Below are 1,125,338 nucleotides of genomic sequence, written 5' to 3' on the forward strand. Positions count from 1 at the left end.
CTCCCAGAGCTTATTCAAACTCATGTCCACTGAGTCGGTGATGCCATCCGAACATCTCATTCTTCTGTCGGCCCCTTCTTCTTTCACCTTCAGTCTTTCCCAGCATCAGGGTCTTTTCAAATGAGTCAGTTCTTCCCATCAGGTAGCCAAAGTATTAGAATTTCAGCTTCAGCATCAGTACTTCCAAAAAATATTCAGGACTTATTTCCTTTAGGATTGACTGGTTAGGTCTCCTTGCTGTCCAAGGGACTCTCAAGAGTCTTCTCTAACACCACAGTTCAAAAGCATCAATTCTTTGGCGCTCAGCTTTCTTTATAGTACAACTCTCACATTCATACATGACTACTGGAAAGACCATAGCTTTGACTAGACAGACCTTTGTTGGCAAAGTAATGTATAGTACATGGGGTCGCAAAGAGTTGGACATGACTGAGTGACTTAGACTTCACTTTACTCCTCAACCCAGAGCAGACCCCTTCCAGCCCCTGTGGCTAATGTGCCCAACAGAGCTATCAGCTGTTGGCACTTATCTTGAATCAATCAGTGGGGTGTTGAAAAGCATCCATCAGGATGCTCACATATATAAGTTTGGGGTTACTAAACTATGTAGTTGGGGTTTCCCAGGTGGCGTAGTGGTAGAATTTGCCTACGAGTGCTGGTGACACAGGAGACATGGGTTTGTTCCCTGGGATGGGAAGATCCCCTGGAGGAGGAAATGGCAACCCACTCCAGTATTCTTGCCTGGAGAATCCCATCGACAGAGGACACTGGCAGGCTTACAGTCCGTGGGGTCGCAAAGAGTAGGACATGACTGAGCAACTGAGCATGCACTCACAAACAATATAGTTACTAGTAGTCATCGTTAATCAACTATCCGGTTTACATTAAGCACGTAGCCAAGCATTTCACATGCATTGTTTTTGTTCTTATTTATTTATTTTTGGCTGCGCTGGGTCTCTTGCTTTTGCTCAGGCTTTCTCTAGTTGTGGTGGCTGGGAGCTACTCTTCATTTCCATGGGCAGGCTCCTCATCCCGGTTGCTTCTTTTGCTGTAGAGCACAGGTTCTGGGGCACGTTGACTTCACCAGCGTGCGGACTCAGTAATTGTGGCGCATGGGCTTAGTTACTCCATGGCATGTGGAATCTTCCTGGACCAGGGATGAAGCCCATGTCTCCTGCACTGGCAGGCACATTCCTATCCACTCCACCAGGGAAGTCCTTGGATGCATTATTTAGCAAACATCCATGCACAGTAATTAAGAGCCTACAGTGTAGAAACCACTGAACTGGGTGCAGAAGACAAAATAAGACAGATGCAGGCCCTGCCTATATCAGAAAGTATTTTTGCTTACAAAATATTCACTACAACTTTCTTCCTCAGCATAGACTGTGCAAAATATCACTCTTTCAGGCTTCCTTGCAGCTTAGAGTTGTAAGCAACCCAATTATGGCCAAGCTCCAGAATGGTAAGTTTGCTTTCCCACTAAAGTGAGTCAGATATGGCTAGCTTCATCCCTTTTCCTTTCTTCCAGCTTTGTTTTGGATGTGATGGCTGGAGCTGCAGCCACCCATGAAGTAAAGCCCAAGAGAGCCAAAGGGACATCATGATATTGTTGAGCCTCTGAAATATTACCAGTAGCCACTTCTTTTTTAGATGAGGAAGGTGGATCTCTATTTGTTTAAGCCGTTATTAGTCAGATTTCCTGTTAGTTCTTGCTGAATGCACTCAAAAATAAATGCAGTTGCTTTGATGACATTTGTAATCTACCTAACCAACTTATTTCACAATAATTATTTAATTGGCACTGTGACAAGTGCTATAAAGGAGAATTATAGGGCACTAGGAGCATGTAACGGGTCTGTCCAATTCCAAAGTCTATGCTCTCTGAGCTGGGTATAAGCCAGTTCCTGCCGCTTAACTAGTTGCATAACTTTGAGCAAATTACTTAACCTGTCTAAGCCTTAATTACTTCTGTAATCTGGGAAATGGGGAATATAATACTATCTCTCATAATACTATTTTGAGGATTAAGTGATAAAATACATGTAAAGTAGTTTGTAAGTTCCTGGCATATAGTAAGCATAATTATTAAGTAAGCATTATTATATTATAGTTTTATATTATGTATCACATATATGTTAATACTACATACTAGTATTCTTAGTACGTAGAATTCTGAAATTCCCACTCTCTGGTATAGAAACCCTGTATAACCCACTCCCTTGAGGGTAGATAGAGCTTTTATATAATAGTATAGATTCTGGGCAGAAAACTATATTGACAAAGGTAGGAATGAATAAGGAGTAAATTGAGTAAAATTTCTTATCATATGTAGAAACGATACAAAATGTTGATTCCTTTTTGAATTCAAAAATAAGAGAAATATATTTTAAAGGGTATTAAAAATTTAAACATATCCTTGGGAGAATTAATAACAAGATGTCTACATTCTAAATCACAAAAAAGTGGGCAAAAATTTATTTATATTTTCAAAAAAACCCAAAACATTATGAAAAGAAGGAAAACATTAGAAATGATCATATCAAACAAGATGATATGAGACCAATAAATGTAAACATATTAAACATGGCTATTGAGAGGTTAAAAGTCCAAAGATAGAGTTAAAATTTGAAATTCAAACTAAACCCTAGCACACAAAGTTGGCAGATCTGTCTTTCTTCTCTTTGGCACTGATGCTTGTGCATTTTCTGCTACATAATGCTGTTTATCTAAATATGTTAATGAAATTAAATTCTTTACATTTCAGATTTTAAGTTCATTTTACCTATATATGTAAATAATATGTGCTAATTAAATAGTATAATACTTCTTTTATTGTTGAGGGAGTGAATGGGTTTCCTACAAACAGATCCATTGTGTATATAATACACAAAAATACAAAAATTTTTAAAAATACAAAAATTGTTTTTAAGTACTTGAAATTGATGAGATATTGCTCCTGTTATTATATCACCTAGTATGGTGAAAGGAAGGTTATCAAGGTGAGACTGCCCTAATCAGGCAAGTTCTTTTTTTTTTTTTTGGCCATGTGGCATATAGGATCTTAGTTCCCTGACCAGGCATTGAACCCACCCCACCCTTCGTTGGAAGCATACAGTCTTAACCACTGGAGCACCAGGCAAGTACCTGGCAAGTTCTTCAAAAGCAATTTTCTCCAGATCATAGGAATCTGAGAAAGAAGTCAGAGATGAGCTCCTGATGGCTTGAAAGGAACAACAACCGTGCTGTGAACTACCTGGAGGGGCCATGTGGCAGGGACCTGCAGACAGGCTCCAGGAACTCCGAATGGACCTGCCCTAAAACCAGCAAGAAAACAAGAACCTCAGTCTGCAGCAGTAAGGAAATGCTTTCTATTAACAACTCGGGAGCTTGAAAGAGGGGACCATGAACCTTAGATGAGATGGGAGCCCCAGCCAACACACTGATTTCAGCCTGGAGAGACCCTGAGCAGACAACTCACCTAAGCATGACCTACAGATCTGTGAGATCATAACTTTCTCTTGTTTTATGGCACTAAGTTTATGGTAATTTGTTATACAGCTATAACAATGAATATTATTATTATATTTTTGTGGAAAGATATATTGCACAATGTATTGCATCAGGGTGAAGTCCAAGATGCTTTATCAAAGAGATCCAGAAATACAGTGGATTAGAAAATACCAGCATTTATTTCCCTCACACATGGAGGTCCTGAAGTGGGCAGTGCAGTCCAGGCTGGCTTTCCTCTGCACATCTACTCAGGTACTCATGTCTCTCCCATTTTGTTACCCCTGCAACCACACTGGTCCCCAAAAGAGTCCTGATTTCAGCTGCATGGTCAAAGATGGGTCCTGGGCAGACTGGGAGGAGTGAGAGAGGTCAGGTCCAGAACACCAGTTTCAATCTAAGTGAATGATGCAGGAGTCGTACTCAGCACTTCCACTCACATTCCATGTTGGAGAACTGAGTCCTATGGCCACAAACTCATAATCCACACATTCACAAACTTGGCCTCTGGTCTCAAAGGATAGAGGGAAATGCAGTCTTAGGGTGGGAAGGGGACATGCTCAGGAGAGGAGAATGGATCTGTGTTAACAATGAGCAGTTTGTACCGCAAATCTTATAAAATAATAGTAATCCCTGTGCTATACCACCAGATTACTCTCCAGCCTTGCTTTCCTGTTGAGCTCTTTCTTTTGATCACTTTGGTGAGGGTCACATTGAATTGCAGCAGTGACAACTCACAGTTTTACTTTGCTGAGTCACTCATTCATGAGGCAATGTTGACCTCTGCCTGGAAGAGCAGTTACATTAACATCAACTGAACTGCTCACAGCTAATTACTGCAATTCATAATCAAGTGTACTCTTCTTAGTGTTTTGTGAACAGATACAAATATGTTCTAGTCAATGGTTTTATCCACCTACCCATCCTCACCTGTGATCTGGCAGGAAGAAGGGGAATGATGGAAAAGCAGGAGGCAGAGCCCTCCTTACACACAGCCCCGCATTTCCCTACCCTTCATCTGGCTCCCCCTTTGGAGGATTTTAGGAAAAGGCACTATACAGAATATGGGCCATTTTCCAGTTACTTAGTCAGTGAGCTAACCGAGCTGTGCATTGCTGGGCTGCACTGTATTTGTGGCAAGAAAAGCCATAAAGGAAGCTTCAGGTTTTGGGGGTTATTTTTGAGGATTAGGTTGATTAAACTACTATACCCCAGACTTCCCCGGTGGTTCAGTGGTTAAGAATCCTCCTGCCAATGCAGGGGACATGGGTTCGATCCCTGGTCTGAGAAGATTCCACATGCCTTGGAGCAACTAAGCCTGTGTGCCACAACAAGACAAACCCCTCCAATGAGAAGCCCTTGCGCTGCAATGAAGAGTAGTGCCCACTCACGGCAACTAGAGAAAACCCATGTGCAGCGAGGAAGACTCAGCACAGCCAAAAATAAAACTGAAGAAAGGAAAAAGGCTGTGCCCCTTTGCTGAGACTCCCCCAGGGACTTGCAGATGGGTGTTTTACAAAGATATGGAGAGAATAAATCTCTTTATTTATTAATGAGAGTAGAATGGAGAGTCATTCAATAAATGTGAGTGATGTCAATCATAGTATATACATGCAAAGCTATCCATTTTAAGGGAAAAAAGAAACATTTCTCGCATATTTTCAGAATTCCTGTCACAGAATCTTATTGATTGCTTATTTCCTTTCATCTAAAGGTAGAGCCCAGTGTCAAGGATATTTTTTAAAATATCATGTATTTTGCCAACTGTATATAACTTGTTATTTCATCCACAGGACTTGTTTCTAATGCTCTTTTCCCTGGGCTGTAAGTTGATGATACTGCCAGGCTTTGAGAAAAAGTCTGTCTTCTGACAGAATTGCTATCAAGTAGCAAAAGCAAAAGTTCTCAGATTCTAAAAGCATCTTTTATGAAGGAACTCAAAGCATCTTTCCAATTGATAAGCCTCTTTTCTTGTTCTGTTCTACACTCCCACAGCAAACAAGACACTTTGTTATTAGCAATATTTAGTTAATGTTTTCCTGCCAAGAATTTTTCTTGCCTTCTTTCTTTTTGTTGCACCACGAGGCTTGTGGCATCTTACTTCCCCAACCAGGGATTGAACCTGGGCTCTTGGGAGTGAGACTGCAGAGTCCCACCACTGGACTGACAGGGAATTACCCAAAGAGTATTTCTTAAGTAGCAGAATTCATTTTACTTTCAGTCAACCCATCTCAACCAATGGTTCAGTTCTCCCTATGCTAAATTCAATTTCTGCAGAGGCAGAAAGCTGGTCTTTGTAACTGGCTAGGCTTATGTAAGAAAGGAGATCATGAGCCTTTGGAATGGCTCAAAGTGTGGTTCATATACTGACCAGACAACCTAGGAAGGATGGGATCTAATCCAGGATAAGGAAGAACTAAGGAATGTGACTCTCCAATTGCTGTCTCCTTCCCAGCATTTCTTAATTCCAAGGACAAGGGATGGATCTGTGCTTTATTAAAATAATAGGCAATCATTCAGGTGTGGAGCATGACTGCCAACAGTGTTAGCTCTCTATCTGATCAGGTACATACAAAGAAATAACTTTCTTCTCTAAATTTCTAAAAATATAAGTTCTAGGTACCAGTACAGAAGGAATACTCATTCCCATTATGGTTTGAGATTCTTTTTTTTTCTAGACCTCTGATGAGCTGTTGAGGTAGGTCTAATAAACATTAAACAAACTAGCAATATTTTGAATCTGCTTCAGTTCAGTTCAGTCGCTCAGTCATGTCCAACTCTCTGCAACCCCATGAATCGCAGCACGCCAGGCCTTCCTGTCCATCACCAACTCCCAGAGTTCACTCAGACTCATGTCCATCGAGTTGGTGATGCCATCCAGCCATCTCATCCTCGGTTGTCCCCTTCTCCTCCTGCCCCCAATCCCTCCCAGCATGAAAGTCTTTTCCAATGAGTCAACTCTTCGATGAGGTGGCCAAAGTACTGGAGCTTCAGCTGCAGCATTATTCCTTCCAAAGAACACCCAGGGCTGATCTCCTTCAGAATGGACTGGTTGGATCTCCTTGCAGTCCAGGGGACTCTCAAGAGTCTTCTCCAACACCACAGTTCAAAAGCATCGATTCTTTGGTGCTCAGCCTTCTTCACAGTCCAACTCTCACATCCAAACATGACCACAGGAAAAACCATAGCCTTGACTAGACAGACCTTAGTCGGCAAAGCAATGTCTCTGCTTTTGAATATGCTATCTAGGTTGGTCATAACTTTTCTTCCAAGGAGTAAGCGTCTTTTAATTTCATGGCTGCAGTCACCATCTGCAGTGATTTTGGAGCCCCCAAAAATAAAGTCTGACACTGTTTCCACTGTTTCCCCATCTATTTCTCATGAAGTGTTGGGACTGGATGCCATGATCTTCGTTTTCTGAATGTTGAGCTTTAAGCCAGCTTTTTCACTCTCCTCTTTCACTTTCCTCAAGAGGCTTTTTACTTCCTCTTCACTTTCTGCCATAAGGGTGGTGTCATTTGCATATCTGAGGTTATTGTTATTTCTCCCAGCAGTCTTGATTCCAGCTTGTGTTTTTTCCAGTCCAGCATTTCTGTAAATTTTACAGCACTTCAGATCTTTTATCTTAGATGTTCCTTGTGGGAATTTCATGTCTTTTATCTCAAATATTCCTCACAGCAGTTCATGGGATTAATAAGAGTTCTATCTTTGGGCATTTGCTGTGTGCTCACTCACTGATTAGGTTCTATTCTCAGCCCCATTTTACAGATCAGGCTTATAGAGGCTGAGATTCCCGGGTTTACATAGTGATACGTGACCGAATCAGCAATGAGAATCAAGGCTCACCACACTTCCTTGGCTCCATGGCATTTAGAATATAAATGACCAGCTACAAGTAGCATTGAATCTGAGACCTGTTTGTCCTTTTCCCTCTTTTTCTTGCATTCTGCGGGTGTGGGGGCCTCTGGTACTTTAGGCTCCAGACAATATTCCCGCTTAGATCCCCTGTGGCTGTGGTTTCCTCCACAGTGGTTGCTCAGGAATCAACCTTTTCTCTCAGGTCAAGCTCAGTATTTGAAAACTTTAATTTCCTTCAAGTTGACATTTTGCCGTTTCATAGTCTCAAGCCTCCTGCAGTTTGTAAAGGAGCGATTTCAGACATCTACTCCCCACAGCTCGGAGAACAATTCATTTCAGTCTTGGGACATTGCCCAGAATTCAAGAAAACTAGATGATCCTTTCAGGCTGGTTTTTCATTTCCCTTATTGTCAAAAGCTCTGTCTACAGACACAAACTACTAGGTAAGTGGTGGGAAAAAAACAGTGTTCAAGATAAGAGCCTTTACTTGGTATTTTGGGTTGGAAAAACAAAAAGTCCAGATAATTGATGAGTTTATTTATTCATCTGAATATTGGGGATCATGTATACATTGGAAAATACATTCTATAAGGATGTATTACCATTTAAAGAATGGTAGTATGAACCCACCCAATTTAATCATAGTACAATCTGTTCAATGGATCTAAAATCAGTGCAGTGAGTCTAGGAAAAAGAAAAATGCTAACTGTTCCAGAGAAAGACTTAAAAAAATAAATGTTAGGGAAGGTTCTATAATGCTCTTTTGGTAACCAAAAAATATTCATAACGTGGAGAGAACAAATACAGTAGAAATGTCACCAGTGACTTAGCTTGAAATGAACAAAATTATAGCATTCTCCTGGGGACTCATTCTTGATGGGATGGCTATTGATCAAAAACAGTCTTGAAAAAGTGATAAAGAGACTCTGAGGTTGAACATTTTTTTCCCCTGTTCCTTAAAATCTGCATATTTACTATTGGTCACTTTTTTAAAACTCAGCCAAAATTTAGAGTTGTCAGCAGCTAACCTCATAAGACATTTAAAATTAAATTCAATAACAAAATTCTATTAATATATTAAACATCATTCAGGTAAGTATAAAAACCCATTGCTCCAAGTCAGTAACAACTCTAGAGATTGTTCTAATGAAAAGTAAGTGTCAGAGTTAAACATTATTTGCAAATTAACAGTTTTTTTTAATGTCATAAATTTATTAGCAAAGGTGCTGGCCATCTTTAACATACTTGGTAGAGATGACATGGAAGGAAGAAAGGAGCTGGCATTTAGTGATCCAGAGCTATATATGAGGAATAATATTAAAAAGCATAAAACCTTTATATAGACAAGCAAAAATTTTGCAGTATATCAGTTGCACACCATAGCAGTCGATAGATGTCCACACACCACAGCCCACCCAAAGCAGAGCCATCCCTCAACCTGGGCTTCTCACTTAAGTATTACAATATGTGAGGGAAATAAACTCCTCATACATTACAACGTTACATCATTCTTTAATCCTCCATAATTTTGGATCTCCTTGGAAAAGTAAGTCTTGGACTTTACTTGACACAGTGTTCCAGCTAATTGCTTTAGAATGACACCCTTGCCCCAGCCCAAAGGAATTCATTTTTTAAAATATATGTATCACTTAGGCTACTTGCTTCTTGGAAATCCAATCAATTGGCAATGTTGAGAATTATAGACTAGCTAGAAAAACAAAAAGTCCTTTGGACAAGATCACAATCAGCAAGAAACTACCTCCCAGTTCCCTTACTTCTGTGATGATGGGATGGGCAACTGGGAAGAGTCTGGGCAAGGTACTATAATATTTTGACTCATAAAATTTTTGCAAAATCAACTCGTTCCCAGTCAAGTTTGGACAGGTCAAGTACCTGACTTTCTTGGTATGGGGATGCCATGTGCTAATAAAACCTCCCAAGATTCTGCTGCCTCTCAGTGTATCTTGTTTCCATTTATCCCAGGACCCCAAGTGACACAAAAAAAAGTTTAAAAAAAAGGATGAGTGGGGTTCCTGGTGACTTTAATAGTATATTTTATGGCCCATTTTAAATTTCATTTTCATAACAACCCTTCAAGGTAGATAGTACCCTGTTCATTTTACAGACAATAATGCACTGCGAAAGGACAGGAAACTTGCCAGAAGCCAGTGAGGTGGGAAAGCATAAAGCAGGATTTAACGCAGGTGAGTCTGCCTCTAGAGTCCTAAGCATTCCCATCGACTCTTCCCTCTGTGCCAGGTCGGCTCTCTTCCACGGCCCCCTAAGTACATGCATGTGTGCTAAGTCATTTCAGGAGACTTCTTTGCAGCTTCTTTCGCTTCTTTACGACCCTATGTAAGGGCTTGGCATTTAACAAGGGGTTGTGTGGGATACAGAGACAAGAACTGCACCAAGTGGCTAGAACAAGAGATGCTTGTTAGAGGACTCTTCCACGTACCCAGTCAGTTCAATGAGCTGGGAGGCAGAGAATGCAGCAGAAAAAGGGTAGATCTTGAACTCAGATTGTAGAGCTCAGATCAGGGTTTGGATTTCATCGCCACCATCACTGAACGGTATCTACTTCCTGGAATTAGTGTGGTTACATGTGATGTCATATTCCTAAGAGATGCATAATCATTGCACCACAGCCTCTCTGCTATCCACTGCATCTCCTCCTCTCTCCTGGCAGAGTTTTGTATGTTCCTGACCCTGGAGCTCCTCCTGCACGTTTGAGTATACAGCAGGGGACTCTGAGTCCTCTTTCCCAGTCCTGCCAGGCCTGAGAAGTCTTGTGGTGGCATCTTATTCCCAACCTACCTAGCTTTCATTCTCATTTTTAGCCAGGATTAGAACTAAACTTGTCATGGTTTGAACTTCTTGATGTCGATGGTAGACTCCCTAGAAATCTCCAATTCCTTTGTTCTCAGTGTCCTCTAATCCTAGCTCCTTCAGCGGCAGCTTACTCACCCCTCCCAGTGCCAGCACAGAACTGCCAGCATGCCCTGTGGCTGTGGTTCCTCCAAGGTCCCGGGAACATTTTCTGAGCTGCACCTGGCATTGAAGGGGACTTGGATCTGCACGAATCGCCTTCAGCCTGAAACTCCATACCCCTCTCCAGAGTGGTGAGGACAAAGCAGAGATTCTCCAAAACCACGAGATAAACCTGCCGCTTTCCTGGTGAACGCCTTTCTTCCCACCTCCTGTCATTCAGTGTCTACATTTCAAAAGACAATACCATATTTTCTGAGGTTTTCTGGGAAGAAAGAGAGAAGAAGGTGGGCTGAGAGTATCCCTCCACTCCTACAGAATAGATTCCATTTTGATAAGGTATAATTTCTAGAACAACTTCTTTCTCGACAGTAGAGCTCTTTTTGCATTTGCAGAGAAATGTATTAGTTACTGAATCTTTCACCACTTTGTATTATGATACATTTACAACATATTCAAAAGTGTATGAATTGTATAATGAGCAACCATGTAGTCATCACCAGCTTCAACAATCGTCAATTCATGGCCAGTCTTCTTTCATTCATATCCCATTCCACATCTCCCATCCCCTAGATTATTTTATACAAATTCAGTTCAAGTTAAATCATTTTATCCCTGAATATTTTATTTATTTCTCTATTTTTAATCTCACATTCAGTTCTTTAATGTGCATTTAAGTTTGGTAAAATATATGCTTTTTTATTCCTAGTATTTGAAGAGAATTTTAAAATTTTTATTTATTTAATTGGTAGAAGATTAAATCAGTAAATAATACATATTATTATTAATCTGTAAATAATACATATTTATTAAATAATTACCATATTATATAATACAGTAATATTATATATAACATGTTTATTACATAATTAATTATATTATAACTATATTACTTACATGATTAATATTATATTTATTACATAATATAATATATATTTATCACATAATATAATATATGTTGATTACATAATTATATACATAATTTTATAGCCCATAATATATATCCCTTCCCTCCTGAGCTTCCCTCCCCTTCCCCCATCCCACCCCTCTAGGTCAGCATAAAACAACAGGTTGGGCTGCTTGTGTTGTTTCCCAGCTTCCTAGTAACTGTCTATTTTACGCATGGCAGTGTATACTGTCAGTGTTACTTTCTCAGCTTCTCCCACCCTCATCTTGCTTTGCTGTGTCCACAAGTCTATTCTCTACTATTAATAGTAGTACCATTTTTCTCAGTACCATTTTTCTAGATTCCACATATATGTGCTAATATATAATATTTGTTTTTCCTCTTTCTGACCTACTTTATATAAGAGGCTCTAATTTCATCCACCTCACTACAACTGACTCAAATTCGGAGTCAGCTGGCTGAGTAACATTCCATTACATAAATGTACTGCAACTACTTTGGCCACTCATCTGCTGATGGACATCTAGGTTGCTTCCATGTCCTGGCTATTGCAAATAGTGCTGCAATGAACACTGGAGCACATGGTCTTTTAGAATTGTGGTTTTCTCAGAGTATACGCCCGGTAGTGGGATTGTTGGGTCGTATGGTAGATTTATTCCCAGTTTTTGAAGCAATCTCCATACTGTTTTCCATAATGGCTGTATCATTTTTACATTCCCACCAACAGTGCAGGAGGGTTCCCTTTTCCACACATCCTCTGCAGCATTTATTGTTTGTAGATTTTTTGATGATGGTCATTCTGACTGGTGTGAGGTGATACCTCACTATAATTTTGATTTGCATTTCTTTAATAATGAGCAACATTGGGCAACTTTTCATGTGTTTGTTGGCAATCTGTATGTCTTCTTTGGAGAAATGTCTGTTTAGGTCTTCTGCCCACTTTTTCATGAATATTTTCGATCTTTTAAAAATATGGATTCTTTCTTTAAGAAATAATTACATTTATTAAACCTAGAAATTAATCATAATTCCCTAATATTATCAAATTCCTAGTCTTCAGATTTCTTTGATTATTTGGCCTAAGAGATCATTTGTTTACAATGCTTTGTTTAAATCAGGAGCCAATATTGCACATACATTATTGCATTAATGTATACAGGAGGCTATATTACACATTAATATGTCTCTAAAGTTCCTTGGAATATACATATATCTTTTCCTTTTTTTTTCTTGCAATTTGTTGAAGAAAGATATTTTGCCCTGTAGAATTTCCCACGTTCTGAATTTTGCTGTCTTCCTGCAATATCTGTCTCCTGTTTTTTCCTATAAAATTGAGAGATCTAGAAACCTTGATAAGAATTGCATTCAATTTTTTATGAGTATTTTACAGTTAGTGTTGTATAACTTTTTGCATCACACGAGGAGGCACAGAGTGTATAATTGATTCCCTTTTGTATTGTTAAACTGGATCAGTGGGTTCTGTTATAATCAGCTTAAGAAATTTTTTATGTAAACTTCTCCATTAGTTTTCCACCTGTGGGTTTAGATGTATACAGTAGCAATTGATGATCATTGCCCAGATTCTTGATTTCATTAAGGATCACAAAGTGGTGATATTTAAATTCTAGTGTCCCTTCTGCATTTATTAACTGCAATTCATTAAAACAAACAAATGAACTTGACTTCATCAACTCTGGTTTCTGTGAGCTAACCATGGTTCTTTTAGTAAAAGGATGCTAAGAGCACGATAAATGCTTGATTCTGTCTCCCTCCTTTTAGTTACCAGTTTACAAAGATGACTAATGAGTATTTTTAGGTATCATTATAAACTTGGGTATCTGTAACACATTCAATACATTTACATATAGCTAACATTCTTTAGACTATAAATATGGGTATGTAATTACAGACACTAGAAAGGCAAGGGCTATATGCTAATCTAAATTGGGAAATTATGAAGGTATTAATAGATAAAGGACAGAAATTTAATCAAGTTACAAAAAGCGATCAACTGTAAAAACAATCCTAAAAGATTTTTCTCCAGCAAGTAAGGAGACAGGGAGGATGGAAAGTCCAGGAGTGATGGGGAGACTAAGGAGAGGGCAGAGCCAGTGAGTTAGCATTGGGGGTGGGGTTGGAGTGAGGATTGGACTTTGAATCTGAACTAAAGAAGAAGAGCTGGGAGCCCAGGAGGAAGGTTTGAGTAAACCTGGGAGCAAAGGGAGGAATGCGAGGAGGAAACCCAGCAGGGAGGCTTGAGCAACAGCTTTTGAATGAGAGTCAGTCAGGAGTTAGACTAGAGCAACCTGATATAAGTAGCTGTGCATCTGCTCACTGGCTGATCACAAAGGAGCTAAGATGTGCTCACTTATGCTGTTGTGAAGTCTTGCTGAGCACGTGTTACACCTCAGAGGTAATAACAAGAGGAAGGGAGCACAAGCAGAGGAAAGAAAGAAAGGAAAAAGACTTAGGTTCAATAATATAATTCTCACAGCAGAAATCTTTCTATTGTTCCCTTTTCTCATACAGCAACCCAAAGACACTAGGAAAATTCTATAGAGCAGTGGTCCCCAAACTTTTCAGCCCTAGGGCCCGGTTTCGTGGAAGACAATTTTTGCATGGACTGGGCAGGGGGATGGTTTCGGGATGATTCAAGCATGTTATGTTTATTAGGCCTTTTATTTCTATTATTTTTACATCAGCTCCACCTCAGATCATCAGGAATTAGATCCCAGAGTTTGGGGACCCCTGCAAGATTGTTGCAGACCTGTGTTATGTCAAGAGGAAGCCATAGTTGACACAAATATTTTCATATTCTGCTTTAAGCTAGTATAAAAATGAATGTCACAACAAATCTGATAAAGATTTTTGCCATTAATTTTAAGGAAAGGTATAATAAAATCTTCAGAGATTACAGTGTAGGAAAGGCTCTTAAAGGTCATATAGTTGTAGTCCTAAATGAGAATAAGACAAAAGTCTCATTCCATTAGAAAATGTTGACCTTTAGATGAACTAATTCAACAGAGGACTAAACTCTTGCCTCCTGGGCATGGATGTAATAACAGCTTTATGAACGTGTTTTAATAATAAAAAGTAACAAACAAAACAAATATACCTCACAATCAATGTAAATTTTTATGACAAGAAATATTCTCACAGTTTTGAAATTGTAGACTGCCTGTTTGATTTCCCTTTTAGAATTAGTAGTTTCAAACCACCTATAAAAGATCAACATTGAGACTAGAATTTAGAATAAATATGGAAGTATTTTGAACTGAAATATGAAATCAAACATGTGGATTTGGGGAAAATTATATTTTGCTGATAGTTTCCTTTTTATTGACCATAGCTTCATTGATCTACCCCTAACAAGAAAAGAGAAATTTTATGTTTTTAAAAGATGGTTATCTTTGCTCCTTATTTTATCCTTCCTTTTATTTAAATATAATATTAAGATCTCTGAAAAACAGAAGATTACCAGACAGTCTATTTTCACTTAAGATGTTGTGAGCATTTCTAACATGTCTTATGACAATATGGTCATGGGCTTAACCTTAGCCTGTTTTTCTTAATTTTTAGCTGCTAAATGAAGCACCCTTTCCAAAAATGCTTACAAAAAGTGACATTTAATATTTAAAAGCATAGCTTGACTTTTGAAAGTATTTTCACTTTCTTACAAAGTAAATCCTCAATGTGAACACAGTATTTTAGGGAAAGTTCAAACATGAAGTTGGAGCTCACTCTTCACCAACATTCCTCCCTAAATATGCAATCTATTTTTCTTTAAGGAAAGGTAAGCAATATATGTAAGCATAAATCTGAAAATAAGTGTTTAAACACAACACACATTATTTAAAAGAACATATTTGATTCAGGATGGGGAACACATGTACACCCATGGTGGATTCATGTCAATGTATGGCAAAACCAATACAGTATTGTGAAATAAAAAAATAAATAAATAAAACCGAAGAAAAGAACATATTTGAAAAACTGTTTTAATGGATATTTCGCAAGGCAATACTATCACTTCAAATTGTGTGTGTGTATGTATATGTGTGTATATCTTATGTATGTGACCAACCATTACAGTATTATGGAGTATTATTTTGAGAATAGAAGTGAAGAATTCCATAGCTATTCTCTAAAAAATTTGGTGTTACCCTCCTCTTCCCTACAATAGTTTTCAAATATAATTTTAATTATGCTGTGCAGACACTTATGAGCTTAAATGAACCAAATGCTGTCCTTGCACTGAGTGTCAGAAGACTAATCCACAAATATCCGATGTTCTATTCAAACAGTAGTAAGAAATTCTGAATGCCTCATTGTTCTTATTTTAACAGAAATCACAATGTATTTCACATGGATATTAAAACCTCAAGCACCAATAATTTTAAAGTAGTTTTCCCATCTAAATAAGATATGATTTGTTTAGATATGAAATATTTTAAATCAGATTTGACATATCTATAGAAGGTATTGCAACAAAATAGTTACATGAATTCCATCAGCCAGGATTGAAAACATGTCTTATTGTAGTCAGGCTTCTTCTGAAGTCCTGAGTTACTCTGTATCCACTTCCCATCTCCCAACACTGTCTTTACCAAAGGAGGTAGTATTCGTAACTCTTGACTGTTACATTATTTGTCAAAGTAAAAATGGTATGGAAAAATTGACCCGACTTAGATAAGAATTATCGATTCCTTCAAACTGCCCACCCCTGTTTACTTTTGTTGAGTGAAGCAAAATATATAGACAAAAATAGAGTAAGTTATATATGTGTGTGTGTGTTGTGTTCCAGAAAGATTACTTTAAACCAGAGTTAAGTTTAGCGATTTTACAGAAAACAGCTGTATGTTTCTCCATGGATCAGTGATAGTCTCGTTTTTGACCTCTTGCAGCACAACTCAAATAATAAAAAATTCAAGTTAGACTTGCCATTCATTCCAAAGTAAAACTGACTTTCAGATCCTTATCAGAACAAAAAAACTCAGTAAACAAACTTTTGAACCATGAAACAAATAACTCCCAGGTGGTACCTCCTAGAGTCAGGCAATTCTAGCCTTCATTCTGGAATACAGAAAATGTTCCCATAGAAGCAAGCCTGTGTCAGCGTCTCAGTTCTATAATCCCCTCTGCCTCTTCATCTTAGGAGTAGGGTAAACCCCTCTCCCAATATTTGTCATTGTTTTGAGGTAGTCATAATCACTTTTAAATAGATACTGCATGTCATCATGTAGCAGTGTTGAGTCTGAGGGATGTATAAGGAAGAGGTGCAAAGGAACTATGTTTCTGCTGCCTACCTGACTGCTTTGGTTCGGCTGCACATAGAAACCCCAACAGGCTAAGAGCATCACCTTCTCCCAACTTGTTTATCTATGCTAGTTAGGTCTCTGTCCAGTACGAAGGACTTAGCTGATACACAAAACATGGAAAGGGTCTACCCCTTTTAGTCTGAATCCACTGCCCCAGTAGGACAGGTCTGCATATGGCCCACTGCAAAGTTTAAACGGTGCTCTATAAGCTTGTTTCCCTTGTGGCTCAGCTGGTAAAGCATCTCCCTGCAATGCGGGAGACTTGGGTTCAGTCCCTGGGTTGGGAAGATCCCCTGGGGAAGGGAAATTCTATCCACTCCAGTATTCTGGCCTGGAGAATTCCATGGATTATATAGTCCCTGGGGCTGCAAAGAGCTGGACACAACTGAGCGACTTTCACTTTCACTATCAGCTTATACAATGAAGAAATTAAAATTAAGAAATGCAAAACTGAATAGGCTACTATTTCACAGCAACTTCTGCCTTGATTTCATTAGTTACATTAGTTGATCCCTACATATAATTGTTTTGAGGCTTTGGAAGACTAAGGACTATGTTGCATGATTGTTTTACATGTAATTTCATAATCATCTGTACCAAAACTGAGCTTTTAAATAAATAGTACAGAAATTCACAAGTTAGTCTTATCTCTCTAACAAAGAGGTATATCTTATAAAGGAAAAAAAAAAAGGAATCAGATTTCTTTTGTATTCATAAAGCAACTGTCCCAGCACTGAATACCCTGTAGACATATGGTTCCTTGATTATAACTTATTTGTTAAACTGTTCCATGGTAGCTCTCTCTATAACTGCAGTGTTTAAAACCTTTAAATTACGGAAGTGAATTCTAGTAGAATATCATCTAATTAAAAAATTAGTGACAGCTAACTTATAGGGTACTTATTATATTCCCCAAAGTATAAGTACTATTACTAGCCCTGTTTTACAGCAGAAAAACAGAGTCTCGATAAGATTGCTCAAGTTTGCATAGATAGTATGTGATGGAACTGGATTCCACTGCAGTTCTGTTGGATTCTATCCTGTTGACTATTGTGTTACTCTTTCTACCATATTTACACATTTAATATGAACTCGCTGTTCTTAAATTTCTATTTTTCATCTCTAAGTTTTTCCAATTAAAAAAAAAAAAAGATGACTTGTTATAGGAAAGAATTTCAAATGGGACTGGTGTGAGGTAGCTCTTGGTTGTCCTTGATTCCTTAAGTTTATCTGCCCACCCATGAGGGTTACTGTGTTTTCCATCTTTGCCACTGTCTGCACTTTGAAGGAGCCTGAGAGTATGAAGACTTCTTACTCATCAGTGCCTTCAGAGTGGAGCAAGGGAGAGCAGGTTGATGATTTTCCCCCTGATGTGGGTTCTGGCAAATACCAATGATTTTTATCCGATTAGAAGTCAGGCAGTCTACTGATATTGCTATCAGAATTGAAATCAACTCCAAAGCTGCAAAAACAAAACAAAACCAAACCTCTAGAGCTGGGGGAAAAACACTTCTCAGGAAAGTTGTAATGTTGTAGTGAATATATTTTGCCCTTTTTGCTGCAGACTGGATGTTTTCTTTAAAGAGCTGCTTGGAAACAGTAGTCTCAGAATTGTGACGGATGGGGTTAGTCTCTGGAGTGGCCCTTCAGCATCAGCTGTCTCCGCGTCTCCTAGTTGGGCAGTGTCTCCCTGCCTGGTGTCCAGGGACCCTCTCCACCTTTTCACAGGAAGTCTGCCTTCCAAAGGCCATCTCCCCATCTGGTTTCTTCTGTCTCCATAATATCCAGGCAATTTCTACTTGCCAAGCTGCTTGCTAGTTGGTCAAAATGCAAAAAATCAATCTCTGATTATGTCACGATGTTATTAAGTTAATATTTTACATACCTCAGGTATGTTTTAATGTGAACTTCACAGAGATCATGCCACCTTGACCCAAAGGTTCTCTTTCTAGGAGTGGGAAGTGCAATCTCAGTAAGAGAAGAAAGAGAAACACCACAGTGGTCTCAGAGTCTGTAGGATTAAACTCAGAGGCAGAAAAAAAAAAAAATTACTGCTCAGAAAAGAGCATTGGTTGGTCCTTATGTTAAATGATTGGGATTACTGAACAGATCAGGTGGGAAAACCATAACAACACAAAGCTCTTGACCCCAATCTATACTGTGGTTAACAGTTTTCCCCTTTTAGAGAGTATATGCTATAATGAGTCTTTTGAAAAGATTTTTTTCCTTTTTGATGTCTTAAAAAATCTATAACAGTAGTATAAACATGAATGAGAAATTCTTACTCTTGGTGTAGTAGATAAAGTTTAATAAATTATATTCTCATGAGCAACCATTGAAACAATAAAAATTGCTAGCCTTCTACTATGACAGAAAACCTTCCTCTGAGCAAGTTGTTCAAACACGTTCAGAGATGCTTATCATGGGGACAAATAAGAGGATAGATTGGCTCTGGAGAAGGCAGGGATTAGTCACTCACAAGTGGACAGTGTAAAGACCAGGTAGAGGGCTATACACCAGACGGACAACCATGAGATGAACAGGCACCCTGGTTTCATTTGGATGGGCACTTATTTCTTAATGAATTAATGATTTCCCACAGACTTTATTAATAAAACTGCCAAAGAAAGAAGTTTAGAATACAGTTTAATAAAGGGTATTTGAAGAGTTTTCTATTCATGGTATATTCCCTAGGGATTATTGATTTCCCAATAGTGAAAACAATGGTTAACTCAATTGGGTAAAGTATGAAACTATAAATAAGTGAATACTGAACATGAAGTGAAGTGAAGTGAAAGTCTCTCAGTCATGTCCAGCTCTTTGTGACTCCATGGACTACATAAGTCCATTGGAATTCTCCAGGCCAGAATACTGGAGTGGGTAGCCTTTCCCTTCTCCAGGGAATACTGAACATGTCAAGTATCAAATGCTAATGTAATGAGAACACATGTTATGCAATTACTTGATTATCTCAAAATACTTGGTCTAGGGTAAAGTCTTACTAGGCAGCCACCTTGGTGTTCAAGTATCCAACATAACCAATATGACCAACATAACCAATATACTACCTATAGGGGTACTTTATTCGCTAAGTGCTTCCGAGATAAGGCGGATGCTAGCAAGTATCTTATCACTAAACACACTCTTACGAGTTCCCTTCCACATCACACGCTGCCACGGTCCACTGTGGACAGGACTGTGAAGAAGCATGGTGAATTGGAAGTGACTTCAGGAAGGAAAGGGCCAGTCTGAGGCTTGAGGAGTTTAGAAGCATCACTGAATATTCAAACAGGAAAGTATCATTTTCTTTCTGGAACAGAGACGGTAGAAGTAGATAAATGTAGAAGTACCTATTCTTAAAATCCTCAACCTGTTCAGTATTTGCAAAAACAAAGTAAGGCTCACTTTCCCCCTCCTACCTTCAGGATTATTGGTATGTATATCAGAGAGAACCTATTTCAAAGATGAAATAAACTAAAGACAAATTACATGGTGATATTCCCCTTACCAGTCCTTTTTTGTCTCTGAGTCTAGTTTAATCTTACAGCATGAGCTCCTAAGCTCTTACCTGTAGCATCAGCCAGTATCCAATTCATTGCTCATTATTTCTACAAACCATGATATTTTTCTCCAAAATGCATATAAACACAATACAGAATATTTGAAGTATTTTCCATTGCCCCTATCATGTAAGCCCGATTAAAAATTTCTTGTTAAAATTCATTACAAAGTGCAGAGACCTATATGAATATTTCTGGTGTTTTATATTGTGCCCTTAATATTTTTTTGGAAATAGCCAGCAAAGAATAGATTAGAAAATGCAGTGATTCATTTCTCAGACTTCATTATTCTGGCTTCACAATGTGCGACACAATGAAATGACTGACTAAGGACTTTGAATACAAGTAAATATAGAAGCTTTATGTAAATACGCTTGTCGAATCAGGAGAAAAGAAGAAAAAACTCCAAGGAGTTGCTTATGCTTTCTTTCATCTAAAGCGTCATTTTCTCGGTACATCAGATAACATATTGATTTCAGTGTGGTTCAATTCTCAATTTTCCATAAACCATAAAAACCTTAATGACTTCTCCAAATCTCGTGAGAAACAATCAATTAATTTTCCCAGTAGTTCAACTCTGTCAAAATTAAAGTGCTATTTTAATGAATTTTTCAGACATTTAGGATCTACACAGCAGCAGCTTAATGCCTAAAGCCTTTCTTTTACCATTGTGAGAAAAGTTTAAATATATACCGATTAAATAGAGAGTTCAAATGCTTTAACCTTTGTTATAGACATGAAAATGCAAGTCACTTTACATGGTTTTCTAGGATTTAACCTCATGCTGAATCAACAGCTCCACAGCTCCAAAGAGAACTGTTGCAGAATCATCCATAATATAATAGTCAAATGCATCAGCTACAACCCTTGTGACACCATTCCTCTGTGTTGTGAGTTGAAGAATAACCAAAGGGCTTTCTGGTTTTTCCCCCATAAGTCTCATATCTCACCTAAAATTCCCACTGCTAACACTACCTCTTTGAGATGAGGCAATCTTTTTTTTTATTGAAGTATAGTTGATTAACAATATTGTGTTGGTTTCAGCTATACAGAAAAATGATTTGATTATGTATGTATATATTTATACTCTTTTTCATTCTTTTACACTACAACAGTTTATTATTATATACTGAATACAGTTCCCTGTGCTAAACAGTAAATCCTTGTTGTTTTTGTATTTTATGTATAGTAGTGTTTATCTATTAATTTCGTACTCCAATTTATCCCTTCCCTCTTTCTCTTTGGTAACCATAACTTTGTTTTCTATATCTGTGAGTCTGTTTCTCTGTTGTAAATAAGTTCATTTGTGTCATTTTGCTTGGATTCCACATATAAATGATATCATATAATATTTGTCTTTCTTTGACTGACTTCCCTTCGTATGATATTCTCCAGGTCTGTCCCCATGTTACTGAAATAAGGCATTCTTTAAAAGGCCCCAGGAAAAATTCCTAGAAGGGAAAAAGGATAGGAAACCAGGATGCTTTCATTTGCACAGTAGTGACTGATAGTACGTTAGCACATTAGCATGGATTTGTTTATCAGATTTGTCAATTGTGAGTTAGAAAGCAGAGCTCACAATTGAGACAGGTGTAGTCTGGAGATGGTAGAGAGGAGGTGAGGAGGTCTGTGTTTTGAAGTGACAATATGGAAGTCTCCAGGGATAAAAAGAATAGTGATGGAAAAGTGGATGCTGAGAAAGATCAGAATTTCAAAAGTTAGGGGCAGCCTCAGAGCAGAATTTCTTTCAGGCTGCTCTGAATATGACTAGGAAGAATAAAACACTAGTTATTGAAAGTGTGAGATGAGTTTAAGATAGAACTAATGAACAAAATGATAGTCTTGTTGAAGTTTCACTAGCAGCGTGTCGACTGTACTTTGTGGAATTACAAGTTCAGTGGTGCTGCTGGCTTGATAAAATTCACTTTGCTTTGGGGCTGAGAAGATCAGCTGTGGTCCTGAGCGGATGCCATCATGGCGTTTCACGTAGGGGTAGTTCTGTTTTCATTCTGGTTTTGGTTTAGTCTTCTGCTTTGTTGTTTCTGGCTTCGTTTGGATTATCATGTAATAATGTTCATTTAATAACAGTGAACTGAGAGGAGCTGTTTTGAAACATCGTTATCTTCTTTATACTTTTCTCTTTTCACAAGGAGCACAAGGAGGAGATACTTCTCTCACACACAACAGTTCCACAGACTGATTTGCAATTTGCTACTTCTCATTAGACCTCAAGGTGGCTGTGGACAGTCCCACTTTTTGGTGCTCACCTAGCCTACTGCTCCTTCAGAATCTAAAACGCTTCCTTTGTCTGCCGTTTAATCATCTGTAAGCATTTCCAGAGTAAAGGCCCTTTCTGAAGTCCCCTAGGGCTGACTGCAAGTACAGGGCTTGGGTAGCTTCTAGGTCAAGCTCTGGGACTTCTTGCTCCTTCACTTCCAGAAAGCAGGCTGGTATTTCTTCTTGGAAACTGAACTGCTTCATGGTTTCTGCTGCTGCTGCTGCTGCTGCGTCACTTCAGTTGTGTCCGACTCTGTGTGACCCCATAGACGGCAGCCACGGTCTCTAGGAGGAAGCTGTTGTCATTCTGAGCTAAGTGCAGTTACGTCTACCCCGGCCTTCATTTCCAGTCACGCTGTTTCTTAAAGGTTAGGCTACTTTGTGGGTGGGCAAAAGGGAGGGCTGATTTTCATTCCGGGCATAAATAAAAATCAGGAGGCAACCCAGTCACCAAGCACAAGAAAGAAAATCACGTCATAAATCTCGGAAGTTATTTTCCATTTACATAACCAGTAGCAAATATCACTTGCAGGGCTTAAATAATGTAAATATAAACTAGGAGCGACTCTATCCATGGATCTTAATGAAACACCGTATATAATAAGCATGAAATAAAAAGGCTCATTGAACAGATTTTTAAAAGTCAAAGAGAATATAAACAAATGCTCATACATGCATAATACATATGTGTCAGGCACTTTGCATTCAACACTGAGACTAAAATTTTCAGGTTGTAAAAATAAATAAGCTTACAAATCCCTGAGGGGCTTTTTTTTTTTTTTTTAATGTCTTTTGGTACATCAGACAGAAACTGGTCTGAGGTTGGTGTTCCTGGGGATTTCAGTAGATTGGCTGGTCTGGACCCCACAGCTAGTGGAGAGACGGCTGCTGCTTAGCGATGAGTTAAAGGAGAGCTCGATTTGCCTTCACAAAATGCCTTGTTCGTGTTCTTTGCTAGGATTCACTGTAATTATGATATAATCTATTTGTTTCATTCTGGATGTTCACTCCCTGTTACTTTGAAGTTGGTGAGTGAGCATTATTGCGTATTTCTTACACATGAGAATAGGAAAATTCTAGAAAACTCAAACTGTTTGTAAATGGCTAGGCTGGCAGAAGAGAAAATGAAACCCAAACTTCTCAAATTCAGTTTTTTGGCTTAGTTACTACAGAATTGCTGATAGATATTCCAATTCCAGAGTAACTGGAAAAAAAATTTTGTCTCCAACAATTTGCTTTCATCATTGTTTTTTAAAATAGTATTTACTAATATTACCCTATTTAAAATATAATATTGCCCTTTAGAAAAAAATAAAAAAGTATAAAAAGAGAATAAAACTCATAGATTAATGCCAATATCCAGAGAGAACATATTTTGACACAGCTTGTCTCCTCTAAAAATGCTGGATTTACACTATATGTAAGTATTATTTTTCATTAATTTAGTAGGTCACACCTATTATAAGGACATCTATTTTATGTACTATTAAGGAACAAGAGAAATTGCTGATAATGTGATGCAATGCTTAATGATTTAGGATTATTATTTTATATTTGTTGAAAAAATCCTCTAGACATAGGTTTCTTTCAAATATTTTGAGCTTACGTGAATGAAAATAAGTGAAATTGATTGGCTAGGTATTCTAAAACTTTTTAATATTCAAACATCAACTCATGATTCACCCTGTGAGTCAGACTTTTTAATATTTGTATTTTTTTATACAGTTATCTTCTGTTTCTGCTAGGCTATTGGTGATGCAGCATTTTTTGGAAACTGTTCTATTGTTTCTAGAACATGCCTTTAAGTTGGTATCCCCAGCTGTAAGTTTTAATATACATTTACAAGCAATGAAACTTTAAGAAACACAATGATCCTAGATATGTAAAAATACAAAAAAACTCTGCATCTTAAAGGGTTTCCCTGTGGGCTCAATGATAAAGAATCTGCCTGCCAATGCAGGAGACACAAGAGACATGGGTTTAATCCCTGGGTTAGGAAGATTCCCTGGAATATGAAGTGGCAACCCACTCCAGTATTCTTGCCAGGAAGATTCCATGGACAGAGGAGCCTCCCAAGTTACAGCCCATGAGGTTGCAAAGAGTTAGACATGAATGAGCAACTGAGCACACACATGCTTCTTAGAATCTATAAAATATGGTATATGTAACCTTCTTTTTTGCTGAACTTTATATCATTAGAACTTATTGCTACCTTTCAAATTAATGATCTTTTTTAAAAAAAATTAATGATATTTAAGAGCTATACAGCATTCAATATAATTATGTAAACAATTCCTTATTATTGCACATTCAGGACCTCTTTGATTTTTTTGCCATCATAAATTAAAATATGATAAACATCTTTGAGTGTAAACCTTTGTCCACATCTTTGATAATTTCCTTAAGACGGAGTTCTAAGTTTGCCTAACAAGGCAAAATGATATGCAGTTTGCACTTCCTATACATTGTCAAATTACTTTCTAAAATGACTGTATCAGTCTGTACACTAACTACTAGACTATGCAGGCACACACTGTTTGCTAACCACTGCTATTCTCTATTCACCAGAGTATGTACAAGTTAAAGCTTGCCTCTTGATCAACCTACACTTTCCTTACATTTCTTTTATTTTTATCTATCACCTGCCAGCATGATAAATAATTTCTTTCTCGTTTTGGTATTTACTCCTTTCCTCAGTTCAGTTCAGTTGTTCAGTCATGTCCAACTCTTTGTGACCCCATGGACTGAAGCACACCAGGCTTCCCTGTCCATCATCAGCTCCTGGAGCTAGCTCAAACTTATGTCCATCGTGTCGGTGATGCCATCCAACCATCTCATCCTCCATCAATCCCTGCTCCTCCTGCTTTCACTGTTTCCCAGCATCAAGGTCTTTTCCAATGAGTCAGTTCTCACATCAGGCGGCCAAAGTATTGGAGCTTCCGCTTCAGCATCAGTCTTTCCAATGAATATTCAGGAATGATTTCCTTTAGTATGGACTGGTTGGATCTCCATGCAGTCCAAGGGACTCTCAAGAGTTTTCTGCAACACCACAGTTCAAAAGCATCAATTCTTTGGCGTTCAGATTTCTTTATGGTCCAACTCTCACTCCTTTCCTAAGTCCATGAATTTTAACCAAGGGAGATCTTAGTTATCACTTACCCAAATTATACTAGATGTAGCTAGCTACCTTTTTTTTTTTTTTTAGCTAGCTACCTTAAATTTTCCTCTGCAGTTTCCTTAATCACCTCACTGCTCTAATTTTTTAGATACTCAGGGGGCTAAACCTGAATTTATTATTAGAAGATTTTTGTCATGAAGGTAGGACAAATCTATTTAATTTTCTTGATGAAATGCTTATTTATGTCTAGTCCTCCATTCGATTACATATGTTGGCTTTTTTCATAATAATAGTAAAAATAATAAAAATTCATTACTCTCCATTCTGACCTAAAAGGTTTTTTCTGGAAATATTGTCAAGCCTTATTGAAATAAGTAAAATTTCCATTACTGGCATATTTATGGTCCAGGTCTTCATGATCATTGGAGATTTATTTAGGAAATGAAAGCTATTTTTAATATTCATCCTTTCAGCAAACATCCATTGGGTGCACGTTACGAGGTGCAATATTTGATGCTTGCAGTAATGCCAAGAAGAATAAACCACATTTCTCACCCTATAATGATAATAACAATGGAAATTTATTAGATTCTTCCTTATGCCAAGTACAGGTCTAAATGCTTGACATGCAGTAACTCATTTAATCCATCCAACAATAATATGAGATTGGTTTTATTATTATCTTTATTTTATAGATAAGGAAACAAAGGCAGGGAGAAGAAAGTAATTACCAAGAACCACACAGATGGATTTGAACCTGGACTACTTTACTCCAGAATCCACTTGCCTAACATATACTTCCCTATAAAAACTTAGAGTACAATAAGATAGATTAGACTTATACAACATAACTTGCAAATAAACACTATTACCAGGAAAATATGATAGTACAAGGGGGTTGGGAACTCAGAGAAATCAAGATCCAAAGAAGAAGTAGAATATGAATGGACCTTGAAAGATATAAACAATATTGCTTTGAGTTGAAATGAAGATGCATAGTTACATGGTGGGTGGAAAGATAATAAACTCTAGGGCTCAATACCCCTGGGTTCAAATTATGTCCACAGCACATACTAGTTGTAAGGCAACTTCTCTTAGTCTCAGAAACGCAACGTGCTTTAGTTCTAATGAGCAAAGATATAAAAGTTTGGAAGCAGATGATATATTTAGTGAATGGAAGTGATGCAAAGAAGAGAGGGCTACTGGGGGCAGTTCAAGAAAGGAAGGAGGGGAGGAAGGGAAGAAAGGAAAGGAGAAAGGAAGGAAGGAAGGGCAAGCATATGTGGGGAGCAGTTGTGGCTGAAGACAAACTGAAATAGATATGAAGAATTGTTGGAAGACTTGAGACGGCAGAAAGAAAATAGGTCATTTTACTCAAAGGGAAACCACAAAGTTGGTAGCAGTATTATTTGGAGCAAAGAGAGGCTGAAGAAGTAAACGCGAAGGAGACTATGGGGATTGTCCAGATGAGCGATAATAATGGCAAGAATCAGGGCAATGTTTATGGAAAGGAAGGAGAGAGATCCAAGAATAATTTCAAAGGTAGATGTGAAAGAACTTGTTAACCAACTAGGATTTGGGACGGAGTCAAATGTTCCTCTGGTTTTCGCCCTACGGGCCTGAAATGATGATCATGCCTTTTTTCAGAGAGAAATTGGAATTAGTTTAGGAGTGAATCAGAACTGCAAACTTGGGTGTCAGCAGTATGGATGACTTTGTGAAAAGTTTGAATGCAAAGGGAAAGAGAAGATGGGAGTTTGAGTGTCATAATCCTAAAGCTAATTTAGGGAAGAAGAATCTCTTTTAAATCAGTGCTTTTCTTTAGCAAAACCAAAAGCTAATTCTATTCTGGAGTCTTCTCATTCTTTTCAGGGACCTTTATTCTCTTTTTGGATTAGACATTCCTGTGAGAACTTGATAGGAACTATAGATGTTATTGTATCCCCAAGTGTGTATGCGCCTGTGTGGCAAGGAGGTGTGGGAGGATGGACTCATAAACATACATACAAAAATTTACATACCATTTTAGAGAGTTCTTGTGCTTTTTGAAGCCTAGCCCACAAATCTCAAGAGTTTGCTTTCCATCACTTCTTTTGTAACCAATGTAATCCTATTTTTCCAACTACAATTAACTACATTTTAAGTACTGTGCTAAGTGTCTAAGTACCAGCTCATTTAATCCTCACCATCACGTTGCCATATAGGTATTACATTTCAAACATGCAGGAACACAGAGGTTAAATAAATTGCCCTGAGTTATAGAGCTATTATGTGGTAGAGGCAAGAGTTGAACCTAGATCTCTGTATTAGGTTTCTCCAGAGAAACAGAATCGTAGGGGGTATGTGTGTGTCTGTGTGTGTATGTATGTGGGTACGTGTGTGTGTTTCTGCGTCTGTGTACATGTATGTGTGTCCCTGTGGGTATATCTCTATATGTGTGTGTTTATAAAGAGATTTAGTCTAAGGATGTGGCTTATGTACTTAGGGAAGGTGACAAGTCCCAAGACGTGCCGTCAGCAAGTTGGTGACCCAGCAGAGCTGATGCTATAGTTCCAGTCTGAGTCCAAAGGCCTGAGGACCAGAAGAACCAATGATGGAATTCCTGTCCAAAGACTGGGAGGCTTGAGATTCAGATAGAGGTGAAGTTTCAGTCTGAGTCCAAGGACAGGAAAAATCTGATGTCCTACTTCAAAGAATGTCAGGTGGGAGGGAATTCTCTCTTACTCTGGGGATGGTCAGCCTTTTTGTCTATTCAGGCCTTCAGCTGATGAGATGAGGGCCATCTGCTTTACTCAGTCCATGGATTTAAACATTAACCTCATCCAAAACACACTCAGCCATACCTGAAATAATGTTTGACCAAATATCTGGGCATCCAGTAGTCTAGTCAAGGTGACACATAAGATTAACGACTAATAGTTCCGACCGCTGAGCCCCATAAGTGTGTTAGTCGGTCAGTTGTGGCCAACTTTTTGCGACCCCATGGACTGCATCCCACCAGGCGCCTGTGTCCATGAGATTTTCCAGGCAAGGATACTGGAGTGGGTTGCCATTTCCTTCTCCAGGTGATCTTCCCAACCCACGGACTGAACCCGAGTCTCCCGCACTGAAGGTAGATTCTTTACCGACTGAGCTACAAGGGAAGGCCATACTGTCATTTAAAAATACACTCTAAAGTTTTTCGTGAATGAACTTTGATTTGGCTTTCACGTGTGCCTTACTTAAATTACTCATGTTAGAGCTGCTGCTTCTTGCCCATTTCCCCTTTCCCCGTAACGTTCTCCTAATTGAAGATTTTAGAGTAAAACCCATTTGGATTCATTCTGTGTGCTTTCTGCCCTGTTTCTTTCCCTAGGAAGATAAACTAGCCAAGGAAGCTTCCTCTTTCATTTTAAGTGTTCAAAGAGGGTTTTGCAGCTAAAAGTGAGTTAACAACATCTAAAAGAATCCTCAGTACCCACTAGCAGCGCATAGCAGGTGTTAAAAGAGTTTTCAAATTCACTGCATGCAATAGAAAAGAATCGCTGCACTCTGGTAGCAGTATCGAAACGTTCAGGTGGCTGTTTAGCATGCAGCGTTTGTGTTCGTAAAAGTCAATGCACGATTAAAAAAATATATTGTGGCTGTTTTTAGGCCCTGGAGCCAATCCAAAATAACAGCTGGGGTTTTACATCTCCTGGGGGACTCCTCAAACTCATGAAATTCAGTCCCAAGAAGTCATAACACTCTGTTAGTGTGAAAGGCCCTCTGAGCAGGAGCCTGGAAGCTCAATTGTCAGAGTACAAGGGAGACAGAAGGGCAGCTGTGCACTCTCTCCGTCACACGCATTTCCAAATTTCTTTAATGAACTGAGTGCATCCACATAAGCTTGGAATGGTGATTAAGCAGTCGAAGTAAAGCCTTTGGCTTACAGGTTGTGTTTCTTTTCTACCAGGTGAGGGACGCACTAGTAGTGGGAGAACACGTCTCTTCACTTTACTTTGAAAATTGCCAACAGGAAAGTAGTGGATCAACTGAGGCCATGTTTAGGGATGTGTCTTATGGACTGTGAGTTCAACTGTGTACCAGTCAAGGTAAAACAATTAATTTAAATTCACCTTTGATTTCTGTAAACGCAGACTGCAAAGCTACTGAAAGTGTATAGATAACTTGGAAGAAATTATGTTCAGAAAAGGAGCAAAAATTCTTAATTTAAATGAGCTGATGTCTGGAAATAGGCAATGCAGTTGTACTGGGTTGGCCAAAAGGTTCGTTCATGTTTTCCCACAGTATCGTACAGAAAAATCCAAATAAACTTTATGGCCAACCCAAAGTTGTAGTTGAAGTCTGATTTTCAAATTTAGAAAAGGAGAAAAATTATATCTTATATCCTACTGGTTGGTAGCTATCTTTTCCATAAAGGTCCCAATAACACTGCAACTTCCTTGGGGTAGGTTTTTAAATATAATGCTTTGAATATGATGTGGCTTTGGGCAATGGAACCAAATATATCAGCCTCAAGTCTTAAATGATTTAGTGTTTGTTTGTTTGGTTTTTTTTTTGGTTTGAAATTACCAAGTGATTTCATAGTGCCAAGGCCTATTTTCCTTAGATAACACGCTGAAGGTAGCCCAAGTGAGGTTAAATGCCAGCATCATCTACCATCACTGACTGAGACATGACCATCACTGGCTCTGGAGATGCAAAGAGAAAAGCCCTACTTCCCCCAGCAGAGTTTACAGCCCAGCTGATGACTTAGATGTACATACAAAGATGATCCAAGGCACTGGATATTGTTGAATATAAGCTGAGACAATTAGTACTTTGAGGTTGGGGAAGATACGAATCCATTCTTAAAGAGCTTCTTTGCTAGTCTCAGTTGTATTATCTGTGAAGTAATATCTGATCCCTAAAACACAGGAAAATGTATAAATTTGATCTTCCATTACTAAATATCAATTCCCTCTTATATCTCTAGCTTTTAGCTCAGAGTCTAACACATAGCAGGAATTTTGTCTACCTCATTTAAAATACTATTATTTTAACAGTTGTGAGCTGGAACTCTCTAGCAACTGTAATCTATCACTCATCTTGGCAGGATAACCGCACCACTGATTGCAATATAAGAGTATGGTTTAGTCCCTACCTTATTGAGTATGTCTTCTGGAATTATGCTTGTTAGAGCAACCACATACATATAAAATGCTATATAACATGCAATTAAAACAAAAAGCAAGCATGCCAACGCTGTAGTCATTTCTATGTCGTCAAAACCTAAGTCTTTGCCTGTGTACAGACTTGCAGTTCTGGTTAGGGCTTTCCCTTTTGTTGTTTAGTTGCTAAGTCGTGTCCGACTCTTTGTGACCCTGTGGACTATCACCCACCAGGCTCCTCTGTCCACGGGATTTTTCAGGCAAGCATAGTGGAGTGGGTTGCCATTTCCTTCACCATTGTCTCTTTGGGAAAATCCATGACAAATGCTGTTATTCACATAAGACTGCTGAGATTCCATCTTGAAACAAGAGTAGGACAAGAGGAAACTACCCAAGGAATTTTGTTAATTTCAGGATGGAGAGTAGGTGGTTTAAGGGTGACAGGTGCAACATTCATATTGATTTTCCGGATTTTACTTCTCAAAGAGTCTGGAAGGAAGATTTGAGCAGCTCAGACAGGATTTCTACTGATAACCCCAGGGATGGTTTGACTCTGGTCTTCTTTAGCCCTTCAATTCCATTACTCATTGAGGTGCCTGGGCCTGGGCCTCTCCTTTGTTTAGGAGTGACAGCCACTTGTCTTTGGCAGCTTGGCAGTTTTGTAATGACAGACAGCCACCCAGCCAAGGGGCAGCAGCAGGAGCAAACATCCCAGCTTGATAAGACTGCTTATGCAGTGGCAGGGGAAAAACGATTCTATCTTTCTGTCTTTTGTGGTTATTACCTTCCTCTGGCTGTATTATTATGTCTCCGAGGAGAGAGAGAGAGAGAAGTCTGTTGAGAGCCAACGTCCTCAATTTGGGAGGACAAACTGCAGTTTCTTCAGAGGCCAAAATAAACTGCTCGGCAGAAAGAGTCTCAGCAGTGCAATGGTTGGTCTCTGACAACTACAAACCAGTAGTTATTGCCTCAGGGACCCCGAATTCTTCAGTTCCCATCAGACACTCAGGAGGTGAAGACTTAGGTGTTATCTAGCCAGAACCCCAGCCTCGGGGCAGATGGATGGCCTAACCCTGCAGGACAGACAATTGCCAAGTGGCATCAGAAAGACTGTCAGAAGCCCCTCCTAGCACTATCCTTTTGAAATCACAAGCCAGCGCCCCCAAGTCTGGGCAGAATCTTCCAGGCTCTATCGAAAAGCTGCCCCCTCCCCCCTAATTCATTCTTGCAAGGATATTCTATGAGCCTATGACAAGGGGAAGAAACTAATCGTAAAACCTGTTCATAAAATCCTTCTGATACTTAAGAGACTGCGATTAAATCTCCCGGCTTCATTTAAAACAAAAGAGGTTCTCTATTCATACCCTTCCCACCCAAGCTGAAAATGTATTCCGGGCCCGGCGCTGACCATCCGAAAGTTGTGATTTCTCTTAGTTGAGGGCAAAGTTAGCGAATCTGCAGCTGAAAAGTCTCAACTTGGGGGAGGGGGCGACAGCACGGGCGGGGGGAGAGCGGCGGGAGGAGGGACTAGAGGGAGAGACACTGCCCCCTACTTCAGCGAGGTCGTCGCTCGAGCCGGTGGAGCCGCCGGTTTGGGTTTTGGGAGGAGGAGCGGCGTGGGCTCGGCAGCCGCGGCTGGGCGCCGGCTCGGTACCTTGCAGGCCGGCCGCCCGGGGCGCGGAGGGTGTGAGCGCGCGCGCCCCCTCCGTGCCCGCTCGCCTCGCGCGCGTCTCGGGGGAGGCTCCGCCGCCAGGCGCCCGGGGAACCTGCAGCCTCAGTCCTGCCGCCCGCGGAGCTTTGTGCAGCGGCGGCGGCGACGGCGGCGGCGGCTCCGAATCCCACCTGCTGGCGGCGGAGAGACAAGGAAGGGGAAGAAGGAGGAGGAGGAGGGGACAGAGGCGACAGCGCGAGCCCACTCCCTCCGCCCGCGCCCACCTCCCAGGGGCTCTGCAGTCCCCGCTCTCGGCCTGCACGCGCCCCCGCCCCCGGCCCGGCCTCCCGGCCACACCGCGGCCACCGCGGCTGCAGCCCCTTCTGCCCGGCCCGGCCCGCCCGGCTCGGCCCCCGCCACCCGGAGCCGCCGGCGAGTTTGCGGCGAGCGCGGGGCGCGCGGCGCCGCCTCAATGCGCCCGGGAGCCGCCTCGGCGCCCCAGCCCTGCTGAACAGTCCCGAGAGCGCCGCGGCCAGCCGGGGAGGGCGAGCGGGGAGGCGCGGGGTGACTCGGCCGGCCCGGGAGACGGAGAGCGAGCGGGCGAGGAGGAGCGAGCCGAAGAGCAAGCGCCGGGAGCAGACACCATGCCGGGGTGGAAGAAGAATATCCCCATCTGCTTGCAGGCGGAAGAGCAGGAGAGAGGTGAGCGGGGCGATCGGGCCAGGAGGGCCGGGGAGGGGGTCTGGGCCGGGGGCCGCCCCGGTGCCTCCCTCTCCCCGGGCTCCCTCCCTCCTGTCCGCGGAGGACGGGGGAGGGGCGCCGCGCCCTCGTGGGCCGCGGGCGAGTCCGGGCTGAGGCTTGCGAACTCTATAGATTTTTTATGGGGAGGGGGGAGGGTGTGGAGTGGAGGGGGTAGGGGGAAGAGGGAAGAAAGAGGTGCTGCAACAGGGAACTTTTCGGTTGTGCCAAGATTTTCTTTCTGGAGAGGACTTGTGGGGACCCGGAGAGCGTCTCCTGGGCCCGCTCGCACGTGGAGCCCCGGGCGGCCGTCTGTGAGCTGGGTGCTGAGCAGGGAGGGGGGCGGTCCTGCGGTGCTTGAAGTGACTTCTCAAACTTTCCTCCTCGCTGCCGCGACCGCCTTGGCGGTGTCCCGGCCTGTGGCTGGGCTTTGATGGTACTGCCAAGCCCAAAGTTGCTGGGGAATTCAGCAAGGAGAGGAAGAAGAGCTTGGGGGCGGAAAGTGGGCGCTGCCGCATGCCTCCGCAGGGGAAGGGCGAGAGGGGGAAAGCTGCCCCCCAAGGCTAAGGGTCCGGGGCTGGCAGTGATACCTCGGAGATGAGAGTTATGCCCCAGCGCAATCCCAGCTGTCAAGTTTATACCGCAGGACTGCGGGCTTTTCATAATTGCTGTCTATTTTCTTCGTAAAAAGCGGCTCTCCGTGCCAGGTGGCCTGGAGACCTTTTGTGCTTCAGCCTGACAAGTGTACTGGGCACGTTGCTTTAAGTGGCTTGCGGCGGAGGAAAGTTGAAGGCCTTTGACCACCTTCAAGGCTCGGTTCTGTTGAGGTCATTTCAGTGTTTGGATTGTGCGGAGGTCGGCTGGGGAGTTCAGCTCGGTAACCTGGATATGATGTACTGAGTGCACCAGAATTTCCTCTAGCCCCCGGGGGCTAGAGGGGTGTGCGCCGCGGCTGTGTTAGCATCGAGCGGGAGGATGGCTGGCATGGTCCACAGGCTTTATTCCACGGCTCCTCTCACCCTGGCCTGCACTGCTTCGAGGAAAATGCTTTAGGATTGGAAGGGTTTCAGGATGCCGGGTCCGCAAGGGCTGTGCAGCCGTCAGTGCTGAGGTTAAATGAAACTGCTTGGGTGGGTGGGCGGGGAGAGCAGGTGGGAGTTGCGGTCTGGTGAGTGGAGGAGGCAGAGTGGTCAGTGGAGCTGAAGCTAGCTGAGTGATGAGTGGATATGGAGGGTGGTTTGGTTATTGGTTATGCCAAAAGTTTCAAGCTTTGGAAATAATGCCTACTACTGAAGAACGAATGTACGCTTTTCAGTTTTTCTCTAGGTGGCACAACCTGTCTTTGGTTTATATCCTATTTAATGACTCAGGGAATTCATCCCTTTTTAACCACTTCCTTTTTCGAGATTAGAGATGCATTCATTTTCCAGCATACATTCTGGTGGCCGAACTTACTGTTCATCCACTCAAAAAGACACCCCTGCTTTAGAAACACCTCTGCTTTTCCCCTTCGTGGATAGTATCTTAAAAGGTGCAAACAGTAGTACCAACAATTTATAACCAGCTAAAAGCACTAATGGAAGCCTTCTGTCAGGCATGGAGTGCCTGGGCTGTGAACTAAAAGTCAGGGCACTTGGTGTTAAATGTATCTGGCAGTGCTGCCAGCAAGGTTTATCAGAATGCTGAAATGGGTAGATTTTTGGATTGTGACAAAATGTACCTGTATGTCTTTTAGAAATAAACTTTGAAAGATGATCACCCTTGTCTGCTTGGTGGAGATAAGACTGAATTTCCTTCACAACATAACAATGGAAGTCAAACTGGATATTCTGCCTTATCTTCTCCAGTAGGGGAAAACAGGGACTGTTTGTTACTTGGTGTCTTTTTTCACTTGAAATGTTTATTACTTCTTGCATATATTATGTGATGCTTTTCTAATTACTATTGTTTTTGTTTGGTTGTGGCATTTCTTTTTGAGGTCCTGCTTCATTGAAAATGTGCAAATACGTGTGTTTTGTTTCTTTTAAAATCTCTCACCTGATGTTTGTGTTTCAGTTGTGTGTGTGTGCATGGGTGTGTGTGTATTTGAATGAGCTGAGCTGCCTACATGATTTCTAATGCAAATATCAGAGGACGTTGCTTGAGATGATCATATCCTTTTGAAAGAATTTTATTGTAAAATAATGAGCAGTTTTATATTTGAATTTGAAATCAGATTGTATTTAGCTTTTTTCTTTTTAAGTGATTCAAACAGTGTTGAGTTAGGTTCTTGTTAAATATAAACAGAAATATTAAACTGTCAGGTTGCTTTGGAAAATAATGAGCATGGAGGAAACAAATACATTTAAAATTTTGTCTGAGAATAACATTGACTAAAAAGTCGATTTCTAGAATCTTTAAATTCTTAGGTTAGTTGTGCTCATAGAACCATTATTCTTTCCTCATTTCCCCCGCCCCCAACTCCAATTTACATTTAAACATTCTAAAATCCATTATGGAGACTACTCTAGCATAACATTTTTTCCTGTAGATTTTATTTAGCTAAATCTCTTTCTGAAACTTAATGCAGATTAATACAGGCTGCTGGCTTCTTTAAGGACCACATACTTGAACATGTATTTTTTACCGTTATTCTTGAAAAAAATGCTAATCTCAATTCAGAGATTTAGGGAAACTGCCTCTTGGTATTGTCACATACAAAGAGAGGTTTGGCCAATCTCTTTAATTTCAAGCCATCCCTACACACCATTCATAACTTGGGTTCATCTTGAATGCCTCTGTCAAAATGATACTGAGTGAACTATTGCTACTGCATGCAGTGCTGAGCAGAGAAACTGTAACATATGGGTTGTTGCAGTAAATGCAGTCACTTCCAAAATGACATGTTAAGATTCACCCATGTATGGTAAAAATTCACCCACGTACTATTAAAATTCAAGACACATTTCTCTGTCCTCCCCCCGATTTTTCGCCTGAGCTGATAAACCCAATCCTTTAGGAAACTGCCTGATACACTTTGGGTAACTGTTTTAGGAGAGGAGAAATGATTCTGAAACCTGTTCTAGTGAATATTCCTTCCAATCAAATTAAATTAAAGTAATTTATTCTTTGTTTTAATCTACCTATTAGCTGATCGGCTGTAATAAGAATGAAGGAAAATCTCAATGTAAAGGAATAGGTGCCTCAGTAATTAATGAAGCCTTTCTTTCGCCTTGTAGCTTCCCTTCTGATTTGTGTGGATTTGGTTAGTAAGTGTGTGTGTGCATGTGTGCGTGCATGTGTGTGTGTGTATAACATTCTCCAGAGGAAAATGCATGCATTTGTATAGCTCCTTTCCCCCTTGCCTTTCCGTGCTTCTCTTAAATTTTGAAGGTCTACAAGTGAACCTGAGAACTTCTCTTTGAACATTTGTAGGAATGATTGTGTCTGGGGCTTTGCTTCTGTCTTGTCAGATGAGAGTATTTGGATCATTTTGGACATAAAGAATTAGTTTTTATAAAATATCCACGTGAAAGCACAGGGGGCTTTTGGGCTTAGGTAGTGTGCCTTTGTTACATCTTTGGTTTGTTTCACTTTCCATATCACAAGGAGATCTGGTGATCTAGATCTGGTGATCTAGAAAGCTGAGTGCTAAAGAACTGATGCTTTTGAACTGTGGTGTTGGAGAAGACTCTTGAGTGTCCCTTGGCCTGCAAGGTGGTCCAACCTGTTCATCCTAAAGGAGATCAGTCCTGGGTGTTCATGGGAAGGACTGATGGACTACCTACCCCACATAACCTGCTTAATAAAAAAGTCCAATTTGAAATTTGATTTTTTGATCAGGGAGTGGCATGGGCAAAAGAGAAGAAATCAAAATGTACAGAGAGTCTGCCATACATTGAGCATGTGTGTTTGACATTTGATGAGCATTATTTGGTACAGTCCTTATACATGCCAGTAAGGTGGGTATTATAACTTCCTCTGGAAGTGGGACAAATTAATGCCCAGAGAATGAAAAAATTTGCCTAAAGTGACAAAGCCAAGACTTCTGACATCAGTTTCTAAAAAGAAGATAATTTGAAAAAGAAATTGTTACATTTCCTAAGATACAGTTGTTAGCATTATATTAACATTATAATGTCTTATGGGGTTTTTGGACTGAATTGTAATAAACTGCCACCAAATATTTCATTAAGAATTCACAAGAAGAGTTTTATAGTTATATATACTGTGGAAAAGCTTCCAAACTATATTTTGGACTTTTGACAAACGGACTTTGCTAGATAGGTTTGCTAACTGTGACTGTAAGAATTGGCATGCCAACATATTTCTAAGTGGGATTATTTGATTAAACTTAAACTCATATAAATGAATGGCTTTCCCCCACAGGACTTGAAATATTACATAGTTTTCTTTTTTTTTCAGAGTGTTTGCCATGAAGGCAAGAATGAACAGGAATTAGGTACTTTTCCTAACTGATGAACTAGGAAACTCTTAATACTATATTGTTAATAACCACTGTGCATTTGCTAGTTTGCCAGCATTTTATTTAATTAAAGCCATCCATCTAAACTCTTAGTCTGGTATGTATCAGAAGGCCAAGTGGCCAAAGGGACTTCAGATAATGCTATGTTCTGTTGCAGCCTGTTTGGTTTTTCATGAAGAAAAAAGTAGCAAGTTAACTTGGCAAAGGATATTGAGAATTGAATATCATGAGTTTTAAAATGGTTGTATTAAATGCTGTGTGATGGCTGATGATTTAAGGCATTTAGGAATTGATCAGCTTATTTTCAGTTAAATTACAGTAGTAGTTTAGTAATACAAAATACAAGAAGAGTAGTAATACAAAGTAACACGTCTAACAGAGTATGCTGTTCAAACACAAGAGTAAAACCTGAGTTTAAACTTCATGTTTTATGTATACTATCATGTAAGAATCGAATCGCCAGTCTATGTCTGACGCAGGATACAGCATGCTTGGGGCTGGTGCATGGGGATGACCCTGAGAGATGTTATGGGGAGGGAGGTGGGAAGGGGGTTCATGTTTGGGAACGCATGTACGAATTAAAGATTTTAAAATTTAAAAAAAAAAAACTTCATGTTTTATCTTTTAAGAAAGTTTATTTCTTCTTAAATGGAAAGGTGTCCTAAATGTAAATATAAAAAGCTATTGGTACAAAATTCCGCATTCATGACATCTACTTGTTTAGACAGGTTAGTTGCCAAAGGGTGTTTTGTCAGTTTCATGGGAAAGTTAACGTTCTTTAAGTACCTCTGCTGATTAAAATGTTCCTGATTGAATTTCTTATTGCCTCTCAACAGTGATTAAACGCTAAGCACCAAATCAGTTATTGAGTAGAATATGGAGACAAGGCTAGTGTCCTAGATAGATCCCTTCGCCTCACCCAGCAAAGTGGTGGGGAACAAGATATTTGAAGTCAAACAGCAGTAAGTTTAAAGCTATTTCAGTGCCTCCTAGCTCTGTGATCTTTTAACTTCTCAAAGTTCCTTGTGTTCTCATGTTTAAAATGAAGACAGGTAACATCTACATCATGGGAGGAGTAAATGAAATTAACAAGAGTAGGTGAATTTCTGTCAGTTCCTTGTATATAATTCAAGGCTCAGTAATGGCATCCAGTATTATTTTTTTTATGATATCTTGGTATAGATCTGTAAACTTGACATCTCAAGGTGTCCTGATGATGAAATGATATGTTTTTATTCTCTAAAAACTTCATAAACCATTTATAAAGAGAGCCCAGTGTTTTGTAAAAAACTGTGCTAAAACCAGAGCTTTAAGAGGCCAAGGTCTTTGATATATTCTAGTCTGACCCTCATGAAAAAGAAGAAACTCTGGTATAGGGGCAAATGTGCCCAAGGCCACATATCATACATTTAGAAAACATTTATTGACATCTGACTTACATGATGGGTGCTGAGGATGAGAAGAATAATTGTTCCCATTGTCAAGGGGATTATTAAGTATAGTTACAGAGTCATGGATATGATAGCCTATCTCCTTCTGTACAGATTAATGCTAGGGGAGCAGAGAAGAGGGGTTGGATGTGCTGAGTGCAGGTGGGAAGAGTGAAGCTTCTTGGAATGCTCTCAAAGGCTGCGGCACAGATGAGATGGTAAAGGACTTGAAGGAAGGGGAAGAGTGCAGGTTAGGAGGGGAGGTGAGGACAGATATTTCAGGCAGGGGGCATAGTGTGTTCCAAGGCATTATGAGACAAAATATTCTAAGAACCACTACTGGTTTCTTTTTTTAAATTTAAATTTATTTATTTTAATTGGAGGCTAATTACTTTACAATATTGTATTGGTTTTGCCATACATCAACATGAATCCACCATGGTGTACACGTGTTCCCCATCCTGAGCCCCCCTCCCTCCTCCCTCCCCATACCATCCCTCTGGTTCATTCCAGTGCACCAGCCCCAAGCATCTTGTATCCTGCATCGAACCTGGACTGGTGATTCATTTCATATATGATATTGTACTTGTTTCAATGCCATTCTCCCAAATCATCCCACCCTCTCCCCACTACTGGTTTCTTAAGGGGCTGAAGTATAGAACATGAGCATGCATATGGACCGCAGAATAAGAATATGTATTTCATGACAAGGTGGGGAAACTGAGTTGGAGAAGATGAGACCAGAGATGGCCAGATTTGGAAGGTCTGTGTATGCCAGGTGGCAGAGTTCAGATTGTATCCAGCCAGGGATAAAAAGTTAATTGAAGGCTTTCCAACAGAGAAGTGAAAGGATCAGATTTGCATTTTAGAAAGGTCATCTAGGTAGCAAAGAGGAAAGATTAGGAAAAGGAGGGACTGGAGAGGTGGGAATCAGGTAGGAGGCCACTGCCCTGTTTGTTCCAGGCCATGCAGAGATTCTCAGAAGGAGGACTTGGTGAGCAGGTGAACGCAGGGACATGTAGAGGTCATAGGTCTCTGGTGGGAGGTAGTGATTAGATTCACAGTTGTGGCTTGAGACCCAGCATCTTGATACAAAGCCTGGTATTCCTTCCACAACATGTTGCCTTTCTTTACTCCCTCCTTTACAGTCTATGTAAAAGGAGGGGGAAAATATAAATCTAATCTGGTAGAATAACGTAAAAATAGAGGACCACCAAAGTGATTGGGTGCCAGGCTGGGTCATGATGATAGTTTAATATGCACTAGTTTTTCTTCTAATCATGTAAAATTCATATACTATATAATCCTAAAGGAAAAATAATTATTATTCTGCCCACTTATTTCCTAATACTGATCTGGAATTTAAAATGATTTTTTTAACCAAAAAAAGAGAAAAGTGGTAGTTATTATCTTACAGAATTGGATGAGGTTTTAAAAAATTATTATTTTCTAAAAATAACAAAATTCTCTGTGAATCAAGTTTAAAAATACTTCTAATACTGGACTGAAAATTAGGAAAGTGGATTAAAGTCCTCTCTTGGCCATGTTCTTATTTATCTGGGCTAGGCACAGACCGTGCCTCTGAACCTCCATTTCCTTATCTGAAAGTAGTGACGATTCTTGGCATACTGACTTCCTAAAATTGTTACGGTGTCAGAGCTATTATTACTACATGGTTATATTACAAAGGGAAGAAGTTGTTGAAAGACTGACATTCTTAATCACATCTATCAATTGGCCATTTCTGGATGGAGGCATTCTTTGCCTAAGTTCTGTTTCATAAACCGGAAACTTTCATTAAAGAAATCTTAATTCTTCAGTTCAGTTCAGTCACTCAGTTGTGTCTGACTCTTTGCAACCCTGTGAATCACAACACACCAGGCCTCCCTGTCCATCACCAACTCCTGGAGTTCACTCAATGTCCATCGAGCTGGTGATGCCATCCAGCCATCTGTTGTCCCCTTCTCCTCCTGCCCCCAGTCCCTCCCAGCATCAGGATCTTTTCCAATGAGTCAACTCTACACATGAGGTGGCCAAAGTATTGGAGTTTCAGCTTCAGTACCAGTCCTTCCACTGAACACCCAGGACTGATCTCCTTTAGGATGGACTGGTTGGATCTCCTTGCAGTCCAAGGGACTCTCAAGAGTCTTCTCCAACACCACAGTTCAAAAGCATCAATTCTTCAGCGCTCAGCCTTCTTCACAGTTCAACACTCACATCCATACATGACCACAGGAAAAACCATAGCCTTGACTAGATGGACCTTAGCCGGCAAAGTAAATGTCTTTGCTTTTGAATATACTATCTAGGTTGGTCATAACTTTTCTTCCAAGGAGTAAGCGTCTTTTAATTTTATGGCTGCAGTCACCATCTGCAGTGATTTTGGAGCCCCCCAAAATAAAGTCTGACACTATTTCCGCTGTTTCCCCATCTATTTCCCATGAAGTGATGGGACCAGATGCCATGATCTTCGTTTTCTGAATGTTGAGTTTTAAGCCAACATTTTCACTCTCGTCTTTCACTTTCATCAAGAGGCTTTTTAGTTCCTCTTCACTTTCTGCCATAAGGGTGGTGTCATCTGCATATCTGAGGTTATTGATATTTCTCTTAATTCTTAGTCTCCCAAAATGAAGTTCAACCCTGTTATGAAGTTCCTCCCTTAGGCTCCCATTTATAACAAAATAGCTCAAATGATGTAACTAAATTACAATACATGCTTACAGGCTGCATATTTCTTCCAAGCAGCCTCTTTCCCCACTGGGCTTGGAAATGTTTAGTGCAGATGCTGACTGCACCTTGCCACCACTCCCTATTCAATTTCTGCTGTTCTCCCATCCAGGCTTCTGACCTTAATGCAATGCCCAAGACCCCATTACTTCTCAAATTGAAATTGTGCGTGGAATCTTTTTAAGGAAGGGAAAATTCTTGCAGACCTCCACTGCAGATTTTATTTCTGTTACGTTACTTAAATATGTATTAATGTAAGACTACATGTAAACTCCTGATGCTTATAACTCTCATGCAACCACAAAACCCAAACAGATTTTACAAATGAAATATAAACAAAAACTACTGAAAAAATCAGTCTTTGAAATGACCATATATTTCATGCCATTTGATATTATTTGCCTGGAACAAAATTCCTTCTGGTGTATGAGTGTGGTACTTGCTGCTATGGAAAGCAGTATCATCACTTATTCTCTGGTTAAACTCCCATGGAACATTGGTCTTAATAGTCTGATGTCATCTGGTCTTTCTTGGGCATGAACACATCATTTTCTTATGAAGTCCTCCATTCTCATTGGTCTCTTTTGCGCCGTTGTGGTCCTAAATGCAAGCCCCAGTATTGGCAGTGCAGCTGGTGGTAGTATGAGGCTGATCTACAGTGAACTCATCTAACACGCTAGCCAGGCTAGCAATATGTGAACTGTGAGCTTCCAGATGTTCAGGCTGGTTTTTGAAAAGGCAGAGGAACCAAAGATCAAATTCCAACATCCGCTGGATCATGGAAAAAGCAAGAGAGTTCCAGAAAAACATCTATTTCTGCTTTATTGACTATGCCAAAGCCTTTGACTGTGTGAATCATCATAAACTGTGGAAAATTCTGAAAGAGATGGGAATACCAGACCACCTGACCTGCCTCTTGAGAAATCTGTATGCAGGTCAGGAAGCAACAGTTAGAACTGGACATGGAACAACAGACTGGTTCCAGATAGGAAAAGGAGTGCGTCAAGGCTGTATATTGTCACCCTGCTTATTTAACTTTTATGCAGAGTACATCATGAGAAACACTGGGCTGGAAGAAGCACAAGCTGGAATCAAGATTGCCAGGAGAAATATCAATAACCTCAGATATGCAGATGACACCACCCTTATGGCAGAAAGTGAACAACTAAAGAGCCTCTTGATGAAAGTGAAAGAGGAGAGTGAAAAAGTTGGCTTAAAGCTCAACTTTCAGAAAACTGAGATCATGGCATCCGGTCCCATCACTTCATGAGAAATAGATGGGGAAACAGTGGAAACAGTGTCAGACTTCATTTTTTTGGGCTCCAGAATCACTGCAGATGGTGATTGCAGCCATGAAATTAAAAGACACTTACTCCTTGGCAGGAAAGTTATGACCAACCTAGACAGCATATTAGAAAGTAGAGACGTCACTTTGCCAACAAGGGTCTGTCTAGTCAAGGCTATGGTTTTTCCAGTAGTCATGTATAGATGTGAGAGTTGGACTATAAAGAAAGCTGAGCACTGAAGAATTGATGCTTTTGAATTGTGGTGTTGGAGAAGATTCTTGAGAGTCCCTTGGACTGCAAGGAGATCCAACCAGTCCATCCTAAAGGAGATCAGTCCTGGGTATTCAGTGGAAGGACTGATACTGAAGCTGAAACTCCAATACTTTGGCCACCTGATGTGAAGAGCTGACTCATTTGAAAAGATTCTGATGCTGGGAAAGATTGAGGGCAGGAGGAGAAGGGGACAACAGAGGATCAGATGGTTGGATGGCATCACCGACTCAATGGACATGAGTTTGGGTAGATTCCAGGAGTTGGTGATGGACAGGGAGGCCTGGCGTGCTGCAGTTCATGTGGTTGCAGAGTTGAACATGACTGAGTGACTGAAGTGAACTGAACTGACATTAGTACCTCTGACTGCTCATGGTGAAGGGCTGGATTTCCCCCAGTCTATGTGGAACTAGACTGATTGCATCATATGAAACTCTACCTGAGTCTGTCCACATGGCATCCTGTTCAATAAGATGAGCCCATTCATCACAGACTTAGATGTTGGAGCAATGCCAAATTGCTGCAGGAGTTTCTAAGCACCTACCCTCATTTTTACTATTCATCTAACCGTGGAAGGGCAATAAGCAGTTTCCTGACTGGCACTGTGTAGATAGTACTGGTTTAGTACTGGTTTACTTTGAATAGTGCTGGTTTAGAATATGTTTATGTAGCTGGGGTTGGGAAGCAGAATTCTGAAAGGTGGATGTATGTACATGTGAAAATGGACTTACTATGATTTTTCCAGTAGTCATCTATGGATGTGAGAGTTAGACTATAAAGAAAGGTGAGTGCCAAAGAATTGATGAGTTTGCACTGTGGTGCTGGAGAAAACTCTTGAGAGTACCTTGGACTGCAAGGACATCCAACCAGTCCATTCTAAAAGAGACCAGTCCTGGGTGTTCATTGGAAGGACTGATGTTGAAGCTGCAACTCCAATACTTTGACCACCTGATGTGAAGAGCTGACTCATTTGAAAAGACCTTGATGCTGGGAAAGATTGAGGGCAGGAGGAGAAGGGGACGACAGAGGATAAGATGGTTGGATGGCATCACCAACTCAATGGACATGGGTTTGGGTGAATTCCGGGAGTTGGTGATGGACAGGGAGGCCTGGCATGCTGCGTTTCATGGGGTCGCAAAGAGTCGGACATGACTGAGTGACTGAACTGAACTAACAATGAAATGTAATTTATTTTCTGTAGCTGCTTTCACTTTGCCTTCAAGATCTCTTTCCTACTGAAGATGGAAAACACCTGACTTTTCCATTAAGAGTGCATTAGTCAGTCAGTTCAGTTCAGTCGCTCAGTCGTGTTCATCTCTTTGCGACCCCATGAATCGCAGCATGCCAGGCCTGTCTGTCCATCACCAACTCCCAGAGTTCACTCAAAGTCACATCCATCGAGTCGGTGATGCCATCCAGCCATCTCATCCTCTGTCGTCCCCTTCTCCTCCTGCCCCCAATCCCTCCCAACATCAGAGTCTTTTCCAATGAGTCAGCTCTTCCGTGAGGTGGCCAAAGTACTGGAGTTTCAGCTTCAGTATCATTCCCTCCAAAGAAATCCCAGGGCTGATCTCCTTTAGGATGGACTGGTTGGATCTCCTTGCAGTCCAAGGGACTCTCAAGAGTCTTCTCCAACACCACAGTTCAAAAGCATCAATGCTTCGGTGCTCGGCTTTCTTCACAGTCCAAGCCTCACATCCATACATGACCACTGGTAAAACCATACCTTCTCTCAGCCTACCTTGTACACAAACTTTTCTCACCTAATAGTTTTGTTAGAAATCTGCCCTTTGTATTTCATCAGCAAACATGTGAAAGTGAAAACTGACATATTTCTTCTCATGGCTGGCTGTGAAATTACAGTGTGCATTTTCTGTTAAATATTGATGTATTTTAAAGATTTACTTTGTATTTTGAATAAAAATCTTTAGAAAAGATCACTAGGTACAGTCAAGACTTTTTATATGAATTAGTGTTAGAATTAATAAATACATATGTTTTACTGGTAAAGTGTTCATTTCACAGTTAAACATAGCAGACAATATGAAAATTTTGTACTTTGACAGCATAAACTATTAGAATTTATATCTTTTTTTAGGTACAGTGCATCATTTTAGAAAAGGTTGGTAAATATAGCTTTCACCTTATCACATGAAAAGTAACAGCAAAAGAATAGAAATTAATGTAGGTAAACACTCAGATAATAATGTGATAGATATTAATTTGTGTATCCTGAATGTAACTTGTGAATAGTTCTCCTTGATACCCTTCTCTTGGCTAGGGTTTCTCTTGTTCCCAGTATTCAGAGGTTCCATTGAAAAAGACAGATGTGTGCACAGATGTCCTGAACTTTGATCATCATAAGGATGTCTACCTTGCCCTCTTCTCAAGGGTCAGCTTTGTTCATTAAAAGACAGTGGCATTTAAAATTAGACTCTCGGATGAATTCAAGCATTCCTTTTTAAATATATAATTTTCTGTGCTGGGCATATTTTCATTAAATGAGAACCTTAAACAAGGGAATATAAATTTGTTCTCTTGGTAACTATTTCACTGCTGCTAAGTCACTTGAGTCGTGTCCGACTCTGTGCGACGCCATAGACAGAAGCCCACCAGGCTCCGCCGTCCCTGGGATTCTCCAGGCAAGAACACTGAAGTGGGTTGCCATTTCCTTCTCCAATGCATGAAAGTGAAAAGTGAAAGGGAAGTTGTCGCTCAGTCGTGTCCAACTCTTAGCGACCCCATGGACTACAGCCTACCAGGCTCCTCCGTCCGTGGGATTTTCCAGGCAAGAGTACTGGAGTGGGTTGCCATTGCCTTCTCCAACTATTTCACTACCCGCTCCCCTCCCACCCACCCTGTTCATAATTTTATTTGAGAGAATGAAAATTTGCCAGGTTGGAATCAGACACCTATAGTGCCGCATCTTCTAAGAAGTAAGAAAGCACCTCATCTGGCTTCTTAGCGAATTTGAGTGCTGAGATATATCTCTGTCCCTGTCTATCTCTGTCTGTCTTACCCTGCCACCAAAAAGCAGTCCTAGTTTTTTCACCAACAGTCATGTAAAATTATCAAGTGTGATCTGGGCTCTGCCTTCAGTGAACTGCATTTACTCAAAATCCTTACCCTCTCAGCCTCTGTTGCTCATACTGTCAACAAAAAATGAAGGAGGGCAGTGTATTAGTCTGTTTGAGCTGCCATAACAAAACACCACAGGCCAGGAGGCTTAAAACACAGAAACGCATTTCCTTCGTTCTGGAGGCAACAAGTCCTTATCACGGTGTCAGCTTGGCCAGTTTCTGGTGAGAGCTCTCTTCTAGTGCCTCCGGTGGCTGCGTCCTCACTTGTGTGTGCTCATGTGGCCTTCCCTTCAAGTGGTGGCTCAGAGGTTAAAGTGCCTGCCTCCAATGCGAGAGACCCGGGTTCGATCCCTGGGTCGGGAAGATCCCCTGGAGAAGGAAATGGCAACCCACTCCAGTACTCTTGCCTGGAAAATCCCATGGACGGAGAAGCCTGGTAGGCTACAGTCCATGGGGTCGCAAAGAGTCGGACACGACTTCACTTTCACTTTAGCTTTCAAGTGAGAATATGGTCAGGGGGTTGGGGTGGAGAGAGTTCTCTACTGTTTCTTCCTTTAAGGACACTAACCCTGTTGGATCAGGGCCCCACTCTTACGATCTCGTTTACCGTTAGTGACTTCCTTGGGTGTCCTGTCTCCAGCTACAGTCACACTATGGGTAAGGGGTTTCAACACATTAATTGGCAGGGTTGGGCATGGGGAGGAGTCACAGACATTCAGTCCATAACAGGCAGGAACAGAAGATGACTCAGTGGTTCAGGCAGTGTTCCTATGAATTTCATCTTTAGGTGTCTGAAAACTGCTCTTTTTGAACAGAAGATGACACAGTCTGAGCTTCCCCTGTGCCCTCTCAGTTGGTGGCTGTTTTCTCCCACACACTCTTGGAGGAGGAGCAGAAGGTCCTCTTTGTCCTCCTTTGCTTCTTCCAGACCATTCCTCCCTCCTTTCTAAAAATCCTGAATTTTGATATCATGCTGTGAGACCACACAAAACCGTGGCTCCTCCTTGTTGCAGTCACTCTCTGTGGTCTTTGACCATAGTAACTCCAGGCTTACTATTACTTGTTCCAGCCCTACTTCTAGCATGCTTCTTGTGATTTCGGTATTCACATAAATTGTCCCTCGTGTTTCTTCGTTTTCAGCCCTGTATCCTCTCTTTCAATTGTGATGTCTGCCGCATGGCCATACCCTAGACTGGCACATCTCAAAGTGAGGTCCGGTGGCCTCTGGGGGTCCCTAGGATCCTTTCCGAGAGGCTGTTATTTCCGTAGCAATGCTTAGAGATTAGCTGCCTCTTGCACCCTCATGCTCTTGTGAGCGCTCAGTAGTTTTCAGAGGTTCCATGACATGTGATGAGCGTCTTCATTCTGGCGGCTAATGGAATGTGTACTTGTGTACTCTTATGTTTAAAAATACTCCCTTTTAATTTGAATTTGGTAAATATGAATAGACCTAACTCACATCACCCAAACTCACTAGTTCTTAAGACTGTTGTAAAGCCATCCTGAGACCAGCACATTTGAGGGCAGGGTTTTTTTTTTTTTTTTTTTTTAGTTAATTAACTATATAATTTATTTTTACTGAAGGATAATTGCTTTACAGAATTTTGTTGTTTTCTGCCAAACCTCAGCATGAATCAGCCATGGGTATACATATATCCCCTCCCTTTTGAACCTCCCTCCTATCTCCCTCCCCATCCTACCCCTCTAGGTTGATACAGAGCCCCTGTTTTGAGCAAATTCCCATTGGCTATCTATTTTACATATGATAATGTAAGTCTCCATGTTACTCTCTCCATACATCTCACCCTCTCCTCCCCTTTCCCCATGTCCATAAGTCTATTCTCTATGTCTGTTTCTCCATTGCTGCCCTGTAAATAAATTCTTCAAACCATTTTTCTAGGTTCCATATATGTGCGTTGCTGCTGCTGCTAAGTCTCTTTAGTCGTGTCCAACTCTGTGCGACCCCATAGACGGCAGCCCACTAGGTTCCTCTGTCCCTGGGATTCTCCAGGCAAGAACACTGGAGTGGGTTGCCATTTCCTTCTCCAATGCATGAAAGTGAAAAGTGAAAGTGAAGTCACTCAGTAGTGCCCGACTCCATCCATGGGATTTTCCAGGCAAGAGTATTGGAGTGGGGTGCCATTGCCTTCTCCTATGTGTGCGTTAGGACACGCTATTTATCTTTCTCTTTCTGACTCACTTCACTCTGTATAATAGGTTCTAGGTTCATCCACCTCATCAGAACTGACTCAAATGTGTTCCTTTTTATAATATTAATGAGTAATATTCCATTGTGTATATGTACCACGACTTCTTTATCCATTTGTCGGTGGACATCTAGGTTGCTTCCATGTTCTAGCTATTGTAAATAGTGCTTCAATGAAGAATGGGATACATGTGTCTTTTGAGGGCAGAGTTTTTTTTACTGTACCACCCCCAGCACACAGAAGAGTACTTGGCTCCCAGTAGGTGCTTAGTAAATACCTGTTGAATGAGTAGAGGTGCCAAGGCAGTGATACTGAGAAGGCAAGAGGAATGGTTTTCAGATGATGGAGTAGTTACGTTCCTATTTGCATTTTGCTTGCAGGTTTGTGTTTGAGCTTCATGCATTTTGATTCTAGGGGACGAGAACCAGGAAAAATTTCAGTACCGTAAGGTATTTCCTGGTGGCTCAGTAGTAAAGAATCCACAGAGGAGATGGGTTCGATCCATGGGTCGGGAAGATCCCCTGGAGAAGGAAATGACAGTCCACTCCAGTATTCTTGCATGGGAAGTCCCGTGGACCGAGGAGCCGGGTAGGCTAAGTCCATAGGATCACAAAAAAGTAGGATGTGACTTGGCGACTACAACAACAGCCATATCAGTCCCAGCCTCCCCTTTGGGGTTGAAGAAGAAAGAGGATGGCAGATGAGGAGAGAGAGTTTCCCTCCCATTACTGGCAATCTGTAAACTGGCTCTTGTAAAGTGCTCTTTAATGTCTTAAAGCTGTAAATATTTTTCTGCTAGAATATACCTCTGTTGATGATACAGTTGGTGTTGTAAAGCAGAAAAATGACAGAGTAACGTTTTCCAGTGAAAATCTTTTTCCTGATGTTCTAAAAGATGATTGTTGTGTCAGCAGCTCTGCCATAGTCATATTTGTGTCCATCCCCCCTACCATGGTGCAAGGCACTGTGTGGATATTTAACACTTGTAAAATGAATGAATAAGTCAGTTGGCATTGTGAGAAATCATGGCAGGAAAGGAATAAGTCTATTTGTCCTCCTCTCTCTAGAGGCAAACACCATGTTCAAGTCAAGGGTAGAGTGTTTTTTACCATCTGATGTTAGGACTTAGCATTGGATTGTATCATGCAATTGCTTTTAGTGAAAAAATATTTTTTGTTTTTGTATATGTGGCATTTGAAGAAGTTATGCCAAGGACAAGATGTTTTTAAAAGACAAGTCTGAGTAGTTTACATATTTCCTCATTTATACTGTTTTTTTCATTCTTGATTCTTAAAAGAGAACTGAAGACAGTATCTTTCAAATAACTTCCTTCCACCCCTAGATGAGTCCAGTTGGTTTTACCAAGTGTGCATTAACATGCCAGTAAAGATTAGTGTTTTTGCCCTATTTTTTCTAAGCCAATTCATTGTACTCTAATGGAGTAAAATAAAAAACAGCCTTTAATTGAATAATTTATTATGTCATTTGTTTTTTTTCTTAATGTGAAATACAGGAAGTAGTACTTAATCAATTTCCTTGTTTATTACTGAAACCAAAGGGCTGCATAGTTATATAGCAAACCTATTAGGGAATTTATATATATATATATATATTTAAGAAAATACAGTGTTATTATATAGCATCATTTTTTTTTCTGGTTGCACTGCACAGCATGCGGGGTCTTACCGTGCCCCCTGCAGTGGAAGTATGGAATCTTAACCACTGGACTGCCAGGGAAGTCCCTATATAATTCTAAGCTGTTTTCATAGGTACATGCACTGTTAACTATTAGTAATACAACATTTTTTCTTTAGGTATGATTGATTGCATGGAAGATAATCTCCAATTTCATCATGACCATAAATCATACCTACAGGAAGGAAACCGATTTAATGCAGTTGTTCCTCCCCACAAAGGACCTTTTTAGCAACTAATTTTCCTATGGAAACTGTCATTTGCTTGTGTATCAGTGATTCTTTATCCTCTCAAGATCTTACTTTATCTCTTTCTAAATTCCCAAGGTATTTGCTTGGTTTCCCTCCTCATGCTCCAGCATTAAAATATCAGAGTAATGATCAATTCTTTTCCTTCCTTATTATTATTATTTTTTGTACTGCCTGGCATGAAAAGTCTCAGGCATTCAGGAGTCACTTGTTGATGGACTAATCTAAATTGCTATACCTCCTGCAGACTATTTAACTCAAGTGAAAGTCACTCAGTTATGTCTGACTCTTTGCAACCCCATGGACTATACAGTTCATGAAATTCTCCAGGCCAGAATACTGGAGTGGGTAGCCTTTCCCTTCTCCAGGGGATCTTCCCAACCCAGGGATCTAACCCAGGTCTCCTGCATTGCAGGTGGATTCTTTACCAGCTGAGCCTCAATGGGAGCCCATTTAACTCAAGGGAGACACCTAAATGAATCAAAGGCCCCTCATGAGTTCGTTATCATGTCAGTTAGAGTTGGGGTATATGCAGTGGATGAGGAACAGTATTCAGTGATCAAAATTTTACTTTCTATAGTGGGAAAACAATTTAGGAAATGATTATACTGCAGGATAATTAGAGATTTTGGCTTTTAGAGTTAGAATTGAATTTGAATACTGACTCCTGCATTAACTGGTTCTTTGGTCTTAGACAAATTATTTGACATTTCAGTTTCTTCCTTTGTAAAAAGACCATAACAATATCTACTCTGCAGGGTTGTAGTAGATTTTAAGAATAGGTGTAAAATTGTGTTCATGCTAAGTCACTTCAGTCATGTCTGACTCTGTGTGACCCTATAAACTGTAGCTCACCAGGCTCTTCTACCCATGGGATTCTCCAGGCTAGAATACTGGAGTGGGTTGCCGTGCCTCCTCGAGGGGATTTCCTGACCCAGGGATCAAACTGCGTCTCTTATGTTTAAAAGTATGTGTCAGTAAAATCTAATGTATTAATCTAGTGTACTAATTATAAGATCACATACAAGACAAGTCCAGATTTTCTTGTAATTGTGGATGATTCATTTACCTGAGGATTGTTTTTCAAAGTGGGTTCCAGGATATTTGGAGATCCCTGTATCTCAAGAGGAGGACGGGGGTTATTCACAAATTTCTCTAAAATAAATATTTGGTAACAGCAACAATTGGTTAAAATATTTGAAAAAGTAATTATGAATATAACCTAGAAGGTCATCTAGACTAATTTGTATCAGACTTAAGGACCTGCAACTTGTTGTAGAATATACATATCTGGATGAAAGAACTGATTTTAAAACCACATGCCTCTGTTTATTTTATTGCTGATATGTGGTTTGGTTTGACATCAAGCTCTTGAATCACAATTTCCAGTTCTCTTCCTGTCAGTGACTTCATTTGAAGAATAGCTTTGTTCAGTTCAAGGCTTTCAAGATATATTAAACCAAGATAATAAACTAAATGTTCCGAATAAACTCTTATCCTTCAGTGTAGAGAACCTGCAAAGGTGTGATGATTTAGACTTTGTTTCAATGCTCCGGTTATATGGTTACAGAAAAACAAAGCAGAAACAGCAGAGTCACTCTCTGGCAAGGTTGTGGCCGACCTCACCTGGGAACTGAGGGATTGCTTTTGCCAGCCCAGACTTCTGCCACTGGGACCTTGCATTATTTACAGCCAAAGGAGCTGCCTGGCTTGCCGTTCCACTGACGCCTAGGTGTACCTCTTTGACCCCACACTGTTCATTGTCTAGCCTGGTTCCGAGTCTCCCAGGGGAACCCTGCCTGGTAGAACTTGATTTGTTGTCAAAGTACCCACTGATGGCTCCTTCTACTTGGTACTCTCTGTCCCATCACAACAGGTTCAAGGAAACTGCTGCCAGGGTACTAGTCCAAGTGGATGATACCCATCACTGAAATAAATCAGGAACATGGTGCTGGCTACAACCAAGCTTTCACATATAACTCCTTCTGCCATATCGGACAGATCATCAGGGGGAAAATTAAAAAAAAAAAATCCCTCTGCAGAGTGCATCGTCCTGCTCCTAGTGATGAGTGTTGAATAATCAGGCTGTCTTGGAAGCAAATGATTGGCATCCATAGGGATCCCACTTCATGTTGTGCAGCCCAGCTCTTGGTTGGGATTGACAAGACTGCCATATCCTTCTGTTGCATCTTCAGGCTCTCACTGCATCCCTGCTTCCTGTTTTTGGGTCCTGCTGCATGATTTTCCAGGGTGCTTCCATGTTTACTTTCTTTTTTTGACATTTAAAAAAACTTTTCCATGTTACCTTTTTTCTCATTCCATTACGCTGCCTGTGTCCTGACAACATCCGTCAGTGTCTCTTGCCTGGGTCTTTTCCAGTCATTGGTCTTTTTCTGCGTCCCCAGTATGTGCTTTCACTTTTCAGTTCCATGCATTGGAGAAGGAAATGACAACCCACTCCAGTGTTCTTGCCTGGAGAATCCCAGGGATGGCAGAGCCTGGTGGGCTGCCATCTCTGGGGTCGCAGAGTCGGACACGACTGAAGCGACTTAGCAGCAGCAGCAGCAGCCAGTATGTGCTTTGTCCAGGATCCTCCTGAATTCCAGGATACTGACTAGGACCCATTATTTCCCTGGTTCCCTCTTTTCTGTCTGTGTACCCTGGACAAACTCGACTCAGCTTCCTCTCTGTCTCCTTTGAGAATGAGTACCTGCAGAGTTTCTCTGAGGTTTTTTGTGCAGAAGTTCATTGTGTCTGTGGTATGTGGGTGAGCTGAGGAGGAGGGGTATAGCAATGTGAAGTGGTTGCCAAATTTATTTGCTCACAGGACTCGCTGTTAGAGGGTAATATAGTTCAGTGCACACTTAGAGAAATGCTACCCCCTAGACCAGCAGTGATATTTGGGGCTTGAAAAACTGTTAAGAGCAGGTATTAACTTCTCAGTAACAGAAGAGCATCTGTGTTTGATCTTGAACTTTCTTGATGTTTTCTTTGTAGTACTGTAGGGTCACTGTAATTAAAATCTTTCAATTCTGACATTTGGTTCCTGATTGCTCTAGTTTATCTAATTGAGCAAGCTCAGCATTTGTTGACGACCCATCACGTGTCGTAATATGCTGTGCTCCATGCCAGAAACACAAATATGAGTAAATAGGCCTGCTTTTGAAAAACAAATTATAGGGTAAAACAAATATTTTATAAAGGTGGTTCTATATCAGACCAATTATTACATATATATTTTTCATTTCAGACCTCAGACTTTTTTAAAAAACAGAGTTTTTCAATCCAAATAATAAAGGATTCCCTTCGGGTAGAGAAGGAATTTCTAAGCATGTTACAAAAAATAAGAAATAGAATTAAGTGCATAAAAATTTAATATTTCTATACATCGAAGCCTACCATAAACAAAATTAAAAGGCAAACTGTGCACTAGAAAGAACATTTTGCAACATAAAAGACAAAACTTTACTATTCTTGATAAAATAAGTACATAGTAGATTTTAATAAGTCATTGTTGGAAGAATGAGTGAGTGAATAAATGAGCAAATGAATTTAAAACCATAAGAAGAAAAACACTACAGTAGAAATATGAAAAAGATGTGAAGAGTTGGCACAGGACAAATCACCCCTGCAGATGTTCACACATGCATGCATGCGCGCGCGCGCGCACACACACACACACACACACACACACACATAAGTACAAATCCAAATATACAAAACTGGCAAAGAAATGGAAATTAAAACAGAAGAAGGTTTTAATTGATCCTTCATTAATTTGATAGTGAAAAGTAAAAGAAAAGTGAAAGTGAAGTTGCTCAGTTGTGTTCAGCTCTTTGCAACTCCATGGACTGTAGCTCACCAGGCTTCTCCGTCCGTAGGGTTTTCCAGGCAAGAGTACTGGAGTGGGTTGCCATTTGCTTTGCCAGGGGATCTTCCCCACCCAGGGATCGAACCCAGGTCTCCTGCATTGCTGGTAGACGCTTTACCCTCTGAGCCTCCAGGGAAGCCCTGTTAATTTGATAAGTAATTATTAAATACCTATTATTACCATACTGTTAAGTTGCTTTATAAATCGTATTATTTTATTTAATTTAGATAACGGTCCATAGAAAATAGTTATCCTCATTTACCAATGAACAAAGGGCTTAAAAACAAAGGGCAAAAAAACTGAGTCTCATAATTGGGGTTTTGGAGGCAAGGTTTGAACTCATGCCTATATGCCCTTGTAGTCCATGCTCTTAACCTACAATGGACTATTACAGGCATGAGTTAAAATACCTAATACCTACCATAGTGTTCTGTTAGCATTAAAAACACCATGAAGGGCATTTGATGGTATGGTAAGTTGTTTGTGAAATAGAGTTAAGTAAAAAAACAATTGCAAAACAGTATGCACACACTGTTTGTGCATATGTTCTTTTAAAAATGGAGAGCAAAATTTGGAAGGGTATACTAAAATGTGAACAGTGCTTATCTGTGACTTTCTGTTTATATTTTCTATATTTTTCTACAATATGTATATATTGTGTTATAAGCAACAATATTTTTACTTTTCAATTAAAATTATTTTAATTTTGTCAAATAGGCTGTGTGTATGTCTATGTGTGAACATGACAGATGTTTTGAAGTTTAGAGAAAAGGATTAACAGAACCAGCTTTGTCCAAAAGAAGACAGAAGAGGAAACACCAGGAAGCAGAAGACAGCTACTGGTGCAAGAAATGCAGAATGACTGAGTAAATTGTTAAATAATACGGCTAGGGCAGCTCAGAGAACAGGAAATACAAATGTTTAATACATATTTGGAGAAATAGTCAATACTGGTAAAGACAGTAGGATTACCACGAGATAACTTTTTACCTATTAGAGCAGGAAAGCCCTTTCAAACAGAGTGCTGAAATAGATACTCCAAAGGTACACCTTTGGAGAAAGCAATTTGATAATAGGTATCAGAAGACTTAAAATTGTTTATATAAGATTTGACCCAGTAATTCAACTTCTGGAATTTGATACCAAGTAAATAAATCCTGAAAACCTTTATGCAAAAAGATACATGGCATTACCCATAATAGTGAAAAATTCAGAGCAACCTGAGTATACAGAGCTAAAGTCATGTAGTTATAAATGGTAGGATAAATCATTTGATGATTGATTTATCTGATAAATAGCCAGCCAGTGCTTTGGTGCTGAGGGCACAGCAGTGAACAAAATCTTTTTGCCAAATGATTTTTAAAAAGAAGATTTCCATAACATGGGAAATGCTGACTTTTAAATGTTAGGCATAAAAAGTAAGATATTAAATTGTACATCTTTTGACATCAATTGTGTAAAAAATAAATAGAAAAAAGCTTAAAAGAAAGTGCATTAAAATATTAACAGTTATCTTGCAATTGGATTGTGGATTTTTTTCTTTATATTTTTCACTGTATTCTAGATTTTCTACAATAAAAATATATTGCTTTTTAAGTTAGAAAAATATACATAAACTTAATTGCCATTATTTATTATATGTTTGCAATATTGTCTTTAAATAGGAAAATAGGAATTTATGTCCAAGCTATGTTATGAATTTAATAGACCTAAATAAAACTATCAGAATTTGTGATTTTATTGAGCTCCTAAAACATCTTTGGTTTTACTGATATGGTTAAAAGCCTGTAAGATGCTACTTTCATTAAAATACTTCTGTAGTAAATAGTAATTGTGTATTGAATAGGTAAAAACTTACATTGAACAGATCAAAAAGTCCAACACAATGTCAATTTGATTAGGTAAATGCAAATTTAACAGGCTTGTAATTCTTTAGTCTTTTTATTTTGCATGCCATAGAGAGTGCAGTAATATAATTAAAATTCTGAAAATGGCTATTTAGGATAATGGTGTGTTTTATCTTTTTCCTCTTTTAAAGTAAGATGAGGGAATTTAAATTTCTACTCAGGCATTATTTCCTATAGTGAAGGATCCCACTACTGTGATTCTAAGTAAACTTTAATTATGTTCCATACTTACAGATTTATTTCATGTAATTCATTTGTGTTTTGAAATGTTTTAGAGTCCCTTAAGTTTAGGCATTGTTTTTATATTTTGTGCTTGAAAACTGGGTTTGAATTAAAAATAAAGATATTTTAAATTTAACTGAAAATTATGAATCAATATTATCAATGACAGCTTAAAATGTTGAGAAAGGTCAGGACATTCTGTATTTTGGTTGTATCAGAATTTATTATGACCTATGTAAATGCTTCATAAAATTTAAAACTCAGGGCTCAGAATTATTAAAACTAGCCTGAAATTCAGTTGTGTTAGAGTTAGTCATAGAGCAAAAAGCCAGGTTGCTGTTGTTATTTGGTCACTAATTTGTGTCCGGCTCTTTGCTACCCCATGGACTGCAGCATGCCAGGGCTAGTGAGCTGAAGCAGTGCCAAGAGTCTTGGGTAGACCAGAACCCCTGTGACTTGGATACTTGCTCTTTCACATGAGATTCCATCATGGAGGGGAGCGCCAAGGATGGAGGTCCTCTGTCTATACAGCCAACGCTCTCAGCACCATCCTGCACATGTTCCTGCCCCTTCCAGCAGGGCAGGAGGTGAAGACTTGCTGGCTTGGACTCGGAAGCTGAATTCAGGAAGCAGAGGTCCGTGAAGAGAGCCCAGGTTCTTCCCAGATTCATTAGATGATCAGGTAGCCGCTGCCCCTCTGCCTCCATCGCTTCTCTGCAGAATGTTCTCCTTCCCGGAGAGCTGAGTAAAGACAGCCTCACCGGTGGAGTGTGCTTGAGACATCAAAATGTGTATCCCAAAATTGGGGAAGTTAGTTGTGTGTGTTTCAGGCTCATGTTCCCTTTCTAAGGAGTCCACGCTTCAGGCTCGACCAGGGTATCCAGGCATCCCTCTCCTTGGCCCTGGCGCCGTTGCCAGCATCTGTCTGGTGTTGGTGATCCTGGGCAAAGCTCTCAGCCAGTGTGAAGTGTCATGTGTGAGCGCTGCCTCCAAACAGAGTGGTCTGGACTGGCCCACAGCCAGCATGGCCATTTTCCTCTGTCTTTTACTTAATGGAGCTACAACCGTGAGTTGTAACGTGAGGCTAATTCCTTAATGGCCTGGGAATTCTGTGGAGTCTCACACTGGCTTCTGTAGCTTTCTCCTCTCAGTGTAGAGTCTGGTCTCCCAGACCCCCACGCTGTGGGCAGGGGACTCCTTTTAACCTCAGGGAACTAAAACATCAGGACATGGCCTTCATGATGGCCCTTACAGGAAGGCTTCATCCTGTAACAGGCAGGCTGTGGGGATGGAAGAGTAACACAGCAGAAAGAACATTTTCCCAAGTAACACAGCCCTTCCTGTTAACTTATTTGTGTTCTAAGCAGAGTGTGATCTGGATTTTTCTGCTTCCTCAAAACTCAGCAAAAATTTATGTAGGACCTCTGTCTCTCTCTCTCTCCCTGCTCCCTTTCCTTATCCCCCTCTATCTCCCTAACACAGGATCCACACAATTTTGCTTGCTAATTAAAGGAAAAAAGAAATCTAATAAAAGGGTTCATGTTCCCCAGTGTAGACAGGTCTTGATTTTTTTCCTAAACAACATATTTTATTTACTTACATAGCTTTATAATTTTTTATTTTTCAGGTGCTAATTACTTTTTAAAATTTGAAAAATTGCTTTTTATTGGAGCATAGGTGATTTGCATTGTTGTGTTAATTTCTGCTGTACAGCAAAGTGAGTCAGGCCCCATGTCCTCTATGCTGTTTGATTTTTCCTCTGGATAGAGCTAAGGTAGGGTTGACAGCACAGACCCTAGAGATGGCGTGAAAAGTGAAAGTGAAAGTCGCTCAGTCCTGTCCAACTCTTTGCCACCCCATGGACTGTACAGTCCATGGAATTCTCCAGGCCAGAATACTGGAGTAGGTAGCTGTTCCCTTCTCCAGGGGACCTTCCCAACCCAGGGATCAAACCCAGGTCTCCTGCATTGCAGGTGGATTCTTTATGGCCTGCTTCCATCACATTCTGGCCCTGCCACCTATTGCTGTGTGGTCCCAGGCAAGTCTCTTATGCCTCTGTGACTCAGTTTGCTAGTGATTGAAGTGGAGATAATTACAATACCATCCTCTGGTTATGGTTAATAACCATCTGGGTGTTGTGAGGATTAAATGAGCTAACATATGTAAAACTCTCCGTGCATAAGAAGGGCTCAGTAAAAATTATGATGTTGGCCAGTTCAGACTCTCTTTCTGGATTAGTACATGGAAAAAGCATTTAAAAATAATGTCTTTAGGGCATGGATTGTGTTGTAGAATTCTTTGAGGGTTTTTAAAGAATGTAGAATAGTATAGAACATGACTCTGAATTAGAATCTGTTTAAATTCTCAAACAGAAACGTTGTGACAGTCACTAGAGGAGAATTAGAAGTAGCTGGTGTCAGCTTGAACACAGCAGAATGAGATAAAGAGCAATTGTGATACATAACACATCCTGGGAATCAACGGGAATTTTACAGTAATTATGATTATAACAGTTGTACTAAGTTTTCACAGGAGCTTTTTATTTCAAAGATTTTGAAGGGAAATGTACAGTCACTTAGTAAAAGCTATATGAAGAAAAAAAAAACAGTCATCACTTTAATTTTCTGCAGAAGGTGAATGTGAGCAAGAAAATAGTTGAGAGGTTTAATAATACCAGATCAATAAGGGGTAAATCCAAGCCGCTTAATTTTTGATTTACTTCTTTAGTATCTACAAATCCTTGTTCTCTCAAATGGGAGCAATTTACATGTGAAATTTAGGAGAAAAGTTCTTTAGGTTAAATCACTTAGGAGAATGTGGCATGGCTTCCTTCTGCAAAGATATATAACTGGTTGAAGAAATGCCCTTACTTGTTTCTCCTCCTCCAGTAGGACCCTCGTCCCTCCAGGAACAAACTGATGGAAATAGCTCTGGGGAGAAACTGAAAGCATCATTAAGCTTTTGTCTAAGCGTTAGTGTGTTTTTCTAGTTCTTTTAGAGTTGAATATTCAGAATTAATGGGAAAATCTCTTAAGATTAAAATTCATCGCTCTATTATAAAAGGTTGCTTACAGGGTCAGTCTTATTTGTGGGGTCTAAATAAGTTGCTTCAATTCAGTGGCTGAGAAATGCCTTTGAATTCCTTCCAAATGGCTTTTTAAAAAATCTATTCAGTTTGAAATTCCACATTAGATTTTCCCCCTTTTTTTAAACTTCGAGTTTTGTGTCTTCTGCATATGCAAATATCGCAGGCATGACTAAATATGTCCAACTTTACAGTAATCTATTAGTGAATTTATAAACTCTTTTCCAGATTATGGGGTTTTTGTTTGGCCTTACACAGTTCTGAGTAAAGACGGTGCACCGTGATTCTCTCTGTGGTTGTTGGGAGAAGAGGTAGGGAGTAAGGAGGTGACACTCTAATGGTGGTGGGTGCATAAAAGAAAATCAGGGTGGCTTGGAGGCCACATGTCACCTTCTTCATCCTTTTGCTGTGGGATACACCTTCTTTTTTGATCTTTGAGTAAACAAGCGGAAAAAAAAAAAACCCTCTAACTTTATGCCTCCACACTTTCCGCTGTATCTCTCTTAAGAGGGGCTGATTATTTTGCTCTTGACTAAGAACTTAGTCAAAACTCTCTCTTGTCCTTTGAGAAGAAAGAAGATATTTGGAGACCGGACCCTTACAGGTTTAGTGAAAGTGGGAGATTTTCAGATCTTCTAACATTCCCCTAGCAGATTTTAGGATTTTTTTCTAGTGTTTAGCCATCCCTCCCATCAGCGGGCTCCAGGAGATAATTCTGTGTAATAAAAATGAATATTTAATCCGTAGTCCTTAAAAGACTGGAAACCAAAAGAGGAATCTATGATGCGTTGGTTGTAGCAATGGCAGTAGACCCGCAAAGGCTCCCGGAGGACCACCCTCTCGGCGGCAGTCCCCGCACCTGCAGAGCCAGCCTTGGCCTCTGTCAGTGAACAGCGCACCTGCTAGCCTTTATCTCCCCACACTAGTGAGGCCATTTAAAACCAAGACAGCGGGCAGATGGCCCTGCCCTGGGATCCTTTGTCATTCCAAATTGTGCTGTCATGTGGACAAGTCCATTTGTCCCTCGAGAGGCTCTTCGCTGCCGGTTTCTTTGCAACTTGCCTGAAAGATGTGTTCTGTTCCTGTCCAGGCCATTCCTCTGAACACTGACTCTTTCCTTTTCACTCATATTTAAGAGTCTAACCCTTTGTCCTTTGCTCCGTCCCAGCTCCCGTTGCTTGGACTTCACTCGGATGCTCACGAATCCCAGTCATGATACACCCCCTGCCTGTCAGACTTCACTGTTCCAACCTGATGCCCCCCATAATTGTTCTTACCACTGAATTATTCTCAGCCCTGGCCTCCCAAGTGCTTGCAACCTGGCCTTCTCATAGAGTTATGTTTCTGATAATTGAAGAAACAAAGACATTTAAAGCCAAATACCAGGTAGGAGACTGGAAATTTAGGACACACAAACCATGAGAAACGAGCAAGGAAAGAAAGCAGATGCCTGGCAGAGAAATAAAAGTATTTATATCCTGTGAATTGAAATCGGACAAAATTATAGGGTTTGGAGATATCCTTTGCTGCTGCTGCTAAGTTGCTTCAGTCGTGTCCAACTCTGCGTGACCCCATGGACTGCAGCCTACCAGGCTCCTCCGTCCCTGGGATTTTCCAGGCAAGAGTACTGGAGTGGGTTGCCATTGCATTCTCCATGTCCTTTGACACTTTGCTAAAGAAAAAAATATGGAAAGAGATTGTGAACAATTCTGTACTGCAAAGACACGAAGCTGATTTATTTTATTACCTTTCATAGAAAAAGGGGTTTCATCTTATGATAGTTTTATGAGCAAAGCCCAGATCATGGAAGCATATGCCTATGAAATCAGTAATAAATGGATAATCATGTTGTTAACATCACTGTCATTTTTCTAGAAAGATGCAGGCATTGGATATGCTCTGAAGGAGCTTACAGTGTAACATAAATTCAACAATAAAACATATAAAATGATTAATTTACTAATTGCAGGTCTTACTTTGCTGTCACTTTTCTTCCTTAAAATTTCTTATAAAAATGAGACAGGCATATGAAAGTTGTTACGATTTATCTGCAATTCTTAGGAATGGGTCTGCACTGACATTTTGATACCAAATCATACTTGGATGCTAGGAGAATGTCTTTGAGACATTTACTTGGATATCTGGTTTTGCTGAGGATTATCCAGCCCTTTTTTGATTTGAAGAAGTTCAAGGTAATAAAGGGTTTCTTCCTTCCTATCTCCTTTGTAGTTGAAATTATAGGATAACCACCGTATTTGGTTGAATAGTGTAATAGTGATGATGACTATAAATAATTATGATAGTAATCATATCAGGGCTCTCCATATATGCATGATCCTGGAGAAGGGAAAGGCAACCCATTCAAATATTCTTGCCTAGAGAATTCCATGGACAGAAGAACCTGGTGGGCTACAGTCCATGGGGTCGCAAAGACTCAGACATGACTGAGCGACCAATACACGCATATATAGATGATGACAGAAGAGGGGGATGTTGGGGACTGGTGGGGAAGAGAGAGAAAGAGATACTGATATTTATTACGGAATTGTGTCATACGATTTTGGAGATTTTGCAAGTCCAGAATCTGGTGGTTAAGGCTAGTAAGCTGGAGGTTCAGTGAAGAGCTGCAGTTTGAGTCCAGAGGGAGTCTGCTGGCAGAATTCCCTCTTGCTGGGGAAGCTCAGTCTTTGTTCTGTTAAGGCCTTCAACTGTGTGAATGACACCCACGTACATTATGCAGGGGAAGGTGCTTTACTTAAAGTTCACCAATTTCAATTTTTTTTTTTCAGCCAAAAACCATCATCATGGAAACATTCAGAATGTTTGACCAAATATCTGGGCACCATGGCCAAGCCAAGTTGACACATAAAATTAACCATCATAGTAACCAGCCTTCACTGAACATATTTTGAATGCTAGTTCTTTCTGAGTATTATTTCAAGTCTCTTATTAACTCCATCATTGGGCATCTCCATTCCACAGTGGAGGATACCTTAGGGATGAAGTAGATAAGTTACCTATCCAGGAGCACATAGATAGTAAGTGGTTGGACTGGGACTCATGTTTCTTTTTAAAAGTTTAATGTTGTTTATATTTTTTGAACTTTTTATTTTATATTGGAGTAGAGTTTATTAACAATGTTGTGTTAGTTTCAGGTATCCAGCAAAGTGGTTCAGTTATATGTATACATGTGTCTGTATCTATTCTTTTTCAAGTTTTCTTCCCATTTAGGTTGTTACATAATATTGAACAGAGTTCCCTATTCTATACAGTAGGTTCTTGTTGGGTATCTATTTTAAATACGGCAGTGTGGACCTATCAATCCCAAACTCCCGAACCATCCCTCTGCCTCGCCCTTCCCCACTGGTGATCATAAGTCTGTGAGTCTGTTTCTGTTTTGTAAATAAATTCATTTGTATCTTTTTTTTTTTTTTAGATTCAAAATATAAGCAATGTCGTAGGACATTTCCTTCTCTGTGTGGCTTAGCTTCACTCAGTAGGGCAGTCTCTAGGTCTACCCATTTTGCTGCAAACGGCATTATTTCATTCTTTTTAATAGCTGAGTAATATAGCTCATTGGGTATTTGTGCCACTTCTTTATCCATTCATCTGTTAATGGACATTAGGTTGCTTCTCTGTCTTAACTATTGTAAACAGTGCTGCAATGAACGCTGCGGTGCATGTATCCTTTCGGACCTTGTATTTCTCCAGATATATGACCAAGAATGGGATTGCAGGGTCATACGGTAGCTCTATTTTCAGTATTTTTAAGGAACCTCCATACTGTTCTCCACAGTGACTGCACCAATTTACATTCCTACCAAGGTGGAGTGTGGAATTCATGTTTCTTATCTCTCTCTTTAAACCTGAAAAGGACAGATGGATAACAACTTCTGGGGTCCTATGAAAGGGACATCTAAACTGAGTTCCAAAACACTCTCTCTGAGAGCAAATAGTTTATTCATTTCCTGAGATTTTGATCAAAATAGAGATTTATGTCTTCATGGGACAGATCCTAGGACAGGGCTCAGAAAGATTCCCTTGAAAGTGAACTGACAGGCTAAGAAGCATAGTTTATAAATGGTGTGTTTTGTGTTTGAGGTTGAGGCAGAGTCTTTATCTAGTTGCGTGCACGCTCATTCGCTTCAGGTGTGTCTGACTTTGCCACCTGATGGAGTAGGCCACCAGGCTCCTTTGTCCGTGGGGATTCTCCGGGCAAGAATCATGGAGTGGGTCGCCATGCCCTCCTCCAGGGGATCTTCCTGCCCAGGGACACAAGCCATGTCTCCTGTGTTGCAAGTAGATTCTTTACCACTGAGCCACCAGGGAAGCCTTTCTCTGCTTACGTGGAGTCAAAGACTATTTCAGCTTGCTAGAGTGGGGTCTGACCATGCACTATTGATGCTCAAATAATACACTTTGCTGGAGAAGAATGCAGTGTGGGATGGCCTCTATGTGAGCTGCAATTACTCTGCAGTTATCTGGAACTTGGCTAATAACCAGGGAGTATGTAAAAGAGGCCCACAGATGCCATAAACATCATGGATTGTAACCATGAGTCAATCTGTTTGCTCTTACCAGAAACACTGGTTTCTAAGCTGAGGGCAGTGTAAGAGGCTGTCAGTTAGAAAGGAAGGAGGGGGGAGAAACCGTCCTGTGGGCAGACTGCTGAAGAGGAGTAAGAAAAAACAGCTGGTTGATTAAACTGTTGTTGTTCAGTCGCAAAATTGTGTCCGACTCTTTGTAACCCTATGGACTGCAGCAGGCCAGACTTCCCTGTCCTTCACTATCTCCTGGAGTTTGCTCAAATTCATGTCCATTGAGTCGGTGGTGCTGTCTAACCATCTCTACTTCTGCCTCCCCCTTCTCCTTTCGCCTTCAATCTTTCCTAGCATCAGGGTGTTTTCAAATGAGTTGACTCTTCGCATCAGGTGGCCACAGTATTGGAGCTTCAGCATCAGTCCTTCCAATGAATATTCAGGGTTGATTTCCTTTAGGATTGACTAGTTTGATCTCCTTGCTGTCCAAGGGACGCTCAAGAGTCTTTTCCAGCACCACAATTCGAAAGTATCAATTCTCCAGTGCTCTGCCTTCTTTATTGTCCAGCTTTCACATCCATATACGACTACTGGAAAAACCATAGCTTTGACTAGACAGACCTTTGTCAACAAAGTGATGTCTCTGCTTTTTAAAATGTTGTCTAGGTTTGTCATAGCTTTTATTCCAAGGAGTAAGCATCTTTTAATTTTATGGCTGCAGTCACCATCTGCAGTGATTTTGGAGTCCATGAAAGTAAAATCTGTTGTTTCCCCTTCTATTTGCCATGAAGTGATGGGACTGGATGACATGATCTTAGTTTTTTTTTTTTTTTAATGTTGACTAAACTGGGCAGAAGAGAAAAGCTTAATGAAAGCAAATATAAACCTAAAGCACACCACGACCAGATGTTATGCATATGTTAAAACTTCCTTTCACATCAAAGACATTTGACACCATATAGTAGTTGTCATTCATAATAAGTTGCCAGGAGTTCAAATCAGGTTTTGAGCACTTAGTTAAGAAGCCCTGAAAGTATGTAGTACACTCTAGAAGGATCCTCTGAAAAATTGGTAAGATTTTTTTTTCATACTTAGCCTTCATTTATTTGTAAAGAGATTTCTCCATAATGTTTCACACTCGTAGAGTTCTGAATATAGATATCTTTATGAAAAAATAATTATTATTGTGAGACTCTTTTGAATTCCTCCTGTTGGTCCAGAGCTAGTGTTGTAGTGCTTTTTTGGAAGTGGAGCTGTCAGCCTTAATTGACTTTTGACTAGCACCCATGTTGGCTGTAGTTTAAATAGAGTTAGAGAGCCCAGCTGTGCTGAATTCATTTCCAATGTTAGAACTCAAATTCCTTTGCCTGTGCAGCTAGCCTGACTGCCTTTTAACCTGTCTGAAACAAATTTATTTTCATTTTATATACTCATAATGGAAGAGTCACTATTTAGAATTTATTTTTTTATGTCCCTGTCTGGTAGAATGTGGCTTGTATAAAAGACCGAGAGCCTGTTTCCTTTTATCTAAACATGGTTCTCAAATGTCTGAAATAAGCCTGGTATTTAAGCAGTAATTGAATTCGAATGGTGTATCTACTGGCTGTGCTTTGGGGAACTACCACACAGTTAAAAATGTAAATTCCACCTGATTCAAGTATAAATCTTGTCTAACTCCTGATTTTCAGTAAGATTGTTTATAACTTTAAGTTTTCAAGACCTCTGCTTTTCATTTAAAAAGTGTTTTGGGAATAAGTGCTTAGAGTGTATATATGTGTCTCTGGCTTGTGGCTTTTTTATTGTTATCTGTGTATAGAGATTTGAGAATGAGTTTGATCATACGGCTGTGGAGCATAACAAGGCCTGAGGATCTGTTGGAGTATGAATTTGTAGTGAGTATATAGTTATATTACATTGAAGCACTGATTGATTATATTCTTAGTCAATATAAGTCAACATATAAGATAAAATGTTTATTTGTAGCAATCCAATTCTGAGAGGGAAAATGCCATCTTGATTTGTATAGAATTAGCCTTTGCTAAGAAGGAATGGGCAGTTGCTTGTATGGTGGATATTTTTGGAGTTTCTTCCTCCAACCTTCCCTTTCATCACCATATTTTGAAGTTAAATGTGAAATACCATGGTCTTTGAGAAAACACATTGTATACATTTATACTAACTTATCCCTCATTGTTTTCTGAAATAGGCTTGTGGAGCAGTAGCTCAAGGGTTGTTCAGTTCAGTTCAGTCACTCAGTCATGTCCGACTCTTTGCGACCCCATGAATCGCAGCACGCCAGGCCTCCTTGTCCATCACCAACTCCTGGAGTTCACTCAGACCCATGTCCATCAAGTCGGTGATGCCATGCAGCCATCTCATCCTTTGTCGTCCCCTTCTCCTCCTGCCCTCAATCCCTCCCAGCATCAGGGTCTTTTCCAATGAGTCAGCTCTTTGCATGAGGTGGCCAAAGTTTTGGAGTTTCAACTTTAGCATCAGTCCTTCCAAAGAACACGCAGGACTGATCTCCTATAGAATGGACTGGTTGGATCTCCTTGCAGTCCAAGGGACTCTCAAGAGTCTTCTCCAACAGCACGGTTCAAAACCATCAATTCTTTAGCGCTCAGCTTTCTTCATAGTCCAACTCTCACATTCATACATGACCACTGGAAAAACCATAGCCTTGACTAGATGGACCTTAGTCAGCAAAGTAATATCTCTGCTTTTCAATATGCTGTCTAGGTTGGTCATAACTTTCCTTCCAAGGAGTAAGTGTCTTTTAATTTCATGGCTGCAATCACCATCGGCAGTAATTTTAGAGCCCCCCAAAATAAAGTCTGACACTATTTCCGCTGTTTCCCCATCTATTTCCCATGAAGTGATGGGACCAGATGCCATGATCTTCGTTTTCTGAATGTTGAGCTTTAAGCCAACTTTTTCACTCTCCTCTTTCACTTTCATCCAAAGGGTTTTTAGTTTCTCTTCACTTTCTGCCATAAGGGTGGTGTCATCTGCATATCTGAGGTTATTTATATTTCTCCCGGCAATCTTGATTCTAGCTTGTGCTTCTTCCAGCCCAGCGTTTCTCCTGATGTACTCTGCATAAAAGTTAAATAAGCAGGGTGACAATATACAGCCTTGATGTACTCCTTTTCCTATTTGGAACCAGTGTGTTGTTTCATGTCCAGTTCTAACTGTTGCTTCCTGACCTGCATACAGATTTCTCAAGAGGCAGGTCAGGTGATCTGGTATTCCCATCTCTTTCAGAATTTTCCACAGTTTATGGTGATCCACACAGTCAAAGGCTTTGGCATAGTCAATAAAGCAGAAATAGATGTTTTTCTGGAACTCTCTTGCTTTTTCCCTGATCCAGCAGTTGTTGGCAATTTGATCTTTGATTCTTCTGCCTTTTCTAAAACCAGCTTGAACATTTGGAAGTTCACGGTTCACGTATTGCTGAAGCCTGGCTTGGAGAATTTTGAACATTCCTTTACTAGCGTGTGAGATGAGTGCAATTGTGCAGTAGTTTGAGCATTGTTTGGCATTGCCTTTCTTTGGGATGGGAATGAAAACTGACCTTTTCTAGTCCTGTGGCCACTGCTGAGTTTTCCAAATGTGGTGGCCTATTGAGTGCAGCGCTTTCACAGCATCATCTTTCAGGATTTGAAATAGCTCCACTGGAATTCCATCACCTCCACTAGCTTTGTTCATAGTGATGCTTTCTAAGGCCCACTTGACTTCACAATCCAGGATGTCTCGCTCTAGGTGAGTGATCACACCATCAGCTGTGCTTTCCTGGAGCAGCCGTGAAGAGATACCCCACGTCCAAAGTAAGAGAAACCCAAGTGAGACAGTAGGTATTGCGAGAGGGCATCAGAAGGCAGACACACTGAAACTATAATCTCAGAAAACTAGCCAATCTGATCACACGGACCACAGCCTTGTCTAACTCAATGAAACTAAGCCATGCCCTGTGGGGCCACCCAGGATGGGTGGGTCATGGTGGAGAAGTCTGACAGAATGTGGTCCACTGGAGAAGGGAATGGCGAACCACTTCAGTATTCTTGCCTTGAGAACCCCATGAACAGTATGAAAAGACAAAATGATAGGATACTGAAAGAGGAACTCCCCATGTTGATAGGTGCCCAATATGCTACTGGAGATCAGTGGAGAAATAACTCCAGAAAGAATGAAGGGATGGAGCCAAAGCAAAAACAATACCCAGTTATGGATGTAACTGGTGATAGAAGCAAGGTCTGATGCTGTAAAGAGCAATATTGCATAGGAACCTGGAATGTTAGGTCCATGAGTCAAGGCAAATTGGATGTGGTCAAACAGGAGATGGCAACAGTGAACATCGACATTTTAGGAATCAGTGATCTAAAATGGACTGGAATTGGCAAATTTAACTCAGATGACCATTATATCTACTACTGTAGGCAGGAATCCCTTAGAAGAAATGGAGTAGCCCTCATGGTCAACGAAAGAGTCCAAAATGCAGTATTTGGATGCAATCTCAAAAACAACAGAATGATCTCTGTTCATTTCCAAGGCAAATCATTCAATTAATCCAAGCCAATGCCCCAGCCAGTAACGCTGAAGAAGCTGAAGTTGAATGGTTCTCTGAAGACCTACAAGACCTTTTAGAACTAACACCCAAAAAAGATGTCCTTTTCATTACAGGGGACTGGAATGCAAAAGTAGGAAGTCAAGAAACACCTGGAGTAACAGGCAAATTCAGCCTTGGAGTACAAGGGTTGTTAGTAGATTCAAAAAGCTCAACTGGTGCCCTTAGTTTCAGCAATACTGTGGAAGTTGTCTGATGCTTTTATATTAATGTACATTGTGAAACTCTAAGGATAGAGTATATACTCTTTTAATAGTTAGAGGTGTTTATTCCAAGCCAGAGACACCCACTGGAATTAAATTGAAATGTGAGAGAGAATTTATTAAGAGGACTCAGAGATGTCTCGTGAAATATGATGGTGGGAATGGAGCCTGGATCACCAGAATGGGCTGGAAAACCTTCAGCGTTCTCTCTCATCCCTCTTTCTGTTTCTCTCAGTGACTCACCTCAATTTCTTCTCTTTCTCTGTTGTTAGCCTTCTGCAGTGAGTCTCCTCAGAAGTCCTTCTTTTGTAAATAATAACAATATAGAAAGCTCTTAAAATGTCATTGGTTTCTCCATCATTAGCTGGGTTAGTATTGGGTGGTCAGATAGCACTTAACAGATGTCAGAAGGCCAATGCAAAATGTATTGATGAGTTTGTTTGTCATCATCTTGAATATTTGAAGTTGATAAATAGCTTTTGTCAGTTTCAGTTTATTTAGTTTAGGTGTATAGCTTCAAGTAGCTTCAGTCATACTAAACCTCCGTCTGTTGAAAAGTTGCTTAAAGAAAAGTCTGTGTAGAGTTGTAGTTGATCTAATTTAGCAATCAGATCAAACTTGCTAGAGTCTACTTAATGTCCCATGGATAGACTGAATTATAAAATGAAATAAAATTCATAACTTAACCTTTGCTTGAGAATAAAAGGTTGAGTAAACATTTCTGGTCATCACCCATGCTAAATGCAATTATACTTCAATAGTTTAGCACCTAGATTTTTAGTCTTTTACATGTAAGGAAATGATAAATATTTAACTATTTTTGCTTGAAATGTGGCTCATTTTCTTTATGTCTGCTTTTGCTTTATATGAAGAACACCATAATTCCTCTTTGTCACAGTGCTATGAAGTTCCATTTATTCAGAATCCAAGAGCTTAAATAATCATATTTTCTTTCTGCTGCAGTGTATAGGGAGAATCAGTGTTCAAAATAATGCCCTTCAGGCACTACGAGAATTAGCTTCTAAATCTCCAAAGGAAGATTACATTATGTTGTTTATAGCACCAGTGTTAGAATATTTTATTCTCATTCATAGAACATTGGTACAGTACTCAATTTTGTGCTCATAGCACCCAAACCATCCTGGTTTACATACTTGCTATAAATGCTGTGGGATTTTCATGCCTCTGGAAATAGATATGATGTTTATTTAGTGTGTTTATGTCTTTGGAATCATATTTTTGTGAAATTTAGAAGGAGAATAGGGGCAGGAAGTGGTCAGGAGACAACTTGGAAACCTTGTGGAGAGCAGTTAAAGCTTCGGGATTTGAAGTGCTATGTAGAAAGGGTCTTAGAAGCATTGGATTGGAACGTTTAGTAATTTGGAGTTACAAGAAGGGAAGATTTTAGAGGCCAGTGATTTATGAAAAGGGGCTTCCCAGGTGGTGCTATTGGTAAAGAACCCGCCTTCCAATGCAGGTTAGACGTAAGAGACGAAGGTTTGATTCCTGGGTTGAGAAGATCCCCTGGAGAAGGGGATGGCAATTCATTCCAGTATCCTTGCCTGGAGAATCCCATGGATGAAGGAGCCTGGCAGGCTACCGTCCATAGGGTTGCACAGAGTTGGACATGGCTGAAGCGACTTAGCATGGCACAGATTTATGAAAGAACTTTAATTACGATGCCACAGATGAGAGTGCTGTGAAGGTACAAAAGTGCAACCATCTTTAGCCTCTGTTATTATGACTACTCCCTGAGGAGAACTTCAGGTAAGTAGGAGGGGACCCAATCAATTCTCACGATGGTGACTCTGACGGAAGCAAAACAATATAATGAATTGCAAAAGTTGGCTTCTAACTTTTTTGTCTGTGTCCAGGCTAGTTAATTAGACTTTGGACAAGTCATTTAATCAGCCTAAGCTTCCAGTTCCAATGGTGAAAAGATGGGATTGAACCTGACATCATCCAGTTGTCAATACGGAATGATTTTTATGAAAATTTTAGATAAAGAAAAGTTGTACTTATACCAACTCTCTTCACGATGTATTATAATCCATCTGTTTTTTAACTTATTATAGAATAATTGCTTTACACTTTTGTGTTAGTTTCTGCTGTGCAACTAAGTGACTCAGCTGTATGTTTACATATACCCTCTCCCTCTTGAGTCTCCCTCCCACCCCCTCCATCCCACCCCTCTAGGTCATCACAGAGCACTGAGCTGAGCTCCCTGTGTTATGCAAGTTCCCACTAACTCTCTGTTTGACACTTGGTAATGTATTTATGTCAAACCTCATCTCCCGATTCATCCCACCCTCCCCTTTGCCCACTGTGTCCACGTGTTTATTTTTATCCATTTATCTCTTTAGCAAAAAAAAAAAAAAAAAAAATTTTAAACCAAGTACGTGGAGAAACTGGGCAGTGTTCTAGTGAGAATATAGCACGTCCCCGGTCTCTTAGAACTTACGTTCTATGGGCAGGGAGGCACAGCACACACAAGTTAAAAAATCTGTATATATAACACATCAGAGAGGAGTGAGATATAGGCTAGTTACGGAAGAGAATTTCCAGGCTTCAAGCAGAATCTCATTATTTCCGCTCTCCTGTTTTCCTGATATTTTTTGATGTCCCCTCGGCAGCCTCACGTCCCCTTGCTAACCTCTCCACTCCACAGGATCACATTTTCCAGCAAATACACCACGAACACTTGTTTAGATGCCTCACCACTGGCAACCATGCAGCTGTGTTCATCATTGTCAGTCCTGATTTGTACGATGTTCCCATCCAGACTTACCTCAGGGTACATTTGCACATCTAATTACAACATTAAAACTATTAATAGCCCGATAAAATACGACTCAGACAAACGTCTAAGCAAACAGCTGGCTGTGCTATTGTGTCCTGAAGGACAGGCAGCTTCAGACTTTGTTCCCTAACTCGAGGGCCTGAATTCCAAACTGCTTGGTGAACACCCTGCTGAGGGGAAGCTTAGGCAGGAAGTATCTAATTCAAAGAGATGTCCAGAGATAAAAGAGTCTGCTTGAAACCGGAGCTTGTGGAACTGCATGGAAGAAAAGAGTGATCTTTCCTTTTATTCGGAGAAAGACTGTGAATAAATTTACATTAGACCAAAAGACAACAGAATATTGGTACAAGGTGTTAATAAAGTGCCCAACCATTTTACAGAACCCAGAAAGTTAATATCTAAGAGTTCTGAGGAAAGGCTGGTGGTGCTGGTTTAGTCATTAAGTCATGTTCAGCTCTTTGCAACCCCATGGACTGTGGTCCACCAGGCTCTTCTGTCTGTGGGATTTCCCAGGCAAAAATACTGGAGTGGGTTGCCATTTCCCTCTCCAGGGGATCTTCGCCATCCAGGAATTGAACCCTCATCTTCTGCCTTTGCAGGCACCTGGGAAGTTGCAGTGGGTGGGGAGTGGCAGGGGGTGGGGGGAGGCTAGGAATAATTGAATCAGGCTTTTTACATATTTGAAGGAATCATGCTGTTTCTTACTTGCAAGCAATGGCAGGCTCAATATTCCACAAGTGATTGAGGTTGTGCTTTTATTAAGAGAGAGAAAATTTGGTAAAATTGGTTTTATAATATCTTAGCCTTCCTACTAGCCAAACCAGTGAAGTGGAATATTTAGGAAATAGAAGTTAATCTTTCTTCCATGGTAAATCTGAGTGCAAGAGGCAGTCTGTGATCCTAACCCAGTGAGGGAGTAAGGAATCCTTCCTCTAGGATTGACCCACGTCCTTTGGCAGATTGTGTTTGCCCAGGTGGATTGAAGCTAATAATTAAACTCTTTTTTTGTTGTTGTAGTTTCTGAAACATTGACTGAAAAATATAGACCTCTAGGAAAACTTTTGGATTACAAGAGTTATCCCTTACTGGAATGTACTGTTGAAAGAGGTTTTATAATCTCTCCCTTAAAGCTTTTATTTAAAAAAAAATTATATATTCATCAGCCTTGATAGATTAGATATAATACTCCTGAGGGGGAAAGAATGGATTGATAGAAATCTCCAAGCTGCTTCTTACCTTCTGGCTCTATTAAGTGCTACCTTTTCAGACTCAGCGAGCATTTAGAAATGCGACACCACTGAGCTTGATATTTTCAAGTGTATTAATTTGTTTGAGGTAATTCTCACAAAGCAAAGGAGATATCATTGTTTCTGTTGTTGGCGTGAAGAAACCCAGGGTCCAGAATGTGAGTAAAGTTGTTCATTGAACACAGCACAGAAAGGAAGGGGTTGGGCAAGAGAGCTTGAAACCCTGGCTCTGGACCTGGATGCTGGCTTAGATGGCCCATTAATGAGCTCTGAGGTCTCAGCCCGTTTCTGGTCGTTTCTAGACTCTAGTTGCTTCATTGGTAGAATGAAAGGGTTAATGATGAGGGGATTTGGAGGAAGTTTCTCCTACCTCTGTAACACATGATCCTGGGGGAACTTGAGAGAGGTCAGTATTAAAGACCAGAATTTCATAAATACTGCGAGAGCACCTTCTTTAGGGCACAGAGATATATGTTAGATAATAATAGAGCTATTACTAATAGAGGTGTTATTCCTGGGCTGGGGATTGTGGTTATGGAACGCAGATAAAAACTGACATGTCTGTATGACCTGCTGGTCAGATGCACAGAGCGAGTGGAGGGGTGACATTGTCTCACAGACATCTCTTGATCTTCCTTATCTTCTTCTGCATCTGTTTTCCTATCCCAGATCCCTTACCATCCATCTCCTTTAAAATTTTCTGATCCTGAAACTTGCTATATTTGATTATAGCTATGAGTAAATAGGAGGCAAGGAAAGAAAAAAAAAATTATTCTTTAAAAAATGAGTTCTCAGCCTAGGGAAAATTGTCTAGGTCTGAGCTGTCCAACTTGGTGGCTGCTAATTGCAAACTCCTGTTAAGTAAACGAAATGTGACTAGTAATACATACTAGATTTTGAGGACTAGTAAGAAAAAAGAACATCAAATACTTCATTCATAATTAAAAATGTTGATTATGTGTTGAAATAATATTTTGAATATTTGGGGTGAAATAAAATATAAAACTAAAGCTAATTTAGTTTGTCTCTATTTTTTAATGTAGCTTCAGGGATATTTAAAATCATACAAGTAGCTTGTGTTTGTACCTTTCATTATTTATCTGTATCATAGTGCTGGTTGAGATGATTCTCAACCACAGGCAACTCCCTCCTCTCACTACCCCTTGCATCCTCCAAGGTACATTTGGCAATGTCCAGGGTTCTGTGTGATTATCACTGCATCTATGTGGATGGACGCTGGAGATGCTGCTGAATATCCTACAGTGCACAGGACAGTGTCCCTCTCCGCAACAAGAATTGTCTGGTCCAAAATGTCAAGAGTGCTGAGGTTGAGAACTCCTATATAGATAGTTCAGAAAGGAGAAGTAGCGGGGGAAAGATTGGGAGCTAAAATTGCTTATAGATTAATCTGATTTGAAATATTAGACTGAATAAATATTTCACAGCACTGAAGAATGACTTATTGTAGGTAAGATGAAGGAATTGGAGAGGGTTACTGAGCTACTGAACTGAATTGAACCGAGTGTTAAAGCAATAGGTTTTGTTAGTTATTTCAACCAATATTTATTGAGTGACTACAAATCTTTTTTTGGAACAAGATGAGGAAATAATAAACACACATATATAAACATATACAAATACTGAAATCTGAGTCTTTGCAAAGCTTCTGCAGAGAAAATAGAGATAAATAAAATACGATTCCTGCCTTCAAAAAGCCTGCAGGCTGGTAGGGGATGGCATGAGGAATGTACTGTCTTGTGAGCAGCATGTGATGTCAGAAGAGAGATGTGGGAAAAACAACAACAACAAGAAATGGATTTCAAAGGGAAATATACCAGTGTTGGTTGCAGAGATCAGGTAAAGGCTTCATGAGACTGTTCTGTTTGAAATATACCCACAATGGACAGGATAACATCCCACGGAGTTGATGGCAAGGCATACACAGCAGAGAATACACGTGGCCCAAGGCAAAGGGGAGTGTATTGGGGGAACATTCAGTAGTCAGGTTGACTTAAAATCCTAGTGGAAAGCAGTTAAAAAATGAAAGCCCCAAACAAAAGCAGTAAATAGAAACAAATTAAGACTGAAGTCATGTATAACAGATTGTTGTTGCTGTTTAGTCATGTCCGACTCTTTGCGACCCTGTGGACTGCAGGATGCCAGGCTTCCCTGTCCTTCACCATCTCCTGGAGCTTGCTCAAACTCATGTCCATTGAGCCATCCAACCATCTCTTCTTCTGTTATCCCCTTCTCCTCCTGCGTTCAATCTTTCCCAGCATCAGGGTCTTTTCTAATGAGTTGGCTCTTCCCATTAGGTGGCTAAAGTATTGGAGCTTCAGTTTCAGCATCAAGTGTCATTCTAATGAATATTCAGGGTTGATTTTCTTGACAAGGTGAAAAGAGAGATAAGACGCATAGAGACAAAGTGTCTAGGGTGAGGCAGTTGCCTGGAGGTTGGTAGATAAAGGAAAGGAAGGAATCAGAGATGATCCAGGGTTTTAAGCTTGGGTGTCTGTGGACATTAACAGGGATAGGCCAGGAGGATGGGTTGGTTTGGCAGGAATGGAAACATGATGAGTTCAAGGGAAGAGTAAGTATTCAGGTGGTAGAGAGCTTAAGGAAGGCCTTGGAAAGGAGATTTGAGGCCAAGACGGTAATAAGGACAAGAAATAGAGATTTGGGGGATCATCTCAGGAGAAGTCATCACTGAAGTTTTGAGAATGGAGAAGATGACTTGAGGAAGGTGGTATCCAGTGAGACGGCTAGGATACACCCTTAGGTGTGATGGTCTTTAGGTGAGGAAATGCAAAGTCAGGGAAGGAAGCAGAAGTTGAGGCAGAAGACACAAAGAGAATTCTGTATAGTTTAGCATCACAGAAGTTATCATAGAAGCTGAGAGGAGTTTGCCTTGGGAATGTTCCTCAGTGGTCAGCAGTACTAAATGCTGAGAATGAAGCTCAAACAATGTCAAGGAGAGTTGGATTTCACCATCCGAAGGCTGCTGGTAGCCTTCTCGTCTCTGTCGAAAGCAGATAGTAAGGAATGGGCAACCCTCTTCTAGGGGCCCAGACTGTCCGGGAGCTTCTGTTGGGAGAACAAGCAGGAACTTTGTGATGTTCTTCCTCTAGGGTCATTCATTCCTTCATAGATATTCATTGAGCACATACCTGCTTGTTTTCTCTACACAGGCTGAGTGATTGAAAGTGAAAGTGAAGTCGCTTAGTCCTGTCCGACTCTTTGCGACCCCGTGGACTGTAGCCCACAGGCTCCTCCGTCCATGGGATTCTCCAGGCAAGAATACTGGAGTGGGTTGCCATTTCCTTCTCCAGAGTGATTCAGTTAAGTTCAGTTCAGTCGCTCAGTCGTGTTCGACTCTTTGCGACCCCATGAATTGCAGCACGCCAGGCTTCCGTGTCCATCACCATCTCCCGGAGTTCACTCAGACTCACGTCCATCGAGTCAGTGATGCCATCCAGCCATCTCATCCTTGGTCGTCCCCTTCTCCTCCTGCCCCCAATCCCTCCCAGCATCAGAGTCTTTTTCCCGTGAGTCAACTCTTCTCATGAGGTGGCCAAAGTACTGGAGCTTCAGCTTTAGCATCATTCCTTCCAAAGAAATCCCAGGGTTGATCTCCTTTAGAATGGACTTGTTGGATCTCCTTGCAGTCCAAGGGACTCTCAAGAGTCTTCTCCAACACCACAGTTCAAAAGCATCAATCCTTCGGTGCTCAGCCTTCTTCACAGTCTAACTCTCACATCCATACATGACCACAGGAAAAACCATAGCCTTGACCAGACAGACCTTAGTCAGCAAAGTAATGTCTCTGCTTTTGAATATGCTATCTAGGTTGGTCATAACTTTTCTTCCAAGGAGCAAGTGTCTTTTAATTTCATGGCTGCAGTCACCATCTACAGTGATTTTGGAGCCCAAAAAAATAAAGTCTGACACTGTTTCCACTGTTTCCCCATCTATTTCCCATGAAGTGATGGGACCAGATGCCATGATCTTCGTCTTCTGAATATTGAGCTTTAAGCCAACTTTTTCACTCTCCTCTTTCACTTTCATCAAGAGGCTTTTTAGTTCCTCTTCACTTTCTGCCATAAGGGTGGTGTCATTTGCATATCTGAGGTTATTGATATTTCTCCCAGCAGTCTTGATTCCAGCTTGTGTTTCTTCTAGTCCAGCGTTTCTCATGATGTATTCTGCATAGAAGTGAAATAAGCAGGGTGACAATATACAGCCTTGACATACTCCTTTTCCTATTTGAAACCAGTCTGTTGTTCCATGTCCAGTTCTAACTGTTGCTTCCTGACCTGCATACAGATTTCTCAAGAGGCAGGTCAGGTGGTCTGGTATTCCCATCTCTTTCAGAATTTTCCACAGTTTATTGTGATCCACACAGTCAAAGGCTTTGACATAGTCAATAAAGCAGAAATAGATATTTTTCTGGAACTCTCTTGCTTTTTCCACGATCCAGCAGTTGTTGGCAATTTGATCTCTGATTCCTCTGCCTTTTCTAAAACCAGCTTGAACATCTGGAAGTTCACGGTTCACGTATTGCTGAAGCCTGGCTTGGAGAATTTTGAGCATTACTTTACTAGCGTGTGAGATGAGTGCAATTGTGCAGTAGTTTGAGCATTGTTTGGCATTGCCTTTCTTTGGGATGGGAATGAAAACTGACCTTTTCTAGTCCTGTGGCCACTGCTGAGTTTTCCAAATGTGCTGGCCTGTTGAGTGTAGCACTTTCACAGCATCATCTTTCAGGATTTGAAATAGCTCAACTGGAATTCTGTCACCTCCACTAGCTTTGTTCGTAGTGATGCTTTCTAAGGCCCACTTGCTTTCACAGTCCAGGATGTCTGGCTCTAGATGAGTGATCACACCATCATGATTATCTGGGTCGTGGAGATCTTTTTTGTACAGTTCTTCTGTGTATTGTTGCCACCTCTTCTTAATATCCTCTGCTTCTGTTAGGTCCAGACCATTTCTGTCCTTTATCGAGCCCATTTAGATGTGTCCAAAACAACTAAGCTGTAATCTCTACTGCTGCCTCCAACTCAGGACTCAAGAAAACGGAGCTAACAGGGCGACTGCTTGAAAACAAATGACAAATGATTTTTAGTGATTAGGCTCCTAAGTCCTAGAAGTGTGTTATGGTCTTTATTTCTTCTCTGTCAAAGCTCCAGCAGTCTTGAGCTGACATCCTAAACAAGGGGGATGTGAAAGTGTTAGTTTCTTAGTCGTGTCCAACTCTTTATGACCCCTGGGCTGTAGCCCGCTAGGCTCCTCTGTCCATGGAATTCTCTACGCAAGAATACTGGAATGGGTAGCCATTCAGGATCACATCTGATTCTACTTGCCTTTATGCATTTGGCCTAAGGAGTGTTTCTGGTAAAACACATGAAATGGAAATGATGGGTAGGGGTTTAAAATATGTAAGTAAACTCTTCCTGGCACTGATCACGTTTTCATAGTTAGAAGTAAAGTAATTTGAATTTTTTTACTTTATCTACTGTTTTTAAAAGATTTGGTGAAACTGGAGGTCTGACTGCTTCATTTTAATATTTCTTCCTTGGGGAGACTTGGGAAATAGCTGAACAGGTTTTTATGAATTAAAAAGAGAAAATAAGACTTTAAAGTACAGCTCCAAATTGGAAACTTTTGCCATTTGAATATTTTAAAAAAATGTTAAATGGTTATTTGTGTTCTTTTCTGTATGTTCCTCATTGCCTGCATTATGGTGCCACAAAGAGGTAGTGTTTTTCAATCTGGGCTGGGTGGGGGATGTATTTATATTAATATCTTACCTTAAGGTTTACGCCCCTGTGCGTATTGTGATTGATAACTTTTAGTTTGCTATAGCAATAATCTTTTGATGTTCTAAGAAAGGTTTATAGTAAGATTCTGGAAAAGGTTTTTTTTTTTTTTGGTATATTATTGTTACTGGAAATACATAAATGAAGACGTAACCAATTCACATTTGAAGAACATAAACACTTTAAAAAGACAAAAGGTATGGAAAAATACAAAAATAGAAACATGGTTGCTAGAAATTGCCTGCAGTATAAATAGTCGAGTTTTAGTCACCATTACTGACAGACGTCAGTACTGCTTTGGTGGAACTTTTATTTTGAAAATGGAAAAGTTAAAACAGTGTTATGTGGTTGCCAGAAGTTTGGCTTTGTAATAAAAATATATCAGCTTTACTTCTGAATTTGTCGGAGGTTCATTATTTGACCTTGGTTACGTTTTATGTAAATCTATTTAATATTTAAGGCCAAGATTTCATGTTTATAAAATGAGAATACCAATGAATCTCATTATAAACTTCCCAGAGATTGTCTATCTTGGGTGCTGCAATAAATAACAATCAGAAAAACTGGGAAAGTTCTATAGCCAATATTCCCCACAAATGGTATTGACTAATTATTTTAAAAATTGACTTGTAAAGTATTAGTTATATAAAATGTAAAAAGTGCACTTACTAGGAATGTAGTAAACAGTAAGGGTACTCCTGATCTTTGCTTTTGGGAAATATTATTATACTTCTTAAATTATTGACATTAAAAAATGATGTGGAGAAAAAGGGAGAGGAAGTCACAGCATTTAATCTTTTGAGTTAAAGATATTAGAGAGGTAGAAACTATTGAATGATGAGATCTCTTAGAAATTATTCATAAATGCCTGTCCACCAAGCTAGCTATATTCTATGTAAGCACAGATAATAGGGGTCTGGGTGATGTTTCCTTTTCCAGCAGTCTTTTCACAACACTTTCAACTTATATGAATATTGAAAATTGCTGACATAATTATGAGTGTCCATTTGATCCAAAATATGCTGGTGAAAAGACTACTAAAAATATCTATTTAAAAGTACTTCTGTTCAGATATGGTTCTTTAACTGAAATGTTCAGTTTTTAGAAGGCAACGTTTAAAATCTCTGGGTTTGGTGCTTGGTGTAAGCAGAGACTCCAGTTCTCCCCCAGAGTCCTAGCAGAGTGACTAGAAGGGTATAAGACGGGAAAATCTGCATTCACAAGAGGAAGCAGCCACGAGGAAGCATATAGTCCCTGTGGCAGAAAGTGAGGGATTTTGTGTTAGCATTTCCTTGATGCATCTGGATTGAAGGATACCCCAGAGCCTTTTCCTCTCACTGGATCCAGAAAATAGGCAAGTGACTGAGGGATGCAGCGTTTGGTGGTGAGGGCAGGGTGCAGGCTGGCTGGCGAGCCTATGAACGCAGCATCTGGAGACGGAAGTTGCCTCTGTGTGACTCCCCACATTACCCTTCTTCCGATTACTTCTACTCACTGGACTCCAGAGTCCTTTGAAGAGGGAGGTCTGTCGGGTGATCCCTTTGCGTAGTTGCCTCCAGGGATTTTATTGTATTTTAGGATCAAGGCAGACATCCAGAGCATGGGCCTCTCCTGCCTCGGGTCCACTATGCCTTCCATGCTGCAGCCACACTGACCTCATGGACACGTCTGGCTCTGGCTTGGAACTAATTCTACCCCCGGACATCTTCTTGCCCTCTTTCCTAGTTAATTCTTAATCATCCTTCAGGCCGTGGCTCCATCCTTATTTCCTTAGGGGTCGTCTGAGATCTGTGCTGTCATAGCATGCTGTGATTAGAATTGCACAGTCATTTTCATGATTATTTACTTAGTATTTATCTCCCCTGTTAGACTGTGAGCTCCACTTAAGAGTAGTGTCTGGCTGGGTGTACTATTGTATCTGTAGCAGTTAGGACAGCGCTTGGCATATATTAGATATTCAGTAAATATTTATGAAATAAGTGGATTGATGGATGGACTGATGGACAGTAGCATTTGGATTTCAGCAGCCACCTGCGATACACTTTTGACTTTAGCTTCCTAAACAGGCAGCTGCCACAAGCCAAGGACCAGGCAGGGTGACAGGATGTGGTGTGGCTGCCACATGAGACAGCAAAACCTGGGCGTGCATGCCCAGTCGTGCCTGACTCTTTACGACCCTATGAACCGTAACCCACCATGCTCCTCTGCCCATGGGATTTTGCCAGCAAGAATACTGGAGTGGGTTGCCATTCCCTTCTCCAGGGGATCTTCCCAAGCCAGGGGTCAAACCCGCATCTCCCGTGGTTCTTGCATTGCAGGTGGATTCTTTTTTTTTTTTTTTTTTTTACTGCTGAGCCACTGGGGAAGCCCCTGCCACATCAGGCAGAGGTTTTAGAAAATGGGGCATTTTCCAAAGAATAGGATCCACACTGGAGGCCCAGAGATGTACATTCTGGCTCCTTTACTGTTCCCCGGGGCTACTGGATATCCTTATCTGATAAAACAGTCTTCTTCCTCCTCTTCTGCTCTGGATCATTTTCTCCTCAGTCTAGATAAGGATATGTTTCTAAGAAAGATTTGGATGAGTTCAATTCAGTTCAGTCGCTCAGTTGTGTCTGACACCTTGTGACCCCATGGACTGCAGCACGCCAGGCTTCCCTGTCCATCACCAACTCCCGGAGCTTGCTCAAACTCATGTCCATTGAATCAGTGTTGGCATCCAACTATCTCATCCTCTGTCATCCCCTTTTCCTCCTGCCATCAATCTTTCCCAGCATCAGGGTCTTTTCCAGTGAGTCAGTTCTTCGCATCAGGTGGCCAAAGTATTGGAACTTCAACTTCAGCATCAGTCCTTCCAGGGAATATTCAGGGCTGATTTCCTTTAGGATTGACTGGTTGGATCTCCTTGCAGTCCAAGGGACTCAAGAGTCTCCAACACCATAGTTCAAAAGCATCAATTCTTTAGCACTCATCCTTCTTTATGGTCCAGCTCTCACATCTGTACGTGACTACTGGAAATCTGCAAGAAATTTTGCCAGAAAGCAGCTCAGTTCCTATGAGGAGATTATTTTATCAGAAAAATAAAAATGGAAATAAAAATGGACTCTATTAAAAGATTCTGTTATTCAAAAGAAAAGGATCACCATTTTCTCTAAGGCTTCAGAGGAATTGTTTCCTCTGTGATAGAGTGACCGTGAGACTTGAGACAATCTCAGCATACATGCTTTCCTGCTTTTAGCAACACTTGAGGGGATGTTGGTCGTATGAAATTACAGCAAGCTAAACAGGCCGTTAGGTGAAGGAAGGATTACAGAGAGCTGAAAGATGTAGGAGCCAGCGTCAAAGAAATAGTGACAAGAGCTAATGTTTACTGAGCACATACCAGGGGCTTGGCATTTTTCTAAGGGCAGATGTGTTTTAACTCATTTAATCTTCATAACAGCCCTATGAGGGATTTGCAGTTATTAACTCCATTTAGAAAACGTTTGTGGAGGAGTCAGCAGACAGTGGCACACTTAGAAATAGTCACAAAAGAGTCAAATGGGAAACAAACTTGAAACAAAAATCAAATATAAAAGGGATGAAAATGTGGAACATGTGAACTCTGGGGAAACTAGAGGTGGTTTTTACTTTGTTCTTGATACTTTTCAGTATTTTAAGCAGAAACTTTTAAAAAGACACTGTTTTTTGAACAAAGAGCATAGTTGTCAGAATGCATCAAAGGTTTTCAATAAATAATCTCCAGTAATTCAATGAAAATGAAATTGCACTAGAGAGAGTGTTTAGGGAGTTAGGCAAGAGTGAAGCAGCCCAGGTAGGAAGTAAACCTCCTAGTTGGGAAAGCAGACCAGAGATTCAGGCTGCTGAAGAATGGTGACTGTGCACTTTCACTCTTCCAACTGGAAAAAAAAAAAAAAAGGAAAAGAACAGCACTGGGTAGTTAAGAGTATTTTGAGAATTCAGATTAGAGTGCTGAGAAAGCACTGCTGTACACAATAATTAGAAGCTAGTTAATAATGTATGCTTATCATTTCAGTAATTTATTTTAATAGAATGTGCATAATTGCCTGAGTTATGTGTTCTTTCATTTATCCACACCTGGGATAAGGGTCAGGAAACTGACCCTTGCCATCATAACCCAAGATACCACCTGGTGGCAGGTATAGAAATTGCAAGTTAAACCCCTCAATTCAGTTCAGTTCAGTCGCTCAGTCGTGCCCTACTCTTTGCGACCCCATGAATCGCAGCACGCCAGGCCTCCCTGTCCATCACCATCTCCCGGAGTTCACTCAGACTCACGTCCATCGAGTCCGTGATGCCATCCAGCCATCTCATCCTCGGTCGTCCCCTTCTCCTCCTGCCCCCGATCCCTCCCAGCATCAGAGTCTTTTCCAATGAGTCAACTCTTCGCATGAAGTGGCCGAAGTATTGGAGTTTCAGCTTTAGCATCTTTCCTTCCAAAGAACACCCAGGGCTGATCTCCTTTAGAATGGACTGGTTGGATCTCCTTGCAGTCCAAGGGACTCTCAAGAGTCTTCTCCAACACCACAGTTCAAAACCATCAATTCTTCAGCTCTCAGCTTTCTTCACAGTCCAACTCTCACATCCATACACGACCACAGGAAAAACCATAGCCTTGACTAGAAGGACCTTTGTTGGCAAAGTAATGTCTCTGCTTTTGAATATGCTATCTAGGTTGGTCATAACTTAGGGAGAAGTAAACCTGAGCTAGTCCCTAGTGGAGAAGGCAATGGCAACCCACTCCAGTATTCTTGTCTGGAAAACACATGGACGGAGGAGCCTGGTGGGCAACAGTCCAAGGGATTGCAAAGAGTTGGACACAACTGATCAACTTCACTTCACTTCAGTCCCTAGTGGCTCAGACAGTAAAGAATCTGATTGCAATACAGGAGACCAGGATTCCATCCCTGGATCAGGAAGATTCCCCTGCAGAAGGGAATGGATATGTAGTCCAGTATTCTTGCCTGGAGAATTCCATAGACAGAGGCACCTGTCAAGCTGCAGTCCATGGAGTTGCAAAGAGTTGGACACAATTAAACAGCTAACACTTTCACTTTTTTCTTTCAGTTCCGCTTTAGAAATTCAAGTCCATGAATTGACTCTAAAGGTAATGAACATTGAAAAGTGCTAGAACTAGCTTTGTAATATACATTCATTTCTTCTAGCTCATATTTCTATAGAAATAGAAGGATAGATTGTAAGCTTGCCCAGAAGAAAAAAATAATTATAAATTAAATGAATATGGAATTTAGAATTCTTTACGTTCTCAGTTTCTTGTGGTAGTCTTCTGTTTTTTGAGTTGCAAAAATTTTTTCACAGGCTTTATTACTATTCTCTTTGCTTATTCTCATAGAAAGGGTTTTATGCTTTCTCATAGTCAAATAGAGATGGACTCATTCAGAAACTGGCACAGGTTCTCAACCACATCTTTTGGAGGAATCTCTTGGACTAAATTTAAGAAAAACATAGCAGTGAGCAAGATGCTATAATTTCTTTAAATTGAAACAAATGTTTGAATACTGTTGGTGGGAGAACCACTGACGAGGAATACTTATGACGAACATTATTGTGATGACCCTTTGGTTAAAAATGCATGCGTGTCAATCATTTTCTTCCTCTAATTGTACCAGGAATTAAGTAAAATTAAAGATGGGTGAGTGGCCATTTGTATTTCTGATGTTTTGTGAGTTCCTAGGACATACTAGAGATCCAAAAGATTTCATGAGTGAAGTGATGAGGGTCATAATACTTTTCCTCTCTACAATTTATAATTCAGACTGGGTGCTTGAGGCACACATAAGATGGTAAGAGTGTTTCAAATGGCGGTTTTATTATAGAGGGAGCCCGTGACTGACAAATAGGTCTGTGAATGGCAAAGGCCATGGGGAACAATGAACTGGTCGGTTTTATTTCGGATATGCTGCCTCTGCCAGAATGGCCCTCCTTACTCCTCCATGTCTCTTCCATTGCTCTGGTTTCAACACTCTCCCCTTGCTTTCCCAGTGGTTTTTGCTGTTTCTCCCCCGACTCACTGCAGCTGCAGGGCTAGTCTTTCTACTCTCCCCCTTGCTCATCGCAGTGTAGCCCCAGTCAGACGTCTTTTGAGACATTTTCCTCCTTAGGAGGAATCTTCACATATATCTTAGTCTCTTGGGCTATCACGGTTATGCCTCTTTGTTTTATCATTCTCTAGAATGGTGGAAAGTTAAGAAAGGCAATATGATGAGAGATGGGACGAAAACATTATTACGTTTGATGAGTCGTAACTACTTGTTCAGGGAGGATCCAGTGTTCTCCAAATGCAGATCTTCTCAAAAGGGCTTTTTGCTTTTTGCTTGCTTGCTCCCAGGAATCTGGGAGTTGAGAAATGGCTGTGAAGATTTGGTTTCCAACCATAGCTGAAAGGTGCTGAGGTTAACAGTGGAAAAGAAAGTCAGGGAGCTTGTCTATAATATCCTCATGAGAGTAAATAAAGAAGAAGGAAAAAGGAAAAATTAAAGGACGGAGAGCAAAGAGAAAGGAGAGAAAAGGTGAAAGAGGGATCTGACCTTGGGTCTCCATCGGGACAAAGTGGCCAGAGGCACCTTGCCCTCTGGTTTGATCTCAGACTCGCTTTCTGGCCCCTAGTCCACTGCTGGCAGGAGACTGATGGGAAGGGATGGGAGTGGAAGTTCTGGATTCCACTGCCTTAGATTTCTTCTCCCCAAACTGATACATAGACCCATTGTAATCTCAATCAAAATTCTGGCAGACATTTTGTGTGTGTGTGTGTGTGTGGAAATTGACAAACTGATTCTAAAATTCCTATGGACATGCAAAGGACGTAGAGTAGCCAAAAACAATTAGAATAATGAAAAAAAGTTATATGACTAGGTAACTGATTTCAGCATTTATTATAAAGCTACAGTAATCAAGGCAGTGTGGTATTGGTACCAAGACAGATGAATGAGTGGAACAGAATGGAAATCCAGAAATAGATTCACATGTACATGGACAATTCTTTTGGATGAAGATGCATAGGCAACTCCATGGAGAAAGGACTGTCTTCAACAAATGGTGCTAAAAAAAATTAGATATCCATATTTAAAATTTGTGCTTCAGTCTACATCTTTTTCTCCTTCCTGGCTGCACTTCAAGGCATCTGGGATCTTAGTTCCCTGACCAGGGTTCAAACCCATGTTCCCTGTAGAGCAAGCATGAATTCTTAAAAACTGGACCACTAAGGAAGGCCCTACATCTGATATCATAAAATATTAACACAAAGTGTGTCATAGGCCTAAATAGAAAACTTCAGAAAACATAGAAGAAATCCTTTGTGACTTTGGGTTAGGTAAACATTTCCTAGATACATCACCAAAAGCATAATCTAAAGACAAATAAATTGGACTTCCTTAGAATAAAAAGAAAATTTGCTCTCCAAAAGACACTGTTAGTAAATGAAAGACAAGCCACAGACTAAGAGGAAGTATTTATAAGGCATAATATATCTGATTTTGTATACAGAATCTAAAGAACTTTCAAAACTCACTAAGTAAACAAACCAGTTTTTAAAAATGGGTAAAGGATTCAAACACTCAGGCAAAGAAGATATATGGATGGCAATTTGGCACATAAAAACATGCTCAGCATAATTAGTCATTAGAGAAATGCAAATTAAAGCCACATTGAGATACCCATGCACATCTAATAGGTGAAAAATGAAAAGACTAACCATACAGGTGTTGGCACAGAAGTGGAGACACTGGGACTCTACTGCATGCTGATGGGCTCATAAGACGGTACAAACAGTGTGAAAAACAATTTGGCAATTTCTTAAAAGGTAAAATGTTACCTACCAAATCATCTAGTCATTCCACTTTTAGGTGTTTGTGCAAGAGAAATAAAAGCATGTATATATTTGAATACTTGAATATTCATATCAGCTTTATTTGTAATAGTAAAAAAAACCCCAAACAACACAAATATCGATCAACAGTAAATGGATAAACTGTATGCATACAGCGAACACTACTCAGCAATAACAAGAAATGAACTATGAATACATGCTACAACATGAATGAATCTCTAAAGAATTACCTCGGCTCTCAAAACATAGTGCATATATGCGTTCTCATTTATATTCAACGTGAGAAATAGAAAGGCAGATTGTTTTTTGTTTAGCAACAGGGAAATGGGATTCAGTGGGTAGAAGGGATTAACAGGAAAGTTGTGAGGAAATTTATAGGGGTGACGTTTATTATCATGATGGTGGTGATGATTCCTTGGATGTACACAGAAGTAAAAACTTATCAAATTATACATTTTAACTATATGCAGTTTATTGTATGTCCATTATACTTTGTTAGCCTCCTGATGGGTCAGTGGGTAAAGAATCCACCTATAGTGCAGGAGGCCCAGGAGACGTGGGTTTGATCCTTGGGTGGGGAAGATCCCTGGAGAAGGAAATGGCAACCCACTTCAGTATTCTTGTCTGAAAAATCCCATGGACAGAGGAAACTGGGATGGTATAGTCCAAAGGTTCGCAAAGAGTCAGACACAACTGAGCGACTAAGCACACATACAGTATACTTTAGTTGATAAAAGGAAAGCAAAAAGCACATTAAGTTTAATCCACCAGTGTGGATTTAGTCTTGATTTAAAAGTGCTTTTGAAAAGCTTCTGCTCCTAGGTTAATATTTTCTGATAGTTTCAGTTGATGATTCTTTTAGTGTCTGTGATATTTAAACATTGTTAGGCATTAAATGTTACCCATAAGGCTTCCCTGGTGGCTCAGATATTAAAGAATGTGCCCCACAGTGTGGGAGGCCTGAGTTTGATCCCTGGGTTGCGAAGATCCCCTGGAGAATAGAATGGCACCCCACTCCAGTATTCTTGCCTGGAGAATCCCCATGGACAGAAGAGCCTGGTGGGCTACAGTCCATGGGGTCACAGAGAGTCGGACACGAGTGAGTGACTGACTTAACTTATAGGTTTAAAAGGATAGAAACATTGGAAAACCAAAATTTCATCAGCCCATCGTGGAATAAACCAAGATTAATTATTAAATCCAGACTTTCTCCACGTGACATTGCAGAAAGTACACTAATGTTGTGGTAGGCTCTGTATTAGGGTAGAGAACTATTTTCTAGATTTATTCATTCTTCCTTCAAGTACTTCTGTATAAAGAGTCTTTTGTTTACTTGTGCAAAAAGAAGTTACCAAAAAAAGAACCAACCGCCAGAGGGGTTCATATTTTAATTGTAAGGTGAGAGTAAGGTACATAAGTAAATAGCAATTAAGATCACTGAGTATGAATTGAGATCAAGAGTATGGTGGTTGACATTTGTTTCCTGTAATACTTACCTTTTCAGGCATTGATTGAGAGCTCCAAATTTCTGCAGAAAATAATGACATTTTCTCACGTTTCAAGTCTCTACATTAATCTTTCATGTGCACACATTTTATCACGAACCACCTGTCTCTAGTTTGGTAATTACATCTGAGGATTATAGGAGAATTTATTCTGCATTTATCCTCCTTTTTAACATATCTACCAGAGACCTGACTTGATAAATCATTAATGCTGTTGCTGGCCTCGTCACCCTCTCTTGAAACGATAGCAGCGGCATTCAGTACTATTAGCATTTTTTCTAGACGTTACCTCTCCAGCTGTGAAGATTTTCCTTATGATTCATGGGACACTTGGAAACTGAAGGGACTTTCTGGAGAAGCACTTATCTTTTCTCCTGCTCTTATTTGGAGTGGCTTTGCAATGACCGTTTATCATGGTGTATGTCGTTAACATATTTCCCTTCCTTCCGTCGTATTTCAAAATTCTCCAGCACTGCAGCTCTGCGTTGTCAGGGCCAGAGGAGCCGCTGAGTGCCAGTGGCTGGCTCCCAGGACAACCTGGTGAGAAGGAAGTGTCTGTATTTACATCTTGTCATCACACTGGGGCCCCTGAGGTGCCCACCATGGTGGCTTGCACTGTGTAGCTGCTCACCAGATTCTCAGACAGTGCGCTTCTCTTGTAAATTATATACAAGTGTGATTCTGTGTGACAGGTATAGGCAGAATTTTTAGTAGGCAGTTGGCCTGTTGTGCCTGAAGCCTCATTTTTGAAATGGTTTCTCTGTCCCCAGTTCAGGACCCCTTTTTACCCCTTTTCAGGTTCACCAATTGTGTGCTCTGTTCTCCTTATTAAGGGGCCTCCCAGGTGGCTCAGTGGTAAAGAATCCACCTGGCAATGCAGGAGATGCAAGTGACGTTGGTTCGATTCCTGGGTTGGGAAGATCCCCTGAAGAGGGAAATGGCAACCCGCTCCAGTATTCTTGCCTGGGAAATCCCACAGACAGAGGAGTCTGGTGGCCTACCATCCGTCGGGTCACAAAGAGTTGGGCTCTACTGAGCATGCATGTGCACTCCTTATTAAAACCTGTTCTTAGGGAAAAAAACCCCTCTTACCAGCACCATTTAATGTGAGTGTCAGTCAACTTTCTTTTGATGCATTTGCATTTTAAACTCTTGTTTCTGAGTGTGGTGTGCAAGCTTTTCTATCCTTAGAAAGGTTTCGGGCTGGGGGAACAAGTAGCTGGGGGAGTCATGGGGAGGACAGCCTGCCTGGTGCAGCTGAAGTCATGCTCTAGATCAGTGGCTTTCTGTTTTCAGTCGCATATCTCTTTCTGCAGAAGCTCAGTGTATAAAATTAGTTTTGAAAAGGGCAACTGACTGACTGAGACAGGAATAGAGGGTTCAGAGGCCCATGTACACCCCACCCTTTTCCTCAGCTGCCCTGAGGCCCCACTGTGGACCTCCTAGAGTTTCCTGGGTCATGGTTTAAAAAGGAGTTTCACACTTCTGGCTTCCACCTAGTATGGGTACCTGACCCAAGAAGTAATATCCGAAATCACAACTTTTCTTGAACCCATCAGAGGGCTGAGGTTGCAGGGCAACAATCTGAAATTCACGAGGGAAGCAGCTCTCTCCCCTGCACCCCAGGAGAGACTGAATGAAGGCCTTGGCTTTTCTGTTGCAGAATCCAAGAGGGAGGAAGGCAGCACTGTCATGGAACAGGTCAGCTGAATTCAGCCAAAATTGTTCATTAATTGCTAAAGGCCAGATGTGGAATAGTGTGAGGATATGCATCCACTTGAAGGCTCTCCTCCACAGGCTTCACTGGGTGCTCATAGCAGACTGAAGCCAGGGCAGGAGACTGAGAAGGCCTCTTTAGTGGTGTGGGCCTGGAAGAGGAGGGAAAATGGTATTGGTGGTCTTCTACCCCTGGGGTAGGGACAGAATCCTTACTGAGAGTGTCCACCTCTGAGACACAGGGACACAGAGCTTTCCTAAGATCAAGGCTGGACAGGACAACACAGAATATGCACCTTGCTTAGCCAAGCTTAAATCCTCACGTTCTGCTGACTTACTGTTTCAAGTGTCTAGATTATCCATTGTCCTAAGTTGACTGTGTTTTCGTTTCCTGCCCCTGTCTTTGACTTTCTTGTTATCCTCCTCTAATAATATTCTCTTCCAAATCTGCATCCATTAAAATATAACCCATCCTTTAAGGTCTAGCCTAAATGCCACCACCTTCATGAAAAGGCCGATCATGTAATTTGTCATACAAATGAGGGCTTTTGAAGGTGGAAAAGGAAGCTAAGAGGACAAGTATAAACTAGGATTGTTCCTGACTAACTGGGACACATTACGTCTGTTCATGAGCCTCTCCCTGTTTTTTCCATTTGTGAATAATCTTTCCCTTCTGCTGAATTTGTTCATATCTTTGATGGAACACATTCTTCCTGGTATTTTGGGTGCAAATAACTGTCAACACTCTCTTAAATTGTAAATTCCTAGAAAGCAGATTCCTTGTCTTCTTTGCTTTTCTCAGAGCATTTAGCACAGAACTGTGCATATAGTAAGGACTCAATTGGGAACTGAAGACAAGAGTGGAAAACAGAAAAAACCAACACTAATATGCTTAGGTCCTAAACAGTGTCTTATGGAATTGACCAGCTGCCGTCTGATCTCGGTCCAAGTCATTCTACTTCCTTTCCTAACCTTTCATGTGACCCTGAGCAAGTGATTTAATATCTGAGCATCTGGGTTTCTTCGTCTCAAAAATGGGGAAAATTACACCTCTGCTGCATATTTTATGGGGATATTGTAAAGGCAAAGGACGTGAGGTATACAAAAGCACTTTAAAATATGACGCATGAAAGTGCCTCTGCAGATACAAGGCAGTATCATTATTTCATTTTGATTAGTTGTTTCCAACTGAGTAGTCCGGATAACCTCTTCATCAGTTGCTAACTTGTTCTTTTCAGTGGAAGTTTAGACATTAATTCCTTTTTTTTCCTCCCCCCAAAATTCTCTCTCTGGTTAAAATAAGGTGAAGAGGATAGCAGGTCAGGAGTAACCAGATGCAAGTCTCAAGCCAGCCATTTCTGTCTACTGCTGAGTGTGTGAGCAAGTCACTTAGTATCTTTGGATCGCCTTCTGAACTTTTAGAATGAGATAATACCTATTCTGCCCAAGAGGACAGTGTGAAGCTTCCATTAAGTGCTTATGAAAACCCCCCTGATGTAAGTATAAAGGGTCAGGCTATTAGTGACTATTTCAGAGTGCTCCTTTGTTCGGTGGCTTCTCGCCTTGTGTTTGGTTACCTGCCGGTCTGTTTATCCACCTACCTGCCAGCAATAGTTCTTTCTGTTCGCCTGTCTGTGCATCTGTGTCTCTGTCAGTCTGTCAGTTGCCTGTCAGTCATCCTTTCTATTGTAGTTCAGTCGTGTGTCTGTGTGAGTGTGTAAGTGAATTTCAGGTTATCCGCTGTTTTTGTCTCAGTGCTCTTCAAGTGTTTTGCAAGTGTTCGAAATTTCTTCTGTCTTCTTTAGAGGAAGGAACCATTTCAACCTAATTTCTGACATTTACACAAACACGAGCTATGAAGCAAAGTGCTGTTTCTCTTTCAAGGGGTGGTTTCATGTGCTTCTTAAAGAAATATATAGGCAATTGAAAGTACTGTGCTACAAATGGGACGAAGGACCTCTGACTTCCTAGTAACCCATAGTTACGTGGTTCTGGATTTGAGATGTTATTGTGCCCTTAAATCCTTGCTTCAGCCTCTGGAGAGGTCCATAGAAGCAGATCACAGCAACTGTGGTGCTGGTGGTAGGGCCAGCCAGGGCTGGGAGTGCTGGTAGCCAGAACGCGTCGTAATTAACCGTCAGGTCATTTCTGCTTCATGCTCTGTGCTAATGCCGCATTGTCTTTGCATCTCGTGTGGGGATGATGTTGCTTCTGAGGCCCAGCAGCATTTTCTGATTTTATGCCAACTGTTCTGCTGTCAGCTGCCAAGACTCCCCCTGAACCGTGAATCATGTATGCCTCCTCCTCTAGAAATCGAAGGGAAATCACTCTCTCGCCATCACAACATGGTTGCGGCCCTGAAGCCAAATTGTTTGCCCACGGCCTCCATCAAGGATTATTTGTTTCCTTCTCTGCAAGGCTTTGGGTATTTGACCTTCTAGTCAAGCCATGCATTCTCCCTCCCTCCTCACTCTCTCAATTTCAGATACCCAATGTGGAATTCCTGTCAGAAGTCTTTTCAGAGCAATTCTCCAAAGCTCTGCGGCCTGGCTGAATTCTAAGTATTCGCCAGACCCGAGCTGTGGTGAAGATGCCAGTCTGTCTGCTGTGAGCAAGATTGATTTTAGGGCATCTCTGAAGCTTTTTGTTTTATTCTACTCAGAGTCAAGAGAATGTCTCTTGAGGACAGTGAAATATGCCCTGGCACATTTCTCCTGAGCACATGTTTATATTTCAGCATGAAAGAGCCCCCTAAGCGTGCTAAGAATTTATCTAGCGAAGGTTGCAATTTCTCAAGTCCCTTGTAAAGTCATTACGGTTGATTTGACCTCTGGGATAATACACATCTGAACAGTGCAGGAGAATATCATGTACACATTTTTTGATCAGCGAACTCTACTTAAATATAATTACCGATGTGTATGAATGCATGTTTTTGTTCCTTTTTTCTCTCCCACGTAAGTAGGACCTGTAGCCTTCAAAAAGTCATAGCACCTTAGAAGGTGCTTGTTCAGTTACATAGTAGAGATTCTGTTATTCACCACTCTTAATGAGTCACCAGAAGAGGGGAGGTTTTATTTACTCTTAAAAATGTTAACCATCTTGTAAGGAAATCTTTCTAGAATGTTAAATACTTTTTAAACTTTTTAGACTAAAGAAACACACTAAGTGTAATTTGACAACTTTCTTTTGGATGATTCAGAGTCATTAATTACTGACTGCACCTTTTCCCAAAATGGTGTCAGCAGAATTGCATATTAATAGGTGTCTTTGAAAAGCAATGCTCTGTGATCAAATAAATTGGATATGTACTGGGTAAACAAAATTAATAAATTAATTTCTCTTTTTTTGAGGATTATTTGGAACCTGTACCATGTTCATGTATATTTTAACTCTCAAAGGAGAGTTAAAGAATGGAGCTTTTCTCAAATAGAGTGAACCAACCAGAGGACCCCTTTGCGTGAGACTGCTATAGTTCTTGAAGGAAATCTTTAGAACATTTAGGGAAAATGCTACTTTATTGTGATAAGCCTCTAGGACCATCGATAACATGGGGGCTTATTTGCCTCTCTATGAATGGCTCAAACTGCTGCTAAATCGTGATGTCCCTATTTTCTGTGCATTCTTTGTTTTTATTGTTTTTAGGTGTCACTGTGAGTGTTCTGTCCTCTCCTAAATGCTGGATGCTCTCCCCTCACCTCATATCAATTATGATTTGGGCATCCGTATAAGTGGTTATGGGGCTTCCTCGGCGGCTCAGCAGTGAAGAATCTGTTGCAGTGCAGGAGATGCGGGAGACGCAGGTTCGATCCCTGGATGGGGAAGATCCCTTGGAAGAGGAAATGACAACCTGCTCCAGTATTCTTGCCAGGAAAATCCCATGGACAGAGGAGCCTCGTGGGCTGCAGTCTATGCAGTCTATAGGGTCTCAGAGTTGGACATGACTGAGCGACAGCACACAGCTCGTAACTGGTTATTCAAACCAGAATACTTTCGGAAGGGAAAGGGAAGTCTGTATAGTTATACAGAGACAAAAGCTGTAAACTCTGGCTCCCCAGGGCGAACCAAGACTGTGATGACTAACACAAAATCAAAACAAACTAACTTAATTAAACAATAGAGGACTCTTATTGGCTCCTGAAACCGAAAAATTGCGGAGGCTGAGTTGGTGTCTGGTGTGGTTTGATCAGAGATCTGGCTTCATTTTCCTGCCTCCGGGTGTGTGATTTATCTTTGCAATGGCCTGCGTCATGGTGCAAAATAATTGCATTATTTTCAGGTTTTACGTCTGGTCATTCGTGTTGCACAGTTGGCCATCAGAAGAGCATCTTTGCTCAGAATTATTAGTAGAAATCCCAAGCTTTGTGCTGATAGAACAAACTTGTAAACCAGTCCCCAAGGAATTCTACGTGCTTCTTGGTTTGGATATGGTACAACCACGTGGAAGGGAAACGGGAAATTCTAGTACTACCATGGTTATCAGAGGATATCCCTGGAGGAAGGACTCAAATTGAATTAGATAGAGGGGATGGTACACATTGGATGCCAGATGGAATGGATGCTGGGCACACACATCTACTGTCTATCCCTCCTTAATTAATTCCCCAATTCTGTAAGAGATTTCATCATCAGATATTTAAGTTTATGATAATTTTTTGTAAAATAATCAGATGGACTCAGCAGGCCCAGGAATGTGTGTGAAGACTGGATTTGTCACATATATGTCTTTGGGCTGTCCAGTGGCTTTTTTGCTTTCTTCTTAATTCTCAGTTTTCTAGGAAGTTGAGGCCAAATAACTGAGCAGTAGATAGATGGAATAATTAAGAATTTGGTCAGTAAATTACTGAGAAGTTATTAGAATATATAAGGCTTCCTCAATGGCCTGGTGATAAAGAATCTGCCTGCAAAGTCGGAGATGCAAGAGATGTGGGTTCCATCCCTGGGTCAGGAAGATTTCCGGGAGAAGGAAGTGACAATCCATTCCAGTTTTCTTGCCAGGGAAATTGCATGGACAGAAGAGCCTGGCCATCTACAGTCTATAGAGTTGCAAAGAGTTGGACACAACTGAGCATGCTGATTGGACTACATCCCCTAATCATATTGTTTTTGATGTTTTATTACACACATAATATATTTTCATCTTTAAAAATATGGAAAAGATAGATAAGCTATTTGAAGGTAATAAAAAGCATTTGTAATCCCATTGCTCTGACTCAAAACCAAGAATAATTTTTGACATCCTTCTGCAACAAAAATGCCTCTTTTTATATATGCTTTTGTGTTTGGAAATGTGAAGTCTACTCTGACTTTGAAAATCAGAAAAAGCAATATTTATTCTGTGCCGCACCTGATATTTTCTTTGCCCAGCAAGTGTTACCCCAAATTACATGATGTGGTAATTTATAATGTTACCTGACTAATGCTTTAGCTACCTGTTTTCCTTTCTATGAAATGTAGATTGAAAAATAATAGGTTTTCTCACAAAGGTGAAAATGTTTCTCTTAGACATAAATTAGTTTCTGTTTACAAAACTGTTACATTTATTCAGCATATTTCAAAGGAAAATTGTTTTCCAAAATGATTGTTATGAGACACATTTCTTCATCATTCTATCGGAGTCCTGTAATGGATTTGATGCACATTTCTTTCTGGGAGGCTTATCTTTTGGTCCTAGTATATAGGGACATGCTGGGAATTGCATGCCTGCAAATACCAGGGTCTTGGGGAAGGGACACGGGAAGAGACTAGCATAGCCGGGCCAGGCAGTGCAGTTGTGATAAGAATACTCTCATGGCTCCTTCTGGCTCCTGGTTCTCCTCCTTCCCCTTTGCCTGACCATCTCTGAGTCTCAGCTTCCTCTCTGCAAAATGAGGATACTGCCACTCATACATAAATGGCTGTTCAGGATTTAGATAGATCGTGTCATGTTAAGTTCTCATCCCAAAGTAGGACATAGTTTCAGTTCAGGTTTCGATTCAGATAAGGAGGTGAAAGCAAGGAAAGGAAAATGACTGTTCTGCAAAGAGGCTGAGGATATGGGGGGTTAGCTAGTTTCTGAAGTCCCGAGGCCACAGTTGAGGGCATAGGAGGGTGGGGGTTGTGTGGTCATTGGCAGGGCAGAGAATGCCTGCTGAAGTCGCCGGGGAGATGATAGCTGTGGTGGTCTGCGTCATTAGTGGCTCCAGTGAACCCTGCCTCCCCGTGTCCTGTCCTTACATATTCTCCTTCTCTTGAATTTCTTTTTAAAGAGTCTTGTTGTTGTTACTGTTGTTTGGCCATGCCATGTGGCACATGGGATCTTAGTTCCCCGACCAGGGATCAAACCCGTGTCTCCTGCATTGGAAGCTTTGACTCAGCCGCTGGACTCTTCCCTTGATTTTGATCTGAGTCTGTGACTTGCTTTAACCGAGGAAATGTGGCCTTAGTGAGGCAGTGCCAGTTCTGGGACTAAGCTTTTACTCTTGTGAAAGCCCTAAGATACCATTAAAGAAATCTGGCTTTCTTGCTGGAGAGACTACCTGGAAAGGCCAAGTGGAGAGAGAACCCTTTACCCTCCATGGGGAGAAGGGAGAAAGATGGAAGGAGAGAAGCCCAGGTCATCTTAGCCGAGTCCAGTCCTCAGCCAGTCTGTCAGCTGAATGCAGCCGCCTGGAGACCATTAACAAGGTCCAGCTAAGCTTAGTCTAAACTGGACTATAATGAGAAAAAAGATTATCTTAGCCTCTAAGTTTCAGGGGAGTAGCAGGTAGCTGAAGTGGTATCTGAGTGAGTTAAAGTGAGAGTGTTAGCCGCTCAGTCATGTCCAACTTTTTGCGACCCCATGCTGTAGCCTGCCAGGCTCCTCTCCATGGGATTCTCCAGGCACGAATACTGGAATGGGTTGCCATGCTCTTCTCTGGGGGATCTTCCCAGAGAAAGATCAAACTGGGGTCTTCCTCAAGGCAGGCAGATTCCTTATTGTTTGAGCCACCATGGAAGCCCCGTTATTTGAGTACAGAGGCCTAAGTTTAGGAGGCAACTTAGGGAAAGTGGAGAATGTAAGGCACTTTGGTCGATTTGGTTTTGATGTTCCCCTAGAAGTAGGTGAGCCCAAGACATAACGGTATTCAGCTGTGGCCAGGACAAGAGGCTTAGGAGTGGTGGTATGGAGCCCACATTCCCATTTCTGCACTCAGCTCTTACTGATAGGTGAATTCTAATGAGAAGATGAACACACCACCGCTAGCCTGTTCTTCCAACGGTGTTTGGTCTGGCTAGTATCTTCATTCCTTCAGTCCTTACTCCTGTCTGGTTTTGAAACACCTTAACATTGTTAGCTCCTTCCCCAGGTATATTCCAGCTTGTCAATGGCTTTCTCAAATCTGGCACCCCTAACTGAAATCGTCAATTCCTAGTGTGGTTATAGCTTTCATAATAGAAAGGGATTGTTGCATTTTCTCGCTTTAGGCACTTCTTGTTTAAAATGTAATTTCAGATTGCTTTAACTTTTGGGGGAGGCTGTAATACTGTTAACTCATATCTAGCTTTAAGAACTGAAACACTTCTATCATTGTTATTTTTTTTCTTAACACTGATGGCTATTAGGTCAAATCCTATACTTGTGCAGTCAATTTTTTAACCTAGGAATGTAAAATTAAGTTTAATTTGCTGTGTTCTGGCTTATTCATGTAATCCACGGTCACCGTGTTGAGTCCTGTTTTTTTTCTTTTATATTACCTGTACTCTTAGCTTCACATAATCCACGAGTTTCAGTGTGTATGTGTATGCTTGTCTGTATTTTGTTATGGAAAAGGGAGGTTTGGAGATAGTGCTGCGGCATGCCCATGGAAGCTTTGTCTAGGTTGACACCAGACAATTGGAAAACAGTTTGAAGTGTTGGTTCAACATGCTTCCTTGCTTTACTTACGCCTCTCCTGTTAGTAAAAGCTCAATGGGGAGGTTATTTGAAAGTTGAAAGAGAAGTAGCTAGTGCCTGAGGGTATCAGGAGAACTTTTGAAATTCTTTTCCAAGTGGTAGATCTTGCTATTGGTCCCTCAACTAGAATTTCTTTAGAATGGATTCAAAGTTTAGAAGAAACTTTTTTAAAAGGGTGGCATTCGGTTATCCCCAATTCCAGATCCTGTTCTCTGGGTCCACATTCAGGATGTACAGCCATCTCAGAAGCCTTCGTTGAGTCCTGTGTCTGGCTTGACTGAGGATCAACAGATTGTCATCCATTTCAGTCATATGTTGAGAAGCCGTGAAGGACATTGACAGCATTGAGCAATCCATCTGTGGTCAGTTAATTCACAGGCAGAACCATTTTGGGGCCAACTATAATTGAGCATGAATCACAAGCTGTTTATGTGTCTAAAGAGTCTGTGTCATATAAAACCATTCTGAGAATGATGGTGGGTAAGAATACGCTCTTTGTGTGTTGAATTCCAATCCTCAATAATATAAAGTAGTGCTTTCTAGCTACACTGAATTTTAACAGCACCAAATACATACCACGTAGCTTTTAGAAGAGCTGTGTACCTGCCCTCCTGTCCAAGTTAAGTGAAAGATAAGCATCTTTGTCCATGTTTTTAACAAGGCAGGTGAATCCAGGGGCTAATTACTCTCAAAAAGAAAGCTAAACAATCCCCTTGGTCAAGTCTTCAGTAATTAGAGTTACAATACCAAACAAATTACTTTTTTTCTTGCTTCTCAAGGCAAACAGTTTCTAGCTAAGTCAGTCTAGGGACACAAGAGGATGCAGTTTTTAAAAATAGAAATCTTGATTAAAGTAGCCGGCTGCTAGGTAGTTCCTGCTCTTAAAATATTTCAGACCAAAATCACTGCTGTTTTATGTATAAAACTCTAGTGTCTCAACTGCTTAGACCGTTCAAACACAGACGAAATCTTAATGCAAAATGAATTCTTAAACCACATTTTATATCCTGTTTGCAAGTTTTCTTCTAGGCCACCTCTGTGTCAAGGTGGAATGATTCTTTTATTGGAGACAGGAAGGTGTCAGTTTCATTATCTTTTATAGCTATATGGCATTCACATATTTGTCAGTGAAAAATATAGATTTTTTCTTTTTTAGTTAATAAGGACAACCTGGCAGTTCAGAGAGTCTTCTAGAAGCTTTTATTATAATTAAGTGCAAAATACAACATCTGTAGTTTCTTAATTACTTACTATTTGAATCCTAGCTTGGCGCTAGCACTTTATGTATGTTATGTGTGTTATTTCAAACATAGCCCTGTGAAATCTGATGGTATTCTTTTTGTTTTACAGGGAAGAAAATTGAGGCTTAGGGATGTGAAGTAGCTTGTTTAAGGGTCACAGAGCTAGTAAGTTGCAGTGCTGGAGCTCAGGTCCCATCATCTCTACCTCCAGAGTCTGGGCTCCTAGCCACTGTGCTAAATTGCTGTTTTATCTGCTTGGATTGGATGTGTCTTTTATTGTGCGTGGGTGCTAAGTCACTTTAGTTGTGTCCAACTCCTCTGCAGTCCTATGGACTGAAGTCCGCCAGGCTCCTCTGTCCATGGGATTCTCCAGGCAAGAGCACTGGGTTGCCATGTCCTCCTCCAGGGGATCCAGGGATCAAACCCACATCTCTTGTGTCCTGCATTGGCAGGCTAATTCTTTACAATCTGAGCCACCAGGGAAGCCCATCTTTCATTGTACATTAAATCAAATTCGTTTTTGAAAGTAAGCAGGATGTAAATAGTATTGAGTGGCCTTCTGTTAAATGAATTCCTAGCCTTATTTTTGAAAGGCTTTAATGTAAGTCTTTATATGCAATATGGTGAATACATTTGGGACTTGCTTATCTAAACTCCACATTTCCCTCCCCCACCCCCCCCCCTCTCCAGAGATCTGGCTATTTCTGCAGATGTTCTTTTACTTTTATACAGTTTTCTACGTGTGAAGCTATATTCTGAGCCTTAACATGAGCATTAACGAGACAGTGTGCCTCATCCTCCCCTTTTTCTACCATATGTGAAGAGGCAGTGGATGTTGTCAGCATTTAGACTGGCAGTATCTTTTCAATGAATGTGGAAGAATTTGATGATATTCTGTCATTTGTCATATTATCCTACGTCACGGAAGCCTTTAATATAATTGATTCTTTCTGAAGCTGTATACGATGCAGATGTTTTATTCAAGAATTGTTATTTCTGCAGAAACTCTGTGGGCTCCTATTTCATTTTCCATGGCTGAATATACCATGATTTGACTTTTTCTTGTTTACCTTATCCTTATAGAGGCAGTGTTATTTCTGAGATGTTAATCCACATTGTAGGGCTGGGACATAGCTGTTTGTAAAACTTAATGATTGTTGACTACAGTTACATCCCCATGAGCTTATAGTATAGATTTCAAAGGCATTGATTGTGCAAGAAAATCCTATCTTTGGTTTACGTGGCAAAACTTCAATTATACTATGACCTTAATTTTCCTGTGGTGCCAGGGATGTTGGTGGGGAAGGCATCAAAAAGGAAAGATGTAACAGGAGCAACAAGGGGTATGAGTGAACACATCTGTCTAATAAGCTTTTAACTATTGCATATTTATGAAAATCATCACATGCCCAAGTCTGGACAACAATATTATCTTCGCTTGTCGCTGTTTTTAATTTTGCCTCACTCTTTTTTGGGGGAGAGAAGGGTACCTCTTTGTATTGCTTTTCTACTCAAATAAGAAGGGCTCCCTGGTGGCTGAGTGCTAAAGAATTCGCCAGCCAATGCAAGAGACATGGGTTCGATTCCTGGGTTGGGGAGATTCCCTCAAGTAGGGAATGGCTACCCACTCCAGTATTCTTTCCTGGAAAATTCCACGGACAGAGGAGATTGGCTGGCTGCATTCTATGGGGTCGAAAAGAGTTGGATATGACTGACCGAGCACCCACACTTGCATATAAGAAATGTAGTGGATTATTAAAAGTTATGAAAGAGGAAGATAGGTTGTTTCTTACTGGCCACACAAATTTTGCATATTACTTTTCTGAATAAATGCTGAATAGATTTCTTTTCTTCTCCCATATAAATCTTGTTGTTCTGCATTTGGGAGGATACAGGCATTCCTTGGAGCTGTTGTATGTTCAGTTCCAGACCCCCACAGTAAAATGGATATTGCAGTAGAGCTAGTCACGTGAATTTTTTTGGTTTCTCAGTGCATATAAAAGTTACACTATACTGTACTCTGTTAAGTGTGCAATAGCATTATGTCTAAAATAACAATGTATATGCCTTAGTTTAAAAGTACTTTATTGCTAAAAAATTTCAACCATCATCTGAGCCTTGGGAGATGGCATTATCTTTTTGCCTCCATGTTGATGACTGCTGACTGATGAGGGTGGTGGTTGCTGAAAATTTGGGTGGCTGTGGCAGTTTCTTAAAGAAGACAACAATGATATTTGCTGTGTTGATTGACTTGTTTTTTCACAAATGATTTCTCTGTAACATGCAATGCTGTTTGATTGTACTTTACCCATAGTAGAACTTTGAAAATTCGAGTCAATCCTCTCAAGCCCCGCCTCTGTTTTATTAGCTAAGTTTATGTATTACCCTAAATCTTTCGTTGTCATTTTAGCAATCTTCATAGCATCTTCACCAGGAGTAGATTCTATCCCAAGAAGCCACTGGCAACTCCTCATATGTTTTATCATGAGATTGCAGCATTGTAATCCCATCTTCAGACTCCGCTTCTAATTCTAGTTCTCTGTTTCCTCCATATGTGCAGCTGTTTCCTCCACTGAAGTCTTGAACCCCTCAGAGTCAACCATGAGGGCTGGAATCAACTTCACCCGAAGTCAAATGTTTATGCTGATATTTTTACCTCTTCCTATGAATCACAAATGTTCTTCATGGCACCTAGACTGGTGAATCCTTTCCAGAAGTTTTTCAATGGAATTTGCCCAGATCCACCAGAAGAATCACTGTCTGTGGCAGCCATATAGCCTTGTGGAATGCATTTCTTAAGACTTGAGAATTGAAGTTACTCCTTGATCCATGGGCTGCAGAATAGATGCTTTTTGTTAAAAGAGCTGAAAACAACATTAATCTCATTGTACATTCCCATCAGAGCTCTTGGGTGACCAGGTGCTTTGTCAATGTGCAGTTCTATTTTAGAAGAAATTTGTTCTTTCTGAGAAGTAGGTCTCAATAGTAGGCTTAAAATATTCATTAAATCATTTTGTAAACAGATGTGCCGTCATCCAGGCTTTGTTGTTTCATTTATAGAGCACAGGCAGAGTAGATTTAGCATAATTCTTAAGGACCCTAGGATTTTTCTCAGTGGTAAATGAGCATTGACTTCAAGTTAACGTCACCAGCTGCGTTAGCCCCTAACAAGAGAGTTAGCCTGTCCTGTGAAGCTTTGAAGCCAAGCATTGACTTCTCTTCTTTAGCTATAAAAGTCCTAGATGGCGTCTTCTTCCAATATAAGGCTGTTTTGTTTACATGGAAAATTTGTTGTTTACTGTAGCCACCTTTGTTACTTAACTCACATCTTCTGAAAAACCTCCTGCAGATTTTTGTATCTTGTTTTCGACTTATACATCAACACCTTGTACTTTGATGTTATGGAGACAGCTTTTTTCCCCCTCTTAAACCTGAGGAATCAGCCTCTGCCAGCTTCAGATTTTTCTTCATCAGCTTCCTCATTTCTCTTAGCCTTAGTAGAACTGAAAAGACTTAGGGCTTTGCTCTTGAATACGATTTGGCTTAAGGGAATGTTGGTGGCTGATTTGATCTTCTGTCCAGATCACTAAAACTTTCTCTAATCAGCACTGAGGCTGTTTTGCTTTCTTATCATCTATGTGTTCCCTGGAATAGCACTTTTCATTTCCTTCTTCAAGGGCTTTTCCTCTGCATTCATAAGCTAGCACAAGAGGCTGATTTTCTCAGCCCATGTCAGCATTTGACATGCTTTCCTCACTGAGCTTAACTGTGTCTAGCTTTTGATTTAAAGTGAAAGATATGTGACTCCTCCGTTCACTTGAATATTCAGAGGATGTTGCAGGGTTGTTAAATGGCCTTCCTTCAGGATTGTTGTGTCTCAGGGAACAGGGAGGCCTGAGGAGAGGGGGAGAGAAGGGGGAGTGGCTCACGGTGGAGCAGCCAGCACACACGTTTATCCGTTGTTTGCCATCTTATGTGGGCGTGATTTATGGTGCCCCCAAATAATTACAGGGGTGACATCCGAAATCACTGATCACATATCGCTGTAAAAATATCACCATGATGAAAAAGTTTGAAACACTGCAGGAGTCTCCAAAATGGGACAGAGACATAAAGTGAACAAACGTGTTGGAAAAATGGTGCCGGGAGACTGACCCAACAGGGTCGCCATAGACTTTCAGTTTGTAAGGAAAAGGCAATAGAGTGAAATGTAATGAAAGGAGGCGTGGTTTTATTTGCAAAGCAGTAGAGACACAGACACAGAGAACAAACGTGTGGATACCACGGGAGTAAGGAGCGGTGGGATGAGATTAGGATTGGCCTGTATCCACTGTTGGTACTCTGTACACAATAGACAGCTAATGAGAACTTCCTGTGTGGCCCAGAGAATACTCAGTGCTCTTTGGTGATCTAAATGGGAAGGAAATCCAAAAAAGAGGGGATATATGTATAAGTATAGCTGATTTACTTTGCTGTATCGTAGGAACTAACACTGCAATATAAAGCAAATATAGTCCAATAAAAATTAATTTTAAAAAACCCACAAAAAATAAACTGAGGCATGCTTGTAATTGTATTGAACACTGGTACAGAGTGTCCTATTGTCCTTCGTGTGTGTGTGTGTGTGTGTGTGTGAGAGAGAGAGAGAGACAAGAAGAAAATCATAATTGCTACCTAGTTAGTAATTTGAGGTGCTTTTTGCCTCCCCCCGGCCCCCCCATCCTTCAGCCTATCACAACCATGCTCTCCCTCCCATTATGGACATTAAAAGGAAGTTGTAAAGGTGAGCACTGATTGCTCATCCCTCACCCTAGCTCTGGATTCCTAGGAACTGGAGGAAACATTCCCCTTGCTTAAATTTGGATCTACAAACCAAGGCAATAGATTGTCTTCATGAAGTTTCTCATGGAAAATGGAAAAACAACACACACACACACACACACAGGCCCCTTTTGGTTTACTTGTTGCTTAGCTCTGCTGTGGACCAAATTATTTCCTCTCTTCCTCCCTCTGTCTTCAGGTTTGTGCCAGCCAGCAGCCTCTTCAATATACCTGAAAGACTCCTCAGATGAAGGCTGGCAGTGTAGCTTTTTTAAAAAGTTGGTGCCTACATGACTGAACACAGGCAGTGGTGGGAAAGTGATTTTTGACTTGCCTTTGGTGCTTGCATTTTTTCTGACTGTTTATAGGTGCCTTTTTCTATTTTTTTTCTCATGTTTATTTATGCTTAGTACATGAGTCGTTAGAAAACCGGGCACCGTTTTCCCCTTCAAAATGTATTAAAAGTGACACCGCTACTTAATCCTCACCTTTGGAAAGCCATGGAACTGGCCTGTGGATGTGAGGCTAGAAGTGAGGGGAGATGGAGCTTTAAAGTAGTCATTCCTCACCAGGCAGATTAGCTGTGTGGGTTCCTTTTCTGTACTTGGTCTGAGAAAGTTTTAGGAAATGTGACAAAAATCACTAAGTCTTTATTGTTGGTGCACTTAGCAATGACGCTACCTTTAGAATTTCCCTTCCTGTGTTGAAATGTCGATCTACCTGTGATAGATCAACACATTTACTAACTGTGTGGCCATGGGCAAGCTGCATAATCATTTTGTGTGGCGGTTTCCTTAACTGGGTTTACTCTTAAGTACCTAATCCCAGGGAGGCCGGAGGAGTATCTTCATCTGGGTGTTGTCTCGGGCAGTGGCAGGTGCTCTCGGGCAGTGGCAGGTGCTCAGTGAGCATTCAGAAAGAGAATTGTGCCATCAGACAGCAGCAGAAAGAGGGAATTCCATCTGGAGTTAGACTCAGCATTCGAATCTTCACTCTGCTATTTCTAGTCTTGGGATCATGACTTTATATGCTTGTCGGCTGCAAAGTTTCCATGCACATGGTACTTCCCTGGTAAGATTTTTGTGAGGACTTAAAGAAATCATCCAAGTTAGCACAGTGCCTGGATAATAGTAGTGTTAGTCGCTCAGTCGTGTCTGATTCTTTGTGACCCCATGGACTATAGCCGCCCAGGCTCCTCTGTCCATGGAATTCTCCAGGCAAGAATACTGGAGTGGGTTGCAATTTCCTTCTCCAGGGGATCTTTCCAACCCAGGGATCAAACCCAGGTCTCCTGCATTGCAGGCAGATTCGTTGACATCTGAGCCACCAGGGAAGCCCTGGCTAATAATAAGCACTCAGTAAAGTCAAGTAATATTATCATTGTTGTGAATTTCCGATAATTCCCTGACTGTCTTTGTATTTCAGGACTTTTCAGCTCATAGTGCTTGTGTTTTCAACATTATATTTATGAAGACCTTCTATCTGATGTTATCACCAGACTCTAACCTGAAAATTCAGATTAGATGTAGAAGAAGGGATGAAAACTTGGTATCTGAAATATCTGAGTATTTCTCTGAGGTGCCAACAGGGAAGAGAGAAGCAAGCCGTTAAGAATATTTCCCCCATCCTACTTACGAAAAGACTGCCTAGGTCAGATATTCATAAGGAAGTAAAACTTCTTACTTTCGTATTTCCTGCCCCCAGTGATGAAAATAAGTTGATATTTTATTTGTCTTCTTTTGAAGTTAATGCAGCAAGTCTAGCTTACAGCCTTTAAAAATGCTTCCATGGGTTCACTTGAAGATAATTTTCCCCCATTGCTTTGAATCCTGTGATAAGATATGAAATTCATCTCTCTTTCCAGTTACTCACATTTCAAATGTTTGTCCATAGGACTGTGACCTATCTTAGATAAAACTTGATCAAATTATTTATACTCTATCTTCATTGTTTTCTCAACACTGAATTTCCTTCCCAATTCTGTAATATTTTTATTCTTTCCCTTTAAACTTAAGAATTATTTATAGTAGGTTTTGATCTCATGCAATGCTCCACATTTAACTTGTGGGTTTTCATGTGGTGTCCCAGAAAGTATATTTTGTTTTCTCCCCTGTTCTTTCATTTCCATCCAAACCAGAGCATCCTGGGTGGATCACATTTCAACATATTATATTCTCTGTTTAGCCAGGCATATTAGTTTTGTAACAGTAGACCTTTGTCCTCTTCATGAAGTACCTTCTGAATAGGGTCCTTATCAAGTTCTGAGAGGTATAGTTTTGCCCACTGAACAATTTCTTAATTTAGTTCAACTCACTTTGCCATTCAGGTGATTTTCCAGATTAAGAATCTTGACCCTTTGAGCTGCTAAGTGCTAAAGGGTGACTTTTACAACTGGGGCTTGTTTAGTAAGAATGTAGTATCTCCAGTACACTATCTAATTGAAAGACAGCATGTAGCTGGCTAGTGCTTCTCAGCCAATTAAGACCGTTTCCATGTAGCACTGTGCTCATCTTGTAGTAGGTTGAATAATGGCCACCCCAAGACATCAAGTCCTACTTTTTGTGATTTGTAAATGCTACTCTGTTTCAACAGAGAGTTTGTGGATGTGATTAAGGATTTTGAGATGGGGAGATTACCCTGGATTATCCAGGTGAACTCTATTTGCCATCGTGACTGTCTTTATGACAGAGAGAGGAGGGCAGTCACATGGCGAGAAGATGTCATGAAGGTGGAGGCAGAGATTAGAATGATGCAGCCGGAAGTCCAGAAAGGTGGTTTTCCACTTATATTTTGCTTTCATGTTGCATGTATAGGATTGTAGCCCATTACCTTAGAGGGGGAAGAAGGCAGGTGCTGCCTTTCCAGACCTTCCAGACAACTGGCACGTCCTCCTAGGACACAGTACACAGAGAGGCTTACCATCTGCCAGTGCTCAGCCAGGGAGAGCAGAGAGCAAGTGGTGTGGAGAAACCAAGGTGCTGATGGGCAGGGTGGAGGCGTGAGTCAGGACTGACTCTCTCTTCCCCAGGCGTTCTTTCCTGAGAGTGAAAAGCCAACTGTAATTGATATAACCCTGATAGGGACAAAGGACTTTTTGCTTTAGAGATGGAGTTAAATGTTAAGGAAAAAGGAAAGAAAGCAAAGGCAAAAGAAACTAATTTTAAAAAAGGAAAGAAGAAAATCTGTTGCCCAGAGAAAAGGTTTGTCTGGGTTATCTTAAAAAGGATTGTGTGACTATCTAAAAATGAGATAAAACTACACATACTACATCCTGAATCATGAACCTAATTATTCATATAAGGCTATGCTAATAAAAGACAAGACTCTGATGCTGGGAGGGATTGGGGGCAGGAGGAGAAGGGGATGACAGAAGATGAGATGGCTGGATGGCATCACCGACTCGATGGATGTGAGTCTGAGTGAACTCCGCGAGTTGGTGATGGACAGGGAGGCCTGGCGTGCTGCGATTCATGGGGTCGCAAAGAGTCGGACACGACTGAGCGACTGAACTGAACTGAACTGAATAAAAGAAAACTATTTGTGTTGTTAAACCAATTGAGTGAGTGAGTAAAAGTTGCTCAGTCATGTCCGACTCTTTGCGACCCCATGGACTATACAGGCCATAGAATTCTCCAGGCCAGAGTACTGGAGTGTATAGCCTTGTATAGCCTTTCTCACTTCTCCGAGGGATCTTCCCCATCCAGGGGCTAAACCAGGGTCTCCTGCATTGCAGGTGGATTCTTTACCAACTGAGCTACCAGGGAAGCCTATTAGAGAGTTTTAATTTATTTTGGTATAGGAATTGATTTCTGAAAAATGTCAGTATCATCTCCTATTGAGCATCTTGGGTGACAGAGTCCTTGTGAGGTTGCAAGCTTAGGAGGTTTGCCAAATAAATGTGAAATAATGCACTCTACCAGGCTTCTCTGGTGTGCAGTGTTTACCAGTTATTCTACTGGTGTAGTCTATGGCAGTTTTTAATTTATCTTCTTTGTAATATTTGGGTCAGTGAATTTCAACATGAAGACTTGCTGATAAATGCTTTGCTTCAGGTTGTCTTCAACCTGACAGATTGTACAGTTTGCAAACACCATTTTGAGCAAGAAAAAAAAAAACAGTTGTGCTGCAGTTAATTTAAATAAGGAGGACTGGTTGCATTTATCCTTGCTCTAATGATAACTGAAAGTACTACATATAGTTCAATTGAATTTGAATCTGATACTGTTCATTTAATATGAAGGACTTAGGGTTTCTAGATTCTAAAACTCACATTTCTCTGTTGATTTATAACTTGCTACATATTTTTTCCAGGGTATTTTCCCCCGTCTCTTGTGCAGAGCTCTCTATCTTGGTTTGTAATCAGCTTTGTTTTACATCTGGGCAAACATATTCTCTCTCTCTCTCTCTCTGTCTCTCTCTCTCTCTTTAAATCCCATCATATGGCATATGGGATCTTAGTTCCCTGACCAGGGATCAAACCCTTGCCCCTTGCAGTGGAAGCATGGAGTCTTAACCAATGGACCACCAGGGAAGTCCCTGGGCAAACATACTCTTTATCCAGCTAGGATGTCATGCAAATGACTGTAGGGACAGAGGACCTACTAGGTGTGAGATATCTAGTTAGCTCATGGAATCTCTGCAGATGGAAATAGGATCCAGAATGGTTGGTTGCATGTGCTTGTGAGAAGTGAAGGGTTGGTTTGAAAGGGTCACACACCCCACAGCAGTTTATATGTATAGGAGGATGCAGGTAGGGTAATAGTGAGTGGAATCTTTGGGGATTCTGGGTGGCCTCTTGGCTCTGGTCTCTGCTTATCATTTAGGAATACAAGACCAGAATTGCTAGGCCTTCTTTTTCAAGAAAAAACCACAGAGCGAGTTTTTGGGTAATATTCTCATTATTAAGTTTGTGTGAGTAATTGATAATTCTTAAAAAAAAAAATCCCAAGGATCAAACTTTGTGGGTCAAACAAAGCCTGTCTGGGTCTGTGAGCCCGTGACCTCTTGTCAACACTGGTTGAATGGACTGATTGGAGTTCTCCAACCCCAGTCTTATAGAAAATACTTATTGCCTCACATCTGCTTCCTCTCTCTCCTCCATGACTTCAGATGTATTGTGATTATTTTTTCTTCTCTCTCTCACTCGTGGAGCCTGCGGAAGAGAATTTCGATAGCTCATCAGCCTTCAGTATAATTCATGTTGGGAAATACTGGTGGTGACTTGGCCCTTTTAAAGCAAAGAGCTGAGCTACAGCAAAATCTGAAGAGGTAATCAGAACTCATTTGAAATATCTCCAGTAGGAACAGAACAAGGATAAGCAAGAGGCAGAGAGATTGGATTAGCCGGAAAGCATCTCTACAGAGATGCATATGACATCAGTGTTAAATGAAGATGGTTCCAGAAATACAGAAAGTCTGACTTTTTATTCTTTAGGGTAGAGTTGCCCAATAAAATACAAAACAGCCAGTTAAATCGCAATTTCAGATAAAAAACAAATAATGTTTTAACATAAATATAGCCTCTGGAATATTTAAAAAGTATAAGTATACCCCAAGCATCATAATTATACTAAAATTTTTTGTTGTTTATATAAAATTCAAATTAAATTTGACATCTTGTTTTTGTGTTGTTTTTATTTGCTTAATCTTGAAACTGTATGTTACAAGCCTGGGTAAAATTCAGAGTCTAAGGCAGAATACCTAAAATTTATAAGCTGGAATATAGTGAAGAATTATAACAAGTTCTTTCAGTTGTATTTGAATTGATTGTCTAATGTTGAATTGTCCTTATGAACATGCTGACTTTTAAAATAGACTTTACTAGAACTGCTGCAGATACGGAGGCAGACCGATCTCTGTGTGTGCAGAGCTCTCATGGAAGTTCATAGGAAAATACAGTTCAGATTTTTGTTCGTAGTTGATCAAAGGCTCTCCAAAGGGATAACAATTTTAAGGAGGTGCTGGAAGTCAATAAAAATGATTAGACATATTAGCAGATACATAATAATGGAAAGTGATCAAAGTGATCATATTAGTAATGGCCAATATCTAATTCCTATTAACTGGACTAGCAAAGAAATAAAGACTTAGGGAAAATATTGCTAATTCCCATACATTTTATTTTCCATAGAAACATGGTATTCTTTTTTGTATGAAACTGCCACTAAGTATCGGATAATTGAATACGTATAGTATTCTTCTTGCCTTCTCCTGTTCACCTAATTTATTTATAAAATACTGTGGTATTTCTCTTTCTCTGGGGGAAAAAAGAAAAGTACAAGACAGAGTTGCCTTCCCCAAAGGTCCCAGGCTAGTTTGAAGGAACACTAAACTTGGGAAAAGGTAGAATAATACATGTAAATATATGTGCTGTCATGTAGCTTTCTGCACTGTGTGTTGTATGTAGCAAAGATTTTGACATCAAAAAGGAGAGAACTCTTTGAGTCTGAAAAATGTAATGGGAGGGAGGAAGAAAAGTTGGGGCATTGAAATTAAAATGGCATGAGAAAAGTTATGGGTGCAGGAAAGTACAGGGCAAACATTTAGGGGAGCGAGTATCTGGTATAGTACCTGTGATCAAACCTCTTATTATTAAGACATCTCTCAATGCAAACACAATTAAATATTGTGAGTAGATAGAGCCATCATTTATAATTATATCTTGATCTCTCAATATTTTTATCTTTGCTGTTTTTACTATGAATCCTTTTTTGCAGTTTTTTCTTTTAGCCTTCCCTTTTTGCCCCCATATATGCATTTATTATATAGAGAGCTCTGTATTACACTTTCTTTATTGGTGGTCAAGTCATCATTATCTTTGTAACCTTTATTCACTTCCTTAATCCGCTTATTCTTGAAAGAGAGTTTTGTTTTGTTTCTTGATGACTTGACTAAAATATTCATTCAACGAACAGACCAAAAAAGTGTATTTAGAGTATCTGTTGTAAGGAGGAGCCAGTGAAATATATTGGTTGAGAGCAAGGGCCATAGGGATAGCCTGCTTAGGTTTGACTCTAGCTTTAGCTCTTACTAGTTGTGTGCCCTTGGGCAACTTACACCACCTTCCTGGGTCTTAGTCTTCTGAGCTGTAAAATGAGACATTAATAGGATGTTCCTCAAGGCTGTGAAAATTGAATAAAATGACTCATACTCAGACCATGGCACAGTAATTACCATTACTTTATTATTTTTTGCTCCATTGCAGATGAGCGGTATGAACAAGGCAGACAAGGTCTGCCGTCTTAGAACAGTTTTTCCTACTGATGTATGTGTTATGAAGAAAACATCCCAATGTGATAGAAACTGTGGATGTAGGTGTGGGCAGCTTTGGAAAGGGTGGTCAGTGAGAGGCACCTTGAGGAGATGTCCTTTGAACTGAGACTGGAATGAGGGGAGCAGAGAAAAATGGGATTATAGCTGGAGGTTCTTAGGGTCCAGCCATCCTTTAATAAAAAGTTTTGTGCATGTTTTTATGCTGGTGGGCATGACCTCGTGGAGAGGAAGACTGATTGCTTCTGAGGAGAGAGGAAGAATGGCCCAAGTGCAGTCTCTGAAAGGTGCAAGAAACTGAGGTGCAGTCGAAGGGGCTGGTCTTTGTTAGAAGCTGGGGCTCCTCTTGATTTACAAATGCTCATGAACCTGACACAGGCGGGTTCATGTTCAGCTGCTTTATTTGCTCTTTGAGGAATGAGGTGAAGGTCTTTGGTTAAGAAGGAGCTGTGGGGATTGGAAAGTGAGAGATGGACAGGGAAGAGGATGAAGAAGTCAAGTTTGAAAGAAGACTGTGATTCATGTTGATGTATGGCAAAAACCACCACAATATTGTGAAGTAATTAGCCTCCAATTAAAATAAATTAATTAATTTAAAAAAAGAATGTGTGAAGTGCTACCATGTATAAATAGATAGCTGGCGAGAAGTTGCTGTATAACACAGGAAGCCCAGCATGGCAATCTGTGCTGACCTAGAGGGTTGGGATGGAGGGAGGGGAGGGAGGCTCAAGAAGGAGATGATATATATATAATTATGGCTGACTTGTGTTATTGTATGGCAGAAACCAACACAACATTGTAATCTTCCTTCAATTAAAAAAATGATATTGGGGAGAAAAAAGAAAGAATAATGTATGAAATGAAGTTCTCAGGGATAGGTAGTGGAAATTCAGCCAATTGAATTGAATCCCACAGTTCAATTCCATGTGGGATTTGTGGTCTGGAATTGTAAATGAGACTCGTCTGCAGGGTTGCATATGCAAGCATTTTTCTCAGAAAGGTACAGGGTAGTATATTTTCTGAGATTTGTATAGAACTAAAAAATATCTTCTCTACCCTTGAAACAGAAATTCCAACTTCCTTATACAATTACTTGGTTAAGAACTTTTATTTAAAACTCTGTGATCTAGCCTGTCCGATATAACTTTCTGCAGTGATGGAAATGGTATGTATCTGTGATGTCCAGTATAATAGCCAGTAACCATATATGGCTGTTGAACACTTGAAAAGTTACTAGTGCCACTGAGCAACTACATAAAAATGTTTGTTTTTTTTTTGCTTTCCCTTAATTTAAAGTACTATTCTGGATAGCACCATTGTAGAGATTACTCCACTGCTTTCTCCATTTATTATTGCAGAAGAGACTCCAAACTCTGTCTTGCTTTTAGAAGTATTGCAGTTTTATAAATGATGGATATGACTTCTAGATTCTTAAAAATAACTTTCTGAGCACATAGCAATTGCAACTCCTTTCCCAGGTTTTGAAAATTTTCTTTTAGCATCTTTTGGATGCTGTGATTAACAAAACACATACATTTAGGGATCATATACATCTGGATTTATATCCCAGCTGCACAGATTATATATGTGGCCTTTGGAAAATGGCTTAACCTTTCAGAATTATTTTCCTCCAAGAGAAAAATCAAGTCAAAATACAGGGTATGTTCCTTTTCCCTTCTCTGTTTAATTCCTTAATTCCTTTAAGAATATCTGTTATTCATAGGCAGGTTTTCTGATCAGACCCTCAGAATGGTTACCTGCAGACTCATCCTTTTCAGTTTCTTTTTTCCTTTTGAGTACTTTCTCAAGTCTGTTCTTCCTTCCATTTCCTGTTGTGTAAAGTCTGTTTTATGTTGTCTCTGGTGTGAATTAAATTTCTTCTGCTGTGCTTTTTCTTTTACTACCCACTTTTCTTATTCTGCCCATTCTTGTTTAACAGAGATGACATCTTGAATCTTAGTGTGAGCAATAAACAGTTATACTCTATGTACCGCATGGCTTGTTGTAAAAATACTCCAGAGGAGGATTTTGCATTAAATTCTTTGGCAGTGCCACTCTTGTACTGTAGATATTTTTTTTCAAAGGTTTCATTTAAAGCAAAACAATACAAAACAATGAAACCCTTCTTGAGTAAAGGCAGAAACTCCATTACTGGAGAACAGTCAAGATTTAAGGAGTACTTGTTTCTCTCTGTTAGTCTCTCTGTTCCAGGATTGCCAAGGTCTTCAGTTGGAAGCTGTTTGGCGAACTGTTAACCACAATTCATGAGATACGACATCAGTGCTGGTTCTTCTTCCTTTTAAGTGAAAAAGCTTTAGCAGGACTTGGTGGAAATGAAGGTTTTTCCCAGGTTTGGAATGAGATGTGAGAGGTAAACGAGGTGTAAGAACTTCTTTCAGTAGGTGGAATTTCATTTAAAGGGAGTGAGGTGAGAGATGTCCATACAATTCCAAAATACTCAGAGGAAAATGGAAACAGTGGGATATGGTTTTAGGTAAAGCTCTAATTTCACTCTGCTGTGTCTTCCAGGATGGGCCAGTCTCTATCAGCAACCAGTTCCTTTACCTCATGCCAATTTTTTTTTTTTCTGTGGTCCTGGGCAGGGATATCAGTGAGTTTGGTTTGGGCTCTGCTGTTCGTTCAAGTACCAAGTGAGCTGTTGGTGGAGTGAGGTAATGGTGGTGTGGAAGGGGTGATTCATTAGGTTCTTTCTAGAGACTCCAAGGCCATTAGGTAACCTCGAGGCAACCAGAGGGTCTGAGTCCCCCTGCTTTGGCTGAGGTGGTGGCTGGCCTCTAAAACCTCTGTATACAGTCAGATATCTCTCTTTCTTTTTTTATTGTGAGTTTTAGACCATTAATTCACATTTTTAACAGACTTAATGACGTCTACTTTACATACCCAATTCACTCATTTAACGTATACAATTCAATCTCTTTTAGTATATTCAGAGTTGTACAACCATTACTGGAGTCAATTTTTGAGCATTTCATTGCCCCCAAAGAAAACCCACACTCATTAATAGTCACTTTCTATCCCTGATCCTTCAACTACAAGCACTTGTACACAAATGTTTTGTTTTGGGTATATGTCTAGGAGTGAACTTGCTGTGTCACGTAATATCTCTATTATGCTTCTGTTGCATCTCCTAAGTTTTGGTATGTTGTATTTTCAATTTAATTTTATTTCAAAGTATTTTCTAATTTCCTTTGTGATTTCTTCTGTGATCCATTGGTTATTTGGAAGTGGTTTTTGATTTCCACATAGTTTTGAATTCTCCAGATTTCTTTCTTATCGATTTTTAGTTTCATGTGATTGCGGCCAGAAAGCATCCTTTGCATAATTTCAGTTCTTTTAAATATGTTTGTAGGTTTGTTTTATGGCCTATCCTATGGTCCATCCTGGAGAATATTCTTCGTGCGCTTGAGAAGAGTATGTATTCAACTGTTGCTGGGTGGAGTGTTCTATAGGTGTGTATTAGGTCTAGTTCATTTATAGTACATGTCTTATCTTAAACATTCATTGAATAGGCTTACCAAGCTGTTTAATTGGGACTTGTTGGTAATGTCTCTGAAAGAGCCAGCTGCCTGTTTGATCTCACTTTCTCCCTGAATTGACATATATCCAAACACACTGAAATTGAAATTGCATTAAAAAGTCAAACAAAAACAAAGATTTTTTTTCTTTAAAAAATCCATTAAAATTAGTATTCTAGCGGGCAGGTTTTAAACTTTCAGTGAGGGATGCAGTTTCTAAAAGCATCTTGCTTGTTCAGTTTCTGTTACTGAATTATCTTGAAATCAATAGAATTATTGCTTCTCTAAGAATTGTGCAGCACACTGACCAGATTCAGTTTTAGAAGAGATTTACAGGTTTTGCTGAACATGAACCCTGCCTTCCATCTCTGCCGTTGGTCCTGGGTATCTGCATTAGCAGACCACAGCCCTTAGTGAGGATGGGATTCAAGATTCAGCTGAGTGCTGTCAACACTATTAAGAAAACATGCCCACAATATTCTTGGGAATTTGAATATGGCTAAAAGCATCTCACTACTACCATGAAGTTTCTGTCTATTTAAAGCGTATTTTGGATGGGATCTGAATATGTGCTGTTTTGTGAAAGCATTTTCACTTTCATGAAACTGCTGAAATTGAGGCCAGGATCTCCCATTAGTGCTGGTAAACTGGAATCCAGATTGACATGGGCCCTGGCTGAATACACCCTAGAGAGTTAAAAAAAAAAAAAAGATCAGTTTGACAAATTCCAGTGTTTTCACTGATGTAGTTAATATTGATTAAAGTATACTTATTATCATTAAGTATCGTTTTAGGTAGAAGAAATTGTTCTGGCACAGCATTTATATCACCATTGAATATCTAACTGGCTGTATTTCAACATGGCTATTAATAAATCATTTGGTTTCACAATATGAATTTGTGACTATGTTGCCCTTTATTGAAACAGTCAGTTGTGCCCAAGCTGACTTTCTTTTTTTTCTGTACTCTCTCCAGAAATAATAATTTTCAGGAAATAAAGTATTTTGACTAATAATTTCATTTTTCACTTTGGCCCTTGATGTTATATACAGCTTCTTGCTTTTCCATCATCCAGGTATATGGAAGAAATATTTGTTTCCTCCATTATTCTCTTTAATTTGGAATTGAAGCCACATCTCTAATCATGACTAAACATTTTCTAGTGCACATTTCTATTTCTGAGCTTTTGGTGAGCCCTACGTGAAGTGGGAAGGATGCTGGGAAAATAGTGTGACATGAGAATAGCTCTACAGGGTGTGGTAAGGGTTACACGGGCTCATGGCTGCAAAGCACCTAGCGCAGTTCTTGGTGCGCAGAATAGTGTACAGCTGTTAGAGTCCTTTGCTTTCCGATTCTCCTTTCCAGTGGTTAATGAGCTTCTTCATGTTGATAGGCTTCTGTTACTCTATGTTTTCACACCTGGCCTAGAGCTGGAACCTAAGCATATAAGTATTTTATACATTACTTTTACACTTGTAACCACGTCTCCTCAGAACTTCAAAAACAGCTCCCATCTCCCTGGGTTTCTAACTTTTCAGAATCTGAGGCAGTATTTCTCTCAATCTTGCTATGGATCATGCCTTTACTAGTCAGGAGTAGGCATAATATAATGATTTTAGAACTAGCAGTAACACTTTCACTTATTTAATTTTATGAAATCTTATCAAACATCTGTGTACTTGCAGTTTTATCATTTTCCCTTGGAATTAGCAATTCCTTTAACATCGTTTATCCTTTTCTTCCCCGCCTCCCACATTGCCACAATCGATAGAGCTGATTGTATTTATTTCTCCAGTTGTAACTAAAATTCCATTAAAAAGGTTTTGGTGCTGTCAGCCAGATCATGCTGGAGCCAGGGATTCCATTTCCCACTGACAAACTAATACCTTCCATTATTTTTCTTCCTTGTATAGTGACAGAGTTTATTGTCATTCCAAAACCAATTTAAAGCTTAACTTTAGAAATGCTATATTTTAATCTGACCGTAATAAACTTAAAAAATAAATAAGTCTCTGAGTGTGAGATAAAGGTTTTCTGTATAATGATGATTAATAACCTATTTAGATGTATTCATCTGAGGAAGTGAGGATAATTTTGCTATCAGGCCATTTGTATTAGGGCACAAACAGATGGATCTTATTCTGAACCCTGATGGCAAACGGATCAGACACCCTTTAATTGCTTGGAAGAGATTTTTCATGGCTCTTTCCCAAGGACGCAGTGATCTTCAGTGTGACAGATCTCAGGTCTGATACTTTTCAACAAGGCAAAAAACCTGACCGCTTTCATTTGGTAAAAACTTCTCCTACTGTGCCGCAATTTGTCACTCAAGAGAAGAAGCTCTCCCTGGTGACTCAGATGTTAGAGAATCTGCCTGCAGTGCTGGAGATCTAGGTTCGAACCCTGGGTCAGGAAGATCCCTTGGAGAAGGGCGTGGCTACCCACTCCAGTACTCTTGCCTGGGAAATTCTGTGGACAGAGGAGCCTGGTGGGCTACAATCCAGGAGTCACGAAGAATCCAGACATGAATGAGTGACTACACCAATGAATAAGTTTGTATTTTAATTGTGAAACTGTGGCAAGTTTACATGCAAGAGTATCACATTAACACAGAAATTTAGAAATGTTAGAACACTGGTTGAAAATTGCTGTGACCCTTGGAAATGATGTCTTGAGAGTCCGGAATTTGTGATTCACATGACAGTCTTCTCCAGCCTCTTGTCTCTTTTGCTGTCTGTTCTATGGGACTGGCTATACCTTTTTTAGAAGACTGTTTTAAAGGTAGAATATAAAGCACTGGTTCATCATAAGTGTTCAGCAGGTGATAGTAATAATGGCTTTTAGTTTCTGGAAATATTTTTGAATGAAGGTTGTGGTCACCAGATACCTTGCCCATCCATTATTCGAGTTCATAAAATTGAGAAAATCTCAAAAAGTCAGCTCTTCCCTTATAAAATTTTCAAATCAGTCCTTTATTGAGAGTTAACCGATAAGCACTTAGCTTCTTAACTAACTGTTTCTCAAATAACTGGATCAATGAACAAACCATACACTATATCAGAATTTGGGACAGGAACCTAAAGTTCCCAAAGTGAAAGTGAAAGTATCAGTCAGTTGTATCGAAAAGTGAAAGTGAAAGTATCAGTCAGTTGTATCCTACTCTTTGCCACCCAATGGGCTATCGGCTACTAGCCTCCTCTGTCCATGGAATTCTCCAGGCAAGAATACTGGAGTGGGTTGCCATTTTCTTCTCCAGGGATCTTCCCTAGCCCAGGGCTCGAACCCAGGTCTCCTGCATTGCAGGCAGATTCTTTACCGTCTGAGTCACCAGGCAAGCCCCCCAAACATGGATCAAAAGTCAGGTAGTTGTCATTCAAACAGACAAGTTCTGGAACATCAGAGAGGTAGCCCCACACTGTGCATCTGGTGTGTGCCTAGTAAACATTGGTTGTATATTGGGCAGAGAACTAAGTGGCACCATTAGATTACAAGAAAGAGTTAATTAGCTCCACTATTCTACACCAGCAGAAAGATTATGGTGTGGACTCCTTTCTTAATTACTTATTGATTTGAAGAATTTGTGACTTAGAGGAGACTTAAGTTTATCTGTTTCCGATCTCTGCTTTTATAAATGAAGAAACAGAGGCCCTGGGGGTTAAATGACTTGGCCATAGGTCGCAACTTAGTGGCTGAGGTCGGCTTGGAAATCAGGGTGGATTTACTGAGAGCATAAAAGAAGAGAAAAAGCCCATCTTGTGGCCTTATACACTGCAGTGCCCTTGGCTGGCAATTCTGAAAGCAGAGGTGGCATCAAAACTGGCAGAGAAAAGGGGCAGTCTTCTAAAAAGAAGACTTTAAATGAAGAGAAAACCTCTTCCTTGCTCATTTTTGGTGGGGCCATCAAGAGCGTGAGTACTAAGCGTTGGGTCTACTCTGTGGCCTCTCAACCGTGTAAATGGAAAGTCAGCTTAATGTGCTTCAGGTAGAGCCCCTTTCCAGAAGGGGTGGGGATTCTTGTAGCTGGACCACAAGGACGACATATTGAGTTCACCTGGATAGATTTTCTATGTTGGCAGATATCAGTAATGAGGAGACACAGCCCTGCACTCCAGCTCTCTTCTCCAGACAGGAGAAGGTTAGCATCTACAATGGTTGAGACCTGTGAGTGGGGAGAATGAGTAGGCTGATAAGTGGGCAGAGGTCTAAAGGGCAAAGTCAGCCATCGAGAGAGGAAAAACTTGGATTCCCATCTCTAAGTGAAATGAATCTCCAGAATTACTACCATCTATCAATACCATTCATTCGTTCAACAAATACTGATTGAGTTGTTTCAGGTGCTGGAGGTATCACTGTGAACAAACCAACTCCCCTTGTCTTCATAGAATTTATATTCTGGCAAGAGGAGACAATAAGTCCTATGTCTCTCCTCTCCTACCTGCTCACCTTGAGATGCTACCTTCTGGGTTCTTATTCCTCACTCTTTTGTAGAAAACAGCCAGGAGTTCAGCTCTATTCCAGTTTATTTCACCTTCTTCTGACCCTGGTAAGCTTTATCCTGTTAAGCCAGAAAGCTCAAATACCCTTGCTGAACCCTTTATTTGCCTGGCAGACCCTAAATAGGGAAAACTCTTGTATGTCTCTTTGTATTTATAGGACGTCTCTGAGCTTCTTGGAATTTCCTTATGTCTCCATATCATTTTCAGATCTGAATTTTGTTAACATAAGTGTAACTCTGGATGTGGATTCAGAAGGAGTGCAGAAATCAAGATTTCCAATCGAGTTAAGTAACATATAAGATTGAGGTCAGACGGGGGAAGGGCATCTCAGGCTGGAGAACAGTATGTCTCAAGGGCAAAGCGATGATGAAGAGAAAAAGTAAGCAGCACATTTAAAAAGATGACCCTGAATTTTAGACACGAAAATGGCTGAGCACTTGTAATCAGAATGAAATCAGTAACTGCTGCTGATCATTGAGCAGAGGCGCAGGAATTAGTGTTGGAGTTGTTTTCTGTGTCCTCAGTGAAGGATCTCTAAATGGCATGCCATTTTGGTAAAGTGATCTGAGATTTTGATTTATGGTGTTTTTTAGGGCAGGATGAAATGTTTCAGAGGTAGTGGGTGTTACTTGAAAATGACGTTTTATCTTTGAAACCTGAGTGGCAGTATACATTCGTTCAGTTTAATGTGATAGAAAAATTCTAATCTTTCATGATACCAGTCCTGTTTCCTTTTTACCATTAGAAGAGTGATTTAACCTCAGATTAGGTTCCCAGAAGGTTGAAATTGGATCACATACCCTTAAGTTTTAAATGGAAATGTCTTGGAGCTTTATAGTAGGAAATTTAAGCAGTGAAAATTTATTTTAAAAATAACTTGTGAGGTATTTAATTAGGATGTTGTTGACATCACTTATTTAATTCATTTATTGTGTAGGTCTGTTTAGCTTTTGGAAAGCTGTAATTGCCTTGTTGTGACAGATGATATTTTCCAAAGATGGCTGCCACAATATATCTCCTGCCACCAGCTGGTCTTATAGTATGACTTTGGCACCCTTTCCATCGAGTGGTAGGGTCTGTGTCTTCTCGCTTTGAACTTGAGCTGAATTTACGATTGCCTTGACAAGTAGTTGGAAGTGATACCACGTGACTTCTGAAGCTAAGTCATAAACATGCCATGGGCTTCCACTTTCTTCTTTTGGCATGCTTACTCTTGGAATTCAGCCATCCTGAAGTAAGGAAATGTAAAGGTATGTTGGTTGACTGCCCAAGTTAAGGTGTTCTCTGATGACAGTGATCTACTGACTGAGTGAGTGGCTTTTCAGATGATTCAAGCATGCAGCCTCCTACCCCATTAGCCTTTCAGCTACCCCTGGTTGATATTGATTTGTGCATCAGAGACACTTGCTGCCCAGACTGTGGATTCATGAACAAAAATAAAATGGTTGTTGTAGTTTTAAGCCACTAAGTTTGGGGTGGTTTGAGATATTTTATTTCCCAGCATTAGATAATCAGAATACATGGTTAGCATACCCAAACTTAAGTCGTATTAGTCATATTACTACAAGATGGGTTGCTTACTTAGTTTACCCACACTAGAGAACAGTCTCTTGACTCCAGTAGCCAGATTAAGTCTGATCTAGTCAATCAGCCCTGGGATTTCTTTGGAAGGAATGATGCTAAAGCTGAAACTCCAGTACTTTGGCCACCATGGGAAGAGTTGACTCATTGGAAAAGACTCTGATGCTGGGAGGGATTGGGGGCAGGAGGAGAAGGGGACGACAGAGGATGAGATGGCTGGATGGCATCACTGACTCGATGGACGTGAGTCTGAGTGAACTCCGGGAGTTGGTGATGGACAGGGAGGCCTGGCGTGCTGCGATTTATGGGGTCGCAAAGAGACAGACATGACTGACTGACTGAACTGAACTGAGTCAATAGATAATAAAATTTGAATGTATTTTTTTAGTGCAATTTAGAGTGAGATTATTTACACAGCTCTTTCACCTCCTTGTTGTTGTTGTTCAGTTGCTAAGTTGTGTCTGACTCTTTGTGACCCTGTGGATTGGAGCATGCCAGGCTTCCCTGTCCTTCACCATCTCTCCGAGTTTGCTCATACTCATGTCCGTTGTACTGGTGATGCTATCCAGCCATCTTATTCTCTGTCACCTCCTTCTCCTCCCACCATCATCAGTCTTTCCCAGCATCAGGGTCTTTTCCAGTGAGTCAGTTCTTCCTATCAGATGGCCAAAGTATTGGAGCTTCACTTTCAGCATTAGTCCTTCCAATGAATATTCAGGGTTAATTTCCTTTAGGATTGACTGGTTGGATCTCCTTGCTATCCAAGGGACTCTCAAGAGTCTTCTCCAGCACCACATGTGGTTCAAAAGTATCAATCCTTCAGTACTTAAGCCTTCTTTAAAGTCCAGTTCTCAAATTCGTACATGACTATTGGAAAAACAATAGTACCTCCTAGTTTATGGAAAAGTGACTTAGTTTCTTCATCCATAAATTGGGGATGATACCAAAACATTTAACTCATAGAGATGTGAGGATTAAATGAATTGGTCCATTTAAAGCACTTAGAACAAAACTTGGCACACAGTAAGCACTCAATAAATGTTAGGTACTGTTAGCATCATTTTAATTCTGATGCTTTATGAACACAATTTGAGGATTCATTGAGAACAGTTGAACTCACTACATATTATGACTGTTTTATAGCTGTCTGCATGTTCTTAAGTGTGATACATTTTATATGCTACATAATGATTTTTTACATTGGTCCTAGCCCATTCCAGTGGTCTTCCCTGGGAAATCCCAGGGACACGGAGCGTGGTGGGCTGCCCTCTCTGGGGTTGCATAGAGTCAGACATGACTGAAGTGACTTAGCAGCAGTAGCAGTAGCAGTAGGTAAGGAGCCCTGATAAGAGTGGGGAGATAGAAATAATTTGAGTCCAAACTAAATTTTTCCTATGCTTTTGCATCTGCTGAGAAGTCTGCTTTTTGCTGTAGGCTCATTATAACTGTGTTTTCTTCCTCTTTGCTTATGGCCTTGAAATACAGTCCTTAAGTGCAGTCTTGATTTATCTGTGAATTTCTAAGTGTGACTTTGCTTCTCATGAGTTGGTTCTGCAAATTGCTGGCTGTGGTCATGTAATGCTGTAACTCTAGCCTGAACATCCCCATCTGTGTTTTCTTTGCTGTAATCGATGTCTTCTGTATGCTGCAAAGATAGAAGGTGGGTTTTAAATCTCCCTTGGTGGGAAGAAATGCTTCCTGTTTGGAGTCTGATTTGGAAATAGACACCCCATTGTGCAAAAACAAAGACACCAGGATACTTCCGGGTAGCATCCTTAAGTATACCCTGGATAGCAGTAGCCCAGGGCAATACTGTTTCATCATTTTGTGCGCAATATGCTGTCAGTTACATTGATGATACTGGCTGGTGATGTATTAAGTATCGAATTTAATTGGCTACTTATTGGGCTTATATTTCTGATTTTCTTGTGAACTGTTTTGGAAACGTAGAAACCACTTCATCAAAATTGTATATCACATATGGGAGAGCTTTAACACTTTATATTGGTTTTATTGTTGAGTTACATTAAATAAATTTTTATGATCCAATTATTAAAATAATTACCTACAGATTTATTTTCAAAAACAATAGTAAACTAAAAATACTGCTAAAAGTTAATTAATTAAACATATCTGTTTATTGTCAGTAATTTTATTCGTGGTCTTGACATTAAATGTTAATAATATTTTAGATTTTTTTCAAAAAATAGCAATAATGCTTTGTTTTTATTTTATGTTTTTTTTTGAGAACAAAGCACTTCAACGCACCTGTCTGGGTAGAAAGGGAGGCTGTCATTAACCTCCAATTTTATAGAGAGAATTGAACATCCAGCCAAAGCTGAAAATGATTAAATTAGTTAGAATTGCATTTCACTGTAAAGAACAGCACTCAAAGAATGTTTCTTTTTCTTTTGCCACAAAATGTCAAGAGGAAGGCATTCCAGTGTTGGTATGACAGCTCCATGATGCCTTAAGGGGCCTGGATCTTCCCTCTCTTCCTTCTCTACCTTTCTTAGCACGTAGGTTTTGTACTCATGATTACAAGATGATGGCTCCAATTTCTAAGGGACAAAGTCAAGTGTCAAAAACTCATGACTGCTGAGTTCATCCCTTTTTATCAGGGAAATAGTAGCTTTGCCTGTAGTCTCATTCCTTGGACTTCTCCTACATGTCATAGGTCATGTAACCTGTACCAACTTCAAAGAAATGGTGTTAGTTATCCGTCATTGCACAGAAAATTATCCTGTTTCAAAAGCTGAAATCACAGACATGTGTTATTGTTTCTGTGGGTCAGGATCTTGTCTTATTCTCTTAAAGCCATCCTTTGGGGCTGGGGCTTCATTTCGTGAAGACTCGACTCGGGGAGAAGCTACCTCTGAGCTCACGCACGTGGTTGTTACTGTCGTTTGTTGTTTAGTTAGTTGTGTCCAACTCTCTGAGACCCCATGGACTGTAACCACCAGGATCCTCTGTCCATGGGATTTTTCAGGCAAGAATGCCGATGTGGGGTTGCCCTTTCCTTCTCCAGGGGATCTCCCAGGAAGCAAACCTGTGTCTCCTGCATTGGCAGGAGGATTCTCTCCTACTGAGTCACCTGGATGGTTGGCGGGATTTAGTCCCTAATGAGTTGTGATCTGCTGGTCCCGGTTTTTCCCCAGCTGTTGCTCAGGGTTGCTCTGTTGCCTGCTATGAGATCCTTTCCACAGGTCAGGTCACAACATGGCAGTTGGCTTCCCTCAGAGAGAATAAGGGAGGAGAGAGGGTGGCCCCAAATGGAAACCCCAGTCCTTTCTTTACCTAATTTGGAAGTGACATCACTTTTGCTCTGTTCTACTTACTTAAAGTATCAGTAGGTCCAACCCACACTCAACGGGAGGGTCCAGACAAGCACTAAAGGGGGGAATCATTGGTTGTCATCTTAGAGGCCAAATACTTTTAGTTGGGATGTCACCATCACACACAAAGTCAGAAAGAGGTGGAGAAGGGCTGTCAGGTAGGCAGTTACCTGTTGCTACCACGTAGAAGCTGACAAAGAATATAGAGTTTGGAGATAGAAGGAAGTGGATTTGAGACCTAGAACTGCCATCTCTTAAATGAACCTTTGCCACCTATAAAGTAACATCTTTGACCTATTTCCTCAATAGTCACAGGATTATTGTCCTAGTTAAATAATATAGCATAAAAGTGTACTTTGTAAATTTTCAATGAATGGTAGCTCTTTTATTATTATATAGTGGAGCTGTAACTAGAATCCAGTTTTCCCAAAGGTAAAAGGAGTGCCTACCCCCAGAATAACACAGTGTAGCCCAGACATGCGAATTCTAAGACTGAGAGTTAGGAAACCTGAAATCTGGGCCCTTTACTTCCTTATTTGGAAGTTATCCTCTTTTTGAGTAGGCCATCTCACCATCTAGGCAAATGGAAAGGACTTCATATGGCAGAACAGAGTCCTTTCTGCAAATATGCTGTTAGAATATCTTTACCAATTGAAGTATGTGCTTCCTTTATCTTTGAAAAATTATAGTTTTTTTTTTTGTTTGTTCGTTTATCCTTTTAAATAGAGTCTTTATCTTCTTACCTCTAACCAAAGATGGATTATCTTAGGACCTTGCATCAAAGCTACATTTTTCTTTTCTGCTTTTTAACCTTAAATCTAAGTCACAGGTTTTGTAATAGGTAGTAACTGATTCTTGAGGGGAAATTCCTTTATGTCATTTTCAGTGAATTGAATAATCAATCTATGTCTAGAATTCAGCATATTATTATAGTCAAATCACTAGCCTACAACTATGGCCTTTATATATATATCCAGATATTCACTCAACAAATGTATTTTGAGGGCCTGCTTTATGCAAAACACCAAGAAGGTTGCTGTGGGAAAGACAAACCTAAAATGTGGCTTTGGCATCAAGGAATTTATGCAAAAAAGAAAGTAACACATGAATACAAACAATTGTAATGGAGGGTGGTTTCTGATAAACATCATAAGAAGTGCTAAATGTTAAGGGGATTTAGAGAGAGGACAGAACCACTTGCGGCTTGTGGATCTTTGGGAAAGCCACTCTAGTCAAGGCCAACTTCTGATTAAGTATTATAAACATTAAGCATGTGAAAGGAAGACATGCTGACATTGTCACCTTCTCTGTGTAAGTGCTTGGTTGACATAAATAGGAGCTTTGTTTACTATAATTCAATTGGAATAGAAGGCCTTTTACATCAAAATACTTAACCTCTCTGCCCTAGAAAACAGTAGGAAACAGCACATTTGAGGAAGAATTGAGCTCTGCTGTGTATGGGTCTTTTACATTGTCTAGTGGGGATTTGGCCAAAGCCCAAAACAGGGTAATGGAGAGCATGGCAGGAAGAATGGAGGAAGATGAAAGGTACCAAGCAGAAACAGTGGCCTGGATAAGCTGAATAGTCAAAACTTCATCAGTGCCAGAGACGCTATTGCATGCCGGCAAGGAAGTGTGCTGGAGTGGACTGCCACGCTTCTCAAACTGTGCTGCTCCTGCTTTCTAATTGTGTGACCCTGGGCAAGTGAACTCCTTCTGGTCTGAGTTCCCTCATTTATATAGTAAGGATAACAATATTTTTGTTTCATAGAGGAGGTAATGCGTATTAATTCTGAGAAGAGGGCCTGCCTAGTAACTACCCAGTGTACGTTAGTTATGATTGAAGTGTGGTGAATTTATAGAATGCTCATCACTCCCGTTCAAATAGAAGTACAAGATGATTTTTCTAAAGCAAACAGATGAACTATTTTTAGTATTCCATCTCATCAGAGAGAACTGAGAATTGAGCAAATCTAGTGGATTATACTAGATGGTGACTATCACTCAGCCTGCCTGTTGAGCTGCCACAACAGTGTACTGTAAGCTAGGTGCTTAAACAACATGAATTTATCCTCAGAGTTCAAGGTGGATTGAAAGTCCAAAATCAAGAGCCAAGAGGGCTGTTGTCCCTCTGAGATGCTAGGTGGCATCCTTTTTTGCCTTGTCCTAACTTCCCATGTTGCACTTCGATCCTTGTCTTTCTGGGCTTACTGCTGCCTGCCTCTGTATCCCGTGGAGATCTCTCCTGTGTCACTATTTTCACAGGGCTTTTTTCCTCTTATAAGGACACTTGTCATACTGGGTTAAGTGAAGTGAAGTGAAAGTTGCTCAGTCATGTCCAACTCTTTGCGACTCTTTGCGACCCCGTGGACTGTACAGTCCATGGAATTCTCTAGGCCAGAATACTGGAGTGGATAGCCTTTCCCTTCTCCAGGGAATCTTCCCTACCCAGGGGTCAAACGCAGGTCTCCTGCATTGCAGGTGGATTCTTTACCAACTGAGCCACAAGGGGAGCCCAAGAATACTGGAGTGGGTAGCCTGTACCTTCTCCAGGGGATCTTCCCAACCCAGGAATTGAACCTGGGTCTCCTGCCTTGTAGGCGATTCTTTACCAAATGAGCCATCAGGGCTTACCCTGATGACTTCACCTTAATTTGATTACATTTGCAAACACCCTATTTCCAAATAGGTCACATTTTAAATAAGATCACATTCACATTCATAGGTACAGGACCATATCCTCTGGGGAGATACAGTTAGCTGATAGCAGTACCTCTCAAGACTGAGATTTGAAACCTTTGGAGGCACTGCGAGATGTTTAGATGAGCTCGAGAAGACAGAAGCTGTAGAGCTCTAGCTGACCTTTACTGCTGGCTAGTGTGGGCTTTTGCCATGTAAACCATGTTATACTCCTGAGTCCACTCATTGAGTATCTTTCCACCTTCCCTAAATGTATGAATTCACACACACACACAAAGCAAAAATAATTCCAGAATTGCCCAGTGGTGATGGTACCTGCAAGATGACAAGTCATTATTTTGTTTTGCTCTTTTTATTGTTAATAGAAGAGAGGCTTTATGGTTTGGGAGATGTTGTGTGAATCCTCAGGCGGGGTCATGGGAATCAAAATATTTGAGATTTATTGCTGTTTAGGGAGAGCAGTGTATTTTCTCTTTAATTCTTGGGAAGAGTCACACATGGGATCCCAGCAGGTTTAGCAAATCATATATCCCGGGGCGACCACCCAGATGGTATAAAGCTCCTGACTTAGCACAGAGGGCGGAGGCGTGCTGTCCAAGGCACTGAGCCTGGCTGGCCTCTGCAGCTCAGGCTGTGGCCGTGTCATGGTCCACCACTTTGCCATTTGTCCCCGTGGATCCTGAAAGCTGCAGATAAAATTTTCAAAGGCTTAGCTACCTGTAATTTAAGAATGAACTTGGTTAGAAGTCAGATCAAGTAAGAGAAAATGAAAATGTCATTGCACAAGAGAAAAATGAACAAGCTGGTGGAAATGCAGCATTTTTTACAAGCATTTTTGTTTTTTCTTTAGTTGTTTTTGTTTGCTTTTTATCTTTGCTTTTGAGGCAGAGACTTCTCTTTTTGGCTTTAATCTAGTAGTCTTTAAAGTTTGAGGGGAAAAATAGAAAACAGCTGCTCTGAGACAGATGAAGGAAATGCTGCAGTGTGCACAAGGACACAGTATCTTATATGGTAGCATTGCCTCCTTAGGAAAATTAAGACCAGTTTGGAGCTGTTGACATGATTGCCCAAAGACAGAGGCTTATGGGGAAGAGAGGGATCAATTTCAGATTATACAGTCTAGAACAGGCAAATCAAAAGTACATAATTTTGATATACCTGCATTGATTTGATCTATAATCAAAATAGTTTATTTCTGTAGAAGTGCTTTTAAGTCAAACTTTAAAATATTTTAGAGTATGAAGTGAAGTGAAGTCACTCAGTCGTGTCCAACTCTTTGTGATCCCATGGACTGTAGTCTACCAGGCTTCTCTGTCCATGGGATTCTCCAGGCAAGAATATTGGAGTGGGTTGCCATTTCCTTCTCCAGGGGATCTTCCTGACCCAGGGATCAAACCCAGGTCTCCTGCATTTCAGGCAGACGCTTTACCCTCTGAGCCACCAGGGAAGCCCGTACTTTATTATTACTTTTTTCAGTGTAATGAAAAGAAGATCCTTTCTTGTATGTGTGAGTATGTACTCTACCTGATCAAAAAATCCTCCTAACACCACCCGCTCCTTGGATTGAATCTGTTTATTAACTCCTGCTGAGATAATTTCTGGATTTGGAATTAAAGTCTAAAATGGAACTCTTTATTAACAGAAGAGCCCCAACTCTGGAACTAACTATAGTGACTGAGGAAGGCGTTCATTAATGACTTATTTTAAAACATTGAGTGTTTGGGCTATTATTGTTACATGCAGCAACATAATTATGAGAAAAAAGAAACCAGATACAAAAATGTGTTTATTGGATAATTCCCACTATGTTCAAACATAGGCAAAAATAATCTCTGGTGTTAAAGGTCAGAATAGAGGTGAACTTTGGGGAGATATAGTGACTTGTAGTGAGCTCAGTAGGGGCTTCTTACCTTCCAGTAGTGCTCTGCTTCATAACCTGGGAATTGATGAGCTGAAGGATTCATTTTGTGAAAATTCATCGAGCTATATACTTAACCACTTGTGTTCTTTTCTGCTGTATTCCTTTTATATTTTATTTATTTAATTTTTTTAAATTTTTTGGCCACACCACGCAGCATGTGGGATCTTAGTTCCCAGACCATGGATTGAACCCTCGTGCTCTGCATTGGGAGTGTGGAGTCTTAACCACTGGACTGCCAGAGAAGTCCCTATTTTACATTTAAAAAAATTGTAAAGATATGTTAGAGAACTTAATGGATATTCAGAACTCTTAGAATAATTTTACCCTGAAAATTTTAGATTTTGTAGGCTTGCTGATATATCTTGATGAAAATTTGACCCAGTCTTGAACATGGCAGACTTAAGAATTCTAATGTCTATATTTTGTTTTTTCATAATTGCACCAAAATTGAGGAATCTTTCTCTGGGAGCTGCCTATTGATACACCTTGTAATTAGCAACCTGCTTCTGTTTCTGAAAAAGAAAGCAGTGTCAATTGGTACTTTCAATCATATAAGTGTGTTAAAATTAGCTACAATTTATATTCAGTGGGGTCAGAATTAGCTACCATTTATATTCAGTTCAGTACATAGAATTTGTTTTTCAAATTTCTTACTAGCTCCCAAGGTTCATAAACTTGAATGTATGTATGTGAGTTTTAAAAATCTAAGGACTGGACAAAAGAGAAAAACTAACAATATGGAGGTGGTACAGGAGAGTTCAAGAAAAGCAAGGGTAGGTGGAAATAATGAAGACACAAATCTTCAGATGTTCGTTTAAAAGCTAGAAAATGAAACATTCTCTTTTTTCTTGGCCAGATGTATGACAGATTCAGTGAGGCATTTGTATTTGACTCCTACTGATTTTGAATGGATTTAGCTGTTTAAACTGTAGAAAGAAGTAGTGATGGTGGTGTAAGGAGTTTAGGTTGTGTTTAAATATTGCTCATTTAAACTATTTTGGTCGGTGCTAGGTTAGGGATATGAAATAGAAAATATAATTTGTAATATACTGTAATTATAAGTCTTCCCATTAAGAACTTCTCCTACTTATTAATAATGTATTATCTAGTTGGAGAAACAAGGCATTTAGAGGTAAAGTGTTTAAATGATATGTATTGGATTGGCCAACAAGTTCTTTCAGGTTTTCCCATATGATGTTACAGAAAGTCTGAATGAACTTTTTGGCCAACTTAATATATGCGAGATAAACAGTGTAAATACATACATAGTAACAGTAGTTGACACTTAATGATTGTTTGTGTGCCAGTCAAGTGACAAAGACAAGTTTTCTAACAGAAAAATGGCAAAGGGCTAGACCCTAAGGCAACCTGTAAGGAAAGATTTACAAATGAGGAATATGCATATATTAATAGAAATAAATAAGTTCAGCATCCCTCATAACCAAAGATCGTAAATAATCATCTCTCAGATTGGCCACATTTAGAAAGAATGATAATAGCTGACATTAACACAATTTTAAGGAAACCTGGGGTGTCAATTGGTATAATCTTTCCAGTGGGAAATTGATCAGCCTGTATCAAAATTTACAATGTACATACTCTGTGACGGGGGGCAGATAGAGGCTTTGTAGAGCCTGAGGCTTGTACATTGGGAAAAGGGGAGAAGGAATCCTTAAAAAAAGGATTCTAAAGTTATGAATACAGCATTGCGTATGAAAGTAAACATTTAGTTTTAACAAGAAAGAAATCACAACTAATTTTTGTAAAGCTGGTGAATACCAAAACATCACAAAATTCATCACCAAGTGGCAGACTTGACTCAGTCTGATTCGTAGACTTAGCTTATGACAGCTTTGCTTGGACTGCCTCAGAATTCATCACCATATATGACTGTTGACTATTAAAACCCAAAAGGTATTTGCACCTTCTCGCCTCCTCTCCTGCTAGTGCCCTGATCTAAACCTCCATCTTGTCTCTCCTAGACCACTGAAATAGCTTCCTAACTGGTCTCTGTATTTCACCCTTGAATGGAATTTATGTGTTATGTTTATTAACATTTTTAGTAATGAGCTTCCTGACATTCTTCTATAATAATTTATTTCTCTATTATGTTGTTTACTCTTTGATTGTCTTTTCAGATGACAGTGGTTTTGTATTTTCTACAAAGGCATAGGAGAGATAATTAAGTCTTCTAGAATGGTAGATGAAAATGTCTTGTTATTAATAGTTAGGATGCATAGAATGTGGACATTCACATGCACACATGCATGCTGTTTGTAGTACTGCTATGGGTTTTTTGTACTAATGATTGATACACCATTATTGAGTATATTCTCAACAGGAAATTGCTTCTATTTAGCCTAGGCACTGAAAATGGAATCGAATATTTTGCTTTGATTTTAGATGCCTGATGATTGAAATAATTTTCTACAGATTAGCTCCTGGCGCTGTAACTTTCAAATCTTGTTCCTTCTCTTGTTATCCTTATACTTCTAGGCTTGACTAGAAGCATTCTCATCATGATATGTGACCTTTGGCCCTAGAGGATGAGTTGGAATGATGAGCAGTAGGCATATTCCTCGTTATTTCTTGTTTGGAATAGCTGTCACTAACTGTCTTTGGAGGTGACCTCAAAGTCCACATGTAAATACCAGTAAACAAAACTGAAATATAATTGCCAACTCAGTTTGCCCTTATTGGATTCTGAAAATGCCAGTGGCTACGAGATAGCCACTCAGTATAAGGGGCGACTTGGTGAAAGGGAAAGTGGGAAAGTTGAAAGCAACAGCAGTCATAACAGATGCAGTTCAAGTATCTTATATTTACAAATTTTACGTAAACGTATGGCCATGTGCATATATTTTGATGACCCTTCTCATGTCTTGGAAGAGGCTATAGCAAATGAGAGCCCCCGATGATTAAGTTTTATTAGGCACTTAATATATATGCCTTTCTTTATGACTAGCAATTGTACTTCCAAGAATTTATCCTAAGACAAGTGTGTAATAAAAATTAATAAGAGCAAACATTTGTTGAGTGCTTACCATGTGCCAGACACCCTGCTAAGTCTTCATTTTGATTTTTTTATAATGAGTATTTTGATTGTTTTGTAAGAAAAGCTGTATTTCTATTAAAAAAAATTCCAGAGAATAATGCCAGCTTAAATGAGGGTGTGAATTTAGACAATGTTGAAATTATGGTCATTTTTACATGCCTTTTCACTCCATCCTGTGTATGAACCTGTTCAGTAAATTTAAAAACTAATTTTTTACTGAATGCTAGTAAGGGCTCTATATATTCAAATCTCTGCCTTCATGAAGCTTACATTTTAGATGGGGAAGGTCTAGATAAATAAGTCAACAAATTCAAATGAATTACGTAAAATCCAGTGTACATTAGATACTTGTAAGTTTTAAGGAAAAATAATACAGGAGACAAGGAGATACAAATGCAGGTGTGTTAGGAGAAGGGATTGAGATTTAAATGGGTCACATAGTAGAAAAGGTGACATTTGAGTAAAGATCTGAGGGAATTAGGCAACTTTGTGGGTCGGAGTCAGGATTTTAGCTTTTTTTTTTTCTTTTTTTGAGTGTGAAGTATTTGAGGCATGACCTAAGTTTTAAATGTGTCTTTCTGGAGGGAACTCTACTCCATTCTCTATGGTTACCTAAATGGGAAGGGCATCCAAAAACAGAGGGGATACATGTATACGCATAGCTGATTCACCCTGCTGTACAGTAGAAACAATTAGTGGCTTCCCAGGTGGCGCTTGGAGAAGGAAATGGCAACCTACTCCCATATTCTTGCCTGAAGAATTCCATGAACAGAGAAGTCTGGTGGGCTACTGTCCACGGAGTCACGAAGAGTTGGCCATGACTGAATGACTTTCACTCAGGTGGCACTAGTGGTAAAGAATCTGCCTGCCCAAGCTGGAGACATAGAGACACAGGTTCCATCCCTGGGTGGGGAAGATTCCCTGGAGGAGGGCACAGCAGCCCACTCCAGTATTCTTGCCTGGAGAATTCCCATGGACAGAAGAGCCTGGCGGGCTACGGTCCATAGCGTCGCAAAAAATCAGACATGACTAAAGTGACTTAGCAGGTAGTCAGGCAAGCAGAAACTATTAGTAACATAACACTGTAAAGAAACTATACTCCAGTAAAAATTATAAAATAAAAATACCCCGTAAACAAACAAACAAAAAAGTGCTCTCCTTTCGTTGCTGTGTGGAGACTTGCACATGACTCTTCATGGTTGCAAACCCCTCATTAAAATTCTCCACTGATTTCGAGTGAACCCATCTTTACTGGAGAAATGTAAAAAAAAAAAGAATAACAGTATCTTTCTAGCTTTTGGGTTGAGAATAAAGAGAGGTCAAGAGTGGTATAGAGTGATGGGCTAGTGAACATTTTAGTGATATGATTGGGGAGTCATGGGCCTGTGGTCTAGGGAGGTAGTGTTGTAGGGGGTGAGAGGGTTCTGTGTTTGGTCTTTACTAGTTAAACAGACATCTGAGTGGAGGGTTCAAAGACAGTCACAGCAGAGTTCTTGAGTGCCAACTCCAGACTCCAGTGGTCAGACTGACTCCAGGTTCTGCCAGTCAAGATGATCTAGGGGGACTTTTGTGCATATATCATGATGATTTCTTTCTTTAGAACTAGAAAGACAAAAATAAACGTTCTAAAGTTTGTGTGGCAAGATCTAATTTCAAGGAGATAAATTGACATATTTCTTGCTCTGTATTCTAGTCAGCTGTTATAACCTTCCATGTAGACGTAAACATATAATGTTCCTAGAAATGGTGGCACTTAGTAGATGCTCAGTTATTTATTGAATGAATCAGGAATGAGGTCTCACCATAAATGTACCTTATATATGTGGTAAGATTGTATTTCAATTTATTTGACTAGATTATTGAATAAAAGCTGGGAAAATGGAAAAAAAATCTAATAAAACAAGAAGTAACCTTATAGATAATGTCAGGATGGGATTTTCTTTTTCACTTGTTCATTTAGAATTTTTATATTATAATCATTGCAATTGCTTATTTAACATTTTAAAAAGAGAGAGAAAGAAATGAAGAGAAGGGAGAAAGAAAGTATTCCCCCAAAGCCTGGAATCCAGGGAAACTGTGGACTTTTAATATTCAATATGCCAAAGGGTCTCCTTATATAATTTTAAAGCCAGGATTAAATTTGGATGTTAGTAAAGAGAAACTACAGCTGTTCAAATAGATGATGTACTTTTACTTGATACATACTTTTGGTAAGAAGCAATATCTACCTACAAAGTTATTTTAGTCTTATATTACATTTCATCTTTTATGAATGGCATTGGAATGGAATTGCTATTTAAGGTACAGAATAGCTTTCCTGGCGTTCTTCAAAAATAGGATAAATACTGGCATAGCTGTGATGTTTTGATTTAGACCAATAGAGGTCAGATTACTTTGACAGACTATAGGTCCTTTGATTTAGTAAGGTGAATTCATTCAGAATTCAGAAATCTTTTCAAAATACAACCTTCTATATGGAGGCAGCAGCATCTGAATCAAGGGAATTACAGGTGTCTTTAACAGACTGGAAGAAGGTTTTTAAAGTGTTTTCCTTTTTTAAAAAGTTGTCTCGTCAGTCAGAAATTTTAAAAGTATTCCAAGATTCTGAACGAGCTAGATGGTGTCTGTGTGGGTTTTTTTTTTTTTTTGTGGCAGGGGGAGGGGAGTGTTAAAGAATGCTTTTCTTAAAAAAGTACTTTAAACTGTAGTTCTCCTGAAAATAACATAGTTTTATATGACACATAGATTTATAAAAATTACATGTTACCATGTTTATAGAAGAAGAAAGATGGGCTGTGTTTTAGAAAGAAATTGAAGCAACTTTTGTGTGAAACCTTCTAGGTGGTATTTAAATAGAAGTAGGACTGGGCTGTAGAGGGGTCCTGAGGTTTGCTTTCCTCTCAAGCTCTTAAGAGTCTTGTGATATGTTTGAGCTACCTTTAATAGCATCATTGTGTCCCATTTTCTTATTTATCTTCCTCTCCTACCCCAGCCCCTGTTGAGGGGGTCAGGGATTTCTTTAAGAATCTGAAGGCAGCTAGGAAATTGTCCTATCAAAAATGCACTTGTATACATAAGAGATTTATATGTAAATTCAGGTGGTGTTTCATGGTTTTTGGAAACCATCTGTAGACCTTACCTGAGTGTGAGTGAATTAGAATGTGTCAGTAAGAACATGGGATGTTACTCAGCAGAAACTAGCACAGCATTGTAAAGCAATTATACTCCAGTTTAAAAAAAGAAGAGAGCATGGAGGCTACAAGATATGCCATGTGAACAATGGTTAGAGCACCTCAGGGTGATTAGAGAACGAAAACTCAGGAAACAAGCCAATAATGAACTATTATACATATTTGTGGAACTGTCAAGTGGAAGAAATAAGCTTATTCTGGAATGCTTTAAGGTAGGTAATCCAATACTATAGCTGCTGGCCACATGTGTCTATTTCAAATAAAATAAGAAAAAAATTCAGTTCTCCCATCATAGTGGCCACATTCCAAGTGCCCAGTGGCTACTGAATTGAGCAGATATAGAATATTTTATTATTGCAAAAAGTTCTTTTGGACACAACTGCTCCAGAGTTTTAAACTTTAAACAGAGTGGATTATGGAAAGGCAGATTTCACCTTATTATGAGCAAAAGCATTTGATCAATGTAACTGTCCAATGCTTGTTCTGTTGAGTTGGCTACCGCAAAGAGTAGTGAGCTTCCTGCATTGATGGACTTATCCAGAGACTGGACTCCTCCCTATTTGGATTGATGTGGAAGACATTCCCACAGAGAACTTCAGGGTATTTAAATGGGAAGAGCACTCAGTGAGTCAACATTTTTTTTGAAAACTAAGGATGAAGACGTACTCAGAGCCAAGTGATGTTGCCCAAGGGTCTGTGACTGTTCAGTGGCAGAACCTCGGTGTCTATATGAATGCTAGACAGCATTTTTTTTTCCTGTTCCACTCACTGTCTAAAGTTTTAATACAAGATTCTCATGGTTCTTGTTGAACAACATTTCTGAGTCTGGTGTCAGCCTGTTTTTCTGCTGTTCTTTCCTACTACTCCACAGCCAAGCTGTAGTGGAACACGTTATTGTGTTATATTGTGTTAGCTGCACTGGAACATGATATTCTCATTACTGCTCCAAGTCTTTCCTATAGCTGTGCCCTTTATCAAAGTGACACTTTTTCAGAACCTTAATGCTACGTATTTTCTATCTTCTGCTCAAGCCCCAGAATGCTTCAACTCACACAGTTCCTCTTCTTTGCTGAACTACCTTATTACAGTGTCCTCCAACATATAATCTGTATGCCTATTACCTTTTGTTTTGTCAGTGTGATTAGCTTCTTAAAGGCTGAGGTTACAGTTTTCATGTGTATATCCTTTTTCTGTCTTTCTTACTAGAATATAAATTTTGTGAAGTCAGGGACCATAGCTGTCATCTTCGTTACTCTATCCCTGCTGTCCAGCACATGGCCTAGCATCATAATAAATGCTTAATAAGTGTCATTGAATGAATGAATTTTTATCTTTCAAAGTCTCTGGTACTATACTAAGCTTGTTTTGAGTTCTCAGATACCTTCTGTTCTCTATAAAAATGAAATTTAAAATGTAAATATGAAAAGACAACATAAGGAGCTTGGAAGTCTTTGCTTCTATCCTTACAATGAACAAAACATGAACAAACTGAAAGTCAATGATTTTTCCCTTAGCCCCATCAGCAGTTGCAAGGCAAATACCACCGCAAAATTGGGAGCAGCAAGTACACCTGACAGTCACAGCTAAGCTTTGGTAGCCTGCAGCTGAAGCGGTGGGAGCCATCAACTGGAAAGTGAAGTCGCGCAGTTGTTCCGACTCTGTGCGACCCCATGGGCTGCAGCCCTCCAGGCTCCTCTGTCTGCGGGATTTTCCAAGCAATAGTACTGGAGTGGGTTGCCATTTCCTTTCTCCAGGGGATCTTCCTGACCCAGGGCTCGAACCCAGGTCTCCCACATTGTAGACAGACGCTTTACTGTCTAAGCCACCAGGGAAGTGGAGGAATTGCTTAAATAGTAGTTTTGCTGAATTATAGGAGCTAAATGTAGTTCAGCTTTACACTGAGAAATTCCTGGGCCTAACAGTTTTAGAGGGGATCTCACACTTGGATTTTGCCTCTAAAACCCTAATCAGGGTCTCATGGTGAAGAGTCAAGCAAGATACTTTGCTTTTTCTGGCAAGAGGAGGAGAAAAGTAACCACTGTGAAATACTCTCAGAATGTTCTCTGTAATAGAGGTCTACTCTCTAGGGGAAGTGACTTTAGCAGTCTTGTACCACCTAGGGAGAGGACATTTTCTGACTCAGGCCCTCCCTAGCTTTTCTCTATCACCTAAGGCAGGAAGGAAAAATCTAAGAAACACTGGTAAAGGTCACAGCACAGCAACACAAGCCTACCAGATGACTGAGATGTAATCATAAGATTCTAGACTGCTTCCCATTTCCATTCTATACTACTGCAGCCACAGGGTTCCCCTGTAATAACAATAGATGACAACTGAAAGAGCTGTGGGATGCAGACTGTACCCAAGGCGTGCTTCTTAGGAAAGCCCAAAGATAACAGGAAAGACAAACAAGGATACAGGAGAAATTTGAAGCTTCCGGCACCTATATCTACAACAAACAATAAACAAAGCCCAACTCCTGGCCAGCTTCATATAATACCTCACCCTGAAGTTCTGTTTACCTTAGTTCCTGTTATTCCATATATGATGCCTGGCTTTCAACAGAATATTCAAAATACGCTAAAAGAAAACACAGTCCAGAGAAAGCAAGCAAAGCATCAGAACCAGCCTCAGGCATGATGCAGGGTTTGGAATGATGAGACAAGAAATTTAAAATAACCATGATTCGTATGTTAAGGACTCTAGCAGAAAAGGTAGGTAACACACAGGACAAGTGCGAAATGTGTGTTAACAAGTGAAAATGTAAGAAAGAATCAAGAGGAAATGCCAGAAATCAGAAATGCAGTCACAGAAATCAGCAATACCTGTGATGGGCTCATCAGTAGACTGGACATGGCCTGGGAAAGTCTCAGTGAGTTTGGAGATAAGTCAGAAGAAGCTTCTCAAACTGAAAGGCAAAGGGAAAAGATAATGGAAAAAAAAAAAAGAACATTTAATGACAATTTCTGAAAGTGAAACCTTTGTGTAATTGGAATTTCACAAGGAGGAAAAAAAGTGGAACAATGGCAATATTTGAAGTAATAATGACTAATAACTTTCTAAAATTAAAGACAGACACCTAACCTCAAAAAGAGCCCAACAATCATCAAGTAATATAAATACCAAAAATCTATGGGACTTCCCTGGTAGTTCAGTGGTGAAGACTCTGCACTTCCGTAGCAGGGGGCATGTGGTCAAACCCTGGTAGGAAACTAAGATCCTGCTTGCTGATCATTGTGGCCAAAAAACTATAAAAAACTGAAAACAAAACCAAAAATCTATATACTTAGGTATATGATATTCAAACTGTAGGAAACGGAAACAAAGAGAAAACCTTGAAAGAAATCATAGGGGTGAGTTGAGTCAGGGGGAACCTTACCTATTAGAAGAATAAGAATTATAGAGGACTTCTTATCAGAAACCATGCCAGTGGAGTGAAATATTTAAAAGTATTGAAAGAAAAAAAAGTCAGTTTTAAATTCTATATCCAGAGAAATTGACCTTCAAAAGTAGAGGATAAATAAAGTCTTTCTCAGGCAACAAAACTGAGGAAATTTATTACCAGATGCCCAGCTCTTCATGAAAATAAGTTCTTCAGAAGAAAAGAAAAGAAAGTTTAGAAACTTGGATTTGCTTAAGGAAAATATGTCAGAGGAGAAGTAAATGAAGGTAAAAATAAAATATTTTTGTTTTCTAGTTGTTCTAAAAGAAAATTATTTGTTTAAATGCATACTGGTAATGATGTGTTTGATGATTACAGCATGTGGATAAATGAAATGAATGACCACAATATCCTAAGAGACAGAACGGATTAAATGGCAATATGGCTGGCTCTCAGTATCTGTGGATGCAGCACCCAAAGACATGGAGGGCCAACTGAACTACACCATTTTATATGAGGGACTTGAGCATGGATTTTGCATAGATGTCCTGGAACTAATCCCTTGTGGACACTGAGGGATAACTGTACTCTGTTATAAAGTATAAGCACTACACATGAAGTGGCACAATGTTGCTTGAAGCTGGTTTGGATTAGCTTGAAATGCATATTGCAAGTTCTAGGCAACCACTAGAAAGATTTTAAGAAGCATAATTGATATACTCATTGAGAAGATAAAATATCATATAAGATGCTCAATTAAAATAATAGAAGGCAGAATAAGGGGAAAAAAGGAAAACACGTAGAAAACAATTATAAACATAGTAGATATTGATCCAGCCATATAAAAAATAAATTTAAATATGAGTGGTTTAAATATATCTAGTAACCAATTAGATTATCAGTGGTGGCGGTTTAGTTGCTAAATTATGTCCAACTCTTGCAACACCGTGGACTGTAGCCCCCCAGGCTTCTCTGTCCATGGGACTCTCCAGGCAGGAATGCTGGAGTGGGTTGCTATTTCCTTCTCCAGGGGCTCTTCCTGACCCAGGGATAGAACTGGGGTCTCCTGCATTGCTGACGGATTCTTTACCAACTGAGCCACCACAGAAGCCAGAGTAGATTTTAAAAAATAAATGCTACTCTCTGTTGTCTACAAGGAACCCATTTTTAATAGAAAGCCTCAAGTTAAAGTAAAAGGATGGAGAAAGATATACTGTGTTAACACTAATCAGAAGAAAGAATTACTACCTTAATTTCAGACAGAGAAGACTTCAGTACCAAGAGAATTATATGGGATAAAGAAAGACATTCAAGAATGATAAAAGTGTTAATTCTCCAGGGAGACATAACAGTCTTAAACATCTGTGCACCTAATAACAGAGCATCAAATACATGAGACAAAAACTGATGGGACTGCAAAGAGAAATATAATAGATAATTCACTACTGTAGCTGAAGACCTCAGCAACCCTCTTTTAATAGTTGGTAGATCAAAGAGGCAAAAATTAGTAAGGCTATAGTTGACTCGAGTAGCACTCACAGTCAACTTAATCTAATTGTGGAGTACTCCATCCAACAAGAATAGAATCCATGTTCTTCTCAAGCTTGCATGGAGCATTCGCCAAAATGGATCACATTCTGAGCCATAAAGAATCTTAATGCATTAGAAATGTAGAAACCTTATGAAGTGTATAATGAGAATTAAACTAGGAATCAGCAATAGATATTTGAAAATCCCAACATATTTGGAGAGTAAACAATGCTCATAAATAACACCTGGATTGAATAATTCACTACATAAATTAAAAAATATTTTCAACAAACTGAAAGTGGAAATACAACTTGTCAAAATTTATAGGATGCAACAAAAGCAGTATTTAAAGAAAAAATTCAAAGTCTTAAGTGTATATATTAGAAAAGAAACAACAAAACAGCAAAGACATGTTTCAGTAGGTTGATGCATAAGCAAACGGTGGCATCAGTTCGGTTCAGTTCAGTTCAGTCACTCAGTCGTGTCCAGCCATGTAAAAAATAAGTAAATGGGAGAGAAGAGACTGTCTCATCTGCACAATTCCAAATATTGATGTTGTTACTTTGCCCTTGAGAAGGTGGGGCATAACTCTCCACTCCTTAAGTGAGTGCTGTGTGAAGTGACTTTGTTCTAAAAAGTACAATATGGAAAGGTAACTTTATAGTGGTTCTTTACAAATATACTTCAGCCAGGTGATCAAGATTGATAGCATCAGGCATAAGTGGTGTTGATATTATATATATACTCTTTATAGAATGTAATGAAAGTGGCATTTTACTTGTGTGGATTTCATCCCCACACCCCGCAAACCTAGTCTAATCATCAGACAAATCTGAACTGAAAGACAGCATACAAAAGTGAGTACTCTTAAAAACAAGAGAGATTGGGGCTTGCCTGGGGTCCAGTGGTTAAGAATCCATCTTCCGATGCAGGGAACACAAGTTCAATCCCTGATCATGGAACTAAGATCCCACATGCTCCAGGACAACTGAGCCCACTTTCCACAACTAGGAAGAAGCTTACACGCAGTAATGGAAAGATCTCGCCTACTGCAGCTAAGACCCGATGCAGCCAAAAATAAATAAATATATATATATTTTAAAAAAATAAATAAACAAGAAAAGTCTAAGAAATTGTTAGAGCCAAGAGGAACCTAAGGAAACATGACAACTAAACGAAATGTGTTATCTTGCATGGAATCCTGAAATAGAAAAGGATACTATTTAAAAACAAAGGAAATTTAGATAAAATAGGGAATTCAGTTACTGGCTGCAGTCACCATCTGCACTGATTTTGGAGCCCCAAAAAATAAAGTCAGCCACTGTTTCCACTGTTTCCCCATTTATTTGCCATGAAGTGATGGGACTGGATGCCATGATCTTAGTCTTCTGAATGTTGAGCTTTGAGCCAACTTTTTCACTCTCCTCTTTCACTTTCATCAAGAGGCTTTTTAGTTCCTCTTCACTTTCTGCCATAAGGGTGGTGTCATCTGCATATCTGAGGTTATTGATATTTCTCCTGGCAGTCTTGATTCCAGCTTGTGCTTCTTCCAGCCCAGCCTTTCTCATGATGTACTCTGCATATAAGTTAAATTAGCAGGGTGACAATATACAGCTTTAACATACTCCTTTTCCTATTTGGAACCAGTCTGTTGCTCCATGTCCAGTTCTAACTGTTTCCTCCTGACCTGCATACAGGTTTCTAAAGAGGCAAGTCAGGTGGTCTGGTATTCTCATCTCTTTCAGGATTTTCCACAATTTATTGTGATCCACACAGTCAAAGGCTTTGGCATAGTCCATACAGCAGAAATAGATGTTTTTCTGGACCTCTCTTGCTTTTTCAATGATCCAGCAGTTGTTGGCAATTTGATCTCTGGTTCCTCTGCCTTTTCTAAAACCAGCTTGAACATCAGTTACTAATAATGTATCCATATTGAAAGACTGAGGGCAGGAGGAGAAGGGGGTGACAGTGAATGGGATGGTTGGGTGGCATCACTGACTCAATGGATATGAGTTTGAACAAACTCCGGGAGGTAGTGAAGGACAGAGAAGCCTTGCCTGCTGCAGTACATGGGGTCGCAAAGAGCTGGATGGGACTTAGCCAGTGAACAGCAACAATTGTCATCAGTTACAGCAAATGCATGTGGAGGTTGTTAATAGTATCAGAAACACTGAGGTTATAGGAACTCACTGTACTATCTGCACAACTTTTCTGTAAGTCTAAAACTGTTCTAAAGCTACATTTTATTTAAAAAAATCACTTTTAGTATACTTACACTTTTCATTTGCAGAACTCTTCCCAAGGCCATTTGCTCCAGTTTCAAGAGTTTCTGCTGAGTAGAACTTTTGGTATTGTGTATATATAGTTTACATTCGGAATATAGCAATTCTTTTATTCCCTCTACTCCCCACAAACATTTGCAAGGACAATATTGTCTTTCAGCTGTGAAAATCCTGTGTCTTCCATGTATTTTTTCAATGATCATGTTATTCATTGTCATTTTACAACTTGCTCTTCAAGAACAAAACATGTCGAGTTACAAATGAAGGATAAAGTCCATCTCTTTCACCTACCCTTTATTTTATCATCACGTTATGGATGTGCCAATATGGAGAAGGCGTCACTTTGAGAGCAGAGGGCCTGGCAGAAGCTGTATTTTGCGAGGGTGTCATCCAAACTCGGGGGAGATCTGTTATTCAGAAGTCTTCCCCGGTTCATTCATGCATTAAGAGGATGAGCCTCTCCGCTTTCTCATCCTGATAGAGGAGAATGTTGCCATGACAGCTGTTAGGAGAGTGGAGATGCTCTAAAGAGCAGCCATAACGAGAAGAGAAAATAGCCTGGCTTCTTGGATCTCACTGATGATGCATGGAGAGCTTCCTTGGATTCTCAAAAGGTACCTTAAAAATCTGTTAGCTTTATTTAAGGCGTTGTACTTTAAAGACACACACAAATACATACACACAGTTCATTTTTCAGTAGCCTAAGCAGCAAGTAGAAGAATTAAACCTGAACCAAAACCATTTGTAGAGTCCTCCTCTTCCATCTTTAGGATATAGACCAGTCAATGCTAAAGGAAATCAACCCTGAATATTCACTGGAAGGACTGATGCTGAAGTTGAAGTTCCAATACATTGGCCACCCGATGTAAACAGTGGACTCAATGGAAAAGACCCTGATGCTGGGAAAGATTAAGGGCAGGAGGAGAAGGGGGCAACAGAGGATGAGATGGTTGGGTAGCATCACTGACTCAATGGACATGAGTTTGAGCAAACTCCGGGAGATGGTGAAGGACAGGGAACCATGGCGTGCTGCAGTCCATGGGGTTGCAAAGAGTTGGGCACGACTGAGTGAATGAACAATAACCAATCTAATGTAGTGAAGATTTAACAAAGTTTTTTTGTAAATGATTATTATAAAGGGAAAAGTTTTTCAAAAGGAGAAAATCTTTGATTAAAAGATCATTGCTTCTCAAAACCTGAGAAGAGGTTAAGGAATTATCTGGGAGCCAAATAGGACTTATTTCATTTGTCCCAGAGAGAAAAATATGTTATCTTCATCCAAAGACATTGAAAGAATATTTACTGATGAAAGGATATGGTGTCTGGGCATTTGCTTCACAATAGTGTGGGAGTGGGGATAGTGGTTACCACTATAGGAGAAACAATACTGGCTGTGAGTTGATTATGGAACAATGTTAGGGGCTGAATTGTATCCCCACCTCATTCATATGTTGAAGCACTAAGCCTCTGTACCTCACTATATCATTGCATTTAGAGATAGGACCTTCAAAGAAGTGATTAAGTTAAAATGAGGCCCTGCCAGTGGGTCCTACCCCGGTTTGACTGGTGGTCTATAAGATGAGGTTATTTGGACACACAGAGACATCTAGAAAGCACGTCATAGAGAAAAGAGCACGCGAGGACACAGGGAGAAGGCACCCAGCTCCAAGCCGAAGAAAGAGGTCAGAAAAAACACGCAAACAAACACAGCCACCAGCTTGATCTTGAACTTCCAGAACTGTGAGAAAGTACCTTTCTGTTGTTTATTCTGTTATGGCAGCCCTAATGAGCTGATACGCATACCAATCACATTATGGAGCACATGTCCTCTGCTTTCTGGGCACTTACAGATTAGATCGATGAGTAAAAGAGGGTTTCCCAGGTGGTACTAGTGGTAAAGAATCTGCTTGCTACTGCAGAAGACACAAAAGATGTGGGTTTGATCCCTGGGTCGGGAAGATACCCTGGAGGAGGGCATGGCAACCCACTCCAGTCTTCTTGCCTGGAGAATCCCATGGACAGAGGAGCCTGATGGGCTACAGTCCACTGGGTCACAAAGAGTTGGACACAACTGAGTTACTAACACGTATGTATACATAGGGTATGAGGCAGAAGAGGGGAATCCAGGGTTACTCCCAGGTTCCAGTCTTAGGCACTGAAAGAAGGCTAGGTCATGGCCTGAGGCAAGAAGCAGCATATTAAGAAAGGTAGACTTGGGGGTGAGCTGGAGGAACTGAGTTCAGTGATTGTTGTGTTTAGCTTGAGTTAGCAGAATGATATCTACGTGGAGATAATCTGCTTGGCTGTGTCTGTACAGGAGGGCTGTCTGGGCTGGATCTACAGTTAGGAACCCTCGAATCCAAGGTAAAACAACAGCCAGGGAAATGATGAAGTTATTCTAGAAAAGTATGTAGACACAGAAGGTAAGAACAAGGAGTATTGAGAGTGAAATGGAAATAGAGACTCAAAAGGGGGAGTGGGAAGGTTAGTGTGCTCCCCCAAAGTTCTGTGAATTCCTATTGTCTGGTTTTTATTCCTTTTAGAATTTTAAGAAGAATGTGTATTTTAAATTGTAGCTCTGAAGCTTACAATCTTGGTAAGTTACTTAACTACTTACTATCTTGTTCTTCATCTGTAAAATCAGCCCAATGATCATATCTGTCTCTATCATGGGTTTGTTGTGAGGAAGAGATGAAGTAGATATAACGTTTGTAATACATAGTGTGTACCCAATAACTGTTAACTCTTTATCATTGTTATTTTTAATTATTGTTGTATTTCTAGTTGGGGACATTAGTGCTTATGGCTCCCAAGATCAACCACAAGAGATGTCTCTAGATGTGGATTGTGGAGTGGGATGGAGCACTTCTTTATGTTATGCTTGTGCCTGTGTATGTGTGTGAGTAATTATTAAAATATACAGTATACATACTAATTACTATTTACAAGTTATAAACCAAATGGTATTAAATTCAAAGCAACACTTACTAAAATGCAAACTCCAGAATAAATTGTGTACCATTGACTAAACCTTATTTACTGTTTAATCAGAGTTTTACTGTTTTCTCATTTTTGTTTTCATATGGACTTTTGTATTAGTCCTTTAAATATTCCAAAGTCCCAGACTCATACACAGTTATTGGCTCATTAAAGTGTGTATTTGCATTTTTTTTTTAATCTGTTGTCTCCTTTAGCTGAGCTTTCCTGGTAGCTCAGCGATAAAGAATCTGCCTGCTAGTGCAGGAGATGTGGGTTTGATCCCTAGGTTGGGAAGATCCCCTGGAGAAAGGAATGGCAACCCATTCCAGTATTCTTGCCTGGGAAATCCCATGGACAGAGGAGCCTTGTGGGCTATAGTCCATGGGGTCAGACATACAAAGAGTCAGACATGACTGAGTAACTAAAAAACTCCCCCCAAATTCCTTTAACTGACATCTTGATGGCAAACCTTCCCAGTTCCTGATGGCAAAGAGCTGGGGTGCCCTGTTCTTCCTGCCTATTTTCTGCAGACAAGCTGCTTTCATTCTCTAATATCATGCTTTGGTCTAAATGGCATCATTTAGCTATAAGAAAAGCTCATTGCAAAGACCTTATGCTTGAGTTCACTGCAAAACGCTCCCCTCTGACTACCTTTTCCTCATCAGAAAAGTCCTCCCCACCTGGCCCACTTTTCCCATCTCAATTCCGTTCCCCTTTGAAGTCCAGTGTGGAAGTTTCTTTGCATAAAATTGTTTACGATAATACATTAATCCTGTTAGTAGGTTTCCATACATTTCAAAAAGTCACCACTCCTGAAGATTTCCTTTTATTATTAAAAATAGACTGTTTCCTCCTATGCTTGCATCACTATTATCATGGCTATGGCAAAAATACATGTTTTAATATCTAAGCGGGAAGAAGAAAACTGTGACTATAAATATATATACCATTTGAATGAGGCTGACCCCAAGGGTAGGTTCTCAGGCAGGACTGGCCTACTTATGGGTGACCTTTCTGCCTTGAAACATCATTTTTCATGATGTGAGGCTATTTTCTAAAAAGTTTGTACAGTGATTCTGCTTAAAAGTCATCCTTTTGAAATACATTAGGGTAAATGTCATTTTAAGAAATAGAAATATATTCATTCATTTTTTCATCACTCAGTCCATAATCAATTATTATCCTTAGGATGCCAGGCAGTAATGGTAGTTTCTTAGCACTTAGCAGTGGCTAGAGTGGGTGTGGGGTGGACTCTCATGAAGCTTATAATTCAGTGAGGGGCATGGACACTAGACAGGTCCTACACACGTGTTTAAGAACTCTCTGATAAACAAATGAGCTGAAAAATACTGGGATTAAAGGTATTCCCGGGAAAGGGGAAGTCAGCTGACATTTTTCCCAAACCTCCTAAACCCCCCAAGCTCAGGTCTTCTACAACTTGACTGTCAGCAGTATCAAAAGATATCACAGGCAAAACAGGCTTTTGTGGTTTTTCCTCCAACTTAACTACTTCTCATAACATTGTGGGAAGACGCATACAGAATTCCAAGTAACAGTCACTTGGAATGCTTCGTATCTGTAGGACCAGGCTTCCTTTTTTTCCCCATATAAAGTTATTCATCCTTTCTTTCTCCTACCCAAATTCCCTGCCTCCTTCACCCCTCCACCCCTGAAATAGTGATTATCCTGAGAAATAGAAAAATGTAGGAAGTTGACTAAGGCTGGGATTAATGAGAAGTGAGGCAAAATTCCATCTCTTTCTCTGTGTGTGCCTGTGTTGTGGCTTGTTGAATTATAGCAGAGGTTTGAAAATAGTTTAGGGGAGATTATAAAAAATATTCTCTGTATGAATAAGACTCTGCACCACTATATATAACAGTTCATTTTTCAGTATTGGCATTTAGCACTGGTGGTGTTCAGGGCACCGGATACCCCTGGAGTTCCTTCTGGTTGTGCGGCTGCCTTCCTCAGTCTCTATTCCTGACGCATCATGGTCTTCAGGGGGAGTTCCTAAAGCCCTCCTGTCATCACACTTTATGTCAAGGTTTCTCAGCCTGAACACCATTGAGATTTTGATTTGGCAGTCATTGCTGCGAAGGCCTGCCTTGTGCATTCGTTGCAGGCTGTCTAGCAGCATCCTAGGGTTGCATAGAGTCGGTCACGACTGAAGCGACTTAGCAGCAGCAGCAGCAGACCTCTCTTCACTCGGTACCTCCATTCATGACAACCAAACATATCTTCAGACATTTTCAAATATTTCCTGAGGGTCAAAATGATGCCCTTATCTCTGGTTTGTGCTCTTCCTAAGCAGTTCTGTCCACAGTCTTGTATTCTGTGATGGTCTACATGTTCATCCTGCTCATTGTACCGTCTCAGTTCAGACCTTGTTTCTGATCTCTAGTGACAACACATCTTCTTGGGTATCTCAGAGAGACTGCAAAGCTAAAAGTCCCAATACTGATCTTCTTACCATACTTCCTCTCTTGCTATTTTCTGTCTGATGAGGCTCTACCATCCACCCAGCTCCTTCATTCCGTTTCTAGTCAGTCACTAAGTGCCGGGTGATTGTGTATTCCAACTCCGCCCAGTTCCAGCTCCGTCTCTTCATATTTATCCTCCTTCCCACGCCAGCCCCTAGCCACTGCAAGTCACGCCACCATCATATATTGCCTGGACCACTGAAGGGCCTCAGTCCTGGGCTTCAGGGATTTCTACTGCCCTTCAATCCATGCTCTATGTCATTCAGAGGATCTTGCAAAACAATAAATTTGAACGAGTCACTTACACGTGCTTCCGTTTGCTTTAAGGTTAAGGATGCAAATCCTTAACAAGACCAGCTGGCCTGTGTGGCCTGACCCTGCCTGCCTTTCCTTCATTTCCTGAACATACCACAGATCTTCCCACATGGCATGCACGTGATCAGGACAGTTTTAGCCAGTTCCTCCTCACCCTACCATTGTAGCTAATCCCTAGGGACATATATTTTGTCTCTTCTCATTTGAAATTTCACTAATGCAACTATGAAGAAGATGGTTCATCAGATCCATTTTTGTGTGTGTGTGCATATTTCCTTTATCCAGAAAATTAGAGAAGTAATTTTATATTCTGTATGACATAGAGAATATCTATGTTATATCATTTTCTTAAAATGAGAAAAATATATTTATAAAAATATGAAACTACCATGAGAAATGAAGAGGAGATGGAATTAGGTATTATACATGTATACACATATATATATCTATTGAAAATTATCTTTAAATATGGTACTTTTTACATATCAATTTTTGGTGTATGTTTTCCTGTTTTTGTTGTTGTTGTTGTTAGACTGTATCAAGATATTTGAAAAATGCCCTGGCAAAAAGTGTACTATATCATAAAGATTCAAGAAGAGATAATTTGTGGCTACTGAGCCAGAAATGTGCATGAGTCATAAATTAAACCTGACAAACTTGTCATAAAATATAAGTTTTAATAGAAGCATAATATTTGCTTTCATGACTATGTCAGAATCAATAATACATCATCAGCTCTTTTTCACATTGGCTCATATAATGCAAAGATGTGAAAGCAAACACATTTTTAGTCCATGAGCAAAATTGTAATGTAAAATGCATTTTACAAAACAAAATTACAAAAATGTAAGTGTAGCTTAGGCCCCTCAAAAATCTATAAATTTGCTTAAATTATAGAATACAGAATATGGAAATTTATTGTTTAAAAGAAATTTGGCCATAAGCCAAATTAGAAGACAAATGACAAGCTGATAAAAGATAGTTAAATATATACATATATATGTATATATAAAACAGGTAAAGAGTTAATTTCTTTAATACACAAGCACTGTTAGATAACAATTTAAAAATCAATCCAACAGAAAAGTGGGCAAAGTACTTGAACAGAAAAAAAGTTTAAAAGGAAATTCAAATGGCAAATGTTTAAAACATTGCTCATCCTGGATAGGAATCATTTATAACTACAAAGAAAGTTCTGTCCATTAAATAGAAAGTGACAAAAAATAATGATAGATGTTAATACCTGGTGTTAGAGAGTATGGACCAATGAGCAGTCATTGTCTGCAGATCAGACTCTGGAAGCCTCCTTCACAATATGCCTCAAAAGCCTCAAACCCATAATTTCTAATTCTAGGAATTTATCCTAAAGAAATAATTAGTCCTGAGTATGCTGATTTTGATACCAGAAGGTTTATCCCAATTTTGTTTACAATATCAAAATGTATAGAAATAGTGCAAATATGGATGATTAGATGATAATACATTATGATTTATCCATAAAGTAGAATATGATGCCTTTCAGAAAAAGATCATTTAAAGTGTGTATTTACATAGGAAAATTACTCATGATGAATTTTTAGATCAAAATGCAGTACACACCTAGCACCCAAATCTTGATTCCCTTTTTAAAAAATGTTATTTATTTATTTATTTTTGGCCGTGCTGGGTTTTTGTTACTGTGTGGGCATTTCTCTGGTTGTGGTAAGCAGGGGCTCCTGTCCAATTGTGGTCTATGGGCTTCTTATTGCAGTGACTTCTCTCGTTATAGAGCATGGGGTCTAAGGCACCCAGGCTTCAGTAGTTGCCACTCCTGGACTCTAGAGCACAGGTCTCAGTAGTTGTGGTGCATGGGCTTAGTTGCTCCAAGGTATGTGGGATCTTCCTAAATCAGGGATTGAATCCATGTCTCCTGCATCGGCAGGCAGATTTTTTTTTTTTAAAACCATTGAGATATCAGGGAAGCCCCAGATCTTGGTTCTTAATACCATTTTCTAATGAAAGATATCCGGAGTCAATGGAGAAATAACTGATTCTAGGACTATTTCAGAAAATATACATAATGACCTTCTTGTTGTTGTTTAGTTGCTCAGTTATGTCCAACTCGTTGTGACACCATGGACTGCAGCACTCCAGGCTTCCCTGTCTTTCACTAACTCCCTAGAGTTTGCTCAAATTCGTGTCCATTGAATCAGTGATGCCATCCAACCATCTCATCCTCTGTCGTCCCCTTCTCCCCCTGCCTTCAATCTTTCTGAGTGTCAGGGTCTTTTCCAATGAGTCATCTCTTTGCATCAGATGGCCAAAGTATTGGAGCTTCAGCTTCAGCATTAGTCCTTCCAATGAATATTCAGAATTGACTTCCTTTAGGATTGACTGGTTTGATCTCCTTTCAGTTAATGGAGCTCTCAAAAGTCTTCTTCAGCACCATGGTTTGAAAGCATCAATTCTTCGGTGCTCAGCCTTTTTTATGGTTCAACTTTCACTTGACTACTGGAAAAACCATAGCTTTGACTCTATGGACCTTTGTCTGCAGAGTGATGTCTCTGCTTTTTAATATTCTGTCTAGGTTTGACATAGCTTTTCTTCCAAGGAGCAAATGTCTTTTAATTTCATGGCAGCAGTCACCATCCATGGTGATTTTGGAGCCCAAGAAAATAAAGTGTCACTGTTTCCATTTTTTCCCCATCTGACCTTGGATCATCTTATAGTGCCTGAAAGTAAGGAAGTGTTAAACTAACAAACTCACAGTGATGGACTATTTCAGAGGAACATGGGAACCAACTGAAAGAGCTCCTCGTGCCCAAAGCTGGTACGATTAGAGCAACAGAATAAAGTGTTGGATTATAATCCAAAGTATGAAATAAATATTCATGAGTATACACTAATATAAATAAATGAGTGAATAAATAAATGGAGAGCAAGAGATAAATGGTCCCTACAGAGAAATTCGAAGTAATTTACAAAGATATTCCACCCTCAGGGAGGTGAAATGAAGCACTCTACTCGTGAATGTAGCCTGCTAAAAGGGACTTCTTCCGAAGAACACATTATGGAAGAGGGCAGCATGCAAAAGGGTAACTGTACAGTGGAGGATTATGAGAACATTACCTCAGCCATGTGATCAAAGTAAATATCAATAGTGGTTAGTCAGGTTAATTGTATGCACCTTTGATATAATATGGTGAAATGACATTTTATATCCTCTGATCTTCCTTCTCCAAATTCCAAAGTGTTAGTCCCTCAGTTGTATCTGACTCTTTGCAACCCCATGGATTATAGCCCGCCAAGCTCGTCTGTCCATGGGGATTCTCCAGGCCAGAATACTGGAGTACGGTGTCATTCCCTTCTCCAGGGGATCTTTCCAACCCAGGGACCAAACCGAGGTCTCCTTTATCTCAGGCAGATTCTTTACCACCTGAGCCCTCTCCAAATCCCAAACCCCAGTCTAATCATGAGAAGAAAACACCAGACAGATCCCAATTTAGGGAAATTCTACAACAAATCTGACCAGGAGTCCTTAAAACTGTCAAGGTCATCAAAAATAAAGAACATCAAGGAAACTGTCACAGCCAAGGATGGATCAAGGAGAAATGATGACTCAGTGCAGTGTGTTAAACTGGATAGAGTTCTGGAACAGAAAAGGGACATTAGGTTAGAACTAAGGAAATCTTAATAGTATGGACTCTACCTAATAGTACATCAACATTGATGATTTAATTGTAATTACTAGAAGACTGAGATGAAGCTGTTGGCAGAGTCAGTTCCTTCCAGGGGCCATGAGGAAAGGATATGTATCAGGTCTCACCCACTGGCTTGCAGATGGCTGTCTTCTCTTTGCGTCTTCACATTGTCTTCCTTCTGTGCATATCTGTATTTAAATTTTCTCTTCTTGGAAGGACACAGGTTGTATTGGATCAGGGCCCACCCTAACGTCCTTGTTCTAGTTTTGCTACCTCTTTAAAGATCCTATTTCCAAACGTGGTTATTACAGTCTGAGATGCTGGGGGTTAGGGACTCAACATAGGAATTTGGGGGCACGTTGCAATTCATCTCATGATACCAGGTTTCTCACTGTCAGAGAGAGAAGAGAGCAGCAAAAGAGGAAGGCTAGAACAACCCTGTGGTGATAGATGAGGGCTGGATATGTCAGTGGGGACTCACGTTCACTTTAATATATATGCATATAGATGCAGAAATAAATAGTCATGTGTGGACACATGGTTAGTATGTGTGAACATATCGCATAGCTCATTCGCAGAGTTGCTAGAAGCTGTGACATCCCAGTAGCAACAAGCATGCCTATGACCAGTTAGTTTCTGAATACCATTGTTTAAGCAAAGGAGAGATGGCTAATCTTAGGACCGAGGCAAGAAACATATGATTAGTTAGGGAGAAAATTAAAGGAGAAAGAGGATATGTACATAGTCTCAAACTATCTCAACCACCCCAAGTACTTGTTAGTTACTGTGGTGGTTTTTACATATGTCCACAAACACCTTCATATGCCTCCCTCCAAGAGGTGGAGCTCAGTTCTCTGTCATTTGAATGTGGACTTAATGACTCACCTTCTAAAATTATGGAAAGAAAAAGTAGGAACTTTTCAGTGGCGAAACCAGCCGGACACCACCTTAACCAAGTGATCAGGTTCAACATCGCCAGTGGTAAGTCCTGTTGATATTTATATCCTCTATCACTGGTAGGATGAAATGGGAAGAGCATTTTACTTCTGTCGTGTTTTTCCTCCAAATCCATAACCCCAGTCTATTCATGGGGGGAAAAAGAAGATTCTCAGATTAAGGGACATTCTACAATGTGTTTGACTAATTTGTTTCAAAAGTGTCAAGGTCATGAAAAATAAGGAAAGACTAAAAAATTGTCACAGACCAAACATAATGACTAGATGCCACATGTTATCCTGGAGTGGAAAAGAACATTAGAGGAAAAACTGTTAAAATCTGAAACGGAAGGTTAGTTATTAGTACTCTATCAGTGTTAATTTCTTAGTTTTGAGAAATGTTAAGATGTTATCATTAGGAGAAGCTGCTTGAAGGGTATATGGGAATTCTTTATCCTGTCTTCAAAACTACTGTAAACCTAAAATTACTGTAAAAAAGTTACAAAATGTAGCATACATAATAGCATTGATTCACTCAAAAGTTGTTTATTAAGTACCTGATATGTGCCAGATATTCTTCTGTGTGCTGAGAATATTGCAATGAATCAGATATTATTCTTGCTCTTATAGAGTTTTTTTATTTTATTACCAATTGGTCCTTTTTTTAAAAAAAAACTGTACTTATAAATATAGAATATATACTATGGGCTTCCCTGGTAGCTCAGATGGTAAAGAATCTGCCTGCAATGCAGGAGACCTGGGTTTGATCCCTGGGTCAGGAAGGTTCCCTGGAACAGGAAATGGCAACCCACTCCAATATGCTTACCTGGAGAATCCCATGGACAGAGGAGCCTGGTGGGCTATAGTCCATGGGGTCGCAAAGAGTTGGACGTGACTGAGTGAGCAAGCACACGATATATACTATAATATGCATTTTGCTTTTAAAGTTTAATTTGATTATAAATGAAAACTTTTGGGTAAAGGTATTGTTGTTTGAAAGAAAAGGTGTATAATTTAGACCAGAATATGGAGATCTGGGGGCTTCCCTGGTGGCTCAGTGGTAAAGAATCTGCCTGCAGTGCAGGAGACTTGGGTTTGATCCCTGGATTGGGAACATCCACTGGAGAAGGGAATGGCAACTTACTTCAGTATTATTGCCTGGAGAATAACGGACAGAGGAGCCTGGTGGGCTACAATCCATAGGGTCACAAAGAGTCGGACATGCCTGAGTGACTAACACACACACACACACATAGGGATTTGGAAACAGGTCTTGCAGAGATTACCTCATTCCTTTAAATCAGTGGTTTTTGAAGTATGCTGCAGGAACCAACAGCATTAATGAGAGATTGTTAGAAGGGCAAATTCTCAGGCTGAACCCCAGTTTTGTTCAGTTGGAAACTCTGGTGATCAGGTTCAGCAATCTGTGTTTTTAACAAGTCCTCCAGGTAATTCTGCTTCTCCAAATCACAGTATCCATGCAAATAATAATGCTACCAGCCTCTGATAGTCTTATATATAATATGAGTGTGCAGTGCAAACCAATTTAGCAATTGCCTGGCATATTGTAAGTGGTTCAGTAAAAGGTACCAATAAATGCCAGTTATTGCACTCCTTCCCTCAGATGTCTACCCAGCTAACTCCCCTCCCTCCTCAGGGGCATTGCTTGAATGGCACTTTATCAAGGAGGCCCTCTTTATAACTGCAATATGCCTGTCTCTCTTGCCCTGCTGTCTGGAACTCCCAATCTCCTTTTCTCCCTGGTGTGCCCTTCCCCCACCCCTCATATCACTTATCACTGTCTCATCAATAATATAATTTGCACATTAATTATGTGTTCCTAAATGTATGTCTCCCCTGGCTAGACTGTAACTCCTCCAGGGCAGGGGATCTTTGTTTTCATGTATGGAGCCCAAGTGCTAAAATCAATGCCTGGCACATGGTAGGCATTTTAATATTTGTTTCCATAATGAATGGTTGATATGACTGCTTTATAAAGCAGGCTTCTAAGTGCTCTTCAAGCACTTTAGGTGTTCTGAATGTTTGATTTGACTTGTGAAATGCTTCCAATAATTAGATGGTGCTTTTGGCACTGGTTGATGATCTCTGTACCCCAAAGCCATCTGGAGAGCTGCTGGGGTTGAGGCAAGAATGGGGTTCCAGTCCCTTTGTATGCCCCAGTCATCCACCCTTCCCTTAGTGCTCTAGTCCCAAATAGTTAGATTCTGGGAGGAATTTCACTGACCACAGAATTGTGTATCTGAAAGAGTTTGAAGCTTGCTTCTCTGTACCATTAGGTTGGAATGAATTTGTTTTCCCAAATACAGCTGAAGACCGCAGCCATTTAACCTTGGTGAGAGTGGCAGATAAGAGCTGAGGATTGGTTCTTGGCAGAAGGAAGTGAGTAGATATGTCAAGAGGAAAGAATTAGGAGATGGAAGAGATGAGACTGGGGGGATTTAGATGGACCAGGCAGAAGTGGAGATCGTGGTGAATGAAGTAGGAGAGGTGATAAAGGCAAAGCCCATGTGAGGAATAGATGTGAAAATCCCGTAAGAGAAATGTGAACCCCATGCATCAAGTCAGCAGAGGATTCTGAGCGAGAGGTGTTGTGACAGCTGCAGACGAGATGGATTTTGACAATATTTTTTAACAGATTGGGCATGGGAAGAATCTACTGAGCAAGAGACCAGATCTTAAGTGTAAAGTTTTACTAGAGGATCCTCACTTCCTAGGTGGGAAGTGGCCTGTGCTTGTATATATATGTGTGTATGTATGTATCTGTGTATATGTTTGAATATTTATGTGTATGTTTTTACAAATGTGTATTTGTGTGTATGTTTCTGTGTATACATGTATGTGTGTGTTTGTATGTTTATATGTGTATGTACATGTGTATTTGTGTGTATGTATATATGTGTGTATTGTGTGTGGATGTGTGTGTTTGCATGTGAGACTCTCCCTTTTTGGTCTGTCATATAGTAGCTGGTACAGGATCACCCAGTGTTATTCACTTTTGTTTATTCTTTTTCTTGCCTTCCTATTTCCTTCTTACTTTCTCCCTAATATAGTACTGCCTTTTTAATCTGTCATCCTCGGGGAGAAAGGAGAGTCTTCCTAAGAAACCACTTATACCTGAGAGCATTAAGGTAGTGACAAAATCATGACTGTGCTTTAGTGATGGCACTTCCAAAACCCTGCTTCCTCTCTTGTTCTACTGAGCAGAATTTGTTTTCTTGATCTCAGGCTAACTGTTGCGAGCCTTATGATTTATGCCCCCAGACAATCAGGCTCACACTACCTCTCTGTTACTTTTCTTATCTAAACATGGGAATAAGGACATTATTACACAATTCAGATAGTGACTTTGAGGTTCGAATGAGATCATCTTTATGGAGCTTCCTCAGGGCCCGGTGCGGTTGTAAGTCCTGAGTGTATAACATGGCATGCAGTGACACCATCACCACGTTCCAACCCCTGACTAGTTCTTTCCCTCAGAGCCTTGACTCACATGGAACATATCTATTTGTTCACGCTGTGGTTTAGTGTTCAACACATGGTAGACACTTGATAAATATTGACAAAACAAATCAATGAATACATGATTATGTTGGATTTTTTTTTTAGATTAAAAGACATTCTCAAAAAATGCCATTTTCCATTTGTTGCTGGCTGGATGATTTCTTTGGAGATGTGGTACACTTTCTATGCTTTGCGAGCATCCCCCAGTATAATCTTACCTCTTCTGATTTGGGTTGCAGCTATGCTCAACCAGCTTTGGAATTTAAATTTCTATGTGTGGCAGAGTGGAGCTATGCAGAATATTTATAAAAGTCCTCATGCAACTCTGCTCATAAACTGGAATCACTTCGCAAGGGTGCACAATAAACTGAACTAAAAATGGCAGATGTTTACCCATCAGAATCATGTTCCTTTCTTTCTTTTAGGGCCTGGATCATGTATGCAGTTTATGAAATCACTCATCCAGCAGCAGAGAAAGAATGGCTTTAAGGAGATGTCAGATCAGATTGAATTGTGGTCGTGAAAGATGTTGACTATATTGAGTCAGAGAAATTTGAACTCCACTGAGATGAAATATTATGCTTGTATTAAAATGAGAAAGCAAATGTTTATCTGCCATTCCTATTGTTTTTAAGTCCTAGTTCACCATAGTGAAGGGCAAGAGGATGTGATTAATCACACACAAAAAAATGAACAGATTCTGGGGATGTTACTTATACTTCTGTTGTAAAAGGAGATCGTTGTTCATGCATTTATTGGGTCCTATTAATAGGCCATTGATAAATAATACTGTCTGTGATTTTCATTCATAATCTCAAGCTTTGAAACTCTCTACATTTATAAAAGAGAAAATCAGTGCTTTCTTGAGCACTGAGATCTCTGATGCCCTCGGTGTCTGAGATCTAAAGGACTCTTTCAGTCCTCATCTTACTGACTCTCTCAACAGCTTTCCACCCGACAGCCACTCCCTCTTTGAACTGCTCCTTCCTTTGACTTTGCCACATGGTTTTCCTTCCCACTTTCTGTCTGCTCTGCCCGCTGCTCATCCTCAAGGTTCAGCCGCAGTGCTTCTTTCCTCTTCTCTTTCCCTCTCTGTCCTTCCCTTTCCCTCTCATCTCTTCTCACTTCATGCTTTTTTTTCTAAATCATCTCGTCTGTGTCCCTATCTATCGTCAGTTACCTGCACTATGCTGTTGATTCCAAAGTCAAAACCCTCAGCCCGTGCCTTTTCTCTGAAGACCAGACCTCGCATCCAAACATCTCCCTTTGTGTCTAGGACATGTCCATGTCTCAGTGTAAAATCCTCTTCCACATCACCACTGCCCACCCAGGTCTCTAAACGAGAGATTCCTCCTAGGTATCCTGACTGCACTTCCCTTTGACTTACCCTTTCAAGTCTACTCCGTCACCTGTTTATTTCATCCTCTAAAAGCTTCACTTCACCATGAGAGCACCTGTCTTAACACTCTAGGCTAAGGCAGCAAAATCTTCCATATGGACTACAATAGGGATTGCTATTATAGACTGATCTCCAGACTGGTTTTCTCATATTCATTCTTGTTCATCACAGCTACTATCCATGCAACATTCATGTCGCAGCCAGAGTAATCATGTCAAAACAGAATGTTGATATCCCCTTGTTAAGATAAAAATCTTTAACATGACCACAATTTCCTGTGTGGACACCTACAACCTATGTCATAGATACTCCTCACTGTGGTTTCTGCCAAGCCACATCGTCATCTGTTCAGTTGCTGGAAATGCACCCTGCCGTCTCCTGCCACAGGACCTTTGTGCCTGCTGTTTCCTCTGCCTGGAATGTTCTTCTCCCTCCCCCAGCTTTTACTGTACAGGGCTGAATGTAGTTTACTGTTCACTCTCAAAATCTCAGTTGGAATACCATTTCCTCAGTGAAGTTAATGCCACTTAAATATTGTTAATATAAAAATCATTATATTTTAAAATTATTTATTGAAGTATAGTTGATTTATAATGTGTTAATTTCTGCTATACAGCCAGGTGACTCACTTTTACACATACATGCATTCTTTTTTATATTTTTTTTCCATTATGGTTTATTCCAGGATATTGGATATAATAGTTTCTCATGATATACAGTAAGGCTTTGTTGTTTATCCATTCTATTTATAATATCTTACATCTGCTAACCCCAGACTCTCAGGTCATCCATCCCCCACCTCTGTTCCCCTTTGGCAAATATGTTCTCTAGGTCTGAGTCTGTGTGCCCGCAGATTCTTTACCCACTGAGCCATCGGGGAAACCTTCTGTTTTGTAGATAGGTTCATTTGTGCCATGCTTTAGATTCCCCGTATGAGTGATGTCATATGGTATTTGTCTTTCTCTGACTTTATATGATAATCTCTCTATGTAGCACCTATGTTGCTACAAATGGCATTATATTGTTTTGCTTTTTTAGAATTGAGTAGTATTCCACTGTATGTCTGTAGCATATCTTTTTTATCCATGCATCTCTCAGTGCACATTTAGGTGGTTTCCATGTCTTGGCTGTTGTGAGTAGCGCTGCTATGAACATAGGGGTGCATGTATCTTTTTGAATTATAGTCTTGTGTGGGTATGTGCCCAAGAGTGGGATTGTTGGATCATACGGCAACTCTATTTTTAGTTTCTTGAGGAATTCCCATACTGTTTTCCATAGTGGCTGCCCCAATTTGCATTCCCATCAACAGTGTAGGAGGGTTCCCTTTTCTCCACATCCTCTCTAGCATTTATTTGTAGATATTTTAATGCTAACCATTCTGAACAGGGGCTTCCCAGGTGGCTCAATGGTAAAGAATCCACCTGTAAAAGCAGGAGATGCAGGTTCGATCCCTGGGTCGGGAAGATCTCCTAGAGGAGGAAATGGCAACACATTCCAGTATTCTTGCCTGGAAAATCCCATGGGCGGAGGAGCCTGGCAGGCTACATTCCCTGGGATTGCAGAGTCAGACATGAATGAGCACATACACATTCTGACTGGTGTGAGGTGACACCTTACTGTAGATTTGATTTACATTTCTTTAATAATTAATGATATTGAGCATCTTTTCTTTTGCTTATTGGCCATCTGTAAAAATAGTATTAAATTAGCATAAGATATACTATTATTTATATCATGATGTTAATAATTGATATTACTCAATTATAATGTATTAATTTATATATTTATGAAGGTGAGGCTTATGCATTACCCTTTTTCCACACGTCATAGCATTTAACAGCTTTTGTTATTGTTGTTTAGTCACTCAGTTGTGTCTGACTCTGTGACTCCATGGACTGTACACCATCAGGCTCCTCTGTCCGTGGGATTTCCTAGGCAAAAATACTGGGTGGGTTGCCATTTCCTTCTTCAGAGGATCTTCCCCACCTAGGATTCGAACTCATGTCTCCTGCATTGGCAGGCAGATTTTTTTTTTTTTTTAACCACTGAACTACCAGGGAAGTCCTTAAAGCTATACTTTTACCTTATTTGTGTGTTTACTTGCTTAATATTTGCTTATTATAAGCTCCATGACAGCAGTGACTATGGCTTTTTTTTTGTTCATAGTGTCCTTCCCTGGGTCTGTCATGGGGCCTGTATAAATTTTTCTTCATAAATGCAGGTTCCATGATTGAATGAAAGCCAGAGATACTCAGATATTTGCAACGTATTCTTTTAGGAGCCAATGTTATTAGTCTTCAATGTCAACATATTATCAACAGTTTCTTTAGTAGCATCTTCTTTCATCTTGCAGGATGAGCTCAGTGGCCAAGCTATACACTACTCACTGTTTCTGAGACATAGAATAAATGGCCATATGCTCATCTGTATTAAATTACGTATTAAATTATTAAAATATGTATTAAATTAAATACTTAAAAAATTTTATGGAGTATAGTTGCTTTACAATATTGTGTTAGTTTCTACTGTAAAGTGAATCAGATATATGTATACATATATCCCTTCCTCTTTAGATTTCCTTTCCATTTAGGTCACCACGGATCACTGAGTATGGTTCCCTGCGCTATACAGTAGTTCTTCCTCATAAATGTAATACAATTAGACATCAGCATGTCTTGGAACATTGTTTTTTCAATTTGGGCCACGAGCCAGCTTACCTCATGATTGGTATAGATATATGTGCACAAACATGACTGAAAACTCCAGAAGCCAGTATTTTCACTGGCTACATGCAGCATATTAATTTCTATTCTGTTCTTTTCTATTTTATACTTTTCTGTATTATTTATTGATTAATATGGGTTAGAACTAAATTGATTTCACAGTTAGAAAAGGGTTTTTTTTTGCCTAGAAAATATTTTTTTTCCTTTTTTTTTTAGTTTTTTATTTTTTTAATTTTAAAATCTTTAATTCTTACAGGCGTTTTTTTAAAGCTGTGACTTTTCATAGATATAAATGTTAAAATCAAGTAATAAATTAAGATTGGATAGACATTTTATTTCTGAGTCAAGAAAACTATTTTGACTAAAGAAAGGAAAATGTTTTTGAGGGTCTAAGACACAATCTCATTGAAAGTATATGAAAGTTAATATATCAAAATTTTTTTCCAGCAAGTACTGGGAAATATTAGTTTTGAGAACTATTGGCTGTTTTGAAAGTCCCTTTTCTTCGTATCTAAAGCTATGTAGTGCAGTAGGGATATTAAATTTGGTTTTGAGCCGCTGCATTAGCGGGGTCAGAAAGGTTTTGATAATGTTTTGATGAAACTTTGAATAGAGAAAGACAAACAGTAGGGAAGAAAAATGTAAAGGAAAGAGGAACTCTTGACGTCTGTTTATTTCATGGTCTTGGATTTGTACAGCCAACTTTTGCGGAGTAAAGCATGAAACACCAGGTTGGTGGGACCCACGGCTCATCGAAGTGAGGATGGTTAGTGTTAATACACTTTCCTGTCTAATGTTTAGAATAAGATATACAATTTGTCATTAAGATAGCTGAAATTTAATAAGACAAACATTCTTTCAGAAAAAGTTTTAAAAGAAAAGGATACATTTTCCATTCATCTTTAACTTTTATCAGTTCACTATGACCGTTAGCTGTTGGGCTTTCTAAGTTGTGTCTTAGCCATAGGTTTGCATTCACGTCACTTTCTGAGCTGATTGTACATAGACCTCTCATTTGACATCTCAGCCTAGTAGTTCAGAGTAAAACTGGAGGAAAATGGCTTTATGAGTCTTGCCCCAGGATGATCTGCTCATCTTTTTGGTTTCCTTCCTTCTTTGCCGAAAGTCTTAAGCTTTTTTTCTCCTGTAACTAGTACAGCTAGTTTAATATACATACTTTTTTCTAACAGCTTTTTATAATTAATAATTTAAAATGTGATATAGGGTACTTGAAATTATGTCTTAATATAATGTTCTTAAAGAGCCAAAACCCTCATATAAAACGTTTTCAACCAAATGTAAGCAATTGCTGTTTGATGTTTAAGCTAGTTTAATCAGATTAATTCGGTTTAAAAAAAAGGACAAACGATGCTGAACTGTAGGGGCAGCATTAATTTTCTTCTTACTCTTCCCTCCCTTTCAGGTCAGCTGTATGCTTCTAGTTTATGCTTTTAGCTGCAACACATCTTTAGTCATTTATTAGAGACATTCTGTAACACTGGCTAAAAATGGAAGTGAAAGTAAATGTAAAGTGAAGTCCTGTAGTTCTGACTTCCTGTCTTAGGAAGTTAGGAATTTGTCCTTTATGCAAATTGGAGGAAAGATAGAACCTGTATGAATGTTTTCCCTTTCTCTCCCTTTCTCTTCTTCCATTTGCTAATACATCCCTGGAAACTCAGCTCAGCCAAAGCCTCCATTTGAAGTCACCTTCATATCCCTAGGAAGTGAATCTCTCCTTACCTACCCTTCCCAGTATAGGGATTTGTTCATTAGTTTTACAGTAACTCATCTAGTCATATGTCTGTCTCCCCCTCTGAACTATATTCACCTTTAAGGCAGGTTCTATCACATATCCATCTTGGGCATCCTTCTGTATGACACTGTTTATAAGACAGTCCCTACCCAATAAGATTTGATGATTGAATAAGTTTCCATGTCACGAGTTCTTAAGTATAGTCATGCCCCAGATCATTGAGCTAAACAAAGTAGAGAAGAACAAGAGAAGAAAGAACAAACAGGTATCCAACAAACCCAGTGTCAGAGGAACTGACGAAATATTATTTAAGGACAGATTTAGACGTTCACTCTCCCCCAGAAGGATATATAATGGCCATTTAAAGTGTTAAAATACTTCTAATATCTGAGAAACATACATTCTATAAATCAGTCTTTTAGTGTGTGCCAAGTAATCAACATTAATCTACTCTCCATGTTCATCAGCTGAACCATACAGGTTTTCTGTTTTCATGAAAAATCACCTCATGATGCTGCCTTAGCCCCCTCCTCCTCTTTTCCCAGTAAATCAGACAGATTTCAAGCTATCACCCATGAAAAATTTATCTGTGACTAAAAAGATACATCTGTTATTTTAAAATTAATAAAAAAAGATCTATTTAATTCTCATGCCAGCTTAATTTCTAGCGTCTCTAAGAACAGGTTGGTAAGAGTAAAAAAATGAGACTTCTCCATACAAAAAAAAAATCACATTTAATGTAAACCTTTAAACCCTAGCCTTGGGAATAAGGAGCTTCCCAGGTGGTGCTAGTAGTAAAGAACCCACCTGCCAATGCAGGAGATGTAAGAGACGTGGGTTCGATCCCTGGGTTGGGAAGATCCCCTGGAGGAGGGTATGGCAACCCATTCCAGTATTCTTGCCTGGAGAAACCCCATGGACAGAGGAGCCTGGCAGGCTATAGTCTGTGGAGTTGCAGAGTCAGACACAACTGAAGTGACTTAGTACGCACCCATTTGGAAATAAGCACAGCATCTGATTTTTAGTTTTAAGGGTTTTGGGTTTTTTTTTTTTTGCTGTGATGAGAGGGGCTTGTATATCTTGATGTGATCTGATACTCTGGGGTGAACCCACTTTGAAGAAGAGTTTTACTGGCCATTCTTATATAACCAATGAGGTCCTGCATGACAGAGGAGTCAGGAAAGAGATACTATAGAAGAAGCTTCGCTTTCTACACTGAACCATTAAGGTGATTCTTTAATTTCAGCCACAAATGTTTCTTACAGAGCCTGTCACTGTGTTGTGTGAGTTTCTGTATTATACATGGTTATTGATTAGGTTGGTAAATTTAAGGAATCTTGTAGAAACATCTGATTTCAGGAGAAATCTCACTGGTAAGAAGATGCTGAGTAGTTGATGCTGAACAGTAGCTAAGACTTTGATTGTGATTCTTGTTCACAAAGCCTTGTCAATGATGTCGTGGGAGCGCCCATCAAATCAGAGCATCAATCCTTTCTATGCCTGAAGTCACCCATCTGTCACCTGCTCAAAAGAATACAAAAATTATTATCATGTTTACACACTAAACACATGAAGCATCGTGTGCCATATCAACTGTTTTCATCTCCTTCAAAATTTTCATTCTTTACATATTCTCTCCCACCAGCATTCAGGAGTAATCAGCAACAATCACCGTGATTAAGGGAAAACTATAGGGATGGAAATAAACGTCATCTTCTACAGTTTCACATTTATAATGTAAGCCTTGAGCATATCCTTACTGTGATGACAGGGGTCTGGGCAGGATGATTAATGTGAGACCATACCAGCCCTCGCTCAGTAGATCTTAGAGGAAATAGACTAGAATCTGTGGGAATAGCATGATTCATCACTCTACGTGGGCTGGAAGGGGACAGGTGAAAGTATTTGCTACCTACACCTTTGGCAGAAAGCTCTAGCCATTATGTTCCTAAAAGCACTCTGATGCACTTCTGCTCTTCTCAGGTGGAGGGGATGAGAACTTGTGTTAAAGCAGGGATGTTTAAAGGGACAGTATTAGCAATGCACAGAACAAGTATGAAATGCAAATTTCCAAACGATCCAAAACCAAGACCCTGGAGATGAGGCCCAGAAATCTGTTTTGCCAAGCTTTTTAGTTGATTTGGATACATGCTCAAGTTTGAGAATAACTGTATTAATGTATAAGATTATAATAAGTAATACACTTGTGATGTCCCTTTTGGAAGTCATGATATTATAATACAGCCTAGGCTAACTTTTGTTTAGAGTTGATGTCCATCATTTAGGGCACATATTTGAAGATATCTGTAATGGTAAAATGTCATTATTTAAAACCGTGACACTATGTAAGACTTTGTGATTATTTTTAAGGAAAGGCTCTCCACTGGGTTTGCATTTTTTAAAACTGGGTTATAAGAGGAGCATGGAGAGAACTGAATTGCTCTAAATAATAAGAGAGATTATGTAGAATTTTCTTGGGCAAGGTGGTAAATAGAGGGAGAGAGACAGGCGAGCAAAGAGTGAGAAATCTAAATAGAATGGCTCCATCAGAATTCTTGGAGGGAAGGAAGTAGAAAGACCTTTTCTCTCCCACCCGCCACACACAGTACGTAGATCAGAGTGCTCTAGATCAGAATCAGACTGCATGCTAAGGCTCAGAGTTGTACCCCTCCTTTGTCTTCATTGCTTCCAATGGGTAGACTGGCCCCTCTTTAGCAAAATGGCCCATTAAAAATGTAAAGTCTTGTGACTAAATGAATCACTTGATCAGTGTGAATTTCTAGCCTGTATGTCACACCTGCCTAAAAGGACATAGCCTTTTACATGGCTTAGACTTTTTAATGGTAGCCTCGAGGTCAAGCTCTCTGTCACACTCCACGTCTATCAAGGAGGAAACCAAGTCGGCCACAGTTCACACAATCATTGCACATGAGAGCAGAGAGGACCTTAGAGAATGCATTGTCTAACCTCTTGATCTAACAGATCGAAAGCCGGAAGGGTAAATGAGTCGCCTCTGCTAAAGAGCGTGCACGGTTTCACAGTACAAAAGCCTCTCAAGGTCCTTTCTATCAACCACATAGAGAAAGGCATCAGAAGGCCCCGCCACTGGCAGTCTGCACAGAAGAATCTGTAGTAAGGTAACATTGACTCCTAAAGAGCCTAGGAGCTGGAGTTATTGATCATCTCAGGGCATCAGGGAAATACTAGGGATGATAGCTTTTTAACAGTATCGGCTGACATGAGTCAAAGTGAACTTTTAAAAAATGATTAGCCTATGAGGATATTGGAGAAGGAAATGGCAACCCACTGCAGTATTCGTGCCTGGAGAATCCCATGGACAGAGGAGCCTGGCGGGCTACAGTCCAAGGAGTCACAAAGAGTTGGACACGACTGAGCAACTAGCGCACACGAGGATATTAGTCAGGATCCAGCTCTCTTCTTCAGATGGTACAAAGGGAACTTGAAGGCCAATATTGCAGCTATATGATTGTGTGTGTGTGTGTGTGTGTGTGTGTGTGTGTATACGGAATGAAATTCTTCCACTGATTTTGCAGATTTTTAGTTACACTACATTTTTAAGGGACCACTGAAGATCCTTTTTAATTCAAAACCCAAAACACACAAGCCAAAAGACCTTTTAAACATTTCACAGTCCAAAGATTAAGAAGATGGTGATATCTATCAAATGAAATTTCACAAGTGGGATAATCTGTAAATGCATTTTATAATGCTGCTTCCCTTTTACAAATTTAATCAGGGAGATGCTTGCTACCTTTTTTTCCTTTTGCTTTTATTATGAACTGAAGCAATTTCACAGAAAAGAAGACTATAGATAAATTAAATTCTAAATATTTGTAATGCTACCTTTTAGCATTACATAGACAATAAAGCATAGACAATAAAGATGCCTTTAGTGCTTACAATACTTAAATAGAGGGAATCAATTAGTGAATATTAGTTATGTTGCTAAATATACTGTGGTTCCTCATGTCACTCAGAGACCCTCCCATCAGAAAGTTCTTCCGTGGCAGTATTTCTCTCCCTTCCCTCTCCCTCAGCCTGGTACTTGTTCCCGGAAGCCACCAGCCTCCCCAGCTTGGCGCCTTTGTACATGCTGGGCCTCTTGCTGTGAAAACCCTAACTCCCTGTTCTCTGCCCCATTCCTTTCCTTGTGGGCTTTCCATGTGGCTCAGTTGGTAAGGAATACACCTATAATGCGGGAGACCTGGGTTCAATCCCTGGGTTGGGAAGATCCCCTGGAGAAGGGAAAGGCTACCCACTCCAGTATTCTGGCCTGGCAAATTCCGTGGATAGAATAGTCCATGGGGTCACAAAGAGTTGGACATGACTGACCTTCACTTCTTCCTTAGTCCCTGGTGGCTCAGACAGTAAAGTGTCTGCCTGCAGGAAACCTGGGTTCAGTCCCTGGGTTGGGAAGATCCCCTGGAGAAGGAAATGGCAACCCACTCCAGTATTCTTGCCTGGGAAATCCCATGGACAGAGGAGCCTGGTAGGCTTCAGTCCACGGTGCCGCAAAGAGTTGGATGTGACTGAGTGACTTCACTTTTAGGCAGCTGAGAAATAACGGAAAAACTGAAAGAAAGGAAAAAAAAAAAGACTGGGAAAAGAAAGAGAAATTACTTTCTTTGAAATTCTTACCCCATACCCTGGTGGCAGCCACTACTTGCTTGGAGGTCTTGGGTAAATTTCCCTGTGTCTTTGGGACTCAGTTTCCTTATCAAAAAATGATGATCACCATAGCACCTACTTCTGGTCATTGTGAGGACTAAGTAAGTTAATGCATGTAAATGCAAATCACTTGAAACTGTGCTTAGTACACAATAAGTGGCTCAGTGAAAGTTGTATGATAATAATAATACTATTAGCCTTTTTTAGGTTAGTACCAATTTTTCTGTGGGTAGTGCTTGTCATAGATCAAGGCATAGGACGTGACATGTAGTTGATATTCAGTAAATGTTTATTGTGTAGGTGATTGGATGATTCTCTCTTTGAATGTGAAAGATGAAGAGATATGATAACTGTTGATGCTGACAGAGAGAAATTATAAATAATCTTCCATGCAAGAGCACCACATATTTCAGGAATATCAATAATTCAGGATGAGCATAGTTATTGATACTGGTTGCCTTTTAATTGTGCATGGCTTCATTTGTCAGTCTATGCATGATTCCATTTTAAACACCTCAGGGGTATTAGGAAATGAAAATAGAAAGGTGGCAGGAGATGGGAAGGTAGAAATGAGCAAGGATTTTCTGACATCGTACCTTGATGGCACCCATAGCAGCACCTCATGGTAAAACCAGATGGGAGGAAGTAATGTTCAGCTTTTTTGTTTCGTTTTTTGGCTGCTCAGCATATGGGATCTTAGTTCGCCATCCAGGGATCGAACCTGTGCCTCTTGCATCAGAAACGGAATGAACCACTGAACCACCAGGGAAGTCCCAGCGGTGTTTAGTTTTGATATACAGAAAGTTCTAGAGGACACCCCCTTTGTGGAGAAGGGATTAGATTTATGCTGTGTGGCTCAGGGACAAAGGCTAAAAATAACTGGGGAGACGATTTAGATCACTGGTAGAGAGATTTCAGAAATGGCAACAGTGACCTTATGAAAAGAGTGAGTCATTGGAACTATTAAATAGAGAGCAAATAACCACATGTCAAGAATGTTATTGAGAGGATTCCTGTGTGGCCTGGGAAACTGAATAACTTCCATGGGGTTCCAACACTAAGTGTTTAAAGGAGAGCAAATAAATCAGTTGATGTGAGTTCTGGTCCACGTAGGCAGTGTGACCCTGGGCAAATCACTCACCATCTCTGAGCCTTCTCGCCCATATAGTTAGTTTAAAAATATCTACCTGCTCTAAATGACTTAAAAAAAAATTACATGAATTGATGTATGGCCTTGTAACATGCTGTTAAGGCATACTTGCTTTTTCTTCTTGCCATTTCCTGCACATTCATTAAGTGTTCTAATCACTGGAGACTGTGCTCAGCATTGTGATTTATTTTAATCAAATTGATTATTATTTTCCCTAGGAACTTTTTTGTGGAAATTATACTTACTCAAATTAAAAAAAAAAAGACTTTGCTATCAAAAAGTGAAAAGCTTTGCTCAATAAAAAATAAGTTTATATCTTATTTCTTTTTACAGATGACTTAAGGTAGGCTATTTTTCTGATAAAACACATCGTCTTAGGGTTATTTTAAGACGTAGTTCTTCTATTGAATTTTAGACTGTTGGAATTCAGTGAGTGAAGTTTATGAGCCTTTATTCATGCTGATAGGGAGATTCTCATCACAACTTTCTATAATTTGCTTTTCAACTTCGTAGAAACTGAATCAATAGTCTGTGATGGCCCTCATGATTTTCCTGCTCTTCAAGGACTATTCAATTAGCTTGGATTAATTTTGCTAGAAAATCCTTAAGCAGTTAATTTTTATAGAAATTAATAACAGTTTTATTTTAGAACCATGTTCTTTCATTTTAATACACAGGATGTGGTTGACCGCTTTCACTGATGCACTGATACCTTTAGGAGATGAATAGCTACTCTGCTGATTGATACAGTTTTGTCCTTCTTTTGAGGTAGATGGCCATGACCAGGTCTGAAGGGGCAGTGGAGTTTGTAGGAAAGAAGCATTGGAGAACTGACACTGAGCGCCTTCCTATGTAGCAGATTATTAATTTAATTTTCACACTGCTCTGGGTGTGAAGCATATGAGCTCCATTATCTTGGTGATAAAACTGAAATTCTGAGAAGTTGTTCACATTCCCAAGGTTCTAAATTTAGTAAGCCATAGAGATAAGATTTGGATCCAGTTTATTCAGATTCTAACACCCATTGGCTCTGCTCCATCATGGACTTGTTCTAACCACAGTGATTAGAGCCCCAGAGATGGTCAGTTCTTGCCCCAAACGCACATGTATGTGCGCCACCCCCACCCCACCCAATGCACACCAGTTGTTATCAAAGTTATCTTCACCTTGACTGTGGTACCTTTGACAATGAGAAGAACCAGAAAGGTCAACACAGGCTGATTTGTTTATGCTAAGGAGATTTTGCTGTTTCACATTACACCTTTTAAAAACTAACTGTACCAAACGTACTGTATTTTATTTTTTAAAAGTTAGGAAAATGAAAGAAATATTCTCTTTTGTAACCATCTGGCATCTTACGATAGTGAAAGCAGGTAGCAGTTGTGTGCATATTTTGTTTTATAGAAAGACTTCTAAAAATAATATTGCAGGATATAAGCTGGTGTTTTTAAATTTTTTTGAATGAAGGATAATTATAGTTTAAATGAGAAACAGTTGAGTACATTTGTAAACTATCAGTTATTTTCCTTTATATTTGTAAAAGTAGTATGGGAAAAACATTTTCCCCCCAATCAAAAGGTTTAATGTTTTTAAGTAAAAGAAGGCATGACCCTTTTGTTGCTAGAATTGAAACTGTGCTGAATGGACGCTTCCTACCACACATGACCCAATGGAAACAGCACACAGGCCTTAAGCTGTGTATATCTCACTGTCAGCTTTGACCCCAGGGCTTAGTTTACACACAATTATTCTGTTTGTCACGATTTGTATTGGAGTTGGACTTCACTGGTGGCTCAGATGGTAAAGAATCTGCCTGCAGTGCAGGAGACCTGGGTTCGATCCCTGGGTTGGGAAAACCCCCTGGAGGAAGAAATGGCAACCCCCTCCAGTATTATTGCCTGGAGAATACCCATGGACAGAGGAGCTTGGTGGGCTACAGTCCATGGGGTCACAAAGAATTGGACATGACTGAGCAACTAAGCACAGCACATATTGGAATTTATCTATTTTTATATTCTTGTTTATCCTACTAAACTGAGAACAATTTGTGGGCAGGAACGTACTCATTTTTAGATCTCTAGAGCCTAGGATGTGTTAAATCCTTAATAAATGCTTGCTGATTAACTGTATTATAGTTGGATGACTTATTCATCCACCTTGCTTTCCAAAAAGAAGTTGGGCTTAACTAAGGGAAATGCTGTCAGCTTTGGAATCAGCCTGGGGGTAGGTGAATGTCAAAGTCCCTACCTCTCTTGTGATTTAATTTACCAACCTGCCCCTGACACTTGAACTATACCTATTTTTCTTTTCTCTCTCTCTTTTTTTTTAAAAAAAAAAAAAAAAACTGAAATAGAATTGACACAGCACTGTGTAAGGCTGGGGCTTCCCTGGTGGCTCAGACTGTAAAGAATCTACCTGCAATGCAGGAAACTCAGGATCAGTCCCTGGGTTGGGAAGATCCCCCGCAGAGTGGGATAGAAACCCACTCCAGTATTCTTACCTGGAGAATTCCATGGGCAGAGGAGCCTGGCGGGCTACAGTCCATGGGATCGCAGAGTTGGGCGTGATTGAGCGGCTGAGTACACCTGCACACGCTGTGTAAGGGTAAAGTGTAAAGGGTGTTGATGTGATACATTTATATGTTGCAATATGATCCTTACCTTGGCACCAGGTAACACCTATGTTACATTCTATCACATCCTTTCTTTCAAGTAACCCTTTACTTCCTTCCTGATATTGAATATTGGCTTTCCCATGAAGACATTGCTTCTTTAGCAGACTTCTCTAATGATGGCTGTGCTTTCTTTCATTTCTCCAGATTCATCGGAATTGATACTAAACACTTAGAATCCTTCATATACCCCTCAGACACATCTAAACATGTCTGTAAGCGCTTCCAATAGAAATACAATGCTAGTCCCCAGATGTCATTGAAGATGTTCCTTTAGCCACATTAAGAAAATTAAAAGTATTAATTTTATTCATTTTAGTCTAATATATCCCCCAATTATCATTTTAACATGTATTAATAGCCAATATGAAAATTTTTAATGTTATGTATTCCATTTTAAAATTCATACTAAATCTTTGAAATCTGGTCTTCGTTTCACACATCCCAGTACATCTAAGTCCAGAGTAGTCACATTTCAAGGGCTTAATAACCTCTTGTGTCTAACAACTACTGTATGCGACATCTGGTTTCAAATATTGTTCCCCTGCAATTTCTCACCATTTCAAAGCCTTTCTCTTATATCACCTGATCTTCATTATCGTCTCTGTGACCAACAAGCACTTTTTGGAATTATGGTAGCATCAGGTGCTATCCAGTTTCCCCCTATTCCTTTTCCTGTCATCCATCCCGTGGTCCTACCATCTCTCAGTGGCTTAGCTCATCCCACCTCACTCATCACCATCTTCACTCCTTATATCTCTTAACCTGTGCAGTTCCTTTCTCTGAGCATTCTGTTGTAACCTATCATTGTACTTTGCCTCCTTTTTGAACTGTGGGGAAATCATTTTTACAGTTACTTCAGAAATAAGCCTGTGAATTACCAGCAAATACAATGGCCTCAAACCTATTTGTGAACTGTTGCTAATAATAGGGGGCTGCAGAGAAAATCATCCAGATGAAAAAGCAGTCCTTGTCTTCTCCCCCAAACTGAGGCCTAATGGCAACAGTGAGAGATAGGAAATAGCAGAAGCCACTACTGAGTCCAGCCCTTTCATTCTAAGGAGAATGAAAGGAGAAAATTGACACTCAGAGCAGTTATGTGACTTGTCCAAGAGCACAGAGCTATTAAATGACAGGTTTGATCCTGTACCCGGCTCCCCTGACTCTTGACCTGACATTTTTTTTTTTTTTTAATTCATGCTGAATCAACACAGTACTTGTGTAGTTACCATAGGAGAACAGTATCATAGCACCACTACCTCCTGGAGATTCCACAGGTCAAGGGCAGAGTTCCCAGCAAGGCTGCCTTCACTTCAGATGCCAGTTGCAAGTTCTGGGTTTCTCTGGGCCTCCTTGACTTATGATCAGCGGACTATAAATTCAGGGGTTCCTATAACCCCTTCAGGTTTGATGATTCACTAGAATGACCCACAGAACTGAGGAAAGCACTATTGTTTATAGTTACAGTTGTATTATAAAGGATACAAATCAGAGGGTCCCCTGGACTGCAAGGAGATCAAAGCAGTCAATCCTAAAGGAAATCAATCCTGAATATTCATTGGAAGAACTGATGCGGAAGCTGAAGCTCCAGTACTTTGGCCATCTGATGTGAAGAGCTGACTCATTGGAAAAGACCCTGATGCTGGGGAAGATTGAAGGAAAGAGGAGAAGGGGACAACAGAGCATGAGATGGTTGGATGGTATCACCGACTCGATGGATATGAGTTTGAGTAAGCTTGGAGAGTGGTGATGGACAGGGAGGCCTAGTGTGCTGCAGTCTATGGGGTCACAAAGAGTTGGACAGGACTGAACGACTGAACTAAACAAGCAGAACCAGCCAAATGAAGAGACTTACAGAGCAGGGTCCAGAGGGAGCTTTCAAGTGTTCTCTTCTTAGGATCAGGACAGTGCCTTCCAGACACATCAGTTTGTCCATCTACCAGAAATCTCACCAGAACCTTAGGTCCAGAGATTATATTGGGCTTTTTATTCCATAGGCATGGCTTACTGAATCATTGGCCATATGATTGGATTCAATCCTTAGCCCCACTTCCCTCCCCAGAGGTCAAGTTTTTTATCACAGGGCTTGAAGTCCCATCCTTGTAATCTCATGGATGGTCTTTCTAGCACTGCTGGCCTCCATCCCGAAACTAGGAGCCCACCTAGAGTTGCTTCATTAGCATAAATTCAGGCATGGCCTGAAATCTACTATGAATAACAAAGATACTCCTGTCACTTGGGTAGTTCTGAGTTTGGAAGCTCCCTTCCAGGAAATCAGGACAAAAGCATTCTTCATTATATATTGGAAAAGACTCTGATGCTGGAAAAGATTGAGGGCAGGAAGAGAAGGGGGCGACAGAGGATGAGATGGTTGGATGGCATCATCAACTCAATGGACATGAGTTTCAGCAAACTCCAGGAGATGATGAAGGACAGGGAAGCCTGGTGTGCTGCAGTCCATGGGGTTGCAAAGAGTCGGACACAATTGAGCGACTGAACAAAAATTATATAACATTCTTTATTATACATTATTGTACAACAGACAGAAATTCAAAACCTATTTCGCTTAGGAATTTTACTAAAAAGGTAGCTGGCCCCAAAATAAGAAAGTAGCAACTGAAAGAGGCAAAAAGAAAAAAAATAAAGCCTGCCTGGGAAGGGGATCTGCATAACCAAAGTGCAAGTTCATCTTTTTGTTAGAAGGGCAGCTGCTCAGGGTGGGAAAAAACCATGAATGAAAACGTGGCTAACTCCCATTTCTCATCCAGGCCCGTTCTGGAGGACATGGCATTGCAGATAGATTCAGATTGCTCAGGATAAGGTTGATGTCACTGGTTCCTTGCCTTGAGGGCTTTGGCAATTCCCTTTTCATTACCTCATAGGTGAAGGAAGATCTTTGCTAATGAGGTTCTTCCTGGTGTCTCCTGGGCAGAGGGTAAATCTCATAACAGATATTTGTTCAGTTGCTTACTGTGTTTCCTCTATCAACTTCCACGATCCCTGTAGGATTTTTCAAGTTTAAACAAGTGTTTACTTGGGTTTAATATCTAGTTAAAACCCAGAGCTTCATAAATAGACAGCTTGTGTTGAAAAAGAAGGAAAACATTGGGACCAAGTGAAGAAACATTCTTTAGTTTAGGGATCTTGATAATTTTATAAGTTTTTGTCACTTGCTGTTTTTCCTGTTAAAGAATTTTATTGAAGCGTGTTTTTAAATTCACTGAAGTGTTTATTGGGCAAATATGTCTTTTAGTATCTGGCATATGGAGGGCACTGTGCAAGACATAAGTTCACAAACATGACCAGGACTTCATCTCTCCATTTAGATCTGCTGCCAGATGATTATAATACAGTGTGGCAAGTTCAGTTAATACAGTTCTTTCTTGTGTACTCTGCCAGAGCAGAGAACTTTAAGGACTCCTGGGGAGCCCAGATATAAGGCTCAGAGACAGTTTCTTGGAGAAGACAGAGTCTGAACTAAGTATTCAAGGATGAAAAAGTGTTTGCCCCAGAAAGAATGTGGCCAAAGCCTATTCCAGGTGGCACGTAAAGCATGAGCAAGGGCTTTGGGGGTAAGATGGAGCATGCTTGTTATTGTGGACTCTAAAGTGAGTTGTATGAAGTGACCTGAAAAGATAAGAAGTGATCACACTTTATGCCACATTAAGGAGACTTTGGAGATCTTGTAAAAGACAAGATCAAAGCCGAGAAAGTACCCTTCAAAACAAGGTCCTCTCATATGAGCATACAATCTGCAAGAGAATATTTAGTACACTTTGGGAGAATGAGTAATGCTGCGGGGGGAGGGTTGGTGAGGTTAAGACTGGGAAAAAATAACCTCCATTAAAGGGAGCTTATGCAAGGGAGAACAACGTGCTATGGGGGGAAAAAAAGCCCACTGACTATCACACAAATCTGCTAAAATTTAGATGTAGGCTGTGGTTTAATACTGTGCACAGTAAAAGTTGCTGACTGACCTCACTTCAGTATTCAGATATTTCCAAAGCTAAGAAAGCAGATTTCACTGTGATGAAAGCATTGCTGCACTATCTTCGTAGATGGTGCATTTGTGTATCCATCCACTAAAATGTAAGCTCCATGTAAGTTCCATGAAGGCAGAGAACTTCTTCCTTATGTTTCCTTATGAGGTCCTCAGAGCCTGTTATAGCAGCTAGCCATAGTAGGCCTATTAACTTTTGAATTAATTTCTGTTAAAAGGACTGAATATGCAGAAACTAAGATGTACACCCTGGTTAAAATGTGTAGAAGAAGGAGTTAAATAATTGATGTTATGCATTTAGTAGGATAAATGAATTTCAAAATCAACAACATGCTAGGCTGATTTTATCCTCAGACTAGAGTTATGTGTGGGGAAAATGTCAGCAGTCATTTCCATATAATATGACAGAATTTATTTTTAGTTTAATTACGCACAAGTGAGCTCATCTTATACTGTAGATTTCTCTGGAGAATTAACATGTTGATGATCCCAAACTCCTCTACAGCTCCTCTGGGAAGAGGTACACTCTTGGTCATGCTTTCATATTGACATAAGACTTGGAAAAATGATGTCAGCCTCCATTTATGTTGACTGTACTTAAGAAAAAGGTTAGGTCAGATCATCGAAAGGTACTTTGCTATGGAAAGTTAGGCTCAGCTGACAAGCTCAGTATCCAGGAGAAAAATTAGATTAGAGGCTGAAAGATGTTATAGGAAAGATTCTTAATAAAAAAGGCAGTTGCCACCTATAAGAATAATGTCATCCCTAGGTGGGTTTACTGTCACTTAAGCACATTGATAACCTGTGAGTCTTTTCTCTCCCTCTGATTTTAGCCCCTTGAGCCTAATGCCTTGGATATTGTTTCTTAGTATATATGATCTTTATCCTTCTGCTCACATAACGAAGTTATTTGTTTGCTCCAGTCTTACAGCTGAAACATAGGAGTCCTCAAAAATTACTTGTATGAGTGCATCTCATTTTATTTTACTGTTTTTTTTTTTTTTTAGTATTGAAGTATGTATTTGATTTACAATGTTGTGCTAGTTTCAGGTATACAGCAAAGTGATTCAGTTATACATATATATGTTTTTTCAGGTTCTTTTCCCTTATTGGTTACTGCAAAATAGCAAGTATACTTCCCTGTGCTATATAGTAGCTCTTTGTTGGTTATCTATTTTAAATATAGTAGTGTGTATATGTTAATCCCAAACTCCTAATTTATCCCCCACTTTGCACTTTGGCAACCACAACTTTGTTTTCTACATCTGTGGGTCTATTTCTGTTTTGTATATACTTTCACTGGTTTTTTTTTTTTTAAGATTTCACATTTATGCATCATATGATATTGGTCTTTCTCTGTCTGGCTTACTTGAATGAATCCCTTTTTAGAAGTTAAAATAGTTAAGCAGTTGATGGATTGAGGATTCTTTTCCAGGGCAGGAATTAGTTCTTAGAGTGTATGAGTTTCCAATTTGCTACCTTTCTCAAATGACACATGAAGTAAAAGAGGCTAATAGATGGTTAGACTAATGGAGTGATTGCCTGCTGGTTTGTGCTTTTGCTGTTCCTGGATGGGTGGGATCTTCTTGGGGCTGTCTTTGGGGTTGTAGATCATAGCTGAGAGGCACAATACTCCTGGTTCTTGGATTCCAACGCCTTTACCAAATTTGCTGGTGGCCAAGATCCTTTGTGTTGTCACTTAGTCTTGCTGGATGGTGGTTGAAAAGCATAGCTCTTTGATGCTCTCAGAGTGTGAGAGATGAAAGGTAGTATTTAATGACTTTTCCTTACCTATAAAATGCATACATTTTAAACACTGTTCAAAGGAATTTCACTTTTTCTTCTGTTATAATCTTTGTGTTCAGTGAGTATGGTAATTTCTCGCCATCAAGTCATACAAGTTCAGTGTTCTATTTAGTTATAAGAAGCCTTCAGAATTTGGCAAGAAGCCTACAGAATAACCTGTAGTTGGTATTGGAGCCATGTAACAGTTCTACAAAATTCTAAAAAGAGAGGTCCCCAAATTCCATGGTATTTAGCAGAATTAAGGGAGAAATTATTGGATGCTGTGTTCGAAAAGTCACGGAGCTTTCCCTTATATACGTTTTACCTACTTTTCTCAGATTTCTAATTTCTGGAATTGCATTCTTTCCCCTCATCCCACTTGTGACCCTTTATTTTAAAAGTGTACTCGTGGCTCCTCTTATGTTTTCTAAACCTGAGCTAGTCTTCCCCAATGCAAAAAGGGCAATCACACCAATTATTTTTACTTAGAGATTTAAATAGTGCTCACAGATTTTAACATCTCTCCTACAACATTGAAATAGACACCTACTCCCTATTTCTCTCCTGTATTTCACTGTCAATCTTTCTCAGCAAGCATGCCCTGGTTTTCCTTTCTTCATCGTTTTATTCATTGCTTAATTACCTGCCAGAGTGATCCTCTTCATTATCCCTCTGAACAGTCCAAGGACGTTAGGACCTCCCGGTCATGCAGTATTCATTCTTTTTCCCTGATGCAATCGCTGACGCTGATGGTCACGTCTTCACAGTATTTCAGCTTTCCCTCTGCCTCAGGTCATCTCTGTGACATTACATGGCTGTCATTTAGCTCTTGGAATGCTGCTTCTCTCTCCCTCTCTTCCTCCGTCCTTAATTTTTGCAAATGGTAAGGTTCAGTTCTTGGTCTCTTGCTTTTATTCTTTTACTTTGTTTCCTGTGAAGAGGCTTAAATTCTGTTCCCGTCGCTTTCAGTATCCATGTGAAGGCAATCCATTTAGAAAGCAGCAGAGTGAAACACAGCGTAGAGGGGGCGGGAGGAAGAGTGCATTGCGTCTTAGGAAATATGTCACTGCATACACATTGGTGGTTGTGGCTTTTCCAGTTCTTCTCAAATCCATCATTTGATAAGAATTGGGAGTATATCCCACGTGGGTCCATTGGAACTAAATTAGGCTAGATTCTTGGAGCCAGGAGAGATCCAACACACCAAACCTCCCTTTGCTTTACATCCAGGATTAGACCTCTTCCCTGCCAGACAGAGATAGGGATAAGAGCTCTCTGAATAACCTGTTTGGTCAATATATGAATCTGACTAGACCTCCCCTCCTTCTAAGGATGAAAACAGGGGAACTTCTAAGTCTGGGCCCTACAGAATAACAGTGCAGGCTAAGCAGAAGAGGCATCAAGCTGAAGGATCAGAAGAAGAGAGTACTTCTGAGTATAATTTATTACAGGAAATAGCATGCTATTTTTAAATAACTTAGGCATCCTCATCAACTACAAAGAAACAGAAGCTCACTAACAGTGCAGAAAGCCCCAACGAAAGAATACTTTGAGGTAAAAAAGAGAACCTGGATGACAGGAGGAAAAGAACACATGGGGGGAAATCCAAATGAAATGACAGAATTAAAATTTGCATTGAAGTGTTTAAGGAACAGAATTGGCATAATGGAAAATACAGTTAGTCATGTGTAGGATAACCTTGACATGGTTTCTAGAACCAGAAAAAAATGCACTGAGATGAGAAAGGCAAAGGAGCAGGCGATGGGAGGGAAGGGCTAGAATCAAAGGTCCTCCTATGTTAGGGTCTGGGTGTATAAACATGAATAAGACAAGTTTCCTATTCTCCGTGTACTCACTAGCTAGTTGGGTAAATAGATCTAAGGGAGGCTTCCTGAAAGAAGTAAGATTTGGATTGTGCTTGGGCTTCCCTGGTGGTTCAGAGGTTAAAGCCTCTGCCTTCAATGCGGGAGACCTGGGTTCGATCCCTGGGTCGGGAAGATCCCCTGGAGAAGGAAATGGCAATCCACTCCAGTATTCTTGCCTGGAGAATCCCATGGACAGAGAAGCCTAGTAGGTTACAGTCCACGGGGTCGCAAAGAATCGAACACGACTGAGCGACTTCACCTCACCTTAGTATGGGTAATACTTGAAAAGCCAAAGACGAAGGAGGAAAGTTGTTGTAGGAGAGTGGCAGCTTGGAAAAAGAGAGAGGACAGCACAGGGTACTTATTTACAATTTAAAAGTATTTCTCAAACATCTTCTATGTGAAAACTCCCAATTCTGGTGTTAACAATACAGAAAAGGTCTGTTCTTTGTGGAGCTTATGTTCAAGAGGGAGGGAACCAGAAAGGGAACAAATACATATGTAATTTCATATTGTGATATGTTCTATGAAAGAACCAAATCAGGTTGATATGGTAGAGCATAGCTGGAGGTGGGAGGACTACTTTAGATAGGGTGGTCAGGGAAGGCTTCTTTTGTAAAATAGTAACATCTCAGCTGGGGCTTCCCGGGTGGCTCAGTGGTAAAGAATCCACCTGCCAATGCAGAAGACATAGGTTTGATCCCTGGGTCGGGAACATCCCCTGGAGAAGGAAATGGTCATCCACTTCAGTATGCTTGCCTGGGAAATCCCATGGACAGAGGAGCCTGGTGGACTACAGTCCATGGGGTCACAAAAGAGTCAGACATGACTTAGCAACTAAACAATAACAACAAGGTATGAGCTGAGATAGAGATGCTGGGAGGCACCCAGCCCCGGAGGGAGTGAGAAGAAAAAGCAGAGCAAGTGCAAAGTCACTGAGGTGGGCATTTCAGCATATGATCCACAGTCTCATGAATTCTGGAACACCTGTTGCTAAATTTCTAATTTATATTTGTTCTTATTTTCTTACAAAGATCAAAAGAAGCATTTGGCCTTGGAAGTTACAGTGAGCTTGAGTCTGTTTTCAGCTCTGCTAGTAATATCGTAAGACCTTTGATCAAGTTATTTAACCTCTCTTGGCCTCCGTTCTCTGATGTGTGACATGAGAGTAATGGCTGGGTAAACTTACCATCTGCCCGTGGGGATACACAGTGGTGTGTCAGTGAGGACAGCCTACAGACAGAGCAAAGACAGTGCTCATCTTGCTGGGCTATTAATCTCACTAAGGGGTTGGGAAAGACTATATGTGAATAATATTCTGCCCTAGAATACAAAATCCCTTTGCTTTTTAAAGATTAAAAAGTATCGAAGATATTCCACACTTTTGACAGGCCACTTTAGGCACGATTTCCATTCTCATAAACATTTCCCTTGTGGTTTTCAGTGGAAAAGTTTGAAAGGCATTCATCTAGACACTCTTGTAAAGTTTACTTCCACCTGTGATTCTATGACCATGATTCTTATAGAAGTTTTTCATCTTTGAGTTTTTTATTGTTAATTTTTTGCCTCTATGAATGAATGAATTATCCAATGAATATTGCTTTATGTTGCTTTTAACTTAAAGGAAGTCCTTTTCAATTCACAGAAGAAACTTTAAACGAAACATCAAGGGTATTAAATATCAAATTTTGACAGAGGGAAAAGAACCTTATAAATTATTAATAGTAAATGTTGTTTGGACTTTACAGCAATAAACATGGATTCTTCATTCTCTAGCTGGGTCTTGGAGCAGATATTCTGCCCTTCTGGTCAGAATTTAAATTTAAATGCATTCTTGTATTCTAAAAGCACATTTCTTTTCCCATAATGTGGAGTTCAACAAATAGCTTCCAGAGGATTTTATCAAGATACTTTTAACTATAGGCAACGAAAAACTCCACTTAAAATGCTGTAAATAATAAACAGATATATAATCACACTGGAAGCCAGAAGTTGGACAGTTCTGTCTTCATTTTTCTAATATCTCAGATCTACTCTGGTCTCCATGTCACCCTTTTTCTAAAAGCTAGCTCCCACCATGGTTACGAGATAATTGACGCCACTGGCAGCTGCTGCTGCTGCTAAGTCACCTCAGTCGTGTCCGACTCTGTGTGACCCCATAGATGGCAGCCCACCAGGCTCCCCCGACCCTGGGATTCTCCAGGCAAGAACACTGGAGTGGGTTGCCATTTCCTTCTCCAATGCATGAAAGTGAGAAGTGAAAGTGAAGTCGCCCAGTCCTGTCTGACTCTTAGCGACCCCATGGACTGCAGCCCACCAGGTTCCTTCATCCATGGGATTTTCCAGGCAAGAGTACTGGAGTGGGGTGCCATTGCAGCAGTTGTCCCTAATTATAGTGGAAGAAAGGACTACTTCTCTGGCCATAGACTAAAAATCATTTCCTTCGGTCTGACTGGTTGACTTAGGTATATGCTTACTTCTGAACCATCAACACCAAGGTCATTGAGATGACCACGGAAAGAGTACGTTGTCTAGACTCAGCCTTGGATCTGGGATAGGATCGGCTTCCTCTGAGAACTATGGGCCACATTGAGAGGGGGAGGCTTGAACTAAATCATGGCTCCATTAGGAAAGGGGAAGGGGAGGATGCGTACTAGAAGGCAACCACGCCTATGAGGCAGATGTCCACAGAAATGTCTGAAGATGTTTTGATAATGAGTGCTCATTTGTTCTTTACTGGTGGCAGCCACCTTCTTTGGAGTTAGCAATATCCTTGTGATCAGAAACAGAAATTTAGACCTTTCTAAATGAACGTTTTCATTTAGAAAGTATTTACGAGTTCCTACTGTTTTTCAAGAACTCAAAGCCGCAGGACAGTCACATAAATAAATAGTAATAGTGATGAGAATGGCCAAGAACATAGGGACACATCTTACTGATCTTACACACTTTTCATCAGTATCTGCTCACCTTACACACTTTTCATCAGCATCTGCTCAGTGATCAGTCTACAGCATGGTTACCCCACTGCTGTGTTCGCTGTGTGTGTCTGACACCCAACAGGCCACTTGACACATGCTAACCTTACTACACGCATTTATTGGAAGAAGTGTTCATTGGAACCAGAATCATTAACAATTTCTGAAAGGATCATGGCATAAAAGAGACATGTATAACAGAAGTCCAGTTATGGGGATGAATAGTTGAGGTTCTGTAAGGTAAGAAGTCTGAGGGGATAAACCAATTCTTTCTCCCCTGGAGGATATTAGCATATAGTGAGGGTCTTCTGATGTCAAGAAATCTCAGAGACTTTAACATAATGTAATGAGTTGGGTGATATCTATGCCTTAGAAGGATTTAAAAATTTTATTGAATGTGTACCATGTGTCTAAGTGCTGTGCTAAATATAAAACTATTATAAATATAAAATTTAGCACAGCACCTAACACATGGTACACACTCAATAAATAATGAGTGAATGAATGAATGAGCAAATAAATGGCGAGCCATCTAAACAGATTTACAGAAACATCATGATTGGATTAAATAGTTCATATCCAACTGTGCCTTCATGAATTTATTTTTTTCTTTGCTTTAGTGGTATGGTTTGTGATAATATTAGTGCTGTGTGATTTTAATGGCAAGCATATTTCTAATGGAAAAATGTAACCGAGTGAAATGCACTTTGACTCAATATTCCATGTTAAAAAAAAAGAATCGGTTATTCAGAGAACACAGGAAGAGACTTCACACCTAAAAGCATTGCCTTCTTATGTCTGAAAGTAGATAACCTCAAGGTCTACCAATCAAATATGCAAATGCACATCTAAAATCACGTAGAAGAGCTTGACAGTGTCTTTGGGAAGAACTTCAAAGACCATTTAATCAAACCCTCCCATCTTGCAGATGGAAAACATGGGACCAGACAAGCAGGGTGAGGACATGCGACTTCAGTGCTGGTAAGCGGGAGAGGCCGAACCCAAACTCAGGTTTCTCAACTGAACTTCAACCCTGTGAGGAAATAAAGGAGAACTGAGAGCAGCAGGCTTATTTTAAAAGTTTGATTTTAGGCAATAGCTTAGCTTGGAGCCATGGGGGTTCTTGCAAGTATTGAATAGGCCTTTATTTCACTAATGGGCCATTTGGAATAAGGAAAAAAAAAATTAAAGTAGCAATCTCCTTAGGTGGTGGAGAACATTGTTATGTGTAAAAGACTGAAGTTATTGTCAGAGGACTGGTAACACTGTATAACACTGAGAATTTTAAACAAAACCCCCTCGGTGACTCCTCCTGAAGTGCTTGGTGGGGTAATGACTTTGCTGACCTTGAGGAAGGGAGCATGCCTTTGAAATGCTGCTTTAGTCGCCTGTGTTAAGGAGTCTATCAGTTTACTTCTTAGAATACCTGTTATCATTGTTCCAATATTAAAGTGTCTAATACTTTTAGTCAGTTTATTCATTCATAATTCCTACCTTCATGCCGTCTATTCATATAGTTCAGAAAATTTCTCAGACAGATTTAACTATAATCCTATGGTTTTAGGACATCCAGGACATCCTTACCCTCTCTAATGACCCAGACAAATGAAACCTCAGTGTGTATTCGTTCACTCTACTTTGCGATATAAGAAGGACATCGCATTATACTTCCCACAGGCCATGCATACTTCCTTTTTCAAAATAATTATTTCCTGAGTGCCGTTCCTGACCAAACTGATGTTAAGTTTGGGTACTTTGGCTTTGGTGATCTGTCCTAAACCCATTTCATTGGTACTGTTACATTTTGTGTCACTTGAGGCATCACTGTGTTCGTGTAGATCTTTACTTAGCTTTTTTTTTTTTTTTAACATCTTTGCTTTTGTGTATGGGGTGGTGATTTAAAAATTCTTCTGGCATGGTTTCTTTGTTTCTTGAACTCATAGCATTCTGTGGATTTATTTACTTACCTTCTCAAGTGCCCCAAACCTGTTAGAAAAGTAAGAGTCTCACCATTTCTTTTAAAATAATGTCAGTTATAGTAGCATTTACTTATATTTTGAAGGGGAAACTTCTTATGTTGTTGTATTGACTTTTATACAGCTTCTCTTCTGAGCTGGCATCATTTGCTTTGTGGTATGTCTCAGCATTCTCTCAGTTCAATATGGTGGGTAGTTAGAAAAGGAAACAGGAGTCCTGAATGGCGGTGGCTAAAAGACAAAGAAGAGAAAAGCCCGCAAAAATAGAACAAAGGAAGGTCCGAGGACCAGAGTGAGGACCTCAGATAGAACAGACAACACTCCTGGCTAGCCCAGTTTACACAGGGCAGACCCAGGGGGAGGAAAAGACATGAAAAAGAGGAGCCAAATGGCCGGGGTTCTCTCTCTCTGGCTCTCTCTCCTGCGTGCTGGGGCGCTCTTCTCTTCCCGTCTTTGGGTCGACATGCCCTCACGCCTTGAGGATGGATTTTCCTGCTATTATATACATAAAATAGAGCTGTAACAAGGAGCTGTAACACTGATTTGCCTAAGAGCTATAACACGGTCTGTCCAAGACCCGACAGCTGTGACACGCCGAGGACTTTAATGTCCGTCATTCCACATCTTTGTTGTGATGACACAGAACCGAGGAGCGTACACTCGCCTGACAAATACGAGATACCTGTTTTCTCTTTTTAAATTGCTTTGTTTGACAAGAGGTGAACCTTGTTCACATAAATGCCCTATCAGTTTGTTTTTGACCGCACCACTAGGCACATGGGATCTTAGTTCCCTGACCAGTGATTGAACATAAGCCCTGCAGTGGGTACAGTGGGGACTCAGAGTCTTAACCATTGGATCGCCAGGAAAGTCCCAAGATCACTGTTCAAATCAGCCAAGCACATCTTCATACTGTCAGGCGAATATTTTCTCCTCGGTTCTATCTCCTCCAAACAAAAATTTGAGGCTACGGACATTAGAGCCCTCGGCGTGGCATAGCTCTCAGACAGACCGTGTTATAGCTCTCGGGTCTTGGACAGACCATGTTATAGCTCTCAGGTCTTGAACAGACCGTGTTATAGCTCTTAGACAGATCAATGTTACAGCTTCTTGTTACAGCTCTATTTTATTTAGAAAATAGCAGAAAAATCCATCCTTGAGGCGTGAGGGCATGTCAACCCAAAGACACGAAGAGAAGAGAGTGGGGCAGCATGCCAGCGCCCTGGAGAGAGAGAGAGACCCCTGGCCCTTTGGCTCCTCTTCTTGTATGTTTTTTCCTCCCCCTGGGCCTGCCCTGTGTAAATTGGGCTAGCCAAGAGTGTTTGTTCTACCTGAGGTCCTCACTCTGGTCCTTGGACCTTCCTTTGTTCTCTATTTTCACGGGCTTTTCCCTCCCATATCTTTTAGGCACCGCCATTCTGGACTCCTGTCTCCTATTTTAACTACCTAACAATACCAAGTCTGTCACCTAGAAAAAGGCAAAAAAAATCAGAAAATGTGATCGTCTCTGCTGGCTTATGGTGCACCTCTGGATAAATTACACAGACATATGTGTATAACTTTACCTGTAATACGGGCTTAATTTATTTTCCAGGGATTTCCCCTAGATTTTAAATGGAATTTGTTTTAATGGATAGTTCATTCAGCAAATGTTTATTATGTGCCTCCAGTTTATCAGGCTCTTTACCTTATGGTGACTATGACAGATAGACTTGATTACAGTAGGAACTAACGTTGTTTCAGTGCTTTCTAGGTTCCAGGCATCAGCATGCAAAACATTTATCTCCTTTAATCCTTTCAAAAGCTCATGAAGTACAGATACAATTGTTTCCATTTTATAGATGAGTTGAAGCTTAGGCAGGGTAAGGAATCTCCCCAAGGTTTCTCAGAGAGTGGACAGGGTTCCAACCTGGTCTTTTCTGCATCCAGAGTCTGGCCTCTTAACCCATACTGACTCAGGACTTCTGTGACACACACACACACACACACACACACACACACACAAAATCAGTGGCTCAACTGTTTCTATTATTTTGTTCCGTTCTTCTTAGGCCAGGCTTTCCATTTTCAAGGTCACCTCCATTCACAAGATAGCTGCTGGAGTTCTGGCCATCATGTCCACTTTCCAGAGAGCAGGAGGGAGAAAGATGAAGGCTGTCAACCCTTTGAACAGCATTTTCCAGAAGCCTGTCAATGACATTTGTTCAAATCTTTATATTTTCCTTCATAAAGGGAGTTTGGGAATTATAGATTTTTAAAAACTCAGTTACATTGCCACCCATAACAATATGGTAATCTGCTTTTAAAGAAAAACAAAGAAAAGAGGTATGTTGAGAACAATTGCAGTCTCTGCAACACTTTTCTATTCCCAAACCTTGTGTTGTACACCCAACATTTGGAAACTTGAGATGAAAATTAGACATCGGATAGGTACATTGTGAAATTCTCTCACAAGTTTAGAATGTAAATTGCTGCTATTGTTTTTTATTTTAATATGACACAGGGCCATGGAGTTCTGATTTTATAGAGGAGAAAAAAGGGCAAAAGAAATGGATGCTTCCTCCTTTTTTTCCCCCCAGTACAAGCTTAGCACTATGTACATTGTTCTAGGGTTACTGATGTATTCCAGAGGCAGGGAAACTGGGTATATTAAAAAAGTGGTTACTGCTGATTGTTCTGTGTATTTATTAATTGGTCTTTTACATTCTTTCCCAAAGAGAATTTCACAGTCCTTGGTTTTCCTTATAAACAGTTGGTTTCCAAATGAAATATAAACTAGCTACATCCTTTCTAAAAAGATAGGGGAAAGTAAACACTTTTGAAATGAACACAGTTTATTTATTTCAGGTTAATAATTTTCTGTACTTCTCTTCTTGGAAGCGTGGAGCCTGGTGGGCTGCCTTCTATGGGGTCGCACAGAGTCGGACGTGACTGAAGCAACTTAGCAGCAGCAGCAGCAGCAGCAGTTCTTGGAAGCAGTGGTCCTTTTTCTAATTCTCTTTTCTTTCAGATGGTAGGCAAGTGGAAAAATTAGCAGGAGCCTCTGTAGCTACTTGATAGTGACAGGGGAAGAAACTAAAGATAACCTGAAATCATAAGGACCTGTTGAAGAGAGCTGAGGAAAAAATAATACCTTTAGATCTCTAGAACTGATCCTTCAAATGTTGAAGTGCCCCCAGATTGAGCTTCTGGTCTCTCTGTCTAGTTTTAAGCAGGTTCAAATTGATAATTTGCATTTTCGGTCCTGGTTATCTCCTGCCCCAAAGGGGACAAACAAGTGATGGGGTGTGATTAGAGGTGGGAGTCACCCAGGGAGTCTGCAGTGTGGCCAGGTCAGTAGCACTGGGAGGTAGAAGTGCACAGGGCCTGGGGGTGAACACATAGGTGTAGGTAGGAATTAGAAATGAAGATGGGAAGGAATTACTCAGAAGCCTGGCTGGGAGGCAGCCCAGGTTCCTTCAGATGGTCTTTCTGGGATTGTCTTGTTCTTATGTATCAACGTGTCAATAACCACGGGCCCAGAGCCAGGAGCTAGGAGCAGTCCCCTTTGTCAGTCTTGTGTGTGAAGTCTTGCATGGGGCTTTAGGCAGCTGACACATCCTGGATTTATGGGAAATGGTTTTCCTGGATATTTTGCCTGTCTTTCAGGATGACATATCAGGTGGGAGGCTCTGGCAGTGTTTTCTTTGCTCTTATAAATGGTCGTATGAGCTGAAAGACTTCCGAACTCATCTCTCATTTCCCTCAGGGTGGCAAGTGATGTCTCATGATTGGTAGCGAAGCTGCACGTGTCACCTGCCTTTCATGGTAACATCAGGGCATCTCATTCCCCTCATTTCCTATCAGTCTGGGTGCTGGTGTTCAGAGGCTGGGTTGTGCCATACCAAATGAAAGGGGATGATAGGATGCATCCTCGCCCCAAGTAACAGTATGCCACAGTGCATTCTGAGGAGTCCTTTTGTGCCTTATGCCACATGAATGGAGCCCACTGTTGAATTCCCATTGTTTGATGATGGGACAGGGGTGTTGGAGAGGTGGAAACTGTTAAACCCAGAATAAGTGGGAGTCTCAGCAGGGGAGCAGGTAACCCTCATGGACACTGATAAGCTGTGAAGAGGCTATTCGTGCTCACCAATGAGTAAAATATTTATGAATTAATATAATTTTTTGCCCTAAAACCATGAAAATACTGAGTGATCAGTGATAGGGAGATGATTCTGATCTAGACACCAACAGGCCTTCTTAGTCTTTGAGTTTATTCCGTTGTTTCCCTAAAGGGACTTTTCACTCAGGACAAATTTTCTTGGTATCTCTGAGAGTCACCAGATGGTGCTGAGTGCCTTTTGAGCTTTGGGGACACGGATATAACATGTGCCTTGTTACCGTGTTAGTGGGTTTTTCTTGAGCTAATTCAGCTACTTGGGGGAGAGAGAGGTTTGGGTGTAATCAAGTGATCCTACTGTTGAGGGAGAAGGGCCAAGGGTGAATGCACAGGGGTGATGACAGTAGTGGGCTGGGAGACATGAAGCCGGGTAAACAGCAGAGTGGGGACACCAGAGAGGTGAAGAGTAAATTACTGACATCCTGCATTAATACAGATGGAGGAGAACATGCGTTGACAGTTCCAGGACAACTGAAACATTAATTTTAATCTAAGTCAAATAAAATTTGGCATTTTGGGGGCTTCCCTGGTGGTCCAGTGGTTAAGACTCTGAGCTCCCAATGCAGACGGCCTGGGTTTGATCCCTGGTAAGGGGACTAGATCCCATATGCTGCAGCAAAGATCCTGAGGGCTGCAACTGAGACCGGGTACAGCCAAATATATAAAAAGGAAATAAATTTTGAAAAAATTTTGGCATTTTGGGATAACTTAATTTTTTTCTTGCTTCATCCTAATTTTTGATAATCTTTATGGGCTTTATGAGTCGAATTGATTTATAATTGCCAAAATTGAATGTACAAGCAAATAACCCATTTATATAAAATTTCTTTATATATCTATAAAATATCATCTCCATTGGATTTATATTACTGATAATTGCTTGCTCATCTAATATTTCTGGTTAATTGACGTTATTTGAGTAAGTTTATGTAGTATCTCCAAGGTACAAATAAATATTTTCACCCAGAAATATTTTAGCTTTACCAAGGTAGATTTTACTTAAGGTGTTTTTGTATATAAGACTTAAAAAAATCTGTTAATAGTTCCTTAACACATCCAGTCTTTTTCCTTATTTTAATGTCTACTGCCTCCTCCATCCTCGTCTGGTGGAGAGGTATATCAATATTATGCACGGTGACACATATTTCTGGTTTACTTGCTGTCCTTATCCTCTCATTGGAATGAATAATTGAGGTAATTCTCTGAGGGTGAAATCAAGCCCCAGACCAAATTCTTGCTTCATTACACTGGTGTCATTGAGGTGCCTCCCTTGATATTATTAGGAAACAGACAACAGTCTATTACGTAAGCCAGAATGAAGGAGAATGAGGTAAGAAGTGTGGACAAGTTCCTGTGCAGTCTAGAAAAGAAAAGGGGCTTGCAGGGAGAAACTCTGCAGGTTTTCTCCAGCGCTGCCCAGAGGGCCGGCGTTCTGATTATTGTGAGTCATCCTGCTCTTTCCACAAAAATATGTCCCCAGGGTAGAGAGGGCTCCGCTACTCAGCTCAGCTTCCCTAAGGAACAGCATAATCTGTGCTCTCTTCTGTTCTCACCAGGCCAACTGCCAATTGCCAACTTGGCTTTCAAGTGAATACCCACCCCCACCCCCCCCAGCCCCCAGCCACCAGCAAAGACCCGTTCCATAGTGAGATGTCTCTAGTTCTTGGGTCAAACGATACCTTACACGTAAATAGTTGATGATTTAGGATTTAAATGGGTTTCTTTCTCATCAGATTCATGTGAATCCATTCCATTGTACACATTACAGCATGGGGGAACCAAACAAAGCTGCTTTTCTGAAACTGTAAAAAGTCAGATCATGAATCATAGTGATGACAGAGGTTCAGCCCCTAGTGAGCCTGAAGCTCAAATGACTGTGTGGCTTCACCCATTTATGAACTATTCATGATGGATGTTCAGTATTTGTGGTTCATTTTTTTGTATACATTGTGAGGTTGTTATAAGGCTCTAAAGGGTTAAATGATAAGATTCGGTGACATTTGTATTAATTTATTCATGTATTCTTACTCATTTTACATTTTTATAAAATGTCTTTACCTGATATCTTTAATGATATCCTGGAAGCTTGGGACAAGTTTCCAAATGAAGATTGGTATTTAAATCTAGGCTTAACACTTTCTTTTAGTTTGTCTTGAGGATATCACTACTTTATTGTGAGAGGCAGCTAACATAAATAATATGGAACTTTAAAAATATGAGAAAGGAAGGTTTTTCTGAATAATTTAGAATAACTGTTGTTTGGAAACATTGCAGTCCTCCAAAACTCCAAAATTTGGGAGAATTGGGGGAAAATATATCAATAATCTCAGATATGCAAATGACACCTCCCTTGTGGCAGAAAGTGAAGAAGAACTAAAGATCCTCTTGATGAAAGTGAAAGAGGAGAGTGAAAAAGTTGGCTTAAAGCTCAACATTCAGAAAACTAAGATCATGGCATCCGGACCCATCACTTCATGGCAAATAGGTGGGGAAACAGTGGAAACAGTAGCTGACTGTTTTTCTGGGCTCCAAAAATCACTGCAGATGGTGACTGCAGCCATGAAATTAAAAGGCTTACTCCTTGAAAGGAAAGTTATGACCAACCTAGACAGCATATTCAAAAGCAGAGACATTACTTTGCCAACAAAGGTCTGTCTAGTCAAGGCTATGGGTTTTCCAGTGGTCATGTATGGATGCGAGAGTTGGACGATAAAGAAAGCTGAGTGCTGAAGAATTGATGCTTTTGAACTGTGGTGTTGGAGAAGACTCTTGAGAGTCCTTTGGACTGCAAGGAGATCCAACCAGTCCATCCTAAAGGAGATCAGCCCTGGGTGCTCATTGGAAGGACTGATGTTGAAGTTGAAACTCCAATACTTTGGCCACCTGATGTGAAGAGCTGACTCATTTGAAAAGACCCTGATGCTGGGAAAGATTGAGGGCAGGAGGAGAAGGGGACAACAGAGGATGAGATGGTTGGATGGCATCACCGACTCGATAGACATGGGTTTGGGTGGACTCTGTGCTGCGGTTCATGGGGTTGCAAAGAGTCGGACACGACTGAGTGACTGAACTGAACTGAACAGAATAAAAGGTAGCATTCGTGGGACATCATTGTTTGGTCTGATGATTAATTTTATGTCAATTTGTATGGGTGACCATACAATTTGTATGGCCACCAGGGTGCCCAGATGTCTGGTCAAGCATGAATCTGGATGGTTCTGTGATGGTGTTTTGGCTTAGGTTAGCATTTAAATCCATAGACTGAGTAAAACAGACTGCCTTCCCTACTCTGGGTGGGCTGCATCAAATCAGTTGAGGGCCTGAATAGAAAAAATGGCCAATCCTCCCATGAGTATGAGTAAGAGAGAATTCGTCCTGCTTGACTGCCCTTGACATGGAAGGCGGGTTTTTCCTTTTCTTCAGGCTCAGACTGAGGGTGGAAACTTTGGATGTTCTTCCGGCATCTTGAGTCTGCTGGCCTTCTGGCCTGGAGCTGTACCCTTGATTCTCCTGGTTTTCAGGTCTTTGGGTTCAGACTAGAACTACACCATCAGCTCTCCAAGGTCTGCAGCTTGATGACTCACCTCAGGTCTTGTGACTAACAGTACAACTGTGTTAGCCAATTACTTGTCACAGGTTTTTTTTCTGTCTATAGAGGGGTCTGTCTGTCTGTGCACATCCTTTTTGTTTTGTTTCTCTGGAGAACCCTGACTAATACAGTTAAACTAAGTAGTTTTGATTCAGAGATATAAAGAGAGAGATGAGTAATTATTCTGAAAATTACAAACACCAGAGGGAACATTATATAAAATGACTTAATTGGTCCAGTTTAATGTTTCCTAGAATATCTGATTTAAGAAGAATTATTCTGAGAAAACAGGGGAAATTGAAATGATGTATTAAATGTGGCTCAGAACATTCTTTAAAATGTCTTGTGATTGAAATTAATGCAGTAAATTTCCCCTCTGGCAGATTTTAGGTGTTGGATAAATAATGATTAAAGCAGTGCACTTGGCATGTGATAAAGGAAATCATGTCTTTACCTTACGTTTATCAATTAATGTCATACTTTAATTATCATGAAAATATACAATTATAAACCCTGATTTATGCTCAATAGGCATCATGGCATAGTTTTACCATAAGCAATTAAGAGTAGATCCTATTTGATGATATTTTTTTACTCTCCTGTTACTCAACAGTTCTTTTCTGGAATAAGGAAAGTGCCTTCACAATATTGGGAAACTCTTTGCTTTGCAGGAGGTACTGTATTTGAAACCATGTGTTAGGATAGCATAGAGATTATTGATTACTGAGCTTTGTTGTTTTTTTATTGATCAGAATGGCAACTTGTGAGTGTGTCATGAATTAGGGCTATGCTGATAAAGTATAGAAAGGTTAAAAATAAGCATAAATAAAACAGGAGATGAACTCAAAAGTATTCTTTAAATATATGGGATGCAATTTGAAGATTATTGTAGACTCCCAGAAATCCCTCTCTACATTAAATTTTGTAAATCCTCTAGACATGTTTCATATCTCTTGAAAATAAATCTTGAAACTTGGAACATTTGTAAGGAAAATATACTTTCTAGCTTTAACCAAACAAACAAACCAAAGCCTATGCTGATGTATTTTATAAAGATATATTCCTAGCACTGTGTGCTATCTTCCTATCTTGTGCTGAACAGAGTTAATTTTAACACAGCAAGGGTGATATAAATTATCTCTTCACAATATCAGGCTTCCATGTAAAGTAAATACCATTTGATCCTAGGCCAAAGGGCATGTAGAAGAAACTCTATTTAATGTTAAGATTTTTTTCTTTACCCAAATCTTCATTTCCTAGATTTTCTTGACTTTTTTCTGATGGTGGCTCCCTTAACATTTTTGTAAAATGAAAGAAATAAAGATTTTTAAGCACTCTATTTTTTTTAAAAATCGCCTAAGAAACTTGTTGGAATGTGAGATTTTGAAGTATGTGTATTTTTGCCTGTTAAAAAACATAACACTTCTAATACTTTTTTGTTTGAAGGTGGGATATTTTAAACATGAAAGGCACTTTATAGTACACGGGCAGCTTCCAAGGGGGGTTGCTGGAAGGTGCTGAGACTGTTGTCTGTACAAAATCAGTACCTCCCAGGGGACGTGAGCTCTACATGCCTCGACCTGATTAGGTCTAAACTGTGTGTGGGTGGAGGGGAGTGTGAATACACAGATGCTGGCTCTCAAATTCTCCAAATAGGGACATCCCAGACCCTGAGAGGGCAGCCATACAGATATCCCTTTGTCATTTGTGGGGGTCATGTCCTAAAACATCACATAGGACACTTTGTCTTTTAGTTGTGAATTTAAAAGATCATTTCATTTACCATTTTCCTTTTTTATGAGGCTTTCTTATAACATGGTTTAATAGGTAGAGCGGGTACCCATTGTGTGCACATGCCTGGGGTGCCACGGTGTTCAGCCAAAGCTCAGTAGGTCCCCAACCACCTACCCTTCCTGCCTACCCTCAAGTATTTGCCAGGTGCCTTCTGGCAACATTGGTCCTTCGCAAAGGGCTTCTGCGGAAAGAGTGTTCTGTATCCTTCTTCACACTTTGCTCCCAGTTTTTGTTGTTTTTGCTTTTGGCCTTACCAGGGGACTTGTAGGATCTCAGTTCCCCTGACCAGGGATCAAACCGGCAGCCTTTGCATCGGAAGCACTGAGTCTTCAGCACTGGGTGGCCAGGGAATCCCTGCTTCCAGTTTTGATTGAGTGTTAATAGGTGCAGGACCACCGGAGGGTAGACGGGCTTAGACTTGGTCTCACCCTCCGTGCCAAGCCCAGCGTTTGGCCCACACCGTTAACTCGTCAGCTTTGTTTATGGAGCAGCAGGAAACAATCCTGAGGAAAAGTCAGGCTTGCAGCTTGCCTCGCTAGTTATCCAGCATACGAGACGTCAACCCCACCCTAATTCACCCCATTTAATATCTTCCTCATTCACTGAAAACCCCATACGAAGAAGCTTCCCGGTTGGGAGATCTCGGGCACCTGCCTGGTTGGCACACGGTGCCAGGATGAGAGCTCTATCCAGGCTGCTGTACTGTTTAATGCCCACCCACATCCCGGGCCTGCAGAGAACATGGGCTCTGTGTGATCTCACCCTTTTTCTGTCTCACTCCCCTTTGCCACAACAGACTTTTTGTTTTTCTTTCCAAGAGCTAGCTGTCTTCTTGTCTAGACAACCCCCCTCTTCCATCTCCAGATGGCTTTGTCTGGAAAATCCATACACTTTCTCACTAGAGCTCCTTCCTCGGGACGCACAGGCAATTAAGCTAGTCTGATTCTCAGGGTGTTACTCCAGTTAGTAAGCCTTTGCCAAATAAGTAAGATTTTGCCAAAAAGAAAATGACAGTATTTTTTCTCAATCAGTAAATTTCTTTAGGATGTTTATTCCTTACAGTGGCTAAGACAGTTTACTTGGAACATGTGAGGATGGGCATCTCAAAGGCAAGGTGCTGGTCTTGTTCCAATGGGACTTCATGTAGAGGGCCTGGAGTTTAGGAAATGAATTTCCCGAAGATGGGGTAAATTGGGAGATACAAACTGGGACATCCAGAGGCATGCTTTATGTCTCTCATAAAATAGGAAGGCTTGTTTTCTTTCTCAGCTTTAATCTGATTTTGATTTAGCTTTCTGATTAGATCCACCGTCAGCGCCCTGGTATTTGTTTTTCTCAAGCCAAGGTGCATGCAGCTTCCTCGGCTTTCAGGTCGTGGGGTCATGATCATTATGCAGTCTGCGAGCCACCAAACTTCTCATGGAGGAGAAGCTGGGCTGGGCAGCCCTCTCCAAGGGCAGTTTTTAATACAGACATGCCTTACACACTGTGATATGATATACCAACTGATCAACGATGCCGTAACAGATCCCAGGATTTTCTAATGATTGTCTTTTTTATTTAGATTCTGATTTATGCCTATGATACTGCTAATTGCTTTATGATGTTCTTTCTTGGGTAGAAGAAAAAGAGTAGCATAGAAACAAGTAGAACATGAGTTGCCAATCCTCTGTGGTTATTGTTGTTGTACCGGTAAAAGTTTTGATAATTGCTTGGTATATTAATGTCTACATCACAATTATTAGCAGAACAGCAGGAAAAATGATGCAAGTGTTATTTGCAAAAACATGATTTATACTCATTACAGTTTAAAAATCTGTAAGTTCTATGTGATTTGAAAAAACAAGACACTATTTTTTTATGTTTATTCTTCAATGTATACCTTTTGTTTAATCAACTTACCTGTAGAATAGCTTTGGGAAAATAACCTCACATTGAATCAATATATACTTTGAAATAGTAGTAACTATTCATTTTCTTCTGCATAAAATGACAAAATTTTGAGGTCTTGAAAATTGCAGTTTCTTGACCCATATGCCTATAAAATACTTTTATAAATACCATAGCAAAAATGCTATCATACTTTCAGTTTATTTTATCAGATTTGGTTTTGTCAAAAATATGTTGAGTTTTGGGAATATGTCATATGTGAACCTCATCTGTTGAATGTGGTGCAAAGAAAATAAAGGTCAAGAATTGTTTCTAGACATAATAAATTGAATCAATCAAAAGGAAAATGCCTGTTCAAGAATATTTATAACCTTTACCAGTATTGTTAAAAACAAACAAAGAAATCCCAAAAGAGCTAAGTAGTGAAGAAGGATTTAGCTTATCATGCCTGAAGCCAGCATTATTGATTATTTGCCTCCCACAGTCTTTGAGATAGATATCATAGATCAAATTAAAAGCACTTACAATCCCAGAATTTGCTATTTGCACAATGAGAAAAATGGTTAAAATTTAGAGAGAAAGAAAAGATCTCCTTATTTCTAATAGTGTCCTTCTGTAGTCCATAAACCATTCCTCATTGGTTAAACAGAGGTGGCAGTAATAATACCAGTCTCTTAGGATTGTTATGAGAATTTAATGACCTAACATGAGTGTACCATGACGTACAGCATGTAAGTCTTGGCTATTATCATTATCACACCCAGCCTGATGATGATTCTTCAAAACCAATATTTATCTTTCTTTCTTAAAATTGAAGTATAGTTGATTTATGTTATATTAATTTCTGTGGTACAGCAAAGTGATTCAGTTATACATTCTTCCTAATGTTATTTTCCATTATGGGCTATCTCTGGATACTGAATACAGTTCCCTGTGCTATACAGTAGGACCTTGTTGTTTATCCATTCTATGTATAATAGTTTGTGCCTGCTAACCCCAAACTCCCAATCCATCCCTCCTCCACCTTTCCAACCCTTGGCAACCGTAGGTCTGTTCTCTATGTCTGTTAGTCTGTCTCTGCTTCAAAACCAGTATTTAAATGCCTTTTTGATGACAAGAATGAAAAGAAATTATCTGCTTAGTAGACTAGATTTCAATATCAATTGATCTGTTGTTATTTAGTCTCTAAGTCGTGTCCAACTCTTTCACACCCTCATGGACTGTAGCCTGCCAGGCTCCTAGGTCTGTGGGATTTCCCAAGCAAGATTACTAGATGGGTTGCCATTTCCTTCTTCAGGGGACTTCCCAACCCAGGGATCGAACCAACGTCTCCTGTATTGTTGGGTGGGTTCTTTACCACTGAGCCACCAGGGGAGTTCATTCTCCATTAAAACACCCTCACTAAATGGCATTAATACTATGCCATCAGATTTTACACATCTATGTCACACATGAGATTATTGGGATTGTTTTCCGGCCTTTTACTGTGTATTTTTGTTGAAGATGTGGTATTACTAAGTGTTCCTTGTTTAAATTTCCTTGATTAATACATCTTGATAAACTCTGGAATTTAACAGTAAAAATGTTTGTTTTTTTCCTTAAAAAAAAAAATCCCTTGAATATTTGATCTTATCAGAAGCATCAAGTACAATTAAGTATTCTTTCATGTTTTCCTTTTTGCCCAGACTGCCAGAAAGATCAAAGTCAAATTTAATATACACCATAGTAATATCTACATATGCTTTTTATTTAAACAGGCCTATATACTACTTCAATTCCCTTGGAAGCAGGTGGCACTTAAATTTTATGTTAACAGTGAAAGATACTTCTTATGCAGCCTGTGTTCACAGAAAATTTATCTTCAAAACGTTTTAACTGATAAATTTTTTCATGGAGGTAAAGTTATGTGTGTGTTAGATTTCACACTGGCCTTCAAAGCTTAATTCATTAGCTAGCAAAATTATCATGCACAGAGATTGAAGTTAAAAAGAGAAAGAAATACCAAAATACTTTATAAAATTACATATGTAGAACAGTTTGGAATTTTTTTTTTAAGCATGGTGATTTTCTAAAGGTTTCAATAGTTAAAAAGTAATTAAAAATAAAAGTAAAATTTTAATGAAAAATAGATTCTGGCTATGAAATCTACAAAAGTAGGTAATATTACTTTCTTGTTTGTTGTAGATTGATCTTCCTAGATTACTTCCTGGTATAGGTTTATTTGGTGAAAATCCAAGACATAGTTATCTCAAGCAGCAGAACTCAGATGCTCATGAAGGCATTGATGGGAACTGTTGGTACTCTTATGTTCATTCTGCTTTTCAACAGCATATTGAGCTGTGCATTTTGATGATGGCCAATACCTTAAACGTGTCATGTGTTGTAACTTAACATCAGTAAACCATTTTAATGTATGTTCTTATATGTTTTTTGTCATGCTGTTCAGTTCAGTCGCTCAGCCGTGTAGATTTCCATTAATTTTGAATGTTAATTATTAAGAAAAATGAGCATTCACAGTCTGCAGTCACATTTTATTATGTCTAATTTCAGTTTACATATTTTTTCTTGTTCCATGATAGTACCAGGACCGCTCTTAAAGCTATCCCCCAAAAAACAAAGTTTTCACGTAGAGAAAAATGATTTCATCGAGTCCTCATTCTCCCCAAATTCTCTCCCTTTTTTTCACATGAAGCTATAATACAATTGGTATAAATGGAGCTGTATACCTAGAGAGCAGAGAGTCCAGAAAAGGGGGTGATGACTGAACTCGAATCTTTAAAGGCAATTTTGTGGAAAGGGTTAACAGACCCATCTATGTAGACTTAGAGATAGAACTAGAGCCGATGGATTGAAGCCACGGGAACATAGATTTCAACCTTAAAGCGGAAAATTGCTAATAATTACAAGTGGTAAAAATAGAATTGGCTACCTTGTAGAATTACCCACCACTGGATATATCTAAGCAGAGTTTCAAAGTCAATTTCCAAGCCAGTTTCCAGATGTTACAGCATCTGTTTAGTTTAATCTCAATGTCCCCTGTTTTCCCCCCTCATAGCACCCAGTCACATTCTGCCCCGATTTTTGCATCCTTTGTCTATCTTCCCATCTCCAGGAAGAACTTCTGGGGGACAGCAGTCATGTGTAACTTATTTTTATGTCTCCACGCCTTAGCACAGTGCCTGTCACAGAGATGCTCAACAGATGTTTGTTGAATGGATGAATGCATGAAGAGATGCAGTTTGAAATAAGATTTTTAAACTTTTTTTACAAGCTGCAGAACTGCTCCTTCAGGTTGAAGTCTGACATGTGAAAGAAATAAAAATGTTGCTGCTCTGGTTAAGTGGAGTTAGAGACCTAACAATCACTTAGTTCTTAAAGCATCTCTGAAGAATACAGTTTAAGAATCACTGATCTTGAAAGTTAAACTTCGAAGGTTTCTTTGGTTTACTTTTTGATCTCTAGGTCTTTGATTCTCAATCTCTTTATTTCAAGTTTAATGTCTTTCATTTTCACACCTTTTCTTTCCTTCAGAATATTTCCTGAGGTTAAAAGCCAGATGCTAAATAGGAGAGGCCTGAGTTAGTGTTTACCCTCAGACACAATTTCATAGGTTCTTGAGGTGGAAAGAATGTAAGATGCATTCCACAGTTCTTGCTGGAACATTTTTGCAATGGGCTTTTGGTTTTCATATGTCTTGGTTTCTCAGTGTTCTGGCTTCTGGCTCTGAGACTGGTTGAACTGGAAGTTTTATATGCCCATGTCATTACCAAAATATGAAATCACACTTGATATAAACCAGGAGAAGAAAGGAAAGGGAAGATCCAACCCTGAAGAGGGAAACAGGTGTCTGGATGGCCCTCCCTGCTTCCTCTTCAGGCAGAGAGAGAGTGAGAACTGGGGGTTAGGGCTGGTGATAGATCTGTCAGCAAACTGGCCAAGAAGACAGAGGAAACAAGGCCAGTGAATGGCAAGAAGAGGTGGGAGAGCTGGATCCTCGGCCTGAGTATTGCTTTCGAGCAAGAGAGATTCATAATTCAAGTGCTTCTTTGTTTGGAACTCCATGTTCTACCTGAATCAGTCATACTAGTAATAGTCCCCTTCAGCCTTGGCAGCGCATTGAAAGAGCGCTTTGGGGACCTCCCTGGTGGTCCAGTGGTTAAGACTTCACCTTCCGGAGAGGAGGTACGGGTTTGATCCCTAGTCAGAGAACTAAGATCCCATGTGCCTCACAGCCAGAAAAGCAAAATATAAAACAGAAGCAGTATTGTAACAAAGTCAATAAAGACTTTAAAAGCGGTCCACATTAAAATCATCTTTTTTGAAAAAAGAAGACTTATTAAATTGCTGGTGAGAGATTATGATTTGCTTGGGTGCTATGAGAAGTTGAAGTGGTGGAGATGAGATATTTTGGATGCTAGCTGTTTATGGAAAGTCTTTGATCCCATTTTCAGGAGATTTGACAGTTATGGAAATAGCTTAGAACCATTTTGTTATTTTTGGTCAGGTAACTAGAGATGGTAGTTTAAATTAGAACAGACAGTCTGGAGTAAAGAGAAAGAGAAGGTAGGGGAGGGGATAGAAAAAAACAAAGGGAGCCAAAAGATGTTTGGAAGAACACTTTAACCTTGTTCCCACACACTCTGTTGCCACCTCCACGATAGTAGTTCTCTCATGCAAGTATATTACTTGCATGATCCAAAAAATGCATTCAGTAGGCACTCAACATATCCTAAGTGGGTTTAAGAAAGGATGAAGTGAAAGAGTAGAGTGCGGAGACAGAACTGACTGCTGGCAACAAGGTCGAGGGCCATGTGAGCCCTCAACCTTAAATTGCCCATGTGAGCTGATGCTGAAACATCCCTGTTGAGCTGTTCTGTAAACACATTTTAGGTTGAAACCAGTTTTGCATATGGAACAGTTTTCAAAATCCTTATCAGTACTGAGCAGGTGAATGCCCCATTTGTTGAACCAACCTGGATTTAGCATTCACAGCAAGCTACGTGCCCCCCTCCCCCCCCCGTCATCTCTCTGTCCCCCAGCAGGTGACCTCCTCTCCAACTTCACAGAGGACACTGGAAGGGTGTGGCAGCTGGTGTGAGGTGTGGTGGCTGGTTTGAGAGAGGTCATTTGAAGTGGAGGTGAGGGAAGTAGCAGAAGCTAAGGCATCAGCGTGTACCGACAGGCGAAGTAGTCAAATAGAGAAAGGAATACGAACATGGACTGAGACAAGGAATGAAGGAAAGCAGATTAAAAGCATTAAGTTAGCAAAAAAAATTTTTTTAATAGAAACCCGTGGCCAGTATTAGCAAACAATTAAAAGAAAGGGAAATAGCAAAAATATCAAGGAATGTGCTAAAAAGGAAGAAGGGTGTTTGGTGCTGGGCTCTAAGTTAGCACCTGTGATGAATGACGTTTAAAGTTATCAACTCCATTGAGGGGCAGAGGCAGTCTTGCAGGTGCTACAGACTTCCTTTGGGTCCTCTTAAATCTGGGATTTGTTTTCAGGGCGGATTTTGGAGGGGCTGGTGTCCAAGCAGATATCTTGCATCTACTTCTCTCTTTTTTTTTTTTTTTTTCTTTTTCTTTTTTGGTTGTGCAGTGCAACACATGGGATCTGTTTCCCTGACCAGGGATTGACCCCAGCCCCCTGCATTGGGAGCATGGAGTCTTAGCCACTGGGCCACCAGAAAAGCCCCTGTCTACCTCTCTTAGACATACAATAAAGGTATCTTCATGGCTGAAAGTTACTGTCTTCACTACTCACCCAAGGACCCCTGCAGATGTGCAGACCTCTTTCAGTCAGACCCCTTCTTGGCTCACTCCTTCCCTTTGGTCTAGGAACATGGTGTCCTCCAGAAAAAATGCCTCTTCCACTGTTTATTCAGTGCCCTCTTATCTCATGCCTTTGCCTCTTAGGAAAACTCTCTGGGAGAGAGTTTTCAAGACAGAGCACTCTTTCTTCAGATCAAATTCCTCCTCAGCTTGTTTTAATACAGTGTCTTGTGCCTGTATATGACTATGCTGAAACCATTCTAACAAAGGTCACCCATGACAGCTAACCTGCTAAGGACCAGTTGACATGGATCCTTTCAATGTTCCTCCTGCCTTGAAACTCTCTGTTGTGCCTCCTTGAAGTCCTTTCCCTCTCTGATTTCAATGACTGAGATTTTCCTGGACTTTTTCTTCTTCTTTGGTTAGCCTTGCTTCTGATCATCACTGGCTTTTTGTCTGCCCACCATACCCTGTGTATCAGTCTCTGGATGCCTCCTGCCAACCTGTGTTCTGAACTCTTTTATCTGTCTCACGTTCTTGTGGGTTTTGATATTGGGTATCATCAGAATCTATATTTTTAGTCAAGATCAGGACATTTAGAAACCATAAACCCTGACATTTTCTATGTGATGCAATTCAAAATAATAACATTGCTGAGCTGTTAGAATAAGTTGAAGGAAGTTTAACAGAGTGCTTACAATGTCCCATGATGTTGATGCCTTTTTGGGAAAATAATAAATCTCTTTATTTTTCCCAAAATTTTCTTCTTACTTTTGTTACTCTGCTTTTGCTGATGCCCTAGTCTTTGCCATCTTGAAGGGTAATCCAACATTGTTCTTGACCCTCAGTGTCTCTTGATCCTTTGTATCTGCTAGACTTACATTGACTTGGCCTTTCTCCCTTCTCTGTTCACCAGCCATCCTCTTCCCAAATAGCTCTGAAAACAAAAAATTAATGGAGCTTTTTATTTTGTGTTTGATATAGCAGTCCCATTATCCTTTACTTTTCTACCTCTGTCTTCTCTTACTGCCTTATTTTTATTTGAAAATTCTCATCTCATATGTAACCAGCAGTTACTCTTCCCAGTCTCCTTGAGCGCCTCTTCTTCACACCACTACCTTCCATTGTGTGTGTCAGTGAAGCCACATTTGAAGTTACTGTACTTCCTCAACTCGTTTTAATTAAAATTACAAGTACTCCTGACTCCAGACATTTGCAGAGGCTATTGCCCCTTTTTGGAACACTCTTGTCCTCCCTTAACTGGCTACGGTCTGAATAGATCTCAGCTTACTGCCTGCCATTTCCTCTAGGGAATCTCCCCTTGCCCCTTAGATGAAGTGAAATCCATTTGCTGAATGGTCCCCATCCTCCTTCCCTCCACTTTGTAATTTCAATGCTCTTGTCATGATTCATTTAATACCTCAGAAAATGCAGAAGAGCAGAGACCATTTCTGTCTTGTTCAAGGCCATATTCACAATGCCGAAGAGTCTTCCCATTACTATATGTTGAGCTGAACAGATGAAATATAAATAATAAATCGGCAAAGTCCTACTTTATTTTTCCATACTAGGTCAAATGTCATCTTTCTATGAAGTCTCCCCACCCTCAGGCAAAAACATAGTTCCCTCAAACAATTTGTGCATTCCATTATGACTGTTCAGAAGTCAACTAACAGAACTGTCAACATCATGAAAGGCAAGGAAAGACCGAGAAATTGTTGTAGATTGCAGGAGACCAAAGAGACGTGATGATGAGCAAATGTAACCCGGGCTCCCCTCACAGAAGAGCACCAGTGGAAACACTGGTAAATTATAAATAAAGTGTGTCGGTTAATTCATAGTATTGTACCAAGGTCAATTCTTTTTTAATTTAAACCAAATAATTGGCATGAAGATTATATGGGATATTAACATTAGGGCAAGCTGGGTGAAAGGGATATTGAAATCATTTGTACAACTTTTAAGACTCTTCCCAAAGTCCAAAATTATTTCAAGATCATAAGTTAAAGTCAACTGGGAGCTTTCCATAAACAGAAAGTATGCCTTAATAGTTAGATCTTAGCCACTAACAGGGCCCAGCCTAGTAGGTGCTCAATAAACATCAAATGAATTTACCCTTGCTTCCCCCCACATTGGTTATTTGCAGTCTGTGTTTTCTCCTTGCCCTTCCTGCCTTACCTAGCAACAGCTTGGCGCCTTTAGGGAAGATCTGGTCCCAGAGTGCATGTGCTTGAGAGGCCAGCATCCTCAATTGTGGTGGCAGAGATACTCTACTACATACATTCTGTGTACTGGCAATTTGCTTCTGAAGGTAATAAATAAAATAATAATAAATTTATAAATACCCTATATATATAATAAATTAAAAATAAAAATAATAAATAATAAAATAAACCTTTATTACTGAAGGTAATAAAGAAGAATTGTATCACAGAAAAACAAACTAGAACGGGAAATCTGGTCTCCTTATAGCTTGATTTTTAAATTGTTTGTATTTTACCTTTGAAAATTGTTTCCATTTTTTTTTAAGTCTTTATTGAATTTGTTGCATTATTGCTTCTGTTTTATGTTTTGTTTTTTTTGGTGACGAGGCATGTGGGATCTTAGCTCCCAGAACGCGGACCCAACACACACTCGCCACTCAGGATGTAAGGTCTTAAACACTGGTCCACCAGGGAAGTCCTCTTTGTTTCTATATGAATGCCAAGATATTCCAGCCAGATTCCCCATTGAGAATCCTTTTCTTTTTCAGTGATTTAATTCAGTCTTATTTTATTTTACATGTTAAAGGCTGACCACTTTTTTTACTAACCACTAATCTCAAATTTTGTGTAGAAAAATGTCCCTCTAAAATGTCTTAAACATATAAAAGAATATCTTCATCCTAATACATTGTGATAGAAATCCAGAACCCTGTAGCTTTTAGGATAACTTGTAAAAGCTGAAAAAATAAGTTCTAAATCTCAGAAATTCTCTTAAGAAATTCCCTGACCATTTCTGAGTATTCTAAACTTAGTCCATCACTTTAGAATGGCTATACAGTAGCATGTATAGTTAATAAGAGCTATAATAAGACCCTCTAATCAGCTGACAATTTAAGAAAGACTTCTAAAGGTTGAATCCTTGATAGACATTTAGGGTCAGTGTGTGGTTGTTTTCCTCTGCTCATGAGACCTTTAACTTGCAATTATTTCCTACTAAAACACATTTCAACCTTAACTTCACTGTCATTTGCTTGCATAAACCATACACTACTAACAACAGGGTTCAGGTTGTCTTAGCAAAGAAGAGTCTCCCTTGCCTAGCATCCTCCCCTAGGGCTTCCTGCTTTGCTCAGCTACCTACCTGGGTATTTCTGTGGCATCTATCATTTCTGTATCTAAGCGTTCATATCTCACAAACACAAACATCCACAGACCTAAAGTGTGGAGCTTGGAGCAGAAGCTTCCTACAGAGAACATTTTTACAATTTAACAAGGCAGCTTTCCACACTTTTGTTCCTTTAGCATAAAAATGAATGGGGCCATTTCATCTAGAATTTGAAAGAAAAGAAGAAAAAGAGAGGGTCCAGTTTTCCTAGATAAGGCTATTTTGAAAGCATTTACTGAACACCTCAATGCTACACACTTTGTGAAGTATCACAACATGCTTCTGCAGGGTCAACATTTATGAAGACTCGATAACATTTGCTGTATCTGAGGACCTTAAGGGGGAGTTGACATTTCTCTAAGTGCACTGCAGGAGTGACCTAGCTCCTAAACTCCCTTTTGCTTTTCCATTAAAAAGATGAAAAATACTAATAGTACATTTTAACAAGTTTTCTAAATTTAAGGGTATGGGGCTCCATACACAAAGACCTAAATATATGGTGATGTCTCTAGTTAGGTATATTTTTAGGCACTATCTTAGGATAGAAATTTCCAGCATTTCATTACAGGTTCTTTAATTGTTTAATTAATAACATCAACCAGTTCTCACATCAGCTAGTTTTCCACCTTAGAGCCTTGCTTCTTATCATTAAAACTAATGCTGTCATGATTTCCATTTTTTCCCATGCTATTTTATATAACAGAATAAGAAGATATACTGAAATACTCAATTAAGCACTGCTGCTCACTTCAAGAGGGTATCACTGTTCAACTTAAGTGTTGGCCAGTAGGCAGGACCACCATGCAGTCATTTGAAGTATTTGTTCAGTAACTGGTGTGCAAAAGTCTGGGTTAGACAAAGGTTGAAGACATATCTGCAAAGATTATACCGCAGTGCCCTCTAGCCTATATAGCAGGAAGGAAAGTGTTTCCCCTCCCTGCTGTTCATTTCTGGAGCTACAATATTTAGCAACAGCTTTTTAGCTGTGGCCAGGCTCGATATATATGTAATATAAAGAGTATGAACCTTTCATTGAATACTCCCTCTGATGCATCATCAAGTCACTTTCTTGAAGAGCTGGTACCTCCCAGCAGAAGAAATATCCAGTTTCCTAAAGTGTTAACAGGTGCAGAGACAGCACCACTGTGTCAATCTTTGTTTCTTTGATTGGGTCAAGGGAGAGAATAGCTCCACTTCCCACCTCTCCTCCCTTCCCTCACTGAAAAGCAGCAATCCATAAATTATCCTTGAACATGGCAAAGGCAGGTGTCCTTGGTGTTATCTAATGATCCTTGATCCCAAACTCATTATTGTCTGTTACCATTCTCTCCCTTCATATTATTTTGGGAAAAAACAAAACAAAACTATAATTGTAAGCCTTCCTGTCTATGTTGATTTAAATTCAATTTTAAGGGAAAGATTTAGTATTTCCTTGAAGCTTTTTATTAGTTCTCTGTGGTTTTCTTCCCTGCCTTCACTTTAAGGTGCTCAAATGCTTAGTCATGTCTGACTCTCTGTGACCCCATGGACTGTAGCCCACCAGGCTCCTCTGTCCATGAAATTCTCCTGGCAAGAATACTGGAGTGGTTTGCCATTTCCTCCTCTAGGGGATCATCCCAACCCATGGATGGAACTGCATCTCTTAAGCTTCCTGTATTGGCAGGTGGATTTTTTACTAGTGCCACCTGGGAAGCCTCCCCTTCAATCTTGAAAAGCTAATTAAGTGAGGTCCACAATACATATTTTCTTTAGAGATTAAAAAAAGGTTTTTATCTTTAAAAATCTCCAAATTGCAGAAGTAGGTAAATAATAGGACATAATTTATTCTACTCTGTCACTAAGTAACCTTGGAAGTTTGCTAAAAAGGCAGTCTCTTTCCTGACTATAGAAAACATTTAATGGGAAAAAGAACTCCTGAGGTTTGCAGTACATAGACTTTTTAACTTAAAAAAATATACTGCTACACATTTACTCTCTGCCATAAAGTACTATAATGAATAATTAAAATAGAGCTAGAGTTGTCAAAATAAATGATAACTATGGATTGTGGTACGGGGCTCTTAATTTTTTTTCATGCTTTTTTTACGTGTTGATTTGCATAGCATAGTAATAGGCAAAGGGTTTCCCAGTCATTAAATGTGAATTAACAAGAAGAGATTTTAATGGGCATTTTGGCCTCGTTTCAGGCTTTAGTAACTTAATTCTGTACTCTCCTTCTGCATCGGCTCTAAAAACTAACTTATTTATTTGTACAAATAGTGTTTGAAGGTAAACAGATCAGAACTTCATGCTTGGAAAAATAACATGTAGCAATTAATTTTTCACATAGACGTGAAGCTTTCCCTAGTGCTCGATTCTGAGTGTTGAAGAAATGAGCAAGTTAGACAGAACATGTATCTTTACTGTTAAATAATTCAAAAGGCAGTAAAAACAGTATATTTTAGGATCTTTATATTTCATCATGATGTATACACTCTTAAAACAACAACAAAAATATTTCTATGTCTGTATCCAAAGATATTAAATGATTTCTAAGTGAATTTTCCCAGTGACTGTTCCTATTTCCTGTGTTAGGTGATTGGTACTGAAAATCCAGTTCACTCTCCTTCTTTCCCTGTGTCCCTTTTGCAACATTCCAAAACAGCCTTCCCTGGTGATTTCAGCCTTGAGCTCTAACTGAGCTCAAGAGAGCTCATTGAGAGCATGAACTCTTAGCCACTGGACCACCAGGGTGTTCCCTGACCTGAACTTTGAAGCTAATGCTCTTCCCATATCCCTGTACTTTCCTAGAACTCTTGCCTTATGCATCCCTCAGGCCAACTGTTTCTTCTGGGTCAGCACCCGGAAGCACTTCACATTGTGAAGGAGTGGATGTTTTTTATCCATGGCTTTACTAATACCCCACTCCAGTACTCTTGCCTGGAAAATCCTATGGACGGAGGAGCCTGGTAGGCTGCAGTCCATGGGGTCGCTAAGAGTCGGATACGACTGAGCGACTTCACTTTCACTTTTCCCTTTCATGCATTGGAGAAGGAAATGGCAACCCACTCCAGTGTTCTTGCCTGGAGAATCCCAGGGATGGGGGAGCCTGGTGGGCTGCCGTCTCTGGGGTCGCACAGAGTTGGACACGACTGAAGTGACTTAGCAGCAGCTACTAATACTGGTATCCTCATCTACCCTCACAGTGTATTACTGTGATCAAATTGTGCTAGACATGTGAGCCTAATTATTTTTTGTGACTGAAGTTAGAATGGATACTGGAGAAGGGAACGGCACCCCAGTATTCTTGCCTGGAGAATCTGATGGACAGAGGAGCCTGGCGGCTACAGTCCATGGGGTTGCAAAGAGTCGGACACGACTGAGCAACTAACACTAACAAAGAATCTCAGTGGCTGATTGTAAAGGTCAGGAGAGGTTTATCAAGTTTAGAGTAAGCCCCAGCTTTCTTGAGATAGCCGTGAGATCAGATGCTCTTAGTCTTTGCCATAAAAGCAATCTCTTAAATGTGTACCATCTTACATATATGAGACTATTCCATAAGTTGCCATGAAAGAAAGAAGTCCCCTGTCAAGCCATATAATCTGATCTTCTATTCAGAGAGCATGTTGACTATAGCCACAGGGTATCAGGAACCATAAGGATAACCTAGTGAAATATTTAGGGTCTCTCTCTCCACCAGATGTGTCCCACACATGGTTGAGCGAAGCCAGCCCTTTTGTAAGCAAGAGTGACAAGTCTTAGGCTCATTCCGCTTTCACTTCATCTTTTGTCTATCGCTTAAAATAACTAAGCTTTTTATTCTCTTCCCTCATCAAGCGAAATTGCAGATGTTTACTGGTTTCATTCTTGTGGTGAATTAACTCCCCCTCTAATAGATGGTTTTTGTTTTCAAAACAAAGCTCTGCATTCCAATTTGAATAGCTCCCTCTGACATGATCAAGTTCTGTTATTTTACTTATATAATCAAGATTTCCTTTCATTTCCAAGTTAAAAATACTCTGAAGAGATGTGAGTGATAAATTTCCATGCAGCTGAGTTAAATATCCTGATGTGTTTTCATCCCTGGGTTTCCACTGCTCTGGGAGAAATGTGAAATTCAGGGAAATGCTTTTAAATATGTATCGCTTAAGTCAAGAGGAGATGTGTTTTGTCTAGTTATCTTGTTACAAACTGATAGTTATCTACCCAGTATCTATTCTAACTTCACTCACAAAAAACCCTAGTTTTTTTCCTCCAACTGGCAATGTGCCTGGATTAAACACCTTTGTTTCCCAGAACCCCTTCGGTGGTTGGTGAGAATCAGCTGCATGGTTGGACTGGCTTTCAGGAAGGCTCTGTTAGGCAGACTGACTCAAGTGAGATGTATGACTATAAAGAAAGCTGAGCACCAAAGAACTGATGTTTTTGAACTGTGGTGTTGGAGAAGACTTGAGAGTCTCTTGGACTGCAAGGAGATCCAACCAATCAATCCTAAAGAAAATCAGTCATGAATATTCGTTGGAAGGACTGATGCTGAAGCTGAAGCTCCAATACTTTGGCCACCTGATGTGAAGAACTGACTCATTGGAAAAGACCCTGATGCTGGGAAAGATTGAAGGCAGGAGGAGAAAGGGACGACAGAGGATGAGATGGTTGGATGGCATCACCGACTCGATGCACATGAATTTGAGTAAGCTCCGGGAGTTGGTGATGGACAGGGAAGCCTAGTGTGCTGCAGTCCATGAGGTCGCAAAGAGTCGGACACGACTGAGCGACTGAACTGACTGACTTCTTGGTCCTCTTTCTGCTTGGAATGTAGTATCTGGAATTTCACAGCCACCTTGGACTTCCAAGATGAATGCCATGTAGAAATATAAGATTCAGGGTTTCTGTCAGTTTTGGAGCTTACATGGCAGTATATATCACCTATGTATTTAGGATCTTCCATTGGTATCCATGGGGCACTGGTGCCAGCACCTCACAGATACCAAAATCTGTGGATGCTCAAGTCCCATATATACAAGGATGCTCAGTTGGTTGAATACAAGGATGCAAAACCCGTGTGGATACGAAAGGCTGACTTTATTTTCCTTGTCTATATCGGAAGTAAATTTCTGACTTATTTAAGCTACATATTTGAGGTTCCTGTTATATGCAGACAAACCTGATCATACCCAATAGGTGTGATTTAACTTTCCCATGACTCTAATGTGGAACCATCGATTCCTACTTCACTTGTCTCTTCTCTTCTCCCAACTCTAACTCCCTCCTCTACGTATTACCAGCATTTAAGAGGACATTCTCAGACTGGAAGTGCCTGCCCTAAAATCACATGCGCAGATTGGTCTGGCTGGAAAATGTAATTGCAGCTATTTCTACTTCTTCCTTTGTTCTCCTTGGAACACAAGAGTTTTCAGAGGCCCAGGGACTTTTCACAGCAGCGCTCACAGTAGGTGTGGAATGGGCTGGACAGTACAGGGCAACTCTTTTGCACACACGAGCCAGTAACTTTTATAATCTAGCCTGCAGCACAGAATGCATTGCACCGAGTTAGAGCAGTGGGCCCCAACCTTTTTGGCACCAGGGACTGGTTTCATGGAAGACAATTTTTCCACAAGACTGGGGTCAGGGTGGGGATGATTTCAAGATGCTTCTCATCGAGAGCCTGTAGTCAAGATCCCTCGCATGTGCAGTTCACTGTAGGGTTTCCTCTCATATGAGAATCTAATGCTGACCTAACGGGAGGCAGAGCTCAGCAGCAATGCCAGCAATGGGGAGTGACTGTAAATACAGATGAAGCCTTGCTCGCGGTATGCTGCTCACCTCCTGCTGTGTGGCCCAGTTCCTAATTGGCATGGACCACTCCCTGGTCTGTGAACTGGCGGGTGGGGACTTGTGGGTTAGAGTCCCCCTGGGACAGGAACATAGCTTCTTTTCCATGATGTCTACAGGAGTAGATTCTTTCCTGCCAGCAACACTTTGCTGGGTGTGTCATGGACCAGTGAAGAAGAAATCTGCCTTTAAGCCTTCACCGAGGGGCAGGGGCCTCTAAATTCCTTCCTGCAACTTTCTGTGGGTTTGCTAATGTCAAGGAAAATAGAGGTCACATTCAGGCAAGGGTATATTAAAGGAGTGATCCACTGAGAAGAAAATAAAACCTTGAAGGACCATTATGGACATAAATTGGGAAGCTGGAGTGAGTTACTCCAAAGAGAGGTACAGGAATACAACCACAGAGAAACAAGATAACCTGCTACCTTTCTCTGCCACACGCCTCTGCTCAAAGGATGATGCTGTTACATGCATACTGTGCCCTGCCACTATCACCCTAAGCCACTGTCAGGATGCTGGGTGTTGAGGCCTTACATAAACGCCCCTGCTCAGCAACCCAACACCTACCAGCATGCTCTATTTCCCCTCTAGGCACCAGAGCATTTGGCATGCTTGTAGAGAGTAATTTCAAGGTAGATTGTAATTGCTGGTAATAAACACACCACATTGAGTACAAGCTGGACTAGGAAAGAGGGTCGTAACAAGAGATCTGTGATGATCATGGTTTGTAAGTTGATCTCGAATATCCTAACAAGATAAAGCTTTTATTAAAATTATGAATCAAATCTCATTCTTTCTCATATGAAGAAAAAACTGGGAAGGATTATTTCAGGTGTACTTGGCATAGGTTCTTCACTTTAGGAGGAGTGTGTGTGTTAGGAGGAGGGTGTGTGTATATAAATACACATACATACATGTATGTGTGTGTACGTGTATATATGCATGTATCATATACATTATATAGATATATAACATAATATCATTATATATTACTATATATGGATAGTGATATTATATAACATAATATCATTATATATTATCTGTTATATAGAGAGTATATATATCTTCCCTGGTGGCTCAGTGGTAAAGAATCCGCCTGCAGTGCAGGAGACACAGATTGTATCCCTGGAGAAGGAAATGGTAGTCTAGTCCTGTTTTCTTGCCTGGGAAATACCAGGGACAGTGGAGCCTGGTGGGCTATAGTCCATAGGGTTGCAAAAGAGTCATGACTGAGTGTCTAAACAGCAGCAATTGTGTGTGTGTGTATAATCGGCATATTGAGACAACTTTAAGGGCTTGGAATGAGTCCAGAGAAGAGCACATGCATTTATCAATAGGTAGGAAAATCGGGCCTTTAACGAAAGGTTAGAGGAGTTGGATGCATTTAGTCTGGAGGAGAGGCAATGTAATCATGATTAAAGAATTGTTATTAAGGAAGACATTGACCAACGTTCTCTCTCCCCGTCGAAGACATAAATAATAGGAATTGTGTAAACCTGAGGAGAAGAAAGGGGTTTAGATTAAATATTGGGAAACATTTCTTTAAAGTGAGCATCATTGAATAAAAAAATGTCACAAACTGTAACCAGTTATTGAGGAAGGCTGGGGAATCTGTGTCTTATGATATTAGTGTCATGCGCACAGCACAGGCTCTGAATTTGGAACTGATTTTGAACCTTAGTTCTTGCCTTAGTTTAACATGAGTCAAATTGTCTTTAAAATTCCTTCACTTTGTAGGATTTTCAGGGATTATGGAACGGTTAGCATTTGGACAAGCAGTTAGGTGATAAAGGTGATAAATAAACATGATTTACCCCCCTTAGCTTCCAAAATATTGTTTGTTTGAGATTTTACAGCACACGGCCTTGGCAGTATATTCTTGTCAGTATTGACGGTTTTCCTTTGCTTTGCAAAGGATTTGGCTTTTATAGAAAAATGAATCCTAGCATTTTGTGGCAGGTGATTATTATTACTGGGATTTACAAAGCCCTGACTGATGTGTGTGCATGTGTTTGGATTCACACCGATGTCACCAACAGAACAATATAAAAAGTATTTCAGGATCAAAGTCAAGAAAATGAGGTACTATAAGTCACAAAAAGAAATCACTGGTCTAGCACTATTCTGAGGCAGAGTATTAATTTCCCCTGTGTTGGTATAACTGGATCTGTTCACATTACCAGGTTTATTGTCACTTTGTCACCTCTTTGTGAAAACATCTGTATGGAGGCAACACTGCACAGTTTGATCTCAAATGCCATCTCCCGCTTGTGAGTGTGCTAGTCTCTGAGGCAAGTGTTCTGAAGCTGCTGGCCCACCTTGGCTGTATCGTGGTCTTAATCAAATTGAACGGAATGCATTTTTCTTACCTACATGGTATATAAACAGGTGCAGGTGTTAATCCAGTGTCAGCTTTCTGTATTGCCAGAGCTAATCAAGAAGAGGCAGAAATGCTACAAGCTGTTCTGCTTTGACCTTCACTTTTATAGACGGCTCCAAGAGTCTTAGGCTTTGATCCTAACTTTTCTTGCTAAATGGAGGGACATGATTCCTAGCTTTCAGGGCTGGAGTTTCCAGTGCTTTTGAGGAGCTCTTTCCTTCTTATTATTAAGGGAACAAACACATATTGAGTACCTTCTGGATACCTGCTTCTAATCTAAATACTTTACATGTGTTAGTTCATGACATCCTCCCACAACGCCATGAATTTAGTACCATTTATTATGTGAAGAAGGCTGAGCGCCGAAGAATTGATGCTTTTGAACTGTGGTGTTGGAGAGCCCCTTGAACTGCAAGGAGATCCAACCAGTCCATTCTGAAGGAGATCAGCCCTGGGATTTCTTTGGAAGGAATGATGCTAAAGCTGAAACTCCAGTACTTTGGCCACCTCATGCGAAGAGTTGACTCATTGGAAAAGACTCTGATGCTGGGAGGGATTGGGGCAGGAGGAAAAGGGGACGACAGAGGATGAGATGGCTGGATGGCATCACTGACTCGATGGACGTGAGTCTGAGTGGACTCCGGGAGTTGGTGATGGACAGGGAGGCCTGGTGTCCTGCGATTCATGGGATCGCAAAGAGTTGGACATGACTGAGCGACTGAACTGAATTGAACTGATTATCATTCACATGGTATAGGGAAAAAGTGGACACAGAGACTTATGAGTAGTAGACTCACTGTAGACTAGGAGGGTCTTGCAGCTGGCAAATGACTGAGTATTTGGATTCAGGCAAGCCAGCATGCGCTTGTGCACTAACCATCATTCTACCCTGCCTCTCAGTCTGAGCAGCTTCCTCTGCTGTGGAAGCAGGATTTAGGAAGGGTCTGGAAATTTCCTTGACACATCCTAATTATTGTTCCCTTATCTTGGACATGGTTTTTGAAATTGTGGAACCAGAAAACTGCCAAGCCATCTTCCTAATCCTTGTTTCATGACACTTAACTTAGAATGAAGAATTTGTTACAGCTGGTTAACTTGGAACTCTCTGGATTCTAAAAACAACTTCCTGACTTTCTCTCCAGTCTGCCAAAGCAGTTCTTTGTGGCAGAATTTTAACCCCTTTATGTCTTCCTTCCTATCACCTGGGCCCGATTTTATACCATGTGCTTGTGGGTACTCACTTGTATTCGACTCTTTGTGATCCCATGGACTGTATGTGGCCCACCATGCTCCCCTGTCCATGCACTTTTCCTGGCAAGAATACTGGAGTGTGGAGTGGGTTGCCATTTCCTACTCTAGGGAATCTTCCTGACCCAGGGATCAAATCCGTGTCTCCTGCATTGGCAGGTGAATTCTTTACCACTGTGCCACCTGGGAAGCCTGATCTTACACCACAGCCACCCACAGAAGATGTGGGGAGGTGTCTCCTCACATGCAGAAGCACATTGCAGGTGACAGCTAAGCTTCTTTGTTAGGATTCAAAAACACTGAGTTAAATCCTCTCTTCTACATCCCAGGGGGAACCCAGACCCGAGAAAGACTTTTTGTTTTTTCAGATAAATTCTCGTAGTCATTCTAGCTTTTTGAGCTTTGGTTCCCGTGGAAGGCTTGCTTGCCTTTGCTCTTTTCTTCCCTCTGCTTCATATCGACCTATACGTGACTTTTTCACCTCTAGATTTCCCTGCCAGTTACTCAGACAAGACATTTTTAGGTTTAACAGTCTACTGAAAGCTTGAGGCAGTGGGGGAAAGTGAGCAGTTACACCATCACAATGCAAATTAACTGGAATTGAATTTGTTTGTATATATTTACTTTTGTTTTATATTGGAGTGTACTTGATGTACAGTGTTGTGTTAATTTCAAGTATATAGCAAAATGATCAGTTATACATACACATATATTCTTTTTCAGATTCTTATCCCATATAGATTATTACAGAATATTGAGTAGATTTCCCTGTGCTATACAGTAAGTCCTTGTTGTTTATCTATCTTATATATGATAATGTGTGTATGCTAATCCCAATCTCCTAATTTATCCCTTCCCCCCAGGACTTTTCCGCTTTGGTAACCATACGTTTGTTTTCTCTCTCTGTGACTCTATTTCTGTTTCATAAATAAGTTTATTTGTATTATTTTCTTTAAGATTCCATATATAAGTGGTGCCGTATGATATTTGTCTCTGTCTGACTTGCTTCACTTAGTGTGACCATCTCTAGACCCACCCATGTTGCTGCAAGTAGCGTTACTTCATTCTTTTGTGTGGCTGAGTAACCTAGACTTGGCTTTAGACTTTCCTATTCCTAAATGTCCCTCATCCACTCCGGAAGAGAGAACATTCTCACAGGTCACTCTTGCCCACCCACGTGCCACTCCAGTTCTCTCTCCACTTCAAATTCAGTTTTTCTCACCTTTTATGCAGTGCCGTGTAGCACAGCCCACAGTTTGGCTCCATGCCTGCCTCTGTCTGTCTAAGGAGTCATTACTATCTCACCACGCAAAATGGCCATCCGCCTTTACCAGTGCAGCGGAACTGGCAGCGGCTTTGGAATTTCGGCCTTCCCTCTCTCTTCTCGGTCATGTCTCCTCACCTCTGTCTCATCTGTCCCATCCCTCACTTCTCCGTAAGTTCTGAAACTGCAAAAGATCAGAGGATAGCACATGGCTTTTTTCTCAAAGATATGAATTTTGGCTTTCCTGTTAGATGCCAGAAGTAGCTACAGTCAGTTTGAATTTCAATACATTTAATCTTTGGGCTAAACTAGTAACAAAGATGTATTAACATTAGAATTAAGACACTAGGAACAGCAGGATACTACAAGACGTGTATAACCTCCTTTTGTTCTGACAAATGAACATTCATATGAAATAAACCAGTAGCACACTGATATGAACCATGGGAGGTAGTGGCAGGTCTAGGCTACCTTTACCTTTAAGGACAAATCCTTGACTATGGCAGTCATTGGTAAGCAAGACTCATTTTTGCTTATCAGTGGTGCTCAGGGGAGCCTGCAGTGAGGGCTCAGGCAGAAGCAGAGAATTCAGACACAATAAGGCTGTGAGCATGCTGTCAGGCACCTGAATAACCCAAAGATGTGTCTGAAGAATATGGGAGTGTTGAATGTGGATGGACCTGATGGGCATCATGCTTAGTGAAACAAATCAGAGAAGATGAATGCTGTATGTTATCACATACAGTGAAATATGTGGAATCTAAAAAATAAAATAAAATAAGATAGTGACTACAGCAAAACTGAAACAGACTCACAGATAAACAGAATAAACTAGTGGTTTCCAGTGGAGGGAGGGGAGGAGGAAGGAGATAGTAGTAGGAGACTGAGGTACAGACTGTTTATATAGTACAGCACAGGAAAGATAGCTAGTATTTTATCCTAACTGTAAATGAAGTATAACCTTTAAAAATTGTAAATCACTGTGTTGTACACCTGAAACTTATGTATTTTTGTACATCAAGTATATCTCAATAAAAGATTTTTTTTTAGTCATCTAAGGTCATTCAAAACAAGAAGGGGTGTGCTTAGCAGTCTGTGGTCCGCGGGTAGATCATCTGGCAGATGGGGTGCATCATGGCTGCAGTGCCCTCTCAGCAGGCAGAATCAGCACAGCTGAGCCACATCAGGAAACCCTGTTTCTTCCCAGCAGAATCACAGCCACTGGCTGGAGGATGACAGCAAGACCCCAAGAAGGGTTGTGCTGGGCTTAGTTGCTTCAGTCGTGTCCGACTCTGTGTGACCCTATGGACTACAGCCTGCCAGGCTCCTCTGTCCATAAGTTTCTCCAGGCAAGAATATTAGAGTGGTTTGCCATGCCCTCCTCCAGAGGATCTTTCTGACCCAGGAATTGAACCCACATCTCTTATGTCTCTTGTATTGGCAGGCGGGTTCTTTCCCACTAACGCCACCTGGGAGGCACAAGGGAAGGGGCAGAGGGGTGCAATCACAGTGACTAGGGTTCCAAGTCCCAGAGGGAACCTAGGTTAATGGCCTGTATATCCAGGAAGATTCTAGAAATAAAAAGGTGTCTCAATACAATGCCTTGAAAATAGCCACTGGGAGGCCCCGTGGATGCTTCCTGCTTGTGCCCTGTGGAGGCAGATTGAGAGCACCGTTTAATTCTCAGGTCCGGGTCTGGATGGCAGTCTCTGTCTTCTGATCAAACTCTTGCCATTTTCAGAATTAGCCTAGGAATCAGGGCAGGGCTGGGCCTATGAGGACCTGGGAAGGCAAAGGCAGGGGAATGTAGCCCGGACCAGTGATCCTAGAGGCCTGCTCTGCACACCATGGGTATGAAGCACGTGGCCTCTCTCCTGGGTTGGTGGTCAGCTGGAAAGAGCATCTTCCTGTCTTCACAGTGAAAAAAATTTAAAAAAGCACTTCAAACCCCAAGCTCATGTTTTTCTAACTTGTTGGAGAGTTGGTTGCAGCTGACCCCACATCTAAGGAAACAGGTTGCTGCCAAAGAGACACGATGCAAACGCTGGCTTACCTGCAGCAGACACAGCGCAGTGCTGGGCGGTGATTTGACTATGGAAGAGTGAGAGGATGTGGAGGCCTTAGGGGCGGCAGTGGTGGGAGTGCACACTCTCTTAAGGGTTTTTCTCCATGAGCCTCAGTAGACACTCACAGAAAAGACTGGAGAAAGACTTTCAAGTGCTCTCTCTGAATAGACCTTCTGAAAAGAGATGGTCATGTTAAGTGAAGTAAGTTAGGCAGAGAAAGACACATCAATGTACTTTCTGTGTGGACTCTAAACAAATGCTATAAATGAACTTATTACAAAACAGAAGGCCTCAGAGACGTAGAAACAAACTCAGGTTACCAAAGAAAGGGGAGGGCAGGGGAGGGATAAATTAGGAGTTTGGGTTTGGCAGATACAAAATATTGTAAGTAGATCAGCAATAAGGACCTAGTGTATAGCACAGGGAACTATATTGAGTGCCTTGTAATAGTCTATAATGGAAAAGAATCTGGGGAAAAAAAAATTGCTTTGCCATACAACAGAAACTAATACAACATTGTAAATCAACTGTGCCTCAATTTTTTTTTTTTTTTAAAGAAAGCAACATGTTCTTTCTGGATAAAATAAAGGCCGGGCCTTGAGAATGAGCGAGGAAGGCACATGGACTTCTGAGGGACAAGTGGTCCAGGCAGAAGGCTCAAGTTAGAAGGAGCGTGGCTGATGAGACGAATAGAAAGGAGGCTCATGTGGCCGAGCAGAATGAGCAGTCAAGCCACAAGAAATGAGGTGAGAGAGGTAATAGGGACCAGATTCTGTAAGGTGTTTGAAAGGACTGAATGGACTTCGGCTTTTAACTGGAAAAGCCCCTGGAGGGTTTTGAACAAGAAATGATATAGCATGACGTTTCATTTAAAATGATCGTGAAAATAGCTTAGTGGTTCCCAATAAAGGTTGACATACACTTACCATTTAACCCTGCAATCACGCTTCTGGGTATTTATCTGAGAGAAGTGAGAACTTGAGTTTGCACAAAAACCTGTGCAGCTGCATAGCAGCTAAATTTTCACAGCAGAAAATGTTCATAGCAGCAAACTGGCAACAACCCAAATGTCCCTCAGTGCTCAGTGAGTGAATGGAAAACAAGCTTTGGTACATAGAGATAATGAAATACTACTCAAGAGGAAAAAGAAAGAACTGTTAAATACACACAACTTGGATGGAGCTTAAGGTTGTTATGCTAAGTCGCTTCAGTCATGTCTGACTCTACGACTCCATGGACTGTAGCCCACCAGGCTCCTCTGTCCATGGGATTCTCCAGGCAAGAATACTGGAGTGGGTTGCCATTTCCTCCTCCAGGGAATCCTCCCTACCCAGGGATCGAACCCTTGTCTCTTACATCTACCTGCACTGGCAGGTGGGTTCTTTACTACTAGCGCCACCTTATGCTGACTGATAAAAAGCTGAACTCAAAAGGTGTTATAGCCTATGATTCCATTGATATAACGTCTTCTAAATGGCAAAATGATAGTGACGGAGAATGGGTCGATGGTTGGGAGGCTGAGGATTGGGGAGGGTGTGATTGTGAAGGAGCAGCACAGGCTTTTTTTCTTATTGTGAAGGGAGAGTTCTGTATCCTGATTATAATGTGGTTGCACAAACTTATTTGTGTTATAATGTTTCACAGAACCAAACAGTTAAAAAAAAAAAGTGAATGCATGAAAAAATGTGGTGAAGAGCCTCATAAGGTCTATAGTTGAGTTAATGATACTGCACCCATGTCAGTGTTCCTTGCTTAATAATATACTCTGGGAAGATTGGGGGAAGGGAGACACAGAATCTCTTTTTATTATTTTTGAAACTTTGTTGTGAGTCTAAAATTATCTCCTAATACAGTTTAAAAAAGGATCTCCCTGGCAGTTACACTGAGGCAACACTGAGGGGGAAGGGATAAGATAGGAGACTATGGTGCCATCCAGGTGAACGATGATGGTGGCTGGGGCTGGGGTGGGGCCAGGCCAGGGAGCCTCTAGCTGTCGCTTCTGGGCTGTACAATAGCGTGACTTTCGGATGTGCCAGATGGCCAGGCTGTCACCACCCTGTCACCATCCCTCCTGTCTCTCCCGTCGTCTCTGGACCCAGTCTCTTGCTCATTGCTTGCCGTGATGCTGCTTTCTGCCATCTCAGCTGTCATTTGAGCTTCACAGTGGGCGTGCTGCCCCAGGGTCACTGCCGCTGCGTCCTTGTGCCAGAGTTGCCCGGGCCTTCACAGGTCCTTGCCATCTACTCTCTGAGCTGCATTTCCTCTGCCCTTCCAGTGAGGAAGGCAACCACCACCTGCCTCATGTGGTTTGAACTGGACTTCCCCGCAGTCTCCCACTGGACGTGTATCACGTTCTGCTTTTCCAAGTACTATTTTCTCAGGGAATGTGGAGGAATCTTCTCGGGAAGCTTCCAATTCCTTTTCCACATCAATGAGGAAGAGTTTGCTTTGGCATCTTTCCCAAAGGGATCTCCTCACTTCTTAGCTCTCTCTCAAGACACATTCTCATCTGAGATAAGGAAAGAAAATCTCTGTATCAGAGCATTGTCTGCGTGCTGATCCAGTTGATTCTTGGTGAGTTTCTCAGTCATGTCCAACTCTGCGACCCTATGGACTATAGCCCTTCAGGCTCCTCTATTCATGGGATTTCCCAGGCAAGAATATTGGAGTGGGTTGCCAAGCCCTTCTCCAGGGAATCTTCCTAACCCAGGGATCAAACCTCGATCTCCTGCATCGCAGGCAGATTCTCTTGCGCTGAGCCATGGGGGAATGGTATGTATTCTCACCCTCACTTGGGAGCACGGCTAGCTCTGTGACCTCTGGGGAAATACCAAAGTCACGTCATCCCAAGTTCCAGGCCCTGGGATGTGGGGGACTCAGCTGCCCCATTTCTGTTTTCGGCAGCCAACCCTTCAGGCAGCATCCTAACCTCAGCACACTGCCCCACACCCTTCCAGTGTATACTTCTGGTGGGAGATAAATCTCCCCTCATTGATTCCAGGCCACTGCCAGGCCCTCTACCTTCCCATCCTCCTAGAAGCATATGTGACTTTGTGATCACTCAGACAGGAACACTTTTCCAGGGCTGATAGCCCCGCCAGGTCCTTGATATGTAACATTTACATTAAGTCCTTGAGTGATTCTGGACCATTGATTCATAACTGCAGCCTATTTCTTAGTAAGGTGGTGAGAACCCCTGTATAAATTTTGAATCAATACGGCATTATCTCAAAAAAAAAAATGGTTGGAACTTTTGCCAGTTGCTTCCAAATGTAGAACTCAACCTTTATGGCGAAATATAAAAGCTTTACCATGCTTTGAGGTCCTCCTACTTTTATTGCATTAAAACAGACTTCTAGGCAGCTTATAATGATCATAAAACTGCTACTAGAAAACCAACTATATAATTTTTAGATCAACATGAAAATATAGCAACACTTTTCTTGTTTACTCTCTTCCCTTGAAATCCGCCTGCTCTCTGTGATGTTATTTAAGTCTCTAGGAAACACATCATAAAGTCATTGAACAACCACTGGTAATCCTGTAAGAGGCAAGACCCACAGCCGTAGTTTCAATTCCTGCATTGATGCAATTCTTTCTAGACATAGCACATCTGTTACCCTGTTACATTCCCTGCCCTCCTGCTAAGATTTATCTTTAGTCAGATAATTTTTTTGGGGGGGTCTTAAGATGGTTAACCCATTAACATGTATAATAAACTCATTTGTATTCCAGTTATAATCATCTGAATTATTTGCATTTAAAAATGCTTTCTCTCTGCCTGTGTTTCTGATTTTATAATCCCTGGTGCTCACTCTTGGTACAGAGCAGAGAGTGGTATTTCGTTACAGGTGTGTCACTTCTGAACCCGGTGTCATTTTTCTGTCACTTGGACCAACGAGGGCTTCTTCAACTGTCTTACATTCAGGATTCATCAGTGTTCATCTTCATCATCAGTGTTTTCTCGGACAGTTGGGGTTTTCTCAACCTAAATTATGCTTAAATTCAATTTCATCAAAAAATTTTAGTCTAATTTTATATTCAACAAACTTTAACTTTGAATGTTTTAAATCAGTTATTACAGCAGTATAAATTTGTGGATAAAATATTACGTTTGAGATAAACTGATCTGGATTGGAATCCTTGGTTTGCAGCCAAATGGCTATGCTTGTGAGCACTGTAAATTTTCTGAGCCTTGGTTTATCCATTTATGAAATGTATATAATAAATTTAAAGGCTGCATAAACCCTTAGTACCATGCATGGCATATAATAGGGACTTGACAAATGACAGTTATTATCATTGCTGTGGTCTTCCCAGGTGGTGCTAGTGGTAAAGAATCTGCCTTTAATGCAGGAGACATAAGAGACATGGATTTGATCCCTGGGTGGCGATGATCCCCTGGAGAAGGGCATGGCAACCCACTCTGGTATTCTTGCCCAGGAAATCCCATGGACAGAAGATCCTGGTGGGCTACAGTCCATAGGATCATGTCTATAATAGTATTGTTATATTATTACAAATGCAGTCCCAAGCTCAGTGATGTGAAATATGACAGGTTAGCACATTATGACACATGCTGATACATTATGACACATTCTCTACTCAGGAATATAGCCAAGGTGTCACAAATTAATGCTTTAAATGTTATACAGGTAGTATGAAATTACACTTAAGAAAATTAGCATGATCTCACGCTTATTAAAATTTGGAAGCCTACTAAATATATCTATTCTGATCAGAAGCTAAGGATATATTTTAGCTTCTGTCATTGACCATTTAGCGCAGTTTATAAGCATGTTTTTTACCTTTGTATTTTATTCAGAGTATAGCCATTTAACAATGTTGTGATAGTTTCAGATGCACATATAAGCATATTAAAAATTGAACATATACAGCAGATAATGTTCAGTATTGAATCACAGTTTTTCAAAAATCTGTGAAACAAACAAACAAGGATGCTTTGTGCATACAGACAGCTAGACATAATACAGTGGAGGAACAGTGGCAGGGTAGGAAGCAAGGTGCGGTACCGGAGTCTGCTGCCGGCTTTGTTCCCTGGGACAAATCATGTACCTTCTTGGAGTTTCACTTCTCTAGATCAGCTGTGTTTTCTAGCATTACTTCTTCATTAACGTCCCATTGTGGTTATGCATGCATGCTGTCTCTTCAGTCGTGTCTGACTCTGTGCAGCCCCATAGATGGCAGCCCACCAGGCTCCTCTGTCCACAGGATTCTCTGGGCAAGAACACTGGGGTGGGTTGCCATTTCCTTCTCCATGTGGTTATAGAGGAGCCCACTATTTTTTCAAATGTCTTTAAGCTTTGTAGGACATTGTATTCTTCAGGTCAAAACGTGGCTTCATTTATTTGAATGTGTCTTTTGAAGTCTGAAGAGAGCTAATCTGTTTTTCAGTAGTAAAACATCAGAGACTCACAAAATTTTTGTTCCTATTAGCAAAATAGGACCTTGGATATTGAATTTTGGTCCATGATTCTCAACCCTGACTGCACATTCTTGAATAGGTTTAAAATGTTTCAGTTCTTGAGCCCCACCTCTGACCAGTTGGATTAGAATCCTCAGGAGCAGGACTTGGTTAAATGCTCTCCAGAATCTAGATGATTCAAATGCACACAGAGGACAGAGAACTGCTGAGGTAGGCCTATCCTTATCTAAATTAAATTTCCTTCTAATTAAAGTAACATTTTGTTTCTTCTGATAGGGGGCCATCTGGGAATAAATATTAATATCTTCACATACTCTTGATTGGTAAAGAAATCTTCAGTTAAAGAGAGGTACTTTAACATGGGATGCACTGCTCTGTTGCTTTTAGTAAAATGAACTTTGAGATTCATTTTTAAAAGTTTATAAAATTTTAATAAAATTCATTTATAAAAGGTTTGTAAAGAAACTTTTAAAATCTTCATAATCATATCTTACCGTCAATTCCTTAAGAGATGTTTGTCTTAGAATAACAATATGTAAAACATGATAGTCCAGACACACTTTCAGAACATACGTCTTCGTCCATTTGGGTTGCTGTAACGAAAAACCATAGTCTGAATGGCTTATATAGAATACACATTCCTCTTGCAGCTCTGGAGGCTGGGAAGTCCAAGACCAAGATGCCAGCAGATTTGGTGTCTCATGACAACCATTTCTCATAGGTGGCTGTCTTCTCTCTGTCATGAAAGGGGCAAGGGAGCTGTCTGGACTCTCTTTTATAAAAGCACTAGAACCATTTATGAGGGTTCCATCCTCATCACCTAATCACCTTCCGCAGGCCCACCTTCTAATACTTTCACCTTTAGAATTAGGATTTCAACATATGGATTTGGGGAAGGATATAGACATTCAGTCTGTAACAATGCATATAGAATTTTCTAACTAGGTAAAAGGCAGCTAAATATTAGAAGTAAATCTCCTTGACTTCTAGAAAAAACAAATACCTGGATGAAGATACCCATAGTTTATTATTCTACCTTTAGAAATAATAATGCCACTAGCTAATATTAATGGGCTCCTGGTATTCCAGACAATATTCTGAGTGTTTTAGGTCAGGATTTCATTCAGTCCTCACAGCAATCCAGGAGACAGATACCGTCTCATTTTACCCATGAGAACATTGAGTTAGAATGAGCAACTTTACATTTATAATTACTTAAATATTGTCATTAGTAATTATAATTTGAATTCTAAGCCTTCTCAAACATTTCTGTGCCTTAGTAGTCCTTATTATGTCTAAGTACTGCTAGCACTTGAAATGCCAACCTTTATTAAAGTATGTTTTGCTCCTAAGGCAAAGCCAGAAGGCAAAGTCTTCAAAGCAGTTGAGTCTCCTAGGCCTACATGGTTAACAAAGCCTGAGAAACAAAGGGTAAGATCAAGTGGTTCACACATCACAATTTTAATTGTTTTGCTTCTCAATTCCCCAACTTTCAAGATGTGAAATTCATTTAACATCTAAGGAGTGATGCTTGGAGATCCTGAGCACTGGGGAGAAAGAACCCAGGGAACTTCTCATTCCAGCTCTCACTTAGGGGTGTGATCTTGCAAAGAAACTCTTTGAACCTGTTGAAACCTCCTGTTGTTCTATCCAATAGAGGAAGTGGAGTGGTAAGAGGAGTCATTAACAAAAGCAGCAACATTTGCCAGAGCCTCTTCACAGTATGGTTGGCACAATCAAATGAGATATCTGTTGGAGAGCACTTTTGGCTATATGATGGTATATAGATACTAGTTTTTCCTATTACTATTACCTTGTCATTATTGTTGCTATTATTGTCTTTTTATTTGTGCTTCTGTTTACCACCAACCAAAAATGGTCCCACCTTTCCAGAGTAGATGGAGGGTTGGGTGAATGAGTGCTCAAGATAGGAGCCAAGCTTAGGAGTCTGACCTCTTAAGATCATATGGAGAGCTTAAACTTTGGGACATGAAAGTAATTTTTATTGGGAAATCTCTTGGATTTACTTTCAAGAAAATAATTTTTGACTGAAGAGGGAGATGATATGGAGGGGTGGGGGGTGAGGTAGATTGTAAATAGGCTTGGGGAGGAAACAGAAATTGCAGAGTAGAAGCCACCCAGGATATATAGATCATCGTTAATTTATTCCTCCAAATGCACAGTTTTCCTTTTTTAAAACTAGTGATTTTGTTCTATTTGTTACATACATTTTTAGCTTGAAGGCCTCTGTTACATATGACTTAAAGATCATCCTTTCTTTAAAAACTATATTATATTAAGGCTTTTACCTAGTTATGGAGTTAATTCTCAGCTGATTTACCTACTAAGTGAGTATTTTCATTTGAGTTTGAAAGAATTCATGCTAAAGTATTAACAATACCTTGTGGTGCACTTAGGTTCTCTGATAAGAGGAGGCAGCAGACAAACTGTAACCCCTGCAAAAAATGTAACCGCATTTCCAATATCAGCTTCATTATAATTCAGGAAGTTCAGTTTTTAGGTATTATGTGATCTAAATTGGTGGTAGGCATGTGCACAGCACATATTGTGAAACACACACTGGAATTCTATTCCTCAGCCTTTTCCCCTTCTAGATTTCAGGTGCTTACATCATTAAGTGTGATTCTGCTTTCAAGGAAAAGAAAGCCTGGACTTCGGGGAGTTAGGAACAGCTGGGTTTGAATCCCAGTTTTGCCCCTAATCAGCTGTGTGACCTTGTACACGGTCGCTGACTTCTGTGAACCTTGGACTCTTCCATAAAACAGGGATGCTGTTGCCCGTGTCATCTCATGTAGTTGTTGTGAGGATCGAGTACAGAGTATATTATGATACCAGGTTGTAGAAGGTCTTCAGTACATATTAACTACACTGCTCCTCACCCCCTACCCCACAGTGCTTTTTCTACAATTTTTCCTACCATTCCTTACTTTAAAATGGAGAGTTTTTCTAGGATGGCAGGAGAAACTAACTTTTGCTCTTTGTTGGATCTTTTCATCATTAACTTTGAACAGAAAGATGCCATCAATTTAATTTCCCATAAGTTGGACATACGTGGGGATTTTATATCAAGAGTCACATACCATAACTTCAGTTTCCTCTAACTGTAGCACTGGTCTCCATTTCCTCATAATTTTGCCCATTTAAGGTAAGAAGGTCATTTTTAGGTGAACGCATTCTTCTTTCATGGAAAATCTTAGTCTTTCCGATTTCTTCTCCTTTTCTATCAGGCATCTGGGTATCAGAGTGCAGTGTGGACTCTGCAGCCTCCTGACCTTGGTGGAGGGGCAGCAGCTGGCTCCCCAGCTGTCCCCCGTTCTCCCTGCCTCCTCTGAGATGGCTCATCCTGCCTGATCTTTGGACATCAGCCCCTGCCATGCCTCTGCTCCTGATATGTCTCTGATCTGATCTTAGCACAATCAGTACCTGAAGCTCCTTCTCCTCTAACCTTGCCATCACTTTGGCTTTCTCCTCATGTTGTTTTCTCTCTGAGATTCCACCATACTTGCATGAAATCCTGGCTTTGGCCTACACACAGCTGTTGCTGCAAATTCTCTGTCACTGGCTACCCGGATGGGATAGCACATTGGCCCCCTGCTTAACCCCATCCCCTCCTGCCCCTCCATGAGCCTTTCAAGCGCCCATGGGAATTCTCAGCTCTCCTCCATGCCTTGCTGGTACCCACGGGGACTGGTATGGACGGAAGTGGGAGTGGCTAGTTCTGTCTGCCTGAATCTGGCATTTCTGCTCTGTTGCAGCCTTCTTGATTTGGCCCTGGAACCACTGGGAGTTTCAGTTGACCAGGGACCACAAGTGTCCTCTGCTTTTGGATGCTGAGTCTTTTTAAAGAGTTCCTGTCCAGTCTTCTGGGGTGTTGATCTCAGCAGGCAAAATCTACCAGACTCATTGTGGATTTTTATTCCAAGTCCTTCAAGCTAGCTTTGATATTTAAAGTATATCTTTGGAGTCCAGGGAAAGTACCTCCTTTAGGTACTAAAGGCAAAATCAGTGTTTTCATGACCTGTTTTAAAACAAGGCTACTTAAAATCTAAGATGGCAGTGGCTTCTTCTTATTGTCTGGGCCTGCTCTCTTCTTTAAGCAGTGAATGCCGCAGCTGAGTAAAGGACTTTGAAGTAATAAGAATTGCCAGGGATGATGCATATTTAGGATTATATTTCAAAATATTATTCTGTTACCTGAAAAAGTAATATTCTTTTATTTTCTATTTTGCATTTAGTTTCTTTATGCCTTGCTTTTCAGTCCAAGAAATTGTACATCAGATATTCATTGTACAGCCCTTGTATTCAAGACTAAGTTTTATCTTCATAAAACCTGAGACTTCTCTTTTTATAATCCATTTACAATTTTTGTCTCTTAAAGCTTTCGTTTCTTATAACTTCTACATTTCATGATTATTCATTTCCAATTGATGTCAACTCTGCTGAATAGTAATACTTTAAACTGCATTAACTTTCTTTCCTATTCCTATGTGTTTTGATTCTTATTTCTCTAAAATAAATGTATCATTTATCATAAGATGATTCCAGAGGGTAATAGTCTCATTTTCTAGTCTTAGCCGTCTCTACCAACTATAGATCCTCAGTGATATGCTTTATATAATTATTAGAGGCTAGAGAGATGCAGTTTTTCAAACAGCTCTCTGTTCCCTTGTGGCTGATGAGAGTTCTAATACAACAGTGGGAGTGCAGGTCCCCGCTCTTTGTAGTAAGCAAAAGTGCTAAGTGGTCTCACTTAAATTATTAACAAAATTCGCAGGTCAAGCATGCAGACTTTTGCCCTGCTTTCCGCATTTCTCTGCTCTTAAAAGCACTATTGTAATGCTGCACAAAAGGCACTCATACATGCTCTGCTGCTGCTCTAACCTGACTCAATTTGTTGGAATGTGTTGGAGAGCTAACGTTTGGTAACTGCAGTTTTTTCTGCTCGTAAATGCAGGCACACTGGAGTGATCAGCTTCTCCAATCAGGTGATAATACAGCTTTAATATCTTTGAGCCAGGTGCCAGGCATTATGTTGCTCACTTCTTTGCAGGCATCATCTTGTTTAATCTTCACAGTCCCATAAAACAAATACCCATTTTGCAGATGGAAATTTAGAGAAATTTAGAGAAGTTGACCGAAGTCATGCATCAGGAAGGTGAAAGTGAAAGTGTTAGTCACTTAGTCGTGCCTGACTCTTTGTAACCCCATGCACTGTAGCTTGCCAGGCTCCTCTGTCCATGGAATTCTCCAGGCAAGACTACTGGAATGGGTTGCCATTCCTTTCCCCAGGGAATCTTCTTGACCCAAGGATTGAACCCGGGTCTCTGGCATTGCACGCAGATTCTTTAGCGTTTGAGCCACCAAGCCCAAACCAGGTCTGCCCTTTTCCGCATCCTGTAATACAGCATTTGTATGGGGACATCTTTGAGAGTGAAATGGGATACAGTTGCTATTTTTAGTTGGATGAAAGTTATGAATCAGAGCTTTTGTGTGCAGACTAGGACGTAGGTTTACCCTGACTCTAAGCCCGTTTGGTTGGGAGCATTCAATCATTGAAAGAGTAAAGGAAGACCCTGGGGTCCTTTCCCCAAGATCAGAAACCCTGGATTTAATCAGATTCAGTTTTTACTCAAAGGAGGCAGTTTTCCATGAATGTGTCCACTGATGCCATACTGAGTAAATACAGACAGGGCTATACCCCCATTTCCCTTTATTTGTGTTTATTTGCGTTTCAGTTTGTTCAGCAGATATTTGCTGAGCATTTCCTATGGGTTGGGTATTTTGATGGGTCATGGGAGAATGAAGATGAAAAGTCATGGCCCATGCCCTCAAGGAATTTATAACCTAGTGTGGAAACAAAAGCCAGCAGTGAAACAGAGCAGGGTGAACAGAGAGCTGAGAGGGGTGCGGAGAATGCATGGATTCACTGGGACATGACTGGAGGAGCCTGTCTGGGCAGATAAGGGGAGCCCCTGAAGGAGAGGGACATGGTGGGGTTTTCTGTGGAGAAAGGTTGGGAGGGGCAGGGACTAGAGGGGCAGGATGAACATCAAGTCATAGTTTCAGTCATCCCAGTGAGAGATGACAGAGGCTGTGGCCGTGAGGAGGGAGTGGAGAGAACAGAAGTGAATAAAGCAGAGAGGGCAGAGTACACATAACACGTGGGGGAGAGGGAAAGACCCTTCCTCCCGGTTTTAGTCTCTTACCTTGCTTATGTGTTTGTCTTCCTCATTTCTGCAGCCAGAATCCAGGAGTTCTTTAGCTCTGAACTTCGCAGAGAATGGCAGAGGAGGACAGTTATGTCAAGCAGCTCAGATTCCTTGTCCGTGAAGCAGAGATGATAACCCTCCCACTCCACAGGGCTGTTGGGGAGCCAGAATGCGAGCATAAAGAATGTGCTTCTGAAACTAAGAAGCAAAATGTAAACAGAATCCTATTATTATAATTAATATTAATTATCACAATTCCAGACTTATCTTCAAATGAAATGATGATGGTGGTGGTCATGGTAGTTAATACTTTAAAGTGAAGCCGCTCAGTCGTGTCCGACTCTTTGCGATCCCGTAGACTGTAGCCTACCAGCCTCCTCCGTCCATGGGATTTTCCAGGCAAAAATACTGGAGTGGGTTGCCATTTCCTTCTCCAGGAGATCTTCCTGACCCAGGGATTGAACCCAGGTCTCCCGCGTTGTAGGCAGATGCTTTACCGTCTGAGCCACAGGGAAGTCAGGTAATACTTTATTTGAGGCCCATGGACAGAGGAGCCCAGTATTCTTGCTTGGAGAATCCCATGGACAGAGGAGCCTGGCGGGCTACAGTCCGCAGAGTCAGACACGACTGAAGCCACTGAGCACACACACTTTCCTGACGGTGTTCTCAAGGTTTGAGATGTATTGACTAATTTCATTCTCACCGTGACTTCACTTTACAAAGACAGAGGCACAGAGAAGTTGGGCAGTGATTCAAGGAATCAAGTGAATCATCACCCATGTAATGGCCTAAAATGGGTTTGGGTTCAGGTCTGCTGGGTCCGTTTACTTCTTTTTCTCCTGTACCATCCTCATCGGATCCCAAGTACAGTTGCATCCTGTTGTCCTCTGGTGATCTTGGAGATGTCCTGCCCGTGTGCACTGCCCTGGCTGCCAGCATTCCAGATATAGTTGACACTCTCACTTAATATTAGTCTTGTGTTGACTCAGGTCCTTGAATATCTATGTTGATAAAGGTGTGGTCCTTGAAGCGAAGGCAGACTGTTTACACAGCGGGTGCAGGGGATGGGGTCCAAGGCTTAGGTCTCTGGTGGGTGTCTCACGATGAGGTTCAATACCTGTTCTTCCCATGTGACCCCAGAGAAGTGAAATGGTGCCTCTGCATGTGATGGAGGGTGTAAGATGAGGAGGAAGGGACAAGGCAGGTAAGAAAAGGAACAAGTGCACAGGAAAGAGAAGACTACAGTGAGGAAGAGGTGAAATAATGGGAACTTGAATTAGGAATTAGATGCTGTCTCTCAGACTCAGTGGATGGATGAATGAAAGGACAAAACTTTAAGTGCCTGCTGTGTACCAGGCATGCTCAGGCCTTCCTATCAATTATCTCCATTCATCCTGGCAACGACTCTACCCTTTATTGAAGAAAATACAGTCTGACCATCTTATTTCTAACAGCCCAGCTACACACTGCAGTGTCAATGTTTTCTTCTGGCTGGGTCCCAGGGTTCTTGAGTAGACAACTGGGCTGGGAATTTTCAAGCTGCTCAGCCTTCCACAACTTCGTGCCTGACTCTTTCTCCTTCCTTTGTGAAACTGTCTGTGGGTTTCATGCCTGCAGTCCTTAGATCCTTTTAACAAGACCTTCAGAAGCTGTAAAGCTCAACAGTGCATGTGATGAGGAAAGGCAGTAAACTGAACATTCTCCATCCCTATCAGGTCCCATGAAGGAAAGAGTGTGAATAATGGGTTAAAAAGAGCTCTTAAGTTATAAAAGTCACAGTTATAGATGCGTGTAATTTTTAGCACAGAGATTTATTAATCTGCATTCAGATCATTAGAGCCAATTAGCAGCTTCAGCTTCTTCAGCAGTGCCTTAAGTCTTTTACCCTTTACTTCCCTTGTGAACCCCGGATCACATCTTCACAGACTAAGGCTTAAAACTCTCCTCTGATGTTAGTGTCCAGAAAAAATGAATTTCTACCCTGCTGCCCCCTGATTACCGAGGGTAACTATACCCAGAAGCTGCTGCTTCTCTTTCTCTCTTGTTCAATCCACAGGGCCTTTTTCTTTAACTCTATTTACTGGTCATCAAAGAGTCCATTTGTAGCAATACCTGCAGGAATTAATAAGTGAGGGGAAGAGAAGTAAAAACTCCCTTTAGTCCTCCTTTTCCCACTTAGTCGAACATGTGTAATTTTCAGGAAAGGAAAAGAACATAAGAATAACAGAAATTCTGCTTGAAAACCTGTCTTCTAATGTGGAGCCACAGGTAAGATCTAGAGATTTCTTCATTCATCTCACCACTTACTTGGATGCCGTATCTGTAGGGAACACATATAAATGAACCTTGAGAAGCATTAACAAAAGTCTGCTTAATTTTTAGAAGCCTACCTATGGGATGGTACAGGTCAGTTAAAAGTCTGCCTATGGAATGGGTGCAACATTCTTTTGGGATTCGTTTCGCTAATCTTCAGCTACTATAAATTGGTTGCTTTTGCTTTATTCCAATTACATTATAAACTCGGAAGCAATAGAGTCTGTGTTCCTTACTGCTATGACTCATTGCATCCTTATAAATAATTTAAAAACTAGTCCAGGAATCCACCATGCCCTACCCTGATTGTCTTTATCTGTGGTTATTGCTGCAGCCTCTCTGGTTCCCATTCCCAAGCGGCTGAGAATGGATCAGGATCTCCCAGCGGTGGTGCTGATCAGTGTGTGCACTGACCCATGAACTTAGCGTCAAGGCACTTCACCTTCGCTGCATCCTCAGCTTTGTCATGGTGCATTAATTTCGGATCACCTGTTAATTTCCTGTCAGGTTAATTAACATGGCTGTTTCTGACCTTCTCTATGCCAAAGCTTTTACCTGCCCCCCACCTCCCTTCCTCTTAGCAGATGATCTCATCAAGCCCAACTCTGGAAAATGTGAGATTCTCAGGGTTCATCTGCCCCCTCCCTTGCACCCTCATTTGCTCTTAATTACCCCCATCCTTCACTCCTTCCTAATTTGGCATGGCTAACCATAGCCTGGCCCCTGTTTATTGCTCCAGCTGCATCTTTTGCAAATATACTCCCTTTTATCTCCCCTGCAGTGTGAACCATCTGCATTTCTTCAAGTAAACCTTGGGGGATGCACCTCCACCTACTGTGAGCAGACATCTCAACCTTTGCTGTATCAGTTTCACTTCCTCATCTGAATGCAGCTCTGAGATCTGGGTTTTAGATACGCCTCCCACAGGTTCCCAAACCTCTGTGCTTATCTTTATCATAGCACTGATCACACCATATTTCAATAGGCTGTAAATGATCTTATCTTGTCTTATATTGCTGCATCTAGAGTAGTACCTGATACATAAGCATCAGGAAATGTGCAATGAAAGTTGAACAATGAAAAGAAGTTAATGAGTGAATGTTGTAACAGGTTGTCCTTCAATCCATTGTGTCTTGAGAGTGACTCAACTTTATTGCTGTCTTTGTCAGCCCTCCTCGTGTTCAGTTTTCTTTAGCTCAAGCTTCTATTTATTTTCGGGGAGGCGGTTTGGTTCAGTGGTTCCGCATATTGTCTTTGCACAACCTTGTTTTGGAGCCCATGTGGCTTAGTTTGCTGGTTGTGTGCCCAGATTTCCTAGTCTCTGCGCCCCATTTACCTACAAATGAAGGGGCTTCCCAGGAGGTGCTAATAGTAGAGAACACGCCTGCCAATGCAGAAGTAAGAGACCCGGGTTCAATCCCCGGGTCAGCAAGAACCCCTGGAGGAGGGCGTGGCAACCCTCGCCAGTGTTCTTGCCTGGAGAATCCCATGGACAAAGGAGTCTGGCGGGCTACCGTCTATAGGGTCATAAACAGTTGGACACGACTGAAGCAACTTAACACAGCACACCTATAAATGAAAGATAGTAGTAACATTCCTTTCATAAGGCTGGGCTGTGAATTAATTGAGATATTTCCTGTGTAGCCCTTACTGCTTAGGACATAGTAAATGGTAATTATATATGAGTTGTTTTTAATTATTTCTAGCTTCTGCTTATATTTTTTTTTCTATTTTTGTGAACTATTTCAAATATGCAAGTAGAAATAGAGATTGATGTAACAAACACCCGTGCACCCACTACCAGCTTGAGCAAGAAATCATCAAAATCTGTAAAAGCCACCTCAGAACCCTTTCCTATTTCAACTTTTCCTCTCTCCTTTCCTTTTCTTCTCTCTTCCTCCATCCCAAAGATAACTGCTGACCAGATTTGCTGTTTACCATTTGTACATTTATTTTTACACATCCACTGTGTAGCTAGGAATAATGAACACAGCGTGGCTCCAGTGCACTGCCCAGCTTCTCTCTCTACCTTTAGTTACCTGCCTTTTCCAATGCATCCCTCAAACCAGTAAGTCATATTACTTCTAGAGTTATCATCCCCAGATACAAATCGGTTTCTGTAAATCATTCACCTTTCTTTATTTTTCTCTTTCTTTCCTCCCTCCCTCCCTCCCTTCCTTCTTTCCCTTCTTTCTAAGACTTTGTGTTTTCAGGACAGTTTGAATTTACAACAAAACTTTGAATTTACAACAAAGATTTCCCACATATAACCATTCCCAAGTATGCATAGCTTACCCTATTATTAGCATTAGTCACCAAATTGGTCCTTTTTTTTTTTTAACCAAGGATGAACCTACATTGACCATCGCAATCACTCAAAGCCCATAGTTTGTTTACCTTAGGGTTCACTGTGCTGGCATACATTCTGTAGGTTTAGACAAATGTATAATGGCATGTATTCATCATTATAGTATCACACAGAGTATTTTCACTGCCCTGAGAATCCTCTGCACTCTGCCTGCTCATCTATCTTACCCTGTCCCTAGAAGAAACCACTAATCTTTTCATTGTCTCCATTGTTTTACCTTTTCCAAAGGGTCATATGGTTGGGATCAGAGGCTGCAATATGTAGCCTTTTCCAGCTGGCTTCTTTCAGTTAATTATATCCATTTGAGGTTTCCCCATGTCTTCCCCTAGATTCATAGCTCATGTCTTTTTGGTGCTGAATAATATGCCATTCTCTAATGTGTCACGGTTTATTTATCCAGCCACCTACTGAAGGACATCTTGGTCACTTCCAAGTTTGGGCAATTATGTGTAACATTGCTACGGGCAGGTTTTTGTGTGGATACCCGATAAATTTTCTTTGGGTAAATACCAACGAGTGCAATTGCTGGTTTAGATGCTTAAGAATATGTTTAGTTTTTGTAAGAAACTACCAAACTGTTTTCCAAAGTGACTGTATTATTTTGTATTCCTTTCAGCAATGTGAGGGGCTTTCCAGGTGGTTCAGTGGTAAAGAATCTGCCTGCCAATGCAGGAGACACAGGAGACATGGGTTCTATCCCTGAGTTGGAAAGATTCCCTGGAGAAGGAAGTGGCAACCTACTCCAGTATTCTTGTCTGGAAAATTCCATGGACATCAGAGCCCGGCGGACTCCAGTCCATGCAATCGCAGAGTTGGCCACGACTGAGCATGCGCGCCTGCTTGCAGCGTCCTCTCACTCCACATCCTCGTGTTGTCGGTGTTCTGGATTTTCGCATTCTGATTGGCGTATAGTGGTCACAATCTAGTCTTAAGTCCATATTACATACATTCTCATCTCCTACAAGCTGTTGTTCAAATGCCACCTTCTCAGTGAAGCCTTCCCAGAACATTCTAAAATGGCAACATCCCATTCCTCTTCCCGTCTTCATTTTTTCCTCACAATACTTTTCTGTTATTCTTTTCTTAAAAATTTTATTGGGATATAGTTGATTTACAGTGTTGTGTTAATTTCAGGTGTACAGCAAAGTGAGTGAGTTACACATACACATATATCCACTTTTTAAAGACGCGTTTCCCATATACGTCATTGTTTAGTTGCTCAGTCGTGTCTGACTCTTTGTGACCCCATGGACTGTGTTCTGCAAGGCTCCTCTGTCCATGGGATTCTCCAGGCAAGAATACTGGAGTGGGTTGCCATTTCCTACTCCAGTATACATTATTACAGAGTAGAATTCCCTGTGCCATACAGCAGATCCTTATTAGTTGTTTGTTTTATGTAGTCGTGTGTATAAAGGGCTTTCCTGGTGCCTCAGTGGTAAAGAATCTGCCTGCTAATGCAGGAGACGCAGGTGCGACCCCTGGGTTGGGAAGATCCCCTGGAGAAGGAAAATGGCAACCCACTCCAGTATTCCTGCTTGGGAAACCCCGTGGACAGAGGAGCCTGGCGGGCTACAGTCCATCGGGTGGCAAAGAGTCAAGACAGAATTTAGCAACTGAACTACAGGTGTGTATATGTCAATTCTGACCTAATTTATTCCTCCCCACCCCCTTTCCCTCTTGGTAACCATAAGTTTGTTTTCTGCCTCTATGACTATGCTTTTGTTCTGTGAATAGGTTCATTTGTACCATTTTTTTAAAAGATTCTATCAATAAGTGATGTCATATGATACTTGTCTTTGATTTACTCCACTCAGTATGCCAATGTCTGAGCCCATGGATGTCTCTGTAAACGGCATTGTTTCATTCCTTTTTCACGACTGAGTCGTGTTCCGTTGTATATCTGTATCACATCTTCTTTGTCCATTCTTCTCTCATTGGACCTTTAGGGTTGCTTCCGTGTCCCCGGTGTTGTAAATAGCACTGCGATACACACTGGCACGCGCTTATCCTTTCAAATTTGGGTTTTCTCCAGTTATATGCCCAGTAGGATTGCAGGATCACATGATAGCTCTACTTTTCGTTTTTTAAGGAACTTCCATACTGTTCTCCCTAATGGCTGTGCCAATCCACAAGACTTTGTACCCAGTGACATACTATGTATTTGTTCTTATTTATCTCTCCAATTAATTTGTATTTTCTCTAATTATGTAAGCCCTGTGAGGTCAGGAATTGTTTTCTTCCTGTTTTCTGCTGTTTCCCTACTGCCTAAAACAGAGTCTGATACATAGTTGGTGCTCTTTAATGTTTGCTTAATGAATGTTGAATATATAGAATACAGACCCAACTCTTCAACTTGGATTTCAAATTTATCTTATTTCCACCCTCTCCAGGGTCACTCCCCACCCTGAACCATCAGTCCAATTTGCTCTACATCCTCTCCTGTCCCAGACCTAGGTTCAAGCTGTTTCCTGTGTCTAGGCTACCTCTTTCTCCTACTCATTTTTGCTTAACAGAGCTTCTCTTCCCTTCAAGCTCAGTTCAAATCCTCCAAGGAGCATTTTCAGATTTCCCCAGTTGAAACGAATCTCCCCTTCTCCCAGGCCAGGTCAGTGCTTTGTTCCTCCCTTATAGCGTGCTTCCTGGTCTTCCTCGTTTCAGACTTATTTAGCTGTGTGTGTCCTGCAGGAATGTGCAGGCCAGGAGCCCCTGCCTTCCCATCACGCTTTGTGGTACTCAGCACGGTGCTCTGCCCATCTGCTCAGTGGGGGCTCTGTTCATCTTGTTTAGCCAGTGAACCTGAGTGAGAGGAGAGGCGCTAGAAAGGCTATCATACCCCTCTGAAAAAAGTTCTGAGCTCTCATTTGATAACTATTTGACAAAGTGACATTCTAGATGGCAAAGCGCTTGGGAAACTTTAAGCTCTTCTTTAGTTAAGATGGTGATACTTTGCGGTAATTCTCTGACTATTTTCATTATGTTGGCCCACAGTGCAGAGTAATCAAATTACTTTAATTCCACATCATTTCTCTCATTTGTCAGCCGTTGCTCCTGTTGTTATCCTTTTACTTAATTTACTAAATTTTTTTCATTTAAAATTAATTTGTAAGCACAGTCTCACTTCATTTTCTAATCCAGCTCACTTTCTGTCAGATATGTTTTATGTGTGGGTTCAAAGGGAAGAATGAATCTGTGGGGGTGTATGTGGAATGTCATTTTCTGCTTCATAGACTAGGAAAGGCACTTCCATCATAAAAAAATGTGCAAATTAGAGAACTTCCAGAAACATAAGTCTGTATTCTGTGAACAGTAATACAAAATACGAGGGAGTGTGTAATTTACTTTTGATTTTGGCTATGGCCACTTTTGTAGAGAAAATCACTGGCTATGGCTTTATTTAATAGGATAGAATAGAATCTTAAAGCTGAGTGAGACCTTAGAAATCCCTAGTCCAGAATTTCTTCATCTTCTCAGAACTAGTGCGCCCCTTTTTGACAAATATTTAGTAACAGTGCCTTACTGGCCTAGGCTTAAAAATGTCACCAACAATATAACCAACACAAAAATTTTAAAAAATCAATATAACAGCCTGATTGAAATATCAAGGAAAATAAAAATATGTCTAATAAAATAAAATATTTATATATGAAATATGTCTAATAAAATAAAATATTTATATATGTATAAAATTATATATGTATAAAATTTATATATAAATACAATTAAAATTTATATATAAATACAATTAAAATTTATATATAAAAGTATGTTTATAATAAAAATTCTACAAGTACATGTACATGTATCAGTATTAATATATAATTCCTTAAGCATGACTCTTCTAGAAACATATGAAGTAGTCGGATGCCTGTACCTGTACATAGGGTGTATCATGAGTGCAGCAGTCAGAAATGCCTTTGGGTACAGGTGTGTTGAATTGGCAACTCAAATACCAATACTCAATAGTGTATGATTTTCCCAGATGGTGAACTATAATTTTAAAGATGTTCAAAGAGAAGCACCTTCACTCATCCGTACACAGTCACCCACACAGACTGTCGTTGCATTCCTAGAGAAATCAGTGTATGTTAAAATAGCACAAAACAAAAAAATACTTTTTGTTTGCATGTGAAGAAGGATTTACCATGTAGGCTCAGATTGTTATACGAAGAATTTATCGAATGTCTGGTGGAACATTTGGAAAATCATGAAGAACACAGAACAGTTTTCCTCTAGTGGAATTATTCCAGGCTTTACAACTTGTGGCTGACCCTGCCCACCACCCCGCCCACAAGCCCATAAGAGTGGTCCACAGTCATTGTGACCCCACCCCACTGTAAGTGTGCAGTCCCTCCCTAGCAGCTCATGCCACCCAGATGCAAATCTCTAGTCTAGTTCTACCGCCTTCTACAGGGCTTTGAAAACCAGAAAGTTTCAGTGACCTGAGACTAGTCACATTTCTAGTAAAGTTTTGAGGTTCATGAGTTCACAGCTTTGCTGTGTCTGTAGCTACTGCGTCCATCAGAGCTATTGTCAGAAATATCTAAACAGATCTTAATTATGAGAAAATGTAAAATCAGACTGCCTAGAATTTTAACCTGCCACTTACAATGTTTAGGCAAGTAATCTGTGCTAGTTAAATTGTTTGAGCCTCGGTTTCTTCAATAGTAAACCGTAGGTAATAATAGAACCTGACTATAGCATTGTTCTGAGGATTCACAGAAAGTGTGTATGAAGTGCTTGCTAGCAAATAAACATTTGGCAAAGGATGGCCATGATGATGGTGATGACAGTGAAAACGAAAAAGAATTATACTTGGGATAAAAATTCCTTATTCTTGACTTTTTTTTCCTAACGTAACTAAACATTTTTGTCTTTAAACAGCAAGATCACCTAGCCTAGTTTTTATTTCAATTTAATCCTCATTATCACTCTTACAGATTTCTTTAAATGCTCATCCTTTTCCTTTTAGCTAATACTATAATTTAAATTACCTAGCCCTTGAAATCTTTCCTTCACTGACACACTAGAGATTTGCATATGTGACTTTAAGTGAAATTGTAGTAATAAAATCCCATTTACATTGGTAGAAAATAAATATCTAAATTTTATCTCACTACTGTCTCCCTTCACTTTTGCAGAGGCTATATTCCCAGAACTTAGCTGCTATAGTGGTTTCTTTAATAGCACACAAATTTTATATATTAATCTCTCAGCAGTTTTCTCAGTTAAGTTCATTTTTATGCTTGGCAGGATTAGGGTAGTCTAGGAAAGTTTTCTTTTCTTGTTACTTTTCCTGTTTAATTTGTAACCGGTTAAAACACCACAATATGATGGATAATTGACCCTAGTAAAGCTGCAAAGTTAAGGGATAATTGGCAGACTTTGGTAAAGCAATGAAGTCTTCTACTCCCCCTCAACAGCCCTTAAGACAACTTCATTATTAAAATGTACATACTAGCAAAATTCTGAATGTGTGTGGAATTTGATTACTGACTAAGTAGCACCGATGCCAGGGTTTTATTTTTACTGTGGATGTGTAATGTTTGTAAAGCAGCCTGTGGAGTGGGTGAATCCTGGCACTCACAGGGGAGTGTACATGGAAATGGGATTTTGCAGCCAGCTAACTACATGCCTATCACTTCTTGTTCACTTAACAGGAGCACATACCTGCACACGTCCCATTATCTGGTCCAATCCAGAATCATTTCTAGAAATTGAGCTCAATTTACATACTTTGCTTGTGAAAATTCAGTCCTTCCTAGTAATGACAATCCAGGATATGAGCCAGTTAAATTCTTAATAAGCTAAGGCTCCATTCTATAACTATGTGGATATTACTGACTTTATTTTGAGAATGAGATGAGTTCGTGAGATGATGAATGAATAAGACAAGGTGATCTCAGACCCAAGGATGCCTTGTTCTTTCATTTATTTCAATCAATCATTGCATCATTTTACAAATGTTTTGTTCAATACCTGCTCTGTGTGAGGCACTGCTCAACTCAGTGCAGGGAATATATAAGGTATACATGGTCCTGACCTCATGTGTCTTAGTACCAATTCTGTGTCTTAGTATCAATTTTGACTTTGATGTTAGCATACAGACACAGTATGCATGCAAGAAGTGTAAATATTCTTAGAATGTAAACATAATGACCAGTTCATGGAAAGTCAGTCATCTTAAGTTTAAAAATTTAAATTCCTAGACAAATATAAAAGAGCCAGCATTGTGGTGCATGAACTGTATATCCATGGAAGCAATGTATAATCATAAAATTCTTGTCAACAGACATTAGGTAAAAAAACACTATGTAAGTGAACTGGGTATTTGTAGAAAAGACCCAAGCTCTGGCCTTGAGGAACAATTGTACATTCCATTAAAAAAGACACTGGGTATATTTTCTTCTGGCTTGGTACCTTAAGAGTAATTGCTCTCAGTTTTTACCTTTACCATCAGATGATGAAAACTTTAAAATTTGCTAAGAGAATAACTGATGAACATGTATCTTGAAATAGCATATATCTCCCCTGGATCACATACTGATGAGAAGAAATGTCCTTCAAGAATCTTAAGTGACTTTTCCTTGCAGAATCTGTTTTTGCCTAGAAGAGAGTCAGGAAAGATTTCACTGCATCTTTTGACAGTGGTGTTAGAATGTAGAGAAATGTAATTGAATATTTCAATGGAAAACCCAGCTGCAATGATCTGTGCAGTGAGTGTGATATAAATTATCATGCCATTATCAACACCATCTTCCATTTATAAAACTAGAGGAAATACATGAGCATCATAAAAATCCTTTTATCATCAAAAAGATTTTATATTCATGACATTGCTCTGAAAGCAACACAAGATTTTTAAAGAGATCTTTATTTTGCAGAGGAATCATAGCACCAGGGACTTATGAGAAGCTGGAAGAAACACAAACCATATATTAATTTGGACTATTAGGGAGAGATTTTAATGTTCAGGAGGTAAGTAGTCACCAGATTTCTTCTAGATGGTTATTCCATAGTCAAATTTTGTACTGATGGATGAAAGATAGAAAGTAAAATTGAGAAAGTCAGCTTATGAGACCTATACCAGATACAGAGTATTATGATACAATCAAGCCTCAAAGTACTCCAGCAGTCTAAATGTCGGACTCTGACTCCTAGACATCTTTGGAATTAACATTTGGGTTTTAAATCCATTTTGCCGGCATCTCCGTGTCACATTTTCTTTTCCAAAGATGATGCAATAGCACCTTTCATTGCCACTCCTTTATCTGGAGGTGAATTGGATTTCCCTCCTCTTAATCTGGGCAGACTTGTGAGTCCTTTGGTTAGTAGGGTATGCCAGAATTAACACTATGTGGTTTCCAAGATGGGTCGTAAAAATTAGTACAGCTTCCCCCTCATTTATTGGGTACTTGAGCTGAAAACTAACAAGTCTGATTACCCTGAGACAGCCACCTTGTCAGGAAGCCAAGACATCTCTAGGTGCTCTAGGTGCTCTTTGAGTCATATCAGCCTAGACCACAGAGATGATCAAGGAAGAAGGGGTCTACTGAAAAAAAAAAATCAGTGATAAGATAAACTCAATAGTATAATAACAAAGCATTATTAACTGCAAAGGCCAAAGCAAAGGCTTTTTTTGCTCTGTAGAAGCAGTACTTTTTGAAAACATTGGAGGAAAAAATTGCATATTTATGGTAGACATAATTATATCAACCACCATTTAAAAACACCAGGTGTTTTATATATATTCCTGATGTAGGTTGGTGCCTGTGTTCCCTTTCATAGTACATGTAGCTCTTCAGTCAAGATTTTCAGGGAGAAACAATACAAACCAACTTGGGCTGGTTAACCAGAAAAGGATTTTATGATAAGGATATTAGATAACTCAAAGAATCGTGATGGAGGCTGAAGCATAACCATAAGAAGAGTTGGCTTTGAGCTTACAGGAACTATACTGAAACCATGCCTGCTTCTGCTGCCCCCTGAGGACCAGGGGGAACCCCCGGACTGGCTACCCCTGATTGTGGATGCCTCTGTTGCCATCAAAGCTAGCACAATGGCCTCCTCCCAGAGCTCATCCCCTCAAGTTGCTTGTTTCCAAACCAGAGTCAGGAGCACAGACTGGCTGGCAAAACCTTGTCCAAACACGTGTTTTCTAGCTGCAAGGAAGCTCTGGGAACTTGACTTTACTAGATTCTGATAAAATGATAAAATCAATCCATTAGGCTGCAGATTTCCCAAACATAATGAGAGCGTTTGGAAGGTGCTGGTCAGCTTGAAATCATGATAGTTATGTATGAAATGGAATACATTAGAAGAAGATAAATAGAAGTCTTGCTGCCCACAGCTCAGAAGATTGCATCATTCTAACGGTGCCAAAAAGCAAAACTAGAAACAGCTGATGAGTGTTCAGGTCTACCTGAAGGCTAGTGTGTTAAATTCCATAGCAATGTACGTAGGTCAAGAAAAATCCCTTGCTGTAACACAACATCGTTCAATCTTACTTTAATTTCAAGTCTCTCTTAGCAAAACCCCTACCTGGCATAATGTGGAGATAGGGAGAATATTATGTGAAGAAATGAAATAGAGGAGCTTAACTCTAGTCTTTACACTTTAGGATGGGGGTCGGGGTCCCCTGCCCATCAGTATCTGTCTCTTGACAAAGTGTGATCCTGAGAACAAATGATGATGATGATGGTGCCAATGCTTATTGAGTACTTATCACTTGCCAGGAACTCTTTTAAGTACCTTATAGTTATTAATTCATTTAATACCTTATAACAACGCTATGAGGCAGGTAACTTTATTATCTGATTTTACAGATTGAAAAACTACATGGCACAGAGGGGCCATGTGGTTAATAAGTGGTAGTGCTGGCCTGTGGGCCCAGGCAGTCTGACTCTAGATCTGCTTTCTTAAACCTTAATCGATAGGGATTTTACAAGGTATCTTGCTGGTTGTGCTTTTGCCCCTTGTCAAAATAGATGCCAAGAGTAGGTAATGTTTATATATTAGCTACAGGGAAAAATAGAAAGTGTTCTGAAACAGTTATCACAGGTTTTCACAAGGAGCTCATTTTTTAAAAAAGAGAAAAAAGCATGGAATTATGACATTGTCTCATCCTTCAACAGTCTGCCTTCCAGTCCCTACTGCCCAGCAAACCATCCTTCCACCACCTATGACGAGTCCAGCTGTGGGTCTCTAACCTTGCACCTTATTTAATCATCACACCAGTGCTGAGAGAACGGTCATTATACTTGCATTATACTTGCATTTTGCACATTTAAAAAAAAATGGGTCTCAGAAGGTTGAGTGTTGTGGTTAAGATCACACAAACCATAAATGGTAAAAACCAGATTTTGAATACAAACCCTACATTCTCCACTGCTGGGTAAGCTCTGCTGTTAAGGATCTCAGTGAAGTGCAGTAGTTCAGCACAGCTAAACAAGGTCAAAAAGCAATAATGGCAAGGACACCAGATTGAAGTGTAGTCTTTGGAAATGGAGTGACTCTTCATGAAATGGCAACATATGAAACCATGACTGTAAGTCCTGACATTTATGAAGAGTTTGCATCTGTTGGTCAAGTACCCATCTTTCCAGTCTGACAGCACTTGTCAATGATGCTGTGAGAAGCATGAACCCAATCACTGTCTCTTTTTCATCTGCATATGTGTGCCCAAGCTTGGCTAGCCTTACATGAGAAATAACTTCTGTAGTTTCATCAAATGCATTTGGTGAAACCAAGAATCAACAGAACACAATATCAAAACTGAAGAAATCAGCTAATAGCTGAGTAACAGATTAGCTACGCTGGTATTCTGTCTGTCTTTGCATCAAGAAATTATTTGTGAAGGAACAGCATTGCCCTCTAAAAGATTAAGATTAAAAATAAAACTTTGGGATCTGCTATACCTGACTTTGCCAAAGATTTCTCCAACCTGTTTTTGTCAGATCTGGTCCATTTCCTGGGGTGAAATTAAATTTACAAGTTTCACCCTATATAGTAATAATTCTATGATTTAAAATGCACTTATAAGTGCCTTCCTTCAGCTACACCTGGGGTCCTGGAGTTTAGCAAACGTGTGTATTTACCTTCTCTCATCAAATATTTATTTCTGTCATATACTTACCAGATTTCTTCTCCAGCTGGGGACTCCCAGGATCACTTTAGAGCAGTGGTTCTTATATTAAGCTTGGCTGCCCAGGGAACATTTGTCAATGTCTAGAGATACTTTTGGTGGTCACAACTGGGAATGTGCTGCTGGCATCCAGTAGAGGTCAGTGAAAAGTGAAGTGTTAGTTGCTCAGTTACGTCCAACCCCATGGACTGTAGCCTGCCAGGCTCCTTTGTCCATGGAATTCTCCAGGCAAAATGGGTTGCCATTCCTTTCTCCAGGGGATCTTTCTGACCCAGAGTTCGAACCTGAGTTTCCCTCATTGCAGGCAGATTCTTAACTGGCTGAGCCACCAGGGAAGCGATTGTGCTAAACATTCTGCAGTACCATGGACAGCACCCACATCCTAACAACAGAGAACTGTTTTTCTACAATGTCAATAGTGCGGAGGTTGAGTGTCCTGCCGAGGTGTCTATCTTTGGATCCTTTCTGACTTGGTATGTCTGTCTCTCTTTAGGCACAGTCCCAGAATCTGGATTTAGTGCAAAGGGAAAATAATACCCCCTGCTTTCCCAAATACTGTTTGATAATACTTGGAAGGTTTTGGTCTGTATGTTTAGAAAATGCCTGAATTTAGGGCCTTCCTTGTTTTCCAGAACTGTTACCAATGGTTCTGAGTCTCCAGGTTGGTCATCCTGTATGTTATTTCTGTATTTAATCCTTAGTTGGCCCTTGTCTTCAGTGTGTGTCTGTCACTGTTCTTTCCACTCATCTCTGCCGTTTTCTTTGCCATTTATGTCCATCAGCTTGACTTCTTATCTCTAGTCTGAAATATGTTATGGTTTCATCAGCCAGATGATTTATATCTTAAAAAGATTAAATAAGGTCATCTGCAACAGACTATTTGTGGTTAACTCCTTTTGGTTTAGGGAAATTATACACTTTTCCTTCCTGTTTGTAGTTTTGAAACACTTTTCTCCCCTTGACAAAACATTTTCTCAATTAGCATACAATCCAGTTGGAGAAGTATGTCCAGTGGTTCTCCTTGGCCACAAACTGATGTCAATCTTTTAAAGAATTCTAGATCAGTGAAATGGTATTTCCCCTGACAGAAACCATAGTTGCCTTTCCACTTAGCAGTTGTGCTTCCTGATATGGTAGGGAGTTGATTCAATTAAATATTGAGCATCCGTTATGTACAGGTCAGTATGCCAGGCTGTCAGGGCATACAACGTGAATAAGACATAGCCTTTGCTAAACAGTGTAAAACCTAGTTAGGATGATAAGATATGTACATAAATAACTGTAATATGCTATAGAAATAGATGTACATGTACAAGAGATATAAGTAGAGTCTCCATCGTATGTCTGAAGCGTCAGACTTGTGCAACGCCTGCCAGTCATACATGAAAGTTCAAGTTACTGATCTAGGTCTCAGGATCCCATATTCCATGTTAGAATCATACTGGAAACCTTCCAGACTCCTCACTTCAGGATAATTTTGTAAATGACAAGTGGTACCTTTTAGCCCAGTGTTTCATCCTGAAATTGCTTAGCCCTTTAAGGTATATTACAGCCACTCCTGGTAATTTTCATATGTCCAGTGTGTCAGACGGACTCATAGCATCACATATTCTGAACACTAGTTTGACCTCTGCTTTAAAAGATGGTTTTAGCTTTCTGATCTCCATAATAACTGCTGAAGAAAGGACTCAAATGAGATTTTTGTTTAATTTCTGTGTTAGTTTCACCATTCCAGGGGCAGATGATTGCCCTCTCTTCCCTCCACCTCCGTTACATTCTCTTGACTTTTCTCTACTCGAGGTGGCATGGTTTAAACCTGTAAGGTTTGGTGTCAAATATATTTGGATTGAAATCCCTGCTATAATTTTGTGTCTCTGGGGATAGCTTTTCTAAATTCACAGAAGAGTGATTTCTTCGTCTGTATGGACAGGATGATACCATCTACTTTTCATAGTTTTGAGAAGATTCATTAAGATGACATATAAAATGCTTGCCAAGAAATGCTTCAGTGAGTCTTCTCCCCAACTGTTTATCTTCCTCACTTGGATAATATATCTAAAAGGAACTCTCTCCTTCTCTCTCTCAGCTTGTGGCTTCTGCTCCTTCACAACTTACCAGCACAGATTTCTCCCCTATCCCTTCCTGGCCATTCTGATCAATCACATACATTTTCCCACATGTCTTTAGAAAAGTTATGTTTAATGTAAAGTGTTAACTAATTCCATACTTTACCATTGCTCTCCTCTGAATGCTTGTAATTCCTCAAATTCACCTGTTGAAATTCTGCGTGTATTCCTACAGTAGAATTTTGTTTCCTGTTTATCAATCTTTTTTTGACATCAGGGTGGTTCATTGAGTACCTGCTGTATGCAAAGCAATGTGCTAGGTGTCTTAAATTAATTATCTAATAGCTCTACAAAAAGTTGTGAAGTATCTCTGCCATGAATAAAGTTCTTTAGTGTTTTCTAAAGAGATAACAGTATATATATATGAAGCATTTTCAAAGAATGGGCTTTGATGATTTTGTTTTTAATGTATATTGATCATGGTGGTGGTGGTTTAGTTACTAAGTCATGTCTGACTCTTATGCCTCCCTGGACTATAGCCTGCCAGGCTCCTCTGTCTATTGGATTTCCCAGGCAAGAATAGTGGAATGGGTTGCCATTTCCTTCTCCAGGGCATCTTCTCAATCCAGGGATCAAACCCACATCGCCTGCATTGGCAGGTGGATTGTTTACTGCTGATCCACCATAGAAGCCCCATATACTAAACATAGACAAGATAATTATATATATATATAAGGTATAAAAAAACAGAATACCTTATGTGTAAGGTATAAATAACAAAAGCCACCAAACAGTTTAAGAAAACAAACAAGTATATTAAAAAAATTATTGAGACATGGTTGATTAAATGTTGTGATAGTTTCACATGTGTAACAAAGTGATTCATATTCATATATATATACATATATTCTCTTTTATATTCTGTTCCATTATAGGTTATTAGAAGATACTGAATATAATCCCCTGTGCTATACATTAGGTCTTTGTTGGTTATCTATTTCATATATAGTAGTGCATATATTTTATTTCCAAACTCCTTATTTATCTCACCCCCTGCTCTTTCCCTTTTGGTAACCATAAGTTTGTTTTCTGTATCTGTGAGTCTATTTTCTTTTGTAAATAAATTCATTTATATCATTATTTTAAGGATTTCACATAGAAGTGACATTTGTTTTCTGTGTCTAACACCTCACTTAGTATGAGACTCCCTGGGTCCGTCCCTGTTGCTGCGAATGGCATTATTTCATTCTCTTTCTGGCTGAGCAGTATTCCATTGTATGCATGTACCACGTCTTCTTTATCCATTCATCTACTGATGGACATTTAGGTTACTTCCATGTCTTGGCTATTGTAAGTAGTGCTGCTGTGAACGTTGGGATACATTCATCTTTTCAAATTGTGGTTTTCTCTAGTATATGCCCAGGAGTGGGATTGCTGAGTCGTATGGTAGCTCTGTTTTTAGTTTTTTAGATGAAACTCTGTGTTGCTGTCCATAATGGCTGCACCATTTTACCTTCCCACCAACAGTGTAAAAGATTCCCTGTATCACATACTTTCTCCAGCATTTATTATTTGCAGCCTTTTTGACGATGGACATTCTGACTGGTGTGAGGTGATACCTCCTGGTAGTTTTGATTTGCATTTCTCTAATAATTAGCGATGTTGAACATCTTTTCATGTAACAACTGTATTTAAAAGCTTTTGTGTGCCCTTTGCCTACTCCAGCCCTGCCCAAAGAAAACCCCTAAATGCTTAAACTTTACATGGTTAAATTTATAATGAAAGCAATGATGCTAGTTCAGTGTTTGAAGCTTTTCTGATATTCGGTCATCTCAGTTTAAGGGGCAGCAGTGTCTGTCTTGGAAGGTCAAATTCTGGTCATGGATTTTTAATGCATAATATGAAGTAACTGCCTTTTCTTTTTCCAATGATTTAAGAGGGGCAGTTTTTTCTCTTATTTCTTATAGATATTTTTCATATGGCTTTAGGTTATTTCATATGTTTTTTTCTGAGTGAAATACTGGCAGAAAAGCCGCCAAGTTAGAAGTCTACTTTGGGCAGCAAATAAAGCCACCACCCCAGGGGGAGAGGGGCTTCCGATAGAAGACCCAGCAAAGGAAATTCTTGAGTCCTCATTCTGTTCTTGCTTTACAAAGATCCCTAAGCAAAAGCTATGGTGTTCATTTAAATTTGCTTCTGCAAGCTGACAGAAAGAAATGGGGAGTTATACAGTGAAGAAAAACATTAGATTTAGGTTAAAGAGAAAAGTGAGATAGGGAAAGGCAGAAATAGCAAAATTGCTGAAGAAAGAAAGACGATCATCCAGGAATATATAGAAAGAAAAGCATAAAGATATGCCTAATGTTTTGTTTTGAATCTTAGAATCTGGGGAAGAAAACTTTATTTTTTTTTCACTCTGAAGAATATAAAAAGAGAGAGAAATCAAGTGATCAATTGATAAAGAGATGTGAGTGAGTGGATGGATGGGCAAATGGCTGGATGGGTGGGTGGATGTATGGGTCGATAGGTGGATGGGTGGATGAACAGATACAGTATAGACTATGTTGCTGACTACTGTATACCGAGTGTTTGTATCTTCCCAAAATTCATGTGTTGAAATCCTTAACCCTCAAGATGGCAGTATTGAGAAATAGAACCACTGGGAGGTTATTTAGGTAATGAAGGTGGAACCCTCATGAAGGGGATTGGAGCTCTCATAAATAAGGCCTGAGAGAGCCTCCATCCCTTCTGCCTTGTGAAGACAGAGCATACAGGTGCCGTCTGTAAACCAGGAAGTAGGCTCTCACTAGACTCCAGAGCTGCCTGGGCCAGATCTTGGACTTTGCAGCCTCCACAACAGTGAGGAAAACATTTATATTGTTTATAAGTCATCCAGCCTTGTGGTACTTTGTCATAGCAGCCTGAAAGGACTAAGACCTTTTAAAACTCTATGTACCGGGGTAATAAGATCCCTTTACAGCTAGGAATGAAGACATCTCTGCCATGCAGAAAAGCTACAGCAAAGATCTGCTGCTCTAGCCTGGGTGGGAGGGGGGTTTGGGGGAGAATGGAAGCATGTATATGTACGGCTGAGTCCCTTTGCTGTTTACCTGCACCTATCGCAACACTGTTTATTAATTGGCTATACCTCAATACAAAATAAAAGTGTATTTTTTTTAAATGTGTTCCTGAAAAAAATTAAAGATCTACTGCTCTGTTTAGATAGTCCTTACTGTCCTCCTCCTCTTTAAAAGATTGTCCTCTTTTGTAAGAGAGAATGTTCTAAATTTGAGAAAAATAATAACATTCTCTGATTGGGAATGGTGTTTTCTTTTTTGAATCAGGAATTTCATTGCAAATGGTGATTCAGTCCAAAGACTCAAATGCTCAAGAATGTACAAATGACTCTGTTTCTGTATAGTAAAAATAAAGTTAGAATCATCATATACTTTTTCATATTGGGTTTTAGAGAGATAATCCTGCTCTGCTTCTTTGAGCTAAAATAGTGAAAGCTGAATTTTCAACTTGCTACTGGGTTTTTAATCTTATAGTTCCCTAATCCAGATGTTTAATTATTTCCCTACACATGAAACACAGCACATCACTACTTCTAATTTGGAAAGTAGATACAGGTCTGTGACATATAAAAACAATGCTCTTTCCTGGTTGCTGAGTTTTTAAGGGAGCATTTAAATTCTTAGCCCTGCAGGTCAGACTACATTACACCAGTTTCATTACAAAAGATATCTATATAACACTAAGATGGTAACAAGTTCCAACCAATATATCTCATGTATTTCAAGAAATATGCTATAAACAAGAGATTAGAACTATTGAACACAGAAGTTTTGAACCAGTATTGATTTTCTGGATTTGATCTGCAGAGTTACAGGGAACTTGAAAAATGTCAGCAATCTCTAAAATGCTGTAGACAGGTCTTTAAAAGATTGTTTCATATGGTCATATCATGTTGATGACTGATCTTTGTAGATCTAGTTTAGAGTTCAATTTGAGCGCATGTATTGAGTGTCAGGTTAACATGACATGTATGAGATTTATGAAGCAGTCTCTGATATTTAAGGGCTTGCAGACTATAGGGAGAGATATGGCATGTGCTCAGAAGATCCTAATATTGTGCAGGTGAGTGCCATGCAGAGTAGACCAAGAAAAAGAGAAGAATTTCCACTGAAAGCGATTTCTCTGGGTGGGGTTGGAGGAGAAGACACAAGATGGGGTTAACGCATGACTGTCGAGTGCTCACAGGGCTCCTGGTTGAAGCTGTTCTCTGTGAGTGGTGAATATGGTTCTTGTTACTGAGTGAGTTCCTACCACATGGCACTGCGGATGCAGAAGGGCGCAGAGGGCTCTCTGAAACCTTTCAGTGGATTTTTCGATGATGACCATTCACGCAGACATAGGGAAGAGATTTGTGGACACCATGGGGGAAGGGAAGGATGGGGACGAATTGGGAGACTAGAATTAGCATAAACACACTACCGTCTATAAAACAGATAGCTAGTGTGAAGCTGATATGTAACACAGAGAGCTCAGCTCGTCGCTCTGTGATGACCTAGTCGATGAGTGTGATGGAGGTTGTGGGAAGGAGGCTCAAGAAGGAGGGATACATGTATAGATATGGTGGAGTTACTTTGTTATACACCAGAAGCAACATTGTAAAGCAATAATATTCCAATGAAAACCAACCTTCTAGTGGTGGTACAGCTGCTCAGAATATAATTCACAGCACTGACCCCGGCCTCCCAATGCTGTACAGTGTCCCCCCCACCGCCCCCATCATTGCTGATCTGAGAAGAGCAGTGGATCTGTGAGGACACAGATTCAGAAGCTTATACTGCAGTAGATGTTGCTGTGGCATTTTAACTGTACTTGATAAAATACTTGCTCTGCCATGGATTACAAGAAACACACCAGTGGTTCTTTGCCACAGAATGTGTGAGGAGCACTTACCTGAGCTACCTCCCCGCTGCCTCTGTCGCCTTTCCCCCTCATTCTCCATCCTCTATCAGGGGGCACCAGCAGCCTCCTAACTGTTGCTTGAACTTGCTGAGCAACAGTTCTCAGCTTTGATTTCCCCCTACCTGGGATGCCCCTCCAGGTAACTATACCTTTCTCTCCTTCACTTCCTCCAGAGCTCTGTTTAGATGTCACTTTACCAGAAAGGCTTTCCCTGATGACATAGACACACCTGTCTCATCATTCTGTCTCCGTACTTTGCTTTATCTTTCTTCCCTAAGTAATTCATCCCTGGTAGATTTATTGGTTTATTATTTACTGTCTGTCCCACCCTCCTAGATGTCAACTCCATGAGTCCAGGGACATATTTATCTTGGACACTGCTCTTGTCTTACCACCTGGAACCGTGCCTGACTCAAAGGTGGCCTTAATATTAAATATTAATTTTGTTCAGTGCATGTGTGCTGGAATGAGTGACTGAGAGAATGAACGGCAAGAACAGTTACAGTGGGGCTTGAAACTACAGAGATGCGCTTGGGGACAGGAAGTGATTTAATTTGGCTAGAAAGGAGAGAAAGTTTTAGTTAGCTTTTGTTTCAGTCTAGTGGGTAGAGTTCTAGACTTAAGCACTTAAAATAACATTCTCCTAAATTTTCTAAGCTTTATCAGAGGCCCTGTTTCCATCAGGAATACTTTTCCTAACAAGCTTAGAATGTGTTTGTTTTGGAATTTCAGTCTTTCAAGCCATAGCGCTCCATATCCTAAGTTTCATCATCTTGCCCTGTGAGAGTGTGCTCACAAACTCTGGTTCAGCATTCTTGAAACTGCCACGTATTGGAAATTCGTATGGATGCAAACAGGGAAGGGTTTGCTGCCTTAACCATTTGGAGAGATGGAATGTAGTGCCGCTTCCCTTCCAGTGCAGCTGGGCCTTCTGGCAGTGCTTAGTTTGTGAAAATGTATAGTTGGGAATCCACCCGCTGAGGATGGTGAAGGCCCAGGTGGGGGTGGCGGAGGAGCCTTGAGAGTTGGATAGAAAGGTCAGTTTTCCCGACTACTGAGGCAATCCCACAAGATGAGACAAGACAGCTGCATGAAAAATCTGTGCTCCACGTGAGCTCCCAGCCCTCCTGGCCTCGCTGCTGTTTCCTTCCAAGAGCCTTTTGGAGCGCTTTCGTCTCACTAAGAGGAAAGCAGTCCATTTATGAGTAGCAAGGAAGCCATTTTCTCCTTTGCAGAGGCCTGGCATACAAATAGCATACATAATTAATGTACCCCAGAAAGCTATTTAAATTAGTTATGGGATTGTCCCCCAAGAAGAATTCTACAGGAAAAAGTGCTTTAGATGTTTTCAGCTAGAATCTGAGACCCAGGGTTTTTTTTTTTTTTTTCCCCTCACTGTTAGGACTTTGTGACCTCAGGCAATTCACTTAATGTTCCTCTAAAGGAGCTGTAAGATACTTTATTGATCCATATTTTATTCATAGTTTCCACTTCTGAATCTTTGGAAAACCTCAGTAGAGCCATTCTGAGGGTCATTGAATGAAAGCCAGTAATACCCTTTGAGATCCTCTATAGAAATTTGCTTAAAAGGACCTGGTTACGTATATTTTCTCTTAACATTCCAAAGTAGATATTTCACAGCACTAATCATTATTCTTTAATATGTCCAGTTAAACTCATCTGCTTAATTCTTTAAAATGGAAGACTACCTGAGTCCTACGTGATCAGCTCTCGCAACTAGGCTGAGTGTATATCGGACAGGAAGTTGTTAGGTCCTTTCAAAATTATATTACTACTCTGATTCAGCAAGTTGCATTTTCCTTGAAAGATGTCAATGCGAAAGTCTTGCCTAAGCCTCCCATCTTTCCCATCATTCCTTTCTTGTCATTTGTGCTAAAGAATTTGATCAGTGTTAAGGCTCAAGGGGAACTTGTGTCCACGGTGAACTCGAATAGGATTTATATTTTCTATTGGTATATCTATTTCTTGCTGGGGGTGCTGAAAAATAATGTGCACTAGTATTTTGTTGATTAAGAGTCATTTGAACTCCAGTGTTTCCAAGAAAACCAGATTTTCTTTGAAATAAGGAAGCAGTTCTTTCTTCTCCCTGACCACATGAGGATTTCTGGATTCAATCTTTAGTCCTGTATCAATAGGCATATCTTTTTAAAACTGTTCTACTTTTCTAAGCAAAAGGACATAGATGCTGTACAATATTCTCTCCGAATAAAATAGTGCAAGACAATAGGAAGTTGCTTTGATTTGCATAAGTCTCATTGAAAAGCTGCAGAAATCTTTTATTATTCCCAGCGGGTTACCCTGCATTTTTTTACCCTGCACGTTAGGATCTGTCCAGCAGATGGCGCCATGTGGTAACTGGATGACAGCTTCCTTTGCAAATGTGGCTGTGTGCATTTCTGGCCTATTTTATTTATAAATACTCATTCTGTTAACGTAACTGTGGTGGAGGGAATGACACCTGTTTGAAGTCCATGGTATTAAATGTCACATATTTGTAAATTTGTGCCTTATACTGCTGCTGCTGCTGCTAAGTCGCTTCAGCCATGTCCGACTCTGTGTGACCCTAGACGGCAGCCCACCAGGCTCCCCCGCCCTGGGATTCTCCAGGCAAGAACACTGGAGTGGGTTGCCATTTCCTTCTCCACCTTGTACTAACACATTATTATATAGTGTCGCCCTCTAGAAGTATAGTGAAACTGTTCATTGTTCCTTAAGGAGCTTTTTATTTTCTGACAATTAACACGAGTTCACTTAATAGCTTGTCCTAATAAGGTAGCGATATATCAGCAAATAATCCCCACACAGTATAATCCTGTGTGTCCCCATCCTCTGTGTTTGCATCCGGCAAAGGATGCTGTTGTCCTAAGGGTGTGTGCTAAGTCGCTTCAGTCATGTCCGACTCTGTGCGACCCTATGGACCATAGCCTGCTGGGCCCCACTGTCCTTGGGATTCTCCAGACAAGAATACTGCAGTGGATTGCCATACCCTCCTCCAGGGGATCTTCTTGACCCAGGGATTGAACCTGCGTCTCCCTTGTCTCCTGCATTGGCAGGCAGGTTCTTTACCACTGGCGCCACCTGGAAAACCCTTGGCTAAGGGTAACAGCCATCAAAGAGCTGCTCACAAATAACTCCCTGTTGCCACTTCACGGAATATTGTGGGGTCCAAAAAGAAAGGACAGGAGAAGAAACTAGCACTTAGTTACTCCAAGTGCGATCCTGGCAGCATGCATCTCTCTGGATGCTTGTCAGAAATGAAATGTTTTGAGGCTTACCTTCCCTGGTGGCTCAGACAGTAAATAATCTGCCTACAATGTGGGAGACCTGGATTCAGTCCCTGGGTTAGGAAGATCCTCAGGAGAAGGAAACAGCTAACCACCCCAGTATTCTTGCCTGGGAAATCCCGTGGATAGAGGAGCCTGGTGGACTACAGTCCACGAGGTTGCAAAGAGTCAGGCACGACAGAGCGACTAACACTTTCACACTTTCTGGTTGGTGATTCATGAGAATATGCTTTTTAACAAGAGCCCCAGGTAACTCATATGCATATTATAGTTGGAGAAGCACTGACAATTGCCTCCTCTTCCTTTCATGTAAAGCATAGGTTGAGTCTGCTATAAACCAAGCAGTGCACCTGGGCCAGGGTACAGCTGTGGCCCAGTCAGGACACCAGCAAGCAGGGAGCTCAGAATCAGGGGATGGACAGCCTATTTAAACAAAGAAACAATTCAGCTACGGAGATGCTAAGAGAGGTATGTGCTAAGGGCAAGCGTGTGTTTGGTAGTTGGGCTGAGATTCACGTTTAATCTTTATGACAGCTCTGAGAGAGAGGAATCACTGTCCCAGGAGAGGAGACCGTGCTGAGTCATTCACACAGCCCGTCAGTGATGAACAAAAGCATAAACCCAGCTCTGGCAGGCTCCAAAGCCCAGGGTTTTGAGCAAGTTGCACCCTAGAAGCCCTGGCTCTTCCAATAAATTATTTATCCTTACAAGCTCTGTTTTAGATTCCAGACTAAGGATATGAGGACCTTACATTCAAATATAGTTTTTGGAAAGTTTGTGAGTTAAACATTGAAGAGTGACTTCCCAAAGGAGGGTGGTGATCCCAGCCCACGCACGTGGGTCATCAAAGTTCCTATGTCTAACATAGCCTTGCCATCTTGAGGACATCAAGACTGGCAGCAGATGGGTGGTGATTGGGGACCTTTAGATGGAAAGTTTGTTTGTTTCCGTCTAAAGTTTGTTCGTGATTGAGTGGGATTATATTAATGTGGCGTTCAGGAGATCTAAGACCCAAGTATTCTCTCCCAAATCCAACCAGGTGCCACTTGCAAATCAGCATTCTCAGGACATTGACTGAGGCCTGCATCACCCACAGGGTGCTGGTTTTAGGAGTTGCCTACATTGGCACTGATCTTGTCAAAACCATTTTCAGGGGTTAATATAGTTGTAATTACCAATACTTATAGGATTCTGGTTGTTTTTGCTAAATGCGTTGATGGGCCTCCAACAGAGAACAGAATTCGATAGCTCAGTAAGATAAGGATTTTTTTGTTGTTACTATTTTTTGTTACTCTATGTAGATGGATTGTTGCTAAGTCTGAGAAAATTGTTTCATTCAGAGCCTTTTTTCCTCTTGTATTATCTTTTATTAATTCACGCATTGAATATATCTGTAAGCAGAAATGAATATTAAATTTGAATAATGGTTCAGAACAGACTTACATGTATTTGGCAACAATAAAACCTGCCTCCTAAAAGGAAACCATGGATCCTACAACGAGGCCAAAGGAACTAACTGGCCTGTAGCCATCTGTGATGGCTAACACTGGCATTTTTCAGAAAATGCCGGGAATATTTATCCTAGTCTTTACAGCCTCATTTTGTTATTTCCAGGTAATTTGTCGCATTTCATATCCTGGAGTCAAAAGTTGTTCTGCTTCTGGCTTATTTATCTATAACAGTGGTGAATGCCTATTCTAAATAAGCCTCATATTCCCAAACAAAGTGGTGGTGCAAAGGTGTGCAGGGTATAATAGAAATTGTTAGGGGAAATTATATATTTGCACAAGTCACAGGAATTGGGTAATAGAAAAATGAGGTAGAAATGGTCACTCATGATGGTTATGCTGTTAATTTGTCAGTGGGCTCTGTTATCTCATTCTTTCAAGGAATAGCTCTGATATACTGAATCTCTCTGAAACCAACAGCAACAAAAACGACAACTGAATTAACACTAAAGTCCTAGATATTTGTTCCAGGGACAAGCTTTTCCTCCATTTCCATCAGTACTTCCCTTGTATACCCCTATATGCCACGAGGTCATTTTTCATGTTTAAATTTGCTTCAAGTCATGTCTGCTTAGAGTCAAGGACTTTGTTTTAAATGTAAAGGGATGACTGCCCTTAACTGCAACTCTGAAAGAAACTTACCGCCACCTGTATCAGATGATGGTCTCAAGACCCTTTCAAAAGTGGGCTCTTGACCATTTTTTAAACTTAATTAATTTATTTTAATTGGAGGCTAATTACTTTACAACATTGTAGGGGTTTTTGCCATACATTGACATGAATCCGCCATGGGTGTACATATGTTCCCCCTCCTGAAACCCCCTCCCACCTCCCTCCACATCCCACCCCTCAGGTCGTCCCAGTGCACCAGCCCTGGGCACCTTGTCTCATGCATTGAACCTGGACTGGCGATCTGTTTCACATATGATAATATGCATGTTTCAATGCTATTCTCTCAAATCATCCCACCCTCGCCTTCTCCCGCAGAGTCCAAAAGTCTGTTCTTTACATCTGTGTCTCTTTTGCTGTCTCGCTATATTTTGTTTTACGTTCACCTTTCTCTATAAGAAAATGAAATGTTTCCAAGGAGAAAAGTGGACATTGTTATCTAGTATTCCATCTGTGGGAAGGCTGCTAACAGTTACAATCTGCAGAAGAGACAAAATGCCATGGAAAAAATGTCAATTTGAATGATTTATATTTTTAATAGAGGTTCTGAGACATGACATAAAGTCAATTCATATTCATCCTAACTTCTTAAACATACAAAGATCAGAGTCATAAAACTTACCATGGTGATGAAAGTAAATTATCACAAAGAAGCAGTAAGGGTACCATATGTATTCTGAAATATGTGGAACTTTGTTGTAGTTAAGAGCATACTGGTCATTTTGAAAATTAGAATAAAAAATATCTCTTGTATATATAGTAATCCTCTCTTAACCATGTTGGTTCATGAAACAGAACATTCTTTCCTTTACCAGGCTGAATAACTTCACAGTACTGATAGTGAAAAACATATATTTATACAAAACAAACAGAAAGCACATGATGAAAATTGTTTCAAGGGTTACCCTAGAAAATATGATCAAAAGAAAGCTGGAAAGTGCACCCTCCATAATCCCCGTGCTTCAGCTACGATGAATGGCCAAGAGCCCCGTGAGTGTGCTGTGATTCCACCCCCCCCCCCCATTTTTCATGTTACTATTGCCTCAAACTATAGTGTCACCTTGGATACTCCGTCCTGTCTGCACACTTGATGAATTTGCACTTATCTTTCAAGATGCAGATCAGGTAGCCCTTAATCTTTGAAGCCAGCTGATCACTTCTCTCCTCTTTCTATTATAGTCTTCTGGTCTTATTCCTGGAGTTACCCTGGTGGCTTAGGGGTAAAGAATCTGCCTGCAGCTCAGGAGACACAGGAGATGTTGATTGAATCCTTAGGTTGGGAAAATGCCCTGGAGGAAGAAATGGCAACCCATTTTGGTATTCTTGCAGGGAGAATCCCATGGACAGTGGGCACAGAGGATCCTGGTGGGCTGCAGTTCCTAGGGTTGCGAAGAGTTGGACAGGACTAAGCATGCCCTCACTCATTCTTATTCTTATCTGTGTTGAAATTTGATGATGATGTACTTCTTCTTCCCTACCCCAGATGAGCTTCTTGAAGTCAGGAGCCACAGTTCATTCATTTATTGATTTGAAAATATTTATTTATTTGGCTGTGTCGGGTCTTAGTTGCAGCAAGCAGCATCTTTAGTTGCAGCATGGGGGATCTAGTTCCCTGGCCAGGGATTGAACCCAGGCTTCCTGTACTGGGAGCACGGAGTCTTAGCCACTGGACCGCCAGGGATGTCCCAGTTTGTTCATTTAGGTGTCTCCACTCCCTAGTTTGTGAATGAACAATATATGGCCACATGCCTCCATTCTTCACTTCTGTGTCTGTGGCAGACACTACAAGTCAATCGTGGTACTTCTTCTCTTGCAAACTAGGCACAGGCATGCAGTATTTTTGAACACCATGCTTTAGTCAGCCACTTACTATAAATTCATTGTGATTGACACCCTAGTTTCAGCTGCCTTGCTACCCCTGGCCTTGGAGAACACCCGGCTCAGAGTAGGCACTGTTTTTATGTGACAAAGTATAGTAAATGGAAATCCTATAAAATCCATCTTTGGTTTGACTTTTGATTTAACTAATTGTTTGGAGTTGAATCTAGAAATGTTATAAAACTTTCTGGGCTTTCAATCACTGAGACTGAACCACTTCTATTGTTTTGCTTTCATTATCTGAAGCACTCTGAATTAAATAATGTCAAACAGGTTCTTTTACATTATAAGACTTATCAAACTTTTATATACCAGAGTGCACTAGGAATCTGCGTGATGAGAATAAGATATTTCACGTTTCACAAACATATTGGAACAATAAGGGAGTTGTTTTATGGAACCCATTTTGGAGAGCACTGCTGTAGCAGATTCCAGCTAGTTCTATTCATGTCATCAAAACACTGTTTTCTGTGTTGGTATTTAGTAATCAGCACTGGAGATGATAAGAACCTCAGGTTTTTCTTTTGCTACCTTAAAATAACATAATCTGTGATATTCTTGTAGCAACATGGTGAAATACTGGCTTTTTCTCATTGATTTGTAAATGCTTTAGCCTTCAAAAATATACTAGTAAATAAAAAAAGAACTTTCTAAAGAAGGAAGATAAAGCATTAAGTAATGTGTGTCAGCAGGCTTGGATTCAAGAACCAAATCTGACATTCCCAAAGTCTGTGAAAGCATACTTGTCATTTCTCTTCATGCCCTTAGTTTTCTTACCTATAAAGTGGGAATATTGAATCTCTCACTTGATAATACAGACTCATACAGAACAAACTATGCCAAGATGTATTTTTGCTCCGTTTGGCTTCAGATTTAACAGTTGTAAAGCTGTCTTTTCTAAAAATCAACTTGCTTAGAGAGTAGTTTCATTCCCAGAAGATAGGGCTGTGCATGAAAGTGACTAATAGCATATGACCAGTTATATGATGTGCCTTGTGTACAGTAGCAGCTGATAAAGCTTAATATTTCCAACTCAGTCTTAATGGCTTAGAAACATAGTTTCAGACATTTAATAGTAGTAGTGAAGCCACTCAGTTGTGTCCGACTCTTTGCGACCCCATGGACTATAGCCTACCAGGCTGCTCCATCCATGGGATTTTCCAGGCAAGAGTTCTAGAGTGGGTTGCCATTTCCTTCTCCAGGGAATCTTCCCTACCCAGGGATCAAACTCAGGTTTCCTGCATTGTAGGCAGACGTTTTTACCATCTGAGCCTCCAGGGAAGTCAAGACATTTGATAACCAATGTGATTTCTCCCCAGCCTTCTTCCCTGCTACCACCCTCACAGCACACCCTAAAAAAAAAGCAGATGGAAAAGGAAGAATAGCCTGAAAGCGTCACTTCAGAGAGTGGCGATGTTGACAAAGAGGGTCACTGTAATTTAAGAACAAGTAATTTCTTTTCACAAAGTGCTGTGGGAATGAAGTCCATAAGAGAACATGTTGAAGTTTCTCCATGTTGCCGGCCCCCTGGGTCATGGGGATAGTCATGTTCCTGTCTTTGGCGCCATCTCACAGATCGTTCTTGCATCAGCCCTATGAGTTTTAATTTGTAGCGGCATCCATGTATTGGTCAGGCTGTACATAGGTTGTTCATATTTCATTTTGCATCTTTCACAGCACGTTCATGCCATTGGAAAGATTGGAGACTGGAAAAGATCAGTTTTCATTCCAGTCCCAAATAAGGGCAATGCCAAGGAATGTTCAAACTATCACACAATTGCACTCATCTCACACACCAGCAAAGTAATGCTCAAAAGTCTCCAAGCCAGGCTTCAACAATACATGAACTGCGAACTTCCAGATGTTCAAGCTGGATTTAGAAAAGGCAGAGGAACCAGAGATCAAATTGCCAATGTCCTCTGGATCATCAAAAAAGCAAAAAAATTCCAGAAAAACATCTACTTCTGCTTTATTGATTATGTCAAAGCCTTTCACTGTGTAGATCACAACAAACTGTGGAAAATTCTTTTTTTTTTGGAAAATTCTTAAAGAGATGGGAATACCTGACCACCTTATCTGCCTCCTGAGAAATCTGTATGCAGGTCAAGAAGCAGCAGTTAGAACTGGACATGGAACAACAGACTAGTTCCAAATTGGGAAAGGAGTACGTCAAAGATGTATATTTTTCACCCTGCTTATTTAACTTCTATGCAGAGTCTATCATGAGAAACGCTGGGCTGGATGAAGCACAAGCTGGAATCAAGATGGCTGAGAGAAATATCAATAACCTCAGATATGCAGATGACACCACCCTTTTGGCAGAAAGTGAAGAGGAACTAAAGAGCCTCTTGATGAAAGTGAAAGAGGAGAGTGAAAAAGCTGGCCAAATTCACCGTTCAGAAAACTAAGATCATGGCATCTGGTCCCATGACTCCATGGCAAATAGCTGGAGAAAGAATGGAAACAGTGAGAGACTTTATTTTCTTGGGCTCCAAAATCACTGCAGATGGTGACCACAGCTGTGAAATTAAAAGACACTTGCTCCTTGGAAGAAAAGCTACAACCAACCTAGAAAGCATATTAAAAAGCAGAGACATTACTTTAACAACAAAGGTCCATCTAGTCAAAGCTATGGTTTTTCCAGTAGTCATGTATGTATGTGAGAGTTGGACTGTAACGAAAGCTGAGCACCAAAGAATTGATGTTTTTGAACTGTGCTGAAGAAGATTCTTGAGAGTCCCGTGGACCACAAGGAGATCAAACCAGTCAGTCTTGAATATTCATTGGAAGGACTGATGCTGAAGCTGAAGCTCCAATACTTTGGCCACCTGATGCGAAGAAGAGACTCATTTGAAAAGACCCTGATGTTGGGAAAGATTGAAGGCGGGAGGAGAAGGGGACGACAGAGGATGAGATGGTTGGATGGCATCACTGACTTGATGGACATGAGTTTAAGTAAACTCTGGGAGTTGTGATGGACAGGGAAGCCTGGTGTGCTGCGGTTCATGGGGTCACAAAGAGTCGGAGACAACTGAGCAACTGAACTGAACTGAAGTGTGACCCAGGCAGGATTTAAATTCCAGTCTTACCAGTTATTAACAATGTGAGTTTGCCAAATCATTTATTTTTTCTTTTTCTCCTTTCCTTAGCCAAGAAATGGAGACAGTGATATATAGGATTATTGTGCGGATTCCATGAAACAGTGGAATTAAAGAACCTGGTGTCCAATCAATGCTTAGTAAAGGCTAATTCTCACAGAGCCCTCCTTCATACTGTTCCTGGAGTAACTAATATAAAATATTCATCCATGCTTTCTATCTCAGTGCACATTTCCATTTTATTACAGTCTGTTCTCAGAACATTGCACATCAAGGGTCCAAGTATACCTTATTTGTATTTATATCCCCAGTGTATATGTAGCATCCAGCAAGCACTCAATAAGCCTTTGCTTTATGGATTTTCTCACTTTATTTTCTTTCTTATCCCTGTCAATCCAAAGAGTTTGAAATGGTTTATCATTATTTATTAATTCTAATAGAGTCAGACATGTTTTAGTAATTACATGAGTCAGAAAAATAACCTATTTTTAATATCTAGTTAGAAATGATAGATTTGAATGTATATTTTTAAATTTCCAATGAGAGGAGCTAATCATATTCATGAATTCTCAAATTATATTCTTATGGAATAAGTGCAGTCGAACTTCAGATGTTGAAGTCTTTCTGCATGCTCAGCATCATATTTATTCTCAATAATTGGAGAATAACTCTGGAGTTAGAATGCATGCCAGTAATTGTTAGCTCAGGAATTTATCAAAGGTACACACTTGATTGGGGTTTTAACTTTGGCTCATGATTTATAAGTGTGTAGATGGCGAAAAGACATTTCAAAATTTTATATATTCAGAATTTTATATATTCATGGACGTGGTAGCGAGAAGCTGGGATTCGTTAGAATTGAGCTGACATTTATAAAGACATAAAACTCCTGTGTAGCAGCAGCTTTAATTATTACTTAAGAGCAGAGTTGTTAAAATGGCTCCCTCGGATACTTGAGCTTTTGATTATGTAAGGAGAAAAAGAAAGATAAATTTCAAAAATGAAGTTCAGTCATCCAGTTCGCACTGCCAGTTACTCTATAATTCACTGTGGGAACGACTTTCACATTTAGTTTAGCAAAGAAGCCAAGTGTCAAAGGTGTCACTGGCAGCTGACAGGTAATGATAAAGTCTTAAGGAAAGACACCTTGCCCCATGTAAGAAAGATTTGGAGATATTTACAGAAGTATTTGAGCATCTTCAAAGAACATGAGCTCCACAGCAATGGAAAGATTGAGAAATTTCCTTTACCTGTTGTTCATGTAGAGAGTTCTCTCATGGTATCTTGAGAATGCTCCCAATCAGAAGAAAAAGCCCCCCCTGCCCCCGTATTTGACCCATGAGATCCAAACTCTGAGCCAATAGCATCTTAATCATCTGTTACTTTTCCTATTTATCAAGGGGGAACTTTAACAAGAAGAGTGGCTGTATGGGAGGGGTAAGATGTATTCTGCCAGCATGGCGTGTTTTACTTACTTATGTTTGCAATAAATGGAGGTTGGTTTGTGTTAGGATGTGAAGCTATTCTCCAAAGACATATATGCTGATAGCACTAATGATTTGCAATATTTAACAGCAAATTGTTTTACTTGCAGTGACTTCAGGCTTTGAATTATAAATGGAGTCACTTTATATCTTTTGTCATTAGTTGAAATACATGGGAATTGGTCCAGATTTCCCATTAATAACGTATCAAGTAAATATTTCAAGATCATTAGAGTTGCTATCTCTAATTGGTGTTTGGAAAAATACATTTAAGCAAACTAAACAGTTATAAAATTTATATATATTTACACTGATTGGAAAAATATCCAAATTTATTTCAAGGTATGCAATACTGTGTTATGTTTGTGTACATAAGCATTTTTAATTTAATTATTATTTGGGGTGATTAAAAATTCTGCCTAACCTTGAAAGGTATTAAGAGGTGGTTTTAGACTGTGGTCTCATTCTAAATGACATTTTTCTTTTTCCTTGACCTCCAATTTAACTTCTTAGGAAGGCTGCTAACTTAGCTTGATAAGTAAGTCTTGGCCTCTTTCCTGATTTAAAGCTAATCATACTGCAATTTTGGAGAGGCATCAAACTTACTTTCGAGAATCCCTGGCACAGCTAATGTGAGACATAATTTTCATCACTAAAGCAGGTACAAAAAGGTGTCCAAAAATGGAAGAATGAATTTGTGTTTCCACAGACAAACCTTTTCGGAGTCTTGACCTAGTCCTTCTCAACTGAAGTTACTGGGTCTATTTATGGAAGACTTTCCCCCTAAAAAAACTGCAACTGAATTTTTTTATTCAAAATTGTATCCCGTCTGTTTAGAGGTATGACTCTAATGCATGATGATGTGATGAGGAAAAGGAATGTTAGTTGTGAAGAAGTCAGAATTGTGAATGGTGTGACCTGTCATGATAGGTTTTTTTTTTATGAAGTATATTTGATTTACAATGTTTTGTTAGTTTCTAGAATACAGCAGAAAGATTCAGTTATATATATAAATATATGTATATATTCATTTACATTAAGGTTTACTGTAGGATTTGAACACAGCTCCTTGTGCTATGCTGCTGCTGCTGCTAAGTTGCTTCAATTGTGTCTGACTCTGTGTGACCCTGTGGACAGCAGCCCACCAGGCTCCTCTGTCCATAGGATTCTCTAGGCAAGAATACTGGAGTGGATTGCCATTTTTTTCTCCTATACAGTAGGTGCTTATTGTTTACTTATTTTGTATATAATAATGTATATCTGTTAATCCCCAAATCCTAATTTATGCCCCCCCACCTTACCCTTTGGTAACCATAAATTTGTTTCCTATCTCTGTGAGTCTGTTTTATAAATAAGTTCACTTTATCACATTTTAAATTCCATAGAAGTGATAGCATATGGTATTTGTCTTCCTGGGTCTGACTCACTTCAGTTAGTACGATCATCTCTGGGTCCATCCGTGTTGCTGCAGGGGCATTATTTCATTCTTTTCGTGGCTGAGCAGTATTCCACAGTATATGCGCACCACATCTTCTTCATCCGTTCGTCTGTTGATGGACATTTAGGTTGTTTCCATGTCTTGGCTATTATAAATAGTGCTGCTATACACATTGGGGTTCGTGTATCTTTTCTCATTAGGGTTTTCCTCTTTTCCAGATGGAGGCCCGGGAGTGAGATTGCAGGGTCATATGGTAGCCCTATTTTTAATTTTTGAAGCAACATCCATAAATTTTTCCAGAGTGGCTGCAGATAGTTTGGTTTTCTGTATAGTTTACAAATATGATTCTGTGAAGACGCACTTTCACCCTAAAAAATGCAGATACTTTGGGATTAAAGGAAGACTGCTTAGTCTTTTCACAGTTTGCTTGTTTAACATGAGGAAGAGAAATTGTATAAAAAGACAACAATTCAGAGAACAAGGAAAAAGGATCCAAGATCCTACTTAGCTAAGTACCAGTGAGTACTTGGTGATGTTACCCCATTTCCATGGCATTGATTCTAGAGCTGAAATGGAACTTAAATTAGCCCACGTTATGTATAGAGAAACAGTCCAGAGTGTTGAAGTTGGTGTGCCGAAGCACTCTTCATCTGCAGCTTCTGATTTCTGCTGCATCACAGTCACTTCCAGAAGGGCCCAGCTGGTCAAATCTGCAGGACGACTGGGGGGCCCTGCGCGATGATGATTTGGTTAGCTGTTTGAAGTATTAAAAGGCTGTCTAAATTTCAAATGTAATTATAATAAAACTATATTTTGGCTTTGGGCAGCTGAGCTCGTGGATGGACAGCTGTTCTAGCCTTGAAAACATCCTCCTGCCCCAAACTTCCTCTTTTCTCAGAGACAGAGGCACTTGCCAATGTTCCTACTTTGATGTGTAGCCTCCTGTTTCCACTGCAGATGTGCTGTGTCTTGCTTGTGAAAGGGTGTCGTTCTCTCAGATGGGGAAAGGCTGTATCACTAATAGTTTATCTCCATACCCTTTATTCCAAAATTCTTCTTGCTTCTCAGTTTATCCTTCCCTCTCAACAAAATTAGGAGTGATTTAAATAGAGTGAGTTCAGTTCAGTCGCTCAGTCGTGTCTGACTCTTTGCAACCCCATGAACCGCAGCACACCAGGCCTCCCTGTCCATCACCAACTCCCGGAGTCTACCCAAACCCATGTCCATTGAGCTAGTGATGCCATCCAACCATCTCATCCTCTGTCATCCCCTTCTCCTCCTGCCCTCAATCTTTTCCAGCATCAGGGTCTTTTCAAATGAGTCAGCTCTTTGCATCAGGTGGCCAAAGTATTGGAGATTCAGCTTCAACATCAGTCCTTCCAGTGAACACGGAGCACTGATCTCCTTTAGGATGGACTGGTTGGATCTCCAGGGAGGAGAGGAAGGAAATTAACATTTCTTTAGCACTTACTATTGGCCGGGTAGTCCCTCAAATTGCTTTTGGCATGAGGTCAATATGAATAAATAAGTCAATATAAGATCCCAGGTATCACGCTAGATACTTCACCTACATTGTTAGTTGCAAATCAAGCTTCAGAGATATTAAAGAAGTCAGGGAGAGAAATTATAAAGCTAGGAAGTCCAGAAGGAGAGACATTACTCAGAGAGAGGTCAGATTTTCCTTTTCTCGTTAAATAAAAAGAGAAGAAAGGAAAGGAGGAAAGAAGGGAGGAAGGAAGGAAAGCAATATGATTTACTGACTGCTCCTATCTGAAAATAGTAAATAAATATATTTACATATTTTTATATCAGAAAGATGTGCTTTTAAGAAAACGTGTTCTGAATTTCTTTGTCTGCTAACTCTATTCAGTAACACTTGAAGGGATATTCCTGATGTCCTAAGCATCCAAGAGGCACCTCTAAATATTCCTGAAAATGCCCTTTGGTTTCACTGAAAATATTTTATGTCTGGTATATCCCTTTCCCATCTCAAGCTAAAACTGCATCAGGATCTGTGATTTCAAGATACAAAGTTGAAATCCATTCTTATGAAGTGTTAAAACAAAAACTACATGTAGGGTGATGGATGTTAACTTAATTTATTATGGTGCTCATTTCACAACATATGCAAATAGCGATCATTGCATTGTACACCTAAAATTAGTATAATGTTACATCCACTATTGTTTTTAGTGAGGATGAGAGGGCTGGATGGCATCACTGACTCGATGGACGTGAGTCTGAGTGAACTCCGGGAGTTGGTGATGGACAGGGAGGCCTGCGTGCTGCGATTCATGGGGTCGCAAAGAGTCGGACACGACTGAGTGACTGAACTGAACTGAACTGAACTGAGCTGAAGTTGTGTCCGAGTCTTTTACGACCATTATACCTCAGTAAAAAAGAAAACAAACAACAAAACCACATAAAAACCTTGCTACCTGCAAATCCAGTAGGGTGATATTTTACTAAGTCTTATAGTACAGTTTCATCATCTGACAGCGGGCTATCCTGACTGTGAGTATAACTGTTCTGAGATCTTGAAAATTGTACAGTCAACTCTCAAGAACCCAGATCTGTGTTCACAAGGAGGGCTGAATGATTGAACTGCAAAGTGCTTGAGTTACCAGCTAACTTTCTAGAGAGAAAATGTGTACCCAGAATGAGCTGTTAACCTCCCCTCACAATAGTTTTCCAAACTCATGTTCATCCGTGGGGCTCGTGATATGATTCATCTCCTCTTTTGTCTCCCCTTACGCCGTCTGGTGCTTCTGTCTTTAATCAGTTACTGCTCTGCTTATCTATAAATGCCCTGGGGGATAGAATGTATCTCAATAGAGACTGAAAAGGGACTTGAAATACTATGTGGACCCATCTCCTTCCTCTTGCAGATGAGAAAATCGTGACACAGAGATGTTAGAAAACTAGACCAGAATTATTAAGCTGGAGACTAGCAGAGTCAGAATTGAGCTTGGAAAGCTGGGCTTCTAGTTGATTTCTTTCTCTGCTAGACCACATCTGCTAGCCAAAATGTAGCTGATCCTTGAAAATAAAGAAGAGAGAGTGACTGTTTTTGTTTGTGGTCAGAATGGCAAGAGTTTTAATGGACATTTAGAGCTTCTTAGCTGAAGACCGTTTTTCATCTTTTCCCAAGGGCCTCAAGCTATCAGCGTTGATCCCCTCCCTGAATACTGAGGGACTGAAGCGAACAGGATGAGGAAGGGGTGAGTGCCTAGACTTCTGGGTGCCTGAGCAGGGACTCAGACACTGCCGAGTGATGATAGTGGCCCATTCGTGCTGGGGCAGGGCTGGTACTGCTGATCCAGGGCACTATCCTCCACCTTTGGAAGGCAAAGGCCACCTGGTAGATGTTGGAACTGGGACTGTAAATAGGGATGTTTTGTTTCTTGTAGGTCTGTTTGTTCTAGGGGCAAGCCCACACACCTGCCTTTTGGGAACTGGGTAAAAATATGTCTTCATTTGTATTCACTTCAGGAGATGTTCTGAGCTTAACAGTATTAACAGAGAGGGTGGTGAGGAGGAGAGGTAATACAAGCATTTTTAAGATCTAAAAGCATTTGTAATATCATTAGGGACATGAAAAAACACAAACTGTGGTGTTGGGTAAAAAAGGAGGTTTCAAAAAAAGGGGCACAGTAGATGTTTAGAGAAAGGGGAGTCAGTGCAGGCTGGAGGGATCCGTAAAGGCTTCACTGAGAAGGTGAAGGTGAGCGATAAGCTTTCTGTTCATGTAAGAAATGACCAGATAGAAGAAGCGCTTCAGAGCTTCTTAGCAGGAAGGAGCCAGTATCAGTGTTCCCAGCGCTGGGTATTCTCTGGTGGCGTCTGTAAAAGGTGGGAGGCTTATCCCAGGAGATGAGGTGGGACTGGTGATGCAGGGTAGGTGAGATGCTGTCTTGAGCACCACAGATATCCTGGAAGTGAGATGTGACATTGAGTGGTGCCTTAGGAAGATGGATTTGGCAACTGTTTGCAGGTTGGATGGGAGTTGGGAGAAACTAGGCAGGCCGAAGACAAGAGCCAATGGACTCCAGAATACTTACCATTAGACTCTTTGTCAGCATCCTTTCTATTTAAATGGAAATTTACTTGGAATGGCCCTCTGGCTGATTCTTTGATGTCATAGTCTAAGATGTCACTTCTTTGAGAAAGCCCTCTGTGACTCCTGGGTTCAGGTTATTTTCCTTCCTAGGTGGTTTCATAGTGCCCTACACTTTTCCTGCCATAGCATCTCCCATGCTAGACTGTAATTGTCCAATGGTGGGTCACTTGTTTGGACTGTGAGCTTCCTAACCACAGGACTCTTTTCTGTCTTATTCACTGTTTCATCCCCAGGGCCTAGTGTTGTGTCCACATAGAGAAAATGATCATTAAACTCTTATTGGATAACTGAGTGACAGACCAGCTAAAAGAACGGGAGAGTCAAGAGAGCAGGAGGTGAGGGAGTCAGGAGAGAGACAGAGAGAGAAAAGGGAAAGAAAGAAAGAAAGGAGAAACAAAGATTCAGAGATAAAGAGAGCTCGTTTAGGGTTATTACAAAAGAACTTTTTTTTTTTTTAACAAAAGAACTTGATTTTCAACTACGCTTCCTGTGTCTTTCCACAAAGCCCATTCATTCATACGGATTGAAAGTGATGTTTTTGGCATCATGGACTTTGGAAGTCATATATAAAGTAAATCTTACCAGTTATTGACTGGTTCTGTCTGCTGGTAAAATGAATCAAAATATTCAAGTTAGTGGGAGAAATTATGACAAATCCAAGGATCAAATAAACTGATTTGCTGCCTCTTCAATAAATGTTTTATTTAAAATGATGATAATGCATCAATAAAAAGAAGTTAAAGCACATTCTCATATCCTCTTTCCACGATTTAAATGCTGTAGGAAAAATTTCATCTTGAAATGAGTTTCTAACATGCTGCAATCAGATCCTGAGAATGTTCTTCAGCCTGGTGGAGTCGTCAGACACATCCTCAAGCAAAACTTGTGCCTCTATTAGCTTGGAAGTTCCTGGAAACAAGGATTTTCTGAGCAGACTATTTTCATTGCAAGATTCAGTAATCAGATTTCAGATGTATACCTGAAACCTACTCTTTCTATGGCAATAAATCCAGCGATTTTACCTTCAGGGTTCATATAGTGATGCAGCTAAGTATGTGTAAAGGATAGCAGCATGTGATTAATTAATACTGAATAACAGAGTTTAATACGCCAAGTAAAAATAAGTCTCAGAACTGGAATTGATGTAGGATGTTCATTAGATTTCCTGCAACCGATGTCTTCTCAGCAGGAAAGTACCTTTTTGTGGAACAAATGACAAGGTAGACAACAGGCAGATAAGGACTAAGTGTACAGTGAGAGGAAGCAGAGTGGAACTGGGCCTGGGGAGGTGAGAACCGCAGGGTGTTCAGGGGTTCATAAACCATGTTAGAGGATTCTATCTTTATTCTGAGAAAGTAGGAACCTCTGAAGGATTTTAGGGGAGGGTGGGGAAGTTATAGAAATGGAAGGGAATGATGGATGGGAGACCTTTAGGAGGCTGTTACAGTAAACAGTCCAGGGTGATATACTTGTAATAAAGTTTAAATGCTGTCTTGACCCTGTTTAAGGCTTTGGCTTAGAAGCTGGTCAGTTCCCCTTTGGGAGCAGCTGATTAAGTCCGCACCACCAACCACCTTCTTTCTTGGGCCTTCACTCCATGGCCCACTGTCCATCTGCCCTAATCACCCCAAGGCCAGGTGTCAGACACAGCCGGTACCCCCAGTGCTTGCTGAGCTTATTCAGATGAGCTGATGATAAACTGGCTGATCCTGCCTTACCCTTTCCTTCCCATGGAAACCAGAGTAGAGGCTCTTGCCCACAGTTCCTGCCTCTCCTTCTGCCTCAAGACGGACCCCTGTGATTGCCTGGGTGCCCCCCCCCCAACCCATGGTGTGACACGTACTTCCTCTCTTAGGATTCGCTGAGAAGAAACAATCTTTCAATGGCCGTTGTCTCGACATCTGTTGGCTTGACCATACCTAAATAATAATAAAACCTATTAAAACCATGTTGGACTAGGTTGGTGGTGGAGATAGCAAGAAGCTGGTAGATGCAGAGATAAGTAGGAGATACCTTTATTCCAGGAGAGGCCCATCTTGAGAATGAGAGAAAAGTAGGTGATGAAGATGACTTGTAGATTTCTGGCTTGTATCACGGGGCCATTCATCAAGACCAAGAAAACCGGAAGAGGCCCTAGTTGTGGGATTAAAATCTTGAATTCAATTTGCGGGCATATCGGTATGGAGGTGACTTTGAGATACTCAAGTGGAAATATCAAAAAGACAGTCAGATAGACTGTTCAGAACTGGTGACTAGGTCTTATTGAGACAAGAGGACTATATAAATAATAGACTTTTTGAAATCCTAGCAAGTGAGAATTGTAGATGGTAGCAATCACCGAAGATAGCAGACTCCAAACTGTTTATCACAAGGAATACTTCCTGCAGGGAATGAGACGTGAGCATTGCTCGGTTGAGGCAAGAGGACGCTAAGCAGGAGAAATAAACAGTGTGAACAAAGGTTCAGAAGCAAAATGTGTGTTGCAAATTTGGACAGCAATGAATAGTCCAGCTTATGAAAGCAGATAGTTCCTATAGGAGAGGCATAGAGTATCTCAATACCAAACCATTCCCTCCTTGAAGACCTAAAAGGTAAGGACTTTATTAAGTGCCAGCCGTCCTCTGGGCACTTCATTAAGAGAATTAAATGAAGTTTCTCTTGTCCAGGATTTTCTGTCTTTTGAAATAGATGTTCCTGCAGAATGGAAATTCTCCTTTGCCTGCTGATTACTCTCAACAAATGTAGAGGATATTAATGTTCGAGGCTCAACAGAAGATTAACCAAACATTATTATGTTAATTTTGTTAGTGCCAACTACCAAAGATTTATTATAAATCTACTGTGGGCCCAAATCAGGGGACCCAGTACATGACCCCATGGAAATTATGGTTTTGTTAGGAAAACAGAACTTATACTTGCACAATGATTTAAGAGAGAAGTGAAACCTAAAATTTAAAGTCAGAAAGAATATATCATGAAATATTTCTGTGTTTATTCTTAAAATTTTTTAATCATGTATTTCTTTTTAATTGTGGTAAAATATGCCATAATATAACATAAAGTTTGTCATCTGAACTTAAAAAAAAAACCCAAAAACCTTTTTGTTTTGTATTGGGGTATAGCCAGATTTACAATGTTGTGACAGTTTCAGGTGAATAGCAAAGGGATGCAGCCGTGCATTTACATATATTCATTCTCCTCCAGACTTCCCTCTCACCCAGGCTACCACCTAAATTTGAGCAGAGATTCCTGTGCTACACAGCCTCTGTTTAGTCACTGAGTCATGTCTGACTCTTTTTGCGACCCCATGGACTGTAGCCCACCAGGCTGCTCTGTCCATGGGATTTCCCAGGCAAGAATCCTGGAGTGGGTTGCCATTTCTTTCTCCAGGGGATCTTCCCAACCCAGGAATCGAACCTGTGTCTCCTGCATTACAGGCATATTCTTTAACACTGAGCCACCAGGGAACCATGCTATACAGCAGGTCCTTGTTGGTTATCCATTTTAAATATAGTAGTTTGTACATGTCCATCCCAAACTCCATGTCATCTGAAACTTTTTTAGTGTAGGGCTTAGTAGTGTTAAGTACATTCACATTGTTTTGCAACCAGTCTCCATAATTCTTTTCATCTTGAAGAACTAAAACAGTTAAACAATGACTTCCCAATTCCCTTCTCCCTTTCCAGCCCTCAACAACCATAAGTTCTATTTTCTGTCTGTGAATTTGACTACTCTAGGTAGTTCATATAGTTGAAATCATACAGTATTTGACATTTGCCTTTTGTGACTGGCTTGTATCTTTTATTTATTTATTTTTGATCATGCCACATTGCTTGCAAGCCCCTAGGAATGGAAGCATAGATTCCTAACCACAAGACCACCAGGGAATTCCTGACTGGCTTATTTCATTTAACATAATTTCCTTAGAGTTCATCCATGTTTTAGTTTGTGTCAAAATTTCCGTCCTTCTTTGACTCAGTAATATTCCATTCCTGTATTTACCACATTTTGTTTATCCACTCATCTATTGATAGGTACTTAGGTTTCTTCCATGTTTTGGTTATTGTAAATACAGCTGCTATGAACATGATTGTACAGGCATCTCTTCAAGATCCAACTTTTAATTCTTTGGGACATATACCCAGAAGTTGAATTACTGAATCATGTGATAATTCTATGTTTAAATTTTTGAGAAATCACCATACTGTTTTCCATAAAGGCTATATCATTTTTTATTTCCAACAGTGCATAAGGGTTCCAGTTTCTTTAGATCCTTAGCATTTGGTATTTTGGGGAGTGTTTGATAGGAGCCATCCTGATGGACATGAGGTGTCATTTCATTGTGGTTTTAATTCACACTTCATTAATAGTGATATTGAATATCATTTCATTTGCTTGTTGGCCATTCGTATACCTTCTTTGTAGAAAGGTCTATTCAAGCCCTTTGCCCATTTTAAAAGCAGGTTATTTTTTGTTGTTGAGTGGTAGGAATTCTTTATATATTCTGGATATTCACCCTTTATCGGATACTCACCCTTTATCAGATACTTGCTTTGCAAATATTGTCTCCTGTTTTATAATTTGCCTCTCACTCTGTTGATTATATCCTTTCTGTGCAGAAGTTTAAAATTTTGAACTAGTCCAGTTTATTTAGTTTGTCATTTATTGCCTGTGCTTTTGGTGGCATTGCCAAGAAACCATTTCCAAATCCAATGTCATGAAGATTTTCCTCTATGTTTTCTTTTAAGGATTTTATAGTTTTAGCACATATGTTTAGGTCTTTGATCCAACTTGAGTTAATTTTTATAAGGTAAGAGTTCAGCATCATTCTTTTGCATGTGACTATCCAATTTTTCCAGTACCACTTGTTGATAAGTCTGTCCTTTCCCCCATTGAATGAGCATGATACTGTTGTTGAAAATCATATGACCATATACGAAAGAGTTTTTTTCTGGGCTGTTTCTGTTCCATTATTTTTCATGTTTGCTATTGTTCTTGTATCACACTATTTTGGTTACTACAGTTTTATAATACATTTTGAAATTAGAAAATATGAGACCTGTCATTTTATTCTTCTTTTTCAAGATTGTTTTCACTATTTGGGAATCACTTGAAATTCCATACAAAGTTTTAGATAGATTGTTCTATTTCTGAAAGAAACACTGCTGGGATATTGAGAGGGATTGCATTAAATCTGAAGATTACTTCAGGTAGTAGTATTATCTTAATAATATTAAATCTTATTATGCATTAAGTGGGAGGTTTTTCTGCTTGTTTGTGTCTTTAATTTGTTTCAGGAATGTTTCTTATTGTTAGTGTACAAGTCTTTTGCCTCCTTTATTATGTTTAAGTATTTTATTCTTTATGATACTATTATAATAGAATCTTTTTCATATTTAAACATTTTGTTATCAATTCAGAAATAGTAGCTCACATTTCAGAAGTTGGTTTAGGAATTTCCCCCCCTCTTCCACTATTACTTGGTATTTTGTAACAGTTTTATAAGGACTTTTGTTTGATAATGAAAGAATCTCTTCCCAAATACAAATTTATGATATTTCAACCACTTTAACAGCCTTTGTTTTATTTTATCAAGTAGTTCTACAGACTGATTCCTTGATTTCAAAGACATAAGAAGTTGGTGGCTTTATATATATGTATATTTAGTTTCTAGAGAAACATCTTACACATAGAAACAAATGAAAATATGATCTGTGTCCCTGAGCCAAAAGCCACTGGTCTATGATTCATTGATTAATTCACTCAGTAGCATAATTGGGTATCTGTTATGTGCCAAATATTGGAAATCTATACAAAATTTCATTTCTGGTAATATCAGAGAAATTGGTATCAGTCCTACTGTAATTTTTCTATTTTATTTACACTCTTTTGTTCTGATTTTTCCAACTTCTTGCCTTCAAATGATATACCAAATAATTTTATCATAATTACAAAAATATTCATAGCTAATGTCATTCAGAATTCATAATGTGGTAGGTAGTATATAAGTGCTATACTTATTATTAATGCATTTATGACTCATCACAACCAGAGGAAATCAAGGCAGGGAATGCTAACAGCCACACAAGGTTAATTGGAGATATTGAGGTCCAGCTTAGGAAGTCTTGATCAGAAACACTTACTAAAATATAGACAAGTGATGAATTATGGAGTAGTCTTTCAACATAAAATTGTATGTGTAACACATATTCAGTAGTGCGTGTACAAAATTTTATATAGGATAAGATTATAAGTAATTATATATTGTGTAAGTTATATATATATAAGCTAGTAAGAAATATGTTATCAGCAAGCATTCTAGATGTTTATTTTTCCAAATAATTCATTTAAAAACTTTTCTATTGTGGGCATGTATTTTTATTTTTAGAAAAAAATTTTAAAATATGCCTCTTTTCAGTGAGGGGACTAATAACAAATCACTTGAAATTAATCTCTATGTTGGGAGTGGTATAGGGGCAAAAGTAGAAAAATCACTGATGATCTTATTTTGGCAAAGATGACTAGGCTTATGTGGCTCAGGTGGTAGAGAATTTGCCTGCAGTGGGGGAGATCTAGGTTCGATCCATGAATCAGGAAGATCCTCAGGAGAAGGGAATGGCAACCCACTCCAGGATTCTTGCCTGGGAAATCCCGTGGACAGAGGAGCCTGGCGGGCTACAGTCCACAAGGTTGCAAAGAGTCAAACACGACTGAACGACTAACACCTTCACTTTCATGAAGATTATAGGAAACTTTCATACCTATTTAAAAAATAAAATCTGTGTTTTCAACGTGTGTGTTTAATACTTTTGCCTATGTAACCTTTGCAAATGTGTTTTGCAGAATAGGGGAATATAAAGACGCCTTGTGCTTGGCGTCTTTGAAAAGAGAATGTTCACCCCAAGATGTTCCCCAGAAGTAATGAGGGTGTCCTTGGGTTGCGGGGATGGCTCCCCAGTTTCTGAGGCCTGGTTAACTATGGCCACCTTGATGGACTTATTTTATGAAATGCTAGTTGAGATTTGATATTTAAACCCAGCTTAACTGAGTCCAAAGATATGAGACTGAGCTGATACCTGTAGAAAATAATTTAGGGAATAGAGGGTAAACCTCAAAATATATCTTGAGGGATGTGAAGGGTACTGACAGTGCTCCAGGTGGAGCCCTACTTTATCTCACATCTTTGTGTGTTGGAAATATTTTAAGGAATGTTTGCTTACTAGATAAGGTTGCATGTTTAACCAGGCTTCATCTCTCTTTTTTTTTTAATTTAATTTTATTATTTTATTAGAGTATAATTGCTTTACAATGTTGTGTTAGTTTCTGCAAAGTGAATCAACTATATGTATACATGTAATCTCCTTCCTCTTAGTCTCCCCCTCACCCCCCTCATCCCACCCATCACGGAGCATCAAGCTGAGCTCCCTTTGTTATTCAGCAGCTTCCCACTAGCCATCTGTTTCACACATGGGAGTGTATATGGGTTAGTGTTACTCTCTCGATTCATCTCACCCTCTCCTTTCCCCCTCTGTATCCACATGTAGAATGTGGAATGGTCTATGTCTGCATTTCTATTCCTGCCCTGAAAATACGTTGATCTGTACCCTTTTTCTAGATTCCATATATGTGCTTTAATATACAATTATTTGTTTTTTGTCTTCTGACTTACTTCATTCTGTATGACAGACTCTAGGTCCATCCATGTCACTGCAAATGTCCCAATTTTGTTCCTTTTTATGGCCGAGTAGTATTCCATTGTCAGAGAAGGCAATGGCACCCCACTCCAGTACTCTTACCTGGAAAATCTCATGAGCGGAGGAGCCTGGTGGGCTGCAGTCCATGGAGTCGCGAAGAGTCTAACATGACTGAGCTACTTCACTTTCACTTTTCACTTTCATGCATTGGAGAAGGAAACGGCAACCCACTCCAGTGTTCTTGCCTGGAGAATCCCAGGGACGGGGGAGCCTGGTGGGTGGTCATCTATGGGGTTGCACAGAGTCGGACGCAACTGAAGCGACTTAACAGCAATATTCCATTGTAAATATATATGCCAGGTCTTGATGAACCTTTAGGTTGCTTGCATGTCCTGGCTATTGTAAATAGTACTGCAATGAACATTGGGGTGCAGTATCTTTTTGAATTATGGTTTTTATCCTCCTCTTTGGCCTCAGCACATGTCATATTTCATTATATGACTTTATTTGTTTTAGAAGTAGTATGCTCACAGAGGACAGGGATGTAAACTTCTTGGTATTTCTTCAAGGCCCAGCAGAAGGGCAAGAAAAGAAGAGAAAGAGAAGGAGGAACAAACACATGGGAAGCCTCTACAATATGCAGCCATTCAGAAAGGTCTTCAGTTTGGGTTCCTTTTTGCCTCCCACCCCCACTCTGAACATTTCTCTCATATCCTGAAGAGCTCAGCTCCACCAGATTTTGCAAATAAAATACAGGATGCTCAGTTAAACTTGAATTTCAGAAAGGCTGCAAATGCTTTTTCAAATGGAAGTAGAGCCCATGCAACGCTTGGTATATACTTACATTAAAAAATTATTCATTGCTTTCTAAAATAGGTGGCACTAGTGGTAAAGAACCCTCCTGTAAATGCAGGAGACATAAGAAAGTTCGATCCCTGAGTCCCACAGGTTTAATCCCTGAGTCGGGAACATCCTCTGGAGGAGGGCACAGGAGCCCACTCCAATATTCTTGCTTGGGGAATCCCATGGACAGAGAAGCCTGGCGGGTGATGTTCCATAGGGTCCCAGAGAGATGGACACTACTGAAGTGACTTAGCACACCTGTGTTTTACTCGACAATTCTTTTAAATTTTAAAAGAATGTTTATATATATACATATATATGTACACATATGTATGTATATATATATATATTAGATAGTTAGATAGTTACAAAAAGTGGACAAATGACCAGACAGTTAAAATAAAAAAGATTAATTGAACTTGTCTGTACACGCTTCTATGCAGTGTTGTCAGTCAGGCACTGAAAAACCCTAGGTTGACCTGGTCTTGAACACTCCTCAGGCAGCCCAAATGACCAATCAGAGGGCTTGGAAACTCCTGTTATGTCTGACACATAGTAGGCGTTCAATAGATTTCAATATAAACAGATTTCTCAATGACATGAAAAACCTTAAGATTCTTTTAGAGTTAATACTATACCCAAATGTTGTAAAATGACATCACTTTAGAAGATAACGTCACTGGCAAGAAAAATGTCGGCCAATCAGTGAGGAAAAACTTTACCTCCACCTCATCTACAGAGCAGCTTGTGCTCAGCTTTCTTTATAGCCCAACTCTCGCATCCATACATGACTACTGGAAAAACCATAGCTTTGACTAGATAGGTATTTGTTGGCAAAGTAATGTCTCTGCTTTTTAATATGCTGTCTAGGTTGGTCATAGCTTTTCTTCCAAGGAGCAAGTGTCTTTTAATTTCATGGCTGCAATCACCATCTGCAGTGATTTTGGAGCCAAAAAAAAGGTCTCTCACTGTTTCCATTGTCTCCCCATCTATGTGCCATGAAGTGATGGGACTGGATTCCATGATGCTAGTATTCTGAATGGTGAATTTTAAGCCAGCTTTTTCATTCTCCTCTTTCACTTTCATCATAAGCTCTTTAGTTCTTCTTCACTTTCTGCCATAAGGGTGGTATCACCTGTGTATCTGAGGTTATTGATATTTCTCCCAATCTTGATTCCAGCTTATGTTTCATCCAGCCTGGCATTTCGCATGATGTACTCTGCATAGAAGTTAAACAGGTAGAGTGACAATATACAGCCTTGATGTACTTCTTACCTGGTTTGGAACCAGTCTGTTGTTCCATGTCCAGTTCTAACTGTTGCTTCTTGACCTGCATACAGATTTATCAGGAGGCAGGTAAGGTGGTCAGGTATTCCCATCTCTTTAAGAATTTTCCACAGTTTGTTGTGATCCACACAGTCAAAGGCTTTGGTGTAGTCAATAAAACAAAAGTAGATTTGGGACTCTCTTGCTTTTTCGATGATCCAGAGGATGTTGGCAATTTGATCCCTGGTTCCTCTGCCTTTTCTAAATCCAGTTTGAACATCTGGAAGTTCATGGTTCACATACTGCTGAAGTCTGGCTTGGAGAATTTTGAGCATTACTTTGCTGGCTTGTGAGATGAGTGCAATTGTGCAATAGTCTGAACATTCTTTGGCATTGTCTTTCTTTGGGATTGGAATGAAAACTGACCTTTTCCAGTGCTGTGGTCACTGCTGAGTTTTCCAAATTTGCTGGCATATTGAGTGCAGCACTTTCACAGCATCATCTTTCAGGATTTGAAAGAACTCAGCTGGAATTCCATCACCTTCACTAGCTTTATTCATAGTGAAGCTTCCTAAGGCCCACTTGACTTCTCATTCCAGGATGTCTGGCTCTAGGTGAGTGATCATACCATCGTGATCATCTGGGTCATGAAGATCTTTTTTGTACCGTTCCGTGTATTCTTGCCACCTCTTCTTAATATCGTCTCTTCTCGTAGGTCCATACATTTCTGTCCTTTATTGGGCCCATCTTTGCATGAAATGTTCCCTTGGTATCTCTAATTTTCTTGAAGAGATCTCTAGTCTTTCCCATTCTATTGTTTCCCTCTATTTCTTTACAAGGATCCCTGAGGAAGGCTTTCTTATCTCTCCTTGCTATTCTTTGGAAATCTGCATTCAAATGGGTATATCTTTTCTTTTCTCCTTTGCCTTTCTTCTCCTCTTTTCTCAGCTATTTGTAAGGCCTCCTCAGACAGCCATTTTGCTCTTTTGCATTTCTTTTTCTTGGGGATGGTCTTGATTCCTGTCTCCTGTACAATGTCAGGAACCTCCATCTATCATTCTCAGGCACTCTTATCAGATCTGATCCCTTGAATCCATTTGTCACTTCCACTGTATAATCATAAGGGATTTGATTTAGGTCATATCTGAATGGTTTAGTGGTTTTCCCTACTTTCTTCAATTTAAGTCTGAATTTGGCGATAAGGCGTTCATGATCTGAGGCACAGTCAGCTCCCGGTCTTGTTTTTGCTGACTGCAGAGAGCTTCTCCATCTTTGGCTGCAAAGAATATAATCAGTCTGATTTCGGTATTGACCATCTGGTGATGTCCATGTGTAGAATCTTCTGTGTTGTTGGAAGAGGGTGTTTGCTATGACCAGTGAGTTCTCTTGGAAAAGCTCTGTTAGCCTTTGACCTGCCGTTTTGTTCTCTAAGGCCAAATTTGCCTGTTACTCCAGGTTACTCCCTACTTTTGCATTTCAGTCCCCTATGATGAAGAGGACATCTTTTTTGGGTGTTAGTTCTAGAAGGTCTTGTAGGTCTTCATAGAACTGTTCAACTTCAGCTTCTTCAGCATTACTGGTTGGGGCATAGACTTAGATTACCATAATATTGAATGGTTTGTCTTGGGAACGAACAGAGATCATCCTGTCGTTTTTGAGATTGCATCCAAATACTGCATTTTCGACTCTTTCATTGACTGTGATGGCTACTTCATTTCTTCTGAAGGATTTTTGCCCACAGTAGTAGATATAATGGTCATCTGAGTTAAACTTAACCATTCCAGTCCATTTTAGTTCTGAAAATGCCTGTATCTAAATTAAATGAGGGCTTCCCTGGTGACTCAGTGGTATGAATCCATCTGCCAATGCAGGAGAAGCAAGTTCAATCCCTGGGTTGGAAACAGACTCTGCAAGAGGAAATGGCAACATCCTACTCCAGTATTCTTGCCTGAGAACCCCATGGACAGAGATGCCTGGCATGCTACAGTCCAAGGGGTCACAAATAATTAGAGATGACTTTGTGACTGAACAACAATAACAACAAATTAAATGAATTTTCTGTTTTGGTCATGGATTAAATTATATTGAATTTGCAACCTTATGGGTTATATTTGCTAGCTAGAATATCTGTTGAACACACTCTCAGCTCTAAGTGGTAATACTGTAGAGATAAGAGATGAGATTGGTACAGAGCGCCAATGAATGGGAATTCATCTTACCCTCTGTGGATCTGAAGCACTTGGCATTGAGTCTCATACAGAGCAAGTGTGAAATTTACACATGTTGAGGTGCACTTTATGTCCCCCTCCCAGTCTGAAAGTAGGATAGCCATTCTCTTAAGTAAGCTGTCACTTAGCTGACTACCATCTATGTTGTTCAGAAATCCACTGTGCTGTGAATTCTTATTTTCTTTTTTTGACTTTTGAAGCCCAAGCTTGTCCCTTTGGGGATATATCTCTTCATTGTTTCTCATACTGCACAGCTGCTGAAACGGAATTGACAGAGTTGAATTTTTCAGGCATTTCTTCTATGACTGTGAGTCTTCATATAGTCTCATACATATATGCATGGACTGAGACATTAGTGTGTGTATGCAAAGACATATTTAAACTCATAGGTGAATATTATATATAATTAACTAGCAGGATTAAATCCTTTAAAAAAATTCTTATCCCATAGAATTGAGGCTTCGTCTAGAATTGTATCTGTTAGAGTTTGACCTCATAAACTGGTAACATAGGAGCAAGAAAACTGGGCCTGGTTACTTAAACTACCTGCCCACAATGTTCTCTATAATAGGTACCTAAGAGATTCTAGAATCACTGATTTGGCTATTTCCTTACTAGATTATTCCACTTGTCTGTTAATTACCGGCAGTGAAGGGGAGGAGTCTTTCTGTTCATTTTTTCCCATTTTTCTCTGTTTCCTTTTGTATTTTTACCTTAAATATGAGCCTATTGGGAGTTAAATCCAAATTAGTCTAATGTTCTTTCAGAGCAATGGTCATATTACAAGTAATGCTTATTACTGCAATGGCCAGCTCTTAGTGTCTTGATTTCATTCCTGGGCTAGAAAATGCTGAAGTCTGTGCCAGAATTCTAGTTGTATTTGTGACCCAGGCAGCTCATCGTTTCTGCCTGTGCTCTGACTTGCCCTTTAAAATGTCTTTTTCACTGCTAAGTTTAAAATTGACCTTTATACTTAGGAGGCTGCCCTTATCCACGACCCCAATATTTTACTCTGACAGTTCCGTTATCCTTATGCCTCTTCGGCCATCCTTTCTTATTCATTTGGCTTCTCTTTTTTTAAACCTCTTCTATTTTCTTATTTGCTCGATCACAGCCATTACCAAACCAGGAAGAATCACCTGACTCTCTCACCTATTTTTATCAACCCAAACCAAAGTATACCCTGCCCCCCTCCCTCCCACGTATCATGTGATGTTCTGTCCTTGTGCTTTTCTTTCCTGTTATTTTAACCTAGTCACTGATCCCAAACATTCCTAATCAAATCCTTTGGCTTTATTATGTCTAAGTTGATTTGTCTCCATGCATGAGTGAGCATGTCACACCTTTGCTCCTGGCTGGAGTCTTGTCTGATCGGAGAGGGCATCTCCTGCCTTTGCTCTGGGCAGGCAGTCCTGTCTGGTTAATGTAATCCTGATGTTCTAACCTCATCTCTCTATCTGCTAACGATTTTACCCATCACCCACCGAGCTTTCTCACTTTGAAACACTTGGAGTCTTTTTAAAGGTTTTAATATTAGTACTCTAAACTACATAGAAATATAAACAGTACCCGGGGATAGATGAATGAATGAAGAGTATTTCTTCTACTTCACCCATTGCTGTTCTGGAAAGGATGAACTCATTTTCTTTCTCCTAATACTGTTCTCCTGTGGGATTTGTAACAAGGAAGAGCCAATTCTGACTCCATGTTGGATCTGTTTCTTTGACTTTAACCTTGGTTTTCGGTTGCTTTTGTAATTATGTGCGTGCATGCTAAGTTGCTCCAGTTGTGCCCGACTCTTTGCGACCCCGTGGACTGTAACCCTCCAGGCTCCTCTGTCCGTGGGATACGCCAGGCAAGAATGCTGGAGTGGGTTGCCATGCCCTCTTCCAGGGGGTCTTCCCAACCCAGGGATGGAACCTGAACCTATGTCTCTTATGTCACCTGCATTGACAGGCAGGTTCTTTACCACTAGAAAGCAAAAGCGAAGTCGCTCAGTCATGTCCGACTCTTCGTGATCCCAGGGACTGTCACATCCATGGGATTCTCCAGGCAAGAGTACTGGAGTGGGTTGCCATTTCCTTCTCCATCTTTACTACTAGAGCCACCTGGAAAGCCTTTTGTATTATGATCATACCTAATGGCCTGCTTCAGGGAACCCTGCCCACCTGTGAATGGCTACAGAAAAGAAGAAATTAACATCCCTTCCTATTTTGCAAGACAAAAGGCCTTTTTACATCCTCACCTCCTCTCCCTTCTCCCTCTCTGTTCTATTAAAGAAGCTGGCATCCAGACACTGATAAGATGTTTTTTTTTTCCTTTGGAGACACTAGTCTATCATATTCTCTGTCTGCATAAACTCATATTCCTTGCCTCAACACCTCATCTCTCGGTTTACTGACCTATCTTGCAGCGAGCAGGCTGAGCTTGGACTTGGTAGCAGATTCTATAATCCTTTTCTCAAAGAACTCAAGTCTATCAATGGATGCACACCTGTTTATTCTTCCTTCAGAAAACATTTGACCTTTCTTCTCCACCCTGCCGCTCCTGCCCTAGTTCCTACCCTCCGCCTGCCTGGCTTGCTGCCTGCCTGGACTACTATCGTAGGTTCCTCACGGGCTCCCTACCACCCTTCTCCAGCTCCCTCTGCACGCTGCTCATCAGTGATTTTTCTGAACACACATTGGTTTGTGACTATTCACTGCTTGCAAGATCAGACATGAACTCTGATATATGTGCTTCTGTTACTTTACCTTCCAAACCTTCCCTCCTATTTATACTCTTCCTGCACGTATAACATGCTGGACTAATTATACTGGGCCTCTGGACCTTGGTGCCTGTTGTGGGAATGCCCTTCTTTTCGCAAAGTACAAAGTACCCATCAACGATTGGCTCAGTCATTCTTTGCTCGGAAACCTTGCTTGACTCATCCAAGTAGCATCAATCAGTTGCTTCTTTGTCCTTCCTCTGTATGGTTTTCGCTACCTTTGTTAGTGCAACTCTTCTGTAAATCTCCCTCTTATTCTAGAGAGAGATTTTGAAGATTAGAACAATGCCTTATTTACCTTTGTATCCTGTTGGTGTGGTATGGCTCATGGTAGGTACTAGGTAAATATGTATTAATTTAATTTGATGAGAGAATAAAGGCATTACTAACTTTTTCTTGGAAAAGGCAAAGCCATGAATAAATGAGTCTAGGGAAATAAATGAAAGTGTCCGATTCTGATGATTTGGTACAAATAGAATGGATTCCATATTAGGTTGTTTGACATCAGTTACCATTTGGATAAAAGCATGCATTTCCTCCTCTATAACCCTCATTTAAAGGGTGGGCTTTGAAGAGAAGGACAACATGAATGTACCCTTCCTTTCTTTGAAAGAGCAGTGGACCGCTTTAATGGTCTAGCTTCCCAACTGTGAGCCCTAAACATTCTCCTCTTCAGGTGAACTAATCATCATTCATCCTTTTAGAGGAGCCACCCACTGCCAGCCTGCAAATGAGGCCTATTAATGATATTTCTCATTTCAAATCTGGAAGGGTGAACACAGAGGAAGGACTCCTGCTGGCCATTAATCCACGATATTAATGGAGGCGTTTTTATCAATGCCTGTGTCTCATCTTCCTAATGAAGGAGTTCTCATTATTTCATTGTTTACAGTTAAAAGTAAAAAGTACACGTGTTTAAAAATAGTATACTTGTTGGGACTTCCCTGGTGGTCTAGCGGCCAAGACAAAAAGCTCCCAATGCAGGGTGTCTGGGTTCAATCCCTGATCAGGGAATTAGATCCTGCATGCTGCAACAAAGACTCAGCATAGTCAAATAAATAAATATTTAGAAAAAGTATACTTGTTGTAATTTATCTCCAAATTTAGTGAAATCAGTTTCAGAGAAGGTGGTTGTGGGATTCCTTCTGAAGACGTTTTTACTCCAAGATTTTTAAAAGATGTATTGAAGATGCACGCTAATGTAATTGCCACTGTGTTTCTGCCTGGAAGCTCCCATTATCTAGGGACAGGCTTGTATAATAGGGCTGCGCGTATGAAGACCCAGATCTGGAAGCCAGAGAAGGCTTCGGGGAGGCAGGCATTTTCTGGAGGATGTGAGGTCTTCTTGCTCCTAGGTCTGGGCTCTTTCAAGCATTTAGAAGTGTGTGATGTTGGCCATAAGGAATAGTTACTCATTGTATCTTGGATGGGCACGCAGATCCTAGACACACCGGGATGGTGTTTGTCATTTTCTTGGTGTCTCAACTCCTTAGCAATAGCAGTAGCAGGCTTAGGTAAAAGAGCTCTTTTTATTACCTATGTGTACCCAGTGACTCAATGGTAAAGAATCCACCTGCCAATGCAGGAAACACAGGAGACGCAGGTTCGATCACTGGGTTGGAAAGATCCCCTGGAGGAGGAAATGGCAACCCATTCCAATATTCTTGCATGAAAAATCCCATGGACAGAGGAGCCTGATGGGCTACAGTCCGTGGGGTCGCAAAGAGGAGGACACGACTGAAGAGCCTGAGCACATGGTCTAGCCAATTGTATGCTCCTGCTAAAAAGAGATGAATCATCAGCAAACCTCAAGTATTTCAAAGCTGACTTGAAGCAAATGCAGTGGAGAACAAGATATAAAGAAATGCTAACATACTGGTTGCTAATTTGACTAGTATTAATTGCTGTTTAATGAAACCTTGGTTTTCCTTGATCCCAAGGAAGATCTTTAATTTCATTTTCCCCTTTGGATTATTATCCCTTTATCTTGCTTTATCATACATCTGTATTAATTCAGAGTCACTGTTTTCTCATGCATATACTAAGCTGTCAGTTAGCAGTAGAAAGCCATTGCTTAATTATTTCACAGAGGCAGTGCAATATATGATTTAAATCCTGATTCTACACTTATCAAATGTGTAAAGTAGAGCGATAGAATGTCTCTAAAGACTCAGTGTAATCATTTGTTAAGTGGAGCTAATAAGAGTAATGCCTAACTCATTGGTCTGTATGGAGGATTAACGGATATAATCCTTTTAAACTGTTATCTGATGCTGTGCACATAGTAAGCCTTTGATACACTTTGTCTATCATTATCTATTAAGGCTTTTCTCTCTACACTCAATTATTGAACTCTTTTTTTTATTTTAAAGGAAAGTAATAATGTGACTTGTTTTACATAGCTGTACACAGTATCCAACTTCAGGGTGGTTTTCAAATGCCAGTAATCATGATGACAGGAATCCTAAGTCTAAGGTTGATGGTGAGGGTTCCCACTAGGGTTTGGGAGGGTGCAGGTTCCTAGTGAAGGCAGGGAGGATGGATGTGAACGGAGGAGGAGGAGGAGAGAAGAAGTGGAAGCTTGGGCCCAGTGACACCAGAGAGAGACCTGCTTTGCCAGCAGAAAGGGACACTGGAAAAGGACTGATGTGAGGACACCCTGGATCCCTCTGGAGCAGGGGTGGGGTGGGGAGATGGGGGTTTTAAGGGTCTCACATCTAGCCCAGCAATGAGTGCTTGACAGTAGTGGTGATGCTTCTGAAGAGAAGGAAAGCAGCACTGCTCTCGGTCCAGAATAAAGAGGCGGATGGCAAGGGTCAAATATTCAGAGGGACCACTATGGGGTGTACACCCGGCCTCAGAGCCCTGACCGGGGGCACCTGTGAAATAAACAGTCTTGTCCTAGCCGAGACCCCCGCAAACACCGTCCTTGATACCAGCACTTGCAGTAGCAGCTGCTACTGCAGTGGCTGCTCTGTGCAGCGAAGACCCCAGGTTTAAGGAGCACTGGGCATTCCTGGGTCAAGTTCGGCCCTTAGTTGGCTAGGTTCCATCTCCCTGTCTCTGTAAGCCAGATCCTCGCTTTGAAAGCCAGCAGAGGACCACCTCTTGACGCAAACCCTCTTCTGCAAAAGTGGAAGGAGCTCAGAAAGTTGAAGCACCTGTGGTCATGCTGCTGGGATTGTGGGTCAGAGACTTTGCCTGGTGGTGTCCAAGTCCTCCCCTCTCCAACCCCGCCAGGAACCACCTGTTACACAGTATCTTATAGTCACTGACACGCTTTGCTTAACATGATCTCAATTGATTGTCACAACACGCCTTTAAAATAAGCAGCATAGTTATCATCATCCCCTTTTTATGGGTCTGCCTAAGGCCAGATAAACGGTCAGTGTGTAAAGCCTTACGCACTTTTTATCGGCCTGCTGCTGCTGCTACTGCTAAGTCGCTTCATTCGTGTCCGACTCTCTGCAACCCCATAGATGGCAGCCCCCCAGGCTCCCCCGTCCCTGGGATTCTCCAGGCAAGAACACTGGAGTGGGTTGCCATTTCCTTCTCCAATGATGAAAGTGAAAACTGAAAGTGAAGTCGCTCAGTTGTGTCCGACTCTTCGCGATCCCATGGACAGCAGCCTGCCAGGCTCCTCCATCCATGGGGTTTTCTAGGCAAGAGTACCAGAGTGGGGTGCCATTGCCTTCTGCATAATCTGTTTCTTATTATTCCCAGGCTAGAGGTTTTCTTAACACCTCACTCTTACCAGTTCAGTACTCACCCCTCAGCCTCACCCAGAACACCCCCAGTTTGCTCCCTTAACAGAGCTCAGCTTGCAGTAAATCACTTCCTTACTGAGCTCTGCAGTTCTGAAGGGAACATAACTTTTTTTCCTGTAAACGGATGATACAGTTTTTTAATAGATATATTCATTAATTCCAAGGACCGATGAAAGGAAGAATGGACTAGGCATTGATTTAGAAGGAGGGGTACCAGCTGAAATTCAAGAAGCCCCTTTGTAAAATGGCCCGGGTCTCTAGAGGAAGATTTTAGATATTCTTGACCTCATGCCCCAGAGAAGCATACAGCATGGTGCTCGTGGCTGTGGGTCTGTCCACGTCTGACATTTGAATCTGTTACCATAGGAAGCCATAAAACCTCTTTCTCTGGAGATATTTCCAACTGAGGTAGATAATTTCAGAAGAGACCAGGCCACAGCGTGAAGATGAGCTAAGTGACCTCTTGGTATTTTCTAAGCATGAAACTAATTTGGTAGGAATGTACAGGTCGTAAGTGTACACAAAGCAAGTCTCAGAGGTAGCTCGTCTCAGTTCACAGCTTGTCCTGATCTTTTGCAGAAGCCAGGATTTCTTCATATACAGCTCTAGATAAAATACAGGGAAGCACAGAACTACTGTAGAGGCCTGGCTCATAGCTCAAGTGAAAGTCACTAGTCCTGTCTGACTTCTTTGCGACCCCATGGACTGTACAAGTCCATGGAATTCTCTAGGCCAGAATACTGGAATGGGTAGCCTATCCCTTCTCCGCTGATCTTCCCAAGCCAGGAATCAAACTAAGGTCTCCCGCATTGCAGGCAGATTCTTCACCAGCTGAGCTACCAGGGAAGCCCTTCATAACTTAAATTTATTAATAAATGACAACCCTGGTTAAGAATATATACTGTACAATTATTCCAGGGACTTTTGTGATCACCATTTACAAGTTAACTCATTTAGCTTTTTCTGTGGCCTATGTGATAGGTTTTTTGGTTTCCTGATTTTCCAGGCAAGGAAACAGGCTTCCAAAGGATAGTTCAGTTCAGTTGCTCAGGCTTGTCCGACTCTGTAACCACATGAACTGCAGCACGCCAGGCCTCCCTGTCCATCAGCAACTTCCAGAGTTTACCCAAACTCATGTCCATTAAGTCAGTGATGCCATCCAACCATCTCATTCTCTGTTGTCCCCTTCTTCTCCTGCCTCAATCTTTTCCAGCATCAGAGTCTTTTCAAATGAGTTGGCTCTTTGCATCAGGTGGCCAAAGTATTGGAGTTTCAGCTTCAACATCAGTCCTTCCAGTGAACACCTAGGATTGATCTCCTTTAGAATGGACTGGTTGGATCTTCTTGCAGTCCAAGGGACTCTCAAGAGTCTTCTCCAACACCACAGTTCAAAAGCATCAATTCTTCAGCACTCAGCTTTCTTTATAGTCCAACTCTCACATCCATACATGACCACTGGAAAAACCATGGCCTTGACTAGATGGACCTTTGTTGGCAAAGTATGTCTCTGCTTTTTAATATGCTGTCTAGGTTGGTCATAACTTTCCTTCCAAGGAGTAAGCATCTTTTAATTTCATGGCTGCAATCACCATCTGCAGTGATTTTGGAGCCCAAAAAATTAAAGTCTGACACAGTTTCCACTGTTTCCCCATCTATTTGCCATTCCAGAGTTAAGTAACTTGGCAATTAAGAGGTAGGTCTGGGTTTCGAGACTGACCTGGGTTCAGATTCCAACAGTGCCATTTTCAGGCTGTGTGACCTTTGCAAAGTTGTCTAACTTCTCTGAGTCTCAGTTTTAAAAACTGTAAATGAATGATGAAGTATTTGCTTTGAAACATTGTTTGTGAGCATTGTTAGCTGTTATGACTTTGAAATATGTCCAATGAAGTTGGTTGGGTCAACAGATGACATTTTGAAAGGAATTTGATTAGTCCTGTCTTTAACTTGGGGTGACCCAGCCAGCTCATTCTTTCTCTTGTCATTCTTGAGGGAAATTGCTAATGTAAGATATCTCAAAGTCCTTGACAATATCAATAATATTAACATAATGCTAATGCGAATACATCAACATGAACTAATCAGCATTCCTGGAAAATTAGAGCCAAGTGTCACCTTGTATAGGTAGCAACTTGCTGTGGACGTCTGAACCTGGCTACATGGCCAGCTCCCAAGTAGTTGGTGGGAATGAGACTCAGAAGTTATTATTGCCTTGAAAGTGAAAAGTGTGAAAGTGTTAATTGCTTAGTCATGTCTGACTCTCTGTGACCGCATGGACTGTAGCCTGCCTGGCTCCTTTGTCCGTAGAATTCCCCAGTCAAGAATACTGGAGTGGGTAGCCATTCTCTTCTCCAGGGGATCTTTCCAACCCAGGGATTGAACCTAGGTCTTCTGCATTGCAGGCAGAGTCTTTACCTTCTGAGCCACCAGAGCAGCCCCAATTACTGCCTTGGAGAGAGAGTTTCAGATGCTTCCTGAGGCCTCTGAGAAGGTCCTGGGGTGGCAGAGTGGCAGGCAAGCTAGACCTGTTCCCCATCCACCACCATCCCCTGTCTTTAGAGGTAAATGGCTTTGATCTCTTATATATTGAGATTTCCATATAAAATTTTGGGAAAAAATTCTGTCATTTTTAAAAAAAAGTTTAAAAATCACCTTTTATTAATAGAAAATATGCTAGACTATATAGTGCTTCAAAATATTAATAAAGTACTGCAAATAGTTTGTAAAATGAGTATCAGTACCCAAGGTGGGAAAAAGGTGGTCACTTTTTTCAGCCTACCACAGAGACAGAAGGACAAGTAGGGGAAATGTTTTCTGAAGATCCTTTCATCAGCAACCAAGTGTGAGATCACGGGTCTCTTTGCTGAATGCTTCTATAAGCAGGAGTACATTTATGAGTCATACAGCATAACCCCAACCAAAATTAAAAACAAGTGAAATCCCTTCCTTTGGTGAAGCCTCCCATCCAGCAAATGAAATATAAAATATCCTTGAAAACGACTGAATGTTCAGGGTGAGAGACAGGGTAACACAAAGCTCTTCTGTGCAAAGACACAAGGCAGAAAAGTGCACTACCAGGGGCCAGAAGGCTCTCTCAGAAGGCTGCTTCAGGCGTCGAATAGTTGGAGCTGATATTTAAAGAAAAGGTGGTAATTTAATTTCCATTGTAAAAGAGAGATAAAACTCACTCCATATAATAAAAGTCAGACTGGAAAGCAATAGAGGTAAATAAATCATCCTTGATTCCATGTTCACTAAACTAAAGTGAAATAATAGTTATAAATATGTTCTGAAAATGTGAAAGCTATGGGGATGTGAGGTATTGGTTACTAATAATGCCAGTAATCTCCACATCATATTATATGAGTACCGCATGTCCGTAGATTAGAAAACGGATGGCATGGCCTCACATTTTAAAAGGTGAACTCAATGTCAAGAATTCCAGGTATCATGCCTGCTTATAAGTTCTTTTCCATATAGCCTTTGGCAGTCTCTTTAACCCTTTACTATCACATTCAGCATCATCCATAATCATGATCATGTCATCTTCAATTCACAAGGACTACCTTGAATTTGTTTAAGCCTGTAGGAAGAGTGGTGAACTAAGGTGAAGTGAAGTCACCATCTCACCATATTGCTGATAAATTATGTCATCTTAGGACAAATATCTGGTCCATCTTGAATTCAGAGGCATAGGAGTGCACAGTAAGCCCAGTATTTGATAGTGATGTCTCTTCTTTCTAGTACAGGCTGAAGGATTTCCCAGTGAAAGATCCTTGAAAAGACTGTGTCGTACTCTCTTCTCAGCAGCTAGCCTCCAGCCGCTGAGCAAGTGCTGAAAAAACTAGAAGTCTAAGCAACAGCAGTTCTAGAACCTGACACACTTATTCTGTGCTAGGCCAAGAAAGACACGTTTTTATGAAAAGGAATCTGTTTTAAAATTTGAATTATAGGCAAATGTATAGCTAGTGTTCACCATCATTTCAAAATAATACATCAAAAAGGCCACTTCTCAATTATTGAGAGGACAAAGAGAAAATGTGGAATGTAGACATTTTAGGCTTAAGAAAATCAATGTTGTCATCCTTCTTTTCCACTAAAAACAAATCTACTAAACATTAAAATACATGAGTGCAGATCCTTTTTTTAATAGAATGCATTAAATTTATGTATTTATTTATGGCTGTGCTGGGTCTTTGTTGCTGTGTGAGGACTTTTTCTGGTTGCAGCGAGGTGGGGGTACTCTTCATTGCAGCGTGTGGGCTTCTCGTTGCAGCAGCTTCCCTTTTTATGGAACATGGCCTCTAGAGCACTGGCTCAGTAGTTGTCACACACACGCTTTATTGCTGCGTGGCGTGTGGGATCTTCCCGGACCAGGGTCAAACCTGTGTCTCTGCACTGGCAGGCGGTTTCTCGACCACTGGATGCATCACCAGGGACGTCCTGCAGACAGATTCTTGAGGTTCTCCATGCCCTTGCGTGCGGGTGCTCATGCACTATGTGGTCGAAACCTTGACTGTGGATGGTGATTTGCTTCCAATCAATAGAACAGGGAAAAAGTGACAGGACATATGTGATGACTTGTATGTGATTATGTGATGTAAAACTGCAGTGTCTGTCATGCTGAGGCCCCTCTCTCTCCTTTCCTGGTTTTGAGGGGGCAAGCAGGCACATTGGGGAACCTGGGGTAGCCAAGATCTACAAGCAGCTTCTGCAGGCAGAGGGCAGCCACCAGCTGACATCCAGCAGGAGACTGAAACTCTCAGTCTTACAGCTGCAAGGAGCTTCATTCCGCCAACAACCTGAGTAGGCTTGGAAGTAGACCCTTCCCCAGTTGAGTTTCAGATGAAAGCTCAGTCAAGTTGACATGTTGATTGCAGCCTGTGAGACCCAGAAAAGAGGACCAAGCTAAGCCTCACTCAGACTCAGACCCACAGTGTGTGTTGTTTTAAGTCACTATGTTTGGGTGCTCTTGCTTTGCTATGCAGCAGGTATCAATACAATGAAGGCAGATTTTTCTCTTTATATCCAAAAGCTTACCTCAAAGAGAGAAATGCAAGCCATATGTATTAAATAAGATGCTAATCATTTTGAAAATGCTAGAATATATTTAGGATGTATGTTGTTTATATGTTGAGTTCCCTCTACCTAGACTCTCTTTTGGCTTCCCTGGTGGCTCAAATGGTAAAGAATCAGCCTGCAATGCAGGAGACCCAGGTTTAATCCTTGGGTTGGGAAGATTCCCTGGAGAAGGGAATGGCTCCCCACTCCAGCATTCTTCCCTAGAGAATTCCGCAGATAGAGACTCTCTTTTATGCATTTTCAAAGCCAAACACAGACTAACCAGGTGAATGTTTTGAAAAGAAAAATTGAGCTTATGATATATTCAAACTTTGAGAATTATTCTCCCCTTTATCCCAATTTGTATTTAGTTCAGTGGAGTTTAAAATTTTTGAGCTTTAGAGGAAAATCATTGCTTCTTCACTTTTAAGTTATTTTGTCCCTTGGAGAGAATGTAATACAGTGTTTTTTTTTTTTCTTTTCTGTGGCTTCATTTTCATCTAATATCTGTAGTACAAAGATTTCTCCAAATGACACTTTACCTAACTCCAGTAGCATTTGAAGTAGAAACAGAACTGAAGACTTAGACTCAATTAACGTAAAATAACGTTTTGCTAACTTCTCAAGTTGCCTAATTCTTTATAAGTACTTTGGAATTATAGAAACTGAATATTAGTGGAAGATATATGCAGGGGTTAATAGTCAGCCACTTGTTGCTCTGGCTAAGCCAGGAGAAAATCACCATGGGAAAAGAAGAAAAGCAAAATATAGCAATACAGCATAACCCAAATAAAAGGACATCGGGTTGATCAGTTGGGGTTGTCATGTCCTGCTAAGCTAAGGAAAAACATAGTGTGGACCTTGGAATGCCGGGTCAGCGCAAGTTCAGAACGCTGCTTGTGCACACACTAAGATGTTTTCCAAAGGCATATACAGGTCCGTGACCTCCAGCTAGGTGATAGCCCTTGCACGTGAAGATAGTTTAAAATAATCAATGAAATGGGAGACGTGACCGTGGGCATAGGAGGCTGACTTCATTGTAGCACAACAGATACTTTCTGCTTGCCGAGACACTAAATAAAAGTGATGTGGTTCTGAGGAACAAGGCTCTTGACCCAAGAGGTCTTGAGTTCCCCGGTCCCATCTTTAAAACTTTAATTCTGTGTCTAGTTTTTTTTTTTTTCCTAAACTGTGCATCGACTACTTTCGATCCCTACCTGCTGTGCTGGCTGCAGCAGATATAATTCTTTCTCGTCTTTTTTTTGGCTGCACTGGCTCTTCATTGCAGCCCATGGGGTTCTCTAGTTGGGACACACGGACGCTAGATCACGAGGGCTCAATAGTTGCAATACCCAGGCTTAGTTGCTGCATGCAGTATCATAATTCCCCCACCAGGGATCGAACATGGGCCCCTGCATTGGGGAGCACAGAATCTTGGCCACTGGACCACCAGGGAAGTCCCAAAGGTTTAGTTCCTTAATTCTTAATCCAAATTTTAATTTCAGAGACAAAGGATACTTTGTAATGTTTTTAAATATAGTTTTATTCCTTAAAAAGGGAAAAAAAGAAATTTGCTATTAGTCATCCTAAGGGCATCCATATCATTTTATTACAACAGCAGCAGCAGCAGAGTAAAAGCTGACATTTATAGGTGCTGATTATTGTAAGAATCCTTACAGATGATGAATATTATTATGCCCATTTTACAGAAGAAACTGTGGGATAAAGGCAAAGGCCTGACCTAAAGTCTCAGGTGGCAGAGGAGGATGGCAAACAAGTTGACTCTAGAACTAATCCCTGAAAATAAGGATGGAGGCATTTTTATATTAAACTATCTTCCCATGGAGAAAAGGCAGTTCATTCCATTTGTACTAAATAATATGATCATGCCTAATAAGCAGACTCCGTATTTAACTTCGTATGCTGTGTGTGTGAAATCATACAGAGAAAAGTAATAACAATAATGCTGTTAAAAATTCCTATTAAATGAATTGCAAAGCAAAAATGGTTATAGCATGAAAAAATCTACTTAGGAACTTGTGTAAAATTTGTGCTTATGAAACCACGTCTCCTATATTCACTGTCTACGTTTGCTTGGCCAGTTTTTTCAGTCACTCTCCCTTTTTAAGAGATCTGTAAATGTCTGCTGTTGCTGATTACTCTTTAAGACAATGAAGAACTGTGTAAATTGAAAATCTCATCAAAGTTTCAGAGTTTTATGAGATGGATAAAGAAATGTGGATAAACTGCTCAAATCTAAACATAGAATTGAACTAGTTAAAAACTGAAGAGGAAAGATAGACAAAAATAGTGATAATATAAGGGCTTCAAAGAAGATGATTTGTGTATCAAGGGAGTAGGAGAGGCCTTTAGAAAAATTAATAAAGCCCTTGAAAACTTACAATGATGACCTTTTTTAAGCTGAACTGTGAAAGACTCTTGCAATGTCAATGTCCTATGAAATCCCCTGAGTTATGTCAAATCAAAAAGCCCCAGAGTCTTGAGGTGAGCAGTAACTGCCTGGTGCCATTCAAAGAGGGACTGATCCTGTGAGGCAGCCCTTGGGGAGAGGTCTTTTCTGGGCCTGGGGCCTCATCTCAGCAGCACATGCTGTCTTTCTTCACCTTTCTCTTCTCTTTGGAGCATTACCTGAAAGCAGCCCCTCTCTGAGACTACCAGTTCAACCAGAAGCTCTTGCTTCTCTACTTCCCACCTCTCTGTATGTGTGAGATTTTTCTGGTTGACGATCAAAATGCCTTATCCTTGAAACTCTCTGTGTTTAGGGATGTGCCTCACCCACCTTTTTAAAATCCTGGCAGACTCAGGGCGCCTCTGCTATGGTTACATTATGGAAATCATGGCTAATATTATTAACATTTGAAAACTTGTCAAGCTTGTGCAAAGAATGAAACATTAGGTCCTCAGGACAGCTGGAGCCCGTTTGTATGTTCTCTCCTAGAAAGGACAGAGCTGTTAGCACAATTAGAACTGGTTACATTTGGGAATTACCAGGCTGTCTGTTTCAGAGCTGAGGATGGCATTGCATTTTCTTTCCTACATGTTAAGAAATTTAGTCCACTCAATGGCAATAAGAAGCACGTGGATGCATGTTGGTAGTTGGGGCCCAGAAGGGAGGGAGGCTTGTGCTCTTACCCCAGTTCTGAATTCTTTCAGAACTCTTTACCCATGAGTCCTGGGTAAAGACTCATGAGTCCCAGCTTGCATAGTTGCTCTAAGTTAGTGTCAAGATCCTCTAGCAAGCATTGTATAGAGAAATGATCGAACCCAGGTCTCCTGCATTGCAGGCGGATTCTTTACCAGCTGAGCCACCAGGGAAGCCCAAGAATACTGGAGTTGGTAGCCTATGCTTTCTCCAGCGGATCTTCCTGACCCAGGAATCAAACTGGGGTCTCCTACATTGCAGGCAGATTCTTCACCAACTGAGCTATGAGGGAAGCCCCCAGTTTTTTGAAGTGAAAGTCATTCTGTTGTATCCAATTATACAATCCATGAAATTCTCCAGGCAAGAATACTGGAGTGGGTAGCCTTTCCTTTCTCCAGGGGATCTTCCAGACCCAGGGATTGAACCCAGGTCTCCCACATTGCAGGCAGATTCTTTACCAGCTGAGCCTCAAGGGAAGCCCCCAAGTATCACAGGTGGTTTTTACTGAGTAAATACCTGATTTCCAGTGTTGTGTCTATTAAATGTCTCAACTTTTTCAGTCAAAGAAGCAAATTCTAATTTGTCTGCCATAAAGATTGATACATGTGGTTGTTAGATGCCAGAGCATGTACTAAATACTGATGAAGAAGAAAGATGAATCTTAATGAAGGTATAATTTTCTTATAAACTGATACTTTAGCAAGAGAAGCTTTAAATGATCATCATTTTTTATCCTGAAAATGTTAATGTGCAAAACACTTTACTAGACATTATTGGGCAATTAACTACATAGAAATCTAGAGATCACCATCCTCAAGGAATTTTAATCTCCCCAAACAGATACGAAGATAGCAACTTGAGAACCATTACCAACATGTACCAAATAGCACATAATTGTAAAAAATAGTTCTTTGCAACACTCCCTTAATTTCCTAGGAAGTTTTAATATTCAAGGTGTAAATTTATACATCTGAGGATATGTAATCAGATTTAGAACTGTCACATAAGCTATCATATTGTTCGATCCTCTTATTTCACAGATGAGAAAACAAGTCTAGAGAGGTTAAGTCATTTGCCCAAGGTCATGCAGTTAGTCATCAGGTTCTGCTGGAAGTAGTAACTGGGTCTATTTTCAGTAAGAGACCTATTTCTGCATCACTAGCTTTGGCTTTGTAAATGGAATGGCATACTGACCTTTGGAACCTTTCATAGGGATGCTGAGAAACTGTAAGATTTTGTTAGCTGTAAAGCATTATAGGTGAAAGTAGGGAACCAGAGTGATGAAGCCACCCTCTATCATATATCGGCCTCTCCATATGGTGCTTTATGGCTCCTAGGCTTTTAAGTTACTTACGGTCAGTCTAATTCATTTCTTCCTAGTCCATCTGCATATTCCAACTGCAAGATGCCTTCTGAATAACAGCTCTTCGAAAGGAAAAATAAGGCATTCTTTTAAGATTTTTTTTAAATTTGGACTACTTTTAAAGTCTTCATGAATTTGTTACAATGCTGCTTCTGTTTTATGTTTTGGCTTTTTGGCTGAGGTACATGGGATCTTAGCTCCCCATCCAGGGAGCAAACCTGCATCATCCCTTGCTTTGGAAGCCAGGGAGGTTCCAAGAAGGCGTATTTATCTGGATACTATGCATGCTCGTGCACACACACACACACACGATAGACATGATACCATCACTTAGCCCCTATTCTGCCTCTGGTCCATGGTAAGAAATGCTCATCATCTGGGTGTTCATCCTGGCATGAATGTGGTTGTCCAGGGATGTGATGCTCACAACCCCCTACCCCCAGGCCATGAACTGATTGAGGCAGAATCTCCATCTTTTGTTACATACTTGATGAGCTTGATGAGATGTATACAGATGGCCCCCTCATTTGAGTGGGGGCTCCGTATCCCATAATCAGTCCCACATTCTCTGAGAGATCACATACTTCACAAGACTTTTTCAGGAGAGTGGAGTTACTCATGATCTCAATGGTTTATTTGTTTCTAAAAACAAAAGAATAAGTGTGTATTAGAGAGATTTTTAAATTACTATCAGCTTGATTTCACTAGGAGACTAGTTAGCAGTACCAAAAATTAAAATATAACACTGGCTAAATTATATTGACAAGAATAATGTTTTTATTTCTGTAGGCTGATACTTGTTTAAACTTTTCCCAATCCAACTTATAAAATTATAAAAAATACAATATTTGTATTTCTTTATTTCTTATGGCAAAAAGCAAAAAGTTAGGAGACAGTCACAGTTATTTATATCATGGTGCTTCTAAATTGAATAGTCATGGCTTTTACAAAGAAAAAAAGCCAATAATCATTGACCTTTTATCACCTGTAACTCTGTATTTTGGCTGAAATGCAGAGTCTTTAGCACCATTTTTATAGTACTTATTATCTGATAAATTTTTAAAACAATGTCAAGTAAAAGTTCTTAGTGTATTTCACTCTTTTCTACCAAGTTCATAATTTTACTATAAATGCTCAAATAGGATTAGGTTGAATTTTGACAGTGACTACTAAAAAGTATCAGTTTAGTGTGATATTTTGAACCTATACATCTCAGAAATTAACTTATAATGGTATTATAAGAAATATAATAGTTTCAGGGCTTCCCTGGTGACTCAGCAGTAAAGAATCCGCCTGCCAATGGAGGAAATGTGGGTTCGATATCTAGGTTGGGAAGATCCCCTGGACAAGGAAATGGTAACCCATTCCAGTATTCTTGCCTGTGAAATCCCATGGACAGAGGAGCCTGACAGGCTGCAGTCCATGGGGTTGCAAAGAGTCCAACAAGACTTAGTGACTAAAACAACAACAACAAACATAGTAGTTTCAATATAGCAAGGTGTGTTATTTTAAAACGTCTTTATTAAATATTTTGTCATGCCCAGCCCAGTTCCTAGTACATAACGGCTATTCAGTAAATATGTGTTGAGTGAATGGTTTAATTCATGTGTTTTTGCTGTCATTGCCCTGTGGGATAAGTAACCTAAAAATGGATATGTGTGTGTGTGTTAGTTGCTCAGTAGTGTCCAACTCTTTGTGACTCCATGGACTGTAGCCCACCAGGCTCTTTTGTCCATGGGATTCTCCAGGAAAAAATCCTGGAGTAGAGTAGCCATTCCCTTCTCCAGGGGATCTTCCTGACCCAGGAATCGGGTCTGCAACTCCTGCACTGGCAGGCAGATTCTTTACCTTTTTGAGCCACCAGGGAAGCCCAACCTAATAATAATATAGTGTAATTACTTACAGAATACATTTGAAAAGTTGATTACTTAACATCTTTAAGTATTGATGTTTCTATCACAATCCACCATGTGTGCTGGCTGGAGGTGGGTGTGCTTGCTGCTGCTGCTGCTAAATCACTTCAGTCGTGTCTGACTCTCTGCGACCCCAGAGACGGCAGCCCACACCAGGCTCCCCCGTCCCTGGGATTCTCCAGGCAAGAACACTGGAGTGGGTTGCCATTTCCTTCTCTAATGCATGAAAGTGAAAAGTGAAAGTGAAGTCGCTCAATCATGTCTGACTCTTCGCGACCCCATGGACTGCAGCCCACCAGGCTCCTCCGTCCATGGGATTTTCCAGGCAAGAGTACTGGAGTGGGGTGCGTGGGTGTGCTTAGTCATGTCCAACTCTTTGTGACCCCATGGATATCACTACTGCTTTATGGTATACATTGCTCTATTTCATTTTTAAATTTTGTAAAACTTTTCACCAGCTGAGCTCATGAACTGAAAAAAACTGAATTAGGAACCCTAGCCTTAAAATCACCAAAAGAACAAGGTTTTGACACATACACCACAGTTTGGGTATTACCTACCAAAAAAATCCAATAAAGGCAGATCTATTAACTGAGGTGGCCAAACATAGGGCCTCTTCCACCAATGCATGTGGAGACAGTTACAAACAAATTAAAAGTTGATTCTTTCACATGTACTACATTCACTTCAGTTCAGTTCAGTTCAGTTGCTCAGTCGTGTCAAACTCTTTGCAACCCCATGAATCGCAGCACACCAGGCCTCCCTGTCCATCACCAACTCCTGGAGTTCACTCAGATTCACATCCATCGAGTCATGTGATGCCATCCAGCCATCTCATCCTCTGTCGTCCCCTTCTCCTTCTGCCCCCAATCCCTCCCAGCATCAGAGTCTTTTCCAGTGAGTCAACTCTTCGCATGAGGTGGCCAAAGTACTGGAGTTTCAGCTTCAGCATCATTCCCTCCAAGAAATCCCAGGGCTGATCTCCTTCAGAATGGACTGGTTGGATCTCCTTGCAGTCCAAGAGACTCTCAATCTTCTCCAACACCACAGTTCAAAAGCATCAATTCTTCCGCACTCAGCCTTCTTCACAGTCCAACTCTCACATCCATACATGACCACTGGAAAATCAATAGCCTTGACTAGACAGGCTCTAGGTTGATCATAACTTTTCTTCCAAGGAGCAAGTGTCTTTGAATTTCATGGCTGCAATCACCATCAGCAGTGATTTTGGAGCCCCCAAAAATAAAGTCTGACACTGTTTCCACTGTTTCCCCATCTATTTCCCATGAAGTGATGGGACCAGATGCCATGATCTTCGTTTCCTGAATGTTGAGCTTTAAGCCAATTTTTTCACTCTCCTCTTTCACTTTCATCAAGAGGCTTTTTAGTTCCTCTTCACTTTCTGCCATAAGGGGTGGTGTCATCTGCATATCTGAGGTTATTGGTATTTTTCCCGGCAATCTTGATTCCAGCTTGTGCCTCTTCTTGCCCAGCGTTTCTCATGATGTACTCTGCATAGGAGTTAAATAAGCAGGGTGACAATATACAGCCTTGATGTACTCCTTTTCCTATTTGGAACCAGTCTGTTGTTCCATGTCCAGTTCTAACTGTTGCTTTCTGACCTGCATATAGGTTTCTCAAGAGGCAGGTCAGGTGGTCTGGTATTCCCATCTCTTTCAGAATTTTCCACAGTTTATTGTGATCCACACAGTCAAAGGCTTTGGCATAGTCAATAAAGCAGAAATAGATGTATTTCTGGAACTCTCTTGCTTTTTTGATGAGTATATGTAAAAGACAAGTTATTGGCATTTATACTTCTGAAATGATTACAGTTTTAAATTGCACTAAAATTTGGGGGAAACCTTCTGTTAGAACTTGGAGGAAATAACAAAATCAAGGCTCTTTTCAGTTTTATTTGACAGTTATTCTGTTTAGCAGCGTTCTCAAAGTATAGTCCATAGACCCCTGGGGGTCTACATTATTTGCTGTTAGTTGATGGTGAATAATACCTCTGGAGCTTAAGTACCAAGTCAGTGACATCAAAATGCATCTGAGCCACCAGGGAATCCCTTCAAAATGTGCTAACAGTCATTTATTCTTCACTACCATATACTTGCAATTAAAAATAAAAAGTGTGTTTCACAAACGAGTGCCTTTGGTAAAACAATAAGCATGTTTTTATACTCTGAGTCACAAAATGGAAGATTCTTTTAGAACACTTCTGTTGCATACAAAAGTATCAATACTATGGCCGTCTTGAGATAAAGTAGTGGCCAGACTGAGTTGTGAATTGAACTAGCCACTTTACCATGAAGTAACATTTTACTGAAAGAACTGACAAGCTGACTATTGTTATTCAGACTTGGGTATTTGGCAGGTATTTTCTTGAAAATAAACAAAATGAACCTGTCACTTCAAATATAACAACAGATAGTATTTGTTGCCAAGGATAAAATTTGAGCTTTCAAGTGAAAATTGGAAGTTTGGGACATTTGTATCTACCATCATGAGCTAGTCATTTCCCAATGATGGCTTTTGTAGGAAGAGTGGAGTGGCGACAGTTATTGTGATGTTTTGATATGGTATAATGAAATACATCAACGTTTGCAAGACCTACATAATTCATTGAATCATTATTTTCTAAATGACCGAAACATGGTGCTATAGAATCATATGTAAGTGAAAGCCCATTCAAATATCACCTAGATTGATGAATTTTAATGTAACAGAGTACAAAAAAGTTCATTGACAAAGTTTCAGATTCCACATTGCAGCTAATTTTTAAGAAACTACCCCTTCTTGATTTCTGGTATAGTATCAGAAATATTCACAATTATCTGAAAAGGCTATTAAAATACTAATTCCTTTCCAACTGAATGTCCGTATGAAGTTGGATTTTCTTTGTATGCTTTGATCAGACGACATATTGCAACAGATTAAATACCGAATCTGACATGAAAATGCAGCTATTTCTTAGTAAGCTACATATTTGATTTATAAAAGTATAAAACAGTGCCAATAGTCTCACTGATTTTTTGTTTTGAGAAATTGATATTTTTATAAAATATATTACTTATATTGAAAGTCATTTTAAAATAAATTGCTAATAAATATACTTTCAAATTCTCAATTTTATTTTATTATGGTAAATATCAATAGATATAACTCATATACCCTTTGATGTCCTCAATAATAGTTAAGAGAGTATAGAATTTTTGAGACTAGATAGTTTAAGAACCACATAAAGTAAGGTAGTCCATGAGAAAAAAAAATATAGTGTGATGAAATGTTTACTTCATATCTGAGAGTCACAATGCGCAGTGACATAGAAGCTCAAAGAAGTCCTTCAGTTGAAAAACATGTTTAATTTTGTTTAACTTGGCAGTTCTCAAACTCCTTGAATAAAATCCTATTTGTTTTCTGAAGAAGTGTTTGTGAGGAACAATATTTGCAAATATTACTTCATTCACATCTTGCTTCAAAGATCTAGTGCCTAGCTTAAGTTTAGAGGTTATTATTGTAGGATTTCATTTTTTATAAAGTCTGAATAACATTCCTCTGTATGTATACAGTAAATTTTCTGTATCACCCGTCAATTCGGGTTATTTCCACAACTTGGCTATTGTGAATAGTGTTGCAGTGAACACGGGAGAGCAATTATCTCTTTGAGGTCCTGATTTCAGTTTTTTGAGTAAAGATCCAAAAGTCAGATTGCTGGATCATATGGCAGTTTTATCTTTAATTTTCTGGAGGTCCTCCATTCTGTTTTCCATAGCAGCAGCACTGTTTTGCATTCCCGCCAACAAGTTCGGTTATGTAAGATGAATCGGCTGTAGAGATCTGCTAGACAGCATTCTGTATAGTTACTAATACTACAGTAACTGCCCATAGTTACTAATACTACACTGTGCATTTAAAAATCTGTTAAGTGGGTACTTCCTTGGCAGTCCAGTAGTTAAGACTCTGTGGATCCAATGCATGGGGCTCTAGTTCAATCCCTGGTCGAGGAACTTAAGATCCTGCTTGCTGTGTGGCATGGCCAATAAATAGATAAAATGAAATAAAAATCTGTTAAGAGGATAGACCACATATTCAAAGTTTTTACCACAGTAAAATAAAATTTTTTTAAATTATTATAAACCCCACAGTTCTCTAGACAGAATTAAAGGGTGACAAGTTTAATCATGAGATAAGTAAGAGCAATATGTAATGACCTTAAGTGACTAAGGATCTAGTTTTTTAAAATTTCAAATGTTTTCAAGATTATGTAATAAATTCAAAAGTCTTTAACCATCAGAATTCTTGTTACTTGTCCTTCAGAAAATATTGGTGTGGGATAAAAATAAGACTGTTGATATTAGAATAATCACTTGAAAATTCTGACATTGCTAGTGAAAGATTTTGAGGCTGGATTTTAAAATAATGGCCTAAAGTTCTGATGTTGACTTAAAACATGCCAGCATGCTTCATTGTAACAACTAGGGATTTGAAGAGTCATACAAGCTTGGTTTCAAATACTGAATCCACTATGTATTGAATCTTTAAATGGGCTTGTTTATAAATATCAGCACCTATAAAATGGGCTTATTTTACCTTGCTGACTAGGTTATTGTAAGAAAAAAATGAAATTTCAGTAGAGCCTATAGTACAGTTAATGCACAGCAGTTGAGTGCTCCTTAGAGGCCAGGCCCCATGCTTGATACCAGGGTGACAAAGATGAGTAGAATACAGGTTCTTTGCTGAACAGACTTTTTGAAATCAGCCCCCTGCAAAGACCAAACAAGTTCTCAATTACAGCAGAGAATAATAATGATATACTAAAGCGAGGGTTGATGATCAGATATCCTCCAATACCAATTGATCCATTCCTTGGTGAACTCCCATTACCCCTGTTCTTAGCTTAAGAACAGGGGTACTCAGCTGGAGAAACCACCTTTCTGTTACATGAGTTCAATAAGCCATGGCCATACACTGATGGCAGCAGGCAGAAGTAGTATGTGCAGTTTACTGGTTCTGCTCTTCAAGGGAAACTTTACCATTTTTCTCCCCCTTTGGGCTGAGACTTGGCCAAGGCAATGGTTAGCCAAACTCTTGGCCATAAAGAGAGTACGCCAAGCTATAACATTTCAGATAGAAAGAACGCAGGTCTCTGGGTGACTTTATATAGCAATGCTACCTGCCACCTACAATCTCCTAACCCCCAGCCACCATCCACCAGCTCAAACCCTAATATGAAAAAACAAAACAAAACCCTCCATTGTGTTTAAGCACTCTTACCAACGTGTTAGGGTCCCAACTAGTAGAGTAAAGGTCTTTAGGACACTATAACTCCCAGACCTAGATCCCTTGGAAGAGATGGGGATAGGTGAGCCTAGGACAAGCCTTCCTGGAGGAAGGGGTCATTGACCTGGGTTTTGATGGGTCTTTGGGAGTTGGAAAAAACTCCTTTCCAGGTGATTATAAGTTCCCTTTCTTATGAAACCTACACTCATGAGAATTAGTGATATGCATGGTGTTCAGTAGCTCAGTCCTCTCTGATTCTTTGTGATCCTTTGGACTGTAGCCCACCAGGCTTCTCTGTCCATGGGATTTTCTAGGCAAGAATAATGGAGTGGGTGGCCATCTCCTCCTCCAGGGGATCTTCCCAACTCAGGGATCAAACCCATGTCTCCCGCATTGCAGGTGGATTCTTTACCAGCTGAGCTATTGGGGAATCACTGATATGATACCTTATAATGAAATTTGACTTTTCTTTAGTATAATACAGTGGATTCATGGAGTTCAAATTAAATAGTAATTGCTTCATTCTTTAAACAATTGTATATAGAGCACTTACTGTATACATATAAATAAAGAATATGAATAACCAGTGTAGGGCCTTCTTACCAATTTTCTTCATTTACTTTTTATACAAACTTGTCACCCCTCTCTTCTCCATGTACACTTCATTGTTTCATTAGATGTGTGCATTGTCTATTTTTATTTTTTATGATATTAGTAGTACTTAACACCACTGTCACACCATTAACATTAGGTAAATTCTTTGTTGAAGGAACCAATGAATAAAGATGGCTCAGATGGTAAAGAATCCACCTGCAATGTGGGAGACCCAGGTGACCCAGGTTTGATCTCTGGGCCAGGAAGATCCTCTAGAGAACAGAATGGCAACCCACTCCACTATTCTTGTCTGGAGAATACACAGAGAAGACCATGGACAGAGGATCCTCACGGGATCCCCATCCTATAGTCCAAGGGGTCGCAAAGAGTCAGACACAACTGGGTGACTAACATTTTCACTTTCAAGGAGAATAATATATGCTTAGACATTCAGCCGACAGCAGTAAAAAGGACAGTTTTGCCCTTGAACTCATAGTTAAGTAAGCAGATGATTACAAGTTTGTATAAAGGGCATATGGTAGCATCGATGAAGATATTCTGTCATTTAAACTTTGACTGTCGTTACTATACAAGTTAATTGAATTTTATTTCCTTGGTGGCTCAGATGGTAAAGACTCTGCCTCCCATGTGGGAGACCCAGGTTCGATCTCTAGGTTGGGAAGATCCCTTGGAGAAGAGAATGGCAACCCATTCCAATATTCTTGCCTGGAGAATCCCCATGAACAGAGAAGCCTGGCGGGCTACAGTCCATGGGGTTACAGAGTTGGCCACGACTGAGTGACTAACCCTTTTCACTTCTTTTCATTTCTTTAATAATGCATTACCAAAAGAGCACTTACATACGTTCGTCTGCAGGTGGGCTTTGAAAAGTTCAATTGTAGTTTTATCACTAAAGTAGCTATATCAATTCTCTAGAGTTTGAATAGGATATTACTCAGTGAAGAAAAGTCAAGATGGGTATGAATAACTGACTTGTAGTGTCCACAAGGATCAGATGCAAATCATGACTAAAATTAACCACTTGGACCCTACAGGGTAAACCTTCCATACTGGGGAACAGTGTGTATCACAACTGAAAAGAAAATTTCCTTAGTTCGTATCTGTGAAATTCAATGTTTGATTAGTCAAAGGAGAATTTTTTCCAGGATGTAAAATCTGCATGAATAATTTTCTTTTTGATAATTTGTCATTGAAAATTGCTACACAGTAACAATTTTAAAATTTAATAAATAAAAATTCAACACAAGGTTTTCACATACTAAATGGGATTTTGGCATTGAAATTAGAAAGTATGTTATGAGTGGGTTTTTTATGTGTTGTCATGTTGTATCTTTGTTACATTTACTGAGTAGCTGATAAATGCAGATGACAAATGAAATGACGGTATTATGAAACCAAATATGTTTAAGTAAAGCTTCCTTTTTACATATAATCTAAAAATGAAGGAAAGCACTAATAAATTCAGTAGTTACCCAGCACTCTATAGCACTCAGCCCTCATTTGGTATCTCTGACTCCTATATAATCTGATGATTTCTTCAATGAAGGTATTTTCTTGCTTTCTTTGAAATCAATGCAAACTGTTTAAAGAAATTTGCCATTAATAGTAGAAAGCGGAATCAAGTTTCTAAAATCTTGGAACATACACACAAAAAAATATTCTTTATCTTTAGAAGGCTTTTCTCGAATAATTCCTAATTAGGTCTCTAATTTGATTCTGTCTAATCGCTAATTATTTGTGTTGTTTATTAAATAAAGTGTAGAGCCACCTGCCTGAACAGTAATACATATAGCCTCAGTTTGCTAGACTGCAAATTGATGAATAAACTAAGCCAATTCATCCATCTGTGAAATATTTCAAGGTCGACCATCCATTGGCTACAAGATTTTGAGTTAAAAAGACAGTGGAGGACAGTGCTTACAGTTTGATAATGTTTGCTTACTGAGCGTGAAATGAAATTTAACTGTGGCATGACTGCATTTGTAAATTTATTGTGGTTGTTTAGACTTCTTGCAAAATGAAATGTCAGGCAGTCATTCTGAGGTTCCAAGTATATTAGGATTCAAAAGGCTTGGAAAATTGAGTTTATTCTTTAAGGTTTTAAAGATTTTTTTTTCTGTTTTTTCCACCACATAAAATGAATTAATATATTCAGTCAATAACTATGTGTGGAATAAGTGTTAGAGAGTTAAAAATTTAAAATAATTAACAAATTCAAAATCCTTCATGTGCCATCCGAATGTTATAGGGGTTTCAAAAATTTGCAGAGTATCAGAATTCATATTTTCCCTGAAGATGTATTGTTGTTGGATTTAGACTAGGAATCTCTTCTAGCTGGAAAATGTTATACTTTTTATATAATTAGGTACTTTCAAATGATCAAGAAAGCATAGTGCTGATTATGAAATCCTCTTAGGTAATGTGAGAATTCGTGTCCTCTATTTACGCTTTATGTGGATGGTTCTGAACAATATATTACCAATGGCTTCTATTGCCTGGAAATTCATTCATACTCCTTCTGCCTTCTCATCTCCTCCTGTTTCTTCTCCTCTTCCTTGTCTTCCTTCTCTTCTCTCTCTTTCTCTCTCTCTCTTCCTTCCAGGCTACAGGCCACTAAAAGCAAGGAAAGTCTATTTTTAAATGGCACACATTTATTTGTTTAGTTATGTTTCATGGTTGGTTGATTCATTCTACCAGAGGACTGCCTTTCAGAAAGCTTAGGGTTGTTGCTTTTTTTTTCCTTCATTAATTCATTTGGCTAAAGAAACATTTTCTTGGTATTTGAAATAGTTTCCTATAGTCTCACTTCTCTTTTGAGTGGTGATGACTAATGTGATTTAAATTTCTCTTCTTTTCCTTCCTATAAGTGCTTTGCCATGTGATTCATCTTAGCTTCTTGACCTTCTCCTCTTAAAGCCATTTCCTAGACCCCTAATTCAAGCTGTCATTTACAAGCATGCCTGCCTGGTTTGCTATCAAAATACTTCAGTTCAGTTCAGTTCGGTTGCTCAGCTGTGTCCGCTTATTTACGATCCCATGGACGGCAGCAGGCCAGGCCTCCCTGTGCATCAGCAACTCTCAGAGTTTACTCAGACTCATGTCCATTGAGTCGGTGATGCCATCCAACCATCTCATCCTCTGTCATCCCCTTCTTATCCCACCTTCAATCTATCCCAGGATCAGGGTCTTTTCCAATGAGTCATTTCTTCGCTTTAGGTGGCCAAAGTACTGGAGTTTCAGCTTCAACATCAGTCCTTCCAGGACTGATTTCCTTTAGAATAGACTGTTTGGATCTCCTTGCAGTCCAAGAGACTCTCAAGAGTCTTCTCCAACACCAAAGTTCAAAAGCATCAGTTCTTTGGCACTCTGCTTTCTTTATTGTCCAACTCTCACATCCATACATGACCACTGGAGAAACCATAGCTCTGATTAGATGGACCTTTGTTGGCAAAGTAATGTTTCTGCTTTTTAATATGCTGTCTAGGTTGGTCATAACTTTCCTTCCAAGGAGCATGCATCTTTTAATTTCATGGCTGCAGTCACCATCTGCAGTGATTTTGGAGCCCCCCAAAATAAAGTCTGTCATTGTTTCCACTGTTTCCCCATCTATTTGCCATGGAGTGATGGGACCAGATGCTATAATCTTCATTTTCTGAATGTTGAGTTTTAAGCCAACTTTTTCACTCCCCTCTTTCACTTTCATCAGGAGGCTCTTCTTCGCTTTCTGCCATAAAGGTGGTATCATCTACGTATCTGAGGTTGTTGGTATTTCTCCTGGCAATCTTGATTCCAGTTTGTGCTTCATCCAGCCCAGCGTTTCTAATGATGTACTCTATATATAAGTTAATTAACCAGGTCCTTTCCCTATTTGGAAGCAGTCTGTTGTTCCATGTCCAATTCTAACTGTTGCTTCTTCACCTGCATACAAATTTCTCAGGAGGCAGGTAAGGTGGTCAGATATTCCCATCTCTTTAAGAATTTTCCACAGTTTGCTGTGATCCACACAGTCAAAGGCTTTGATGTAGTCAATGAAGCAGAAGGTGAAGTCAGTGAAGTCGCTCAGTCGTGTCCGACTCTTTGCGCCCCCGTGGACTGTAGCCTACCAGGCTCCTCCATCCAGGGGATTCTCCAGGCAAGAATACTAGAGTGGGTTGCCATTTCCTTCTCCAGAGGATCTTCCTGACACAGGGATCAAATCCAGGTCTCCAACATTGGAGGTAGACGCTTTAACCTCTGAGCCACCAGGGAAATAGATGTTTTTCTGGAACTCTCTTGCTTTTTCAATGATCCAGCGGATGTTGGCAATTTGATCTCTGGTTCCTCTGCCTTTTCTAAATCCAGCTAGAACATCTGGAAGTTCATGGTTCACGTACTGTTGAAGCCTGGTTTGGAGAATTTTGAGTATTATTTTACTAGCGTGTAAGATGGCTAGATGGCATCATCGACTCAATGGACATGAGTTTAAGTGAACTCCAGGAGATGGTGATGGACAGGGAGGACTGGCGTGCTGTGATTCATGGGGTCTCGGAGAGTCGGACACGACTGAACAACTGAACTGAACTGAATTGAGATGAGTGCAATTGTGTGGTAGTTAGAGCATTCTTTAGCATTGCCTTTCTTTGGGATTGGAAAGAAAACTGACCTTTTCCAGTCCTGTGGCCACTGCTGAGTTTTCCAAATGTGCTGGCATATTGAGTGCAGCACTTTCACAGCATCATCTTTCAGGATTTGAAATAGCTCAACTGGAATTCCATCACCTCCACTAGCTTTGTTCATAGTGATGCTTTCTAAGGCCTAATTGACTTTGCATTACAGGATGTCTGGCTCTAGGTAAGTGGTCACACCATCGTGATTATCTGGGTCATGAAGAACTTTTTTGTACAGTTCTTCTGTGTATTCTTGCACCTCTTAATATCTTCTGCTTCTGTTAGGTCCATACCATTTCTGTTCCTTATTATGCCCATCTTTGCATGAAATGTTCCTTTGGTATCTCTAATTTTTTTGAAGAGATCTCTAGTCTTTCCCATTCTATTGTTTTCCTCTATTTCTTTGTATTGATCACTAAGGAAGGCTTTCTTATCTCTCTTTGCTATTTTTTGGAACTCTGCATTCCTTTTCTCCTTTGCCTTTGGCTTCTCTACTTTGTAAGGCCTCCTCAGACAACCATTTTGCCTTTCTTTTTCTTGCGGATGGTCTTGATCCATGCCTCCTGTACAATGTCAGGAACCTCTGTCCATAGTTCTTCAGGCACTCTGTCTTCAAATCTAATCCTTGAATCTATTTGTCACTTTCACTGTATAATCATAAGGGATTTGATTTAGGTCATACCTGAATGGTCTAGTGGTTTTCCCTACTTTCTTCAATTTAAGTCTGAATTTGGCAATAAGGAGTTCATGATCTGAGTCACAGTTAGCTCCTCTTGTTTTTGCTGACTATAGAGAGCTTCTCCATCTTTGTCTGCAAAGAATATAATCAATCTAATTTTGGTATTGACCATCTGCTGATGTCCATGTGTAGAGTCTTCTCTTGGGTTGTTGGAAGAGAGTGTTTGCTATGACCAGTCCATTCTCTTGGGAAAACTCTGTTAGCCTTTGACCTGCTTCATTTTATACTCCAAGGCCAAATTTGCCTGTTACTCCAGGTATTTCTTGACTTCCTACTTTTGCATTTCATTCTCCTGTGATAAAGAGGACATCTTTTTTGGGTGTTAGTTCTAGAAGGTCTTGTAGGTCTTCATAGAACTGTTCAACTTCAGCTTCTTCAGCATTACTGGTTGGGGCATAGACTTGGATTACTGTGATATTGAATGGTTTGCCTTGGAAACAAACAGAGATCATTCTGTCGTTTTTGAGATTGCATCCAAGTACTGCATTTTGGACTCTTGTTGGCTATAAGGGGTACTCTATTTCTTCAAAGGAATTCTTGCCCACAGTAGTAGATGTATAATGGTCATCTGAGTTAAATTCACCCATTCCAGTCCATTTTAGTTAGCTGACTACTAAAATGTCATTGTTCACTCTTGCCATCTCCTATTTGATCACTTCTAATTTACCTCAATTCATGGACCTAACATTCCAGATTCCTATACAATATTGTTCTTTACAGCATCGGACTTTACTTCCATCACCAGTCACATCCACAAATGGTGGTTGTTTTTGTTTTGGCTCCGTCTCCTCATTCTTTTTTGGAGTTATTTCTGCACTGATCTCCGGTAGCATATTGGGCACCTACCGACCTGGGGAGTTCATCTTTTAGTATCCTATCTTTTTGCCTTTTCATTCTGTTCATGGGGTTCTGAAGGCAAGAATACTGAAGTGGTTTGCCATTCCCTTCTCCAGTGGACCACATTCTGTCAGAACTCTCCTCCATGACCCACCCGTCTTACACAGGACTGGGAAATAGACTCTCAGAGGGCACAGACAGAACTTTGTTCACACCAGGACCCAGGAGAAAGGAGCAGTGACCCCACAAGAGACTGATCCAGACTTGCCCGTGATTGTTCAGGAGTCTCCGGCGGAGGCATGTGTCAGCGGTGGCCGGATGCAGAGTTGGGGGCACTGAGTGTAGCAGTGCAGGCATGGGACCTTTTGAAGGAGGTCTCCATTATCTTCATTTCCTCCACCATAGTTTGGCCCCAGGTAAACAACAGGGAGGGAACACAGCCCCACCCATCAACAGAAAATTGGATTAAAGATTTGCTGAGCACGGCAGCACCCATCAGAACAAGACCCAGTTTCCCCCTCAGTCAGTCTATCCCATCAGGAAGCTTCCACAAGCCTCTTATCATTCTCCATCAGAGGGTAGACAGAATGAAAACCACAATCACAGAAAACTAACCAATCTGATCACATGGACCACAGCCTTTTCTAATTCAGTGAAACTATGAGCATGCCCTGTCCACCCAAAACAGATGGATGGATCAAAGTACTTATAGGTTGTTTATTTTTAAGGAGTTGTTTATCCAACTTGGATTAGCCTTGTTCTTACCTCTCTTCTTTACTTTTATTATTGAACCTTTGGCTGATTCCTTCCTTTTTACATTTTGTTGTTGTTTAGTTGCTAAGTCATGTCTGATTCTTTTGTGACCTCATGGATTATAGCCTGACAGACACCTCTGTCCATGGGATTTCCTTGCAAGAATTCTGGAGTGGGCTGCCATTTCCTTCTCCAGGGGATCTTCCCAACCCAGGGATTGAACCCATGTCTCCTGCATTATAGGTGGATTCTTTACTGCTGAGCCACTAGTGAAGGCTGTTTGTGTATTTATTCACTCAATCATTTCCCCCATACATATTACACACTTAATATTTATTAAGTAGTGGGTGTGCAACTGGAGAGGGAAACTCAAAGCCATTGTTCTACTTGATATTGATGTGAAGTGCAAGTTGCTCAGTCGTGTCCGAATCTTTGCAACCCCATGGACTATATCCTTCATGGAATTCTCCAGGCCAGAATACTGGAGTGGGTAGCCTTTCCCTTCTCCAGGGCATCTTCCCAACCCAGGTATCGAACCTAGGTCTCCCACATTGCACACAGATTCTTTACTAGGTGAGCCACAAGGGAAGCCCCTACTTGATGTTAGCTTTAATTATAAGGTTAATGAAGAGCTTGAAACCATTAGCTAAAATGGGCTTTTGGAGTGTCTATAGCTTTAAAAATTCATTTATTCACTCTATAAAGTATATTTAGCATCTATGACATGTTAGCTACTTAATGCATGCCAGCTCTGACCAGTCTTTAGAACTGGCTCTATTTCATATTCTTGGTGGCATATTTTGGTGTTTAATACACTTTCAGGAAGAACACTTTAAAGATCCTTGTATAATTTAAATAGTATGTTTCCATTAACAGTCACACTAAATCTGATTCATTCATTGAACAAATGCTAATGGTTCATCTGCATTGCCAGTTAATGTTCACAACTGGCAAGTAGAGCAGCATTCATGTGGGTAAGAAGCTTCCTAGATGGTGCTAGTGGTAAAGAACCCACGTGCCAAAGCTTGAGACATAGTAGACTTGCATTTGATCGCTGGTTCGGAAAGATCCCAGGGAGAAGGAAATAGCGACCCACTCCAGTATTCTTGCTTGGAGAATCCTCACGGACAGAGGAGCCTGGCAGGCTACAGTCTGTAGGGTTGCAAACAGTCAGACACGACTGCAGTGACTGAGCACGCATGCACACACATATGAGGGTCAAGGTCTCTCCTCTCAGAGTGATCATATTCTAGAAAAGAAAAAACAGATCACATATAAGTAAGCACACTATGAAACAAAGTAATTTCTGACAGGGAGAAGTGACAGTGGGCTGTATCACAGTGCGGGCATCTGGGGTGACCTATGCTATATGGTGGAGAAGGCAATGGCACCCCACTCCAGTACTCTTGCCTGGAAAGTCCCATGGACAGAGGAGCCTGGTGGTCTGCAGTCCATGGGGTCGCAAAGAGTCGGACACGACTGAGCGACTTCACTTTCACTTTTCACTTTCCTGCATATGAGAAGGAAATGACAACCCACTCCACTGTTCTTGCCTAGAGAATCCCAGGGACGGGGGAGCCTGGTGGGCTGCCGTCTATGGGGTCACACAGAGTCGGACACGACTGAAGCGACTTAGCAGCAGCAGCAGCATGTTATATGATAGAGCCTTGGTGTTTATCCATCCTATATGTAATAGTTTGTCACTGCTAATCAGTTTGGGATATATTTTGAAGGTATAGCTGATAAGTTTGATATGGGAGGTTTAAAGGAGAGATCAGGGATGACTCTGGTTTCTGGCCTGACAACTAGAAGAGTAATACTGATTAGTAAGATGAGAGCTAGAATGAGAGATACAGGGTTGAGGACTGTCTTTAGAGTTTCTGACCGTGTTACCTTAGAGATGTCTATTATGCATCTTCGTCAGAAGCTGGATATGGTTAAGTGAATCTGGAGCTTGGTGGAGTCATAGTACATGGAGAATATAAACATAACAGCCTTCTCCTTTAATTTAATGCTATAGGACCAATTATAAATAGCACAAAGATGCTTTTGTGTTTATATCGCTTTGCTGACTTCATTGTTCAGCAGTGAAATACTTAAAAAGCATAATATACTACATACCTGTTTGGTGCACTGTATAACCAGTTGGTAAAATCAGTGCAGAAAAAAATTAATTTAGACATATGCTAGATAGTATCAGTTCAGTTCAGTCGCTCAGTCATATCCGACTCTTTGCGACCCCATGAATCAGGCCTCCCTGTCCATCACCAACTCCCGGAGTTCACTCAAACTCACGTCCATCGAGCCGGTGATGCCATCTAGCCATCTCACCCTCTGTTGTCCCCTTTTCCTCCTGCCCCCAGTCCCTGCCAGCAACAGAGTCTTTTCCAATGCGTCAACTCTTTGCATGAGGTGGCCAAAGTACTGGAGTTTCAGCTTCAGCGTCATTCCCTCCAAAGAAATCCCAGGGCTGATCTCCATTAGAATGGACTGGTTGGATCTCCTTGCAGTCCAAGAGAGTCAAGACTGTCAAGACTCCCAAGAGTCTTCTCCAACACCACGATTCAAAAGCATCAATTCTTCGGTGCTCAGCTTTCTTCACAGTCCAACTCTCAGATCCATACATGACCACTGGAAAAACCATAGCCTTGATTAGATGGACCTTTGTTGGCAAAGTAATGTCTCTGCTTTTGAATATGCTATCTAGGTTGGTCATAACTTTTCTTCCAAAGAGTAAGAGTCTTTTAATTTCATGGCTGCAATCACCATCTGCAGTGATTTTGGAGCCCCCCAAAATAAAGTCTGACACTGTTTCCCCATCTATTTGCCATGAAGTGATAGGACCAGATGCCATGATCTTCGTTTTCTGAATGTTGAGCTTTAAGCCAACTTTTTCACTCTCCTCTTTCACTTTCATCAAGAGGCTTTTTAGTTCCTCTTCACTGTCTGCCATAAGGGTGGTGTCATCTGCATATCTGAGGTAATTGATATTTCTCCCGGCAATCTTGATTCCAGCTTGTGTTTCTTCCAGCCCAGCATTTCTCATGATGTTTTCTGCGTATAAGTTAAATAAACAGGGTGACAGTATACATCTTTGACATACTCCTTTTCCTATTTGGAACCAATCTGTTGTTCCATGTCCAGTTCTAACTGTTGTTTCCTCACCTGCATATAGGTTTCTCAAGAGACAGGTCAGAGTATGCACACTTGCAAAACTAGTTTGGTTATTTTGAAAGAGTTAGCAACAAACTCTATACTCCATACAATTCTTTTGAAAAAATAATCCAACAGAAAACAATTTACATTATTTTTTCAAATATATGTATTTTTTGTACAAAAACATATTCCAACCTTTTCTGACAAGATTTTACAGTTTGCTTTTGCCATGAGACTAAATTTCCTGACATGAAATAATTAGAATAAGTGAAACTTTAATAGGTAGACCAGAATTTCTTTCCTTAGATTGGCCTTTGAGTTACATGGATTATGAAATTATTCTCTCATAATCCAGAACTCCAGAAACATCCAATTCCAAAAACATCTACTGGGGGTTAAAAATAGAGAAAGGCAGAAATGGGTTTATTTCAGTGTCTAAAGAATGTAAGGAATGGTTGATGTTTTTTTCTTTAGAGTTAAGATCAAGCCTAATTTAGTTTTTCTAACAGATAGCCCATTACTAATTCTCAAACTGGAAAGAATCTTTCTTAACCTGACCTTAATTTCTGGAGGACCCAGATAGGATTCTCTTCGTGGGTGCATTGTGTCAAGATAAACCTTCTTGGAGCAACAGAAACAATGATCAGTGCCAGTCATCATCTGGGACAAATTCCTTGACATTTTCTAGGTGGTCACTGTTCTATTTCTGAAGCTCCCCCAATGTTTATTTGGGCCAACTCAGTGCCTGGGGGTGGGCACTCCAGTGGTTTCAATCAGAACTGAAATAAAATTGCTACATTATATAAGACTCTTCCTTCCATCCATTCATTTCATCTTTAAACATGTATTGAACATCTACTCTGTGACCAGTGCTCTTGCAGAGACCAAAGATCTAAACGTTAGTAAGGTGTGACTCTTGTTCTATGTCCTACCAGTCTAGAAAAAAAGGGTTTTAAAATGAGGCCTTTGCAGTGCAGCATGAACTGTACTAGGTAAGTTGGCAATGGTACCCTAGTCAACCTACTCTAATATATCCTCATTATGCCACTGATGCTGCTAAGTCACTTCAGTCGTGTCCGACTCTGTGTGACCCCGTAGACGGCAGCCCACCAGGTTTCCCCATCCCTGGGATTCTCCAGGCAAGAACACTGGAGTGGGTTGCCATTTCCTTCTGCAATGCATGAAAGTAAAAAGTGAAAGTGAAGTTGCCCAGTCGTGTCCGACTCTTTGCAACCCCGTGAACTGTAGCCTACCAGGCTCCTCTGTCCATGAGATTCTCCAGGCCAGAATACTGGAGTGGGTTGCCATTTCCTTCTCCAGGGGATCTTCCCGACCCAGGGATCAAATCCGGGTCTCCTGCATTGGAGTCAGACATTTTAACCTCTGAGCCACCAGGGGAGCAATATATCCTCATTATCCCACTGATGCTGCTAAGTCACTTCAGTTGTGTCCAACTCTGTGTGACCCCATAGACGGCAGCCCACCAGGCTTCCCCATCCCTGGGATTCTTCAGGCAAGAACACTGGAGTGGGTTGCCATTTCCTTCTCCAATGCATGAAAGTAAAAAGTGAAAATGAAGTTGCACAGTCATGTCTGACTCTTAGCGACCCCATGAACTACAGCCTTCCAGGCTCCTCCATCCATGGATTTTCCAGGCAAGAGTACTGGAGTGGGGTGCCATTGCCTTTTCCAGTCCTCATTATGAGCCCCACGCAAATCCAGTGGTTTACAATAAATGTCATTTCTATTCTCCTGCTCACAGGTATGCAGAGCCTGCACTTCCCTCTGGACTCAGCTGGCAAAGAATCTGCCTGCAATGTGGGAGACCTGGGTTAGATCCCTGAATTGGGAAGATCCCCTGGACAGGGGAAAGGCTACCCACTCCAGTATTCTGGCCTGGAGAATTCCATGGAATATGTAGTTATGGGGTCACAAAGAGCTGGACATGACTGAGCGACTTTCACTTTCACTTTCCAGTCTGGCCCCTCTGCTTCAGGCTGCAGAGCAGATGGTCTTGGCTTCAGTGGTGGGCTTAGGTCTGCTCCATGTCTCTCATTCAAGTCTGTCTCCCCTTTAAGAGGCAGTGACTTACTGGCTGTATTTTCTTAGAGCATCACAGGGAGGTCAAGACAGCAAGTCGAAATTTGTTTTTCATGCCTCCATTCCCATCTCTGTCTTCTCCATGCTCTGTTAGCCTAGTGGATGTGGACTTGGCTATATTTCCACTATGTAACAGCTCTCCCACTCTCGGTGAGCAAGGCTAGGCAAATCTTATCTCTTAAGCCATTCTTCATCAATTATTCATTCATCCATTTATTCACTCTTCATTCCATCTTTCATCCGGTCATCAGACATTGAGCATATAACACGATCTCCCAAATGAGAACAAAAAAGCACAAAAAAAAAAAAAAAAACACACATTTAGGCAGGGGCATCAAACTTTTGCATTAAGGGAATTTGAAAAAACAAATGCAATTCCGCTTGCAGATATTTAACTTCATTTCACATCTAAAGTTTTTCACCATACTTTACATCATTTATATATTTGCAAAATAGATCATTTCCAGCACACTGTAAAATTTAAATAAATCTGTAAGATCATTCATTTGAGTGTTTAGAGCGACATCAACATTCAACTAGCTATAGCAATTTCTTATAATTGTCATTTAAAGATACTGTTCAAGTAGTATAACTCTTGAGAGACAGCATAGCATGATAGTTAAAAAAGCATAAACTCTAAACTGCCTGGTTTATTATTAGAAAGTTATATATATTATTAAAAAGCAGAGACATTGCTTTGCCAACAAAGGTCTGTCTAGTCAAAGCTATAGTTTTTCCAGTAGTCATGTATGGATGTAAGAGTTGGACTATAAAGAAAGCTGAGTGCTGAAGAATTGATGCTTTTGAACTGTGGTGTTGGAGAAGATTCTTGAAAGTCCCTTGGACAACAAGGAGATCCAACCAGTCCATCCTAAAGGAAGTCAGTCCTGAATATTCATCGGAAGGATTGAGGCTGAAGCTGAAACTCCAGTACTTTGGCCACCTAATGCGAAGAACTGACTCATTTGAAAAGACCCTGAACCTGGGAAAGATTGAAGGTGGGAGAAGAAGGGGAAGACAGAGGATAAGGTGGTTGGAGATCATCACGACTCAATGGACACGAGTTTGAGTAAACTCTGAGAGTTGGTGATGGACAGAGAGGCCTGGTATGCTGCGGACCATGGGGTCGCAAGAGACATGACTGAGTGATTGAACTGAACCATATATATATATATATAAAATCATCTATATAATGGTTATATGATCTATGGTATGTACTGGTTATCTGATCTATGGATTTCATTTAAAACTAGTAAATATGCCACCATCAGCTGTGCAACAGAGAGCAAGTTACTTAACTATTCTGTATCTCCTTTTCTTATCTACAAATAAGGGCAAATGACAGTACTAACTTCCTAAAATTGTCACGAGGATTAAATGAGTTCATGAAGCTCTTGGAGACTGGCTCAGTGCAATAGATATTTAAATTTATTTTTGCCATATTGTTGTTGTTCAGTCACTCAGTTGCGTCTGACTCTTTGCGACCCCATGGACTGCAGCACACTAGGCTTCCTTTTCCTTCATTATTATTATTATTAAGGGTTAATTGAAAACAGCCTTATAGGAAGCAAGAGCAAAGGGAGGTAAAGGTGACAGGTAAATGAAACATATATTTATAATTTTCCCTGAAATATAACAATGATAGCAGATCAAATGAGAAAAATATGCATGCCATTTTACATACCGCGCATTAACTAACTAGACTGCTGAGTCGAGGGAGATTGTGGAGGCAAGAGTTATGTTAAGAGAGGCAGAAGCAGAGAGTAGTCAGACTGTAGAGGAAACATCATTTATTCTGCTGCAGGGTAGGGTCCGAGGTGCGCCAAGAAGACATAGGTCCATGGACTTCTCTGGCAGTCCAGTGGTTGACTCTTCACTCCTAACGCAGAGGTCATGGGTTCTATCCCTGGTCAGGAACTAAAAATCCTACATGCTGCATGGCATGGCAAAAGCAAGCAAGAAAGAAAGACATAAATCTAAGAATGGGCCTTGTAGGATTTCTGGAGAATCTGATGGAAACCTCAGGTTTGAATGTTCATGGGGAATAGAGAAGCTGGGAGTGATGTCTGAAATATTTTCAAACATCAAAATTTTGTGAATCTAAATTCTTAAAAAATATATGGAATTAGATTACCTATCTTTTGTTAAGTAAGGCATCTTCACATTACTATCATTAATACAAAAAGAAAAAAAGGATTTGCTGAGCATCTGCTCAGTGAGTGCCTGTCTCTGTGTGGATGTGTCTCTACCCACAGATATTACTCCTGAGGAGAGCTTAGAAAACATTTACTTGTACATTGAAAGCATTTTACTTCAGGCTGTGGTGCTGGTTTAACCATGAGCTATTGTTTTGTCATTTTTTTTTTTAACAGTGAAAACAAGTGTTTTCATTACTGAGATAAATGTACAAACTAGAGCACTGGTTGATTGCAGAGCTTTGGTGATTTTATCTAGAATGGCTTCATTCTAGTATACCAACAGACAGTGTTCTCCTTCTAGTAAATCTGAGTGCAGTTACTGGCAAAATAATAATTTAAATTCCTTGGAAATGCTGTGAAGAACTTATTTTTAATTTGACGCATTCCTTTTGGAACTTAGTTTCTCTTAAATTTTGCACAGATTCATAAAGAGCAAGAAGGCACAAAGGATTAGTATTATGCTGTTCATTTTTCTTAGGATATTACCTGTCTTTGAATATCAACTGCTGAAATAGCTGAGTGATAAACTTAGTCTTCACACTTCAAAGTATCTTAAACAAGGAGAACAAAGGTAGGGTGGGGTTGGGGGTAGGTATTACACACAGAGTCAGAATTCTAGGAGTAAGGCTTCATTTGCCTGGTTAATTTATAATTTAGCTCTGTGGTTGTCAGAAAGAAGACGCAAGATGTCCCTATTGGAAACATAAGGACATTTTGGATTGTCATAATGATGGGCAAAGTTTGAGAAAAGGGGAAGGAGACCAGCATTCTGTGGATGGGGGCTTGGGGTTCAGTAATCCTTATTGATAAAGGGGGAAACTCTTCTAAATATCCCGCATCTTTACAACATTCAAATATCTGTATGAATAAATATTCCTGTAAATGAAGGCTTATTTGTAATTATTTGAGTCTAGAAGCTAATGATGTTATATACAGAGGCATGAGTGTTGTTCTGTGTGTGTATGTCTGTGTGTGTCTGTGTGTGTGTGCTCACTCAGCGGTACCTGACTCTTTGCAACCCCGTGGACTGTAGCCCGCCAGGCTCCTCTGTCTCTGGGATTTCCCAGGCAAGAATACTGGAGTGGGTTGCCATTTCCTTCTCCAGGGGATCTTCCCTGCCCAGGGATCAAACCTGCATCTCCTGCATTGGCAGGCGGGTTCTTTACCACTGAGCCACCAGGGAAGCCCGTAATATCTTCAGAGTAGTTTAACAGAAACCCTGTGTGTTCTGCCTTTTCATCCCTCCCTCCCTGCTAACTTCTAGCAACCACTAATCTTTTTACTGTCTCCATAGTTTTGCCTTTTCCAGAAAATCATATGACTGGAATCGTCATGATATGCAGCCTTCTCATACTGACCTCTTTCAATTCAGTCAGTCCAACTCTTTGTGGACTAAATATACATTTGTGGATCTAAATATGAATTTAAAATTCCCCCATTTCATCCTGGCTGGATAGCTCATTTCTGTTTGATGCCGAATTCCATTATCTAATGTATCAAAGCTTATTTATTTACTTACTACTGAAGGGCCAGTTAGCACCCCAAGTTTAGGCAATTATGAATAAAGCTATCATAAACATCTGAATACGGATTTTTGTGTGGACAGAAGTTTTCAGCTTCTTTGGGTGAATACCAAGGAGTGTGATTGATGAATTGTTTGTTAACAATATGTTTAGTTTGGTAAGAAACTGCCAAACTGTCATCCAGAGTTGCTGTGCCATTTTGCATTTCCGCCGGCAGTGACTGAATGTTCCTGTTGCACATCCGCACAGGCATTTCGCGGTCAGTGTTCCGGATTTTGTCCATTCTAGTAGGTGTAGTGGGTATCTCATTACTGATTTCGTTTGCAATTCCTGATGCCACATCATGTGGAACATCTTTTCGTATGCTTATGTGTCGGCTGTAAATCTTCCTTGGTGACATGTCTATTAAAGTCTTAGCCTCATTTTTCAACTGGGTAGTTTGTCTTCTTATTGTTGAGTTTTAAGTGCTCTTCGTATATTTTGGGTAACAGTGACTTATGAGATGTGCCTTGTGTGGATATCTTCTCCCAGTCCGTGATTTGTTTTTTCTTTTTTTTTGACATGAGATATTTTTCACCATTTTAATACACAGTTAACACACTAATTTTTACTGTGCTGTCTACCTGTGACTCTACCCATTTATTTTATGTACATTGTATGGAATGGCTTTTGATTATCTCTTAAGTCTGAAATTGTTTATTAGAAGTTGGTGCAAAGATCTACTCAGTGACTTCCCTCTCATTTTTTACTTTCATGCATTGGAGAGAGAAATGGTAACCCACTCCAGTGTTCTTGCCTGGAGAATCCCAGGGACGGGGGAGCCTGGTGGGCTGCCATCTGTGGGGTCTCACACAGTCGGACACAACTGAAGCGACTTAGCAGCAGCAGCAGCAAAGATCTAATGCCATCTTCTGGTGTCCTCAAATTTAATTATCTAATTTAAATATATATTTAATATCTATTATTTAATTTTATATCTATTATTTAAATATATATTATTTAATTTTATAATTTATTATAATTTAATATTATTAAATAGATATTTAAATGTAAAATTATTGGTTAAGGTATTTAATGTTGAAGTTATATGTTTATGAGTTATATGATCTATGAATTTCATTTAGACTAATTGGAGTATATCACAAATCACATGCTGTAGTAAAGTGGGTTCGGTCTGACAGGTTTATTGCCAGGGAACAGTGTCTTTTCCCTGTCTCCCCTTCAGTATGTTTGAGCATCTCCCCTGTAGTAACAGGGAGTCTACCACAGTGTTGGGCATCATGCGTAAATACCGTGGCACCTATAAGAGCAAGACTGACTTAATGTCTCAAAGATTTCTCTAGTAGATTGGATGTTCCATATTACTACTCAGAAAATACTCTAACCACTACTCAATCTAAATAAACACAGAAGGGCCCGAACTAATCAGAGATCTAGGGAACACTGTCAGAAGACTTAATCTCAATATTTGATCTCTTCCTCTTTCCCTGAAAGACAGTGGAGAATCTAATTTAGAAGAGTGGGAAAGCCATGGCAACTATTACCTACTTCCTAGAAAGGAAAGAATTAGCGTTTAAAAAAATACTGGCTAACATGTATCTGCTATTCTCGGTTGAAGCACATTTTGTTGAATAATTCAATCTGCTTTATTTTCCCATCTTCCCAAGTTTTTGTCTAAGACATTTAATTTTACAATTTAGTGAACATTTAGTTCAACTAAAACCAATTTGTCATAATAATCTGCTTTCTTTACATGAAAATATAAGGGAGCTGAAATTTCTCTTAACTTAGTGCATTGGAACTGGCAGGATAACACCTCAACCAAGGCTCACAAGTATAAATGCCTGCAGGGGGCAGATGGTAACTGGATGAGTGAACTGGGCCCAGGGGAGGGACTGTGGCTCAGTGGAAAGCACACGTTTATTTATTTATGGACTCAGTTTTAGTCCATGGTTGCAATGTTGGAACTGGATTCAGAGCTGTCAGATCTTTTGACTTTTCAAGGAAAAAAATAATGTCTTTGTGAAATTCCTAACTTTTAGATGTTAGCCCATTAAAAAAAAAAAAACCTCCAGTGTGAGCCAAACCAAACACATTTGTGGGGATTGCTTGTTCTGTGAACTGCCATTTGCAACCTCTAAACCTTCCCATCTGCTCGGACTGTAGAGTGCAGTCACTGGGGAATAGCACCACTTAGCTGTGTTTGTGGTCTGGGGTGAAAGAGCGACTCTACAGAAACAGTCCTGTACTTAACTGAATGTATTTGAACTTCACTAATTTGCCAATTGTTGTGGAATCTTAGTTCATTATTGCATAGCATCAGTTCTTTTAGATTTTAGTTTGCTAAGCATGGGATATTTAGGATAGAATGAGGGAAGAATTCTGGGCCCAGAGGTCTGGGCTGGAGGAAGATGGATTAAGGGATCCTGACTTCAAGCACCCCGCCTCCAGGCAGGGCAGCAGGTGTCTCGCCTTCTGTCCTTTGGACTGTGACACATACACAGAGCTCCCTTTCCCTCATGTCATTCACTCCCCCCTTTCTTCATTTTCTGTGACCCAAGTAGACCTCCTCTAAATAAAGCGGATTCCCTATTCCTGCTTCCCAAGCATCTGTGATTGTTTTAATAGGCCTGTCACCTCCTACCACTCTCTTCCAAATCTATGGCTGAACTTGAAACTCTTCTGTAGCTCCACCAAATCTCATCTTCTGTAATAATCTTGTTATAATCACATGCCAGAATGTTAACCTCTCAAAATCCTACAAATCTAGGAAAATAATAGAAAGGTGCTTAAGCATGATTTCTGTGTATTTATGAGAACAGTCTCATATGTAGATAATTTTACTTTGTGTTGGTTCTTGTTCAAAAAATGGGTATTTATCATTGCTTGGGAAACTCTCAGTCTCTTTAAATAGTAGAATTAAAAATCAGCGATAGTGGAGTGTTTTCAGATTGATTTCTGCAAAGAGGTTCTTTTGTTAAAGTATCATCTATTCTGTATTGTCAGTTCTTTCAGGCTGAACTGGGAGCTAATAACTATAAAGCCTAATGTGGACACCACAAATTTAGGAGTTATAATAAGTCAGAAGTAGTTGTATAAAATTTATTGCCTATACCGCCTCTGGGGGAAAGTATATTTGATAGTCATATAACCCAGGATATATGTTTAGCTCAATTAAAAAGAAAAGTCAGCAACTATTTTCAAACTCGATTTCAATATCACAAGTACACAGAAAGAAAAATTGAATCACTGAATGAAAAATACTTCTTGGATGCTCAAGATAATCTCTGAATTTGTATGATAAAATACTTGGTACTAGATAATACTTGGCAGTGTTACCTGCGTGATCTTGGATAAAACACCTTTGAACCTTCTTTCCTAATCCATAGAGGTATCACCTCCTTATAAAGGTGGTTAGGATTAACTGAAAGAAAAGGTTATGCATTGTTATTATTATCATTTATTTAGTGACCTACTCAAGATCCCGACTCCAGATCTTCAAATTGTTAGCTCACCATTTCTAAATCATTCTAGTTTATTTTGGTTGAGGGTGTCAGAATAATAAATGATTTGAAAACACCAGACAGGTGATTTTTTTGTTTAAAGTTGTTCATAAAACCGTTTATAGTATCTTTATGTCAGCATCATTAAGTTTGTATTTCTCTTCATGGGCATAAAAAAGGGAAATCTCTAGGAATAGGGGAGATCCATGTAATCACTGAGTCTAACTGTAAATCTAACTACATATGTTAGGGCCAAAATATTCTTGGTTGACTAATTTTTACCTCTTTGAGTAAGTGTCTCCCTACTCCATCATTAGTAATTAATATCTGAAAATAGAGAGCTGTCACAATCTAGAGGTGAGACAGATTGCTTGTGAATCTAAGAACAGATAATGCAAAGTGCAGTCACTTTCCTCTGGAAGACCCTCTGGGGTGTTCCTACAGACTTGATATTGCATAGATATTGAATGATCTTTATACAGTAAGGAGCTTTTTTAAAAATTACATTTCTGGGAATATGGAGCTGCAGAATATTATTAATTTAGTAGGTAATATGCTGACATGATTTGATTCATTATAGTGTAAACAAATCAAATTTTTCCTGGTGTTAAAAATTCGCCTTCATTGAAAGATCTGAAAAAGAAAATGGAGAGAAAAAGATTATTCCTGATTAACCCTGACCTGTCTAGTCTTTAGTGTACCTCTTCTTTCTAGTCTGAGGTGTTTCTGATTGTCATACTTAAACAAACACACACAAAAAAGGGTTGAGATTATGGAAACAAAGGACAAATAGGGTATGAGCATTTTTCAAAACTTTCCCTCCTTACATCTTCACTAAGAAGTAAATTTTATTTGCTACTTAGCCCATTCATTTTCATATTTTTTAAAAAGGTGTAAAAACCCAGCCAGATTTATATTTGAGTTCAGAGTAAGCAGAGTTGGATGTTTTGTATTTCTTTCACCAAAGCATGCAGTTTCCTTTATTTGCTGATTATGGTATGGTGTTACTAAGCCTATGAGAAACCTCTCTGTGAAGTGCATTTTAATATTTAGATCAAACAGCGATTCGAATACATTAATGCCCAGTGGGTAAATGTGTCATTTGAAAGCAGCTGCTGAGCCTTCTCCCTGCTGCTCCAATTAACACATACTGCACACTTTTGTCAGCAAGAGGCAGTGTATATGGATGAAACCACTTTGCAGCTCATTAATATGATATGCAGGAGAGAACTAAGGGTTAATCCATCAGCCCCATGGAAACAATAGTTTGCCAAGACTTTTCCCAAGCCTGTGCTTGGGTGCTGGACTCGGGTAGTTGGGGAGGGATGAGCAGGTAAGAAAAAGTATTTTCCGTCTCCAGCTTTGGTTCAGTCCATTGACTAACAAGTTTCCCCGCCCCTCTCTCCTCCTACACCCCCGTCCCTGATGATGGAGACATTGGATAGTGAAATTCTAGCGCTGGGACTCCTCGAGTCTCAGCGGAATCGCTGGTTGAACTTTATTTTGTTTTGTTTTAAAGCGATTTGAAATTCAACGCTTTGCCCTTGATTTTTTTCTCTTAGTCTTTCATGATCATTTCACTTTCTCTCTCTTTTTCTTTTTCTAAAATGCTTTCTAAATTACACACTTGAAAGGTTATTGAGCAAAGTAAGAAATCTGGTCCGGGTAAACTCATACCGTTATTTTTCCCTCCTCACCCCGGCTAAAATCTCTGCCTTGCTGGTGGCACCGAGGCAGATGGAAGGGTAGCGCGTCCCCCAGCCCCAGGTTCGGTGCTGGGCATTCATGCTCCACCGACTCCCAAGCAGCTGGGCTGTTGCTCCACTCCTGTGCTGGCTGAGCCAGGTGGTGCGGGGAGCGAGAGATGGACCGCTTCCTGGGATTTGTCAAGCAGATAAGAAGATCCAGGAGAAGAAAGGGGAAAAAGTACCGACCAGAAGAGGATTACCACGAGGGCTACGAGGATGTGTATTATTACGCTTCAGAGCATTTTCGAAGTAAGCGCTTACCCTCCACCCTCCTCCTGTTCCTTCTCGCATGCTGGGGCTCACAATAAACCTTGCGTGCAGCTTTAATCTTAAATGCAAAAGGTTTTCCAGATGGTGTTCTCTGGGAGCTGTTCTGTAAGTACTGAAGTGCTACATTTTGCTTGATTTGTTGCAAGGATAGCTATCAGCATCTAAACAGTATAAAGGGTCCAGATCTCTACACAGGTTAATATTGGATTGGCTAAAAGGTTCATTCAGGTTTTTCTCTAAGATGTTATATTTTCAGTGCAATTAATTTATAATGTTAGTATTTTAATGAGTCATTCAAAAAAGTATCTTGCAAGTCAATGTAGTAGGTGGTTAGAATATGTTCTGTTGTAATTGTTGCTTTTAGATAACTGTTTTTGGTGGTTGTTGTTGTTCTGAGTAAGAGAGACTAGTTTATTTGGAAGAAATAAATGTTCTTGTTCAAGTTGATGCTGATAATTACTGTTCATCATGCAGACTTCTAGTAGACAGTTATCTATGATTAATCCAAGGTGTTGTTTGTAGAAGGAAGTTTAAATGCTTTTCTCTGATGCATGTTTGTAATTTTATTATTAAGGGAACTCTTACTTGCTGTCAGCTAGAAGCAATGACCTTAAGAAAAAAAGAATATATCCATATTAAGGTATTTGTAAATGAGCTTCTAAATAGCAGAGAACTGGAATTTTGTCTTGTACTTATTGCTGCTGTAAGTTCCTTGTGAGATTTGGACTTGTCCCAATAGTTTTTAAGTGCCCAGAAATGCCTAAAGGTGCAGAGAGAGCCAGCAGCTACATGATTTATGAGGTATCTTAAATGGGAGACATTGGCAGTTATGCATGCTCCACATTTACAAAATTTAAGTTATTTTTATCTTCTTGAATAAGAATCTGTATAAACTTGTATTTCAGTTCTAATTTGTCCTGACCTTTTGATGTCTAACCATGAATATATACCATTCACAACTTTTGAGTGTTCACTGATAATTTAGATTCTGTATCAGTGATATTGAAATCCATGAGAGTTAGTTTTAAATGCCAAAAATCCTGTTGTGGCTGATGAAAGTTGAGATTTGAAAATTAATGTGGTAGCAAAAGCATAAAAATGCAAAATTATAATTCTTTGATATTTGCTTGAATAATATGGCTGTGTTGCTTTTCTGCAGTAATTCCTGAGTTTTGGAGATGTTTCTTTTATTTTTTTACATAGATAGTCTATTCTATTGTAGTGACGATCTATGTTTCCTGAACTTAGTTTCCATTGAATTTAACTAAGATTTGTGTCATATCAAAAAGTGCTGTCAGTTTTCATACATAATTCTGAAAACTTGGAGACTGAAAAAAAAGGGAATTTAGAAACTTTTAGTTACCTTGGTGTTCATGGTGCACATTCTTACAACCAATATATACCGAGTCAAATTCACACCTTCTTGGGTTTGTATTATGATGTATTTGTGCAGATAGAATCAAGTCTCAAATGCTTGCTTGTTTTGATAAGAATTGAAAAACAAAAGTACTTATAAGTTTACAAAATGTACCTTTGAGGAGAAATATTTATGGAGATATCTAAGAAATATCCCTAAACTAGACTTTGGAAAATGATACATCAAGGACAGTAGTCATCATACATTAAGTGCAGTTTGTTAAAGAGAATCATGTCTTAATCTGATTTGTCAAAGACAAATTTTAAGAATAAAATACTGAACATCAAAAGTCATTTGCCTTAGATGCAAAACTGACATGTTTTCCCTGATGCTCTCTCAAAAAGTACCCAGTATGTAACATATAACTTTGTGGAGTTTGATGTACATTGAATCCCCAACTTCAAACTGCTGTGTAATAAATAGAAGGTGTCACAGTGGGCTCTGACACTTGGGATTTGACGTTTCATCAGATGTCAAATAGCCAGGGCTTTTAAAGAAGTCCTGTCATATAACATAATGACCTCTCATTGCATCTCTTGGCTTCAATTTCAAGGCCTCTCTGAATGGGATAGGAGAGAGATCCCCTTATATTTCACAGTTGTAGGAAAATAGACGATTGTCTTAAAACCAGTCCTGAAGTAGGTAATATGGTTGGATTCAATTACATTTGCAACATATCTATTCTAATTAGTCTTTGGCGCAATTTGAAAATTTTATGCCCTGTATTTCCCTAGATGGCTTAGAAAAGTTATTTATATTGAGATTTACAAGTTAGTGAAATATACTGATGACATTCACATCTTAGTTAATGGTGCTGTTGGTAAACCAGAAGTGTCATTATTATTTTTCTCACTGTGATGTTTGTTTCTTGAAAGAAACATACCTCTCTGTTTTGTCCATTTATCCAGTAGTTCAGACTACCACAAGGAATAATGACTGACTGAACTAGAAAGACCTTCCCAGAAAATTCCTCAGTAAGTCTGCCCTTCCTTTAGTACGTCCTCAAGTCTTTGCTGATGTTTAACTTTATCCCAGATAATGTCTCTTCTACTGTAGGGTTCTGGTTTCAAATTTTACCATCTTTCCTTTATCTTCAATAAAACACAGCTTATAATTTCATGAAATGCAAAAACTTGAATTAAAACGTCAGTAGGGTCTGATGCTGTGAAAGAGAAGTTGTTCTAACAATGGATAATTTTTCTGTAACTCCATCAAAACCGAGTTTTAGCAGTGATCATGATGATAGACTGATTTTAAATCTTCCCTGATTTTATGTTGATATAGTGAATATCTCTGTGCATAGGATGACTTTGCTTAGCTTTTCAAAATCTGATTTCTTCATTCATCATCCTTTCATAATTCTTAAGTTAGAGTTTAAACTAAAACATTGTTTTGGGAAAATCACCATACTTTTCTGGGGTTTTATTTCATAAAATGTAACAGGAGGTGAATTTCTTAAGATTTTTCAAGTTCTAGAACTCTGTGGTTTTAAACTTTGTTTTATTTTCTTAAATAATTCAGGTAAAGGTACTTAGGGAAGGATTTCAACCAAAAAATTCACCTCTGTCATGAGGAAATTGTTTTTCTGGCAAGAATTGTCAGTAGGGCAATTCCTCTTCCTCTAAGTTAATAGTCTATTACTGAATATCAAGGAGTTTTGTAGAGTATTTATCAACTTACAAAATTCTGAACATGTTGGTAAGTCCCAGACTTCCTTCATCTTTTACATAATCTAATCTACCCAAAACCACCATTTATTCTGAAATTCTCACATAGATGATTCATTTGGTATTTTCACTTAAGAAGACCTGGCACTGATGACAGAACTGCTTTATAAACCTTAATGCAACAAAAAGCTAAAAAATGATCCTGAAATTAAATTTCATAATATTTGGTGCTTTTATTTGTTTTCCACCAAATACTTGGTTATAGTATTGCCTTTTTAAAGACTCTGATAGATCATATTTTGATTGTTATCATGCAAAATATAAATCCTGACTCTATTTTTAAGTATATTTTTACTTAGCCACACTGGATAATTTTCAAGCTCTAAGACAGATAACGTGCATTTTATAAGCATTCTCTAAGTGCTATTCATATCCATGATAGAGATACGTGCCAGGATCCAGGCAGGTCAGGGTTATTGAATGACTTAAAAAGGAAGAATTTGTTTATCTCTTTTGAATATTAAAGTATGTGAGCCGCTTCCACTTGTGGCCCTGGCACCTTTCTGCACTTGTAATGCCTTTGAATTAGTCATGGAGTTCCTCCAAGCTAACCACTCTTCTCTGCTTTCATCCTCACTCACCTGGGCAGGTGAGAGCTGTGCAGTGAAGCTGCTCAGGGCAGTCTTCAGTGACCCATTCACCTTTCCAGATGAGGTCCTTTCAGGAAAATCAAAGAAAGAGGGGGAACGGGAATGTAGTTTAGATCTTTTGAAAATAGGTCATTTGTACTAACAATTTTTTTGTTCTTTTGTTGTTTTTTGCCTATTCTAATGCATATTGAGCAACAATTGTGATGTGCATCCATAAAAGTCACTTTATTAAATAATATCTGCATCTAAAGTCTGGAGTTAGTCAAGTAAGGCCTTAAATTGCCTGAGATGTTCAAACTGCATTTTTATAGAGCTGTTCACTTTCTTTTATTTCTTTTTAAAATGTCCTGCATTGTTTTTGTGGAGAAAAAAACAATTTTGGTAGTGGGTATTTGTAGTGTGAGACTTTTTAGGAATTGGTGTAATTAGTTCAAGTAACTTCTTCTCACTAGTTTCCTTTACAAGTTTGGTTTTTGTAAAGTCATGCAACCACATCCTCTCTGCTTCCTGGAATTGACAGATTCGGATTCTCTAGAGTGAGAACTTTCACACACACTTTGGACAGATGGCTTGTCCCTGTTCTTCTGTGTGCAAAAGCTGAACACACAATCACAGGGGGTTGGGGGGGTGGTGCGGAAAGGAAGGGAAGAGAGGGTAGCACATTTCATTGGTCAACCTTACTTCTCCAAGGTTTCCAAGCATCAAAGCCATTTCTTTCTATGTTAAAAACAGTAATCTTTGAACTGGCAGGTTTTGGATGTAAGATCCTGGACGATTCAAACCTTAGCTGTACTTAGTTTGATTCACAAACTCCCAAACCAGAAACATTGATTATGTTTCAGAAACAGGGTAAACTTGCTTGTTTATGGACTACACTGCTTATTTTTCTTTCCTAAAAATTGCTTTCCATCTCTAGTACATTTGTTGGTTGAAAATTGATTGGCTACCATGTTCCATTTGTCTGGGATGTTTTGTATCATCAACTATATTATCTCAAACTGTATTTTTTCCCACATGGAATAGTTTAAAGGAATATTAGCATTGAATGGGACCTAAGAATTCATTTGTCCACCTGAGTCTTTTTAAATGAATAAAGTAGGATACAAACAGTGTATGTGACTTATGCGCACCTCCACTGGTCCTTCCAGAAGGCAGAACTCTTAGAGTGTGGCCTCTATCCTTTATTCCAGACTCTCTTGGATCTCTGATGACTCTCCTGATATTTAAGGGCTCAGATCCATCTACACGTGAACTGACATCCTAATTTCCCTTGTAGGTATCTTTATTCTTTTGAACAGCGAGTTGTCTTATCTTAAACTAAACTCTTGAACAAAAATTAATTCCTAATATAATACTGCAAGTCAAATTAGCATGGTGTCTTATTGATTGTTGTTGTTTAACTGCTGAGTCCTTTTCAACTCTTTTGCTATCCATGGACCTTAGCCCGCCAGGCTCCCCCGTCCCTGGGATTCTCCAGGCAAGAACACTGGAGTGAGTTGCCATTTCCTTCTTCAATGCATGAAGGTAAAAAGAGAAAGTGACTCTTAGCGACCCCACGGACTGCAGCCTACCAGGCTTCTCCGTCCAGGGGATTTTCTAGGCAAGAGTACTGGAGTGGGGTGCCATTGCCTTCTCCGAATCTTATTTATAGATGATGCTAATAACAGTGATTGACATTGACTCAAAAATCAGCCAAAAATATTTTTTGTATCACCTCCCATTTTCTCTGTGGTTTGCAAATACCGTCACTTCTGTTAATGAGTATCCCCTCAGGAGACTTAAAATGGCATGTCTATCAGGAATATTAGAATTGGAAGGATCCTTAGAGTTTAGTTAGGGAGGCCTGCTTTTTAATATAGGAAGTCCTTTCTCAGCATCCTTGCTATGTGAACCTCGAGCTTCTATTTAAATCATTCCAGTATGAACACTTTCACTTCCAGATCAAGCAAGTCATTGAATACACCTATGTCTCTTTTAATCAAGCTGTAAATTTTATGTGAAGTTGTTTGAGTATTCCAACAAATACACTAATATGCTTAAAATTTTATCTTGACCCAGATAAACATAGGCCTTGTTAGATTTAATATGCAATAAGATTTCACTCCTTCCCTCTCTTCACATTATTCTTTTGCCGATGTAACATATGGTATGTGGAGGTGAGTAATTCCTTCAATGCTATTTTTGTTTTAACTGTACAAACCCAGAAGAGTTTTGCATTGGACCTACATGCATTTGGTAATTTTTTCTTTTTTCTTTCATTTTAAAAATTTTTCTTAAAGGTCATCAAATCTCCCATTTATTTAATAAAAAATATATCCTGTGCTTTGTGTCTCCATGATGTAGTAGATATCTATTTTTTCTGCCTTGAAACTCTTTTATTCTCCCCTGAGAGGAGCAGTTCTCATATTTAAAATATCCCTGTTTCCACTCCAATTTGGTCAGCATTGATTGATCAAAACTGCCATAAGTATATTATTCCATTGCCTTGATTATGGGTGATGGGTCTGGCAATGGACACATAAACCAAGCTGGGTCAATGAGAGCACTCCCCTGGGGGTTTGTAAATTCAACTCAGTGCCCTCTACCACATGGGAAAAAACAGTCTGGAATAGGAGAGAATCAAGTCAACCTGTACAAGAGATGAGAATGAAAGATTAAGAGACCTCTCAGAGTTTTACAGTCACGAGTCCAGACCATGGAGTCTCTAGGGCTGCCCACATTGAAGTTCATATAGCTCGAAAGGACCAAAATAACACTGGAACTCAGATCAGCTCATTTCTAGTTTGAGAGTAAGGGTATTTTTTTTTTAAGTTGGAAACTATTTTTTGGTATTTTCATTTAATAGAAATAGATGCCAGAGTTAGAAAAACTAGAGTCTTTCAATTTAAGTTCCTACCCTCCAAAAACGGACTTCCCTGGTAGCTCAGCTGGTAAAGAATCCACCTGCAATGCAGGAGACCCTGGTTTGATTTCTGGGTTGGGATGATCCGTTGGAGAAGGGATAGGCTACCCATTCCAGTATTCTTGGGCTTCCCTGGTGGTTCAGCTGCTAGAGAATCCACCTGCAATGTGGGAGATCTGGGTTCAGTTCCTGGGTTGGAAAGATCCCCTGAACAAGGGAAAGGCTACCTACTCCAGTATTCTGGCCTGGAGAATTCATGGACTGTATGGTCCATGGAATCACAAAGAGTTGGATACGACTGAGCGACTTTCACTCACTTACCCTCCAAAATAGTAATTCTCTTAATGGGGCTAAGGAACCCTGACTTTAGAGCAATTTCTTAGATCTCTATGCTGCTTCAGTTTCTTATTTGTAAAATGAAGGCCTCCATACCAGTGCAAAGAGCCAGAGACCCTCAAAGATGAACCATTGAAGGGTCTAGATGCAGTACTTAGAGCTGTGTCTCTTAGGGCTTCACACAGCCAAGGCAGCTGGAGGAAGACAGCCATAGACAGATTTGAGCAGAAGACCTGATTTCAATTAGCAGACAAACTGCTATCCATTTAACATTCTCTGTCCTCGTTTCCTGTTTAGAGTTAAATCTCATTTGAGAGGGGGCCACATGACTTCCCTATCCACATGTCACCGGGGTTCTGCCACCACTGTCTACAGTGGCATAAACGAGGGCTTGGACATACACAAGGCAGTTCTTTTTCATCAGTATATGTCCTAGAACTAGGTGCTTTAGAATACCAAGCACAGGACAATTAGCCCTCCAAAAGGACATGCATATGCTCTTGTGTGTATGTATCCACTGCCCACCCCTGCCCCCGGACTTATATAGGTATATGTGAGACAAAAAATAACACCCTTTCCTTACTCTGAGGCCATACCTATTTCTCCAGGCAGCTGTGTCCTGCTGGTTAAGGATGTGGGACCTGGGTGAGACTACCTGAGTTGGAATTCTGGAGTTCTCTCTTCACTGAGGAATGAACTTGGCAAGTAAATCTGCCTGTGCCTCAGTTTCTAAGTAAAGCACAGCAGACTAAGAAGCTTACATGCATTATGCAGGCACTGGGGCACTGTGGTAGGGGTAGTGATAGAGCTTCCCAGGTGGCACTAGTGGTAAAGAACCTGACTGCCAGTGCAGGAGACATAAGAGACACAGATATGACCCTTGAGTCAGGAAGATCCCCTGAAGGAGGGCATGGCAACCCACTCCAGTATTCTTGCCTGGAGAATTCCTTTGACAGAGGAGCTTGGCAGGCTATATTGTCCATAGTGTCGTACAGAGTTGGACACGACTGAAGTGACTTAGCAGCACAGAGATGTACTTTAGGGAGATTAGTATGGTATTAGTGTATAAAAGGGATTAGAGGTGGAGACAAAGAAAAGGGTAGATGTGGCAGTTGTAGGAAAATATAGGTGTGAACAGAAAAAAATATATTCAACACACTGAATTTGCATTGCCAAGATGTCTGAGGAGAACTGTAAGGAAGCAGCTTGAAATGTGGAAGCTGGAGTTATGGAAAGGATTCAAGAGATTTGGAAGAAAAGGGTATATAGATTTGGTGGATAAGTCATGGGACAAGATGAACTTAGTAAGAAAGCAGTCTTTCAGTTGTCTTGTGCTGAATATTCTTGGAGCTAAACCAGGAAAACGGATTAAACATACAATTCTCATCATGTAAGAGAGAGGGTCAACAGATAGAGGAATCAGTTCTATGGATACCTTAATAAGGGAATTCACAATGGGTACTGAATGGATTGCCCATTTGATTAATTTCTTACACTGCAGATGTAAAAGCATTAAATGCCAATTGATTATGCAAAGGAAATGCAACTCAAAATAGGTGTTAGGATTCAAACACTGGGTTTTTTGTTAGTGCTGTACATTTGGTTGTGATGTCCTGGAGAGAAAGCAACTTCTAAATAACTTTAGAAAGAGAAGGGACTAGTATATGCTACAATACGGAGGAACTGCAAAATATGCTAAATGAAAAAGCTAGACTTGAAAGACCATGTACTGATGCAGATGGGCACGTGGAATCTGCATATCCTTATGGGAGGATAAAATTTTTTAGAAAATTTTATTAAAATATTTTTTCTTCCAATTTTATTGAGATATAACTGCCATGTTGTGCTTAGCCGCTCAGTCATGTCTGACTTTTTGCAACCCCATGGACTATAGCCCGCCAAGCTCCTCTGTCCATGGGGATTCTCCAGGCAAGAACACTGGAGTGGGTTGCCATGCCACCCTCCAGGGATATTTCCAACCCAAGGATCGAACGGAGGTCTCCCGCATTGCAGCTGGATTCTTTACCAACTGAGCCACTAGGGAAGCCCAGTTGCCATGCAGCACTATGTAAGTGTAAGGTGTACAGCATAATGATTTGACTTACGCCATGAAATGATTATCCCAATGAGTTTAGTGAATATCCATCATCTTATATAGAAATGTTTTAAAAATTAGATTGTGATAATGGTTGCATCATTCTGTAAATTGCTTGAAAATTATGAAATTGTTTTTTAGAAGGATGGAGGAATAGGTGTGCGAATGAATATATGTAAAGTTTTTGATATTGTTTTAGCAGCTCCCAAAATAAGTAATGAGAGTTTATTTTGCACTATGGAATGTCCTAGGCACCAGTTCAGCTAGGAAGTGTTTATTGAGTACCAACTCAGAAAAAAAATCAAGTAAAATATGGAATACAGAATGATTCACCATGGTGCAAGAGGGAGACATTCCCAGTGGTATTTTAGAATATATAATAGAATTGATTATATGCCTTTTAATTTGAAGTGTTAGAATTCCACTCTGATTTCTCATTAACTATTACATATGCTTAAAGCCAAGAAGCATTTCTGAAACATTGAACAATAGAACTGAGCTCTTTGGATCAGTGGATATGAAGTGAATATCAGCACTTATGTCTATAGTTATGTGGAAATTGAATTGAACTTCAGTTAACTTACTAATATATCTTTGAAGTGATTTACTTATTAATATACCTTTGAAGACCTCTATTCTAGAAACTGCTTGAATTGCATCCAAAATATTATGGCTAAACAGAGTATCATAATTAAATAATTTTAAATTTATTTACTTAGATTAAATAATATTTCAAATATAAGCGCTAGTGTAATGCTTGAATTTTCTCCTTTACTTCCCAGTCCTGCCAAGAATAGGAAGACAGTTGGTGGTAAGCACCCCCACCATTTTTATTCATTCACCAAATTTGCTTGATGATACTCCTCACGTGTCAGGCGTCATTCTAGGTGCTAGAGTTTGAGTGATACTGAAGAAAGAGAGTTGTTGCTTTCCTGAAACCAGGAATCTAACAATCTGAATAAAAAATCGTGTCCACTACAGTGGAGAAAGTCAAAACTTCATGGGATAGAGTGTTAGAGGTGGTAAAAAGGGGGTGAGTGTTTTAGCTCCGGTGGTCTTTCTCTGAGAACTAGATGTTTGGGCTGACTCTGAAAGAAAACACAGAGCCACCATGAGTAATCTGCATCGGAGTCAGGGCACAAAACCTACCACAGTGAGAAATGTATTTATTCTCTCCATACGGCACTTGCATTGGCATCTTCTGAATAAGCTGCTTCCTTTGCCTTCATTTGTAAAATCAGTTGTTTAGAATTGCGGATGCATTTTCCCCTGGATCTCAAGCCAGGCCTGAATATAAAGGCTTTTGCAGTATTTCACTAACAGGTAAAATATAGCTATGGCGAAATGAGGCTTAGTTACTGGAGAAAACTTTAATTTTGCTGAAGAACATAGGGCTGCAGTTGCCTTTCATCTATATATCAGAATCTTCTATTAGAAGGTCAAGTTAGGGCATCTTTAGAGTGGCAGTGGGGTTTTGGAAGAATGAGAACATGGTTTACTTACCTTTAGATTAGTGTCAGCTGTTCTAAACATATATAGAGTACATTTCTTAAGCTAAAAGTGTACTTCTTATATAATCAGAAGGTACTAAAATGTATATAGTAAAGTTGCAGGATATAAAATCAACACACAGAAATCCCTTGCATTCCTATACACTAATAATGAGAAAGTAGAAAAAGAAATTAAGGAAACAATTCCATTCACCATTGCAACCAAAAGAATAAAATACTTAGGAATATATCTACCTAAAGAAACTAAAGACCTATATATAGAAAACTATAAAACACTGATGAAAGAAATCAAAGAGGACACTAATAGATGGAGAAATATACCATGTTCATGGATCAGAAGAATCAATATAGTGAAAATGAGTATACTACCCAAAGCAGTTTACAAATTCAATGCAATCCCTATCAAGCTACCAGCCACATTTTTCACAGAACTAGAACAAATAATTTCAAGATTTGTATGGAAATACAAAAAACCTCGAATTGCCAAAGCAATCTTGAGAAATAAGAATGGAACTGGAGGAATCAACTTGCCTGACTTCAGGCTCTACTACAAAGCCACAGTCATCAAAACAGTATGGTACTGGCACAATGACAGACATATAGATCAATGGAACAAAATAGAAAGCCCAGAGATAAATCCACACACATATGGACACCTTATCTTTGACAAAGGAGGCAAGAATATACAATGGAGTAAAGACAATCTCTTTAACAAGTGGTGCTGGGAAAACTGGTTAACCACTTGTAAAAGAATGAAACTAGATCACTTTCTAACACCACACACAAAAATAAACTCAAAATGGATTAAAGATCTAAATGTAAGACCAGAAACTATAAAACTCCTAGAGGAGAACATAGGCAAAACACTCTCAGACATAAATCACAGCAGGATCCTCTATGATCCACCTCCCAGAATTCTGGAAATAAAAACAAAAATAAACAAATGGGATCTAATTAAAAATCAAAAGCTTCTGCACAACAAAGGAAAATATAAGCAAGGTGAAAAGACAGCCTTCTGAATGGGAGAAAATAATAGCAAATGAAGCAACTGACAAACAACTAATCTCAAAAATATACAAGCAACTTCTGCAGCTCAATTCCAGAAAAATAAACGACCCAATCAAAAAATGGGCCAAAGAACTAAATAGACATTTCTCCAAAGAAGACATACGGATGGCTAACAAACACATGAAAAGATGCTCAACATCACTCATTATTAGAGAAATGCAAATCAAAACCACAATGAGGTACCACTTCACACCAGTCAGAATGGCTGCGATCCAAAAATCTGCAAGCAATAAATGCTTGAGGGTGTGGAGAAAAGGGAACCCTCCTACACTGTTGGTGGGAATGCAAACTAGTACAGCCACTATGGAGAACAGTGTGGAGATTCCTTAAAAAGTTGCAAATAGAACTACCTTATGACCCAGCAATCCCACTGCTGGGCATACACACCAAGGAAACCAGAATTGAAAGAGACACATGTACCCCAATGTTCATCGCAGCACTGTTTATAATAGCCAGGACATGGAGACAACCTAGATGTCCATCAGCAGACGAATGGATGAGAAAGCTGTGGTACATATACACAATGGAGTATTACTCAGCCGTTAAAAAGAATTCATTTGAATCAGTTCTGATGAGACGGATGAAACTGGAGCCGATTATACAGAGTGAAGTAAGCCAAAAAGAAAAACACCAATACAGTATACTAACACATATATATGGAATTTAGAAAGATGGCAATGACGACCCTGTATGCAAGACAGGAAAAAAGACACAGCTGTGTATAACGGACTTTTGGACTCAGAGGGAGAGGGAGAGGGTGGGATGATTTGGGAGAATGGCATTCTAACATGTATACTATCATGTAAGAATTGAATCGCCAGTCTATGTCTGACGTAGGATACAGCATGCTTGGGGCTGGTGCAGGGGGAGGACCCAGAGAGATGTTATGGGGAGGGAGGTGGGAGGGGGGTTCATGTTTGGGAACACATGTAAGAATTAAAGATTTTAAAATTAAAAAAATAAAAAACTAAAAAAATAAATGTATGCTTGTTTTTTAGTTTCTTGCTTTTTTTTTTTTCCCTGCAAGACAAAAATATATCCCACTTCTCCCAAATCTTTGAAAATCACCACAGTAGAGACTCTTAATGGCTTGTGCATTTTATAGAAAAGATTATATGTCAAAGAAATTTTTTCTGGAGAGTGAGCAGTCATACAGGTTCTTTGGGTTATAGCCCATAGCATTGCCAGTCTCTGTACTTTATGGAGAATTGCACCCTTTACGTTTCTATTATTTATTATTTTACTAGCAATAGATAACCAGGGAATTTTATATTGCTTGTTGGAATATTATTTTTTTACATCAGTGACTATTTGTTATAATTAGAAATAAATTCAGTATAAAATTTTAAAAATCTTTGTTTCCTGGTGATCGTCTGAATTGCTTTTCTGGAGATGTGTCTATCCAACAAACAAAAAATTATGCCTATTTTCAGTATTGTGAAAATAGGTGCTTCTGATTACTGCTGAGCTGGCCTTATGTTTTCATGTTGCTCTTCTGCTGGCAGTAGTATGTGATTCATGAATTCGCAGGTATGGAAAATATTTGATTTATGAAGCCCCATTTTTGAGATAAAACTAGACACGTGTCATACGCACTGGTTACACGTAAAATGTAACTGATATAGAATGCGAAGTCAACAGTGGCATCTTGCTGATTCTAAAAATGAGAAGTAGGTTAACAAATAGCCACAGTGGAGAGTTTTACAAACAGTTGCTGTTGTGGTTAACACTTGTTTTTATAAACCGTGGTTGGCAAAAAAATCAACATGTAGAAAAAATAATTTCTGCAAGTATTTTGAAGATATGAATAAGAACGTACATTGCTCAGTGACTTTCATCCTTCCTGAATCATGATCACTTTTCTGGGAGCAGCTGTCAAGATTTAGGGTGAGACATACAGTTGCTCGGTTGCTGGTTATAAATTTCCACTTATGGATTTACAGTGGCCTTTCATTATTGGAATAGAGTTGGGGAATTCCCAGCACTTAAGAACTGTTGTTTATGGCTGGTTTTATCTACCAATATCAAGTTTTCATGATTTACAAGGACAGGCACCTCTTTCTTTCTTAAAAATCGCCAAGTTTTTGTGTAATGGTGTATTTTGGACCATTTGGAAGATGATCAGGCATAAAAGGACCTCTAGAGCTAAGAAAAATTACTGGGATCTTCTAGTCCAGCCCTCTAATATTACATATGATGAATATCCTTAACAACATAGGAGTTAGCTCAGTAATTGTTTTTTAAGCCTTAAAGAGAGGAAATAACACTCTTTAGGAGAGGGGACACATAGCTAAGAATAGAACTGACATAGTATTTAAGTCTCTGAACTTGGTGTATTTTTAACCTTATCTTCCCTCTAAACCTTTCCTGTTGCTTCAAATACTATCTTCAAGTGAATTTCCACTCCACCCCAATCTGAAAGGTTAGATCTGGGACACATACAAATGATGCCTCCCTTAGTCTGTCGTTTTGTGATTACCTGTGTATCTTTCCTGTGAGTACCAGGCCTTATATTCCAGCACCTGGGACAGTGCCTGGCTGCCTGGCTCATGCTGGGCCTTGCTTGAGTATCTGTCCAGACTGATTCCCATAAGCCACCCACAGATACTCCTCTTACTACTTTATAGTCACTTATTTGCATATCCAAAATGATGAGGAAGTTTAGAAAAAGTATTCTTTGGTGGGAAAAGATTGCATTCGCCCTATCCATAATTCCAATACTGCCCTTCCCCTATTTCTCCATGTAGCATAAAAGAACACGGCTCTTAACGACAGATATAAAAGAACACAGCTCTTAGGACAGATTTTTAAGAGAATCTGAATACAAAGAAAATAAAAGGGGAAATGAAATGTTTGTACCTTACAATACTTTATAGACCTACCTTCTTTTTTCAACACGTATTTGTCACACACTTCTTGAGGCTTGGTCTTCTGAGATTAGTGCATGCTGGGCTGTGTGCTAAGCACTTTGCATGAGTTATCTTTATCTTACTTCTCACAGCTCTGTGAGACAGATAATATCATCCTAATTTTCCATAGAACTAGACGAAACAAGCTTAAATCTCTGAGCTGTTAGATGTTATTAGCAAAGATTCATTCAGTTCAGTTCAGTTCAGTCTCTCAGTCGTGTTCGACTCTTTGCAACCCCATGAATTGCAGCACGCCAGGCCTCCCTGTCCATCACAACTCCCAGAGTTTACCCAAACTCATGTCCATCGAGTCCGTGATGCCATCCAGCCATCTCATCCTCCGTCGTCCCCTTCTCCTCCTGCCCTCAATCCCTCCCAGCATCAGAGTCTTTTCCAATGAGTCAACTCTTCTCACGAGGTGGCCAAAGTATTGGAGTTTCAGCTTCAGCATCAGTCCTTCCAATGAACACCCAGGACTGATCTCCTTTAGGATGGGCTGGTTGGATCTCCTTGCAGTCCAAGGGACTCTCAAGAGTCTTCTCCAATAGCACAGTTCAAAAGCATCAATTCTTCAGCACTCAGCTTTTTCACAGTCCAACTCTCACATCCATACATGACCACTGGAAAAACAGTAGCCTTGACTAGATGGACCTTTGTTGGCCAAGTAATGTCTCTGCTTTTGAATCTGCTGTCTGGATTGGTCATACCTTTCCTTCCAAGGAAAGCGTCTTTTAATTTCATGGCTGCAGTCACCACCTGCAGAGATTTTGGAGCCCCCCAAAATAAAGTCTGACACTGTTTCCACTGTTTACCCATCTATTTCCCATGAAGTGATGGGACCAGATGTCATGATCTTCGTTTTCTGAATGTTGAGCTTTAAGCCAACTTTTTCACTCTCCTCTTTCACTTTCATCAAGAGGCTTTTTAGTTCCTCTTCACTTTCTGCCATAAGGGTGGTGTCATCTGCATATCTGAGGTTATTGATATTTCTCCCGGCAATCTTGATTCCAGCTTGTGTTTCTTCCAGTCCAGCATTTCTCATGATGTACTCTGCATAGAAGTTAAATAAGCAGGGTGATAATATACAGCCTTGACATACTCCTTTTCCTATTTGGAACCAGTCTGTTGTTCCATGTCCAGTTCTAACTGTTGCTTCCTGACCTGCATACAGATTTCTCAAGAGGCAGGTCAGGTGGTCTGGTATTCCCATCTCTTTCAGAATCTTCCACAGTTTATTTTGATCCACACAGTCAAAGGCTTTGGCATAGTCAATAAAGCAGAAATAGATGTTTTTCTGGAACTCTCTTGCTTTTTCGATGATCCAGTGGATGTTGGCAATTTGATCTCTGATTCCTCTGCCTTTTCTAAATCCAGCTTGAACATCTGGAAGTTCACGGTTCACATATTGCTGATGCCTGGCTTGGAGAATTTTAAGCATTCCTTTACTAGCGTGTGAGATGAAAGCAATTGTGTGGTAGTTTGAACATTCTTTGGCATTGCTTTTCTCCAGTCCTGTGGCCACTGCTGAGTTGTCCAAATTTGCTGGCATATTGAGTGCAGCACTTTCACAGCATCATCTTTCAGGATTTGAAATAGCTCAACTGGAATTCCATCACCTCCACGAGCTTTGTTCATAGTGATGCTTCCTAAGGCCCACTTGACTTCACATTCCAGGTTGTCTGGCTCTAGGTGAGTGATCACACCTTCATGATTATCTGGGTCGTGAAGATCTTTCTTGTACAGTTCTTCTGTGTATTCTCTTCTTAATATCCTCTGCTTCTGTTAGGTCCATACCATTTCTGCCCTGTATCGAGCCCGTCTTTGCATGAAATGTTCCCTTGGTACCTCTAATTTTCTTGAACAAATCTCTAGTCTTTCCCACTCTGTTGTTCTGCTCTATTTCTTTGCATTGATATTCATTAAGCGTTTACTATGTGCTGAGAGTGGTGCGCCACATCTCCCAACTCCTGTGCTGTGTGCTTCCCCGCCATGTTTCTGTTCGGGGATGCTCGTGTGATAGGAGCCTCTATCCTCTTGACAGGTCGATGACCTCCTGGGTTATGTTGGGCACAATTGCAAGTCTCCTCGGTTATAAAGACAGCAGAAACGACTGCTGTTATGGCTGTTTTTGTAACAAGATAAATTTTCTTCTCAATCCTGTTCATTCAATTATTTTGAAATCCGTTGTTCTTTTGAACAGGACAATTTGCTGTATTACATTCTAGTGTAACTTTGTGGTGTATGTGTGTGTGTGCGTGTGTGTATTCTTTCCCACTGAATCTAAAATTAGGAAACAATGTATATAATTCACTGCATGTTTGGATTAGAATTTGTGATCACCAAGGTGAGCAAGCAGATCTAACGTAGGGTTGGGTCCTTGAGATCCCATGAAAACACGGGAGTGAGAGCAGAAGGGCTGGGACACATCTGGTCATCTGAACATGGATGTATGTGGTGTGTATGCTACCCAAAATGCAGATTATTAAAAGTTCAAGTGTCCAAAACCAAAGCATCTATATGATCAAAAATGTGAATATGAATATAAATCTATCATAAAAACAAAGAGTTCTCTTAGGGGTTGCAAATAAATCCTAGAATTCATGAGAGTTAGAAAATTATATAAGAACTAGTCTTCTTTATTTATTTTGTCTATTACTAAGTCACACGTGAATCATATCCATCCTATATAAAATGCTCACTTGTCAAGTTTGCTGATGGGAAATAGTAATCAAGGAGAGTGAAGTTATTTACTATAAGGTATGAATTTTAAGAGTGGATAATATTCTAATACTTGACAACTGTGATCAAGGAACTCTCAGTGTCAGGTTATGTCATTTATATTTTCCAGTTTGAGCTTGACTTTATTGAAGTATCTTCCTTACAGTTTTGTAAATGTCTCAAATATTTAGCTGTTTATTCTTTTTTGATTTGGAAGTTTCCTGTTTTTTACTTAAATTTTTTTCCTTTAAATGCAAGTTTCCCAATTAATCAGAAATTACAATATTTTAACTTGATAGGGATCTCTTACATTGAAATATAACAGCAAACCTCAGAAATTATCTATTTACTTAGATTTCTTTAATGTCAAAAGCAAAGTATAAATTTTAAAGATAAAAGTTATAGGGAAGTGTATCATTTTTAAGGTGATGAATCAGTCATTTTGAATTCAGACACTGGATAACTTTTAATAGTATCAGGTTTTTCTATTTTTAGATCATTTACTTTTTCAGAAGTCTTGTTAAATTCCTGAAGAATCCACCTGTCAGAATGTTGCTGAATTCTTATTCTTTCATTAAGGGTCCAGTTGCCTGTGTCATCACCAGCCCCCTTGAGTACCTGTCTCCCCTGGACCACAGCCTCACATGCCTGCCAGGGCATGGCCTTAGTGCCGCCGAGCCATCCGTGGTCTTCACTCCTGTTCCCAGGTTACTGACGTTATTGGAAGAAAAACAGTGTACAGCCATGGAGGTTGGCTGCATTACGAATTGTGAGTTCCAGCCTCAGCTGGGCTTTCTCCGCTGGTCATCAGTCTTTATCTCTAGCCACTCTCTTACCCTTTCCCCAAGCAATTATTCTGCTGTTGTACCTCTCTTCTGAAGTCCCAACCTGCTCTCTTCCTCCAAAAACATACTCTCAACCAAAGACGTAGACCACTTCTCACTTCTCTTAACTCTTCTTCTGCACGTCCCCCCAACCTCCCAAATATCTTTTACCAAAAAGAAAACTTCCATATATACACCTTGGACGTTGTCATCCCTAAAGCACAAAGGCGCTCGGTTAATATTAGACTGATAGATGCCTCCAGGTCCTCTGGCTTCCACATCTGCCACTTCTCTGAAAGTGATCCAGCAGAGATAGCTGGTGACCTCCTGAATGTATGGTTGTTATTGTTGTTCAGTTGCCCAGTCATGTCCGACTCTTTGCGACCCCATGGACTGCAGCACGCCAGGCCTCCCTGTCCCTCAGCATCTCCCGGAGTTTGCCCAAGTTCATGTTCATTGTATCAGTCAATGTATAGTTAGCAGCTTTTAAAATTTCTTAACATTGTTGATCTTTCTGTGGCATTTGACAGTGGATCATCACTATATATTTTGTTTCCTCTTTTGGCTTCTGTGGTTCCATCTTTTTCCTGGTACTCCTCTTTTCTGATCACCTACTTCTGCTCCCTGCTTTCCTGGCTCTTTTGCTTAACCCCTTCTTATAAACTCTTCCTGGGCATCTCTGCCTTCCTCTTCTGTGTAGTTGAGATGTCACGCATGAGATCCATATTGCCATCTGTCATCTGGCTACTCCATCACCTCAGATTTCAGCATTTCCTAAACTCTACTCAGTAACCTTATCGTCCACCTACATGTTTGTTCCACCTTCCTTCTCTCTTTTAAGGCATAGTCTTTTAAAATCTTATCCAGAAAAGCTCAAAATCATTCCTCACCTCACCTTTTCTACTTCTTTCAATTATATTTTATCTACATCAAATTTCCTCTTTGTGTTCCCTCTGCACCTGGGCTAGCACATAGATAGAACTTAATAAATGTTTAATTATATTTTACTTCATACCAAAATTTAGACAACTAGAATAGTGGATTACAAAGGACTTATCTGTTTTCAGCTTTGATGTGTGTATTCGTATTTAGGCCTGCTGGAAAGATACTTGGCAGTTTATGATGCCCTGAGGCTAAAATTTTTCTGAGGTAATGTTTTCTATATGTCATAGTATTTCAGTTCATGATTTTGACCTTGTTCATTACAAGTAAAGTGGCCAACTTGAGTCTCAAGGACCCGTATAGCTGGAAATATTAGCTTGGAGTCTAGAATTCAATAACCATTGATTGCCTCAGCCCAAAGAGTTTATTGTTGATATCTTTCCCCTAAAATGGAATCAATTATTCTTGCCAATGCATTTTTATTAACGCACTGGCTATTTGGACTGGAATAATGAATCGAAGTGTAGGGGTATATTGAAAATTTGAAAAATAAAGTGTTTTCTAGTGACCTCAAAATGTTGATCTAATAAATCACAGAGCATGTCAGAGGAGGTTTGGTGAAGAAAGGCAATAAAAATAATGAGAACATTTAATTGGTTCTAAGTAGTAGCTCTAAACATTGTTTAAATTTAACATAAAGAAAATTTTGTCTCTTTTTTTATAGGATGGAAACTTTTTTGCTTACAAAAATCATTAGTTAACCAAAATGATTAGAATTTTTAAGTTCTTTGTCATTCTAACTCAGGTTTTTAAAAGAATTACAGTAAGTATTTTCTCACAGAGAATAAATTTAAAGGAAAATCTGAGAAGTTTAAATTCAGGAGAGAAGTAATTCACATTACATGGTTTTGGAAAGAATGATCAAGACCAAGCCATCTTTAGAATGCAAATTACAAATTTAAGGATATATTTAAGTTGTTAATAGAAAAGAAATTTCACATGCTAGTAAACAACAAAATAATTATGAATCATTCTAATCTATTTCTATAGTAAAGTCTGAATATTGCAGTTTTGATAATAACCACTGCAGTAATTATACTTTTATTTTATTTTAGAATTTTGTGATACTTTTATGTACATTTTACTTTGTCATCCTTCTAGAAATTTTATGAGTTGATAAATTAGCTGGAAAATTAAATGGCTGTCCAGTGTCACACAGTTAATGAGTAATGGCACTCCTCTTGATTCTTCTGGACTTTTCTTCTTTTCTGAACGAACTCTGAGCTCTGTTGAAACAGGCTACCCTGTCTTATTTATATGAATGTGCCTGCAACATAACAGGTACACAAAATGTATTTGTTGAACAGATTACACCAGAGTGAAATTTCAACTGTCAATCTTTTAAAGAATCTTACTGCTCAAATATGGTATTTCATCTACCTAACAGAATTATGCCGAGCACTTAAAACCATTGAAACTGCATTTGTTTAAGGTCCTCTAGATAAAGTACTTTTTATAAATTGAGAGTTGTCATGGGAGACATAAAGAGGCAAAGGATGAGTATTTTAATCTATTTGGGGTTAATTGTATTCTATTACTTATCTATGGCTGCATGACAGATTATCCCCAAACATAGCAGCTTAAAACAACAAACACTTATTTTATTAAAATTCCAGTAAATCTTGTGTAACTTAGCTGCGTCCTTGGGCTCACTGTGTCTCATGGAGCTGTAATCGAGGCATAGACTGGGTTGGGTGAGGATCCTCTTCCAAGCTCATTCTTGTGTCTAGGTCTCAGGTCCATGCTGGCTATTGACTGGAGACATCAGTTTTTTCCCAAGTGGGCCATCTATTAGGTAGCTCATAATGGCAGCTACTTTCCCTTAGAGCAAGTGAGCAGAGAGAGAGCTTGAAAAGGCATGCTGGACAAAAGCTACAGTCTTTGTAACTTAATCTTGGAACTAACAACCCATTATTCCTGCTTCTATTCATTAGAAGAGAGTCACAAGGTCAGCCCACACTGAAGAGGATGGGATTACACCAGATTCTGAATAGTAAGAGTATGAATTATTGGAGGCATCTTAAGGCTGTGTAGTCCATTCATATGAAATGCTCTTGTTCAAACAGATTAAATCATAAGATGTAAAATTCCGGTAGAGTGACCTTCACCTTGTTCAGACATTTTAAGGAAAAAGTTAAGAAACCCATCTCAAACTGGCTTTAGACCCACCCCTCTAAAATCAGTCTGTTTACTGAATAAAATAGTCACGAGGCTGCCCTGACTTCAGGTACAGCAGGATCCTGTTGTCCCGGCACTCAGCTCTGCTTTCTTAAATAGTCCTGAAGGGATTCCATTGGCCTGCCTTGTGCTGCATGCTCGTCCCTGTGGCCATCAGGAATGGAACTCTCCAACCGACCAGTCCTGGGTCATCTACCACCCCGGGAACCTCGGGAGGAGTGACAGGCACAGGAGTCCAACTTGTATGCGCTGACAGTTGGGCAAAGAAAAACTGAGGTGCCCTTCCCATGATAAGCACTGTGGCTCATGGGCAAGCAAAACACTATTTGCAGCTCATCCATCCCTGTGATACCCATGCTTATTCTCATTTATGCAATTTACTCTGCCTGTGGACGGTATAAAAATGTACAGAATGGCGCATCTTACTTTGGTGGCAGGAATAAGAACTACAGTCTTGAACGAAAGAGTTCATGCTCAATAATTGTGTAAAACTAACAAAAGGCAATCCATAGTTTTTGCAGTGTGTGTCTTCTGGAATCAAAATATTTCTTAAACTTCTTTGTGTCACCTTTAATCATTAATAGAGCACCTCCCTGGGACCGAATCCAGTCCTTCTGTCTGGAATTTAGCATGCATGTAAAGCCTTATTAATATGCTGACTCACAGAGATCACAGGTGTGTATGTGCCCAGATATTAATTGGGGTCAGCTAGGGCCATTGGGGGGTCAAATACTAGGTATCCAAGGTCGCTGGTGTGTAAAATTAAACCTAATTAGCTGTATCCATGGTTTATAACAGCTTGTTGTTTTGTTTGGGTTTCCTCCCCCTCCTACCTCTTTTATGTATCTAAAAGATCAGAACTGAGGTGTCAGCTGTGCCCTTTTTCAGAAAGAAAGTGGAATTATTAGACTGCCATTGTGATTCGGTTAAACTGTGCGTAAATTTGATAGCAAAACCAGTGCTCATATTCGGACCTTGGAACCCTGTGAATCCGTTTAAATGGGACCTTGCTTGGCATAAGCTGTGGGCTCCTCCTCTTGCTAGTCTTGTGAGGACCCCTGGAAGTCAGCATGTCCTGGAGAGCCAGCCAACGGAGGCTATCACACCTCTGCCTCAAGCAGTAGCACCTCAAAGGCTGGACATTGGGTGGGGAGACTGTCCAGAAACATTCATTCTTGAGTGCTTATTGGGTGAGGCAGTGGGGATGCTGAGAAAAACAGGACATGGCCCTTGTCCATGTGTGATAAGAAATGCGAAACATCTGCACTGGGGGTCAGGAGAGAAGAAAGCGGCTTCTTAGCTGGCCCTGGGTTAAATGGCCGTGAAGGGGAACTTGCTTCCTGAAGCCCCGTTCACAGTCTTCTGCTGTCCCCTGCTTGCTGCTTGGCATCCCTCATGATATTCTTTCCAGGTCTGCCCACCAACAAAGTACTTATGACCTCTGTGTGTCTCAGGCGTTTGTCTCCTGTGCCACTTCAAAAGTCCTCTGCCCTCTGTTTATCTACCAGTACTGACTTTTATTTTGCAAAACAAGGTCATCCTTCAGAGAGGACTATGGCTTTCTCCGCACCACTCCAATCAACCATTCCCAAACCCGCGATCCCTTTACCTTCTCCCTAATGCTTATCCCAGCGCAAAAGTTATCATCTCAGCACCACAGCGTACTGTCCTTCACTAAAGTCAAATTGCTTTCTTTTTAAAACTCCCAACGTGTATGATTGTTTGGTAACCCACAGGATTGTGAATGAGCTTCATGTTATGCTTTTTTAAAAAATATTTTTTAGACTTTAAATGTCAGGATTAAATTTATTTGGCTGCCTCTGGTCTTTGTTGTGTCCTGTGGGATCTTTCATTGTAGTGTGCGGGCTTAGTTGCCCTGCAGCACGTGGGATCTTATTTCCCCAGCCAGGGATTGAACCCATGTCCCCAGCATGGCAGGGTGGATTCTTAACCAGTGGACCACCAGGGAAGGCCTTTTCCTTTTGTTTTTGTTTAGTTTGCCTATTATTATTATTTTTAAAATATTTATTTATTTGGCTAGTTGTGGTATGTGGGATTTTGTTTCCAGACCAGGAATGGAACCCGTGCCCCCTGCATTAAAATGCATGGAATCTTAACCACTGGACCACCAGGGAAATCACTTAGTTTGCCTATTAAAGTCAATAAATCTTCAGCTGATTGGACTTCAGGCAAAGTAGGAGAGAGTGTTTGGACTATATTGCTTTCACTAGATTTGGAGAAATGCCAAATAACCTCAGATATGTAGATGACACCACCCTTATGGTAGAAAGCGAAGAGCAATTAAAGAGCCTCTTGATGAAGGTGAAAGAGGAGAGTGAAAAAGCTGGCTTAAAGCTCAACATTCAAAAAACTAAGATCATGGCAACTGGTCCCATCACTTCATGGCAAGTAGATGGAGAAACAATGGAAACAGTGAGAGACTTTATTTTCTTGGGCTCCAAAATCACTGTGGATGGTGACTGCAGCCATGAAATTAAAATACACTTTTCTCCTTGGAAGAAAAGCAATGACAGACCTGCTGCTGCTGCTGCTGCTAAGTCGCTTCAGTCGTGTCCAACCCTGTGCGACGCCAGAGACGGCAGCCCACCAGGCTCCCCCGTCCCTGGGCTTCTTCAGGCAAGAACACTGGAGTGGGTTGCCATTTCCTTCTCCAATGCATGAAAGTGAATAGTGAAAGGGAAGTTGCTCAGTCATATCCAACTCTTAGCGACCCCATGGACTGCAGCCTACCAGGCTCCTCTGTCCATGGGATTTTCCAGGCAGGAGTACTGGAGTGGGGTGCCATCGCCTTCTCCATGACAAACCCAGGCAACATATTAAAAAGCAGAGACATCACTTTGCCTGCAAAAGTCCATGTAGCCAAAACTATGGCTTTTCCAGTAGTCATGTATGGATGTGAGAGCAGGACAATAAAAAAGGCTGAGTGCTGAAGAATTGTTGTTTTCAAATTGTGGTGCTGAAGAACACTCTTGAGAGTCCCTTGGTCAGCAAGGAGATCAAACCAGTCAATCCTAAAGGAAATCTACCCTGAATATTCGCTAGAAGTACTGATGCTGAAGCTCTGAAGCTCCAGTACTTTGGCCATGTGATGTGAAGAGCCGACTGTCAATATCAGAAGCTGTCAATATCAGGAAAAGACTCTGATATTGGGAAGGATTGAAGGCAAGAGGAGAAGGGGACAACAGATGAGTTGGTTGGATGGCATCACCAACTCAATGGATGTGAGTTTGAGCAGACTCTGGGAGATGGTGAAGGACAGAGAAACCTGGCGTGCTGCAGTTCATGGGGTGTCAAAGAGTCGAACACGACTGAGCAATAACAATCAGGACACCCTGATACAGGAATCTTCAGCCTCTTCTGGAAGCAGTTCCATCTCCACACCCTGCTTCCTTCAACCAGTACTTAGCTTTTCTCTACTTTCCTTTTCTCCTATCCAGCTCCTTTGACAGTTGAGGCCTATGCCGACTTAGCAGAATATGAAATGGCCTAAGACCACAGGGCTCTGCAGTTGGTTTAAATACCAGTCCTCAGGTGTGATCACGAGAGCCAGAGTGTGGAAGGGAGGGAAGGCCCTGCTGCAGTTGGACTGGTCAGATCTCACTAGAAACACTCTGTGGGCTTTGGGGAGATGTGGGCAAATGGAAGCAGTGCCAGAGAAGAGTGACTAGACACAGGAATGGCACATACGGGCAAGCTGGAAGAACAGAAGGTGTTTACCTTAGTCAAGAGGAGACGCTGCAGAAAAAGACCACAGAGGAGGTTGGAGGCACAGTAGTGCTGCAAGTGAAACTCCAGCATTTGCTGTATGTGGCCTTTAAAAACAAGGCTAGAGCCGGTGTAGCTTTGAGGAAAGGGTCTTCGTTCAGAAAGCAAAGCAGCATCTTGTCTATGACTACTGTTAGCAGTGCTATGGAGGAAGGTACCCATAGAGAACCGTGGGTACATCTAACTTACATATTATGTGCTAACCCCACTCAGTTTGTCGAAACTGGCTGTAATGAAGCATAGAAATATAATGAACTTGGCTTTGAATGCAAGCTCAGCCCCTTCCACTTCTGTGACTTAGCATCAGACTCTCAGTGTCCACATGTCGAGAAGGGGAATACCTGTCTCACTAGGTATATTAGTAGTAGTAGTGGTAGTGTTAGTCGCTCAGTCGTGTCCGACTCTTTGCGACCCCATGAACTGTGGCCCGCCAGGCTCCTCTGTCCGTGGGATTCTCCAGGCAAGAATACTGGAGTGGATTGCCATTCCCTTCTCCAGAGGATCTTCCCAACCCAGGGATCGAACCCGGGTCTCCTGCGTTGCAGGCAGATTCTTTACCATCTGAGCTACAGGGAAGATCACTAGGTATATTGTGAGGCTGTTAAAAGAGATGATACATGTAAAGCAGTTACTATAGCACCTTACACATGATAAGTAGTACGTGGTAGCATTGAAAAAGTTTGTAAGGTCAAAAAAGGAAAGATTATGAGAGCATGTTATATGAGAAGGCAAGCCCTGATCAGGGATGTCAGCCATGGGAGTGAAAGAAAGTGCCCCATGTATTTATCATCTGTGGGGTATGGTTAGAATGAAATGATCATTTATACTCAGTCATATTTTATTTTTATGTTACATATTATCTACTTACATCTTAAATAAATTAGAAGGATCATTGACTTAAATTAGGGACCTTCTTCCATGCATATTTCCTGTCTTTCCCTCCATATCCATTTGTACTTCATAGGTTTGAAATTATGACAGGAAGGAAAATACAATTTTTGTTCTTACTGTTCTGTTAGCCTTGCTAGTCTTGCCGCATGAATGAATTGAAAGGAAATACACTTTACAATGCATAATGAATGAGCCTGTACTTCTTAAATGTTTTAGCCCTACTACACATTATCTATTTGGAGAGAATGTGAGGGAAATCAAACCTGAAAGCAAGCTATCTTTTGCCAAATCAAATGCATCTTATCTGACTATACTTTTACTTGTATTGAACTCAAAATAGTACATTTTCAGCACTTGAGGATATGAATAGTTAATTAAACTCCACTTGGAGTACCTTATCTTAAGCATCCATGGTTACTTAAGAAGGTAAGGTAAGGTGAAGTCGCTCAGTCGTGTCCGACTCTTTGCGACCCCGTGGACTGTAACCTACTAGGCTTCTCCATCCATGGGATTCTCCAGGCAAGAATACTGGAGTGGATTGCCATTTCCTTCTCCAGGGGATCTTCCCAACCCAGGGATCGAACCTGGGTCTCCCGCATTGGAGGCAGACGCTTTAACCTCTGAGCCACCAGGAAGTAAAATTGATATGTTGGCTGTGAATCTTTAACACTGCCTGTTGTATATTGTCAGGAACGTTGCTAAGGACATAAAGATGTGTCATTAAAGAGGTGATGCATGGTCATCTCTTCGGATATTGGATAACTTCTAGAACACCAAACACAGCCGCTTCATCTGGAAATGACTATCAAGAGAAAATGTGAGTGCCTACTGAAGACAGCCTTGATCCAATGGATGTGTCTTCCTCGGATATGAATTAATGAGAAAAGCTAGATTTTAACATGGAAATAAACTACCTACTTACTTGTTTGGTTTTTTTTTCCCCAAGACATAATGATTAAGGAACAATACACCTATTTACTCATTTACACTCCAGCTCAGAAATATGGTAATGTATTGTTAATTCAAGGAAGCAGTATTGTCCCTTGGTTAAATCTCAGATGCTAGAATGAATTTAAATCCTGTCTCTTCTGTTTTATTAATTTTTAACCTTGTCAAGATATACGAACTTTTCTAAGCATCTCCAGTTTTCTCCTCTGTAGAAGAGGGAAACCATGATACTTGTTGTCTCTTGTGCAGATTATGTTAGATCCAAAGGAGTTTGCTACCTGTTAAGCCATAGAGAAATAAGTATTACTAGTAGGAGAAGTAGTTTATGAGTCAAGAACTCGGAGTCACGAACCCAGCTTTATCACTAACTAGTTGCTCAGTTTAGGGCAAATCCTGGTGACTGCAGCCATGAAATTAAAAGACGCTCACTCCTTGGAAGGAAAGTTATGACCAACCCAGACAGCACATTCAAAAGCAGAGACATTACTTTGCCAACAAAGGTCCATCTAGTCAAGGTTATTGTTTTTCCAGTGGTCATGTATGGATGTGAGAGTTGGACTATAAAGAAAGCTGAGTGCAGAAGAATTGATGCTTTTGAACTGTGGTGTTGGAAAAGGCTCTTGAGAGTCCCTTGGACTGCAAGGAGATCCAACCAGTCCATCCTAAAGGAGATCAGTCCTGGGTGTTCATTGGAAGGACTGATGTTGAAGCTGAAACTCCAATACTTTGGCCACCTCATGCGAAGAGCTGACTCATTGGAAAAGACCCTGATGCTGGGAAAGATTGAGAGCAGGAGGAGAAGGGGACAACAGAGGATGAGATGGTTGGATGGCATCACCGAATCGATGGACATGGGTTTGGGTGAACTCCGGGAGTTGGTGATGGACCGGGAGGCCTGGCGTGCTGCGGTTCATGGAGTCGCAGAGTTGGACACGACTGAGCAACTGAACTGAACTGTACTGTCAATCCTCTGGACCTTAACTGTACAGTTCCCTTAACTGTAAAGTGAAAGAAATTGATTGAATAACCTTAAATATTGCTTCCAACTCTAAAGTATATCCTTGTTAGCAGAAGCATTTAAAACCTTTAAAGCAAAAAGCTTCCATTATTCCTAAGAGGTAGTTAATTATTTCAGTCTTTACTTAAACATTCCTTTATGTGAGGGGAAGACCTTTTGCTTTTCCCACCTCTGTTTCCCTAGGAGTTTCAGTGCCTCTAGTTCAAGGAAAAGGTGTTAAGGAGAAAATTAACACCTTGTTATTGCTGCCTGAACTCTTAAGTTTCTTCACTGCTGTCTTGAAGGTGGCTATCAATTAATGAGCTTGGAAATTCTGTTTCAGTCCATATTCTTAATATTTCTTTGTCAAACATAAATCTATCCATTTCTGAGTAAGCTTTTTTAATAAGATTTTTTTAATGTGGACCATTTTTTAAGTCTTTATTTAATTTCTCACAATATTGTTTCTGTTTTATGTTGGGGTTTTGGTGGATCTTAGCTCCCTGACCAGGGATTGAGCCCATCCACCTAGCATTGAAAGGTGAAGTTTTAACCACTGGATTGCCAGGGAAGTCCCTTGGGTAAGCTTTTTATTGAAGTCTGCATTCATGTAGAAAAGTACACAAATCATAAACATTCAACTTGCAGAATCTTGGCGACGTGAACTGTGCTGTGCCTAGTTGCTCAGTTGTGTCTGACTCTTTGTGACCTCGTAGACTGTAGCCCACCAGGCTCTTCCATCCATGGGGATTCTCCAGGCAAGAATACTGGAGTGAGTTGCCGTGCCCTCCTCCAGGGGATCTTCCCGACCCAGGGATTGAACCCAGGTCTCCCACATCAAAGGTGGATTCTTTACCATCTGAGCCATTTGGAGATCACTTGGCGAAGTGAACACATTCATGTAATTAGGACCCAAATCAAGAAACAGAACATTCTTAGTACCTCAGAGTCCCCCTCATCCCCCCTTGCATCACTAACTCCTGTCCACAGTTAACTGCTGTCCTGATCTGTGCTGTCGTAGATTACTTAAGTTTATGTAAATGAAATCATATAGCAAGTAGTCATTTCTTCACTCATAGTATATACATACGTGCAACTTTAATAGATCCTGCCAAAGAGTTTTCCAAAATGGTTCCACAGTTTTTACACTCTCCCCACCCCATGCCTAGCCTCAGAAAGGAAGTGAAGTAAAAGTTGCTCAGTTGTGTCTGACTCTCTGTGACCCCATGAACTATACAGTCCATGGAATTCTTTAGGCCAGAGTACTGGAGTGAATAGCCTTTCCCTTCTTCAGAGGATCTTTCCAACCTAGGGATTAAACCCAAGTCTCCCACACTGCAGGAGGATTCTTTACCAGCTGAGCTATAAGGGAAGAGAATTCCATTTCTAATTATTTATCTGTTTTAAAATCATGTTTCTTAAAGCAAGCTACTGTTTTGAATTAGGTTATATGGATTTCTTCCTAATACTTATACCCTCTACTTCAGGTGATAATATGATCTGACTTGCCCTGGACAGACCCTGGATAGATCAAGTTTATACATATTGCCCTTGTATAATTTTTACTGGTGCTCCTTTCACTTTTAAATTGTCTTAGGTTGAGGGGATGAAAATGTTTTAAAATTAGTTTTTAGTAATGACTGCAGCCATGAAATTAAAAGATGCTTGCTCCTTGGAAGAAAAACTATGACCAACCTAGACAGTGTATTAAAAAGCAGAGTCATCACTTTACCATTGGAGCTCTGTCTAATCAAAGCTATGGTTTTTCCAGTAGTCATGTATGGATGCGAGAGTTGGACCATAAAAAGGCTGAGCACCAAAGAGTTGATGCTTTCTAACTGTGGTGCTGGAGAAGACTCTTGAGAGGCCTTTAGACAGCAAGGAGATCATACCAGTGAATCCTAAAAGAAATCAACCTGAATATTCATTGGAAAGACTGATGCTGAAGCTGAAGCTCCAATACTTTCGCCACCTGATGTGAAGCGCCTACTCACTGGAAAAGACCCTGATGCTGGGAAGGATTGAGGGCAGGAAGAAAAGGGAATATAGAAGATGAGACAGCTAGATAGCATCACTGACTCAGTAGAGATGAGTTTGAGAAAACTCCAGAAGGTAGTGAAAGGCAAGGAAGCCTGGCATGCTGCAGTCCATGGGGTCGTAAACAGTCAGACATGACTTAGTAAGTGAACAACAGCAACAAATGGTTGCAGAACCCTGTGACTGTAATTCTAAAAAACATTGAATTGTATTTTATATGGGCAAATATTTTGGTGTGTAAATTAATATCTCACTATGCTTTTGAACTGTGGTGTTGGAGAAGACTCTTGAGAGTCCCTTGGACTGCAAGGAGATCCAACCTGTCCATTCTAAAGGAGATCAGTCCTGGGTGTTCTTTGGAAGGAATATTGCTGAAGCTGAAACTCCAATACTTTGGCCACCTCATGCGAAGAGTTGACTCATTGGAAAAGACTCTGATGCTGGGAGGGATTGGGGGCAGGAGGAGAAGGGGACAACATGAGATGGCTGGATGGCATCACCGACTCGATGGACATGAGTTTGAGTGAACTCTGGGAGTTGGTGATGGACAGGGAGGCCTGGCGTGCTGCGGTTCATGGGGTCGCAAAGAGTCGGACATGACTGAGCAACTGAACTGAACTGAACTGAAAGCTATTTTGAGAAATTTGTCTAGTTTGGATGATAAATTATGTGGTCATTCTGCTTGACCCCGTTTCTACCATTTTCAACAGAAAGATAAAGAAAAAAAGAAAATTTAACCTGTCTGGCTGCTTCTTGTGGAAAAAACAAACCTTCCTGGCATGGTTTTATAAGCATTTGTTAATGAGATGCCACCCAAAGCAAAGGAAAATTGATTATGCTGCACTAACCGATTAAACTATTCTTTTGAAAGGGGAACCCTTCTGCTGGCGTTGTTTATTTTATAAATTTACCAAAATTAAAGAAGACTTTTTAACAATATACATGCCTTAAAGTTTGGCTATGAAATAAAACTTTTTAATTTGAACTATGCCCTGTTACAATTTCTAGGTAACTTACCACCCTAAAACTCAAGAGTGAAAATAACCATTTCACCATGCTTTTGGATTCTTCAGGCCAGGAATTCAGATAGAGCACATGAGGGGTAGCCCAGCCACTCTATACTTTCTAAGACCCAAGCCTGTTATTGGCTGGGACATCAGCTCAGTTTTCAGCCAGGCTATACACGTGACTTTGTTTGGGCTTCCCCACAAAATGGCAGCTGGGTTCCAAGAAGGAGCATCCCCAAAGAGTAAGGTAAAAGTGCATGGCATTGCTATGGTCTTGCCTTGAAAGCCAGGTGGAGTCTTTTTTACCCTCCTTTATTGTTTGTTTGTCACAAAAATTCTGCCCAGATTTGGGGGGAAGGGACATAGACCTAATCATTTGATGGGAGGGGTGTCACGGTCACCATGAAATAAGAACATGTAGTGTGGGAGTTTTGTGAGGTGCATCTTCAGAAAATATGCCTTCCGCTTACCTGGATCTTCTGCTTCCTTCATCACTGTTTCTCTCCTGCTTGGGTTTGACTCCACTCCCAGTAGTTTCTCCTGAGTCTGGGATCCTGTCCTGGATGGGATGCCTGGATGGATCAGATTTAGAAGGTCATGGGCTCTAGTTTGCCTCAAATCAGGCCTCGCCTCACTGGCTCTTGGACTGGGCAGTTTCGGCCACTATGATTGAACTGGTCTGCAGCACTCTCGAGTGAACCTGTTGGCTCTTTAGGGGCCTCCTGTTGTCAGATCACCAGAGGCCTCGCTGCCTCTCTGCTTTCTCCTGCACAGATACTGATATTGTGTCTCCTCGCAGTTTGTCCTCACCAGGTTGGAATTTGGAAGTCTGTGAACTACATAGTCTTCCAGTTTTGTGTAAGTGTTGTCACTAGAGGTTTGGGCTTTCCCAGGTGGCGCTAGTGGTAAAGAACTTGCCCGCCAATGCAGGAGACGTAAGAGACGCGAATTCGATCCCTGGGTGGGGAAGATCCCCTGGTGGAGGGCATGTCAGCCCACTCCATATTCTTGCCGGAAGAATCCCATGGACAGAGGAGCCTGGCAGGCTACAGTCCGTAGGGTTGCACAGAGCTGGACATGACTGAAGTGACTTAGCACACACACCTGCACATAGTTGCTTTGCAGTGTTGTGTTAGTTTCTGCTATACAATGATGTAACTCAACTGTATATATACACACATATATATACACACATATACACCTCCCTCTGGAGCCTCCCTCCCAGCCCCACCACCATCCTACCCCTCTGGGTCATCACTGAGCACTGAGGTGAGCTCCTTGTGCTATACAGCAGGTTCCCAGTGGCCATCTCTTTTACACATGGTAGTGTATATATGTAAATTCCAGTCTCCCAATTTGTGCCCCCCACCCCCATCCTGTGTCATACATCTGTTCTCTATATCTGCATCTCTATTCCTGACCTGAAATAGATTCATCTGTACCCTTCTTCTGTTGCCTGGTAGCTCAGCTGGTAAAGAATCTGCTTGCAATGCAGGAGACCCTGGTTTGATTCCTGGGGTCAGGAAGATCCCCTGGAGAAGGGATAGGGTACCCACTCCAGTATTCTTGCCGGGAGAATCCCATGGACAGAGGAGCCTGGCAGGCTACAGTCCAAAGACTGTAGGGGTCGCAAAGAGTCGGACACGAGTGAGCGAATTTCCCTTTCATTACCACCTGCTGCTTATTCTTTGGGCTTCCTTGGTGGCTCAGACAATAAAGAATCTGCCTTCAATGCAGGAAGCGAGGTTTGATCCCTGGGCGGGGAAGATCCGCTGGAGAAGGAAAAGGCAACCCACTCCAGTATTCTTGCCTGGAGAATCACATGGACAGAGGAGCCTGGTGGGCCGCAGTCCCCATGGGCTCGCAGAGAGTTAGACACGGCTGAGTGACTAACTTTCATGGTAGCATTCTTGTAGGTTCCACATGTATGTGTTAATATATGATGTATTTTTTCCTCTTTCTGACTTACTTCACTCTGTATGACAGACTCGAGGGTTTAGACTTGGCTGACTGGTTACTCTGTTTTTATGTGGGGATCTAGGGAGATCCAAAATTGTGCTGCCACTGCTACCATCATTTTATCAGAATTTGCCCAAAGTGATCTTTTAAACATGTGAATCAGATTGTGCCAGTGCTACTTGAAAGTCTCCAATAACATCACACTGCAATGAGCATGAAATGCAGATGTCTTACCTTGTACATTTCAGTGCATCAGGACTTTATGTCCCCTCCACTACGTGTGCTCAGGCCACTCTAATGAATGTTGAATCCAGAGTCCCTGATTCTATGATAGCTGTCATTATGCTCTCTAAGCTGCTTTGTCTTGAGGACCTCAGTTTACTGAATAGCCTTCCCATCTCTAATAGTCTCTGACACTCTTAACCTGTGACATTCGTGGGGAATATGTCCCGGGGCCTTCTTGTTTCCACAAACACACAAATATTATAAAATTTCCTCCATAAAATGCAGTAAAGTATAACTAAAAAAATGTAAGTGACCTCTTAATGTTTCTTTGAATACAGAACTAAAATCATTCCTAAAGCCTTTAAAATAAATCCAGCCACTAACATAAATGCTACACTACATTACACAAGCTTTTTATTTCAAGAGATGCTTATTATTCTCCTCCATGCCCTCTGATCTGGCAGATAGTGAAGTCCAGCTTAATTTGAAAACCTGCCATGTTGACCTGAACTAGAAAAGACAAACTGTCCTTGGGCACCTGAAATCTGATGATCACTTTTTAAAAAATGTTAAACAAGGCATCTTCAAATATAGCGCTTCATTTCTCTTGAATGGGTATTCTGGTTTCTCTCTCTGGTCCTCTGTGAATTCCTATGTTTTGGGGAGATAGGCTTTCAAAAGGACTCCATCAGCTGATGTGTCCCCTGCCCAAAATCTCTCAGGCTTTTATAGAGCACTTCCTCTTGTTTTCAAATCAACTCTTGCTTGGAGGTGAAGCCAGGTCAGACCCTGCCCTCATGTTTGGAATGAAGGTATATGCTCCTTGTCTGTCCATCAATTCTAATTTCCCTTTCCTATCATTGCAATTTTCACTGTTGAGCAATTTGGCACCTCCTGAATATTATGCAACTATTTGCATATATAAATATGGCACTAATCCTATACTGAAAATTCAGCCCTTCATTCCTTCATTCATTTCCTGCTTGTGTTTTTCTGTGTAAGATGTAAATCTTTATTGTGTCTTTAATTTTCCTTTCCCCGAGGAAATGCAATCTGCACAACAATGCAGAAATATGGTAACTGGCCCACTGCTTGATGGTAGGGCTCGTGGTTTCATACAATGCTTATGAACTTTTCCTCTGGATACACAAATCCCAGCACTATACCAAGTACTTTACTTATTTCTTAATTTCTACCATACTCCTGCAGAGCAAGGGATCATATCCTCAAAGAAAACTAAGGCTCAAAGACATCCCTGGTGGCTCAGTGATAAAGAATCTGCCTGCCAATGCAGAAGAAAACTAAGGCTCAGGGAAGTTAAATAGAAGAGCAAAACTGATTTTTTTTACAGATCTGACTCACTCAAGAGCTTCCCAGGTGGTGCAGTGGTAAAGAACCTGCCTGCCAGTGCAGGAGATACAAGAGACATGGATTTGATCCCTGGGTCAGAAGATCCCTTGGAGTAGGAAACAACAACCCATCCAGTATTCTTGTCTGGAAAATTCTGTTGACAGAGAAGCCTGGTGGTCTACAGTCCATGGGGTCTCAAAGAGTCAGACATGACTGAGCACCCACACACGCACCCCTATTTAAAAGTCTCTTTACAGTTCGTGTGTGTGTGTGTGTGTGTGTGTGTGTGTGTGTGTGTGTTATGTGGATATCTATATTCTTTGTTTTTGGAGAGAGAGTAGTACTGTTCAATAGAAATATAATATGATCCACAAATGCAAGTCAGATACACGATTTTATATTTTACTATAGCCATATTTTTAAAAGGCTTCCCTTGTGGCTCAGCTGATAAAGAATCCACCTGCAGTGTGGCAGACCTGGGTTCAATCCCTGGGTTGGGAAGATCCCCTGGAGAAGGGAAAGGCTACTCACTCCAGTATTCTGTCCTAGAGAATTCCATGGACTGTATAGTCCATGGGGTCACAAAGAGTCGGACATGACTGAGTGACTTTCATGTTCACTTTTCACTCTCATAGCCATATTTTTAAAAGTCAGAAGAAACAGGTGAAGTTAAATTTAATGATGTATTTTATTAAACCAATGTATCCAAATTAGTATCATTTCAACATGCAATCAATATAAAAATTGTTAATGAGCTATGTTACATTCTGTTTTTTTTTTCTTTGTACAGTTCTTCAAACTTTGGCATGTGTTTTACACTTAGAGTATGTTTCAGCGTGGACTAGCCACACGTTCAGTGCTCATTAGCTGTGAATGGCTTGTGGCTGTCATGTTGTATTGCACAGAGGAAGGAGGGGTGAAAGCAACATATTAAAGGTTGTGAGGTGCCAAGTAAGACTTCCTACCTTTCTAAGCCTCAGTTCTTCCATCTTTCTCCTAAAAGGCAAACAGAACTTTTTTTGTACTTTTCAGAGTTATTCTGAACACCAGATATATTTTTCCTCTTTTTTTTTTTCTTGGACAAAAAAGTACGCTTATACACTTTTATCAGAAAAGGAAAAGGCTACCCACTCCAGTATTCTGGCCTGGAGAATTCCATGGACTGATGTATAGTCCATGGGATTGCAAAGAGTTGAATACAACTGAGTGGCTTTCATACATATATACACTTTCATATTTTGCTTTTCACTTAACACCATAATTTGGAAGTTATTCCTTAATAGTATTCCTTAATACACTTAATAAGTGTATATGTTTATGTACGTGTGCCAGTATGCTTGTGGGTGTCTGTGTGTGTTCATTTAAATTCAACAAACATTTATTGATGAGCTACTATGTGCAACATGTGCAAGGCACATAGGTTCTATCAGTGAACAAAACTAATAAACACTTCTGCCTTTGTATGTTATGTTTTAGAAGAAATAGACAATAAACACTTAATTTAGTGAACTCTTTAGTATGTTATAATAGAAAGTAATAAATACAAAAATTGCCAACGTTCGTTGGATCATTGAAAAAGCAAGAGAGTTCCAGAAAAACATCAATTTCTGTTTTGTTGACTGTGTCAAAGCCTTTGACTGTGTGGACCACAGCAAACTCTGGAGAATTCATGAAGAGTTGGGAATACCAGACCACCTTACCTACTTCTTGATAAATCTGTATGCAGATCAGGTAGCAACAGTTAGAACCGGACATGAAATAACAGACTGGCTCCAGATAGGAAAAGGAGTATGTCAAGGCTATATATTGTCACCCTGCTTATTTAACTTATATGCAGACTACATCATGAGAAACTCTGGGATGGATGAAGCACAAGCTGGAATCAAGATTGCTGGGAGAACTATCAATAACCTCAGATATGCAGATAACACCACCCTTATGGCAGAAAGTGAAGAAGAACTAAAAAGCCTCTTGATGAAAGTGAAAGAGGAGAGTGAAAAAGTTGGCTTAAAGCTCAGCATTCAGAAAACTAAGATCATGGCATCTGGTCCCATCACTTCATGACAAATAGATGGGGAGACAATGGAAACAGTGACAGACTTTATTTTTCTGGGCTCCAAAATTGCTGCAGATGGTGACTGCAGCCATGAAATTAAAGGACACTTACTCCTCGGAAGGAAAGTTATGACCAACCTAGACAGCATATTAAAGAGCAGAGACATTACTTTGCCAACAAAGGTTGGTCTAGTCAAAGCCATGGTTTTTCCAGTAGTCATGTATGTATGTGAGAGTTGGATTATAAAGAAAGCTGAGCACCAAAGAATTGATGCTTTTGAACTGTGGTGTTGGAGAAGACTCTTGAGGGTCCCTTGAACTGCAAGGAGATCCAACCAGCCCATTCTAAAGGAAATCAGTCCTGAATATTCATTGGAAGGACTGATATTTAAGCTGAAGTTCCAATACTTTGGCCACCTGATGTGAAGAATTGACTTTTTGGAAAAGACCCTGATGCTGGGAAAGATTGAAGGCAGAAGGAGAAGGGGATGGCAGAGGATGAAATGGTTGGATGGCATCACCAACTCAATGGACGTGAGTTTGACTAAACTCTGGGAGTTGGTGATGGACAGGGAGGCCTGGTGTGCTTCGTGGGGTTGCAAAGAATCAGACACGACTGAATAACTGAACGGAACTGAATAAATACTGTGGGAAAAAAGGAAAAGGAAAAGTTGTGGGAGCAGGAATTTCCATTTCAAATGGGGTGCTAAAGAGAACCTCATTGAGAAGGTGAGATTTGCTCAGTGTCTTGAAGGAGGTGAGGAGTAATCTGTGAGTAAATCTAGGGGGATAGTGTTCCAAGAAGAGGGAGGGCAGTTCACAGGCACAGAATGGGAGGGTCCCTGGCATGTTTTTTATTTTTAATTTTTTTCATTGAAGTACAGTTAAATTACCATGTTGTGTTGGTTTCAGAAGTACAGCAAAGTGATTCAGTTATGTGTATAGATATTATATATATAATGTATATATATAGTCTTTTTTCAGATTCTTTTCCAATATGGGTTGAAGTATTGAATATAATTCTCTGTGCTATAAAGTAGGACCCTGATGGTTATCTATTTTATACTGAATGTTTATGTCAGTCCTAATTTCCTAATTTATCCCCACACTTTTCCCCTTTATCTGTAAGTTTGTTCTCTAAGTTTGTGTGTCTGTTTCTGTTTTGTAAATAAATTCATGTGTATCAATTTTTTTTAAGATTCCACATATAAGTGTTATCATTTGATATCTGTCTTTGTCTGACTTACTTCACCTAGTATGGTAGTCTCTCGGTCCAGCCTTGCTGCTGCAAGCGGCATAGTTTCACTCTCTTCACGGCTGCATAGTATTCCGCTGTATCCATGCACCACATCTTCTTTAGGCATTCATCTGTTGATGGACATGTAGGTTACTTCCATGTCTTGGCTACTGTAAATAATGCTGCAGTGAACGTTGGGGTCCACGTGCCTTTTCCTGAGGAGCAGTGAGAAGGCCAGTGGAGTGGGGTGAAGTGATTATTGAGGGCAGTGGATCTTGTTTGCTTGGCAGACTCCTATAACCCCTAGAAATCTGACTTTGAGAGTAAGGAAGTTCACCAGGTTCTTACTGACAGCCACAAAGCAGTCCAACATTTGGAGGTGCCATATGCCAGTCTCCTATTGAGAGGGACACTTAGCTTGTTTCTGATCTGTTTGATATTCTAAACAGTGATATAGCATATCTTTGAACCTATATGTTTTGCTCACATGTGAACTTTCATGTAGAATAAATTCCTAGTAATGAAATAACTTGCTGAGGAGATGCTTATTTTTAACTTTCCTAGGTATTGCTAATATGCTGTCTGAAGAGCTTGTACAAATTTTTATTGCCACCCACAGTGTAGGGGAGTGCTGTTTTCTTATTACCACTATATCCATTAATCAACAATTTTATTTTTGCCAATTCTGTGAGTGAAAGTGTTCCCTTACTGGCATGATTTGGGGATGACTCCTCCTCTACTCTAAATCATATAATAATGTGGATTATATTCTGCTCCTCTTCCATTTCTCATGGCTCCCAACTACTTTGTACTTATATCTCTTCATAGCATGTATTGCTTTGTATTTTAATTGGTTATGTCCCTGCATCCTATCTCTTTATTATAAGCTTCTCAAGAGACGGACTAATGTCTTATTGTTTTATACCCTCCCCCCATGTATAGAACTTTACTTAATTCACAAGGAGCAGTTATTATATCTTTGTTGATTAATGAGTGAATGATATAATTCTCTTTGAATTATGCTATATAACTTACACTTAGGAATTTGATAATTAAAATGATAGCAGTAGCTGTCACTGAAACATTTTGGTTTATTGGATTGCATGCTTCTGACTGCTAGCTGAGAAAAATTATGTATTCCATCCTGTAGAGTTCAGGATGGAAATAGTCAATGCACGATTTTATTTCTAATCCCCAGAGTAAGCATTTCTTTAAATATACAAAAAACTGAGTGGGACTGAATTGGGTCCGTATGTAGCTGACAGTATATACAGTTCAATCAGATTTCTGTAGTTTCGTCTGCTTCTATCTAGCTCGCTATCTTGAAACCGAGCAGCATTTTCTGGTTTGTAGCCTTGGGCATCTGGCTGCTGAGGTCATGAGGCCACTGGCTATACTGTCACTTAGTTTTGAGAATCTTTAAAATGTGATTTGAAAATGGATTTGGGCAGAGAATTGTGTGGGCTGAGGGAGATGAGCCATGTTCCTGGGCTGGGCTTCCCTGCATACTTGTGTCCCTGGAGAGAGTAACAAATGTTCTATTTTGGAAATGTTAATACTGAATCTCTCTCCTCCACACACAGAATCATATGAAGGGTTCTGAGAAGCCACACGGTAAAGAAAACTGTTTATCCCAGTGTTTCTCAAATTGATTTGATCTTTTGCCTAGTAACACCTATCAGGATATCAGTATCCCACAGAATAGAGCTGGAGAAAAAACATGAGAAATCATTTTGTTGGTTTTTTTTTTCCATTTTTATTGTTGTTGTTCTTCCGTTACTAAGTCATGTCCAACTCTTTGTGACCTCATGGACTGCAACACACTAGACTTCCCTGTCCTTCACTAGCTCCTGGAGTTTGCTCACATTTTGTACCAATAGAAATAATTATAGAAATTTATCATATTTATCACTAAATATACCTATTGTCAGTTCAGAGCATATATTCATCAAATGAAGAGTAGCCATCCAGAATGGACTTGTTTGTAGCTGTTGACAACAGGGGAATTGCCACAGAGGAATTGAACATTAATTTAGCAATCTATTTTATAAATAGACTACATCCTAAGACTAATTAGAAACATTAAAGTTAACCTGAGAGTTGTTTAGGAACATGTGTAAGCCTGAAAATGGGTAATGAAGAAAGTGATAATTTAAGAAAATAAACCTAGATATTAATTTCTCCTAAGAATAAAAGATCTAAAGATCTTCAGATACCTGAAATGATGTCAGAGGAAGGCTAACTTCTGCCTGTATTGTCAAAGAGGCCAACTGATGACCAATTTTTCTTGTATTTAAAATTATGGAGATTTAACAGACTGCAAGGAGATTAAACCAGGCAATCCTAAAGGAAATCAGTCCTGAATGTTCATTGGAAGGACTGAGGCTGAAGCTGAAACTCCAATACTTTGGCCACCTGATGTGAAGAGCTGACTCATTGGAAAAGACGCCAATGCTGGGAAAGATTGAAGGCAAGAGGAGAAGGGGACAACAGAGGATGAGATGGTTGGATGGCATCACCGACTCGATGGACTTGAGTTTGAGCAAGCTGCGGGAGTTGGTGATGGACAGGGAAGCCTGGTGTGCAGTCCATGGAGTCACAAAGAGTTGGGTATGACTGAACGACTAAACTGAGCAGACTGAGAACTTTAATTTGTGTATGGAAATTCTTAAATGGGCCTCCCTTCCTTGTATTACAGCTCGTGTTTTTCAGGCTGTCTAATGCACTCAGCTTGCTTCTTCCTCTTCTCATTTCTCTGTCCCCTCTCTGTGCTCCTTAAAAACATTCACTAGACTGGCAATTAGGGACTGAGCACAGATGCAGCCTTTAATTTAATTTCACATTCCATCATTTGAAACATGACCGAGTGCATGCTGCTTCTGGCCTTTTGAGTGCTGGGAAATCAATATGTTAATTTACTTCCATCTTTTCAAATCATTTTTGAGAGAGAGCAAGCGCCTCCTGTGAAATGAGAGGCTCACCCCCAGGAGGGGTGGCTGTGTGTCTGAGACATAGCCCCAAGTACTTGCATTCTCCCACCCAACCGTGCTTTGCGAATCAGTTGAGTTTCATAGTATATTTGTAAATTGACTGTTTGCGACTTCGAGCACTTTTTTTCCTCCTACTGGAAAATGTTGCTCATGATTATTATGAATCTAGACTAGTCCTTAAAAAGCCATTAAACCCTGCTGCTGCTGCTGCTGCTGCTGCTGCTGCTGCTGCTGCTGCTGCTGCTGCTGCTGCTGCTGCTGCTGCTGCTGCTAAGTCGCTTCAATCATGTCCGACTCTATGCAACCCCATAGACAGCAGCCCCCCAGGCTCCCCCGTCCCTGGGATTCTCCAGGCAAGAACGCTGGAGTGGGTTGCCATTCCCTTCTCTAATGCATGAATGTGAAAATGAAGTCACTTAATCATGTCTGACTCTTAGCGACCCCATGGACTGTAGCCCACCAGGCTCCTCCATCCATGGGATTTTCCAGGCAGGAGTACTGGAGTGGGGTGCCATAGCCTTCTCCACATTAAACCCTAGTGTGTCTAAATCATGTTACAAACACTTCATGGAAGCTGCATTGGTACAGGTTGATTTCCAGTTGAAGAGAAGGAACAGTCCTACTCTCTTCTATAGGATTCACAGACCATTAGGGCAGCTTTTGGTTCCATTTCCTTTTAGCATCCAGATCTTACTGGTGACTCATATGCAGCTCATGGTAAGATGAAACTGCCAAGGTTTTTCCTACATCAAATGCTCCAAGGTTAAAGCTGTACCATCCCCCACTTTCTTATACCTGTGCAGTTAAAATACTTTTTGTTAATGAAAAATATGTCCTTGTTACATTCCATCTTGGTTTTGCTCATGCAAGTGGAGTGCTTTGTGAGTCTTCATTTTATCACCATTCAGCACATTCGCTTCAACTCAGTTGTGTCACTGCACGTTGGGTTAGTTTTATTTCTGTACCTTTATACAAACTGTGGATAGAAATGTGGGACATGGAAGCTTCAAGAGCTTCAGTTTTCAGAGCATTGTCACAAGAAAACATAGTTCAGTTGAACATCCCTTAAACTGTGAGGATGAAGCTAATGATCATATTGATCTTTGTCTTTATGGGTGGCAAAGTAGAGGCAAGAAGGTTATGAATAATTGATGACTCTGAAGCATACTCTAAGCATCTAGTTATCTCACTGATAACTCAGATATACTGTTGTCTAGTTTTTGAATATATATATATTTTCAAGCTCCCATTTTCTAACACCATTTAAGTTTACTATGACTGCAGAGTTAACCACAGTGGTTCTTGGATTCAGGAACTATTGTGGTTAATCTCTGCAGGGCTGTGGAAAACTTGACCATACTATGAATGCAAAAAAGGTGGTCAGCGCTGATTTTTTATTGTGATACTTTTTTAACATTGTACAAAAGCAAGAACAGTGGCAAACAATGAGTTGGTCCCTTTCTTTGTTCTTTCCAGGACCAGACCTTATATTAATATAATCAACCTGAGCTTTCCAAGGTACCAGAAACCTGGCTGTATATGAGGGCCTCGGTAACTATTGAATTGTCATTTCTAGGCTGGCTCTCTGTCATGATTTCATTTGGTATCTGCCACCACCAACAGAATTTCAAGAATTCCTTCTCCCCTTAAATCTCCTCCACATACCAACTCTCCAGTTTGTTTTGGAAGTCTTTTGTTCACTTGGTCTAGGAAGTTCTTTTTCCCAGCAGCCATGCGATTAGGAGCCTATCTTATAGCTTTGTGGGTCTCCTCCCACTCCGAAAGCTCTGAGGCATGGCTGTCCCTGTGTTCAGCCCCCATTCGCATCTCTAGTCGGCTTCAAGGATCCACCCAAATGGACAGAGCTCTTTTCCTCCCACGTGTGCTATGCCTTGTAACATGGACGTTAGAGTAGACTGCTCTTCAAAGTCTAAGGGGCTTTAAAGAAGCAGTGGTGTTCTGTCTCCAGTCCCCAGAGTTCTGACACAAGCCTAGGGGCTGAGAGTAACACACACTAATGACTCAGAATCAGGTGTCTCTCTAACCTGACTCTGTTAGCCTTTTAGACTAAGCCTTTGCATGGCAGCAGCCTTCTCTCTTAGGATATATTATTCCCTTGGTGGTTTCTCATTCCTCTGTTAAAGACCTAACCCCATTAGCCCTCCAGACTGCTCAGCTGGGGCTTGCAGCTGCGCTTGCAGATGAACGTTCTCAATCTTGAATCCCATCAATATAATGTCCTTTTGTGTCATTTTCAATAATATGCCAAAAGGTCTGGCTTATTTGGGCTTCTAGCTCCCCACACTGGCCTTTGGGACCTCACTTTAATATTCTTTCTTGATTATGTGCCAGTTCTTCCATGCTGCATGATTTATCATTTAAGATCGAGAGCCATGGAGGAGTTCCCTGCTCAGGGGCTCTCCCCTGAGGCAAACTAGGGTAGGGCTGAGGGTTCCAACCCTGGACTTCCCAGGCCCAGGGTGACATTCTAGCTTTGCACATGACTTCGGGCCACTCACTCAGTGTTACTAAGCCCAGTTCCCTAAACCATAACGTGGGGATGATGAGGCAGTGCCCATGTCACGGGGTTATTGGAGCATCAGTGAGATAATCCTTTAAAATACCTGCACAGTATCTAGAATATATTAAGCTCTTAATAAGTCTCGGGTGTTTGGTTATTGGGCTTCCCTGGTGGCTCAGTGATAAGAATCTGCCTGCCAATGCAGCAACCAGGTCAGAAAGATCCCCTGGAGAAGGAAATGGCAACCCACCCCAGTATTCTTGCTTGGGAAATCCCACAGACAAAGGAGCCTGACAGGCTACAGTCCATAGGATCACAGAGTCAAACACGACTTAGCAACTAAACAAAAACAACAAATTTAGTTATCACCAGTATTATTATCATTTCTATAATGCCATTCAAGCATTTTTACATGTCATTTATATGTGTAGGTCCTGTCTGAATAAGCTGAAGACCCTTCTACCAGTTTTGACACCTGCAATGTTCCTTCCTGGTCTTACTCTCTGTGGTAGATCCTAGCTTTGCTGTATGTGGCCTGAATAGTAAAGACTAGGGTTCTATTCAGAGCTAGTAAGATAACTTTTCTTGTTTACTGCAGGCTTATAGGAGTTACTTTTTTCCAAAACCATTTAGCATTGAGATGACCCTTGTTCACAAGAGCCCCTCCAAGAGCCAGGTCTTCAAAGTTGTGAAACCCTCTAAGTAAATTTGAGTGAGTCTTAGAATTCACCTGTTCTTTGAGGGGAACTCTGGCCCTGAGTGGCTAAAAGCAGATTGTATCTGAAGCTCTTTAGACCAAAATGAGTCCCAAATTTAATTCAGTCTTAATATCTACTCTACAAATACAAAACAGCAGACAGTGAGAGGGACTTATTTTATGATGTACTCTGTGGTTTGATTATTTGCTTGTATAGAAGTGGCTGCATCTATGTGAGTTATGTGTGTGTGTGTGTGTGTGTGTGTGTGCAAGGTCTGTATGCTTATGGCCCAATATGTATATTTTAATACAGTTGAAACTTAATGATGCATTGTGTTGCTATATTAGATTTGAGTATCAGGTTGGAAAAATGTCATAATGAGAATAAAAGTTTCATTATTAAAATGAATTTTCTTTAAATAAGCATTTTCTGAATTTAAGTGTGAGATTAGGACTCTAAAAGCTGAAATGGCCTGTGGTGTTGCGTCTTCGACATGTCTGAGTAGTAAACCACAACACATAGGCCAGCTGCTGAGTTTTGTGCTGTGGGATAGACTGATAAATTAAGGATGCTGGTACCATGAGATAAAGAATACAACTTGTTATGTTTATTAACATAAAGGAAGAAATCCCAAACACTTAGTAAAGCGAAAGCAGACCCCTGGTCCATCCAGCTCATCTCTGCAAGCTTCATTGTCCATGTGTTTATAGCTCGGTCACCTGCTTCTCTCTAGCCATCTGATGGCCCTCTTCCTGTTGCCCTGCCTCAGCTCCCCCCTGGGCTGAACCAGTGGGTCTGCCTCCGGACATCACTCTGCTGTTTGCTGTTCTGTCCTGGTTAACTCTTTGCCCCATGGAATGCAAAATCACTTCCACACAGTAAACTTGGACCTGACCCAGCTATAAAAATAAATGTCATACCACATCTGTGAATGTACTTCATACTGAATCAAACTCTCCATCCAGGCACTCTTAAATTTTAGATCCCCTGAGCAATAACTTAGTCTGAATTTGAAGTTTGATTGACCTAAACTGCCTTTCCTGTTGTTTATTTGGTTAGTCATGTGTTTATTCATTTATTCTACAAATACAAAGCAACAGACAGTGAGAGGGACTTATTTTATGATGTACTCTGTGGTTTGATTATTTGCTTGAATAGATGTTTTGTTAAACATCTGTTGAGCATCCAGTATGTCATAGTAAAAACAGAAGCTCCCATTTATGGAACACTTACGTGTTAGGTGCTGTGCTATATATATTACATGTTTATATATATATATATATTTTTTTTTCAGATTCTTTTACATTTTAGGTTATTGTAAGATATTGAATATAATTCCCTGTGCTATATAGTAGGACCTTGTTGTTTATTGTATATATTATATTATACTATATTAACAGTGTGTATTTGTTAAAACCAAATTGTTTTGGAAATAAATTCATTTGTCTCTTTTTTTTAGATTCTACACATAAATGATATCATATTTTGTCTTTCTGTATTTGACTTTGCTTAGTATGATAATCGGGAGAAGGCGATGGCACCCCACTCCAGTACTCTTGCCTGGAAAATCCCATGGATGGAGGAGCCTGGTGGGCTGCAGTCCATGGAGTCGCTAAGAGTTGCACACGACTGAGTGACTTCACTTTCACTTTTCACTTTCATGCACTGGAGAAGGAAATGGCAACCCACTCCAGTGTTCTTGCCTGGAGAATCCCAGGGACAGGGGAGCCTGGTGGGCTGCCGTCTATGGGGTCGCACAGAGTCGGACTCGACTGAAGCGACTTAGCAGCAGCAGTATGATAATCTCTAAGTCCATTCATGTTGCTGCAAATGGCATTTTTCATTCTTTATGGCTGAGGAATATTCCAGTGTATGTGTGTGTGTGTGTGTGTGTGTGTGTGTGTGTATCACATTTGAATGGCTCTAACACCCAGTCTTCAACTAGGTTACCAGAGCAGTTTAAAATTATAAACAATGAAGCTGTTCTATTATCCAGCCCTCTTGCGGCTGCTGCTGATGCTGCTAAGTCGCTTCAGTCGTGTCCGACTCTGTGCGACCCCATAGACCACAGCCCACCAGGCTCCGCCGTCCCTGGGATTCTCCAGGCAAGAACACTGGAGTGGGTTGCCATTTCCTTTTCCAATGCATAAAAGTGAAAAGTGAAGTGGCTCAGTCGGGTCCAACTCTCAGCGACCCCATGGACTGTAGCCTACCAGGCTCCTCCATCCATGGGATTTTCCAGGCAAGAGTACTGGAGTGGGATGCCATTGCCTTCTCCGATCCAGCCCTCTTAGCCCTCACTAATTAAACTCAAGAGTGTCAGGATGGTGAGTTCAGGAAGGAAATATCTCCTTTCCTAATACTCTGTTATTTTTTGTGAGCTCAGGAATGGACACAGAGAAAGCAATACTTGCAGCCAAGAAAACGTAAAGTAATACTGCAAAAAATTATTGGTTGTTATGATGAACTTGCTGGAAAGGAGGATTTTCTGCTTCTTAGATTCAAAAGGTTTGCGGCAGTCAGAAAAATAATGAATGATTCTGTTGAAAAAATAATAGATACATGGATGTATACAACTGAGTCACTTTGCTATACACCTGAAGCTAACACAGCCATGTTAATCAACTATGTGCCAATATAAAATAATAATTTTAGAAAAAGATAATGAAGAGGTGCTCAGCATGCTGGAGACTTTTCTCTATGACAGAGTCAATTTCTCGGATGCTGTGTTCTGAAAATGACACCTGTGAATAATGCAGTGAAGAAATCACACCTCAGGGGATTCGTTCTTTTCCACTTCTCTGTTGGGGCCCAATGGCCTTTCCATACTTGATTCATTTGATTATTAGGGGAGAACTATTTCATATGCATGGGCTTCCCTGGTGGCTCAGGTGGTAAAGAATCCACCTGCAATGCGGGAGACGTGGGTTGGATCCCTGAGTTGAGAAGCTCCCCTGGAGGAGGGCATGGCAACCCAATCCAGTATTCTTGCCTGGATAATCCCCATGGAAAGAGGAGCCTGGTGGGCTGTAGTCCATGGGGTCACAAAAAGTTGGACACGACTGAGCGACCAAGCACAGCATTTCATATACATACAGGAAGAGGGAGTAAAGACGTGGTTCTCGGACTTCATTGACCACAATCACAAGAGCAGGTAGTACAGTGAAGTTTCTGGGGTCTCATCCAGAGTGATTCTGACCTAGCACATCTGGAACGGGACCTGAGAGTCTGCATTCTCAATGGGCACACCAGGGGAATTCGATGACAGTGGCCTGAGGACTACACTCACAGAAAGGGTGATGTAAAAGCACATTTCCAGCCAGAGAATCTATTTCACTGACGCAGTGATCCTCAAAGCATGGTCCCCAAACAGCCCAGCATCACCTGGGAACTTGTTAGGAAAGCCAGCTCAGACCTAAGTCAAAACTTCTGGGAGTAGGGCCCAGCAATCTGTGTTTTAACAACGACTCCAGGGGATTCTGAGCAAGAGCTGCTGGCTGCAGGCAAGCCAAGAGCTGTTGTAGAATCCTGCACCATTGGTTCTCAGATGCAGCTGCACATTGGAATCACCTGGGGAGGTTTAGAAACGGGGTCACATTGCCAGAGATTGTGATTGAGTCAGTCTGGGATGGAGGCTGGATATCAGGATGTTTCCAAAGGTCCCCAGGCTGCTCTAATGTATAACAAAGTTTGAGAACCACTGTCCTACAGCTCTGGTTGCGAGTTTTTTTCTCACTCTGTAATGTGAAAACTCTTTAATGGAAGTGCCTTTGTCTGTGGTCACAATAAAATGCCCATGTATCAAGAAAAGGATAAACTGTATTATATATAAACAATGCCTAGCTGACTTGTTTGTTTTCCATAATATACCCTTATACTGAGCATGGAAAAGGCACAAAACTTTCTTCAGGATGAAATAAGAACCCAGTGTTCCTGCCTTCACTCCCTCAGCCTGCTCGCCAGTCCCCCAGGCCACAGAAACTCTCACATCACCGACTTCCTCAATTCCCGCAGGTGCAGCGTCCCCTGCGCTGGCAGAGTCTCATCTTTATTACCATAGAAGCAGTTGGCAAGGTTGCAAGTCCAAACCTACCAAATCGGTAGCGTCCCCAGCTGCACGTGACTGTACGTGAGTGTGCATTTGTAGACGAATACGTCAGTGATCGTGATCGTAAAATAAATCTCTTTTGGGGAAGAGGATGCCTGCTAAACCAAGATTATATAAAATACTAATTTCAGTGAAGTTCATTAGAAAGTGCCGGCAGTTTGCAAGTGGCGTTCCCTGATGGAAGACCCCGTTACCTGGTTTTCTCCTCTAAGCCCGGGCACACAGTATTAATGTGCTGCCCCACCTCCATCTTCAATACAATATATAGCAAATAGAGCATTTAATCAGTGTCACTGAATGTATAGTTCTGTGACTCCAGCATTTCTCAAAGTGCTTCTTCAAGGACATAAAAGTTATTACTCATTGCTGGAGTGGATTGATTCTACCTTTTATAAGCCTGCAGGATATAAGCGTGTGACAGGAATTGTGTTGATTCTTAACCCTGTGTTCTTCCTGTTATGAGGTCTGTGGTTGTTTTAACAAGGCACAGCACAAATGAGTCATTGGACCTCAGTGTCGTTCCAAAGGGAACAACCCAAGGCTATTATCTTGTTCTAAGACATTACCTCACACGGCACCAAAACATGTACGCATGTTACGTCTCTGGTGGATAAAGCTGAGGAGAGGCGAACTGACATCCTGGCAGGGCTGCTCCATCTCAATTGACTCATGTATAAATTATTTGTTGTCTTCTGCTTCAGTGATTATGGAGTTTTCTCTCATGCTAGTTGCAATTTTTCAGCCTACTGTGAGAAATCATGCCTGGTAGGCTATTAATCCCGTCAAAGGTCAGTTATACTGATTAAAGCTATTTTTTTAACATGGAGACTACCACTTACTGGGAAGGCAAAAACGGTGTTGTACAGCATTCTTCTTCAGCTTCTACTGCTTAATTAGATCTGTCAGAAAAGTCTAGTGTCTTTAATCTTGTCTGAGACCTTTCCATTGAAATAACTCTTTCAACATCTAAGCCCAGATGCTGTGAATGAAAGTCGTTTGTTTGTTTGTTTGTTTGTTTTCCAAGTCCCTTATCCTTAGATGCATCTTCTGGGAATTTCTCCCCCCCCCCCGCCCCCCATCTCCCCTGCTCCTTATCCCCCAGAGATGGTTGAATTCTTCTGATTTGGAGTGTGTCTGGAGATACCTTGTTAATGTGAAGGACTTTTAAATCTGGAATTTAAACGTGTCTCTTCGTAACAATAAGACTAGCTTAAACTGAATTTTTAAAGCAAATCAAATTAAACCATTTATATTCAAAAGCTGTACAAAGGCTTTTCTGAGATGTGAAGATGATTAGATTGGTAGCAGGATTAAAGAAATTAATCGCAAAAAACTGGACCATTCTTTAAACCTCTGCTTTAATGCCTGTTACCTGGAAACACACACACAAAAGGTTTAGTGAAGGGGTGTAACGCAAGCACACCTCAGGCAGTTGCTTGCTAAATTCTACATCACTTCAAATTTTGTCAGAGTGTTTCCTGTTTCATGGATGAAGAAACTGAGGCAAAGATGTGTTATGACCTGCCTTTGAGCCAGTGACTTTTAGGGTACGGTTTTGTTTGAGAGTTCCTTTAGTCCTTGAGGAACATAAGAATTTTGAGACTCACTAATTTTGCTTTTATACATGCACTTTTCATAATGAAATTCAATTAAAAACCACCATTCCTTTTGATATGGGAAGTGTGTTTACTGCAATTAGTGTATTTCACTTCTGATTAATTATAAAAACCTTTTTGCAGTTCTTTTTATTAGTCAAACATATGGATTTCAAGAATGATTTTCATTTAAAATGACTGATTGTATTTTTGTCAAATTAGAGACCAATATTCAAAAGATATTCCACTTCCCCACTGTCGGTTGTTACTTAAGCCAAGCCATGCCAAACTGACTTTCACTCTTTAGTATTTGTGCTTCTGGTCATTTTTTGAGTAATTATCAAAGCGATTAGGTCACCTGATCTACTGCTCAATCATCAGGCTTATCTTCCTTTAGTTATTGGTGTCCTGTTCACTTTTAAGTCATTTCAAATTTTTATTTAAATGCCTTAAAACTATATCCTTGAACCACAGAATTTTTCATCTCCTGTAACTTAAAGATGATTAAGCCCAACCTATTTTTAATGGGTAATAAATTGCAGTGGAAAGGGGAAACCAGAGTGATTTCCTTATCCACGCGTTCATTCTCTTCTTCACAGTCAGTGCTTGCTTGATGGCGGGTAGATTCTTTAGTAGGTATTACTCAAAACTTCAGTTGATGAGAATATGCTTGCATGAACTCTGTATTAGAAAGAGTATGTTGGAACTCCATTAAATAAAAATCACAAGTATACCATTAGCGAATTTATATTTTAATGAAAAGATTAACCAGTCTTGGCCTTGATTGTTGATCTTTAAGTCAAGGTGTTGTCCATACCCAGCAAGGTATTGTCAGAACTTCCTGTACTGTTACTCAGTTCAGTTCAGTTCAGTCGCTCAGTTGTGTCCGACTCTTTGCAGCCCCATGAATTGCAGCACGCCAGGCCTCCCTGTCCATCACCAACTCCCGGAGTTCACTGTTATTACATCTCCTTAAATGTAAGACTGCCCATGCATAGCTTTTTCTCGTGTTTCATTCCTCATGAGTCAGCCATGTAGGAAGGATGGATGATCAGGCAGGCCTGATACAAAGTGCTGGGAATCTAAAGTTGACCAACACAGTCTCTGCCCTTAAGGGGCTAGCAGTCTGGTGTGGGCGAGACAGACATATGAACTCGAAGTATGATAGGGCAGATAATTTCACGGAGGTATGTGTGCTATGTGCTAGCAAAAGCGCTGAAAAACAAGTGACAGTTCCGCCTAAAGTGCCAGCCACCTTCTGAAAAGAGATTCTGTGTACAGAGAACTGAGAAACTTAGATGAGCTTTGATACAAAATACAAGGGGAGCTTCAGGAATTGAAGGAAAGGACCACTGACATCCAAAATATCTTTTCCACTTGTTCATGGATACACTAAGTTCAGGACCGGCACTTCAGCTCTCTATATAAGGCTTTAACTCCTATGGAAAGTGTTCTTTTGATGGTGCTAATACTTCAGTTGTCACCAATCAATTATGGCTTAGTATGGATGATCTTAGTATGGATGAGCAAACTTAGGTGATAGTGAAGGATAGGGAAGCCTGGTGTGCTGCAGTCCGTGGGGTCATGAAGAGATGGGTACAGCTTAGGAATTGAACAACGATGGATGATCTTGAGGTGGTTTTTGGTTTTTTTTGTTGTTTTTTTTTTTTTGAGCATGTTTTCAGAGTGTAAGGGAAAAAACCAGAGCCACAGTGCAGTGAATTCTAGAGAAGGATGGATAAAGGGGCTCAGAAAGCTGGCCAGTAGCCCCAGAAGAGTGAGTATACTTGTGTGGTCTGAAAGTTCTGAAGATAACTATGCCTTCACACCATTCCCTTAAAGAGGTCCTATTCCGCCATTCTAACATGTATACTATCATGTGAATTGAATCGCCAGTCTATGTCTGACGCAGGATGCAGCATGCTTGGGGCTGGTGAATGGGGATGACCCAGAAAGATGTTATGGGGAGGGAGGTTGGAGGGGGGTTCATGTTTGGGAATGCATGTAAGAATTAAAGATTTTAAAATTAAAAAAAAAATTAGAAAAAAAATTAAAAAAAAGAGGTCCTATTCCTGCAGTCATCTCCTCTTCCTGTCCCCCCCCTCAACTTTCTCCTACCTCCCCTATCTTCTCCATCTGCCTCTTCCTTCAAACCCAGTGTATAATTATTTCACTCAAATAGAATGGAGTAGTGAGTTTTCACACCATTTATAAAAGAAAAACTGCTTCAACTTCACTTTTTCAAGAGCTTCCTACTCAACGTAATTCTTAGTGTGTTTTCACTAAGTCAATGTGAAGGAGTCTTAGCACATTCCCCAGTGGAGCAGCCAGAGGAAGCAAGGAGAATATGACCACCAGGAATGAGGATCAGTCTCCCAACTCACAAATGGAGACCAGCCACCTTCCTTACATTATATGTAATTCTGTGATATCAAACTCTTGATTTTAGCTATGTTCTATTTTTAAGAACAAGTTATGAAATTTAAAAAAAAACAGGATTACATATAACATATTTAAAACAACAGGAGGTAGTCTGAGGAATATAGTAGTATATTTAGAAACTCCTTTAGGGATAGAGTGACTTTAAAAGGAAGAATTGATATATCCTGCATCATTCATCATATATTTTTAGTAGGGTATTATTTTGTATATGTTTAACCATTCCTTTAACCTTTCATCTAAAGTAGCCCTTTATGGCACCTGATATTATCTTGCAATTATTACCTAAAATAAAACAAACACTAAAATGAAAGGAAAACAAGTTATGACATTGCTCTTGACTATTTCACCTGCATGGAGTAACACTGCAAAGGAAGAAGTCCTTGATTGACTAAGAAAAGCCATTTCAAAGAGTGTCAGGGGTGTGAATTGACAGAAGTGTGACATCCAGAGCATTTCACCCACACGATGGGCTGGAGGTGCCCAGAGGAGAGCTTGAAAGCCATTCCAAATGGATGGTTTTGCAGTGGATTGGATATTGCCCTAAATGACTCCAGCATCTTTTTCAGTTTTAAGAGTGTTTGAGTCTATAAAGTATCATCATCAGATCAGATGAATAGGCTGTGACCAAGGGCCTATCCCATCAGCCAGTTAAGACCAATGTGCTTTCAGTGATGGATGAATATTTAATGAGATAAAGAACTCCATCTTTTTTCTAGTCATGTACTCTATTGATGTTTCAAGAAAGTAACTTATGAGAAAAAAAATTAATACATATATTTGTTTCCTTCTCTGTCAAATAAGGATCTTAATACAGCCTACTTCATACTGTGTTATAAAGATTAGATGAGTTAATTCATGTGAAGATCTTAGAACAGTGTCTAGAACACAGGAAGCACTTAAGCATTAGCTGCCATCAGTCATATTGTTACGTTTGGCAGTCTACGTAAGTTGCTCTCCTTCTAACAGGTAGGTGAATATAGTAGTGACTCTGTAGAGAAGACAAGAGAGAGAGGGCTTTGCTCAAATTCAAGTGACTTTCTTGGTGTCTGATTACATCTCCAACAAGGAAGAATATAAAGAAAGGAGAAAGAAAACAAAATTTTCTTTCCCACCCTTCATTCTTTCAAAGAACTGCTAATAATTGGTTTTAATAAGTGTATAAGACTTCTAAAATTTTTTCATGACTAGATGGCATTTCGGTAATTATAACCCATTCATTTGCTGTGAGCTGTAGGTGAAATTCTTATAAAATAAAGCACATCCCTGAAAAGTTTAGCTTACATTAAATTTTGGTCAAAGATCTCAGTATAATTTAAGCCGTCACTATTAACAACATTGTTTGGTCATCTCTGAGGTTTTCCTAAGGCATCCATTGAGGTTGCAGTAGGCTACTGTCAGAATGGAGGTGCTCTAGCCAAGCTACATTGTCTACTAATTAATAGTGAGATGGCTGTGGCCTAGAGCCAAGATCAGGGGATTGCAGCTCCTTTCATCTTTAATGTTTACACTGGATCTTCCATTCCTTGTATTAGTGGCCTCTGATTCTCTCCCGTTTAGTTTTCACTCTCCGCCCAATTTTTCTGTGGCCAGAAGCACAAATGGAATCTATTTTCCAAATGATTGTTTATAAGCCATTTTCATTTGGACAGCCAAATGGCCTCTCTGCATGGTCCACATCACTCCTGCCTCTCTTGTTCACAGCTGCACAGTCCTCTTGGCGCATGGAATAGAATGGAGAGGCTTGATGTCCCATAGCTGCCTGTGGCAGGCTGCATTTGCCTTGTTAGGCAATATAAGTGCTTTGCTGTGCTACTTTGTAATTTATGTCACTTGAATACAAGTGGGAAGACTTTTAGAGAATTTTCAGAGAAAAATACAAAACAAACTTTTGGAAAATGTGAGAACATAATACATGCTTAGCAGATAGCATTGTCGTGGGTGATCTGTATATAATTATTACTCAGCTTTAGGTGGCACTTAAGCCCTTTGTCCAGGAGAAGATTCATTTGTATACATCATCATTATCCCTCCTGACATGGGCTTTGGTGACATTAATCTGTGTTTTATTTCCTGCAGCAGTAATGACAGGGTTGTCTTCTGTGGCTTTATTATGTTGTCATGTTTTCTCAGTGATCGTCCTCACAGCACAAAAGAAATATCTCATGTGGGGATAAACTCCAAAATAGCTGACATTTAACAGTCATGCTGGCAGGCATCTAGTTTTCTTCCATTCCATTCTTTTACCTTGTCAACCTGAGTCCTGGGGAGTTATCCTTGACTGTGGTCAGCCTGACAGTTGTTTGTAATTTTATGTCAGAACGCGTTTCTGAGGTGGAGCTCATTTCTAAAGACTACATAGCCTGCACAGTGGGGAGGTGAGATGGGACATCACTCTAAGCCTGCAGACAGCGAGCTGATTTGAGGGAAGCTTGCAGCCATGAAATTAAAAGACGCGTACTCCTTGGAAGAAAAGTTATGACCAACCTAGATAGCATATTCAAAAGCAGAGACATTACTTTGCCGACTAAGGTCCATCTAGTCAAGGCTATGGTTTTTCCTGTGGTCATGTGTGGATGTGAGAGTTGGACTGTGAAGAAGGCTGAGTGCCAAAGAATTGATGCTTTTGAACTGTGGTGTTGGAGAAGGCTCTTGAGAGTCCCTTGGACTGCAAGGAGATCCAACCAGTCCATTCTGGAGGAGATCAGCCCTGGGTGTTCTTTGGAAGGAATGATGCTAAAGCTGAAGCTCCAATACTTTGGCCACCTCATGTGAAGAGTTGACTCATTGGAAAAGACTGTGATGCTGGGAGGGATTGGGGGCAGGAGGAGAAGGGGACGACCGAGGATGAGATGGCTGGATGGCATCACTGACTCGATGGATGTGAGTCTGAGTGAACTCCGGGAATTGGTGATGGACAGGGAGGCCTGGCGTCTGCGATTCATGGGGTCGCAAAGAGTCGGACATGACTGAGCGACTGAACTGAACTGAACTGGTGCAGAAGAGTGGGTCGCCAGGCTGACTGATCTGGAGAGACCGCCCAATTACAGCCAGTGGCCTTTATGTAGTTCAGGGGTCAACTTCTAAATCTGGTGATGGAGGCACTACAGGGAAGAAATGTACCCAGTCCTGTTTTGAGGACAGCAAGGATTGGTGTAGTAGTAGAAACCTAATGAACTCATTTTAAAGCTACAGTTTTTTAAAAGGTATCTCACATGACTTTTATTTGCATTTGCAGTAACCGAACAGTGTGAGCATGGCATCTGTAAACACAGTGTTCAAGACTATGATGATCGGTGACTATTCTCTGTACTTCAGCTCAAGAGCCCCTGGTAACAGCCTCATAGACAAAATGCATGAAATACAAGGAATGATGAAATGAAATTGACCAGTGTTTTTTGTTATATTATTTATTTAAATATTTTGTTTTATATTGGAGTACAACCAGTTAACCCTGGAGAAGAAAACAGCAACCCACTCCAGTATTCTTGCCTGGAGAATTCCATGGACAGGAGTCTGGTGGGCTACAGTCCATGGGGTCACAAAGAGTCAGACAGTGAGTGACTAATAACACATACACAGCCAATTAACAACGTTGTGATAGTTTCAGGTGCACAGTAAAGCCATCAAGCCACATATATATATATATATATATATAAAATATACCCATTCTCCCCCACGGAGAAGGCGATGGCACCCCACTCCGTACCCTTGCCTGGAAAATCCCATGGATGGAGGAGCGTGGTAGGCTGCAGGCCATGGAGTCAGGAAGAGTCAGACACGACTGAATGACTTCACTTTCACTTTTCACTTTCATGCATTGGAGAAGGAAATGGCAACCCACTCCAGTGTGCTCGCCTGGAGAATCCCAGGGACAGGGGAGCCTGTTGGGCTGCCGCCTATGGGGTCGCACAGAGTCGGACGGGACTGAAGCGACTTAGCAGCAGCAGCAGCAGCATTCTCCCCCAAACTCCCCTCTCATCCAGGCTGTCACATAACATTGAGAAGAGTTCCTTGGGCTATATAGTAAGTCCTTGTTAGTCACCCATTCTAAATACAGTAGTGTGTACATGTCAGTCCCAAACTCCCTAACTACCCCTTCCCTTCACGCTTCCCCTCCCTGGTAACCATAAGTTCATTCTCTGTGAGTCTGTTTTAATAAAGCCAATCCCCAGGGCAGACTCAATCTGTGTAACCACTGTGCATTGTCTAATCTGTTGTTGAGACACTCAACACATTTACCTTACAGTTGTGTGTTTCCATGTCAGTTTGTCTCAGAAAGAGAACATGGCCTCATTTCTCTTGGATTCCACAGCATAATGCCCAGCACAAAATGTTGCTGGTGGCGTTTGGGAAATTGAATGGAACCAAATGTTGAGCCAAATATTGCCTCTATCTACTGAAAAATTTAAGCAGATGTTTACTTACAGATCTTAAGTTGCACAGCACACATTGTGGAAAAAAAACAAGGGGACACTAGTAAGGGTATTAACAACAAGTAATAGGAAAATGAGACTAGAATGGAAGACAGAAGACAAGCTTCCAGCTCCCAGCCCCCTTTTCTTCACTGTCAGCAACTATGGCCAGGGATGGGGGTGCCCTAGAGCCTGTTCTGATCAGGCGGAAATAAAGCTGTCAACATAGTTGTTTAGCAGAAAGCTTCCTCCAGGCCAGGTGAATTGCCTACAGTCTGGAATCTCCTTGTTGACAATTATACTTTGACATTTAATGTTATGTAAAGCTCATACTGCAGTCCATGGAGTCACAAAGAGTCAGACACAACTGAGCAACTGAACTGACTGAACTGAAAGCTCATACCAAGTCAGTATAAAGGGCTGAGAAGTTTTGTCCAAGTTCACAAAACCATGCTCTGAAAATATTTAGAAGGCGACCGTCACAGAAAAAACAAAAAGCATGGAGACCCAGAGTAGGGTAAGGGAGTTAGAGAAGGCGAGGTTCAGAAAAAGGAAACCAATACTTTACAGGAGCAGATCACCTTTAATGAGGCGGGAAGGGGCAGCAGTCAGATTAGTGAGCTGCTACACTAACCCAAGAAAAGAGTTAAGTATATATAGGCATATATGTGGAAATCCACTGTCTTAAGGGAGCCTGTTCTCCAAGGTTGTTCGGGTTAGTTATCTCTTAAATGGCTGGGACAAGGAATTCTGAGATCGGCCAGAGGCTGGGACCAGCTGGGAGCTGGGCGTAATCAACCTTAATGTCCATTTTTTTCTTCAGGTGAGAGAGTTCTTTGTTTTGCATAGAATGGTGGGGAGGATCCGGAGGGGAGTTTTAACTCCAGGTTATTTTAAGCGGTGTAACTTTCCCTCACCCAGTTTTAATATTATTTTAATTTATTCTGTATAGGCACGGAGCTGAGTGCTGCTATACAAATATTAACTCATTTATTTTTCTTAATAACGCTCTAGGGTGGGCACTGTAATTACCCTTATATTACAGATGAGGTAACTGAGGCAGTGGAAAATAAAGACTAAAGAAATAAACCTGCCCAATGTCACTTCATGGCCAGTAAGTAGCAGAGCTGAGACTCACCCTCAGGCTGTGTAGCTTCAGAAATCTGTGCTCTTTCCTGCTGAGATGGGTTGCTTCACTTTTGTTCAGCTGTTTAATGAAACACAAAGACTTAAGGCAGCTGAGGTTTGACTCTTCTAGCCCTGCTGCTGCTACTGCTAAGTCGCCTCAGTCGTGTCCAACTCTGTGCGACCCCATAGACGGCAGCCCACCAGGCTCCCCTGTCCCTGGGATTCTCCAAGCAAGAACACTGGAGTGGGTTGCCATTTCCTTCTCCAGTGTATGAAAGTGAAAAGTGAAAGTGAAGTCGCTCAGTCGTGTCCAACTCTTGGCAACCCCATGGACTGCAGCCCACCAGGCTCCTCCGTCCATGGGATTTTCCAGGCAAGAGTACTGGAGTGGGGTGCCCTAGGATTTCTTTAAAATTCAGCTTATAAATACCCCAAACCCTTGAGATTGATTTCTTAAAACTCCTTTTTCCATTAAAAACTTACTGATATTTAATGAGCCTTGCTGTGTGCTAGACTTCAAAGGAAAAAGCAAGATAAAGAGGACACACCTGTCCTCCAGAAGCTTTTGGTTGAGTAGGGTGGTAATTTGGGATGTTCTGTAGAGCTCAGACCTTCAACTGAATTATACTACCTATCTGGCATCTTTCCAGAATCATGATAACAGACAGGGGCCCCAGACTATTTGGGGAAAACAATAAAGGATACTCACTAACAGGATGAGGCCCTAACATTGAAACAAGTTCCAGATCAGATTAAGGATGGACAAAATATTGATTGTGCATAATCTTCATTGTGTGTGGATATTTATTCCAAATTAATTTCACAATACTCCCATTTCTAGAAGTACTTCTTTTTATTTTTCTAAACTAACTACATTTTGTAAATATGTATTATTCTTCACAATTCCATAAGTTTTCTGTGTTTATTCCTATAATAAAGTATACAAGAAAGGTTTATTTTCTTCCTAGATTTGTTTGGGAAAGTGATAGAATTTTATGCATCTTTGAGGCTTTTCCTTCATAGAATTGTTTTGGAGACTTCAACAACAAGAAGATAAACATAAAGTGTTAGCAAAGTTCCTGGCACATAGGAGGACTCAGATTGATTTGACTGAAAGAGAGGTGGTATCTATGACACATGGTTAAGAGCCAGGCTCTTAGGGCAGAAAGGCTTCATTTCAAACCCCAGTTCTGCCACTTCTTAGCTCCATGGCCCAAGCCGAGTTCTCCGTTCCTCTTGATAACCTCCATTGTGCATCTGTCCTGCAGTGATAACAAGACTTACATCACCACAGGTGGGATTAAATGAGATGATACAGAGCATCTGGCCCAAGCAGCTCAGTAATGGTTAATGGTCTCTACGCTAATCACACTGCTGCCATCTGCCTCGCCTCTATAGCCCTGCTACCACCATAACTGGGTAATATCTACAATAAAAAGTTAAGATTAAAAACGAGGTACTTTGGGGACTTACCTGGTGGTCCAGTGGCTGAGATTCCACGCTCCCAGTGCAGGGAGCCTGTGTTTGATCCCTGGTCAGGGAAGTAGATCCCACATATCATAAGAATTCACACGCCACGACAAAGACCAAAAATCCCACGTGCTACAACTAAGATTTAGCACAGCCAAATAAATAAGGTATTTTTTTTAAAAAACCAAAAGGTACTTACTACAAAAGAGTACTTATGAAATATTATGCTATTATATGATATAATTTTCTAGACTAGTCCTAATATCCAAGTCATGGATTTATCTCCAAGAGATAGGTTTACTGCTCCACTGACTTAATTCTCAGGTGTGCAGAACACTGTGTTCTAGCCAGAATTTTCTAGAGACTCACCTGAAGCAAGGATTGAAGTATTAGTGATTTATTTGGGATATACAAAGCCAGGCCAGTGAGGTAAAGAAGCACTGAAGGGAGTCACGAAAAGACACGTGAGCTATGGAAAGCTGTCAAACTTAGAAGGAATGGAGGTTGCCAGGGGATAGGGGGAGGAGAAATGGGGAGTTGCTAAATGGGTACACACTTTCAGTTTTGCAAGATGAAAAAGTTCTAGAGTGAATATACTTGGGTGAATTCACTCTAGAAATTTCTAGAGTGAATAAAAGTTGCAGTGTGAATATACTTGATGTTATTGAACTGTAGGTGTAAATACGGCTAAGATGGTAAATTTTGTGTCATGCTTGTTACCACAGTTTGAAAAGGGAAACCGGACAGTTACCTTCCCTCCCATCACCCATAGGTCAGAGTTTGCCCCTTGGGGAGTTAAGTCCCCCCCATTTGCAGGTTACATTGGGTTTCCCCAGCTGTTATGTGGGCTGCCAGCCCCCATATCTGTAAGTAGAAAGAGAAGGCAGAAGCTCCAGCCACAGGAACGTTCGACACTCCCAGGGCAGGTGATGCTGCTGATGTAAATTGAGCCCCCCAGGTAGCAGGGAGCAGACCAAGGGAGTCTGCAGATGGCGGTGGTCTCCCTTTTTGTGTTAATGAAATAATGGTTTCTGCACTCTACATTTCTTTAGTTTTTTTTTTCTTTTTTAATAACATAAAAGCATTGCTGTGAGTCTGTATGCCTTGTATTAGAAACCAATATATCATTATTACTTGGCTGGATGCAGAACATGATTGTTCCTCTTGTTCTTTGCCCTCTTTGCCTTTGGAAATAAAGTGAGCCCTGATTACTTATCCTAGTTACTTATTTGTCACATAATGCAATGAAAGAGGGAGCAATTTTAAGATATTTCATATTTTTTTGAAAAATATGAAAGTCTTGATTCTTGATGGCCTTTTTAATGTTCTAAATACTAGCAAACATCATTAGCAATTGTGCTCTGAATTCCTGCTCTGGGCTTTTTCTCACAGGAAACTTCCCTAATAAATATTACAGGTTCCCGTATGTTTACTTTTGATCCAGTTTTGATCCAGTTTTCTTTGGCTTTACTAGAATCATCACTACGGGAAGACAAATCAGTCAATATCTCCTAGGAAAAAATTAGATATAGTTGCATTTAAAAAATGTGTAAGTATTCAATACTTCACATTAAAAAAAATCGCAGTTAGAAAATGTGAAAATCATGCTTATTTACCTCTTGATAAACGGTGGCATAGTTTTGTGTGTAGGGAAATGAAGTTTTGATCATAACCCTCAGCCCAGACTCATATGGCAGCCAAGCAGACAAAAAGATTTTAGAATGAGACAGACTCTGGAGATGGACTCCCTACCGTTATTTTGAGGACTGTCTGGGCCTTCCTCCGTTTACTGCATTCTGGCCTTCACTTGCATCCTCAGATGCGACTGTCTTCAGCCTGAGAGTTTGAGAGTCAAGAGAACTGTGTGTTAGGCTTACCTTTCTGGGATAATGGTAGGTGCCTGAGTTTTCAAGGGCAGTGGTTTAGGAAGAATTATGCTCTTGGATCCTGTGAGACCCTACCCTGAGTGGACTGTCTGCCCTTGCTCAGGGTCCTGAGGGCCAGTAGAATCTGCTCTGAGATACAGTATTTGGTCTCTTTCATTAATTAAACCAGGATTGAATCCAGTCATATTGTCTGTCTGCATATGTGTGAGCTTTTGCTCCATCCCATTTATATCTCCAAGAAATCCTGCAGTATGGGAATGCAGCCTGGAGAGAGAGGCAGACATGTAATACTTACGAACTTGGAAATGGATGGGTTTTGTTTTAATTTTGACTTTTTAGACTGTAAATTGAGCCTTTACATGTTTTCAGTTTTACATTAACATTCATTTTGCAGGCCCTTTAAAATGATTTCTGGCTAGATTATTTTTGAAGGAGTACCAAAGGTATCCTTCCAATGATCTCTTTCTGTTTGTCAAAGAGAAAAGAAAAACTACTCTAAAAATTGCAACAATTGTTGTTATTTACTGGCCTGTTGTCCCTTAAACCCTAGGGTGCAATTAAGAGTTAGAGTAAGAGGAAGCACATTTTGATAGCTTTATTTGGTGGTTGAATTGCTACCCATGGTAAAGGAGACGAATAAATGAAGCACGTTTATCCAAAGAAATGTTACTGTTTAAGCATGGCATTCAAGTGCAAATTGAATACACTGTTGGATCCAACAGTTGTAATTTCTCACCAACTATAAAAGTGTTTTCTTTTGCGTTTTAAATCAAATTCATGAATAAACATTCTAGTAAAATTAAACAATGCTCTCCGATATCATCCATTGTTCAAGAACTTTCAATAAACATTTTTTGACTACTTTGAACGAGGTGTTAAGGATTCCCAGATGAATAAAACAGGATCTACCCTCAGGGAGCTCGCAAGCTAGCTGATAAATTAGACACCAATAAATAATAAATATACATAATAAATGCTCTGGGAACACAAGGAAGAAGGTAATTAATTCCACCTGAGGGGATGGAAAAGACTTCGCAGAGGAGGAATCTTTCATCTATGACTGAAAGATAAGTAGGTGTGTTTGTTAAGGTGAATAATGTTGGCTGCTGTTACACTCCTACGTCCTAACACAATAGGAGATTTATTTCTCACTCACATCATAGGCCGACAAGCCAAAGCAGCGACAAAAGGTGTCTCTGCTTCACACAGTGATTTGGGGACCCTGGATCCTTTCTACAGGTTGCTTTACTTTCTTGCAGATCCTTAGAATCTGAGGTTTGCAGACAGAAGTTCTTATGGGCCAGACCAAAAAAGCGTCCCCATCACTTCCATTCACATTTTGTTTTCTGAGACTCAGACTTACGGCCGCATCCAAGTGCAAGGGAAACGTATTTCAGCCAGATGCCCAAAGAGAAGAGGAGAACACAGATACTAATCAATGCTAGTAATCTGACTACAGTGAGTAAGGATGGAGATACACAGTACTACGTATAGAATAGATACACAGCAGGAACCTCCTGCATAGCACAGAGAACTATGTTCAGTATCTTGTAATGATCTGTGATGGAAAAGAATCAAAAAATGTTTATATATATGTATATATATTATATATAATATATAACTGAATAATATATATAATATATAAATGAGTTTCTTTGCTATATTCCTGAAACTAACACAATATTTGCAAATCAACTATACTTCAATGTAAAAACTGGGAAAACCAGTAATGTTGGATAGGAATAGAAACAGGAGAGAAGCGCATGAGAAACACACTTGCAACCTGAGTTTGGGAAGGAGGGAATGCTCTCTTTCGGCTCCAGGCACAGTCTAGTAGGCAGGTGGGGGGTCAGTGAGAAACAACACTAGGATGGTAGTTTGGGGCTAGATTATAAGAATTCATAAATACGTTGCTGAGAAGTTTCCACTCCTCTTAGAAATATAGCTCTTCATTGTTGTTTTTGACTTCCCTGGTGGTTCAGATGGTAACAATCCACCTGTAATGCTGGAGACCCTGGTTCAATTTCTGGATTGGGAAGATCCCCTGGAGAAGGAAAGGGCTGTTGTTTTAACATTGTAAATAAGTATTAATTGACTGATTTTCTGGGCTGAAAATTTTTTTGAAGTAGACTTTATTGCTTCAGATTGGAGGCACTATATTTTCATTTTTAAACAATTAAGTGTTGTTTTACAATAGGATTATAATCTTGAAATTAAGGGCCACTTTCATACTCTGTATATTTCCCAATAGTTTTCCCAGACCACTGAGGTAAAAAAGCACTCAGTGTTTAATTAATTACCTGACAGTTTGATAATAGCATCACAGAAATGGGTTTAATTTAAATATCAGAAAGGACTGTCACTGGCCCATAGTACTGTTTCTAAATAATTCAATTTAGACGGACTAGCAACAAACGGGCATCTGTATTGAATCGTGAGATCAAACATGTCAGTTGCCCGAGTGTCCAAGGCTTTAAGTTGGGACAGAATCATGAAAACTATTCTTATTGTCTAGGTATTTAAGATTTCTAATGAACAAAAATGTATATCGTCCTTGGGAAATCTTTATGATATTTTTGAGAGTATTTAGTCCTCCATCAGAACATGGGTCTAATTTACTATAAAACTAAATATTTTATTTCAAACTAGAAAACATGTAAAATAGACTTACGAACTCAGTCACCCTGAAAATAGTAGATTAATGTGGCTGTCAGTTGGAGGATTATGCAGGTGTTTATAAAAGTACTCACTACTCCAACCAGTCCACTTCATTCACTCCATGCCAAGGCTGTTATAACGATAGCCTCAATTGCCGCTTAAATGGAAGCGTCTAACCATAATAAATTGTTATGTCAGACTTTGTTATGTGGATAAACATTTCCTTTATACTAGAAGCAGTCTCATTAGTGACTTGTTGAGAAATCGAGGGCCTGACTGTGAGAATGAGAGTCCAGTGCTGGCTCTCTCTGCACCCACTGTGTTGGCCTCTTGGATTTGTGACATTGCTTACTGATCATTCCTTCTGATGGCTCTGTGCTTTGCTTTTATTTGAAATTGCAGCAGGGTAATTTAAGTCACTTTAGATTTCACTGCTTACTTTCAGAGCCTAATGGAGACTTTAAGCCAGAGACACGTGTTGTCAGCACTCTCAGATTACGTGCGAAACTTAAAAGCAAATTTGCCAAGTTTATGAGTGAGGCAGACTTGGTACAAAATCTAAATTTATTCATTTTAACTAAGCAAACTGTGAATTGTTTCTCATTGGGGTTAATGAAGACACTACACTAAATCTATCTTCTTATTTAATTCAGTACTCCTTCAGGGATCCTCTGCCTGAGAGCCAGTTGTGAATCGCAAAGAGAAGTCCTCTGTGTCCTGCCCTTTAGCGAACCCAGTGGGGAGAAAGGGCCTCAAGGAGGAGGTGACTTTCGAGCCACTTGACTCAGTGGCACAGAACCCACCTGACATTGCCGGAGATGCAGGGGAGAGTGGGTTTGATCCCTGGGTCAGGAAGATATCCTGGAGGAAAAAATGGCAAGCCATTCCAGAATTCTTGCCTGGAAAACATCATGGACAGAGGAACCTGGTGGCCTACAGTCCATGGGGTTGCGAAGAGTCAGACACGACTGAGTGAGCACACACACAGGATTGCAAAACACCAAACCAAGCAATCAGTAGTTCTTCTATGGGCTCCACCCTGCCCTTCTGGAAGAGACAATCCTGAATATTCCTTTGCCTTTAATTTCCAAAGTATGTGGACTAGGGTGGGGGTTCTAGTAGCTATGGAATACAAGATAAGGGAAAAGAGAATAATTTCCCATTTTGCTGTTCACTTCTCTTCTGTCCCTACTTTTGTGCATACATCAACAGGCACATCTCTCCTAGATTCCTGCTCCCCAGTTCCTCTATGCGCTTCAGTTTTCTTAATTGTTTTTTTCTTTTCTGTTTTTCCTTCTCCATTGCAGCTAGAAGTCATAGGCAAAAATTGTTCCACGATGGAATATTGTTGACAACCATTCCAGCATGAAAGTCTAATTATAAGACCTCTGGGTTCCACAAGCTGCACCTGTAATTTTTCTCCCTTTCTCACTGAGTTTTTTTTTTTTAAACCTAAAACCTTTCTTAAAATCAGTGCTACCCCCCGCAAAGCAAGCTATCATAATAAACATCTGAAGGTGACAGAGAATGAAATTATAGCAACCTTAGAATATTTTAGTCTTTATTAATTTAATTCAGTCTGCCTATTACTTTAGGAGATGCATTGCAGCTCATTACCTATGCTGTTTTAACACTCACTTGTAAAGAATTTATTTTATATTCTCTGAGATCTGTAGTTTGGTGACTGAACCCCAGTTTCACAAGTCTTCTGCTGATTTTATGAAATTCTATGGCTCTTAGTATGTGCCGTTTAAGGGTGATTTTAGATTTGTATTCCCTTTACTATCTGTAGGTATTTTGGTACTTTGATCAGATCTAACAGATTTTTTTCAAAGTCGTTATTCAAAAGCAACTCTGTGACCTTAGCAATGGACAAAGAGTGGCAGCCCTGGCTTGACCCTGTTGGTCCTGGGTTTCCTGGACAGTAAGGCAGCTGGGTGGAGGAGAAAGGGCTACCTCTTCCTCTTGGTGAGTGAGGTTATACCAAGCTCAGCTTCCTGCAGGACCTGACTCTTCCTTCCCCAGATAGCTCCACCGTACCATCCAGATGCTTGGCTTTCTCTGGCCCTTCATGTAAGCAGCTACACCCTACATTGCAGCTGCCTGACAGTGAGCCCTGAGCACTGATGCGGCTGCTTCTCATGCTTGTCCTAAAAAGTGGAGGCTGCAGGCTAGCGAGATTCCTCCACCGGAACTCAGACTCATGCTGTGGCAACACCACCACCACCACCACCCCCTCCAGCAGCCTGCTTCTTTGTGGGATGACGAAAGCATAGACCCTTGGCTTACATTAATTTTCCCAATAAAGCCTATTCTTTAACTCATGCCACGTGGTGTTGAACAATTCTCCCCAAATCTTGGTGCTTGACAGGTGGGACTCATCTCGTCCGACAGTACTGGACAAAAGAAAGTAAGCTGATATAATCTCTGCCCGTTAGGGAGAAAAAGGCATGAACAGTCCCTGTGGAATAGCCAATGGACATATAAATTGCCCCACATCACCCCTGCTTTGTTGGGACTGGCTTTGTGGCAGTGGTGGAATCCATAAAGAATACCTCTACTGGTACTTGGTTGTCTGTCTGAGAAGTGAGAGGAGTACAGAGGGGTAACCCCATGAGATCATCTGCTTTTCTATTAGTTAAGACATTAACTAAGGTACAAATTTATTTCTCTCTCATGTACCCTTCTAGGCAGGAGCAGTCTATGGCAACAGGGACCCAGGATCCTTCTACCTTGCTGCTCTCTTATCCCAGGGCATTATCTTTATCCAAGATATCACGCCACCACTGTATCTGCATTTCAGCCAACAGGAAGGGTGAGAGAGGCAGAGAGGGCCAGTTAGGAGATGCACACGTGGATTCTGCTGGAGAGGAGCAGATGGGTAATGGAGTCATTCCCACTGACCTCAGGTGGCCACATTGCTGAGTTTACCTCCACAGGAAATCTGACTGTACCATGTACTAGTCCATAGAAAAGGATTATAAGTTTACAAAACTGGCATCTAGGAAGAGTCGGTGAAACGCCACCCAAAATGAGCAAATGGCTGATGGAAAATTCAGTTAGAGAACAGGGCGAGCCCCATCAGTTTTCTCATAGGTGAGCCATTGCCTAATATGCGGCTGGGAAAAAGCCAGTAATCTGGGGTGAATGACAAGGTAAGGACCATGGAGACTTGAACTTGTTTCTTCCATGAGGTGTGCTGACTAAGCAATCTGGGAAAACAAGTGGACCAAAAATGGTGTCGTTCATCCCACATTTGCTCTATGCCATGTAGGTGCCAGGTACTGTGTAGGAATTATGACAATGAGATTGAAGGAGACATAGTTTTTGTTCTTGAATAGCTTATATTATAATGAGAGAGAGAAGCATGTAATTAAAATATTACGATGGATATACCCAGATAAAGTCAGAGATTCTGTAAAAGAAGGGAGAATGGAAAGAAGGGGTACTGATGAGCAACTAGCAGTCTCTGAGACAGCTGGTATAGTAATTAGTTTATCCAACAGATATTTATTAATTGTCTACTATGTGTTAGCTCTGCTGTAGGTGGTAGAGCTCCAGTAGTGGTCTGCCTATCTTTGTATCTATGCACAGTGAAAAGTCTGGAGTTTATACACACTCTTAAGTCTACAAGAGTCATCACCTCTGCTGATGGATATACTTCTATAGGGGATAAACATTTTACAGAATATATATTTATCCATAATTTAAAAATTATTTTAAAATAATGAATGTGTATGTGTGTGTGTGTACTTCAGTCACATCTGACTCTCTGCAACCCTTTGGGCTATAGCCAGCCAGGCTCCTCTGTTCATGGGATTTTTCAGCCAAGAATACTGGAGTGGGTTGTCAGTTTTCTTCCAGGGGATCTTCCCGACCTAGGGATCAAACCCATGTCTCCTATGTCTCCTGCATTGCAGACAGATTCTCTATCTGCTGAGCCATCAGGTTTTAAAATGGTATTAAATAGTAGCAAACAAATCAGAGCTATCAAATAGAGTATCAAAATACCCAGGAAAATCTGGCTAGGAAAAAACACACGAGAAGTCCATACAAGCCAAGAAACAGCAGACCATTTGTGGACTCAGGGCTCGTCAGTGGAGGCAAAGAAATTAAAATTTTCTACACAACAGAGATTGACTTGGACTTTAAGTCTTTGTGGATCATAAGGTTGCTACACACGCCATATTCTTGACATAACTTTTGGCTGATTACTGATGATACTTTGGAGTACATGTCATCAGCAACTGGGAGGTAAAGGAACGAACTGCTGCTAATTGAGTAGGGATGGTAGCAAGACAACCAAGCAAGAACAGATACCACAGGAAATATGTAAGACACAGGGATTGTGCTTAGCTTTATTTTACAGATGAGGAAACTGAGCACATAGCGTTAAATATGTCTTCTAAGATCCTACATTTAAAAATGGTGATGCTAGGATTTGTACCCAGGCAGTTTGGCTCTGCTGCTTATAGCCTTGGTACAAGTAATTTATAATGATGTCTTAGTGTATTGGAGAAGTTGTAGAATAAGAATGCAAAATAAAAAGGAAAAAATAAGTATGTATATCAAAGAAGCGGATATATACATATACATGCGTGCGTGCATGCACATTAAGTCGACTCAGTGGTGTCCAGCTCTTTGCGACCCTATAGACTGTAGTCCACCAGGTTCCTCTGTCCATGGGATTCTCCAGGCAAGAATACTGGAATGAATTGCCGTGCCCTCCTCCAGGGGATCTTCCCAACCCAGGATCAAGCCCTCATCTCTTGTATCTCCTGCATTGACAGACAGGTTCTTTACTACTAGCGCCACCTGGGATGCTCTATACATATAATTGCTTACATGTAAATGTTAATATGTATAAATTTCTCTTCCTCTCTTCTTGATAATTTTTGAACTTTTATTGAATATGAATTATAGCTTATTATCCTCAAAATATTATTGTAACTCAATTTCATTCTCTATAGAATGAAAAGATCAAACATTTATTGACTGTTTCTGGGCAAAACTATCTACACTTTTCACGAAGTCCCGGAGACAACCCTAAAAAAAAGTAGGCATGGTTAAAGTCAGTTTTCAAATTAAGAAATCAAGTCTCAGAAAGTTTGAGTAACTTGGCTCTTTCTGTGAATAAGCTTCTGCTCAAATCAAGACAGAATTGTACCTGCAGAGCTTTTCTTATTCTGTTTGTGATACTGTACAATATTCTGTTCTCTATTGTCCAAAATTAAGTTCCTTTTGAAATAATTTTATTTTTCTCTTGAGCCTTGCCTACCTGTTTAGTCACCCAATGAGAAGTTACAGAAAGAGATGCTTCTTTTGCTTCACATTTGCTTTAAATAATTTAAGTGTTGGACCTCTGTCAAGAACATAGAGCTTGCCTGATTTTAGGAGCATCTGCTGAAGTTTGCTCTTTCCCTGTACACAGTTGCCTCTTGGATTGTGTAGGCAGTAATGCTGTGATTATTATTCAAATTAGAAATGCCACCATTTGATAACCCCCCTTTTTTCTAGTTTCAATTTTCAAGAAAATTTATATGGCCAGACAATCTGTACATAACTTCTATTTCCTCAGCCTTTTTTATCCCTTATATTTTTTTCTAGATATCATCTTAAATTTGATTTTTTTTATTGAGTAGATAATCTGTTAATTTCCTTCTCAGTTCCCTTCTTTCCACTCCTACCTAAAGACATTCTTTCATTTTCTCTAATCCTAAACCCAGTTTACTGTTCTATGTACACAAGCTGTCTTATTTTGTCATAGTATATAATTTAGTCTTAGCTAGTCTGCTTAGCTGTCATCACCATTATTTCCATAACTCAGAAGAATATGGTTTAATTTATTGTAACAGTATTTGATCCATAAACGAATTCTAAAAATTTGTTCTGCTAGTTAGTAGTCTGCAGTAGATAGGAACAATATATTCCTGAAGGATTCTCAGCTCAAAAAGACTCTTTCCCATTGATTATGAATTAGAAATCCGCTTGATACCCTTACAATGTCAATACTTACTGAGAATGTTTACCCAATTTAGCCTTTCACACCTTAGTGCATAGATATTACTTTAATGAGATAATCATGTTCTTTTTCCCTTGGTACCTAGTTGAGCTCAGTCATTAATTCTGTTCAGTTCAGTTTAGTCACTCAGTCGCATCCGACTCTTTGCAACCCAGTGAATTGCAGCACGCCAGGCCTCCCTGTCCATCACCAATTCCCGGAGTTCACTCAGACTCACGTCCATCGAGTCCGTGATGCCATCCAGCCATCTCATCCTCGGTCGTCCCCTTCTCCTCCTGCCCCCAAACCCTCCCAGCATCAGAGTCTTTTCCAGTGAGTCAACTCTTTGCATGAGGTGGCCAAAGTACTGGAGTTTCAGCTTCAGCATCATTCCTTCCAAAGAAATCCCAGGGTTGATTTCCTTCAGAATGGACTGGCTGGATCTCCTTGCAGTCCAAGGGACTCTCAAGAGTCTTCTCCAACACCACAGTTCAAAAGCATCCATTCTTCGGCGCTCAGCCTTCTTCACAGTCCAACTCTCACATCCATACGTGACCACAGGAAAAACCATAGCCTTGACTAGATGGACCTTAGTCGGCAAAGTAATGTCCCTGCTTTTGAATATGCTATCTAGGTTGGTCATAACTTTTCTTCTAAGGAGTAAGCGTCCTTTAATTTCATGGCTGCAGTCACCATCTGCAGTGGCTGTAGACATGTGAAAGTGAAAGTCACTCAGTCGTGTCCAACCCTTTGCGACCCCATGAACTATACAGTCTGGAATTCTCCAGGCCAGAATACTGGAGTGGGTAGCCCTTTCCCTTCTCCAGGGGATCTTCCCAACCCAGGGATCAAACCCGGGTCTCCCGCATTGCAGGTGGATTTTCTACCAGCTGAGCCACAAGGGAAACCCGTAGACATATGAGTGATGTAGATAATTCTGAGGCATTCCAGGAAAACCTCTGATACACCTGTGGGATTTCAACTGAGACATCCACAAGGGGGCGCTGAAGAGCAGAGGTGGAGAAGGGCGTGCCCCTACTGAGTGTCTTAGCAGTAGCTTCGCTGCCTTCTGTGTAGTATGAACAGTTTCCCCAGTTCTATAAAACAATTCCTCTCCCCCGTCAGTGTGCATGTGATTCATCCTGGGATCTTAATAACTGCAGATTCTGACTCAGCGGCTCTGAGGTGGAGCCCAGGATGCCACATTTCTAACAGGTTTCCAGGCAATGATCATACTGCTGGTCTGGCTGACATTTTCAGTCGCAAGGTTATAAAATGTGTCCAAGAAAGGTTTCAAAAACAGTGACTTTTTAAATGTTCTTTCATTTCTAAATACTTTTTAGCTTCTCTTACAGCATTTCTCTTCTAAGCTCTCAGCAGTGTTATGTTATTTTTCAACTAACAAGATTTCTGATGTTTCCTTCTCTTTTTTTAAAATTCAGTTTTGACAGCCAGTAAATCCTACCAGTGGGCTTTGTGACTCAATGGTAAAAATATCTGCCAGTGCAGGAGACACGGGTTCAATCCCTGAGTTAGGAAGATGCTCTGAAGAAGGAAATGGCAACCCACTCCAGTATTCTTGCCTGGGGAATCCCATGGACAGAGAAGCCTGGTGGGCTACAGTCTATGGGGTTGCAAAGAGTCAGACACAACTGAGTGACTGAACCTAACAAGTCCTACCAGTGCAGAATTTATCTTTTCTTATGACTGAACTGGCCCTTCATTTGATTTTTATTCTGTGAACTATTCTAAGCTCATACATTTGAGAACTAACTTCAAGTAAATACGTTACTTTCTTAAATTGTGAGCTTCCCATATACTCTACAGCAGCCAACGCACCACATGTTTGGGTGTGGTTGAGAGCTGGAGGCCACCAGCACTCACCAGCTTTGCCACCGCTGGCCCTACTGTGTGTCACTGAACATCTGCCCTCCCCTGTCTTCTGGGACACCTCTGTGTTCTTCTCCTAAATGGTCCTTTTCAGGGCATTTTGCTGTCTTGACCCCCTTGGGTGTCTCCAGCCTTTTCTTACGCTTTGAAATGTCCCTGTACCTCTCTCTGCATGTCAAGTCTTACTCCCTTTTAAGACAGGTTATTCCTACCTGCTCCATGCAGTTGATCACATCTCTCTGCTCTGTAAAGGAATTTGCATAATTCTACTAGAGCAGTTACCAGCTACCGCAATGTTTTATTTATGTGTTTGTGTTAGCACTGGAATGTGAGGTTCTCAAGAGCAAAAGTATCATCTTATTCATTTTTATTTCTGTAACTCCTAGTGTAACGCCTGGGCTTCCCTGGTAGCTTAACTGATAAAGAATCTGCCTACGATATACCTAGGGCCTGCTGGGCACAGAATAAATGGTAAATGACTGAATACATCTATTATTTTTAATGTGTTGATATTTTATTGAAATATAGTTGATTTACAATGTTGTGTTACTTTCAGGTGTATGTCAAAGTGACACACGTGTGTGTGTGTGTGTGTGTGTGTGTGTATTCTTTTCAGGTTCATTTACTTTACAGGTCATTACAAATACTGAGTATCGTTCCAAGTAGATCCTTGTTAGTTATCTAATCCCAGTCTCCTAATTTATCCCTCCTACCTCCTTTTCCCTTTGGTAACTCTAATTTGTTTTCTATTCTATTCTATTCTGTGGGTCTAATTCTGTTTTGTGTATAAGTTCTTTTTTATCTATTTTTTCAGATTCTACATATAAGTGATATCCTATGATATTTGTCTTTGTCTGAATTACTTATTTTGATAAGCAGAATACATTTGTGGGTCAGCCTCTTTTTTCTTACCATTTACTCTGTCTGATTCCCCCTTTATCATTTACCTCACAAAACTTGCCTTTTCTCAGCTTTGATTTATCTACAGTCTTAGCCAAACCAATTATATAAATTATCCATAAGTCATTTGTTTATTTTCTCCTGGGCTTTACTGACTACTTGAATGCTGAGTCTGTAAAGCAGCAGTCCTTTCTATTGACTAGTCTATATATGTTATAGTCAGACCTCCTGTAGAGGTACTTTGGCAGCTTTGCCACCTGGGAGCAGTAGAAACTTTGGTGTTATTCACCATCTATGGCGGAGAAGGCGATGGCACCCCACTCCAGTACTCTTGCCTGGAAAATCCCATGGACGGAGGAGCCCGGTAGGCTGCAGTCCATGGAGTCGCTAAGAGTCCGATACGACTGAGTGACTTCACTTTCACTTTTCACTTTCGTGCATTGGAGGTGGAAATGGCAACCCACTCCAGTGTTCTTCCCTGGAGAATCCCAGGGACAGAGGAGCCTGGTAGGAGGCCATCTATAGGGTCACACAGAGTCGGACACGACTGAAGTGACTTAGCAGCAGCAGCAGCAGCAGCAGCAGCAGCAGCAGCAGCAGCAGCAGCAGCAGCAGCAGCAGCAGCAGCATCTATGGACCTCATGTGAAGGAGCAGTGCTTCAGTTACAGTCGTCAGGTGATTCACTAAATGCTTTGTTCCTGCCATTCAGGTGGGCCCTGCAATGCACTTGTTTGCCTTTTATTTCCAAAGTGACTTTGTTAGAACTGGTAGCCCGATTTGTTAATCTGCTGCTGTGGTAGATAACATAGCCATACAGTACTCCAAATTTTGTCATTGTTTACAGTAATAGAACTGTTTGTAACATAATCGGGTAGGTTTTCTGTGTATGGGACTAAATTATGATGAATGAGTTACTCAAAGGATGAGGGAAAATCACCTTTAGATTGTATCAGAGCCTGGGTGGTGCTGGGTTGTCTAAGCAGGATGTCTCAGACCGAGACACCGGGGGCTGGGCTGTGGTGCAGACAGGAGAGACAGAGGGTGGGGGGCCAGGCCTCCAGAGGGTCTGGAGACACATGGTCATTATTGAAGTCTGCCAAACCTAGGAAGACAGACAAGACATCCTTCTGAGGATCCCTCAGGGATCGTCCTGAGCAGTCTAGGAGCAAGAGCAACCAGAAACTCAGCAAAAGCTGTCCAGGAGGGATGGGCACCATGCTTTATAACCTCCCAGGCACCAGTGCCCCAGGAATGGAGTGACTAGAGAAGGGTGAAGAAGGCTTCTCTTACAGGAATGGACCATTTTTTCCTCAGGAATAGAGGACCATCTTGATAAATGCATCGGTGAAGAACGGAGGAGAAAGGGGGATCTGAAGTAAGATTAGTGTTAAGCAGAGTTTAATTACTCTCATTTTTAATGTTTTTGTGTATTCCTTTGTGTATTAGTTGACTGCGCTGCTTACTTCAGTAACTTTCCACTACCACCATCTGGAAGAATAAAAGCCAGGTAGATCTCTAGGGAACATGCCCATGGAATGAAGATAATATTTCAATCCAACATAGGAAGCAATGGAAAAACACTGAAGGCACCTTCTGAGAAAGAAACAACTGTTATCATCAGTCCCAGCAAGGAGGTCTGCACAGCTCAAATGTCTGTATTGGTGACTGGAAGGTACGGAGGCCACTGGTCATGAGAATTTGCCTCCTTCCACATGCCTCCTTGCACAAGAAGAAAAGGTCCTCCAAAGTTTTTAGTCTTTCCATGCCTGCAGCCCTTGTGGGAATCCGTGGGGAACTGGTAGTTTTGAATAGAAGATAGGTTAACTCGTTGCCACACTAACCTTACCACTGCCATAATTTTGTCTGGTTTTATAGAATGTTAACTTTTTTTCCCCTCCTTGTTTCCCATACTTTGGGGAGCTTGTGCAACATCCCAGACACGTCTAAGTCCTGGTAAAGGTCAAGTGCCTGATTACAAAAAGAATCTGCATGTATTGTGGAACTTGCTCCATGGAGAGAATGGTCCCTGGTCTGTACCGGCTGATGGATTTATTCATATCTTCCAGGTCTCTGGCTCCTGATTCATGGAATGAGTCAGTCAGACCTTGGCTTCCCAGTAGAGTTCTTCCTCACAACCCCTATTCTCATTTGTTCTTGCTCAGTTGCTAAGTCATGTCCGACTCTTTGTGACACCGTGGCCTGTATCACGCCAGGCTTCTTCGTCCTCTCACTGGGATCCTATGCTCATTGGCATCCATAGTAAAGTTTCTTTGGATCTTTCTACCACCTCAGATAATAGCAGGGCCCCTGTTGCTACTCAGCCTTAGCCCTTCCACTTTGGGAGAGGTTGCCACTTACCCAGCGGTTCTCAACAATTTTTCCTGCCTCACCATATTTGGGGATAGAACCGTGCCTACCCATATCCTGCAGCTATAGCCATTGCCTGGGAATATTTTCAGCAAGTATTTAATGAGTACCTGCTGTGTGCCCAGCATTACACTAAGCCCTGGGGTGAATAGTGAATAAAATGCAGACTCTGCATTCTAGCTTCAGAGCCGGTCTCTTTCGTGTTTACTGTCAGTGGGTTTTCAGGGGCTGTTTGTTTGCCTTGAGAAGTAGACATCTCTTATTGGCTTGTTTATTTGCACGTTCCAGTCTGGAAAAGCTGCTGGCACCATTGTATGTTGAAAAGGTTCTTTGTCAGCTAGACGTTAATTGGTCTGTTCTGGTGCATCCTGCTCTTTTTTTAGATATGATGGTGATTCTTAAGTTATTTTAGGGATTGTGCTAGTCACTGACTGCCTTGAATTAACCATTCTTTTTAATTTTCCAAATACAAGTTATAAGTCGGACTGACATTCTCTCTTTATGTTTTATTGCTTCATCATGTTTCATTTGCTCTTTTCTTCTCACAGCTTTCAGTCTTATATTATCATCTGGGGAAAATGCAGCCAGTTCCTGAAATGTTATTATTTCTTTTTCCTGTTCCATTTCTCACTTGAAGCAATTTTACAGTGCAGTGTTTTTGTATTTTTCTGGGTACAAAGTGTATGGCATGATATACCAGACATGCCCACAGATCCATTTATCTAAATAGTTTTAATCTATTTTTCACCTCATTTTCCGTTCACCATTCTTCAAGATGATCTTGGAACTACTGTGGTGATTTTTCTCTTGACTTTCCAATTCTCCTCCTGTAATGTATGTTTTACTTCTGGAGGGTTCGGTGGGTTTGTCAGGACGCCCTTCTGGGCAGGATATCTGCTTTAGGCAGCTTCATACCAGTTCTTTGATGATCTCAACCAAACATTTCTGTCTGGTGTCTGTTTTCACTTGGATTCTGTTCTTTCTTTGTCTTGCTCTTCTCCCCCGTCTCACTTTTTCCTAAGGAAACCATTTTATTACTATTGCACTTGTAACAAACATCCCACCTCTTTTGAAAGAAAAGATGAGTTGAGGAGGCTTGCGGTAAAAATGCCAATAGAGAACAGGAAGTTACCATCAGAAAGTAAGACCAGACTCTCATAGAGTAAACTCTTCATGGAGTTTTCAGCTGAAAAACCACTGAAAAACTGGCAGTGGCAGCCCTTAGAAATCAAATGCAAGATATATGAAAGTAAAATAATACAAATGTAGGGGAATAACCTAGGTACTGTATAAAACAGAGGGAAGAAAAGGTACAGTGGTGTATAATTTTACATTTATGTGTTGTGGTCTGTTGACAAGAAATTGTTCTCTCCAGTATGAGCTGAGTACAGAGTTGGTAGAGATGATGGGGGACAGTGAAAGGAAAAGTGCCCGGAAAGAAAAAGATGAGGAGGGAACTAGCTGGCTTTTGAAGTTTGGAAACTATGATGCTCTGAAATTCAAATATTCAGATTTGTCACAGTTCAGCTCTTGTGCTCTCCAGTACCATGATTACTCACCACTTGTGACTACAGAATACGTAAAGTGTGGTTAATGCAAATTGAAATGTGCTCTCAGTAGAAAATGCATACCAGATTCCAAGTCTTAGCATCATATACACATATACATGTGTGTATATATATAATCTTTAATATGAGCTATATTCTCAATAAGTTTTAGACTGATTACATGTTTAAGTGATAACTTGTGATACATTGGGTTAAATAAAATGTCATTAAAATTAGCTTCACTAGTTTTTTAAATTATTAAATATGGCTATAGAAAATTTAACATATGTAATTCATATCATATTTCTATTGGATAGGACTGGTCCAGCCCTATACCATGTTAATATGACTGTCTTGTATATCTGATCTTTTAACCACAGCTTACTCCTTGGAAGAAAAGTTATGACCAACCTAGATAGCATATTCAAAAGCAGAGGCATCACTTTGCCGACTAAGGTCCATCTAGTCAAGGCTATGGATTTTCCTGTGGTCATGTGTGGATGTGAGAGTTAGACTGTGAAGAGGGCTGAGCGCCAAAGAATTGATGTTTTTGAACTGTGGTGTTGGAGAAGACTCTTGAGAGTCCTTTGGACTGCAAGGAGATCCAACCAGTCTATTCTGAAGGAGATCAGCCTTGGGATTTCTTTGGAAGGACTGATGCTAAAGCTGAAACTCCAGTACTTTGGCCACCTCATGCGAAGAGTTGACTCATTGGAAAAGACTCTGATGCTGGGAGGGATTGGGGGCAGGAGGAGAAGGGGACGACAGAGGATGAGATGGCTGGATGGCATCACGGACTCGATGGACGTGAGTCTGAGTGAACTCCGGGAATTGGTGATGGACAGGGAGGCCTGGCGTGCTGCGATTCGCGGGATCGCAAAGAGTCGGACACGACTGAGCGACTGAACTGAACTGAACTGAACTTTCTTGTGTGATGAATTTTGCTTTCTCCTCACGTTTGTCCTGGGCATGTGTGTGTTTGTTTTTTTTTTTTAATGGTTTTTGAAGTTAATTTTTATTGGCATATAGATGCTCTATAATGTGTTAGTTTCTTTATACAGTAAAATGAATCAGCCATAAATATACATATATCCCTTCCCTTTTGGACTTCCTCCCCATTCGGGTCACCACAGCGCATGGAGTAGAGTTCCCTGTGGTGTGCAGCCTGTTCTCATTAGTTATCTGTTTGATTGTTGCTGCTTACTCATTACTCAGCCTGGTCTCATTAGTTATCTGTTTGTTTGCTGTTGCTTACTCATTACTCAGCCTGTTCTCATTAGTTATCTGTTTGTTTGCTGTTGCTTACTCGTTAAGCCCTGCCTGACTCTTCCATGACTCCATGGACTATAACCCGCCCTGTTCCTCTGTCCATGGGATTTCCTAGGCAAGAATACTGGAGTGGGTTGCTATTTCCTCCTCCGGGGCATCTTCCCGACCCAGGGACTGAACCCATGTGTCCTGCATCGGCAGACAGATTCTGCATCACTGGGAAGCCCCCTGGGAAGCCCCCTGGGAAGCCATCCATAGTATCAGTAGCGTGTATGTGTCATTCCCTGTCTCTCAATTCCTCCCAACCCTGCCCTGACCCCTTGGTATCCATTTATTTGTTCTCTACATCTGTGCCTCTATTTCTCCTTTGCAAATAAGAAAGAGGTTGTTTTTTCTGTTTTGGAAATCTTATTTTTCAAATAGGAGATGGATATGGGTAAAGAGAATGAACAGCATAACTGGAGAAATATTTTTATGGACAGGCCCTGGAGACAATTCTCTGAAATAAAGGATTTTTAAATACTTCTTAAGTAAAAAAAAAAAAAATCCTATCAGATTTTCATTATTGATAGATACACCATACAAAAACACCTAGGAGAATAAATTGATTTAGAATAATTCTCTTTATCCCTATTAGTAAAAGTAGGTGTTGCATCTTTCTTGAAAAAGAGAGCTGTGAATGATTTGTTGAAGAGTGGGGCTGTTTTTCTGAGCAGCTTTCTTCACCATTCATCATTCATCTTCCTTTCTCATAGATTCCAGAAGACTTAGTCAAATTGGTTTTTTATTCTTCAGTTACATTTTTAACTTTGAAATTCAAAATTACATACATTTAAAACATATGTGTCCATATCCATATCTTCAGTACCTGCAACCATGCTGAGAGAAAGTATGAACCCTTCCACCCAGAACTGAGAATGAGGACTTTGGCTGGCTCCTAACTCATGTCCTAGCTCTGTGATCTTAGACAAGTTCTCTTTCCAAGTCTAACTTACCTCAAATGTTAACATCAAGGTAATTATAATAACTACTCAGTGGATTGTTGTGAGAATTAAATGAGATAATTATTCAAAGTATTTAGCACAGTGTCTGGCACATAAGTGCTTAATAAATATTAACAGCTTTTATAACTTTATGCAAACACCATCTTCATTTACCTCCCCATGTTTTGGCCCTGAAGTCTTCGAATGGGATGAATCAACAGAAGGCTAAGTGATTTTTCCATGAGTGCTTTTAATGAGTGAAAAGCACTCTTGGCATTAGAACTCAAGTTTCAACCCTTCTATGCCTTGGGCCAGCAGCCAGAAATTGTTACTGGCTACAGTTCAGATTCTGGGAGAGATGCTGGGATGGCTATAGGCCTGACATCCCTGGGCTGAAGTCAGGACCTTACATGGATGCCGACACTGTTGTCCATTCATTATCACTTTCACCTCACAGGCACTGACAGGCTGGGGACGACCCAGTTAAACTTAGATGCCTAGAGAAAACAGAGGAACGTGTCCTGGGATTAGATCTTTCCCACAATAGGGTGGAGGTAGGGACAAGAAGGCCAGGCAGAACACAGACCAGAGGTTATGGCAACAAACAGATTTATATTCATCATTCGCGGTCCAACATATGAGGCGTTGTAACAAGGACCTCTCTTCACCAGACCACACCCAGTCACTGGGCTTCTGGACACTGGAAATATCTGAAGATCTTTTTATTCACATCAGGGACGTCTACAAGAAGAGCTCAGATAAAAATGCCAGACTCAGTACTGCAGAGGGCAACTGGAAGAGACAGGATCACCATCCTAAGAATACAGGACTTGCTGCTGGGAAAGAAACTCAGGAAGGAATCTGTTTACTAGAACTTGTATATGAAGAAATGAGAGCCCCGATAGCAGGTAAAAACTAGCTCGGAGGACTGAGCTTCAGCAAGCTCAGAGGACTGAGCCTCAAGAGGCTTGTTGCAAGATTCACTTGATGTTGATTTTTCCAAAGCTGATCCAATATTGTTCTTTAAATCTTTCTTCCCTGAGTTTCAGAAACTGACATGAGGTTGAGTTTACAGACAAGAAAGTGGGGGTTGGGGAGAGGACTGAGTAGGGGACTATTAAATGACTCCCTCTCCAGGAAGAGAACTCATCCAAAGAAGTAGTCAAGTTATGATAATCTCAATAGTTGGTTTGACAAATGTGAGACTCTCTGAGATTATGGGAAATCCCAGTAATACCTTTTTAACTGGTCAGTGGGACTTGGAGCCATAGATTCCTTTAAAAGGAATAGCCTCTTCTTGTGAGATGTGTAGTACCTTAGCAGATAGATAAATGAGTTGCAGGATTGAATTACTGGCTCCATCATTCTCTGTGCCTTTGTGCAAATTTCTTTACTTTATAAGCCTCAGTCTAGTCATCTGTAAAATGGAAATTAAATATAGGATCCACTTTATAGGAGCTCTGTGAAGCTTAAATTAGATTATCTACCTAGAATACCTGGCATATTTTTAAGAGCTCAGTAGACATTAATAATAATTTGTATTATCTACTTTCTAATCTTAGTTTTCCCATTGACAGGTATTACAGTAGACAGTGTACTTCTTTGATGACTTCAATAGAATGATCCCTTTAGCCCAGATTTTTATCGTGACCCAAGCAAAGTGTTTGTAATCATTGGAAATACACTGACTACTCATGCCGATCTGTGAACAAACATTGAAGTCTCTCCTGGTCCAGGATTAAAGTTCTTGAGGAACATTTGAGCAAAACAAAAGGCAGAAGAACCCTGAATATGTACAGGAGTAGGAGGAATTGGCAGTATGGATTTTTAGGAGGCCTGAGAGGTAGTGTAGGAAACTAGACCTCCATCCACATGAGTTTAACACCTTCATGTTATTGCAGTAGGAGAAACATCAAGGGCATTTATTAGTTGCCTGTTTTCTCCGTAATTGAGATTTCCATTCATTCCCACTGCTGGCAACCTTGTCTTTTGCCTGGAGTGCCTCTGTGATCTCTTAGCCTACTTGTCCCCTGTGTCCTCTCTTGCTTCTCTTGATCCATCTTCTCCATGTCACAAAAATGCTCTCTCAAAACATACATTGGACCTTGCCTCTCCTTCCTGCTTAAAATCCTCCAGTGGCTTCACATTGCTCTTGGAATAGTGAGGTGAAAGTTACTCAGTTGTGTCTGACTCCTTGCAGCCCCATACAGTTCATGGAATTCTCCAGGCCAGAATACTGGAGTGGATAGCCTTTCCCTTCTCCAGGGGATCTTCCCAACACAGGGATTGAACTCAGGTCTCCCACATTGCAGGCGGATTCTTTGCTGGCTGAACCACAAGGGAAGCCCATGAATACTGGAGTGGGTAGCCTATCCCTTCTCCAGGGGATCTTCCTGACCCAGGAATCGAACCGGTATCTCCTGCATTGCAGGCATATTCTTTACCAACTGAGCTATCAGGGAAGCCCTCTCTTGGAATAAAACACATCAGGTCTTTAGCTTACAAGGCTGTCATGCTCCAAGCCCTGCCTGCCTCACCAGTTCTTCTCTTGTTCTGTTCCCTCTCCTCCAAGTCCCTCTCTGCATTTCTTTCCAGTCTTCAAACATCTGTGCTTCTTGCTGTCTTGAGACCTTCCAGCCAAGGAACCCTGGGGACCAGAAATGGATCCGCCTCACCCACCTCTTCCCTGTCCTGTCCTTCTTCTCAAGTAAAACTTTCCTTGATTTCTTTGAACTGGTTTTAGGTACTCTCTTTGCATTCTACCTTTCTCCTTTGCAGTATGTCATCACAACTTGGTGAAATAATCACCTAATTGGTGTCTGCCTTCTCGACTAGATTTACACATTTAAAATTAAAATTTCAAATACAAAATTTAGATTTTATGAGGACATAAAATCAGACAGCCTTATTTCTTGTGATATCCTGAATCCCTAACATGTTACTTGGCACATGGTGCATGCCTATTAAATATTTGTTGTTGTTGTTCAGTTGCTACATTGTGTCCAACTCTTTGTGACTCCTGGACTGCTGCCTACCAGGCTCCTCTGTCCTCCATTATCTCCTGGAGTTTGCTCAAATTCATGGTCATTGAGTGGGTGATGCTATCGAATCATCTCATCCTCTGTCATACCCTTCTCTCTCACCTTCAATCTTTCTCAGCATCAGGGTCTTTTCCAGTGAGTCAGCTGTTTGAATCGGATGGCCAAAGTATTGGAGCTTCAGCTTTAGCAGTAGTCCTTCCAGTAATTATTCAGGGTTGACTGATTTCTTTTTTTTTTTTAATTAAGTCTTTATTGAATTTTTTACAATATTGCTTATGTTGTTTATGTCCTGGTTTCTTGGCCATAGGGCTTATGGGATTTTAGCTCCCTGACCAGGGATTGAACCTGCACCCTCTGCATTGGAAGGCAAAGTGTTAACCACAGGACCAGCAGGGACGTCCCTGATTGATTTTCTTTAGGATCGACTGGTTGGACCTCCTTGCAGTTCAAGGGACTCTCAAAGAGTCTTCTCCAGCACCACAATTCAAAAGCATCAGTTCTTCAGCACTCAGCCTTTTTTTGTGATCCAACTCTCATATCTGTACTTGACTACTGGAAAAACCATAGCTCTCACTATACAGACCTTTGTCGGCAATGTGATGTCTCTGCCTTTTAATACACTGTCATAGCTCTCCTTCCAAAGAGCAAGAGTCTTTTAATTTCATGACTGCAGTCACCATCTGCAGTGATTTGGGAGCTAAGGAGGGACAAGAGTAAAAAAAAGTCCAAGTCATAGCAAAGAGATGTGGCAATATTGTTAGCCTTTAATAATAATCTCAAAGGGATACAAGGTTGAAGGGAGAGGAAGCGGGAGATAGAAGTTATGCTGGAGAAACTAGAGAGTGTGTGAAAGAGAGGTGAGTATCCTGGGAATCACTAGAGGTAAAATAGAGAATGTATCACAGAACCTGAAAAGGAAAGAGGCAGTCAGTCACCATGGACTGCAAGCTAGGCAGACAAGGAGGCTTGTGCAGTTTAGGATAATGACTTGGGAACCTTTGGTACCAAAAGGAAGAACACTGACCTTTGTTGTAGCTCTGTGCTTTATGTAAGTCACTGAGATGTAAGTGTGATCGTGGCCAGTTCTTCAAACCTTAGTCTTTGCTACTTCTTTGCTGATGTACCTGAAGATTCCTAATGAATAGTCTGTCTGCAAAACTCTGTGAATGTTGAGATGTTTGTGAATGTTTCAACAACAGCATCAAAAATACTTGAGAAGCAAGGGAAAGCCAAAGCAAACACTGATATATATTCAGTTTGAAGACTTCTTTCCCATTAAACACTATAATGGATCTCATCCAATTTTGACGCGTCTTTATGATACCAATTCATCTACTTAGCAGACCTCTTTCCCAGTATCTCCTTACATTTGTCATGTAACTTTTTCTTGCTAGGGATTTTTAGCAGCAGGGAGTAGCAATTCAAATACTTAGAATGGAGTTCACCTTCGCTGTCCTTTTCCTGGGTGCCGTGTGGAGGTCTGTCTCAAGAGCCCTCTTCTTACTTAACTGTGTCATATCCTAAGGACCAGCTTTGCTTCCTGGCAAGAGGGGAGGGGAGAGCCTGGAGTGACTGTTTAATGCTGAAGCCTATTCCCTGGGGATGGATTCATGCTGAAATTGATAAGAAATGGGATTATGAAAAGATTTGTCTTGCTAATGGCAGCCTTTGTTTCTGGAAGGCCCGCCACTTATGATGGATTGCCTCTGTCTCCCTGCAGCCTCCCTATGTGGCCTGTTTTCTCAGACCCCTTCTTGATGGTTTCTTTCCCCTGACACCTTACTTTCCACCTTCCTGCCACCTTTGTTCTCAGGCTTTCTCCTCTCTTATCGCCTCTATTCTATCTTTTTCCCCTCCTGCTGCCACTTAAACTTTTTATCTTCCCGCCAAGTTTCATCAGGTTTTCCCCTTTGTCATAAAGGATTCTTAGAATGTCTCCAGGGAGTATGGAGCAAGTCAGAAATTTATATCTGGACTCTGGGCCTGTTATCCTTCTAGGCTCCCCTGTCAACACGGCCACTGGGCTACTGAGAGTTTTTAGTATTGACTCCACAGTCTCTTCAAATGATTTTGCTCCTTTAACTTTAGTCTAGAATTCTTCCTCCTTCCAGTCCCTTTTCTGTGCCTCAGAGAATTCTTATTATCGTTTCAACATTGTGAATGCATGGCTTTTAATATCTGTATGAGTATCTGAAAATCTGCTTATCTTTCTTTCATAAAACCATGGAAGTCTGCTATAGTAAAGCTTACTATTAGTAGAGTTGTACACAATCCACAGAAATTATGTTCTCTTAAATAGAATCAGGAAGGATGGCAGAAGGGTTCACCTCTTCCTGCCTATCACTGCTCCAAAGACAAGTGTTTGAGCATTTCTTCACTCCAGTTTCCATACCTGTGAAATGGGAATAATAAAAGTACTTACCTCCTAGGATTGTCACTAGTATTCAATGAGTTTATACTGTAAAAATGCTATCAAAACACCTGTTCACAGCTAATGCTCATAAATTTTAGTTATTATACTTAGACTTATTAAATATTGAAACTTGACATAATATGCAGCCATTTAGTTCAATTCAGTTCAGCCATTCAGTCGTGTCCAACCTTTTGCAACCCCATGAACTGCAGCACGTCAGGCCTCCCTGTCCATCACCAACTCCCAGAGTCCACCCAAACCCATGTCCATTGAGTCGGTGATGCCATCCAACCATCTCATCCTCTGGCATCCCCTCTTCCTCCCCTCAATCTTTCCCAGCATCAGGAAATGATGTCAGCTCTTCGCATCAGGTGGCCAAAGTATTGGAATTTCAGCTTCACCATCAGTCCTTCCAATTATCACCCAGGACTCCTTTAGGATGGATGGTTGGATCTCCTTGCAGTCCAAGGGACTCTCAAGAATCTTCTCCAACACCACAGTTCAAAAGCATCAATTCTTCAGTGCTCAGCTTTCTTTATAGGCCAATTCTCACATCCATACATGACCACTGGAAAAACCATAGCCTTGACTAGACGGACCTTTGTCGACAAAGTAACGTCTCTGCTTTTTAATATGCTGTCTAGGTTGGTCATAACTTTTCTTCCAAGGAGTAAGTGTCTTTGAATTTCATGGCTACGGTCACCATCTGCAGTGATTTTGGAGCTCCCCCCCAAAATAAAGTCTGACACTGTTTCTACTGTTTCCCTATCTATTTGCCATGAAGTGATGGGACCAGATGCCATGATCTTAGTTTTCTGAATGTTGAGCTTTAAGGCAACTTTTTCACACTCCTCTTTCACTTTTATCAAGAGGCTCTTTAGCTCTTCTTCATTTTCTGCCATAAGGATGGTGTCATCTGCATATCTGAGTTTATTGATATTTCTCCTGGCAATCTTGATTTCCGCTTGTGCTTCTTCCAGCCCAGCGTTTCTCATGATGTACTCTGCATTTAAGTTAAATAAGCAGGGTGATGATATACAGTCTTTACATACTTCTTTACCTATTTGGAACCAGTCTGTTCCATGTCCAGTTCTAACTGTTGCTTCCTGACCTGCATACAGGTTTCTCAAGAGGCAGGTCAGGTGGTCTGGTATTCCTATATCTTTCAGAATTTTCCACAGTTTATCGTGATCCACACATTCAAAGGCTTTGGCATAGTCAGTAAAGCAGAGATAGATGTTTTTCTGGAACTCCCTTGCTTTTTCGATGATCCAGCGGATGTTGGCAATTTGATCTTTGGTTCCTCTGCCTTTTCTAAAACCAGCTTGAACATCTGGAAGTTGACGTACTACTGAAGCGTGGCTTGGAGAATTTTGAGCATTGCTTTACTAGTGTGTGAGATGAGTGCAGTTGCACAGTAGTTTGAGCATTCTTTGGCATTGCCTTTCTTTGGGATGGGAATGAAAACTGACCTTTTCCAGTCCTGTGGCCACTGCTAAGTTTTCCAAATTTGCTGGCATATTGAGTGCAGCACTTTCACAGCATCATCTTTCAGGATTTGAAATAGCTCCACTGGAATTCCATCACCTCCACTAGCTTTGTTTGTAGTGATGCTTCCTAAGGCAGCCTTTACATACCATCAATCTTATAGAGAGATTTCACTCTTCTTTAATCCTCAGTTCTTCTACTGATGTTTCTTCCGAGTAGAGAATCTGCTAATACTGCCTTTTTGCTGTGTATTTATAACTCTCTTTCCACCCTTCACAAAACTCAGATGTTAATTTCCACCCATCCAGGGGGAGTTCCATTTCTGAAGTCATTTTCTCTTCACAATTGATCTGAATTGATCCCGTCTTATATCTCTCACTTATTTTGTTTTTCTCACAAATCATTGCATCGTAGATCTGTGGACCAAGAGAATTAGCACTTCTATTTCATAACTCTGGTTTCCCTCTTTAAAGTACAGTTCAGAGAGGCGGTTTTGATTCCTAAGCACTAATCATTTTGAGCGTTGGTTACGACAGTTGTCATCCTGAAGCGTGACAGCAGTTCACGGACCTGAGTTTCAGACAATCAAAGGAGAGTAACTTGGAGGTCCGTTCATTTAGAATTTTCTCCTTTGCAGTTTCAAGGGAGCATGGCTCAGCCTCTCTTCCAATTTGTCAGAAGCAAGAGAAGACATGGAGGCGGAGAGTGGAATGCCTCCTCTCAGGCCAAGCTATCAGTCCCTCACATGTTTTTATTATTCTCTAGAAAATAAGGTTGTAAAAAAGTAATTGCTGGCACAACCTTAATGACGGCACTTTAAGTATGCTGCTGTAATTAAAACAGGAATTTTATTATCCTAGGCCTCTGAGAGATTAGTGCATATACCATTTCCGATCTCAGGATTTATGAAGCAAGCAACTTTGATTCTTTCTGTTTTGCTGCATGGGCCACACGTTGCCTTTGTGCCTCTCCAAGTTGCAGCTTATATAGAAAACCTGGCAAATAGCAATAAGCATCTGTGCCCAGAATGATGCCCTGCGGTGATAGTGCCATGGCTTTCAATACGCTAAACCCTGAAATGTCACAGAAGCTACTTCTTTCTCCTTTGATTTCCCCTAGAATAAAATGTTTACCTATTGTTCTGTGAGATCAAAACCCTACAGGCTATTTTGGTTACAATTTGAAGAGGGCTCTCTTCTTTCCATGGGATGTCATATCCATTTTATTCATACTTTACCTAATAAATTAGTTAGAAATTTTATACAGCTTCTAGTTAAAGGCTCCCCAGGTGGCACAGTGGTAAAGAATCCAACCGGCCAATGCAGGAGACATAAGAGATGGGGGTTCGATCCCTGGGTCGGGAAGATCCCCTGAAGGAGGAACTGGCAACTCACTCCAGTATTCTTGCCTAGAACATCTCCTGGACAGAGGAGCCTGGTGGGCTGCAGTCCATAGGGTCACAGAGTCAGACAACCGAGCACAGCACAGCAGCTGGTTATAAAGACCCAACGAGAGTAGGCTTTAAAAAAGTTAACTGGGAGAATTCTTATTCTCCCCATGATGAGAGGAAAACTGTTTTAGAAGTTGGCGATTCATGTATGAAGATACCATCGCCTACAGTGGGATCCAGACAGCTTTCATTTTTTCAGCTTGGACATCTTTATCATGTGGTGGTTCCCTGTGGCCCCAAAACAACCGTCAGAGCTACATCCATCTCATCCAAGTCCCAGGGAGGAAAGAACATTAAACGAAAGGGTCACATCCTAGCTAAATCAGCCCTCTTTTTAAGGAGTTTTCACCAGAAGTCCCATTCAGAAACTTCACTCACATCTTACTAGCCAGAGCTTAGTCACATAGGAAACATACAGTTTGTCACCTGAATATACCATTTCTACAGAAAAAGCAGTGTTCTACGTTAAGGAAGAAGGAGAGAAGCTATACTGTATGGGCAGTTAGAGATGATTGGCACTGTACAAAAACAAACAGAAACAGTAGATTCCTCTCTCTTCATGTTGTGTTTTCCACAGCAAACATTTATGCAGCATATAAATAAGCAGATAGCTGTAATTCTTTTCTGTTGATAGGAAAATGACTCTTCATCATGATAAAATTTAGCCCTAGCACAATGCTTAATAATTTTAGAATCACTGAATACTTAAAGTACATTTTTATGGTATTTTAGTGTTTTAAATTATTTGATAGTGGCATGTTTGGGTATGACACTTTGAGTACCAGCTAAAAAGAATGTTTCATTCTCTTCCACATTACACTTCTTAATCCTTTGAATTAAAACAGGATTCTTATAAAGCTGAAATCCCCTGCATATATGTTTAAAAAATAAAAAGCTCAACACATTTCATGCACTAATATGAATAAATTCTATTGCTGTTATTAGCTTATGGCAATCCATTTGTGTTTTTCTTTCTCTATTATGACCTGATTATTTTCCTGTCTACTGTAGTTTATTGCACAAAGAAATGCTCTATAAATTGTTCATAAATTTTTAGGTAACATGTTCCCACCCTATTTATTAGGGATTCCAGTTATTAAATAAGGCAAATACTTTACAAATGACCACAAATGGGGTCTAAATGGACAATATATTCCATAACAGTGAATTTTTTATCCAAAACTGTGCACAGGTAATTTTATGCAGCTACAGCATCATCATTCCGTGATCTATGAAACTGAATTTAAGACACAGGAAACTCCAAATGACTATGATCATCATTATGATGAGAATAAAGTGTTTTCTGAGTCCAATATCTTACAATACTCACTTAATGATAGTCCAGAAATGTTTCTTATTTTTAATCTTTTTAATGGGCATTATAACAAAGACCTCTTTTTCTTATATTCTATTTCATTCTCTCTTGCTTTTAGCTATCTATTCTGTAAGAATCTATTCTTTTTTATCTTTGGCAATCCAATCATTTCAGTGCTCAGGTTGTGTCCGACTCTGCAATTCCATGGACTGCAGCACAACAGGCCTTCCTGTCCATCACCAACTCCCGAAGCTTGCTCAGACTCATGTCCATTGAGTTGGTGATGCCATCCAACCATCTCATCCTCTGTCGTCCCCTTCTCCATCTGTCTTCAATTTTTCCCAGCATCAGGGACTTGTCCAATGAGTCAGCTCTTCGCATCAAGTGGCCAAAGTATTGGAGTTTCAGCTTCAGCACCAGTCCTTCCAGTAAATATTTAGGACTGATTTCCTTTATGATTGATTGGTTTGATCTCCTTGCAGTCCTAGGAACTCTCAAGAGTCTTCTCCAACACCACAGTTCAAAAGCATCAATTCTTCAGCACTCAGCTTTCTTTATGGTCCAACTCTCACATCCATACATGACTACTGGAAAAACCATAGCTTTGACTAGATGGATCTTTGTCGGCAAAGTAATATCTCTTCTTTTCAATATGCTATCTAGGTTGGTCATAACTTTTCTTCCAAGGAGCAAGTATCTTTTAATTTCATGGCTGCAGTCACCATCTGCAGTGATTTTGACAGAAAATAAAGTCTGTCACTGTTTCCATTGTTTCCCGTCTATTTGTGATGGAGTGATGGGACCGGATGCCATGATCTTAGTTTTTGGCATGTTGAGTTTTAAGCCAGCTTTTTCACTCTCCTCTTTTACTTTCATCAAGAGGCTCTTCAGTTCCTCTTTGCTTTCTGCATTAAGGGAGGTGTCATCTGCATATCTGAGGTTATTGATATTTCTCCCAGCAATCTTGGTTCCAGCTTGTGCTTCATCCAGCCCAGCATTTCTCATGATGTACTCTGCATATAAGTTAAATAAGCAGGGTGACAATATACAGCCTTTACATATTCCTTTCCCAATTTGGAACTAGTCGACTTTTCTATGTCCAGTTCTAACTGTTGCTCCTTGACCTGCATACAGATTTCTCAGGAGGCAGGTGAGGTGGTCTGATATTCTCATTTCTTTAAGAATTTTGCAGAGTTTTTTGTGATCCACACAGTCAAAGGCTTTGGCATAGTCAATAAAGCAGAAGTAGATGTTTTTCTGGAACTCCCTTGTTTTTTCTATGATCCAGTGGGTTCTCCTTAAAGTAATGAAATCCACCAGCAGAGAAAATATCTAGTGAACTCTCCCTAAGGGGAAAGATATGTGTATAGAATACCTCATGGGCTCCTTTTGACCCCAGAGCTGGAAGAATGGGCTTATAGTCTCCTGTTGTTACTTAAGCAAGGATAAAAATGATGAATTTTAACATTGTTAATCATGCTTTCCACATTTATTTGGTGCCTTCTCAAGAGTATAGAATATTGTATTTTGACATTGATTTTCCAAATTTTCCATGATAGGTCTGGCAACTCAAGACACATAAAGAAACAGAAGTTATATATAAGTTCTTTGCAAATTTGGAATAAGAAGCCACCTTCTCTGCATATCAGCTCAGTGCTGTGCTCTGTGCATGGGAAATGGACACAGGAAATCATACATATATGTCTTCTTTCTTGATGATCCTTATAGGATCTTATTCTTAGGCTAGCATCCAGTTAAGGTCTGAGCCTTGTTGTTAAGAACAAGCATATTCTAGGTTAGCAATTTCTATCTTCTTTGGGTAACCTACTTTTGGGAAAAAGATGTGTAACTTACATATATTTTTGAAAGTAATCATCTATTTTAGGACAAAAAATGATAAGTTTTATAACATCAGGAAATTGCTGCTGATCTTTAATAACAGAAAATGTCAGTATAATCATGGACTTCCCTGATGGCTCAGACAGTAAAGAATCTGCTTGCAATGTGGGAGACCCAGGTTCAATTCCTGGGTTAGGATAATCCCATGGAGAAGAAAATGGCTACCCACTCCAGTATTCTGACCTGGAGAATTCCATAGACAGAGGAGCCTGGCGAGCTATAGTCCACAGGGTCCCATAGAGTCAGACATAACTGAGCGGGTAACACTTTCAATTTCACTTTTTTCAAATATAATCATAAACCATAAATAATGCATTACCAATCATTCATTCTTCTAAAATGTTTCAGCAAACTATGTACAGATAGTTCAACTATTAAGGCATTTATAATTATAGCTACTGGGAGGGATTGGGGACAGGAGGAAAAGGGGGTGACAGAGGATGAGATGGCTGGATGGCATCACCAACTCGATGGATGTGAGTTTGAGTGAACTCCAGGAGATGATGATGGACAGGGAGGCCTGGCATTCTGCGATTCATGGGGTTGCAGAGAGTCGGACATGACTGAGCGACTGAACTGAACTGATGAAATTCTAAAACCACCACTAATCATTAGTGATAGATGATATTTTATAATAAAAATTCAGAGTGGTGAAATTAGATATGGTGTGGAAAATGTTTGTGACTTCAAATGTTATTTAATAACAAAAAGCATTAGTATGGTAAACATGTATTAGAAAGTAGATGAAAGTGAAAGTCTGAAAGTTAGTCGCTCAGTTGTGTCAGCCTCTTTGTGACCCCATGGGCTGTAACCTCCCAGGCTCCTCTGTCCTTGGAAGTCTCCAGGCAAGCATACTGGAGTGGGCTTCCATTTCCTCCTCCAGGGGATCTTCCTGACTGCAGGATTTGTACCTGGATCTCCTGCATTGCAGACAGATTCTTTACCATCTGAGCCATAATTTCACATTTCATTCAATCATCCCATAACTATCCTGTGGCTATTATATATGAGTTATTTTCCTGGATGGTGGTTTTGTGATGAATTAGAGACAGATCTTTCTGAATATTCATTTAGTGAGATGGTAAGACAGAAAATATAAAAATAAAGGCAAATATGCAGTTATCTAGTTATCTCTAAAATGTATACCATTTTTGTTAAGATATGTGCTGCAGTTGAGCAGTGGTGAAGCTTGTGTCTAACAATCAGAGTCACTTAAATGTGTATTCTGGTTTCATCTTCATCACTTAGTAATGTGTGACCATAAGCTAATTGCCCACTTCAAATTTCTGTTCCGTAGTTTGGCAAATACAGTAGTCTCTCCTTCTAGGTTTATTTTTGATAAGGAAATAAAGTGAAATAAGTAATGTCAGACTCAGAGCATGGTACCTGGCACGTATCAAATATCCATAGCATGCTCACTGTTTACTTTTGTATTGTCATTACAGAAAAGCCACAGGCTATTTATAGGAAAAAGCTGAGTATAACATATATAAATTATTCTGCACATTCAAAATAAGCATTCTACATGCAGAAAAAGATTAATGTTAATATGGTTTATCTTAATGTTAACCAAAACCCTTCCAGATAAATGATATCAGAAGACAAATGATATTATGTGCCTCATTTTCATGAAATTTAGGTCATTAATGCTAGTGATTAAGATGAACATGTTTTGTTTGAAGAAAGCGTTCTTTCTTTTCCCCCTCCATCTTAAAGAGGTGTAATTGACATATAAAATTATAAGATATTTAAAGTGTATGTGAAGGAAAGTTCCTGTATGTATATTGTGAAAGTGTTCTTCCAGTTGAGTTAATTAACAAGTCTATCACCATCTGTGTGTGTGCTGAAAACATTTAAGTTCTACTCTCAGTAAATTTCAGTTATACGATGCAGTGTTATCAACTATAGTCACCATGTTTTACATTTGATCCTTATTAGTAAAGCTTTTACTTAATCCAGTTAATTCACCAGCCCTTTTTGATCTGACTGGTAAAATGTTTTGGATAATGTTAAAGATTACTGGATTTTGGATGTTAATCAGCATTAAGAAAGGAAGGAAGGGAGGGAGGCAAGGAAGCAAGACAGGAAGGAGGGAGGGAAGAAAGTTTATAGATATCACCTTAGTTTTATGTATGCTGGGATACTGTAACTTAGTGTTGCAGTGTTTTGTTTAGTTCTTGAAATTAAATGCTGTTATGTTATTTCTGGAAATTTCTGTCCTTGGCTTGCCTTGTGACTTAGGGCAGACTATTGAAGTCCTCCATGTTTCTTGTCTATATGTTGTAAACTTGACGAAACAAAAACTGTAAAAGAGGCTACTGCTTCCCTAAATCCATCCTTCCCACCTTCTTTAGTAGCGGATCTCCCCGCTCTCGTTTGTTTGTTTGTCTTTAACCTGGGTGAATTTCTCTAAAGCTGCCTGTGAATCTAAGCTCCAGTTAATATTCAGTTCAGTTCAGTTGCTCAGTCATGTCCTACTCTTTGCAACCCCATGAACTACAGTGCACCAGGCTTCCCAGTCCATGACCAACTCCCAGAGCTTTCTCAAACTCATGCCCGAGTCGGCAATGCCATCCAACCATCTCATCCTCGGTTGCTCCCTTCTCCTCCTGGCTTCAAACCTTCCCAGCTTCAGGGTCTTTTCCAATGAGTCAGTTCTTTGAATCAGGGGGCCAAAGTATTGGAGCTGAAGCTTCAGCATCAGTCCTTCCAATGAATATTCAGGACTGATCTCCTTTAGGATGGACTGGTTTGGTATCCTTGCAGTTCAGGGGACTCTCAAGAGTCTTCTCCAGCACCACAGTTCAAAAGCATCAATTCTTCCGCACTCAGCTTTCTGAGCAACTCTCACATCCATACGTGACTACTGGAAAAACCATAACTTTGACTGTATGGACCTTTGCCAACAAAAAATGTCTCTGCATTTTAATATGCTGTCTAGGATGGTAATAACTTTTCTTCCAAGGAACAAACGTCTTTTAATTTAATGGCTGCAGTCACCATCAGCAGTGATTTTGGAGCCCAAGAAAATGAAGTCTGTCACTGTTGCTGTTGTTTCCCCATCTGTTTGCCATGGAGTGATGGGACTGGATGCCTTGATCTTCGTTTCTTGACATAATATGACAGAAGCTAAAATGTATCATGACATGTCTTGGAAGAGCCCTGCAAAGAAATGGTATTATCTTCTCTATCTCTTCCTCTCTTCTGCTTCCTTACTATGGATGTGATGGCTGGAGAGCAGGAAGCCATTTGAGAGCTGAAAGGAAGATTTATGTGCTGAGAATTCTGGGGCAAAATGAAAAAGACCCTGGGTCTGGAGCATTGTGATGAGACAATCTAGCCCTGCATTTACTGGCTCTGAACTTTTTTTGTAAGACAGAAGAAATCCTGCTGTGTTCACGCCACCATTAATTTAGGTATGAATGCAGGTACGAAAACCTGAATTCTCTTCCTCCATTTCATTTTTGTTACAAGTCGGCCCTCAAGGTGGATCTTTTTTTCTCGGCAGTATGTCTCTTGTGGTGTTTTCATGTTTCAGGTTCCTAGTCTCTTCTACAGAGTCCTAACATCTGTAAGTATTAGTCAACCTGTTTGAATGTGTGGACTTTTAGGTCAAGAACATCTCTGTTTGTTTAAACAGCACTGCTTAAAAAGTTAACATTTTTCTTGGCCTTCTGTTTATATAGAATTTCCCCGGGTTTCTTTAAGTATATCAGCAGCTCCTCAGAGTTTACATACACATCTCTATACCCATTTTGTCTGTTTCAGTTTCTATATTTGATCTTATAGATCCTCACAAGATAATCATTCTTAATTTCCCGGGTATTTCTATTATTTTTCTACCGTCTTTCAAGAGTCTAATATGTTTAAAGAGTGGAGAATTTGTAGAAGTAGTTTGGGAAACAGATTTTTTAAAGATTCTATTTCTGTGTTTTCCTCATTTATACCAGTTAGGTTTTTCTCCACTAACACAGCATATTAGACAATTCCAACATTTCAGTGCTTACAACAATCTCCATTTATATTTCTGTCTCCTGGATGTATGGTGTGGTGGGGAGCTCTACTTCTGATGCAGATTGGGTCAGATCTGCTCCATGTGACTCTCATTCTGCACCTGGCAGCTACCCGGGTCATATTCTTCCATTGCGGGGAAGAGCAAGAGGATTGAGCATCTTATGGACTCACCTCTGAACTGTCATCCTATGACTTCTGACATATTCCACTGGGCAAAGTCAGTGAGGCTGGGGTGTCTATCCCGCCTCTTCCACTGAGATGCATTGCAGTTAGCAGTGAAGGTTTAGATCTATAATCCTATTACAGAAAACTGAAAATTTGAGGTAATATTTTATTCTGCCACTGTGAGTGAATGTATGCTTTCCCTTGATACCCATACGCACTCACACACGCAAGCACAGAATCATCTAATTCTGGCTTTAAGCTCTAGATGGAGTAATATTCCATTGTATATACGTACCACATCTTCTCTCTCCGTTCGTCTATCCTTGGACATTTAGGTTGCTTCCATGTCCTGGTGATTGTAGCTAGTGCTTTACATACATACACTGCCATGTGTGACATAAATAGCTAGTGGGAAGCAGCTCTATAGCATGGAGCTTAGCTCGGTGCTCTGTGATGACCTAGAGGAGTGGGATGGGTGGAGAGGCTCAAGAGGGAGGGGATATATGTACACATATAGCTGATTCACTTGGCTGTACAGTAGAAACTAACACAACTTTGTAAAGCAATTATACTCCAATTCAAAAAAAGAGATCTACATGGAGAGAAATCCAAAAAGGAATATATGTACTTTGGGAGGTTTGAGCTGTATTTTAGAGAACTCTTTATTTTTATAGTCTTTAGGGAGAGATATTTTACATTTTATATTTAGTAATAAATCATAAGTTAGTATTGAAATATAAATGAGTTGGTCAGTTCACCAAACTACATATGGTGTATGTTTAATAGATTCTAAAGGCCAAGGCTATCAGCCAGTATCCTGAAGGGCACGTTGGGTCTCTTGAGGAAATTTGCTTTTGCTTCTGATAACTGGTGTCGCTTCATTTTAGGATCCAGCTGATTTTACTTAATGGACAAAATGAAGCTAGTAATGAAGCTAACTTTACTGCCTCAGATTCTTCCAGCTCAGTGATGCTTTGAGAACTGTGCTAAAAATACTCTGCTGAACAGAGTATAGTTTCTCTATAAGATTGCGATATACTTTGGTGCCTCTGTGGACATAAAATATTATAGCTCCATGATAGTCTGCTTCATTGGTTGTTAGAGGTCAGGCCAATTATAAATAGGTGCTTAAGCTTTTGAAAATTTATCGTTCATGCCCCCAGATCACAGTTTGAAAAAGAGAAACACCAATCATGATGCTACAGATTTATACTTGTGAAGCTGAGGAATATGCACAAAAATAGCTCAATATACTTAGTTGGTTTCTAACAGTTATAGAATCGCTCAATATAGTTAGTTGGTTTCTAAAAATTATAGTGGTTCAGTGTAGTTGGTTGGTTTCTAACAGTTTTGGCATCATTCGCCGGGAGAGGAGAGAGCTTTACTGCTCTGTCCATATCCTTGTGTACCCTCACATTTTCTGGCTCCCTGGCGGTTGGGTAGGGCCAGTTACTGGATCTAGACAGTGATCGGGGAGCAGGTAATTGTTGTGATCTGCTGGGCCGGTGGTAAGAACCAACGTGCCACCCTCTTGCTCATTTTCTCCTCCTGTATTGACTTGAAAGCCACATGTGGAGATGGTCATACCGCAAGATTGAAGCAGCCTGGGTCATGGGCTGACCGTGGGGAGTACAGTCACTTCGGGTGCTCACTCAAGCTGCTCTAGGACTGGCAGACAAGGAATAAAGGATGTTGGAGTTACGGCTTGCATTCTTTCAGGTGTTTAGGGCCGTTGTTTCTGTTTTACGGATAAAGTGACTGAAGTTCATAAAGTCAATATATTCTGGGTGATAATCCAAATCCAATCCACTGAATGATAATCTGACATTTTCTACAGTATGGTGGTTATAGTTATCCTGACTACTGACTTGTATCTGTAATAGCTTGATTTTTATTCATTTGTAGAAATTTATTGGACCTGCCACCTTAGAAAATGATAAAACTGTGTGAGAAAATTTAGTCATAAATATTAAGTTAGCTTTAGTTTTTGGTTTTCTTATGGAAAACGTTGATCATTTTTCTCTATATTTTGGGGTGCTGTGTGCTCCCCCATCGTCACCCTCACCACATGCACACACAACACCCACACGTAGACGTCTCTGTCTATCGATGGTTAGTGATTCACAGTGTCTAGGAGATGCAGAGGTGGTGCAAAATGGGAACAAGGAGATCTGGTCCTAATGATGCCAGTTATGCACTCTGTGATCTTAGAAAAACACAATTTGTGAGCCTCGGTTTTCTTCTTCTTAAAAGAAAGGGTTTAATTAGATGAGCATTTTGTTTTTTTCAAACTGAGTCCCAAAAAAGTAATGAGTTATACATCTACAGAAGATATCTACCAGCATTTTTAAAAGACTTTTTTAGAACAGTTTTATGTTCACAGCAACATTAACAGAAAGGTACACAAGAGTTCTCATAGTCTCTCTTCCCCTACACATCCATAGCCTCCCCCATTACCAGCAGCGCCCTCTAGAGTGGTGCATTTGTTAAAACTGATGAACCCACACTGACCACATCATAATCATCCGAAGTCCATAGTTTACTTTAGGGTTCACTCTTGGTTGTATCCGTTTTATGGGTTTGGACGTATGTGTGATTCCGTGTATTCATTATTATGATACCTGTAGAGTACTTTCACTGCCCTAAAATCGTCTGTACTCCTCCTTTTCATTCCTCCTGCACACAACCCCTAACAACTTTTTACTGTTTTAGCTAAATATCTCCATAGTTCTTCTAGGATGTTATAGTTGTAATCATGTAGTAGGTAGCCTTTTCAGACTGGCTTTATCACTTAGTAATATGCATTTAAGTTTCCTCCATGTCTCTTCATGGCTTGATAGCACATTTTCTTTTTAGTTTATTTGAATGGACCACAGTTTATCCATTTACCTACAGAGGACATCTTATTTGCTTCCAAGCTTTGGCAGTTACAAATAAAGCTGCTCTAACATCTGAGTGCAGATTTTTATGTACCCATAAGTTTTCAACTCCTTTGGGTAAATACCAAGGATTGCTGGATCCGGCTAGATTACTAGAATGTATAGGGAGAGTTTCCCTGGTGGCTCAGATGGTAAAGAATCTGCCTGCAATGCAGGAGATGCAGGTTCGATCCCTGGATCAGGAAGATCCCCTGGAGAAGGGAATAGCAAACCACTCCAGTATTCCTCCCTGGACAATTCCGTGGACAGAGGAGTCAGGCGGGCTAGTTCATGGAGTCACAAAGTCACACGAATATACAGTCATGGTTTGAACAGATGATCTCGTACATCTTCTCCATCTCTAACATTCCTTGATCCTGTGAATTTTTACACACACACATACGCACATACAGAATTTAGTAGTTTGAAAAGATATTCGTAATATACTAAGTGAAAAAATTTTCCTTCTGTAAAAGCAGTACATATACATGTTGTGTGAGTGTGTGTGTATGTATAGTAAAAATATATGTATATGTATAATAGAAAAGAAAACAGTCAATCCTAAAGGAAGTTGGTTGTGAATATTCATTAGAAGGACTGATGCTGAAGCTCCAATACTTTGGCCACCTGATACAAAGAACTGACTCATTAGAAAAGACCCTGATGCTGGCAAAAATTGAAGGCAGGTGGAGAGGATAACAGAGGATGAGATGTTTGGATGGCATCACCGGTCAATGGACATGAGTTTGAGCAAGCTCTGGGAGTTGGTAATGGACAGGGAAGCCTGACATGCTGCAGTCCATGAAGTCGCAAGGAGGCGGACACAACTGAGTGACTGAACTGAACTGATAATAGAAAAAAAAAACTGCAAATACCAAGATTAGCTCCAGCTGATATTTTAAAACTTATTAGTTTCTTTGCCTCTACATTATGTAATACTCATGTATTACTTCTTTTTAAAATGTACTTCTAAAAGATTTTCTTGTTCTGAAAGGAATCCCTAATTGGTGAACTTCCATTCAGTGACAAAGCAGAGAGAAATAGGTGCATGGTATGGGGAAGTGTGGGGCTTCCCCAGTGTCTCAGCGGTAAGGAATCTGCCTGTATCACAGGAGATGCAGGGTCAATCCATGGGTTGGAGAGATCCCCTGGAGAAGGAAATAGCAACCCGTTCCAGTATTCTTGCCAGGAGAATCCATGGACAGAGGAGCCTGGCGGGCTATAGCCCATAGGATCACAAAGAGTTGGACACGACTGAAGTGCCTGAGCCCACACACACGTATGGGGAAGAGTAACTTGCAGTCAGGAGCTGGACATGCCTGCTGTCCTCCCAGTGGGTGACTCAGGGTCATGGAAGGACTCTGCTTTGACATGGTCCCTTCCACTTCTGAAGGCCAAGATTCTCTCAACTCCCCAGAATTTTGGGGGGAAGCAGCAAATGGTGATGTGGGAAACCCAGAGTGGCGATAGCTTTACTTATCTATTACTAAGGGGCATCGGAAGAGGAAATCACTTCTAAAGGAAAAGTTCTAGGGTACAGAGCACCACATGGTCACCAGCCTCAGACAGTGAAGCTGCCTGTTAGTCTTGTCTCCATTTTGGACATCAGATGACCAAAGCCCCCTGAATGAGTGATTGAGAGATCAGTTTGAAGGTAAACAGCTGAAGGCCACCAGCTAACTTTTCACTGAAATGTTTTCTGCTCAACTGACAAGCATGATGTAGGACAAGGAAGAAAGAAGGAACTGAGATGAGGCGAATTTCTCTGTGCCTCTGTTGCCTGAAACACTCAGTATAACATCAGTGCAGCTCAGCACCTGTGAGCCGCCTGCCCAGGAGCTGACAGAGGGAAGGTCACCCTAGTGGTCTGTTCCCCTGGGTATCAGAGGCACAATCTGCTCCCACTTTCATGAAACCATCATGCGGACAGTTTGCTAAAAAGTGCTGCTTTGTGTTAAGAGAGGACTGCCAGCACCCTCCCTATTCAGGGGTGTCAGAAACTCTGACTGTGGGAGATCCAGACGAAGCTTTCCAAAAAGCGATTTCCAACCTAGCAGAGCTCTGTACAGCCGTCTTCTCTCACTATTCAAGTGTGAATTCCCAGAGCCTCCTGAAAGTAACTGTGCACTAGCTCGACTCCCAGACTGACTTTGGACTGGAGGAGTCACGGTGTTAGGACACACAGGCTTGATGCTCTCCTGCCCCTATCATTTCTACAAAGCGCCACTTCCCAGTTTCATCTTGTTTCTGTTCCCTAACCCATCTTCTCCCTGCCACATCACAGCTTAATCTATAGCCCGCTGACCTCATAAAATAAATGCTCGCTTTGTGGATCCACTGTATCTTATTCATCAGATGTGTGTTTGCAGAATGACCCGCAAAGTGGGTAGCTGTGCTCAATTCCTAGTGCTGAAGCTGTCCCAGAAAACTGCTTTCTCTGTTTCTCCTTTTTCTTGGTATAAAAGATCTCTGATTGTTTTGCCCATAGATCCATTGCTAGTGTGTGGCTTTCTAGAGCCTCAAAAAAACCCTCCATGGTAAAGAGGGTGTGTGTACAGAACTCTTGTGTGCATTCTCAAACCTGAAAAAAGGGAGAAATGCTTATTTGGTGGGGGATTCCCATGTGTGAAAATTTAATTGATTATGTTCTTTCATTTGTTTGTTTTCCAAAAGCTGTGCTGCCCTAGGACCTGTGGCTCCCCAGACTTGATTTAGGGTCAATTTGCCTGAGGACAAATGGATCTTAAAAATGTAGGGTTTCCTGTTTTGTTTCTCCTTATTGATTCAATGAAAGTACTTCAAAACAATGAAATGTCAAAGATAGTATTGGCAAAAAACAAAAATTATTGTGGGAACAGGCAGACAAAATGGAAATAACTACTGTACTTGTCTTCAAGTGACATGACGGGTTAGAATTCCAGTTTTTCTCATTTTAGTTGTTTGACCTGAGTCCTATCATTTACCTTTCCACCTGTAAAATGAGAGATTTTGATCCTATATTATCATTTATCATTAGTAAAGAGTATTAAAATTGAAATGATTAATTACTTCTGTATTATTTCTTTATATTGAGTTTCCTTTTCTAGAAACTAGAAGGATACAGATTTATTGTAGAAACCATATAAATCACTACCTATTTTGACAAAATGAGAGAATTTAGCACCTCGCAGTGCCTGAAAGTTCATCTTAATTTGTTAATGTGCTATTTTCTAATGTGAGAATAGGTAAAATAACTTTAACTTTCTGTACATGTCCTACAGATCCATAGCTAGATTATGATTTCAATTATGCTCTTAATTTACTGTGTGATATTGGACAAGACATTTTATGTATCCCTAGGTGTGTGTCCTTATGAAGAAATGAACAAACTGAATTAGAGTGACCTGCAAATTTCCTCATGCTTTACATTTTATTTATCTATAAATTGTACCTAAATCTGAACCTCCCAATTCTTTAATTTTAACATCTCTGCCTCTAGGAATTTTCAGAGTCTTCATTTTTACATAAATCCAGAGGTTTCTTCAAAACCCAAAACCTCATGGCGAAGTGTCAGTGTGATTTAACTTGTGTGAAACTCAGTTACTCAAGTTTGCAGATGTTTCTTTCTTTAGTACTGGTTTCTCTGTATGCCTTTGGGAAAATGGTTCTGTAGAAAAAGGTGGATTATGATACATTTTGAGTCCTCCCTTGAAACAATCATGTTTACTTAGATTGTATTGTGGTGATGTCTCAGGACTTTGCAATAAGTTCCTATTAGTGAAATCAAAGAATTATAAAAATTAGTTGGTTTTTAGAATGCATATGCTTCATGCTCAAATGGTATCCATCATTCATCAACATCCAGTCTGTTGGGACACCTTTTGGGAAGGAAAGCAGAGGCACATCTTCCCAACAGAATTTATTCCCCTTTTGGATGAATCCAATGTCTAAAACCAAAGCCTTGTGCTTACTCCTTGGAAGAAAAGTTACGACCAACCTAGACAGCATTTTAAAAAGCAGAGACATTACTTTGCCAACAAAGGTCCGTCTAGTCAAAGCTAGGTTTTTCCAGTAGTCATGTATGGATGTGAGAGTTGGACTACAAAGAAAGCTGAGCGCAGAAGAATTGATGCTTTTGAACTGTGGGGTTGGAGGAGATTCTTGAGAGTCCCTTGGACAGCAAGGAGATCTAACTAGTCCATCCTAAAGGAAATCAGTCCAGAATATTCATTGGAAGGACTGACGCTGAAGCTGAAACTCCAATACTTTGGCCACCTCATGTGAAGAACTGATTCATTTGAAAAGACTCTGATGCTGGGAAAGATTGAAGGCGGGAGGAGAAGGGGACCACAGAGGATGAGATGGCTGGATGGCATCACTGACTCAATGGACATGAGTTTGAGTGAACTCCGGGAGTTGGCAATGGACAGGGAGGCCTGGCGTGCTGCGGTCTATGAGGTCGCAAGGAGTCGGATATTACTGAGTGACTGAACAACAGCAAATGTCTAGAAATTTCCTTTTTACATTGTGTAACCATCTTTCTCCATCCAATTTCGCTCAACTCCTATTGTTCCTGTTGCTTTTATTACTACTGCTGTTTTTGTTGTTATTATCATTGTCTTCTAGAGCAAAACAAAGTAATACCAATCTTTCTTAAATATTATAGCCTTCAAGTTGGGGAACAGTCTTATGATTGCCTTCCTGTTATGTTTAGCCCTCCATTTTATTTTATGCTGCTAGGACCATATATCCCATTCAGGATAGTCTCACTTTATGCTATTTTCTTAGTATAAATATTAATGGCATTTCTTTTCAATGTCAAAACTTTCCTAATAAAGCAATAAAGTATATAGTCACTCCATGTCTCTGTAGTACTGTCTACCAAATTTATTCTGCAGGCTTCTAGATCTCAAGAGTTCTGTATGAGGAAAGAGGAAAAGATATTTAGGAATCACTTGCATATGTCATCTCCCTTTTTATAGATTTACAAAGAACATTGAGAATTTCTGGAGGAAGGAGATCTGTTTTATTTTGTTTATCTAACTGTATTTCAAACTTTAAAAATCATCATGGAAATACCTATTGCTCCAAGAAAACAGCTTAAAATTTTCTCCTTTAGAACAAGAGCTTAGGTGAATCTTGAATTTTAATTCCAATTATTTTAAGATTCTTTTCCAAATTCTTAGACAATTTCCCCCAGAATATTAACCACACTAGCTCTTTGTTTTCTCTCTGTGGAAGGAGGGAATGACAGTGGGCTCTGAAGCTCAACAAGTTAGAAAAACCTTGGCAACCATCAGAGAAGGACCTCCCTCATCTTATTTCTCCAGTTTTAGTGACTTATGGTAACTCAGCATCAGTGGGACATTGGGATGGTGGCAATCCTTTGACATTAATGAAGAGCATCATTGTAGCCTGGCAGATTGACCGTTGTGTGAATGGTAACTGGAAACTAGTCAGGGGATTTGAAGAAAATTGAAGAGCAGTTACCCAAGTGTGATGTCAGAGGCAGAGCTCCACGCAAGCCATGTTGTTATGACCCCATCAGCACTGATTCCATCAGCACTGTTATCTCCAGGAACACTTCTTCCCCAGGACACAGGGTAGCACCTTCTAGTCATCTCCTATACTAGAGAACCATGGATTTGTTATTGTCTAGTCCAAGAATAACTGTTAACCAAAACAAAAGTGGGAAATAGACATCTAAGACGTCTTATTTGGTTTTAAAATCAATACCTTTTAAAGCCCACTAATTTAATTTTGTCAATTGCGTACATTGGATTTAAGTGCAATATCATTTATAATTAAAGAAAAGACCAACAAAATTACTGTTGAATATGCATCACCCTTACAAGGCAGAGGCAGCCATAGAGAAGCAATTTTAAAATGATGTGCTGAAGATTACATTTTTAATTGTCTTTCAACTGCACTGACATAAATCACTCTGGCAATACATTTCTTGGATTTGCATAATGACAGAGTACGGCAAGATTAGTTATCATTTTTAGCTACTGGTTTTTCTGGCATGGTGCTTGTCATCACATCTGTGTGTATTCCCTTTCCAGGGCCAGAGTGACATTATATGCATACATTTTATGAACCAAAGAAATGAACACATCCCTGGGTCATATAGCCCATTGTATTAGTAAACAATGAAACAATATTTAGAGGTTGAAAAGGACCATTTTGCAAAGACGTCTTAGAGTGTTTCCTGTAAAACTGACACACAGGCTTTTGCTGGTACAGTTGGCTTGTGCATGCTGCCCTCTATCTACAAAAAGTCAAGAAAAGTAAAATTCTGTCCTAAATTGTCGAGTGAGAACAGGCTGTTCCAAGTACATGTGTTCTATAACTTGCTGGACTTGTATTTATAGGGTAACAAAGACCATTTCAGATGTAAGGATAAGTTCTGTTTCTATAAAGATCACTGTGACTAAGGATTTTGGAACTTGGAACATATTCTGATTCTGTCTTAAAAACAGAGCTATTTAAATAGTAAACGGGCTCTCGGGAAGTTTATTGATTTCTTGCTTAGGCTGTGTGTTTGGCTATGAGAAGGGTTAGGAGGAAAGACTGTTAAAATAGCTGAAATAGAATACCTCAGACTCCTGAGAGCTGGGACTGTAGAGTTTATGAGGCTGTCACCTTTCTTCCACTATCCCTCCCAGTCAGACTCCTGGGATTGCAGTCCTGAAGAGTGGGGGAGGCATGTTTAGCCTCCCAGATCTTACCTGTCTGGGATCCAAATGTCTGTGTTCATCGTACATGCGTCCACTTAGAGGTGAGCCTTCTCAAAGATGTGATCCTGAAACAGATTTTCCACCTCGTAGGTTATGGGAGCCCCCCAGAGCTTGTATAAACCTGCAGATTCCCGAGCTTCCTTCGGAGCCTGATTTCCAAGATCAGAAGTGACCCGAGCATCTCTATGTCTCCAGGAGGCTGTATTAAATATCCAGGTCACAAAACCAATAATGAAAACATCTAAGTTGCTTCCTTGCTGATCAAAAATCCTGTTTTCCTCAAATCAGTTAAACTCAACAAAGGGAACAAAAATACAAATTAAATAAACTCACATAAGCTGGGAGTAAAAATAATAAAGTAAATTTGATATTTTTAATTCTTCTCAAAGTAGTTTCATTTCATCATATTAGAATTTTATAGCAGAGGGGGAAAAAAGTAGATTATCATTTTTTAGATAAGGAAACTTGCCTTGTATATCAGCAATAGCAAATCTTTCTTACCACAAAATAGACATAAATCCTTCTCAAAATCATCATCAATGATAGGAATTATAGATGAGAGAGTGAGATCTTCAGACCAGCTGAGCAATGTACCTTTTGGTCACAGGGATACCCAGAGACTGACTGGGCCTATTGAGTGTTCTTCTGTGGGAAAACCCTGTTAAGTCATTTCAAATGGTCAGTTTCTTCCCTTCTGAAGCCTCTAAGGTCTACAGTGTCTTCATCAAAGCTCCCACAGTAGAATCAGTGAGGACAGGCAAGGAGGAGAGAGATGATGAGTGAAAGTGAAGTCACTCAGTCGTGTCCTACTCTTTGTGACCCCGTGGACTGTAGCCTACCAAGCTCCTCTGTCCATGGGATTCTCCAGGCAAGAATACTGGAGTGGGTTGCCATTTCCTTCTCCAGGGGATCTTCCTGACCCAGGGATTGAACCCGGGTTTCCCACATTGGAGGCAGACGCTTGAACCTCTGAGCCACCAGGGAAGCCGAGATGATGAGAGATGGGTAAAATAAGCTCTTTATAACCCTGCCTGTATTCCCACTTACTACATGTTTTCGTGTTTTCATAGTTTCTGGCACAACTGTGAGCAGGACCAGTTTTAGGTATGGGTGAAGTAAACTGCTGTTCATTTATTCAACCTGTGTTTACCGGTTTTCTTCCTTATGCCAGGCACTCCTCTTGACCTAAGGGCAACAAAGATGAAAAGACATACTTATAGCCATAAGGTGTTTAATCTAGAGGAGAGAGAGACGCAGAAACTACTGTCATAAGACTGCTGTGTGGGATTATGCTGAAGCTTAGATCTGATGGATAAAATAGGAGTTTGTCAGTCCATTAAGCGAGAAGGTTCTAGAGACAGGGATCGTGCGCTCTGTCTAAGGAGGAGTGAGACCAAGTGACAAGTTCCAGAAAGTGCAAGTATAATGAGCGCTGTCTGAGGGACTAGGGTCAAGTATGAATTTCGCCTGGGAGGCAGATCATAAAAGATTCTGTGTACCTTGCTGAAGAGTTCAGATTTTCATGCCCTTGTCAATTAAAAAGAATTGAAGACTTTTTAGCTGGGAAATTAGAAAGATCACTGGCCACAGCTGAGGAGGGAGGAGAGAGAGACAGGAAGGCCTGCACTGGAGCAACAGAAGTAGGCATAGGAGAGAGCTGGGAGTTAGGTGAGATATTTATGGATTGTGAAATATGAAACCTCAGTTTAACTGATGGGTGAGGTTGGTGGTATGCATGGATGGACGGATGGTAAGGGAAGAATGTAGGCTCACTCTCTGTTTTCTTACTTAATCACCTGGAAGATTGATAACACTGTTTATCAAGTGAATATAGAAGAAGAAACACTTGAAGAAGTCATATAAATAATTGCTCATCAAATAAAGCTTGATGTACAATTTTCTCATAGTATACTGAATAAAATAATGCTCACTGTAAACCATGCATGAAAAATGCAGTGACTGTTTAATAATTACCATAACTAGAAAAGAAGTAAACATTTTATGCTCATCTCCTTTGAAGACATTATTTGGTACAATTACAAACAAACTAAGATTATGTGATGTATTAGGTTAGAGTCTGACATAAATTTTATAGTAACAGAATAGAAAATGAAAGGTGTGAAGGACGCATGTGATAGTCAGATCGATAATTAAGCCAGTTGATATTCTTCACTGATTTCTCTGCTTATGTGTTTCCCTTAATTCTTCTAGCCTCTTGTGCTCATAGTATCTCAGAGAGTTAAATTGTCATTTTAAACAAATATAGGGTGAATAGAAAATGTTTACTTCAAGCACTTCACATCCTAAAAACACAAATCCTTAAGTTACTAATTTTCTTTTCTAAAAAAGTCATCATTAGATTTAAATCACACCAAACTGCTCCATTGGGTAGATTTAGAGAAAGAAACAAAGATATATTTTCACACTGGTTTGGAATACTGAGTCCTGAACTCAGAAATTACAACTAAAGACATCTTGTAGGGAATTCTAAAATAACAATACTATTCTAGGTCTTGTCAAAACAACCCTGTAGTTGGGGGAATTTGACTGTCTAGGGTCACTGAGCTGGCAACAGGATGAATTTCAGTGAATTTTTTCATGCCTGCCAGTCTCTGATGAAGGACAGTCCCAGACATATCTATCAGGGCTATCTTTCAATTGTTCAGTATGTTTCAATTGGAACCTGTCTTTCAGTTGTTCCATGTTATAATTCAGTAAGTGTTCCCTTACCATCCATTGCATGCAGTTTCTGTGCTAGGTCCTGGGAAGAAGAGATGAGTGGGACTTAGGTTTGTGGACAGAGCCTGTGGACCACTAAAGGAAGCGGAGGAGTAGAATAATAAATTACACATCAGCATGGTCAGCTTGTAATTGATAGAATGGTTTCAAAGTAAACAAAGAGTCAGAAAGAGAAGAAATTAACTCTATAATTAATTCTCGGGGGACAGGAATAATCAGGAAAGATTCCTGGAGGAGGTAGCCTTGGAGTGGAACAATGAACAGGGAGTTAAGTCGCTTGCTCAGTCATGTCCGACTTTTTGCGACCCTATGGACTGTAGCCCACCAGGCACCTCCGTCCATGGGGTTCTCCAGGCAAGAATACTGGAGTGGGTTGCAATTTCTTTCTCCAGGGGATCTTCCCAACCCAGGGATCAAACCCAGGTCTCCCGCATTGCAGGCAGACACTTTAACCTCTGAGCCAATGAAGAGTGAGTGGGAAGGTGATAAAAGTGATAGATATTTTGGATGAGCCCTGCAGCACAGGGACAGGGGAGGGGGGCTTTGGGCAAAGGCACTGAGGGAGAGTTCAGGAGACAAGCTTGCTAACTTCTGATTCCATTGTTCTGAAAAAGAAACCAAGAATCTGCATTTTTTACAAGTACCCCAAGTGATTCTTAGGCAGACTATAGTCTACCTCAGTGCATCCTTAGATTTTAAATTACTTGAGCCTAGATCGCCATACTTATCACTGAATCCATAGTACCTAACACTATCTGACACAGAGTAGGTGATCAACAAATGTATCCTGAGGAACAAGACCAGTTGCTAAACATTTGAATCATAAGAAATAATTCCTACTCAATTTCTTAGCTACTTTCTGCTTCGACTGTGAGTAGGTGAGTAGTGACTCCTGTCTCATTCCCCTTTGAGACAGTAAGAGGATTGACTGTCATAAAGACAAAAATTAGGGAAGGAAATTTTTAGTAGAACAGAGTTAGGTTATTTTAGTGGAAGAAAAATTAGGCTGCTGGTTTATTTTCTGTCTTTTCTGCTTCGAAGGCTTAAAATAAAGATAAGAAACGTGGTCTATGAAAGTACTTTCAACTTTTTGAATATGTAGTGTTCTCTCAGCACACACCAGCCACCATTTTTTTTTATTTAATCATCTGCTATAGAGATGAAAAAGAGTGCCCTCAGCAAGCAGTCAAGCTAGAGATGAAGACAAACAAGCAAAACTCAATTACTCTACACAGTGACACATGCTAGGGACTACAGAGCAAGTGCCAGAGTAAAGGACTTCCTATATGCTATCATCTCATTTACTCTAAGAACCTTATTAAGACCAATATTCTTCGGATGATGAAACTGTGTCTTAGGAGTAAAGTGATCCACCCCAGTTCACATAATATGGTAGCAAGGGCCGAAACCATAACTTGAATTCAGTGTCTGTAAAAGCATGTTTCTATTACTCATTGCATTTCTCCATCACTATACCCTCCTTTTGTTTGTGCTGGTTTTATTTGTTCATGCCCAAATAACCAGGAAATATAACTGAGCTGTATCAATAACATGTTTCCTCAAAATTCAAGTTTGAAATGGAAAGATATCCTAGAGGAAACAGAATCTCTGTCATATCAATATGCTCAATATGCTATCTGACCTCAATCATTCTTTTAGTGTCCTTGTATTCGAAGTCCAAATGTGTATTATGCTGAAAATTTAGGTTTTGCCACTTGTCCAACTCTTATGGGCTCTTAATAATGTTAGTAGGTTTTAGCCATGAAGAATGTCCATTTTCTTTTACCAAAAGTACCATTTTCTGCATGATGATTTTATTAATATAAAATATTTTCCCAGTTAGTAAGTACCAAGGTTAACCTAAAATGAAAAAATGACAATTGTGGCCAGAAATCAGACTGCTTGGATACAGTACATTTCATTGCTTGTGAAGTAAGAGATGGATAGGATTGTACTAAATTTCAAAGTTTGAAAGCACCCATATTTTAAAAAATCATTACTTTTTAAAAAGAAAACCTGACGCTAGATAAAAAATAAACTACGGTTCTTGGATAACTCAATTCAGTTGATTTTTCACTAATGTGATATTTTTATGTGTGCATGCATGCTCAGTCATGTCCAGCACTTTGTGACCCCATGGACTATATAGCCCTCCAGGCTCCTATGCCCTTAGAATTTTCCAGGCAAAAATACCAGAGTGGGTTGCCATGCCCTCCTTCAGGGGATCTTCCCAACCCAGGGATCAAACCAGCATCTCTTGAGACTTCTTCATTGGCAGGCGGGTTCTTTACCACTGTGCCACCTGGGAAGTCCCCATTTTTACATGAATATTTATTTTTTAAAATGATGCTAGTCCTAAACCACTTAAGATTTTTTTCTGTTCATAGCAGCTACTGGTCCAGCTTTGATTTACCCACTAAGGATCTTTGATTCCTTGCTGTGTAGGTTGACAGATAATTTTGAGTTTTCTCAAACTCAGTCCATAAACCAGTATGTTATTTGTTATACTTTCTCATGTATAACCAATTGAAGCAGATTCAAATAGGCCAGTTCTAGTTCCAAGAGGGCATTTTTGGTAGGTGGATTTTTATTTTATCCATTACTTGTGTAATGCCCTTGGATTTACAGTCATTCAATTTATAAGACTTATAAATTTACCAAGGTTTGCAGCAGGGTAAGCTCAATTATTGTAAGAAAACCCCCCAACATTAAATATAAATATGTGTTTTTACCTATCATATTTTAGGCTTTTAGTATCTTAGGAGCACAGTGAATTTTGTTTTATTGATGTATTTCAAGGCTTAGCCAAATTTTAATTTTCTTGATGTCAAAACCTTTTGTTGATCTATGATGAGATAAGATTTACCCTGCTCAGAAAACCTTCTTGATCATTTAATTATGCTCATAAATTCTTAGAAATCTCTAGCTTTTTATATAGACATTTATAAAATTGTGTTTCTCAAGGACATGCACTTACTAATAACTGAGATGCATCAATTTTGAATCCATCTTTAGGGAGTTTGCTTTTTACTTTTAAATGGAAGCTTTTAGGAATACCCTTCATTAAGAGCCTATATTCTTCTTTTCCTGCTAAATACACGTTTAACCAAACATTTTGAAAAGACATGTTCTTAAAGCAGGAATCAGAGCAAGCAAGCTCCAGAGGAGGTTATCCATCTGAGCTCTAAATCAATACCCAAAGCTATTTCTATACTGGTCTAGTAAATGATAACACTATGTTTGAAAAATGAAGAAAAAGATATCCTCTATAAAGTCACAACAGATTGCTTTTAGAGACAAATCTACCATATCTGACCCAAACACACCATATTATCTAGGATTTTCAGAAACTTATGTCCTTTGTACTACTGTCGTAAACTATGCTGAAGTGATCTAAAAGGACAGAAAGCTATGGTAGATTCTCCTGTAAATTCATTTTAGAACTGTTTAGACTTGTTCATATATTGTATCCCTTCCTCTTCAGAAGCCTTAGTTTGAATTGCAACTTGTGGTTTTATTTTGTAAAAGAATTGCATGAATATTTAAAATGTAATTTGGTGTACTGTGTTATTGATCATGCATTATTTATGTTAAAATTCTCTTTAATCATAAGGACTTGAAAAGTGTATGACAGGGAGAGTGGGGTGAATTGCTTCTTTGTATTTGAGGTCATTAACTCTGGGACTATAGCAACAATAAATTCTCAAGGTAAGTGCATTGGTTTTTCTGCATTTTATTTATAGAGGTGCAAAAATTCTCGTAAAGGTTTGGAAACAAACTGATTAGGCTTGGAAATACCCATCTACCACATTCATGGGTTTCAGCAAATAAATATTAACTTCCTATAAGAATAAGACAGACTTACAGAAGATGAAAAAAGCATCATGTTTGACCTGCTTATTTCCAGTGGAAAGGAAAACCAGAGGAAGGAAAGGAAAACCATACCTCTCAGCTAGAAATGTCTTGGACATAGAGGCTCTACTTATTTCTTTAAAAGACTGTTTATTATTCTAAGAGTTCCCAGGGCTGGTTTACAATCACCCAAAGAGTGAGAGTATTTTATTTACTTTATTGAGCTTTTCCTCTTCTCTCTTAAGACATAATTTGACCCTCTTCTATTTTTAAAAACACTTTACTGAGGTGGAACATATACTCCTCACTCCTCAAGTGTGATCAGTTCCTTTAGGTATTCTTAACAGGATCTAGACTCAAATCGCTTTTTAATCCTTTTTTGATGGTGCTGTAGTTGTAAAAGTGCAGTCATGAAAGTCAGGAGGAACTGAGGTCAGATCCTGGTTCTGCCACCTAATAGCTATGATCTTCGCATCCATTGTTTGACTATGTTAAGCCTCAGTATTCCCATCTGTAAAATGAGAGTAAAATTTTTACTTTACATAGTTATTTTAAAGTAAGAGATAATTTATATAAAATGAGTAGTGAAAGATTGGGCAAATAGCAGACATTTTAAAAAAATAGCAACTCCCTATAAACTAACTGACTCTGTTTTATTAAGGAAATTATGTGTTGTATTATATTCCTTATTACACTCAGTGCCTCTTCTGCACTTGTGCTGTGGAGTTTTTGGTCCTTTGTGCATATTGTTATTTGCTCCTTTTAGTTTTGTTTTGTTATACATTCACAATCCCTCATCAGAAACCCATGAGGAAGATGTGTTTTGAATTACTAGCCTTTAGAAGGTAATGCAGTGGCCCCTGAATTACCTGCATGTTATCAAATATGCCCATTGCCTAGGTTTATTCTGGAGTAACTGCCTGGAGTCAAGTTGAGTTGAGTTCAGTTCAGTTGCTCAGTTGTGTCCTGCTCTTTACAGTCCCATGGACTACAGCACACCAGGCTTGCCTGTCTATCGCCGACTCCTGGAGCTTGCTCAAACTCATGTCCATCAAGTTGGTGATGCCATCCAACCAGAGTCATGTCTCTGCTTTTTAATGCACTGTCTAGGTTGATTGTAGCTCTGACTATATGGACCTTTGTCAGCAAAGTAATGTCTCAGCTTTTTTCCATCTCATCCTCTGTCATCCCCTTCTCCTCTTGCCTTCAATCTTTCCCAGCATCAGGGTCTTTTCCAGTGAGTCAGTTCTTTGCATCAGGTAGCCAAAGTATTGGAGCTTCAGCTTCAGCATCAGTCCTTCCAGTGAACACTCAGGACTGATCTCCTTTAGGATGGACTGGTTGGATCTCCTTGTAGTCCAAGGGGCTCTCAAGAGTCTCCTCCAACACCACAGTTCAAAAGCATCAATTCTTCAGCTCTCAGCTTTGTTTATAGTCCAACCTCACATCCATACATGACTACTGGAAAAACCATAGCTTTGACTAGACCAACCTTTGTTGGCAAAGTAATGTCTCTGTTGGCCATAACTTTCTTTCCAAGGAGCAAGCGTCTCTGAATATCATGGCTGCAGTCACCATCTGCAGTGATTTTGGAGCCCAAGAAAATAAAGTCTGTCACTATTTCCATTGTCTCCCCATCTATTTGCCATGAAGTGATGGGACCGGATGCCATGATCTTAGTTTTTTGAATGTTGAGTTTTAAGCCAGTTTTTTCACTCTCCTCTTTCGCTTTAATCAAGAGGCTCTTGATTTCCGCTTTGCTTTCTGCCATAAGCATGGTGTCATCTGCATATCTGAGGTTATTGATATTTCTCCTGGCAATCTTGATTCCAGCTTGTGCTTCATCCAGCCCAGCATTTCTCATGATGTACTCTGCATATAAGTTAAATAAGCAGGGTGACAATATACAGCCTTGACGTACTCCTTTCCCAATCAAGTATGTTAATACTTTTGCAGTGAGAAATGTGGATATTCACACTTAGTCCCTTTATTAGGGACTAATAAAGACTTACATTGCCTCTTATTAGCTCAAGTCAAATTTTGCCACCAAAAGGGTTAAAAACAATGCTTAGTTTTTGGTGCTCTTGGTTTGGGATCTGTAGACAAGAGATTAACTTCAGTCAATCCATGGGCCACCTTTGAAGATCACTTTGGTCCAGAATCAGTCATCAACAGTACATGAATGTTCCTTCCTTCTGAATCATCAACAATTTTATAAATATACTTTAAAATATTTTCAAGTCACTATGATAAAAACAAAATGAGGAGAAACTTTTTTTTTCTTGTAGGTCTGACCAGATCTTAAGACATTCATTTTTCATTTGCTTAAAAAAGCTATTTGTCCTTAACAGGATAGACCCAGAAACATAGAAAACAAACTCATGATTGCCAAAGGAGAAGGTGGGGTGGAAACGGATAAATTAGGAGGCGGGATTAATTTATACATATGGGCTTCCCTGGTAGCTCAGTTGGTAAAGAATCCACCCTCAATGCAGGAGACCGTGGTTCGATTCCTGGGTCAGGAAGCTCCTCTGGAGAAGGGATAGGCTACCCATTCCAGTATTCTTGGGCTTTCCTAGTGGCTCAGATGGTAAAGAATTTGCCTGCAATGTGGGAGACCTGGATTCAATCCCTGGGTTGGGAAGATCCCCTGGAGGAGGCCAATGGCAACCCACTCCAGTATTCTTCCCTGGAGAATTCCATGGACAGAGGAGCCTGGTGGGCTGCAGTCCATGGGGTCACAAAGAGTTGGACACGACTAAGCAATTAATCATGCATGCATTATCATATATAAAAACAGATAACCAACAAGAGCTTACTGTATAGCACAGCAAACTATATTTTTAACAGCACGGGGAACAATATTTTTAATAACCTGTAAGGAAAAGAGTCTGGAAAATAATATATATATATCTGTGTATGTGTACATATATACACGCGTATTTACAGATATACATATATATGTATAACTGAATCACTGTGCTGTACACCTGAGACTAACATGACATTGTAAATCAACTCTCAGTTCAGTTCAGTTCAGTCGCTCAGTAATGTCCGACTCTTTGCGACCCCATGAATCGCAGCACGCCAGGCCTCCCTGTCCATCACCAACTCCCGGAGTTCACTCAGACTCACGTCCATCGAGTCCGTGATGCCATCCAGCCATCTCATCCTCGGTCGTCCCCTTCTCTTCCTGCCCCCAATCCCTCCCAGCATCAGAGTCTTTTCCAATGAGTCAACTCTTGGCATGAGGTGGCCAAAGGACTGGAGTTTCAGCTTTAGCATCATTCCTTCCAAAGAAATCCCAGGGCTGATCTCCTTCAGAATGGACTCTACTTCAGTTTTTAAAGAAGTTATTTTTCCTTGAATATAATTACCAAATACTCAGTTAGACTCTAAAAGTTGTTTGAAAATAGTTTATTTCGAATATTTCCTTTTATTTACTGTATAGTTATTGCCCCTAGGAGATTTTTTATTATTTGTGTGTGTGTATTCTAATTCTTGATGTTATATTATCTTTTAATTTCCCTCTAGCTATTAAATTCATGTTTCATGGTAATGTTATTCATTTGTCATATTTTACAAATTATAATTATTTTATCTGTCAGAATCTTGACAGATGTTTTTTCATCAAAAATATTATCAGCCAGTAGAGGGAGTCAAGTACAACTAAATGTAGTTTACCACAGAGTGAAAGAGTATATATAGACTTTAATTTGTGAAATTTTAAGATATATAGTCATATAAATTTTTAAGTATACACATGTAATCTAAGCATAAACATAACCTAACTTCATATATTTTCGTTGTGGCCAGGCTACAAGTTTATCTTTTTATATCCATAAGCATATTCGTCTATTCTTCTGTTCTGCCTAACATTGTTTCTTTTAATACAAAATATTAAAAGGATAAGAATGTTAAATGAACATATAAAACATGAGTTTAGGTTTGAGGGCTATATAAAATCTAATTTATCTTAATATTTCAAAGAAGTAATAATATTATGGGCTTTCCAGGTGGCGCAGTGTTAAAGAATCCACCTGCCAATGCAAGAGATGTGGGTTTGATCCCTGGATCAGGAATATCTCCTGGAAATGGCAACCCACTTCAGTGTTCTTGCCTGCCTATAGTCCCTGAGGTTGCGAAGAGTCAGACATGACTGAGCGTGTGTGCGTGCACACACACACACACACACACAGAGTAATATTACTGCCCTAAAGTATAATGGTATCAAATCGTATCTTTGTACCTGTGACTATCGTTACCAAATTCAGTTCAGTCGCTCAGTCATGTCCAAATGTTTGTGACCCCATGGACTGCAGCATACTAGGCTTCCCTGTGTCCATCACCAACTCCTGGAGCTTGCTCAAACTCATGTCCATTGAGTCGGTGATGCCATCCAGCCATCTCAGCCTCTGTTGTCCCCTTCTCCTCCTGCCCTCAATCCTTCCCAATATCAGTCTTTTCTAATGAGTCAGTTCTTTGCATCAGGTGGCCAAAGTATTGGAGCCTCAGCTTCAGTATCAGTCCTTCCAATAAATATTCAGGACTGATTTCCTTTAGGATTGACTGGTTTGATCTTGCAGTCCAAGGGACTCTCAAGAGCCTTCTCCAACCCCACAGTTCAAAAGCATCAATCATTATCAAAGGAACTTTAAAAACTGTTACAACGTCTTAAGATGAAAAAGTATGTCATTGTTGGTTTTCCTTAAAAACTGTTCACCAGTCCTACTGTGTGTAGTCACCACAGTCTGCACTATTTCTGTATCAGTGAGAAAAGCTAGCCATTCTGTGCTGTCTTCTCACTGCCCTCCGCTGCTGTCCTGTATACCTGTTCCTTGTAACAGCATAGGCCTCTTTCAGATTAGTTTGTTTTAATTTGCTGCATGGATGGGGAAGAATATGCTTTAAAAACCAGTAACAGGGATCCTGAAAACATGCCCTTTAAACTGTTAGCAACTTTCTCAGAATGCGGACTGTTATACTAATAGCCATTGCTTCTCTCTAGCCATTGTTTCTTTTCTATTTTTAGTTATATTGAGGTATAACCAACAAATAAAGCTGTAAGATATTTAAGCTATACAACATGATGATTTGACATCCAGTATATTGTGACGAGATTCCCTCCATCGAATTAATTAACATTTCTATCACCTGGAATATTTATACCCTCCCCCTTTTGGTTAAATTCAGCTGGCACCATATTAAAGCTTAGATCCTCAGACATTCTCTTAAAACTGAAAGTTGGTACCCCTTTACCAACCTCTCCCAGTTTCCCTCACTCCAATCCCCGGCAATCACCTTTCTACTCTCTATTTCCAGAAATTTGACTTTTTCTTTAAGACTCCACATATAAGTGACATCTTGCAGTGTTGGACCCTGTTGGTGAGAATGTAAACTGGTCCAGTGACTATGGAGAACAGTATAGTTTCCGCAAGAAATTAAAACTGGCCCATGGTCCAGCAATCCCACTTCTGGGTACATATCCAAAGGAAGCAAACATATGATCTAAAAGAGACACCTGTGTTCCTCTATTGATTGTAGCATTATTCGCGAGAGCCTAGGTGTGGAAACAAATGTCCATCAGTGGATGAATGGCCTGCAGAGCTGCAGTCCAGGGGTCACAGAGTTGGACATGACTGAGCGGCCAAGCACAGCATGTATTTTGTTGTTCAGTGTACAGAATAGATAAATAGGAGGATATGTGCATCTTATATATGGAATACTATGCAGCCATGAGAAAGAAGGAAATGCTGCCATTTGTAACATCGTGGATGAACTTGGAGGGCTTTACACTAAGTGAATAAGCCAGACCTGGAAAGATAACACTATAGTATAAATTGAGGTGGAACCATGTTAAAACTGATGGAAGACTGTTTTAGCAAAAATGCAGGGATTTTCAATGGATAGCATTCAGTTCAGGGCACTGAAAGAAATTTTAGGAGTGGTTGATTATGGGTATATTCACTATTATACAACTTTGTGAAGGAGAAATGAGTCAAAAAAGCCTACCTCTTTTTAAAATAAATAGTATTTGAAGTGCCCAAGAGGGTTATTAAAGACAATATCAATTGCTCTAAGTAGGCCAGAACAAATTTGCACACTTTTAAAAAAATCAGTCATGAAGTTGGCCATAAAATCATAGGTTGCTGCTTCTCAGAGAAAAATGATGTTTACTCTTTTAAATCAGATGTTGGAAAGTATAAGTGAGTTTTATCCACATTGCTATTTACATGGTATGTTTTAACACATCAAAATAAGTGTGTAAACTTGCAGAAGTAATAAATAATTCCTGAGATGGCTAAATCTGGGACGTGCTCAGAGCAGCAGCTACAGCTTAGAAACCACAGCAAGCAGGCTCTGATGTTGGCCATCTCTAAAAACATGCAGACTTTGGGACAGAGAAAAGGTTCCAGAGTTGTCAGAGCATGAACAGTCTCATGCATGCATGGGAACCACCTTTCAAGTGGTAGTTCAGTGTGTTTTCATTTTTCCCCAATCGAAAAGTTAAATATGAATCTGAAACAGATGTTTTCATTAGTTTTAAATCCTATGTAGTATCTCACAGTTTATTTATAACATTAGTTTTCAGTGCAGTAGGCTAATTGTATGGAAGGATGCTGTTTTTTTATAGCTTTTATTGTAGGTATTCTGAATGGAAAAGTCATGTAAGAGCAACTTCGGATCTTAGGAGAAAAAAGAAAAGTAAGCACGGTTGTGTCAGGGGAGTGTATTCTCCTTGGTTCTGTCTTGTCTCAACAAAAATTTGAAGTGACAGACGTTAAGCCCTTGGCAGGTCACAGCTCTTGGACAGTCCGTGTTATAGTTCTCGGATTGATCAGTTTTATTTAGAAAATAAAGGAAAATACATGCTTGAGGCGTGAGAGCATTTCGACCCAAAAGTTGTGAAAAGAGAGAGAGACACAGAGAGTGCGTACGCGCTGGAGAGAGAAGGAGAGACCCCTGGCCCTTTGCCTCCTCTTTTTATGTCTTTTCCTCCCCCTGGGCCTGCGCTAAGTAAACTGGAGTAGCCAAGAGTGCTGATTGTTCTACCTGAGGGCCTCACTCCGGTCCTCGGACCTTCCTTTGTTCTGTTTTCGCAGGCTTTTCCCTTCCTTGCCTTTTAGCCACTGCCATTCTGGACTCTTTCCTATTCTAACTACCTAAAGGTTGTAATTCTGTTACTCAGCAATGATACATTCATTCATTCGTGAATTCACTCAACAGGGACTTGGCTAAGGAGTCTCTTGGGTGAATGGTATGACTTTTTTATTGATCCTCGTGAATTCTTATGGAGTAAGAGTAACCTTTTTTTCACATTGATGTTAAATTCCTCACCATTCTGATTTACCTTTTATTTATTTTAACATTAATATTTTTAAATATGAACATTTATTGATTTTTTTCTTTCTAATTTCTTCCATTGCTTTTATGCTTTGAAAATGTTTCCCTATCCCCAGATTAAATATTCACCTAAGTGTTTTTCTAGATAGTTTATGTTCTTTGTTTTATATGTTATGCTTATTAAACAGGAGTTTATTTTGATGTTTGTGCAATGTATTTAAATTGACTATTTTAGAGGAGTTAGCCAATTTTACCGCCTGTTTCTTTGGTACTGATGTATGGTTGCCATCTACTGCCTTCTGAATTGGGATCTGCTTTAGATCTGTTTCCTTTCATTGACACACGTGTACTTCTCATACCTATGTCACGTGGTTTAGTTTTTGTTTTGTTTTTAAACCAGTTTAAGTGTACCATTCAGTGGCATTACATGCGTTCACAATGTTGTGTAACCATTGTTACCTTCCGTTTTAAGAAGTTTTTCATCACTCTAAACATAAATTCTGTACTTACTCAACAATAACTACTCATTCCCTTCTCCTGCAGCATGATTTTATCATAGACTATAGCATATTAATGTCTAATAGGCAGAATATCACCCAGCCCGTGGCTTCTCTTTGAAATTGATACTCCTCATTTACATATGTGTCCTGTTGTTTGGGTTGTTTCTCCTGGTTTATTGCCTATCCCGTGAGTGGCTCTACTCTCCAGCAATCACTCATGCCAAAACTCTGGGTGTCATCCTAGGCTCTTCTTTCTGCCTCTCTCCTCAACCATCAGTGTCCCTTTGATCCTCTATCATTGATATTCCTTGAACTCCACTTTGTTTCTCCCCCGCCCAGGCCCTACTCCTATTCAGGTCCTCAGTACCTGCCATAGGGATCGCTGCCTCGCCTTCTCTTCCCACGCCTCCGCCCCTCCATCTGGTGCCACCTGATTGTCTTTTTAATGCAAGTGTGATCATGCCACTGTGGTGGCTTAAAAATCTTCCTGAAGTTCATGACTTTCAAGAGCAAGTTCCGATTCTTTGGCACAGCCTTAGAAATCCACTCTAAGAAAGGACTCTGCTCTCCCCATTGCAAGCATGTGCACGCACACACACACACACACACACACACACACACACACACAGAAATCGAGCCAGCAAGCTTAAAACTAACTGAATTGCATTCGCAATCCAGGAAGGCCAACCTCTGTCAAGGTTCCATATCTTTGCTCAAGTCTGGAAACCTGGCCTGTTCCTTTCTTTCTACCTCCCTCCCCACCTCTCCATCCCCACCACCACCTCCAGACTGTGAGGCCTCCTGCCCCTGAAGTCACCACATTGCTGTGTAATTGTGTCCACTCCCCTAAGGTTTCTGGTAGGACCTCAGTCTCTCAGGAGCTTAGTTTGTGGCACAATAAATATTTATGTAACCAGAGTGAGGGTATAAGTGTATGCATGGGCTCACTTCATTCATCTCAGTGTTTCTTTACAACTGATTGAGGTTAACAAGATTTGTCTGAAATAATTTTTCACAAGGTAACTGGGAGTTGTTTTCTTCCTTGAATTCTAACTGCCGCTTCCTATTGATTATAGAAGAGACCTTTACCCTTTCCTAGTCCACCTCTTGTTAAATAGAATGATTCATTAACTTCTACATGAAAGAAACTTCCGTTTTCCACCACCCACTCTGTATTTAGCTTTTGAATAAGCTATTAATGTGCATTGTATTATGTCTCCTTTTTTTTGCTTTGTTATGGTGACTTTTAATTGAGGTTGTCTTTATTACACTGGCTCTTACGGCCACTTTGTTGTAACTCATTTCCAAGTAATTGGATATGTACCTTCTCTGAAATGTAATTTTCTTTAGGCTTGTAAAATGCACAGAGTGAGCCATATACATAAACTCCTTCATAGAACTTTTGTTGTCATTAAAAATAGGATCAAAAATTGCTACCCTGAAAGCAGCACTCTAGATGTTTAAACTGTGATTGGAAGCTGTCAAGAGAACAAAATAAGTGAATTTAGCACAAGAGATCCCAAGTTAGGGGAGGATAGCATAACTCCAGAGCATTATTAGATGAAAATATTGAATCGCAGTGAAAAGAGGCATTCAGTCTTTCCTGGGCAGAGTATCTGAGATTCATTCCCTTGAAGAGTCAATTAAATGATCCTGGTTCGGTTCAGTTCAGTCCCTCAGTCATGTCCAACTCTTTACAATCCCATGGATTGCAGCACGCCAGGCCTCCTGAAGTTTGCTCAGACTCATGTCCATTGAGTCGGTGATGCCATCCAACCATCCTGCCATCAGTCTTTCCCAGTATCAAGGGCTTTTCAAATGAGTCAGCTCTTCACATCAGGTGGCCAAAGTATTGGAGTTTCAGCTTCAGCATCAGTCCTTCCCATGAATATTCTGGACTGAATTCCTTTCGGATGGAATGGTTGGATCTCCTTGCTGTCCAAGGTACTCTCAAGAGGCTCCTGCAACCCCACAATTCAGAAGCATCAATTCTTTGATGCTCAGCTTTCTTTCTAGTCCAACTCTCACATCCATACATGACCACTGGAAAAACCATAGCTTTGACTAGACAGACCTTTGTTGGCAAAGTAATGTCTCTGCTTTTTAGTAGGCTGTCCAGGTTGGTCATAACTTTTCTTCCAAGGAGCAAGCGTCTTTGAATTTCATGGCTGCAGTCACCATCATGATTTTGGAGGCCAAAAAAATAAAGTCTGTCACTGTTTCCATTATCTCCCCATCTATTTGCCATGAAGTGATGGGACCGGATGCCATGACCTTCATTTTCTGAATGTTGAGTTTTAAGCCAACTTTTTCACTCTCCTCTTTCACTTTTATCAAGAGACTCTTTAGTTCTTCACTTTCTGCCATAAGGGTGGTGTCATCTGCATATCTGAGGTTATTGATAGTTCTCCCAGGAATCTTGATTCCAGCTTGTGCTTCTTCCAGCCCAGCGTTTCTCATGATGTACTCTGCACATAAGTTAAATACGCAGGGTGATTTGGAACCAGTCTGTTGTTCCATGTCCGGTTCTAAGAGTTGCTTCCTGACCTGCATACAGATTTCTCAGGAGGCAGGTCAGGTGGTCTGGTATTCTCATCTCTTGAAGAATTTTCCACAGTTTGTTGTGATCCATACGAAGGCTTTGGTATAGTCAATACAGCAGAAAGAGATGTTTTTCTGGAACTCTCTTGCTTTTTTGATGAGCCAACCTGGTTCCTCTGCCTTTTCTAAATCCAGCTTGAATATTTGGAAGTTTTTGGTTCACGTACTTTTGAAGCCTGTCTTGGAGAATTTTGAGCATTACTTTACTAGTGTGTGAGATGAGTTCAATTGTGCAGTAGTTTGAGCATTCTTTGGCATTGCCTTTCTTTGGGATTGAAATGAAAACTGAACTTTTCCAGTTCTGTGGCCACTTCTAAGTTTTCCAAATTTGCTGGCATATTGAGTGCAGAACTTTCACAGCATCATCTTTCAGGATTTGAAACAGCTCAACTGGAATTCCATCACCTCCACTAGCTTTGTTCATAGTGATGCTTTCTAAGGCCCACTTGACTTCGCATTCCTGGATGTCTGGCTCTAGGTGAGTGATCACACCATTGTGATTATCTGGGTAATGAAGATCTTTTTTGTATAGTTCTTCTGTGTATTCTTGCCACCTCTTCTTAATATCTTCTGCTTCTGTTAGGTCCATACCATTTCTGTCCTTTCTTGTGCCCATCTTTGCATGAAACATTCCCTTGGTGTCTCTAATTTTCTTGAAGAGATCTCTAGTCTTTCCCATTCTCTTGTTTTCCTCTATTTCTTTGCATTGATCGCTGAGAAAGGCTTTCTTATCTCTCCTTGCTGTTCTTTGGAACTCTGCATTCAGATGGGTATATGTTTCCTGTTCTCGTTTGCGTTTCACTTCTCTTCTTTTCACTGCTATTTGTAAGGTCTCCTCAGACAACCATTTTGCCTTTTTGCATTTCTTTTTCTTGGGGATGGTCTTGATCCCTGCCTCCTGTACAATGTCATGATCCTCCATATATGGCTCTTCAGGTACTCGATCAGATCATTCCCTTGAAGAGTAAATTAAATGAGCCTGGTGGTCTCCTTTTAATGGAATATCATGGACGTAATACTGCCAGCATTTAAAATTTAATCTGACTGAGTATACAGTCTGGTGTAAATAGGTAGAAATGGCAAAAGTAATACCCTTGTTGGGGTACTGCTGGTGGAATCTGTACCCCCTCTTCTCCATCTATTTACAACCCAGACTTCTCCAAATGGAGTTGGAATTTGTATTGCAGGACCATTGTAACACTTGAATGTCTGGAGATTTAGATTTTTGAATGATTGCATTCACTGTAATACCAGCATCCATAGTAATAATTTTTTTCAAGTACTAGTAGCAAGGGAGTTCTAAAGAGAGACTGATGACCAATTAAGTAGATAGCTATTGCAAAAGTAACTATGTAACAGCTATGTGAATGGGTTCTATTAAAGGTTTACAGGAGATGCACCATTTAAGCTAGCATGAGGTTAATTTAAGGAGGTGTAATTAATCAGCAGGTATTTATTGAACACCTACTGTGTGTCTGACACTCTGATGTGAGTGTAAAAGCCATTGCCCTCAAGGAGACAAGGCTAATATTTAACAATTGAGGTGAATTGTGTACTTAACTGTGGGGCACTGCTTTATGGATAATAGGAGGAATCCAGATGAAGAAGAAAGCAGTAAAGGCAGGAGATGAAGAAATATTCTTATGGGCAGCCCAAAGCTCCTGTATCTATTTATGTTTATGTATGTCCTGTATGTCTTTCCAGAAGTAGTCCATAAACTGATAACAGTGTTACCAAATCCAGGTTCAGTTGCTCACCGCTCAAAAGCCAATAATTCAAGAGGCAAGTGTCAGTAGAAAGGAAAGTTGCTTTAATCAGAAAAGCTGGCAATCTGGGGAGCAGGTAAACTCGTGTCCTGAGATCAACTCCAAAGATTCTGCTCAGCCAACGCAGTTACTAAAGAGAAAAGGGTTGAAGTGGCAGAGGGGAGAATCTCTGTGCATCATTGAGAAAGGAGGTTGGGTTCTGCATCCTTGATTGTGTGCAGACTGGCTGACTCTATCTTCAGATGGTATCTCGTCTGCATGATCTGCCTGTAGGATGCCTAGGCGGCTGCTGGGGGTAGTCATTCTTTAACTACTTAATTCTTCATTCTTTCTTCTTTTTATCTAGGAAAAGAGTGGATTTAGCCTAATGCATGGTGTGCATTTAGGAGAGCATAAATCAGAAGTTAGTTTAAATTGCCTAGTGATCTTATTCCTATAATTAGATTCTCTCAGAGTTAGAGGGGAACGGAAATAGGGAAACACAAAAGGTGCCAAAGAGCTCTTTTCAAAGGTAGTTGCTTCTGGAGAAAGGACCTGGGGGAGGACTTAATTTTTACTGTATTCTCAATTAGATTGTTTGGATTTCTCACCTTGTGTGTGCATCAATAAGCTTTTATTTTTATTCCACCTCCTTTTACTGAGGGATCTTGATTTGCCTGCTGATTAATTTGTCGGCACTGTCAACATGAAATGTAGTTTGAAAAGGGTCAGTACTTTTCTTATAAAGAGAATAAGTCACTTAAAATATCTGCAAACCCATTGCTTTTCATATTCCTTATGTTATAGCCAAACGCTCCAGGAAGCAAAATCCACTCAGAAGGACAGTGTGGATAGTGGAGTGCAGTTTATTACACCAGCGGGCCCGAGGCAGAGTTTCCTCTTTAGCCAGGGACCCTGACCAATTTTTGTGAAAACCTTGTATACTTTAAGTGTACGCGCTCAAGCCCCCGTCCCCAAATTCCTTAAACCTAACCTGGAAAATGTTAAGGGGAAATACAATCAGGTTACAGCCATGATTCATAATCAGAAGGGTCAGCTAGTTATACATTGTAGCCTACACCAGCGGGTACCATAAAGGTTACGAAGGTGATTAACCGCATAGAGGATTATTACATTCTTTCTGGAGATGGGAGATCTTGGTATGGAAGCTGGTGTTTATCAGTCCAGGAGGTCTGTTCAGTTGTAGGTATATTATCTCCATGGCTACCAGGCACAGAGTCCAAAGTTCACTGAAAACGCAAGTGGCGTATAGTCCAGAGTTCACTGGGAATGTAAGATGGAGCGTCCTTCTTTTTCAAGATGGAGTCAGCTCAGCCTGTTCCTTTCCTCCTTCACTTACACCCTCTCTCCAGGAAGTTAGATCAAAATCAGGGCTTTCAGTAGACAAAGAAAGATGCATGCCTTTCATCCTCACCTTCCACTTAGTTCAGTGCAGGCTGATAGCACACTTCCCAGCAATTCACCACACAACCTAAAGTAAGGTCTTTAATTTATGATTGCCGCTACCAAAAGTGAGGCCTCCCAGGTGGCGCTAGTGGTAAAGAAGCCACCTGCCAATGCAGGAGACATAAGAGATGGGAGTTTGATCCCTGCACTGGGAAGGTCCCGTGGAGAAGGGAACAGCAACCCACTCCAGGATTCTTGCCTGGAGCATCCCATGGACAGAGGAGACTGGTAGACTATAGTCCATAGGGCTGCAAAGAGTTGAACATGACTGAAGCGACCTAGCACGCATGCCTGCCACCAAAAGTGAGCCCTGGTGAGTCCAAGGCTGAGGACCAGGTGGCTGTGTTTTGTTAACAGCTTTCTTTACTGACACATAGCTCATTACCTGTTCTAGATGAAGATATTTGAGATGTCATAAAAAATGGTTTGTTTAAGGTTCAATATCCCGCTTAGATCTACATTTCTGTAATTATCCTTTTATTTATTTATTTTTTCTTTTTATGTTCTTTTGGTGTCTGACCTTTATGACTATTGGGAATAAAGAACTTGCAGACTTTCTTTTTTTTAGTTACTCCTGCCATAATAGTATTTAGATTAGTATTCTAAATTTCTTTTACTCAGAGAAGAAAATTTTTAAATGACTAGGGGCATGCAATTTTCTGTAGGTTTAGGAAATTGAATAGGGTAGACGTCTATTTCTGTATGTACAACGAGTCAAGGAACCATTCCTGAGACATGGAAGTAACCGAAATTTGTAGAGTCCCACAGCGGGGAGCTATTGTGGTGCAGTGTCTTCGTAATAAAATGGGGCTCTGTGTGTTTGCTTATCCTTAGCTTCTCCAAAATTCACTAACTAAATTATAATTTCGAACTCTTCACTGAGTTCTTTAATTTTTATCTGCCCCAGGTTGTGTGCTGTTTCTTCTACCTTAAGTATTTGCCGCCTTCTCCTTCATGGACCAACTTCTACTTAGCCTTGAAGCTAAGGGAGTCTCCAGGAGATCTTCCCAACACAGGGATCAAACCCAGGTCTCCCGCAGTGCAGGCATACTCTACCATCTGAGCCACCAGAGAATCCCTTAGCCTGGAAGATCCAGCTCCAATTCCACATCCTCTGGGAAACGTTCCCAGTTTCTACTCGTGTCTCTAATTTCTTTCTTCCTTTTTGCTTCTACAACTTTCTAGTGGTGGCACCAATGTAACATGTATCCCACTGAATTACTGCTGCTTGTTTCAAGTGATCCTGCAAATGTAAATTACATTGCAGAAAAGGTGTTCATTAAAAGTACGTGCATTGCTTTCTATCATTTTCAGTAACCGTCTAAGAAACTCCCTACAAACAAGGATCATCATGCTCCTTTTGTACCTCCAGTAGTCTCTCCAGCATTTGAAACATTTGCTTTTAGACTAGTAGGAGCACACAGTAGCAGTTTGAGATGGAAATAACCTCTCACATGCCTAGCAGGGTCATTCAGATTTATGCTCATGGATCAATCCCCATCAGCGGTGGACGTGAACTAGAGCCAAGAGGAGGAGTTGCAGCCAAATGCTGACAAGGTGGCAGGATCTCTTCCACACGTGTGGCCCCTAGCCCATGCTGTGTGTGCCAACCTCCGGCTAATCAGTCCATTTCCAGAACAGGTGTTCTCTGTCCTGCATACTATTGCTGAGAGCAGAGGAAAAGAGTTGGCCACCTGGTCAGAATTTGTGTAAACAGATGCTCTAAAGGAAAAGCTTAGATCACATGCCATGTCAGCAGTTTGGGAATGCTTAAGGAGTGTCTTCCCTTCTAAGAGCAAGGCTCCTCTTCACCTGTGACCTGTCCCCACCCCCGCTTCCAGAGATCAGAGCCTTTTCCTGGAACCAATCTTTTAAGCTGCCCATTCCTCCTATTGAGTCTAACACCCCTCACTGCAGTGGGACTTTATGGCTTGGGTAGGGATGGATGACTGGGAGGTGCCTTTCTCTCTTATTCTAACAAGAGTTGACTTTCTTTTATGAAATTAAAACAGCAACAGTAATAGCCAATAAGACTTCAGAGCTCCAGAGGGATGTCAACTCTCAGATGAGATCGAAAAGTAGAAGGTCCCTATTAGTCATACCCCTAGCCTGGAGCTGGTTCTGCCTTTAGCTTCTGGGTATGTCCTGGTCATTGTCATGCTAAGTACAATCATCCAAAAATTGGTCACATGTCATGTCATCTACCTCCTGGGGTATGAAAACATCTCATTAGTAATGATTGTGTGTGTGTGTGTGTGTGTTAGTTGCTCAGTCATGTCAGACTCTTTGTGACCCCATGGACTGTAGCCCACCAGGCTCCTCTGTCCATGTGATTTTCCAGACAAGAAACTGGAGTGGGTTGCCATTTCCTTCTCCGTAGTAATGATTACTTGTGGTTTTATACCTAGAAAACTGGAATGACAGTATGCTAGAGAACTGTGGGTTAGGGGAGAACATTAGACCACAGAAATAGTAACAATAGGTTATATCACCACCAGTATCAACAATAAATGTTTCTGTATGTCAAGCAGTATGCTGAATACTTTCTATGAAATTTAATATAATCTTTATACTGGGCTTCCCTTGTGGCTCAGCTGGTGAAGAATATGCCTGCAATGGGGGAGACCTGGGTTTGATCCCTGGGTTGGGAAGATACCCTGCAGAAAGGAACGGCTACCCACTCCAGTATTCTTGCCTGGAGAAGTCCATGGACTGTTTTAGTCCATGGGGTCGCAAAGAGTCAGACACGACTTAGCTACTTTCTCTTATACTAGATTTTATACTATCCTTATTAATAATTAAGGAAACCAGTGCTACCAAATGATAACAACATATGCACATTGGGCATTGACTGTGACCTGTGCTCATCTGCCAAAATCTTGTTGGAACCATGATTGACACCCTGCTGTGTATGGCTATAAAACCAAAACTCTTTTGGGGAAGTCTGGGACTCATGGAAAGTCTGTTTTATTTTTGCAGCTTTTCATGGAGTCCAAAAGTCAAAATGGAGTCAAAATAATGTTTTAAAAAAAATCTTAGAACAACACAGCTCATCAGCACTCCTCTTTGCTGCCCCACTAAGGTAACAAACAGCCTTGGGGTAATAATAACCAACACAAGTTAGGGAGGCTTACAACACAGATCATGCTGGAAACTCTCATGCAGCTTTACAGAACTTCAGGACCCCTTGTTCAGGTAGTGCCATTCTCATACGTGGTGAATAGTACGTAGTTAGTATGGCACTTTCCCCCAGCAGATGGCAGTAAAATGTCTTGAAGAAGAGCTGTGGTTCTGTGATGCACACAGTGCTACCCTTTGGGCTAGCGGTGACCCTGGCAGTGAGAAGACAGGACGTGGAGAAAAGGGGATGGAGCTGAGACGTGTTTAGGCGGTGAAATGAGACAGCAAGCTCATATGATGATTTTATTTTAAAGATGTCAGATTTGACTGAAATCAAATCAACCACTAAACTCACCATCAATTCAAAGCATTTAATTTTCCTAAGCATGCTGCTGCTGCTAAGTCGCTTTAGTCGTGTCCGACTCTGTGCTGCCCCATAGACGGCAGCCCATCAGGCTCCGCCATCCCTGGGATTCTCCAGGCAAGAACACTGGAGTGGGTTGCCATTTCCTCCTCCAATGCATGAAAGTGAAAAGTGAAAGTGAAGTCGCTCAGTCGTGTCCGACTCTTCGCGACCCCATGGACTGCAGCCCACCAGGCTCCTCCGTCCATGGGATTCTCCAGGCAAGAACACTGGAGTGGGGTGCTGTCGCCTTCTCCTTTGCTAAGCATATCCTTCAGTCTATGCATCTGCATAGCTTACCTTATTTTAAATACATTAGCACCCAACCCCCTGGAGCACACAGTAGTCATCTAAGGAAGAGTGAGGATTGGTGGACTTTTCTTGTCCATGAGTAAACCCTTAGAACTGGAAGTTTTCCCATGAGTAGGGGGAAAACTTTTAGGCGGTCCATGATCCCTCTGGAATTATCATGTGGTGTGAGCATATGAATTTGTGTGTATTTTACTGGGGAAAGTTTCCCTAACTTTAAGTAGATTCTCAGATGGAGTAAAGGTCATAAGGAACATTCTTTTTTTTTTTCAAGTATACAATTTATTTTTATTTACAATAGCCTATAAAAATGTAAATTTAGAAACTTTTTAATTAATTAAAACTAAACAAAAAAGATAAAAGCACAGAAGAGAAGGGATAATCATCCAGCCTTCACTTGATCAGCTGTGAAGGGAAGGCAGGGGGTGATGGCAGAGGGGATGAGGGGGTGCATGGGACACAGCGGGGAGAAGTACAGGCGGAGAATAGGACAGCCAGACCTGCCCCCCTCCCCACTACATTCAGAAAGGTGAAAGCAGCGAGGTGTGCTCAGGACAGGCGGGTGAGATCAATCAGATGCTATCTGCTCAGGGCTGGCATCACCAGGGACCTGGGCCCTCATCCGGGTGACTGCGGAGCAGTCTTTATGAGAGCATGGTACCCAAGGAGTCCTAGAAGAGATTGGAGGGTGGCAGGGGCAGCAAACACAAGTGCGCACAGAACCAGCCAGATAACACTGAAAGAAGGCAACCTGGTTGGGGGGTGGACTGGGGTAAGCTGCGTCATTTATGCACCAAACATCTGAGGGGCCACTCTTGCTCAGCCCCAGCTGAGAGTCAGCAGGAGTGCAGAGCCAGTGTAGGATGACCTCTCATTCTTCCAAGAAGAGCCACAAATTCTTTTTTTTTTGCAAGGAAAACGTATATTCTTTTTGAAGAAAGTAAAACATTTCCAGACATTTTTAAACTAGGGAAGAATCTATTTGCGTAGAACAATGAACAATTTTTTAATCTAATAAGTTCTCAATTTGCCACTTTATTTTTTTTTAATTTTCAAAGGAATATTAGTTGGTTTAAAAGGTTCTGCCCAAATCCATAATTTTAATTGAACTGCAGAAACTTCAAAAGTGTGGAACTCATTCAGAGTCCTACAAAGTTGAGGCAAAACGGGTGTACCTACATGTCGTGTGTGACCCTTGAGTTGCCAGTTTGTCTCAACCTGAGTTGAGATGTCAGCCTGTGATTGGTAAGCTGAAGACATGACTCTTGGGATGGGAGACATACCACGTTTGTGGGCTGCCATCTATGGGGTCACACAGAGTCGGACACAACTGAAGCGACTTAGCAGCAGCAGCAGCAGTAGTACTACTACTGATTATTGTTATGATTCTAACAGCAACATCTGTAATAGCAATGACTAACTTGCAGCAACGTGGATGGACTTAGAGATTATCTATTAAGTGAAGAAAGTCAGAAAGACAAATACCATGTGGTATCATTTATATGTGGAACCTAAGACGTGGCACAAATGAACTTATTTACAAAACAGAAACAGACTCACAGACCTAGAGAACAGTTTTATGGTTGCCAAGGAGGAGGGTGGAGGAGGGAAGGAGTGGGAGTTGGGAATTAGCAGATGCAAACTATTATACATGGGATGGAAAAGCAACGAGGTCCTAAGGTATAGCATAGGAAACTGTATTCAATATCCTGGGATAAACCATAATGGAAAAGAATATGAAAAAATATATGTATATTATATATACATATATAACCAAACCACTTCGGTGTGCAGCAGAAAACATTAACACAACATTAGCACAGCAGTGTAAAAACCAGCTGTACTTCAATAAAATATATTTTTAAAGAATAATAGCAAAGGCTCTTAGTACATATACTAAGCACTACTCTAAAAGACTTGATTCACAGTAACTCCTTTTACCCTTTCTGAAATCTTGTGAGTTAGGCTACTACTGGTTTTGCAGATATTTATGACTTCCCCCGTGGCTCAGTGGTAAAGAATCCGCGTGCAATGCAGGAGCCACAGGAGGCACGGGTTCGATTTTTGGGTCAGAAAAATCCCTGGAGGGGGCCATGGGAACCCACTCCAGTATTCTTGACTGGTGAGAATCCCCATGGACGGAGGCACCTGGGAGGCCTGCCATAGGGCTGCAAAGAGTTGGACATGACTGAAGTGACTTCATACAGCACACGCATATAGCTTTACTATATGTTGGATACTGTTCTAGGGGCTTCTAGGTATAAGCCTTAAGTCATTTAATCCTTATAATAATTCTATGAATAACTAGGCACATTGGGGCTACTTAATAAATGGTCCCAGTCATACCCTTATTCAAACCCTGGCAATCTGTTTCCAAAGCCAGCAACTCTTAACCGCTATGCTGTTCTGACTGCCTCTGCAGTGCTCTGGGAACTGGCCACTCTTCAAATACCTCTCAGCTGTGGTGCCTTGCTGTCCCAGAAAAACCCTGTCCATGTTGGCATGGCAATGTGGCATTTCTGACCAAGTGCTGTCAGCCCTGGGTCTTTTTTGAAATCCATCTCATTTTTATGCATCACCAGACGTGCTTTATTCAATCTTTGGAGTATTTTTAATCTCCTCTGAAACGAGCAGATCGTAAATCCTTTGCTAGATGAGATTTCTAAGTAATGGTGATAGATGGCCTTGCGTTTTGTCCCTCAACAAGTTGAGCCCTGACTGACATCATCTGAGCAGTGGAAGGGGTGGAATGAGAGTGAGATTGCAGTGCCAGAGAAGAAAGCACCCACTTAGCTCTCTACTCAGATTTTTGTTTCATCTGAACCTCCTCAAACAAGTGAGGCTTTCTGAAAGTTTACACAAAATAAACTCCTGAAATAGGTGAGAAATTATAGCTGTAATGAAAGAGAATTGACTAAGTGCAGCAGTATACATGGAATCTGTGTCTGATGTACAAGGATGAGATTATGACATGAGGGCATATGCTGATTTGCAATGCACACTCGTTTCCAGTTCTGTCTATTGCTGCCAAAGTCGAAATCCAAACCCTGCTGAGAGACTGATAATGGAAAGCAGAGGGAGGGAGAGAGGGAAAGGACAGGGTGTGAATTTATCCAGAGCTGTCATATGCCGTGAATTATATCAATGAGTCTCTAATTTCCTACTTAGAAGATGCCCCTTAGATTTGGCTGTGGCTTTACAACTTTGCATTTCCATCAGCTCACCAGTTTGTGATGCTTCCCGTAAGCAGCAGGACTTAGTTGGTGCACATCCATTAACTTATGCTTCTGCGAAATATTTCCTCCTCCTGTGGCTCCCTTTTGGTCAATTAAGCTCCCGTAATTCCCTCTCCAGACAAGTTCAGAGAGCAGGTCTGCAGAAAACCTTTTCTTACTGGGGACTAGCTTTACTGTCACTTCTGAGGTAAAACTATATTTTATTTCACTTTAACTTCATATCACTTCTGAGATATGAAGCCAAGAGGAGGGTTAATTTGGAATTTAAAAGATGCCAGGAAAGAGAACTTTTATTGACCGTTGGAACTCACAACCAAAAATATGAAAGAATGAGTGAGCAAGGGCATTCTGGGGCATTGTAGAATTCCAGTCTTGATTTTACAGCCATTAAAAACCATTGGGAAAGGCAGAAGTTGATGGATGTAACTACCTTTTGAAAGTGTATATATTCTCTTAAATCTTGTAAGGACTTGAAAGTAAACTTTTCCTATTTTATTTTTGATTAAATATTTAGGCTTTTTTAATTTTTTTATGAAAGAAAAATCTAGTGTGTCCATTTGATACTTTCTCCTTTTGGGCCTAACCATACATTATAGGATTTTCACAAACCTAATGTTTCTACTAGTTTGTGTCCTTATTTAGCCAGGACCACAGATGCAAGCAACTGAATGCCTGTTGCTTAAAGAAGGCCCTTATGGTCAGAAATGACATTTTCAGAATTGGTTTAGAAAGTGCAGTTTTAGTAGTAGTTGCCCTGGAGCTGAGCATGTGAAGTTAGTTCTAAAATGTTACCAAGGGGAAAAGTGGAGGGTGGGGCAGGGGAGAGATAAAATGGGAAATAGGGCTTGGCATATACACACTACTGTATATATATGAAGTGAAGTGAAGATATTCAGTCGTGTTCGACTCTTTGCAACCCCATGGACTGTAGCCTACCAGGCTCCTCCATCCATGGGATTCTCCAGGCAAGAATACTGGAGTGGGTTGCCACTGCCTTCTCCAGGAGATCTGCCTGACCCAGGGATTGAACCCGTGTCTCCCACATTGTAGGCAGATGCTTTACCATCTGAGCCACCAGAGAAGTCACTATATATATATATATATATATATATATATATATATATATATATATAATAGGTTGCTAATATGAACCTACTGTGTAGTACAGGGAACTCTACTCAATACTCTGTAATGACCTATATCAGAGTAGAATCTAAAAAAGAGTGGATATGACTGGTTCACTCTGCTATACAGCAGAAACTAAGCAACATTGTAAATCAATTGTACTCCAAAAAGAAAGAAAATGGTCAAATCCCACTAAGTAAAATAGACTATTTTCCTTATAAGGCAAAATTTTTTTTAAATTAAAAAAAATGAACTTAGAAGGTGAGGCAAAAATCTCATAAACTCAAAATTTCCCCTGACCAATCTTTTATTTCTTGGGCTGCCCAGATAAAATAGCCAGCCAAAACATAAGGGCTGGATTATAATCAAATACAGAATCATCTTCAATATGGTAAAGTGTTCACCTGATGAGAATCAAACAAAAACTGAGAACTCCTGTAGAATGAGAGACAGAGAGAGGAAGGGAGGGAGAGGGTGAGAACTCAAAGTTGCTGTAATGATGTTAGTTAAATTTGTAACATAAATCGACTCCACTGTATTGCATTTTTTAATTATGTAAGTTTCAAATGTACAGAATTACAATTTGAAATCTGTATACACTCCAAAGTGATAACCAGCGCAAGTCTAGTTACCACGCCTCACCATACAGCTGACTCCCTTCAACCATTTTGCTTGCCCCCCCTAATCCCTTTTCCCTCTGGTAACCACTAATCTCATCTCTGTATCTATGGATTTATTTTGTTTTACTTTATGTGTTCATTTTTTTTGTAAAATCATATGATATTTGTCCTTCTTCATCTGACTTATTTCACTGACTATCTTCAAGATCCATCCATGTTGTAGCAAAGGCAGGATTTCATTCTTTTTATGGCTGAGTAGTATTCTGTTTTGTATATATTCTACATCCTCTTTATCCATTCATTCATCATGGGCACTTAGGTTGTTTCATATCTTGGCTGTTGTAAATAATACTGCAGTGAGCATAGGGATGCATAGGATGTGTATATTTTGAATTAGTGTTTTCATGTTTTTTTAGACAAATTTGCAGAAGTGGAATCACTGGACCATATAGTAGTTCTCGTCTTAATTTTTTGGAGAGTCCCCATAGTCTTTTTTCCATAGTGGCTGCACCAATTTACATTCTTAGCAACAGTACACAAGAATTTCCTTTTCTGCACCCTCTCCAATATTTATTTCCTGTCTTTTCAATAGTATCTATTTGAACAGATGTGAGGTGATATCTCATTGTGGTTTTGATTTGAATTTCCCTGATAATTGTGATGTTGAGCATGCTTTCACGTGCCTTTCGACTATCTGTGTATCTTCTTTGGAAAAATGTCTATTCAGATCTTCTGCTCATTTTTTAAGTGGGCTGTTGTTGTTGTTATTAAGTTACATGAGTTCTTTATATATTTTTGGTATTAATGACTATTTGAATATATCTTTTGCAAATAACTTCTCCCACTCAGTAGGTTGCTTTTTCTTTTTGAAAAACGGTTTCCTTCGCTGTGCAAACCTTTCCTTTCCTTTTAGTTTCATGTGGTCACATCTGTTTACTTTTGCTTTTGTTTCCCTTGTCTGGGATTGAGATCCACAAAACATCACTAAAACCAGTGTCAGGGAGGTCACTACCTCTGTTGTCTTTTAGGAATTTTATGGTTTCAGGTATTACATTCAAGTCTTTAATCCATTTTCAGTTAACTTTTGTGTATATTGCATTTCTGATCCAGCATGTAGTGATTTATTTTTTCTAACTACAAATGCAAATTGCGTGCTGTCTTCCAAACCTTGCTTCTTCCATGAAGCCTGCCTAAAAGACTCAAAACCCCAGTTATATTTACTTCACTATGGGTAAGTAGATATATACTGTTGAGAACTCTTTCTTGATTCATTTATTTGGATCATGATCTTAAACTCTTCAAGGCAGATACCCCTGTCTGCTTTTGTCTGTTTTCTATCTTTTATATCAACATGCTTATCATAAGACAATGTGTGTCATTCAATGAATGTTTTTATTATACTCAATACTAAACATCTTTAGTTCGGGACTTGTATTTAAAGATATCCCCATCTTTCTTCAATTAGTATTTTTCATGTAGACTGCATTCTGTATCTGAACACTTCTTTTGACTTAATTCACAGTTTACAGCTGAGAGTTATATTGAGGAATCTCTTGACCTGAAGAAAATTGTCTGTAACAGCTAAGTGGTCCAGATGGTTAATGCTTTTATAACTGGTGTTGATTAACTTTTTTTGGACAAAATCTTAGCCTTTTTTGGAAAAGGAAGGAGGAAGGGAATGGCTTTAGAGATTTGCCAGGCCACTCTCTCTCTCTCTCTCTCTCTCTCTCTCTCTCTCTCTCTCTCTCTCTCTCTATATATATATATATATATATATATATATATATGTTTCACATGTACCACCTGGGAAACCTATAGATATATAGATAGATAGATAAATAGATGTATGTGGCTTCCCTGGTGGCTCAGCAGTAAAGAACCTGCCTGCAAAGCAGGAGACACAGGAGACACAGGTTCAGTCCCTGGGTCAGGAAGATCCCCTGGAGGAGGGCATGGCAACCCACTCCAGTATTCTTGCCTGGAGAATCCCATGCACAGAGGAGCCTTGGCAGGCCACAGTCCATGGGGTCGCAAAGAGGTGGACATGACTGAAGCGACTGAACATGCACTCGTGCCTGCACGCACATGTATATATTCATTTTATACATAAGTACATATAAATTATATAAGTATTTTTACAAACTATATAGATTTATATATGATAATTTATATAGCAGTTTATAGGCATGTGCAATTAGTAGGACAAACATTATAATTCCGATTTTATAGGTGAGGAATCTGATGTTTGGAGAGGTTTAGTCACTTGTCTGTGGTTATGTAACTAGAAAATGATGAAGTCACATCTCAAACTACAGTTTCTTGAATTTAGCTTTTCATTCCTCCATTCATTCATTGTGTGCCTTCAGTGTTCAGTTACTTGTTCAGTGTTACAGAGTCAAAGACCAGCAAGACCCATCTCTTCCTTAAGGAGTTCTCAGAGCAGTAGAGGAGATTAACAGGTAAACTAATGACAATTCACAGCATCCCGGGCAAGAGTGGTACAGGGAGCAAAGGCATGGATTTCAGGGCAGACTGGGATGTTCTGGTTCTCCTTGTTGTTCTGTGTGGCTGGAGCTTTACAAACAGGAGTGGTGAGACAGGGCTAGAGAAGCAGGCTGCAGATCCTTTCACGAAGATCCTTAGCAACGCTACAGGGATTGAAAAGAATTAGCAGAGGGCTCTAATGGGGGATTTTGCTTTTTAAAAAGCAAAAAGAAAAATCAGAAAAGTGGACCAAGGGAGTGTGAGATGAGAATACAGAAGTCTAATGCACAGTTAACACTGGGACAAATGCAGAGTTTAGAGCAAGACATGACGTGGTTGTAAAGGGAGGCAGTAGCCATTAGCATGTGAAGGAATTGGTGGGCAATAGGGTGTGGGACTGAATGAATAAGTCCAGGACAGCAGCGAGGCGTCTGGACTGGGGGTGATGTGTCATTTACCAGGATAAGAGATGCGGTAGAGGACAAGAAACAGGATTTGTCACACAACGAAATGTTGTATCTCATGAAAATTGTTTTCATAATTGTTACAATAGTGTGCATTCGGCATATGCTATGCAATGTGATAGTGACACATGGCTAGTAGATACCTGAAATAGAGATTCTCCAAGTTGAGATGTGTTGTGTGATATACACACCAGATTTCAAGATCTAAATATGTGGAAAAATGTAAAACTCTCATGGATAATTTTTTATATTGATTACATGATAAATAATAGTATTGAGATCGATTAGGTTAAATAAAATATATTATTAATTCATGTTTTATGAATTTATTTCATCTGTTTATCTTTTCTTACTGTGGCTACTGGAAAGGAAGAAATTATAAGTGATCTTGCATTTCAAGCTTGCATTAAGTTTATATTGAACCGCACTACCTTGAAAATCAGCAGATAATAGATGTTTTGAAAAGCTTAGGGCATGAGGGTTCGGGAACAACACCTTAGATCCCCTGGCATGTGCCTCGTATGTGAGGCTGTTGTCCTGTGGTCCCTCAGGATAATTTTAAGATCTGAGCCCAGAGTGGACTGGGTGCATTTGGAATCTGCTGGCCCGTAAAGTCCTTCGGCTGTGTATCCTGAAGCCAGGGTGTGTTTCTAAAACTTTCTAAGAAAACTCCCAAGACACTGGGAGTTGGTACACCCAAAAAGTTTGCTGAGAGGGGAGGCAGAGATATAGGAAGCCTTTGGGAACACAAAGTCTGAGAAATGGGGAGAGAGGCCCTTGCCTTGACCCAGCTTTCCAGAGCCTTCTTAGCCAAGAGATGCTCCAGAAGCATCCTGACCCTTCAGGTGACCTGACACCAGAAAGCCCCAGGCCATTGGAATGCTTCATGTCAGATACTCGCAGTGCCTGCCCCCAGCTCTTGGTTACTATGATGTTCCCTGAAGTGTCCGTTTATTCGGCTTCTCTAGTACAAGAAGGGCCCAAAGAAAGAAAGTGTCCAGAGCTAGCTAGGAAAACAGAATCTTCTGATGAAACCCCACTTCCTGGACTGAGGTGCCCCCATTAGAGCTGCTCTCTGGGCACACAAATCTGAGAGCAGCCACTCTTCTGGTTAGTCCTCAGCCTCTAAGATCCCCATGTCTATTGACCATGCACTTCAAAATAGAACATGCTGGTTCTCCTGGTTCTTTCCTCGCGTGTCCCCCTTCATTCATTCATTTTTTCATTCAGGAAAAAATCATTATCAAGAATTTGTTGTTCTGTGGTAACTTCCCTGGTGATCCAGCAGTTAAGACTCCACGTTTCTAATACAGGGGGCGCATGTTTTATCCCTGGTCAGGAAACTAAGATTCCACATGCCTTGCAGAGAATTGGCCAGAAAAATAAATTAAGGGTTTTTTAAAAAAAGAATTTACTGTTCTTCAAGTGCTAGACCTTGTAATCCTCAAAAATGAAAAGCCTGCGTCTATCCTCCAGAAGCTTTCAGTACCCTGGAGAGTTGGCCAGACCTATTCACCATCATTGCTCCAAAGTGCAGTGGGTAAATAGAGAAGAAACTCCCTCAACTGCCAGAGGGGATTATCGTAGTCCCCCCTGCCCTCCCCGCACTGACTTTTTATGAGAGTTCAGTAAGGACACGTAAGTCTAGGCTTGGGCCATAGCCAGCATGTAGGGAGTTGCATGGAAATGGCTTGCCATGCTGCTGCTGCTGATGATAATGACGATGATGATGAGGAAGAGGACAGCAGTTGTCATGACCAGTTGACATAAGGGGTTCCCTGAATTATAAGCCAGACTCACGCTCCCCTAACCCCCTCCCCACTTTTCCTTGACTTTGGCTCCCCCATGGTCTGTCCCTACATCCCTGGTTTCTTGGTGACTCTTTACTTGTACTCCTATCCCTGGATGCTTAGGCAGTATCCTTGCATTACCATCGGCACAGGCTTTGTCATGAGCCATAGAGAACTTTGAGGGGCCCCTGCAAGTTAATCCTCCCTGTCTTATGATGGGCCAGGCCAAGGTCTTCTCTAGGCTGCTGGCCTATTTGGTCAACTGTTGAGTTCCAACCAGCCTGCCTGAACCCTGCACACCCGTTTCTGGTCCATTGCTGCCTTCCAGCAGATCCTTGCCCCATACAGCATCCAGAGCACAAGCTGATCCTCCTCTGCAGGGGACTCACAAAACTGGATCTTTTAATTTTTCTAATTTTATGTTAATTTTATTATTTTATCATTCATCCTCATGAATGTTAGGATGCCTGAAGAGAGAAAGAGATCAAATTTAGAATGACCCTCTAACAGACTTCTTTTCTATTTTTGTTCATTTCTGTATTCCTTCCATCTTTGAAAAGTAAAAGTATTAGACACTCAGTCATGTGTGACTCTTTGTGACCCCAAGGACTATAGCCTACTAGGCTCCTCTGTCGATGGGATTCTCCAGACAAGAATACTGGAGTGGGTTACCATTCCTTTCTCTGGAAGATCTTCCTGACCCAAGGATTGAACCCTGGTCTCCTGCATTGCAGGGAGATTGTTTACCATTGAGTCACCAGGGAAGCCCACTTTCATCTTTGTAAAGCCCGTTTGTCCCATCAGGAATTATTAGAAGGCTGATTCCTCCTAAAGAAACACCTTGACTTTTTTTTTCTCCTGGGTCAGTGATCAGTGATTGAAAGTGTTTGCAAAACATCCCCAAGGAGCCCTTTAATGTTATTTTTACAAGGAAAAAATGTCAAAAATAATGGACACTATTTTTTTAAACAAGAAGTGTGGTAATGAACTTAGGAAGACAGGATGTGGTTAGTATAAACCTTTGTATTTAATAAACCCCATCATTTCCTTGGAGAGCAAGACCTGTCTCACGTTTGTTTTCTGAGTCTGTACTCCTTATTGTTATTGTCATTTAGTCTCTAAATTGTGTCTAACTCTTTGCAACCCCATGGATTGTTTGTCTATGGGATTTCCCAGGCAAGAATGCTGGAGTGGCTTGCCATTGCCTTCTCCAGGGGATCTTCCTGACCCAGGGATTAAACCCACGTCTCCTACATTGGCAGGCAGATTTTTTACCACTGAGCCACCAGGGAAGCCCTGTGCTTCTTACATAACTGTGTTATAGATGGATAGATTCCAGAGCCTAACGTTTTTCCAACACACACACACACACGAATATTATTATTTTCAAAAACCCTCATACTCTTTTAACTGACAACATACTTTCCTAGACACTATCTCATTTGATCACCTCAGTAACCCTGTAAGATAGATGATACAGTGTTGTAATAGGAGTGGCAGAATTGTAAGGTATTTGAGAGAGACAACCTCCTAGTTTTACAGGTCAAGTATCTGAAGCTCAGAAAGACGTTTACTTAGTCAAGACATTTTTGATCCCAAGTGACAGTAACCCAAGTCAAGCTAAATTAGCAAAAGGCAAGCAGTATTGGCACATATCTCCAAAAAGTTCAGGGTTTATGGTTTCAAGAGAGGATGGCTCCAGCTGTTCCAACAAACTCTGTAGGGCTCTGTTACTCTCCATCTCTTGATTCTCTTTTCCTCGGTCATGGCTGGCTTGGTTGAATGAGAGCTTCTCCCAAAGTCGTGACGAGACGGCGGCTCTGGGCACATACCTACCATTCTTGGTTGACTGGGAGTATCTTCTTTCTTACAGTTTTAGCAAAAATCCTAGGATTGCATTTCATCAACTTGGTTTATATGACTGCCTAATTTTGAACCAGTTTATGTGGTCAGCCCTGAGGGGACTGTTGGAGGGAGTGTGTGCTGCACTCCCATCACATGGACAAAGAGTGGGTCCTCAAAAGAAATTCGGAGTATTACTCTTCTTTAAAGGGGGAAGGGGCTCTTGGTGCTGCATAGGCCAGAGGAGTTTATAAGGCTCTGTGACATTTTGTGTAAAGTGCTTACATAGTCTGTTCGTTGAAATTCTGGACTGTGTATCCCAAGTTGGAATTTATCACCATGAATGTAGGTTTGTGGCAAAGATGCTGTGTCTGTTTCACCTCTGCACTCACAGGGCTCATCATGGTGGTCAGTATGAGAGAGGTGTTTAGGATCACCTTTTATCCAAGAAGTGGCCAGTCAGGTCTGCATCAGAACTTCAGCCTGAGACTTCTGACCCCTTAGGGTGCCTCCTGATTCTGCCATCCTGTTTCCTGTGTTTTTTTTTAATACTCCTGTCATCATTCCATGTTTTTTAATTAAAGTATTCTAATGGGTGGTGACCTTTGTTATCTGATAGTATGTGTTTTAAGGACCCACAGTACTTATTGTTTGAAGGAGTGAAACGTTTGTTCATTTTATCATATTAGATATGGCATTTATATCCAGGCTTACTTTTCCCTCAGTTCATTAAAATTATTGAGATTTTTATGTAGCTATAAGATGTCTTAAAATATTCTCAGTCAATTTTATTTGGATGAGTCAAGTGTCTTAGAATTGAGGAGCCTTTTGCTGTAGTTTGTTTTCAAAGTAATACATTCTCACTATCAAAACTTTAACTCCAATATCCACAAATTGAAAGCCATCAAAATAATTCCATACCCCAAATTTATCCTTTCCCTTTCTCCTTTGGTAACCACAAGTTTTGCCAAAGCAAAAACAATACCCAGCTGTGGATGTGAATGGTGATAGAAGCAAGGTCTGATGCTGTAAAGAGCAATATTGCATAGGAACCTGGAATGTCAGGTCTATGAATCAAGGCAAATTGGAAGTGGGCAAACAGGAGATAGCAAGAGTGAATGTCAACATTCTAGGAATCAGTGAACTAAAATGGACTGGAATGGGTGAATTTAACTCAGATGACCATTATATCTGCTACTGTGGGCAGGAATCCCTCAGAAGAAATGGAGTAGCCATCATGCTCAACAAAAGAGTCTGAAATGCAGTACTTGGATGCAGTCTCAAAAATGACAGAATGATCTCTGTTCGTTTCCAAGGCAAACCATTCAGTATCACAGTAATCCAAGTCTATGCCCCAACCAGTAACGCTGAAGAAGCTGAAGTTGAACCATTCTATGAAGACCTACAAGACCTTTTAGAACTAACATGCAAAATAGATGTCCTTTTCATTATAGGGGACTGGAATGCAAAAGCAGGAAGTCAAGAAACACCTGGAGTAACAGGCAAATTTGGCCTTGGAATGCAGAATGAAGAAGGGCAAAGACTAATAGAGTTTTGCCAAGAAAATGCACCGGTCATAGCAAACACCCTCTTCCAACAACACAAGAGAAGACTCTACACATGGACATCACCAGATGGTCAACACCGAAATCAGATTGATTATATTCTCTGCAGCAAAAGATGGAGAAGCTCTATACAGTCAGCAAAAACAAGACTAGGAGCTGACTGTGGCTCAGATCATGAACTCCTTATTACCAAATTCAGACTTAATTGAAGAAAGCAGGGAAAACCACTAGACCATTCAGGTATGACCTAAATCAAATCCCTTATGATTATACCGTGGAAGTGAGAAATAGATTTAAGAGCCTAGATCTGATAGATACAGTGCCTGATGAACTATGGAATGAGGTTCATGACATTGTACAGGAGACAGGGATCAAGACCATCCCCATGTAAAAGAAATGCAAAAAAGCAAAATGGCTGTCTGGGGAAGCCTTACAAATAGCTGTAAAAAGAAGAGAAGCGAAAAGCAAAGGAGAAAAGGAAAGATATAAGCATCTAAATGCAGAGTTCCAAAGAATAGCAAGAAGAGATAAGAAAGCCTTCTTCAGCGATCAATGCAAAGAAATAGAGGAAAGGAACAGAATGGGAAAGACTAGAGATCTCTTCAAGAAAATTAGAGATATCAAGGGAACATTTCATGCAAAGATGGGCTCGATAAAGGACAGAAATGGTATGGACCTAACAGAAGCAGAAGATATTAAGAAGAGATGGCAAGCATACACAGAAGAACTGTACAAAAAGGATCTTCACGACCCGGATAATCATGATGGTGTGATCACTCATCTAGAGCCAGACATCTTGGAAAGTGAACTCAAGTGGGCCTCAGAAAGCATCACTATGAACAAAGCTAGTGGAAGTGATGGAATTCCAGTGGAACTATTTCAAATCCTGAAAGATGATGCTGTGAAAGTGCTGCACTCAATATGCCAGCAATTTGGAAAACTCAGCAATGGCCACAGGACTGGAAAAGGTCAGTTTTCATTCCAATCCCAAAGAAAGGCAATGCCAAAGAATGCTCAAACTATCACACAATTGCACTTATCTCACATGCTAGTAAAGTAATGCTCAAAATTCTCCAAGCCAGGCTTCCGCAGTACGTGAACCGTGAACTTCCAGATGTTCAAGCTGGTTTTAGAAAAGGCAGAGGAACCAGAGATCAAATTGCCAACATCCGCTGGATCATGGAAAAAGCATGAGAGTTCCAGAAAAACATCTATTTCTGCTTTCTTGACTATGCCAAAGTCTTTGACTGTGTGGATCACAATAAACTGTGGAAAATTCTGGAAGAAATGCGAATACCAGACCACCTAACCTGCCTCTTGAGAAATCTGTATGCAGGCCAGGAAGCAACAGTTAGAACTGGACATGGAACAACAGACTGGTTCCAAATAGGGAAAGGAGTACATCAAGGCTGTATATTGTCACCCTGCTTATTTAACTTACATGCAGAGTACATCAGGAGAAATGCTGGACTGGTAGAAACACAAGCTGGAATCAAGATTGCCAGGAGAAATATCAATAACCTCAGATATGCAGATGACACCACCCTTATGGCAGAAAGTGAAGAGGAAATAAAAAGCCTCTTGATGAAAGTAAAAGAGGAGAGTGAAAAAATTGGCTTAAAGCTCAACATTCAGAAAACGAAGATCATGGCATCCGGTCCCATCGCTCCATGGAAAATAGATGGGGAAACAGTGGAAACAGTGTCAGACTTTATTTTGGGGGGCTCCAAAATCACTGCAGATGGTGATTGCAGCCATGAAATTAAAAGAAGCTTACTCCTTGGAAGAAAAGTTGTGACCAACCTAGATAGCATATTCAAAAGCAGAGACATTACTTTGCCGACTAAGGTCCGTCTAGTCAAGGCTATGGTTTTTCCTGTGGTCATGTATGGATGTGAGAGTTGGACTGTGAAGAAGGCTGAGTGCTGAAGAATTGATGCTTTTGAACTGTGGTGTTGGAGAAGACTCTTGAGAGTCCCTTGGACTGCAAAGAGATCCGGCCAGTCCATTCTGAAAGATATCAGCCCTGGGATTTCTTTGGAAGGAATGACACTACAGCTGAAACTCCAGTACTTTGGCCACCTCATGTGAAGAGTTGACTCATTGGAAAAGACTTTGATGCTGGGAGGGATTGGGGGCAGGAGGAGAAGGGGGCGACCGAGGATGAGATGGCTGGATGGCATCACTGACTCGATGGACACGAGTCTGAGTGAACTCCGGGAGTTGGTGATGGACAGGGAGGCCTGGCGTGCGGCCATTCATGGGGTCGCAAAGAGTCGGACACGACTGAGCGACTGAACTGAACTGAACCGAACCACAAGTTTACCATCTGTCTTTGAGCCTGCTCCTGTTTTTTATGTAGATTCATTTATATAATTTTTTAGATTCCACAAATGAGTGATATGACATTTTTGTCTCTCTGTCTGACTTCACTTCTTATAGTCTTTTAGTCCATTCAGTTGCTGTAAATGGCAACATTTCATTCTTTTTCACGGTTAATATGCCATCATGCACACACACACACACACACACACACACACAGACACTAACCCACCTGCCAATGCAGGAGACAGAAGAGACTCAGGTTTGATGCCTGGGTCGGGAAGATCCCCTGGAGAAGAGAATGGCAACCCTCTGTGGTATTCTTGCCTGGAGAATCCCATGGACAGAGAAGCTTGTTGCGCCATAGTCCATAGGATCGCACAGAGTTGGACATGACTGAAGTAACTGAACACACACACACAAGTACACGCATGCTCAGTCACTTCAGTCATGTCTGACTCTTTGCAACCCCATGGACTGTAGCTCTCCAGGCTCTTCTGTCCATTCTCCAGGCAAGAATACTGGAGCAGGTCGCCATGCCCTCCTCCAGGGCATCTTCTCCACCTGGAGGTCAAACCCACATCTCTTGCATTTCAGATGATTCTTTACCCACTGAGCCACCTGGAAAGTCCCATACACACACACACACACACACACACACACTCTTGTGCACACACCCACATATTCTTAAACCAATAACCCTTTGATGGGCACTTAGGTTGTTTTCATGATTGGTTGTGTAAATAGTGCTGCTATGAACACACAAACTACTATAACAAAATAGATAGGAAAAAGGATTTCCTGTATAACGCAGGGAGTGATATTCACTATCTTATAATAACTTATAGTGGAAAGTAGTCTGAAAAAATATATTTGCACAGAAAATGGAGTCACTTTGCTGTGCACCTGAAACTAACACAGCACTGTAAATCAGCTGTACTTCAGTAACGGAAAGAAGGTAAAATAGCAGCTAAAACAACAACAAGGTCAGTTTGGAGGTTAATTGTTATAGTACAAAGCTCTGTTGAAGATGGAATTTCAAAGTTTTCTCGCCATCTGTCACTGCATATAGAAACTTTTAAACAGATGCATCCTGTTACTTTAGAGATGCATTATATCCTTGACAGGCGATAATCATGCTTGTTACCCCACAATCTACTATCAGGATGAGTATGTGTTTACTACTTTCTTTACTCACAGAGTCAAGCCAAAGATAGAATTCTTTTAAATTTTAGCATCTTTTACTTTGCCTTTTCCTGTGTTACTCTTGCTGCCTCTGACTTGAGTGAAAAACTAGCTTGGTTGTGTGTTTCTTCATCTTTGGAAAAGGACACGGTCTTTATGAATCATCTTGTCAGAAGCACCAGCAATAAAGCTGAGATGTGTTCTGAAAAGGAGGGTACATGGTGCATCTCTTTTTTTTTCGTCTGCAAACAAGCAGTCTTCAAGAAACATGTTGTTTGAAAGAATGTGAACTTTAAAAAGTTCAACCTGAGACTTTTTTAAAAAAGTAATTTGTTAACTTCATCTTTTGTAGAAAAGCTTTAGAAGTAGACTTGCTTATAAAAGAAGTCCACTAGAAGAGAAATCTCCCCGAATTTAGTTATTTAACACAAAATTTATTTAACATTGGCCATGTGCTATTCACACTTTGAGGTAATACAAAAAACAGACCAAAAAAACCCCACCCTCATTAAAAAAAAAAGAAGAAGAAAAAGTATCTCCAGGTACAGAAAGGCAGATTAATAAATAATTAAAATAATGTATTAGATGGTGCTTAGATTTCGGAAAAAATAAAGCAAAAGATTGGGTGTAGAGGGTGTACTGAGAATAACCACTTTGTCCCACAACAATTTCATTTCTTCCCTTATTCTAAGTTGGTTTCTGTGTATGTACCACTCCTTACAGGTAGATGTTTGGATTAGTTGTGTATCTTGCCTTGTCAGTAACACATAAACTTATGAACACATCCTGGGGATGTGGGATACGAACATTCCTTTAAATCACTTTAGTCTGTGCTCCTACAGTTAGTCTTTTTATTTTAATAACTAGGACAAATTGGCACATATATACTGCCATGTGTCCAATGGCTAGCTAGTGGGAAGCTGCTGTATAGCTCAGGGAGCTCAGCATGCTCTGTGATGACCTAGAGGGGTGGGATGAAGCGGGTGGCAGAGAGACTCAAAAGGGAGGGGATATGTGTATACATATAGCTGATTCATTCATTGCACAGCAGAAACTAACACAACACTGTAAGCAATTGCACTCCAATTAAAAAGTAAAGAACTTCTCCCTATTGGATTTCCCACTTTTCTTTATTCTGCAAATAATGTATTAATACGTATCTTCCAGGTGATTATCCTCATTTATAGTTAAAGAAAGTAAACCAAAATCAGCCTGACCTCTTAAACACAATGCTATATTAGGTAAGCTCATCTCTAAACCCAAAAACTGTCTGATTCTCTGTTCATTCAAATTAATGGTTTCCCTTCAGTTAAATTTTCCACCTCATTTAACAATCATTAGTCGTACACATGTAAATTGCTAGCTACCAATATTTGACATAACATGGGTTGCATGTTATCCTAATCATGAGATTATTTATATGAAAGTCCCCTTTAATTTAAACCTAAAAAGAACAAAATTTGACTGGCACTACAAAACTTGAAGAACTATTGAACTGAAAATGTTAAGTCACTCAGTTGTGTCCTAGTCTTTGTGACCTCATGGACTGTAGCCCACCAGAGGAGCCCAGGCTCCTCTGTCCACGGAATTCTCCAAGCAAGCATACTGGAGTGGGTAGCCATTCCCTTCTGCAGACCAGGGATTGAACCTGGGTCTCCTGAATTGCAAGCAGATTCTTCATAGTCTGAACCACCAGGGAAGCCCCTAAACAACTATTCAGTTACTAATAAAAATCAAAACAAGTATTGGCCACTGATTCTGGGATAAGTTAGGAAGTATTCCCGCATGGGGCCCAGTGCCCCAGTGCCCAGAACAAAACTATTGATAAATGTCTGTGAGAGAAAACTCCTGCATACAGTGACCATCCAGATTTGGACTAAGATACCAGCCAATCAGAATGGGAATGTGTCAGGAAGGATTTTAAAGGTGGCCTTGAAAGGAGTGGACCATGGAGGAAGAAGGTGGTGATGCCAGGAGTTCATGGAGGAGGAGCAAGCATCTTGTTAGGGATAAAATAAGGAGCTAGATCTGGTTCAAGTCTAGTTTGAGATAGTGATAAAGGGTGTCCATAGATCTGGGAGGCAAGGATCAGGGAAGTTGGTTTTGAAATAAGAGAGCAACTTGGGGCTTAAGATGGAGATTTGGTGTTAAAAGTTAGAGGTGATTACTAGAGTCCTGGGAATAGGCGAAATGCTGAAGAAAAAGACCAAAATGCTCTGACAGAATGTGGGGGCATGAGAGCAAGAAAAGGCTGTGAGAGTTGAGGGGAAGAGATCACTTTCTGGCATTGTGATTCTGGAAGACTTCATGGAAAGTGGATCGTTTTAGCTGTGAATCCCCAGCCCATCTAGAGAAACTGGGCTCAGTAACCAACGGCCAGATTATAAGATTGTGTTCTCTACCAAACTCCTAGTGACTTATAAAACCTTTTACTTTCTGTGTTCAAGTCACTTTATATAAATAACACAAACATTAAAACAACCTAGAAATGATTTTCACCACTTTACAAATGAAGAACAGAAAGGGAAAGAAACTTGCTCAAGGTCATACAGCCACTTAGTGGTGAAAGCAGGATTCACAGTCAGGCAATTTGATTCTAAAGCCTGGGCTTTTGGCCACTGTACTGCCTTCTCTTTACATACGTGCATGCATGTAAGTCGCTTCAGTCGTGTCCAACTCTTTGCAACGCTATGGACTGCAGTCTGCCAGGCTCTTCTGTCCATGGGGATTCTCAGCCCTACTGGAGTGGGTTGTCCTGCCCTCCCCCAGAGGATCCTTCCGACCCAGGGATCGAACCCATACCTCCTGTGGCTCCTGCATTGCAGGCTGATTCTTTACCACTGAGTCACCAGGGAAGCTCTCTCTATATAATGCCCCAGCAAATAGTTGGATTTAACCTGGGCTGAGGAGGATGCTTTCTAGCAGGTTTCCTCTTGTATGGCATTTCTCATTTTCTATATATTCCGTGCTTTAACATTTTCCACCAGATGCTTTTAGCTGACGAATGTCCAAGGTCCTTACCCTAGTGGGAGCTTTCCTGGCCTTCTCATGTTAAGTGGAAGCCACCTTCTTCCCCTGGCACCAGGAAGGGCATTAAAGCCTGGACGACAGACGCACGGAGTGTGGATTATACCCTCTCTTTAGTATCACAACACTCCAGAGGCTCAGAGCCACTAAGTGCTTTTTAATCACCTCAGATTTGCAAGAGTATGTCCTAATGACACTTCCTAAAGGGCATCATTACTTCTACAAAAATGTTTTCTCATAAAATATTTGTTAAAAATGCCTAATAAATCCTGTCTTGGGCAATTACACCCTCTGCACTGCTGTCAGCAAATTAGGTCTCATTCTGCCTTCTTCTCATAGTCGCCCTTCGCTGCAGCAGGGCGGTGGCACCTTCTGTGTGCATCCGGATCCTGTTACTTGGGTTTATCTTGACACACTCTATGAACTAAGTGGCAAGCAGTGGTCACAGGCTTCTAACATGTTTGAGGCTCATCGTTGCTTTAAAAAAAATTTATTGTGGTAAAAGTCACATAATATAAAACATACTATTTTAACCATGTTTAACTGTCCAATTTAGTGGCACTAAGTGCATTCACACTGTTGTACAACTTTCCCAAATGTTTCACCTTCCCAAATTGAAACTCTGTCCTCATTAAACATGAATTGTCTCTTATCCTTCCCTACCCCCACCCCCAGCGCCTGGCACCTACCAGTGTACTTTCTGACTCTATGAATTTGACTATTCTCGGTACCTCGTGTAAGTGGAATCAAATCAAAGTATTTGTCTGTACCTAATATATGTTGGAATGTGTTTTTAGGATTAACTTAATATATGTCCTACAGACATACTATACCTTTTTTCCCCCTTTGTGCTATACAATAGGTTCTCATTAGTTACCTATGGCAGCAGATTATAATAAGCTTACAATGAGTCAGTGAGATTGACCATAAGAAGCTAAAAAGGGCATTCTGGCCACATTTGAAGACCTCCATAAACACTGTGTTCTAAGACCCTGAACACTTGGAAATGCCTAATAGTTATTAACTGTGATGGAAAAAAATCAGTGTATTCAGTACTAGTCAATTCAGGATGTCCTGTGCTGTTTAAATAATGACCTAAACACGCTTACCATTTTGAAGTGAAATAATCAAATGAAGTCTATCAAGTGTGTTTTGTAACAGAGTGTGTTACGAAATAAATTGAAACAAAGAAGAAGGTACAAATTATTTCAGTACTTTAGTCAAATTGATTCTAATGAAGTAAAATAGTGTGGTGTTGATTTGTGAAGTTAACCCCATTGTTATGTTTTTTATTTTTAAATGAGTTCCCCAGGTGTAGGTATATGGCAGGAAATTTATGTTTTATGATGACTCTTTCTTGCTAAGAATCAGAATCTGCAAACAGCAGTGTTTATTCCTGGAGTGGAGATACTATATAGAAGAATGAACTTAATGGAGAAAAATTAAAGAGATGAAAAAATTAGCAGAATAAGATTTGTATGTGTGTGTATGTGTGTGAACGGCAGGTTGTTCCCACCTACTGATGGTGCTATGGAATGGTTTTGAGAAGATCGTGGAATGCTTGAGCCAGTATGAAAGATTATTTTGTCCTCACTTCCCTCCCCTATCCTAGGATGAAATTGGTATCACACTGTCATTGGCAGTGATATTCGTAATATTTAAAAATGAGCATGACAAAGACAGCAACCAATCAGGATGGACAAAATGTCCAGTCACGATGGACTCCTGTGGTAAAGGCTTGGTGTGAATCCTGGAAGTACTTGTCTTAACTGCCTCTGGTTTCCGGTTCCTTCTAGTCTCTGTGGTTCTGGACACATCACCTGTGCTTTAGAGGGGTGTGGGCACAGTTCAGTTCAGTTCAGTCACTAAGTCATATCTGACTCTTTGTGACCCCATGAATCGCAGCACACCAGGCCTCTCTGTCCATCACCAACTCCCGGAGTTCACTGAAACTCATGTCCATCGAGTCAGTGATGCCATCCAGCCAGCTCATCCTCTGTCATCCCCTTCTCCTCCTGCCCCCAATCCCTCCCAGCATCAGAGTCTTTTCCAATGAGTCAACTCTTCCCATGAGGTGGCCGAAGTACTGGAGCTTCAGCTTTAGCATCATTCCTTCCAAAGAAATCCCAGGGCTGATCTAATCCCAGGGCTGATCTCCTTCAGAATGGACTGGTTGGATCTCCTTGCAGGCCAAGGGACTCTCAAAAGTTTTCTCCAACACCACAGTTCAAAAGCATCAATTCTTCAGCACTCAGCCTTCTTCACAGTCCAACTCTTACATCCATACATGACCACTGGAAAAACCATAGCCTTGACTAGACAGACCTTTGTTGGCAAAGTAATGTCTTTGCTCTTCAATATGCTGTCTAGGTTGGTCATAACTTTTCTTCCAAGGAGTAAGCATCTTTGAATTTCATGGCTGCAGTCACCATCTGCAGTGATTTTGTAGCCACCAAAAATGAAGTCTGACACTGTTTCCCCATCTATTTGCCATGAAGTGATGGGACCAGATGCCATGATCTTCATTTTCTGAATGTTGAGCTTTAGGCCAACTTTTTCACTCTCCACTTTCACTTTCATCAAGATGCTTCTTAGTTCCTCTTCACCTTCTGCCCTCCCTGGTGGCTCAGTGAGTAAAGCGTCTGCCTGCAATGCAGGAGACCCGGGTTCGATCCCTGGGTTGGGAAGATCCCCTGGAGAAGGAAATGGCAACCCACTCCAGTACTCTTGCCTGGAAAATCCCATGGACTGAGAAGCCTGGTAGGCTACAGTCTGTGGGGTCACAGAGTCGGACACGACTGAGAGACTTCACTTCACTTCACTTCACTTCTCACCTTCTGCCATAAGGGTGGTGTCATCTGCATATCTGAGGTTATTGATATTTCTCCCAGCAATCTTGATTCCAGCTTGTGCTTCTTCCAGCCCAGCGTTTCTCATGATGTACTCTGTATTTAAGTTAAATAAGCAGGGTGACAATATAAGGCTTGATATACTCCTTTTCCTATTTGGAACCAGTCTGTTGTTCCATGTCCAGTTCTAACTTTTGCTTTCTGACCTGCATACAGGTTTCTCAAGAGGCAGGTCAAGTGGTCTGTTATTCCCATCTCTTGAAGAATTTTCCACAGTTTATTGTGATCCACACAGTCAAAGGCTTTGGCATAGTCAAGAAAGCAGAAATAGATGTTTTTCTGGAACTCTCTTGTTTTTTCCATGATCCAGCAGATGTTGGCAATTTGATCTCTGGTTCCTCTGCATTTTCTAAAACCAACTTGAACATCTGGAAGTTCATGGTTCATGTAGTGCTGAAGCCTGGCTTAGAGAATTTTGAGCATTACTTTACTAGCGTGTGAGATGAGTGCAATTGTGTGGTAGTTTGAGCATTCTTTGGCATTGCCTTTCTTTGGGATTGGAATGGAAAACGGACCTTTTCCAGTCCTGTGGCCACTGCTGAGTTTTCCAAATGTGCTGGCATATTTAGTGCAGCACTTTCACAGCATCATCTTTCAGGATTTGAAAGAACTCAGCTGGAATTCCATCACCTCCACTAGCTTTGTCATGATGCTTTCTAAGGCCCACTTGACTTCACATTCCAGGATGTCTGGCTCTAGGTGAGTGATCACACCATCGTGATTATCTTGGTCATGAAGATCTTTTTTATACAGTTCTTCTGTGTATTCTTGCCACCTCCTCTTAATATCTTCTGCTCCTGTTAGGTCCAGACCATTTCTGTCCTTTTTCGAGCTCATCTTTGCATGAAATGTTCCCTTGGTATATCTAATTTTCTTGAAGAAATCTCTAGTCTTTCTCAATCTGTTGTTTTCCTCTATTTCTTTGCATTGATCGCTGAGGAAGGCTTTCTTATCTCTTCTTGCTATTCTTTGGAACTCTGCATTCAGATGCTTATATCTTTCCTTTTCGCCTGTGTGGGCACAGGCAGGGGAAAAGGGGAGATGGAAGAAGTGATTGGCTTTAGCCTTCTAGCATAAAATGTAATTGCACTTAAAAGTTTTCTATTAATTGAATTGTAACCCCTGTAATAGGGATCACATTTTCTATCAATGCAAAAGGGACACAGTGAAAAAGCAAACAGTAGAAGGCATATTCATCCAGGTTGAGAAGTCTTGGATTCCTTCCTTTTCTTTGCCACTTGCTAGCTGAGTAACTGTGATGAAAAATCCTTTCTCTGAGAACTAAGTTCCTTATCTGGAACAAAAACCTGTAACAGAGTTGCTGTAATGATACACTATGTGTAGGTGTACTTAGTAATCTGTTATATATATATATATATATATAATTATATTTCTTATATATAAGCATTATCATTTTAAGATAATATTCAACCCTGAATCCAGCAAGCTCGTATTTTCGTATATTGAAATAGGAGTAAATAGAAGTAAAGAGGAGCATTTCATATATTGAAATAGGAGTATTCAAAGAGGAGTAAACGTCATGAAAGGACTCTTCTGCAGATCACCTTGAAACTTAATCAGAGATATATTTTGTATAATTTTGCCTGGTTTTATATTTCCATAGTCCTCACTTGTGGACCCTCTAAGAGCGTGTTGTTAAGTCTGAGTCACCATAAGGAATGCGGTTGATTATGGGGCTCCAGAGACACCTGCTGACATTAGTCTGTGACTGAGAAAGGGAGGTTCCTCCACCCCAGCAGTGGCTTATGGCAGGAGGCTACGGTCTAGTTCTGCCAGCTGCCTTGAGCCACTTGGGACCTTTGCGTGCAGGTCAGTAAATTTAGAGACTAAAAAAAAAATTAAAAATTCACACTAATGGGAGGCATTTTGCCAGCATTTGTTCTGGACTCAAAGTAGCTGACAGGTGAAGGAGGGACTTAGGGCAAGTAGACTGAGCTGGGAATGACTCCCAGGGAAATCTCTGAGGACTAGAGATGCCACACATGGCAGATCCCTTCATTCCCTGGCAAAGGCTTCCTCCAGGATGGCTCTATTTCTGTAAGATTCCTAGAGCTTTGAGCATAAGCTCAGCGGGATTAGCAAGCAAGATATACCAAGAGTCAAAAAAAAACTAATTTGAGCCGTGTGTGTGCTAGTCACTCAGTCTGTGTCTGACTCTTTGTGGCCCTGTGGACGGTAGCCTGACAGGCTTCTCTGTGCATAGAATTTTCCAGGCAAGAATACTAGAATGGATTGCCATTTCCTTCTCCAGGGAATCTTCCAGACCCAGGGATCGAACCTGTGCCTCCTACGTCTCCTGCGTTGGCATTGGCCAGCACATTCTTTACCACTGGCGCCACCTAGGAAGCCATTTATGGCTCTAGTATGGGTTATTTCTCCTGCCAGAAAACAATGTTTTAGCAGTTCCGAAGATCTTTCTAGGGCCAGAGCACAGAGCCGTTTAAAAAAAAAAAATTGAACGTTCTAGTAAAAGAGGAAATATTTGATTATTTTAGCCTTAAGGAAAAAGCAAATTAGATCTGAGTAGGCATAATAGCAGGGGGCAAGAGATTTCTGTATGATTTTGAGTTTTATTTGAATAGACATTAATAAAATGGGCTGGAGTCGTGATGTTCCACTGGCAAGGTTTTACTAATGCTATCTGACAGCTGCATATTCTGAGTGCCTGGCTTTGAAGAGACAAATTTGGGGAAGGATCTTTTTAAAGAGCTAACTATAAATGTTTATCTCATTTTCACTAATAACACAGTTCTCTACCACTAAAGTACATCTCTATTGAAAGAAAAAATAATCAAGGAGGCTAAACTATTACTAGGGAATGACCTAATAGAGACAAAAATGAGATGGGTTGAAATTCAAAAACAGATTTATGCTCATTGGAACAGTTATAAAAATTTGATTCTGCAATACAATCCATTTAATATACTTTCCTATTGATTAGTGGTGGCTGACTGCTCTAGCTAGACCATCCTTGGTAAGAGAATGTCAAAGGCCTTTAAAGTAGGTACTTATTAAACTAGTCTACTGGATGCCAAGTAGGAAGCACATGCATTTCAGTTTCAGTTGGTTGAAACTGACTTATTATGGCATTTATGAATGGAGAGGAAAAAGCTCTTTCAATTTGGATTATTGGGAGTTATTTTAGAAACCAGCTTGAAAGTGGGTTTTTTTTTTTTTAGCAGCTCTAGAGTAGAGAATAAGACTGCATGAATAATTTATATAGTTTTAGAAATACTAATCAAATAGTTTGGGCAGTGATATATCTTTTTGTTTTGACTAATTGACTGAGTTCCTGGCCAGCTATGATTTTTTTCCCTTTGTTTTCTGAATGTTCATCAAGGTTCTTGAATTAAAATTCCATACCAAATGTTAGTTTGTATTGACTGTATAGTGAGTAGGCTGGTGCTGGCAGAGGAACTGTGCTCCGCCTTCTTGTCATTTTGTGAATGGGTCTGTTCATTTGCTCTGCACTCCACTGAAGCAGATACTCCCCAATATCTTCTCTGCCACAAGACTGTTTTATTTGCATAACGAGAAGAATGGGCTTGGGGGAGGGTTGCTTGGCAAATGGGATAATAAGGTACTTTAAAAATAGAAATAGTTGGCCTTGTTTCCTTTTGTTCCTGGTATCTTTAGAAACTATCTTGACTGCGTTGCTCTCCAGCCAAGTCCTTTTTTGGAAAGCGTGATTAAAGGGGCTGGGACTCCATCTGCCTGGCGATCGCCTTGTATGAGCCCTTCTTGCATTTCCTCTCTCCATCTAGGCTGGCTTGAGCCCCATAGATTAGTAAAGTGCCACATAGTCCTTTCTTTCTGACCCTGTCACAGGGCTGTTTCTCTTCTCTAGGCAGAAATACTACTCTCTCCTGCATCCCAGGGATGGCCTGCCTGCTTCCTTTGCCTTTCTTTTTTGTTGTTAAAAGAACATAGTATATGAAACATACGTTCCACCCTAAAGTAAGAGTGCAAGCATTTTACTTGCATTTCCAGTTGCATGACACCCCCTAAGCACACTGACTTGATGCTGAGGCGGAAAGGGAAAGGAGTTGGGGGCTGAACTGGCTGGAAAACGGAGCCCTTTGCCTAAAACTGTAGGCATTGCTCAGTGTTGAGTATTAGATTTATGGCATGGCTCCTCTCCCCGCGTCGTCCCTGCTTTCTACAATTTGGTGCTTTGTTGCTATCGAAACAGCCTCACTTTCTAAGCCATTGTGATGGTGCAAGGAGGGAGGAGGCTGTGGCGGGCAGGGGTGCTCGGAGTTGTGAATGACACAGCTTTGCCAGATGACATGTAGGGGACCTCTGCATCAGCCAAGAGGAATTAAGCTTTGTCACTCCCCGCTGGGACTACCTTTCTCCTGGTATGTGCGCAAGGAATTCATATGCTGCTGCTGCAGCCACCAGAGCACAGCCCTGAGTACTCTTTTCCACGGCAAGCAGTGAGCAAGAATGATAGCTGTCTCTTTTAAATGCCGTTGTCAAATTCTGAGGCGACTTACTAAAGGTACTGTAATTTCCTTGCTATTCACTCCTCAAGTCTGTTGCAGTAGCCTATAAACTCAGGTTAATGGGTTTTGTTTTCATTTTTACTTTCAAATATAACTGCCTTTACAATTGATTGTCAGGCAACAAAGAACTCTGGAATATGTACAGATAGACAGATATGGACAGGTAGACTGGGCTTTGCTTTCTGTTCTTAGATCCTGATTGTGTGCGTGCTGAAATCATGAACCCAACTGGTGTATGTACGTGTGTGTGTATACGGGTTTTTTTCATAGTGACTTCATTCATTGCTGGAAAGAAAATGTGTTTGTGTCCGGTGCTGAAGTTATCATGGGGACCTGTCATTTCGCATGCTGATTAACTGGGCATGAGAATTCACGTGTGTGTCGCTGTCCTTTCCATGACACATGTGTTAAATGCAGCTGGCAGCTTCAGGACCCGCACAGCTGGCGAATTCACGGAATCATTGTTTATTCTGTTAATTTCCAACATATCATGAGCTTTTTCCCAGGACAGCTTTAATTTATTAATTTTTTTTTTAGGATTTCATGTTCAGAAATGTAGGTAATTTGACATACTTTGATCCTATGTGCTATTTGAAGAAGTTTATTTGAAAGTAAAAAATCATTGCTTTGTATCCTCTCTTCAAGAATTCCTGGCTTGTGATTGTCTTTCTTAGAACTCTAAAATATTAATTACATCTCTCTGTAATATTTTAAATATGCTTTTCTTTGAAATCACTCTCTCTGTGTCAGCTCATTTACTTTGTGTGCATTCTTTTGCAAAGTTAGTGAATGTTGCTTTTAAAAATCTTGCCTTAGGTACAGATAGAGGTGTGAGCCTTTTTGCCTTATTTCCATTAGATAGTATCTTCTTTAGAGAGAATTTATTATTTGAAAAAACTTCACTGATTAAAAGTGTGTATCTGCAAATGCCTTTCTTTTTCAGCATGTAACAGAAGAGTACTGTCAAGTAATTAATGGATGTAATTATGCTCTAGGAACTCTGAACCTATAAATATGTTAATGGATGCTATTTCTATCAGTTTAGCTTGACATATCAGAGTTCTTTGATCACCAGCAGTGCAGCTAAAAATGCAATTAATATTTTATTTGGCAGAAGAATGAGCACAAAGCAAATAGTGAGAAATAGGTCTTGAGTCAATAACAGGAAAGAATAAATACTATAGCACAACTTACTGGATGCATTTGCAAGTTGTTTGGATAGCAGAGCAAGTCCTTTAAAAGGTACTTTGGGGAAAATATAGGAAAGACTATCCATTTTAAATTAGGCTGTTAGCATGGGGTAGTAAATTCTGTTCTGACTTTAGGCACTTGGTACAAATGTGCCATTTCTGTTTATGAAAAACTGTTAAAAGACTCTCTTTTATATGATGGTTTGGGCTAGGACCAAGCTCTCTTATTCTAAAATAAGCTCTCTTATTCTAAATAAGAGCGCTCTCTTATTCTAAAAAGTTCTTTTCTTAGCTGATTTCAGCATTTACTCGTCTTGATGTTGAAAAGTTGATGCCTTCATTACATTATAATCATGAAACAATTGGTATTTTCTATTCATGTATATTGGAGATTCTTTTTCAAATCCTATATACCAGGATGAACCTAAGCAATTTTTAGTTCTTACAGATGTTTTTAAACTTTGTCCAGTTTCCTATGTCTTACAGAAGCATTGATCTCCATTAAAGAAAGGAGATTTAAATGTTTACTAAGAGAGTTGCTAGAAATCTAGATAAATGAGGAAAGTATTGATACTTCTTTGCAGTTGCTATTTCCGTTTTTTTTCCCCCGAAATCTTTGTGTGTGTTCTTTTCTTTTTGGCATTTGGCTGAAGACTGCCAATTGACGAATGAAATAAAATCTCTGTGTGGAGTCAATCTGCTGTTATTTGTATCCTTTGGGCATTTACCTGGATGTTCAAGTGTTGGCCAGGAATGGGTCTGAGTAATATACCAACTACCTCGTCATCTCCTTATCATCCTGTCAAAGTTCAAGTCCGCCAGTGCTTCCTATTCTTCCAAACGGGTGTATTGAGTTCCAGCAACCCACCCCTACCTGTCTTGCTATTTTTCTTAGGCTGTAGTCATGAAACCAAGAACTGCATGTGATTGTAATCTTAAATGGCCCTTCTTTGTGTGCTGGGGGTGGAGGCAGAAGTAGCATGTGGATATGTACTTGAATGAAGTTTCTTTCCTGCCTTGTCTCCCCACACAGCTCCCACACCCTCACCCTCAACCCCCAAACACACATATCTCTTCATGCCTACTGAAGGCTGCCCCTAATGGCTGCCCTAATGCACCTCCTCCAGATATTTGCCACGGTGCCCTGCAACCTGTCTGTTAAAAGGAATCAGATTCGCCTAGTTCACAGTGGTAGCATTTTCAAATTTTCTGTGAATTTTTGGCAAATGCTTTCAGTTCTTTATTGAACCCCTTGTGACTTGAACCTCACCCAGCTCCTAGGTGGGTCAGTGAAGATTTGCTCTGTGTTTCTGAAACTACCTTGTTATTTGTGGTTGATGCCACATACTAGAAAAAACAATATGGTAATTATAGTATCTTTTAAATTTTATTGAGGAGAAAAGGATGCAATTAAAGGCAAACTATTTTCTACACACGTGTACATTCTTAATATTTTACTTGTGTTCTAGATTTCTTCAGGCATCCATCTATTATCCATTAAACAAATAGCTATTGAGTGTCTACTGTGTGTGCCAGGCACTGCCATTTTTGGCACTAAAATCCTGGGCTGGGCCACTTTCTAAGGGTAGAAAGCATTTTTAAATCAATATATTTTTAACAATAAATAAATTGTTCTTTTCTGTGAAATAATTTTTAAAAATCTGTAAAATACACATTTACAGGCAAATCCTTTGTTCATCCTTCATAGAGGCATGACCTGCAGGTTTATGGTACAACTTATTTTAAGTGAACTTAGTACTTTTCAGACTTGGGAATTGAGTCTGTTTTCTTATTAAGGCTTCGGGTGACTGTTTTGATTTGTTTGCCTTATGGGCCTCCTACTAGGGTAGCTCAAGAGCAGGAGAATTTAAAAAAATAATAATAATAAAAGAACAAGAAAATAATCTTTTTTCAAAAGGCTGCCCCTGCCATTAAGATAGGAACTTTGGATCATTAAGAGACTAAAACTGTCCAAAGTGTTCTTTTATGTCTAATATTGAAATCTAGAGAAGAGATGCTGTCTTCTGCCTCTGTGTTTCCTCCACACTGAGACTGCCTACTGATTACTCGGCCTTGGAGCCAAATCCAGAAATAACATTTTCTCAGCTTTCCAGCCACACCTGACGAAGGGCTTCTCTCAAGCAAGTAGAGCTAGGCTTCTTGGCACCTATCTTCACAACTGCTTACCTTTGTGACTCCTGCTTTCTTTGCCAGGGGCTACATACAGGACCTTAAGAGAAGTGAACGTGTTCTTGGAGAAGGGAGTATATCTGCACAGCTTCTACAGCCTTTATTCTTTTTCTCAGGTCATGACTGTATCCTTTCCTTCTCCTTAAGATGGGCTGGCCTCCTAGGGCTTCTTCCATGGTGGCTCAGATGGTAAAGGATCTGCCTGCAATGCAGGCCACCTGGGTTCAAGCCCTGGGTCAGGAGGATCCCCTGGAGAAGCGAATGGCTACCCACTCCAGGGTTCTTGCCTGGAGAATTCCATGGACAGAGGAGCCTGGTTGGCCTACAGTCCATGGGCTCACAAAGAGTCAGACACGACTGAGTGGCTGACACTTTCACTTTTTCACTTTCCTGAGGCAAAGAACCATTTTCTGTAGCACTGACTGCTGTGACCCCGTTTCTTTCTCAGGTGCCACTGTTTTTAGCTCGGAGATCAGAGCTTCAGTGCTCCACAGGCAATGGCATTTTTCTTCACACATTTTCTTCTGTCTGCTGAAGTCAACATCAGCCAACACATGTTTACTGATACTCCTCAGGGAACACGTGGCTCTGGTCACCTTTTGTTTTTGGTCTCCATTCACTTCATCTCCTCATCTTCTCTGTACTGGCTCAGGTCTCGTGTCCCCAAATCTCTGCCTTCACTTTAGTGTAGATGTCAAGATCTTTCACCATAGCTGGCCTAAGTGTCGTCTTATGTTCTTGCCTCCTCTTCCTCTCTCGTCCCACACATGCATGTGGCATAGAATAAAGTGAACTTTGCCTGTCCCTTTCCCATCAGCTTGCTCCAGGCAGCTCCACTGACCTGAGTCCCAGTGGGTTGTCTGAGTTTGTGGCTGGCACCCCACTGCCCCCTGCTGTGCACACTTTCTTTCTCCTTCCTGATTTATGCCCCCAACCTCGGTAGCCTTTCGACTCTTCTCCTGCCTGAGCGCTCATGGGCCTGACTTGATCACTGGCACCAAACAGAATTTAAAGGCTCTTCCTCTCAGTCTTTGCTCCTTATACTTCCTCCAGCCATGGAATCATCGTGCTTGAAAGGGAAGGTCAGACATTAATCTAGGACTTGTCTCCTGAGGGAAGTGAAACAACCATCTTAGACAGCCAGCAATCTTCTTCTTAATTCTCTCCAAGATGAACAATCTCACCCTGTGTCTGGTAATCTTTCAGAGGACTATTCAAGTGACCTCTGAGTCTTTTTAAACTCTTCGACACTCATCCAGTGTTTAAAACTTTTTCTGTTCAGAAATTCATCTTCTGTGTGTAATCTCCATCAACTTCAACAATACATCGAGTTATTTTTGGTTTTAATGGAAGAGGAAAAATATTCCCTGTGCTCCCTGCTGCAATATTCTTTAATCTAAAGATTCTGTATCAGCCACTGCGTTCAGTGTCGTTGTTCTGAGTGTGATTGTTCTTCTTTTGATGTCTTCAAATTTTCTGTTCAGGTCCCTCTGCACCTTGCCATCTGTCTGTGTCTAATCTCCCAGCTCCTCCGGCATTCTCCTCTGATAGCTCCTTATCCACTCTATGATATGATTCAGAATTGATTATCATCCGGGTTAAGAATAGTCTCTCTCCTGGACCTTATTTCTGCCATCTCCCCATCTTCATTTCTCCTGCTAACCCGCACTGGCCTCCTCTGTCAGATCCTGCCATCTGGAACAGCTTGACTGTCTCTCTCTCTACCTCATTAACTTTCCATCCCTTTTCACATCTCACCTGAAAACGTATCTTTTCTCCTTGGCCTCTATCTCTTAATTTCATACCATCAAAGCTGGTTTGCTCATTCATCATTCCAGCCTATACATTTTTAAAAGTTCCATGCCCTTCAAAGTTGTTGCAGAAAATCAGATTGCCTCATTTTGTAGAAGTGTCATCTGTTGCTAGGGCACAGGGCATATTTCTCTCACAAGTGGGGAGACCCCAGTTAAATAGGACAATTCTGCCACCAGTGCTCTGAGGGAGTTTACATGGAACAGCCGCTTGGACCATCTTATTCTTCATGGTCTGAATCTTTTCTTTTGTAAAACTAGCTAGACTTATCATAGTTGCAGTTTTATTTCTTCCCCACTTTCTGGATGGGAATTGCATACTAGAAATTCTTTTTCTCCTTCCAGGAATCACCCATCCTTATGATGGAGTAATTGGTCTTCATATAACCTCCTATGAAGAAGTAGGAGTCCAGACCCTTCTGATATGATCATGTGTGTTCAGGAAGGAAAAACTGATCCGTTACTGGGGAAAGGAAGTCCAATTTAGAATAGACATTCTCACCTTGAGAAAATGAGACCCAATATTTTTTCTTTGCTCCTCTTTTTCTAATGTAGGAGAGGATGGGAGCCATATAGCTAGTCACCTAGAATATTAACAGAAAATCAACCAAGGTAACACACCGCTAATCCCTCAGTATTCAATATAGGGACAATAGAGTTGACTTGGAAGTGGGAAGACCTGTGACCCTGATCCAGCTCTTCTATTTTTTGTCTGTGTGGCAGGAAAAAAAAAAAAAAAAGAATTGAACCTCCTCACTGAATCTGTTTCCTCATCTATAAATTAAAAGTCATATGTTAGCCATAAGAAAATTGTTTAATTTTCTACTGCTAATTGATTTTGAAATTTTGTCTTAGTAAATTCACTTTTTTCTTGCAGAAAACATAATTTAGTTTATTTGAGAAAAGGCAAATATGTATTCTGAAAATTTCTAGGAATATAAGGGAGAAGTCAACGTTTAGATTCTTTTCATCTCTTTTGTTCAGTTTCTTGGCATTATTCTGCTCATATACATGAGAATTATATGTTCACCTAAAAATTAATCATCTTTGCCTTATTAAATCTACAGAAGAAAATATATTGTTGCAAAATTTCTTTGGCAATTGCTTTATTAAAGTTTCAATACCTCATATATCTCAAAGAAAAGCCATGTACATTTAGCTTCTGGCCACCTCATGCGAAGAGTTGGCTCATTGGAAAAGACTCTGATGCTGGGAGGGATTGGGGACAGGAGAAGAAGGGGATGACAGCGGATGAGATGGCTGGATGGCATCATGGACTCGATGGACGCGAGTCTGAGTGAACTCCGGGAATTGGTGATGGGCAGGGAGGTCTGGCGTGCTGCGATTCATGGGGTCACAAAGAGTCGGACACGACTGAGTGACTTAACTGAACTGAACTGAAGGATGTTACTTCACTTTCCAAATGCAGAGAAACTTTGACCTTGCCATTACAAAAGCAGTTGAAACAAAATGGTCTTATATTTCTCAAGTCAGTGGTGACCACCTAAATTCAGACAAAGCTTCTCTGGCTATTAGAAAATGAGAAAGATTTGTTATATTAATTACTATTATTAATTCTTATTAATAATTCAAACTAGGTTACTAATAGCTGAACATATGTAGGAAAGCACAGTAACTAAAATTCATACTGAGTTAAATTTTCTACCTAATTTTCAAAGCAAAGATGAATTAGGAGGAAAGGTAAAACCTAATATTGTCACTAAAAATATGTTGCCAGTGTTATAATAGGGGGGTGCATGGCAAGTTAATTTATAATTTATTCTGTTTTATGTGCTTTTTAATAAGAGTTTAAGATATACTGTCTATAAACATATTTTTGCCAACATTTACTTCTGAAAATTCTACCTACTTGTGCATATTAGCACACCATTTCCATAAGAAAATATTATTGACTCACTCTAACAAATGATGGTAATAGGTATCTTTAAAGAATTTTTTGGTACCATTTTTTTAGATTCCACATATAAGTGGTATCATATACTTGTCTTTCTCTGTCTGGCTTACCTCACTTAGTATGATAATCTCTTAATCTATCCGTGCTGCTGCAAATGACATTATTTCATTTTTTTATGGCTAATAGTCTATTATATACAATGAATATACCACATCTTCTTTATCCATTCATCTGTTGATGGATATTTAGGTGGCTTCCTTGTCTTAGCTATTGTAAATAGTACTGCAGTGTACATTGGGGTGCATGTATCTTTTTGAATTATATTTTGCACTAAATATATGCCTAGAAGTGTGAGTGTGGAATCAAATGACACAAATGAAATTATATACAAAACAGAAACAGACCCACAGAAATAGGAAATAAACTTATGGTTACCAAAGGGGAAGAGGAGGGAGGAATATATTAGGAATTGAGGCATAACATATACACAGTATTATATGTAAAATAGGTAACCAACAAGGACCTACTATATAGCACAGGGAACTACACACAATATTTCATAAAAACCTATAAGGAAAAAGAATCTGGAAAAAAGATGTTTATTTATGTATAACTGAATCACTTTGCTGTATGCTTGAAACTAATACAACTTTGTAAATCAGCTATACTTCAATTAAAAAATGAAAGAGGAATTAGAGATGACAGAAAAAAAAAAAGAATTTCTCTTGTGTTCTAAATTGTTGCCTTAGTATATTTTCACTTTAAAATCTCCTGACACATATCTCCTGAGAAACTGTTCAGGATCCATATACCCCACATTTGTTCTCAAAGGCATTTTAAAGCTAACAAAGGTGGCGGAAATGTGTTTGGAATACACCCCCCATGTATGTTCTCAAAGGCAGAAAGTAAAACAGTGAGGAAAGCAGCGTTTATGTGCCATAATATCCAAAAAGCAAAGCAAGGATAATATTTCAAACAGGGAGAGAGAGAGCAGCGTTTATTGAGAAAGAGAGTAACAGATGAACAGCCGTTCAGCTTTTTAAGTGGGTGGTTGCTGACCTTTGAGAGAACAGTTTCAGCAGAGTAATGAAGTCCACATTGGATTATAAGGGTTTCAGGCACCCTCAAAGACTGTGAGTACCCACCACTCTTCAAAGGGGCACAGTGAAAGCTATGCTGCAGCTGGGCAGCAGCCTCTGGTAGTGGAAGCTGAGGCCACAGGGAATACGGAAGGGTATGATGAGATAGAGATGTGAACATTTATTTTTTTTATTTTAAAGGAAAGAGCCAGCAGAGAGGTGAAACTTGAAGATGCAGATCAGAGGAGAAATGATTCCAGAGCAAGGCAAGGCAAGTTGAGAGGAGGGAGTGAGAGCCGCATGCAGGTGGAGGATACAGGAGGCCCCAGACTGGGCCAGTGAGAGCAATGAATGCCTCTGTCATAGACATGGTGCAGCACAGGAGAAAGCTTTTGAGGTAGACACTAAGGAAATTAACCTAACTCGACTTTCTTAATAAATTAGAAGGGGATTTGAAACATTCATGTTCTTATGAGCTCCCAGTTCAGGGGTTTCTGAATTTGTCTCTGCCTTGGAATCACCTGGGAGCTTAAAAAATAATGACACCTGCATCAACCCCAGAGCTTGTGATTTAATTGACTGGAGATGTGGTCTCTGCTTAGGAATTTTTCAAGATTCCCCAGGTGGCCCTACTGTGCAGGTGATTTGGGAGCTACCAGCCTAACCATTTAGGTTCCATAGGGACATCATGCTGGTCCTTGGGAATCAGACATGCTTTCACCAAAAACAAACCTGGGGTTTTGTTCAGCTGCTGGAAGGGAGATACTGAGCAGAGTCCCATCCCTGTGATTTTGAAAGCAGAGGCTATCTGGAATGGAAGTGGAGCCAACAGAAAGAGATACCAGGTCCCAGCATCATCACCTGAGCCCCTCTGCTCAAGAACTGCCTTAAGTAAGCTCTGAGCTCTGCCCTAGACTTCTTCCCTTACATTGTTGCTTAGTCACTAAGTTGTGTCCAATTCTTTGTGACCCCATGGACTACAGCCTGCCAGGCTTCTCTGTCCATGGAGTTTTTCCAGGCAAGAATACTGGAGTGGATTGCCATTTCCTTCTCCAGAGGATCTTCCTGACCCAGAGATCCACCCTGCGTCTCCTACATTGGCAAGCATATTCTTTACCACTGAGCCACCAGGGAAGCCCCTTCTTACATTATACTAGCCAATAATTTTCCCCAACACCTGAGCTAATTATAGCCAGGTTTTTTTTCCAATCATTTGGAATCAAAAGAAGCCTAATATATGGGTGATAACAGTTGAGTGTACACAGTTTTGGAGAAGGCAGTGGCATCCCACTCCAGTACTCTTGCCTGGAAAATCCCGTGGATGGAGAAGCCTGGAAGGCTGCAGTCTATGGGGTCGCTAAGAGTCGGACACGACTGAGCAACTTCACTTTGACTTTTCACTTTCATGCATTGGAGAAGGAAATGGCAACCCACTCCAGTATTCTTGCCTGGAGAATCCCAGGGATGGGGGAGCCTGGTGGGCTGCCGTCTATGGGGTCTCACAGAGTTGGACACGACTGAAGTGACTTAGCAGTACACAGTTTGATAAGAACTTTTAAGATATAGTTTAAAAATGACAATTGACTCAACTACTTGTGGCCTCCTGCATCAGTCGCATTCCCCAGAACACCATACAGCCTCAATAGGTCTTGGTCCGCTAGCTCCAAGCTGAGCACCACTGCTAATTTAGGATTTCCACTGAATTATTTTGTTTCACTGATCAATTTCAAGAGGATTTGTTTATCCTGCTTAGGATTCCATGGATCCTTTCAATCTGAAAACATTCTTTTGTTTCAGGAATTTACATCAATCATATACATTGTAGTTTCTTTCTCTTTGCTCTCCCAATCCTTTTGCTGTGTCTTTTCAGTTGATCTTCTGGGTACCTACTTTTTTCAAACATCTGCCTTTACTTCCTCAATTTTTTCTATTAGTGAATATTTATTTTGGTGTCATATTTTTATATTCTAACAATCCTGCATATTTTTGGCCTCTGTATCATTATAGCTAGTCTTGTTTTATGTATGTAATATCTTCCTGAGTATTTTTGAGGTTAACGATTAAAATGTTTAAAAATGTATCTTTGTTCTTGAATTACTTCTTTCTTCTAGTTAGTTAGCCCTTAAACATCAGTGGTTGTTAGCTTACATTTCTTAACAGAGAACTAAGTTGAGAATACAAGTAGCTAGTGTGAGTTATATAGATACAGTTCTTCAATCAACCTTTCCTTCTTCAGAATGACAGGATGTGAAAACCGGCAGGGTTTACCTGAAGGCCTTGGGCCAGGAACAGACAGTGAGGTTAGTTAGGCATGTTATACCTGCATATTTCTCACTAAGTTAATGCCAAAATGGGGAGGGTTTTACACTGAGGGTCATCATCACTAAAGATTTATGAACATCTCAAAAGATTGGTTTTATAGTTTTAGATTAGGGAACGATACTAAATGGAGAGTGATTAAAGGGTAGTAGGGTTAACCTTCCTAGGTGCTTCATCCTTCAAAAAAAAAAATCACATTATTTCTACCCCCTTCTTCTTGATCTCCCAAATCAACGCTAATCTGGAACGTATCTGTGCCTCCACTACAAGGAAGCGTATCTTCTCTTCCAATTTTCTTGTATTTGTTCTGGATTATAATTTCTGCTCTGGTTTATCTACTTTCCATCTTTCAGAAACTTCTGAGACTCTCTGGCCCCTTGATATCCATTGCGTCCATTTTTAGAACCGTCCTTTTTGCTTTCATGTTGACATTTGGGATACAGCTGAGGGAAAGCTTTTGGTCGGTGTGATTTGAGTCTCCAATCCTTATCAGATTTTAACATTTTGGAGGCATATATCTAAAACAAATAAACATCATCAACATAAAAATATCATTAGGAAGTAATACTCCTGAAGACTGTCTTGATTGAGACTTTATAACTGAGTCTTCAACAGTTTAGGGACCAAATTTACCAACTAAGTATTTAAATACAAAGGCAATAAATGAGCTCACTTTTGATCTGTATGAGGTCACCTTGCTTTATAGAACAGGAAAGATTCAATTCAATCAGAAACTCTGTGGGGTCCTAGATATTCCCCAGACTGAATTTGGTTGGGTTTTCTGTCATGCAGAATTTAACAACAGTATGTCCTTCAGCCTCCAGCTCCCAGGTGCTGTTCCTGGCGTCCTGCCAGAAACTTCCTCCAGCTTGCTGAGAGTAGGCTTCCAGAGGAGGAGGGGAAGGAGGAGGGTGCGCAACACCCCTCTTGTTAGGAGGGAAACTGGAAAATCAGCAGGTGTTAGAGGATGCTGAAAGCTTCTTGGAGTGGTCCTATGGCTTACTTCTTCATGTGATATGAAAACTTGAAAAAATATTTTCAAAAATCAAAGAAGGGGAAAGAATTATTTGAAACATGCCAAGTCCAAAATGAACATGTGAGATTGGTTAATCCCAGATACCTTTAGAAATTAACACTATCCCTTCAACAGGGCATTTTCTTTGCACCAAATACTCTGTACTTGCTGGGGATATAATGACAAGTAAAGCATATACACTAATTTCAAGGAATTCACAGTCTGATGGTTGTATTCACAGATAATCACAATCCCATATGCAAAATATAAGGAAAGATGTCTATACATGCTTTATGAATACATAGAGTAGAGGTACCTATCAGTTGTGTGTTGGTAAATGTTTAACAACTGGATTTCTGGGACTTATGGGGAAGCTCTGATTTATTGCATTTGCCAATCTCCATGGTGTAAACACACCATAGCCAACTTTAAGCTATTAATGTGACAAAGGACGAGATGGTTGGGCTCAATGGACATGAGTTTGAGCAAGCTCTGGGAGATGGTGAAGGACAGGAAAGCCTGGCATGCTGCAGTCCACAGGGTCACAAAGAGTCAGATATGACTGAGTGACTCAACAACCGTGTGATGTCACTGACTATGGAATTGGGGAGAAATGTGCACACCATTGTATAGCATTTCCACCATATTGATACACTAGAGCTCAAGAGTACAGATAATAAAATGCTGTAAAATAATAATTAAGCAATTATTAGAAGTGATGAAGTTTGAGCATTTATTTTGTTTCTAATATAATCTAACTGTAAATTTATATAAAATAATGTTTAATAATAAATGTGCTTAACAACTGGCTTGCAAAACTTGAAAATTTAACCTGCAGTACAAGCTGGCTTCACATGCAACTACCCCTAACTGGGGGTTGGGGCAACAGACTTCTGACAGAACACAAATGAGGGTGGAATCCTTTACCATTTGTGAGTCTATGTCAGAATTTAAAGGAGAAAGGTAACAGAGGGAAGAAGGCGTAATGGGAAGAGCTGATGATGCCCAGAGAAGTAGTCTGCTCCACGGAGTTAAAACAGCACAACTTTAAAACCCTGATTTTTAACCATGCTCTTGTTAAATAATCACATTCTGCTTAGTGGGGAGGGGAGGATAGTGGAGGGGAGGGGAGGAATTAGCTCCCTATCTGGACATCCCTTCTAATAGCTTATGCTAATGTGGACCAGCGAGACAGCAGGAGGGGGGGGTGCACTTGATCAGTGGCCCACTAAACAAAATAATGCAGTGGAAATCCTAAATTAGCAGTGGTGCTCAGCTTGGAGCTAGCGGACCAAGACCTATTGAGGCTGTATGGTGTTCTGGGGAATGTGATTGATACAGGAGGCCACAAGTAGTTGAGTCAATTGTTATTTTTAAACTATATCTTAAAAGCTCTTATCAAACTGTGTACTGCTAAGTCACTTCAGTCGTGTCCAACTCTGTGAGACCCCATAGACGGCAGCCCACCAGGCTCCCCCATCCCTGGGATTCTCCAGGCAAGAATACTGGAGTGGGTTGCCATTTCCTTCTCCAATGCATGAAAGTGAAAAGTGAAAGTGAAATCACTCAGTTGTGTCCGACTCTTAGCGACCCCATGGACTGCAGCCTTCCAGGCTCCTCCGTCCATGGGATTTCCAGGCAAGAGTACTGGAGTGGGGTGCCATTGCCTTCTCCCATTATCAACACTAGATTCTAGAATTTTTCTTAATGCTTTCAAAGTTCTGAAAAGGTATGCTTTTAAGCCCAGAACTGTCAATCAAGGGTGAGCATAAAATAAAGACATATTTAGACATACAATGACTCAGATGATTTATATCCTACATGCCCTTTTAGAAAAAAGTTACTGAGCCCTTTTAGAAAAAACATGCTGAGATATTTAAGCAAAGAAAAAATATGTACATATATTTGTGTGTGTCTATATAAATATATGTGTGTGTATATATACACACACACATATACCACATGGTACTCAAGCTTCCCTTGTGGCTCAAGCTTCCCTTGTGGCTCAGATGGTAAAGCGTCTACCTACAATGTGGGAGACCCAGATTCGATCCCTGGCTCGAGAAGATTACCTGGAAAAGGAAATGGCAACCCACTCCAGTACTCTTGCTTGGAAAATTCCATGGATGGAGGAACCTGGCAGGCTACAGTCTTTCAGGAGTCTCAAAGAGTCAGACACGACTAAGTGACTTCACATATACACATGGAGAGATAGAGAGAGGACACCTAGGAAAGAGGAAAGTGTAAAAGTAGAAAAGCAGTGTATCTGATTTAAGAGTACAGTAGAAACATTTCCTAGAATGGCAGTTATGTAGTGGAGAGCAGTCAATTCAAATTAGGACGTATCACCAGAATCAGAGGTCCTGAAGAAAAACATCTTCCAAAGAATGGATTTCTTACTATTATTAATGCATAAATTGGATAAAATTAATGATGAAATATATATAGGTGTGTAGATATATGTGTGTGTGTGTATATATATATTTGTATGTATATGTATGTATGCATGTATATATGGAGAGGAAATGGCACCCACTCCAGTGTTCTTGCCTGGAGAATCCCATGGACAGAAGAACCTGGTGGGCTGCAGTCCATGGGGTCGCAAAGAGTCAAAGACAGCAACTGAGCACGTGCATGCGCGCACGCGCGCGCACACACACACACACACACACACACGCATGCACACACACACATCTTTTTCTTTTGTCAGCAAGAAAAAGAAAGGCAGTTAGAAGCCCTAAACAGTACAAAAGCTGGACAAATAAACTAAGAACCCAAATAGGAAGCAAAGTAAAATGTGTCATATTTTCAACAGTTGTTGGAGAGTGACCTTGACCTTTATACTTGGAAGATTCTCCATTCAATTGAGTAGCACAGATTTAGTAACATAGAACTGCATTCCCTGCTGTAGGGATCCATCACATTATTTCATTTGGCTAGTGAATAATATTTATATAATCGTAATTTTGTAATTGTCATTTATTGGGTTTTAAATTTTTATAGTCTAGCTGTACAGAGAAAGCACAAATAAAGTTATAATTAGAGAAGAAAATGTAAATTAAACTTTTATAATATAAAGATAATTATATACTTAATAGGCTTGGAGGTTTGTGGAAGAAAGAAAAATGGAAGTGTAGGGCTGCTAATTTCCTCAGTTTATATGGAATATATTTTAAGGTATTATGTGAAGTTGACATATTAAGGGGGGAAAAGCCCACAATTAAAAAGACTGGAACTATCGAATGTTGGCCTACATGAGGCAATTTAAACTTTCATGCAGTTCTCAAGGAAGTATAAGTTGGTACAACCACTTTTGGAAAACTGGTAATGTCTACTAAGGTATAACTTTTATATATCATCTAACCCAGCAATTCCACTCCTAGTTTAATACCCAACAAAAATACGTAATATATATGATTCAAAAGATTTGCACAAGAATGGTTATTGTAGCTGTATTTACACTAGTATAGGGCTGGAAACAGCCCAGATATCCCTTAACACTTGATGGATAAATATATTATGATATTTAATGGCATTCTGTACATAATAAAAAATACAGCACTACAACTATTAATATATTCAATAAAGGGGATGGATTTCACTAGCATAATTTTGAGTGAAGGAGACTAAACACAAAAAATATATGATTAATTTATTAAAAAGTTTAAAAACACTCAGAATCAAGCAATGAGGATAGAAATCAAGATGGTGGAGACAAGAGGGAAATTTATGGGACACTGGTACAGGTCTGTGTCTTAATCTGGGCAGTGGTTACATGGGTGTGTTTACTTTGTGAAAACTCATGTAGCTGTTCAATTTTTCATCTTGTACTTTCTGTTTGTACAATAAAATATTTTAAAAAACCAAAGACGAAGAATACACTATTTATACTTCATAAATATAGTTAATACAAGAACTACCAATATGAGAGGAGGAGGAAGTGCACCATGCAAATTTCCCTCTTTTATAGACAACATTAACAAACACTGTTTAAAAATGATAAATGAAGAAATGGTAACATTCATTTTGGTAGTTTCAGAAATTTGGAAACTGAAACAATAAAAAAAAATGTTTCCTATTGAGGTTTGGGAGTGAGGATGAGAAATAATAAGAAAGGTAATTTTACTTTTTATGTTTTACTCTTCTCTACCATTAACATTAACAAGAGAAAGGCAAAAGTGATATTAACATAGATAATAATCATGGCTACCCTGTTTACCATGACTGAGATACTGAACAAGATATTCTGTACAATTTATCGGAATTAAATCTTCACACTTGATATTCTGCACTGCATTTATTAGGGTAGAATTTATTAACCCAGTTATAATTATATAAGCCAAGCATCAAGATACCCAATTATAATACAAAGACATTAAACATTATTTAAAAAGAAAAATTCTCAGCAACCTAGAATATGTTATAAGATTAGGTGCATTTGAGTTTGAGCTTCCTAGCATTCGAAGGTGGGGAAAGCTCTTTTTGTTTATTAGTCTCATTGCCCATTAAAAAATCTGTAGATATAATCAGTGGCTGGCAACAAATTCTGGAAGGGATGAACACTATGAATGTTTATCTAAGGTGTGATAGATGCTGTAATTATGTTATGGCAAAAAGAAAGCTTATTTTAAAAACTCTTTCTCTTATTGACTCACTATAAAAGGCAAGGGCATCATATTATATCATAATTCAGGGAAGTAATTTCTTCAGGAAATGCGGTTAGTAGTGTCAAGACATGTTGATTTCTGGAGAGTTTCCCAATCTTTGTTCTTCAGGAAAATAATTACGCTCGATGTTAATGAGTTCAAGGTAAATTGTCTTGGAAAATACAATAAACTGTAAATCTGTTCTTTCATAGATTCCAAATTATACTAGCATATTAAAGAGACTTAGAAGTTTGATAGAAAATAGAGCTAAATAGTTTTGTTTAGCCCAGTTTTTCCCCAGTTTATTTAATGATGAGCCCTTTCCTCAAGTTGGGGCTTTCCTGGTGGCTCAGATAGTAAAGAATCTGTCTGCAATGCGGGAGACCTGGGTTTGATCCCTGGGTTGGAAATATCCCCAGGAGAAGGAAATGGCAACCCATTTCAGTATTCTTGCCTGGAGAATCCCATGAACAGAGGAGTCTGGCACACTACAGTCCATGGGGTCTCAAAGAGTCGGACACAGCTGAGCAACTAACACTTCCTCAAGAAACACTAACACTACAGATGCCAGAGTCTGGAAAACTTTTGTTTACTCAGTAAAGGTTGGAAGACAGCAAGCATACGAGCACCAGTGATAGCAGCTTTCAAAACTAGTTGTTTCAGATACCCTGTTGGCAGGTACTGGAAGATGAATCTTCTGAAGCCCATGAGAGTTGCTTCAGGTGCCAGTATTATTAGACCAATATGATACAGAGTTTAGAAGTGTAGAAAACAGTTTGTGTCCTGTTACCAAAACTTAGGAGTCTGACAAATTCTTTCCTAAACATATTCCTCCCACTTTCACAGAGAAAGAGAATGCGGGAATGTCTATAGCTCAGGGATGAGACTCCCTCCCCATCTCCTTCCCCCTCCAAAGTGCAGAGCTGTCTGTGGTTTGAATCTGTCAAATCATTTCAAGTCAATATAGGATCTGCGTCATGAGCACAAGATAAATGATTTGATCCATAGCATTGAAAAGGCACTATTATAAACTGGCCCACCCAGAGAGTGAAAGAGGCAGAAGACCTTCAGACATGGTCTAGTTTTGACTGTAACTACTTCTTCTGGGGTCCCCTGGTGGCTCAATGGTAAAGAATCTGCCTGCTGATGCAGGAAACGTGGGTTCAGTCCTTGGCTCCAGAAGATCACCCTGGAGAAGGAAATGGCAACCTGGCAGACTGCAGTCCATGGGATAGCAAGAGAATCAGACACAACTTAGTGACTAAACAACAACAGCAACAACTTCCTGAGGAATCTGGCAAATTGAGTTCTTTACAAAGTATGCCCTTCCTCGGAATGCTGAACGAGTGAACTTTGGGGTAGAGATTCAGTTTTTCATTTATATAGGAGAGAATATCTGCCAAATAATATAATATATATTATTATAGCTTATGCTAAATTCTTTATAGCAAAAATCAGTAAATATAACTTGATAATGAAACAGTGGCATATGATCAACTTTTAGTCCAGAGAACCTATGGGCATAATTCTAATTGAGCTCAAGACATTATCAAGTTACCTTGATAAAGGTTAACAGGAAAGGGGATGCTGCACCATTTAGAATTACAATTTGATCTGTCAGACATGCATTCTTATCCACATTGATTCTGACAGTGGTATTATAGTATACCCTTTGAAAAAGTGTTAATAGCATGGGCTGTAATCCAAGAGTGTACAGCTTGACTCATAGATAGTTCTTGTTCATGGAATCAAAGGCAAAAAAGATAATGAACACGGCACAAAGTCTTACCTCGTCTCAGTGTGATAGAGCAAGGGGAGAGCAGTAATCAACAATGAAAAACTGACTCTTTAGTGCAAGGTAGTAGATTGAGGGACCCAGACTTACCATTTTTCTTTGTTTTTGTGAAGAAAATGAGTCATAGTTTTGCACTGTGAATGAAATATAAGGTGGTTTCCCACTTTGAAAGGAGAGCCCACAGGGAAGGAATTAACATGCCAAGAAAGTCATGCAGCAAATGGCCTGATAGAAAAGACGCAGACACATGGGACAGAATTATAATAATTCTTGGAGAAAAAGGTATTATCCTGAGATCTTTTTCAACATTCGGGAAATGATGGAATAATTGTAAAGAGGCTTTTGAGGCAAGAAATGACAGGTGTTGGAGAGGAAGTGAAGAAAAGGGAACCTTTGCATACTCTTGGTGGGGATGTAAACTGGTGCAGCCACTATAGAAAACAGTATGGAGGTTTCTCAAAAAATCAAACATAGAGCTGCCATATGATCCAGCAATCCCATTACTGGGTATTTATCAAAAGAAAACAAAATCTCTAATTCAGAAAGATATATGTGCTCCTGTGTTCATTGCAGCATTGTTTATAACAGCCAAGATACAGTAACAACCTAAGCAGCCATCAATGGATGAAAGGATAAAGAAGATGTGGTGTGTGTGTGTGTGTGTGTGTGTGTGTGTGTGTGTGTGTGTGTGTGGTTTCCCTGGTGGCTCAGACAGTAAAGAATCTGCCTGTAGTGCAAGGAGACTCGGGTTTGATCCCTGAGTCGGGAAGATCCCCTGAAGAAGGGAATGGCTACCCACTCCAGTATTCTTACCTGGAGAATCCCAGGGACAGAGAAGCCTGGTGGGCTATAGTCCATGGGGTTGCAAAGAGTCACACATGACTGAGTGACTTAGGGTGCACACACACACACACACACACACACACACACACTGGAATATTTGTTGCTGTTCAGAGCCAATGGGCTGTAGTGTGCCAGGCTTCACTGTCCTGCACCATCGCCTAGAGCTTGCTCAAACTCATGTCCATTGAGTTGGTGATGCTATCCAACCATCTCATCCTCTGTCGTCCCTTTCTCCTCCCTCCTTCAATCTTTCTCAGCATCAAGGTCTTTTCCAGTGAGTCAGCTCTTCGCATCAGGTGGCCAAAGTGTTGGAGTTTCAGCTTCAGCATCAGTCCTTCCAATGTATATTCAGGATTGAGTTCTTTTAGGATTGACTGGTTTCATCTCTTTGTAGTCCAAGGGACTCTCAAGAGTCTTCTCCAACACCACAGTTCAAAAACATCAGTTCTTCAGCATTCAGGTTTCTTTATAGTCCAGCTCTCACATCCATACATGACTACTGGAAAAACCATAGCTTTGACTAGACAGACCTTTGTTGGCAAAGTATTGTCTCTGCTTTTGAATCTGCTGTCTAGGTTTGTCATAGCTTTTCTTCCAAGGAACAAGTATCTTCGAATTTCATGGCTGCAGTCACCATTTGCAGTGATTTTGGAGCCCAAGAAAATAAAGTCTGTCACTGTTTCCATTGTTTTCCCATCTATATGCACTGAAGTGATGAGACCGGATGCCATGATATTCATTTTTTGCATGTTGAGTTTTAATATTACTCAGTTATAAAAAGATAAAATCTGCCATTTACAACAACTTGAATAGACCTAAAAAGTATTATGCTAAGTGAAATGAGTCCAATGGAGAAACATACCATATTATTTCACTTATGTGATGTATACAAAACAAACAACAACAAACCAAATGAACAAAACAAACCCAGCAAAAACAAACACGTAAATCCAGGGAACAGAATAGTAGTTATCAGAGGGAAGGAAGGAGGGTGAAATGGGTAAAGAGGATCAATAGTATGGTAATAGATGGAAACTAATGTTTGGTATGAGCACACTGAAGTCAAAATACTATACACATAAAACTTATATAATATTATAAACCAGTGTTCCCTCAATAATAAATACATAAGTAAAATAGGTTTTGGTTTGTTTGTTTTTTGGTTTGTTTTAACCAAATTTTAGGAAGAGGCAGGCCTGTATACTATAAAATGTGGGGAAATCATCATGAAATAATTCACCCAACTATCTAAAGAAACTTGTACTTCTCTTCTTCTTTCTGGGGACATTATAACTCAGATGACAATACATAAGAACCTCAGTTCTCAGTCAGAATTTTTCACAGGAACTTACTAAAATCCTTCCCCCAACTTTAAGGGAATATGTTTCTCTGAAAAGATTCCAGAGTTAAACAGTTTATGCAGGATACCCTCCAAACTGTGTTTAACTTGTCCAAACTTTTGATGGGAGAGTAGAGTGGGGAACTGGGCAGAGAACCTGGTAAAGAAGAGGGAGAGGAAGAGGAAGGAAGGAAGTTTCCTGACTTCAGCAGACAGTCAACTGAAAAGTAACAAAGGGGCCATCAAGATGAGAAGATATTGGTCAGCTGTGATTAGAAGGGAAACCTCTCCAGAAAAACATTTTGAATGGAGTGAATCTGGATCTTTCTCAGCCTAGCTCCTCATCTGAAACACAGAAGACAGAATATATTTTGAGTGTTTATTTTCTTAATCCTTACAAGGATGATACACAATTAGTGTCATTCTACATGTGCAGGGGTCCTTAGAATATTAGGGCTTACTTCTCTCACTGAGCCCAGAGTGGGAAAGGCTGCATTGTTACTGATGAGAAAGAAAAGATTTTGCTTCATCTGAACCCTTATGGCAGAGAGTGAAGAGGAACTAAAAAGCCTCTTGATGATAGTGAAAGAGGAGAGTGAAAAAGTTGGCTTAAATCTCAACATTCAGAAAACGAAGATCATGGCATCTGGTCCCATCACTTCATGGCAAATAGATGGGGAAACAGTGGCAACAGTGTCAGACTATATTTTGGGGGGCTCCAAAATCAGTGCAGATGGTGATTGCAGCCATGAAATTAAAAGACGCTTACTCCTTGGAAGAAAAGTTATGACCAACCTAGATAGCATATTCAAAAGCAGAGATGTTACTTTGCCAACAAAGGCCCGTCTAGTCAAGGCTGTGGTTTTTCCTGTGGTCATGTATGGATGTGAGAGTTGGACTGTGAAGAAGGCCGAGCGCCGAAGAATTGATGCTTTTGAACTGTGGTGTTGGAGAAGACTCTTGAGAGTCCCTTGGACTGCAAGGAGATCCAACCAGTCCATTCTATAGGAGATCAGCCCTGGGTGTTCTTTGGAAGGTATGATGCTAAAGCTGAAATTCCAGTACTTTGTCCACCTCATGTGAAGAGTTAACTCATTGGAAAAGACTGTGATGCTGGGAGGGATTGGGGGTGGAGGAAAACGAGACGAGAGGATCAGATGGCTGGATGGCATCACTGACTCGATGGATGTGAGTCTGAGTGAACTCTGGGAGATGGTGATGGACAGGGAGGCCTGACGTGCTGCGATTCATGGGGTCACAAAGAGTCAGACACAACTGAGTGACTGAACTGAACTGAACTGAACCTTGTATGTCATAAATTTCCCTGTTCAACTGATGCATATGGTCAAATCTTAGAATAGTTATATGAAGTACTAAATATTAATTTGAGGATGAATTAATCATTTTCCTTAAAATATCTTTAAGAGCAGAGTGATAGAAACAGTGGATGGGTAATTGTATAAATAGGAAGCTGGTCATTGTAAAACCTTGAGAGGGTGCTTTATATGATGCTTAAACTTAAATGAGGACTCAGAAAAATATTAGTGTGGGGAAAAGAAAATATTTCAGTTGTCTTTTCCATCACTTTGGTGAAATTTTAGACAATGCTGAGTGAAAAATGTATGTTATATAGTGTCTCATATTCAAATAAAATCCATCTGAGATTATAATGAACACTATGAGTGAACTCCAGGAGTTGGTGATGGACAGGGAGGCCTGGCGTGCTGCGATTCATGGGGTCGCAAAGAGTCGGACACGACTGAGCGACTGAACTGAACTGAACTGAACTGATGATGAATTTTCTGGACTGCGCTGTCCCCAAATCAAACTGAAAAATTGTAGTGGGAATGGTTGGTTTGGGTTTCTTTGCCATTTCCCCTATTTTCCAGAATCTCACCAGGGTTTCATTTTTACAGAACTTCACTTTCAGGGCTAGTATTTGTTTGTTTAGAAGAGACGTAGTCTCTGCTTTGAGATACTAACTTCTAGGGACTCTGGTGGTTTCACCACTCCCGCATTTGACCTTTTTCATTCGAAAGTCTAGATGAGCAAAATCTGCTTATGACTCAGATCTTTAGGGGCAGAACTTTGACCTCTCTGGTGGACTGACATTTAACTCAGGAAGTTAAACCCGCTGCATAGATTGTTCTCTACTCTTAAAAGATAATTCTGCTTCCTGATTACTCTATAGAAGCCATTTTTCCTCAAATATTCTTCAGTTTCTATAATGTCATAGATCTTTCATCACAGCTGGACACTTGAGCATATTTCTGGGCTTCTAGTAAAGCCACCATATATCTGAATATTTAAACCTTTATCTTCCTGAAAGTTATAACATTCATTACAACTTGTGTACTTAACATGTGTCCAGAGTATAACTAATGACTCAGATCAGAAGATATATGTTTGTGTAATCTGTAATATATATTTGTTTATATATAATGGATATGTATAATTTATATATATAATGCATATACTTGAATATACATATATACATATACAAATTTGTGCACACAAATTTAATTGATGCTGTGCAAAAATACATTTTTTCCCTCATACTTAAACAGTCACTACTGTAATGGGCACAGCCCATGTCTTACTCCTCTTGGTATCCTCAGCACTTGGAAAAATGCCTGGAACATATCAGGCAATCTATAAATATATAAATACATGAGATTTAATTGATAGTAAATTCTTAGTCTCTGTCTACCTGTCTCCCTCTAAAGCAGAAATGTGTTGGTATGAAATAGTAGAGTGAAAATGACTTATGAAAATTGGATGTGAAAGTGCTATGTAAAATTTTATATAAATATGGTCTGGTGTCATGTTCTTATGAAATATTAGCATTTGGAATGTTATAATTGTACAATGTACATAGTTTTAGTAATAGACCCTGGATTAATGATAATCAATTGAAACTGGGTCATTAGCTGAGGAATAGGTCCTTGACTTAAAATATCAATAAGAGGATAACTCAGGGATGTAATTATTTTTCTTCCTTGCCTCAGACAACATTAAGTGTTTTTCTGTAACATAGAAACAACTTGATAGTTTTCTTTTAATATTAAGATGCTAGCAATTATTTAACTGTGTAGGCACATCATTTTAGTGGGTAGTATGTTATGATATTGATTTCAATATTTAATATTTAGCTATTATTGTAGAGTATGAATGCTAGAAATATTTTCTGGTTTACTTTTAATTGAAGTATAGTTGATTTACAAGTCATGTTAGCTTTTGTTGTACGGAAACATGATTCTGTTATACATATATATATGTGTGTGTGTGTGTGTGTGTATACTTTTCCATATTCTTTTCCATTACAGTTTGTTACAGGATATTGAATATAGTTCCCTGTGCTATACACTAGTTCTTGTTGTTTATCTCTAAGGTTTCAAGATATCTGAGGAAAATTCTAATGAGGATACATTATTGATTCCTTATCCTCAACGGGGGCCAACAGTTCACCAGAGGAGAGTTGGGCTGAGGCTGTTGAATCATAAGCAGTGTAGTCACCAGTATGAGAATCTTAGAAAGCTATAGATAGTTTAGTTTTTCTCTCTAAAGAAGCATGAACATCAGTTTATTCTGATGGCTATCTTTGTTCAGCAAACAGAATCTTTTAATAGAAAAACAATCCTTTGTTTATTTTGTGTATAGAACCAGTGTGTTAACTTGAGATATATTTGGGGAGTTTGTGTTGTGAAAGGCCATTTTTATGTTCTAAAATCCAAGTATAACTTCTTTTTCTTTTCCACTGGAAAGAGTTTACAGGAGAATTACATGGCAACAATTCACCAGGAGTTAATATTATTGAATCTCTAGTGGGTACATGGTACAAAAATGGGTCGTTCAAGAAATATATCTTTTAAATATCCATGTTTAGAGGACATACTAGATACACTGCCAGAATGAACAACCACTTGAAAGGAAAAAGAATTGTTCTCTTAGATTGAATGCAGTGTACATATATACAGTTTGTGTTAAATCAAAATCTATTCTGAGTCTGGTAAATGAAAAATGGAAATAGTACCTTAATATTCACATCCTCAAGAACTGTGTGACACTGTATTACATGCATGTGGAAGTGTAGCTTTTAAATGTTCCGTTTTGAAGGAAATAGAACAAAGTTGTTTTGAGAAAGGAATGTGCAGTGACAGCTTCATTCATTCCTTCACGAATATTTATTGAGCATTCAAATGTCAGATAAAGCTGCGTGGTAGAGGTTCACACCACAATGAGCAGAACCACTGTCTCTCTTAAACTGTGGAGCCTAACTCTTAATGGTAAAGTCAGATAATAAACCAATACACTAATAAATGTAGATTCTCAGTGTTATGCAGAAGCTAAAGGGGGACAGCGCTATTTGAGGTGGGGATGTCATCTCATCAGGGATGGTCTCTGATGAGATGGCATCTGAGCTGAGACCTGAAAGCCACGTGACTGTCTGGAGGAAGAGTGTTCTGCACAGAAAGAACAGCAAATGCAAGAGCCCTGAGGTAAGAATGTGCTTGGCACATAAAGTTCATCAAGAGGACAATATCATTAGAGCAGAGGGAAACCAAGCAAAGAGTGGAAGCACTACTTTTTAAACAGGGATTTTAAGTTGATGGTTTATCATCTCCATATGCAGTCCTGAGGATCTGTAAAAGTACAGATTACAAGAATATGAGACTTCAAGCTTATTCAGTACCATACTTTACTTTCTAGGCATTTTTTCATGTTTATGAGGATGGTTCCAAGCTGCTAAGGGAGCCCTCTTCCAGATCTACAGTCAGCATAGATTGCTTTAAGTTCTTAAAGTAATTTGCTAATTAATGGTAGCAGGAATCTTGTGCATTGTTTCCATTGTTCTTATTGATTCATTTTGTCTCTACCTCTCTGAGGGTTTTTGTTTTCGTTTTTATTTTTTTGCATTAACATGTCAATTGACATTCTTAATCACGCATAGTTTGTTAACTATTGAAATCATTGTATACCATTAATTTCACTAATAAGTACGTTTTAAACTTGAGAATTTGCCTTCCTACAGGCTTATCAGGTAGGAATTACCTTCTAAGGGTGAGAGAAGACTGTAAACTATTATGAAATTTCAAGTATCTTTGCTTCTATTAAGTTAAATCCCCCAAACAAATAGCTTTTTCAGATAATAAAGACTAAACTTTATTTTTTTATTTTTATTTTTTTAGTTTTTTATTTTTTAAATTTTAAAATCTTTAATTCTTAAAATGATGTAAAATAGAGTCCCTCCTATTACCTGGAAGACTGTGGCTATCATGCTTTGTGTATTGTCTTTCTCTTATCCGTCTAAGAAGATTTTATTAATTGCCTTGGCAGTTTGGTACATATTTGTGTGGGGTAGGGGGAATATTTAAATGCAGTGAAAAAGAAACTTGCTTTAGCTGGTAATAAACCTGGTCAGATCCATCTAGCAGAGAATGAGGGATGGTGCCCCTTTTAGAGGGACTTTCCTGGGGCCCTCATGGTAAAGAACTTGCCTGCCAATGCAGGAGACTTAAGAGACGAAGGTTCAATCCCTGGATCCAGAAGATTCCCTGGAGGAAGGCATGGCCACCCACTGCAGCATTCTTGCCTGGAGAATCCCATGAACAGAGGAGCCTGGCAGGCTGCACTCAGAGGGTCACAAAGAGTCAGACATTATTGAAGCACACACGCACAGCTTTCAGAGTTTACTTCTCCAAACAGTTAGAAGTCCTTTAGTTTTAAGCCTGGGGAAAAAACCTTCTAATTACAGACCAATAACTCAATAAAAATAATCTTCTATTGCTATGAAGAACCTAAAAAGACTTATTTCATTTAAACAGATTAGAGTAAAACTTCGATTTTTGGCCCCAAGGATACCCGCTTAAAAACACAGCCTACGTGTCCTCATCACATTGTCTAATGCTGTTTTCTGTTCAGCTATTGGGACTGGGCCCCAAAGCAACTCCAAAAGACAGAAATGTTTCTCTTTGCCTGGGGGTCTTCTTGAAGTCTAAGAGGACCTTCTCTGAGGGATCACACTTCATGCTTACAGCTCATTGTCTTTCTTCTCAGGACCCTTGCTGGTGATACATCTTTGTTGGATAAATTTTCATTAGAGAGTTGTCTTACGTCGTTTAAAGGTGACAGCTTGATAAAGCAAATCTAACCTTTCGATTAATTCCCTACAACTGGCAATGCTAGGCTAGAGTTAAAGTGAACCACTCCCATATTTTCTCATTTTAAATCAAACTACAATTTCAATTTTTAGAAATATTAGATGTGCTCTTAAGTTCTGCCAGAGTCATGCCTATTGGGTTATTGACCCACTGACCTAATAAGTCAATGACTTATTGGATTATTCTAGTAGAGAAAATAGAGATTAGGAGGATTTTCAAATTATTAGGAGTTTCTGCTTGGGATTAAAAACTGCTTGAGACTAAATACTAAAAAGCTAAACAAAGTTTCTTTCGTAAATACTGCATCCTAAAAGAATCTGAGTAAAGAGAGCTGCAACTGAAAGGACAAGAGCCAGGAATCTCATATTTAGTATTTAATCTCTATTTAATAAATAAGTAAGTGCCATCCCCAAAGACCTCAGCTGACCTGGACGCACTATTTACATGTTAAACACCTAAGGACACAGTCTTTTCAAGGAGGTATGTTTTCTCCAGTTTTGTATGAAACACTGTGGCCTCTAGTCCATCTGTATTTTTCTCTCTTTCTTAGAGGCTAGGATACAATGAAAAATTTCCAAAGGAAAGGGAAGCAACAGTGCAGGCAATAATCTGTGGGTAGCTGACAGTTGGCCTTGGTGTCACAGCAGTGGGAAGGAAGTTGTGGTGTCACTTCGGAAATATATGGTCTGTTTAAAGGGTGGTTGTAGCTCCTCATCTTGATTGTTGCCAGGCAGGAGCATAAGCTTGGTATTGACACATATTTAGATTTTGTGATAAAATCCAGGAATCTGGTTTTTAATAGGAAACCTCCCAATTTAAAAATGTTCAGTTCACTTCAGTCGCTCAGTTATATCCAACTATTTGCAACCCCATGGACTGCAGCATGCCAGAATTCCCTGTACATCACCAGCTCCCAGAGCTTGATCAAACTTATGTCCATCAAGTCCATGATGCCATCCAACCATCTCATCCTCTGTTGTCCCCTTCTCCTCCTGCCTTCAGTCTTTCCCAGCATCAAGGTCTTTTCAAATGAGTCAGTTCTTCACATAAAGTGGCCAAAATATTGGAGTTTCAGCTTCAGCATCAGTTCTTCCAGTGAATGTTCAGGACTGATTTTCTTTAGGATGGACTGGGTTGGATCTCCTTGCAGTCCAAGGGACTCTCAATCAAGAGTCTTCTCCAACACCACAGTTCAACAGCACCAATTCTTCGGCACTCAGCTTTCTTCACAGTCCAACTCTCACATCATACGTGACTGCTGGAAAAACCATAGCTCTGATTAGACTGACCTTTGTTGGCAAAGTAATGTCTCTGCTTTTTAATATGCTGTCTAGGTTTGTCATAGCTTTTTTCCAAGGAGCAAGTGTCTTTGAATTTCATGGCTTCAGTCACCATCTGCAGTGATTTTAGAGCCCAAGAAAATAAAGTCTATCACTGTTTCCGTTGTTTCCTCATCTATTTGCTCCCAAGTGATGGGACCAATGCCATGATCTTCGTTTTGTGAATATTGAGTTTTAAGCCAGCTTTATCACTCTCCTCCTTCACTTTCATCAAGAGGCTCTTCAGTTACTCTTCACTTTTTTCCATAATGATGGTATCATCTGCATATCTGAGGTTACTGATATTTCTCCCAGAAATCTTGACTCCAGCTTGTGCTTCATCCAGCCCAGCATTTCACATGATGTATAAGTTAAATAAGCAGGGTGACAATATATAGCCTTGACGTACTCCTTTCCCAATTTGGAACCAGTCTATTGTTCCATGTCTGGTTCCTACTGTTGCTTCTTAACCTGCATACAGATTTCTCAGGAGGCAGGTCAGGTGAGTCTGGTATTCCTACCTCTTTAAGAATTTTCTGCAGTTTGTTGTGATCCACACAGTCAAAGGCTTTGGTGCAATCAATAAAGCAGAAATAGATGTTTTTCTGGAATTCTCTTGTTTTTTTGATGATCCACAGGTGTTGGCAATTTGATCTCTGGTTCCTCTGCATTTTCTAAATCCAGCTTGAACATCTGGAAGTTCATGGTTCATATATTGTTGAAGCCTGGCTTGGAAAATTTTGAGCATTACTCTGCTAGCGTGTGAGATAAGTGCAATTGTGCAGTAGTTGAACATTCTTTGGCCTTGCCCTTCTTTGGGATTGGAATGAAAACTGACCTTTTCCAGTGTTGTGGCCACTGCTGAGTTTTCCAAATTTGCTGGCATATTCAGTGCAGAACTTTAACAGCATCATCTTTTAGGATTTGAAATAGCTTAAGTGGAATTCCATCACCTCCACTAACTTTGTAGTGATGCTTTCTAAGGCCCACTTGACTTCACATTCCAAGATGTCAGGCTCTAGGTGAATGATCACACCATCATGGTTATCTGGTTCATTAACATCTTTTTTGTATAGTTCTTCTTTGTATTGTTGCCACCTCTTCTTGATATCTTCTGTTTCTGTTAGGTCCATACAATTTCTGTCCTTTATTGTGCCCATCTTTGCATGAAATGTTCCCTTGGTTTCTCTAATTTTCTTGAAGACATCTCTAGTCTTTTCCATTCTATTGTTTTCCTCTATTTCTTTGCATTGATCACTGAGGAAGGCTTTCTTATCCCTCCCTGCTATTCTTTGGAACTTTGCATTCGAATAGGTATATCTTTCCTTTTCTTCTTTGCCTTTTGCTTCTCTTCTTTCCTCAGCTATTTGGAAGGCCTCTTCAGACAACTATTTTGCCTTTTTTGCATTTCTTTTTCTTGGGGATGGTCTTGATCCCTGCCTCCTGTACAGTGTCATGAACCTCTGTCCATAGTTCTTCAGGCACTTTGTCTATCAGATCTAATGCCTTGAATCTGTCACTTCCACTGTTTAATCACAAGGGATTTGATTTAGGTCATACCTGAATGGTCTAGTGGTTTTCTCTACTTTCTTCAATATAAGTCTGAATTTGGCAATAAGGAGTTCATGATCTGAGCCACAGTCAGCTCCCAGTCTTGTTTTTGCTGACTGTAGAGAGTTTCTCCATTTTTGGCTGCAAAGAATGTAATCATTGTGATTTCGGTATTGACCATCTGGTGATGTCCATGTAGAGTCATCTCTTGTGTTGTTGGAAGTGGGTGTTTGCTATGACCAGTGTGTTCTCTTGTCAAAACTCTGTTAGTCTTTGCCTTGCTTCATTTTGTACTCCAGGGCCAAATTTGCCTGTTATTCCAGGTATCTCTTAACTTCCTACTTTTGCATTCAAGTCCTCTGTGATGAAAAGGACATGTTTTTTGGGTGTTAGTTTTAGAAGGTCTTGTAGGTCTTCATAGAACCATTCAACTTCAGCTTCTTCAGCATTACTGGTTGGGGCATAGACTTGGATTACTGTGATGTTGAATGGTTTGCCATGAAAACAAACATCATTCTGTCATTTTTGAGACTGCACCCAAGAACTGCATTTCAGACTCTTTTGTTGACACTGAGGGCTACTCCATTTCTTCTTCTGTGGGATTCTTGCCCACAGTAGTAGATATAATGGTCATCTGAATTAAATTTGCCCATTTCAGTACATTTTAGTTCTCTGATTACTAAAATGTCATTGTTCACTTTTGCCATCTCCTGTTTGACCACTTTCAATTTGCCTTGATTCATGGACATAACATTCCAGGTTCCTATGCAATATTGCTTTTTACAGCATCAAACTTTACTTTCATCACCAGTCACATCCACAGCTGGGTGGTGTTTTTGCTTTAGCTCCTTCTCTTCATTCTTTCTTGAGTTATTTCTCCACTCTTCTCTAGTAGCATGTTGGGCACCTCCTGAGCTGGGGAGTTCATCTTTCAGTGTCCTATCTTTTTACCTTTTCATACTGTTCATAGGGTTCTTAAGGCCAGAATAGTGAAGTAGATTGCCATTTCCATCTCCAGTGGACCACATTTTGTCAGAACTCTCCACCATGACCCGTCCATCTTGGGTGGCCCTACATAGCATGGCTCATAATTTCATTGAGTTTGACAAGGCTGTGGTCCCTGATGAGTTTGATTAATTTTCTGTGATTGTGCTTTTCATTCTGTCCACTTTCTGAAGGATGACATGTTACTTCTGTTTAAAAAATACTGTGTTGGCAAATAAAATTCACTTAAAGCTCAGATTCTGCATGTGGTTGCTAGTTTCCAAGCTGAGCATTACATGTTCTGTAGCCAAAAAAAAAAGTTGTTTATTCATCCATTTATTCATTTAACAAACTTTTGTTGAGTGTTACATCATGATTAATGTTATGGGGCTTTCAAAGATAAAGGAAATATGGGACCATTGCACCAAAGGACTAAATCTCGTGGATGCCTCCCCCTAGCCTGAAAAACAAATCCGTATTCATCATTCAATTATTCCCTGTAATATATAGGCTTTGAATCAACACCTACAAGTCCAGTCTCTCACCTGACCTATAGTGTATTTATTTTCCTTCCACTATGATATATCAGTAAACCAAGACTAATTGTATCAGCATGAATACATGTTCAAGGCATAATAGTGAGAAAAAATTCAAGTTGCAAAGAAATATGCAGAATGATTTTATGTGATATTTTAAGGCACACAAAACAATACTATATATTATAGGAACAAACAATTATAGGAAAAGTATAAAAACCTCCAAAGCTGAAGGATAACAACACTCACTTGAGGACAGTGGTTGCCTCTGGGGGAGGAGGGAGGAAAATGAAATGGAGATGTGGGACTGTAGCTGTATTTGCAACACTTTATTTCTTTAAAAATATCTGATGCAGGTTTGACAACATGTAAGCATTTGTTAAATCTTGATGGGAGACTTAAGCATCCCGTGTTTTCTCCATCACCCTGCTTACAATACTTTAAATTGATTTGAAATAAGGTAAGGATGTAAAAAAACAACATGATTAAATTAGATTTTTTCCTTTATTCCTCAGAGAATGCTTTTTCTAATGTTCACCATTGCTTTAGTGGCACTACCCACCCCACCAGACTTAAAATACTTAAGTTTTCCCTCTTGTTTATCCCTGGGGACTAATCCAGTCCATTACTTTCAAAATCTGCCTTCAAAACATCTCTTTCTGAATGAACCTATGGTTAAGGTGCGAGGCAGGAGGGATAGAATGGGAGTTTATAATTGACATGTACACGCTGCTGTATGTAAAATAGATAATCAATAAGGCCCTACTGTACAGCACACGGAATTCTGCTCAGTATTCTGTAATAACCTAAATGGGAAAAGAATTTGAAAAAGAATAGATACATATCTATGTATAACTGAATCAATTCGTTGTACACCTGAAACTAATACAACATTGCTAATCAACTATATGCCAATATAAAATAATATTTTATGAGTCTCTTTCCATTTTATTGCATCATTATGGCACACACATCATCATCTAACCCTCTCGTCACCTGCCAAATGCCTGGCGACCTCCACATCCCCCCCTTCTCCATCCTGTGTAACACAGTTGATGTTTTGTTCATCACATCATTGCTGTGCTCCCATGTTTGCAAAGCAAATTCAGCTTCTCTTCTTGGCACTTCGGTATCAGCAGATTTGACTCCATCTTAATTTATAAAGCATATCTCCCCCTCACAGACATAGAGAATAGATGTATGGATGCTGGGGCCTGGGGGTGGGCTGGTAGTGGAGTGGGATGAATTGGGAGATTGGGGTTGGTGTATATATACACCGCTATATATTAATTAGTGAGAACCTACTGCAGAGCACAGGGAACTCTACTTAATGCTGTGTGGTGACCTTAAAGGGAAAAAAAAATCCAAAAAAAGAGAGGATATATGTATACATATAACTGATTCACTTTGCTGTACAGCAGAAACCAACACAACATTGTAAAGCAACTATACTCCAATTTAAAAAAATGAATTAAAAAAGTGGCAGTGGAGTGGAAATCTTCCATCACATTCTAAGAAGAGAAGCAAGACTTCTGGTGAGTCAAATCAGCTCTCGTCCCAGAGAGGGAGAGCCTCAGGGAGAGCATGTGGACATGGACCCCAGCTCGTAGGCGAGAAGCTTTCCCAGCATCCACTGTGCAAAGTAAAGTATTTAGTATCAGTCGTTTCCAACTCTGTGACCCCATGGACTGTAGTCCACCAGGCTCCTTTGTTCATGGAATTTTCCAGGCAAGTGTATACTGGAGTGGGTTGCTGTTTCCTACTCCAGGGGATCTTCCCAACCCAGGGATCAAACCCATGTCTCCTGCATTGGCAGGTGAATTCTTAACCACTGCACCACCTGGGAAGCCCAGGTGTGCAAAGTCTCCACTTATTGTTGACTTTACTCACTGACAACCCAACACTACCTGCCCAATGTCAGTTAATTTTCAAACTCGTGTTTTCTCTCTTCTGCTATGAATATCTGCTTCATGATATTCAAGAAGGCAAAGAACTCTCTCCCCTGTTCCCCTGATTTCCTCCAGATCCCCTACTTTAGGACTTGCATATTAGAGTAGTGACTTAAAGACTTGCTTCATATCATTTGACTTTTCATTAAGAAAAATTTTCACCTTTCCCCACAAATGAAATACTTCTCTTCCATTCAGTTTGAACATGCTACCCAAAACTCCTTTTGCTTCTTAGTATTTTAATTTTTCCCACAGTCAGTTCCAGATACCACAACCTTTGCTATAAAACTCTTAAAATACAATGCACATTGTAGTGGGAAATGGATCGGGGAAGCCCCATGTGCTTCTGTCCTGATTCTAATACTTTTTCTTTAAAAAACATTGTATTCAGAAGTGATGGATGATATTATTTACTTTAGAAAGAGTGAGTAAAAGCTCTACTCCCTCCTCCTTAAAATTGTGTCCATAGAGGGTTCTACCAAGCAAAGGAATTTTTTTGTTCATTACCCAGTATTATAGAATTCTGCTTAGCGTGTTGCCAGAGAGCCAGGCAATGGTTATAGGCCTACGGATACAATCCTAATGTGCTTGTTGCTGTTTTCCCCCAATTAGTCATGGTGTATTAAAGTGAATAACATCTTTTAAAGTCTTGTGGCAGCTATTTTTGCTGAAGATCTCATATCCATGCTTTTTAAAAAGAACAATAATTGTGAGCATTCTGATTTGGAAATAAAGAGAAATTGAAAATGTTTGGTGTGGGGAGCTAAATGACGTAGGAAGAAAAACAGTCCCTAGAGCAGAACACAATAGCGCTTAAAGCTTTAGATTTAGGAAATAATTTAAATTTTGCTGATGCCTCTCCTCCAGCCTCTGACTTTCCTGGGCTCTACAGAAGATTCTAGAATGTGAAATGAGTTCAGTATCAATCCTGCTTTAGGATAATCCTTTCATTTATGGACTGTGAATTTAAGGAGATTAATGGATATATTGAGTGAAATTCTAGGTTTCTTTTTATGGTGCTTAATACTCCAGAGTTGCTACACCACTCTGTCTGGAAAGGGTGGAATCCAAGAAAACCACAAAATATATGCATCCCGATGGGAAATGAATGTTCTAGCAGTAGTAGCCGGAGGATCTAACACATGTAGATAATATATGCTAACATAAACTGGGCAGTAATAAAAATAAAAACTGCCAAGTATGTTTCCTGAGCACTTTCCATGGAATTAGGCATTGTTCTAAGCATCACCCGTATTGTCCCCTGTAATCATTGTAACAGTGCTGTGAGTCAGGTATTACGACCATGTTTTAGAGATGAGGAAGTGTAGGAACAGAGAAGTTAAGTATTTTGTTCAAAGTCACGCAGCTGGTTTTGAAACTAGTCCATGTGGTACCCAAGCCTGACTCCTGACCTCTGCTCTATATCACCTTCCTATATTTACATTAGATATTTGTTGAATAAATGAGGAGGAGGAGGCAGCATTTGAGGGAGGCATTTAATCCTCAAGTGCATAGGGGATTGCCAGTTGGGTTTATAGAAGAGTTTTATACAGTACTGTGATAAGCTGTTACTCTGGGACTTCCTGGTGGTGTAGTGCTTAAGACTCTGAGCTTCCACTACAGGGGACACAAGTTTCCATCCCTGGTCAGGGAACTAAGATCCCAAGTGTCATGTAGCAAGGCCAGAAAAATTAATAAATGAAAGATTTTTTAAAAATCTGTTGCTGTAAAATATTACATACTCAAAACTGCAAGACCCAGGGAACACACCAGTATATGTTGGTATCCACTATATATTGTGCACCAAGTTGCTAGCAGACAAATCTTAAAGAGAATATCTTTAATATGTAATGTCCTATGTGTTTCAAATATTGGTTTCTTCTTGAATTCTTTCTCAGTGGTTAAGATCAGCCTATGATCTAAGTGACAGTTTGTGTAAACTATCCTTCAGTGAAGGATATTGTCATACTGCCCAGCAATTAAGATAATGTTTGAGGTATCTCCATTAGCTTCCTTCTACTGAGAAAGCTGAAGTTGCATCGCTCTCTTTTGCTAAAATTCATATTCCAAAACAGCGTGTTCATGGCTTCCTCTTTGAGGGCTCAAAATTTCCTCCGAAGAAGACTGACAACTGATAAGATAATATCTCTCATAAAATGTGCTTTTGGATTACTTAATTTCTTGGAGGAACCCCACAAAATTAAGGCATATTTCTGCCCTGTTGCTTCTTATCTCCCTCATCATCTTGAGATCCACAGGTGGACCTTGGCCATTGAGATATCCCATTGGCTAGAGAACCCAAGCAGACCTATAAAAGCATTTGTCTGTGAATGACATAAGCTGGGGTACCAATTTCTGGGTGCTGCACAGGTGGTATGGGGTACTCTCACTTTGATGTGAAGCTGACTACGATGAGGTGCAGGAAAGGAGTGGCCAGGAGAGTCTATACTGGTTTCGCTCAGATGTTGGGGGAAAACATTCAAAGAGGAAATGCCGGGATGTGATGGAAAGAATATGAGCTCTGAAGCTTTAAGTCTCAGATCTCTCACTCACTACATGTATTCCCTGTGAAAGTCACTCAGTCGTGTCCGACTCTTTGTGACCCCATGGACTATACAGCCCATGGAATTCTCCAGGCCAGAAAAATGGAGTGGGTAGCCTTTCCTTTCTCCAGGGGATCTTCCCAGCCCAGGGACCAAACCCAGGTCTCCCGAATTGCAGGCAGATTCTTTACCAGCTGAGCCACAAGGGAAGCCCAAATGAAGATGTGTTAGAAGTATTCCCTGAGAGCTCTCTACAAGCTTTCTAAGGCTCAGTGTTCCTTTTCTTTGAAATTGATGTAACACCTAACCCTAAAACTCACCGCTTTGCTCCATACAGTGTGGGATACAGTATCTCCAGCCTTTCCTGTCACCATCTGACAACCCAAGAAATTTGGATCTACCTCTCCATCTAAGTTGTGTATGTGGTTTTTCTATTCGATGTCTTTTGATTTTGTTATTCTTTCTTCTTAGCATATCCCTTTTCCTCATTTCCATGGGCCTGAAACCTACCTCTTTTGTAAGTCCTGGTTTTAAATACTGTGTCTGAAAGGAAACTTCCCTCTGTTCCACCAGACAGAAGCCATTTCTCTCTTCTCTATGTTCCAGCTGCCCTAGGGGGCAGTCGATGGCGGTTAGTGTGCCCTTCCTTGGGTGATACTCATTTATGCGCTGCTTTTATCTTTCCTGCTGGACTTCAAGCTCCTTGTGAGGGAGAGAACATCTAGCCCATCACTGTATCCCTATCCAGTGCTAAGTGTGTCCCCTTGCACAATGGCGATCAATAATGGTGTGTTTAATTGAGCTAATGATAGAGGGAAACTGAACTTTGTGCAAATCTCTGGACCTTTCTCTCTGCTCTGGCTTGAGGGATTCACTGCTTTGACTGAGTCTAGTCTAACCTAAAATGATAAGGGAGACAGAGCCAATGACTTTTTTTACTCCTCCTATGCATAATCTTCTCTGTTATTTTGGAGTCAGTTGCCTGGTGGTAGATGGATGCACTCTGAGGGTTTTATGGATTGAATACATTTTTAAAATACTATCAAAGAGAATCAAGCCAGGCCAAATTCAAACATGACATTGCCAGGGGAAATATCTGAACAATCTGCATTTTCTTTGATTTATGATTAGGAAATGTATTGATTCTTTTTTCTTAATTATTGCATATGGTATTCTTGCTTTTTAAACAAGAATGATCATCCCTTTCTTTGCTTGACTTCTATGAGTCTATAATGATGAGAAACTAAGAGAATGAATCTGTGCATTGCCATGTATATTGTAACAGGAAGGTCACAAAATAAACTCAGATTTATAGTGTTCATTTATTAGTCATCAACATATTTTATACATTGAATTTTCCTATATCTTATTTTAGAAATACTTAGTTATCAACTTTCCTTTACAGTGTTATTCAGGAAATTAGATGATACCAAAAAAGGCCTTTAAATGTCTAGTTGGAACTGGCTTTTGAACTGTTAGTACATATTGAACAGTCTGGTGCGAAGGAGCTGCCGTAAGTGAACCCAGCATGGGTAACAATCTCACCAGCTCTCTCATTAACTTCTTGCTCTTGGTGCATTTTAGACCTTCTCGCAGTAAATCCTTAATTTAAATATATTATTCTATTCACCTGTTTTGTTGCATCTCAGTAGCCACTAATAAACCCAAAGGACTCCATCTTTCAGAGTGTTTTCACAACTGCAGTAGTCACACAGGAATGCTTTATAGTGAAAGGAACATTTTGACTGAAATTCAATTCAACAGTCACCTATCGAGCAACTGTGATGGGCTGGAAAACCGGGGTTACCACCCGTTGCTTATTTTGCTTAAACTTAGAGAAGGAAGAAGACACCCAGCTATCATGTAAGTCAAATCACAATGTACATGAGAGTGGAGAGGCCAAGCACCAAGGATGAGGAAAGGAAAAACAGCTTCTCAGAGGTCAAATTCAAAACATGTAGCGTTCTGTATGTCCAGACACTAACCAAATAGATTGGGCATGAACCATAGCCTGGAGCAGAGTCCTGGAGGGCGAGGCAGTACCCTTTCAGTTGCTGGATCATGGAAAGGTCTGAGGGCTTTTGGGAGTAAAGGGTTAGAACTGGAGTAGCAAGAAGGCACGCTGAGGGGTATGGATGCAAGTGAAGGGCAGCAACTTTTTCCAGTTGTTTTGAAATTATTTCAACATATTACCCTTGATGTTGCCGTCCTGGTACAAACAGCAGAAGATCAAAAAAAAAAAAGCCACCCCATGGGCTAAGTGTTATTAAGCAGAATTTAAAATTTAAAATGATATCCGAGAGAAAGGATGGAGGCATAAACTCGTAAAGGATAGAATTGAGATTAACCCCCATTTCCTCCTTCTAAAGCCCATTGTCTGTAATGGTAAATAATTGTGCTGTGTGCTAAGTCATTTCAGTCATGTCCAACTTTTTTGCAACCCCAAGGATTGTAGCCCACCAGGCTCCTCTATCCATGGGATTCTCCAGGTAAGGATACTGGAGTGGGTTGCCATGTCCTTCTGCAGGGGATGTTCCCACCCAGGGATCAAACCCACACCTCTAAAGTCTCTTGCATTTCAGTTCAGTTCAGTCGCTCAGTCGTGTCCGACTCTTTGCAACTCCATGGACCGCAGCAGGCCAGACCTCCCTGTCCATCACCAACTCCTGGAGTTTACCCAAACTCATGTCCATTGAGTCGGTGATGCCATCCAGCCATCTCATCCTCTGTTGTCCCCTTCTCCTGCTGCCTTCAATCTTTCCCAGCATCAGGGTCTTTTCAAATGAGTCAGTTCTTCGCATCAGGTGGCCAAAGTATTGGAGTTTCAGTTTCAACATCAGTCCTTCCAGTGAACACTCAGGACTGATCTCCTTTAAGATGGACTGGTTGGATCTCCTTGCAGTCCAAGGGACTCTCAAGAGTCTTCTCCAACACCACAGTTCCAAAGCATCAATTCTTCGGTGCTCAGCTTTCTTTATAGTCCAACTCTCATATCCATACATGACCACTGGAAAAACCATAGCCTTGACTAGACGAACCTTTGTTGGCAAAGTAATGTCTCTGCTTTTTAACATGCTGTCTAGCATTTCAGGCGGGTTCTTTATCTCTAGCACCACCTAGAAAGTCCACTGATACTGACAAATCCAGGGGAGGGGCTTCCCTAATGGCTCAGATGGTAAAGAATCTGCGTGTGATGCAGGAGACACCGGTTTGATCTCTGAGTCACGAAGATACCCTGGAGAAGGGAAGGGGAACGCACTCCAGTATTCTTGCCTGGAGAATCCCATGGGCAGAGGAGCCTCGTGGGCTACAGTCCATGGGGTCACAAAGAGTCAAACATGACTGAACAACTAACACTTTCACTTTGTTTCAATCCAGAGGAGGAGGTGAAGGAGGAAGGTGACCTTTACCATGGTTCACAAAGAAAGAGCATTTTGAGCTGGGCCTTTAAAGTCAAAAGATTTTTTATCATTGTATCTCCAAGAATGTGTAATATGAGGTTAGCTTGTTCCACCCCTGGTAAGGATCTTCTGATCGTTCTTTTCCTAGCTGTCCTTCCTTCCCTCCATTTCTTTCCCCACCAATCACTTTCTTTAGATGGAAGTTCTTAATTTAGCATTCATGGGGGCAGGGGCATGCGTGAGCTTCTGGAATCCTAGAACCCATTGTGTTTGTTTTTACTAACGTGCATTTTTGTGGGAAGATGATCCACAGTTTTATTCTGGTTGTCAAAGGCTTCTATTTAACTCCATTACGTTAGAGGAAACTAGAAAAACATTCCACAGGTGAGAATTGTAAGGATTATGATGTCATATAATGTAACATTCTGAAAATTCAGCATATCCACTTGAATTTCAAAGACTCAAAAAGTGAGTACTCTCTCTTTGACACTTACATATATACTATTATCAAATAAACAGCATTTCCCCTTGCACACACCAGTGACTACTGTGTAAGCATTTTAGAGAAATAAGAGACCTCAGAATTTAGGCACCCAACCTTGGTAGACCTTGCTGGCACTTTAGATGTGGCTGACATTTAGAGATTACAAGTTACATTACAGGTTACACAGGCCGTTTCGGCACATGTGGGGCAATGGTCTGGTAGCCAAGTGCAGTGGTTAAGTTCAACCTGGGAATCTGACTGCTGAGGTTCAACCTTGGCTATTAACCTTGGCTGTTGTTTCCCTTTAGCTTTGAACAAGATACTTATTCTCCATGTATTACTATAATCTTGTTTTGAAAATGAGGGTACTGTTTTTAATAGTTATTGTAGAGAGTACATGGTTCATGCAAGATGATAATAAAAAGGTCCGCAGCTGCTAAAATCTTGCACTGAGGTCAGAGTGACAAGGTCACAGGGCCCAATGCCCACACTAAATCCTACTCCTTTCTGCACTCACATCCCCTTGTTCCCTGGTCTCTGCCGTCACTGTTGTGCCAGGGCCCACTGTGGCTATCTTCTTGTCTTCACATGGGGCTTTCCCTGCCTCATCAATGTGGTGGGAACAAGTGTATGGAATGAAGACTCTCTCGTGATTCTGAAGGCTTGTCGTGTCTTCATGTGGTGAATAAATTTATCTCAAGATTCCAGAACTACTTACACAGTTGAGGAAAACTAAAAGCACAGGAAGGCAAGCCCTCTGTTTTGTGCTTTACCCAACAAGGCTTCGCTCCTTAGTTCCCTCCTGTTTCTAAAGTCCAGTTCGCACTTGTGGCCATGGCAGTGAAACTGTCAATCAACAAGCATTGCTTGAGAGTGTACTGTTCATACAACATAAAGAGGAATAAAAATAATTTCATTTGTAAAAAAGCAAATATATAGGAGACAAAGATTAGCAAGGATTCTGTATTATCGCCCATTCCTGTATTAACTGAAATCATGTATACCTTTTTTTATGTCTAGAGATTTTTGGAGAATGAATGGACCTTGCAGCCCATTTGAGAAAGCAATGGCAAAGTCAGTTAAGAAACATCACTTTAGCACTTCTGAATCTTCTGTTCCAACATCTTTAGTCCTCAACAGTATTGCTTTTAATGTTGATGGCTCCATCCAATACAAAGAAAAGCCATATTCTTCTGCCTCCGAAGCCCTAGAAGCTTACATTGATGATTTCCATTTAAGCTGTGAGCTTCCTGAAATTAATGATACAAAGGTTAACCTGGATCAGAGCCCTCTTGAATTTCTTGCTAAACTAAACAGGGGTAAGCTTTCATTATTCTCTGACTTCAGTTTTTAATTTATCTGTAGAAAGCTGATGCTTTGAGAAGATATATGATCTAAAAGATATTCTTCCTTGGGAAATAACTCTTACAGTATGTGAGTGTTTTTATCAGATTGCTATATAAATTTAAGTTTCCAAAACTTTTTCAGCAGTGGATTCCTTCAAATTGAGAGTTAACTAGAAAAAAACACATCCCAGTCTTGATTTCAGAGGGAGAAAGTTCTGGCCTTGGCATAAAGCCTTGGGCTTTGTGGCTAAAAGTGTTCCACAGTCACTTGAATTCTCCAAGTGACAATTACCCCTTTATGCAATGAGAATGATATTAACCGACATCAGCATCATTCCTCTCAGGCTTATTGTGGGACTAAGTGTGTGTGGCGCAGTCTGTACTTTGCGATGGCTATAGGGTGCTCAGACTCTCTCTGCAGCGCAGTGAGCACTTATAATAGAGAAAGGGGACTGAGGTCTGGCTCCCATCCTGCTAATGACCCTTGAGATGTGAGAAGAGTTGCTTGGTCTCCCTGGGGTTTAGTTTCTTTGTCAATATGATGAGAAGACTGAACTTGACATCTCCATAATTATTCAATTCTATATTATATATGAGGCAGAAAATAAAATTGGTCAACTCCAGTATTTCTCACTGAAAAAGAGTCATTCATATTTGAAGCTGAAAAAAGTTATACACCATGGACTTCCCTGGCGGTCCAGTGGTTTAGACTCTCCATTGCTGGCAGCACAGACTCGATCCCTGGCTGGGGAGCTGATCTCACATGCCATGGGGCACAGCCAAAAAAAAAAAATGCCACTATGAAAGCAATACTGGGTGTGAAGCTGAATTGTGGCTGATTGAGAAACCCTTGGGACAATAAACTCTGATAGGAAGTTTTTTCTATATAAATAGGAATAATAATAAATAAAAATGCCTGCTTCTCCACTGAGCATGGTTTGTTGGAACCTTTAGATTATGTATACAAAAGAATATTGTGTTACAAAAGCAAGGTGATATTTATTGATTTCAGTCTTAGATTTTTATGAAAAAGATATCTACCATATTAGTGCTTGATATGTAAAGTTAGTACATAAAACAACTTCTTATTGTTTCATAAGTGAAAAAAACAGAGTAACGTGAGGATTCCTATGAATGGGGCATAGTCCTACACCAGAAAAAAACATGTTCCTCAAAGCTAAGTTGTACTGGCTATGGTATTTGACATGGTTTGATAAATGGGCAGACATGATGTGGGGATTGCTTCTGAAACTGTGGCTTGAGTATCTACATTATCTATGCAATTGAAGTGCAAAATATATTGTAATTTATTCAGTAATGCTGCTGGTTTTCGTGACAAGGATTTCCATTCTTCTTTTGAGGTTCTGTGGTAGAAAGAGTTGTTCTGCGTCAGTGTTTCTCCTTGGATGCAGAGAGGAAACACCGTCTAGCTGGCCCTTGTCAATGGCTGGGAATGTGATGCAGGCACTTGCTCTCCTCTTGCGTTATTAACTCCACCCTCAGTGCTGTTCTTGACACTTCTTTGCAAAGGGAAATAGAGTTTGTACTTTTCATGATAATAAAAGTAATATATACTCTTGGCAAGAAATTTTCATAAAACACCTAAGACAAAAACAGAAACCAACTATAATCCCAAAACCAGAGAAAGCAACTGTTAGTGAGTCTATGTAAATTTCTCCTTTCTATATACAAATATGTAGTAGAATTGTAATATACACACAGTACCACAACCTTGTTTATTGTCAATATATTATGAACGTCATTTTTTCATGTCATTAAAATAATTCTTTACCTTTACAGAATTCATTGTCTCTCTCATCACATTTTAGTGGTCTTTAATATCTTTACTAGGCTTCCCTGATAGCTCAGTGGTAAAGAGTCCACCTGCAGTGCAGGAGACATGGGTTCGATCCCTGGGTTGGGAAGCTCCCCTGGAGAAGGGAAGGGCAACCGGCTCCAGTATTCTTGCTTGAAGAACCGCACAGACAGAGGAGCCTGGCGGGCTATAGTCCATGGGGTCGCAAGAGTCGGACATGACTTAGCCACTAAACAGCCAATGTTGCAGTTGCCACCATTGTATACACATGTTTGTGTGGTTATTCAATTATTTCCTTAGGATAAATTCCTAGGAATAGAGTGTTTAGGTAAAATGGTATATTTTCAAGTATTTGTTTTATACTGTTAAATCATCTTCCAGAAAAGACATACCAGTTTTGTATATTCTCACCAGTGGAGTAGAAGCATCTTTATTTCCCTGTAATCTCACTGTTTGTGGATATTATGAGCTTTTGAAATCACTGCCAATCTGCTAGGTAAAAATTGGTATCTGTGTTTATTTAGCGTTTGCTTTTCTTGTGAATTGCTTAGTAATTATTTTTACCTTTTAAAATTCTGTACCTATTTTTAAAGCTTTACCTAGAATCTATTTGGTTGTTAGGTATGGTGGAAGCCTGATTATTTTTATTTTTTTTCTAATTATTTTTTAAAAGGATGCTACTTGACGTCTTAACAATAACCTAATTCCCATTTATACTTAGGCTATTTCTTGACTTTTTGTTCCATTCATCTGTCTATACCACTTCAGCACTTTTATCACTCTATTTTAATTACAGTAGTTTTAAAATGGACTTTGTGTCTTGACTAGAATAGAGGGTGGAGGGCTTAGAAGGAGTCATGCTTGTTCTCTTTCATTTATTCTTCCAGATGGACTTCAGAATCAATCTTGATGATTTCTAAATGCTCGTTTTCAGATTACTTAGGTTCCTAACCATGCCCTGGGCCTTGCCTGGTCCTCTCCAGCCTATTCTCCACCCTGCAGCTAGAAGCATCTTCGAAAGCACAAATCTGCCTCTGTCGTGTGTGTGCTGCGGGAGCTACCAGTCTAGCTTCAGGTCTTCATCTCTGCTGCTCCCACACACGTACGTACACACACACCCCAGACACACCACAAAACATATACATACTATACATCATACCCACACCACACCATATGCACACACCACACACGCACACCACTCACACACATACGTACACACACCCCCCAGACATACCACAAAACATATACATGCTATACATCATGCACACACCACACCATATGCACACACCACACACGCACACCACTCACACACATACGTACACACACCCCCCAGACACACCACAAAACATATACATGCTATACATCATGCACACACTACACCATATGCACACATGCACACCACTCACACACATACGTATACACACACCCCAGACACACTCACATGCATCACACTCACACACACACTTGCCCGCACGCTGCGCTCCTTGTCCCATCATGAACTGCCTCGCCGCTTCTTGCCTTTGGACCTTTCACCCGCTCTTTCCTCTCGCTGGAGTTCTCTCCTCCTTCCCCTCCCCTTCTTGTGGTAAACTCTGCATTCTGACCTCACTTTTCTCTCTCTCCTCCTAAAGTCCAGCTTAGTTGCTTCTCTTGGGTCTTTTAGCACCTGCAGCATTACCCAGGGCAGCGCTGCACTGCTTTATTAGACCCTGTTCACTGCCTGGTCTCCTCCCTGCTAGACTGGCTTGATGTCTTGTCTGCCATTGTCCCCCCTTGTAAGCTGGCACTGAAGGCGCAAAGTCGCTCCTTGTTGAAGGATGACGCAGCGGATGGAGTACTGCTGCTCTGCTTATATCATGTGTCACCCATGACTCCATGATTTTTTTTCTTCCAGTTGTAGGCTATACCCGTCCTATCTACAGTATAGAAACTGCTGCCCTCCCCAGCATCTTTGTCGTTGTCATTAATCTAGTTTATGATTTTCTCACTCAGACTAGAGAGTGGTACTATTTACTTCCTCTTCATCAGATCAACCTGAACACGATCTACACATTGCCAGGGCTTGAAGAGACTGAGGACCTTCTAAGGTATGTCTGAAATAAGGGAGAGAGATGGCTCATAACGCAACACCTTTGAGAATCCTTTTGCTTGCATGTGTGCTAAGTTGCTTCAGTTCTGTCTGACTCTGCAGCCCTATGGACTGTAGCCCACCAGGCTTCTCTGTCCATGGGATTCTCTAGGCAAGAATACTGGAGTGGGTTGCCATGCCCTCCTCCAGGGGATCTTCCTGACCCAGGATCGAACCTGCCTTTCTTATGTCTCCTGCATTGGTAGGCTTCTTCTTTACTACTGGCACCACCTGGGAAACCCCTGGGAATCCTTTTAGGTCTTGCAAAATTCTCAACTGATGATGACTTTGGGGCAAGCTCTCAGAGACCCATGCCCACCACCTCTTCAGTCAGTGGGCCTCATTTAGGCTCATCATGTAAGGCTCACCTCACACGTTACTGTGTATGAGTCACTTCTATGTTAACTCACTTTACATATTTCACATGTAAGACTCACCTCACATATTTCGCAGTTTTCTCAGAGCCCCCACCAGCTGGTGGCAGGACCTGTGCAGTTCTTTGAACTCACACGTCTGACTGCAGGGTCTGTTTCTGAGTTAGTTCTCTGAGGCACCAACACTCTCAGTTATTACTGTTTCCCAGAACCTGACATAGTTAAGTGAACTGAACAAAACTGACAAACAACCCTAGAAGATTCCTACCTTAATGTGTCAGATAAAGCTGTGTATGTCTAAAAGGAGGGGGGAGATGGGACTGTATCTGCTATATGCACTCAGCCTTCTCTAGCATATCTTAGGTACAGTACAGAAATGTGGATGATCCTCTAAAATACAGTTATTGCCTCTCTTTGCACTGGCTTTTTTCATTGCACAATTCGCTGTAATGGTCTTCCATGCTTATAGTATTGGGTTGGCCAAAAAGCTCATTCAGATTTTTCCGTAAGATGTTATGGAAAATCTCAAACGAACCTTTTGGTCAATCCAATATAAGGACCTTTTCCTCCCAATGGGATTTGCAACTATTTCCTGGCAATATTTTGTCTGTTTTTGCCTTGAAATTCAAGTAATTTTTTTTTCCCTTTGCACGGAAAATGTGCTTTGAGAGAATCAGAGAGAAGGTTCTCTTGAAAGATTAATGGCAAAGCTTTCCATGGCTTCTTTCACTTGAATCATTTATCCCTTGAATAGTCCCCTCTTTTAGTTTTTAGTGCTCATATGTAGAGAAAATGACCCAGCAGTGCTTGTAACAGACTATTTCGTGGATGAGAGAGTTGTCCTTTCACAATAATGAAAAATCATAACTATTGATTTGAAGGTAGTCTGATTGGAAAGCCAAAGTAGAGCTTCAGTGGACAGAAGAAAGAAAAAATTCTTAATACTCCCCACAGCAACTTTGAGAAATATTGTCTGGAATTTCTGTCCTACCTTGGGTGTCTCAGGGCATTTTGCCACATAATCTATTAATAGTTTTGAGGTGGAAAAACAAGGAATCTGTTATTTAAAGTCTCTTGTTATTCTAAGAGTGATAAATTTATTTTTCAAACTATGCTTATCTGAGGGTGAATCTACAAACTATTAGAATTTATTTGGTGACAAATATGCTCTGAGTAATGTAGTTGGAATTAGGGGTCTCTGATCTAAAGAACCATAATGTCTGCCTTCAAGAACATTATAGTTTATTGGTAATTCAAGAATAATTGTACTTCAGTGTGGCTAGTACTAAGATAAAAGAATGCATTATGTCTGAGATGAAAAGAATATGCAGCAAAAGCAGGTTGGAAGATTGGAGAAGGCTCTCAGAGAAAATGACCTTGCAACTGAATTTTGAAGGCCAAATAGGAGAGATCAGGCCAGAAAGAGTGAAGGGCTAGCATTCTAGAGAGAGGCCCATGGGTGTGTGGAAAGGCACATCACAAATTCAAGTTACTGGTAGTTCAGGATTGACAGGAAAAAGAATGGTGCCCTTTAATTCTGTTTCCTTAGAGTTTGTCCCAACTTCTGCTTTAATTCTTACTGATATAAGTATGCTTGTACAAAATTCACCCGGTTCCTTGTGTCATGAGGAAACAGATTTTGCTCATTCTCATATGTAGCGATTTTTAATAGAAAAAAGGCAGTGTGGATAATTGGTGCAGATGTTTTCTTTGTCTTTGAAGCTATAGACTTTCCTAACTAGAAAATGCAAACATTTAAAAATGAAGAACTGGATCACAGTTCAAGTGGACATTTTATACTGGATGATGACTCCGTCTTTTCTATGGTCCTAACTCCTAGAATGAGTACGTAATCTCTTCACAGCCTGCCTGCTTGAAAGAGTCATTTTCTCCTTGCTACCCCGTCCCTGTGGACCCACCTCAATTTGGTCTCCTCTTCGATTGCTGCACTGTGATTGGTCCCATGACACTGATGTCCTGTCCTCAGACCACCCTGTACAGTTTGCTGTTTTGTGCTGTGCAGTTTCCCTAATGCCATTCTCTCTTGCCTGAAATACCCACACTCCCCAACACACATGCCTTCTTTGTATATCTGTCTCCCACTCCCACTTCGATACCCAGTTCAAGCCTCCTCCAGAAAGTCTTCCTAATCCTTTTCAGCCCAGAGATCTTGTCTCTGTGCTCCTGCCTTCTCCCCCAAGGCCTGAGTACACTGATAGTGGTATCCTCAACAGTTAGTACATTATAAGAGTATAAATATCAATAAATACTATAGTAAGTACTAACAAGTAATATGAATGCTATAAATGCCAGCTATGACTGTAACTAATATACTAGTGACATAACCATATTGCATACAAAAATTGTTATTGTCTATATAATTATAATATTTAATTAATAATTGTAATAATACAAATAGTTGTATATATCATTAGTATATCGGTCATAGTCATAGTCATTTATTAGTATCTATGCAATTGGATGGCATCACCAACTCAATGGACGTGAGTTTGAGCAGGCTTCAGCAGTTGGTGATGGACAGGGAAGCCTGGAGTGCTGCAGTCCATAGGGCTACAAAGAGTTGGACACAACTGAGCAACTGAATTGAACTGAACTTATGTAATACATATGTATGTGTGAATATGTTTATTTACTGCTAATAGTAATACCTAATGTTAAGCTCCTATTATGTGCCAGAAACCACTCAGTACTTTAGATGCATTATGTATGTAATCCTTGCAGTCACACACTATGAGATATTATCCCCATTTTACAAAGAAATTAAGGCACAGAGAAGTTATGTAAAATGCCAAGGGCACAAAGCTATAAGTATTGCCCCTGGACTTGTCACCAGACATTCTTACTCCAAAGCTCCCACTCTGGACCAGCACTATACCACCTGCGCTTTATGTGAGTTGTAAATAAAGATATAGGAATACAGTTGAGACAGAAAGAAAAGAAAGAAGGAAGGAAAGGAAGAAGGGAGGAAGGAAAGAAGAGAAAGACAGACAAAAGAGGGGAGGGAAGGGAGGGGTCCTAAGACATCTTAAATATAAATTGACAGATTGGTTTCATATTTTATTTCCTTGGTTCATCTTAGAAAAGAACTGGTAGATTAGTGGGAAGATGGCCCAAAAGATAGGAAAAACCTTTAAAGTGGAGGGGAGAGCTATTAACCTGGCTGCTTGATTCTTGTCTTACTAATTATTTTTTCTCTCTTTTTTAGAAACTATATTTTAAGGCAGTCGTAAAGAGTATAATGGCCAAAGTACTGGACTTTGAGTGAGATGAACTGGGTTTGCATTCCAGCAGGCCCATTTACCCGCACTGTCTCTCTGGGAAGTTTCTTTCTCTCTTTCCCTCCTTCCCTCCATATATAAAATAGGAAAAGTAATACCTATCAAGGATGTTATCTGAGTATTAAATACAATGATGAATATGAACTAAATAGTTGTGTGTCACATTGTCAGTGTACCCAGAATAATTTGTTTACCCTGGTAGAAGAAAATGTAAAATAGGGCATTTCTTGGTAGTTCTCATGTTTTGTTTTTTTTTTAACTCTTGGCCCTCACTCTTGCTAACATCTTACCATCGCTCCCACGTCCAGCCGTAACACAAATAACTCTACTTTCACATGGACAGCTACATTCATGCACCAAGAGGAAAAGGTTGCTCTTGGTGTTTGTGTATGTAAGCTTATGGCATATATCTAAATGGCCCTCGGCTCTTCAGATCTGATGTGGAGTTTCAGTTAGCACTCACAAGAGATTTTTTACTCTTTATGGTACATTTGGATTCTGCAGCTCCTCTAGTAAAATGGAGATTTATGTAGCCCACTCTTTTAAGCAGTTCAAGTAATTTATTATATCAGAGTTATGCTTGCTTAGTTATCTGTCCCAGTAATGCCCTGAAACTTGAAGTTTTATTCTCTATTTATTTATGATCTTCCATTTCTCTCTCTCTTATGTTATCATATGATAGACACTTATGTGGGGAAATTGTATAACAATTTAAGATCAGTGGAGGATTTCACTGTCTTCATGGCAGATTGGCTCCCAGGGGGCTCAGTCTTTTTAATGGACAAAATAAAAGTTGAGATCTTTAAGTTGAGTAAAATTACTTTTTTAAGCTCTGTATCTTTTTTTTTGTAAATTAAAAAAAGAAGAAAGCGTAAGAACCTAGCAAGGAGAGAGACATAAAATTTTTAACAAAATTTTTGGACCAAAATGGATGAAAGATAGTTAAGCTGTATGCTTTGGGTACTGCATATTGTCATTAATTACATTTATTTAATTGTTAATAAATAGTCTGTGTGAAGTACAAGTATGCAGAGTAGATATTTATGTTTTAAAGAATAATAAGACATCCACATGCCCACCACCCAGCTTAAAATGTACAATATTGGGGATTGTCTGAAGCCCCTGTACTTCTCTGAAAGATATCATTGATATATATCATATGATAGACACTTGCTTTGGGAAATTGCATAACAGCTTAAGATATGAATACTGGAGTGGGTTGCCATTACCATCTCCTGCATTGACAGGCAGGTTCTTTACCACTGAGCCACTAGGGAACTGTTGTTCAACCATTACTGCAGTTCATTTCCAGAACATTTTTCATCTTCTCAAACTGAAACTCCATACCTATTAAACAATTACTTTCTATCCTCCACTTCTACCAGCCTGTGGCAAGAGTCATTCTACTTTCTATCTCTGTGGATTTGACTATGTGCCTCCTACAGTAAAACCATACAATATGTGTCTTGTTGTGCTGGACCTGTTTTCACTTAGCACAATATCTTCAAGGTTCATCTATGTTGTAGCGTGTGTCAAAATCTCCTTTTTAAAGGCTGAAGAATATTCCATTGTTAGTATTCCATTTGTCATCAAAACACAATTTAAGTGTAGAAGAATTTATCATTTTTTTTCTTCTATGACTTCTTATTTAAGAAATCTTATACCTAGAAGATATTAAGATATTTCTTTTTTTAATTCTAGGTAAAGTAAACATAGTCTCTTAGAGAATAAAATATGAGCTATGGGAGAAATTCAAAGTTAAATTCAAAACTTCCTTTATCAGATATTTATTGAATCCTGCTATTTATACCACGGGCTTCCTTGATGACTCAGCCTCAGCAGTAAAGAATCTGCCTGCAGTGTAGGAGCCACAGGAGATAAGGGTTTGATCTCTGGATCAGGAAGATCTCCTGGAGGAGGATATGGCAACCCATTCTAGTATTCTTGCCTGGAGAAGCCCTTGGACGCAGAAGCCTGATGAGCTATAGTCCTTGGGATCACAAAAAGTTGGACATGACTGAAGCGACTTAGCATGCCTACATGCACTATATACCAGACACTATTACAGCCCACAGATTCTTTTTTTTTTTTTTACTTTATTTTACTTTACAATACTGTATTGGTTTTGCCATACATTGACATGAATCCACCACGGGTGTACATGCGATCCCAAACATGAACCCCCCTCCCACCTCCTTCCCCACAACATCCCTCTGGGTCATCCCCGTGCACCAGCCCCAAGCATGCTGTATCCTGCATCGGACATACACTGGCGATTCGATTCTTACATGATAGTATACATGTTTCAATGCCATTCTCCCAAATCATCCCACCCTCTCCCTCTCCGAGTCCAAAAGTCCGCTATACACATCTATGTCTTTTTTGCTGTCTTGCATACAGGGTCATCATTGCCATCTTTCTAAATTCCATATATGTGTGTTAGTATACTGTATTGGTGTTTTTCTTTGTGGCTTACTTCACTCTCTATAATCGGCTCCAGTTTCATCCATCTCATCAGAACTGATTCAAATGTATTCTTTTTAATGGCTGAGTAATACTCCATTGTGTATATGTACCACAGCTTTCTTATCCATTCATCTGCTGATGGACATCTAGGTTGTTTCCATGTCCTGGCTATTATAAACAGTGCTGCGATGAACATTGGGGTACATGTGTCTCTTTCAGTTCTGGTTTCCTCGGTGTGTATGCCCAGCAGTGGAATTGCTGGGTCATAAGGTAGTTCTATTTGCAATTTTTTAAGGAATCTCCACACTGTTCTCCATAGTGGCTGTACTAGTTTGCATTCCCACCAACAGTGTAGGAGGGTTCCCTTTTCTCCACACCCTCTCCAGCATTTATTGCTTGCAGATTTTTGGATCGCAGCCATTCTGACTGGTGTGAAGTGGTACCTCATTGTGGTTTTGATTTGCATTTCTCTAATAATGAGTGATGTTGAGCATCTTTTCATGTGTTTGTTAGCCATCCGTATGTCTTCTTTGGAGATATGAGCCCACAGATTCTTTACCTTCATGGAACTTATATTCTTTCTAGGAGAAAGACAATAGCCAAGTGAATATGTAACGTGGTGCCAGGGTGTCATGAGTGTTATTAATATGAACAGAGACTCAAAGAAGTTCCTGTCCTTAGGACTAGAGCACATTCCCAGCCCTGTGAGCTATTTGGCTAACAGAAGAAGAAGAAAATAACATTCAAAGCAGAGTGAGACTGAAAGGGTACAATGGCAGTCCATAGACAGACTTCTAATCCAGGCTTGCTCCCTATTTGCTGTGAGTTGGGTGAAACGCATGTATTAGTTAAATGTGTTGATTGAATCACATAACTGGTATGATACCTTTCCCCTTGAAAACTTTTCTAGAATCTTTAAGGTTTATGCTTTACTACACCTTCTTGGGATAAACTGTTTAGAAGGAAATAATAGGATATTTTAAATTTTCCTAAAGCTAAAAGAATACAGTTCACTTCCAATCATAATTCTTAACTGTGTGTCCCAGGAAGAGTAATTTTTCATCATTTCCAATAAAACCAATGTTTGATTCCAGCTGAAGCACTGTAAATGGATAGCCATTTGTAAAAGAATTTCCCTATAATTAAGATGACTGTGCAGAGAAAGCTATAAAAGCAAGTCTTCCATGATTGGCTGCAAAAGTAAAGCACTAAAATTGCTAAGTAATACTATAGATTTCAAATTTTATGTGTATCTTTAGAGCTAGTCTCATAAAAGGAATGATTATTTAATGGTCTAAATTCCCAAAAATTATTTTCATAGTGGGAAAAAATGTAACACATACTGCTATACTTCTTTATCTGTGAACATTGAAATGTAAATTTCACCTTGGAGCGTGTACACGATCTTTTCATGGAATTGAATGCTAAATTAAGTGTGACAGGTGATTGTGATTAATCACTACTTATTACTAGAGGAATAGAAGTCTTTGTTGCCTAATCAAAATGTAGCACAATCCAAAAGGAAAATGCAGAGATGGACCATTTCTGAAGTAAAATATAAACCATTTCACATCTTTTTGAAATACTGAATGAAAGCATATGCATCTCCTACGTCCCATCATTTGAGGGTCACCCTGGCCTCGGACTGTCTTGAACTTGAAGGTTCAGAGTTCCTTCAAGATAGTAATCCTCAACTCTGCTGGCAACTTCACTCTGAGATGCCCAGTAGAGATGGATGAAGCCAGTGATGCTCAGGCTGTGACCAGACGTAACACAGGGTAGATAATAGCACAGCCTCTGAAACACAGCTTCCTGTTCAAACTCTAGTTGCATCCATTTCTTATAGCTAAGAAAATGTGAGCAAGTTATTAACTTCAGGTAATTTCTACTCTTCAATAAAATGGGGATAATCATAACTTAATCTAGTCTTTACTGTTTAAAAGAAACAACATGTGACCCTGTTTAGATGCTCAAAATTTAGAAAATTTCCCATTTCCCTCTTTCTCTACTCCCTCCTTTTTGATTTTTTGAATTTGAGATGTGATTTTCACTTATAAAGAGTAATCTTAAAAAGGTAGTCTTATACCTACTGTAGACATTGATAAATTCCTTAATCTGCCTTTTACTGGCCCTAGAGCAAGTCATTGCACCTCTCTGAGCTTCAGTTTTCTTATTTATGAAGTGAAATTGATAGCAATTCATAAGGATCATAGATGCCAGGAACTCTGACTGTTACACCCGATGTCAATATGTAATGGATCAGAGCACTGTGCAAATTTATCTTAAGCAATGATTTTAAACCTTGAATTGAAGCATGAGTTTCTAGACTTCTGGAAATAATGTATATTTGTGAACATGGCTTTTTCTGGAAAGAAACTGTTTATGTTTCAAAACACTCTTAAAGGAGTTTATGATTCAAAAACCTTAAAAACCACTTCCTCAAGATGAGACCAAATAACTACTTAAAAAGCAAGACTTTACTGCAACCTGATCAAATGTAATAATATATATCTATAAAGATATATTAATATATATCTATAAGGAAAGTATTCATAAGAACAGGATTTGGTTCTCACTGGAAGCAGACCAGAAAGGAGGATCACAGAAGGAAATATTGGCACCGTCTGGGGAGGAGATGGTCTTCCCTGATAGCTCAGTTGGTAAAGAATCTGCCTGTAATGCAGGAGACCCCGGTTCAATTCCTGGGTCAGGAAGATCTGCTGGAGAAGGGATAGGCTACCCACTTCAGTATTCTTGGGCTTCCCTTGTGGCTCAGCTGGTAAAGAATCTGCCTGCAGTGTGGGAGAGCTGGGTTCGATCCCTGGGTTGGGAAGATCCCCTGGAGAAAGGAAAGGCTACCCACTCCAGTATTCTGGCCTGGAGAATTCCATGGACTATCCATGGAGTTTCAAAGACTCGGACACAACAGGGTGACTTTCAGTTTCAGGGAGGAGAGGAAATCTTAGATAATTGTTTCGAATGGTCCAACTCCAATACTTAGATCATTCCTAACATAGAGGAGTGTTGTCACGCTGTTCCCGTTGCAAGGGCTCCTATCAACAGCGTTGCTATCGTTTAGATATAGTTCCTTTTGTTTCATTCCCTCCTTACCAAGCCACCTGCTGTATATGTTTTGTTTCCCATGTAGTTTGGCTTACAGTGAATATTCTTACACTCAGGACAGCTTTCTCATTATATATACATCCATCTCAATATATACCAGTCTTCTCAGTTTAGAAACAGTCTTCTCACCTCTGAGAAGTGGAGCCATGCTGGGTGAGCTAACAAAGCAAGTTTCTAGACCTTCAAGACGGGCTGAAGGAGAACCAGGGTTAAATTGCCAAGGAGTTGCATGCTACCTCGGAGGGCCTCGTAGGAGACAGGAGACTTACTGCCCCTGTGCAGTACTTCATATGTCATTTTCCATGTTGAATTTCTCCAGGAAAGATGACCTACCTCATAAGATTATACAAGAATGAGATAGAAATGATACATGTGAGATACTAACCGGGCATTGTCCCGTCTTCAGTGTTAATCCCTGTTCGTTCCACTTTTCCTCTAGTTCTGTCATCTTAAAACACACCAGTGACAGTCCTCTGCTCGGATGGGAATTTCTGATTCAGCCAGTTCACATGGTGGAACCGCCATGCTTTGGTGTGTCACCAGCCTCACAGGGACAAGAAGAGTGTCATTTGTCCTTTTTTGTGTGTTACGTAGAAAGTCAGGTGGCCACAATAGATGGCTTCGTATTAAGAGAGAGTTTGCCTCTTTCTAATGTTTACTGAAAGGAAAACAACAACAACAAAAAACACACAGAGCTACGCAATATGTGTGTTCTCAGTCATGGTGCAACTCTGTGACCCCATGGACTTTAGCCCGCCAGGCTCCTCTGTCCATGGGGATTCTCCAGGCAAGAATACTGAAATGGGTTGCCATTTCCTTCTCCCGGGGATATTCCCAACCCAGGGATCAAACCCAGGTCTCCCGCATTGCAGAAGGATTCTTTACCATCTGAGCCACCAGGGAAGCCCTTCTTTAGTATTGCTATCGTAGTCAGGTTGTGTATAGGTACTGTTTCTTTTTCTCATTATTAAATTTTCATGTTATGTTTGAATATTACCTGTAATATCTCTTTTATCCAAGCAGTAAGCAAAAGTCAATGAACAAATACTTATTAAGCACCTAAAAAAGGACAAGATATTTTGTGGGGAACAAAAACGAATTAAAAAGTCTTCCCAGACGCAATGATTTTCCAATCCAGCCCACGCCCAAGGGAACACTAGCTTTGCCACCTCTCTTACTATCATTACCGTAATAGGAAGTTTCACTTTCTTTGTCTACTACTTTCAAAGTTATCCCAGTAAATTCAGCCAATGTATATGGAAATTTAGGTGATGACATCCAGTCCCATCACTTCATGACAAATAGATGGGGAAACAGTGGAAATAGTGGTAGACTTTATTTTTCTGGGCTCCAAAATCACTGCAGATGGTGACTGCAGCCATGAAATTAAAAGACGCTTGCTTCTTGGAAGGAAAGCTATGACCAACCTAGACAACATATTAAAAAGCAGAGACATTACTTTGTCAACAAAGTTCCATCTAGTTAAGACTATGGTTTTTCCAGTAGTCATGTATAGATGTGAGAGTTGGACTATAAAGAAAGCTGAGCACCGAAGAATTGATGCTTTTGAACTGTGGTGTTGGAGAAGACTCTTGAGAGTCCCTTGAACAAGAAGGAGATCCAACCAGTTCATCCTGAAGGAAATCAGTCCTGAGTGTTCATTGGAAGGACTGATGTTGAAGCTGAAACTCCAATACTTTGGCCATCTGATGTGAAGAGCTGACTCATTTGAAAAGACCCTGATGCTGGGAAAGATTGAAGGTGGGAGGAGAAGGGGACGACAGAGGATGAGATGGTTGGATGGCATCACTGACTCAATGGACAAGAGTTTAGGTAAACTCCGGGAGTTGGTGATGGACAGGGAGGCCTGGCGTGCAGCAGTCCATGAGGTCGCAGTCAGACACAATTGAGCAACTGAACTGAATGACATGGAAACTTGATTTTGCAGGAATGTTTTTCGGCTTTTTCTTCTCTGCATGGCAATTCCAATAAAATGCTAAAAGCAGACATTTCTCCTCCCATAGTGACTTCCATCTGTTGGAGAATGCCTTTTTTCACATCTGAAAGTACAGTGGGGCTTCCTTGATAGCTAAGTTGGTAAAGAGTCCACCTGCAGTACAGGAGACCCCAGTCTGATTCCTGGGTACAATGAGTGCAGTGTGCAAAAGTACCATGAGAGGCAGAAGCAGGTCCTGCTCTGTGATTCATGAGATAGTAACCAAACCATTCCAAGGTCTTGACTCCTTTGGACTGTGCAGACTTGTAATGATAGAATGACGCAGTTTTCAGTGTATTCCCTTAAAAGACCCGGAAAGATATCCTTTATTTTAAGGTGCTTTTTAAACTAACCTCTATAAGCCTTAGTTTTCTTACTGGTCAAAGGAGATCTGTTCTTTCACTCAAAAACGTTATTTTTGCACAAATTGAATTCAAAAGTCCATGTTCTGTCCCACAAGAGTTTAATAAGCTCCTTGAGAGCAAGAGCAAAGGAAAAATAGGAGAGATTCTAGGTTGGGATTTGATGACGAGAATTCTGAATTTTTTACATCTTCTTGAGTACCTAGCCAAAAAGGGCCTTGTATGTTGGAGTTGCTGGATAAAAAAAACCAAAAGAAAAGGTGCTTAAAGTTTCCCATGTTTTGTATTTGATAGAACCAGATACGCAGGAATTTTCAAGAGGAAAAACTTTTTAAAGTCAAATTAAACTTGTATCATTTTAAACAAAGTCTTGAACTTTTTTATAGAAAAATTTCAACAGGAAAATCTAACAGATGAATGCATGCTTTCAAATGCAGGTTCTGTGTTTATTTAAAGAATTCACTGCCTCATGGAGAAGGTAAACATCTCTGAATGAAAGTAAGCCCAGAGTGCCTTTGTGGCACGTTTTTAAGGATGGTCTAGGTCTATAAACTAGGATTCCCTGATACATTCCCCGAAATATATATATATGTGTGTGTGTGTGTATATATATATATATGTTTACATATATATTCCCTGATATATATTGGGATTCCCTGATAGCTCAGCTGGTAAAGAATCCGCCTGCAATGTGGAAAACCTGGGTTCAATCCCTGGGTTGGGAAGATCCCCTAGAGAAAGGAAAGGCTGCCCACTCCAGTATTCTGGCCTGGAGAAGTCCATGGACTGTATAGTCCATGGGTTCGCAAAGAGTCGGACATGACTGAGTGACTTTCATTTCACTTCACATGTCTATAAACTAGTTACTTTTTATTTTTATAAAAACAGTGTATCTTGGTACATTGTTTTAGATTTGCTTTAATAATTAATTGGCTTCTTTCCCTGATGTTTTTACATGGTAATTCTTCCAGAAATTGACTTCTATATAAAAGTCACATTTTAATGTTCACTTGAGGTAAAGCTGCAAAGCAAATATTATGACTCAGTATTATAATGAAAGGCTTTAGAACTTCCAGGCACTGCAGATTCAATTCAGTAGAATGCAAGCTTACTGTTCTTAGGTAGGAGATGGGAAGTATAGGAGGCTGTATTAGCATTTACTTCAGTGATATTTTTTAATAAGGACAAAAGTAATAATCTATGTGTTTATTAAGAGAGGATCAGTTAAATAAAATATTGTAATGCATATTATGAAATACTACTAAATACTATGTTATGAAATACTATGCAACAGATTAAAAGAGGCAAGATGATTTTTTCTGCGAATATTTTTAAAGATACAAAAGAACATATGTATAATGAGCCCCTGTATATTAGCAAATATAAATGTTTATTTATCTAGTCATGAGGTATAGTTGCTTTACAGTGTTGGTTTCTGCTGTATGAAAAAGTGAGTCGGCTATATGTATACATATATCCCTTCCCTCTTGAGCTTCCCTCTCACCCCTGATCCCACCATCTAGGTCACCCCAGAGCACCGAGCCAAGCTCTCTTTGCTATAGTACAGGTTTCCCCTAGCTATCTATTTTAAAACTGGTGGTATATATGTATATATCAATCCAAATCTCCCAATTCATCCCACCACCCCCATCTTTCCCCTACCTCGTGTCTACACGTCCATTTTCTGCATCTGCATCTCTATTTCTGCCCTGCTTCAGGGTTTTTTTGATGATGTCACTGTGCTAACTCTACACCATGCTAGCCATCACACATTAGGTTTCCTGCTATTTGTGCCATGAAGGCTTGTCAGTCCTGTGTATTATAAAGTATGAGGGCGTATTACTGTAGCTGGAGTCAAACATTCTGTACATCTTGTCAACTTCCCAAGAATTTCCTAATACATTAAAACCAATATTTTCATATGGAATATTTTCATTTTAGAACAGAACCTCCTCAGTTAAACTAAAATACAACCATGCAGTTGACAACTGTTTTCCTAGAAAATGATCATTGAGTACAGAGAATTGCATTTGTCTTGCTAGCATACGTCCTTGCAGGAAAGGAGAAATCGCTTGATTATTGTATTCTGTTTCAGAGAGTAGAGTTGACATTTCTTTAAAGACAACATTCAATAATTGATTGCTGAGCCTCTACTACTTGTGAGTCTTCGGGAATATAATGGTGCACAACAGACTTAGTCCCTGCTTCTTGGAACTTCTGGTGCAACTGGGAAAAATACATTCATCAAATAATGACAAAAACAGATCAATAGTTCTAAACTCTGAAGATTTATATAAGAACTTCTCAAACTCAGCACTGCTATTTGCGCCAGACAGTTCTTTGTTGTGGGGAGCGGCCCTCTGTCACCGCATCCCTGTCCTTACCCACTACATGCCACAGGCCACAGGCCACCTCTCACAATCAAAAATATCTCCAGATGTCATCATACATCTTGGGAAAGGGTGAGCAGAGCCACTCACCCCTGGTTGAGAAGCACTGATTTCTATAAAAGAGAAATGCAAGGTGTTTTAAGAATATATAACAGAGAAACTGGACCTAAATTGGCCAAGCTTTCTGATAACTGACAGGAGAATGTTTATGTGAAGCTCTAACAGGAGGTTATAGCTAAGCTAAAATGCTGGGGAAGGGAAAAGGGTAATGGGGAGGGGAAGGGAAAAATGAGGAAAAAAAAATATATATATTAGGTTTCTTTCTGAAGGCTGGTTCTCTGAATGTGATTGTTATCCTGGCAGATTCCACAAGGGCAGGGCCAGCCTTCCACTCTTATTTGAACCCCACCTGCCTTCAACGTAGGGCTGGGAATATAGAGGCATTCAAGGAATTTTCACTAAAGGTATACTGTTTATCCAGTCTAACTGTGTGCTAATCTGCTGTGCACTAAAAGATACAAATATGACCAAGCCATGTTCTCTAGTGTCAGAGCTCACAATCTGTTAAGAACAAAGTAAAGGTACCAAGTAATCCTTCTGAGAAGGAAAGCCTTCCCTGAAGAGGTGACATTTGAAGGTGAAGGGACATTGAAGAACAGTGAAGAAGAGGGAGGTTCCAGGTGGATGTGCACTCCCCCAGCTGCTTCAGGGTTGCTTTCTTACCATCTGACACTCGTGTTGTGATTTGTCAGAGAGTCTATCATTGCCCTTAGAAGTCTGGGGCACAAAGAGGTCTAAACACTCAAATGTTGGAATTAGCACCTAATTAGATAGAGAAATAGATAGACATATATATCTATATTCATATATATTCATATTTCTATATCTATATTCATATCTATTTATATATCTATATATCCAAATCTATCTGTGTGTTTGTGTGTTAGTCACTCCGTCATGTCCGACACTTTGTGACCCCATGGGCTGTAGCCCCTCTGGCTCCTCTGTCCATAGACTTCTTCAGGCAAGAATACTGCAGTGGATCCATTCCCTTCTCCATGGGATCTTCCCCACCCAGGGATCGAACCCAGGTCTCCCACATTGCAGACAGATTCTTTCCTGTCTGAGCTACCTGAGAAGCCTGGTTCATCTATATAAAGAGGTGCTAAAAAAGGGAGAAATGGTTGCTAATAAGACAGAAGCATCACTTGTTCACTACCGCCACCTATCTGATTCCCCCCTTCTTGACAACACCGTGAACCCTGCTATGTCACATTAACTCTTGTAAGACACCCGGGAGCTGTTCAGAAAATATTGTGAATTTTTGTTGAAATAATGAGTGAATAAGCAAATGGCCTGGTATTTTCTTTTTGTTTTACATGCAGAATTCTGATGATTGAAGAAGAGCCAGGAAACCCAGTTAGGAGCCTGGTGGTCCAAGACACAGATTTGGCAAACTTTGGTCATTGTGTTGAATTGCAGGGTTGCAGTCTCCTTCCTAGGTTAGAGCGTAAGGTTAGACACTGCTTTCTGCCATAGAGAAACCGTCTGATGAAGAGCCAATAGTATTACAGTCTTCCTAAGGCGGGCATTGAGCTGCCTCAAGGGATGAGGAAGAACATCTAGGTGTTCTTCATCGAAGGAAAAAGTACAGCTGTCCTCCTGCTCTGTAGCACAGATAATGGCTCAACAGCCAGTGGCAGATTGAGCAAGGGCCTGGTCTGTGATCAGGAAATAGAAAGGCATGGTGTGCAGTGACATTTGAAGCTTAATAACCATGCAAATGAATTACTTGGATCAAGCGGAGACGGTCAGAGAGCATAGGAGCATGACTTCTGGCAAAACAGCATCCGTGCTGAGCCCCAGGGTGTTCCCACACAGTGTCCTTTCTTTCTTCCACCTGCAGAGTCACCTCTGGAAAGAAGCACCTCTCTCACTCATCAGGATTCTAGGCTCATTTCACAACAGTGAAATGTGTTGTGATGTTGGCTGTACCTGCTTTGAATTGAGACAGGAACACCTTCTCACCTCCTCTAGCTCCCAGGAGGGAAGGACAGAATGTAAGCCAGTGGCAGAGAGAGAGGCTGAGAGGAGTAAGGGCAAGGCCAATAAATTAGGGCAAACCATAAGCAAATGTTTGTAAGGTATGGGTTACCCAGCTACACCTAGCTTCTACTGGCTTATATGCAAACAATGAAGAAATATAGCCTCAACTTTCTTAATAGAAATACTATTATGTACCTCCATTCAGTATATACATGTATGTGTGTGTAATTACATATGTATACACGTTTGTACATGTATGTTGTGGACTTCAGGCGGCGCTAGTGGTAAAGAATTCACCTCCCATGTAGGAGACATAAGAGACATGGGTTCAAGTCCTGAGTTAGGAAGATCCCCTGAAGTAGGAAGTGGCAATGCGGTTCAGTATTCTTGCCTGCAAAATTCCATGGACAGAGAAGCCTGGTGGGATCATGGGATCACAAAAGAGTTGGATACAACTGTGCCCCCCACACACACACATATGTTGTTAGAACACAGTATATATGCACCTTACTTATATTAATTTGTAATTGAACTTTTATTTGACTCTTTTAGCATGTAGTTTAAAAATAAGTATAGCTTTCTTATATATTTGAGTCTAATGTGCTTGCTCTGGCCTCTGCCTGGAACCATCCACCCCAGAGATGGGGCTGCTCCTTGTCCTTTGAGTCACAGCATTTGCTCGCTTACTCAAGAACTTTCGGTATCTGAGATTCTTAGTAGACATGAAACAGATATCTGTGTTTGGAAGATAAACTTGTAAATGTCTCTGTATACTCTTTATGCTATGTATATTTTTGGCAGAATTCTTATCTAAATAATCCCTGACTCCTCAAATTCAATAGGTTATCTTAAAATTATTCTTTTCTAGCAGGTCCATTTAAAATTTATGCTTGCAAAATTTTTCTATCTCAGTATCATTTTCCATCAAACTCTAACATTTAGAGAATTGCTTACATAGACTCAAGCTTTAAGATTAATTCCATCATTTTGAGTTTCTTCATTTTATGCAGATAATCAGAGGGTAATTATATTAAAAAATCGCTAATACCAATTATGTTTTTCCTTATGTAACTGCGTACGACTATATTTCAGTCTAAATTTATAAATATTTTATCACTTTGTTGAGTCCCTTTGAAAATATATAATAGTAATTTATAATATACTTATTCATAAAAGAATGTTATAAGACCTTGTTGTTGTTCAGTCACTAAGTTGTATCTGACTCTTTGTGACCCCATTAAGTACAGCACACAAGGCTTCCTGTCCTTCACTATCTCCCAGACTTTGCTTAAACTCATGTCCATTGAGTCAGTGATGCCATCCAACCATCTCATCCTCTGTCGCCCCCTTCTACACTTGCCCTCAATCTTTCTGGTCATCAATTCATATGGCAAAGTACATCTCTGAAAATCTGTCCATTTGCAAATCTGATGCATGAGTCAGATCAGGGGGTTAGTTTCGTTTTGGGTAAAATATATAGTAAGCCATCCACAATGAAAGGATTATAAGATACATAAAAGACAACTTCTGAGCTATATTGGTTAACAAAAAATGAAGCTAGTGTAATATATGTGACTTGGGGAACATGGCCACCATCTGGCCCTTTGAAGACCTGTCTTCAAATGGCAGATTTATAAGTACAGGGTCATGACAGATGTGAACATGTGTCTTCTCCTCCCTGAGACCTTCCTGCCATGTGTTTTAAGCAAAGAATAACATTACAAGCTTACCACCTACAACAAACTGATTTTTCTGGAATAGGACCTGAAATACATGCTCTAAAAGTAAAATATAGTCTTGTCTTGGTTTTTATTTGCATTTGGCTTTTAAACATGGCAAAAAAACACAATAATGGGTTTTCACTTTGAGCTATTTCTAAATGTTATGTTGGAAATTAGCTGCAAATGTTACATTCTCTGGAACAAGTTAAGCTGGAAATGTTGTCCATGCTAAATGAAATATACCCACTAGCATTCTTAACCATGAATGAGAATTCCTGAAAGAAAAATGTACTTTTCATATAACTTTTAAAGATTCACTGCATAATATGAGAAATTCCACATGAGGAAAACTAAATAATAACGACTGTCATCCCTTAGACATATATTTAAAAGGGCAAGAGGTATGAAAATGAATGTATGTGCTATTAGCCATTAGCCTAGTGCTTGCTGCAGAGAATAATTTTGATTCTTTACTGTGTGTCCTTAGTATAAATGATTATTTTACAGGCTTTATTTCTCTAATACATTCAGAGAGAATCAATAAATTATATTTATTATTCAGATGCAAGAGATATTTTGCAATTTATCTAACGGTAAATCTCTAATGCATCCATCTTGCCTTAAAATGTTACTGTACTTCTAATTTTTTTCTCTCTTTTAGGGGATTAATTCACAACTATGGTACCTAATATAAACTTTGACTTAAATCATTTTGTTATATATTTTTGTACTTTCTGAAATGAGGTGTTTTGTTTCATTATTCAAACTAAGGTAATGAGATTGACTTCTATGTCACTGTATTCTAGCCTTTTGAAAGGCAAATATGAGTATGGAAAAAGAGGATCCAATTGAAATCATTTTCTTATAATTTTTTCTAGTATCTCAAATCATATAATGGCTTAATTTCCTTGATATTGAACACACCTTTTAATTTTTTTTCAATGGAGGGTATTTTTTTTCTCCTTGTTTGTTTGATCTTTCAACCACACAGCTAGGCATGTGGGAACTCACTTCCCTGACCAGATATCAAACCTGCACACACTGCATAGGCAATGCCGAGTCTTAATCACTGGATCGCCAGGGAAATCCAAACAAACCTTTTAAAATGGGACAATACTGAGGGAAAAAGTTCTGTTTCCTTCATCTAGCGTAGCACCTGGCACCTTGACAGTACTGAATGATTGAATGACTGAATGAATGAGGGAAAGAAGGGGAAAAGGAAGGAACTGTGCTTAAAGAGATACCTTGCTCCGTAATATTAATAATAATGTGGCTGGATTACTTTCATTGAAGGCAACTGAAAAACAAAACAAAAAAAAAATAGTTCTAATATTCCTTAGGGTAATAAGCTGAGCTTCTACCAGCTAAAATTGAGAAAAGGATCTAAGGGTCATTTTAGATTGTTATTTAAATACATTAGTCAAATTTAAAATACAGAAGTATCAGAAACCAAGTGAAAAGTTTTATTTTTAATTCTGAGAACGAGTATGGTCTATCTGTACTTGAAATGCTCAGTGCTTCCATCAGCTGGGCCTCTGGAGGGAATGAGGAAGTGAGCTCAGGTTCTGAGAAAGGAAGTTCAAAGATTTAAGGGATGAAAGGTTTGTGAGCCCCAGTTAGGAAACGTGGGACTCCTCAGAGATAAATTGACCCTAAATCTGAGGGGAGTGTGAGCAAAGTTTAGAACATCCTAAATATTATGAACTTGACCTTCCTTGTAAGTCTGAAATGTTCAGATATATATTGTTTCACATTGGGTAGAACTCATCACAGTCAAGAGATGGTACAAGCTGACCAATTCTAACTGGGCTCAAGCCCAGTTAGTAGCTGTGTGACCATGGGCAAGTTACTTAACATTTCTGTGTTCTTGTGTCATTCCCTGAAAACTACAGATAATAATGGAACCTACCTCATCAGGCTGTTATGAAGATTAGTTGAATTAATATTTATAAAGTGCTTAGAATAGTACCTTGATTAATGGTCTGTTAAATAAACTTTTCAGAAATAGAAATCTGGAAAATTTAGGATGTATCTCTAAATTATATACCTTCCCATGAGAGCATTTAACTACTGCTAGAAATAGAACACTGGTTTGGAAAAGCTATTAGTCTGCTTTATTCATTAATTCATCAGATATTTACAGAGCATATAATGTGCCAGGAATCATTCTAAATACTAAGGATATAGTGATAATAATAAATTATAGATAGAGTTGCTGTCCTTGTGGATCAAGAGTGTGAGACAGCTAAATAAGTAATAATTCTGTAAAAGACATCATATGGGATATTGTAGGATCTCAAAACCAGCATATTAACCTTCTAGCCAGATGAATATTGGGTGGAAATGGAGGCAGATCATGAAACTTCCTAAAAGTGCTGACTGACTTAAGACTTGAAGGATGACACAAGGCATCCTTCAAGACACAAGACACCAGTAAAGTAGGACACCAGGCATATATGGGATATTCCAGAGACAGGAAATTCCAGATTACTGAAGTTAGATGACAAGGGAGGATGAGACTAAAGAAGTGAGGTAGGGATCGAGTCCTAAAAGTAGACTCATGTCACAGAGTTTGACTCTTAAGGGTGATTGGAAACCAATATGAAGTCACCCATGCATCTATTGCTTTTTAACCTATCACAACATAATTGGAATTTATTTGGGAATAAATCAATTTATTGTAAGTGACTTATAGAGTAACCCAAGAATGCTACCTAAAGATGCTATTGGAGGTTAGTCAACTGGAATCACTACCATGATTTCTTGAACAGGACATCAAAAGCCAGGCATCAAAAGAGAAAAATAGATAAATTGGATTTCATCCAAATTTAAAAATTTGTAGGACATTGTAGACAGAGTGATAAGGCAACCCACAGAGTGGGAGAAAATATTTTCAAATCATATATCTGATAAAGAATATATTCCAAAATATATAAGATCTACTACAACTCTACAACAACAAAAACAACCCAATTCAAAAGTGGGCAAAGAGCGTAAATAAAATTTTTCCAAAGACAACATAGACAAGGCAGATATGCACAACAGAAGATAAAAGATACTCAACATCATTAGTCATCAAGGAGTGAAATTATAGAGACATTTCACTTCACATTCAAAAAAAAAAAACAAAACTGAAATCATGGCATCCAGTCCTCATGGCAGATAGATGGGGAAATAGTGGAAACAGTGGCTGACTTTATTTTCTTGGGCTCAAAATCACTGCAGACAGTGACTGCAGCCATGAAATTAAAAGACAGTTGCTCCTTGGAAGAAAAGCTATGACAAACCTAGACAGCATACTGAAAAGCAGAGATGTTACTTTTCCAACAAAGGTCCATCTAGTCAAAGCTGTGGTTTTTTCCAGTAGTCCATGTATAGATGTGGGAGAAGACAGTGGCACCCCACTCCAGTACTCCTGCCTGGAAAATCTCATGGACGGAGGGGCCTGGTGGGCTGCAGTCCATGGGGTCGCTAAATCGGACATGACTGAGCAACTTCACTTTCACTTTTCTCTTTCATGCATTGGAGAAGGAAATGGCAACCCACTCCAGTGTTCTTGCCTGGAGAATCCCAGGGACGGGAGAGCCTGGTGGGCTGCCGTCTATGGGGTCGCATAGAGTCGGACACGACTGAAGTGACTTAGCAGCAGCAGCAGCATGTATAGATGTGAGAGTTGGACTATAAAGAAAGCTGAGCACCAAAGAATTGATGCTTTTGAACAGTGTTGTTGAACAAGACTCTTGAGAGTCCCTTGGACTGCAAGGAGATCAAACCAGTCAATCCTAAAGAAAATCAATCCTGAATATTCATTGGAAGGACTGATGGTGAAGCTGAAACTCCAACGCTTTGGCCACCTGATGCGAAGAGCTGACTCATTTGAAAAGACCCTGATGCTGGGAAAGATTGAGACCATGAGGAGAAGGGGACAACAGAGAATAAGATGGTTGGATGGCATCACCGACTCAATGGACATGAGTTTGAGCAAGCTCCAGGAGTTGGTGATGGACGGGAAAGCCTGGCATGCTGCAGCCCATGGGGTTGGAAAGAGTCGGACGCGACTGAACCGAATCACTTCATACCCATTAGGATGGCTATTATTCAAAAGCAAACATAAAACAATGGAAAATAATAAGTATCTAATATTGGCAAGGATGTGGAAAAATTGGAACTTCTGTGCATTATTAGTAGGAATATACAATGATGCAATCACTGTGGAAAATAGTTTACGGGTTCCTCATAAAATTAAAGATAGAATTGCCATATGATCCAGCAATTCCAGTCTTACATGTATACCTGAAAGAACTGAAAGCAAGGATTCGAACAGATCCTTGTACACCAGTGTTCATAGTAGCATTATTCACAGAAACCAGAAGGTGAGCACAATCCAAATGTTCATCAACAGATGAATGGGTAAACAGAATGTGGTGAATGCTTGCAATGAAATATTACTCAGCCATGGAAGGGAATGGAATTGTAACTATATTCTACAACATGGGTGAAGCTTGAAGACATCATGCTAAGTGAGATAAGCCAGGCACAAGGGGACAAATATGAAATACTGTATATCTCTACTTATTTCAGGTACCTAAAAGAGTCAAGTTCATGGAGAAAGAACATAGAATAGAGGTTACCAGGTTCTGAAGGGAGAATGGAATGGAAGGTATTATTTAATGAGTATAAAATTTTGGTTTTATAAGATGGACAAATTCGTTAAGACAGGTGGTGATAATGGTTGTACAACATTATGAATGTGTTTGATATCACTAAACTGTCTGCTTAAAAATTATTTAGATGATAAATTTTACATTATTTGTCTTTTACTACAATACAGAAAAGGATTTCAATGCAGTCACTACGCCCTGCAGTTTATAAAATATTTTTCCAAAGATAAGCTAAAACTTTTCTTTACACAACAATCTCTTTGGAACTTTAATTCAACTCATTATTTGCTTGCTAACCTTGGGGCTTTTGGAGTGTGTTATCTTTGAGCCAGTTAGAGAGTTTTGGGCAGGAAGAGGTTTGCGCTCTTTAGTGAGTAATCTCAAGCTCCACCTTCCAGACTTCAAAAGAGTTTCTACATCCTGCCTCTTAATTTGGGATGAAGAAGACGCCCCTATGCCACTCTTCCCAACCATAGACTCAAAGATTCTTTTGGCAGGGGTAGAGGGTGGGACAGGTCAGGGAAGACCAATGTTTTTAAAAGCTCTGGCCCGCAGCTTCCTGAATATCTTATTTTTGTTCTTGCTCTCATGAAAGGCACAGTATCCTCAGAGAGCTATTACTGGAGTATAAAATCAAACCTGCAGACTCCTTAATTGTTTATTGTTCTTTGAACATGTCTAATTGTTAACACCTGTCCGATATCAAAGTGGGATGTCCAGAAGGTAAGAGCAAAGCTTTGCCAGGATTTCAGGGCCACCTACTTGGGAATTAGAATCAAAGGAAAATCAGTTTCTGGCTCAACTCATGGATCAAAATCCAATTGACCTTTTGGGTACAGGGAATTGAGGGTCCGTGGTGGTGGTGGTGTATCAGTGTAGCTTGTAACTATCACTGAACCGATTTTTGAGAACTCTCTCAGCAAACCATTAGCGAAGACCATCAGAAACATCAGTACCTTTAGTCCCTGGCTGATTACTCTAGAGGAAAAGTGAATGCTTTATTTTTTAAGGATTCTTTGCACTTACTCTTGAGGGTCTATGGAACACAGAATCCAGGCTGTGATCGGGGTTTGGATCTCTGTTCCGCTACGTTCTGCCTGTGCTACCTTAAGCTATGTGCTTCTGAGCATATGTCACTGTGTATTATCTGTACTAAGGGTTGATAATATCAGTTCATCGAATGAAAAAAAACCAACGTAAAATTACACTGAAATTGTAAATGCCTTCTAAATAAGAATTGTGTTAGAGGTTTGTAAGAGATAGTAATTTTTGCCCCAAATAATGAATTACTCTTCTTTGATAATCAAAACCGTGTAATACTAAACCAGTATTTCTTAAATCTCATTCTTTTTTAATCCTCTGTACATGTAGAATTCTCTTTGAATGTGTGCTCTCACTGGAGAATAAAATCAGGTCGACAGTATCCAGTCATCTACTTTTTGTAACCATTTTGAGAAGGTTATCCTACATACTTCCCCTCAAATCTCGTTTTCTTTCTCTTTTTGGTCTTCTTGTATAGGCAGATAAACATGAAAAAATTTGTGTGTTTGGCCATTTTATCATCTTCATTGATTTCACCTGCATTGTTCAGTTATTATTCTTTATGTTGCCCAAAGCATGGCAAGTGCCTTGGGTACAAATACCGGGAGCTGCTATTTTTGTCCAGGATGCCCCCAGGAAGAAAGCAAGAGTCCCCTCATGTGTCCTGTGATTCAGGGAGACCAAGGATCACCACCTCTTAATGACTGCCACTGCTGATGTCCGCTTCCTCCTCTTCACTAGCCTGTTCGGTCCACTGAGCTAGTACCCATTCTCAGTGTGTCATTTTAAAGTTGCGAACATTATGTGCCCAACTAAAAATACCTTATGTGACTTTCTGGTTGCCTTTTTTTTAACATGAGAATTTTATTTTGAAATTAAACTTTAATTTTAGAGTAGTTTTAAATTTATGGAAAAATTATAACGATGGTACAGAGAGTCTGTGTATACCCTACACCCAGTTTTTCCTGTTGTTAATGTCTTACTTTATTGTGGTATCTTTGTCACATTAATGAAGCAATATTTTATGTTATTATTGGAGTATAATTGCTTTATAATGTTGTGTTACTTTCTGCTGTACAACAAAGTGAATCAGCTGTATGTATTCATATATCCCCTCCTGCCTGAGCCTCCCTTCTGCCCCCTCATGCCACCCTTCTAGGTCATCTCAGAGTACTGAGAGGAGCTTCCTGTGTTATATTCTCTTTTAGAAGAAAAATATGGCTTTTATATTTTAATACTATATGTATTATGTGCCCTGAGCTGTTTCTCTAATCATAATGTTTCCTTTGAATTTAATGTGTACAGATTAGTTTATCTTATTTTGTCTTATGTCTTAATTTTGATACCTAGATTTCTTTAATTTTAATTATCCAGGCAAGACTTCAAGTAGCTGCAACAACAACAAACTGAGAGGAAATGCCATTTATACTTTTATCTGAGTATTTTAAATACCCTTGGTTCACATCTGCCTGAACATCATTTTTAAGAGTAATAGGAAATGGCAACCCACTCCAGTATTCTTGCCTGGAGAATCCCAGGGACAGAAGAGCCTGGTGGGCTGCTGTTATTGGGGTCACACAGAGTCAGACATGACTGAAGCGACTTAGCAGCAGCAGCAGCAGCAGGGTAAGAGGTATTTTAAGCAATAGGGTAACTTCTTCATATTAGAAACCTGTAAAAATAGACAGATCCTTTATTTGTCTAAGATAATATGTGAAAGCAATAGCTACTGTTTTCATTCTTTGTCTTATCCTTAGAGGTGATAGTAGTGCTTGTCTTTTTTCAGCATTTTCCATCTGATAAGCTTCAGTTCATAATTATTTCATAAGTAGGACATTTAATCAATGCTAATTCTCAAGAAATTTAATTCACTACATGCATTAATGGATCCTTGAAAGTGTTTCATCTTGCACATGCATTCATGTAATCTTTCAATGTTTATATTTTAATATTTATTAGACTTCCTTGGAAAAGAAAGCTGCCAGAGAAAAATTTCAGTATGTTCAGGAATATATATGACCTGTGGTTTTGGAAAATCCAGAAATTGTGACATCCTAATCAATAATGCTTTATTTTACTTATTTTTTGAAGAGGTAGATTGAGATAAGCTGGATTCTGGTACAACCAGATGGTTCAATACATAGAACAAATAAAAAGGTATAAAATGAAAAGATTTATTCTCTTCCGCAACCCCTAGCCAGTCAGTTCTCACCACTGTGTACACAAAATGAAAACCACATTTATCTACTTCTTAGAATTCCTCCAGATGTTCTTTATGCAAATATAAATTCATATTCATAACTTTCCTTTTTAAAACAAAAGGTAGCATTCTATGCACATTCTTCTGTATGTTGCCTTTTTTTTTCCACTGAAAAAATAAATCTTGAGCATCTTTCCATATTGGCACAAAGGTGGTTCATCATTCTTTGTTTTATAGCTTGCATGATGTTCTGTTGTAGAAAGAGATTCTAATTTATTTAACCAACCCCTCATTTGTGAATATGTGAGTTGTTTCTAGTCTTCATGAACTTTTGAGTTGTTTCCAATATTTTGCTCTTATGAAATTGCTATAATGGATATAACTTTTCCTGTGTTATTTCATACATGTGTAAGTATATTTGTAAGATAGTGAAGTGAAAGTGAAGTCGCTCAGTGATGTCCAACTCTTTGCGACCCCATGGATTGTAGCCTCCCAGGCTCCTCCGTCTATGGGATTTTTCCAAGCAAGAATACTGGAGTGGGTTGCCATTTCCTTCTTCAGGAGATCTTCCCAACCCAGGGATTGAACCCAGGTCTCCCACATTGTAGGCAGATGCTTTACTGTCTGAGCCACCAGGGAAGTCCCATATTTGTAAGATAAATCACAGTAATGGAAATCTGGGTCAAAGACTGTATGCATTTGTATTGTTGATCCGTATTGCCAGATTGTTCTCTCTAAAGGTTATCCTGGTTCATATTGCTACCTATAATATATGACAGTACCTGTTTCCCCATAACCTCACCAAGATGTATGTCATCCAACTTGTAGACTTTTGCTAATCTTAGAAATGAAAAAAAAATGATGCTTTGTGTGGCCTTAATTTCCATCTCTTATGAGTAAGAGTGAACATCTTTTCTTCCTTTTTTTTCCCTTTTCTTACTTTTAAGAGCCACTTTCCTTTTTTTCCTTTTTTCCTGTATTTCCTTTTTTGTGTATGAATTCTTGATATCACAGGCCCATTTTTCTAATGGATTTTGGCTATAATGTGTTAAAATCAAGTATGTATAATATCTCAGATTGGGGCAAATCTTAGAAACTCTTTTCTAACCCAAACCAGTCTTTCTGTGATCTATCAGACTCTTGTAATATGCCCACCACGGGTTGAAAAGTGGAATATATAGGCCATCCCTGAGATTTTCATTTTCTTTGGGAAATGATTCTAATTAATACTGAGAGAAACAGAGAGAGGATGTGATGAAGCATTCATACTGCTAAATTAATTCATACGGTGATTCAAGTACCCTGACATCATTAGCTTCGATTAAACATCATTCTTGTAAAAACAATTAAGAACTAAAGCTTATTCGATGGTAATGTCACTAAAAAAAGATGAATAGAACCACCAACACAGTAATTTACCAGCATTTTTTTCCCCCCTTTGGCTATGTGGAAGGAAGAGCCAGACCTGAGATGGGGTCTTTTTGGATAATTAGAGCTGAGTTATCCTAGCCCCTCCCCATAGAGCTGGTTTTCTGAAGTTGAATCAGACTTTAGGCTATGCATCTCTCCATCCTCCCCAGAAAGACAGGCGGATGGACAGATGGACACACACACACATTTGTACCTATTGCTTGTCAAATTGCTCCCTAACAATTGAGGACATGAATTTTGTTTCTTTCTCTTACAATTGCCTCTCAGAACCCTGTAGACCTTTCAGAACACACTTCTGCAATGCCAGTAAAATCCTTTGGGATTCATCCTAATAAATAGATATTTTGCTTTCATTTCCATTTGTGGCTGGAATTTACAAGTTAGGATATGGCCACAGCCAGGGAAGATTGTCCTTATTCAGGATTAGGCCACAGTAACCACTAATCCCAAACAGCTACTCATTTTTCCTCCTGAGTATCAGAGAGACAGTGGATTGAGAGAGATGAAAAGAGTCGTGTCAGTTATTTTTACTTGTTTGGTTGATTGGGTTTCAAGTTCTGAGACCAGAAAGATTCTGTCCGTCCCTCAACTTTCCGTGCACTAGATGTCAGCTGCCTTTTGATGGCTAAGCTCTCTCCCGTCACCTGCCATTCTCTCCCTGTTACTGACCAGCGTTCTTGGCCTCCTTAATCTATAGAGACTGATCAGAGGTCAGGCAGGAAATTCTGTCTGACTTTATTGGGGCCCCTGCTGCAGGAAAGGAGAGCAAGGACAAATAACAGGGCCCCTTGTTTGCTTACTCCCCAAGGCAGGGTAAGCTTGTTCCTTATATGGGTTGAGGATAGGGGTGTGTCAGGGACTGGGCCTGAGGGGTGGCTTAGGGGTGATGTATGCAGGGGGCATGTGTGGAACCTGCTTTTGCTCCCGACTCTTCAGAAGTGGCGTTAGGTTTTTTGGTCTCTCTGTGTCTTCGGTCCAGAATGTGCCCTAACTGCAGCATGTTTACAGTTATCTTTAGCCCCATGTCGTTTCTTTGTACTTTTTTGCTCAAGGAGAGGTGTGTCCAGGCGCAAGCATTGCAGCACTGTGGCAGAGGGTCCCAGGACCCAGGCCTGTCACATCCTCACACCACTTGCTTACAGTTAGCATGAAGGTAGAAAGCAAAGGAAATCAGATACACAAAATCCACCCTGGGTGCTAAGAGGATCACTTGGCCCAGATTCCACCATCAAAAATAACTGTAATCTTGGATGTTTACCATTATTTGAATAAATATGTCCTAGAGAGTCACAGTGGAGAAGGCAATGGCACCCCACTCCAGTACTCTTGCCTGGAAAATGCCATGGACGGAGGAGCCTGGTAGGCTGCAGTCCATGGGGTCGCGAAGAGTCGACACGACTGAGCGACTTCACTTTCACTTTTCACTTTTCTGCACTGGAGAAGAAAATGGCAACCCACTCCAGTGTTCTTGCCTGGAGAATCCCAGGGACGGCGGAGCCTGGTGGGCTGCCGTCTATGGGGTCGCACAGAGTCGGACACGACTGAAGTTTCTTAGCAAAAAAGAGAGTCACAGACAGCATTGCAAGAAGTAGGTGTTCCCTTACAATTTAAAAATGTGTGCTTCCCTGGTGGCTCAGAGGTTAAAGCATCTGCCTGTGATGCGGGAGACGTGGGTTTGATCCCTGGGTTGGGAAGATCCCCTGGAGAAGGAAATGGCAACCCACTCCAGTACTCTTGCCTGGAGAATCCCATGGACAGAGGAGCCTAGTGGGCTACAGGCCACGGGGTTGCAAAGAGTTGGACACGACTGAGCGACTTCACTTCACTTCTTCCCTACAGTAGATCCTGGAGCCTCCAGTACATGAAGAATAAGAATTATTTTTAAAAAATTCTGTAATAATAAGGCACTCTTTTGGGGTTTAATATGTTAATATGTATAATGTAATTATTTAAAATATTCCATAATTTTGGTAGCTTCATCTAAATATTTCTTTATTGAAAAAAATACCTATTGTCTCAAATATTTAAAGTAGTCCAGGCCTCTCTCAACTTCCAGGGGCTCCCTGGGCATGCAATAGGGACATATTATATACATATTATGTATATTATATACATATTAGAGACATAGTTAATGAAATGCAGTTATGCAGATTTTGAAAGTGATGTTTATGGACAGCTCTGGAGAAAAACTATAAAAGTTAGTTAAAACTTTACTGGTTATATTTTTAAGAGCTATGTGCCATTCGGTTGTCCCTGAAAAACTTTCTAAATTCTTTTCTATTGGAGTACAGTTGCTTTACAGTATGTTAGTTTCTACTGTACAATGAAGTGAATCAGCCAGCTGTATACATATATCCCCTCCCTCTTGAACTTTTGTCCCACCCCAGCTCCGTCACACTCCCCTTGGTCATCACAGAGCACTGAGCTGAGCTCCCTGTGCTTCACAGCAGCTTCCCACTAGCTAATTTACACGTGGTCATGGGCTTCCTGGGTGGCTCAGATGGTACAGAATCCACCTGCAATGCAGGAGACCTGGGTTCAGTCCTTGGGTTGGGAAGATCCCCTGGAGGAGGGCATGGCAACCCACTGCAGTATTCTTGCCTAGAGAATTCCAGGGACAAAGGAGCTTTGCGGGCTGCAGTCCATGGGGTTGCAAAGAGTCGGACACGACTGTGACTAACTCACATAGTGTATATATGCAAATCCTCGTCTCCTGATTCATCCCACCCTCCCTTCCTCCTGTGTCCACACATCTGTTCTGTCTGTGTCTCTATTCCTCCCCTTGAAATACGTTCATCTGTGTCCTGTTTCTAGGTTCTATATATATGCATTAATTTCAATATTCTTCTCTTTCTGACTTACTTCCCTCTGTATGACAGATGTTAGGTTCATCCACATCTCTAAAATGACCCAGTTTTGTTCCTTTTTATGACCAAGTAATATATCTTTCTATATATGTACTGCATCTTCTTTATCCATTTATCTGCCATTGAACATAAAAGTTGTTTCCATGTTCTGACGATTTTAATGCAAGCATACTATTAATTAAAGGGTTGCCATTTATTGTGAATACTAACATATTCATTTAAGATAAATCAAACTTATGATTCAAAATGATATTTTTACTTGCTGTGCATAATGAATTGCACTTTGGTGCTGGATTTTGGGCTTCTTTGTATAGTCATTGAGTCTATAAAATCACCCATGTGTGCTATATAATAAGGGCAACCAGCTGTATTTGATGCTGTAGGTGATCCTGACCAGGCCTGACTCTGCCTCTCTTTCACTTTGTGAACTGTTTTTGGCTCACTGCCCCTTTCTAAGCCTCATGACATTGTAAAATTAGAGGGTTCATTATAATTTCTAAGACCCTTCCCAGTTCTTGACCTCTCTCACCCAGGAGCATGATTTTATTAGTTTAAACTATTATAAAGAATTTTAGTTGTTATGTTTGAATCTAGTATATGGTATATCTCTACTACATTAGATACATGTGATGGCCAGGAATGCATTCAGAATATTCATTCACCACTAATTTATCACATATCCACTATGTGCCAAGACATATAGACAATATATGCAAGGCCCCTGGTTCTTACGGAGTTTATATTCTAGTGGAGGAAACAGGTATCAGAAAAGCACATAAATAGACATTTCAGATAATTTTAGGTGTTGGGAGGAAAATAAGAATAAGTTAATGGATAGAGAGTAACTTGAAGAGAGGACTTGGGAAAGGATGCTCAGGAATGAAGAGATGACACTTTAGCAAGATCAGAAGAAGAAGGGACTAGTTGTTCAAAGACCTGGTGGAATCATGTTACAGTTAGAAGGAATAGCAAAAGGAAAAGCTCTAAGGTGAGAATGACCTTTGTATGGTTGAGGAGCAGGAGGAGTGCCCACGTGGCCAGAGTGGACAGGAGAAATATACAAGACAAGGTGGGAAAGATGGCAGAGGGCAGATTATTCCTGACACCATGCTGGATGTTCTCTGACGTGTCTGGATAGTTCTCTAAGTATAGTGGGAAGCCTCTGGATAACTTTAAAGCCAAAGAGTAATGTGATATTGGTGGGGAGGAGGTTAAAAATTCTGGCAGCCATGTGGATGGTAGAAAGGCAAGTTACAGGGTCTGTTTGCATAGTGCAGAGAGGTGATGGTGGCTTAGACCAGAGTGGTAGCATTGTAGGTGGTAAGAACTAAATGAACTGGGGAAACAGTCAAAAAATGAACCAGAAGCATTTTCTTAGAGATTCAAGGTAGAATGGAAGGGCAAGAGGAAATCCAAGATAATTCAGAGGTTTCTGGCCTGAGTACTTGGTTGAACAGGGATGTTATGGGATTGGGGTGAGGGGGATCAATCATTCTGTTTTGGACAAGTTAAAATTAAAATACCTTTCTGATATTCAAGCAGAGATACCAGATAGACAGCTGTGTATTATGAGTCTGGAGCTCACGGGAGGTCACGGCTGCAGATATAAATGTGGGAGTCATTAGCATTTTAGAAATGGATGAGTTAAGGAGAGAGAGTGGAGATAAGTCAAAGAGGGTCATATCTATATTTCAAGATCTGAAAGAAGGAAGAATAAAAAAGACGGAGGCACCGATAGAGGCTGAGAAGGTGTGGTCACTGAGGTAGGGGGAAACCAAGACCAACTGCTATATCCAAAGCCAAGAGAACAGAGTGACTCCAGTAATGGTGCCAAAAATGTCAAGAATAAAGAGATCAGGGATTATTTTAAAAATAATATCAACGCTAATATGTCTTAAGACATATTTCTGGAGAACCTTCCGACCGGAAGTGAATGCTACCTGTACCCATTTTAAGTGTGTGCTAATTCTATAGTTTTAAACTCCAGGATGCAGAAGCATTTTTTAAATGCTTGTGCAAAGTAAACCTAAAGCCAATGAAAAGTAATTGCCCCTAATAGTGATTCAAGGAAAAGAACATATCTGTGTGCCTGGGCAGCCTTCCAGCAGATCTCTTTTCCTAGCTGAGAGAGAAATGATTTATAATACCCAAGAGTACTAGCTTTTTGCCATATTTCACTTTTGAAAATAAAGTTTTATAGAAAGAAATTTAAAAGTTATTTTTTTCCCACAGTTGTTGCCAAATTGCATAAGAATTTCACCCTGTCCTTTGTCATTATTTATCATGTGAAGCAAGGAGTCTAGTGCATATTCATTCTTTAAAAGCTGTGGATTCTTTGCTATTGGACTGTTTCTCATCCACTTAATAAAAATTTTGAACTGAATTGTAACAAGTTGGAAACTTCCCGTATGTAGACAGAGAGTGCGTCTCAGAGTTGGGCTGTGTGCAGAGCAGTGTCATTGGAGGTACTTTAATGCAACAAATACAAGCCCGATTTGTGCAGTTTGTGATAATTATGCATAAAAGATCAGATGAACAAATCATCGCCCTCATTCTAACTTAAACCTTTACAAGGAGCATTAGTTCCAAGCCACCAGAGTGCTCTGAAAGTAGTAATTTAATAAATGGTATCTTAGTACCATAAAAGAATTGGCATTTGCCCACCTGATGTGTCTGGTTTAGGGGACTGAGTTATGCCTCTGGGAGGATTTACCCTATAACATTTTAAAGACATGTTTTATACTTAATAGGTTTCTTATGTATTTTTCGGATTATTTAGCTAAGCTTTTAAGGAGCCGTTTTTAGTGCTCTCAGAGCTCATCTCTAATTAATTCAATTATGTGTGAACAGCAGTGGTTTTGTTTTCTGTTATTGGGTTCTGTCTTTTCCACATCAAAAAATAAAAACATATGAAAAAAATTTAGGTTTTTAAAAACTCTATTCACATTATTTTGATTTCTACCAAGTAAGATCAAGTAACATGTATTGAATGCCCAAGAGGTCCATGAAAACATACCAGGCCAATGGCATGAGAAACTGATTTTATTGAGCATGAGATATATACCAAGGTCTTTACATGCATGTTCTCCCAATTAATTCTCATAAGTTTGAAAAATAGATATTGTTATCCTGGTTTAAGGGACGATAAAATCAAGGCTTCTATAACTTGTCCAAAGTAAATGCAGAAACCAAACATTTTTTGAACATAATGCCTGGGGAGTTGGTAATGGACAGGGAGGCCTGGCCCGCTACGGTTCATGGGGTCGCAAAGCGTCGGACATGACTGAGCGACTGAACTGATCTGAATGTCTGTAGTGTTTTCTGCTTCTCCATGTTGTATGTTATGGTCATTCTCTTCAGTTGCATCCAACTCTTTGCAACCCTACCAGGCTCCTCTGTCCATGGGATTGTCCCAGCAAGAATACTGGAGTGGGTTGCCATGTCCTTCTCCAGGGGATCTTCCTGACCCAGGGATCGAACCCACGTTTCCTATGTCTCCTGCGTGGGCAGAGTGGTTCTTTACTGCTGAGCCACCTTAACTCTCCTCTCTACAAAAGAGTTCCCATTCCTCTGTTCGAATTGTTTGCAGTTCTGTTAGCCAAGAAACATCGTGTCCTTATTCCTAGTAGTGCTCGTAAATAGATACCTATATACAGATGAATATATCTATGAAGTATGTATGTGTATGTGCATGGAATGAAAGCATTGTACTCCCCACCCCCACTATAAACTTTAAGAAGAAAAGTTTTAGATGAAAAATAGAGAATTGCTTCTCTCACCTATTTCCAATTGGCTTATCTTTGCTTATGGCGGGAAAAGAAAATGTGGCCAATGAAGTCTTCTTTCTATTTATAAAATTAGTAATAGACTCGCGATTCACAATCGTGATAAGAGGAAGGTGTGTATCCTCATTTAGAGGATGTGTATTCAGTCCTGAAGTTTGGTAGAGTTATTCACAGCACAGCTAGCCTTCAAATGATTCTGAGGGCTAATAGGATAAGGGTTTAGCCTTTGCTTTATATCATCTCAATTATGCAAAAATATGCAATACAAAAAGGAATTTCTGAGGTCAGAAGAATAAAAGATAAAGGAAACGAGAAAAAGATGTTTTAATTATGCAAATTGCTTGAAGCTTTCTGGTACTTCTCCAAGTAGTCTTTTTTCTTTCAATTAAGTTTATAGATATTTAAGAAACGTTGAAAAGCTTTCTACTTGGTTTAACAAAGAATTTTCTGACCGAATAGATTTTTAGCTAAAATTTCTAATACTTGGAATTTTTTAAAGTGTCCCTTGAAATTGTTTCTTACAGGAAAGATGCTGCCAGGAGTAAGCACCAGCACTGCTTATATATTTCAGTTTTATTATATCTGTTTGCATAAATGGAGTGTTTTTCAGATAATGCACAAATGCTTGCAATACATCCCTAATTGTCAAAGAAGCAAATATCTGAGCTTTATGGTGCCCAGAATAGCCGTTACGTGTTGTTTGCACTTTCTATCACAATAAATATCAAATGTTCTGTTAAGCTTGTCTTGAGCAAACTAGAAGCCAATAAAAGCTGCTGTTGTACAGTGAAGAAATGTGAAGGCAGGCTGTGCTTGAAATCAGTACCCAAATTGTGCAATAGATCTACACACATGCATAACCTTTCTAAGCTACTTCTTTTTGCAATGACTGTGTGGATAGTGCTTGTCCATTGATAACCACGCCCACCTCTACAATGCCTGCTACATTGTGCTTGCATTACTCACTTGTGAGCCCTGAGATCAACTCATTTCTCACGTAGCTCTTCTGTTCTTCTACATGCTGTCCACCTTTGTTATATACTTGTAGGCTGTCTCCAAGAGAAATAACAGTTTCTCTGAAAGCATCTTTTGCTAGAATGTAGCAATCCTAAAAATAGAATTTCAAAGTCTATGAATTATATAAATTAAAGCAAAAGTTTGCATATATTTTCTGAAGATTTAAGTTTCTGGAATATTACAAAAGCTTTTCCATCTTGGGCCTTGCCATTAATTCTAAGCTTCCTGTCATTCTACTGCAAGGCTAAATAAGAAGTCACTGGGGTAAAGACAGTGGTCTCCAACTTCTCCCTATTGTATTGAATATTTTGCCCTGCAGAACAGGAAAGGAGGGATGTCATTAGGTTGGGGGTCCTTTCACATCTCTTGTTATTACGTGTCCTTATTCCTAGTAGTGCTTGTAAATAGATACCTATATACAGATGAATATATCTATGAAGTATGTATGTGTATGTGTATGTATGTATATGCATGTGTTTGTAGCTCTTTGTGCTTTTCTCATGTAGCATTGATGTACACTGATCTGGAAAATGTAAACAATGTTTACATTGAAAAATGCTGAGTGATTTGCCTGTCAGTATTCGATTTCATAAAACATCTCTGTTTCAAAATATACTGTGGCTCAAAGTTAAATGCTTAGGAGTACCCTTCTAAAGCTTTGACAGTGTGATTTTAAAATACCTTAAGGTGAATTACATGATAGATGAGAGTGAGTCAGAGAAAGTTTCAGTTTTCATAAATGAACTCCTCTAAGGTCTTATTGCTAATAGAATCCAATATAGTTTTACATGATTACTTTCATAATTGGAGTGTCCCAAAGCAGACCCAAAATTCAATAATGAAGCTGACAAACAGTGATGGAAGGAAAGGTTTCTTTTATTCTAGATGTTTGTACATGTCAGTAACTCTTTAACTGGAAAATTGGAAGAGTCCTACTGAGTATAATGCTATAAAATCAGTTCAAAATTAAACATTCACATTTTGTAGAGTTGAATTGCATTTTCCTTGTTTGTCCTAATTAACTATGAAAGCTGAATCTTTGCTCAGGCAAGATTTATGGGGAAAAGTCGTGAAGCTGATGAAGTAGACATAACCCAAGGAGAGTTAGACAAGCAAGTAATTCATGAGGAAATTGTATGTCTGAATAATTGGTCTCAGAAACAAATGAAGATAATTTGATAATCTTTGGGCTATTAAATCTAGGTACCTAGGTTTTAATTTTTATTTTGCCACTGACAAATTGTCTCATAATAGACCACTTAATATCAGTGAATTTCTCCAACCAGAAATTCAGCACATAGTAGCTCAAGGCCTTGGAAAAAAGATACGTCAAATGTTCACACTTTATTGTGATAGAAGGTTGGAAGGACAGGTTTGGGCAACACTCAGATTAGTTTGTTGTGGCCCAATAACAGACTTTCCTCTCCACTAAGGTCTGTTTGTCATGGAGACTTTTTTTATTGAGGCAGTGGGACACTAATGGGAAAAGAATGGTCTTTCCTGTCAGGTAGAATCATGTCTGTGCCATTTATTAGCTGTTTAGCCTGAGATTTTTAACTTTCCTGAGGTTCCGTTTTCTCATCTGTAAAAATGGGGATAATAATATCTGTGACTATGGAAGAAAATTCGCACCTAAAGAAGTTCACACTTTAGAGATAAGCAGATTGATTATTGCAAGATGGTGCAGTAAGTAATGTCATGAGAACATGCATTTGTTTCTGTGTTGTTGTTCTGTGTTGAATTGATGCTTTTGAACTGTGGTGTTAGAGAAGACTCTTGAGAGTCTCTTGGACTGCAAGGAGATCCAACCAGGCCATCCTAAAGGAGATCAGTCCTGAATATTCATTGGAAGGATTGATGTTGAAGCTGAAACTCCTATACTTTGGCCACCTAATGCAAAGAACTGACTCATTTGAAAAGACCCTGATGCTGGGAAGGATTGAAGGCGGGAGGAGAAGGGGACAACAGAGGATGAGATGGTTAGATGGCATCACCGATTTGATGGACATGAGTTTGGGTAAACTCCAGGAGTTGGTGATGAACAGGGAGGCCTGGCGTGCTGAAGTCCATGGGTCGCAAAGAGTCAGACATGACTGAGAGACTGAACTGAACTGTTGTTGTTCAATCACTCAGTCATATCCAACTCTTTGTGATCCCATGGACTGCAGCACACCAGGCTTCCCTGTCCTTCACTAATGCCCAGAATTTGCTCAAACTCATGTCCATTGAGTCGATGATGTTATCCAACCATCTCATCCTTTGTCACCCTCTTCTCCCACCCTCAATCTTTCCCAGCATCAGGGTCTTTTCCAGAGAGTCAGCTCTTTGCATCAGGTGGCCACTGTATTGGAGCTTCAACTTCTGCATCAGTCCTTCCAGTGAATGTTCAAGGTTGATTTTCTTTAGTATTGACTGGTTTGATCTCCTTGCAGTCCAAGGGACTCTCAAGAGTCTTCGCCAGGACCACAATTTAAAAGCATCAATTCACCAGGGCTTCCCTGGTGGCTCAAACGATAAAGAACTGTTGCTGTGGGATCCTTGGTAACCCTGGTCTATCACTCTGCTGCTTCATTCACCAGATGAAAGGGATGTAACCACCCCCTCTTGAAATCAACTAGTCCTGGTGCTTTGTTTACATAATTTTATTCAGTCCTCACAGCAATTCTATGAAATAGGTACTATTTCCATTTGATAGGTGAGGAAACTGAAGCTCATAGAGAAGGGACTTGTCCAAGACAACATAACTAATAAGTGGCAGTGCTGTATGAACTACGAAAATTGCTTTATAGTAAAATTCTAGTGTATTAAAAATAGGTTTTGTGTTTTCCATGCAAAAGCTATCTCTCGTGTAACACCCTGGTAAGGTTTTGTCTGTGTAATCGCCACCTCTCAAGGTAAAACCAGAGAATCTCTAAAGTACAGCTTTAAATAATGAAAATCACAGGCTTCCTGGCTTCTGACAGGCATGATAAATCCTGCTTTAATCATGCATTAAAAACATGTCATCTGTTTGATAAGCAGTCATCTGCTATTGCTTGACCTAGCAATGAATTAATAAAGCAAAATATGTGACAACTCAAGGCATATGTGTGAAATATGTTATTCCCAAGGCATCTAAATGTGATTCTCAATCCTGACCCTGGGTGGAAAAAGGTGTTGGTTCTAAAATAGTTTATAGCAACACTAGCTCACACCTAGAAACTTGACTTAAATCTGGGAATTTTCAAAACGAAAAACCTAACAAAAAGGGAGCCCAAAGATAGGTCCTGAAATGAGCCAAAGCTGAAAGAGATGACAGTCTTGGAAAGAATGGCCAATGGGTGCTCATCTGGTTTCCAAAAGTTCTCTGTGAAATTTAGTTTAGGAAAGAGTCTGCACCTATCTGCCCGATGACGCTGATGCACAGATCCTCTCCTGAGTCTGAGAACAGAGATTGCAGCCTCCCTACTCTGGAGCCCAGCTATTTGTAGAGGTGGGCTGTAAGAGCCAGAGGGAGAAGAAAGACAGATGCAATCATCTCCATTGCCAGCCACACAAGTTATCCCACCATTTCTTCATTGCATTGCTCCATGTCACCTGGTCTAAGATCTATGCTACCCCTCTAGCTGCATGAACACTAATGAAAGGCTTGAAATACTGTAAGCAGCAGGCTCTGAACATGTTGTCTGGAATACTAAAGGAGAAAAGAAAGGGTCCCACTACTGATTCATTTTGAGGTGATAAGCCACTTGTAGGAGCCAGTTCATAATAAATACTCTCTCAGTGAGCATGGTGGGCATAGAGAAGGAGTTTGAGAGAGAAATTCAGCCAAATTTCATCTCCTAAAATGCTTAGAACTTCTTGGCTAAAAGGCATTCTTTCAAGTGATTTGTTTATGTTCTGGAAAAGAAAACTGAATCTCATAAAGTAAACCAAGAATTCATGAGAAGGAAGCAGATTTTAAAACTTCTAGAAATGATACATTGTTTTCTCAACTGAAAATTTAGGAACTCTTCAAATATAGTTCCAAGTCCCTACCCTGTATCAGTGGTATATAGTCAACCAGAGTACATCCAGTAGTGACCACTATATGAAAATGCGCCTTTCTTTACACACACACACACACACACACACACACACAAACACTGTTAAAAAAAAAAAAAGATGTGAATCGAGTTTGAATGAATAATATATCATTGTGGTAAAGAGCATGTAAGTTAAAGCTTTATTTCTACCCTTTGCTTCCTGGGAACATGTAGACACCTTATTTCATCTCTCTAAACCTCCATATCCTCAAATTTTCAGAAGCATTAATTCTACCTATACCTGTGCAATTACATTGTCATAAGTACTGACAATGTAAACGAAGTACTAAGCACAGTGCTAGGCATGTATATGTATAGCCGCATCATTCAGCAGCAATATAATAGCTATGCCACTTAGAATTCACCATGGAATCTACCATTAGCCTGGCCAATTCTTCCTTAAAACCAGGACTGCTTTTGTAAAATGAATTTATCTTTTTTTTTTTTGCAATTTTATATATTATTGAGTGGTTGAGATGAAAAAAGATAGATACACATATAAAGGACTTAGGTTTGTGCCATCACACAGGGAATCCTCAGTAAGTATTCGCCATCATTATGTATAGGAGTATCAGTATTATTGATATAAACTTCTGGTTGACTCAAGTTTGCTTTTTTCTTCATGTTATTTGTGTCCCTTATGTACAACCCAGGGCTTCAATCTGAGGTTTGCTTTTCCTTCCCTCTACTTTGTGCTCTGATAGCTTCTGGCTTAATCCATTTTCTCCATTACCACAAAGTCTTGTCTCTTAGTGTTTTGATTGTTAATGAAAGTAGAATCTCAGTAAAAAAAATGTTGCTTTCCCTCAGCATATTGGAATATTCTTTGGAGTATTCATTCTAAGACCACTGCACACATCAGTCCATGAAGGAAGGAGTTGGTGGTCACACAGGGGTTTTTGACAATGCATGGTCCTCGTTCTGCAGTCAGATCAATGACCCTGGGGAAAGAGTCTGTGCTCCAAGCTCCAAACTATCACTCAAGCGTGCTAGATAAAGAGACAGATTTTCACCTTCTGTATTGGAAACTGAGTCTGGACAGTGGTGGCAGTATTTATTTTTCCAGTTTCATTAGGAATTTGTCAGCAGTAGTAGCAGTATCTGATCATTTATTTGTATAAAGTAATTTTCCAGCAGTTGACATTTGTTTCTGTTTACACAACGCTTGGTTAATGGAAAAGAAGAGAAAGAAAGAAAAATACTGAGCCACTGAACCAGGTTGGAAAGTTACCTTAGTTAAAATTTTGTCATGTTCCTGATTGTCAGGGCAGCAGGTGAAGGCTTGAAAGGCTATTTTCATGATAATCAAACCTAGACAAGAATGCTTCACTCCACAGACAAATGTGACTCATTCTTAGTCTTCTAATGACACCCAGCATTTAGTCACACACTGGCACAAATTCAGATCTCTTAGAATAAAGTCATTCAGATTGCATTTTGCTTCCTCTCATTTTCCCATCAATCTTGGCCCCATTCCAGAAACCACCATACTGAAGATTTCTAAATGTAGAAACATTTGCAGTTATATCGTGTAAAAGAAAAATTCTTGGAGAGACCTGATTTTACAAAAAGCTCCATCTTTTTCTCTGTGGTTTACATTAGAAATGCAAAAAAAAGGGCCTAGAGAAGGGGCAAAATAGAGATGGAGGAGACCAAGATTCGATCCCTGGATCGGGAAGATCCCCTGGAGAAGGACATGGCAACCCACTCCAGTATCCTCACCTGGGAAATCCCATAGACAGAGGAGACTGGCAGGCTACAGTTCATGGCATCACAAAGAATCAGACATGATTGAGCAACTAACACACACACACAAACACACATCCAGATTATTATTCTAATGCTTAGAACTTACTGAACCTATGTGTATTTCATAATGTTGAGGTATGCAGAATGTCAGCTGGCGTAATCTGATGGTCAAGCCAAGGATTTAAAGCAGATAGGCTTCTTCACATATAGAAATTATAGAAGCTGTACTCAATTTTTAAGTTTTAAATTGGGATCTGATATGGTAATGAAAATGGCATAGAGTCCATTCCTCTAGAAATTTATAGTGATGAGGCCAATCTGTGACTCTTGTTCATCTGTCCTTGCTGGAAACAGTTCTAGGAAGAAGGATAGGAGTTATCATTTGTGATTCAGACAGATGAGCAATAGGAATGCCAGAGGCAGGAAATGTGCAATTTCATGCTCATTAATTTCAGAGAGGATTTACAAATTAACCTGGCTCCAGATATGACTCTTCCAAAAACCCCGCAGGCATCATGGAAGAGCACAGTTAGCACAGACCACTCCACAAGGTTAACCAGATGCTGGGGGGCCACTGTGATCCTATTTACTCCCAAGTGAAGATCACAGGTCAGGCTCTGTGCTGGAGGCCTTCTTTGCAGATGTAAGGAAGTGACTTTGTGTCTGAAGTAAAAAGAGTTTAAGGAGATAGTGCCTTGGAAAATGGAGCTCCCCTGGTGGCTCAGCAGTAAAGAATCCACCAGCCAAGCAGTTTCGATCCCTGGGTCAGGAAGATCCCCTGGAGAAGGAAATGGCAACCCACTCCAGTATTCTTGCCTGGGAAATCCCATGTAAAGAGGAACCTGATGGGCTACAGGTCATAGGGTCACAAAGAGTCGGACACGACTTAGTGACTAAACAAGCACCACCGTAGAAGGTTCTTCTTCCATGTCCCTGCTTCAAGGTGGGATATGAGTTTTCATTTTCAGCTGTTCTTTACTAGCTAGGGGCTAGGAGCTCATTACTATTTTCTGTCTCCATTTTAAGGTGTAAATTAACTAATTATTATTATTACAATCAATCAGCTTCTCCAGGTAATCTGACCTTAGATGTATCCAGATACCCCTGTAAATCAGCCATGTTAGGACTGTTAAAGAGTTTAAAGTGGATCTGGAGAAGATGAATTTCACTCAAAACCATAGCCCTGGAGCAGTTTTCATTTTCATTTGAGGAATTCATTCCATAAGCAGTTTGATAATTCTGGTATTTGGGGTCTAGGGATAATATTGAAGCCATTTTGCCAGCTTCTTTGTGGGCTGCCAGTGACGCAGTCAGGTAACAGCACAGATGGAGCCTCACTACCTGTGCCTTTGCTGTTGGTCAAATCAATTAGAAGAGATCTTTCCAAACTTTGGCTAGTGGTAAAGAACCCATCAGGTTTAATCCCTGGTCAGGAAGATCCCATGGAGAAGGAAATGGCAACCCACTCCAGTATTCTTGCCTGAAGAATTTCAAGGACTGTGGAGCCTCGCAGGCTTCAGTCCATAGGGTCACAAGGAGTCAGACATGACTGAAGCGACTTAGCACAAAATACCAAACTTTAACGTGTGTAGAGATCATCTGGAGATTTCATTAAATGTAGGCTCTGATTGCATAGGTCTGAATGAGGTCTGAGAGTCTCCATTTCTGATAAGCTCCTAGGTAATGCCAATGCCCTCATCTGTGACCCTCATTTTGAGTAACAAGGTGTTGGATAATGGAGCAGTGAAGGAGACAGACTGTCTTATAAGACAGGCCAGTAGCAATACGGGTGTATGGTTGGTATTCTTTTTAGCTGTAATATTGAATTCCTGAGATGGTGATGTGACTGTGATTAATATAATTTTAGAGGACATTCTGTCATTGTGAAGAAACCACCAGACATTCGTTTTAAAATGAATTTGTTCTGTTGAATGACTCTTTTTTTTAATGTTCAAAATCAAAAGACCTGATCCCCTATAAGAATATAAAGTACCTAGGTTGTAAGGAAACCTGCTGAGTCAAGGATAGACAATGATGCCATTCAGATGCAAAACAAATGACCGAAGAGAGGAGGAAATAGAAGGTTGGAGAGAGGAAATCATCTCATAATAGGAAAGAGACTGTAATGGAAAAGCACGCTACCTTCTGCCTCCTACCTTCAAGCTCAGATCATGCTTGCTCCCTTCTGCTTTAAACCTAGTTGTGTGGATCACTTTATCCCATTAGGGAAGGAAATGAAGTCAATTCATTCTCTAGAATTCATGCCAAAGCAATAGCGCTAAAGCCTATGTAGCACCCAGAATCCTCTGACTCTAGGGAAGATTAAGGGTGTACATTTCATTTGCCCTAGAAAAACAGGGTCATTTTGATCAGGAAGTAAGAACTGTTTCAGATTGCAGAAGGATATTTGGCCATATGATTCTGTTTGCATTTCTTTAAATTATGCAGGACCCTGTGCTTGTAGTTACACCTTATTTTGATAAGTGGAGAAAGACAGAATTAAGTTCTATGATCAAAACCTTGTGACAGCCAGCCCTCAGGAAATCTTGCTTAAATTTTAGAGTAAGCCATCAAACCAGCAAGGCAGCAAACTGAACTAGAGGTCTGATGTCAAAAAGAGAGAAACATATTATCTCTGGCTGCTTTTTGGCTCCATTGTCAATCTCGGTTTCTACTACAAAACTGACGATGGAGCCAAAAAACAACCAGAGATGAAGTGCAAATAAATGTCTGCAGCTCTGTGCAATGTACTCCCATTTTATAACAAGGATGAGCTGCACTGTCTTAGGGCCACAGTTTATCAACTTTTCAAGAGTAAAGACGCTTCTTTGTCATGAATATATGTTGAATTTTATCAAATGCTTTTTCTGAATCTTTTGTGATAGTAGTTCTCTTTATCTCCTTCATTCTGTGAAATTTTCTAAATTGCAGTAACTGATTTTCAAATGTTAACAATGTTAACAATGTATGCCTATTTAATATAACCCAATTGAATGTGATGAATGATTTCTTTAAAAAAATTTTTTTATAGATTTGTGTGTGTGTGTATGTGTTAGTCACTCAGACATATCTGACCCTTTGTGATCCACTGGACTATAGCCCACCAGGCTCCTCTGTCCATGGGATTCTCCAGGCAAGAATACTGGAGTGGGTTGCCATTCCCTTCTTCCAGGGATCTTCCCAACCCAGGCATCGAACTCAGGTCTCCTGCATTAGCAGGCAGATTCTTTGCTATCCGAGGCACCAGGCAAATTTTTAAAATATGTTTTGTTAGCTTTTTATTTTTTTTTGTCCTGTTTTAGATGCATGGTGCTGTAATTTTTCTTCCTTATACTATTTTATCTTTTCTATCAAGACCATGTTGATTAAACTTTAAAAAAGAGAAAGAGAGAAACAGCCAACCTGTAATATATTCCTGCTGGGCTGGAGTAAGATGTTCACAGAACCCCAATACTGAAAAGATTATGGTTCCACACCACACAAAACTTCCAGGTTAACTGGCAATTTACATTGCTTGTTTCTTGATTTTTCTGATTGCAAAATTCTGCATTAATTCATCACAGTGTAGCTTCCTTTCTCCTCCTGTTCCCACCTCCACCAGTACTGTAAGCCCTTGCCTATTTCTCTCCTCAGCTAATGAAGCAGTCTCCAGTCTCAATCCTGGGAAGTAATAAGGATTCCTCCATCACGATTCTACTTAAAGTCTCATTGTCTTATATCCACTTTCTTAGTTTGCACATGTACTGTTCTTAGTCGCTTAGTTGTAGTCAACTCTTTGAGACCCCATGGACTGTAGCCCACCAGGCTCCTCTGTCCATAGGGATTCTCCAGGCAAGAATACTGGAGTGGATTGCCATGCCCTCTTCCAGGGGATATTCCCAACCCAGGGATCAAACCCAGGTCTCCCACATTGCAGGCGGATTTTTTACTGTCTGAGCTACCAAGGAAGCCCAAGAATACTGGAGTGAGTGGGTACCCTATCCCTTTTCCAGGGGAACTTCCTGACCCAGGAATCAAACCGAGGTCTCCTGCATTGCAGGAAGATTCTTTATCTGCCAAGCTACCCGGGAAGCCCTTGCACATAGTAAGCACTAAAATTTGTGAAATGTAGTCAAATTCTATGGACACACTATTTCCTTCACAGTGGAAGTCATGTTGTTCAATCACGAAAAACAGTTTTATCTCCTGCTCTTAACAATGTACGTGAACATTGTAGCATGAGCTGGCTGTCTCCCTGCTGCTAGGAAATGGTCATAATGTGTAATTGCACAAAATGCCTCTTTTTTTTTTCCTAATCAAGAAGTTGAGGGATCTGCTGGCTTAGCAGGTGCCTCGATTGTGCGTAATTAGTTGTTAGAAATTGTTTAGCATAGGCTGATTAGTCTCAGCCAAAGGAAATTAATTTTTTTTTTCAACAAAGCCCTGAACACAGCTAGAGATTCTTAAAACCGTAGTCATATCTGTTTCCTCTGGGAAGAAGCCCAGACTCAGAATGGGAGAGGTAGAAGATGGAGACAAGGACTATCCTGATTACACACGGGTGATATTTGATGCTAGGCAACCGTTCAAGGTTACAAGAACATGAGGGGACATGAGTCCATTCCTCAAGATAGGATTCTCCCAGCTCCAACCTGAGCTTTGGTCATGATGCAGAATGAAGCCCTGCTTCTTGGGTGCCTGCTGTTTGCTTGCCAAGTTTGTAAATACCAGCTTCACTTGGAACATGTAATCAAAACAAATGATCTGTGTTTGCCCCTCCTGTGTTTAGTACATAAGGAGACTGGTCGAATTAGGAGGAATGGGAGGGACAGATGGTCCCCCCATTGTTCAACTTCCGTTTTAAGTATATACTTGATTAAGCCCTTTCTGTCTCTGTCGCAGTGTCCATTCTCCATTTAATGGAGGGCATTTTCCCTAGCTTCTTGGGGTGTCACCATAAAGGGGACCCATGCTCTTTCTTGTTATAACCAGTGACAGTGGGCAGCCATCATATGTGACAGTGATTATCTAGCTGCTATGATGTCATTTTAAAAGGCCGACAGTTCTGATTCCCTGTGATGCCCTTGATGATTACTTGCCACGTTGACTCACTCGCTGAATGCCTCCTTTGTCCTGTAGCGACTTTCCATAAGGATACCTTGTTAATAACCATAAAGTCAAGGTGGGGAGTCTGGTATAAAAACTGGAATTCTTTTGTTTAAAGGCATTATGTTAAAGGTTACTCAATAAACCTTCTGTAGTCTGAATGGAAATTAAAGGAAATATATTTCAATATTATTTATATAAATAGTCACAAATTTTGAACATGCAATAAGGCAATACTTAATAACTAGTAGATGGTGATATGGCTTTAAAACGAATAGGTGTAAACCTAGAAAAAGAAATCAGAGCGAGGAGGGAGGTTAGTTAATAACAAGTGTTTGACTTTCTTCAGGTTGCTTGTTTACAATAAATGCTCTAATTTGAAAAGTTAAACACAATTTACTTGTCTATCAGCAAATGTTTAGTGAATGCATACTATGGGATGCGCACTGTCCTAGAACTATCTATAGATTGACTCCTTTTTTGTTATTTCACCTATTTTTTAGTTCACTTATGGAATTAAGTTGGAACTTGAAAGCCTATTTAGTGTCTTCCTGATAAACGAAAAGTATTAACACAGATCTTGTAATTAACTGAAACTTTTGAGCCCTTTACTGAGCAACAGTGAATTAATTGTATTGGCGTTTATTTTATTTTTTACATTTTAAATGGAAATATAGTTGATTTACAGTGTTCCTCTAATTTCTGTTGTACAGCCAAGTGACTCATTTATAAACATATGAACATTCTTATTTTATATTCTTTTCCATTATGGTTTATCCCAGTATACAGTATCCTGTTCTATACAGTAAGATCTTATTGTTTATCCGTTCTAAATGTAATAACCCCAAACTCCCAGTCCGTCTCTCCATTCCCCCGCATTGGCAACCACAAGTCTGTGAGTCTACTTCTGTTTTGTAGATAGACTCATTTGTGCCCTATCTTAGATTCCACAAAGGTGATATCAGATTATATTTATCTTTGTTTGACTTCACTCTGTATGAAAATTTCCAGGTCCATCCTCATCTCTGCAAATGGCACTATTTCTTTTCTTTTTATGGCTGAGTAATATTCCATTGTATTTGGTTTGTACAAAAGTAATTGCGGTTTTGCATTGTTGAACTTTGCTGTTTGATATTACAATCCATTCCTAAATGTGGTTATATTATACATCCTTTTAATGTGCATTTCTTGCTTATGTTTTTGTGCTAATGACTTATTAAACTATGGAAATGATGTTAGACAAAAAAATTTTTTTCTCTTATCCTTTACAACAACAAACCATTTCTTGATTGAATTGTGACATGCAATGAAAAATGGATTTTACAGAACAACTGGCAATGATTAGCTCAATGGATGGACCAAGAAGAAGCACTTCTGAAAGCCAAACTTGCACCAAAAAAAAAGGTCATGGTCACTATTCGGTGATCTGCTGCCAGTCTGATCCACTGCAGTGTTCTGAATCCCAGCAAAACCATTACATCTGAGAAGTATACTCAGCAAATCAGTTAGATGCACCAAAAACTGCAATGCCTGCAGCCAGAATTGGTTAACAGAATGGGCCCAATTCTTCTCCACTATAGTGCCCAACTGCACGTCACGCAAGCAACCCTTCAAAAGTTGAACAAATTAGTCTACGATGGTTTGCCTATTCGACTATATTCACCTGACCTCTTGGCAACTGACTACCACTTCTTCTAGCATCTTGACAGCATTTGGCAGGGAAAATGCTTCCACAGCCAGCTAGAGGCAGAAATGCTTTCCAAGAGTTCTGGAATGCCAGGACACCGATTTTTACACTATAAGAATAGGCAAACTTATTTCTCTTCAGCAAAAATGTTTTGATTGTAATGGTTCCTATTTTGATTAATAAATATGTGTTCGAACCTAGTACTAATGATTTAAAATTCACAGTCTGAAGCCACAATTACATTTGTACCAACCTAATATTACAGAGGCATCAGCCACTGATTCATTCAATGTCTTCCCTCCATTTCTATTTTCAAAGTTTGAGTCAAGATTTGACTTGGAATAAATCACATCAAGAGAACTGATGCCCATTCTCTGATGGGTAGGTTTGTATAAAAGACCTATGCTCCCTCCTAGGGGTTTAAATTCAACAGATGTTCCTAGGAAAAGTTTCTTTAAAAATAAATGTTAAAAGGTGCCATGCTGCTCTGTTGCTGTGCTCACCTTAGCTCTCCTGATGAAGGTTGCCAAGATTCTGCCTCATTAGGAATTATTGCCTTCATCCTGACTGACTTCAGAAACCTATTCTTAGATAATATCGAACTTATTTTGGTCTGATCCTTCAACCAATGCAAATTTTGGCTTCTGGGTAATGTTTACTTCCATCTGTGCTCAGTAAGGATGGTCTTAACACGAGTGCGGTCAGGGGCTGGGGAATGGATTAGCAGAGGCTGGCCAGGTGGCCATCTATAATTCAGTTTCAGCCTTTTACGGATGTACATAACTAGACTATTTCAGCTCTAAATCAAGGAAATGGTTCTCCAATATAAGTAAGAAAACAGTTTTGCCAGGGTTGACTACTTCTATAATGCAAACTAGGTAAATTTCTAAAGACATGGCTCCTTAAAATATAGCGTCAAATACAAAGCACCCCAGAGTCTCCTGGTCAGATCTCTTACTGCCCTGTAGGAAAATCCAACACTGGATTCAACTCAAGACTTTAATTGGCTAGAGTCTAGACAAATTGAAAACTTGAGAAAGCCTTTAGGCTTCCAAGATGCTGTTCCTGAAACTGATTGCTGTGATCTGTATCTCCTGACTCAGTGCTCTGTAATCAAATACATGGTTTCAAAGCTTTAGATAATAAAAAGAAATACATTTTTAAATTGGTTTTATAAAGAATCCATATTTTAGCATATAGTAAGTTTGGTTAAGCATATGGCCTGGTTATTAAATCAATATTGTGAGAAAAGAGTTCAGATACTCAGGTGGGCATGGAATGGCAAAGACTTTGTAATATAAGGCAGGCATTTTGTTTTGTGGTTTGTGTTTATCCTCAAAATCGCATTTACGAAGAGAAGAGTCAGAGATCTAGGATATTGCTTCATAAGCAAAAGTGATACTGTTGATTGTACTGGTATCTGAACGTTGGTAGTTTGTCTTTATGGTTGGAAGAATATAAAGAATTGTGTGACAAATGGAATATAAACATGAAACAGCATGACTGCCATTTTTTAAGTTAATTGCAGCTTACAGTAGTGTTAATCTTTCCTTTTTGTCATTGCTTACAAAGACCTTGTTAGTTTTATGAAGAAATCATGAATCATTTCAACCAGAAGTACATCCTAAAGAGGAATGGAGTTCCTCAATTTTGCAACATGAACTATAGTTGGGAGAGTTAATGTTTTCAGATGATAAAAGCTTGTTGCTGAATTAAATCCTTGTTATATTTAATAGTTTGCATATCTAATATAATGATATTTTTAAGCCTTTAATGATTTCTTGTTACAACAACAACAAAGCAACCCGATAGTATGGCCAGAAGTAACCTTTGGGTCATCTAGCTTGAGTAGAGCTACTAGGCAATTATTGAACATTATATCTGCTCAGGCTGTGTATATTCTATGCCTGAAAATGTTTAATGTCACTCAGACATCTCTTTTACTCTATACAAATGTCCTATACCGACTAAAAAGAATATTTCCTTTCTATTTCACCCTAATATTTGCCATCCTGGATCATTATTCCTATATTCCAAGTCAGACTAAATCTCTTCCTAGATTAAAAAAAATCATTTTACTTAGAATTTGATGGATCCATCACTTGTATGGTTTTTTCACCTAGTGTTTTGCTCATTCAGCTTCTTGACTGTCACAGATCCACTGAGCTTTAGTCCTTCTGTCTCTTCAGTTGCTCTTTCTCTGGTTCTCCAAGTTATTTTCATCTCTTTCTAAGAGGGCAAACCAGCTCATTGCAATATGTGTCTTCTTTTCCCAAACCGTCTTTGCCTCTCTATTCTTAACCTAGCTTCTGTGGTCTTACCCTGAATGTCCCTTTCCCTTTATTTTCCACTGGATGCCCATTCATCATTTCAGTAGGAACCCACTAATTCTGTGTGTCTTTATTCCCCTGCAATACTAATATTCTGTCATCTGCTTCTCTGAAATATAATATTTCTTTTCCTTTCCTTTGTTCTACTAGCTTATTCTTAGTGCCCATTGAGCCATTTTATTCCTTCCTTGTCTTCCTGTTACTGATATTCATGGATATTTATTTATCAATGAATATAGGTGACAGGCAAATTATCTGTGTACTCTTTTTACAAACTTCTTACCATTCTATGCCTTCATGTGCATCATTGCTTTATCCTGACAATCCTCAGAGATGGGTGTGAACGCATATCCCTCTTTCATAAGGGAGGAAACTGATGTTCAAAGCATATTTAAATGACTTGACCAAGTCCCACGGCTAAACCCAGGTTAGGACCCAGGTCTACAGACTCTTTCTACCATACCATACCATCTGTCTCTGGCAGAAGGATTGCAATCCATTGAAAGACCTTCACTACAGTAGAAACTGGATGGAAATTAACCAAAGCCTTCATTGTACCTTTGCAGATGAGAGTCCCTACACTAAATCCGCCAGCCAGACAAAGCCGCCTGATGGAGCATTGGCTGTGAGGAGACAGAGCATCCCAGGTTAGACCAGACTGTTGGATTTTTCAGCTGTTTTACTTTTGATCCCTGTTATTTGGTGACCTGAATAGTTCCAACTTGGTTAAAAAAAAAAAAAAAAAGCAATGCTATCTCATAGAATGGAGACTGCATTCTATACAACTTGTTCAAATAACATTCATGAAAGCAAGATTCTGGAAAAGCTTGCCAACTTGTGAAAATTCATCTTGTGTGCAAATCCTTTGTAAAATGACTTGAATTTATATCAGCTCTCACTCATTGACTTACTTTCACCTCTGTTTTCAGGGAATGATTCTCACAGCAGCATCTATCCCTTTACTAAGGCAAACCCAGCAGAACAAAGTGGTTCAAAATTGCTGTGGCAGATCATATATATGCTGAATAACAAATTACTCCTTTCTTCTTGTCTCTTTGAACTTGGATTTACTTCCACTGAGCAATTCTTGTAAAATTCTGGGACTTTGTTTCTTTAGGAAGCTGTGATGAGGTTTCTTATAATACAATATATAATACCTTTTTTCCTCCACAAAACATTTTGAAGAAATATCTTCAATGTCTTTACCTCCAAACTTCCATAGTTTGAAATTTTGAATTCGTGAGTGACATACATTCTAAAATAAATGTAGGAAGGAAATTGAAAATATTATTCAATCTTTATCTGAATTAGGTGATTCATGGAAAACCTCTTATGGTAGCAACTGTCCTTAAGAGAAGTGTTAAAAACATAAGTACATTTAGTATCAAAAATATAGTACATTTAGTATCAAAAATAATGCCTGTCTGTATTAAATGCAAGTAAATTGAGTACAGCTAAAGTTTAGTGGCAGGATTTTAGAGTGCAGTAGTTTGACAACTCAAGATAAAACAAAGCAGTGTTTCGAACATTAAATTGGATGCTTTGGCAAATCTGTCAGTAAAGGGAGAACTTTCTACTTGAGCAAAGAGCCAGACAAGTCCAGTTTCTTCCCTGTTAATGATTATTATTTATAAGAATTACGTGTGGTTATTTTTTCTTATTATGAAGACTTTGATTTATTATGAAAGTATGTGGCTTATAAAGAGGCATATTGTGAATGATCCATATCCTTGTTTGTGTGCTTTGAAGATTCTAAAGTAATTTGAAACATCTAATTATATGGCTTCACCCAGTGCTGAGATTTCTTCTATTCCAACCTACGAAAATTTCATTCTTAGTGCTAGTCATGTTTAGAAAAACTACTGCAATCAGCTATAGGCCATCTTCTCTGCTTTCTCCTTGTCAGCAATAAGGAAGTCCTGAAAGTTTGAAATTTAAGAATGCCAGTTATCCATCACTTCCTTTTCGGCTTCTCTAATTAGATGGTACTCAGTAATCCTGTGCTGGAAGGAATAAAGAGATTTCCATTGTCCTTTCCACTTTATACGGTACTAAACAAAAGCACTGACTGTGTGTATGCGTGCTTGGTCATTTAGCTGTGTCTGACTCTGTGATCCCATGGACTGTAGTCCGTCAGGCTTATCTGTTCATGGGATTCTCTGGGCTAGAATGCTGGAGTGGGTAGCCATTCCCTTCTCCAGGGGGTCTTCCAGAGACAGGGATCAAACCAGGCTCTCCTGCATTGCAGGTGGATTCTTTACCATCCAAGCCACAAGGGAAGCCCTGAACTAGTCTCATATTTTCCTTTCATGGGTTTTCCAGTGTTACATACTAAATTACAACACAGGTTTATGGGCCAGGCTTTACCTTAAAATTGTAAGTAGTTTTTAAAGTTACATGTTAGGTACACAGAAGTTGTTAATTACAATCCTTAGTTCATGACACACAGTGATTCTTCGTAATAGATTTTTTTCCTTTTGTTCTTCCTTATGTCAGGTTTTTTTTTTTTTAATTGATAGGTTTTTTTGTTTGTTTGTTTTTATTTTCTGGCTGTGCCACACAGCACATGGGATCTTAGTTCCCCAACCTGGGATGGAACCTACACCTTCTGCATTGGAAGCACAGAGTCTAAACCACTGGACTCCCTAGGGAAGTCCCTTATATCAATCTTAAAGTCACTGAAATCAAGGAACCTTTTTTTTTTTTTTTTAGTAGCATCAGGGGTTATTTTCCTGGAGTTTGAATATGAACAAACACACTTTTGTTCTTTCTTAAAAGGTATCAGCCAAAAGGGTTGGATGTCTTCAACATCCTCAATTATTTAGAACAGTTCAAAAGAAAAGGGAGTTCACCAGCCAGAAGGCTAAGAAACCAAAGTGGTTAATAGGTGATTATGACTTCCTGTTACATCTTAAGGAGAAAATTTAGGAACTTCTTGGAAACTGCTTCTTGACTGAGTTCTGACAATTGGAGTTCTAAACTTTTACTGTCTTACTTAAAAATACTTGTTAATTCTTGTTCTCGTGAGAGAGAGAGACTGCAAAAGAGAGAAATGCACAGAGACCTGGAAAATGCACCCTCTTTATCATTTGCTGGAAAAATCCCAAGATGTCCTCCTGATAAATTAAGGTCAACAGAGCAAAGTGCAAGTTTACAGCCTTTGTTCTTCTGTGCTCACCTCCTAACCTTACTTCCCTCAAGAGTATCATTACCACCCTAGTGGCAAGGAAAGATGTGTCTAGACAAAAAATGTACCAGCGAACTGAAAGAGACCTTTAAAGAGGCTTGGATCCCCTACTAGCCCCTGGATCTTCTCAGTAAAAGGCATTTCTCAGGGCAAGTGCAGTCCTGTGGCCATTTTGGTGCCCCAGTTGCTAGGGAGTAAGCAAACACTCAGAAGCTGAAACTATAAAGGAACTGTGGCTTTTCCTCACATTTCGTCCCAGTGAGCCAATGATGGTGATTGAATTTAGCCATTCATGTGAACACTCTCTCTGATGGAGAGGCTGGAGGAAGAGAATAAGGTAGTAGAAAGCATATTAAAGTTCTTTATAAAAGTTTTTATGAAAGATTAAGCTGTTCTTTTAAACTAATTCTATAGAAACCGAATGCTTCCTGGAATAAATATTTGTACACATACACATAGAGAAGATTTCTTAACATTGGTTCCACTATTCCCATGGCATAATAAAGCGTAACTTTTCAGAAGTCTGACCCAGAGAAGTAACCTTGAATGTTAACAGAAATATAATTTGTTTTTCATTCATATCAAAATTCACTACTGCTGTCTAAACTCAAAATTGTTACAGCAATTATTTTATAATCACAAGTCAAATATGTGTCTTTCATTAAATGACAATTCGAACTGTAAATCCTTTCATCCCTCTGCTATCTCTTCTCAAAAAAGAGAATAGATTAAACATCTCTTAGGAGCAAAATGCATTTGCTTTGGATAAAGGGGAAATGCATTTTTCATGTTATTTGGGAACTTGTCATTTTAATCATGTCTCTTATGGCATAATGAGTAAAAAAAGATTTTTTTGGTCTTTCATAAGGTTTTATAAAATTTTTAGTAATGATAATAGTGGAAAAGAAATGACATTACTGTCTCTATGACACTAAAGTTTAAATTTAGATTAAAAATTTAACATTCTGTTAAAAAAATTTTAACCTTATTTCTACTCATATTCTTTTTCAAAGAGAAGATGAATTCCAAGTATTTTGAACTAGCAGATTCTATTCCACTTCTATGGTTATTTAAAAAAATCTGTCAGTCTAATCTTCCTTTGTTTGAAAGATTACTGGTGAATCAAAGTTTGACCACATGGAAGGTTTGTCCAAATTATTGCAGCCTCTTTTTTTAACACATTTTACAATAATTTGTGGCTTATTTAATCATGTCTATCTAATGTTCATGAAAAGACAGGATACCACACTAGACCTGAAAGCCTAAAGTTAATATATTATTTATTTGATTGACCTCCTTTTTCCAGGTAGGATGGCTTTCTTTGCTTATTTTTTTCATGGCAAAGACTTTGGGGCAATTCACAAAAGCAGGAAGAAGTCAAGGGTTCATATCTACTGCACTTCCAAACTCTTGATGCCCCAGGAAAATTATCTTAACTCTGCAGCCAAAATGAGACCTCAAAATTTTGTGAGAATGTTTTTTGTCTCCTAGAGTATGAGAAAAGACATTTATCAATTTGGTCATAATAGGATAAAGATGATATATCTTTCTTGTATCTCACATTTGAGTATTTGCAGAGGGTATACAGACTGAGAGGCTGAAATGTTAATCAGCCCAAGATGTGTACACATACACTGTTTCGAATACATCCAGGAAGTATCGCTGCTGTTGCTGCTGCTGCTAAGTCGCTTCAGTCGTGTCTGACTGTGCGACCCCATAGACGACAGCCCACCAGGCTCCCCCGTCCCTGGGATTCTCCAGGCAAGAACACTGGAATGGGTTGCCATTTCCTCCTCCAATGCATGAAGGTGAAAAGTGAAAGTGAAGTCACTCAGTCGTGTCTGACTCTTAGCGACCCCATGGACTGCAGCCTACCAGGCTCCTCTGTCCATAGGATTCTCCAGGCAAGAGTACTGGAGTGGGGCGCCATTGCCTTCTCCAAGGAAGCATCAACACCTACTGAAAAATCAAAGTGTAGAAAATAATACAGTGCCCTTGGCCCCGCACACAGAAGCTGGCAACCTTGAATTAAGAGGGAAGGACAGGAATTTTTAAAGTTCTGCCCTCTCTGTTCAGCATTTTCCTCTTTGTTAACATACAATTTGACGCTTCATTGGTCTAAATTTTCATTATTAGAGCAGATATATAGAGTGACATTTACACTAGGATTTTATGGCTCTAATACTGTTCAGGTGGGTGAAGGGCATTTCCTCTGATTTTCAGGCCTAGTTCTCTGTCTAGTTCCACCATTGAGCCGCTCCAAGAAATGGAGCCTGTCTCACTAATGGGAAACCAGTCAGTTGACTCAAGCAAGTGTGTCATGTCATACAAAGCATGGTGCTACACAGTACATATGCCCATCAAATGGTCACATTGTACACTTTAAATGGTTTATGGCTTTGTCGGTTACATCTCAGTAAAACCAAGGGAATGGAGATATTTGCAATGTACACTCAATGCAAAAAAAAAAAAAGAGAGAGAGAGAGAGAGAGAGAGAGAAATGTCTCTGTGTGTGTGTGTGCATGAAGGATATCAAGGAGTGAGTGCTTTACAGTGTTCCTGCAGCTCTCATACAATTTTAAAATTATTTCAAAAATTAAAACTTAAAGGAAAAAAAGGCATGAGGGACTTCCCTAGCTATCCAGTAGTTAAGACTCTGTACTTTCACTAAGGGGGCGTGAGTTTGATCCCTGATTGGGGGACTGTTAATAAGATCCTGCATGCCACACAGCATAACCAAAAAAGAAATTAATGATAAATAAATAAATTATTTAAAAAATGGTGCTAGGGTGCTGCAGATGTTGCCCAAAGATGCTGAATCAAACTCTGCTCTTCTTGAGAGGATCACCCATATGGGAATATGCCAAGAGGCAAGCTCCTCAGCTGCTCAGTCAGGCTGTCCCCATATCCTCCAAGACATCCCAGTGGGCCCAAGTGAGGACTGTGGGGACCGCAGTATAGAGAGTGTCCTGCCAGAGCAGCATCAAGACCAAACTCAAAACAGTGATATGAGTGTTGTAATTACTGAATATTTAAGAAATTGTCAAGGCTATATCACTTCTTTAGAGACAACTTTCTAAGATCATAAAATCAAGACTCTTGGCAGCATTACAAATATGTCGGAGATTCTGCTCATGCCTCCGTTTATTTAATTTTCCATAGTACTTATCACTATCTGAAACTGACTGATACATTTATTTTTTTCTCATTCTCACACTAAAACGTAAGATACCCTCGGTCAGGTTCTTTATATGTCCTGTTTACTACTATTGTCTCCAGTGCATAGAGCAGTGCTTAGCAAATAGTAAGCAATTGTGGAATTAATGAGCAGGCAAAGATCAGCAGGAAGGTTTTCCTTGTGCTGAGTTGGTTACCTCACAACTAATATACTTTGCTACCAAAAAAAAAAAAATTCAACATAGTCTCCATTTACCCTGTATTTTCTGACTCATCATACACCAAGCAACAGCTATTCACCCAGGCCTTGGGGCTGCACCAAATATGGCATTTCTAAGGAAGTCATCTGCTGCCTAAGACTAATGAATGAAATATAGGTCAGTTAGAAGCTAGAGAATTTTAGAGACCAAAGATGTTGCCTCAGTCTCATTTGTTCCTGTTTGAACAGAAAATGTCCCTACAATCCTCTAACACCTAAAGAGAATATTTAAGCCCAATTTAACGGTGAAATTGACAAGATGAGACTGATTCATTTGAGATTGCATGCTGCTATAGAAAAAAGGCCAAAAAATATGTGAAAATAACTGAAGTCTATAAATAGAGTGATGCAAAGCAGAACTTATTACTTCTTATGGCAGGTACACATGAAGGATTTTCCCCCAGAGAGCTGATCCACTTTGCTCTGTGGCTGGTGGTACATACTGAGTTTTCAAATTGCGCTGGGCAAAAAATGAGCAGCTTGATTTGTGTGTTCAGCACTGCGGCTTTCATTAGCAAGTCAGAGAAATGACAGTCTATTATGTTCGAACCTCTCTCCCGCCTTCATAAACACGGGTGAAATATAATGAAGTGGTACATCAGCAGCAAATGATTTTTAAACAATCATTCTTCCAGCCTGCAGTTTACTGTAAATGATGCGTAATGAATTAGTCCTGTGCTTGGATCTTCCCCGAGTCCCTCTGTGTTACAGAAGTGGTAACTGTTGGTCAATGTCGTGCTCTGGGTACACACAGTAATCAGAGTGAGTCTGACGAGCCAGCACAACCTCCGGTGTCTGAAAACATTTTACCAGGAGACTCAAGGAGATGTACACAAGGAGAAAGTCTTTTCTGTCTCCTAGGCACTGAAGAAAAATGAATTCTCCTGCTCTCCAAGTTAGGGAGACCTTCTATTCGGGGGTTTTTAAATTAAGTTGCTTGAGAGAGTTAGACTGGGAGGATAAAATAGATAACCAGCAAAGACTTACTATATAGCACAGCGAATGCTCCTCAGTAATCTGTAATAATCTATATGTGTAAACAATCTGAAATAGAATGAATATATGTATATGTATAACTCAATCACCTATGTTGTACACCTGTGTTGTAACACAACATTAAACCAACTGAGAGAGAGAGAAAAGAAAGTTGTGTGGATTGATTGACACTAGGGAAAGAAATCATATATATATATTTTTTGCCCCCCGCTGGCTGCACTGTGCACTCTTTAGGGAATCTCAGTTCCCTGAGCAGGGGTCGCCTCATGCTCCCTGCAGGGGGAGTATGGAATCTCAACCACTGGACTATCAGGGAAGTCCCTGCACTAGGGAAATAGAAGGACCGTCTTACATAGTTTACTATAGAACAGAAAGCATCCGGGCCTGTTAATACCCCCTTCTGATCCATCAGGCTGACATGACTGAGAACAACTTCCCAGTTTCAGTCACTCCCATGTTGTCTTCCCGTTTGTTATCTATCTGTGTTCTACCTTGACTATAATTAACATGATTTTAAGTGAGTGTAAATTGATTCACTTTTTCCCTTAGCTTTATGATGTTGAGTTTGATATGCTAACTGCATTTTTCTAATATCGGTTTTAAATTAGTCTTCACTGGCGGTTAGCTGCTTTAGTTTCTACTCTGCAGGAAGGTGAATCAGCTGTGCAGATACACGTGTCCCACTCTTTTTGGGATTTCCTTCCTGTTTAGGTCACCAGAGAGCATTGAATAGAGTTCTGTGTGCTATACAGTAGGTTCTCATTAATTCTCTATTTTATATAGTGTCAATAGTGCGTATGTGTCAGTCCCAATCTCTCGATTCCTCCTACTTCCCTGCTTTCCCTGCTTGGGATCTTGTTCTCTGTGTCTGTGTCTCTATTTCTGATTTGCAAGTAGGTTCATCAGTATCATTTTTCTGGATTCTACATATATGCATTAAAATAAAAGATTTGTTTTCCTCTTTCTGACGTACTTCATTGTGTATGACGTACTTCATTGTGTATGACATACTCTAGGTCCATGCACGTCTCTGCAAACTTGTTTTTTTAAAGGTTTGTTTGTTCCCTCAAATACATCCATCAATGTGTATATGCAATATCCTTCGGGAAACTCTGGCTTGGAGTGAGATTCTTCTCCAAAGAAATGACATTGAGAACCCCAGTTTGTCAGTATATTGATGAGTGGTTGTTGATTTATAGTGCAACAATGGGGCATTTGGACGGGAGTGGAAGGCATATGGGGCTTTTGCTATAAAATGACAATAAATACTGATAGAGAGGAGATTGAATAATATTAACCCAAAGCCTAGGGAATAACATGAATGCAGTGATCACAAGAGTAACCTAATCTAGAAAGAGAGAATGAAGGAAACCACAGATAATTAGAAAAATACTTGTTATCATTCATTTCATGCCATGCTGCAGGTATGGACCTAACCATTTATCAAATAATGTTACATTTATTCTACAACATCCCCGGGAATTTTCTTCATTTCCCTCATAATAGATGAGGAAGCAAGTTCAGAGAGCTAAACTAACATGGCCAAGGTCACAGGGCTAGAAAGTAGTGGATCAAATAAAATCTTATCCAAAATTCATTTAGATAACAATGAATTTCCACCAGAGTCCTGAGCAGTGAGCAAAAAGAGAAGGTGATGAGGAGAATTCTTAATGAAAATGAGGTGAAAAGACTTTGACTCCTAGTGGCCAGTTGAGCCTCTGCTTTCAAGTAACATAAGAAAATGTCAGGTGAGCAGGAGCCTTGGGTAGGAGTGGGCTCTGCCTGTCCAAGTTGCAGAATCCATCTCAGTCATCACTGATAGTCCCGTGATTACATTTGGGTCAGCAAGTAGAGGCAAAGGTCATGCCATTGTCTCTCTAAGTAACTGAGGGCTAGCAGAAACTGAGGCAAACTGATACTATGCCGTAGGCTGTGCTGTAATTTATTCTATACATTTGTGATTTTCAAGGAAAGAAATTGAAATTGGCCAAGCAGGTTTTTAAATACTTGTTTTTAAGCTAGTAGCACCATGACTCTCTGCTTCATGTTTCCCTTCTAAAACTTTAGGATACCACAAAGTTTTAAGACAGCACTGAATGGATGAAATGAGTCGCTTTGTTCTGCAGCAGAGCATTTCATCTTGCGAAGAGATTTCTAAAGTCAGATCATATATATCTCCCATTATCTGATTCAGTGAGTTAAGAATGACTCTGAGCCATGGGCTCAATATGTACATTTTCAGTTCTCTTATTATTAAACATCCTTGCACATTTCTAAGGACTCTTACTGAGCTAGGTGGTAAACTGATATTATTTCTGCTTTGAAATTGGGAAGGGGAGGAATACTTGATAGCACCTGGCAGATCTTTTTCTCTTTAGAAGTTTGATTGCACCATTGGTGCTTTGCTGCCTTCTACATAGAATGTAAACTGCTTATGCTTTGATTCCACGCATTTCACCCTTGCCTATTTCACTGTGTCACTTTTTTTCTTTCCCTCCAGCCAATCTTTTACTTGCTCCCTAAGTCCATTTTAACCAAATGATCTTCTCTTATTTTTCTGTATGTGTTTGGTAGTGTTCCGGAAGCTCGCAATATCCTACATGCTTCTGTCCTTCTGGAGTTGGCATGCTAGTGGGGGAGACAGACACTCAACAAACATTCATTGCCTAACATAAGATCAGGCTGTGCTAGGTGCAATAACGTGAAATACTAGTACAGTAAATCCCCCACATACGCACAGGTTCCAGTTGAAAGTCCATTTTGTTCATAAGTCCAACAAAGCGAACCTAGGTATCCAACTAACAGGCATATAGTACTGTACATAAGTTTATAATACTTTTCACACAAATAATATATAGAAAACACGCATGCACAAAGCATAATGAAAGCATTTTTAATCTTACAGTTCAGTGCCTTGAAAAGTACAGTAGTACTATACAACAGCTGGCATACAGGGGCTGGTATTGATGAACAGGCAAGAAGAGCTACTGCCTGGAGGAGGGAGATGAGGTGGGAGATGACAGAGCTGAAGGACTGTCAACAATAGGAGACGGAGAGCAAGCTGCAACATCACTCATGCCTGACACCGATGGAACACACATTCACATCTTTGAAAGTTCGAAACTTGAAGATTCGTATGTAGGGGACTTACTGTGTAAGGGGGCTTCCCTTGTAGCTCAGCTGGTAAAGAATCCGCCTGCAATGCAGGAGACCCCAGTTCAATTCCTGGGTCAGGAAGATGCCCTGGAGAAGGGATAGGCTACCCATTCTAGTAGTCTTGGGCTTCCCTGGTGGCTCAGCTGGTGAAGAATCCTCCTGCAATGCTGGAGACCTGGGTTCGATCCCTGGGTTGGGAAGATCCCCTGGAGAAGGGAAAGGCTACCCACTCTAGTGTTCTAGCCTGGAGGGGATCGCAAAGAGTTGGACATGACTGAGCAACTCTCACTTTCACTTTACTGTATAAGGAAGAGAATGCTGGACAGAAAGACATGTGTTTGAAAAGAAAGTCTAGGATAGCCTCAGTCAGTTGTTGTTATTTAGCCTCAATTAGGCAATAACAATTGTGTGAGTCTGAAATGAAGGATGAACCCATAATGATCTGGAGGAAGGGGATTCTACGCCAAAAAGACCAGTAAGTACAAAGGCCCTGAGGTCAGAACAAGCTTTTCTTGTTTAGGAACCTGAGAGAAGGCCAGCATGGCCAGAAAGGGAAAGCACTGCTGAGAGTGGTGAGAGAGAGGTTGGAGAGAGAGACAAAAGTAGGTTCTGTAGGACTTGTAGCCAAGGTAAGAGCTTGAGTTTTATTCTGAGTGTGACAGGAAACCATTGCAGGGATTGAGCAGTTGAGGTACTGATGCATTTTTAAAGTCTCTCTAGCTTCTATATGGAAAAATAGACTTTAAGGAGGCAGGAATGGAAACAGGGAGGTCAGTTGCCATTGCAGTATTTCATTCAAGAAATAATGGTGACTCCAACTAGCTTGATGGAGGTGGAGGTAGAAAAAATGGTCATATTTTGAAGAAAGAGTCCAAAGACCTTACTGACAAATTAGTTGTGAAATATGAGAGGAAAAGAGAAGTCTGGGATGAATCCATGGTTTTTGCTCTTAAGTGGGTAATTAGTGATGCCATTTACTAAGACGACAACCCACTGAGAAAGAAATGGATCAGTGGAAACAGGGAGTGGGGAATTCAGAGTAAAGCTCAGTGGTGGTGGTGATGCTGGTTTTGTTGCTAAGTCATGTCTGACTCTTACAAGCTCGTGGACTGAGGCCCGCCAGGCTCCTCTGACCATGGGATTTCCCAGGCAAGAATACTGGAGTGGGTTGCCATTTCTTTCTCCAGGGGACCTTCCCGACCCAGGGATCAAACCCAGGTCTTGCATCCTTTTTATTGGCAGGCAGGCTCTCTACCACTAGTGCCACCTGGGAAGCCTGCAAATTTTGGAGCTGTTTGTATGGACACCCTTGTGGATGAGGCATAGATATCATCTTGATAGTACAGATAGATGGAGATGAGGTTCAAGGTCTGAGCCTGGGGAAGTTCAACCTTCAGAAGTCAGTCGTGAAGGAAATTTCAGCAGAAGACTTGAAGAAACAGAGACAGTGCAAGGAGAAGCAGGAGAATGTGGTGCCCTGGGATCCAAGTTAAGGACCACATGGGACTAAGGAGGGAGAAAGAAATGAGTCAGGTGTTGATGGTAGAGGAATAGGATGAGCACTGAGAACTGGCCATAGGATTCTGTTTGAAGAAAGTCTTTAGTGACCCTAACTAGAGAAGTTTCAGTGAAATGATGGGAGCAAAAGCCTGCTTTGAGTGGGCGGAGGTGAGAATAGGACCTGAGTGCAGAGTCAAAGACTGTGGACAATACTTCCAAGTTTTCAAAAAACTCCTCTATCCAGAGGACCAGGAGAATGGGACAGTCGCTGGAGGGGACAAGTGATCTGGGGAGACTCTCTTTTTAAATATGGGAGAGGATACCGTGTGTTTGTGTGCTGATGTGATTAAGTAGTGGAATGAGAGAAATTGATACAGGAAGCAGAGGAGATGAAAGCCAAAGCATCTTCTTTGAAGAAGTTCAAGGGGGTGCCACCCAGCATGCAGCAGAGTTGTCAACAGGAGGAAAGGCAGATGAATCCAGGGGCACGAAGGTAGGAGGATTATTGCAGATTCCTGCTAAGAAGACACATAAAGCCTCTTCTCATGGCTCTGTTCTCTTCTTGAAATAATAGGTGAGGTCATCACAGAGAGGAAGGAGATGGTACAGGCTTGTAGAGGAGGAGGAGGAGGTGTCATTTCAAAGACTGGAAGAGTGGATTGCCTTAGGCGAAGTCCAGGATTACCCTGCAGCCCTGTAGATCCCTAACTAAACAGAAACCTCTTCTCTCTTAAAACCCTGACTTCTTCAAATCAAAAAGGGATCAAATGAACTCACACATCTGATGCTGATACCCCATGTCATCCACACATATCATATTCCATCTCCCCTATGGCCTTTCATAAGCACTTCTTTCTATGAACACCCAGAGTATTATGTGTTTTTATTAAACCTTTTGGCACGTTAGCTCATCCTGTTTCAAGTTGCTCTGCAATTATTTTCCTATGTTTTAGACTTATCTCTAATTTAAGGTTGTATGAATGCATGCTCAGTTGCTCAGTTGTGTCCTACTCTTTGTGACCCCATGGCCTGTAGCCCATCAGCCTCCTGTGTCCAAGTGATTTTCCAGGCAAGAATACTGCAGCGGGTTCTCATTTCCTTCTCCAGAGGATCTTCCTGACCTAGGGATTGCACCTGCATCTCCTGCGTTGGCAGTCAGATTCTTTGCCACTGTACCACCTGGAATTAATGTCAGAGTTCCTTATAGTCAAGAAAATGTTTCTTTATTAAAAATTCTCCCACCCAGAAGTGTTCATAACTGGGTGTGGTCCATGATTGTTATATTAAAGGCTTCTTAATTACCTACTTTAGGATCTGATCACCGTTATGCATCAAACCTTACAAAATACTAAGATGGAATGATGAGGCATCATGCCCTTTCTGTTCCAAACACCAAAACCTAGCACAGTCACTCACATGTTCACGCACATCTTTCCTTTTATTTTCTTCTTTCAATATAGGAAACTTCACATCTAACTCCTCCTGCTTCATGATTTTAGTGACAGGATATTTACCATCTACTAAAGGTAGCCCCCGCTTTTTAACACATTGTTGACTGGGGGATTTTTATGGAAACTAAGGCTGACGATATTAATATGTCTCTGGTCAATAATGTGTTAAAATCTCTACCTGTTAGGAAATAGTCCTTATGCCAGCATTTTACCTTGTACCTCTACCCAGTGGCTCTTCTAATTCTTCTGAACTTCTCCAAAAGTCTTTCAAACACTTGAATGTACCTATCAGCTCTTCCCTGAGTCATTATTGTTATTTAACCAGGTAAACCACGTTCCTCCCTTCAACCTGACCTTTTGTGTGATATTTTTCACACCCTGGGAGTCTCTCTAGCATGTGGCAGTGAAAACTGAATTCTTCTTCCAGTTGAAGAGCACAGAATACAGGAAGATCAGGACCTTGCCCGATCTGGTATTCTACTCAATTAATGACAATTAAGATTGTATTTTTTAATGAACAAATGATGTTTGTTTACATTGAACTTGCAGTTAATAGTCCTTGTTCTCATGAATTTCTCTCAGGAGCTAGGCTTCCTCCCTTCAACACAGAACTTCATGTAACACTGAGCAACATGGTACCCTTTGTTCAGTTGTCTATACATGTATTTCGATTATATTCAGCTAGGAAGATTTGAGAAGAGGAACAGAAGAGGGATACTAACGGTTACTGAGCATCTGTTGTGTACCGGTCTTATTTGTTCAAAAGAGATATTTAATGATACCAACCTTATGGGAGAAGAACTGAAGTCTCATGAGGCTCATGTAACTCGCCCAAGTTTATCCAACAAACAAGCTAATATCTGAGTTTACATTACTTTAATCCAAAGCCCCTCACCCTTTCCACTCTTGTAGCCAGGTCTCAAATGATTCAGCTCATCTTTCCAACATAGTGGAAATCATTTCTATTCCTGCACATCACCTATATTTACCACTCTTCTTAGCAGTGAATTGGCCATACATTTTACAAGCACCTAATACTGTTGAGAATTTTGAGCACAGCAGTACCAAGGACAGAGCTCTGCAGCACCCAGACCAGAAGCCTTGATGCTCCTCCATCAACAGTGATTTTCAGGATATCACTGGATATCATCCTCTGTGAGCTTCAAAGCCACAGACTTTTAGTTCACAGAACTCTGTACTGTCTGCAGGATATCAGAAGAGTTCTTTTTCAAAGCTCACTGAAATACTCAAATATGTATTCACATTATATTGTGTTTATATGTTGGTATCTCTTGGAGACAGTACAGGTTCTATTCCAGACCGCTTCAGTAAAGTGAATATCACAATAAAGTGAATCATATGAACATTTTGTTTCCCATTGTATATAAAAGCTATGTTTATACTTTACTGTAGTCTGTTAAGTGTGCCATGGCATTACATCTTTTTTAAATGATGTACCTATCTTAATTTAGAAATACTTTACTGCTAAAAAATACTAACCATCATCTGAGTCTCCAGCAAGTTGTAATCCTTTTGCTGGTGGAGGATCTTGCCTCCATGTTGATGCTTGCTAACTGATCAGGATGTTGGCAGTTGAGGGCTGAGGTGGTTGTGGCAGTTTCTTAAAATAACACAATGACATTTTGCCACATCAACTGACTTTTCCTTCCATAAATGATTCCTTCGTAACATGCAGTGCTGTTTGATAGCATATTATCCACAGTAGAACTTTCAGGATTGGAGTTAATCCTCTCTCATACTCTGCCTCTGCTTCATCAACTAAGTTTATATAATATACTAAATGCTTTGTTGTCATTTCAGCAATCTTCGTAGCATCTTCACCCTAACTAGATTCCATCTCAAGAAGCCACTTTCTTCACTCATCCATAAGAAACAACTCCTCATTCATGAAAGTTTTATCAAAGTTTATAGCAATTCAATGACATCTTCAGTCTCCACCTCTAATTCTGTTTTTCTTGCTGTTTCCACCACATCTGTAGTTACTTCTTCCACTAAAGTCCTGAACCCCTCAAAGTCATCCATGAGGGTTGGAATCAACTTCTTCCAGACTCGGTAGTGTTGATCTTTTGCACCTCTTCTCATGGGTCAGGAACATTATTTAAGGCATCTAGAATGGTGAATTCTTTCCAAAGGTTTTCAAGTTACTTTGCCCAGATCCATCAAAGAAATCACTCTCTTCCACAGCTATTACATTACAGAATGTATTTCTTAAATAAAAAGACTCAAAAGTAAAAGTTACTCCTTGATCTTCGGGCTACAGAATGGATGTTGTGTTAGCAGGCATGGAAACAACATGAATCCCATCATGCGTCTCCATCAGAGCTTTTTAGTGACCAGATGCATTGTCATTGAGCAGTCATGTTTTGAAAGGAGTCTTTTTTCTGAGTAGTGCCTCTCCACAGTGGGCTTAATATATTCAGTATAACCAAGTTGTCAACAAATTTGCTGTCATCTAGGTTTTGTTCCATTATGAAGGCCCTAGGATTTGGGAAATGGTAAGTGAAAATTGGCTTCAATTTAAAGTCATCAGCTGAATTAACCCCGAACAAGAGAATCAGCCTGCCCTTTGAAGCTTTGAAGCCAGGCCTTGGTTTCTCCTCTCTAGCTACGCAAGTCCTAGATGGTAGGAAGTCTTCTTCCAATAGAAGGCTGTTTCATCTATACTGCAAATCTGTTGTTTAGTATTAAGTTCAGTTCAGTTGCTCAGTTGTGTCCAACTCTTTGCAACCCCATGAATCGCAGCATACCAGGCCTCCCTGTCCATCACCATCTCCTGGAGTTCACTCAGACTCACGTCCATCAAGTCAGTGATGCCATCCAGCCGTCTCATCCTCTGTCATCCCCTTTTCCTCCTGCCCCCAATCCCTTCCAGCATCAGAGTCTTTTCCAATGAGTCAACTCTTCGCATGAAGTGGCCAAAGTACTGGAATTTCAGCTTTAGCATCATTCCTTCCAAAAAACACCCAGGACTGATCTCCTTTAGAATGGACTGGTTGGATCTCCTTGCAGTCCAAGGGACTCTCAAGAGTCTCCTCCAGCACCACAGTTCAAATGCATCAGTTCTTCGGTGCTCAGCTGTTTAGTGTAGCCACCTTTATTAATTATGTTAGATCTTCTGGATAACTTCCTGCTGCTTCTTTGTTAGCCCTTGCTGCTTCACCTTGAATTTTTATGTTTTGGAGATGCTCCTTTCCTTAAACCTCATGAACCAACCTCTGCCAGCTTTAAACGTTTCTTTTGCAGCTTCCTCACCTCTCTCAGCCTTCATAAAATTGAAGAGAGTTAGGGCCTTGCTCCAGGTTAGGCTTTGGCTTAAGGGAATGTTGTGTCTGATTTGATCTTCTGTACAGACCACTACAACTTTCTCCAGATGAACTCGAAGGCTGTTTGGTTTCCTTATTATTTGTGTGTTCACTGGAGTAGCACCTTTAATTTCCTTCAAGAACTTTTCCGTTACATTCTTCTTTGGCACAAGAGGCCTAGTGTTTGGCCTGTCTCCACTTTTGACATGCCTTCCTCACTAAGCTTAATCATATCTATGTGTGTGTGTGCACATGCTAAGTCACTTCAGTTGTTTTCAACTCTTTTCAACACTATGGACTGTAGCTTGCCAGGCTCCTCTGTCCATAGGATTCTGCAGGCAAGATCTCCAGGATCTTCCCAGCCCATGCATGAAACCTGCATCTCTTGCGACTCCTGCATTTCAGGCTGATTCTTTACCTCTGAGCCACCAGGGAAGCCCAATCTTGTCTATATTTCTTTTTAACTTTTTTTCTTTTTCTTTTTTTGGCTGAACTGGGTCTTAGTTGCAGTATGCGAACTCTTAACTGTGGCATGTAAGATCTAGTTCCTTAACCAGGGATGAAACCCAGCCCCTGTGCATTAGGAGCATGGAGTCTTAGCCCCTGAACCACCAGGAAAGTCTCCAATCATGTCTATCTTTTGATTTTTTTAATCACAGAGTATTTTCTATTAATTAGAGGATAATTACAATGTTGTATTGATTTCTTCCATACAACAATGCAAATCAGGCATAACCGTCTTTTGATTTAAAGCAATAGATATGTGAATCCTTTCACCTGAGCACTTGGAAGCTATTCTAATTCTATTAATTGGCCTTATTTCAATATTATTGTATGTTTTAGGGAATTCAGAAGCCAAAAGAGAGGGAGAGAGAGGGCTAGTAAGTGGAACAGTCAGAAGACACAGTATTTATTAAGTTCACCATCTTATATGGGCACAGTTCTTGGCACCCCAAAACAATGGCAATAGTAACAACAAAGATCACTGATCACAGATCATCACAACAAACATAGTAATGATGAAAAGTTTAAAGTATTTCAAGAATTACCAAAATGTGATACAGAGGCATGAAATGAGCAAATGCTGTTGGGGAAATGGTGCTAAAAATCTTGATATAGGTTTACCACAAATCTTCAGTTTGTAAAATCTTAATAAAGCAAAGCACAATAAAATGAGGTATGCCTGTATAATGTTAGTTTGCATGCCTTTTCCTTGTGGTATAATAATCCTTTCTAAAATTTTGCCAGGACCTGCCATCAATCTCAGAGATCTAGAATTTCCAAGCCCTTCATTGTAGAAATCTAGATGCTTACCTGTTCCCAGCCTTTTGGCATGTCTTTCATTTTTGTCTTTGTTTCTTTATTATGTCTGCATATTTTTTAATTCTCTGAGAGGTAATTTACTAGACTCTAGAAACTCAAATATATTTTAAACACCTAAGGGGTTATTTTAATATCACTTTACTTAGATTTAGCATAAGTTTCCTCTTACATTAAATTCTATCCGTTCTAGTTAGACTGTTCTACTTAGAAGCTACTGGAGATGCATCATTGAAATTGGGTAGCTCAGCATTTCACCATGCTAAAAGTAACTTTACACCAGTTTCTACTAGAAGTAGACTTCCTCCCCAGCTTCTTCTTGTTATGGCCTAGAGAACTTGGAAAAATTCTTCCAGCTGACCTTACCATCTCCTGTTCACTATAGTTCTTACATGATAAAACTTGTCCATGTTCTAGTAAAGCATATTCAAGAACTGTTGTTTCTAGGAGGCCAGAAAAAAGTGGTCGTAATTATGGTAACAAGGACTCTTCTGCTCTCTATGCACAAGGAATAAAGGAGATAAATAGTAGGAGTTTTCAGCTGATACTACAGAGAATCAACACACTTGTACATATTTATCCTTGTGTCAAGAAGACCATCTTCAAGAGAGAACAAAGATGTGAGGGTATTGCTGTTCATTTAAAGGAGAAAATAGAAGATTGGAAACAGGAATCATCACTTGTTTCTAATATTGGAAGCCATAAAGCTGAGCACCAAAGAATTAATGATTTTGAACTGTAGTGTTGGAAAAGACTCTTGAGAGTTCTTTGGACTGCCAGGAGATCAAACCAGTCCATCCTAAAGGATATCAGTCCTGAATATTCCTTGGAAGGACTGATGCTGAAGCTGAAACTCCAATACTTTGGCCACTTGATGCAAAGAACTGACTCATTGGAAAAGACCCTGATAATGGGAAAGATTGAAGGCAGAAGGAGAAGGGGACGACAGAAGATGAATGGCTGGATGGATGGCATCACCAACTCAATGGACATGAGTGTGAGCAGGTTCCAGGAGTTGGTGATGGACAGGGAAGCCTGGCATGCTGCCATCCATGGGATCACAAAGAGTAGGACACAACTGAATGACTGAACTGAACTGAACTGATGGAAAAGGGGTCCATATGTTCTCAGAACTCAGAAGCATAATAAGAACTCATATGTCTGAGGTCGCGAGCTAACACCCTCCCACTGGTTGAAGGCAGCCTAGATGCACCTGGCCAGTGAATAACATGGGGCAGCATCTGTTGATCTTCAGTCTGTTTCATGTCACACCCTGCTGATCACAGGTTGCATACAACCTGTTCATTCATTTAGTGTATCTGGTTTGCCATTGCATTTGGATTTTTCACTCATGCTATAGGGATAATTGATAGAAATCAGATTTGGAAGTAACTTGAAGTAGAAGTTTCTAAGAAGTACAGAAAGGCAGTATACCTTATTGGTTGGTAACGTAGCTACTTCGGTATTTAGTTATTTGAGTTCTGGCCCTGCCAGAACTGTTCAGGGCCAGTTTTGGCCCTGCTCTGTAAACTTTGGCTGGTTGCTTATGTTTCATGCTTCATGTATCAGTTTTCCCATTGTGTGAAATGAGACAGCAATGAGGACTAAATGAGTTAATACCTATAAAGCATCTGTATTAGTTATCTACTGCTGTGTGACCTTACTATTGCAAATTTCACAGCTTGAAAACAATACCGTTCATGATCTCATAGTCTCTGTGGGTTAGTAATCAAGGCACAGCTCCTCCGGTTCTCCTTTTTAGGGGCTCACAGAGCTCAACCAGGCTGTCAGCCAGGGCTGCAGCCTCATCTGAGACTTGATTGGGGAAGGGTCTGCTTTCAAGCTCACACAGAGTGTTGGCAGACTTCAGTTCAGGGCTTTAGCTTCTTGCTGGCTCTCAGCCAAAGACCTTCAACCCTAACACAGCTGCCTGCTTTTCGAAAACCCACAAAGCAGGAAAGTCTCCAGCAAGAATGGTTGCTACATCCTATGTGCATAGTCACATACATGTAATCACATACATCCCAGCACCTTTGCCATATTCTACTGGTTAGATACAAGGCACAGGCCACACCCACTCTCACAAAAGGGGGATATGCAAGGTCTCATGGTCAGAAGTTAGGTATCATGGACTTCCTTGGTGTTCTAGTGGTTAAGAATCCACCTGCCAATGCAGGGAACCCAGGTTCCATCCCTGGTCCAAGAAGATCCCACAAGGCACAGGGCAACTAAACCCGTACACCGCAACTGCTGAGCCCACCTGCAGCAACTGGTGAAGCCCAAGTGCCCAGGAGACAGTTCTCTGCAACAAGAGAAGCTGCTGCAATGAGAAACCGATTTGCGGCGATAGAGAAAGCCCACACATAGCACCAAAGGCCTAGCACAGCTAAAAATAGCTAAATAAATAAAATAAATAATTTTTTAATAAAACATTTTTTTTAATTTAAATAAAAGCAAACTGGTTTCTTAAAAAAAAATAAATAATTCAGGCATCATGAATGACTACCTTAGCGTCTGTCTGACACAGCAAACTAAGTCAGGCTTGGTACCAATGAGGTCCCTAATATATGTAGTTAGTATTCATTCAAACTGCCTGAAGAAGACATAGGTGCTTTCTGAGAGGATTTGTTTCTCACACGGGGGCTACTCCAGACTGGATGGTGGCTGTAAAGAAAATCAAATGAGGTAGGTCTTGAACCAGATGACCTTTAATATCATCTGTGATCTGATTCAGGCCCCAGACACGGTGAACTAACTGCTCTCCTCCTGCAGAGGCTCCTTCAGCATCTTCCTGGGTTGGTTGCTGCTCTTCTCCTTGCATGCTGTCTTACCATAAATGGATGTTGATTTTATCAAAAGCATTTTCTTCATCTGTTGAGATGATCATATGGGTTTTATTTTTTAATTTAATGATGTCATATACCCACTGATTTACAGAAATTGAAAAGTCCTTGCATCCCTGGGATAAATCCCACTTGATTGTGGCATATGATCCTTCTAATCATAACACTACATGTCGGATTCAACTGGCTAGTATTTTGGTGAGGATTTTTCTGTCTGTGTTGATCAATGATACTGGCCTGTAATTTTCTTTTCTGTGGTATCTTTGTCTGGTTTTTGGTATCAGGGCAATGGTGGCCTCATGAATGAGTTTAACAGTGTTCCTTCCTCTGCAGTTTTGGGGAGTAGTTTCAGAAGGATAGGTGTTTTCCTTTGTGTCTTTTACATGTTTACCTGACTTCCCCTTTGTAAACGGGAACTGGAACATCCTGTTTGATTTTTTCTGAGAATTCTGAGAGTTGACTTTGGTCCTTTTTACAAGAGCCAAGCTTTAAGGGTGGGGTGGGGAGGAAGGAAAGAAATACATTTTACCTTGACTGAGATTTGCAGAGGTGCAGACCTTGCTCTCAGTATCTGGGTGTCTCAAAACCCTCATCAGGTTTGTATACCTAGACTGCACTCAATAAAGGCAGAGTAACATTATTGAGAAGAGGAAGAAATGATGGATTGAACTTCTAGGCTGTCTGTAGACCTTGCTGCTGACAAACAAGGGTTTTTACCGATCTGATTCACACCCCAACTCAGCCTCCACTGTTTGCCATGTCAATCAGTCAGTTCAGTCGCTCAGTCATGTGCGACTCTTTGCGACGCCATGAATCGCAGCACGCCAGGCCTCCCTGTCCATCACCAACTCCCAGAGTTTACCCAAAATCATGTCCATCGAGTCGGTGATGCCATCCAGCCATCTCATCCTCTGTCGTCCCCTTCTCCTCCTGTCCTCAATCTTTCCCAGCATCGAGGTCTTTTCCAATGAGTCAACTCTTTGCGTGAGGTGGCCAAAGTATGGGAGTTTCAGCTTCAGCATCAGTCCTTCCAATGAACACCCAGGACTGATCCCCTTTAGGATGGACTGGTTGGATCTCCTTGCAGTCCAAGGGACTCTCAAGAGTCTTCTGCAACACCACAGTTCAAAAGCATCAATTCTTCGGCACTCAGCTTTCTTCACAGTCCAACTCTCACATCCATACATGACCACTGGAAAAACCATAGCCTTGACTAGACAGACCTTTATTGGCAAAGTAATTAATGTTTCTGCTTTTTAATATGCTGTCTAGGTTGGTCATAACTTTCCTTCCAATATAAACTTTCTGTTTAGTAGCCCAGCTATGGAAGAGGACAAATAAGTCAGTTCCACTGGGGCAGCACAGAACCCAGAAACCTGTTTTTTATGCCTGAGAATGTATTGATTTAAGACGTGCATAGCCTTGCATGTGAGTTGCATCAGTCCGATTTCTGCATCAGCCTCTGAGAAATATGACCAAAGAACCACGTGAGCTACACCTGCAAGCACCCGAGAACACCCCGAGCCACCCTGACAACAGTACCTGGCCCTGTTGTGCTGGGGAGGGGAGGGGGAATGACTGAGGCACTCTACAGCCATGTGAGTAACTAAATATTAGAAATACAATAACCATGATGTATCCCTGTTATTTCTTTAATTTAAGCAATTTCCTGGGAGAGTGTTGAGGTGTTAATTGCTTCTGCACTTCTTTAGTTGACAGATATGTTCTTTTTCACCTGGGTAAGAGAACCAATTATTGTAATGCTCTCCTGGGCTTGGTGAGATATTCCTTAATAGATTTTAAAGGCATTGGTAGGGCAGTATGCTTTTAAAAGGAAACTGTCCTCTGCCATATTCATACTTGATAACATGTGTGGGTATTGTTTTCTGACCACATGATGAATCTGTTAAAGAGGAATATGCAGTGGAGGAAGAAAAGACAGGAGTAATATTTTTTCAGGAATTGTATATCCAGATTTCAGATATGAGAAAAATATTTTCCTGTGTGTGTGTATATCACTGAGTGGAACAAAGAGCAAACAAAACAGCAACAAAAGAAGAGCAAGCTTTTTCTTTCAGAATTCAGCGGGGTGCATTTCTCATCAGCTTCCACACGAAGGTGTTATTTTCTGGGACTGGTGTGGCCTTTGAAATGAGGGTCTGGCAGGTCACTCAGTTCAGTTCAGTTCAGTCGCTCAGTCGTGTCCAGCTCTTTGCGACCCCATGAATCGCAGCACGCCAGGCCTCCCTGTCCATCACCAACTCCTGGACTTCACTCAGACTCACGTCCATTGAGTCTGTGATGCCATCCAGCCATCTCATCCTCGGTCGTCCCCTTCTCCTCCTGCCCTCAATCCCTCCCAGCATCAGAGTCTTTTCCAATGAGTCAACTCTTCGCATGAGGTGGCCAGAGTACTGGAGTTTCAGCTTTAACATCATTCCCTCCAGAGAAATCCCAGGGCTGATCTCCTTCAGAATGGACTGGTTGGATCTCCTTGCAGTCCAAGGGACTCTCAAGAGTCTTCTCCAACACCACAGTTCAAAAGCATCAATTCTTTGGTGCTCAGCTTTCTCCACAGTCCGACTCTCACATCCATACATCACCACAGGAAAATCCATAGCCTTGATTAGACGGACCTTTGTTGGTAAACTAATGTCTCTGCTTTTGAATGTGCTATCTAGGTTGGTCATAACTTTTCTTCCAAGGAGTAAGCGTCTTTTAATTTCATGGCTACAGTCACCATCTGCAGTGATTTTGGAGCCCAAAAAAATAAAGTCTGACACTGTTTCCACTGTTTCCCCATCTATTTGCCATGAAGTAATGGGACCAGATGCCATGATCTTCGTTTTCTGAATGGTGAGCTTTAAGCCAACTTTTTCACTCTCCACTTTCACTTTCATCAAGAGGCTTTTTAGTTCCTCTTCACTTTCTGCCATAAGGGTGGTATCATCTGCATATCTGAGGTTATTGATATTTCTCCTGGCAATCTTGATTCCAGCTTGTGCTTCTTCTAGCCCAGCGTTTCTCATGATGTACTTTGCATATAAGTTAAATAAGCAGGGTGACAATATACAGCCTTGACATACTCCTTTTCCTATTTGGAAACAGTCTGTTGTTCCATGTACAGTTCTAACTGTTGCTTCCTGACCTGCATATAGGTTTCTCAAGAGGCAGGTCAGGTAGTCTGGTATTCCCATCTCTTTCAGAATTTTCCACAGTTTATTGTGATCCGCACAGTCAAAGGCTTTGGCATAGTCAATAAAGCAGAAATAGATGTTTTTCTGGAACTCTCTTGCTTTTTCGATGATCCAGTGGATGTCGGCAATTTGATCTCTGGTTCCTCTGCCTTTTCTAAAACCAGCTTGAACATTAGGAAGTTCACGGTTCACATATTGCTGAAGCCTGGCTTGGAGAATTTTGAGCATTCCTTTACTAGCATGAGAGATGAGTGCAATTGTGCGGTAGTTTGAGCATTCTTTGGCATTGCCTTTCTTTGGGATTAGAATGAAAAGTGACCTTTTCCAGTCCTGTGGCCACTGCTGAGTTTTCCAATTTTGCTGGCATATTGAGTGCAGCACTTTCACAGCATCATCTTTCAGGATTTGAAATAGCTCAACTGGAATTCCATCACCTCCACTAGCTTTGTTCATAGTGATGCTTTCTAAGGCCCACTTGACTTCACATTCCAGGATGTCTGGCTCTAGGTGAGTGATCACACCATTGTAATTATCTTGGTCATGAAGATCTTTTTTGTACAGTTCTTCTGTGTATTCTTGCCACCTCTTCTTAATATCTTCTGCTTCTGTTAGGTCCATACCATTTCTGTCCTTTATCAAGCCCATCTTTTCAGGAAATGTTCCCTTGGTGTCTCTAATTTTCGTGAAGAGATCTCTAATCTTTCCCATTCTCTTGTTTTCCTCTATTTCTTTGCATTGATCACTGAGGAAGGCTTTCTTATCTCTTGCTATTCTTTGGAACTCTGCATTCAGACGCTTTTATCTTTCCTTTTCTCCTTTGCTTTTTACCTCTCTTCTTTTCACAGCTATTTGTAAGGCCTCCTCAGACAGCCATTTTGCTTTCTTGCATTTCTTTTCCATGGGGATGGTCTTGATCCCTGTCTCCTGTAAAATGTCACGAACCTCCGTCCATAGTTCATCAGGCACTCTATCTTTCAGATCTAGTCCCTTAAATCTATTTCTCACTTCCACTGTATAATCATAAGGGATTTGATTTAGGTCATACCTGAATGGCAGGTCAGTAACTCACTACAAATCAGAAAATATTATTTTCCCATTGTTTAAAAGTGACTTCACAATCTGCTTGAACCACATGTAGTTTTATGTTTCATACTTATATTCGAGAAGGAAAAAAAACAAGAATTTTTGTTAGAATTTGGAACTTTATTTTGGCCAGAATCACTTTGGCAACTTCCCGAGCCAAGGCAACCCTTGTTAACCAAGGTGGTGTATGAAGAAGAAGACTTCATTCATAGTGAGAGCACCTGGTTTTAAGTTCTAGCAAAATGGTTTGCCTGATAGGATGTCCTTAGGCAAATCATCTATCCTCAAAAAGCTTCAGTGTTTTCATCTTTGAGATCCTGGATTTCTGTAAGAATCAAATGAGAAAATATGTAAATCTACTAGGCACCTCTTCAAGTGGTATACAGATGTAAAGTGCTGTGATCAAAGAAAAATCTAGGTTTTCTGGTACGAAGCTTATACAGTTTGAGGGAAGGCAGCTCTTTAAGGAGAAAAATACAAAAGTATATTTTAAAAATTTTACAAGACCATGTGACCATGTGAACACCTCACTAGGACCTCTCCCAAGGCTGGAAAGAAGCCTGTGGTAGTGAATGTCCTGGAAACTTACGAGTGAGTAGCTTTACCTCTGTGTTATTATTACAGCCTTACAGAATGCCAGAGTTGGGAGTGGCCACGCCTGCCACCTGATGGGGCTTCACATCTGTTTTTTCCGGGTAAAGAAACCTCTTTGGAAACAAAATTTTACTTGGAGGAAGAGAAGAGAAAACAGAAAAGAGGAGCTGAAGTTAGGACAAGGAATTTAGTTATAACTGTGTCTGTGTGTTCTCCTCCGTGGGTACCTAAGAGCTTCAGCTGAAAGTGAATTTAGAGAAACAGTGTATTTCATTTATTTAAAGGATGCCTTCCCTCATTTTAACTACTGTGAAACCAGGATGTACCTTAGAGTTGGTCTTGAACCTGCAGTCATCGTTGCCTGTGCATTGCTCTTACTTGGTTGTAATTCCTGATAATATGATTGGATAAATGCAGCCCACTGAAGTTTCAGGCAGTACATCATTTAAGAACCATTTCAGGTAGGAACTTGCATTGCTGTCTAAACCATTCTGTTGACACTTTGGAGAAAGATCAAGGAAGGGTCTCAGCAGCTTGGAGGAAAAACCAAGAGACAATAGCAGAGCCTCTCCCGGCTAGCTGCATCATCAGTGTTCTTGATGTCCAGAGGACAGTGTCATATGGCAAGTAAGGGCTTCTGCGACGCTAGTTTAGGAGTGAATGTGAAGAAGATATAGGAATCCCTTAACTAACCTATTTAATGTATATTTTCCTTCTTATGTATGTACTTTGAGTTCCTTTATAATTATAAAAAAATTTTTTTTAACTTAGTGAAAAGAGAGCATTATGTTGTAATTTAATTGGCAGCATTTCTTAGTGGTGAATAAAACAGCAATGTTCCTTAAAAGTGATGGCAGTGAAGTCAATGAAATATGGTACTTCTAAAACCATTTAGTTTAATTCTCTCTTTAGAATTAAACTAAATGCAACGTGCCCAAGGCAATATGGCTGGCTTTTCCAGGACATAATGAACTAGTTGCCAATATTTTTCAAGCAGTTGTTCCCTAGTTAGCCTCAGACTAGAACCCTCACTCTTTGTTTCACTAATCATATTTGTTATGATTTTGAAATGCTTAGGATCTGTATTTCCTACTAAAATATAAGTTCCTTGAGGGCCAGGATTAAGTCTTGTCTTGTTTACTGCCTGGTGGCAAGATGCCTAGTAGCAAATCATCAGTGGATTTTCCAGTGGAGGGGTGGATGGGTGAATGAAGGGAAGGGCAAATGGAGAAAGGGATAGATGGATGGATGAACGGAGAAAGGGAGGGATGAGGGGAGGGATAGATGGCGGGGTAGAAAGGACTAAAACATTTCATACTCAGATTGAGGCTACAAGATACTTGGATAAGGTGGTGTTACATATGGCAGTTGATGTACTGATACAAGTAGGCACTGAGCGAAGGAAATAATGACTGGTTTGTCTGCTCATTGCCTTTCTGCTCACCCTGATAGAGAGCCTTTCCACTGGGACAAGGATACGGTTGTTTCTCAAGGAGGGCAGGAAGGAAAAGCGCTGGGCCAAGAGAGACACCCTGCTTGTCAGAGTAAAGGAAGCTGAAAGGGAGGATGTGGGTGTAGGACGAGCGAGGTGTCCTTGACGTGGGCAGCACAGCCTCCTCCAGTTCTGGTCCGGTGGGGCCGCAGTGCGGCTCTCATAACGGAAGCTGACTGCAGCAGGCTGCCTGGCTTCTCCATGGAGAGTCCACAGGGCTCCCCTGATGCCTTGCCTCTTGGTTATCTGCAGTGACTGCTCTGTTAGTTTTCCATCTGTTCCTTTATTTGAAATGGATCAAATCTCATAAAACAAGAGAAAGTCATGTAAATGCCCCTGACATCTGTAACAAAATGAGAGGGACAGCTTTACTGATTTACTGTTGCCCTGGTGGCTTGGAGTCAGCCAGAGGCTGGCCTTATTTTTCAGATCTTTTCTCAGTGGTGTTTCATCTACACATTCTTTGTCCATTAGTGTAGCTATTAGTTTATGACTGTCTGAACATGTATAGCAGTCAGTTTTATAAGAAGGCAATCTCATGCACCTAAAACAGAAGCAAACTTCTACTTAAACCCATCTTCAAGTCTCAAGTTTCTTCATCTATAAAATGAAAGTGTTGTCCTGTTTACAAGGTTATCCTGAAGGTTAAATTAGAAGACAGATGTGAACCATTTTGAAAAGTACTAACTGCTTTAAAAGGGTAGATAATCTTGAATAGTGTCAGAGATTTCTTCGTTTTAAGTTTTCTCTTCAATCCTGCTCTCACTCCTGGAAGATTCATGGGGACATCTCTGTGGGAAAAGGAGGCCAAGTAAATGTAGCTCTAAGTCCCATTTTGTCCTGAGTATTTAAGAAGTCTGATTTCCTGTTGAAACTTATCCTCCCTTCATTTCTTTTTCAGGCAGAGTGCCTCCCACAATCATGGTTCTTTCAGTTGTCTTTGGAGAAGCAGTGCCTCTAAGCCATGTTTAGCTCCCAGTGTTGGGCACTAGCTAAGCCCCTGACTCACTCTCACTAGCTGCCAGTGCAGCCTCACCTGGTGTCTGTCTGTCTCAGGATTTCCCTTTGTTGGTCCTTTTATATTTTTGTTTTTAAATTTTATTAAGTATTTACAATGCTGTGTTAATTTCCTCTGTACAACAAAGTGACTCAGTTATACATATATCTACATTCTTTTTCATATCTTTTCCCGTTATGGTTTGTCACAGGGTCTTGAACATAGTTCCCTGTGCTATACTGTCGGAGAAGGCAATGGCACCCCACTCCAGTACTCTTGCCTGGAAAATCCCATGGGCGAAGGAGCCTGGTGGGCTGCAGTCCATGGGGTCACGAAGAGTCGGACACTTACTGAGCGACTTCCCTTTCACGTTTCACTTTCATGCATTGGAGAAGGAAACGGCAACTCACTCCAGTGTTCTTGCCTGGAGAATCCCAGGGATGGTGGAGCCTGGTGGGCTGCCATCTGTGGGGTCGCACAGAGTTGGACATGACTGAAGTGACTTAGCAGCAGCAGCAGCTATCCTGTAGGATCTTGTTTATCCATCCTATATTATATAAGAGTTTGCCTCTGCTAGTCCCAAACTCCCATTCCTTCCCTTCCCTACTGCCTCCTGCCACCTTGGCAACCATTTGACTGTTCTCTATGTCTGTGAATCTGTTTTTGTTTTGTAGGTATGTTGATTTGTATCATATTTTAGATTCCACATATAAGTGATATCATATGGTATTTGTCTTTCTCTGACTTATTTTGCTTAGTGTGATAATCTCTTGGCCCACCCATGTTGCTGCAGATGGCATTATTTCATTCTTTTTAATGGCTGAGTAATATTCCTTTGTATCTATTAATATATACCTTATCTTCTTTATCCATTCGTCTGTCTATGGACACTTAGATTGGTTGGCTGTCTTGGCTATTGTAAATAGTGCTGCTATGAACATAGGGGTGCATGTATCTTTTTTAATTTCATTGTTTTCCTTTGCTTGCAAGTGTTTCTTCTCACTCACACAGCTAGACAAGACATACTTCGCATCCCCTGTTGTTCAGTAGACCAGACCATCTAATCACTCTAATCCTAGCATGGGAGCTCTGGTTTTTCATATCTAAATAGTTATTCAATGTAGATACTAGCCAATATTCTAAGAGACATGCAAAAATGAAAGACTCTCCCCCAACAATATCTCATTAATGTACTAAGCAAATTCTGATACCTCCATGTCTCCAATTAGTAGACCGAAATGCTAGTAATATTTGCAAGCTATTTTCACCTAAAGAAAGAAATGAAGTCTCCAAATACACATTTATAGCCTGCAGGGAGTTTGCCCTGGACCAAAGGTTGAACTGTTTGTTATTCTTCAGGCTCCTAGGCCATGCTGTGCACCAGCCACATTTCACTGAAATTATTAGTATAGACATTTGTCTCTTAGACATTTAGAATATAAGCTACAGAAAGGTAGAGGCTGTGGTTATGGGGTCTTGGGAATGCTAACCCCTAGCAGAGTCTGAAAATAACAGATCCTCACAAAATGTTTTTGGACCAAAATGATCCACAAGTAGCTGTGGAAATGAAGTTAGCTTCTCTAGGAAAACATTGAAGATCAGAGTGATTTCAAATTTAGCCATGCCAGTTGCTTAGTTTCACTTGTAGAATCTCGGTTTCAATCATGTCAGCAACTTTCAAAATTTGAGTACAACCACCTGCAAGTAAAAAGTCACAGATGGGGAAGTTTTCCTGAAGAAAAATTGCCTAGGGCTCCTGAGACAAGTGCAGTTATTGGCTTTCCTGGCCAGTGCCTTTTGCTTGTCTTTATGGATTCTCAGATATAAATGTCTACCTCTCAGGCCATCCCACTCAGGAGTAAGGGGAGTTTCACTGAGACAAGTCATCTCCTGTTTCTGAAAAATTGAATATGGTTTCATCTTGATTTTTAAATGACTCAATAGGAACATATCACTGATAGGTTTGACATTATTTGCTGTTTCATGACCCCTACCTGAAATGCACACAGATCATAAAATGTCCGCCAGAGGGTGTTCTTTGATTTTCACCTTGCTCAAATCTAATCTAACTTCAGATCTTCAGGATTTCTTAAGTAGAGTACATGGATGGAGTTTAGGGTATCCATGAATTCCCCTGAAATGGTAGCCACAATTTTTCTGAAATAGAACCCATGGCTTTCATTAGATTCTCAAAGGAATCTATGTTTCAACCAGTGGTTAAGTACTGCTGCTAATTGTTTTGTCTTCTCTTCATAACAATCAAAATACAGAAGAAGATTAGCAACCTGCGTACCTGAAATTTTTCCTATAACCAAATAATAATAATGATGATAACAGTAATACCATGACTAGCTTATATATTGAACACTATGTGGCAAGTACTATAGTAAGTTCCTAATGAGAATTTTATTACTTTATCTTCACAGCACCCTAAGGGTAGGTCATTTTTTTTTAATTGAAGTATAGTTTAGAGCATTGTCTTGTTTCCAGGGCCTGCTTCTGATGAATGTGGTGGTGTGGTGTGTGTGCTTGTCTGGGCCAGGTGTGTGTGTGCCCGGGCACTCATGTGCACAGGAATGTACAAGTCTCAGTGATCCTGGACACCACCTCACAGTTCTCTGGAAACCATGCCCTTGACTCATATTCTGAAAACAAATTCTTATGCTTGATCTAAAAGCAAGAACAGAGAATGGTGTATGAAAAGCAGTAAATGTTTTATAGCAAAAATTATACAACTTTGTTTGAAGATAAATATATATATGCTACTGCTGCTGCTAAGTCGCTTCAGTCGTGTCCGACTCTGTGCAACCCCATAGACGGCAGCCCACCAAGTTCCCCGTCCCTGGGATTCTCTAGGCAAGAACACTGGAGTGGGTTGCCATTTCCTTCTCCAATGCATGGAAGTGAAAAGTGAAAATGAAGTCGCTCAGTCGTGTCCGACTCTGTGTGACCCCATGGACTGCAGCCTACCAAGCTCCTCCCTCCATGGGATTTTCCAGGCAAGAGTACTGGAGTGGGGTGCCATTGCCTTCTCCAAAATATGTATATACTTTAATTAAAATAAAGTATAATTGAATGCAATGTTGTGTTAGTTTCAGGTGTACAGCAAAGTGATTCATATTTTCCAGATTTTTCCCTTACATGTTATTACAAAATATGATTGGTTATCTATTTCATCTACAGTAGTATGCATATGTTAATCCCATCCTCCTAATTTATCCCTCCCTATATATTCCCCTTTGGTAACCGTAAGTTTTCTGTCCTTTATCGAGCCCATCTTTGCATGAAATGTTCCCTTGGTATCTCTAATTTTCTTGAAGAGATCTCGTCTTTCCCATTCTGTTCTTTTCCTCTATTTCTTTGCCTTGATCACTGAGGAAGGCTTTCTTATCTCTTCTTGCTATTCTTTGGAACTCTGCATTCAGATCTTTCCTTTTCTCCTTTGCTTTTCGCTTCTCTTCTTTTCACAGCTATTTGTAAGGTCTCCCCAGACAGCTATTCATGGAAAAAGCAAGAGAGTTCCAAAAAAACATCTGTTTCTGCTTTATTGACTATGCCAAAGCCTTTGACTGTGTGGATCACAATAAACTGTGGAAAATTCTGAGAGAGATGGGAATACCAGACCGCCTGACCTGCCTCTTGAGAAATCTGTATGCAGGTCAGGAAGCAACAGTTAGAAATGAACATGGAACAACAGACTGGTTCCAAATAGGAAAAGGAGTACGTCAAGGCTGTATATTGTCACCCTGCTTATTTAACTTATATGCAGGGTACATCATGAGAAACGCTGGACTGGAAGCAACACAAGCTGGAATCAAGATTGCCGGGAGAAATATCAATAACCTCAGATATGCAGATGACACCACCCTTATGGCAGAAAGTGAAGAGGACCTAAAACGCCTCTTGATGAAAGTGAAAGAGGAGAGTGAAACAGTTGGCTTAAAGCTCAACATTCAGAAAACGAAGATCATGGCATCTGGTCCCATCACTTCATGGCAAATAGATGGGGAAACAGTGGAAACAGTGTCAGACTTTATTTTCTTGGGCTCCAAAATCACTGCAGATGGTGACTGCAGCCATGAAATTAAAAGACGCTTACTCCTTGGAAGAAAAGTTATGACCAACCTAGATAGCATATTCAAAAGCAGAGACATTACTTTGCCGACTAAGGTCCATCTAGTCAAGGCTATGGTTTTTCCAGTGGTCATGTATGGATGTGAGAATTGGACTGTGAAGAAAGCTGAGCGCTGAACAATTGATGCGTTTGAACTGTGGTGTTGGAGAAGACTCTTGAGAGTCCCTTGGACTGCAAGGAGATCCAACCAGTCCATTCTGAAGGAGATCAGCCCTGGGATTTCTTTGGAAGGAATGATACTAAAGCTGAAACTCCAGTACTCTGGCCGCCTCATGCGAAGAGTTTACTCATTGAAAAAGACTGATGCTGGGAGGGATTGAGGGCAGGAGGAGAAGGGGACGACCGAGGATGAGATGGCTGGATGGCATCACTGAGTCGATGGATGCAACTCTGAGTGAACATCGGGAGTTGGTGATAGACAGGGAGGCCTGGCGTGCTGCAATTCATGGGGTCGCAAAGAGTCGGACACGACTGAGTGACTGAACTGATCTGAGACCGCCATTTTGCTTTTTTGCATTTCAAACTCCGGGAGTTGGTGATGGACAGGGAGGCCCGGCATGTTGCGATTCATGTGATTGCAAAGAGTCAGACACAACTGAGCGACCGAACTGAACTGAACTGAACCATAAGTTTGTTTTCTATGTCTGTGAGTCTATTTCTATTTTATAAATAAGTTCATTTGTTTCATTCTTTTAGATTCCATATATAAGTGTTATTATATATTTGTTTTTGGCTGCTTCACTTAATACATAATCTCTAAGTCTATCCATATTTCTGCAAATTTCATTAGTGCATTCTTTTTATAGCTGGGTAATAATACTATTTTATATGCATATGCTGTGCTGTGCTTAGTCGCTCAGTCACATCTGACTCTTTGTGACCCCATGAACTGTAGCCCACCAGGCTCCTCTGTCCATGGGGATTCTCCAGGCAAGAATACTGGAGTGGGTTTCCATGCCCTCCTCCAGGGGATCTTCCCAACCCAGGGGTCTAACCCAGATCTCCCGCCTTGCAAGTGGATTCTTACCATATGAGCCACCAGGGAAGCCCTTCTGTGCATATATCTATGTGTGTGTGTATATATAAAATATATATACCACATCTTTATCCATTCATCCACCAATGGACATTTAGATTGTTGCCATGTCTTGGCTACTGTAAACAGTCCTGCAGTTGAAAACTGGGGTGCATGGATCTTTTTGAATTAGTTTACTCTGGGTACATGCCCACAAGTGTAACAGCAGGATCATATGGTAGCTGTATTTTTGGTTTTTTAAGGAACCTCCATACTGTTCTCCATAGTAGCTGCACCAATTTACATTCCCACCAATAGTGTAGAAGGGTTCCTTTTTCTTCACCTGAAGGTAGATACTTTTATTATCCTTGCTTCAGATAAGGAAGCTAAGACTCCCTCCCCCCAAAACAATTAAATAACTTATAAATTGTGACACTGGGAAACTTAGTAGCAAATTTTGACAGTTAAATCATCGATTTTAGGAAAATAGAAAGCTGAAAGAATCCTAGTATTGCAGTAATTTACAAGCAGTGATATTTTTTCTAAATGCTTCAAGAGACATATTTAAATCACTTACACCAAGAATCCACATGTCTGCTTTATCTATTTTATAAAAATGCTGGTTATGCATCATGTACTTTCAGGGGTCTCAGATTTTTGTGGTTGGTACTGCAGATTTGTGTGTCCTCTTTCTCTAGAGGTGGCCTGAGAAACATGCAGATATTAATCTAGCCCACCCCGTCACCCTGGGAGATAAATACAGATCATAATTTTATTTCACATGAATATTTGTGAAAGGTAGTATTTATGTGTTGTACATCCCTGCCATGAATTTGACTTATGTTCAGATTCCCAGGGGATGAGAAAAATTCTGGTACATCCCTCATGTCACTAAACAAAGGTGGAAAGTGCCAGAAGACCTTTCCCTACTAGTCTGGGTGGCAAGAACTGAGATAGAAAATGCAGCCATTCATCACAGAAACCCAGCTTTGAGCCCAGCAGCTTTGCTGAACCAGGGGATGAAATGAGTATTGGAAAAAGCATCTGTTTATTTCCTGAGGGGGATAAACTTCCCAGTGGCACCACTGAAAGTAATATACAGATAACACTGTATTGTGAGCAATAATATTCTCTCCAATAGTATTCTGGTGTGAGCTTCAATCCCCCTTATGAAGGCAATGGTAAAAAAACAATCAACCAAAGAAGCTTAGGGAATTAATTGTGTCCTCCTGCTTTATCATTCTGCCTTGGCACCACCCAGCAAGAGTTGTTTGCCACAAGCTGATGCTCATCTCCAGGTCATAATTCCCTGTGTTGGGACTGATGTACCCATTCATTCAGCAGCTCCCAGGAAGCACCTACCACATTGCCAGGTGCCATTCTAGGCACCGGACACACAGGTGGGAAGAAAACACCATCTCTGTCACTAGCATCTGAAAGTTTGTGACTTTGTGTATTAAGTTTTCATCAATAGCATTTCTATCTTACTGTTTATGATATAATTTTTAAAATCTGCTAGTGAATGGAAGTTCAGTAAGTAAAGAGCTCTCTGGTATCTCAGACAGTAAAGAATCTGCCTACAGTGCAGGATACCCTGGTTCAATCCCTGGGTTGGGGAAATCCTCTGGAGAAGGGAGTGGCTACTGGCGCACTACAGTCCATGGGATTTCAAAGAGTCAGACACGACTGAATGACTGACAAAGAGCTCCACCAGGGCGCATTTTGCTGAATGTGCCCATGATGGTTACTTTTCTCTTTTTAGGTTTTTAAACATTTTATTTATTTATTCATTCATTTTGGCTGTGTCCGATCTTAGTTGTGGCATGCAGGGTCTTTAATTGATCTTCAGTTGCAGCATTCAGGATTTAGTTCCCTCACCTAGGGATCGAACTCGGGCCCCCGACAGGAGGAGCATAAAGTCTTAGCCACTGGCCCACCAGGGAAGCCCCAGTGATTGCTTTTAAAATGCCTTTTCTCTTTTTGTGATACGACTCCAAGGTGAGGGTCTTACAAACCCTGTGTTTGGAATGTGACAAAAACCATTCTAAGACTAGGGTTTCCCTGGTACTTAAATTTCATTTCAGTTCTCTGTAACTAGCATTATATCACGTGACTTCACCTTCTCCAATCAGTCTCAGCAACACAGACTTCCTCTTTCCTTAATTCCCTTTTAGTGACTGGTGTCAACAGCCCCAAATCAAACAAGGTGGAAACCTTGAGATCCACCCTCCCTCCCAGTTCCTCGCTCCCCACACACTAATGTGTGCCTAACTCAGGGAAATTCATCACAGTGTATCTGGAGTTAGTGCCATCCACACAGCTACTGATGGATTGCAGTTTCTCTCATGTTACCCCACCCATCCCCTCAAGTCCATGCCTCCCTTTTTGCTTTAACATCTGTCCACACTCCAGTTCTTAGCTTCCCTTGCAATTAGATGTAGATATGGAACCAGTTCTTGCCCTTGGGATGTGAACAGAAGCAGGCCAGTGGTGGCTGTTAAGAGAGTCATTTGTCTCCTTCCCCCAGGGAAATGCAGACAAGATACAGTCCTAAGGCAAAAGTTTCCAAACTCTCTTTGTTCACAGAGTCCTTGACATCTCAGTAGTTTTTTCACTGCACTTCTAGGTCAAATGAAATATCAGTAGCTCCACTTATTAGTAGCTAGGTCCAAGCAATATAATTCATATTATCTCCTAACCATTACCATGTATAAATTTAAAGAACCACAAGTACTTAGTAATGATATGTGTTTGTTGGGCGGCGCACAGTTTCTCAAACCTTCAAATCAAATGAAACATTGACAGGTTCATTTCCTGTTCCACATCATGCCACATGGAACTTCCTTTCTTGTCGCAGAAACCACCACCCAAAAAAAGAAAAAAGCATTGGAAAGATAGGCTATCAAGAAAAGCAGGGCTGTGTGCTAATGTTGACCAAAACTGCCTGTAGCTAGTAGGTGGTATTGTATCCAACTGATACCAAGTATGGCTGTAATTCCCTCGCATTGTAAAGATAGTTCACCATGGTTCTGTGAGTTCACTGGAACCATGGGGCGCCTTGTGCACAGTTTGGGAACCAGAGCCCTGGGGGATGACAGAGGCACAAAATGGAAGAAAGCACAGATCCCCGAATCTCCATGTGAAGCAGAGAAGGCTGCTGATTGGGAACACCCACCCCGCTCAGGCTTCTATGTGAGTGAAATAAGCTTCCTTTGTGTTTGGACCATTATTCATTTTTGCATTTGTTGGCACAACCTGAGTGCTAAATCACTTCGGTTGTGTTCGACTCTCTGCAGCCCTATGGACTGTAGCCCACCAGGCTCCTCTGTCCATGGGGATTCTCCAGGCAAGAATACTGGAGTGGGTTGCCATGCCCTCCTCCAGGGGATCTTCTTGATCCAGGGATCAAACCCAGGTCTCTTATGTCTCCTGCAATGGCAGGCGGGTTCTTTACCACCAGCACTACCTGGGCAGCCCTGACACAGCCTAGCCTAAGTTATTAATATCTTAGAGTCCTGCAGTGACCTTCTAATGGTTCTCCTTGACCCAAATCTGTCTTTTTCCCAAGTTCATGTTGTCATCACAAAATCTACTGCTTTACGCTAATAACAGGCTAAACCTAAACAAGTGTTTCTCAATCTTGACTGCATGTTAGAATTACCTGTGGAGGTTTTAAAAAAGATCCCGTTGCCCAGTTCCCCACCTGTAAGGATCTTCATCTAATTGAAAGGGACCAATTCCTTGATGAGTACAAACTGCCTCAACTCACCGAACCTCAAATAGATCATTTGAGCAGTCCTTTAACTATTAAGGGAAATGAACTTGTAATTTAAAAACTCCAGACACAGATGGCTTCATTGAAAATTATACCAAATGTTTTAAAAAAGAATAAACAGCAATCCTACACAATCTCTTCCAGAAAAATAGAAGAGGAAAGGATGCATTTCTGAATTCATTTTATGAAGCTAGTATTATTACACTGATACCGAAACCAAAGGGGGAAAAAAAGAAACTACAGATGGTATTTCTCATGAATATAAATTCTTCCCTCATAGCTCAGTTGATAAGAATCTCCCTGCAATGCAGAAGACCTGGGTTTGATCCCTGGGTTGGGAAGATTCCCCTGGAGAAGGGAAAGGCTACCCACTTCAGTATTCTGGCCTGGAGAATTCCATGGGGCAGCAAAGAGTTGGACACAACTGAGCAACCTTCACTTTAACAGGTGCAAAAAAGTCTTTAGCAAAATATTGGCAAGTGAAATTCAGCAATATTAAAAAAAAAAGAATTACATACTGTGAGCAAATGGAGTGTATTTCAGGAATGCAAGATTGGATCAATATTAGAAAATCAATCAATGTAATTCAGGATATTTTCAGACCAAAGAAGAAAAATCACATCATCATATCAGTGCAAAAAGAATGTGGCAAAATTTAAGCTCATGATAAAAACTCTCAGTAAAAAAAAAGGAAAGGAATAGAAGGGAATTTCCTCAACTTGAAAATCTACAGAAAACCTACAGGTAATATAATACTTGATGGAATACTGAATTCTTTTCCCTTAAGATAAGGAACAAGGCAAGAATATCTATTTTCATTACTCTTATTCAACAGAGTACTGGAAGTTCTAGCCTGTGCTTTAGGCAAGGAAGGGAAATAAAAGGCATATAGATTGGAAACAAATAAAAACTATCCTTTCTTGCAGATGACATGATTGTCTACATAGAAAACTCTAATCTTCAAAAAAATTCCTAGAACTCTTAAGTGAGTTCAACAAGGCCACAATGTATGAGGTAGATACATAAAAATCAATTGCATATCTGTATACTAGCTATGGACATATGTACATCAAAATTAATAATGCAATACTATTTTCAATTTTACACCCAAAATAAAATACTTTGGTGTAAAACTAACAAAACATGTATAGGGCTTGTATGCTAAAAACTACAAAATGCTGATGAAAGAAATCATAGAAGTTTCTACATAGTTAAAAAGACATGTTGTGTTTATGGATCAAAAGACTCAACATAGTAAAGATGTCTATTCTTTCCAAATTGATAGCTTTAATCCAAATCCTATCAAAATACCAGCAAAAGTTCCTATAGATATAGACAAGATTAGTCTAATATTTTGGAGAGGGCAGTGGCAACCCACTGCAGTACTCTTGCATGGAGAATCCCATGGATGGAGGAGCCTGGTAGGCTGCAGTCCATGGGGTTGCTAAGAGTCGGACATGACTGAGCGACTTCACTTTCACTTTTCACTTTCATGCATTGGAGAAGGAAATGGCAACCCACTGCAGAGTTCTTGCCTGGAGAATCCCAGGGACGGGGTAGCCTGATGGGCTGCCGTCTATGGGGTCGCACAGAGTCGGACACAACTGAAGCGACTTAGCAGCAGCAGCAGTCTAATATTTATAGGGAAAGGCAAAGGAGCTAGAAGAACTGAAATAATTTTTATAAACAATGAAATAGAAGCAATCAGCCTACACAGTTTCAAGACTTATTGTATAGATACAGTAATGAAGGCTGCATGGTATCTGTGAAGGGACTGTGGTTGATGTTCATTTGCTCAGTCGTGCCCAACTCTTTGTGACCCCATGGACTGCAGCACGCCAGGCTTCCCTCCTTTACTATATCCTGGAGTTTGCTCAAACTCATGTCCACTGAATCAGTGACAGACTGATTTTTCACAAGGTTCAAAAGCAATTTGGTGGATAAGATAGCCTATTCAACAAATGGTGCTGGAGTAATTGAACACCCATCCCACTCCCCGCCCCCCAAGTTATATGAATCGTGACTAAATCTCATATCTTATGTAAAAAAAAATTAACTTAAAGTGGATAACAGACTTAAATGTAAATATTATGGTTATTAGATAATATTATAGAACTTATAAGAACTTGTAGAAACTGTAGAAGAAACAAGAGAAATTTCCAGGATCTAAGGCCCAGCAAAGAATTCTTAAAACTTGACAGCAGCATGACCCATAAAGAGAGAAACTGATCAATTAGACTTCATCACAATTAAAACTGTTGGCTCTGCAGAAGACCTTGCTAGGAGAATGAAATAAAATCTACAGACTGAAAGAATATATTTGCAAACCACATATTCAATTGGGGACTAGTATCTAAAGTATATAAGAAACTCAAAACTCAACCATAAGAAAGCGAACAATCTAATTAGAAAATGGGCAAAAGACTTGAAAAGACATTTCACCAAAGAGGATATGCAACTGGCAAATAAGTACACACACACAAATTTCCTCATTTCCCATTAGAGAAATGGCTCAACTTACCCAAGAATTAAAACCATAGTTAGGTATCACTGAAAACCATGTATTTATTTAAGTAAATACATATTTATTTAAAAGATTCAATTAAATATCTCACACATATCAGTATGGCTAAAATAAAAACAGGAACAGTCAAGTACTGGTGAGAATGCCAGTGGGTCATTCACAAGCTGCTGGTGGGAATGCAAAATGGTACTGCTATCTTGGAAACAATTTGACAGCTCATTAGAAAACTAAATATGCAACTACTGTATGGCTTAGCACTTGTACTCCTGGGCATTTATCCCTGATAAATGAGTAATTATGTCCACACAGAAACTCATATATGAATGTTTGTAGCAGCTTTATTCACAGTAGCCCCAAACTGTAAACAACCAAAATGTCCTTCAACAGGTTGGCGGTGATACCAACTTTGTATGTCTATACCATGGGACACTACTTAACAAGCAAAAGGAGCCCTTGCTATGCACAACTTGGGTAACTGACCAGAAAATTATCCTGAGTGTAAAAAGTCAACCACAAAGTTTTACACTGTGTGACTGCATTTATTTAACATTCTTAAAATGGCAAAGTTATAAACACAGAGAATAGGGTGAGGAGTTTTTAAAAAGCACTGGAGTAAGAGCATAGTGGGTGATCTATAAAGGATAATTGTGGGACCCTTGTGGTGATGGAAATGCCTGTATCTTGACTTCATCAAGATAAATATCTTATTTATATATAATATAAGTATTATAGTTCTACAAGATGTTACCATCAGAGGAAAACAAGGTAAAGGGGATCAGGGGCTTCTCTGCATTATTTCTTGCAACTACATGTGACTCTTACAGTTAAGATTCGCTTAAGATATTTCCCTGCTGGTCCAGTGGTTAAGAATCCACCTTAACAGTGCAGGGGATGTGGGTTCAACCCCTGGTCAGGGGCTAATATTCCACGTGCTGCAAGTAAACCCAAGTGCCACAGCTACTGAGCCCACGTGCTCTGGAACCTGTGTGTCACAATGAAAAAGATCCCAAAGGATGCAACGAAGATCCTGCATGCCGCAACTGAGACCCGATGAAGCCACATAAATAAGTTAATAAATAAATACATATTTATTTAAAAGATTCAATTAAATGTCTCACAGTTAAAACTTTTGACTTCGATCCCTGGATTGGGAAGATCCCCTGGAGAAGAGACTGGCAGCCCACTCCAGTATTCTTGCCTGGGAAATCCTATGGACAGAGAAGCCTGGCGGGCTACAGTCCATGGGGTCACAAAGAGTCCGACATGACTGAGTGACTGAACCACCACCAGGAGGTGGTGTTCAGATTGATTTGGTCTGGGGTGGGTCCACACACTGGTATTTCCAAGCTCCCCAGATGCTTCTAACATGCATCCAGAATTGAAAAAGTGCAAATTGAACTGCGCATCCCAAATCCTAGGTCATCATCTGCCATTTCTTGTTCCTCTGCCTTTAACTCTGCCCTTCCATTTGCTGAGATGAGGCTGCCTTCAAGACCCTACTCAGAAATAACTCCTCTGAGGAACTGTCCAGAGCACGACTTATCCAGTCTGGTGATGTATCCTCCCAGGCTGCACCATGGTGACCCTACGCTTACTCTTGTCATCACTCTTTGTTGTAATTGTCATTTTTTGTCCATCTCCCTGCTTTCAGCAAGTGTTATTACAGTTGTTCACCTTGCAATTGCCTGATCATTTAGCCCCTGAATTTTAGGGACCTTCTAAAAATTACAAGTAACTCTCTTTTCCTGCTGTTAAGCCTAATTGTACTTTTAAAATAATCGATGAGGCAAGAATTTCTGGACACCAAGAGTTCACAGAACAAAACAAGATGATTATGCTGTATGTTTATTCTATGCAAAACTTTGCAATCTTCATACTACAAAGCATTAAGATGGTCTGATCTGAGTTCTGTAGGCCCTATGCCTTTGATACGTCTTTTCTTTCTTTCTTCTTCAATCTCTCTCAGGGGCGATACCTTTGGTGGTGTAACATCCAGTCATAACCCAGCATCTCTTTCAGTAGCCTGCCTTCCTGTGAAGGCGCTTTCTGTTCTTTCATAACAACATTAAACAGCCAGCTGGTGGACTTTAGGAATATCATTTTTCCCAGAAACTTTGCATGGATGCATGTTCCATTTTTGCAATAATGTAAAATACACCTTGTGCCCACAAATCCTATTGGCGTTTTTATTGATATTGTGAACTTTATAATTTAGGGAGAATTGGCGTATTTTTTACATTGGGTTATGGAATATCAGTTCCTTGATATCTGAGATTTTCTCTGTTTGGTTGAGTTCTGTATCTCCAAACAGTGCCTGGTACATAGTAAGTGCTCAGTTTTTACCAAGTGAATGAATGAATGAATGGGATACCTTTTCTTTTGTTCTGGTCTTGTATTCCCTCCAGAAGTGTTTTAAAGTTTTCTTCACAGAGATCGTGCTATTTTTCTTTTTTTTTTCCTTAGGGATTTTAGTTTTTTGGCTATTGTAAATGGAGTTTTTTTCTTTTCCAAGAACATTAACTAGTTGGTGTTTGTTTGTAAAAGGCTATGGTTTTCTGCATATTAATTTTTAACCACCTATGTTATTGAATTTTCTTATTCATTTGCAAGAATTTTTCATACTTCTCTTGTTTTTGCCAGGTATCACTGTTACTTCTCTTAAAACTTTCCAGAGTTTAAAGAGGATTGAATTACAAGCCCAAAGAAAAACAGCAAACAACTAAATTTCATTCTAGCAGTGAGATTCTTATTGGTTGAGTGTGTACTGGTATGCATGTAAACCTGCAATTTCTTTTCTAAGATAATTAAACATGGTGATTGCAGAAAATGTCAAATCCACAACCGGCTCATTCCTCGCCAGTTGAGCATCATCTGTTCCCTGAGCTGCTTGCTAATATGGAGAGACTGCCATCTTTACTAGAGTCCTCTTAATTTGGGGAGGGACATTTGCAATTTAAATCACAAAGAAAGAAATTGTCAGTATATACTGACGTGTTTCACTGTGAGTTTTGTTCAGTAAACCTTGCTATACAAGGGAACTCATGCAAATGAATGCATCTCTCTTCATTTCTCCTCGCCATTAGGTCATTATGCAAACATTAAATACCAAAAAAGACATAAAATGATTGATTAGTGTAGTGGAGCTTGCAGGTTAGCAGAAAGCCAACTCAAGAAGCCTGTTCCTCCCTCTCCACACTGCTGCTTTTCTCCTCTCCCTTTCGGAAACACCCATAAATGATTTAGTCAGTCCTGCAGGGTCTGGAGATATTTATTGGCAGTTAACATTCTTGTGATTCAGCACATTTTCTTGCGACAATATTCTATCCTTACTCCTGAGTTTTGCCTAATTTAGATTCCCCCTTTGGTCTGTTCTACTCTGCTAATCCTAATAGATAAATACAGACGAATTAGACAGAAGACAAAATTGTGAAATTGATGTTATATTTGGAACAGCAAATCTTCATTTCACATTGTTGCCAAGACCACCTCCTCTGTGGCCGCCTCCCCCACAACCCACACTGTGGCGTGGTGCTCTCTGATTCATTTGCCTCTGTGGCTGCGCTTTAAGAACCTCTGACTTTTTCCATCTTTGAGTTTCATCGTCTAGTTCATAGTAAGCACTTAGTAAATGCTAGAATCGGTGAGTACACAAATTACTCAGTTAAGTGGTACAGTACATTAATGTTTTCTTTCGTGTTATTAGAACTAACTATTGGGGAAAGGTTTGAAATCTTTTTAAACAAGAGGGTAATTGACTATTATTAGTTTTAAAAGTAACCCGATGGATTTGTATTTTAACAGAGATCAAATTAAACTCATTGAATTTAGCTTTTCTAGATTCTCAGATTCAGCCAGAGGTCTGGGAAGGACCTAGATACCTTCTGGAGAAAATTGCATCATCCGCATCTTATAAGGCTGAATCTATGGGGCTTCCCTGATAACTCAGTTGGTAAAGAATCCACCTGCAATGCAGGAGACCCCAGTTCAATTCCTGGGTTGGGAAGATCCTTTGGAAGGTCCATGGAGTTGCAAAGGGTCAGACACGACTGAGCAACTTTCACTTTCTTTTCATGTCCTATATCCCATGTTATCCAGAAAGTACACTCTTGAAAACCTGAGTAGGAGTGAAGTTCTTATTAATTGAAACTTAATTCTCACTTGCTTGTTACTGTTTAAGACTTGCTTCTCTATGTATTTCTAATTGACCTTTAAGACATACCCTTAAAAACCAAGGCTCCCAACTCCTCAAGTACAGCTCTGTAATAAACTGCTTAACCAAAGGGAATCAATCTACATAGTTAAAGAAAATGCGAAAAATTCTTTCGTTGGGCAGAGTTGTTGAACACATTATGTCTCTGTAATGTGAATAGCCATCATCTATTTTGTAATTTTCATTCTTTTATTGTTAACCTTATTTTTACCTAGCCTTTTGCCAAGGAGGACTCACAGGGGTTGCTTGTTAAGCTGACCTCTTCAGCTATCAGTTGTGCCTGTGTATTCCTTTATGGAGTGCAGAGAGGGTGGCTTTGTTCTGTGTTGAGGGGGCATGTGAACTGCACACTGTCATGGACTTTTGTTACAAATGCACCTGGTCAACGATGTAAAAAGCCCTGTGCTTTTATATACTCAACAAGAATTTTACTTCTTGTTCAGTCGCTGAGTCGTGTCCAACTCTGTCATCCCGTGAACTGCAGCACGCCAGGCTTCCCTCTCCTCCACCATCTCCCAGAGTTTGCTCAAACTCACGTCCATTGCATTGCTGATGCAGTCCATCCACTGCGTCCTCTGTCACGCCCTTCTCCTCTTGCCCTCCTCAGCGTCAGGGTCTTTTCCAGCGAGTCTGCTCTTTGCATCAGGTGCCAAAGTATTCGAGCTTCAGCTTCAGCATCAGTCCTTCCAGTGAATATTCAGGGTTGATTTCCTTTAGGATTGACTGGTTTGATCTCCTTGCTGTCCAAGAAACTCTCAATCTTCTCCAGCACCACAGTTCAAAAGCATCACTTCTTCAGCACTCAGAGAATTTTACTTCTTGAATTTCAATCATTGTTTGATCTCTCATTCAAAAGGTAGTAAATGCAGCTGATGTCACTCACACTCATAGGCTCTTCCTTGGGTTCTGTTTTAAATCAGCAACAACTCAGGTATGCAGTGTCCTGAAACTGCCATGAAAAGAGAAGTATGCAAGGCTGGCAATCCCCAGCCTAGACTGACATTAATACATCGAAATCAGTGGCCTGTCCCTGTCTTCTTTTCCCAGGTACTCTGTTCTCACTAGACAAGATGAGAAATTATTTCTTTCCCTAACACAATTTGACTTTTTTATTGGCTAATTGGATGGGAGACCAGCAGCAATAATTCAAAAACCTTTATGATATGCACTCATAAAATTTTGAAAGGATAATTAACACTGACATATGTAGTTAAGAAAAGGGCAGAGGTGTGCAAATACTTTTCGCTTTTTTGACTTTGAAAAGGAAAGCCTATTCTTGCATTTTAACATGAGAATCTCTGATGTCCTAGGAGTTCATAACCCCTGAAATTCATAACCTGATTCAGGAAGAGTTGGAAAACTGTTGAGTTTCCCCATTCCTACCCAGAGAGTGTATGCAGAGTTGGGGATAACAAACAGAATTTTGAAACAATGCTTGTCATAGTTAACCTCTGGATGGGTAACTGTTAAGGCATTTCTATTTCTGAAAGCAAGGAGAGTCAAGTTTTCTTTCTGTGGTGCCTTCAATCAAAAGATTTGGCTTCTCTCTTGGTGTGTGGGGCTTCCCTGGTGACACAGTGGTAAAGAATCCACCTGCCAGTGCAAGAGATGCAAGAGACACAGGTTCAATCCCTGGTTCAGGAAGATCCCCTGGAGTAGGAAATTGCAACCCGCTCCAGTATTCTTAACCTAGGAAATCCCATGGACAAAGGAGCCAGGTGGGGCTGCAGTCCCTAGGGTCACAAAGAGTGGGACCAACTGAGCATGCATGCATACTTGGTTTGTAGATATGACCCCCAAAAGATTGGTAGCATTTAAAAATTTCAGGAGAGAATGAGAATTAACAGAATTCCCTGGGGATTCTGAGGACCAACCTTGCCTTAATATAGTGTGACACATTTTGTAAGAAATGATGTAAGTTGTAAAATAATGCTATTGTACTTTGTTTTCTGAAAGACCAAAAAAAAAAAGAAAAACTAGAGTCAATAATATTTTCCTTGAACTTGTAGAAAGCTCTTCTCTTATGTCATTCATCTTCCTCAGCTACAAGGTATCACAAACTTGGAGTCTGCTGCTGCACTGTATTATTATTTAAAATTCCATTCCAGCCCCTTTACGTTATGACTCGCAATTGCTCCCTTCAGAGTTACAAGGAGAAACACGAGAGAAAGTCACTTCAGAATGACAGGAAACAAAGGGCGAATATTATCCTTGTACATAAGCCATGTCAGACTATTTATTGTGAATCTAGAACGAAGCACTCCACTGGTACCCATTTTAATAACCTTTAGAGGAATTGCTGCTCCGCTTTATTTGCATGCTCATCTTTACAAGGCACTCCGCAAATTGCAATGGAAAAGAGGCCGCAGAACTTTTCCCACAAAAGAAAAAATGCAGAGTGTTTGTGGGGAGGAATCACCTCACCACCCACAAAGACTACCCCTTGTGTTTCTGCTGTCACTTACTAAAGCAGATTATTTTCTTTTAACAGAGGAATTCAAGGGCTCCACTGTGGTTGAACTGATGAAGAAGGAAGGCACTACCCTTGGGCTGACGGTCTCGGGCGGAATTGACAAGGATGGCAAACCCAGAGTATCTAATCTGCGGCAAGGAGGAATCGCTGCTAGGTAACTGCATGGCAGGGAAATGTAGAAAAAGGAATGAAGGTATAATTAATTCAGAACTTAAAGCTCCATCAGAAAAGGTCACTAATAGATAAATGACACTGCCATCTGCCAGGTGGAAGCATGGGGGGTGGGGAGGAGGCAGATTTCAGAATGATGGCTTTTCTGGCCCATGCCAAAGTCACCAGCGAGCTCTTGTGTCATCTCAAGAGCACTCAAGTCCTCCTAAGATATTAATTTTAAAATGCTTGTGTCTGGACTTCTCTGGCAGCACAGTGGTGAAGACTTCACCTGCCAGTGCAAAGGGTGCAGGTTTGATCCCTGGTCGAGGAGCTAAGATCCCACATGCCTTGTGGCCAGAAAACCAAAGCATAAAACGAAAACAATATTGTAATACATTCAGTAAAGATTTTTTTAATGGACCACATTAAAAAAAATCTTAAAAAAAAAAAAAAACAAAAACAGCCACCTGAATGGATTTAGTCCTCAAATGTGCCCCTACTGCAGTGGGAGTGAGACAGTCCAGTCATCTGACGGGGAGTAGGTGACCCATATTCTGTGGACAGGAGAAACTACCACATGATGAGCCCAGACAGCAAGAGAGGCCCAGCTCCAAGTGTCTCAGTAACAATTTACTTGTCTTACATACTCTCAGCTTTTCTACTTGTGAGGTTTCCCTTTCATCGGGACAAAGAGATGATTTCCAGAAGGGCAGAAGGCTTAGCTGAGAAGGGCTGGTTTTGTCCTTGTTCCTACTGGACTGCAGCTTGCACTGGTTCTTGATGGCAACAGAGCATCCTGGGCGCTGGCCAGGGGTGGGCTTGCTTTGTGGACAGAATCGAAATCTGCGTCAGAAAGAAAGGGTGGAATGGTGCGGTTTCATTCAGAGTGAGGTTCGGTTCAGTCCAATGCAGTCACTCAGTCGTGTCCGACTCTTTGCGACCCCATGAATCGCAGCACGCCAGGCCTCCCTGTCCATCACCATCTCCCGGAGTTCACTCAGACTCACGTCCATCGAGTCCGTGATGCCATCCAGCCATCTTATCCTCTGTCGTCCCCTTCTCCTCCTGCCCCCAATCCCTCCCAGCATCAGAGTCTTTTCCAATGAGTCAACTCTTCCCATGAGGTGGCCAAAGTACGGAGTTTCAGCTTCAGCATCATTCCTTCCAAAGAAATCCCAGGGCTGATCTTCAGAATGGACTGGTTGGGTCTTCTTGCAGTCCAAGGGACTCTCAAGAGTCTTCTGCAACACCACAGTTCAAAAACATAAATTCTTCCATGCTCAGCCTTCTTCACAGTCCAGCTCTCACATCCATACATGACTACTGGAAAAACCATAGCCTTGACTAGACGGACCTTAGTCAGCAAAGTAATGTCTCTGCTTTTGAATATGCTATCTAGGTTGGTCATAACTTTTCTTCCAAGGAGTAAGCGTCTTTTAATTTCATGGCAGTGAGGTTAATGTCCCTTAAATCCTGGACACCATTATTCGTGTCTGCAGAATCCCAAATTAAGTTTTAGAGTTCTTACCTTATTAAGTGCCACCTGAAATAGTGGTCATTTTCAATGATCAACCTACTTGTACAGGTTATAAGCTCAAGCCAATTGATTGCTCCATGATCTACAGTACTGTTTGTAAAACCAAGTTGATGTCAACACAAGCAACTTAGTCGTCTTCCTTCAGGGTTTGTGGCGGGGCGGGGGTGCATTTAAAAAAAAATTTAAGTATAGGTAATTTTAAATGTGTTAATTTCTGCTGTACATCAAAGTGATTCAGTTATACATATGAATATATATACAGGGCTTCCCGGATGGTGCAGTAGTAATGAATCTGCCTGCTGATGCAGGAGTCACAAGAGATATGGGTTCAATCCCTGAGTCGGGAAGATCCCCTAGAGAAAGAAATGGCAATCTGCTCCAGTATTCTTACATGGAAATTTTCATGGACAGAGGAACCTGGTGGGCTATAGTCCATGGGGTCACAAGGAGTCAGACAGAACTGAGCACACGCACACATACATGCACACATATTATTTTTATGTTATTTTCCAATATGGTTTTTAAGAGATTTCTTTCTACCATAGCCTCCTTGAATTTTTAACAGTCATAGCCAATTTGTGATGCTGGAACTTCGTGTGTCTCCAAAGTTTCTTTGTTAGCCCCTAAAGCAAGCATGACTGGCAAAGGAGAGGGTGAGAAAGTCGTTCACACATGTATTGATCCTATAATTAAAAGTAACACTCTGCCAGTTGTAGTATTATTGATCACCAAATATTTATTGTTTAAGCCACTACCATTTCACAGGTAGTAAACCAAAATAAGTCAAGATAAGATACCTGCCCTTGGGGGTTTATAATCTACTGAGGGAAATAGGGTATTTAAAAAAAAAAAAAACATGAAAAGTTTGGGAGCAATAATCACATTGTGTAATAGTAAAAAGCAACAACAATAGTAAAAAGCAATAAGAGTTGTCACAGTGCATGAGACAGTTAAGTTGCCAAAAAAATGTCAGTCAGTAAACCTGAGTTAAGAGTGCCCATGTGTACCGTAGACTAGAGAGGATTATGGAGGTTCTGAAGAGAGGATGAGTGGAGCTGGGCTAATGTAAAGCAAATGAATTTGTTATTCTTATTTGGGGAGAACATATTATTGGATTAAGTCCTGTCATTGGTCTTGCTGCCTGCTCTTGGTTTAGAGGTAGAGTTTGACTAAACGCCCCAAAGTAGCCACAGTTCTATTATGATGGTGAGGAAGGAGGAGTCTGTTACTGAATCCCTGTGATTTCACTGTAATTTCTTCACTGATACTTTTTGAAATCAGTCCTGCTATAAGTAATAAATAGCAAAATAAAATGACCTTCTAATATGGCCCTGAACATACTTCTAGTGAAGATACCAAAAGTGGTGAAATGTCCAAAAGGCAAGCAGCAACACTGAAAGGGAATAAGAAGAAAGGAAAACTTCTGGTGTGTCCAGGATACAGATAATCTGCCCCAGGAGAACCGACTCTTTAGGGGCAGAGCAACTGAAGATAATTTTCTCTTTATTTCACTTTTTGATGCTCTTTAAAAATAAAAGAGCTAAAGGCTTAGGGAGAAAAGTCAGAGATAGCAGCAGATGCAGTAGAGGGCTTAGAAAGCATACAGTCTGCACGAATGAGAGGGATCCCTGAGCGTCTCATCCACCCTCAGCTGCACTCCTGCCCTTAGAACCAGCCGCATCCTAGGAGGCAGGGACCCTGCTGTGTCGTCCTTCTGGGCTTGCAGTTTATCCATGATAGCAAAGTGGGAAATACGGACTGGCCCATGAGGAGGAGAGCTCCACTGAAGCGACTCTTTGTTTTGCAGAAGTGATCAGTTGGATGTGGGTGACTACATCAAAGCAGTGAATGGCATCAACCTGGCCAAATTCCGCCACGATGAGATCATCAGCCTGCTGAAGAATGTCGGGGAAAGAGTGGTTCTGGAGGTGGAGTATGAGCTGCCGCCAGTCTGTAAGTCATCATGGCCTGAGGCAGAACAGCTGCACCATGTTTTTGCCCCAAACTCTTGGTTCTCCTTTTTTTTTTCTCTTTTGCTATCGTTGTCTTATTACAGGAACAGCAGAGCATACTTTCTTAATATTTAAAAAATTATCTGATTTTCTGTTGCCTACTCTGGAAGAATGTTAAAGAGCATAAATGATGATGAAATTATCTAGGACTCGTGTTTCATTAAAGCCATCTGTGAACATCAGAGCTGAACTTTAGTTCAAATAGACAGTCAATTCCTGGCTCCAGTTTTTACTAGCTGCATGCCTTTGAGAAAGTTACTTAAGCTTCTTCTGTTTCACTTTGCACATCTGAAAAATGGGGATGATTTTAGTAACCTATGATATTACTCATGGATCTGTTATGAGGGTTAAAAGAGTTAGCGTTTGTAAAGCATTTAGGACAGTACCTGGCAATATAAAAATGTTTGGTAAATAATACATATACAAATCAATCAAAACTATAAGGTAGGCATTATTATCATTATTATTCTCATTTTACAGATGCTTAAGTTAAATACGTTTTCCCAAACTAGTAGGTCCCGAAGTCAGAGCTTTGCTCTTCTGTACTACTGAGAACTGAGACTGATTATTAATAACTGGTGATAATTCATTTGTTTAGTGATGACTTATTGAGCATTACCATGTTCCAGCCTATCCCTCAATGAATGTCAGTAGAATTTACACTCTAGGAGGGACTTCCCTGGTGCTGCAGATGGTAAAGAATCTGCCTCAGTGCAGGAGACCCAGGTTCCATCCCTGGGTTGGGAAGATCCTCTGGAGGAGAAAATAGCAGCCAACTCCAGTATTCTTGCCTGGAGAATTCCATGGACAGAGGAGTCTGGCAAGCCCCAGGCCATGGGATCGCAAAGAGTCAAACACGGCTGAGGAGACTAGCACTACTGCTGCTACTAGAGGAAGACAGAAAATAAAATAAAACCACAATAAATAAGTTAATTACAATTGATCCTTGAACAGTGAGGGGGTGAGAAGTGCCAGTCCTCCTTGCAGTCGAAAATCAATGCACAACTTATATTTGACCCTCCATATATATGGTTCCTCCAAAACCAAGGTTCTTCCATAACCTAGATTGAACCAAAGAGGTATAGTGCAGTACTATAGGATTTACTATTGAAAAAATCCACAGGTACATGGACCCACACTGTTCAGACTATGTTGTTCAAGGATCAGCTGTATGTAGTATGAATGTTATGGGTCATGAATGCTGTGGGGGAAAAAAAATAAAGCAAGGAAAGGGGTTGGGAGTGTGGGCGGGGAGTGTCATTGGCAATGTGAAGTAGAGTGGTTAGGAACAGTTTCATTGAGAAAGTGATATTAATCGGTGACTGGAAGGAGGTGAGGAAATTAGCTATATGGTTTTCCGAGTTAAAAGAGTTCCAGAAAGAAGAAAATGCCAGTGCTAAAATCAAAAGACAGGAATAATCTGGCCTTTTGTTTGGCCAGATTAGAATAATAACCTGGCCAATAATCTGGCCTACTTCTAGAAACATAAAGAAGGCCAGTGTGGCTGAAACAGAGTAAGCAGGAAGAGAAGCGGGGGAGGCGGTGAGAAGCGTAAAGGGTGGAGCATCCACGTAGGCCAATGGAGGGACCTTGAGTGTTGCTCTGAATGGTGCAGGAAAGCATTGTATGGTTTGGGCAGAGGAGTGGCATGCTCTGATTAACGTTTTCAAAGATTCCTCTGGCTGCTGTGTTGAGAATAGACTGCAGAGTCAAAGGTAGAAGCTTGGGAGACCATTTGGAGGACTACTGCAGCGATCCAGGTGAAGGATGATGGACGAAATGGTGAAAAGCACTCAGATTCCCCATCTATTTTGGAGACAGAACCAACAGGATTTCCTGATTAATTTAATGTGGGTTATGCAGAAAGAGGGGGCGTCTCTGGTAGCTCAGCTGGTAAAGAATCTGCCTGCAATGCAGGAGACCCTGGTTCAATCCCTAGGCTGGGAAGATCCCCTGTATTCTTGCCTGGAGAATCCCCATGGACAGACAAGCCTGGTGGGCTACAGTCCATGGGGTCACCAAGAGTCAGACACAACTGAGCACCTGCAGAAAGAGAAAAGTCAAGGACCATCGGAAGGTTTTAAGCCTGAGCAACTGAAGGATGGAGTTGCCATTAATGGGGGTGGATAAGAATGTGGGCAGAGCTGTCTTGTGAGGAGAAGATCAGAAGTCCATTGCTGGAGGAAATTGCCTTGTGGTCCAGTGATTAGGCCTCTGTGCTTCCAATGCAGGGTGCCCAGGTTCAATACCTAACTGGGGAAACTCAGATTGCACAAGCTGTGCAGCATGGCCAAACTAAATAAATAATATTTTTAAAAAAATTTTTTAAGAAGTTCATTGTTTAAAATACTACAGCTGAGGTGCCTATTTGACATGCTAAGAGAAAATGTCAAGAAAATGCTGGAGATACAGTTTGGCATTTGTGAGAAAGATCTAGAGTAGAAAAGTAAATTTAAGAGTAATGGGACTAGAGATGATGTTTGAGGCTTTGGGATTAGGAGATAGCACTCAGAGAGTGAATGTATAATACACACCAATCACCAGTTCTTATTCTTAACATAAAATCTAACACCGAAAATCTCATGGTGACTTTATAACAAAATCAATTGGAATCTGAGTTCTAAAACTTTGCTACAGCGTTTTTATTTTCAGTAAGAGCCGGCAGTAAAATAGTGTTGAGAGCTTGAACTGTGTCACTGGTTAAGTGTCAGTTTTGTCCCTTTCTAGCTTTGTGACCTTGGGAAAATTATTAACAAGTTCACTGAGCTATAGGTTTCTCAGCTACAAAATGACTGTAATGGATGTAGAATTTTTGTAAGATTTCAAGGCTGTGACCATGTATTTAGATCATAAGCACAGACTCCGTAAGCCATAATGTATCTTAGCCATATTACCATTATTATTGTTGTTGTTGTTATTTTTACACTGAAAGTACTATGTTTTCTTGAACTTAAAGTCAGTTTGTTTTGAAATCACTATCTTAAACCACTGCCTAGGAGTTAAGAGGAGTCAAATATCTAGAGTTAATGCTCTCTGATTAAGCGTTTTTATTCCACTGTGTACATGCATATCAATTAAACACAACCTGTTCCTAAGAGGAACTCTTAGTATCGCTCTCAGGATAAGGCAGTTGTGGAGATTTGCTGAGCATTTTGGGTTGTCCAGAGCTAGGGATTTCACAGTAGATTAGAAGGCATTTATGCAGGTCCAGTAGGAAGACTAACACTCCAGGCATAGCATATGGCAAGGAAGTATGAAGATAGTCTAGTTCACAGGTTGAATCTCCAGTTTGGAATTACTGGAACACGAAAGGAAAGAGAGGGCCTCAGAGGGACGAGGTCAGTGAGGTAAACAGGAACAAAGTGAAGGAGGGCCTTGTAAGCCGTGAATGGTGGACAACAAGGGGCCTTTTTTTTAAGGTTTTAAGGCCAAGGAGCAGCATCCTCAGATCAGAGTTTTGGTTTTGGTTTATTATTATGTTTTGGCTATGCCACACGGCACGTGGGATCTTAGTTTCCCAACCAGGTATCAAACCCATGCCCCCAGCAGTGGAAGCGTGGAGTCTTAACCACTGGACCACCAGGAGAACCCCCTAGATGAGAGTTTTTAGACTTATTTTAAGAGGTCAAATGGAAGCTATGAGCCCCCAAGCTATTACAGTTTTCCAAAAGAGAGGTGATACTCTGAATAAATATAGCATTAATAGAGTTAAAGAGGAGAGGGTGGACATCAGAAATATCCAGGGGTTAAAACCTCTCCTGACTTGGTGATTATACCTGCCTTTTCTCCCTCACACAATAAAGCTGATGGAAAAAGAGAAAATATTTTTAAACACAAAAGTGTGGAGTTTTTAGTAGAAATCAGATAGCAGAGGTCTATTCGCCAAGGATTATCTCTGTCTCTTTCTATTATGTTTAGATAAATTAATAAGATCTTTGCGTTCAGGGAGATCGAAGGGATTAATAAGGCTCCCTTTCACTGAACTCAGACAGCTAGAGCAGGCACAAGCCAGACCCCAGGGAGAGAGCTGCCTGCTGAAAGATAGGCCACCCAAGGCCAAGACTGTAACTCTCTCAAGAATCACAGCAATCTGAGGCTTAGCCAGCCCCATAGTCCAGCAGGAATTGGAGAAAGGTCCGTATGAGAGAGAGAGAGAGAGAGAGAGAGAGAGAGTGTGTGTGTGTGTGTGTGTGTGTGTGTGTGTGTATGAAAGAGAGGGAGAAAGAGAGAAAGCGATCCAGAGAGAGAGAGAGCAGATGGAAGAAAAATGGAACTGTGACCCTGTGTGTGTGTCTGTGTGTGTGTGTGTGTGTGTGTGTATGAAAGAGAGGGAGAAAGAGAGAAAGCGATACACAGAGAGAGAGAGCAGATGGAAGAAAAATGGAACTGTGACCCTGGGTAAGCAACTCCCCTTTTCTGATACTCAGTTTCTTAATGACAATGAAATAGTCGACCTCCATAAGCTTAGAATTATGTGGTATGTCAAGGCTGTATTTAGAGAGAATGTTACCAGACTGTATCTTGGGCATTTGTATGTTCAAAGTTGGTCTAGAGGAGTGCCTTCAATTTTTTTTTCCCATAACCCTTAAAGAATTTTGAAATATTACCTAATTCTCATCCACTTTTTAGTTAACACCTAAAATTCTTTATGATAAGCTTTAGTAGTTAGACAGCATATAATTTTGGCATGAGGATTATTTTATACATCTTTAAATACCACATCCATTCAAATCTTAGAGCAATAGATTTATCTCATTTGTTTTATGAAAAATGTCAGCCATGGAATTTTATTGTCAAAGGCAGTCCTCGCCACTAAACCATCAGTTAAATCAGGCTAGCTTTTTTATCAGAAGGAGTCCTTCCGTAATTCAAATAAATGTGTTAAGGCATGTCCCTGTGACAGCCTGATTACTTCTCATGTCTAATTCGAAGAGAGAGAGAAAGACTAGATGATGATGACAATGGTGATGATGTTGATATGGTTGGGGGGACAGGGGGTCATCCCAGGTCTTCTCCACGTGGTTCATTAGGGGATGTAGTCTGAGGGAGCATCAGCTACCCAAGGGAAGCCCTTCCTGTGCCAGCTGCAGAAGGCAGACAAGACAAGCCGAACCACAGGAGCACATTTGCAGACGTTGCTCACATCCCCTAACACTGCATTGGCCAAAGCAAGTTAGCAATGCAAAACCAACGAAATGAGGTAGGAAAGTGCACAACTTCTTTCTCCTATAGGTGTAGGTGTTGGGGAGGCGGGGGAGTAGTATATAATTTAGAAAAACCAAACCTACCATAACAAAATAGAGTGTCACTTTATGATATAGAAATACATACATATGCACGTATAGAAACAAGGGGCATCAGAACAACTAAAATACTGAGGAGTATTGTTGCGTTATAAAATTGGTTCTACCTCGGCCTTTTATGTGCTCAGTTTGATTCTTTGGGTAAGCCCCTTAGTTGCATCTCTGTGTCCACATGCACATGTGAAGTTATGAATAGAATTCACATGGCCAAACAGATGTCTGGTGCTGAATATGAAACTTCAGTCACAAAGAGCGAGTCACACAAATGTAAATTATAAAGACCAAATCTATTTCATTAAGTATATTAAAATGTAGTCAGGATTCCCATTTTTCTTTGCCCGTGATGAAGAGCAATAGTGTGGATAATCTAAAGCTGTAGATAATCCCTAAAGTCTTCATATTGACTTTAGATTTGATTGTAAGATTTTGTGGTCAGCAAGATTTAGTTCATGCAAAATTAAAATTACGGTGCTTTGCTTCCCCAGAACAGATATTCAGCCAACAAGGACAGGTGGCCCAGAATTAGAATTTGGTTGTATATAATTGAAAGTTGATTTAATGATTAAATTAAATACAATTTGTAAACCACTTTCAGAGTTTCTGGCACAGAGAAAACATTCCATAGATGCTCATTAATTATTTCTCCCTTATTTCTCCCTATTTCTTCCTTAATAGGAACAGAAAGATCATGTTCTTAACCAATTTCTTCAAGCGGCTTGTTGGGTCATGGAAATAAGAAAACATTCGTTTTGAACTCAGTTTTTTTTTTTTAATTTAATTAAAACTGTATCTCAATTCTTTTGACTATTTGTATGCACTGCTCCTAGCTGGTTAGAATAAACTGAAATCCCCCTGATAGCAAGAATATGACATTTAATTAAATCAGCAGTATACGAAAACGTTTTATTCAGCTGTAAGTTTATATTGACTTTCAGCAAATCCAAGTTCTTATTGTACTTTGTGTTCCAGCTGCATGTGTCCAGTTTTGTGAATTTACCTGTGTGCTGTTCATAATCGTGTCCACTCCTTTAAGGATTCGTAATTTATGATAGTTAAAAAGTAATTGTAATTAATGCTTCGTTAAAATTATTTTTTATTCTTATGAGTGGAAAGAAATGTTCTTTTCAAAGATGCCTTTAAATTTTGTCTGTAAGTTTCTTGTTGATAGTGGAGTGAGGAGCCATTCCCTTCTCCAGAGGTTATTCCTGACCCAGGGATCAAACTGAGTTCTCCTGCATTGCAGATGGACTCTTTATCTTCTGAGCCACCAGGGAAGCTCATGATATAACTTATCTCCTCATACTGTGTATAATGTAATTAGAGAGAGCAACTTGGCAATGCAATTTCATTTTGTGAAACGAGACCAATAACCAGGCAAACATAACCTAAGCATGATGGTATCAAGTAAAATTAAGTAGATCTTTATTTTATTAGTTAGTAATATTTTGAATGTACTTCAAAATTCTTTTACTCTCCAAGTTTCATTTGGGTTATTGATGTCTTTGTTTAATTGCTATGCATCATGTCAGAAAATCAGTTTGCATCAGCTTAACCTATTAATGGCAATCTGAGACTAATACTTTTCTTCTTGTGCTAGCTGCAAAAAAGATAATTATTAGTTACTCAAGAACAGTTATGTTTTATGAGTGTTATCCAGTTGTCATCACCAATTAGAATGGTATTCAGATGTGTTCTTTCTATAAAATGTTGTAAGTAATAAAAAAATAAACATAAAACATTAATTATTTTGTAAGTCTTACAAAAATTTTGTATAACTTTTACATAATACAAAGGGGAAACAATTATATTTATCACATGAAGATTGTCTGTCTTGTTATATAGATTTTTAACAATGTGAATATTAGGCTCTAAAAACTGGCTACACAGGAGGAAAGGAAGTATCTCTGGTTTTGATTCTACCTGGACCTTAATTATATAAGTCATTTATACAGATGACTATTTTATGATATTTGTATGTCATTCCAATTTTGTTCTGATATTTTCTCTAAAAACAGATTTTTTAACTGTTTAATTACTCAATAAGAATTATTTGCAACAAAAAATCTGTTGTGTTTTATCTAGAAATCTAGAAATATTATTATGAAATAAGACTTATTTCCCTCTCTTTTTCCTGTTTGCAGCTGTTCAAGGATCGAGTGTTATTTTCCGAACAGTGGAAGTCACGTTACACAAAGAAGGAAATACCTTCGGTTTTGTAATACGAGGTAGGTGGCAGTTAGAAAATAGAACCATCAGATATTCTTGGAGAATTTGTCATTGAACTGTTGGGGGTAAATTAGAAAGTAATTTCAAAAAACCTGATGTTTTCAGTGTCTAAAGTTACCTTGACATATGACATATGACATAGTTACCTTGTCTATGTCTTCTCTGGTGGCTCAGATGGCAAAGAATCTGCCTGCAGTGCAGGAGACCCAGGTTTGATCCCTGGGTCAGGGAGAGCCCTTGGAGAAGGAGATGGCAACCCACTCCAGTATTCTTGCCTGGAGAATTCCATGGATAGAGGAGCCTGGTGGGCTACAGTCCATGGGGTCACAAAGATTCAGACACAACTGAGCAACTAATACACACACACACGCAATGTTACCTTATAATTTTGCATCCATTTTTCTTTAAAGAAATAACGCAATAATTGGGAATCAAAATGGAGTCCGAATGATCTAGCTAATTAATTTCAGTTCATTAATACGCAGTAAGAAGTCACTGTTTGTAAACCTTGTCAGTTCATAGTCATCCTGCTGCTTTGCCAGTTGTCAACATGTCTTTTGCTTCCCTTATATATTTTTCTGTATCATTTATCATCGAGTCAAAAATGTTGGTGAATATTGCTTGATTTGATTGAATACACTAGGGTTCAAGAACTTCGTTTAAATTATTTTTTCCTAAAATGCATTTTGTTACTGTAGTTTCCTAAAAAGGAATTGCAGATAATCTAATCCCTTGAGCACCTTGGTACATCAGTCCATCTTTTTTTTTTTTTTTTAATTTTTTTTTTAAATTTTTTTAGTCCATCTTATTTTTGAATGATATCAATAATAAATATTTCAGGTGAAATTTTGTCCACAGTTTGTCTACAGGACCATTAATTCTGAGCTACAATGCTGGCTTTTAATATTTTCTTTTATTATTAGCAATTTCATCCTTAAAGTCTATACATGCATTAACAACTCACAATTTCTAGTATGACAGTGAGGTTCAATAGGAAACTAGGTAAGCATCAGGAATTTTTTTTAATGTTTCCTTATTTTTTTGTTTTTGTTTTTACCTATTACATTTGGTACTTCACCAGCAGCAAAACTCTATCAACATTTTTGACATTAATTAAAATTAACTAACCATCTTAAGAAACAGACATGCCTCAAGGAATGAAAGACATGTATTCATTATACAAACTTGCCTTATATGACTAAGTTTTAGACATTAGGTTCAATTCTGTGTCAGTCATGTAGCAAATCAATCAATCAAATATTCATTAAGGACATGTCAACATGTCGGCATAGGGCAGAGTACTGTGAAGTCATGAGACAGAACCCTGATCCACAGGGAATTATAGTCCAGTGAATTTTAAGGCATAAGTTGATATAATGCCCACATGAGTATTTAGAGAAAACAGGCAACTAGGATCCCACTAAGTGATTTAGACCAATAGTTTTATACTTTACTGACCCAGTCCTACATTTAAGTGGAGCCACAAACCCCAAGATCATTTACCTTAGCCATTTTCAAATTTCTGTGTAAAAAATTAGATGAATGTAATGAAAAGTCAGTATACAAGTAATTTTAGCTTGGAGGGTGGTATATTCAAATCTAGTTTTTCAATATAAGCATGAAAGAGAGGTATACTTGAATCACATGCTTGCATGTCTAATTATTGAAATGCTGCAGTAAAAAATACTGCTGGTGCAGATACTCATCACTAGTTGCTGTCTGGTTAATCAATAACAAATCAAATTGCTAATAAAAGAGCTAAACCAACAGTGATTTATCGTTTAAGAACTAAAAAGAATACAAGCAATTTCAATCTGAAGTCACCTCAAGACAACTGATGGTATGATGGTAACAGATGTCCGTCCCACCGTTTGCAGGAATTTCAAATATCTGTGCGTTCATGCTTTGTAAGAGTTTTTAAAATATGAGCCTAGACACCTACCTAGTGCATCATAGGCATTTAATAAATGGAAGAATGATGCCTAGATTTGTGTGGACATCAGGCTCCTCTGTCCATGGAATTCTCCATGCAAGAATACTGGAATGCATAACCATTCTCTTCTCCAGGGATCTTCCCGACCCAGGTATCAAACCCAGGTTCTCCTGCATTGCAGGCAAATTCTTTACTGTCTGAGCCACTAAGGAAGCCTTTTAGTTTATGAGTACCAAATTTTTGTAGGTTTTAATAACTCCCTTAGTGTATTGGTTGAACACAAAAATTTGTCAAATTTTGCAAAATGTTTAGTGAGCATAAATAAAGAACTTATATTTGAAACCAATTTGAGGCCCATCTGGAGGGTCTTCCATGCTCAAAAGGTACCCATCCCTTAAGAGTTATTGGTTAATCACAAAGAGAGTTGCAGAATGAAAAAGTACTGTGGATAAATGCTGTCATGGCAGATAAGACATGATGGCATAGGAGGGATATGAGCTTAACTTAGATCAATGGGGAATACCAGGACATTTCAAGAAGGAAGGAGAGGGAGATAATGCAGATGAAGCATGTTCATTTAGTGCTAGAGAATTTCTTCTTACTCACTTAGGATGGGTCTTTTAACAGTAAGCCAGGCCTTTAGCTGATAAATTGAATTACCTTTCTCATGCTGTATGTCATGATTCAAAAACCTTGACCGTATAAACAATAGAACCTTACACCCATAAAATAAAAAATGTTGTTCCAGCCTAAATCATGGAGAGTTAAATTTCTGTTAATTCCTTTGCCACCAAGCAGAAGATGGTTTAGATTAACGGGAAGAAAATCAGTGAACTTATTTACAAAACAGAAATAGAGTCACAGATGTAGAAAACAAACTTATGGTTACAAGGGCATAAGGAAGGAGGAGAGGTAAATTGGGAGATTGGGATTGATATATACACACTAGTATATGGAAAATGTTGTTCAGTTGCTCAGTCATGTCTGACTCTTTGCAACACCATGGACTGCAGCACACCAGGCTTCCCTATCCTTCATCATCTCCCAGAGCTTGCTCAAACTCATGTGCATGAATTGGTGATGCCATCCAACTATCTCATCGTCTGTTGTCCCCTTCTCCTCCTGCTTTCAATCTTTCCCAGCATCAGGGTCTTTTCCAATGAGTTGGCTCTGGGCATCAGGTGGCCAGAGTATTGTTACCTATATGTCAAAGTATTAGTGACCTATTTTACATAGGACTTACTGTGTAGCACAGTAGGGCTTTCCTGATGGGCTTAGAAAGTAAAGAATCTGCCTGCAATGCAGGAGACCTGAGTTTGATTCCTGGGTTGGGAGAATCCCTGGGTTGGGAGGATCCCCTGGAGAAGGAAATGGCAACCCACTCCAGTATTCTTGCCATGGAATTTTTTTAATTCCGTGGACAGAGGAGCCTGGTGGGCTACAGTCCATGGGGTCACAAAGAGTTGAAAATTGAGTGACGAACACTTTCAGTTTCACTGTATAGCACAGAAACCTCTACTTAGTACTCTGAAATGACCTATACTGGAAAAGTATATTAAAAAAAGACTGGATATATGTATATGTATAATTGATTCACTTTGATGTACAGCAAAAAGTAACACAACTTTGCAAATCAATTCTAGTCCAATAAAAATTTTTAAAAATAGGTAACATTTTGTGATAAACTAAAAAAAAAAAAAACAGGAAAAATCACTCTACTACTAATTTGCTTTTCACTTTGGATGAGGCAATTTCTCTAGTCATTTTCAACTGTAAAAACTGTAGCTATGTGTACTCATTTAACATATGGAGCCCAAATTCAGATTTGGTCTACATTGTGTCCCTGGCATTGATATTTTTAATAAAGCATGCCAGGTGGTTGATGTTAATGAGCAGCTAAGATCTAAAATACCAGTGGGCTCTGAATGGTCTTTATTTTGCTTTATAGCTCCAAACATCTAGCACCTAAGTGAATCACAAACTAAACTTGGCTGATTATTTCAAATAATGATAAAATGTCACATATCAAGTAACTTACAGTTACCTCTCTCACATTTTGACATGTATCCACAGTTAACATACTTTTATTTGGACATTTGAATCAAATTAGTGGAAAAGTTTCTTGCTGTCTTTAGCCTTTATCTTTTTCTGAATCAAAATCCTTCAAAGGAAAGTAAACCTATCTTTTTATAATTACCTTGCAGAAAAGAAGTTACATGATGGTATTTATATAAATATGGTTAAGCATGTGCTGTAACTTGTTGTCATAATTTTCATTAAAAATTTTCTTCTGAGAAAGTCGTGAATTTCCTATTTTAAGTAAGGGGGCTCAAAGAAGCCATCAAACTGAATTTTAAAAAAAATACTGAAATGAAGCTTTTACCAATCAATCAGACTGAATAAATCACTTATAATAGAAATGAACATAAAGGAAACATTTGCTTTCATCAGGAACTATGAATGCCTTTTAATTTTTCTCATAGGCTAGGTTCTTTAGGTCAACCTCTCTACCTGTACCAAATATGGGAAATGTCAGTCTGTTCAACCAGGCAGATATTAAAGAAGAAGTTCTTAATGGTAACACTAATATTTATCAAATACTGGCAAACTAGAGACCATCCGGATGGGTGGCCAGGAAGGTGATGTATGAGGAAATCAAGTCAGACAAACAATAGTGAAAAAAGTGGAAATGGATAGAAGATGGTTTAAGATGGCAGGGTAAGAAGATCCTGAACTCACTTCCTCCCACAAATACAGCAAATATACGATTACATATAAAATAGTTTACTCTGAGAAGAACTGGAGAAGTAGCTGAATTCCTGCTTCCCCAAAAAGGATAAGAGGGCCATATCAAGACAGAGATTGTCCTTCAGGACTGAGGAGATAGCTGTTTTGCATAATAATAGAAACAGAGAGAGTCAAGCAAAATGAGGAAACAGAAGAAAATGTTCTAAATGAAGGAAGAAGGTAAAGCTTCAGAAAAAGAAAAAAAAAACCTAATGAAATGGAGAGAAGTAATACACCTGATAAAGAGTTCAAAGTAATGGACATAAAGATGCTCACCAAACTCAGGGGCAGAATGAAGAACACAGAGAGAACTTCAGCAAAGAGAAAGAGCACGTAATAAGGAACCAAACAGAAGTCACAGAGTTGAAGAATGCAATAACTGAACTGAAAATACACTAGGGAGATTGAATGGCAAACTAGAGGAAACAGAAGAAGAGGTAGGTGACCTGGAAGACAACAGTAGAAGTCACTCAAACAGAATAGAAAAAGAAATTTTTAAAAATGAGGATAATTTAATGAACTTGTGGAACAGAAAGCATACTAGCATTAACGTCTGTGGGGTCGCACAGAGTCGGACACGACTGAAGCGACTTAGCAGCAGCAGCAGCTTTGACATTCTAGGGGTCGAGAAAGAGAAAGGGACAAAAAAATTATTTGAAGAAAAGGGTCACTAAAAATTTTTCTAACTGGGGGAAGGTAACAGACATCCAGGTCCAGAAAGCATAAAGAATCTCAATGAACCCAGAGATTCACACCAAGATCATTATAATTAAGTTGTCAAAAGTTAAAGAGAGTATCTTAACAACAGAAAGAGAAAGACCACTCATTATATACAAGGGAACTCCCATAAGACTATTAGTTGATTTTTCAGCAGAAAATATGCAGGCCTGAAGGAAGTAACATAATCAAGGTGCTAAAAGGAAAAAACTTCCAAAAATATTCTACCTGGCAAGGTGAACTGTCAGAATTGAAGGAGAGAGAGTTTCCCCGACAAGCAAAAGCAAAAGTAGTTCATTACCACTAAACTGGCCCTACAAGAAATGTTAAAGAGACATCTGTAAGCTAATTAGAAAAAGGCCCTAAATACATGAATATAAAGGCCCTAGATAAGAAAATACATGAAAGAAAAAAATCTTACTGGTAAAGTCAAATATATGGTAAAGGTGGTGGATCAGCCACTTATAAAGTGAATATGAAGGTTAAAGACAGAAATAGTAAAATTAGCTATAACTACAAAGATTAGTTAAGGGATACACAAAATAAAAAGATATGAAATGTTACATCAACACATATAAAATGTAGGAGGTGCTAAAAAGGCAGTGCTTTTAGAATGCACTAATACTTATTTTGAACACCCCATTTTTAATGGAGGCCACTTTAGCCACTTGAATTTTTTTAATATTTGGATTTTTTTTCTTTTCCTTTAGTTTTTGCTTCATTTCACATTGTAGACTCACCTATATTATAGCCCAGGTTGGTTGGCACCAGGTGTACCCACCTACACTTTGTCCATAACCAACAACTGCTCTAACTGGACTACTATTTGTAATTACTTGATGTTCTTGTCATACTAGCTGTTAAGCATTTTATACCTCACCCGTAATTACAGCCACATATTTATTTAGAAGTGGGGGAATGTTGACATCAACAATATATTCTATATAAAATGAATAAGATTTTTATTATGTGCCAGAGAGAAAGCATATATGTTCCTTCACACAACAATAAAATGTATTTTAGTTTCTCCACTGGCATTTTGTAAGTGAATTTTTTAATGGCCGCAATAAAGAGTGCTTTTTAAAGCTGTATTCCTTTTCTTTGCTAGGGGGAGCACATGACGATAGAAATAAATCTCGTCCAGTTGTAATAACCTGTGTTCGTCCAGGAGGGCCTGCTGACAGGTAAACTTCTTTCTGTGTCACTATCCAAATGGACTAAATGAAGCTGGGGACTTTAGCAGAGAACCTGATGAATTAAAATTTTCATAGTAACAGATAGATATTAAATAAGTATGTTGGAATGTGAAAACAAGAGCGTTCAGGCTGAAGAATCAGAAGAAAGTAAGTTTGACCTCAGATTCAGCGCTTACCACCCTATGTTTGGCGTGTGACTGAACAGTTCTCTGCTCACTTCCCTCCAGATGTAAAATGTAGAGGATAATGCCTACTTTCAAGGTTTTTCATTTTATTAAGGATTAGAGATTTATGGTGCATTGCAGGGGGCCTGTCATACTGGAGGCATTTAATAAAAAGCATCTGGTCCTTTTACAGCAGGTCCTTGAGATGTATCCTTTCCAATTGCTAATGTCCTAACCTGGGAAGATACATGATGGGGTTCTGACTCTTACTATTGCCAACATCCTTGTCATGATTATTATGCCTTGATGATGACTATGAATGTCAAAGTAGACGTGACTTTTAGTAAAAGGGAAGGAATATTGTTGGTGTTAGTGTTTCTTCCTTGCTAATTTGAAGATTTCCTACATAAACCTTTTGGATGGAGAAGTCCCAAATGAACACACAGCTTAGATGTCTCAAGAGATACTTATCTTCGTATTAACTTCCCACAACAAAAGTCTGCTCCGTAATGGTAGGGAACACAACTCCTGCCACTGGATAGGAAAGGAGAAGAGGAAAATGCACTGATTACCCCCAACTCTGCACAGAATGTTTCAGCCTAGAATGGATTTTTTAAAACATTTCATAAGCACTAGATATAGCAATAATAATAGTAAATACTGCTTGTTGAGTGATTACCATGGGCCAAGAACTGTGCTAAGTACTTAACAGACATTATCTTATTTTATCCTCACAACTATTCACTAAATGAGATATTTTTATCCACATTTACAGATGACTAAACTGAGGAACCATATGCTTAAATGACTTGCCAGCTAGGATAGGAATTTAGATTTATTTCCTTCAAAGCTCATACTCTTAGCTCACTTTTTTAAAAAACTTGAAGTTTAGTATACAATAAGAAAATATGAAGACACTTGGGTTCTCCCCTCTGCTAATGTTATTTGCCTTTGTGGAGGATAATACAAAGTATTTTGTTGTTGTTATTGTTGTTTCTTCTTCTCATGCTTTTCTTGTGAATTATTCTTCCTGGAGCAAATAAGAATACTTCCATTTGTTATTAACATTGTGAGTTGGGGTTGGCAGAAATGTCAAGAGTAGGCTACTAGTTTGTGAACATTTTACCAAATTAATGTAAAACTAAAGGAAACCCTGGGGGCTCAGACGGTCTGCCTGCAATGCAGGAGACCCAAGTTTGATCCTTGGGTCAGAAAGATCCCCTGGAGAAGGAAATGGCAGCCCACTCCAGTGTTCTTGCCTGGAGAATCCCATGGACAGAGGAGCCTGGCAGGCTACTGTCCATGGAGTCGTATAGAGTCAGACATGGTCGAGCAACTAACACACACAAAGGAAACCAAAAATTTTAAGATAAAATTTTAGACTTACATTACATGGACAGTTGCCTTGGTGAAAGATGTTTAAGACATCATTGTTATTCTTCCCAAAGCCTAAACTTGTAATCCCCACATTTGATTTTCTCTTCTTTGTTGACTCTCCCTCACCAGAGGGTTATAACCTGGAAGCCTCTCTGGCTGCACTTTAGTGGTGTCAGTATTGTGCTGAGGCATCTTCTCCCATTGCCTTGAGTGTCTGTGTCTACAGAAGGGAGAATAGTATTTGCCTGCCTTTTCCAGGGAATATGAGACTGAATCAATTTAATGATCATCAAATGGCCTTATAAATCAGTAGGAAAATGCAGAGACTAGGGAAATTTTTCACCAGCGTTCTTTCTCCAGCTTGGGTTCACTGGTGATAAATCGAATGGAATCAGCAGACTTTTCTGCTCACCAAGCTTTGGGAAAATAGGTGAGTGCTATTTCTTTGGCTTTAATAAATCAATTTTAGACATTTTGGCAAAAAAAAAAGCCTAGAAAAGAGAAAATGTGCCTTTATTACTCTTGCACCCCAGCAGTTCATCGTGGGTGACTTGGGTACTTGCTATTGTGTTGTTATTTTCTTATTACTGATTTTAATATTGAGGCAGTTTTCTGTTCAGCGTTCCTTCTGTTAATGTCACACTTGATGCTTGGACGGAAATGCAAAGGGTGTGGATGGTAGACTGTGTGGAAGAGCCACTTTGGCTAAGTGACTATTAATGTTAAGCCCCACAATGCTAAATTAATGACTGTTTCTTTATTCTCCCTTCAGAGAGGGCACAATCAAACCTGGTGACAGGTTGCTCAGTGTGGATGGAATTCGACTTCTTGGAACCACGCATGCTGAGGCCATGAGTATTCTCAAACAGTGTGGGCAAGAAGCAACACTGCTGATTGAATATGATGTCTCGGTCATGGGTATGTTAGATACTGAGGTTGGGATCTCAAAGTCCACATCGTGCCACTGTCCATTCCTGATAAGCCACTTGGATTAAGAATGAACTGTTATGTCCTCCTGTAGCAGACAGAATTTCATCAATGCTGTATTAGTCCTCTGTTTGAGTTCAGGAAAAGGTGAGGGTTACTTCTCAGCAATTTAGAGTTCTTGTGTCGATAGAATCTATAAAAAGCACCTCATTCTGTCAGCATGCTTCACCTAGCAATCAGCTCTTATACATAGATTACCCTTTGGCCGGAAAGTATTTTCTCTCTGCAATTCATAAAAACAGTATTATTAACTTAGGGGTGGGTACTTTTTCTTTTACTACATGGAGACTGGAAACAGTAGGAGGTTCCTTTCCTTCTTGTAACTTCGGAATGTGAAGCCAGCTAATCAGAATTAATAGAAATTACCATTTTATCATCAGACTTAGGGACAAAGAAAGGAAAGGGGATATATCACATCCTTGACTAAAATGAGAAGTTGAGTACAGTATCCTTTCCTGAAATAATGATTCCAATAAAAAGTAATTCTATTTCTACCCTGTCAACTATAGTAAAACTGGAAAGGTATTCTCACATGCCTTTTCAATAGGAAGAGAGTGTCAAAGTTTTGTGTAATGTTGACTAAGGCAGAGAAATTATGAGATAATGAATTGGAACCTGAAACTGAAACTTAAATCATGATGTAAATACTTCTTAAAATTTTCAGACTTGATTGTGTGCCTGACTTAACTAGTAAGTTCCATGTTGGTAAAATGTAGCTGAGCAAAAGAGACTTACTCTGTAACTGCAAACTCCTTTATTTCCCACTCTGTATGATTCATGTAGAAGAATGTTGCTTGAAAGTGTTCTCAATCTGTCTACTGGCCTGAAATGTATGCGGTATGAGGCTTCTTAAAAGATGTAAAGTTTGAGAGTTAAAGAGTTCTCAGAGTAAGTGGTGTGATATGCTCTTGAGAGGGAAAGGTCAGGGATGAATGAGCTCTCCTCCCTCTGTTCTTCCTTTCCCTTATTTTCTCTTTCTTCCTCTTTTCTTCCTCTTTTTATTTTATATGTCTTTTGAGTTAGACAATTTGGGTTCTGTTTTCAGTTCTACTGATTTCTAGCTATTAGTTTAACCATGTTAGCTTATTTCCCTGTGCCTTAAGTTACCTTCTTTGTCAAATGGAGACCAGCAATGCCTATTTTGAAAGGCAGTTAAGAAGATAAAATAAAATTATACAAATAACATACATTTTAAGTGATGATCCAGTGTATTATTAATGTTAAAAATTGAAGCAAAAGTTTGACATGTTTAACTCATTCAATCTACAAATATTTCTTTGTTAAATATTTAAGCTCAGTGACAAGTACAAAGACTATAGAAATAAACAAAACAGACCTGGTTTCTGCCTTTATGAATCTTGACATTGACAAGAAGGAGAGATAGTAAACAGGTACATGCCAAACAAACACTCAGAAAGTGTGATCACAGCAGAAAGTAACACAATATTGTAAAGCAATTATCCTCCTGTTCCTAAATTTTATTTTCAACTGGAGGATAATTGCTTTGCAATGTTATGTGGCTTTCTGCTGTACAGCAATGTGATAAAGCTGTAACTGTACATACATCCCCTCCCTCTTGAGCCTTCCTCCTGCCCCTTCCAGGTCATCACAGAGCACCAAGCTGAGCCCCCTGTGTTATGCTTCAGTTTCCCACTGGCGAGCTGTTTCGCATTTGGCCGTGTATGTTTCCATGCTATTCTCTGTTTGCCCCGCCTTCTCCTTCCCCTGTTGTGCCCACAAGTCCTTTCTCTACATCTGTGTCTCTATTCCTGCCATGCAGATAGGTTGATCAGTACCGTTTTCTAGATGCCATATAAATGTAACATACAACATTTGTTTTTTTCCGTCTGACTTACTTCTTTCTGTATGACAGATTTTAGATTCATACACCTCACTTCCCAGGTGGCTCTAGTGGTAAAGAACCTGTCTACCGAGGCAGGAGACATAAGAAATGCGAGTTCAGTCCCTTGGTCAGGAGGATCCCCTGGAGGTGGGCATGGCAACCCACTCCAGTATTCTTGCCTGGAGAATCCTGTGGACAGAGGAGCCTGGCGGGCTGCAGTTCACAGGGTTGCAAAGAGTTGAACACAATTGAGGTGACTTAGCATATAAATAAACACAGCAGAAGTTGAATGTTCCCATTAGATATAAACATTGATATGGATACAGATATTCATATATGTAAAACAATACTTAATAAGGACCTGTGTCCTAATCTTGAGTGGGAAGTTTTAATATCTAAAAATATATCATTTCTCTCAAATGCATCCATAAATTCTGTTCAAAATCTCAGAAGGATCTTCGGAGGACTTTTAAGAGCTATTTCTAAAATGTATATGGAATAAGAAAAGTGGAGGGAGGAAAATAGCCAAAATGTTTTTGAAGCAATATAAAAGTAGAGAAACTTGTTGCATCCAACATCAAGACTCATTCTAAAATTGTGCCATTAAGTCTGTGTAATATTTACATGGGGTAATAAATAAACCAATGGAAGAGAGTCCAATGTCGCAGACCACTGCAGAAGTATAGACTTATATTAGTGGGGAACGACTGAGCTAGTCAGTCAGTGATACTGGGTCAATTAGTCAGCCGCATGGGAAAAAATTCAATTAATTTCTTACTTTATACCATACCCAAAAATAAAGCCTTTATTTACATAACCATTTCCCAACAGAATGCTATTATAAATAACTGGAATTAATATTCTTTTACCCAAATCTTTGTATTTCTTACTTCATTAAGTCAAAGGGCATATTCCTTTTTAAAATATTTGATAGATAATTCTGGTTGTCTTCCATAAAGATTATACTATTTTATATTACTGCCAGCAGTGTTTTAAATGTACCTATCTCATCAGAGCACCAGATACAACTTTGAATAATATGTTTTTAATTTTTTTAATTTAAGTAAAAAATTGCATTTATATTTTAATTTACTTTAAAAAATTTTCTAGTGCGAGTAAATGTTTTTTTCACATGAACACTAGCCATTTTTGTTTTGCTTATGTTCTGTATGCCTTTTTTCTATTGGAGGCATGCTTAGTTTTCTTTTTCCTATCAGAGTTTTTTTTTAATTGGTTTGTGTAGCTACGTATCTTTTAAGGATACTGGTTCTGATCAGTGTTTTGTAAAAATTCTTTTTAGTTGTTTATATGCCCTTTCTGACATATGTAAGTTTCTTTTTTAAACTTAGATCTAGTATTTTTCTTAGAATTTAAATATTCATTTTTTCTAAAGTTACCTAATATTGCTGAATTATTTAATAAAGATTCCATCACATGTCCACTAATTTTTAAAATCATACCCTAAGTTGTTAAATATAACTGGACTCCACATCTGGGCTAGCCAGTCTGTTTATATCTAGTTTCAGACCAGATTTCAGCATAGGACTTTTGAACTGAAAGTCTTAGCATAAGAGTTCTTATTGTCATAAAAAGACATTTTAGAGGAGAAAATTTTTTACTCATATAATACACTTATTATATTATTCTTCTAAGTTTTGCTAACTTTATAGAGCAGGTGAGCAAAGTTTGATTTTGATTTTTTTTAATTTCTATATAAATTCCTTTTTCTCTTTTCTGTTCACCTCTCTTGCGCCTGCTGACGTTCTTTCCTCCGTCCTTTCCTCTCTCATTCTGTTCTCCATTCTCTTTCTCCCTTTCTCCCTCCTTCCCTTTCTAGCCATCCCTTTCTTTTTTTGCATTCTACTCTGTTTTTCCCATGTCAATACTTTTCACTATTCTAATTCTCTTACTTAGATTTTTCCTGATATTTCTCTACTGTTCTCCTTTTTCTCTGTTTTTTCTTTCTTTCTTTTTCTATTTCTGTTTTACTAATTATGTTAAGATGGCATTAGGCATAGATATGGTCAGATAATTAAGAATGAGAATTTGTGGAAAGAAGTAAAAATTGCCCTTTAGAAAATCAGAATATGAGATACTTTCAGTGAGAATGGCTGTTCATCAAATACTAACCAACCTTTCCTTTTATAAAAACAAAAAACTTCCCCTGTTTTTGCAACATGTTTTTTTGTTGCTGTTGTTTGTTTTTGCAGCTTTTGTCATTCTTTCTCCTTAAAAGGAGTGAAATGAGCGGCTCATGCAGCATAGCCTGCTACTTACTTTGAGAGGTCCAACTGGTATTTCTTTCAAACTATCTGAAAGTCAAAGTACCATTAAAAATAGTTTACCATTCTCATTTTTTGTTTTTGAGAAAAAATTCTAGTATTTTTAGGATACTTGGAAAAAATTGGGAGGCCTGGTGTACTGCAGTCCATGGGGTCTCAAAAAGTCGGACATGACTGAGCAACTGAACTGCTCTTTGGTAGGGGAGGATGGAATGATATGTTGAACAGAATGAGTCAAAAAATGGCACTTCCCCAAAGCAGATAATGTTGAGTTGATGAAAGTAATAGATGCCCATTCAAAGACACAGTCAAATGTTAAATATTTTATTCCTACTAACAACATATGAAAATTTTCATTAATTTCACATCCTCACCAACACATGGTATTCTCAGTCTGTTTTATAGTAACTATCTGATGGGTATGTAGTGGGATCCCATGGTAAACTGAATGTATGTTTCCTGGATGAATCATATGAAGCACCCTTTCAGTTGCCACTCAGAACATTCTTGATGCTCTAATTTTACTTATAACACTTCCATTTATTTATATACTATTAAAATGATGTCACATTATAACTCAGGAAGCAGGTGATGTCTATAATCATAAATATAAATATTGATTGTATTTATTTATATGCCACTAAAAATACACAAATTATTTTGTAGGAAACACGTGCATGTGTGTGTGTGCAGAGATATTGATCATCCCTCTGACTCATTGATATTAATCAGATATATTTTTTAGTAAATCTCAGCTCAAAATTTTTAGCATATTCAGTAGTATATTTGGGAAAGCTGTTGAAGCTATCAATTTTATCAATTAAAGTTGAATTTAGTTGGTGATAAAATTTTCCAGAAAATTTATTGCAGTAAGACTGATAAGATGGGGTCTAGGAGGAAGTAAGAGTTTAGTTTATCTGTTCTTACAACTAATCATCATTAAGTGGGTGTGTATAGAAATATCAGTGTTTATCTTGTAGGTGTAAAATGAAGTTATTTCATGATATCATCTTACCTTACCAAATGACATTATGAATCTTTAAGTCACAAAACCTCTTAACCTACCTGTGGTATTTTTCTGAGTTCCTGTAGCTCATGACTTTCGACTATTTCTCTGCTTGGCTTCAAATTTTTCCTTCTATTTCCTTGGACTAAATCAGCATGCAAAATCAAGAATACTGAGAAAGATGTTACTTTTTTCTTAGAAATACCTAAGCAAACATAAAATAATATTAATGATTTTCAAGTGATTGTTTCATCAGGGTGGATTTGAATGTTATGAGTCTTCAGAAGAGATGATTACTTTTGTTGCATCCAAAAAGTTGTATAGGTTTATTGGTGTTACCCCTCTAAATCTTGGCTGTGCTTTGCATTTCATTTTTCCAGAATATGAAGATCAAGATATATAACTTCCACTAGTCACTTCTCAGTCATAAGTACCAAGAGTAAATTGACCACTATTTGTATTTTCTAGGGGCAAATCAGTTTCTTCCAGATGATCTCAATTTACTAGAAACTGGATTTTTCAAAGGCCTTAAAAGTATTTATGATCCACATACTTCCTTGTGAGTCCCCAGTACCTATTCACAGAAACCTTCTCCTATTCATAGAAAATATAATAAACAAAAGCCCAGGGAGTTTCCTATATAAAAGAAGTCTAACTTTTAAGTGGCAGCAGCAGTGTATTAAGAATGTTACTTTTCTATGATTAAAAATAGATTTTCTTATACTTTTTCCATTTTTATCTAAAAAATGAATTTTTGCAGAATCCTCTTATTCCTACTAACCTCACTCACTTTTACATATTTGAATTCAGGGCCACTTGTCCTATTTGGGAAATAGAAGAAGTAGGTAAGGATAAAGTTACCCTAAGCTTTAAAAACTAGATTTTTTATTTTAAATGAATAGATTTGTTTTTAATTTACTTTCATAGTATAGTAATACACAAATTTAAAAAGTGCTAAGATTTTACTTGTACAGCTTGCTGAATTTTCACTTATATATTTTCTAGCCAGGTCAAGAAATAGAAAACAGCAACCATCATCACCAGAATCCACACTGTGCCTCCCCTCAGTTGCTGCCACATCTTTTCTGCCAGTTTGACTCCTGTCTTAACTTCCTAAGCCTTAAATGTATTCTCCTAATTCTTGAACTGTCTGTAACAGGAATCATATGGTACATTTCTTGGGTATTGGGCTTCTTTTGAAGCAATTTAGATAATCTGATTTGAGTGTAAGAGGTACTCATTGACAATACCTGAGTAACACTAGCATAAGAATAGAGTACTTTGGAATATCATTCAGGGGCTACTTCTAGAAGGTTAGTATTACATTTGGTATGAAGAGCATGAATAGTGATATCAGAGTGGGAGGGACATGGAATAGTAAGTTATTATTTATCTTTTCCTCAAGGGCCCATTTAACAATATTTTAGGTGATATCCATGTGATAGAATCAGAAGGGTCTTTTCAGTCTTTTGAGCCATTTGTAAAATGAGGGGACTTAGACTACATCGTTTCAAAGGTCTTTCCAGCTCCAATGGCTCTTTGAATGTACTAGTGTCTCTTAAAAGATTTCAGAAGTTAACCTTTTTTTATTGATGTAATCAAAATAAAATATTATAAAAATAGTTTAAAATAACATTTAACTCTTGTTTAAACTGAATTAAATTGGCTTCCCTGGTGGCTCAGACAGTACAGCGTCTGCCTGCAATGCAGGAGACCCAGGTTCGATCCCTGGGTTGTGAAGATCACCTGGAGAAGGAAATGGCAACCCACTCCAATATTCTTGTCTGGAAAATTGCATGTATGGAGGAGCCCAGTAGGCTACAGTCCATGGGATCGCAAAGAGTCAGACACGACTGAGCCACTTCATTTCACTTCACAGGTGGCACTAGTGATAAAGAACCTGCCTGCCAGTGCAGAAGACGTAGGTTCAATCCCTGGGTTGGGAAGATCTTCTGGAGAAGGGAATGGCAACCCACTCCAGTATCCTTGCCTGGAGAATTCTTGGAGAATCCCATGGACAGAGGAGCCTGGTGGACTATGATCCATAGGGTCACAAAGAGTCAAACCCAACTGAAGCAACTTAGCACACAAAATGATTAAAACTTAAACCACTATTCTAAAAGAAAAGTTGGTCATTTCCTTTGTTAGTTATGTCAAACACAGCAGTCCTACTGCCAGTTACAAATTTCCCAGAGATTATTTTCCATCATTCCCAGCGTAGGCATAAGGCCAACATGCTGCTCTGAAATCATTATCTGCAAGGATCTTGATACTGGCATTCTGAGACATTTAATAAATTAATGAAAAGTTGGTTAAAATTCCCTCACTTTCAGATTGCATATTATACTTTTAAAATTAAACACATCCCTGAAGGGGGAAAATTAGCCCTTTAATTTAGTGTATTTTAAAAGATGAAAAACTGACTGAACCCCATCAGGGGAAATCTCTCATAGAATGGTAAGTTTCTTTGAAGTCATGTGCATGTATTAGGTAGACTAGAATTGCATTTCCTTTTCAGAAGAGTAGCAGACAAGCACTTCAACTGACCGTAAGGGCAGTTCTAGGCCATCTTTTTAGAGTACTACCAAAGTACTAGTCAAGCTTACTTTTCTCTGTGGTTGAATACTAACTGTATATTCCTCTTTGTAAAATGAACTTAACCTTTTTTTAAAAGAAATTTTATTGAAATATGGTTAATTTACAGTGTTGTGTTAGTTTCAGGTATAAAATTGAAACTTTTTTATATGTGGTGTTTATATATATATATATAAAACTGTATATTCTGTTATATACATATATACATACACACACACATATATGTATATATGCATGAGAGTTAAGTTGCTTCAGTCTTGTTCAACTCTCTGCAACCTTATGGACTGTAGCCTGCCAGGCTCCTCTGTCAGTGGGATTCTACAGGCAAGAATGCTGGAGTGGGTTGCCATGTCCTCCTCCAGGGAATCTTCCTGAATGAGGGATCAAACCAGCATCTCTTATGTCTCCCACATTGGCAGATGGGTTCTTTACCACTAGTGCTATTTGGGAAGCCTATATATGTATAAATATATAAGCTCAGATTCTTTTGGGGATTCTTTGGAATTCACATATACACACTACTGTATACAAAATAGATAGCCAACAAGGGCCTACTATATAGTACAGTGAACTATACTCAATATGTTGTCATAACCTATAAGGGAAAAGAATCAGTCTTTCACTGGGGAAAATTACCCTTCTTTAGACCTTCCATTAACCATTATAGTCTACAACTACAGGATATAACATCCAAAGAAACAGAGACCATTGATTTCCTTTTTAAGCATGAAACTCTTCTACCTCTTTTCTCCATATGTTAGTTATCTTTGTTCAGTGCCTGGTTCATAGAAGAATTATTACTTGAGTTATTTTGTTTTTAGAATTGTTTGTGGTATACCAGAAGGTATTAAAGTGTCAAGTTGACCTCAACAATCATAATATCGAAAGACTAAATCACTTGTATATTTCTAGTGGTCTCTGTAGTTTCGACACTGAAAATGGCTAGCAGATGCCCTACTCCTGTCACTCAACATGGTGTCGTTGCTTATGTAATGACACTCACTGTTAAGTCCTTCTGCCCCCTGGATCTTAAATGACAGGCTTCTTAACCACTGCATCATGGTAGAAACCTCTTGATCTGTCTTTATGAAGTCAGAAGATCAGAGCACTTTGGTAAGGATCCTCTGGTTCACTTTAAGGTGATTGAAGAATTTCTATACTATGCATTCTCAGAAGCAGATTGAGGTCAAACTCTTAATATAAGTTTCCTGAGAAAGTACCAGTACCCAGCATCCTCTTTTTGTAGCATCTAGTTCTCATCACCAGATGTGTTGGTAGCAGCAAAATAAGAAAGGAAAAGGAAGGAAAAAAAGAAGGAAAAGCCAGTAGGCTTCTACCTCATCTCGGTGGGAGCACCATATCCTGGCATTAGTCCCACTTGAAATTGCTGTGACGTCTAATGGAGTAATTCACAAGAAACACCCAATAATTAACTACTGAACAGACCACACATCCTAAAGAACTGCTTTATTTTAAAACAAGTAACTTGCAGGGGACGATCGCAAAATTTTTCCCTCAACCACTTTACTTTTCCTGTCTTTAAAAATACTCTCTTACAGCATTGCCATCTATTCCTACAATTTCCACCACCATCTCTGTGTGGATGTCTCCCCACACTATAGAATAAAATCCAAAGTCTTTAATCTGACACTAAGACTCTACCCAAGCTTTTCCAGACCAGTCGTTCTAGTTTGGCTTTTTGTTGTATTCCTGGAAATCCACGTGCGTCAGCCTCCTTGGACACTGGATGATTTGTGAGCAGTGTTTTACCATGTATGTGCTTTTCCTCGTGACTTTCACCCTACCTGGACACATTATAGTATGGTGGTTAACGAGCCCAGACTTGAGTCTGGCTGTCAACCTCCTAGATGTATGACCTTTCTAAGTCTCAGTTTTCCCATCAATTAAGTTGGGATTAGTCATGGTGACGTCTTCTCATGGTTACAGTGGTGTTTAAAGTTGTTAGGATATTCAAAGTACTTGGCACATTCCTAGAACACATAGAAATTTTAAAACATGCTTCTAATATCATCGTCTTTATTACTGTCTATTTATTTACTGTTACACTAGGTCTATGTTACTGTGCGCACATTTTCTTGAGTTGCTACAAGTGGTGGCTACTCTTCGTTGAGGTGGTTTGTCTTGCTTCAGAGCACAGGCTTCAGAAAATGTGACTCATGAGCTCTACAGCTCAGACTCAGTGATTGTGGTGCATAAGCTTAGTTGCTCCACAGCATGTGAAATCTCCCAGACCAGGGATCAAACTCATGTCCCTTGCTTTGGCAGGTGAATTCTTATCCCCTGTACCATCAGGGAAGTCCTGTTGTTGTTTTTATGTAAGCTTTCTCAGTCTCCTATTTACAGCCTTTCAGATTTGATTCTGTTTCTTGAAACCAGACCTGGTAAGCCCAGCTGAGAGCAACTCTCTATCATCTTAACTCCCATAATGTCTTGTCCATACACCTCAGTCTTTACCCATCAGTGTGGTCATCTAGTTATTTGTAGATGTGACTGTCCTCCTCTATGAGGTTATAAACTCCTTAAGGACAGGGTCTATTTCATACCCATACTGTATCCTCTGCAGTAAATGGAAGACACTCTTTATTTCTTGGCGAACTGAATAAATGAATAAACAAATAATGAAGAATATTTGATGTTGAGATTATCATTCTCCTAAATTAATAATGTTCAAAATAATTTCTTATATATTTAGAGCACTTTTATTTTATAGTGTACTTCTCTGCTGTGATCCTATTTTATCCTTCTCTTACCTGGAAGGAAACCAAGATTCCTATTGTTTTTTTGTGAAAACCTGAAAGGATTATGTTGATCACAGGAGTCTGGCACTTTCTGATTACAAGAATCTATGACTTCTATGATAGGTCAGTTCACACAAGGCTAGTGAATTCATTTGCAATTTAATCAAACACATCAAAATGCATTCTTAAAAAACATGAAGGGTTTTATTGGTTTCGTGGTCATCACACATTTAATGTTTAATATTGAAGGTTATAGTTCCGGAAAATTAGATAAGACCTTTGTCGTTAATGTTTGAACATCTTGGGCATTTTTTGTTCCTTCCCAGTGAACGTACGTGAGACTGAACTTAAATCAGGCCTTCCCCACAGTTCCCTCTTCTCTTGTCAGAGCTGTTTTTAGGAGCTTTTTAGGGTTTTTATTTTTCTTTTTTTTAATTTATTTTTTTATTGAAGTATAATTGCTGTACAGAATTTTGTTGTTTTCTGTCAAACCTCAACATGAATCAGTCATTGGTATTTCTCTTTCTGACTTACTTCACTCTGTATAACAGGTTCTAGGTTCATCCACACTCATTAGAACTGACTCAAATGCGTTCCTTTTTGTGGCTGACTAATATTCCACTAATATGTACTGACTAATATGTACCACAACTTCTTTATCCATTCATCTGTTGATGGACATCTAGGCTGCTTCCATGTTTTAGCTGTTGTAAATAGTGCTGCAGTGAACAATGAGATACATGTGTCTTTTTCAATTTTTGGTTTCCTCAGGGTATAAGCCTAGGCCTGGGATTACTGGGTCATATGGTGTTTTTATTCCTAGTTTTTTTTAATGAATCTCCATACCGTCTTCCACAGTGGCTGCATCAATTTACATTCCCACCAACAGTGCAAGAGTGTTCCCCTTTCTCCACACCCTTTCCAGCATTTATTGTTTGTATACTTTTTGATGATGGCCTTTGTGATCAGTGTGAGGTGATATCTCACTGTAGTTTTGATTTGCATTTCTCTAATAATGAGCAATGTTGAACATCTTTTCATGTGTTTGTTAGCCATCTGTATGTCTTCGTTGGAGAAATGTCTGTTTAGGTCCTTTTCCCCACTTTTTGATTGGGTTGTTTGTTTTTCTGGCATTGAGTTGTATGAGCTGCTTGTATATTTTGGAAATTAATCCTTTGTCAGTTGTTTCATTTGCTATTATTTCTCCCATTCTGAGGGTTGTCTTTTCACCTTGCTTATAGTTTCCTTTGCTGTGCAAAAGTTTTTAAGTTTGATTAGGTCCCACTTGTTTACTTTTGTTTTTATTTCCATTACTCTAGGAAGTGGGTCATAAAGGATCTTGCTTTGATTTATGTCATCAAGTCTTCTGCCTATGTTTTTCTCTAACTGTTTTATAGTTTCTGGTCTTACATTTAGGTCTTTAATCCATTTTGAGTTTATCTTTGTGTATGGTGTTAGGAAGTGTCCTAATTTCATTCTTTTGCATGTAGCTGTCCAGTTTTCCCAGCACCATTTATTGAAGAGACTGTCTTTGCCCCATTGTATATTCCTGCCTCCTTTATCAAAAATAAGCTACCCATAGGTGCATGGGTTTATTTCTGGGCTTTCTATTTTGTTCCCTTGGTCTGTGTTTCTGTTTTTGTGCCAGTACCATACTGTCTAGATGACTAGCTTTGTAGCATAGTCTTAAGTCAGGAAGGTTGATTCCTCCAGTTTCATTCTTTCTCAGTCTTGCTTTGGCTATTCAGGGTGTTTTGTGCCTCCATATGAATTGTGAAATTTTTTGTTTTAGTTCTGTGCAAAATGCCATTGGTAATTTGATAGGAATTACATTGAATCTGTAGATTGTGTTTGGTAGTATAGTCATTTTCACAATATTGATTCTTCCTACACAGACAGTGCTGTTTTTTTCACAGAGCTCCTGTGGTCACAGACTGCAAACATTCCTGATCTTCTCTTCCTCATGGTACCAAAAAAAACGAATCTTTGATTCCAAAGCTTCTTATCACCTGTCAGTGAGACTATAAGATCAAGACTAAATCAAAGATTTTAGAGTAGAAATTGTTGTCTTTATATTTGCTATGTTGTAGGAGAAGAGAGTAAAAGGCTGTTTTAAAAATTAGAAATGTAAGGTTCCTTATTTGCCTGGAGACAGAGTTTATAAATGTCAGAGTCAAAATTCATCCTTTTCTCTAACATAATATGATGCTATTAGCAAACTGCATTAATAGTAACTGCCATTGTCTAAGTACCTATTATGTGCAAGGCAACTTTATAAACATTATCTCATTGTATTCTTACCATAAAAGATAGGCGTAGGTATCCCTATTTCAGGAATCAGAAAATAAAAGAACTTGCCCAGGTAGAAAAGAACAGAGCCAGAATTCAAACTGTTATGAATGATTCTAGAACCTTTGCTTAAAGCAACTGAACCAGAACAGTCTTTTCTTTTCTTTTTTTCTTTCAATTGAAGTATCCCTGTTGGCTCAGTGGTAAAATCTCTGACTGCCAATGCAGGAGACACCAGTTTGATCCCTGGGTCGGGAAGATCTCCTGGAGAAGGAAATGGCAACTCACTCTAGTATTCTTGCCTGGAAAATCCCATGGACAGGGGAGCCTGGAGGACTACAGTCCAGAGGGTTGCAAAGAGTCAGACACAACTTAGTGACTAAACTAAAACAATAGTTGATTTACAGTGCTGTGTTGATTTCTGCTGTATGGCAGTGATTAAGACACACACACACACACACACACACATATATACATATATATATATATATATATATATATACACATTATATGTATTTTTTCCCATATTCTTTTCCATTATGGTTTATCATAGGATATTGAATATAATTATCTGTGCTATACAATAGGACCTGTTGTTTATCCATTCTATACATCATAGTTTGTATCTACTAATTCCAAACTCCCAGTCCTTCCCTCCCTGCCTCCCCCTTGGCAACCACAAGTCTGTTCCATCAGAGCAGTCCTAATGCAACATTTATATGATAATTCTTAAAGCTAAATGTTTAGAACTGACCTTGACTTCTCCCCTTAGCCTGTTCCCCTCCCATCTTCCTCATCTCAGGCATTAGTGCCTCCACTGGAGCAGCTCTCAAATCGAGAGACTAGGTCATCCTTTGTTTTTCCTCACCCCGCTTATACCTAGCTCTTCTACAGAGCGTACCTCTCCTCTTTCCAGCCACCCTCCTTGTCTGCATTTTTACTTTCTCTGCACTTGTCCTCACTTCTCACACCCAGAGCCACCCTCTCTCCCAGCCACCTCCCAGCATATGCCTGGCTCCACCCCTCACTCCCATTCCATTCTCCATGCTCACAGAGAAGCCCAAGAGACCTTTACATAGCACTCATGGAATCATATCACTCTCATCCCATGTCATCCACTAAATCTCAGATAAAATTAAACTCTATACAGTGCCCATGAAGCCCTGCCTGCTGTTTCCAGAGCTGCCTCCCCCATCTCCATTCTCCATGGGTTCTTAGGAGCTCCCTTCTCTCATTCCCAAGACTCTTATTTTTTCTTTCCTAGCTCCTCCCACCTACCAAGCTCCTGCCCTCAGGGACTTTTCAAGTTCTGTTCTCTCTGCCTCAGAAGTGATTCTCCAACCCCATCACATGAACAAACACACATTCTTTATCCAGCTATTTTGTACATATCCTTTAACGTCACTACCTCAGAGAAAACTTCTCTGACAATCTCTCTAATTTAGGTCTCCCTGTTTCACTTACCCAGGGAACTCTTACTTTCCTTTCACAGTAATTATCACTATTAAAATGCTAATTTGTTGGTGAGCTAATCCGCTATCTCCTTCACTAAACTATAAGGGCAGCAGGGAAAGGGAGATAATGTATATATTTTAACCACTGTATGTACCGTATATGCACGAGGCACAGAAAGTTCAGTTCAGTTCAGTCGCTCAGTCGTGTCCGACTCTTTGTGACCCCATGAATCGCAGCACGCCAGGCCTCCCTGTCCATCACCAACTCCTGGAGTTCACTCAGACTCACGTCCATCGAGACAGTGATGCCATTCAGCCATCTCATCCTCTGTCGTCCCCTTCTCCTCCTGCTCTCAATCTTTCCCAGCATCAGGGTGTTTTCAAATGAGTCAGCTCTTCGCATCAGGTGGCCAAAGTATCGGAGTTTCAGCTTCAACATCGGAGGCACAGAAAAGTGCGCATTAAATATTTGCTGATGGAATGAAAGACAGACAGCTTAAAACTGGTATGTCCACTGAGTCCACTAAGTTGATGGTAAATATTTACTCTGCCCTGCAGAACTCCAAAAGTAGTAGTAAAAGATGCAATAAAGCCTTAAGCAACCAATTTGCAGTGCTCTTCTGTTCATCTTATTTCTTCTTTCCTTCCCTTCTCTTGTCTCTCCTCTCCCCTCCCCTCCCCACCCTCTTCCCTTCCTTTCCCTTCCCTTCAAGAAGTATTTCCTCCAGTTATCAGTAAAAGCATCAGGGTGCCTGAGTCCCACAGAGCTACATGGAAGGGCTTTCTATGAATCACTGGCCCGTAGCCACAGTTAATTTTCTTGCCCAGAGTTTCATTAGCCATTTTCAGTGATTCCAGAATACCACCACTGCAGAGTCTAACAGTAAACATTAGTCTGGAGATCCAGACTGTTAGGGAATTTACCAGACACCCCCAAAGAAGGTGCACTGGTATACAAGAAACAAATTATTTCTCTCCAGGTCTTTGATGATTAGGAAATACTGGGATCAGAGCACAAAGTGGCCTTTATCACCGTGTGCCCAGCTCTTCTCTATTTTAGAAAACCCTTGTTTTCACCAAGCAGCAAATATGCGACTTCATGACTAAAGTCCCTAATATATGGATTTTGAAAGCTGCCCTGCTATGGTATGGTGGTTGGTTGAAAGCTTGGTATTTTGTAGCTCATTTGAGGACCTGCAGCTTCTCTTTAGTTACAACTGTTGTTCCTAGTTGGGAGTGTAAGTCAATTATATCATCCAGACTCATTGTCCAAACCCTGTCATTCCCAGACCATTCACAGAGGCCTCATCCTTGTAAACACTGGTACAAGGAAAATTCTCTTGAAAACAAGGGCATGGTTTCAGATAAGCATAAGCATCATATGTTTGAACCAGCAGAGTACTGAGACCTGACTCACTGGAGACTTTCATTCTGGCTTAAGTTTGTGCCTCTCAAGAGGTAAAAAAAAGCCTGCTAAGCCACACGCACATTCTCTCGGAGAGTAGGAAGGAGTGGTTATCATTAATTCACAAGAACTCGAGTAAGATTTCAGCTGCACCCATGTAAAGTCCTACCAGCCCTTTTGCCTTATATGATTTGGTTCATTGCTGTTGGTTGCCTACTTCTTAGGACCCTCTGAGGATCTACTGCAGACAGATTATTTGAGATGTCTCACCCTGTGGACACGTGCAGTGGGTGACCCTAGGACCTCCTCCTCCTCAGAGGTGATTTCCATAACTTGAACACATCTTTTGAGCTCCTTAAAAGACAGTTTTGTGCTGAGTGGTGCATTCATCTGTGGAATCGGCTTCACTTAAGCCTTTTTATCCAAACAGAATTATAGTAAAGGCTTGGCAGACTTTCCAGCAGAATTCTCACACTTGGGAAAGCATATGGTGGTGGTTGGGGGGGCGGTCTAAGATAGATTTGAGGCTGGTCAATCAAGTTGAAGATATCATTTGGCAGGAATATTATATATGCCACCTGTGAAAAAAATGAAAATTCGTTTAATTTTTATAATTTGTGTCATTGAAAGCCTCCATGTATAGTTTTTTTAGTACCTTGTCCAAGATATAGATTCATTAGTTATAGATTATAAAACTCAACCCATAAGTAGTGTAGTGTGGATAATCTAAAATTGCAGAGAGAGTTAATATTGAAATTATTTACAACACTTAAAGCTAAGCAAGTGGAACAACAGTTGAAAATCTAACTAGGGATACACTACACAGCTGTCTAGCTCCCTCATCCTGTCCTCCTTCCTCTTTCTGTTAGAACATTCTCTTGATGACATCACTGTATCTTACATAGATGCAAACACTAAACGTTTTGGAGGCATGTTAATCATCATTTAATTTTTTTTATTTAAGAGTCTTTTGTCTAGGTTTTTCTGGTCAAGTAAAAAAAGTAATTTTCTCAACATCTACCAGGAAATTAATTAGTCAGCATAGATACTAATGACATCAGCATGTCCTGGATTTAACCCAAGAAATTGCAGAGGAGGAGAGAACTAACAATTCACGTGGTTAGTTTCTGCCAAAAGTTGTACTTTGTATATTTTATTAACTCTGTCATAGCAACTCTGTGACATGTACACTATTATCCTTATTCTTCATAAATGAAGTAATGTCTCAAAGAGATTACAGTAATTGCTCCAAATAACATAGATAATATCATGTTAAACCTAGGATGGATCAGACGTTAAAGTCTGCCTGCAGTGCGGGATATTTGGGTTCAATCCCTGGGTTAAGAAGATCCCCTGGAGGAGGGCATGGCAACCCACTCCAGTGTTCTCGACTGGAAAATCCCATGGACAGAGGAGCCTGGCACGCTAAGAGTCAACATGACTAAGAGAACACGCCCATCCATCCCAAATCTAGGATCAACCTCTTAAGTCTGTTAGTGTACCCACAGAGGATTGAGGTTAATTATAGCCAATCTATGAAACAATAAATGGTTTAAGAATGGATGCAAGTTCTGAAAGCAGCAGAAAAACTAATGGAACATGTCTTTGTTTTATTCTAAACTTAAGATTCTGAAATTGAAATGTAAGACTCAGTGAATATTCTTTCAAAAATAAAAGTTTCACAGGGAATACTTTAAAGATGAAATCTTACCATTTAAATTATAAATTGTTTTAGGCCCAAATTCATAATTGAACCCCCTCCACTAAAAATCCCAGAACATCAAATATTTAACAGTAGGTACCTAAGAGAGTTCTGAATATGAGAGAAGAAAGTGAGACCCTGAATTAATTATCTACTGGTGTTTAATCATTCAGGCATTTTTATTGATTTGAATTCAGGTAAAGTTACTCAGACTAAAGGAGTGAGACATAATGTTTCAGAATGCTCCTACTTTTTTCATTTGAAACACAGTGTTTATTTTCTTGTTTTTGTTTTTTTATTGGAATATAATTTATTTACAATTTTGTGTTAGTTTCAGGTGTATAAAAAAGTGAATCAGTTATACATATCCACTTTTTTAATATTCTTTTCCCTTATAGGTCATTACAGAGTTATGGAAAAGAATTCCCTGTGCTATACAGTAGGTTCTCATTAGTTATCTATTTCATATACAAGAGTGTGTATATATCAGCCTCAATCTTCCAATTTATCCTTCCCCCGACTCTTCCCCTGGGAACCATAGATTTGTTTTCGACATCAGTGACTCTGTTTCTGTTTTGTAAGTAAGTTCATTTGTCCCATTTTTTTTACAGTCCACTCCTACATCTTTTTTCTTTACTGCTTAATATCTTGAAGATATTGACAGACATCATCAGAGATTCCTGGGTGCTATATCGGCAGCCCAGATTTCTGTAGAGAAGCAGAAGTGTTAGGCTCTAGCTTGTCTCCCAAGTGAGAGGAGGAATAGACAGTCCAGGAAAAGGCCACAGGTGTCCTCCCAAAGCAGGGTCTATGTTCACTTTTTAATATAACAAAGATTCTGTGAATGACATGGCGCCATCGTCGAAGTTGGGGTTCCATGATGAAAGGTTTAAAATGGAGCAGTCTGTTAGCTCTTGCCTTTGGCAAAAACTCTCACCTTCCCTGATTCTATAGATGTGTCCAGAAACTACTTGGGCTCCATTAAATCCTTAATTTCCCACAAAAAGAGTGAGCTCCACTTCCTGCTGTTTGTACTGGTTTAGGGAAGTTTTCTACTCTCATATTTCAAAATATTTCAGGAGTTGTTTCAATTTCTGTTAATAAGAGTATGTCTTATAGTAGTGTGAAGTGCTATTTATCACTTTCTTTTTTTTTTATCACTTTCAAATGCCATCCTTTGTCAAGAAAGGCATGCCTACAGAAGATACTATGTAACCCAAAAGGTAAAAAATAATGTTCAAAACATGCTTCTGAAGGCATGTAAGGCTCCCAGAAGACACTGTTCTTTAAAGTTGACAACCCCACAGTAATTGAATCTCAGCATCATATGTTTGAACATCTATCTAATGCTAGAATTTCTTCAGGACTTTTCTTGCCAAGCTCTGCTTGAACACCTCTGATAACCAATATCTTCCTGCCCATCAAGCCTATATCCCCAAACAAGAGCCCCGCACCCTCTTCCAACTGCATGATGGAATCACTTGGAGAGTATTTAAAATGCCCAGGCCTGTACCAGAGAGCTGTTGTGATAAACAAAACAAGATGAGATATGTGAAATCACCTTGTCAACTGTAACTTACAGCAAAAACATAAGGCACATCATCATACATCCTGTTAAAAATAATTTCTAAATATCCACCCATCATTCCAACCTGTCTAAACTTTTTTAGATCCTGATTCTGACATCCTACTTATTTTGTATCCCTTCCAACCATATGTCACATTTTCTATTTAGAATTTCATTTGCTTTGTGACTAATAAATGAGTATTATTGAGGACCTACAGGATTCAAGACACTGGACAGTGAGACTAGTATTTCCATCCAGTGGTCACGTTGCCCCAAGCTGGGGACCCTCTTAGTGCCTCTGCTCTGTTGATGCCCTGATCAGGCTTTCTTTGCTTCTTCATTGACATGGCATTGGTCATTTTAATACACAGTAATCAAGTTATTTTTCATTTTTTAAATCTAACCATTTCTTTAGACCTGTACATTTACCCATGTAGGGTTTGTTTTTTTTTTTTTAATATTGCATTTCCTTCCTGTCAAGCTCAAGGTCAGTCAAGAAATACAGGTGCTTTAAATATTTCTGGGCTTCCTTTTGGTTCAGCTGGTAGGGAATTCACCTGTAATGAGGGAGACCTGGGTTTGATCCCTGGGTTGGGAAGACCCCCTGGAGAAGGGAAAGGCTACCCACTCCAGTATTCTGGCCTGGAGAATTCCATGGACTGTATAGTCCATTATTTTTGGCACCTTACAAGTAAATTGGCTTTTAGGATGTCTGCATACTTTGTATTCACTTGTCTATTTCAGATCTGTTCCTAGAGAACTAGAATGCTTTTTTCAAATGTAACCATAAAGCCAAACCCAGCACAGGATGCCAAGGAGACCCTGAGTCTTGTCATTAAGCCATTAACTCTTCCTGACTGACAGTTCCCTCCCAGTCTTGGGAGATTAAGAACCCTTAGTAGTAAGAATTCTTTATTTATCTTGCAGGCACTTACTCCTACTTAAGTAGTTTCTCTACCTCAGCACAGCCTCGTGGAGGCTCATCCCATTTTCTGTGAGGATCACTTATCCAACTCAGAAAAACCTGACACTGACTATTTTTAGATGGAGGAGAAATCAGGCTTTCTAGAAAATTATGATATGGAATATGATGATTGTGCAGTAGCCATGTATATATGCCAAATCATTTAAATAACCAGGCCAAAGGATTTTTCACTTTGTGACTAATGTTTCTATTTTCCCATTGGTATTAGTCACTTAAATGCCTGGCTGTTTATGCTTTTTACAGCAAGTAGGATGTAAACCTTTTGAGTTTCCTGAAAGCTTGCTCCTGGTAGACAGAATTATGCTCTTAAAAAAAAAATCCTCACATTGGTACTGACAATGGAAATGTCCAGAGCTTGTGCAGGAAAGGGGTACAACCTTGTTTACAAGGAGTGTCCAAGGTCACTGAGCCTAAGCTCAAAAATCTCTGTAAGGAATTGTGTGACCTGATTTTTCTCACCCTCTTTTTAAAAGTATAAAAACTCTTTATCATTTTTCTCTGTAGGATAAAATTAGAGCCCTAGGAAGTTTTTTAAAATAGTTATTTATTTATTTGGCTGCACTCGGTGTCTTAGTTGCAGCATGTGGGATCTAGTTCCTTGATCAGGGATCAAACCTGGGCCCTCTGCATTGGGAGCATGGAATCTTAGCCACTGGACCACTAGGGAAGTACTGAGCCCTAGAAATTTAAATTGGAAGATGTTGTTAGTATTCTTAAAAAAAAGAGATGTTGTTAGTATTCTTAAATATCTATAAAAACTAAGTCAGACTATCAATTTTAATACTGAAACCCACCATGTAAATTCTAATGTAATTATTTCATATGTTATTACTCACTTAGCCAGGAGCCTTAACTCTCTCACTTATTTAACTAGTGTGTTCTATTTTCCCTTGAACTAAATACGTAATAATACATCACTCTATAAAAGACCAAGAAAAGCCAAGACAGTCTTAAAGAAAAGTAACCAGAGAGCTTATACTACAAGGTACCAAGATCTATTAACAAGCTGAAGTAATTAAGACAGCATCATCCTGCCATAAGGACAGATAGATTGATCAATGAAACAGAGCAGAAACAGCACTGTAGGTACGTAGTCATCTAATTTATGACACAAGTGACTTTGTAACACACTGAGGAAAAGCGATCTTTTCAAAAAATGATGATGGGTGAGCTATATCCAGGTGGAAAAAATATATGGTGACTCTCCTTATCCCACACCATACACAGAAATCAATTCCAGATAGATTGCTGATCTAAATGTGAAAATTAAATAGTAAATCTGGTTAAAAAAAAAAGTCTAGGAGAACATCATCATGACTTTACAACAAGCAAAGATTTCTTGAAGAGAACACGAAGTAATAACCGTAAGGAAAAAAAAGAATAAGAACTTCTCTTCATAAAAAGACTCCATTAAGAATCTGAAATGGTAAGTTATAGAGAGGGAAGATATATTTGTACAATAAATATCGAGAAAAAGACTCATATCAGATTTTGTTGTTTTTTTTTTTTTTTTTAATTCCCACAAACCAATAAGCCAGACAACCTAACAGAAAGTTGGAAACAGAGAGATTTGTGCAATTTGTGAAAGAGGGCTTCCCAGGTGGCGCTAGTGGTAAAGAATCCACCAGCCAGTGCAGGAGCCGTTAAGAGCTGTGGGTTTGATCCCTGGGTTGGGAAGATCCCCTGGAGGAGAGCATGGCAACCCACTCCAGTATTTTTGCCTGAAGAATCCCAGGGACAGAGGAGCCTGGCAGGGTCCATGGTGTCGCAAAGCATCGGACACAACTGAGCTAACACATATACACACTAACCTATGCTGCTCGATGTCAAGATGGTGGCTACCTGTGGGTCAGGGAGGTGATTTAAAGGAACATGTGATGCAGGGATTCTTTGATGCTGGTATTGTGCTATTTCTAGGTCTGGTTACACAGATCTGTTCAGTTTATGAAAATCTATCAGGCTTCAAACTTAAGACTGATGAATTTCTCCATATGTTTGTCATGTGTGCTGTGTGTTCAGACCCTCAGTCGTGTCCGACTCTTTGCAACCCCATGGCCTCTAGTCCACCGGGCTTCTCTTTCCATGAAATCTCCAAGGCAAGAATACTGGAGCAGGTTGCCATTTTCTCCTCTAGGGAATCTTCTCAACCCAGGGATCAAACCCGCTTCTCTTGCATCATCTGCATTGGCAGGCAGATCTTTTACCACAGTGCCACCTGGGAAGCCCTATGTTTATTATACTTCAGTAAAAAATTTAAAAGCAGTATAGGCCAATAATCAAGGTGCAAAAGAAAGATGAGTCCCATAAAATGGAAGGGGCAGTGTCAAGATATTCCAAAGTTAATAAAATTACTAGGGAGAGGCTGCTGCAGAGAATGAAAGTAATCATCAACCATGCTTTAGCCAAACTCAGGTTAACATGGGTATATTATTGAATTCCACTTGCGTTGCTTGGACTCTTCTTTCAGTACAGTAACTGCATTCAAGACGGTCCCTTTAACTTTCCCAGAAAAACTTAGGATTTCAGATAAAGCTCATTTGAATACAGAAGGTATACTTTTTGTTGTATGGGTGTATTTTCTGAATAGTGAATTTCAATTGACAAAACTAAACCAGCAATTTTTTAAGTTAAGAAATATTTATTAGAGTTTTGCTCATCTGAAAAGGGTTGAAATTATTAGTAGCATTAGTTGAAGAGGATATCACTGATAAAAATACTTTTAACTAATGGGTAATTTGAAAAGCCCCCCAAAGGTACTTTTTATCTGAAGGAATGTACAGCCGACAAAACTACTGTTACCAAGCACAGTCTTTCTGTCACCCCTGGGAGGTTCTAATCAAGCCTGGAGCTCTGATTGAAATGCTGGGCTCAAAGTGGGAAAACTGATTAACAAAATAAAAAATCCAAAGTGTTTCCCATGCAAACAGTCATCAGCGTATCTTATGTAATTATGTAGCCCATAAATCAACACAGCGTGCCAGGGCTTCACTCAGGGTGTAAATATCTTAATGACTGAGACGTCTTTAACCATGAATAATTTATATCTACATGATCCATTTTTCTCAGCCATGCTTCACTTCAGCAGAATAAACTAATCTTCTGTCAAGGGATGGGCTCTTGATTATTTCTTCCTGATTTTTCTTCTGTTAGTTTTTCTCATTTTGACACAGTCCATTTTTTTCTCTTGCACTTTCTTTAATAAGGGTGCCCCATTCATCTACCCTGTCTGCGCACTTTTATTCTTCCTATGCATCTTATTAGACATCTTGGAATAAAGCCAAGGCTTTTGGACTCCAGCTTTTCATCAGACCGTCTGTGGATGGAACAGGTTGGCAGCTAGGAAACGAGGCTTAATACCACAAGGCAGTATGAGCTTCCTGACGTTGCTGTGTGGAAATATGTATTTTGGAAAGCAATTGCTAGAAAAGGCTAATGATCAATTAAATGTGAGCGTTTGTAGATCCTCTTCTGTGATGTGGAGAGTAACTGCCACATGGGTAATTCTGGAAAGGAGTACTCAAAATAGTTTTGTTTTCCTAGAGCCCATTAAGATGAAGGCAGCTGAGAAGCATTCAGCTTCTCAACTAAGAAGCTCATCTTGAGCGTTCCAGCTCACCACGCGCAATCTCCTCAGACCCCCATAGGTCTCATACCATCGCCATTCCTTTGACTTGTACCATAAATGTGTGTGTGTGTGTGTGTGTGTGACCCAGTCATGTCCAGCTCTTTTCAACCCCGTGGACTCTTGCCCGCCAGGTTCTTCTCTCCATGGGATTCTCCAGGCAAGAATACTGGAGTGGCTTGCCAATTCCTTCTCCAGGCTATCTTCCCAACACAGGGACTGAACCCAGGCCTCCCACACAGCAGGCAGATTTTTAATTATCTGAGCCACCAGGGAAGCCCTGTACCACAGATCCTTGGTAATAATTGCCTTTCTCTGGACAGTCCTATGGACAGGAAGTTTCAACCACCTTATGTGAGTGGTGTCATACCTGATATACTTGTTGACATACTCGAGTAAATCTTCCTAGAAAGCTGGAAACCATATCCTACTAAATAACCCAGTATTTTATAAGCATTTTGACTTTTACTGTATTAAAGTTTTCATAGGGCTTGGGAGAATTTCAAACATTATGTGTCCTGTAGTTTAAGAAAAAGTAGAAACTTCATGAGGTTCATCAGAATAAATTTCCATAGTGGAATCCAAAAGTTCTAGCCCACCCCTCTGTCTTATTGGCATGGGCCCCAAGGGGTTATGTGAAAGAAGGGATAATATATTTTCATGTTTGAGTCCCCAGTGCCTTCTGAGGTTCCTGGAATATATAAATATACTCAATAAATGTATTTTAAAATTCATGTTGTTGCAGGAATGATGATGTAACCTGCAGACTTAGAAAGCCCAGTTGTGTGGGAATATGAAGTGGGTGATCTTCTATCTTGGCAAGAGTTAGTTAGGTTTCCCCATCCTCCTGAGACCGCATGAATCCTTCCTCTGACTCATCCGATGGCCAGAGCATTTGGATCTGGTCTAAGTCATTTATATGAAAGCCAGCATACTAGGGTCTCCTCACAGAGGACCATTTGAATTATCTAGCATCTGGCTTTTGCTGGAAAACTGAAGTAAGATAAAAGATTGCTATTTAGGTAGGTCCCTAGAGAGACAGCCAGTCTGTCTGCCCTGGGGTCTGTCTTTTGATCAAGTGGACCATCACATTATCTTTTCTCATTATAGAGACAGCATCACTGATTTGCTTTTTAATCATGTGCCTCAAGAAACAGCCATTATGAAAATACATTGAGGACATCACCCCATTATATCAGCACCACCTATTAATATATATGGGCTTCCCTGGTGGCTCTGTGGCAAAGAATCTGCCTGCAATGCAGGAGACCCAGGTTCAGTCCTTGGGTGGGGAGGATCCCCTGGAGAAGGGAATGGCTACCCACTTCAGTATTCTTGCCTGGAGAATTCCATCTACACAGGAGACTGGCAAGCTACAGTCCATGGGGTCTCAAAGAATCAGAAATGACTGAGCAACTAACACTTACAAAACTCCACGGAAAAGATATCTTTTAGAGCTCCCTGCTACAATCATCTTTATTTCCACTGTTGGGACTAGAAGACTTCCTCTTTACCAGCAGTGCAGGATTGACCGTGGTTTCCAGGAAGTTTAATCATATTTTTTAATTGTAACAAAATTCATATAATGTATAATTAACCACTTTAAAGTCTACAATTTACTAGCGTTTAGTACATTCACAGTGTCATGCTACTATCAGCTCTGCCTGGTTCTAAACAGTCACTGTCTAGTCCCGTCTGCCCCCAATCCCTGGCAGCTACCAATCTGCTTTCTATCTCTGTGGATTTCCCTGTAATTTAAAGTCATTTTTGTAATTCAGTCAAAGCATCTCTATTAACCCTTGTGGGCAAGGTGTTCATAGGTCTTTTTACTCTTCCTGATTGCTCCTTTATATTAAATTTGTTTCTTTGTTTGTTTAAAGCAAGCAGCCTCCAGACTTTTGTGGAAAGAAGTTGAGTGGAGATATGTACAAATAAGGATACCCTCCTTTGAACCTCCAGAACCATTCATCCCTGAGTGATGCCAGTCTCTTTTAAGAGCTCTTAATCCTAGGGGTAGCTCATTTACTTGGCCATTTCTAGCTGCTATGTTGCTGTTCAGTCGCTCAGTCATGTCCAACTCTTTGCAACCCCATGGACTGCAGCACTCCAGGCTTCCTTGTACATCACCAACTCCCAGAGTTTGCTATATTACGCACTTATAGATGGGAAATGACCAATATGTTCAAGTTCCATCTGGAAGAAGGTGGGTTACCTTTCTTCCAGTAGGCTGTTCTCTAATTCTTTTGCTATCAGATAAATTCAAACACTTCTCAGTCCAATATTATGAGGCATTGAATACAGATCATTATGCAGGTTAGAATTTAGACAAAGGATAAATATCCCACCTCATCAACATCATCCGGGTATGAATAGGCACTCTGTTACAAAAACAGCCATTCAAAGGATTTAATCATGGGGTTAACATGATTTCAACCACACTAAGAACTCTCAAGCACAAGAATGTGACTTAAATGTCTCCATCATGACATTGCTAGCATTGCTTCTTGAATAAAATAATAGGCCTTCATTCTTTCACTCATTCCATCCACAGATCACATTGAGCACCTACTGTGTACATAGATGCTATATAGATACTGTAGAGAGTCACAGTCATAAGCAAGACATACACAACCCCTACAGCATGGAGCTTACATTATTCATCAAAGAGCAAAGAGGTAATTGAATGACTAATTATTGAGTCACATTTATTAGATGTGCAGTGAAGGGAAAGCATAGGGATGCTATTAAAGCATATAGCAGGCAGGTTGACATGGTTTGCAGGGTGGGGCAGGCTTCCTGCACAAGTGACATTTGAGCAGAGCAGTGGTAAAGAAGCAGGTGATGCAGAGACCAGGAGTTGGAGAATTCCAGATGGAATATTATATCTAAGGGACCAGAGGCAGGAAAGTATGCAATGTTTTTGAAGAATTGCAAGAGGAGTAGGAAGGTGGAGCAGAGAGAACAAGAACAGCATGGCGGTAAAGAAAACAGGCGAGGTAAGCAGGAGCCAGGTCCTGTAGGTCCTTGAAGATGATGATAATATATCTTACCCTGTTATGAAAACAGCTGTTGAGGGGTTTTAAAGCATAGGCTAGCATGATGAGATCTGCACTTTTTTTAAAAAATGGATCTGGATTGGGGAAGGTGGGAGCCATGGGAGGGTTAGGATATATCAGACAATGGTACTTGGATGGAAATGGTGATTGTGGAAATGGAAAGAAAGAATGAAATTGAGATCTGTTTAGGAACTAGAATCAACAGAGATCTGTGAGAGTGAGGCGAAGATGGAGTTGGGGACAACTCCTGAATTTCTGGTTTCCATAATGGAATAGAATATGAGCCATTCACTAGGAGGGGACCTGGAGAAGAACCGGTGGAGTGGGGTGGACTTGCCAGCCAGTTTGGGTATGTTGTGTCTGGTGGGCTCATGAGACATTCGGGAATTGTTCAAGGTGTCAGTGAAGGATGTGAACTAGTGAATGAAAGTTGTTCAGTCGTGTCTGACTCTTTGCAACCCCGTGGACTATACAGTCCATGCAATTCTCCAGGCCAGAATACTGGAGTGGGTAGCCTTTCCCTTTTCTAGGGGATCTTCCCAACCCAAGGATCAAACCCAGGTCTCCCACATTGCAGGCAGATTCTTTACCAGCTGAGCCACAAAGGAAGCCCAAATGTGTGCTGGACACATGAATTTGACAGTGATCATGGTGAAGTAAAATTCTGGGCTGCTAAAGAGAGAGACCAGAGGGCTGAGCTCATATTCCTTAAACTGTTATCAACAATCTAGGATCATCTTTACATAAGATAAGCACTTTCTTCCCCTCATCATTTTTTTTCCTGCATAAGTTCGGAACTCAGTATGACACAGTTTTGATAGAAAGTTAAAGGCTGTGCCCTAAGAAGTCCTTCATACTGTGCAATGAGGGACAAGCCCTCGAACTTGGTCTTTAGAGGATGTTATCATTGTCATCAAAATATTTAAGGGTCTGAGATTTTGCATCCCATCTTGATAAACGATAATCATCTGGAATCACGTTCATGTCTTGTAGCTCCCCTCTTCTACCCATTAGTAGGATGTGCTGTGCTAAGTCTCCTCTGTCGTGTCCGACTCTCTGTGACCCCCTGGACTGTAGCCCGCCAGGCGCCTCTGTCCATGGGATTCTCCAGGCAAGAGTACTGGAGCGGGTTGCCGTGCCCTCCTCCAGGGGATCTTCCCAAAGCAGGGATCGAACCCATGTCACTTGCATCTCCTGCATTGGCAGACAGGCTCGTTACCACTAGCACTACCTGGGAAGTCTCATTAGTAAGATACTGGAATTGAAATTTAGCTACCACCCTTATGGCAGAAAGTAAAGAGGAACTCAAAAGCCTCTTGATGAAAGTGAAAGTGGAGAGTGAAAAAGTTGGCTTAAAGCTCAACATTCAGAAAATGAAGATCATGGCATCTGGTCCCATCACTTCATGGCAAATAGATGGGGAATCAGTGGAAACCGTGTCAGACTTTATTTTTTTTGGAGCTCCAAAATCACTGCAGATGGTGACTGCAGCCATGAAATTAAAAGATGCTTACTCCTTGGAAGAAAAGTTATGACCAACCTAGATAGCATATTCAAAAGCAGAGATGTTACTTTGCCAACAAAGGTCCGTCTAGTCAAGGCTATGGTTTTTCCTGTGGTCATGTACGGATGTGAGAGTTGGACTGTGAAGAAAGCTGAGCGCCGAAGGATCGATGCTTTTGAACTGTGGTGTTGGAGAAGACTCTTGAGAGTCCCTTGGACTGCAAGGAGATCCAACCAGTCCATTCTGAAGGAGATCAGCCCTGGGATTTCTTTGGAGGGAATGATGCTGAAGCTGAAACTCCAGTACTTTGGCCAGTTCATGGGAAGAGTTGACTCATTGGAAAAGACTCTGATGCTGGGAGGGATTAGGGGCAGGAGGAGAAGGGGACGACCGAGGATGAGATGGCTGGATGGCATCACTGACTCGATGGACGTGAGTCTGAGTGAACTCCGGGAGTTGGTGATGGACAGGGAGGCTTGGCGTGCTGCGACTCATGGGGTCGCAAAGAGTCAGACACAACTGAGTGACTGAACTGAACTGAACTGAACTGATTGTATATTTTCATAAAGTTTATTAAGTTTCTCTAATTTTTGATTCCCAGTAGGCTATTCCTTGCCTAACATTGCTATTTCTCTGAAGAGACATAGATTGTCAGGATTAAGGAGCTTTTACTGAAGTCCCCTAATTTTACAGAAGAAAATGAGGTCCGGGGAGGTGATGGCTTGGACCACATGGTAAGTTGGTGGCATAACTAGGACCACACCTCCAGGCCCCCAGACCTGAGCCCAGCTTAGAATCACGCTGCTTCTTCCTTTAACCATGAGTTTATGGTTCTCTTTTCCGAGTTCTGAAGCGTTCCATTTTAAATTTTAAAAAATAATAATTCCTTGCACACTAGGCTGCCCTAAGTGGAAATATTTCATTTATTGTTCCTTCAAAGCCTTAATGGGGCAAGTACTATGTAAAGAGAGACTTATTTCTACTAATAGTTTCCATTCCAGAGGTGCACCAGAACAGCTGTGAGTACAGTCTCTCCCCCTCTAAATTAATGATGGCAGAGAATATGATACCCTTTTGCCATGTTTCTTAATGTTCCCATTCCTATCATTTCTTCCTATGAGAAAAAAATTAATATTAATTCTTCACTGTAACTGAAACATTCAGTTCAGTTCAGTTCAGTCACTCAGTCGTGTCCGACTCTTTGCGACCCCATGAATCACAGCACGCCAGGCCTCCTTGTCCATCACCAACTCCCGGAGTTCACTCAGACTTGCATCCATCAAGTCAGTGATGCCATCCAGCCATCTCATCCTCTGTCGTCCCCTTCTCCTCCTGCCCCCAATCCCTCCCAGCATCAGAGTCTTTTCCAATGAGCCAACTCTTCGCATGAGGTGGCCAAAGTACTGGAGTTTCAGCTTCAGCATTAGAACCTTAACAAAAATATAATTTTTAACACCTTGACAAATATGTAGGCCAGGAAAAAAGAATAGCACTGTAAGAGTTTATATTTAAATAACTTTTACCTCTGCTGATAACCTCTGTACAAACTGATCTTTAATCCTGATATAATACTTTTAAGAAACATGAAAACCTAGTGTGTGTACTGGGTCATGGTTGATTGTGGCTTTATAAAATGTATGTCTGCAAATAGCTATTAATAGTAGCTTCTTAGAATAAAAATTCAGGAAAGGTATTTTTGGGGGGATAGACTCAAGTGAAAAGGCCTGTCAGAATAAAGATTCAGCTGGCAACAAAAATTCACACTTACCCTACGAGCTTAAACGTGATAGTTTATTTCTCGGGAGAGTAAATAGTCTCTGGAGATATGAATTCAGGAATCTAAGGTCCTCTCTCTGGTGGCACCATGCCCATGTCTGATGGTGGAAGATGGTCACCAGTTCTGGGCCCACAATGCAATGTGAAGAAGGGGAAAATGAAACAGAGGAGGGCACCACCATTCCTTTTAAGAATGTATCAGGTCTCACTTCTGCTCGCTTCCTGTTGGCTGGAGCTTTGTCACATGGCTGTGCCTCACCAGAAAGGAGGCTGGGAAGTGTTGTCCTTAGCTGGGCGGCCATCCAGTCAGCTAAAACTTAGAGAGCTTATTACTAAGGAAGAAGGAAAAATGGGATACCAAGAAACAGTTCTCAGTTTCTGTCATTTGTTAGAGGTTAGGTTATAAGTAACAGAAAAGTGTATTACTTTCATCTGGGAAGCCCCATGAATTTATATTTAGACAGAAAAGCATGTGGAAGAATATGAGTGATTGTCTCCTTACAAACCTGTCTGTTAAAATCCATCAAGTCTTTGGGATATCTGTCCTTCTAAAGTTAGTCCTCCTAAAGGTTAATCCTCCTCTGTAAAGATATGAGAAAAGACTCCGCTAGGCCAGAGCTCATGTGAGGTTCAGCCTGAACAGGAAGAGACATTGCAAGGGGGCAAACTCCAAGAAGAGAAGAACAACAATCCTGGGAGTGGAGCCACAGGCATCAGATTATGTGCCCTTGTTTTGGCAATAGCACTTTGACTAGTAGAGCTGAGAAGCAGAAGAACCACCTGTATTCATGATGGAAGGATAACTCAAACAGGGGTGACAAGGACTGACCAGAATTCTTTACTAGGAGGTCCCAGTGAGGCAGGAGAGGTGCAAACCACTGTTTCAGATTGGCCTGGGGACTGCTCTCTATAAACTCCAAGGTGAGAGGAAGGCATATGACTAAGAGAGGCACTGGAGAGAAACGAACCAGGAAACAAGGGAGAAGAGAAGCCAGATGCTGTCAATGGCCCGAGGTCAGGCTGTTAACACAGCAGAGTGAGCAGAACCAGAGAGTAGCCCCCACCATAGAGTTAGACTCATGGGAAAATTATAGCCAGCACACCTCAGAATCACAAAGTCTTCTTAGTGGACTAAGACCCTTGGCTCCTCCCAGCTATTATTAGTGAGACTCTCCCCTGGAATTGACAGGAAGAAATATAGGCCCAAGTGGCCTCTTAACTTTTTCTAGGACTAGATATTTAAGAAACACAGTGCATACAAGAATCCTTAGGCCTGGAGTATGAATGTGGTTGGCATGACTGTTCTCATCTTTACCTTACTTAACAACTATCTTGCTTCATCTGGGACTGAAGATGACTCTGTCCCAGGGGTCCTTCAGCTTCCAGAGTCAGCACATACTATCTGAGCTTCACTATAGGAATACATTTTCTAGTTCACCATATCTGAGTGCTGGCTTGTTGATATGAAGATATACTTTCAGGAAGACAAAGCTGTATTAGTACCAAACACCAGAGTAGGAGAAAGTCATAAAAATACTACTGAAAATATACAGTCTTAAAAAATGAGATAATTCAAAGGCTTGCAGTCATAATATGCAATAATAATATTCTATGTGTACAGCACTTTGTAAAATGCTTTAACTACACATTGATTCCCATTGTAGTAAACGCTGAGGTAACGATAACACTTTCTAGGTAAGCGAGCAGACTTAGTGTTCATAACTGGGCTATGTTACCATGACCAAAATATTGTGAAAAGAAGAAGTACAGGTATTATACATCCACATCCAAGGCTCTTTCCCATATGATCTCATCCTCTTCTGAGCTCTAACTAGCATCATGCATTGTCTCATTTATCCATACATTCATTCAGCAACTACATATGCCCAAGTCTCTATGCCAGGCACTGAGGAGGCTGTGGTGGATAGAACACAGGCTCTGTCCTTACAGCAAGCTTGCTGTCCAGCAGAGATCAGAGGAATGCCATCCACACTAGCCATTAAGAAAGAATGAGGTTTGTGCAACAAAGCAGGAAAATAGCAGGAGAAAAGGTTCTCACCAGATCACAAGTCAGGAGAGGCTTCCCAGGGGAATTGAAGTTTATACCCCCAAGGGTGAGGACCAGTTGAAGGAATGAAGAGCGTTCCAAGCTAAAAATAAAGCATGCACCTGAGGGAGAGACGACCCTATATCAGATCCAGAATAAGGACATCCCGGAGGATTCACGAATTTAACTTGGTGTATGCCTTCCTTCGTATGTGTGTGCTTAGTCACTCAGTTGTGTCCAACTCTTTGCAGCTCCATGGACTATAGCCCACCAAGCTCCTCTGTCCATGGAATTTTCCAGACAAGAATACTGGAGCAGTTTACCATTTCCTACTCCAGGAGATCTTCCCACCCAGGGGTCAAATCTGCATCTCTGTGTCTCCTGCACTGACAGGCGGACTCTGCCGCTGTGCCACTTGGGAAGCATATGCCTTCCTACTACTTGCCTACTTAGAGACGTTGTCTATTCACCCTTCCTTCCCGCCCACCCACCCATCCATCCATCTATCCATCCATCCATAGAAGGTGCTAAGATATTTGTTAAGTTAATTAATTTTTAAAACCTTTCTTCGGAGACCCAGTATTTGTCAGGCACTATTATCAAGCAATTTAGCATGCACACACATATCAATGTAGACGGCATAAAGAACCATAAGATATTATCCCAACTGATGTGAAGCTAAAATTTTAATTGAAGAGGTAAACCCATGCACATATTACTGTAATACAAGCTGGATAGAACAGGCATCCTAAAAGATGCCCTCAGAAGTTACCACTCACTGGACGTGGAGACGTTAAATGGAGGGAAATCTAAAGTTTTCACAATAACATTAACAGATCAACACCAGACTGAACCTTCTCCACCTTTTTTCCGTGTCTGTTTGCTTATTTATTCTGTTTTGTTTTCTGAAATTTTCTTCCATAGATTCTGTGGCAACAGCATCCGGACCACTGCTAGTTGAAGTTGCCAAAACTCCGGGTGCCAGCCTTGGGGTGGCCCTAACTACCTCAATGTGCTGTAACAAGCAGGTCATTGTCATAGACAAAATCAAATCTGCAAGTATTGCAGACAGGTGAGTGGCATAGAAAGTGCCTACTTTCCCAAATTGCATGCATGTTAAACTATGTAGAGGTATATTCATATATGTAAACATACATACGTAATACCTACACACATGCACACCCAGGTGAAGCAAAACAGCTCTTCTGCCAGTTTATACCAGCTTCATATACAAAACAAGTTAGTATTCTAGAGCTTAAAATTGTACCTTCCTTATCAGCCACCCCGTGAAGTAATGTTGCTTCACCCAGATGTTTGGTATGGCCTTTAGAAATGAGAAAAAGTCAAGCAACTATGTACATTCACCTACTGTGTCCTAGAGTAATAGCCCATTTTTGGTTGAGGGGAGCTAAGCAGATCTTTATTATGCTCCATGCAGAGAAGTCCTGTGGTTTCTTGAATTGTGAACAATTAAATCCTGCCACCATACAATCTTATTCCTTTTTTCTTCAGGAAGTAAAACAACATTTGAAAAATGATACAGTCTTTAAAGAAAGGCCCTCCACTGTCGTATGTTAATCTTAGAGATTCGCTATATTCAAGGGTCCCCCAAAACATCGTTCATTCTCATGACATAAAAATGCTAGTCTTTTATTCAGAATTCTTCTGATAGCTTTACAAATTGGGGGGAGGGAAACTACCTTACCACCTAATAAATTATTTAACCGCTCCTGGTAAGAAACCCCACCTCCCGTAGCTGAAGCCCTCCAGGTGCACCCAAGTGGAATTTTATTTTTAGATGGGAGGGATGACTTGGAATGCTTTTGTCCTGAGAAGTAGACTGTGGTCATCGTGCAAGTGTTTAGATCTACCACAACGCCGTCTCCCTGCATGTCTCCAGCCCTCTTCTCCCCTTCCTGAAGAACTGACTCTGATGCTCTGCAGCCACCCCTGTAGTGGCCAGTCTACAGCTCCACTGTGCTCGTAGCTCCATTCAGGCCTTTGACAGCGATGGTAATGGATTCAGGGATGCCCTCCCGTTCAATGGTGCAGAATGCTTTCACGTTCTCCCTCTGTTTCTCTCCTGCTGCAGAGGGTAAGCAGTTTAAGCAGCAGTCCACTTGACTGACACCTCGAGATGCTGACTGCTGTGTATGCTGTTCTCCACTCACTCAGCCTCTTGAGTTCAGCAAGGTGCAGCAGCCCGCCCCTCCTCCTCCCCAGCTTCCTCCTCACTCACCACAGAGGCTTCCTTTGATTACACTTTGATGACTGCCTCATTTCCATCATCTTTGAGAGCTTTTGCACTAATAAATGTTTATCTCCAGAATAACAAAATAATCAAGAACTGGTGATCTGGGAGCATGTGTGAGAAGATTGCGAGCAAGCACTAGCTGAATCTTTCTCCCAAGTTATTCTCCCAAGAAAATAGTTGTAAATGACCCAATTCCCATTCTTCGAGTCCCATTTTTACATTCTGAATATTTACCAACTCGTATTTATAGATATAAAAACTCGGGGGGAAAAAAGTCACAGAAAAAAAGTCAAAGGAAAACATTTTCCTATCCTCTCCTTACTTGCTCACTTCCCCTCAACTTTCAGCACTGCCACCCCCAAAATAATATATTTTTTATAAAGGATGAGGAAAAAACTTTCCTTGAGTTTTTCTGTATTTTCTACAAGGTTTTACATTTCTTTTCATACCCAAGATAGTTAATATTTGACAGGTAGTGTTTCCCATGACACTACCTGTAGTGTTTCAAGCGTTTCCTTTTTCCCTTAAGTAAATGAAAACTGTGTGAAGTTTTAAGTATGAGGACGTGAAAGTCATAATCCAAAGAGGAAGGTGCGCCATCATCTTCTCCTTTTCATAGGTGTGGTGCTCTGCACGTGGGTGATCACATCCTGTCCATCGACGGCACCAGCATGGAGTACTGCACGCTCGCAGAAGCAACCCAATTCCTAGCCAACACCACCGACCAGGTCAAGCTTGAGATTCTTCCCCATCATCAGACCCGCCTGGCCCTGAAGGGACCGGACCATGGTGAGAGGATCCGTCCAGATAAACCTCTGTTGTTTTCCCCTTGCAATGATTGCTTCTCCAGCAGAGTTAGAAAGCAGAGAGAGGCCAAGTTTAAGTCTGCCTCTATCATTTCTTTTCAAACAAAGGCGATATTTGTTTACTCCGCTTCATCTTCCCAATCCCTTTGACCAAGCCACAGGTGTTTTACCTGAAATCCCCAAATTGAGGAAACACTGTTTGAAATGGAATTTTCATGATGGTACTGTTGTTGTTTTTTTAAGCCTTTGGGACAAATTGAGTGTGGAAAGAAAGGAAATAATTTGACTTCCTGTGATTTGCATTGAACTTCCGTAAAAGCAAATACTAAAACTCCCATTGTTTAAAAATAGTTATGAAGTGGGCATTCATGCCAGATCCTTCAAATATTTCAGGGGGAAAACAGTTTCATGAGAGATTTTGTCTGTTTTTCAGAGTAGTTGTTTTCCTTAGGGTGGAGAACAAACTTCTGACCAAATATTTCTTCTAGGAGTGTCAGAATATTTGACTAGCATTATGTAGTAACAAGTTTCACCTGAGGGAATCTTGAATTTTCACTGTCTTGAAGCTTACAAATCTTTTGCTGAGTGTTTATACACTGTCCCACCTAGGCATCCTTAAATAAAACCCAGTGCAAGAAAAAGGACTTTGAGCCCAAAATCAAATGAAGAACAACTCTCCAGTGGGGTCTTTGTTCTAACCTGTCCCTTGCTCCTCTTCCTTAAATCAAGCACTCTCCTTTTTTATTCCTTGAAACCAACTTCTGAAGCCCCACTAGTACTATCAGGCTCCCTAGAGGTGAGGAACACACTTCTTTATGTTTAGAGAGACGGAATTTTCTCTGGAACCAAAGTTTTTCTTCTGAGGAGGTTGTTTCCTATGTCTCCAACCTTCTAAAAGACACTGCACTTTCCCACAGTTTGAAAAAAACAGGCACAAAATAATTTTCATATTGAATGAGTCAGCTGGATGCAACCTTTTTTAATTAAATGGAGCTTAGACAGCTCTGGAGCTAATGAAAATCTCCAATACAGCATTCCCTTTATCAGATTTTAATTTTACACATTGGAGTTGGAGAAATGAGGCAGCTGAGGCAGGTTATGAACAGAAATTCTGCCTCGTTTGAATAGAAATGATAAGGGGGTACGATTCATGGGACTGTTCCGTTCCTGTCAGGAGGATGTGCGGGCCTTCCCTGCTCACTGACTGAGAAGGGAGATTTCCAAAGCTGTTAAGTTTCTTCTAAATTAATCTGAAGGTGCCACTGGATTTGGAGCCCAACAGGCATAACAGTACACACTGTCTAGTGCTTTTTCAGCATGAGATTCTGCTTGGTAAATTCTAGTATCAGAATCAGAAATGTGAACAGACCCTATAAAAATGTCATTGTTTTTAGCAACCTCATTTTCCCTGCCTTTTATTTGCCATGTAAACAAATCCTAGTTCAAATAGTTTCCACTCATGAAATATTAAATGTTTTTATCTGCCAAGACAGTCCGAGAAGATGAATTTATATATAAAGGGGATGGAGACCAAGAACTAACTTTTTTTTTCTTCACTGCGGAAAAGCTGATGTCATTTGTGGTTTTGCAGAGGAGTGAAGGGCTGGTAATTTTAGTAATTCTAACTCCCGCTTCTGACCCTGTCATCCACTATTGTTGAAAATTGTTCACTATCTTCTTTATCTAACATGCAAGTATCTCCCTACATTTTATATTAAAATCAGACTTGTATTTCCAAAAGGAAACAAATAATGGGTCTTAAACATAATTAAATCCCAATTAAGAAGAGAAAATATACCCCAAAATTGTTATAATGTTTATGATTCTCAAACTTCTGTTTTGAGATGTAGTAGAATTGTTATATAGTTTTACCTTTTTCCATAAGTTCTAGTTGTTTTTTTTTGTTTTCAAGATTTCTGATGCTTAAACAGCATGTCTCTCATCCCATGGGTAGATGGAAATAAAACATTTCACAGATTTTACTGAGGAAGAAAGAATTCACAATAGTATTTTCAGGGAAATATAGAAATGGACACATCAACCAGGAATAGACTTGCTGTGCCTTTTGCTGGGAAATAGCAGCATTCAAAAAGCCATATGAATGAGTTTTTAAGGTCAGAAATTATGCCCCTGAGGGTCTTTGTGAGACAGTCTTACTTGGAGGAAACTTTGGAAAAGACTTTGGAAAACAAAATGTGAGCAGAGTCTTGAGGTTCTATAATTCAGTACCAGGAGAACCACCATTTCTGAGCAACCAACAGCGTACCTATTGCCTATACCTTTGAAATCCTGGACTAGATAAGAAGGTATAGTTAGAGAAGAGAACAAAGTACCTCCCATGTCAGATACCTCAAGATTTCAACAGCAATGTCACCATGGAATGATAGAAAAAATGTTATATTTTCCTTACTGTTTATTTATCTGTAACAAAGGACTTAGGAACATACATAGGAAGAGGCAAGTACAGTGTGGTGGCTGAGGGCAGGGACTCAGAGTCAGACTCTCAGAACTTTAATTCTGGCTCCACCACTTGGGAACTTAGCAAGTTACTCAACTTTTCTATGCCTCAGTTTCTTCATCTGTAAAATGGGTGTTATTATAGTACATACCTCATAGATGTACTATGAATATTATCTAAGATAGTCCATGTAAAAGTCACTTAGCACAGTGCCTGGTATATAGTGAGGACTCAGTGAAAGTTGACTGTAATTAATATTATGGGGACCATTAAGGGGGAGAATGTAAATGAATTTTTTTCAAAATAAAAGAGTATGTCAAAAATGTGACATCTTATTTTTAAACTGAAATCCTTGCCTAACATATGAGTAAAAAATACATCACCATAAAACAGAATAGATTTAGAGTGCACGTTCAAAATAGGCTACAGCTATCTTCTCTGGCCTATATTGTTTGGTGAATGCCCTTTAAATTAATTATACATGGCAGGCAGTTTTGTGCGTTAATTATATAATTTTTGTCTCTTAATTATTTTATGTATATGAAGATTTAGTCTCCAATAATAGTTCAAGTCAAAGTAAGTATTATGACCTACATTTCAGTTCAGGTCAGTTCAGTTGCTCATTCGTGTATGACTTTTTGCAACCCCCTGGACTGCAGCATGCCAGGCTTACCTGTCCATCACCAACACCCAGAGCTCAGTCAAACTGATGAAGTCAGTGATGCCATCCAACCATCTCACTCTCTGTCATCCCCTTCTCCTGCCTTCAGTCTTTCCCAGCATCAGGGTCTTTTCAAATGATTCAATTCTTCACATCAGATAGCCAAAGTATTGGAGTTTCAGCTTCCACATCAGTCCTGCCAAGGAATATTCAGGACTGATTTCCTTTAGGGTGGACTGTTGGATCTTCTTACAGTCCAAGGGACTCTCAAGAGTCTTCTCCAACACCACAGTTCAAAAGCATTAATTCTTTGGCGCTCAGCTTTCATTATAGTCCAACTCTCACATCCATACATGACTACTGGAAAAACAATAGTTTTCACTAGATGGACCTTGGTTGGCAAAGTAATGTTTCTGCTTTTCAATATGCTGTCTAGGTTGGTCATAGCTTTTCTTCCAAAGAGCAAGCATCTTTTAATTTCATGGCTTCAGTCACCATCTATAGTGATTTTGGAGCCAAAAAATATAAAGTCTCTCACTGTTTTCATTGTTTCCCCATCTGTTTGCCACGAAGTAATGGGGCTGGATGCCATGATCTTAGTTTCCTGAATGTTGAGCTTTAAGCCAACTTTTTCACCCTCCTCTTTCACTTTCATCAAGAGGCTCTTTTCTTCTTCACTTTCTGCCATAAGGGTGGTGTCATCTGCATACCTGAGGTTTTCAATATTTCTTCCAGCAATCTTGATTCCAGTTTGTGCTTCATCCAGCCCGGCATTTAGCATGATGTACTCTGCATTTAAATTAAACAAGCAAGGTGACAATATACAGCCTTGATGTACTTCTTTTCCAACTTGGAACCAGTCTGTTGTTCCATGTCCAGTTCTAACTGTTGCTTCCTGACCTGCATACAGATTTATCAAGAGGCAGGTCAGGTGATCTGGTATTCCCATCTTTTTCAGAATTTTCCAGTTTGTTGTGACTCACACAGTCAAAGGCTTTGGCATAGTCAATAAGGCAAAAGTAGATATTTTTCTGGAACTCTCTTGCTTTTTTGATGATCCAGCGGATGTTGGCAATTTGATCTCTGGTTCCTCTGCCTTTTCTAAATCCAGCTTGAATATCGGGAAGTTCACAGTTCACATACTGTTGACACCTGACTTGGAGGATTTTGAGCATTACTTTGCTAGCATGTGAGATGAGTGCAGTTGTGCAGTAGTTTGAACATTCTTCGGCATTGCCTTTCTTTGGGATTGGAATGAAAACTGACCTTTTCCAGTCCTGTGGCCACTGCTGAGATTCTCAAATTTGCTGTCATATTGAGTGCATCACTTTAACAGCATTGTCTTTTAAGATTTGAAATAGCTCAACTGGTATTCCATCACCTCCACTAGCTTTGTTGATAGTGATGCTTTCTAAGGCCCACTTGACTTCACATTCCAGGATGTCTGGCTCTAGGTGAGTGATCACACCATCGTGATTATCTGGGTCATGAAGATCTTTTTTGTACAGTTCTTCTGTGTATTCTTGCCACTTCTTTTTAATATCTTCTGCTTCTGTTAGATCCATACCATTTCCGTCCTTTACTGTGCCCATCTTTGCATGAAATATTGGTGTCTCTAATTTTCTTGAAGAGATCTCTAGTCTTTCCCATTCTATTGTTATCCTCTATTTCTTTGCACTGATCATGAGGAAGGCTTTCTTATCTCTCCTTGCTATTCTTTGGAACTCTGCATTCAAATAGGTATATTGTTCCTTTTCTCCTTTGCCTTTAGCTTCTCTTCTTTCCTCAGCTACTTGTGAAGCCTCCTCAGACAACCATTTCACCTTTTTGCAATTCTTTTTCTTAGGGATGGTCTTGATCATTGCTTCCTGTGCAATGTCACGAACCTCCATCCATAGTTCTTCAGGCACTCTGTCTTGCAGATCTAATCCCTTGAATTAAATGACTTACATTTAACCTGCCACAGATGTCACAGAGCCAGACATACATAGGTGGTCAGAATCTTCCTTACTGAGTTATCAATTTGGTTTGACAGCACTCAAAACTGCCCAGTAATTTTAACAGCACTCCGTGAAGAACTGGCTCAAAAAATGAGTGGAGGATTGTGAAGTTCACACACTGTGTTGTTCAGTCACTAACTCATGTCAGACAGTTCGCAACCCCATGGACTGTAGCATGCAAGGCTCCTCTGTTCTCCACTATCTCTCAGAGTTTTCTCAGATTCATGTCCATTGAATCAGTGATGCTGTCTAACCATTACTCACTGTACGTCATTTGAAACACATGATACTTTACAGAGCTCAATAAGTGGCTATGGCTGTAGATTAGCCAGACCCAGCACTGACTGCATCTTGCTAAAAAGTCTTCTAGTACACCCAAAAGTAAAATGAGGATGGCGATAGAGACTCGCCTCGAAATGCTCTTTATCACAAGGAAAATGCTGCTACAGTGTGTACATGAACCCTCTGGCTGATGTTCTCATTCACTCATGCATGTGTCCATTCACTGATTCATTCATCAGTCATCATATGCCAGGCTCTGTTCAGTTGCCACAGTGCGTCTAGTGAGCAAGGCAAGCAAAGCAGATTGCTATTCTCATGGGGTTCACATTCCAGTATAGAGAGATGAGCATTAAAAGTGTATTAAACAAATAAAGCCCTTTCAACTATGAAGAATATATTAATAAAAAAGCAATGGGATAACATAGGAGAGACAACTACTTCATCCAGGGAGGTCAGAATGACTTGGCACCTGAGCCAGCCATGTAAACAAGTAGGAGAAGAATATTAGAAGTAGGAAGTGTGAGAAGGGGTGAAGCTAGAGAGAGAAGTAGGGCTCACATTTGATTCTCTTTGTTATTGTAACCCACTGAAATACCTTAAATGGGAGTTGCATCATCTGATTTATGTATTTAAAATATTATTCTGTTCTATGCATCCTGGAAGGTAAGTATGTAAGAGATGAACCAGGGAGCCAAGTCTGAAGATTTGGCAGTGGTCGAGGCAAAGGAGGTGGTAGCTTGGTAGCTTGAAAGTAGACGAGTGGAGAGGGAGATAAGCCCCAAAACTAGAAACTGAAGTATATAGAAGCAAAGGACCGTGTGTTCAGGACCACAAAACGATAGTGGACATGCAAGTGTGCCACAGATTTCTCAGTCTCTTAACTTGTGTCCAGAGAATGAAATTTGTCGAGTGAGAGATATACCTGTTTCCTTAAAAAAAAAAGAAAAAGTATTCATTGGCAAGTAGATAGATAGTAGATGGTATCGATGTTATTAAATAAACTGTCACTAGTTTTTATTCTGTGTGCCAGCACCATGCTAAGCACCTTAGGTACATATTCTCAACAGTTGGCCTCTGGGATAGATGCTTTTGTGATCTCTACTTGACATAATGAGGAAACTGTGGCTTAGAGAGGTTGAGTAACCGGTCAAGGTCAGATAGAGAAGATGGGTTGGAACCGGAACAGAAATACAGGTGGCCTCAGCCCGTGGTGACCTGTTCATGTTAGTGCTTTTGTTCCATGATCTGTCTCATTCCAGAAAGGCTGAGATGTGGTCAGTGAGGCTGCTGTCACTCGTGTAATTCAAACTCTTACCCAAAGAGCTCTCCTTTAAATACTTACAGAGTATCTGACCTCACTCCATGAATAAATACTGCAAATTCATTCATACGTAAGGCACCTAATCTTAGAATCATGACAATAGAGATAAACGCCCATATTAAATTTTTCATTCTTTCATTTAAATGAAAAGTTTCAGATCATATAGTAACAAACATAAAAGTGCTCATATTTTCAGACCCCTGAGTAGAAAATCAAATCTAAACAATATTGAAGTTAGAATGGAAGTATGATATACATTTTTTAAACCATAAAGAGGACACCAGAATTTTGAAATTAGCTTTATTAAAATTTTGTGGCATCTTAAAGAATACAAGAATATTTGAAATATTTTTAATAAATAAATGCCTTCTTTCAAATATAAACACAGCTTTTAAAAATACCCCCCAATTTGTAAAGTATATTGACACTTGCATCTTCTTATTAGGGTATGGATAAGATCCTGATAGAGTAGTTTATTGTAGTTCAACTGATGAATAGTAGTGTAATTAAAATGTCAGAGCAGTAAATTATGATGTGTGACTAGTACATCCTTTGAATCAGGAGCCAGTATGATTTATCTTTCATTCTTTTCTTTTTCTCAAAACAAGAGCTACTAACTGGCCAAGATTTGCAAATCTCTAATTACTAATCTTGTGCCATAGATCTTGTGGGGTTGACTTTTAAGTTTAAAAAAAAAATGTTTTAATCTCTGCTTTGAAGCACAGGAGGAGATTAGAAATTGATTCAGTAGTCATCTTAAAAGGAGAAAAAAATGGGCTGGGGAAAGACATGCATTATTGTTGGGAAGATGACAAGTTACCATCCCTGGTGTTAATCATAGGTTTTGCTGACCACTGAGAAAAGGGCAAAGCCAGTTTTTTTTTCTTTTTTTTTTTTTGTGCAAGCAGCCTTCATTTTTTTGTTGTTGTTGTTACTTTTTATTTGTGCAGTTCAGTTACTTTTTCCTCTTTTTTGGTTCTTTGTTTGTTTTTTCTTATTTCTCATCATCACTTCATGTGGGCAGTGAAAATTCAGAGGAGCGACAGGCAACTTCCCTGGGACTCCTGGGCCAGCAACCACTGCAGCCTTCACACCTACCATCACTATAATTCGTACCACCCTGACCATTGCAGAGCGCCGGCCCTGGCATTCATGAAAGCGCCTCCTCCAAACAGCCCTCGTAATGTTCCAGGCTTTCTCCTCCTGGTCTTTTACTTAAATTATACTCTTCTCATGCCTTCTTCATCTGATTCATACCATATTTGGTTTCATGGGTGTGGTGTCCTTTTTTTTGTAGTAGTAGCAACTTCTCATTTCTGTCATCTCTTAAGTCTGTCTTTTCCATCAGAAAGCATTTGTTGTTAAGAGAGGATGTAAATGTTCAGAATGCTTTATGTGTGGTCGGGAAATAGCAATGCAGAATCTTATATAGAAGATAATGTTCTCAGACCTTATTTGTGTATATGGAACCACTTGTGAAATTCATGCCAGAAACTGTCTATGAAAATGAGATTATGTATCCAAAGCATTGAGTTGTTGTTTATGGAGAAACTTGCTTTAATGTTTTCTTTTTTTGTCTAAAGCAAAACTCGTAGAGCCTCTCTGTGTTGCATTGTACTTTTGGGGATCGATGCTGCTCCTCAGGCATTTCTGGGCTCTTATAGCACAGATTCATTCTAAAGCACTGTCTCCATGGCTCCTGAGACTTGGTCTCTGATTGGTTGGAGCTACCTACTAGCCATTGCTGTGCACCTTGTGTGTCTCTCTGGAGTGTTACTGGTTGATAGGTGTGGCAGGCTCACACGCCCCCTGAGAATGCTCTATGCCAAGTCTTCACTCTCTTACAGCAGCTTTGGTGTCTTCATCCTTCTCTCCCACCTCCATGAGCGCATACAGCCTGAGTTCCCTGAACATGGGGACTTTGCCTCGAAGCCTCTACTCCACTAGCCCACGTGGGACCATGATGAGGAGGAGACTGAAGAAGAAAGACTTCAAAAGCTCACGTAAGTGAAATGTTAACCAGTGTCTTTTGGCCTGAAAACACCTGTGGGTCCATTGGCATCTTGAATGGAAGGAAACCTATAGGAGGAGTGTTTTACAAGGAGATAAGTAGCTCACTGCCCTGTACCAAAGACCACTGAAATGATATCTATCCCTTATCGACATAGCAATTGCATCAAATACAATTTCAGACTGGGTTAGTTTGTACTACTTTTGCCTACAACGTTTTATTTGAATTTTTTTTCTTTCTCTTTTGATCTGATAAAATCAAAGATATAATTTTTTCCTTTAAGACTCCTTCCTTATATTCTGGGTACATTTGAACATGAAGCCACTGTTCTTTGTTTCTAATTGACTAAAGCTGGGTCCACCTATTCACTTTGAAAACTGTATCCCCTTTGGGTAAATATGAGTCCCATATATTTGTGTAGGATTATTATAAATTTCCAGAGAAGGCAATGGCAACCCACTCCAGTACTCTAGCCTGGAAAATTCCATGGATGGAGGAGCCTGGTAGGCTGCAGTCCTTGGGGTCGTTAAGAGTCGGACATGACTGAGCGACTTCACTTTCACTTTTCACTTTCATGCTTTGGAGAAGGAAATGGCAACCCACTCCAGTGTTCTTGCATGGAGAATCCCAGGGACGGGGAAGCCTGGTGGGCTGCCGTCTATGGGGTCATACAGAGTCGGACACGACTGAAGTGACTTAGCAGGAGCAGCAGCATTATAAATTTCATATTTCGTGAACCACCCCTGCAAAAAAGATGATAATAAGTTTAAACATGCCTTTCAAACTATAGCTTATTCCCCTTAAATGTGCCTTTTCAATCTGTATTTCACACCTCATGATTCTAATACTTTCCCAAGGAACCTGCTCCACTGATAAGCACTGCCCTAACAGATATGTTACCCACTCAAGTGTCAGGAAGATGGAAAGGATGCTTATCTTTACAACAGGTATCCTAAAGACTAGGAATTTCAACTACAACTCTTAGAACCATGATCTTCTGGGACAGCCAAGCGTGTTATAGACTAGGCAAGACTAGGAAGATGTGGTTGGCAGCCTGCTTCTGGATAGCTGCTTGTCCATGTAGAGAAGAAAGGGTGATCTAATGCCTTAGGGGAAAAGGGAAGAAACACATCACTCCTGAATTTTTCTTTTGTGGGAGTGGGAGGGCAGAACATAATCTCTCATCATAATCGTGTAAGTTTTAAAGAAAGAGAACACCTAGTTTTCCAGCCAGGTCTAACCAGTGTAGAGAGAAGTAAGTGTTTCTTGTATTTTTTTTTCTGGTGGCCATGATTGTGATCCCATAAAACAACTCAAAGAAGATGGGATCTCTTCTTGTGTTTACTATAGAGATAAAGTAAGGAACACTCTGTAGCTACCTAAAGATAGCTAAACCCAAGTTCTTCAAGACTGGTGTTAAAGAGAAAACATTCCTTTGAAGAGAGGTGGTTGGATCTATTGGTTCTTCAGCTTATTTGCCAGAGAGTCATCTTCAAAAGTGGGTCTGTGGCGAGGCCTCCCAGCACCACCAGCAGTGTTGGGAGACCGGCCATCACCCATACTGGGAAATGGTCTCTTCATGTTACAGGAACGCAAAGGTTTCCTTACAAAGGAAACCATGGCTAACCACTGCTGTGGTGTATTCCTGGTTTTGATGTGCATATCCCTTCAAGTATAAGATTTGTCATCTTTAATATAGGTAAATGGAAGGAAGATTGAGTTTGGTCAAAATGCGAACAAGGAGCTTCTAGATATTTCTTAGCTAACACTAGAGGGTAAATTATTTACTCTTGAAAGAAACAAGTTGAAGGCAGCATAGTGAACTGGTGATGAGCCCAGATTCTTCTCATCCCGGTGTCATTACTTCGTAGCAGTAGGACCTTGAGCAAGAGTTTTAAGCTTTCTGTACTTTGGCTTTCTTAGCAACAGAGTGAGGCTAACTATAATACATACCCCATTGGGTAACTGTGAAGATTACATGAAAATGTATATGTGTGTGTGTGTGTATATATATATATATATATATATATATATATATATATATATATTCTTGCCACCACCAAAAGAGACATATAGGACAGGAAATATATTCGCAGTCCAGTTCAGTTCAGTCACTCAGTCATGTCTGACTCTTTGTGACCCCATGGACCACAGCACGCCAGGCCTCCTGTCCCTCACCAACTCCCGGAGTCCAAACAAACTCATGTCCATTGAGTCGATGATGCCATCCAACCGTCTCATCCTCTGTCGTCCCCCTCTCCTGCCCTCAATCTTTCCCAGCATCACGGTCTTTTCAAATGAGTCAGCTCTTCTCATCAGGTGGCCATAGTATTGGAGTTTCAGCTTCAACATCAATCCTTCCAGTGAACACTCAGGACTGATCTCCTTTAGAATGGACTGGTTGGATCTCCTTATAGTCCAAGGACTCTCAAGAGTCTTCTCCAACACCACAGTTCAAAAGCAACAATTCTTCAGTGCTCAGCTTTCTTTATAGTCCAACTCTCACATCCATACATTAGCACTGGAAAAACCATAGCCTTGACTAGACAGACTTTTGTTAGCCAAGTACTATCTCTGCTTTTTCATATGCTGTATAGGTTGGTCATAACTTTTCTTCCAAGGAGTAAGCGTCTTTTAATTTCGTGGCTACAGTCACCATCTGCAGTGATTTTGGAGCCCCCAAAAATAAAGTCAGCAACTGTTTCCACTGTTTCTCCATCTATTTGCCATGAAGTGATGGGACCGGATGCCATGATCTTACTTTTCTGAATGTTGAGCTTTAAGCCAATGTTTTTGCTCTCCTCTTTCACTTTCATCAAAAGGCTGTTTAATTCTGCTTCACTTTCTGCCGTAAGGATGGTGTCATCTGCATATCTGAGGTTATTGATATTTCTCCCGGCAATCTTGATTCTAGCATGTGCTTCATTCAGCCCAGCGTTTCTCATGATGTACTCTACATATAAGTTAAATAAGCAGGGTGACAATATACAGCCTTGACATACTCCTTTTCCTATTTGGAACCAGTCTGTTGTTCCATGTCCAGTTCTAACTGTTGCTTCCTGACCTGCATACAGATTTCTCAAGAGGCAGGTCAGGTGGTCTGGTATTCCCATCTCTTTCAGAATTTTCCACAGTTTATTGTGATCCACATAGTCAAAGGCTTTGGCATAGTCAATAAAGCAGAAATAGATGTTTTTCTGAAACTCTATTGCTTTTTCGATGATTCAGAGGATGTTGGCAGTATCATCTCTGGTTCCTCTGCCTTTTCTAAAATCAGCTTGAACATCTGGAAGTTCTAGACTATATATTCATATATATATATGATATGTTCATATGTATGTATGAATAATGATATATTCTCATATAATATTCACAATTACCCAATGAAATAAGTATTATAATTATACATATGCAATATATAATATGATATATATATATGCTACAATAATATGTAGTAAATATAAAGCACTATTTAATTGTTAGCTATTTTGAATAGTTTATGTGTTTGCTATTATGATGCCTAAATTTGAAATATTAACACTGCTCCAAGACTTAGGCATATTTCACCGCATTTCCATTTAGGCATAATATATAAGTTGAATCTTCCCATGTAATGAATCAGGATTTGTAGTGGATATTTGTAGATGAAATTTTTACATAAAATGGCTTCATGTGCAGCACCGCTTACTGAGAAAGCAGGCTAACAGCCCTCAACAGGAAGAGCAATTAAAACAAATGCATTCATGTTTGCGCTTCTGCTTTAATGGCTAAACATTTGTTTGTGTTAGGTAAGACTGCTAGGTTGATTAAGGACATTAGTGATGACAAACAAATGATAATCTGTTTGGCTATTGCAGGTTGATATTTATACATCTTGAATTTTGTAGGAGGAAACAAGGCCAAGGCCACACTGTCACCAGTACCCGTAACCTAGTGATAAATTCTCTCTTAAAACAGCACATTATTCTCCAGCATAATAGAAGTATCAGCAGAAACCTGGTTCTAGAAATCTGTTCTTAGCAGTCGCTGTAGACATTAGCCACTAGAGCACCACTGACCATATATCTACCAGAATTCATGTATATCTCAGGAAATCATACATTTTATATTTTAATCAAACAAGGAGATTCAGAAAGCTATAAGCTTTTATTTCCACTTCAGAAAGACCTACAAAACTAATGTTAATTTTCCAAAATCAGAAGAAAACTGAGGATTTAGTTGTTTTGGTTTTCTTTCTCTGTCTCTCTCTTTATGTTTTGCTTGATCTTGGTATGGTCACGTTAGAGGTAAAGGTTTTTCCCAAATAACAGATAATAAAAGTTTTATTGCCACTCTCGCTATACTAAGGTTTATTTCCACCACTTTATTTATGTCTTTATTTGGTGCCACCATTTACTGCCCCTTTTCTAATACTTACGTTCCTATAGCAACCAGGCCATTTGTATGGATGGTGAATCATGGTAATGTCACAACAAATATAATAAAAATCTCTTAGCTGTATTGGTGATCAGTTGAGGCCAGAGCAAAACAGAAAGAAAAAAAAAAATTCTTACTTATGTTTCTAATACAAAGGAAGGTCATGGCCAGAAAAGAATGACATTTTGTCACATAAATATTAAAACATTCTCTGTTACTGACCAAGGAGGAAAATACAGGAAGCCTGTTACAGCCTGTTACAGGGATTAAAAGAGGAAAGTCATGTTTGTGTCACAGGGTGTTAAGTACCCCCCACATTGGCCTCCAACAGTGTCACAAAGCCCTGGGAGGGTGGCAGAGCCATGTCACAGAGGGAACCCACTTGTCACCTCTTCCGTATTCTTCCTGACCTTTCCCCCACAGCGCGAGCTGCCCCTTGTTCTGCCACAGAGGATCAAGGCCCCTCCCAGAAGCCCATCACCCCCTGTGATGGCGGGGCATGACTGAGCAGTGGATCTGGCTATTCCCCCCAGCTTCCTGCTCCAGTACACAGGGCCAGTGTAGACGCTTTCCTGTTTCCAGTCTGCCTGAACTGCAGCAAAGGGTAGACCTTAGAACACGCTCTCAGAATGACCCTTGCCTCTTCTGTGGTCATCACTTACTACTAGGGAGGGCACCACTGAAAAGAGCTGAAAGGAAGAGAATGAAACAACCTAATAATTTTTGTGCCTGCCACCAGCCCCCAAAAAACAACCGGAATTCAAAGGCAGCTCATGGTAAGCTTTTAAAATGACCATGCACAGAGCTCTCGAAGGGGTCAGCTTAAGAGCTGCCCTACCCCTATTTGGAGGAGGGAGCTGTTGACCGCTCCGACTGTCTCCTCAACTAGATCATGTGATGTACAATGTGGACTCTAATGTGGAACACTTAGTGAGATATAGGTCTTCAATTACAAAATCCAATAATTATAAGCACAGCATATGAATAGATCTTTGATAATTACCTGGCAGAGGAGATATCATGATCATGAAGGTGGCCTTCCCAGGGTGGGGCTTAACCATTGTAGTTCACATCCACTGACCCCTGCAACTTCCCCAAATGAGGGAAATTCTACTACATAATTTGTGATAGTAGGGGGACTGTGTTTGTGCTTTCTCTTTTTAAAAAGAGAATCTTTGAGGTCCATTTCTCTTTGTACTTTTCAGATGCTTTTTGTATCTGACAACAAATTTCACAGCTGTCTAAATTAAGGAGACATTTGGCAGATTTTTAAACTTCAGAGCTAAGAAGTCATCTTTGGCCTCCCATTACTTGGCCTTTCCTTTACAGTAGGAAAAACAAGGATTGACAAAAACACAGGATGAACTCCTGCAGAACCCTCCAGAAAGGAGTGAGAAGAGGACAGAACAGATGTAAATCCTGAACACAACCTTGGCACACACGCGTTAGCAGTGTTCAAACACAGCATGTCAGCAGTGTGGTCATTTCCATCTTCACTTGTGAGTAGAAGCAGGCACACCACAGACCAGAGCCAGTGCCTGGCAGGAGTATTTGCTGCTTTGCTGCTGGAGGGAGAGAATGCATTATACAGAAGTTTAAACTACCAGGTTATAACTCATAAATAACTTTTATTTTCTCTTGCTTTTTGACCACATTAATGAAGCAGGATAATCAAACATCTTTTTCTCCTGCAAGTAATATTAGTTGTTTTTTTTTTTTTTTGGCCTATCATCTTTAAATCGGTAGTTTTTCTTCTTTATCTCTGTTGGTCATTTTCAAGACTTTAATATGTGTGAATCAGTACATGCAATTTCCAATGAAATTGTACAGAGCAGATTCTAGTATGTCAGAGGACTTTCAGAGTTAATGGTAAAATCCTAGGTTATTTAATATACTCTTCATAAAATTATAAAACCAATGTTTAATACATTTTTAATTCTAAATTAAATGTCCTCATAATTTCTATCATCTCAGCTTGCCTCCAGGTAGAGGTTATAGATTTCATGATACCCATATGAATTAATACTTATTTCTGTTTTCAAAACCTTCTAGAAAATGAAATTCCTCAACTGTCTTCTGTTTCGAAAAATATAGCATGTCTTTTCCCTCAGAAAGTCTTTGCTATATCTAAACTAATCCCCCCATTACTATTAAATTGACCTATTCCTTCTTGATTCTTTCTTAGTGGAAATGGTAATCAGCTGACTTAACAATTCAAAAATGACTTTTAACTCCAGTTGAATAGTCCAAAAATCTATGCCAAATTGGGATGGTAAATGGGAAAAATATTAATGTGGACCTATAGAAAGTTCCATGTAAAATAAAGTATACTTGTTGAAGTCCAAAAATCTTCACTCAGAAGACGGAGTGCCGGTCATCTGCCCAAGGGTAATGTTCTAATATTATATTCCCACCTGCTATGAGTACTAACTGGAAAGAAATGCAACCCTCTAGATTTTTACTGACATGAAATGGTATCTTCTACTGGTTTTGTGCCACCAATAAACAAAATGTGTTATCTGGAGAGCACTCAGAGTACAGTTGGTATTGACACAGCCACACTGGAAATCATGATCTGAATTGACGTTTGATAGTTTGTGGATTGTAAGCCACCATCTGTAGAAAGATGAGGGTTGGAGGCTACTTTCACCCCCTAAAGCAGGCCACTTTAACCTCAGTGACATTAATCCTGCTGGGAAAGAACAGTGACAGTACCTCTTAAGAAGAAGTAGATGTTCCTTACTCCTAATGGGAAAAGGATACATCTCACCATCCTCTGCAGTGTCAGCCTGAATGCTGGAATGATCCACATGATAGAAAAATCGGGGTCCTGAAGGACCAGCATCTCGTGCCTTAACTCAGCAGACTAAGGGCTGATTCCAAAAAGGAAAATATTGATGTTATAGAACTGGATTCATCCCACATGACTTTAGCCATGGAAATTCCAGGCACTGGAATTTCAGAGGGGAAAAGATCTGGTTCCGATCTTTAAGGAACTCAAGAGTCTAGGGAAGAGACAAGAAGGAAAATAAAAAACTGATAAATGCTGAAATAGGACCATGTATTAGAAAAGTGGAAATGTAGAAAGTCATTTAAATGACTCCATCACACCAAGCTAATGATAGATGAGGCTTACCTTACCACCTCAGGAGCCAGACTTAGATCAATTGTTTCTTCAAAGCTGAAGGTCAAGTTTTTTGTAAAAAGTTAGGAACTTAGGTACAGATATCTAAAGTAGAGGGGGAAAGTTAGATCAGTTAGCCCAACCCCCTTTCTCCTAGATAGGAAAGAGATTAACAACTTAGTCCCAAGGTCACCCAGCTGGTTTCTTAGTGGTTGAGCTAGGACTCGATCCCAGGTACCCTGACCCCAAGACCATGCTCTTCCTACAATTGCCCAGCTGTCCTTGATATTAGGGGTGGGTGTGAGGAGGGGGCTACACTGATGCTATGACTTAGATGTGACAGGTATTGGGAGATTCATTTACCCCATTCAGCTCTAGTTAAACTTTTGCTTAAAGGCCAAAACCTCATGTCCCACCATTAACAGTGAGCTTTTTTTGTTTCAGAGACATGATCTGTTTCAGAAACACTGGCCTTCCTGGTGCCTGTTCCAGTTTAAAGTCATTTCTGCTGTGTGTGTTTGTTCCTCCAGTGTCATTAGCCTCTAGCACCGTGGGCTTGGCTGGGCAGGTTGTTCACACAGAAACCACAGAGGTTGTGCTGACCGCGGATCCTGTCACAGGATTTGGGATTCAACTGCAGGGCAGTGTGTTTGCTACAGAGACCCTCTCCTCTCCACCTCTGATTTCCTATATTGAAGCTGACAGCCCAGCCGAGAGGTGAGATCCTTTCTTTCACGGCATCATTTTCTGCCCTGCATTTCTTGCTGGCTATCTTTGACTGGCTAATAAATTATGGAACAGTGCTCAATGCAGGAAATGCAAGACGGGATGAACTCCCTGTTCTGACAATAAAATTTTATGTTCTTGATCACGTTTGAGAAAGATAGCGAGCCTGGGTGGTGCCTTTAGCAGATTTTTGTCCATCAGGGACTAGAGGCTAAATTAATTAAAAAGGAAAAAAAATCCATTACAAAAAAAAAAAATTCTCTGAAGTCAAAACTTCATGATAATTTCTCTGCCATGGGGCAATGCACATTCATCATTACTGTATATTGGTTCACATCAGATTATAATAATATCACGGTGCTAAATTATTCAGTACTTTTCTGGGATAGTTCAAGATTCCTTTGTTCACATTGGTAGCCATGAAATACAAGAATGTAGGACTTGCATATAACTGAGTCACTTTGCTGTATATCTGAAAGTAACACAGGGTAATAAATCAACTATATTTTTATATAGAAAAAAAGAATGTAGGACATTGCAGTTGACCTAAGAGGATGCCCCACAGCATTGAATGAATAAGAACAAATGCTATATTGAAAGGATCTTGGCAATGTCAACTTGAAAATCATTCACTCTGTCTGAAGCCTGTAATGTCTGGTTCTAAATTTAGGTGTGGGGTGCTTCAAATTGGAGACAGAGTGCTGGCCATTAATGGAATCCCAACTGAAGACAGCACCTTTGAGGAAGCCAATCAGCTCCTCCGAGACTCTTCAATCACAAGCAAGGTCACGCTGGAAATTGAATTTGATGTTGCAGGTATGCTCATATAATCTCAAGTCAGCTGCATAGTTGGGAGTGGACTGCATGTGAATTAAGTGGACTATATGGCAGAGAATGTGGGAGGAATGATCATTTTTTATATACTGAATGTGTTTTTGTTTAGGAGGCTTGGGGTGTCCTTTTGAATTGTGCATTGCTTTTGTATTATTCATTAAAATGTCACCACAAGAACAATTGAAAATAAATGTGACAAAATGAATAAGTAATAGCTTCTGTAAAGGTGATTTTAAAAAAAATCATGTAGGCTGTATTCTTCCTGACATTTCCCATATATGCTAGAGAAACCATAGTCTTCAGTCATGAGGACAGGAAATGCCTCTCTTTGACTCTTCCTACTGCAAAAAAAAAAAAAAAAGAAAGAAAGTTCTGTAGGGAACAATGAAAATTCATTAGATGAATTTATGTAGGCCAAGTAGGTAAATATTTGGTCTCTGGTGTTAAAGAGACGTTGCCACCAGACACTTGTTAAAAATGTCAAAGAAGACTTTATTCAAGACTATTTCCATAGTCATCAGAACTTGCCATAGGAAAGAGAGGGTGAACTTAACATCAAAAACAGCAAGGGTGTTTATGTTTAGTCATGGAGGAGGTGTTTGTCAGTAGCTAATAGGTATATGGGTTTTAGAGGTAGGTGCTAGTTCTCATTTAAGAAAGTTGTCTTCTCTTAGTGAAGTGTTAATACCATCTCACAGACCTAATAACCATTAGCAATCAATAAAGATATGCCTTTGGGCGTAGGGATCTCATTATGCCAACAAGTATTTGCTGAATGGTTATCATAGGCCAGTTATTCTACTGTACAACAGAGATGCAGCAGAAGACTGGGAAGGCAAACAGCAGAACAGAAGTTCAGGTTTTTAATATAAATTTAGTTGGCGGTCATACTCTGAGCGAAATAAAGCAGAATGGGAGTTAGAGAATGACGGTAGGGGGTTTATTTTCATAGGGTGACTCTCTAAGGAAGAGACATTTGAGCAGAGATTTGAAGGTCAAGAAGGTGCAGCAAGAACATTGCAGGCAGAAGGAGCAGCCAGTGTGAAAACCTGAGCCAGAATAATGACCTTGGTGGATAGCAGCGGCAGCAAAAGGCAAAAAAGGCTCATGCTAGAGCATACAAGGGATTGGGGATAGGAATCAGATTTGGTTTTGGAGATGGGTTAGGAGAGGTTGGAAGGGGCCAAGTAATGATGTAGTGCCTTGGTAAACTTTTAGATTATGTCCAAGTGTAATAAAGTCGTGGAGCATTTTATAGAGGGGAGTGAGATAACCTGATGGATGTTTTGGAGAGATCTTTATGAAGTGCAGGGGGGACAGTAGCAAAATCAGAACAAACAAAAGGTTTAGCCATTGAACAGGTAAGGAATGATGATCGCTTGGACAGCATCCAAAGTGGTAGTGCTAGAAATGGTGATAGAGAGTGGAATTTAGGACGTGGCTTGAAGCAGAGCTTGCATAACAGATCAGATATGGACGATGAGGAAAAGGGAAGATCCTAATGATTCTGAGTTATGAGGGTGTGAACGGTTGAGTAGATGATGATCTTTTTTTTAACTGAGAAGACTTGAAGCATAGAAATTTGGGGATTACAAAGAGAGTTCTATTTTAAACATGAGTAGACACATCCTACTCATCCTAGTGGGGAAAAGAGAACAAGCACATCCGTTACTTACTCAAAAGACAGTTCCCATAAACCAGCTACTAAGTGCTAGGCACTGCGCCATGTTCAGATCACTGAAAGAAACGATTGAAAGGCTCGACATATTCAAGGACCTTGGAGCCAGTTAGACCTGAGAAAGAACTGCAGAAGGTAAGAGCAGACTTGCTAGAAGTGTTTTGCCACTGGGGTGCAGAAGGAAGTGCCCAGAGACTGCAGGCTATACCTCCCAGAGCCTAGGACTTGGGTCTGTGCTAAAGAGCAGGACTGAGGGAGTGACCAACACAGTGGTGATGGTTAAAGTCATTGGAATAAAGGACACCACTAAGGAAAGCGTAGCGATAAGAGGGGGACTGAGGTGGGAATTCTGTCTGAGGAATACTGAGATTTAAAGGGAAAGGATGCTAGTAAAGGAGGTGATGAAAATGATATAGGAGAAGTAAGAAGAGAACCAAAAATGCTGGCATTTTGGAAACCAAAGCAAGAGTTTCAAGGCAAAAGTCATGGTCGATAGCATAAAAAGGCTATGGAGAATTCACGCAACAGAGGCAAGAAAGAAAATGTCCACTGGGTTCGGCAATTAGGAAGAAAGTCATGGCAGAGAAGTTTCAAGGAATTAGGGGAAAGAAGTCAGATTGCAGGGAGCTGAGGGGTGAGGAAAGAAAGGGTAGGGAAGTACAGACAAGCTATGCTTGTTGTCTGCTGAAAAAGTGGGTTTTGGAAGATGGATTGGCAGGACAGATGCAGTGAATAGAGGAAAAGGACAGGAGGCCATTGTGGGCTCATCTTTTGAGAACTTCTGCAGCATTTAGTTACATACCTTGTGCTCTAATTTATAGTCCTATCTTCTAATCAGTGGTTCTCAATCAAGATCAGTTTTGCCCCAGGGGGCATTTGGCAACATCAAGGGATTTAGCTGTAGGGACTGGGCTTCCCTTATGGCTCAGCTGGCAAAGAATCTGCCTGAAATGCAGGAGAGCTGGGTTTGATCCCTGGGTTGGGAAGATCCCTTGGAAAAGGGAAAGGCTATCCACTCCAGTATTCTGGCCTGGAGACTTGTATAGTCCATGGGGTCACAAAGAGTCAAACACGACTGAGCGACTTTCACTTCACTACTTCCCTGTCAGTCCGGTGGTTAAGAATCTACACTTCCATTGCAGAGGGCATGGGTTCAGTCCTGGTCGGGGGCCTGAGATCCTACAGGCCATGCAGTGCAGCCAAAAAGTAAAAAATAAAGGAAAAAAAAGAAGACATTTAGCTGTAGATGAAAGGAGATAGAGGGGATTCCAAGTTCAGATGGGTTTTATTTTGTTTTGTTATGATTGGAGAGATTTGAGCATGTTTGGGGCCCAAAATAAGTGAGAGAAAAAAGAGATAAGTGGTAGTTACGAGTTTCCAAAGGGATGAGAAGGGAAGTTATCCAGAGCATAGGTAGGTAATTCGTCTAAGGCAGAAAGTAGAAGACCTTTGCCTAGGAATGTGAAGAGAAGGAAGTGAGAATATAATTACATTTTAGCTGTGCTTAGGAAGATCATGTAAGAACTGTCAAGCAAGGGTGAAAGGGTCAGCACCTTGGGGAGCTAAAAAGAACAATGAAGGTTCAGAATAGCTAATGGGGAAATGAATGAGATAACCAACCAGATTCATGTAAAGGGATTTTCAAGCTGGGTGGTAGACCAAGCAGAATCCAGAAGCTCTCAGTCTATAGCAACATCAGTCTTCGTGGTCAAGTAGTTTTTTGTCAGGAGACCTCAGCTGCTCAAGAATGAAAACAGAGATAGTAGATGATTATATTGATCCAGAGACTATTTCCAGGGAAGTTTCAAAGAAGGAGCACGTACACAGAGTTTCAAATCATTGCAGAAAGAGCAGAGAGATAATTATGGTAATCACATGAAAATTTATCATGATATTTATCAAATGCTTACTCTATGGTTTGTTACTTTCCTGTGTGTGCATTAGCTCATAGTCCTTAAAACAGCAATGGAGAAGGTTACTATTGGGCCGGCCAAAAAATTTGAGTTTTTGTTCCATATTATAGTAGAAAAATCCGAATGAACTTTTTGGCCACACAAATATTCCTACATCCCCAGTAAACAGAGGCTTACGTTAATGGTGGGGCTGGGATTTTAACACAGGCAGTGCAGCTCCAAAGGCCACGTTCTAAGCACTACATATACTGCTTGTGCTTGAGAGAATGTATAATAGGTTAGAGAGGCACAGAAATCAATATAGGATCAGCATGAAAGACCAGACGGAAAGGGAGCAGTTAAGGAATTAGGAGTCTTCAGGGAGAAGAAAGTGGGGGAGTGAGAAGAAAGGGGATGTGAGAGCTAACAGCTGGGAGACTGAGGTCAAATGGCATATTAGAGTTTAGGATTTCAGACGTAAAGCAAAGTTCCAGGGTAGTGAGTTGCTAAAGCAAAGCAGAATGGAGGCAGTTATTCAACCCAGAGGTCTGGGTGTTGCGCATGCAGTGTGATGGGAGGAGCACTACTTGGTGAAATCTCTCAGAAGAGGGGCAGGACTTGGGATGAGGAAGGCATGTGAACTGGCTGCTGCTGATACCCAAGCACAGTCCCATCAAAGAATCTCTGCAGCTGCTGTTCCTCTGCCTGGGCAGCTCTTCCCAGCATGTTTGGGTGGTTTGTTCACTTCACTTAGATCTTTGCTGAAACATCAATTGCTCAAAGAAGCCTTCCACATTTATCACACTCAGTCCCCTTGCCCAGATTTGTAGCTCTTCTTACCCCTTCTCATACCCTGAGGTTATGTCGTATACATAACATACTTACTGTTATGTTGTACACAAGTATTATTATTGTCTTGTCCTCTCCAGTAGAAATATCTGTGATATCTGAGACTTTGTGCCTTTTGTTCAAGAATATACCACAGCATGCAAAATAGTGCTTGGAATTAGGAAGCTCTCGGCCAATATTTGGTTGATGAATGAATGAAGTACAGTTGGCTCTCCTGAGGGACTAGGATCAGAAACTTCAATTTGCACCAAGATTGATTTCATACCCATTGCATCTCTGAGGTTCCTGCTCTCTGTTTCTTCATGTCTGCTCCCTTTGTACAAGTTTTCTCTGGTTTTCTCAAGTTTTTCTGATTGTACGTAATTGCCTCATCCTTGCTAACGTGCCCAGCCAGGACCAGCCAGTTTTAATTTCTAATTCTCAAGAGAGAGCATCCATTGGCGCAGCCTAGGTGTAGCATCTTCCCTTTCTTTGTCCATAGTGGCCAACAGTCAGTAAAAGACCTTGTAAGGATCAGTCGGATACACTGAGGGTCCAGTTTTCAAATAAGGCTGTCCAGTGGCCCCAAAATGTATTTACTATAATCGTAGAACATTTATGATGGGAAAACTATTATAATCCAATACCTTCATTTATTTGTGAAGGGAAAATTGAGACTCAAGGGCGGAAACTCAAGGTCATAGAGCAAAGTGAATGTTAGGTAGATCCTGGGTCTGTTGACTTGCACTTGTCTTTTTCTATTTCATATTACACTGCCTCTTCAAAGAGATATTAAGGTTCCCAGCATGAAAGAGCAGGATTTCTGAGCTTCTGCCCTGCTGACATTGTTTGTTGAATGGAGATGCTTATCCTGCACACTGTGGGATGTTGAGCAGCATCTACTCACTACATTCCAGTAGTGGAATGGCCAGCACACCTGACTTTCTCCATAGCAGTATCCACTAAGTATTTACTTGTGCTATACATGTGTCTTTATTTTATGTGTATCCTCAATATTTGTTCATTATTTATTTAATCCATTATATATGTCTAATCCATTATATATATAATGTATATACAAATATAAGTGTATATATATGTTAATTAAAGTATTTAGGTCTTAGGTTTAAGCTCCTAAAAAACAGGAACTATAAATATTCATTGGAAGGACTGATGCTGAAGCTGAAGCTCCAGTACTGTGGCCACCTGGTGCAAAGAGCCAACTCATTGGAAAAGACCCTGATGCTGGGAAAGATTGAAGGCAGGAGGAGAAGGGAATAACAGAAGATGAGATGGTTGGATGGCATCACCGACTCAGTGGACATGAGTTTGACCAACTCCAGGAGACAATGGAGGACAGAGGAGCCTAATGTGCTGCAGTCCTTGGAGTGGCAGAGTCTGACAGTGACTGAGCAACTATTAAACCCACTCTGCTTAATTCCAGCTTGCTAAATAGGGGACTGGAAAAATGAACCGAAGGCCATCTCCCCTGTCTTCCATTGTCCCAGAAATCAACCCATTTCAAATGAATAGAAATGATGTAAAATAGGGCCAGGAAAAATATTTTTCTATCCCGTCATTCCCTCCTCCATTGCTCGTGGCAAACATCACTAGTTGATTTCTGTTGAGCCTAGACACAGCATCAGAACCTCAATAAAACAGTCTAACTACTCATTACCAATCTACTGGTATGTATTGAAACTGCTGGAATCCAGATCATCTTTTTTAGCCATTTGATAACTTGAATATTTGTAAGATATCACTGCATGAGATATGAGCTGTGCCCTTTTGGATTCACTTCTGATTGTCTGGATGTGAACCACCATCCATTTCCAGTTCTTCCTCAGATATATACCCAGATAGTAATTCCCAAACTAGTAGATCTCAGAGACTACCTACATCTGTTTTATAAACATCCTAAGTGACGCAGACAGTGGTTAAAAAACTTGATTGTGACTACACTTTTGCCTAAATCTATCTCTTTACATGGGCACCACCATCCCAAAAAATTGTAGTAACATTAAAGGAATTTTTCTTATGCTAAAGTTGCTTATAATCCCATCACTCTAATAAGCAAAATTTTTATATGTCTTTACGAAAGTCCTTTACCATACATATAATTTTGTAAAGCTATAATCATATGCACAATTTACAGTTTGCCTTTTTCAGTACTATCTTTTAAATACCAGTGTACACTATCATGAATTCTTGAAGTTTCTATTTTAATGCTGAAATTATTTTGTTGAAGAAAATACAGCTTTGTCTTTGAAAGACGCCTCAACGAAAAATTCTATCAAATGATGTTTGCCATCATTACTAGAGTCCCCAGTGTTTTTCTCTGAGTGAGTGGGACTTAAACATTCACATTTACCCACCTTATAGTCCCTTTATTTTTTCGAATCTCACAAGGTGTCCCGGTTGATGAATTATGATGTGGTAGTTATCTTACTGTGCCAATAATCAACGCTTCAGGCAGAAAAAGCAGACCAATTGGAAAGAAGGAGGTCTTTGTTTACCCAAATGTGTTTTTAATTATAGTATTAACAAAGATAAAGCAAAACCAGGGAAGCACAAAATAACCACATAGGAGTCTAAGAAAATAAACATCCTGTTTACTTATTCTAAACCTATTGTTTCTCCAAATATTGGCTCTTTTTCTTCTTTATTAGTGTTTCCTTAAGAAACCCCAAATTAAATGTGCCTTCACTTTAACAGCCAAATAATTGTATGGGGGGAAAAATTACTAAATAGAAAATAAATCATGTTGACGTTTAAAGATTAAAATGAAGCCACAGCTTGATCAAAGAGATTCATTTGTTGATATTTGTTCATCATTATAAATATTTCAAATCTTATGTAGTCAAAAGTCATCTATTACTGTTTTCCAGGAAGTGATAACGTCTCCTCCCATGTCATTAACAATATTAATCTTGGTCAAGATTCCCTGCATTAAAAACTTAAAGCAAAATGTTGCTATAGTAACTAATTTAGATCTGTGTTTTCCACCCTTATGAATTAAAGACTCACTGTATAGCATCTTGGGCAAGATGTTGTAGACATGCATGGACACATATGTACAAACATTATATTCCCCACCCCTTTCACAGAACAGAGACATCACTTTGCCAGCAAAGGTCCATGCAGTCAAAGCTGTGGTTTTTCCAGTAGTCATGTATGGATGTACATGAGAGTTGGACCGTAAAGAAGACTGAGTGGCAAAGAATTGATGCTTTTGAACTGTGGTGCTGGAGAAGACTCTTGAAAGTCCCTTGGACTGCAAGGAGATCAAACCAGACAATCCTAAAAGAAATCAACCCTGAATATTCATTGGAAAGATTGATGCTGAAGCTCCAGTACTTTGGTCACCTGATGCAAAGAGCCAACTCACTGGAAAAGATCCTGATGCTGGGAAGGATTGAGGGCAAAAGGAGAGGGGGGCGGCAGAGGATGAGATGGTTAGATAGCTTCACTAACTCAGTGGACATGAATCTGAGCAAACTCTGGGAGACAGTGAAGGATGGGAAGCCCGGTGTGCTGCAGTCCGTGGGGCTGCAAGGAGTCAGATACTACTTAGAGACTGAACAACAACTCCTTTCACAGAGAAATGTTTTCATAAAACCAGCAACACTAAAACAAACATACATGAAGTGAGTTTTATAAATAGTGAAGCTTCTAGGACATTTACTTATGAACCACTTGGTGTACTTTATCCAAGTAATAGATTAATCTGTTCCTGTTATACTCATGAACACTTAGATAGGGGCTGTCTGTTTGGCTCCCATCGTATTTCCTCTACTGGATCAATGTGTTCATAAGAGATCTTTCAGTTGCAAGCCACAGAAGATGCACACAAGCTAATTTAGACGGGAAAAGGTGTTTCCTAGAAGCATACAGGTGTTTCACAGCCTTTGAGGACAAGGAATGTAGGCAGTCCCCGAGAGGGCTAGAACCAGGAGCTGTCAAGCTAGTCACTGGCTCTCTCTAAGACCTTACACATCTCCTCAGGTACATTTGTTTCTTTCTTCTTCTTCCAATAGCAGCCTGGCTGTTGGGGCATTTGAGCTTCTTCTAAATGAGCTTCTTCCAAATGGCCTCTTTGCCCCCAGTCTGCATGCTAATTCTAGACTCTTAAACTTTCTCCTTTGGTGGTGGGAGGAAGATAACAATTAGCCTTCATAGACACTCAGGAAAGTGATGAAAGGAAGAGATTGAGAAATCTTTTAGAAATAAATATTGGTGATACTTGTAGCACCCAAAGTAAGAGAGTAAAGCACACCTCAATGGTTGCTATTGATACTTAACTGCATTTCTTTTTCTGCCCCAGTATATTCAAACTGGCCGGTCATCTTGAAATCTACAGGCTTCCCTGGTGGCTCTGGCGGTAAAGAATCCACCTGCAGTGCAGGAGACCTGGGTTCAGTCCCTGGGTTGGGAAGAACCGCTGGAGAACGGAACGGCTACCCACTTGTGTTCTGGCCTGGAGAACTCCATGAACTGTACAGTCCATGGGGTTGCAAAGAGTTGGACACACCTAAATCATTTTCTCTACCTCAGATGGGAAATGGGAAGGATACAAATTCCTCTTGAATAAATAAGCAAATAAATGGATGTTGTTCCTTCCTGGCACCTCTTAGTTGAGTCTTCACTGAGGACAACAGCAAGGCCAAAGATAGGAGCTCAGGGTCTATGACACTGCCTGGGCCACAGCTGACCCACCAGGAGCATTAAGAAGAGAGGGAGGAAGTGGGACAAGGCAACAGATTCCCTCCGGTGCTGCCTGGGACATGAGGAAAGAGCTGGGAGGAGAGGAAGGGCCCAGAAAGGGCAGGCTTGCTTTTATCAAGTGGCCCCAGCTGAAACTGACCAGGGCTGTTTGGGGAACCTTCTTCACACATGAATTTCTAGAAGCCCAGAGGGCCCAGAGAAATCAAAATTTTACTGTCTTCTCCAGTTTGTCTATGCTGATTATTCTGAGTTGGAAGATCAAGTTTTTGTAAAAGGTTTACTGCCCAGATTCCTCATGGGAAAGTAGAGAAGACCAGGAAGATCAAGTTAAGGCAGAACCAGGAAGGAATTACTGGGTTTCTATGGAGCCATCCCAACTTTCAGCTCTACAGAGACTCAAAATGTGTTAAATATGTGATTAACAAATTGGACTCGGGCCTGAGGACCTTGTAGTTCTACCCACATCACAGCAGCTGTAGCTAATTGTGTGTGTGCAGGCTGGGGAGCCACCTTGGGGCAGAATCAAGCAGAAAAAAGTGACTTCACTGAGCCATCCCACAAACTTCTCCTAATGCTTATGTTTCCTTTGCTCCTGGCTAGCCCTTCCCACCTTTTTCTAAAACTTCCAGAAAGGATTATAGTCATTAGCTACTTAGTATGAATAGATATTATCTCTTCAGAGGCTATTTCCACTTTAACCTTATCTCTAATTGAAGGCTTCCCAGACTGTTGAAGGAATTTTAAGAATATATTTAAGAATATGTAGCGATTCTTTGCTTTTCAAAAATTAGTCAGTCCTGGTCAAATCACAGTAGCTCTTTACAGGGTTGAGAGTCAAGTAGTACACAGTGCTTTCCTCTCTACTGCTAGGCTAGCTCACGTCTCTGTTGCTTGGCCAACATCTGAACTCACCTTCGCTCTGTTCCAGCACTCCCTATTCTCCTCCTCTTCTCTGAATCCACCACATGATCCAGAAAGTAGGGTCATCTTTGGTGCAGCTGGGACCTCTTGGGTCCCCCTGTTTCAACTCTGTGCTCAGCATTCAGTCCAGTTGGTTGTGGTCAAGACCATTCTGGTTGTGAGATATTTTGCATATCAATCCTACTACTGCGCTTTTAAGTGTTCTTTTTACCCACTGACCTTACAAATTAAGGTACCTCCCACCTCCTCCATGTCAATAGCCATCACAGCTAACTGAAGTCTTTCCTGAAATCTATTACTGCCAGCCCTGAATGGAAAAACAAACAAAAAACCTGCTGAATAATTGTTGTCATTCAGTCACTAAGTCATGTCCAACTCTTTGCAGCCCCATAAACTGCAGCACATCAAGCTTCCCTGTCCTTCACTATCTCTCAGAGTTTGCTCAAACTCATGTCCATTGAGTCAGTGATGCTATACAACTATCTCATCTTCTGTCACCCCCTTCTCCTCTTGCCCTCAATCTTTCCCAGGATCAAGGTCTTTTCCAACAAGTTGGCTGTTCGCATCAGGCAACCAAAGTATTGGAGCTTCAGCTTTAGCGCCAGTCCTTCCAATGAATATTCAGGGTTGATTTCCTTTAGGACTGATTGACTGGTTTGATCTCCTTGCTGTCCAAGGGATTCTCAATAGTCTTCTCCAACACCACCATTCGAACGCATCAATTCTTTGGCGCTCCACCTTTTTTATGGTCCAACTCCCACATCCGTGCATGAACTGCTAGAAAAACCACAGTTTTGACTATAGTGACCTTTGTCGCAAAGTGATGTCTCTGCTTTGTGATATGCTGTCTAGGTTTGTCATGACTTTTCTTCACAGGAGCAAGCGTGTCTTAATTTCATGGCTGCCGTCACTATCTGCAGTGATTTTGGAGCCCAGAGAATAAAATCTGCTCAATAATAAACTCTGGAAAAAATAAAGTTGGGGAAAAAAGAGATCCTCAACTTTACTATACCTAAGAATTACCTGGAGAATATGTTTGAAATGTAGATTTCTAGTCTTTATCTTCAGCAATTCTGATTCCATAGATCTGGGATGTTTCAGAAATCTATATTTTTAACTTGCTTTCTAGGTAAATTTGATGAGATGCTATCTGAATCACACTTAAGAGATATTGAACTCGATTGTTACTGTGAATTACACACTGTTGCCTGTGGGTAGGATGTCTGTTCTTTACCAGAAGCTTAGTTTATCAGGATTTTACATCGGTTCTCACAGCTTTAACTACAGATGATGACGATACAAGTATTCCTGATGCCTTATCATTGATTGCGGCTCCATTCTTCCTCATCTTCTATAAACACCTTCTTTCTTGTTTTGAAATTACAGAGTCTGTCATCCCCAGTAGTGGAACATTTCACGTAAAGCTCCCTAAGAAACACAATGTGGAACTTGGAATAACCATAAGCTGTAAGTAGAAGTGACTTTTTTTTAAATTTAGAATTTAGAAAGTTGTCTTGTCAAATGGTTTACAGGTGTGGCCAGCATCTTAAGCATCATTGCCAAGTTTCACCTAATGATGCAAAAGCGTGGAGCCAGCCACTCACTCGCCAAAACTTAATAGCCGTGTGAATGGGGCAAGCTGCTAGGTTTCTTCAGTCTTAGATTTCTTCCCCTATTGAATGGAAATAAGGATATCTGCAAAATACCCTAATTTTGTAAATTATTCAAAGTATTAAATAAAATAACATATTTATATACCTGATGTAGCCCCTGGCAAACAGTAAGTACCCAATAATATGTGACTCACACACACCACATGAATAATTACATGAGCATATGAAGGCATAGAGGCTCTCTATATTTTAGTATATTGCAGATTGTTTTCACAATAATCTATTGAGACTATCTTTCCATCTGTCCACTATGTATCTATAATCCATTTGCAAGAGTAAAATCTTGTCGTTTTCTTCAGTAACTTCCTGAATTCCTCCATAGCACAAGGTGCCTGGGTAACCAAGCCAAAAAGAAAAGCAGAACATATAAATGTGTTTAATTCCCTCTTTTTCTCAGACTCTAGATTTATAACTGCTTTGGTAAAACAACTTCAAAAATTTCAGCCCCACTGGAATTCTATAGAATGGAAATTGAGGTTTCTGTGCTTTTAATATCCATAAGCTAAGTCCATCCATAAATGCTCCAAGAAAATGAAGGGAATGATTATGTCATGAAGACCAAAGGAGACTTAGAAGCAACATATGTGACCAAGGGGTGTCCGCACCGGAGAGCGTGATGGGGTTCGATAAAGGCACCTCACTGTGCTCTGTCAGATAGCGTTTACATCAGTGGCTAAGGCAAAAACAAAGAGCTCTCAAATGGCCGCATGAAATGGGATCTGTCCAAGTCAATGCTAACAGTATAAATTTAACACTGAAAAGGAAGCCTTCTTAATAAGTGATAAATCACCCATACCTAATGCACGCAGCACCAGAAATAGCGCTACTGTAATACGGAATCAATGTTAAGACCAATAAGCCATATATATGGGGGCCTATATCTCCCCCAGTCCCCTTAAATGGAGAGAAAAGGAGGACTGATGTATGTGTTGTGTCTCTGTAGCATAAGCAGAAAGATGAAAGAGGATTTCGGAGACTCCAGACCTGTTCTAGGTGCCGCTAAAGTCATTTGTGCTTTTCCTTGGGTCACTAACGCCTCAGTTTATTCATTACGAAGCAAAGATGGTGTGCCGTTGTCTGTCAACAGCTGTGCTTGCTGAGAATGAGAGAGAGTTCATCAGAACTTACTACTCTAAAAATACCTGGGGCTGTGGGTGGCTTCTGCAACCCACATGTAACTTTAACCCTGCTCTCATTTATTGTGTTTATTCCATTCCATTCATTCAGTCCATCTAATTAGCCATGAAAGTGGTACTCCTGGGAGCTGGGCAGTGTATAGCTTGCTGGCTGCATGCTGAGGCCCTGCCTTCACCACGGTCTTTCCTCCCCTCCTTCATTCAGCAAAGACACTGAGTGCTGAGGCCCAGGCTGTTTCGAGTCTTAGAAGTGCTCACTACTGGTGTACATACAGAAGACACCTACTCCTCGGAAGCTTCTGTTACCGCGTGTTTTGACACACTGTTATTTTACTCTCTATTTTACTCTCAAATTTTACTGAAGAGAATGGTCTTTTTTAATGCAGTAGATTTATTCTTTTTCTGAAGAGCAACTTAATTAATTTTTCTTTTCCGTTATGGTTTATCACAGGGTATTGAATATAGTGTCCAGTGCTATACAGCAGTGCCTTGTTGTTTACCCATTCTGTATGTAATAGTCTGCACCTGCTAATCCCAAACTCCCCATCCACCCCTCCCCCAGCCCCCACTGCCCTTGGCAAGCACAAGTATGTTCTCCACATTTTTGAGTCTGTTTCATCGATAAGTTCATTTGTGTCGTATTTTAGATTCTACATATGAGAGATATCATGTGGTATTTGCTTTCTCTTTCTGACTTACTGCACTTAATATGATAAGGTCTAGGTCCATCCATGTAGCTGCAAATGGCATTATTTTGTTCTTATTTATGGTTGAGTAGTATTCATGGGCAGGGGAGCCTGGTAGGCTGCAGTCCATGGGGTTGCAAAGAGTCGGACACAACTGAACGACTTCACTTTCACTTTTCACTTTCCTGCACTGGAGAAGGAAATGGCAACCCACCCCAGTGTTCTTGCCTGGAGAATCCCAGGGATGGGGGAGCCTGGTGGGCTGCCGTCTATGGGGTCGCACAGAGTCAGACACGACCCAAGCGACTTAGCAGCAGCAGCAATATCCCATTGTGTATATACACCACATCCTCTTTATCCATTCATCCATCAGTGGTCATTGAGGTTGTTTCCATGTCTTGGTTATTAGTGCTGCTATGAACATAGGGATGTATCTTTTCGAATTAGAGTTTTGCCCAGATACATGCCCAAGAGTAGGACTGCAGGATCATGTGGCAACTTACAGTAGATTTATTCTTAAAAGTTAATATACATTAAAATATAATTTAACTATAAAGGAGAGTATCCCTTCAAAAACTAATCCTGTGATAAATTCTTTTTTTAAGTCAGTACTTTTCATGTTCAGTTTGTTTCAGGTGTGGCCATGTACACACACCTACAAAATATTTTTTTTTTACATAGAGAATCATATAAAATTATACTTTATGATGATGTTATATATGTACTAATTATTACTTCTTACTAAAACTGATTTTAATACCAGTCATGGAAAAAAACCCAAAACCCACACAAGAACTTCCTGAATTTTAGCAGCTGTGAGCTAAAGCTATTCACGGTTAACAGTGGTGAACTAAAGCTATTCATGGAAGCTAAAGTCCTGTGCTATTCCTGGATGGAGAATGCCTATCAGCCCTTCCAGAGCTCCAGCTCCATTTACACAACAAATCATCACCATCCTGAGTTTGTGTCTTCCTGTAGAAAATACTCAGATTTTGCCAGTTGAGAAAGCAGAATTTGCTAAAGGAAAAAACGGGATCCATTTCCTTGTTATGGAATAGCAAATTCTTGAGGGTCTAGCACAGTTCCTGGCACACACAAGGTGCTTGTTTAACTCCTGTCTTTGTTGAGGGGGTGAATGAGGAGTCTGTCTGGACACAGTGTTGTTCTAACCCGTGTGCACTCCAGGACAGGAGCCTCTGAGGGAGATGAGGGATGCAAACGTATATGCCGAGGCTACTGCGTGAACTGAAAAAGCGAGAATGTAGAAAATGATGACTAGCAAGGACTCAGAGCCCCAAGTGCCCCACTTTCCAGCCCTCTTGACCTCTCTGTACTGAGTTTCTTTGTCTATAACAGGGAGTACTCAGTACATTCTCTGTAGCATTATTGTGAAGATTAAATAAGTTGCTACATGTAAGGTACCCAGAATACATTGTGAACCGTAATGAATGTTACTTATTATAATAATCAATATTTCTTTTCCTCATAGAACCTCATGAAATATTTTAAACAAATCACTACCTCACAAAATTTAGTGCTGATCATAATTATCCTACCTGAATAGGAAATCAAAGGACGGTCCTGTCGTACAGTTACGTAGGCATGGTAGGAAAACTAAGGCACTGCAGGGGTTCATGGGTGTTTCTCACTATCTTTATACAAAGTCCTCTTCCTGTATCTGCATCTTGTGAAAGCTCTGAGTAGTGGGAAGCAGGCCTCCTTCTTGGGAGACATGCCTTCAGACCCTTCTCACTTGGCTGAAGGCTCACTCTTCATACCTAATTGACTGAGAAATGAGTCCCTCTGAGTTTGGATATGGTGAGCAGTTTCAGACTAATTTTCTTAAGTTCCTGATGAGACATTCATAGCACATTAGCATCAGGCATTACTTTTATTGATGTTATTGCTATAATATGGAGTCATTTATAATGGCAAATAAAGCAGAACAGCCTAGCAGAAGGGCGCAGTTTGGGACCCAAAGCAGCATCCCGAAGCTCTGACACCTCAGCCAATCAGAAACCAGATTTCAACACAGCGCACCTGCCCTTCAAGTCAGAGATCTCTGGTTGTCTCTGCCATGTCTGGTTGTCAGTAAAGACCTTTTGGTATGGATGTTTTCTTTTGAGGTTTTATTGCATAAGAGTTTTATCTGCTTTGGACCAGGCATGGCAGTACATAGTTTATGTGTGTTTTTTCATTTCATCCTGAAAGTGGCCTTATAACATCTGTGCCCATTTTACAAAGAGGAAGGTAAGACTCAGCCAGATAACCTGCCCAAAGACCCAGAGCTAATAAAAGGCCAAACAGGGATTTAAACCCTTTCTGTTTGACTTCACATTGGCTGTGCTGTCAGACTACCACTCATCCCTGTCGCCCTCTGATTGATGAATCTTCCTGGATCCTAAATCACAAAAGCAAAAGACAGCATTTGGGGAGCACAGTTAATTTGTCAACTTTCCTTTTTAGGTGACTGGAGTGTTTGTAGGAGCAAAGGCTTGCTTTATTTTTTGTAAAATCATAAAGCAGCCTTTCTAACAAGCACAATAAATCTGTCATTTTTACCTTAAATTTCAAATGTATTTAGAAGAGAAAGTTCATGTTTTTTGGCCAATTTTGCTAAAAATTCTCCTCACTGCTCCATCTCCAATCAAACAACTTGTTTTACTTGTTAGGTAGTATATATTTTAATGTATTTGAATATATGATTATAATGAAAGTAAAACTGAATGATTGTGTGAGTGTGTGTGTGTGTGTGTGATTTCATCTCCATTGTAGTTTGGACAGTTTATCAGGCCCTTTGTATGAAGTCCTTTGACTAGCAGAGTAAGTCCCATGAATGACTAGACATTATAGAATGCTCTTGGAATGATTCACGTTTAATTAGCTTCGGACTTCAAGATATTTCACCTATCTTCAGATACAGAAAAAGTATTTTAAACAAAAGATAGGAACTATCATTTTCTACCTCTTCCAACAACTGTTTGAGAAGCCGCAGTCACTGTAAAAACCAGTTTCTTTCTGACAGTGACAGACAACCAGTGATTTTAAAACTTGAGGAGTCAATAGATGAGAGCTTGACCACATGCATTTAGCTGTGTTCCTACCCATATCTTCATTTTAAAATGGCACTGTAAGCTTTTTCAAGAGGCAAAAACCCATAAGGTGGAGGGGAAATGAAAAATAGAGAATAACAACAACCAAATTTGAAAGTGGCAAAGAAGATGGAAAAAGATTAAAGAAGCAGAAGGAAAAGCTGACAATGAACCTGACTTGCGTTCTGAACTCCCGACAAGTCTGAGTGGTGGAATCAGGATGGGAGAGCTAAGAAGACAAGGGGACTGACTGAACCTCTGTCAAGAATCAGTGAGTCCCAGGACTTCCCTGGTGGTCCAATGCTTAAGACATCTCCTTCCGGTGCAAAGGGTGCAGGTCGAGTCCCTGGTCAGGGAGCTAAGATTCCACATACCTTGCGGCCAAAAAACCAAAGCATAAAACAGAAACAGTATGGTAACAAATTCAATAAAGACTTTTAAAATGGTCCACATCAAAAAAAAAAAAAAAGTCTTAAAAAATGAAAAGAATGAATGAGTCCCTTAGATGCCTTCCCCGACTCAGAACCACCAACCATCCCTCCCATTCCTGGCAAGCCCAGTTTTATCCTCTTGAAAACGTGAACGGGAGGGTCTCTGGATGGAGAGGCATAGCTGAGTGTCCCAGTCCTGCTCTGAAGGCAGAGATCCAGTGAAACACTGAATGCAGAGGCTGCTATTCTTCTCCCTGAAGCTCTAAGAAGCCAGGTAGCCAGGCTTAATCCCCTCTGAGCAGAAGGAAGAACCAAGGCCATCTGACCCAAAGAGACAATCTGGCCAGGACTCTAGAGTGACTGTTACTCCAGGAGCCCCACTCTGGAGCACCAGGCTTTCAAACAGCCACTGTGCAGGGCCACATCTGTAATGTGAGCAGACAGCTAAGGAAAACACAAACACTTGGAAGAAAGAATCTAAGATGCAAGACTATCACCAAAAACAAAGAGGAAACACAGAAACAGCACATGCAAGAAGAAGAAAACTTTAAAAAAGAAAACAAAAAAACACTCATTAACATCATCTGTATCCATGGATGGGGGGCACTGAATACTGTTAATCAGTAGCCACTAGACAGGAACAAACAGCTCTTAAAAAGTAAGAATATGGCAGAGATAAAGAAGTTCAACAGAAATATTGGATAATAATGTTGAAGATTTCTAGAAATTAGGACGAAACAGCAAATAATGAAGGACAGGAAAATTATACAAAATGAGCCCAAATAACACAATATCCAAATAATGGGCATTACGAAAAGAAAGAGGAGACAAAAGTACAAGGATATACTGTCAGAGACTACCCTGGCGGTCTAGCGGTTCAGATTCTGCACTTCCACTTTAGGGAGTGTAGGTTTGATCCCTGGTCAGGGAGTTAAGATCCCATATACCCAGTGATGTGGCCAAAAATTGAAGGAAAAAAAAAAAGGAAATATTATCATAAGTTTTCTAGAATTGGTGGATACAAGTTTCCAGAAAGATGGATGAAAACAGACCCACTCCAAGGCATGTCATCATGAGATTTGAAAACACTGGGAGAAAAAGACAATCCTACAGGCTTCCAGGGTCAGGGGTTGGGGGTGGGGGATGTTTTCGCACAGTGTATCAGAACACAATAAATAAAGAGATGGGAATACCAGACCACCTTGCCTGCCTCCTGGGAAACCTGTATATAGGTCAAGAAGTAACAGTTAGAACTGGACATGGAACAATGGAGTGGTTCCAAACTTGGAAAGGAGTACGTCAAAGCTGTATATTGTCACCCAGCTTATTTAACTTATATGCAGAGTACATCATGAGAAACGCTGGGCTGAAAGAAGCACAAGCTGGAATCAAGATTGCTGGGAGAAATATCAATAACCTCAGATATGCAGATGACACCACCCTTATGGCAGAAAGTGAAGAAGAACTAAAGAGCCTCTTGATGAAAGTGAAAGTGGAGAGTGAAAAAGTTGGCTTAAAGCTCAACATTCAGAAAACAAAGATCATGGCATCCAACCCCATGATTTCATGGCAAATAGATGGGGAAACAGTGGAAACAGTGGCTGACTTTGTTTTTCTGGGTTCCAAAATCACTGCAGATGGTGATTGCAGCCATGAAATTAAAAGACGCTTACTCCTTGGAAGGAAAGTTATGACCAACCTAGATAGCATATTGAAAAGCAGAGACATTACTTTGTCAACAAAGGTCCGTCTAGTCAAGGCTATGGTTTTTCCAGTGGTCATGTATGGATGTGAGAGTTGGACTATAAAGAAAGCTGAGCGCCGAAGAATCGATGCTTTTGAACTGTGGTGTTGGAGAAGACTCTTGAGAGTCCCCTGGACTACAAGGAGATCCAACCAGTCCATTCTGAAGGAGATCAGTCCTGGGTGTTCATTGGAAGGACTGATGCTGAAGCTGAAACTCCAATACTTTGGCCACCTCATGCGAAGAGCTGACTCATTTGAAAAGACCCTGATGCTGGAAAAGATTGAGGGCAGGAGGAGAAGGGGCTGACAGAAGATGAGATGGCTGGATGGCATCACCGACTCAATGGACATGGGTTTGGGTGAACTCTGGGAGTTGGTGATGGACAGGGAGGCCTGGCATGCTGCAGTTCATAGGGTCGCAAAGAGTCGGGCACGACTAAGCGACTGAACTGAACTGATGGTTTTTCCAGTAGTTATGTAGGGACGTGAGAGCTGGACAGTAATAAAGGTTGAGCACACTCTGGGAGATAATGAAGGACAGGAAAGCCTGGTGCTCAGCCTTTTTTATTGTCCAGCCTGGCGTGCTTCAGTCCATGGGTTACAAAGAGTTGGACATAACTGAATGACTGAACAACAACAACAGCCAAAATGACAGCAGGCCTCTCAACCCATAGCAACTCTGGAGTCTAGAAACCAATGGAAGAGTGCCTTCAAAGTTCTGCAGAAAAGGAATTTCTAGCCTAGAATTCACCATCTAGCAAATTTGAAAGTAAAGCAAAGACAACTATGAAGGATTCAAAATACTCTCCTCCCCTGTGCTCTTCCTCAGGAAGCTATTAGAGAATGGGTTGTTGTTGTTTAGTCCCTAAGCCATGTCTGACTATTCTGTGACCCCATGGACTGTAGCCCTCCGGGCTCCTCTGTGTACCAATCACCAAAAGAGTAAAGCCAGAAGGAGGGAGAATTGGATTCAGGAGGCAAGGGCTTCAAGGATGCAAGAGGGAAGTGTTAAAAGATAAAATAAGGCATATTAAAATTTTTTTAAGTCTATTTGAGCAAAAACTTGATTCATATGTTATAGTGTCAAACCAGAAGTAGTTAGGAATGCTTTCCGAACAGGAGTCCAGAGATAGACATATACAGGAAGAATAGAGGCAAAGAAAGGAAATGGTTTGATTGGCTATAAAACCTAGTTGGCTGCTCGTGACTGGTTGTCCTTAGTATTTTGATTCATAACCTTGTAAAAGCTTAGATTTTGGTTGGCTTCCATGGGCCAAGAAAGACAGATGAGATTGTTGGATGGCGTCACTGACTCAATGGACATGAGTTTGAGCAAGTTCTGGGAGTTGGTGATGGACAGGGAAGCTTGGCATGCTGCAGTCCATGGGATCACAAAGAGCTGGACACAACTGAGGGACTGAACTGAACCGATATGATATCACTTCATGTGCCGTGCTAAGTCGCTTCAGTCATGTCCGACTCTGTGTGACCTTATGAACTGTACCCCGCCAGGCTCCTCTGTCCATGGGATTCTCCAGGCAAGAATACTGGAATTGATTGCCATTCCCTTCTCCAGGGAACCTTCCCCACCCAGAGATCGAACCAGCATGTCTTAAGCCTAACCCACTTTGGCAGGCAGGTTCTTTAACACTAGTGCCACCTGGAAAGCCCAATATCACTTTATATATAGAATCTAGAATATGATACAAATGAACCTATTATGAAACAGAAACAGACTCAGGGACATAGAGAACAGACTGGTCGTTGCTGAGTGAGGAGAGGGCTGGGGAAGGGATAGAATGGGAGGCTGGGGTTAGCAGATGTAAGCTTTCATATATAGGATGAATAAACTAGGTCCTACTGTATAGCCCAGGGAACAATATTCAACAACCTGTGATAAGCCATATGGAAAGGAATATTAAGAAAAAATGTGCATATATGTATAACTGAATCAGTTTGCTGTATAGCAGACATTAATACAACATTGTAAATCAACTGTACTTCAATAAAAGTTTTTAAAAAGAAAAAACGTGGTGCTAGGGTGTGCAAACCATGGCTGAGCCCTCAAAGCCCAAATCCATGGCCACCTTTAAATGGGCACAGTAAGCATGGGAGTGACAGTGTCAGGGGCTCTTACAGATTTGGACCCACTTCTGGGTTCAGTTTCATCACTCCAGTGGCCATCCACTCTGATGAACCTTTCAAACCTCAAGTTTGAACTTGATTAAAAGAGAAACAGAAGAAGGTAGTAAACGTGAAATGGCTGCCATACATGCTGCTGCTGCTAAGTCACTTCAGTTGTGTCTGACTCTGTGAGACCCCATAGATGGCAGCCCACCAGGCTCCGCCGTCCCTGGGATTCTCTAGGCAAGAACACTGGAGTGGGTTGCCATTTCCTTCTCCGGTGCATGAAAGTAAAAAGTGAAAGTGAAGTCGCTCAGTCGTGTCTGACTCCTAGCGACCCCATGGACTGCAGCCTTCTAGGCTCCTCCGTCCATGGGATTTTCCAGGCAAGAGTACTAGAGTGGGGTGCCATTGCCTTCTCCAATGTCTGTAGATCATTTGAAGTTTCAAACCTCTCTGCAAAGCTGTGTGGGTTTGTCCAGAGGTCAGTGTTATTTTCCTCTGTTAGAACGATGACAGAGATGAGTTTGATGTGTTTTGTTGCCTATACTATTGTTTTGTTTTAGCCCATTTCAATGGACCATGAATTTTTTTAAAAACCAAAGGAAATATCAGATACTCTTTGATGGTCACTAAAGCTTGGGAAAATACTGTGTAAATTCATTGCCAGATGGTAGGAAAGCTGTATTTACTGGTCAAAGTTTTTTTTTGTGTGCTCTATGCCCAGAACAATTTGCTGTTCTGAAATATAACATGAGTAAAACTGCTGAGTGTTTATATTTCTCTGGTGAAATTATAGCAAATCGTTGAGTAGAGGTTTAAATCATGAATTAATTATAGTGAACAGAATGTTTTGCATTCTTTGCTAGAAGCTAAGAATAATGATTGGATGAAGTCCCATTAACATTTACTGTGGACTAACTCAGACAGTGGGTAAGGTATTGGTATATGTGTTTGCTTTTTCTTGCAATGATGTGTTGAGATATTAAACCATCTGTTCTTGTGCATAAACGTTTTCCTGGGATTCATATGGGATTATGGGATATAATATGGTTCTATGATTATTATGGGGTGATCAGACTGTTTATAATAAAATCTTACTTTAGGGACCTTTTAATGATCCTTAAAAGGAAATCACTCCAGGCTTCAGTGTTGGCAAAACATCTCCTCTTGGAGGCATATTGTTGTTTACAAATGTTGGTATGGTTCATTTTAATCATCGAATTCCTAAATTAAATGTAAATTTTCTAGGTCAAGATGATACTTTTGTTCTTACATGTACTATAATTCATTTTGAGGATTAATTCTAAGACTAATTCCTAATTACTTTTCATTACTATTATTTCATTATCACCAAATGGAAATATTCATAAGAAAGGTTATAAGCCCATAACTGACCCCTGTGCAGAATAATAGTTTTAAACTCAATAAAAGTACATGTTTAGACTATGAATGTATATAAACACATGTAGAATCAGTTCACGTTTCTGAACATTTTCGGAGCACTCTAGATATGAATTTGTGAACAAAACTTTAGGATTTACAGTCTGTCTAGCAGAAGATTTCCTTCTGGGGAAAAAAAAATTTACATCAGTGATTCTCACCCACTTTCCACACAGTACACTTGAGTAGTATGACAGGGTCCCATAAAAGAGTGGCATCTCCTCACTGGTGAGGAGTGAAAAAAGTGGTGGGAGAAGGGATTACATGTAAGTATCATCAAGCTGCTGCTGCTGCTAAGTCACTTCAGTCGTGTCCGACTCTGTGTGACCCCATGGACGGCAGCCCACCAGGCTCCCCTGTCCCTGGGATTCTCCAGGCAAGAACACTGGAGTGGGTTGCCATTTCCTTCTCCAATGCATGAAAGTGAAAAGTGAAAGTGAAGTCGCTCAGTTGTGTCCGACTCTTCGCAGCCCCATGGACTGCAGCCCACCAGGCTCCCCTGTCCATGGGGAGCCCCTAATTGCTTTTAATAGTGTACTGTTGGACTCTTCACTCTGCTGAGAATCACAGAATGAAACGGATTTAATCCTGATGGACAGCTTTTCACTTGCTTTCTCCAGTTGCAAATTTTAAATAACTTTGCTCGCATTTTCAAGTTTCTAAGTACTTTAACACAAACATATTTTTATATCAAGAAGGGATAATGTGCATATTTTTAAATTCATTTACTGATTCTCTTTGCTTTGCATACAAATTGAGCTTGCACTGATGGTTGCTATAAAATGAGACTTGTACAGTAATGGGTGAATCATGAATATAAAAGTGTGACTGTTCTATCCTCATTATTACAGCACCATCCAGTAGAAAACCAGGAGACCCCCTGGTTATATCAGATATCAAGAAAGGCAGTGTGGCACACAGGTAAGAAAGATGGATTTACTGGTTCATCCCAGGGTATTTCTTAATTACAGCAGGAATGACTTCTTCCACACAAGGGACAACCTTGTTAATGGGCCATGGTACTCTCAGTATTTTCCAGACAGCCACAACTAATTGATCATATTTGACATCCCTAATGTCAATGGCATGTAGAGCTTTTCCTCGATGTCCCTTTATTTTTGCACCTAGTGCAGATAACCATCACCTAAAGATGCTTTTTAGGGTCTTTCATGAGTCCAACATCGACATTCCTTCACTGATCATCTTCCACCCTTCACTCTTCCAGCTGAAAAAATGAAAGTGGCCCCAATTATGAGAGTCACCTCAATGCAAATAATAGATTTGGGGGAGAGTTTCACTAGATCCTATAATGTCCTCCCTAGTCAAGCCAATATCCTCCATTGAGCCTCAAACAATGTGTATGTCTCCTATTTGATCCATTGACCTTGAAAATCAAGGACTCTCAAACTTGCAATTTCACAGATCAAAATATTTTTAATTGATTAGAAATATTGATGTAAGACTATTAACTTTCTTTTTGTTTTTCAGTTAAGGATTTTACAGATCTCATCTATTGTTACAGTCATTTCATTAGAGGAACATTTTAGTACTCAAAAAGTAGGAAGGGCATTACTTTAGGTATATAGGTATAGGTTTAGATAGTGTGATAAGGAAACTCATAAATAGTTTGTTTCTCATACAGCAGTTGGCAGGTAGGCAGGCAACACAGGGCTGGAGAAGCACATCTGCTTGTCCTTTCCACCTTGCTCTGGTTGTGATTTTCCAGCCCTGGAGGGGAGGAGGGGTGGTGCCCAGGGAGTCTGGCATGTGCATCTTTAGGGGATGACCCAGAAGAAGGAAAGGATGAATGGAGACTAGGAAGCTGTTGGCAATCAGGGTCATAGATATAATGCATAAAGGATGGTTCTTACCAAAACATAACCTTCCTTACAAATATGTGTGCATATACATATAGAACCACCTATGAGCAAATATACATTCTCATTGTTTTTCTCATCTCATGATAGACCTTAAAAACTTTCAAGACCCGCAGCAGTCCCTAACCAGTATGAGACCCCCTGTCCATTTTCCAGTTCACCTTTTCTCCCCACTGCAGCCACAGTGAGTTCCCTGGTGCAGGTGGAAATGCAGAGACACCAAAACCCTGACCTCCCCTAAGTCCATCCCACCTGACTCCCCCCACTCCCTCTACCCTCTCCTATATCTGGACTGCCAAGGACCAAAGGTGGTGCAACAACGCAAAGAAGCGTAAGGACACCTGGGCCGTGTAAACCCAGGCTCATTACACACCTTCCTGGGAACCTCAGAATTCCTGAGTGACACTTAAATGGTTGTCCTGATCTAATTAAAGAAAGTAAATAAAAATGTTTCTTAATAATCTGCAATTGAATGTCACAGCAACCATCCAAAATAAGACTGCAGAAAGGGGATATATCAATAAAATGCATTTTTTCGAAGTTGAAGAATATTTCCCCTAAAGACTACCATAATGCTACTTTATGTTGAATGCCTTTTAAATAACCTAGTTAAGTGTTCATCATTAAGCATGCATTTGCTATGCCTTTACTAACAGAACAGGAACCTTGGAACTTGGGGATAAGTTACTCGCCATAGATAACATCCGACTGGACAACTGTTCCATGGAAGATGCAGTTCAGATCCTCCAGCAGTGTGAAGACCTGGTGAAGCTCAAAATCCGCAAAGATGAAGATAATTCAGGTATTGATCGCCGCAGTTAAGACTGATCTCTCTAACTGCCCATCTGTCACCAAAGATATTAGATCTTGGTGTTTTACATACAACAGCTGGCTAGTGACATTGCAGCAGTGTTTTCTATAGTTAAGAGGGTCTTTAAATTGGGCGTTAAGAGTGTAGTTTGAATTTTAAATAATAGGGTTTTTTAATGATATAATTAAGATATTTACATTATATAAATGTTACAGCTGTATTAAAATAATTTTTAAAGATGAAAAGTAAATCATCACCTGATACCACTCTGATAGAATAGAAGTAGTCATTTGCTAGTTGATGTTATATTACATAATAATAACTTCAGTGCATGTTCTATTTTTTATGTAGCTATATATACATGGTACCACTTTACAAATCCTTAACAGCTATTATTTTAATTTACTGCCCATAATTTATTTACCTTTCTTTTCTTCTCACTTAGATTGCTCCCATTTGTTTCATTACTGTAGGTGGCACAATAATGGATATTTTCATGTGTAGATATCTTTATTCAACTTTTCTTCTTTTGAATTATTTCTTTAGGAAATATTCCTAAATAGTAGGATGGCTGAGTCAAAATAAAAAGGGAATTTTTATGATTCCTGATGAGTCTTGTGCCATGTTGCTTTCTTAAAGGGCTATATCCATTTTAGTGCTTCCAGTAATGTGTGAATACAGAGGTGCAGGGCTTCTCAAACTTGAGAAGGCCTCAGATCACCTGAAGACCTTGTTAAAACGCAGTCCCTAAGCGCTAACCCCAGGTGGGGACTGAGACTATCATTTCTAGCAAACTTCATTTTGATGCTGCTGTGGCCAAGACTCAGTAATCTGAGTAGCCCCCTGCAGATGCCCTTTTATCTGATTTGGATAAGAACCCAAGCTAATCAAAACAAGAGTCAACTAACATGGGGATTTCTAAAAAGTGACATATATCTATAATATAAACATTTGAATTAAAAATGTACCAATCTTATGGGTGAAACCAACACTTTCTGCTGACTATAGTTATAAATTTTTCAACTTGTTTACCTAAGTCATACCTACAATACACAGTTTAAGATTTCTGGGTTTGGAGGGGGGGGGTTGTGTTATTTTGCTTTAATACAGTGAGAATTTAAATAACTTAAAGCAATCTGAATGCTTACTCCAACTAGATTTTTATCTCCCTAATGTTTTCAAGTTTTCCCTCTATTTAATTATTATTTTGCCTAATAATCCCCCTTATTGAATCTTTCCAAAGCATTTGACTTTTTCATAGTTCCAATATACTCATATTTCATAGGTTATATAAGATTCATCAAATTATACAGTTGAAATAACAAGTGAAACCGGCAGAAACAGGCTTGGGAATAAACCTAATTGACTCTAAATGTTAAGCTTTTGACTCAGTTGTATACATATATGGCTCAGATGGTAAAGTGTCTGCCTACAATGCGGAAGACCCAGGTTCGATCTTCCCCGGGTGGAGAAAATCCTCTGGAGAAGGAAATGGCAACCCACTCCAGTACTCTTGCGTGGAAAATCCCTTGGGAGCAGCCTGGGGTCGCAAAGAGTCGGACACGACTGAGCGACTTCACTTCATTTCACTTTGACTCAGTTGGTAGCAGAAACAGAGGTACATGGGGTGCTATTGATACGAAGGGAAGCATTATCCTGAATCATTCAATGGCATTGGTCGGTATATTTTACACAGAGGATGGAGAGTTCACAATGAATCCAGTAAATTGGTTAAAGGGAGATGGTTAAGAGAGTTTCTACTGAATAATTTCATCCCAACCAATAACGAGCAGTTGTCAATGTCCTGCAATCTCCTGGAATCTAATTCTCTAGATCCAGAGTTCACGGTCACATCAGGCCATGTGTTTGTGATTACTATTTAGAGCCAAAACAAGTTGGTAGTTACATCCATCAGTACCACTGGTAAGGATAATTATATCCAAATATATTTTATAATGAACCTTTAAAAATATGCATGGATTTCTTCTAGTTATTTCACAAGCAGCTGATTTTCCTCACCAACATTTGCATTTCTTTCCTAACAAGCATACCTCAATGGTACTTTTGGGGAAGGATTTGTTTTAAAAGAAGGATAAAGCCTTCAGCATCAGGCTGGGTTCTGTCCTAGTGAAGAGGCAAAACCCTGTGGAGAAACCCATTTCACATGATTTGCCAAGCTAAGCAGATCTTAGCTACGTTCCTTGCAGAGTGCAGAAGCCAAGCCAGAGATGAATATGTATGATGTTTGTGGCTGGCAGAGTTCCCAGTTCCAAAGCCAGGCAGTGCAGACACACACTGAGAAGTTTCAGAGACAGCTGAGCACTTGGAGATCCGCATCTTACTTCAGTTGCTTCTTTCCTTTGGCTCATTTTCCCCCCTTTTAGCTCTTTCCCCCTACAATCCTTATGCCTAATACTATGGTAAGGATCATACTTGTTAGGTACTTTTTAAAAATTTATAAGTGTTTTCAATTTTTTAAATCTTAAAATCTTTCATTGAAAACCATTCATCTAACCAAAATAAGACTGTAAATATAGGTGTTAAGAGATATTTACCCAAACTAGATTTTCTCAAGTCAGCGTACTGAAACCTATACTCACATTTTTATAACAGACCACTAACTGAACATTATCATCTGATCATTGATTTGGAAGAATTTGAGTGTTTCCATATCCTTTTCCACCATGAGAATACAAGTATAATTTGAGTAACCAAGTTCTTTTTTATTCAGAGCAAAGCAAGGAGGGGATTATTCAATGCAAAACTTGGATGTCGACTAGTTCAAGGCCTACTACATAGTCATAAAGAGCACACTTTTAAATCAGACCTGTGTTTAAAGTTCAGTTCTACTGCATTCGAGCTGCATGAGTCTGGGCAAATTACTTAACCTGCCTGAGATTTGGTTGTACTTTCAGTAATATGTGCAAAATAATACCCCCCTCGGGGTGCTGCTCTGGCTTGTTGAGAGACTTACTGGCACAGTCAGTATTCAATAACTTGGGACTATTTTATTATTATTATTATATTCTGAAATGCGTTTCCCCACATTAGTTCTGATCCTAGGTCAAGATATAAATGAGTGGAAAATAAGCACTATTCATGACAATAGTCACTGATTTTGAAAGTTTGACACTGTGCTTAATTGAAATTAAGCTGGTGATTTAAATTGTCTCAATATTTGTCTCAATCCTTTGTCTCAATATTTGAATTAGAATCAGAATGGTAATATGCAGTATATATTCTTCACTCTCTAAAATATTACTTACACGAATATTGGACTTTCTATACCCATAGACTTCCAGAGTCTTCCAGTTCTCTTTTTGTTTATTTATTTATCTTGTTTTATTCGGTTGAGCAGGATCTTCATTGCTGCAAGTGGGCTTTCTCTAGGTGCAGTGATCGGGGGCTTCTCTTGGTTGTGGTGCACAAGCTGCTCATGCCAGTGGCTTCTCTTGTTGCAAAGCACAGGCTCTGGGGCATGGACTTCAGTAGCTGTGGCACAGGGGCTCATTAGTTGTAGCTCTCGGGGGTCCTAGAGCTCAAGGCCTCCAGTAGTTGTGGTATACAGGCTTTAGTTGCCCGCAACACGCAAAATCTTCCCAGACCAGGGATCGAACACACTTCCCCTGCACTGGCAGGCAGATTTCTATCCACTGTACACCAAGGAAGTCCCCAGTTCTTTCCTTAACTGTCTGCTCCTCTCCATCCTTGGTTCTGTCATCAGTTACAGAAGATTTATAGTCGTACTTGATATAACTTGGCTTCCTAAACTAGTAATACTGCACTTGAGTTTAACAGATGTTGCTTCAAAATGTAAGAGTGTCTTCCAGCTGCACCAGTTTCGTTGTTCTGCCTTGCACTTTACCCAGGGAGATGACAGAGCTATTTTCAAACATTGTTAAAGCGTTCATTTCTCATTCAGTCATGCCATTGGCATTTATCTAGTGTCTGTAAGGTACTAGGGACTGGCAGTCCTTAGATTAAAAAGGACACAATCTCTGCCCTTAAATCAGTTACCACCTTATAGACAAACAGAAGAAAGTAATTAGCAGTATGATGAATGTTCTACATGTGCATACAAAATGGTAAGAGAATATGAAGGCACCCATTTGAGACTGGGGAGCTCACGTAAATGTTTCTAGCAATCCTGATCTCGAAGGTATTTGGGACGTGTTATTAACAATTAACAAGAGGAAGAGTAGGAACCAAAGGAAGTCAGAGAGCATGGCACATCCTAGTAGCACATACACCTAAAGCAGAAAGTTTGTGTAAGGACTCAGTAGTAGGCGAGGAGACAGATACACTGAAACCAGATCACTATGGTCCTTCTAACCTAGTTTAAATTTTAAAATGAAAGCAAGATAAAATATTATTCCATTAAACACAATTTTTTTCCCATTGGACTACATTTCACCTATTAAGTGTGGAAAATGTAGCATCCAAATTGAGACACTGTAAATATAAAATAGGCTTCCCAGGTGGCTCACTGGTAAAGAATCCGCCTGCCGACACAGGAGTTGTGGATTCAGTACCTGGATCAGGAAGATCCCCTGGAGGAGGAAATGGACACTCACTCCAGTATTCTTGCCTGGAGAATTCCATACTAAATTTTTCAAGACTTAGTACAAAAAATATAGAATATATCAGTAATAATTTATTTAGGTAGATTATATGTTGAAGTAGTACATTAGGTTAATTATTAAGGTTAATTTTTTTTTAAAAAAGGAATTTGAATTTTACCCCAGAAGCCAATGGGAAGCTATTAAAAGACAAAAGAGTAGAGGAATGAGGCCATAGTATTTTGTCAGTGACCAGCGGTTGCAATCACTTACTGAAGTATTGAAGATGCATTTAGGAGAGTCCAGATTAACTCTGTTTCTAGCCCAGGCTGGGGGAAGCTGTAGAATATAATGACTAAGAACACTAGACTGACTTCACAAGTGACAAGCTGGCGAACTTGGGAAAATTAATTTCTCTGAGTATTAGTGTCCTCATCCATAACATCTATTGAATGTCTCCTTCACATGACTGTTCTAGGGATCAAAGGAGGTGATATATTTAAGCACAATAGGAAATGGCAACCCACTCCAGTATTCTTGCCTGGAAAATCTTATGGACAGAGAAGCCTGGCAAGATAAAGTCAGTGAGGTCGCAAAGATGCAGACACAACTGAGCGATGGAACACAGAGCCAATGGGTGCTTTTCTGGGTCTGAGCAGTAAAACAACGGCTGTTACCTAATTACCAAGACCTCAAAGATGCAATAACCCCTTTGAAAGAAAATCTATAGCCTTGTCTGCATCTAGATCCAAATGTGTATGAAGAGGGGAGAGTTTAGAGCTCTGAGAGAGAATTTGGGGGAAATTGTAGCAAGAAATAGATGGGGGCTTCCAAATCCCTCCCAGATAATTTATAAGGGTCTGCTTTGTGTCACTGCCTTTGTACCAGTCAAACTCATAGCTGCTAATGATATCTCTCTTGATGTAAAGCACCTCACTTCTAACATACAGCATGTTTCTAGAGACCATAAATTCAGTATTTTCCCTTCACCAGCTCTAATCTGCATAGAGAAACATTTCCAGGCTGCAACTTGTCCTATCCAAAGCAAATGACTTTTTCACATTTCCAAATAGAGTCTTATGCAAATATAGCCTTAGTACCAGTTAAATCTGCCTTTCAAAGATTTGGCCTTTCATTTTTCACTTTTTCAGTTCATCAGTGTTAAGCCAGCAAAGTAATTTTCAGCAGCTTTTTTCCCATCAAGTGTAGATTGTAATAACAGAATGCCCCATCATAAGCAACCAAGAATGATCCTGGCTGTGCAAGGAACAGTGGTAGAGCAAGAGGCTGGCTGCAGGAAAAAAACTCCTGATAGATTTTTTTTTTAATACTCTTCCCTTGTTTCTGCTTTATCTCAAAGCAGTAATGGCTTTCAAACTGAAGTCAACATCACAATCACCCAGAGGACTTGCTGAAATACTGGTGACTGGGTCCCACTCTCTCAAAGTTTCAGATTCCTACAGGTCTGGGATAAAACTGAGAATTGGTATTGCTAACAAATTCTCAAATAATGCTGAAATTACTGGTCCCAAAACTATACTTTGAGAAGCACTGTCATGAGACAACCTAATTTGGAGACTTATAAATGATCACTTACATAAAGAAATTTAGCAAACTCCCCTCATAGTCCAGTGGCTAAGAATATGCCTTGCCTTGCAGGGGATGCAGTTTCAATCCCTGGTTGGGGAACTAAGATCCCACGTGCAACAGAGCAGCTAAGCTCACATACCCTAACTCCTGAGCCCACGTGCTCTAGAGCTCACACGCCACAACTAAGACCAGTCACAGCCAAATAAATAAACAAAGAAATTAAAATTCTACTCTTAAACACTCACCAATTCCTTGGAACGTTATTTTGATAAGGCCAGGTCACATGACTACACAACAGTCACGCAGCTGTTGTTCAGTGGCTAAGTCACGTCCAACATTTTGTGACCTCATGGACGCCAGGTTTCCCTATCCTGGAACAGTGTTTGTTTTTTCATGTGAATCTCTAAGTTAACCAGCACTATTTATGGAAAAGATTGACGTTTTCTCATTGCATTCAATGGCAATCTTGTCATAATCCGTTGTTTCACAAATGAATCTTTTTCAGATTTCGTCATTTAATTCCACAATTATTGTTGTCGTTCAGTCACTCAGTCATGTCCAGCTCTTTGCAGCACCATGGACTGCAGCACACCAGGCTTCCCTGTCCATCACCATCTCCTGGAGCTTGCTCAGACTCATGTCCATTGAGTTGGTGATGCCATCCAACCATCTCATCTTCTGTCATCCCCTTCTCCTCCTGCCCTAAACCTTTCCCAGCACTAAGGTCTCTTCTAATGAATCGGCTCTTTGTATCAACCAGCCAAAGGATTGGAGCTTCAGCTTCTGCATCAGTCCTTCCAATGAATATTCAGAGGTGATTTCCTTTGGGATTTGCTGGTTTGATCTCCTTACTATCCAAAGGACTCTCAACATTCTTCCCAAGCACCAAATTCAAAAGCATCAGTTCTTCAGCACTCAGCCTACTTAATGGTCCAGCTCTCCCATCCATAAATGACTACTAGAAAAACCAGTACAGGCAGCTGTAGAGGATATTTTTTAAATGCTTCATTTTCTCAGGTCTGTCCCCCTCCAAGAAATATAGCCATACTCAATGACATGAATTCCATCATTTTTAGTTGAAGTGAACTTTGCTTGACCTGTATATTTATGCATTCCAAAGGCCCTCTCCCAAATCCAAGACTCCTGTTTGGCCACATAAGCAGATGCCATGATGAATTCAAGCTAGATAGTGCTCGTTTTGTTAAACAGACGGCACTCAAGAAGCCCGGGAATAACATTGCAGATAAGTAATGCTGCAATTTTGCATCTGTTCCATGGTCCCATTAATTTCCTTAACTAGGGAGCTGAGCAGAACAAACAAGTTGGCTGGCCCCCTTTCACGTCTTTCATTAATAGTGGTAAACCTTCTGTTGTGATATAGAAGCCGTTTATAATATCATTAACATCTGTTTAGGCTCTCTTTGCAACTTCCTGGTGATCCACATTCTTCCTTCTCAGAAAGTTTCTGTTCTGGTTTAACACTCCAGTTGCTCCTTTCTTAGCTGGAACAGCCTCAAGGAGAGAGCATCTTGGAGGGTTTCCACCTCCAAAATGGTCTGAGCATAAATGGCAGTTATCACCCTCTTCGCAAGCTGCAGGGCTGTACAGCTGCCAGTTGGGCCGCTGCCCGAGAAGGCAGATGGATTTGGAAGTGCAGCCTGCAGCTAACTCCAGCAGCTCAGGCTTTATTCTCACTCTTTGAATGAGCTTGATTGCGTTTGCATCACCTTGGAGAAGGAAACTAGACCTTGGAGCAGCCAGAAGGGTGACTCACAAGGCTAGGAACCTGTAACTGGCTGCTAACGGGTATTTGTCCTTTTGCTCATTTGTTCAGGCACTTACTGGAGTCTCTGTGATGCTAAGCATAGTTCTAGGCTCTGGGCACGTGAGGACGAAAAATACTTTACACATGCTGGTGTATATGTCAGTCCTGATCTCCCAGCCCAGCCCATCCTTCCTTCCCCTGCTGTGTCCTCTTCATCTGCGTCGTTATTCCTGTCCTGCATGTGGGTTCTTCTGTAGTGGGTCTCTAGATCCAGCACGTATATGTTAACATATGATACTTGGTCTTCTCTTTCAGCTTTCCTTCGCTCTGTATGACAGACTCTGGGTCCATCCACGTCTCTGCAAGTGACCCAGTTTCTTTCCTTTCTATGGCTAAGTAATATTCCATCACATATACGCACCACGTCTTCTTTACCCATTCGTCTGTCAGTAGACATTTAGGTTGCTTCCGTGTGTAAAATAGATGGCTCGTGGGAACCTGCTGTGTAGCACAGATAGCTCAGCTCAGTGCTCTGTGAGGACCTAGATGGGTGGGGAGGTGAGGGTGGGAGGGAAGCACAAGAGAGAGGGGCTATATGTATACATATAGCTGATCCACTTCATTGTACAGCAGAAACTAACACAACATTGTAAAACAATTATATTCCAGTAAAAAAAAAAAAAGCAAACATGAATTTTCAAGGTGATCCTATTCTGATGAAGGAGACATGTAGAGAGAGAATTACAACCCAGAGTGGAAAGTATATACTAGACCATGAGTTCCCAATGGGGGCAAAAATTGGTTTTCAGGTAGAAAGGAAAAGAATCTGAACAAAAAAGGTATATATGTATGTATAACTGAATCACTTTGCTATATACCTGAAACTAACATAACATTGTAAATGAGCTATATTTGATTTTTTAAAAGTTGGTTTTCAGGGAGAAAAGAATCTTAAATATTACATTACAATGGTGTGTGACCCTCCAAAGCTCAACCTGACTGAACCTTATTCCTTTCTGTTTAATTTCTTTAATTAGGAAGAATTTAAATTCAATTTTTCTTCTCAGTGGGAAGAGAGGAGGCAAAAAAAAATTATAAAGAAGTATGGGAATACTGCAAGAATAGTTAAGGGCTGTAGGATCTCATGGAAAAGGTCTCTAGTCTCAGCTAAAGAGCCTGGAAGGTTTGCAGAAAGATAAGACAGCTAAGCCATGTTCTAAAGTGAGGGTAGGCAGCTATTAAAAGGAATGAAATAATGTCATTTGCAGCAACACGGGATGGACCTAGAGATTGTCATACTGAGTGAAGTGAGTCAGGAAAGGAGAAATATCATATGACACCCCTTATATGTGCAATCTAAAAAGAGATGATACTAATGAACTTACAAAACAAAGAGACTCACGGACTTAAGAGAACTAACATGGTTGCTAGGGGTGGGGGGGATGGAAAGAAAGGATAATTGGGGAGTTTGGAATGGACATGTACACACTGTTATGTTTAAAATGGATAGCCAACAAGGACCTACTCTATAGCACATGGAACTCTGTTCGATGTTTGTGGCTGCCTGGACGGGAGGGAAATTTGGGGGAGAATAGATACATGTATACGTATGGTTGAGTTCCTTTGTTGTTCACCTGAAACTGTCATAACATTGTTAATCAGCTATACCCCAATACAAAATAAAAAGCCTAAAAGTTTGTAGAAAGTGAGAATAAAATTCTCCAGAGGAAGGAAGATGTCTGTGCCCAAGGAGTAACATGTGTAAGATTAAAGATGCAAGACAAGTGCTTTTCAAAGGGACCATTGGGGAGAGAATTAGATTGGATTGGAATGGGAAAGGATGGCAGAAGACATAGAGGCTTCAGCCCTGTTCATGCCAAGAGGTTGCATTTTATTCTTCAGTAATCGGGGAACTAATGGAAAGCTTTAAGGAAGAGAGAGCCACATATTCAGATTTATCGCTTTCAGAATATTCTGAGAAGGAAAAAGAAAGAATTCAGTGTTGACAGGGCTGGTGAAAATAGATGTGGCAGAGAAGGACAAAGACTGGATCTTAAGTAGGAAAACAATTTAGGGAAAAGCCATTGCTATCAGCAACTGGGCAGAGCTGAGATGGGGCCTCCTGAAGAGCACGTGGCACCCTGCTTGGTGGGCAGGTGGCTCATAGGATCTGGTTGCTGTTGTTTAGTCACTAGGTTGTGTCTGACTCTTTGTGACCCTGGGGACTGTAGTCCACCAGGTTCCTCTGTCCATAGGATTTTCCAGGCAGGAATACCAGAGTGGATTGTCAGGAGATCTTCCTTCCCCAGGGATCGAACCAGTGTCTCCTACATTGGCAGGCAGATTCTTTACTGTTGTGCCACCAAAACCTTAATTGGATGGGCCTGGATGGGAGGGGAGTTTCGGGGAGAATGGATACATGTATATGTATGCCTGAGTCCAATTTGTTGTCCGTCTGAAACTATCACAGCATTGTTAATAAGCTATAATTCAATATAAAATAAAAAGTTTTAAAAGTAAATTAAAAAGTAATATGAAAATATATTTTAAAAATAAAGACTGTGTAATGAACCATCCTACATCACGTAGCATTAATAGCTATTAACTTGGAATCAACCTTGCTTTAGATCTACTCCCACCCTAATTTCCTCATCCCACCCATACACTGAATTATTTTGAAGAAATTTTAGACATCATATCATTGCATGTTGCAAATATTATTAATGTATGCCTAAACAATACTCTTGTAAAAGACTTCTAAAATTCATAACTTAGTATCATCACAATAGCAATAATTTTTCAGTTCAGTTGCTCAGTCATGTCCGCCTCTTTGTGACCCCATGGACTGCAGTATTCCAGGCTTCCCTGTCCATCACCAACTCCTGGGGCTTACTCAAACTCATGTCCATTGCATCAGTGATGCCACCCAACCATCTCATCCTCTGTGGTCCCCTTCTCTTCCTGCCTTCAGTCTTTCCCAGCATCGAGGTCTTTTCCAATGAGTCAATTCTTCGCATCAGGTAGCCAAAGTATTGGAGTTTCAGCTTCAGCATCAGTCCTTCCAATGAATATTCAGGACTGATTTCCTTTAGGATTGACTGGGTTGGAGCTCCTTTTTAGTCCAAGGGACTCTCAAAAGTCTTCTACAACACCACAGTTCAAAAGCATCAATTCTTCGATGCTCAGCTTTCTTTATAGTTTGACTCTCACATCCATACATGACCACTGGAAAAACCATAGATTTGACTAGCCACACCTTTGTCAGCAAAGTAATGTCTCAGCTTTTTAATATGCTCTCTAAGTTGATCATAGCTTTTCTTCCAAGGAGCAAGCGTCTTTGAATTTCATGGCTGCAGTCACCATCTGCAGTGATTTTGGAGACCCCCAAAATAAAAGTCTCTCATTGTTTCCATTGTTTCCCCATCTATTTGCCATGAAGTGATGGGACCGGATGCCATGATCTTAGTTTTTTTAATGCTGAGTTTTAAGCCAGGTTTTTCACTCTCCTCTTTCACCTTCATCAAGAGGCTTCATCAAAACGCTCTTGAGTTCTTTGCTTTCTGCCGTGAATGTGGTATCATCTGCATAACTGATATTTCTCCCAGCCGTCTTGATTCCAGCTTGTGCTTCATCCAGCCCAGCATTTCGCATGGAGTACTCTGCATATAAGTTAAATAAGCAGGGTGACAATATACAGCCTTGACGAACTCCTTTCCCAATTTGGAGCCAGTCTTTACTCAATGTTCCTGTCTCCCTGATTTTCATATACATGGATAGAAAAGTTTTTCTAAAAACAGTTGTCTAAATTAGAATCCAAAAAGATGTATTCATTGCGTTTGGTTGTAATGTTTCTTAAATCTTTCAAGCTTTTGTTTCCAAGGGTTTATTTGTTGAATAAATCAGAAATCAGCTACATTCTTGACATTGTCTAAATATAGCATCACATCTTCATTAATATACTGCCATTTTCTTGACTTGCATCTCATCACTATTTAAACTCATTGAGTACCCTAATAAGTGCCTTTTGTTATTGAAACACCTCAGCTGCCTGATTAAAAGTGTCCCCCTACATAAAGTGGCCTGAAACTGTCCTAAACATGGCTACTCCTTTCCTGGTGTTATTTTGTCATCTTAGTTTTACAAGTTGCAAAATTGTCCAGAAATAACACAGGGCACTTGCTATTACGTGGGTTCAGATAACTGGGTTAACTGAAGAACAAGCTAACTGGAGTCAGTTTCTCTCCAACCTCCTAGAGAGTGGGACTGCACCCAGCTCAGCTTCCTACAGGCCAGCAGTTGGTTTCATCTGGACTGAAGTTTCAATGGAAACCACACAGATTTCTGGGCTCTGGGCAGCTGGGTTCCATGTACTTGGTAACTGGCATTTCCCACAACTCCCGTAAAGAGCTGAGATCCAGAATGCTTGGTGCCCATTGACATGCCAGTGTTCATGCTTACCCTATAAGGAAGAAGGGCAGTAAAACGGCCAGATCTTCCCACTGGCAGGCACATCAGAGTGCCTCCTCGATAGCATTTACTGTACCAAGGTTTACTAATCAAATGACTCACCTAGAATTTTATGCAGAATATAGTTGTTGGCAGAGACTGCAAAGTACGTGTACTCTTCCAGTAATACCCTAATCGTTTATGTAAAACCCAGCTCTGATGGGTAATGATATGTCACAGTGTAGAAAAAGTTAGACCTGTGACTCTGCCTCCATTTTTGGTTACTCTGTATCCTGGTGTTTCTCTCAGCAGCTGCTTGGCAGGCCATCACCAGCCTATAGACCACAAGTAAAATAGAACCCTGGAAGAAGTGTGTAAACCACCAAATAGAGCTGTTGAAGGCTTGATGTGGAGGATTCTCAGCTGCCAGTATAAATTTGAGTCTAACGTTGAAGATGTTTATACCCTAGGTGTTGATTTAAGCATTGCCATGTGGGAGATGGTTTTTATTCTCTTTGTATAGAGTTTCTTCTGAGTAGATGGAGCAGTGAGGAAGTAGAGGTGATGGGTACATCCCCAAACTCCTAAACTGGCCACAAGTGAAGACAGTGCTGGCTGGAGAGTCCACATCGCTTCCTACATTTCTCTACAGACCTTTCTATTTTATATTCATTGTAATTCTTCACTGCACACACAGATAATTGAATTGTTAATTCAAGCTTTTCTATTCCTCCTATTTTAGGGCCTCATATCATAAATGAACAGCTGCTCATTGCAGAAATGTGACTGTGTTAATGCTTCACTGGGATACAGCTTGACTATAAAAGCTGACTATTTTGTTAAAGTGTCTACTGAACCATTTCATTGTATCCTTTGGTACAGCAATGAACAACTCCTTAACCATTCACAGCTCCCAGGCCCAAGGAATAAAACAAGAAATACTCAGAATGTTTTGTTTCAGCATGTCATCAGCAAATAAAACCCTCTGAATTCTGAGACTTCATATTTGCAACCTTGACGCTGTCAAAACACCCAACCATGTTGAAGGTGTCCCATGATATCTTTCAAGCCAAGGCTTCAAGCAGACCATACTCACAAATATTTTCCTTCATACTAACATTAAATGGTAAAAATTAGGTCACTACAGTGTGGTAACATGGTATATACTACTGAAATGTTATTTACATGACTTCTAGTCTCAAGAACAGAGGGGAGAAAAATCATTCAAACCTGTATTTTGGGAAAAGAATCTAAAAAAGAGTGGATATATGTTTAACTGAATCACTGCTTTACAACTGAGATGAACACAACATTGTAAATCAGCTACAACAAACAATTTTTTAAAAACCCTCTGTTTGAATATCTGTGTATTTGTGAATATTCGCATTTTAAGACACAGTCAATGAAAAGATAGATAAGGGGCTGCAGATTTCCAAGCCCCACTTAACCATGCATATATTAAAGTTTGCTCTAACCATGAGTAAAATTAACTTTCCTCTATTGAGAGTTAGCTTGCTTGTAAAGCCTGAAAACAGGGATTGCATGGCCCAATCTCTTTGTTTACTGCATGACTCTCTCCACCCATGTTGCCTCCTTAGCTATGTGTTCAGTGCCCAGATATTTATGACACACTCACAAAACACTAGGCAAGCACTGTGCAAGGCAGGAACACCATATTAAAGTGCCAGCTGGGTAGCTCTCTCACAGGTTTAAAACATAAGTCATTAGGCAGAGAACCCCTTCCTAGACCCTTGATGACAGCAGCACCCCATATTAGAATTTACAGCCAAGTAAGGAAATGCTACTTCCCAAAATAATTATTTTCTGAGACATAATGCTTTGATGATGATGTTTTGAATTTATTTCACGTATGAAGATATGTGTCTTTTTACTGTGCTTCTTCCAAAGAAACCAATTATGATTCATTGGCATTTACTGCAGATGAACAAGAAAGTTCCGGAGCAATTATTTACACCGTGGAGCTGAAGCGCTACGGGGGGCCTCTTGGCATCACAATTTCAGGAACTGAAGAGCCGTTTGATCCTATAATCATTTCAAGCCTCACTAAAGGGGGATTAGCTGAAAGGTACCGTTTGAATCAACTGCTACAATTACCTGTGTCTGAAACGGGTTTCCTTCCTCACCGCCGCATAAAAACATGCTTCCCTCTCCAGCTTGTTTATCTGTTGACTTTTTAAAATCGGCACAAAGGATTGATTTTAGAGTTTGAGAACTCTCAGGCAGAGCTCTGACTTGAAGGGCATCTTGTAAGCAGTTAAAAAGTGTGCTGGGCTTAGCCTTGATATTAGTCTCCAGAAACGTATAAACTGACCACAGTCGACTAGAGGTAAATTTATCTTGTGTCCATTTTGAGGAGGAGACTAAAGTTCAAGGAGGTTAAAAGGCTTGTCTGATTCAATTCAGCCAGTGTTTACAGAGCCTCTGTTACCTGACAGGTACTCGGCTTAGCTGCTGAGAGAATGACTGGCATAAGCTTCGTCTTCAAAGATTTCAGACAGCAGTGTGGGGACCTAAGAAGATCTTGAAGTTTGGAATGCCCATTGGTCCCTTTGGCAGTTTGCTTCTGTCTGCATGCATCCCACCACCACCTCTCACACTTCTTTCTTTCCAAGACAATGTTGAGGGACATATTCCAAATGCCATAACCAGATCTATCCTCCAGTAACCTAGCTCAGGTGTACACATACATTGCTCCTGCTGACACTTGAAGACAATGGTTTGCAAAATAGAGGTGCAGCAGCACAGAATTTTGGAGCTGCAAGGCACCTCAGAAATCAGCTCATCCAGCATCCTCATCTGGTAGGTGAGGGCACTGCTGCCGCTGCTGCTGCTGCTGCTAAGTCACTTCAGTCGTGTCCGACTCTGTGCGACCCCATAGATGGCTGCCCACTACGCTCCTCTGTCCCTGGGATTCTCCAGGCAAAAATACTAGAGTGGGTTGCCATTTGGTCTGATGAAATTTTGCATTCTGATGTTGACAGAGACACCTGTGACATGGTACCCTCCAGCCATCCCCCCATCCTAGGTTTCATCTGTTAAGAGAGACAAGAGGGAATGATTAATATTGACCTGGTTTGGCAACCTCCTAGTCAAGTGTTCTATGGCTTACAGTATGGCTCTTCCATAAACTGGAGATTTGTTTTGGTCAGATCTTAGTTCCCCAACCAGGGGTTGAACCCAGGCCACAGCAGTGAAAGCGTGAGTCCTACCATTGGACTGCCAGGGAACTCCCTGGAGACTCTTTATGAAAGAATGAATTGATTTTTTTTTCAGGAAAAAAATATTTCTCAAGAGTAGATGCATCAGTAGACTCGTTAGGCAGCCCCTTATAACCTGTGTGACCCAGTGTCACCAACGATGCCCACCACCCCCAGAGCAGGCTGGGGTCAGATCACTCAGGCACGAGCAGCCTGTGAGTTGGCTTCCTTCACTCGTGTGTTTAAAGTGAACCAGCACCACAGAGGCTAGCACATGGGATTCCCACTCTATGTCCTTCAGCCCAAGAGATCTGAAAGCGTAAACCTTTCCTAGGGGGACTTCCCTGGTAGTCCAGTGGTTAAGACTTCAAGCTCCAACTGCAAGGGACGTGGGTTTGATCCCTGATTGGGGAACTAGGATCCCACATGCCGCATGGTGGCCAAAAAATAAAACTGAACCTTTCCTGAGTTTGACTGCTTTGAGTCTGTTCCTTCCCTACCTGTGCTTCCAAACAAAGATAGATATAGTGAACATCAGAATTATAACTTCCAGTCTGCTAGTTCAGAATTGAGTGAGGATGGGAAGAGAAGGGGAAACATTAAAGGTTTCTCTGCTGATCAGTAAATTAATTTTCTTTTTCCACATTTCAGGCAGAACGTTAATGCCTTTACATGTGTTTTCCTATTTAGTCCTCAGAGCTTCCCTGTGAGATGATTTTCTTCATTGTAGTGATGAGGAAACTGACACCTAGACAGGTGAAAATAAAGTGCCCAAGTCACACGGCTGGTAGGTGACAGAATTGCCATCAAACAAATTGGTTCCTGGGACCTTTCTGGGAGTTCAGTGGTTAGGACTCTGCACTTTCACTACTGGGGGCACAGTTTCGATCCCTGCGAACTGGGATCTAAGATCCTGCAAGCCACGTGACACGGCCACAGGAAAAAAAAAAATGTATTGATTCCTGAGTTCAACCTTTTCAATCCTTGGAATCGCCACCAGGGTCTTTTGTCTAAGCCTTGCTTCCAGTAAGCTGGGACACTGATTGTGTTCAACATTTCTAAGTCTGTAGAAAGAAGGACTGCTCCATGTTAAACATCACTGTGTTGATTGACCAATATTGTTTGTTTCCTTGGGATTTTGCAGAGTGTTATCAGCTAACTCTACTTTCTTGGAATTTAAAAACACACAAGTCTTTTTTAAAAACTAATTAAAACATTTTTTTTAACTGTATTTGAAACTGAAAAGTAATTCACAACGGAAGCAGTCATCTTATAACATTGCCCAGGAGACAGCAAGGAGTGACGTCGAGAGACCCTTGCCAAGTCTTTACTGTTGTGAATATATGAAGCATGTCAGGGAATTTGCATTCAGTAGCATTCAGGGATTATTTCTGCCTTTCCTATTGTTATTTGGTGTTTCAGAACTGGTGCGATCCACATAGGAGACCGGATCCTAGCCATCAACAGCAGCAGCTTAAAGGGGAAGCCTCTGAGTGAAGCCATCCATTTGTTACAGATGGCGGGAGAGACTGTCACCTTGAAAATTAAGAAGCAGACAGATGGTGAGTGGATCAAGAGCCACAATTAAGGATTTCCAGTGCATTTCCTTCCCTAAAAGAATGTGCAAATATCTACGTGTGTATTTCTGGGGAAATGACTCTTCAGCCAGGGGGTGTTGGCATATCTTTGTATTTATATTTACTCTGATACTTAAGCTCTTTTCCTTAAAGCCCAATCAGCATCAAGTCCCAAGAAATTCCCTGTTGCCAGCCACTTGAGTGACCTGGGAGATGTGGAGGACCCATCTCCAGCACAGAAGCCAAGCAAACTCAGTGACACATACCCCTCCACTGTGCCCAGCGTGGACAGTGCCGTGGATTCATGGGATGGCTCTGGAATAGAAAGCAGCTATGGGAATCAAGGTATGTCCTAGCCATGGGGAACCGGAGATTTATCATTGGTGAAGCTCATGTTTCTCAAAGATCCACCTTTTGCTCTAAGAAAAGAATATTCTACTTGTGTCTACATGAATGCAAACATAGCAAACACATTGAATATCGTGGCCTTGAATTTCCTCCTCTTTAATGCTAAACAGTTATGATCATCTATTCAACGCTAGGAGACCCCCGTTAGATCTACTGCTGTCCAAGTGTTCGATCCAGGGCTTGTTCTTCAAGCATAGATTAATATGAGGCAAACCACACGATATGTTGGGTCAATGAAGACCAGCTGCATTTTCTTACTTTTTCAGCAAGCTCTGCACAAAGATGGAATAGAGAATGCTGGAGGCATGCAAGGAGATGAGCCAAAGATTTGTGACCCCATTTATTCCTGCCTCTTCCTGACTTTTCATAGCAACTTGTAGGGGTTTCCTCCAGTACTCATCCTTAGAGTTTTCTATACTGTTAATCCTAGTATGAAAAGTGAAAGTTGCTCAGTCGTGTTCAACTCTTTGCAACCCCATGGACTATACAGTCCATGGGATTCTCCAGGCCAGAATACTGGAGTGGGTAGCCATTCCCTTCTCAAGGGGAATCTTCCCAACGCAGGGAATGAACCCAGGTCTCCTGCATTGCAGGAAGATTCTTTACCAGCTGAGCCACGAGGGAAGCCCTAATCATAGTATGCAAACGTATATAGTAGTTTTTCTTCACAAACCTCATCTTCATGTGATGAAGTGTAACCTGTATGAAAATTTAAACCTCAGAACAGATTCTGAGTACCAAAAAGCATTAGAAGACAGAATATAAACACTTATTTAATTTATTTTTTTTAATATTTATGTATTTATTTGGCTGTGCCGGGTCTTAGTTATGGCACATGGGATCTGTAGTTGCGGCATGTGGGATCTAGTTATCTCACCAAGGGTTGAACCCTTGCTACTTCCGTTGGGAGTGCAGAGCCTTAGCCTCTGGACCACCAGGGAAGTCCATAAGGCTTCTTTTAAAAATATGTTTCCTTCTCAATGATACTTAGCATCCAAAGAGAAGTGAATCAAAAACTCTCTGTATTCTCATCTAAGCTTTGTGTGTGTGTTGCGCTAATCATTCAGGTCTGTCCGACTCTTTGCGACCTTACCGTCTCTCTAATGCTCTGTATAAATTCCAGCCTCCTTTTCTGCTCAAATAGATAAATGGTTTGGAGAACACATGTGTGGATGAGGGAGTTGCTTTGTACATTAGGTAACTACTTTTGAGGAGAATCTGTATCCAGTTTGCTGTCTTCCTGGTTCTAGTTTTTTCCTCTCAGCCCACTTCTGCTTATGTCACTTTCTGTTAAATCCTTTGAAGGGCGGAGAAGACAGAAAAGAAATGATATTTCAAAGTTTTCAAGTCATTACTTGTTAGAGATGACATTGGAGTTGGGTGGAAAAAATAAGACCCAAAAGAGGATTGGGGCTTTCATTTATCTGGCAAGTAACTTTTCCAAGTCCAAATACCTTGTGAAAAGTTAGCTATGCCATCAAAGAACAGATATTATTACTCCCGGTGAGTTCATGAGATCCCAGAGAGCACTCTGGATAAAGGACCCAACTCAAATTCTGTCAATGTAGACTGAAGTTTATTTATTAATGTGTTTGTTTATTGTTTATTTACTAATGTGGAAACTTTTTGTTGCACAGATTTCAGTGAGCTATTGATTATAAGGAGCTCTGCCCCTAAGTGATGTGCGAGAACTTAGCTACTCTATCCTTATACACAATAAGATCAGGCCCAGGTTTAGCATGTGGAATGTAAGGCTTGTCCCTCATTTATAAAAGATGAAGAACCATTTATTATTTAGGAGAGATTTTGAAAATTTGAAATCCTAGATGGGGAATAGTAGTCATCATAATAAGAAATTTGGCATTTATAAGTTAAAAATCATTACAGGTTTGAAGCGAGAGAACAGAGATATAGAGAAAATGGCAATTAGAACTGACATCTTACAAGATGAAGAAAAATTAATAATAATGCTTTAGAGTTTATAAAGCACTTTTACGTCACTCATTTCAAGTGATTCTTGTCAGGAACACGGAAGCTGAAACCACAGGATTTCGATGTTGGGAGCGAATTTGAAGTCAGCTGGTCTGACACCCGGGGCAGCCCTTGATGGTCTATGCAGCCTGGCTGCCTGCTGTCACACGGCATGGCCTGCAGGGCCTGCAGTGACAGCTTGCTCCCTAACTGCTAAGGCAGCTCTCCCAGCTCCCTGTACTAAGAGCTGACGGCTTGCGTTCTCACTTGTATTGAGCTGAAATGTGTCAGCATGTAGCTTCGGCCTATTAGTTCCAGTTCTGCCCTCAAGGTCATTCCGAACTAAAGCCTTCTCCACTTGACAGCCCCTCAGCTGCTCAAAGACAGCCCTCGTGCCTCTTTTGAACTTTTCCTTCTCGGAGCAAAATAGCCCCGGTTCCTTTCACTGTTCCTCACGTGACTTACTTTTGAACATCTTTATCATCCTGGGAGCCTCTCTTCTGACGATGTTCAAGTTTAACTCTGTACAAGTGTAGTGCTCAGAAAGGAAAGTCATACTACGGTCTGGCAGTCCAGAGCCACTCAAGTAACTCAAGCCTGTCAGCTTCATCCCTGGAGACTGTAGAGCCTATCAGCACAGTCTACCTCAGCATAAGAATTCTGGCGATCACTTCCTGTCACTCATTTTTTGGGGGGGCCACCCCTTGTAGCATGTGGGATCTTAGTTCCCTGCCCAGGGATCAAAGCTGTGCCCCTGCACTGGGAGTGCAGAGTCTTAACCACTGGACCCCCAGGGAAGTCCCCTGTTTGTTGCTCATCTTGAGCTTGTTGTTTACCAAGATCTCAAAGTCTGTCTTTTTCCCCCTTTCCTTGTGATATTGAGCTGAAACCTGATCTCTCCAGATAATGCTTGTGAAATTGACTTTTTAAAGGAAGGTATAGAAGCAGACCTTTTCCCCCCATGATATAGCATATTGTGAGATGTTCTCTCTCCATCCTGTCTGCGCAGCCTCTCGGCAGACCATATCTCAGGAAGACTTTTACCTTCAAGTCTATAACAGTTGTCCCATTACCAATAGGATATTGTACCTCCATTACACACATCTTCCTCTACAGGCCAGGAATTCTTTTCTCTGTGGGCACCTTTCTTATTGGTCTCTGCTTCTAGTCCAAAAATGGCAAGCTTGCCGCATGCATTCATTCAGCAAATATGTAATGACTGGTATAATAGAAGGTACATGATGGGTATAAGGTTGCACGAAGAGACAGCTTCCTGATTCTTGTGGAAGACGTTACCCAGCTGAAGGACCAGACAGTTAACAAGTACCAACAGTGTGAATTTTTACTTAATTAATGAAAAGGGAAAAAGGATGGCGTAATCAAAGCTGGTAGAGAAAAGAGTGAGTTTAAAGAAGTCTCACAGTGGGATGACTCTCAATTCTATTGATGCAGACTGTTTCTGACCTGCCTCTGGGGACCAGCTTCTTTCACACCCCTTTCTCTTGACCCTTATATTCATGTCCTTTTGCCTTATCAAGAGTTTATGCTTATGGGCCCCTTATAGCCCTTTATTCTTCCTGCAAACTCTAAGAAAAGCCTATAATTGCTTTCCTTAGAATTTGCAAAGGTCAATCAATACAAGAGGAACTGACAAAAAGGTGGAACCTGGGCTCTGTCATGCTCCTAGATAGTGAGACTCTTGTGATGTCTGTATTTCTTGACGCTTAAGTCAGGCAGTCTTATCCTGTTGTACATATTCTTTAGATAGTTCTGTCATTTGAGTTCATTTTTTTTTAGCGTTAATGAGGTATAATTGACAAAATTATATGTATTTAAGGTGTGCAATATAATGACTTGATATCTATGTATATTCTGAAATGATTACCACCAAGTTGACTACCACATCTCTCACCTCACATAGTTCCTGTGTGTGTGTGTGTGTGTGTGTGTGTGTGTGTGTGTGTGTGTGTGTTTGGTGAGAGGCTTAAGGTTTACTTTCTTTGCATCACATATACAATATAGCACTATGCCAGTTCTGATCCCCAGAAATTATCCATCTTATAAATGAAAGTTTTCATCCTTAGACCTGTATCTCTCCATTTCTCCCACCCCCCCCAATCCCTGGCAACCACATTCTACTCTCTGTTTCTATGAGTTTGGCTTTATTTTTTGATTTCACAGATAAGTAAGCTCATACAGTATTTGTCTTTTTCTCTCTGGCTTATTTCACTAGCATAATTTCCTCCAAGTTCATCCATGTTGTCGCAAATGGCGGGATTTTCTTCTTTGTCATGGCTAAGGGATTTCCCTTGTATATATACATATATCCCACATTTTATCCATTCATTCATTGGCAGGCACTTTGGTTGTTTCCATATCTTGGCTATTGTGAATAAGAATCCAATGACATAGGAGTAAAGCCATTTCTTCTATACAGATTCTGTTTCCTTCTGATATATACCCAGAAGTGGGGTTGCTAGATCCTTTTAGAGGTCATTTTGATCATTTGTATTCTCTCAGAAAAAAAGAAAGCAACTCCATTTCATTCAGTTTTTCAAATGTATTTGCTTATAATTACATAGTCTCTTGTTTGGGTCTTGTCATTTTTCCTTGGTTTCTATAACTATATTCCCAATATGGTTCTGTATCCAGTGTATCTGTCCTTTTATTCTTTTTCCCCATGATTATATTGGTAGTGGTTTATTTTTATTTAGCTTTTCTTTTGTACAAGGAACTGGTTCTTGCATTTATTTAATTTCACTCTGATTTTTTAAAAATAAGTCTTTGCTTTTAATTTAATTAATTTTATTCTGTTCTTAGATTTTGTTCTGCTTATGATTCATTTATCTCCATACTATCTTATAGTTTCATTAAAAGATGATGGTGATTTGTCAGAAAAAAACACCAACATGTACAGTCAGAGAGTCCAACTTTCCTTGAATGTAGTTCAGTTCAGTTCAATTCAGTCGCTCAGTCGTGTCCGACTCTTTGCGACCCCATGAGTCGCAGCACGCCAGGCCTCCCTGTCCATCACCAACTCCCGGAGTTCACTCAGACTCACGTCCATCGAGTCAGTGATGCCATCCAGCCATCTCATCCTCTGTCGTCCCCTTCTCCTCCTGCCCCCAATCCCTCCCAGCATCAGAGTCTTTTCCAATGAGTCAACTCTTTGCGTGAGGTGGCCAAAGTACTGGAGTTTCAGCTTTAGCATCATTCCTTCCAAAGAACACCCAGGACTGATCTCCTTTAGGATGGACTGGTTGGATCTCCTTGCAGTCCAAGGGACTCTCAAGAGTCTTCTCCAACACTGCAGTTCAAAAGCATCAATTCTTTGGCTCTCAGCTTTCTTCACAGTCCAACTCTCACATCCATACATGACCACTGGAAAAATCATAGCCTTGACTAGACGGACCTCTGTTGGCAAAGTAATGTCTCTGCTTTTCAATATGCTGTCTAGTTAGGGAACATAAAATGGTACTTGAGTAGCACAGAGCAGGAAACTCAGCAGGATTTTCCATTGAGGGAAGAGAAGGGGCATTTTTCTTTTCCATTTGTTTCCTTATCTCTATGAACTCATGTTTCATCTCCTTCAGTGATCTTGCCTTGCCCAGTTTTTCTTGAGCTCTCATGTCTATCATCTCTTGTTTTACAGAGACATGTATTTTTTAAATTTTGTGATAATATATTTGGTCATATTTATCAGTTGCTCTATAACAGTCTTTTTCTCACGAGTATCCTTCATCTGTTATTTCTTTGTTTTTCTATTCCCTCTCTCTTTTTGTAATATTAACTTAGTATATGTCTTATAGTAAGTAAGTAAGTAAGTGCAGTTGCTCAGTCATGTCCGACTCTTTGCGACCCCATGGGCTGTAGCCTACCAGGCTCCTCTGTCCATGGGATTTTCCAGGCAATAGTACTGGAGTGGATTGCCATTTCCTTCTCCAGTGGGTCTTACTGACCCAGGGATTGAACCCGGGTCTCCCGCATTGTAGACAGATGCTTTACCACCTTATAGTAGTTCCCTTTAAATTATTGCTTATCTTTAAATGCAGTGACTTTATGAATTGAAAGTGAAAAGTGAAAGTGAAAGTCGTTCACTCCTGTCCGACTCTTTGCAAGCCCATGGAATTCTCCAGACCATAATACTGGAGTGGGTAGCCTTTCCCTTCTCCAGGGAATCTTCCCAACCCAGAGATCGAACCCAGGTCTCCTACATGAAGGTCTCCTTCATGAATTGGAAGGATGCAAAATTTACCCCCAGTTCACAGTTCCTGTGATGAGTGCATTCTTTCTCTGCCAGCAGAGGGCAGCACCTTCAGGCCAATCACAATGCAGAATTTCTCTCTGCCACCCTGCCTCACTAAGATTGCCTCCTGCAGTCTGTGGCTCGTCTGGAGGTACTCTCAGCCCACCTTCCTGGCTTTTCCTTGGTACCAAATGGGCTCTAGGGCACTTTCTGTCCGCCAGTCATTGCAACCATTCTAGTGTTCCAAACAAAACATTGTTTTGCCTCATGCCGGGGCCCCTGCTTTGGAGGACTGGACTTTCTCCAACGTCTCTGGACAGGGACCTCCCTGGCAGTTCAGCGGTTAGGACTCCGTGCTTCCACCGCACGTTCTGCGGGTTCAGTCCCTGGTCTGAGAAGTAACATCCCACGTGCTGTGTGTAGTGCGGCCAAAAAAAAAAAAAGTTTCTGGTCAGAGAAACTTGGCTTCTTAACACCACCGCTCATTTGCCTTTCACTGAACTTAGTTAAGTTTCCTTATGTATTATGGTTCCCTATGTATCTAGGTTTGCTGAAGATAGAGTTTACATTCTGTTATTTGCCATCCATTTGTGTTTTGAGGTGATTTCTAAGAGAAGGTAGAACTATTCTTGCCCTGCCTTTCTAGCATTGGAGAGTGAGCCAGAGTTCACTCCAGTTTCGTCTAAACACTTTGAACATTTCTTGGCACGTGCAGTTGCAAATAGTTACACAAAAGTATGATTGGATTTTCTCATTTTTAACAAAATGGGGGCTGTAGGAAATAAATTTGGCAGGAAATTATCTGGCTGACTCTTCTATGCTAAAATTGGCTTCCAAAAATCAAATTAATGGCAGGAGCTACAATCACAAAATTGTAGAGTTGAAGACTGATCCTCAAAACCTTTTTCTGATTTTAAACTTTATGAATAAGAACCAACATTGCTTAGTTCACTTTCCTAAATTAATAGGAATGTGAATTGATAGCTACAAATTGAAGATATTTATCTGCACAGTATTGTGGTATTAAAAACAAAGTTGTATAATATTGGAGTATCCAAACTTTACAAATTTCTCTGAGGTGTAGATGCACTAAAAATAAAAACTCAGTCGTGTCCGACTCTTTGCAACCCTGTGGACTGTAGCCCACCAGGCTCCTCCGTCCATGGGATTCTCCAGGCAAGAATACTGAAGTGGGCTGTCATTTCCTTCTCCAGGGGATCTTCCCAACCCAGGGATCGAACCCAGGTCTCCCACACTGCAGGCAGACGCTTTAACCTCTGAGCTGCCAGGGAAGCCCAAAAATAAAAACTATTATACCAAAATTCCATCAACATTCAAAAGTACCTACATTTGTGAAGACCTACTTTTCATCATGCAAGTGAATAAAATTAAACTCTTAAAACACTAAAATTAAACACCTAAAATTAAACTCTTAATGAAAAAAATCTAGACTGATTTTTTTTGTCTTTTGGCCACACCTCAAGGCAGGCAAGATCTTGGTTCCCTGACCAGGGATGAAACCAGTGCCCTATGTAGTGAAAGCATGGAGTCTTATCTGCTAGACCACAGGGGTCCCTGACCTCCAGGATCTAATGCCTAATGATCTGAGGTGGAGCTAACATAATAATAATAAAAATAAAGTGCACAATAAATATAATGTGCTTGAATCATCAGGAAACCATCCCTGCCCCCCTCCCCATCCATGGCAAAACTGTCTACCATGAAACTGGTCCTTGGTGCCAAAAAGATTGGGGACTGCTGCCCAAACTGAATTTTATACCTTGTGTTACTTTGCTTGGGCTGCTGTAACAAAGCACTACACACTGGTGGCTTAAGCAACAGCAGTTCATTTTTTAAGTCCTTGCTCAGGTGTTGGCAGGTTTGCTCTCTCCTGGGGCCCCTCTGTGCTTGGTCTGCAGATGGCCACCTTCTCACTGAGCCCTCACACGGCCTTTTCTGTGTGTCCGTGCATTCCTGTGTGTGTCCACGTTTCCTCATAAGGACACTCATCCCGTGCGACCATGGTCCCACCCTCAGGGTCTCATTTAACCTTACTTACCACTGTAAAGGCCCAGTTTCCAAATAAAGTCCCATTAGGGCATCAACTTATGAGTTGGGGGGACACAATTCAGTCCATAACATACTTTGTATTACGATGCCAAGTATAAGATCAGATACTGAAACCTGGATGTGAAAGAAACAAGGAAGGAAGGGCAAAAGGGAGAGGAGGGGAAAAAAGAAAAATGAAAACGGTTTCCAGTTCTAAATAAAAAGAATAATTACTTAGGAAATGCATTCTTAATTACTTCTATCTTTCAATTTTTTAAGTGATTTTGCAGTTTAAAACTAGTTTGCAGTATCATCCCTGTTAATTTTATGTGCTTACATCATCACTCAATAAAAACAAGGGCTAATTATACTTCTGGCAATTGATTTTTCTGACACTGGGGCTGCCTCATTCATTTTATTCTTGTCATGGCTTTTAAGTTTGGCGTCCGGTGTAAAGGTGTATTCCTCAGAGCCTATTAACATCTTCTCAGCTATGGAAACCAGCCTGCCTTTACCCAAACCTAATTTCCCTGAGATAGTCTCTATTTTAACTTATGCTGTCATCACCTGCCTGCATCAGTTAAGGAGTAGATTCACTTACATAGAAAAGAAAATAGCAGGACAGTGTCTATACAAGATAGAGGGTTACTTTTCTCGCACTGTTGGAAACAGCGTGGGAAGGCAGGTAGCCCTACAGCTTCCTGCTTTCCACTATCTTGACATCTCTTACTGTTTTCACAAATGTGGGGTCCGGCTGCTCACCACTCCAAAGCCAATAAACAGGCCGGGTTGGTGGAAAGGAAAGTTTGCTTTATGTCAGATGCTGGCAACTGGAGGGGGTGAGGGTGAGCATCTGTCCAAAGGCCGACTCCCCTCCACTGACAACCAGTGGGACCAGAACTTTCAGGCAGAGGGAGGCTGCTACATGCAGAAGCGGCACAGTCAGCTCTGACTGTCATCTTCAGGTTGGTCATCGGCCATCTGACCAGTGTCGTCTTGGTTGTATTAGGTGGTCAGTCTTCAGTTCCAGGCCCAGATTGTTTCCATTTCTTTGATGCCAATTCTCAGAATTGTGGCAGCTTATGTCATGGGTATAGTCTGGTCGTCATGTAGTTAACTTCTTCCATCTGATGGGGGTTTCAGTATCTATAAGACAGCTCACAAGATATGGCTCAGAGTATGATCTATAGCCCTTGAGAAGAAACTGAAGGTCCTTGACTGTGCTTAATGTTGTTGTTCAGTCACTTAGTCACATCTGACTCTTTGCGACCCTGTGGACTGCAACATGGCAGGCTTTCCTATCCTTCACTGTCTCCCAGAGTTTGCTCAAGCTCATGTCTATTGAGTCAGTGATGCCATCTAACCATCTCATCCTCTGTTGTCCCCTTCTCCTCTTGCCCTCAATCTTTCCCAACATCAGGGTCTTTTCCAGTGAGTTGGGTTTTCAGATAGCCAAAGTATTGGAGCTTCAACTGCAGCAGCAGTCCTTCCAAGGAATATTCAGGGTTGATTTCCTTTAGTATTGACTGATTTGATCTCCTCGCTGTCCAAGGGGCTCTCAAGAGTCTTCTCCAGCACCACAGTTCAAATCCAGTAACCATGTATGGATATGAGAATTGGACCATAAGGAAGAATGAGGGCCAAAAGATTGATGCTTAATGACTACATTATTATTGTTTGGTCTCCTTTGACTGTTTTCCTTTGTTTCTGCAGATTCTCATTTCTCTGATTAAACTTATTCTTTGACTACAGTTTTCCACAGACAAAAGACAGGCAGAGGACATGGAAGTGAGGTGGGAGGGGTGCGCCAAAAACCATAGGGTTCTGCTCTGTTTTATTCGTCTCTCCATTCACTGCCATTGCCTTTGTTATAAAGCCTTCATCAGGCTTGAAACAGTTATTTCCTCAATCATCTGACTGAGCATCTTACCATTCTGTATTACTATCAGTGAGCTTTAGAAAAACTAAATCAATCAGTTCAGTTAGTTCAGTCGCTCAGTCGTATCCGGCTGTTTGCCACCCCATGAATTACAGCACGCCAGACCTCCCTGTCCATCACTAACACCGGAGTACATGCAGACTCACATCCATCGAGTCAGTGATGCCATCCAGCCATCTCATCCTCGGTCATCCCCTTCTCCTCCTGCCCCCAATCCCTCCCAGCATCAGAGTCTTTTCCAATGAGTCAACTCTTTGCATGAGGTGGCCAAAGTACTAGAGTTTCAGCTTTAGCATCATTTCTTCCAAAGAACACCCAAGACGGATCTTTAGAATGGACTGGTTGGATCTCCTTGCAGTCCAGGGGACTCTTAAGAGTCTTCTCCAACACCACAGTTCAAAAGCATCAATTCTTCGGCGCTCAGCTTTCTTCACAGTCCAACTCTCAAATCCATCCATCCACTGGAAAAACCATATCCTTGACTAGACGGACCTTTGTTGGCAAAGTAAAGTCTCTGCTTTTGAATATGTTGTCTGAGTTGGTCATAACTTTTCTTCCAAGGAGTAAGCGTCTTTTAATTTCATGGCTGCAGTCACCATCTGCAGTGAATTTGGAGCCCAGAAAAATAAAGTCTGTTACTGTTTCCACTGTTTCCCCATCTATTTGCCATGAAGTGATGGGACCAGATGCCATGATCTTCGTTTTCTGAATGTTGAGCTTTAAGCCAACTGTTTCACTCTCCTCTTTCACTTTCATCAAGAGGCTTTTTAGCTCCTCTTCACTTTCTGCCATAAGGGTGGTGTCATCTGCATATCTGAGGTTATTGATATTTCTCCCGGCAATCTTGATTCCACCCTGTGCTTCTTCCAGCCCAGCATTTCTCATGATGTACTCTGCATATAAGTTAAATAAGCAGGGTGACAATATACAGCCTTGACATACTCATTTTCCTATATGGAACGAGTCTGTTGTTCCGTGTCCAGTTCTAACTGTTGCTTCCTGACCTGCATACAGATTTCTCAAGAGGCAGGTCAGGTGGTCTGGTATTCCCATCTCTTTCAGAATTTTCCACAGTTTATTGTGATCCACACAGTCAAAGACTTTGGCACAGTCAAGAAAGCAGAAGTAGATATTTTTCTGGAACTCTCTTGCTTTTTCGATGATCCAGTGGATGTTGGCAATTTGATCTCTGGTTCCTCTGCCTTTTCTAAAACCAGCTTGAACATCTGGAAGGTCATGGTTCATGTATTGCTGAAGCCTGGCTTGGAGAATTTTGAGCATTACTTTACTAGCACGTGAGATGAGTGCAATTGTGCGGTAGTTTGAGCATTCTTTGGCATTGCCTTTCTTTGGGATTGGAATGAAAATTGACCTTTTCCAGTCCTGTGGCCACTGCTGAGTTTTCCAAACTTGTTGGCCTACTGAGTGCAGCACTTTCACAATATCATCTTTCAGGATTTGAAATAGCTCAATTGAAATTCCATCACCTCCACTAGCTTTCTTTGTAGTGATGCTTTCTAAGGTCCATTTGACTTCACATTCCAGGATGTCTGGCTCTAGGTGAGTAACCAGACCATCGTGATTATCTTGGTCGTGAAGATGTTTTTTGTATAGTTCTTCCATGTATTCTTGCCACCTCTTCTTAATATCTTCTGCTTCTGTTAGGTCCATACCATTTCTGTCCTTTATCAAGCCCATCTTTGCATGAAATGTTCCCTTGGCATCTCTAATTTTCTTGAAGAAATCTCTAGTTTTTCCCATTCTGTTTCTTTACATTGATCGCTGAGGAAGGCTTTCTTATCTCTCCTTGCTATTCTTTGGAACTCTGCATTCAGATGCTTATATCTTTCCTTTTCTCCTTTGCTTTTCGCTTCTCTTCTTTTCACAGCTATTTGTAAGCCCTCCCCAGACAGCCATTTTGCTTTTTTGCATTTCTTTTCCATGGGGATGGTCTTGATCCCTGTCTCCTGTACAGTGTCACGAACCTCATTCCATAGTTCATCAGGCACTCTATCTATCAGATCTAGGCCCTTAAATCTATTTCTCACTTCCACTGTATAATCATAAGGGATTTGATTTAGGTCATACCTGAATGGTCTAGTGGTTTTCCCTACTTTCTTCAATTTAAGTCTGAATTTGGCAATAAGAAGTTCATGATCTGAGCCACAGTCAGCTCCCAGTCTTGTTTTTGCTGACTGTATAGAGCTTCTCCATCTTTATCTGCAAAGAATATAATCAGTCTGATTTTGGTGTTGACCATCTGGTGATGCCCATGTGTAGAGTCTTCTCTTGTATTGTTGGAGGAGGGTGTTTGTTATGACCAGTGCATTCTCTTGGCAAAACTCTATTAGTCTTTGCCCTGCTTCATTCCATATTCCAAGGCCAAATTTACCTGTTACTCCAGGTGTTTCTTGACTTCCTATTTCTGCATTCCAGTCCCCTATAATGAAAAGGACATCTTTTTTGGGTGTTAGTTCTAAAAGGTCTTGTAGGTCTTCATAGAACTGTTCAACTTCGGCTTCTTCAGCATTACTGGTTGGGGCATAGACTTGGATTACTGTGATATTGAGTGGTTTGCCTTGGAAACAAACAGAGATCATTCTGTCATTTTTGAGATTGCATCCAAGTACTGCATTTCAGACTCTTTTGTTGACCATGATGGCTACTCCATTTCTTCTAAGGGATTCCTGCCCACAGTAGTAGATATAATGGTCATCTGAGTTAAATTCACCCATTCCAGTCCATTTTAGTTCACTGACTCCTAGAATGTGACGTTCAATCTTGGCATCTCCTGTTTGACCACTTCCAATTTGCCTTGATTCATGGACCTTCATGAAATAGAGGAAAACAACAGATTGAGAAAGACTAGAGATCTCTTCAAGAAAATTAGAGATGCCAAGGGAACATTTCATGCAAAGATGGGCTCGATACAGGACAGAAATGGTATGGACCTAACAGAAGCAGAGGATATTAAGAAGAGGTGGCAAGAATACATGGAAGAACTATACAAAAAACATCTTCACGACCCAGATAGTCCTGATGATGTGATCACTAATCTAGAACCAGACATCATGGAATGTGAAGTCAAGTGGGCCTTAGAAAGCATCACTATGAACAAAGCTAGTGGAGGTGAGGGAATTCCAGTTGAGCTGTTTCAAATCCTAAAAGATGATATTGTGAAAGTGCTGCACTCAGTAGGCCAACAAATTTGGAAAACTCAGCAGTGGCCACAGGACTGGAAAAGGTCAGTTTTCATTCCAATCCCAAAGAAAGGCAATGCCAAAGAATGCTCAAACTACCGCACAATTGCACTCATCTCACGTGCTAGTAAAGTAATGCTCAAAATTCTCCAAGCTAGGCTTCAGCAATATGTGAACTGTGAACTCCCTGACGTTCAAGCTGGTTTTAGAAAAGGCAGAGGAACCAGAGATCAAATTGCCAACATCCACTGGATCATCGAAAAAGCAAGAGAGTTCCAGAAAAATATCTACTTCTGCTTTCTTGACTGTGCCAAAGTCTTTGACTGTGTGGATCACAATAAACTGTGGAAAATTCTGAAAGAGATGGGAATACCAGACCACCTGACCTGCCTCTTGAGAAATCTGTATGCAGGTCAGGAAGCAACAGTTAGAACTGGACATGGAACAGCAGACTGGTTCCAAATAGGAAAAGGAGTACATCAAGGCTGTATATTGTCACCCTGTTTATTTAACTTATCTGCAGAGTACATCATGAGAAATGCTGGACTGGAAAAAACACAAGCTGGAATCAAGATTGCCAGGAGAAATATCAATAACCTCAGATATGCAGATGACACCACCCTTATGGCAGAAAGTGAAGAGGAGCTAAAAAGCCTCTTGATGAAAGTGAAAGAGGAGAGTGAAAAAGTTGGCCTAAAGCTCAACATTCAGAAAACGAAGATCATGGCATCTGGTCCATCACTTCATGGCAAATAGATGGGGAAACAGTGGAAATGGTGTCAGACTTTATTTTCTTGGGCTCCAGAATCACTGCAGATGGTGACTGCAGCCATGAAATTAAAAGATGCTTACTCCTTGGAAGAAAAGTTATGACCAACTCAGACAACGTATTCAAAAGCAGAGACATTACTTTGTCAACAAAGGTCCGTCTAGTCAAGGCTATGGTTTTTCCAGTGGTCATGTATGGATGTGAGAGCTGGACTGTGAAGAAGGCTGAGCACCGAAGAATTGATGTTTTTGAACTGTGGTGTTGGAGAAGACTCTTGAGAGTCCCTCGGACTGCAAGGAGACCCAACCAGTCCATTCTGAAGGAGATCAACCCTGGGATTTCTTTGGAAGGAATAATGCTAAAGCTGAAACTCCAGTACTTTGGCCACCTCATGCAAAGAGTTGACTCATTGGAAAAGACTCTGATGATGGGAGGGATTAGAGGCAGGAGGAGAAGGGGACGACCGAGGATGAGATGGCTGGATGGCATCACTGACTCGATGGACGTGAGTCTGAGTGAACTCCAGGAGATGGTGATGGACAGGGAGGCCTGGCATGCTGTGATCATGGGGTCCCAAAGAGTCGAACACGACTGAGCGACTGAACTGAACTGAACTGAACTGAACTGATGGACCTAACATTCCAGGTTCCTCTGCAATATTGCTCTTTACAGCATCAGATCTTGCTTCTATCACCAGTCACATCCATAACTGGGTGTTGTTTTTGCTTTGGCTCCATCCCTTCATTCTTTCTGGAGTTATTTCTCCACTGATCTCCAGTAGCATATTGGGCACCTACCAACCTGGGGAGTTCCTCTTTTGGTATCCTATCATTTTGCCTTTTCATAGTGTTCATGGGGTTCTCAAGGCAAGAATACTGAAGTGGTTTGCCATTCCCTTCTCCAGTGGACCACAGTCTGTCAGACCTCTCCACCATGACCCGCCCATTTTGGGTGGCCCCACAGGGCATGGCTTAGTTTCATTGAGTTCAACAAGGCTGTGGTCCATGTGATCAGACTGACTAGTTTTCTGTGATTATGATTTCAGTGTGTCTGCGCTCTGATGCCCTCTCGCAACACCTAGTCTTACTTGGGTTTCTCTTACCTTGGACATGGGGTATCTCTTCACAGCTGCTCCAGCAAAGTGCAACCACTGCTCCTTACCTTGAACGAGGGGTATCTCCTCACTGCCGCCCCTCCTGACCTTGAACGTGGAGTGGCTCCTCTCGGCCTTCCTGCACCCGCGCAGCCACCACTCAAACAATGCCCCCTCTAAAAACAAAGAAACAAACAAACAAAAAAAAAAAAACGCCTTTTGATGATTCCCTGTTTTAGATGAGCCAAAAATCCTTAATTTAAAACACCGAGTTTTTTTCAATCTAGTCCCCAACTGTTTTATGGATTTCGTCTCCTGATAGTCCCTTGCACTATCTTGTACTCTACATCTTGAATTTTTCACTCTTCTCTAAGCAAGCTTTGGTTTTTAGTACCTTGACAGCACTAGATGTTTCAATGTTAAACAGTTCAGTTCAGTTCAGTTCAGTTCAGTCGCTCAGTCGTGTCTGTCTCTTTGCGACCCCATGAATCGCAGCACGCCAGGCCTCCCTGTCCATCACCAACTCCTGGAGTTCACTCAGACTCTTGTCCATCGAGTCAGTGATGCCATCCAGCCATCTCATCCTCTGTCGTCCCCTTCTCCTGCCCCCAATCCCTCCCAGCATCAGAGTCTTTTCCAATGAGTCAACTCTTCGCATGAGGTGGCAAAGGACTGGAGTTTCAGCTTTAGCATCATTCCTTCCAAAGAAATCCCAGGGCTGATCTCCTTCAGAATGGACGGGCTGGGTCTCCTTGCAGTCCAAGGGACTTTCAAGAGTCTTCTCCAACACCACAGTTCAAAAGCATCAATTCTTCGGCACTCAGCCTTCTTCACAGTCCAACTCTCACATCCATACATGACCACTGGAGAAACCATAGCCTTGACTAGACGGACCTTAGTCAGCAAAGTAATGTCTCTGCTTTTGAATATACTCTCTAGGTTGGTCATAACTTTTCTTCCAAGAAGTAAGTGTCTTTTAATTTCATGGCTGCAGTCACCATCTGCAGTGATTTTGGAGCCCAAGAAAATAAAGTCTGACACTGTTTCCACTGTTTCCCCATCTATTTGCCATGAAGTGATGGGACCGGATGCCATGATCTTCCTTTTCTGAGTGTTGAGCTTTAAGCCAACTTTTTCACTCTCCTCTTTCACTTTCATCAAGAGGCTTTTTAGTTCCTCTTCACTTTCTGCCATAAGGGTGGTGTCATCTGCATAGCTGAGGTTATTGATATTTCTCCCGGCAATGTTGATTCTGGCTTGTGTTTCTTCCAGTCCAGCGTTTCTCATGATGTACTCTGCGTGTAAGTTAAATAAGCAGGGTGACAATATACGTCCTTGACGTACTCCTTTTCCTATTTGGAACCAGTCTGTTGTTCCATGTCCAGTTCTAACTGTTGCTTCCTGACCTGCATACAGATTTCTCAAGAGGCAGGTCAGGTGGTCTGGTATTCCCATCTCTTTCAGAATTTTCCACAGTTTATTGTGATCCACACAGTCAAAGGCTTTGGCATAGTCAGTCAAAGGCTTTGGCATAGTCAGTCAAGCAGAAATAGATGTTTTTCTGGAACTCTCTTGCTTTTTCCATGATCCAGCAGATGTTGGCAATTTGATCTCTGGTTCCTCTGCCTTTTCTAAAACCAGCTTGAACATCTGGAAGGTCATGGTTCACATATTGCTGAAGCCTGGCTTGGAGAATTTTGAGCATTACTTTACTAGCATGTGAGATGAGTGCAATTGTGCGGTAGTTTGAGCATTCTTTGGCATTGCCTTTCTTTGGGATTGGAATGAAATCTGACCTTTTCCAGCCACTGCTGAGTTTTCCAAATTTGTTGGCCTACTGAGTGCAGCACTTTCACAATATCATCTTTTAGGATTTGAAACAGCTCAATTGAAATTCCATCACCTCCACTAGCTTTGTTTGTAGTGATGCTTTCTAAGGTCCATTTGACTTCACATTCCAAGATGTCTGGCTCTAGATGAGTGATCACACCATCGTAATTATCCGGGTCGTGAAGATGTTTTTTGTATAGTTCTTCCATGTATTCTTGCCACCTCTTCTTAATATCCTCTGCTTCTGTTAGGTCCATACCATTTCTGTCCTGTATCGAGCCCATCTTTGCATGAAATGTTCCCTTGGCATCTCTAATTTTCTTGAAGCGATCTCTAGTCTTTCCCATTCTGTTCTTTTCCTCTATTTCTTTGCATTGATCGCTGAAGAAGGCTTTCTTATCTCTTCTTGCTATTCTTTGGAACTCTGCATTCAGATGCTTATATCTTTCCTTTTCTCCTTGGCTTTTCACTTCTCTTGTTTCTGCAGCTATTTGTAAGGCTTCCCCAGAGAGCCATTTTGCTTTTTGCATTTCTTTTCCATGGGGATGGTCTTGATCCCTGTCTCCTGTACAGTGTCACGAACCTCATTCCATAGTTCATCAGGCACTCTATCTATCAGATCTAGGCCCTTAAATCTATTTCTCACTTCCACTGTATAATCATAAGGGATTTGATGCCTTTATCAGTTCTAAATCTGTTGGGAAATAAAAACTGGAGTCAGCAGTGGATTAAAATATCAACTTTTTAGTTTTGTTGTTGTTGTTTTTTTTTTTTTTTTGGCAATGTCGGGAGTTGTTAGAAAAGCTGGATTGAACATACAGCCAGACTCAGGATTCCTATTTCTCTACCCCACCCCGAGTCAGATGCTGGGACTTTAATAAGGGGGAAGTCAGATCTACGAGTGCTTCCCCAGGCACTCAGACAGTAAAGAATCTGCAATGCAGGAGACCAGGGTTCAATCCCTTGGTCGGGAAGATCCCCTTGAGACAGGAATGACTACCCATTCCTGTATTCCTGCCTGGGAAATCCCATGGACAAGAGTCACAAAGGGTGACCCTTTGTGAGTCACAGGGTCACAAAGAGTTGAACACAACTGACTGACTAACACTTTCACTTTTCAGATCTATGAAGCAAACTGTAACCCCAGCTTGTCAGTTGGATTTGACTTAGTTGAATAGAACTAAAAACCCTGATATCAGAGTGACTGAAATCATAAAGAAATAGGCATTTCAGAGCTAGTATATAACTCCACAGTGTCATGAAGGACCCATGCTCTTAAATATTTCTTCTCTAATATGCCGAGCACTTGGTTTCCATCCCTGGGTTAACTCCATGGCCCAAGATAGTTGTTGGGGCTGCAGCTATTTCATCTACATTCCATCTACATTCTGGGCAGCAGAAAAGAGGGTTGTAAGGAGCCCTTCCAGAAGTTTCATTTACATGTCATTGGCCAGAACTTTTTACATAGTTAAATTAACACTTAACTTCAAGAGAAGCTAGGAAATAAGTCTTTCCCTGAGCACCCCCAAAATATGCCCCCTCAAAACTGGTAAAAAGATGAAAGGAAGAGTGGATGTTTGACAGGCAACTAGTAGTCTGCCACAGCCATAGCTGCAGTCTTGGCCTCCTGCCACCTTTGAGCTCAGTGAGCCTCAGGAGTGGAACTCAGGTTGACTTACCTCATGGTGCTACAGCAGTGGGAGAGAATGAGTCCGAGGAGAGCCGGAAAGGGCCCAAGGTTACATTCCCAGGGCTCTTTTCCAGAGCTGGGCCAATGGGGTAAATCGATGCTCATCCTCTGGGGAGGAATAAGTACAGATGGTTAGAGGGACCGGAAGATCCCTGGACTACTGCTCACGCCTTGAGAGTGAAGCGGGCAGCCACTGGCCGAACATAAGGCTAGGCAGCGAGGTTTGCCGTGAGGGTACCTCCTCAGTCCTCCTGCTCAGCTTCTCCTCCTGCTCAGCTTCCCTTGTGCTTCCACTGGTGAATGCCTGCTTAGCCTCTTAAGTCCCAGCTCGTATGTCACCGTTCCATTGGCCCCCTTCATGACCTGCTTTCTGATCCCCAGACAGATCTCTATTCTTTTCTATCAGTGTGTTCAGATGGAAAGGGTAACACTTCTTACATGCTAATAGAACTCTCACTTTCTATCTCTGCCTGTTTCTCTTCCTCTTTCTCCCAAAGCTATACTAAACTGTGCATTTTTTTGAAGACAAGAACCTGGTTTTATTATCTTCGTATTTCAGCTCCTCCTGCAGCACCTGACAAGCCTTAGAGGTGCTGGTGCATGCGTGCTGGCTAAGTCACTCCAGTCATGTCCAACTCTTTGCAACCCCATGGACTGTAGCCCGCCAAGCTCCTCTGTCCATGGGATTCTCCAGGCAAGAATACTGGAGTGGGTTGCCATGTCCTCCTCCAGGGGATCTTCCTGACCCAGGGATTGAACCCATGTCTCTTATGTCTCCTGCATTAGCAGATGAGTTCTTTACCCCTAGTCTACCTGGGAAGCCCCTGGAACATTTACTAAGTCAGAAATGCTAATTTCCTTCTTTCCCTGTTTTATAATGAGACTGAGACCTTGACAAATTTGAGTTGCCTAGTAAATAATAAAAGTAATGGACATTGAATGAGGTTTCATTAAAACCTCATTGTGTTCCAGGCATGTCCATGAGTGTTTATGTGTATTATTCTCTTTAATTTTCATATCAACCTAGTGAAGCATGTGTCACTATCCGTGTTTTACACGAAGGCAAATTGGCCAAGACTGCAGAGCAAGCAAGTGGCAAAGCTGGGATTTGAACCTGGGTTTTTCTTACTTCATTCTTTGTGCTAGCATCACATGGACCAGACCAGGTCTTCTAAGTTTATACCCAAGACCCAAATATTTGAATTGTATATCCTCTTTTCATGCCCTGCTTCATTGTAGCATGATAATCCTTTAATAGTACTTCTTAAGACAAGTCTTCCTTGATATAGACAGACATGCCTTTTTGTGGGGAGAGGCATTTTCCTAGTAATGATGCTTCATATCTGCTCAAGCCCATCCTTACAGTCTTGCTCAAGTCACCAAGAACTACTTACATCAATCGGAAGAAAAATCAGAAAGTTAATCTGCTCAGTTTAAAACAGGTTGGAATTTCCCTTGGGAACTGAATGGTCATTACAGGTTAATGCCTATCAGAGAAGGATGCCCCTGGGAGGACACCACCATTTAGCATTTTGCTCTTAGCAAATTTAAAGCCTTTAGGGGAAGTGAGGTGTGGACTTACTTCCCCTAACTCTTTTTAAGTGATGTCACATATTTGGGCGTTAGTTTATTTGCTTCAGAAGATGGATAGCCTGGCAGAGGGAGCCAGGTGAAATGTAGTGTTGCCCCATCACTCCCCTTTAAGAAGAGACTCAAGGGTTCCCATAATTCAACACTTTGGACAGAAAACTGAACATTCATCATGCAAAACTTCTCCCCGAATGTCTAGCCACACTTGCAGTTACCCAAGAAAGAAAATGAGATATGGAACTGTAAATATTGCCTCTGCACTAAGGACTTCTGATGCCTGGTGTCCTAAAACAGGAGATGCGTCGGGTATTTCCATGATGCGGCTGTGGGCTTTCCCCTGTGTGATGGAGGTTAAATCCTCTTGATCAAAAAGCATTATCCTGGGACGTCCCGCTTTCTCTGGGCTCTAACTAATAGTAAGGATAGCATTATAGTACTAAACAAGTAGAGGGAAAGTGAAGGGGGAAGGTGAAGCAAAGGAATGGCAGGGAGATAGCCACCTCAGGTTGTCGGGTCATTTAAATGAATGTGAAATTGTGGCTCTAGGCCTGTTTGCTAGATGCTGTGCTTTAACCACAGTAAGAAATAAGTATTATATTGCAACCCAGTACACATATGTGGGCTTCCCAGGTGGCTCAGTGGTAAAGAATCCACCTGCCAGTGCAGGAAACACAGGAGATGCGAGTTCAATCCCTGGGTCAGGAAGATCCCCTGGAGGAGGAAATGGCAACCCGCTCCAGTATTCTGGAGTGGAAAATCCCATGGACAGAGGAGCCTGGCAGGCTACAGTCCATGGGATCACAAAGAGTCAGACATGACTTGGCGACTGAACACAGAGCACACACACACACATAAGCAAACACACATGTAATGAGTCACAACCTCATGTGATGTCTGAAGTCACGTATGGTGGTTACAGCACTAACGTAGACTCAGACCTGCCAATCAGCCCCTGCTCGCCCATTTGAAGCCCCCTGAAAATTTTTGAAACACTGCAGACCCTACCTCACACTTAAAGGTTGTCATCCTAACTTTTCCCTCCCCAAATTATGATACTTAACAAAAAAATGTAATTTCTAGTCTATGGTAAATATGCTTTAAATATATTCTTGTCAAAATATGAAGCCACAGATTTAGCTCAGATTTGTGGGAAATTGTCTATTATGTAACCTGATTGTCAGAGCCATTCCTCACTTTCTCATCAAGCTAATCAGACTTAACTCCCTGTCAGAAAGGAAGTCAGCCTTTGTTTTGCAGGCCGAATAAACATCAGAATGTGCGCACCTCCTTACTCTGACAACTGTCCTTCTGAATTCTAATTCTGAGACACAGGGAGATCGATGGATGAGAGGAGTTAAAAGCTTTGCACTGAGTCGGTGCCTGGTTGAAATAAGGCTCCGCTCCAAGACCTTCCCTCAGGACCGAGCCTTTCCGTAATTATCTATCTCTTGACTGATGGCTGGGAGCTTTTATATCCCAGGGTCAAGCTCGTTCAAAGATTTGATATGGATGAGAAATATGCCTCTCATTTGTAAAGGGGCAGGAAAACAATTGTGAATTGGGAAGTGAGAAGGGAGCCTTGACTGATCTTAGACATCCCCCCTCTCCCCCCCGGAGCTTTCTCAGCGAGGTCGTTTTAGGAAGACCTGCCTGTGGAATTAGGCCTGGAACCCCTGGGAAGGTTTGCAAGTACCAACTAGGTCCTCAAATGAAAATAATTACAGTACCTACCTTCAAAGAAAATTAATTATGCAGAATCAATAAGGTGATACAAATAAAGGACTTTGAATCATTTTGTTTGTTTATTTATTTTTGGCTATGCTGGGTTTTCATTGCTGCACAGGCTCTTCTCTAGTTGTGGCAAAATAGGGGCTACACTCTAGCTGCGGTGCACAGGCTTCTCATTGTGGTAGCTTCTCTTGTTGCAGAGCACGGGCTCTAGGGCAAAGCACAATAGTTATGGCGCACGAGATCAGTTGCGCTATGGCATGTGGGATCTTCCCAGATCAGGGATCGAACCCACGTCTCCTGCACTGGCAGGCAGATTCTTTACCACTGAGCCACCAGGGAAGCCCTGAGTAAAGGACTTAATGAAGCTCTGGGTGCATAGTTAACGCCTGCTCTGGGTTTAGTATCATTGTTGTTGCTGTAGTTAATCGACCCCTCTACTAACAATGCAGATGAAGTAATCCTCAGGCCCATGCCTAACATCTGTGGGCCCCAGCCAGTTTTTCTGTGCTTGGTCCACACCCTGCAACCAGCACCCCTTGGTGACTCCTTGGACCTAGACCCCACCTCTGGTGGCAGATTCCACTCCCAGAAAGAGAGACTTGGGTAAGAAGCCCTCTTGCACCCTGCAGGTGGACACAGGGTATCTGGGCAGGCAAATCAGGGTTCTGACCTCCTGGAGCTTGCTCTAGAAAGGGCTGGATACAGATTTTTATATATCCCCCCTCCTAGCAGATTTCTCAGCTGCACAGGGGAGGGCAGGAGCCCTGTATATAATCAATTGGGATTAGACATGAGTGTGTCTTTAATGTAAGAATTAAGTGTTGCCTTGATGGCCTTAATGATCCCAAATTCAGTTAAAGTCAGACCCCTTGAATAAACAAATGGAAACTACAGAAAAAAGACAAGTTACTAGATAATGAATGCCTTGTTTTTGTTGCAGGCACTGGCTTTCAGGCCTCAGGCTACAACTTCAACACCTATGACTGGAGAAGTCCCAAACCAAGAGGCAGTTTGTCCCCAGTCACTAAGCCTCGAAGCCAGACTTACCCAGATGTGGGACTAAGTAATGAAGAGTGGGACCGGTCCACCATCAGTGGGTAAGGTTTTCACCAAGTGCTGCCCTGTCCCAACTGCTTCCGGGTCATTTGGGCCAGATGTGAACTTCTGTACTTCCTGTAGCACCTCCTGCTCACGTTGGAAGGGTTCATGAAGCCACTGTCACCGTCCATGCTGGCCCCATGGCTGATTCAAAGACTTGAGCCTGCCCAGCAGGAATCTGGGCTCTGCCACACACGTTTCCCCAAATGAGAACAGCAGTAGCACATGGGGAAAGCCTACTTCTATGAGCCATATCCTCACTCTGTGGCTGGTTCCCGCTCCTTTCATTTAGAAGGTGGTTTCACGCTGTGTGTGTGTGTAGCTGTGTGTGTGTGTGTGAGTCGCTCAGTTGTATCCGACTCTTTGCAACCCCATGGACTGTAGCCTGTCAGGCTCTTCTCTCCATGGGATTCTCCAGGCAAGAATACTGGGGTGGGTTGCCATTTCCTTCTCCAGGGGATCTTCCCGACTGAGGGATCGAACTCGGATCTCACGCATTGCAGGTGGGTTCTTTACCATCTGAGCCACCACAGAAGCCCAGCTTCACATAAAATTACATGAAAAAAAATTTTTTTTCAACTTAGGATTCGATTTGTTTTTTTTTTTTTTGCAAACTGAAGACTTAAATACTTTATTAGGAGGACAATACTTCTGCATTAAAATATCTTTTAATATAAATTTATTTATTTTAATTGGAGGTTAATTACTTTACAATATTGTATTTTGCCATACGTCGACATGTATCCACCACAGGTAGACACGTGTTCCCCATCCTGAACCCCCCTTCTTCCTCCCTCCCCAATATTTTTAACTGAGAGTCTATTTTAGCAGTGTGCTCCTTACCAAAATATTTTAAGGAAACTCATAAATCTGATAACATTTAACTGATCTATACTGATGCTTATAATGAATAGGGAAAACATGTTTTTCTCTCTCAAGGAAAAGTTTGATTTCTCGTTCCCTTCAGATAGAGTAGCTGAAAGATATCCCCACCGGTGCCATGTTGACACAGCTCACTCAGCAATATCTGTGAATTCAGTTAGTAAGATCATGGTCCTTCCAGTCTTTGAGACATTTTTAATTTCCTACAGTGTCTTTCTGTTAGAACTGGCCTGACTTGGAGGCCACAACTGAAAGAAAGCCAGATCCAAAATGAATCTCTATTTTGTGTGTGAGATGAAGGGGAGGGAGATTCTGGACCCAAATATATATATATATAGAGAGAGAGAGGCTTCCCAGGTGGTGCTAGGGTAAAGAACCCACCTGCCAACGCAGAAGACATGAGACGAGGGTTCAGTCCCTGGTCAGGAAGATCCCCTAGAGGAGGGCATGGTCACCCCCTCTGGTATTCGTTCCTAGAGAATCCCATGGACAGAGGAGCCTGGCAGTCTACAGCTCATGGGGTCGCAAAGAATTGGACACAACTGAAGCAGTTTAGCACAGCTTGACACACATGTGCACACACACACACACGTATGTATTTGACTTCCCAAATGGTGCAGTGGTAAAGAATCTGCCCACAGGAGATTCAGGTTCAGTTCCTGTGGTTGGGAAGATGCCCTGGAAAAGAAAATGGCATCCCACTGCAGTATTCTTGCCTGGAGGATCCCATGGACAGAGGAGCCTGGCGGGCTACAGTCCATAGGATTGCAAAGCGTTGGATATGACTGAGTGACTGAACACACACACACACGTATATGAACGGATATATACATATATGTCTGGCAAGTTCTTAACCAAGACGGTGCTTTTGGACAGCAGCTTCACAGGGGCTCCCGACAGTACCGAGGCCGAGCAAGAGGAGAACTTCTGGTCCCAAGCGCTGGAGGATCTGGAAACCTGTGGACAATCCGGGATTCTGAGAGAACTCGAGGTAGCCTTGGTCCTGCCACTTACTCTCATTGTTTCTACATTCCTTTTTTTTGGTCCTTTTGAGTTGGCATTGGTCACACCAGTTCATTTAAAAGCTTTAACCCCTTTCCACAGGAGAAAGCTGACAGGCGTGTGTCTTTGAGAAACATGAATCTCTTGGTAGCTACCCTTTCTGTTTATATTTTTGCTTGTGAAGCTGCCTTCCCTGCCCCCTTGCCTTTCGGACAGTGATTTGATTTTATCCAATGCAGTCAAAAGTATTTCTTTCCCCATTTCTGCCCCCACCCTGAGCTTACTGACCTGTGGCTTCTCTGCCATCGCTCCTTGCTAACCCTGACTGTCTCTGTTTGCCACCGGATCGCTCAGGCGAGCTCAGTCTCAGCAGTGGCGTCTCTCATTCTCTGATTTGCTTTAGAAAGGTTTCTTTGGCATGTTTTCATTTGTACCTGGTAGAGACGTTAATTTGATCGTGAAGAGGAACATAAGAGGAAATTTGATTTTACTTCATTTTGCCCTTAAAGTAGATGACAATGCGGCTGGTAAAAAAGGCCAGTCTGTTTGATCAGCAGCCAAAATATTACAGAGTACGTTGCTGTTAATTGCAAATCCTGCTTCTGTGCTAACTTAGTGTGAATTCAAGGACTTGCAGAGAGATGGAGTATAATAGCAGAACTCCTGGTGAGTTCTTTAATCAAAGCCGTAAATTTGCTGACAGTATTCACACTTTGGTCTGGGAAGTCCTGGACTGTTTCCTTTTATGTTCTTTTAAATTTTCTGAGCTGTAAAAAAGAAAGTGGCAAAAGTCTCATTTTTATTTTGATGTCATATGAGGTCCCCAAGTCACCATAAGGAATGTGAATGGCCTAACTGGGTGGAACTCTTGCAGTTCTAAAATGATGACTCATCTTTATATTATTTTGCTTCTCAGTTGCATGTGTGGATATTTTATGTGACTCTAATGTTTGTGAATCTGCAAAGAGAATTATAAAGAAAAATATTAGTTTGAATTTGTAAACATCATGGTATTACCTGGCATGAATTTCTATTTCAGAGCACAGTTAAAGGACCTGGAGATGGATAATCCTACAAAATGTAAATAAATCAAGATGTTAGCAATTGATTCGTTTTCATGCAACTTTCAAAAAATATAGAATGCTTAAGTATCAGGTAGCTTATTTAAACTTTTACCACTTCCTGTATGGAGAATGATCAGCACTGTACCAAATTGAATAAAGATCTCAGTTCACATTTTTTCTTAACATAGTACTGCTTTTAAAAGCATGTTTTGGCTCATATGCCTTTTGTATTTTTCATTTTGAAATCTCATTTGAAGAACCCATTTTTCTTCTCATAGCCTCTTCTACATTAGGTATTAACAAAGTGAAGATGATGTAAAAAGTAATACAGTCAGGTTGTGTTTTCGCCCAGAAATTGAGTTACCTGATGAAAACAACATCCATCAGTATAGAATTTATGTTGCGACAGCCAATAGATTTTTTTCTAACATCACTTCAGACAGGTGTGGCCCTTGAAATTATATATCCAGGAAAAAAAAATGGGTTGAATTTAATAGTCAAAGAGAAATAACATTTTCAACTAGAAAGAATGATTGACAAATCCATAAATTAGAGTCTTATTCACACTTAGCACAAGGAATATTCACTTATTAGTTTGAATGAACTCTGATCCCTTGATTTCAAGTGCTACTATGCAAAAAATATTATTGGAGCTAGGTTCCTGCATATGAAATTTATATCTAGCATTAACAGTTAAAGCACACTATAAATGTAACAAGTGTAGATTAGCTAAGATAAAAAATGATTACAATTGAAATGAAAATGAAAATTGTACTAGTCACTTTCCCCATTGCTAGCAATAATTTAGGTTCAGCTTTAGTACTGAAAAATGTACAGTTTTAACAAGAGAGAGAAATTCAAACTAAGATTTTAGACAAGTTACTTAATCTCTTTTATCAGTTATTTCTTCTTTAAAATACAGGGATTATAATGACTAATGCTTACATGACACAACACAGAACATGGCACTTAATAAATGCTCAATAGAAATTATTTTTTTGCTACTTCTTTCAGTGATGAATACTGTCTTAACTATTTTTTCCTTAGTATAACATAAGAAGAAGGTTTAACTAAATGTCAAATAGAGAACTTTTGGACATACTTCTAAGCTGTATGCATATCAGTAATCTCACTGATGATTTTGAAAATGCATAAATTACAAATTGTGCAAAATGAAAATCGGTGGTACATACTCGTGAAGCAAAAACAAGTCTTAAGGAACTTTAAATAATTACTTTTTTTTAGTTTTGTGTTTGTGTTTTAATTTTAATATTCCTGTAGGGATGTCGCTAATTCAGTTGATATTCACTTTAAACAAAGCAATCAATTCATCCTTTGAAAATTTTATCTGAAGACCTTTTGATACTATGTCATTGCTTCCATCAGAACCATTTCTAGATCAGATTATAACTTCTGTTATGGCTAAGGCTTATCAAAGTAGAACCGTTGTCTCCCGCTGTAGTGATTATTTGATTTCCAATGTGCTTCCTGCCAGTCTAATGAAAAATGAGTATAAAAAATAAATGTTAACAAAGCAAATAACTAGCCTAAGTAGGTAAAAACAATAGGTGGATGCTCACCACAGCAAGAAAATAATCGTTGAATGCTTTCAGTAACAGCAGATTAAACAAGGAATGATATATGAGTTAAGCACCACAAAATAAAAGGATGGCCCATGTGACCAACAAGCTAGTAATAAAAAGGTTTCAATTAAAGGAAATTTACCTGAAATAAACCATAATATGGATAATTCACACTGGATAAATACTAAGCTTTTTTTATTTACTAAACAAGCCAATTTTAAATGTTTCAACTTCATACTTGACTGAGAATCAATATAGCCTGCTGCTGCTGCTGCTAAGTCGCTTCAGTTGTGTCCGACTCTGTGCGACCCCATGGACGGCAGCCCACCAGGCTCCCCCGTCCCTGGGATTCTCCAGGCAAGGACACTGGAGTGGGTTGCCATTTCCTTCTCCAGTGCATGAAAGTGAAAAGTGAAAGTGAAGTCGCTCAGTTGGGTCCGAGTCTTAGCGACCCCATGGACTGCAGCCTACCAGGCTCCTCTGTCCATGGATTTTCCAAGCAAGAGTACTGGAGTGGGGTGCCATTGCCTTCTCCGAATATAGCCTAGTAGGCAAGATTAAAGGTTTTGGAGACATTGGTAGGGCTGCAATCCCAGACTCTTGGGCAAGTTGCTTCATTGATCCAGGCGTCCCCTTCCTAAGTGAAATGAGGAGGTATAATAAGTATAATACTTTATCATATAGACTTATTGTAAGTATTTAATGGTATTCTACATATACACACATATATATGGTACTTAGCACATATTAACACTCTAACTTCTTTATTTCAAAATTATCAGTAAGATAACCTGTAGTCAAGATATTGGTAAGTTCACATTTTGTGTCTTTTCTACGTATCTGTGTGCCAGTATTTGGCTGTCATTTAGAAATCTTGTTAGTGTCATGTATATCGCCGAACACCAGGTGAAGCTTGGAATTATAACATCCTAGTGAGGTAACATGGAGAAGGCAATGGCACCCCACTCCAGTACTCTTCCCTGGAAAATCCCATGGAGAGAGAAGCCTGGTGGGCTGCAGTCCATGGGGTCGCTAAGAGTCGGACACGACTGAGCGACTTCACTTTCACTTTTCACTTCCATGCATTGGAGAAGGAAATGGCAACCCACTCCAGTGTCCTTGCCTGGAGAATCCCAGGGACGGGGGAGCCTGGTGGGCTGCCGTCTGTGGGGTCGCACAGAGTCGGACACGACTGAAGCGACTTGGCAGCAGCAGTGAGGTAACAAATGAAAACTCTACTCACTTTGCAGGGTTCCCTCCTGATCAGTAATTTTAGATGGTGCACTTGGCTCATTTACCACCTATGGGACCTCAAGTAGGTCAGTCTCTTTGTGCCTTAGATTTCTCTCCTGTAAATTAGGAGGAATTACAGCATTTAACTCATAAAGTTGTTAAATGTGTGCATACATTCAAAGGACTCACATTACACTTCTGTTACCTTTAGCGTCACTATCAATATAAACCACTAGATCACCACCAGTCATATGGCATGTGGAATTTATTTTGGGGCAGATTCACTGATGCTGGTATACCATTATATAGCCGTTATATGGAAGAATACAGAGCTGGCTACAGGCATAGTTGCAGAATTTTAGCATCCTCCAACCATGAGAAATGACCATTCCCAACATGATATTGTTTTCAAATGCTTTTTTCTCTTGTTCCACTGGTGAGACTCAGTCATTTTTGAGAGCTAATCTTGCCATTTGTTGTGTATTATGCAGGGACAATATATTTGAACACTTCTCAATTCACTGGTAAAATTCAAGTCCCATTGCTTTTGGGCAAAGTGTTGATTCCAGTAGCACGTTATATGATTATTCCTTAACCTCTTTGAGGATCTTACACATGGGTCATTTCTAAGAAACAATGACCTACACCAAGTGATGTGGAGACCTAACTCATCTGCTTAGTTCCCAGGCTGGCCACATGGCCAAAGGGAAGACAGTACACCAAGGCTAGGAAGGCAACATTGAGTAGGAGCCCTCGCTTTTGTACAGTAGCCTCATTTCAGCCTGTTGTTACCTGCAGGTGGGGCTGGAGGTGCCATTGCCAATAGGGGCTGCCTGATCTCCAATAAGAAGTTCTTAGTTCATTTCTGTAAGATATATTGAAGGTTGCCTGATAATCCCATCTTTAGAGCCCACTCAGTGGAAAGTTTCTGCTTAAAAATGTAGTTTGCAGTAAGCAGATGGTAGAGCTCTTCAGTGTGCCTCCAAACTGCCAGGGGTGGTATTTGCTTAAGTAAACTCAATGGCTTAAGTACTTATATTGGATTTGTTATGTGCATTGTAAATGTCACTTGCGAAGCATTTTCCCAGACTTTCATGGTGCAGTCAGTACCTCCATTCTCCAGCCTTTGGCTATGCCCTGAAGAGACTGTATTTTGACTGAGCAGAAGGAGAAATGTGCTTCACGTTGAGCAGCCAAATCTTCCTCTCACTCGATGGCTTAATTGTTTCTGAAAATTGTCACTGCCGCAGGCAACGATCATGTCGGGGAGCACGATGAGTTTGAATCACGAGGCCCCTTCATCTCGCAGTCAGCTGGGGCGACAGGCCAGCTTCCAGGAACGGAGCAGCTCCCGGCCACACTATAGCCAGACCACTCGCAGCAACACTCTGCCCTCAGATGTGGGCAGGAAATCTGTCACCCTGAGAAAAATGAAGCAGGAAATAAAGGAGATCATGTCCCCAACTCCTGTGGAGCTGCACAAGGTCAGGAAACTCTCTTCTCTTCCCTTGGGGGTTATGTTTCATAGCCATTCTGCTCAGCATGAGTGCCCTGATTTGAGCATGATCATGACACTCTAAATGTGGGCTCAGCCGAGGAAAGAAGCCGGAGCTTAAGGGCAGATCATCAGAGACCGATGGTTCTCAAAACATGATCTTTAAGAGGTGATCTCATAAAACAGAGAACATTGGCTTTCAAGTAGTGAATTGATCACAAATGTATTTATGGCCAAAATCTTCCTGCAGAAGCTCTGTTATTTCAACTTGATTGGAAGGGGGAAAGATTTTCTAAATGCTGTACACTCCTAGCTACACTGAAAAGGGGTTTCCGAGGTGATGTTGGAAGGATTAATCATCAATTACAGACTTCTCAGTAGACGGTTATGTTATTCAGGGAGTATAAACTTCTCTTTGAGACATAATTTAGATGTCCTGGTCAGGACAAGATAAGGCCTGGTTATGTTTCATCTCTGCTAAGGCGGTTGCCTCACTTTCGTTCATGGATGAAAACTCACAGTTGCAAACAACTGAATTCAAGTTGCTGGCAGAGTTTAAACAAGGCAGGTGTAGGTGACAGTATCTGTGGAGCCCAGGGCCAACGAAATCAATGGAAGGGAGGTTTCTCTGGTTTTCTTTTGTAGAACTCGCTTTTTGTTGTAGTTAATACATAAGGAGGTATAGTTAGTAACAGTCTCACTCCATTCTTCTCACAGAGAAGATCTGTCGTTAATAATCTGTTAACTAGAGATAAGTTATTTGTCTTACCCAGAAGAGCAAATAAATGTCAGGTTAAGAAGGGGTAACAGGCCAACTACTCTCCTTTTCCTCTAAAGACTTTAGTCTCCCTCAGTTCAGTTCAGTCGCTCAGTCGTGTCCGACTCTGCGACCCCATGAATTGCAGCACGCCAGGCCTCCCTGTCCATCACCAACTCATCTCCCTACCCACCTATTGAAAGTAGCTGTTTTGCTGCCGACAAAGGATATGGTGAAAGAAAGGATTGTGTGGGAGGTTGGATTCTGAATTCATGTTCCATTCCTGGGTTCATTCTTTCATTACTCATTGATTCATTCATTCAGTACATAGATTGTGCATTTATTTACTTACAGAATGGATTGTAAATCTCCAAGGAGCACATTGTCTAATGGGAAGACAGTCCAGGAAATAGTGGGAAGAGAGTGGGATTAGTACAATGACAGACACAAGACTAGACTGTCTTTGGAGACGGGGCGGGGGGTGGGGGGGGGGCACCCTAACCCACTAAGGGCTTCCCTGGTAGCTCAGACAGTAAAGAATCTGCCTGCAGTGCAAGAGACCCAGATTCGATCCTGCATTGGGAAGATCCCCTGGAGAAGGAAATGGCAGCCCACTCCAGTGTGCTTGCCTGGAGAATTCCACAGACAGGGGAACTGTAGGGGTTACAGTCCTTGAGGCCGCAGAGTTGGACACGACTGAGTGACTGACACTAACCCACTACAGAGGAATGAGAAATGCTTCCTAGATGTAGGTGTTGACTCTGCAGGAAGGTGGAGGATGGGAAAGCATTCCAAAGCACAAACAGAGACATACACAGAAGGATGTTGAAGATTGCAGTGTACTGAGAGAGTGCAAATATGCCAGCATGACTAGAGCCTTGCGCATTAAGAGGCATTACAGACTTTACAGAAAAGTCAAGACATTTCTGATATTTTAGGGTGGGGACCCAGCTTTAGCCTGTTGCCACAAGTTAGTTTATCCAGTTACCCTGAATTGATGTGTCTGTCTGGTAAACATCAGGCTTCACCACCTGTCACATATCCTAATTGGCTAATTGACAAATACCATTAGGAGGCTGTAAGGACTCCCTTGGTGATTAAATCGCAGAAGCTGCATAGTCACTGCTAATTCTGCTGTACCGTGAGGAGGGCTGGCCCCTCCTGATTCCCTCAGTTATTTAGGAACACTGCCTTCCCGTCTTCTCTAAAAGTCTGCTGCCCAGGAAAACAAGTGTTCTGGGTAACTCACCTTCCTTCAGCACCAAAGGGAAAGGGTAACAATGAGTGCCTGCTGTGTGCTGTATTTTTTCTCTTTTTTAGCCCCTCACAATAGCATGTCTTAGCATTTATTTTCCCCGTCTACAGGATAGGGAAGGGCTTCCTAGGTGGCTCAGTGGTGAAGAACCCTCCTGCCAAGGAAGAAGATTCAATCCCTGGGTCAGGAAGATCCCCTGGAGGAGGAAATGACAACCCACTCTAGCATTCTTGCCTGGAGAATCCCCATGGATAAAGGGCCCTGGCAGGCTACAGTCCATGGGACTGCAAAGAGTCAGACATGACTGAGTGATTAAACAACAGGCTAGAGAAATAGCAAGTGTAGAAGAGAGCCGTTTTTCCTTCTGGAGTGAAGCAGTCTCTTCAAAGGAAGATTCCTTGGTAGCCCAGCAATGCAAAAGGCTTGTCTCCCCATCCCTCCTGTACTGAAAGCAGTCAGCAAAGATCATGACAGTAAATTGGCTATGCAAGTTGTTATAGCTGATGTTTTTAAAAATGTGCTGAAAATAGAGCTCTCTTTTTAAAGGCATCATGCACTTAGCACAGTGAGTGGCAGTGGATGGACTGGTTGGACATTTGTGTGGCAGTGGGTGAATTGAGAGACTACAGATCACAGACTGTGCTAGACCCACTTGGCCTAGCGACTGGGCTGCTGCTTTTTTCCTTCTCTTTAGTCATTTCCCTCTATCGTGGCACTAAGTGCATTTCCCATGTGGCTTCACTCTTCTTCCAAATTGGTGCCAACAAAATAAGGTGCTCAGAAGTAGATGGTGTCCTGGGCATTATAAGACACCCGAAATGAGCTTGTGAAGTGAGACTGTAGCAGAGGAGCCTGCAGCCTGACGGTATGGAATTGTGGGAGTGGTGGGTGTTCACATCTCAGGTACCGTGTGTGTGTGTGTGTGTGTGTGCGTGCGTGCGTGCGTGTGCGTGCGCGTGCGTGCGTGTGTGTGTGTGTGAATTCAGTTACCCTGACACTCCATTCACGTTTGCTGCTAAACCGACACTCCAGTTTCAAAACACTTGAAAGGAGAAATGGTGATTAGAAGAGTCACTTTCCTCAGAGCAGAGACTGGTAATTGTATTTGTGTCTTGATTGTGGGCACCCTTTGAGTGAAGATTACCTGACACATGAAAAAGCAAGTGCCTTGTTGATGGAATTGAATTATCTTCCCACTGGGGTGCTTGGACTGTAGCAAGCCAGGCTGCTCTGTCCATGGGATTTCCCCAGGCAAGAATACCGGAGTCCATTGCCATTTCCTTCTCCAGGGGATCTTCCCGACCCAGGAATCAAACCTGCGTCTCCTACACTGATAGGCAGAGTCTTTACTCTGAGCCAGCAGGGAAGCCCAGGGTGCTATTAGCCTGGACCAAACCTTCATAGAAGTAGGAAAAGGCACTCTCTGGGCGGTGGTGTGGAGATGGGGCCAGAGAAAGGGAAAAGCATCCCTTCCTCAAGTTGAAAATAACCCGAAGTCAGACCGCATGCATGGCTTCCGAGCGGAATGAAGGCTGATTCTCATTGAGCCCCTTGGGTGGACTTTTCTCCACTGACCTAGTGGAGAAATTTCTAAGGGGCTGCAGAGACCAGAGTAAAGAGGCTGGGCAGGGTCAATAGCACCCCGTTCTGAAAACATGTGGTGTTATTTTCCAGTTGCCATCTTTCTTGGGGCTGTGTGCCACTTGGTGAAAGCTGTCTCCATGAGAACAAGCTGTGGCTCTGTCTGTGTCCAAGCCGGTACCTTCAGACTCTTACTGTCACTAGAAGCTGCATCAAGAGGATAGGAATGAATGGGCCAGTATCCATCCCCATTCCTGGGGAGAACAAACAAAACACAAAAGCCACACCACCTCCTGATGATGGGTTACTAGCATAATCCTCATACAAAAAGAATAAAGTGTGGGCTAAATCTTCCGATTTCTTGAGTTTCAACTATTATCTGCCCCGCATTTTCCACCCAGTCCTCCTTGCCAATCCCTTTTCTTCCTTCAGACCTTTCGAAAATGCTGAGCTCAGGTAAGAGGCTACATTTTTTTTAATTTCACACATCTACTGCGTCCAAGGGTCTTCCATATCCTAACAAGTCTTCTGTCCTTCATTCCTGAACCCCAGAGACTAGTTATCCTTCCTGACACTTGAGAATAAACATAGAACAAAGCCTCACTTCCCCTTTTGGCCCTGTGGTTGGAGGAAGACATTGGAGCTGGAGTGATGATCTGGTGCTTAGATTGCGGGGGAGGGACAGTGAGGGCGTCACAGGGAAGTGATGCTGGTGTCTCTCAGACTTTTTTGGCTGAGATGTTATCCAAAATACATCTTCCCTCACAACTCAGTATACACATACACTCACACTTACATATTGGGTAGGCCAAAAAGTTCATTTGGGTTTTTCTGTAAGATCTTATGTAAAACTTCAACAAACTTTTTGGCCGCTCTAATAGGTATTGAATAAATGAATCCAAAAATTGACTGCACAATATACACTAATATTTTCTGTTTTTTTTTCTTTTCAAATGCTGTCATATTGAGCTGATTTCAAGACTTATTAATGGGTAGTAACTACAAGTATAGAGACTCCAGCCTTAGAGAAGAGTTTGGCATGTGAGCCTCCAATGACATTTACCATCATCACATGGGGTGCCTGTTAAATGTGGGTTCCTAAGCCCAACCCAGACTTACCTGGTCAGCATTTTCTGGGAGTTGAGGCAAAAAAATCAACATTTTAGCAACCTCTTAGTGGATTCTTTTGCACCTAAAGATTGGGAATCACTCCTGTAGGTTTTGCTAGCAGGAGGTGGTTATTTTGTGTCAGGGAGATCGAAGGCAACAGCTGAGTGGCTGAGCAAAGAGGAAATGAGTTTGCATTGTTAACCCTGGAGCTTCTAAATTTTTCTGCTTTGTATCACTATTATAGCTTATCATAGATTTTTTTTTTCTCTTTGCAGATAGGAGCTTGTGATCTTAGCTGCAGTTCATTGATAAACCCCTCTTTTCCTTCTGAAGCTTAAATATTCTTTAGTGTCTGCTTAATATATTTCTGAGATAAATTCTAGCTTCACTTCTCTTTGCATATTTTAAGGCAAAAAAAAATCTTTTTTCTGTAGATTCACATTTGAACTTAAAAAAAAATCATTTCCTTTTGTCCTATTGTTTGTGGTTTTCAATAAGATTGTATTCCTTTATTGTACGCAACTGTTTTGTTTTTTACAGAAAGATTTTTAAAATTATTTTCCAGAATCTATTTATAGCTGTGGATGGCTCGACTCTTGAACATTGGAGTCACTCACAAGGAACCCCTTTATTCTTATAGCTGCATTTGCTACCATCAGCTTTTCTCCCAGCCAAGTTCACTTTGCAATTCCAATATATTGGAGTGTTTTGAGAGTGTACTTTTGTTCTTCTTTACATGATAGAGTTGTTTTACTTCTTGGAAGTAGTGTCATTTTGGGTGTTTTTAGTACCCACGTCTTTTTCAATATTCTCAAGTCAGGAACAGGCTGAACCCTAGGAGGAAATATGAAATGGAAATACATATCTTATTTTGAATGTGACTCTTCACCAAATATTTGCAGTTGGTACTCAAGATTAAATGAACTGTCAGGCCAAAGTTTGGCCACAACCTGCCAGTCATGAGTCACGTCACTTTTCTGAACCTCAGTTTGCTCCCTTACCAAGAAAGGGGCTGGATCACTCATTATCACGAGAGAGTTCACAAATAGCATTTCCCAGGTGAAGTCACTTTCAGTCTTACCTCAACTCTGCAGTGACAGAAACCCAGGAATTGAGAGCTCCTCAGAATCCTAGCCTTAAAGATGATTCAGGCAGCCGTCTTAGAGCCTCCACAGATGGAGCTGTCCACTGGAATAACATGCTCTTTACAAAGAGAAGTGGACGTGTATTATGTCAGTGTGACAAGCATATTCTCTCCCTGTAAAACCAGGGGCAGCTGACAGTCAATGTGGAATTGTAGAATAAGGGTTGGAATTTAGGTTGTACATTTTATGTGAGCAATGCCATCCAGCCCTTAAAATGGATTGTTTCCATCAGGTTCCCTTGTCTAATTCTAAGACATACTTCTCAAAAATGTAAAAAACAAAATTATATATAAATGATTGGCTCTTGGGGGAAAAAGGAAAAGTTTTTTAGCTCATTAATGAGGAATGACAGCAGGATAAAAACATTTGTTCAAAGGGAAGATAAAGAAAATAATATATATTTATCAGTCCAAGGAGGAGGAGAAAAAGAATGTCAGAATAAGATTTCCTAGTTAAAATGAAAGCTGCTCAATGACTTACAGTGAAATAAAAGCAAAGCCTTTGAACTTATCTCTTCTAAGGGACAGAACTCTATTTGCATCCTATCACTTCTCTTCAAGTTGCCATCCACTTTTACAGAGGCTGAGCTCTGAGCCATAGAAATGCTAAGTCAAACAGAGATGCAGTACCTTAGACTCAGATGACCCTTAGGCAGGCTTGTTAGGCAGTGTTCCAGTGTGCCTGATTTCCCAGTCTTTGATCTCTCATTTCTGTCAAGGACCCACTACCATCCCTCTTCAGAAATAACTTCCCTTAAGTCTAGCCCTGGCTTGGGGATCATTCTTCTTCTGATGGCTTTGCTTGTCTCTTTTGTGATCAAATGCATTTGTTAATAGATTGTATTCTGTTATCTATGGAATGTTCACTTACAAATAAGGTGACTCCCTGAGGGTTACTGTGTTTCTCTCCAGGCCCTTGGAAAGAAGCCTGCTGAAGCTCTTCCTCCAACATTCTTCTGCTCCATTGCATGTCTATTGAGCAGTGAGGATCTCATTGATAGTGGTTTAGCCTAGAGCTGCTCTCTTTCTTCCCCTTAGATAAAGCACGAAGTTCATTCTTATTTGAGGACCTGTGTAGTGCCATACCACAGCATTGCTTGGAATGAGGAAATTAAACCAGCACTGTTAGTGCTCAGCGCAGTGAAAGTTTGGTAGGTGGTAACTTTGCCAACAAATGTCCATCTAGTCAGAGCTATGGTTTTTCCAGGAGTCATGTATGGATGTGAGTTCAGTTCAATTCAGTCGCTCAGTCATGTCCGACTCTGCAACCCCATGAACCACAGCATGCCAGGCTTCCCTGTCCATCACCAACTTCCAGAGTTTACCCAAATTCATGTCCATTGAGTCGGTAATGCCATCCAATCATCTCATCCTCTGTCGTCCCCTTCTCCTCCTGCCCTCAATCTTTCCCAGCATCAGGGTCTTTTCAAATGAGTCAGCTCTTCGCATGAGGTGGCCAAAGTATTGGAGTTTCAGCTTCAACATCAGTCCTTCCAGTGAACCCCCAGGACTGATCTCCTTTAGGATGGACTGGTTGGATCTCCTTACAGTCCAAGGGACCCTCAAGAGTCTTTTCCAACACCACGGTTCAAAAGCATCAGCACTCAGCTTTCTTTATAGTCCAACTCTCACATCCATACATGACCACTGGAAAAACCATAGCCTTGACTAAATGGATCTTTGCTGACAAAAGCAGAGATATTACTTTGCTGACTAAGGTCCGTCTAGTCAAGGCTATGGTTTTTCCAGTAGCCATGTATGGATGTGAGAGTTGGATTGTGAAGAAACCAGAGCGCCGAAGAATTGATGCTTTTGAACTGTGGTGTTGGAGAAGACTCTTGAGAGTCCTTGGACTGCAAGGAGTCCAACCAGTCCATTCTGAAGGAGATCAGTCCTGGGATTTCTTTGGAAGGAATGATGCTAAAGCTGAAACTCCAATACATTGGCCACCTCATGCAAAGAGTTGACTCATTGGAAAAGACTCTGATGCTGGGAGGGATTGGGGGCAGGAAGAGAAGGGGACAACAGAGGATGAGATGGCTGGATGGCATCACTGACTCGATGGACATGAGTCTGAGTGAACTCCGGGAGTTGGTAATGGACAGGGAGGCCTGGCGTGCTGCGATTCATGGGGTCACAAAGAGTCGGACACGACTGAGCGACGGAACTGAACTGAGGTTGGTCATAATTTTCTTTCCAAGGAGTAAGTGTCTTTTAATTTCATGGCTGCAGTCACCATCTGCAGTGATTTTGGAGCCCCAAAAAACAAAGTCAACCACCGTTTCCACTGTTTCCCCATCTATTTGCCATGAAATGATGGGACAAGATGCCATGATCTTAGTTTTCTGAATGTGGAATTTTAAGCCAACTTTTTCATTCTCCTCTTTCACCTTCATCAAGAGGCTCTTTAGTTCTTTTGTCACTTTCTGCCATAACGGTGGTGTCATCTGCATATCTGAGGTTATTGATATTTCTCCCGGCAATCTTGATTCCAGCCTATGCTTCTTCCAGCCCAGAGTTTCCCATGATGTACTCTGCATATAACTTAAGTAAGCAAGGTGACAATATACAGCCTTGATGTACTCCTTTTCCTATTTGGAACCAGTCTGTTGTTCCATGTTCAGTTCTAACTGTTGCTTCCTGACGTGCATACAGGTGGTCTGGTATTCCCATCTCTTTCAGAATTTTCCACAGTTTATTGTGATCCACACAGTCAAAGGCTTTGGCATAGTCAATAAAGCAGAAATAGATGTTTTTCTGGAACTCTCTTGCTTTTTCGATGATCCAGAGGATGTTGGCAATTTAATCTCTGGTTCCTCTGCCTTTTCTAAAACCAGCTTGAACATCTGGAAGTTCACAGTTTACGTATTGCTGAAGCATGGCTTGGAGAATTTTGAGCATTCTTTTACTAGTGTGTGAGATGAGTGCAATTGTGTGGTATTTGAGCATTCTTTGGCATTGACATTTTTGGGATTGGCGTGAAAACTGACCTTTTCCAGTCCTGTGGCCACTGCTGAGAGTTGGACTATAAAGAAAGCTGAGCGCCAAATAATTGATGCTTTTGAACCATGGTGTTGGAGAAGACTCTTGAGGGTCCCTTGGACTGCAAGGGGATCCAACCAGTCCATCCTAAAGGAAATCAGTCCTGAATATTCATTGGAAGCACTGATGCTGAAGCTGAAACTCCAATACTTTGGCCACCTGATGTGAAGAACTGACTCATTGGAAAAGACCCTGACTCTGGAAAAGATTGAAGGCAGAAGGAGAAGAGGATGACAGAGGATGAGGTGGTTGAGTGGCGTTACCGACTCAATGGACATAAGTATGAGTAAACTCTGGAAGTTGGTGATGGACAGGGAGGTCTGGTGTGCTGCAGTCCATGGGGTCTCAAAGAGTGGGACATGACTGAGCTACTGAACTGAACTGAATGAGGTGCTTTTTAGATGCACTTAAGGGTGGAGGTTGATTGCCAGTGGAGCCAGCCCTGTGATTAGAGGTTTGGAGGTTTCAGTCCCACCACTGACCTCCAGGGAGAGAGTTTGCAGGTGAAATCAGTCACCAATGGCCAATGGCTTAAACAGTCATTCCTGTGTAGCGAAGCCTCTGTAAAGCCCCAAAAGGATGGGTCTCCAGGAGCGTCCAGGTTGGTGAGCACATGGGATGTAGGGATGGGGTTGGGGAGGGTTGCAATCAGAGCCTGAAGAGAACGTAGAGGTTCTACAACCTTTCCACAAAATCTGCCCCCAAAGTATCTCTTCCATCTGGTGTTCCTGAATTATACCATCTTGTAATAAACTGGTGATCTGGTAAGTTCTGTGAGCCACTCTGGTAGATTACTCAAACCCAAGGAGGAGGCTGCTAGAACCTCTGAGATACAGCCGGTTGGGCAAAGGTATGAGTGATGACCTGGGTCTGAAGACCATTGTCTGAAATGGTGGAGTAGGGGTCGGGTAATGTTGTAGGATGGAACCCTTAACCTGTGGGATCTGACACGGTCTCTGTGTGGATAATTTCAGAATTGAGTTGAACTGTAGGATAGCCATCTAATGTTGCAGAGTTGTTTGGTGGTGTGGGGAACTCCCTGCCCTCAACATATGCAACGACATTTTGCCCACATGGGTCTGTAGGTTATGGAGGTCGGTGAGCTGCTGGTGGAATTGAGAACTGGGAGCTTGAGTCGAGAGCTGGCGGGGAGCCAAGCCAGAGAGGGCCCAGGAGCCAGAGAGCAAGGGTGGGTGTGGGGAGGCCAGCAGGCCGTCCTGAGTTGACATGCAGGAATGGTCTTTGTTCAAGCTGGGCTGACTTGGTGCTGGCTGGGCAAGTGGGAAGGCCCAGGGGCAGAGCTGATGGTAACTAACTAGAAAATCCATACTTTATTATTTTCTTCCAGCCCCGCTGGTAGTATAGGATTGTCCTCAAAGTCAATTCATGCCTTGAATTGTCAAGTTTAAAGGAACAGGGCTACCCCAGTGGTGTCTGGAAGAATAAACCCAAGTACCCGGTGGTTTGTGGGCAAACTGGAACTGTCTCTGAAGTAGGTGTTGGTTTGGTCCTTAAAGGCCATCAAGCAAAGGGCTGAGTCACAGGGAGGCTGCCAGGGCATAGGAACTGCTTCTGGGGTGGCGATCACTCACCATGACATGGCCAAGACACTAGACACACTTGCCCTTAAAATCCAAGTGCAGAGACCTGGCTCTGCTGCCAAGGCTTTTCATGGGACTCAAAACTGAAAACACAAGCATTAAGTTTCTGATCTTTGCCTCAAGGACATTATTCAGACCTGCGGATGAACTTGCTTAGAAATACCAATGAAAGCTCAACTTGAATTATGGTGAAGTCCTGCACCTCCTGTTAAGGCTTCCGTTCTCAGGAGGGTTAGAGGCAGTTGCAGCATGTATTGACAAGTGGTTAAAATTGAAGTGAGTTTTGTAGAACTGTGTCCTTACCCAGAGTGTTGTTTCAAGAGGCTCGTTGGCCCTTTTGGAACAGAAAAATCTAGCATTGTGTTCATAATCCAGATTCCCCCCAGGTAGCCTGGCACAGAATAGAGACCTTACAAGAAAAATCTTGATTTTCCTGGGTGAGGGTGGAGCATGAAGAGCTGGAGCGTGAAGAGCTAGAGCAGCTGGGAGCAGTTTGCACAGATGCTGGGGGAAAACCACAGAAGAGCTCTGATGAGAAGAAATACAGCAGACATGATAAACGATTCATCTTTAGTTTGTTGGGCAGTTGGAAATGGATAAGAATTGCCTGACCAGCTAGGAGAGTATGTGTCAAGAAAAAAAAAATCATGATTCAGTGGAAGGAACACAGCAGATGAGGTCAGATACTCTAATACTGAAATCCTCAGGCTTATTGTATTCCACCTGGACAAGTCCATTCGTCAAGTTCAAAGGTCAGTGTCCTCGTTAGTGGGAAAGGCATGCTTCTGCCACACAGAGTTGCTGGGAGGTCAAAGCAATCATATATCGGAAAGTGCCTGGTTAAGGGGTTCATCTGTGGGGGGCGGGAAATGCAACTTAAACCTTGCAATCCTTAGAATTATTTTTGGACAGGAAATACATCAGAAGTAACCGCTACCCATCTGCAGCTAAGCAGGAGAGCAGCAGCCACATGGCACAATTTATTGCAGCTGATTTTGAGACCAGCCAGCTGTGTGTCCTATTTCTGTGAATTATTGATTCCTGGAGTCTTACATCTGAATCATTTTAAAGCTTCATTTTGTTGTTTGCTACTTCTAAGAGAATCATAGAACTGGCTATTAAAATTCAGTCTCCTCTAACCTTAGGAAATCTTTCTAGAGAAACAGATTACTTTCATACTTAAACCATATATTAGTCTCTCATCCTGAGGAGTTTGCCATAGAGATATATCAAGTCTAAGGTTCAGGAGAGCCAAGCCTCTTAGCCAGCAACTGTGACTTTACAGTTAATGAGCTAATCTGCTAACCTGGCACTAGTCGACATCCATCTCTACTGTTGTGGTTAGTGTATCCCCACTGCCTGGTGTTGGCAGTGTTTAGTGACACTTACGCTTTTGCCCCTTCTGGGTTCCATACTGTGGAGCAGACACCCGAGAATCACAGGCCAGTTGAGCAATGAAGAACTTTACTGTTATTCTAGGTCTGCAACAAATGTTTCCCCCTTGCAGGGATTCCAGTTCACTGTGTTGAGAAACATGTCTCAGAGCTAAGACTGAAGTGGGCTTCCTGATGTCCATTGCAAACATAGGCTTTGTGACTCTCATAGTCAGATATGACTGAAGAGCGTGGCTAGGCTTGCAGAGAAAATGCCAGCCCACTTAGCAACCAGCCAGAGGGTCCACAGGACTGCTCTCCAAGCCTATATTTAATTACTAATGCAACAGAGATAACTACGATGTGCCACCATCCCCCATGGGTGAGCTGCTTGTCAGTGGAGAGACCATGACTCGGAACAAACGTGGAAAGGGAGCAGAAGGACGAGAGATCCCAGAGACAGAGCCAAAGAGCGGTGCAAAAGCTGGGGCCTTGGGTAGAGACACTTCATACACTAGGAAACCAGTCCCAAGAGTAACAGACGGTCACCAAGCATGTTAGCTGTTTGTCACCTCCACCCCCTCCTCCTTTGCACCCATATCCCCCTACTCCTCCCCTTCCTACCTTCAATGAAAGAACATGAAGATGGAAGGGCCTAGAAATAAACCTGAAGTGTTTCCTCCACTCGAGGCAGGAAATATCCACGGCGAGTCTATGAGGTGCGTGTGTGTTCGGTTTCTTCAGTCGTGTCTGACTCTTGGCGATCCTCTGGACTGTAGCCTACCAGGCTCTTCTGTCCATGGGATTCTCCAGGAAGGAATACCGGAGTGGGTTGCCATGCCCTCCTCCAGGGGATCTTCCCCACAAAGGGACTGAACCCCCATCTCCTGCATTGCAGGGGGATTCTTTATTGCTGAGCCACCAGGAAGCTCGAGTCTATGCTCAGTTCAGTTCATCGCGCAGTCATGCCCGGCTCTTTGTGACCCCATAGACTGCAGCATGCCAAGCTTCCATCACCAACTCCCAGAGCTTGCTCAAACTCCATTGTTTGAGTTTGCTCAAACTCAGTGGACTCCATGTCCATTGAGTCAGTGATGCCATCCAGCCATCTCATCCTCTGTCGTCCCCTTCTCCTCGTGGTCTCAATCTTTCCCAGCATCAGGGTCTTTTCCATTGAGTCAGTTCTTCATAAAACGTGGCCGAAGTAGTGGAGTTTCAGCTTCAGCATCAGTCCTTCCAATGAATATTCAGGACTTATTTCTTTAAGGATTGACTGGTTTGACCTCCTTGCAGTCCAAGGGACTCTCAAGAGTCTTCTCCAACAACATAGTTCAAAAGCATCAATTCTTCGGTGCTCAGCTTTCTTTATGGTCAATCTTGATACCAGCTTGTGGTTCAACCAGCCAGCATTTTGCATGAGGTACTCTGCATATAAGTTAAATAAGCAGGATGACAATATACAGCCTTGATGTACTCCTTTCTCAATTTGGAACCAGCCTGTTGTTCCATGTCTGGTGTTCTAACTGTTGCTTCTATTAGCCTGTGATATCTTGTGCCAAAAAGCAGAGAAGTTATCAGAGCAAGTGGGTCATATCATGATATCAACATGACATCAACATGAAGGACTCCACTTGGCCAAAAATGAGGAAACTTGAGCTACAAAAGAATGTTGCAGTTGATTGTAACACATTATATATAAAAAGACCCATAGCTTCATATTGCTAATGTACTTTTAAAAGGTCACTCCCCTCCCCACTGGAAAAAACCTCCTTGGGACACCACTGGAAACATTTAGTCCACTAATTCTCTATTTTAAAAATGAAAGGAAAGAATTGGCATTCATTTTGCCTTTCTTGTACAAACCATATGATCTGTTCCACAAACTTGGTAGAAAAAGTAGCATCCGGTTTGCTTTTCAATCTACTCACACAAGTCCCGCAGCTTTTATTAGCAAGAAATCCTGCATCTCAAGTTGGAGAACCCTACATTCCACCCTGGAGCTTCCCGGATGGTGCTCTTAGTAAAAAACCCACCTGCCAGTGCAGGAGACGTCAGAGATGGAGGTTCAGTTGCTGGATGGCGAAGATCCCCTGGAGGAGGGCATGGCAACCCACTCCAGTATTCTTGCCTGGAGAATCCCGTGGTCAGAGGAGCCTGGTGGGCTATGGGCCATGAGGGTGCAGAGTCAGACACGACTGAAGCGACTTGGCACACACATCCCACCTTACTCCCTGTACAAGACTGGGGCTTCCTCTGCTCAAAGGGAGGGCAGACAGACCTGGCTCCAATGTCATAGGCCACATGATGTCACTGTGGAGCTTTGTCCTGCCCAGTCCCAGCCACCCTGCAGCTTTTTGCCTTTGCTCATTTCCAGCATGGCCCTGGGGCCACGGAGGCAGGGTGTGGCCTGACCCTCAGAATTAAATCCCTCTCGGTTCACACTCAGAGCACATCATGGCCAGTTCTGACTAGTTTCCAAACTCAACCACATGGTATGTCAGAACCAGTCACTTCATCTGTTCAACATAATACTAGCTCTACAATGTAGCAGGTACCATTTAAGGCGTTTGGGATATATCAGTGAATAAACCAAGGATCCTTGCCCCCCTCAAGGAACTTGGGAAGTGGACATCTCCCATATCTCCCCTCCTGATGACTTTCGCTTTGGGTGAGGGGATGTTCTCTCATTCATGGATCATTCTTTCATTCATGGATATTCTCATTCATGGATTCATTCTCTCCCCATGGATCATCTGACCCTCTCCTGTATTCCTGCCTGGGTAATCCCACAGACAGAGGAGCCTCATGGGCTACAGTCCACGGGGTCACAAGAATCAGGACATGACTTGGCAACTGAGCACGCATGCATCATGAAGGTACATGTCAAATGTGGGGACTGGATTTTGCTAACACACTCGCGCACCTCTTCTGTAGTCAGGTAGGACTTTCTGATTGTGTGAGTGAGTGCCACGAAAGTGATCTTTCCACATATGTCAGGTTATTTCAGGTCTTAAAACTTCACATACACTGCTTCATTTAAAATTGTGTTTCTTACCCATCTAGCACATCGTAAGGGCCAGGTGAACCTTACGGTGTGCTAGGTACTATTTGAAGGACTGAGGATATAGTAGTGAAAAAAGATACAGCAATAAAGCACAGCCATCATGAGTTTACCAGTGATGATATCTGACTTGACCCTAACAATCCTGCAAGATGGGTAAGAAACACAATGTTAAATGAAGTAGTATTGGTTCCCCTCATTTCCTTTTCAGAACATGTACTAGCCCCTCTGGTGTGTGAAGTACCACGGAGAGCAAATTTCAGTGTGCTCAGAACTTGGCAGACGTCAGTTCAGAGTGGGGTTCAAGACACTGCAGCTTCACACCAGTCTGAGAGATGGCGATGCATCTGTTCAGGACCAATCACCCTCTAACTGGCAAGACAGGGCTGGTTTTTTTTTTTTTCTCATAAAGCAAAGATGTAACAAAATTCTGGCCCCTTCCCTTCTAGTGTATTGTGGGAAATAGGCAGGTGGGGTGAGATGTTGCTATACCCTATTTCGTAGGGCGTGCTGCGATTCATGGGGTCGCAAAGAGTCGGACACGACTGAGCGACTGAACCGAACTGAATATACCTCTGCCTATAAAACACGGCCTGATTTCAGAGAACTGAAAACATGAAGAAAAAAAAAAAAACTACATCTTAGAATCTATGAAATGAGGCACTTGAGTGGCATTAGAATATAATAGTTGAGTGACTGGAGTCAGACAGAGGTGCCCCCACTGTTGAGTACCTCTGTAACTGTGGGCGAGCTTGGATTTCCTCACTTCCAACACGGCAGAAACCACCAAGGCTGCCTGTGATTAGACTTGACCCCGCCAGCTTGATATATTAGTTCTCTGCCCAGTGACATGAAAATCCACAAATGACCACTTTGTATTTCCTTCAGCATTCCATACTTCTCTGAAGTGAAATAACTGGGTATAGAATAATAATACTCTCCTGCTTGGAGAGTATTAATCTTCACATTTTGCCCTATATACCTCTAAACTATTTTATTCCTTTGCAAGAATGTATTTCGGGTATGATGTGTGTTAAAAGAAATATACATTTTAAAATGTGCTCAGTCGCTCAGGCATGCCAAATTCTTTGCAATCCCATGGACTGTAGCCCACCTGACTGTTGTGTTCATGAAATTTTTCAGACAAGACGCCTGGAGTGGGTTGCTATTTCCTCTTCCAGGGCATTTTAAAATAATCAGAGTTAAAAAGCAAACCGCAATCATTGCTTGATATGTGCACTGGTTGTTGCAGAGGGTGTGCAGCAAACCTTACTGAAAAAAGCAGTCACGTTGTTAAATGAGTGTGACTTGCTGAGCACACTGGCTGGTGTCCAGCACAGTGGGTCTTGGTGGACATGACACATGAATGCGTTTCCCTCTGGAAGGCAACCTCTTCTCTCTGCCCCTGTCTCTCTCTCACTGCTGTTTCTCAGCACTTGGAACCGTGCTCAGAACATGGAAAGACTCAGTACACATTTGATGGACGTGTGAACCTCAGACTATCTCTTGTGGGTGGTCAGGAGGAGGCCTGGGGGTTGGGGAAAACTTTAGCTGGTGGCACTGGCCTTAATGCAGAGAGAACAGGCTGAGGCCCATAGCTGAGAAGGGTGAATGGCTGGAGTTGCAAAACCAAACCCAAGAGAGGGAGTGAGGGAGCTACTCAAGCCGGGCCCCAGGGGCGGGTGTTCCTTAAAGGAGTACTTCTAGGTCTTCTAAGACTTCTTTAAAAAATGAACTGTAGTTCACTTACAATGTTTCAAGTGTACAGCCAGGTGATTCAGTTATATGTATATATATATATTCTCTTTCGGATTCTTTTCCATTATAGGCTACTATAAAATACTGAATATAATTTCTGTGCTATAAAATAGGTCCTTGTTGTTGAGCTATTTTATGTATAGTAGTATGTATCTGTTTCCCAAACTCCTAATTTATCGCCTCTTCTTACAGTGACTTCCCCTTTGGTGACCACAAGTTTGTTTTCTGTGTCTGAGTCTTATCTGTTTCATAAATAAGTTCATTTGTTTCCGTTTTTCTGGATTCCACATTAAGTGCTATCACATGGCATTTGGTTTTTTCTGACTTACTTAATATGATCATCTCTAGGTCCATCCATATTGCTACAAATGGCATTATTTCATTCATTTTAACGGCTGAGTGATATTCCATTGTATATACGTGCCACTTCTTTATCCATTCATCTTTCAACAGACATTGAGATTGCTCCCATGTCTTGGCCATTGTAGTGCTCCTGTGAACTCTGGGGTGTGTGTATCTTTTCGAATTATAGCTTTGTCCAGATACATGCCCAGGAGTAGGATTGCAGGATCATATGGTAATTCTGTCTTTAGTTTTCTGAGGAAACTCCCTAGTGTTTTCCAGCTTTTGTTATTTGCAGACTTTCTGATCATGGCCATTCTGACTGGTGTGAGGCGATACCTCATTGTAGCTTCAATTTGCATTTCTTAAAAATAAGCAATATCGAACTTCTTTTCATGTGCCTGTAGGCCATCTGTATATTGTCTTTGGAGAGATGTCTATTTAGGTTTTCTGCCTGGTTTTTGATTGGGTTGTTTCTTTTTTATATTGAGCTCTATAAGCTGTTTATATATTTTGGAAATTAATCTCTTGTTGGTTGCATTGTTTGCAAATATTTTCTCCTGTAGGTTTTCTTCTCATTTTGTTTATGGTTTCCTTTGCTATGCAAAAGCTTTGAGGTTTAATTATGTTCTATTTGGTTTATTTTTGCTTTTGTTTCTACTCTAAGAGACATATCAAAAAAAATATTGCTGTGATTTATATATCAAAGCATGTTCTGCCTGTTTTCCTTGAGGAGTTTTATAGTATCCAGTCTTACATTTAGGCCTTTAATTAATTTTGAGTTTGTTTTTGTATATGGTGTTAGAAAACGTTCTAATTTCATTCTTTTCCCAGCACCACTTATTGAAGAGATGGTCTTTTCTCCATTGTTCTGGCCTCCTTTGTCATAGATTACCATAAGTGCATGGGTTTATCTTGGGGCATTCTATCCCATTCCATTGATATATCTGTCTGTTTTTGTGCCAGTACTAAACTGTTTTGATAGTATAGTCTGAAGCCAGGGAGCATGATTCTTCCAATTCCATTCTTCTTTCCCAAGCTTGTTTTTTTAATTATTTATTTTAATTGGAGGCTAATTACTTTACAATATTGTAGTGATTTTTGCCATAGATCGACATGAATCAGCCATGGGCGCACATGTGTTCCCCATCCTGAAACCCCCTCTTACCTCCCTCCCTATCCCATCTCCAAGGGTCATCCCTGTGCACCAGCCCTGAGCACCCTGTCTCATGCATCAAACCTGGACTGGTGATCCGCTTCACATATGATAATATACACGTTTCAACACTACCCTCTCAAATCATCCCACCCTTGCCTTCTCCTACAGAGTCCAAAAGACTGTTCTTTACATCTGTGTCTCTTTTGCTGTCTCGCATATAAGGGTCATCATTACCATCTTTCTAAATTCCATATATATCCTTTAGTATACTGTACTGGTGTTTTTCTGACTTACTTCACTCTGTATAATAGGCTCCAGTTTCATCCACCTCATCAGAACTGATTCAAATGCACTCTTTTTAATGGTTGAGTAATATTCCATTATGTATATGTACCACAGCTTTCTTATCCATTCATTTGCCGACGGGCATCTAGGTTGCTTCCCCGTCCTGGCTATTGTAAACAGTGCTGTGATGAACATTGGGGTACACGTGTCTCTTTCAATTCTGGTTTCCTCGGTGTGTATGCCCAGCAGTGGGATTGCTGGGTTGTATGGCAGTTCTATTTCCAGTTTTTTAAGGAATCTCCACACTGTTCTCCATAGTGGCTGTACTAGTTTTTGCATTCCCGCTAACAGTGTAAGAGGGTTCCCTTTTCTCCACACCCTCTCCAGCATTTATTGCTTGTAGACTTTTGGATCGCAGCCATTCTGACAGGCATGAGATGGTACCTCACTGTGGTTTTGATTTGCATTTCTCTGATAACGCGTGATATTGAGCATCTTTTCATGTGTTTGTTAGCCATCTGTATGTCTTCTTTGGAAAAATGTCTGTTTAGTTCTTTGACCCATTTTTTGATTGGGTCATTTATTTTTCTGGAATTGAGCTGCAGGAGTTGCTTGTATATTTTTGAGATTCTTTGTCAGTTGCTTCATTTGCTATTATTTTCTCCCATTCAGAAGGCTGTCTTTTCACCTTGCTTATAGTTTCCTTCATTGTGCAAAAGCTTTTAATTAGGTCCCATTTGTTTATGTTTGCTTTTATTTCCATTACTCTGGGAGGTGGGTCCTAGAGGATCCTGCTGTGATTTATGTTAGTGTTTTGCCTGTGTTTTCCTCCCAAGCTTGTTTTAACTATTTTTGGTCTTTTGTGTTTCCATACAAATTTTAATTGTTTTCTTCTGGTTCTGTGAAAAGTGCCATTGGTAATTCGATAGGAATCGTATTAAATTGGCAGATTGCCTTGGGTACTGTGGTCATTTTCACAGTATTGATTCCTCCAAGCCAAGAACATGGCCCACTTCCATCTATTTGTGTCCTCCTCAGTTTCTCTGAGCAGTGTCTTATAGTTTTCAGAGTACAGGTTTTTTGCCTCCATCGGTAAGTTTATTCCTAGGTATTTTATTCCTTTTTGATGTGATGGTAAATGGGATTGTTTCCTTAATATCTCTGATAGTTGTTAGTATACAGAAATAAAACAGATTTCTGTATGTTAATTTTGAATCCTGCAATTTTATCAAAGTCATTGATGAGCTCTAGTACTTTTCTAATGTCACTTTTAGGATTTTTCTATGTATAATATCATGTTACATGCAGACAGTGAGTTTTACTTTTTCCTTTCCAATTGGCATTCCCTTTGTTTTTCTTCTCTGATTGCTAGGACTTCCAAAACTATGTTGAATAAAAGTGGCAAGAGTAGGCATTCTTGTTTAGTTCCTGTTCTTAGAGGGAATGCTGTTAGCTTTTCACCATTGAATATGATGTTAGCCATGGGTTTGTCATATATTGCTTTTATTATGTTGAGGTACAGTCCATCTATGCCCATTTTCTGAAGACTTTTAAAATCATAAATGGATGTTGATTTTTATTTCTAAGTTTTTTTCTTTGAATGTTGAATTTTTATCAAAAGTGTTTTCTGCACCTGCTGAGATAATCATATGCTTTTTATCCTGTTAATGTAATATGTCACACTGATTGATTTGTGGATACTGAAAAATCCTTCAAGTCCCACTTGATCATGGTGTATGATCCTTTTAGTGTATTGAGTTTGCCAATATTTTGTTGATAAGTTTTTGCATCTATGTTCACCAGTGAAATCTGCCTGTATTTTTCTTTTTTGTGTGATATCTTTGTCTGGTTTTGGTATCAGGGTGATGGTGGCCTCACAGAATGTGTTTGGAATTGTTTCTTCCTCTGTAATTTTGTGGAATAGTTTCAGAAGAATAGGTGTTAACTATTCTTTAAATGTCTGTTATTAATTCCTTCTAGTGGATTTTTCATTCTAGTTATTATATACTTCATCTGCTGGGTGGTTCTCTGTATTCTCTAATTGTTTATTGAAAACTTCTAACTTCTCACTCTGCAGCTATTCTGCTCCCAAGTTCTTTGATCATCTTTAAGATCATTACTCTGAACTCTTTCTCAGATAGATCATCTTTCTCCACTTCATTTAGTTCTTCTCCTGGAATTTTATTCCTTGATCTAGAACACAATCTTCTGCCACCTCATTTTGTCTCAATTGCTGTTTCTATTTTTATGTCTATTGTAGATTAGTTATATTTCTCAACCCTGGACAAGTGGCCCTCTGTAGGAGATGTCCTTTGCGTCCCAGCTGTGTCTCCTCTTTCATCACTGAAGCTAAATGCTCTACGGGTTCCCCTAAGAGGGCTGCAAGGGTCCTTCTTTGTGGTGGGCTGATTATGCAGGCAGTCTAGTAGGCTTGGTTGGTTGACATGCCCTGCTCTATGCAGATGCTGCTAGTACTGCTTAGTCAAGCCAGGTTACCAGTTGGTTGGTTGTGTAACCCTGGGAGGTCTTGGAGGTGGTGCTGGCTCACTGGTGGGCAGACACAGGGTCCCAAAGACTCGGGCTGTTGCCCACCTACTGACAGGTGAAGTCAGATACTGGGGTTAGTGCTGGACTACTAGCAGGCAGAGCTGGTTCCTAGAGTCTGGCTGGAGGGCCCAGGGGTCTCAGAGCTCATTTCAGATCAGTGATTTAGGGGGTCAGAGGGAGGGTGGGGAGTTTCCCAATACAGTTGGGTATGAAGTTCGTGGTATCCAGAAGGGTGCATTTGCCTGTTGGTGGGCAGGGCCAGGGCTCAGCTGGCACCAGGGTAGGGTCCAGCTTGCATTGTGGGATCATAGTTTTCAGGCTTCTAGTATCTGTCCCCTGGTGGGTAAGGCTGATCTGGAGGCTTGTGCAGGCTTCCTGAAGAGAAAGGCATAAGCCTGTCCACTGGTGAGTGGACCTGGGTCTTGGCTCTCCAGTGGGAAGGGCCCTGTCTTGGGGTGAGTCCAGAGGTGGCTGTGGGGCTTAAGAAGTTAGGCAGCCTGCCTGCTAATGGGCAGGGCTGTGTCCCTGCCCAGGTCATTGTTTGCCCTGAAGCATCCCAGTCTGGGGACTTCCCAGGTGGCACTAGTGGTAAAGAATCCACCTGCCAATGCAAGACACAGGAGACATGGGTTCGATCCCTGGATCGGGAAGATCTGGAGGAGGAAACGGCAACCCACTTCAGAGTTCTTGCCTGGAAAACTCCATGGAGAGAGGAACCTGGCTGCTACAGTCCATCAGGTTGCAAAGAACTGGCCATGACTGAGTGACCAAGCATGCACGTGTCCCAGCCCAGGAACCCATAGCCTGTGGGTGAGGCCAGGTCTTGGTGCTAATGACTCAGTACGGCAGCCGCCAGGAGTGTTCACGTGGCTGAATATTCCCCAGTGTGTCCGCCATCCATGTCTATGTACCCAGAGTGAGCCAAGCTTCTGCCTCTCCAGGAAACCTTCCAAGACCAGCAGGCAGGTCTGGCTTAGCCTTCTGTCAAACGCATGCTTTTGTCCTGGGTCTTGGTATGCATGAGATTTTGTGGGCACCCTTGGTGTGCATGAGATTTTTGTGTGCATGAGAGTGAAGTCTATGTTCCCCTCAATCCAGTGGGGCTCCTGCAGTTGAGCCCCACTTGGTTTCAAAGCCAAATGCTCTGGGGCTTATCTTTCTGATGTTGAACCTTGGGCTGGGGAGCCAGACTATGGGGTTCAGAATGCTCACTCCTGTAGAAGAACCTCTGCAGTGTAATTATTCTCGTTTGTGGGTTGCCCACCCAGGGGGGATGGGATTTGATTATATGACCAGTCCACCCTACCCGCCCCCCTCCCATCTTATTCTGGTTCCTTCTTTGCCTTTAGTTGTAGGTATTTCCTGGTAGGTTCTAGTCTTTTTCGTCAATAGTTGTTCCCCAGATAGGTGTGATTTTGGTGTGCTCATGAGAGGAAGTGAGCTCGGGGTCTTTCTACTCTGCCATCTTTGCCTCTCTCCCTTTCACAATATTTTTTGCCTGCAGTACTGAAGCACTGATATAGCAGGGAAAATACAGTGATGGGCTTCCTGGCTCTTGCTTAGAGGCAGAGAATATGCTGAGCACTGTACTCAGCACAGCACCAGGCATGGTGAGCAGGAAGGAAAGGTCTTTGGCTTAGTCCTAATATCCAGCTGCAAAGGGCTAACTCTGGCTTCTCCCAACACCTGGGGTTGCTCCGGAACAGAGACATGAACGTGCCCCTGGGAAATTCTCACCTGTATACACCTGATGATTGCAAGTTAAAAAAAAACACAAACACCTCCTTTTCCAGTTCTGAGTCGGACTTTGGAAATTCCAAGGATGTTCTTGAAGAATAGAAAAAACTTCAAGATTGGTATGTGTTTGTGTGCTATGCTCAGTCATGGCTGCTTCTTCGTGACCCCATGGACTATAGCCCGCCAGGCTCCTCTGTCCATGCGGTTTTCCAGGCAATAGAGTGGGTTGCCATTTCCTCCTCCAGGGACCTTCCTGACCCAGGGATTGAACCCAAGTCTCCTGCATTGGCAGGTGGATTCTTTACCACTAGCCAAGACTTGGGGGAGCTGCCTAATCTGTTACAAATCTATTATGTTACTGAAATTAGTTTGAAAAGATGGTTCGTCAAGAAGTTTTACAGGCAAAAGTCCTCAACCTACCTAAATACCGCCCCCCGCCCCCCCAACATTTTCTCACTTCTAGGTGACCCTGTACAAGGGCTCTGACATGGAGGACTTCGGATTCAGTGTAGCAGATGGCTTGCTGGAGAAAGGAGTCTATGTCAAAAATATTCGCCCAGCTGGGCCAGGAGATCTTGGTGGCCTAAAGCCCTATGATAGGCTCTTACAGGTAAGACCTCAGATGAAATTTTATCTAACTCTTTAAAGTCTTATTTGACCAGTGCTCACACATCCTCCTTTGCCTCAAGACCAGATCAGAGGCCCTCCTAGAGAGGACAGACACTTTTTCCCTTAGTAGAATTTACCAGTTACCAAAACAGCGTGTTTCCCTGAATACATTCCCCAGCAGATTCTAAACTTGAGAATAGGCATGTGTGCGTGCTGTTGCTTCATGTCAGTCTCTCTGCACCCCTGTGGACTACAGCCCACCAGGCCCCTCTGTCCATGGGGTCCTCCAGGCAAGAAAACTGGCGTGCACTGCCATGCTGGTACCTTATTCTCCCATTTCCCATTTTGCAGTGTTTGATATCTCATCTCACACAGCATCTAAAATTCAAAAGCTGAACCATATTTACTTAATGGAGTAATATCATGATCAGGTTTGGTTTTACTGAGGAAAGCAAATTCCTATATCTTACATCCAGTTTTCAGGAAGAGCATTTTGCAGGAACAGGAGAAGGGTCGCCATCAGTCTTGAACATGTATTCAAATAGAATGAGTTTGTCCCTAAATAGCTGACTTTCAAAGCATGAGGCTGCTCTGATGGTTGGCTTTTAGACACGTGTTCACCAAAGCAAGTTTACACTGATTCATTAGACCGTTTTAAAACCAATTCTGATGATCTTTTTACCATGGCAATATAACAATTAGACTTGTTCTAAGAATATGGAACACTTTGATTTTTCACAGATACTCCATTATTTGTTGAGTAAATAATGATGGACAAATGATTTGACATCTGTAAATTAGAGACATACCTACTTTTGTGGAAGCTGAGGCTATAGAAGCAGACTGGACTCAGAATTGTGAAGGGCATTGAATGCCAAGCTTTTAAGACTTTATTCTGGAGGTATATTAATTTCTTAAGCAGAATGACACATTTCATAATTCAGAAAGACAATACAATTATGTCACAGGTGGACTGCTGTAGGGTGAAGAAAGGGAGGATCACAGGAAAGGAGACCAGGGGGTAAGGGTAAGACGTTTGTACCAGACCTGAGCCTTTAATGCCTTCTGTGCATCCTGGTGGAGCAGTCTGTAAGGCAGCTTACAGTCTACATTTGTTGCTTAAGAGAGATGTTAGAGCCAAAACTAAAGATTAGGAATACTGAACACATGGATTTGGTTAAAGTTGCCTAGGGTGGATTTCTAGTAAGAGAACTAAAGACAGAACTCTAAGGAAAACAAAATTTAAAGGATAGGATGAAGTAAAGGCGGGAAAGGGCTGAAAGTGAGCAGTTAAAATGGTACAAAGGTCAGAGCAATGTGGTGTCATCAGAGCCAAGGAAGGAGTTTTCAGGATGAGTAGGTGTCAAGAGTGGCTAAAGGGGATGAGCACTCAAAACACCATTCCTATGTTGAACAACTGGGATCATTTATACAATATAAGGCTTCCCTGGTTGCTCAGCGGTAAAGAATCTGCCTGCCAATGCAAGAGACACAGGTTCAATCCCTGGGTCGGGAAGATCCCCTGGAGAAGGAAATGGCAAGCCACCCCAGTATTCTTACCTGGGAAATCTCATAGACAGAGGAGCCTGGCAGGCTACAGTCCATGGGGTCACAAGAGAGTCAGACATGACTTAGCAACTAAACAACAACAATACGATATAATGGTCAGGTCCCAAACTGAGAAGATGGGAGAGAGAATGAAAAGTCAAGGACTGGGAGGAAGCAGCATGGAGATGGTTTTTAAACTTGCAGTGGGGGGTGGGAAGAATAAGGAAACGTGAAAGATGAGCACACGTACAAGCTCCGAAGGGGCTAGGATCATGAGAACTGCTGAGAGAGGTGGTTCAGTATCATCAAGAGCACGAGTTGTGGGGGACTTCCCCAGCAGCCCACTGGTTAAGACTCTGCCTTGCAATGCAGGGAGCATGGGTTCAGTGCCCAGTCTGGGAGCTAAGCTCCCACATGCTGCAGGGTGCGGCCAAAAATGTTTAAAAAGAAAGAAAACAAAAAACAAAGCACAGCACAAGTTCGGAATCAGCCAGACTGCCTGAGGTCACATCTTTGCTGGACCACTCACCAACATCCTCTCTGGACCACTTACCAACTGCTGGTCTTAGGCACTTCTCCTAACCATTATGTGCCTCACTTTCCTCGTCTGTAAATTGGGGATGACAGCACTTTGGAGCACCTGCCATGAGTAAGGCTATTTGCTCAGCTGGGGGATGTTACATGTGTCCCTGCTCCCTGCCATCCAGGGCCTTATAGTTTAGTAGCAGAAAATAAGTAAGCTTATGCCCCTCTTATAGTGTGCTCAGGGCTGGGATAGACTCTCAGTACAGAGTGCTCATTTAAGCACTTTCGAGACTCTTCTCAACCTGTTTTATCTGAAATGTTACTCTGGGTTTTGGGAATTATAACAATAATTCACCATGGTGCTTCTTGCCATTTCAGGTTAACCATGTCCGAACAAGAGACTTTGACTGCTGCCTTGTTGTACCCCTCATAGCGGAATCTGGTAATAAGCTGGACCTGGTGATTAGTAGAAACCCCCTGGCTTCACAGAAGTCCTTAGAACACACTCTACCAGGAGGAGAATGGAGCGAGCAGAACAGTGCTTTTTTCCAGCAGCCGAGCCACGGTGGTAATTTGGAGATACGAGAACCCACTAATACACTATAGCAACGCTTTTTATAAAGCGGGACAAAAGACGATATCTACATGGTGCTAAAAAAAAAAAATCCCGTTAAGATTTCTGTGACATCTGAAGCACAGATAATCACGTGGCATTAACTGCAAGCACAGGGGTCTTTTAAATCTCTCATGGCTCATGTTCACTTCCCTTTTCAAGTTGAAGAGGTTTCTTTGTTGGTGATCACTATGGTATATGCCAGGCAATCCCCTGCCAAACCCAATGGTAGAGAAAAAGAAAAACAGGCCACCCCTCTCTACAGTTAACATCAGAGGACATTTGTTCACAAGTCCATCTTCCTGTTCCTTTTTAAAAAGAGAAATGTCTGTTTGAAAATATTCTCTAATTTCCTTAATTCACTTTGAAATCAGTTTCTTACTACAAAGTTATTCATGTAAGAATTTAACTGACAAGGCTTTTCATAAAGCTGGCTCTGCTAGAACTAGTCTGGTGAGCTGCCGGGACTGCTGCTATGGGAGGGGTACAGGTATAAAATTATCTTACGACGTTTCAGCAACGGTGCACGTAGGAGACCATAATAGGTGGTGGTACATGTTTTGCCCAAGTATAGGAATGATTTTAACTAAGATGTATGCTATTCCCTATGCAACAAATCATCAAACAGGATATGTCTTGTGACCTGTTTTTTGGGGTTTTTTTTTGTTTTAAGGACACATTTTTTTAATAGCTGAAAACTCTCTGGTAATGAATTAGGGTGTTTAGTAACACTGAGAATTAGTTAAATTATCTTATTTTTAAAATTCAAGACTAAGAAGAGAGAATGAAGAGTCTATTAAAATGCTTGACATGTTTTGAAAACTGGTTATACTGAGGGGTGTACAGCACATGTACATAAATGACTCTGGACTGTCTTTTGTTCTGAGCCATGCCACTGATTGAAATTGTAAATACATTTTCACAAAATGCATTGCCAATTATTACCATCCCCCAAAGCAATAAACTGTGACAGTTGCTTTTAATGTCTGTCAGCAACTGTTTTCATTTGTTCAGATATTTTGAATAGTTACACTAATAACTGTTATTTGGTGAATATTAAAAAAAAAATAGATCTGTATATTGATTGTAGAATCTCCATACTGAAAAATTATTTTCCAAACATTTTTATTTTGGTCAATAATTAAAACAACTGCTTAAGTAAAGCATCTGAACACTGTGTCCTTTGTTTAAGGAAAAAGTTCACCTTTTGTTTCTGTGCAAAGAAATATATTATTTCAATCATATTTCAGAACCGCCAGGGCAAGAAAGTATAAAGCAGAATCATGTTAAGAAAAAGATCATGAGTCACTTAAATATGTATTTTTATTTGTAACAAACAAGTATTAAACTGTAAAGTATTTTTGTACAAATTTAATACTTTAATAGCATGGTATTTATCGTCTATGTATGGTTTTGGGGAATTCAAAACTGTTGCAAATATTTGTATGGGAATAAAAAAAACCCTCTACCAAATGGAATAAACAGTGATTTTAAAAAGCCAAAAAAAAAAAATGACCTTCTTTTTTGGTGCTTTGGATATATTTTAGTGTTCTATACTGAGTCCTACACAACACTAATGATTGCATAATTTTCTAAAGGAGGAAGGTTTTGCCATAAACTTGAAAAGCATCATGGAAGAGAAGAACTATGGTTTTGATATTTGATCTGGGTTTGAATTCCAGCTCTGATACTCACTGGGAGTATGAAACTTACTTTCTTGAGTCAGTCTTCCCTCCTGTGATACTGAGGGTCATATATACATTCCAATACTTTCATGAGGAGAAGTGGGACACATATGTAAAAATGCTGAAACAGCTGGCAAACAGGTAACACCTCTAAGACTAATGATACATTTACATTAGGTAACAAAGCTTGATCTTGAATCTAACTTAAGGATCATATCTACCCCCTGAGAACACTGTATGTACTCCATAAAATATATTTTCAAAAACTATTAGCAGGATTAAAATTTATATATTAAAAAAAAGAAAACTATACCTTATAGTCCCAACGTTTTCATTTTTGCAAGTTGCCTAGCAGGCTTTGTAAATTCACAGAAACAAGGCAGGATGTCCATTCTTGCCACTTCTACTTAACAAGGTACCAGAGGTTCTAGCCAGGGCAGCATAACCAGGAAATGAAATAAAGGCAACTAAATTGGAAAGGAAGTAAAACAAACTCTACTTGCAGATGATACAATCTTGTATATACCAAAATCTTAAGGAATCTGCTAAAAAAACCTATTCAAATAAATGAGTTTTAGCAAGGTTGCAAGATACAAGATCAATATATAAAAATCAACTGAATTTCTATATATATTAATGAACAAAAACAAATTAAGAAAATAATTATATTCTCAAAGGATCAAAGATAAAATACTTAGGAATAAATGTAATGAAAGTACAGAGTAGGTGTGGAAGATGGCAGAGTAGAAGACCCTGCACTCACCTTCTCTCACAAGCACCAAAGTTACAACTATCTGCAGAACAACCACTGACGGAAAAGACTAGAACCTACCAAAAGAGATCAGAAGGGACCGTAACAAGAAAGGAGGAGAGGCTCGGCAATATGATCAAATCACATATCCCCCTGGTGGGTGACCCATGAACTGGAGAATAATTATAATGCAGAGGTTCTCCCACAAGAATGAGAGCTCTGATCCCCTACATAAGGCTCCCCAGCCCGGGGGTCCAGCACTGGGAAGACAAGCCCCCAGAGCATTTGGCTTTGAAGGCCAGCAGGCTGGTGCTGAGGGGTTAGAGGGTAAAGAATTCGCCTGCCTAGTCAAGAGACAGTTTCAATCCCTGGGTCAGAAAGACCCCCTGGAGAAGGAAATGGCAACCCACTCCAGTATTCTTGCCTTGGAAATCCCATGAACAGAAGAACCTGGCAGGCTACAGTCCATGGAGTCCAAGAGTCAGACACGACTTAGCGACTAAACAACAAGGCTGGAACTGCAGAAGCCTCACAGGACTGGGAAATAGAGACTTCACTCTCAAAGGGCACACGCAAAATCTCACACACACCAGGATCTAGAGTGAAAGCAGTAATCTGTCAGGAGCCTGAGCCAGACCTACGTGCTGGTTCTGTAGACTCCTGGAGAGGAGAGCTGTGGACACAGACACGTGTCAGACGTTGGGGAGCATTCAACTGCATGAACACTCCTGGTGGCTGATGTTCTGGGTCATCAGCACCAAGACTTGGCCCTACCCAACAGACTACAGGCTCCAGTGCTGGGGACACCTCAGGCCAAGAAACTAACTGGGCAGGGACACAGTACAGTCTGCCTAAAGACACCCTGACTCCACCTCTAGACATATACCTAGACATGGCCCTGCACACCAAGGGCCAGTATTCACCTCCACACACCAGTGGGCAGGCATCAGCCCAACCTGACAGGAAGCCCACACAAGCCCCTAGACCAGCGGTCCCCAATCTTTCTCTCACCAGGGACAGGTTTCACGGAAGACAGTTTTTCCACAGACAGGGGCAGGTTTGAGATGACTCAAGCACATTACATTTATTATGCTGCTGCTGACCTGACTGGAAGTGGAGCCCAGGCAGTAATTCAAGCTTTGCTTGCTCACCCACCACTCACCTCCTGCTGTGTGGCCCTATTCCTTCAGGCCACAAACTGGTGCTCTAGACCAGCCTCTCCCACCAGGGTGCAGACACCAGAAAGAAGACAACTATGATCCTGCAACACAGGCCAGACTCCACCCTGGGACTAGCTGGGCCCTTGTCCTGCTCACTAGTAGGCAAACGCAACCCTCCAGTCTGGACCCCATGATTAACAGTCTGGAACGGACCCACCAACAACAACAATCTAAAATGCATTCTAGGATCTCTGGGTCCTACAGCCGAACTCCAGAAAACATCTCTTAACTGCTAGTAGCTTGGCACTACTCCCAGGATCTGGCTTCACCTGTCAGTGGGCACCTATAGCCCCAGAGTCTTTGGGACCCTGACTCAGCCCACCAGTGAGCCAGCACTAGCCTCAGGGTCCCCTAGGGTTCCAAGACCAGCCACTCTGTGACCAAGCCCAGCTAAAGAGCAGCCAGCAGCATACACACAAGGCAAGGCCAGGCAAACAACCAGACTAGGAACCAACCAAGCCTACCATACCACCCACGTAGCCAGCCACAAAAGATTCAGGCAACCCTCTAAGGGAACCCCAAGAGAATACCGCTTCAGTGACAAGGGGAGTTCACTGCTGGGACACACAGGACATCTACACGGTGCCACTTCTCCCAGGCTGAGGAATATAACTAACCTACCACATGCATAAAAATATAAATAGCAACAGACAAAACAAGGCATCAGAGGACTACATTCAAGACAAAGTAACAAGATAAAACTCCAGAAGAAGAGATACGTGATCTACTCAAGAAACAGTAAAGAGTAATGACTGTAAAGATGATCCAAGAACTTGGGAGAAGAATGGATGCACAGAACAAGAAGTTACATTTTAACTAAGAATTAGAAAATATAATGAACAACCAGAGATGAATATAACAACTAACATGAAAAACACACTAGAAAGAATCAATACTAGGCTAAACGACACAGCAGAATGTATGAGAGAGCTGGAAGACAGCAGTAGAAATACTGCTGCTGATCAGAAAAAAGAAAAAAAGCAAGGACAGTTTAAGACAGCTCTGGGACAACATTAAACACAACAATATTTGCATTATAGCGGTGCCAGAAGGAAACGAGAGAAAGGACTTGAAGAAAATATTTGAAGAGATAAAAGCTGAAAACCTTCCTAACCTGGGGAAGGAAAGAGTCACCCCATATCCAGGAAACACAAAGCTTCATACAGGATTAACCCAAAGAGAACCAAACCCACCAAGACACACTGCAATCAAAATGCCAAAAATTAGAGTGAATACTAAAAGCAGCAAGGGAAAAGCAACAAATAATATACAGGGGAATTCCCATAAGCCCATAAGCCCGTAAGCTGATTTTTCAGCAGCAACTACAGGCTGGAAGGGAGTGGTACAATATATGTAAAGTGATAAAAGGGCAGAAGCTACAACCAAGAATATCCTACCCAGCAAGATTTTCATCGAGATTTGATGGACAAATCAAAAACTTTACAGACAAGCAAAAGCTAAAAGAATTCAGCACCAACAAAACCAGCTTCACTACAAATGTTAATGGAACTTCTCTAGGCAAAAAAGAAAAGGCCAGAACCAGAAACAAGAAAATTATGGAAGGAAACAATCTACCAGTAAAGGCAAAGATACAGTAAAGGTAGGAAAGTATCCACACACAAAGCCAGTAGAGAGATTAAAAGACAAAAACAGTAATAGCACCTGTGTCTATAATAAACAGGTAAAGGATGCAAAAAACAATCAGGTGTAAACTACGGTCTCAAAAAACAGTAGTCATGAGGGGAGGAGTGCAAATGCAAGCAGGAGTATTTAAAATGCATTTGAAATGAAGAGATCAGCCACTTAAAACAATCACACTTATATACACACTGCTCTACGGAAATCTTACGGTAACAGCAAACCCAAACTGAATACTAGATATACATGCAAAAAAGAAAAAGCAGTCCATAATAACACTAAAAATAGTCATCAAATCATAAGAAAACAAAAGAAGGAGGGAAAAAAAAGACCTACTAAAACATCTGAAACAACTAACAAAACAGCAACAAAACACACACATCAACACTTACCGAGTGTAATGGGACCAAGTGCTCCATCAGAAGACACAGACTGCCCGAATGGCTACAAAAACAAGGCCTGAATATATGCTGCCTACAAGAGATGCACTTTAGATCAGAAGTCACATACAGACTGGCAGTGAGAGGGTGGGAAAAGACACGCCACGCAAATGGGAAAAGGAAGAAAAAGTCAGAGTAGCAATACTTGTATCAGACAAAACAGACTTTTAAAAAAGACTTTTACAAGAGACACATTTTTTTTTTATGGTGGGCTCTTACTCCGCCATATAAAAAAATTCAAAATGAATCAGAGTTAAATGTAAGACCTAGAACTATTTAACTCATAGAAGAAAAAAACAGAAATCTTCATAATGGATAAGCAATGGTTTCCCAGATATAGCACCAAAAGCACAAATAACGACAACAAAAATACATACATTAGACAATATCACAGTTAAAAACTTGTGTTTCAAAGGATACCATAAAGTGAAAATAAGATCTACAAAATGGGGAATTTTGGGCAAATAATGTTTCTAATAAGATACTGGTATACAGAATATATAAAGAACTCATACTAGATAATAAAAAGAAAAATAACCCAATTTGTAAGTGGACAAAGGACCTGAACAGACACATCCCTGAAGAAGACATACACATGGCCAGTGAGCACATGGAAAGATGATCAACATCATTAGTCGTAAGGGAAATGCAAATCAAAACTACAGTGATACGTCACTTCACATCCACTAGGATGGCTCCAATTAAAGCCAGGTAACAGTGAATGTTGGACAGAATGAAGAAACTGGAACCCTCATACCCAGCTGGTGTCAACATAAAACAGTACAGCTGCTTTGAAAAAGTCTAGCAGTTCCTCAAAAAGCTAAACAGAGTTACCATATGACCCAGCTATTCCACACCAAGGTATATACTTAAAAGAAGTGGACATATATACCTGTACAAAACCTTGTACTCGGCGTTATTTATGATAGCCAAACAGAGGAAACAACCCAAATGTCCATCCACTAATGAATGGATAAATTCAATGTACCACATCCAAACAATGGAATATTTGGTAATAAAAAGAAATGAAGGGATTTGCCTCTCTGCACTACTGAAAGCAAGAAGGGTTATTAGCAGCTCTACTAGAGCCACTTGCAAAAATTCAGCCATGGTTCCTGATCTCACAACATCAGCTCAATCCAGCACGGTCTCACCTGGAAATACGGCATCAATACACACCACCAGTTTTTCCTTCAGTACACAAGGGATATAGGCTTCATCAAGTTGGATGGAATGATACTTCTTGAATGAATTATCCAAGACATACATAGCCAATAACAGAAATAATGCTAGTTCTTTGCACATCATCTTTTTTTAATCTTGAGAGAGAGATGAAGCACGGTTACATGTTAAAATGTGGATGAAGTCTGAAAACATTATTCTAAGTCAAAGAAGTCAGTAACAAGGGACCATATATTGTATAATTCCATTGGAGAAGGGAAATATAGAAAACTCTCAAAAAAAAAATTGAATCACTCTGAGAGAAAAAATATCTTCAAAGTGGAATATTTTTAAAACAATAATAACTGTGTGACATGATAGACATGTTAATGCTACAGTGGTAATATTGCAATATAGAAGTATTAAACCAACATGATGCATATTATGTCTTAAATTATACAAAGACCAATGAAATTCCTGCTCAGAAGGAATTTCTAGGAAAGTGTACCTGCGAGAACCAGGCAGCAGTGATAGAGCAAGTGGCACCCTTGTGAGGTGACCAGTTTACACAAAATACCCTAGAATCTGTGCTAACAATTTAAGAGATGTAATTAGTTTATCTTTACCATTGCTTCAACCCATTAGCAAAGATCACCCACAATGATGATGGAAGTTAATAAGGCATTATTCTAAAAATAAAACAATTTTAAAACACTTTTAAAATTCCACGGGCAGAAGAGCCTAGCAGGATATACAGTCCATGGGGCTGCAAAGAGTCAGACACAACTGAGCAACTGAACACGGAAGTACAGAGTTTTTAAAAAATACATATATAACATATCTTTCCGTCATATTATGACCAGTGCTACCAGTTCTCCTGATGACAGAGGTCAGTATCATTAAGATTTTCTTTGATGAATAAATTGAAAACAGTTGCTAATACAAATACCTTAAAATAGAACTCATTAACAGACGTCCTCTTTTGTCTTAATCCTTTGAAGCCATGATTTCATTTTGTATTGAATGGAAAAAACAGATAATTACTTTGAGCAATCTGAAGTAAAACTAAGTTTCTTGATTATTTGTGGATTTGAAAAGTTGCCTGGGGGTTAAACTATTTAGTCTCAGATTCTGAAGCTTAGAAGATACTTGTGGAGATGATTCTTCCACCTGTTGGAACAATAAAAATACCATTAGTTTTATAGAAATGTAGTTGGTCTACCCTATGTACTTCTATTCCCTCTGACTGCTTCTCAGGAACTTCATACATTTTCCCACTTCTTGAGCACACCAGAACAATCAGTTGTCATTCTGCTTAGGCTTACTGTGAAAACCCCAGTCCCCACCTCCAGGACTGGCATACAGAAGTGACTATTTGCTGAATAAGTACATATATCTAACTTCTAAAAGTGTGGACAGGGTCCACGACATAATTTGGCAGTGCAGAAGTAAAATGTGGGTGGACTTCCCTGGTAGTATAGTGGATGGGAATCCACCCACCAGTGCAGAGGACACGGGTGCGAGCTATGGTCTGGGAAGATGCCACAGGGCAACTATGCCTGTGAGCCACAGCTACTGAAGCCCACGTGCCTAGAGCCTGTGGTCTGCAACCAGAGAACACGAGAAGCCCAGGCATGGCAACACGGAGCAGCCCCCGCTTGCCACAGCTAGAGAAAGCTCGCACACAGCAACAAAGACCTGACACAGACAAATAAACACATAATTTAAAAAAAATTAAAATGTGGGCCCCTTGTCCAAAAATTAGGAATTTCAAGATGACAAGCAGAGAACATTGCAAGCATAGGGTTCCTTCTAAGCAGGAAGCCCTGTATGACCGACTGCCCAGGATGCCCGTCCATGATGCCAGCCATAGGTGTGGTTAAGCTGAAACGCTGCAACTCTTGGCACTATTAGGATTCCCAAGCACTAGTCAATGGACCAGTACAGTCACAAAAAAGCTTCACTGCAGAGAAAGAGAAAAATAAAATTCAATTCATTCATCTTGCTAAATCTGCTCAGTTTAGAGAACTGTGGTAGTTAATTTTATGTGTCAATGTGGCTAAGCCACAGTACCCGAATATTTGGCCAAATACTGTTCTACATGTTTCTTGAGACTAACAGTTAAATCAGTAGACTAAGTAAAATGGGTTACCCTCCAAAGTGTACATAGGTGGGCTTTATCCAGTCAAAGCCTAAACAGAAAAAATTGATCTCCCCCAAGGAAGAAGGGATTCTGCTGTAGAGCACCATGAAATTAACTCTTCTCTGAGTGTCCTCTCAGCCAGCCTACCTGCGCATTTTGGACTCTAACATCACCAGCCCTCACAATGGCATGAGCCAACTCCTTGAAATAAATCCCAAAAGATAGATTAGACAGATTAGATAGACAGATATAGACACACACCCTATTGGTTCTGTCTCTCTAAGGAACCCTGAGGAATACAAGGACTATCTTTATTCAGGGACTACAGGACATCTTTCCTAACTTTTTTTTTAAAGTGAAAATGTCATTTGCTTTCAAAAAATTCTGGAAAGCAATGCTTTAAACAGATAAAATTTAGCAGTATTTTACATATATGTTTTTAAGGTTCGTTTTTGTCCCCCCACTTTTTTTGTTCAGTGGTGGGAGGTTAGGCAAAAGAAGAAGAAGAAAACAACAGGTCAAATTTTCTTTGAAGATTCTTTTAAAAACTCAGAGCTATGAATCGATGAAAAAGCAAACGTTTTCATCTAGGAGGGAGGGGCTTGGGCATTTCAGTCATTGGTATGTGTAGAATTTAAAGACTTGGCTCTCAGGCAGCAATGTGAATATGAAGGATGAGAATGTGGGCAGCCCTTGTCATTGAATTCGATCTTTTACAAATGACACATCTCGATGCACCTGAAAGTATATTATTATAAAACATGAGAAGTCCTTAGTTTATCAGTCCTGATGTTTGAATTCTAGTTTCCTTGTTTCTAGGGATTCTTGCAAATGCCACATACGTCTGGCAAAGCATGTGAGAAACTGATCCTTTTCACGGAGACAACTTTGTTGGTGCTGCAGCCATCATGCAGTGCTAACAGCCAGCGCTGGGCAGCCCCTACCGTCACTCTCTGTGTTCACAGACCTTTTGTGACGCTACCCTCCCCCGCAGCTTAGAAGCCTTGGCAAGCTCAAAACTGAAGATAAATAGTGCTGCCAATTTCTCTTTGCACCATCATACAAACCGTAATTCCTCCCTCCAACATTGGTGCTAAGAAATAAAAAGCAGAAACTTGTAGAAAAAGATTCTTTCTTTCCTTGGAATTGCCTGCTTTCTGCTCCAGGTCAAACGCTTTATTTATCCCAGGGTCTCTGTATGAGGTTAACACAGCTTTGTTTTGTTTTCTTAAGTATTTTTAGCTGAGACGGAAATTCTCTCTCAGCCGAGTTGATCTCGAGTACAGAATGAAACAAAGGCTTCCCAGGTGGCTCAGTGGTGATGAATCCACCTGCCAAAGCAGGAGACTGAGGAGACTTGAGTTTGATCCCTGGGTCAGGAAGACTCCCTGGAAAAGGAAATGGCAACCCACTCCAGTAGTCTTGCCTGGAAAATCCCAGGGACAGAGGAGCCTGGCAGGATACAGTCCATGGGGCCGCAAAGAGTTGGACACAACTTAGCGACTGAGCATGCGCACCGAATGAAAGTATCAGCAGTGATCTTACTACTTTGAAGAAGAAGAAAAAAATATTTTTTCTGCTATGTCCACTTTCATCACTTTCTACACAAAACCTGTCCTTTGGCCTCTTTTCCCAATTCTGGTTAATGTTATTTGGAGCCACCCAGATGTCCAAGGCCGAAGCCTAGGAATCATCCTGAGGCTCAGCCTTACATACAACTGTCCATTATGTCCACTGACTCTATCCCTTAGCATCTCTACTACCTCTTTAGAACCTAGTCATTTTGCCCAACCTACTGAAATCATCTTTTTGCTGGGAACTCAGCCCCTAGTCTCTCCCTAACCATATCCACTGAACTGCAAAGTCAGCTTCATAAATTTCAATTCACAGAGCTTTTAAAATGCTTCCAGTGCTCTCCACTGCAATCAGTAGATATACAATGTCTTTAGGAGAGCCTTGGTCTCTTTCCCAAGTGTCCTCAGCTCAACTTCTCATTTGTATGCCGTGTTCCACCCACGCTATTCCATACCTGTTGTTGTCTAATATGCCTTTGAGACCCTTTTGTGGGGCACCCTGTTTGAGAATTTTTGAAGATCTCACATCCATGTGGGCTCAGAAGTAGAGAAGTTTCCTTTAGAGCTCAGCCTGGTAAAGGCAGGTTACATTAACACTTTCTCCTCTGAGTTCCCACAGCAGCCCCTTCTTATAACTGTCACCATGCTGGAAGCCTAAAGACTCACCCTTAACAAGTCTGCTGCTGGCACAGAAAGCAATTCTTACGCTTGTGTAAGAACTACACTTGGAGCTAATTTAGAATCCCATCTTTTTTACACAAAACAGCATCACCGACTTGGATCGTCTAACTTCTAAAACTAGGAAACAAATGATTTTGGATTATTTCTAAACACCAAAAGAGGTCTCAGTAGAAGTTTGCTTCCCTGATAAACATTCAAAAGGATCTCTTACTGTCTCTAAAAGTGATTCTCAAAGGAATTCTTAAAGCAAGGAGGGAGCACTACCAGAACAAGTACGGCTTTGAGCCTGAACCTGAAAGAAGACGCTGGAGGTCTGATTTGTTTTAAAAGAGGCTTCCCTGCCATACTCAGTTTATATTTTAATCGCTGTGCATTTTTACAGTGTTATCATGTGATGAGCAATCATGTGAATCAAACATGTGTCCTCAAGAGTCAAGCGGACGGCGGCTCCCAGCGCAGCACAGGAGACGCACTGTGCTGCAGCCACTTCAGGAACAAACCAGAAACGGAGCTGGACTCTGCGAGGGAAAGAGAAAGGATGGGAGAAGGCAACCCGACAAGAACTGCCTCACCTTCCCTCCACACAGCCCAACAACGCACTGCACTCCCTCCCTTCAAATGCCATGGAAGGAGGAGCCCCTGTTGCCAGCCCTGGCTGCTCATGCTCTGGACTGTCCCCATCTCACCCCCTTCAGGGCTCCATGCCTGCAATGATCCCCTCTCTCTCAATCACAAATTTCCTGTCTTCCGTTGAACCAGGAAGTAACAAACTTCCTATTCCTCCCACAATAAATAAGCCAATAAATCCTTCCTTGGCCATGAGTCCTCCATCCACACACCACCTACCTCTCTGCTCCTCTTCATAGCAGCCTCCCTCTAGAGCCCTGCCCCTACTTGCCCTTTACTCCTCACCTCCTAGTCCCTGCCCAAGTCGCTCTGGGCAGGCTTTCGTCCCCTCCCCCCCACCAGTCTCCCTTCTCTCTCACTCACACTTCTTTTCAGTCTCCTCCGCCAGATCTCTGAAAGTCAGGAGTATCCAACCAAAAAAAGCCTTAAAGTCTCTTCTACCTGTGGTGTCTCCTCAAGTTAGTCCACCATTATATGCTAATGACTCCTAACTGGACATTCTGGGCTTTCCTGGTGGCTCGGTGGTCAAGAATCCACCTGCCAATGCAGGAGACATGGGTTCAATCCCTGGGTCAGAAAGGTCACCTGGAGAAGGAAATAGCAACCCACTCCAGTATTCTTGCCTGGGAAATCCCATGCACAGAGGAGCCTGGCGGGCTACAGTCTATGGGGTTGCCAAAGAGTCAGACGTGACTTAACGACTGAACAACTTCCTAACCTACCCTGAGGCTCTAAACTTCTCTACCAGCCACTGCCTTTCTCAATAAATTCACATATACGTCTAATTGATAACCTGAACACAACATGTCAAAAGAGATCTCTTCATTTCCCCAAACCCAGCTGTCCTCATGTCTTTCCTATCTCAAGAAACGGCAATACAATTCACCAAGCTGCTTCAGGCAGAAATCGAGGAATCATCCTGGGTTACTGTTTGTTTTACTCCCTCACATCCAATCAACAAGTCAGACAGACCCCATCTTCAATGGGTATCAAGACTCCAACCACTGGGGACTTCCCAAGCAGTCCAATGGTTAAGACTCAGCACTTCCAATGCAGGGGCCACGAGTCTGTTCTCTGCTCCCTGTGGGAACTGAGATCCCACATACTGTACGGTACAGCCAAATTAAAGGGAAAAAAAAAATCCAACCACTTTCCAGCCCCCTCCCTGCTCTTTCACTGTTCTCCCTGGGATGACTGGTCTTCTCGCTTCCACCTTCCTTTCCCCAGGTCACTCTCCACCGCAGCTGGAGGGGTGGTTGTCAAGCATACATTAGATGGTATTACACCTTTGCTAAAAGCCCAGCAATGGATTCCCACTGCAAGTAGAATGAAATCCTAGTTGCCTTCCGTGGTTCTGCCTCTCTCTTTAACATTACATACTCTCTCTTTCTCACTCACTAGGCACACAGGTCTCTCTTCCTCTTCTAATGAAGTCATTCCTCTTCAGGCCTTGCATCTTCTACACCCTCTGTCTGGGACACTCTTCCTTGGAGCCCCACCTGGCTGGCTTATTTGCACCTTTTAGTGCTCAGCTCAAATATCACCTCCTCAGAGAGGACTTACCAGACCATCATAGCCCAGGACCACCTCCTGCCCCTTTAACCCCTCCTGACCACTGCCTACCTCATCACCTGTATCTTCTTTATAGGATCTTTCTTACTCTGGAAATTTTATTTTCTCTGGTATGGGTTGCCTTTGAATAAATGGTACAACGTAATGGCCATGAAGCCAAGAACCTGCTTTTTTCCCCTCTAGATCACTTAGATCAGTGACCAACAGAAGAGCTACCGTTTTTTTTCTAAATGCTGAATGAGGGGATGCAGAGAGAAGGAGGCATCCAAGCCAAGTTGCAGAACAAAAACCAAAAGGAAGAGACATGAATAAGTTTGGTTGAATGTGGTAGAGATTAGAGTGACAAAAACAAAAGCAAAAAAACAAACCAAAAAAGGAATAGTGGGAAAAGAAATGATGTTGGGAAAGATGGAACCAAACAGAGGAAAGCCTCAAATGCTGAGCTACAGCACGTGGAATTTACACAGCAGGTCCTAAGGAGCCACTGAAGGCTTCTGAACAAAGGGATGAGCTCAGCACTTAGGGGGTGCATCTGGTAACAAGGTGTAGGGTACATCAGCAGAATGGGAACAAGAGGAGGGAAGGCAGCAAGGTCAGCAATCATCCAAGAAGGTCAAGATCTAAAACAGCACAGACTTAATGAGATGGAAGAAATCCCCAGGAGACATATTTTGCAATAAACCCAGCAACTATCTGGAGGTAAAGGGTGAAAGTAATGCAAATCTAGAGACTCCAAGATTTCAACTGGGAAAACGGAAAAATGTTTAAAATGGAGAAATTAGGAAAGAGAGGAAGAGGCTGGGCTGAGGCTCCAGAAAGTCAATCTCTAGGAACAAATGCATAGATTTTGAGGGCGGGGGTGGTTAGGAGGGTGGTTCATTAACCCACTCCAGTACTCTTGCCTGGAGAATCCCATGGACGGAGAAGCCTGGTAGGCTGCAGTTCACGGGGTTGCAAAGAGTCGGGCACGACTGAGTGACTTCACTTTCACTTTCAGCATTAACAGCACTCAGTGAAACACTTAACTTGGTGAAACACTTACTGAAACACCAAGTTTCTTACACAGCCTGTCCATCTCCACCACGGGCCACCTAGGCATGAATTCCCAGTGCCTGGAGTGTAGTTGACAGCTGAGAACTATTTGCTGAACAAACCACAATGCAGAAGCTAAACAGCTAAAACTGAGAACAAGATCAGTTCTCAAGGGAAAAGAGAACTGAACCTTGGAAAGATGTCTCTGGTCTGAGAAGGAGAAGAAAAGGAGTGAAGAAATGAAGGGAAGATGAGCCAGAGGCAGAGGGGAAGTATTAAATCAGGGAACACTGAAACCAAGAGAAGGAAACATGGAACTAGCAATTGCAGTTAAAAATACGGACTGTCAGGGGGAAAAGTCCAGAACGAGACCTAAGGAAAGACCTCTGAAGTTGGCAAGATGACTGGGACCAGCCACTTCAAGGGAGCTGTGGGGAACAAAGTGAGACCACACCTATGGAAGGGAGGGGAAGGTGATGAGGAAGATGAGCAAAGAAGGTGACGGAAGATTAGGAAGATCCTCCTGGCGTGCCAGCCCCACTCATCAATCCATCAACACTATCCAGAGTGCCAGCCTCAAGCAGAGGGAGCAACATCCAACCAAGATCAAACTAAGATTCAACTGGATATAGAAGCAGAATGGAAACCTGACAGACGTGAGAGCAACAGTTGCTCTGTGAGTTCTGCAGCACTGTGTAGCAGTAATAAGAACACACAGTCATTTATAAGCACACTGAGGCCAGTAGTATTTAAATAAAACCTGAATATCAGTCCTACCATAAGAATTTTGCTTGGACTTTCAGCATCATGCAAGCAACATGTTCTTTTGGACCCTCTCAGTTGTGACGGATCCTTAGTTGCATCCACTTCATCATGTGAAGATAATTCCCATCCTTCAGCAAAGGCAAGCAGCGTGTCATCAGCCACAGGGTCCCCACTTCCACAGCTGTCATTTGTCACCATGTCAGCTGTGACTGTAGAGAGTGGAGATGCTGACGGCTGTGTGCTGGGTCCCCTGCTGTCTTCAGGGTTCTTTGATGAGGAAGCAAACTCTGCTGGAGACGTACAGCTCCTGGAAAGTTTGTTTTGCAGAAAATGTTTTAAACGAGTTTTCCTAGGAACGCTCTTTCTCATGATGGCACTCCGAAGCTGAGACTCCTCTGCGATGACGTACACTCTGCAGCGGCCCCGGGTCACGGCGGTGTACACGTGCTGCCAGTGCTGGCGGCCTGCCTTCCCCACCACGTACACGACTGTCTTCTCCTCCGACCCCTGAGAGGAAAGAGTGCATGGGGCAGTCTTACTACCGCACAGTGGGTTTCCTTCCCGGACAGTCGACAAAGGTAGAAAGGAGACAAGTCCTCCAAGTGCTCTCAAGCACATTCAACCCGGCCAGAGTACTCAGATGAATCCCCCTGAGGTGGGATTCATTTTGTTAATTATCCCAGAATTCCCATTTTCCAACTATGCTGCTAAGTGTAGGTGTCAGAGACCCACAACTGGTTTACAGAAACCCAGCAATACACTTCAAAATGCATGCAGTGCTAAACCGTCCCTAATAAAAGGATTTGGAATGGCTGTATGGGCTTTATGTATGTTACTTATAGAACAAAAGCACACACCTGAAATATCCAGTAACAGGACAACAGATAAATAAATATAAGGTGAACATATTTTTCTACATCAAGTATCTATATATGTTGCAAATATCAAAGATGCTTTACAATATAACAAGATTTTTAAAAACTAGAGACATATGTATAAAAATGATCATAACCATGTAACACAAAATAAAATTATTCTGATCTAAAAAATACAAAGTGAACATGAATATGTAACAAAAACAAGATAAATAAGACAGGAAGGAAATTCTACCAAAAATGCAACCAGTCTGTTAAACCTATGGATTATTTTTTTTCTTCCATTTTCCGTATTTTTCTGATGTTGAACCATTTATTGTTGGTACGTTTATCAAAATAAACAAAATAGAACAACAAACCTTTGATTTGGGGGTTTAGCCAACCAAGAACTGTATAGGCCAGAAAAATGCCCAATGTCACCAAGTAACTGTGAGAAAACAATTTCAAGAAAACAATATCAAACTGTGGCTATCCTTAATCCCTATGTTTTCAGTGGCCAATGTAGACTAAGAAAGGGCTGGAACCATTCTCTCTCCCAAAGCTCCCACATTCCTCTGCTGAAAGAGGAATTGTGGAAAGACAAAGAACAAGATGAAGCATGTATAAAATACAGATTTGCACTTAAAAACAAACCCTGTACACACCAAACACTTCCACCTTCCTGGACACAGAGCGTTTGAATCAACACTTCAGATCATGGCTTAGTGTTAGTTGCTCAGTTGTGCCCGACTCTTCATGACCCCCTGGACTGCAGCCTACCAGGCTCCTGTGTCCATGAGACTTTCCAGGCAAGGATACTGGAGTGGGCTGCCATTTCCTTCTCCAGGGGATCTTCCCAATTTAGGGATCGAACCCGGGTCTCCTGCACTGCAGGCAGATTCTTTACTGACTGAGCTACAAGGGAAGCCCAAAAGTTTGATAAACATTTCCTTCTAATGCTGCTGAATCTCAGAAATGAATTTAAATGATCCTTATTTCTACAAAAACTAAATACATTTGCCAGATATACAGAACCACCACCCTGCCCTTGTACTTTATATTGTGTTTTCCTAAACAGGTAAATGTCTACCTAAACTTAGCTGAGTTCTTAAGTATCCTATAAGTCTCACTGAGAAAAATTTAACAGCTTCATAATCAGTCTCCCTGTACCCACATTACTGCAACACACTGTCCTCCAAGCAGCCACATCTGTTAAGTGCAAACCCAGCCACATCAGATTTTGCTTAAAACCCATTAATGGCTCCCTGGGCTCTCAAAAAAGTCCTAACTCCTTAATATGGCTTCTACAGAACTTCCAGATGTTCAAGCTGGTTTTAGAAAAGGCAGAGGAACAAGAGATCAAATTGCCAACATCCACTGGATCATCAAAAAAACAAGAGAGTTCCAGAAAAACATCTATTTCTGCTTTCTTGACTATGCCAAAGCCTTTGACTGTGTGGATCACAATAAACTGTGGAAAATTCTGAAAGAGATGGGAATACCAGACCTCCTGACCTGTCTCTTGAGAAACCTGTATGCAGGTCAGGAAGCAACAGTTAGAACTGGACATGGAACAACAGACTAGTTCCAAATAGGAAAAAGAGTATGTCAAGGCTGTATACTGTCACCCTGCTCATTTAACTTATATGCAGAGTACATCATGAGAAATGCTGGGCTGGAAGAAGCACTAGCTGGAATCAAGGTTGCCGGGAGAAATATCAATAACCTCAGATATGCAGATGATACCACCCTTATGGCAGAAAGTGAAGAGAAACTAAAAAGCCTCTTGATGAAAGTGAAAGAGGAGAGTGAAAAAGTTGGCTTAAAGCTCAACATTCAGAAAACTAAGATCATGGCATCTGGTCCCATCACTTCATGGCAGATAGATGGGAAAACAGTGGAAACAGTGGCTGACTTTGTTTTTCTGGGCTCCAAAATCACTGCAGATGGTGACTGCAGCCATGAAATTAAAAGACGCTTACTCCTTGGAAGGAAAATTATGACCAACCTAGACAGCATATTAAAAAGCAGAGACGTCATTTTGCCAACAAAGGTCCATCTAGTCAAGGCTATGGTTTTTCCAGTGGTCATGTATGGATGTGAGAGTTGGATTGTGAAGAAAGCTGAGCGCCGAAGAATTGAAGCTTTTGAACTGTGGTGTTGGAGAAGACTGTTGAGAGTCCCTTGGACTGCAAGGAGATCCAACCAGTCCATTCTATAGGAGATCAGTCCTGGGTGTTCATTGGAAGGATTGATGCTGAAGCTGAAACTCCAATACTTTGGCCACCTCATGTGAAGGGTTGACTCAATGGAAAAGACCCTGATGCTGGGAGGGATTGGGAGCAGGAGGAGAAGGGGATGACAGAGAATGAGATGGTTGGATGGCATCACCGACTCGATGGACATGAGTCTGAGTGAACTCCAGGACATGGTGATGGACAGGGAGGCCTAGCGTGCTGCAATTCATGGGGTCGCAAAGAGTTGGACACCACTGAGCGACTGAACTGAACTGAACTAAGAGTGCCATGCCAAGTGACACTGGAGACAGAGCAAGGGGGAAATTCAGTCCTCCCAGTCCTGATCCCTCCCCCTGGGAGAAGGAGGAGGAACACCTGCAGAATGAGGCTTTAACTACAGTGTCTTAGATCTGGAAAACAGAGAGAGCTCTGAAGCAGAACAAGCAAAACGTTAGCGTCTATACAGTAGTTTCTGTGCTACTGTGTATTTTGTTTATTAATTTAAAAAATAATAAAAGCAATAAAAATTAGGAAGAAAACAATGCAATGTACTCCGTCTTGAAAAGCTATTTAAATCACTTTATAAAAGTCCACTCTTACCTGAAAAGTATGAATCGTTCTTGCCCATGCATGTTTTATGTGACAATATTGCATTAGTTTCCCAAAATCCACAGTTACTTCCAGGCCAGCCATATTATTAATGGTCAAAAATCTTTTCTTTCCAAAAGTTACATCAGTTTTATCCTGTCACCAAAACAAATAACTGCTCTTTATGTTTTCAAATACGTACTCTGCAAAGGTCTATTTGGGATTGAACATAAAATGCCACCTTATAAACAGCATGAATCATTGTTAAGAATTTCAAAGAGCTTAAAATCTATGCTTGAGCACCAACTGAATACAGACACACCCAAATATTTTAATAAACATAAGTGGAAGTTTTTGGTCGTTGAAATTTAACCTTCATTTGACTCTTCGGAGAACAGTCTGTATTGCTGTTCTTGCTCTGAAGAGTATACATTTTACTTCTTGCAGTGACTGTATAAGTCTGCATATATTTCTGGCAAAGAGTTCACTTTTCTTTACGAATTTTAAGAATAAACTTTAAGTTTACAAAGGTGTTTATACAATGAGGGCAAATTCAAGGAGACCACTTCTACAGCTTCTGTATTTAAGCAGCAACCAAGGAAATGCTGCTTTGTAAAACATAAGTGTGTCACTTGTCCCTTGGTTTTGTTACTTGAGCACTTCAAACTTATTAAAAATGTGTTTCTTCACAACGTCTCCCAGAAAATGTAAGAGAAAGGAACATTTCCCAACTAATTTTATGAGGCCAGAATTAGTTGGCCTCATAAAATCAGAAAAGATGTCACTGGAAAACTACAAATCAAGATTCCTCACGGATACAAAGCCAAAAGTTCTTAACAAAAAATTATGGAAGAAAAATGTCAGCTCTCATATGATTAGATTCTGAATCAATCCTCAGGCAATAAAAAGAAAACCAAATCTATCCCTCATAGGTAAAAAGGTACTATTTTTCTGTTATCACCTACCGCTGTTATAAAAAATATTTCTCCATTGCAGAGTCGAGTACCACTTTCAAAGTCATGCTTATTTTTAGCAAAACCAGGAGTACCACCATTAAAGTCTTCACCACTAGCTTTTAATTCATTATTTTGTTGACTGTTGAAGGTATTTTCAGGGAGTAACTCTGAGAGATATGCATTCTTGGTACAACAAATTTTATCACCAACTCCAAATTCAAGTCTATTCTGATGGTTTCTGGGATAGAAAATAAGAATACAGTATGAGAATTTGGAAAACCACAATTTCATTGTTTTTATGCACTGACTCCCACTCAGATCTGATCCAATTCTCAAAATAATTTCCACAGACTCTTTTTATCACTTTTGTTCTCCCAAGGTCACCAAGAAATCAGGAGGCTGCCACGGTTGTGGTCTGATTACCTACACTCACTGCAGCACCTCAAACTCAACATTTCCCAGCTGACTTTTTTCAAGCTAGAAATTTTGGCATAAAGGCTGATGTCTGTCTTTCCCTTCACATTCCAAAAGTTACCAAAAATCTTATCGACTCTCCCTTTTAAATTCATCCTCTCCTCTTCAATCTGTTATCACTACTCCAATTCAAGTCTCACACATTTATACATATTTCTAGTATAATAATTATGACACTATATCAGAATAATAGCAGCAAATTGGTAAGTGCTTTAGGCATGTTATTTCATTTCATCCTTACTACAACTTTATGAGGGAAATTCTAAGTATGCTCTTACTTACATGGAAGGGTGAAACTGCCTGTTCAAGACTGAGACCCAGACTCGATGGCCCCAATCGTGTGCTTTTTAACCCTTTGTTGGGGTACCTATCATGGTATTTTCTGTCTTTCCTCAATAGACAAGGAGATCCTTCAGTAACTTACACATTTCTGGATTCTCTACACTTAATAAATGGTATTATTATTATTAAGTGAAAGTCACTCAGTTGTGTCCAACTCTTTGTGATCCCATGGGGGTCGCTACGAGTCGGGCACGACTGAGCAACTTCACTTTCACTTTTCACTTTCACGCGTTGGAGAAATGGCAACCCACTCCAGTGTTCTTGCCTGGAGAATCCCAGGGCCGGGGGAGCCTGGTGGGCTGCTGTCTATGGGGTCGCACAGAGTCAGACACGACTGAAGTGACTTAGCAGCAGCAGCAGGATTAACACAATCCACGGAATTCTCAAGGCCAGAATACTGGAGTGGGTAGCCTTTCCCTTCTCCAGGAGATCTTCCCAACCCAGGAATCAAACTGGGGTCTCCTGCATTGCAGGTGGATTCTTTACCAGCTGAGCCACAAGGGAAGCCCTGTTGATACATGCAAGAGAAGTTATGTAGCCTGTCCTACGTGTGAACAGCATGGCTTTTCTATTCACTTATTTCCCTGACAGATGTTCACCTAAGGTGCTCTCTGCAGGCATCCTGTTGCTAAGGTTCCTGAATACATTCCACACATATCTAATTTGAAAAATTGCCATAAATTCTCAAAGCTCAGTTTGCAGAGGCTAGAAGTAGGAAACCACAAGGACAATTTTATTCCTTATTTTTCTCATTACGCTGATTACCAAAAATTCCTAAGGATCTATATCATACTTAATTGAAGAAATCAGCTGACTTAACAATGGAGAATAAAGATTTTTAAATATGCAACTACAATGATAAACAAACAAAAGTACAGTGAATCCAGGAAGCACTGTCCTTACTTGATTAGACGTCCTGTGTAGTGCTTGCAACAGCAGGCGTTGATCACGTCACAGTCCTGCCTACAACACAGGAAAATGCAAGGGTCACTTTAATGGAATCTCTTTCACGTAGATTTCTATTACCAACAATTATGATATATGGGGTTCTATCAAAAGTTTCCAGAACTTTCCTCAGGAAATGGTATTTGGTAATTTTGATTTAAATATAAAAGTATTTCTTCCATTCAGATTTCCTATTAGTTACCAAATATAATATTTGGTAGAAAGAGCCCTCTTTAGGGAATTCTCTGGTGGTCCAGTGGTTGGGACTCAGTACTCTCACTGCCATGGGCCTGGGTTCTATCCCTAGTCAGGGATTTAATATCCCACAAACTGTGCAGTGTGACCAATAAATGAATGAACGTATGAATGAACAGCCCTCTTTAAAAGCTGCCTTCTGCTGGGTCTACCAAAGAAGGACCTCAAAATAAGAGAGGATTCACAGTGATGAACTACTAGAGTCTCCCATTTCAACAGCATCTAGATTAGTAACGTATGAAATTTAAAAGTTCCACTTTTAAAAACAATAAAATATTGTAAATGCTTTACCTTCTAAAGGCAATAAATTGTGATGTTTTCACATCTTCTAGGTCCTTTTCTTGGAGTAAAGTACTAACTGCAGAATATAAATCTGATAATTCAAGAGAAAAAGGTTAACACAGAAAAGCACTGAATTATAACACTGTTTCAATCAGTCAGTTCAGTCCCTGAGTTGTGTCTGACTCTTTGTGACCCCATGGACTACAGCACACCAGGCCTCCCTGTCCATCACCAACTCCCGGAGCTTACTCAAACTCATGTCCATTGAGTCAGTAATGCAATCCAACCATCTCATCCTCTGTCGTCCCCTTCTCCTCCTGCCTTCAATCTTTCCCAGCATCAGGGTCTTTTCCAGTGAGTCAGTTCTTTCCATCAGGTGGCCAAAGTATTGGAGTTTCAGCTTCAGCATTAGTCCTTCCAATGAATATTCAGGACTGATCTCCTTTAGGATGGACTGGTTGGATCTCCTTTCAGTCCAAGGGACTAAAGAGTCTTCAACACCACAGTTCAAAAGCATCAATTCTTCAGCACTCAGCTTTCTTTATAGTCCATGACTACATGAAAAACCATATAGTACATGACTACATGAAAAACCATATAGTACATGATTACTAGAAAAACCATAGCTTTGACTAGATGGACCTTTGTTGGCTAAGTAGTATCTCTGCTTTTTAATATGCTGTCTAGGTTGGTCATAACTTTTCTTCCAAAGAGCAAGTGTCTTTGAATTTCATGACTGCACTCACCATCTACAGTGATTTTGGAGCCCAAGAAAATAAAATCTGTCACTGTTTCCATTGTTTCCCCATCTATTTGCCATGAAGTGATGGGACCAGATGCCATGATCTTAGTTTTCTGAATGTTGAGTTTTAATCCAACTTTCTCACTCTCCTCTTTTACTTTCAAGAGGCTCTTTAGCTCTTCTTCGCTTTCTGCCATAAGGGTAGTGTCATCTGCATATTTGAGGTTATTCATATTTCTCCTGGCAATCTTGATTCCAGCTTGTGCTTCATCCAGCCCGCATTTTGAATGATGTACTCTGCATACAAGTTAAATAAGCAGGGTGACAATATACAGCCTTGACGTACTCCTTTCCCTATTTGGAACCAGTCTGTTGTTTCATGTCCAGTTCTGTTACTTCTTGACTTGCATTCAGATTTCTCATGAGGCAGGTTAGATGGTCTGGTATTCCCATCTCTTTAAGAATTCTCCATAATTTGTTGTGAGGTTGGATGGCATCACGGACTTGATGGACATGGGTCTGGGTGAACTCCAGGATTTGGTGATGGACAGGGAGGCCTGGTGTGCTGAGATTCATGGGGTTGCAAAGAGTTGGACATGACTGAGTGACTGAACTGAACTGAACACAGTCAAAAGCTTTGGCATAGTCAATGAAGCAAGAGTAGATGTTTTTCTGGAACTCTCTTGCTTTTTTGATGATCTGGCAGATGTTGGCAATTTGATCTCTGGTTCCTCTGCCTTCACTAAATCCAGCTTGAACATTTGGATGTTCACGGTTCACATACTGTTGAAGCCTTGCTTTGAGAATTTTGAGCATTACTTTGCTAGTGTGTGAGATGAGTGCAATTGTGCAGTAGTTTGAACATTTTTTGGCCTTGCCCTTTTTTGGGATTGGAATGAAAACTGACCTTTTTCAGTCTTGTGGCCACTGCTGAGTTTTCCAAATTTGCTGGCATATTGAGTGCAGCACTTTCACAGCATCATCTTTTAGGATTTGAAATAGCTCAACTGGAATTCCACTGCTTCCACTAGCTTTGTTCGTAGTGACGCTTCCTAAGGCCCACTTGACTTCACATTCCAGGATGTCTGGGTCTAGGTGAGTGATCACACCATCATGGTTATCTGGGTCATGAAGATCTTTTTTGTATAGTTCTGTGTATTCTTGCCACCACTTGTTAATATCTTCTGCTTCTGTTAGGTCCATACCATTTCTGTCCTTTATTCTGCCCATCTTTGCATGAAATGTTCCCTTGGTATCTATAATTTTCTTGAAGAGATTTCTCGTCTTTCCCATTCTATTGTCTTCCTCTATTTCTTTGCATTGATCACTGAGGAAGGCTTTCTTATTCCCCCTTGCAATTCTTTGGAACTCTGCATTCAAATGGGTATATCTTTCCTTTTCTCCTTTACCTTTTGCTTCTCTTTTCTCAGCTATTTGTAAGGCCTCCTCAGACAACCATTTTGCCTTTTTGCATTTCTTTTTCTTGGGGATGGTCTTGATCACTGCCTCCTATACAATGTCATGAAACTCCGTCCATAGTTCACTGGGCACTCTGTCTATCAGAACTAATCCCTTGAATCTAGTTCTCACTTCTACTGTATAATTGTGAGGGATTTGATTAAGGTCATACCTGAATGGTCTAGTGGTTTTCCCTACTTTCTTCCATTTAAGTCTGAATTTGCCAATAAGGAATTCATGATCTGAGCCACAGTCAGCTCCCGGTCTTGTTTTTGCTGACTGTATAGAGCTTCTCCATCTTTGGCTACAAAGAATATAATCAATCTGATTTCAGTATTGACCATCTGGTGATGTCCACATGTAGAATCTTCTCTTGTGTTGTTGGAAGATGGTGTTTACTATGACCAGAGCATTTTCTTGGCAAAACTGTTAGCCTTTGACCTGCTTCATTTTGTACTCCAAGGTCAAATTTGCCTGTTATTACAGGTATCTCTTGACTTCCGACTTTTGCATTCCAGTCTCCTATAATGAAAAGGACATCTTTTTTGGATGTTAGTTCTAGGAGGTCTTCATAGAATCATTCCTGGTTGGGGCATAGACTTGAATGGCTTGCCTTGGAAACAAACAGAGATCATTCTGTCGTTTTTGAGACTGCATCCAAGTACTACATTTCGGACTCTTTGTTTGACTATGAGGGCTATTCCATTTCTTCTAAGGGATTCTTGCCCACAGTAGTAGATATAATGGTCATCTGACTTAAATTCACCCATTCCAGTCCATTTTAGTTCGCTGATTCCTAAAATGTCAATGTTCACTTTTGCCATCTCCTATTTAACTACTTCCAATCTGCTTTGATTCATGGACCTAACATTCCAGAGTACTATGCAATATTGCTCTTTACAGCATTGGACTTTACTTCTATCACCAGTCACATCCACAACTGGGTATTGTTTTTGCTTTGGCTCCATCCCTTCATTCTTTCTGGAGTTATTTCTCCACTGATCTCCAGTAGCATACTGGACACCCACCAACCTGGGGAGTTCCTCTTTCACTGTCCTATCTTTTTGCCTTTTCATACTGTTCATGGGGTTCTCCAGGCAAGAATACTGAAGTGGTTTGCCATTCCCTTCTCCAGTGGACCACTTTTTGTCAGAACTCTCCACCCTTGTCCGTCTTGGGCTGCCCTACACGGCATGGCTCACAGTTTCATTGAGTTAGACAAGTCTATGGTTCATGTGATCAGTTTGATTAGTTTTCTATGAGTGTGGTTTTCATTCTGTCTGCCCTCTGGTGGGTACGAATAACAGGCTTATGGAAGCTTCCTGATGGGAGAGACTGACTGAGGGGAAACTAATTCAGAATTCCTGCTAAGGGGTCTCATCAAACAGGATACAGGTTCACCACAGGAGCATCAACCTTATTTGCTTCATCAGCCAGAAGAAAAGAAACCAGAATGAAGGCATGTCTTCCAGCCATTCTTTCTCAGCCACTAGCCCAGACAGCTCCTAATTTGTAGTATCATCACTGCATATTTATTGATGGTTTCTAGGACAAAATATGTAACAGAATTACTAATGTACGACTTCTGTTTTAAGCTCTGGTGGCACTAGTGGTCATCAGTTGTAGTTTGAGAATCTATATGCTTTGCATCTGTGATTTCATCTTTAATTTAATCATCACAATATGCATATAATGCATGTATTATTATACCCAGAGCTGACATTTAGCTGATACAGACCTGTATAAAATAGGGAGATGTTTTTATAATATCTAGACTAGAAAACAGCTACTCCCCAAACACCACAAAGCCCTCTCTCAAACCCCACCCATGTCTTTGCCTCCTCCAGAATCCCCAGATCTCCCCATGATTCAACAACTAATAGGTTAACCCTGACACAGGAGGGGCATCTATTCCAATAGTGACCAGACTCTGCCAGCTATTAAATAGTTTAACCCTCACCACTGATTACATCCTTGCTACGAAAGTGAAACTGAGGCCCTTGAAAGTAAAATAAGTTTTCCAACAGGGTAGGGTGGCCAGCCTCCCTCTTTTAGCACTCAGATCACTGACAGTGATAATGTCCACTTACAACTTGTCCTTCCTCACAGCCTGAGAAGCTGGCTTCCTCTCATCTCTCTTAGCAATGTTACAAATCAGGGAACATTTCTCAAGAAAGGGATAAGATATAAAAATTGGGGAAAAAACATCTCAGGTTTTTAGGTCTTTCCCTCATAGATAAATCAAAAGGGAATGAAAAAGCCCAGTACTTGTAAGCCTTGCTCTAGGAAAACCGAATTAGTTGCTCACGGAGCCCTTCATTTTTCATATGAAGAAAGTGTTATCAGTAAAACATGGCCAACACTCAGCTCACCTCCAGCCAAGCCCTGCTTGCAAAGGTTTCACACGTACAGAATCATGCTGTTCTGCTCCCTGATTTGTTCACTCTCCCTACATTTTCCAGATCAATATACACACTGTATTTCCTTGATTCTAAGATATGCATTTTTTCTCATTTTAACATCATTGGAATTCCAGCCCAGCTACGAAGCCTGTCTCAGGGCTTTGTATCTTGCAATAATGGGAATAACTGGGTAATTTATTAAGAAATACTTATTACTTAAGTGTTAAGTAATAATACTTAATTATTCATGAAAAAGTACTATATGCCTCTCTATGGAGTATTTATTCAATTCTCTTAAAGAAGAGACTCATTTTCCAGCTGAAGTTTATAATTAAGATATAATTAAGATAGAGAAACAGCATCAGCTAAGCTCTGCTACCATTCTGAAACTTTTTTAAGTACATTCTCATTAATGTAAAGAATGGGTGCCAGAAATAAAACTAAACTTATTTCAGGTAGATCTAAATGGAACAGCAGAGAAAGAAAGTTCTTAATGATAGCTGTCTCATTTTCTTCAATTGTACTAATATCTACTATGAACTAAGCTGTGGTGAGGATAAACATTATCTAAATTATTCACTGCTGCTGCTGCTGCTAAGTCGCTTCAGTCGTGTCCGACTCTGTGTGACCCCATAGACAGCCTCCTACCAGGCTCCTCTGCCCCTGGGATTTTCCAGGCAAGAACACTGGAGTGGGTTGCCATTTCCTTCTCCAATGCATGAAAGTGAAAAGTGAAAGTGAAGTCGCTCTGTTGTGTCCAACTCTTAGCGACCTCAAGACTGCAGCCTACCAGGCTCCTCCATCCATGGGATTTTCCAGGCAATTATTCACAACGTGTAGAATAAAAAACAAGCCAAAAAACAATACACAGCTTATAATCCAATTTATATAAAACTAAATTGGTCTCTGTATGCATGGCAACCCACTCCACTATTCTTGCCAGGAGAATCCCATGGACAGGGCAGCCTGGCAGGCTACAGTCCATAGGGTTGCAGAGTTAGACATGACTGAAGTGACTTAGCACGTACACATGGATATAATTAAGTTTTATAAAGATAAACACCAAGCTCTTCCTATGGATGTAACTTTTATGGGAGTTGACTCTGGGGAAGAGGAGTGGGAATGATCGAAGGAAATATTAATTTTTATTTCAAACACTTCTGTATCATTTGACTTCTGTTAAGGAATATAAATAATTTCTATAATAAAAAAAATCACCAAACACACATATATAGAATCCCATTATCACATGATCTCATTGAAAAAAAGAATATTGTAACGTGTGAATGAACACTAACCCAAGGGAACTAAGATGGGACACACACAGAAGAGGAGAGGCTTACATACAAAGCTGGATGTCAATTAATGTCACATGCTGAGTGAAAGCTGCTAAGTAAGAAGCGCATAATTTGAAGAACTATGGCAACTACAATAAATTCTCAATAATAACCATTTAAATCTTCACCAATTCAATTTTGAGTAAACCACTACACTATTTTTAAACGCTTGCTAAGTAAGTTTATAATATAAAGATTCAAAGGTATAATCTATTTAAATAAATTCATTTGGAGTAATAACTTAATATCTATTATTATTTACAAAAAAAAATAACATTTACATGATCCAACCAGTTCATCCTAAAGGAAATCAGTCCTGAATGTTCACTGGAAGGACAGATGTTGAAGCTGAAACTCCCAATACTTTGGCCACCTGATGTGAAGACCTGACTCCCTGGAAAAGACCCTGATGCTGGGAAAGATTGAGGGCAGGAGAAGAAGGTGACGACAGAGGATGAGACAGTTGGATGGCATCACCAACTCAATGGACATGAGTCTGAGTAAACTCCGGGAGTTGGTGATGGACAGGAAGGCCTGGCGTGCTGCAGTCCATGGGGTCGAAAAGAGTCGGATACAAAGAGTTGGACTGAACTGATTTACAAAAAAATAACATTTACATAGCTCCTCAAAACTGACAAATGCCCTCAACTTCCACAACTGTTCCATACTGTCACTGTGACCCCCATTTTACCAATGGTGGAGTGATGAGACACGACTCATACAGGGAGAAGAGTCCCTTGTCCCATGCATTTTCTCAATCCTATCATGCTGTTATCCTAATACTCCTAATTAGAAGTGACGTTTGTCCACTTTATTAGAAACAGAACTGTTAGGAACTCAGCTTAGCAACAGTTTGACAGCCATCACTTTTGTTTCACAAATGTCCTCAAAACAACAAATGTTTCCAATTGCTGTTTTGAAAAAAAGCTTCATTCATTAAGAATAAACTTGCGATTACCGGGGCTCTTGCTTTATTGTAAACTAATCATCTTCGGCCCTGGGTCAGGAAGATCCCCTGGAGGAGGAAATGGCAACCCACTCCAGTATTCTTGCCTAGAGAATCCCATGGGCAGAGGAAGCCTGGCAGGCTACAGTCCACAGGGTCACAAAGACTCAGACATGACTGAGCAACTGAGCACAGCAAACTAATCATCTACATCCACTTATATACTCAACAAATATTTACTAAGTCCTTTAGTATGCATGAGCTTACTTTTTTACAAAATTCAAAAGTAATCTGCTTTTGATGATTAATAAATTTATTAAATTAATACATTAAATAAATTTATGTTCAGTGCCTAATGTTTTACTAGCAATATTTATATTACTATCAAATAAAACTACAAGTAGTTATTTAATAACTGAATTATAAAACTGAAATATTTAACCCTATAAACATAAAGGTTTATACTTACAAGACTGATGGTTACTTTTTGAGGACTGAGAACTGGCATCTTCTTCTGGGAGTCTGACAAAAATAAATGATTTATCTTGTACTGAGACAGGGAATGTCAGATTATCAGAGATATTCAACTCTGCATCAAATGTTGGAAACTGGCGTCTTGAGATTCTTAAATAAAGATAAAATAATACACCAAGAATATTAGCATCCAAAAATGTGTCTTCACATACGAGCAGAGATAATGTCATTATAATAATATCCGTGAATAGGTCATAAACAGGGTGAAAAGGCCACCCATACATGCATTATAAATACTAAAGGAGTTTCAAAACAGACAGCCAAGACCACATTGTTACATTTATCCATCAGTCCCCTACTCCTAGCACATTTAAAGTATTAGAAAAAATTTACCAAGCAACATTCTGAGAACTTGATCTACTTTTCTCCAAACCACAAAAGAACCACACAAGGTAGGTATTATCCTCATTTCATAGATAAAGCAGCATGATGCCTAGTTAACTACAGTGGGGATGTCCAAGATCACAGAGGTAGAAAGCAGAAGAGCTAGGATGGAAATTTGGACCCAATGGGCTCCATATTTCTGTTTAATTTAGACTCTTCAGGGGCTTTTCCATACATATACATCACACTCCTTCTTTTCTCCTTCCGTCTATTATATATCATACCTATGGGCTCATCTTCTCAACTGAACCAAGTATCCACATCTTCTCTTTGCTTCTGTTCCCTTCTCAATCATTTTTTATTCTTGTACACCCCAAGATTAGCAAGCCATAACAGAAAACAGTAAGGGCCAGAGGCATTATCACACTAGAGTCCCTCCTGGGCTATCTGTTAGAAAACTGACTCCCCATAAAGACCAACCTCAGCCTAGCTATCAAAGGTCTAGAACCCTACTGTGTGTCATCTTCAACCCTTCCCAAAATGGTGGAAAGAGAAGAAAGGAGAGAGGAGAAGGCTGGCCCTGCTGTACTATCCCAGGTTTAATTTGGGGTGCTGAGAATCACCATGGATTTCCTGTTCTGCTTCTGACCCAGGACATGTAACACTTCTATCTCTGTTCATGGTATCACTGGGACTCATCTGTCATTAATCACAGGGTGATGATGACCAAGAGGAAATGATGAAAGGAGCACAGCCCAAAAGATATTGAAAAAGTTACTAAAAGGAATTCCTAGGTTTCAGAGAAAATTGAGTTCTAAGACATCTAATGTGCTTCGTATTCTCCCAAAGATTTCTAGACTTTACAATAACCAATCATCTACCAATATTCCAAAACTGAGGTTGCCTTTATGTAGGGGCAGAAGAGCGATAGGTAAAGAATATTATACAGCAACTACATTATTTTTCTTACTGTCTCAATATGAATCTATATCATCTACACTATTCCTATCCATTCTTTCTCTTCCTCTCTGTTCTCTCCAGGGCAGACAGGGACAGGGAGATGGTTTTTGCTGACATCCAAGCAAGACAATGTTTAGACAACAAAAACAGCATCTTGTAGTCTAATGCAATATCCTGTCCTGCTGAATATCTGAACCAGATAGCTGCAAAGACCTCCATATAAGCTATCAAGTTTTCAATCTATCATTTAAAAAAACAGGAACTCTTCTGACAGAAAACAAATCATGATAAAGAAAGCACTCTTTTTTTTAAAAAAAAAAAAGGACTTCTTTGAGCAAAATCTACCTTTCAATTTAATTCTACATTAATTAGTAAGTCATTTTTGGTCCTCAAGTACAGTCAAAAATCTAGTTCCAGATCCTAAGCCCCAGATGGATACATACCAGGTCCAATGGCAGGACAGAGGTCCAAAAAATGTTGCACAAAGACCTAAGACAATGAAGTTTCAAGCTAAATTTGTGATCATAGCAACAGTTCAGGACCCATGCTGTATTTTTACGCCAATCAACTATCATCCTCTGCCATTCAGTTGATTGCCCCATGATCCCAAGAATTTCCTAAGCAATGGCTAGTAATAAAGTAGAACCGAAAATAATGCCATGCAGATACAGAAATAAAGGATGCACTACAGCCAATAAGAGGGAAACGAAACCTGGAAAAATAAAAATAAAAAACACCAAACATAGAGGAAAATAGCACCTTGAAAGAGTCAGAAACAAAGATAAATTGTGGCCCACAGAATAAAACAGTTTCTTAATATACTATAGCCCCATCACATCTATTACAGAGGATCACTCTAAAGGCTTATGCAAAGATTACAGGAACAGAAGGATTCTTTCCTACTCTTAAAGTCATATGCCACAGGTACCACCAGGATTCATCAAGGAGTAAAACATCTTTTTATGCTTTGGGCTCTCCCCTTATAAAAATTACAGGGAATGTATTTCCCAGTTGGCCCTTGAACTCTAATGAACTCATTTCCAATTCTCTGTTCCGCTTGGGTTTATTCTGGTATCTAAGCCTGATGCAATTTTATTTCACAAACATACTTTTAAAATTAAGAAAACATATTTATTCTTAAACTTCAACAACAATTTATGTTGTGCCAATAATGAAAAATATTAATTTTGCTTTTCTAACTGTGGGACAAAAGATATACATATACTGAAGGATAAAAAAGTTTTGCTAAAAGAGTATAGTAAACACACTGTACCGAATCACCTTAATTCAAAAGCCTGCATTTTTCCTTTATTTCCAATACAACAAAAAGAAAACGCAGAATTTTAGCCATAATATACCTTGTAGCATTGTCCACAATTAGTTCAGATTCTGCTCTATGGTTTGTCTTTAGCTCAATAGCACAATTCCTTGATTTAAGAGTTTCAAAAAGATCTTTCAGCAAGTTACCAGGTTCAATGCTGGGTAACTGTCTAACATCACCTGAAGAGGGGGAAAAGTTGATACAGTCAGTAGGTTTTAAGTAACTAGGATCTTGAAATTTAGAAATTACTTTTATTTCTCCCTACTGATAAATGCTATAAAGACTTACTCTGAGAAAAAAAAAAAATCTTTGTTTAAAATTACTTAAGAATATTAAGTCTTCAAAAATATTCAACAACAAAAGTCATTCCAATTAAACAATATAAAGTATAAAAACAGTGATAACATGGTAAGGTAAAATGTGAATCGAACTTTTTTCATGTTTACAGATATGTGTTGGGGTATACATTTTCACCAACATGTACACAAAAAAACAGGTCTTAGGTATCTATAATTTAGTCATTTATTCAATCCTGCTCAATGTCTTTCTAAACATGGAAAAATCTATGGCCTCAAATAAATAAAATTAACATTAAAATGTGAAATAAATCCAGTGCATTTGATAATAGATAAATTTCAGTAATGTAATGATAATGTTCTGCTCTATTACACATCTTTTTACTTTAAACAAACAAGCAAATCCTAGAGAAAAGAGAAACTGTTTTCTGGGAAACTGAGAGAATGCTTTAACTATTAATGGAATCAACTGCTTATACAATATTCTCAAATACCTAAAACAATTACTTATAAATATATTGATTCTCTCATTGCAATTTTATTTTCTCCTCCATTAAATCATATAGTCTACACATCAGTACTACCCAATAGAATCTAACTAAATCTCACCGGAATTGGAAAGGACTTAAGCTAGTGAGGTTTCATTTGCACTATTAGCTTAAAATCATAAAATTACTTTTAAGTGGTCTATCGTTCAGACTTATTATTATTTCCAAATGATCTACGTCCTGATTTACTCTGAGTCTGTGACAATTTTACTATTTTAATAGTCATCATTTAGGTAATTACTGTAACCCCTCACAACTCTTATTTCATTCACAACCTAGCTTGCTAATAATTAACCAAAACAAGAAGCCACTGAGCTGATGGAGGTGGTCAAATTGAACTCAGTGTGCCTTTAGTGTGGGCTCTGAGAAATGCCTTCTCGCCTGTAGGATATGGATATTAAAACACTGAAATGGTATAAACAAGCTACTGTGTGTGTGTGTGTGTGTGGTGTGTGTGTGTGTATGCATGCTCAGTCGTGTCCGACTCTTTTTGCGACCCTACGGACAGTAGCCTGCCAGACTCCTCTGTCTATGGGATTTTCCAGGCAAGAATACCAGAGTGGGTTGCCATTTCCTTCTCCAGGGGATCTTCCCAACCCAGGGATTGAACCCATGTCTCTGGTGAGACTCCTGCATTGGCAGGTGGATTCTTTACCAATGAACCACCTGGAAAACCCCAAAACAACCTACTAATCACAATGATTTGAACCAAACAATTAGGATTCCAACAATATTTTAACTTACCAAGGACAATAAGTTTAGAAAGTTTGGAGTGCTCACACAATAAATTTAAAACCGACTTGAAGATTGCTACAGAGACCAAACTCCCTTCATCCACAACCAGAACTCTAACCGAAGAAAATTTCCACGGCCTGTTCTTGGTCTTTATTTTTTCCTTCCATAAATAGAAACTATAATTGACCTACAAGCAAAGTATGACATTTCTAAATTCAGGTTAAAAAATTCACCAAAAAAAAAAAAAATCAAAAAATTTTAACATGATCTTTTAAAATAAAACTCTTAAATGGGGAAGGGATGGGGAGGATATAGGTACAATAACATGGGGGAAAAGATGAAAGAAATAGAGAACACAAAAGTTATACAATGGAAAGATAGAGGAAATAGTTCAAAAAAATTGCTTCCTAGTACTCACCAGGAAGCACTTAATGTGTTTAATTCAACAAACAGCACTCTTCCACCACCAGAGTCCCAACGGTTTTCTTACCACTCCTGACCAGACTGAGCTCCCTGTTCTTTTCAACCGCAATCAAACCTTCTCTTGGCCTTCTGAGATAGCCCAAACACTTAAGCCTCACTCTTCTCGCAACTAGAATACTCCATTCTGGAAATAAAGTGCTGTCTGCCTGAACTAACTATAAAAATATTATTTTTTCAAGTTCTTCCCCAACACTGAAAAACTACCACCACTACAACCAACAAGACAACTAAAAACAAAAAACCCTATTACAGAGGTAAAAATATTTACTATCAAAAAAAATTTACAACCAGAGAATGTTAAATATTTTGGTGTATATCATTCAAAAAATGTTTCTATGTTGTTTATATATATACATGCGCAATGTATGTGTGTGTGTGTATGTATATGCTCATTGTCACTAAAAAATTACTTGCATTATCTGCTGGTACCCCTAGCCCAAGAATGATAAATAAATGATATAACAACCACCTCAGGGCTCTCCTGAGCCTAAATATAGCTTCAGAAATGTCCTCCCAGCATTCCAACCCAATATTAAGATACTACTAATTGATCAGAGTTGGAACATAAGATGAAATTCAGTAACGATCCTTCTCTGGCCTCCCCTCTTCTAGGAGGTCATAAACTGATCAGAAGATTCTCCCACCAATGAGCTACATTGAACTCCTCTAGCACTGTGCTCACTCATGTGATAAATGTAATGCAAAAGTCATTTCTGAGATGGCGTGTGGGTCTACAAAGGGATCTTCTTGACCCAGGGATCAAAACCAGGTCTCCTGCATTGCAGGTGGATTCTTTACCATCTGAGCCAGCAGGGAATCCCATGATTCTAGGCAGCCTTCCTCAGAACTGCTTTCTTCATTTCACTCTTTTGCCTGGGAACCTAAATGACTCCCCCGTAATGAAGTCCAGGCTTGTTTGTTAGGTGTTCAAAGTCTGTAGTAAATAAGGGAATCACCGCACAGCGGAAAGAGTAGCAAGCTGGGAGGTTACACATGTGAATCCCAGGGCGAGCTCTGCCCTTGGTTAAGTTTGGGGCCAACTGTTTAACACCCTCAAATTTCTATTGGCTCTTCTGTAAAATGCAGGTAACATCATCTTCCCACTTTACTCCTCTGTCAAGGACTTTATGAAACAAGAAAATACAAACTTTAAAGCTCAAATTCCCAGTATAAACCAAGTGCAATTTCCATTATTCTACACACACTTCATTCCATTCAACAAAGTGCCCTCAAAATCTCTACACCCACTTGATGACTTACCTCAATGCCTCTGGGAAGGCCTTTCTCTTAAATAAAACCTTCTTCTTACCTGAGCTTCATCATCCATTAGACTCCAATTCTTTTTTCCTTCAGAAATCTTCCAAGGACTAAGTGCCTTGATCTATAAAACGCCAGGTCAGGGCTAAAGGAAACTCTCCAACTCTTTATAACTTTGAAACTTCATAACTCTCAACTACAGTCACAGCTATTTTTTTCAAGCATCTTAATTCATTTGAAATGCTGATTATGCAACTGCTATTTGCCAGGCACTGTTGTAGGCAGAGGAGATAAAGCACTAAACCAGATGACCCAAGTGTTTTCACTTTTACGGAGCTTTCATTCCACAAAATGTGGACTCTGACGTGTTTGTAACCAGTCCCAGTGAGAAAGGGGGCCATGTGCCAGAATCAAAACCAACTACAGCATTAAGCATACACTTGAGTTGACTCTTTTTTTCATAATAAGACTTTCTTAAAGAAGGAAGCAGCACAGTGAGAGCATGAACACCTATTTCCCTGTAAACAGTAACAGTTTATAGACTGGCTGTTTGAGTCGCATTGAGTTAAAATAGCGGTCTCCACCCTTTTTGGCACCAGGGACTGTTTTCATGGAAGACAATTTTTTCATGGACAGATGACAATTTTTTCACGGACAGATGGGGGCAGGAGGAGGTTGTGATGGTTTCAAGATGATCCAAGATTCAAGGGCATTATATTTACCTCACACTTTACTTCTAATCAAATGCTGTGGCTAATCAGATAGCCTGGAGGTTGGGGAATCTCTGATCTAATGATTAGCTACCACAAGGCAAGGGTCTAGAAAACATTCTATAAATGCCCACTAATTGTTTTCAGGAAGAAATGAAAAATTAAATCATTAAGTCCGTCTTTAAATGTTTTGCCTAGAGAAAAAATGTAAAAGGTTTTACCTGACAAAGTGTATAAGCGTTAAAACCAGTTTTCTGTCTCAGTAAGCCAGCTGCTTTCCCTGTAGGTGCCGTAAGTAAAACTTCTATAGCCTTGTCCTGTTTCTGCTGACTTTGCTCAGTGAAGGTGATCCATTCTTCTGGTACATTCCAGTCTTGTTCAAAATCTTCACAAGCTTTTTTCACTTCTCTTTCTTCCAACAACTCTATATGCTTAAAAAGCTGGCTAACAATTGTGGTCTTCCCACAGCCACCTTTCCCACTTATGACTGTCACAGCATTGGAGCAAATCATGTCCAGAGCAGTCATCTGGTCTTGATCCAGCTGACCCTCACTCATTTCTGCATTCACTTCATTTTCACTATCATCCCAAATATGGTCACCGCTGTCTTGCGTGTCCAAAATATCCACAAGATCTTCTAATCTTGTTTCATTGGGTTTACTTTTATTCAGTGTATCATCACTTCCTGAATTCTCAGGTCTTGGGGTGCGAATAGATGCAAGCACCTTTTTGACATCGACCTGTAACTGCCATGGGGGCCTGGTCATCAAGTCACAGACTGAAGAGGCAATGCCTCTCTCAGCCTGGTAAAGGTCATCAAGAAAGACACAGCCCTTCTCATACATCACCACACCAATATCCTTCAAGAACTTCAGAGACTGCCAAGCATCGTGAAAAGACATGAGGTCTGACAGTTGAAAAGTTAAGTCAGCTTCTTCAACACACGTGTGCCCCTGCTCTCTACATATCTGCTTCAGTTGAGAATATATTATTAATGCATTCTTCTCCAAATCCGTCATCAACTGGAACAGAGACTTGCATTGACTAAACGACGTCCAACTTGCTTCACATCGCAAAAGCTTCAGTTCTCTGTAGGTTATCTTTAAGAAAATAAAGGTCATATTGTTTTATAAGAGTGATAAAGACTGATAACTTATGAGAATTACAGTGAAAACTATGGCATTTATTAATAATTTCTAAGTTCCAGAAGACATGTGTTTCAATGAAATTTGGAGGAGAAAAACTGTGTATCTGACACATCACTATTTTTTAAGTTAATTTTACTGTGATTAGAGATCTATATAATGCTCTAATTAAAATTATATTTTCTCAAAGCAATACATATACAGTTTTAAAAGTCAAATAACACTAAGAGCCTTATCACAAAATATATGAATCCCTTGACTTACCCTTTCCATGACTTCTAAAGGCAACACCTCCAACACTTTCAGCTATTTCTTCCAAAATTTATCTCTCTTCTACGTATTGTTTATACTGTTCTTTAATTTTTTAAAAAAAATTAGATAATTCGTGTTAACTCCTTACTTTGGAAAGTCTTTCTTCATGGAACTTGCTCTTTTATACTATCACCTAAACACACACTTCTCCCATCTTTGAAAAAGTTACAGTACCATTTTGAAAACTGATTTTGGTTAAATCAGTATAAATGGGATCCACAATTCAGTGACATAATGTGCTGTGATTACATGAATTTTGTATGGAACTCTTGTGTGTACTGCGGAGTTAATGATGGCCTCATTTTCTTGACTTGTTTAGTTCTCCGTGTGCCTATCAACAATTCTGCCCAAACTCTACTGAAAAGGTGTAGAACCTCCTTCATCATGACCCACTCAGTAGGTCATCTACTAGCTCCATTTTTTTTTTTTTCATGGAGACATCACCCCTGGAACCCTCCAAACAACTTACGAGCTGAAATGTGTACCCCACAAAATTCATATGTTGAAATTCTAACACCCAGAACCCTGAATGTGACCATATTTGGAGACAGGGTCTTTAAAAAGATAATTAAGTTAAAATGAGACATGGGATAGGCCCTAATCCAAGATGACAGGTGTCTTTATAAGAAGACTTTAGGACCCAGACAAGCACAGAGGAAAGGTGGTGTGAAGACACAGGAAGATAGCTGCTCATGAGCTAAGGAGAGAGGCCTCAGAAGAAACCAACCCTGCTAACATCTTGATTGGATTTGGATTTACAGATTCCAGAACTGTGAGAAAATAGAAGTTCTATGGTTTACACCACCCAGTCTATGCTACTTGTTACAGCAGTCCTAGCAAACGAACATAAAACCTCAATAAAAATCTTTACTCTGGGTGGTGGTTTACATGCTGAACAGGGGACTCCAAGCCTCCTTTTCCCACCTGAGCCGCAGAAGGTTCACTGCTCTGCCTTTGTCCTGAATAAATATAGATAATAGTGCTCCAGAGTCTTTTTTTTCTTCCGAGCATATTAAAATCATAGTCATTTTACAGAGGGAATAAATTCATTATTCCAGTATTTCTCAAGAGCGATGGAATCTGTAAACATTCTTGGGAAACCCACGAATTATATCAGAATCTTTAAACTGTATTTTCATTTGGAAAACCACTCATAACCAAGTACTGATTTAAGTGCCACATTTGGTTTTCAACACCTCTGGAGCTTCACAGTATCGCTTTACTACTCCTCGCATCTAATAACAAAAACAGAAGTGCCAAAGAAATTGTAAATGACATTATTGTGCCAAAGAAAAAAAATCAAATGACATCATGATGTACCATATGAATAATGAAGGTTTTTGAAAGTTCAAATAAGAAAGTGAGGAATTGTGCTACATAGCAGAATGGACTTGCCAAACTCTTAAGAACTTGGGTCTTCAGTGAGATCTACACTCAAGGTTCAACAGCAATTTAGTTACCAAAAAAGTCATGAAATTAAATTATGTAACTAAAGTACTGATGATATGAATATCATTTATTTTGTTATTTTGTTTTCCTTTGAAAATTTATTGTATAAGAGGATAGGTATAAAAAGTTTATATTTAGTTGTAACACTGAAAGGAGAATACATCGAGGTCATACGAATTTCTTTCCTTTGAAGAAGATGTAAAATTGTCAAGTTTGAGATATCCTTGTATAAGATTACAAAAAGATATCCTTGTATAAGATTACAAAAAGCTAAGCGAAAGTCTTACTTACTTTACGAAATCCAAGTTTCCATGGCTGTGTACCTAAAATCTCTTCTATCTCTTCCAACACCTCTATAGAATTTGAGGTTATGAGCTGTTTGAAGTGTCGGGGCAGAAGAACTGGAAGGAATTCCATTATTTTTGGAAACTGCAAAGCTCTCATCACCATTTTAAATGGAACTACAGGATATCAGAAAAGAACAAATCCAAGCTAACAAATGAGCTCATAAAACAACTGATTTGATGGACTTTCTCATTTAGCACAACTAGTTAAAGAAATTCCAATCAAAGAGAGAGTAACACATTTACTTTAAGCAGGAGAAAACTGATTGTATTATAACAACTGTTTTTGTACCAAGATGGCTTTCCTTGTGTTCAACGTCAAAATTTATGTTCTTCAAATGCTTACATAACTACCTCTTAGACTTTTGTTTCCTCCTACTTGCAACAGAATAAAATTTCCGACTAAATGATATATAGATAAATTCAAAGCTAAGCATTAAAAACTATTTACATATTAAACTTTATAATCTTTTTTCTTACTATAGTCATGATTCTTTCATCCTGGAAGTCATTCAATGATGTACTTACTGCCAAATTCATTTGATAGAATTAAGAAATAAAACATTCCATATATGTGAATTCCAGATAACAAACCATATTTAAAAGTTATTTTAAATCATTTTGAACTGAAATCTTTCCAAAATGGATTGTTCTTTTCCTGCCTTTCTTCTCCGCCTTTTTAAACAGAATAATCGACAACTGAACTTTTTCTTAACAACTCAAGGTAATCCTATGGACACAAAAGTTAGAGAGAGACACCTAGAATCACACTTTTAGAGCAAGACAGTAACTGAAAGGTATTTAAAGATCATCTCACCCCACGTTAGTCACTCAGTTGTGTCCAACTTTTTGTGACCCCATGGACTGTACCCCACCGGGTTCCTCTGTCCATGAACTCTCCAGGCAAGAATACTGGAGTGGGTTGCCATTTCCTTCTCCCATCTCACCCCATATCTTCAGATTATAGATGAGAAACCAGCAATGTTAATAACATACTTCAAAAGCAATACAAATACATTTTCATCAAACCCGATTTTAAAAAAGAATACTATAGTAAGGTACTGTAGTGGTGATATTTAAAACATACTAGTTATCCAGTATCTCAATTACACTAAAACTCCATGATAAAATCACTTACATGTGAATTCCAGAGGAAGCAGCATCTCATGACCTGGTGATGACTCTTGTGTTTTCTGCGTAGACTGTTTTTGACTATTCCCTTCAATTTCCTCTTGCCATGTTCTTAAGTTTTCCATAAGATTTTCAAAATTGAGGTCTTTATACCTTGATTTATTATTTAACCATGTAAAAAACTTAATTCTTTGCTCACTGGAGACATTACACTCTTTAAGAAAGAGGGAACAGATGTGGATTTGATTTGGTGGTGACATATCTGACTGTAAAAAGTAAGATGGAAATCCTTGAACCCGATAGTTCCTTGATCCTACTGGCTTTACCTGTACCTTCACTCGCCACCAAGCATCAGTTAATGGAAAACGTCCAAACACGTCACATTTCTCCTGAGTGTTTTCATCAAACACAGAAACTTTAAAATAAAAAAAAAAAAAAGGAAATGTTAATTTAGGATAATTTGAAATCTTTCCCAATGTTTTGTCAACTCCACTACTCTCTTTAATCCCGGGACGGTTCCCTGTACAGGTGTCTATTGCAGTGTCTATATTCCACTTACCTGTTTATCTGTCTTCCTCTACTACACTGTTGGAAAAGGACATGGCAACCCACTGCAGCATTCTTGCCTAGAGAATCCTGTGGACAGAGTAGCCTGGTGGGCTGCTGTCCATGGGGTCACACAGAGTTGGACACGACTGAAGCTACTTAGCATGCATGCATGCATTGGAGAAGGAAATGGCAACCCACTCCAGTGTTCTTGCCTGGAGAATCCCAGGGATGGAGGAGCCTGGTGGGCTGCCGTCTGTGGGGTCCCACAGAGTTGGACACAACTGAAGCGACTTAGCAGCAGCAGCTACTACACTGTAAGCTTTCTAGAATAAGATAATGTCTTATTTGTCATTGTATTCCAGGAGGGAGGCCTGGTACCTGGCAAGTCTGTTGTTCCTCTCCTAAAAGAGGTTCCCTCTCTGCTACTCTGATCTCAGCCAATACTGACCTCCAAGGAGTATCTAAAAAAAACGTCAGGGTCAAAAAGACACATGTACCCCAGTGTTCACTGCAGCACTGTCTACAATAGCTAGAACATGAAAGCAACCTAGATGTCCATCGACAGATGAATGGATAACGAAGCTGTGGTACATTACATATATATAATGGAATACTACTCAGCCATAAAAAGGAACGCATTTGAGTCAGTTCTAATGAGATGGATGAAGTTAGAGCCTATTTTCCAGAGTGAAGTCAGAAAGAGAAAAATAAATATCATATACTGATGCATATATGTGGAATCTAAAAAGATGGTACTCATGAATTTATTTTCAGGGCAGCAATGGAGAACCAGACATAGAGAACAGACCTATGGACATGTGGGCAGGGGAGGAGGAAGAGTATGAGATGTATGGAGAGAGTAACATGGAAACTTACAATACCATATGTAAAATAGATAGCTAGTGGGAATTTGCTGTGTGGCTCAAACAGGACTCTGTGACAACCTGGAAGCGTGGGATCCAGAGGGAGACGAGAGGGAGTTTTGGGAGGGAAGAGATATGGGTGTACCTATGGCTGATTCTTGTAGATGTATGACAGAAAACCACAAAATTCTGTACAGCAATTATCCTCCAATCAAAAAAAAAAAAAAAGTCAAGGTCCCTCCTACTAGTCTTTGCAAAAGCTGTTGCATCTGCCTTAAATATTTTCTTCCTTACTGTTTACCACATTTACTACAGAACTCAGATTAACTGTCACTCCCTCAGAAAACCTTCCCTGAATCTCATAAATATAACCTCATGGCACTTCATACAATTTCTATTAAGCACTGATATTATAGTTACTTCCCAGGTGGTGCTAGTGGTAAAGAACCTGCCTGCCAATGCAAGAGACACAAGAGACAATGGTTCAATCCCTGGATCATGGGGAAGATCCCCTGGAGGATGGTGTGGCAACCCACTCCAGTATTCTTGACTGGAGAATCCCATGGACAGAGGTGTCTGGTGGGCTATAATCCATAGGGTTGCAAAGAGTCGGACATGACTGAAGCAACTTAGCATACACAGCTGCGATTATTTGTAAAATACCTATTTAATGCACTTAGAGGGGAAGCTCCATTAAGACAGCAACCTCATCATCTAATCTCTCCAGGGTACCCCAACAACAAACTTATCTCGCTTGGAACACCTTAGCCAGTCGCTAACACTTGCAGGATGAATAACTAAACCCTCCACAAAAACTTAAACATTTTCTGTCTAAACTTGTGCTGCCTACTCACCTGTGACTATTTAATTAAAATTAAAACTTTAGATTCAGCTCCTCTGGTGCACTAGCTGCATTTGAAGTTTTCAATAACCACTCATGGCTAGCAGCTATTGTATAGGACAGTTCGAATTTACAGCAATCCCATCACAGAAAATTCTACTGGACAGCAACTGGTCTGAACATTCAAACATTCTTAAACATCAGTCACCAGGAACACACAATAGGTGTAATTCTTAGGACAGGAAACTAGACAAGATAAATACAGATCACAACAGGTTAATGAGTCAACAGTGCTTGGTGTTTCACGTGTATGTGTGTTTAAGCAGCTGAACAGCAACCACATATTCGACTCCAGGAAAGAAATAGTTAAAAGCCCTGATTCGGGGTGTTAATACTGGCTGGACACCCACTGTTTCCTTGTTTATAAAACTACCTCAAAAAGTTGTGAACATTAATGAGATTCACGTGAAGCCCAAGCTTAACATAAAGTATTTGCTCAAGTCTCTGCTATTATTGTTATTTTATTCTAAACAGGACGAAGCACTTAGGCGATTCCAAAGGAAGTCTGTTAGCAGCGATGGAGTGCAGTACTTTGGAGGAGGCCATAATAGAAACAATTCATTAATCCGCCGATCCCACCCCCGAGGAGCGAGTTATTTCCTCACCACGGAGCAGCCCAGGGAGGCTACCAGCATTTACGCCCCCACTGCAAAGCTCCTCTGCGTCTAGAAACACCGTGTCTTCGTCCTCCTCCGCGTCCTCCCTTAAATATTCGTCTTCCTCTTCCACCATGTCCTTGGGTGGGAGCAGTGGTCCCTGCAGCTCCAGCAAGGGCTGACTCGACGAGGCCATAGTCCATTGTCCCGAGCTCAACCCCAATTCCGGAAAACCCCGGGCTGCGAGACGCCCATGGTCAGCCAATCAGCTCCGCGACTGTAGGACCTTCGGCTTCCCGGGGGTGGGCTAAATGTGTGACTTGAGTTAACCGTATGGAGATGGATGGCAACTAAACTTGTGGTGATGATCATGCTTTAGTATACACAGACACTGAGCTATAATGCTGTACGCCTGAAACTTGTTTTAAAAGATAAAGGCCATGCGCTTTCACAAATGTACCTCCTCCCCCGGAAGCTAGTTTGCGCGAAGCTCCGCCTCAAGTTCCCAGCGGAGGGAACGGGATAGGATGGAACGCCGAAATTCTGAGGGGGCGGGGCGGGGGGCGGGGCACTCTCCCACCCCGCTGCACAGTCAAACTCCCTGCTCCGCCTGGTGCTGGGAGGAAACTAGCTGTTTAGGCCCCGGCATAAATAGCACCTGCAGAGCCGCTAACTCACCGCGTCTCCTGCCTAGAGAGAAACTCGAGAGAAGGTCAATCTACTGAACCTAAGGTGAAGGTGAAGTCGCTCAGTCGTGTCCGACTCTTTGCCTCCCCGTGGACTGTAGCCTACCAGGCTCCTCCGTCCAGGGGATTCTCCAGGCAAGAATACTGGATTGGGTTGCCATTTCCTTCTCCAGAGGATCAAACCCAGGTCTCCCGCATTGGGGGCAGACGCTTTAACCTCTGAGCCACCAAGGAAGCCTTAAGAGCTAGGAAAAGCAAGCCCTTCCCAACGACTGGAAAACAAAAATCCAAATGCCCTTCCGCCAACACCCAAAGCTCAAAGCCGTGAATCTCCAGCCAGGAGACCCGCCTAGGCGTGACTACTTTGGGCCTCTTGTTTTTTATTCAGAAGTTGAATTTGTAAGATCAAAGGCACTTTATTCAAGGTACAGATCTCTAGGCCTCATTCCATACCCATTGTATCGGGATCTAGGGCTGGGACTTAACGCACGTCTCAAGTTGTTCGTTTTGATGCTCAGCCAGATTTGGAAAGCAGTGGATTCAATAACTTTCACAATGCTCCTCATTTCCTCTGTGAGTATACCCTGGCCTCCCAAACTTTAGGCTGAGCTGCCATCTGCTAGTGCGTGCTAAGTCGCTTCAGTGGTGTCGACTCTGTGCGACCCTAAGGACTGTACTCCAGGCAAGAATACTGGAGTGGACTGCCATGCCCGCCTCCAGGGGATCTTCCTGACCCAGGAATCGAACCTGCATTGCAGGCAGATTCTTTACCGCTGAGCTACCGGGGAAGCCTCACAGTGGAGCAAAAGAAGTTATAGCCCAGGGTATAAACAAGAATAGGGGAAGGCAAGTAGAAGAGAAAGAGGTGATTTAAAAGTTATTCTGGAGCCATGGTTCCCATAAGTTTGAAAATCATGGTACTTTTTGAGGAACAGCATAAAATATACGATTACATTACTATTTTGATACTATTATGAAATTACTCAATAGTAAACCTAAAGTAAGCATACATTATTTGCTAAATCCAAAAGCATCTTATTGTATAGATTCTAATATAGATAAATCACTGCCCCCACCAAAGTTTTTAATTTATAGGACCATACACATGAAACTAACACAGCTTTGTAAATCAAATATACTTTATACTTCAATAAGGTTATTTTGTTCTTTAAAAAAAACTTATGGGAGAAAATGCTAGAGTTGATTTTCTTTTCCTTTGGGTACAAGTGTCAACTTTTGTTGCTTTTAGAAACGCTCTGTTGCATCAGTGTTTCCAAGGATGTCTGTATGAGGCTCAATGCCTTCCTTAACACTCAGGATAGCTACACCACAACATGGAATCTGTCCTGACAAACGTTTTACCACTCATCTCTTTGTTGCTAAATCCAGTGGATACAGTGCTGCCTTTGTCTTGCCTCACCTCTCAACAGTATTTAACATAAATAACTTTTCAACTATTCTTGTAACACTCTGCTTCCTAGGCTTTTGTAACTCATCTTCGCAGGTGTTCCTACTATTTCTCTGGCCATTTATAGCTTCTTTGGGTTCCTCTACTGGCCTCTGAAGTAACGGTGTTCCCCAGGGTTCCATCCTGAGCAGCTTCTCACTCTGTAATCCTTCCCTCAGTCATCTTTCACCTACTGTCACCTCCATGCTAATGACCCCGAGTCTCACCTTCAAACCTGTGCAAACAACTGCCTATTAGATGCCAGGATTGGATGCCCCTTGGCTCCCCTGACTCAGGTATCCAAACTGAAAGGTATCCACTGCCCAAATGTGGGTCACATATGTGTTTATTCATAAGATAACTTTTTTACCAACACGATGATTTGGGCACAAGACCCCAGATACTAAGCTTCTGTTTCTATAACTCAATTGCATTCTACTAGGCAGTATAGGGAGAAGGCAATGGCACCCCACTCCAGTACTCTTGCCTGGAAAATCCCATGGATTGAGGAGCCTGGAAGGCTGCAGTCCATGGGGTCGCTGAAGGTCAGAATGACTGAGCGACTTCCCTTTCACTTTTCACTTTCATGCATTGGAGAAGGAAATGGCAACCCACTCCAGTGTTCTTGCCTGGAGAATCCCAGGGACAGGGGAGCCTGGTGAGCTGCTGTCTATGGGGTCACACAGAGTCGGACACGACTGAAGCGACTTAGCAGCAGCAGCAGCAGGCAGTGTAGGATAGGATTCAGGATGATGAGAACTTTACTTCTGTCAGCTATAAATTGGCACTTGTAGATATACCGCTACAATCTGCAGCTGCTGATTTTCAACTCCCCATGAAAGGAGTTAGAGCAAAAATGAGGCACTCTGTGCTCAGGGAAAAATTGGCAAAACAGGTTTTAAGTGGGCTTCCCTGATGGCTCAGGCAGTAAAGAATGCTCTTGCCAGTGCAGGAGACGTGGGTTCAGGGGAAAACTGGCAGCCAGGTCTTCAGCTGGTTAGATGTTATCAGGAGCCGATTTTATGAGCCCAATTCTTGTACCTTCTCATATCTAGGAAAGTACTAAATCCTTCATGGTGACGACTATTCATCGGGACTAGCAGAAAGCTTGACGAGACTCACAGAAACCTTCTGGAAAAATATGTGCTTGTTTGCATATACTCCCCCTTTACCATATCACACATATACTGACCTTCTCCCCTGCCTCTCTGGAGCAGTTTCTCAGAGCTATTTGAGGTGCTGTCTCTTGGGCTGCAGTCCTCATTTTGCCCCAAATAAAACTAAACTTGCAACTCTCATGTTGTGCTTTTTTTTTTTCTTAAGTCAAGACTTCTTTACCTGTTGATTCCTCATTTTTAAAATGTTAACAATTCTAGACTCCTGGAAACCATTTTTACAGTATACAGTGTTAGTCGCTCAGTCATGCCCGACTCTTTGCGACCCCATGCACTGCAGCCCTCTGTCCATGAGATTTTCCAGGCAAGGATACTGGAGTGGGCTGCTATTTCCTTCTCCAGGGGATCTTCCCAACCCAGGAATCGAACCTGGGTCTCCTGCACTGCAGGCAGATTCTTTACCAACTGAACTACAGTAAGTAACAATACTTAAACCTCTCTGTGTATCAGAATCACTGGGATGTTTCTACAATAATGACTCCTGAATATACCATGAAGCTCTCTCTCTCTCTCTGAAGTCGCTCAGTCGTGTCTGACTCTTGGCAACCCCATGGACTGTAGCCTACCAGGCTCCTCTGTCCATGGGATTTTCCAGGCAATAGTCCTGGAGTGGATTGCCATTTCCTTCTCCAAATGTACCATGAAGCTACAGTTCCTCAAATATAAGACAATATAGGCATAAGGTCATTCACTGTATAACTTCTGTAGCAGCAAAGGACAGGAAAGAGCAGAAATGTGCATCAGTAAAAGACCTGTGAATAAACTATGGTACATCCGCACAATGGAGTATTCTTTGGTAATATCACAAAAGAAAGAACGAGGAATACCTTTTTGAACTGATAGGGAGATTTCCCAGGATATTATGTTCAGTAAGAAAAAAACAAGACATAAAACAAGGCAAATAGTTTTCTGCATTTGCATAGGCTTGTTTTTGCAAAAACAAGCAAAGACAGGAAACATAAACCAGAATTTAATGAAAATAGTTACCCACAGATAGAGTGGAAACAGGGTAAAGGAGAAAAAGACGGGAACAAGATCTCTAACTTTTTATAATGGTTTTGACTTCTGAATCATGTAAATGCTTCACATATTCAAAAATAAACAAAATCCAAACCTAAAATTGAACACAAACAGAAACAAAGGAAACTATCAGTTGTATAACATAACCTCTCAGGGAAAAAGTTACTTCAAGAATATATACTTTTGAATACTTGGAATAAATACTTTAAGTTATCATGACTATATCCCCATAGTAGGTTATGTTCTAGGACAAAAGACCTGCAAAGTAACATAAAACTTTACCACACACTGTAGCTAATTTTAATATTGTTTTTAATTGATACAATATGCATTGTATGATAAAGCAAACAAGTAAATGTCCTCAGTGTTATCAAATGAAGGTTTTTAGTGTACGTGAAAAGAAGTAGAAACATAGAATAAAAAAAAGTTACGAAAACTACAGCATTATACCTGAGCTAGAAATATCAATATGACCTTGAGATTCTTCAGTGTATTTCCTAGCTCTGTCTTCTGAAAGGGTCTGAAAGTAATGTCATCCCAGTGACTCTGATCACATCTACCACCCTCATCTTGATTTTGGAATACCATTTCTTACTAAAAGAAGTGGAGGCTTCTTGAGAAGTGACTGATTCCACCTCTGGGACAGGGAAGTACAAGGTGGCCCTAGTATTTCCTGTACCAGAAGGCAAGGAACCACTCAAAAAATATATATCCATATATATGGACATCTCCATATGGATGGAATATTACTCTACCATGAAAAAGAGTGAAATAATGACATTTGCAGCAACGTGATGAACCTGCGAAGAGCTGACTCACTGGAAAAGACTCTGATGCTGGGAGGGATTGGGGGCAGGAGGAGAAGGGGACGACCCAGGATGAGATGGCTGGACGGCATCACCGACTCAATGGATGTGAGTCTGAGTGAACTCCGGGAGTTGGTGATGGACAGGGAGACCTGGCGTGTTGTGATTCATGGGGTCGCAAAGAGTTGGACACGACTGAGCGACTGAACTGAACTGAACTCAGAGAAAAACAAATACTATATGATATCACTTATATATAGAAACTTTTAAAAATGATACAAAGGAACTTTTTACAAAAGAGAAATATAGACATAGAAAACAAATATGGTTTCCAAAGGGGAAAGGGGAGGGGGAGGGATAAACTAGGAGTTTGGAATTAACGGATACACAGTATTATATATAAAACAAATAAAATAAACAAGAAGGATCTACTATATGGCAGAGGGAAGAATATTCACTATCTTGTAATAATCTATAATGGAAAAGACTTTGAAAAAGAATATACATATATATGAATCACTCTGCTGTACACCAGAAACTAAGACAACCATACTTCAGTAAAAAAGCCATTTGTTTTGAAAAAGTAATAAAAAATAAAAGAAATGTAAGAAGAAATTCCAAAAATACAAAACATGATGTTGCAACCTTTAGTGTAATAACTAACTCAAGCAAAGATGACCCAAGAATACTAAAACCACTATGTGCAAATCCACTAGGAAACTGATCGCCCAATGGCTGTAAGAAATTACAAATTGTGAAGGGGAAAATAGACCTTTACAGTGGAGATACTTGTCAGTCACCCCTTAATCAAGTTATCAAACTTAGTGTCAATAATAATGGGACGAACGGTGTGTGTCTCATGCTGTGATGCAATATGAAGTACATAAGATCAGCTATGAGTATTCTTGTCAAAAATACTTAACCTTACTTTAATCAAGTTTCTAGACCAGCACTGTCCAATGCAAATATAATATGAAGCACATAGGCAATGTAGGAGCTTTTGGTGGCCACATTAAAAAAAGAAATAGGTGGTATTAATTTTAATGATGTCTTTTATCTAATCCAATATATCCAGAATATTATTTTTTCACTGTGGCAATCAACATAAAGATCGCTAATGAAATATTTCACACTCTTTATCACAAATCCTTGAAATGTGATATGTATTTTACCCTTATAGCACACCTCAGTTTAACAGAGCCACATGTCAAGTGCTCAATAGCCACATGAGGATGGCAACTGTCATACTGGGCAGCACAGTTCTAGAACCAATTTTCCATTTGCCCCAAATCCAAGGAACTGAGGTACAAACTGAATAACACCGGGTGGAAACAAAAATCTAGAACAAAGGCGAGAAAGTAAATACCTCTCAGTTCAGTTCAGTTCAGTCACTGAGTTGTGTCCGACTCTTTGCGACCCCATGGACTGCAGCACACCTGGCCTCCCCATCCATCACCAACTCCCAGGGTTTACTCAAACTCATGTCCATTGAGTCAGTTATGCCATCCAACCATCTCATCCTCTGTGGTCCCCTTCTCCTCCCACCTTCAATCTTTCCCAGCATCAGGGTCTTTTCCAGTGAGTCAGTTCTTCACATCAGGCGGCCAAAGTATTGGAGTTTCAGCTTCAGCCTGAGTCCAATGAATATTGAGGACTGATTTCCTTTACGATGGACTGGTTGGATCTCCTTGCAGTCCAAGGGACTCTCAACAGTCTTCTCCAACACCACAGTTCAAAAGCATCAATTCTTCTGCGCTCAGCTTTCTTTATAGTCCAACTCTCACATCCATACATGACTACTGGAAAAACCATAGCTTAGTCCAGATGGACCTTCTTTGGTAAAGTAATGTCTCTGCATTTTAATATGCTGTCTAGGTTGGTCATAACTTTTTTTCCAAGGAGCAAGCATCTTTTAATTTCATGGCTGCAGTCACCATCTGCAGTGATTTTGGAGCCCCCCAAAATAAATTCTGTTACTGTTTCCATTGTTTCCCCATCTATTTGCCATGAAATGATGGGACCAGATGTCATGACCTTAGTTTTCTGAATGTTGGCTTTTAAGTCAACTTTTTCACTCTCCTCTTTCAATCTCATCAAGAGGCTCTTTAGTTCTTCTTCGCTTTTTGCCATAAGGGTGGCGTCATCTGCATATCTGAGATTATTGATATTTCTCCTGGCAATCTTGATTCCAGCTTGTGCTTCCTCCAGTCCAGCATTTCTCATGATGTACTCTGCATATAAGTCAAATAAGCAGGGTGACAATATACAGCCTTGACATACTCCTTTCCCAAATTGGAACCAGTCTGTTGTTCCGTGTCCAGTTCTAACTGTTGCTTCCTGACCTGCATATAGGTTTCTCAAGAGGCAGGTTAGGTGGTCTGGTATTCCCATCTCTTTCAGAATTTTCCACAGTTTGTTGTGACCCACACAGTCAAAGGCTTTGGCATAGTCAATAAAGCAGATGTTTTTCTGGAACTCTCTCGCTTTTTCAATGATCCAACAGATGTTGGCAATTCGATCTCTCATTCCTCTGCCTTTTCTAAATCCAGCTTGAACATCAGGAAGTTCACGCTTCACGTACCGTTGAAGTCTGGCTTGGAGAATTTTGAGCACTACTTTGCTAGTGTGTGAGATGAATGCAATTGTGCAGTAGTTTGAGCATTCTTTGGCATTGCCTTTCTTTGGGACTGGAATAAAAACTGAGCTTTTCCAGTCCTGTGGCCACTGCTGAGTTTTCCAAATTTGCTGGCATATTGAGTGCAGCACTTTCACAGCATCATCTTTTAGGATTTGAAATAGCTCAACTGGAATTCCATCGCCTCCAGTAACTTTGTTCATAGTGATGCCTCCTAAGGCCCACTTGACTTCACAATTCAGGATGTCTATCTCTAGGTGAGTGATCACACCATCGTGATTATCTGGATCATGAAGATCTTTTTTTGTACAGCTCTTTTGTGTATTGTTGCCACCCCTTCTTAATATCTTCTGCTTCTGTTAGGTCCATACCATTTCTGTCCTTTATTGTGCCCATCTTTGCATGAAATGTTCTCTTGGTATTTCTAATTTTCTTGAAGAGATCTCTAGTCTTTCCCATTCTATTGTTTTCCTCTATTTCTTTGCATTGATCACTAAGGAAGGCTTTCCTATTTCTCCTTGCTATTATTTGGAACTCTAGATTCAAATGGGTATATCTTTCATTTTCTCCTTTGCCTTTAGCTTCTCTTATTTTCATTGCTATGTGTAAGGCCTCCTCAGACAACCATTTTGCCGTTGGCATTTCTTTCTCTTGGGGATGGTCTTGATCACTGCCTCCTATACAATGTCATGAAACTCCGTCCATGGTTCACTGGGCACTCTGTCTATCAGAACTAATCCCTTGAATCTAGTTCTCACTCCCACTGTATAATTGTAAGGGATTTGATTTAGGTCATACCTGAATGGTCTAGTGGTTTTCCCTGCTTTTTTCCATTTAAGTATGAATTTGCCAATAAGGAATTCATGATCTGAGCCACAGTCAGCTCCCAGTCTTGTTTTTGCTGACTGTATAGAGCTTCTCCATCTTTGGCTGCAAAGAATATAATCAATCTGATTTCAGTATTGACCATCTGGTGATGTCCATATGTAGAATCTTCTCTTGTGTTGTTGGAAGATGGTGTTTGCTATGACCAGAGCATTCTCTTGGCAAAACTCTGTTAGCCTTTGACCTGCTTCATTTTGTACTCCAAGGTCAAATTTGCCTGTTACTACAGGTATCTCTTGACTTCCAACTTTTGCATTCCAGTCTCCTATAATGAAAAGGACATCTTTTTGGGGTGTTAGTTCTAGGAGGTCTTCATAGAACCATTCCTGCTTGGAGCATAGACTTGGATTACTGTGATATTGACTGGGTTGCCTTGGAAACGAACAGAGATCATTCTGTCATTTTTGAGATTGCATCCAAGTACTACATTTCAGACTCTTTGGTTGACTATGAGGGCGATTCCATTTCTTCTAAGGGATTCTTGCCCACAGTAGTAGATATAATGGTCATCTGAGTTAAATTCACCCATTCCTGTCCATTTTAGTTTGCTGATACCTAAAATGTCAACGTTCACTCTTTTCATCTCCTGTTCGACCACTTCCAATTTGCCTTCATTCATGGACCTAATATTCCAGGTTCCTATGCAATATTGCTTTTTATAATATTGCATCAGACTTTACTTCCATCACCAGTCACATCCACAACTGGATGTTGTTCTTGCTTTGGGTCCGTCTCTTCATTCTTTCCGGTGTTATTTCTCCCCTGTTCTCCAGTAGCATATTGGGCACCCACTGATGTGGAGAGTTCATCTTTCAGTGTCCTATCTTTTTGCCTTTTTATACTGTTCATGGGTTTCTCAAGGCAAGAATACTAAAGTGGTTTGCTGTTCCCTTCTCCAGTGGTCTCCAGTGGACTACATTTTGTCAGAACTCTCCACCATGACCTGTCCGTCTTAGGTGGCCCTACATGGCATGGCTCTTAGCTTCACTGAGTTAGACAAGTCTGTGGTCCGTGTGATCAAACTGGTTAGTTTTCTGTGATTGTGATTTTCATTCTGTCAGGCATCAGCTTTTCAAGGGCACATAGCGTCTCCATCACATAGTTCCTCTTTTCCCCTTCTTCCCTCTCATCCCCTCCCCTTCCTTTTTTCTTTATTTTCTTCTTTTAAAAAACCTTTTTAAATGTAAAAACTATTCTTAGCTCTAGGGCTGCACAACAACAGGCCATAACAAGCACACAGTCAGTCTGGCATCTGGGACATTTTACAAGACAACTGACCTGGATTTTCAAAAAAATCAGTGGGAAAAGGGCAGGAAAGAGCTAAATGGATCCAGGATTAACAGGGACTGTTAGCTGAAGTCAAGAGTAGGGGGAGAGGGTAGGAGATGAGGCCAGAGAGAGCTGGGCTGGAGCTAGGACTTGCAGCACTTTGGGAGGCCATAGTGAGAAATTTAACCATTTTCTCCTGAAAACATGGCTGCTCGTCTCACAAAAACCCAGCTTTCATTCCAATATCCCCTTGAAATCCAGGCAATGCTTGTTAAAAAATCAATTAACCTGCATCATCAAGCAAAGGATTTCAGCATGTGATTCATATCACTTCTCACGTGCAAGGCTTTTGTCTTTTAAGTTACCCACGATGTGTTTTCTGGTTACATTGGAAATCCATTTGTTTTAGTGTGCCTGGATGGTATTAAGGCAGCTAACACACTGTGAAGTTGTCATTAATAAAACCTAAACATTTTACTAGGAGAGTAGGGAGGGAATAAGGTTTAGTGACCTGTTTAATTAACATGATGAGGTAAAGCACGCAGTTAAGATGTAGCCATGATAATGATCGTTTCGCAGTTATGGGAGAGCACTTCAAATTAATTTATCCAGGTGAATGTTTAAATTAGCATTTTGTCTGTTTTGTTTATTAAATTGGGGCCCAAAGGGGAAGAGCAGAATTAAGAAATGAATTAAATAATAGGATTACCGAAGAGATTGACAATTGTATACAGAGCAGAAATCCTAATTTAAAATGTGCTAGATTTCATTCAGTCAGGAGATATGCAGGGAACTCCCTGGTGGTCCAGTGGTTAGGACTCTGTTCTTTCAATGCCAAGGGTGTGGGTTCAATCCCTGCTTGGGAAACTAAGATCCTGCAAGCTCCTGGGTGCAGCCAAAACAAAACAAAATGAGAAATGTATCTGTGCGGCAGGAAGTATTACTGTCCACTGATACCTCCTTCCCCTCTCTCTCCAGGCCCTCAGCAGGGCTGTACTTCACCTATTCGGAGTTGATTGAAACCATCTAACTTGCTTTGACCAATAAAATGATAGCAATGTGCACTTTAGGGTGGAAGCATTTAACTTTAGGTCTCAACTCTCCTTGCTTTGGTGATCGTGAGGGTGTGAAGTCAACAAAGAGCCATTCTCTAATGGACAGCTGCTCTGGACAGTTCCATGGGCCTGCTGTAGGGCCTGAATAAATGAGAAGAAATCTTTGTTGTGTTAATCCCCTAAGACAATGGAGCTCTTTCTTAAGTCAGCAGAACCTAGCCTATCCTTCCTGACATGATACCCATCACATACTAGATGATGTGTTTGGCAAGTACAGCAAGAGCCATAAGAAAATAATAATGGTCCTTACCAAAAGCTTCTATTATTTAATTCAGGTATGCAGATTTGCAGTTAATGGGACACAGAGCTGGAACACCATTTTGGGAGATGGATTCAAAGGAGTTTGGAAAGCTGAAGCATTGTGATGGTGTTGTGCAGTCCCAAAATGGATTTAAAGAAGCCAAAAGGGAAATCATACTCAATATTTTATAATAACCTGTAGGAGAAAAGAATGTGAAAAAGTATGCGTGCATGCTTAGTCACTCAGGCATGTCCAGTTCCTTGCGACCCTATGGACTGCTGCCCACCAGACTCCTCTGTCTGTAGGATTCTTCAGGTAAGAATACTGGAGTGGGGTTCCATTTTCCTCCTCCAGGGGATCTTCCCAACCTAGGGATTGAACCTGTGTCTCCTGCTTTGCAGGTAGATTCTTTACCCGCTGAGCCATCAAGGAAGCCCACGTGTGTGTGTATGAATCACTTTTCTGTACACTTGAAACAACCACAACGTTGTGAATCAGCTACACTTTAATAAACAAGAAAAAAAAAAAGACTCACAGTGAGCTGACATCCAGTTCCATAGTTCTCTGATCAGAAATCCAGACTCCTGGTAGGTAAGTGGTGATATGCCAGAAATGGGCAAAAAGACTCAAGAGACAAAGCTCTGGGGAAAGAAGTCTTTTTGACATGTCCAATTGTCTCACAAAATATTATTTGATACACTGTTCTAATATTTTTTAAAAGTAATGATGCACTATATAGAATGAAAATTTGGCATCAATTTTTGAGGTAAAAGATAAAACTTAAGAGTAACATCACCTTTTTGGGGACAGATTGTGCAATACCTCAAGATCCCATAAGGCATCTAAACCCTCTTCTTTACCATATGGGCATTTCAGTAGAAATGCTCATGAAGTTAACTGAATTTGACATTAAACCCTTGTCTCTAAACTCTACAAAGAAATGGCCCCAGTCACCCCAGTTGCAATTCAATTTTGTTTGTATTATTATATAAGCTTTTGCTGAAGCTTAAATATTTGTAGGGCTAAATCTATACCCTTCTATTTCTGTTTCAGTATATGAGATTTTAAGTTGTAGGAGAAAATGTTGGTAAAAAGTTATTGCCTCCTTAGATGCTTCTTTCCAAACTAACACACACTGAGTAAGGTAAGCACCAAAGCAAAAGCGTTCAGCTGTTACCACAGGGAGATGCTGCTGGGGGTCCAGCCCTAGCCAGCTATATTGGTCTTCATTTGTGAGCCTTTTTATGAAAACTATGGATCTAATCTTGTACAATAAGTGAAATAAAAACAGCAAATTTGGGGAAGTATTCGTAAAAAGATTACAACTCATTTATTCAGTAGATATAGATTTCAGGACAGTTATTGTTCTGGGTGGGCTCCCCAGTGACTCAGTGTAAAGAATCCGCCTGCCAATGCAGGAGACGTAGGTTCGATCCCTGGGTCAGGGAGATCCCCTGGAGGAGGGCATGGCAACCCATTCTAGTATTCCCGCCTGGAGAATTTCATGGATAGAGGAGCCAGGCGGACTACAGTCTGACAAAGAGTCAGACGCAACGGAGCATGCACACATGCACTGTTCTGGGTACTAGAGAAGAGCAGTGAATGAGACAGACCACGCCTCTATATTCTAGTGAGAGGAGACAGTCCAAGAGTAAGTGAATATGAATATCGAGAGACGATGAGAACCAGGAGCAAAATAAGAGTAAGAGGATAGAGAATGTCTAGAGTGGTACTTCCCTGGTGGCTAAGGCTACCTGCTTCCAATGCAGAAGGCCTGGGTTCAATTTCTAGTCCGGGAACTAGTCCCCACATGGTGCAACTCAAGGTCCCACATGCTACATCTCAGACCCAGCACAGCCAAATAGATAAATAAAGATTAGCGTGGAGGCTTGTTGTTTCAGACATGGATTGACAGAAATAGAGGCACAAATATTAAATTGACATTGATAAGACAATGTTATATTGGCTATGGGATGAATTACCGAACAAAATGAAAGCAAATCAGAGAACAAGTAAAAAGCACTATGCCCATGCAACTCATAATCAGCAATAGAAGACTGACTTCACAGGATAGAAACATGTTTGAATATTCCATAGGTGCTACCTTGTTTAAGAAATCAAGCTGCCTTCAGATTAGCAGGTGTGTTTTCCTGGGTTTATTTTAAATGGCTAGAAAACTTCCTCCATTTGTGAGGTGAATTCACATACAACATACAACATGTACCTCTGCCCAAGGACAAAAAACCCATAAGCTTATAAAGCACAAGAGAAAAGTTAGATATAAAGAACTAGGTTGCAATGATAAGGCACAAAAAAGGAAGGAATGTCTGAGAGACAGACAGGGAGTAAGATGCAGAAAGGGAATTCAGTTCAGTTGCTCGGTCATGTCCAACTCTTTGCAACCCCATGGACTGCAGCAAGCTAGGCTTCCCTGTCTATCACCAACACTTGGAGCTTGCTCAAACTCTTGTCCATTGAGTCGGTGATGCCATCCAACCAACTCATCCTCTGTCGTCCCCTTCTCCTCCTGCCTTCGATCTTTCCCAGCATCAGGGTCTTTTTCAATGAGTCAGTTCTTCGCATCAGGTGACCAAAGTTTTGGAGCTTGAGCTTTAGCATCAGTGCTTCCAATGAATATTCAGGACTGGTTTCCTTTAGGATGGACTGGTTGGATCTCCTTGCAGTCCCAGGGACTCTCAAGAGTCTTCTCCAACACCATAGTTCAAAAGCATCAATTCTTCTGCGCTCAGCTTTCTTTATAGTCCAACTCTCACATCCATACGTGACAATTGGAAAACCATAACTTTGACTAGACAGACCAAACTCAGGATAAAGGAAGCAGATGCAGAACAGGAAAGAAAAGAATTTTCAAATTCTCCTTTAAGAACAAGTCATAGGGACTTCCCTAGTGGTCCAGTTGTTATGAACTGCCTGCCAATGCAGGGGACACTGGTTTGATTCCCAGTTGAAGAACGAAGATCCCCCATGCCCTGGGGCAACTAAGCCTGTGCACCATGGCTACTGAAGCCTGGGCACTATAGAGCCCACGCTCCACAACAAGAGAAGGCAACGATGAGAGGCCCAAGCACTGCAGCGAAGAGTGGTCCCCACTCGCTGAAACTAGAGAAAGCCTACACGTGGCAACAAGGCTCCGCGCAGCCAGAATAATTAACTTTAGAAAACAGAGCAAGTCATACTATTGTAATACCACCTCACTTTCTCAATGGCAGATTTCATAAAGGATATAAAACCTCCAAAAGACCATTTTTGATGGAAAAAAAACCCAGAGAATGTGGAGAATGCAAAGAAAATTCTTTCAAACTTAAAAAGCAGAACACTTATGTATTTTTATCTTTCTTTAATGATAAACAATAACAATGGCTAATCCTGAGTGTTTATGATGTGTCAGCCACAAAGTGCTTTTTGTGAATTAGCTCATTTACTCTTCACGACAGCCCTATGAAGTGGTAACGTGAAAATGTCCATTTCATTTTGTAGTTGTATTAGGATTTAAAATCTTGTGTTGAAAATCTCAAATAGACCATATGAATTATGAGGAAAGTGCTCCTGAGAGGTAAAATGACTTGACTAAAGTCAAAAGTGGCCAAGCCAGGATTGGACCCAGGGACTCTAGCGCTCATGCTCTTTGCTGCTATGTGTTCAGGCACAGCTCTGGGTTCTCAACTTTTGTGCATGTACCCAGGATGCTCTGGGATTGTATGCAGACTCACACTGCAGCAGGATAAAACTCCTTGATTTGTTGCCTCTCTTTTGTTTGTGTGAGATTTGTAAAATGTACACATACTTCTCTGAGATTTCAGAGTAGATTTAAAACTTTATAATAGATACCTACAGCCTGATGTCATCGGTAAGTGATAAATAACTCAAATTGCATGGAGGTTACTTATTTTTCACATAGCTTACTGGATTAAGCTGTAAGAACGCTATACTCAGGGGTCTAAGATTAATAGTACATGTGGGAGAAAGTAAATGCCTCCTTACTGCTTTTCTGGATGGCTTTGTTTTGGAGAGATCATTATTGGCTGACACCTTCCCCATAATAGTTGACCATGACCTCACATTTTGAGAAAAACGACTTTCTTACATCTCGCACAATGGTCTTCAGAAATCTCCACCTGCTATTTCTTTGCTAAACCATACAACTGTGAAATGATGGGGGTAAGCACAAAACAGGCTTAAAAACAGCACAATTTAGTCTCACTCATTTCAGCTGAAGCTCCAATGCTCTGGCCACCCGATGCAAAAAAAGTGACTCATTGGAAATGACCCTGATGCTGGGAAAGATTGAAGGCAGGAGGAGAAGGGGACAACAGAGGATGAGATGGTTGGATGGCATCACCAACTCAATGGACATGAGTTTGAGCAAGCTCCTGAAGTCAGTGATGGACAGGGAAGCCTGGCATGCTGCAGTCCATGGAGTCAGAGTTGGATACAACTGAGCAACTGAACTGAAGTCCAAAATGGGCGATCAGGACTGATTTCCTTTGGGAGACTCGAGGGGACAGCTCATTTCTTACACATCACTTCAACCTTTGCCTCCATCATCACGTATGCTTCTCTGCCTCCATCTCTGACCCTCTGCCTCCTTTTACAAGGACCCTGTGATTACACTAAGCCCATCTTTCCATTGCAAAGTCCTTAACAAAATCACACCAACATGTAAGGTAACATATTCAGGGTTCTGGGATTAGGATGTGAATATCCTTACAGGGAGGTGGGGGTAGGGTGTGGTGGCAGTGCTATTTCTCAGTCTTCTTGTTGTTTAGTTGCTAAGTCGTGTCTGACTCTTTGTGACCCCATGGACTGCAGCACACCAGGCTTCCTTGCCCGTCACTATCTCCCAGAGTTTACTCAAACTCGTGTCCATTGAGTCAGTGATGCCATCCAACCACCTCATCCTCTGTCATCCCCTTCTCCTCCTGGCCTCAATCTTTTCCAGCATCAGGGTCTTTTCTGCTCAGTTCCCAGTTGCCTTTTCACCTGACCTATTAGGTGCACTTGATCTCTCCTGCCTTGATAAATTTTTGTCCTTTGGTTCTGGGGACATCACAACCTCTTGAGTGTCTCCCTCTGCTGTGGCTGCTGCTTCTGAGTTGTCTCCCTTGCTGGTCTCCCCTATTCTCCCTGACCACTTGGTCTTTGGTCTTCTCTCTGTTTAGACTCCATCCAAGTCTTTAAATATCATCTATAAGCTGTGATTAAATCTCAGCACCTCCATTTAGGTCTCTAATGGGCATTTGTAACTTAACATGGCCAAATGTGAATTCCTGATCTTTCTCCCTGCTTGAATCTGTTCTACCTTCAGACTTTCCCACCTTGGTTGTTGGCAGCTGCGTCCTTTGGTTGCTCTAGCCAAACTCTTTGGATTCATCTCCAACTCCTCTCTGTCTCCAAATACCCCACACCCCACCCATCAGCAAATCCCATTGGCTCCACTTACAACACACACCTAAAATCCAGCACGTTGCCACTGCTTTCATCCTGCTCCCTTCTCTGCCCTCTTTTTCTGCCCAACCTTATTGCAAACACCTCTAACTAGCCTCCTGCTTCCAGTTTTGCTCCCTGTAGGAGCAACACAGCAGCCACAGTGATCCTTTTATAAAAGGTCTTGGTGTATCACTCCTTTGCTTAAAAACCTGCAATGACTCCACGTCACCCTCATGATGAGAGTGAAACCCTGGAAGTTCCTCCACGCCCTGCCCATCAATCTTGCTGACATTCTCTCCTCTTAGGCTCCCCTCTGATCATTCTGTCTCAGAGAATGATCCTTGTTCCTTGAACACATCAGATGAGTTTTAGCCTTAGAGTCCTTGAACTGTCTCTTCTCTCTGGCTGGAGTTGTCTTTCCCAGGGATCTGTGTGACAAATTCCTTTACCATCTTTAAGTTTTTGCTCATTTAACATCTTCTCAATGGGACTTTCCCTGTCCACCCTGCCAGAGGCTTTTCATGGGAATGTGAATTGAAAGTAACTGCAGAGTGCCTATTAAAATCCATAGCTGCATCCTTTAGTACAGCCATTCCACTGGGAGAATCTCTCCCATTGAAATAGAAAGCACAGAAGCACCACTGTGTAAGTATCCATTTATAAGGATAGTTATTGCACCATTTTTCATAGGCTAAAAAGCAGCTGGAGCAATCTAATTGCTCATCAATAGAAAAATGGTTGAATTAATTATGGTAAATCATATTAAAGAACATTATGCAGCTATTAAAAAGAATGAAGTTAGATATATTGTTACTGAGCTGACGGCTGGCAATGCTGCATAATTAAGCCAAAGCAGCGTGTTGCAGAGTAATATGTAAAGTATTACTACATTTTTTAAAAACAGAAACAAAAATCTAAGTACCTGCTTTAAGACCATGGGAAAAGTATAGCTGAATACACAGGAAGCTGTTAGCATCAGTTACCTAAAGGATATAGGAATGGAGCACGAAAAAACCTGACCTCTTCTCAAGACATTTCCACATTGTTTCATTCAATAAAATGGGCACATAACAATTCAGTAATTACAATGAGAAAATTTAAACTGCAAACCACTCAGTAATACCTTGCTTACCAGGACCACTCTGTCCATTTTCACTCACTTAAGTAACAGCTGATCACTTGCTGTGTGTCAGGCACCAAGCTGCATGCAGAGCCACAGGAAGAATAAAGGATGAGGGCGGGGGACAGGGAGTGCTTGTTTTCCATCCAATATTTGGGATTTCTTAAAAAATTAAGTTATTTGCTCCAATTTAAAAATCAGAATATTCCATTTACAAGTGTTGACCTCTCCTAAATTGAGAACACATGTCAACACTGGGATTGTATTCCCTATGGTGAAAATCTGCTTATACTGTTTTCCGTGGCCTTCTTTAAATGAGGCCTGTTGTCTCCAGCGGATCCCAGTCCTCACTGTCCTGTTACTGGCACGTGTCCTATCTCATGGGCTTCTCTCCTGGAGACACTTTAACCTTTGTCTCCTGGTCTAGACTAAGGCTGGGGTCGTGTGGCTGAGAGGATGTGATGAGTAAAGAAACGTTAAGGGGGCAGATATGAGAGGGCTTGGTGACCAGTTAGTGAGGGGGAGAGGGACCAGGAGACTGCTAAGTATGACGATGTCACTACCTAAGACATGAAACACAGGAAGAGAGAACCCAGTTTGTGGGGGAATGATGGAAGAGATGAGGTTTCAGTTTTGGACTAATTATCTGTAGACCATCTGGGAAAAGATATTCCGATAACAGCTGAAAACATAGATTCCAGGAAGATGATCAGAACTAAAGATAAATATTTGTGAATCAAAGAGGTGGTTTTTAAGGTAACTGCAACACTGGTAGTTGATTGACTGTTCAGGGAGGGAAGGTGAGGGAGTGAACTCTTAGGAACATTCCTTTTTGGAGAAGGCAATGGCACCCCACTCCAGTACTCTTGCCTGGAAAATCCCATGGAGAGAAAATCCCTGGAAAAATCCTCCTCCCAGGAGGAGCCTGGTGGGCTGCAGTCCATGGGGTTGCTAAGAGTCACACACGACTGAGCGACTTCACTTTCACTTTTCACTTTCATGCATTGGAGAAGGAAATGGCAACCCACTCCAGTGTTCTTGCCTGGAGAATCCCAGGGAGCAGGGAGCCTGGTGGGCTGCCATCTATGGGGTCGCACAGAGCTGGACACGACTGAAGTGACTTAGCAGCAGCAGAGAAAGAGTATCAGGAAAGGGAGGAGACAGTTTAGAGGGGAAATGGTCACAGAAGACAAGACCTACAAGAGTCTCCTAGGGAAAATGTAGTTACTAGTGAAACATCTCAGAGCATCATATCTAGTCCTTCAGAAATTAATCTTAGACATATCCAGGAGACTTGGACTCACATCCCAACCCTGGCACAAGCTTAGTGTACCATCTTATACAAGTCTTTAAACTCTGGGCCTTGGGTATCATATTTGTAAGTAAGAAGGTTGGATCACATTATTGATCCCTTTGAAGTACTGACATCCTAGGATTCTTAAAAGCCACCTCCTCTAGCGGGTTATCACTATTGCCCATTCTTCCTGAAACCATGCAGCAGTGTGTGTATGGGGTGGGGGGGGGGGATGTATATCTATCACTTCTATATCCAGAATAATAACTAGGCTAGATTTTGTCAGTTCTTCCTACATCAAAAGAAGAAGCAAACAACTTCTCTCTGAGAAATGAAGGAACTTAAAGAAGACCCTACTGTTAACTTGCCCAATTTCATGGATCACTTGTAACATGAATTCTCTTACTCTGAGGTTACACTTTCAAAAGTAAATTTATAGGAACGTGGGAACAGTGATTTTCAAAGGGGCCAGTTGTTCTCTGGCAACCTGGATCAATCACTTCTCAGAGCAAGGGTTTCCCTCTGGTTTCTAATGTTATATTTCCTTAACTAGATTATGAGGTTCTTAATGATGAAACTTTTGCTACACAGTAAGCTCTCAATAAATGTGTATTGAAATGAACATCTTGAATTATTCAATGTTTTCATGTTTAACAATTGGATTAAGAATGAATGTCTCCACTTTAATTAGAGAAAGGTACACTTAAGAAGTCAAATTTCAGGAGAGGCCAAAAATAAAAGAAAATGAGTCTTAGGGGAGAGGATATGTCATAGGAAAAAATATGTGGAAAATGGCAGATTCTGAAATATAAGGGAATTGGATAGTTATGCAGGGTAAGAGACCACAAGGTTAAAAGGGAAGGTGAATGGATACAAGTTACCACTGTCACACAATGCGGGGTTAAACAATTATTACTCAGTCTATGCCCACAAATAAAGATGTTGCACATCCTCTTTCAACTGTTACCATCTGTTTCCATCACAAAGCAGGCAGGGACAGAGGAAAGGCCTGTCACCCTGATCACTCCAGGTACAAAGTCTTTTTTTAATACTGGCTGACCTCGAATTAGCCAATCCCCGTGTGATGAGCATGTCCATTTGACCTTGGTAAGCTCACCAACACTTTTCCCATCCAATTCCTCCCAAAAGATTCCTACTAAGGACCAAGGTCATTTCTTGAGCATCAGTTTAGTTCACGTTCAATGGCACTTAACAGAGTTGCCAGATGAAATACAGAACACCCAGATAAACTGAATTTCACATGAACAATGAATACTTTTAAAATATAAGTATTCTCAGAGGTCTTGTATTTTTATTCGCTAAATCTAACAATGCTGCACTTTGTACTCCTTAACGTTTCTGTTTCTGAGGTTTCTGACTCTGACTTGGTTGCAACACTTCAACCATCCCCTCTGGGGTGCTTTATGTACCTCTAATGGTCACCGTTGGTCACTGGCACCAGAGGGATAAGCCAAGTAGCTTAAGTCTAAAAGAAGGCTGAGGGACAGTGGATCAGCTTGTTCATTCAGCAAACAGTCATGGAGCATAATCTTACTTTATTCCAGGTACTGTGCTAAGCTAGGTAACAATTCCACACCCCCAAGGAACTCCCAGGCTAGAAGATGAAAGTGATCTGTACAGAGAGTATACTGGGTTCAAAGTCAGAAGTCTCAAAAAAGAAAAAAAAATCTGATTTAAAATCTATCACTGACAAGCTATGCAACTCTGAATTCACTGAAGATTTGGAGGCTTGTTTTCTCATCAAAATAGAATGCAGACAGTAGGAAGGAAATTTTTTACTGTTTGCAAAGTGTAGCAGACTTCATCTGGGAGAGTGAACAGCTTTGGGGAAATTCTTGGCTGAGCAAAGCTTAGCAAGAATCAGAAATATTAAACATAAGTAGATAAAACTGCTGTAGATCATTTGGAAAAGGGCATCGTCCTTGGAGGCCTTCTTTGGATAAGTGGTTTGGAAAGGGGCTGGGAACAAAGGGTTGGGTTCCTAAAGAGTCAGGACGAGGTGGGAGATGCATTGTATGTGAGACCACAGTAGCAATATGGCAGCTGGCAAGGCCCTGGAGGTGCACCAGTAAGGCCAACAGTGTGAAGGAAATGTCTGGTTTTCTGAACCTGAAGTTTTTTATTTTGCTGAGTAAATCTGCTCTATATCCTTCAGTCCTTAATAAAGGAAGTTGCAGACAACAGTGCTAGGCTCGTAGGGTCTTAGAAATAGAATCTGGGGTTGTGTAGCCAAATTAAAATGAAGTGCATTTGTTTACTTAACAAATATTTATTGAATGCTTATTTTGCACCAGACATGGCTGGATAATGGTGAGTAAAGTTATACCTGGAACTCCAGCTGAGTCTGAAAGTCAGTGATTAATCAAATAATTACCAGTGTTTAGTTAAACAAGGAAAACATTAGATTGAGGGGATTCTCATGCCATGGCAGACTACAAAAACAAAAATCTAAGCTAGAAATGCCTCAGTATAAAAGATTGAAACATAATGACAAACCAACACAAAGAGCCAACTAGGCCTTGCTGCTGCTGCTGCTGCTAAGTCGCTTCAGTTGTGTCCGACTCTGTACGCTATAGCTAATCGATAACTTCCATACTTTCAGCTCAGTTAAGTTGCTCAGTCGTGTCCAACTCTTTGCGATCCCACGAATCGCAGCACACCAGGCCTCCCTGTCCATCACCAACTCCTAGAGTTCACTCAAACTCTCGTCCATCGAGTCGGTGATGCCATCCAGCCATCTCATCCTCTGTCGTCCCCTTCTCCTCCTGCCCCCAATCTCTCCCAGCATCAGAGTCTTTTCCAATGAGTCAACTCTTCACATGAGGTGGCCAAAGTACTGGAGTTTCAGCTTCAGCATCATTCCTGCCAAAGAACACTCAGGACTGATCTCCTTCAGAATGGACTGGTTGGATCTCCTTGCAGTCCAAGGGACTCTCAAGAGTCTTCTCCAACACCGCAGTTCAAAAGCATCAATTATTTGGCACTCAGCTTTCTTCACAGTCCAACTCTCACATCCATACATGACCACAGGAAAAACCATTGCCTTGACCAGACAGACCTTTGCTGGCAATGTAATGTCTCTGCATTACAATATGATGTCTAGATTGGTTATAACTTTTCTTCCAAGGAGTAAGTGTCTTTTAATTTCATGGCTGCAATCACCATCTGCAGTGATTTTGGAGCCCAAAAAAATAAAGTCTCACACTGTTGCCACTGTTTCCCCATCTATTTCCCATGAAGTGATGGGACCAGATGCCATGATCTTCGTTTTCTGAATGTTGAGCTTTAAGCCAACTTTTTCACTCTCCTCTTTCACTTTCATCAAGAGGCTTTTTAGTTCCTCTTCACTTTCTGCCATAAGGGTGGTGTCATCTGCATATCTGAGGTGATTGATATTTCTCGTGGCAATCTTGATTCCAGCTTGTGCTTCTTCCAGCCCATACTTTGCTTCCACCTTTTCTCTTAAAAAATCTCTACCTCCTGTAGGTGGAGCTCTCCTAGCCACTTCCAGTTTGTGGCTGCCTGATTCTAACCAATTTTTCCTTGAGGAAACTCTTAAAATGTTTAATATGCCTCAGTTTATCTTTGAACATGAGGAAAGTAATGCAAAACTTCAACAGTGATAAGGGCTGCAAAAAAGAAGTATTTAGAGCTAACAGAGAACGTTTGAAAACAGAAGTTGGACCTAATCCAAGGGGTCAACCCTTCTCTTAATGTTCAGAGGAAGAAGAGTTCATTTCATTGTGAGCAGGTAGGGTGTTCCAGGCAGAGGACACAGCAATGTCTTCCCATTATTTCAGAAAACGCATGGATTGGGGAACTGGAGTAGAGCTTACCAGAAGCATTCGTGCAGGTCAGGGTACTCCAAGAATTCTTTCCAAAATCAGCTCATGACTGGGCTTCCTGGTGGTTCAGCAGTAAGGAATCTGCCTGCCAATGCAGGAGACACGGGGTCTGGGAAGATCCCACGTGCTAGCGGAGCGGCTGAGCCTGTGCACCACAACTATTAACCGGTGCTCTCAATTCAGTTCAGTCGCTCAGTCGTGTCCAACTCTTTGCGACCCCATGAATCGCAGCACACCAGGCCTCCCTGTCCATCACCAACACCCGGAATTCACTCAGACTCATGTCCATTGAGTAGGTGATGCCATCCAGCCATCTCATCCTCGGTCGTCCCCTTCTCCTCCTGCCCCCAATCCCTCCCAGCATCAGAGTCTTTTCCAGTGAGTCAACTCTTTGCATGAGGTGGCCAAAGCACTGGAGTTTCAGCTTTAGCATCATTCCTCCCAAAGAAATCCCAGGGTTGATTTCCTTCAGAATGGACTGGTTGGATCTCCTTGCAGTCCAAGGGACTCTCAACAGTCTTCTCCAACACTGCAGTTCAAAAGCATCAATTCTTCGGCGCTCTGCCTTCTTCACAGTCCAACTATCACATCCATACATGACCACAGGAAAAGCCATAGCCTTGACTAGATGGAACTTAGTCGGCAAAGTAATGTCTCTGCTTTTGAATATGCTATCTAGGTTGGTCATAACTTTTCTTCCAAGGAGTAAGTGTCTTTTAATTTCATGGCTGTAGTCACCATCTACAATGATTTTGGAGCCCAAAAAAATAAAGTCTGACACTGTTTTCACTGTTTCCCCATCTATTTCCCATGAAGTGATGGGACCGGATGCCATGATCTTCATTTTCTGAATGTTGAGCTTTAAGCCAACTTTTTCACTCTCCTCTTTCACTTTCATCAAGAGGCTTTTTAGTTCCTCTTCACTTTCTGCCATAAGGGTGGTGTCATCTGCATATCTGAGGTTACTGATATTTCTGCTGGCAATCTTGATTCCAGCTTGTGCTTCCTCCAGTCCAGTGTTTCTCATGATGTACTCTGCCTAGAAGTTAAATAAGCAGGGTGACAATATACAGCCTTGACATACTCCTTTTCCTATTTGGAACCAGTCTGTTGTTCCATGTCCAGTTCTAACTGTTGCTTCCTGACCTGCATACAGGTTTCTCAAGAAGCAGATCAGGTGGTCTGGTATTCCCATCTCTTTCAGAATTTTCCACAGTTTATTGTGATCCACACAGTCAAAGGCTTTGGCATAGTCAGTCAAGCAGAAATAGATGTTTTTCTGGAACTCTCTTGCTTTTTCGATGATCCGGAGGATGTTGGCAATTTGATCTCTGGTTCCTCTGCCTTTTCTAAAACCAGCTTGAACATCAGGAAGTTCACGGTTCACGTATTGCTGAAGCCTGGCTTGGAGAATTTTGAGCATTCCTTTACTAGCATGTGAGATGAGTGCAATTGTGTGGTAGTTTGAGCATGCTTTGGCATTGCCTTTCTTAGGGATTGGAACGAAAACTGACCTTTTCCAGTCCTGTGGCCAGTGCTGAGTTTTCCAAATTTGCTGGCATATTGAGTGCAGCACTTTCAAAAAGATACTGAATGGTTAGCCTTGGAAAGGAACAGAGATCATTCTGTCGTTTTTGAGATTGCATCCAAGTACTGCATTTCAGACTCTTTTGTTGACCATGATGGCTACTCCATTTCTTCTGAGGGATTCCTGCCCTCATTAGTAGATATAATGGTCATCTGAGTTAAATTCACCCATTCCAGTCCATTTTAGTTCACTGATTCCTAGAATGTTGACGTTCACTCTTGCCATCTCTTGTTTGACCACTTCCAATTTGCCTTGATTCATGGACCTGACATTCCAGGTTCCTATGTAATATTGCTCTTTACAGCACCGGACCTTGCTTCTATCACCAGTCACATCCACAGCTGGGTATTGTTTTTGCTTTGGCTCCATCCCTTCATTCTTTCTGGAGTTATTTCTCCACTGATCTCCAGTAGCGTGTTGGGCACCTAATGACCTGGGGAGTTCCTCTTTCAGTATCCTATCATTTTGCCTTTTCATACTGTTCATGGGGTTCTCAAGGCAAGAATACTGAAGTGGTTTGCCATTCCCTTCCCCAGTGGACCACATTCTGTCAGACCTCTCCACCATGACCTGCCCATCTTGGGTTGCCTGGTGGGCATGGCTTAGTTTCATTGAGTTAGACAAGGCTGTGGTCCTAGTGTGATTAGATTGACTAGTTTTCTGTGAATATGGTTTCAGTGTGTCTGCCCTCTGATGCCCTCTTGCAACACCTACCATCTTACTTGGGTTCTCTTATCTTGGGCATGGGGTATCTCTTCACGTTGCTCCAGCAAAGCACAGCTGCTGCTCCTTACCTTGGACTAAGGGTATCCCCTCACCACCGCCCTTCCTGACCTTCAATGTGGGATGGATCCTCTAGGCCCTCCTGTGCCCGCGCAGCCACCGCTCCTTGGACGTGGGGTTGCTCCTCCTGGCCGCCCCTGACCTGGACGCAGGGCAGCTCCTCTTGGGCGTTCCTGCGCCGTAGTAGCCTGGCACTCTCGGCTGCTGCCCCTGACCTCAGACGTGGGGTAACTCCTCTTGGCCACCGCCCTTCGGGCATGGGGTCCTCCCAGCATCTGCCTCTGACCTCGGACGTGGGGCAGCTCCTCTCGGCCGCGCTTAGTGCGCCAGTCACAGAATCTGTGCTCTAGAGCCCAGAAAATGCAGCTACTGAAGCCCGGGCACCTCGAGGCTGCGCCCCACAATAAGAGAAGCCACCATGATAAGAAGTCTGTGAGCTGCAACCAAGAGTAGTCCCTGCTTGCCGCAACTAGAGAAAAGCCTGCATAGTAACAAAGACCCAGCACATAGCCAGGAAGAAATAAATGGAGCAAATTGTATGTGTATATATGTGTGTGTGTATATATATATATAAACAAATTGATATGACCATTCCTGAAATGAATAAGCACACCCTATGAAATGTACTTACACTACATGTTATGTTTACTTAATGTATTGAGAGGATAGTTTCCCTGACAGTATGGAGAAATAACCCACATCCATATGTAGTCATTAGAGAAGGAAACTTCTGTTAGCAGATGAAGACATTTCATGAAATTTCCCCAAGCTAACCAGAAATACTCCTTGCAGTCCTTCCTGTTATATTAAGCAACCATCCTTCCGCTAATTCCTCCCCTGTAATCCATCAGTGCTTGTGGTCAATACAACCACCTCATGGTAATCATTTGTTGATGCTTCTGTGTACTAGAAGGTTGACAGTCAATATAAATTCAATGTTTGACCAAGAGCTGTGATATTACATTTGCAGAGTTGCTAAGAACAATATTTTCCATTAAGAACAAAATCTTGATACCAGGGCTCTTTTGGAGGTCAGTCAAGTATAATATTAATATATTTGAGAGTAACTAAAATATTAAATCATTATATCTATGATAAGTATATTTGCACTGTATTCAAGTGGCTCTTAACTGCTAGTACAATCAGTTTCCCCCTCTTTTGCTTCCCTTATTAAAATCTCTGTGGTATGAAGCAGATCAAGATAATCAGTAGGAATATGCCATTAATTTTGCAACTGAGATCAAATGAGAATAAGTCTGGTAAAGAAATAAAGGTTTAGAAGAACAGGCTTTTGAGATAATCTATAAAAAAACATATTTGAAATGAACTATCTAAATATTAACCTTATCCAAGGATATCAACCTAAAAATATGGAAGAAACTCTCATATAAATTCAGTGATCTGAATTTTTAATATGCAAAATTAAATGCCATGTTCAATTTTGTTTTTTATACAAACATGAATATTGACATTATCCATACAACCAGAAAGAGCTGGCCTTCGTACAGTGCTTCAAGGCTTGTACATGGCAGAGCTTCAGTTTCCATTAAATAAACAACAAATGACTTTTAAAATTTAAACACAAAGCTGAATTTTTCATAGAGAATTGATTTACTAAGTGCCTGCCCTGTTTCTTTCTAAAACGTACAGAAAGTGACCCCTAGTGGGATTTTGAGGAAGCATTTCTCCAGTGTTTTTCATGGATCTCTTTAATCTCTGTATACTCAGATGGTAAAGAATCCATCTGCAGTGGGGGAGACCTGGGTTCATTCCCTGGACTGGGAAGATCCTCTGGAGGAGGGCAGGGCAATCCACTCCAGTACTCTTACCTGGAGAATCCCCATGGACCAAGGAGCCTGGCAAGCTACAGTCCATGGGGTCACAAAGAGTCAGACAGGGCTGAGCGACTAAGCATAACACAGCACAGATGTTATGGTGCTGTGTGCCGGGCATCAAGCTAGGCTCTGGGGAAAAAACATGATCGAAAGCGAAGTTCAGCATGGCTGAGAGAGGCAGACATTCCTAGAACCAACCAGAGCTGCGTCCAGATAGACAAAGTGGAAACAGCTAATTTGGCAAGGGGCTGGGGAGAGAGTCAGGGGTGGTTGTACAAAGGAGTGTAGAAACGGAGACAAGCTACTCGAATGGAGAAGCTGGAGCAGTATGGTAGCTTCTGGAAACTGTCCGTGGTTCCATTCGGTGAAGCATGAGCTCTTATAGCAGAGTGGATAAAGTAGAAAAGTAGGCCAGGACCAGGCCTTTATCCTGTTGGATAGGGTCCCCCACACTGTGCTTGATGTGTACAAACAGAGCTATAACAAATAACGTACCAAAAAACATCGAGCATGTCAGTATTAACTAGGCCTTACATAGTATGGGAGACTATGGGGTTTTAATAACAGGCTTTTTAAATTCTGCAGCCCACAGAAAGACCAAGTCAGACAGGAGATTATTCAAGTCAGGAAGTCAAGATAGAGCACCCCTCTCTTTGTGGGTTAGACATGAGAAGAAGCAGAGAGCAGGCAGCAGCTCCAGATGTTGTGATTATAGACAAAAAGAGGTGCCGTTGGGCAAAAGAAGTGTCCACGGTCTCTTCAGTGGGAGAGAGCAGGTGTAGGTGAATCTTACAAACACTCAGCAAGGCTTAAATAACAGTTACCCTTAAATAGCATCACCATTAGCAACAGCAGCGTCACTGGCATTTATTGAGTCATTTATATGGGCCAGGAACTGTGCTGTTTCTGCATTATTTGAATCCTCACAATAAGCCCTTCAAGAAATATGTTACTCATCGTACAAATGAGGAAGCTGAGACTTACAGAGGTTGACCGATTTGCTCCCAGTCCGTTCAGCTGGTCCGAGGAGTGGCTGATCAATGTTGAGTCCGCTGTGCTACTTCGGTGCAGTGGGCCTGGGGCCTGGCACTGTGGGCTCACCAGAAAATGCAGAGCGGTTACAGTCAGGGGAGCAAGTGAATTCATCAAGGGAGGCTGTGACAGGAGGAAAGAAGGTGGAGGTGGAAGCCCAGAGTGGGGGAAACCTGAAGGAAAGGAGGGTGTCTCTCTATTTTTCCTTCTGAAGTAGGGAGGAGGGGGAAAGAGAAGAAGAAGGGAAAGAAGAGAGGAATGAGTCAAAATGGTAGAAATATAACCAGGAGAGAAGGGGAGAGAGACGGAGAGAGAGAGAGTGAGCCCTTCCAGAAGGAAGTAGAATTTGGCAATGTCGGACGCTGCAGAGGAATCAGAGGACTGGTGAAGACTAACTGTTGATTGCCCTTAGAAGGTAACTGTCTCAGAGAGAGAAATTTTCATGCAATGGAGGGCAAACGGTTTCTTCAAGGAGCTGAGGAACAGACAGGAAGTAAAGGAAGGGAGTGAGCCAGTGCTATCTCCTTTATTAAAGAGCCTGGCTGAGAAAGAGGAAGTTAGAGAAGACATGATCAAGAAGGGGTTTCCTTCCTAAACACGGGAAAAATCTACATAATCAAGTTTCTATGTTGAGGAGAGGCAGACATGGGAAATAAGAGCCTGATGGTAAAGACCAGCTAATGCAGGAGAGACAGGAGGTCTAGAGCCCAGAAAGAAAAGGCCAAGAAGATCCATGGAGAGCAGAGGGTACGCGGGCTGTCCGTCAGAAGACGGAGGCAGAGGCAAGCCCACTGTGGGCTTTTTCCTTCTGAAGTAGGAACTGAGGACAGTGGCTCAGGTCAGAGGACAGAAAGGAAAGGGAGCTTGGAGATAAGCCTTCTAACAAGTGCTGCTAGGTCGACCTGAGACTCCGAAACCGGGCGGGGCTACAGCAAAGGAGCGGGAGCGGCGGCGGCGGGCGCGCGCCTGCGCGGTGCTGCCCTGGACCTTCCCCTGCACATCTGGGTACAGGTGCAGAGAAAGCCCATCACAGGGAACTGCTGAGGAGCCGGGCAGTGTGTCACAGACCAGACACTTTGCAGATCAACTATGGCAGAAAAGGATGAAAAGGCTGCCAAGATTTTTTGAGAAGTGAAGTCTGGGGATGAGCGCAGGTATCATAAGAAACTTGACAGAAAAGGGAGAAGTTGAGAGTCAGGAATTCTTAGTGTTGGAGGCCGGTTTGACGGGTGAGAGCCAGAAGGATAGGAAGGTGTGATCCCAGAGGAAGATGCTAGCCATTCCATGTGAACACCCATGTCCCAGGCACCATGCTAAGTGCATCGTGTGTGTTATTTTAATTTAACCTCACAGCAAAACTATGAAGTTAATAGCATTCTCCTTATTTTACAGTTGAGGCCACTGGGGCTCAAATACAGCCGCTAACGTGTTCAATGACATGCAGCTGACTGATCTGCCCCAGAGTTTATGGATTAAATCAGGACTCCGAGGTTGAGACATGAAGCGGTTGGATAACGCGAAGGAGAATGGACTGCAGGAGCAGTCCTAGACCAGAATTAAGTGTGTAGACGGGTTCACACATTAGTAATGGATTACCACACCGTGATGGCTAGCTAGCAGTGGGGATAAGGAAGCTAGCCAAGGAAGTGAACTGTGTGAATAGAAGTCAGAGTATTGAGGAGAAGGGTGAAATAGCCAGACTGTACAAGCCCTAAAAGTGCTGATCATTTTGTATGCAGCTCAGCAGGGCTATGTAATTTGTAGGGGCCAGTACAAAATGAAAATGTAGGAGCTTTTGTTCAAATACAGTGATGTTCAGTTCAATTCAGTTCAGGTCAGTCGCTCAGTCGTGTTGAGTGCCAAAATATTAAAAACTCTCTCCTTTCTGTAGTCGTTCTCTCTTGACCAGTCATGTTGCTTTTATTTACTGTTTCATGCCTTGCTTCCTTGGCCACAGGGAATATCTGCAGAGTGTGTGCAGACCCTCACAGATGCCCAGTGGCTGCTCTGTCCCATGACTCAGGGCATGGTCCACTAGCTTTGGAATTCCACTTGAGATGCTGCATTCCAGCTGGAGGCAAAAAAAAAAATCAGTCTCCCCTTCCCTCAGCCCCCCGTCCATGGGATTCTCCAGGCAAGATACTGGAGGGGGTAGCCATTTCCTTCTCCAGGGGATCTTCCTAACCGTGGTGGACTACAGTCCATGGAGTTACAAAGAGTTGGACACGATTGAGGGACTAACACTTTCACTTTACTTTTTCACTTTCCCTCAGCCCAACACCCCACCCCAGAGCAGAAGGACAACCCCATCCTCGGTGCCTGGGTTTGCATGGGCAAGAGATTCAAACACATACTGTGGCCCCTCCAGTCTAGAGAGAGGTGTGTTTCCACCCTCCTTGAAGATGGCACAAGGCAATGTTCCCCCAGCCCCACCCTGCCTGTGCCTGCATCCTGTCCCTCACCATGGGCAGAGGGCAGCAGGGGGGCACAGGTGGGTTTGTTCTGCTGACATGACCCAGTCACTGCCCTGGGGAGAGGACAGAAAAGGGAAGGTGGGGCCCAGGGTGCCGGCAGTCACGGAAGGGGAGACTGGGAGGCAAGAAGCTAACCAGGGGTGTGGAGGCAGTGGGAGGTGAAACCCCATGTGAGCCAAGGTTCCGAGCCCCTGATATAGGCTCCCCTGTTCCATCAGACCTCACTTACAAAATACAAATTAAAAGGTGAAACTGTTAAGTTAGTTTGCTAAGGTTGCTATAACAGAGAACTATAGACTGAATGGCTTGAACAACTGACATATTATCATGTTTCTGGGGGCTAGATGTTTGAGATCAAGATACTGGCAGGTTTAGTTTATCTTGAAGCCCCTCTTCTTGGCTTGGAGATGGCTATTTTCTCCCTGTGTCTTTATGAAGTCTTTGTGCCCGTGAATCTCCTTTTCACGCCAATCATACTGGATTAGGGCCTACCCCAATGACCTCATTAAAGGGTCCTATTTTCAAACACAGGCACATTGTTGAGATACTAAGGATTAGGATTTCAAAATATAAATTGGAAGGAAGTATAATTCACTCATAACAATTGTTAAGAATTTCAAGATGACCGTTAAGAATTTCAAAATGACCCCAAGCCTGGGACATTTCTGTGCATAGGGGCCCAATCAGATCACACTGCACCCAAAGCTATGAAGACTCCTTGGGCTGAGAGCCGCAGTGAGCAGCTGGAAGGGTGGGACCTCCTCCTCCCAGCCCTGGAGGTGTCTGGTTCATGGAAGAATGAGCACCCTTCCCTGGACCAAACTGTAAAAGAAGCATAGCAGTATTCTTTGTGAGAGCCAGGTTTTGTGAAGATAATGGGAAGGGTGACAATATCTTGAGCAGGCTAAAAATAAAAAGACATTTCTTTGCAAGCAAATGAACATTCCATCAGAAAGAAGTGGGGCTGTCTGGGAGGGAGGTGGGCAGTGAGCAAACAAAGCCTGGAGGGAAGATGAGGATAGGAGGATGAGAGAGAAGAGAATCAGAGGACTGTACATTTTATTACTTTTAATTATGCTGGTTTTAAATCCTCTGAATTCAGAAATTGAATTAAATTTTAATTGAATTATGATGAAATATTAACATTCCTTGATCCAACTGCTGCTGCACTTCACCTACAAACAGAGCATGACTGATGGATCAGTGGGAGGATATTTCATGCTGGTCTATCCTGTGTTCTCCTGTGGTCTCCCTTCCAATCAAGCAATATCTGCGGGGGATGGTCTAGGAAGAAGTACATTCTGCAGCTTTCATAGACAATCTACTATCTCCACATTAGAAACAAAATGTTATCACATCACTGTATTACTGTAACAAATTCAGCTGAGTCCCATGACTATTTGCTTGGGGGTCATTATCCTCACTATCTTTTAATAGTTTTTCCTAAAGAACAACAACAACAAAAGACTTGTCTGCATTTATACAGATAGAAATACAAGCAATTAATAAGTTTAAAGAGCTTCACCAGTGGAATATCACTACAGGAAATTAATAATACGTGAAGTAGAAAGATAAAAGCAGCTTTCTTACACAGAAAGCTACATAATAAAAATACTGATATATTATTGCATATGGTTTTCTTTTCTGTTCAAATCCCATCAAATAAGATTATAAAAATTAATTTTCAACTACTTAATAATGGCGATCATTTTAAAAATTAAAGTAATACATATGCATTGTAGAAAAAATTAAAAAAACGGAGAACCATCATTATAATCCTACCCATGTTCTTTTAGTACTTTTGTTAGTTTTCTTCTAGTCCTTTTTCTACAATTATGTGTCCATATAGTTGCTTTTTGCAAAAAATAGGATCCTGAGACTTTCCTGACAGTCCAGTGGTTAGGACTCCATGTTTCCCATGCAGAGGGTATGGGTTCAATCCCTGGTTGGAGAACTAAGAGCCCACATGCTGCAGGGCACAGTCAAAACATTTATTTTTTTTTTTTAAGTAGGATCCTGTTTTATATAGTATTGAGTAATCTGCCTTTTCCCACTTAACATTGTAAGATGAACATTCTTTATAAAAATGTTAGTAACTATCGTTGCTCAGTTGCTCAGTCATGTCTGATTCTTTGCGACCCCATGAACTGCAGAACCCCAGGCTTTTCCTGTCCTTCACCATCTCCTGGAGCTTGCTCAAACTCACCTCCATTGAGTCAGTGATGCCATCCAACCATCTCATCCTCTGTTGTCCCCTTCTCTGCCTGGCTTCAATCTTTCCCGGCATCAGGGTCTTTTATAATTTATTTCACAAATTTCCTGTCGTTGAACATTTAGGTTCTTTTCAGCTGCTTACTATTGTAAACCACGTGGCAATGAACATCCTTCTAGTTATAATTCTTGCACCTCCATGGGATATGATTTCCAGAGAAATCACAGAAGTGTCAATCATGTGTCAGAGTTTTTAAGCCTTTCAAAAAACTATGTGTTTAATCAGGTAAAAAAAGGCTAAGAACTAGGCCTGCTTGCATAATTAAGGGGAATTTCCACATGAAAAGAATGATAGAAAGCATAAAGATTAGAGCCACAATACCAGGGATGAATGTCTGCCTCATCCACTGGCAAGTTCTAAGACCTTGATTAGTCACTCAGCCTTTTTAGGTCTTGCTGTCATTAAACAGGGTTGCCAATGAGGTGAAAATATAGTTGTCCATAGAGTTAAATTAGTTAATTCTGTATACAATAAATAAGAACAGGAACAAACTAAGAGAGTATCCATGATTATATAAATGGGAAGAATGGAAACGCAAATACAAACAGAACCTTGTCATCAGACATTTAATGAAATTTCTTTAAGACCTGTCTGGGCCAAGAAATGTTGGTTGACCACAGCTGCACAGGAAATAAGAGTTAGCAGACAAGTTGAAGGGGATCACCCAGGCCCTGCCCAGGGGGTGGCAGTCTTGGTTAAGCATGAAGTTTCGTTGGCGAGACTATTTCTCTAGTGCATGAGACAGTCTCAAGCTTGCTTCACTGAGAAACACTTAAGATCAGCAAATTCCCCTGGACCATATCATATTGCTGCAAATATAACTCGCCTGCAGGGGGACAATGCACTAATAGGGTGCCTTGAGAATTTCAGTTCTCTGTACAGTTATATTTTTTCATTAGAAAGTACAGAAGGATTATGCTGATTTTTATAAACCTCCATGAACCTGGTCAATGCAGTTCTGCCACTGAGAGAAAGTCCAGTCCAAAGAGACTGATGAATTCAGGTCTCTGAGATGTCAAGGCTAAGATAAATCCCAAAAAACTCACCATGGTCAGTGCCAACCTTGCTGAAGTCAGTCCTATTGAGGGTGACCTGCTTTCTTTAAACTGCAACAAATACTGAACTAAATATTTCATTATGTTTTTAATTTATTCAGTAAATAGCAATGAGCACCTAACTTCATACCTAGAGGAGGTCACCATCTTAACACTGAAAAAAGTGGCTATGATTATAAACAATAGCAAAAGATGAAAGTGGAAAAATCTAAATTACTGAAGGAGACCAGAGGAGTAGGTAATTAATCACTCAGGACAGTTTGAGAACAATTCATGGGAAAGTGACTTAGCTAAGTTACGAATGGTATCTAAAGATGCGCCAAGCTGGAGGTGGGGTGGAGAGAGGAGGGCATTCCAGATAGCTGGAATGCATGTGCTCAGACACGGAGATGAGAAGGGATGTGGTATGCTTCAGGAATCATAACAAATTTAGTGGGACTAGAACAAAAGATACAAAGTCTATAGAAAGGAGACAGCAAGCAGGTAGTGATGAGATATAAATGATGGAAAAACAGTTTGGGACAAGTTTGTAAGTTCCTCTTGTTCTATTTAAAGAATTTTGGATCTTGCATTCAAGATGGAGAAGTATTTTTAAATATGACATGAAATCAGAGTTGGTTGACTTTATTCCTAGTTTTTAAAAATTATGGACAGATGGACTTCCTTGGCGGTCCACTGTATAAGACCCCATGCTTCCATTGCAGGGAGCATGGATTTGATCCCTGGTCAGAGAAGTTCTGCTTGCCATGTGGTGTGGCCAAAAAAAGAAAAATACTGGAAAGACATTTGTTGCTGTTCAGTCATGTCTGACTCTCTGCGACCCCATGGACTGCAGCACCCTAGGCTTCCCTGTCCTTCACCATCTCCCAGAGCTTGCTCAGACTCATGTCCATCAAGTCGGTGATGCCATCCAGCCATCTCATCCTCTGTCATTCCCTTCTCCTCCTGCCCTCAATCTTTCCCAGCGTCAGGGTCTTTTCTAATGAGTCATCTCTTCGCATCCGGTGGCCAAAGAATTGGAGCTTCAGCTTCAGCATCAGTCCCTCCAATGATTATTTAGGGTTGATTTCCTTTAGGATTGACTGGTTTGATCTCCTTGTAGTCCAAGTGACTCTAAACAGTCTTCTCAAACACCACCGTTAAAAAGCACCAATTCTTTGGCACTCAGCCTTCTTTATGGTCCAACTCTCACATCCATACACGACTATTGGAAAAACCATAGCTTTGACTCTACAGACCTTTGTCAGCAAAGTAACATCACTGCTTTTTAATACACTGTCTAGATTTGTTGGTTCAGACAGTAAAGAATCTGACTGCAATGAAGGAGACACTCCCCTAGGTGGCTAAGTGGTGAAGAATCTGTCAGCCAATGCAAGAGACACCAGTTCGATTCCAGGGTTGGGAATATCACCTGGGGAAGGGAATGGCAACCCACTTCAGTATTCTTGCCTGGAGAATTCCATGGACAGAGGAGCTTGGCAGGCTACAGTCCATGGGGTCAAAAAGAGTTGGACACAACTAAGTGACTAACACACTAGGTTTGTCATAGCTTTTCTTCCAAGAAGCAAGCATCTTTTAATTTCATGGCTTCAGTAACCATCTGCAGTGATTTTGGAGCCCAAGAAAATAAAATCTGTCACTGTTTTCATATCTATTTGCCATGAAGTGATGGGACCAGATGCCATGATCTTTTTGGATGTTGGGTTTTAAGCCATTAACCTCAAAGAAAGTACTTGGTGGAGTGCCACGTGGTTCTGAAATTGGCCTTATCCTGTAGAGCACTTTTTATCAACAGTTTTTGAAAAGAGAAAGCAATCTCATCAAACTGGCCATCAATACAAGTCTGAAAGGAACTTAAAGATTGGATAATCAAACTAAAAATTATAAGACAACTATTATGTGGAATCTTCCTCAGCAATCAATGCAACGAAATAGAGGAAAACAATAGAATGGGAAAGACTAGAGATCTCCAAGAAAATCAGAGATACCAGGGAACATTTCATCCAAAGATGGGCTCAATAAAGGACAGAAATTGTATGGACCTAACAGAAGCAGAAGATATTAAGAAGAGGTGGCAAGAATACACAGAAGAACTGTACAAAAAGATCTTCACGGCCCAGATAATCACAAAGGTGTAATTATTCCCACTCACCTGTGGACTGTGAAGTCAGGTGGGCCTTAGGAAGCATCACTATGAACAAAGCTAGTGGAGATGATGAAATTCCAGTTGAGCTATTTCAAATTTTAAAAGATGATGTTGTGAAAGTGCTGCACTCAATATGTCAGCAAATTTGGAAAACTCAGCAGTGGCCACAGGACTGGAAAAGGTCAGTTTTCATTCTAATCCCAAAGAAAAGTAATGCCAAAAAATGCTCAAACTACCACACAATTGCACTCATCTCACACGCTAGTAAAGTAATGCTCAAAATTCTCCAAGCCAGGTTTCAGCAACATGTGAACCGTGAACTTCCAGATGTTCAAGCTGGTTTTAGAAAAGGCAAAGGAACCAGAGATCAAATTGCCAACATCCGCTGGATCATGGAAAAAGCAAGAGAGTTCCAGAAAAACATCTATCTCTGCTTTATTGACTATGCCAAAGCCTTTGACTGTGTGGATCACAATAAACTGTGGAAAATTCTGAAAGAGATGGGAATACCAGACCACCTGACCTGCCTCTTGAGAAACCTGTATGCAGGTCAGGAAGCGACAGTTAGAACTGGACATGGAAAAAAAAAATTTTTTTTTAATAAAAAAAAAAAAAGAACTGGACATGGAACAACAGACTGGTTCCAAATAGGAAAAGGAGTATGTCCAGGCTGTGTATTGTCACCCTGCTTATTTAACTTATATGCAGAGTACAATGAGAAACTGGAAGAAGCACAAGCTGGAATCAAGATTGCCAGGAGAAATATCAATAACCTCAGATATGCAGATGACACCACCCTTATGGCAGAAAGTGAAGAGCTAAAGATGAAAGTGAAAGAGGTGAGCGAAAAAGTTGGCTTAAAGCTCAACGTTCAGAAAACTAAGATCATGGCATCCGGTCCCATCACTTCATGGCAAATAGATGGGAAAACAGTGGAAACTGTGGCTGACTTAATTTTTCTGGGCTCCAAAATCACTGTGAATGATGATTGCAGCCAAGAAATTAAAAGACGCTTACTCCTAGGAAGTAGTTATGACCAACCTAGACAGCATATTAAAAAGCAGAGACATTACTTTGCCAACAAAGGTCCGTCTAGTCAAGGCTATGGTTTTTCCAGTGGTCATGTATGAATGTGAGAGTTGGACTGTAAAGAAAGCTGAGTGCAGAAGAATTGATGCTTTTTAACGGTAGTGTTGGAGAAGACTCTTGAGAGTCCCTTGCACTGCAAGGAGATCCAAGCAGTCCATCCTAAAGGAGATCAGTCCTGGATGTTGATTGGAGGGACTGATGTTGAAGCTGAAACTCCAGTACTTTGGCCACATGATGCTGGCTCATTAGAAAAGACCATGATGCTGGGAAAGATTGAGGGCGGGAGGAGAAGGGGACGACAGAGGATGAGAGGGCTGGATGGCATCACCCACACAATGGACATGGGTTTGGGTGGACTCCGGGAGTTCACGTTGGACAGGGAGGCCTGGTGTACTGCAGTTCATGGGGTCACAAAGAGTCAGACATGACTGAGTGACTGAACTGAACTGAACTGAAGAAATAAGGCAAATGAATTTATTTACAAAATAAAAACAGATGCACGGACATAAAAAACAAATTTGTGGCTACCAATGGAGGTAGGAACAAATTAGTGGGATTAGCAAATACAGATTACTATATATAGCTTAAACAAGGTCCTGCTGTATAGCACAAGAAACTATAGTCAGTATCTTGAAATAAACTATAATGGAAAAGAATCTGTGTGTGAATATATATATATATATATATATATGTATATATCTGAGTCACTTTGCTGTATACTTGAAACTAACACAATATTGTAAATCAACCAATTTCTTTAAAGACAATTCTTGTATTTAAGAAATGTTTATGGAGCATCTGCAATGTTATAGGAAGTTTTCTAAGTTGGTAGGAAGCTAGGTGTGAACAAGTGAAAGTCTCTGACTTCCTGGATTTTATACACTAGAGAAACCTGATGATAAACAAATAAATATATAATATAGTGCCATGCACTGACAAATATATTGGAGAAAACAGACACAACGTAAAAGGTAATAGAAAGTAGTTACAGAGGGAGAAATTCTGGGGAGAGAGTTCCAGGCAGGGGAACTACTAGGGTAAAAGTCCTGCAGGGGAATGAGCCTTGCGTGTGAAAAGGCTAGAAAGGCTGGAGTCAATGCTGAAAGGGGGCGTGATGAGAACTGAGAGTGAGAAGAAATGGAACGTTAGTCAGGAGCTTCTTCAAAAGGTGAAATCAATAAATCAAACAAACAAGATGGCACTGAAGCACGATGCTATGAAGTCATTTACAAATGGTTGGAGAGTGTTATAAAAATACAAACGTAATACACTTTGGGTTTTATTTCATAAAAATCAATTACATGGGGAAAGGATGAAGGAGAAGTGTGCTGTCAGTAGTTTATGAGAAAAACACGTCAAGGCCTTCGTGGATCCACAAGCTCAGTAACAGCTAGTATAAAATGATGAATCTGAGACACACACACACACATACTCCACAGACAAGCACATATACACATGCGTATGTGCACGCATTTACCTACACTTAACACAGCTTTCAGTGGTAAAGAGTCTGCCTGCCAATACAGGAGAGGCAGGTTTAATCCCTGGGTCGGGAAGATTCCCTGGAGAAGCAAATGGCAACCCACTCCAGTGTTCTTGCCTGGGAAATGCCATGGACATAGAAGCCTGGCAAGTGAATTCATTGCCACTGAAAGTTGTGTTAAGTGTGAGTAAATGCATGCGCATTTGCACGTGCATATACTTGTTTGTGGGGGGCGTGTGTGTGTCAGATTCATTTCATACTGGCTCTCACTGAGCTTGTGGACCTACCGCTGCCGTGAGGTGTTTTTCACACGGGGTTGCAAGAGAGTGAGACATGGCTTATCGACTACACTACAACAGCACGACCTTAGACAAAATGAACAGTACATACCCTAATTAAGTGACAGAATTAACTAATGTTCTTTTTACCCACCACATTGAACGTGTTACATTTAACTTGATGATACATTTTAAGTTATTGACGATTAAATTTTTTTTTCCATTTTCAATGACCAGAATGCTGTGAAAAATAAAAATACCCACTCACATATGTTTTTGGCTTTCCATCCATTCTTCCAAGACTCTGAGCTCTGCTAATTTAAAGGTCCTAGACCTCAAGTGAGAAATGATCCCATGTGGACACAACCATGGTTTCACTGAATTGGAATTTGAGGGACTGGCTTTTGGAGCTCTTTCTTCCACTGAACCAAGAAGAAAGAAGTAGATTGTTATACGGTTTCTGGGTACTGACTACAGTTATCAAGGGGAATCAGATTGGTGAGCACAAGGGCAGGGAGGTCTGAGTAGGGAATCCAGGAAGCTGTGTGTGCTAACAGTTCCATATCCAGGAGTAAAAGTACACGTGCAGTCGTCACACACTAATAAAGGCAGGGCCAGTGAAGACTGACACCCTTCAGGAATGAAGGTTTGGTGCACACCCTCAGGGAAGGAAACCCAGATCACCAGGGTGCTGGCTGAGGGCAAAAGGAGGGTGGAAGGAGACTCTTTTTAAAAAAAGCATATTATACACGCAAACTGCAGACTTGTGACAAATAATAGAAACAAAAGCCATAGCAGCCAAGCATATTTCCTTGGTTTTGTATTTCTCTGTGTATTATTTATCAATTTTTATTTTCCCTCTCTTTTCTCCTATATAAGAAATGTCGGGGATGATTGCCTGTATAGTCAGAAAATCCAGGTGGAAGAAAAATTAAGATCACCTAGAGACAGAAATGATGACTGATGAGACCTTGGGTCTCCTCTTTGGGGAGAATGACAGCATCTTGAATTGTTTGTTATTTGTATGATTTTGTCACTGCAAAGTTTAATATAGGGTACAAAGGTGAGGATAAATGCTGAATGACTGAAGAATAGAATTGTCTGTTGGCTTTTAGCTCCATGCTTGTCCTTCTGTGCTTTCCACTATAGTTCAGACAAAACTGTACATCCTAGATGCCCTTGGCAGCTAACTTTTCATTATGGGATGTGGAAGAAATGGAGAAACTTTTTCTTTCCTGGCTTCTTACTGGGCCCCTGGCAGTGGCAGTAGCCAAGGGTCATGTCCAAGTTCCTGCTTTTCTCCTTGGCAACACTATTCCAGAAGCATCAGTAGCAAGTTCTCAGCAGCCTCAGAGGTCAGTGGTCATGAGCTCTTAATTATACATTTTCGTTTTTTTCTCTCTTTCATCTGTAAGAGTGAGAATGGCTTCCTGTAGTATTACTCTCTGGATAACTTCACATTTTTCTCTTTCTGCACTTCTAGGCTTTCCAACTCTTTGGTCGCCAGTTCCCAATATTAAACTCCATCTGTTTGAAATAGCTAGCAGGAGAGTAATACTACAGGAAGCCATTCTCACTTTTACAGATGAAAGAGAAAAAAAGGGAAAATGTATAATCACTTAAGTTAAATGTAATACGCTCAGTGTGGTGGGTAAAAAGTAGAGATTCTATTTCTCCACAAGCACAATCACTGATTACAGGTGAACCCATGGCCCAGCCTATGCAAAGAAAAAACTTGGAGTAGATTGGAAGAGGAAGAGAATGGTCACGGACAGGCAGGGCAACATGGAGAGATCAGATAAAGTCTATGAACTCAAGGACAACATACTGTTATTCTCTGGTGCTTGGCAGCTTCGGGGGTTATAGGGTCCAGCATGTGGCCTTGGGAATAGTGGCTGAAGGGGAGTTTAAGTGTAGCTTCAGTCTAATCGATGAGCTCTTTTAACTGTGATGCAGCGATGTTACCTCGTTCACTCACATGACCATAGAAATCAAGAGCAAAAAATGCCAGGGTACGAAACGGGAAGAGAGATGAACACATGTCAGACCATGCCTCCTAAAATATGGTGATGATTTTTTATTAAGGAAATACATTTTAGTGGCCAAAACAGGATACTGATAATCACATGAATTATTTCTCCTTCTTCAAATTGCCAGACAAATGCATAATGAAAATGTCAGAGAGTGCTCTGCCTACCACAGCAAGAGCCTTAGAGCTGCAGGCAGTGAGTTAGCATAAACATGCGTATCTGGGTTTATAAGCATACTGGAAAAGCAGCACGCATTTTTCTCCAGGTATATAAAATACAAACAATAAAAGGTCATTGATTAATATGTGCCCTTGGCTGAAGTCATTGCAGCCCTTTTAAAAGTCTTATGATATAAACATTCAAAAACCCCACAAGATCCAGTGCTTAATGGTCCTGCAAGTACATTATAATCCCCCTGTACACTTTCAGAAGGACATGAAATCATCATCAGTAAATAATGGGACTAAGAAGACTGCCAGAAAATTATACCTCACTCTAGTGAGCTGTTCAGAATGATTCCATTTTACACTGTATTTAGGTATTGGTTTCCTTTACTTTGTTGAAATTTTTGTAGTGATGGCGCCATTGGTGTTGCCTGGCATTTCTCTTCTAGGAAACACAAGAATAGCACCAACACATTAATTTGATATAAAAGACCAAAATTTGTGGCTGTGTTATGCTCTTAAGAAGTCAACACTCATTTATCTTATAGCTAGATTTACTAAGGAAATTTTTTTATCATATTCATATACTCTGTAACTTCCTTATGTCCACAACTGTCCCAAACAGAAATCATTAGAATTGGTATTTTACCCTGGAGTATATTTTGCTTTTTCCCTTTATGATGAATACATTACTGTGGATCCCATTAGACTTGTTTCATAACCTCCATGTCTACCTGCTGGAGCAAAGCTCTGTGTTCAGTCATTCTTTCTCTGCACTCTTGCAAGTTTTATTTTCAGTTGGTAACTACAATTAGAGTCTACTAAGTTCAGCAGGTTAAAATGTTTATGTAGGCTAAAAATGGATAGTAGGGCACCAGACTAGGATATGGATACTTTAGGGTGAAAAGATCTTTAACTGTAGGTTGTTTCTTGAATTAAGCATAGATGTTAAAAGAAACTTTTAAAGATTTTACCAAAATCAACTAATATTCAATTACAGATATTCTCAGTTATATACTGTGATCTCTTCTCCATTCTTCTGTATTTCTGCTCATCTGGTTTTCGCTTCTTGGGCTGCCTTTTGCCTTTAAAAACTTGTTACTCTGAGGATACCAGATAAATCTGTATGGAAGTGTCCATATCATGGAGGTTGGAAGACAAAAAAAATAAAGGGCATTGGAATAAAAGCAAGATAACCAGTTGCCAGTTGCTATCAAGGACACAGCTGAGCAAAGAGTCAGACAAAGGTAGAAATGTAGAGAATATTTTCTCCAAAATAAAAATAGCTTTATTGTTTTCTGATCATAAAAGTGATACATACTCATTATAAAAATTTCAAATACATAAAAGTCTAACAAAAGTAATGATCACCCAAATCCCACAGCCCAGAAAGAAACCATTACTAACATTTTAGCAAAGATTTCTCTATGAAACATATCCAATTTAAAAATATCTAGTATTATAAATGGGCTCATATTAAACATGCTATTCTGTGGTCTGCTTTTTCATTCACTAACATTTCAAGGACAAATTTTCCATAGCAGTAAACATAGGTCTCAACAATTTTAAATTAGGCAGATGTGGATAACTCAATTATAGACTTGCGCTATAATTTATTTAACCTGTCTTCTATTGAAGGATATGTACACTGTTTCCAGTATTTTAATATCATAAACATTAAAAAGTACCTATTTCCCCTCATGTTTACATACTTGTGAAGTTTTTATTCATTAGAATTAATTCCTAAACAAATTTCTGGGTAAAAGCAATGGGTAAACAGAACCATTTAAAGTTTTGATGCATACTGCCTTCTAGAAAGGCTGTACCAATCTCCACTCCCATAAATAGTGTGGGAGGGTTCCCTTTCCTCCACACCCTCTCCAGCATTTGTTGTCTGTGGATTTTTTGATGATAGTCATTCTGACTGGTATGAGGTGGTATATCATTGTAGTTTTGATTTGCATTTCTCTAATATGTTATTCCTCTTCAGAGCAGATACGTCCTGGGCTTAAATAATTTTCACTTTGTATTCTCAGGCCATCATCAGTGTTACTTAGGATGAGAGTCAACTTCTTTGAACCTCATTTTCCTTGATCTTATAGTAACAGAACACAGCTCAGTAGTTTAGATGACGTGTGACTGTAGCTCGCATACCCAAATATTAACTGAGTCTGACCCTCCTTCAAGTACACTCTTCCTACTTTCTTATACTCCATCCCAATTAACATTAGTCTGCAAGAAAGTTTCAAAATTAAGGAGTCACTGAAAAACAATGGAGATGTTCAAATTATATTTATAGAGCTGACCATAAAAAATTGCAGTAAGGCAGATGACATCAACAAGAAGGTTCTTAAGTGAAAGTTTGGTGAGCAATGAAGGTTTGGGAGGCATCTTCAGAATAAAAGTGCTTCCCAAGAAAATACTTGCAATTCAATGGACCATTAATATACCTAAATAAGCTGGGACATAAAGATGGAAGCAAAATACAAGAAACATCAGCTTCTCTGTCAAAATTCAAAATGTTGGCTTATCATTGCCTAGACATGATTCCCACTCCAGTACTCTCGCCTGGAAAATCCCATGGAAGGAGGAGCCTGGTGGGCTGCAGTCCATGGGGTCGCGAAGAGTCAGACATGACTGAGCGACTTCACTTTCATTTTTCACTTTCGTGACTGGAGAAGGAAATGGCAACCCACTCCAGTGTTCTTGCCTGGAGAATCCCAGGGACAGAGGAGCCTGTTGGTTGGACTGCCGTCTATGGGGTCGCACAGAGTCGGACACGACTGATGCAACTTAGCAGCAGCAGCAGCAGCAGACATGATTTAGGAATGTTTTTCACCATGAGGCAAATTTATAAGATGTGTACACAATTTTTAATTCTTCTTTTCAACAATGCCTCAGATATTAATATTTGAAATTAGACTTTCAACCAAGAAGATGAAGTGGAACTATTTAAACAAATGATTGATGACAGTCTAGATATTAGAAAGACAGACTTTGGGTGCAAACTAAATGACAGTGTTGAGATACTAGATACCAATGATTCTGAAGAGGTTTGAAGGATTATTTGATTCAGTCATTCATTTGGTGGGCCATATTATGTGTCAGGTACTGTGCTAGCCATTAAGGATACCAAAAAGACCAGGATATAGCCTCTACCCCCAGGGAAGTTTCAGTTTTATGGAGCAGAAAGAAGTCAACAGGCAGTTCCAGTGTGGGGTGATGGTGTGGTGAGGCTTTTGTAGACACTTCAGATTTCTTATTGGAAGCCTGCTGAAGATGGCATCAGTACTAGTAATCTCTGCCTCCTCCTTACTCTTTCAGCCCTTACTTTCAGTTCCAAAAGTTTGTGGCTCAAATAACAGATGTTGTAATAGAACAGTTAACTTGGGCAGATGCCTTTTCATCCTTAATAAAATGTTTGCTCCTTACCAGGTACTCTAGTAGCTAACACAGTACCTTGATTCTGGTAGATGCGTCACAAATGCTTCTCATGTAACTTTCACTTCCTAGACTCACTCTATCTCAGGTCATAAAAGCTGTTTTACACAAGCTGTTCTACCATCCCATGAAACTTCACAACGACGCAGTGGGTCACAGATCATTACAACAATTCTCCAGAAGCCAATAAAATTGACTAGGCCAAAAATCCCATAGCTAACTTCAAAAACAAGAAAACACTTTCTTCATGTGTTGGGGGCTATAAAATGGGACAAGAATCTATCAAGTAAATAGGATCTGCCTGGAAGATAGCCCAAGGTACATTACAAAGATGAAGGTAAATGAAATTCTTTACTAATTTATCTTTACTGATCATAGGGAACACTTGGGGACTCATTCTTGATTTCTTCATGTGTCTTAGTCTTTGTATCCTGAGGCCACTAAAGTATCCTCTTATTGCCTATAGCAGGATGGGAGATTTAATTCCTATCAGTTAACACACGCATTAGAAGGAAAATCTAGTAAGGAGGACTGGGTCATCCAATAGAAAATTCTGGTTATTTTTAACCACAGTAGTATCTGCTTACCATATTGTTAATTAGGTTATTGCCAGTTAATCTGACTTGGTTTTTAAGATGTCCAAAATAGTCACACCCAAGCAAGGTGATAAACAAACTTCTATGCAACAGATTGGGAGCTAGCAATCTGTGTTTTTAACAAGCCTTCCATGTCATTTTGTTGCACACTAAAGTTTGACAAATGCTGCTTTAAGTCAATTAAGCAAGCTCCAATCAACAACATACCAACAGATTACACATGTGCTGAATAATGGTGTGGGCCTGGTGTCAATCAGAACTTCCTAATGATTTCTCTTTGAAGGTACTGGGGGATTCAGATTCAAAGTGAAGAGCAGTTTAACAAAGAGTCAGTTCTTTATTATCTTGTTTACCTTGTTTGAATTATTAGTGGCAACTTCATGAGATTCCAAGCTTATTTTCCCGATTCAGCCAAAATACATTCAGCCTACATGAGAGAAGCTAAATTGACCTCAGAATGGCTAGCTATTTATAAAGCCTAATGTCAAAGACTTTCACAGCTTCCTGTGATTAACAAGGAATCAACAGTTGGGTATAATCCAAAGAGTTTTCAAACTAGGCCAGGTCATCACAAGAAGCAAGATCAATGAAGTCTAGTGCAACTCCTCCCCCCGGCAGTCTCAGCATAGGTGCAGTTTGGGAGCACTGTGAACATACTTCATGCTCAGATGGGGAAGACAGTCAGGATGTGTCAGACTAGCCCTCGGAGACGGCCTCTCCCAGCTGCTTGCCTGGGACTTTTATTTGACTCGTCAATCAGGCTACAGCTTATTGTGTTTTGAACCTCACTTCCTGCCATAAGATCCTTTTTCCCAGAACCATAGCTCCATGTTTTGGACCTTGGTCTGTTAACCTGACCCTGATTTCTGATGACTTCCTTCTTTGAATAACTGCTCTTGAATCTGGACTCCAATCTGATGATCATTAACCCAACTGTACTGATTCATCAAAAAAATAAAATTACAAAAAAATGGGCCTATTCCTTTGATACAGAGAAAATTAGAAGTCTGCCCTTATATAGTAAACATCCTGGAGAGGGAGATTCTGTAAATCCTCTGGAAATGGTTTTCATGAGTGTTTCTGTCCATCATCATAAAGACACTCATTATCCCTACTTGGTTAATTTACTCAGGAATGTTTACTATAGCTGAATTTTTGATTATGTGGGTTCACAGAGATAATGGCACTCAATTTAACATATAAGGAAACACCTGCTCTGTATAGGATAACATGCTAGGCCCAGAAGAGATGGACCCTACACAGTCAGGGAGTATGATAAACAGAGTAATGGTCCCAAAGATGTCCGTATCCTAATCCTGAACACACAACTTTATAGGAGAAATGGGACACTGCAGGTGTGATTAAACAAAGGATCTTAAGATACAGAGATTTTCCTGGATTACCTGAGTGGGCCCAATGCAATCACAAGGATCTTTTGGAGGGCCAAGTAAGAGGAAGAGGTGATGAAGAAGAGCTCAGAAAGACAGATCTAGATTTAAAGATTGACAGATACTGGCTTTGAGGATGGAGGAAGAAGGCATGAACCAAAGAATGCAAATAGCATTTTGAAGCTAGAAAAGGCAAAGGAACGAACTCTCCCAGAGATCCTCCAGAAGGAATGCCAAGGACTTCTGACCTCCAGAGCTGTATAATAATTAATTCATGTTGTTTTAACCCACTAACCTACTGTTGTGATAGCAGTAGGAAACTAATACAGGGAATTTATCATCTAGTAAGAGAGAAAAGATAACATAGGTAACTTTGATATGATTCAGAAAGTGACAGGTGTAAAACAGAAAGGCAAAGAAATTGTCACAGATGATACAAATAAACTTATTTACAAGATATAAACAGACTCGCAGACACAGAAAACAAACTTATCATTATTAAACAGGAAAGGAGGTTTAGGAGTTTGGGATTAGTAGATACAAACCATGATATATAAAACATAAACAACAAGGTCCTACTATATAGCCCTGGAGGAGGGCATGGCAACCCACTCCAGTATTCTTGCCTGGAGAATCCCATGGACAGAGGAGCATGGCAGGCTACAGTCCATAGGGTCACAAAGAGTCAGACACGACTGAAGCAACTTAGCACACATGCACTTACTGTATGGCACAGGGAAGCATATTCAATATCTTGTAGTAAACCACAGTGGGAAAGAATATGAAAAAGAATACGTGTATATATATATATATATATATACACATATATATATTATATATATATGTATAACTGAATCACTTTGCTGTACACCAGAAGCTAACATTGTAAATCAACAATACTTCAATAAAAAAATCTTTAAAAATGGAAAAAAAAAGAGAAATTGCTGTAGAAATGCTGATAAAGTAAGTAATATTGGCTGGAAAGATTAGGAAAGCTTCCTGTAGGAGGCAATTATGGTGAGCCCTGGAAGACTGGCTAGAATTTCAAAAGGGAGAGATCTGGTAAACACTAGGAGTAAAGGCATAGAGTTGGAATCAAACAAAAAGCTGACTGAGGCCCTTATGACCAGCCAGTTTCTCAGGAACAAGAATTATTTGATTAAAATTTCATCGTCTACTCAGGATATAATAGTCTCTAAGTATGTAAAAAATTATAATACTAGTCAACAACTATATTATATGAAATAAACTAAGAGTTTAAATACAGAAATACAGATCTTGGGCATGTAATGACCAAGGGTGAAACTGGTTCATTTTCACATATGCAGACTTAACAGGGATGAAAGAAACATACTAAGATTCAATTAAAATAAGCAAAAAGGCAATTCTTTAAAAAGATTTCTATTAACATTTACAAATTAGACATTTCCTGCAACCTCTGCAGGCAGGCTAAACCAAAACAATGGGATCCAACTGAACTGAACGTACTTGGAAGCAGATTGGAAGCTCTAAGGACTCACATGGATGTGACAGAGAAGACACTGCAATCCAGATCCTTTCTAATAGGTTTTGACTGCTCTGTTTGTCTGAAGTCATAGTCCACAATCTTAAGTAATTCTGAATGGTTTTAATTTAGCCCAGGTTGGATCATGAGGCAATAATCCTACTAAAACAAACTTTTAAGCCGCTCTGTTCTACAAGTTGGAAGGGAAGGAATGGAATGGGATTGGTCACACTGTTGATGGGCATCAGCCAAATGTATCATCCCTATCCTCCAGCACTACTGATGAAGACAGTGGCTTCCGCAGATAAGACCTTACTCAGTGCCTGAGCAATTCTTGCTTTCTTCTTTATCCTCGGCAGAAACTGATGCCTTTTTGTACTGTTCACATTCATTCCAGGAAAATACGGAGGAACAGCTAGTCTCCACTGGCCTGCTCCTATAGGAATGGCCTGGAGCTTCTGCAGAAGGGTCCATATGCACACCGGGAGCTCTCAAGTCCAGGGATGGAGTTGCACACTTTGGAGACCAGCTTTCCTCAAAAGGAGACCCAGACCCACTGGGAGAGTCCTCATTCCCCCTACTCCCCGTCCTTTTGTCAAAGCCCAGGAATGTGACCTCAGACTGGCTGCATTCAAAGGGAGTCTTCTGAGTCATTCTATCTTTTCTCAAACTTGGATCATGAGGTGGCGATGGATTATTCTGGCTTTCATCATCTTCCACTGGAATGCTTGGAACATTATCGAAGAACAGAGGAGAAGGACTCCTGAAGGACTTGAGGGATGTGGGAGGATCTTCCGCAAAATACAAGCTGGCCTGAGTACTTTCAAGAATATTTAGGACCTGAATAACCAAGAAACAAACACACACTGAATGAAGTCTCAATAACCTCTCCTTTAACCTTTTTTTCTGTCTACCTATTAAGGAATATTCTCTTTTTTTCATGAAATAAGTTTAACTAATGTGGGAGACCTGGATTTTATCCCTAAGTTGGGAAGATTCCCCTGGAGAAGGGAATGGCAACCCACTCCAGTATTCTTGCCTAGAGAATCCCATAGATAGAGGCTACAGTCCATGGGGTTGCAAAGAGTCGGACACAACTTAGCAACTAACACATTGTCTTTATAGCATTTGAAATGAGAAGGAATTAAAGATTAGCTAAAATTCTTCACGTTGATAACTAAATTAAGTGACTTGAAGTAAAGCAGAAAAGCCACTGAACTGAATTCAACATCAAGAGATCTGGAGTGTCTTGCTGGTCCAGTGGTTAGGAGTCCGCCGGCCAATGAGGGGGAAACGGGTTTGGTGCCTGGTCCAGGAAGATATAACATGCTGCGGGGCAACTAAGCCTGTGTACCACAACTACTGAAGCCCGCACACTCTAGAGCCTACGCTCTGCAACAAGAGAAGCCACTGCAGTGAGAAACCTAAGCACCGCGATTAGAGAGTAGCCCCTGCTTGCTGAAACTAACGAAAGTCCAAGGGCAGAAATGAAGACCCAGTGCAGCCAAAAATGATAAACAAGTAAATAAATAAAATTTTTTTTAAAAAGAGGAGAACTGACTTTAGGCCAAGATTTGCCACTAACTACTTTGTGACCTTGGACAAATCTCTGATTATTTTTTATTTCAACCTTAATATGTGAAAGATTGGAAGGGGTCAGGGAAGAGTGAACCCAATCCATAGTTCTCAAATACTAGAACTACCTAGGGAAGCTCTCTTAAAATACCTTAAAAAATCTCTCTTAAAGATCCCTTAGACCGACCTAAAGATGCTCATGAAAAAAATATATGGAGACAGGGGCCCAGGAATCTGTATTTTAAAAGCTTCCCAGTTGATTTGGATGTGCAGCTAAATTGAGAACCATTAACCTGATATAAAATAACATACCATCACACATACATGTAATTTTAAAAATACATATAAAGAGCTTTATAATTTACAAAGTGTTTTCACACACATGACCTCATTTAATCTACACAAACATAATTATCCTCACTTTATAGATGATAAGGCTGAGTCCCTTTCAGAAAAGGAAATCACTATCATAAGCCAGTAAGGAGCAGACCTGTGGCTTAACCCCACGTCTCCTGGCTCCCAATTTCATGTTCTCTCCACTATGTATTCAGAGCTCAAAACTGCTAGTTACATAGCTCTTACTGGTGGTGTCAGGTCTAGAACACAGCTCTCCTGATTCCCAGGCCAATAGTCTTTATATTCTGATTATGTCAACTCCTTGTTTAAAAACTTTTCCATGGCTCGACAACAGATTCAGGATGGAATCCAAATTCCTAGAATGGAACTCATGTTCCTCGATCACCTGGAACCTCCTGTTATTTTAAAACAGTCCAGCATTTCCCTCTCTGTCACCGTACTTCCATGATGCAGGATTATCTACAGTCTCGGTGCCATGGAACCCACTGCACCTCGGAGCCTTTGCAGGCATAGAGTCTCTCTGCCTGGAATATCCCTCCATCCTAAGGCCACCTAAATCCAACCTGTTCTTCAGATTATAGTTCAGTTATCACCTCCATCACGAAACTTGCTTGCTGGGACATATTCTGACTCTATGCTCTGATACTGGCCTGTGTTCTCATCTATCACGATGCCTATCTTCTTGCATCGAAATTCCATGTTTATCAGTCTTGACTCTGCGTTTGGACTGTGAGCTGAGAGCAGCAATTCAGTTATCTGATCACTGTTGCATCACCAGCACCTAGTCCAAAGTCTGGCACATGAGAGCAGGTACTAAATAACTATTTGTTTATTATAAACAAATACCTAGATGATTAAATTGATGGGCAGATGAGTAAGTTTAAAAATCAATGAGAAATACATGCTGCGTTTTAAAAAAAAATTTGGCCACACCATGTGGCATGTAGGATCTTAGTTCCCCAACCAGGGACTGAACCCAGGCCCTGGCAGTGAATGTGCCTGAGTCCTAACCACTGAACCACCAGGGAATTCCCATTTTATTGGACCAGATCTCTTAATGAATGTTGAATAAACTATTCTCTCCAAATTATTCACTTATGTCTTTTCATCAGTTTTTTGTGGTTGCCCTGGTTCTATCCAATGACACCCTTTCTCAGAGTACCAAACTTTCTGATTTAGAAAAGCTGTCTATTAGGCGAGAAGACTCTGTTGGGGGCTGCAGTTGTCACAGTGATAATCACTTAGATACACAGTTTATCCAGTTTAGATTTTCCATGGTTCCACAGACTGTTTTTAACAAAATCACATGTATACGCACTTCATCCATCGATGGTCTTAATTTCGCCCGTGTTGCAGCACACTGGCCTGCCAAAGAGAACAGCTTGGCGGAAAAATTCTGTGGACAGGGAGGTACTTTCTTATCTAGAAAGGAGATACATGAATCGAGGCCTCTTTTCTCCATCAGTTCTATAAGAAGATCCCGCTAGGAAGAAAAGAAGACAAGCTCATCATTTAGAACTCAGAATCGATCAGAAAAGTGACCAAGAGGTAGGGGCAGAGGTGGAGACAACTCTTACCAGCTGGATATGCTTTGGCTCATCTAACACCACTTTACAACCTGTCAGAACTTCCATTATTACCTACAAGGAATATATAGAAAGTCAGCTACGTAATATTAATAATATACACAATAATTATTATATTATAAATATTATAAAAAGTGAAGTTGCTCAGTCCTGTAGACTACAGGCTCCTCCGTCCATGGGATTTTCCAGGCAAGAATACTGGAGTGGGTTGCCATCTCCTTCTCCAGATCTTCCCGACCCAAGGATTGAACCCAGGTCTCCCGCATTGTAGGCAGATGCTTTACCATCTGAGCCATACTCGTAATTAGTCGTGGCTCTTTTTAAAAAATTTTAATTGAGGGATAATTACAGTATTGTGTTGGTCTCTGCCATGTATCAATATGAATCAGCCATAGATACACATAAGTCCTCTCCCTCTTGAAGCCCCCTCCCACCTCCCACCCCATCCCACCTCTAGGTTGTCACAGAGCATTGGATTTGTGTTCCCTGAGTCATACAGCAAATTCCCACTGGCTATTTTGCATCCTGGAAAGGGGAATGGCAACCCACTCCAGTATTCTTGCCTGGAGAATTCTATGGACAGAGGAGCCTGGCAGGCTACAGTCCATGGGGTCATAAAGAGTCGGACACGACTGAGTGACCAACACACACACACACACACACACCTATTTTACATATGGTAATGTGTATGTTTCAATGTTATTCTCTTAAATCATCCCGTCCTTCCTTCCCCACTGTGTCCAAAAGCCTGTTCTCTATGTCTGTGTCTCCTTTGCTGCCTTGCAAATAGGTTTATTAGAACCATCTTTCTAGATTACATATATATGCATTAATATATGTTTGTTTTTCTCTTTCTGACTTACTTCACTCTGTATAATAGGCTCTAGGTTCATCCACCTCATTAGAACTGACTCAAATATATTCTTTTTTACTGCTGAGTAATATTCCATTACACTAACGTTCCGTATGTACCACATCTTTATCCATTCATTTGTCAACGGACACCTAGGTTGCTTACATGTCCTAGCTATTGTAAACAGTGCTGTGATGAACCCTGGGTACATGTGTCTTTTTTCAGTTAACCTCAGTACTGAATATAGTTCATTCTAATTAATCACTTTATGTTTTACTGTTTGATTACATAACATTAATGTATTGATATAAGACAATGAGTAACAGGAAATCAAGAAGTCTAAAAGTTAAAGTTTTTAAAACAATTCTTAGAATTTAGAGCATTCTTGGTGATAAACTCTTCTCCTTCATTAACTGGTAGTTGGTACTTACAATTCCAAAGCTGTAGATGTCTGTTTTAATGGAAAGTTTGCCTTGTCTGATATACTCTTCTGGCATGTACCACACATGCTTACTGCTGCTGCTGGTCATGCTTATGGCAGAGCTTTGAGGTTCTAGGTGAGGTCGGAAGTGCGCCATGGCAAAATCAGTTAGTTTGGGTTGAAACTGATCATCCAGAAGTATGTTTGCACTGAAATTGTGATTGTAGGCAAACAAGACAAAAACATCATAAAGGTATTCTGGTGGAAAACAACAGGACAAGCTCGCTTTCATATTTGATCAATTCCAAATAGTCATACATTACTTTCCATGAACTTTTTAGAGGAGATTTTCTCATTTTTTTCTCAAAATATAAATCCAAGCATTATATAAAACCTAAAACAAAAACCTGACCTAGGGACAGCAGGTATTTCAAATTTACAGGTCTATATATGGAGTTGGTGGATGAAGTTGATGTTTTGTCAATAGGAGAAACTAAAGTTAACCAAAGCAGCTTTCCTTGTGTTCTACTTACATGTAATAAGAACATTAAATGAGTTTTAATCAGATAGTAATTAAGTATCTGATATGCACAGGGCTGTGCTGTGGAATGCTTGGCTTAGAACCACTAAGCCAATACATTAGAGCCAGATCCTATCTTTGCTCTAGCTCTAGATTAGAACAAACGTGTAGTTCTTAATGACTTCTTCCCCAGATGTACACTTCACTTATTCAGATCAAAGCTGGGGCTTCTGGAGATGCCCTGATCACTGGGTACCTAAAGCAGGAGTCTGCCACATGCGCCAGGAGGTAAGGTGGGCAGAGAGGTTCATTAACTCTCATTATCAGGACCCAAGCTTCTACCCCTCCAGCTTCTGCCACTCTGAGAGTCTGGCTCTCTTCTGTACCCCTTGCCTTACCACTGCCCCCCACTTTATTTCAGCAATAAGAGGAGGAATGCAAAGATCTGAGTGCCAGATTTTCAATGTCAAGCATCTCATCCTCCCTTCTTCTTCCATCCCCGCTTTAAAGAACCTAAACTTAACTTAAACCATAACTTAAAAGAGAATGCAAAAAGCTGAATTTGTGAAACACTTAGAATCCGTAAAGAACAGGTCTTTTCCAAGTACAAAAGGGGAAAGAAGCAGCAACAATACTCATAATCTAATCCATTTATTTGATCCTCAGAAAAACTGGGGAAGTTTGCAGCGGCTGGTGACTCATACTTCTGTTAAGAGTTAGGCAGAGGGGCGCTGAGTAACCACAGCATGTTACACAATAAAACCCACAGATGACTTTGGGTCAGTGAAAGGCCATCAATAAGAATGCGAAATTGTTCCAGGGCACTGCATTCACACTTTGAATAATGGTATTTGGTGAAAAGACAAGTTGTTTACCAGCAGACTTTAGTGTATAACATAAATTTTAAGTTCAGTGATTTACTCTGTTCTAAATAAAGGTTAATGGCAGCTGAGGAAGAAGGATGTTCTGTTTTAGGAAAGTGGGAATTCCAAAAGGCCCTTCAACAATCAATGCTACTCAAACTCTTTCTCCTGTTTCAACCCCAAATAGAATATTCAGACATAAAGTGCCTTCAGCTACCTTGCAGGTCAACTGAATACATTCTTTCTATAGGAGTAAAAACAGACTAACAAAATAAAGACAACCTAAAGTAACTAAAATCATGTAACAATATAATGTAACAAACAGGTGCTGTGCAGGCTATGCTTAGTCACTGCTGCTGCTGCTGCTGCTGCTGCTGCTGCTGCTGCTGCTGCTAAGTCGCTTCAGTCGTGTCCGACTCTGTGTGACCCCAGAGACGGCAGCCCCTGAGTCATGTTCAACTCTTCGCAACCCCAATGGGCTGTAGCCTGCTAGGCTCCTCCGTCCATGGGGATCCTCCGGGCAAGAATACTGAAGTGGGTTGTCATGCCCTCCTCCAGGGGATCTTCCCGACCCAGGGATCGAGCCAGATCTCCTGCACTGCTGGTGGATTCTTTACCATCTGAGCCACCAGGGAACAGGTAAGAAACACCCAATGGCCCACACCTTCGACTTAGTGTTTCTACAACCTATTTCTTTTAGTCTTTCCCACAAGCTACTTTCTGTAGCAGAGAGACCATCAGCTCTCTAGAGAACTCTTCTGGCAGAAGGACTAGTCATGGTTCAGTAAGGTGATGGGAAAAGTCACACAAAGTGGTGAGTTTGTATTCTGAATCTGGGGATGTTAGTTCATCTCTCTGTAGCTAGGGGTCTCTAGGACAATTCTTTTTGGGTACCTAAGCCCTTCCAAAGTTATGAGAATTGCTTTCTTTGCTTACATTTGTCTCCTAATTTAAAGTTGAAGTTCTTGGGCCTTAAATATAAAGCAAGATGATACACCTAGATTATAATGCAGGATCTGAATCTAAGTGCAAATTTTATGTTTGACATGTAAGTGCATGACTGGTTTTTAAAGATATATATTTTTAATTTTAGGAAGAGTTATTGGTGCTTAGTAGCCCAGTCCCTGAGTACTTTGCAATACTCCAGAAAAGTCCAGACTTCACTTAATTGGGTTCGGAGATAAAGAACACCCCACTGGGTTCTAAATGACAGCCTGAGGCAATAGGACAGCTTGCTGTCTGTGTCACTGCTGTTTGAAGCATTAAGACACCCCTCACCAGATATCTTGCCTTCCCTCACCAGATGTAGCAAGACACAGTTTCTGTATATAAACCTGCAGATTACTGGGAAAAAGCATACACATCCTCCCCCCGCCAACATCAGCATGCAGTATATCCAGCATAAATGACACAAAACTGAAACCCTTACTCCCCTTTTGGCATAAACAGCCTTCTCGATCTTTCTCATTGACCTAGGCAGCACTTAGTATTATGGCTTGTTTCTGCTTTATCGGTACCTAATAAGTCCTAGGCTCTCTTGAGTAAAGGCTTAGTCAAGAAGGGGTAGACCTCCTTTCAATGTGAAATTTCATCTCTGATCAAACTAGCGCAACTTCCCTAAGCCTTGCTTTCCTTGTGGGTAAAAAGATCTGATAATGCAGACCTCACAGGGTTGTTGTGAGGGTTAAATGAGAAAACCTAAGAAGAGTGCCGGATGCACAGGGAGGGCCTTGAGATTTGTTCTGGAGGATACAGGCTGCCCACTGTCCATCCTATACTCGTCTCTTTACCTGAAAACACCACTGGACCTGGCCGGATAACTCTAGAAGTTTAAAGACATCAATTTGATGTAACAAAGGTACAGGGGTTGCAGGATAAACCTGAAGATCTGAACATCCTTGGGTTAATCAGTTTCAATGCGTCAGCTTTATTTCAAAATTGTTCTAGAGAAGTGTTGGAAGAACCTGACTAAACTAATATTCTCAGATATTTTAAGACCATGCGGATAAACATATACACATTGTTTGGTATGTATGTGTGCAGGCATGTACGTATCCATGTATATAAGTATACACTAGAGCTTAGAGACAGTAGCGGTAAATAAAATTACTAGGGGGAATTTTAATTTATGTAACATTTGCTTTGGCATCCCTTAGGGAAAAAATGAACATATATGGATATTTTAGAAGGCAGGCACTAGCAGGAAAATAGAAAAAAAAAACTAAGGAAAAGAATTACTATATCTAAAATGTTTTTGAAAAACAAAAGTAGTTTTCTTGCAGGGTAGGGGAAAATGGAGAGGGAGGAGACTGATGGTTAATTAAACCACCAGTCAAATAAACATTTGCATTCCCTGCAGGCTTTCTATCCCTGCTAAACACTGAGCTGGAGCCCAGCAGCCTCATCACACACATCAGGTCTTGGGAGTGAAGGCAGGAGCTTGGGTCCTCTGGCAAGGGTGACATGGTCACAGGAAGGAGTCCCTCTGCGGTACCCCATCCCCTTCCCAACCACTCAGTCTTTCTATTCCCTCACAAAGGAAATTCCCCATGCACTTACTACGCCCATACATCTCTGATCAATTTCCATTTAAAAAAAAATTCATTTTTAAGCAAATGGCCACTTCCTTCCTTTTTTTCTGAGACCACCTCCCTAGTAAGAGAGTTTGTTTCACTTGGCAGGAGACCCACGGCCATAGCATAAGACAAAATGATCTTGTAGGAAACATTAGAAATGTTCCCCAAGATTACCTCGCTTTGGCAACATGAACAAGAATGAATGTCTGGGATGAAAAATGCCAGGGATAAAACGCATTTCAATTTAAAATCGTTCATAAATGTGAAAACAATTAAGCTCGCTGAGGGATACGATGGAAATAACAAGAAGGTTTACTGCTTTCAGATGCTTTTATGTGATCCCGTAATTCAAAAACATCTTTGTTTCCCCCAATAAAAATGTGAGCGTCTTTTGCCAAGAATAAAGACTTCAACTCTTCAAGATTCTTTTCTTTAAATCCTTTTCCTCCTCAAATTCCACCATCTGGAAATGAATTTTGTTTTTATAACATGCTCTTTTTGAAGAGTTCAAGTTACTAAGACATTTTTGGGCTAACTAAACCAGCAGACTTCTTGAAAATAGCTTTGAAATGTGGGCTTGGCTTCCTCCTTGGGTGTTCTGTGGCTGTGTCCCTGATAGCGTCTTCCTTCGAAGACTGTTTACTCTCTGCTTGCACAAGGTGAAGATTCCAAATGCAGACCACCAGGCCTTACCTCCCCACCCCCTGCAAAGTCTGCTGCCTGCAGCAGTTTTCACTAGAAGCCCAACATCCACGTTTCCAAATTTGCACATGCTAATTACGTTCTCCTCTTCTGCCCCATTTCCCTGTCTCTGCTGTTGAAACCAACATGCTCCCAGGAGTCTCGGCTTAATGACCTAATATGAGCATGCTGTTCGACCCACACAAGCATGGAACCCCATCTCCTCTCCTCCATCTATCGACATGTGACCGAGGCAGGTTACTAACCTCTGTAAATCTCAGCTTTCTTCTCTGTCAAACCAATGATAACACCAATGAAGTGTAAACTCAGTCCTCTGGCTTTCACTGAGTTCCCTAATACGTCTCTGCAGCCTATCAGTCACAAGGAATGTGCTAACACTTATCAATGCGGTCAGGATGCATATGTGCTTGCTAAGTTGCTTCAGTCATGTCTGACTCTGTGCGACCCTATGGACTGTTGTCCCCCAGGCTCCTGTCCGTGGGGATTCTCCAGGCAAGAATACTTGAGTGGGTTACCTATTCCCAGCCCAGGGATTGAACCCAGGTCTCCTGCATTGCTGACAGATTCTTTACCGTCTGAATCACCAGCAGGGAAGCCCAAGAATACTGGGGTGGGTAGGCTATCCTTTCTCCAGGGGAACTTCTCAACCCAGGAATTGAACCAGGGTCTCCTGCAATGGCAGGCAGGCAGGTTCTTGACCACTAGCACCTCCTTGGAAGCCCCAGGTAGACTGTGGTTACTGCTGTACGGGGGGCTTTCTTTGTGTTCCCCTTACCTGGAAAGTACTTCCCTCCCACTTACTGTTATCCAATTCCTCTATGCAGCTTGATTAATTCCCTCCAGAAAGTTTTCACTAATCTGAATTCCAGTGGCCCTTTTCTCCAAGTTCCTACTGTACAGCCTGTACTCTTTCACGTGGCACTCCCAGAGAGGCCAGCTTCTGTTTGCATAAGCATAATGCTGAATCTATAGAAGATACTAAATAAACATCTGATGATATAACCAGTTTGTAAATGAAGAGAATCTGAAACCATACGTAGCCTTGGACCACTCGGCATATGGCAAATATGTGGCCCAAACGCTGCCAAGACATCCTCCCATATTCTTGGCAGACATCACTAATTGACTTCAGAAAGTACCCACCCCAGATTCCCTTTCAACTGCCCATGGGAACTCATTACCAACCAATCCAAGATGGAATGTGAGACAAAACTGATTTGTCATCGCTTCTATAAGCACAATTGCTTTTTTTTTCAGATGAGGCAAATGAGGCCCAGCTGGTTGAAATCACCCATTCTATGCAAAATAGCTTATGCTAAAGCCTAGTGCTCCTACCTCTCTGCTCAGTGCACTTTCAACTTGTAGTTAACCAAAAAAAATCTTTTTATTCAGCTACTCATAAAAGATTAAGAACCTGTTGATTATAAGGCAGAAATGAAGTGAATTTTCTCTCTTCTTTCTTTTAGCTGTAGGTAGGTAATTCTAGTGCCAAAACAACGGCAAATGGGTGAGTCACTGGAAGACTCACCCTAACCCTAACCCCGCCCCTTCCGGTCTAATGCCCCGCCCCTTCCTGTCTAATACAGAGGAAGTTCTAACAATCAGAGCCGCATCCAAATAGAGCTCTAACAAGGTGCTGTGCCAGGGTCCAAGGACAGGTCAGATGAGATACCCGAGTCTCCATTAGGTGAAAGGAACTATACTTACTGCCAACTCCTGGGCTGTGCTTCACAGAAATGAGCTTATTTCATCCTCACAGCCCTGGGAAGAAGAGCAGAGGTTCCAGTTCCAGACAAGGAGACTGTGCCCCAAGGAACTGATTTACCCAAGCTCACACAGCTGGAAAGTGGTAAAGCTGGGCTTTGTACTCAGATCTGGCAGAATCCGAAGGCCACACCCTCAACCAGTGACAAGAGACAGGAGCAGCAATGAGGTCACTGGGGTGGCTGCTGGAGAGGGGGCAGGACAGGGGCAGGACTAGGGCAGGACAGGGGCAGGACTAGGGCAGGACAGGGGCAGGACTGGGTCAGGACAGGGGCAAGACAGGGGGGCAGGGCAGGGGCAGGACAGGGGCAGGACTGGGGCAGGACTGGGGCAGGACAGGGGCAGGACAGGGGCAGGACTAGGGCAGGACAGGGGCAGGACTGGGTCAGGACTGGGTCAGGACAGGGGCAGGACAGGGGGCAGGGCAGGGGCAGGACAGGGCAGGACAGGGGCAGGACAGGGGCAGGACTGGGTCAGGACTGGGTCAGGACAGGGGCAAGACAGGGGGGCAGGGCAGGGGCAGGGCAGGGGCAGGGCAGGGGCAGGACTGGGGCAGGACAGGGGCAGGACTGGGTCAGGACAGGGGCAGGACAGGGGCAGGGCAGGGGCAGGATAGGGCAGGACAGGGGGCAGGACAGGGGCAGGACTGGGGATGTTTCTGGAGAATGGGCGTGTCAGGACTTTGCCTGACCTGCTCCAGGATGAGCAGGTGTCAGAAGGTGCCTCCTGAAACCTGTCTGAGTGCATCCTTGCTCCAAGTTGGCCTGGGTAAGTAAGGCTTGGTCAAGATTTACAAAAACATGGGGTCACGTCCTTCTCCTGCAATAACCCCTAGATTTGTGAGTCTTAGAGCATGGGGCAAAACCAAGCAGGTGTAGTTGTACAGAATTTGAAATCAAGAAGAGGTCCAGCTTGAGATGATCTCGGCTGGCTCTGATGCACAAGTGAGGAAACCATGGTCTAAGAGAGGGAGGCAGGACCTGGGCGGGAACAGAGATTTCTGGTGCTCTTCCCAGGTCATCCCCAGTGACGGCATTTCATTTTGCTCAGACAAAAGGTGCTGCTCACACCTTGGGCACCAGGCTGCTGAAGGATGATCTTCCTTACAATCTTCATTTTCAAACTATTTTTAAAACCACCAAAGTATGAGATTATCAAGCTTCTCTGTAGATAGAGTGACTAAAATGAAACTTTGGGATATTATCCACTAACTAACTAAAGACTCCTTGAAATTTCTGATTCCCTGGTTTGATATAAAAAGGTCTGATGCTAAGTTATTTTTTCCCTAATAAATTTTATTTTTATTCTAAAAGAAGATGTAATCCTTAAATAAGAATTTAACATCAAATAGAAGTAAAAAAAAAAAACTAAGCCATTAAATGAAAAGCCACAGTCTCTCCATCTAGTGAAGTTTTATTTATATTTTGGTCTGTTTCACTTTCTTTTAATTCCTGAATTTGTAATTTTACAAAGTTATAATTGTATATTGTTTACTATTTCAATGTGTCTTTTTTCACTTACTGTCACTTTATATATACTGTATGTTACTTCTTATGATTAAAAGCAATGTTTAAAATGTCAAATGATGTATGGTAACTCTTCTGTGACTCATTGGTCTGAGGCCCAAATACAGGAAAGAAAACAAAGGTAACAGTATTTTCCATGTCTCACTTCAACAAAAACAGAGCCCAGACTTACCCACAGAAAAGGTCACTGTTTAACACAGTTTGAGATGTCCTTTGTTGAGCCAGTAGGCTGTACAAGAAAATGACATCTGTCCTAGAAGCTGCCTTTCCTTGCAAAGAATGAGAAAATGAATATGATGAACTCAGAAAAGCAGGGGTTTCAGACCTTCCTGAAAGCACATGGCTATACACAGAGGGACTGAGAATCAGGGAGGCCCAAGATTAGAGCCAAGTGAAGGATTCATTTAAGAAATTCAGGAGGGTCATCCAGCTCAGCCAATTCACGTTTGGCCAAGACTGCTGGGAACTGAATGCATTACCATCTGACAGATGTTCAGTGCCCTGAATGAAATGAGCTGGTCTCATTCCAGTTTCTAAAGAACAGGTGTGCACATCACCAAAGAAAAGAGGGAAAGTCAACTGTTATAGTTGGCACTCATTAACATCTTCCTTGGCAGGCTCGGCAGAAAGGCCTAGAGTTCAGAGGCTGTGGAGGGGGCTGACTGGCTCTGGAACAGAGAGGGACATACTGACGAGCCTTTGTGAAACCACAGTTCTCACATCAGTGCCCACAGCCTGCACATTCCACACCTTGACATGTGCCTGAGTGGGTGTAATTTAAAGATGGTTATGTTTGAGTCCTCGAACCCTTTGGAAAACCCAGAAAGGAAACAATCAGCATCAGCCCCTTTACCAACAAAAAAATAAAATAAAATACACTGCCAGCTGCATTTCCAGTTCAAATCCTGCCCATCCATGAAATTCTGCCCTTCTCTGATCAGATCTCTTTTGGTACTCATATCTATATTGTCTGGTAGGCATTCTGTCTAACAGTGTTATTTAAGTGATATTATAGCTTGGCACGGCTTCCCTGGTAGCTCAGTGGTAAAGTATCTGCCAGCAATGCAGGGGACATGGGTTCAGTCTCTGGGTGGGCAAGAGGCCCTGGAGGAGGGCATGGCAACTCATTCCAGTATTCTTTCAGGGAAAAATCCCATGGACAGAAGAGCCAGGTGGGTTACTGTCCACGGGGTCATAAAGAGACACAACTGAAATGACTGAGTGCGCACGCGCGCGCGCGCACACACACACACGCACACACACACACACACACACACAGCTTGGCACATCTAGACAAATATCTGAGATACTATTCTGGAAGAAACAGCCTCCTTTTAAACTGTGATACCACCTAAGAAACTCCAGAAACTTTCTGTTCTCATTTAGATCCCAGAGAGAAGAAGCCTCAGAGTCCATTGTAAGAGCCTGGCTTATCAAACCCATGTTGTCCACCTAGTAAGTATTCAAAGTATCATCCAACCCTCAGCCCATCACTTCCTTATTTTTATCCACTCTTCTTTCCTTATTCTCCAATCTCTTCCTCTTTTCTCCAACCAACCCTTCTTGCTTTTATTATATACCCTGCAATTCTTCACTCTGGTCCCCTGAACAAATTACTGCCTTCCACCAGGAATATTCTTGTCCCTTCCTTCAACCAACCCACTGTCATAAGAGCTGGCTTAGAACTATCTAATTAGCATTAACCTTCTCAGACCAAACACATATTGGGCATATTTAGTGTCGTACCATGTATTACATTCTCTGTGTTTTCATTATCTTATCTGATCACCAGGTTGAAGCTTCCAGTTCAAGACTATGATTATTAATGTTTTCCCCCACTGTGGTATAAATCAATGCTTTGCACATGGCAGATGTTCCATAAATATTTGTGAACTAAAAGGAAGATGATTTTCAAAATGTTTGATAAACATATGCTAATACAGAAATGATTTTTATTAAAATAGAGCTAGTTTGTGGGTCCACTTTTCAAACACAATAAATTGATGATAGAGGTAAGTGCTATGGGCTGAATGCTTGTTGTTGTTCAGTCGCCAAGTCATGTCCAACTCTTTGCAACCCCATGAACTGCAGCATGCCAGGCTTCCCTGTCCCTCACCATCAACCGGAGTTTGCCCAAGTTCATGTCCATTGAATCGGTGATGCCATCCAACCATTTCATCCTCTGTTGCCCTCTGCTTCTGCCTTCAATCTTCCCCAGCATCAGGGTCTTTTCTAATGAGTTGGCTCTTTGCATCAGGTGGTCAAAGTATTGAAGCATCAGCTTCACCATCAGTCCTTCCAATCAATATTCAGGGTCAATGTCCTTTAGGATTGACTAGTTTGATCTCCTTGCAGTTCAAGGGACTCTCAAGAGTCTTCTCCAACACCACAGTTCAAGAGCATCGATTCTTCGGTGCTCAGCCTTCTTTATGGTCAAACTCACATCTATACATAACTACTGGAAAGACCATAGCTTTGACCATATGGACTTTTGTCGGCAAAGTGATGTCTTTGCTTTTCATTACACTGTCTAGGTTTGTCATAGCTTTCCTTCCAAGAAGTAAGCATCTTTTAATTTCACGACTGCAGACACCATCTGCAGTGATTCTGGACCCCAAGAAAATAAAGTCTCTCACTGTTTCCATTGTTTCCCCATCTATTTGCCATGAAGTGATGGGACCAGATGCCATGATCTTAGTTTTTTTAATGTTGGGTTTTAAGCCAGCTTTTTCACCCTCCTCTTTCACCCTCATCAAGAGGTCTTTAGTTCCTCTTTGCTTTCTGCCATTAGAGTGGTATCATCTGCATATCTGAGGTTGTTGATGTTTCTCCAGGCAATCTTGATTCCAGCTTGTGTCCCCCGAAATTCATATATTGAAATCCTAACTCCCATTGTAATGGGGTTAGGATGTTGGGCCTTTGGAAGGTGATTAGGGCATAAGGGCTCCGCTCATGGATGGGATTAGTGCTCTCATAAAAGAGACTCCAGAGTGACCCCTCACACCTTCCACCAGAGAAAAGATAGCACCTGTGAACCAGAAAGGGAACTTGCCTGGGACAGAGAATTGGCCAGTGCCATGGTCTTGGACTTCCCAGCCTCTGGAGCTTTGAGAAACAAACATGTAACACTTATAAGCCAGTCAGTTTATAGTATTTCTGTCAGAGCAGTCCAAATGGACTAAGACAAGAAGTAAAAGAGTGATAAGCAAAAAGCTGGCTGGCCGTCACATCTCAGCCTCTGCTACTCCTACCACTTCCTGACTACTGTCACAGGAGCTAGCTAGCATTTAGTGAGTGCATCCTCTTTGCTAAGCACCATGTATACTTTATGCCACTTAACCTTAAGAGGTAGAAGCTCCTGTGCTCAGTCATGTTTGACTCTTTGTGACCCTCTGGACTGTAGCCCACCAGGCTCCTCTGTCCGTGGAATTCTCCTGGCAAGAATACTGGAGTGAGTTGCCATGCCCACCTCCAGGGGATCTTCCCAACTCAGGGATCGAACCTGGATCTCTTAAGTCCCTGCACTGAAGGAGGATTCTTTACCACTGAGCTAGCAGGGAAGCCCAAGAAAAGAGATTGCCCAATGTGGGGCTCGAACCCACAACCCTGAGATTTAGAGTTTCACGCTCTACTGACTGAGTCAGCCAGGCTCCTTCATTAGCATTTGTAGGGGAAACAAGCTGAGACTTAAAAGAGGCAAGCAACTGGGTCAGAATCACACTTTTAAGTGAAAAGTCGGCTTCTTAAAACAGATCTGTCTGATTTAAACAACTGTGGATACTGAACCAAGAGGAAAGGACGGGAAGAAATGTGAGACAGCAAAGGAGACACAGATGTATAGAACGGACTTTTGGACTCTGAGGGAGAGGGAGAGGGAGAGGGTGGGATGATGTGGGAGAATGGCATTGAAGCATCTATCAGTTCAGTTCGGTCCAGTCGCTCAGTCGTGTCCGACTCTTTGCGACCCCATGAATCGCAGCACGCCAGGCCTCCCTGTCCATCACCAACTCCCGGAGTTCACTCAGACTCATGTCCATCGAGTCAGTGATGCCATCCAGCCATCTCATCCTCTGTCATCCCTTTCTCCTCCTGCCCTAATCCCTCCCAGCATCGGAGTCTTTTCCAATGAGTCAACTCTTCACATGAGGTGGCCAAAGTACTGGAGTTTCAGCTTCAGCATCATTCCTTCCAAAGAAATCCCAGGGCTGATCTCCTTCAGAATGGACTGGTTGGATCTCCTTGCAGTCCAAGGGACTCTCAAGAGTCTTCTCCAACACCACAGTTCAAAAGCATCAATTCTTCGGCACGCTCAGCCTTCTTCACAGTCCAGCTCTCACATCCATACATGGCTACTGGAAAAACCATAGCTTTGACTAGACGGACCTTAGTCGGCAAAGTAATGTCTCTGCTTTTGAATATGCTATCTAGGTTGGTCATAACTTTTCTTATGTTCGATACAGGATACAGGATGCTTGGGGCTGGTGCACGGGGATGATCCAGAGAGATGATATGGGGTGGGAGGTGGGAGGGGGGATCAGGATTGGGAACCCATGTACACCCATGGCGGATTCATGTCAATATATGGCAAAACCAATACAGTATTGTAAAGTAAAAATAAAAATTTAATTAAAAAAAAGAAAGAAAATCATTTAGAGATGTTTTGCAGAACGCCAGCCAGCCAGCTCTTCTGAACTGTAGTGGCTGCAGGGCCATGGGCCCAACCCTCCCTTAGGATCCAGGAAGGCACACACCCCCTGTGAGGGAGGGGTGGCTGCTGATGGCTCCCAGCTAAGCCCCAACCTGGGAACCACCAGTGGCAGAAGGGAGTTGCCTCACCCCCTGTACAGCCCCACTCATGGCTGGTAGGGTACAGGGGTGCAAAAATCCATGCCTTGCCTCATCTAGGGACAGCTTTGAAGGGCCATCCGAGATTGAGCAGTCCCCATGGCATCGGCCAAGACCTCTGGTAGTGGTGGTGGTTTAGTCACTCAGTCGTGTCTGACTTTTGCAACCCCATGGACTGTAGCCCACCAGGCTCCTCTATCCAGGGGATTTCCCAGGCAAAAATACTGAAGTGGGCTGCCATGCCCACAATACCCCAGCTCAGCAACTCCAAGTCTCCAATTCTGTCTTCCTCTCTTACTCTTATTCTTCCTGAGAGCACTCAAAAAATTCCCCTGCAGGCACCTCTCTGCCACTGCACCTATTTCCTGGGAACTGCCTGAAGACACTAGCCAACCCTGAGAAAGCAGCAGTCGGGGTCACAGCCTGTGCTTAGACCTAAGAGTGGGAGAGGACTGCTGGAAGAGTGCATGCACATCTCCCCGCCCAGTGTCCCTGGGGAAGCCCTGTGACTCAGGCAGAGCTCGAATCTGCGTCCTTCACCCTAATGTTCCCTTGGGCTCCGATCGGCGGACTTCCCTATCCCCTTCTCCTATCAAGCACCAAATGAAGAAATTAAAACAAAAGAAGAAATTCCACTTATTTTTATCTACCCAGTAAGAGAAACCTATATGCAGGTCAGGAACCAACAGTTAGAAATGGACATGGAACAACAGACTGGTTCCACATAAGAAAAGGAGTACATCAAGGCTGTATACTGTCACCCTGCTTATTTAACTTCTATGCAGAGTACATCATGAGAAACGCTGGGCTGGAAGAAGCACAAGCTGGAATCAAGATCGCAGGGAGAAATATCAATCACCTCAGATATGCAGATGACACCACCCTTATGGCAGAAAGTGAAGAAGAACTAAAAAGCCTCTTGATGAAAGTGAAAGAGGAGAGTGAAAAAGTTGGCTTAAAGCTCAACATTCAGAAAACGAAGATCATGGTATCTGGTCCCATCACTTCATGGGAAATAAATGGGGAAATAGTGGAAACAGCATCAGACTTTATTTTCGGGAGCTCCAGAATCACTGCAGATGGTGACTGCAGCCATGAAGTTAAAAGACGCTTACTCCTTGGAAGAAAAGTTATGACCAACCTAGATATTATATTAAAAAGCAGAGACATTATTTGTCAACAAAGGTCGGTCTAGTCAAGGCTATGGTTTTTCCAGTAGTCATGTATGGATGTGAGAGTTGGACTGTGAAGAAAGCTGAGCGCCGAAGAATTGATGCTTTTGAACTGTGGTGTTGGAGAAGACTCTTGAGAGTCCCTTGGACTGCAAGGAGATGCAATCAGTCCATTCTAAAGGAGATCAGTCCTGGGTGTTCTTTGCAAGATGAGTTTGAGTGAACTCCAGGAGTTGGTGATAAACAGGGAGGCCTGACGTGCTGCAATTCATGGAATTGCAGAGTCGGACACGACTGAGTGACTGAACTAAACTGAACTGAAGAAAGATAGAGAAGCCTGGCATGCTGCAGTCCATGGGGTCACAAAGAGCTGGGCATGACTTGATGATTGAACAACAGCAACTCAGTTTGAACATATATTTGAGCACCTATAGTGCTGAGCTTCTTGGCTTTTTGGCTAAGATCAAGTGGTGGCTCAGATGGAAAGCATCTGTCTATAATGTGGGAGACCTGGGTTCGATCCCTGGGTCGGGAAGTTCCCTGGAGAAGGAAATGGCAACCCACTCCAGTACTCTTGCCTAGAAAATCCCATGCACGGAGGAGCCTAGTGTCCATGGGGTCGCAAAGAGTTGGACACGACTAAGTGACTTCATTTTCACTTTCATAGTGCTGAGCGGGCTACGAGCTGGGTAGAAGAGGGATTGTTTTAAGTTGCAGGTGGCCACCTTGGCCCGCCAGAACCAACCTTAGTGGTTGATTCTACTGACTTCTGAGACTTTCACTATCCATCTGTGTCCCAGGTCCCCTGAGGGTGCACCAATTATATGTTGATTCTATAAAGTCACTGGCAGTTAATGAATTACCACACTGCAGCAGGAGAAAGTGGGGCTTCCCTTGTGGCTCAGATGATAAAATAATCTGCCTGCAATGTGGGAGACCCAGGTCCAATCCCTAGGCCAGGAAGATCCCCTGGAGAAGGGAATGGCTACCCACTCCAGTATTCTTGCCTGGAAAATCCCATGGACAGAGGAGCCTGCCAAGCTATAGACCTTGGGTTCACAAAGAGTGGGACACAACTGAGTGACTAACAGTTTCATCTTCCCAACAGGAGAAGCTACCTAGTGGTTGTGTCCCCAGCCCACCTTTGCCACAGGATGAAGTAAAATCTAGAGGCTTTTTACATGAAGCTCACTTCACCAGAAAAACAAAGTAAGCAATCAGTTCCTCTTCTGCTCAACTGGAAAGCACACTAAAAGCTTTTTCAAAGATGCTAGATGATGGCTCAGAAGAGGCAGAGCCTTTTAAATCCAGTCTTCCCTGCTATTCAGCAAAGGTGTATTTATTCTGGGACAAGTCCATCATGAAGGGCACACAGGAAGAATTCACAGTGTGGAGGTTTGGAGGGTATCTACTCTCTGTCTGAAAGATTCATGCCTGCTGAAGAGGGGAAAAGATGGAAGATGTTGTTTCTCATCTTCTCATGGATCAAGAAGGGACACGGACTGCTGCTTGGCTTGTCAAGGGGAATATGTACAGCTAGGAGGCAGCAGGCTCAGTGGCAATGCAAGACACTGGAGACTCAAGGACAAAGAACTTAAACTGCCGATCACTACTGTTAATCTTGTGAAGAATCCCTGTATAAGCCACTTAATCTTTTCTTAGACTTCAGTTTGTTTGTTTTTTAAGTACAATGAATACAGCAGATTGTTTCACAGTTTGCTATGCAGGGTAATTAATAAAACACAAAAAACTGTCTATCCTATACTGCTCATCAATAATTCCTAAAAATAATATAAACTCTTCCATTGGCAATACAAATGTAGCTTTTAAAATTCAATAGACATGTTTTCATTAAAAAGCTAAGATTTTAAGTACTTCCATGAGAATTCTTAACATACAGATATATATCAGGGAAACTACAGATAGAAAATAGGGTGAAGTTTGACTTACCACTGATGATGAAAAAGGAGCCTTCAGGTGTAACCTAGAGCTCTGGGATAATTTACCTGGATATACTGCCACAGACGACAGAGCACAGTTCTGTGTTGTGCAAGTACTGGATGGCTTTAGATGTTCCGATTAATACACTGATTCGAATGTGCCAAGAGAGTGGGGCTGTGTTACCCTGAAAAGACAACAGTGGTTGGTTTCGTTGTATTTTCTGAGTAAAAACCATGTTTGTATTCACTACCTAGGTGTATGCCAGAATAAACTCTAATGATAAAGTGGGGAGAGGTGAGTGAATCAATATTTTAGTTAACCGTAACCTATTTTTAATTCAAGATGGGTTTTCCATGCTGGTTCTAGGTCCCTTTATAGGCAATGAAAATACCCAATAATTTTAATGTCATATAAATTGAAATATGGCTAATAAGATAACTATGCTTAAAATTTCATTGTATAAGATTTTTAGATTATTTCTGGCACAACAGTGTGGGTAATTGAGAATAATCTGTTTTTATTCTCATCTTAATTGCAATTTTGCAAATTTGGAATCCGTTTTTTAACTTATCTTTCAAAAACATCATAAGAGAAACCATGGCATTTATTCAACCTCCTTCTTTTTAAGTGATATAGATATCACTTTTCTGTCTACCCTTCATATTGAATGATACTTTGCATAAAGTTATGCAAATAAAAATCACCTGAGAAATAATGGTAATTGACATAAACTCATTTGAGACATGGTACCAACGAGGAGTGAGGACCCAGCAACTCTTTTGGCCACCATTTAGCACAACACACAACAATTCGGGTATTTATGCAACCTTCTAAAAGTAAGAAATTAATTCATGGAGAAGTCCTCTACTTCCTTGGGAAACCCACTGTTGGCGTCCCCTCACATGAACACATGTTGGCTTCTTGGTTTTCTCAGAAGGTTTCAGCAGCTCCCCCAGGGCTTAGAGGGTCAGAATATCAGGCAGAGTGATGGATATGACTTACTACACACTGTAATCTGTCAAAGAGTGATCCATTTCTCATATATGGATAAACCAGGCAAAACTTCTCACTCTCTGTAAAATATGCAGCCAACTCCAGTATGTTCGGATGACGGAACCTTGAAACAAAAGATTTTTTAAATCTATCAAACTGGTTATTCAAATAGGAAATGAACAACACTCTGTTTGGGGGGTGGTAAGGTGGGCTGTGGAACAGGCATAAAGCAGAATATAAATGTGGCCAAGGGAGAGGGAATTTCACAACTGAAATGATCCATTTCATTGCTTTTGATATACATGTGCAAGTAAAACCACCAAAATAGAAGAGTATGGAAGACTGTTTTCATTTATCCCTTTACTGAATGCTACTGTGTCAGGGACTAAAGTACTAGGCACCAAGTCACACAATTAAGAGACATCCAATGCCTTCATGAAGTTTGTATTGTTACCTAAGATCCATGTGACTAGTAAAATCTGATGTTGAAAAACACACCACTGATTTTTAAATCACAGAATTCTCTGTCCGTATTGTATACATTTTTCAGGTTCCCTTTTAAACTATTTCTTGAAGGCGTGTGTCATCACAGTGAAAACCAATGTAACCCTTGTAACAGCTATGAAATATAAAGCATGTGAAAGTCACACATACTGTGAACTCAGTTCAACAATTATTTACTGAACACCTTTTATGTCTTAGGCAAGCTTTATTGTTGTTGTTTAGTTGCTAAGTTGTGTCTGACTCTTTTGTGGCCCCATGAACTGTAGTCCACCAGGCTTTTCAAGGCATATTTGGGGATATTAAAACAAATAAAGCTATTTTTTACAGAAAAAATAGTGCTATATATAAAGTCCTATTATTCATTTCTTCAATTATAAAGCTTACCTATGAAACATATGTGCATACACACACATCTATATAATACATACATATATATTCTTGGGCTTTCCTGGTGGTTCAGACAGTAAAGAATCTGCCTGCAATGCAGGAGACCTGGGTTCGATTTCTGGGTTGGGAAGATCCCCTGAAGGAGGGCATGGCAACCCACTCCAGTATTCTTGCCTGGAGAATTCCATGGACAGAGGAGGCTGACAGGCTATACAGTTCCGAGGGTCACAAACAGTTGAACATGACTGAGCGACTAAGCACACATATATCCCTTCTGAGTCCCTCTGTTCCTACTTCAAGAAAGGGAGTGTGGGTATATGTATGTGTGTACGTGTGTTTGTGTGTGTGTGTGTACATAAACACATACACAATCCATTAAATAGTTCCCTTAATTTATAATACATACATATATATTCTTGGGCTTTCCTGGTGGCTCAGACAGTAAAGAATCTGCCTGCAATGCAGGAGACCTGGGTTTGATCCCTGGGTTGGGAAGATCTCCTGGAGAAGGAAATGGCACCCCATTCCAGTACTCTTGCCTGGAGAATCCCACGGATGGAGGAGCCTGGTAGGCTACAGTCCATGGGGTCACAAAGAGTTGGGCATGACTGAGCGACTTCACTTTCACTTTAATTGTATAACAAAAAAACACTCATGCTCAAGTATTAGCATAGATTTTACTTTTTCTAAGATGTCTACTCTGCCACCCACCCCACCCCCAAGTTAGCATTTCCTCCTCCCTCACCACTCTGTGTGTGTGTGACCATGTTCCGTCATGTCCAGCTCCTTTGCGAGCCCATGGACTGTAGCCCACCAGGCTCCTCTGTCCATGGGATTTCCCAGGCAAGAATACTGGAGTGGGTGGCCACTTCCTTCTCCAGGGGATTTCCCCACCCCAGGGATTGAATCCATGTCTCCTGCATTGCAGGCAGATTTCTTAACCACTGAGCCACCAGGGAAGTCCTCAGCACTCTGTACTTGCTTTATTATTTAACTTACTGAAACTATCTGTTGTTTGTGCACTTCTCTCCTAATTCCATTCCAGACAGTATGTTGTAATGCCTCTGACTTATTCACCAGTAAAAGTCTAAGAAGAGAAAGGGTGAGTATGACTTAGGAAATAAGTTGGATCTTGCAAAAAAAAAAAAAAAAAGTAGCATCTACCTCAGTTTCCTCATCTACAAAATGAGGATAATAACAGGACTCGCCTCAGGCCTGTTGTGAGGATTAAAGAATGAATACACATGAAGCACTCGGTATAGGGTTAAAACTAAAGAAATATCAGCAACATAAATGATACTGATGGCATACCAGAAACATCCAATGCCATATGTCATTAATTCTCTCAAAAGTAATACATAAATGCCTTAGTAGAATAAATCCAAATGGGTCAGGTATATAAGTGGAAATATAAAGGTACTTGAAAAAATGGCAAAATTATTTTAAAACCTCTCAGTTGGAGGGGTCTTTAAACTATACAACCTAGAATCCATAAAAGAAAATATAGATTAAATTCAACTACATAAGAACCATCTCCAAATGGCAAAAAACTAGAATAAGCAATGACAAATGATAATGGGGTGAAAATAATTATTTGTATCTTAAAACATAAAAATAAGGCTAATTTTTTCTACTATATGAAATACTCTGACAAACCATTAAGAAAAATACCAACAGTCTAGTTAGTGGGAATGTAAATTGACACAGTTTCTATGGAGAACAGTATGGAGATTTCTTTAAAAACTAGGAAAACTACCATATGACCCAGCAATCCCACTACTGGGCATACACCCTGAGCAAACCCCAATTCTAAAAGATACATGTACTCCAATATTCATTGCAGCACTATTTACAACAGCCAGGACATGGAAGCAATCTAGATGAATGAATAAAGAAGTCATGGCACCAAAAAAAAAGAAGTTGTGGTACCTATATACAATGGAATATTACTCAGCCATAAAATGGAATGAACTCGAGTCGGTTGCAGTGAGGTGGATGAACCTAGAGCCTGTTATACTGAGTGAAGTCAGTCAGACAGATAAACACAAATATCGTATATTAACACATATATGAAAGTGAAGAATACCTAGAAAAATGGTACTGATGAACCTAGGTGTAGGGCAGTAACAGAGATGCAGACATAGAGAACAGACTTGTGGGCACAGTGGGGGAAGGAGAGGATGGGGTAAACTGAGAGAGCAGCACTGAGACATACACGTTACCATATTAAAATAGATGGCCAGCGGGAATTTGCTGTATGACGCGGGGAGCTCGACCTCCCTCTAGTTACAACCTAGAGGAGTCACACGGGGTGGGAGGTGGGAGGGAAGTTCAAGAGGGAAGGGACATATGTATAGGTATGGCTGATTAATGTTGATGTATGGCAGAAACCAACACAATATTGTAAAGCAATTATCCTCCGATCAAAAACAGATTTTAAAAAATCCAACAGTCTAATAAAAAATGGGCAAAGAACATTAACAGATATTTCATAGAAAAGGAAATAGATCTCTTTACATGTGAAAAGATTCATTCATCATAGAAAAAGAAATTTAAACTACACTGAAAAACCATGTCCACTTAGCAGATCAGAAAAAAACAGATAAAAGAATAAATGCTATATTGGCTAGAATATGGGGAACCAGGCACTCTTATATATGACTGGTGTTAAGTGTAAACTAGTATAGTTTCTACTGAAGGACAATTTGGTGGCATGGAACATGACCCTATGAATTTATTTATATGAAGTTTTCTTAGATACACTTCAACACATATAAAATAACAATATACAAGGTTTTCTCATTGTAGCATTATTTTAAGTAAAAGATTAGGAAAATCTAAAAATCCATTGATGGGAAAATGGTTAATGACATTATAACACAGGCACACAAAAGTATACATGAAAGTCGCTCAGTCATGTCTGAGTTTTTGCGACCCCACGGACTATACAGTCCATGGAATTCTCCGGGACAGAATACTGGAGTGGGTAGCCTTCTCCAGGGGATTTTCCCAACCCAGGGATCGAACCTAGGTCTCCCCTATTGCAGGCGGATTCTTTACCAGATGAGCCACAAGGGAAGCCCCAGAATACTGGAGTAGGTAGCCTATCCCTTCTCCAGGGGATCTTCCCGACCCAGGAGCTGAACTGGAGTCTCCAGCATTGCAGGCGGATTCTTTACCAACTGAGCTATCAGGGAAGCCACAGCACACAACGGAATACTAAAATAAGCAAAGCGAACAATGCGTGCATGCGGCCTCCTGTGTGAGAAGAGGAAAGTAAGAAAATAAAATACATATATGCTCCCAAATAAAACATTTCTGGAAAGACACATAGGAAACTGATAACACTGTTGCCTTTGGGAAAAGTGGCTGGGTGGCTGGATGAGAACATGGAAGAAAATCTCTTCTTGGCTTACCCTTCTTCCCTTTTGGAATTCTGGCGTGTCCGAATTTATTATTTATTCATAAGCAAAAAAATAAAGCTTAAATATAAAAACTTTCTTATTACAATTTTGGTTTTAGTTTTTTTGTTGACCAAATGATATATTAAGTTTTTATGCTTAGCCTCTAACATTTTGATTTCTGGTCTTAGGTATAAAAGGAGAAGGATTTAGGATAATACCTCCCTCCCCTGAATTCACATATTGGTTTAGGAAACATCTGAAAAGAACATTTTCTATTGTAAAGGGTGATGACTGAACTCTATAGGGTTAGGGGCCTTCGATGAAGCAGGCTGCACAGCTGCAGATGTGAATATATATGAAAATGAAGCCATTTCAGTTTGTCTCCAAGGACTTTCAGGCTCATGAATGAATTCCCAGAAAATAATATGCACATCAAAAGCACTTGATTTCTTTGTCTAAACTCTCTTCCGGAAGAGGTTTATATTGATGAAACAGTTTCTTGACTGGAATGTCTCTTAAGAAAGAGGAGCAATGGTAAAATATATACACTTCTAATGTTCTAAGAATGATTTTACATTCAGTCATGTTAGTCACACATGATTTAATCCACTTCCTTGTGACAGTTTCTTGTTAAAACGGGCTCAAGTGAATTATGTAAATAGTATATTTTTAAATGTATTCCAAAGAATATACTAAAGCAGATGTCAAAAATTTACCCAGTGTTCTAACCTCCAACCCACATTTATTAAATGCCAACCATGCCAAGCTCTGTGCTGTAGAATCAAAGATGAACAGAGATGAAAACCAGGCACAGGGGGAGAAATTTCAAGCAATGTACTCACAGTAGCAAAACTTCAAGCTCAGACAAAAACCTCTTCCATTGTTTCTTACACTGCATCTTTTCCCCCTAAATACAGAAAAACAAGAAAAAAAATATAAGGAAAGGATCTATTTCTGGTACTCTTAACGTAGGGTCTATGAAATCAGATACTTTTTGGTATAAACGCATATGAACGTTTTTCTGGGGAGAAAATCCTTAGCTTGTATCAGCCTTTCAAAAACCCATTAACGCCAAAACAGATTTAGAACCGCTGCTTCTGAATTAGAAGTTTTTCATGAGATGTATCAGATTGCTGCATTTTATATTAAACCCTTTCACCGTATTTTGTATACACTTAACATAAATTCGAAAATATTTTATGTAGTCAAAGAAAACCTCATGACAGAAACTCCCCACTTGATCTCAAAGAATCCAGGTTGTGATCCTACTTAGAAGTCATTTCAATAATTGAGCGTTCAAGACTTGGGTCACTTGGCTGTTGGTTTAAGTTTACCTTTGTATTAATTTTGAAAAAATAGGTCCACCAGGAAAATGAAAAATTTTACTCCTTACTTCAAAAAAGCTTCAGAAGCTAGCCCAGTGCCTGACATATGGACAAATTAATGAATTCAATAATATTATCTGGAGGACTTCTTCTGTACCTGGCACTGTCTTTGATGGCTTCCTACATCTTACAGCGTTGCATGTCTCTGAATCTCAAATGCCTAACTTCTCCCATGAAAGGGTTAAAGTGTGTTCCAGTTACCATATGTAAATTGCTAGAAAGGGCAGAGTTTTTAGAGTTCTCTGTCCTTAGGAACAAAGGAAGAGAAAGCCAACAGGAATCCTGGAAGCTATTTTCTAAGTTAACCCAAGAAGTCAGAAGCAATAAACTTGGCTAACAAATCATTTTCAAGGACCACATTATGGGAATTTATATTTTTAAAAAACCACGGTACTGAGAACCAAGCGGACTGGGTCTCAGGCCCACCTCTAACACTCACTATTTGTGACTTATTGTCACTGGACCTCCCTGGGGTCCGAGTTTTCTTAGCCTGAAAATGTGAAGGGTCAGTTTTTGTGCTCATGCTACCCTACCAGTCTTGCTGCTCTAAGTGTGTTCTGTGCAGGAGGAACACCAGCTTCTCTGGGAGCTTGTGGGAAATGCTGAATCTCAGGTCACTACATGAACCCACTGAATCACAATCTGAATCTGTGCTGTAAGATCCCAGGTGATTCGGATGAATCTAACCTAGTACCTTGCCCAGCCTCAGGCCCTCTAAGAAAGGTTACTGAAGTTAAGGTCCCAACTGTTGCAAAACTACATTTCTTATTTAAAAAAAAAAAAAAAAAAGGCTCTGTGACTAAAGCTTCATTAAATTATCTCATTTTTTTCCTGATGTGTGTATAGGACTTTGTTCAACCTTTAGGTCTTGGGTAACTTTGCTACCTTCTATCTTTTTACTAATAGTGAATTGCAACTAAATTCATAAAGACAGCATATGTGTTTCTTTCAATTCAGCTAACAAACATTTATTGAACAAATACTATAGGGCAGGCCCTGTAACAAGGCACTGAGACACAAACATACATAAGAGCTCTCTAAAGAAAACCATCCAGTCCACTGGGAAAGGCAGATAAAGAAGGTGATACTAAGAGATAGTGCTACTTTGCTGTGGCTACAAGGAGGGGCTTCCCCAGTGGCTCAGTGGTAAAGAATCTGCCTGCAATGCAGGAGTCGCAGGTTTGATCCCTGGGTCAGGAAGATTCCCTGCAGGAGGGCATGACAACCCACTTCAGCATTCTTGCCTGGAGAACCCCATGGACAGGGAAGCCTGGCAGGGTATGGTACAAAGAGTCAGACACGACGGAAGTGACTTAGTACACACACAGCTGATACACATACAGCTGATTCACTCTATTGTGTAGCAGAAACTAACACAACATTGTAAAGCAATTATATTCCTTTAAAAAAAAAATCTTCCTGGTGATTCTAACATTAGACTGGAGAAGACAGGTTTCAGCCCTATCCACTTCAGTTTACACGTCTGAAATACCCTCTATCAGGTCTTTCCACCTCTAGTCTAATTCCTGCTGTCTTTCCTCCAATTTCCCTGCCAATTTCCAGTTCATCACCCAGCCTGTAATCAAAGTGATATTTCAAAACACAAATCTAGTCCTTTCACTCCCCTACTTAGAAAGCACCTATGGACTTGACCTATCTTTCCAGTATCATCTGCTGCCACTACATTCACACTAAACTCTCCCACACTAAATTCTGCTCTACCAGTCTGGTATTTGTGAAAAGACATATGCTCCCATGCATGCCCCCATAGGTCTTGGCACCTGCTATATCTTCCATCTTCCCTCCCTGCCTGGCAAAAGTCTCTTTGTTCTTCAAAATCCAGCTGAGAGGTCACTTTCTTTCATCCATTTTTCCATTTGATTACTGCAGACACGTTTATTGAGCAGTTACTCTGTGCCGGGCACTCTTCCGGGTGCTGGAGGCGCCGGCCTCTCCTCTGGCTATCTTCTACGTGCTCCCATGACCTCTAGGGCAAATCTCTGCTAAGGTACTTATCACTCTACTACTTAATCTTTTCTTCACCTGTTTTCCCCACAAGACTGGGAACTCCTAGAAGATACAACTATGCTTTATTCATCTCTGCCCAGTACCCAGCCCATAAAAGTTTAGTAAAAGTTTACTGGCTGCTGACCAGCAATGAAGACCAGCTCTTTCGGTGCACACGTGTGAACCTATCTCCTCCTGACTCCCGAGTCAGATCCCCAACCCCTTTCTGCTTTCCTGGTTGTTCTCAGCTGTGTTCCAACCTCCTGCTCTGACGGTTGCCTTGCTGCCCTTGAAGCCTCCTCTTTCCTGCTCTCCTGGACTGTAACTGAAGACAATTTAGTAGCACCAAATACCAGCCTATGGTTTAACCTGTGAAACGGCCTGGAGAGGGCAGGAAAAACTGGAGCAGACGGACACAATCTGACCATCTTAACCAAAGTCCCAGTGGCCCTACAAGGCTTCTCAGAAAAGTCTTTCTCAGGCCTTACACCTGGGGAGGGGAAGGATTTAACTCCCACATCCCTGCAAGACAGGGATTCATTTCTTAGTCATTTCTCCAGTCGCCTGAGGTCATATATCTTATTTCCATTTATGAAACTTTATTCTCAAGTACACCTCCTTTCAATGCTGATGAAAAATGACACATTTTAATATGAAATATGAGCAAATAAATGGAATCGATATCCTGAGATAGTAATTCTTTCCATACCTGTTTAAATAATTTAATGGCATATGTTCGGTTTTGGATTTCCACTCTGTATACCTCAAAAATTTCCCCTTCTCCGATTAAAAAGTCTTTGTGGAAATTTTTGGTTCCTTCTACGATGCTGTGAAAGCTGATGGAGGATTTTAGCAATATTCCTTAGGAAGGAAAGTAGGGAGAAGATAAGTTATCTTTCTGCTTTTTAAGAATCAGCCATCATTATAAAGAACTAAGACTTCCCTATTAGAAACAAATCAGAGTCTAGTGAAAAGTCAGTAGAGATATCCCAGGAGCCTATCGTGAGCTCTCTGTACTCTCACTTGGGCCCGGCTCCCGCCATCCCACAGGGCAAATAATTTCTTAGATACTCAGACAATAACACTGTGATTCTATCACCTTTCCAAAGAGATCAGACAGACATCTTAGTTGGGGTAATTTTCCTAAGGTTATTTCCTTGTCATTAGATCAACAGATTACTGGTGACCCATGATGAACCCAAAACCAGTAAATATATATATATATAGAGAGAGAAGTTGAAATCTTAATATGACTAAATAATATTCACTAAGCATGACTGGTAGAAATATTTTTCATGAGCCAAATCCAACTTACTTCCCCAGAGTAAATTGGGAAGATGCTTCACCTCTTTAAGAAAATCATCTCAAGCAGAGAATGGGAGGAAACATTTCAGAGGTAACCAAATGCAAATTCAAAGGGAAAAGCCTAAATAAATCCTGCAGAGACCAATTCTGGCTATACTTAACACATTACATGTTTCATTTGGACCTTTTTGCAAAATCTTAAAAGACCATGGGTGGTTTAGATGAATCTGCCTGCAATGCAGGAGACTTGGGTTTGATCCCTGGGGAAGCCCCTGGAGAAGGGAATGTCATCTCACTCCCATATTCCTGCCTGGAGAATTCCACTGACAGAGGAGCCTGACAGGCTACTGGACCATGGGGTGGCAAATAGTTGGATACAATTGAACAACTAACACTTTCACTTTCAAAAAACCATAACCTTATCTAACTTTTTAAATTCTGTTTTGAACCAAAGAAGCATCAGATTTGGTGGCGAAGATTAGGCAAAGCAGCCTTAAACAGCCACTAAAGTTTATCAGGTTGATTCCCAGACAGAAGGAAATTATTCTCTCAGCTGACAGAACAGGAGTTGATGTGGCAAATAGCTGTTTTTCATAGTGACCACCAGGACCGCTTTACAATACCCTCTAAAGACTTCTCTACAAGTGCTAGGAACATTTCTAGAACTACACAAAACTCAACGTAATTTTTAAATGTCTTCTTATGACACATTAAAAAAGCAAATGTCATGAAATTATAAGTGAGACCACAATTATGCTCTTTATTGGACAATGAATTTGTAATATAATAGCAACATATCATCCATCAGAACAATGGATTAGTCAAAATTGAGAATATTTTTATATCTATGAAAAATTTATCCTGAATCTGCATATTAATGGTTACCATGTTTACTGGATATGTCTAAATTTCACTTAAAGGAATTCATGAATTCACTTAAAGGAAAGCATGATTTACAGAAAAGTTTGTTTGTTTTCGTTTTTTTTTACCTTTTTCATTACGTTCAGGAATAAGAACATTATCCACTGTGACATTGGCTGTTTCCTAAGAGAAGAAATACATATGAAAGTAATTCAATTTCTTAAGTCTAGAAAGAATAGAACCTCAACAGAAATCCAAAGCTACCCCTGGGACTATACAGTGCAAGAAAGTAGAATATAATTTAGAAGAAAGCTAGTAGAATGCAAAGTTATTTTATTCTATTCAACAGTATTCAATGCCATATATATTTCAGGCTTCCACACCAATGCAGGCTTCCACACCAAAGCTAAAAAATCAAGCATCAATGTCACAGTCACTTATAGTTAATTTTAAATGACTTCTAGTCCTATAAAACTCATTATCTCTAATTTTCTTTAATGAAAACTAACAATAACATGCAAAACGTCAACTAGAACAGGAAAACTAAAAATTAAGTTAAGACAAATACATAACTCACAGTATTCTTAAATGTTCTATGACTCATCTCTGACACATCACTGAGAGGAGAAAGCTCTCAACTCTTCAAACTGTTACTCCAGTACTCTGGCCTGGAGAATCCCATGGACAGAGAAGTCTGGTGGGCTATAGTCCCTGGGGTTGCAGAGTCAGACATGACTGGGTGACTAACACACAATCTCCTGAATTCCCAAATAAGTGAAGAAGAATGAGAACGAAAGCTTTCCTCGCTTTAAAAAAGTAGCTGCAAATAACAGCTTTTTTTCTGCCTCATAACTTCACTCCTTACACTCGATTATAGATGCAACAGGGTTCAAGGGTCATTACCTACACACACACATTCTACCTTTTGTAACATGTTTGGAAATTCTTTTCCCCGATGACTCTGCTCTATAGGATTCAAGGTTGCTCCTGAAAGAGAAATAAGGGAAGTTAGGTATAATAGCTGTTATGTTCTTAACAAACATTTTTTTTTCTTTCTTACATTGTGAAAATAAATACCTTGCTAGTAAGGTTCATTTCTAAAGCTCAGTTTCATTCCCATTGAATGGTTACAAATTTCCATATATGAAAGAGCTTTCTAATGATCAAATATAAAAACATACCTTTCTTCACTTAAAATGTGAGCACCTATCTTTTTGTTTGTATTTTTTATTTTTTTAACGAAAAACATGTGGCACGCAGGATCTTAGTTCCCTGACCAGGGATGGAACCCATGCCCCCCTGCAATAGAAGTGTGCAGTCTCCACCACTGGACTGCCAGGGAAGTCCATCAGCACCTATCTTAAACTATTCTTAGACATCATCAAAAATATTAAAGTATGAAGGTGAGAACTGACAAGAAGAAAGCAACCCTATTATCAGTTTTCTGTACATATATTTAAAACTTTTACAATTATGGGATTATATCCCTCTGGGTTAGTTTACTTGTTATCCTATCTTGCGCCATAAGGTATTAGAAGGGTGTGGTGTGTGTGTGTGTGTATGTATGTGTGTGTGAGAGAGAGAGAGACCAACCACAAATGCCCACACTCTCCCCAGCTGGACTATTACTTCTGTCTGTTATGGTTCTGCCTGAACTAAGGAAGTCTGTGGTGGCTTCCTACAAAAAATTTAAGCTGCAGCATTTTGCAGTTACTTCTGACATTTTGATTCGGACTTTGGAAAAGTTTTATTTCATTTTCTAGTTTTCCTTGGATTGTATTCTAGTGTTTCTTAGATTATCTTGCTTAGAAGACTAGCAACAAAACACAATAACAAACCTTGAACAAAACTACAAACCTTAGACCAGACAGACTTCTATAGAACATTCCATCCAAAACACAATATACTCATACTTTGCAATTGTACACTGAACATTCTCCAGAACAGATCATGCCTTAGGCAGTAAAATGAGCCTCAATAAACGTGCAAGGATGAAATCACACAAAGTATATTCTCTGACCACCTGGAAGTAAAGTAGAAAGCAATAACAAAAGGAAGTTTTTGAAATTGACAAACACATGAACATTAAACACCAAATTCATAAATAATGAATGAGTTGAAGAAATCACAGGGAAACTAGAAAAAACTTTATGATAAATGAAACCAAAAACACCACATGCCAAGATTTATGGCATGCAGCAAAAGCAGTGCTTAAAGGGAAATCTTTTTGCTGTTAATGCTCTCCTTCAAGAAAAGGAAAGATATCAAATAAATAGCCTAAACTTTTGCATTGGGGAATAAAAAAAGAAGAGAAAACTAAACCAAAGGAAGCAAAAAGGAAGAATTAAGATTGGAGTGGAAATAAATGAAACAGAAGAACAGAACAGAAAAACAAAAGAGAAAAATCGATGAAATCGATTCGGTTCTTTGAAAATATAAACATAGTTGACAATCCGTTAGTTAGACTGACCAAAAAAGAAAAAAAGAAGACTCAAATTATCATAATTAAGAACAAAAGACGTAACTACTGACCTTACAGAAATAAAATGAATTATAAGGGAATACTGTGAACAACTATTTGTCCAAAACTAGATAAATGATATGGACAGATTCCTAGAAAGACACAGACTATCAAAACTAAGTCAAGAAGAAACAAGCAATCTGAATGGATCTGTAACAAGCGAAGAAATTTAACTAATATTTTAACACTTCTCATAAGGAAAAGCCCAGGTCCAAATGGCTTCACAAGTGAACTCTACCAAACATTTAAAGAAGACTTAAGACCAGTTCTTCACTAATTTTTCCAAAATAGAAGAGGAGGAAACAACTCCCAAATCTCTTTGAGGCTAATAATCAATGCCACACAAAACAGCACAAGAAAACTATAGACCAATAACCCTTATAAATATAGATGCAAAAATGCTCACCAAAATATTAGCAAATTAAATCCAGAAACAAATAAGAAAGATGAGATACTATGACCAAGTGGGATTCATCCCAGGAATCCAAGGCTAGCTTAATATCTGAAAATCAATCAATGCGTAAAATGAACAAAACTCATAAAATTCAATAAGCTATCATGATAAAACTCTAGAGAGAAAAAATTTCCTTAATTTGATAAAGGGCATCTGTGAAAAACCTGCAGTGAACATCATACATAATGGTGAAAGAAAATGTTTTTCCCTTAGATCAGGAACAAGAAAGAAGGTCTTGTCTTGCCACCTTTTATTCAATGTTATACTAGAGGCTTCCAGCAGGACAATTAGGCAAGAAAAATAAATAACAAACATTCTGAATAAGGTATTGCTGTATAGAATAACATATGAAGTGTTCAGGTTGCAAGGGCACTAAAAGCCATTGTCCTGTTGTTGCATATAAATAGACAAGACTTCATTGTCGGAGAAAACGGAAGATTCAAAATGGTTCTCCTAAGAAGCCAGCAGAAAGCTGCGGATTTCATGTCAAAACTAAAAGACCAGCCTTTGCTGGTGGCTCAGAGGTAGAGTCCGCCTGCCAATGCAGGGGATACTGGTTCCATCTCTGGTCCAGAAAGATCCCACTAAGCCCGTGCACCACAATCACTGGGCCTACGTGCTGCAACTGCTGAAACCCACGTGCCTAGAGTCCATGCTCCACAACAGGAGAAGCTACTGCAGTGAGAAGCCTGTGCACGGCAACTAAAGAGTAGCTCTCTCTCAACTAGAGAAAAGCCCGCATAGCAACCAAGACCCAGCACAGCCATAAAAAATAAACAATTATAAAAAGGAAAATTAAAAGACAACCACTGATCATTGAGATTTACATGCACAATGTGATATGTAAGGACATATGCACGCATGCTAAGTCACTTCAGTCATGTCTGACTCTTTGGGACTCTATGGACTGTAGCCCGCCAGGCTCCTCTGTCCGTGGGATTCTCCAGGTAAGAATACTGGAGTGGTTCGTCATGTCCTCCTCCAGGGAATCTTCCTGACCCACGAACTGAACACACATCTCTTGTGTCTCCTGCACTGCAGTGGATTCTTTACCACTGAGCCACAGGGGAAGCCCATGTAAGGATATGCATGCCAGAAATATAATGACAGCAAGTAAAAATTCTAGTTTCTTAAACAACTTGGTTATGCCCTGAGATCTGAGGGCATGTTTCATGGATGTGAAGACACCACCTAGTGGCAGCCACCTGAATTGCAGGAACAATGCCTGCGAAGAAATACAAGAAATACAAGAAATACTGTAACACAGTCAAGTCCTCTACATATCAGCCTTCAAGTTGAGAACTTCCAAAGATGCAAACGTGTTCCCTCAATTTCAGGTGTTAATTGCAGCTTGCTGTCCATTTCCTATTGCTAACAATCCTTCAGCTCTACCATCTCCTACCTCCTCTCCCTCTTCCAGTCAGTGACTCTTCTTGCCTGTTCTCGCACTGCCAGGCCCTATATGCCAGCTGCTGAACTAGACTGCTGTACCTTTCAAGGTCCTATACTATAAGATTAAACATACTTTATTTTTTGTGTTTGTTTGCTTTTTATGTTTTATTTGTGTGAAAAGTATTATAAACCTATTAAGTACAATACTTTTTAGCTGATAGTGTGAGTTGGGTACCTAGGCCAACTTTATTGGACTTACAAACAAACTGGATTTACAAATGAACTCTGGGAATGGAAGGAACTCTTTGGTATGTAGGGGATTTACTACTCAAAAAAAACCCCAAATCTAGAAAGTGATCTCTGGAGATTGGAATATGCAATGCCAAAAAACCCTCTAACATGAAAATCACTCCCCCAAATAAAACAATTTTAAGGAAAAGTAGACAAAAATAGATTATTTGGATAAGTGATAACTGTTCATGGTAACAAGAAAGAAAGACTAACTCTTTATGCACTTTCAGTTAGGAGCTCCAACTCCTGACTCAGTGAGTTGATGTCACAGGAAACACAAGTGTAGCAAATTACGCTTAAATGTTTCCAAAGTGGGGCTTTCCTGGTGATCCAGCGGTTAAGAATCCACCTTCCAGTGCAGGAGACTTGGATTCAATCCCTGGTCAAGGAACTGAGACCCCATATGCCCACGGGGCAACTAAGCCCATGTGTCTAAGCCCACGACTATAATTGCTTAGTTGTAATTATAGAGTCCACATGCCTCGACCAAGACCTGATATGGCCAAAAATATCAGGAGTCATCACCTAGCTGCTTTTAATAAGCTATATAATTAATGTTTATAAGATTATAATTTAAAGCATTTACTCAATAAATTCCAACTAAATAATGTTATTTTCCCTAGCAAAGGATTCAGAACAAAACACTCCTTATCACGTCAAATTTATCTATCTTCTGGTATTAGGGCAGTATATTGTCTTTCCACCAATCAACTAATCTCACATTTTAATAAATGAAGGGATTTCCCTGGTGGCACAGTGCAATGCAGGGAACACAGGTTTGATCCCTGGTCTGGGGGGATCCCACATGCCTCGGAGAACCTGGGCCCTTGCGCCACAACCACTGAGCCCATGCTCTAGCACCCACAAGTCACAACTACTGAGTCCACATGCTGCAACTCCTGACGCTTGTGCACTTGGAGCCTGCGCAAGAGGCCGTGCAAAAGAAGCCACCAAAGTGAGAAGCCCGTGAGCCAAAACCAGAGAGCAGCCCCTGGTCACCGCAACTAGAGAAAGCCCGACTAGAGCAACAGAGATCCAGCACAGCCAAAAATAAATAAACAAAAACAAGGGAGGAATCAAAAAAATACTCAGAAAAAAAAAATGAAATTTTGCATGTGCCACAGCCTAGGAGTCAAACCAAAGATGTGGAATTTTTGTCCATATAATTCCCCATTGCATAATTAAACAACATAAAGTGTGAAAAGACATTCTGCAACTAATTCCAGAAAACCGAAGTATAAAATATACTGAAGTATAAAATATATTGGTGTGATTCTATGCTGTGAACAAGTTGCAGGGGTGGTGAAGGTGGCTGGACAAGGCTCAAATAATGAAAAAGCATTACTTTACAGCTCCCAGAGACTCAATGGCATTTTACTAGATCAGTCAGTGTCATAGTGAAGCATTCTGCTGTATAAAACTCAGTGAAGAAATAGTGTGCGATAGACACGAGGTACGGAGAAGGCAGTGGCACCCCACTCCAGCACTCTTGCCTGGAAAATCCCATGGGCGGAGGAGCCTGGTGGGCTGCAGTCCATGGGGTCGCTAAGAGTCTGACACGACTGAGCAACTTCACTTTCACTTTTCACTTTCATGCATTGGAGAAGGAAATGGCAACCCACTCCAGTGTTCTTGCCTGGAGAATCCCAGGGACGGGGGAGCCTGGTGGGCTGCTGTCTATGGGGTCGCACAGAGTCGGACACGGCTGAAGCGACTTAGCAGCAGCAGCAGACACAAGGTATTAGCCAAGTTATACATATATCACTAATAGGATAATATCATGCTAGAAACCTATGGGAACTAATCCCTAGTTCATGTGAAAACCCTACAAGATGAAAGTCAGTCTGAAGCTACAGTTTTCTGGTACAAATCTCTCAGGATTTCTTCTCATGTGTGCAAAGCTTCTTCAAGTGATGAGATAGTGGCTTGCCTGAACTAAATATATTATCAAACAGCATGTGTGCAAATACACAGAACTACAAATATGCCTGGATGAAAGATTCAAAGAATAAGGCTGCTGATCTAAAGGAGTTTCCCACCTAAGAGTCCCGCGTCCATAACCTAAGATCCAAGATCACTCAAGATCATTCTTGTTGATGTCAATGAACCCAAAGTGGAATAAACAGAACAAGGGACATCAGGAGATTATTTTATTGACAAAGACTGTACAAGGAAAACTTCACACATTTTACTTCTCAGGTAACTCTAAATGTAAGGAATAGCACAGCATCAGAAAGAAAAGACATAGAGAGGGAAGAAGCAGGACATGGTGAAATAGATGTAAACAGGTAAAGCACAGTTAGAAGCCATGGCATAAACTCAACAGTGAAGATAACAGAGAAATTCCAGGGTTATTCTGGAGGTTATCATTTGCACCAAAATACACAGATGGTTGCTGCTGTTTAGCCACTAAGTCATGTCCAACTCTTTGTGTCCCCATGGACTGTAGCTCACCAGGCTCCTCTCCCCATGGGATTCTCCAGGCAAGAATACTAGAGTGGGTGGCCATTTCCTCCTCCAGGGAACCTTCCCGCCCCAGGGATCAAACCCATGTCTCCTGCATTTGCAGGAGAATTCTTTATCGCTGAGCCACCAAGATAGCCCTAAAATACACGGGGGAAATGCAATTATTTTTAACTTGTTATCATAGGGTAAAATAAATGATAGCATTATTTTCATTCTACTCATATTGTGGTTCTGATCATGTTTATGACTCAGTTTCAGAGCCTTGAAAAGAGAGCTGATTCTCTTAACTAAGTAAGAATGAACATTTTAAGAAGTATAGCTTGTAAATAAATTTTAAAAAACAACTATAAAGTGGTGGAAAGGAGTCTGTTGTATAAGTTAGGCAATAAGAAAAGAAAGTGTCACAAAAAGATGAAGCTGCAAACTCCCCTTCAGGTAAAAGCCGCAGGTAAGGAATCACTGACATATCAACATGACCAGTCAATGTCTTGGATAAAATACAATATTTACAAGTTAAAATTTATATAAAATGAACCAAGAGCCATATCATCTGGATCAATGCTTACCATAGTTTGCAATTAAATGGATAGCCCGATGATGTCCCATCTCCTGGAGGATCTGTAAAAGGTCACCGATGGTCTTGTTTTTCTGAGCCCAGGACCAAAGCAATTCTCTTGTTCCACTTTTACCTTGGTCTACATATTTTTCAATGTGACGAACATCCAGCCAGCTGCTTGAAAGCCGCTCTGCTGTGGAAATTGTAATAGGAAGAACCAAAGAATAGTTTACTTTGGAGTCCTTGGTATATTTTATTACCTTTTATTTACATTTTCGTTTTGAACTAATTTTAGCATGTACTCCTTTAACTTCCCCTAATGTTAAGACCTTATATAACCACAGGACAATGATTAGACCCAGTGGTTACTAAGCTGCAAGTGAAAATGAAAAGTCACTCAATCATGTCCAACTCTTTTCGACCCCATGGACTATACAGTCCATGGAATTCTCCAGGCCAGAATACTGGCGTGGGTAGCCTTTCCCTTCTCCAGAGGATCTTCCCAACCCAGGGATTGAAACCAGGTCTCCCGCATTGCAGCACATTCTTTACCAGCTGAGCCACAAGGGAAGCCTAAGCTGCAAACCTCATTCTAATTTCACCCATTTTTCTATTGATGTCTTTTTTCTGTTCTAAGATCCTATCCAGTTTCTCACATTTCAATTACTCATTATATCTCCCTGATTTCCATTAATCTGATGTTCCTCAATCTTGCCTTGTTTTTCAGACAGTGAAATACTTGTATACTTCTCTGTGCATAATATCAAGAGGTTCGTGATCCCCATGTCTTATTACTGCTTATATTAATCTTGATTCACTGGCTAAGGTAGTGTCTCAGGTTTTTCCACTATAAAATTATTATTATTTTAAACTAATAACTATGTTGGGGGAGATACTGGAGACTATGGAAATATCTTGCTCCTCAGATTTTGCCTACAAATATTTGCAACTATCAGTGGTTCTTATTAATCATAATCATTACTGCAAGATTTGCTTAATGGTCTTCTTCTATTTCATGCTTTTCCATCTATGTTCATTAACTGGTAATTCTATAAGAAAGTGTTCTCTTCTTCCCCATTTATTTAGGTAATTATCTTTATCAGTGTGGACTCATGAATATTTACTTTATTCTACAAGTTAAAGTCCAATACTATCATTATTTATTTTGCTGCTAAAATTGCTCCAGCTTTGTCCATTCAGTTTGGCTTCTGCATTCTTCTGACAAGCCCTGTCATTTTGGGAACAGTTCCTTATTTTCTGACTATACAAGTTGCTCCAGGTTCATTCTGCATTTTTTCTCCTCCAGTCTTCAAGATAATTACTCTTCCCAAGAGTCCCAGTTCCTTTTCTTGGATAATGGTATTTAGAAAGCAATAACTAGATGCTAGAGGTATTCCCTGTTGCTAGGAAAGTTATGACCAACCTAGACAGCATATTAAAAAGGAGAGACATTACTTTGTCAACAAAGGTCCGTCTAGTCAGGGCTATGGTTTTTCCAGCAGTCATGTATGGCTGTGAGAGTTGGACTCTAAAGAAAGCTGAGCACCAAAGAATTGATGCTTTTGAACTGTGGTGTTGGAGAAGATGCTTGAGAGTCTGTTGGACTGCAAGGAGATCCAACCAGTCCATCCTAAAGGAGATCAGTCCTGGGTGTTCATTGGAAGGACTGATGTTGAAGCTGAAACTCCAATACTTTGGCCACCTGATGTGAAGAGCTGACTTATCAGAAAAGACCCTGATGCTGGGAAAGATTGAGGGCAGGAGGAGAAGGGGACAACAGAGGATAAGATGGTTGGATGGCATCACCAACTCAATGGACATGGGTTTGGGTGGACTCTGGGAGTTGGTGATGGACAGGGAGGCCTGGTGTGCTGCAGTTCATGGTGTCGCAAAGTGTGGGACACGACTGAGCGACTGAACTGAACTGAACTGAGGTCCTCCAAGCAAACAGAGCTGGGAAACACATAATACATGTAGGTTCTCTCCCCATACATCTGTATTTTTCTATTGGTACACACATGAAAAGCCACGCTTTTCTACTGATTCCTTTGATCCAAGTCAATACCATTTGGCGCATTTTAGTCCTGTCTCATGTCTAGTTTTCATTCTCACACAGTGAGAAACTGCTCTCATTATCTACACTATTTTGCTTGTTTCTTCCCTTCTACTATGTACATAAAGTACTTTCAGAATGGCTAACCCAAATCCCCGTGAAGAACAGATTAGCTAGCCAAATTACAGCATTTGTGTACACTTGTTTTTGTCCTCAGCTTGACTATTCCAGGAAGAGCGTGTTTTCCAAGGTTACTTAGGTCAGTTCTTTTCTTTCTCATTTTCTTCAGTGTGGTCACTGATAATATATCACTAGTTCGGTTCATTTGTTGAAACTTTTATGAAATGCTGTTTTAAATTTTTATTCTAGATTGTCTTGCTGAACATGTTTGAACAATTAAAAGTTATTATCTGGGTAGGGTCTGAGTAGGGTCAGGGAAATATGTTCTGGTGGATAATAGGATTTTAATTACTCTAAAACAGTCTCTATGACTTTTTTAGGATCCCATATAAATATCTTAAATGAAAGTATATGACTTTTTAAGAAAGTTTTATTGGAGTATAGTTGATTTAGTATGACTTTTTATGGCACTATGAGATAAGAGGATTCTTTGGGTAAAAAATTATACAAACTTTCCACATAAATTCCAAATTTTAAAGTGTATTTTAAGGCAAAGGAGTGGGGAAATCAAGCAAATGACAGGTGGAAAGGTAGTTTTCTCGTCCCTGGGACAGTACTCGCAGGTTAGTCCAACCATCTTGAGTACTGAAATGAACAGTGTGTTTTATGGCCAGTGATGGTAATGGCAGCAACCCTTCATGCCTTTATCCTCCAGAGAGTCTTAAAACTCCAGGAAGTCAGATACAGGGCTATAGGTCAAAACCCAACTGCCACCTGAAAGTGCCCATGGGGAACCTCAACCCCACCATAAATGGCAGTGGGAGTCAGCCCCCTCTCCCTCTGACACATGCAACTTTGGAAGCTGCCCTCTAGCAGTAACAGGGGCAACCTCACGGAAGGACTCAGCCACCAAAGACGTTCTCCAAAGGCTGATGTCCTTTTAAAAGGTGAACAGGCTCTCAGCTCTGAGCAGAGCAGTAAGCCCGAGGTGACTATCTTTGTTTTCAGTCTGCTTCAGACTCCACAGGTTTTAAAAATTTCTTAAGGAACTATGGGGTCACAAAGAGTTGGACACGACTGAGCGACTGAACTGAACTGACTAAACACCAGTTACAGTATTTGAATCAAGACATCAGAAAGGTAAATAGCTTCTGTGTACTATGGCATCCCTCCCCCATGCTTTCAGTCTGACACGGGTTTGCGGGACTGTTAATTTCCTTCGGTTTTATGTTTCTGCTGAGATTATAAGCAAATCCTGAAAGTTGAAAGAGATCACAATATGATACCACTGTGCTGTGCTGTCACTTCAGTTGTGTCTGACTCCTTGGGACCCCATGGACTGTAGCCCACCAGGCTCTTCTGTCCACGAGATTCTCCAGGCGAGAATACTGGAGTGGGTTGCCACCCCCTCCTCCAGGGGATCCTCCTGACCCAGCGTCTCTTATGCCTCCTGCTTTGGCAGGTGGGTTTGTTACCACTAGTGCCACGTGGGAAGCCCTAAATGATACCACTGCTATCCCTCTTTCTGAGAAAACAAAGCAGATCTGGTAGATAGCCCTAGTGCCCACCAGTACTTCCAGCTTCAGTCTCATCAGAGGACAAGAGTTTCCTGCTCTAGGTTGGTGGTTATGCCTGTGTGTCTCTTCCAGCCAGAAGCACTGAAGAGCCAGGGTGCAATTCTCCAGGCTCCCAGCCCTGCTGCAGCAACGGCAGAAGCACATATCAAGAAAGGAGTGCCCTGAGATGCTGCACTGCCACAATGGACAGTGGCTGTCCTGGACTCTCAGTGCTCTTCCCACAAGCAAACAGGAAGCTTCTCTTAGGTTGCTGCTGCTGCTGCTGCTGCTAAGTCGCTTCAGTCGTGTCCGACTCTGCAACCCCATAGACGGTAGCCCACCAGGCTCCCCCATCCCTGGGATTCTCCAGGCAAGAACCCTGGAGTGGGTTGCCATTTCCTTCTCCAGTGCATGAAAGGGAAAAAGTCACAGTGAAGTCGCTAATGTCGTGTCCGACTCTTAGCGATCCCATGGACTGCAGTCTACCAGGCTCCTCCGTCCATGGGATTTTCCAGGCAAGAGTACTGGGGAGGGGATGCCATTGCCTTCTCCCTCTCTTAGGTTAACCACTGAGATTTAGCTGCTGTGCTTTTTTTTTTTTTTAACCTGCAGTATAATTTAGACTAACCCAACTAATAACATACAAAGTTCCTATCTTGAATGTTTTATTTTGGTCACATCTTATACCCGAAATGAGTGAAAGGAAGTGAGTACAATCAAACAAAGGAAGATAAAGTTGAAACATTCAATCTGAATGCATGCATGCTTCAGCTTAAGTGGTGGGGTGGGAGAGGAAGAGTTACTACACAATATCTAACATCATTCATTTAGTTAGAACGTCTTGCTCTTCTTCCATATTTTAGGTTCTGGCAAGAACATCTTCCCTTCACATCTCTGAACAGATGATGTCTCATGGAGAAGCAGGGACTATCCAAATGCCAATAAAAGTTTGAGACAAAATGTCACTAAAAAAAAAATAGAAAGGTACCTTCAAAGCAAAATATTTGGCAAGACATGCTAACTCTATTTTAATGTGTTTTTAGATGATGTCATTTGTCTATCTGATTGAGACACAATTTTATGAACATTTGTGGTTCAGTCACTAAGTCGTGTCCGACTCTTTGTAACCCCATGGACTGCAGCACACCAGGCTTCCCTGTGCTTCACTGTCTCCTGGAGTTTGCTCAGACTCATGTCCATTGAGTCAGTGATGCCAACCAGCCATCTCATCCTCTGTAGCCCCCTCTCCTCTTGCCCTCAATCTTTCCAGCATCAGGGTCTTTTCCAATGAGTCAGTTCATCACGTGGCCAAGGTACTGGAGCTTCAGCTTCAGCATCAGTCTTTCCAGTGAATATTCAGGTTGATTTCCTATAGGACTGACTAGTTTGATCTCCTCACTGTCCAAGGGACTCTCAACAGTCTTCTCCAGTATCACAATTAGAAAGCATTGATTCTTTGGTGCTCAGCCTTTTTTATGGTCCAACTCTCACATCTCACAACTCACTCATCACATGAACACTTCAACTCTTTCTTAAAGTTCCTAGAAGCAATACCACAAATCAGTGTCATCCAAACATCTGGTGAGCATCTACTGACTGTCAGCAGTGCAGGAACTGCACACAGCGAGTGTACATGGAGCAAGAAGACAGGTCCCTAACTAAAGATGGGGCACCACGGGCTCCCTTGAGGAGCGGTTTCCAGAGCCTGAGTCAAGATTAAAATTAGTATTAGATTTAGTATTTCTAAAGAGACGCCAATTCTTAAGGGATAACTGGATAGAGTATACTACCCTGGAGAGAAAAAAAAAAATCACTCAAGTTCCAATCTGAAAACAAGACCAAAGAATGATCTCTGAGCCCCATGGGCTATACTCTCTTTTAATGAGAAAAGTCACCAGTTCAGACATCATCGTAGCCCAGTGAATATATGTAGGAACACGTGGGTTGAGTGACGGATCTGCCACCAACCTACAGTTCAACTCCAGACAAGTCACAGCCTCATTGAGCAATCTCAAATTGCTCATCAGTTAATGTCCTTTGACAAACAGTCCCTCCCAAAAAACAGATACCACATTTGGTTGTTCTTCACTGGCCTGCTGATTTTTTAAAAATTATTTTTATGTATTCATTTGGCTACACGTAATCTTAACTGTAGCAGGATCATCAGTCTTCACTGCATGTGGGATGCAAACTCTTAGCTGTGGCACAGGGGATCTAGTTCCCAGGCCAGGGATAGAACCCCGGTCCTCTGCTTTGGGAGCACGGAAACTTAGCCTCTGGACCACCAGGAAGTCCCTGGCCTGCCTTATATAAGCACGGACTTTAAAACACTTTCACTCTGCCTTTTTTTTAATTTTTTTTTTATTTTTAGTTTTTTATTTTTTAAATTTTAAAATCTTTAATTCTTACATGCATTCCCAAACATGAACCCCCCTCCCACCTCCCTCCCCATAACATCTTTCTGGGTCATCCCCATGCACCAGCCCCAAGCATGCTGCATGAGAGAGAGAAAAAAAAAAAAAAAACACTTTCAGTCTTTAAAACACTTTCAGTCTTTAAAACACTTCCCAGTCTCCAAATTAACATTCCAAAAAGGGAATGCTAAATATCAAATTTCAGCAAAAGAAAAGTTTAGATTTCCACTTTGTCTATTAGTAAATCAACTGGCTAACATTCATAAGAATCAGGCATAATGCACCAAGTGTGGTTTAGTCCCTGTCATTGTCTGACCCTTATGACCCCCATGGACTGTAGCCCATCAGGCTCCTCTGTCCATGGGATTCTCCAGGCAAGAATACTGGAGTAGGTTGCCATTTTCTTTTCCAGGGGATCTTCCTGGCCCAGGGATCGAGCCCAGGTCTGCTGCATTGCAGGCAGTCTCCTTACTGACTGAGCCACAGGGAAGCCTCTCAGGTACCATAAAAATTAACATTATTTATATACCATACAGCAGGACTTTATTTTTTCCTTAATAAAACAGTTCTCTTTCCACTTCAACTGTGTGAGATAAGACCTACACACAACTTCTCAGGGGTGAAGAAAGAAGATGCCCATGCTGGCTGCCAGAGCCAGGGAAGGAAGAAGCAGGAGGTCATGGGACATCAGCTCACTGTGCAACAGTTGGGGGATTAAGGCCTCTCAGATGGAGAACTGCTCCAGAAATGAAGAAAAGGACATTAGGGGCCAAGAGGAGACCAGTATGCTTGCAGGAGAGGGTTCACGTTAAAGACAGGGTGAGTAAGCTCAATGAAGTCCATATTACCTTCGTGGGAATGTGCTTAGCACATAGTCCATGTCCAGGGCATATTTGCTGAATGACAGACAGAGGCCCTGAGTGTTAGCGTAACTTAAAACTTTATCCTGAAAGTAAATGGGACAAATTTAAGATTCCTGAGGAGGTGATGAGGAGATGAAAGCTTTAGTCTTCAGAAGACCCATCTGGTGGCAATAGCAGCAGGAGTCTCATAGACAGTATTTGCACATAAAAAGGTATAAACTTTTTATAGCTCACAATTCTCATAGAGGGAAAGCAACAGTTTATAACTATTGAGGAAATCTGGAGTTAACTTTTCAAGTTCCAGGGCATGTCAGCTTTCCCACATAATTCTATTACCCATTTTTCTTTCTGTTAATTTCTGAATTTCCTTTTTAAAAGTGCAAGAGGCCATGATTCCCTCGAGTTGAGATTTAGCTGGAGGGTGAATGAACAGATGCCAAATGCGCTGAGGTTCTTACAGTTCCCTAACACTGACCTAGGGCAAAGGTTTCTGAGTTTGCATTAAGTCTAAGGAAAGCTAAAGGTGTTTTTCTAACAATAAATAGTTGACAGTGTTGAAACTGACCCAGTTCAGTGAATCCTGAAAGCATGGGTTGCTTCCAGGACTGGAAATGAAATGTATTCTCTTTCTGTAAGTGGTGCTTCATGGCATAACCTTAATAGCTTTTCTCCAGTGATGACACATTGGGAATAGAAACACTACTAAAAGAATATTATTAGCATCCATAAGATGCATAATTCATTTAAATCAAATTCTGCAAGACAACATTAATTTGATGTGACAGGAATGCAAATTCTTTAATTAATTTATTTCTTTAAAACCTTTTTATTTTCTACAGGAGACTGACTCCCTGGTGGCTCAGGTGGCAAAGAATCTGCCTGCAATGCAGGCAACCTAAATTCAATCTGTGGGTCGGGAAGACTACCTGGAGAAGGGAATGGCAACCCACCCTGGTATTCTTGGCTCAAGAATTCCATAGACAGAGGAGCCTGTCAGGCTACAGTCCATGGGGTCTCAAAGAGCTGGACAACTGAACAGCTACACTTTTTCATAGCCGATTAATGATGTTGTAATAGTTTCAGGTAAAAAAGTGAAGGGACTCAGACGTACATATACATGTACCCAAGAATACAAATTCTTGATTCCTGTTATGTTCTTCAATATGCAAAGTCTTCTCTAGTCCTTCCTTACTTGTTCCAGAACATAGAAATTTATTTATTTAAACAGTCCTAAACGAAGAGTGAATTTCTCAATGACCACAGTGTTGTGAAAGTGAAAAGCATTCTAAATAAAAAGATATATTTGGAAAAATATGCTGTAGTTAAACACTGTTTTAAATCATTTTTTGCAAGGCATTTTTTTTTTTTTTGGTTGAAAGTCATCTTGGCATAATATAAGCCAAAAAGTACCTGAGAAGTCCAGAAAGAAGTTAATCTGAAGATAATTATTATTCAGTGCTCAAAGGTCGTCAGGGCTCTGTTTTGAAAGGGCAGAACTATCTAGGAGTGCTAACCGCTGGGGAATTCAGCTGCAGAAATCACTCTCCACATGCAAATATGTCTCTGAAGGGGTTTTTCAGAATAATGCAACATACCCTATTTGGAATCTTTATATTTGCATATAACCACATGCCAAAACCCCTAGGAAATTATCTACATTCTTGCAAAGTTTGTTTTGAGATAACAAAATGGGAAAAGGAAAAGATGTCTTTTTTTCTTTTTTTTCCCACTAGCACACAAACAAATTGGAGAAGGAAATAGCAACCCACTCCAGTATTCTTGCCTGGAGGATCCCATGGATGGAAGAGCCTGGTGGGCTACAGTCCACGGAGTCTCAAAGAGTCGGACACGACTGAGCAAATAGTCTAGTCTAGTCTAGTCTAGCGCACAAACAAATTAGGCAGAAAAAAAAAACTTTAAGATTGAAATGATATTTTTAATTCCTCCCAAAAGCAAAACAAAACTCAAAAGCATTAAGTGAGCTTGACTCCCCTTACCAGACCATAGCATTAACACCCACTAACTCATACATTTTACAAGAAACAATACTTGTCCATACTTAAACTTATGTGTACTTTTTATTTCCTACCTGAGTAGGACTCATATTTCATAAATGGGAAGGCCTATGCATGAGGGATCCTTCCATCTGTCCTGATCTCTCAATCCCTGACCCAGGGAAGGATCTAACATTAATGACTTCGGGGAGATAATTGAAGAACATTTCACCTTCAACAGCAGTGTTTCTGTCTGGAACTCAGAAGCTGTATCCTTCCACACTCAGGTAATGATCAGTATGATTTTCCTATACTTCCTTCTTGTTAAAATTTATAGATCTATATTGGTCTGTTGCCTATGTTAAACTGGAAAATCCTTACAAGCAGGGACCACGACATTGTATCTAGTATAATGCTTTGTTTAAGATTCTGCCCAACAAGGTTTTTGATATTTAACAGACATTCTTTAATTCATTCAATCAACAGATATTTACTGAAATGTCTTCTCTATACCAGGTACAATATTAGATGCTCGAGAAGTAAGCAGGAAACAAAGCAAACAAAAAATCCCTGCCCTCATAAAGCTTATTTCTAGATGGACAATAAACAAAGAAATATATGTATGTATATGCATATATATAAAGTATACAAGGAATGATAAGTGATATAGAGAAAAACAGCACTTTCACTTTTCAGTTTCATGCATTGGAGAAGGAAGTGGCAACCCACTCCAGTGTCCTTGCCTGGAGGGTTCCAGGGATGGGGGAGCCTGTTGGGCTGCCGTCTATGAGGTCGCACAGAGTCGGACATGACTGAAGTGACTTAGCAAAGGAGCATATAGGAGCATGTATGAATTTTAAAAGCATAGTCAGGGTACATAATAGTTCATCAAAATCCATGAAGGATGTGAAGAAGGAAGACTCAAGGTTACCTATAGGAAAAAAATTCCTTGAATGTCCATGGAGGCCAATTAATTTGGAGTTGAGCAATTAAGAAGAAGGAAATGAGAAAAGCAATGTAGGGCTTTGGTGTTTACTGTGAGATGGGACTTCCCAGGTGGCGCTAGTGGTAAAGAACTTGCCTGCCAATGGAGGAGACATTTGAGATGTGGATTCAGTCTCTGGGTTGGGAAGATCCCCTGGAGGAGGGCATGGCAACCCACTCCAGTATTCTTGCCTGGAAAATCCCATGGACAGGGAAGCTAGCAGGCTACAGTCCATAGGGTCGCACAGAGTTGGACACCACTAAAGCAACTTAGCATGCATGCACGCTAAGGGAAGCTTAGCATGAGATGGGAAGCTACTGGAAGGTTCTTAATAGGATAATGGTATAAGACACTTTAGGCTTCCTGCAGGAGCCATAGGATATGCAGGTTCGATCCCTGGGCCAGGAAGATCCCCTGGAGGAGGGCATGGCAACCCACTCCAGTATTCTTGCCTGGAAAATTCCATGGACTGAGGAGCCTGGTGGGCTACAGTCCATAGGGTCATAAAAAGTCAGTCATGACTGAAGTGACTTAGCGCGCGCACACACACACACACACACACACACACACACAAGATAGTTCACATGTTTAACAAGCTTACTGGCTGCTGTGTTGAAAAAAAACTCAAGGGGCTTCCCTGGTGGCACAGTGGATAAGAATCCACCTGCCAAGGCAGGGGACTTTGATCCTGCCGATGCAGGTTTGATCCCTGATCTGGAAAGATTCCACATACCTTGAAGCAGCTAAGCCCACATGCCACAACTACTGAAGCCTATGTTCTACAGTCCATGAGCTGCAACTCCTGAGCTTGCAAGCTGCAATGACTGAAGCCCAGGCACCTAGAACCTGTGCTCTGCAACAAAAGAAGCCACCGCAACGAGAAGCTAGAGCACCACAGCCAAGAGCAGTTCCCACTTGCCGCAACTCTAGAAACATAGCACAGCCAAAAATAAGTAAACAATTAATCGATTTTTAAAAAGAAATAAAGAAAGGAACTCGAGGTGAGGCAGGGTGACTGACTAGGAGCCCAATTAGGAAACTGCTGAATTATCCAGGTGAGATCTGATGGTGGTTTGGCCCAGGATGGCTGTGGTGGCAGAGATAATAAGAAGTGGTTAGATAATTAGATAGATTCTGAAGGCAGAGTCAATGGCATTTACTGAGAGACAGGAAGTGGTTTGTGAGAGAAAGCAAGAAGTCACAGGAGACTAAACTTTTGGCCAGAACAAATGAAGGATGGGGTTGCCACTGAGACGGGGAAAAACTCTGAAGGAGTGGAACACTTCTGGACTGTTGTGGAGAAGACTGTCAAGTAGGCAAGTAGATGGATGGTGCTGATGTTTAAGACAGAGACCCGGGCAAGAGATCTGGGAGCTATCAGCACATAGATGGTACTGACAAAGACAGTGGGTAGGATAGACAAACAGCAGAGAAGAGGCCCATGGACTGATCCCAGTGGTATCCTAAGAGATCAGGACAGAGCATACGAGGTAAGAAGAGAAGGAAGAGAGTGTAGTATTCTAGAAGCAAAGCTTTCAGGAGCAAGGAGTGATCAAATGTGTCAAGTAAGACGAACACTGAGAACTGACTGTTGGATTTAGCCACAGTGACCTTGGACAAGGGGAACGTCAATGGAGCAGTGGGGCAGTGGGGAGAAGACCTGACTGGAGCAGGTTTAAGGGAGGATGGAAAAACTGGAGTATAAAGCGCCCTTTTGAGGAATTTTACATAAAGGGGAACAGAGAAAGAGGTAGCAACTTAAAAGTCTGATCTAGACAGAACACTGTAAGATGTGAGAAATGATATAGTGGGCAAAGAACATGGGTTCTACTCCACCTTCAGGGAGGGGAAGCTTAACTCTATTTCTTAAGTTGGGCCCCACAGTGACTTCCTTCCAAAGAGCATAACATGGAAAGGGGGTGGGGCAGGTGGTTTCACAGTGTCGAAACCTGACAGACTCTACTCCAGCCATGGTTAACATCCACAGGGATTAGTCCTGTAAACAGTGTGCTCCCCTGATATGATGTAATAAAAAGGGCACTCTATCTCTTGTGGTCCCCGAAATCCACAATCTCAGTCTAGTCATGAGAACAGTATCAGACAAATCTTAGTTGAGGGACATTCTTCAAAACAGTAGACCAGTCCTGATCAGTAGTGACCAGTACTCCTCAAAACTGTCAAGGTCATCAAAAACTAGAAAAGTCAGAAAAATTATCACTGCCAAAAGCCTCCAAAGGATACACGATAACCAAATGAAATGTGATATACTGGGTGGGATTCTGGAAAACAGAAGAGACTTTAGGTAAAAACGAAGGAAATCTGAATGAAGTATGAATGCAATTTAATAATAGTGTATCAATAGTAGAACAAATGTACCATACTAATGTCAGACGCTAATAACAGGGGAAACTGGGCGCAGAGTATATGGGAAGGACAGAGACATGAGGACTCTTTGTGCTATCTTCTAAATTTTTCTGTAAACTCAAAATTGCTCTAAGCAATCAAGTCTATTTAAAATTAAATAAAAACAACATAAACTCTGGAATCTGACCATCTGGTTAGAATCCTAGTCTGCAACTCATTAGACTATGATTTGAGGTACATGCTAAGTCGTTTCAGTCATGTCTGACTCTTTGCGGATGGCAGGGACTATTGCCCACCAGGGTTCTCTGTCCACGAGATTTTCTAGGCAAGAATACTGGAGTGGGTTGCCGTTTCCTTCTCCAGGGGATCTTCCGAAACCAGGGATTGAACTCGTGTCTCTTACATCTTTTGCATTGGCAGGAGGGTTCTTTACCATTAGCACCACCTGGGAAATCCCTGATTTGAGGTAAATTACCTAAATTCTCTGAGTCAGTTTTCCTGTCTACAGAATGGAAATAGGACAAGTACCTGGATGATACCTCTCAGATATGAGTAACTGAGAGCTTTTGTGATAAATAATGAAATAATCAGGGACAGTGCTTAGCACAGAGTCTCTGGCAAATAGTAAGCACTCAATAGGGGCTTCCCAGGTGGCTCAGCGGAAAAGAATTCCTGAGTCAGGAAGTGCCTCTAGGGTAGGCAATGGCAACCCACTCCTAGTATTCTTGCCTGGAAAAATCCCATTGACAGAGGAGCATGGCAGGCTATAGTCCACGGTGTCGCAAAGAGTCCAACGTGACTGAGCAGTCGACTGAATATGCGTGCGCAAGCGCTCAATAGATGGTGGCAACTATTAGTATCATATTATTGCTTTAAATCTTTACTAAATATGCAAATGCACCTTTAATGTGATTTTACAGTTAATTTGTTTTAAACAGATTAATAATAATTTCTATGGGAATTTTCTTTCCTTTGTTGAGAGGAAGAAAGTTGAATGTAACCTATTACATAGTATCTGTAAGAAAGAAGGGTTTCTCTCATTGTACCATAAGTGTTGAGAGGTTTTGCAAAGTAAGCTGCTCCAAACAATTTAAACACTAGTTCCATGTAATGAAATCAGTTGTCACCAGAGGCTCTGCACATATGATGTCTTTGAGTAGTATATGATAAATGGCATTTTTTTTTCATTTTATAAATTGGGTTCCTACTTTCATTACAAAGCCATAACATCATCAACATCAACCAGAATAAATTATCTTGTGATTACACTATTTTAATAACAATGAAGTAAAAGTGATTTAAAGATTAATGTGTAGGATGTGTTTAAAAATGCAAAGAATTAAGTGGAGTAGTGAAAGACTACAGTAAAATAACTGCTATATTAAGATACTGTTAAAGAAGAGAATTTGGCCTAAGCAAATGACTCCCAAACCAGACTGTGCATCAGATTCACCCTGGGGCTTGGCAGAAAACAGAAAGAAGCTGGACCTATGCAGGGGTGGAACCTGGGCATCTGCAGCTTTGAAAGACTTTGCAAGTGATTCCCATTTGTCAACGTCCAGTCTACCTTATCAGTAAACATTGATCATATCATATAGGCCACCATAAGATCGGCCTTTGTTGGAACTGCCTTTGTAAATACAGCTTGATATTCACCATCAACAAACATGATCAGTTCCAGTGAGAACCAACACTCAGTTCAGTTAATCTTCCCTTTTGCTTTTCTCTTCTCTTGCCTATCACTATTACAGTTGTTTTCTATATGGAATTTTGGACCCTCTGCATCCTCAGGCTTTCAGCTGTCCTGAGCATAAAAGATACTGTCTCCTCAGGGCTTCCCTGGAGGCTCGGTGGTAGAGAATCTGCCTGCAGATGCAGGAGACACGGGTTCAATCCCTTATCCAGGAGCGTGGGAGCCACAACTAGTGAGCCACGGGCGGTACCTACTGAAGCCCATGATCTGTTGAGCCTGCGATCTGCAGCAAGAGCAGCCAGGACACCACACCTAGAGAGTAGCCCCTACTCGCCGCAACTAGAGAAAAGCCTGGCAGCCACGAAGACTCTGCACAGCCAAAAATAAATTAATAAATAAATTAAATTATATATATAATAGAAACCATCTCCTTGAGTCAGTCCTCCGACATTCTCCCCTCTGCCCTCCAAAGTCAAGTCTCCCCTCCCTGCAGCTCTCTCCTTACTTCTTACTTTCACTGTGCCAGTGGGGAAACTTGGTCTATTGAACACGGGCAGTTGCCCTCAACAGCCAGGAACCAATCCAGCCTTCCATTTCTGCTGAGCCAACAATTCATGAAGTAGCTGGTCTATGCCTGGTCTCATTTCAGAATATGGTCCAGGCAGTCAAGGGCATAGGCCCCTGCACAATGAATTATAGCTATAACAGTTTACAGTCTCCCCCTAGGAGAGAACAAATTTACAAAGGAACAACGGTTAGGCTACCTATAAAACAGAACCCTGACCTACAACGTGCATCAGCTAGCCCAGGAAGCCAGTGTTCTATCTAGAGTAACCAGTCTGGGAGGTCAAACTACTATCAGTAGCAACTATTCCAGAAACCAAACAATAACCCTTACAGCAATTGGCCCCAAATGACCAGGGCTTCATTAATAGCTGACAGCTTTCCTAATTTTTGCCCCTAATTCCAACTTACAGTCAACTGGAGAAAGCCAAATATGTACCCTTATCACACATAATGTCCCACTTCTAGTGGCCTATGTGCAGCTTCCCCATGCCAACAGCCTCCATTTGGGGCATACCTGAAGCCTTCTCTTTTGGAGCTATAGTTTTTCCACTTCTCTGCTTGCCTTTGCCTCTCGGTCAAATGCAAGCGATGGGGGCTGACTCCCTTGCTTTGAATAAATAGCCTTTGCTTGTTCTCATTTGGGTGGCCTTCGTTTATTTCCACTGCTAGGAAAATAGGGCTATGTGTTTGAAATGGCTCACTGAGTGGTTCTTTCACGGCAGAAGTGGCTGTACTTTACGGAGGCTGTGAGATGCAGCTGAAAGAACACAGTAATGTTTGTGACCCTGAGGAAGTCATAGAGGGAAGTGGTAGGTTATCAAACTCCAAGGTCTACATGTCTTATTTCTTTTTAATTTCAAATAGACCTTATTGTTTAGAACAGTTTTAAATTTACAGAAAAATTCAGAAGAGAATATAAACAGTCCTCATACACTTTATCCTTTCTGTATACTCTGCTTCAAATTCTTGCTCTGCACTTTCTGGCCTTGGACTTTTTACTTTGTTGGCTGGACAAGTTACTTAACCAACTTGCACCAGTTTCCTCAGTTGTTCAAACACTGATGATGACAGCACCGGCCTGACAGGGATACTGGAAGAGTTTATGAGACAACCCAGATAATGAATGAATATCTGAGTTTCATGAGGAGGGAGAGAAAGAGAGAGGGGAGTGGGAGAGACAAGATTCAGCAACATTGAGCTGAACTTCCTGAAAAGGAGCAGTGGCCTGGGGCTGAGTACTAACTGCCTCTTTTAGATGAGACATGTTCTTCCCTTGGGTTTCAAGTGGGTCTACACCAACCCACTTCCCTCATTTATGATACCTGCTCAGCTCTAACATTCTTTAACCATGGACTGAACTACAGACATTTTTCTCTTCCGAATTTGGTAACTCCAGAAAACCAAGGGATGCAAAAACTGCCATGCCATCATCCATTTCAAAAAGATATGGTGTGGGAGGGATCTTAACTCTCAAATGCATACTGGAAATGTCCACGGTCTCCAGAAATCAGAGTTTTCTGATTTTTTACTGCAGGGCTATAATATAAAATTATAGAGCTTATAATACCTAGAAAATCTTTATACAACTAGAAACTCAATAATGCCACATTTCATAAAGTGTGACCATATTATTCATCAACAACAAATTAAATTTTTTTCCTCCTTTGTTTTCTGCTATTTGGGGTAAGAATAATAGATAGCTATTTCAAAGAATTAAGGCTATACTGTTTTGACATATTTGTGTTTATTTTCAACTAACATTAAATGTGACATCATGCAATATCAAATCGAACCATAAACGCAGGTATTGACAGATTTTTGTCTGAATTATTTCTGTTGATCACACTCAACGCATGGCCATAGGCCATGGCTTAACTTTCGGAAGTCTGAATAAAATGGAGTCTTGGAGGCAACTTACTAAATTCAAGAACCATTCTCTAACCTAAACCTTCATTCCACCAGATTGGGTAAATAAGCAAGGTATATTTAATTAAGAACGCTGGAAGCCACGTTAGTTACAAATAATTTTTTACTCTAGCATTTCACCTGAAATGTAATTAAGGGGAGTGCATTGAAAACACTACTTGATAAATATTTTAAAGGTATAAACACATCTTCATACGAAAATTACACTCTGGTGGTCCCTTTACAATGACAAGAGACATTTCACAGGCGTGTCTTTTTAAAATATTGCCAACCAGGCAAGACAGGAATCGTGGCGAAACGTTAGATGGTTTTACGCGGGTGGCTGGTTTCCCCCACGGGCTCCGCTCATTTAATCTCACCCCAAGTTTTTGTGACGAAGGGGGAGCTCTGGGGTGGGTCTCGGGAGTATCTGCGTCCCTCCCAGGGCGAATGAGGAAAGGGCATGTCCGCAACAGAGCCTGGGAGGCCTCGCGGTCCCTGAGCACCCAGGGCCGGCCCGCTGCGCCGCAGCCCGTCTGACGGAGCGCGCGCCGCCGCCCCGCCGCCCCGCCGCCCCGCCGCCCCCGCCGCGCTCACCGAGGCCGCGCCAGCCGAGCGCGCCGTCGCAGCTGTCCAGGACCGCGCAGAACTCGCCCAGCAGCGCTGGCGGCAGGTCGAAGAGCAGAGTGTGCGACGAGAGCGCCCTCCGGGTCCCACCGCGCCCCGCCGCCCCCGCCGTCCAGGCCATGGCTGCGCTGCGGGGGCCTAGGGACCGCGCCTGGGAGGGATGCGGAGCCGTTACACAACCGCGGAAATCCTGCTAGCACGACGACGGCCAAGGAGGCCGCCCGCCCGGAGCCCGGGCCGCGCCGAGGGCGGGCCCCCCGTGACGCACTGCGCGGCTCCCCGGAGAGGCCCCTGCGGCCGCCCGGTCTGGTGCGCCGCGGCTCACCAGGTCCCAGCTTCTCCCTTGCTGGTTGGCTTTCGGTTCCTCCGGCTTTGAGGCGAGACTGAAGAGGCCAAGAAAAGAGGGAGGGGTGAGAAAGACCAGAAGCGCAGAACTGATGGAGAGTCCGCCATCCCCTCGACCTGGCCTGGATGGATGGGAGATGATCTGTACTGACTTTTTACAAAGTTATATCTTTTGATCTTCTTCTTTGAGGAAACACTTGGAAAAACCCACAAAAATTGAAAGTGGAAAATAATCACTCATAGCCCCACTCGGCTGAGGACAACCAACCTCTCTAAACGTTTGGCACATTTTCCTCCGACCTTTTACCCAAGTTAGATAAATGGGCCTGTCTGAAATGATTATTGGAAAAGACGGACCTGCATACAGACAACAGAAAAACAAAAGAGAGAACGAAGTGGGATGAAATTGTGGCCGTCTTTTTCATGAAGTTGTCCATTCTCCAAACTATTTGGTTTTACTAGTCTTTTGTCCATGGATTTTCCTGATGAAATACTGTTCGACCACTTTTTCCTTCCTCAAAATGCTTCGCAGAATTTTCCTGTAGCTTTCAACAAGGAGTTTAAGTAAAATCACACATTGTTCTGAAGTCTTCTACCATTTTTGCTATAATATCCCACCGCAGGCATGATATGAATGCTGTGCTTAGTCGCTCAGTCGTGTCCCACTGTTTGCGACCCCATGGACTTGATACGAATGCTACTGCCAAAAAAAAGAAAAAGAGCATGGAACATTGGAACATGGTGAGAAAAATCCCAGCCTGAAGGACCGAAGAGTGGACGACGGCCATTGAAAAATTTATTCGTGTTTAGTCGCTAAGTCGTGTCCGATTCTCTGCGACCCCATGAACTGTAGCCCGCCAGTCTCCTCTGTCCATTGGATTTCCCAGCAAGCATATTGCAGTGGGTCGCCATTTCCTTCTTCAGGGGATCTTCCCAACCCGCGTCTCCTGCACTGGCCAAGGATTTCTTTACCACTGAACCTCCACGGAGGGCATCAGAGGGCAGACACACTGAAACCATACTCACAGAAAACTAGTGAATCTAATCACACTACGACCACAGCCTTGTCTAACTCAATGAATCCAAGTCATGCCCGAGCAGCAACCCAAGAAGAGTGGGTCATGGTGGAGAGGTCTGACAGAATGTGGTCCCCTGGAGAAGGGAATGGCAAACCACTTCAGTATTCTTGCCTTGAGAACCCCATGAACAGTATGAAACAGCAAAATAATAGGATACTGAATGAGGAACTCCGCAAGTCAGTAGGTGTCCAATATGCTACTGGAGATCAGTGGAGCTGAGTGAACTCCGGGAGTTGGTGATGGACAGGGAGGCCTGGCGTGCTGCAATTCATGGGGTCGCAAAGAGTCGGACACGACTGAGCGACTGAACTGAACTGAACCTCCACGGGAAAAGATCAGCATCTGTCTGCAACCTTTCTGATTTGGTCTCTTTGGGAATGACGCCCTCTAGGGGTCAACAGTGATAATGCACCATCGTTTGGTAGCTGCCTCAATTTCAAAGTCGTTCTCAGCTGAAGTATTCCACAAAATATACTTGAAAATTGGTAATAAATAAATAAATAAATAACATAAAAAATATATATATACCGTTTGGGCAAGGGTTTGTGTACCGCTTGTTTCAATGTTCAAATGGCTAAAGTTTTCCTGTCAATCTGCACACACTTAAGAAGCCCTATATTCCTTGAGGGATTACCTGAATAAACTCAGCAACAGTGGCTAGTAGAGGCGGTCAAGTATCTAGTAGTTCTTGAATTGCTGGAACCGAAGAGCCAAATTAAAATACACCAAGGAGCCAGGGAGTTACTATGGCTCAGTGAAGCAGTCTGCAAGGCCTGCTTTGCCAGAGCGTCTAATTTACAGAGAATCAAGGATTGTACGTGAAAGCGGGATTATGGGAAATCGATATAGATTATGTGAAATGTCTTTTATTTTCAGTATTGGCAGTTAGTATCAGACCACGCTCCTTCCCTATTTCTTAAAACTGCCTTTGACTTTTGAATGTTATTTCATCAGGTTGTATGACTACTACTCTTCGCTGTTGCTATCATCCACCACTCTCCCCCACCTCAATTTCTCCTCCTCCTTTTTTAACTAGATAGCTCCTGCTTACTGTAGTTTTTTTCCAATGCTAATTTCTTCTTAATCCTTGGTGATTTAAAATATATGTAGAACAGATGATAATCTCTAGTACCCTGGACTCTCAGTTCCTTCATATGTCTTCTCCCTCAGTAATTTTCTCCTTCACGCTATTTCCGCCACTTACTCATCCCCTAGAACTTGTCATTATCAATAATTGCACCGTGTCTGTAAATTCTACTTCAAGAATCTGTTCTCTGATTACATCTCCTATCCTGTAGTACTCTGACCCCAACAATCTCTACCCTCACCAGAATATCAAATCCAATATCTTGCCACCTCTTCTCTGGCCCCACCCTCTTGATGTTCTCACCTTTCTCTTTAGCCATAAAGTTCACACTGTTATTATAGTCCCTCCCTTGCACATGCTCTCTCTACTCTTACTCCCCTGTCACTTTGTTGAACTCCCTTGGCAAATCTAGCATCCCGATTGAATCCAATTTTCCAATTTGGAAATTCAGGAAATTCTTCACCTGATGGAGAAGGCAATGGCAACCCACCCCAGTACTCTTGCCTGGAAAATCCTATGGACAGAGGAGCCTGGTAGGCTGCAGTCCATGGGGTCGCTAAGAGTCGGACACAACTAAGCAACTTCACTTTCACTTTTCACTTTCCTGCATTGGAGAAGGAAATGGCAACCCACTCCAGTGTTCTTGCCTGGAGAATCCCAGGGATGGGGGAGCCTGGTGGGCTGCTTGTACAGAGTCAGACACAACTGAAGAGACTTAGCAGCGGCAGCAACATACACCTGAATGTAGCTGGAAGGGGGAGGGGCAATAAAAACCCCATTAGTTGGACACAATTTAAAATCAAAGCCTTGGCCTCATGTGGGTTCTTTATGCTGCCAGACAGTCACATCTGTGCTTTTATTTTACTCTGATGAACTCCTTGGCAACCGGTTTATGCCATCTCTCTTCTCAATCCCGTCACCTTCTCTCCCATCCTCATGCTCAACTAATGAGCTTGAGAGCACTGATGCATCAGGAGAAAACTTCCGTAGAATCTCATTACCACATACCTACCTACCTACCAGCATCTGTAGCAATGTACACTCCCCTCTCGCCAACCTTTTTCATGGATTAATTATCTAGGCTCCTAAATCTAATCCCTTCACTTGGGCAATAGATCCTATCTCCTCTCCTGAACTCCTAGGCATTAAAGACAGCTGTTCTCATGATCTACAAAATCAGCAATTTCTCACTGTTTACTGGATCGGCTCTATACTTTTGCTTAGTTGCTCAGTCTGTGCAACCCTATGGACTGTAGCCTGCCAAGCTCCTCTGTCCGTGGGGATTCTCCAGGCAAGAGTCCTGGAGTGGCTTGCCATACCCTCCTTCAGAAGATCTTCCCAACCCAGGAATTGAACCCATATCTCCTGCATTGCAGGTGGATTCTTTACCTTCTGAGCCACTAGGGAAGCCCAAAAATACGAGAGTGGGTAGCCTATCCCTTCTTCAGGGGATCTTCCTGACTCAGGAATTAAAACAGGATCTCCTGCATTGCAGGCATATTCTTTACCAGCTGAGCTACCAGGGAAGCCCTATCCATTGTTTATATGTACCACAACTTCTTTATCCATTGTATATATATGTACCAATTCTTTATTGTTTCATCTGTTGATGGACATCTTGGTTGCTTCCATGTTCTCTTAACTCTTAATAAGCACCCCATGGCTCAGTCCATAGTTCTCTGTATTGACACCCACTCCCTTGGTGAGCTCAGCCAGTTCAGAGGCATTAAATACCAACTATCTACCCAGGTCTGCCAAATATACTTGTTTAGCCTAGACCTCTCTCTTGGACTTCAGACTCAGGTCCAAAACTGAATCCTCGATCATGCCTCCTGAACCTACCATTCGATACTGTTCCTTCTCTAAATTACACCATCCTTCCAGTTGCTTGAACCAAAAACTATAGAGTCATCCTTGGCTCCTCTGTTTCTTCACAGCCCATGTTCAGTCCACCAGCAGATCCTGTTGACTCAATTCAGAATATATATTTTTTCCACTTTCACAACTGCCACCCTAGTTTGAGCCATCATGATGTCTTGTCCAGATCACTGTAGTTGTCTCCTAACTGAAAGTAGTTTTCACTATTGCTTCCTGCAGGCTTTCCTCAACACTGCAGCCAGCCTGATCCTTTTAAATCAAATCTGATTATGTCTCTCCCCTGTTCAGAGGCCAACAATGGCTTCTACTTTCAGTCAGAAGAAAAATCAGACTCTTCCTATGAGCTACATTATCTCTCCCACTCCCCTCCACCCTGTTACCCTGTGATCATGTGTCCTTGTTCATTCTACATAGCCACACTGATTCCTGGCTGGTCCTTGAACACAGCAGGCAGAATCCCACATTAGAGCCCTCCTTTGTACTTGCTATTCTCTTGCCTGGCATACTCTTCCCATATTCTTCCCTGACCTCCATATTTAAAATTGCTTTGGTCCTTGTACTTAGATTTAGGCTGGCATGTGACTGGAGCTGCCAACAATTTATGGCATGGGGGACCAAAATCTCATTCAGATTTCTCTCTCGACCACTCTTGACCTGAAATAAGGACAGGTGGCCGCTCTGGTTGTCTCTGGAACCATTTTGCAACCACACAGAGATAGAGTGATGTTAGTCCTAGGGATGATGGTCTGGTGAGAGAATGATCTTAATAAAGTCATTAACCAGCTCATTTGTTCTATGCCTGGAGAATGTCCTGCTCATGGACTTATATGACATAAATTCCCTTATTAGATCACTTTTTATACCAGGGACCTTGTCATTTGCAGCTAAATGCATCCTAATTGATTCACTGGACAGACATTTGGTAATACTTCCTGATTTTGCTGAAGCCCTGTAAAACCTCTAACCTCTGTGCAAAACTGGAGCTCAAATGGACATATGCAGCTATATCTGTGGAATGTGAGATGAGCATGAAACTGGATTGCAGAGAGAGACCACTGAGCCCCTGAGAGAAAGTGAATGTTAGCGAAGAATGATTCTGGCAGTGGGGGTGGAAGTAACGTAAAGTCCTAGACGTGCATGTGACATCCAGGCAGACCCAGACCTACTGCCAGCATACATGCTTTCTAGTGAAGAGAGGGCTGTGGTGAAACCTCTGAACTGCCTCACACCGTGACCTAGCCCTTTGCCATAGAATGCTGTCCAACTCCACCCTCTCCCTCAAGTTTTGGACGTTAGAAGAAGACAGTGTTTCCACCGCAGCGGGAGGTAAGAGAGTAATGAGCTGCACAGATGAGCAGACAGAGATGCTAGGGAAACCCTGAAGGCCAGAGTGACGGTGGCACAGGTACATGGTGTTATCAGTGGTGAGGCCCCAGGTGAGCATAGGCATCAAAACCTCAGAAATCTAACAACAGGTGAGAGAGAGAGTGAGTGAGGCAGATAGCAGTGCTTCCTATGTATGAGACAACTACCTTGGCGACAGCTATTTGCTCAGTATCTCTAGGGTTGAATGTTCAAAGGACACCCAGGCTTGTGGGTTATGGGGGATTTTCTGGTTTCAGAACTTTAAGACAAAGATCACTAATCTGTCCCATGTTTGAGCTTCATCCCATCCCTGAGCCTTATCCTAGAGGGTCATAGGTGCCCCAGGGTTCAGGAATAGGGTAAAGATCAGTAATGGGGTGGGAATGTTTGTAGTGCATATTAACTTGATAATTTTCAAAACTGGAAGTTCAGTGGTTTCTTGAGCTTTCATCAAAATGACCTTATGAAAATAACATGCAATAATTAGTCCTCCAGGTTTCATTTCTCTCTCTCTTTCTCTGTATTTTTAAAGAACATTAGGCTTACATTGTCATGTAACTCAGCCTTTTCAAAAAATATCAAAACATTTTTCTAAAAATTTATTATTTCACAACATGATATACACTAAAATTTTAACAATTATCCTTTTAGGGTTGATAGAAAGGATTTGGGGGATTTTATTCTCTTACATTGTGTTTTCCAAACTTATTAAAGTTGGCAGGTATTATTTCTGTGATTAGAAGACCCTCAACTATAGAAAATAATTTCTTCCAGCACTTAAAATAATATTTATTTGTTTATTTGGCTGCACTGGGTCTTAGTTGTGGTATGAGTAATCTTTAGTTGCAGCAGATGGGATCTAGTTCCCTGACCAGGGGCCAAAGCCAGACCACCTGCATTGGAAGTACAGAGTCTTAGCCACTGAACCCACGAAGATAAGTCCCTCTTCCAACACTTTTATGATTTATCCTATTTGACTATTTCATTTTAAAATCATTTTAATAGTATTTTAATCCCAGAATATATTTCTGTAATAACTTTTGCCTAGTCACCACTGACTTCTAAAAGTCTGATTTTATAATTGAATAGTTTTCAGTCAAGGGATTTTCACGATAATTTCAATATTAGCTAATGTTCTATTTATGAAACATTTATTTATCCTTAGAAGAACCTCAAATGTGAAAAAAATCTGAGGTCATGGCAAAATTTTTTCACTTGCAGTAAAATATCTGCTCAGATTGTTTGCAATTTGAGACTGGAAAAGAGTTTAGAGATCCTAACCCAACTCCTGCAAAACAGCTGCTGGGTGTAAGAACCCTAGAGGCTATTTGTTGAAAAAATGCCCCCAGCCCAGCCTCATTCGAGATTTCCAAAATTTCCTTGTCAAGTTACAGCATAAATCTTGTTTATTTTTCCCACTCTAGAGGTGGCTCCCTTTTCCTCACTATCCCCTCAGTGAATCCCTTTATGAAGTCTGTTTGAGCTGGCATTTAGTACCATAGACTATGTCATTTAAATAACAGAAACTTTATTTTCTCACAGCTACACAGGCTACAAGTTCAAGATCAAGGTGTCCAAGGGGTTCAATTTCTGGTAAGAGTGCTCCTCCTGGCTTATAGATAGCCTTTGCTGGGCTCTTGCTTATACACAGAGAGGAAGAGGGAAAGGGAGAGAGATGACATTCTGGTGTCACTTCTTAGAAAGACATTAATCTATCTGATCAGGGCCCCACCCTATATGACGGTTAGTATAACTGGGCCATCTTGGGCCTGTGCAGTTCCTCCTGTCCTTCCACTGACCCTACCTAGGGCTGTACTGTGTAGTGACTCTCTTTTCTGCCATCAAGAGTTTTGTAGTTAATAGATATTGTTTAGTGATCATTAGGCCCAGATGGCCTCTATGCTCTGTTAGTCTCCAAACAATGATGAGGACTGTTGCTGACTTATTTTCTGTGCCCACAAGGCTAGTTACCTGTTTATAAATCTTGATTTATGAGTTCACGTGCTGTTTCCAAGCATCTACCCCCATGCCCTATAAAACTGTCTCAATGGTCTCTCAACTGTGTGGAGTACAGCTTTGAATACTTTCAGATTGTTGTCCAACTGATCCCACCTTGTGGGTGAGTTACCCTGTAATGAACTCATCCATCAATTGTGTGAAGCTGCCTGACTCACTTTTCAGTCTCAAGATGCCTTCTCAGCTCAGTGGATACTTTTCATCTCCTCCATTCTCCAACACACTTACGACCTCATTTAAGCTTAATTACTTCCTTAGAAACTCCTTCTCTGAACTCAGCCATACTGGGGGTTTGGCCTTCAACATATAAATTGGGATGGGGGAATGACAGACTTCAGTTCATAGTAAACTCTCTATACATAAATTCACATAGGAAATGACATCATGTCACCCAGGTTCCAGAGTACCCATCCTAACGACACTCCATTAATTAGTTATCCACATCACCTAGCCTTTCACAGTGGTCATAGTTCCTTTTGTTATGAATGTATTTCATTGTTCTGAACTTTTGAAAGAAAAATAAAAGCTTGAATTTTAATCTGGTGCCTTGATAATGAGAGCAATAACAAGTCTGTATATGAAATAGCATATTTGGGTCTAAAGATATTAGTAATTTTCCAGATAAAATGGCTTCTGTGCTTATTCTGACAGTTTCATAGCATCAGTCCCTCATCAGAGCATCTTTCTTGAATTTTGGCCTTTTTTCCCCTATATGATGATGCTTGGTATTTTCTTCGTATACTCTTGATGGTTTCTTCTGTTTTCCTAACTGACATTTCTCTAGCCTGTAATAGTACCCACAGGCTGAATTCTTGGATCTTTTTGTTCCAGGTCTTAGAGATTTCATATAATCTCATTTTCATCTATTATCTCTATGTAGACCACACTCATATTTATGTCTTCAGTCCTGGTCCACCCTGCAGACTCCTTTCTCACTCCTGTCTCCAGTATTTATTTCATTTCAGTTTTTGGTGATTTTTTTTTTGGGGGGGGGGACTTTCATCTCAAATCAGCGTGTCCCAAACTGATCACTTCCCGAAAAATCAATTTCCTTGTTTCTGGTGAAGTAGGCCAACGGAACTCTTAATAATTTAGATTGATTTGTTCAGAAGAATTTTCTCAGCATCTACTGTGTCAGACATCATGCTTTGTGCCTATATTCAAATCGTATGCTTCTGTAATGTCACCCATAAGTGTCTGTGTTGTTTTCAGTTCGTCTTTACCAGTTATTTCATGTTTGTATTTTTTCAGTTTTTTAGTATCTCCTGCCAGGTGAACCCCTACTTATCCAATAAGACCAACAGAAAAATCACCACTTCTGTGTTGTGAATTGACTTGTGTAATCCCAAAATATGTGTTTAAATCTTAAACCTTGATACCTCTAAATGTGACTGTAATTGGAAATAAAGTCTTTGCAGATGCAGTCAAGACAGGGTCATACCAGATGAGGTGAGCCCCTTAATCCAGTGATTGGTGTCTTATAAGAAGAGGGAGATTTAGACATAGAGATACAGAAAGTAGGGGGCCTAGTGACAATGAAGGCAGAGACTGAAATGATACAGCCACAAGCCAAGAAAATCCAAGGGTTGTTGGTAAATACCAGGGACCAATGCAGAGGCACGGAACAGATTTCTCTTTAAGAGCCTCCAGAGCAGTGATCCCCAGTCTTTTTGGTGCCAGGGACCAGTTTCATGAAAAACAATTTTTTCCACGGACTGGGGTGGCAGGGGATGATTTCAAAATGATTCTCATAAGGAGCTTGCAATCTCACTCACTCACATGCACAATTCACAGTAGGGTTCGTGATCCTATGAGAATCTGGTGCAGCGAGTGATGGGGAGCAGCTGTAAATACAGATGAAACTTCACTCACTTGCCTGCCCACCATTCACTTCCTGCTGTGTGGCCCCGTTCCTAACAGACCACGAATCAGTACTGGTCCATAGTCCCAAGGGTTGGGACCCCTGCTCTAGAGGAATTAACCCTGAGCACACCTTGATTGGCCTCCAGAACTGTGAGACAAGAAACTTCTACTGTTTTAAGCCCCAGTTTGTGGTAATCTGTTACAGCAGCCCTAGCAAACTAAGCTACTCCGTGAAGCCATTTATAATCTCCCTAAAGTTAATCAGTTCTTTTTTGGTTCCATAACACTCAGCACTTATTTCCATCATCATGTTTTTTTGTTATTGTTATTTCCCTGTGGGCTTGTTGAGGGTTGGGGTGTAGTGGGGCAGTTCTAGTCATCTTTGGGTACTTTGCACTTTGCATACTACTCAATAAATGCCTAATGAAAGAAAAAAGTGATGACCTTGCCTCTTGCCAATAATTACAGCTATCATTTATTGAGCACCAATAGCCTGTATGGGGCACCGTGTCAGTAATTTACATCCGTGTTCCAACTACAACATGCTTATCCCAACTGAGCGTCTTACTGATCAGTCTAATTCTAACATTCATTGCTAGAGTTAGCGTGGACCTCACAAGTTAAGGTCAAAGGCCTTCATTTCTGACACTAATTACCCAGAGTTAATACAGGGCCTTTAAGTTAAGGGCTCAGTCCTGCATGACTTCAGATGCCAGTTTCAAGTCTCAGGTATCCCCAAGCTGCCTGTTCTTCTGCCTATTTGGCTATGTATTTGAGGATTCCCAGAATTCACTCTTTGTCCCAATTTGATAATTCACTAGAATGACTCACAGAAGTCAGGAAGGTACTATTCTCATGATGACCATTTTATTATAAAGGGAGCAAATGAATAGTAAGATGTAGAGGTGAACAGCATGACAAGGTCTAGAAGGGTCCTGAGCTTCCTTGCTGCCTCCAGGTGTATCATCCTCCCAGCACATGCTCCCAGAGCCTCACTGCTTCCAAGTTTATACCTAGGGTTTCGTCACATAAGCATGATTGGTTAAATCATCAACCACTTGATTGAATTCAAGATCTATGAGGGTGCGGCTGAAAGTTCCAAGCCTCTCTTTCCAGAATGGCCAGACTCTTCCTTGGAGCTCTCTCAAGGCCCATTGTAAGCCACCTTGTTAGTTAGCATACATTCAGACATGGAGGAAAGGGGGTCTCTGTGAATAACAACGGATACTCTGACAGAAATTCCAAGGCTTCTTGAAACTCTGTGCCAAGAACCGGTGACAAAAACAAAATACATTTTTTATTATACTACACATATATATGGGCTGGTAAAGCATCTGCCTGCAGTACGGGAGACACATGAGATGTTGAGGGTTCAATCCCTGGGTCAAGAAGATCCCCTGGAGGAGGAAAATGGCAACCCACTCCTGTGTTATTGCCTGGAGAATCCCATGGACAGAGGAGCCTGATGGGCTCCAGTCCATGAGGTCACAAAGAGTAGGACAGGACTTAGTGACTAAGTACTACCACAATAAGTATTCACATAAGGACTCCTTAAAGTGGGTATCAATGCCATCTGCACCTTACAGATGAGGAAACTGAGACTTAACCGCAAAGCTGTGCTGCCTCTAGCCCAGCTTTCTCCCAATCCAGTTTGTTTCCAAATTGCCTTAAACAGAGATTTCATCACAATACTTCCTTAGTGACTTGCGATGACATACTAAAGTTTTATTGTTCAAGTTTCTTTAAAGTCTGTTTCATGGTGGTTGTGTTTATTTTGACCTCAGGCCATTGTTAATGCTTGCTTTTTCTACCTCCTGACTTTCTTCCCATTCCTCAGTAGTTATCAGATCCCACCTATTTAGGTTCAGTGAGGGAGGGACAGTAGAGCACCTGCTATCGCAGAGCTGAATGCTTTCTCTATGTTGTCTCCAACTTGACATATCTTAATACTCCAGCAACACAGTTTAAGTGTTCTAATTCTTAGCTTACTAGCAGAAAAACTCTATGCCTGGAGATATAAGTTTGGGTTGCTTGAAAGTTAGTAAGTGAGTGAGCTAGGATTCAGACTCAAATTTATTTAGCTCTAAAAGCCCATGCTCTTTTTCTGTAATTCCTGAAATTTGTGAACCTCTACTGTTCTGGCCCCTAAACTTGAGTCAAAGATAAAGTGAAAGTGAAAGTGAAGTCGCTCAGTTGTGTCCGACTCTTTGCGACCCATGGACTGTAGCCCACCAAGCTCCTCTGTCCATGGGATTCTCCAGGCAAGAATACTGGAGTGGGTTGCCATTTCCTTCTCCAGGGGATCTTCCCGACCCAGGGATCGAACCCAGGTCTCCCACATTGCAGGCAGACACTTTAACCTCTGCACCAAAGATAAAACTCTATTAAAAAAAAAAAAATTGAAGATAGTAGTAGTGTAAATCCCTACTTCCTTCAATGTCAAATGCCAAAGATTATTTAGAAGAAAAAAGGAAAAAAATGTTCTCAGTCTAGGAATAAGGATAGAATTATTATAGTCTGGGAATAATCTAGAAGAGATTTTAGCTTGGAGTTGATAGAACAAACAAATGAAAAGGAGGGGAGAAAGATGAAGAGACAGAAGGAAGAGGAAAGATGCGAGAAGAGGAGAGATGCAGATAGGTCTTTAAAACCACCGAAATATCTTTTTAATTTTGTTTTATTATTTATTTACTTTTAAAAATTTATTTAATTGGAGGCTAAATACTTTACAATATTGTAGTGGTTTTTGCCATACATTGACATGAATCAGCCATGGGTGTACATATGTTTCCTATCCTGAACCCCCTCCCACTTCCCTCCCCATCCCATCCCTCAGGGTCATCCCAGTGTACTGGCCTTGAGCACCCCGTCTCATTCATCAAACTTGGACTGGTGATCTGTTTCACATATGATAATATACATGATTCAATGCTATTCTCTCAAATCATCCTACCCTCTTCTCCCACAGAGTCCAAAAGTCTGTTCTTTACATCTGTGTCTCTTTTGCTGTCTCACATATAGGGTCATCATTACCGTCTTTCTAAATTCTATATATACGCGTTAATATGCTGTATTCGTGTTTTTCTTTCTGACTTACTTCACTCTATATAATAGGATCCAGTTTCATCCACCTCATTAGAACTGATTCAAATGCATTCTTTTTAATAGCTGAGTAGTATTCCATTGTGTTTATGTACCACAGCTTTCTTATCCATTCATCTGCCAATGGACATCTAGATTGCTTCCATGTTCTGGCTGTTATAAACAGTGTTGCAATTAACATTGGGGTACACATGTCTCTTTCAATTCTGAATAAATCCACTGAAATTTCTTTAGTGACTTTATTACAAAGTACTTCTCTAAAATTGCAGCTTTAAAGAAATAAAGGATCCTGAGTTATTGATTTCGTATCTGTAAGTAAACGCTTTATTGTCATAACTATCTTATCTAGACTGAGAGGTAGCAAATAACTTTTTTTTTCCACTTTTTAAAATACAATTTAAAATTTTAGTATAATACACAGAGCAGTACACAAACCCTTAGTGTAAGCAGCTTGCTATTATCACAAGAAAACATGTATAATCAGCCAGAAAGTAGAATATTATCAGAATTCCAGAAGTCCTTCTAAGTGCCTTCTCCCAATTATTATCCCTTCTTCCTCCTGAAAGATAATTTCCTGATGTCTTAAAACCATGGATTATTCTTGCTTGCTTTTTAACTTTACATAGAATCTCATAGTATATATTCTTTTGTATTTGGTTTCTTTTGCTTAACTTTATGTTTGTGAAGTTCATTCATGTTGCAAATAATAGTGATTTTTAAATTTTCATTATAGAAACCATGCAATTATATGAATATGCCACAATATTTTGTTCATTTTACTAATAGTGGATGGTTGGGTTGTTGGTAGTTTTGCTCTATTATGAATAATGCTGTTATGTGTATTTTTGGACATCTTCTGCAAATCTATGCATGCTTTTCTGTTGGGTATGTACTCCACCTCAGAGTAGAATTGCTGAGTCATAGACCTTGTTGTGTGTGTTCAGCTTTGGTAGACACTGGCAGTTTTCCAAAGCGGTTTCTCTGTTTACAGTGGCACTCGCAAAGCCAGCGACATAATATGTGGGGCCCAGTGCAGAATAAACATGTGGGGCCCCTTGTTTCAAATGCAGGGAGAAGTCCCATTGAAAGTGCTAAAACACAAAGCTTTTTCGTTTCTTTTGCACTTTCTTGACTTGCCATGATTTTTTAACTTGCTATTTAATGTAATTTTAAGTAAAGATATCATTTAAAGCTATTAGCATAAATTTTACTATTGATCTTTTTTTAAAAAGAATTTTTATGATTATTATTATTTCTTTTTATGAGGTCTTCATGGCTGTGAGCAGGCTTTTTCCAGTTTTGGTGAGCAGGGGCTACTCTCTAGTTGCTGTGTGGGAGCTTGGGCTTCTCATTGCGGTGGCTTCTCTTGTTGCCAAACAAGGGCTATAGGGTATGGACTTCAGCTGTTGTGGCACACGGGAGCTTACTTGCCTCTTGAACCTGTGTCTCCTGCGTTGGCAGGCAGGTTCTTAACCACTGGACCACCAGGGAAGTCCCTACCACTGATCTTTATATTGTGCAAAGCCAGTTTTAAATGCAAATTGATGTGAGAAATAACCAAAATTACATAATTTGTATTTCATAGCTACTACATGCAGATGACACCACCCTTATGGCAGAAAGTGAAGAAGAACTAAAGAGCCTCTTGATGAAAGTGAAAGAGGAGAGTGAAAAAGTTGGCTTAAAGCTCAACATTCAGAAAACTAAGATCATGGCATCAGGTCCCATCACTTCATGGCAAATAGATGGGGAAACAGTGGAAACAATGGCTGACTTTATTTTGGGGGGCTCCAAAATCACTGCAGATGGTGACTGCAGCCATGAAATTAAAAGACGCTTACTCCTTGGAAGGAAAGTTATGACCAACCTAGAGAGCATATTAAAAAGCAGAGACATTACTTTGCCAACAAATGTCCGTCTAGTCAAGGCTTTGGTTTTTCCTGTGGTCATGTATGGATGTGAGAGTTGGACTGTGAAGAAAGCTGAGCACCGAAGAATTAATGCTTTTGAGCTGTGGTGTTGGAGAAGACTCTTGAGAGTCCCTTGGAATGCAAGGAGTCCATCCTAAAGGAGATCAGTCCTGAGTGTTCATTGGAAGGACTGATGTTGAAGCTGAAACTCCAGTACTTTGGCCACCTGATTCGAAGAACTGACTCATTTGAAAAGACCCTGATGCTGGGAAAGATTGAGGGCAGGAGGAGAAGGGGACGACAGAGGATGAGATGGTTGGATGGCATCACCGACATGGGTTTGGGTAGACTCTGGGAGTTGGTAATGGACAGGGAGGCCTGGTGTGTTCATGGGGTCGCAAAGAGTTGGACACGACTGAGCGACTGAACTGAACTGAACATGCTTGTGTATTTCACTCTCTACCTTCTGCTTACAGATAAGGATGGACTGAAAGGAAAAAAAAAATTATGGTTGTGAGGATAAGCATCTTTATACGTTTATTAGTCATCTATTTTCTATTGATTGTCTATTTTCTATTGACTATTTCTATTTCTTTCTCTCTTTTATTTCTTGATTTGTAACAATTGTTTTTATATTCTGGAAAGGAACATTATGTGCATTCCATGGGTAGTAAATATCTTCTCCCATTCTATGACTTCCTTTTTATTCTCTTATAGTATGCTTTGACTACTATAAAGTTCTTCAGTTTAATATAGTTTGTCAATCTTCTCCTTTGGGGTTAACTGTTAGTTTATACATGGTTTCAGAAATCTTTTCTTTACTCAGATCATAAAGATATTCTCCTATATATCATCTTCTCAAAGCCTTATTGTTTTGTCTTTCACATTTAGGTCCCAAATCCATCTGAAATTTCCTTTTTTTGTAATTGGTAAGAGGTAGGAGATCAAATGCTACTTTTAGTCAATAAAACAGTGGATTCCCAGTCCAATCTGGTTAGTTCTATATACTAAATCCTATTATGACCTGATAGTAAAATGAGTAATGTGTTTTTGAAATGTTTATAAAACCATAAAAAGATAAGCTTTTTGCTTGTCATTATGAAAAAAAGACAAACGCTTCCAATAAAGTCAAGTTTAAGAATTTAATTTCAGAATAGACAATTCCACAACTATGCTGAGTTCTACTTGCTAAGTCTTTTGAGTGTTATGGTTAAAGTAAGGATGGCAAATGTAGGTGGATCAAAGAAAGTGTTAGTCGCTCAGTCATGTCCGACTCTTTTGCAACCCCATGGACTATAGCTCACCAGGCTCCTCTGTCCATGGGATCAAAGTAAATTTGTTAAAAAAAAAATCCAGGGGATCCTGGGATATTACTCTGGGTATATCTACAGGTTGTTTTTATAGTGGAATAGCAGCAATACCATGAATATTCACTTTGATCCATCGTGTTTGCCACCATCATTTCTTTCTTTAGTAGAGCGCAACATCCCCTCTTCCCTGCCTGTGGTCATGACTCTCTCCAAAATTCTACATTTGGCATACAGTGATCTGGCCTTTATTGTGCCTCATTCTTTGCTATCTGTGCCCTTACTCCAACTGAGCTTTGCCCCTTGTGCCCTTACTGCTTTGCAGATGTTGGTCCCTTGAGAACCTACCTATATTACTCCACTCTTTTCTGGTTGGCTCTGCACATGTCTGCCAGTATTAAGCATTATCTTATTCAGAAAGCTGGGTTTTTAGAAAGTGATTGATAATTTTAGGGATTATTATTGAAAGTGAAGTGAAGGTCACTCAGTCGTGTCCAACTCTTTGCGACTCTATAGTCCATAGGAATTCTCCAGGTCATACTACTGGAGTGGGTAGCCTTTCCCTTCTCCAGGAGATCTCCCAACCCAGGGATTGAACCCAGGTGTCCCACACTGCAGGTAGATTCTTTACCAGTTGAGCCACAAGAGAAGCCCATCATTGAAAGTAGTATAATTAAAACCAACTGTACTTCAATAAAAATAATGTAGGGACTTCCATGGTGGTCCAATGGTTAAGATTCTGAACTTCCAATGCAGAGGGCCTGGGTTTGATCCCTGGTCAGGGAACTAGCTCTCACATGCTGAAACCACGAGTTCACATGCCGCAACTAGGACCCAGTGCTGCCAAATAAATAAATATTTTTTAAAAATAATAATTTAATGAAAAGTGTCTCCTCAGTGTGATTATTGCCAGAGTAAATGAATGAGATGGGGGCTTCCCTGGTGGCTCAATGGTAAAGAATCAACCTGCCAAATGCAGGAGACACGGGTTTGAGCCATTCCTGGGTGGGGAAGATCCCCTGGAGAAGGAAATTGCAACCCACTCTGGTATTCTTGCCTGGGAAATCCCAGGAACAGAGGAGCCTGGCAGGCTACAGTCCATGGGGTCGCAAAGAGCAACTAAACAAGAAGAAGACAGAATGAGATGGGTATTTGTTGAATGGAAGGATGAAAGGGGACTTCATTTTTATCACTTTTAGCAACTTCTCCTGGTCAGAGGATTTAAGAAACTTATGGAGGAAAATCTGAGAAAGCTTTCACTTCACGTGACACTGAAAATGTAACTCATTTTCTCTCCCCGCCTATCCTCAAGCAAACTCCTTTTTCCAGCCTAACTGAAACATTTTAAAAAAGCAGAGGCATTACTTTGCCAACAAAGGTCCGTCTAGTCAAAGTTATGGTTTTTCCAGTAGTCATGTATGGATGTGAGAGTTGGACTATAAAGAAAGCTGAGCTCTGAAGAACTGATGCTTTTGAACTGTGGTGTTGAAGACTCTTGAGAGTCCCTTGGACTGCAAGGAGGTCCAACCAGTCCATCCTAAAGGAAATCAGTCCTGAATATTCATTGGAAGGACTGATGTTGAAGCTGAAACTCCAGTACTTTGGCCACCTGATGCAAAGAACTGATTCGTTGGAAAAGATCCTGATGCTGGGAAAGATTGAGGGCAGGAGGAGAAGGGGACGACAGAGGATGAAATGTTTGGATGGCATCACCGACTCAATGGACATGGGTTTGGGTAAACTCCCGGAGTTGGTGATGGACAGGGAGACCTGGCGTGCTGCAGTCCATGGGGTCGCAAACAGTCGGAGACGACTGAGCAACTGAAGGGAACTGAACTAACTGAACGTTCGAGGCGACCTCATCGATTGGTTGGGGCTTGGCTCGGGCGCGGCCGCTCGGCTAGTTGGGGCTGGATCGCTTCCTCAGGAAGTGGCCTGGAGGCCGTTGTGGTGGCGTCGTTAACTTAGCTCCGCGGGGGGCCTGGGGGGGTTGCTGTGCGGACATGGCGGACCTTGACCCCCGCTACCCCTGCTCCTCCATCGAGGACGACTTCAACTATGGCAGCTGCGTGGCCTCCGCCAGCGTGCACATCCGAATGGGTACGTCGCCGGGTCCCTCCCGGCCCGCCCTTGGCGGTCTCGCGGCGTCGCCGGCCTCTGGGGGCTGGTTTTCGGCTTCTGAGGCGAGCATTCTCCGCGACCAGGCCCTGGGAATACCGCCGGTCTCTTGGGTTCAGAGGGCAGCCTTCCCTCCTCCTTCCGGCCCCTGGCTGGGAAGAAGAGCTTTCTCCCTCCGCATGGGCTCAGAGGCAGAGGCGAGGTGGTTCCCCAGCGGTACGCCCAGAGACGTGAAACTGAGTCCATTCTATCATCTTCAGTGGAGAAGGGGTTGAAAACCTCACTAGCTTGAATTTGGCATCTTTCAGTTAAGAGAAACTTGGGTTATTTTTTTCCGTGAAAGTAAGTTTATTATATGATCACTGTGATGTATATCTGAAAGGAAAATGAAAGTGAAGTCGCTCAGTCTTGTCCGACTCTGCGATCCCATGGACTGTAGTCTACCAGGCTTCTCTGACCATGGGGATTTTCCAGGCAAGAGTACTGGAGTGGGTTGCCATTTCCTTCTCCAGGGGATCTTCCTGACCCAGGGATCGCAGCCAGGTCTCCTGCATTGCAGGCTATGTTTTTGATATAAGGGCTGATTCTATGTCCTCGTCTGTCTTTGCAGTTTCTGTGTCCTGGTATGAGGCTGTGTTCGCCAGTCTGGAAGCCCTGCATACCCCGTACTCCTGGGGTTTAATGGTGGCTTCCTCATGAAGGCGTGATTGATCATTACCTCCATTTTCAGCCCTTCTTTCTTCTCAGGAGAATAGGGTGTGGGGCTGAAAATTCTCAGCTTTAGATATATATTTGAAAGGAAAGTGAAAGTGAAGTCGCTCAGTCGTGTCCGAGTTTTTGCGACCCCATGGACTGTAGCCTAGAAAATTATAATCATGGCTCCTTTTTTGGTAACAGCTCCCATCCAGGAATTCACCCACTGTGATCTCAGTAGAACAAAAAACACACACCTATCAAGAAATTACCAGGAAGGAACCCTGCGTCATGGTCATTGGACCTGTGACTAAGCTGACTGCATCTATAGTTTAAAATGGTATCTGGTCTGTCAAAAATTTTTACGAATTAAAAGGTAAACAGAAATGCCCCACCTCTATTTTTTAAGCAAATTAACCTGCTGATCTAACCAGTGTCTTAAGGGGAGCAACTGTGACTTCCAAAACTTATTTCCTCACTGCTTTTACATGAAGGAAAATGGGGTTGTTTTGAAAATGTAATACGTACGTCTTCTGGAAAATACTTTTGGAATATTATATATTTAAATAGCCAAGGCTTATTGGTAGAAAACAACAAATTATGAAGCTACAGAAAAATGATGTGAGAATGAAAGCTGAGTACAGTCTCTACCTTGAGCACTTTTATAGTACCATTAAGTTAGTTTATATAATTAGTTGTTACAGATGTAATATACATAGTCTGTTAAACTAGCCTGTTTTAGCAGTCTACTATATTTGTATTTTTGAAACACTAAGACACACTGTTTTATACTCAGAAGCACAATGTTATGATTATTTTACATTTATGCAACTTTGTATTTTTATTTAATGTATCATATTGAAAAATAGCAGTACATATATTTATAGCTTTATCATATTATTTTTAACTGTGGTGATCATCTATAATATGTATGTTCCATAATTTATTTAATCATCCTTTCTTGATAGGTATTTAGATTGTTACTTTTCATTCTTTTTACTCCTTCAAATAGAGCTTTAGGGGCCATTCTTCCATATGGTTGTGAATTTCTCCTATTATTGTTTTATAAATTTTTAGCAATGAAATTATAGGTCCAAAGAATATGTGCATTTAAAATTTGATGTTGTCAGCTACCCAAAGAGACTGCACCTGTTGACTCTCCAGCAAACAATACATGAGGGTACCTTTTACTTCACTCTCACCAGCACTGAGATCATCAAACTTCTTAGTATCTGGCAATACGGTAGATCAGGGATTAGCAAACACTTTCTCCAAAGAGCCAGATAGTAAATATTTTCAGCTTTGTGGAGTCATAATAAAGGACTCTGTGGCACAGTTACAAAATTCTGCTATTGTCATGCAAAAGAAGCTATACAATTACAATTAGTCACTCAGTTGTGTCTGACTCTTTGCAACCCCATGGATTGTAGGCTTGCCAGGCCCCTCTGTCCGTGGAGTTATCCAGGCAAGAAAAGAAGCTATAGAGGACACAGAAATGGCTGTGATTATGCCCAGGAAAACTTTACTTATAAAATCAGGTGATGTGCTGGGTTTGGCCCTTAGCCAGAGTTTACTGCCTCTTGTTGTGGGTAAAAAATGTAATCTTGTTTTAATCTACATTTTTTTAGCCAGGTTAGTGAAGGTGAACATTTTTCTTTTGTTTATACAACTTTATTGGGCTCCCTGCTGATATTAAGGATATAGCAGTAATCAGATAATATTTGAGTCCTCTAAATTTATTATTTGTGTGGAGTGGTAAGGGAGATAGACCCTAAAGAGTTAAGCAAATAAATAGACTACTAGCAGTGTTAAAGTCTCTGAAGAAAAGAAACAGTGATGAAATAGACACTAGAGCCTAGAATAGTAGCTTAGTAGCTATTTTAGTTAAGGAATGGTCAAGGAAAGAACTTTTAAAGGAGATGGCAGTTGTGTTGTTGAGAAGGAGCTAGCTAGGTTGTATTCATTATCTATTGGTTTATTAAAAATTATTCCAAATTTTAGAAGCTTAAAACAACAGTTATTCACACAGTTTCTGAGAATCAGAAATCTGGGAGAGGTGTAGCTAAGTGGTTCTGGCTCAGGGTGTCATAGGAGAGTCCACTCAAGGTGTGGGCTGGGACTGCAGTCAGCTGAAGACTTGACAGGGTTGAAGATCTGCTTCCTGGAAACCCCACCCATGCAGATATTGATACAAGGTGTTAATTCCTTGCCATGTGACCTTCTCCATTGGCTGCTTGAGCATCATGGCGTGGTAGCTGACTTCTCAAGAGCATGCAACCCAGGAGAGATCATTAAGGAAGCTACCGTGTCTTTTATGACCTAGTTATGATAATCACGGGCTTCCCAGTTGGCTCAGTGGTAAAGAATCCATCTGCCAGTGCAGGAGATACAGGAGGTACAGGTTCAAGCCCTGGGTCCAAAAGGTCCTCTGGAGAAGGAAATGGCAACCCACTCCAGAATTCTTTTCTGAGAAAGCCCACGGACAGAGGAGCCTGGTGGGCTGCAGTCTATGGGGTCACAAAGAGGCGGACATGACTGAGCACGCATGCACATGTCATGTAGGGCCTGTAGGCCCCATAAAAACTTCAAAAATTTATTGTAAGCAGAAGGGAAACCATTAAAAGTATTTAAGCAGGGAGTCACATGATATGGATGACTTTACAAAAAGATAACTGTCAACAGCTGTGGGACTATAGGTGGGACCAGTGAAAGCATGCAGACCAATTAGAAGGCTACTGTAACAGTGCAGGTGCTAGATCATAAGACTGACTGGAAATGTAGTAAAGGAGACCAAAGAGGTGGATGACTCTGCAAGTAGAAGGTACAGTAGTTGTTGATGGATTGGGAAAAGAGAGGGGAATCAGGTGACTCCTACATTTTTGGCTTGGGGGAGGTTGGTGCTGGTTACAGATTGGGGAGAAATGAAAAGTTCATGTTTCAGCCTGTCAAGTTTGAGTAGAAAGGGGAGAAGTAGAAGTAGAAAGCAGAAAAGTAGAAAGGCAGAAATAGGACTCAAAAAAAAAAAAAACCAACCCCAAAACAACAACAACTGAAAGATTGCAGTTTGACTTGTTTCCTTATCAGATCTTTTATTTTTTTCTGTGGGTGTGTATGTATATCTTTTGCCACTTTTAATATTAGTTATTCAAAATGGGTGTCAAATGTTACTTTTTGTAGGATTTGATTTAAGTTCTATTTTTAAAGAGTATAGAGGACTTCCCTGGGCATCCAGTGGTTGAAAGTCCATGTTGAAATGCAGAGGACACCAGTTTGATCCTGATCCTGGAAGATCCCACATGCCGAGGAGCACCTAAAGCCTCTGTGCCACAACTCTTGAGCCTGTGCCCTAGAGCCCAGGAGCCACAGCTCCTGAAGCCCGTGTGCCCTAGAGAGTGGCCACCGCAGTGAGAAGCCCATGCAACTAGAGAGTAGCCCCCACTCACTGCAAATAGAGAAAAGCCCTTGCAGCACTGTACACCCAGCACAACCAGAAAATAAACAGATAATCTTATATTTTAAAAAAGATGTAATGGGAGGGCCTTTAAGGATTAAATCTTTAGTATTTATGAACATTCTCGTATTCTTACAAAATATAATTTTACTACTTGATATTTGGCAGATATGCCATCAAAGCACTTCATCATTCCTTGAGGAATGAGGTCTTTAGTAGGAATTTTTTTCAAAGAGAACATTTATTGCCTGCATATTGTCATGAGAGTCAAGAGACAGTATCACAACTTTTGTTGGGTAAAAATCATTCCACAGTGGTGGTGCTGCCTAAGAACAGTGCTCTATGGAAATTATGTGGCTCCATTATTGTGTCAGAATAACACCTTTTCTCTGACTGGCAAAATTTACTTTTCATTAGTTCAATATAAGTTTATTTAAAAGCAAATAAAATTTAACGAGTATTTATTCTGTGCCAAGGGCTTCCCAGATGGCTCAGAGATAAAGAATCTGCCTGCCAATGCAGGAGATGCATGAGATGTGAGTTTGATCCCAGGGTTGGGACAATCCCCTGGAGAGGGAAATGGCAACCCACTCCAGTATTCTTGTTTGTAAAATCCCACAGACAGAGGGGCCTGGCAGGCTGTAGTCCACAGGGTCACAGAGAGTTGGACCAGAGTTAGCGATTAAACAATATTCTGTGCCATCCCCTGGCAGAGTGCTAGGGACTCATGCTGAGTTGTGTCCTAAAATGGGAAGCTTAAAATGAATATTATTATCCTATTATTAGGGAGCTCTTGAGTCTTCATAGTCTAATAGTGAAGGACAAGTAGACATCACTGTAAAATAAAGTGCTTAGAAGTCTGTTTAGGGTCCTTCAGGAATATGAGGAACTCTTTGTGACCCTATGGACTGTAGCCCACCAGCCTCCTCTGTCTGGCATTCTGCAGGCAAGAATACTGGAGTGGGTTGTCATGCCCTTCTGCAGGAGATTCCTGAGTCAGGGATTGAACCCATGTCTCTTAATCTCCTGCATTAGCAGGTGTGTCCTTTACCACTAGCGCCACCTGGGAAGTCTTCTATGTATCAGAAGACTTCTATAAATATTTTTAGATCATTGCGCTTTGGAGTTGATTTAGGGATGTTGGTAATAAAGTATTTTGAAAGTAAGAATTTCTTATATAGAAACTAGAGGCAAAGGTACTAGAAGTGAGAAATAAAAATAGGTGAGTGAAAGTAAGTTTATATATTATTTGCCTTTTATGGAGAAGTTTCATTTTAGGGAAACATTTGCACTGCTTGGAAATTAAAATTTCTTTTAAAATTTTATATCTAACCATATGCTTTTTATTCCTGCTTTTCACTTTCAAGATAGCTTCATTATTTAAAACATGTTCTGGTTTTAATCCTTTGCTTTGTTATATGTTGCACAAATATGGATTTGATGGTTTCGTTTTATTTTGATGGAAACGTTTGTATTCTGGCCCATTAACTTAATTTTTTTAAGCTCATGCTTCCTGGAGTATAGTTAACAAAATTTTTTATTTTCTAGGAGGCTTTTTTAAAGTTTTAGTTACAGCTGTGATATTTGGATTAAGGTTAAGAAAGAACTTACATAGTAATTTAATGTGTTTAAGAAGAAACCTGATCTTGCTATACTCTGATAAATGCTTAAGAAAATAGTCATGTGTAACTTTCCTCTTTCAGCCTTTCTAAGAAAAGTCTACAGCATCCTTTCTTTGCAAGTTCTCTTAACTACTGTGACATCAGCGATTTTTTTATACTTTGATTCTATACGGACGTTTGTGCATGAAAGGTAAGGTAATGACCTGATTCTGAATCATTTTCAGCCACTGCATGTGACTCAAAGGGCATAAGATGAGCAAAGATAGTGTTTTGTTTTTTTTTTCCATTAACTTTTGAGGTTAGAATGTAAAAAAGATTAATTAACTCTTGTAAATAAATTTTTACAAGAAAAATAATCTACAATATGGTATTTACCACTAACCTTTTTAGCTTGGTTTCATAGAGTTAACCCCTCATTTCCATTAAGAATTTTTATTGAATGTAAATTTTTGTGTGTATCTTTATTAGACTTATGCCCTGTCCCCAAAGCCCAAGACAGTGCTTGAAAAGTTAAATTTACCTTAGTGTTAGTTCACAGCTAGGAAAATTTCACTGAAAACCTTTCAGAGGAGTTCCATATGGTTCTTCCCAAATTTGTTTAAGATTTGACCTCCAAAATAATTATTTCCATGGGTAAGAGTAATACAGACTTTATATTAAAGAAAAGGGAAAGTAAAGAATGAATATTTTCTTTGAAGTAGATAATTTCTATCTTCCCTTTACAAAAGGGGAATCTTGAACTATTAGTTTGCTATTTGGAGTAAATTCTATAAGTTACAGCTATCTAGTAAATGCCCTAAAAAAGTAGTTAGGTATAAAATTTGCTTATTATTTAATAGTTTTTCTTTTTTGAGTTTTAGTTTTTAAAAAAGGCAGTATGCTAATTGAAAAAATTATTCAATATAATAGAAATTCATGAAGTAAAAAGGTTACATTTTCCACATTCATTGTGGGAAAGATTCTTTGTCTTCCTGCTCCTTCCCATCTCACAGTCCTCAAATTTTCCCCATGGAAAAATAATTTCTTTGGTCAATTGGTTTAGGTCCTTCCAAATTTTTTTTTCCTATACTTTCATGAACACATAGAGAAATTTTATTATTATATTGGATGTTATTTATGGTATTTTTAAAGTTGAGAATGCTTTTAATTTTTTTTCTTTCAGTCCTGCCTTAATTTTGGTGTTGACCCTTGGATCCTTGGGTTTGATTTTAGCCTTGACTGTAAACAGACATAAGCATCCCCTTAACCTATACCTGCTTTTTGGATTTGTAAGTACTTTGACAATGTGTTCCCTTAACATTTATTCCTAAATTTTAAATTTATTTGAATGCATATATATATGTAACAATAGCAGAACCAAATTAATGAGTTGTTTAAAAAATCAAGGCATTACCTTTATGATAATTGTCTATCAGATAAAATCTAACTAGAGTAAGCAAATAAAACAAAGATGTAATTAAGGGGAAAGAAGCTTGAGGATGAAGCTCAGTATCCCTAACTCTTATTTAGGATATGAGTTCAGCTACTTTTGACATGGCTTAAACAAGACAGCTTATGTCTCTTTCATATGAAAATCTGAATGACTGTTTAGTGAAGTTGTAGGGGCCCAGACACTGCTATAGTTCAGACATTTCTAAAGTTGCATTGAATAAGATAGCTTACTACCATACCTGCATTCTATCTATTTAAAAAATGAAAAGAGAAAGGAGAGAGCGAACCTCTTTGCTTCTCAGAGTTATATTCTCTCTATTCATATTCTATTGACTAGAATATAGTCACACTATATTCTAGCTTTTAGATCTAGATTCTTGCAGATCTAGCTGCAAGGGAAGCTGAAAACGTAATGCTTAATCTGAATGGGTATATGTTTAGGCAAAATTCTATTACCAAGAAAGAAAAAAAGAATATTGGGAGACAGTTTCAAGACTCTGCCACACCAAGTTCAGTTCAGTCACTCAGTCGTGTCCAACTCTGCAATCCCATGAATCGCAGCATGCCAGGCCTCCCTGTCCATCACGAGCTCCCGGAGTTCAACCAAACTCAGTGTTGAGTCGGTGATGCCATCCAGCCATCTCATCCTCTGTTGTCCCCTTCTCCTCCTGCCCCCAATCCTTCCCAACATCAGGGTCTTTTCCAATGAGTCAACTCTTCGCATGAGGTGGCTAAAGCACTGGAGTTTCAGCCTCAGCATCAGTCCTTCCAGTGAATACCCAGGACTGGTAGAACTGGACATGGAACGACAGACTGGTTCCAAATAGGAAAAGGAGTACGTCAAGGCTGTATCTTGTCACCCTGCTTATTTAACTTATATGCACGGTACATCATGAGAAACGCTGGGCTGGAAGAAGCACAAGCTGGAATCAAGATTGCCAGGAGAAATATCAATAACCTCAGATGTGCAGATGACACCACCCTTATGGCAGAAAGTGAAGAGGAACTAAAAAGCCTCTTGATGAAAGTGAAAGTGGAGAGTGAAAAAGTTGGCTTAAAGCTCAACATTCAGAAAACAAAGATCATGGCATCTGGTCCCATCACTTCATGGGAAATAGATGGGGAAACAGTGGAAACAGTGGCAGACTATTTTTTGGGGCTCCAGAATCACTGCAGATGGTGATTGCAGCCATGAAATTAAAAGACGCTTACTCCTTAGAAGGAAAGTTAGGACCAACATAGACAGCATATTGAAAAGCAGAGACATTACTTTGCCGACGAAGGTCCGTCTAGTCAAGGCTATGGTTTTTCCATTGGTCATGTATGGATGTGAGAGTCGGACTGTGAAGAAAGCTGAGCACTGAAGAATTGATGCTTTTGAACTGTGGTGTTGGAGAAGACTGTTGAGAGTCCCTTGGACTGTAAGGAGATCCAGCCGGTCCATCCTAAAGGAGACCAGTCCTGCCACTCCAAAGTACTGTCTAAATATTATATTCTTTCCATGTTTTTTTGTGTGAGGTAGTGAGGTTTTTTAAATATGCATGTGATTTGCAGTTTCAGCTTTATTTACATTATAAAGAGTGAGAAAAATAGAATTTTCTATATTACTTCTAGAATCTCCCTGTTAGAGATATGAAAAATCTAGTTGAGTTTAAGGAGTAATGGTATCACAATTGGAATCTGTTCTCATGGAAATACCCTGTTGTCCTATGGTTGGGGAACTAAGATACCACAAACTGTGCAGCACAGTCAAAAAAAGAAAAGAATCTAAATATTTTCATTTACTACATTGAGGTTTCATTTTTATTATGGTGGGCTTATTATATGTCCCATGTACTTCAAAAGGCTGCTCTGAAGCTAAAATGAGATCATGGGTATGAAATCACCTTGAATTCCTGGAAATCAGAACATGTACTTAACAGTATAAATTTTACATGCATCTATGTAATTTCAGTCTCTTTTTCTTAGACACTGTTGGAATCTCTGACTGTGGCCTTCGTTGGTAAGCCATAATTGTGTTTCTGTATATTACAGTAACTTTTTAAAGTGGATAAATCTTTTGGGTAAAAAAGTGTTTCAGGCTAAAGCTTAACATTATGTAATGTCATATTAAAAAATGTGGAATAGAATGAAGAATTCCTAAAATATAAGCAAAAAGTAAATGTTTTTATAGTTTAGCTGAGTTTAGAGGAAGTTGAAAAGAATTAGGAAAACAATAGGAACAGAGAACAATATTCATTTTGTTTATCCAACAAGACAACATCAGATACTTCCCTGGCAATCCAGTGGTTAATCACTCTGCCCTTCCACTGCAGAGGATATGGGTTCAGTCCCTGGTCAGGGAACTAAAAATCTCACATGCTGCATAGCGCAGTCAAACATAAAAAAAAGACAACTATAGCTAATCTTTTTCCTTGTTTAAAGGGATCTTAAAAGAACTAACATGTTTGGAACCATGCTCTTCCATCACAAGAGCTCAGTATCTCAAATTGCCTGCACTTAACTGTACCTTATTACATCCTCTATAGTCATTTCTCTTTTGTATTTTGTGTTAAATATATATAATATTTAAAAGGAAGTATCTGTTATAATTATTTGATGTACCCTATATAATAATATCTCAAGTAAAAAATTTTGTGATTAACAGTAAAAATTCTGATTGTTTGAAAATTATTTATCTGGGGTACCAAAAAAGATCAGAATTTACTGTTACTGTCAATAGCAGTAAATTGTGGTCCTTATTGTTAATGTATTTATCTCTTGTTAGTCATTACTGTTTTTAACTTTTTCATGCTAGGTTTTGTTTTGTCTATATGTTTTTTGGTAATTCATCTCTTCTTTTTATGAAAGAATCAGAATATAAATAAATAATAACCACCAAACTAAATAGGGTTGAAATTTCTCAACATGGAAAGGAAGTATTATTAATACTTACTTATTATTAGTGTTATTATCTATTACTTACTACTATGTTATTAAGTCTATCTCTGTCCTCTCTGGCACCCACCATTTGTAAAGGATGTTGGAGAGAGATGGAATCCACCCCAACTTACACTGAAATTTCTGAGAAGCAGGAAAAGTGATTTCCTGTTTTATCTTTTCTGCATTCATCTTCTTAACCCTGTATGGGATAAATAAAAGTCTACTTAGGAACAGAAGGAACTTCGATAATTTATCCCCCTCAAATTAAAAATTACTTAAATGGATTTGAGTTCAAAACACTCAATTACCTTTTAAGAGGTTATAATTCAGTATTCTGTAAAATGTTGAGCAGTTTTATTACAATAGCTATAGTCAGTCTAGATGGTCATTCTAAAATTTCTGAAGTAAATTCGATATATATCCAGTAAACCCCAATAATGTACTCCAGGATAATGCAGACTTGGATATAAAGCAATTCGTGGTTGGTTTCTATTCCCTACAGTGCTGGCGAATGGCAGACAGCCCCAGACAGCCTCAATATTTTTCTTGCCTAGGATTTCCCAACCAGCCACAGGACCCAGAACCATCACTATTGATTGTTTAAGCCATAGTTGACAGTCACCACAAATGGTGATAAACTGTAGCTGGGATAGAAATGGGTGAAAATCATTTCACCATATTCCCTAAACTCCTAAACCAGCTAACTGTGTATTGTCTTCTAGCCATTTCTTTAACTTCATAATGATGTGATCTTATGTTGTATATTTTGGAGCCTGCTTACTGCACTATGGGTGTGGTTTTACTGTACAAGAGTTGAAGACTGAATAAGGAATCTTTTCATAATTGTTTTTATTGGCAAGTAGTATAGGACAAAATAAGGCATTTCTATTATATGACAGAAAAAAAAGCTTTTATATTATTTATATGTATTTTTAATCAGTGTTTTGTAATTTTACAGTTACCTTCTATGATGTGTATGTTGTCCTGCAAGCTTTCATACTGACTTGTGCAGTATTTCTTGGTTTGACTGTATATACTTTACAGTCTAAGAGAGATTTCAGCAAATTTGGAGCAGGGTAAGTGATATATTTATCATGGCTATGATAGATAGGTATCTTTAGTACTACCTAGTTTTGAGAGAGGTGCTATACTGTTAGCTTTGGATACTTTAAAAATGGAGGTAATGAGAAGTCCTCCCTTTGGGTACCAGGGCCTTACTCTCCTGAAGCATACATGATAGGAAATGGAAAGTAGCTTTGAGTTTTTTGCTTTGCCTCTATATTGAAAGGGAAGTGAATGCCCTAAAATTTAAGCTTTCTAGAGAGGCTGTAGGCTTGCATGCTTTATAAATGGTATGAAATTTACCTGAATTATTTAGATCTTAACATTAACTGTTAGAAATGTTACCATCCACATCTTTGTGGCAAAAGCAAGGTAATTGTGACCCAGGTGCTAGAGAAGCCTGCATGAACTTTAAATCTTTTTGATCCTGTATCCTGTTTGACCTGTATCCTTCTTCAAACTAATATAAGGAATGACCCTTTTTATATTAGGATAATGGTACTGTGTTGCCCTCACCTTGGTAAGAATTCATAGAATCTTTCCTAAGCTCACAATGGCTTTCTTTTGGCATATAATCACCCAAACATTTTCTGTTCTTTTTTTCCTGTTAAAGCAGTAAAAATTAACAAGCAGTCTAGTCTTGTAAAACTTTCTTCCCTCCCTCTTTTTTCCTGATACTCCAGATAGTGGAGATAGTGAAGGGACTGGGAGGTCTGGTGTGCTGCAGTCTATGGGGTCACAAGGAGTTGGACATGACTTAGCAATTGAACAACAACCAGATTATCAGAAGTCTCTACTGGGATAAAATATTAATTGGTCAGCCAGTACTGACAATTGTGCAGGATGCATAAACAGTTGTATTAGAATGGAGTTTAAGGAGAAGCTATATATATATATACACACACACACACACACACACATATATATATATATATATTTTTGCTTCCTGTTTTGCATATGTGTTAGGTTCTGTTCTTCTAGGAAGCAATTAAGTTCTTTGGAAATTGTCTGAATCTTTTGAGGTTTGTTTTTAAGCTCTGTTAGCTGGATTCAGAACAGCTTTTAGTTTAGGGCTAATTTGGCCCCATTCTTGAGATAGTAGCCTTCTGAGGATTACTCAAAGCCCCATGTCTCAGGTCTTTCCACTCTGGCTGGTGTGAATCAAAACTATTCCTGGCTTTAGTGTGTCTGAGGATTTTTCTGCCTGGTTCTCTCTGGTGGTTCTTTCTCCAGACTTTGGTACTTCCTCACAAATATGCATTGATAAGTACTCAGCTAAAGACTGGAGGAGAACCCTCTGCATGCCACCAGAACTCTCTGTATAACTCTTTTTTTCTCTAGAACTTGGACCTTCAGAGTCTACCACTTTAGCTTCTCTCACCTCTGAATTCTCGTCTCTTCAACTCAAGGAAACCACAAAGCTGTATATGGATTCCTGTCCCTGCACTGTTGCCTGGGAACTCTAGCTGGGTCATTTGTAGAGCTCACCTTCCTTGTTTCCCTTATCTCAGGAGTCATTGTCCTGTGCTGCTTGTTGTTTGAAAACTGTTGTTTGGTATATTTGTCTCATTTTTATTTAAGGAAGGAGCATAAATTTGTTCAGTGTACTTGTGGCCTGAGGCAGCAGATGTATATTCAGGCTTCCAAGTCTCATAAGATAATAGGACTGACTTCCTAGATGTCCTTGTCATATAATTATATCTTACATATATAATATATAATTTTATTTTATATATAATGACTGATAACTCATAAAATTATAGCAGTGGCAAATTTATGTGCATAAATTAAGTTCTCTAATATATCAGAATAAAACTGTACATTGGGAACTCTAATGGATATGCGTGTTCACAGAATAATTTGTTATTTGGTTAAAGATGCAATTATGCTTCATTGGTAAATTTATATATTTTTAAGAAGTTTTATAGCTCTCTTAATGATATTTCTAATGATATTTTGCTTATGTCAATATTTTCTTTATATTCCAATTGAAAACTTTAAAAATCATACTCTTAATTAGTTTCATACACCATAAAAGCAAATGTTGAATAGATAGCTGTTTTTTCAGTTTCTGGGTATTCTATAATATTCATTGTACATTTAGGAATTCTTACATTTCAGTGATTCTTTGCCAAATATCAGGATGGATTTATTTATTCAGAAAATGCTAAATGAGTTTACAAAGGTTTTTGGTTAGGAACAATATTCTAAATTATTAAAATTTTTGTTTTTATAGACTGTTTGCTGGTTTGTGGATTTTGTGTTTGTCAGGAATCTTGAGGGTAAGTTGTTTTAGAATGGTAACTTGAAATATAAATAATCTCAAAAAGCTATAAGAGACATGTTATGGTAGGACACTTGGTTATAATTATCTGGAACATTTGTATGTAGAATGATTTTTAAATGATATTTTAAAAATCAAGGTCTTATGTATTGGTTGAAAGAAAGATGAACAAATGAGTTAAATGAAATAGAAAGAGGTCCTCACTTGCAATTGCTAATCTTCAAGTGGCACATGTAATTCTGAGTAAGAAATAGATTTTAAATAATTTATGTTTGGAATGGTACTGTTCAAAGTCAGGTGGGTAATTTAATAGAAAGGAGGTTATTCATTGGTTCCTCCCTTCACCCATTCATCCAACACAAGTGGACCTGCCCTGCCTTTTTCTACTTTTAACATTTGTATTCAAAGTTGTACAGAATTATTAAGTATGTATGTAGAGTATAAGTAACTTAAGTATTCTTAATGCTGTTCTTTAAATATAAAACTATTACAGTAATCTCTTGCCTTTAGTTGTTTTTTTACAGTGAGACAGTGGAGTTGGTCTTGGCCGCTGGGGGAGCCCTTCTTTTCTGCGGATTCATCATCTATGACACACACTCACTGATGCACAGGCTGTCACCTGAAGAGTATGTATTAGCTGCCATCAACCTCTACTTGGATATCATCAATCTCTTCTTGCACCTGTTACGGGTTTTGGAAGCAGTTAATAAAAAGTGATTGAAAGCAGTATATAGAAACTGATTCATTAAGTAATAAAGTTTGAGATATAATTGTTAAATACTTTTAAGATCTTATTTGTATGCTGTGTATTATAAAGTATAAATCTCCTTTGACTAGATTTTAATCTTATTTAGAAAGGAAAAAGTATGAAAGATAAATTACAGGGAATTATTCAGTATTACAATAAAATTATATTAAAATGTTAATTACATTTCATTACAGTATGATGCATTAAAAATTAAAAGTGTGCTTAAGTCAGGTATTTTGACATAAAAGTTAATGTTCTTAGTTTTTAAAGTACAGGTTTCATTTAAAAATTATAGCAGTATACCAGTGACCAATATAACTTTAGCAAATTCCTGACAGCATTCATTTGCTAGGGTGCCATAACAAAGTACCACCGATTGCATGGATTAAAGAGAAATTTATTTTCTAAAGTTTTGGAGGTTGGAAGTGTGAGGTCAAGGTAGGGTTGATTTCTTCTGAGGTCTCTCTCTTGCCTGAATGATGGTCATCTCCATGTGTCTTTACATGGACTTCTCTCTGTACTTGTCTGTATTCAGATTTCCTCTTCTTGTAAGGATACCAGTCATATTGGACTAGGGCTCACCCTAATGACTTCATTTTACTTTAATGACCTCAATAAAGATTCTGTCTCCAAATACAGTCACATTCTGAGGTACCAGGAATTGGGACTTTGCACTGGTCGTAAATGTTTGCATTCACTAAAAAATTTGTTGAAACCTAATGCCCCCTGCGATGCTATGAGGAGGTAGGGCTTTTGGGATGTGCTTAGGTCATGAGGATGGAGTTCTCACAAGTGGGATTAGTGTTCTTTTTATAAGAGAGCCCACAGACACCCCTCACCCTTTCTGCTACATGAGCTAATGATGAAAAGACAGTCTATGAACCAGGAAGAGGACCTTTAAACTAGACACTGAATATGCCTGTACCTTGATCTTGGACTTCCCAGCCTTTAGAACTGTGAGAAGTAAATTTTTGTTGTTTATAAACCACCCAGTCTCTATAGTGTTTTGTTTTGGCTGCCCAAATAGATTAAGACAGACTTTATTATCTGAATTTTCAGCGGGTACAACTCAGTTTGTAACACTCACTAAGCATTGTTTCCCAGCTACTAAACTGAAATAAACTAGTAGTATATGGATACAGCCTTTGGTGAGTTTTAGATGTAAATTTGACTCCCATCACTATCAATTAATTATTGAATATCCAGTTGCATAATGCTATACTCAAGTTAACATAGCATCGTAGGTAAGAGAATCTAGATTGGAATTCTTACTGTGTAATCAACTGGTGATTTGACCTTGCACGTTACTTATCCTTCCTTCCTTAGGTCTTTACCTCATCTTTATGATAGGAAAAACATCACCTTCTTAATTGATTGTTGTAAGGATTAAGTGAGATGAGTATGTCATATAAACTAAGCGTTTATTAATGTCAGCTGCTGTTATTATTGTTATTGTCGATCCAAAGGGAGAATGTACTGAATTGTGACTAAAGATAATAAATAAGCAAATGCAGATAATGACATTTTAAAAATGTAAAACAATACCGTTTTTATTTTTTATTTTTTGTTGTTGTCCATTTTTATTTTTAATTGGAGGATAATTGTTTTATAATGTTGTGTTGGTTTCTGTAACTATATATATATATCCCCTCCCTCTTGAGCCTCCCTCCCACCCCTGTAGGTCATCACAGAGCACTGAGCTGAGCTCCCCGTGTTACACAGCAGCTTCCTACTAGCTATCTCTTTTACACATGGGAGTGTGTATGTCAGCACTACTCTCAATTCATCCCACCCTCTCTTTCCCCATTGTTTCCACAAGTGCATTCTCTATGTGTGCATCTTTATTCCTGCCCTGCTGATAGGTTCAGCAGTACCAGTACCATATAGATTGCATATATACGTATTAAAATAATACTTGTTTTTCTGACTTACTTCACTCTGTAACAGTACCATTTTCTTCACTCTGTAACAAGGTCATCTTTTTTCTTTTTACCCAGCAAATCATTGTTTGGTTCAGGAATAACAGTTTTAACAACTGGTGTAGTTATATTTTGTGAAAACAACCATCAATTCAGTTCAGTCGCTCGGTTGTGTCCAACTCTTTGTGACTCCGTGAACTGCAGCACGCCAGGCCTCCCTGTCCATCACCAACTCTCGGAGTCTACCCAAACCCACGTCCATCAAGTCGGTGATGCCATCCAACCATCTCATCCTCTGTCGTCCCCATCTCCTCCTGCCCTCAATCTTTCCCAGCATCAGGGTCTTTCAAATGAGTCAGCTCTTCACATCAGGTGGCCAAAGTATTGGAGTTTCAGCTTCAACATCAGTCCTTCCAATGAACACCAAGGACTGATCTCCTTTAGGATGGACTGGTTGGATCTCCTTGCAGTCCAAGGGACTCTCAAGAGTCTTCAAGAGTCTTCTCCAACACCACAGTTCAAAAGCATCAATTCTTCAGTGCTCAGCTTGCTTTATAGTCCAACTCTCATATCCATACATGACCACTGGGAAAACCATAGCCTTGACTAGACAGACCTTTGTTGGCAAAGTAAATTCTCTGCTTTTGAATATGCTATCTAGGTTGGTCATAACTTTCCTTCCAAGGAGTAAGTATCTTTTAATCATGGCTGCAATCACCATCTGCAATGATTTTGGAGCCCAGAAAAATAAAGTCAGTGATTGTTTCCACTGTTCCCCATCTATTTGCCATGAAGTGATGGGACCAGATGCCATGATCTTAGTTTTCTGAATGATGAGTTTTAAGCCAACTTTTTCACTCTCCTCTTTCACTTTCATCAAGAGGCTCTTTAGTTCTTCACTTTCGGCATTAAGGGTGGTGTCATCTGCATATCTGAGGTTATTGATATTTCTCCCGGCAGTCTTGATTCCAGCTTGTGCTTCTTCCAGCCCCGCATTTCTCAAGATGTACTATGCATAGAAGTTAAATAAGCGGGGTGACAATATACAGCCTTGACGTACTCCTTTTCCTATCTGGAACCAGTCTGTTGTTCTATGTCCAGTTCTAACTGTTGCTTCCTGACCTGCATAGCAGTTTCTCAAGAGGCAGGTCAGGAATTCCCATCTCTCAGAATTTTCCACAGTTAATTGCGAACCATACAGTCAAAGGCTTTGGCATAGTCAATAAAGCAGAAATAGTTGTTTTTCTGGAACTCTCTTCACTTTTTCCATGATCCAGTGGATGTTGGCAATTTGATCTCTGGTTCCTCTGCCTTTTCTAAAACCAGCTTGAACATCTGGAAGGTCATGGTTCATGTATTGCTGAAGCCTGGCTTGGAGAATTTTAAGCATTACTTTACTAGCATGTGAGATGAGTGCAGTTGTGTGGTAGTTTGAGCATTCTTTGGCATTGCCTTTCTTTGGGATTGGAATGAACACTGACCTTTTCCAGTCCTGTGGCCACTGCTGAGTTTTCCAAATTTGCTGGCATATTGAGTGCAGCACCTTCACAGCGTCATCTTTGAGGATTTGAAACAGCTCAACTGGAATTCCATCACCTCCACTAGCTTTGTTCGTAGTGATGCTTCCTAAAACCCACTTGACTTCACATTCCAGGATGTCTGGCTCTAGGTGAGTGATCACACCATCATGATTATCTTGGTCGTGAAGATCTTTTTTGTACAGTTCTGTGTATTCTTGCCACCTCTTAATATCTTCTGCTTCTGTTAGGTCCCTACCATTTCTGTCCTTTATTGAGCCCATCTTTGCATGAAATGTTCCCTTGGTATCACTAGTTTTCTTGAAGAGATCTCTAGTCTTTCCCATTCTATTGTTTTCCTCTATTTCCTTGCATTGATCACTGAGGAAGGCTTTCTTATTTCTCCTTGCTATTCTTTGGCACTCTGCATTCAAATGGGTATATCTTTCCTTTTCTCCTTTGCTTTTCACTTCCCTTCTTTTCACAGCTACTTGTAAGGCCTCCTCAGATGGCCATTTTGCTTTTTTGCATTTCTTTTTCTTGGGGATGGTCTTTATTCCTGTCTCCTGTACAGTGTCACGTACGTCCATCCATAGTTCATCAGGCACTCTATCATTCATATATTATTGCATCAATGAATTATATATGGCTCCTTTTTTTACTATCACAATCAGTACTGCCATGTACATCCCTGTATTTCCCCCAATGTGCAGAGATATGAGAGTCTGCCTAGGTAGGGAATATACCTAGCAGTAGAATTGTTGGATAAAAGGGCATATGCAACCTCAGTTTATTACTGTAAGTAAAGGTGAAAATAAGCAGACTGCACAAAGAAAAAGAATCAGCAGGACTATGACAAACTGACAGGCACCTGAATGTACAAAGTATAGCAGGGAAGTAGGAGGAAAATAGGAAAGAACTGTATCTGAGAACTCTTTATTGAATATAATTTGGGGAGAAAAAGTGCAATAGGCCCTTCTGCCCACGTTCATTTCTTTTCTCCAGATCTCACACCTGGATTTTATCCACTTGATCCACTTCTTGGGATTAGTGGTGTAGGCAGTCGGTTGTGGGTCTTTTTGGAGCAGCTGGGAAGTTAGGTTCTTTCTGCTTGTTCTCTTTGTAAATCTTTGTTTTGAAATCCCTGTCAACTAGTGCCTGGGCAACAAGGAGTTACCGTCTGAATCCCATTAGTCTTCCTGCTGCTGCTAAGTCGCTTCAGTCGTGTCCGACTCTGTGCGACCCCAGAGATGGCAGCCCACCAGGCTCCCCCGTCCCTGGGATTCTCCAGGCAAGAACACTGGAGTGGGTTGCCATTTCCTTCTCCAATGCATGAAAGTGAAACGTGAAAGTGAAGTTGCTCAGTCGTGTTTGACTCTTAGAGACCCCATGAACTGCAACCCACCAGGCTCCTCCATCCATGGGATTTTCCAGGCAAGAGTACTAGAGTGGGTTGCCATTGCCTTCTCCGATTAGTCTTCCTGCTGCTAAGTTGCTTCAGTCGTGTCCGACTCTGTGCGACCCCATAGACAGCATCCCCCTAGTATCCCTGTCCCTGGGATTCTCCAGGCAAGAACACTGGAGTGGGTTGCCATTTCCTTCTTCAATGTGTGAAAGTGAAAAGTGAAAGTGAAGTCGCTCAGTCGTGTCTGACTGTTAGTGACCCCATGGACTGCAGCCCACCAGGCTCCTCCATCCATGGGATTTTCCAGGCTAGAGTACTGGAGTGTGGTGTCATTGCCTTCTCCGATTAGTCTTCCTAGTCCTTCCTAAATGACTGAGCAAGAGTTCTGTGGGTGAGGTTTGACTGTAGAGGCAACATTAGGTGGTGTAGCATGGCTTTGAGATGGGAAACCATTCTGCTTGCCAGGTATTCAAGTGCCTTCCATCCCATAGGCTCCTTCTGGTTCTGTAATGGAGCTGAAGCAATGTCCAGTTTGATCCTTAAGCATTATCACATCAGGGGTTACAGTTTCCTAAAGACAGGAGTTTGGTTCCCATCATCTTTGTATCAAAGAAGGCAATGGCACCCCACTCCAGTACTCTTACCTGGAAAATCCCATAGAGGAGCCTGGTGGGCTGCAGTCCATGGGGTCGCTAAGGGTCGGGCACGACTCAGCAACTTCACTTTCACTTTTCACTTTCCTGCACTGGAGAAGGAAATGGCAACCCGCTCCAGTACTCTTGCCTGGAGAATCCCAGGGACAGAGGAGCCTAGTGGGCTGCCATCTATGGGGTCTCACAGAGTCGGACACGACTGAAGAGACTTAGCAGCAGCAGCAGCATCTTTGTATAGCGAACACAGTGCCTGTCACAGAATTCATACCGAAATGTATGAATGAGGGAATAAATTAAGGATTTTTAAATATACCAAGGCCATTTAACTCTTCTGTTGGAACTGCTCTTATATGAACTGATGAGGAACATGTTAAAAAAATTTTTTCCCTCAATGCAGTCTAGTGTAAGTGAAAGTCGTTCAGTCATGTCTGTCTCTTTGTGACCCTGTGGATAATCCATGGAATTTTCCAGACCAGAATACTGAAGCTGGTAGCTGCTCCCTTTCCAGGGGATCTTCCCAACCCAGGGATCAAACCCAGGTCTCTCACATTGTGGGCGGATTCTTTACCAGCCAAGCCACCAGGGAAACCCAATGCAATCTAGGATTCAACCTTTTAAAGAACCAGTTGTGCAGAATTATGGCATATATTTAACACCAGGACATTTTGATAACAGATAGGCTTTTTTACAAATCTTTTTTGTGCCAAGTATCTATTAAAAAGTCTTGGCCTGGTATTTTAAGCAACGTGCTGTCAATTTGGACTGTCAGAAAGTGAGCTCTAATTTAAAATGCAATGTGAACATTATTTTTGGGAGAGGTGGCTAAGATCTAATATATAGTTAACTTTATAATAGAAATTCAGTTGTTGTAAAGGCATTTAATCTCTAAAGAAAGCAAGTTTTTCAAGGTTTTTTTTTTTAAATACCATATGTTATGAGCTTTTTCCAGCTTCTCTTACATAAAAAAAACCTTGCTGTATTCATATGGAGTTTAGTAACTTCCATATGATGCACAGTTTCTTCAAGGGTGCAAATTTAAAGAAAAAAAGGTACCCATAAATTCTTAGAACTCTTACAGGTAACCGGACAGGAGTTTACTAGGCTATGATTATAGAATTTATTTCCTGGTTTTAAAACGGTATATGTTTGTAAATCTCTAGAAAATACTGCTTGCAAATAGTCCTGTGCACGTTTGAATTTATTATCTAAAAATGATAAGAGTGGCCATTTGCTGAACTCTTATATCCCCTACCTTGGATTATTAGGTTGTGTTTCATTCTATAAATAAGGAAGTCCAGGCTCTGAGATATTCATGTCACTCACAAGAAGTGTTAGAAGCATAAATACCACAGACCTGTATGGTTCCAAAGCCAATACTATCAAACACATGTAACGCAATCAAAAAGAACTGGTGGTGGTTGTGATCAATGTGACCACCACCTATGCCAAGCGTCCTAGGCTAAGCACAGTGTCTGGTATACAGTAAGTGATTAGTCAGGTACACATGAGTTGAACTGAATTTGTTTGATCATTTTACCCTCTGAACTTGTATTTGGGGTGAAAAGGGGGTTTTTGTTTTTGGTAACAGCTTTGAAGTATAACTGACATACAATGTATTGCTCGTATTTAAAGGATATAGTTTGACATGTTTTGACATGTGTACAACGATGAAGCCATCAGCTGGGATGGGGAAGTTTAAGGGCAGCAAATAAAGATGATCTTAATTTGGCATCTAGAAGAACAGGTGACAGTGGTGAAGGTCCTGCGAACGGGGAGGCGTGACAGGAAACCTAAAGGTCGGCACTGAGCTCCCTACTTGACGGGCAAAGTCGTCTGGCGGTTATCCATCCGTGGGTTAGTCTCAGGGCTATCCCGCTCACGCTCAGGACGCAGGACTAGCTTGTGTCAAGAACCCTTGACTCGGGCACTCCGTCGCACTCCCCAAAACCAACTTCAGAATCTATCTGGGAGGGGCCCAGCTCCAGGTACGCAACTTACCCAAAGATCAGGAAGCGCGTCAGCTTGGAACTCCAGAGGACTCCACCTAAGACATCCGGGACATTTTTGCTCCCGGCAAGCAGCGCGGCACCCGGGAGGGGCGGGCCAAAGGAGCGGGTTGGCCGGAAAGCGGAAGTGCAGAGGAATCCGGCGGCGTGAGCATCGTGCGTTATATGAATTCCTTGGTTTTCGCAGGTGGGTTCTTTACCGCATGGCTTCAGTGAGGCATGGGCCGTGGTACTTGATTCCGCCGCCAGTGGAGAGTCTCCTCTCAAACCTTGTCCCTCTCTGGGCAAGCTTGAGCCCTGTCCAGAAAGGCAGGCCTCTCCTAGGGTCTCGCGTTGTCTTGGCGGCTCTGGTCGGGCTTCCCATTGCTCTGTGGGAAGTGGATTCCTCCTTCAACTCAGCTCAGGTTAACCTCGGCTCTCAGAGTTGTGTTCCGTAACCTTTTTCTTCCAGCCCCTCGCAGGGCTTGAGTTGTACACAGGAAGACAGAGTTAGTTTGTGAGTGCTGGCGTCCAGAGATGATAACTCCGCCAGTCATCCGTTCAACGAGTGTTTGCTTAAGCTTTACTATGTGCACAGCGCTAGGCATTGGGGGATCCAGCAGTGAACAAGATCTATTTATCCACTGCCTTCGTGGAGCCCACAGACCACCGGGAATGACAGAAAATGAACTTAATTTTAGATTTTAAAACGTATTAAGAAGGAAAGAAAAGAATAATGTAGAGAATAAAAGGAGGCGAGCTTACAGAGGTCAGAAAAACTCTTTCCGAGGTACTGAAGGATTAGTTCCTAGGCAAAAGAAGGGTAAATGTAAAGATACTGAACTCAAATCAACGTCATTTGGACATTTTTCTCTCTTTTTTTTTTCCCCAAATGTCATTTAACTGCTTTATTGATGTGTGATTACCACAACAAACTGCACATATTTAAAGTGTATAGAATATTTTGTATATACACATTCAAATGTAAATCTGTCGGCACAATTAAGATGATGTTGTAAGTCATACCTACAAGTTTCCCTCTAAATTCTTAATAATCCCTGCAATCACTTCCCAGCTCTCATCACATTCCCACGCTGTCCCTTGGTTGTCATTGATTGGGCTGTTTTCAGATGTAATTGTGGAGGGGTGGAGCATAGGAGATAGAAGTTGAAGGAGGCAGGAGCCAGGTCACAAATAACCTTGTAGATCTTGAGTATGTGAGGCAGAAAATCGTTAATTTCAAGAAAGACTGTATATGCCCTTCAAGTTTTTAAAAGCTCACTTTGACTACTCTATGGGGGACAGGCTGGGACTAAGGGGTGGAGAGATATCAAGAATAGAAATATACAAGTTTGAAATACCTGCTGGTTTAGTCACTAAGTCATGTCCTATTCTTGCGACCCCATGGACTGTAGACTGCCATGCTCCTCTGTCCTTGGGATTCTCCAGGCAAGAATACTGGAGTGGGTTGCCATTTCCTTCTCCAGGGGATCTTCCTGAGCCAGGGATCAAACCCGTGTCTCCTTCATTGCAGGCAGACTCTTTATCAGCTGAGCTACAAGGGAATCCCTTGAAATACCTAGATTGACTTAAAAGGGTGGATAATGAGGAAAATTGGGGTGGGTAAGATCACCTGTAGGTTTGGGGGAAATCAAGATGCAGTTAAAAGATTTATAAAATATTTTATAAGTTGTTACATGAATGTAAGGCAACGGTGCTCTTCGTGTTTTGGAGGAAATTAAATTTCTACATCATGTATGGTTAAATTTCTACATCTCGTGTGGAAACTACAGGAGCTTTCAGAATTGGCTGACATACAGTACAATGTGCCAGTGGCCACAGGGAGTTTGGTTTGCTATTTGTGTTATTTAGTGGCTGTTGGATTTGGTGTTTTTAATTGTTATTTAGTGGCTGTATATGCCTTATTGATCCTCACATAATTTGCACATTATGCCATCATAATCCATGAGCAGAGTGAAGAGTTTTCTTTCCAATTGTTCATGTGGTGCAGAGATACCTTTTGACTGGGTTTTCCAAAGATTTGCCTTTTTTTTTTAATAGTAAATAGTTGCTTTTGAAAATGTAATTTTGTGAACTTTCCAGGTAAAATATGGCTAAAAGTTTACGGAGTAAGTGGAAAAGGAAGATGCGTGCTGAAAAGAGAAAAAAGAACGCCCCAAAGGAGCTCAGCAGACTTAAAAATATTCTTAAAATAGATGGTGATGTTTTAATGAAAGACGTTCAAGAGATAGCAACTGTGGTAGAACCCAAACATTGTCAAGAGAAAATGCAGTGTGTGGTGAAGGATGAAACAGGTGAGATTATGTTTAAAAAATTTTCTTTTTAATTATATCAAACTTCCCTTTGTGACTTTTTCCTTTTCAACTATCTTCATTTTCTCACACTTGCTCCTCTACAAACCTTCCATGCCACATAATTCTTTGTAGGTGCTACTGGAGATTCTGTGTTTAGCTATTTTAAAGCCAGTTCATGTGAGTAAGCATGTTTTGGATTATTCAGAGCCTTTGGTGCTTATACAATAGCCTAGGTGAAGTGAAGTCACTTAGTCAGATCTGACTCTTTGCGATCCCTTGGACTGTAGCCTACCAGGCTCTCCTGTCCATTGGATTTTCCAGGCAAGGGTATTGGAGTGGGTTGCCATTTCCTTCTCCAGGGGATCTTCCCAACCCAGGGATCTAACCCAGGTATCGAACCCAGGTCTGCCCACATTGTGGGCAGATGCTTTATTGTCTGAGCCACTAGGGAAGCCATTACAATAGCCTACGTGTCTCAGAAATAGACAGTACTATGGGAATAGACAAACCCAGACACACAGTTGTTGGAAGGGTACACAGGCATCAAGAACTAGGCAGGATAGAAGTAGGTCTCCTCATTTTACCCTTTGCATGATCTAGGTTCCATTCTGAGAGTCCTCTGTCCTTACTACCTTAAAGATCTGTTTCCCTGTATTTGATTTTGACAGATTCTGGGTGCTCTGTGTTTGAATATAGTCTGAAGTTGGAGGCTGTATATAATGTGTCATTATATAATATGTATATATAATATGTATATATATTATATGTATATTATGTTTGATATATGTATATAATGTCTCTATATAGTAGTCATTATCCCTGGTCTTTGTTTTATCACCCACCTGTAAACCATCAGCACATCTTGACTATCCCCAAAATACATTCAGAATCTATCCATTTTTCTTCTGCTTTCATGCTTTTACTTTAATGACAGTTGTCTCTTGCCTGAACCACAGTAGTAGCCATTTTACTTCTGTCTCAGCATTTGCTCGTTTCTGATTCGTTTTTGTCACATCACCCAGTATGATCTTTTCAGGATATAAGTCAATTATGTCATTCCCATGCTTAAATCTCCTCATTATCTTTCCATGTGTTTACCACAGCCTGCCTCGTCCTACTTAATCTCATTCCAACACTTCTCTTTGAAAAGGCTCTAACCACAGGCTGAAGTTTGCTTTGTTATTCTCTCCTCAGCAGACCATTGAGAAGTCCATGAGGGCAAAGCTTATTTGGACCACTGGAACAGAACCTAGAACAGCACCCAGAATAAACATTCACTGACCAGTTATTGAATGGCTAATGTATATCAGGCACTGTTCTAGGTCTTGAGGCAACAATGATGAATAACAGAAATGGTCTCCATCCTAATGAGATTCACATCACATTGGAGGAGACAGACAGTAAACCAGACAAATGAACTAATGTCAGGTAGCACAGTTCACAGAAGACCTGTACACCCTGGTGAGTTCCCAGAGGAGGACATTCTGGACATGTCCTCCACAACAGATAAGGTTGATGAAAGATGGACCACAGCACTGCTGTGCTGAGCTTCCTGTTAGAAGAGCTGGATACCTTGAGTGTGACCTGGGTAAAGAAGTATGGCAGCCCCAGAGTATCAGGTCTGCTCTGTCATCAGAAGCTTGCTGCTTGCTACTGTACCTCTTCTAGGTACACTTCATTGAAAGTGACCAGTCATTCCTAATAGTTTATGTTCTTCTTAAGGCCTGTCTGTTAGAAGGTTGAGTGTACTTCTTATTGACACAACTATTTTAGTTAGCTCAAGAAAGCAACTAATCTGAGAAGTGTTCTTTTAACTCACATGTTTTCAGAACCATTTACTTAGCCCTAAGGCAGTAATTCAAATCCATATCTCCTAAATGTTTCCTATTTAACTTTTACTATCATAAAAGGACAATTGTAACAGTGTTCTCTTTGTTTTTAATTTATTTTTTACTGAAGTATAGTTGAAGTATAGTTTAGTTGCCATGTTATGTTAATTACTGCTATATAGCAAAAAGGTTATATATATATACATTCTTATTCATATTCTTTTCCTTTGTGGTTTATCACAGGATGTTGAATATAATCCTCTATGCTATACAGTAGGACCTTGTTGGTTACCCATTCTATATATGTGTTTGTATCTGCTAATCCCAGATTCCCGATCTAGCCCTCTCTCACTGCCCTCCCCCTTGGCAACCACCAGTTTATTCTCAATAGCTCTGATTCTGTTTCTGTTTTATAGATAGATTCATTTTTGTCATATTTTAGAGTTCACTCATGAGTGATATCGTATATGGCTTTCTCCATCTGACACTTCACTTAGTATGATAATCTCTGGTTGCATCCATATTGCTGCAAATGGCATTATTTCATTCTTTTTTTGTGGCTGAGTAGTTTTCAGTTGTATATATGTACCACATCTTTTTTATCCATTCATCTGCTGATGGACATTTAGGTTCTTTCCATGTCTTGGCTACTGTAAATAGTGCTGCTGCAAACATAGAGGTGCTTGTATCTTTTTGAATTATAGTTTTGTCTGGACATATGCCCAGGAGTGGATTGCTGGATTATATGGTAATTCTTATTCTTAGTTTTCTGAGGAACCTCCATGCTGTTTTCCACAGTGCCTGCACCAACCTACATTCCTACCACCAATGTAGGAGGGCTCCCTTTTCTCCACACACCCTCTAGCATTGTTATTTGTAGACTTTTTAATGATGACCATTCTGACCAGTGTGAGGTGGTACCTCACTGTAGTTTTGATCTGCATTTCTCTAATAATTAGCGATGTGAACATCTTTTCATGTGCTTATTGGTCATGTGTATCTCTTTGGAAAAACGTCTCTTTCAGTCTTTGCCTATTTTTTGATTGGATTGCATATCAACCTTCTTAAGAAAGTTTCTCAGTGATTAAATAGATGATGTTTCTAGTTCCTCACAGATGTTTTATGTCTTTCATGGTTGTGGGAACACATGGCATGTGTGTGATTCTCTTGAATGTGCTGTAAGGAGTTCTTTGAGTATTAGTCAAAGAGCATTGCACAAATAAAGGATGTGTGATTTTTTTGCTTTTGTAGTTGCATGCCACTTTTAAATTCAATGTCCTCATTACATTAATGTGCTTTATCATGGGGCTGTTTCTTCATTTGTGAGTATTAATAGTTTTCCCATTTTTTATTCAGATGACATGAAAATGGAGACTGATATTAAGAGAAACAAAAAGACTCTTCTAGACCAGCATGGGCAGTACCCCATATGGATGAACCAGAGGCAAAGGAAAAGGCTGAAAGCAAAGCGAGAGAGAAAGAAGGGAAAAAGCAAAGTAAAAGCCATGAAGGCAGCAAAGGGTTTGACCTGGTAGACTCTAAAAACTTGAAAAATGCAACATGGGACAGGTCTTTGATTAGAATGTATACATGGATTTCAGCTTCCACCAAATGAAAAGTTTATTTCCATTTTTCAACTTGGCCCTTTTCTTCAAGCCCAACATAACTCCTCAAATTTGGTAACTTGAATAAAATATTTGATGAGTAAAAGTACACTTGATATTTCAATTGAATGTTGTCCTATATGCGGCGATTATCAGACATCAGAATTCTCTCAAGTGTTAATGCAGTTGTAATCGTTCGGTCTTAGAAAAAGTAAAATATGACATCATGCTGACAAATTTAAGATAACTCAGATTTAAAGTAAATTGTATCACTTGAAAAATATGTCAGTGGATCATATAATCAGTACTTATTTGGAGTTTTGATTTTGTATAATTCAGAGTAAAAGATACATCAGATCCTAAAGATCTGTTCTTTCATATATCCTTAAGGTTTCCTAGTAGTAGAGAAGACCAGATTCTTCACTTCAATTTTTAAAAATCTTAAATTTTTAGGTAGAATATTAACATGTACAAATTAGTGTGTTCCATCTTTTCAGAAGATTTAAACATCCTGGGAACTAGTTTAATGTTCTTCAGTTTTCATATTATTCTCAGAGTATAGTTCTCAGATTTTCTGGATGTGTTGTGAAAAAAATACATTACATGGTCACATCAGTTTGGGAAGTGCTACATTCTTGAAGATTCAAAGAAAATATTAGCTTAGGACAGCATATCTTGGAGATACTGCACATTATTCCAAACCACCACAATAAAGAGAACCACATGAGTTGTTTGGTTTCCTAGTGCATGTAAAAATTATGTTTATATTAGTCTATTTTGCAGCAGCCTTTTATGTTAAAAAAAAAAGATATATAACTTAAAATAATGCTGTTGGGAAAATGGCGCTGATAGGCTTATTTGACAGAGGGTTGCCACAAACCTTCAGTTTGTTAAAAAAAAAATTATATGCAAAGCATATAAAATGAGGTCTGCCTGTGTGGTCGTGTAGAAATCTAGCAGACTTCCAGGTGTTAGGGACCCAGGGAACAAGGCAAGGTGTTCGCCCTCATGGGTGAACTCAGAAGAGGCTGTTAGATTCTTAGGAAAACCAAGTTAAAAGTGAGACCTATTAGAATAATCACTTAATCATGACACAAATGTTGTACTGGGCATGTTGCTAGGCTGGGACACAATATAGAAATGAAAAGGACACAACCCAAATCTTTTAGGAGATGTGAAGCTGAAATTTAACACTAGTAAAGTCTTAGGATTATTTTATATAATAAACTTCTCAATCTACTTAGTGGTTAGTTCACCAAAAAGTGGATTATTTTTAAATACTTAAGCTAATAGAAGATGTGAGTTGAAAAGTTCAAAAAAGTTCATGGCCTTTTTTTGCCTTTTGGTGTAATTTTGAACAACAGAGTTTGTGAGGAACAGGAAATACATAATGTTAATTCATGAAATAAAAAGTCGCTAAAATTGTCTATTTAAGCCATGACAATATCAGCATAAATATACCAGCTAAGTTGTTTGCTCTTTTCACCCGTCATAGGAATTGTCTACATCAAGGATGTTACACACTTGGTGTTTATTTAAAATTCAGTAGCATTGTCAGGTATGTTTTTGGGCAGATTTTCTTTAAGTTGGAGGTTAGAGGCCAGTGCTAAGTATTTGTTCATGTTTTTTGAGACTGATAATCTCCAGTTGGACTCCCAATGGTAGACAGTATCTTTTTTTTCATCCAGGACCTTTCAGTGATGTTAGGCTATTCACTTAATGTTTGTCTACTCATCAAGTTTGTATAGTCAGGATTTAACATAAATGTTAACAGAACCAAAATAATATAAAGATGTATTTGAGAATTCTCAAGAGTCCTGTGTCCTCTGACAAGTTGGCTATCAAAAGCTGGCAGAGTTTGTGATGGGTGCATCTAAGGTCACTGAGTTCCTGAATTGTGTGGTCAGCAGGATTTTTGCTACCTACTTTTGGTGGGAACTGTAGCATTCTGAAATAAGTACAGCATATGATCACTTCTTTATTGCTTTTCCTGAAGGTTGTAAATTAGTCCTCTAAACCCTTAAATGATTTAGCCTAGCTTTTTGTCATCTCTTTGACTGATGTCTTTCAGATAATTCTGTAAAACCACCAGGTGGAGCTCAAGCTAAGCACCAAACCTTTTTTTGGAATGAGATTGAGTGGGCTAAATCACGTTAGGGATTTAATGTGACATTTTGTTTTTGTTTTTTAAAAAATCAAGTTTAAAATATTATCTAAGGACAATAAAAATTGCTTTCATTTATTGATTCCATATCAGGCCTTAGTCATTTAGTCTTCAGTTCAGTTCAGTTGCTCAGTCATGTCCGACTCTTTGCGACCCCATGAACCACAGCACGCCAGGCCTCCCTGTCCATCACCAACTCCCGGAGTTCACTCAGACTCACGTCCATCGAGTCAGTGATGCCATCCAGCCATCTCATCCTCTGTTGTCCCCTTGTCCTCCTGCCCCCAATCCCTCCCAGCATCAGAGTCTTCCAATCAGTCAACTCTTCGCATGAGGTGCCCAAAAGTACTGGAGTTTCAGCTTCAGCATCATTCCCTACAAAGAAATCCCAGGGCTGATCTCCTTCAGAATGGACTGGTTGGATCTCCTTGCGGTCCAAGGGACTCTCAAGAGTCTTCTCCAACACCACACTTCAAAAGCATCAATTCTTCGGTGCTCAGCTTTCTTCACAGTCCAACTCTCACATCCATACACGACCACAGGAAAAACCATAGCCTTGACTAGATGGACCTTAGTTGGCAAAGTAATGTCTTTGCTTTTGAATATGCTATTTAGGTTGGTCATAACTTTCCTTCCAAGGAGTAAGCATCTTTTAATTTCATGGCTGCAGTCACCATCTGCAGTGATTTTGGAGCCCCCCCCCCCAAAAAAAGTCTGACACTGTTTCCTCTGTTTCCCCATCTATTTCCCATGAAGTGATGGGACCAGATGCCATGATCTTTGTTTTCTGAATGTTGAGCTTTAAGCTAACTTTTTCACTCTTCTCTTTCACTTTCATCAAGAGGCTTTTTAGTTCCTCCTCACTTGCTGCCATAAGGGTGGTGTCATCTGCATATCTGAGGTTATTGATATTTCTCCCAGCAATCTTGATTCCAGCTTGTGCTTCTTCCAGTCCAGCGTTTCTCATGATGTACCCTGCATATAAGTTGAGTAAGCAGGGTGACAATATACAACCTTGACGTACTCCTTTTCCTATTTGGAACCAGTCTGTTGTTCCATTTAGTCCTAAAATCTTTTTTTTTTTTCTGTTATTATTTATTTATTTAAAATTTTTATTTTTACTTTATTTTACTTTACAATACTGTATTGGTTTTGCCATACATTGACATGAATCCACCACGGGTGTACATGTGATCCCAAACACTAAAATCTTTCAAGTATTAACTCATTTAATCTTCTCAGCAATCCTGTTATCTCTATATACACCAGTGGAAACTGAAGCAGACAGGCCATATAGCTGGGACTCAAATTCAGACAGTCAAGCACCAGAGCCTATCCTCTTATAATGCCATTCTGCCTCTTAAGGGTGTGCAAACTTGCTAAGAAAAAAAGTAGTTTTAGGATAGAATACTTTTGGTTCAGTCCATTGGGGATACTCAAGATCAGATAAAGAGCAGATTTCAATAGAGAAATGATGTATAGATCTCTTCTCAAATCTCAAATCTCCAGGCCCAAACCAGACTGGCGTTCCTTTAGTGGCATTCCTTTAGTAGCACACCCTTAAAATGGGTTGACCCCATCCTAATGGTATAGCACACATTCATTGGTACTCAAGCTGCTAATCAGAGAAGAAATGTAAACTGCAGTTGAAGCTTTAAGAATCAGTGGTTTTGACTACATCTCTTCCTCTAATGTCATTTTATATACATCTTCCCTTTACTAGTTTACATGCTGCCTAGAATAAATAGGTAGCAGAATATATTTGCTTATGAGGAGATGTGGATATTTTCAAAATTTGGGTCAATATATCTGGAATATGATTTTTAGGAGTTAGAGAAAGTAGTAATCGGCTATAAATGACTTGTTTTAAATATCTGAAATGTGTGTTAAATATCTGGAGTGTGTTGATGGTGAAGGGTAGTGTGTAGGAGTAGTGAAGTGAAGTGGTAGCCACAAATAGAACAAATAGGAGGAATCTAAAGAGACTTTAGGGAATTCCCACCTATTTAAATACTACAACTGAGATGCAGATGGTGGGTTGCTGACTAAGCTTACGAGCTGAGAGACTGACTTCTGATGCCACTTGGCAGAGTGATTCACATTCACATTCACGCCAAGCACAAAATATCATGCTTTCCCTCTGCATTTGCCAGAATATAAAAACTCCATTGCATTAGGTGCATACCAGTTTAACAAAATGTTTAGGGGGATTGTTGTTTAGTTGCTAAATTATGTCTGATTCTTTTGAGACCCCATGGACTGTAACCTGCCAAACTCTTCTGTCCATGAGGGGTATTAGGGAACTGTTAAGTCCTCAGGCCAGTTTAAGGACACTCTGTTGTTCGTGGGGTCCCATCAGGTAGCAGGAAGGCCAAGGCCAGCTTTGTGCCTGCTTACAACCCCCTCTAAAGTTTACACAGTTGAATGCCAGGAATCTCCTGCACATATTTTAGAGCAGGAATAAAAGGTGTGTGTGTGCTTAGTTGTGTCTGACTGCAACCCCATGGACTGTAGCCCACCAGGCTCCTCGTCCATGGGATTTCCCAGGCAAGAATACTGGAGTGAGTTGCCATTTCCTCCTCCTAGGCATCTTCCTAACCCAGGGATCAAACGGGCATCTCCTACACTGGCAGGAAGATTCTTACCCATGAACCACCTGGGAAGCCTCATTTCCTAAGATATTAGTAATAACAGCCAACATTTAGAGATTGCTTAATGTGTTAAATTTTTTACTTATACTATTTCATTTAATCCCTAAGTCAATACTGTGAGATCAATACTCTTATAATCCCTGTTTGCAGAGGAGGAACCAACTTTGGAGAGGTAAGTAAACTTGCCCAAAGCTATGCAACTATTAAACTGTGATCAAGACTGTCTGGTGTGTAGAATGAATGTCTCTGATGGTACACTTCAGAGACTGGTTTCGACTCAGTCTTAAGGAAGAGCCTTCTAAGATGTTTGTTGGGAGGTGAAACAAGTAGCCTTGGGAGGACTGTCCTGTTGGGGTAATGCTGGACAGCCACTTGGTTGGAATGTGGCAGAATGGACCCAAATATTGTACTTGGAATTTCAGTGGAAAGCTGGGTAAGTCTTCCAGCCAAGGAGTGCCTTACAGGAAGTTGTTCACTTTGAAATGTACTGTACTTATTTAGCCCTTTTTTAGTTTTTTGGCGCCCCATGATTGCAGACTTAAGTATCTTTTTGGTGGAAATAACAATCTGAAATCTTCTTAAATTTGTTAATGTCGTTAAGTCTGGTATTCATTCCAAGTTCTGCTTTAAAGTATGGAAAAACGTTAAAACATCTGCTTTAAACAATGAATAGGGTGAAATCCTTCACATTTTAATTTAAAGAATGACATTGTTTTATAATACATTAAGTTTATAATATGCAGAGTATATTTAATTTCCTAAAGCGATGACTTGTCTTGGCATTATACTATCTTATGAAACACTTTCTCACTCTCACATTGTGTCTTTATAGTTTTCAATATCAGCAAAACCTTTAAATAGTCTTAGTTGGGTGTTGTGTATCACTGTACAGTAACTGCTAGTACATATGGTATTTCTGATCCATGTAATAAAGTACATTTGTCATGTATCTTGTGATCTGCATACCTTTCAGCTGTTACTTCATAAATCTGTTCCATCAGAGAACTGCTTTGTACAGCAATGGTTGAAGCTGCTTTTAATAAACTAATATTTTGTGTCTTTTATATGTAATCAACAGGGAGTATTACAGACTTGTGCCTCTGTGGAGAAACATTCCACTAAACTTCTTTTCTCTTGACAATAATGGGAAAAAAAAAAAAGCTTAGGAAGAACACAGATGTTCAAGAACATATGTTGTTTGCTCCCAAAAGTCAGCTGAAGATCTTTTGTATTGCTCCAGGGTTTTATTTTTATGTTTGTTTTTATTTTTTTGTTGTTTTAATCCTTTAGAGAAGAAACTATACTATGTGATGAGAGGCAGGGAGGTAAAATTACAGTGGGAGACCAACGTTGGGTACTATCTTTCAAAATTCTTAAATGCTTCATCTTGCTCACACAAAGAGGTGATATTCTTGAGCAGAGCGGTAGGCAGTTGGCCAAAGATTGGTCATTCCTACATGCTTTCCTATGCAGACATAAGCACTCTGCTCTAGGTTTAGTCTTTGTTCTGTCTGAACTTCAAACTAGTATCGTCTTCACAAAAGCATAGATATTTACTAATGCAGGAGTCCCTTGAGTAATTGGATAGCGACTGTTGTCTTTATTCATCTGTAGAACTTTGCTCAGTGAGTAACGTCTCCACAGTTATTGATTATTGGGCAATTGGTTATTGATAAATATAATGAAATATTCATGGAAAATACTCAGGGAAGCTGTATGCCTTGGGTGAAATTGGTATGGTTGTCCTTTATAAGCCTATGAATCTTTAAGAAGAATCACCAGAAAGAGAATGGGAACCAGCTGTTCTGAATCTCCACTGACGAAGTGGGTTTTAACTGAAGCAGAAGGAATTTGGGTTAAATGTAAAGAAGAACTTCCTGAATGTGAGTGTTATTTAAAGCCAGGTTTGGATTGAGAAGAGGCTGTTGAATTGTCTCTCTTGAGGAGAGAGAAAGAGTGTGCTGCTGCTGCTAAGCCGCTTCAGTCGCGTCTGACTGTGCGACCCCATAGACGGCAGCCCACCAGGCTCCCCCGTCCCTGGGATTCTCCAGGCAAGAACACTGGACTGGGTTGTCATTTCCTTCTCCAATGCATCAAAGTGAAACGTGAAAGTGAAGGCACTCAGTCCTGTCCAACTCTTAGCGACCCCATGGACTGCAGCCCACCAGGCTAGAGAAAGGAATGGAAGGGGTCGAAGAGTGGGAGTATGAGAGTGGGAGGCCCCTCACTTAATCAAGATGGTTTAAGTGTAATTCTGCCCAGTGGTCATGAGTTCTTTATTCTCTTTTCTCACATGTACCTCTTCAGTTTTGAAGTTTGAAAGGTCAGACCTGAAGAGTATACTCTAGTCATTAGAACTAAAGATCCAGAGGACCCCTAGGTCTGGAGGTCCTTTTGGTGTGATTCTTAACTGAAAGGAAATGCTAAGGTGTGACCAGTGAATGAGGAAATCAACCCAGGGTTGATTTTCCACCCTTGTCATTTAAGACCAGTTTACACTCTGAGTTCATAGTGCCAGGAAGGAATTTGACATTGAGCCGTTTCTGGAAAGGCAAGTCGGTGGTAGGCTGGAACTGCTTGGGTTTAGGATAAGTGAAGGGGCTGTGCTGGGCATGTGCCAGCAAAAATTTTTTTCCGGGAAATCTCCAGCAAGACCAGAGGGTTGCAGATCAAATTTGGCACTTTAAATTACAGAGAGCAGAGACTGAGAGGACAGGGAAAGTTTACACTTTTTTTTTTTCCTGACTCTCACCACCCTGTCCTGTCCCCATTTGATACACTTTTGCACCTCCTTTTTCTCTGTATTCCTTCGGTCTGGTTTTCTTGCATATAATGTTAAAAAAATTTTTTTTATTAATTAAAACTTCAAGCTCTGAGTGAAACATTCTTTACTTACTTCTTAGGGGGAAAAAATCCCATCGAGTTTAGTTGTGTTTTTGTTTATAAATGACTCCTGGCATTTTTCTTTGTGGAAAATTTGTCCACTGACAATAGTTGAAATAGATTTCCTACTTCTGTGCTGTTTTTCTTATCTTTTTCACTTTGTCTTTCTCTCTTCCTTTTCCCTCTTAAAAATGTTTTGTTTTGTTTTTTCTACACTGACCTCTTTTTCTATATGGATATTATTTTAATTTCCTCCTTAGGCTCAAATCACTACTCTTCTTGCATTCTCTCTGCCTCTCCACTTGGCTCTTCCCTTTTCATCTCAGTTTTTCTGCTTACTATATTTTTCTTCCTCTTCCTTTTTATCCTCATCTTTTAAGCTTAACTGGATGCATAAAGAGAAGATGTGCTTTACAGCAGGGTCAAGCCAATTGGCTGGCCATCTGTTTTTACGAATAAAGTTTTACTGAAACATAGCAACACCCACTCATTCATGTGCATTATTGTCTGTGGAAGCTTTTGTAAAACAAAGGCAGAATTGAATATTTACGAATGAGACCCTTCTCTAGCCGGAAAATCCCAAATTATTTACTATCTGGCCTTTTAAGAAAAAGTTTGCTGAATCCTGCTGTAAAATACTTTCTGTACTTATTGAATGAAGGCTTTTGTTCTTTATCTGGAGATTAAGATGAGTTGGGTCTATTTTGTGTCCCCCTGTGCTGTGCTGTGTTAGTCGCTCAGTCGTGTCCAACTCTGTTGCCCCATGAGCTGCAGCTCAGCAGAGCCCTCTGTCCATGGGATTCTACAGGCAAGAATACTGCAGTGGGTTGCCATGCCCTCCTCCAGGGGGTCTTCCCAATCCAGGGATCGAACCCAGGTCTCTGGCTCTGCAGGTGGATTCTTTACCATCTGAGCCACCAGGGAAGCCCTTACGTCTCCCTCCTTGGTGAAACTGAGTTGTGTTTTATATTTGCAAATTTCCCCCAAATTTCTCAGTTAATGGTATTGGTGTCCAAAAGAAAAATACAAGCTAACTGTCTATCAAAGCAAAGTAGGTAATACCAAAAAAGAGTCCTTTATGGTGTGTTCTTGTCTGTGTGTTAAGAGGTCTCCCACATCTTTCACCTCTAATTGGGCTCTTTTCCCAATTAGATTCCTGGGTTGGGAAGATCCACTGGAGAAGGGACAGGCTACCCACTGCAGTATTCTTGGGCTTCCCTGGTAAAGAATCTGCCTGCAATGCGGGAGACCTGGGTTCAATCCCTGGGTTGGGAAGATTCCCTTGGAGAAAGGAAAGGCTACCCACTCCAGTATTCTGGTCTGGAGAATTCCATGGACTGTATAGTCCATGGAGCCTCAAAGAGTCAGACATGACTGAATGACTTTCACTTCACACTTTAGTCTTGGAGGGAAACAGAGGATAATTCCATTGTAAAGCTTTTCAAAAGTCTCACAGCTAACTTTTAAGTTAATGAACCATTTTTGGGAATGTTAGATGATGGAGAAAGTACTCTTAAATTTAATATGGCACCTAGAGTACTGGCACATATAGAAAAGCATTTCAGTTTACTTTTATTTGCTGGACGGTCTATCTGAAAATGTTTCACACAAATATTCTTATAGGTTGATTTCATTAACATGAATTAATATGGACTAAAATAGTCTTAAGACTTAAAGCTGAAAAATGTTTTAAAGATCATCTGTTTTAACCCTGTGCTTGTTAACAAATGAGGAAACCATTGAGATCCCTAGGTATTAGGAGTTCATGACTCAGTTCAGAGCCCAGGTCTCTTCTCAGTACAATCTTTTTCTAAACCGTAGGGGAGTGACAACTGGCCACACAAATGTAGCATTCTGACTAAGGTCAAGATTAATTCTATTCTCTTCCTCTGTATAAAAAGAGGGACTGCTAAAGCATGGGTGGAAGAAAGTTTCGGGGAAAACAGATCCATGTATATGTACAGCTGAGTCCCTTTGCTGTCCACCCAAAACTGTCACAACATTGTTAATTGGTTATACTCCAACATAAAATAAAAAGTTAAAAAAAGAGGGGCAGCTAGATGAAGCCATGGTATGTAATTAAATTGTCTTTCCTGCAGCTCTATTCCTGCTGTGGTTAATAACTAGGCTTTCCAGTGGTGCCTCTGGACCTCACAGACAGTGTAACATCTTTCAGTTAAAATAAAACAACACAATAACAAACTTCTCCTCTTGCCCTGTGCCCCCATAAAAGGCTAGATTTTTCATTGTTTCTACTGTCTTCTAATTACCTTATGTAGTTATCAATTTCTTATTTTTTTCTCATAAAAGTAACGCAAGTATTGTAGAAAATTAGGAAACCCAATGAAGTCTACATGAAATATAATCATCCATAAACCAACCACCCAAAGAATATATGTGTCTATATCTTCATAACTGTCTCAACACTGTACAGTTTTATATTCTGTTTTTTTAACTTTACATTATGGGGATTTTCCCTACACCACAAAATGTTTTGAAAGGTAGCCTCATATTCTATCTTGTGGGTTAACTACATTTTCTTACTTGCCTATGTTTGGGTGTTTAAATTTTTTCTGAAATATTTTTTTGTGTGTGTGATTAAAATGCTTCTCTGTAATAATAATGGGCCTACTAATCCTTATCTGATATATTCTTATAGAAGAGTTTTAGAAGAGAATGAACTTTTCTTAAAAGATTCCTGATCTATATTGCCAACTCACTTTCCTGAAAGGCTGAAACAATTAATCCTTCCTGGAGTGTGTGACTGCCTGTCTGGGTTATACTGGAAGGGCTGTAAATTAAGCTTTTAAAACATTCCTTTCAATATATCACTCTCCAGCTAGGAAACTTCCCATGGCTGCGAGATCAAATCCAAGCATCTTAGTGTGTACGCTCTTCCATTTCTTCACTTCCAACTAATTTCTCAACCACCAGAATCTGGCATCTGCCCCCATCCATGTGCCTAGAGGCATCCAGGAAACAGCCCTAGACTAGACTAAGTATCAGGAAACTAGAGTTCAATTCCCAGCCTTGCTATTTGGTCTTAAGGGCTTTCCAGGTGGCACAGTGATAAAGAATTTGCCTGCCAGTTCAGGAGACGCAGAAGACTTAGGTTCGATCCCTGGGTCAGGAAGATCCCCTGGAGGAGGAAATGGCAACCCACTCCAGTATGCTTGCCTGGAGACTCCCAAGGACTGAGGAGCCACTTAGTAGTATGTGACATTGGTAATTAAGTAACTTAATTTCTTTAAACCTGTTTCCTTGGCTTTAAAATGGAAATAATAAAACATATCTTGATTTGTGGGTCTCCTGTGAGATGACAGAGGTAAGAAAAGTTTTTAATCTGGGGAGCACTGTAAACATTTGGGGATGTATTGTAACTGAGACTCCTCATGGGTAGTTAGCAGTGCTGTCCACCAAGTATTTCTGATCTCTTTTAGGCTCATGGTAAAACTTCACTTCCCCACCCCCTGCATTTGGATTTGGCCAAATTGCTGGCTTCCACCAGTGAGATATGAGCAGAAATGACACGTGCATTTACATGTGAAATCTTTTATGAGCTAGGCCTTAGTCAGCCACCCTCCTATCCTCTCTCCCATGCAAAGGGCAGTGCTTCAGATGGTGACTGCCAGGTCCTGGAGAAAGAACATCAGTGTGGAGAGGAATTCCCAGCCATCCAGTGAGGGGCATGTATCTTGAGCAAAGCTTTGTTTTCTAAAGCCTGAGGTTTGGGGTGGATTGCTACAGCACTCTCACCTCGTGGTACGAGCCTAATCTTGTTCCATCTTTCTCTGGAGCCTTTGATATTACTGACATTCTTGAAACCTTCTTTTCTTTTGACTTGGTGCCATTCACACTCTTGGTATTTTCCCCCATCTCTAACAAATCCTCAGGCCCCATTGCATGCTCTTCCTTCATTTTCCACTCAAATACATATATGAGTTTTTTTTACCTTATCCTCATTTACTTTCACAGCTTTATGTCTCTCTGAACCCTGTATGTTTGAAAAAGAGTTCCAGTTTGAGGATTACTGGTCTACCCTTTTTTATGCCTTGAGGGCAGAGACCCTAAATTGGAACCAGATGACCAGCTGGCTCTTCCACTTGTCTACCTGCCAGAGACCTAACCTCTTTATGCCTCTGTTTCTGCATCTGTAACATGGGGATAAATATAATTCCTACCTCACAGATGCTTGAGAGGATTAAATAAGAAAATGCATGTAAAACACTTCCAGTGCCTATGTAGGACGCAGTAAGTTTACTATAAATGGTGGTAGTTGTCCTGTTGTTACATATCTCCTCTTCTCTCTCCTCTACTCCCCAAGTTCTAGCTCCGGTTTCTGGTAGCATAAGCTTAGAAATAGAAATCCCATCAGTTCAGTTCGGTTCAGTCGCTCAGTCGTGTCCGACTCTTTGCAACCCCATGAATTGCAGCACGCCAGACCTCCCTGTCCATCACCAACTCCCGGAGGTCACTCAGATTTGCGTCCATCGAGTCAGTGATGCCATCCAGCCATCTCATCCTCGGTCGTCCCCTTCTTCTCCCGCCCTCAATCCCTCCCAGCATCAAAGTCTTTTCCAATGAGTCAACTCTTCGCATGAGGTGCCCAAAGTACTGGAGTTTCAGCTTTAGCCTCATTCCTTCCAAAGAAATCCCAGGGCTGATCTCCTTCAGAATGGACTGGTTGGATCTCCTTACAGTCCAAGGGACTCTCAAGAGTCTTCTCCAACACCACAGTTCAAAAGCATCAATTCTTCGGTGCTCAGCCTTCTTCACAGTCCGCCTCTCACATCCATACATGACTACTGGAAAAACCATAGCCTTGACCAGACGGACCTTAGTCGGCAAAGTAATGTCTCTGCTTTTGAATATACTATCTAGGTTGCTCATAACTTTTCTTCCAAGGAGTAAGTGTCTTTTAATTTTATGGCTGCAATCACCATCTGCAGTGATTTTGAGAAACCCCATAGTAAACATTTATTTTATTTCTAACATCACATTGATGGCTGATGACAGGAGTGAAAAACTGGCATCCTTGCCCAGAAGATGCTTGGTGCAGTGGTTGCTTTGTTTTTTGATTGAATATTGCCTTTAGGACGGTCAGACACTTGTAAATTCCCTCCACCCTCCCGTTTTCTACCCCTGACCCTGGGAGGAAGTCTATTTTCTGCAATCCTGTTCTACCAGCACCCACTCATCTTTCCCTTGTGTACTCCAGACACTCTGCCAGGCAGCTTGGCTTCCATTGTCTTTTCCCTGAGACTACCTTTTCTTTAATGGTGAATATACATAACATAAAATTTACCAATTAATCCATTTTTTAGTGTACAGTTCAGTTGGTCTTAAGTACATTCAAGCTGTGGTGCAACCATTACCGCAATCCATTTCCAGAAGCTTTTCCACCATCCGAAACAGAAACTCTGTCCCCATAAACAAAAACTCCCCATTCCACCCTCCTCTCAGCCTCCAGTAACCATTATTTGACTTTCTGTCTCTGCGAATTTGCTTGTTCTAAGTGTACCCCATACACATGGAATTACACAGTGTTCATTCTTCTGTGACTGGCTTCTTTCACTTAGCATAATGTTTTCAAGGTTGTAGCATGTGTCAGACTTTGATTTTAATGGCTGAATAATATTCTATTGTATGGATATACCGCAAATTGTTTATCCATTCATCTATCTATGGACATTTAGATGGTTCTGTTGAGAATATTTTGAAGCCCATGGTGCTGGCCCATCCAAGTCCTTCTTTCTCAGCCACCCTTCCCTTCTTGAAACGCCTTTGTACACTTTGTCTGCCCCAGAGTCATACACTGAGTGAGAAAATTGTTGAGGACAAAGGTTGAGAAGGAGCAGAGGGAGAGGTGACGGACCATGTAAATATGATGGTGAAAGTTAAAGTCACTCAGTCATGTCCGACGCTCTTCAACCCCATGGACTGTAGCTTGCCAGGCTCCTCTGCCCATGGGATTCTCCAGGCCAGAATACTGGAGTGGGTTTCTGTTCCCCTCTCCAGGGGATCTTTCCAACTCAGGGATTGAACCCAGGTCTCCCACATTGCAAGCAGATTCTTTACCATAGATCTTTAATTTCTTGCTGCAAACAAATGTATGATTTTTAAAAAATAGTCTTATATTTAACAATTATAATGCTGTAGGTTGCACGTTTTTTTTGGTAGCTGATTTCATGTGTTTATCAATATGTTTTGACTGCTACAAATAGCTTTTGTGTTGTTGTTTGGCAAGCTGGTGGTAGGAGACACCCAGTGCCCTTCAGTGCTGTACTCTACTTGTCTCATCTATTATTTTGTTTGGGATTTGACTTCTGAATTTAGGGGGCTGCAAATCTCATGTCTTTGGCACTATATTTTAAGTTTCTGCAGGAGGAGACCAATCTATGGTTTGATATATCCAGACAAAAAACATTTCTTTAAGAAATTGATGCATACTTGGCACTCCCTAAATCATTTTTGTTTTTTAAATGGGTTGGCCAAAAAGTTCACTTGGGTGTTTTGTTACAGCTTAAGGGAAAACCATGAATGAACTTTTTGGCCAGCCCAATACTTTCTGTTTCTTTCAGCAAAAATTAACACAACAATATGCAGCTAGTAAGTATGCTATAGTTTACTGCTTAACAGCTTGGTTAGTCTATGAATTCTAGCTTCCCAGAGTGCCTGCTTTTTAAAAAATATCAACATTAGAATATTTAAAATGTTCATCTTCCCTATAACCGCCAACATTCTAATTAAGATACATTCAGTACTGATCTTGAGCTACAATACAAAGTTATCCATTTATATCAGCCCTGAATATAGAAGAAAAATTCAGGGACAAAGAATAAAGTTTTTCCTTGCTAAATTTCATCTTTCTCTGTGAGCCCTGCTAGTTTGCAACCCTGGTTTATATAATAAAATGTTTTAGTGCTTATTATAGTATCTTAACTCTGTGAGATTTACCAAGGACAAATGTATTTTTAATATTACATTGTATTTCATTTCACAGGTTTGCTTCATAACCTCAATGGTTATTTCTATATTTGCAATTCTGTTTCCTTTCTAAATGTGTTAATAAAACGCTTGCACTAAGATTGGCCTGACTCCAGAATCTGATACAGTCATTCTTCAAGTAAGTGATAAAACTTGTGACAATATAGCACTTGGAGATCTTTGGATTCATCCTAACTATCCAAGTGGGGAAACTCTTAGTTCCTTATAGAGTTAAATTAAGGTCAGACCTGGTTTCCGACACGAAATTCAGATGTATTGGCAGATCCCCATGCTTGCATTTATTATACTGTAATTTGGGGCTTAAAGAGTTATATCCAGTCCATCCTCAACATCTGGATAGTGTTTATAACGATCACATTTGATCCTAATGTAATTTTGTTGGGGAATTCACTAGAATTCCTCTGTTGGCTACATTACAACCGAACATGAGATCTGCTAAAATATTACCCCAAACTAGTGAGTATCCACGGAGAATACAAAAATAGATAGATTTCATCCCCCATCCTCCACCCCCCACCACCACTAAGGCATCATGTTCACCTATCTGGGCTTCCTTGTCTCCATTGATAAAGATGGGGGTGACACTTTAATGTTAAGCAGCCAGCGTTCATCAAGGGCTTTGAACCTTGAAAAGCGGAGCAGGTACAGCAATCTTTCAAGGATGATTATTGTACACTTGCAACCACAGTGGCAGCATCATAGACTCAACAGAGAGAGATGACATGAGCATGCTGGAGATTTTCCCTTTCATTTTCATTTTGATTTAGGTGCTGTTCCTTAAGGGTTAGGAAAACATGACTTGGAAAGTAGAGTCAAAGGATTGGTTATAACCACCCTCCCCCGTCAATGGAAGCCCCAAATGAATTAAGTCAACCTTTTAAGGGCTGTAAAGGGAGCCTTTAATTATATGAAGGGATAGGATGGAGTTGGGGAAATGGGGAGGGTACATGGGAAGTTTGACAGTGCAGTTTCAAGACCTCCCAGCCCTGCCAGCAGGAAGGTTATTAGCATATTTCATGTAATTTGTGCATAACCATGTACTCTTCCCATGAAATAATTTTAACATTCAGGAAGAGACAGATGAGAAAAGAAAAAGACAGATAGGGAAGGACAGAGACTATAACAGTCTTTAGAGAAGGAAAATTATTTTGTTAAATCTAAAGAGCATATGCTTTTCTGATGTAGAGCATATGCAAGTCTATGCAAATTATTTAATAGCAGTGCACTCAGCGTAATTTCCATTTCCTCCCTTGCTTGTGATGGGAATATTCCTTTTAATCAGATTAGATGACATCCTCTGCAAACTTTTGGGGGTTTCAACTTAATTTACCATGCTAAGTAGTTAGGGTAATTTGAAATAAAGCAATCAGTGGGCTGAAATGCAGCCAAACCTCATTTCTGTCTTTGAGATGAGGAGCTGGCCGGCTATGTGAGCCCCACAGGACTTCCCCCTGCTCTCCTCCTCCTGCTCCCCAGCACCCGAGACCTCAGCAGAGTTACTAATGGCCAGTTCCATGCTTTGATGGCACCTAGACAGATCCGTTTCCCATCCACAGAGCTTGCGTGTGATGCTGCATTCCATTGGCCCTCACTTGACTGTCACAATTTATGGTGCTGCCTCAAACAATGATGGAAAGATGCATTCACACTCCTTAAAAACTTTTTCACCTGGGAAGGTCATGAACTGATGAAGGGTCTTTAAAATGATATTCTCAGTCTAGAGGTTCTGGGAAAAGGGAGCAATGTTTAATCCAGTACCATCAGTGCACAAGGAGAGTCCTTGCGGAGAAGAATTCATGTTAAGACCCATGCCTAAAGGTGACAGCCACTCATCAATTGTGTGTGCTGCAAGAGTTGTGCCTTGGCAATACTATGAAGCTTGTTTTGAGGTGTCGCTCACCGTCGTGCAGGTTTCTGGACTGTTGTTAGTCTCTCAGTCATGTCTGACTCTTTGTGACCCCACGGACTGTAGCCCGTCAGGCTTCTCTGTCCATATATTTCTCCAGGCAAGAATACTGGAGTGGATTGCCATCTCTTCTCCAGAGGAACTTTCCAAGCCAGGGATCGAACCCTGGTTTCCTGCCTCGCAGGCAGATTCTTTGCTATTAGAGCTACCATTTGTGCAGGCTTTGTGGCTCCCAATTCCTGGAGTGCCATTGTCTCCAATGAACCTGGATAGTTCATACCTCCAGTTTTCCAGCAGATGGTGGTAAAGGGTCTTGAGGCAAGGTACTTTTAAAATTAACTTGCAGTTGGTGCTGGGCTAGGGGCTCCTCGGCCTCCCCTTTCATTGGTCCTCTGTTTTATGGGTGGCGGTGTTTGGGGAAGGAAAAGATTTTAATTGCTTAAACTAATTCCCTGCAAAGTGTTAGCAGATGAGGTTTAAGTATCATCTATACCAAGGCTGCTAGGGATTTACTAGCCACTGGGATATAAAAGAGAAGTTTAATGGTGAAATTTCATGTACCAAGACAAGTAGTAAAAGTTTCTTTCCCTCTTTTGCCTTCAAACCCACCTTTTCTCTCACGGTAATGCCTCAATCGGGATCTTGATTTTGAGGCACCAAGGTCTGTTCCCTGTGGCACAGGGAGGCATTCCTCATTAAAGGCTTTTTTATAACCTTTGAATGTGGCAGGGATGAAAAGGGACAGGCTGCAATCAATTAGCTCTTTAAAAATGATTAAGGACGTCATTATAAGCAAAGCAAGTCCCTTCCTACATGCTAGGAGGGAATTGGAGTTAGGGTTTTCTGAGTGCCTACTATGTTTTTCCATTCCTTCCCTAAAGTAGTTATCATTTCTGCCATTTCACAGAGGAGAGAACTTCAGGGAAGTTAAGGGACCCACAGGAAGTCTCTCAGTTAACATGTGGATTCAAATCAACCTGGCTCACCGCAAAGTTTGGCCTTCTGTCAACAGAGCCTTTGTGCTTCCACAGTGCTCAGTTGCTCAGTCGTGTCCAACTCCTTGTACCCCCAGGGGCTGTAGCCTGCCAGGCTCCTCTGTCAGTGGGATTCTCCAGGCAAGAAGAGTGGAGTTGCCATTTCCTTCTCCAGGGGAACTTCCCTACCCCGGGATTGAACCTGGATCTCCTGCATTGGCAGGTGGATTCTTTACCACTAGAGCCACCAGTGCACCAGAGCACTCTACCACATGACAACTCAAAAGGGGACCCGGAGACTTCTTTCTGATTATTTTGCCTTTTCGTTGAGTGGGTGTCATATGCATGATAAATCCAAAGACAGGCACGCTTAGGTTTCTATCCTTCCATTCCTCTTCCCCCAGCCACACTCTCTCTACCCACCACAGTCAAAGTTTCCTATGTGTCCTTTCAGAAATATTTTGTGCTTTTATAAACATATACATATATATTCTTTTTTCCTCTCATATAAATGGTAGCACACTGTACACTGTTGCATCTGTCTTTTTTCACTTATTAATGTATCCTGGAGGTGAGCTAAATAATTCTTTTTAACAGCGGCTGAGTCAGGAATACTTTCCATTGTATGTTTGCACCATAATTTTATTTAGCTTAAATTGGTTTATTTAACTGAGATTGATGAACCAAACAGAGATTATATTGTCAAATGACTATATTCCTGTCAATGTAGCCAGCCTTTAAAAATATCTTGATGAACAAATACCTCAAAGCTGAAATACGCATATGGCCTCCTAGAGTCACTTAATAGCAGGTATATTTTTGAAGAAAGTTGTTTTATGTTTTAAAAATATGTTGTCACTGGGACTTCCCTGGTGGTCCAGTGGTTAAGACTCTGAGCTTCCACTGCAGTGGGGGCTCAAGTTCAGTCCCTGGTCAGGGAACTAAGATCCCACAAGCCTTACAGTTCAGCCAAAAAATAAAAATGAATATATATATATATATATAATATTTTTAGTTCCAGACGTGCCTACACACACACGCACACCCAGACACCACTTGGATTACAATGAAAAGTTACCTAAGAAAGATACTAAAAATGTTTAAGAAAAGTTAGCAGTGCTTCTAGGATACTTATGCCTCTCTTACAGTAGTTGAACAATGAAATTTAGTCTGTGATCTATCTAAACCTAAGTTGTCTTGCTTTGGAGTAGGCTGAGATGGATCAGTCAAAAAGTCGGAAGAGATGAGCCTTCCAGGAGGGAAAGAGAAGGAAATAATAATAAAAGAAGGAATTCCAAAATCTCTAAAGATAAAGAGGGAAATGCCTTTCTAATACAATCTAACTTCAGTCTCTTTAGATAGGAAGAATTCTCTCCAGGCTCATGTGAATACTAGTTGCCTTTCTATGTTGATGCCTTATTTAAATGAACTGCAACTTTAAAAGTGCTTAAGAGTTTCCCAAAAGGTGGAATTTATCTCCCACTAACTTCATCTGCTCACCAAAAGTTACAGGGAGCTTGTTTAAAAAGAGAGAGACAGATATCACAGCAGTTATTTTCCCAATATCTATCTACATTTAAGGTCAGGCCCTGTCTAGGAATTTCCAGTATATCAATGGAATATCTGTGATGGTGAGACTTTCAAATATTCCACATAGTTTCATTTTTCCTCTAAGTTCTTCTATTGAAGTGACAAACCAACCAAGTATCTAGTAAGTGATCATATCTATCCGCAATACAGGGTACAGACCACTATATGACCATTGAGGCGGCACTTATTTTTGGCCATGCCACCTGGCACACAGGATCTTAGTTCCCTGACCATGAATTGAACCCGTATCTCCTGCACTGGAAGCATGGAGTCCTAATCCCTGGACAGCCAGGGAAGTTCCTAATGTCTATCCAATATTTCCAATATGGTACTTTTATTTTCCACGTTTGTACTATTAATCAAAATTTGACCTATTTCCCCGCTCCCAACTTATTACAAGCAGTCATTTGACCTGGAAACCCAGGATCGTGCGGCGCCAACCATCTTCCCTGCTCCTCCCTGAATCCTGCAGCAACTCATGCCACACCCCCTTCCATCTTCGTATGCACCTCCTTCCTCATCATCTAAAGGCTGTGCATAAACCTCTAAAAAGTTGGGGGCCTCTTGAATTTGCTGATTGCCAAGGATCTCAGAAGTAATGGCACCAAAGCATAGGGGCACACAGTGACCTCTGCCTGACTTAAAGCAGAAGCTGTCAGAATGGAGGGGCTACACATAACACAGTGAATAAATGGCACAAGCTGGATCATGTTGAATCATGAAGTTTGAGAATTTGGAAAACACCTTGGAGGTCACCTAGTGTAGCAGTTCCTGGGCCTGGCCGTGAACATCAACTGAGAAATATTAGAACACACACACACACAATCACACACACTGGCAGGAATGAATTTACACCATATCATGCAGGTGCAAGAAATGTCACATCATTTATCTAAATCACACAAGTCCCTTTGGGTTGTACAAGTGTTCCTGGGGACTTCTCTGTGGTCATGATAGTCAGTGATCACTTCAGTGATGTATCACAAAGTCAGTGGCTTGCAAGAGTACATTTATTTCCTGTGCTCACAGACCTGCAAGTTAGATAGTGCAGATCTGGGGTATAGGTTGGGTTCAAGTGTGCTCCACCAGTCTTTCATTTTCATTCAACCAGCAGCCACCTAGAACGTGTTCTTCTCATGGGAAATGCCAGGAATGCAAGACATAGAAAAAACCACGCAAGTGCACTTCAAGCCTCTGCTTCATTCACACCCATTGGAAATAAGTCATGTACCCAGGCCCAGGGGAGGTGGGAAGTACCCTCACCTGCAGGCATTATAAAGCTACATGGCAAACAGTATGGGCGTATAGTCCTATTACAGGTGAGTGAAGAACTGGATCAATAATCCTTGTCTTCATCTGCCTTCCAAGACATCTTATGATTATTTGCTTGCCTCACTGGATATTGGCCTTCCTGGTAGCACAATGGTAAAGAATCTGCCTGCCAGTGAAGAAGACACAAGAGACGCGGGTTCGATCCCGGGTCAGGAAGATCCCCTGTCCCAACTCCAGTATTCTTGACTGAAAATTCCCTGGACAGAAGAGCCTGGTGGGCTACAGTCCCTGGGGTTTCAAAAGAGCTGAACGACTGAGTGACTGAGCATGGCACGGCCCTGAATATTTCTTCTAAATTTCTTTTGTAGATCTTCTCTCCCCAAGCATTGGGCTCATTCTTTTGCATTCTTCTCTATTTGCTTATATTCCCTTTTTATCACTTTGTAGACTTAGGGCTCTCTATACCGAGGACACCCCACTTTCATTGCTAGCCAGATCTGAGCTTCATATTCATATATCCTTTTGGATACATAACGGGCATCTGAAACTCAGTACGCCTTTCTAAAACTGCTCTACTTTCAGCCTTGTCTCTTTCAGTGATGGGAAAATCCATCTTTCAGGTTGATAACCTCGGAGTCATCAATGAGCCTTCTCTTTCTCTCACATCCCTTTCCAATCTCTAAGCAAATTCAATTGGTTCTACTTTCCAAAGAGACCCAGAATCTTGCCACTTCTCACTCTCTTAGGCTCTCTTTTGACGACTTCAGGGTTATTTGGTTTTGTGGGGTCTTAGTTGCGGCATGTGGGATCTGGTTCCTTGACCAGGGATTGAATCTAGGCCTCCTGCCCTGGAAGTGTGGAGTTTTAGCCACTGGACCACCAGGGAAGTACCAGGCCAGTAAATTTAATACTGAACCTGACACCGCTCCCTGATCCTAAGCCAGTGCTTCTGATTCTCTTCAGTTTGCTCTATTTTTTCTTTTTCGATAACACATCAATTTCTAGCAGTATGTCATTTACTAATTTATTGTGTTTATTGTTTATAGGAGAACAATTTGTTGGATAGATGGAAATAAGATGTCTTTACATCTCTTTTGTAGTCACATGGTGCTCTGTATTTGCTAGCAGCAGCCTTCACTTGGTGTGAATTCATAAATTACCGATAGAACCCATTTCTTTTTCTCACTAGCCTGTGATAACAAAAGTGGGACTGTTTGGTTTCTAAACAGTTGTAAGCGCTGTTGTAAATGTGGGCTTGAAATCTGAAAGACAATTGCAAACGTGGGCACTCAAAGTCACTTAATTAACTATGATCAGCTCATGCTGATAAGATTATATTAATTTTAATTAATTAGTTTACATTAATTTAAATGAAAACACAAAATTTACTCCAAAAAACTCTCTGGGTCTCCCAGAATACACCTAAGGACCCCGATTTTGGAAGCACTTTCCAATGGAATGATAGTTCCCAAGCAGATAAGGTCATCCAAGGTGGAGCATCAGACTTGGAACTTCTGGAATGTTTCTAATGCTGTGACTTGTTCACCTTGTAAAACAAAGCATAAGCCATGCTCTTCTTCTCAACCCTCACCCCTAAAAGGTCAAGTTCAAAGTATTACAGGCCAAAAAAGGAAACAAGTATTTATAGATTCCCTTGATAAATGCCCAATATTTTTCATATACCATCTCACTTGTGGCCTCAATGAAACTATTGAATTACTTCCCACTTTTACAGAACAAAAAACAAACTCGGGGAAGTTCATTGGTTTGCCCAAGGTCACATGGAAAGTGGTTGAATTTTTTAAAGAATACCAGAAACCCAGGTTCAATCCCTGGGTCGGGAAGATCCCCTGGAGAAGGAAATGGCAACCCACTCCAGTGGGTTGCCTGGAGAATCCCATGGACAGAGGAGCTTGGTAGGCTACAGTCCACAGGGTCACAAAGAGTCGGACACGACTGAGTGACTTCATTTTCACTTTCACTTTTCACTTTGTTTGACAGATTTCAAACTTAAAGAAAATTTGCAAGAAAGGTAAAAAGAAATGTATGTTCTTCACCTAAAGACCCCATTTAAATGTTGCCAGTTTCCCCAGTGATGTCTTGAATAACAAAGACTCTAATCCAGGGCCACATGTTATCCGCAGTTGTGTTTTCAGTCTCTTTATTCTGGAACATGTCATCAATCTTTTCATGATCTTGACATTTTAAAGAATTATACACGTGTCATTTTGTAAACTGTCCATCTATTTGTATTTTTCTGATGTTTTCTCCTGATTAGGCCCCAGGGTGCATTTTTGGCTATGATATCATGTATGCTGCTTTCTCTTTATTGTATTTTATTGAGAGTCATGTGGTGTGTGTCCTGTGACTAGTGGTATTAGCTTTGACCTCTTGATTAAGACTATGGTGTCTGCCTTGTGTCTCTATTGTAAAAGTATTTTCCCTCTTGTATTAATAAATACTTTGTAGGGAGATACTTTGAGACTATATTCCTCACTCCACTTCCACCCGCTAGTTTTGACATCCGCTGATGTTTCTCACGAGAGTTAATTATTACTGTGGTGATTGCCACTATGGTGGTTTTCTAATTCCATCATTCTTTCTATATTTATTGACAGTTTTTCTACTTTCAGGAAGAACTTTCTCTTTATTTATTTATTCATATCAGCGTGGACTCATGAATTCTTATCAAAAGGATCATAATCCATTACTGTCATTTTTTATTTTGATGCTCAAATTGTCCCAGATTTAGACAGTGGGAGCCCCTTCAAATTGGTTTTGAATCCATGTTTTCCAGCTCTGAAGTTTCTTTTATAATGCCATTTACATTACATTAAATGGAAATATGGGGGAAAATAAGTGCAAAATTAGAAAAGCAATGAAGTAGGGATAGTGCATGGCATAGGTTAAGTATGGAATTTAGGCTTTAGAATTACCTAAATCTTGGTTAAAATCCTGGCTTCATCTTGTCTTAGTTGAATGATATTGAGCAAATCGTCTGCCTTGCTGTACCATCATTAAGTCTAGCATGCTACAGTCCACAGGGTTGCAAACAGTTGGACACGACTGAGCAGCTGAACTGAACTGATGATAAGGTTTACATTACTGGGTTGTAAGAATTAAAAAGATACTGTGGGAACTTCCCTGGTGGTGGTCCAGTGGTTAAGAATCTGCCTGCCATACACACCGAGGAAACCAGAATTGAAAGAGACACATGTACCCCAATGTTCATCGCAGCACTGTTTATAATAGCCAGGACATGGAAACAACCTAGATGTCCATCAGCAGATGAATGGATAAGAAAGCTGTGGTACATATACACAATGGAGTATTACTCAGCCATTAAAAAGAATTCATTTGAATCAGTTCTGATGAGATGGATGAAACTGGAGCCGATTATACAGAGTGAAGTAAGCCAGAAAGAAAAACACCAATACAGTATACTAACACATATATATGGAATTTAGGAAGATGGCAATGACGACCCTGTATGCAAGACAGGGAAAGAGACACAGATGTGTACAACGGACCTTTGGACTCAGAGGGAGAGGGAGAGGGTGGGATGATTTGGGAGAATGACATTCTAACATGTATACTATCATGTGAATTGAATCGCCAGTCTATATCTGACGCAGGATGCAGCATGCTTGGGGCTGGTGCATGGGGATGACCCAGAAAGATGTTATGGGGAGGGAGGTGGGAGGGGGGTTCATGTTTGGGAACGCATGTAAGAATTAAAGATTTTAAAATTTAAAAAATAAAAAACTAAAAAAAAAAAACAAAAAAACAAAAAACAAAAAACAAAAAAACAAACAAACAAAAAAGAATCTGCCTGCCAATGCAGGGGACACAGGTTCCATTTCGGATCCGGAAAGATTCCATATGCCTTGGGGCAACTAAGCCTGTGCGCCCCAACTACTGAGGCCTCAAGCTCTGGAGTCTATTCTCCACAGCCAGAGAAGCTACCACAACAAGAAGAGTAGCCCCTACTCTCTACAACTAGAGGACTCTCAGGAGCAGCAGTGAAGACCCAGTGCAGCCAAAACAATAAATACATAAACGTTTAAAAGATAATATATAAAAAAATGTGAGACAGTGATTATCACAGTACATACAGTACATAATTAGTATGTAATAGTGGTAGCTATTATAAATAATCATGAGCTACATTCTCCTCACCTTTAAAACAGGGACAAAAATCTGTCTCACAAAATCATTAAAGATTAGATGAAGCAGTGTGTGTAAAACCATCTAGCACATGTTAGTGTTTTTAAAAAGTAATTATTATTATTATTAATATTTTTATCCTCAGAGCTTTCATTTCCTCATCTTTGAAGGGGCAACACTATCCGTATCACAGATTTGTTACAATGCTCAAATGAAATTACACATTTAAACCTCAGCCCAGTACCCAAAACTGTACACCATAAATAGGAAGTATTGTTATTGGACAGCTAGAACATCTGGAGAAGTTACAAAGGGAAAATACCACTTCATCTGAGGAAAGTCACGCATACTCTGTGTGTGTGTGTGTGTGTGTGTGTGTGTGTGTGTGTGTGTGTGTGTGTGAAGCGACTGACAATAGCTTACCTCAGTTTGGGTCTCTTCTTTCCTGAATCACTGCTCACTCCTTTGGACTGGAGGAGAAGGCACATTTAAATGCAGTTGGTCTGGGCAAGTGCAGTGATTTAGAGATGCGCTCACATTCCCTAATCTCATTTTTATCCACTTGCCTCTAAAGGGGAATCCAATCAGCCTCCCCACTGATTTGCCCCACTTCCTGTAATAAGAGAGCACTCAGAAGTGGCATTAAAGATGTGGAGGTGGTCACCAAGGGATCAGCACCTCAGCCGAAATGGATAGAAGGCTATTTTAATAGTAAAAGCAACAGATCAACATTAATGTTTGTAATTAAGAAGTCCTGCCTTTGTTTACATTTTCATTTCAAAGCAAATCACCTTCAGCAGGTCTGCAGCCAATCAAGTCAAATGCTGAATTAGGTTTATCCTTCATAATGGATAACATTGGACATTGAAGTCTCAAAACTAGGTAACTAGTACTTGGAAAATCTCACCTCAGAGGTCTTCTAAGAAACAGGTTTAAAGTGGCTTGATGCCAGCCTAGTACTCACCCTCCTCATTCATTCAAAATAAATGCCAAAGGAGTTTTCATAACCAGGTATTTTACAAAAATGAAGTAGTCAGTTCCATACTTTAAATACAGCTGGGTGGCGCTGAAGCTGAAACTGTCCAACAAGAATCCCAAACCGTTTGTGTTTGGTGTGCCAGGTATTGTCATCAGCACGCTCCGCGGATTGTTTTAATTAATCCTCATAGCAACACTGAGCTGGCAAATACTGTGATTACCTGAATTTTCCGACTAGGGGACTGAGGTAAAGAAAATGTTCGCTAAAGTCACAGGACAGGGGCTCAGTGAGGATTCACACGGAGGCAGTCTGACCTTAGAGTTCAAGCTCCTATCTTCCTCTAAATACCAGAGGGATTAGAGTTTTGTTATTATTGCTCTTGGTTTTTGATACTTCTATTTGATTATGGAGCTGTCGGTTGCGCTGGGAATTCACTTCGAGCCGAGTGATGACCTCAGAGGAGGCTGGATCACGATTGCCTCTGCATCCTCTCGGCACGCGGACCACCCTCCGCTGCGGATGCTCGGTTCCATTTCTCAAGACTAATCCAACAGCCGTCTGAAGCTCAAGGAAGCTGTTCAAGCGTTTATATGATGATCCTAAAGCTGCAGTGCCTGTTTGTTTTGTTTCTGTGACTTATTTTCAACAATGATATGTAGGTATGTGACTTACATTTAGTAATTTAACTTCCCCTGCCCTCTATTTCCGAATGTGTACTCTGAAGGGTTGGACGAGATGTCCTATAATATTCCTTCCATCTCGGACCTGCTGAGTTTCTAACCAGCTAGGTAACCAGGTCATTATCTTTGTTCCTCAGCCTCTCCAGGGATCCATCTGTTACTACCTTTCTTTGACTCTCTCATTCAAAGAGAGAGAGAGAGAGAGAGAGAGAGAGAGAATGCGTGTAAGTACTCCTGTTTTCAGTCGTGTCCAACTCCTCAGACTGTAGCCCACCAGGCTCCTCTGTTCAAGGAATTCTCCAGGCAAGAATACTGGAGGGGGTTGCCATTCTCTTCTCCAGGGGATCTTCCCGACCCAGGGATCAAACTCACATCTCTGTCTCCTATGTCTCCTGCATTGGCAGTTGGTCTCTGAGCCACCTGGGAATCCCTCATTCTCCTCTATTCCATGGGAATTTTTTCTCCCTGTCTCTCTTTTTCTACCCTTTCTCTCTTGCTTTTTTTTTCTTTTACCTTTCTCACTTTCCTTGTGCTGTACTCCCTCCTTCCTGCTTCTCCCACCTTTCCCACCTCCCTCTTTGGATTTCGTATCTCTGCCCATCACTGTCTTATCCTCTGCCTCCTCCTCTAGCCCCTCTGATCTCTCCTTGTTTCTCCTTCTCCCTCTCTCTTTTCTGCATCTCTCTTTTCTCTGAATGTTCTCTTCTCTCCCTCTCTTCCTCACCCTTTTCTTTTTCTTTCTTTCTTTGAATTGAGCACACCATGTTTGTATCTGTTGAAGTATAGGTAGATCCTTGGAAAATAACAGGATTGATCAAAGGAAATTCAAACTGTGTGGTACATTTCTTTCAAAAGAGAGAGAGGCACAACGCTTGGGATAGTTAGGAGTTTATGTGCTGAAAATACATGACCTCAGTTTCTCTGTGGTGCCAGATAATCTCACCATTGTCTTTGCAAGTATGATTGAGATTCTAATTCAACAGAGACTGTTTTTCTTGGGTGTGCCATGTTTTGGGTGCTCTTCTAGAATAATCCAGGTTCCTTTCGATAGTAAAAATAGCACTTTCAAGTTGGTAGTTTTATTTAGAAAACTTGAAACAAGAGACTGATCCTCAAAAAAAACAGAGATTATCTCTCTGCAAATAAATCAAATTGAAAATTCGCAAATTATATCAGCTGGATTTGGGCTCTGAATGTGTTGCAGGAAGGGGACCCCTTCCAGGGCCTGAAAGTGGGCTCTTGTCTAGCACTTGGAAATGAATTGTCTGAGGAGACAATGAGCTGACAAAGCAAGAGCTTTTATTGGGAAAGGGTGCCCAGGCAGCAAGCAGTAGGGTAAGGCAACCCAGAACTGCTCTGCAGCGTGGCTCGGTCTTGGTTTTTCTGGTGATGGGATTAATTTCCAGATAGTCTTTGGCCAGTCATTCTGACTCAAGTGTCCTTCCTGGTGGTACACACATCGCTCGGCCAAGATGGATGCCAGAGAGAGGGATTCTGGGATGTGGTCAGACACGGTGGTGTCTCCTTTTGATCTGTCCTGAACTCTTCTGGTTGGTGGTGGCTTATTAGTTCCGTTTCCCTTACCAGGACCTCCTGTTGTGAAACAACTCATGCCAATAGTTACTATGGTGCCTGGCCAGGGAGGGCAGTTTCAGTCAGTGTGCTTCCCCTACCAAAGTGTCAGTGATGTCACTATTTTATCTTGTTTTCTTTCTCTGTGCATACAAATCTATTTTGTATACTTCCATTTAAAAAAAAAAAATTGTTTTTTTGGCCATGCTGTGCAGCATGCAGGATCTTAGTTCCCCAACCAAGAACTGAGCCCTTGCCCACTGCAATGATGGAGAAGGAAATGGCAACCCACTCCAGTGTTCTTGCCTGGAGATTCCCAGGGACAGGGAGCCTGGTGGGCTGCCGTCTGTGGGGTCACACAGAGTCGGACACGACTGAAGCGACTTAGCAGCAGCAGCAGCCACTGCAATGAAAGTGCAGAGTCTTAACCACTGGACTGCCAGGGAAGTATCCCACCATTTTTAGTTAAATTATTGAAGACTTATCCCTTCCTAAAAGATTTCTTGTATGTACAACCCAGATATTGTAGGTAGAAAAACAACTGTTTTCTTTCCAGTAATAAATCTTCCATTTATCTCCTGAACATTACATTTATCTTCTGAATATCAGTTGGATTTTAGAAGAATGTCTTTAGATTTTCTTTCAAAAACAACCATTTTATTTCCAAGCTCCTTTAGTGTGCCAAATGAAGTGAGACTAGCCTTTGAAAATAAAGCAATGTTTGGGTACAACCTTTATTTTAAAAATCACTCATGCTTGTAGAACCTGTTGTTTTAAACTCTTGTTGTAGTCTGGGATTTAATACTTTGTGCTCTTATAAACACTTGGATCCATTCAAGGTTCCATTTTTGTTTCTCAGGATGGGGTGATTGCTAAAATCATCAATATGCATCCAATATTATTATGTTAACTCTTTTCAGTATTTTTAGGGCATGCAGGTAGACCTGTGTTTGATGTGAAAGGATGAAGAAATTGTCTTTGATTCCTAATTTCTACCAAACTTTCCACATTGTCTTTTTTAGAGACCTCAGCCATAGGATTTGTGCTAAGTCACTTTAGTCATGTCTGACTCTTTTCAACCCTGTGGATCGTAGCCCACCAGGCTCCTCTGTCCATGGGATTCTCCAGGAAAGAATACGAGAGTGGGTTGCCATGCCCTGCTCCAGGGCATCTTCCCAACCCAGGGATCAAACCCACGACTCTTATGTCTCCTGCATTGGCAGGCGGGTTCTTTACCACTAGCGGCACCTGGGAAGCATAGCATTTAAAAGGGGGCAAGTTGACATTTGATTCAAGAGGGACCCTATCCTCCTCTCAGAATCTTGAATTCTAGCTTCAAAATATACATCAGGTTTGGAATTTAATTTCTGGAAAACACTTTCTTCACAGATTCTTTAACAACAACAAAAAAAGACTTCAGGAGTCTGATTAGGTGGTCTCCGTACAGAGACCTACAGGATACTTCCTGATTTGTGTGAAAGGACCAGGCTGCTCAGTCCCAGGCTTACTGAAGAGCTGGGAAAGCTCTGAAGCCTGCCTGCTGTGGCTGCCGTGGGTGTACATTCAATAGCATTCAGGCCTCTGGGAGCTTCCAACTCAGAGCAGCTCTACTAGGGGCCAGGCAGGATGATAATTGGGTTCATTAGTGATGTGCGGATGATCCGCAAAGACCTTCTGCGCCTGAGACACAGAAATCATGAAAGAGGAGGACAAAGTTAGCTTCTGAAAAGTATAAAGAGGCCACGAGAAGAGCAGGCACTCAGTGGGGGAGGCGACAAAGGAAGAAAACGCTGGACCTGCCCTCCAGGACTGGACCTCAAGAGTGAATTTGCTCAGAAAGTCACTGGCAAAGATGAGTCGTCCCCTGTTGCCTGCGGTAATCTCATGATCTCTGAAGGGAGGACCAAGGTCTGTCCACTGCTCTCTCTTTACCGAGAGATGATCATTTTAGCACTTACACCTACCACCTCCACTTTTCTCATCAGCTTGACTCTACTGGGAACATTCTGTGCTCCTGAGAGGGTGTTTCCGTGAAGACACACTTGGCCAGGTCAACTCCCTCTCCTCACGACGATGCTCAGACCGAGCAAGGCATAGACGGTCATGTATGGTTCTCGTGCAGAAGTCAGCTTAAACTTTGTTTTGTTAGAAACACTGCTATTCAAAAACGAGATGCCTAACCATTCTGGTGACTCTCAACAATTTGGGTGTCTTTTCTGTGAAGAAGGAAATCCGCACAGCTGGGCATTTTAAGTAAAATCGGGCGACCATATTGGTGCTGTGCATATACGAAGGTTGCTTTATGCTGTGGAAACTGCAGCTTGCCAAATCCAGGTCTCTCAGTCAAATGGCCGGTAGATGGCACCATGAACATCTGATATCAGATCCAAGGCTGAGAATATTTACCTTCTGAAAGCTCTTCTCAAAATATTAAGCAAAACTTTGACTGAAACGCAACCGTATTTGGACAAGCAGGTTTATTTTACTTTAGTGCTTTGTTATTAGAAACATACGTATGTGTGTGTATATATTTTACTATCAAACCCTAAAGTTATGGAAAGTATCCTTGATGGTTAGGGTGGACTGTAAACTTTTACAGTATTATTTGCAGGCAGATTTTTCAATTTCTTATTTAAGCTAACTTTTTCTTAGTATGAGGTTTAGTGGTTATGTGTCATACTTTTGCTCAGTAAAACTCAGGGGAATATTTTTCAAGATTTAATACCTTTGTGAAAGAAACTCATTCATAGAAATGCAGTGTGACACATTGTGTTTTTTTTTTAAAGCGACATAAATAAATGTTTGTACTCCAATGAATACATCTATAATAAAGATATGCACACAAACATGTACGACTTAATCAAAATTAAGAAATAAAAGAATGTCTATATGTGTATAATTGAGTCACTTTGCTGTACAGCAGAGATTGGCACAACGTTGTAAATCAACTATACTTCAATAAAAAATTTTAGAAAGAAATAGATGGATATGGTTTAGAATCAGAATGTCACATCCATCTCAGACTCCATGCCACCCCTAAACCTGAAGGTTTCAAAGTAGGAGATGATTCTTAGAATTTAGTTGTTGGCGTCACATTTGGAAGAGACATTATCCCTTAACTAAACAAGCCATTGTCTTGAGCAGAAGTCTGAACAAAACCTTCAATATCTCTTCTTGAATATTCTCCTTGTTGGTAAGCAGTCAGACAAAGCATGGAGACAGACGAAGACTATAGGGCAGCTTGAAGTCAAATGCCCAAACTGCATTTGAAACAGAAGCAAAGTTGGGGTCAATGATCAGAAGGGTATTTATAAGAGACAACAAAGTTCCAGAGGCACATGTCAAAAAAGTAACTGGGAATATTCAAGACTCAAGGTGAAAGGTGCGCACGTGGTCACTAGAACCTGTGAGCAGGGTTACAAGATTAGCTTCTGGGATCAATATTGCTTGCTTGTAATTTTGTTCTATTTGAAGATCCAAGATCTGCCTTCAAGGATGTCTCTTCGCTCTTCTTAAATGACACTTTTTTCCTTCTTTTGCATACAGTATCTGATAGACATTGACTTCTTAATCACAAATACTGATCACAATCATTATTTTAGAGCCTACTTAACTTCTAGCATTGACACAGAGTTATATCTTGCAAAAAATAATCATTCTTGGAGGCACCCTGGACAGAGGGGGAGGAGGAATCCTGGGGAAGTCCTAGAGGGTGAGCTCATGTTGGGTTCCTACAGGAAGTTCTATCATTTGGGTTGCGAAGTGGTTTGGGGAAAACCTTCTGGAAGTTGATGATTCAGATGGTAAAGAATCTGCCTGTAATGCAGGAGACTCAGATTTGATCCCTGGGTTGGGAACAGCCCCTGGAGAAGGGAATGAGTACCCACTCCAGAATTCTTGCCTGGAGAATTCCATGGACAGAGGAGACTGGTTGTCTACAGTCCATGGGTTTGCAAGAGTTGGATATGACTGAGCAACTAATACATCAGAAAGTTGAGTGGAGAGAAAGACAGGTAGGAACTGCAGGAGAGGAGAAATCCTAGTCAAAGGCATTATGCCCCAGACCTGATGTTTGCAGTGACAGAGGTCTCAAGTGTCACCAGGACCTGTTGGGGGGAAATAATTTTGCATGTGGCATTTGAAACAGATTCAAGCATAGTTGGCTTTAGGAGTCTTTGTATCACTCTTCCCTGAGGTGGGCAGGTTTTCACAAGCTCATTGATCTTGATGCACAGAATGAAAATAGAGGCCCAAAGCAAAGCCATGTTAACTTCACTTGAATTCGATATACGAGGAGAAAGGAGTGTTAGAGTTTACCAAGTGGAAACAGAAACTAGTCTGTGGGAAAAGCAGTTTTATTTTCAGTCTTCCAAGATATTTCAAATGGCAAACCGTAAAAAGTAATATGAAGACCATTGAGGAATTGCCTGAAACACACAAAAAGGGACCAGGCTATTGTTCTAGCAAACAGTTAATCATGAAAGCAATATTGTTGTAGTGTCCACAGGAACGTTTAAGACTTTTAAGGGGAGAAAGTGCAGAGAGAAAATGTACCTAATTGCTTCTAAATGGCTAAAACAAACTAAGGGATTCTTTCCAACTTCACAGGGGAGCTGGAGATGTTGGAGAGTCTGGAAGTTTATTCAGTTCATTCAGCAAAGAAGTATCATGGTCTAGTACTAGCTTTGGTATCAGATCTGGCTTTGAGTTGATGCTCCAACAAATAGTGTGTGATTTTCAAGAAGCTGCTTAATTTCTCTGAGCCTTATTAGTTCGCCAGTCATATCTACTGCAAAGATTAAACAAAAGCATGTTAGTAAATATGGAAATACTATCATTCATATTAATAGATATTTATTGAATGCCTACTATATTCTAAGTATAACTCATCAGTTTACATTTTTCCATAATTATTTATGGCCTAGGTATGAGTTCAGAATTTCGTGTCATGGGGGAGAAGCTCTTTTCCCTAAAGACTGAGAAAGGCAATGTGCAAAAGCTAATTTGCAAAGTCTGCTGAACACAGAGCTTATTCTTGCCTCAGCAAAAGCACAGTAAAGATAGTTGTTATTATTTTAAATAGAAAGAAAGGAAAGATGTACTGTTGGATTTCCCTTGTGTGTTTTCATTGTTATTCTTTCTAAAGTTCTTCTAGACCCACTTCTGCTACATTCTAAAACAAAACACTTCATAGATTTCAGGTTGTTAGCAGAGACTCTGGCTCAACATCCTTTGATGGAAAGTGAAAATATTAGTTACTGAGTTGTGTCTGACTCTTTGCAACCCCTTGGACTGCAGCCCACCAGGCTCCTCTGTCCATGGAAAACTCCAGGCAAGAGTACTGGAGTGGGTAGCCATTCCCTTCTCCAGAGCGAATGGATCTTCCCAACCCAGGATCAAACCTGGGTCTCCTGAATTTCAGGCAGGTTCTTTACTGTCTGAGCCACCAGGAAAGCCCCATCCTATGATGGAACTTCTCCTTAAATTGGGGGTTCAACCTTTGCCAACCACTGCCTCCAACCAGAAAAGGCCAGTGGTATGGACTGGGCTTTCTACTCTAGTCAACAGAAATAATTAATTAGTGAGACAGAGAGAGGAATTCAAACAAAAGTAAGGTAAAGTTCTGCTACTCAACAGAGAACATTCCCTGTTCTGCTTAGGCAGTTTTTTTCTCATTGGCCCTAGCTGTATACCAGTAATAATATATTAGTAATAGTTAGAATAATGAAATAAATTATCTTGGTTCCAAGAATTATTGCTGAAGAAAGATGTTAAACTGGAGGAAGGTAGTACCACAGTCTGTCTTGCATCTGATACATATGGTTCCTTGTGTTTGTCTACTGTCGGAGACATGTTCTTCCCGTGGCAGAAGTCAGATGCTCCTGGGGGTTGTGTGGAAACTAGAGATGCCTTATAAAACCTATGCTGGGAACTGTTGCCTTGTCATGCAGCCCACATTCCACTGACCAAAGCAGTCATGTGTCCAAGTCCAACATCAATGGAGTGGAGAGACATTTGAAAAATAATCTAATCTACATAAATAAATATTTCAATTAACTGCCAGATGCTATGAGATAGTGGAAAATTCTGAAAGAGATGGGAATACCAGACCACCTGATCTGCCTCTTGAGAAATCTGTATGCAGGTCAGAAAGCAGCAGTTAGAACTGGACATGGAACAACAGACTGGTTCCAAATAGGAAAAGGAGTAGTTCAAGATTGTATATTGTCACCCTGCTTATTTAACTTCTATGCACAGTACATCATGAGAAACACTGGACTGGAAGAAACACAAGCTGGAATCAAGATTGCCAGGAGAAATATCAATAACCTCAGATGTGCAGATGACACCACCCTTGTGGCAGAAAGTGAAGAGGAGCTAAAAAGCCTCTTGATGAAAGTGAAAGAGGAGAGTGAAAAAGTTGGCTTAAAGCTCAACATTCAGAAAACAAAGATCATGGCATCTGGTCCCATCACTTCATGGCAAATAGATGGGGAAACAGTGGAAACAGTGTAGACTTTATTTTGGGGGCTCCAAAATCACTGCAGGTGGTAACTGCAGCCATGAAATTAAAAGATGCTTACTCCTTGGAAGAAAAGTTATGACCAACCTAGATACTATATTCAAAAGCAGAGACATTACTTTGCAGACTAAGGTCTGTCTAGTCAAGGCTATGGTTTTTCCTGTGGTCATGTATGGATGTGAGAGTTGGACTGTGAAGAAAGCTGAGCACCGAAGAATTGATGCTTTTGAAGTGTGGTGTTGGAGAAGACTCTTGAGAGTCCCTTGGACTGCAAGGAGATCCAACCAGTCTGTTCTGAAGGAGATCAACCCTGGGATTTCTTTGGAAGGAATGAGGCTAAAGCTGAAACTCCAGTACTTTGAGCACCTCATGAGAAGAGTTGACTCATTGGAAAACACTCTGATGTTGGGAGGGATTGGGGGCAGGAGGAGAAGGGGACAACAGAGGATGAGATGGCTGGATGGCATCACTGACTCGATGGACGTGAGTCTGAGTGAACTCCGGGAGTTGGTGATGGACAGGGAGGCCTGGTGTGCTGCGATTCATGGGGTCGCAAAGAGTTGGACACGACTGAGCGACTGAACTGAACTGAACTGAGTAGTGATTACAAATTTATCAGTATTGGGTACAGATTTGATGATACAAAGCCATACTTTCAAGTACTAAAATTCAATGAACTTATTTCTAAGTTTTCTTAAAGCCATTACTGACGGTAATGGGACAAAGCTCTAAAGAGCTTTTGCACATGCATTCTGGTGCTAGCAGGGTAGCTGGGAATGCAATAGTATTGTCCACCAATACCTCCATCTCCAGGAAGAGTTTCACCTGTCCTCTGCTCCTCCAGCATATGCTTTTAGATTAGCAAATCAATTTCCTTCATATAGTAGTCTCTGGACACTTTTCAAACTTCTGCTTTTTTTTTTTTTTAACTGGGTCTTGGAGGCAAGTGAGTGTGTGCATGAGCCCTGTAGGAAGGGAATCCCAGTTTCTTGTGTCATTTTGGGTCCCTGGACATCAGCCCTGTTGGCTTTCTAAGCCTCACATTTTGGGGGCTTGTCTCTCTAGTGCAGATCCCAGGGACTGGGGGCCCTGATGGGGCACTAGCTCCTCTTTTTTTTGGGAGAAGCACCATACTGGTAAGATTCGCTCCCTATGCATATTGCCATGCATGCTGGGAATACGATTTTTGCTGAGACTAGGTCTGCTTTTCCTACCCGTCTCACTGTGGTCCTTCTATCCTTTGTTGTAAAGAAGCAGTTCACCTAGTTTTCAGATCTTTTTCAAAGGGAAATGATCTTTATATAACTGTAGACTTTGGTGTATCCGTGGGAGGAGGTGGGTTCAGGGTCTCCCCACCCTACTATCTTGGACCTTAGATGGCCATTGCTATCTTAACCAGAAGCTCTCTTTAACCAGATTGAAGGCAATAGGAGAAGAGGGCAGCAGAGACTGAGATGGTTAGATACAATCACTGACTCTGTGGACAAGAATTTGAGCAAACTCTGGGAGATAGTGAAGGATAGTGAAGGACTGCCATCTGCACTCCATGGGGTTGCAGAGTTTGACATGACTTAGCGACTGAACAACAACATCTTTATCCAGAAACCTACTTTACTTTTCTATATGAAACTTATTCTGGGGACTTCCCAGTCCCTTCTCTGGGACTTCCCAGGGAAGTCCTGGGAGTTGGAAGTCTACCTTGCAAAGCAGGGGACGCAGGTTCCATCCCTGATCAGGGAACTAGGATCCTACATGCTGTGAAACAACTAAGCCTGAGTGCTACAACTCAGGTCTGAAGCAGCCAAATAAATGAAGTTTTTGCCCTTTTTTTTTTTTTTAAAGAAATGTATTCTGCTTCAACCCGTAACGAGTTAGACTGGCCATAAATGTGTGCTCAGTCGTTTAGGAGGTCTCTTCCTTCATGCTCTATTATTAGGCCAGAATCCTGGTTTTAAGTAAGAACAAAAAGAATAGGCAGCAGTCTGGGAGCACTTCATCTTTACTGTCCCTCTGTTGTCCAATGCAGGTGTCTTGTTCTAGGCTTTGCCATCTCCCTCTTCAACCATGATGCTCTGGCCAGGCTTACGGCACTACTTACTTCTGCCAGTAACCTCCCCTGCCCCCGAACCACAGACTCAGCATCTCATAGCCATCCCTCTATATAAAGGGAAGCCACTTTGTCCTGCATCTCTTCTGTAGTCTCAGAGAAATTCAGACTCCCCTAAGATCTCAGCTCCATCACTTTCACCCCAAGAGCTACCCAGTTTAATCTTCAGTGTGTATGAAGGTGAAGGCGAAGGTGAAGTCGCTCAGTCGTGTCTGACTCTTTGCGACCCCGTGGACTGTAGCCCACCAGGCTCCTCCGTCCAGGGGATTCTCCAGGCAAGAATACTGGAGTGGGTTGCCATTTCCTTCTCCAGAGGATCTTCCCGACCCAGGGATCGAACTCAGGTCTTCTGCATTGGAGGCAGACGCTTTAACCTCTGAGCCACCAAGGAGTATAATCTATAGAAACTCCTACTTATTCCCCAATCTGAGTGAGGGCTGGTGGTAGTAGTGTTGGGGAGTCAGTATTATAAGGTCAGTTGACTAAGAAGTGTAATACAGATTTCTCTTTCAGGGATGGTGATGGGCAAAAAGATGCTGAGTTCAGTTCAGTCACTTAGTCGTGTCCGACTCTTTGCAGCCCCATGGACTGCAGCATGCCAGGTCCCCCTGTCCATCACCAACTCCCGGCTTTTACTCAAACTCATGTCCGTTGACATGAGTCGGTGATGCCATCCAACCATTTCATCCTCATCTATTTTTTCTTCCTTAATAATCTACACTGTTATACTCTGCTTAGAAGCCCTCTACTTCTCTCTTTCCAAGGGCTTCTCTTCTCTTCCTTCTTGCTCATTCCCCTGAGTTTTTATTATTATTACTATTTTTAAAATCAGTATTTTTTTTGTTTAAAGATTTTACCCAACTTTTTCTTTTTTTTGCTATGCCTTACGGCTTGTGGGATCTTAGTTCCTTGACCAGGGATCAAACCAGTGTTTCCTGTAATGGAAGCGCAGAGTCTTAACCACTGGATGGCCAGGCAAGTCTCCCACTGAGTATAAATTTACTGTCTCAGGGCAGAGATAAAGTCATTGTTTCAATGGGTAAGTCAAATCTGTACAGTAAGTGAAAGTCTTTTCTCATCTAGGGACTATTCTGTTATACAATTTAATCTTATCAGCGTTATCATATTTAATTGAGTGACTTCAATGTCCATGTTTTTGACTGTTTTTGAAATTTCAGAGCCCACATTTATAACTGTATTTATAATTGCTTAAGCATTTAGAGAAGTTCTGTTTCTTTGTTGCTAAGGAAAAAATTAGTTTAATTCTTCTGCACTATGAATTCTATCTTTCATGGGGTGACTAGCTGCCACTGGCAATATAGACACCTAAATAACAATAGCTCAGATATCTTAGAAAACTTTTAAAAGCATAAAATATTTTACTTTAAACCCAGGATTTATTAAATATGTGCCTCAACAAGTAAGAGGCATTTTTCTCCCTCTGCCCCAGCTCCCTAAATCGTTTCATAAAAAACATAAATTTTAGAGTTTTTGATTTACATTATTTCTCCCCCTCAGAAAGAGTGGTTTAGAGCATGGATTTCAGAGTGTGTCAGAGTTCAGTTCTAGGCTCTGTAAAACAGCTGCAGTGTGATGTAGAGGAAGTTCTCACCCTTGATTTTCCCCATCTGTGAAATGAGGCTAATACCACTTACCTTAGGGACTAGACGATGGCAGGAAAACATCATTCATAAAGTGAAGTGAAATGTTAGTCATCCAGTCGTGTCCGACTCTTTGCGACCCCATGGACTGTTGCCAAACTCCTCTGTCCATGGAACTCTTCAGGCAAGAATACTGGAGTGGGTTGCCATTCCCTTCTCCAGGGGATCTTCCCACCCCAGAGACCAAACCCGGGTCTCCTGCACTGCAGGCAGATTCTTGCCCAAATGAGCAGTGGACAGGTTTATTTCCATATCTATACAGAAAGTTTGACTTTTCTATAGATTCTTCTATCTACTGTTAGGACTCTGGAAAAGGATATGAAAGTTTTTGAAACTTAGAAGTGTTTCTGGACTTCTCAATTCTATGAGATCTGACACCTCCCTTCATGAGAAAACTGGGTACATGTCCTAAAGATGTTGTTTAGAGAAACTGTATATAAATTAATTTTTTTTGTTGTAACATTGTGTTTCAGTTACGCCTATGACCACTAGTCAAAGGATTTATATGCCAGCTCCTATTGTAAAAGGCAGAACCCACATCTTTGCTGTCCCCTCCCTTGTCTCCTCTGTACCACGTTTTCCGGAACTCCCTTCTCCGTTTGTTCTAGACTTGAGTCTGTCAGTGTGAGGCCCAAGGGTGAGGTCTGGAAGGGAGACAAGAGGGAAAGGTCATTACTCTCCACAGGTAGTTTCAGGCAAACCTGGGTGCAGAGGACACATGAGTGGTTCACAGCTGCTACTAGGTGAGCCCCTGCTTATTGCGTGCGTTGGTACTCTAAGCGTTGATGAAATTGGAAGTGGCTTTTGGAAAAGCTTTTGCTTTGGTGCTGGCTGAGGCCGCCAGTAGTGCTGCTCTCTGAGATCTTCAGTGATAGCCTCCCTGACCCCCGCCCCCAGCCCTTCCAACAGTTGGGTAAGCCTCCGTGTCACTCTATGAAAGCCCCTCCTTCTTAAAATACATAGCGTGGCTTCTGCTTTCCTGAAGTCAAACCCTGACTGACATGGGCAGCCTGGTATACTGCACACTAAACTTAGAATGGAAGGAGCTTATATATTATGGTCGGTCATTCCATATCAGCCTACCTTGACCTAAATCATTCTTTTTAAAGCAACTCTTGATTTGCCACTTTGTAGATGTATCCTAATTTATTTAACCATTTCCCTGTGGAAACACACTCAGACAGTTTCTCATGTATAGCTTTTCTCTAACACCAATGAACATTCTGGTATTTGTACTTTGCACATGTGTATGATCATAATTGTTGCGAACCAAAATAGTTGTCCTGGAGAAGGGAATGGCAATCCACTCCAGTATTCTTGCCTTGAGAATTCCATGGACAGAGAAGCCTTATGGGCTATAGTCCATGGGGTTGCAGAGTTAGACACAACTGAGCGATTAACACTTTCACTTTCAAAATAGTTGTAGCAGTTCCAACAACAGTATCTGATTTTTACTTTTGTTATTTAGAAACCATCTGTCCTATTGGGTGAATTAATTAATAATTAATAATTAATAATTGGAGTTTCACTTTCTCTGTTAGAAACCTCTAACTTTTTCTAAGAAAGATGCTCTTTATATCTAAGGCAGTAATACGAAAATATTTTTTTTATTTTATGTTTTAAGGATATATGTCATTAGAGGGCAGTTGATTGGGCTTCCAGTCAAATAAATCAGAAAGGATCCCATTACCGAATGTTAGCTGGGAAACAAAGAGACCGTGAGGTGAGGCCTTCTTGTTTCATGCTTCCTTCTCTGAAATGCCAGAAGTCTGTGGGAGGATCATGTTTGTATATTTGAGGCCAGATATATGTTTGTGTGGGAAGCAAGAAATGCTTGGAACATTGTTATCTCGTTAGAAGTTCTATGCTCTTCCTTCAACTAGTATCAAATAGGAATTGGACACGACTGAGCGACTTCACTTTCACTTTTCACTTTCATGCATTGGAGAAGGAAATGGCAACTCACTCCAGTGTTCTTGCCTGGAGAATCCCAGGGATGGGGGAGCCTGGTAGGCTGCCGTCTATGGGGTCGCACAGAGTCAGACATGACTGAAGCGACTTAGCAGCAGGAGCAGCAGCAGCTTCCACAATAAAATTTATCCCTTTTTTCTTTTTTTATGAAAAGGCTGACTAACGATTTGCCATACTGGATGGAAACATACACCTTAATGCTAGGATTACATTTCTAGTTAGAGAGGGATGAGTTCTTATATCATGGCTTATTTCAGATCTCAATTATGAGGCAAAATTGCAAGTTTGATAGAGTCTAATCCATAAACAGTACTCAAGAAGTATTTGTTGAAGAATGAGTGGGTGCACTAATCACAGAGGATATTGTGATGTATATTTTCATTAAAAACAATTTGTGCCACCTCGAAGAAGACATTCTTTGTCATTGCTTTTGTGTTCTCAACAAAAGAGACAGCCTCCAATGAAGCTGAAAACCTTAGAGAATTTCTGGGTTGAACTTCTCTTTCAAAGATACCAGAAGATACACTTAGCTGGTTTTTGAATGAAAAGTTTCACCTTCATTTTGGAGTAGGATAAATGATCTTTGCCTTGGCCAAGTAGGTAAAGGTAGAGCCCTGATCTGGTAGGGGAATGTGAGGTTGAATGAGTTCCCCTCTGTCCACTTTTCCTCACTCCTGGATCTGATTTGTAGATCCTTTTGGGGAATGATTTGGTGGTACCCAGACAGGAATAGATGAGAAAAGTTAAAAGTAATGGCTCTTTGAGGATAAGCCATGTGAAGACCCTTACATGGTTCAAGGTGTGAGCTATTCTTAAAATGAAATTATAAATGGAATTTTAACATATAAAGCCAGGATTGATGGGAAAGCAACAAACAAACAAACATTGGGCTTAGTTGGAAGCCAGATATATTTCACTTAACATTTTAAGTTTGTGACTGTAGGCAAATAAGTGATCATACCATTCTCAGAGGGATACTAAGAGGCTGAAATGAGATATGACAAACAGTGTGATAGATCCTCTTTTCATTGTCATTAAATACCTTTGCACATTGAAGGACTCGGTGTATGCTGGTCCCTCGTGTGTTTGTGTTTGTAGTTAGTAGATCAACAAAACTCAGGTTCAATGAACTAACCCCTTTGGATGACACAAGTTGTCTTATACCTAATCTTTCCCTACATACCTATTTTAATAAAGAAGCTTAAGAAAATTTATTTCAGTTTTAATGCTTCTCACCTGTGAAGCGAAGGTTTTGGTATAAGGGGACCTTCCAGCCTGCCCATGTCTCTCTAAGAAGTTTACTGCTGGCCTTGTTTAAGCATTGGTATAAGAAAGAATGCAACTTTGGGTTATCTTTCTTCCTGGTCTTGAACCGTCTTTGAAGGACCTTTATTCTACATCAACCACCCTGTCTTCTCTTGATAAAACATTGTTGTATCTTTGGGCTATCTATAATCTCCAGAAAAAAGACAATTTCCTAAAATTTAGAGAGAGTAATTTGCCTAATCACTGGGACAAGTTATGACTGATGCTAAAAAAATAGAAAAGTTTGATTTCATTCAATTAAAATTTTTTTTTATTTGATAATGAAAAAAAATGGCATTGAAAGTGAAGCAGAGATTGTGAAGTTGATAAAATAGTGAACTTATCCTTAAGGCAAAATACACCGTGGTCTCCTAGTGAGCTACTTTATTCTTACCCGCCCGATGTGTAGATGGCACTGTTTGCAAAGGAAATGTCTCTGAGCCCAAGAGAAGCATAAAGTGGAGGGACCCAGATCCCTTGCCACGCATGGATCTCTTCCTCCTCTCCCATTCTTAGGCAATAGCCAGCTCTAAGGGGCTTGCTACTCATGTTCTTTCCTCACCAACTTCCCTGAGGAAATGGTCCTGAGCAATGATTCATACCTAAGGTGTTCCACTGAGGAAAGAGAAATCTTGGAGCCAAGCCCAGCGGCTAGAGAGAGAATCCACTTCCCCCATCCCAATTTAGGTATGGTCCCTCAGCTGTTAATCTGAGCTTCTGCTGTGGGTTGGAGGGACAGAGATAAAGGGCTGGGAAATTCAACAAGAATTGGTAGGTCTGAGGTTCATAATTCTTACTGTATTCCCCTGGGTGCATCACACCATTAGCCTGTTAGAGATGGGAGTGGACTTCACAGAGGGTGAGGTTGGTAAGTCACCATGGAGTCACCTAGAACCGAGGGGAAGGGATAGATCAGAAGGGTGCTGACTGGAGCAAGTTAAAGAGAACATGGCAAGCTGATGAAATCAATTTCATTTGGTACTTACTTTAAGCCAAGCACATGGATATTCTCATAAAAACCCTGTGAGGTAAGTTGCCACTCCCATTTTACAGATTAAAAAACTGGGGCTTAGAAGGTAAACTACTTGCTTAGAATAATATAACTAATAAGCTGAGCTACTCACTAAGGATGACATGGCTAATAAGTGGTGGGGTCTGAGTTTGATTATCGTTCTTGCACATAATCATCAGTGCAAGTGTTTGCTGCTCTTCCGCTTGGAACACTCTCTCAGAGATACATGCATCTCCATGTCTGTACCCTTACTGCTTCCCAGGGTGCTGGGCAGATGTCTGAGAATGTGTCTGCTGATTTCTTCTTTTTCATGCTACTTAACTTGATCATGTGACCAGACTCACCACCAGCCTCGTTGGATTCCATCCTTGGGAGTTAATTTCACATTGCACCTGCTATCAACCAGTACTTCTTGGTTCCCGGATAACCAGATCCACACCCAGATCAACCCTTACTTGTCTTCTCAGTGAACTAACAGGATGAAGTGCACTGCTAAGAAAACCATTAGCCTGTGTTTTACATTTGTGTTTTGTTTTGTTTTTGGTAGGTACAGTGTCTTTTGGATAACTTCCAAAGGTCACTTACTATGCTCAGGATTTTAAAATCCATCTCTTGCTGATCACTTTTATCATATGCTTTATGGTGCATGCATGCTATGTCACTTCAGTCATGTCCCACTCTTTTCAACCCTGTGGACTGGAGCCCACCAGGCTCTTCTGTCCATGGGATTCTCCAGGCAAGCATACTGGTGTGGATTGCTACACCTTCCTCCAGGGGTTCTTCCTGACCCAGAGATCGAACCCAGGTTTCCTGCATTGCAGGTGGATTCTTCACTGTCTGAGCCACCAGGAAAGACAACTCCCCATACACTCCCCAAAGACATTTCTACTTTCTCCAGAGATGTTGCACCTTTAATTATCTCTGAAATCTACTCTTAAAGGTCACTGGTGCCCTTCTAATTATTAAGTCATATGCCATCTTTTCATATCTGACCTCAGTATTGACCTGGCTGATCACCTCTCCTTTTTGAGGATTCTTCTTTTCTGTAAGTCTGTGACTTGGCCACTCCTGCATGTGGATAGAGGCCATATCTTTATCTCTGTGTGTCTATTTGTCTTACTGTGCCCTTTTCCTTTGGTCTTAGTATTGTCTTTCCGACTATATGCTAAGAATCTTCACCTGGATTCAGTATAGGTTCTTGAACTTAATATGTGGAAAACTAATGATTTCCCTATGCAAACCAGGTCCTTCTGATTTCTTTATTTCTGTTGTAAAAAGCAAACATCTAATTTCAAACCTAGAGATCTCCTTTCACATCTCCATAGTAAGCTTGTTAAAGTTCTGTGAAATCGATCTTCTTTATCTCCTTTGCTTCTCCCCTCCCCCACATCTTCTACACCATAGCCCATTTAGGTTTGTAATTACCTTGGCTTAGACTTCAGCCTTCAGCCCTGAAATCCATCTCACACAGCCCTATCATATCAATACCTTAAAGTAGAAGTCTCATCTTAGTATTTCCCCCATGAAAATAAAGATAAAATCCTCAATAGCCCAATGTTATTTACTGAGTTAATTTCTTATGGTCTTCCAAAGTATGGAGGCTTTCCTGATGGCTCAAGTGGTAAAGAATCCACCTGCAATGCAGGAGATGAGGGTTCACTCCCTGGGTCAGGAAGATTCTGTGGAGGAGGGTTACTCTTGCCTGAAAAATCCCATGGACAGAGAAGCCTGCTGGGTTACAGTCCATGAGGTTGCAAAAGTTGGACACGACTGAACACTGGATGGACGGATCCAAAATATGTTTCCAACTAGCCTTTCCTTTTGTTTCCTCCTTCTCCCTTCACTCGCGTCCTGTTTGAAGAAGCACCTTATTTCCAGGAAACTAACCCATGTTTTCTCACTTCCAGTCCTTGCTTTTAAGGTAGTTTCCCTGTTAAAATGTCTGACAAAATTCCCTCTGACACTTTGGCCTATTAAAAAGGCATCTTTTGGTCAAGGGCTGCATCCAAGTCCACCTCCTCCTGAAAATCTTTCCTGAACCTCCAAGTTGATGTTTTTTCTTTCTTTATTTAAAAAATAATTTATGGCATAGAGTTGGAGTTCACCCTTGATGGTTGGTTTGCTCATTCATCTCTGTATACCTAGCACACATGTCATAGTCTCATAATAAGTAGCTATTGTGAAGAACTAGGTTGACTGTACTTAGTTTACCACTACTACAGATATGGAGAAATATACTGACCGAATGCTTCTTGCTGTGATAAAACTTAGAGACACACTGATGAGGAAAGATAGTTAGAATGAATAAGATATCCATTGAAAGCCCATGATAAGGGCCAAATTAGTGCTACAGATTGTAAGTACTGAGTGAGTTTGGTGTTAGATGAATTTTTGGTGGAATGAATTTCATCTGGCAACAGACCTATATTTAGTGTTGTTGAATGAGTAAGAGATGAACTGATGTCCATAGGTAGTGGGAAAAGATATTCTAGGCTAAGGCTGGGAGGAAAGGCTTTTCTCTGCTTCTCTGTGAGAAGCCACTGGCCCTGGTTCTGTTCTGTGGGGCCATGTGTATGTGTTAGTCATTCAATCGTGTCCAACTCTTCGAGACCCCGTGGACTGTAGCCCATGAGGCTTCTCCGTCCATGGGATTCCCCAGGCAAGAATACTGGAGTGGATTGCCATTCCCTTCTCCAGGGGATCTTCCTGACCCAGGAATGGAACCCAGGCCTCCTGCATCAAAGGCAGATTCTTTACTGCCCAAGCTACCAGGGAAGTGCCTTTTGCAATTGGAATATCAACTCTACCTTTATCCCTCCCTTCCTTCCTCTCTCCCTCCCATTCTCCCTCTTTTTTTTCTTTTTTTGGTTTGGTTAAACATCTCCTATTCTTTTAGGCACATTGCAATATCATTTCTAGACCCTTCATTCTGGGGGCTTCTGAAGACTTGCTACACTTAGATAAGGTGCCTCTCTTACATGCATCTCCAGAATTGAATATACTGACCCAGATATGATATTTTTAGGTCAGAAGGCAGGGGAACTCTGTTGCTCTTGTCCTGAATTTGTACTTCCATTCAGTTCAGTTCAGTTCAGTCGCTCAGTTGTGTCTGACTCTTTGCGACCCCATGAACCGCAGCACGCCGGGCCTCCCTGTCCATCACCAACTCCCAGAGTCCACCCAAATCCATGTCCATTAAAGGAGTCTAATAGCACACTGACCGCTAGCTCTTACAGACAAATGGGCACGTGACCATTCCTGCTCCTTTGAGTATTAGAATCACTTTTACACTGAGGTTGTCCACATGCTTTTATGAGCGCTAATTCATTAAGCGTCATCACACCTTGGTGAGGACCTGGGAATCACTTCTTCCAGCAGGGAATTACAGGCTGCACCTCCCCAGAATGCTAACCACCATGCCCAGCCACGCCGTGGAGGTGGAGGGTTGAGACTATCATATTCAATTGAAACTGCAGGGGGAATTTTCGGGAGGCAGAATGTAATTACTTTAGTTGGACTGCAGCCAGGATTCCGGAGTTAACACAACTGCTCTTAGAAAGTCTGCCATAAGATCTCTGGTGACCACAAATGGTTAGGTCTGTGGTTTTAGGTTTCATCCAAAAGGTAAACAGCTCAGTGTAGCACAGTGCCCCCAACACCACGCGGGGCATCGATTCACACAGACCCGGAGAGGAAAGGCCACCTACTGAATGAGAAACACCATTTCCTGAAAGTACCTACTTGTTCCTGGGAGGTCTCTCATCCTTGCACCAAAGCAGCCCAGCCCTTACTCAGCTAGTAAGAACTGACAGGCTCCCAGCACAAAGTGGTATGGCTGCCAGACTGAATTATGTGCTTGTCATTTTTCCCTGTGTTGTCCAAGATTCCAGCAACAAAACAGTAGGGAACTCCCCATACACATTTTTTTGCTCAAAACACATTCGTTTCTCCTCTCAGTAAAGTTCCTGGATCCCACAGTCCAAGTTAAACACAACTGGAATTTCCCTATAAGTCAAAAACAATATTAATTCTGAGCCCACATATTTTTCTTCTTGTAGGGTATGTACACATTTAAACATAGCACATGTTGCAGACAGTCTGCAAATGGTAGAAAGCTCTGGAGGAAAAAAACAAAAAGGAAGAAATGCAAGGGAACATATTTTTCAACAAGAGAGCAGAAGAGGTTTGGTGGGGTGTCTGACCCGGCAATGAGAATTTTCCTTTGTGGTCTGCTGAAAGAAGAGCACAGGTTGGCATCATGCCATGGGCAGACGGTTGGAAGTTTCTATACCACACAAATCTTCAATGAGGGTGACTTCTTGGTGGGAAGCAGAGAGATTCGTGTCTGGTGTTAGCATGGCACACAGCTGAACTCATGTGCCCCTGACTTGGGCCTTACAGGAGACATTAAAGTCCCTGTTTATCTGAAGTCTCATGATTAACCATAGTCATCTTTTTCAAATTAAAATGGCAATGTAAAGTTTTGTAAATGTTAGTTCTTCTAATTGACGGTGGCTTGTTTAATTAAAATAAAGTCACTAATATTTTCTCTTGTTTTCTTTTTTATCACTGAAAGTTCATTTTTCACTAACCCAGACAAGGTCTTCATTTTTATGAAGACCCATGCTGACCCCTAAAAAATCTGAGTTTTTTTTTTTTTCTTTAGTTAATGTTTGTGCCCATCTGGTTTGAATTTAGCATTCTTATGAGTCATTTCACTGTGATAGGAACACTCTGCTATAGAAAACTTCTGTTAATATTTTAACATTTTAAATCAAACACCGCATAGAGCATTACCTAAGCCTCCTAGCAATTACAGGAAACCGTGCCTTCTATTTGTTCATGGCTCCTGCCTCCACGTTTATTTTTTTAAATTGAACATGGTACATTGTAAATAAGTGCGTATCCCATATGCGTATTCAAATGCTTTACCATCTTGGCCCAATGTCTCCTTTTGCAGCTTAAGAGCCTTTTGGAGGCGGCGTTTGCCTGAGGAAGGATGAATAATTCTATAGGAAGTCGGATGGTCTTCTTAGGGCTGACACTTAACTTATTTAAAAGAGCTCAGTTTATTTTCCGATCAACGTTGACTTTATAACTTACATTTTTACTACCCAAATTTCCTGATTTTGAAGCTTGAACTCATTTTCCTTTTACTGCTGGGCAACATTTCTCAAGGTAGTCTTTAAGGAGAAACGAAGGAGGAAAAAAATGCCAGGAATCTCTTTAAGAAAATACAGCAGTGTCTCCTCCACCTTCTTAAGCAAATGGATGGTTCCCAGGGAGGCTAGATTTGGTTGTATACTTAGTCAGTAAATTGAATCTGCACATGGGGTGGACATAATTTAACTTAAAAAAATAAGAAGAGGATTTGAAGTATTATTTGTATATTAAAAGTAAAGTAAGCATGCTTTAACAAGCCAAGCCATTTTGTCTTTTATTTGTTATATTTAAAATATTTCATCTTAATTTTGGAAGGAAAAAAAATGTCAGTGGTTTAAATCAAGTGCTTCAGTAAGGCACAGACCATTTTTAAGGTAGGTACAGGTTCCACCCTTCAGCATAGATAGATACAAATGAACTCCTGCTCTAAATGAATAATAGAGTTTCGCTCCCCTGTCCCCCCATTAAAGTTTCTTGGGTTTATTTCCTAATCAGCATGAATAAAGCTTAACAAAACAAAGCGCCTTACCTGGGCTCTGAGCACCAATTCCTTAAGATAACTTTATTCTAATTCTCATTACATTTTAGTTCACTGATGGCGCTTGGAGAGGTTTAAATCAAAGGAGAAAAAATAATAACCGTTGACTCACAGAGGTGGGGCCCAGTTTCTTAGTCTTTGTTCAGGCAAAACATGTGTTGGAGGCTATGAAAGCTTTGCAAAATCCAAATCTGGGGCTTTTCGCAGCCACATGCCATACTGCAGATCCCAGACTCTGGGCATGACGAATACAGTTGTACTTCCCGTTAGCCATATTGTTGTGACTGAATAAAAAATACCGTCTTTTCTCACACAATTTAATTAGGAGTACCAGATGTGGTGTTGTATGACTGATGTCAAAATATCTATATGACACTTTTATGTAAACACTTTAACTTAATCAATCAAACAAATAGCTTTCACTGTTTTAAAGCATTTCAAAATTGCTTGGTACAAATACATTATTTTTGTGTTATGCTAAATAGATCATGGCCAGCTGCAGCATTATTAAGAGATTAGGGGAATAAAGTTAGATTTTACTATATTATTTTTAAGGGCCAGCCTTTACAATTTCCTCCTCTGGGAAAGTCGAAAAGAAGACAGAGTTAGAAAATCCTTTAATTTTGTAGTGCTAAAGAAAGTTTTCCTAGGGAAAAAAAAAAAGAAAGCTCTTTCTCCACCTCCATCGAATATCATTAATAAATATATCTTTGCATCCTCCGATGCTTCCGGGGAAAATTGTTTTTCTCTGGTTCCCTGTACAGTAAACAGCCCATTGCTGGGGCAGTGGGCCTTCACTAGCATATTAAGTGTCCTGGAAGTCTGATACTCCTGGGAGGATAGCCTGAGAACTAAACATCGAAAAGCCAAGCCATTAGCCTTCCAAGCACCTTACCTTATCTTGTTTAGTTTGAACTCTTTAAGTTCAGTTCCCCCTGTATCGGGCTTCCCTAGTGGCTCAGATGGTAAAGCATCTGCCTGCAATTTTGGGAGGCCTGGGTTCGATTCCTGGGTCAGGAAGATCCTCTGGAGAAGGAAATGGCAACCCACTCCAGTACTCTTGCCTGGAAAATTCCATGGATGGAGGAGCCTGGTAGTCTACAGTCCATGGGGTTGCAAAGAGTCGGACACGATTGAGGGACTTCACTTTCACTTTTCCCCTGTATCACTAAGGTCGGTTTAACTTTATCAATAGAAGTTGAGCTGCTGCCTAGAGATGTCCCTCTTTGAAGAGAAAAAACTTAGGAGAGATAGGAAACTATTCCACAACGCCTTTTGGAGAGACCCAAATGAAGTTTTTGGCCAACTCGTTGACACTAGAAATTCAAGGTCTCGACTGTGAAACAAACCGTAGTTACCTGCTCTGAGCATCATGTGAATCTTTATGGAATGTTCACAGAGAGGGTGGCTGAAACGGCACTCCGTGGGAAATACTTCATTTGAAGGAGAGGCAAAGAAGGAATGGATTTTAGGCTTCTTCAGGGCCCTCATGGCTCAGCAGGTTAGCTGAATGTGTGTTTCTAATGAACCCATTTTTCACTTGGCCCTGCCTCTCCTAGTCCCCCTTTTTCCTCCCCCACGTACCTTGTTTACCTTGTTTAATCACTCAGTCGTGTCTGGCTCTTTGCTACCCCATGGGCCGTCGCTCACCAGGCTCTTCTGTCCATGGGATTTCCCAGGCAAGAATACTGGAGTGGGTTGCCATTTCCTCCCTCACGTGGAACGATAACAAAAAGAATAATTTTGGAGAGGGGTGAGGAGAAGCACTGGTTAAGTGTGGAAGCTGAGGCACATCCAGCTAATGTTCTAGAATGTTCTGCAACCCCTCACCTTGATAGACCTTTGTGACAGCTCTTCCACATTGTGGCCTCCACACTGCGGTTTACAAACACTAGGTGCTCTGAAGTTGGACAACCTGGCAGCTTGGCTCTATCTCTTGTGGAAACTCAGGGGAGGATAAAATGAAAAGGAAGCATTACCCAGCAGGGCTTGCCTTTTCCTCCTTTAACAACTACACACAGGGACTTCCCTTGTTGTCCAGTGGTTAAGACTCTGAGCCCTCACTGCAGGGGGCCTGGGTTGGATCCCTGGACAGGGAACTAGAGCCCACATGCTTAAACTAAGACCCTGTGCAGTCAAATTAATAATAATAACAAAAAAGAACTATGGACAGAGAGGATATCTTCTGAAGAAAATTTGCTCTATAGCTGGTATCTATTTTTCCTTTCAGGTAACCCTTATTTATTTTGCTCAAGTCAAAAACTTTTTTGTTTGGTAAGAACAATAAGATTGCTTTGAAACTCAAAACAGAACTAAGGCTAAGCTTAAACAGTGCATAGCTTGTTCTGAATTCCCCTTTAAAAGTCAGTCATAAACACTGAGTGATTCTGTGCATAGAAGTGGGCAAGATGAAATACCCACTCAGCCTCTAGAAAAAGATTTGAGATTATTGGAAAACCCATGTGTGCTGGGTGGCACTTACCCCATTTCCATGTTAGATTGGGAGTGTTTTAGTCAGAGGTCTCTACAGGTTCAAAACGAAGAGTGTTGATAAACTGAGATTTTCTATTAATTTATGTGTAACAATTTAGTCACTTTTAGCTCTCGGCTATCCATACCGTTGAGAGGACTCCAGCATCTGAAGGCTCTGATCACACTTTCCCTTGGGTCCTAGGATCAAGGAGGTTCCCCTCCCCCAATTCCCCTCCACCCCATCTCTCTCCATCTTCTCCCTCCCATCCATGTTTCCTGTACTTTATCAAGGGCTACTTACTTTACTGATCCTACTTAGGTTGCAGGCATTACCTGGAGAAAACAATAAGTGAGGAAACCTAATGAACTTGCAAAGAAGAGGTGTGGGCTTTGTCCTCCAAATGGATTGGTTTTCTGGACCACACACTGTGAATGCAATCAGTTGGTGGGTCTACTTTTTATACCACTTAAGCTGGATGACCGGGTTGTTGTGTGCTTTGAAAAGCTACAGGAGTCAGGTTGGCATTCAGATAGTTTTGCTGTGTGAATCCCAAAGTGCAAAAAATCCTGAAGGGATTTATTTTCCCCCTTATTCTTCCTCATCTTTTTTTTTTTTTTTCTCTCTAAGGCATCTCTGTTTGCTTTGGCAGTTGCATAAGTCTAAGTGAGATGTGGGTGGAGGCAGTCAGGGAAGGAAGTGTGTGGGGGAAGAAAATGGAAATGCGGTGGGGCCGGCTGCCACCCTGCTTTGCTTTGCTGGGAGACCTGAATGAGCATCAGATGAAGGTTTTGGAAGACACTCTTCTGTAGGACTCTCTCTTTCATTCTGTGTGGTGGGAGATGGGGCAGGCAGCGCCTGAGAGAGGCAATGGGCTCTTCTTGGTAGACTCACAAATACTGCAAGAGTTGCTTTAGTTTCAAAGAATTGCCTACACCATGGTGAGTGGTGTGATGGTTTAGGGTTTGAATACTTTTCTTGATCTGTCTTGCAGTATCCGATTTTCTAGTGCTCAATGTATATGGCAGTTTCCAGAAATATATTCCTCTGTTGCCAACTCATGATGTCTCAATTATTTAATAATTAAATACCCCTACTATATCCAGTTCCTTCCTGCCTCATGGTGTTTATGCTCACTGTCAAGTGCTGTTCCATGGCTGGGAACATTTCTACCTGTTACCTCTCCAATCCCCTTCCCCAGGGAAATTTCCATTCATATTCCATACTTTCTATTCAGATCTCAGCTTAAAACCCTGACAATGAAGTCTTTCTTGATGCTTCCAGGCCTGACATACAATAGCTGCTTCATGAATATTTGTAGCCACGTTAGGGATCTTCTTTATTCTGATGTGTCAGGAGCCGCGTCAAACTCAACTCTGGCCATCCAGAGTTTTAAGATTAAAAAGAGGTGGTCCTGACTCTCGCGAGTTCATAGCTTGTGAATGATGGGCACTGTGATGCCTGAGAGTACCATTCCTCATCTACAACCAGTAAAGCTGATAAAATGAGCATCAGTGGGAGTCTCTCTGTTATGGCTCCCAGCTTTTCAAATATTTTGGCAGAGCTGCTTTTATGCTTGCCGTGCCTCATCCCCAGCTGCGTTGGGTTTACTTCCTCTGTGGGCAAGAGCCCCCTGGAGCCCTCTCCACCAGACCCCCAGTGCATTTGAATGGTGGGACTGTTGGTGTGCTGGCCATTTGCTGTCATGCTCAGATTATGTGGAGTTTGGGTGCTGCTAGATACATACATGGTGGAGGTTTAGAAAAAATTGTTCACAATCTGTGAAGCATGTGAATTATATTCCTGTGACATTTAAAAAATTCTTGGCAGAGGGAGAAGTGTTGAGTGAAAGGTAATAATCCACTGTTACCTTCCCCTTCATTTGGCTGCTGTGAGAGCTGCTGGAAAGGCCTTTGAGAAATCTGTTGAATTGGATTCGTCATTGTGCTTCCCGTTCATTAGATAACTTCCTCATTCTTCTGTACCATTTTCCACTGGCTGTGTGTGATTAAAAAATGCTTGTTCTACAAGCATGCAATTGATGTTTGCTCCCCCAAGAGATTCACTTCTTAACACAATGGGTTCTAAGTGAAACTGAGAACAGGTTTGGACCATTACTTTTATAGGTGAAAATGTTTCACAAGTGACTGCCGTTTCGTTAAAAACTCAATCTCAGTCTTGTGAGAGACTGGTTTTTGTTTATGGCAAAGTTTAGATGATAATATAGTAGTCTCCCCTCATATTTCCTGGAAACTTTCACCCAGATGTAAGAGAAAAGAAACACCCAACTGTAGCATAACTCAGAACCATGAAAGCACTTGCATATAATTTCTAATTTTTCAAAAACAATGTTGACAATACTATTTGGCAATTCTTCTTTCTCCCTTCTTCACTTCTCTGTTATAGAGTAGTTTCACACTGACTGTATTTGGGAATACAGTTTAATACTTCCAATTTAGTGTGTTCTAGGCATTGCTCTAAGAAATTTCTGTGGAATAACTTTATTGATACCTTACAATAGTATTATGATAGAGTAATATTATTATCCTTATCTACAGACAGGGAATCAGAGGCAGAAAGAATTGAAATAAACCACCCAAGGTCATGAGAGAGTAAATAGGGGAGCTGGGATCAGAGCCCAAGTATCTGGCTCTACAGTGATGTCAACCCTTAACTACTATGTTCCACTGCCATTCAAGTACTAGTCTGTGCAAACTGAACCACAGAGAGGGCCTACCTAGCTCAAAGGACTGTGCAAGTTATTGGAGACCCTTGCAAGGCAACCGTGGTCTCTGGGTTTCAGTGCTGGAGAACGGTCTGCCCATGTGCTGTTCGCTAGAGGACATTTCATTGCTTTGATGCTTAAAATAATTACTTTCAAAGATCAGTTCAATCTTTATGAAAAAAAAAGTTGCTTCCAGGATAAAATAATAGGAAAGCTTTCTTTTCAGTGAAGGCTCCACTGAAGAAAATCATCCTTGGTTGTATTTAAAACATATAATCTCCTTTTTTGGCTTTCGAACATGGACCCTGTAAATGAAACCAGACAGATGTTTGCATCTTTCTCCTTTCTCTGATTGGTATTATTTTAAAGTATTAGATGTCTTAAATCTTGTTTTTCAATATTAAATATTGCCTCTAAGAGGAAACATGAGAATAAAAACGATTTCCATGATGAGTCCACTCAGACTGAGGGTAGGATTAGCCAATTCCACCATTTGTCTTTTGTGTCTGTTTGCCTTCTCATATTTGTTTGTTCGAATGAATTCAATTTCTTATACTCCTGTCTGGTCCAGTGGGATGATGTTTTAGACATACACTGAGTTTACTGACTGCAACATCTGTTTTCAGAAATCTCAGCACTTCTCACCTTTAGTTGGAAGCTGCTAAGTTCTACCCCAGGAACGAGGTACACTTTGAGCAGTTAGGGTGAAGAGTTTACCAGGCCCTCTTCAACGTTCATATCTTTTATGCCTTCCTGAACAGTGCTCTGGGGAGAGAGCAATGTGGTCTCGGCTATTAAAGATAGAGGGCCAGGAACACCTGGTCACAATAAATATAGGCTCCTTCTTTCAGCCTTCTCTGTGGTCTTAAAATGAATCTACAAATTTTAAAATTTGTCATTTCCAGGATTATGATAATCCCAGGTAATGAGACATTTTCACAAGTCCCACGTTATAAATCTGATGCTTCCCTATTTAAAACACCATATTGAAAGGAGATTGAATTTTGTTTAATTATGGAGTTTCCTAGATTCAATTCATACCCACAGCAGAACAATTAAGAATATTTATAAGATATCTTATTATAAAATCATTAAAGCAAATGAATTCATTGAATATTATTTTAAGTAATTGTCCACCACACTGGAAGCAGTTAAGCAAATTCCCCCCATGTAGAAATACAAAGCCTAAATACACCAGGTGACGCTAGTGGTAAAGACCCACTTACCAATGCAGGAGACTCAAGGGATGAGGGCTCGATCCCGGGTTGGAAAGATCCTCTGGAGGAGGGCATGGTAACCCACTCCAGTATTCTTGCCTGGAGAATCCCATGGGCAGAGGAGCCTGGCAAGCTCCAATCCATAGAGTTGCAAAGAGTTGGACATGACTGAAGCGACTTAGCATGCATGCAAATATCCATGGGCTTCAGCAAATCTAAAATCATCTTTCCAAATAATAACATTTATTGGTATGTTTCTAATTACAAAAGTCATTCATGCTTATTTTAGAAAACTTGGGGGGAATAAGAAGAAAGCAAAACCATCTTCAATCTTCCTCATGCCTGGAATCTTGACATCCAAAAAAAAGGCCAATTGTGAATGCTGTTGAGGGTCCTTTTTCAAAGTGACTACATTTTGAACTGAATATGTATTTGAATCTGAAATACAAATGAGCATATCTGATAATAGCACCAGTAACAATGGCTCTCCATGCTACTTTCTGATGGTGGGACAGCCCAGTTTAAGATACGCTTTCCTTATTCCTTTTCTAAGTTACTTTTTCCAATTATGAAAATAGTACCTTGATTCTGGAAAATTGGGATCACACACACACACACAAAAGTACTCTGAATGATCCTTGCTTCTCCTGAGGACAAGTACTGGTGTCGGTATATTTTCATCTAGCCCCACATCTCTCATTTTTCACATCAGCAGGTGCTTTATTAGAAACGAATTGGCTCAGATCCTCTTAGAAAGGCAGGCAAATTTGACAGTGTTAGACAACCTGGGCCAGGGTTGGGTAGACTAGCGCTGTATGAGGGAAGGCTTTCCAACAACTGTGCTCTCTGGGCAGGAATTTGGGGGTGGAGTGTGGAGGAAGGGAAATGAAAATGATCTGATCCATAAAAGCAAAGTCAAATGCTTTGGGGGTCGAAGGATCAGTGCTCCAGGGCTTCTTTGGTGGAGAAAAGTGGTACCTTGTCCGTATTCCAACTCTTACTCTGCCATGATGGGTGTTTCATTCCCCTATCAACTTGTGAAAATAACCAAACCTGCCTAATAGAACTGGGCACGTGGTAGGTTCTATATAAGTGCTTATTGAATGCAACTAAAGAAAACCAAATTTCTAATCTGGACTGCAATCTGACTTAAGAATATCAAACTGTTTTCATGAAAGAACTGTAACTGAGCTTAGTTAAGGGAATAGACATATCTTTTAAGCCAATATGGACATGATTTAACATACACTGGATTAGGTGATGATGATGGTGGCAGTGGAAAATAAGGAAGACGTGAAGGCTAGGAAGAATTGTCTATTTAACAAAGCACTGCGCTTGTCTCGATGTATGTGTATGTATAGATATATATGTACGTACATATATACATCTCTAAGTGTGTATGTAAAAATGAAATTTTTAATAAAAATGTCTCAAGCTATGGTGCCGATACACTTATTTTTAGAAAGAAGAAGAGGAACTGAAGATGCCAAAAAATAGACTGTCAGATGCCAAGAAATATGCTCAAGAATAAAAAAAAAACTTAATGAGAAAAATGTTACATTTATACATTAGCAGGAATCTTATTTTTGCTTCCATGAATTTTAAAAGTTATATTGATTTGACTCAACAAATTGCATTAGCATCCCATTTCTGCTTAGAACTTTTAATGATATGCAAATGATCTATCTGAAATGAAAGCCAGAAACCCACATACTTGGAGATTTTCTTTTTATTCCTTGGAAAATTCCTTTAATGTTTGGAGAGTGTCAACTGTGGATACTGTCTACTCAGCGTAGAAAATAGAATCAGTGAAAGTTCCTCTGCTTCAACAGATGCTCTTTATAATCTTTGGGGTCCTGAGACTCAGAGGGGCTGTGTTTCTGAAAGGGTGGCCCAGAGACCACCTATGTCAGAATTGCCTGGATACTGATTAACATGCAGATTCCTGGGCCCTGCCCAGATCCACTGAAAGAGAATATTTAGGTATGATGCCCCAGAAATCCAGTGACGTTTATGCATACCAGAATTTGAAAACCCAGTATAAGAGGTATTTGTTTAAAGATTTAGCAAGTCCAGACAGGAAAGGATGGAATGAAATACACTGGTTCTTTTACCAATAGGGGTCACTCACTCTTTAGTCTTGAATTTGGTTCTAACAGGCTGAGAGATAACAAAAGCCACATGCAGAGGGTGAACTGATACCCAACAGAGGGGAAAGTCAGGAGGTCTCTTCTCCAATGGATAGATCAATTTTTCAGGCATTGTAATAATAAGAATGATGAATGTCATCTTTTGATTACTTCTTTGCATTCAGGACTGTCCACATGCAACTGTAGAGATTCTCAACTGATCCTCTCAATAACTCAGAGTGGGAATTCCCTGGCGGCCCAGTGGTTAAGACTCCGAGCTTCTAATGCAGGGGGTGCAGGTTCCATCCCTGGTCAGATAACTAAGATCCCACTTGCCTCGGAGTGCAGCCAAAAGGTAAAAAAACAAAAAACTCAGTGCGATAGGCACATTTTTGTTTTATTGATCAGACCCCTGAGGTTTAGAGAGATTAAATAACTTGGACTGGGTCTTTCTTCAAGTAAGCTGAGATGGTATCTCTGATTTCAGAATCTGGGACCTCAGCTTCTAAACCACAGCGCTTTCACAGCTTTTATAAACCTCAGTTCTGAGAGTGCTTCATAAGAAAACGTGCTCCCCAGATGGTTGAGTAGTGAAGAATCCGCCAGCCAATGCAGGTGACACCGGTTTGATTCCTGGGTTGGGAAGATCCCCTGGAGAAGGGAATGGCAACCCACTCCAGTATTCTTGCCTGAAGAATCCCATGGACAGAGAAACCTGGCAGGCTACAGTCCAGGGGCCACAGAGAATTGGACATGAGTGAGTAACTGAGCACGCGTGCATGCATAAAAAGAGCTTTAACTGAAGTATCTCCCTCCTCTTCCATGCCTTCCTTGGATCCAGCTTGAGCAATTCGTATTATGCATCTCATGGTGGGACCCAGGAGCCCTGTTAAAACCACAAGCAGAGGGAATTCAGCGCTGGCTACTGTCATTCCCTATTGCTTTCCAGATTCAGGAATTCACTATTCTTTCAATCATGATAAAGAGAAAGACCTAAGTGCCACTGTGGGTGAAGGTGCGTTGCTCAGTTTAAAACACTCTGTAAGGGTGCTGAGAATGGTCGATTTCTTGATCTGAGTACTTGCTATGTGGATAAATCCAGTGTGTGAAAACTCAGAAAGTGTACACTCATGAAATATGCACTTTTCTGTATGTATATTACCCATATTTGACAAAATAAAGCTGCTGTCTTTAATACTGATTTATGTAGCTTAGCTACTCGCTTCCTCTCTGTCATCATCCTCTGGTTCCTCCTCCCCCTTTCATTTCCAAATCAGCAAACAGTTCTTTGATGAGAAAATGGTAAGGTAATTATTCCAACAACTGCATATAGAATTGTTTGTTAGACCAAAGACTCAGAGTAGGGGTTCACCCTGGTGAGGGAAACGGTCTGTTTCCCTGCTGAATCCTTTTCATGCCTTGGTTTCAGTAATTTCAATGTTTAGCACATTTTTCTATTGTGTTAACACATTGTGTGCTGAATACGCAGACCCAAAGCATCTTGAATGTGCTTTAAAATTCTTGCTGAAGTAACCTCACAAGACCCCCACATTCTTTAGTTCTGCCTGTATTGAGAATCAGCAGTCACTTTTAAGTTTTAATAAGTTTCACATGTTTTGTAGTGAAACTGTGCTTGGTTAATTCCAGCCTTTAATTAGTAGCCTCTGGATCAGTGTATACCAGACACGGGGATGTTATTAGTGTGAACTGAAAGCTACGTGTGTTACCCCATAACAGATCAAAACAAACCTTGCGTGCTCTGACACAAGCATTAAACCCCACTGAGACCTGACCGGGATATGGTTTTCAGTTGTAAAAGAAAATTGTAATTCACAAGTCCTTGCCAGATGTCATACCCCAATACCTCAAGTTCATTACATCTACCCAGAGTAGGTGGTCATACAAGGTTCAGCCAGAGGGACTTGATTTGGTATTTTAATCATCTAAAAAGTGGATTTATTCAAAAGACTTCAAATGGGCATATTGGTGCATCTTGCAGCTGTTGTTTTTTCTGAGTTTTTTAATTTAAAAAAAAAACATTTAGAATGTACATTCTTAGGGATGTAAATCATACTTTAAAATTTAGGAAACAGCTTCAAAATCCTCATATATATTATAACAGAAGTTCTATCATTTGACAATGTTAAGTCAAGAGGAAAATTTTCATCTACAAAATGTAAAAGGAGGCTAAGATAAAACAGAACTGAGAAACTCTTTTAAGGAGTAAACAAATGAGTTCTAAAATTTTCTATCTCAAACTCAGGCAACACCACGGATGTCACAAAATGCAAAATTACCCAAGCCAAAACAACAACAAAAGATCTTTACCAAGTTGACTGAGAAAAGAGTCAATAAGTATTTTTAACAACTAGCTTGATTGGCAGTGGCACCTGAAGTGTTGAAAGGTATTAGATAAAGTTCAAACACTAATACACTTGGTGTGTTCACAAGTGACCACAGGCTTATGCCAGAACAGAAAGGCTCTGCCCATCTCGGAGCTGAACACAGAACACTGAACTCCTAGACTTCTAGGCAATTTGCACACCCTTCCCTGATCAGTGTGTTAAATGACTTCAGCAAAATACACATTTTGTAACTTGCTGCTAAGCTGCTGCTAAGTCACTTCTGTCGTGTCCGACTCTGTGCGACCCCATAGACGGCAGCCCACCAGGCTCCCCCGTCCCTGGGATTCTCCAGGCAAGAACACTGGAGTGGGTTGCCATTTCCTTCTCCAATGCATGAAAGTGAAAAGTGAAAGTGAAGTCGTTCAGTTGTGCCCAACAGTTGGCGACCCCGTCCATGGGATTTCCCAGGCAAGAGTACTGGAGTGGGGTGCCATTGCCTTCTCCGTTTTGTAACTTACATTTCTCATAGCCTTTTTCAAACTGTTAGATTTGTCAATGTTTTCTTTGGTTAGACAATGGATCTTATTCTGATACTTATTTCAATAGAACTTCAAGATAAGCTCACAGTAACACGTAATGCAGGTGGTAGGGCATAGTAGTAGCTTTCATCTTACAAGCAAATCATATTTTATCTGGCTGTAACTATAAAAATTTATTCTTGAGGGAATGTTGTAGCAAGATTTTTTTTCAATGAGATTTTACTGTAATAAAGGTGACTCAAATTCCAGTGATTTGAATTGTAAATTATTGTATTATTTTTTCCCCTGTAAAAAGGTAACTACAGAAAGCAACCTCACAGTATTCTGGTTATATACATAATTTGACACTAGGCTCCCTATTGACTAATTTGAAAGATACCATTATGTTTCTTTGCTTTTAGAAGCCCCTGATTGCCCATCACTGAGGAAAGAGCAACGCTTTAAGATGTGGTCGAAGGAAGTTCTTTTAAAGAAACTCCCCTCTCTCTTTTCACACATGTGGAACTGTGAGGAACCAAATAATCACATTTTTGAGAAAGAGTGTTTTCTTTCATCAGCACCAGAAGCCAAAGATTTTCTTTCTTTTTTTTTCTAAGCTGGCTTTTAGGATCTCCAGTGCTAATTTGTGTGTGTGAACTAAGCAATAAAACCACACAGGCAAACCTGAACTAGGCTCTGAGGTTGGAGAATAAATTTGAACCTTCTTTGGAATTTTTCCTTTTGACTTGTTTTGCTCTCCAGATACAAACCACAGAAGCAGAATTTGTTGCTCTTCATGCTGTGTATAAATTGTTGTTGGCACCGACTTTTTGAATGATATTATCCTCTAAGCATCCTTTGGAGGACTAAATTTTTACTCTTTCTTCTCCATTTTAAGTGTAAAAATTTCAACTTCAAGAACTAACTAAAGGTCTCCTGGCTCATTATCTGTTTGGAGTTTTCATTAGCAATTCATTTTAGAAGAAATCCCACGCCCACCCCCACCCCCCCACACTTTCTGATTAAAACAGGTAGATAGAGTTCCTCCTCTTTTGTTGGTGTTGCTTTTTGCCTGCAATGAAGAAGATTTAAAATCATTATCTATAATTTAAAGAAGTCTCTAGTCTTCAAAAGTTTATTAGATAAACAAACTAAGAAAAGTCCACTGTATAATCAGTGAAAGCTTAACTTTTCATTAGAATTGATAAGTACTTGATCCTTTTGGCCTTTATTATTAGGCTTGTTAAAAGTTTCAACTTACCAAGTTTCTGTAAAAAAATAAAATTGATGTGTTTTAATTCAAATGATCATTTTAGCAGCACAATGAGATACAAGGTGGCACTGGTAGTAAAGAATCTGCCTGCCAATGCAGGAGACATTGGAGACATCGGTTTGGATTCCTGGGTCAAGAAGATCCCCCCGGAGTAGGAAATGGCACCTCACTCCAGTATTCTTGCCTGGAAAATTCCATGGGCAAAGGAGTCTGGCGGGCTACAGTCCATGGAGCCGCAAAGGGTCGGACACAAATTATCGACACACACACAGCAACAGTTTCAATTGCTACTAAGTTTTTGTAAAAAAATAAAAATTGATGAGTTTTCATTCAAGTGATCATTTTAGCAGTGCAAAGAGATATAGTAATACCTCATCTGTTGAGCACATATGTTTGTATAGAGCAAAATTTCCATCACTTCTCTCTCTGCCTATTATAGCAGAGCATAATAGGATTTAAAACCAAAAGGAAGTCTTCTTTCTTCCTTTTAGTGGTTAAATGACTTTAGGTAAGTCCCTTCATTATTTGAGCCTCAGTGTACTCAGCCCTTAAAAAGAGTAATTAATACTGCCTACTTCAAATGTTGTTGTTAGATTACAAATTCTAACATATGTAAAAACAAACTGTAAACTGATATGTTACCATATTACCAAACAGGGATGAGTATCTGCTATAAGTAGCTCTCCAGTTAGCATGTTTATTACCTAAGGCAATGGGGAGATGGTGGTTAAGAGACCAGTGTTTGAATTTAGACATTCCCGGGTTCAAAACTTGGCTCTGTGTGTTGTCAGCTCTAATAAACGTTGACAGATTTTCTTGATCTCTCCCTCAGATTTCTCCCTATAAAAGAGGTGATAATAATCTTACCCCAAATGGTTACCAAGAGGATTAAATGCGGTATTTCCATTGAACACTTAGTATAGTGCTGACACTTAGTAACTGCTCAGTACATGTGCTGTGCTTCTCCAGGCAGGAATACTGGAGTGGGTTACCACGCCCTTCCTCCAAGGAATCTTTCCAACCCAGGCATTGAACCCAGATCTCCCACATTGCAGGTGGATCTTTACTGTCTGAGCCACCAGAGAAGCCCAAGAAAACTGGAGTGGGTAGCCTATCCCTTCTCCAGGGGAACTTCCCAACCCAGGAATCAAACTGGGGTCTCCTGCGTTGCAGGCAGATTCTTTACCAGCTGAGCTACCAGGAAAGCTCAGTACATAGTAATATAATATTATGATTTTGTCCTTGCCCATGGTAGTCACTGTAAGTTCTGCTTGAATAATTAAAACCATTACTTTTTTAAAAAGTGACTTGTCAAGCGTGTATAGCTGACAGTGTCTGTACAATTGAAACAACTCAGCAAACATTTGCTGAATGAATATATATAACCTTAGCCAATATGGAATTTTTAAGGTGTACTTTGTATTATCTAGCAAATGCCTAGCCTTTTAAAAATATTTTTAAGACAGGTATCAATCAAGCCATAGCTACATAAGTTTCCAATGATTATTTCACCACAAAACTTCAAACAAAAATACTTATGACTCTTATTTATTTAAAGATTTTAGCCTAAGACAGGTCTTAAGTCACAACACAATTATCTTTAGACAGTGCTCTCCCTTGCTAATAAACTCAAAATGCTATGCTTGCTATAGGGACTTGTCCTAGTGCTCAAGAAATTCAGCAGGATTACAGTTGTCCAACAATTTTGGAGACTAGCTAAAAGTATTGTTCACCAAAAAGAACATTTTGACAGTTTTATTATTTTTTCATAAAAATAAAACAAGTGTCTTGATTTTCTGTGAAATAAGTCAAACCAAAAACAGAAAGTCCATAGATTATTTTCTAATTTTATTGCAGTGCTCCATTGGAACTTTATCAGCCTAAGAAGTAACAGAAGCTGATGTCATATAGTGTTATATAAGTATTTATAAAATAAATCTTCAGTACTATGAGGAGACAAAATAGAAGGTTTGGCTGGTTTTTTTGGATTGATTTCTTATTTTATTGCATTGTGGTCCATGAAAATTATTTGTATAATATAATTGTCTCAGAATTTGTTGAGGGACTTCCTGGTGGTCCAGTGGTGGACTCTGCACTCCCAAATGCAGGGGGCCTGGGTTCAGCTCCTGGTCAGGGAACTAGATCCCACATGCCACAGCTAAGGGTTTACAAGCCACAGCTAAAGATCCTGTGTGCCACAACTGAGACCCAGTATGGCCAACATAAGTAAGTAAATACATACATATTTAAAAGTAAATGATCTTATTAAAAAAAAGTATTTGTTGAGGCATTCTTTTGGGTCAGATACTGAACATTCTTTGTATGAAGGTCAGAGTTTTATGTTAGATTTGTTACTTGTCATAACATTTTTAGTCTTATTAACCCATTAATTATTAGTCCTAAAGGAATGTGTTAGTGTCTTCTACTATGATTGGATGTTTGTCAGTTTCTCCCTCTAATCTTATTGGTTTTTACATAATACATTTTGAAGCTATGCTGTTAGGATCTTATAAATTCACTAATGGAGAAAAAAAGAAGTAACAGTAGCTGAAAGAGTGGAACCACACAACCCATTGTGGGCATATATGTGAGCAAACAGTGAAAATAGCCAAATGGTAGACAACAGAGGAAGAGTTATTGAAAATATGACTTATACCCATTAAGCAACCAGGCTTTGGGATTTAAACTATAAATGGTTGTGTGAGGAAGCTGTTTGCTGTGAGACTGACAAAAATGGGGACCCAACTTACTGCTATTTATCTGGTCTTCCCACTGGTGTTGCTCAGGTCTTCCATCATATGCTTGAGAATTTAGAAGGAGACACCTACATTATTTGACAGGAAAATAAGGGGAGACAGGAGAGCAGTTAGGGGTGTCTGGGAGACTGCAAGCAGTGAGGTTCGATGGGGAGGAGAGGATGTCGGCAGCAGATGTCGTTAGCTGAAGCAGTCTGGTGTCTGACAGCTCGCTGTGCAAAGCTCCCTACAATGCTGCCCCACTTCTCCACCTTCTCAGGAGGTTTTCCCTTGATCAGTAGACCCCCAGGAGACTCCCAAATCATGCCATTTCGCCTCTGCGTATGCTTCTCCTTTTGCCTGGAAAAGTCCTCATCCTCCTCTAGGGGGCTTGCCGCTCACACATCACTTCCTCCATAAAGCCTCCCTTCCCCCAGCATGCCCCAATGCGCCCCATGTGGTAGTGTGGCTGATCTCCAGGCGCTGGTCGTATATTGTGTGTTGTCAACCAACATCCACCTCACTAGAGCTGTGATCAGCGGTTTACCTACCTCTGTCCCACTGTACGCTCAAGTCTAGCTCGCGTTGGATTCCTTTATGTTCAATGCACAGCATAGTGCCTGGCACATTGAAAGCCCCTAAATTGTAACCTAAAATAATGGAATACAAATGTAAACAAAGCCATTTATATTTGCATTTTAATATCATCACTTTATAGGAGAGCTCAAGTACAATGAATAGCCCTGTAGGAAATTCTAAAGCTGAACATTGATTGGAAGATTAAAAAATTAATTTTCAAATGTGAAAGAATGACATAGAGGGTCATTATTAGGCGCTTCTTGAAAAAAGTTTTCTTGGGATTCAAAAAGTTGAAATGTGGGGTTCAGCAAAATGAAAAATAACGGGTATTTAAACTTTAGGTTTTACCAGAGCCTACTTTATTGTGTTTTGTTTCCTTACATAAAATTTAAATTCCTTAGGGAATATTTTTATTTCTATTTTCCAACAAGTAGGCACTTTTCTTGACATGTAGTTAATGCTCACACATACACACACACACACTCTTCACCGCCACACACAAATACCCCACATCTTAAAAACTGATGGGAACTCTGGCAATATTTTGTGTTAAGAAACACATAAGAAGTTATCTGCTTTTAATAGAATTAACAAATACATAGTTAGTTCATGAATAAGAGAGTGTCTTAGTTTGCGAATGACTGAGGATACCCCCAAATTCCTGGCTGTATTTGGCAGCCCAGTGACTCCAATTAAAGGAACAGCTTCAAGGATGCTTTCCCAATATGGAGCTTATGTTTATTTCTTTTTTCTATTTGTGAAATCCTATAGCTGCTACTGTAACCCAAAAGCTGGTGTGATGTGAATGTGCCTCTAGTTTGAAGAAACAATTTCAGCTGTGAGGACTTCTCCAGACAGCCTGTTTTCTCTATTTGCGTGAGGATAAGAAAGAGAGATAAAGAGCGAATACAAGAATATCTCCTGGACAGGACTGACTTCCTCTGAGGCCCCAGAGAAGCCATTTGAACACTCTTCCTTAGTTCCTCCAGCTGTAAAATGGAACTAATAATGACTAATAATGTATTTCACAAGGTAATTGTGAGGATTAAGTAGTCAGTGTTTCAAGGTGGTAGACCCAAGTATTGAAATATTTCTACAGTGTGAAACTCTGTTGGACCTTTTTTTTTTTTTAATTTTTTCCTGGCTGAGCGTTAGAGTTTTCTATTAGATTGAGTTTTCAAATCCCCTAAGTTTATTTAAATCCTCAATTCAAGTGACTTTCAAGCAGGGTGATTTATTTCTATGTTAAGAATTCCGTTTTGTGGCAAAGTCATTTCTGGAAACAATAGCACTTAAGCATTAAGACAAACAATGTGAATTCCTGTCCCAGCTCCATTGCCATGTGGGCAGATCCCCGCAGGTTTTCGCTCCTCTGTTTCCTCTCAGGTCCTGAAGCAGAGTTTCTGTGCCTGACTACAGGAGAAGTAAAGACATAACATATGGTAAACTGCTTTAAGCTCTGTGGTAAGGATGCCAGAGAATATTATTCTACAGATGTGAAAACTGAGTCCCAAACAGGCTTGCCTTAAATCAAGTGACAAGTGAGCATCAGGAACTACACTCGATGCCAATTGCCTTGGCCTTAATTGCTTCCTAAGGAATCAAGTTCCTACAGGAGTAGAGTTTTCTCTTGCGGGGACTGCCCTTCCCACTTTGATGAATGTAGACTTTCTTTCACCTGTTGAGCTCACCTTTGCCTCACTCTAAAAATGGAGCTGTCTTTCTTTACCTGCAGGACAGAAGAGGAGGCTGCTAGAGCTTCTTGCCAAGGAAAAGAACCTGGTTACAGTGTCCAGCTGAAGACTTATTTTTGGCTGCCGAGGACCCCGTTATATGGCTTGTAGAAATTAAATAAAGTCTTGAGAGAAGGCCAGAAAGGCAAGAAAATACTGTTAAATCTCGAGACCAGTATGATGTGGAATAAGTAAAGGGAAAATATAGGGTGTAAATTGAGTTGTAATTTCAACCAAGTCAATGCAGTCAGTTGTGATGTCCAAACAACAGATGCATAAAGGCTTAAAGACCCCAAATATTACAGACTCTGGCTGCTACCCAAACACCCTTGCAGCTGAAATAAAAGAGTCTTGTATTCTTGCAGAGACAAAACCCTAAAGACACAGCAGCAGAACCTGTCAACTAAAAGGGTTTGCAATGGATATATTGCTAGTAATCTTAAACCCGCTCAGGAGAGAATGAACAGGTTTGGAAGCAAGCAGGTTTTGTAGAAGGATGGGTTTTGTGTAATACCCCACATGTTCGTTGTACCCAATGACCTCATTATTATGCCTGTGAGTACTGGTTAATGTAGCACAATAGTATATAGACACAGGACTCCCTGGATGGAGAGTTTCTTTTCTAGAAACCCACATGATTTCTTCAAGTCCTCTCTGTTGGTCCCACCTTCTTGGCTCTGGGCTAAAAGGAGAAGAAAAGAAAAGCAAAAAATAAAAACTGGCATTTTTGATTGCTTACTATACCCTAGGCCTGTGGTTGACCTGTGTGCTTAGTCGCTCAGTCATGTCCACATCTTTGCGACCCCATGGACTGTAGCCTGCCAGGCTCCTCAGTCCATGGGGATTCACCAGGCAAGAATACTGGAGTGGGTTGCCATGCTTTCCTTCAGGGGATCTTCCCAACCCAGGGGTCAAACCCAGGACTCCTGCACTGCAGGCAGATTCTTTACCGTCTGAGCCACCAGGGGCTTCAGGCCGGTGATTAGTATAAACAATATCTCATTTAACTAACACCATCCATGTAGAAGTTTATGGTCTACATTTTTAAAAACATTTTAAATTATTTTTTAATCTCATTTTATTCATTTTTTGGCAGCACTGTGCAGCACATGGGATCTTAATTCCCCGACTAGCGATCAAACCTGTGACCCCTGAAGTGGGAATGTGGAGTCCTAACCACTGGACCACCAGAGAATTCCCTAAAGGTTTATTTTTTTAAGAATTTTATGTCTTCATTGCTGTGCAGGCTTTTCTCTAGTTGTGGAGAGCAGGGGCTACTCTTTCTTGTGGTGTGAGAGCTTCTCTTTTCAGCGGCTTCTCTTGTTTGTAGCACAGGCTCTGGGTTGCTCAGGCTTCCGTAGTTGCAGTGCAAGGGCTCAGTAGTTGCGGTTCCTGGGATCTAGAGCACAGGATCAATACTCATGGCACATGGGCCCAGTTGCTCCTCTGCGTGTAGGATCTTCCTGGACCAGGGATCGAACCTGTGTCTCCTCCATTGACAGGTGGACTCTTTACCACTGAGCCACGGGGAAGCCTCCCGAAATGTTTTGTATTAACATTTTTATTACTGTCCAAGGTTTTAAGCACAACTATGAATAGCTCTGATAGCAGAGCCGAGCCTAGAACTCAGGTCTCTCTGAAGCCTGAAGTGGTTTTTCCCTTAACCATCTCGCTCTCCTGCCTGTATAAGAGAGGAGGTGGCCAGGACAGGCAGAAGCAGTGTTCTGAGCAGTTTCTGTTCAGCAATCGAAAAGTATCTGAAAGAGAATTCCTTCCACACTCCGCCCTCAGCCACTCTCACCACCACCAACTGAATTTATTTTATTTTTGTTATTTCCAGTTGCTACCACTGACAGCCAGAAATAAAGAGTAGCATAACATATTTACTTTTGTGCTGTCTCAATTTGGTCTGCTAGCAGTGCGTCCCCCCTACTGATTCCTGCCTTTCCTTTGCATCCAACGCCTCTTACAAACAAGAGCAAAGAGATGGTTTTTCTGGTGTTCCTTATGAACTTAGAACAAATAGCTTCGGGGGGAAAAAATCATCAATTCTATTCAGTGTTTTAAAAGCACAGGCATTTAGATGTTGAAAGGGCACTGTCTAAAGTGATTTCCTTGACACAACCCTTTGGACTTGGCTTCAGTTTTGATGAAACGCACAGGAAAGCTCTCATCATCGACTTGGACACGTACTGCTTTTCCTTGCAGTCCTGCGTGTTGTCTGCACAGGGAAAGGAGAATAAATTGTGTCCTCTTCTGCTTGCAGCTGCCAGCCGTGCTCTGGCGGCAGCAAAGTCCTAAGCTCTCTGCAGATCATAGTGAGAGATCAGGTAGGATTTGGAGAGCCTGCATTCATAATAGAATGAATTGTAAAACTCAAGCTTCCAGTTTAGAGGAATAGAGCACTTATAAGGCTTTTAGTAATGATTTTGAGTTTATAAAAACTTCAGGCCAAAAGAAAATATTTGCATGACTGTATTAAGGGGTTGGCAAATTTTAAACTGGGAAATCTGAATTGATTTGATCCTGATGGCAGTCTTCTCAGATCTCCAGTTATGCTCATACTCATTCGAAAAGTTGGAGCTGACTCTTTGTGACCCCATGGACTGTAGCCCACCAGGCTCCTCTGTCCATGGAATTCTCCAGGAAAGAATACTGGAGTGGGTTTCCATTTCCTTCTCCAGGGGATCTTCCCATACCAGGGATCAAACCCACATCTCCTGCATTAGCAGACAGATTCTTTACCACTGAGCCACCAGGGAAGCCCTGATCTCCAGTAGGAAGTGGGACACAGTGCCATGGAAATCCCTGCTGTTAAAATGGTGCAGGCAGGTAGGATCCTGCCTAGCATCTGTGGAGACATCTTCTCTGGGGCCTGCAGCATCAGTGTTCTCCTGGGGGCGGACACTGCTTTGCCTCAGACTCCATAGAATAGAGACCCAGAAAAGATCTCCCAGTTATTGAGTGGGAAACCAGGACTTAAAGTTTGTGTTACTGGAGAGGTTGTTGCATCAGTGGAGTCCAGGAACTTGGTCTTTGCCAGCAGACCACAGAGAGCAAGAAAAGAAGCTGCAGTACAGTCTCTGGGGGAGTTTAAACCCCATCCCCACCAGCTCTTCCATGTAGCACATGTTCACTGGCATGTACCCTGGGGCTGCAGGATATTCTCACTTCAGAAGGAACTAGCCTATCTCCAGTGGCCACAGGGAGACGTGTCAGGTTATTTCAGCAGCTCTCTTTCCAGGCTTCCCTCTGTCCTTGGATGGGTCTTATCATCAGCAAATTCAGCACATGCTGTTCAGTATCTGGCATCACTGAGTCCACTCTCCTGCCCCAGTGGGGAAACCCCTTCTATAATCCTGACACTGAATATGCTCAGGGACAGAGCAGGAACTACTTTCGGGGTTTGAGAGACTAAAGAATCTTTACACTGGGTTGAAGCCTCCTCAAATAAAAAAATGAGAGAAACATTAGGCTGATCACCTACTATTCTTGGTTAATATCTGATTTGGTATTATGCTGGATCAGGGTTCCCTTTCTGCTGGTTTTGTTAGCTCCTCCAGATGGAGCTGGGGTACATGTTGAATAATACGTGGATTTTTCCAATTTTTGAAATAAGCTTGATCAAAGAGTTCTGTTTGTTTGAGGGAAGTTGAACTATATCTAAATTAAACAAGAGTGTCATCTATTCATTTTTCTTATGCTTAATGTTTTCACTACCAATCATGCTGGGGGGGAAAAAGCTATGATTGATTAGTAGGAAAGCAGCTCCTTCCCCTGTTTTTCTCTTCTAGAAGTATGGAAAGTCATTTCACATGCTGGTGGAAAAATGCCTATTTGTTCTTTGGGGAAGTTCACAGAAGCCGGTACCCTGCTGGATAATCAAGAGTGTCTCAGATAAAACTGCTTTACAGAAAACATTTTGCTTTGTATTAAAGAACTTCATATGGACACACACTTGTGCTTATCAGCTTCCTGCCTCCCTAGATCTTTTAAGCACTCATCTCTGAGGTAGATGCTGGTGATTCCCATACTGAAAGACAATGTTTTATAATCGTTTTCTTATCAATGGGTGATGCATCATGTCGCCCATTTAGCTGTGAACACAATGCTGCTAGGGAAAGTTCCTCTTTGTTTCAAGTTTTCTTTGTTAACGTGGTCTGTGTAGTAAAATCCTTGCCAATGAAGGGAGAGCCAGATTTGTGGCACGGCCCATAACACACATACACTACCAAGACCACACACAGATCAAAAAGATAAAGGCACACATTGCTTTTGAGCGGTGACCCATGTGCCCAAAATGAGGTTTTACCTACAATAGACAGAAGAATGTAAGAGTTTGGGCTCAGGGTATCAAGAGTTTCCTTTTCTGTTCTAGTCCCCATTTTAAAAGGACAGTAGGAAAGTATTTTTTTATATACTTTTGATTGTCCTAATATCACTATTTACAGCTGAAAAAGAAATAAGGAACCTCTCCCGCTGGTCACCATTGTGAGGAAAGAAGCAGCCTGATGCAGGTCTGAGATATGTCCCTATGGAGCCAGAGTGCTTGGCCTTGTTTCTGAGTAATCCGCTGTTTAAATATGAGCCTCAGTTTCCTGTAAAGTGGGAATAATCACTGTGCCTACCTCATGAGATTATTGTGAGAATTAACCAAGGTAATACAAGTGAAGTGCTTAGCATGGTTCCTAGAACCTAAGAAGGTTTCTTAGGTTTCAGTTGTTTGCTATGAATACAGTAAAAATCTTGCCTTATGCCATCAATATGCTCTAAAATTAAATTGCATAAAATATGAAGCCGATTTACTCCAACATTAATAAATAGTATATTTTCAGTCAGTCTGTGTTGTTTCAAAAAGCACCAAGAAGACTATATACTGCAATTGACCATTTATTGGACTATGAGGATCCATGAAGATGTTGCCACTTTAATGCATCCTCTTCCCAAAACTAAAGCTTTACTCTTCTGCCTACCTCCTATCCCCTTACAGGGTTGGGTATAGTATAAGTAAAATCACAGTGGGTCTGAATTGGTATTAACAGAGGAGGAGAAACATAATGGAAGGCGGTACTTGTTATTAAGGTAGATATCTCAAACCTGCTTTTAACTTTGCTAATAGATGGCTCTTGGCCCCGGATGCACATTAGAATCACCCAAGGAGCTTTAAAGGCAAAAATTCAAAGACCTTTGGTCCTGCAAAATGTAGTTATCCAGACTTGGGTTCAGATTCTCTCCACCAGTTTTAGGTATATAATATTTGACAAGCTATTAACCTGTTTTATTTTTCTTTTTTTCTCACCTGTGAGATGGGATTGTTGCAAGGATTAAAGATAATATATTTAAAACTCTGAGCGTAAACCTTGGCATGTGGTAGGTGATCAATAAACACAATTTGTTAATAGTCTATATTCTTTAAAGAGTTCAGCCTGAACTGTCCTCCACCTCCACTAAACTCAGTTATGAAAAGTTTGCCTTGAAAATGGTTAAGAACTGGTTAAAAAGGTCTTGTTTTACAAAGGAGAAAACTAAGTTGAACCCAACAATTGCCACAGCTTACTACTTGGAGGCAGTTGGGGTAATGGAAACATTATATGAGGAAATAATGGCTGAATTTGATAAAGAATGGATACATGTCCATGTGTAACTGAATCACTTTGCTGCACATCTGAAACTAAGACAACATTGTTAATCAACTAGAGGGTGAGATGGTTAGATCGCATCATCGACTCAATGGACAGGAATCTGAGAAAACACTGAGAAAGAGCGGAGGACAGAGGAGCCTGGTGTGCTGCAGTTCATGGGGTAGCAAAGAGTCAGACACGATTTGGTGACTGAACAACAATTCCAATATAAAATTTAAAAGTTTAAAAAAGAAGTGATGGCTGATAATTATCCAAATTTTGTGAAAATATAAACCCACAGATTCAAGAACCTCAACAAACTCCAAACAGAAGGAACATAAAGAAAGCCACACTCAAGCACATCATAATTAAATTTCTGAAACCAATGCTAAAGAGAAAATCTAAATAGCAACTAGCTGGGAAAAAGACATGTTATGTAGAGAGGAATAAAAATAATAACCATAGCAGACTTCTCATCATAAACCATGCAGGCCTAAAGGCAATGGACTGTTATTTTTTTAAGCGCTGGAAGAATAAACTGCCAACCTAGAATTCTATACCCAGCAAAGACTTTTTTTTTAAATGAAGGCAAAATAAAAACCTTTTCAGGTCAATAAAAGGTAAGAGACTTTCATTATAAGAAATGTTAAAACATGCCCTTTTTCTTTGAGCAGAAGGAAATGATACCAGATGGGAATTTGGATCTGCAGAGAAAGGTGAAGAGCAATCCAAATGATAAATATGTGGATAAATATTTTTTTAAGATATTTTCCCCCCTCATTTTCACCTTTTTCACACCTATCCATCCTTCTAAGAAGAAACCCTATACTTCTTTACCAACCCTTCATATGTCAAACTCAACACACTATATGAGCCAGATTGATTAGGTAAGTGAAGGAAGTCTGTGCATGATTGTAGGAAACAATGAGGGCAGTGATAAACTCAAGAATGTATGTTTCATCTAAAAGGAACATCTATTACTCAGCTTGGCTGATTTTTGTTGGGAGGAAATTGAGAACAACTTTTTCTTTATTTTAATGTAGTCAACTAATCAAACTCAACCAAAGCTGAAAAGCCTTAATATATTATACTCATGGGCTATGTTTGGACTTGGACCACCAGGATACAACTACAATATTATATATCCTTCACCTGTGCTCTCATAATACTCAATGGGTATCTGCTACACTTACTAAAATGTATTATAATTTTTTGTTGATATGTGGGCTCTTCCCTGGTGGCTCAGATGGTAAAGCATCTGCCTACAATGTGGGAGACCTGGGTTCAATCCCTGGGTTGGGAAGATCTCCTGGAGAAGGAAATGGCAACCCACTCCAGTACTCTTGCCTGGAAAATCCTATGGACAGAGGAGCCTGGTAGGCTACCATCCATGGGGTCACAAAGAGTCAGACTCAACTGAGTGACTTCACTCATATATATTTGTATATGTCTTTTGTTGATATATGTATGTGCAGCTAGATTAAAACTGTTTATGGGAAAGAACCATGTCTTATTTATTTTTATATGCCTAGTGATTAGTGCATAGTCTGGCATAGGAAGCACTTCCCAAATACTAATTAAATTGGAGGTCATTTTGATATATTTTTTTTCCACAGATGAGCTCATACTATCTGCCTTTCTGAGAACTGAGGACAGGTTTAGGAGTTAAGCACTTGACTAAAATTTTGGCATAGTACCCTGGGTATATGTGCGTGCTCAGTTGCTTCAGTATGTTCAACTCTTGGCAACTGTTATGGACTGTAACCCACCAGCATCCCCTGTCCATGGGATTTTTATGGCAACAATACTGGAGTGGGTTGCTGTTCCCTCCTCCAGGGGATTATGCATCAAAATAATTTGGTTTACTTGGTTTCATTCAGTTGAGAAGGCTATGCTACCCTTACAGTGGAAATGTTCTGTGAGAAACACGAATATGAAGATTAAAGCAATTTGGCATTTTGGTAGCTGTAGTCTTACTTCATAGCCTTTACTTTTAGGATAAAAAACACAAACCACAAAGCTTGTCCCTCATCTTCTCCAAGAATACATCTCCTAAACTAATTTCATAGAGATGCATTTGCTACTGGCAAATCATGCTCAGTCACTTCAGTCATGTCCAACCAACTCTTTGCAACCCTATGGACTGTAGCCCACTAGGCTCCTCTGTCCATGGAATTTTCCAGGCAAGAATACTGGAGTGGGTTGCGTGCCCTCTTCTAGGGGACCTTCCTGACCCGGGGATCAGACCCGAGTCTCTTATGTCTCTTGCATAGGCAGGCAGGTTCTTTACCAATAGTGCCACCTGGGCAGCCCCTGTTACTGGGTTAGTTTCTATCTAAGCATGAATGCGGAGAAGGCAATGGCACCCCACTCCAGTACTCTTGCCTGGAAAATCCCATGCATGGAGGAGCCTGGTAGGCTGCAGTCCATGGGGTCGCTAAGAGTCGGGCACGACTAAGCAACTTCGCTTTCACTTTCCACTTTCATGCATTGGAGAAGGAAATGGCAACCCACTCTAGTATTCTTGCCTGGAGAATCCCAGAGACAGAGGAGCCTAGTGGGCTGCTGTCTATGGGGTCGCACAGAGTCGGACACGACTGAAGTGACTTAGCAGCAGCAGCAGCAAGCATGAATGCAGGTACAGAAATAAAATGGAGGAATAAAATCTATCATTTTATTCCTCTCTAGGGTTTCTTTTTAGTCCACCATCTCCACCTACCAACCCAATCTCCCTACATATATACATTTCATTTCACCCTGCACGTTTTGGTCTCACCATTAAAAAAACAAGTTGACAATGAACATCATTTCTTGGAAGTTGTCCCAATACTCAGAGGAGTAAAAATAAAATATTGATGGTAGTCAATGCACTGAGTCCTCATTATATGCTAGGTAGATGATATCATGTCATTTAATCCTCACAATAATCTCCCTTTCACACATAAGAAGACTGAAGCCCAAGGTTTCATAGCTAATATGTTCTGAAATTGGACTTTGTGTTCTTACTTGTTGTATCCTTGCTTCTCAAAGCATCATCACCTTCAGGTCTGTTAGAAAGGTAGCATCTTGGGTCTCACTCCAGACCCGCTGAGTCAGAACCTGCATTTTAGTATGATCCCAGGTGACTTGATGCACGTTAAAGTTTGAGAAATATTGGTCTACATTTACACCACTTCCTGTTGGGTATTCCTGATAGTGCCCGTGATCTCTGTGGCTGAAAGCTCCAGCACACTTCTTGGTGCATCCAACTTGCTCGTCAGGAGTTATTTCAGCAGCAAGATTTTTGCTTGTCGATTTCCATTGTGTTGATATAAATTCTTACTCCAAGAACTCTCCTTTAGTCCCATCCACCATCATGCTTCATTTTCCACTCTTGGACTCATCTCAAAGATGTGAACAAGGTGGGCCAGGGGGCTTGTGAGAAGTAGGTGGGCCACTGGGCTTGCCTGTGGCATTAATTCCCTGAACAATATATGGCCCCAACTTCTGAGTGACTCTGGAGGGCCACCGAACTAATAAGTTCTCCCAGTGCCTGTTTTTGCCCCTGCGCAGGTTGTAGGGAAGTGCTGTGCACAGGAGGGCAGGGGAACCCTACAGGAAATATCTCTGAAGCAAGAATCTTGGCAGAGCTAGAGGTATGGAAGCAGTTATGGATACAAAGGTACATGGATGCTAGTAACTTTATTAAAGCTAATTTTTGCATCAGTACCACTCACAAGCAAAATTCTAACCAGTACGTACACATTTTATTGTGTCCAAGACACTGTGGAACTGATTTATTGTAAAAGTGGGCTCTCAAAATATTATGTGAATCAAAGTTGTTGAATGGTCAATAAAAATGATGTTTTTCAGCTAAGGTATTTCATTCACATTTGCTTTGATATGGCACTGGTGACAAAGGACACTTTATGACATTCTTTAAAGCACCATTATGATGTAAATAATAATTAACTTTCTTCTTTTCAAGAGCTAAGGTGTCTCCAAGCTTTTTGTTTGCCAGTTCTCTTTGTAAGCCTTTGTCTTCCTGACCAGTCATCTGTAGGGGTCTGAGTTAAGTAGAAGGGGCTGCTGAGGAGTGATGGAGGAATTCTTTCCTCCTGAGATGTGGTTGAGACAGAATACTGGGACAGAAGCCAAGTTTCCTGCCAACAGTGTAGAGCATGAAACTGTAGGATACCTATTGATGTTGTCATAACTTTATTTTCCACTTTAAATGAGCATAAACACTTCATAGAAATAATGTTGTTTTATAGAGACAGCCTGGCATAGCCAACCAGAGCCATATCTCTGGGCACTTATCCACCTGAGTAGCAGAGGGACATTTTCACAGAGTTCTTACATTAGCAAGATTAGGAAGTTACGGGAATATCTTTATCATAGAATCAAAATGCTCAAAGGAGGCACTATGAAGTCATTTTATGTATTTTCTTCAAAGATAGGCAGACATCCAAATTTTTACAGAGATGAGAGGCAGCAAGGTATAATGAAAAAAGCTAGGCTGTAGGCTGATCCAAATATTGGAATTAATTTTAGTTCTATTAATTATTAACATGACTTTGAAGGAATTTTTCAAGCTCTCTGATTTTTAATTTTCTCATATTCAAAAATGAGGAAATAGGTGCTTTTGTACTTTTGATCCTCAAAACATAAATGCAAGTTGATGGTAAGATAGTGAAACAATGGATTTAATAGATGAGGGATCCTGTTTCCATATAAGTTTTACTTCTTAGACACAATATTTTAATGATTTAAATTCTCACATCACATCTCACCTAGGTTCTTTGATTCTGTTTTACTTTGCAACTGCGCAAGTAGTTTGTCTGTTTAAGTGAGAATCTGGCTGAGGTCAGAAAGTGATCCTTTTTAACATGCTGAGTAATTTTTCATCCTTTTCTGTATTGTATTAAGTTTGTGGTCTTCATATTAGTTACTAGTATCTAGTATCTATACTAGTATTATATTTATTTTTCTATTTTTCACCATTTTAATAGAAAATAATGATAAATTGAAAAAACCATTCAAATAACTGCACAAATATTGAACTTTGGATTGCTCCATCCACAGAAGTTACTTGTTGGGATAGTTGGTTACTGTTAACTGCTGCTACAAAGAACTTCCAAATCTCCTGGCTTGGTTCGTTTTGGTTTTTTTTTGTTTTTTGTTTTTTTTTTTACTTACATAGAATCAAATGGGGTTAATCTTGCTTGAGCAGGTCTTCAAGATGGGACTCAAAGGTCCTGGCATTTTCCCTAGGTGGCTCTGTTACCCATTAGGGCCTCCTTGGGAGGCCTCTGTTGAATCTGTTTTATTCAGCCAATAGATATACAAAGAGTAAGAATAAGGAGCATCTCAAGTGTCTTTTTAAAGCCTGTAAGTATGTACATCACATCTGCTCATATCTCATTGGCCATAAATTTTCATGAGATCCTATCTAGACGCAACAGGAATGAGAGATGTCATTTCCCATTTTGCCCAGGAGAGAAGCAGAATGGTTTGGTGAACCCATCACAGTGTCTCTGCCTGACAGCATTGCTAAACCAAACTGAACTATAGCAGGCAGAGCATCTCTCAAAAAGTTTGTTTATCAATTGATGTACAAGAGGGTGGTTTGCGTATATAGTTAGCAGTTTATAACCATTTGTGCATGATATATGAGAGCTGAATTTATGAACATTGTGGAATATCTGTCTACCTCTTAGAGTTACATCTACTTTGGAGTAGTTGCAAAGAGTCTGGGAGAGAGTTAAGTGACAGCAAATGGCACCAAGTTAACACTGACCTGTGTTTCTCACAGTAAGGAACCCAGACCAGCATCACTGACATCACCTTAGAACTTGGCAGAAATACTGGATTTCACTTCAGAACTACTGACTCATAAAGTTGGGGTGGGGCCGACAATCTGTATTTTTACAAATACATCTAGGTAATTTTGACGCAATGAAGTTTAAGAACTACCAGTTCAGATATCTTTTTCCACCGCCACCGCCCCCCCCCCCCACCCCACCACCACCAAGGAAGGGACATATTCATTTCAAAGAAAATAGATTCTCTCACAACCTTTTTTAGAGATTGTGATGAACGGGTTCCAGCTACTCTGAAATATCTTATAGGTTGATTTTTCTACAGTTTCCTCATGTTCATTTTGAGTTGTCCTCGAGGAGAGTGTAACATCTGATGATCACTCTTCCTGCACTTCTGCATCAATGTCAAGGCCATTTGGCCATCTGTAGGTCTTTTCTTCTTTAGGTTCACTTAAAGCTCTTATGATATGTCTGCTAGTTTTCACATGTGACTGAAAGTATATTAACTGCCATTTTCTTGTGTCTTTTTGTGTGTGAAAAATGGTGCATTATAATAATTTCATATCTGAAAAATTTTCCGTGGACTTTAATTTCCCATTCAAAAATGGATATTTATTTCTTCAAAACTCTTTATCAAAAATAAGAATGTATATTATGTGAGAATACATCAGGGAAACAAAGATTTCTTGCAGTGAGCTACTGTTATCTGAAAATTATCAGCCGCACCAGCATAACCGGTATTTTCTATCAACAACACATGAGTGATTCTTGCTATTATGATCATTATTTATATCAGAACACTTTAAAAAGAAGTAAATTCTGATGAGTTCAATAATGTGAAAGGTATTTGACTTGAGTGAAAAATAGTTAATTCATACAATAAGCCACAATTATTTAACCAGATCAAAGATTAGGAGTTTTCCTTCTGGACTGGTGGTGAGACCTTCTCCCCTTTCTGCATCTGGTGAAGAGAAAAAGAGATACTAATTTCATAGGTGAATTTATAGAAGGCAATTGAACAAACAAAAAAGAATAGGAAAGAAATATAACCACACAAAGGAGATGGCTTGGGACACTGGCTTGGGTAAAGGACAGATCCTTTGGGAATACCTTCCCAAGATTTTCATCTTATCTTTTTTTTTTTTTTGTCTGCATCTCAAAATGTACTGTCTCCTGGGGATGAATCCGATCTGTCCTGGGCCTGCCTTCCTGATGTCCCGCTAGAATTCAGTTACTTAGGAATGAAGAGCCACATTATAATGTGGACACTTAAGGGAACAGAGACCATGGTTTCTCTGGTCTGACTTGAATTTGGGAGGACTGGTTTGCCTAATTTCAGAAGTGTGGTGACCCAGAGACATGGGGGCCATATTTTTCTGCTTCCTTACTCATCCATTTGCCAGTTTCCTGTTCAGTTCTCTTCTTTTGCTTAGTAGGTTTCTGGGTATTTTCATTTATTAATGTTACAAATGCCTTTTCAGCTGAATTACTCATTTACACATTCCAATGAGAATTTTCATTTGCCAGTTATATCACAGCTGGCATAATTAACAATGTCAAGTTTTTAAACTATACTGTGACAACATTTAAACTTGTTATGCTTTTGCCTGTGGATGTAATTAAGACAGTGTGTTTGGTATCAGTTTATTCTAAAAAAGCAAAGTAAAAGCAGATGAGGTGTATTTATAGACTCATCAGCCAATGAATGGATGAAAGAGAAAAAGAAATTAATGGGGAAATGTCAGCCAGAATGGAGGAGGGACCCACGGCAAAGTTCATTTCCAGACCAACTATTTGGAATTTATTCCAAAGACAGCTGTCTCTTGAATTACAGTAGGGGGAAAAAAATGACATTGTAAGACTATCAGGCCTCAAGTTAAGAAGCAGGCAAAGAGTATATACTTCAAATAAACTTCTGCAGTCAGGGTGGGGGCCCAGGCACAATACTTACAGTCAAAGCCCCACCTGGAGTTATGCCCTCCTACAAAGACTGGGGCTTAGGAAAATCTGGGAAAGAAGGAAAATCTCTCGGAAACATGGGAGCTTTGGAACTTGGTCCTGGCCACTTGAAAGCTGTTTTGATTTGGAGCCAAAGACCCTGTGTTGGGGGAGTCGTGGGGGGAAAGTAGAGAAAAGGGCAGAAAACGAAACTGTAGTATAAAACTCCAACCCAGGGAATTCAGTTTTCAGAACAGACAAAGAAGAAAAATGAATTGCAAAGCTTAAGGGATCTAGATTCATTTCTCTGTGTTCTCTCATGAGCCTGGCCAGTACATTTCCTTAACTGTGAAATGAAACACAAAAGTTGTCGGAGATTCTTGGGCATGTGTCTAACATTAGACACAGGTGAGGCAGAACAAATCTGCATTGTCTTGAGTACGTAGAAAGGGGCAGTGTGATGGGAGGAAGTGTGGTTGTTTTGGTGTCCTATTTTTAACCGTCAATATCTCAGAAACTAGGAGAAATGACATGGGTCCAATAAAAGTTCTGTGGTCTGCAGCAGTTCAGCTAGGGTGCAGAGTAGGGGTGAGAGAGCTGCAGAGCGAATGGCTTCCCCAGTTCTCTTCCCAAGAGAGTCTAAAGCAATGTCTATTAGTGACTTAAAAGAAATTTCTTTGGATTTTCATGGGTGAATGCCCAAGAAGGGTTCTTCAAAAATTCAGATTGAAAATCTCTTTTCTAGACAATTAAAACATATTAGTAAAAGGTGGCTTAATTCAGAAAAGAAAAGTCTCCAGGGGATTCGTGGAGGAATGCTTCTTTCGTTTGTTGTAGATGCTTTTCTCTGGATCCTAACATACCCGTGTTTCCCATATGTAGTTCTGTTTCTTCACATGTCCCTGCAGTCAGTCTTTTCCTCCTTCTTCCACCTCAGTGAATGTTATTGACGTATGCTATTGACATACTTTATGGACGTATAGGAACACAGGCTCTTGATTTCACTCTTTAAAGAGAGAGACGATGATGATACTGACCCTACATAGAAAAGAAAGAAGGGAGGGAAGAAGGGAGGGAGGGAGGGAGGAAGAAACAAAAAGAATCAAGGCATCACAAATCTAGTTGTTTTCATCATCTAGTCAAACCATCCTATTTCTGAACAATCTACTCAGCTGTGGCACATCTGGAAAGACTGAGGAAATGAGTTCACAGGGTTTTGAGCTTTGTTTTTGCTGAGTTGATTGTTCTGTCATATAGATAAAACCTGTGTGTATACACATTTAAACATATATATATATATATGCATATACCATATGAAAACTGCACATTTAACTCATAAGGCAGTTACCTGACTATGCAGATCACTCTGTAGTTTAAAACAATGCTTTTCCAACTACGTGTGGCAAAGATCCAGTTTGAGAATTTCCAGCCAGTCATGACTGATATTTTTTTAAAATATACCAAAAATGAATTACAAGAAAAACTGAATTAAAAAATATTCCAAAAGAGAGCAAAATGCAAGCCTCTAATGTCTAATGTCAGATTTAATAGGCAAAAAAAAAAAATTACCTGCAAAACTACTCTAGAGTGTGTGCGTGCGTGCTAAGTAGCTTCAGTCGTGTTCAACTCTTTGTGACACTATAGACTGTAGCCCACCAGGCTCCTCTGTCCATGGGATTCTCCAGGCAAGAATACTGGAGTGGATTGCCATTTCCTTCTCCAACTCTAGAAGTATTAATATCTAAAGGCTTCCTCTTGATTTCTGTGCTTCACTCATAGTGTGACGACAGTCAGCTCAGGGGCCAACACTGTCTGGCTCAGAGGTATCACCAGTCTAGCTGTTCTCTATGCAGAGGTAGAAAAGTAAATGGATAACAGTCTAGGTTGTTTTAGTTCAGAGTCATTAACATACCCTTGAAATATAGACAGGGAGATTGAGTCTGGTATTTTTCAAATAATTTAGTCTCACTGTGTAATTATGTATTCTTTTCTTTTAAAAGAAAACATTTTATTTCCTGAGCACTGTTGATTTATAAAAATCACTGAGGTATTTGCTTAAGTAAAATAAACTATATACATGGAATATCACTGGTATCATATGGATCCAGTTTGTATTCAAACACTGGACGAATGAATCTGTTTTAACACTGAAATTGTTTTAAGAATGAAACAGTTTCTGAAATGTAAATAAGGGCATAGTAATCTGAACTACATATAGAGCTGATATAATATACAGATTCATGTATGCCATTTTTAAAAATTGATCTTTCTTTACCCAAATATAGTGAATTACTGTGAACCATTGCCTAATCCAGTGTTGACTGAGTAGTGTTAATTCACAGATTGGGTTGAAATGGCCAGGAATATTGTGAGAGCTGAAAAGACTCTAAGGTGAATTGTGTGTTTTCCTCTTAAACTGTAAGAAACAACAATTCCCACCAACCCCAAGTTGCCCTAACGAACTTTCCACGCGTAGGCTAATAGAATTTACATCCATAAAAGCAGTAAATTAAAGAAATGGAAGCTTGAGTTGCAAAGACATTCTCTTGCTATAAATTTATTATTTGCGAAGAAGAATTTCTTTTTTAACACAAAATGCAGAGCAGAACTATTGCTTATCATCCCCACATGGACCAAGTGGTGAAAGGACTGCGGCGTTGTGGAAATCATATTTATTGTTATCATATGTTTTCCTTAGCTGTGGCTATCAGAGAACCTTTTTGGGAGGGTATCATTTACAATACCCTATTGTCTGACATTTAGCTTTACGATTCCATTTCAATAGTAGTTTATTACCACTGCATCTTTTTTTTTCCTTTGTAGATTTAATTTTATATATATGTCACACTCTAGTAATAAGATTTTAAGAATTACTCAGTAATTGAACCATGTGAATTCAATGGTCTCTAAGTCTCGGGTCTAAAGAAATTACTGAGTAAGTAAATTTTGGGTGGTGAGCATGAAGAGAGTTCACATAAATATATAGCTTAAACATGGAACTAAAATCCACTTAAAGACAACAAATGACACCAACTGTCCTTGTTGTGGTCAGTGAGAGGAGCTGGCTGTCTGAAGGCTGAATTAGAAGTGAGGACAGAGTGTCCTAACTTGGATGGGGGTCTTTGTGGGTCCAAGTGCACCAAGATTTGGGGTGCAACTGTTGGCTGCACTTTGGACACCTCAGAGTGCTGAAACCACTTAAAATTTGCCCATTGTAAGGTGTATGCTCCCACAGGGGACCCTTCCAGTGCTCTCAATGGCAGGGATCATCAAAAACACATACGTGAATCTGAGGGGCTCTGTGTTCTGAGAAAGGATGTCTCCAGGAGAAGACCATCATTCTCTCAGCCCATGTGCTTAGATCCATTTTTGACCCCAGGGCATGATTTGCCGTTTGTTGGCCCATGCTGGGTTTCTGTCTTCTGTCGTTTGTGCTTGCTAATATACAGTCTCCAGCTGATTGCTTTTTTGTGTGTAATGAACATTTTATTTATTTATTTTTAATTTTATTGAAATATAGTTATTCACAATGTTAATTTGTGCTATACAGCCAAGTTATTTAGTTTTATATATATATATATATATATATATACACATACATACACACACTGGTCATAGCAAACACCCTCTTCCAACAACAAAAGAGAAGACTCTGCACATGCACATCACCAGATGGTCAACACTGAAATCAGATTGATTATATTCTCTGCAGCCAAAGATGGAGAAGCTGTATACAGTCAACAAAAACTAGACCAGGAGCTGACTGTGGCTCAGATATGAACTCCTTATTACCAAATTCAGACTCAAATTGAAGAAAAGTAGGGAAAACTGCTAGACCATTCAGGTATGACCTAAATCAAATCCCCTATGATTATACAGTGGAAGTGAGAAATAGATTTAAGGGACTAGATCTGATAGATAGAGTGCCTGATGAACTATGGAATGAGGTTCGTGGCATTGTACAGGAGACAGGGATCAAGACCATGCCCATGGAAAAGAAATGAAAAAAAGCAAAATGGCTGTCTGGGGAGGCCTTACAAATAGCTGTGAAAAGGAGAGAGGCAAAAAGCAAAGGAGAATAGGAAAGATATAAGCATCTGAATGTAGAGTTCCAAGGAATAGCAAGAAGAGATAAGAAAGCCTTCTTCAGAGATCAATGCAAAGAAATCGAGGAAAAGAACAGAATGGGAAAGACTAGAGATCTCTTCAAGAAAATTAGAGATACCAAGGGAACATTTCATGCAAAGATGGGCTCGATTAAGGACAGAAATGGTATGGACCTAACAGAAGCAGAAGATATTAAAAACAGGTGGCAAGAATACACGGAAGAACTGTACAAAAAAGATCTTCACAACCCAGATAATCATGATGGTGTGATCACTCATCTAGAGCCAGACATCCTGGAATGTGAAGTCAAGTGGGCCTTAGAAAGCATCACTACGAACAAAGCTAGTGGAGGTGATGGAATTCCAGTCGAGCTGTTTCAAATCCTGAAAGATGACACTGTGAAAGCGCTGCACTCAATATGCCAGCAAATTTGGAAAACTCAGCAGTGACCACAGGGCTGGAAAAGGTCAGTTTTCATTCCAATCCCAAAGAAAGGCAATGCCAAAGAATGCTCAAACTACTGCACAATTGCATTCATCTCACATGCTAGTAAAGTAATACTCAAAATTCTCCAAGCCAGGCTTCAGCAATACATGAACCGTGAACTCCCTGATGTTCAAGCTGGTTTTAGAAAAGGCAGAGGAACCAGAGATCAAATTGCCAACATCCGCTGGATCATGGAAAAAGCAAGAGAGTTCCAGAAAAACATCTATTTCTGCTTTATTGACTATGCCAAAGCCTTTGACTGTGTGGATCACAATAAACTGTAGAAAATTCTGAAAGAGATGGGAATACCAGACCACCTGATCTGCCTCTTGAGAAATCTGTATGCAGGTCAGGAAGCAACAGTTAGAACTGGACATGGAACAACAGACTGGTTCCAAATAGGAAAAGGAGTACATCAAGGCTGTATATTGTCACCCTGCTTATTTAACTTCTATGCACAGTACATCATGAGAAACGCGGGACTGGAAGCAACACAAGCTGGAATCAAGATTGCCGGGAGAAATATCAATCAACTCAGATGTGCAGATGACACCACCCTTATGGCAGAAAGTGAAGAGGAACTAAAAAGCCTCTTGATGAAAGTGAAAGAGGAGAGTGAAAAAGTTGGCTTAAAGCTCAACATTCAGAAAACAAAGATCATGGCATCTGGTCCCATCACTTCATGGCAAATAGACGGGGAAACAGTGGAAACAGTGTCAGACTTTATTTTTTCGGGCTCTAAAATCACCGCAGATGATTTTAAAATTAAATTAAGCCATGAAATTAAAAGATGCTTACTCCTTGGGAGAAAAGTTATCACCAACCTAGATAGCATATTCAAAAGCAGGGACATTACTTTGCCGACTAAGGTCCGGCTAGTCAAGGCTATGGTTTTTCCTGTGGTCATGTATGGATGTGAGAGTTGGACTGTGAAGAAGGCTGAGCGCTGAAGAATTGATGCTTTTGAACTGTGGTGTTGGAGAAGACACTTAAGAGTCCCTTGGACTGCAAGGAGATCCAACCAGTCCATTCTGAAAGAGGTCAACCCTGGGATTTCTTTGGAGGGAATGATGCTGAAGCTGAAACTCCAGTACTTTGGCCACCTCATGTGAAGAGCTGACTCATTGGAAAAAACTCTGATGCTGGGAGGGATTGGGGGCAGGAGGAGAAGGGGACGACCGAGGATGGGATGGCTGGATGGCATCACGGACTCGATGGACATGAGTCTGAGTGAACTCCGGGAGATGGTGATGGACAGGGAGGCCTGGCGTGCTGCGATTCATGGGGTCGCAAAGAGTCTGACATGACTGAGCGACTGAACTGAACTGAACTGAACCTGGAACATATATATATTACATAAAATATATTAATATATATTATTCTTTTCCATTCCAGTTTATCACGAGATATTGAAAATAGTTCCCTGTGCATAGTAGGGCCTTATTGTTTACCCAACCTATATATACTAGTTTGCTTCTGCTGATCCAAAACTTTCACTCTTCCCCTCCTTGGCAGCCACAAGTCTGTTCTCTATGTCTGTGAGTCTGATTCTGTTTCATAGATATGTTCTTTTGTGTCATATTTTGGATTCCACAAGTAAGTAATATCATATGGTATTTGTCTCTTTCTGACTTCTCTTAGTATGATAATCTCTAGGTCCATCCATCTGGCTGCTTTGGATTGTCAGTTTTTATCTGTATATCCCCAATGATGACATTGGCTGCTTTGGTTTTAGGAACGGTCAGAAATAGCCACTAAATCTGAGAAAAAGAACAAGGACTGTGTTAGTCACTCAGTCATGTCCAACTCTTTGCAACCCCACAGACTGTAGCCCACCAGGCTTCTCTGTCCATGGAATTCTCCACGCAAGAATACTAAAGTGGATTGCCATTCCCTTCTCCAGAGGAACTCCCCAACCCAGGGACTGAACCCTGGTCTCCTGCCTCGCAGGTAGATTCTTTACCATTTGAGCTACGGGGAAATCTGTAAGCAAGGACTAGTCCTGAGTAATTGGTAGGCAACTCTGGGTTTGTTGGCTTTGTTTTCCTCTTGCATACAGACCTACAAAGTGACCACTGAGAGCCTGCTGAGGCTCCAGCCTAGCTGAACCCAGAAGGATGACTGAATCTTCTTCCCTGCAGACCCAATATTAGACTGTTTTAGGAGGCTTGGAATCAAGCCGATTCTATACCCTAGTCTGTTTTCCAAAATGAAAACACAAAGAATAGGGCTCATTATTTGTCTTTGTAACTTTCTTACAAGGTATTAAGTAACATTGTTTGGGAACCCTTTTGAGGGGAAATTAGTTTTTCAAGGCCAGCAGGGGTGTTTGCTATAAGCAGGCTGATGTCAGCACACAAGACCTTGCTCTGCTCAATCTGTGAAGTTTCCAGATGACAAAAAGCTTTTCCATAATCAGAGGATAGTAGTTGAAGGAAAAGAGGTTGCTAGATTAAGAGCATGGTTATAAAAACAGCGACCAGTCAGTTTATAAAGTTCTTTTCTTAAATGTGAGCCAGGTCTTTTAAAAAAACTTGATTTATTTTCTTATTTACTTTTGGTTGTGCGGGTCTTTGTTGCTGCATGGGCTTTGCTCCAGCTGCAGTGAGCGGGGGCTACTCTCTAGCTGCGGTATGAGGGCTTCTCATTGCAGCGGCTTCCCTTCTGCAGAGCATGGGCTCTAGGGCACCCAGGCTTCGGGAGTTGTAGCATGTGGGTTCGGTAGCTTGGCTCCCGGGCTCTAGAGCACAGGCTCAGTAGTTTTGGCACATGGGCTTAGTTGCTGCCGGGCATGTGGAGTCTTCTTGGACTGGGGATCAAACCCATGCCTCCTGCATTGGCAGGCTGACTCTTTACCACTGAACCACTAGGGAAACTCATTCATAAAGGTTTTTTTTTTTTTTTTTTTTTGCTTTTCCATACTAACTTTAAGTTTTCTCTTTTAATTTTTTGAGTAGTAGTACATTTAAATGGTTCAAAATTCAAAAGATACAACTGCTTATAGAAGATATTAAGAAGAGGTGGCAAGAATACACGGAAGAACTGTACAAAAAAGATCTTCACGACCCAGATAGTCATGATGATGTGATCACTAATCTAGAACCAGACATCTTAGAATGTGAAGTAAAGTGGGTCTTAGAAAGCATCACTACAAACAAAGCTAGTGGAGGTGATAGAATTCCAATTGAGCAGTTTCAAATCCTGAAAGATGATGCTGTGAAAGCGCTGCACTCAATATGTCAGCAAATTTGGAAAACTCAGCAGTGGCCACAGGACTGGAAAAGGTCAGTTTTCATTCCAATCCCAAAGAAAGGCAATGCCAAAGAATGCTCAAACTATCACACAATTGCACTCATTTCACATGCTAGGAAAGGAATGCTCAAAATTCTCCAAGCCAGGCTTCAGCAATACATGAACCGTGAACTCCCTGATGTTCAAGCTGGTTTTAGAAAAGGCAGAGGAACCAGAGATCAAATTGCCAACATCCGCTGGATCATGGAAAAAGCAAGAGAGTTCCAGAAAAACATCTATTTCTGCTTTATTGACTATGCCAAAGCCTTTGACTGTGTGGATCACAATAAACTGTAGAAAATTCTGAAAGAGATGGGAATACCAGACCACCTGACCTGCCTCTTGAGAAATCTGTATGCTGGTCAGGAAGCAACAGTTAGAACTGGACATGGAACAACAGACTGGTTCCAAATAGGAAAAGGTGTACATCAAGGCTGTATATTGTCACCCTGCTTATTTAACTTCTATGCAGAGTACACCATGAGAAATGCTGGGCTGGAAGCAACACAAGCTGGAATCAAGATTGCCGGGAGAAATATGAATAACCTCAGATATGCAGATGACACCACCCTTATGGCAGAAAGTGAAGAGGAACTAAAAAGCCTCTTGATGAAAGTGAAAGAGAAGAGTGAAAAAGTTGGCTTAAAGCTCAACATTCAGAAAACGAAGATCATGGCATCTGGTCCCATCACTTCATGGCAAATAGATGGGGCAACAGTGGAAACAGTGTCAGACTTTATTTTGGGGGGCTCCAGAATCACTGCAGGTGGTGACTGCAGCCATGAAATTAAAAGACGCTTACTCCTTGGAAGAAAAGTTATGACCAACCTAGATAGCATATTGAAAAGCAGGGACATTACTTTGCCGACTAAGGTCCGGCTAGTCAAGGCTATGGTTTTTCCTGTGGTCATGTATGGATGTGAGAGTTGGACTGTGAAGAAAGCTGAGTGCCGAAGAATTGATGCTTTTGAAGTGTGGTGTTGGAGAAGACTCTTGAGAGTCCCTTGAACTGCAAGGAGATCCAACCAGTCCATTCTGAAGGAGGTCAACCCTGGGATTTCTTTGGGAGGAATGATGCTAAAGCTGAAACTCCAGTACTTTGGCCACCTCATAAGAAGAGTTGACTCATTGGAAAAAACTCTGATGTTGGGAGGGATTGGGGGCAGGAGGAGAAGGGGACAATAGAGGATGAGATGGCTGGATGGCATCACTGACTCGATGGACGTGAATCTGAGTGAACTCCGGGAGTTGGTGATGGACAGGGAGGCCTGGCGTGCTGCAATCCATGGGGTCGCAAAGAGTTGGACACGACTGAGCGACTGAACTGAACTGAACCCTATCCCTAGCCACTCAAGGATTCACATTTTGCTCTGCGAAGGCAGCTAATACTACCAGTTTTATTTGTGTTATGTAAATCCAAGTAAATAAGCACATATTTATCAATTCTTCCCTACTGTATATACTCTACAGCTGTTTTTTTAACTTAAAAACTTACTTTTGTAATCTTCTTATATCAATACACAATAGCTTCATTCTTTTCTATGAACATATGTGTCATTGGATAGACCAATGCATTTTTTCTTTTTATTAGATGAAAATCATATAACATACAGTTTATCATTTTAAACTGTACAATTCAGTGACATTTAGTGCATTCACAATGTGCAACCACTACCTCTAAAATTTTTGCATCTGTCCAGAACACCCATACATACCGTTTAAAAAATCTCCCTCCTCCCTCCTCCTCCCATCCCTTGGCAATCACTAATCTGTCTTCTGTCTCTATGGGTTTGCCTATTTTAGATGTTTCATATATAAGGGATTACATAGAATGTGGCCCTTTGTGTCTTTCTTCTTTCATTTAGCATAATGTTTTCAAGGTTCATCCAAGTTATAGAAGGTATCAGTACTTCAGTGCTTCTATGGCTGAATGATAATCCATTATACAGATTTACCAGAGTTTGTTCATCTCTTCATTTGATGATGGACATTTGGATTGTTTCCACCTTTCAGCTATAGTGAATATTGCTGTTATGAACATCTGTGAAGAAGTATGTGTTTGAATACTTGTTTTTGGTTCTTTGGGTCTATACCTAGGAGTAGAATGGCTGCATCACATGATAATTCTGTTTAACTTCTTGAAGAACTGCCAAATTGTTTTCTGCACTGACTGTACCATTTTACACTCCCACCAACAACATTGTTATTTCCTCATATCCCCTCTAACACTTTTTTTCTTTCTTCTTTTTTAAGGCCATTGCCTTAAAATGGCCTGTGGATGTATTATTTGAGAGGCCGAAAATAAACTGAAACACCTAAGGTTTTGACAAGGATTTTCAACAGGGATTCCAACTCATTTTCAACAAGAATTCCAAAACCATTCAATGGATAAAGAACTGTCCCTTCAACAAATGGGACTGGGACAACTGAATAACATCATGCTAAGGAATGAAGTTGGATCCCCTACCTCACTTCATGTATGAATATTAACTCAAGGGACCTCTCTGGTGGTCCGTCTAGTGGTTCCAATGCAGGGGACTAAGGCTCGATCCCTGGTCAGTGAATTAAGTTCCCGCATAGTGTGGGGCACCTAAGCCCGCAACTAGAGAGAAGAATGTGGGCTGCAACTAGAGAAGCCGATGGGCCACAAGGAAGATACTTGTGCCTCAACTGAGACGCCATGCAGCCAAATACATCAATACTAAGAAAAGAAATTAACTCAAAGTGGTCTTAAATATAAGACCTAAAGCTATTCAAATGATCAGATGCAAACACAGAGATAAATCTTCATGACCTTGGATTTGGTAGTAGATTCTTATATTTGATAACAAAAGCACAAGCAACAAAAGAAAAATAAGATAAACTGGACTTCATAAAATTGAAAAGCTTCTGTGTATCCAAGGGACATTAACAGGAACGTGAAAAGACAACTTAGAGAACAGGAGAAATAATTGTAAATCCATTCATGTTTTTTATTGAGTCTTTATTTTGTGAAAGGCCCTCTGCCAGGTGCTGGGGAGTAGTGTATTTTCATTGCATTGTGAACTCTTTAAGGTAGGTAGTTTTTTACTATTTTATTGTATTAACATTTATAAGTCAACATCTAGGGACCTTGATCAAAGAACTCAACAGAACTTTCCCTAGTGGGCAAAATCTTGAGTGAATAATTTAGCCTGTCTCTCTATCTCACTCTGTTTTCTTTCTCACTTCTTCTAATTATTTATTGAGGTTGCAGTCAGAGGAAGAGTAATATAGCTATCCTATTACTTGAGTGAGTTTTAAATTTTTTTTGTGAGACCTCTTCCATTCGTGTCCAGAGAAGCAGAAATAATGTGGTGAAGGAAATGGCAACCCACTCCAGTATTCTGGCCTGGAGAATCCCATGGACGGAGGAGTTGGTGGGCTACAGTCCATGGGGTTGCAGAGTCAGACACGACTGAGCGACTTAACTAACTAACTAATAAGCAACACATTGTGTTTAACTGCTAAGGTGTGTAAGACATAGAATTATAGAAGTCTAAAGAAGGAAGGGTCTTTAAGGGAGGCTCTCCATGGAAATCTATCAGGCTCTGAGTTTGAAGAGTACTAAGTGATTTCTTGCCTCTTGAGAAACCTATATGCAGGTCAGGAAGCAACAGTTAGAACTGGACATGGAACAACAGACTGGTTCCAAATAGGAAAAGGAGTACGTCAAGGCTGTATATTGTCACCCTGCTCATTTAACTTCTATGCAGAGTACATCATGAGAAATGCTGGGCTGGAAGAAACACAAGCTGGAATCAAGATTGCCAGGAGAAATATCAATAATCTCAGATATGCAGATGACACCACCCTTATGGCAGAAAGTGAAGAGGAGCTAAAAAGCCTCTTGATGAAAGTGAAAGAGGAGAGTGAAAAACTTGGCTTAAAGCTCAACATTCAGAAAACGAAGATCATGGCATCTGGTCCCATCACTTCATGGCAAATAAATGGGGAAACAGTGGAAACAGTGTCAGATTTTATTTGGGGGGCCTCCAAAATCACTGCAGATGGTGACTGCAGCCATGAAATTAAAAGACTCTTACTCCTTGGAAGAAAAGTTATGACCAACCTAGATAGCATATTGAAAAGCAGAGACCTAACTTCGTCAACAAAGTTCGGTCTAGTCAAGGCTATGGTTTTTCCATTGGTCATGTATGGATGTGAGAGTTGGACTGTGAAGAAAGCTGAGTGCCGAAGAATTGATGCTTTTGAACTGTGGTGTTGGAGAAGACTCTTGAGAGACCCTTGGACTGCAGGGAGATCCAGCCAGTCCATTCTGAAGGAGATCAGCCCTGGGATTTCTTTGGGAGGAATGATGCTAAAGCTGAAACTCCAGTACTTTGGGCACCTCATGCGAAAAGTTGACTCATTGGAAAAGACTCTGATGCTGGGAGGGATTGGGGGCAGGAGGAGAAGGGGACGACAGAGGATGATATGGCTGGATGGCATCACTGACTCGATGGACGTGAGTCTGAGTGAACTTCGGGAGATGGTGATGGACAGGGAGGCCTGGTGTGCTGCGATTCATGGGGTCGCAAAGAGTCGGACACGACTGAGCGACTGAACTGAACTAAACTGAACTGAAGCAATTTCTGGTAAAGCCACATCATTGGAGAGGTTTGTCACTTAACAGTGTTAGCACATGGAATGCTGTAATTTTGTGATAGCTGTAGCCAACAACCCCTAGGTTTTCTGGACAGCTACACAAATGTTTTCTTTTAGTGTGATATTTAGCTTCTTCTATCATAATTCTGAAGGTTTTTCTCATGCCTCTGCATCTGAAACAATTCAGTTCTATCTTTATTTGAAGTCTCTCCTAGTTAACAAGCTGGCTGTTGGTGATGTATCATATACAGTGGTTTCTGTGATGTGGTTTGCTGGCCACGGCAAGATGAATGAAGATCACAGTCACATCAAGCTGAGGACTATGGTCAGATTTAAACCATTATCCTTGAGGTGTATGGCTGTTGATTTATCAATGTCCTCATTTTTAAGAATGAAATCTTCTCAAGGTTACCATACGCTTCATGGGTGTATCAAATGAAGTATAATGTTATACTCGCTCATAACTTCTTAAATAAGAATGTATTGCTTTGAGGATGGAATAAAATAACAAGCTCTATTTGGCATCTTTGTATTAAAAGGGTCTTGAAGAGATTAATGATTGTTGGCAGCCGATCAAATTTCTTTGATGTCCACTGTTTTTTTTCCCACTAGAATTCACCATTTGTCACTCCCTGAACGAGTTGCCCACACATTTACGTACATAAATTATGGTGCCTTTATTACATCACTTCCAACCTATCTGGATAAAAACGTGGTGGGGTTTTTTTCCCTGTGTGCAATTTCCATTTTGGTGGCATTTCCGCCTCTTAATAAATTCCAGACAAAGCAAATACCCAAAGCCTGTTTTTTTTTTTTTTTTTTTATGTATTTCAGCTTTCTGTTTTCAGTCATACTTTGTTTGGGAGATGTCCTGCTAGGAAGTTACTTAGACTTATGAATATTTGGGAAAGCTATTTGCAGACATGGGGGATCTGAAGATTCATATAATCTCATTGTATATTGTATCTCTTTTCTTTTTAAGCTCTGTATTTCAATTTTTAATAATTTGGATGTGATATTTAATAACTTCTTGGCTTAATTACTTACTTAGTTTTAACTTTGATCTCTTTCTAAACTGTTATCAGAAGGATGTAAAGAAATTCCAGAATGAACTCTGACAGATATATAAGATGCCTCCTCTATTCATATGGTTCTCTGGTCTGAGACAGGCCAGCTTTTTTTAACTTCCACCACTTCTCCAGCATAAAATGTATAGGTGCCCTCAAGTGGTCTCTGTCCATCCTCATTTTTCTGTTACTTCCTTTCTTCATTTCTCTGCTTTTAAATGTGGAAGTTGGCTTTTTCTATTACTTGAAAGTAATGTCTCAAGGTGGAGTGTTTATATATTTTTATTTTGGTTTTATAATGTTTTAATATTACCATTATAAAAATAAAAAAGTGAAAAGGCTGGCTTAAAACTCAACATTCAAAAAACTAAGATCATGGCATTTGGTCCTATCACTTCATGGCAAATAGATGGGGGAAATGTGGGAAGAGTGTCAGATTTCATTCTCTTAGGCTCCAAAATCAATGTGGATGGTGACTGTAGCCACGAAATTAAGAGACACTTGCTTCTTAGAAAAATAGCTATGACAAACCTAGACAGTGTATTAAAAAGCAGAGACATCACTTTGCTGACAAAAGTCTATGTAGTCAAAACTGTGTTTTCTAGTAGTCATGTATGGATGTGAGAGTTGGACTATAAAGAAGGTTGAGCGCTGAAGAATTGACAGTTTTGAAATGTGGTGCTGGGGAAGACTCTTGAGAGTCCCTTGAACTGCAAGGAGATCAAACCAGTTAATCTTAGAGGAAATGAACCCTGAATATTCACTGGAAGGACTGATGCTGAAGCTGAAGCTCCAATACTTTGTTCACCTGATACAAAGAGTTGACTCATTAAAAAAGATGCTAATGCCAGGAAAGATTGAAGGCAAGAGGAGAAGGGGGCAACAGAGGATGAGATGATTGGGTGGCATCACTGACTCAATGGACGTGAGTTTGAGAAAACTCAGGGAGAGAGTAAAGGACAAAGAAGACTGGCGTGCTGCTGTTCATGGTGTCACAAAGAGTTGGACATGACTTAGTTACCGAACAAGAACAACAATATTAACAAATCACTGAGTAAATGCTTCTGGAGCAAATAAAAAGTCCAATACCTAATCAACAAAATCAGTTTTTTTAATTTTGCTTAAACCATGAGCAAAACAAGAAACACATTGCTATCTAAACCTTCAAACTCCCAAAGTAAAAAAATATAAAATTGTTATATTTGTCATATAATTCTACTAGATTTACTGAGAAACCACTCTACCTTCTGCAAAGATGTGTTTAATAATATGACTCAATTATCCAGCTCAACGGGTTAGAGTTACAGGCTCATGGTAATCCACAGAGAAATATCAGAGCATGAAATTTCTCATCAGCATTTTTGACTGCCAATCTCTATACTTTTTACTTACCTGGACTTGTGGTGACCTGTTGCATCGCTCTCCAGTGAGACACTCAGGAACATACTCGAAGTTGGCAATGTATAGGGTTTGCAGATAGGTGTGGAGAGAACAGAAACCCCTAAACCAACAGATGGGCAATTATCGGCAAGCTGACTATGATGTATCCCACAAAGCCGACTCCAATGTTAAAGTCTCTACTCTCAAAAAAAATCACTTAAGGTGTATTTCACACTATTAGAACGGCAGTTGGGGCTCCCTGGTGGCTCAGAAGTTAAAGCGTCTGTTTGGAATGAGGGAGACCCAGGTTCGATCCCTGGGTCAAGGAAGATCCCCTGGAGAAGGAAATGGCAACCCACTCCAGTATTGTCTGGAGAATCCCATGGAGGGAAGAGCCTGGTAGGCTACAGTCCATGGGATCTCGAAGAGTAGGACACGACTGAGCGACTTCACTTTCACTTTCACTTTACGAGAAATAACAAGTGTAGGTAAGGATGTGGAGAAAAGGAAATATTTGTACACTGTTAGCAATGTAAATTGATGCAGCTACTATGGAAACCACTAAGAAGGCTCTTTCAAAAAATTCAAATAGAACTACCATATGATCCAGCAACTCCACTTCTGGGTATATATCTGAAGGAAAAGAAATCACTAACTTGAAAAGATAGCTGCACTCCCATATTTCACTGCAGCATTATTTATGAAAACCAAGACAAGAGAAACAGCTAACTATCTATCAGTGTATGAATGGATAAAGAAAATGTGGAATGGACAATTGCTCAGCCATGCAATGGAAAGATATCATTTGTGACAATTGCAGGGACTTTGAGGGCCTTATGCTTAATGAAATATGTCAGATAGGAAAGGCAAAACTGTGTAGTCTTAAAAAAATTATATGTGGAATTGTAAAAAAACCCAAACTGACTCATAGGTACAGAAAAAAGATTAGAGGTTGTCAGAGGTGGAGGATGGGCAAAATGGGTGAAGGTTTTCATATGGTACAAACTTCCAATTATAAAGAAGTCCCAGGGATATGACGTACAGCTTGATGGCCATAGTTAACAATTATATTCTATTATTATTATTTACATTAAGCTGATTTTTACTTTTTTCTTTTTGCTCCTGGAAGTTATTTTAAATTGAAGTTTAAAATAATTTAATAATAAAATTTTAAATAAAATAATAATTGATTTATAATGTGTTAGTTTCAATTAACTACTGTATTTTACATTTGATTGCTAAGAAAGTAGATCTTTAAAGTTCTCATTACACACACACAAATTTATAGCTATTATGGTGATGGCTGTTAAGTTAACTTGTTGTGGTGATCAATTTGCAGTATCAATTCAGTTCAGTTCAGTCACTCAGTTGTGTCTGACTCTTTGCGACCCTATGGACTCCACCACGCCAGGCCTCCCTGTACATCACCAGCTCCTGAATTTTACTCAAACTCACGTCCATTGTGTCGGTGATGCCATCCAACCATCTCATCCTCTGTCGTCCCCTTCTCCTCCTGCCTTCAATCTTTCCCAGCGTCAGGGTCTTTTCAAATGAGTCAGTTCCTCGCATCAGGTGGCCAAAGTATTGGAGTTTCAGCTTCAGCATCAGTATATATATACAGTATATCAGTATATATATATATATCAGGTTATTACGTTGTGTATCTAAAACTAATACAATGTTATATGTATATCTCAATTAAAAAATCACCTACATAAGACAACAGTAACAACAAAATAAGTCACCAAAAGAAATTTTCCCTAGTCTCAAGGATTAATTAAGTGATGGGAGAAGGAAATGGCAATCCACTCCAGTATTCTTGCCTGGAGAATCCCATGGACGGAGGAGCCTGATGGGCTACAGTCCACGGGTCGCAAAGAGTCGGACACGACTGAACGATTTGACTTCACTTCACTTATTTGCAGGTAGAGTTTTTCTTTTAGCCAAAGCTCTTCCTTAATCTTTTCTTTATTGTTAAAATCAGTAATCTTTTCTATTGCATTAAAAAATAGTTCACTCAATAAAACTGGAAAAAAAATAAATTTTAGTTTAAAAAATTTTTCATTTAAAAAGTTAAGTTTTAGAACAAAGTTTTTGGTAGATGTACTTTGTGGGTCTTGTATGACTTGTGGACTGCTGTTACTACATTTTGTGGTAATGTTTTCCTATCTTATCACATAAGATATTGAGTTTTCTTAGCCTGAAACATGGGCTTCCCTGGTAGTTCAGACAGTAAAGAATCTGTCTGCAATGCAGGAGACCTGGGTTTGATCCCTGAGTCAAGAAGATCCCCTGGAGGAGGGAATGGCTACCCACTCCAGTATTCTTGCATGGAGAATTCCATGGACAGAGGAGCCTGGTGGGCCACAGTCTATGGAGGCAAAAAAAGCCAGAGACGATTTATCGACGGGGCACAAGCATCACTAGAATGACTGCGGTCCATGAGGTTGCAAAGAGTCAGACACAGCTTAGTGACTTTCACTTTCAAATCTGAAGATATAGTGTCTTTTGTACTTTAACCTATAACCTCATTTAACCTTGATTATCTCCTTAAAGGATCTATTGCCAACTGCAGTCACATTGGGGATTAGGGCTTCAATATACGAATTTGTTGTCTAGTTGCTAAGTCATGTCTGACTCTTTGCGACCCCATTGGCTATAGCCCTCCAGGCTCCTCTGTCCAAGGGATTTCCCAGGCAAGAATGCTGGAGGGGGTTGCCATTTCTTTCTCCAGGCGATCTTTCTGACCCAGGGATCTAACCCATGTTTCCTGCATTGGCAGGCAGATTCTTCACCACTGAGCCACCAGGGAAGCCCTCATATGATTTGTGGGTGGGACACAATTCAGCCTGTAACAATCACAGAAAGCTGTCAGAGTGAGGTGAGGAGTGGAGAAATGTGATCAGACTTTCTTTTTGAAAGGATCACCTTGGTGGCTGAGAAGCTGGCAGTTCAGTTAGAAGGCTGCCACATAAAATGCCGAGAGATGGTGACAGTGGAGAACCAGGTGTAGGACCTACTGTGCAGGTGAATTTGAGAATAATATGACTATGACAAAGGACTTCCCTGGCGGCTCAGATGGTAAAGCATCTGCCTACAATGCGGGAGACCTGGGTTCAATCCCTGGCTCAGGAAGATCTCCTGGGGAAGAAAATGGCAATCCACTCCCATGGATGGAGGAGCCTGGTAGGCTACAGTCCATGGGGTTGCAAAGAGTTGGACACGACTGAGCGACTTCACTCACTCACTATGACATTTGTCCTTCCGCTGAACTCTTCTGTGAACCTCTCAATTCTTTTGTGCATCAGTCTCTTTGATACAAAATACTGCTGTGTCTTAATCTGTTGTAAACATGTAGGGAATTCCATGCTCATCAAAATGAACATTAATAGTCAAAATATCAAAGCTTGCTAATGAAACTTTAAAATTCAGAATAAAATATTTTACTTTATTCTTAGTAGAATGACACTTGCAATTACTTGCATTTTTTTTTAAGAGGAGAGGTTTTTTTTGTTTTGATTAAAAAAAAATTTTTTTTTGGCCACACTGCACAATTTGTGGGATCTTAGTTTTCTGACCGGGGATTGAACTCGTGTCACTGAATTGGAAGGACAGAGTCCTAACCACTGGGTTACCAGGGAGTTCCCACTTGCAATTTAATAAGTTATCTTGGGTAGAAGAAACAAGTAAGCTAAAGCAAAGCATAACTTGGGGGTTCTCTAGGAGAAATATGGGGTTGAAAATTATGCTTTCCTCCTGTTTTCACATGGGTGGCTTTTTCCTATCATTCATGTCTTGGCCCCAAAGTCTTCTCATCTAGGAGGCCTTCCCTGAATCCCCAGTCTAAGGTGTTCCCCTCTGTCACTTTTCATCCCAACATGCAACTTTATTTTCTGAGTGGCACTTTCACTCTTGATATTTTGTTTGTTGCCTGCCCCTCCTAAGATCTGCATTCCAGGAAACAAGCTCTTTGTCTCGTTCACGACTGCATTCCTCCATCTAGAACATTGCCTGAATCATAGTAAGCACTCCTCAGTAAATATTTGTCAGATGAATGAAAGGATAAAAGAAAAACTTGAAGGCCCAGCTCACTAAGACTTACAGATTGTGTAAGGGGAAAGAAACCCCTTCTGTGTAGTGCAATGCTGGCTCTTGACGGAGGACCACACAGCAGACAAAGGGCTATGTAGATTTCAGGGCTAGAGGGCTTGTATTTTTGATGGTTTATGTGCAAATCTGGGAATCAAGAGATTGGGGGTTCACATCTGCTCTATCTCCAACTCACTGAGGGACAATGGTACAAATCATGGAACTTCCGCAAGCGTTAGTTTCTCCATCTGGGTGGCATTACTGGCTAGTTTAAACATTTAGAAACCTTCATTGACAAATATGACTCTATTTATGCTGTTTCTTTCAGGAGATTGAGTGCTTTGTGGAAGCGAGCCCTGTTTTTCCCTTTGGTTTCTGAGTTGCCCCTCCTCAGCAAGCAAGGTGATTAATTGCCTTGGATTCCTCTTCTGCTATTCCCTTTCCCAGCCTCTCCAGTAAGGCTGCATATCTTTGATGGGAAAGACAAGGCCCTGGTCATATTAAGACTGCCTTGGGGTGTCATTCCCAGACTTCATTCCTCTTTACTGGCCTCCCCTCGCTCAATCAGTCCACCAGCTCTCCACTCCCCCAGGCTCAGTGCCAGAGGAGGTTGGTAGCTTTGATTCATCTTCCATGAGATCAAGTGCAGAAATTAAGTCCTGTGAGGGGATTCAAGGGGCTGTTCACGCATCTATCGCCCATTTATTCTTCCCTGCCAAGCGGACCTGCTCTCTAGCAGGAGGCCTTGTCCTTGTGAACTACTATGGAGTGATTTCCATCTTGACTCTCGGGCATTCTTACCTCCTAAGAGTCAGGCATCTCTCTAGATAGGGCTCTGCTTTCTGTCCTCTGGCCATACCTAACTCAGAAGCAGGAGAAAAATTAGGCATGGCAATAGAGGCCATAAACTTTGGATTTGGCCAGACTTGGATTAAAATCCCAGCTACATGACTAACTCTGTGAGCTTGGACAAGTTACTCAACCTCTCTGAGCCTCAGTTTTCTCATCTGTCAAATGAAGATGAGGAAGGGTGATAAGAATTGAAAGAAGTAATATGGGCCAAAAATTCAGTATACTGGCTGGCATGCCAGTCTGGGAGTTGCCACTCTCAATGACTAGTGCCCCCTTTACCAAGTCTAGGGAACCCACCCGAGAATGCTATGCTTCTTCTCTTTCTTAGTTCCCAGGGTTGTTTTTGAAGGTGTACATGTTGAGGTTTAAAAAAGTTGTTCTCCACTGTTTTGAGACCTCCTTTGTACAGTTAGATGGTCAAATGACTTTCACCCTCGGTATTGTATATTCATCAGCTCACCTCTGATGGTTAGTATTGCTGGTGCTCAGAAATGTCTCACTTCATCCTTTAAATAACAACTCTGAAAAAAGGAGGTGTTCCATCTAATGCACTGTCTACACAGACAAAATCCAGCAGGAGTTCTCGTAATTTCCAGAGAACAAGACTGTGGAGACAAACTGGATTATTCCACTTGAATTATAACATGTTAATATTTTATAGACAAATTTTCTTTGGACTTCCCTGGTGACTCAGACAATAAAGAATCTTCCCAAAATGTGGGAGACTCAGGTTCAGTCCCTAGGATGGGAAGATCCCATGGAGAAGGGAATGGCTACCCACTCCAGTACTCTTGCCTAGAGAATTTCATGGACAGAGGAACCTGGCAGGCTACAGTCCACGGGTCACAAAGAGTTGGACACAACTGAATGACTAACTTTTCTTTAAATGCTTGATATGATCAATATTTTTTTTAATGTCTGTATTCTGAAACTGATCTGATCTAATCTTTTCCATGCAGTGAATGGTGTATTGGTTTCCCACGTGAACCAGATTGATGAAATATTTGCCTAGTCCCATGAATGGAATTTGTTTCCTCTTAAAAAAAAGGAAATATCTCAATAGGGGCATTTGTTATATATTTTCCAACTTATCAAGTGGTGCAGCAGGTTTTCTTGAGTGGCATGTAATGTTACTTTCTGGTTTAAAGTTCTGATTTATCCTATAGGTTAGAACAGTGAGTGGGGGTGGAATCGGCTGGTGTTAAGAAGTCAGCCTCAGCACTAGAAGAAAGAAGGAAGAAAGAAAAAGAAAGACCGAAAGAAAGAAAGGGAACAATGGAAGTATTGTAAGAAATATTTATAAGTCAGATGTTACAGAGAAAAACCCCAAACCAAAACCTATTTCAAAAAATGTTGGAGGAAATGGTATATCTTTTTATGTGCTTAAGAAAACAGTTAAAAAGAACTTCACAGCATTGGGTCTATTAAGTACATTTATTCCAGTGATTTCCCAGATATTTCCAAGTTCCATTTAAAACAGAAGTCTTCTATCAAGCAATCCTTTGAAATTATTTACTCTTTTATGGTTGTAAAGTATAGAAACATAATACTTTTAATGGAAACCCTAATAAACGGCACATGCTACAAAGTGTCTGCTGATGTGCTTTATAGGTTGGGATTCTTACGTCACACAAGCTTGCCAGTCTACGTTTCTGATCCCGATAAATGTCCCAGGCTGTGGAAGAGGATGGCTGGAAGGGCACAGCCGTGCAATCATGGCAGACTCATCAGAAAGATATGGAGCCAGTCCTTCTGGAAGCACACCCTGCCAGCAAGGAAGAAACAGAATTATTTGAATGACGGGCTTCATTTTGTTTGAGGGATGTTGACTTGGTGGGCACCATAACTTGCAAAAAGCTTTTTCTCATATTCTATATAAAGGAATGTTTTGTACAAACCTGGTTGTGAATCCCCAGAATAAAATAGTATGTAATATTTTTAGCACATATTTAATTGGCAACAGAAAAATTAAAACCACTTGACTTATAACGTTAAAATGGTACTCTGGTTAAAGTCAACTCCCAATCAAGAAAATTTAATGCACTTCACCAAATGCATATTTTCATACAAAATAAATATATTTTAAAGTTATATAGCCTTAATTTTATGCTGAAATAGTACCAGCAGTTCACAGATGGATTTTTCCCCCCCGGCAAATTATTTTTCATTGAAATGTTTTCAAAGCGTTCTCACTTGGGTATGCTTCCATTTAACAATTCAGGCATTCTACATTAACTAGTAATTGATTTATTGACATTTGATGGATTCATACTCACGTTCCTTGGTTTAAAAATCTTGTTAAAATGTTGTTAATAATCTGTGGGTATATATTTCAAATAACTGTCATTAAATTTAGAATAACTGTCATTAAATAGAGAGAATTAAGTTTAATAAAGTAGTTATTATATATTTAAATACCAATGGATGATTAGAAGCAGATTTATTGAGGTTTAATCATGGCTAGACAGATTCATGCCTTTCCAGCAAATATATTCATTTGATTTCTTTTGTTTTTATTTTTCTATTTTAAAGTAAATGGTTAGTAGGCATTTAAATTGGTAGTGTATCAAAAGCTAAAGCTTCAATTAATGAGCATTCAAACTACACAGAATACATTTTACTGCTTGAGATAAATTTAAGCCTGTACATTAATTCTTCGTGAACCTGGAAAACTCTGCCTTTTGTAGGAAGACTCAGAGAAGCCCAGAGAAGAATGGCTATTAGGAAAAGAGAGTTAGGAAATTCACCTGATCGTGTTCTTTTTTGCCACTTTGTAAAACAGTTATCTAACCTCGTTTAAAATGTCTTTAATCCTGTGGGTAAAATGCTTTTAACAACACTGTTCAAAAATGTCAGTTTGATACAGTCAAACTATCATGTTTTAGTTTTGCTTTTATTTTGAAATAACAAGAGATATCTCCCAAACTATCTGGAGAGGTTGGTTTCGATTCATGGGCCTTCAGCCCACCCTATCCCAACTTTGAAGCATTTTGTTAGATCTCTTTGATCTGTTTGACTTCTGCTTCATGGAAAAATGCTCATAAACCTTCAGAGAAAGCCTTTCTTTACTTTTAGCTTTATTCAAGAATTATAAACAGTGCACAGATCTATAGCAAAATGATTTTAAGAGCACTTAGGACGCCCATGCTAACTTATTTGCTCCCGCAAAAAAAGGGAGGGAGGGGACTTGTTCGGTAAAAAAAAAAGTTTAAAAAGTTCAACTTTGCTTAGTGAAAAGGAACTCCACTTTTAAGTGGCTAAAAGTATTGCATTTCATTTTTTTTTCAATATTAAGATCTCTAAAGCAACAATCTTTTTAAACATGTTATGCACAAGGATTGGCATGACGTTTGAAATGGCTTCAAGAGTCCTGTTACTCTTGACATGCTGGCAAACGCTTCACAGATGTGCTTTCTCACTGCAGCCACGTCGAGAGAATACAAAAGCTGCCTCTACCACTAGTACCTGCAGTGGCGGTGCTCCAGTGAAATGGGCTAGAAGCCCAGAAGGTGAAAAGTCCCCTATTCTCTGTAATCCATCCTTACTCCAGCCTTACTATAGCTTCTTGATGAATTTTGGGATCTACCAGCTGAGCTCTACACTCTTGGATGTGGGATTGGGAGGGATTGGGGGCAGGAGGAGAAGGGGACGACCAAGGATAAGATGGCTGGATGGCATCACTGACTCGGTGGACATGAATCTGAGTGAACTCCGGGAGTTGGTGATGGACAGGGAGGCCTGGCGTGCTGCGATTCATGGGGTTGCAAAGAGTCGGACACAACTGAGCGACTGAATTGAACTGAACAACTGTTGAGTCAGAAAGAAACATACTAACAAAGTTAGAAATCTTTGGCATTTCTCAAAGTATCTTCAGTATAGAAGTGCTGCCGCTGCTAAGTCACTTCAGTCGTGTCCGACTCTGTGTGACCCAATAGACAGCAGCCCACCAGGCTTCCCCGTCCCTGGGATTCTCCAGGCAAGAATACTGGAGTGGGTTGCCATTTCCTTCTCCAATGCATGAAAGTGAAAAGTGAAAGTGAAGTTGCTCAGTTGTGTCCGACCCTCAGCAACCCCATGGACTGCAGCCCACCAGGCTCCTCTGTCCATGGGATTTTCCAGGCAGGAGTACTGGAGTGGGATGCCGCAGTATAGAAGTGAGAGAGGGTTAAAGATTATTTCTGCTACTGCTTTTTAAAAATGGAGTCTCCTAGAAATACCATGTTGTTGCTGTTGTTTAGTCACTAAGTCCTGTCAGACTGTTTGCGACCCCATGGACTGTAGCCCACCAGGCTCCTCTGTCCATGGGATTTCCCAGGCAAGAATACTACTAGAGTGTGTTGCCATTTCCTCCTCCAAGGGAATCTCCCCAACTCAGGAACTGAACTCGCTTCTTCTGTGTTGGCTGGAAGATTTTTTACCGCTGAGCCAACAGGAAAACCCAGAAATATTATATGACTTACCTTATATGTGGAATCTAGAAAGAAATGATACAAATGAACTTAACTTTCAGAACAGAGACTCACAGATTTAGATAAGGAACTTATAGTCCTTGGCAGGGGGTGGGGGGTGAGAGGCAAGGGAGGGTGGGTGAAAGGGGTAGTTAAGGAGTTTGGAATGGACATGTACATACACATTGCTGTATTTAAAATGGGTAACCAATAAGGTCTTACTGTATAGCACAGGGAACATCATTCAATGTTATGTGGCAGCCTGGATGGGAAGGGAATTGGGGGGAGAATGGATACACGTATATGTGTGGCTGAGTCCCTTGCTGTTCACCTGAAACTATCACAACATTGTTTGATAATTGGCTATACTCCAATACAAAATTAAAAGTTTTTAAAAAATAAATATAAATGGGGTCTCCTAAAGCTCCACTAGTCAAGGCTATCCTTTTTCCAGTGGTCATGTATGGATGTGAGAGTTGGACTATGAAGAAACCAGAGTGCCAAAGAATTGATGCTTTTGAACTGTGGTGTTGGAAAAGACTCTTGGGAGTCGCTTGGACTGCAAGGAGATCCAGCAGTCCATTCTGAAGGAGATCAGCCCCGGGATTTCTTTGGAAGGACTGATGCTGAAGCTGAAACTCCAGTACTTTGGGTACCTCATGCGAAGAGTTGACTCATTGGAAAAGACTCTGATGCTGGGAGGGATTGGGGGCAGGAAGAGAAGGGCACAACAAAGGATGAGATGGCTGGATGGCATCACTGACTCAATGGAATTGAGTCTGAGTGAACTCTAGGAGATGGTGATGGACAGGGAGGCCTGGCGTGCTGCGATTCATGGGGTCGCAAAGAGTCGGACATGACTGAGCGGCTGAACTGAACTGAACTGAAAGCTCCACAGGAGTCGCAAAATGACATCTCCTGGACAGAACCAGTACTGCTGAGGAATTTTATTAGGAAAATCACTTATCAATACTTTCAGGTAAAAACTCAGATTTCAGTTTATCTTGAAAAAATCAGGTCTGACCACATTGGCATTTTCTCCAGCAAACTGGAAATAGTAGTGATTGCACATTTTATAGAGACAGTTCAAATTTTGATCATTTTCCCCACTCTTTAACCATGTCACTGTCGCATAAGATTACTCTGAAATACCAACAATGTTACCCTTGTATAGGCTCTGTCCAAAAGACACCAAAATACCTTTTCAGTTGATGGTACTATCAATTCAATCAACAGGTTTGGCTTCCTAATTCCACAAGATTGACTGTGAAGCTGAGCTGACTAATCAGTTCTGGATCTTTCAGGGTGAGGGGACATGGTGTGTAAAGTAAGCATGTAAGAGTTAATCTGTGAACCTGGACCAGAAAGGGCATGAGATACCCCAAGTTAAGCTGGGTTTTCAGCCTCAGGCTCTCTCCTCACCTGGCATTTGGCCTCCTTGACCCCACCCTTTTTCAGCTAGAAAGTCTAAAGGATTGAATTTTCTCTGGGTGTCCCCTTTGCCCTCTAGTGTGTCCCCTCCATGGTTTGAAAGCCTGGTTAAACTCCCAAAGCTGTTGGCCTTCCTTGCTTCCTGTTGGCTGTGTCTGCCTTGTCTCAGATTTTTCATCTTTGTACACCTAGCCTGGTAATCTTACTCCAACTCCTGGTTTTTCCTCTAGCCTGGCAGTTTGGCGAAAAATTGAACAACTTCTGGAAATGGGCTCTTTACTTTTTTAGATAACATTTTTATCTATGTCACTCTTCATAATTCTTTCTTTGAAAAAGTTAGTGCAGTTTAGATAGGACCAAATTTACCATTTTTTTAGTATAAAGATCTGTGAGTTGTATCAACAATATAATTGCTGCTGTTGCTGCTCAGTTACTAAGCAGTGTCCAGCTCTTTGTGAACTATGGACTGTAGCACCCCAGCTTCTCTGTCCTCCACTATTTCCTGAAGTTTTCTCAAATTTATGTCCATTGAGTTGGTGATGCTATCTAACCATCTCATCCTCTGCCACCTCCTTCTTTTGCCTTCACTCATTCCTAGCATCAGGGAATGGGTCAGCTCTTTGCATCAGGTAGCCAAAGTATTGAAGTTTCAGCTTCAGCAACATTTCTTACAATGAATATTCAGGGTTGATTTCCTTTAGGATTGATTGATTTGATCTTCTTGCAGTCTAATGACTCTCAGTTCAGTTCAGTTCAGTTCAGTCCCTCAGTTGTGTCTGACTCTTTGCGACCCCATGAATCACAGCATGCCAGGCCTCCCTGTCCATCACCATCTCCCGGAGTTCACTCAGACTCGCATCCATCGAGTCAGTGATGCCATCCAGCCATCTCATCCTCGGTCGTCCCCTTCTCCTCCTGCCCACAATCCCTCCCAGCATCAAAGTCTTTTCCAGTGAGTCAACTCTTCGCATGAGGTGCCCAAAGTACTGGAGTTTCAGCTTTAGCATCAGTCCTCCCAAAGAAATCCCAGGGTTGACCTCTTTCAGAATGGACTGGTTGGATCTCCTTGCAGTCCAAGGGACTCTCAAGAGTCTTCTCCAACACCACAGTTCAAAAGCATCAATTCTTCGGCACTCAGCCTTCTTCACAGTCCAACTCTCACATCCATACATGACTACTGGAAAAACCATAGCCTTGACTAGACGGACCTTAGTTGGCAAAGTAATGTCTCTGCTTTTGAATATACTGTCTAGGTTGGTCATAACTTTTCTTCCAAGGAGTAAGCGTCTTTTAATTTCATGGCTGCAGTCACCACCTGCAGTGATTTTGGAGCCCCCAAAAATAAAGTCTGACAGTGTTTCCACTGTTTCCCCATCTATTTCCCATGAAGTGATGGGACTGGATGCCATGATCTTTGTTTTCTGAATGTTGAGCTTTAAGCCAACTTTTTTACTCTCCTCTTTCACTTTCATCAAGAGGCTTTTAAGTTCCTCTTCACTTTCTGCCATAAGGGTGGTGTCATCTGCATATCTGAGGTTATTGATATTTTTTCCCAGCAATCTTGATTCCAGCTTGTGTTTCTTCCAGTCCGATGTTTCTCATGATGTACTCTGCATAGAAGTTAAATAAGCAGGGTGACAATATACAGCCTTGATGTACTCCTTTTCCTATTTGGAACCAGTCTGTTGTTCCTTGTCCAGTTCTAACTGTTGCTTCCTGGCTTGTATACAGATTTCTCAAGAGGCAGGTCAGGTGGTCTGGACCCAGATAATCACGATGGTGTGATCACTCATCTAGAGCCAGACATCCTGGAATATGAAGTCAAGTGGGCCTTAGAAAGCATCACTACGAACAAAGCTAGCAGAGATGATGGAATTCCAGTTGAGCTGTTTCAAATCCTGAAAGATGATGCTGTGAAAGCGCTGCACTCAATATGCCAGCAAATTTGGAAAACTCAGCAGTGGCCACAGGACTGGAAAAGGTCAGTTTTCATTCCAATCCCAAAGAAAGGCAATGCCAAAGAATGCTCAAACTATCACACAATTGCACTCATCTCACATGCTAGTAAAGTAACGCTCAAAATTCTCCAAGCCAGGCTTCAGCAATACATGAACCATGAAGTTCCTGACATTCAAGCTGGTTTTAGAAAAGGGAGAGGAACCAGAGATCAAATTGCCAACATCCGCTGGATCATTGAAAAAGCAAGAGAGTTCCAGAAAACATCTCTTTCTGCTTTATTGACTATGCCAAAGCCTTTGACTGTATGGATCACAATAAAAGTGACTCTCATAATTCTTCAAAACATAGAACATTTCCACCACACCAGAAAATTTTCTGTGCCTCCATGTAATCAAATTCTCCTTTCAACCTCAGTTTCTGGAAATCATTGACAACCAGTATAAAATATTTAGGTTTCCTAACCATTTGCCGGAAAAGGCAATGGCACCCCACTCCAGTACGCTTGCCTGGAAAATCCCATGGATGGAGGAGCCTGGAAGGCTGCAGTCCATGGGGTCGCTGAGGGTAAGACCCAACTGAGCGACTTCACTTTCACTTTTCACTTTCATGCACTGGAGAAGAAAGTGGCAACCCACACCCATGTTCTTGCCTGGAGAATCCCAGGGGTGGGGAAGCCTGGTGGGCTGCCGTCCATGGGGTCACACAGAGTTGGACACGACTGAAGTGACTTAGCAGGAGCAGCAGCAACCATTTGCAGATATCCTCCAGCCCTCATCAGGCTGCCCTGTGGGAACTGGGGTTAGAGTTACTAGCACAAGAAAATATTGATATTTTGGTGATTGCTATTGTTGTAAGTAATTAAGTCCTTTTCTCTGACCCAAGAATCTTGTGCCTCTGCCAGCATCTATAAACAAGGGCAGGCTAACTTGTTATTTTGCAAGTAGGATAAAATTTCAGACCCTTTATATGTTTCCCAACCAGTTTATTTCTTCCTTTCCAATCCATTTCATCTCTCTCTCTCTTTTTTTGCCTTATTGCATTGGCTAGGATTTCTAAGTGAAACTGAAAGTCTCTCAGTCATGTTCGACTCTTTGCAACCCAGTGGACTATATACAGTCCGTGGAAATCTCCAGGCCAGAATACTGGAGTGGGTAGCCTTTCCTTTATCCAGGGGATCTTCCCAACCCAGGGATCAAACCCAAATCTCCCGCAATACAGGCAGATTCTTTACCAGCTGAGCCACAAGGGAAACCCAAGAATACTGGAGAGGGTAGCCTATGCCTTCTCCAGCGGATCTTCCCAACCGAGGAGTCAAACCAGGGTCTCCTGCATTGCAGGTGGATTCTTTACCAACTGAGCTGTCAGGGAAGCCCAAAAAATTTCTTATGGCATTAAATAGGAGTGGAAGAACAGGACATCCTCGACTTGTTTCCGATCTTATGGGGAAATCTTCCAAACTTATCCAATTTCTTACCATTATTGATGATATAAGCTGTAAGTTTTTGATAAATATCCTGTGTCAGACTGTAGATGCTTCTTGTTATTCCCAGTTTTCTATTTTTGTTGAGGATTTTTTTTTTCATCTTTACTTTCAGAGGGATATTGGTCTGTTTACTCACAACATCTTTGGTTCTGGTATCAGGAAAATGTATGCCTTATTAAATGAGCTGGGAATTTTTCTCATCTCTTTTATATTTTGACAGAGTTTGTACAGTGTTGCTATTACTTCTTTCTTAAATAGTTAGTAGAATTTGTCTTGAAGTCCTCTGGGCTTGGAATTTTCTTTTCTTTTCATTTTTTTAATGAAATTAAAATTTTTAATGAAATTAAATTTTTTAAAAACATATGGGATTAGTCAGGTTACCTATGTCTTAGAAGGAGCTTAAAAGTCCCTGTCTAGTAGTTCCAATATCTCTCTATTATTTGACTATGATTCTGTTGATTGTTTTGTCTCTTAAAATAATGTACTAACTTAATTTACTGCTTGGTGTGTCTTGCCCTTTTGGTTGAAAGCTGGACATCTTATGTACAGCAATATAGACCAAGGTAACTTTATTCTTGATAATGGGCATGTCTCCTATTTTTGCTAGTGTCTGGGATTGTCATCCTAGAGGGCAGGGCTGGGCTGGGTTCTTTTCTTGCTGTGATTGCCTTCATTGTCCCACGCAGTTTCAGCTTCTAGCATTACCTTTTGTTTAGGGTCGGGAATGGTCTGCTAGAAGGTTTTCCTCAATGTCTACTTCACTCTCAGATTTAGGTCTTCCCTTTTTTGCCTACACTTCAGAAACATCTCTTCATACTTTAAACAAATAATCATTATTTATGTATTTGCTTATTTTGGGTTGTGCTAGCTCTTCATTTCTGTGCAGTGGGTGGGGGCTACTCTTTGTTGAGGCGCTTGGCCTTCTTATTTGGTGGCTTTTCTCATTGCAGAGCACAGGCCCTAGGTGCGCGGGCTTCGGTAGTTGTGGCGCATAGCTGCTCCATGGCACGTGGAATCTTCCTGGATCGGGGATCAAACCCACGGCCTCTGCATTGGCAGCTGGATTCTAAGCCACTGGACCATCACAAAAGTCCTCTCCGTTCTTTTACAGACTGCTGTTACTCGTGTTTTGAGTTTGCTAGCCTGATGTTGGGGAGTGGAATGGAGGTGTTTTCTGTTGTTCTGCTTCAGTTCCAGTCTTAAATAGGTGCTTCAACCCCAGGTCTTACAGGTGGAGCCTTCTCAGTGATTCTTCTGCTTGCTCAGCAATAGGAGATCTCTTATATTCTGAGCCTCGGGAATACTGAGTCAGTATTCCTGACTTTGTCAGAGAGTATTTCTGTTCCTGCACCCACCTGCAATATGTCTTCATCTGTACTCTGAGGGTGACAAGGTTTAATGTCTTTTCTCCAGTGGGATAAGGCTTTTATTCTGTAGGAAATACAGAAGAGAAGGAATGGGCCGATCGTCATACCTTCACCTCAGTGGTTGCTCTTCCTTTCCCCAGGTCTTCACCACAAAGGATGCTTGTCTAGACTCTTATCTGTCTTCAGTTTTCTTATGCACACTCAGTGAGGTCTCTTGTAAACGGGTGTGAATTCTTCTACACCTGTGACTCTCAGTAATTCTAAATGCTTACTCTAAACTCTATACCCTATACTCTACACTTGCCTTTTAAGGTTTTGTTAAATACTTAAGTCAATTTTTTTCTTACCAGTGCATATAACATTTGGTGTTTGCTGCAGCTAAGTGCTCTCCTTAGAGGCATCTGTTGTTCTTAAGTTAATTGTTTGAACCATACTCTGTGACAGTCAAGAAAAGTTGTAATTTCCTAAGTTATCTAGCTTTTTTCTTTTGGTTGTGAGTGTGGGGTGATGTTCTTTCCTGTTTCCCACACCCCATAGTGAAACCAGAAACCCTATTTATTGACTTATTAAAGACTTCATTTCTTGGTGTTCAAACCATCTATAGGCAAATCTCATATTATTGGTCAACTGTCAATCAGGTCATCTTGAACCTCAAGTATCAGTAACAGAAAATCCAACTTCAAATATTGAAACCAGAAAGTAGTTATTATCTCATTTGAAGAGAAAAACTGAGGTAAAAGGTTTAGTTAAGTCAGATCAATAATTTTATTAGGGTTCTAGGGTCTTTCTCTTTTCTCCTCTGCTATTCTCAGGATACTGCTATGTCCTTTTAGGGTAACTTCCTTCAATGTCCCAAGATGGTTACCAAAGTTACCAAAGAAGAAAAAAAAACTACATAAAAATATACATAAAATTAATAGCCTTTTTGTATTATTACTTGTTCAGAGAAAGAAAACTGTCCCAGGAAGATTCCCATTAAGACTTCCTATATGTCTTATTTGGGCTTTCCTGGTAGCTCAAAGGGTAAAGCGTCCGCCTACAATGCAGGAAACCTGGGTTTGATCCCTGGGTCAGGAAGATTCCCTGGAGGAGGAAATGGCATCCCACTCCAGTACTCTTGCCTGAAACATCCCATGGACGGAGAAGCCTGGTAGGCTACAGTCCATGGGGTTGCAAAAAGTCAGATGTGACGGAGCAGCTTCACTATATGTCTTATTTAACAGGATTGGATCACATGCCCATTGCTCAATTAGTTGCTAGAAAATGAATGGAACCACTATAGTTGATGTAACAGCAAGATTCACCTTTGGTCTGGGAAGGGAACAAATTCTTCTGAAGCAGATGGCCACCTGATAGCTGAGCAAAATCAGGATTCTATTACTAGCAAATAAAAATGCGAGGAATAGCTGTTAAATGGGTGACTAATGGTGCCTGGTAGAGTCCATAAGTTGTAAAGAAGGACAAGCTTTGCAGTCAGATATATCTATTCTGGCTCTTTGAACTTTGGAGAGTACAAAATGGATAATATTTTGTAAATATTAAACATTTTATATTTATCTCTCTCCCTTGTGAAATCATATTCTTAGGCATTCATTTTGTTATTGTAGCTGAGGAAGAGGGCCTGGAAAATGCCACCTAAGGAGGATAGAGGAAGTGATTCTGGACTTGGTAGATGCTCAGAATATGGTAGCTGTTGTTAACCCACAAGTAAATTGTTATAACACGTTTAGCTAATGGCTTTTTCTAATGTTAAGTGCTTTATTACAGCTGCATTTTCCATTTTGAGGGAAGATAGACAAGTATTTTCCAGCTTAAACACAGAGTGACAGGCCTTTAGCTGACCACCTCTTCTGTGGTAGCAAAAGACAGGGTTATATGGCAGAAATGTCAGTTTAAGGCTCTCCCATTAGAGAGGATAAGGACTTCCCTGTAGCTCAAATGGTAAAGAATCTGCCTGCAATGCAGGAGACCCGAGTTCAATCCCTGGTTCAGGAAGATCCTCTGGAGAAGGGAATGGCAACCACTCCAGTATTCTTCCTTGGAGAATCCCATAGACAGAGAAACCTGGAGGGCTACAGTTCATGGGGTCGCAAAGAGTCAGACACGCTGAGCGACTAACACTTATTCACTTATCCATTAGAGAGGAGGGTCCTATATTCCTGTCTGATTGACATGAGCCCTTGTTGTGGAGTATGGAAAGCCTAGGAAGCGCAAGGAAGCAAGAGAACTCTTCACGGATTGGTGTTTGTCTTTCCATCCACAACTGCGGAACTCTGCAATGAGCAAGGAAAGTAATAGCACCAAACAAAAAATAGTTTAAGCTCCCATTTCTCTTTAGCCACAGCATAAGAATGAGACATTGCTCAAGTTAAAGTGCAATGCGTTTAATTAGGACCAAAAAACAAATGAGTCTTTTTGTTTGCACATCACTGATGCTTTAGCTGAGCAAACTCCGGGAGATAGTGAAGTTCAGGGAAGCCTGGAGTGCTACAGTCATGGGGCTGCAAAGGGTCAGACATGAGTTAGCAACTGAACAACAGCAACATGCTTTATTTATTCTAAAACTTATGTTTAGTCTTATTAGTTTCTCAACATATTTATTTCCCCAAGGCCCATCAATCATATTAATTCCTTTTTAATCCTGAAATAACTTTTCTAAATTGAAAGTACCACAGCCATTCTGAAAAATAAGATGGCCCCCCATCCATCCACAATTTGGTTCCAATATAGAAACACACCAAGAGGGTATGAAAAGGTTTGTTATTTACCAAACTGAGGATTTTCCAGAGAAGTCAGGGCAGAAACCCTAAGCAGGTCTGAAAATGGCTTGAGAGAGCAAGGAAAGGAGACAGGCCTGGGGTTTTAATGGTGCTTAAGGGAGAGTCCAGGCTGAGGGTTCTTGCCTATGAGTGGAGACTTGTGTGTCTTGAACTCCCAGCAGTGCTAACACAGCAAACAGCCAGGTTTTATCATCTTGCCCAGACGTGAGGCAAAGGGAAAGAGAGATGTGAGGCTTACAAGTTGTCAGCGGTTAAGCCAAACAATGGAGTCAGAATCCTTATTAAAATAAGATATCTTTGGGAAGTCCTATTGAAGATGATATTTCAGTTGTTTGGACCTCTTGAGAGCTGGGTGGGAAAGTTGCAAGAAACAGGATGAAGAAGGAAAGAACAAATGACCTTGCAAAATCTTTTGCTAGTACTAGTTACTTATTCTAGTTCTCAGTGAAATTCAAACAAATTTCTTTTGACTCAAGGTCCTTTATAACCACACTCCCGCCTGCCTCCTTCAGCCTCTCTGTAATTCACTGTTTCAGCCTCACTGACTTTTTTTTTAATGCTTTACAACTGTGAACTATTTTTAACACACAGAGAAAGTCATGTGCTTTTCATAAGCTATTTAAAAAGTATGTTCACATACCCATAACTCAGATTTAAAATACATAGTCAATTCTCATTGTTCACAGTAGTTATGGTCTATAAAGATCCTGGGCTCCCCTGGTAGCTCAAATGGTAAAGAATCTGCCGGCATTGCAGGAGACCCGGGTTCAATCCCTAGGTCGGGAAGATCCCCTGGAGAAGGAAATGGCAACCCACTCAAGTATTCTTGCCTGGAGAATCCCATGGACAGAGGAACCTGGCAGGCTACAGTCCATGGGGTCACAAAGAGTTATTCGACAAACACTCTCACTTTTCACATGCTCTATAAAATTCCTGGAAACACTGATAGTGAGTATTGAACCATTACTCCTAGAAGAAATATGGGGTTAAGTTCTTATGAGCCTCTGGTCACAACATTTCTATCAACTGATCAACACATAACCTGTCTTATTTGTTTCTGTTTAAACACATCTTGTTTAAGCTGTATTGGTGATAGTGAATCACCAGCGCTGAGCTCATCACAACAACATTACAACTCATGCCTGATCAGAGCTTATATAACGTGTTGTCGGATTTCTTAATTTTTGCCAAATTGCTTAGCATAAAGTGCTATCTCACTTTTCTTTTTTTTTCTAGTTTTATTGATATATAGTTTATACACAGCATTGTGTAAGCTGTAAAATGTACAGCATAATGATTTGATTTATATATATCATAAAATGTATTATCACAATAAGTTTAGTGAACATCCATTGTCTCACATAGATACAAAATGAAAGAAAAAGAAAATAAATATTTTTCCTTTGTGATGAGAACTCTTAGGTTTAACTCTTTCTACTTTCTTTTAATTTGAATTTTCCTAATTACCAAGGAAGTTGAAAATCTTTCTGTGCAATTATTTGCCTGTTGGTTTCCTTTTATTGTAAATTGCTTTTTGAGATAGTTTACCCATCATTATATTTGATGGGTTTTTTCTTATTAATTTAGAGATTTTTAAAATGTGCATTCTGTATACTAGTATTTTCTTGATTGTATCATCGACATCTTCCTACAATAGCATGTCTTTGCATTTTAGATGATCTTTGTCATACAAAAAATTTCAGTTGCTTTCATAAGGTAAATTTTGTGTTTTATTGAAGAAATTTTCTCTTGCATATTACAAGGTCATAAAGACATTTCTATATATATTGATATTCTCCATGTTATCTTCTCATGATTTTAAAGTTTTGCATTTCATAGTGAGACTTTTAATAAGCCTTGAATTCATGTTTATGTGTGGGATAAATTTTTAAACATAAAGAGAGTCAGTTTTCTCAGCTTCATTTATTAGATAGCCCATTCTTTTCCCACTATTTATTGTGTTATTTTCAGGGGCCCCCTGACCCCAGAAATAAATATACTGAGTTCCCAACATGTGAGTGTCTGTTTTGTGATTTTCTATCCTATTGTATTAGTCTATTTGTCCTCCAGCTAATATCACACTGTTTTAAGGACCAAAGCTCTATAATAAATCTTGATATTTGGAAAGGCAAGATGTCCCCCTCCTTATTTTTATTTTTCAAAATTTTTTTGATTACTTTTGGTTCTTTATTCTTCCATATGTATTTTAGGATTAGCTTGTCAAATTTAGTTCAAAACCCTGTTAAGAGTGAGATTAGAATGGCAATAAATTTATAAATTAATTTGGGAAAAATGTATAGATATGAGAGTTAGACTATAAAGAAAGCTGAGCATCAAAGAATTGATGCTTTTGAACTGTGGTGTTAGAGAAGACTATTGAGAGTCCCTTGGACTGCAAGGAGATTCAACCAATCCATCCTAAAGGAAATCAGTCCCGAATATTCATTGGAAGGACTTATGCTGAAGCTGAAACTCCAATACTTTGGCCACTTGATGTGAAGAACTGACTCACTGGAAAAGACCCTGATGTTGGGAAAGATTGAAGGTGAGAGGAGAAAGGGATAACAGAGGATGAGGTGGTTGGATGGCATCACTGACTCAATGAACATGAGTTTGAGCAAGCTCCGGGAGTTGGTGATGGGCAGGAAAGCCTGGTGTGCTGTAATCCATGGGGTCAATAAGAATCAGACACGACTGAGTGACTGAACTGAACTAAACATTCTTACAACACAAGTCCTTCCGTCTACTGACAGTCTGTACATCTCCATTTATTGGTTTTATAATTGGTCCTTGAGTACATTTTACTATTTCCATTAAGGAATGTGCATCTTTGGTTAAATTCATTGTCTGCCTTATGTATTTTTTGCTATCACTGTGAATGGGATCTTTTCTTTAGTTACATTTTCTAAATGGTGGTTTATTAGGTATAATGAAGTTACTATTTTTATATATTGGTTCTCGATCCAGCAACTGATGAACTCTTACTGATTTTATTAAACCAATTACGGATTATCTTCAGTTTCATATCATTGGCTCACATGGCCCATCCTGTTTCACTTTTCCAGTTCTTCTTTCTCTCTCTTTTCCTATTCTGGATTCTATCCTGAATACAAATGGTAATGGTGAGCATCCTTCCCCTGTCCCTGACTTTAAAGATAATGTTCCTGTGATGTTGTACACTTGAAACTTATACAAAGTTATATGTCAACTGCATCTCAATTTTTAAAAAATATCATGCCTCTAATGTTTCCAATTTAGTTTGATGTTTGCTTTAGATGGTTGGCAGGTAACTGTATCAGGTTAAGAACAATTTCCTTTCATTCCACATTTATAATCATTTTTTGTCTTTTTTCCTTCCCTCCCTTCTCTTTTTTTTCCTCTTCCTCCTCTCTTTCCTTCTCTTCCTTACTTTTCTTTGTAAAATAGTTAATGAGCAAATGTTCAGTTTTACCAAATGCTTGTACAACTATGTTCATAGTTATGCTTAGCATATAATTTACCTCATTGTATATTGTCCATGTGGCATTTTAATATCAAAATTTTGCCAGTTTCTTAAAAGAAATTGGGGAGCTTTTCCCTTTTTTCATCTCTTAGAGCTGTTGTTATATGATCTATGAAAGTTTGGTGATATCTGAACCAATACTTTAATATATATTAAACATATGTTTGGTAAATTTAATGTTAATAATTATTAAATTAATACATAATATAAAGATTATATTATAGCAATTAATGCACATAATGATTTAGCATAATTATTAAAGCAAAATGTTAATAGTGATATATTAATATTAATTATTAATGGATTGTATTTCTTATATTAAATGAATGTAGATTAAAGCTTGATGTTTAATATTTCCCTTTTATCTCAAGGTTGATGCAGCAACTGTACTACAGCTACTCTGACAATTGTACTCTAGTTTTCCATTTGGCGTTTTTTGGACTTATCTTCCTTCTCTGGGAACTTAAAAACGTCCAAATGATCTCGGTGTGTTGAGAAACACAGGCCTAGCCTTCCGACTAGTTCTCAGAAGGACTGTCTCCTTGGTTTCTCCTATTTCCCCAGTGCTCACTGGGGTGACCTGGAAATTACCCTTGCTGTGCGGTTAAACACTGAGAGCAACAGGGCTCTATGTGAACAGGGCTCTATGTGTCTACCTTTCCAACTGAATCTTCCCAGTGGTGTCTGAATAAGCCTCACCCATAGCAAAAATTCAAGGGAACCTTGTTCTGGTTTTAATAAAGCCCTGTCAAACAATGTCACAAGCCATTAATCCATGCCAAAATGAGGAAGTAAAGAGGATGTCAGGCGCTAGGTCATTGACATTTGAAGGCTCTTTGTTGATTTTTTTCCGGCCACCATAAAGCACCTAATTGAAGAGACCTGCGTGGACACAGCCAGGCCTCCCCTTCCTTCTGTGAGATCTGGACCTGGACGTGTCATCTCTGATCTGCTTAGGTGCCCTTCCTTCCATCTGGGGCCCCGAGAGCTCCTTTTACCATCTAGATATGAAACCACCATGGACAGCACAGCTCAAAAGCCCTACACTGGATCTTCTTTGCAACAAACGGTAAATAATAGCCTTAATTGGGCTATTAAAAAGAAGCATCCCTTGAACCTTCATTCTCATTTCTCAGCTTTGTTTTCTCTACACTTCCACCTTTATTCCCTGAAATCAGTATTGCCTAGAAATTCTTCCTACCACAATTACGCTTTCCCAGAAACTCTGGAGCTGGCAGGCCAGAGCCGACCCAGCCCACACCCAGGGCTCTGCGTGCCGCCATCCTTACTCATAGCTCCTGTGGGTTTTTCCAAGACAGAGAAGATTCAAAACACACTCTTTGAGGCAAAATGGCCCCAGGAGGAGATTCACGCTAATATAACAAAGTCTGACAAGGAGTGTAACTCATTCCGACCCCTCACCCAAATCGGGATGCATGTTTAAGAAGAATTGCCAAGCATTCAATAAAAAAAGCACACAACTTCATTCTTGTGGTTTTTGTACCCCCATCTCAGACAGGCTTGGACAAATTCTACTAACGCTATTGCTAAGTGATGGCTCCGGAGGCATTTCCAGCAACTTGAGGGAGAAAGGAGACAAGAAAGGAAAGGGAGTGGGTTAGATAAGGCCGGTGGGCTCCAGCGGGGCCACCCAAACTACTGAGGGAAGCTGCTGCCACTCACCTCACTAATCTTTTAAAACTTTGCTCCTATTGAGGTAGAGGTTGTCTGTGGTGAGGGGTACACAGTGAAGAAGAAGGGAGGTGTATCCCCTTCTGCAAGGGGAGGTCAGCTTATTCAGCCACCCTGCATGGAACCGCTGTTGTGTACAGAGGTAAGCAATGCCCAACCGCTGGCTGAACTAGGGGTAGGACCCTGGATTTAGTGGTTATCCCACCACCAAGATTGACCCAAGCAGGCCTAAGGCTGTAAGTTTTTGGTGTTCAAAGCAAAGTCTGGGGCTGGCAACATGAATTACAATAAACCATTAAGCCCAAAACAGATCACAAAGAATCAAACCAAGAGTTGGAAGCAGAATGAGCAGCTAGGTCCAGAAGAGGTATAGGAAACGAAGCCTGCAAAAATTCCAGGAAAGAGGCCCCTTGGCAGACAGAGCTGTACATGGTCCAGCCCTAATCAGAGGAGTGAATCCCAAGATTCATCCTCAAAAAAGGAACCATCCTAGAAGAAGAGATAGTCACATAAACAATAAACCTACCCAACATTCTAGGGGCAATTGTGGATATAATCTCCCATATGTTAAAATAAAGAGAAAGGACCTTCATTGGCCCATGGTAGGTGCAATGTTGTAGAGAGTTTTGCAGAGGAGGTCATGTTTAAGCAGGATTTTGGGGGATGCTGGCAGTGAGGACGTGGGGAAGGCATGAGAATGGCTGTGTAAAGACACAGAGGTTTGAAACAGCATGGTGCGTGGAGAGCCCTAAGGAGTGAGGTCATTCTGGAGGGGAGGAAGAGAGGGCAAGGGTAAGCATCAAGACTGGAAAGGAGGACCTGTGGGCTGGCATAACGATGGAGGGCTTCAAATCCATGCTAAGGAGTTGCCTCTGATGTGTTTTAACCAGGCTGTGTAACTTCATCTTTTTTGAGTTTTTCAAGAATAAATTTCTGGAGGCTGAAGCATAGACTATTCATTTTGGCTATAACAATGAAAGGACTTAGCTAGTTAGAAAGCTGCTGCAGTGGTTCATGTCAAGGCTAAGAAAGCTGGAACCAAAGTGTTGACAGTGGGGTTAGTGTTGGGCATGGAGAACAGATCCAAGATACAACTGACTTGATCATGAGTTAGATATAAGAGGTAAGGTAGAGATAGGAGTCAAAGATGACTGGCTCAAGTGCCATCCATCCATCTGCCATCATATTCCTCTGCACTTAACATTTATCTATAATCCATGTGGACCACAAAGCCTTCCTCACCTGCAACCTCCAGTAACCTTTCTAAATTCACTTCCTCCCACTCTCCCCTTGCTCACTGTGCTTCGGCCACACCAGCCACAGCAGACACTCCGAGCATGCTCCTGTCTCGAGACCTTTGCACTTACCTGTCCTGCCTGCCTGTAACGCTCTGCACCCGGATATTCTCATGGCTGGCGCTCTGATTTCTTTCAGGTGTCTGACCAAGTATCAGTGGATCAGAAAAGACTCCTGTATGACTCGATCTAAAAGAGAAACCGTTTCCTCCCATATGATTTTAAAAATACTCTTAACTGTGCTTGATTTTTCCACAGAATACTTAGCCACTCCCTTTTCCCTGCAAAGTTCTGATTATTCTCTAGTAATGATCATTCCCAAACGTAATGGGCTAAACACGTATCTGACTCAGGCAACATGTTCACTGCAGACCAGCAGGGGGCTCCACTTGTGTTAGTCACGCAGGGTGTCAGAGAGATGAGGCTTCATATACCGAGTTGCTACCACAAGGACCGCAGCAGTGGTAAGGGAATGTGCTGGGTTTGTGCCTGGGCTCCTGAAGCTTCTGCCAGCAAGTGACAGAAGTAATTACTGCTCCTGTGTCACTGGCAGTAACAAGTCATATTGTTGTTGTGTTTAGTCGCTTCAGTCGTGTCCGACTCTTTGCGGAGTGTAGCCCGCCAGGCTCCTCTGTCCTTCGGATTTCCCGGGCGAGAATAATGGAGTGGATTGCCATTCATTTCTGCAGGCGATCTTCCCGACCCAGGGATCGAACACGCGTCTCCTGAGTTGGCAGGCAGATTCTTTACCACCAAGCCACCCGGGAAGCCCCAAGTCATATGACCACACCTCAGTCCAAAAAGGGAAGGCTGTTGTCACAGTGCGCACAGCAGGCAGACAACCAACAGTATCTGAGGAACAGTATCCTTGGTACTATAATAATAGACACATTAAAGAGTTCTTTCTTGTTAATCTCCCTCCTCCAGAATATAAGCATGATAGCAATGTCTTTGCTTTGTTCCCTCTGGTTTCCCCGACACTGAGGACTTACTTGGCATCTAGTAAGCACTTAATAAATATTTGTTCAATGATTAACACCCTTCTAAGTTCCTACTCTTGTCTGAAGCTTCTTGAGGACACATTCAAGGTTCCTCCATCTTTGTATATCCTTTGATTTCTGGACAGTGTCTCGGACCTGTTAAACATTCATTAAACAGTTTCTGAGGGGAAAACAACCTATGGCTTAAGGCCATGCCACTCTGTTTTATCAGAACTCCCAAATAAAATATTTTTATTTGAGAGTATACGAGAAACAGATTGGGAAAATGAAGGGAGAGACAGACAGAGGAACAGGCAGAAACCTTTTGAATAGGCCCCTGTATTAGATAATTCTGGAACTGTCAAAGATTGAGGGGGTCAATTGAGTCCAGATTTCTTAAAATAAATTATTTACGCTACCTGTCTTTTATCTGAAGCCACCTGTCCCCCTCAAAATACACATTTCCACACAATTCTCTCTTATTTGGATTAGAAAATTTTAGAACTTAGAATGTCACCTGGCTCTCTGAGTGTAGATCCAGTTAGCAGATGCTGACTTAAAAAAAAAATTTGCTGTCCTCTTTATCAGTTCATTTTAAGTACAGAGTAGTCAGACTTCTTTATTGTGGGAAACTCTGCAGTTTCGGCCTTCCAAGGACAAGCCTTAGTGGGGAAGTGAACTGAACAAACTACTTGAGGCATCTGAGGCTGTGACTGAAGGAAAAGTGATATTTGTGACTCAGGGGACTGACTCAAGTTCCCACTTGTTCCCACTCCTGGATATTGGTTGTTAACTCTGCAGAAGCGTGGAGGGAGCAGACAGACAGTCTTGTTCAGAAGCTGAGCATTCATGGGAACACATCTGTCCTAGTTTTCTAATTTATGAATAAAAACATTGTAAATGTACACACCAGGAAGCATGTCTAGACCAAGACAGAAAACTTTTGGAGGCCTTTTCAAAAATGGAAAATATGAATGTTTCCTCGTACTTTCACCTGCCTGAGTAAAAGCTGAATGTGAGCAGAGCAGAGAGTGCTGCGGTTGTGGATGAGCTGGGCAGCTTCGCTTGTTCCTCTCTATTTTCCTGAAAGAGCAGTCTGTTGATGGTAGGAAGAGTGGTACTGATGGAAACACATACCTATGAGTAAGTGCCAAAGGAGACCCTGGGGGAGGGAGTTGGTCTGCATCTTGGTCTGAGCACCTCATCATTGGAGTATGCTGTGGGCAGGTGGCACCAGACATCGTGGCAAGAATGGTGCCTTAGTGTTAGCAGGCTTCTTGGAAACAAAGGCAGGATTTCTGAAAACTGATGATGATGCTCACAGGTAAGGTCCTTTGCCAGGTCTTTCTGCAGCTCAATCTGGCACCCACTTCTGCCTGTTCTTTGGAATGCTGGGATACTCACCTGCCTCTCAAATGCTCTGGATTGTGGGAGAGATCGGGAGAGTGGAGATGAACATCCAGTGTCACCACCAACATCCTTAAAGTTGAGGGAACCTCAATTCAGTTCAGTCGGTTCCGTCGCTCAGTCATGTCGGACTCTTTGCGACCCCATGAATAGCAGCACGCCACTAGGGCAGGACAGCCACGAGTACATTTAGAGAATATATGTGGATTCAAGGAAATTCCCCTTTCTTCTGAGCAGACACAATCCGGTACCACTGTGCGTGATTTGGCAGGCAGAGTGCTCGCTCGATTTTAGTCTCACTTGCCACCTCAGCTGTGTACTTTTGCAATGAACAACCTGGGCAGCTATGCATGGTGGCCTAGCTCCTTCAACTTTCCTCAGCAAACTCTCTCATCATCTTCTGGTGCTCAGTGACTAAGATTCATCTGTGGAGAAATCTCTTCATTAAGTTTTTGTAGGCTGAGAAGTGATTCTTTCCCTTCTCTGAATGTTCACATTCTTCCAGACATGTTTTTTAATTAATTTTTTTTAATTGAAGGATAATTGCTTTATAGGATTTTGTTGTTTTCTGTCAAACCCCAGCATGAATCAGCCATAGGTATACATATGCCCCCTCCCTTTTGAACTTCTCTTCCAGCTCCCTCCCCATCCCACCTCTCTAGGTTGATACAGAGCCCCTGTTTGAGTTTCCTTAGCCATACAGCAAATTCCCATTGGCTATCTATCTATTTTACATTTGGTAATGTAAGTTTCCATGTTACTCTCTCCATACATCTCACCATACCTCCCCTCTCACCATGTCCACAAATCTATTCTCTATCCTTGCTTCTCCATTGCTGCACTGTAAGTAAATTCTTCAGTACCATTTTTCTAGATTCCATATATATGCATTAGAATATGATATTTATCTTTCTCTTTCTGACTTACTGCACTCTGTATAATAGGTTCTAGGTTCATCCACCTCATTAGAACTGACTCAAAGCCATTCCTTTTTATGGCTGAGTAATATTTCATTGTGTATATGTACCGCAACTTCTTTATCCGTTTATCTGTTGATGGACATCTAGGTTGCTTCCATGTTCTAGCTATTGTAAATTGTACTGCGATGAACAATGGGATATATGCGTCTTTTTCAATTTTGGTTTCCTCAGGATATACGCCTAGGAGTGGGATTGCTGGGTCATATGGTGGTTTATTTATAGTTTTTTAAGGAATCTCCATATGGTCTTCCATAGTGGCTGTATCAATTTACATTCCCACCAACAGTACAAGAGTGTTCCCTTTTCTCCATACCCTCTCCAGCATTTATTGTTTGTAGACTTTTTGATGATGTCCTTCTGACTGGTGCAAGGTGATATCTCATTGTAGTTTTGATTTGCATTTCTCTAATAATGAGCGATGTTGAGCATCTTTTCATGTATTTGTTAGCCATCTGCATGTCTTCTTTGGAGAAATGTCTGTTTAAGTCTTTTCCCCACTTTTTCATTGGGTTGTTTGTTTTTCTGGTATTGAGTTGTATGAGCTGCTTGTATATTTTGGAAATTAATCTTTTGTCAATTGTTTCATTTGCTATTATTTTTTCCCATTCTGAGGGTTGTCTTTTCACCTTGCTTATAGTTTCCTTTGCTGTGCAAAAGCTTTTAAGTTTAATCAGGTCCCACTTGTTTACTTTTGTTTTTATTTGCTTTACTCTAGAAGGTGGGTCATAGAGGATCTTGCTTTGATTTATGTCATTGAGTGTTCTGCCTATGTTTTTCTCTAAGAGTTTTATAGTTTCTGATCTTACCTTTAGGTCTTTAATCCATTTTGAGACAAACACTTTTAATAGAAGCAAATGCTTCTAATTTGAAAAAAAAAATTCGGTCTCTCAACTGATTTCTTGGTGGGGCAAATAGACTCACACTAAAAAGCCTCTAGAGGAAAGTGAAAGAGGAGAGTGAAAAAGTTGGCTTAAAGCTCGACATTCAGAAAACAAAGATCATGGCATCCGGTCCCATCACTTCATGGCAAATAGATGGGGAAACAGTGGAAACAGTATCAGACTTTATTTGGGGGGGGGGGGCTCCAAAATCACTGCAGATGGTGATTGCAGCCATGAAATTAAAAGACACTTACTCCTTGGAAGGAAAGTTATGAGCTACCTAGATAGCATATTAAAAAGCAGAGACATTACTTTGCCAACAAAGGTCCATCTAGTGTAGGCTATGGTTTTTCCATTAGTCATGTATGAATGTGAGAGTTGGACTGTGAAGAAAGCTGAGTGCTGAAAAATTGATGCTTTTGAACTGTGGTGTTGGAGAAGATTCTTGAGAGTCCCTTGGACTGCAAGGAGATCCAACCAGTTCATTCTGAAGGAGATCAGCCCTGGGTGTTCTTTGGAAAGAATGATGCTAAAGCTGAAACTCCAGTACTTTGGCCACCTCATGCGAAGAGTTGACTCATTGGAAAAGACTTTGATGCTGGAAGGGATTGGGGGCAGGGAGAAGATGGGATGACAGAGGATGAGTTGGCTGGATGGCATCACCGACTCAACGGACCTGAGTCTGAGTGAACTCTGGGAGTTGGTGATGGACAGGGAGGCCTGGCGTGCTGTGATTCATGGGGTCGCAAAGAGTCAGACACGACTGAGCGACTGAACTGAATTGAACAGGACTTAAGAACTCTACGGAAGGAAACCCTTATCTCTTAGCTCTTTCAGTTGAGCAACTGTGTTTCCGTATTGGCTGAAGAGTCCCTTAACTCACCACAGAAACCCCAGCACCAATCCATTGAGATGAGTGTGTTTTAGAGATGGGCCAGATGGAAAGAGTCCAGATCCCATCTGTTCATTATACAGACGTGGCCATTGTCCAAATCTTGTAAAATTGCCAGGAGAGAAAAAACCACAAGGAGGTACATTTTGAGGGTGATCATAGTTCTTTCCCAGGTGGCTCAGTGGGTAAAGAATCTGCCTGCAATGCAAGAGACACAGGCGCTGCAGGTTAAATCCCTGGGTCAGTAAGATCCCTTGGAGAAGGGCATGGCAACCCACTCCAGTATTCTTGCCTAGAGAATCCCACTGACGGAGGAGCCTGGTGGGCTATAGTCCATGGAGTCGCAAAGAGTCAGACACGACTGAAGTGACTGAACACACATGCATAGTTCTTTGGATTATTTTAAATCCAAAACTAAATAGTGTTCCATGTGTATATGTGTGTGTGTATATATGTAAAGGACACCTTCTAGGTCTCTCTAGATCCAAGCAGACCTAGATTTGAACTTCAGATCTATTGCTTATTAGCTATATCAGGGCAGGTTAATTCATGCTGTTATCCTTCTTATCTCCATCTATGTCAAAGTGTTGGTGTGAGAACCAAGAGTTTGTAGATACCCTTCATTTCTGTGCTTTCAAGAAAGTTATTTCTTCTAAACAGTTGAAATCGTCTGCAAGATTTGAAGGGAAAAATACATGGGATAATTATTAATAGTGCATATCAAAATTTTAAATCAAACAGTCCATTTTCAAAAAAATGCCCATACCAGTGGATTGGTGCTGGGATATCCATGGCAGGTTGACTGTGGATAAAGAAATACAGCTGATCACTTTACAGAGCTAAAGTTCATGGCTTACCTCCACAAGACTCTGTGCCTAATTTACATATATTTAAAATTTTTAAAAAGTTAGATCTTATTATTTTCATATAAGTAAAACCATTTGCAAATCGAAGCTTTAATGTTCATCTAATTACTAGTATAAACAACCAGTATTATAGTTCATGCATCAGTTATCTCTAGGTCTATACATATAAATTTAAGTGAAAGTGAAGTCGCTCAGTCATGTCTGACTCTTTGTGACCCAGGCTCCTCCGTCCATGGGATTCTCCAGGCAAGAATACTGGAATGGGTTGCCATTTCCTTCTCCAGGGGATCTTCCTGACCCAGGGATTGAACCCGGGTCTCCCACATTGGAGGCAGATGCTTTAACCTCTGAGCCACCAGGGAAGCCTATAAATTTAAGAGTAATATTAATTTTAAAAATGTTGCAAATTTTCTTTTCCAGAAATTATATGCAACAGTTTCAAATAAAGATAGTTGATAAGTATCTCCCAAGTTGGAATATCAAGAGAAGCAAGAAAATTGATGTTCAGTACTGCTGGGAAATGATGCTATTTATGTAAGAGGAAAGATGTGACAAGGTCTTTTGTCTCTCTTACCTGAAAACTTGCACTGTTCCAATCCTCTTCTCACTCAAAGCAGTATTTTACCCCAAGGGTTGGTAACAGCATAACCTGTACACATTCAGGACAGTCATATGCTTGTAGTTCAAGTATAGGAGGCAAGAGGTGTTTTCCTGTGGGCTTGAAGTATGCTAGTCTTGAGAGCAGTGTTTGGGATTGCCAGACATGTGCAGGCATTGAATGCCAGATTGTAAGTAACAGAGTTCATGAGCTCATCAATAAAACATGTGTGTGTGATGTTGTGACATGCTGCCAATATTCTTTACATATTACCTCCATGGAACTCTTGCTTCCTTCAGCAAGAAACTTTGAAATCATCCTGGATCCCTTTCTTTCTCATACATCCTCTATCAAATCCATCTCCTGATACTATTGGCATTGACTTCAAAGACAGTTCTTGAATATGACCATGTATGCAACTTCTACCACCACCATTGTAACACAAGTCGCTGTTATCTTCCACCTTTTGTTGACGCTTTGTGCCTCCTCACTCATCCGGTTCCTCGCTCCCCTCCCCTGATTCCTCCTGAAGTCTGTAACAATAGGCAGTCATCCTCTTAAAATCAAAAGAGTAACAGCATGTTGATCCTGGGCTCACATTACTTCAGTGCCTTCCTGTCATGATCTGCAAGGTGGTCTCTCATTCGCCTCCTGTCTACCTCTCTTTCTTCATTGCCTACCATTCACTCCTTGCTTGCTGTATTCCAGCCACAGGGGCCCTTCACTGTCTGTCAGATACTCCCAGCACTTGTCACTCTTGGAGCTTTTGCCCTTCTCTTTGCCCATACCTGGAACCCTCTACGCCAGAGTCAACTACTAGCCCTGACCTCACTCCCTGCTGACCCTTTCTAAGAAGCAAACTTTTTCTTCCTCTCTTTTTATTCATTAGTGATTTTTCAAAAACTTGAAGTATAGCTGATTTACAATGTTGGGTTAATTACTGGTATACAGCAAAGCAATTCAGTTATACATATATACACACTTTTATATTCTTTTCTATTATGGTTTATCATAAGATTTGAAGATGGTCCTCTGCGCTCTACAGTAGGACCTTGTTATTTATCCATTCTATATATAAGTGATTACGTCTGCTAACTCCAGCTTCCTACTTCATCCCTCCCCTAACCTTCCTTACCTTGGCAACCACTTGTCTGTTCTGTATATCCGTGCCTCTGTTTTGTCTATGGGTCCATTTATGCCATAGTTCAGATTCCACATGTCAGCGACAGCATATATATAGTGTTTGTCTTCCTCTTTCTGACTTACATACCTTGGTATGATAATCTCTAGTTGTATCCATGTTGCTGCAAAGGGCATTATTTTGTTCTTCTTTATGACTGAGTAGTAGTCCATTGTATATAGGCACCACATCTTCTTTATCCATTCATCTCTCAGCAAACATCCAGGCTGTTGCCATGTCTTGGCTATTGTGAATAGTGCTGTTATGAACACGGGGTGCACGTATCTTTTTAAATTAGAGTTTTATCTGGATATATGCCCAGGAGGGAGATTGCTGGATCACTCCTCTATTCTTTCAGTTTGCTATATATTTACTTAGAAAATCAATTTAAAATATAAGGTTTTATTTAGAGGACTTATCAGTACATATCTATTTTTAAATGCCATGTGTCTTTCATCCAGATTTGTCATTTCAGATTTGGTTTATGTGGTTCGAGGATCTGACTTTACTCCCTCTGGAGACAGGCATTTTACCCAGGTTTGTCCATTCCCATCCACAATGACCGGTTTGAGATTTTACAAGTGGAGCAAACAGGTATCTGCTTAATACTGTTTATGACACATTTTGGAAATAGAGGCTCTGGTTTTGTTGGCTTTCTTAAGTTGAAGCTTCTAGTAGCCATTTCACCCATCTATGGGAGCAGCTGCTTGAAAATAAAAAGACAACACAGAAGAAATTGCACTTACGAGAAGGAAAGAGAGATTCTTGAATGTTCAGCTTGAGCACCTGGATTTTCAGTTCAATAATCCAGTGAGTTCATCTTTTCACTTGAGCCAATTTGATCTGCAACCTCCAAAAGATTCTGATGAATATAATTATACTGCATTACATCTGTATTTACCTTAACATTCTCATACAATGATTTATGGCTACATCAGATTTTATTGAAGTTTTGGTATATGTAAAAAGAATCACCATATGGAGGGTTATAGTACTAATATGATATAGCATATTAATATTATTGTGTTAATATACCTGTTATATAGTAATGATATAACATAATATAATAATAAATAGTATATAATATAAAAGTAAATTATCTAAATGTTGTACACTAAATACAGCATTTCCCACAGTCTAAGAAAACAATCCAAGAAGTTGAACAATTTACAGGGTGTTTCCTCATGAATGTCCAAGATCTTGTCCTCAGATATGGACACATCCTTTCTCCTGGAAAATGCCTCTTCTTTATAAATCCCACGAAAGAAACTCCACCTACCTTTTGGGAAATCCTACCCTTACATACAGGATTAAAAAATTTTTTTTCTCATTCTTTTTTATTTTTTTAATTATAGAAGTATTATTATACATTTACAGGAGACTTGGAAAATACAGAACAAAGTCACATATAGTTACACTATATATTACAATTATTTTTTTAAGTAGATAAGATTTTTAATTGGAGTTTCAATATCAAACTCTCAAAAATTAATAGAATGGATATACAGAAAAGTAGAAGGATACAGTAGACCTGAAAAACACCATGAACCGATTCAACATAATTAAGATTTATACAGTTTTCACACACTAATAGGATACAAATCCTATTCAAGTTCCCATAGAGTATAAACTAGGAGACATTGGAACATATCCAGGGGCATAAAACAAGGTGCAAGAATTTCATGGTCTAAAGGTATTGAAATCCTACAGAGTCTGCTCTCTTATCACTGTGGAATTATGTCAGAAATCACTATCAAAAGATATTTGAAAGTAACCCACATATTTTCATGTGCAATATGACATTTACCAAGAGAGATCTTTGACTTAGGCATTGAAAGCTTCAATCAAGTTAGAAGACTGAAAAAGCACAAAGGGTGATTGCAGAGAAGAAAGCATTTAAATGAGAAATTCATATCCAAGATACTTTAAAAACCCCATGTATTTGAAAATTAAATGTACACTTTTAAATGATAGGTGTACTAAAGGAGCCCTAACGAGGAAAATGAGAAAATAAGGCACAGGATTTGGTTTTATTCCTGGGTCCATCCCTCTTCCCTAGCATTGCGTTTCCCCAAGCCTGAGTTTTTCAGCCTCTTACTCTTAGAATACGCAGGAGTGAGGGTGGAGTGAGGACTGGTGGTGGGAAGAGGTGGCGCAAGCAGGGCAGTCCGAGTGGCCTTTGGCGTTCTGAGCGCCTCAGGGTAGCCCAGGGTAGATATGAGTATTCCAAACCCTGACTACTTTCCAGGACTCCCTGTTAGGGTGAGTGGTAGACACTCTGTCCAGCAAGAGTTTCCTCTGGTCTCACGATTACCTGTCAATCACACATGTACAAGCACTGACGATTCTCAAAGGCAATGTCATCTAGGCTTACAAGAAAGATATGAGTTTTAAAACATTTCCCTGGAAATGTAGAGTAATGTTAGCTCCTTTTCTTGATCCTACCTCTAATCTTTATTAGAAAAGCTCCTCTTTCAGGCGTGATGGAACTATGAAAAGGTCTTATATGTGCCATCATGGGTATGTGCCTGGGCGCTTAGTCATGTCTGACTCTTTGCAACCCTTTGGACGGTAGCCTGTCAGACTCCTCTGTCCATGGAATTCTCCAGGCAGGAATACCGGAGTGGGTTGCTATTCCCTTCTCCAGGAGATCTTCCTGACTCGAGGATCAAACCTGGGTCTCTTGCATTGAAGGCAGATTCTTTACCTCTGAGCTACTGGGCAAGCCCATGCCCGTGTGGCTCCGGCCTGTAATGCGGGAGACCCAGGTTCAATCCCTGGATCAGGAAGATCCCCTGGAGAAGGAAACAGCTACCCTCTCCAGTATTCTTGCCTGGAAAATCCCATGGACAGAGGAGCCTGGCTGGCTACAGTCCATGGGGCGCAGAGAGTCAGACACGACTGAGCAACTAACATCCCACATACGCATAACAGTGTATAGGGGCTGATGAAAATTTTAACCCGCGGCTCATCCTCCTCCCCTGTGTCCTTGTCCGGAGGAAATGAGATGGGGATGATCTACAGAAGGGACAGCCTCATTAATTTACTTACAATATCTTTCTCCACTGTTGGGTCTGAGGCTCCTTGAAGAGTTCTAAGTTTCACAGCCAGTGTTGATAGTTAATAAATAGGTGTTGAATGGACAGATGACATCTGCTATGGTTATATTTAGGAATTCATCATTCACGAATTTGATAACAGACTTGAATTTATACCCATTATTAAATAGAAATGGATTTGGGGTCTTTATTTTGCGTCAAGCTCTTGGTCTTCCAGAGGTTGCTGATTCAGACAAAAATACCTGAGATGGAAAATAAATCCTCAAGCGCCATTGAAATGGAATCAGTTCCCATATTGGCCAGAAGAGGGCAGAGTCCCTGTGGGAATGTGGCAGGACAGACGTATTTTGATGCCGCAGTAAGGTTTAGGAGCACAGACACTGGCTAGGGAAGGGAGGAGGAAGTGACAGAGACTCTAATGGGGGACAGAGGAAGAAATAATTTCTAGAAGGTGACAGAAGAGGTTTTTTTAATTTCCTTTTGGCTGCACTGGGACTTCGCTGCGGTGCACAGGCTCAGCAGTTGTCACGCAGGGGCTTCGTTGTTCTGAAGCATGTGGGATCCTAGTTCCCCAACCAGGGATTGAACCTGCATCCCTTGCATCGCAAGGCAGATTCTTAACCACTGGACCACTAAGGAAGTATCAGAATAGGAGAGTTTAAAAACTCTGTCAACTTCATCCAAATTCATCTTTCATTCATTCATTTATTCTTTCATCAAACATTACTGTCCTGGCTGTTCTTTGGAAGGACTGATGCTAAAGCTGAAACTCCAATACTTTGGCCACCTCACGCAAAGAGTTGACTCATTGGAAAAGACTCTGATGTTGTGAGGGATTGGGGGCAGGAAGAAAAGGGGACGGCAGAGGATGAGATGGCTGGATGGCATCACCAAGTCGATGTGGACATGAGTTTAAGTGAACTCTGGGAGTTAGTGATGGACAGGGAGGCCTGGTGTGGTGCAATTCATGGGGTCGCAAAGAGTCGGACATGACCGAGCGACTGAACTGAACTGAACTGAGCTGTGCAAGGAGATCCAACTAGTCAATCCTAAAGGAAATCAGTCCTGAATATTCATTGAAAGGACTGATGCTGAAGCTGAAACTCTAATACTTTGGCCACTTGGTGCAAAGAGCTGACTCATTGGAAAAGACCCTGATGCTGGGAAAGATTGAAGAGAGGAGGAGACGGGGACAACAGAGGATGAGGTGGTTGGATTTGAGTAAGCTCAGGGAGTTGGTAATGGACAGGGAAGCTTGGTGTGCTGCAGTCCATGGGGTTGCAAAGAGTTGAACACGACTGAGTGAGTGAACTGAACTGAGCTGAGCACTTACTATGTGTGAGACTCTGTGCCTGGGGTGAGTCAGGCAGAGATGAACACAGTAGACATGACCTGGGGAACGTTTAGACCAGTAAGGGTTACCGGAATTAAATACTTAAGTGTATGTATAATTAATGATTCTGCTAAGAACAATGGAAGAAAATAACAGGATGTTACGAGAACTTCTTCAAGTAGGAGGAGATCTCTCTGATAAGATGCAACCTGAAGGCTGAAGAATCATGTGGAAAGTTGGGAGATGTGCTCCAGACAGAAGGAATAGCTTGCATGAAGGCCCTGGGGTTGGGGGAGGTGGGGGTTGGAAGATTCAAGGAGTTAGAAGGCCAGTGTGGCTCCATGAAGTCGTGGCATAAGATAGATTTTGAGAAATGGGGGAAGACCACGCAGGGCCTTTTAAGCCATGCTCAGGGTTTGGATTTTCCTTTGTCTTTCAGTTTGAAAGCAGTCTCTGTTTATTAACAGGCCAGACTGCAAACTAATCGATGTACATACCTTAGTTTATCCTTTCAATAAGCCCATTGATCTTGTGCAAGCATCTCCATCTTCAAGAGAACGGGTGGTCTTTTTCTTCATTCTACCTTGTGGAGAAGATAATTTGAAGGGTCATGGGAAGTTGTTTGCTTCTTTGAAATGTTTTTCTTTTCTTTTTTTTTTTTTTTGCTTCTTTGAAATGTTTTTCAACAGAATAGATCTCATGAATCAGATCCTCCATGCAGACGATGCCACATTTACCAAGAGATTGAGTGATCCATGTGTTACCTGTCAGGGCAATTCATTTTCTGTTGATTTTGCCATAGGCAAAATAGATCAGTTCATTTGTTGACTTCAGGTTTAGGTACCCTCGTGCATTCTGGGTTCCACAATCCTCAGCATGTTGACTAAAGCCTCACTGAACTTCACAAAAGTGCCGATGAAGATCGGGAGGAGGTGAAGAAGCTGCAATACCTTCGGACCTTTGAGCTCACACCGCTGCTACCTCTGATCCTAATGACAAGTGCCAATTTGGATTGACACATAGGAACGTAGAAGTCACCAGCCTTTCCTGCCATCCTAGCAATTTTACTTCTGTACATCTGCCTATACGCCTTGTAATAGTGCTTAGCGTTTTCATTGATAAACTTTCTCCTTGCTTTTCAAAGCATGTTCTGCACAAACTTCTTTCCCAGGCTCTTGATCTTCAGTTCTGTGAAGTACCTTTGCTTTTTCTTACGGGTTTCTAGTATAGCAGGAACCTTCTTTTTCTTCTCTTTGGTATTCTCCATGATTCCAGCCAGAAAAGAGCACGTTTTGATACTCTTGTATGAGCCATACAAAGATCTTAAGCAGAGGCATGGATTGTCTCATTCATATTTTAGAAGATCACTCTGGGGAGTTCCCTGGCAGTCCAGTGGTTCGGACTCCGAGCTTTCACTGCTGAGGACCCGGGTTCGATCCCTGGTTGGAGAAATAAGATCCCACAAGTGGCTCAAGATGTGTGGTGCAGAAAAAAAAGTCACTTTGGGCTGCAGTATTGAGGATGCTCTGAGGGAAGAGGGAAGCAGGGGTTTTAGGAGGCTGTTACAATAGTTCTGGGAAGATATAATGATAGCTTGGACTAGGGTGGTGACAAACAGTGGCAAGAATTGGATGAACTAGAGATGTATTTGAAGACAGACTTGACGAGACGTGGTAATCAGAGGCTGAGTGTGTGTGCCTGCGTGCTTAGTTGTGTCCGATTCTTTGCAAGGTTGAGAAAAGGTGCCAAATGTTTTTTGATGAGTTTCTATCATGAGCAGTTGGGGAAATCTAGGGAAAGGTGGGCTGGGGATATGAGGATGGGGAGTGGAGAATAGAAAAAGAAAAAACTCAGTGTTGGACCCATGAAGCTTGAGATCCTTGTGAGATCCCAAACAGAGATATTCTGGCCTGGAGCTCTGCAAGGAGGGCTGAGTGAGAGACGCAAACTTGTGGATCAGCCCTGTATAAAAACAGCATTGAAAGCCACGACTGTGGGTGAAGTTATAGAGTCAGAACACACAGGAATGAGATGTCCCAAGGCTGAATCCTGAGAAACCAGTACCGATGCAGGGATCACAAAGGCGGTCAGGATTTTGTGCATGAAAGGGGAGAAAGTCCTTTCAGAAATGTATCTAGTGAGTGGCCACCTCCTCTTTCTTTCCTTGTAAGGAACTCTTATGTACTCATTTCCTACTGCTATTGTAACCAATTATCTCAAACTCAGTGGCTTAAAACAATACAAACTTATTCACTTGAGTTCCTGGAGGTCAGACGTCTATAATTGGTCTCACTAAAATGAGAGCAGTGGCAAGACCTGAGTTCCTTCTGAAGGCTTAGAAGAAAATCTGTTCCTTTTTTTTTTTTCCTGGTTTCTCGAGGTTGCCCACATTCCTTGGTGTGTAACCTGCTTCCTTCTTCAAAGCCAGCAAATGGTGGGTGGAGATTTTCTCAGGCTGCGTCACTCTGACACTGAGTCTTCTCTCTCTCGCATTTATTTCTACAGATGTTTTGCGATTACATTGGGCTTACTGGGATAATTGAGGATACTGTCCCCATCTCAGGACTTGCTGATCAGCAACTTTAATTCCATCTACAACATTAAATCCCCATTGCAGTGAAACCTAACATACTGTAACTTATCCACAGGTCCAGTAGATTATGACATGGGCTTCTTTGGGAGTTATTATTCTGTCTACCAAACCTTACAAGTCTGCTTATTCCTCTTTGGAAAAGTGTGAAAAAGTACACACCACTCCTCAAGTCCTAGAAGAAACTCTTCCATGATAGTCCAAAGGGGGAAAAATGACAAAAGTGTGAGATTTACTTGTGTGTCTGTCTGTGTCATACCTATCTTTCAGCAATACACTCAGTTGGATAAGAAAGCGAAAAAATAGCCAAGTTATTGATTAGGGATTTGTTTATACTTCCTTTGTCCAATGGAACAGCTGTTTGTCTGGATAAGGAATCCTTGAGTTTTTATCATAAGTAATGTCTCTGTCTTGGTGCATGATCCACTATAACATAATACCATGGACTGTGCTATGCTAAGTCACTTCCATCTTGTCCAACTCTTTGCAAACCTATGGACTGTAACCACCAAGCTTCTCTGTCCATGGGATTCCCCAGGCAAGAATATTGGAGTGGGGTGCCATGCCCTCCTCCAGAGGATCCTCCTGACCCAGGGATCAAATCCGTGTCTCTTATGTCTCCTGCATTGGCAGGCAGGTTCTTTACCAATAATGCCTAGCTTGTAAACAGCAATTTATTTCTCACAGGTCACACACCAAGGAACGTGGGCAGCCTCAAGAAACTAGAAGAAAACCAAGGAAACGGATTTTCTCCTAAGCCTTCAGAAGGCACTCATACAACCTTCAGTCTGTAGCAGTCTCTTGGTAAAACACAATGTCACTATTAGAATGGCGAAACAAAAGCGAGTGCCCCGACCCGATGCCAGCAATGTGTGTTCAGTAACTTGTAACTGTCATTTGTGGCTGGTACCAGTGTCACAGTAATTCTAATCTACAAAGAAGGGAATTGAAGTTTTCAGAAATTTGCCAAAGTTGCTCAGGTAGTACATGGTTAAAGTGGAGACAGAATTCATGGCTGTCTGACCCTGGGCCCATGTCCTTATTCGTTCCTATATCTTGCTTCTCTCAGAGCCGTTTTCTGTTTAGAGGCAAAATGTCCAAGTTAGACTGTGATATATATATATATATATATATATATATATATATACACAATCATATTGTATGTACATATAGATATTCAGTTCAGTTCAGTTCAGTCGCTCAGTCGTGTCCAACTCTCTGCGACCCCATGAATCGCAGCACGCCAGGCCTCCCTGTCCATCACCAACTCCCGGAGTTCACTCAGACTCACATCCATTGAGTCCGTGATGCCATCCAGCCATCTCATCCTGGGTCGTCCCCTTCTCCTCTGCCCCCAATCCCTCCCAGCATCAGAGTCTTTTCCAATGAGTCAACTCTTCTCATGAGGTGGCCAAAGTACTGGAGTTTCAGCTTTAGCATCATTCCCTGCAAAGAAATCCCAGGGCTGATCTCCTTCAGAATGGACTGGTTGGATCTCCTTGCAGTAGAGTTTTCTCCAACACCACAGTTCAAAAGCACCAATTCTTCAGCACTCAGCTTTCTTCACAGTCCAGCTCTCACATCCATACATGACTACTGAGAAAACCATAGCTTTGACTAGACGGACTTTTGTTGGCAAAGTAATGTCTCTGCTTTTCAATATATACATATAATTTTTACGAAAAAGTCAAATATCTGTTAATATTAACCCATTGATGTTTTTGATCAATATAGATATAAAAAAGCAAAGAGGGCAGATGGAATGAAATTAGCATTTTCATTACTTGGTTGATAAAAATTTTACTTGGGAAAATAAGTGTTTGTTTATTTACCCAATAGGTGTTTGTTTATTTACCCAATAATGTTCCTTTGTCCCCCACCCCATTTTTTATTCTAGTAAAATGTACCTAATAATGTTTTGTATTAAAGAAAGATGAGATCTTACTTTGGGGCTAATTTTTTTGAGTGATTTTATGCACTTTCTTGAAAGAAATGCTCATTCATTTCAATACTTTTAAAGAAATATTTGAAGCTATAAATTTATATCTAAGAACCACCATATATTCTGATACTTTAATGGTTGTTCATGTCTAAATATTTTGTAATTTCCATCATCATTTGCATTTCAATTCATGAATTGTTTGAAGGTACTTCCAATCACAATGTAGTATTTCTTCTTTTCTATATGATTATTGTCATTGTCTAATTTAGTAACGATGTGGTTAAAATGTAATCTCTAAGACATTACATTTTTGAAAAATTCTGTGCCGTCTTTTGTGACTAGTGTGGGATTGATTTGGATAAGTGTTGTATGTGTGCTTGACTAGAATGTGTATCTTCAATTTGGGGAGTACAGTTGCATGTAGCTGTAATTAGCATGTTGAATCTGCCATGCGAGGCCTTTAACAAAGATACAATTTAAAAGGTTTATGGCAGGAGTACCTTTCTCTGTCCCTGGAGATAAATTGTGGAAATGGTGGTGTCTTTTCTGTGAACTGTGATTTAACAGACAATCCTGTTCTTGCTCTGGTCCCCAGATCACCATCTCTGATCAGTGACCAGCAGGAGATATCAGTTAGTGCTGCAGTATTTAGGGTAGATTGAATCTCCCTCTCCATGTGGTTGGCTGTGGTCTGCCTCAGTGGAGACAGCTGGCTTCTGGATCCTAGCCTCTTCTCTCTTCCCACGTCACCTTCTTCTTCTTCACCTGCTGCTCCATCTGCGCTTCTGATCTTAGCAAATGGCACCAGCATCCACTCCTCTTCCTGTTTCCACTCTTATTTCTAACAAACACCAAGAGTCATCAACTCTCCTTGCAAAGTCTCGCAAATTCTGTCTCTCCTGCCACTGACTTTGTTCAAGACGCCTTTATCACTCTGTCACTGCAACCACCTGCAAGCTGATCTTCGTCTCCATCTCCCCTACTCCATTCTTTCTGCTGTAGCCGGTGACTTTTCTAAAGTACAAATCTGATCGCATCATGCTCTGCTCATTCAGTGGTTCTCTATCGGTCATAGAATGAACTTCAGACTTCTTAACTTTGCTTCCCTGGCTCTTCTGGCTCTGTTTTCAAAAAAATTCTCTCCAGAGTCTTCTGTGATCATTTCCCTCTTCTGAAAATAAACCTACACTCTAGCCATTCTTGCAGGTCCTCAAATATGCTATGCTGTTCACCTTGAAACATAATGTATAGGACTTTACGTCTTTGAGGCTGATGATATTTCTTAAGTTTATGTATTTCAGCTCTGAAAGAGTGGAATGATAGAAGAAAGATTAACACACCAAAAAATACACTTACATATATACAGACATATGTACATACATTTGTGTATACACAGCCATATATAATGTATATTTGGGATAAATTCATGGAAACTGTACATAAATGTATGCATGTATATGATGCAAATTAGCAATCAATAAATGCTTTTAAAAGTAGTACATGTATATCCAATTATAAAGAACAGGTTAGACAATACATTAATATTCTCTTCTTCCCTAGATTCCATCAGAATCAGTAAAAGCATGTGAAAGCTATACATCCATGAGGACAAAAAGAATGTTTGGAGTCGATAAAAAATAAGGTTTCCACACATTTCTGGAATACAGATTTAGCAAATTTAGCAGAACAGAAGAAGCAGCCTCTCTCACTGCACACAGAGGGACATATACACAAGAAAAATCAGATTTGCTCAGAGGAATCCCAGAAAGACAGGATTCTCGAATTCCCAGTAGAGCAGTGGGTGGTATTTAGGCTTACGGCTGAAAACAGGGTGGTTGTATGGGTCAGTGGACTGCCATCCACTTGTTTGGGCATAAAATGTCAGCAATTTGGTTTCTATACTGAGGCTGGAAGTCAGAGATGACTTCCCAGGAGACCTCAGGAGTCTCAAAAGTAAGATATATATACCATATATCTTCGGTATGAAGAGTTAAAAAGATAAAATCAAGAAAATCTCCCAGAAAGCAAAACTTAAAAAAAAATACATTTAAAATATCCAAGCAGTGTAGAGAATTAATCCTGCAGGACCAACATGTTATCAACAGGGCATCCAAAAATAAAGAATAGAGAAAACAAAGGTGAAGAACTTGTCAACAATATAAGAAAATTTTCCAAGGATTAGAGTCAGGTAATCAACTTCTTGGGTTTCCCAGGTGGTGCTAGTTGTAAAGAATCTGCGCTAGAGAGGCAGGTTCAATCCCTGGGTCAGGAAAAATCCCTTGGAGGAGGAAATGGCAACCTGCTCCAGTATTCTTGCCTGGAGAATCCCATGGACAGAGAAGCCTGGTGAGCTATGGTCCACTGAGCCCAAAAAAGTTGGACATGACTGAGTGACTGAGAACATGCTCCTGTGCGCAAAGCACAACTTTTCAGTGAGGCCTTCCTGGACCATCTCTTTAAAACTGTAGCCCCTCCACTTAGCCCCACCTTGCTTAACTACTCTCCTTTGATTTTTTAACCGCCCGGCATACAGTATATTTAACTGTTTGTTCAACGTCTCTTCTCTTAGAATGTAAGCTGCCCTCCGGGAAGACATTTTGTTCGCAAGTGGCACCCTCGGTGCGCGCCTACTCAGTGCTTGGCATACAGTCAGTATTCAATAATTATTTATTGAGTGAATGAATAAGAGGATAACTCAAGATTTAAATCCTCCTCGTGGAAAGAAGTTAGTTAGTTGACAACTCCTCAAACTGGTTTCACAACAAAATGATAGGTAAGCCTATAATTTACAAATATGAGACAGCCATCTGAAGCAATAACAGAGTTAAAGGCACTCAGCTGCATCTCAGGAAAGGATGGAGAGGCA

General features: G+C 40.5%; 5 protein-coding genes, 1 long non-coding RNA gene and 2 other non-coding genes across 22 annotated transcripts; 5 read left to right on the forward strand and 3 right to left on the reverse strand.

Moving 5' to 3' along the window:
- The first annotated feature begins 32,225 nt into the window (after window positions 1–32,225).
- Window positions 32,226–794,603, forward strand: GRIP1 (glutamate receptor interacting protein 1). 11 transcript variants are annotated; one of them, XM_069584696.1, is made up of 25 exons: window positions 32,226–33,021; window positions 574,636–574,716; window positions 620,795–620,930; window positions 624,274–624,419; window positions 631,923–632,006; window positions 638,553–638,628; window positions 640,954–641,099; window positions 673,985–674,132; window positions 675,934–676,103; window positions 683,867–684,022; window positions 684,690–684,845; window positions 692,924–693,110; window positions 693,790–693,935; window positions 705,384–705,464; window positions 717,180–717,249; window positions 718,862–719,007; window positions 733,318–733,462; window positions 736,017–736,156; window positions 736,325–736,516; window positions 759,628–759,784; window positions 761,547–761,658; window positions 761,772–761,816; window positions 766,800–767,033; window positions 790,260–790,406; window positions 792,857–794,603. In XM_069584696.1, exons 1-25 carry the CDS (start codon window positions 32,964–32,966, stop codon window positions 793,082–793,084), a joined length of 3,387 nt encoding a protein of 1,128 aa, XP_069440797.1. In that variant the 5' UTR covers window positions 32,226–32,963; the 3' UTR covers window positions 793,085–794,603. The 11 variants fall into 11 exon arrangements, with proteins under 11 accessions (XP_069440797.1, XP_069440798.1, XP_069440802.1 ...); XM_069584698.1 differs by lacking the exon at window positions 32,226–33,021 and adding an exon at window positions 323,072–324,819; XM_069584697.1 differs by lacking the exon at window positions 761,772–761,816.
- Window positions 351,297–351,369, reverse strand: TRNAW-CCA (transfer RNA tryptophan (anticodon CCA)). The gene has a single exon. It is a non-coding gene; the product is annotated as a tRNA-Trp (tRNA).
- On the forward strand, window positions 690,265–690,429 carry LOC138438522 (U1 spliceosomal RNA). Its single transcript, XR_011256444.1, has one exon. It is a non-coding gene; the product is annotated as a U1 spliceosomal RNA (small nuclear RNA).
- A 4,321-nt stretch (window positions 794,604–798,924) lies between the features above and the next one.
- Window positions 798,925–865,823, reverse strand: HELB (DNA helicase B). 4 transcript variants are annotated; one of them, XM_069584711.1, is made up of 14 exons: window positions 864,854–865,805; window positions 834,074–834,162; window positions 833,755–833,961; window positions 832,564–832,733; window positions 829,588–830,466; window positions 826,926–827,103; window positions 825,375–825,516; window positions 822,668–822,822; window positions 815,323–815,404; window positions 814,735–814,794; window positions 813,025–813,253; window positions 812,072–812,215; window positions 808,393–808,887; window positions 798,925–801,156 (listed from the first exon to the last, which is right to left on the reverse strand). In XM_069584711.1, exons 3-14 carry the CDS (start codon window positions 833,870–833,872, stop codon window positions 801,052–801,054), a joined length of 2,757 nt encoding a protein of 918 aa, XP_069440812.1. In that variant the 5' UTR covers window positions 833,873–833,961; window positions 834,074–834,162; window positions 864,854–865,805; the 3' UTR covers window positions 798,925–801,051. The 4 variants fall into 4 exon arrangements, with proteins under 4 accessions (XP_069440812.1, XP_069440811.1, XP_069440810.1 ...); XM_069584710.1 differs by lacking the exon at window positions 864,854–865,805 and adding an exon at window positions 836,666–836,877; XM_069584709.1 differs by having other exon boundaries at window positions 833,755–834,162; window positions 864,854–865,823.
- An 18,853-nt stretch (window positions 865,824–884,676) lies between these two features.
- Window positions 884,677–943,124, reverse strand: IRAK3 (interleukin 1 receptor associated kinase 3). Of its 2 annotated transcripts, none has more exons than XM_069584713.1 (12): window positions 941,160–943,124; window positions 924,059–924,238; window positions 917,291–917,355; window positions 916,497–916,551; window positions 914,912–915,063; window positions 911,653–911,717; window positions 906,525–906,639; window positions 905,588–905,706; window positions 889,624–889,822; window positions 888,331–888,393; window positions 888,072–888,236; window positions 884,677–885,661 (listed from the first exon to the last, which is right to left on the reverse strand). In XM_069584713.1, the coding sequence occupies exons 1-12, from the start codon at window positions 941,308–941,310 to the stop codon at window positions 885,134–885,136; spliced, it is 1,857 nt and encodes a 618-aa protein (XP_069440814.1). In that variant the 5' UTR covers window positions 941,311–943,124; the 3' UTR covers window positions 884,677–885,133. The 2 variants fall into 2 exon arrangements, with proteins under 2 accessions (XP_069440814.1, XP_069440813.1); XM_069584712.1 differs by having other exon boundaries at window positions 924,059–924,241.
- Window positions 896,456–907,352, forward strand: LOC138437427 (uncharacterized). Its single transcript, XR_011255959.1, has 3 exons — window positions 896,456–896,806; window positions 898,951–899,019; window positions 904,690–907,352. It is a non-coding gene; the product is annotated as an uncharacterized lncRNA (long non-coding RNA).
- Window positions 943,125–958,773: 15,649 nt separating the features above from the next.
- On the forward strand, window positions 958,774–975,011 carry TMBIM4 (transmembrane BAX inhibitor motif containing 4). The gene is made up of 7 exons (XM_069584715.1): window positions 958,774–959,241; window positions 965,107–965,215; window positions 966,188–966,293; window positions 968,425–968,458; window positions 970,337–970,454; window positions 972,677–972,722; window positions 973,235–975,011. The coding sequence occupies exons 1-7, from the start codon at window positions 959,145–959,147 to the stop codon at window positions 973,439–973,441; spliced, it is 717 nt and encodes a 238-aa protein (XP_069440816.1). The 5' UTR covers window positions 958,774–959,144; the 3' UTR covers window positions 973,442–975,011.
- Window positions 975,012–981,066: 6,055 nt separating this feature from the next.
- On the forward strand, window positions 981,067–986,808 carry LLPH (LLP homolog, long-term synaptic facilitation factor). Its single transcript, XM_069584716.1, has 3 exons — window positions 981,067–981,159; window positions 983,055–983,266; window positions 986,452–986,808. The coding sequence occupies exons 2-3, from the start codon at window positions 983,062–983,064 to the stop codon at window positions 986,628–986,630; spliced, it is 384 nt and encodes a 127-aa protein (XP_069440817.1). The 5' UTR covers window positions 981,067–981,159; window positions 983,055–983,061; the 3' UTR covers window positions 986,631–986,808.
- The last annotated feature ends 138,530 nt before the right edge of the window (window positions 986,809–1,125,338 follow it).

The sequence above is a fragment of the Ovis canadensis genome, chromosome 3, assembly GCF_042477335.2.
Source record: "Ovis canadensis isolate MfBH-ARS-UI-01 breed Bighorn chromosome 3, ARS-UI_OviCan_v2, whole genome shotgun sequence".
NCBI classification, from domain to species: Eukaryota; Metazoa; Chordata; class Mammalia; order Artiodactyla; family Bovidae; genus Ovis; species Ovis canadensis.

Excerpts from the sequence above, each read along its gene's own strand:
- HELB (XM_069584708.1), bottom strand. The coding sequence starts at position 836,852 with ATGGCCTCGTCGAGTCAGCCCTTGCTGGAGCTGCAGGGACCACTGCTC. Across the intron at positions 815,405-822,667 it reads AAAAAGTAACCATCAGTCTT|ATTTATATTCTGCAGTTAGT; the intron begins GTAAGTATAAAC and ends TTGAATTATCAG. Across the intron at positions 801,157-808,392 it reads GTCCAAGCAAAATTCTTATG|GTGGAAGAATCATCTCCACA; the intron begins GTAGGACTGATA and ends TTGTTCCAACAG.
- LLPH (XM_069584716.1), top strand. The coding sequence starts at position 983,062 with ATGGCTAAAAGTTTACGGAGTAAGTGGAAAAGGAAGATGCGTGCTGAA. Across the intron at positions 983,267-986,451 it reads TGTGGTGAAGGATGAAACAG|ATGACATGAAAATGGAGACT; the intron begins GTGAGATTATGT and ends TTTTTTATTCAG.
- GRIP1 (XM_069584698.1), top strand. The coding sequence starts at position 324,687 with ATGGACCGCTTCCTGGGATTTGTCAAGCAGATAAGAAGATCCAGGAGA. Across the intron at positions 638,629-640,953 it reads CCAGGAGGGCCTGCTGACAG|AGAGGGCACAATCAAACCTG; the intron begins GTAAACTTCTTT and ends TTCTCCCTTCAG. Across the intron at positions 767,034-790,259 it reads CTCCTGTGGAGCTGCACAAG|GTGACCCTGTACAAGGGCTC; the intron begins GTCAGGAAACTC and ends TCTCACTTCTAG.
- IRAK3 (XM_069584712.1), bottom strand. The coding sequence starts at position 941,310 with ATGGCCTGGACGGCGGGGGCGGCGGGGCGCGGTGGGACCCGGAGGGCG. Across the intron at positions 915,064-916,496 it reads TCCTGAACGTAATGAAAAAG|GAATATTGCTAAAATCCTCC; the intron begins GTAAAAAAAAAC and ends TTCCTTCCTAAG. Across the intron at positions 888,237-888,330 it reads AGCCAAAGCATATCCAGCTG|CGGGATCTTCTTATAGAACT; the intron begins GTAAGAGTTGTC and ends TTTTCTTCCTAG.
- TMBIM4 (XM_069584715.1), top strand. The coding sequence starts at position 959,145 with ATGGCGGACCTTGACCCCCGCTACCCCTGCTCCTCCATCGAGGACGAC. Across the intron at positions 959,242-965,106 it reads CAGCGTGCACATCCGAATGG|CCTTTCTAAGAAAAGTCTAC; the intron begins GTACGTCGCCGG and ends TTCCTCTTTCAG. Across the intron at positions 970,455-972,676 it reads TTCAGCAAATTTGGAGCAGG|ACTGTTTGCTGGTTTGTGGA; the intron begins GTAAGTGATATA and ends TTGTTTTTATAG.